Consider the following 1,106,295-nt stretch of genomic DNA (forward strand, 5'->3'; position numbering starts at 1 on the left):
ATCTAAGATGGGATGAAAGAAGAAATTACATTACACTTTTAGGAATTAGCATGAGTAAAGGTGTAGACACATATGAATAGAATCATAACATGCATTGTGTCCAGGGAGAATTAGGTGCTTTAGTTTTCTAGAGCATTTTGTGAGGGCAAAAAGTCGCTGAAGATGAGCTTGGAGAAGTAGACTGGGGCAAGATCATAGTGGGAAAACCTTCAACAAGAGGGGAAGAAAATCTGTCACCATTTACTCAATAGGTACAGAGATTTGGAGAGTAGAGAGAGACACAAGTATGTGTCCTTTGGGAAACTGATCTGATGGTATTGTATCCAGCAAGACTCTGTAACACAGTTACTAGGTTCCATCCTTGCAGATTTCAGATTTAGTAACTCTTTGGTGGAGCCCAAGAATTTGCATTTCTAATAAATTCTCAGAAGGTACTAACACTACTAAACTGGGAGCCTCCATTGAGGCCCCCTGGTGTAGAGAGGTGGGAATTTGGAGAGACATGAAGCCCTTGGACTGCAAGGAGATCCAACCAGTCCATTCTGAAGGAGATCAGTCCTGGGTGTTCTTTTGGAAGAAATGATGCTAAAGTTGAAACTCCAGTACTTTGGCCACCTCATGCGAAGAGTTGACTCATTGGAAAAGACTCTGATGCTGGGAGTGATTGGGGGCAGGAAGAAAAGGGGACGATAGAGGATGAGATGGCTGGATGGCATCACCGACTCGATGGACTTGAGTTTGAGTAAACTCCGGGAGTTGGTGATGGACAGGGAGGCCTGGCATGCTGTGATTCATGGGGTCGCAAAGAGTTGAACACGACTGAGCGACTGAACTGAACTGAACTGAACTGAAGCCAAGAAACCCTTTGGAGTGTAATGTAATGAAAAGATAAAAGATAAACCAGAGCTGAGGGAGTGGTGGTGGGCATGAAGATGAGGTAAGTAATTCCCACCAGGTTGGCCTTGGCTCATCACATGTAAAGCTTCAGGGAGAGAGTGGCATTAGTTATTCTACATCTTTGACTCTGGGAGATTATTGTAATGCTTTTTGTTTCTTGTGTGTTAGTCTTACTATTTTCACCAAATTAAAAATTGTCTGAGGATAATGACTGTCATTTGGCAGGTTTGTTAAGAAAAAAAAAACAACAACTTTGTATTTAGTATAGTAATAACTTTTACTGAATGTATAATATATGCCATATTTTAAACTTCAGTGCCAGTCTGTGAGTTGGGTATTACTTTTTGTTTTATACAAGAGGAAAGTGGAGCTAAGAGAGGTTGAGTAACTTACCTGAGGTCACACAGTAGCTAGGGGTTAACCAGGATTTGAACCAGGCTGTCTGATTTCAGAGCTCATGTCCTAACTCTTAAATGACAGCCCTTCACTAGTGTAGATGTAGGATCTAATAGATGCTAGGTCATTATACCAGTTTACCTTATATGACAACAACATAATCATAAAGGAAAATTAGATGATAGGAAATGATTATAAAAAAATAAATAAACTCATCCATAAATCCACTATACAGTGATAGGCACTGCTAGCATGTATGTTTGAATCTTTTCATGTTTCTCTCTAAGTCTGCACATTTATACATATTTGGATTACACTATACTGCTTATGTGATTTTATAACTCTTTAAAAAATTAACAATACTATCAGTGATTTTTTGTCAATAGATATACTCATATAACATCAATGTTAGCTGTAATTTATTTTCTCTTTTATGAGTATGCCGTAATATATTGAACTGTTCTTCTCTTGTTGGGCATCTAGAAATGTGCCTGGATACTGAGAATTATCTTAAATGGCAACCCACACCAGTATTCTTGCCTGGGAAATCCCATGGACAGAGGAGCCTGGCAGGCTACAGTCCATTGGGTCGCAAACAGTTGGACTTGGCGACTAAACAGACAGATAGTCTGAGAATTATCTTATCCGTGGATGTATTATTAACCTGAAGTATAGACCTTGGAGCACAGAACTCTGAATTTTATTGGAAAGGATAAAATTCATGTAGTTAAATTCTCCCATTTAATAGATGAGAAAGCCAAGGTCCAGGTAGGTAAAGTAGATGTATTACATTCACAGTTATAAACTAGGACTATTATCTTCTCATCCATCTATTCATTTATCCCTTCATCCCTCCATCCCTTCCTCCATTCATCCATCTGTCCATCCAATATTAGTGAGTGCTTATTTATGTAGGATACTGTTCTGTGTACAGCAGTGACCAAAACAAATCAAAGACCCTTCCATCACTGGAGCTAACGTGATGGGGGAATTCATAACCCGGTCTTTTTACTGCCCCCACATTGCCAGTTTTCTAGATCACTTGTTTTTGTGTCATCCTATCAAAGATGCCAGCCAAATAGAACTGCTCGATGCAAGACACAATCCTTCCCTCACTGAGTTTACACCAAGGGAAAACTGTGTCTTTCTAAGCAAAACAAACAGGTGTAGTCTGCTCAACCCCCGTGCAGGGGCATTTTGCTCCACCGTCCAGAGGTATTTAGGTATGCCCTGTCAATTTTTAACGGTCCTCTTCTCCTACCCTACTCCTTACACTTGAAGAAACACAATTTGTTTCCCACAAAAGACTGCAGTCAAGCTGAAAAATGCTTTCCTTTGTTTGTTCCTGAGCCACCCACAGCTGAAAGGTGGGGATAGCAGAGGATAGGCAGCTATTTCTTTTTCATGCATTTCCAATAGGAATAGAGTTGCATTCAGCATCCAGACCCAAAGGATTTGCTCTGAAATCTTTTGTTTCTTATAATGATGACTATTCCTCCACCAAACCTTTTGGAAGCATTTCATCAATTAGTGCAAGTCTAGATTTGTACTCTCAAATATAAGTCTCAGAAGGTATTCCACTGACTCAGAAATGGAATAAAGTCCTGTGATTGGGAATCACAACAACTGGGCTGCAGATTCCTACTTCACCACGTACCAGCATGGGCATATTAACTTTTGTAAAGCTCAGTTTTCTCATCTGTCAAAGAGGGCTAATCACTCATTGTTCAGATAACCCTACACTTCTTTGTAATAGTGCTTACTATATTTAAGTATGTCTTTTGTCACTTTGCTTTGGGACCAACTCTCCCTTTATGCCCAGAACTGAGAGAGTATTCAGAGGAGGCAGATCTTTCAGTCTGAAAACCAGGAATGTTTAAGGCAAATTGGGATGAGTTGGCTACCCTCAGTTATGCAATAAACATTAAGAGACTGTTTAACATATGTCTTCTCTGCTAGACTGCATGCTAGGTAGGTATCTTGTCTGTCTTGTTCTAAGAATAGTGGCTAGATAAATTGCAAGCACTGATAAATATTTGTTGAGTAAATATGTCATAGTGAAAAGTGAAAGTGTGAGTTGCTCAGTTGGGTCTGACTCTTTGTGACTTCATGGACTGTAGCCCAGCAGGCTCCTCTGTTCTTGGATTTCTCCAGGCAAGAATACTGGAGTGGGTTGCCATGCCCTTCTTCAGTGGATCTTCCCAACCCAGGGATCGAAGCCAGGTCTCGTGTATTGCAGGCAGATTCTTTACCATCTAAGCTACCAGGGAAGCCCTCAAATATATTACAGTTCAGTTCAGTCACTCAGTTGTGTCTGACTCTTTGTGACCCCATGAACTGTAGCACGCCAGGCCTCCTGTCCATTGCCAACTCATGGAGTTTACTCAAATTCATATCCATTGTGTCAGTGATGCCATCCAACCATCTCATTCTTCTTATTGTCCCCTTCTCCTCCTGCCTTCAGTCTTTCCCAGCATCAAGGTCTTTTCAAATGAGTCAGTTCCTCGCATCAGGTGGCCAAAGTATTGGAGTTTTACCTTCACCATCAGTCCTTCCAATGAATATTTAGGACTGATTTCCTTTAGGATGGACTGGTTGGATCTCCTTGCAGTCCAAGGGACTCTCATGAGTCTTCTCCAACACCACAGTTCAAAAGCATCAATTTTTCAGTGCTCAACTTTTTTTATAGTCCAACTCTCCCTCCATATATGACTACTGGAAAAACCAAGGCTTTTACTAGACAGACATTTGTTGGCAAAGTAATGTTTCTGCTTTTTAATGTGTTGTCTAGGTTGGTCATAGCTTTTTTTCCCAAAGAGTAAGTGTCTTTTAATTTCATGGCTGCAATCACCATCTGCAGTGACTTTAGAGTCCCTAAAAATACAGTCTGTCACTGTTTCCACTGTTTCTCCATCTATTTGCCATGAAGTTATGGGACCAGATGCCATGATCTTAGTTTTCTGAATGTTGAGTTTTAAGCCAACAGTTTCACTCTCCTTTCACTTACATCAAGAGGATCATTAGTTCTTCACTTTCTGCCATAAGGGTGGTGTCATCTACGTATCTGAGGTTATTGATATTTCTCCCTGAAATCTTGATTCCAGCTTGTGCTTCTTCTAGCCCAACATTTCTCGTGGTGTACTCTGCATATAAGTTAAATAAGCAGGGTGACAATATACAGCCTTGACATACTCCTTTCCCTATTTGGAACTAGGCTGTTGTTCCCTGTCCAGTTCTAACTGTTGCTTCCTGACCTGCATACAGATTTCTCAAGAGGCATGTGAAGTGATCTGATATTTCCATCTCTTTAAGAATTTTTCAGAGTTGGTTGTGGTCCACACAGTCAAAGGCTTTGGCATAGTCGATAAAGCAGAAGTAGTCCAAAATGCAGTACTTGGATACAATCTCAAAAATGGCAGAATGATCTTTCTTCGTTTCTAAGGCAAACCATTCAATATCACAGTAATCCAAGTCTATGCCCGAACCAGTAATGATGAAGAAGTTGAACGATTCTATGAAGACCTACAAGACCTTCTAGAACTAACACCCCAAAAAGATGTCCTTTTCATTTTAGGGGCAAAGGCTAATAGAATTTTAACAAGAGAATGCACTGGTCATAGCAAACACCATCTTCCAAAAACACCAGAGAAGACTCTACACATGGATGTCACCAGATGGTTAATACTGAAATCAGATTTATTATATTCTTTGCAGCCAAAGATGGAGAAGTTCTATGCAGTCAGCAAAAACAAGACTGGGAGCTGACTGTGGCTTAGACCATGAGCTCGTTATTGCCAAATTCAGACTTAAATTGAAAAAATTAGGAAAAACCACTGGCCATTCAAGTATAACCTAAATCAAATCCCTTACAATTATACAGTGGAAGTGACAAATAGATTCAAGGGATTAGATCTGATACACAGACTGCCTGAAGAACTATGTACAGAGGTTTGTCACATTGTACAGGATGCAGGGATCAAGACCGTCCCCAAGGAAAAGAAATGCAAAAAGGCAAAATGGTTGTCTGAGGAGGCCTTACAAATAGCTGTGAATAAAAGAGAAATGAAAGGCAAAGGAGAAAAGGGATGATATACCCATTTAAATGCAGAGTTCCAAAGACTAGCAAGGAGAGATAAGAAAGCCTTCCTCAGTGATCAATTGAAAGAAATAGAGGCTGGCTAATGGCTTGTCAATTTTAATTATCTTCTCAGATAAATCAATTTGACAAGCCATTAGCCAGACTCATCAAGAAACAAATGGAGAAAAATCAAATCAACAAAATTAGAAATGAAAATGGAGAAGTCACAACAGACAACACAGAAATACAAAGCATCATAAGAGACTACTATCAGCAACTATATGCCAATAAAATGGACAACTTGGAGGAAATGGATAAATTCTTAGAAAAGTACAACTTTCCAAAACTGAACCAGGAAGAAATAGAAGGTCTTAACAGACCCATAACAAGCATGGAAATCAAAACTGTAATCAGAAGTCTTCCAGCAAACAAAAGCCCAGGACCAGAGGGCTTCACAGCTGAATTCTACCAAAAATTTAGAGAAGAGCTAAAACCTATCCTACTCAAACTCTTCCAGAAGATTGCAGAAGAAGGTAAACTTCCAAACTCATACTATGAGGCCACCATCACCCTAAAACCAAAACCTGACAAAGATGCCACAAAAAGAGAAAACTACAGGCCAATATCACTGATGAACATAGATGCAAAAATCCTTAAGATTCTAGTGAATAGAATCCAACAGCATACTAAAAAGATCGTACATCATGACTAAGCGGGCTTTATCCCAGGAATGCAGGGGTTCTTTAATATCCACAAATCAAGCAATGTAATAACCACATTAACAAACTGAAAGATAGAAAAACATGATTTTCTCAATAAATGCAGAGACAGCCTTTGACAAAATTCAACAACCATTTATGATAAAAACCCTCCAGAGAGCAGGCATAGAAGGAACATACCTCAACATAATAAAAGCTGTATATGACAAACCCACAGCAAACATTATCCTCAATGGTGAAAAATTGAAAGCACTTCCCCTAAAATTAGGAACAAGGCAAGGGTGCCCACTCTTACCACTACTATTCAACATAGTTTTGGAAGTTTTGGGCACAGCAATCAGAGCTGCTACTGCTAAGTCACCTCAGTCGTGTCCAGCTCTGTGCGACCCCATAGATGGCAGCCCACCAGGCTCCCCCGTCCCTGGGATTCTCCAGGCAAGAACACTGGAGTGGGTTGCCATTTCCTTCTCCAATGCATGAAAGTGAAAAGTTGAAGTGAAGTCGCTCAGTCGTGTCCGACTCTTAGCAATCCCATGGACTGCAGCCCCCCAGGCTCCTCCGTCCATGGGATTTTCCAGGCAAGAGTACTGGAGTGGGGTGCCATTGCCTTCTCTGCAATCAGAGCAGAAAATGAAATAATAGGAATCCAGATTAGAAAAGAAGTAAAATTCTCACTGTTTGCAGATGATATGATTCTCTGCATAGAAAACCCTAAAGCCTCTACCAGAAAATTACTAGAGCTAATCAATGAGTTTAGTAAAGTTGCAGGATATAAAATTCACACACAGAAATCCCTTGCATTCCTATATACTAACAATGAGAAAACAGAGAAATTAAGGCAACAATTCCATTCACCATTACAAGGAAAAGAATAAAATACTTAGGAATATATCTACCTAAAGAAATAAAAGACCTATATATAGAAAACTATAAAACACTGATGAAAGAAATCAAAGAGGACAGAAATAGATGGAGAAATATACCATGTTCATGAATTGGAAGACTTAATATAGTGAAAATGGGTATACTACCCAAAGCAATCTATAGATTCAGTGCAATCCCTATCAAGCTACCAATGGTATTTTTCACAGAACTAGAACAAATAATTTTACAATTTGTATGGAAATACTAAAAAACCTTGAATAGCCAAAGCAATCTAGAGAAAGAAGAATGGAAGTGAAGGAATCAACCTGCCTGACTTCAGGCTCTACTACAAAGCTACAGTCATCAAGACAGTATGGTACTGGCATCAAGACAGTATGGTACTGGCACCAAGACAGAAATATAGATCAATGGAACAAAATAGAAAGCTCAGAGATAAATCCACACACTTATGCTCACCTTATCTTTGATAAAGGAGGCAAGAATATACAATGGAGAAAAGACAATCTCTTTAACAAGTGGTGCTGGGAAAACTGGTCAACCACTTGTAAAAGAATGAAACTAGAACACTTTCTAACACCATACACAAAAATAAACTCAAAATGGATTAAAGATCTAAATGTAAGACGAGAAACTATAAAACTACAAGAGGAAAACATAGGGAAAACACTCTCCAACATAAATCACAGCAGGATCCTCTATGACCCACCTCCCAGAGCAATGGAAGTAAAAGCAAAAATAAACAAATGGGACCTAATTAAACTTAAAAGCTTTTTCACAACGAAGGAAACTATAAGCAAAGTGAAAAGACAGTCTTCAGAATGGGAGAAAATAATAGCAAACAAAGCAACTGACAAAGAATTAATCTCAAAAATATACAAGCAACTCCTGCAGCTCAATTCCAGAAAAATAAATGACCCAATCAAAAAATGGGCCAAAAAACTAAACAGACATTTCTCCAAAGAAGACATACAGATGGCTAACAAATACATGAAAAGATGCTCAACATCACTCATTATCAGAGAAATGCAAATCAAAACCACAATGAGGTACCATTTCACACCAGTCAGAATGGCTGCGATCCAAAAGTCTACAAGTAATAAATGCTGGAGAGGGTATGGAGAAAAGGGAACCCTCTTACACTGTTGGTGGGAATGCAAACTAGTACAGCCACTATGGAGAACAGTGTGGAGATTCCTTAAAAAACTGGAAATAGAACTGCCTTATGATCCGGCAATCCCACTGCTGGGCATACACACTGAGGAAACCAGAATTGAAAGAGACACGTGTACCCCAATGTTCATCACAGCACTGTTTATAATAGCCAGGACATGGAAGCAACCTGGATGTCCATCAGCAGACGAATGGATAAGAAAGGTGTGGTACATATACACAATGGAATATTACTCAGCCATTAAAAAGAATACATTTGAATCAGTTCTAATGAGGTGGATGGAACTAGAGCCTATTATACAGAGTGAAGTAAGTTAGAAAGAAAAACACCAATACAGTATACTAACACATATATATGGAATTTGGAAAGATGGTAACAATAACCCTATGTGCGAGACAACAAAAGAGACACAGATGTATAGAACAGTCTTTAGGACTCTGTGGGAGAAGGCGAGGGTGGGATGATTTGAGAGAATAGCATTGAAATGTGTAGTATTATCATATGTGAAACAGATTACCAGTCCAGGTTCGATGCATGAGACAGGGTGCTCAGGGCTGGTACACTGAGATGACCTAGAGGAATGGTATGGGGAGGGAGGTGGGAGGGGGGTTCATGATGGGGAACACATGTACACCCATGGCTGATTCGTGTCAATGTATGGCAAAAACCACTACAATATTGTAAAGTAATTAGCCTCCAAACACTCTCTGACATACATCACAGCAGGATCCTCTATGACCCACCTCCCAGAATTTTGGAAATAAAAGCAAAAATAAACAAATGGGACCTAATTAACCTTAAAAGCTTCTGCACATCAAAGGAAACTATTAGCAAGGTGAAAAGACAGCCTTCAGAATGGGAGAAGATAATAGCAAATGAAGCAACTGACAAACAACTAATCTCGAGAATATACAAGCAACTCCTACAGCTCAACTCCAGAAAAAATAAATGACCCAATCAAAAAATGGGCCAAAGAACTAAACAGACATTTCTCCAAAGAAGACATCCAGATGGCTAACAAACACATGAAAAGATGCTCAACATCATTCATTATCAGAGAAATGCAAATCAAAACCACTATGAGGTACCATTTCACACCAGTCAGAATGGCTGCGATCCAAAAGTCTACAAGTAATAAATGCTGGAGAGGGTATGGAGAAAAGGGAACCCTCTTACACTGTTGGTGGGAATGCAAACTAGTACAGCCACTATGGAGAACAGTGTGGAGATTCCTTAAAAAACTGGAAATAGAACTGCCTTATGATCCGGCAATCCCACTGCTGGGCATACACACTGAGGAAACCAGAAGGGAAAGAGACACGTGCACCCCAATGTTCATCACAGCACTGTTTATAATAGCCAGGACATGGAAGCAACCTGGATGTCCATCAGCAGACGAATGGATAAGAAAGGTGTGGTACATATACACAATGGAATATTACTCAGCCATTAAAAAGAATACATTTGAATCAGTTCTAATGAGGTGGATGAAACTGGAGCCTATTATACAGAGTGAAGTAAGCCAGAAAGAAAAACACCAATACAGTATACTAACGCATATATATGGAATTTAGAAAGATGGTAACAATAACCCTGTGTACAAGACAGCAAAAGAGACACTGCTTTATAAAACAGTCTTATGGACTCTGTGGGAGAGGGAGAGGGTGGGAAGATTTGGGAGAATGGCATTGAAACATGTAAAATATCATGTATGAAATGAGTTGCCAGTCCAGGTTCGATGCACGATACTGGATGCTTGGGGCTGGTGCACTGGGACGACCCAGAGGGATGGTATGGGGAGGGAGGAGGGAGGAGGGTTCAGGATGGGGAACATATGTATACCTGTGGCGGATTCATTTTGATGTTTGGCAAAACTAGTACAATTATGTAAAATTTAAAAATAAAATAAAATTAAAAAAATAATAAGAAAAAAAAATAAATTTTTTTAAAAAAGAAGGAAACAGAGGAAAACAATAGAATGAGAAAGAATAGACATCTCTTCAAGAAAATTAGAGATAACAAGGGAACATTTCATGCAAAGATGGGCACAATAAAGGACAGAAATGTTATGGACTTAACAGAAGCACAAGATATTAAGAAGAGGTGGCAAGGATACACAGAAGAACTGTACAAAAAAGATCTTCACAACCCAGATAATCACGATGGTGTGCTCACTCGCCTAGATCCAGACATCCTGGAATGTGAAGTCAAGTGGGCCTTAGGAAGCATCACTACCACCAAAGCTAGTGGAGGTGATGGAATTCCAGTTGAGCTATTTCAAATCCTGGAAGATGACTCTGTGAAAGTGCTGCACTCAATTTGCCAGCAAATTTGGAAAACTCAGCAGTGGCCACAGGACTGGAAAAGGTCAGTTTTCATCCCAATCCCAAAGAAAGGCAATGCCAAAGAATGCTTAAACTACTGCACAATTGCACTCATCTCACATGCTAGTAAAGTAGTGCTCAAAATTCTCCAAGTCAGGCTTCAACAGTACGTGAACCAAGAACTTCCAGATGTTCAAGCTGGATTTAGAAAAGGCAGAGGAACTAGAGATAAAATTGCCAGAATCCAAAGCAAGAGAGTTCCAGAAAAAATACCTACTTCTGCTTTATTGACTATGCCAAATATATCGGAGGGTGCAATGAAAATAAAATTTGTTAAAGTGTCTAGCTCAGCGCCTAGCATATCATAACTGCTTAGTAAATGTAAGCACATTTTGTTATTTTTTTGTGTGAATACTCCTTAGTCTCACGTATTTTGTTGACAATTTTTATTTTTCATAACTGTCTTTTACATGTTTGCAGTGTAAATTTCATAAGGCAATTAGGAGGACTTAATGGATATCACTAAATAACCATTCTGTATTTTTAGAATTGAGATATTTCAAAGGAATATCATCTAAGGTGTTTTTTATACTTTTCTTTGTTTGCTTTCCAACTTTGAAATGCTAATATCATGAGTCTCTTTTGTCTCTTGCATCTTTTAATTTAGAATTCTATTCTACCATCTATCAGTACAACTTCTACCTGCTGCCAAAACTTTTAACAAAGTGGTTAAATCAGGTGAGTTTATATACCAGAAGAGTAGAATGGAGTGCCTATTTTGGTGGTTCTGCAAGAGTTGAATGGTAATGCAGTTTGACTCTCTAGAAACCAGTAAAGTAGATTGTAAAATAATTATTTCCTATTGTTAGCTGACATTATGGTTATTAAATTACAACACAGATACATAATTATAAATTTTGTTCAAGTGTTATGAAGGGAAAGCACATGGAATCATGAAAGCATCTGAAAGAGGACCTGATCTAGTCTGGAAGGTGAATGATGACTTTCCTAAGGAAAACAACAGAGAGATGGGGAGGAGAGTTAAGTAGACAGAAGAAGCATTGTGTACAATGGTCCTGAGTCAGAGTAGAGCACCATGTGTTCAAGGAAAAAAGAGCAAGTGTGATGGAACTTTTAAAGAAGTAGAAATGCAGTTATTTTCTCTTTCATAGTGAAGTCACTCAGTCATATCCGACTCTTTGTGACCCCATGGACCTTAGCCTACCAGGCTTCTCAGTCCATGGGATTTTCCAGGCAAGAGTACTGGAGTGGATTGCCATTTCCTTCTCCAGGGGATCTTCCTGACCCAGGAATCGAACCCAGGTCTCCTGCATTGTAGGCAGACACTTTACCCTCTGAGCCACCAGGGAAGCCAAAACCCAGCATTTCTACAGGTCTTTGAGTTCACCTTATGACATCTTCAGAGTTCTCAGATCCTAATTTCTTAACTCCAAAAGCAGGCAATTCTGCCCATCAAATTTATCTAAAATGAAAGTTTTCTATTCAAACTGACTTAGAGACTTATCTTAAGGCACAAAGAAATATCGCTTTTGTTGTGTTCCAGTTTTACAGATTCCATCCAAAGATTAACTAGCACATTGATAGGTGTGATTTAAATCCAGGGAGACAGTTCTTTCTTCAAGAGAAAACATAATTAGGAATGAGTCATTGTCTTTTTAAAGAGTAAACTGTGAGGTCTAGAAAATTTGCAGACACAGGTCTTGCATGTGCTAATTCCCTGCCAATGTAGATAGACTAGGCTACCTTGAAAGAGGTTCCCTGTGAGGTTTTAGAGACCAGAAAGAAAACTCTTCTACAGAATATAATACTTATCTTATCATTGGAGACATATTGCATCTGTGGTAGCTTCAGGGTACAGAGAGAAGGCAAAAAAAACATAAGAAATGAAGAGAATAAATAATATTTAAGAAAGGTTGAAGATTAATGAGGCTCCTAAAAATAAAACTAGATAGGACACAGGCCTTTCTGTGACTGTCTATCTTAAGTTCCTTTCAGGTCTAATGTGCAGATTATGCTGGACCTGGAGGAATGACAAAAAAGGTATAGACCAGGGGAAAATGACTTCCTTTTATAAAATCCCAAGCTGGAGCAGAAGACAAAATCATGTGGCCAAAGAGAGAGTATTCTACCCCTAAATTGACAATCTCAGTTTATCCATGGGAAAACGGGGGGAGAGATGATCTACAAAATTACCTAGCCACTGCTTTTCAAAGGTGTCAAGGTCAGGAAACGCAAAGGAAGGTGGAAAAACTGTCATAGATTGAGGAAGACTAAGGATATATGACAAATGCAATGAGGTGGCCTGAGTTGAGTCTTGGTACAGAACAATGTGTTAATGAAAAAAAACAATGAAATCTAAAGTTTGCAGTGTAGTGAAAAGTTTTATACCCAGGCTGATTTGTCTTTTTATAAATATACCATGGTTCTATAAGATGCTCATGTTAAGTGAAGCAGGGTGAAGTATACCTAGGAATTCTGTATTTACAATTTTTATGCACATCTAAAATCATTTCAAAATGAAAAGTTAAAAAATGAGGCCACATATACACAAATACCATATGGTTACGGTTTCACTTTACAGATAAGGAAACTGAACTTGAGAAAGGCAACATGACCACCCAGAGTCTTACTCTGTTACTTACTTTGTTAGGCTTGGAGAACATGGAGGCAAGAAATATTTCCTACCTTGAGGAGTCTTTTCTCTGTGTTGGTACAAAAGGCTTGGACAGTCCTAAAAAGAGCTCTTTCCGTCCACCATACTCCATATGGAGACTGTTTTAGTCTTTTTTCTATCTGTTGTCACAAATATGTAAAATGGCACATATGAGGTCAGAAGTTAAATCCTTAGTATGGGTTATAATTCTGCAAGACTTGGCCTCTGATCCACTCTCCAGGCTTACCTTCTCTCTATAGTTCATTCATCCTGTTCTTCCCACAAACACATCATGCACTTTTCTGCCACAGGAACTGTTTATCTGCCCAGGGAGTGGCATCCTTGCCCCCATACACACACAGTACTGGAAGTCCATCTTTAGATCGTAGGTAGCCTTCCATTTAGGTCTGTGCCACCACCTGTGAACCAATTAGTCCATCTTTTATTTATTTTTTTTTAACCCTGGTAGTATTTTGTACCTCTCTAGGGAAACAACCAGCACACACTTAGACTCGCCTGTTCATTGTTTCCCTCCATAACACACTATTAATGTGTACATTTGTAACTGATAAAATTTATTGCCCATTAAAAAAAAAAACAACTCTCAAATACTATTTGTTATTTTTAATACTGTATGCACTGATCCCTACCTACCCCTCTGCAGCCTAGTGCCCAAAGTAGATGCATTACACCCACACTGATAAGGTGAATGGGATGTTCATTGGGGGAGAGTCAACATTTAAACTACTTATTGAATAAATAGGTCATGAGATGAAAGCTAGACAATTGAAGCATTTCTCTAAAAACCAACTGAGAAGTTAAGAGAAAAAAAAAAAAACAGTTGGAAATCTAACTTAACTAGTTTGAAATAATTGTATGTTTTCTCCTAATTTTAGCCTTTACACCTTGCAGGGTGTTCACTGAACCTTCTTTTTCTATAGAGAAAGTTGTCTTCCTTTTCTGTTTCACAGTAATGAAAGAAAGAGAAGTAACATATTGCAGGAGATACATTGGCAGAAAAGCTTCAGTAGCCTCTTGTCACGACTTCTGTATAAAAGAAAAAAAAAATTCCTCTAAAGTACTTTAGAAATGAAAGAGATTGTTGTACAATCCCTTCAGATTTTTCTGAATGGTGCATTCTGAAGATAAGTTACAGTGAATGTCAAACCATTTATAGGAGCAGCAGGCTCCAGGCAAGGGTTTGTGTGTGCAAAAGAGTAGCAAAGAGCTAGAAGATGACTGAGTTAGGAGAGTACTATCATCTAGGCTCCTGATGTGGGTTTCCGCTCACCAGTGGCAAGAGCATGAAGTGATAGAGAGATATGCCCTGTGTATAAATCTTTTTTCCCTCCTCCTCCTCCTCTTTTTGATCATCATCTTCTTCATTATTGTCATATTCATTATCTTCATCATTTGTGTTTCATCACTTGCAGAGACTTTTTTATTGACCATGCTGTTAATTAGAGGATTTTTTTTAGGGCAAAGACTGCTGTGCTATAACCAGTGGAGGGTTTACTGAAAAGCTAATGTGTCTTAAGCCTCAGTCCCCTGGCTTGCAAGAACCCCTTCCAAGAATGTCCATTTGATTTTGTGTTTATAACTTTGTTTTGTTTTTAAAAGCATACTCCCAAATTGTATAAGCTTCAGGCCCCATAAAATATGAAACTGCACCAATTACAATTATCCAGGATAGGAATTCAAACAAAAATACCAGTATGGAGTACATGACAAACTAGATGACATGTGTTTTTATGCCTAGGGGGATCTTGCTCTACTAGCATACTGCATACCAAATGGAAACTCATTAGATCTTTGTTGAATTAAAACTGTTGACTGTGAAAAGCCACCACTTTATGCTCTTCTGCGTTTGCTACTGCGGTAAATGAATACAAAGATGTGAGGTGTGGTTAGGATCTCTCATCTTGCTGTTTGTGAACCTCCCATGAGTGTAGGAAGATGCATGCCTTTATTTCCATTTAGATGATATTTTTAATCTTTTATGGTGGGGCACCTCCTATTAAACCTTTACATCAAATTATTTTAGGGCTTTTAACATCCTCTGCTGAATCTGGTACCATCCTGATAGGAATGCACTGGCTGGAAGCCCATTTTGATTTTATAGTAGCCTATTAATAAAACATCATATTTAGAATTTCAATTCAAAGAAGGATTACAGCTTCTTGGGATTTTTCTCTCATCCCTCTGATGTATAAACTGTACAATGTTCTGTTTTTCCTTCAAAAATGCCATATTTTGAAATATTATTTTTTTGGTATCCTTCTCAACATTAAATCAATGTCAGGACTTGTAAAAGTATTATCAGATATGTATATCGGGACAGTTGACACCCATCATCCCACTGTAAGTTGTGAGCCAGGTGAAAAGCCACACAGGAAACATGGGCAAGATGGATTTGCAGTGATGGTCTAGATCAATAGTGCTTCTGAATCAGGCTGACTTTCCCATGTGGTGGCAAGCCGAGCCTCTGGAGTGGGTTGGTTGCCTGGTTCTTGGGCCCCTTGCTTATCTTACTGATGAGAATTTTCCATCCTCCTCATTTGGGAAGGAATGAGTGGGGCAGGGTAGGAAAACAGGCAGGTATATTCTTCCCAATAATTTCCGAAAGAGCAGATGTTGCTGTTTTCTGAGGAAAAATAGAAATACTAGATTAGGGATGATAGAAATTAGGGGTGGGAGGAGGATGGATGTTCCTCCTACAGAACTGGTCAAGTTCTTGAATTGATTCAAGAATAGGCTTCAGGTGCTTCATTAATTTATTCATCAACCATTTATTGAGCACCAATTTTGTAAAAAATCTCTAGATCTGTGGATTGTTTTCACACCTTCTAGCTGTGAAATCTGCACGTTTTGCAGAGTTATACTCTCTATAGAAAGATAAATCCTTGAGAAATGAGACATTTGCCGCTGAGGATGCCAAAAGTTTGCCTGTCAAAATAATCAAATGCAAAATAGAATGAAATAAACATGAAAGGGAAATGATATTAAATTACCATGTGGGGAGGTTCCAGGGGAAAATGGTAGCCTCTGAGTGTGGAGTACAGTTCCACAGAGGCAGTGACTTGGACTAAGCCTTGAGGAGAGACTGGACTTGGTTTTTTGAGAATGGCAGCCAAGGACATAATAAACAGGTGACAAGGCACAGGTATGAAGCACTTGATCCAAATGAGGAATAGCATAAAGAACAATCTGGAGACTTGGAAAACTGAAGTGAGAGAACACTGAGATGCAGCTCCTCCGGTGATTCTGATTAGTCTAGGCTTTTGTAAGTCTGCCTTGGGTAGACCATTTCCAATGAGACTGGAAGTTCAGTAGACTCAGAATTTTGATTTTATAAGGATTTCAGAGTGCCCTGAGTGATAGTATAGAATAACAATAGAAAATTCAATTTTTAAAGAAGTCCTGAAAATCACTTGCCTAGCCAGTCATTGTGATATGTGTATGTGTGTGTGTGTGTGTATGATAGTGTCTATTTCAGAGATGACAAAATTAAGCAACAAAGAGAACTGCTTGTCCAAGGCTACACAGCTAGTAAATGATCCAGGAATTCAAGACAAATCTATATGACTCCACAGCCAGTGTCTTAACTGTGATCAGTATTTGCTGCATGGTAGGTAGGTCAAAAGTTAACAGACTCTAAATGTCTTTCTGGAGGAACCAGAGTCAAGACATGAAGCTTCTTGTGTTTCTAATTGCGTCCTCAGACAGTGGAACAGAGCCATCTCATTGCTAAGATCCATTGCCTTAAGAAAATGAACTTGGATGGCACCTGCCTCTAACTCAGTCACACACATCGGGGCCCAACTGTTTCACCTTGATTTTTTTCTCAACCAGATGGAAAATTGGGCAATTCCTCAATTAAATGTCACCAACCCTCTTGCATCCCCAGCAGCACATGCCTCATTTCTCAGGGGTTTGGCAACATTTTACCTCTTCAGTATCTCATTTTCCTGGCTCAGCACTGGAAAAGTGGGGGCAAAGACACAACTTTCAGCCTGGCTGTTTCTTTCTTCTTAAGTTGCTCTCCTAGCAGAGAAAGAACAGTTTTTCTCTTTTGAAAAAGCTTCTTTCTTGTTACCTGGTGCATAAGCGTGGAAACTTCCAGTTCTCATTCAGTTTTTCAACCCATTTGGCACAGACTGGAAGGAAGAGATTTCTTCTTTGTATTGCAAATTAACACACCAGCCCTACCCTTTGTGGACCCAGTTAGAAAACAGGGTAAAATCCAAGACTCTTTAGAAAAGGATCATTACCATGTTTAAGACCAAGAATTGGTATCCATTTCAGCAAGTATTAACTGTACTCTAGCAGTTTTGTACTAGAGTTTTGGACCAAGGGAAAGGCAAATCCCAGATTTGTCAGTCAATCAACAAACATTTATTCAGTGTCTACCAGATAACAGAACACTGTGGAAAACATTGATGATTCTTAAAAAGGACTCTACCCCATAGGGCCCTACAGTCTCTCTAGGGAGAAAAGTTAAAATATGTACATTTAAATAACTGAGGGCTGAAGGATCATATGTGCTCAAAGAGACATTATGCATCCTGCATTTTCAGATAAAGAGAATAGCTACTCCAGCCTAGAGAAATCAGATCAGGCTTCTTGGGGAAACGGAGTAGGTCTTTACAAAGAGGTGAAATTCAGATAAGTAAGGAAGAAAGAATAAAACATTTCCAGTAAGAGGGAGTAGAGTGTTCTAGCCTAGGGCTGTGAACACATTCAATACTCAGTAAAGGCTGTTGAATTGAATAGAATCAAAATTTTATATTTCAGTTATATCCCTCTACTGCCATGTCTGATGGGTTCCTAATACTTTTCTACTAGAACAGAAGATGGTATTACATACCTTTTTAATGTTTGAGAATACTTTCTTAGGGGGAATGGATTAATTCACTCAACAAATCTTATTTGAATTAGATTGAATCTTGAGTTACCTCAACTATAAATGAATGGAGGCTTGGACCCAGTAGAGAGATGATGCTTGTTGCTTTTCCTTTTTCATCTAAGCAGCTTTCCTTACCGACAGCTATTTGATCATAATTGTGACTGGTTCACTGGGAGAAAGATGGGATAATGCAAATGGTTCAGTGTAAGGTGTGAAGAAAATAAAAACATTCCATAAATTGACAGGATTTTCCTAGAGAAGGACTTGGTATCAGTTTTTTAAAATGATATTTAGTTTTGTATGGAAGTAATACATATATATGGGGCTTCCCTGTGGCTCAGATTGTAAAGAATCTGCCTGCTGTGCAGGAGACCCGGGTTTGATCCCTGAGTTGGGAAGATTACCTGGAGAAGTGAACAGACACCCACTCCAGTATTCTTTTCTTGCCTGGAGAATCCCATGGATGGGAGGAGTCTGGCAGGCTATATAGTCCATGAGTTTGCAAAGAGTCAGACACGACTAAGTGACTAACACTTTCACTTGCAATACATATATATAGTAGAAAATTTTAATTTATAAATATATATACACATATGCATACACACAGTTTTGTATTTTTTACAGCATGACATAATACTATACATATTATTTTGTAATCTGTGTATTTTCAGTTCATAAGCTTCACTTTTCCATTTCAATATGTTTTCATCTAATTTAATATCTGGACCTCATTCACATTTCCCCAATTGAATCAAATAAGCCCTTTAAGGCTGGTTTACTTAAATCAGTATTCAGTTCAGGACCACACATGCACCTGGTTTTTTGGTCCTGTGTTATTCAGCTCAGGCTGACATAACAAAATACCACAGACTGGAAGGCTTAAACAACAGGAATTTATTTTCTCACAGTTCTGGAAGCTGGAAGTCCCACATCAAGGTCCAACAGGATCAGTTTCTGGTAAGACCTCTTCCTGACTTGTAGATGGCCACTTTTTTCCCTGTGTGCTCACATGGCCATTCCATTGTGTACATGTACTGAGAGAGAGCTCAGGCACAAACTTGCTGTGTCTCTTTTTATAAAGACCCTAACCTCATCATTACTAGATCATTAAATCTTGATTACTTCTTTAGAGGGCCCATCTCTAAATACTGTCCCCCTTGGGTTAGAGCTTCAATATAAGAATTTGGAGGGGACACAAACATTCACTTCTAAAATAGATCCTTAAGACTCTTTAATCTAGCTTAAATTCCCCTCTCATTTTTATGATTCAATTTGTTGAAACATGTTAATCTTTTATGAAACAAAATTATGCTCTCATCTCTATAAGTTGTTTGTAAGATCCTTTCACGGTCAGTATAAAATCTCAGTGTGGAACAGTAATCTCAGTACTACAGGTTGATGTTTCGAGTTTTGCTCTTGACAGGCTGTTGACTATTTTTGCAGCCTTAGGAATATCATTTCATTTTCATGAGCTTCATTTCCTCTATTGGACCAGAATTCTTGACCACTGTGTCTAAGGAAGGAGTACTGGATGTCGTGTTTACAACAAATTCCCTACAAGACTCTGATCCCTAGACAAGTTTAGGAAATAGCAGGGTAGATCATATACTAAGGCTTTTTTTCACCTATGCTTCTGCTGTACACTATATAAACACATAAACTATACAAATGTCTTTAATCATAAGCCGTGTTAGTTTCTGTGGCTGCTGCAAGACCACAGATTTGGTGGTTAAAAGAATACAAATGTACTGTCCTATGGTTCTGCAGGGCAGATGTCCTAAAATTAAGTATCAGCAGGGCTGTATTCCTTCTGGAGACTCTAGGGGAGAATCCATTTCCTTGGGTTCTCTAACTTCCAGAGGTTACCTGCATTCTTTGTCTCATGTCCCCATCCTCTGTCTTTAAAAACAGCAAGGTAGCATTTTCCAATCTCTCTGTTTCTGACCTTCTTGCTTCACTCTTATAAGGATCAGTTCGATTACACTGGTCCAAACTGATTAATCCAGGTGAATCTCAGCATCATAAGATCTTTCACTTAGTCACTTTGCAAAGAACCTGTTGTCATGTGAGGTGAAATCTTCACAATCCCAGGGATTGGGATGTTGACATCTTTTGTTGTTCAGTTACTAAGTTGTGTGTGACTCTTTGTGACCCCATGGACTGCAGCATGCTAGGCTACCCTGTCCTTCACTATCTCCTGGAGCTTGCTCAAACCCATAGCTATTGACTTGATGATGCCATCCAACCACCTCATCCTCTGCTGCCCCCTTCTCCTGACCTCAATCTTTCCCAGCATCAGGTCTTTTCCAATGAGTCGGCTCTTTGCATCAGGTGGCTGAAGTATTAGAGCTTCAGCTTCAGCATCAGTCCTTCCCATGAAAATTCAGGGTTGATTTCCTTTAGGATAGACTAGTTTGATCCCCTGGCAAACTAGTCCCCCCTTGGACTAGTTGAGGGACTCTCAAGAGTGTTCTGTCTTCTCCAGCACCACAATTTAAAAACTTTGGTTCTTCAGCACTCAGCCTTCTTTATGGTCCAACTCTCATATTCATACATGACTACTGGAAAAACCATAGCTTTGACTATCCAGACTTCTTTTGGCAAAGTGAGGTCTCCGATTTTGAATATGCTGTCTAGGTTTGTGATAGCTTTACTTTCAAGGAGCAAGTATCTTATCACTTTATGGCTGCAGTCACCATCCACAGTGATTTTGGAGGTCAAAAAAATAGAATCTGTCACTGCTTCCACTTTTTCCCTTTCTGTTTGCCATGAAGTAATGGGACTGGATGCCATACTTTTAGTTTTATGAATGTTGAGTTTTCATCCAGCATTTCACTCTCCTCTTTTACCCTCATCAAGAGGCTCTTTAGTTCCTCTTCTGTTTCTGCCATTGGAGTGGTAACATCTGTATATCTGTGGTTGTTGATATTTCTCCTGGCAATCTTGATTCTAGCTTGTGAATTATACAGCCTGGCATTTAGCACAATGTACTCTGCATTTTCAGCCTATCACATAGACCTTTACCAGAAATTAAAATAATTGAAATAAATACTGAACATTTTACCTAAAAGACAATTTTATTTACCTTATTAAACTTTATAATGAAATTTCAAGGATGAGTTTTCTGGACTGTTACCAAAAGCAAGGAAAGATGGAAAGGAGGGAGGGAGGGAGAGAGAAAACTTGCTGAATTTTGAGTTTATCCCTCTAGATAATTTTTAACTCAACTTAAAATTTAATGTATTCTTTCCAAAGTAATACAGAATTTCCATTCTTCCATGAAAATAAGACTCATAAATACCCTACTCAACATTTCAATGATTGGGTTGAAACTTAAAAATTAATATGCAAATTTGTATGTGACCACATGGGGAGATATAAGAGTTGTCTGCTTTGTGGTAAACTTGATACCTACTCATAATATATCCAGGTTTCCCACTATCTAAAGTTTCCAAATTGATGTATAATAGATCAGATCCTATAACTGTAATGGATATTTATTAAATTAATAGACAACTGTCGAGTACTCTGCTCAAGCCCTGTACCAGACTCCAGATAGAGACTGGCTGAGAAAACAGACTTGTCCCCATGAAGTCTGCAGATGAGAGTAGGAGGCAGATAGAAAACAGGTGAAAAATTAAGAAGCAAATGCATAAATCAACATATGCCGCATGAAGGAAACAGCATAGTGTAGGAGTAAGACTTAGGAAGGATATCTGGAAAGCTCTGTATAGGGAAGGGCCTGTAGAATAGAAGCAGCCAGCCCTGCCTTCAAAACTTCAAACATTGTTCTAAGTATGATGGGGAGTTTTTAAAGTGACTTCAATTTTTCAAAAGATTATTCTGGGTGTTGTGAAAAGACTATAGCGGCCAGGCCTTGATGCAAGGTTAATAAAGTAGTGGAGGGAAGAGATGTGTGGTGGAGAGATGTGAACACAGAGTCTACTTTGGCAGTGGAAATATCAGAGCTTGTAGGCAGAAAATACAGACGTCCAAATGATGTCTCCTGGTAGGGCTGGGTGTGTAACATGTAGGGCCCAGTGAAAATGAAAATGTGGGTTCCTTGTTCAAAGAACAGGAAAAAAGTGTCACTAAAAATATAAAACTGTTTATTCTCATCCGTGGTCTTTTTCTTCATCTGTAATGATGTTTTTATTTGCTTCTTAATGCCGTTCTCCCTTGGGAATCAGGATACTTGTAGGACAAAGTCCAGACCCTCACAGGTACCCCTGGTGTCTGTCCCATAACTCAGTATGGGCATAGTCAAGCTAACTGCTGGGTTTACTGTCTTGCCAACAATGGGACAGATGGATGTGTTGTGCCCTGTACTGGGAAGTTAATCCCTCGCTTCCATAGGCCTGCTGCTTCAACCATAGGAACCAGGCAACCCCCAAGGTATTGTAGCCTGTGCACGAGGATGTGTTTGGTACCTCGATGGGGGTTGGGAAAGAGGCTTCCCTCACCAATTAGCCCTCACATACATGACGGCACTGCCAGCCCAAGGCTGTGACGGCCACTACTATTCCCTGTTGAGATAACGCAGGCTAAATGAGCTTACCTTTGACTGTCCATGGACCTGTGCTCAGGTCCCCATTGCAAAACTCAGTGCCTCTTCTGGCCACCAACATGATCTGGTCACCATCAAGGGTAGAGGACAAAATGGCAGTAACAGGAAGGGGGCATCTAGGGATGACTCAGGGTGCCACGGGACAAGAAACAAGAGACTGACAACCTGTCCTAGGAGGCAGGGAGGTGGCAGGAAGGAACTCCTCATGTGAATCATACCTCCAAGCCTTTAGGGTACTTCACTGTTCCATCAGCTTTTACTTATAAAACACAAATTAGAAGACCAATTAAGAAATTCAAGACGGCAACCACAAAGCACTAAACTTTAAGTGCAGGACCTTTCTCAGTGCTTGTTCTGTGTGACTCTGCTGGACACAAGCCCATGAAGCTGGGCTGACTCCTGGGTTTCTGACTTAAGTTTCCTGGTAAACTTTGGGCCCTTTGCTGTGATGAGGCAAGAGTGAAAACTATCCAGTTTGCAAGGGGAAATCAGGTGTTCAGTTTGACAAAGCTAAATTCCAGATGCCTTTGATGTATCTGGGGAAAGATGTCAAGGAAGCAATTGGAAATATAAGTCTAGAGCTTTTAGAAGTTCTGGTGGCTTTGAAATATTCAGGGTCATAACCTAATCATCCTGTTAACTCTTTCTCACAAAAATAAAGTGCAGCTCCAGACATCTGGATGTTTGGATTCTAGGTAAACAAGGATTTTCTGTGGTGGAATATCTCACACCTTTTAGTAAACCTCTGTATTTATTTGACCATGGCATTCATGAATTTCCAAAGGCCTTTCTTTTTCATATATTTGCGTATATTCACAATTCCATTTCTTTTGACTTTTGCAATTTCCAAATAGTATTTTTGTTTCTCAAGCAAAAAATAACTCTCAAATTATTCTGATCTTCGTGTATGTGATTCTATATTGTGTTATAAATGCACAACGAGGGACACCAGAATCTTCTTTCTCTTAAAATATAATCAAAATGTGCAGCTGGGCTAGATCCTTTTGCCTCAAATATAGTTTAAATTTAAAACCTCTGGGCAACGTGCTTGTTATTTGTGTGTGTGTGTGTTTTCCATAAATATGTTTCAAAATGAAGCTATTTCAACCACTCGCCCTTCCCCTGTTGTATGTGAAAAGGAGTCAAGAATACAAGAGTTCTGTGCTCAAAGGAGTTACAAGATGTTTGCCTTCCGGTGATATGTGAGAAAAACCTTCCTCTAGTGCTTTGCCTGTGGCAGTGTCAGGCTCCATGTATCTGTTTTCCTCCCCTAGATGGATTCAGCCCCTAGGCTAGCTCTTTTTTTTTTTTTTTTTAATTTCTTTTCTTTTAAAGGACAAAGTAAGTTAGTGCCTGATAGAACCTGCAGAGATGTGTTGTAACCGTGGTTCCCTGTTAAGGTGTGACTGTTGTCTTTGACCTGTAGGCAGGACACTTCTAAATTGGGTCTCTTCAAGATGACCTCAGAGAAAACTAGGAACATGTTTATCAGAAGCTCTGGATTTTATGCAGTCTCTACCTCCAGTTAATGCTGCAGGCATTCCATTGAGAATGGGGCATAATTAGAAATTATGTTAGAGAGAAATCTCTTCTTATAGATAAATATGGATCTTAAGTTTGTCACATGTATTCAACCTGTTACAGTGGCCCAGTTTAAAGGATTACATCTCTCTCGTACCTTTACTATTGTTAGATGGTAAAGAAAGGATGTTTCAGGGGACCATATTTAGACTTTATATATTACAGGGAACTTCCCTAAAAAACTGAATTTATCTGACAGTCAGATTTAAACAAGCATGATGCCTTGTAAATAAGAAGCATTCAGTAAATACTCATAAGACTTCAACTGGGCATGATTTGAATAGTCAGAGATATACACTCTAGCTCAACAACCCAGAGGGAATCGGAAACATTAATTCAGCATACAGGTAATAAAAGTTGCCATAAGTAAAGCATGGTATTAGGTGCTTAGTGGCATAAAAAGATAATAGGTAGAATATCAACTCTGACTCATAAGAATTTAAAGAACACTAAAGCATACAAAATTCATTAGAATTAAATTCTTTTTCAAAATCAGAATAAAATGTGTAAATCACTTACTCTAACATTTTACTTCTATAAATAACAACATGGACTAGACTCATCAAAATGAGTAACAAAGTTGAGGTTAGGCTATGTTCCGCAGCAAGTATTCATTTTAATTCTATCAACTGGGCTTTCTCTGAAAGTGGCTTTAAGAGTGTTCTTATTGCAGTGTCCATGTAATGTGATGATTGATGCCTACTTAGTAGTGTAAGGGGTGGTCAAAGCAGTTTTATCAATAGGGAGGAAACTAGCTTATAACCAAGTAGGTTTGAAACAATTGTTATTGTTGTTGGTCAGTCACTAATCATGTCTGACTCTGTCTTGACACCATGGATTGCAGCATGTCAGGCTCCTTTGTCCTCCACTACCTCCTGGAGTTTGCTCAAATTCATGTACATTGAGTCAGTGATGCCATCCAACCATCTCATCCTCTGCTTCATCCTCCTTTTGCCTTCAATCTTCCCCAGCATCAGAGTCTTTTCTAATAAGTCAGTTCTTCACATCAGGTTTTCAAAGCATTAGAGCTTCTGTTTCAGCATCAGTCCTTCCAATGAATATTCAGGGTTGATTTCCCTTGTGATTGACTGGTTTGATCTTCTTGTTGTCTAAGGGACTCTCAAGAGTCTTCTCCAGCACTGCAGTTGGAAAGCATCAGTTCTTCAGTGCTCAGTCTTCTAGGTGAGACCAGGTGATGTAAGCCCTGCCCAGAAAATGAACCTGCTTCTGACCAGGCCTTTAGATATAATTCCATTTTATATTAAAAGTAGTGTTATACATTACCATGAGGCTACAATTAGCATTAGCCACACTGTGAGAAACTTGAGAAGACAATGTAGATGTTTTAAAAAGATATATGAAGAAAAAAGCTGAAGAGAGAGAAACTTAGATTAAAAGAGACTTAAAAACATTGAGCTTCAGACTTTAATTACTAGGCATATGAATCACCTGGTATCTGGTTATGACGCAGTTTCTGCCTGAGGTGGTCTGGGTAGGGTGGGGATTGGCTGAGGTTCTGCAGATCTAACAAGCTCCCAGGGGAACCCAGGGTGCTACATCCTGACTACACTTTGAGGAGGTAAGATACAGGAGACAAGCCAACTCATAGCAATATGTAGACCTAAATTTTATCCTGATTCAAACACTTAACCAAGGAAAGATTCATGAGAAAGTGGAAATATGAACACTAAATACAGGTGTATTATGATATGAACTGCCCATATTTAGTGTTTGTATTTCCACTTTGCTATGAACTATTGTTAAATGATATGAACTATTGTTAAACTTGCAGGTGAAATAATGGTATTAGATCATGACTAATGAAAAGCTCATTTATTTTATAAAAGTACATAATGAACTTTTTCCAGTTGAAATGCTCCATTGTCTAGGATGTCTTCAAAATAACCTGGAGTAAGGGGGTACCTGGGTTGGAGTATGGATGAAAAATAAGTTTAGTCACGAATTATTAATTGTGCAGGGTTATGGGTGCATTGGAGTTTTGACACTAGTCTGCCTACTTTTGTATCTTTTTGAAATTTTCCATGAGAAAAATTATTTTGTAACTATTGCCCATGCAAAGGAAAAAAAAAAGGAAAAAACAAATGACTAGAAGTCTATTCTACAAAATTTAATGGTAGTTATTTGGTAATTTTTATTTTCTTCTTTGTGCTGCCCCATAGTTTCTAAATTTCTACAAATCTCCTTGTTATTTTTAAAATCAATACCATTGTTATTTTCTGGAGAGGCCACTCATTACTGGCCCAGCTGAAAGTGTTTAGGCTTGACAAGCAAAACCAAGCCCCACCTAGAGGAACACAGGTGAAATGAATTAAGCTAGTTTTCCAGAAAAGAGAGAGAGAAACCAGGAAGGGGAGAGCACATTTCTTGAGCTTCTTCTGCTTTAGCTTCTTCTTTTAGCTTTTCCTTCTGCTGAAGGAAACTTACACTGTGAGAAGAGGCTATGTGGTCTTTTGCAAGGATGCAGCCTTAGACTAAGGGCTTGAGAGGTGTGGGATAAAAGTCTGGGACATCTTGAGTCAAGCTATTTTAAACTTTTGTCAGAAAAAGCCTTAGAAATCCCCGCTTACAGCAAGTATCAAATCCTTGATTTGATGCGAGACTGGAGCACCACCTGAACTTGGCCTTCACTACGTGTGATTTGCCAGTGACTCTGTGACAAGTGCAAGGTAAAAGACTAATGATTTTAAGCCACATAGGCTTTGGACATAACAAAGTTTGGGTGCAAATCCTAGCTCTTTCCCTTAGCTGCTCCAAAGCATTGACAAAGTGGTTTGCCTTCTTTAAGCCTGTATTTCCCCATTTGTAAAACAAAGAAATAAGGCCACTTCAGAGGCTTAAAAGTGCAATGCCTAGGAAGAGTACATATGCAATAAATAGAAGTTATTTTTGTGGTTATTGCCAGTAGAAAATAAAATATTCACGCCAGCCATTTAAACCAATCTTTGAAGGGTTTCCCAGTTTGTTACCTTTTTATCTTTTACTTTCTCCTTTTTAGCTGTTAATGGACTTCAGGCTTGACTGTTTCCCCAAAGGAGTGCTGAAATGTTCTCAAACTATCAGTTATCTTTATGCATATGGTTGTCACAAAACTGCTCAGGTCATGCATTCTCCCACGATGCTCCTGAATTAGTGGATAAAATCCTGTGTAAAACGGAAACTCATGTTAGAGAATAATTGCCCTGGATGTTGTAAGTATAGATTGGGAAAAAATATTTTTTTGTACTAAAAAATAAAAATAGTGAAGTCTCTCAGTCGTTTCCGACTCTTTGTGACCCCGTGGACTGTAGCCTACCAGGCTCCTCCGTCCATGGGATTCTCCAGGCAAGAATACTGGAGTGGGTTGCCATGTCCTTCTCCAGGGGATCTTCCTGACCCAGGGATTGAACCCAGGTCTCCCGCATTGCAGGCAGATGCTTTACCCTGTGAGCCACCAGGGAAGCCCAAAAAATAAAAATAGGGCATATGAATTTTGATTAAATGCATTTAAGTGATGTAACAGAAAATTGATGTCGCTTTTTTTTGGAAGCAAAACAAAACCATAAGATAGGGCCACTGAGATGTGGGTTTACTCTGTATGGGCTCTCAGTCTAACATGGCATTTCGTACCACTGGGTCAGCTGGCTTGCTGTGTCTTTGCTTTACACCTGGACTCTCAGGTGAATTGATTTAAAATCTGCTCATTTCACAACATCATCCTCATCTAAACCAAAACACCAGTCTTATAAACACATTTTACATTTTTGTGATTATTGTCAGTAGAAAATAAAATATCCTATAAAAGTGTGTCTAAAAGAATTGTAACTTCTGCAAAGAAAGCACCTTTTCTTGCTAAAATTGTCCAAGAGTTCATCCATGTTATTACAAACTACAGAGGCTATGCCTAAATTATTCTTCAATGCCAAGAGAGTGTAAGCATAACCTTTAGCTGAAGACTGTGAATTTTTTTTCAAAAATCCAAAATTAAACAACAAAAAGTATAAGTGGAATAAAAGGACACTGTAACTAGGGTTAATGAAATCTGTTATGTCCTGCTTGCTTCCTGATTTCTTTCAGGATTTACTTGTTCTCAGGCTTGACCCTGGAAGGTTAAATCAAATCTTGCCCCAGAATAGCAAATCTAGAGACATGGCTTTCTCACATCTGCTAGTATGTGAACTTGTTATTTTCAGCGTATACAATGGGTGAATTAAAATAAAAGCAAGTTATTTGCCAGGAAAGTTGTCTTATCTATCAGTTGAGGCTGGAGGAAGCCAGCACCATGCATGTTATATTTAGTAGAGTACAGGAAATGGCACCCCACTCCAGTACTCTGGCCTGGAAAATCCCATGGACAGAGGAGCCTGGTGGGCTGCAGTCCATGGGGTCGCAAAGACTGGGACACGACTGAGCGACTTCACTTTGACTTTTCATTTTCATGCATTGGAGAAGGAAATGGCAACCCACTCCAGTGTTCTTGCCTGGAGAATCCCAGGGACGGGGGAGCCTAGTGGGCTGCCGTATATGGGGCCGCACAGAGTCGGACACGACTGAAGTGACTTAGCAACAGGTACTTTACAACTGTGTCTTATACCCCTGCACTGCCTACCTGCTATTGTAGACCAGAGGAAAGCAATAGTTAAAGGATGTATTGAAATTCATAGAATAGAACTGGCATCCCATGAAATAAGGATCCACATAGCTTTAGTTTCTGCCTTAAGGCTGGGAGGGAAAGATCTAAAAATGAACCACTGCATGAATGTTAATGAATTGGACCCCTGAGTTGAAATAAAGCTATTTTCAGGAAGTAGTGTTAAAATGTAGGAATTGGAGTATAAATTTGTGCTCTACCAGGTGTTAGTAGAAGAACAATGCATAAATTGCTGTTAAATAATTGGTAAGAAATAGACAGCTAGGAGCAGAAGAAATTTATTTTTAATGTAAAGGAACTCTGAGAAGTACAACAAGAACTCTCCAATGGGTTATCTGGATCATTTCAGATAGATTCCATAGATGATCTGACAGATTTGGGGACATGTGTTGGGGCACTCTTCCAGTCTACATCCAATTGTGTTACAGAGTAATACCATCACAGAGAATTGCAGCTGAAGGACATTTGGTAATAATCTATCCTAGGGAGTTTAAATTTTTATTAACTGATAGAATTCTTTAAAAATATTGATCAGTGAATATCAAGTCATTATGTTGGACACCTGAAACTAATCAAATCTTATATCAATTATACCTAAATTAAAAAAAAATAATTGAAACCATTGTCTAACCAACACCCTTCCTTTCTCAACCTTCCTGTCCAGCTGCAGTGGTATGAAATGCCTCTTCAGCTGTAAAATTATATATGGCTGCAATGTCCCCCCACTTCCCTTTTACTAATTTCATAAATGAAATTCAAGAGACTGGCTTGTAGAAAATTTCAGCAGGGTGTAGATAGTAAAATTAGGATGAGATGGCCTGTCTCCTGTATTTCATCAGATCTTACCTTCATTACATCCCTATATCACACCCAAGAACTCTCTTCTACTGGTATTGGGCAAGGATAATATGACACGGGGATTTCTGATGAATTTTGGTGGGTGGAAAGAAGAATGGTGTTCAAGGGAGTCTTATTACAAACTCTTCATATTATTCCAAATATGAGGTGATTAACATGGGCATTGAGTGATAGGGTTATGAACAGTACAAAATGTTTGATAGAGAAAATCTCACAGAGGCAGAGTTAATGCGGTGTCATGGCTGGCTAGAATAATTAGAAGAGTCCACTGGATCATCTTCTTTTTCATCATTTTAAACGTGCAACTCATTTCCCAATTTACACTGATCTCTGTGATGACAATGTGAATAGCAATTCAAAGTCTGTTGTAGCCTTTGGGGCTTGACAGAATTCTATACTGATTGGTTTTGTCTTTCAAATCTGAAATCTTCTCCAGATTTGTCTTTTTCATGTGCAAATATCATAGACCAGTAGGACTTCTTTTGGCTTTGAGTGCTTGTTTTTAAAAAAAAAAGAAGCTTGTTTAAAATGAAAGAAGCTCCGGGAAGGAGCAGAACGTTTTTGGGCGTGGTCAATGTGCTGAAACAGGGAAGATTTAGGTCCCTTGGAAAAGTGATGAGGTCATTCTGTGCCATTTCTGTTTTGTTGTGGTTGCTTCATCTTACAGATTCCTCTTTGTATTCTTTTTTCCTTCCTCTGTATGTCTTCAATCTGACACAACAGGAGGGTTTTGCCTCCTCTTTCACTGCTATTTTTGTTATTTTTTCCCAAGAACTTGTGGAAATAATCTTCATTTTTACTCTTCCAAATAAGTTTATTTCATTTACCATAATTTTATGTAGTGTATAGTATAAAACTTTACCACCTTCTTCAGCTCAAAATAAACCTCCTAACACAATGGGGGATTCAAAAGTATTCCTAAGAAATCTGGTGAGGATGGAAGAGAGGAAAATAGGCATTCTACTGAAGCAATGTCAAAGACTGAAACCAGTCCCCAGACTTCCTTAGAATTGCTAGCTAGCTATGTGATAAAGTTTGGTCTATTTGGCATTACTTTATGATTTAACATATGTATTACACCAGCAGTAGATAATCCTATTTTCCCCAAATTCCATCTCACCTTTGAGATATTTGAATTTTTATTCTTTTGTCCATTTTTTTTGTCCATTTTGCAATGATGGAATTCTGAACTTGGGCCATATGTATCTGGGAAATAAGCTTCAAACATATTTTTTTTTTTTTTTTTTTTTACATAGGGTATGTAACAGCTTGCATTTGGGCATTTGTTGGAGACTTTCTTTGCTGTACATCTGGGCTTCCAAATAAGATGTTCAATGACTTTACAGAGGAACCAGGGAATAAAATAGCTGTCATCTCTTCACTCGGAGAAGGCAATGGCAACCCACTCCAGTACTCTTGCCTGGAAAATCCTATGGACAGAGGAGCCTGGTGGGCTGCAGTCCATGGGGTCGCTTAATCTGACATGACTGAGTGACTTCACTTTCACTTTTCACTTACATGCATTGGAGAAGGAAATGGCAACCCACACCAGTGTTCTTGCCTGGAGAATCCCAGGGACGGCGGAGCCTGGTAGGCTGCTGTCTAGAGGGTCGCACAGAGTTGGACATGACTGATGCGACTTAGCAGCAGCAGCAGCATCTATTCACTGCTTACCGTGGGCTCAACACCAGGCCAAATGCTTTACGTGTAATATGTTTGTTCATAATTCTAGACTATTGGGAAAATATAATTATTCCATTTTATGTTTGGGGAAATTTATGTTTCAGACAGGTAAAATAAGTTGTTCAAGTCATACAGCTAGTTTCTCCTGTAAGCAATCTCCTGGGAAATGACTACCTGGAGCAGGAGTGAAGTAACAAGGAGTGAAGGAGAGAACCAATATGTGACTTGTTACTGAGTTGGACACCAATAGTAAGTTTATTGTTCGAATTTGCTGGAAGGATAGTTTGAGGAGCTTTTTAGAAAATGCATCTTAAAACCTTAAAGCCTAGGGGATGAAAGGGAAACATCTATTCATTGGCTGTTGTCCTACTCTGACTTCTAGATTATGCATTTCTGAGTGCCATTGGGTTCCCACTGAGGTCTCCCAGCACATCCTCAGTGAATCCCTGGGACAGGTACTTGCAGTAGGTATGTGTCTAGGGCCCAAAGTAAGATGCTGTCAGTGTGCACCACTGTGAAGCTGGATAGAGCCTGCTTGAAACTGATTGTTCCAGCAAAAGATAGAATCAGGGATGGATGAGACGTTGAGTGCTGATTCAGGGGAGGAACCAGAGCTGGATCCCAAAAGGAACCAAATTCTGAACCCAAGCCAGTCTGTTTCTAAAACATGCTCACTTTACCACCATCCATTGCTATCTTCAAATGCAATATTGGACTCATTAGATGTGCTCTTTTGGGGTCTGTTTTAAGCATTTGATCATCTTTCTTGATGGAAAAGAATGCCTTGACAAATGTAGCAGAAGTGAAGTTCATCTTTAGCAGTTCTCAATATCTTTGCTTCCTTCTTTTCCCCTCTTTGCTGCTCTTGGGGCCCTGCTATTTCAGTACCCATTTGGTCCACTCTTGTGTAATGGGCATCACACCTGTAATCCATCCTTTCTTTTATGAGCATATCTGTTGCAATCAGAATAGGAGGGTGATGGAGAAGCCAGGAGTTTTAATTAAACCTGTATTTTAAATATTCTTCTACCTTACAGGGTATGGCCTTGACCCAAGCATTTCCTCTCTTCTGAACCTGAATTTATTTGCCCAAGAAGAGATATAATATATGCATGATAGGATTATATGAAAGGGGAAAGGTAGAAGGGGGGAAATGTCTCTGAAAACACCTGGATAACTGCCCTTCCTTACCCCGTCCCTCATTTTGTCCTCTTACAGATCTTGAGGGGACTGACACCCGTTAAGCATATTTCAAATAAGATATATATCTTTTGTGACTTCTCTCTGATGGTATTTGGCTCCGTTCTCCTGAACAGAAAATACATACTAAGAATAAGTCACCATTTGGCAAACTCCTTCCTGTTTTTAAGACCTATCTGAGACGTCAGGTCTCTATGAAGCCCCCTTCCCTCCACTGATACCTCAACAGTCAATTGTCCATTTCCACCTTTTCCCAGTAATTTTTCTCTCTAACCCCAGCCTTCTGTTATCTTATGGGGATTGAATGACGGTTCAGCAATAAAATGTTCCTCTGGTTATCAGTAAGGGCCCAATAAATCCCAGATAGTATTCGATTTATTTTTTAGGATAAAAGTTTCTTATCAAACTCAGAATCCAGAGCAGTAGGAATATGGGAGTGTCTTCTCTGGCCTATCAGCTTGTCCCCAAATGTCAGTCACTACTGGGGAGCCCTCATCGTCCAGTCTTGGGGTTTGTCATCTAGTACTCTCTGCCCTCACACACACTGTACTAGGTCAGCAGAGAGTCTTCTTTCACCCTCCTCTATACAGTCTTTAATCTTCATTTGCTTTCCTGACTCCTCAACCCCACCCTACCCCTCAGCATCTTCTACTTGTCTTTTTCCCATTAATCAACAAAATGTTTTATTATATTGGTGAACTTATAAAAAGTTATAAACATATACTGTTTTTAAATTCTTTTCAAAAATTAATAAAATTTGTGCATGTTAAACAACTCCCACCAAAATATATGAATTATTTGAACATTAAATACACAAATGCGATGATTATTGTTGATATATTTAACATACTTTAATTGGTGTATTGGCCACAGCTCTCTCAGGTACTATACCTCTAGTGTTTCCCTGAAGAATGCTCTTTTGAAATACGATCTCAATTTTTAAAAAATATAATTGCCTACAGTCTTCATCAAAACTGCATCTTTTTTTTTTAATTTTATTTTTAAACTTTACATAATTGTATTAGTTTTGCCAAATATCAAAATGAATCCACCACAGGTATACATGTGTTCCCCATCCTGAACCCTCCTCCCTCCTCCCTCCTCATACCATCCCTCTGGGTCGTCCCAGTGCACCAGCTCCAAGCATCCAATATCGTGCATCGAACCTGGACTGGCGACTCGTTTCATACATGATATTTTACATGTTTCAATGCCATTCTCCCAAATCTTCCCACCCTCTCCCTCTCCCACAGAGTCCAAAAGACTGTTCTATACATCAGTGTCTCTTTTGCTGTCTCGTACACAGGGTTATTGTTACCATCTTTCTAAATTCCATATATATGCGTTAGTATACTGTATTGGTGTTTTTCTTTCTGGCTTACTTCACTCTGTATAATAGGCTCCAGTTTCATCCACCTCATTAGAACTGATTCAAATGTGTTCTTTTTAATGGCTGAGTAATACTCCATTGTGTATATGTACCATAGCTTTCTTATCCATTCATCTGCTGATGGACATCTAGGTTGCTTCCATGTCCTGGCTATTATAAACAGCATCTTACACTTCTTTCCCTCTGCTTTCTAAGGATTGGCATCGCCTGTAATCCCACATCCCTCTGCATCTTAGCACACTGTGTGCTTGCAGGCCTGTTCAGCCGGGTCAGCTTCTGTTCCTGGACAGAGCAGCACAAAGGCAGATGTTTAGTGTTTTAATGTGATTTCTAAGAATTCTGTGGTTTGGCCTCAGAGTAAAGCATCTAAAAGACAACCAATATTATGAAGTTATGAAAATGAACTTCTTGTCATTTTAACTAAACCTTCTCATATAAATATCTGGTTATGTTTTCCAGCCTTTAGTTGAATTGACAAAAAGACAACCTCTCCACCCAAAAAACCCTCCTTTCTGTTATCTTATTCTAGGAAAGTGCCAAACTTCAGGGAAGGCAATAGCATAGAAACAATTTTTGGCCTTGTTCCTCTTGGAGTATCTTGCTGTATGATTATCGTTCACATTTTTTCTTTAATAGAAAATTTTATTAACTATAAATTCACATACAGTTGTAAGAAATAATGCAGAAAGATCCCTTGTATACTTTTCCAAGTTTCATTCAATAGAATGTTTTGCACAACTGTCTTAGAATTCACAAGAAGGATATTGACGTTGATACAGTCTGCTGCTGCTAAGTCGCTTCAGTCGTGTCTGACGCTGTGCAACCCCATAGACGGCAGCACACCAGGCTCTTCTGTCCCTGGGCTTCTCCATGCAAGAATACTGGAGTGGGTTGCCATTTCCTTCTCCATGTTACACTCTAGCAATCTTATTTAGATTTCTGCAATTTTACTTGTACTCATGTGTACCTGTCTGTGCATGTGTGCACTAAATGTTCATCATCTGGTTCATGTATCACCTTCACGGGCAAGATGCTTAACACTTTCAATCTCACAGATGCTCTCATGTTTCCCTTTTGTAACCATACCCACTTCTTTCCTCCACACCTCTGTATCTCACTCTTGGCAACCACTATGCTGCTAAGTTGCTTCAGTCGTGTCCAACTCTGTGCGACCCCACAGACGGCAGCCCACCAGGCTCCCCCATCCCTTGGATTCTCCAAGCAAGAACACTGGAGGGGGTTGCCATTTCCTTCTCCAATGCATGAAAGTGAAAAGTGAAAGTGAAGTCGCTCAGTCATGTCCGACTCTTAGAAACCCCATGGACTGTAGCCTACCAGGCTCCTCTGTCCATGGGACTTTCCAGGCAAGAGGACTGGAGTGGGGTGCCATCACCTTCTCCGGCAACCACCATACTGCTCTCCATTTTTGAGAAATATTGCCATTTCAGAAGTGTCCAGTAAAATGAATATTTCAGTATGTGACCTTTTGTATTTAGCTTTAATTCAGCATAATTTCTTGCAGATTCATCCAAGTTGTGTGTATCAAGTTGTTCCTTTTTATTACTGAGCCCTATTCCATGGTATGCAAGTTTGTTAAATGTTCATCCTTTGAAGAACAGCTGGTCTGATTCCAGTTTTTAGCTATTACAGATACAGCCACTATGAATATTCATGTACCAGTGTTTGTATAAACGTAAGTTTTCACTTGTTTGGAATATGCAAAGAGTACATAAACAGAGTAAATGCCCAGGAGAACTGTTGTTGGGGTCATATGATAGTTGCCTGTTTAATTTTTTTATTTAAAAACAATTCAGAACTGTTTTTTCCAAAGCAGCTGTGCCAGTTTAAAATGCCACCAGCAATATGAGTCACCCAGATCTTCAACATCCTTGCCAGCAGTTGGTGTTGTCACAGTTCTTTTTTAATTTTACAAATCTGATAGGTGGATAGTATTATCTCACTGTGGTTTTATTTGTATTTCTCTAATGGATAATGATGTTGGACATCTTTTCATTTGCTTGTTTGCCATCTGCATATCCTCTTTGGTGAAATTGTTTATCTGTTTTGCCCTTTTTCTAATTGTATTGTTCTTTCAGTGTTGGGCTGTAAGACTTTTGTATATATTCAAGACACTAGTCTTTCCTTGAATATATGATTTGCAAATATTTCCTATCAGTCTGTAGTTTGTCTTTTAGTCATCTTTGCATAGAATTTCAAAGACCTCAAATGGTTTATTTTAATGAGTCCCATTTGACTAGTTTTTGTGAGTTGTGAACTCCTGTCCTTGTCCTACTTACAGATTTTTCTCCTTTTTTTTCCTATTTACAGATTTTTCTCCTTTTTTTTCCTATTTACAGATTTTTCTCCTTTTTTTCCTAAAAGTTTTACAGGTTTGTTTTACATTTCACTCTTTATGAGATAACATTGGTATAAGGTGTGAGGTTTAGGTCATAATTCAATTTTTGCCTGTAAATGTTGAGTTGTTCCAGCAAAATTTGTTGAAAAGACTTCCCTTCACTTCATTGAATTGGATTTCTTTGTCAAAAATCAATTGAGGATATCTTTATGGATCTATTCCTGTCTCTTCTATTCTGTATCTATATCCCCAAACAACACAACATTGTCATGATTACTGTAGTTTTCTCAGAAACCTTCATTTCTGGTAGAATAACTCCCCCTACTCTTACTTCATTTGTTTTTTTGTAAAGATGACTTTAGATACTCAAGAGTCTGTGCCTTTTCAATTCAATTTTAGGAAAAAACAAAAACAACTTTGCTTGATGTTTGATAGGCATTGCTTTCAACCTATAGATAAATTAGAGGAGAAATGACACCTTTCCTATGTTGAATATTTCAGTTCAAAAATATAGTGTGTTTTCCATTTGTTTAGGACGACTTTTGTTTCTTCATCAAAACTTTATAGAGTTTTTTTGTATACAAATATAGTATATACCAGTTTTACCTGTATATTTCTATATTTCTTTCTTTGAAATGATTATAGGTGGTTATGTGTGTTTCAGTTTCTGCATGTAAATTTTTAGTATACAAGAATGTAATTGATTTTTAAAAATTTGTTTATTTTTGGCTGTGCTGGGTCTTGGTTGCTGCACACAGGCTTTCTCTGGATGTAGCAAGCAGGGACTGTTCTCTGGCGGTGGTGTGCAGGCTTCTCATTGAGGAAGCTGCTCTTGTTGCGGAGCACAGGCTATAGGTGTGAGGGCTTCAGAGGTTGCAGCACGCCGGTTTAGTTGCCCTGCAGCATGTGGAATCTTCTTGGACAAGGATCAAACCTGTGTCCCCTGCGTTATCCATTGGACCACCAAGGAAGTCTGTAGAAATGAAATTGATTTTTTTGTGCATATCTTATCAGTGATCTTATTGAACTCATTTATTACTTGTATTTTTTTTTTTTTAGAATCTTTGAGATTTTCTGTGTTGACAATGTTGTCATCTATAAATACAGATAATTTTGTCTCTTCCTTTACAACCTGCCTGCTCTTTATTTCTTCTTCTTGTGTTGTTGCAGTAGCTACACTTCCAGTACTGTGTTAAGCCTTGCAGGGAAGGATTCAGCCTTTTACCATTAAGTATGATGTTAAATAGCTTTTTCTGATAGATGGTTTTTATCCATTTGAAATGATCTCCCTTTATTCCTGATTTTTTAAAGAGATTTTAAAATCAGAATTTGGTGTTAGATCTTATCAAATGTTTTCATCTGTCATTTGGTATGATCATATCATTTTTGTTCTTTAACTTGTTTATATACTTGATTTTATATATATATATATATATAAATTTGAACCTGTCTTACATTCTTGAAATGTATCTCACTTGGTTCAATTCAGTTCAGTCACTAAGTCGTGTCCGACTCTTTGTGACCCCATGAATTGCAGCATGCCTGGCCTCCCTGTCCATCACCAACTCCCAGAGTTCAACCAAACTCATGTCATCGAGTTGGTGATGCCAAACAGCCATCTCATCCTCTGTCGTCCCCTTCTCCTCCTGCCCCTAATCCTTCCCAGCATCAAGGTCTTTTCCAATGAGTCAATTCTTTGCATGAGGTGGCCAAAGTATAGGAGTTTCAGCTTCAACATCAGTCCTTCCAATGAACACCCAGGACTGATTTCCTTTAGGATGGACTGGTTGGACCTCCTTGCAGTCCATGGGACTCTCAAGAGTCTTCTCCAATACCACAGTTCAAAAGCATCAATTCTTCAGCACTCAGCTTTCTTCACAGTCCAACTCTCACATCCATACATGACCACAGGAAAAACCATAGCCTTGACTAGATGGACCTTTGTTGGCAAAGTAATGTCTCTGCTTTTGAATATGCTGTCTTGGTTGATCATAACTTTCCTTCCAAGGAGCCAGAGTCTTTTAATTTCATGGCTGCAGTCACCATCTGCAGTGATTTTGGAGCCCAAAAAAATAAAGTCAGCCACTGTTTCACTGTTTACCCATCTATTTCCTATGAGGTGATGGGACCAGATGCCATGATCTTCGTTTTCTGACTGTTGAGCTTTAAGCCAACTTTTTCACTCTCCACTTTCACTTTCATCAAGAGGCTTTGAGTTCCTCTTCACTTTCTGCCATAAGGGTGGTGCCATCTGCATATCTGAGGTTATTGATATTTCTCCCAGCAATCTTGATTCCAGCTTGTGCTTCTTCCAGCCCAGCGTTTCTCATGATGTACTCTGCATATATGTTAAATAAGCAGGGTGACAATATACAGCCTTGACGTACACCTTTTCCTATCTGGAACCAGTCTATTGTTCCATGTCCGTTCTAACTGTTGCTTCCTGACCTGTATATAGATTTCTCAAGAGGAAGGTCACGTGGTCTGGTATTACCATCTCTTTCAGAATTTTCCAGTTGATTGTGATCCACACAGTCAAAGGCTTTGGCATAGTCAATAAAGCAGAAATAGATGTTTTTCTGGAACTCTCTTCCTTTTTCCATGATCCAGCGGATGTTGGAAGTTTGATCTCTGTTTCCTCTGCCTTTTCTAAAACCAGCTTGAACATCTGGAAGTTCACAGTTCATGTATTGCTGAAGCCTGGCTTGGAGAATTTTGAGCATTACTTTACTAGCCTGTGAGATGAGTGCAATCGTGTGGTAGTTTGAGCATTCTTTGGCATTGCCTTTCTTTGGGATTGGAATGAAAACTGACCTTTTCCAGTCCTGTGGCCACTGCTGAGTTTTCCAAATTTGCTGGCATATTGAGTGCAGCACTTTCACAGCATCATCTTTCAGGATTTGAAATAGCTCCACTGGAATTCTATCACCTCCACTAGCTTTGTTCATAGTGATGCTTTCTAAGGCCCACTTGACTTCACATTCCAGGATGTCTGGCTCTAGGTGAGTGGTCACACTTGTGATTATCTTGGTTGTGAAGATCTTTTTTGTACAGTTCTTCTGTGTATTGTTGCCACCTCTTCTTAACATCTGCTTCTGTTAGGTTCATACTATTTCTGTCCTTTATCAAGCCCATCTTTGCATGAAATGTTCCCTTGGTATCTCTCATTTTCTTGAAGAGATCTCTAGTCTTCCCATTCTGTTGTTTTCCTCTATTTCTTTGCATTGATCACTGAGGAAGGCTTTCTTATCTCTCCTTGCTATTCTTTGGAACTCTGCATTCAGATGCTTATATCTTTCCTTTTCTCCTTTGCTTTTTGCTTCTCTTCTTTTCACAGCTACTTGTAGGGCCTCCCCAGACAGCCATTTTGCTTTTTTGCATTACTTTTCCATGGGGATGGTCTTGATCCCTGTCTTCCAATGTCACGAACCTCATTCCATAGTTCATCAGGCACTCGAACAGATCTAGTCCCTTAAATCTATTTCTCACTTCTTCTGTATAATCATAAGGGATTTGATTTAGGTCATACCCAAATGGTCTAGTGGTTTTCCCTACTTTCCTCCATTTAAGTCAGAATTTGGCAATAAGGAGTTCATGATCTGAGCCACAGTCAGCTCCCGGTCTTGTTTTTGCTGACTATATAGAGCTTCTCCATCTTTGGCCACAAAGAATATAATCAATCTGATTTTGGTGATGTCCATGTGTAGAGTCTTCTCTTGTGTTGTTGGAAGAGGGTGTTTGCTATGACCAGTGTGTTCTCCTGGCAAAACTCTATTAACCTTTGCCCTGCTTCATTCTGTACCTCAAGGCCATATTTGCCTGTTACTCTAGGTGTTCCTTGACTTCCTACTTTTGCATTCCAGTCCCCTAAAATGAAAAGGACATCTTTTTTTGGGTGTTAGTTCTAAAAGGTCTTGTAGGTCTTCATAGAACCATTCAACTTCAGCTTCTTCAGCATTACTGGTTGGGGCATAGGCTTGGATTACCATGATATTGAATGGTTTGCCTTGGAAATGGACAGAGATCATTCTGTCATTTTTGATATTGCATCCAAGCACTGCATTTCAGACTCTCTTGTTGACCATGATGGCTACTCCATTTCTTCTAAGGGATTCCTGCCCACAGTAGTAGATATAATGGTTGTCTGAGTTAAATTCAATTTTAGTTCGCTGATTCCCAGAATGTCAACCTTCACTCTTGCAATCTCCTGCTTGACCACTTCCAATTTGCCTTAATTCATGGACCTAACATTCCAGGTTCCTATGCAGTATTGCTCTTTATAGCATTGGACCTTGCTTCTATCACCAGTCACATTCACACATGGGTATTGTTTTTTTGCTTTGGCTCCATCCCTTCATTCTTTCTGGAATCATTTCTCCACTGATCTCCAGTAGCATACTGGGCACTTATCAATCTGGGGGATTCCTCTTTCAGTATCCTATCATTTTGCCTTTTCATACTGTTCATGGGGTTCTCAAGGCAAGAATACTAAAGTAGTTTGCCATTCCCTTACTCCAGTGGACCACATTCTGTCAGACCTCTCCACCATGATCTGTCCATCTTGGATGGCCCTACATGGCATGGCTTAGTTTCATTGAGTTAGACAAGGCTGTGTTCCGTGTGATCAGATTAGTTAGTTTTCTGTGATTATGTTTTCAGTGTGTCTGCCCTCTGATGACCTCTCTCAGCACCTACCATCTTACTTGGGTTTCTCTTACCTTGGATGTGGGGTATCTCTTCACGGCTGCTGCAGCAAAGCACAGCCACTGCTCCTTACTTTGGTCTAGGTTGCCCCTCCTGACCTTGAATGTGGAGTAGCTCCTCTCAGCATTCCTGCGCCCACGCAGCCGCTGCTCCTTGGAGGTGGGGTATCTCCTCTCGACTGTTGCCCCTGACCTCGGACGTGGGGTAGCTCCTCTCTGCCACAGCCCCTGACCTCAGATGTGGGGTAGCTCCTCTTGGCCACTCCTGCACTGTTGCAGCCTGGTGCTCTTGGTCGCCACCCTGACCTTGGGCCGTCCCTGACCTCACTTGGTTATCTTATGTTAATTCCTTTGCATATTGTTAGGGTTGGTTTGTTATTATTTTATTTAGAATTTTTATATCTAAGTTCATGAGAGATACTGATCTACAGTTTTGATTATTTTATTCTTCTTTTGGACTGTCTTTGATTTTGGTATCAGAGTGATAGTGGCCTCATAAAATGAGTTGGGAAACGTTCTCACATCTGTTTTCTGGTAGAGATGTGTAACATTAATATTTCCCTTTAAATGTGTGGTAGAATTCTCAAGTGAAACCATTTGGGCCTGAAGATAACTTTACAGGAGCATTTAAATTATTCAGTTTATATGGTTTAGGGCTATTAGAGGCTTCCCTGGTCACTCAGGCAGTAAAGAATCGGCCTGCAAAGAGGGAGACCTGAGTTCAGTCTCTGGGTTGGGAAGATCCCCTGGATAAGGGAATGAAACCCACTCTAGTATTCTTGCCTGGAGAATTCCATGGACAGAGGAGACTGGCAGGCTGCAGTCCCTGAAGTCACAGAGTAGACATGACTGAGCAACTTAAAATAGCAGGGCTACTAGATAATCTGTTTAATCTTGATTGTATTTTGGTAGTGTATCAGTTTTCTAGTCTACTGTAACAAATTACAATAAACTGATTTCAAATAATAAAAATTGATTATCTTATATTTTTATGGTCAGAAGTGTGATGTGTATCTCACTGATCTCAGATCAAGGTGCCAGCAGGGCTGCATTCTTTTCTGGAAGACAAAGGAAGAATGTATTACCTTGCATTTCCCAACTTCTAGAGAATGCCAGCTTTCACTGACTTATGGGGGCTTCCCAGGAGGCTCAGATGATAAAGAATCTGCCTGCAATGTGGGAGACCTGGGTTCGATTCCTGGCTTGAGATGATCCCCTGGAGGAGGGCATAGCAACCCACTGCAGTATTCTTGCCTGGAGAAATCCATGGACAGAGGAGCCTGGCCTGCTACAGTCCATGGGGTTGCAGAGAGTCAGAGACTACTGAGTGACTAACACTTTACTTTCTCCATCTCAAGACTGGTTCAACTTAATCATCAGTGCAAAGTCCCTTTTGGCTTATAACTTAGCATACTCATACTTTCCCAGGATTAGGATATTGACATTTTGAGGGCCCTTTTTTCTGCCTACCAGAGGTAGTTTGTGATTTTCCACATATTGAAACCATTTCTTCTAAGTTGTCAAATTTATGAGTATAAAGTTGTTTGTAGTACTCTTTTTTTAATTGCCACAGGATCTGTAATGATATCCATTATTTCATTTTTTATATGGTGATTTGTTTCTCTATTTTTACTTTTATCAGTTTTGATAGAGGTTTATTAATTATACCAACTTATTTGAGGAACCAGCCTTTTGTTTCATTTATTTCTTCTATTGCTTTTCTATTTTCAGTTTGATTGATTTTTTTTCTCTGGTCCTTCCTTACATTTACTTTTCTTAAGATTTTTGCTCTTTTTCCAGGTTTTTGAAATGCAAGTTGTTATTGACATGAAACCTTCCCTAATTTTTAATGTAAGCATTGAGTTTAGTTCAGTTGCTCAATCTTTGCAACCCCATGGACTGCAGCACACCAGGTTTCCCTGTCTATCACCAACTCCTGGAGCTTGCTCAAACTCATGTCCATCGAGTTGGTGATGCCATCCAGCCATCTCATCCTCTGTCATCCCCTTCTCTTCCTATCTTCACCCTTTCCCAGCATCAGGGTCTTTTCCAAGGAATCAGTTGTTCGTATCAAGTGACCAAAGTTTTGAAGCTTCAGCTTCAGCATCAGTCCTTCCAATGAATATTCAGGACTGATTTCCTTTAGGATTGACTGATTTGATCTCCTTGTATTAATTGCTATGAATTTTCTTCTTATCACTGCTGCGAATATACCGTATACCTTGATATAGTGTATGTTTTGCTTTCATTTACCTCTGTTTTAAATTCATTTGAATTCTTTTACTCATAGATTCTTCAGAAGTGTTATTTAATTTTCATCATTTTTGAAAATTTTCTGTTGTCTTTCTATTACTGATTACTAGTTTGATTCCAGTATTTTTGAAAATATTCTCTATATATGATCAATTATTTTAAATTTGAGGTTTGTTTTATTATTCATTAAATGTTACTTAAGTATTTCTTTTTTGTGTTTATTTAGTCCCTAAGTTGTGTCCACCTCTTCTGCAACTCCATGGACTATAGTCCATCATGTTCCTCCCTAGTCTTTTGAAAAAAGTATCTTCTTGTGTGGAATGTTCTAGATACTTTAGTTTGATTGTGTTCTTCAGATCGTCTATATCCTTGCTGGTTTCCTGAGAGTAGTTTTATAAATTATTGAGATGGAGGTGTAACATGCCATAATTATGGATTTATCCATTTCTCTTTAATCTTATAAATTTTTAAAATGTATTTTGAGGCTCTGTTGTTTCATGTGTACACATTTATGATATGTCTTCCTGGTAGCTTGATTCTTTTTTCAAGAGGTACTTCCCCTTTGGCTTTTAGTAATCTTCTTTGCTCTAAAATCTACTTTATCAGATTTTGGTATAGCCACTTTTACTTTTTTGAATTAATGTTGACACATATTTTTTCCATCCTTTTAGTTTATCTTTGTCATTGGGGTTTGAAGTGAATTTCTTATGAGAAGGATATAATTGTCTTATGTACATCTTATTCCACTTTACAAATCTGTTTTAAATGATGTACTTATATCATTTAAGTGTATGGTAAATATTTACAAATAGTCATATAATCTGTGTTACAAAAAAAAAATACTGATGAAGGATAACACAATTGGAAGAAACAAATTTTCTGGTTTCAAAATTTAGTATAGAGCTGCAGAGCCAAGAAATTATTATTCAGGCCTAAGGATAAATATTCAGATCAATAAGAATTGAGAGTCTCAAAATGAACTTGCACATTTACTTATGGTCAACTGATTTTTGACAAGGATGCTGAGTCGAGAGACAATAGTCTTTTCCAGAAGTTATGCTGGTACAGCTGGATAGCCACATGAGAAGAATGAAGTTGGACCCAAATCTCACACCATATACAATAGTTAATGCAAACTGCATGTAAGAGCTAAAACTAAACATCCTAGGAGACAACAGTGGCATAAATTTTTAAGACTTTCAGTTAGGAATAGTTTCTGAGACATAACATCAAGAACACAGCAATTAAAACAACAGATAAACTGGACTTAATCAGAATTAAAATTTTGTGCTTCAAAAGACACTATCAAGAAAATAAGATAACACCAGAATAGACAAAAATATATATTGTATATTCATATATATCATGTATCTGAAAAGGAACTTGTATATAGTCTATATAAAGAGAAATTATTTAAATACATTTTTCAAAACTATACATGAGATCAATAAGCAAATGAAAAGATGTGCATGAGGTGATATATCATTGTGATTTTGATTTGTATTTCCCTAGTGATTAGTGATGTTAAGCAAAATTTCATGCACCTTATAGCTTTGTCTATGTCTTCTTTAAAAAAATGTTCAGATCTTCTTACCATTTTTTTTCAACAAGGTTATTGGTTAGAAAACCATTAATTTGTATGGGCCCTTTATATATATTGGATATTAATTCCTCAGTGATCAGTGCAAAGAAATAGAGGAAAACAATACAATGGGAAAGACTAGAGATCTCTTCAAGAAAATTAGAGATGCCAAGGGAACATTTCATGCAAAGATGGGCTCGATAAAGGACAGAAATGGTATGGACCTAACAGAAGCAGAAGATGTTAAGAAGAGGTGGCAAGAATCCACAGAAGAATTGTATGAAAAAGATCTTCACTACCCAGATAATCACGATGGTGTGATCACTCACCTAAAGCCAGACATCTGGAATGTGAAGTCAAGTGGGTCTTAGGAAGCATCACTACGAACAAAGCTAGTGGAAGTGATGGAATTCCAGTTGAGCTGTTTCAAATCCTGAAAGATGATGCTGTGAAAGTGCTGCACTCCATATTCCAGCAAATTTGGAAGACTCAGCAGTGGCCATAGGACTGGAAAAGGTCAGTTTTCATTCCAATCGCTTAAAAAGGCAATGCCAAAGAATGCTCAAACTACCACACAATTGTAATTGTGTAATCTCACACACTAGTAAAGTGATGCTCCAAATTCTCCAAGCCAGGCTTTAGCAATACGTGAACCTTGAACTTCCAGGTGTTCAAACCGGTTTTAGAAAAGGCAGAGGAACCAGAGATCAAATTGCCAATATCTGCTGGATCATGGAAAAAGCACGAGAGTTCCAGAAAAACATCTATTTCTGCTTTCTTGGCTATGCCAAAGCTTTTGACTGTGTGGATCACAGTCAACTGTGGAACATTCTGAATACCAGACCACCTGACCTGCCTCTTGAGAAATTTGTATGCAGGTCAGGAAGCAACAGTTAGAACTGGACATGGAACAACAGACTGGTTCCAAATAGGCAAAAGAGTACGTCAAGGCTGTATATTGTCACCCTGCATATTTAACTTATATGCAGAGTACATCATGAGAAACACTGGACTGGAAGAAACACAAGCTTGAATCAGGATTGCTGGGAGAAATATCAATAACTGAAATATGTAGATGATACCACCCTTATGGCAGAAAGTGAAGAAGAACTAAAGAGCCTCTTGATGAAAATGAAAGAGAGTGAAAAAGTTGGCTTAAAGCTCAACATTCAGAAAATGAAGATCATGGCATCCGGTCCCTCACTTCATGGCAAATAGATGGGGAAATGGTGGAATCAGTGGCAGACTTTATTTTTTGAGCTCCAAAATCACGGAAGATGGTGACTGCAGCCATAAAATTAAAGGATGCTGGCTCCTTGGAAGAAAACTTATGACCAATCTAGCTGCTGCTGCTAAGTCACTTCAGTCGTGTCTGACTCTGTGCAACCCCAAAGACGGCAGCCCACCAGGTGCCCCCCCCGTCCCTGGGATTCTCCTGGCAAGAACACTGGAGTGGGTTGCCATTTCCTCCTCCAATGCATGAAAGTGAAAAGGGAAAGTGAAGTCGCTCAGTCGTGTCCGACTCTTAGCGACCCCATGGACCGCAGCTCACCAGGCTCCTCCATCCATGGGATTTTCCAGTTAAGAGTACTGGAGTGGGGTGCCATTGCCTTCTCTGGACCAACCTAGACAGCATATTAAAAAGCAGAGACATTACTTTGCCATCCAAGGTCCATCTAATCAAGGCTATGGTTTTTCCATCATGTATGAATGTGAGAGTTGGACTATAAAGAAAGCTGAGTGCTGAAGAATGGGTGCTTTTGAACTGTGGTGTTGGAGAAGACTCTTGAGAGTCCCTTGGACTGCAAGGAGATCCAACTAGTCCATCCTAAAGGAGATCAGTCCTGGGTGTTCATTGGAAGGTCTGATGTTGAAGCTGAAACTCCACATGACGTGAAGAGCTGACTCATTTGAAAAGACCCTGATGCTGGGAAAGATTGAAGTCAGGAGGAGAAGGGGACAACAGAGGATGAGATGGTTAAATGGCATCACCAACTCAATGAACGTGAGTTTGAGTAAGTCCGGGAGTTTGTGATGGACAGGGAGGCCTGGCCTGCTGTAGTCCATGGGGTCACAAAGAGTCAGACATGACTGAGCAACTGAACTGAACTTATCAGTCTCATTACATGCAAATATCTTCTCCAATTCAGTAAGTTGCCTTTTTTATTTTGCCAATTGTTTCCTTTCCTGTGCAAAAGCTTTTAAGTTTAATTGGGTTCCATTTGTTTATTTTTGCTTGTGTTTTATTTGCCTTAGGAGACAGAGCCAAATAAATATTGCTGCAATATATGTCAAAGAATATGCTGCCTATGTTTTCTTTTAGGAGTTTTTTAGTTTCTGGTTATATATTTAGGTGCTTAATGCATTTAGAATTTATTTTTTGGTACATGGTGTAAGAAATGTTCCAATTTCATCATTTTACATATAGCTGCCAAGTTTTCACAGCACCACTTATTAAAGAGAGTGTCTTTCTCCATTGTATATTTTTGCCTCCTTTGTCATTGATTAATAAGTATGTGGATTTATTTCAGGGTTCCTCTGTCCTATTACATTAATCTATGTGTGCTTTTGTGCCAGTACCAAATTGTTCTGATTACTGTAGCTTTGTAGTTTAGTCTGTAATCAGAGCGTATGATGCCTCAGAATTGTATATTTTTCTCAAGATTTCTTTGGAAAGTCACAGTTGTTTGTGGCTCTATATAACTTTTATGATTTTTCTAGTTCTGTGAAAAAATATCATGGGTTTTTTGATAGTGTTTGCATTAAATCTGTAGTTTGCTTTGGATATTGTGGGCATTTTAATAATAAATCTTCTAGCCTATAAAAATGAAATATTTTTCTACTTATTTGCATCTTCAGTTTCCTCCATCAGTATTTCATAGTTTAAAAGGTGTAGGTCTTTCACATTATTGCTTAAGGTTAGCCCTAGATATGTCATTCTTTTTGATATAATTAAATGGATTGTTTTCTTGCTTGCTTTTTTTGATATTTATTATTAGTGTATAGAAAACCAACAGATTTCTGTATACTTTGTATCTTGAAAATTTATTGAGTTCATTTATTAGTTCTAATAATTTTTTGGTGCAGACTTTAGGACTTTCTATATATACTATCATATTATCTGCAAATAGTAACTGTTTTACTTCTTTCCTTCCAATTTGGATGTCATATAACTTTGTAGTATTCTCTTATGATTTTTTTTGTATCTCTGTGATATCAGTTGCAATTTTTCCACTTTTATTTCGTTTCATGCATTTGGGTCCTTTGCATCTTTTTCTTGATAAGTTAGGTAAAAACTCATCAATTTTGTTTCTTTTCAAAAAACCAGTTCTTGATATCACTGATCTTTTCTATATTTTTTGGTCTCTTTTTATAATATGTTGTTGTTCTGTCACTCAGCCATGTCCAACTCTTTGTGACCCCATGGACTGAAGCACACCAAGCTTCCCTGTCCTCATTGTCTCCCAGAGCTTGCTCAAACTCCTGTCTGAAGAGTTAGTGATGCCATGCAACCGTGTCATCCTCTGTCATCCTCTACTTCTCCTGCCTCAATCTTTCCCAGTGTTGGGGTCCTTTTCAATGAGTGAGCTCTTCACATCAGATAGCCAAAGTATTGGAACTTTAGCTTCAGCACCAGTCCTTCCCATGAATATTCAGGATTGATTTCCTTTAGGATTGACGGGTTTGATCTTGCTTTCCAAGGCACTTTCAAGAGTCTTCTGTAGCACCACAATTCAAAGTCATCGTCTTCAGTGCTCAGCCTTTTTTACTGTCCAGCCTTCACATACATCCATGACTATTGGAAAAACCGTATCTTTGACTATGTGGACCTTTGTCGGCAAAGTAATGTCTCTACTTTTTATTACATTGTCTACATTTGCCATTTCTCTTCTTGGCTGCAGTCACCATCCACAATGATTTTGGAACCCAAGAAAATAAAGTTTGTCACTGTTTCCATTGTTTCCCCATCTATTTGCCATGAAGTGTTGGGACCAGATACCATGATCTTCATTTTCTGAATGTTTATTTTTAAATCAGCTTTTTCACTCTCCTCTTTTCACCTTCATCAAGAGGCTCTTTAATTCCTCTTCACTTACTACCATAATGGTGATGTCGTCTGCATACCTGAGGTTATTGATATTTCTCCCTGCCATCTTAATTCCAGCTTATGCCTCATCCAGCCCAGCATTTTGCATGATATACTCTGCATATGGGCTTCCCTTGTGGCTCAGCTGGTAAAGAATCCCCCTGCTATGTGGGAGACCTGGGTTCAATCCCTGGGTTGGGAAGAACCCCTGGAGAATGGAAAGGCTACCCACACCAGTATTCTGGCCTGGAGAATCCCATGGACTATTATAGTCCATGTGGTCAAAAAGAGTGGAACATGACTGAGCTACATTCACTTGCACTTTTCACTTTCTTCACTGTGCATCTAAGTTAAATATATTTATTTTTTAATATTTTTCATCTCTAATCTTGTTTTATGTATTTCCTCTCTAATCTTTATTATTTTTATCATTCTGCTGACATTGGGTTTTGTTTTTTATTTTTCTAGTTCCCTTAGGTGTAAGGTTAGATTGTTTGAGATTTTTCTTCCTGAGGTAGGCCTGTCTCACTATAAAATTCTTAGAATTTCTTTTGCTGCATCACATAGATTTTTGGAAAGTTGTATTTTCATTTGTCTTATGAAAATTGCTGATTTCTGCTTAAAGTTCTTTGATGAATCATTACATATTTAGTAGAATTTTGTGTAGTCTACAGATTGTGTGTTTTTCCCATTTCTCTTTCTGTAGTTGATTTCTAGTTTCATACCATTGTGATCGGGGGAAAATGCTTGTTCTACTCTCTATGCTCTTAAATTATTCAATTTTTATGAAATTTTCAGAATAGGTAAATCTATAGACATAATAAGAGTAGTAGTTTCCTCGAGCTTGGGAGGATCAAGCTTTTGGGGGATTGGGAGCCAAGTTGCCTGAGGTTTCTTTTTGGTTAATGAATGTATTATAAAATTGATTGTTTAATAAATGTTAACATTTGAATACTAGTTGTCATTGATTTAATAATTAAAAATGATAACGTTAATTTTTGTGAATTATACTTTCATATGGAGAAGGCAATGGCACCCCACTCCATTACTCTTGCCTGGAAAATCCCATGGGTGGAGGAGCCTGGTGGGCTGCAATCCGTGGGGTTGCAAAGAGTCGGACACGACTGAGCGACTTCACTTTCACTTTTCACTTTCATGCATTGGAGAAGGAAATGGCAACCCACTCCAGCATTCTTGCCTGGAGAATCCCAGGGACAGGGGAGCCTGGTGGGCTGCTGTCTATGGGGTCTCACAGAGTCGGACACGACTGAAGTGACTTAGCAGCATACTTTTATAAGGCTGTTTTAAAATGTATGAAAACTACCCTCACATCATGCACAAAAATAAACTCAAAATGGGTTAAACACTTAGTTGTAAGACATGACAGCGTAAAACTACTAAAAGAGATTGTAGGCAAAACATTCTCTGACAAATTATGTCAATGTTTTCTTAGGTCAGTCTCCCAAGGCAATAGAAATGAAAACAAAAATGAACAAATGGGACCTAGTCAAACTTAAAGGCTTTTTCACAGCAAATATAACCATAAACAAAACTAAAAGACAACCTACAAAATGGGAGAAAATATTTACAAATGATGCAACTGAAAATATTTACAATAAGAGCTTAATTTCTGAAAGACACAGTTGTACAACTCAATAACAACAGCAACACAAATACAAGCAATCTGGTCAAAAAGTAAGCAGAAGATCTAAATAGATATTTCTCCAAAGAAAAAAGCATACAGATGGCCAATAGGCACATGAAAAAATTCTTAATGAAAGATTCTCAACATTAATCATTAGAGAAATGCAAATCAAAGCTACAATAAGATACCACCTCAAACTAGACAGAATGGCCATATTTAAAAGTGTGTAAATAAAAATTTCAGGAGAGGGTTTAGAGAACAGAGAGCCCTTCTACACTGTTGGTGGCAATGCAAATTGGTTTGGCCACTATGGAAAAAAAGAATATGGAATCTCCTCAGAAAACTAAATATATAATTGTCCTATGATCCAGCAATCCAATTCCTGGGCATACAAAACTATAATTCAAAGAGATACATGCACTTTTATGTTCATAGCAGTAGTATTCACAATAGCAAAGACTTGGAAATTACCTAAATATCCATTTATAGATGAATGGATAAAGATGTGATACATATATACAATGGCATACAACTAAGTCATAAAAAGAATTAAATAATGCCATTAGCAGCAATATGGATGGACCTAGAGATTGTCATGCTGAATGAAGTAAGTCAGAAAAAGAAAGACAAATATCATATGGGGTCAATTATATGTAAAATCGGCGGCAGCCGAGAGGAGCTACCCCATGTTGAAGGTCAGGGGCAGCAGCTGAGAGGAGCTACAACAGCCCCAAGGTAAGGAGCAGTGGCACCGCTTTGCTGGAGCAGCTGTGAAGAGAGACCCCACGTCCAAGGTAAGAGAAACCCAAGTAAGATGGTAGGTGCTGAGAGAGGGCATCAGAGGGCAGACACACTGAAAACATAATCACAGAAAACTAGCCAATCTGATCACACGGACCACAGCCTTGTCTAACTCAGTGAAACTAAGCCATGCCGTGTAGGGCCACCCAAGATGGACAGGTCATGTATGAGAGGTCTGACAGAATGTGGTCCACTGGAGAAGGGAATGGCAAACCACTTCAGTATTCTTGCCTTGAGAACCCCATGAACAGTATGAAAAGGCAAAAAGATAGGACACTGAAAGAGGAACCCCCCAGGTCAGTAGGTGCCCAATATGCTACTGGAGATCAGTAGAGAAATAACTCCAGAAATAATGAAGGGATGGAGGCAAAGCAAAAACAGTACCCAGTTGTGGATGTGACTGGTGATAGAAGCAAGGTCCAATGCTATAAAGAGCAATATTGCATAGAAACCTGGAATGTTAGGTCCATGAATCAAGGCAAATTGGAAGTAGTCAAACAAGAGATGGCAAGAGTGAATGTCGACATTCTAGGAATCGGCGAACTAAGATGGACTGGAATGGGTGAATTTAACTCAGATGACCATTATATCTACTACTGCAGGCAGGAATCCCTTAGAAGAAATGGAGTAGCCGTCATGGTCAACAAAAGAGTCCAAAATGCAGTGCTTGGATGCAATCTCAAAAATGACAGAATGATCTCTGCCTGTTTCCAAGGCAAACCATTCAATATCACAGTAATCCAAGCCTATGCCCCAACAAGTAATGCTGAAGAAGCTGAAGTTGAACGGTTTTATGAAGACCTACAAGACCTTTTAGAACTAACACCCAAAAAAGATGTCCTTTTCATTATAGGGGACTGGAATGTAAAAGTAGGAAGTCAAGAAACACCTGGAGTAACAGGCAAATTTGTCTTGGAATACAGAATGAAGCAGGGCAAAGGCTAATAGAGTTTGCCAGGAGAACACACTGGTCATAGCAAACACCCTCTTCCAACAACACAAGAGAAGACTCTACACATGGACATCACCAGATGGTCAACAGCGAAATCAGTTTGATTATATTCTTTGCAGCCAAAGATGGAGAAGCTCTATACAGTCAGCAAAAACAAGACCAGGAGCTGACTGTGGTTCATGATCTGCCTTATTTCCAAATTCAGACTTAAATTGAAGAAAGCAGGGAAAACCTCTAGACCATTCAGGTATGACCTTAATCAAATCCCTTATGATGATAGGGTGGAAATGAGAAATAGATTTAAGGGACTAGATCTGATAGACAGTGCCTGATGAACTATGAATGGAGGTTCATGACATTGTACAGGAGACAGGAATCAAGACCATCCCCAAGAAAAAGAAATGCAAAAAAGCAAAATGGCTGTCTGAGGAGATCTTACAAATAGCTTTGAAAATAATAGAAGTGAAAATCAAAGGAGAAAAGGAAAGATTTGAATACCCATTTGAATGCAGAGTTCCAAAGAATAGCAAGGAGAGAGAAGAAAGCCTTCCTCAGCGATCAATGCAAAGAAATAGAGGAAAACAACAGAATGGGAAGGACGAGAGATGTCTCCAAGAAAATTAGAGATACCAAGGGAACATTTCATGCAAAGATGGGCTCAATAAAGGACAGAAATGGTATGGACCTAACAGAAGCAGAAGATATTAAGAAGAGGTGGCAAGAATACACAGAAGAACTGTACAAAAAAGAGCTTCAAGACCCAGATTATCACGATGGTGTGATCACTCTCACTCACCTAGAGCCAGACATCCTGGAATGTGAAGTCAAGTGGGCCTTAGAAAGCATTACTATGAACAAAGCTAGTGGAGGTGATGGAATTCCTGTTGAGCTATTTCAAATCCTGAAAGATGATGCTGTGAAAGTGCTGCACTTAATATGTCAGCAAATTTGGAAAATGCAGCAGTGGCCACGGGACTGGAAAATGTCAGTTTTCATTCGAGTCTCAAAGGCAATACCAAAGAATTTTCAAACTACTGCACAATTTCACTCATCTTACATGCTAGTAAAGTAATGCTCAAAATTATCCAAGCCAGGCTTCAGAAATATATGAACCATGAACTTCCAGATGTTCATGCTGGATTTAGAAGAGGCAGAGTAACCAGAGATCAAATTGCCAACATCCACTGGATCATCAAAAAAGCAAGAGAGTTCCAGAAAAACATCTTTTTCTGTTTTATAGACTATACCAAAGCCTTTGTGTGGATCACAATAAACTGTGGAAAATTCTGAAAGAGATGGGAATACCAGATCACCTGACCTGCATCTTGAGAAACCTGTATGCAGGTCAGGAAGCAACAGTTAGAACTGGACATGGAACATCAGACTGGTTCCAAATAGGAAAAGAAGTACATCAAGGCTGTATATTGTCACCGTGCTTATTTAACTTATATGCAGAGTACATCATGAGAATCGCTGGGCTGGAGGAAGCACAAGCTGGAATCAAGATTGCTGGGAGAAATATCAATAACCTCAGATATGCAGATGACACCACCTTTATGGCAGAAAGTGAAGAGGAACTAAAAAGCCTCTTGATGAAAGTGAAAAAGGAGAGTGAAAAGTTGGCTTAAAGTTCAACATTCAGAAAACTAAGATCATGGCATCCGGTCCCATCACTTCATGGCAAATAGATTGGGAAACAGTGGCTGACTTTATTTTTGGGGGGCTCCAAAATCACTGCAGATGATTATTGCACCCATGAAATTAAAAGACGTTTGCTCCTTGGAAGGAAAGTTATGATTAACCTGGACTACACATTAAGAAGCAGAAACACTGCTTTGTCAATAAAGGTCCGTCTAGTCAAAGCTATGGTTTTTCCAGCGGTCATGCATTGATGTGAGAGTTGGACTATAAAGAAAGCTGAGTGCCAAAGAATTGATGCTTTTGTAATGTGGTGTTGAAAAAGATTCTTGAGAGTCCCTTTGACTGCAAGGAGATCCAACCAGTCCATCCTAAAGGAGATCAGTCCTGGGTGTTCATTGGAAGGACTGATGTTGAAGCTGAAACTCTAATTCTTTGGCTACCTGATGTGAAATAGCTGGCTCATTTGAAAAGACCCTGAAACTGGGAAAGATTGCGGGCAGGGGGAGAAGGGGATGACAGAGGATGAGATGGTTTAATGGCATCGCTGACTCAATGGACATGGGTTTGTTTAGAGTCCTGGTATGGTGATGGACAGGGTGGCCTGGCGTACTGCGGTTCATGGGTTCACAAGGGTCAGACACACCTGAGCGACTGAACTGAATATGTAAAATATAAAATATGTCATAAGTGAGCCTATCTACAAAACAGATTCTCAGACATAGAGAACAGACTTGTGGTTGCCAAGGAGGAGGACAGATGGGAAAGGGATGGACTGCGACTTTTTAGTTAGTAGATGCAAGCTATTGCATATAGAATGGGTAAACAGCAAGGTCGTACTGTATAGCAGAGGGAATAATAACCTGGGATAAGCCGTAAGGGAAAATAATATAAAAAAGTATGCATATATGTATATAACTGATTCACTTTGCTGTAGAGCAGAAATTAAGACACTGTAATCAAGCACACTTCAATTAAAAAATTTAAATATATGGAAACTTTAATCATTAGTACATTAATGCTTAAATATACCATGTTATTTTTGTTTTCCATGTTTCCATTTTTTTTCTCTCCTTACTAAAGGTTGGTTCACATTTTTCAAATTTAATCATAATTCATTTATAATGTCCAGATGAAATTTTATTTATAATGCTGTAGATGAAAAACCAAGGAAAAAATGAAGATATCTGAAAACATATGGCATAGGAAACTAGTTAAATATATAAAGTAAATGCTATGTGCTTATTAAAAGAATAAAGTAAATCTGTCTATACTGGAATGGGCAGAAGACTTTGATAATAGTATTAATAAGTAGATAAAACAGAACTCCCAAAGTGCATATACAAAATGAAATTCTTTGTTGCCAAGTCTACTATCTAAGATAACCCTAAGGATCCTGCATCCTGTGAGTATTGTCTCTCCTTAGGTATGGACTGGCCTAGTGACCTATTTCTAACCACTAGCATATATCTAAGGTGATGGGATATCACCACTGTGATTAAGATACAAAAAATTGTAACTTTTATCTTGCCTAGCAGACTTTATGGTCTGTCCTTGGATGGCTTTGATGAAGCAAACTGTTCTTTATAGAAATTTCCATGGAAAGTAAGCCAAAAAACCTGCAACAAACAGAATCCTGTGAAATAACCTTGTGATTTTGGAAGTGGATTCTTACCTCAGTTAAGTTTCAAACGAGAGCCCAACCCAGATCAACATCTTAATTACATTCATTGTTATTGTTATTTAGTCACTAAGTCATGTACACTCTTTGTGATCCATGGTCTGTACCAGCCAGGGTCCTCTGTCCAAGGGTTTTTCTAGGCAAGAATACTGAAGTGAGTAGCTATTTCCTTATCCATCTTGATTACATTATAACCTTGTAAAAAATGATAAAATGGAGGAGCCTAATTAATTTGTATAGAATCTCTATCCAATTAAAAATTGTGAGATAATGAAGGTGTGTTCTTTTAAACCATTGTTTGTAGTAATTTTTTATTTAACAACAGGTAACTAATACACTCCCATTTTTATATTAGTATGTACAGTGGAAAAGTTGTCAATTTTCACTTTATACTTTTCTGTGTGGTAAAGGTTTTCATAAGAATATTACTTTTGTGTCACACATATTGGGTTGGAAAAAGTTCGGTGTTTTCCATAATATGGAAAAACCTGAATTAACTTTTTGGCCAGCTCAGTATATTTGTATATGGGTTATTCCTTATATGTGTGCATTTTGACTCCACTTGTCTCTAATCTGCATACGCTGTATTGAAGCAAAATGATGTACAAATGATTTATTGACATAGTAGACATGTCTACTATGATTTCCCCCTCATTTCTTTGCCATTATTATGCAGTACTATGTCTACTTTGCAGTTCTCTTTGCAAAGTTGTTCACATGAGAGTGTTCCCTCGGTTAAGTAATTGGACAACTTAGCGTGCTGACTAATGAAGCCACTAGAGTCAAAGAAAAAACATTTTTTGTCTTTGATGCCTTAGGAAGGCAGTAAAAATAGGATTTGCTTAAAACAGGAAAACAGGAAAAGACATTTGTTTTTTATACTTTATAATAGTGTTATCTCCTGGGGTTGTCAAAACATTAATCATTATCAGATGTCTAATATATGTGTGCACTTCCCTAGTGGCTCAGTGGTAAAGAATCCACCTGCAATGCAGGAGATGCTGGTTCGATTCTTGGGTCAGGAAGATCCCCTGGAGAAGGAAATAGCAACCCACTAGGGCTTCCCTGGTGGCTCAGACGGTAAAGCGTCTGCCTACAATGCGGGAGATCCGGGTTCAATCCCTGGATTGAGAAGATCCCCTGGAGAAGGAAATGGCAACCCACCCCAGTACTCTTGCCTGGAAAATCCCATGGATGAAGGAGCCTAGTAGTCTATAGTCCATGTGGTTGCAAAGAGTCGGACGCGACTGAGTGGCTTCATTTTCACTTTCTAGTATTCATGCCTGGGAAATCCCATGGACAGAGGAGCCTGGTGGGCTACAGTCCCTGCATGGGGTTGCTAAAAGAGTCTACTTAGTGACAAAACAACACTAGCAGTATCAGTCAGTCAGTTCAGTTGCTCAGTCATGTCCAACTCTTTGCGACCCCATGAACTGCAGCACGCCAGGCTCCCTGTCCATTACCAACTCCTGGAGTTTACCCAAACTCATGTCCATTGAGTCAGTGATGCCATCCAACCATCTCATCCTCTGTCGTTCCCTTCTCCTCCTGCCCTCAATCTTTCCCAGTATCAGGGTCTTTTCAAAGGAGTCAGCTCTTTGCAGTATGCGTGTATGTAAATATGTGTAAATTCTGTCTCTTTACCATAAGTAGGTAGCATTAGGCATCTGTATTTCTTATAGAATCTCTTTGTCATTAGAAATCAAGAATAGTTATTATTCTTATATATAATTATTTGACCTGTTCATTTTTCCAATTAACAGTAGTGGTTTTCTTTAATTGCGCTTGTTAGATCAAAATCTCAACTTAAGAAAATAGGAAATAATAAATCATTTTTCAAAAAATACTGTTTTCACAACCTACAAGGAAGGATGTGATATGAGGATGGACTCTGCTGAAAACAGATTTTTTTTTAAAGGATTATTTTAAATTCCTTTGTTTTTCTTTCAAATTCATGTGTACACTAGTAATTAGGACAAAGACTGCCACAATCTACCTTGATTTTAGAGGCAAAACACTAGAAATCTAACTGCATTAGGAAATAAGGTCATAGTTGGGCCTGTTGAGGCTTCAGCCGGACATTCTGCTATGATGCAGTGCCGGTCATTTCCAGCTCGTCAGTATAAGGCACATATGATGAGATGTATACATGTCTTCACAGTGAAGTCTCTAATTTGGTCTAGGCTCTTAGCTCACAGGTGTTCCATGAGTGAAACAGGAGTATGTTGGAAACTATGGAAAGCTGTGTATCTGATGGAGGGAATCTTGTTTTAGCGCAGAAGTGATGTTGAGAGTATAGGAATTTACCTTTACCTGGACTAGAGAAGTTCTCCTTCATTGAATCCTTGTTTCTGGTTTGAGTTACTTATAAATGTATGTATGTTTCATATTTGAAAATGAAAGTACATCTACCATTGTGCCATTTCAGTAAATGTACTTTAATTACCTAAATTACATAGCAGTATTTTTCATTGGTTTCTCTCCTCCTTTGGCACATTTACCAAAAGACAATATAGCTTCTAGTTGAAATTCAAACTGTAAATTCCTATATTCTAGAGACATATTGAAAACCAGATACAAAATAGATAAAAAAGCTTCAAAGATAATCTTAGAGTAGAACCATAAATTTTTTTATTAAATCACACTTTCTACAAACATACAGGATGATCTGTCCACTGGTGTCTCCAACATTTTCTTTTTCTTTCTATAAAAAACTGTATGAGTTGGTGTTACCTATAGTATAAACAATGACTGCTTATAACCTCATAGAATTTGTGTTTCTCTTCATCAAGTCATAGCTCTGATACTACTAGGTCTTTGAACAGTCCTAGCCCAAGCTCAGTAACTATTTGTAGGATAAATGTTACAGAAATGGTTGTTTCTTTTAAAAAAGAAATTTCTGTGGACAGAATGAAAAAATATATATACATATATATATATATATATTTTATCTTTCAATGTAGAAGAAAATTAGAATGTTGCCCATGTATTAGAATGTTTATCCCACCTTCTGTTTTACCCCAGCTTCCAATGACTGGAATGTAATAACTCCACCAGTGATGAATCTGCTCTCTAAATGCAAATGAACATTTCTTTATTGTTCTTTTATGTGAGAGAATGTGTGATATGCTGGAAAGGGCATGGTTTAGCCTGGGATTTGTCATTATTTTAGAAGAATTCATTCATGGTTTTTGATTTTTCCATACTTGAAGAGGTTATTGGCCAAATGTCTTTTTTCCATGAGGTTGTTCTACATAGTATGACGTTTGGTGATTCAAACCAGCTGATGTATACATCCAAGTTCTAACAGTTCCTGAGACAGTTTTTCGGATGAGATCAGGCACATTTAGGATGGTGTGGCCTTAGATCCTGAGACATTTTTTCAAAAGTCATACATGAGATTTCCTGGTGGCTCAGACGGTAAAGAGACTGCCCGCAGTGCAGGAGGCCTGAGTTCGATCCCTGGGTTCAGAAGATCTCCTGGAGAAGGAAATGGCCACCCACTCCAGTATTCTTGCCTGGAAAATGCCATGGACAGAGGAGCCTTGAGGGCTACAGTCCATAGGATCGCAGAGAGTTGTACACAACTGAGCGACTGCACTTTGACTTTCACATGTTAAATAATACTGGTATTTGTTTGCTCAGCAGTATTACATCCAATTCTGTGGTCCTCTGCAGTGCTGGCACTTCATTGAGTTAAACAGACCTTTTGTTTCATTTCTTTTTCATAAAACAATTATGGCTTATGCAGAGTAATGCATAAGCTTTTGTATATAACATTTCTTTCAGGAACTCAGTGAGAGCCCACTATTGTATATGTTTACTTTTTTCTCTCTTACAGTTTTTCTTATTAACATTTATAGTACAGAAAAGGCAAAACTTTGTTGAATTAAATGGTATTTTCCCAGCAATGCTCAACATGTTTTATAAATCAAAATGTTGATTATTTATTAGTTCACCCAAAATGAAAGTTGCTCAGTCATGTCTGACTCTTCACAACCCCATGGACCTGCCTGGTTCCTCTGTCCATGGAATTCTCCAGGCAAAAATACTGGAGTGGGTAGCCATTCTCTTCTCCAGGGGATCTTCTCAACCCAGGGATCGAACCCAGGTTTCCCACATTGCAGGTGGATTCTTTACCAAGAAGCCCAAGATAGGGAATATCTTTATGTCTTAGTTAAACACAACTAAAAAATTAAATGGTTCTATTTTAATGACGGAAGGGATATATAAATCTACATCTCTTCCCTGCACATAGAAATAACCTCTGTCTTTTCACAGACAAATACTATGATATTGTTCAAATGTTGAATTAAAAAACAGAATCAAAGTCTAATGTAAACCTAATTATTAGTTTTAGACCCCAGCTCAGCAAAACTCCATCATGATGAATGATATATAGAATATTCCATAGTAGTCTTAGAAAATAAATTTATGATGATATGTTAGGTTTGAAACTACTATAGAAAATCTCTAAGATCATCGAGTCACATTTGGAAGTTTCATGGAATCAGCTAAGGTGGAGTATTGTTTTACTTTCCAGTAGATTTGCAGACATTCACAGTATAATTTAAATCTCTTTTAGAAAATGAACAAATTTGCTTTTCATTACATATTAATATGGCCCTAATTGCTTTATTACCATTAGCAATTTAGTTGTATTATTTAAAGTGTGCATGCATAAATACATACTTAATACTTTGATTTTTTTTCCTGAGTATAAAATGCTTAAAATATTAATACAATGACCCAAGTTCTTTTGAAGGCATTCTTATTTTATGTTTTATTGAGTATTAATTAAAGACTGTTTGCTAATCGTCCCTCATTAGGTCACACATTAATAGAGTTTTTCTGTGGACAAGACATTGGTTAAACTTACTCTATATTAGAGAAATTTCATAGCTTTTCATGTTACATGAGCATGCAACTAAATTGTAGTCTGCATGAAAACTCAGAGTAAATTCCATGGGAATTCTTGAGGTGCAAATCAGTCTTACACTAATTGTACTAACCTGAATTTGCATAATGCTTGATAACTCTCATAGCTCTTTCTTATCTCAATTTCACCTCTGATCTTCACAATATGCTCAAGAGGGTAGCAATATAGGTATTATAATCTTTAATTTGTAAGCGCTCTTGTTCAGTTGCAGTCTATGAGGAATCTGCCCAATATTGAATCCCACTTCAGAAACAAGGTTCAAGTATACTTGCTGGACTTTTTCCTTGTAGTATATTGGTTTTAGGTCCCTGAAGCACTCACTCATTGCTGACTTCTGTGCTTTTGATTGTGTTCTATGGTTATTTTTATGCCAGTATCTAAATGAAGTTATGAATAATTTTTCATTAAAGAATTTCGTTTTGGCATTGACGCAAGTCTTCTTTTTAGAAAATGGTATTGAATCAAGTGTCTAATTTGCTGTGAGCAATAGGTATTAAAATAGTAAGGCATAATGGTCTTGACTCTTTCCAGAGCATGTCCTGGATTTGATTGTTTTGCTCTGTGCCTTGGCACATTTTTTAATCTTTCTGAACATTGTTTCCCTCATCTTTTAAAAAGGAGATAATGGTTTATGTTTTATTCAGTTCTGAGATTAAATGAGATAATGTATATAAGTATAAATGAAATAAGTATATAAGATACATAATAAGCGTTGAATAAATGTTAGTGAATTCCAACTCTTTCTTTTGTAAAATGTATTTTAACCCAAGAAGGAAGAGGAAATGCAGAATATTGTACAGATAAAGTATTTTACACATATTTTCTTGTAATACAATAAAAAACAAGAAACCTGCTGAGAATATGTATACCTTTCTGATATAAATCAGTGAACAAACTTGTTTTTAATTTTTTGGCAGACTTATGAAACCAATTAGCTTTGTAATATATATTCAGCTTTAATGGGCAAGTAAATAATTAATGCTATTGCCTTTGTAAATTTAGCTTTTCAGTTATAAATTAACATAATTAAAAGAGTAGTGTTTCAGTATGCATTCTACTAGCCAAATTTAAATCAAGCAATTAAACTGTAGGTTTTCCACACCAAATGAGCTCAGCTCATAATGACACAGACAACAGACGTAAATTTGTTTTTTCATGGTCAAGTTCATTACAAAAAGATGAAGGAAAATACTTGCAGTACATGTAATCAAGTAAATTATTCCAAGCACCACTTGTATAGTTTAAATTGTTTTTCTGGGTCTTCTACCTTTAATTCAGACCCTACACACTGTCAGTTTTTCTTCTCTGCCTGAAGAATGAGTTCTCCTTGCAGAGGATCCCATCGGATTTCATCAGAATGTTATTGTGCTGGTAACTACATGCATTGACTCCAATCTCTGAGAATGATCTGCTTCTGTTACAGGTACAGGACTTCAAAACTAGAGTTGAGATCATTTAAATAAAAGATTAGCTATTTTTCATGACTTGGATTTTAAAGGCTAGCTGTGTGAATACAGATTATATGAACATAGTGGGGAAGAGAAACAGCCAAGTGGGGGACATGGCTGTTTTCTAGAATCAAAATTAATGTAGAAAGCAGTAGCTGGTATTCTCCCTGAGATGTGAAACAGATGTGTCTGTCCCTGCTTTGAAATCAGCTCTGTGGAGGACTATCAAACAGATTTTAATCTAAAACAATTTATTTTGTGACTACATTGTTCCAAATGGAATGAGTAGAAAATGGGACCTGCTATGTGGGAATAATTGAACTGCAGACATTTTTGATCTTTGAGAAATTCTGGTATGTAATTAAACACGCTCTGACTAATGATCTATACTGAACTGTTCACCACTTTGAAGCACACTAGTAAAAGTGCAATTCTGGAGCATATTAGAAGGGACACAGGTCTCACAAAAATGTCTTTATAGGAACAAATATAGCTGCTTCTCTTTCTTACCCACAGACATGTCTGTGATGTGAATTCCCCCTTTAGTTGAATATATGAAAAATAATATTTTGATATTTTTCTTTAATTTTTTCAATCTTTGGTGATAAATTATTTTAGTTTATTCAATATCTTGAAGAGGGTTAAATTCCTTGGTAGTAATTTTGGAAGATGTGTGTCCTGTTGTTTATGCTTTCTCTTGGTGGGGTGGTTACAGAATACATTTCTTCCCTTGATGTTTGATCTCTGAATATGGAAATATGGAGTTCTTGTCAGCCTATATAGAATTAAGAGTTTTTTTAAAATGAGATACATGGTCACTCTACTTCATTTTTCTGCCCAGAATTGTTTCTCATCTTTCCACTACCCCTTACTTCTGATGTCTGTTATGAGTACTTGAAAGCAAATAAAGTCAGCAATTGCAACTAACCCAGGTCTCTGGCATTGCAGGCAGAATCTACCTTCTGAGCCATAAGGGAAGCCCAAGAATACTTGCTATTCTAGGAGACAGGCAGTAGCTACCTTGTTAGCCCATCTGTTTACCTTGGAGTAAGACTTATGGCTAGTGGTTCTAAATCTCATTTTGGATAAGAAACCAAAGGCCCGTTTTCCTTAGGGAAAATAACACATTTTTTTTCTTTGCAAAGTGAAGGGGGTTCATAGAATCCTTAGCAGCTCATTCTGGTTTCAGTTTGAAACCACTGAATAATAATTATTTGCCAGGACTGACAGTTCTCCCTTTATTCTGTTCCAATTCAGTAGTTCTCTGTAAAAATATGCTTTCAAATTAGACTCTACCATTGGTCCCTGTGTGGTCATATTATTTTAAATTTGTGTAATAGCCACTTTCCAGTATGCTAGTCATTCTTGAAAATTAAGCCAATTACTGCCTCTTCCATGAAGTGCTCTTTCATGTACCCTCATGGCAACCAAAAGTAGTTAACATTTGTCATCCCCATTCACAGTTCCTGTTCAACTTGATGGATATGTCTTTTGGTACAAGCTAATATCTTCTGCCATTTTACAATGAAATGTGCACCACTCTTACTTTTTCTTTCTTTCAGCTGTGCCACATGGCTTGCATGATCGCAGTTCCCTGACTAGGGATTGAACCTGCATCCTTGGCAGTGAAAGTGTGGAGTCCTAGCCACTGGACTGCCAGGGAATTCCCTGTACCACTTTTTTTTTTCAACTTATTCTGTATTGAAACAGAAATTTCAGTATTTCTACATATTTTATTGATGTACATGTTTTTTATAACATTGTAGAAATATTTACTTTTATAAGGAAGAAAACTAAGTTAAACAGGTTTGGGAACAAACCATAGTTGCCTCTTGGTATGTGTACCATTTAACAGATTGGGCTAGAAATGTACAAGATGCAAAAAAGTAGTCCAGTGGCTTTAGTTAACATGGGTACTGCGTGTACATCTTATAAAAACTATGAAGAATGTTGTCTAATTTGGTAAACTGGTGTATTGTAGGCCACTTAAGAGTTTCTATTGCAATAAAAAAAAAACTAATCCATTTGAATCCTGGGAACCACTAATTATTGTGACAGAAAAACAGGAGTTATATGAAGATACACGCCCTCTAGAAACATTATTAATGTTTCATTTTAATAATGTTAATTTTCAATATTATGACTTACTTTGTACTCACAGCATTATCTAATAACATTGAAATATCTTTGTGAAGCACTTATGCATAGGTTTTAAGAGCTTTTGCTATTGAGTCAGTGACTGGGGACCCTTGTGTTTTAATAATTATACAATATTGGTCAAGCTTTTTAACTTTGTTTTTTTTGTTTGGTTGTGTAGTATGCAGGATCTTATCCCCTGTCCCTACCAGGTATGGAACCCACACCCCTTGCAGTAGAAGCACAGAATCTTAACCACTGAACTGCCAGAAAAGTCCACTGACTTTTAAGCCTGATTTTTCTCACCCATAAAATGGGATAATACTTGTAACCACCTGTAGTTTTTATGCATTTGGATGCTGTACACATATAGCAAGCTTTCAATAAATCTGATCTGCAATAAATAATAATAGGAAAAGTTATTAGGTATTTACTTTTCATATACTCTTTGGAATATATCTTCATGGTATGTTCTTTTATGTATTTGAAACAACTTTGTAAAAGTCCTAATTTTATTTAAGGATATTGAGGCCATTGATCAGATCTTTGGCAGGGTCGAGATGCATAGATGACATTTCTACCAAGTCTTATTGCCTTTCTTAAGCAAATGTGTTGCTTTTATTCAATCCGTTTTGTAAAGCTTTCTGTCTACATACATGAATAGAAACTCGTGACTATGAGGGCTGATTGTATTCAGTATTTCACTTCACTGTGAGTGAGACAAGCCAACATAGGTCCTAAAATGCACCACAGTTTGTTATTTTGGGTTTGTGTTACCTTTTCCAATACATAAAGAGCACATGAAGAAAAGGAAAATATAAAAAATGGCTCCTCTATATTTTTCTACTTATTTCCTTCTAACAACTGCAATAGTAACTAACGCCAAATCCTCTGTGAGTGTAGACAACAGTGGACTAGTAAACTAACTTTCCAAAAGGAAAATCTTTATTTTAGAGCATCTGCTGATGTTCAGGGAGGAAGTATTCCCAACATGTCTGATTTCAAGTTACCAGTGATTTAACAACCAGCTCACAAAATTCCTGAAAATTTAACATGTGGCTCTTGCTAGCTGGCTTTGACATACTGCTGCTAAATCCTTTGATCTCATCACTCAGAGTCCCCCTGCAGTTTCTTGCCTTCTTAGGAAGTAAAATTCTTTTTTTTTTTTTCTGGATACATGCTTTCTTCCCTGTTCTCCCTTCACGTCTTACCTTGCTGGCTTCATCTTCTTGCCCTTAGCCTCTGTGCGGATGTCAGTCATTTGATTTTGTTCTTCTCTGATTTCTGTATGCGGGGAGTGGGGGAATTGGGGGTGTGGTCTAGTACAGAAGTGAGAGGGGAGTGTAGAAGGCATGTCAGCTAGAAGTCCTGCTCTCTCCTTAAATCCAAAAATACCTTTATCCATTTAATTCTTCCATGTGGCTTGGATAGCTCTGTGTGGTCTCATCCCAGTTTGTTTTTCCATTGTGATTGGTGATAATGAGACTTCCTTAAGTTCCTTAAAAAACATAGCATTCTCTCTTCCAGACTCTCCTACATGCAGTTTTTTCTGCCTAGAAATGTCTTGACATCTCTTGCTGTCTTCTCACACATTCATTCAGTTATATACTCTTTCACCCTCAGATCTCGTGGCAGCATCTCTTTCTCAATACACCAAGTGAAGGTTATCCCTCTCTGATCCCACAGGGCCTGTTTTTATGCCACTAAATCATTTGCCACCCACTGTCTGACTTACCATCAACACAGTGACACATGTTTCAAAGAAGAAAGAACGTTGGTTTGGGGGTACATTTATGGGTTAGGAACTAGGAGATCTTGTATCATTTGGTGTAAGTCAAATCTCTAAGTACTTTTTCTCATTTACCAAGCATTGTGTTTATGTCTATTCCTGCATTTTCTGGAACTACTAACTCGCTTGTGCTTTGGGCATCAGTGGGCAGTGTAATGTTAAAGATACCCCTTCGTGTCTGACTTTGAGACACAGAAAGCCGTTCAGTACCATGGTTATACATGTGGACTTTGGGATCTAATCAACTTGATTCAAATCCCAGCACTGCTATTTTGGGCAAGTTGCTTGTTTCCCCACCTATGAAGTGGAGATTATAATAGAACCTTCCTTATAAGCTAGATAAGAATAAAAAATGAGTTAATACATATGAATGGGACTTAGATTTTATTATCACTTTGATACTTACATTTTTTCCCTTGAAATTATAATGGCCTATTTCTCCTTTAACTTATATGTCTGAGGTCCTATCCAAAAAATTCCAAGATAACATATCCAGCAAAATTTAATACTTTTCACTCACCTATAACGTTCTTTTCTTCCTCTGCTTATAGCACACTGTGTAACTCTTTCCCAGGGCTCTAGGAGACTGTACACCATTGGGTTGATTATTAGCATCAGAATAATGAATTTCAGAAAGCATGAAGCAATTTCGTGTTCTCCTATTTCCTCTCGGAAATGAGCCTTTTCATGTACATTGGCAATTTTTTAAAAAATAAGTACGTTCTTCTCCATATCCAAGATAACTTTTTGAATTATTATAATGATTTGTTCCATTCTAAGGGGTAATTATCTGTAATGTTTTATTTTTAGAGTAATATCCAGTAATTTTCAGAAGCTGGAACTTGTCATAAAATCATTGAGAGATTAATAATATTCTTCTGACCATTTCAGAAGAGGGGCTCAGTTGATTCCAACCCTGTTTGAGAAGTGAGTTTAGCATCCAGGTTGCCAGCTTATATACATGATGAGGGTGGTGGGGGCAGAATGAGAAAACATTTATATAAGAAAAACATATTAGAAAATATGATATCAACAAAGAGAATATATATCCACTATTGAAGGAAGGGAATTAATATCCATGGAACATCTGGAGCATTCCTGGAGCGGTAAACCCAACTTCCACATGAATAAGAAAATAGAGACTCCAAGTCATGCAGAAATATTGCCAAATCTGTTTTCATATATTTTTGAGGGCTTATGAGGTAAATGTATTTGTATTCTCCAATTTTCTTGAGACCTTGAGGCCAGAAGGAATATGGCATCTCACGGTGATGGGAAGGTGGGCCGTATGGCTGATGTACACTGGGTAGGTGGAAGTGTCTGATCCAAGATGAGACTGGTGAAAGAAGGGCCATGTCTCCAAAGATCTTCTAAACCATGGTAAGGATTTGAGACTTTATCCTAAGGGCAGTGATAAGTCTTTGAAAAGTTGTAGGCTGAGGAATAAAAACAATTTATCATGAGAAGCTCATTCATACTATAAAGAATGGATTGCAGTCAGCTAGAGATGAATTGATTAGAGATCAGGTAGAGGTCTATTATACTTTGGCCACCTGATGTGAAGAACTGACTCCTTGGAAAAGACCCTGATGCTGGGAAAAAGTGAAGGCAGGATGAGAAGGGGACTACAGGATGAGATAGTTGGATGGCATCACTGACTCGATGGCCATGAGTTTGAGCAAGCTCCGGGAGTTGGTGATGGACAGGGAAGCCTGGCGAGCTGCAGTCCATGGGGTCACAAAGAGTTGGACATGACTGAGTGACTGAACTGAACTGAGAGGTCTGTTATCATCCATCAAGTGAGAATTGTATTTAGTGGCTCATTGAGAAGGAGATGAGTGGCTCATGGCATAATGTAGAGCTCTCCTTCACATGAGAGGCATTGTAGTTAAGCTTCTTGCTGGAAGTTTTGCTTGTTTCTTAGCAAGATGATGTGTTGCTATTCATGTGAAAGGACTTAGAAAAGCAACCAGAGTTTAATTTTTGCATTTTGTGTTATGTGTATATACACATCAGTATGTGTATGAATAGGTAAAGTGTGCCTGTTAGTTAAAACTAGATGTTAGAGGCAAGGATTTTTTTTTTTTTTTTTAAGTTTTACTATGTGATTGTGAATGAGTTCAAGGATTTACCTTTTGTTTTTCTTTTTAATATACTGTTTTTTCCTCTTAGAAATTTCTCAATTTAGAACCTTTAGTAAGTGAGATGTAAAATTAAGATAAACTTTTTTGGATTTTTACCAAATGGTTCAGTTCAGTTCATGAGCATAACTTGATGCCAGATGGCTGAGAACAATTATCAGCTATTTCTTTAGACTTTAATGTTTTGAAAGAACTTCATGATAAGTGACTAATTTAGCTTCCCATTTGTCTGGGAAGAAGGGTGAGGGAAAAATAATAGCCATCTAAGGCACATTTATATAACTCAAAGAGATCTGTTGATTCTTAATAAATATTAAATAGTAGCTTAGCTTGGGCAGTGGTTGGAAGTACATACTTTGGTAAGGCTTAGGATCAGCAAACCTGCATTTCCCAGAACTTCATATTTTGATTTAGGAATTGTTACTATGATTTTTTGTATGTTTGTTTTAAAAATTGAAAACCAAGGTGCTAGATTTGTCATATATGTTTTTCCTCCTTTCAGTAGCCATAGGTATTATTATCTCTTTTATATCATGGGATGCTAAGGCCAGATGAATAGGTGAATTGCTTACATTTGAAGAGCAGTGGTTTCATTCAAAGGTTTGATTGACTCCGTATTTACTGTTTTGAAATTAGATGACAGCTTTCTTTTCCTGGTCTAGGTAACAAGGCTGTTTCTTTTCCTAGCCAGATATTCTGCTGGTATGTGATGTGTATCTGTGTTGTTTTATAAAGTTTCCATAATCTGTCTCTTCATGGGGCCAAATATGTTTCTAAATCTAATTTAATCTTTCTGGTTTCTAATGTAATTTCACTGAAAGCTTATTTCCAATGCAGTGGTTTTGTAATTATAGTGGAGCTTCAGCTTATGTGCATTTAATTTACGTAAATTCAACTGTACGTGCATAGCAAATGAAGAGAGAACTGTTTAAATAGTGCGGAAGATTCTGTTCCCCATTTCATGTAATGAGCACATGCCCAGAGTAAGAGAGGCAGGATTTTGCTTTGTTCTCTGTCTATTCCAGGCTTTCACCTCTCCTACAGGATGAAGACTTTGCTCTGAGTGACAATCCATTTTTGAAAAATACTTACTTTTCACACTACCAGCCCCCTAAGATGAGTCTTCACTTCACGTGTTCAACCTAATAAACAGTTGTCTGCTCGAAAACTGAATTTCTTTTTTTTTCTCTTTTGGGCTTATCTATCCACTTAACAAACATTTTACCAGAACTTATTATGTACCAGCACTGTTCTAAGTACTAGAAATACTATTGGGAATAAGTGACCCACTGAAAAATTCTCTTCTCTCACAGAAATTCTGAGATCTATAAGTTCATTCTCAACATTCTGTCTTTCTAAGACATATTTAGAATGACATTGGATATGTGTGATTTTCATTTTAGGCGCTGATTTGTTAAATCCATCTGAAGGCAATCAGGCAGTTTCTTACTAAATACACTCTTACCTTATGATCCTGCCATTGTGCTCCTCCTTGGTACCTCCAAAGGAGTGAAAGCTTAAGTTTGCAGGAAAACCTACATGTGGATCTTTACACACATTTATTCATAATTACCAAAACTTGGAAGCAGCCAAGATGCCCTTTAGTAGGTGACTAGATCAATAACATATGGTACTTACAATGTAATGTTTGTTACTCAGACCTGAAAAAAATATGAGCTATCAAGCCATAAGAGGACATGGAAGAAACTTAAATGCATTTTTCTAAGTGAAAGAAGCCGATTTGAAATGGTGACATACTATATGAATCAAACTATATGACATTCTAGAAAAGGAAAAATTGTGGAAAAAGTAAAAAAGATCAGTGGTTGCCAGGGGGTGCTGGGAATGATGGATAGAGAGGAGGGAATTTCTCAGGCAGGAAACCATTCTGTATGATACTATTATAGTGGATGTATTTGTCAAAGTCCATAAAATGTACAACATTACGAGTGAACCCCGAGGTAAACTACAGATTTTGGGTTATTTGGATGTATTGGTGTAGGTTCATCAGGTGTAACAGTTGTACCACTCTAGTGCAGGGTGTTGGTGGTGGGGGTAGATCTGCATGTGTAGGGCAGTATGAGACCTCTCTGCTCAATTTTGCTGTCAACTTAAAACTGCTGTAATAAAGTCTACAGAAAAATAAAGCCCTCTTTCCCATCTCAAGTTCATTTACACAATGCACAGCTCTTCCTCTATACTACATAGGCCGATCAGTTTTCTGATAATATATATAAGACAAGTTGTGCTTTTAATAGAATCATAGAAGTATTTAAGATGTCATGTGGACTGGCTTGGTCTTGAATTGTAGTAACTGAGCTTTAGAGACCTGGATTTTTATCATCCGCTTAACCCCAACTACTTCTGTGTCACAAGTCACTCCTCTCATCTGCAGAATAGAGGGTTTAATTGGCTGATTCTTACTGCCCTATCCAATTGTTTCTTTGTATTCATTTCCAGATATTTCAGTGTTCATCATTAAAAGGTGACATCCTTTTTTAAATATAACAATGCATTTACTACACTAAAATTATTGTTAATTATTTAGAACTATCTAATAGTTCAGTTCAGTCACTCAGTCGTGTCCAACTCTTTGTGACCCCATGAATCGCAGCACGGCAGGCCTCACTGTCCATCACCAACTCCTGGTGTTTACTCAAACTCATGTCCATTGTGTCTGTGATGCCATCCAACCATCTCATCCTCTGTCGTCCTCTTCTCCTCCTGCCCTAAATCTTTCCCAGCATCAGGGTCTTTTCCAATGAGTCAGTTCCTCCCATCAGGTGGCCAAAGTATTGGGGTTTCAGCTTCGACATCAGTCCTTCCAATGACACCCAGGACTGATCTCCTTTAGGATGGACTGGTTGGATCTCCTTGCAGTCCAAGGGACTCTCAAGAGTCTTCTCCAACACCACAGTTCAAAAGCATCAATTCTTCGGCGCTCAGCCTTCATCACAGTCCAACTCTCACATCCATACATGACCACTGGAAAAACCATAGCCTTGACTAGACAGACCTTTGTTGACAAAGTAATGTCTCTGCTTTTCAATATGCTATCTAGGTTGGTCATAATTTCCCTTCCAAGGAGTAAGCGTCTTTTAATTTCATGGCTGCAATCACCATCTGCAGTGATTTTGGAGCCCAGGAAAATAAAGTCAGCCACTGTTTCCACTATTTCCCCATCTATTTCCCATGAAGTGATGGGACCAGATGCCATGATCTTCGTTTTCTGAATGTTGAGTTTTAAGCCAACTTTTCCACTCTCTTCTTTCAGCTTCATCAAGAGGCTTTTTAGTTCCTCTTCAGTTTCTGCCATAAGGGTGGTGTCATCTACATATCTGAGGTTATTGATATTTCTCCCAGCAATCTTGATTCCAGCTTGTGTTTCTTCCAGCCCAGCGTTTCTCATGATGTACTCTGCATACAAGTTCATTAAGCAGGGGGACAATATACAGCCTTGACATACTCCTTTTCCTATTTGGAACCAGTCTGATGTTCCATGTCCAGTTCTAACTGTTGCTTCCTGACCTGCATATAGGTTTCTCAAGAGGCAGATCAGGTGGTCTGGTATTCCCATCTCTTTCAGAATTTTCCACAGTTTATTGTGATCCACACAGGCAAAGACTTTGGCATAATCTATAAAGCAGAAAAAGATGTTTTTCTGGAATTCTCTTGCTTTTTCCATGATCCAGAGGATGTTGGCAATGTGATCTCTGGTTCCTTTGCCTTTTCTAAAACCAGCTTGAACATCTGGAAGTTCACGGTTCACGTATTGTTGAAGCCTGGCTTGGAGAATTTTGAGCATTACTTTACTATCATGTGAGATGAGTGCAATTGTGCGGTATTTGAGCATTCTTTGGGACTGGAATGAAAACTGGCCTTTTCCAGTCCTGTGGCCACTGCTGAGTTTTCCAAATTTGCTGGCATATTGAGTGCAGCACTTTCACAGCATCATCTTTCAGGATTTGAAATAGCTCAACTGGAATTCCATCACCTCCACTAGCTTTGTTCGTAGTGATGCTTTCTAAGGCCCACTTGACTTCACATTCAAGGATGTCTGGCTCTAGGTGAGTGTGAGTGATCACACCATCATGATAATCTGGGTCATGAAGCTCTTTTTGTACAGTTTTTCTGTGTATTCTTGCCAACTTTCTTAATATCTTCTGCTTCAGTTAGGTCCATACCATTTCTGTCCTTTACTGAGGCCATCTTTGCATGAAATGTTCCCTTGGTGTCTCTAATTTTCTTGAAGAGATCTCTAATCTTTCCCTTTCTGTTGTTTTCCTCTATTTCTTTGCATTGATCTCTGAGGAAGGCTTTCTTATCTCTTCTTGCTCTTCTTTGGAACTCTGCATTCTGATGCTTATATCTTTTCTTTTCTCCTTTGCTTTTCACTTCTCTTCTTTTCACAGCTATTTGTAAGGCCTCCCCAGACAGCCATTTTGCTTTTTCGCATTTCTTCTCCATGGGGATGGTCTTGATCCCTGTCTCCTGTACAATGTCTCGAAACTCCATCCATAGTTCATCAGGCACTCTATCTATCAGATCTAGCCCCTTAAATCTATTTCTCACTTCCACAGTATAATTATAAGGGATTTGATTTAGGTCATACCTGAATGGTCTCATGGTTTTCCCTACTTTCTTCCATTTAAGTCTGAATTTGGCAATAAGGAGTTCATGATCTGAGCCACAGTCAGCTCCCAGTCTTGTTTTTGCTGACTGTATAGAGCTTCTCCATCTTTGTCTGCAAAGAATATAATTAGTCTGATTTTGGTGTTGACCATCTGGTGATGTCCATGTGTAGAGTCTTCTCTTGTGTTATTGGAAGAGGATGTTTGCTAAGACCAGTGTGTTCTCTTGGCAAAACTCTATTAGACTTTGCCCTGTTTCATTCTGTACTCTGAGAAAATTTGCCTGTGACTCCAGGTGTTTCTTGACTTCTACTTTTGCATTCCAGCCCCTATAATGAAAAGGGCATATTTTTGGGGTGTTAGTTCGAGAAGGTCTTGTAGGTCTTCACAGAACCGTCCAACTTCAGCTTCTTAAGCATTACTTGTTGGGGTATAGACTTGCATTGCCCTGATATTGAATGATTTGCCATGGGAAAGGACAGAGATCATTCTGTCATTTTTGAGATTGTATCCAAGTACTGCATTTCGGACTCTTTTGTTGACCATGATGGCTACTCCATTTCTTCTAAGGGATTCCTGCCCACAGTAGTAGATATAATGGTCTTCTGAGTTAAATTCACCCATTCCAGTCCTTCTTAGTTCGCCGATTCCTAGAATGTCGACGTTCACTCTTGCCATCTCCTGTTTGAACACTTCCAATTTGCCTTGATTCATGGACCTAACATTCCAGGTTTTTATGCAATATTGCTCCTTATAGCATCGGACCTTGCTTCTATCACCAGTCACATCCACAGCTGGGTATTGTTTTTGCTTTGGCTCCATCCCTTCATTCTTTCTGGAGTTATTTCTCCACTGATCTCCAGTAGCATATTGGACACCTACCGACCTGAGGAGTTCGTCTTTCATTATCCTATCATTTTGCCTTTTCAATCTGTTCAAATATTCAGATACTTTAAAAATTTAGGTACTATAAAAATTACAGTACCTAATTACAGATTATATACTTTCTTTGATCTTGTTTGTAAATCAAGATCCAAATAAGTTCCATCCATAGAATTAACTTTCATGTCTCCTACATCTCTTAATCCATAGTTTCCTCATGACCCTCCTCTCTTTTTCTCACACTCTGCTTATTGAAGGCAATAGGGCTGTTTGTCCTGTAGACAGTCCCACAGTCTGGATGTTCCTGGTTGTGTCACTGTGATGTATATAGCAAATGTCATAGTCACCCATATTTCCAATTTACTAGCAGATTAAATACAGATTGTCTGTTTCTGGCTAGACTACTTCATAGTTGGGACTATATGCTTCCATCAGGAGGCATGTAAAATGTCTTTCTTTTGTGACCATAGCAGCCATTGATAATTATTACCGATGTCTAGTATTTCATTAGGACTTACAAAATGTTGGCATTCAAATTTTATTATACACAAGGAAAGGCAGGACAAATGCTTTATTTTCTTTTATTTACCATTTCAAAATATTTATGTGAGTCTCTGTCATCTTCCAAATGTGACCTATGGGGCCCTTTGTTCTTAGTATCACTCTACATTCATAAATTTAAATGCATCTGTAGTGTTTTATTCCTTTGCAGTTAATATTCTCATTGATGTTCTGATTTTCCCATCCATAATTGGCATTTTTTATGAGTGTTGCTGAGTTTATAGGTTATTTGCATTTGTTTTTCTTTAAATTTCCTGTTGTTATCACTTGTCTCTTATTCTAGATAACTACCTCTTATTCTAGATAATTACTAGTGTTTTTCATTTCTCTCTTCAGAAAATCACTATATATTAGGAATAGTACCTCTTTGCTGTTATGAAAAGATTATTCCTAACAAGATTACATTAGTGATGTCAGAATATAAGTAACAAACTGGAAAACTATATTTACAGTTTTTATCACAAAGATGAATTCACACCTCAGTAGGGAAGAGTATCAAAGAAGTTGGAAACTGAGACCCCAGGCTAAGACTTTCCAGGACTCCCATCAATACTCTATGATGTTTTATGTCTTACTTGAATACTCTGAGCCATTACGTTCCCCATATGAGATAGTTCAGTTCAGTCGCTCAGTCGTGTCCGACTCTTTGCAACTCCATGGACTGCAGCACGCCATACTTTGCTGTCCATCACCAATTCCTAGAGCTTACCTAAACTCATGTCCATCGAGTCAGTGATGCCATCCAACCTTCTCATCCTCTGTTGTCCCCTTGTCCTCCCGCCTTCAATCTTTCCCAGTATCAGGAGCTTTAGGGGAATCATAATAACATTATCTCATTCGTTTATTGGAAACATTTCATGAGCAAATACAAGCTCAGCACAGTCCTGGCACATACAGGCTCAAAAAATAATATCTGAGACTCTTCTTGTTGATTACCAATAGTGATGGTAATCAATTGTGCTTTCATTAGGAGGATAGGTGTTGGGATCTATTCTATTCTCGGGTTATTCTCAGGTTATTTGGGTTTACCCAACACATCAGCATGGGAGAAGACCTGGCCACTTCCTAGGCCAGTCTTTCCTTTTGACTACCATAATGGTAGCAAAAAATACTGTAGCTTCATCTGGAAATCAATCACCAAAGTGTGTCATAAGTGAGTAGTTTATATCCATAAACAGATGTGTCTATGGATTGACTCTATTGCGTTCTTACACTGGGCCTAAGACAAAATAAGCAGTATTAGAGTTCATGAACACAGTAGAGTTCATGTTCTCAATGACTTGGTCTAGTAGGCAAGACAGGAATGTATTGTCACACATACTACTCTCCTAAAATCCTTGTAAGGAATGATGGTAAGGTTTTAGGTGATAAAATTCATAGCATCATGAATTAATAACATACATGCCTTGTATTAATTCAGATTGAACATTGGTATGTTCAAATTACTCCTCAAAAAGAACTCTTTGATTAAATATTGTGGTTTATCTTGCAGATTAAACATTGAAATGTTAAATAGCATGCCCAGAGATAGAGACAGTGGATAGCTGAGTCAGGAAATAAACATGGACTGGAATCTAAAACAGTATAACCTCTGGAGTTGATGTATCATGACAAAACAGTATCCTGGTTGACAGCCTCCTGTTACAGGTTTTTGCTGAACATCATTCCATGGTGTTCATAGTGCTGCAGTACAATAGATCTAACATGTATGTGACCAAGAATAGGAGATCAGGGACCAGTGTTCTAGGACTGAGGTGATACTTTTTAATACTTTTCTTTATTGTGTTACTATCTGGAGATATATGGAAAGCTGTCACTTAAAATGGTCCCTGGTAGCTTTATCACTGAGCATCTAAGCATGTGATCCAGTGGCATTTTCAGGCTAACAGATAAGGAGGGTGTGATGAACCCAACTACCCTCAGGTTTAAGGCAGCCCAGAACACCATTGTTTACATTTAGGGTCATGTGGATATAGCATGTGCTGCCACTGTGAATCTTGTTTGTATCCACATGGGATGCTGGTCCACAGGCAAATGTGAAAGTTTATGATTAGGTGATTAAAAAAAGGCAAGTCATGCAAACAGCAGATCTATTTAGGGAACTCATATGTATACTTGCTTTTAGGCTTAACAATGATGGCTTCTCTGGCAACACAGACCAATTTCCTAATGCAAAAGGAGGACTTGTGTTTCTATATATCTGAAAGAGCAGGTGTCAGACTTGGAGGCCTAGTGGGCAGGCGCTCATGGAGAGGGGTGAGGGCGGGTGTTGTGTCTTCTGTGAACACTATTAAAAGCATGTCTTATGAGCTACTGCTGTTACTACCTACAAACCATCAGTGTTTGACCTACTTTATAAGGTTTGAGATAAATATTTTATTAACTAGCAAAGAAGAATACAGACCAGAAGTTAGCCCTAATGCTAAGAGATTCCCTAAAATTCCATGATAATGTTTAGTGGCTTTTTTTCTGGAGTCTTTTTTATTTCACTGTTCTATTTAGAAGTCTGATCAGATAAGGAAATCAGGTGCTAATGCATTGGAAGATCAGGTGTCTAAAGTCACTAGGTGTGTTCTATATTCCTTAAAAATCTGCCTGCATAGCTTTTCTTTGGCTGTCGCCTATCAGTTCTCTTGTATAGTGTCCAAACTACAGATGGATATCAAATAAGGTCTTCAAATATGTAGCCAGAGGGGGGTGATTACAGTTCTGGGCGGGGGGTACCTCAGTCCCCTAAGTCTATTACATTGCATGGGCCTGACATTATTTTAGTAATATCAACTAGTAGAAAATGTGCTTTATATTTTCCAAATTGATTTGGTCTCCTATCTTGGCTGCTCAGGAAGCCACTATTCCAGTGTGTCACATGACCTCCTCTGACCTTGGAAGAAATGTGCCTTCTCCCGTTTGTGTGCCTTCACTGTCGTCGACAGAGACTGACTAGGGCCAGTTTTCACATTGACATTCTTAGGAGAAGAGACAGCATTCTTCCCTCAGAGTTCAAAATGAGGGATTTCCAAGTGTCAGAACTAGGTTTAATTGGAAATAAAATCTAGGAAAGAATCGATTGTGATTGTCAGCATGCTTGGGGAACACCACTAAGCATGAGGGGGTCTTCCCAAGTGGGGCTAGAGGTAAAGAATCCGCCTAATGCAGGAGACACGGGGACGAAGGTTTGATCTCTGGGTCAGGAAGATCCCCTGGAGAAGGCAGTGGCCACCCACTCTAGTATTCTTGCCTAGAGAATCCCTTGGACAGAGGAGCCTGGCAGGCTACAGTCCATGCCGAGTCAGAAATGACTAAGAGACTGAGTGCAACACACACTGTGCACTGAATTTGAATCCTGTCCTTTTCTCATTGAATGATTTTCAGGTGAATCACTTAATCCAAACCCTCACTTCCTTATACTTGAGGCATAGCCTTGGAGATATATGTGATGAATGCATAATGACAGTTCCCTTTGAAAGATACTAGCATTGCTTCCGGAGAAGGCGTTGGCACCCCACTCCAGTACTCTTAACTGGAAAATCCCATGGATGGAGGAGCCTGGTGAGCTGCAGTCCATGGGGTTGTGAAGAGTCGGACACGACTGAGCGACTTCACTTTGACTTTTCACTTTCATGCATTGGAGAAGGAAATGGCAATCCACTCCAGTTGTCTTGCCTAGAGAATCCCAGGGAAGGGGGAGCCTGGTGGGCTACCGTCTATGGGGTCGCACAGGGTCGGACACAACTGAAGCGACTTAGCAGCAGCAACAGCAGCAGCAGCATTGCTTCTCCAGTTTCTGGCAGGACCCAACCCTGCTGGTGTAGGTAGATTTAAATTCACAATTTATCCCTTCCCCCAAACCCTTCAACTCGGAAATCCTAATCAAGATCCATTTTAGAGTTGCAGTACCTTCATGCCCCCTCATTCTCTCCCTGCCCCTGCCTTTTCTAGTTGCCTGCCTCTCTTGGAATTGTGTCCGCGTTTGTGGATCAGTGCACATACTTGTGCTGTACTCACAGGAGTCATTTTTAATGCACACTCAACCATTGGGTGTGATTCACATTCTGATACCTAATAGCCCCTAATTGATACCTCTTGAAAAATGACATATTCCCTGAAGCGTTCAAGGCTGCCCAACACACAAAGAGGCCACTCGCCTCTATGATGAACATTCTCACCATGCAGACACTGGTGATTTGAAAGGCACGTTGTTCTATCTTGATGTGATCCCTTTGACAATATTTGTAGTATATATGCTTTCTCAGTTTATTTTGTGTGTAATAGCATTAATTCTATCACTGTTTCCAAAGATTTCAGAAAAGCTAATTTCTAAAGTTGTTGTCTGAGCCCAGTGTCCTGTACACCCTACCACCCACGTAGCATCTTATTCATGAATCATGTACTTGTAAATTTGGTGAATACTTTTTCTTCTGCTGATGGTGGTAAATAAACCAGTATCATCTCAGAAGATGGGTGTATTGGGTGAGGAGTGGGGAGCATACAAATAAATGAGATTTTCTCCCAAGTAAACCAAGAGTTCCAGAATTCTCTCTACATATCAGGCAGAAATTAGGCTCCTTATATTACTACAGTTCTATCAGTATGTTGGTGAACCATCGATTTTGTGGGGGGTTGCCATGTCTTCCCACATCTGAGACAGAAGTTAGGAAATTGCAAAAGACAAAAGCTGTGGCGGATTCATTTTGATATTTGGCAAAACTAATACAATTATGTAAAGTTTAAAAAAAAAAAATTAAGTTCTTAAAAGAAGAAAAAAAAAAAAAAAAAGCTGCCTGGAATGAAAACTGGACCAGGGTAGCAATGAAGTCTTTAATATTTCTTACCATATCTCCAGTCCTTGTCATTGGCAAATATTGTGTACTCAATAAACATTTGCTAGTAAATGCATTTCCAACCAAGTAGTAGTATACTTGAGTGACTTAGAACCAAGTATAAGTAACTTTTCCCTGAAGCACCGTAACTTTTTACCACGTTGTGGTGTAATGAAATCTGAAAGGTATGTGACATATTTTTTATGTTGTTACTACCCAAACAAAAACAGTTTCTTAATATTAGTTAGGAAAAAAGAAAAGAAAATGTGTTTGGATAGACTGGAGACTTGAATTCTCAAAGCAGTCAGCACAAATTCTTTAATAACTCCATATATCATTGTGCTGAATTATAGCATTGTTTGCTTTCAAATTTGTGTTTCTTGGCCTTGGAATGCAGGGATAATTGTAGACTGTGGCTTGACAATTTTCAGCCTGCTATAATAGTAGGGCCAAGATCATCTTCAAATTGCCAGGCATCAGCAAGAGGACAAGAAGTGACCCAGAAAACGAGTTTCTCATGTTACAAAGTCCTGTCATCTGCCCCAGACTGTAGGGGCAGTTGGGGTAATGATATTCATCTGAGCCTGAGGACCATCCAGAGAAAGTTGCTCAAAGTCACAGCAAGGGCGGCAGAAGCCATCTCATGTGATAAAGGAAAGGAACGACTCAAGCTCTGGAGGGGCAGTGAGATGCAGGTAGATAAAATCATGAAATGTCATGCAGAATGTAAGCCTGCAACCATAAAAAAAAACATTAGGAGCAACAAACTTTTATTGAGTACTTATGTCATGTACAGTAATGAATGATTTATGTTACCCTGTTTCATTTTTATAAGCGTTCTAAAGGGATAGGTATTTCTGTCATCTCACTTTTGGATAAAAATACGATCCTTCAGGAGATTGAGTTTCTTAGTCAGGGTTTTATTCTTGTGGAACCAGAAGTTGAGTTCTCTAATTATCCCAAAGCCTCTTTCTTAAGTGTCGCCCTCTATTTCCTAACCAATCTTAGACTACTAAGAATAAGGGAGCCTTGTAATAATCAAAAAAGAAAATAATCATTTTTTAAAGTTGGAGGATCTCTGTAGGGCATGTATTTTTGCCCAGCAATGAAGAGACTCTACACCCTTAAAGCACAAGTTGAACTGGTGACGAATTAGACCCAGATGCAAAGTCCTTTGCTTCCTGTGCCACATCTTTTCCCAAAAGCGTCTCTTTCTTTTTATTTGTCTAATCTTGGACCCCTTGTCTTCATCTACCTTCAGGGAGGGACAAGAAATAAAGTCATAGAGGGAGGGGTGGGGCAAACTGAGGAAGATGTGGAGAAAGTTAACTGAAATTGGAATTAGTATGTAGGCAGCTTCATTCCAGTGCATGCAACATGTACTCTTTATGTGTTTCTAGAAATCATTTTGGGCATTTCATTTGTTTAATCCACAAATTCCTGTAATAATGCACGCCAGATTCAACTTAATCTAACAGCTGCCCTGGAAGGCTTTCACATGGTCACAGTTACATTGAATCAAGTTCACTGGGACAGAATGCTTTTGGTTCAAATCTGGCTCAGCCATTTGTCACCTGAGTGACCTGGAGAAGGTTTACTTAGCTTTTATGTTCATTCATTCAAAAATATATACTGATCTCTTTCTTTGTGCTAGGTTGTGGGGAAAGTGCTGGAAGAGATAGAAGGATACTGGAGATTAAATCCCTTGTCAATGTGGAGTTTATGTTTTATTAGAGAAGGCAGGTAATAAACAAGGAAACTGTATAGAATATCACAAAGTTTTCAGCAAGTTTTAAACTGAGAAGGGGGAATGAAGAGATATGATCAGGGTTTAAAGTTTTAAATAATATGATAACAAGAGACCTTGCTGAACAGGTAACGTTGTGACAAAAATATGAAGCACTGACGGGAAAAAGAAGACTTCAGGTAAAGGGAACTGTGAGAGTTTGAATCTCCAGTAGTCAGAGGCATGTTTGGGGAAGAGGTTGGAGACCAGCGTGGCTGGAGATGAATAAGTGGGACAAGTGGGAGAAAGGCAGTGGTAACAATGATGACTTTGTGAGTGCCTGTGTGATTTTTGAGCAGCGCAGTGTCACTGTCTTACTCAAGGGGCCATTTGAGAGTGACAGGTGTGGTTTGAGCACACCTGCTGTACAGCCCTATAGGTCTATAAGGATGCTTTGAACCAGTGTGCTAATATAAAGGAGGTGGCAAGAGTGATCAGCTGCTGGATTTATCCTGAAGGTAGAGCCACCAGGATTTGCTGATGTTTTAGAAGACATGGATGAAAGAGAAGAGTCAGGGTTGACTGGAAAAATTTGGGACTGACTAATGGGGTGAATTATATTGGCATTGACTGAGAAGGCATAAACTAGGAGAGTGTGGGCCTTCCTTGTCTTTGGAAGGATGTTGGTGTTTGGGCATGCACTGTCTGACACATCTGTTAGAATTCCAAGTACAAATTTTGAACAGTCCATTAATAGGGGAATCTGGAGTTACCTGAAATATCTGGGCCTGGAGACACATTTCAGAGTTGTCAGTATATAATAGTATTTTAAGCTGTGGAACTTGAAAACGCCCCCTGGTGGACAAGTGTACTTGGAAAGAAGGTTCAGGGCTGAGTTCCAGGATGCTCTTATGTTAGGGATAGGGAGATTGAATAGATCTAACAGATATAACCAACAGACTGTGGCCCTCTTGATAACAAGCATGTTTGGTGTCTTAGAAGCCAAGTATTTTAAAATAAAGAAGTAATGTATTGCCCCTTTGTCTCATTTTAGCATTGACCATAGTATTAATTACTTTGCTTGTGTTTACTAAGATTTGCTTGCTTCGCTCGTTGAAATATGCCACAGATAATGAGTCACCATGAGAAAATCACATTTCCTCTCTGATCTTTAGTTTCCCTATATGTTGAGTGAGCAATTTTGGCTAGTCATGTCTTCAGAAAATGTCTAACCTTGATATACTATTGACTTTTTCTGATTTGGTATGATTCTTTAAGATCAGGACTGAATCCATTCAAGTAACTATGCGTGTTATATCAGTCAGAATACAACGTGTCTTTTGTTTAATTTCTTTACACCAAATGATCTGGAATCTAATATCATTGTTGTATTTTTGTTGTTGGTATTGTTTTGAATATTTTCTTTCACTTGTGATCTTGTAGACCTGGAAGAAACCTCCATCCTCAAAGACTTGGAAAAGGCTGTCCTGGAGCCTGCGTGGAGGTTACAAAAACCATCCCTCTGGTGGTGGCCTGAGCAGATTATTTCAACCCCAATGTTGCCCTGAACGTTGCATTCAAGATTTGAGAAGATTAGGACTGCTAAGGTATGGACTTGTGACTTCTATCTTTTTTGAAGGCAAATACATTTAAAAATAGTTAATCATTTTCACAGCCTTCTCTCCTCCTCATCTGCTCTTTTCTTTTTCTCTTGCCTTTCTCCCTCCCTCCTTTTAAGCAATGATCTAGTCTTTTGTTACCAGCTTGTGGGATGTGGTGGGATGGATCAAATTATAATGGAAGAAATGGAAGGCTACCCTGTCTCAATAACAGAGGTGATCAGAAGGGAGGCAGTCTAACATGAAGAGAAATTCATGCAAACATCTTTGATAGAAAAAAGAAATTGAGATTGTTCCTTATGTGAAAAGAGACATGTAAAGAAGTGGTACATGTGATAAACTGTGTATTTCCATATTCTATGTCCACAGGAAACTTTTGGCAAACTGTTGTATTATATCATTTTTGAGGATAATTGTGTTTATATATCTTTTAAATGCATACCTAGGCTAGTGTTAGAATCTTCTGAGTTGAGTCAGGTGATCCCATCTTCTTTTCTAGTTACAATGATAATCATTCTTTGTGTGTGTGTGTGTATGGTATATATGTACATACACATACTTACATGTGTATGTATTATATATGTATTTCTCTATACACACATATAATTTGTTGAGTGTTGTATACTTTTTCTACATATGTATAGGGATATATATATAGATCACATATATATGATGATCTATATATTGGATGATCTATATATATGGAGGGCGGTGGGGAGAGAGGGACAGATGGAGAGAGGAGAAAGAGAGCCCTCCAAAACCACCACTCATGGCATGCTTATGGTGAGTGCATCAGGCATTGTATTGTAAGGTTTGAAAAGTCACAAATACAACTGGTAACAACCATCTGGAATAGAGATTTCTGTTCTGGGAAGCCAGAGAAGAGACAAGTAAAAATATTTTTTTAAGGTTGCATAGCAAGAAGGGGTCAGGGTCCAGACCCTTTCCTAGGCTTACTAGAATTTAAGTCTGTGCTCACCTATTGTGTAGTACAGTGGGTCTGTATCAGCTTAGGAGCACAGGGCATGTCCAAGAGAAACTAGAGAATATCTCAGACAATTCAACTGACCACTCATTTGCTGTCAATTTAATATGCCTCAAAGAAAAAAAGTGCTTATAACCAAAGGCTTCTGGAAATTGGCAGAGCAAGGCAGCTGAGGTGTTGGCCTGGCTTCCTACTTGTGGCACCACAGGCTTCATCATTTGTGCAAGATGGAGGCCCAGAGCTGATGAAAAATTATTTGTAGCCACAAGCTTGCTTTTATTGATTTTCTGAATTTGTCACTGATACAATAAGTGTGGTGCACACTTTTAGTTGATCATGAATAAACCTTCCTAGCAGGATGAAGTACATACACTTTCTGTCTGGTTTTTGTAAAAACCTCCAGTGTCCATGCTTTAAGCTCTCATGTTCATGCTCCTCATAGTACCTTTGAAAGTGTGCTAAAAGACTGATGAAAATGTGAGGGTGGTATTTCAAATACACACTTCTCTTCCCTTTATTCAAGTTTTTTTTTTTTTTTTTTTTTTTTTTTTTTGTAAAGGGAGATAGATTGTTTTTCCTTCTTTGATTCAAAGGGCATCTTTATAGCAGATTAAGTATGATTACTATTATACTTAAGTTCACGGTTCACATACTGCTGAAGCCTGGCTTGCAGAATTTTGAGCATTACTTTAGCATTCTTTGGCATTGCCTTTCTTTGGGATTGGAATGAAAACTGACCTTTTCCAGTCCTGTGGCCACTGCTGAGTTTTCCAAATTTGCTGGTATATTGAGTGCAGCACTTTCACAGCAGCATCTTTCAGGATTTGAAATAGCTCCACTGGAATTCCATCACCTCCACTAGTTTTGTTCATAGTGATGCTTTCTAAGGCCCACTTGACTTCACATTCCAGGATCTAGGTGAAGGATCACACCATCATGATTATCTGGGTCGTGAAGATCTTTCTTGTACAGTTCTTCTGTGTATTCTTGCCACTTCTTCTTAATATCTTCTGCTTCTGTTAGGTTCATACCATTTCTGTCCTTTATCGAGCCCATCTTTGCATGAATGTTCCCTTGGTATCTCTAATTTTCCTGAAGAGATCTCTAGTCTTTCCCATTCTGTTGTTTTCCTCTATTTCTTTGCATTGATCGCTGAGGAAGGCTTTCTTTTCCTCCTTGCTATTATTTGGAACTCTGGATTCAGATGCTTATATCTTTCCTCTTCTCCTTTGCTTTTCTCTTCTCTTCTTTTCACAGCTATTTGTAAGGCCTCCTTAGACTTGGCAGAGGTGATACCATTTAATTAAAAGCACTAAAAGGAAACTGCCTGGGATCAAGTGTAGGCTCCTCCACTTTGTTGTAATTCACTGAACTGCTGCCAGCCTTGGTTTCTTCATTTGTGGGATGGGGGTGATTCTCATGCCCACTTGATACAGAGTGAAGATCAAGTGAAGTTATGCTTGTGAAGTGCTTGCTGGTTCCTTACAATCCCTGGGTAAATAGTAAACTGCCATTTTTGGTTGTAGAGATTATATGAGGGATGACAATCCGGAGCAAAAAGAGTAACATTATATCCCATTTATGTGGCCTCTGAGTCATTATGTATATCTATGCATCCACCTAGCTGTAGCTGAAAGCAAAATACTGTCATTTTTTAAAAACTGTATCAGTTTCATTATAAGAATTTGGAAACGATCAAAGAAGTTGACCCTATTGCCAATAATAATAATAATAATAATCTAATGAATATGCAGGAAATTGTATTGAGAAAAAAATTGTCATTTAATGTAGATGTTACATTTTATCTGTCCAGAGTCATTGAAAGCAGCCTGAAACTATTTAGCACTTTTACGGGTATCAGCAAGGTTAATTATCTGAGGGATGGTAAGGAGCTGAGTTCCTTTATGCCCCTCTCCAATTTCTGATGCTGTCGTAACAGTTTCACAAGACTTGGGTATATGTCTTTCTTTTAGTGTGCTTTTGGAAGTCTCAGTTTCCATAGTAAAAATTTAAGGTCAGAAATGTTGCAAATATGTGCTCACTAACAGTGCTTTTCCTGTAAAGTACAAATTAGTCTATCACCAACCTGCTGTAAAGTAGAAAATCCTCTGTTGCTGTTTAGTTGCTAAGTTATGTCCAACTCTTTGCAACCACATGGCGTGTAGTCCACTAGGCTCCTTTGTCCATGGGATTCTCCAGGAGAATCCTGGAGTGGGTTGCCATTTTTTTCTCTAGGGGATCTTTCCAACCCAGGGATTAAACCTGTGTCTCCTGCATTGTCAGGTTGGTTCTTTACCACTGTGCCACCTGGGAAGCCCCTAGAAAAATCTATAAACACCTCCAAAAATGTTATCAAAGGGAAATGGAAAGCTGCTTTTGAGGGTAGTGTTTGTCCCTGTTTCTGACTGTCATCACGAAGTGTGACAAGTTGGGTAGTGAGGATAAGAACCTTTCCAGTACTGTCTGGATATGGGGGGATATGTGTATGGTGTGAATATTTCCTCGTCTGGAATCTTTCTCATCAATACATTCTCTCTTAGGCTGGTTTTATGCAAGTGTTAGTATTTGTCATGGTTCACTTTTGTATTCATCCATTTCCTTTGGATATGGAAATGATGTTTTTTGTATTTTCTGGGCCTCCTAGCATATCAGCAGAACAGTGGCTGACTTATCAAGTCTTAGGATGGCTCTTTTCTTATGGTTTTCCACAGCCTTCACTGAATTTACCCTGAAATTCATCATGCATTGAAATTTCATCTCAGATAATAAATATCTTAGTGTCAAACATGAAAGCATCAGCAGAACTGCTTTGTGAAAAGAGAAGACTCTTGCTGGGGAATCCAGTGTGTCTCTTCTCATAGACGGCTTGGTTTATTTCTTTATTCAGCCATTGTATGGTGAGCATCTATTGTGAGCTAGGGGCTGTGCCAAGTTCGCTACTTATTATCTGCATGATACTTGTCCTCTCTGGGATTTCAATTTCCTTGTATGCAAAATGGGAGTTTGGGTCAAATAAGCCTAGATTTCAGCAAATAGTGCTGTATTTAATTTCAAATAAGCTGATAATTAATGTCGACATAGCAACATTTTCTGAACGTTTGACGATTATCTGTAAGGATCAATTGAAACATAGAACATGAAGATTCAAAGAGATTGAGCTAAAGAAATTATAAAAATTCTGTATAAGTCTACTTGTTGACTTTTAGCACTTTATTACCATGAGATTTCAGAAGACCATTTAGAAAGCCTTATTTGGCAAAACTAATACAATTTTGTAAAGTTTAAAAATAAAATTCAAAAAAAAAAATAGAAAGCCTTATTTGGGATATTATCTAATTGTTCCCTCTATATATTCGAGAGATCTCTTTTTTTATTTCTACCTCCAATACTTGCCCTTAAGAGACTATCTCATTTTACAGATGAGGAAACTGAGGAGCAGAGAAGTCAAGTAATTTTCTTAAAACCACACTGGTAGGATAAGAAACTTTCTTTGGGTTGGACTCTTAAAATGCCTGTAATGAGCCCAACTCTATTCACCAAACTTTTTACCCTGCCCTAAAGGATACCTGCTTTAATGTTCTTTGATGATTTTAATGCTTCTGAAGATGGTAGCATCCCTTTTTGCTCTTATTTTTTTCTAACTCAAACAACTACCATTTCAGGAATAGACTCCTTTTGACAGTTACTGAAAAGAAGATGTGTGTTTTTCCCCTTGAATATAACATTTTGCAGTCTGTTTACTTGAGTTGAATTTTACCCAAGGCCTTTGAAACTACAGAATTTGAGTTGTTACTGTCTTCTAATCTTGTACAGATGTAGGTCTTATTAGCCAGGTTAAAATACCTTCCTCCTCAACCCATTACCACCACCACCAGAGATGACAAAATGGCTATTTGAACTTTTCCTGCAGTTTAATGTGTATCATTTTCATGATGCAAATATAACATCATTTAAATGTCTATCCTCTGCAAATTCTTATTAAAGGTATTCTCTTCAACTTGCTCATTGCTTCCTCTTTGCTGCTAAACCTGTCCCCACACTGCCCTACTCTGCCATTTCTTTTTCATGACACTTTCCGATGTTCACACTAGCAACTTCCTCAGATTTAGTCTGGATTGCAGACTTGGTACATTCCCATCCTATATAGTGGGTTGGCCAAAAAGTTTTGTCGAGTTTTTCCATGATATTTATTGTGAGGATCACATGGAATTTGAAAACTGTACCACCCTCAAAAACTGTCCAGACTTTCCCAATCCATCCCCCTCCTATTCCATCCTGCTTTTTCACATTGTCTCTTTGACAGTTTCCCTCCCTCCTCCCCAGCCTCAGCCTCTCCACAGGCTGTGGTGACCCTCTCCATTTTTCCAAAAAATATGCCATGTTTTCTTAAATCACCACTAATTTGCTCCTGCTGGTGGTTTTGCCATTTCCTACCCACTGCACCTCTGCACATTCATGAAAACTCCTTCATCTTTTAAGATCCAATTCATTGAAAGCTTCTGAGACTCTCTTGAGCCAATGTCATTTCTTCTCTTTCGACTTCACTGCATTTTTTTCAAACCTGATTGTAACTCTTACTGTGAAGAGACATTATTATAATATATATATATATATTATATATATTGATTAGCATTATTATATATTTTATATATTATAATTATGTTACTAATATATATTAATTAACATATATGTTTATATTATTATATTAAACTGACTGGGTTTCTAAGTCAGTCTCCATCAGTGGAAAGCAAGATGTTCAGGACAGAGTTTCTTGGGGACTTCCCTATTCATCCAGTGGTTATGATTCCATGCTTCCAATGCAGGATGCACTGAAAGGAACTAAGGAACTAAGTCAGAAACTAATATCCTACATGTGCTGTGGTGTCACCAAAAAAAGAAAAAAGACATTTTTTTTTTCTTGAATGTATCTTCTGTTTCTCAGTTCTTCCTGGAACACAGTAGGTCCTCAACAGACACTGGAATGGCACAACTGTACTTAAATGTATTGCAGAATGGATTTAATTTAGAAGTAGTGCTTTTTTCCCCTGGTTAATTAGTTCATTTTGGGTTTTTAAGTTCTTTTATTTTTGGTGGTCATTTTTGTTTTGAATTTTATTTGCTTGTCCTGATGTTTATATAATTATTTTAGAGATATATCCTTATTTTCCTCCTGGCTACAGTGTCTATTCTTACTATCTTTTTTTCTCCTATGTATCACTGTGCTTTGCAGCCTCTTTTAAGTCCTCATACCCTGACTAGGCAAGGTTAGCACTCATCTAGCACATATGCTACCTCCCACCTTTCCTGTGCCCTTGGCAGACATCACTAGTTAATCCCAGTTTAGGAATCTTAGAATCTTCCCAACACATCACTCCAGAAATGCCATGTGATTGAAAAAAGATGTCAGAAAATTAATAACTGTAATAATGGTTTATATTTCTTTTTCTGGAAACGGGAGCTCTTCAGTTCAGTTCAGTTGCTCAGTCATGTCCAACTCTTTGCGACCCTGTGGATTGCAGCACTTCAGGCCTCCCTGTCCATCACCAACTCCCAGAGTTTACCCAAACTCATGCCCATTGAGTCGATGATGCTATCCAACCATCTCATCCTCTGCCATCCCTTTCTCCTCCTGGCCTCAATCCTTCCCAGCATCAAGGTCTTTTCCAATGAGTCAGTTCTTCACATCAGGTGGCCAAAGTATTGGAGTTTCAGCTTCAGCATCAGTCCTTCCGCTGAATAATCAGGACTGACTTCCTTTAGTCATTTAGGACTAAATCCAACTGACTGGTTGGATCTCTTTGCAGTCCAAGGGACTCTCGAGAGTCTTCTCTAACACCACAGTTCAAAAGCATCAATTCTTCGGTGCTCAGCTTTCTTTATAGTCCAACTCGCACATCCATATACGACTACTGGAAAAACCATAGCCTTGGCTAGACAGACGTCTGTTGGCAAAGTAATGTCTCTGCTTTTTAATATGCTGTCTAGGTTAGTCATAACCTTCTTTCCAAGGAATAAGTGTCTTTTAATTTCATGGCTGCAGTCACCATCTGCAGTGATTTTGGAACCCAAAAATAAAGTCTGCTCTTACCAGCTGTGTTATGAGTATAAATCAGTTTTCTATTGGACTTTTCTATGTTATTTGAAAATAATTGAATATTGACATTAATTGATATTAGCATGGAAGGTAAAACTCACTTGCCATTTCTGGACTGGAAGATTTTTTTGCAGAGCTTCCAGTTACTCTTTCCAAGGTTAGGACCTGATTGCTTTTAGAACAAATACATACTCCTTACCTTCCTTATTTCTGAAGCTTGAGTCCTTCCTTAAGAAATTATGGATCTTATATTAGAATTCTGGGAAAGTTTAACAAGCCACCAGACTTGATCCATTAAGACTTAAGAAGTCAAGACGCACTTCTGCAACATTTTACCAAATATAAGATGACTGAAGAGCTGTTTCTATAGTTTGAAAATACTATTAATGTTAAAGCCTGGAAATTTTCCAGATTTTAAAACACTTCTTTTAACAGATAATTTTCAAACTAGAGTCCTGAAGGCTAGGTTTAGTGGTAAAGATATCTAGATTGTGTGTCTGACAGGTGGTATCTTATCTCTGAGCAATATTTTAATGTAATTATTTTTGGCCTTACAAATTATACAGAAAAGTCTGATGGAAAATCGATTTAAAACCATAATGCAGCTGGTAAAATCTCCATTCCCCAGAAACAACTATAATCCATTTGTTGTGGTTACTAATTTTCTGATATCTTTCTTCTATCAGTTTCTATAATGAAAGCACAGAATTTCTTCCCAGAAAAGGATTTCCACAAGTACATATACATGGTCTAGATACAATTTGAGGATGTATCAGTATTTGGATTCACTTAACTCCATCTCTGGATTAAAAGTTTGGAACCCTTCCTATAGTGATATAGAAAGCCTTGTGACCCTAATTTTAAGTAGTGTCCTTCCTCTTTTAATATTTCTTATAAATGGTCCTGCAGGATGTATTCTGTTGTCTCTGACTGCTTCATGCATAATGATAGTTTTGAGATATATCCATGTTCTTGTGTATATTAATAGATTGTCATTATTGTCCTAAAGTATCAGTGTGTGAATTTATCATAATTTTTTGTTCATTCTCCTTTTGATGGACATCTTCACTGTTTTCAGTTTGAGAATATTAAAAACCATGCTGTTGTAAGCATTTGTGAACAAATCTTTGTGTGAAAATAAATTTTAATTTATTTCAAGGTAAATATCAGTGAGTCATGTGGTAGGTGTACAGTTACTTTTATAGGGAACTACAAAATTGTTCTTAGAGTTCACTCCCATTTGATACTCTCCCAAGGGATGGATGAGAGATACAATTGTTCCATCTGTCTGCTAAGGTTATATTGTTAACCTTGTTAATTTTATCCATTCTAGTTGTGTGAAATTGTATCTCTTCTTGTTTTAATTTGTACTTCCCTGTTAGCTATTAATGATAAGCACTTTAACTTTTGCTTACTGCTCATGTCTTTACATCTTTTGTAAAGAGTCTGTTCAGTTTTTTTTTAATCCAATATTATTTGTGTTGTCTTTTTAATAATTGAGTCACATGACCTACCTCTTTAAATATTCTGGATATACGTTCTGTGTCTTTTACATATTGCAGATAGGTTCTTCTAGTCTGTTACTTGACTTTTCATTTCCTTGATATGTGTGTTCTGGAGGGCAAGGATTTTTCATTTATTTATTCATGGTTTCAGTTGATGATCTATGCTTTTTGTGTCTTTGAATAAAAATCACAAAGATATTTTCCTAGGTTTACTTCCAGAAGTTTTACAACTCTTGCTTTTCCATTTAGGATTGTGGATTAAGTTTTACATTTTTGTCTTTTCTAGTTTCAAATTCAACACAATAGATTATAGGTTCCTCAGAAGTTTGACTAGTTTCCCATAGTCTGAAAGAAAGAAAGAAAGTGAAGTCGCTCAGTCGTGTCCGACTCTTTGCGGCCCCATGGACTGTAACCCACCAGACTCCTCCATCCATGGGGTTTTCCAGGCAAGAGTACTGGAGTGGGTTGCCATTTCCTTCTCCAGGGCATCTTCCTGACCCAGGGATCGAACCCAGGTCTCCTGCCATGCAGGCAGATGCTTTACTGTCTGAGCCACCAGGGAAGCCATAGTCTAAGCAAAGGCTATCCTTCTTTGGCAGGCTTTGTACTCTGCCCACTCTACCTCCAATGTCAGCAACTGCCCTTAAGGATGAAATTATGCTCTGGAGTGAGATTCTTTTGTGTTCCTTTCAATGTGTCTTCAGTGTCTTTAAAGAAATTTGTGCATCATGATTATCTGGCTAGTCATTATAGTTGTAGCAGGAGTGACATTTGCTTATATTATTCTGCACTCTAGCCATGAGTGAAACTTTCACTCCTCCATTTTTAAATAAAAAATAGCCATCTGATTTATTAAAGAAAACCAGTTGAACAGGAGAAAAAAACATAGTTATGAAAAAGAGACAAATATTAATAATGATGTGAAATCGCTACCAAGCTAGATAATATGAAGGACAAAAGAGTATATTTAAAATTCTCTCATCGGTATCCTTGTTAAGAGTTAAAAAGATAATCCACCCATAAGACAAGTACAGAACAGGATAAAGAAGGAACAATTAGATGATAAATATCTCTTGTAAATTAAGTATTTTTCATTAATGAAAGTTTGAAAATATAGATCTCCTAGGACATGGAAAAAAGAAATCTAGTACTAATAAGTCAAATATAGAACAGTGTAGGAATCCTTCATCTCATTAAAGAGATCTCCAGAGGTGACAGATAAATTTGATGAATTGGGAGTATTTGATTATTAAAGAAATGTAAAAGTCATATCATAGAGAGACAATTAGTTGAATTTATATCTCACAAGCCAGGTGACAAAATGGGAAGTAAATACATGTTCATGATGTGTCAGTTTCAAGTTTCAGAATTCTAAGAATAAAGTGGTCTCAAACGCTTCTAGAACAGGGAGAAAAGAAAACAGTTTTACAAAATTTTTGTTTTAAACTGATATCAAACTTTTTATCAGCAACATTAGAATCATTAAGTTAATTGAACAGTTTCTTGTGTTTTCTCAGGAAAAACTATTTTGAGCCTAGAATTCGGTTCTAAGCCAAACAGTAAGTGAAAATAATATTTTAAAACATCCAGATATTGAAATCTTTCATGCACCCTTTCTGAGTATATTCCTGAAAATTAAGAATGAAATTATAGAAATAATTAGTAAAGGTTCCAAGAAATGGTGAGGCCAATGAAGAGCCTCTCCAAAAAGTCACACAGGAAAGCTGTGCAGGTTTAGAAAGGTTTTGGTCAAAATTGAAGAAGTCCAGGAATCCTAGGAAGATATCTTCAAGAAGAAAATATTTGCCAATGAGCTGAGGGATGGGATGTGAAGAAACCGTGTCTGTTGTCTTCAAAGAAAAGAAGAGAGACAATTCAAACCACACACTCAGCAAAAACAACAACAAGAAGTGTATTAGGAAATCACAGTCCAAATCAAAAGCATAACAAGAACAGCAACAACAACAAAAAATCTCTTTGACTTTTGTGGTTTAAGTTACGGCATTAAATCTGAAGAGAAATAAGTGCCATTTTAGTATACTACCTGGCTGTCCAATGAACAATTTATATAGTCATAATAATCTCTTTTCGAACTTTAGGATCCACCTATAAAGCAAGCATACCAGCAAATTAACCAAATGTTATAAACCTTGACAATGAAAGTAAGAGCAAGTTTGACAGCCGATGTTAGGTATAGAGTCAAAGCTGAAGTAAAGGTGACTTCATGAATATCTTTAACAAAATGGAAAGGTAAGATTTTCCCACATGAGATGAATGAAATGTGACAAAGTTTTATATGTTTTAAATGTATTTATTTTTTAAAATCAATTTATTTTAACTGGAGCCTAATTACTTTACAATATTGTGGTGGTTTTTGCTATACATTGACATGAATCAGCCATAGGTCTACATGTGTCCCACATCCCAAACCCCCCCTCCCACGTCCCTGCCCATTGCATCCCTCTGGGTTGTCGCAGTGCACCAGCTTTGAGTGCCCCATTTCATGCACCAAACTTAGACTGGTCATCTATTTCACATTTGGTAATATACATGTTTCAGTGCTATTCTCTCAAATTATCCCACCCTCCCCTTCTCCCGTAGGGTCCAAAAGTCTGTTATTTATATCTGTGTTTCTTTTGCTGTCTCATATATAGGATTGTCCTTAGCATCTTTCTAAATTCCATGTATGTGCGTTTATATAATGTATTGGTGTTTTCTTGTCTGACTTAGTTCACTCTAATGGGCTCCAGTTTCATCCACCTCAGATGCATTCTTTTTAATATCTGAGCGATATTCCATTGTGTATATGTACCACAACTTTCTTATTCATTTGTCTGCCGATGGACATCTAGGTTGCTTCCATGTCCTAGCTACTGTAAACAGTGCTGCAGTGAACATTGGGGTACATGTGTCTCTTTCAATTCTGGTTTCCTTGGTATGTATGCCCAGCAGTGGGGTTGCTGGGTCATATGGCAATTCTATTTCCAGTTTTTAAAGGAATCTCCACACTGTTCTTCATAGTGGCTGTACTAGTTTGCATTCCCACCAATAGTGTAAAGAGGGTTCCCTTTTCTCCACACCCTCTCCAGCATTTATTGCTTGTAGACTTTTGGATAGCAGCCATTCTGACTGGTGTGAGATGGTACCTCATTGTGGTTTTGATTTGCATTTCTTTGACAATGAATTATGTTGAGCATCAGTATGTCTTCTTCAGAGAAATATCTGTTAAGTTCTTTGGCCCATTTTTTGATTGGGTCATTTTATTTTTTCTGGTATTGAGCTGCATGAACTGCTTGTATATTTTTGAGATTAATTCTTTATCAGTTGCTTTGTTTGCTATTAATTTCTCCCCTTCTGAAGGCCATCTTTTCACCTTGCTTATAGTTTCCTTCATTATGCAAAAGCTTTTGCTTTAGGTCCCAGTTGTTTATTTTTGTTATATTTCCATTACTCTGGGAGGTGGGTCATAGAAAATTGTTCTGTGATTTATGTCCGAGAGTGTTCTGCCAATGTTTTCCTCTAGGGCTTATATAGTTTTTGGTCTTACATTTAGATCTTTAATCCATTTTGAGTTTATTTTTGTCTATGGTGTTAGAAAGTGTTCTAGTTTCATTCTTTTACAGATGGTTGACCAGATTTCCCAGCACCACTTGTTAAAGAGATTGTCTTTTCTCCATTGTATATTTCTGCCTCCTTTGTCAAAGATAAGGTGTCCATAGGTACGTGGATTTATCTCTGGACTTTCTATTTTGTTTCATTAATCTATATTTTGTCTTTGTGCCAGCACTATACTGTCTTGATGACTGTAGCTTTGTAGTATAGTCTGAAGTCAGCAGGACGATTCCTGCAGTTCCATTCTTCTCTCTCAAGATTGCTTTGGCTATTCAAGGTTTTTTTCTATTTCTGTACAAATTGTGGAATTATTTGTTCTAGTTCTGTAAAAAATACCATTGGTAGCTTGATAGGGATTGCATTAAATAATCACTTTGGGTAGTATACACATTAACTATATTGCATCTTCTGATCTGTGAACATGCTGTATTTATTTATCTATTTGTGTCATCTTTGATTTCTTTCATCAGTGTTTTGTAGTTTTCTATATATAGGTCTTTTGTTTTTTGAGGTAAGTTTGTTCCTAAGTATTTTATTTTTTGTGTCACAATGGTGAATGGGATTATTTCCTTAATTTTTCTTTCTGTTTTCTCATTGTTAGTGTATATTAATGCAAGGAATTTCTGTGTTTGAATTTTATATCCTACAACTTTACTACATTCGTTGATTAGCTCTAGTAATTTTCTGGTGGTGTCTTTGAGGTTTTTTATGTAGAGGATCATGTCAACTGCAAACAGTGAGAGTTTTACTTCTTTTCCAATCAGGATTCCTTTTATTTCTTTTTCTTTTCTGATTGTTGTGGCTAAAACTTCCAAAACTATGTTGAATAGTAGTGGTGAGAGTGGGCATCCTTGTCTTGTTCCTGACTTTAGGATACGTGCTTTCAAATTTTTGCCATTGAGGATAATGTTTACTGTTGGTTTATCATATATGCCTTTTATTATGTTGAGGTATGTTCCTTCTATGCCTGCTTTTGGGAGAGTTTATACCATAAATTGGTGTGTTGAATTTTGTCAAAGGCTTTCTCTGCATCTATTGAGATAATCATATGGTTTTTTTTTTATCATTTTTATCTTTTAATTTGTTAGTGTGGTGTATCACATTTATTGATTTGCAAATATTGAAGAATCCTTACATCCCTGGGATAAAGCCCACTTGGTCATGATGTATGATATTTTTAATATGTTGTTGGATTCTGTTTGCTAGATTTTTGTTGAGGATTTTTGCATCTATTTCATCAGTGATATTGGCCTGTAGTTTTCTTTATTCGTGGCATCTTTGTCAAGTTTTGGTGTGAGGCTGATGCTGGCCTCATAAAACCAGTATAGGAGTTTACCTTCCTCTGCAGTTTTCTGGAAGAGTGAGTGGGATAGGTGTTAGCTCTTTTCTAAATTTTTGGTAGAATTCACCTGTGAAGGCATCTGATCCTGGGCTTTTGTTTGTTGGAAGATTTTTGATTACAGTTTTGATTTCTGTGCTTGTGATGGGTCTGTCAAGATTTTCTATTTCTTCCTGGTTCATTTTTGGAAAGTTGTACTTTTCTAAGAATTCGTCCATTTCCTCCAAATTGTCCATTTTATTGGCATATAGTTGCTGATAGTAGTCTCTTATGATCCTTTGTATTTCTGTGTTGTCTGTTGTGATTTCTCCATTTTCATTTCTAATTTTGTTGATTTGATTCTTCTCCCTTTTTTTCATGATGAATCTGGCTAATGGTTTGTCTATTTTATTTATCTTCTCAAAGAACCAGCTTTAGTTTTGTTGATTTTTGTTGTAGTCTCTTTTGTTTATTTTTCATTTATTTATGCTCTAATTTTTATGATTTCTTTTCTTCTACTAACCCTAGGGTTCTTCATTTCTTCTTTTTCTAGTTGATTTAGGTGTAAAGTTAGGTTATTTGTTTGATTTTTCTCTTATTTCTTGAGGTAAGCTTGTATTGCTATGAACCTCCCCCTTAGCACTGCTTTTACTGAATCAGAGAAGGCAATGGCATCCCACTCCAGTACTCTTGCCTGGAAAATCCCATGGACGGAGGAACCTGGAAGGTCGCAGTCCATGGGGTCGCTGAGGGTTGGACACGACAGAGCGACTTCACTTTCACTTTTCACTTTCATGCATTGGAAAAGGAAATGGCAACCCACTCCAGTGTTCTTGCCTGGAGAATCCCAGGGACAGGGGGGCATGGTGGGCTGCTGTCTATGGGGTCACACAGAGTCGGACATGACTGAAGTGACTTAGCAGCAGCAGCAGCATAGGTTTTGGGTGTTGTGTTTTCCTTTGTTTTTATTAATATTTTGATTTATTTTTTGATTTCTTCTGTGATTTGTTGGTTATTTAGAAGCGTGCTGTTTAGCCTCCATATGTTTGTATTTGTAATAGTTTTTTTCCCTGTAGTTGGCATCTAATCTTACTGCATTGTGATCAGAAAAGATGCTTTAAATGATTTCAGTTTTTTTGAATTTACCAAAGCTAGATTTACAGCTCAGGATGTGATCTATCCTGGAGAATGTTCCGTGTGCACTTGAGAAAAAGGTGAAATTCATTGTTTTGGGGTGAAATGTTCTATAGATATCAATTAGGTCTAACTGGTCCATTGTATCATTTAAAGCCTGTGTTTTCTTGCTAATTTTCAGTTTGGTTGATCTATCCATATGTGTGAGTGGGGTATTAAATTCTCCCACTATTATTGTGTTATTGTTAATTTCCCCTTTCATACTTGTTAGCATTTGCCTTACATATTGAGGTGCTCTTATGTTGGGCACATACATATTTATAATTGTTATATCTTCTTCTTGGATTGTCCTTTGATCATTATGTAGTGTCATTCTTTGTCTCTTTTCATAGCCTTTATTTCAAAGTCTATTTTATATGAGTATTGCTACTCCTGCTTTCTTTTGATCTCCATTTGCATGAAATATCTTTTTCCAGCCCTTCACTTTCAGTCTGTATGTGTCCCTTAGTTTGAGGTGGGTCTCTTGTAGACAGAATATATAGGGGTCTTGCTTTTGTATCCATTCAGCCAGTCTTTCAGAGAAGGCAATGGCACCCCACTCCAGTGCTCTTGCCTGGAAAATCCCATGGACAGAGGAGCCTGGTAGGCTGCAGTCCATGGGGTCGCTAAGAGTCGGACACGACTGAGCGACTCCACTTTCACTTTTCACTTTACTGCATTGGAGAAGGAAATGGCAACCCACTCCAGTATTCTTGCCTGGAGAATCCCAGGGATGGGGGAGCCTGGTGTGCTACTGTCTATGGGGTCGCACAGAGTCGGACACAACTGAAGCAACTTAGCAGCAGCCAGTCTTTGACTTTTGGTTGTGGCATACAACCCATTTAGATTTAAGGTAATTATTGATAAGTAGGATCTTGTTGCCATTTACTTTGTTGTTTTGGATGTAAGTTTATGAACCTTTTCTGTGTTTCCTGTCTAGAGAAGATCCTTTAGCATTTGTTGAAGAGCTGGTTTGGTGGTGCTGAATTCTCTCAGCTTTTGCTTGTCTGTAAAGCTTTTGATTTCTCCTTCATAGTTGAATGAGATCCTTGATGGGTATAGTAATCTGGGCTGTAGGTTTTTCTCTTTCATCACTTTAAGTATGTCCTGCCATTCCCTTCTGGCCTAAAGAGTTTCTATTGAAAGATCAGCTGATATCCTTCTGGGAATCCCCTTGTGTGTTATTTGTTGCTTTTCCCTTGCTGCTTTTAATATTTGCTCTTTGTGTTTGATCTTCATTAGTTTGTGTCCTGGGGTGTTTTGCCTTGGGTTTATCCTGTTGGGACTCTCTGGGTTTCTTGGACTTGGGTGGCTATTTCCTTCCCCATTTTAGGAAAGTTTTCAATTGTTATGTACTCAAGAATTTTCTCATGCCCTTCCTTTTTGTCTTCTTCCAGAACTCCTGTGATTTGAATGTTGGGGTGTTTAATATTGTCCCAGATGTCTCTGTGGTTGTCCTCATTTCTTTTAATTCTTTTTTCTTTTTTCCTTTCTGCTTCATTTATTTCCACCATTCTATCTTCCACCTCACTTATCCTATCTTCTGCCTCAGTTATTCTACTGTTGGTTCACTCCAGAGTGCTTTGGATCTCAGTTATTGCATTGTTCATTATTGATTGACTCTCTTATTTCTTCTATGTCCTTGTGAAACATTTCTTGCATCTTCTCAATCCTTGTCTCTAGTCTATTTAACTGTAACTCCATTTTGTTTTCAAGATTTTGGATCATCTTTACTATCATTATTCTGATTTCTTTTTTTCAGGTATACTCTCTATCTCCTTCTCTTTTGTTTGGTTTGGCGGGAATTTATCATGTTCCTTTACCTGCTGAATATTTCTCTGCCTTTTCATTTTGTTTAGATTGCTGTGTTTGGGGTGCCCTTTCTGTGTTTGGGTTGCCTCTTTATTGTGGAGCCTGTTCCCTATGGGGAGGGGGAGGGGTTGGACTATTGGTTTGTCAAGGTTTCCTGGTCAGGGGAACTTGTGTCTGTGTTCTGGTGGGTGGAACTGGATCTTTTCTCTCTGAAGTGCAACGAAGTGTCCAGTAGTGAGTTTTGGTGTGTCTGTAGATTTGGCATGGATTTGGGAAGCCTGTCTTTTAATTCTCAGGGCTGTGTTTCTGCTTTGCTGGAAAATTATCATAGTGTGTCTTGCTCTGGAACTTGTTGGCTCTTGTGTGGAGCTTGGTTTCAGTGTAAGAATGGAGACTTTGGGTGAGCTGTTGTCTATCAATGTTCCCTGAAATCAGGAGTTCTCTGATGTTGTCAAGTTTGGGAGTTAAGCTTCCTGCCTCTGCCTTTCAGTCTTATTCTTACAGTAGCCTCAAGACTTCTCCATCCATACAGCACAGATGATAAAGCATCTAGGTTAATGGTGAAACAATTCTCCACATTGAGGGACACCCAGAGAGGTTCACAGAGTTACATCGAGAAGAGAAGAGGGAGGAAGGAGAGGTGACCAGGAGGAGAAGCTGCTGCTGCTGCTAAGTCGCTTCAGTCGTGTCCGACTCTGTGCGACCCCATGGATGGCAGCCCACCAGGCTCCCCTGTCCCTGGGATTCTCCAGGCAAGAACACTGGAGTGGGTTGCCATTTCCTTCTCCAATGCATGAAAGTGAAAAGTGAAAGCGAAGTCACTCAGTTGTGTCTGACTCTTTGTGACCCCATGGACTGCAGACTACCAGGCTCCTCTGTCCATGGGATTTTCCAGGCAAGAGTACTGGAGTAGGGTGCCATTGCTTTCTCCAAGGAGAAGAGAGGGGGTCAAAAGGGGAGAGAGCAGTCTAGCCAGTAATCAATTCCCTAAGTGCTCTCCATAGTCTGGAACACCCAGAGAGATTCACAGAATTACACAGAGAAGAGAAGAGGGAAGAGGGAGATAGAGGTGATGAGGAAGAGAAGAGGGGGAGTCCAAAGGGGAGAGACAGGCCTAGCCTGTAATCAGTTCCCTAAATATTCTCCGCAGCCTGGAACACCCAGAGAGAGTCACAGAGTTAAATAGAGAAAAGAAGAGGGAGGGTAGAGATAGAGGTGATCTGGGGAAGAAAAGGGAGAGTCAAGAGAGCCATCAAGCCAGTAATCACACCCCTAAGTGAAAATGGATACTGAAGATTAGATTCTTAAAGGTACAATATTGATAACAAATACCAAAAAGCAAAGATTAAAAATCTAGAGTAGAAGTTAGATTCTCAAACATACAATATTAAAAATACAAAGCAAAATCAATCCAAAAATTATAAAAAATATATCTATGAAATTTGCTTTAAAAATAGGGTCTTTTTTTTGCAAAGTAATGGTAGGTTATAAAAATGAAAATTAAAGGAGTAATAAAGAACTTAAATTTGAAAAAAAATTAAAAAGTAATAATAGTAAAAGTATATCTAGGAATTTCTCTGGAGCTGTTGTGAGCAGTATGGGGTCAGTTCAATTTCAAATAGTTCCTTGTTCCTGTTTGTTCTTGTTCTCAAGGTCTATAGGGCCCCTCCAATGCTTAATCAATGTTAAGGACAGGGTTTTAATCTGTTGCACCTATCACTTCCAGAGCGGTTCCCTCTTCTTTGTTTATTTTGGCTTCCTCTGTTTGCACGTCTCTTTAATGTCTAATTTCCACCCTGACACAAGGGGACAAAGGTGGTCACTTATTTAGGCTCACTTGTTCAGTTGTGTTGTGGGGAGGGAGGGACACTGCAAACAAATATTGCTGACGTGTGGGGAATGCTCGCAGTGTATGGACCACACTGGGTTTGCCCCAGCTCAAGGTTGCGTGTGCTTCCCGGCTCTACACTGCTTAGGCTCCAGGGTGCTCTGCAGGGGCACTGTCTAAAGTGAGTCCTGCATTTTGTGCACTTCCAAGGCCTAAGCCGCTCAGGTTCTTGTGTACTCCGCAATGGCACAGACTTGGTTGGGCATGTGTTTTGTGCCCTTCCCAAGTCAGAGCAGCTTAAGCGACCAGGTGCTTGGTGATTGTACTGTCCCAGGTGGGCCCTGCATCTTAATCACCTCCCTGGTCCTGGCCGCTCAGTATCCTGGGTACACCATGGGAGCACTGTCTCAGGTGTGCTGTGTGTCTCCTCTGGGGAGATGATCTCAGGCTGCAACCCTCTTGGCAGTTGTCAACTGTCCAGGATCCCAGGAAGATTGGTTAGCAACTTGGAGCCTGTTCAAAGTTTGGTGGAGGATGCCAGTCTCTGACTGAGATTGCAGCAACCCGTTGCCTTCTGGCTGTGGCTGTCACCCGCCTGCCTCTCTGCCTCTGGGAGGGGGAGGGGCCTGCATGCAGCAGGCTAGCTCTCCTTTGGTATTCGCTCAACTTTGTTCTGTGAGCGGGCCAGGCTGTGCCTTGGAGCCTTTCACGAGAAAGTTCTGTTTTGTTTTGTTTTTCCTCTCTTGCGATCCCACAGTTTGATTGGCTATCTCACTTTAGCTCCCTCAGATTGTCCTCCAGCATTCAGGTTCGCTCCTTACCCTAATCACCTATTATGTAGCCTTCACCTCCTTGTCCAGTCCCCACTTGCTGGTGGCGGACATGAGTGTCTGGGCTACTTCTCTGCTGGCAGTTGCAGTTAGGCGTGCAGTCTGTGAGTTTTTTGTTTTTTTTTTTTCTCCTGGTTATGTTGCCCTCTGAGATTCCAAAACTCCCCACAGGCCCGCCTGTGAGAAGGTTTCTTTCTATGTGGAAACTGCTGCTCCTTCACAACTCCCTCCCTAGGACGGAACTCAGTCCCTAACTCTTGTGTCTCTCTTTTTGTCTTTTATATTTTGTCCTACCTCCTTTCGAAGAGAATGGGCTGCCTTTCTGGGTGCCTGGTGTCTTCTGCCAGCATTCAGAAGTTGTTTTGTGAAAGTTGATCAACATTCAGATGATCCTTTGATGAATTTTTAGGGTAGAAAGTGGTCTCTCTGTCCTATTCCTCTGCTATCTTGGGACTACACCTCCAAATTTTACTTAAATTTATGAATATGACCATAGAAGAATAAAATAAAGTTGGGAGATGGAAAAGTAACTAAAATGCTTGCATTTCATAGAGTTATCAGGTAGTATCCTAAAAGGTTAAATTATGAGAGAGATACATAGAGAATTACTATGTATCTGAGAATTAACCACAAAGGCCATTAAGTATGGTGGATGGCTTCTGGAGGCCCAGATGGAGAGAGTGAAAAAGTGAACTATTGTGTTTCAGGATTATTTTGTTTTTTGCTCTGTACTTGTGTTTTTCTGGGGGGAAAAAAAAAATTAAAAGAAGCATAGGGAACTATACTCAATATTCTGTAATAGCCTAGAAGGAAAAAGTATCTGTAAAATAAAATATGTGTGTGTGTGTGTGTGTGTGTGTGTGTATGTGTGCATGCATTATAAACCTGAAACTAATGATATTTTAAATCAACTATATTTCAACTGAAAAAAAAGGAATCTATCCTGGCCTCCAGAGAGATCCCTTATGATCCTTACAGACTCATTTTGTCTATAAATATTGATAAAAATAGTCTTCAAAAATTATAAGCATGATCCTTATTCAAATACATAATGAATATATGTCAGAGGTTTCATTCAGCTCATTAATGAATGAGAATAAAAGCTAGAAAAGCTAGGTCAATAAGTATTTAAAGAAAGAGTGTCTGTGTAGTCCACCATGAAAGGTTTTGGGAATGAGTTTGAATTTGAGACAAAGGGATTCATCCTACAGAGAAATTGAATTGTAATCTTCAAAGTATTTTTCCTCCAGGTTATAACTCTGCTTGTTAACAAGTAGGTTCTCAAAGTCTGAGCTCTAGTGAACTATAAAAATAGTGAAGGCAAACACTGGCAGATTCCCCTAGAGTGTTAAATAATCCTTGGGTGAGCTTGTTCAACAAGGTCCACGTTTAACTTTTGAAAGGGTACCTTTTAGTCTCTAGATTGCCAAGTTTTAGGTAACTTCTCTTTGTTAAAAAATCCCAAATATTATTTCATGAAAGTTTCCCTGAGCCTCTCACCATCTGATTTTTTTCTCCCCTTGTCTGTGTGTCCACAACATACCTCTGTCATAGCGATACCAACATTATGTCTGTGGTTCCTTGATTTCTTCCCTCCCCCAGCAGAAAGCAAGCTTTCTCTACACTGACCTTTTTCATAGAAAAATTTCAAGCTATTTGTTGAATTAATGATGTAACTTTGAAACATTATTCGCTTCAGAAATGGTATAGACCTAACAGAAGCAGAAGATATTAAGAAGTGGCAAGAATACACAGAAAAACCATACACAAAAATGATCTTCATGACCCAGATAACCACAATGGTGTGATCACTCACCTAGAGCCAGACATCCTAGAATGCAAAGTCAAGTGGGCCTTAGGAAGCATCACTATGAACAAAGCTAGTGGAGGTGATGGAATTCCACTTGAGCTATTATGAATCCTAAAAGATGATGCCATCAAAGAATTGCACTCAGTATTCCAGCAGATATGGAAAACACAGCAGTGGCTACTGGACTGGAAAAGATCAGTTTTGATTCTAATCCCAAAGAAAGGCAATGTCAAAGAATATTCAGACTACTGCACAAATGCATTCATCTCACATGCTAGCAAAGTAATGCTCAAAATTTTCAAGCCAGGCTTCAATAGTACATGAAACATGAACTTCCAGATGTTCCAACTGGATTTAGAAAAGGCAGAGGAACCAGAGATAAAAATTGCCAACATCCATTGGATTATGGAAAAGCAAGAGAATTCCAGAAAACATCTATTTCTGCTCTATAGACTATGCCAAAGCCTTTGACTGTATGGATTACAACAAACTGTGGAAAATGTTTAAAGGGACAAAAATACCAGAGTCCACCTGACCTTCCTCCTGAGAAATCTGTATGCAGGTCAAGAAGCAACAGTTAGAACTGGACCTGGAACAACAGACTGGTTCCATATTGGGAAAGGAGTATATCAAGGCTGTATATTGTCAACCTGCTTATTTAACTTATACGCAGAGTACATCATGAGAAATGCTGGGCTGGAGGAAGCACAAGCTGGAATCAAGATTGCCGGGAGAAACATCAATAACTTCAGATAGGCAGATGACACCACTCTTATGGCAGAAAGCGAAGAAGAACTAAAGAGCGTCATGATGTAAGTGAAAGAAGCGAGTGAAAAAGTTGGCTTGAAACTCAACATTCAGCAAACTAAGATCATAGCATCTGGTCCCATCACTTCATGGCAAATAGATGGGGAAACAGTGGAAACAGTGTCTGACTATTCTTTTGGCTTCAAAATCACTGCAGATAGTGACTGCAGCCATGAAATTGAAAAATGCTTGCCCCCTGTAAGAAAAGTTATGACCAACCTAGACAGCATATTAAAAAGCAGAGACATTACTTTGCCAACAAAGGCCCATCTAGTCAGAGCTACGGTTTTTACAGTAGTCATGTATGGATGTGAGAGTTTGACTATAAAGAAAGCTGAGCGCCGAAGAATTGATGCTTTTGAATTGTGGTGTTGGAGAAGACTCTTGACAGACCCTTGAATTGCAAGGAGATCCAACCAGTTCATCCTAAGGGAAATCAGTCCTGAATATACATTGGAAGGTCTGACACTGAAGCTGAAACTCCAGCACTTTTGGCCACCTGATGTGAAGAACTGACTCATTGGAAAAGACCCTGGTGCTGGGAAAGATTGAAGGCAGGAGGAGAAGGGGATGACAGAGGATGAGATGGTTGGATAGCATCACTGACTCAATGGACATGAGGTTGAGTAAGCTCTGGGAGTTGGTGATGGACAGGGAAGCCTGGCGTGCTGCAGTCATGGGGTTGCAAAGAGAGTCAGACGCCACTGAACAACTGAGCTTAACTGATCTTTATAATGCAATGAAAAGAAATCAGAAATAAGAACACAGAAGAGGAATGATCAGTAAATGAGTAGATAGAAAATCTCCTACAGAATCTGTTGATGTGGCAATTTGCAAGTTGTCTCAGTAAATAGCCAGGAGAAATTCTCCTGTCTTTTACTGTAGTTATATTCAGATGTTAAAGGAAGTAGAATTCACACAGAAGTACTGCCAGGTTAAATGACTTATTGTAGCCCCACCTCATTCTTAGATCTTTGTAAACCTTTTTGTCTTAATACCAAATAAACTCTTCTCCTGTTTATTTTATACTTGGGGCTAAGGAATAGGGCCACTTTCACTTTCTTAAAACCCATAATCATATTTTTTTCCCTGTTGTTAGAAATGGCCCCTCTCCAAACACAACCTATGAAAACATTGTACTTGGAAACAGGAATGACTTTTGACTTGTCTCAAAGAATACTTAGAGCTTCTAGCCAGCCTCAGGAGTCTAAAACCTTCTGTTCAATCAAGAGAAGAAGCTGAATACTCCTAGCAGTTATTTAGATATATTTGTATGTCTTAATGGTATATGTTGTCCCCTCCCCACCCCCAACTAAGGGTCTTTATTTGAAGTAGATTAAATTGACTCCTGTTGATATAACTGGACCATGGTCTTTTGAGTTAAACTTAGCATATATTCTGATAAACACACTGAATTATGTTTTGGATGGTACTGTGCAGTTGCTTTTTGCATCATCCTGGAATCAAGCTTTTCAGCTTATTTTGGGATGTCAGAGGTAGGCATGGTTTCTTGACTCTCCCTTCCCAGTCTCAGGCAGTCCAGGGGATGACCTGCTCACCAGTTTCATCTTGGAGCACAGGCCCTTTAACTCTTCCTTGTGTTGGGTTTGATGACTAGATGGCTCTCCAGTGAAAGTCAAATACTACAGATTCTAAAGGGGCTTAGAGAAGGGGCCAGAAATAAGGTGACATGGCTAGTTGGGGCTCTTGAGGAGTGGGAGGGCCCGGGCTGTCCTGAAAGAGGCTAGCACTACTCAGCACCAGATAGTTGTTTTGGATACTTAAGTGAGCCTGTAGTGTCCAAGGCTGTCTTTCATGAGGTGCTGGAAATGCAGATTTGTATATGCAGTTGCTTAATTATCAGCATGGCCTGTGGACTAAATGAGATGTATTGGCAGGTGCCATTCACTTGGGAGCCAGCTGACCACCCAAGACTAGGCCTTGAGAACAAGGACCTTTTTAGCTTCCTAACTGGCCTTCCACTAATTATCCCTGTTTTCTTGTCTGTTCTCCTTTCTGCAGCTAGATGAATCTTTTTTTAAAATGCATACCAAATCGTATCTTTCCTCTGTCTCAACCCTGCTCTTCTTGTTAGATTTTAAAAGGCCAAGGCTTTAGTTTATGAGGTTCTTTCTAGTCTTCAGGTCTACTCCCCTGCCACCACACTTTACTTCATTCTTTCTGTCCCCTCTTTCTGTGACTCCTTTCGTTTCCTCTAAACCTGTATACCCACAACTCTAGACTTTGCCAGTGCCAGCCCACCCTACAGATGTTTCTCCAGCCTGCTGCCCATGTCCTTGGTCTTCATTTGGGGAGCTTTTATACACCTTTCAAGGCCCAACTTTTCAGTAAGAAACCTTTGTGAACCTCTTCTGCTGGGCCGATTCATCCCTTTCATATGTAGACAACGTGCCCTGACCCTCTATGTCATAATCATCAAACACTAGATTATACTCATAATATCTCACTGAACTATAATTTCCCTTAATTGATAGGATGATTTTTGTCTTGTTTGATAGTTTCTCATCAGTACCTAATACAGTGTCATGCACATAGGTAGTTCAGACCTTAATAAATAGGCATTGATTTGGCATTGAATTAACACTGCTTGCAGCAAATGTGAAATATTGTGAGGATATTAGATTTCATAAGGGGAAGACTGTGGCTTCCTCATGGTGGTCTTTGGACTGGGGTTTTCTTTGTTTTAAGTCTGATAAAATCCCTGATTTTGAGAGAGAAGGCAGTTGCATGCAGTAATTTTGCTTATTTTCATAATGAACTTGTTTTGCTTTTTGAAAGATGGGTCATTAATTTTCCTCCATTGTCCTGAAAGATTCTCACTGATCTTTAAATTTCCTTCATGACAATGAAGAGATGGAAGGACTCTCATAAACTCTAATACATAGTCTAATTTTGTGTAGCCCTAATGGATGAAATCTTTAGTATTTCAAGGGCTCTTAACATAACTGGAATAGAAAAATATGTTGGTTTCAATAGGTAAACATATTGTGGAAAGAAAAATATTGAACATGTCATTACTCTGCATTTAAACTAAGAACAGAGAAGAACGTAAACAGTTCAGTTACACAGTAATATAAATCTGGGTACATAAAGGGCAGCCGATGGGGACAGGTGATAAATGGAAAGAAGGAGAGACAGATAGATGTTGAGGAATAGATAGAAGAAGTGCTTGCTTTCTTTTTTCTGTTCCCACCAATGAGTGACTCAGAAGATGAAGGGCTAAAGCCCGGACAGTTTCAGATATAGTTTGCTGAGAGCATCGAGGGATGGAGAGGTGAGCTAAAGAGGACTAGCCTTATTGTGTGTGCTAGTTCCTTTGCATAAGTCATTGTGTACGTGAATCATTTCAGTCACATATCAGAACAAGAGCCATTGCCCACGTGTAGCCATCCAACACTTGAAGTGTATGCGAGAAGTCCAAACTGAGATGCACTGTGAGTGGAAAATACACATAGGATTTTTAAGATTTTGTTAAAAAAAAGGAATGTAAAATATCTCTAATAATTTTAATAAATTTATTGAGATAAGTCACACACTGTGCAATTCACCTATTTCTAATACATGAAATATTGATTACATGTTGAAATCATAATAATTTGGAGGTTAAATACATTATTAATGTGAGTTTCACATTTTCTTTTGACATTTTCTTGTGACTGCTTGAAAATTTTAAATGGGTGTCTCTCACTATAGTATTTCTGTTGGAAGGCACTGCCTTAGATTGTGGCTTGTGTGGATACACAGTCAAAATACCTTTTGCTTAGTTAATACATGTGCTTTCAAAATTAGAAATGTTATGGGCCTCCTTCTCCTCTTTTACTATTCACAAAAAATATATTAGAAGCTATCTTTCTGTCTGAGATAGTTAGAAAACGATCTAGGTGGGGTTTGATTAGCAAATGTAGAGGAAGGAAATCGGTAAAATCTCCACTTTTCAAAGATGTTAAGGCTCACTTGGTGGAAACATAACTCAACATGTATTCGTATCAGTTCATTTTCCCCAGAGAAGCTGCTAGATTGTCCTTCAAATGTTTCAAACATTGTTTGAAAGCCCAGCTGGAGCACAACTTTCTATTCATTCTGTGAACCAAAATGTTTCAAACTTGCCACAAAGTCTTATGTAAATAACCTTGGAAAGGAACTGTTATGGTGAAGAGAATCAAAAATGATTTTTTTTTTCTGCCAAAAGCAGGACTTCATTCAGTTCCCTTATTGACTTTTCATGGGAATCTAGGATGTAATGGCATTTTTTTTTTTTAATGTGGACGTGGGTATATATAACTCATTTCAAACCATATTTACATTTCTATTACTATCTTCATGAAGGGAAGTAATTAGAAATCAAAGCTTTAAGAAAATAAATAAACATCACTGGCATTCTTTAAGAATCTGAATTTTCCTGAAATTCTGCTCCTTGTGGGATTGTATTTTTCACTTGCTTATATGTACTTCATAGGCTCTTTTGTTGGTAGACCTGTGGGTGACCTTGACCTTGTCTTGGCTAACATATTCAAGGCCAAATTAAAGGAGAGGTATTTGTACATCCACAGGATGTCCAGGCTGCACCCAAGGCCATTTAAATCTGGGCCAAGTCCCCTGCATCAGTATCTTGATAGTTCCTCGGAGCAATTCCAGTGTGTGGCCAAGTTTGAAAACCACCACTTTTAAGATGACCTAGCACAGCTGGTTCTTGGAAATCACTTTGAAAGCTGGGAAATACTTTTTACATGTGAAATATTATGAGAAGATTCCATAAAAGCTGTGCTGTTCTCTAAAACAAGCCTGGTTCTGAAGCCCTCTACTCAGTCCGCTTCTTGGTCCCTGTCACTGAGTGGTCCCTGGGGGGCTTCCCTTGAAACTACAGGGCTCCTTGGAAGAACTGATTGAAAACCACTGATCTAATCTGAGATCCTCACTTGACAGGCTCAAACCTGTTCTGTGACCTGCCCAAGGATATATCTTTCTCTCCCTTCATTGTCCCTCTCCCACCTCCACCCTCAATTTCTTTCCTCCCAGGGATGATTGCAGCTAGCTAACGAGCTGAAATAAAATAACACTCTGTCTTGGATTGCGACAATGACCATACCTCTCACATCTCTCCCTCTTCACCTTAGACCTCAGAGCTCTTGGAGGCAGTGAGGAAGCATCTTAGAACTCCCTAAGCACCAAGTATTGCTGCTGGACTAAATAAATAATGTCTGACAAATATATATACTCTTATTTTTCATATGCATGCAGATGCCACTGTGATTAATGGAAAATAAATCATTCAAAGTGATAATGTATGCCTACTAGCTTTGTGCCATTATGCATTTTATCAATCAATAATTGCAATATTAATAACCCTTACTGAACATTTACTATGTGCCAGATGCTGCATTTAGTGCTTTATGTGAGTAGGTATTTTATTCAAGCATGATAAGGACCCTCAGAGGTAAGAATTGCTAATTGTCTCCATTGTGAAACAAAGAGGCAGAAGGGTGAACTAACCATCATTTTTACATAACTGAAGCCACCTGATTCTAAAATTCTGCGCTTAAGCACTCAACACAGCTACTTCTCAGCAGATAATCAGAGAAGTATTTTTTTCAGCAATCTCTTTTTCTTTTTAAAGGGATCTTAGTATCAAGAGGGTCAAATAGCACTGTGCTCTAATACACCCCTTCTTATATTGTTTGCTCGTTTCTCCACAATCTCTGGATGTAGCTCAGGGGCTGCACAGCAACTGTCCACTGGGATGAGGCAGGAGTGCTACTAAGAGAACCAGAGATCACATTTGCATTTTAAGCATGTAGGAAAATCTATATCATCTAATTTTTCTGAAGCGCACTGCTCTTTGAGGCCAGCCACCCCTCATGCCATGCTTCTGCTTTGGTTAGAAATGTAACTGTCAGCATATTTCTTTACTATTTAAAAACACATTACCATATCAGGAGCAAAGTAGTAAATGACCATAGGCGTTAAACCTCATTGTCCATGTAGGTAGTGATAGTCAGGAGTGGCCTGGAGTACATATGTTCCCTCAAAATGAGCAGCTAATAATTCAGCTCTAAAAGATTGTGTGTGGCCCCTTTTTCTAGACCTTTGTTCTGCAGAATCTGGGAAATTGGATTTTTATGTAAAATAATGCAGTTTCCAGTGTTGATTTAAATGATATAAAAACTCTGCAGAGGCCAAACAAATGATATTTTAATCTAGTTCCAGCTTTGGGCCTCCAGGTCACAGTGTTTATTTTCAATGGGGAAGAAACAAACAAACCTGAAAGTTGAAAAGCAGGTTAACCAGGAAATTTTGTGAGCAAGGTCTAGAACCAAAAGCACAGGGGTTTTGCTCCTGTCTAATTTCCTCAACTTTTGGTCCATCAGCTTCCTGGCTGCTCTGTGTCATTGTCAACAGGCAGCTAAGTGGCTCTCCTCCCTCTATGTAGACTGACTCACACTGTCTTGCCAGTCACCAGGAAAGTTGAGGTGGCAGCAGGCTTCCTGCCAAGGCTCAGTTTCTCATTAGCGTTTACTTGATGAACACTTCAGCATGAGGAGACTGGCAGCCTTGCTGCAGAGACAGCTCTTCTCTAAGAGGAAACAGAAGGTTGTGGATAAATGCTTTTTTGCTTCATGCGTGGGAAAGCCTTCCAAGGAGTTATCAAAAATTCAGTTGACCTGCCAAATTTCCACCAAGTGTGCTTTGACTTTTTTATGCATCTACCAGGGTATTTCCACTTTCTAGCTGTTTCTATGTGAAATTGATTAATGTCATTTCAGGGCTTCCAAAGAACTCTGGTGCCATAGTCCTTTATGTCTCAGCACAGAAAGAATTCAACAAAAAACAAAGTGATAGATAAGAACTGATTTATTAGAATACGAGGCTTATGAGCCTTACAACTATGCTGGCAAGGGGATACCGCAGCTCAAGAACTTCCTGGGCTAAAGTTTTAGAGTCAAAGGAAAAGTGGGGAGGGGGAGAATAACTGCTTTTTCTTGAGCAGACATGCTTCCATCATCAGCTCCTCTACCAGGTTGAGCGGGGGAGTTTTCTTGTCCCTGCATGGTCAAGCTAGGTACACAAATTATTGTTTTTTCTGTGTCCTAGGGATCATTAACATACTGAGCTCACTGGGCAAAATGTGGGTCCCATGCCACCATTGTTTCATTGTTGGGGGCATGTCTTTTGCTTCTGTTGCATGGTTTTGTTGCTAAGCAGGTCTTGTGGTTAAACAAACCTGCTTTCTTGAGTAATTCACAATGGTGTCTCATACTTTTTCTACGTATAATCCCCTAGTGGAAATAACTTCTTAATCACTTCTGTTGCTTGTTGTGTGTGCTCAGTCATCGCGTCCAACTTCCTGATGGGCTGTAGCCCATCAGGTCCTCTGTCCATGGGATTCTCCAGGCAAGAATACTGGGGTGGGTTGCCATTTCCTCCTCCAGGGCATCTCCCTGACCCGGGGATCAAACCTGCATCTCCTATATTGGCAGGCATATTCTTTACCACCGAGCCACCTGGAAAGTCCCATTTTTGTCCCTTTACTCTGTCCCTATCACACCTATTTTTAGCATCCCAAGTAAAATGGAACATTCCAGAAGAGATCATAAATGTACTAGTAATGCAAGTCCTCTGTATTGAAAATGTGTGAGGTGGAGCCTGGAGAGGAAAGACAAGTTGCAAACGGTGCTCTGTCAAGTTAGCCAGAGTAGAACCAAGTCTTTCTGAATCCTAGTTTACTTTCTAGTAATTCCCAAGTCTGACTGTGCAGAATACCACAAAAAGCATTAAAACCCAGCTGTGCAGTTTACCCCAGGCCTACTGAATTAAATTCCAGGGGTGGGGACTAGACATGTGCATTTTTCATATCCCTGGATTACTCCAAGACAATTTCTCTGCAGAGAGGTAGTTGTCAATCACTGACTTCTGTCTGTGACTTCACACCCTACTGGGTGTGAACTAAAAATGCTGCCCACCATATCAATAAATAAAGGTTGTTGCAGCCATCAGCCACTATAGCCACCTTCATCAACCCCCCCCTCTCCCCCACTGCTTGGTGAACCCTGAAGGAACTCAGGATGGAAACTTCTTGCCCACCCTTGAATCATCAGACACTGCAGCCACCCTGATGTACCCTGAGGAGATTCAGGGTGAGAAGCCCAGGAAATTGGCCCCGATAACAGAGGTACACATCAAAGGAATGATTCCAGTGAGTCCTGAAAGGCTCTTGCATTTCCAATACATTTATTGTTGTTATTCAGTCGCTCAGTCATGTCCAACTCTTTGCAACCCCATGGACTGTATGTATCATGCCATGATTCCCTGTCCTTTTCTATCTCCCTGAATTTGCTCAAACTCATGTCCATTGAGTTAATGATGCCATCCAACTATGTCAGCCTCTGTCTCCCCCTTCTCCTCTTGCCTTCAGTTTTTCCCAGCATAGAAAAGCACTAAATTCCTTAACTTCAGATGTCTAATTTTCTTTAATTAACAGTAATCTTTTGATGTTCTGACTACCTGATCTTTGTTGCACAAACTCCTGTATACCCTGGCTCCCCCGCATGCCTCTTTCAGTCTCTCAGTGTTATCTGAGATGCTGGGTCTCAGACTTAAGTCCTTGGTAAAGAATATGCCTGCAATGCAGGAGATCCCCGTTTGATTCCTGGGTCAGGAAGATCCACTGGAGAAGGGATAGGCTACCCACTCCAGTATTCTTGTGCTTCCCTTGTGGCTTGACTGGTGAAGAATCCACCTGCAATGTGAGAGACCTGGAACTCTGGATGTTCACAGTTCTCTGTAATATTTTATTGTAAGGCAGGATGGTTTACTTTTGCCTTCTAAGACAAATTCAAAGAGTAGAAATTGTTATTCATTGTATAGAAATGGTTCATTATCATGGATCCCTGATGCTTGCCAAATTTTAGTTACAGCATGCTCGAAGATTTATTGTGTTTGAGATTATTATGTGAGCATCATTCCCAGGATTCCTCTCTAAGGCTAGAATAATGAAATATACCAAACTTATTGAAAAGCAGTCTTTTGATAAGGTATTTCACTCAAGTCACTGAGATCTTTAATGTCTTCTCTGGTTGAGAATGAATAGCTGTCAACATAATAAAAGTAATTAAACAGTAAATAGGATTTATTGCATCCCTTTTGTGTGCCAAAAGTACACTAAATGCTCTTACATATTATATCTCATGTAATGGTCATATGCAATGAGGTATGAGTATTCTTTTCAACATTTTACACTTGAGAAAACCAAGACTTGGATTAGAAAATCTTCCCTGGAAGGTGTAGTTAAGAATAAGCCAAGCCAGGTGTTGAGCTCCATAGTTGACCCCTCAGCTTTTTACATGGGTCTCATGAAGGACTTTAAACATCCTTTAAAAAAGACCTTTAATCTCACTTGCTCAGAACCTCTATCCATCAGTGTTCCCTCACTTCAATTTGGCCATGGACACTACAAAAACTGGAATGAAGTTTAGTAAGGGGACAAACATTGTGTCACTAAGTATACAGTCAGAAATGCAAACTGTCTCCTGCAGTACATGAGCGAGAGATTTCTTCATTCTGGGGAACTTTTCTTCATTGTGTGAGGAAAGCGTTGTTCTGTTGCTTTGTTTCACCCACATATTTATTACTTTGATAATGTGTGCTGCCACACAAAGGTTTTTGAAAATGGAACTTTTTCTTAAGGTGAGTTAAAGGAACTCTAGTATAATAGGAAATGGCAACCCACTCCAGTATTCTTGCCTGGAGAATCCTATGGACAGAGAAGCCTGGCAGGCTACGGTTCATAGGGTCGCACAGACACGACTGAAGCTACTTAGCAGCAGCAGCATTATAATAGTTAAGTGCTTTTGGTCCTTTGGTTATATAACCTATTGTTTGATAGGAAATGGGGTACAATATAGTTTTTGAGCCCTGGAACTGGAGGATTTTGAAATAATATGATATTAAAATGTTAAATTCTGCTGCTCCTGCTAAGTCGCTTCATTCGTGTCTGACTCTGTACGACCCCATAGACGCAGTTACATTCAAATTGGGAAATAATGTGAATCACCCGAAACAGTCATCAAGAAGTACATAATATTAAAATTGATGACCCAAAGGGAAAGGAACCTGTATGTTTAGCATTTCTATATTAGGATATTAGTTTTACCAGCAAACAAAAAATCTTGCCCTTATTGTGAATATTAACTTATTATTGTGAAGATTCATGAATTCTTGAATTTCATGAATGTTGCAGGTAGGCATTTCTCTTTGGTTGCTTCATTGTTTATGGAACTTCTGAGGTTTCTCCCATTTTAGCCTTAAGTTTTTATTGATGGAAAAGGACAATTGGGTGCTAGCAGTTTAGACACTAAAACCAGTGATCTTCTTTTTAATTTTAACTTTTTTGACTGCATTGAGTCTTTGTTGCTGCATGTGAGCTTTCTCTAGTTGCAGTGAGCTGGGGCTACTCTCTGGTAGTGATGCTTGGGCTTCTCATTTTGATGTCTTCTCTCGTTGTGGAGCATCGGTTCTAGGGTGCTCAGGCTCAGTAGTTGTGAAGCATGGGCTTAGTTGTCCCATGGCATGCGGGATCCTCCTGGACCAGGGATCAAATTTGTATCCTTGTATTGCAAGACAAATCATTAACCACTAGACTACCAGGAAAATCCAAGCCAGTGATCTTTGCTGAGTCAAGCTCTGGTCAACCATGTCTATATCTGTAGAACAAAGGTATTGAATTTCTTTGGATGGTCTGATAAGCTGCCTTTGAAGTTAACCTATGAGTTCCCACCAATCTTAGACCTGTTTGGCATCCACCATACGGGAAAGTGACTTTTTTCCATGACGCTAAATTGGCCAGAGAAATAAATTTCCCTTATTTTTCCATCTAATGAATTAGGACACAGATGGCATACTTAAACTGAGATTGTAGAAGAGTTTAGAGAAACTGAACAGCACTGTACTCTGGCCCTAGCCACAGTAGGGAGCTATAACCACTTCTACTCTTAAAGGAGTCAGAGGAGAGAGTGTCAGGGAGGAAGAACCTCTCCTCTCCACTTTTAGATTCTTCTGGCTATCCTAAGAATTAACTAGACATGAGACAGATTAACAGAAGAAAATCAAACCAAAGTTTAATAACCTGTATACATGGTAGATGGAGAAGGCAATGGCACCCCACTCCAGTACTCTTGCCTGGAAAATCCCATGGATGGAGGAGCCTGGTAGACTGCAGTCCATGGGGTCGCTAGGAGTCAGATACAACTGTGTAACTTTCAAGTAGACAACCTGAGTGACTTCACTTTCACTTTTCACTTTCATGCACTGGAGAAGGAAATGGCAACCCACTCCAGTGTTCCCGCCTGGAGAATCCCAGGGACGGGGGAGCCTGGTGGGCTGCCATCTCTGGGGTAGCACAGAGTTGGACACGACTGAAGCGACTTAGCAGCATACATGGTAGAAATCCAGAAAACAAGAGTGACTTGCCAAAGTGACTAGAGCTCTCACCTTAACTATCATCTTCAACTAAAGACAGAAAAGGATGTTGTGGGGTGGTAGTTTGGGACTTCAAAGGCAGGAAGGCATTCACAGGAAGATGGAAAGCAAAGGCTTGGTAAACAAATGGTTTGCTGAGCCACACAGAGAAAATGGGACACAGAGTAGACTCTGATCTCTAGGCTCTGTAGAGTTTCCCCTAGCACACCTATCCCAGATTCTTTGCAGATATACCAAGTGATAGCTGTATTCTGGAACAGGTTCTCCAAATTCTTTAATGCAATTAGGGGTAATATCAGAATATCTTCCTTTGTCTTTTGAGCCCTTGATGGTTTTCAGCTTGCAATAGTCTACTTGCCAAGGATACATTTTGGGGTGGCAAATTTTGCTCCCTTGCAGGAGCCAGAGGTAACCTAACCCCACTCAAGGAGAGTGCTCCATGATCTCCTGCTAATGCCCCATGTTGACCAAACCTAACCAAAAGTGTTGAAGACCAAGGAGCCCATTGGTAAAAATCCATTCAGATCAGTTTCCAGGGCACTAGGAATCATAGATAAGATAAGGCAAGAATCATTCTGAAAGGGCAGATGGAAGGACTTCATTAGCATCTATTTGCTCAAATGAATCTGTTCAATAGGCAGAATCAAGAAGCTGGAAGAGATCTCACAAACCTAGATTTGGGATCTTCCAAAAATCACACAGCATACTAGAGTAATGGAAAGGACTAGAATTGAGATCTTCTAGCTCTGACTACAAATGTCAATTTCTACTGTAACCACTATCATTGAATTTCACATCATCTGTATTAACTACCTGGATATGAGCAATGTGGTTTTTCCTTTAACCATTGTTCAAGGTGGAACAGTTCTCATCATGCTTTCAGGAAGCAGAGTGCTATGTTTGGAAGAGAATGGGATTTGGAGTTTCCATCCCAGTTCTACAACTTTGGGCTTCCCTGGTTTCTCAGATAGTAAAGAGTCGACCTGCAAGGCAGGATAAGGTCTGCTCAGTTCAGTCACTCAGTCGTGTCTGACTCTTTGTGACTCCATGAACTGCAGCACACCAGGCCTCCCTGTCCATCACTAACTCCTGGAGTTTACCCAAACATATGTCCATTGAGTCGGTAATGCCATCCAACTGTCTCATCCTCTGTCATCCCCTTCTCCCCCTGCCCTCAATCTTTCCCAGCTTTAGGGTCTTTTCAAATGAGTCAGCTCTTCGCATCAGGTGGCCAAAGTATTGGAGTTTCAGCTTCAACATCAGTCCTTCCAATGAACACCCAGGACTGATCTCCTTTAGGATGGACTGGCCGGATCTCCTTGCAGTCCAAGGGACTCTCAAGAGTCTTCTCCAACACCACAGTTCAAAACCATCAATTCTGTGCTCAGCTTTCTTTATAGTCCAGCTCTCACATCCATACGTGACTAGTGGAAAAACCATAGCCTTGACTAGACGGACCTTTGTTGACAAAATAATGTCTCTGCTTTTGAATATGCGATGTAGGTTGGTTGTAACTTTCCTTCCAAGGAGTAAGCGTCTTCTAATTTCATGGTTGCAATCACCATTTGGAGTGATTTGGGAGCCCAGAAAAATAAAGTCAGCCACTTTTTCCACAGTTTCCCGATCTATTGCCATGAAGTGATGGGATCAGATGCCATGATCTTAGTTTTCTGAATGTTGAGCTGAGATTGTTGAGCTCTAAGCCAACTTTTTCACTCTCCACTTTCACTTTCATCAAGAGACTCTTTAGTTCTTCTTCACTTTCTGCCATAAGGGTGGTGTCATCTGAATATCTGAGGTTATTGATATTTCTCCCAGCAATCTTGATTCCAGCTTGTACTTCCTCCAACTCAGCATTTCTCATGATGTACTCTGCATATAAATTAAATAAGCAGGGTGACAATATCCAGCCTTGACGTACTCCTTTTCCTATTTGGAAACAGTCTGTTGTTCCATGTCCAGTTCTAACTGTTGCTTCCTGACTTTCATGCAGGTTTTTCAAGAGGTAGGTCTAGTGGTCTGGTATTTCCATTTCTTTCAGAATTTTCCACAGTTTATTGTGATGCACACAGCCAAAGCCTTTGGCATAGTCAATAAAGCAGAAATAGATGTTTTTCTGGAACTCTCTTGCTTTTTTGATGATCCAGCAGATGTTGGCCATTTGATCTCTGGTTCCTCTGCCTTTTCTAAAACCAGCTTGAACATATGGAAGTTCACCATTCACGTATTGCTGAAGCCTGGCTTAGAGAATTTTGAGCATTACTTTATTAGCGTGTGAGATGAGTGCAGGATACCCAGGTTCAGTTCCTGGGTCAGGAAGATCCACTGGAGAAGTGAATGGCAACCCACTCCAGTATTCTTGCCTGGAGAATTCCATGGACAGAGGAGCCTGGTGGGCTACAGTCCATGGGGTTACAAAGAGTTGCACATGACTGAGCAAGAAACACTTTCTACAGCTTTTGTTAACTTATATGACAGGCACTCTGAGCCTCATTTCCACCATTATAGGAATGGTGTCCTATAATGGAATATAGGACTATCTGTCCTGCCTGTTTCACAAGATTATTTGAAGATCAAGGACGGTAACCAAAGGGCCTTACAAAATGTCATGTGTTATCTATACAAAAATTAATGATTGTAAATCATAATAATACAATCATAAATAGAAGGTATGAATTTTTGCTAGAGGAAAAATATGAGTTTTACTTGTTTTTAATGCTTTGAATATCTATTAGTATTTATTATAATTTAAGTTTTATTTTAAAAAGATAACCAATTTTTAATTATCGGTTTTTTGAGATTAGGTTTCAGGCAAATGAAGAATATCTAGCTGCAAAATCTTAGAATCCTAACCACTGTGTACATGCTTTCTCTCCCAACTACCCATTAAAAATAAAAACTATCATACTTTTTGCTTCAGAAAGCATTATATTTCAGTTGTAGTAACTTTTTTCTGGTATATAAAGACTATTTATGAAATGTTTAATATATTTTATTACTTCTGCTAACCACAGATGGAATAAACATTGAAAAAAGTAAAATTTATAAAATAGAGTGTCTAAGGGAGAATAAAAGTCACTAATAATCTTCCAATTGTAGAAAGCAGCATTGTGTGTTTTTAAAGATATACATGGATATTTTTCTTATAAAAGGGGAATCCATTATTGTAACATTTTCATTTAATATGTTTTTAACATATGTCCCATGTCATTAACTATTTTAGGATAATTTTAATGGCTTTATAAGAATACCTTAATTTCTTTAACCAATCTCATATTGTTAAATATGTCAAGTATTGTACAGTGTTTTTCATTATCCAGAAAACATGTTTTCAAAGACCTAATTTATAGAGACAGTAGTAAATTGTAGCTTTTTAGCAAAGAAATGAGTTCTTCAGCAGATTAGTTTTCAGTAAATATTTGAGTCAGTATGATTTACTGTATTAAATCAGCTGAGAGATATTTTAAGTCTTTAAGTCAAATTTTTAACAAGTGCTTCACAATAAGATATAATAATTACCTAATGACTAAAACTATCTCAGGAAAGGAAATATATCATCATCTTAAGTAAGTTAAATTTTTAAACAATTATAACATGAAAATGGAAGGAAATTTGTTCCTTTAAGAGGCGTGTATCAATGTGCAGATAAAGATCTGGCCCAACATCAGTCTTATCTATACTAACTTGAGATTCTTGAATAATTGATTTCTTTAGTTTTTCTATTAAAAAAGGCTCTACTTCCTATATTTTATTCCTTCAATTCATTTATTGAGGTAATAAAGTAAAAATGTTACATAATTACATTTATTTGAAAATATTCTTTATATTCACAAAGATGTTTCTTTAATAATATAAATCAACAACCATAACAAATCCAGTTTTTACTGCATTCCATTCATATAAGAGACTGTTAACAATAGGTGTTTTTCTTTAACTGTATTCTCTAATATGAAGCACTTTTACTTTGCAACCTTGGGGGAGAAATACATTAGTATTCTTGGTTTTAATATTTAGCCTTAAGCAGCATTTATGCCCTTAGACTTCTACTAATGTTGAGCTTGACTTAACTTCACAGTTTCTGTGCCTGTGGTGTATTTGGTCCCATCCTCACCTAACAGATATTATTTTACCATTTAAGCTTACCTCATTTAACATTTTCTAATTCTTTGCTACCAGCTTGTCTCCTATTCTTGCCTCTATCCTAAATTTATTCACAGAGATCAACAAACCTTTTTCTTTAAAGAACCAAATAGAAAATATGTTAGCCTCTGTGGACCATAAACCTTCTCTTTATTTATGGGAATAGCCATAGATAATGGGCAAATGAATGTGACTGGTCTGTCCAATAAAATTTATTGGCAAAGACAGTACACTTGATTTACTTCAGGGGCCTTGTCTTGGATATTGGCATGAAACATTTCTTTGTGTATTTTCATTTATGAATATTTATATATTTCTTCCTGAATCTCTATTATGAATTTTTTTAACTAAGGTAATCATTGCCCAAACATATCAAATATAAGAGTTTCCATTTTATCTTGAAGATACTCAGATGTCTATTTTACCTCAGTGTTAGTCACTCAGTTGTGTCTGACTCCTTGCAATCCCACAGACTGCAGCCCACCAGGCTTCTCTGTGGAATTCTCCAGGCAAGAATACAGGAGTGGGTAGCCATTGCCTTCTCCAGAGGATCTTCCTGATACAGGGATCAAACCCAGGTCTTCTGCATTGCAGGCAGATTCTTTACCATCTGAACCACCAGGGAAGCCCTATTTTACCACAAGGAAGCATGAAAAAGCTTGTAAGATTAATGGAGAATGATAATATTGGGTTGGCCAAAAAGTTCCTTCAGGTTTTTCCATAACAAACTTTTTGGCCAATTTAATACTTTGTCCCTAATTCTATAGTGAATATCCACCTTTGTGTCAACCGAGGTGCATTCTCTTTGCTAACTGAAGAATTCTTCAAATTGCATGTAAACCACACTGTGATGCTGATGACACCACCTGTTTATTAAGTTCATGCCCTTCTCCAGGCACAGTCCAAGTCTGTTTGTCCTCGTGGCAGATCTCTGAGGTCTGTGCTCTTGTGTCTGTTTCATGAATTGGGAGACTTAGAGCTTTGGTCAGTTACCCAAGGACACAGAGCTGGGGAACTGCAGAAATAATACTAAGACCGGTGCCTTTGACACCAAAACCCATGCTCATCTATGTTCACTTTTAGCCACTGTTTGTGTTTCCCCTTTTTACTGTAAAACCAAGAATGTGTGATACAGAAAAGTTGGAGAACTCTATACTTTGTAGTATAGACATGAAACTTTTCCTTTATTTCCCTTTTCTCTGTCTAGAATGGCCCTTAATTTTGAATCACAATTGTGTGTTTCAAAGCTGTAGGCAAATGGTTTTCATAATGTTTTAAATTTTGGTGTTTTCTTAGTATAGCTATTTAATTCATAAGCCACAAATTTGGAAGTATAAAGATGTAATAGTTGATAATATCTGCATAGGCTCCCAAACTAGTCCAATCTTCTAAATTAAATCAGATTTAGCCATTTGTTACTAATTTCAGGTCAAATTAAGGATTTTTCCCCTCTTATGTTCCATCTTAAGTACAGTACCAGAGTGCCTTAGTCCAGAATTCCTCGGAAATGAATGTGTGAACAAAACAAATTAATGATTAGCCTAGTGTTTAGTCTCAGGATGGTGCAAATGAAGGGAAAAAGTAAAAGTGAGACATGCAAGGAAATAACCAAAAAAAAAAAAAAAAAGGTTGGTATATTACAGAACTGGCTGCAGTTTGACAAATAAACACAGATGTACATGCATGGTCAGTCATTCAGTTGTGTCCATCTATCTTCGATTCCATGGACTGTAGCCTGCCTGGTTCCTTTGTTCATGGGGTTATCCAGCCAAGAATACTGGAGTGGGGCTGGCACTGGCAGGCAGATTCTTTACCACTGAGCCACCTGGGAGGTCCAAACACAGATGACTCCCTCCTATTGGTCAAAGTTCTGCCTACCCGTCTGACTTTTATCAAATAGGATCTCTAGGCAACCTTTGGGAAATCTTCTTTCTATACCCAGTGAACAGTGTTCTACTGAGTCTTGAAGGCAAGAGATAGACTGTCTGTGATCTTATGGCATTAGGCTTGGAGGCCAGAGAGGCTGGAGCTCCTTTTGATGTGGCTTTGATGGTGGCTGTGCTGTAGTCAGCCCTCATGTGGAGTGAGGAGGGGTGTGATGTTGATGAATGATGCCTCGATGGTTGTGCACACAGCTCTGCATTTTAGTAAATGGCCAAAGACCAAGGAGCCATGTGGTGCTCAGTCAATCTCATGGGGAACATAAGCCAAATCCAATAAACAGGGCTTTCCATGTGCCATGTTACCATTTGCAGGCAAGTGGCCAAACTCCTTGGCCTCCTTTTTTTTTTTTTTTCCTGATTCATTTTCCCGAGAGTACAATCATCTGCTCATGTCCTACCATGGTCTCTGAGGAAATGGTGCCTGTTGTCATTTCTTATTCATTTCGACCTTGAGGAATATTTGGATTTCTAACTTATTCTCTCAACAGATGCTTCCTACCTGCTCAGAGGAGGAAAAGTCTTTATGGTCTCCCCAAGTTGCTCTGGGTCCCTGGGAGGTGATTCATATGTACATCAAAACACTGGTGGAGGGTGGATCTGAAACACTCTGCCTCTGTAATTCTGAAAATAATATGAACCACAATTGTCCTCTACTCTTAAAAGTACATTGGATTCTATACTCTCCATACTCAGGACCTGAGGAGTAGGCAAGGCTGGAGTTTATTATCATAGTAACATCTAACTATCTTTGATTTTTAATATCAAACTTCCCTCCTCAGTTAAGAGAATCACTTTACTAGATTTAGCTGATGGGGTTTGGGGTAGGGATATAGCCAGACTTCCCTCTAATTTTTTCCTGTCATGAGGTGGATTGCAGAGACTTAACAGCCAAATATTTTAAATTACCCTTTTTTCCCTCAATGAACTATAATATGCTTTCTCCCATTCAGACAGTGCTGTATTCCACTTTCTGGAATGAGACATCATGAGGAAATACTAAGGTAATGAAAGTTTAGGGAGATAATGAATAGTTGAGATGTGCATATCATCTCACCACTTGTGGATGTGGATTGAGGAGTAAGGCACATGGGAGTGGAGTCCACTTCTCCGAAAATCAAGCCTTGAGGAGCCAGGTCAGGGCTAATGTCTTCATAAGAATTCAGTGTTCCTGGAAGAATCTACCCACTGGCAATGACCTTGACTTCCTCTGTCTTAAAGTTCATAAAAGACACTATCATTAACCACATATAAGTCCCTCCATGGGGAGATGTGTTCGGTCTTGATCCTTGCTTCCATCCAGCATGCAAGGCCTCCTGGGTCTGAGTCACTATATGGTACTAGAATAGTGGCATTTTTTCTTCATTTCTGCCTTCAGGTACTAGACTCCTTTGGCTCTTTATTCTGAAATTCATTCCTTTAGCACAAAGCCATGACCAGGCATCACTCAACAAACTCGCAGAAATAAGCATGAGCTGATTTCTGGGTTTGGAGTCTACCAGCACTGTTATCAAAAGAAATAATTTACATTTTCTGCACGTCTGAACTTTGCCTGCCTTGGAGAATGGCAGGGAAGGAAAGCTAATACAATTTGATAAAATGGCTAAAATGAGTCTATTTACAGTCTTGCAGCTTTTAGAGCTGAGAATTTAAATATAGCCACATAGTCACCCATAAATGTAAATGTATGTGTATTTGGGCAGAGAATGGGAGCTGAGAGTCATTTTTAGACTTGAGCTTCAATTTTCCTGTTGGAATAAATATTGAAGCTTAGGTTGACTGCATTTAAAATTCTATCAATTGTTGGACTGGCTTCTTTTTTTTTTTTCCTTTTGCTGGATTTTTAATCCAAAGGATGTGAATGTCTGTTTTTGTTTTTTGTTTTTTTTTTTTTCTCTTCCCTTTCTTTTTCCTCAACCTTTTCAGCATTGTTCCCCATCCTGCCTTTGCAGCTCCTTTCATGAAATGGCACTGAACCCTGGTGTCAGCATCATTGTTCTACAATAAGGGAGCCCACATCTCTGACTGTTTCCATGCTGCTCATGCCCATGCTAGAAATACCAAAACAATGGCAGACATGGAAATGCCTCCCATTTATATTCATTTGGTATTTGATTCTAGTGCTGAATGTGAGTGGGTCTTGGATTTTATTTCCAAGTCAATAGTGAACTCAAATGTCAGTCATTTTAGAGGGGACATTTTAAGTAAGCATTACCTTTCTTGTCTTTTCAACATTAAATCCAAACACGTTGGCATATGCAAGTGCATGCTGTAAATGAAACCATGTGCTAGGCTTTCTGAAGGACATGGAATAGACAACGCAGATCCCAGCCCTCCAAGGTCTCATGAACTTATGTGATGAGGCAAGAGAGCTGTCCCCCTCAATTCGTAAATAACTCAAAGATTAAAAAAACTGATTAAGAAATTAATTCCCTTGGTTTCCTCCTCTGGAAAACCAACACTGTAATGGTTTCTAAGAGTTGTTGTGCCAATGAAATGAATTAAATATTTGATCAGGACCTAAAATAATGTAATTGCTGAGTAATTGTATGTGTGTATGTATATATGTGTGCATGCTTGTGTGTACATACATATACACACATATGTCTAATGTGTGTTAAAAATTGTAAAATGTAATTTTTATATTCTGTATAACTAGTATGTGTGTGTACACATTAAAAGATATTTATTTCATTGACAATTTTGTGTTTCTAGTGTATAGCAAGGTGATTCAAAGCTATGTCTTTATGTATCTATTTATATTATTTTTCAGCTTTTTTTCCATTACAGGATTCCTGGGTCGGGAAGATCCCCTGGAGAAGGGAAAGGCTACCCACTCCAGGATTCTGGCCTGGAGAACTCCATGGACTATATAGTCCATGGGGTCGTAAAGAGTCAGACATGACTGAGCAACTCACTTTCATAATGAATACAGTCCCTGTGCTATATTGTATGACCTTGTTGTTTATTTTATATATAGTAGTGTGTATCTGTTCATTCCAACTCCTCTTTTATCCCTCCTCCCTTCCCTTTTGGTAACCAAATTTGTTTACTATGTATTAGACACATATATTTTTAATTCAAGATATCTCACCAGACTATATACACTTGGGTCAAATTGTATTGATAACCAGGACTTCAGAAGGGAAGGAGGCAGTAGTCTTTGAGGCTGCAGTTTTGCAAGTTTCCTGGAGGTAATAGGAATTTAATTGGCACATTAGGAATGGTTTCCAATAAGGAGGGGCAGAAAAAAGACCTGTCGGTGGACATTCTAGGTGATAGTACATCGTTTCTTTCTGTGTCATCTGTTCTTTAATCTTGATAAAAGAAGATTTCATTGTGTGAAATAAAAACTCTTTAAGAAAAAAAGACTAAGATCAAATCTATTTCAAAGATACCCTTAGCAAATGAATTGTTCAGCCTATATCCTCTGAGAAAGGTAGCTGAATCACATTGTAACAGATTTTTACTTAACTTTAGGACTTTATTTTTGTGTTGCCAAAAATGCAAGGTGATGGAGCCCAGATGCTCCAATCTATACAACACACTGTCTGGAAATCTGTTGATTTTTCCAGTTGAATAACCAAGCCTGCAGGTGTATGAGCTTGTGAGAGTGCCCTGAACCTGGAGGATATTGACAGTTGCCTTCAGATTTTTTATACAAGTTTTAGATATCTTTCAAATATTGGTCTCTAAGGATAAATGTTTCAACCTGATTGAAAGTTGCAGCTAGGCTATTTTAGGATGCAGTGGCAGTATCTTTACTGGTTTATGTACTGATTTTTCTGTCTCGAGTATCCCCTGATTGTGAAAACTTAGTAATAGATATTTTCAAAGAAGGAGGAAAATCTTACTTGTGCCTGAAGAATTTTAGACTAGTGCATCTTGCAAAGATTTTCTTGTAGGTTTTAGAAAATAACATTTTTGAGAGAGAGGTTTGAAGTATGACAAGGCAGTTCTTTTTTTTTGCTCCTTAACTTACCTTGGAATAAAAAAAAAAAAAGTTCCTCCAGTCAACTACCCTTGGCAGGTTCTTAATTTCTCAGATCGTAGCTTCTCTTTGCTTCCTGGATCTGTTACTTGTATTGCCTTTTTGGAATTCTCAAAGGGCTCCAGAATTTAATGGATGTTTTCTTATTTCATGTACCTCATTTCCATTACTCTGTTAAGTACATCTCTTAAATGTATCTCTTAAGAAAATAATACTAATTGTTGCTTTAAATCAAATCCCTTATGATTATACAGTGGAAGTGAGAAATAGATTTAAGGGCCTAGATCTGATAGATAGAGTGCCTGATGAACTATGGCATGAGGTTCGTGACATTGTACAGGAGACAGGGATCAAGACCATCTCCACGGGGAAAAAAATGCAAAAAAGCAAAATGGCTTTCTGGGGAGGCCTTACAAATAGCTGTGAAAACAAGAGAAGCAAAAAGCAAAGGAGTAAAGGAAAGATATAAGCATGTGAATGCAGAGTTCCAAAGAATAGCAAGAAGAGATAAGAAAGCCTTCCTCAGCGATCAATGCAAAGAAATAGAGGAAAACAGTAGAATGGGAAAGACTAGAGATTTCTCGGTGAGGGAGGAGGGAGGAGGGTTCAGGATGGGGAACACATGTATACCTGTGGTGGATTCATTTTGATATTTGGCAAAACTAATACAATTATGTAAAGTTTAAAAATAAAATAAAATTAAAAAAAAAAAAGAAAATTACAGATACCAAGGGAACATTTCATGCAAAGATGGGCTTGATAAAGGATAGAAATGGTATGGACCTAACAGAAGCAGAAGATATTAAGAAGAGGTGGCAAGAATACACAGAAGAACTGTACAAAAAAGATTTTCATGACCCAGATAATCACGATGGTGTGATCACTGACCTAGAGTCAGACATCCTGGAATGTGAAGTCAAGTGGGCCTTAGAAAGCATCACTACAAACAAAGCTAGTGGAGGTGATGGAATTCCAGTTGAGCTATTTCAAATCCTGAAAGATGATGCTGTGAAAGTGCTGCACTCAATATGTCAGCAAATTTGGAAAACTCAGCAGTGGCCACAGGACTGGAAAAGGTCAATTTTCATTCCAATCTCAAAGAAAGGTAATGCCAAAGAATCTCAAACTACTGCACAATTGCACTCATCTCACATGCTAGTAAAAGTAATGCTCAAAATTCTCCAAGTCAGGCTTCAGCAGTATGTGAACGGTGAACTTCCTGATGTTCAAGCTGGTTTTAGAAAAGGCAGAGGAACCAGAGATCACATTGCCAACATCCGCTGGATCATGGAAAAAGGAAGAGAGTTCCAGAAAAACATCTATTTCTGCTTTATTGACTATGCCAAAGCCTTTGACTGTGTGGATCACAATAAACTGTGGAAAATTCTGAAAGAGATGGGAATACCAGACCACCTGACCTGCCTCTTGAGAAACCTGTATGCAGGTCAGGAAGCAACAGTTAGAACTGGACATGGAACAACAGACTGGTTCCAAATAGGAAAAGGTGTACGTCAAGGCTGTATATTGTCACCCTGCTTATTTAACTTCTATGCAGAGGACATCATGAGAAACGCTGGGCTGGAAGAAGCACAAGCTGGAATCAAGATTGCCGGGAGAAATATCAATAACCACAGATATGCAGAAGACACCACACTTATGGCAGAAAGTGAAGAGGAACTAAAAAGCCTCTTGATGAAAGTGAAAGTGGAGAGTGAAAAAGTTGGCTTAAAGCTCAACATTCAGAAAACTAAGATCATGGCATCTGGTCCCATCACTTCATAGGAAATAGATGGGGAAACAGTGGAAACAGTGTCAGACTTTATTTTTTTGGGCTCCAAAATCACTACATATGGTGACTGCAGCCATGAAATTAAAAGATGCTTACTCCTTGGAAGGAAAGTTATGACCAACCTAGATAGCATATTCAAAAGCAGAGACATGACTTTGCCAAGAAAGGCCGTCTAGTCAAGGCTATGGTTTTTTCTGTGGTCATGTATGGATGTGAGAGTTGGACTGTGAAGAAGGCTGAGCACCGAAGAATTGATGCTTTTGAACTGTGGTGTTGGAGAAGACTCTTGAGAGTCCCTTGGACTGCAAGCAGATGCAACCAGTCCATTCTGAAGGAGATCAGCCCTGGGATTTCTTTGGAAGGAATGATGCTAAAGCTGAAACTCCAGTACTTTGGCCACCTCATGCGAAGAGTTGACTCATTGGAAAAGACTCTGATGCTGGGAGGGATTGGGGGCAGGAGGAGAAGGGGACGACAGAGGATGAGATGGCTGGATGGCATCACTGACTCGATGGACGTGAGTCTGGGTGAACTCAGGGAGTTGGTGATGGACAGGGAGGCCTGGCGTGCTGCGATTCATGGGGTCACAAAGAGTCAGACACGACTGAGCGACTGAACTGAACAGAACTGAAGGATGTAAAGTCAACTGCTTCAGAAAGACTGCAGTGCCTACAACTTTCTGGGTGTGTGGATGAGTCTGTCCACTGGCACAGTGGGGCAGAGCTCCATGGTACCATCTCTCAGGATGAAGAAAGACCTATACCCAGAATGTCTACTGAGTTAGGAAATAAAGCATTTTTGAAGTTTTGAGGAAGAATATTTAGACACCCTTGGGCTTTTTCTCTCTGCATAGTGCTATTCATACATTACTCGAATCCTTTGTGCTGAAAAACGAACTTAGTTGCACCTTTGAAAGAGTGTTCTTCATTGCCATTGTCTCCACTTTTCAAACTGTTCAACAGTTCTCAAACCTGCACCATGAAGGCGATTATACCCCACCATGCTACAGCAGTTTCAAGTTTTTCTTCAGTAGCTTCTCTCTTTCTCTTCAATTCTCCATCCTGACTTTCTTTTCACTCCCTTCCCCAGTCTCATTTGATTTCTGGTTTTGTTTCCCTCATTCTCAGGTCTCCCAACTCAGCATCTCCATAGACACGTGGCTCTCATTGAATACACACTCCTTGTCTCAATGCTCGCATGAACCTTACTGCCTCATCCCATCTCAGCCCAGATTTATTGCAAGGATCCTTCCCTGACTGCTGTTCCTCAGCTGACCATCCATATTTGTTCCCCAGTTACTCTGTCTTGAGGTGTTGTATATTCTTACTGTGCTCTGTAATTTTCTTGCCTGGCACTAATTGCAGTTTGTTTTTATGTGCATGTTTGATTACTTGTTTAACATTATTTATCCTACTTTAGATTTCAAGCTCTGTGAGGATGGTTATTTTCTCCTTGTTGTATTCCCCAGCAGCTACTACAGGACTTTCTACATGTTTGGGGCTTGTAGATGGATGGATGTTGGATGGATGCATGCAGGCATGGTTCATCTTGGTTGATTTTAAGGAGGAAATATGATGATGTGTATGTCTGTAATACACGGGCTTGATTACTAGCTTCATCTCTTAGCTGTGTTGTGATCTTGAGCAAGTGGGTTAAGCTTGAAAATGGAAAAAAAAACTGATAGAATAATTTTGAGGAACAAATGAGATCATTCAAATAAAGCATTCGATAAAGTACCTAGTACATACTAAATTATCTGATAGTAACTAAGAGAAAATAAAACTATCTTTTCAGGACTATCTGGTTAGAACAAGCAAAAACTCTTAAATATTGATATTAAACTAATGTAAAGTGTGCTGCTTGCATGCTAAATTGCTTCAGTTGTGTCCAACTCTTTGAGATCTTATGGACTGTTGCCTGCCAGACTGCTCTGTCCATGGGATTCTCCAGGCAAGAATACTGGAGTGGGTTGCCAGGCCTTCCTCCAGGGGAATCTTCCCAACCCAGGGATTGAACCCATGTCTCTTACTGTCTCCTGCATTTGTAGGCGGGTTCTTTACCACTAGCACCACCTGGGAAGCCCAATGTAAGGCAATATTACTAATCTAATTTACAATATGGCTTTTTTTTTTTTTTGGTAATCAGAGCATATTAGAGTACTTACTCCTTGGGTGAATGTAGATTTAATTTTCTTCATTTCTTAAGTGTCATCTCTCTGAAGGAATGAGTAGCTCTAACAATAACTGGAACTTTGCCCTCTGCAAAACCATGTTCCCTGACAAATGCCATAAGGCCATGCACCCTAAAATGATCACAACATGTTTGTTTTACCTTTTAAAGTTAAAGAAAACCTATGTATCTTATATGTTATTTTAAAACATCCATTTGATTTCATTTGTTGATCCCAGTAATCCTTAGAGAGAGCTTCACTCTCCCCATTTGGCAGATTAGAAAAAGAGGACTGCCCTGATTAAGTGCACTGCCAATCTGAGATAACAAAGATGTATTGAACACCTGTTCTCTGCCAGGTGCTTGGGGAGATAGAGGAGTCAGCTTGAGCTGGGCTCTCAAGGACTGGAAGCTCAGCAAAAAGAATTAGACATGAGTCATCAGTAGTCAGTGGACTGCTGACCAGGAGCCTCTCCACCCACCCTCTATGTGTCCTGGAGGTGATCAGTGTATTTCTGGAGAAAGTGAGGCTAAGAACATAAGCCCTTGTATGTAGGAGTCAAAACAGCTGATGTGAGAAACGTCTGATCTCAAGGCCTAATAAAGAACTTCCCAAGCATGACAACAGTTCCTAAAATGCTGAGGCTTTCCCAGTTTCTCACTGTCAAAACATTAGAACTAACTGCCCCCAGGCTCCTTGATTATCTGCAACCCAGCTGCTCCTTTGACCACCTGAAAAATGAACAGGCCTCCCAAAGGAGGTTTGTTTATACGGAAGCATGGAATTACCTCTGAGTAGTTAATGACCTACTTACTGCACTTGGTCAGGTCTCATCTCCAGCCCGGTGCTCTGGGACACTGGGTAGGTTGCTAGCAGTCTTCTTTCTATGTTGGCTCCTTTACCTAACCGCATATTGTGTATACTTTAGTTCTTCCTTCGGGTAGAAGCAATTGTTTTCATCATTTGCTTCTGCAAATCATTTAAACTCACTGAACTTCATTTTGTCACCTGTACCATAGAAATAATAGCAATCTTGAAATCAACTACAAAGGGTTGTTGATAATTAGTAAAAAAAAAAAAAGGTATTTACTTTTTTTCTCTTTTGATTTATATTCTGGTGGGAGGGTGACAAACTAATCAAACATATTGCTGTATAAGATGTCAGGTGGCTACAAGTTCCATAAAGAAAAATGAAGCCAAGGATGCAAAAGACAGAGTCAGGGTGCTATTTCAGATGGGGTAGAGAGAAGGTCACCCCAGACAATGGGGATCAACATGTGAGTTCTTAAGGGAAATGTTCAAAGTAGACTGAATAGCTGAGAGCCTGTGCAAAGGCCCTGTGGTGGAAGTATATTCAGTTTGTTAAAAGATTAAGAAGGAAGCCAGTGTGGCTAGAGATGAGTGAGCAAAGGAGGTTGGTAGATTACTCATCAAGGAAGGCAGTGGAGGGCTGTTTCCAAATGACACAGAGCCATATATGCCTTGGCAAGAATTGTGGGTTTTTTAATCTCAGTGGAGAGCCATGGAGGGTTTGGGGCAGTGGTAGGACTTGATCTGTTTGACATTTGAGAAGAATCACTCTGCCTGCTGCATGGGGAGTGTGTTGTGAGGAGGCTGAATGGAATCAGGGAGAGCAATTTACCCGTGTGATGGGGGTTCTGTTGATGAGATAGCAATCTCTATAGTCTGATGGGAATGGAGAATTTCTAAGGGTCTCAGCTGAAGAGGGATACATGTATTGGTGGTAACCTCCCCACAGGTGGATGACCAGGGGCTTTGTAGCCAGGACCTGAAGAATTAGCACAGGCAAGGACTGAAGGAAAGTGGAGTCACAAAGCCACTGGGCCTTAAACCAGTGAGTGAACAGTCCAGGAATGACACCATTATAGTCACCAAGGATCCTGCAAGACCCTAAGAGGCAGCACCCTCTCTGCCATGATGTCAAGTAAGAGTTATTTTGGAGCCAATACACAGTATAGGAAATCTATGAAATACAGTATAATGCTTAAAGAAGTCAGAAGAAAATGGGTGTTTCTTGTATCACCAAGATTTTCTACTATTTTTGGGGAGAGAGATGGGAAATGGGATGACATCAATTATAGAAAATGCAGAGTAGAGTTTTCTTTTGTTTACCTGAATTGTAGCAGGCAAATTTTGACCCTGATCTATTTGGCAGGGTGTCTGGGCATAGTAAGTGCTCAGTAAGTGACCTTACCTTGGTTCCTGCAGCAGTAATGCAAGAATGGAATGGCAGGGGAATGACACCACTTACCAGCACTTCCCAGGGAGCTGGTGCTTTTGTGACATCATAACTTTCCGAATTAAGTCTTCTCAGTGTCTTCCCTGTCTAACTTCGGCCAATCAGGCAGTGCCATAAGGCCTTTTTATAGTTCTTGCTCCTCTGAAGCTACGATGGGATGCCAGGTAAAACAAATTAGAAGGAGGAACAGTGAAATATCAGTCACATCATGAAAGTCATTTGTTAACATGGGCAGAGACTATCATCCTGTTACCCTCCTGCCCTGGCTATACTCCAGGCTGTAATCACGTTCCATCACCCCATAAATCCCCATGTGGCTTTTGCAAGAGAAGAAATTGCTCCTTTCCCATAGTTCTCCACAAGTGCTTTCTTTTTGCTGTGTTGGAATTAGTACTTGGAAGAATATGGGCGTTTATAACATGTTGCCAGACACCTTCCATCAGATACACTGTTAGTTCATTTCCAAGTTGTGAAATAACCTTCTACTTCCTTGGTGAATGAGTGACCTGTCTTAGAGTCTGTCTGATTTCTGAGGGCAGGGTTTTTTTCTTAATTTAAAGATTATGTCTGTGGCTTGGGCATTAGAAACAGAAATATGTAATTTCTGAAGGACAAAAATAGGATACCAAAGCATGTAAATCAAAGGTGTCCGTATCTGCTGCTTTCCTCTTGGTATTTCAAGAACTTAATTTATAAACAAAAGACAGAACACCTATACTGTGTTGTTGAGTCTTCAAAGATCTAAAGACATCTCATTTTTAATCACTGGTGGGTTGGTTAATGTAAGCTTGCGGCACTTACTGTAATGGATGAAATGAATCCATCCACAATGTTATTTGCTTATGTGCAAGTCTCTTGATTTTGATCAATAGATCTAAACAGGTACTTTCTTTTTTTATATAGTGGTTTTTAAAAAATTCTATTGGAGAATAGCTGATTTATATTGTTGCATTAGTTTCTGCTGTGCAGTAAGGTGAGTTATACATACATACACTTTTTTAGATTCTTTCCCATATAGATCACTGCAGAATAATGAGTCCCCTGTGCTATACAGTAGGTCCTTGTTAGTGGTCTATTTGTATATACTAGTTTCTATTTGTCAATCTCAGTCTCCTAATCTATCCTCCCCTTATCAGGCCTGGTAGCTGTGAGTTTGTTTTCTACATTTATGACTCTTTCTGTTTTATAAATAAGTTCATTTGTACCATTTTTTTTAGATTTCATATATAAGTAATATATGTTTTCTCTGTCTCATGTACTTCACACAATATGACAATCTCTTGGTCCATCCATGCTGCTGCTAATGACATAAATTAGTCACTTTTTATGACAGATTAATATTCCATTGTGTGTGTGCGCACACACACACACACACAACTTATTTTTTAATCCATTCCTCTGTCAGTGGACATGTAGATTGCTTCCATGTCCTGGCTGGCTATTGTAGAAAGTGCTGTAATGAACATTGAGGTATATTATCTTTTTGAATTATGCTTTAATCCTAATATCCTAAATGGGCTTCCCTGGTGACTCAGAATGTAAAGAATCCACCTGTAATGCAGGAGATCTGGGTTTGATCCTTGGGTTGGGAAGATCCCCTAGAGAAGGAAATGACTGTCCATTCCTGTATTCTTGCCTGGGAAATCATGTGGACAGAGGAGCCTAGTGGGCTACAGTTCATGGGGTCGCAAAGAGTTGGGAACCACTGAGCAACTAACACTTTCTCTGGATATATGTCCAGGCGTGGAGATGCTGGATCATATGATAGCTCTATTTTTAGTTTTTTAAGGAACCTCTATACTGTTCTCCATAGTGGTTGTACCAATCTACATTCTCACCAACAGTGTAGGAGGGTTTCCTTTTGTCCATATCCTCTCCAGGGTTTGTTGTTTGTAGATTTTTTTTTGATGATGGCTATTCTGACTGGTGTGAGGTAATATCATATTGTAGTTTTGATTAGCATTTCCTCTAATAATTAGTGATGTTGAGCATCTTTTCATGTGCTTCTTGGCCATCTGTATGTCCTCTTTGGAGAAATGTCTATTTAGGTCTTCCACCCATTTTTGATTGGATTGTTTTATACACACACACACACACACACACACACACACACACACACACACACATATGGCTGCTAAGCTGTTTATATATTTTAGAGATTAATCCCTTGTGGCTTTCATTGTTTGCAAATATTCTCCCATTCTGTGGGCTTTCATTTTGTTTATGATTTCCTTTGCTGTACAAATGCTTTTCAGTTCAATTAGGTTCCGTTTGTTTATTTTTGTTTTTATTTTCATCCCCTTAGGAGGTGGATCAGAAAAGATTTTCCTGCAATTTATGTCAGAAAGTGTTCTACATACATTTTCCTCTAAGAGTTTTATAGTATTTGGCCTTACTTTTAGGTCTTTAATCCATTTTGAGTTTACTTATGTATATATTTAGAGTGTTCTAATTTCATTCTTTTACATGTAGCTGTCCAGTTTTCCCAGTACCACTTATCTAAGAGACTGTCTTTTCTCCATTGTGTGTTATTGACTTCTTTGTCATAGATGAGAGTCCCTAGGTGCATGGGCTTATCTCTGGACTTTCTGTGTTGTTCCACTGATCTGTATTTCTGTTTGTGTTCCAGTACCATACTGTTTTGATTGCTGTAGCCTTGTAGTATAGTTTGAAGTTGGGGAACCTGGTTCCTCTGGCTCAATTTTGTTTTCTCAGGATTGTTTTGCCTATTTGGGGTCTTTTTTTTTTGTTGCTATACAGATTGCAAATTTTTTTATTCCAATTCTGTGAAACATGTGATTGGTAATTTGATGGCAACAGATACTTTCTGAATATGATTCACATAAAATTGAATTTAAGGCCTAGGTTATATTAATGCTAAATGCAGTATGGTATCCTGGATTGAATCCTGGAACAGAAGGAGGACAATAATATACAAATTGGGGAAATTCAAATAAATTCTATAGTTAATGTGGAAACATTTTAATTCAAAAGTATTGTACCAATGTTAACTTCTTAGGTTTGTTGAAGGTAACGTATTTATATAAGATGTGAGCGTTGTGACAAAGTGAGTGACAGATATACAGTAGCACACTGTAATATCTCTACAGTTCTATTGTAAATCTAAAATTATTTAGAAATAAAAATTCAAATTAAAGATGAATATAATATAGTGGGAGATGGTTTGGAGATTGTTGCTGTGCCTTTCAAATCCAGTCCTAGAGGCAATGTCCCAGTGTACATACAACACAATGAACAGCAACTGTGGGACAGTAGTGATGATAATGAAGTTATTAAGCCCATTTGTAAGCTGTTGATAACCCTGTGTGGTGGTATAACTTGACCTGCACTGGATGGATAGGGAAACTAAGGCTTAGAGTAAAACATAACTCCTCTAAATGAAAAGTTTTGGTGATGGTGCATTCAATTGTCACCTCTACTCCTTGATATACAACCTGCTCTCAAACAAGTAGTGGGAGGCATTCGTGTCAATTGTGGCCTTACCATTTATTAACTGTGATCCTGGCAAATTCCTAATGTCCTCTGGTTCTCTGATTTTTCATTCATAAAACAAAGAGATTGGTTTGATTATGTATAAGGCTTCTATTAGCTCTGAAATACTCTGACTCGGTGACCTAAACGTAAAGTTAGTTTTAATTGAAATCTTACCATTCAACTTTTCTATCCAGTGGAATCTTTTCAAGATTTATGGAAAATTGCCTTTGGTCTGAAAGGGTGCTTGTGTGACATTTAAGTTCTCATCCACATTCCTTTCTTACTCTGAGTACTCCTCCTTCTGTTCAGTTCAGTTGCTCAGTTGTGTCTGACTCTTTTTGATCCCATGGACTGCAGCAAGCCAGACTTCCTTGTGCATCACCAACTTTCAGAGCTTGCTCAAACTCCTGTCCATCAAGTTGGTGATGCCGTCCGAGCACCTCATCCTCTGTCATTCCCTTTTCCTCCTGCCTTCAATCTTTCCCAGCATCAGGGTCTCTTCAAATGAGTCAGCTCTTTGCATCAGGTGGCCAAAGTATTGGAGTTTCAGCTTCAACATCAGTCCTTCCAATGAACATTCAGGACTGATCTCCTTTAGGATGGGCCGGTTGGATCTCCTTGCAGTCCAAGGGGCTCTCAAGAGTCTTCTCCAACAGCACGGTTCAAAAGCATCAATTTTTCAGCACTCAGCTTTCTTTATAGTCCAGTTCTCATATCCATACATGACTACTGGAAAAACCATAGCTTTGACTAGATGGACCTTTGTTGGCAAAGTAATGTCTCTGTTTTTTAATATGCTGACTAGGTTTGTCATAGCTTTTCTTTCAAGAAGCAAGCGTCTTTTAATTTCATGGCTGCATTCACCATCTGCAGTGATTTTGGAAACAAAGAAAATAAAGTCTCCCACTGTTTTCATTGTTTCCCCATCTATTTTCCATAAAGTGACAGGACCAGATGTCATGATATTTGTTTTTTGAATGTTGAGTTTTAAGCCAACTTTTTTGTTCTCTTCTTTAACTTTCATCAAGAGGCTGTTTAGTTCTTCACTTTCTGCCATAAGGGTGATGTCATCTGTAGATCTGAGGTTATTGATATTTCTCCTGACAATCTTGATTCCAGTTTGTGCTTCATCCAGCCCAGCATTTCTCATGATGTACTCTGCATATAAGTTAAATAAGCAGAGTGACAATATACAGCCTTGATGTACTCCTTTCCCAATTTGGAACCAATCTGTTGTTCCATGTCCAGTTCTCACTGTTGCTTCTTGACCTGCATACAGATTTTTCAGTAGGCAGGTAAGCTGTTCTGTTATTCCCATCTCCTTATCTAATCCTCCTTTTCTCTGGCTAAACATTTACCAACACCAGGAAGTATGAACTCTTGTAAGAGAAATCTTATCATAAATAATAGTGTCTTTTAACAGAGATTTGTATATGTTTTGTTGTTGTTCATACACTAATTGTCTGACTCTGACCCCATGTATATGTTTATTTTTATCTTAATACATATTAGCAGTACAGGAATGAAAAGAGTGGTAAGCTATTCTGAAATTTGTTTCCTATCATAGGTTGGTTTATAAGAGTAAAGTCACTATTACCAAATATTGTATGATTAATAAAATAATTTCTAATTCATGGATTAATATGAATTTAATACTGTTTAGTTAATTTTAAATATCACTTAAATAAAATTAGCTCTTTTAAAAATATCTGATATAGGTTAATCAACGTTAAGCCAAATAGAAAAAGTTAGTAATAAAAATGTAAGTTTCTGAACCTCGGAAGAAATTTAGCCAATGTGAATAGATGTTTAAAAATTCAACATTTTGAAGCAACATACAGTGATTCATTATAACCCACTTTATAATATATAACCAAAATAAAAGGACCAAAAAGAATCATGTGCACTTGGCTAAAGTATCATTTCCTGGTATGTAGTGTAAAAAATCTATTTTTAAATGGCTTTTACTAACCTTCTTTGCAAGACATTGATGATAGCTATAGTGCTTCAATGTATTGGTGCACACACAAATACACAAATTAAGCTCATTTCTTTTCTTGATGAAAATAAACAAAAGAAACAAGCAGTTATTCAACTGAAAGGAATAAAATTCAAAGGGAAAATAATTGTCATTTTGCTAAATGATATTATAGTCAGGAAAAAGAAAGTGGATAAACTCTGTAAGTATATAAGCATTTCCATTTGTTTCAGTACACAAGATTAAATTGATGTCTTTCTATGTTATTGCTTTCATGAATAAAATCATTTTTGATTCCTCTCATTCTGGTACCCTTTTAACTACTCTTTTTTTTTTTTTAATTTTATTTTATTTTTAAACTTTACATAACTGTATTAGTTTTGCCAAATATCAAAATGAATCCGCCACAGGTATACATGTGTTCCCCATCCTGAACCCTCCTCCCTCCTCCCTCTCCATTCCATCCCTCTGGGTCGTCCCAGTGCACCAGCCCCAAGCATCCAGTATCATGCATCGAACCTGGACTGGCAACTCATTTCATACATGATATTTTACATGTTTCAATGCCATTCTCCCAAATCTTCCCACCCTCTCCCTCTCCCACAGAGTCCATAGGACTGTTCTATACATCAGTGTCTCTTTTGCTGTCTCGTACACAGGGTTATTGTTACCATCTTTCTAAATTCCATATATATGCGTTAGTATACTGTATTGGTGTTTTTCTTTCTGGCTTACTTCACTCTGTATAATAGGCTCCAGTTTCATCCACCTCATTAGAACTGATTCAAATGTATTCTTTTTAATGGCTGAGTAATACTCCATTGTGTATATGTACCACAGCTTTCTTATCCATTCATCTGCTGATGGACATCTAGGTTGCTTCCATGTCCTGGCTATTATAAACAGTGCTGCGATGAACATTGGGGTACTCGTGATGCAGAAAAATCTTAGTGAAATCCTAAAATTTCCCATACCATGTTAAATATATAAATATATTTCCTTTACTTTAGAATAATTAAATAATACCTTCTTTTATAGTTAACTTGACCTTTAGTTATTATCCTTTTCATGGTGAGTTTTATGAAAACACTGTCTATAATTTTTTTAATGATGATCAGTCATATGGAAAATTAAGTTCTTTGTATTCCACCTGCAATTACTAGTTCTGTGACTTTGCTAAGTCAGGAAACCTCATTGAGTTGCAGTTTTTTGTGTATACAAGAAGCCTGATTATTTTTTCTTGGTTTACATAAGAGGCTTAATGGATTAGAATGCCCATTGAGAAGTGTACAGAGCTGCATTTTGGTAGTTAAAATAGTTCAGTCATTCATTTTTTATTGAGTGCTTAGACAATGTGCTAGGTGCTGAGTTCATGGTGTCTCCATGAGCAAGGCAGGAAAAAAAAAAAATCTGTACTCAAGGGGTTGAAATTTCAATTGGATAAGGTAACCAATGAAAAGTCAAATAAGATATGATTTGACTTTGATTGCAGAAAGACTCTTTGAGAAAGTAACCTATGAGTTATGAGCCACAGCAAAGGGGATCTAAGGGAGGAACATTTCAGTGGAGGAACAAGCTTCATTGAAGGAACAACCAACTGGAAAGTCCCATATGTAGAGCATGATGAACTTTGAGGAAGAGAGATAAAAGATGGAGTGAGAGAGAGAGATGGGGGCAGATCATATGGGGCCATCTATACCATACTGCTCTGGAATATTAATAAGCTTTATGATTAAGAATTGGAGTTATTCCATTAGTTCAGTTCAGTTCAGTCGCTCAGTTGTGTCTGACTGTTTGCGACCCCATGAATTGCAGCACGCCAGGCCTCCCTGTCCATCACCAATTCCCGGAGTTCACTCAGACTCAAGTCCATCGAGTCAGTGATGCCATCCAGCCATCTCATCCTCTGTCGTCCCCTTCTCCTCCTGCCCCCAATCCCTCCCAGCATCAGAGTCTTTTCCAATGAGTCAACTCTTCGCATGAGGTGGCCAAAGTACTGGAGTTTCAGCCTTAGCATCATCCTTCCTTCCAAAGAACAACCTGGACTGATCTCCTTTAGAATAGACTGGTTGGATCTCCTTGCAAAAGTTCCCAAAAGCAAATTTCAGAGAGATTATTCCTCTGAGGCAATTGGCTCTCTTGGATTGTTTAAGAATTACTTTGTTAGCATTTTCTTTCACAGTGGCCACAAAGTTAGAGGTAGGATCTGTAGATGAAAGTAGAAATATTGAAAGACAAATATGTGATGTCTTCCTGATTCTTCTCATAATTCATTGTTAATGGGTGATCTCAGTTGTTATTTGTAACTCCCAAACATCTCTTTGATCTATCTTACTGTCTTCCTTTGCACTGCCGGTATTTTTGGTCCAAGCTGTCATCATTTCTCTCCTGGGTAATGAAACAGACTCTGGAGTTGTACTTTACCATGTGTCTTCTAGAATAAGATCATGTCATTGCCATTGCCTTCTCCTTTCATCCATGCCCACCCCATGCCCAGTTACTGAAAATCCTTCTGTATTTTCCCATTACTAATGAAAGTCCAAATGTTTTTGTGTAAAACACAAGGCAATTCCTTTTTCCTTCATTTGCCTTCAGATTCATTGCCACAGACCACTAAATGTTCTGTGTGGGATCTTTATGCTTTTCTGTAAATTGCATACTCTGTCCATCCCACCTTCCCCCACACTTCTGCATACATTCTTTCCTCCACCTAGAATGATTTGTGAATGTTATCTCTTCTCTCGAAATTCTGTTTCTCTATGTTTCTGAGATCTCATGTCATAACAATCAAAATACCCTTGTTATTCAGTTAGCTTTACTTTGTCAGCTACATACAACCGTGTCTCTCAAGGTCAGGGGCTGTGTCCTACTTGATTTATCAGGTGGTGAGAAAAGGCATTTCTTGTGAATGGAGGAATGAATAAAAGTAGCTGACTAGGGTGGGCATAGCAGAGGAGTTAGAACAATTCTAGGTTGGCAGCATAGATATCAGTCTGAACAAAGAGATAATATGAAGCAATATGAAAACATGATCGTCAAACACTATCACTCAGGACATCATAATATTGGCAGTTGCATATGTGTGTGGCATGAAGAAGTCAAAAACTTCATGGCTTTTCATCAGAAGGTTCCAGAAGGGCATTGATAATTGTTGAGGTTGTTAGGAATAGAACAGCTTTCATGGGGAAGGAATGTAGACAAGGAATTAAGTGACTGCTGATGAGTGACTCTTATGAAATGTCTGTTGTCAGGGATTTGAGAATAAGAGTTGGAAAAATCCAAAAGTGATTAGGTGAGCAAGAACAGTAAACCTACTGGGAGACAGAAGTGAGTCCAGGGAAAGAGTAAGATTTAGTGATGAGAAGATGTATGAAATGAAGCAACAGTAGAAAAGTGGTTGATGAGAGATCAGTACCTTTCAGTGATACCAACATAACTGAACATCTAGAGTAGATGATGCGTGAGTAAAGGAAAGACATTATAAAAAAGCTAAGAATATTTAAAACAAATTGTATTTAGGTTTAATGACTAAGTATTAAGTATCAGATCAGATCAGTCGCTCAGTCCTCAGACTCACGTCCATTGAGTCAGTGATGCCATCCAGCCATCTCATCCTCTGCCGTCCCCTTCTCCTCCTGCCCCCAATCCCTCCCAGCATCTGAGTCTTTTCCAATGAGTCAACACTTTGCATGAGGTGGCCAAAGTACTGGAATTTCAGCTTTAGCATCATTCCTTCCAAAGAAATCCCAGGGCTGATCTCCTTCAGAATGGACTGGTTGGATCTCCTTGCAGTCCAAGGAACTCTTGAGAGTCTTTTCCAACACCACAGTTCAAAAGCATCAATTCTTTGGCGCTAAGCCTTCTTCACAGTCCAACTCTTACATCCATGCATGACCACAGGAAAAACCATAGCCTTGACCAGATGGACCTTTGTTGACAAAGTATTAAGTATAAAATCCTAATTTTTTTCTAGTAGTTACTCTTTTAAGGGATTACTATTCATGCCAGTTCTGAATGTACAGAAAAATAATAGTAAATTAAATAGTAAAAAATCAACTGAAGAAATAGAGAAAAAACCAAGTGCATCTGGCTCTTTTTTTATTTGAATGTATTTGATTTAGGATTTTTTTGCTTATTTATCACTTCTAGCAAAAGCTGAGAATTACTGTAGCAGAGATTAAGATGACTTTTTTATCTTTAAAATATAAATAAGTAAATAAAAATAGTTATTCTAACAAAAAATACAATGCTGTGTTAGTTTCAGCTATACAGCAAAGTGATTCAGATATATATCTGTATATACTTTTATATATATGGTATTTCCTGGTGGCTCAGTGCTAAAAAATCTGACTGTAATGCAAGAGACTTGCAGGAGACTCAGGTTTGATCCCTGGATGGGAAGATCCTCTGGAGAAGGAAATGGCAACCCACCAGTATTCCTGCCTGGGAAACCCCATGGACAGAGAAACCTGGCAGGCTATATAGTCCATGGAGTCACAAAGAATTGATCAAAACTGAGCAACACAACAACATCAAAATACATACATACATACATACATACATATATATATATATGCACACCCGCACACATATTTATATGTATGTATAAAAATACATATTTATATATATGTATGTATGCATATAGATGTGTATGTATATACATATATATGCATACACATGCACACACACATATATATATATTTTTATATTTGTTTACATTATACATTATTGCAAGATACTGAATATAGTTCCCTATGGTGGCTCTTATTTTTTGAGGGCATTCTATTCAGAAAAAAATATTTTGTATATTTTAATATCAGCAACTATACTAGTGTTTTTACTACCAATACAGTTTTCTTTCTCTTCACACAAAGCAGTCTTGATCAATCATCTCCCTGTCCTCCTGCAAAGGATATTATCCAAGGATACAATAATTAACATAGGAAAATGTACCACTCTGAGAGTCTGTGACTTGGTGGAAAGTAAAGAACAGCAAGGAGTTTCTGGTTTTAATTTATCTTTTGAAAAATAGATAGGGAGTCAGTAACTACTTGTGCAGAAAAGAGAAATGGAACTATGCTCCAAGTAAATTTACTTGGAAATCATGGGCTCAGAAAGATAGGCTGTTATTTAGACTCCCTACAAATTTCAATTAATATAATTTTGATGATGGTAATCAATAATGAGGAAAGTAAATTAAATTATATGTTAAGGATACAAAATGACTGTGCTCTCACTTTGAAGAGCAAAGATTTGTGTTCATTTCAGATAGACACATCTTTACCTAAACAAACACTTATGGTAGCTATTTTTTAGTGAATCATTTGTGTTATTTTTTTAAATAAGTAAAAAAAAAAAAGTTACTTACTGGCATAGTATAAATAAAGTTGCTGTTAGGTACCAAATGAACCACTTTCCGAAAGCTGGTCCCAGTGTTTTCAGTTTGTGCTGGTTTTAGCTTAGTGTGCTGGAGTAGGCATCTCATTTGGTAAACTTGCATTGGGTGGTTGGTGGCTGTCAGCTCAGCCAGCGTTTGGTAGCAGCATGGCTGAATCTACTGAATTTACGGACTGGGGATGTCATTGTGCATTCTCCTATTTTATCAACTCCAGCCAGGCAAAAGTGTCTAGTTTTAATATTTTAATATGCTGAAATCATTTCTATGGACAAAGAGCATAAAGTTATTTACTTATATAGCCTTTGTTCAAATAGCAATATACTGTGGATATGAAGAATGGGAAGAAAAATAGGTTAGGAACATATCCAATGAAAATCTTATGCTATTTTTTAAGTGCCAAGAGATAAAGAATGTTTCAGACATAAAAAAGACAATTTCTTTCTATACTACAGCAAGCTGTGTTCCATTTTTGAAATCCTAATTTCAAACTACTTCTAAAGTTTTAGTTGTGTGTGTGTGTGTGTGTTTAAGAAATGATGTGTGTTATTTTTGTTAACTTTGGTGGGGGTGGGTAGCTCCATGTGTTTATCCTTCAAGACTCAGAAATACCTTACATGCCATAAAAATCATGATTATTGTGACTGATTTCAAAAAGGTTTAAAAAATCTGGGGGCTTTCTTCATTCTGTATTTTAGGCTGCAAAAGATGCTAGCAATATATTTTATAATTATATGTGAAAAATGTTGATTGTGGTGTTTTTCCAGTCTAAATATGTCTATCTTCAAAAAACAACATTATTTCTCCTTCAGTATCCTTTTCTCTTTATTTGTTCTCAGCTTGAGATAATTACAAGGTGACGTATTATCAGGGATGAGGCTAAAAAAAAAGATAGTGGGACCTCTAATTTATTCCTATAAACAGTGATACATGCTACAAATAGATGTTTGAATGTCAACTCTGAAACAAACAAAAAGGAATGGATCCTAAAAATCTTTTAACTTGTGGAAATATTTTTAATGAAATATACCTTGATTGTCTGGAAGGTGGCCTTGTGATCTAATTGAGGTAGAGAAACTGCCAGTGTAAACTTCAGAAAACACAGAAAGAGAATTGCTGCTCGATCATTAAGTTCTCCTGAGGGTAATGATACATCAGTTATCCAGGGAGTTTGTTGAATCAAATTTATTAAGGTATAATTTATGTACAATACAGTGCTTCCATTTTAAATGTACAGTTAAATTTTGACAGATATATATGTAAATGAAATGACCGCTGTCAACATCAGGATAGAGAACTTTTCCATCCCTCCCCGTACATTTTCTCAAGCCATCCTCTCCCCCAAAGGTCCCTTCCAGTCATAGGCACCAGTGATCTGCTTTTCCTCTTTGTATATAATAGCATAGTTTGACAGAGTAATCTTTTTTAAATTAAACTTTTCATTTTGAAGTAATTGTAGATATACATGCAATTATAAGAAATAATACTGAGACAGTCCACATATCTTTAAGCCCATTTCCCATGATGGTAATATCTTGCCAGACTGTAATACAACATCACAAACAAGCTCCAGTATTTTGGCCACCTGATGTGAAGAGCCAACTCATTGGAAAAGATCCTGATGTTGAGAAAGATTTAGAGCAATAGGAGCAGAGGGTGGCAGAGAATGAGATGGTTAGATAGCATCACTGACTCAATGGACAAGAGTTTGAGCAAACTCTGGGAGATCATGAAAGATAGGAAAGTCTGGCCTGCTGCCATTCATGGAGTCACAAAGAGTCAACCCAACTTAGCGACTGAACAACAGCAACACTGAAAGAGTGAGGATACAGAGCACTGAAATGACAAGGATCCCTCCTGTTGCTCTCTTATAGCCATGGTCACTTTGCTCCTGCCCCCGTTCTCTACTTAACTCTGAAAACCACAGTCCTGCTTCATGTTATGTAACAACCTAAATGGGAAAAGAATTAGAAAAAGATAGATGTATTTGCATAACTGAATCACTTTGCTATACAACTGAAACTAACACAACATTGTTAATCAACTATACTCCAATTTGTTGTTCAGTTCCTCAATCATGTCCAACTCTTTACGACCTCTTGGACTGCAGCAGGCCAGGCAGGCTTCCCTGTCCTTCACCACCTCCTGGAGTTTGCAAAAACTCATGTCCCATTGAGTTGGTGATGTCGTTAAACCATCTCATCCTTTGTCATCACCTTCCCCTCTCGCTTTCAATCTTCCCCGTTATCGGGGTCTTATCTAGTGAGTTGGCACTTTGCATCAAGTGGCCAAAGTATTGGAGCTTCAGTTTCAGCTGCTGGCCTTCCAATGAATATTCAGGATTGATTTCCTTTAGGACTGACTGGTTTGATCTCCTCACAATCCAAGGGACTCTCGGGAGTCTTCTCCAACACCGCAGTTTAAAAGCATCAATTATTGGACTCTTATCCTTCTTTATGGTCCAACTCTCACATCTGTACATGACTACTAGAAAAACCATAGCTTTGACTGTACGGATATTTGTCGGCAAAGTAATGTCTCTCCTTTTTAATATGCTGTCTAGGTTAGTCATAGCTTTTCTTTGAAGAAGCAGTGTCTTTTAATTTCATGGCTGCAGTCACCATCTGCAGTGATTTTGGAGCCCAAATAAGTAAAGTCTGTCACTGTATTGATTGTTTTCCCATCTATTTGCCATGAATTGATGGGACTGGATGCCATGATATTTGTTTTTTGAATCTTGAGTTTTAAGCAACTTTTACACTCTCCTCATTTACTTTCATCAATAGGCTCTTTCTCATCTTCACTTTCTGCCACAATGATGGTGTCACCTACATGTCTGAGATTTTTGATGTTTCTCCCAGTAATCTTGATTTCGGCCTGTGCTTCATCCTGTCCAGCTTTTCACATGATGTGCTCTGTGTATAAGTTAAAGAATCAGGGTGACAATTTTCACCCTTGACAATATTCACTCCTTTCCCAATTTTGAACCAGTCTGTTGTTCTGTGTCTGATTCCTAACTGTTGCTTCTTTACCTGCATACATGTTTCTCAGGAGACTGGTAAGGTGATCTGGTATCCTGTCTTTTAAGAATTTTCAAAAGTTTGTTGTGATCCACATAGTCAAAGGCTTAAGTATAGTCAATGAAGCAGAAGTAGATTTTTTTTTGGAATTCTCTTGCTTTTTCTAAGATGCAATGTGTGTTGGCAATTTGATCTCTCATTCCTCTGGCTTTTCTAAATCCAGCTTGTACATCTTGGTTCCCATACTGTTGAAGCCTAGCTTGGAGGATATTGAGCATTACTTTGTTAGCATGTGAAATGAGTGCAATTGTGTGGGAGTTTGAGCATTCTTTGGTATTGCCTTTCTTTGGGATTGGAATGAAAACTGACCTTTTCCAGTCCTGTGGCCACTGCTGAGTCTTCCAAATTTGCTGGCATATTGAGTGCAGCACTTTCACAGCATCATCTTTCAGGATTTGAAATAGCTCAACTGGAATTCCATCACCTCCACTAGCTTTTTTGTAGTGATGCTTCCTAAGGCCCACTTGGCTTCATACCCTAGACTTGATATCTCATTTGTGGTAAGTGATCACTCCATTGTGGTCATCCAAGTCATTAAAATATTTTTTGTATAGTTCTTCTGTTTATTCTTACCTTGTTTTCTTTATCTCTTCTGCTTCTGTTAGATCCATACCATTTCTGTCCTTTATTGTGCTCATCTTTGCATGAAATATCCTCTTGGTATCTCTAATTTTCTTGAAGAGATCTCTAGTCTTCCCATTCTGTTGTTTTCCTCTATTTCTTTGCATTGATCACTGAGGAAGGCTTTCTTATCTCTCCTTGCTGTTCTTTGGATCTTGGCATTCAGATGAGTCTATCTTTCCTTTTTCCCTTTGCCTTTCACTTCTCTTCTCAACTATTTGTAAGGTCTTCTCAGACAACATTTTGCCTTTTTGCATTTCTTTTTCTTGGCAAAGGTTTTGATTATTGCCTCCTGTACAATGTCATGAACTTCCATCCATAGTTCTTCAGGCACTCTGTCTATCAGACCTAATTCCTTGAATCTATTTGTCACTCCCATTGTATAATTTTAAGGGATTTGGTTTAGGTCATGCCTGAATGTTCATGGATTTTTTTCTACTTTTTTCAATTTAAGTCTGAATTTTGTAATAAGGAGTTCATGATCTGAGCCACAGTCAGCTGTTATTCTAGAAGGTCTTGTAGGTCGTGTTAGAACTGTTCAACTTCAGCTTCTTCAGCATTACTGGTTGGGGCATAGACTTGGACTTTGAGGGCTACTCCATTCCTTCTAAGGGATTCCTGTCCACAGTAGTAGATATAATGGTTATCTGAATTAAATTTGCCCATCACTGTCCATTTTAGTTCACTCATTTCCAATATGTCGATGTTCACTCTTGCTGTCTCCTGTTTGATCACTTCCAATTTGCCTTAGTTCCTGAACCTAACATTCCAAGTTCCTATGCCATATTGTTCTTTACAGCATCAGACTTTACTTTTGCCACTAGACACATCCACGACTGGGTGTCATTTACTCTTTGGCTCAGCCTCTTCATTCCTTCTGGAGCTATTTCTCTGCTCTACTGCATTAGCATATTGGACACTTAGCGACCTGAGGAGTTCATCTTTCAGTATCATATCTTTAGCCTTTTCCGTCTGTTACTTAGGGTTCTCAAGGCAAGAATGCTGGTGGTAAAGAACACACCTGCCAATGAAGTCGATGTAAAAGACGGGTCGGGAAGATCACCTGGAGGGGAAGATCACCTGGAGGGGGCATGGCAACCCACTCCAGTATTCTTACCTGGAGAATCCCCATGGACAGAGGAGCCTGGTGGGCTCTAATAAAGATTCAGACATGACTGAAGCAACTTAGCATACTCCAACATAAAAAGTTTAAAAAAAAAAGAGCAAAAAGAAATGACTTATATACATGCAATGTCTTGGATGAATTTTCAGAGTTATGCTGAGTGAAAAAAAAAGTAATTCCTCAAACATTCTTTATGATTCTATTTATATAATATCTATGAAATGACAAAAGGTGTCACTTTTTAAATATGCTTAAAAGACATACTAAATGGAGGATGTTGACTAATTTGACAAGATATAGAGAAAAGGAATGGCATTAAGGGTGGGGAGGGCTTAGCATGTGTACTGGAACAAATGGAAACACTTCTATATCCATAGTTTATTATTTATATAGGTAAATGATAAATGTTGCTCATCGGAGCCTTAGTTTTCCTCTTCTACAGCATGCTGGGGACAGCTAATATGTGCAAAATACTTAGCAAATGACAAGTCATATACATGTTTAATAAATGGTAATCATTTTTATGACAGTTTGGTGGTATTAGCAGAGATCAGAACCCACACATAATTGAACTTATTAGCGATTGTCAATATCTATATGCTGTTCGAGTTTCTAGCAGTGTCTAAAATTTCATACTGTTTGCCAAAAGTTCCAATGCTCAATCACTATTTTCAGAAATGAATAATTTAAGGCCAAAGTGCAGTCTAAGGCTGACAAATGACAAAATTTTAGAAGCAAAATAGCAAAAACTCTGTTTGCATGTGACTAATAATATCATTTCCCACTGCCATCATCCTTCTGATATTATTTTTTGCACAGGTAGAAGCATATGTACTATATGCACTTTGTGTGGTTTATAAAATGTTAATTACTAACGTTTTAATATTTAATTTTGCACTTTAAATATGCATGTATATACATATAGGTTTTTGAACAAAAAGGATATTTTCCCATTTGGGCCATCTTTTTTTTTCTTTATTTTAAACTTAATGTACTGTTACCATAGTTGGCAATTAAAATAGTTGTATTTATCCATTCCTCTATTGCTAGGTATTATATTATTTCTCTTTTTTGACTGTTAAGAACAGTGCTTCAATAAATCTTATTGTACATACATCATTGTTTGCTTATTAAATCTGATACCTAAAAACATCATTTCTAAAAATTATCTTGCAGTCAAATGATGTGCATTTGATAAGAGTTTTAATGAGTGTTCATAAATTGCCCTTCATAACGATTGTGAAAGTTATTCTCTCCTCTCTATCCCAGTGGATGTGTATTAGTAATTTACTGATTTTCCAGCTTTTTCACTTGATTCTTCAGTTGCTATATGCAAACATAGTAAAAAAACATGAGAGGGTATATTCTTTTTGAGAGGATAGTAAAAGAGATATCCAGATATTTGGGTTGGAAGTGAAGCGATTTTCTTGCCATATGATCTTTAAAGAGTCAATTAAATATAATGTTCCTCAGTTTTCACCTCTATGAATATATTCCATCTCCTCTCCTAAAAAAGTTACATTCCAACTCCTGTTCTAAAAAAGTGTTTGCTAGTGATGGATAAAAACTCTTAAACTACGAAGAGATTTTCCTTAATATTATTAAAAATATATAGAAAAGCTATAAACAAATGACCACAAATGTAATACTTAATGGTCAACTATTGAAAGCTTTTACTTAAGATAGGGAATGAGATAAACATGCTAGCTCTCACTGTTATGTTTAAATACCGTGCTGTTGGTCCTAGCCAGAGCAATGAAACAATGCTTCAAAATTGAAAACATAAGGACTGGAAAACAAAAGATAAACTTTTCTCCATTCACAACATGATTGTGGATTTGAAAAATCAAAAAAGAATCCATAGACAAACTCTTATAATTAGTAAGTGATTTAGTGAGATTACTAGGTATGTGATCAATATTTACACCCATAACGAACATTTAGAAAAATAATTTTTAAAATACCACTAGGATGATACCAGAAAAAAATATATATATAATTAGGAATAAAGCTAAGGAAAGAAATACATGATCTCACTGCTAAAAAGTATGAAATGTTACTTGGAAGCATTAAGGAAGCTCTAACTAGAGGACTATACCTTGTTCATGGACTGGAAAACTTGATGTTGTAAAGATATTAATTCCCAAGTTGCCCCATAGTTTAAAAAAAAAATCTAGATTTGGATAAAGAGATATTTTATTCAAAGGGGTCATTAAAATGAATGGAAAACTATTGTAGTAAGGAAAGCGGTACTGTTGCAAGCAGGACATCACCTTGACCACAATATCTACATGTGTCTGAAAAGTCAGACAGGAAAATGCTTTTTTTTTTTTTTTTTTTGTAGGCAAGACTAGAGTTGGTGTCGGGGAGTGGGGCCGTCAGATAAGGTGAGCAAAGTAGCATCCTCAGATAGTTGTTCAGGGAAGGATTTTCTGTGTAAACAGTTGATTCTTGGAAAAGGGACCCTTTGTTCTGCACTCAAATGTTTGCTTAGCCAAGGGACAAGTCAAAATTCAGGAGTCTGTGGGGAGGAGAGAAGCTTGACTAAAGTTTAGTTCAGTCAAGTTAGCAGGCAGGCATTTTGTCTAGATTAGTCAACGAGTGTAAAGATACTAGGGCTTCCCTGGTGGTGGAGGGTATAGAATCTGCCCGCAATGCAGGATACCTGGGTTTGATCCCAGGGTTGGAAAGACCCCCTGGACAAAGGAATGACTTACCCACTCTAGTTTTCTTGCCTGTAGAATTTCAGGACAGAGGAGCCTGTTGGGCTACAGTCTATGGGGTCACAAAGAGTCAGATACGACTGAGAAACTAACACAAAGAGATCGGCAAATCATTTCTGAAGCAACTAATGGCAGTTTGGGGGATCTTTATCTGGGTTTGTCATAGATAAGTATGGCCACCTGTGAATCATGAAGTCATGTAGTGAAGGGAAGTTCTTTGCAGGAAGCTCTCTCCTGGAACACAAAAGGTTGGAGGAGATTTCTTGACTTTTCTCATTTTATAGGAGCCTATGGCTTAGGTAAAGATCAATATTGTCAGTTCATTGCAGTCCCAATCAAAATCTCATCAGATCTTTTGTGGAAATGGACAAGCAGATTCTAAAATTTATATGGAAATACAAAGAACCAAAAATAAACAAGACATTCATGAGCAACAGTAAATCTGAAGACTTAGCATTACAAGATTTCAAAACCTATTATAAAGCTATAGCAACAAAGAGATTGTTATACTGGCCCATGAGTAAAACAAATAAGTAAAGAGATCAAGCTAGAGAATCTAGAAACAGAACTGTGGTCACCTAATTAATGACTGTGATAAACTGATTAAATGAATGCTCTTGATTCTTCATCCCTTCCTTTATCAGTACGTATTTGCAGTTTCTCCTATCAAATGATCTGAGTATCAGAGTCTACTTCCTTGCCCCTTGATTCTGAGTTTGATCATGTGACCTTTGCTTGGCCAGTAAGATGTTAGAAAATGTAACATATGAAAAGGCTAGAAAAAATGCCTGCACATTTCTGCTTCTGCCTTTTTCTCTTGGCCATCATGATGGCCATCATTCAACCAGCTATCATCCTGGAGGAAGCCACAGTGGAGCAGAGCCATGTTACTCCAGTGTCCCAGCTGAGATCATCATCCTAGAGAGGGAACACTGGAGTGTCTGGAAAGAGCCAAATTTCAAAGAAAGGCAAATATTTAAAGAATAAAAGAGGCAATTAATTCCAGGAAAATTAAAAGTTGAAATAGAATGAAATTGAAATAGTACTTGGCTTAGCTTAGTAATGAACTGTATTTACATAGTCATAATAATTATTTTAAAAACCACATATGGATTTAATTAAAACTGATGAAGCTAATATCAAGTGGAAGAAGTAGGGGAAGTCAGTGGGGGTGGAGGTGGTGGGGTGACTGTTGACATAGGAGTTATATCATCATCTTAGTAGCTAATCAGTGAGTAATAGCTAAAAAAGGAAAATCAATAGTTTTGGAATAAATAATTGCTTTAATTGGAAACATGAAAGCTAATACTAGAAGGAACAACTAAAAGGGTTGAAGATGTTATCTCTTGGGTATGGAAGTCTGGGAAAGGAGATTGAGGGGACAGAAGTTTTGCATTTTAACTCATCTTGTCAGTTGATTGTTAAATGAGGTATTAACATCATCGTGCTGAGTTGCCTCTGCTGCTGCTGCTAAGTCACTTCAGTCGTGTCCGACTCTGTGCGACTCCGTAGATGGCAGCCCACCAGGCTCCCCCGTCCCTGGGATTCTCCAGGCAAGAACACTGGAGTGGGTTGCCATTTCCTTCTCCAATGCATGAAAGTGAAAAGTGAAAGTGAAGTCGCTCAGTCGTGTCCAACTCTTTGTGACCCCATGGATTGCAGCCTACCAGGCTCCTCCGTCCATGGGATTTTCTAGGCAAGAGTACTGGAGTAGGGTGTCATCACCTTCTCTGGCTGAGTTGCCTCAGTCATGTCCAACTCTGTGCCTCCGTATGGACTTTAGCCCGCCAGCTCCTATGTCCATGGGATTATCCAGGCAAGAATACTGGAGTGGGTTGCCATGCCCACGTCTAAGGGATCTTCCCAATCCAGGGATTGAACCCACATCTCTTAAGTCTCCTGCATTTTCAGGTGGGTTCTTTACCACTGGCGCCACCTGGGAAGCCGATGTACTAGAAGTACTTTAGTAAAACATTTTAAGTTGTTTGACTTAGAAGCTATTCCAATCTACCCTTCATTTAACCCCTGATATTGTAAAGCATTCTCACATTTTTATTGCTTTCCATCTTCCTTCCCTATCTAAAATTCAAGGGATATGCTAAAACATCAGAAATGTAGAGTGTTTTTACTTGACATGCCTCAGGCTTTACTTGGTTCAGTACATGTGAAAAAGACATGACTGGTTCTGAAGATTGTGTTCTTCCCATCACTTGAGTCCATCTATCCCTGCTGGTTTGCTGCACCCATTAGTTATGGCTCTAAGCCAAAGACAGGACCACCAGAATAAGGACCACCAGCCTATAATGAAACCAGTTTTGTCAAAAGTACTCTTAATCTTATTTTTTTTTTGGAAGGACTGATCATAAAAACAATAAATTCACAAAGTTAACTAGATTTAAGATGATTCTGTAATATTCAGTATTCCTATATCTTATTATAAGCCTTCAAACACTCATTCAATGAGTAATTATTCCACTGGATGCTCACTTTTCACATATCTTTCCTTTTAAATTAGTCTTTAAATTTTCTTATATGTAAAATAATTGAAATATAAATTTGTTTCCTCAAAAAGCTCCCATAGTGGTAGTGGTCAGACAGTAAAATGGCTTGCTTTATTGTTTCCTTTTTTTCATTTTTTTCCTGTCCTCACTCTTGAGCTATGTATTCCCATTAAAAAAGAATGTATGCATTGATATCCTTTTTTTAACTTGATCAAAAATAAAAGCCTATAGTTGTCTGATACATACAAGTTAACTTGAAGTTAAGCATAATCCAGCATCTAACTTTTCCCAAGGAAAACTTGCTAGAAACAATGTGATTCATTTTTAACAAATTTCATAAAGGCCCTCTCAGGCGGGACCTCAGCAAATGTCACCTCTTTTGTGAGTCTTTAAGAACTCAGTGGACTGTGATTTTTGTGAACTAAGATAAAATAGCCATATCTCCCATGTGCTTCTTTTCTGTGTTCATGACTGCTGTGTTTAGTACTCACTCAGGACTTGGGGATGTTTTTGATTTGCACCAAACATCTGTGATTAGACAGGGGATAACAAGCTATGATAGAAACATCAGCTTCTGGCAAAACTAATACAATTATGTAAAGTTTAAAAATAAAATTTAAAAAAAAAGAAGAGAAAAAAAAATTCTTCTAACTGGCCACTCTGATGACTACTGGTACCATTGGAAGGTTTTCCTGGCAAAAATACCGATTCTAAATTTGTGAGATTTATTCAACTTCATTTATTCATTTACAAATATGGATTAAGCCCCTTATTTGCCAGGACTTAAGGGGTTGATCATAATGAAGAGAAATATTTTCATGCAAAGTGAAGGTAAAACAGAAATAGGTGATGACTATCAGAATCCTGATATACTGGAATCGCAGTTGGAGAAGGGCAGGTGAAGAAAATGGACTGGTCAGGGTCTGTCTATGATAATATATGTATGGTACTCTTGTGCTATACGTTCTATGGTCCATTCAAGATACTGCTGAATCACCCTTTATATTCACCGTTTAAGTAGAGCTTTCTCTCAGATCTTCCCTCACTGCTTTGGGGCATGTGAGCATCCTGCTGCTTAAATGTAACCGTAGGCTAAGGAAGTCTCTATAGTGCTTAGACTACATCAGGTTTTGTGCTGCTTTAGGCAAATCAGTTGTTTTGTTGCTCTGAAGTCATACTTTGGCTGCATAATGCCCTCTCTGCCTATGTCTAGAGAAACCAGTTTTTCTCTGGGGTTCTGCTTTATTGGGCTCTACCCTGCAATTGATATACAGGCACTCTCTTGTCTACCTACACTGATTTTATCACATCTGCACGTGAAGAACTCCCCTTTTTCATGACCTAAAATCTCTGTTCACTTCTTCCCTTCCATCTCCTCCTCATCCCAATTGGGAACTTTTATCTAAATTGGTGTGTGGAAATGAAAGTCAGTCAGATACCTCTGGCCTTTTCCTTTCAAAATTTTTTCCAAATCTATGGCCTTTGCTTAAGAGTAAGTTCTCTTCTCTACTGAGAATGTGCTAGGCTTCTGAAACTCAAAAGCCAATAATTTCTTTTTTCTCTTCATGACATTTTATCTTTCTCCAGAAGCCTAGGTTACAGAATGATTTGGCCAGTGCTTTAATGAGGGAAGGGGTCAGTGGGTAAAAGGAGATATGGCTTAATAAGAATTAGTATTTCAAAGTATTTAGTCCTATCTGGTTAGTTCTACACCCAAGCCTGATGTAGACAGAACAGTAGGAAACCAAGAACAGTGACCACAGTGGAGGGGAGAATAGTTCACACATGGGTGTTTGAAGATGGCTTCATGGAGTAAATGGAATTTTCCTTGGATCATGGGTATGAGGCCAACAAGAAGGATTTTGTGACTGGAAAGCTTTCTTAGTATAGAGAGGAACTAAATAAAGGGATGAAGTTTGAGAGCATCTAGGACTTGCACGGCAGCAGTTTCCTTTGAGGTGTAATGTCGAAAGCATTCTGTCTAGAACATAGTTTCCAGAACAAGTCTATGTGAGTTTGCATCCTGAATCTGCCCCTATAACTGTGTGACTACAGGTGAGTTATTTAACTTTTCTGTGCCATTTCATTCCTCACATGTAAATGAAAATAATGATAGTACCTATCACATGGTGTTAAATGAGCATTAGGTGTATCATATACAGTGAAGTTCTTAGAACAGTGCCTGGGGGTTAGATAACACTGTGTGCTGGCTACTATTAGAATTTTGTCAGGGAAAGCTGAGCTACAGAAAGGTCATGAAGGGCCTTGAATGAGATGAAGGAACTGGCCAGAGATGGTTTATTGAATAATCCATCTTGGCAACACTGCTTAATTTAAAAATGATTTTCAAGTAAAAGTGTATGTAAGAATGAGGAAGTGGCTCATTAGAAATTAAATTCCCAGGTTGCCATCTCCCGGTAGTGATCCTGATTCAGTGGAGACAGGGTGCAATGAGACATCTGCTATTTGAACAATGCTGAGTCTCAGAGCAGGTTTTGAATGAGGCAAGTGAGATACCCAGGGGACAAAATTTAAGGAGTGCTCTTGCCTCCTTGAGTTTCCCAGGTGGCACTAAAGTGTCCACCTGCCAATGCAGAATATGGAAGAGACAGGTTCGATCCCTGTGTTGGGAAGGTCTCCTGGAGCATTAAATGGCACCACACTCCTGTATTCTTGTCTGGAAAATAAGCCAGATCAGGATAGGCCAGACAGGACTGAGGGACTGAACACTCACACACACACACACGCACTCGCCTTCTTATGGTTGTGTTAGTACAGTGTTGAGGCTTAATTCAAGGTACTCTGGCTTGGGCCCTGAGATTCTGATGCTGATGGAGAAAGAAATGATTATTTCCATAATGAAGCTTCTTTCTGGAGTATTTGCTTCCCTGGTGACACTGGTGGTAAAGAACCCACCTGAGAATGCAGGAGATATAAGAGACGCAGTTTCAGTCTGTGGGTTTAGATGATTCCCTGGAGGAGGGCATGGCATCCCATTCCAGTATTTTTGCCTAGAGAATCCCATGGACATAGGAGTCTGGTGGAATACAGCCCATAGGGTCACGCATAATTGGACATGACTGAAGTGACTTAGCACATGTGCATGCATGGCATTATTCCAAATGCTTGACACTCATGAGTTGAACACAGTAAGCAGAGATCTCTGCTCTTATGAAGCTTATATTTTAGCAGGAGAGACAAAAACAATAGACCTACTAAGTAAATTGTTTATTATGTTAGAATATGGTATGTTCTCTTAAAGCTCAACATTCAGAAAATGAAGATCATGGCATCCGGTCCCATCACTTCATGGGAAATAGATGGGGAAACAGTGGAAACAGTGTCAGACTTTATTTTTCTGGGCTCCAAAATCACTGCAGATGGTGACTGCAGCCATGAAATTAAAAGACGCTTACTCCTTGGAAGGAAAGTTATGACCAACCTAGATAGCATATTCAAAAACAGAGACATGACTTTGCAAACAAAGGTTCATCTAGTCAAGGCTATGGTTTTTCCTGTGGTCATGTATGGATGTGAGAGTTGGACTGTGAAGAAGGCTGAGCACCAAAGAATTGATGCTTTTGAACTGTGGTGTTGGAGAAGACTCTTGAGAGTCCCTTGGACTGCAAGGAGATCCAACCAGTCCATTCTGAAAGAGATCAGCCCTGGGATTTCTTTGGAAGGAATGATGCTAAAGCTGAAACTCCAGTACTTTGGCCACCTCATGCGAAGAGTTGACTCATTGGAAAAGACTCTGATGCTGGGAGGGATTGGGGGCAGGAGGAGAAGGGGACGACAGAGGATGAGATGGCTGGATGGCATCACTGACTCGATGGGCGTGAGTCTGAGTGAACTCCGGGAGTTGGTGATGGTCAGGGAGGCCTGGCGTGCTGTGATTCATGGGGTCGCAAAGAGTCGGACATGACTGAGCGACTGATCTGATCTGATCTGATGAAATAAGATGTAGGTGAAGCATAGTAAAGGTGGTAACTTGTATCTGGAAATACTCTGTTTTAAAGGAAGATTGAGGCCAGTTCCAAGATTCAGTTTGCAAAACATATGCAGATCCATTGAAAGCCTGCTAGATTGAAAAGTATTTGGAAACTACTCCCTCCCTCAGCAGAAAGGCATTCCAGGAGCCACTGGTACCATCTGCCATGGGTTCAGCCAGGAAGAAGAGGGCTATCATTTCCATCAATTTGCCTTCTCTAGCATATGATATACCAAAAGTTTTAGCTCTTTCAGCACCTACCATTAAGACAGTCATGGAGTGTACTTGCCAGTGACACAGATGTTCTGTTTTATGGAAGCTCAGAAACCTCCAGTCACTGGAAGTGATTCTCTGAGAAAAATCTAAAGGCAAATTGACTGTAAAATATCATTGAAATGAAAAAGCAGGCAGTAATGCTAAAAATTTAGAGAGGAGTGATGAATTCTATGATCTCCTTAGTATTTATCATGCACAAATGTCATAGAATTTTAGAAATGGAAGGGGACCTTGCTGAGCATCTAGCAAAGCAGATATGAAATGAGAGTTAGAAGTGATGAATGCAAAGATCGTTTCATTAGGAAAATCTCCTTTGTAAAAAGAGTGATAAAGGGAGAGAGCTTTGATTGCAAAAAACAGGAAACGAGGGCCAAGAGCTTATCCATCAGAACACATGGCAATTAGACGTTTGAAGACAGAAAGTGGAGGGGACTAAGGGCAGCAAAGGACAAGAATAAATCAGGAAAATAAATGAGGCCCAAAAAAACAAATAAAAAGGAGACACAAAGCACTAGAGTTTTGAAGTTTGTTAGGTTCAGTTTTATGTCATTGCTAACATACAAACAGAAGAGCATGCTATTTAGGAAGAGTATGTTGAAGCTTATTTTGAGAGCAATTTCTCTGAATGCTGTATTAAGCAAATGAGATACCATGAAAGGCCACTGATTTTGTGGTACAGAGCATTGGGGAAAAACATTTTAGGATAGACTTTTTTCATTCAGTCAATGGTTATTCATTGAGGAGCAACTAGGTTTCTTCTGAAAAATGGTCACAATAGGTAAGCCTCAGAATGGTTGGTTTTCTCTTTTAGTTATGACCTACATTCAGACTTTTTGCTACATTCTGTTACCTGGAGTGGAATGGGGCTTAGGCAGCACTATGTGGTGTGACTAGTTCAAGCCATCTTTTCCAACGGGTAACAGGGACCTGGGGATGTAAATCTGCTCCATTAGTTGTAGGAACCTGTGAGTCCGCACTTGGACTCAGCCACAGTAAATGACATAACAGATATAATATAAAAGAAATGACCTAGAAGAGGGCCTAACACATAGTAGGTGTTTAATAAATATATGTTAAGTAATTCAAGAACTGGTGACCAATCTACCATATATTTCAGACAGATCCATGCAAAGCATCTGCCTAGAGATAACTCCTTCGGAAGGAAATAGGATTCTGAGGTTTTGCTTGAAGGGAAACTTTATGTTTTGCCCTCTGTAACTTACTGGTCTATACTTGGGGTGGATAAAAATTGCCCCAATCAATATCTGCTGTTGTACTCACTATGTGACTGCATTATTCCAGGCACATGGCGTGTATCAGTGAATACAATAGACAAATAACTACTCTTGTGGAGCCTGACAGGAGAACAAAAAATAATGAATGTAATTACTAAGTAAATTATACATTATGTTAGATGGTGATATGTACTATGAGGGGAAAAAAAGGTAAAACAGGATAAAAGTAGTAGTTCACACACATCTAGATGCCCTGTTTTAAAGGAGTTGCTGCCCAGGCCACCTCTAAGTATTTGTTGTATCAACTCAAATCCATCAGGAGTGGTTACCTAATAAAACCTTCTTTAAAATTTGAAACCTAGTATAAGTAGCTCCTGAAAAATGTTTCTTTACATACATGAAAACCACTTTGGATATGTATGACTTTTTATACTTTTCAGAAGTACAAAATAAGGGATTGCCATTTTTCAAATAGTTCTGTGAATTAGAGGGCATGTCCAAAGGTGAATTCATTTTTAAAATCATGGCAAAATATACATAACATAAAATTTACCATCTTAATTGCTTTTAAATGTACAGTTCAGTGGTATTAAATACATTCACAGTGGTGTGCACCCATCAGTACCTTCCATCTCCAGAACTCTTTCATGTTGTAAAACTGAAACTCTGTACTCATTAGGTCATAACTTCCCATCTCCTTTCTCCCCCACTTCCTAGCAACCACCATCCTACTTTCTGTCTCTATCATTTTGACTATTCTAAGTACCTCGGATAACTGGAATAACATTGTATTTGTTTGTTACTGATTTATTTCACTTAGCAAAATGTCCGCAGATTCATCTATGTTGTAGTATATTTTAGAATCTGCTTCTTTTTAAAGCTGAATAATCCTCCCTCATATATATATATATATATATATATATATATATCTCACATTTATTATCCATTCATCTATGAATGGACACTTGGGTCACCTCCATGTTTCATTATTGTGAATAATACTACTGTCAGCTTGGATGTACAAAGATTTCTTTGCAGTACCACTTTCAATAATTTTAGGTGTATACCCAGAGGCAGAATTTCTGGATCACATGGTAATTCTATTTTTATTTTTATTTTTTGAGGAACACATCATTCTATTGTCCTCAGTGTATATACCATTTTACATTCCAAACAATGCATATGTTTTTCAATTTGTCCACCTCATCTCCCACACTTCTATTTTCTGGTGTTTTTTTTTGTTTGTTTGTTTGTTTCTTTTTGGCTCATAGCTCTCCCAATTGTATGATGTCATATCTCACTGTAGTTTTTGCTTTGTATTTCCCTAATGAATAGTGATGTTAGGCATCTTTTCATGTGCACACTGGCCATTTGTATAACTTCTTTGAAAAAAAAGTCTATTGAAATCCTTTGCCCATTTTTGAACTCGTGTTTGCTTGAGTGTTTTCACTGCTGAGTTTTAAATCATCTATATATTCTAGATACTAATCCCTTAACAGATACATTACTTGCAAATATTTTCTTCCACTCCATGGTTTACTTTTTTATTCTGTTGCTATTGTCTCTGCACAAATTTTTTTTAATTTTTAAAATTTTCTTATCTGTCTAGATGTCATATCTAAGAAATCATTGCCAAGTCTAATGTTGTGAAGCCTTTATTTTTTCCCCTCTAAGAATTTTACAGTCTATGATCTTAAATCTTGTATCTTTGATCTGTTTTGAGTTAATTATTGTATATGGTGTAAATTATGAATCCAACTTTTTTATTTTGTGTGTAAATATCTAGTTTTTTTTCCAGGACTATTTGCTGAAAAGACTGTCCTGTCTCCATTGAATGTTCATGGCACCCCTGTCAAAAATCATTTGACTTTAAGCGAGAGGGTTTATTTCTGGGCTTTTTATTATATTCCATTGGTCTAAATGTCTGATTTTATTCTAGTGCCACAGTGTTTTAATTACTGTAACTATGTAGTAGTTTTAAAATCAGGAAATGTGAGTTTTCTGCTTTGCTCTTCCTTTTCAAAGTTGTTTTGGCTATTTGGAGTCATTTGAGATTCCATATGAATTTTGAGATTTTTTTTTTATATTTCTGTAAAAAATGTCAACAGGATTTTGAAAGGAAATACAATAGACTTGTAAGTAGTATTGATATCTTTACATTATTAAGGCATCAACTCTGTTAACATGAGTTTATTTCCATTTATTTAAGTTTTCTTTAACTTCTTTCTGTAATGGTTTGTAGTTTTCATTGTACAAGTCTTTTACCGCTTTGGTTAAGTAAGGCTAATTCATTTTTATTTAATAGATGGGATCTAAGGGGAGGAATCTTGTTTTTATTGAGTAAATGATGTTCAAGGCAATAACTTAGCATCACCTGATTCATAGTCCAATCTCTATAAGGAGATTTTTGTCATTTTTGTAAAGTTTTATCTTATAGAGATGACAAAAGGAAAGATCAGGGTACTGAAATGATGATCCCAAAGTTGGGAACTTAAAGACACCCAGGTATAATTCCAGTTTCCTGAGACTAGATTCTAGATTTCCATCACTTAGTCCAGTGACTGATTGAGCACTGAGAGATGCATCTACCCATATCAAAGTCATAAAATGTGGATTAATAGGATTTACATTTTATTAATTCATCAGTCATATAAATGCATATTTTCAGTTTCTAGAATACATGTATCTAGAGTTGAGGACATCCTCTTTCTGAGACTCTAAATTATGATTTAAACTAGGTATGTTATTGAGTTGGATCTAAAACCCACGGTTTGTAGGACGTCAATTTTATATGTCCAGTAAGTTGATTTACATGTGTAGTTCTCTCCTTTGCTTATTGGTAGAGTTCCTTCCTTTCTTCTACCTTTTTTTGTTAAGAGAACACAAAGGAAATAAAACTTTGAGTTACAAATCATAGCTCTTTCATTTTTCACTCTTAGTGGCTGCACTGCTAACAGCAAGAAATCACAGGCAAAGCTGTGTCACAGGAGCGAGGCAGTGAAGCTGTCAATCAGGGTCACAGCTCGGTAGGAAGCAACCAATCGGCCTTGGGGCTCAGTGGGAACCAGCCAGTCACTTTCACAGCTCAGCTGCAGGAGAGTCTGACTGGCAATCAGCACCCAACCTAGGGGTTTTGGGATTCCCTGGTTAAGTTCCATCTTCTCTCCTTCAGAAAACTGTTAAAATAAGAAAATTTATATGCTTTAGTACAATTCAAAGATGAATTGTAATGACTAAGGTAGTTGTCAGATTATATACATTATAGAAAGTTATTTTTAATGATCCAGGGATGAAAAAATGGTAGCCATCTTCCCTTTGCCTCCTTTTTCAGAAGTTGGTTCCTGTTCTGTAATAAAGAGGGAATTTAAGAGATAGTAAGGGCCCACCCACATTTTATCACTTTGGGGCAGTTTCTCTGTAATGGAATGATCTTAAAATCTGGTGGTGATATATTTGGATACTTAACAGATATCCTATAAATGACATATTTCTGAGATTTTGCCTGCATCTGTGCTCAGTACTGTCCACTCTTTGCGACCCCATAGACCCATACACTGTGGTCCGTGAGGCTCCTCGGTCCATGGAGTTTTCCAGGCAAGAATACTGGGTTGCCATTTTTTCCTCTAGGGGATCTTCTAGAACCAGGGATTGAATCCACATCTATTGTGTCTCCTGAATTGGCAGGATGATTCTTTACCACTGCACCCCCTGGAAGCCCGTGAGATTTTAGCACACTCAATCAGAAAATTCTAATAGTGAGCACACACCCTTAAGGCTCTCTATTGATTATCTGGTTGTTTTATTTATTTATTTATTTTATCTTTCTTAATAGGGATTGACAAACTTTTTCTGTAATAGACCCAACAATACATACTTTAGACTTTGTGGCCATGTGGTCTCCATTACAACTATCAGATCAGATCAGATCAGATCAGTCGCTCAGTCGTGTCCGACTTTTTGCCACCCAATGAATTGAAGCACGCCAGGCCTCCCTGTCCATCACCAACTCCCGGAGTTCACTGAGACTCACGTCTATCGAGTCAGTGATGCCATCCAGCCATCTCATCCTCTGTCGTCCCCTTCTCCTCCTGCCCCCAATCCCTCCCAGCATCAGAGTCTTTTCCAATGAATCAACTCTTCGCATGAGGTGGCCAAAGTACTGGAGTTGCAGCTTTAGCATCATTCCTTCCAAAGAAATCCCAGGGCGGATCTCCTTCAGAACAGACTGGTTGGATCTCCTTGCAGTCCAAGGGACTCTCAAGAGTCTTCTCCAACACCACAGTTCAAAAGCATCAATTCTTCAGCGCTCAGCCTTCTTCACAGTCCAACTCTCACATCCATACGTGACCACAGGAAAAACCATAGCCTTGACTAGATGAACCTTTGTTGGCAAAGTAATGTCTCTGCTTTTGAATATGCTATCTAGGTTGGTCATAACTTTCCTTCCAAGGAGTAAGCGTCTTTTAATTTCATGGCTGCAGTCACCATCTGTAGTGATTTTGGAGCCCAGAAAAATAAAGTCTGACACTGTTTCCACTGTTTCCCCATCTATTTCCCATGAAGTGGTGGGACTGGATGCCATGATCTTTGTTTTCTGAATGTTGAGCTTTAAGCCAACTTTTTCACTCTCCACTTTTACTTTCATCAATAGGTTTTGAGTTCCTCTTTACTTTCTGCCATAAGGGTGGTGTCATCTGCATATCTGAGGTTATTGATATTTCTCCCAGAAATCTTGATTCCAGCTTGTGTTTCTTCCAGTCCAGCGTTTCTCATGATGTACTCTGCATATAAGTTAAATAAACAGGGTGACAGTATACAGCCTTGACGTACTCCTTTTCCTATTTGGAACCAGTCATTTGTTCCATGCCCAGTTCTAACTGTTGCTTCCTGACCTGCATACAAATTTCTCAAGAGGCAGATCAGGTGGTCTGGTATTCCCATCTCTTTCAGAATTTTCCACAGTTTATTGTGATCCACACAGTCAAAGGCTTTGACAACTATACTGTCAGTGTAAAAATGACTATAGACTACAAGAAAAATACAGTGACTGTATTCCAGTAAAATGTGATTAATGGATACTGAAATCTTATTTTCATGTAATCACCATGACATGAAATATTCTCCATTATTTGGATATTTTAACCAATTTAAAACTAAATCTATTCTTAGCTCTTAGGCAGTAGTTTGCTGATCCTTGTCTCACACAATCTAATCAACACAATGAACTTGTTTTCTTAATGTTATCAAGCCCTAGTTCTTTGAGCATGTTCATAGAGAAAGACAGCTGGAGTTTTGTTCTTCAAGATTCTTTTTCTAAGGACTTTTTCAGGTCACCATTATCACCAATATCTCATTACCCTAGTCATTCAAGAACACGTGGCTTTTCCATGCTTTCCCTGTGACACAGGTTAGTCCACATTTGAATAATTAAGCTAGACTTGATTCTCTTCTCCAGTTTTGTAGGTTATTTTGTAAAAACGAATACTCTGACTCACAAGCTAGTATATGTGTCTTCTTTTAGTGACATCCACATACTGCATAGTTAGCTCCCTTCTTGCTCAGTATGGCAAAAAATCACAGTCCTCCTGCTCACCCAGTACGTCCCAGGATGTCTAGCCACCTTGGAGGCCAGACATAATAGAGGATGGCTCAGAGAGAGAGGAAGGGGTCTTCCTTTGACCACCAGTATAAGGCTGAATTCGGAGAAGGCAATGGCACCCCACTCCAGTACTTTTGTCTGGAAAATCCCATGGATGGAGGAGCCTGGTGGGCTGCAGTCCATGGGGTCACTAAGAGTCGGACACGACTGAGCGACTTCGCTTTCACTTTTCACTTTCATGCATTGGAGAAGGAAATGGCAACCCACTCTAGTGTACTTGCCTGGAGAATCCCAGGGACGGGGGAGCCTGGTGGGCTGCCGTCCATGGGGTCACACAGAGTCGGACACGACTGAAGTGACTTAGCATAGCATAGCATAGCATAGCAAAAGGCTGAATTTCCTCACCTTGTCACAGGACCCCCCATTTTTTAACCAAAGATATGCCAGAATGTCCACTCCCTCAAAAGGAGGCCAATTTGCCCACAGAAAAGGGACCTTGTTCTTATTTGATTTTAACAAGTTTCATCTTTTGTACTTAATCAAGAGTGCTTTTCTAGAACTAGGTATTGCATATTGATTTTATGATTTTTCATTTTTATTGAGTTTTAATTGACAAATGCAATTGTAATGTATTTAGAGTACATGTAGTGATTTGATACATGTATACATTGTGAAAGGATTCCCAACATCAAGTTAACTAGCACATTTTTAGTGACAGTATTTAAGTTCTACATTCTTAGTTTCATTTTTCTACATTATAGTGTACCATGCTTTACATTAGATGCTCAGGCCTTATTCAACTTATAACTGAAAGTTTGCACTGTTCCCTAGCCTGTCCCTATTTCCTTCACCCACCAACCCTAGGCAACCAGCATTCTACTCTGATTCTATGCATTTAACTTTTTATTTTTTTTTAGGTTCCACATATTAGTGGTATGTTCTATTTATCTTTCTCTGGTTTATTTCACTTAATGTAATGGCTTCCAGGTCTGTCCATATTGTCACAATGGCAAATGTCAGGGTTTTCTTCTTTAAGATTAAATGATACTCTATTGTGTGTATATATGATACATTTATCATATACATATGATATATACATATGTGTATACATATATGTCACATTTCTTTTCCAATAATCAACAGACACTAAGTTTATTTCCATAAGTTGGCTATTGTGAATGATATTGAAATGCATCTGAGAAAATAGTTCTATCTTGGAGGTAATGATTTTGTCTTCTTAGGGTATATATCCAGAAGTGGGACTGCTGGAACATACGGTAGTTCTAATTTTAATTTATTGAGGAACATCCATACTGTTTTCCCTAGTGATGTACCAATTTACATTCCCACCAACAGTATACACGTTTCCTTTTTTCCACATTCTACCAAGCATTTTACCTCTTGTCTCTTTGATACAAGGCACCTTAACAGTTATGAGGTGCTATCGCATTTTTGTTTGCATTTGCATTTCCCTGGTGACAGCGATGTTGAACACCTCTTCATGTACATTTTGATCATTTCTGTCATCTTTTCAAAAATGTCTGTTCAGAGTTTATGCATGTTTTTTAATTGGGTTATTTGGTTTTGTGCTATTGAGTTGTATGAATTCTTACACATTTTAGATATTAACCTCTTATGAGATACGTGGTTTGCAAATACTTTCTCCCATTCCATAAGCTGTTTTTTATTTTGTTGATAGTTTTCTTTACTGTGGAATGCTTCTGAGTTTGATATAGTTCCCTTATTTATGTTTGCTTTTGTTGTTTTTATGTTTGGTGTCAGATCAAAAAGTCATCACCGAGGCTGATATCAAGTAATTCACCTGTGTGTGTGTGTGTGTTCTGGGAATTTTATGATTTTGGATGTTAGATTCAAGTATTTAATGCATTTTGGTTGATTTTTGAGTAGGCTGTATGGTAGCAGTCAAGTTGCATCCTTCTGCACATGCTGTTCAGTTTTCCCAGCACCACTGATAGAAAAGACTATCCTTTACCCATAGCATACTCTTGGAATCTTTATTTTTAAATCCATTGACCATATGTGCATTGGTTTGGGGGCTCTCTATTTCTTACATTGATCTGTGTGTCTGTTTTTATACCAATATAAAACTGTTTTGATTAATATGGCTTCATAATGTAGTTTAAAATCTGAAAGTATGTGCCTCCAGCTTTATTATTCTTTATCAAAGTTGCTTTAGCTATTTGGGGTCTTTAGTGGTTTCACAGGAATTTTAAAATTGTTTGTTCCATTAATACAATAAATACCATTGAAACTGTGTTAGAGACTGCATTGAATTTGCAGATTTCTTTGGGTAGTATGTACATTTTAACAATTTTTTCTAATCATTGAGCACAGAATATTTTTCCATTTATCTATGTTATCTTTGATATTTTTAAATTAATGCTTACAGTTTTTAGTGTATAAGTCTTTTACCCTCTTGGTGTCTGTCAGTATTTCTAAGTACTTTATTCAGTTCAGTTCAGTTGCTCAGTCATGTCCAACTCTTTGTGAGTTGGACGCCAGGCCTCCCTGTTCATCACCAACTCCCGGAGTTCACCCAGACTCATGTCCATCGAGTCAGTGATGTCATCCAGCCATCTCATCCTCTGTCGTCCCCTTCTCCTCCTGCCCCCAATCCCTCCCAGCATCAGAGTCTTTTCCAATGAGTCAACTCTTAGTATGAGGTGGCCAAAGTACTGGAGTTTCAGCTTTAGCATCATTCCTTCCAAAGAAATTCCAGGGCTGATCTCTTTCAGAATGGACTGGTTGGATCTCCTTGCAGTCCAAGGGACTCTCAAGAGTCTTCTCCAACACCACAGTTCAAAAGCATCAATTCTTCGGCGCTCAGCCTTCTTCACAGTCCAACTCTCACATCCATACGTGACTACAGGAAAAACCATAGCCTTGACTAGACGAACCTTTGTTGGCAAAGTAATGTCTCTGCTTTTGAATATGCTATCTAGGTTGGTCATAACTTTCCTTCCGAGGAGTAAGCGTCTTTTAATTTCATGGCTGCAGTCACCATCTGTAGTGATTTTGGAGCCCAGAAAAATAAAGTCTGACACTGTTTCCACTGTTTCCCCATCTATTTCCCATGAAGTGGTGGGACCGGATGCCATGATCTTCGTTTTCTGAATGTTGAGCTTTAAGCCAACTTTTTCACTCTCCACTTTCACTTTCATCAAGAGGCTTTTGAGTTCGTCTTCACTTTCTGCCATAAGGGTGGTGTCATCTGCGTATCTGAGGTTATTCACATTTCTCCCAGCAATCTTGATTCTAGCTTGTCCTTCTTCCAGTCCAGCGTTTCTCATGATGTACTCTGCATATAAGTTAAATAAGCAGGGTGACAATATACAGCCTTGATGTACTCCTTTTCTTATTTGGAACCAGGATACGGTACCAGAATAAAGTACTTTATTACTTCATGCAATTATAAACATGATTTTTTCTTGATTTCTCTCTCTGATAGTAATTACTAGTGTTAGAAATACAAATAATTTTTGTATATTGATTTTGTGTCTTGCAACCTTAACCACCATTCATCGTTTATTAGTCCTAGCAATGTTTTGAAGGAGTCTTTAGGGTTCTCTACATATAATATTATGTCATCTGCCAATAATGACAGTTTTACTTCTTCCATCCTGATTTGGATGCATTTTACTTCTTTTTTTTAACCTAATTTCTCTGGCTAGGACTTCCAGTACAGTGTTAAATAAAAGTGATAAGAATAGACATTTCTGTCTTGCTCCTGATTATGAGGTAAAGCTTTTAATTTTTCACTGTTAAGTGTAATATTAATTGTGTGCTAGTCATACATGACTTTTATTGTGTTGAGGTATGTTCCCCTCTATATCTACTTTGTTGAGTATTTTTTTATCATAAGTGACTATTGAATTTTCTCATTCTTTTTCTGCATTTAATGAGATAATCATATAATTTTTACCCTTCATTTTGTTAATGTGTTGTATTATACTGAGTGATTTGCAGATGTTGAAGCATTCTTGCATCCTCAGAATTAATCCCAATTGATCATGATATATGAGCTTTTTACTGTTAAATTTTATTTGTTAATTTTGTTAAAGATTTTGGCATTTGTGTTCTTCAGGGATAATAACCTGTAATTTTCTTTTTCTTTTTTTTTTAGTAGTGTGAATTTGGTATCAGTGTAATGCTGGTTTCATGGGAAGTGGAAGTGTTTTTTCCTCTTCTTTTTTTCAGAGTTAATTCATCTTTCAGTGTTTGGCAGAATTCATCAGTGAAACCTGAACTTTAATTTTTGAGAGAGATTTTGCGTACTTACTCAATATTCTTACTAGTAGTAGATCTTTTTAGATTTTTTATTCATATTCAGTCCTGCTAGGTTGTATGTTTCTAGGAATTTATCCATTTCTTAGATGTTGACTAGTTTTTTGCATATAATTGTACATAATAGTCTTTTTGGTCTTTTGTATTTCTGTATTGTTCTTTTTCTAGTCTTTAAGGTATAAAGTTAGTTTGAGATCGTTTTTTCATTAGTCATTTATCACTCTGAAATACCCTCTTAAAATTACTTTTGCTGCAATTTTGGCGTATTACATATTCACACATTTTCTAAATTGTATATTCATTTTTATTTCAGGATATTATTTTGATTTCTCACTTGATTTCTTCTTTGACTTATTGATAATTCAGGCATGTGTTGTGTAATATCTGTGTATTTATAGATTTTTCAATTTTTTTCCTGTTATTTCTGGTATACCACTGTGATGGAAAAAAGGTGCTTGATATGATTTCAGTCTTCTTAAATTTACTAACACATATTCCTTGAACACGTTAAGATTTTTTAAGTAAATAATTATTGAACTGTATTATATGGACATTTAATACTCTCTGTAGAAACATAAATGTTTAATATGTGAAACTCTTTATTTTTGTTAGTGTTGGCAAATTACTAATCGTTTTTTAATTTAAGTAATATGTACATTGGTGGGGGGAACAGTGAAGGAGTGATCACATTCTATTGTAGAATTTTAAACTAGTTTACATATATGAACTACAGAAGTAACACAATGACAAATAACTTGAAATGTATTAAAATATCCTTAAATTGATAATATTATAATAGTGTATTAATATAATACCCTAAAGAAGTTAAGCTCCTTTGAAGTCCTGTTTCTCCATTTAATGTTTGCTGTATGAAGGCAATGGCACCCCACTCCAGTACTCTTGCCTGGAAAATCCCATGGACAGAGGAGCCTGGCAGGCTGTAGTCCATGGGGTCGCTAAGAGTCGGACACGACTGAGCGACTTCCTTTTCACTTTTCACTTTCATGCATTGGAGAAGGAAATGGCAACCCACTCCAGTGTTCTTGCCTGGAGAATCCCAGGGACAGCAGAGCTGGTGGGCTTCCATCTATGCGGTCGCACAGAGTTGGACACGACTGAAGCGACTTAGCAGCAGCAGTATGATCTTGGGTCAGACAGTTAGACCATTTGTAGCTCAATTTTCTGAACCCCAAAGTGGAAGTGCTAGCACAAATTCCATTGGCTCATTGTGAGGAGTAAAAGCAGATAATTGTATAACACATATTGACAATTGCATAATAACAGTGGTGGTGGTAAAAGTGGTTTTGGTGATGATGGTGACTCCAGTCAAACTGCAGGGAAAATTGAAACAAGCTGCAGCAACAGATTAAGATAATGTCCATTATTGCTAAATTTTAATGTTCTTTAGGGAATGTTTATTTCTCTAATAATTATTTACCCCATTTTCATTGTAAATGGTGTTTCCAAAATTATTAACTAGATTATTCATATTTGGTTTTGATCTAGTAACCTCATTTAAACCCCAGGCTAGCAATTTCACAAAACCATTACCATATTCAAACAGAGAAAACTATTCATTAGTCTTGCCGTATGCTTCCAGATGCTTAACATTAATCATTGTTTAGCTGGGTAAACACTAGTTTGCATTTTATTCTTGATGTCATTAGGGAAATTAGTGTAAATGAGAAATTTTCTTCTAAAAAGCTCTCAAATATACCAAAGACTGTTACATCCAAATGTGATATGATATCATTTAACATCCTTTTAATCAGAAGTCAGCTTTTTTGTATAATGTTAGAAAAATGTTATGACTTATTTTTTGTAGAAGAATTAGAAAATGAAGGAAAGTGTCAATAGAATTAAATCATTCATGATCTTTTCACATCATTCAGTAATAACCACTGTTAACGTGTTGATGCATTCAGTGTTGTTGTTGTTTTTTCCCTTTAGTATATATACATATATATTTTTATTAAGGTCTTGTCGCTCACACCAAACCTACTCTTCAGCATTGCTTTGTGATACTATGATGACCTGGGCAAACCATAAACCTTCTTTGCTGTTGATTCCCTGGCAGGTGCTGCCAACTGGAAGACTAAGAAAAAAGTTGGAAGATGGTAGGCTGGTCAAAGGAATTGCTTCTCTTTCCTCATTGTTCTACCAACTACATTTTACTTAGAGCTCCACTAAGGCAGCAGTCGAACTCTATATCAGTTGGTATTAAACTCCACATTATTCCCATACTCCCAGAATGAAACTTATGCACTCTTTCCCTCATGCAATAGGTTTCAGATTTTGGGAGCCTTCCTCTGAGCTCTGAAAGCACCAGCAATAGACCAGGAGGGCCCTTTCTCAGAATTCTAGGTCCAGGATCCCTTGGACCTTCTCACTTCTGATCATTGTCATTTCATTTCTTTGTTACCCCAGCTCCAGGGGCTGTTGCTGTTTAGTGTGGTTATTATCATTTTAATGCCTAGATGCTTCCTTTGCCTTAATAATGCTCCTATATCTCTTGAATTATTACTATGTGTTAAATTCTATGCGGTAAAAGAATGAATGAATCCTGATTGGTGTGTTCAATATAGAGTTGGTTCTCAGCTTTTCATCTGGTTTTCATCCTCTTCTTGAAAATTACTTGTAATACTACCTTTCCCAAATGCAGACTTTATGCATCTGCCAGTACAGACATTTTGGACAGTAGTATTATGATGCTGCCTATCAGCCAACTGGTGAGTCTTTTCAGTATCACAATTTTTCTGCATCATAATTTCTATAGCTGTTTAATATTATAGGCATTAAGTTTTCATTCTATATAAATGAAGGAAAGAAAAATGAGTGTTGATACTGAACATATACACTGTTGGGCATGAATTGAATATAATTTGAGGAAAATTTGGAGTTACCACTAGTGGATACTTGGCCTTAAGCCAGTCAACACTTGTGTTGTATTATGAGGGAAAAGAAAAAAAGTTAGTAATGTATCTTAAAAGCTAGAAATATATTGTAATGGATGATGTCTGAAAGACTATTTTGCTTCTATGGGACTAAAACCAGACATAGTATGCCTAACTATGGCAAAATAGTTTCTGATACATGCATTCAGTATTTATCAAACACGGAACTTTTCACAAATATTATTTTTATTAAACTGATATATGGACTATGCGATGCTTTATAATCTTTGTTTTCACTTAATCTATTATGAACATCTTCACATGTCATTAATCACTCTCAACAAATTATTCTTGATAACCATTTATTTAAATAATCCCTCATTGTCAGTTATTTATAGTTTATAATTTTTCAATGTAAAGTAAAGCCTTTTAAACTGTCCTGTAGATGAGTATTTGCATAAATTCTTAATGATTTCTTTAGAAAATTTGCCCTAAAAGTGCAATTGAGAGGTCAAACTAGATAGACCTTTTTGTAGCCTTCTGATGTACACTGCCAAATTCCCAACAAAAATGGTGTTTCCATGACATTTCCACTAATAATGAATGAGGACATGCATTTCCAACTGTCACTATTTAATTTGAAACAACACCACAAAAAGTTTAAAATATTTTTCTCATCCAATTCATAGCACTGTCTTGGTTAATTTTTTTTTTTTTTAATCATCTATTGAATTACCATTTTTTCCCATATGGTAAAATCTCATTAATTTTTAAAAATTGAATTGATTTAATTTCTTTCTTCCTTCCTTTTTTCTATACATTGCTTGACTTTTATAACTGAAATAGGGTTGAAAAAGAGCCAAATGAGTAAAAGTGATTAATAAGAAAGGGAGAGTACAAAATAAAGGCTAGGTCAAAGGATGAAACACCATATTGTTCTATGAATGTTAAGACAAAGCATAAGAGATATATTTTATATTTTTCTCTTTCTTGTAAATCTTAATTATCTATATACATATATATATATGTATACACACACACACACACACACACATATATATATATATATATATATATATATATACACACACATGTCTTTTGGGGCATGTTGTTCTGATCTCTCCGTCTCTCCTAGCTTCTCTTTCTGTTTGTTTTTCTCATAAATAATCATTCAAGATTACTCCCAAGCCCCAGCCAAAAAAAGAGGGGAGTAAGAAGGGGGAGGGAGCACCATAGTCTATTGGGTGGGCTGCTCTAGCAGAATACCACAGAGTGGATAGCTTGTAAACAACATTTATATGGTACAGTTTATATCTGGAGTCTAGAAGTCCAAGATCAAGGCACCAGCATGATTTGGTTACTGGTGAGATCCCTATTCCTGGTTCATCAGTCAGTCAGTTCAGTCGCTCAGTTATGTCCGACTCTTTGCGACCCATGAATCGCACCACACCAGGCCTCCCTGTCCATCACCAACTCCCGGAGTTCACAGAGACTCACGTCCATGGAGTTGGTGATGCCATCCAGCCATCTCATCCTCTGTCGTCCCCTTTTCCTCCTGCCCCCAATCCCTCTCAGCATCAGAGTCTTTTCCAATGAGCCAACTCTTCACATGAGGTGGCCAAAGTACTGGAGCTTTAGCTTTAGCATCATTCCCTTGTTCATAGCTAGTGCCTTATTGCCATGTCCCACATGGTGGATAAGGCTAGGGAACTCTGTGAAGTATCTTCATCAGAACATTAATCCTATTCATTAGGGCTCCATCCTCATTACTTAAGCCATCTCTAAAAGGCTCTACCTCCTAGTACCATCATCCTTCTGGGCTCAAATTTCAACATAGGAATTTGGAAGGGGTTCAGATCAGAGAAGGTAGGGAGGGAGAGAGTTAGGGAGGAAGCAAAGAAAAGCCTATCCTCTTTTTTGACTCCAAACATGCTGGCTGTTACTTCTTCCCTCCTCACCTCTCTATTTAGCCCCTAACTTCATTCCCTCTTAAAATCTCTGTGTAAATATAATAGAGATATTAAAATTCAGGGAGGTACTTCTATGTTGAGAACACCAACATCTGTTCTTTTCTGCTCAGAACCGTGTTCATCCTTTTGTTAACTTTTGAGACACTGTAAATGTGTGGGAGAAACAAAGGAAGCATAAACAATGATCTTTACTGATAAGGACAGATGCAGATGGTAGATAAATAGTCTAGGAACCACTAGACTACTTGGAGCACATCCAAGTAGAAGCCTGGCCTTGTGGTAATTGTGTATAGGTGACTGTTTTCTGTATCTCATTAGAAATAAGCTTAATGTTTACTTCTTCATTCAGTAATAATAATTTAGAGTCTTTGGATTGTGAGACAGTATACTAGGGACCTTGCACTAATTACTTCATGTATTTTTCCCAGCAGTCTTACGGAATAGGTACTATTATGTTCCCCACTGTGTTGACAATGGACCTGAGGCTGCTGCTGCTAAGTCACTTCAGTCGTGTCCGACTCTGTGTGACCCCAGAGACGGCAGCCCACCAGGCTCCCCCGTCCCTGGGATTCTCCAGGCAAGAACACTGGAATGGGTTGCCATTTCCTTCTCCAATGCGTGAAAGTGAAAATGGAAAATGAAGTCACTCAGTCGTGTCCGACTTGTAGCGACCCCATGGACTGCAGCCTACCAGGCTCCTCCATCCATGGGGTTTTCCAGGCAAGAATACTAGAGTGGGGTGCCATTGCCTTCTCCGGACCTGAGGCTAGTGGTTGGTAATTGTGTGTGGATGGTTGCACTGAGATTCTGGCTCTAGTGTCCCCACTCTCACCTTTTACTGTCTTCAAGAAATGGCTGTTTCTGGACTCGCACCCTTTAGATGTGAAAGAACTAACGATTTCTTTTTGGTGCTTTATTGAGGATTTAAATGGCACAAAGGATTCTTACTGGGATTTTAATGGACATCAGTATGAAATCTCTCAATGTCCTTTTTTTTTTTTTTAAATTTGAGGTGTGACAATCATCTTTTGTGCTTCCATTTTGAGAAAGTTATGGACTTGAGATACATTGAATAGGGCAAATGTGCTTAGAATCAGGACTTTTTAGTGAATGAGTGTTTTAATAACTTGGCCTGAGGAAAAGGTGATGTGTATGCAGTAATCGCATTCCCACAACACAGACACACTGTTTTGCCTTCATGGAAAAAAGAAATCTAGGACATTCTGCCTATAGGACTAGAAAAGCCTTGAAGGCTTTCAATATGTAGTGTTAGAGAACACTGCTATTTGAGTGGATCAATAGCTTGAGAGAATGGTGACTTGCCTTTCTTATCTGGTCTGATCACTGTCACAGAAAAAGAGCAAGTTGAGGCTCCATGAGATTTTTGACTTGGTTACTTTGGCTATCAGCTCAGAACCAGCCTTCTGTCAGTCCTTGAGTCTAGGACAAAAGCTTTGCCTTAAAGATTTTGAAAGAGATCAATTAAATGAGGTAGGCACATTGTGACTATCCCACATTGGCTTGACTTTTAGGAAGTGGCAACTGTGAGGCGAGTTGTGTGTCACCCGCCTCAACACCTGTCTTTAGTAATGGTATCAGGAGAGGAGCAGTAGAAGAAATAAAGAGCACTGAACCAGAACTGGGGGCTTTACAGTTGCAAGCCTGACTGCCATCTTTTGGCTTTTTTTTTAACCTTCGGCAAATTACTCTATCTCTCTCTGCTGAGATATCTTCCTTTTTAAAAAATGACATTGAAGTAATAATAATTGCTTGAATAATAATTACTTTGAAGTACTAAAAATGACATTGAAGTTATAATCTTGAGCTTTTATAGATCATTCACTGAACAAAAGTCTACAAACTTCATTAAGGCAGGGCTGTATATCAATTTAGCTAAAGTATACCCACTGCCAGACTCATAGCAGTTGCTTTAGTGCTGAATAAATACAGGTTCCTTAATTAATGGGTGTCATTGATCTTTCCATCCCGCTCCACAGAAGATACACACTCAAAAAGTTCTGTGCATTTTCAAAACTTCATGAACTTCACATAACTGGACCTCAGATTAAAAACAAATATTGCCTACACAATTTTGTTGGCTTTTAATGTTCTAAGAATCTAATAAAGGCCCTGTTACAATGATATGTAAAAGGAATAAAAGAAAATATAAATGGGAAATTAACTTGTGCCCATGAATTGGAAGACTTAACAGTGTTAAAATGTCCATGCTATGGAAAGTGATCTACAGATTCAATGCAATCTCTATCAAGGTCCCAATGATAATTTCTGCAGAAATAGAGAAAAACACCCTAAAATTCATACGTAATCTCAAAAAATACCGAATAGTTAAAATAGACTTGAAAGAGAAGAACAAAGTTGAAGGCCTCATACTTCATGATTTCAAACAGTAATCAAGAACCTGTGATACTGACATAAAGACAGATACATAGTCCGGTGGAAAAGAGTAGAGCACAAAGATAAACCTTCATGTAAGTGGCAAATGATTTTCAACAAAGGTACCAAGACTATGCAATGGGAAGGACAATCTCTTTAACTAATTAGATATCTATATGCAGAAAAATGAAATTGTCCCTTACCTTATACCATATACAGATATTAACTCATAACATTTGCGATTGCAAATGAGTCCAGTTTGGGAGTTAATGCAATGAGTGTTTTCTAAGGGGACAATGTGTTATTAAAATCAAATAATTGCTTTAGGCTACAGGAGAGAAGAGGACAAACCTATAGTTCCCAAGATTTTTTTTTAATGTAATAAGTGCTTTATCACTTTTAGTTTTCTCATCCTGAGCCAGGGATATTTGGAAGTTATTGTGAAATTTGAAAGAATGCTGAGTCTTTTATCTTTCAGGACCGAAAGTGCTTTTTAAATGTCAGAGTTGGTGTGTGGGAATCTAGGACACTATTCCAGCATGTACCTTGTGAGAGTCAGCTAATGAGGCCGCAGGAGAGCAGCCGTCTGGTGACTACTGGAGTGGCCCTGACTCGGAAAACAACTCTCTGGGTCTTCTCAATGAAAGGCATTCACAATGTTGATGATGATGATTGCAAAAAAGTATCCAAGTTCAGAGTAATTCATTCTAATCACCATCCATTTATAACCTTAAAAATATAGCTTATACATAGCTGCCTCCTTGTTTGAGGGAAGACATCCTAGGGGTTTCTTGCTGAACCCTTAATGTTAAAATGATCTTTTAATGGGATGTGACCCCATCAAGACTCAGTATTGAATACCTCTTGGATAAGTTTCCTTTTACTGGATTAGTGTTTTGGACTCCCCCGAACTTGGTACTTTTCTCCCAGTGCAATTCCAAACACATAGTAGGCTTAAAATGAATTCTTGTTCAGTGAACAAATGGAAACCAAACTGGCTTAGAGTTGTGAATTTACAGTATTATTCTGCTGTTGCTAATTTGGCCTTTGATTTTTAAATGAGGCTCAGCTATATTATAGCCCTTGAGTCAATTGAATCAGTTAAGTTCAGCTCAGTAGTATCCAGCTATTTGTGACCCCATAGACTGCATCATGCCAGGCTTCCCTGACCATCACCAACTCTGGGAATTTGCTCAAACTCATGCCCATTGAGTCGGTGATGCCATCCAACCATCTCATCCTCTGTCATCCCCTTCTCCTCCTGCTTTCAATGTTGCCCAGCATCAGGGTCTTTTCCAATGAGTCAGTTCTTTGCATCAGGCGGCCAAAGTATTCAATGAACACTCAGGACTGATATCCTTTAGGATGGACTGGTTGGATCTCCTTGCAGTCCAAGGGACTCTCAAGAGTCTTCTCCAATACCGCAATTCAAAAGCATCAATTCTTCAGCAGTTAGCCTTCTTTATGGTCCAATTCTCACATGACTACTGGAAAAATCATAGCTTTGACTAGGCAGACCTTTGTTGGCAAATTAATGTCTCTTTTTTAATATGCTGTCTAGGTTGGCCATAGCTTTTCTTACAAGGAGCATGTGAATGTCAATTGAATGGTACGAGGCTAACGATAAACTGTTGCAGTTGCTTTTAGCACTGAAATTCCTTGACCCTCATTGATCAAACTAAGGCCACAGAGAAACATTAATATTGGAAGAGCCCTTCAAAGTGTCTTCTAAAGATGTTTGTTCTTCCAAATAGTAAGGTTATGGCTCCCAGGTTTTGAAATATAGGTGAGCTCTCTGCTACTGTTAAGGTCTCCCAGGAGAATCAGAATCCAGATACAATGAGGAGTACTAGATAAATTCATGGATAACCCAGTGGAATAATAGAGGTTCATTTTGTTGGTTTGTTTTTAATTTTAAAAGTCCATAGTTTGAAAGTGATTGACTTTAATGCCACTGGGCATGGGCAAGAATGTGCTCTGCTTGCTTTTTCTAGGTACCATGCTCAGTAACAGTGTTTCCACAGTATGTTTTATTAAGCACTGGTGATAAGTGTCTTAACTGATGTCTTCCATAAAAAGTGGATTCTGTGGTCAAGCAAGTTTGAGAAATGTATTTAACAAATTCAGATATCTCAAAGTTTTGATACACTTGCATACTTTGGAAGCTCTAGTAAGGGGTCAAAGAATATATCCTAGCCCAAAGATTTCGATCATAGAAATTTTTATGGGGATTTTTCAGTATTAGTGTTTTATAGAAGCCACTTGGGGAAATAATATTCTAATTTTGAATGTCAATTCACATATACCTTTTATTAGTTTCTGTATTTTCTATAACATGCTCTCTACCATTTTGTTCTATTACATTATGTCTATACAATAAAAAATTTCTATTTGGAGATCACATGTAGATTGTTAATACTTAGAATTTAAATTATTTTCTATCACTAAGATAATTTGGACCACAATGTAGCCATCTCCTTCTGCTGACTACATAAATAAGGAAGTAGCTTGACATTTAACACTGATAAAGGATAGCATCAAAAGGAAAGATTTTTGGTATTTGCTTGATTATTTGTGAGACTGAAAGTGAAAGTGAAGTCGTCAATCATGTCCGAATCTTTGCGACCCCATGGACTGTAGCCTACCAGGCTCCTCTGTCCATGGGATTTTCCAAGCAAGAGTACTGGAGCGGGTTGCCATTTCCTTCTCCAGGAGAGCTTCCCAACCCAGGGATTGAACCTGGGTCTCCCGCATTGTAGGCAGACGCTTTACCATCTGAGCCACCAGGGAAGCCGACTATACAGGTATAAATTCATTGAATAGTAAGGATCTTTAATGGTTATATATCCCAACTATTTATTAATGTTAACTTCTTTTGTCATCCTACATGTATTGGATGTATTTTATGTTCCAGGCATTATGCTTTGTATTAGGGAATGAAGATGAATAAAACATAATCTCTGATCCCATCTGATTCTTAAACTATATAAAATAATATAGAGTTCAGGAAGACTTCGAGCCAGAAGTCAGCTTTCCAATTTTTTGTGCAAATGTCAGTTTTGTTCATTAGAATACCAAAAGCCCAAGTAATGAAATAACTTGCTTGATATCACAGTTAACAAGAGGCAGTGTAGAAAATGGGACCCAAATATTTGGGTGGAATTCAATGCTCCATCTAGTGGTCTAATATTGTAATATCAGTTCAGTTCAGTCACTCAGTCCTGTCTGACTCTTTGCGACCCCATGAATTGCAGCATGCCAGGCCTTCCTGTCCATCACCAACTCCTGGAGTTCACTCAGACTCACGTCCATCAAGTTGGTGATGCCATCCAGGCATGATTAATGATTAAATTTGTATGACTAAAGTCAGAAATTTCTTCCAAGTTGGAAAAATACTGAGAAAGATCCCCATATATGATTTTATTAATCCAGTGAATATTTATGGCTTGCTTACTATGTGCTAAATACTATTTAGTGTCTTGAAGACTATGTCCCTATTGATCTTACATTCTAAATGTGTCCATATTGCTTAAAACTAGAGTTTATTTAATCTCATGACTGCATTGATGGCCAATTGGAATTACCAATAAAAACAAAAGTGTGATTTGGGGAAAGTTGTCATCCCATTGTGTCTTTTGGTTCTGGGTCATGGACAGTGAGGTGGATTATCACTTCCTGACAGTTGTGACTAGGTCTACATTTCAAGGAGATAAACGCACTGAAGTGTGAGAGGGTAGTTTTGTTGTCAGAGTAAAAATACCATCCACAAAATGTGCTTACGATGATGACTTTATGGCTCTTGAGAATTAATGTATTAGCCAGTCTGAATCACTTCTTAAGGGCTTATAGTGTGATGACAATGTGCTAAGCAAGTGGGTGACATAAATATGTTCATAATAGAAGGTATTATGTGTATAATATGAGGTTAAAATTTAACCAAGGAGGTAACACACATTCACAATACCACATGAACTAAATTTAGACTGTTGTTTGGATTGATAAACCATGATTACATGCCAAGTGGATCACATGGACAGTAAATCAGTTAGTGTCTTTTGTTATTAAAACCTCTTGTGTGCATATCCGCACATGTTATCTTAGCAAGTTTACTCCCCTAAACCTCAGTTTCTTCATCTGAGAAAATTGAATGATAACAGTAACTACCTCATGGAATTGTTGAAGGAGTAAGTGCAGTTATACAAGGGGTCGTGCATGACTCTCTAGGTAATTGGTGTCAAACTGTGGTCTGCTTTTCCTTTCTCTCCAAAGAAACTTACAGTTATACAGGATCTCAGTGAGAATGGCAAGATATAGTTTAAGTACCACTTGAAAGTCAGTGGAAGAGATTTATAACTAAATTGCAAATGTGTCAGATGTGTCATTTGACAATGAATGCTGTAGATGTAGAAATAAGTATTTTAGCACTGTGTTCTCAAAAGACAAGAGAAAAATTCCTAAAATGTACAGGGATGATTTAGCTTAAGATTGGCTCCACACATGTCACTTTCACCTAAGTATCTTCCATTTCCTGTCTTCCAGTAATTATACATAGATTTTTACTGTGGTCAACTGTTCATCCTCAACCATAGTAGGACATAAAGCAAAGACTCAGAGTGTATAATCAGAATAGACTGTTCAGAACTTCCAGAAAACCAGACTCGCCCAAACACCCTGGTTATTTTCTCTCAAAAGCCTTGGTTTCTGAGAGCTACTTTATGACTTATTATCATATTCCTTTATACCAGCAAGAGTTAAGGTTCTTCACTTGAAAGCAACAGAAACTAATACAGGTTACACTTGAAATAAAGAGGAAATAGCCTAAAAGCAAAGAAATGAAATGTTACCATGAGTAAACTGGGCTAAAAAATGATAGAATTTATGCTGAAGAACATTAGAAGGCAACGTTTAAAAGGTTGGATGGAGCTAGACTGCTTAAGACTTTGGAAGATAACCACACAGCCTCCATTGTATAAAACAATACTGTACTATAATGTCAGAAACCTACTGAGAGAGTAAATGTCTATAAATTTTACACCCCCCACCCCCCAGTGTTTGTGAGTTTCCTAACTAGCACATAGGATGTCCTAGATTCCGTATAAGAAATTATACCTTCTGAGTGCCAAAGAATTGATGCTTTTGAACTGTGGTGTTGGAGAAGACTCTTGAAGAGTCCCTTGGACTGCAAGGAGATCCAACCAGTCCATTCTGAAGGAGATCAGCCCTGGGATTTCTTTGGAAGGAATGATGCTAAGGCTGAAGCTCCAATACTTTGGCCACCTCATGTGAAGGGTTGACTCATTGGAAAAGACTCTGATGCTGGGAAGGATTGGGGGCAGGAGGAGAAGGGGATGACAGAGGCTGAGATGGCTGGATGGCACCACTGACTTGATGGACGTGAGTCTGAGTGAACTCCGGCAGTTGGTGATGGACAGGGAGGCCTGGCGTGCTGCAATTTATGGGGTCTCAAAGAGTCGGACACGACTGAGTGACTGTACTGAACTGAGACTGTAACTTAAATATACTTTTCTGTAAAGGGACAAGATAGTCACCTCCACCCTAAATGAAATAGATCAAATTTCAACATTTTTGAAATATCAGTACCTTATTAATTTCAAAGGATCCTAATCCCCTGATTTTTGAATAAGGATGTATCATATGTGAAGAAAAACAATGGACATGGAGTCCGTGGAATTCTAGTGCTAGCTCCATCATACATAAGCTGTTTACCTGTGTGAACAAGGACAAGTCTTTGAACATCTCTACACATGTTTTCTCATTTGTTCAAGGGAGTTTGTTCTATCTTGTTCAAGCTGCCTTGCTCTATCTTGATGAGTCATTATGAGGCTTATGTAAGGTAGTGTGTGAAACTTCCCTAAAAACCATGAAGAGTTACTTTTCTCTGTATAGATATTTGTGTGCATGTGTATAAATATAATACCATATAGATAGTATAATTATAAGGTAATTTAGATTCCTCAGTGTGGCTGAATTATCTTGTTGATCAGAAATTGTTGAATGTGGTATATTATTCAAATTTTAGTTTCAATAAATATTTCTACCAGAATACAACAACAAAACAACGCCAACATCTAATGTTCAGTGAATGCTCACTGTGTCTGAGATACTTGTTGATTTTTTTTTCTAATCAATTAAATCTTCTATGTCAGGCATGATATTTAGCGTTGTATATATATATATTTCCCCTTAAACTTATTATTTTAGATTTATAGGAAAGTTGTGAAGATATTAAATAGGATTACCATATACCCCATGTGCAGTTTCCATTATTTTGTGAGTGTATTTTTAATGTAGTTTTAAGAGCAGAACTATGAGGTGGGTATTATGATTTTATTTTTTATGGTACACACTAAGTGAAGTTTCATGTTTTTTGCAGTTCCTTTCATCTTTAGAGTGTTTCTGACCAAGAAAGATACTTGGATTACCTACTTTTATATGTGCTTATATAATCAACATGGCTTAGTTTTAAGTTCATTTGCCCTTTGTCTTTTATGTTAGACTTGAATTTTATCCATTTTAATTTAGTTTTTGAAAAAATAAAATGTTTATATGTTTAGGATTTAAACTGTATGCAGAGGTATCCTCAGAAAAGTCTCAATTCTATCTTTATTACCTTGTTCCTGCATTCCCATTTGTAAACATTTTATTATTTTCTATTTTATTATAGTGGTTATGTTCAAACATATGTTACCTATGCACATATATATATATATTTCTTTGCATACATACACATGGATTTATGTATATATGTGCAATTTATATATATGTATACATGTTTTACTCATATTTATCCATATTTTTTACTCAGAATGTAGGCATAATAGATATTCTTTCATACCTTGATATTTTTACCTGAAAGTGTATCTTACAAATCACTCCATATTTGTTCATAAAGATTTTATTTTTATATGGCTATGATACTCCACAATGTCATATTATTATGTAGTCAAACAGTCTTGTATGCCTAGGCATTTCAATTTTTCCCAATATTTTGTAGTCATATTTAATGCCACCAAAAATATGCTGCCAAGTTGTGAACATATTTTTTTTTTTTAATTCTTATGGGTAAACACCTAGATTGCTTGGTCAGAGAGTGAATGCATATAGAATTTTGTTAGTAATTACAAAATTCTCTATAGGGTTTGACTCATCCAACTGCACTTAATGGTGTATGAGATTATTGGTTTCTCTGTAGCCTCAGTAACACATTTTTGGTTAGAATCTTAAATGTGTTCAGTTTTAGAGGTAAAAAATATATATATATATATATATATATAGAGAGAGAGAGAGAGAGAGAGAGAGAATATTTTAGTTAATGTAAGATGAGCATCTTAAATGGTGTTTTGCAGCATTTTAGAGTTAAATTTTGCTAAACTAAATAGAAGACATCTTTGCACTTAACCAGAAGCGTATATGAGTTAGATACTGTGTAAAATAAACTATGAGAATGGATTAAAGTACTCAAAATAAGTCATTTGTACTAGGTGGCTCTGAAACTCCTGTGAGTTCTTGACAAGTTGAGCCTTTTGGAGTGGCTACTAGTCACAGTAGCCATCTTTGTGACTAGTCCTAAGGATGTTTAGGCACTTAAATTTCAGGACCTTGGAGAGCTATCATTGACTGTGAGTTAACTACCTATCAGCCATTCAGAGGATTTGGAGTTTTCTGGTTCCATTGAAAATATTGTCTGGGCTTCTTGAAGGATAGTCTCATTTGGCCCTCTTCACCCAACAACCATAGATGTACCTGAACATTTTCTTTCAAAAGCCTTGGTTTCTGAGAGCTACTTTATGACTTATCATATTCCTTTAGACTAGCGAGAATTAAGGTTCTTCACTTGGAAGCAACAGATACTAATACAGGCTACACTTGAAATAAAGAGGAAACAGCTCATATTTAACAGGAAATATTTAACAGTTTCTCTATGAATAAATAGCACACTCATTGCTTTTGCCCTTAGAAGCATTTCTTCATTAGGCATCTTTGTACATATATTCTTCTGTCCTGGTGCTTGTACTTCTGTAAAGATAAAGCATAAATTTGTAATACTAGATGGGTTTCTTTATTGTAAGTATTTTTTATAATTCTAGGAAAATGTTTATTTTATTCTAAGTTCCCTTTTATGCCAACATGTAGGAGTCTCCTGCAGCGTACTTAGCAATGTTAAATATGAACTTTTTCAGAAGCGAATGGAGATATGCATTTGTTGCAGTTTTGTAATGTGTATTCTATCACAATCATCTTCAGGCCTTTAAAAACATTTTGTTGTGGGGATGAGGTGAAAATATTTTGAGGAATTCCAGGGAAAAAGAATACCTCAATGACATGTGTTCTGGGAAAAAAAAAAAAAAAAAAGTTTAAGCAAATGAATGTAAGATGTTAATATTAAGGGTTCTATGGCCATAATGTGTAAGCTTGATTGAAATGAGAATGCATGACATGATTCTTTAAACAATGGCATCTCTGAAACTGGCATGTTATTATAAATATCTTTCTGTTAAGCATCTTGATGCTAGATATTAATTTATATAAGATCATGTAAAATTTTGTGTTTTTAATAGTGAAACATAGTTCAGTTCTAAAGATAATTTAAAAATCACACCCTAATCTTTTTTAAAAGTGTAATCATACCTTCACACCTTGGCAAGGAATAATATTAGCTGTTGGTTTTCTAAGCTAACCATAAAATTATTAATTTATTTTTCTTTTGGTTTTCCTTCTATTGAATTCTTGGTATAGGGAATTGATGTAGGATAACCTTACAACAGGTTTAAATCCTGTTAACTTTTACTTTAAATTGTGTTATTTTTGCACACAAATCAGTTCTACTTCATCTCTTTTTCCTTAGTAACAGCTAAGAAAGGCTTAACTTAGAGATGCTTGACGTTTTGAACTATGTTAAAATTTTTAACTACCTCCATTTTTTTTTAATGAGGCAGGACAGAAATAAATTTAAAAGAACAGATGTTAATCTTTGGACCTATCCATATTGAATCACAGAGTAATAGAGCAATAGCTACCTTAAGATTGTAAGGATAGGTGAGTCTGTGTATGAGAGAAGTTTTTAATTTCTTTACTTTTAAAATAGATTTTATATGTTCATCATAAAATTATGGCTGAAATCATATAATGAGTAGCTTAATCATGAAACAATCTTTTTTAATTTTAACATCAATAACAATGTTATAGTTATTAAAATGTTGTTTTGATATTGTCATTTAAAACAACATGAAAGACATTACACAGGTCACTGACTAGGGGGATAAAAGAAGACAAGAGACAAGATGACTGACATTTATTTTTGCTTTTGTCGTTCTTTAGTTGCTAAGTCTCGTCTAACTCTTTTGTGACCCTGTGGTTCCTCTGTCCATAGGATCTCCCAGGCAAGGTTGCCATTTCCTTTTCCAGGGGCTCTTCCTGACCCAGGGATTGAACCCATATCTCCTGCATTGGCAAGTTATTTTTATTTTTATTTTTTTTTTTACCACTGAGCCACCAGGGAAGCCACACATTAAGGCTGGCTGAAAGAAAAATTGCCATAGATTTGCTGGCATCCATTTTTTCAGATGGCAATGGTTTAATAGATTTTACTCACATCAGATTTTGAGCCTGGATAGAACAATGTTAAGGCCAAAAGTTTATATTCGACAAAACTTAATTTTACCTACCTCTGTTTCCTAAATTGGGATTTTGCCAAAACAGCAGTTGACTCCAGAACCCTCTTCTGAGGTGTTGGTGAGACTGACCTGAATCTTCTGGGAAAGGCCAGAGTCATGAGTTGGATGCAATTTGTACTCTATGTTTTGGTCACTGTTAATATAACTAACCACAGCTATTTCTTTACAGTCTCTAAAGCTCTGTCTACCAGTGGGTAAAAGAATGCTAGTCCCCATTCCTGTGTATATATTTTGTATACATCCATACGGGCAATATAAATAGTGAATGTAATAGCATATTTTATAGTTTTCATGCTTATCCCTGTTAGAGAGTAAATTTCCTGGGGGCGGGCGGGGAGAACCATGCCTGTTTTATTTTAGTTTTATTGACATCTGGTTGACCTTTAGCACTGTATACATTTAAGGCATACAGAATGTTGATTTGTTACATATATATCACAAGAAAAGATTACCAGAATAGCATTAGCTAACATATGTATCACATCACATAGTTACTGTTTCTTATTTGTGGTAAGAAAATTTAAGATCTGTTCTCTTGCAAATATATAATGTAGTATTATTAATTATAATTGTCATGCTGTCCATTAGGTCCTCCCACATTTTTTAATCTTATAACTGGAAGTTTGTATTCTTGGACCGTCATGTCACCATTTCCCTCCGAACCCTCATACCCTGGCAACCATCATTCTACTCTCTGTTTCTGTGAGAAACAGCTTTTTAAGACTCTGTACAATATATGATATAGTATTTGTTTTTCTCTGACTTATTTCACTTAGCGTAATACTCTGAAGGTCTATCTCTATTGTCACAAATGCTACGTTCTCTTTATAATTAGGGCTCCACTGGTGGCTCAGACAGTAAAGAATCTACTTCAATTCAGGAGACCTTGATTTGACCCATGCGTAAGGAAGATCCCCTGGAGAAGGAAATTAACTCTCTCTCATTTCCATCCCTGTCCCACAGGGCCGAGCAGAGTGTTTCCATGTAGCAAACTCACCCACACACTTACTCACCATTCTGTCCTGTAATTAGCCTAATAATAGATATTTCATCAAAAGATAAGATATATTCATAAGCAAGAAATGTACTTTAGCCATATAAATGTTTCTGGGTAGTTTTCTTACTCTCTTTTTATAACACCATTTAGTTGAGATTTCCAAAGCTGTAGATCAAGAGCCCTTGATTCTTGTTTTTTTGACCTTGTTAAATTTATTAGAACCTTATCTACTACAGTTTCTTCATCTTTAAAAGGACACATCTGTTCAACTTTCCCTATAAGAAGAGTAGTATATGAATAAAAGAGGAAAGAGTTATAAAAATGTTGTGGAAAAGTAAATTTTTAAAAAAGTTTTGTTTAATTGGGTAAAATTGAAAGAATAAACACATTGAACGTATACATTATATACAAATACACATATACATATGCGTGTGTGTTCTTTTCCTATATTGAGTGTGTGCATGTATATATATCTTTGAGACAATTTCCATTCTGGTAGTCTGACCATAAATTATACTGACTTACTGTATTGTGAAAGCATCTTAAATCTGATATTTTTTTAACATAATCCTTGCATTGAGAAAAAGTATTTCACATGCTTGAGGATCACTGACTCTGCTGAATGAGACCTTGTGATTTGAATAGCTCAATCTTCATTGAGAAGTAGCTAAAATTTTACAATACTTTATTGAGGTCAGACTAAAAATAGAAGCCAAAGCCTTAGTATATTGATAACTCTTAGTGACATAGCTACCATAGCTTTTCTGCCATCTAGACACTTAGTTGATTCAATGACAGTTGAAGCCAGCTGTTAGATTTAGTTATGGTGGAAATCGTTGATAATCTTGCTCTGTTTCTATAGCTTTCAGAGTCTGAATCCTCTGTGATAGAAATATTTTAGATTAAAACATGCAGAGATACAATTCACAAAAACACCCTGGCAGCTAAGGCATATTTTGCAAAGGTAGCAACAGTGCCAATGTAGAATATGATCTCTGCATTTAAATTCCCAGGGATAAAGTTCCCATAACTGAGGTTTTAGACTAGTTCAGTCCCTCTGCAGATTTTGATGAATGCTAGAGACAGGATATAGGGCAAAATACATATCCACACATTGCTGCTTTCAGTTAAAAACCAGATATCATTTTGATAAGTATCTAAGAATTCACACGTACTGGAACTGTCATAGTGATTCAAGGTTTGGGGAAGAAACACTTCCAGTTTCACTTGTTATTTACTTTGCAAAACTCAGCCTTTTTGAGTACATGTGTCTGGAGTTTTATCTCTATAGAACTGCTGTTCCTAGGGCTTTCGATTCACACTTCAGAGTACTAGCAAGATATGGGAGTTTGTCCCATTTTTATATTGTATGTTTGTGCACACGCTTAAATCTTAATATGTCCTGTTGCTATGAAGAATTCACCCATGTGTCTGACAGAGTCTGTTAAGTAGTCCAGCTTTTTTTTAAAACTTTATCAGTATAAATAAAAAATGTCAGGTACAAGCATGAAATAACTATTGAAATAATCAGAAAACAGAATTGTATCTTTAAAGAAAGCATTAATAAGCAATGGTTTGAATGGTAGACTGGCTATACCAGTTAGATTCAATGACATAGTAACTGTAATCAGTGATAATAATAGTCATTCCATTAGGTTTAATATTCTCATTCTTATATTTAGAGATTTGTCAGATTATTGGCAATGACTGGTGATAGAGATAGAACCAAAGCATTATGATGATAACAGCAAAGCTTTTTTTCAAAGTTTTTATGTGTACTTTAAGCAAGTTACATACAGTGTGTGCCAATTATCATAACGAAATTGTGAACTGGATGCTGTTATTCACAGTTAAATCCTAGATTTCAGAGGGTAAATCACTTGTCCAAGGGCCTGCAACTAATGCAGAACAAAACTAGTCCTGAGAACTATTAAAAGATCAGTCTGATTCTCAAGCTCATGGTTTTAATTGACCTCAGTTTAAGAAGCATAATTGGAGCAACTGGTGGCTTTGATAATGGAAGACTTTGAAGTTTGTGTGAAATGGAAATATTTGAGGATCTATCATGTTGAAATGGTTAAGCTTGTTGTGGGTGGCTCCATATGGCATAACTAGAACCGAGGAGTACCTGTTGCAAATGTGAAAATCTCTTTTCTTTTTATTAAAAAAAAGTAAAAATCTTCTAGAAGGAATGAGTACTCTGTCCTTGGAAATTATTGACCTCAAGCTTCAGACAAAATTCAAGTAGAAGAGTTTCTAATGGAGGACAGAAAAAATGGACTAGATTATTTCAAAAGTTCTGTCTACTGCTAAAGATTCTACACTTTAGGTTTTAACTATTTAGCAAGTGTTAATTGGGGAGGCAAAGTAGAAAACATCCATAATTACTACATTTTGAAGTTACTACATACCAGGATTTCACTTTATGCTAGTCACTCTGTTGAATGTGTTAATTTCTTTTGGAGGGTAATGGACTGACATGTTTTGACAAATTCTTACACTCAGCTTCTTTCAAGAGCTCTTACTGGAGATTATAATGTGGTTAGTTAGGTAAATTTGTATTCACGGTGAAAGAAAATTTCAGGTAGAAGTTGTTACTTGAAAGAACCCTTGAAGCAAGTTGCTGCTGCTAAGTCACGTCAGTCGTATCTGACTCTGTGCGACCCCAGAGACGGCAGCCCACCAGGCTCCCCCGTCCCTGGGATTCTCCAGGCAAGAACACTGGAGTGGGTTTCCATTTCCTTCTTCAATGCATGAAAGTGAAAAGTGAAAGTGAAGTCACTCAGTCGTGTCCGACTCTTAGCGACCCCATAGACTGCAGCCTACCAGGCTCCTCCATCCATGGGATTTTCCAGGCAAGAGTACTGGAGTGGGGTGCCGTTGCCTTCTCCGTTGAAGTAAGTAAAGTGGAATTATTATTATTTTTTCTGTTTTTTTTTTTGTACTATTATTTTTAATTGGATGGAAATTGCTTTACAATGTTTTGTTGGTTTCTGCCATACATCAACATGAATCAACCATAGGTATACATAACGTCCCTTCCCTTTTGAACTCTCTCACACACCCACCCCATCCCACTTCTAGGTTGACACAGAGCACCAAGTTGAGCTCCCTCTCTCATACAGCAAATTCCCACTGGGTATCTGTATATTTTACATATGGTAATAAAAAAACAGAGACATTACCTTGCCAACAAATGTCCATCTAGTTAAAGCTATGGTTTTTCCAGTACTCATGTATGAATGTGAGAGTTGGACTATAAAGAAACCTAAGCAATGCAGAATTGATGCTTTTGAACTGTGGTGTTTGAGAAGACTCTTGAGAATCCCTTGAACTGCTAAGAGATCAAACAAGTCAATCCTAAAGGAAATCAGTCCTGAACATTCATTGGAAGGACGGATGCTGAAGCTGAAACTCCAATACTTTGGCCACCTGATGCGAAGAACTGACTCATTGGAAAAGACCCTGATGCTTGGAAAGGTTGAAGGCATGAGGAAAAAGGGATGACAGAGGATGAGATGGTTGGATGGCAACACTGACTTGATGGACATGAGTTTGAGCAACCTCTGGGAGTTGGTGTTGAACAGGGAACCCTGGTGTGCTGCAGTCCATGGGGTTGCAGTCAGACATGACTGGCTGAATTGAACTGAATGTATGTATATGTTTCAATGCTACTTCCTCAGATTCATGGTGAACTTAAAAATTCTACATCTACTAGCAGTACATAAGAATGCAGTGATTTAATATTATTTGGAATCTCAAACTAAATAATACATTTAAAAATACATGCTAAAAGCAAGAAGGAGATACAGTTCTATGACTTTTTAAAGAAAAGTGGTTTAAAATAATTTTAGATTATTTCATGGGCAGTTATTGGGCCTATCTGCTTGTTGAAAATATAATGTGAGAGGTGAAGCACCACTCAGGCTACCTTTGTTGTCAATCATGTTTTATTTACTTGTTTTTAAGTGAATTTCATCCATCTTGATAATTCTAATATGCCTCCATAGTCACCTCCTCTATTCCCCTGTCCCCCATGTACTTGTACTGAGATTCACTGCTCTTTATATAAACAAATAATTATGATATATATATATATATATATATATATATATATATATGAAAATAGGCCTTACCAGTAGCTGAGAAAAGAAGAGAAATGAAAGGCAAAGGAGAAAAGGAAGGATATACTCTCAGATCTGAATGCAGAGTTCCAAAGAATAGCAAGGAGAGATAAGAAAGCCTTTCTCAGTGATCAATTGCAAATAAATAGTAGAAAACAATAGAATGGGAAAGACTAGAGATCGCTTCAAGAAAATTAGAGATATCAAGGGGACATTTAATGCAAAGATGGGCACAATAAAGGACCGAAATGGTATGGATCTAACAGAAGCAGAAGATATTAAGAAAAGGTGTCAAGAAACACACAGAACTATACAAAAAAGATCTTAATGACCCAGATAACCACAATGGTGTGATCAGTCACCTAAAGCAGACATCCTGGAGACAAAAGTCAACTGGGCCTTAGAAAGCATCACTACGAACAAAGCTAGTGAAGGTGATGGAATTCCAGTTGAGCTATACCAAATCCTAAAAGATGATGCTGTGAAAGTGCTACACTCAATATGCCAGCAAATTTGGAAAACTCAACAGTGGTCACAGGACTAGAAAAGGTGTTTTCATTCCAATGCCGTAGAAACACAGTACCAAAGAATGTTCAAACTACTGCACAATTGCACTCATCTCAAACACTAGCAAAGTGATGTTCAAAATTCTCTAAGCCAGGCTTCACCAGAAGTGAACTGTGAACTTCCAGATATTCAAACTGGACTTAGAAAAGGCAGAAGAACCAGAGATCAAATTGCTAACATCAGTTGGATCATCAAAAAAACAAGAGAGTTCCAGAAAAACATCTGTTTCTGCTTTATTGACTATGCCAAAGACTTTGACTGTGTGGATCACAACAACCTGTGGAAAATTCTTAAAGAGATGAGAATAGCAAACCACCTTACTTGCCTCCTGAGAAATCTGTATGCAGGTCAAGAAGCAACAGTTAGAACTGGACATGAACAACAGACTGGTTCCAAATTTGAAAAGGAGTATGTCAAGGCTGTATATTGTCACCCTGCTTATTTAACTTATATGCAGAGTACATCATGTGAAATGCCAGGCTGCATGAAGCACAAGCTGGAATCAAGATTGCCAGGAGAAATATGAATAACCTCAGATATGCAGATAACACCACCCTTATGGCAGAAAGTGAAAAGGAACTGCAGAGTCTCTTGATGAAAGTGAAAGAGGAGAGTCAAAAAGCTGGCTTAAAACTCAACATTCAGCAAACTAAGATCATGGCATCCGGTCCCATCACTTCATGTCAAATATATGGGGAAACAGTGTCAGACTTTATTTTCTTGTGCTCCAAAATCACTGCAGATGGTGACTGTAACCATAAAATTAAAAGACCTTGCTCCTTGGAAGAAAAGCTATGGCAAACCTAGAAGCATAGTAAAAAGGAGAGACATTACTTTGCCGACAAAAGTCCATCTGGTCAAAGTTACGGTTTTTCCAGTAGTCATGTATGGATGTGAGTGTTGGACTATAAAGAAAGCTGAGTCCTAAAGAATTGATGCTTTTGAACTGTGGTGTTGGAGAAGACTCTTGAGAGTTCCTTGAACTGCAAGGAGATCAAACCATTCCATCCTAAAGGAAATCAGTCGTGAATATTCATTAGAAGGACTGATGCAGAAGTTCCAATACTTTGGCCACCTTAGGCAACAAACTGACTCATTTGAAAAGATCCTGATGCTGGGCAAGATTAAAAGCAAAAGGAGAAGAGGACAGCAGAGGATGAGATGGTTTGCATCACCGACTCAATGGACATGAGTTTGAGCAAGCTCCGGGAGTTGGTGATGGACAGGGAAGCCTGGCATGTTGCAGTCCATGGGTTGCAGAGTCCAGACAAGACTGAGTGACTGAATTGAGAGGCCTACACTTAGATGGATGTAAAAGGTGGGGGGGGGGTTTCAAATAGGAAAAGGAGTTCGTCAAGGCTGTATATTGCCACCCTGTTTATTTAACTTATGTGCAGAGTACATCATGAGAAATGCTGGACTGGAAGAAACACAAGCTGGAATCAAGATTGCCGGGAGAAATATCAATAACCTCAGATATGGAGATGACACCACCCTTATGGAAGAAAATGAAGATGAACTCAAAAGCCTCTTGATGAAAGTGAAAGTGGAGAGTGAAAAAGTTGGCTTAAAGCTCAACATTCAGAAAACGAATATCATGGCATCCGGTCCCAGCACTTCATGGGAAATAGATGGGGAAACAGTGGAAACAGTGTCAGACTTTATTTTTCTGGGCTCCAAAATCACTACAGATGGTGACTGCAGCCATGAAATTAAAAGACTCTTACTCCTTGGAAGGAAAGTTATAACCAACCTAGATAGCATATTCAAAAGCAGAGACATGACTTTGCCAACAAAGGTTCGTCTAGTCAAGGCTATGGTTTTTCCTGTGGTCATGTATGGATGTGAGAGTTGGACTGCGAAGAAGGCTGAGCGCTGAAGAATTGATGCTTTTGAACTGTGGTGTTGGAGAAGACTCTTGAGAGTCCCTTGGACTGCAAGGAGATCCAACCAGTCCATTCTGAAAGAGATCAGCCCTGGGATTTCTTTGGAAGGAATGATGCTAAAGCTGAAACTCCAGTACTTTGGCCACCTCATGCGAAGAGTTGACTCATTGGAAAAGACTCTGATGCTGGGAGGGATTGGGGACAGGAGGAGAAGGGGACGGCAGAGGATGAGATGGCTGGATGGCATCACCAACTCGTTGGACATGAGTCTGAGTGAACTCTGGGAGTTGGTGATGGACAGGGAGGCCTGGCGTGCTGCGATTAATGGGGTCTCAAAGAGTCGGACACGACTGAGCGACTGATCTGATCTGATCTGATCTGAAAGGGGAGTAATTGGCAGTGAGCAGTTTCTTCCTGGCTTGAATGTAGTAGTTTATCAGCTGAAGGAGAAAAATTTGATAAGGATAAGAAAGAAATTTTGACTCTTTAAATTAAAAATAACTGAATTCATGATATAGGATTATAGAAACTCAGGGCCACTTGTACAGATGGACTGAAGAAATTCTCTTAAGTGATTAGTTGAGACATCTGGATCTGTAATAGGTGTGTCTAGAAATCAGATGCTATGAGAGATTAATCATATAGTGTGTAAATTTCCCCCTTCGAATAAAGAAGCTCGCTAAGATGTAAGCAAACTGAGTTACATTGATGTGCTATAACAAGGGAGAACAACGCAGAATTCCAAAATGAGACCTAGAGGGGAAATGAACATATATGTTTTATTGCTTGTGGTTTGTGTTGGTAATTCTTAGGGCAGGACTTCCAAAATTGGGCAAGACATTGGTCCCATTGATTTCTTAAGGAAACACTTCATGCAAATTTCATGGGAAATAGGTTGGACTTGGCTTAAATTTGTGACTACAGGGGCTTGAATGCTATGTTGATAAGAATGGAGAGCATAGGGCTGACGTTAATGATGCCATGGAAGATTAAACAAGATATAGTGACAGATTGAATGCAGAGGGGGGACCTAAATGACATTACTGGCTTGTGACCACTGTGACAACAGAACAGCAGGATACATTGTGTGACAATTGCTTTTTGTCCAAGGACAACTACAGATGGAACAGTAATCGCAACAGGGCATGTGTTTCTAGATAAATCAACATATGTGACAGGGTATGTACCCAATGAACATAAAATTAAAAATGATTCATAAGTTAATGAATCCAATTATAATCTATATCTTCTTTGACTTTTGCTTGACTTTTATAATAAATGTCAACATAGAGTAGTTTGTGTAAACATAACAGCAATTCTCATTTGTCCATTGCTGGCTTACTGTATAACATGCATTGTGTTAACTGTTTTATATGCATCATTTTAATTAGTCTGTATATCTGCAGCTTTCACCCCCTGTGTTTAGAGTGTGTTTATATATGAACATTGATGTTTAGAAAGGTAGAGACTCTTGTCCAAAGTTATACAGCCAGTAAATGGTAGAGCCAGGATGCAATCGCCATCTCTCAGACCCAGACCCATTCTCTTAAGAATTTGGCAGCCTTCTTCATAATTAACTTTCAGATCATGACCTACCATGGAGGAAAAACCATTATTTCTCAATTAGCATTTGAAGTGGACAAAGCATGAAAGGGAGTGGCCCAGGGAAAGAAGGAATATTTTTGAGCCAAAAAGGAAACACACAGGCTTTTAGTAACCCAACCAACTACTGTTGTCATCATTGACAACAGCCACACTACAGGGGGATTAATTTCCAGGATTTGCTTAAGCCCTAATTGATATATTTTCATTTTGTAAACTGGCCATTTTATAAGAACCAGTAGGTCTTGATGTAACTAGACCATCTCAAATGAACTGAAGGAGGAGCTATGGGGAAAGGGTTTTTACCAAGATAAAACAAAAACCTGTGACTTCACCTCTTTGCAGAAATTAACTGTGGCTTTGATATCTCTTATTGAGTTTTGCGTCAAACCAGAAAATAAGGATAAAAGTGTATTTTATGCAAGTCTCTTTAATTTTACTGTGGGTAAGTCGCTTAACCTCTTTGCATCTATTTTATCATCTCTCAAATAGAATAGCTTCCTTACAGCCTGCCTTAGTATGAATCTCCAATACAAGTCTTTTTTTGTTGTTGTTATTAGCATTTCTTTATTTTTTTAATTAATTCTTAGTGGAGTATAGTTAATTTAGATTGTTGTATTAGTTTCTGCAGGCTTCTCAGGCATCTCAGTGGTAAAGAATCCCCCTTGCCCATGCAGGAGACACAGGTTCGATCCCTGGAGCTGGGTAGATTATGCCAGACCCTTTTCACAGGTCTGCTTTAGGGCAGTGTTGGTGAAGATGTCCAGGCTTCCCAAGTGGCTCGGTGGTAAAGAATCTGCCTGGCAATTTAGGAGATACAGGTTCAGTCCTTGGGTAGGGAAGTTCCCCTGGATTAGGAAAGGGCAACCCACTCTAGTATTCTTGCCTGGACAATCCCATGGACAGAGGATCCTGGTGGGCTACAGTCCATGGTGTCACAAAGAGACACGACTTAGTGACTAAACAACAACATTAGTTTCTGTTGTACAACAAGGGGAATTAATTTTATATGTGTATATATATATACACACACACACACACACACACATTCTTTTTTAAGATTCTTTTCCCATATAGGTTATTACTGAGTATTGAGGAGAGTTCTCTGTGCTATACTCTAGGTCCCCATTAGTTATCTATTATATATATATACATACACACACACACACATATATAATATATATTTATCAGTATGTGTATGTCAACCCAATTATTTTAAAGCCACTAAAAACTAATACAACAATTCTGCCAGTGTCAAAAGTGTCCTTAGTTTGAATATTTGCCTTTTCCCTTTGATGTTTTACAGTTCAGTGTTAGTTGAACTTTAGTATCCAATACAGGTAAATCTGCTTCTTGGTTGAAAATACCACTTAGTGATAAAAAAAATAAAATAAAATAAAATCTAGATATCAAGCTATCTTGAAATGTTCATTTCTCAAGACACATAAAATAATTAGCACACTGTGAAGATTAATAGGGTACTTGTCAAACACATGAGGCTACTTACAGAAAACTTCTTATAAGCACAATCTCTTTAAAAGACTGATTATTGTTTTTATTATTAGAATGGACTGCAGCCTACCAGGCTCCTCCGTCCATGGGATTTTCCAGGCAAGAGTACTGGACTGGGTTGCCATTACCTTCTCCAAGAATTATAATTACTTACCCCAATAAGATGTTAAAAAATTCACAGAACCATTTGAGAAACTAATGTGGAAAATACATAGTACCAGAGGATTCCATTCTTGCCACTCTCGATTTTGTCTCCAGGACCCACCTACTCAGCATCCTAAGTGCTAGCTACTGCTGCTGGCTCAGAAATAGTTTGTTCAGAGAATGAATGCCAAGTTTGTCTGTCATTGTAAAACTCCAATTTGAGTTTTGACTCTTTAAACAGTATCTTTTAAATCTGTATTGCATAAAGGAACGGAGAATCAATGTTTACTGAAGTAGCTATTGGGACTGACAGAAGAGATTTTTGATTTACATTCAAAAATATAGACAAAAAGCACAAATGATAAAAGAAAACTAGAAATCTAGGAGATACTCCCTCATCTTTTGACTCAAGAGTTTAATTAGTTTTACAGAAGAACAACACTGTTTTATACCACATGATGATTTACACAGTTGCATAGTTTCTACTTTTATAAGCAAAAAAAAAAAAAAAAAAAATGAGAAGCTGTTGGGCATAGAAGATATTTATTTGAAATAATTTTGTATAGAAGTGATAGAATCAGGATACACACAGCAATAATCCCTTGTTGTATCTCCAGTGCCTTACACATTGCATGTAGTATGTACTTAGTAAATGCTTGCTGCTGCTATTGCTGCTGCTGCTGCTAAGTCGCTTCAGTCGTGTCCGACTCTATGTGACCCCATAGACGGCAGCCCTCAAGGCTCCTCCGTCCCTGGGATTCTCCAGGCAAGAACACTGGAGTGGGGTGCCATTGCCTTCTGTGATGCAATAAGTGAGTTCCATGAGTCCAGGACAGTTACCAACTGTCATCAGTGTAGCTAATGATCATTCAGGCTATTCGGATACACAAGCACACCATAAAATGTAAGAATCAGCTCCTCAGTATCCATCACACAAAAATAATCAGTTCTGTGCACTGAAACAGGTTGAGAAAAACAGAAAGTAAACTGAATAGGGACTTTTGAGGATAGTTTGAGGATAGATGAAATGAGTTGAGGATAGATGATTGAGGACAGATGAAACAAATAGGGGCCAGAAGAAGGGCTATTTTAAAGGGGAAGACGGGCTATTTTTAAAGCAGCTGGCATAGTTGCTAGTCCATCCCTGTTGTTGCAAATGGCTTTATTTCTTTCTCTTTTATGGTTGAATAGTACTCCATTGTATATATATACCATATCTTCTTTATCCATTTATCTGTCAATGTCTTAGGTATTGTACTTAGTGCTGCTGTGAACACTGGGGTGTGTGCATCTTTATCAATTAAAATTTTCTCTGAATATATGACCAAGAAAGGGATTGCTGGGACATGTGGTAACTCTGTTTTTAGTTTTTTTAAGGAGGCTTCATACTTTTTTCCCTAGTGGCTGGTCCAATTTATATTACCTCCAACAGTGCAGAACAGTTAGCATTCATTATTTGTAGTTTTTTCAATGATGGTCATTCTGTCGGATGTGAGATGGTACCTCATTGTAGTTTTGATTTGCATTTATCTGATAATTAGCAATGTTTAGCATCTTTTCATGTGTGAATAGGCCATCTGTGTATCTTCTTTGGTGAAATGTCTGTTTAGGTCTCCTGCTCATTTTTTGATTGGATTATTTGTTTTTTGTTGTTAGTGAGTGAAGTAAGTCAGACTGAGAAAGACAAATATCATATAGTATCATTTATAGGTGGAACTGAAAAACCCTGGAAAATTTTATTGAGCCAGAGAATTAACTGACTCAGGATAAATTGCTCAGATTATTTTAATAATATAGACTAAGAATTAGAAACTTAAAAACATAGTACACACTACTGGAGCTATAGATTAATATGGAGTTGGGAAGAAAGTTGGTATCAAGGTCACCCAAACTATAAAATTACTTTTGTTTGGTGGGAGCAGAATTCATGTACCATATAGATCTGCCTAGTCAGGAAGATGGGAAAACTGCTTTGGAACTTTGGAAATTGTATTTCCTCTTCCCAATTCCATTTCTTATGGATCACACACATCCCATGGTTTTCCTACTCTTGGAGTCTCTGAAATCCCCCAATCTTCTCTTGAATGATTAACTAAGACAGCTTGAGATATAGCTTCTCTGGCACTGTCAGCATTAGGAATGTTCCTCTGAGGCAGAATATCATGCATTAGGGCATTAGATTGGGCAAAAAACAAAACAAACAAACAAACAAACAAAAGGTTCCTAATCTTCACTAATATGAACAGGCTGAGAACATTGTAAAGCAATTATCTTCCAATTCATTTTTTTTTTTTTTTTAAGTAAAAGAACAGGCTGAGAAAATCAAGAGAGTCTGTAAAGGAAAATGAAAACCAAAAGTAGACCCAACACTGTTTACATCTAAAGTAGTGAAATGCACTCAGAAATTTAAAACTTCCATAAGCCTCAGTTTAAGACCCTCATGTTTTGCTACAATTAGCCTAAGTGTTTACGCTTTTGAAAAAATCAATGATGACATGGGTTAGAACTCTCTTGAATGAATGACATGTGCAATGAATGAAATCCTATAGAATCTATTCTTAAATGTCTCTGCTTGGCCTTTTCCAATATTCACTTATAAGAGCTGTTTAACCGACAGTTACAATTATTGGACAACTGCCTAATATTGAGGCAAAAATCCATCTCTCTATGTACTTACCCATGGATTGTTGTTCTGCCTTTCTTGAGGCTACAAACAGTCTAATGACCCATCTTATATTGGTCAGCCTTTCATGTTCCACCTGGTGATTTAATGCTTTAAACTCAGCTTCTCTGAGAAACTAATGGCAACAAATAGTTTCTTTAACTTATAAAAGCTGTATTATGACTGACAAATACAATATGTATCATTAAGAGGGACTCTCCTCATTCCAAACTTGGAGTGATTTGTCAGACTGTGATTTCTTAATGAAATTGTAGCCCCTTCTGAGAATATTAGCATGCCTATTAGTATCTCCTGTAATAAACATATCATTTTATTCTAGGCAGTTCTGAGGCTTTGCATTGCCATTATTCACAATGTACTCCATGTATATTTATTGAGTAATATATTCTGGAATTCTTCCAGTACAATCCTTTAGCTCACCAGTGTTTTCCCTTCCATTAAAGGGACCACTTATCCCATCAGAAAAGAAGTGAAACAAAAATACAGGAATTTTGTTTGTATATACAAAAACAAATGCCTTTTAACTGCTCTCTGATGTATAGTAGCTGGAGATGGAGAGCTGTTCTGGGATTGGCTAAAATAAAATTTTGATGCATAGTTTTCCCTCTTTGGAGGATAATGTATGTATTTTCTTGACAACAGGAAACCAAAGAAAGATTGCTATATTGCAATTGATTTTGCCTATCCTAATGGAACCATGATGAAATTTGTATCCAAACTGAAAAATATTACATAAGACAAATGAATGTAGGCTACATCCATTGCCTATACAAAATGCCAGGATGTACTTCATATTTTATCCAGAGAAAGACAATTATTTCTACAATATGTTTGCAATAAAACATAATAAAATGGAGTAACAAATATTATGTTTGAAAGCTCCTATAACTTCCAGTAATTAAACATAATAACTGGAATATTCTCAGCACAGCTTACCTGTCAGTTATCCTGCATATGGATTTCCACTTATTTCTGCTAAATCTGTTAGTGAACAAGAATGTGTTCAAGAGGCAAGCTTTAAAAGACTAGGGCATTTAATATTAGTGAAGAGAAATAAAAGGTTGGTAGGACTGTGAAGAAAGCTGAGTGCTGAACAGTTGATGCTTTTGAACTGTGGTATTGGAGAAGATTCTTGAGAGGCCCTTGGACTGCAAGGAGATCCAACCAATCCATCCTAAAGGAGATCAGTCCTGGGTGTTCATTGGAAGGACTGATGGTGAAGCTGAAACTCCAATACTTTGGCCACCTAATGCAAAGAGCTGACTCATTGGAAAAGACCCTGATGCTGGGAGGGATTGGGGGCAGGAGGAGAAGGGGATGATAGAGGATGAGATGGCTGGATGGCAACACCGACTTGATGGACATGAGTTTGGGTGAGTTCTGGGAGTTGGTGATGGACAGGGAGGCCTGGCGTGCTGCGATTCATGGGATCGCAAAGAGTTGGACATGACTGAGCGACTGAACTGAGGATGTTCCAGGGTACCTTAAGTTAAGCATTCACTTAACTTAGAGCTAGCTGGAGCATTGACACATGAAGGACATTGAAAGGAATAGGTGGTGCAATCGTAGAATGTCAGCATGCTATTGAAAGGGAACATGTGGCCATGGTTTGGTTCAATCAAATGAGAACACAAATGCCCTGTTTCAAAGGAGTTTAAAAGTAAATGCTCAAGCTTTCAAAAGACAAGTCTGTTGCCTCCAAAAGTGTTTTAAGAAATTGTGAAACTGTCTTCTGAAATGACTTTGCCGTTTTCCACTCCCACCAGCAACGAATGAGAGCTCCTACTGCTCTACATCCTTGCTAGTGTTTGGTGTTGTCAGTATCTTGGATTTTAGCCTTTCTGATAAATGTGCAATGATATCTCATTGCTATTTCAGTCTGTAATTCCTTAAAGATATGTGAGATTATCTTTTCATGTCATTGTTTGCTATCTGCATGTCTTCTTCAACGTCTGTTCACATCTTTTTCCCAGTTTTTAATTGGTTTGTCTATTTTCTTTTCTGTGTTTTCTTTGACATATAACATTATCTTGTTTCAGGTATAAAATGTAATGATTTGTTATTTATATGTATTACAAAATGATCACTACAATAAATCTAGTTAGTATCTGTCATCATATATAGTTGCAATTATTTTTCTTGTGGTGAGAACTTTAAAAAGCTACTCTCTTTGCAACTTTCAAATATCCAATACAATATTATCATCATAATAACTGGTTTTCTCTTCGTTGAGTTTTAAGAGTTCTTTTTTGTCGTTGAATTCCAGTCTTTTGTAAAATAGATGGTTGGCAAATAGTTTCTTCAAGACTGTGACTTGTCTTTTCATTCTCTTAATATTTTGCAATCATTAAAAAATGTAGATTCTAACCTTGAAGTTTAAATTAATACCGTGGAGGAAAGCAGAGGCATGGATGGAAGGCATGAGCCTAGTACAGTGGTACCCTTCCCCACCTTTTCCATAGAGAGGCCGTTAGGACACTGGGCTGCACCATCCAGTTTGAAAACAAATAACTATATTGCTGTAAGCAGTTGATTGATCAAATATTTGAAGGGAATTCAGTTTGATAGTCCTAACTGCTCTCTGGAGGTTTAAGACTTTGGATAAGGGAGAACTTTTCAACTGTCAGAATACTTCAAAGATAGAATAGTGGTTATGGGTGGCAGATAGAGTAACCAACTTAGCAACTAAAATGCATGCCACCCAATTACATTGGGATTTCAAATATTCAACAGATAATTTTTGTTTGGCTATTTGGATAAATGTGTCCCATGTAATGCTTGGAATATATTAAATCTTTTTCATTATTTATTTTAAATTCCAATTTAACTGGGCAGTATGTTTTATCTGGTAATCTCAGTACTAGATGATTCTGAGTCCTAGAAATGTCCAAAGTTGGGAGTCCAGTTTGGTAGAAATCTTTTTGAGGAGTTCATGTTGAAAAGGGGTGCTTTCACATATCTTCCAAATTAGAGGCTCTGTGATTATAGATTGCTAAGAAATGAGAGAGGCAGGGTTTTTCAGTACAGGAAAAGTTATTTTAAAGTGTTTTCCTTCTATTCTCACATCCTCAGTTTCTCCTGAAGGATCTCAAGGACCTAATAAATGGACTCAATAAAATAGTCATAGTTAACATGTCCTACCAGTGAGCATCTTAATTTAATACAGAAGTTAGCAGTATCTTAATTAACAGGGGATTTTCAAGCAATAATTTCTGATATTTGGCATTATCAAGGAAGATGTCTCTGAGGCAGGCATGGCAATTTAAAGAGGAAACTTTCTCACATTTGAAGTGTGGTACATGTATAAAATGTTTCCTCAGTCAGTTCTCAGTTTTTGTTCCAGTGCCTGATTTTGCTTAAGACCCTCCTGTTTCTGCTCTTAGTCCATGAGGTTAATATGAACATGACACTTAGGTCTGTCAGTCACCATCATAGCTTCAATGGTCAGCTCATAGATAAGCTCATAGTCAAGAGTAAGAGTCTAGAGAACTTATAAGAACTGATCCATTTATGCTGGATTTAGATATGACCAAATGTCATTGTGCTTCTGGAAGCCAAATACTACCACATAGAATCTGAGTATAATTCCACTAGGAGAGGAACAAATCCAAGAGATGCAGGAACCACATAGGGTTATCATCATATGATCCCATGGGTCAACATCTGTACCTGGGTTTTGTGTCACTTGCAACCAAAAGAGTCCTGATGGAAGAGTAAGTGGGTGTAATCTACCGGTGTATAATTTTTCTCTGATAGAGGAGATTTACAGAGCTGAAGAGTGTTTCCTGTGATACCACTGAGACTTGATCATCAATCAAAATCTGTGACCTGATCATATAGTCCTTCCCATCCTAACCCTATCTGGTGGGATTTACATAGAGAAGAGAGGACTTTTTTAAAAGAAGAGGAATTCTCAACAGAGTGAATAAAACATAAAGTTTGGTTAAATAGCATGAATTCATTATTACAAATCAGATTTTCATAATTGTGCATGTGACCTGGTTGACCTGGACTTCATAATTCCATTTGATGTACAGCTTTGTTCTGAGGCAGAAGATCAATCATATTGCAACACGTAAGTCTTTGATAATTTGTATCAGTGCAAAAACAAAAACAAAAAAAAAAGAAATGATTAAACATGGGGACATAATTATTAATATTTTAAAGATGTATTTTCCCCTTTGATTTGACTCTCTATCTTCTACAAGCTACTTGTCTATAGGGTAAGAAGAAAATGGAACTAGAGAAATATGCTGGCTTTGATAGGTTTCTAAAAGCCAAGTGTCAATATGTGTTTGGTAAGTACAAATGTAGCTCAGAGCTTTGTCAGAGATAACAGTCCTTCTCCTATTGATTATGAATTAACTTCATTTCTTAATGAAAGAGGCCACTCTTTTCTTCTTTTCTCCATTACCAATAATTTAAGTTGAAATACAACATGGTCTATCCTCCATTGTAATTAAATTATCTAGAGTCTTAAGGATTTTGATTAATCTGAATCTATTATGTAAAAGTTCATTGAAAAACTGGATATACTTCAAATAATACTGTAATTGAATATTTTTTATTTTGTTTGAGGAATTTATTTTCCAAAATGCTCTGTAAATCTGAGAATTCAAAAGTCTATCCTGTCACTCTTATTATGGAAGTTGGAAAATCTAGAGAAAGGAGAGATATTTTTCATGAAATCAGTATATTCTTCCTCACCACTTCATCAAATGATTCTTGAAGTAAACAAGCATAGTTTAGTGAATAGGACAGAGGTATATTGTAATATTTTTCTGTTTCATGAAAAAATGTATATACTTATTGTAATGTACCAAACAACCTTTATAGAAAAATTATTTTAGAAAATGATTAAAGGAGAAAAGTCTGATTGATACTGTCTTTAGAAATAAGTTCTCCGTCCAACATACACAGAGATGAACAGATCATGAATTGGCCAAAATGGTTTTTTTTCCCCCTAAAATTGTACCATATTAGGAATGAGACAGGAATACAGTGTGTGGCTTATTATACACTCAAGGCAAGCCTCATTTAGTTTGTCCTATTATCCTTTTGGGTTTAACCAAAAGACATTAATTTCAGCTGTAGTAAATTCTCAGTCTGCAGGAGTTAACTTTGGTACCAGCTGGAGATTAGAATATCAACAGATCATTTTATACATACAACTTACTTACCAGCATATGCTGCTAATTTTATATACATTTATTTTAATGTTCTCTTGCCTCCTGACACCAAAGAAGCCAGGTTATAGCCAGTAGGGTAATGCATATCCGAGCTAGGACTAAAAATAATAACAACAAGTGAAATTTGAATGTGTTGTCTCTAAGGGGATCACCTATACTGTTAGATTAAATGCCAGACTTGCAGATGCACTGAAGGAGTTAACTGAAGATTCTACTATAGTCACTCTTTCTGTTCTTACTGTTCTCCTGGCACCTTGGCTAGATGTCCTTTCAGCTGGAGTGACTATAATTTATGAAACAACCTGGGTCACTTTTGAGAGGAAAAGAGGATTCTATTAATAAATATATTAGAGCAACTGGTATAAACTGAAATAGATGTGATAAAACAGGATCTGTATTCACCCTAATTGTAGTGCTCTAAAGATAATTGTTCAAGTCAACAGTCATTCAGTAAATACTTATGAACACCTAAGATGTGCCAGATACTAGAGCTACAGTGTACAAAGAGAGTCATAGCACCTACACCCAAAGAGATTGTAGTCAGATGGAGAAGTGAAGAATCACTTTACAGCTCCTAAGGAGAGAAGGAAAGGCAGATAGAGAGTAAAATGAATGATGTTACCTGTTCGATTTTGTATTTGCCATTTTGTATTTGGTTAGACTTTATTCAGTGGAGTATTACAACTCCCTGCCTTTTGCTGTAGATGCTACTGGAGTCTAGATCCTTTTCACTGGATGGGGTATCCATCTCCCAGCTGTTTCAGTAGCTCATGTCTCACAGCTGCCCAAGCCTCTGGATCACTGTCTCAGTCTCTTGGGATTGCTATCTTCAGTATCCCTAAGGATGAAGAAGCCTGGTCCGTGTGGCTCAAGCCCTCTCCCTGTGGCTCAGGCACAAGATGGATTTGGTGTTCTATCAGCCCTTATGGCCACTAAGTGTTTGCAGTGTGTCTAGTAACTGAATTTTTAATCTTACCAAATTTTAATCAGTTTAAATAGCTGTATGTGGCTTGTGGCTACACTACTGACCAAGCACATTTCCATGGCAAAATGTGTGGAGACAGGCTTTTTCACAGGCTGAAACAACTCCCAGGACCACAGAAAGCCAGGGGCCCTTATTTAAGCTGATACTCAAATGTGGCTTGTGAATGTGTTGTGAGCCCAAAGCATTGATGCCTTACAGTCTCTTCCAGAAGGCTATTAATGGAAGTTTGGCCTTGCTTCTTTTGCTGTGATATAAGACTCACAGATAAATTCCTCATCAGTGTTCTCCTGGAGCTTCTGAGTGAGATGCTGGAGTTGGACCTGGATGAAAGTTGATGTTTTGTCACTGGGATTCCAAACAATAGTCTGGAACTTTTTTCAACAAAAAGTGAGGCTGTAAGGTCTCCTTTGACAACCTGATCCATTCCTGGACCATTCCAAATTGGTTTGGAGCCCAGTAGAGCATCTTTGATTCAGAAAGAGCGTCAGGTTTGGTTGGTTCAAGGAGGGAGAGTATGGTACAAAGTAGTGAAAGTTGCTCAGTCGTGTCCGACTCTTTGTGACCAGGGACTACATAGTCCATGGAATTCTCCAGGCCAGAATACTGGTGTGGGTAGCCTTTCCCAGCTCCAGGGGATCTTCCCAACCCAGGGATCAAACCCACGTCTTCAGCATTGCAGACAGACAGATTCTTTACCAGCTGAGCCACAAGGGAACCCCACAAAGTAGTAGATGAGGAAAAAACTTTTAAAAATTGGTTTGTTTCAAGCTAAAAAATATTGTTCCTATCACAGATTCAGTGTGAAGTTTGAAGAGATAAATATGAAAATAATTGTGTGCGTTAGAGGAAAAATAATTTCCTTTTTCACTGGAATCTGCATGGAAAACACTTCGGGTATGAAACCATTATGTCTAGTTTGTGCGTGTGCAGTACATGCTATATAGACCCTGCCCTGCTACATAGGAACATTGACTCAGAGGCCAAGTCTTTTTACCTACTTGCTGTGGTGTCTGAAAAGCTTACTTATCTTCTGAACTTCAGTTTTCTTGCCTATAAATGAGAACATTTCATCCAGCCCCTCTCATGTGGTTTTGTGGGATTTCAATGGGATAACTAAGTGTTTTGAACTTGTAAACTTTTATGAAAACATAAGTTCCTGCAATAATTCCTTGGGGTTCTTTTTTGTGATTTTATTGTGTGTGTGGAGTCCACTGACCTCAACTTTATTTGTCTCGATTAGTGGTGTGATTTCAAAAGGCTAAAGTTTCCAAACAGGTAATTTAAATAAGTGGATTAAACAAGTGAGGGCTGTGGGGTGTTGAGGGACTCACCCTATTCACAAACATCTCATGCTGCTGCCATGGGCCCAGGGTTACCAGTGTTTTTTAAATAAGTTAAAGGCCGACTTACAGTAGATTGAGTGGGACAGAGTTCGTTATTGTCCATATCTAGCTGGTAGGTCACCAGTTTGCAACTTGCAAACAGGATTTAAAATGTGTTATGTTTAAACATAGAATGCAGTAGGGGAGAAAAGCTGAGAGAATAAAAGGAATTGAATAAACTGTTTTCTGTTGATCAATAAGAATTTATTAAGCTCTATCAGACTGAATGCTTTGGGAGATGCTAACAAAATAGAAAACATTGTCTTTGACCTCAAAGAGCATGGAAAGTCCCTATGAAGATATGCAAATGCATGAGGCCGTAGAGAATGAGCAGAAGCCAAGCTCCAGTTAGCTGTGATCTGGGTCAGTACAGCAAGGGCTGCTCCAAGCATGGGCTGCAGCCTGGCGCCATAGTGAACTGTTACTCATCCATGATGAGACGACCGGCATCGAGAACGAGTACTTAAAAAAGTCCAGACCAGTTTGACAGAGTGCTTTTTTGTTTGTTTACTTTTTAAAATCGAGGCTTACATTTTGTTGCTCTTTGTCTTATTTTCTAATTTTCTTTTACTTATAATTTATATTTAGTGTGTCTTGCAAAAGTGTTTGTATCTGTGGCAGGTTGACTGAAAAACAAAAAGCAAACACATATCAACAAATTGCTGATTTTTCACCCTAATATGTAACATGTAAGTTTAAGGTATACAATGGAATAATTTGATACACAAATACAGTGAAACGATTACCACAGTAAGGTTATTTGACACCTCCGTGCATTTGCTATATTTTTTTATCCATTCATCTGTCAGTGGCCACTTAGGTTGTTTCTGTGCCTTGCGTATTATGAGTAATGCTGTATTGAACATGCGGTGCAGATATCTCTTTGAGATAATTATTTCATTTCTTCTGGGTATAATCCCACAGTGGGACTTGCTGAATCATATAGTAGTTCTATTTTTAATTTTTTGAAGAATTTCCACACTGCTTTCCATAGTGGCTGCAGCATTCTACATTCCCATTTAATAATGCACTAGGGTTCCCTTTTCCCTACATCCTTGCCAACAATTTGTTGTCTCTTGTCTTGATAAGATCCGTAAAGTAAAACATTTAATTTTTTAAAAGACAAGCCAAGCAGAGGGCATTAATGTAGGCCTTCATAAGGGCACCTAGCATGTGGTGCTGGAGCCTGAGGAAATGTGAGAGATGGCTATGTTGGGCTGGTTGAGGGGTGATTCTGAACAAGATGTAGGATTCTAAGAGGCAGGAAGAAGATGTGCACATGGGGTGGCCAGAATATCAAGATCAGACTGGAAGCAGTGTGAGAAAGTTTTCCACATAGAGACATCCTGATGTGGTAAGCAAGGTAAGGAGGGTTTTCACGCCAGTTACCTCACATGTGGGGAGGGTGGAGAGAGTAACTGATCGTGAGATGTCAGAACTTAAGCAGGTTGGTGGCTATGTCCATGCCAAAGGACAGCCTGGCATGGAAATATGAGGCCCAAGCAAGAGGAAGGGTGTGTCTGTGTGGGAAGGTAGCTTGGAATAGGCAGTCAGGGCTTAGAAAGGCTGAGAAAGTTATCCATGCATAGGGTGTCAGGGATTACATGAGGAGAGGAGGACTTCTGTGCAGTGCAGTGGCACGTGCTTGGAGAGGCGGACAGTCAGGAAAGTAGCAGCCAGGTGTGGGATGAGCGGGTGATCCGCATGAGGGAAACAGCTGTGAAAATGATGACAGTTTGGTTACATTCAGGGAAATTATCAAAGAAGTGAATATGTTAACAATAATAAGAGCTTGGTATCTTTGTTTTTACTGGTGGAGACAGGAGTCCAGAATATAGAAAGAGTAAACTAAAATAAACCCATTGGTGCTGGATTAGAATTAGAAGTAAAGTTATAATTTATGCAATGTTTATATATATATATATATATATATAAAAATATATCAAAGAACTCATAAATATTCATGTGTTTTCAATCTCTGTCTACTGAGATACCCTTGAAACAGTGACACCCCAGTAGCACCAGACAAACACATCACCCAGTTTTGGACTTCTGCAGACCACTTTTTTTTTTCTAAAAGAATTAGGGGTCTCTGAAGAAATGGCTAATTGTAAGGATAGAGCAAGGAAAATGTAAGATGAACCTGAAACATCTTATTTTGAAATAAAGCAAGCAACTGCTCAGGGTAGAGAAAGGCCAAAAAGACACAGAGGGCAGCTCAAAGACCTTATATTGAATAAATTTGGCATAATAATAGCAACAACAGGAATGGGTTAAAATACAGTGAATTAAAAGAAAAGCACACACATTTCTATCAGCACCACTACTGATATAAATGAGTAAATTATCGAAAATGAAGATGAATGAGGAACAGAATATTTACATTGCTTCAGATTGTCTCCTTCTAAAGTACTTACTGATTTTTAAAGAGTTACTTTCCAGTGGCATAAACTATCTTACTGAAGTCAGTCAAGTGACCAAACATTGGGACTAATCAAATTGTGAGTCATTTGATGGGGATGCAATAATAAGAATGGCATTATTTGTGATGTTTACTACCAAATGTGCAGTCCTCAGTCTAATCAAGAGGAGATATCAAACAAACCTAACCTGAAGAATGTAGTCTTCAAATAATACTGAAAGTCAAGGAAAAAAATAAGAAGCTATTTCAGTTTTAAGAATACTAAAGACACAAGATATCAGGGTTCTATTGCTATAAAAGATATTTTGAAACAATTGGAGGAATTAGAGTGAAATCTTAGGATTAAATGTTAGTAATACATGAGTCAATTTTCTGCCTTTGATGGATCTGTGCTTTGCTGTAGAATATCCTTAAGTAGTATAATAGGATGTAGGAAATACATACCAAAGTACTCTATAGTAATGGGATGTTGGGTTGGGGTTGCTGCCAAATGGTTTAGTGGATTTTTTTAAGGTATTTTTTTCTCTGTTGGCATTTTTCTGTATATTTGGGATTGTTTGAATTTTAAATATTAATAAAAATGAAGAAAACATTTAAAAAGCAGAATAACCTAGGAAGATTTTAACAGCTCATTCCTTAAGTATTGAGAGTTATAAATACTAGCATGAAACAAAGTATCTGCTTTGTTATTGTGAACCTGCCACAGAATCTCTCATTTCAAACTGTAAGGGAGAATTTAAATTATAAGTATAGGTAGTAATAGAATGAACCTCCATGTACCCATGATGCAGCTTCAACAGTTTTCAAAACATAGCCAACATCATTTCATCTATACCTGCTTTCTCCCCCTAAAAGGGTTACTTAAAACAAATTCAAACATCATAACCATCAGTAAACACCCTGCCTGGTACACACCTCTGTATGATAATCTCTCTTGTGTATTTTTCAGACTTAACCACAATATTTCTATCACACCATAAATTTGAGGAAGATTTCTCAATCTCTTCAAATAAACATTCAGTGTTAAAGTTTGTTCATTTATCACATAAATTATTTTTACAGTTGCCTTGTTCATAATAAGGCAACCTACAAGACCTTTTAGAACTAACACCAAAAAAAGATGTCCTTTTCATTATAGGGGACTGGAATGCAAAAGTAGGAAGTCAAGAAACACCTGGAGTGACAGGCAAATTTGGCCTTAGAATACGGACTGAAGCAGGGCAAAGACTAATAGAGTTTTGCCAAGAAAATGCACTGGTCATAACAAACACCCTCTTCCAACAACACAAGAGAAGACTCTATACATGGACATCACCAGATGATCAACACCGAAATCAGATTGATTATATTCTTTGCAGCCAAAGATGGAGAAGCTCTATACAGTCAGCAAAAACAAGACCAGGAGCTGACTGTGGCTCAGACCATGAACACCTTATTGCCAAATTCAGACTTCAGTTGAAGAAAGTAGGGAAAACCACTAGACCATTCAGGTATGACCTAAATCAAATCCCTTATGATTATAGAGTGGAAGTGAGAAATAGATTTAAGGGCCTAGATCTGATAGATAGAGTGCCTGATGAACTATGGATGAGGTTCGTGACATTGTACAGGAGACAGGGATCAAGACCATTCCCATGGAAAAAAAATGCAAAAAAGCAAAATGGCTGCCTGGGGAGGCCTTACAGGTAGCTGTGAAAAGAAGAGAAGTGAAAAGCAAAGGAGAAAAGGAAAGATATAAGCATCTGAATCCAGAGTTCCAAAGACTAGCAAGAAGAGATAAGAAAGCCTTCCTCAGTGATCAATGCAAAGAAATAGAGGAAAACAACAGAATGGGAAAGACTAGGGATCTCTTCAAGAAAATCAGAGATAACAAGGGAACATTTCACGCAAAGATGAGCTTGATAAAGGACAGAAATGGTATGGACCTAACAGAAGCAGAAGATATTAAGAAGAGATGGCAAGAATACACAGAAGAACAGTACAAAAAAGATCTTCATGACCCAGATAATCACAATGATGTGATCACTGACCTAGAGCCAGACATCCTGGAATGTGAAGTCAAGTGGGCCTTAGAAAGCATCACTATGAACAAAGCTAGTGGAGGTGATGAAATTCCAGCTGAGCTATTTCAAATCCTGAAAGATGATGCTGTGAAAGTGCTACACTCCATATGCCAGCAAATTTGGAAAACTCAGCAGTGGCCACAGGACTGGAAAAGGTCAGTTTTCATTCCAATCCCAAAGAAAGGCAATGCCAAAGAATGCTCAAACTACTGCACAATTGCACTCATCTCACACGCTAGTAAAGTTAATGCTCAAAATTCTCCAAGCCAGGCTTCAGCAATATGTGAACCGTGAACTTCCTGATGTTCAAGCTGCTTTTAGAAAAGGCAGAGGAACCAGAGATCAAATTGCCAACATCCAATGGATCATAGAAAAAGCAAGAGAGTTCCAGAAAAACATCTATTTCTGCTTTATTGACTATGCCAAAGCCTTTGACTGTGTGGATCACAATAAACTGTGGTAAATTCTGAAAGAAATGGAAATACCAGACCACCTGATCTGCCTCTTGAGAAACTTGTATGCAGGTGAGGAAGCAACAGTTAGAACTGGACATGGAACAACAGACTGGTTCCAAATAGGAAAAGGAGTTTGTCAAGGCTGTATATTGTCACCCTGTTTATTTAACTTATATGCAGAGTACATCATGAGAAACTCTGGACTGGAAGAAGCACAAGCTGGAATCAAGATTGCCGGGAGAAATATCAATAACCTCAGATATGCAGATGACACCACCCTTATGGCAGAAAGTGAAGATGAACTCAAAAGCCTCTTGATGAAAGTGGAGAGTGAAAAAGTTGGCTTAAAGCTCAACATTCAGAAAACGAAGATCATGGCATCCGGTCCCACCACTTCATGGGAAATAGATGGGGAAACCGTGGAAACAGTGTCAGACTTTATTTTTCTGGGCTCCAAAATCACTGCAGATGGTGACTGCAGCCATGAAATTAAAAGACGCTTACTCCTTGGAAGGAAAGTTATGACCAACCTAGATAGCATATTCAAAAGCAGAGCCATTACTTTGCCAACAAAGGTCCGTCTAGTCAAGGCTATGGTTTTTCCTGTGGTCATGTATGGATGTGAGAGTTGGACTGTGATGAAGGCTGAGTGCCAAAGAATTGATGCTTTTGAACTGTGGTGTTGGAGAAGACTCTTGAGAGTCCCTTGGACTGCAAGCAGATGCAACCAGTCCATTCTGAAGGAGATCAGCCCTGGAATTTCTTTGGAAGGAATGATGCTAAAGCTGAATCTCCAGTACTTTGGCCACCTCATGCGAAGAGTTGACTCATTGGAAAAGACCCTGATGCTGGGAGGGATTGGGGGCAGGAGGAGAAGGGGATGACAGAGGATGAGATGGCTAGATGGCATCACTGACTCGATGGACGTGAGTCTGAGTGAACTCTGGGAGTTGGTGATGGACAGGGAGGCCTGGCGTGCTGCGATTCATGGGGTCGCAAAGAGTCGGACATGACTGAGCCACTGATCTGATCTGATCTGACACATTGCATTTGTTTAACTTATATCTCAGTAATCTGTAAGCTTTCTCTTTTTCTTTCTCTATTTTTTTTTAAATGTTTGCTGTGTTCTAGAATTTCTTGCCTTCTGGATTTAAAAACAAATTATTGGAATATAGTTGATCTACAGTGTTGTGTTAATTTCAGTTGTACAGCAGAGTGTTGTGTTAATTTCAGTTGTACAGCAGAGTGAATCAATTGCACGTACACATATATCCAATCTTTTTTTAGGTTGTTTTCCCATATACACCATTACAGAACATTGAGTAGAGTTCTTGTGCCATATAGTAGGTTGTTATTAGTTATCTAATTATGTACAGTAGTGTGTGTATGTCAATCCCAGTCTCCCAATTTATCCCTCCCTCCCTTCCATATTTTTTTTTGGTTACATCACATGGAGTTATTTCATGTGTTCATTTATCCCCTGCATTTCATGTAAACTACCCTTGGAACTGGAGGCTTTATCAGTTCAAGTTCAAATTGGAGGCTTATTTTGAAGGTGGTCCACATATTGCTTATTGCTCTATTTTAGAAGATATGTAGTGTCAGTTTGTCTGTCTTTTTGTTAAGATTGCTCATCAGGTTTTTGGTTATCAGTGCAGTCCATCCATTATAAAACGTCCTGTGGGGTGTTTGCCTTTTGGGTTTATAAACCGTTGATTATTATTGCCTGGCTCTTTTGTTTCAATAAGGAATGGAAAATGATGACATTCAAATTCTATCATTTCTCACACATTTATTATTGGCATATGTCTCTCTGAATATTGGCAACTCTCTCTGAATAACTATTTGATTACCCTGAGGTGCCATTCATACAAAAAGGAATGTGTCTGATCATCATCAAAATTTGTAAAAGTAATATGATGATAGGAAAATTGTTTAAATTGATGAAAGTGTACTAGAGGAAGCAGTGTTAAGTAAATGCCAGAGAGACAACTATGCAAAGATACTGAATGTCTTTTTTATATACTTAACATCTCACTGCTTCCCCTCGTAGTGCAGCGGTTTCCCTCCCATCCTTCCACCCCTGGTATTAGCAACTGGCTTTTACCTTCATTGGGGATACAGTTGTGAACCAAATGTGTGTCTTCCATCAGCTTTCCAGAAAACAATTGCTGCACATGTTCTCCAAGTTAAATATTTAAAGGCTTTGTTAATGTGAGACAAAATGGATATTGATTAAGCTTGAGGAAAATATGCAAACTACATATGCAACCACAGTAACAGAATTCAGTTCATGTTTATATCTGATACATTTAAATGGTGACTGCCTTTGAGACATGCCAGGTTTCTAGTTTTTTACTCCCAACTATGATTTTTCTCTGTTGTCTGTAAGAACATTGGAGGATTATGGGCACCTTGCTGTGTAGATGACCTGTCCACTAACCATAAGTCATGCCCGTCACCAAAATCGCCCATAATGTTTCTGCAATCTAAATATTTTATGTTGTTTACATGTGTTTGCCTTGCTTCTGTGGAGCGATCTCTAGTCAGCTGTACTTGCATTAAAACAGCACGTTTTCATCTCTGCCGTACAGATAATGGCAGGAGACTGATGTTTGAGTGGGAAAAGAACAGTTAAAACAGTAAAATTCTGTTGAAAAAAAATCAATAGTTTGTTTTCTGTTTGGAAAAAAAAAAGGGTTATAGATTTTCCCCCCTAACACGTAATATTGATGAGTTTCATTAAAGCCCACAAGAAATTTGATTTTCAAGGGAGTTGTTCTTCCACATATACTGAGCTGATTGATTGAGGAAGTTGAGATTCACACCAGTTGAAGGCAGGTAGAAACTGCTGCACATGAACAAGAAATATGCTAAAGCTAAGGGAAATTTTTCAAACCCACAAGCAAAGGATGTGATATCAGTATATTCTACTATGTTTAAATATGTACAAATATACTTAAAAAATTTTGTTTAAGTAATTTTCTTTTTTGTGTTCACTGTGACCCAATCAGTAATAAAATGCCACAGTGTAATTCAGCACATCTTTCCATAAATGGCTTTGTACGTGCCATGAGTTTCGTCATGCCAGACCCCAGAAATAGCATACAGTCCATGGATGTTGCCTGCTCACATCTTAATAATGACCACTTTAGGCCTCAAACATATAATTAGGTTCCCAGCCCTGTGCATCTCAATGAGGGATATTGCTAAGTAACCAGTCTGCAGACCACTTAATTAGCATAAACAAAAAAAGCACTACCGCTTAGACTCTATCCTGGGGCACCAGTGGGCCCCTTTTCATTTGAAGCACTTCATAAGTAATTTTGAAAAGAGGAAGAGATAATGAAGATTATTACCCCGTTGCCCTGTTAGCCACACTTAGTGTTAGGACTGGAAAGAATAGGAAATTAGAGGCTCACATTAGGCCCTTTCATATGAATTTTAAAAGTCATGAATTGTTAAGTACATTTTATTCAAGACATAATAAGCATTCTGTGGAGGCCTAATCACTAGGAGTCATTTCTTGGTCCCTTCTTGAGCTTCCTCTGGTTTTTGAAGCTCACAGTGAGACTCAGTGTAAAATGAGTCCCTGACATTATTTAATAAGTGAGCTCTTCCAAAATTTCCTATAAAAGAATTTCGGTAAAATAGATCACAGTCACTATGTGTTCAGTAACTTAACAGTAGTTTTTAGCACCTACTAAGTGCTTGGAATGGTAGGTACATGCTTATCCCCATGGAGTTTACATCCTTGTCAAAACTTTACAGAAAATAAACAATTTAAGGTAATGATAAGAGGCAGAAAATGATGATATGATAGAGAGTAATGGTGACATGCTGAAGCTTCAATTCTTTGGCCACCTGATACGAAGAACCAGCTCACTGTGAAAGACCCTGTTGCTGGGAAAGATTGAAGGCAGGAGGAGAAGGGGATGACAGAGGTTGAGATGACTGGATGGCATCCCCGACTCAATGGACTTGAATTTTAGCAAGCTCTGACAGATGGCGAAGGACAGGGAAGCCTGGCGTGCTGCAGTCCATGGGGTCACAAAGAGTCAGACATGACTGTGTGACTGAACAACAAAATGGGGACATGATAGAGAGTATATTTTTAATATAAACGTTTTTAAATAGGGATTTGAAGTCATCTAATTTATTTAATTTCAGTAATAATTCTAGTTTCTGAGTAGAGAAATGATTTTAGGAGAATGAGGGAGAAAGGGAAACTAGTTAGGTAATTGCAATCCCATCAAGAGATGTAGTGCCTGTGACCACAGATTTCAGTGATGCTTGAGAGGAGAGACATGAAGGGATCGTGGTGTACATTTCAGATGAATGCAACAGGCTCAACTGATAGAAAGGAAGGAATCAAAATGATGTTTAGCATTCTAACATGGGCAGCTTGGTAGACTACAGTACTCTTGGTGCAGTCAGAATACCCCAAGGGAGGTATTTAGTTGTTTAAAGTAATAGTTTTGAAAACCATTAACCGTTTCAGTTTGAGTGTTATTCATTATCTCTGATTTCCATATTGGATCCTCTTTTAAAGCAAAAATTGATTGATTCATGTTTATTGAGTACATTCAATGCCTGGTGCTTCAGTAGGCCTAGGGATCCAGTCCTTGCTACCTGGGCATTAAACAAACAGTCACACTAATGAAACTAATTATAAACGGAAATAAATATCCTGAAGGAACAGCACATGGTTTTCTGGTCTCCCAGAATCAGGGATTGGGTATAAAAGCTTACGTTGAGAAGACATCTTGAGCTCCGTTCTGGAGGGTAAGAGAGAAAGAGCATAAAGGATGCCAAACAGTGTATACTTGGGTGTGAGATGCACAGGAAAGAGGCAATTTTAGGGAGTGTGATGGAGAGGAATGGGACACTCCAGGTAGACGAAGGAAGTCTGAATTCTAGATTTTTTTTAAAGATTTTTTTATGCAGACTTTTTTTTTTTAAAACTTTACATAATTGTATTAGTTTTGCCAAATATCAAAATGAATCCGCCACAGGTATACATGTGTTCCCCATCCTGAACCCTCCTCCCTCCTCCCTCCCCAACAGTCTTTATTGAATTTGTTACAGTGAATTTGTTCCTTCTATTTTATGTTACTTTTTATTTTTGGACAAGAGGCATGTGAGATCTTAGCTCCCTGACCAGGGATCGAACCCACACTCACTGCATTGAAAGAAGTCTTAACAACTGGGAAATCTCCTGGCTTCTTGACTTTAAAACAAAGTTCAGTGATATATAGAGAGTGAGAGGAGAGAATTAGAAGAGAAACGTCAAAAGGCAAGGAGGAGCTAGTTCTTCCTGGGCTTTGTAAGGCAATTATAAAGATTAAGGAATTTTCCCTAAGATAAAGCCACTGAAGTTTAAAAAGATGACTCCGGCCACTGTGGAAAAGGGGTTGGGGTTTTGTGGGAGATGAGTCATGAGGTAGTGGAAGTCTCTGAGCATGAGGTGAAGATGGATTAGACAAGGATATTAACAGCTGAGAAGGAGAGAAACCATTTGTGATAGGCATTGGTATGGATGGGGTTTTATGGCTGGGGTTTGGCGAGCTGGTATTCACGGTGATTCCAGGCATCTTGTCTAACAGAAGGGGATAAAGTTGTTGCTCACCAACTTATTTAACCCTGAAAGAACACTGGTTTTGGAGAGAGAAACATCCTTTTTTTTTTTCTTGGAGATTTAACTGCATTCTAAGGTAACTTTGAAAGGCTAGATTGAAGATTTAAAGATGCCTTTGAGTATATGTATTTGTAGGACCAATCAGAGCTCCTTGATTGTCTCATGTAGATGAGTAGAAATGAAAGCTTTGAGTATGAATGGTAGTGTACGGGGTGACAGGAGGGAGATATTGGGAATGAGCCTTGAGGAGCTTTAGCATTCATGGCTGGATGGAGGAAGGAAAGCTTGTAATGGTGTGAAAGATGGATGGGCAGAGAAATAGGAAGTGAACAGCAGAGTGAGGTGTCATGGAAATAAGGAGAGTGTTTCAGTTGACAGACAGGTCTAACAGCATCAAATGCTACTGAGAGGAAGTCACATAAGATGAGGACTGAAAATAGATTCGATTAGCAAAAGTCACAGTTTTCATGAGAATGGGTACCAGATTGCAGAATATAGTAACAGTCCTACTTCTGTAGTTGGCATTAAGCAAATGTCTAGACCCTTTGGTTTCCTCTATGATCTATGAGGCTTAGAAGTTCTAAGACAAACATGATATAAGGTAAAAAGCTTAGGATCTGATATTAGAAGACATTAATGCAAGTCTTGGAGTCCTGGTATTTCTGCTTGTTAGCTGTGTGACCTTATATAAGCATTCTCTTTTTCTTCCACCAGTTCAGGTATGCAATTCTGTAGGAATTGGAATAAAAGTTACTTCATAAGTTTATTATGAAGAATAAAATATTGCATGTGCGTTATCTCAGTGCCTGGCCCATAAATAGAACACAATCAAGTGAAGATACATGTAAGTGTTCTGCATTTTCCAAATTCTCTAAAATGCCTGCTCTTACTCAGAAAATCAGAATCATAAACTTTATTTTTAAGAAGGGTATATATGAAAGAATACACCCTTGAAAAAAATGTGGCTATCAAATTGGTAAGAAAAATTCCCTGGCCAAGTGCTTATATAGGTTTTAAATTATGGGCCTGCGTATTTTACACGTTAAAAAATGATAAGATAAAGAACTGTGTGATGTGACTGTCTCTGGGCTCCCATAGAATTTTAGAACTGTGATGAACGTTGAAACCTTGATGCATTCTCCTGCTTGGATATTCTATGCTCTTGACAACCAGCAGTGTCAATTTTGATTTCCTCTTTTTTTTGGCATTTACTGTGAAGCCAGACATAATTTATAAAGAAACATTGAAGACTACCTTTGTCACCACTGATGATTTCCCAGATAGCGAGGTGCCTTTACAAAATGAAATCTGATGTTTAGACAATGGAGAAGTGGTAGTTATCCTTCTTATGATCTATAAGGAAAACGTGTGAAATCCACAAGGACCACTGAGAAAATTAATGAGGCTTCAATTTAAAGATTTAAAAATCCAATGTATGAAACTCCAAAAAATTTGCTTTACCCAGAGTCAGGGGAGCATAGAAAGGATATCCTGGACTGAGAATTAGTGTCCAGATCCTGCCCTCCCTGTAATGAGCTGTGAGTCACTGAATAAGGCTCTCCTGCTTCATTTCCATTTTTTATGGGAATAAAACAATAAATAAGATAAATGAAAAAGTATAATCAGTATTCATTTTTGTCTATAATATACACCAACCCTAGGAATCTGTAACAAAATCCAGAAATCCCTTTAAGAAAGACTCAGCTACTGTATTTGATCTAATATTTTTACAAATTATTACTAATAACTGTTCGACACAGAACTGGAAGTTGGGAGTTAGTGATCAGAGAACATTAAAACTCTTTTGTTTGGAGTCAGTGCCAATAGAAAGTGAATCCAGACTGAAAATAAAGCGTATCTGAAATTACCTAGTAAGTCAATGGGGGAAGTGGTAATAAAGAGACAGTTAAGTATCTTGTTGCTCTTTTTATAGACACTTAACCAAGAGCTTGAAAACAATCATTGCTCTGGAGAGAGTTTAATGATTTTTTTTTCTTTGCTTTAGTTTATTGAATTTAGCTCAATTTTATGGTTTACCAAATTATACTTTTCTTAGGAAACTTAGGTTAAGATGTTATTAAAATATAAACATTTTTTACATTAATAAGTATAGAAATCTTTTAGTAGAAATTAGAAATGCAAATCATTAACGGATCTTTTCATGTTTTTAAAACAACCAAATATCACTATTCTTTTTTCTTTCTTTCTATTTTGTAGATAGTTTTTACTTGTGCATTGTAGGCAGCATTATAGATTTTTTCCCCTCTATCTCTTAGTGCCCAAAGCAGATCTGGAAATATTGTGGCTGCAAAGTAATTGCTTTTATAAAGAGTTGAAGACCATGTTTGCATGCAGAGGATATGAATGAGATGTTAATAGGCTGTCTAGACCTAGACCTGTTCTCTCAAAGGCAACTACTATTAGTCATTTGGAGTAAGTTTTTTCAGACCTCTTGCTATAGATTTTATACTCATAAATAAATGATCATGGAAAATATAGAGAATTATTGAGTGTTTTATATTTTCAGAGAAGAAACCGATTTTACATGACTTATCTTGTAACTTTTATTTCTAATTTTTAAAAGTCAATACTATTATTGGATATATACCATTAAGATTTACCTTATTCTATTAACACTGTATTTAGTCCCCCATTACCCTGAAGCTATAGTTTATCCAACGTCTCCTACAAGTACAACCTTCATTTGAAGATTCCCTTAAGTTTATATGTAAAGTTAGTGACCTTGTTTTCATAACTCTAGTTTGAATATGTTTACATCCATTAATATTAATGAATTAATTTTGACTGCACTGAGTCTCCATTGCTGTGTGTAGGCTTTCTCTAGTTGCAGCGAGCATGGGCTACTCTCTAGTTGGCATATGTGAGTGTCTCGTTGGAATGGCTTCTGTTGTTGCAGGGGATAGGCTCTAGGGCATGTGGGTTCAGTGGTTGTGGCACATGGGCTTAGTTGGACTGTGGCATGTGGGATCTTTCTGGACCAAGAATGGAACCCGTGTCCCCTGCTTTAGAAGGCAGATTCTCAACCACTGGACCATCAGAGAAGTCTTAATTCATTTTTTATATTGGTATTTTGGATCCAGTAATGTGAATATGTGGAATGAGAGTGACTGAATAATGTAGGGTTTTGCATAAGCTATTGTAGACCTCCACGTTTGTTCTTTTAAAAATAATAATGATTAAATGAGAAATTGTGAAGAAGATCTGAGACTAAATTATACCTTCTGGCAAATGGAATTGCTTTCTGGACTGTTCTGATTGTTGGTATTATAATGCATGAGTAGTGTTCAAACTTTTCTTCTGAAGAACCCCTAATGGCAAAGGAGAGCAATGGGGACCCCAAGAGGCTCACATGTAGCCTCAAGCAGTCTGCCAACAAGTGAGAAATTTCTCTGAAGTCTGATATTTTATCTTAAATATTCATGCAAAGTCTTAGTGTAATAAAAAAAAATATTTTAAATTACATAATATCTAGTAAACGTGACACTACAGGAAGATGCAGCATGTTTATCCTGTGCCTTTGAATGCCCACGAGTGTACTGCTGGATGCCCTTGGAGTCCATGGGCCCTAGTTAGAAAAATGCACAAAATGCTGTTTATAAGATTCTCCTATTTAGAAGTATCTGGCAAAATCAATAACATCTGCCCTGCTAAAATAAAATATCCTTGTAATTAACTAAGACCTTATTTTTCTACATATGTCTTTGTCAAGGCTCTATGCTTAAAAGTAGCAGAAGCTCACAATACTAGTTTAATTTTTTAAGAGGTGAAAACACTTTATTCTTTTAAAATTAACTTTTATTGGAGTATAGCTGATTTACAGTGTTGTGTTAAGATTTTGCTGCCCAACAAAGTGAATCTTTTGTGTATATATCCACTTTTTTTTTTATTCTATTCCCATATAGATCAGTACAGAGTATTGAGTGGAATTCCCTGTGCTATACAGTAGGTCCTCATTAGTTACATGTTTTATATTTAGTGCTAATATGTCAATCCCAACCTCCTAATTTATCCCTCCCCTGCTTTTCCCCCTTGGTAACCATAAGTTTATTTTCTACATCTGTGACTCTATTGCTGTTTTGTAAATAGGTTCATTTGTACCTTGTTTTTTCAGACTCTGCCTATAAATTATATCATGTTATAGGACTAACTTTCATTGTTAACAGTATATGTGTTGAAGTTGGAGTGTTGATTAAAAAGAGACAAGGGTCTCTGACAGAACTGGTATCAGAAAGTAGAGTTGGGCTGAAGTTGTGATCAGGAAAGGGGACAGAGTTCTGCAGGTGACTTGGGTTCTGTGCCTTTCTGGGCTGACTCCTTTCTTCTTTTGACTGTCCTTTTGAGTGTATGATCTATGCTTCTCTATCTCTTGCAGACCATGGCCCCGTATGTAGGGCCTCCCCACATTTCTTGCAATAATGAGTCCTCTATTCAAAGGACAGGAAAAATAAACTTTTAATTTTCCATTCCAATATTATATTCTAAAGAAAGAGACTGTTTGCTAAAATTGGTCCCCAAACTCGGGTATCCTTGTGTTGGAATGAGAATTCAAGACTAAGGAAAAAACTCAGGGATGAGAAACATATTATGAACAAATCTCCATTCTCTTGTAATTGGCTCCTTGCCTTTTAGCTCTCCAGAGGGGCCTTCCCGTTGCTGTAGAACTTTCCATCATCTGAAATGTGCTCTGAGCACATGTAAAGTATACACCTAGTAAATTAATTCATCAGAAACATGTCTAGACCTATTGTTAAAAAAAATTCTCTGACTCATATTCAGGTATTGCAGATAACAGAAAAAGTTAAGTCAGTTAACCTCAGTTAAACAAGGGAGAAAAAAGATTTAACTGCCCTCCAGCTGAAAGGCAGGTTCAGTACAATTCTGAAGATAATTATCACTTATACTCAGCTTACTCAAGGTTAAAAATGATATTGTCCCTAAATTCCAAGAGGATCTAAACTTTCTACTAATGGTTAAACTGAATATAGCAAGATCCATGAAGTCACAGAGTAAATAATAAAAACCAATTTCTCTTCTATCATTTTTAATGAATTGTCTATATATTTGAGGAAGGAGAGGTCTATGTAAACTATAGTGTAATATGCAAATAATGCCAGTTTTATTTCCTTCTTTTCATTTCTTACATCTCTAGTTCTATTGTAATGGCTGTTATTGTTTTTCAGTAGCTCAGTCATGTCCGAATCTTTGTGACCCCTTGGACTGCAGCACGCCAGGCTTCCATTTCCTTCACCATCTCCCATAGCTTGCTCAAACTCATGTCCATTGAGTTGGTGATGCCATCCAAACATCTTGTCCTCTGTCATCCCCTTCTCCTCCTGCCTTCAATCTTTCACAGCATCAGGGTCTTCTCTAATGAGTCAGCTCTTCACATCAGGTGGCCAAGTATTGAAGTTTTAGCTTCAGCATCAATAATGCTGGGGGTCTTTGTAATTTCGTTAAATCTAACAGTGATGGATGGCATGGGTGACTCATTCCATTTTAAAGAGAACGCTTCAAAAATTTAACCATTTATAACTGTGTTTGCTATGGTTATTTTTTAAAATATTCATTTATTTATTTTAGTTTGGCTGTGCTGGGTCTTCCTTGCTGTGCATAGGTTTTCTCTAGTCGCAGTGCACAGGCTGCTAATTGTGGTGGCTTCTCTTGTTGCAGAGGACAGGCTCCAGGGCACATGGCCCAATACCTGTGGCACACAGGCTTATTTGCCACATGGAATATTGGATCTTCCAGAACCAGGAGTCGAAACTTGTGTCCCCTGCATTGGCAGGCAGATTCCTAACCCCTGGAGTTCCAGGGAAGCCCAAGTTTATTTTTTTAGTAGGTACTATTTATCAGGCTAAGCAAGATTCTGTTCCTAATGAAATAAGAAATTGTGCTCTTTTCCCTAAGAAAATGAAACTGAAGTCGCTCAGTCATGTCCAACTCCATGTAACTCTATGGACTGTAGCCTACCAGTCTCCTCTGTCCATGGGGATTCTCTAGGCAAGAATACTAGAGTAGGTTGCCATTTCCTTCTCCAGAGGATCTTCCCGACCCAGGGATCAAACCTGTGTCTCCCACATTGCAGGTAGACTCTACCCTCCGAGCCATCATGGAAGCTCTCTTTTCCCTAAATATTTGCTAAATTCTATCACTTTTTAAGTATCAATTGGAATAATCATATTGATTTTTACTCTTTAAATCTGATATTACTGTGAAAAGCAGTTCTGCATTTTCTAATAATAAACCATTCTCACACAGTTGAGATAAATCCAATTTTATCATGGTTATCATAATATATTATAGTAATATGTTGGATTCATGTTAGTAAGTTTTTTTAAGCGATTTTAAACTGTATATTAATTAGTGTGGTAGATGTCTTATTTTTCTTTCACATGTTGTTTTGGTGTCGGGCTAAAACTGATGTGGTGTTAGATTAAAATTCACCTGAGTCTCCTTTTCCGCTAAACGGGGAAAGATATGTGAAATTTGAATGTGTTCCTTGAAATTTTCGTAGCACTCAAATGTGAAATCACTGTCTAGTTTCCACTGAAGGGCTAGATTCTTAGGTCAGTTTGGTAACTTATTTTTCTAGGTATTTTATTTAGATTTTCAAAATTGTTCACATAAAGTCATTGTTCTTTTGGCTGCTTTAATAGCCCTACTTTTTCTGTAATGTCCTATCTTCAATTATAATAGTTTTTATTTATGTTTTCTCTCTTTTCTTGATCAATCTTGACAGAGGTTTGTTTATTTTGTTAGTTTTTGTAAATAATCAACTTTTGGCTTTATTGATCTATATTGTATTCTATTTTATTAAATCTAACATTTATTACCTCTATTTCCCTTGTTGTGAATTGTTCTTTTTTTTGTAAATTTATAAGTTGAACACTTAGTTTAGTAATTGAGACTTATTTTCTAGTAAGTATTTTTTTGTAGAAATGTAAATTCACGAGGTAGTGAAAATATCTCCAATACACAGAAAATGCTGCTTTTACTCTTATGCACCTAAATATGCTTTTGTTTTTTTCTGTGCATCTGTTCATTCAGCAGACACTGATAGGCTGCTCATGGTTTCTCTAGTCTGTGTTTTCCAAGACAACAAGGTGAAACCCAAAAAACTCAAGGAGTTATACTCTTTTTTAAAATTTAAATATAAAACTATTATTTATATTTTGTTGAGATAGAATCATCAAAATGTACAAATATTAAGCATTTTATTCATTTTTTTTAAAATTGTATTTACTCCAAACATTTACAAGTACAAACAAGAATGTGTGTGGTCTGTCGCTCAGTCTTGTCTGACTCTTTGTGACCCCATGAACTGTAGCCCGACAGGCTCCTCTGTCAATGGAATTTTCCAGGCAAGAATACTGAACTAGGTTACCATTTTCTACTCCAACAAATAAGAACAAAGAAGTATAAAACATTAATCTCCCCACCCCAAGAAATTTCCTTTTAGCCACATTTCAGTCTCATCTCCTTGGGAACTGTGGTTTCTGTCATCATTGACAAATCTTTCCTATATTTAAATTTCATATAAATGGAACTGCACAGTATATCTCAAGTATGTATTACTTCACTAACATAATGTTTTGAACAAAAACATACAGCTGTTGCATCTACCATGTGTTTAATTTTCTTTATATTTTAGTCACTCCGTTCTATAGATGTATGACAATCTGTATATCTTCTTTCCTGCTGCTAGATATTTGTTTTCATTTCCCCTAGTTCCAAGTGATTTTTAATGAGTTTGGTATAAACTTCCTTTACAGTGTTTTGATTGACATACGCTTTTATTTATCTTCTATAATCATGTTAGAATGTAATTTCTGGGTTGTAATTTCTGGGTTCTGGTAGGGTAGATATATGCTTAATTTTTAAACAATTATTCCCAGAATATGGTCTTTAGATCTCTGGGCACCTAAAGACTATTGCAGGGGTTTCCAAAGGTCAAAATCATTTTTGTGGCAGTACTAACCAGGCGTTTGCCTTTTTCACTGAGTTGACAGTTACAGTAATGAAGCAAAAATATCATTAGGTATAAAATGAATGAAGCCTTACAAGTAGTTGTGGTATGACTATTTGCTCTTCACCACGTATCTTCAGTACACTGGTTTCAATTAAGAACGTCCTTGATGACTCAGTAAATTCATTATGTTAAAACTGTCTCCTGAATACTCATCTTTTCAATTGCCTGCTACAAGCACTTTGCTGCATATTGAAAGTGTAATAGCTATCTTAAGGAACAGCACTTGTGCAGTTGTTTTGAGTTACAAGCTGAACTAGCTACTTCTTTTCAAGTAGTGCTGTTTTTTGTTGTTGTTGTTGTTGTTGTTTTAATTGACAAACTGATTATTTAGATCTGTATATTTGACAGATACTTTCTTGTAAACAAACTAAACTTATCACTTCAAGGACAAAGCTAACCATAGTTGTTGTCAATGATAAAAGTTTAACTTTGCAGCAAACTTGAGAATTTCAGAGAACATGTTTTTGCTACCATGAGCTTAATAGCTTTGCAGTATTTCTAATGACATTAGTGGTAATATTGCCAAATATGATATCAAAAGATTGTATAATAAAATTAGTCAATGTTTGGAAGATATACACAACTCAGAGAACCAGTGTTTTCCAAATGGTCATTTTATGGTGTTAAAAATCATGCAGGAGGTAAAGTTCAATTGCTTGTGTAAGATGGGCCAGTAGATTTTAATGTAATTGAGTACAAAAAACTTTATTGGTATGGTTTGCTTCCATACTGCAAGTTACTTTCAAGAATACCACTACCACTAATTGTTCATTTAGCATCTACAAAAATATCCATTTATCTGAAAAAGGCTATTAAAATAGTCCTTTCTTTCCTGATACCTTTTTCTGTAAGGCAAAACGTTCTTCATATGCTTCATCCTAAACTGTATCAAGACAATGAATGCAGAGAAGGAAATACAAATCGAGCTGTCTTTGATTAATACAGATTTAGAGACTTTGTTAATATGAAACAGTACCACTGTTACTAATTTTTGCTTTGTTTTGACAAATATTGTTGTGTCTCATTAAAATATATTATTATTTTAAATGAATTAGCAAGGAACTGTTTTGAATTTTTCTCAATTTTAATTTCTAGCAAGTAAATATTGATAAGTACCATAAAAACAAAATCTCCTTGGGCTTCTGAAGAATTAAGACAGTAAAGGGATCTTGACTTAAAAGTCTGAGAACCACGGTTTCATTAAAAAAACAAACAAACAAACAAAAAACTACCAAATGTCTTCAATGTAACTGTATCATTTAAAATCTTACCAGTATTGTATAAGCATTTCATCTCAAACATTTGCTATTTTTAATTAAAAAATAGCTAACCATTCTATTGGTGTGAAGTCATACCTTACTGTAGTTTGAGTTTGCTTTGGTCTGTAATATCTTCTAATGTCTAGTGGCTATTCCTTTATCTTCTGTGATTGTGTGTTTTAGTTGTGGCCTATTGTTTTATTGAATTAGTCATCATTTTTATTGTTTTGTAGAACCCTTTGTCTATTTTGGATACATTTTTTTTTTCCATTAGATACATCCTATAAAGGTCTTTCTCCTACTCTATAGCTTGTCTACTCATTTCCATAATGATACCTTTGAAGAGCAAAATTTTTAAATTTAAGTCTAAATTATCTTTTATTCTTTATGATTTCTGTCTACCTCAGACTTTACAAATGTATTCTCCCTTATTTTTTTCTAAAAGTTTATTGTTCTGGATTTTGTCTTTAGATTTGTGATCCATATCAAATTAATTTTTGTGTATGGAGTAAGAGAAGAACCAAGGGTTATTTTTTTCCTAAAGCTATCCACTTGTTATCTAATGATAGATTAGAAAGAAACTTTTCTCATTGAACAGATAGCAATTTCTGATGATTACCCATATTCTTTACTTTTATATACATCTATTTTATATGAATGCTACATGGTCTTGTTTATTGCAACTTTATAGCAAGTCTTGAAATCAGAGAGCCTAAATTGTATATTTTTCCAGTAGTCATGTATGTATGTGAGAGTTTGACAATAAAGAAAGCTGAGCGCTGAAGAATTGATGCTTTTGAAGTGAACTACGGTGTAGGACGGCCTTACAAATAGCTGTGAAAAGAAGAGAAGTGAAAAGCAAAGGAGAAAAGGAAAGATATAAACATCTGAATGCAGAGTTCCAAAGAATAGCAAGAAGAGATAAGAAAGCCTTCTTCAGCGATCAATGCAAAGAAATAGAGGAAAAACAACAGAATGGGAAACACTAGGGATCTCTTCAAGAAAATCAGAGATACCAAAGGAACATTTCATGCAAAGATGAGCTCAATAAAGGACAGAAAGGTATGGACCTAACAGAAGCAGAAGATATTAAGAAGAGGTGGCAAGAATACACAGAAGAACTGTACAAAAAAGATCTTCACGACCCAGATAATCATGAAGGTGTGATCACTGACCTAGAGCCAGACATCCTGGAATGTGAAGTCAAGTGGTCCATAGAAAGCATCATTACGAACAAAGCTAGTGGAGGTGATGGAATTCCAGCTGAGCTATTCCAAATCCTGAAAGATGACACTGTGAAAGTGCTACACTCAATATGCCAGCAAATTTGGAAAACTCAGCAGCAGCCACAGGACTGGAAAAGGTCAGTTTTCATGCCAATCCCAAAGAAAGACAATGCCAAAGAATGATCAAACTACCGCACAATTGCACTCATCTCACACGCTAGTAAAGTAATGCTCAAAATTCTCCAAGCCAGGCTTCAGCAATATGTGAACCGTGAACTTCCAGATGTTCAAGCTGGTTTTAGAAAAGGCAGAGGAACCAGAGATCAAATTGCCAACATCTGCTGGATCATAGAAAAAGCAAGAGAGTTCCAGAAAAAACATCTATTTCTGCTTTATTGACTATGCCAAAGCCTTTGCCTGTGTGGATCACAATCAACTGTGGAAAATTCTGAAAGAGATGGGAATACCAGACCACCTGATCTGCCTCTTGAGAAACTTGTATGCAGGTCAGGAAGCAACAGTTAGAACTGGACATGGAACAACAGACTGGTTCCAAATAGGAAAAGGAGTATGTCAAGGCTGTATATTGTCACCCTGCTTATTTAACCTATATGCAGAGTACCTCATGAGAAATGCTGGACTGGAAGAAACACAAGCTGGAATCAAGATTGCTAGGAGAAATATCAATAACCTCAGATATGCAGATGACACCACACTTATGGCAGAAAGTGAAGAGGAACTAAAAAGCCTCTTGATGAAAGTGAAAGTGGAAAGTGAAAAAGTTGACTTAAAGCTCAACATTCAGAAAATGAAGATCGTGGCATCCGGTCCCATCACTTCATGGGAAATAGATGGGGAAACAGTGGAAACAGTGTCAGACTTTATTTTTCTGGGCTCCAAAATCACTGCAGATGGTGACTGCAGCCATGAAATTAAAAGACGCTTACTCCTTGGAAGGAAAGTTATGACCAACCTAGATAGCATATTCAAAAGCAGAGACATTACTTTGCCAACAAAGATTCGTCTAGTCAAGGCTATGGTTTTTCCTGTGGTCATGTATGGATGTGAGAGTTGGACTGCTAAGAAGGCTGAGCGCTGAAGAATTGATGCTTTTGAACTGTGGTGTTGGAGAAGACTCTTGAGAGTCCCTTGGACTGCAAGCAGATGCAACCAGTCCATTCTGAAGGAGATCAGCCCTGGGATTTCTTTGGAAGGAATGATACTAAAGCTGAAACTCCAGTACTTTGGCCACCTCATGCGAAGACTTGACTCATTGGAAAAGACTCTGATGCTGGGAGGGATTGGGGGCAGGAGGAGAAGGGGATGACAGAAGATGAGATGGCTGGATTGCATCACTGACTAGACGGACGTGAGTCTGAGTGAACTCCGGGAGTTGGTGATGGACAGGGAGGCCTGGTGAGCTGCGATTCATGGGGTCGCAAATAGTCAGACACGACTGAGCGACTGATCTGATCTGATGGTGTAGGAAAGTTATGTCCAACCTAGATAGCATATTCAAAAGCAGACATTACTTTGCCAACAAAGGTCTGTCTAGTCAAGGCTATGTTTTTTCCTGTGGTCATGTATGGATGTGAGAGTTGGACTGTGAAGAAGACTGAGCACCAAAGAATTGATGCTTTTTAACTGTGGTTTGGAGAAGACTCTTGAGAGTCCCTTGGACTGCAAGGAGATCCAACCAGTCCATTCTGAAGGAGATCAGCCCTGGGATTTTTATGGAAAGAATGATGCTAAAGCTGAAACTCCAGTACTTTGGCGAAGAGTTGACTCATTGGAAAAGACTCTGATGCTGGGAGGGATTGGGGGCAGGAGGAGAAGGGGACAATGAAGGATGAGATGGCTGGATGGCATCACTGACTTGATGGACGTGAGTCTGAGTGAACTCCGGGAGTTAGTGATGGACAGGGAAACCTGGCGTGCTGCGATTCATGGGGTTGCAAAGAGTAGGACACGACTGAGCAACTGAACTGAACTGAACTGAACTGATGGTGTTGGAGAAGATTTTTTTTTTATTATTGGTTTTACCATACATCAACATGAATCCGCCACAGGTGCGCATGTGTTCCCCATCCTGAATCCCCCTCCCACCTGCCTCCCCATACCATCCCTCTTGGTCATCCCAGTGCACCAGCGCCGAGCATCCTGTATTGTGCATCGAACCTGGACTGGCAATTCTTTTCACATATGATATTATACATGTTTCAATGCCATTCTCCCAAATCATCCCACCCTCGCCCTCTCCCACAGAGTCTAAAAGACTGTTCTATACATCTGTGTCTCTTTTGCTGTCTCACCTACAGGGTTATTGTTACCTTCCTTCTAAATTCCATATATATGCGTTAGTAAACTGTATTGGTGTTTTTTCTTTCTGGCTTACTTCACTCTGTATAATACGATCCAGTTTCATCCACCTCATTAGAACTGATTCAAATGTATTCTTTTTAATGGCTGAGTAATACTCCATTGTGTATATGTACCATAGCTTTCTTATCCATTCATCTGCTGATGGGCATCTAGGTCGCTTCCATGTCCTGGCTATTATAAACAGTGCTGCAATGAACACTGGGGTACAAGTGTCTCTTTCAATTCTAGTTTCCTCAGTGTGTATGCCCAGTAGTGGTATTACTGGGTCGTATGACAGTTCTATTTCCAATTTTTTAAGGAAACTCCACACTGTTCTCCGTAGTGACTGTACTAGTTTGCATTCCCACCAACAGTGTAAGAGGGTTCCTTTTTCTCCACACCCTCTCCAGCATTTATTGCTTGTAGACTTTTGGATCACAGCCATTCTGACTGGTGTGAAATGGTACCTCATTGTGGTTTTGATTTGCACTTCTCTGATAATGAGTGATGTTGAGCATCTTTTCATGTGTTTGTTAGCCATCTGTATGTCTTCTTTGGAGAAATGTCTGTTTAGTTCGTTGGCCCATTTTTTGATTGGGTCGTTTTTCTGGAATTGAGCTGCAGGAGTTGCTTGTATATTTTTAAGAATAATTCTTTGTCAGTTGCTTCATTTGTTATTATTTTCTCCCATGCTGAAGGCTGTGTTTTCACCTTGCTTATAGTTTCCTTTGTTGTGCAGAAGCTTTTAATTTTAATTAGGTCCCATTTGTTTATTTTTGCTTTTATTTCCAATATTCTTGGAGGTGGGGCCATAGAGGATCCTGCTGTGGTTTATGTCAGAGAGTGTTTTGCCTATGTTCTCCTCTAAGAGTTTTATAGTTTCTGGTCTTACATCTAGATCTTTAATCCATTTTGAGTTTATTTTTGTGTGAAGAAGACTCTTGAGAGTCCCTTGGACTGCAAGGGGACCCAACCAGTCCATCCTAAAGGAAATAAGTCCTCAATATTCATTAGAAGGACTGATTCTGAAGCTGAAACTCCAATACTTTGTCCACCTGATGTGAAGAGCTGACTCATTTGAAAAGACCCTGATGCTGGGAAAGATGGAAGGTGGGAGAAGGGGATGACACAGGATGAGATGATTGGATGACATCACCAACTCAGTGGACATGAGTTTGATTAAGTTCTGGGAGTTGGTTGTGAACAGGGAGGTCTGGCTTGCTGCAGTCCATGGGGTCACAAAGAGACAGACACAACTGAGTGACTGAACTAAATTGAACTGAAGTTCTATGGATATGTTTCTTTTTAAAAGGCTGTTGGCTACTCAATATTCTTTGCACTTCCAAATGGTTTTTAGTCAAGTAGCCTACAGAAATTTTATTAGGAATTTTACTTAGTCCTTAAGAATATATCAATTTAAGAATGATATCTTAGAAATATTGAGTCTAACTATGAACATGATTTAGATATCCATTTTTAGGTCTTCTTTAAATTCACTCAGTGTTACTTTATTTTTACTATAAACTTTTCACACATTTCCTATTTATTTCAAGCTATTTGATTATTTTGATACTATTATAAATATTTTAAGTTGATTTTCTTAATGCCCATTGATAGGAAATGTTGATTTTATAACCTATGACTGTTAAGTTTGCTTATTTGTTCAAATAGATTGTAAATTCTATTGGGTAGATATATAGTCTCATAGTCTATAATCCAAAATTTTTACTACTTTACTAAATTTTCTCTCCTTCATTTCTTTTTCTTACTTTATTACATTGTCTAGGAGCACTAGTAAAACTTTGAATAGGGTTACTGAAAGTAAGCATCCTTACCTTTTCTCCTCGATCTTAGAAAGTGTTAAGCCTATCACCATTTATTACAATTTTAAATACATATTTATCTTAAATGTCTTTTACCATGAGGAAATTTCTATTTTTAGTTTCCTGAGGTTTTAGTCTTGAATGGTGTTAATTTTTTTCAGATGCTTTTTCTGCATCTGTTGAAGTGATTATGTGCTCTCTTGAATTATATTGTGATATGTTTTTTTGAGTTTCTAGTGTCGTATCAACCTGTGTTTCTAAGATATATCAATTTGGTCATGATATATTATCTAATTTACATATTACTGGATTGCATTTGCAAATATTTCCTAAGTATTTTGTGTCTATAGTCACAAAGGATGTTTTCATTTCTTGTAAGATATTTTTACTGGTTTCTTGTATTTACAAGGTTATATTGACCTCATAAAATGAACAGGAATTTTTTTCTTCTTATTTTCTAAGTTTCTGTAGTATCAGAACTATAGATTTGACTTTTTTTTTTTTAATTTTTACTTGAACAATGTTTTGCTTTATGAGTCTGGGACCTCTGTTTTTAGATACATACATGTTTAGTTGTATTTCTTTGGTAAATTGATCCTTCTGTTATTTCTGTTAGCACTTGGTTTTCAATCTGTTCTTTCTGGAAATAATATAAAAAGACAAGTTTTCTTTTGCTTAGTGTTTGCATGGTGTATTTTTTTTTTTTTACATTTTCTTTAAACATCTGAACATATCTATCTTCATAATAAAACTGTTTCATATACACATCTAATATTTGGATTTTGCATTTTTATACAGTTTAGCAATCTATGCCTTTCACATAGTCTGTTTTTAAAAAAATTATTGGAGTATGGTTGAATTACCATGCTGTGTTAGTTTCAGATGTACAGCAGAGTGAGTCAGTTACACATATACTTATTTTAATCCTTTTTCAGATTTTTTCTCATCTAGGTTATCACAGAATATTAAGTAGAGTTTCCTGTGTTATATAGTAGATTTTGTTGGCTATCTATCTAATATATAGTAATGTATGTATCGGAGAAGGCAATGGCACCCCACTCCAGTACTCCTGCCTGGAAAATCTCATGGATGAAGGAGCCTGGTAGGCTGCAGTCCATTAATGCCAAGCTCATGATTTATCCCTCTCTCAAAAGTTTCCCCTTTGGTAACCATAAGTTTGTTTTTGATAAGTATATTTCTGTTTTGTAAAGAAGTTCATTTGTATCACTTTTTAAAATGAGATTACACATATGAGTTATGATCATATTTGTTTTTCTATGTCTGACTTACTTTACATAGTATAATATACTCTAGAGCTAACCATGTTGCTGTAAATAGAATTATTTTATTCCTTTTGTATGGCTGAATAGTATTTTTTGTGTATATGTACCACATCTTCTTTATCCATTCTTCAGTTGATGGACATTTAGGTTGCTTCTATGTCTTGGCTATTGTAAATACTTCAGTGAACACTGAGGAGCCTGCAGCTTTTCAAATTAGGGTTTTCTCTGGATATATGCCCAGGAGTAGGATTGCTGGATCCCATGGTAGCTCTATTTTTAATATTTTTAGAAGTCTCCATACTGTTCTCCATGGTGACTGTACCAACTTACATGCTCACCAGCAGTGTAGAAGAGCTTCCTTTTCTCCTCACCCTCTCTAGCATTTATTATGTGTAAACTTTTTGATTATGGTCATTGCATGTTTTGATTATTTTCATTTAATCTAACCATCTATTAGTTGAATTTAAGCATTATATATTTTAATATTATTTCTTTAATTTTGTCTTTCTTGTTTTATTCTTTATTCTTTTCAATGACTTTGAGTGATATATGTATTATATAAATATAACTATACTAAATATTTAGTATTTTATTTTCTGTATTGATTTTTAATGTTAAATTTTAGTAATTTCTCTAGAGCTTATAATATTCATCTTCAAGTTATCTTAGTCATTTCTTAAGTGTATGACTTTAAAACCAGTGTTAAAATTTTATGTTGCTACTGTTCGGTTGCTCAGTCATGTCTGAATCTTTGTGAACCCATGGACTGCAGCACGCCAGACCTCCCTGTCCTTCACCATGTCCCGGAGTATGCTCAAACTCATGTCCATTGACTTGATAATGCCATCCAACCATCTCTTCCACTGTCATCCCCTTTTCTTCCTGACTTCACTCTTTCCCAGCATTAGGTTCTCTTCACATCAGATGGCCAAAGTATTGGAACTTCAGCCTCAGCATCAGTCCCTCCAATGAATATTCAGGATTGATTTCTTGTTGAATTGACTGGTTGGATCTCCTTGCACTTCAAGAGACTCTCAAGAGTCTTTTCCAGCACCACAGTTCAGAAGCATCAATTCTTTAGCACTCAGCCTTCTGTATAGTACAACTCTCACATCCATACATGACTACTGGAAAAACCATTGTTTTGACTATCTGGACCTTTGTCGGTAAAGTATGTCCTCTTGCCTTTTGTGCTCTTATTATCTTGCATTTTATCACTACATATGCCAATAAATAAATAATTACTATTTTTCTTTTAAGTAATCAGTAGTGTTTTAAACAAATTTAATAAAGATAACTATGTAAAGGCAGCTAAGAGTCATATATTTTACATTCAACCTAGATACTCTTATTTTTTTGTTACTCTTTGTTTTTTTCAAAGGTCTAAGTTTCCTTCTGATATTAGTTAATTTCAACCTGAAAAATCTTTCTGCACTTCTTGTAGTGAGTGTGCTGGAGATCATTTTTCACCTTTTGTCTGAGCATATTTTTTATTATTTAATTTTTATAGCATATGGAGTTATAGATTGACAATCCCACTTCTTTTTTCCCACTCCCAACATTTTAAATATATCATTTTACTATCTTCTTGTTTTCATTTTATTATAGTGCTCCCAAATGTCTTTCTTGCCTGGTGTTCACTAAGGTTTATGGGTCTGTGGGTTGATATTTTTCATCAGTTTTGAAAACTTCTTGGTCATCTGTTCTGGTGGGAGTTTGCTTCCTATAAAAACAACTTTGGAATGTGTGTCAAGCCTTGGTGCATATCTTTTAGAGAACTGTTTATTCAGTGATTCTGATTGTGTTGAATTTATGGTCTAAATTATTACCAGTTTCCTGGCAGAACAGCTATTCTTTGTTTCTACATCTTCACATTTCCTGATTGTTAACTCTTTTTTAAAATACTTTTTTAATTTTTCAAAATTTATTTTTAAAAACTTTTAGTTTATATTGGTATAGTTGTTTAACAAAGATCTGTTGGTTTTAGGTGTATAGCAAAGTTTTTCAGTAATACACATATATGTATATATTTTTTCAAATTTGTTTCCCATTTAAGTTATTAGAGAGTATTGAGCAGAGTCTACTGTGCTATAGAGTAGGTCCTTGTTGGTTATCTATCTTAAATATAGCAGTGTATTCATGTCAATCCAAAATTCCCAACCTATTCCTCCTCTCCGCACCCTTCTCCCCTGGTAACCATAAGTTCATTATTCTAGTCTCATATAATAAAATAGAAACTATAAAATAGTTTGTTTCTATTTTATAAATAAGTTCATTTGTGTCATTTTTTTATTTCCACATATTAAATGATATCATGATATTTGTCTGACTGACTTCACTTATTATCATAATCTCCAGGTCCATCCATGTTGCTACAAATGGCATTATTTTATTCTGTTTTATAGATAGTGAAGAACAGGGAAGACTGGCATGCTGTAGTCATGGTGTCATAAAGAGTCGGACACGACTTAGTGACTGAACAACAACCACCATTCCATTGTATATATGTACCATTCCTCTGTCAATGGAAATTTAGGCTGCTTGCATGCCTTTACTGTTGTAAACAGCACTGCAGTGAACATTGGAGTGCATGTATCCTTATGAACTGTGTTTATCGCTGGATACATGCCCAGGAGCGGGAATGCTGGATCATATGTTACCTCTGTTTTTAGTTTCTTAAGAAACCTCCATACTGTTCTCCAAAGTGGCTGTACCAATTTACATTAACTCTTGAATGAGCCTTTAGAGACTCAAGAGAGACCTGGAAAACTAAAGCAAAAGCCTTTACACCAAAGGGACACGGGGCTTGTACAGTAAGTCCCTTACATACAAATGAGTTCTGTCCCAAGAGTGTGTTTGTCAGTCCAGTTTCTTTTCTTTCTTTCTTTCCTTTTTTTTTTTTTTTTTGTTGGGTAGCATTAATTATTTTATTTTATTTTATTTATTTATTTATTAAAAAAATTTTTTTTAATTTTATTTTATTTTTAAACTTTACAAAATTGTATTAGTTATGCCAAATATCATAATGAATCCGCCACAGGTATACATGTGTTCCCCATCCTAAACCCTCCTCCCTCCTCCCTCCCCATACCATCCCTCTGGGTCGTCCCAGTGCACCAGCCCCAAGCATCCAGTATCGTGCATCAAACCTGGACTGGCAACTCGTTTCATACATGATATTTTACATGATTCAATGCCATTCTCCCAAATCTTCCCACCCTCTCCCTCTCCCACAGAGTCCATAAGACTGTTCTATACATCAGTGTCTCTTTTGCTGTCTCGTACACAGGGTTATTGTTACCATCTTTCTAAACTCCATATATATGCGTTAGTATACTGTATTGGTGTTTTTCTTTCTGGCTTACTTCACTCTGTATAATAGGCTCCAGTTTCATCCACCTCCTTAGAACTGATTCAAATGTATTCTTTTTAATGGCTGAGTAATACTCCATTGTGTATATGTACCACAGCTTTCTTATCCATTCATCTGCTGATGGACATCGAGGTTGCTTGATGTCCTGGCTATTATAAACAGTGCTGCGATGAACATTGGGGTCCAGTTTCTCAAGTCCAACAAAGGCGGCCTAGGTATGCAGTTAACACAGTGAGCTGTATAGTTCTTTACTGTAATAGGTTTATAATACTTGTCACACCAATGATACATAAAAAGAAACAAAAATGAAAGCATTTTCAATCTTATAGTACAGTAACTTGAAAAATACAGTAGTACATACAGTACAACAGCTGGCAAAGATGGACTAGCATCTAGTGAACAGGCAGGGAGAGGACTGATCTGATGGACAGGAGGTGGGGGACGATAGATCTGATGGATCATCAGCAATAGGAGATGGAGGACATGCTGCAGTTTCACTCACTCATGATGTTGATGGAACGTACTTTTTCATTTTGAAAGTTCACCACTTGGATGTTTGTGTGGTAGGGACTTGCTGTATATAGTTTTAATCTCCCCCTTTTTCTTTCAGATCAGATCAGATCAGTCGCTCAGTCGTGTCCAACTCTTTGCGACCCCATGAATCGCAGCACGTCAGACCTCCCTGTCCCTCACCAACTCCTGGAGTTCACTCAGACTCACGTCCATCGAGTCAGTGATGCCATCCAGCCATCTCATCCTCTGTCATCCCCTTCTCCTCCTGCCCCCAATCCCTCCCAGCATCAGAGTCTTTTCCAATGAGTCAAGTCTTCGCATGAGGTGGCCAAAGTACTGGAGTTTCAGCTTTAGCATCATTCCTTCCAAAGAAATCCCATGGCTGATCTCCTTCAGAATGGACTGGTTGGATCTCCTTGCAGCCCAAGGGACACTCAAGAGTCTTCTCCAACACCACAGTTCAAAAGCATCAGTTCTTCGGCACTCAGCCTTCTTCACAGTCAAACTCTCACATCCATACATGACCACAGGAAAAACCATAGCCTTGACTAGATGAACCTTTGTTGGCAAAGTAATGTCTCTGCTTTTGAATATGCTATCTAGGTTGGTCATAACTTTTCTTCCGAGGAGTAAGCCTCTTTTAATTTCATGGCTGAAGTCACCATCTGTAGTGATTTTGGAGCCCAAAAAATAGTCTGACACTGTTTCCACTGTTTCCCCATCTATTTCTCATGAAGTGCTGGGACCGGATGCCATGATCTTCGTTTTCTGAATGTTGAGCTTTAAGCCAACTTTTTCACTCTCCTCTTTCACTTTCATCAAGAGGCTTTTGAGTTCCTCTTCACTTTCTGCCATAAGGGTGGTGTCTTCTGCATATCTGAGGTTATTGATATTTCTCCCGGCAATCTTAATTCCACCTTGTGTTTCTTCCAGTCCAGCATTTCTCATGATGTACTCTGCATATAAGTTAAATAAACAGGGTGACACTATACAGCCTTGACGAACTCCTTTTCCTATTTGGAACCAGTCTGTTGTTCCATGTCCAGTTCTAACTGTTGCTTCCTGACCTGCATACAAGTTTCTCAAGAGGCAGATCAGGTGGTCTGGTATTCCCATCTCTTTCAGAATTTTCCACAGTTGATTGTAATCCACACAGGCAAAGGCTTTGGCATAGTCAATAAAGCAGAAATAGATGTTTTTCTGGGAACTTTCTTGATTTTTCTATGATCCAGCGGATGTTGGCAATTTGATCTCTAGTTCCTCTGCCTTTTCTAAAACCAGCTTGAACATCTGGAAGTTCACGGTTCACATATTGCTGAAGCCTGGCTTGGAGAATTTTGAGCATTAACTTTACTAGTGTGTGAGATGAGTGCAATTGTGCGGTAGTTTGAGCATTCTTTGGCATTGCCTTTCTTTGGGATTGGCATGAAAACTGACCTTTTCCAGTCCTGTGGCCACTGCTGAGTTTTCCAAATTTGTTGGCATATTGAGTGTAGCACTTTCACAGCATCATCTTTCAGGATTTGGAATAGCTCAGCTGGAATTCCATCACCTCCACTAGCTTTGTTCGTAGTGATGCTTTCTAAGGCCCACTTGACTTCACATTCCAGGATGTTTGGCTCTAGGTCAGTGATCATACCATCGTCATTATCTGGGTCGTGAGTTGTACAGTTTTTGTACAGTTCTTCTGTGTATTCTTGCCACCTCTTCTTAATATCTTCTGCTTCTATTATGTCCATACCATTTCTGTCCTTTATTGAGCTCATCTTTGCATGAAATGTTCCTTTGGTATCTCTGATTTTCTTGAAGAGATCCCTAGTCTTTCCCATTCTGTTGTTTTCCTCTATTTTTTTGCATTGATCGCTGAAGAAGGCTTTCATATCTCTTCTTGCTGTTCTTTGGAACTCTGCATTCGGATGTTTATATCTTTCCTTTTCTCCTTTGCTTTTCACTTCTCTTCTCTTCACAGCTATTTGTAAGGCCTCCTCAGACAGCCATTTTGTTTTTTTGCATTTCTTTTCTATGGGAATGGTCTTGATCCCTGTCTCCTATACATTGTCACGAACCTCATTCCATAGTTCATCAGGCACTCTATCTATCAGATCTAGGCCCTTAAATCTATTTCTCACTGCCACTGTATAATCATAAGGGATTTGATTTAGGTCAAACCTGAATGGTCTAGTAGTTTTCCTTACTTTCTTCAATTTCAGTCTGAATTTGGCAATAAGGAGTTCATGGTCTGAGCCACAGTCAGCTCCTGGTCTTGTATTTGCTGACTGTATAGAGTTTCTCCATCTTTGGCTGCAAAGAATATAATCAATCTGATTTTGGTGTTGACTATCTGGTGATGTCCATGTATAGAGTCTTCTCTTGTGTTGTTGGAAGAGGGTGTTTGTTATGACCAGTGCATTTTCTTGGCAAAACTCTATTAGTCTTTGCCCTGCTTCATTCCATATTCCAAGGCCACATTTGCCTGTTACTCCAGGTGTTTCTTGACTTCCTACTTTTGCATGCCAGTCCCCTATAATGAAAAGGACATCTTTTTTGGGTGTTAGTTCAAAAAGGTCTTATAGGTCTTCATAGAACCATTCGACTTCAGCTTCTTCAGCATTACTGGTTGGGGCATAGACTTGGATTACTGTGATATTGAATGGTTTGCCTTGGAAATGAACAGAGATCATTCTGTCATGTTTGAGATTGCAGCCCAGTACTGCATTTCAGACTCTTTTGTTGACCATGATGGCCACTCCATTTCTTCTGAGGGATTCCTGCCTGCAGTAGTAGATATAATGGTCATCTGAATTAAATTCACCCATTCCAGTCCATTTTAGTTCGCTGATTCCTAGAATGTTGACATCACTCTTGCCATCTCTTGTTTGACCACTTCCAATTTGCCTTGATTCATGGACCTGACATTCCAAGTTCCTATGCAATATTGCTCTTTACAGCATCGGACCTTGCTTCTATCACCAGTCACATCCACAGCTGGGTATTGTTTTTGCTTTGGCTCCATCCCTTCATTCTTTCTGGAGTTATTTTTCCACTGATCTCCAGTAGCATATTGGGCTCCTACTGACCTGGGGAGTTTCTTTTTCAGTATCCTATCATTTTGCCTTTTCATACTGTTCATGGGGTTCTCAAGGCAAGAATACTGAAGTGGTTTGCCATTCCCTTCTCCCGTGGACCACATTCTGTCAAATCTCTCCACCATGACTTGCCCGTCTTGGGTTGCCCCACGGGCATGGCTTAGTTTCATTGGGTTAGACAAGGCTGTGGTCCTAGTGTGATTAGATTGACTAGTTTTCTGTGAGTATGGTTTCACTGTGTTTTCCCTCTGATGCCCTCTTGCAACACCTACTGTCTTACTTGGGTTTCTCTTACCCAAGACATTTCTTGGGTAGATTTCATGGTTTCTCTTACCTTTGGCGTTACCTTGACCTCCCACATTGAAGGTCAGGAAGGGCGGCGGTGAGGAGATACCCCTTTTTCTTTAATTCTCTTCAATATTGAAAGGAAGACGTTGAAGAAAAGAAAGGGAGTGAAGTTCTGGATAAAGTGGTTAATCATAAACTCAGCAGAGGAACTCAGTATTAGAGGAACTCAGATTCATTACTGCCATTCAGTGGGTTAGATTAGACAAATGGGGAGAAGTGTGTGGTTCCATAACCATAGTGACAGAGCAGCAGAAATGAACTTGAACCCAAATCCTTTTGATTTTAGATAATATATTTACACTTTACTACAGGAGTCAAATAGTTACAGTAGCTTTTCATGAGCCTTTGAATTCCAGCTCAGCCCTTACCCATTGTAATAATTGGAATTTCTTTACTTCTTTTAGAAAGATTGGTCAGTCTGATTCTAAATATCCTGATCCAAATAGCTTTATTCTACTCTTAGTCTTTGTAGGAGAGAGAAAAAAGGTTTAAAATGAAATCAAAGTACAATATTGGTGATGGATATGAAAAAGTATAGGAAAATGTTATTCCTAATTGCTAATTAGGGAGAATGAATTTACTGTTTTTTGAAAAACTGACTACATTAAGCATAATTAATCCTGTTCATCATGTGTTTTCTTACAGAAACATGAAATTGGTTATACATCTCTGAGATTTGAGTTGTTTCATTGCTACTTAATTGCAAGTTGACTATTTGAGTCAAATAAACTGGGATTTGAGCTTGCTCACTAGTGGAAAAAATTGCCAGACTGTTAAATGACTTTTCTTTCTCCCCTTCACTGAAATTAAGACAAGTTATTACTAATTACAATAGTATATTATGCATTTCTCAATGAGAATGTGTTGACCTTACCATTTTTACCCCAACATTTTTCTTTGCTTCACAAATCACCAACTGCATAAGCATAATAGGATTATGCTTATATACTTATGCTTACTGTAATACACAGAACAGCTAGACCAGTGATGTGATATATCAATTTTTGACAAAAGAGAAATCCTAGAAAGTCTGAGGGTAATAGCTCAATTTTTTCATGAATCAGCTAATATTAAAAAGCAAACACTTGAACATTTATCTTATAAATAATCATATAACAGATGCTGTCATCAGGAAGTAAAAGTGAGAAAGACTGTGGGTCAGATAATAATGTTTTAAAATTTTGACCTAGGAAAATTGTGCTTAATAGAAACACTTGAATTGAAAGAAAACTAAGAGTTGATGCTTGCTATGGTCACAATATTTAGTAAAACCCTCCATGAAGTATACTCAGAAAAGGCTTGAACCTGAAAATAATTTTAGCAAAATAAAAATTAAGAAGAAGTCAGAAAAAATCACTACTTAATAGTGTTGGATAGAATATTGGTCAACAAATTAAATTGGTTTGATGGAGTTTACTCCAAAATTAAAAAAAAAAATCATCTTTGTTGGTATAATGTGAATAAGGTGCTCACCACCATGAAGTGAAAACATCCTCAGGATCAAATAGCAGAGTTCAAACAGAGTCAAAATTGTTCTGGACTTGTACAGGACATTCAAATATACAATGTAAGCTACAAAACATTGTTATGAAACACTGCATATCAGGTCCTTTTGACATTTTATTGCAAATATCAACCCTATTCTGCACCCAGCTCTGTGCAAACTTCAGCCAGTCATGAACTCTCTCAAGCTCAATTTCCTCATAAATAAGATGGAAATATCATATTTCCTTGATTCATTGTGCAGAGATAATTTAGTAACAGGTAGTTTGGCATGTGATTAATCACTTAATAAATGATAGTTTCCTTAATAAAGGTAACTCTGTTCCATTCCATTGTAAGTCTCCATCATGTTGAGTAATAGAATTCTCACCATTCTTTCTAAATTCTAAGACTTCTTTTAAAACCCATCATGGCTTTTCTTCCTAATCATGTCACATTTTAAAATTGATTCTGTGCTCTGAAGCCTTCATCCCTATCCTAACTATTTGAAAAAAAGTATGAAATTATCAACAGTTACAGGGCAAACCAAGACACAAAACTCACTGTCAACTGGATTAGCTTCTCTACCTAATATTTCTGACCCCACCCTCTTTCCAGGTTTTGCAGCAGATTGTTAGAGGCCAGCCTGAAACAAAACTCTAGTTCCCTTCCCTGGGAACGAAGAGGGGCTCCCTACACAGTGATGCCTTCTATTCTGGTGCCTCTTTCCCTCCACCCTCTCAATCCCCCATGAAGATGGCTCCAGAGATAGTATCCGAGGTAAACCATGGGAAGAATATAACTGCATGTTGTTAGCGGTTTAGATCTACTGAAGGAGTCTCCATCAAGTAAATTGACAAAACCTAAAGGCCTGTGAATAAATTTATATCTGAAAAATTTGACCTGGCCAAATTTAAAACTTAATAGTCGAGTTCAATCTTATAACCTTTTTTGGTTGTTTTTACTTACATCTGAGCTTCCCAGGTATCTCAGATGGTAAAGAATCTGCCTGCAATGCAGGAGACCCGGGTTTGACCCCTGGGTGGGAAAAATACTCTGGGGAAGGGCATGGCAACCCACTTTGGTATTCTTGCCTGGAGAATTCCATGGACAGAGGGGCCTGATGGGCTGCAGTCCATGGGGTTGCAAAGAGTTGGACATGACTGAGCAACTAACACTTTTACTTTTCACTTGCAAATTATTGAAAGTTACAATGATATGAAAGCTGATTCATGTCAATATATGGCAAAAACCACTACAATATTGTAAAGCAATTAGCCTCCAATTTAAATAAATAATATTTTACAAAGTGATCCCAAGCAATGATGCTATGAAAAGTAATAAGTCGTACTTTATGAAATAAGTTAGATGATAGGTATCTTGGGGATAGTTATCTAGTTTCAATGTTAAATTTTAGACCTGAAGCCCCCAAAATTGAATGACCTCTCTGTGGCCCCACGGAGGTAGGGTTAGGATAGCTGTAGCGCTTAAAGTGTCTGATATAGGTAAGACGTCAGAGCCTGATGTCTGAGGACCCCAGCTTGAATTTCCTGTTCTCTATTTAACATCTTATGGAAAGTAGGGCTTGAATTTCCTGTTTCTACATAACATCTTATGGAAAAACCCAAACAAACTTTGCGGACAAACCAATAGTTATACACTACCAAAAATGTCCCTTCCTGTCCCTAAGCATCAGTCTTCACCTCCTATTGGATATGACTATGAAAAGGACTAAGTCACCTCACACAGTAAGACCACTTTAAAAAGGAACTAACACTCAAGAAATGTTAAGTATTGTTAGTGTTGGTTCAGGGTCGTATAGATGGCAGGAAAGAATGCCCTGAACTGCTTTCTTCGTACTGTTTTTATCTAAAAAATAAACACTGGATGGCTTTCTTTTTAGCATGAACCATGAAAATTCTTTTAACATCAGCATCAACATTTGAGTCAAGCAACATTCAAATACTAAATGAGGTTAAACATGTTTCCTCTACCACTGACATTGATAAAATGGATTAAAATTAGATAATGAATTTATAATGGAGGTAGCTTTTTGGAAGAAAGAAAGGCCATCTCAATTCTTCTCAAGGGACTCCACAAAAATAAACAACTACTCTTATTATCATCCCTGTAAATAGTCACTGGATTAGGACTTTGGTGAAAAATATTTCCAGTTTTAGTATGTGCTTGGATAGCATCAGGAGTAGTGTGATTTAGTGAATGACCTTCCCGAGAAAGCTCTGGCACTTAGGGCTGAGTTTCCATGGCCTTTCCAAGTGGGAAAAGTATCGGCTTGCGGCCATGCTGTCTGGGGGGATAGTGGAGCTTGTGGGGGAAATGTGGATTGGCTTCTACCCTTGTTCTGGTTTTACCTGATGCTAAGAAAAAATATCATCTCTCTGAGATAGGAAATTCTTATGATGGGATCTGTAGATAGGCTTTGGAGGATTGTGGGGCGGGAGGGGGTGGGGTGGGGGTGGGGGTGAGGGCAAGTGTTCAAAGCCTTTTAAAATGACATATAAACCTCTGGGTGTTTGTTTTTCCTGACGTGTATATAGCTTTTATTAAATATTTGAAGTCATCCCTGAGTTGAAAGTATTAAAAATGACTGTTTTGGTGTATCTTTTAGCTTAAGAATAAAAGAGATATGTCTGTGAATTTTTATTTGCCACAGAGAACAGCCCTTGGGAAGCTATTTCTGAGAGGATACCATGATCCAAGAGCATGTCTCAGAGAACATGATGAATTCCTCCTGTCCCCTTACTCTCAGTCTAAAGTTAGCTAGCTAAATGAAGCAGTGGCCCAGGCGAAGTTTGCAACAGATGCAGTGGGTAAGCCCATGGGTTGCTATATTTTCCCAGTTAGGTCATGCCCAAGCAACTTACCATCACTCTGGTAAGAGACCATGACTTCTGGCAACTTTTGACATAAAGCTCATGTCTAAATGAGAAAGGATGCAATCTCATGTGAAACTTTTGCTTTCCTTTCTTAGCAGAAGCAAAATTCTGCTTGTCTTAGAATTTTCTATTCAATTAAGAGTGCTGTGGAGACCCAAAGATAGGGTCTCCAGTAGAACACCATCTATAAGAAGAACACAGACATGGTTCTAGAACTGAGGACTGCCTTTTGTTTGTGCAAAAAACGAAGTCTTGCTTCCTGCCCAAGACTGTATTTCTGCATCTTGCTTGCTTTGTTTTTAATCTTCAAGAGTCAAGGGGAACTTAATGGCATTTGCATTGTGAGGGTAAGGCAGACTGTGGCCTACAGCCTGTTTTTATAAAGTTGTTTTTGTTATAAACACAGACACATTTGTTTGTTTATGTATTGTTTCTCCTGTTCATTTTGAGTGCTGAAACAGTAGACTTTAGTAGTTGTGAAGAGATGGTATGACTTGCAAAACTCCAGATATTTAATACTGGGCTTTGGGGAAAAGGGTTTGTGGGCCTTTGCTTTAGAGTGAAATAGTGCCCTGGAGAAATTGGACCCTGACTTTCCTTATACCTTCCTTAGGATGGATTTCTCTGCATAGAAGAGAGAAACAGTAGAAGTGGCGTCCGTGAGGCGGGTGGTAGGGAGGCAAGGAAGACAGTGGGACACATTGAGGATCACTTCCTTCTTTTTACCCATGCACCAGCTCCATAATGACCAGTCCCCGGATCCTCTTCTTTCCTTAGCATTCTCTTAACTTGAAAGAGCAAATGCAAAATAATTGTTTTGCTTCTTTTGTTTATTTACAGTCTGTCTTTCCTCAGATACAAGAAAAAGAAGAGAAACCTAAACAGGCTGATTTGAACTCATTTTTCATGCATGTCAATAGGAAGCAATGGGACAGGGAGAGAGACAGTGACAACGCTAGAATTTCACTCCCAGCACCTTGTCAGCTCTCTGCTCACTTGTGACTTCTCTCACTTAGGATCAATAGAGCAGTCTTAGCACCAGCATGCCTTTCTGATTGGGCTCCACTGGAACTCTGTGATGGGATCTTTCCATTTTACTGCCTGCGCTAAATTTATTTCTCCTCTGACCTTTCAAAGAGTCTCATCATCTAAAAGAAAAGAATTTTTAGCACCCCTTCTGCTGTGGGAGAAGAGGAGTCTTGGATATTTGCTATACAGGGCACTTTGAACCTTTGGCTTTGGAATTTTTAAAAGTGGGAAAGAACTGACTGCTGGCAGGTGGAGATGAGTCATTTGCGGGTTATCACAGGATCTCAGGAGAATGAGAAAACCTGATTAAAAAAATTAAAAATAAGTCCCTATTGGCCAGAATCACTAGTGTGAGAGCTACTGCTGCGTTTGTAAGGTTGTCATGTTCTTATTCAGAGCGTAAATAAGTGAGGAGTCCCAATTCTCTTCTCAGGAATTAAATGTAACTCCAAAGCCATGTCCCCTGGGCCAAGCATGTCTTGCAAGGGCTCCCTTGGCATCCATGGGGTGCAGTGGCCTGAATATGGGGATGGTGCTAGAGCCTCCCTTGAATATGGTAAAAAAAAAAAGCAAAAAGAAAATGCTTAACCCATTTAACCTTGGCACTGGGCTCTATGGCTTGAGATGGAGACCTGCTACCAGGGTGAGGCTAGAGCCACAGGGAGAAAAAGAAGCATTAACTCCAGGCACAAAAGTTGAGGGGATGCCAAAAACCTTCAAGGGATGGCATTCAGATTAATCCTATTTCAATGCCCAATTTTGTTTTAATCCTTTATTTTGTGGTAAAAGTCATATAAAGCATTCTATTTTAACCATATTTAACTGTACATATTTAAATGTGGCACTAAGTACATTCACATTATTGTGCAATGCTCACCATCATCCATCCCCCAAATATTTCACCTTCCTAAACTGAAACTCTGTCCCCATTAAACACTAAGTCCCCACTCCCCCTTCCCACCAGATTTTATTTTTTAAATCAAGAGTAATGCAAAAGTTCGTGTTTAACAAAATAGCAAAATTTTAAATAATGATAGGTTGTTTGTTTGCCATAGGACTCTGCATTATGGGACAGTGGGAGAACAGTTTATCTGTGGTCCTCAGTCTAAGTGGGTGTTATCCTCCCCATCCCCTAAATGGTTCATCATTAGGCAGCATGGTACTCTTTATAGTCATCGTGGGTGTGTGAGTGTAGAGCTTTTATTAAATAACTTTTTGTACTTGGTTCAAAACATGGGGGGTTCTATTGATGTGTTCCTAGGAGAACTCTTAGACTAAGGCTCCCATGTTGTCCTTACCCTTAGGCACCCATGTGGCATCAGTGCACTCCATGACGCTGTCATGCAAAAGGGTTCTGCTCTGATTTGGGCAAACACAAATATTAGATCAAGAAGAATGCTCAGCCCTTTAATCTGGCTTCAGTGGCAGAGTAAAAAGAATAGAGATCACAGTATCTGAAAACCCAGGGTGGCTTGAAAACCCATGATTAATCTCTGCCATGTTCCTGCTTCTCTACCAGATGTAGAGCCTTGGCAAGTCAAATTTCTCTGGTTTTAGACAAGTTCCTCCTTTTTTTCTTTGGGCCCAAGGCTCCCAGAATCTTATGATTTGTTGCAAACTCAAATACCTACAGAGTTAGAGCATGTTTGGCAAGTGAGAGTTGCAGGTTAGTCAAAGACTGTGTCAAAGGGTAGCACATGACTGATATTCAGGTGCAACCATACAGTAATAGACACAGGGACCCAGTATTCTGGGATTCCTAATTCTTTAGGTCAAAGAAATATCCTGATTGTAAAATGTTGGCAACTGAAACAAAAAAACAACTTGTGCCAAATAAAATGTGTGTGAGGGCAGATTTGACATCATGTCTTAACCCTGTGCTCCCCCAGCTCAGCCACCTCTGCTTAGACAAGAATGGGAATGGGCGAACCACCCCATCCTAAGGATGCAAAGGTCTCAGAGAGGAGTATCTAAAAGACGGTTCCTCCCTGAGGGACCCTCCCACCCCAGGATATGAACAAGCCACCCATTGGTACAGAATAAAGCACCAGATGAGAATTTTTCTTATCCATTTAAAGTATCTATTAAAAACATTTATAAGGTGTATATACTGTATTAGTACAGAGGACATATGTATAATATATAAATATTCGTATAGTAGGAATATATGCTTAAACATTTTTATTGGAGTGGGTACACATAAAACAAACCCAGAGTATAAAGTGAATGAAATCAGATCTTGATAGTGCTTCATGGTAGCTACTGCTCTTGTACAAAATGATGCCAGAAAGAGTGTCTGCCTCCTTTTCCTCATTGGGTAGCATTATCCAAGCCCCCATTTCATTGTTCTGGCTTCAGAATTGCCAGGGTGGAAAGGAGGTGAGGATTGGAAGAGACAGACATTCTCTTCTACCTGGAAAGCTTTTAATTATTTATCATGAATAAAAATAAGTTTGAAAGCACTGTCCTTACCAGCCCATGTTGACCTCGTCTTTGTGAAATATATGTCATTATTGAGGTGCCATATTGGTCCAGAGGATGACTTGCAAATGTAGCAAACCTAAATGTACCCTCAGAATATGAAACTCCTTGTTAGAACCACAAATACAACTATATAACTGTCACATATTCAGTACTTGCCCTGTGCCAGGGGCTGTCCTAAATTCCTTATATAAATCGTCCCTAAAATGGTACTGTGTTAGTTTGAGATATTATGCCCATTCTTTAAGATGTTGACACTGACCTTCAGAGGGAATAAATGCCTTACCCAAGGTCCTGTAGCTACATCAAGTGATTTCAGCCTAATTTGACCAGAATGGTGAACCTATAGTCAGGACCATTTTATTCTATAATCTTCTGTGCCCCAGTCAGCTCTGAGTGCCAGGCTTGCTCATTTCATCTGTTTCTTTCCTTGCTCCCTACCCTCTGTGTGTGTGAGAGAGAAACAGACAGAGAAAGAGAGAGAGAGAACACAGAATCGCTCTGTTTACAGGGAGGCTCAGCATCTACTGAGTTTGTCCATTTTATTCTAAAAGACACTTTGGTATCATCACTAGGTGGCAAACCACTCATGCAAAGGCAGGTTGAAATGATGCAAGAAGATTGTAACAGTATGTCTTTCATTTTATAAGAGGCTTTGGATTTCAAAACCTTAGCTAAGATTTTGAGCTTCTCATTAGGATAAATAAGTTGACCTTGTGAAGATGTGGTAACTGGGCACTTGGAATCAATTTCCTGTCTTTCTAGTATGTCCTTCAGTGCTGCAGAGGTGGCGTGTACCACACACTCCCTGTATTTTTTTAAACAAATAAGAGTTTTAAAATTCTGTGTTAGTTCGTGTGGATTTACTGTCCTCTTTTAGTGGTGACATAGTCTTAATTTATTCTTCATGCATTCAACAAACATTTATTGTGTGGCTGTTATATGCCTAGAACTGTTTTGGGCACAGATTCTATACCCCCATGGTCTTGCATTTTAGTAATGGAAATGGACCTTAAATGCACTTACAATGTATAATAGATATATATATAGATATGTATCAATAATGATAAAATACATGCAATGTGAGCTAGCAATCACTGACATATAAAATGAATGAGTCATTTAGTAACATTCCAAGGCATGAATGTGCCAAAATTTATATGACATTCCTCTATGATAAACATGTAGATTGTTTTTACATTTTTGTTATTAATCCACAAAGCAGGGAACATCCTTGTGGATGCCCCTTTTCTCTCATGTGCAAATATATTGTCTTGAAAGAACTTTGTAAAGTGTAAAAATGGTGTGTTATGTTATTTGTAAGAAATCAACATCTTATGGTTGTTTTACCTTAGAAAGTATAAGGCCCTGCCAGGCCATGAGACTTTTCTGGTTCTAAGATTCACTATGTGGAAGGATTTTTAAGCCAGAGAGATAGGGGATGGAGTGAGATGGGTGGCAGTACTGGGTGGGCCAGGTAACCATCCACCCTAAGATGGTGTCTTTTCTGGGTTCCAAGAGGCTTCCTTCTGCTCCTAATCCCTCTCCCTGCTATTATTAATGGCAAGCTGGCTGCAGTATAAGCACTGTTATTGTTACCTCTCTTGGCCCTTGTCATATTTTATTCCAAGCTTGAGGTTTTGCCAATTGTTAGCAGCTAACAGGTGTAAAAATAGCCCACTTGTAATGAAAGACATAAAAATGCAAAGAAGTTTGTGGGCTGTCTGAGCTGGCCTCTTCCTCTTTGCTGCATTCGCTGCCGAGTATTGACCACGGCGTAATAAAACTTCAGGGAGTAAAAGGATGAAAGAGAGGACCTGGGTGACCAATGATAGATCAGTTTTGCCCTTTGAAGAGGTGAGGGAAACCCTGAATGGTTTTGTCATCAAGCTCTCATTTATCCCCCTGCTTCTACCTTGAGAAATTGCAGTCTGGATCTTTGCTTTCCTTTGGGATAATGAGGTGGTTTTAGCCTCTGTGGAGGATACTTAGCTTTATAGGGAAGCTAATTTTTTTCCTTCTATCAGGCTTATAGATGCGAGGATGATTGAGGGGCAAATGATCATTCACATCTCCATTTATCTGTATCTCACATGTGCTGTGTGTGAGGCACTGTGTTGTCACCAAACAAGACACACGTGAGTCCTGATCTCATAGAATTTTAATTTGATTTGTGAGATGGATGCTAAGCAAGCAGTTGTATACAGAGTCAATGAAGCATTGAACTGAGATGTGTGAACTTATGAAGGAAAATAATAGGTTGGTGTAAGAGAGGGAAAAAAAGGAAAACATTAGATTAGAGTAAAAGGGAGAGTGATGCTGGAGCTGGAACTTACAATGAGAAGGAACTGGTCATGAGAATAGAGATAAGAGCATTCTGGCAGAGCGAGGCGTGTGTGTGTGAAGAGACTAAGGTCAGAGAGGAACAGAAAGGAGATCAGTGTGGCTGATGCATTGTGAGCAAGGGGAAAGGTGGCAGAAAATAACATAGCTGGGTATAGGCTGAGCCCTTCATCTGTAGTGTCTCTGAACTATGATATGAACTTTGGGTTCATGCTCAAGCAGTGAGACATTACCAAACTGTTTAAGACACGGGACTGATGTAACTGGAGTGACATGTTTTTCAAACTTCCTCCAGCTGTCCTTGCTTATATAGATAGAAATGGGATGGGTAGACTTAGGGGAACTGCTTAGGAAGATTTCACCCCCATAGGAAATGATGAGAGCCCCATCTGGTAGATGGTGAAGGACATGGAAACAAAGAGGATCAACTCAAAATACTTTTTTTTAAGGCAAAACCTAAAAAGACTTGGTGATGGATTGGAAGTCAGGAGTGATTAAGAGGGAGGCCTTGTGGGATATGGAACTCAAATCACAGTTATTTTAGTGAAGTAATTCTTGCTACAGTCATTTTGTGGCAGCTTCACAAGTACCTTTCAAATCTATTTTCCTGGAAATTGTAGGTTGTTGTTGTTGTTGTTGTTTTAATGCATTTTTCTGTAGAAGTATAACCACAGAACAGACTGTGTAATATAGTTAGCTTTTCAAAAGTTATCAGTGGTGTAACTCAACATTCTATTCCAGTGTTCCCTTCCATGTCAAATTGCTCGCCTTTGATTTCTTTCTGTGTGGTTTTTGTCTTGGTTTGATTTATCACTTGGAAAATAGCTTGCTTTGGCACAAGACTGAGTTTCCATCCTGAAGACTATCAAATATTTCTATGTATAAACGAGATTAGTCATTTTCAACTGGAAGCAGTTTTGTCTGAAGACTTAAAGGCTTCTTTGTACAAATCAGACCAGTGGTTTTCAAATGGAGGCAGTTTTATCCTTGGGATATCTGGCATGTCTGGGGTTATCACAACTGAGGTTCATGAGAAGAGCCAGATATGCTGCTAAACATCTTTTAACACACAGGATACCCCCACAACAAGTAATTATCTAGCCCAAAATGTCCATAATGCCACGGCTGAGAAAACCTGAACTAGAAGGATGTTTACTGGCTTGGGCTTATGCATGTAGCTGGAGAGGGCTTAGCTTATTATCAATGATGATAGTCCAGTATGGGCAGGGTAGGAAACAAAAAGGGTTGTAAGTTCTTTTAAATATCCAGCAACCTGCCACATTGTTCAGAGTGTTCAATTAGGTAGACTTTACAATAGAAATAAAGAATTCCATGTAGGAAATCAAATATAGAGCTGTAGACTATACTAATGAAAATTTAAATATTCAATTAGTAGTTTCTCTTTCAGTTTTAGATCATGTTGTTAACAAATCTAACACTCAGGACATATTCCCAACAGATATTTCTCTGGATTTCCTCCAAATTAGATCTCAACTCCACCTACCTTGTTAACATGATATCATAAGAAATACCCCAAATAATCCAGTGATGAAATGGATCAGGTATACAAATAGACAGTTCACAAATGAAGTGATATGGAAAAACAACAAATAAGAGAAATATATTCAAGAATTTCAAAATTTAAAAGATGCAAAATCAAATAGTTTTGTGTATCCAATTTACCTGTGTGCTTACTCTTTGGTTGTCTGGCTCTGCAACCCTTCGGGTTGTAGCCCACCAGGCTCCTCTGTCCATGCGATTCTCTAGGCAAGAATACTGGAGTGGGTTGCTCTTTCCTACTCTAGGGGATCGTCTCGGCCCAGGGATCGATCCGGTGTCTCCTGTATCTCTTGCATTGCAGGCAGATTCTTTATCTGCTGAGCCATCAGAGAAGCCACCTACACCTTTATAAAAAACAAAAACAAGGAGTAGTAAAGGATGCTGTGGTTGGTGTTTGCTTCTCATATCCACCAGAACCCATTCCCCTTTGAGAAAGTGTTTATGAAAAGTGTTGGGAAAGTGTGAATGCCCTCGACCATTTTTCATGAGGAAGGACTAGGCTAATCTCTTTTTTAGGTCATTTTATTATTTGGGAAAACAGAGATAGAAAGTGATAAGTGTGAAGAAGGTGCACCTCCTATATTACTTCTCCTGGATGGGAATCTTCAAAAAACTACAAAGAGAGTATAACTGTACATTCAAAGACAATGGCTCCATGTAGAACCTACCCACAATTGCTGGCCTACAAATAATCCACATAGGAATCTACTACTTTGTGAAATGATTGGAGCCTGAGTTATATACTGAATATTATTGAAGACTGTACAGGGATTTTTTTTTCCTTTGTTAAAATATTTTACTGCTAGAATGTTCTCTAATGCATTGTCCAGTCTCTCCTTTCTCCCAGATAATATGAGATATTACACTGATAATTTATAAAGAAGGCTGAGCGCTGAAGAATTGATGTGTTTGAACTGTGGTGTTGGAGAAGACTCTTGAGAGTCCCTTGGACAGCAAGGAGATCAAACCAGTCAGTCCTAAAGGAAATCAACCCTGACTATTCATTGGATGGACTGATGCTAAAGCTAAAGCTCCAATACTTTGGCCACCTGATGTGAAGAGCTGGCTCACTGGAAAAGGCTCTGATGCTGGGAAAGGTTGAGGGCAAGAGGAAAAGGGAGTGACAGAGGATGAGATGGTTGGATGTCAACATCAACTCGATGGACATGAGTTTGAGCAAACTCTGCGAGAAAGTAAAGGACAGGGAAGCCTGGCGTGCTGCAGTTCATGGAATTGCAGAGTCAGACCTGTTTAGTGACTGAACGGCGAACAACAACATTGATCACTGTGTACCCACTTCAGCAGTACACCTTTTATTTATGTATTAATGAGAATTAAAAAAGAAACAAACTCACATCCACCGACAATGGCAACAGTGCTGTACCCCTACTTTGCCTCTTGTGATGCTGAGAACTGCTCATCCACGAGATTGAATTTCTTAGAGCATTGTATTAATAGGCGTCCAATGCCATTACCCCTGGAAACCCAGAGAGTGTCTGATTTGGGAATAGGAGCACACACATAGCAGTGTGCAATTAGAATAGAAACTTTTAAAACATTCACCTGCAGATTGAAGCTGGAAAGTGTCAAGCAGTTTGAGGAATTCTTCCTGAGCTGCAGAGCCTTTTGAATATTTTATATTTCAGAAGACCTCATAATGGCATTTTTGTTTCCTGGTTTTCAAGTTGACATTTATTCACTCTAATGGGAAGCCAGATTTGGGGAAGTGTTCCTTCTCTCCTTGGCTTCTGCAATTATGCAGGGCAGAGAAGAAACAGTTTTATTGTTCCACTGGATATTTACAGTTGGATGATATTTTTCTTGTTCGGGGGCTGAATATACCCTGGTGTGCTATTTTAAAAATCAATCATAGATACATTTACATAGTTAGTACAAGCACAGGCAATCCACAGAGGGGGCACATTTCAGTGTCAGGGAAAAAAGAATTAAGAATACAATTCCTGCCAGTAACTTTTTCGACCCAATATGCTCCACCCTTATTGCCTTTAATGCGGAGGAATTTTTACAGTGAATTAGTTTTCCCAGTGCATTGTATTAGTTGGAATCAAATGTCATTATTAGAGCAAACCCATAGAGCGAGGTGGTTTAATTAGGAGGAAGTTCCCAGAATTAAAGACATAGGCATTAGTGAAAACTCAATATAGTGTTACAAAGTGAAATTTTAACCAATTAACTACATATATTCAACATTCAGTGTACAGCAGACATTTATTGAGTATGTACAGGATTCTAAAAACTATCTAGGTGATGTTGATAGAAAAATAGATGCAAGAGAGAAGGACAGGAACTTACATATTGGTATTTCGGAGACTGTTACAGTTAAGAATATAAATGTTAACTTCTAACAACAGCATATTCGTTTATGGAATGAGTTATTAATTTAACTCTTTCAGGGATGGTTTTCATGATTTATGCAAAATAAAAATCTGGTTACTTATTTTTATATCTCTTTCTGATAATTAACATCGAGGGAAAAATGTGAAAAACAATTTATAAATTGAATACAAGGAATGATGATCCTAAGAGGATTTGGGTAGCAAATGAGTAGCAGGATCAATGAGTGTATATCCTCTGTGGATGTGTGGGAAAGGAGATGATGGGAATAACAGAAAGGAAGGCTAGGGACAAAATGGTTCCCATTTATTTTTTGAAAAATAATTATTGAGTGGCTGTCATGTATTCAGTCCTATCTAGATGCATTGATGCAGTAGTGAACAATATAGACCTTGCCCTGGGATGAGGGGCGGGGCAGAAATGGTCTTCATGAGCGTTATATTTTGTTGGAGTGGGGAGGGAGGGGAAGGTCCTAACAGAAAATAAATATGCAAAATATATCAAATGTCAGATTAAAGAAATACTAAGGCAGGAAAAATGATGTGGAATGTGTGTGTGTGCCTTCTAGTTTAAATCTAGAGGTAAGTCCAGCTTTAGGCATGGCTAGAGCCAGGAAATGGAGAAGGCAATGGCACCCCACTCCAGTACTCTTGCCTGGAAAATTCCATGGACGGAGGAGCCTGTTGGGGGTCGCAAAGAGTCGGACACGACTGAGCGACTTCACTTTCACTTTTTACTTTCATGCATTGGAGAAGGAAATGGCAACCCACTCCAGTGTTCCTGCCTGGAGAAATCCCAGGGACAGGGAAGCCTGGTGGGCTGCTGTCTATGGGCTTGCACAGAGTCGGACACGACTGAAGCAACTTAGCAGCAGCAGAGCCAGGAAATGGATCAAATGATGGCAGTCACACTTTTTGTTTTTTCTCATTCTTGATTTCTTTATTCTACCTTAGGCTCTCTAAGAGTTCCAGGCTTGAATCATCTAAAAATCTAGCAATTTCAGCAGATAAAGCATGTTTCCCAGTAGTTCCAATATAAATTCCACAAGTGAGTCTCATTGACATAGTTCAGGTCATATTTCAGATGTGAACCAAACATCAGTGAAGAGAATATGTTGACACACTAGCCCTTGGTCATGTGACCATTTCTGGCACTAAGGAGTGCAGTCAAGCCATCAAACCAAGTAAGCTGGAAACAGAGAAGGGCTTGCTTTCCAAGCAAAATGAGGATGCTTCTATAGAGGAAGGCAAGGTCAATGTTTGTATGGCATACTGTAGTAGACTTTGATTTGCTTATTGTGATTTTGTTTTCTGAAGCAACAAAATAGAGCTAGAGTGTTTGTATGTAAGGAGAAGGACTTTTTATTTTATGGAACATCATATTCTCCATAATTTGCATAGTCTCTGGGTTGTGGTAAGCACTCCAACTTTTGCTAAATGAGCAAATGAGTAAATGAATGGCTTAGATACATGATCATGGCTGCCCTAGTTAAATAAAGCTTTTTGCCATTGGTAGTGGGGAAAATTGTAAAGCAGCAGTGTGTATTTAACTGCCTTATAGATTGAATAAGTTATGGCTTAATTTGTTTTAATATAGTTGGATACTATTAGATACTTCATTGAAAAATAACTGATTTAGGCCAATGGATGTTTTTATCCTTCACTCTGATTCTCTAAGTCTGATATATGTGCATTCTTAAAACTATTTTCTCTTAGAAAGGAAAAGGAAATTTCCTTCTTCTAAAGAGAGAAATTAGTATGCTTTGTATCTGCCTTCACTGTCCAAGACATTAATTTTAAATAAAAGTAGATAATCCAACTGGTAAATATCTTAAGTAGAGAAAACATATTCTTTTTGAAGATGAATGTACATGGTATCATTGGATATTCTTTGCCCATATATTATACTTCAGAAATTATTCTGGGTGATTAAGTGACTATTGCTAGAAAGATGAAATAGGACATTTCCAATTATGCCCAATAACAGACTCTACAGGCCTATTTTCCTTAAATTATTCCCCAGAAAACTTTGTATACAATCAGTTCAGTTCAGTTCAGTTCAGTCGCTCAGTCATGTCAGACTCTTTTCGACCCCATGAATCGTAGCACGCCAGGCCTCCCTGTCCATCACCAACTCCCGGAGTTCACTCAGACTCACGTCCATTGAGTCCGTGATTCCATCCAGCCATCTCATCCTCTGTCATCCCCTTCTCCTCCTGCCCCCAATTCCTCCCAGCATCAGAGTCTTTTCCAATGAGTCAACTCTTCGCATGAGGTGGCCAAAGTACTGGAGTTTCAGCTTTAGCATCATTCCTTCCAAAGAAATCCCAGGGCTGATCTCCTTCAGAATGGACTGGTTGGATCTCCTTGCAGTCCAAGGGACTCTCAAGAGTCTTCTCCAACACCACAGTTCAAAAGCATCAATTCTTCGGTGCTCAGACTTCTCCATAGTCCAACTCTCACATCCATACATGACCACAGGAAAAAACCATAGCCTTGACTAGACAGACCTTTGTTGGCAACGTAATGTCTCTGCTTTTCAATATGCTATCTAGGTTGGACATAACTAGGGTCATTTAAATAACTGGAAACAAATTCACACTCAGTGGTCTTGAGGAGAATGGTTAGTCTTTATCCAAGACTGTGTAATCCATTAAAGAGATGACAATCAGTATTGGTCCTGAGGAAAGATCCATGTAGGCATTTCATTCATAAGTGGTATTTGGAAACTGAAAAACTGAGTTGTATTTCTTGGCCACAAATCGAGCTCTACTCTGATTCAATGTGATCAACAGATCAGTCTCCTGCACTCTTCTTTAACATTTGTTGACACTTACTTATTCTGGCATCCATTCTTCCTAGCCTTTTTAAAAATAACATTCACCTTTGGACTGACTGTGCCAAGAATATGACTCCATTGTCTCCTGCCATTGTGATACCTACTCATCTCATGAATTTCTTTACCTGTGTTGGTTATTAGTGACCATTGCTCAGTGTGCTCTTCCCTAGAAATAGCTTTTCCATCTTAACAGCAGTTTGCTGTCCCAACTCAGTGCTTTGCTAATTTGATCTGGCACCAAAAATCACCTGAAAGGCATGTTAAAGCAAATAGTTGGACCACTTCTTAGTGTTTCTGACCCAGTAGGTCTGTAATTGTGTCTGATTTTGACTTTCTGAGAAATTCTCAAGTGATGATGATTGTGAAGGACCCTACTTAAAGAATCAGGGCTTAACCACAAAGAAGTAGTTGATTAGGATGAAAATCTGGTATTGTGAGGCAAAAACATTATCTGTAGAATGAAAATTGTTGCATTCTATCCCAGTTGGTTCTTTCATTTAGGAAATGGATTACTAATTTAACTAGTATGAGCTTTTGTTTCCTGAATTGTTAATTCATATATATGCATGTGTAACTTCTTCAGGCATTTTGTGAGGATGAAAGTCAAGAAAGGATGTGAACTGCTTTTGAGCTTATGGTATCATATAGAAGAAGGATGGTAAAAAAATGGAATGTTTAGCAAGTTCACAAGACCCATCAGTGGATGTCTGCTGGGGAGACAGGCTAAACGTAGAATGGTCCCCTTTCCTCTGTTTATCTATTCAACAAACATTTATTGATCATTTAATAGGTACTAGTAGAGAGAGAAACAGCAGTGAAGAAAAGAGAGAGAGAAAAAAAAACTGTGCTTCATTGAGTTTAAATTCTAGAAGGAAAATACAACTGAGGACATTTTCATGTAAAAAGTGAAATGAAGAAAAATAAAGTGGAGGGGCTCAGCCATAGTGTATGAAGAAAAGATTTTAAATTTGCACATTGTTTTTTCCCCAAAAACTGTAATAGAGGTTTTCAAACTTTGCTGTGCAAAATAATCTCTTAACTTGATCAAAACATAGATTCTCCTGCTCTATCCCCTGATATTTCTATTCATCAGGTCTGGGCTGGAGCCTGGGAGTTAACCATTTGATCTAATGTGTTTCTAACTCAAACAGACTTTTTAAAAAATAGTTGAATCTCTGTTTTAAGAATTTACAAGCATTAACTTATTTAGTAAATAACATGGAAAGTAGAATTCCATTATACCATTCCCCAAAGATGATCAGGCTGCTTTCTTTGAGTTTTTTTTTTTTCCCCTATAGCTTCTTTTTTCCCCTTCAACATATATTAATGCTTTACATCAGGAGCTCACTATGAAACCTTGAACTAGAAGGTAGTAAGAAGGCTTAGAAATACATCTAGAGAGAGAGAAAGGAGTGTGGAAATGTCTGAAAGAATGGACACAAAGAGAAATAAAAAGAAGACTAAAATCTCTATGGCAGAAAAGTAGTGAAAAATGGAGGCAGTCTGGCTGAGAGGAAGGACTGTAGGTGGTAGGGTCTGCAGAATCGCAGCGTGACTCTGTATTTTGGTTCTTACCCGCCAGATGGCCTTGGACACATTACCTTCTTGGAACAGTAGTTTTACACACACACACAGAAAGTGCACATGTCTGTGTGTGTGAGAGAGAGAGCAGGCACATACACATCCCCTTTGTTGGTATTGTTTTAAAGGTTAGAGATTTTATATGCCAGACTCCAGACCCTGCTTCTATACTGTGTATGATGCTGGTAGTGGTCTTGATTTGCAGGCGTATGTTTGAGTTAGAATAAAGTGTTAAAATATTACATGAGGACTAAGAGAATCTAAAGCATACAAGTTATACAAGGTGGATCTTGACACTTAGTCATGAACCTCAGAACATCTTTTAAATACAGGCATATGCCAGGGAAGTTGTCATGATGGGAAGCAGTTTGGAAATAGGTGTATGGGTAGAACTCTTGAGAGCTTTTCTGCCACTGAATTCTCTTTCCCTGTCTTTTCTGAGTAGTTGTCAAAGACCTAAGGAAATCAAGAATTCTGAGGCCATCACTTGGTGCATAAAGCATCTAACAGAGTGGAACTAAGAGTTTTTACATGATTCTATGAGAGTCCCTTGGACTGCAAGGAGATCCAACCAGTCCATTCTGAAGGAGATCAGCCCTGGGATTTCTTTGGAAGGAATGATGCTAAAGCTGAAACTCCAGTACTTTGGCCACCTCATGCGAAGAGTTGACTCATTGGAAAAGACTCTGATGCTGGGAGGGATTGGGGGCAGGAGGAGAAGGGGATGACAGAGGATGAGATGGCTGGATGGCATCACGGACTCGATGGACGTGAGTCTGAGTGAACTCCGGGAGTTGGTGATGGACAGAGAGGCCTGGCGTGCTGCGATTCATGGGGTCGCAAAGAGTCGGACACGACTGAGCAACTGATCTGATCTGATCTGATCTGATGTGCACTTCTAGGGCTGCTTCCTATTACCCACTGGATTCCAGTATGGAAGAAACATTCTTTGCCCATTTGAAATTAACTTTATTTGGCAGCTTCTCTGGGTTTATTCTTCTCTGGTCTTCCTTGATGGCTCAGATGATAAAGAATATGCCTGCAATGCAGGAGACTCAGGTCTAATCCCTGGGTAGGGAAGATCCTCTAAAGAAAGGAACAGCAACCCACTCCAGTATTCTTGCCTGGAGAATTCCATGGACAGAGGAGCCTGTTGGGCTACAGTCCATGGGGTCGCAAAGAGTAAGGAAACAACTGAGTGACTTTCACTTTCTTTTCACTGGGTTTTGTTGATGATTCGGAGTGTTTATTTTTTACAATAAGCTCTATGTGGTATACCCTGAAGAGCACTGTTATGTTCAATATTTGTCCAGAGGAAAAGAGAGGAGGCTTTTTTCATTCATGAGAGTTACGTATCTCCAACACAGTTTAAAAAAAATAATTAACTGGCAATGTCACTGTGCTAGTGATTTCATGGAACCAAAGATGAAAAGAAATGCCTTTAGATCTTTGCCACAGATGAGTGGAAGAGAAACTTGGGTTCTGAAATAAACATGTCTTTAGCCCACTATTTTCTTTTTTTCTCAAATATGTTTCAGGTTGCCACCATCAGCTCCAGGAAATTTGTTTCATCCTTCACTTCTGTGTCACTCCCTGATTAGCTTGGTTGAATCTAGAAACTGGCCCCTTGGATCCCACTTTCTGATCTTATAGCATTATTCCCTTACATGACATGTCCATTTCTTTGTCCTGCAGAAAAAGCCCTGTAGACATTTTTTTTTTCCTTTTTACTTTTTTGCCTGTCACTATGGCCTTCTAGCACAAGATGGGCACATTATTGATGTCAGGTAATTAGTTGATGAGATTGCACTGATTAAAACAAGGAGAGTTCTTGTTAGCTAGCCTTATTCAGCGGTGGAATTTTGAAATTGTGTTCTATGGAACATTAATCCTGTAAAATGCTCCATTTTAAAAAAGGCAGTGGTCATACAGGCTTAGAAAATGCTCTTAGAGGTTCACAATACATATTGGATGCAAAGCTCTGAAAAATCAAGCATCACAGATCTTATTTCACACCATGTAATTAGCTAGCTTTGGAAACCGTTCTTAGGATCCTCTTTCTATTGCTTCATTCTTTTTTGCAATGAGAACTGTTTGGAAACCCTGCTCTCCTAGTCTTTTATCCTTTAAGTCACTTTAAGCTTTCCAGCATCAGGCCAAAAAAAAAAGAAAAAAAAATGTTTTCTCTTTTTAGAAATTCATGCAGGTTAGTTTGTTTTATGCTGAGAAAGACTCTGAAAAGTTAAAGCTACCCCTGTTTTTCAGGTGTGGATACTAGGGTCGGAAAGAGTTTGTTTGTGCAAAACTTGAGTAAGTGGCAAGGCCCGGGTTCCCAGATAAATAGATAGAGGTGGCTCTTTCTCTTCCACTACCTTGATGCTTCCAGTTCTGTGACCTTGAACAAATCACTTCTTTGAACATAAATTTCCTCACTGATATACTTAGAAGGAGGTAATACTAAACTATCATATAGCAAAATGCAAGTGCAATATGTGTGCAAATGTATTTTATAAATTACAAAGTACTATTAAAATTACATTAGTCCATTACTCATATAAAATATTAAATCGTAACACTACTCTAATTTCACATTCATTAATAGGAACAAGAAGCAGTTTTGCGTAGCAGTTAGGGACACAGACTTCATCCTTATGCAAGACTGAGTTAATCCCTGGGATTGCCTCCACGTGATTTGGGGCAGTCACTTAAATTCTCTGTACCTCAGTTTCTTTATTTATGAAATAGAAAATTCTAGCACCTAACTCATAAGGGTGTCATAAAGGTTAAATTATACATGGAAAACACTTAGCACAGTACCTGGTGAATAGTTAACTCTTAAAAAAAAAATAATTGAAATTAATTTGTGCTAAGTTGCTTCAGGTGTGTCTGACCCTTTGCCATCCTTTGGGCTGCAGCCTACCAGGCTCCTCTGCCATGGAATTCTCCAGTCAAGAATACTGGAGTGGGTTGCTTAACTCTTCTCCAGGGGATTTTCCCAACCCAGGGATAGAACCCAAGTCTCTTACATGCCCTGCATTGGCAGGTGGGTTCTTTACCACTAGTACCACCTTGAAATCCCAATTGAAATTATTACCATTTCCTTATTTATCTATTGTAATTGAACTAGCCCTGGAAGAAGATTTTCTAAGATCCTTTCCCCCATAGACACTGTCTAGGAAACTACTGTTTTATTCTTTCACTCCTTTCAAGCTTTATTTATTTACAAAGCTCTCTCAATGTCTCCTCTTTCCCAACCAGATTTGTTTTCATGTTTCTTTCTATCCCCCTCATTTCTTCTAAGAAATGGGTGAGACCATTTGAAAGACTTAAATTTAAAAGAAAATTTTAACACAGAACATAATTTATACTTTATTGCTTACACCTTCTCTTCCTTTCTCTCTCACCTCTTCTCCAGAAGTTGGCTTCAACAGTCTCTAGTTTTAACAACAACAACAAAGTCATTTGCCAGTTCTAGAATATAAAAATAAAATAGAGTAACAGGAAAACTAACTTGTTTTCATTTTAAGGACCAGTGAGTAATTACAGGCAGAATTTATTAGTTTTGATTTGCCAGAACACTTCTCTTCCAAATGAGACTAAAAAGCTCCACTGAAGGTAATAATCTGTAGTTGAATTTACTGTTACTTGAATAATAAACATATCAAGTCAAGCCTAATCCACTTGTCAGTCATTTTAAGGTCTTTTAAAAGGAAGATTTTAGCCTTTACATTGAATATAATGACACAGAGACATAGGAATTAAAAGGAGAAAGGGCCTTAGAGTCAGAACTGGCTCTGTACTTTCTAGGAGCTATCTCCCTGAGCAATAATTCCTTGCCTTGAAATATTTAGACACTTCAGAGGTTGACAAACTATGCCCCCCACCCCAGGCCATATCTGGCCTATTACCTATTTTAATGAGGCTCAAGAGCTAAGAATGGTTTTTATGTTTTTAAATAATTGAAAGCAAACAAAAAAAGAAAAATAATACTTCACAAAGTACAAAAAGGGTATACAATTCACAAGTCTGTGTTCAGAAACTGTTTAATTGGAATAAGACACACCCATTCTATGCCTATGGCTACTCGCAGTTGTAATTACAGAGCTGAGAAACTGCAACAAGCTGTGCAATGTACAAAGCCTAAGATGTTCAGCATCTGACTCTTTACAAAAAGAATAGGTATCAATCTGAGATAATACTAACTGCACAGGGTTTATGTGTGATAAAGAGAGATACTGTAATTCAAGCCCCTGGTGCACAGTGGACACAGTCGGTGTTGGCTGCTAGGATTATATGTAAAGTTACGTTAATGAAAAGATTCTAAGCATCTTCAGTTTTTGTTACAAAACGTAGTATCGTTTAAGATCAAGTTTCCTGAAGTCCCTCAGAGTACCTCAGAATGGCTGTGAGCAATCAGATTTGAGGTAGTGAAGCTACTTGAGTCTTAAGGGCTGCTGGACGCTGTTATTTCAATGATGAGTACAGTTGGCTAATACCATTTTAGGGTACTGGGAGCATAGACTGTGAGGGTAGTAGCTATCTCCATTTAAAAAGTCCCAAGAGTAGCTTCTCTATTTCTAAATGCACACTTCATGTTCAAATGCATGTTTTCTCTGCTAATACAGCTCTTTATTGAATTTGTAAATGCTGTTCAATTTGGCATCTTTGAAAATGTACACAAGAAATCCAGCACAGCCCATGGCATTCTGATATTTTTCTATTAAATATTTAGGTGTCGAATCTAACATTGTCTTTTTGTACATCCTGAAAAGCTTAGTTAACATTTTCTGAAACTCTCCAGAAATTGCAGTTCAGTAATCATTGAGTTAGTGACGAAATGTCTCAAGTTTCCCATAATTAGTTACAACAAAGAGTTTTTAAGAAAAAAATCCAGTTTAGTCAAAAATACATATTAAGCAAACAGAAGGCTAAGTCTTGTGAAAGATAATTATTTTTGAGGAGTTTATTTTGATTGAACTTCTAAGATGTGATATTCAAGGTATTAGTTAACATAGCAGTTTAAAAGTTTCTGTCTCCTGAAACAGTCTACAAAGACTAAGCCTGAGAGTAAGCTTTAAATGGAAATTACAGTGGTCAGTAAACACTTTAAGTATTTAAGCAGAGCACAGGTTAACATTTTTAAGATTAAATTTTATGAATCTAACTAATGAACTACATTATAAATATTGTTTTGTTTTAAGTGCTTCAATTCACAAGTACTGTCTCTACCACTAGAATTTTCTGGCATGACTTTTGGTACTGCCTTTCTCACCTTCCTCCTTCCTTTATCCAGCAATGACTGTAGTATCTACTCTGCCCCAAGTGGTGGCGTGGCTCTAGCTACAATGAATGAACAGACAGACGCAATGCTTGTCCTCAAGGGCTGACAATCTAGATGAACATTCACAGGTTGAATGAGCAGTAATGATAAAAAATGGCAAGTCGTGTGATGAGAAACAATTCTAAGAATTTTGTGGAGCATGTAACAGAAGGCTTAAGATACAGCTGGGTCCAGAGGAAAATGGACAAAGAAAAATATTCATATAAGAAGGGACCTGTAAACTGGACATGTAAATGTCATGCAGAAGGTATAAGATGGAGATCATCCAATGCCTTTTAATTCCTGTTAGGAATCTGTAAGAGAAATGGAAGCTTTAAATAGTTTATCTGAACACAGAGGCGAATACTGTCTAGAGAGTGTATTGTTGAGGGACTAAGAGGAGGCAGAGAGGCAGAAAGTGATGGCCAAAACCCAGATGCATGATATTGGAGTCCTGGATCCAGCTGGTATTAAAGGAAGATCTATAGAAGAATTGGTATTGAATATTCTTCCCCAAAGGCTCAGGGGGTAAAGTATCCCCTTGCAATGCAGGAGGCACAAGAAATACAGATTCAGTCCCTGGGTTGGGAAGATCCCCCAGAGGAGGAAATGGCAATCTACTCCAGTATTCTTGCCTGAAAAATCCAACGGACAGAGGAGCCTAGTGGGTTACAGTCCAAGCAGTCCAAGAGTCAGACACAACCGAGTGACTGAACACACACAGAAGAATAGGTATTGAATATTACTTTCTTGGGCTTCCCTGGTGGCTCTTTACCTAAAGAACCCACCTGCAACACGGGAGACCTGGGTTTGAGACCTAGGTTTGGGACCTGGGTTGGATCCCTGGGTTGGTAAGATCCCCTGGAGAAGGGAAAGGCTACCCACTCCAGTGTTCTGACCTGGAGAATTCCATGGACTATATAGAAGAGTCAGACACGACTGAGTGACTTTCACTTCACTTCTTCTATTACCTTATTTTAAAAACAATTTTATTGGACTATAACTGCTTTACAATGTTGTGTTAGTTTCTGCTGTACAGCAAAGTGAATCAGCTATCAGTATACATATATCCCGTATCTTTTAAGCCTTCCTCTCACCCTTCATCCCATCCCTCTAGAGCACCAAGCAACGAGCTGAGCTCCCTGTGCTATACAGCAGCTTCCCACTAGCCACCTATTTTATCCATTTACCTTCTTACTTAATGTAAGCTAGAATGACACTGTTCTGTTACATATAGCTATAAAAATGAGCTTAAGAATATAAATGTATCCAGTACATCATAATGAAGTGGAATTGTAATAATTTAGTCACTAGGAAATTATTAATAGTTAAAATAATGGTAGGCTGGTTCACACTGGCAGTAGACTTTTGCTACCAAATAATGCAGATGTTCTAAATGTTTTTAGATAGGATGACTAAAAAAAAAATAATCCTTTTGTGCAGAATTGAGTAATCTGGTGATATTTGAGCACTTACTACCTAAGAGTTTAGTAAGCACTCAGCGAATGTTAGCTACTGTTTTGTACGTTAAAACTACTTTTATTGAGATTGTTATGTTAACCCTTGTGCAGTCTTGTGAGATGGCTGTTGTTTCTCCCCTTTTACATATATAGACTCAAGGATAAGAGACTTTAAGTATGCTTTCTTGGCTAAGAGGTAACAGCACCAGGATAATGATCTTAATCTATCAAGTTGCAACACAGAGCAAAGACATGCTAACCTCTGCAAATCACAAACATGATGGCAAGTTCAAAATTTTCCCCTCATTTAACTTTCCATACTTGAATATAAAGAATACCTTCAAGTTCCTGCCTTAACAGTAAAAGGCTACAATTTCAAAATCAAGTAAAGTACTCACGTGAAGTCTTGAAATACAGTGAACTCCAAAAATATCTCCAGAGTCCCCAATACATTTATTCAATGTAGAGATGTTTTATATTTTGACTCATGCTCCTAAAAAGTGGAGATTTTATTGATATTGATTATTTTACTACAAGCTTGAGTTTGACTTCACTCTTTACATTGAACTTCAGTGCTGCTGGAGCTCATATAATAATAGAATCTCAGTTTCTTTAAAATAAAATATTGATGTGAAATAATATCTTATTGAGAGAGGATTAAATGAAGTAGCTTAGCTCACACGATCTCTTATAAATGGGTTAAATGGAGTGGTAAAAGGATTGACCAATTCTTCTAGATATAAACCCTTGCTAATGTATTATTCTGCACCCCAGGTCTGGAAATTTATAGGTGTCATTGTGATTATTCATGGGCAAATTTCCTTCCCTAGAGTCTTTCATCATGTCAGTCTACAAAAGTGATTATATCAGCTCAGCAAGAGAGGTTTTATATCTCAATGGCAGACTCACACTAACTAACCTCAAGAGATCCATGTCTACATTAGAGACATACGTTTTTTGTTTTTTTTTGTTTGTTTGTTTGTTTTTTTTTTAAATTTAGAGTGACAGAAAAGTGTTGGGTGGATAGAGGTAGCTACATCTACTCTCTCTTTAGGAAGATCTACATACCAAAGAAGGAACCTACAGGTTTCTCAGGAGGCAGGTAAGGTGGTCTAGTATTTGATCTCTTTAAGAATGTTCCACAGTTTGTTGAGATCCACACAGTCAAAGGCTTTAGCTTAGTCAGTGAAGCAGAAGTAGATGTTTATCTGGAATCCTTTTGCGTTTCAGCAGGAAAAGCAAAAGAATTCCAGAAAAACATCTACTTCTGCTTCACTGACTAAGCTAAAGCCTTTGACTGTGTGGATCTCAACAAACTGTGGAACATTCTTAAAGAGATCAAATACTAGACCACCTTACCTGCCTCCTGAGAAACCTGTATGCAGGTCAAGAAGCAGCAGTTAGAACTGGACATAGAACAATGGACTAGTTTAAAATTAGGAAAGGAATATATCAAGGATATATGTTGTCCCTGCTTATTTAACTTATATGCAGAGTACATCATGCGGAATGCTGGGCTGGATAAAGCACAAGCTGGAATCAAGATTGCCGGGAGAAATATCAATAACCTCAGATATGCAGGTGACACCACCCTGATGGCAGAAAGCAAAGAGGAACTAAAGAGACTTGATGAAGGTCAAAGAGGAGAGTGAAAAAACTGGCTTAAAATTCAACATTCAGGAAACTGAGATCATGCCATCACTTCATGGCAAATAGATGGGGAAACAATGGAAACAGTGACAGACTTTTTATTTTCTTATGCTCCAATATCACTACATATGGTGGCTGCAGACATGAAAGTAAAAGGTGCTTGCTCCTTGGAAGAAAAGCTATGACAAACCTAAACAACGCATTAAAAAGCAGAGGCATTACTTTGCTGAAAAGGCTCATATAGTCAAATCTGTGATTTTTCCAGTAGTAGTGTATGGATGTGAGAGTTGGACCATAAAGAAAACTGAGCACCAAAGAATTGATACTTTTTAACTTTGGTTTTGGTTTTTTTTCGTTTGTTTTTTTTTTTTTTTTTTTTTTTTGAGAGTTCCTTGGACTGCAAGGAGATTCAACAAGTCAATCCAAAAGGAACTCAGTCCTGAATATTCATTGGAAGAACTGATGTTGAAGCTGAAACTCCAATACTCTGGGCACCTAATGCGGAGAGCTGACTCATTATAAAAGACCCTGATGCTGGGAAAGATTGAAGGCAGGAGGAGAAGGGGATGGTAGAGGACGAGATTGTTGGATGGTATCACTGACTCAATGGACTTAAGTTTGACCAAACGCTGGGATATGGTGAAGGACAGGGAAGTCTGGTATGCTGCAGTCCATGGGGTCACAAAGAGAGACGACTGAGAGACTGAACAACAGCATCAACAACAGATGAGAAAGGTGGGGCTTCCCAGGTGGCACCAGTGGTAAAGAACCTGCCTGCCAATGTAGGGAGAAGGCATGGGACCCCACTCCAGTATTCTTGCCTGGAGAATCCTATGGACAGAGGAGCCTGGCAGGCTATAGTCCATAGGGTCGGATAGAGTCAGGCATGACTGAAGTGCCTTAGCGTGCACACGCACCAATGCAGGAGACATAAGGGACTTGGGTTCCATTCCCAGTTTGGGGCGATCACCTGGAGGAGAGCATGGCAACCCACTCCAGTATTCTTGCCTGGAGAATGCCATGGACAGAGGAACCTGGCAGGCTACTATCCATAGCATCGCAAATAGTCAGACAGGGCTGAAGCAGCTTAGCACACAAGCAATGAAAAAGATAATGTACTTGAAATCCAAACAAAAAGTTTGATAAAAAGGATTTAACAGAATCAAGCTAAGTCAGCCCAACTGTCCTGTCAGTGATATCATAGATACTCAAAGTTTTCCCAGTGAAGGGCATAAATGCCTTGAGAGTAATAAACCCCATCTGTTGTATCTACTGTATCTCACTCTGTTCCTTGCATGGAACAGCTGCTTAAGTGGAGTCCAAGGTTAAAACTCCCTCTTGCAATGCCTGAGTGAATTTTGCCCACTTTTTCCCTTTCTGTGATTTTCATCTTTTGCATCAATCCATTCTTTCTATTAGATGTGCCAACATATTTTAGTTAGAATTGAATATACGTGTCAGGTAATCAATCTGTCTTTTTTTGCTGACTTTGGCATTTCTGTACTCATCCATTTAATAGTTATGATTCTCCCTGCTTCCTGATTGGGGGAGTGAGCAGTAAAGGATGTCGCTACAGCCACTAAGTACGTTTTATATGAAGTCTATTTCTATGAACAACAATCCATATTCTGCTTTAGGATAGGATAATAATGTAGTTCAGCCAGCTCAGGCAGAGTCTGTTAGTTCTAACAGTTTCCGCTAATTACAGGAGAATGAGGATCAGGATATTAAAAGACTCTTGAAGCTGATCAAGATGGAAACATTGGGGAAAATTGCTTTGCCACTGAACCCTGTGATCCACTGAAATTACTAAGGTGCTCTATGCCCATCCATTCCAGCAGATAGTCAATAAGTTATTGCTCTGTTAAGGGCAGGGTTAAAGTTTAACTTAGAATGGTAATATTTTGTTTTGGGACCAATGCTTTAATTTTTTTTTTTAATTTTATTTTATTTTTAAACCCTCCTCCCTCCCCATTCCATCCCTCTAGGTCGTCCCAGTGCATTGAAACATGTAAAATATCATGTATGAAACGAGTTGCCAGTCCAGGTTCGATGCACGATACTGGATGCTTGGGGCTGGTGCACTGGGACGACCTAGAGGAATGCTTTAATTTTTTAATAGCTTTATCTATTTCCATTTAGCTTTTACTAACATGTACACAGGTTCTAAAAAAGGACCTCCTGATTGCTTAAGAGAAGTAAGGCGAGAAGTAGATAACCAGACAATGCATCGTGGAACAATAGTTGCATTTCAGAAAGTGATTTCCAGCAGAAATCACCCAAGTCAGTGAAGAAATGATACAATGAGTCATATCCTGAAATTTGTAGAGTATTGCAAATGCAATCGATCTTAATATACTGATTTTTGTATACTGCAATTTAACTGAATTTTTGGTGAACTCTTTAGAGTTTTTTGTATATAGAATCACACTACCTGCATACAGAAACTATTTAACATCTTTCTTTCCAATCTGTATGCTTTTTGGTTGTCTTTCTTGCTTGATTGCTCTGACTAGGACTTCCAGTGATACGTTGAAGTGGAGTGAGCATCTATGACTTATGCCTGGTCTAGCTTTTCACTGTTGAGGGTGATGCTTCCTGAAGATTTGTCTTATATGGTCTTTATTAAGTGGAGGTAGGTCCTTTACATCCCTTCTCCTCTACCTAGTTTGTTGGGAGTTTTGATCACAAAAACATGTTAAATTTTCATCAGATGCTTTTTTCCTGTATCTGTTGAGATTCTTATATGCTTTTTGCCCTTCTTTATGTTAAAGTGGTACATAACTTTCATTTATTTGCATATGTGAAAGTATTGCATCCCAGAGATGAATTCTTCTTGATCCTGATGTATGATCCTTTTGATGTGCTCTTAAGATCAGTTTGCTAGTGTTTTGTTGGGAATTTGCACATCTGTGTTTTTCAGTGATGCGTGTGTGCATGCTAAGTTCTTTAGTCGTGCCTGACTCTGCGACCCTATGGAGTATAGCCCTCTAGGATCCGTTGTCCATGGAATTCTCTGGCAAGAATACGGGAGTGGGTTGCCATGTCCTCCTCCAGAGGATCTTCCCAATCTAGGGGTCAAAACTGTGTCTCTTACATCTCCTGCATTGGCAGGTGGGTTCTTTTACCTCTAGCACCATCTGGGAAGCCATTGTCAGGGATATTGGGCTGTAATTTTCCTGTAGTGTCCTTATTTGTTTTTGATATGCTAGCTTTGTAAAATGCATTTGGAATTGTTTCCTCCTCTTCAATTGTTTGGAAAGGACTGACATTCATTCTTCTCTGACTGCTTGGTAGAATTCACTCCTGAAGCCATCTGGTCCTGGACTTTCCTTTGTTCAAGGTTTTTGATTTCTTGCTTCAGTCTTCTTACTAGTAATTATTTTGTTCAAATTTTCTCTTTCTTCATGATTCAGTCTTGGTAGATTGTATCTTTCTAGGAATTATTTATCTCTTCTAGGCTGTCAAATTTTTGGCATATAATTATTCATAGTAGTCTCCTTTGATCCTTTGTGTATCTGTGGTATAAGTTGTATCCTCTTTGGTTTATAATTTTATTTATTTGTGTCTCTTTTTTTTTCTTTGTTAGTGTAGCAATGGATTTGTCAATTGTGTTTATCATAAACAGAAACTCTTAATTAGTTGTTCTTTTCTGTTTTTTTTTTTTTTTGCTCTCTCTTTCCTTTATTTCTTTTATAATCATTATTATTTAACTTCTTCTATTAACTTTAGGCTTAGTTTGTTCTTTTTCTAGTAACTTGGGTATAAAGTTAGGTTGTTTACTTCAGATTTTTTTCCCTTTGTCACTGTAAATTTTCCTCTTAGAACTGCCTTGCCACATTCCATAAGTTTCAGTGTGTTGTTTCATTGTTGTTTATCTTAAAGTGCTTTTTGATTTCCCTTTTGTTTCCTTTTTTGACCCACTGGTTGTTAAAGAATATTAGTGAATTTTTCAGCTTTTTTCCTATTATTGATTTTTAGTTTCATAACATTGTGCTCAGAAAAAAAAAAAATCCTTGGTATGATTTCAGTGTTCATAAATTTGCTAAGACTTGTTTTGTGGCCCAATATCTGACTTACCCTGACATTGTGCTGTGTACACATGAGAAATATATGTATTCTGATACTCTTGTATGGAATGTTCTCGATATGTCTGTTAGGGTCATTTGGTCTGTAATGTTTTTCAAAACTGTTTCCTTTTTTTTAGCTGAATTTTTTTTTTTTTTTTTTTTTTTGGTCTGGGGGATTTAGTCATTGTTGAAAGTGGGTTATTGAAGCCCCCTACTATTATAGTGCTGCCTATTTCTCCTTTGAGTTGTGTTAATACCAGCTCTATATATTTACGTATTCCAATGATGAGTATAGATATTTACAACCTGTTGATGAACAGTCCTGTTTATCGTTATGCAATGACCTTTTTGTCTCCTGTCATGGATTTTGACTGAAAGTCCATTTTGTCTGATATGAGTATAGTTGCTTCAGCTGTCTTTTGATTACCATTTGCATCGACTATCTTTTCACATCCTTTCACTTTCAGCCTGGAGTCCTTCTTGTTTTTCATTTTGTGGTTATCGTGAAGGTTACATAAAACATCTTACAATTGCACAACTCTATTTTAAGCTGATAACTACTTAACTTTAATTGCATACAAAATCACTCTACACATTTACTTTTCTCTTCCCCAATTCATTGTTTTTATGTCATACTTTACATTTTCAATATTGTTTATCCATTAACAAATTATTGTAGTTGTAGTTTTTAGTGTATTTGTATTTTAACTTTGAAACCAGAGTTAAAAGGATTTATGTACCACCATTTCAGTATTAAAGTATTCTGAATTTGACTATATATTTATCTTTACCAGTAATTTTTGTACTTTTAATTTTTAATGTTAAATAGGCTTCTTTCATTTCAACTAGAAACCTCCAATATTTCTTATAAGGCAGGTTCAGTGGTGATAAACTTCCTCAGCTTCTGTTTGGTTGGCAATGATGAAATACTTCTTATTAACAGCACTGTTCATTATTAATAAAATGCTAAATGTTTATTAAGCAACTATTATATGCCATATACCATGTGGCTCAGATGATAAAGAATCCGCCTGCAATGCGGGAGACCTGGGTTTGATCCCTGGGTTGGGAAGATCCCCTGGAGAAGGGAAAGGCCACCCACTCCAGTATTCTGGACTAGAGAATTCCATGGACTGTATAATCCATAGGGTTGCAAAGAGTTGGACATGGCTGAGTGAGTTTCACTCACTCATGGTACTGGTGGATTTGCTCAATTATGTCTTTTTCACATACCTGAATGAACTCCTTTTAAAGAGGAAATGACTTGAAATATATTTTCTTTCCTTGGCAGTTTTTGGTTTTTGGTGTTTTTTTTTGTTTTTTTTTTTTTTTTTTTGGTGTACATGTGCTGGTTTGTGGGGTTGAATTTTGAGGCTTGGCCTTTGCTTTGAAGCAGAAATAGTCATTCAGAAGGCTTATAATTAGTTTGGGATTCCTGAATCCAGTGTTATGTTTTGTATCATTGAGCACTGATGTGACTGTAAAAATAAAGATGAGTGATGCTATCATTTTTTCAAGTACAGGTTTTATTTATTTCTGTGTAGCATTAAATGCCTATCATGGCATCAGGCCCATTTTTATTGATCCATAAATTTTATTTCCAAATAAAAATGTGATATTTCAAGAGTTTTACTTTCAGCAAGCTGTAATACAATGAGAAATTGTGGACCAAAATGAAATTTGAAAGACTTGATCAATGTTTTTTGCTTAAAATGAAAGAATGAATGGAACCATCTATACCAATATTTGCTTTTCACTGTATAATTAACTTCTTTAGAAAATATGTATTTTAATGTGTTTCGTTACTCATCACATTAAATTACCAAATGTGTCAATTCCTTTTCAGAGTAATGATTAGCTTGAGAATCCTTCGTTGTGTACTATACATTTGAATTTCCAAAACAGAAAATGACTTCAGCTTAGACATTATCTCTGGCCAGTAGAGATATTCTGAACACTGTGGGTCACTGATTTGTCTCCAAGCCAAACTTTCTGGTCCAGATTCCCTCCATGAAAAAAAGTCTCTTCAAAGTCAACCAGATAATTTGCCCTTGACCATTGAAAAGCAGGATTGCATTTTCTCTGCCAGTTTTAAAGAGCCAAAGCAGAGTGAGTATCATTTCCCATCAGGTATTATCTGTGAAGTGAACCCGTAAATGAAAGGCTGGCATAATGTTACTGTTCTAATTGTCTGCCATTAGTTTAACTCTAATTCAGCTGCTTTGGGCTTGTACCTAGAAAATACTTTTTCTGTACTTTGGTTAAAACATTGCCTCTTGATATTTCTTAAAGAAGCTTCCCTTGGCAAGATTATGAATATGTCTTAGTGCCATATCATTATAGTTTACACCAGACTTTTGTTTGACCGCTGTGAAAGTGGAAGTGGTAGTTGTTCAGTCATGTCTACCTCTTTGCAATCCCATGGACTGTAGCCTTCCAGGCTCTTCTGTCCATGGAATTCTTCAGAAAGGAATACTGGAGTGATCAGCCATTCCCTTCAGGGGAGCTTCCTGACTTTCCCAACTAGCCTACTTTTTCATATGTTGGCGATGGAGCTGATTCCTTCCCTTTAGTTGCCAGGGTTGTCACATGAGCTGAATATGGACCACACAGAGTCTCATGTGCTGTGCTGTGCTTAGTCATTCAGTTGTGTCCCACTCTTTGCGACCAAATGGACTGTAGCCCACCCTCCTCTGTCCATGGGGGCGCTCCAGGCAAGAATACAGGAGTGGATTGCCATGTCATCCTCCAGGGGATCTTCCCAACCCAGGGATTGAACCCAGGTCTCATACCCCTGGTCATAGGGGTTTGTTCAGGGATAACCTTGTGGCTCAACCTGGCATACCTAACATTCTTTCTGAAAAATATCTTTTATTTGCCCTGTGATGATGAGCTTGGGACAACCTGTGGACGTCTTACTGCCCAGTGGAGCAAGCAAAACTGAGAATGAAGTCCAGACAAGAAGATGGAGCCTTGGTTATATTTTAACTGCTACATTCCATCCCAGCTTAAGATCCACTTGAGGTTAGAGTAGTATGATTTAGGAACCTCAGCTTTTTTCATAAGGCTGATTTGACTGCTGTAACCAAAAGGGTCCTGGCCAATGCTTCCTTTCTCACTTGTGCCTTAAGTACTTTGTGCCTCTATATGACTTCATCTCCACTCAGCCTGCCTCTCAAGTAACTGGCACAGCAGATCTTCTACTCAATAATCATAAGCATGCTACTGTAACAGAGAAGACCAAACCTGACTGCATATTGTATATATTCATTTAGCTGTAACTCTTGTGCTCTGTTGGAGAAGGAAATGGCAACCTACTCTAGTATTCTTGCCTGGAGAATCCCGTGTTCAGAGGAACCTGGTGGGCTACAGGCCATGGGGTCTCACAGAGTCGGACATGACTGAGTGACTTGGCACTTGTGCTCTGTTGCCTGTGAGTAGTCATGCTGGCTTTGTGCCTTTGTAGAAGAATGTTGCCTAAAGCCTGTAATACACAGAAGAGCCCATTTTCGAGGCTCTGACCTTTAAAGGTATACTATTTTTCCATTACAGTAGAGACAGAAGGTTGTAGGACAGGGCATAACCTTTGTCTTGTAGGAGGTTTGGAGGAATAATGTGACCAGACCTAAGAGGACAGCAGCAAACACAAGAGATTCTGCCACCAAAAAGTTTGCAACATCCAGCCATACCCCCTTCCTTTTTAATGTCAAAGAAGTTTGAATTCTACATTTTTCCCCCCCTTGGAGTACATTCTATTTCTTTTTTAAAATTATTTTTAATTGGAGGATAATTGCTTTACAGTGTTGTGTTGGGTTCTGCCATATATCAACATGAATCAGCCAGCGGTATATGTTATGTCTCTTCCTCTTGAAACCTCCCTCCCTCCCACCCATCCCACCCCTCTAAGTTGTCACAGAGGACCGATTTCGAGTTTCCTGCACCATACAGCAGATTTGCACTGGCTGTCTAATTTTTCATATGGTAATGTATGTGTTTCCATGCTGCTCTCTCAATTCCTCCCACCCTCTCCTTCCCCTGCTGTGTGCGCAAGCCTGTTCTCTCTGTCTGCATCTCCACTGCTGCCCTGCAGATAGGCTCATTGGTGCCATCTTTCTATATCCTGTACACGATACTCGCTTCTCTCTTTCTGGCTTACTTCACTCTGTATAATAGGTTTTAGGTTCATCTATCTTATTAGAACTGAGTCAAATGCGTTCCTTTTTATGGCTGAGTAATATTCCATTTTGTATGTGTACCACAACTTTCTTGGTAAGATGGTTTTCTGGGACACTAGTCCGCCATCTTCTTGGTATGCTGGCTTTCTGAATAAAGTCAGAGTTCATTTCCTAATACTTCATCTCTGCCTTTATTGGCCCATCATTTAGCAAGCAGTACAAGCTTGGGCTTGGTAACAGTACCTGTACCTGAGGCCTTAAGGGTTTTGTCAGGCACTTGACTTGATAATTTCTTACAGTCTTTTAGATAAACATGTGGATGGCTTATTAGTTTTTAAAAATATTTACACTATATAGAAAAACTCAGTATTCTGAGTACAATATAATGTAATAATTTAACACATCAGAAGAATTAAATGAAGTTTGAAAATTTGAGATTTAAAAAACAATGGAGTTAGATGCATATTCCTGACTTGGATTAAAAAACTGCATTCACTTACTTGAAAATATCTATTGTATACTTCCTAAAAGCTATGCAGTATGCACAGAACTAGGGTACAGTAGGGAGAAAGCAAGGCTAATTTCAGGCCTGAAGGAGAATATTTATTTTTTTAGCAGGAAAGATTAACATGATTCAAACAAAAATACAAATAAATACATAATCACATCTATGAGTGCAGGTTTGGGGATGTATATAACGGGATTTTTAGTTCCGGGGTTCAGATACCTGAATCCTAGAGAAAGTGATAACAGAATATGAATTTAAAGATTGAATAGTAGTTAAGTAGAAGAAAACATAAGACTGGAGCTGTATTTTCAGGAGAGAGTATTTTTTTTTTTTTAAGATTTTCAAGTAGAAAGATATATGATTTCTTTGAAGCACTGGAAGAAGAGGGAGACTGACAGCAGATGAGACTGAAGATGTAGACAAGGGAGCAGATCAAGCCAGGCCTTTCAAGTCTTAGTGATGGCAGCCATTTTTCCCTTTCAAGCCACGGCAAGCCATCTAAGAATCTGAGCGCACAGAGTGACACAATTAGGCTTATGTTGGAAAAGTTAGGCTATCACTGTAACTTAGTGATTCTTAGGTCTGGCTCATACTAAAATCATTTTCATTTTGGCCAAATCATTTTGTGGGTGGTGTGGAGCTCAAAACAAAATACTATTACCTGGTCCCTATCCCATTCCCACAGAATCAAAATCTATTTGATTTTGGGCTCCTAGCTCTAGTTATTTTAAAAGCTCCCTTCAGGTGATGTTTGGGATCTTTATTCAGTTGTCAGCAACGTATCAAACAAAGCACATTTCTGTTAAATAATTAAGAGGGCATGTTAAACAATTGCCACATATGAGTTTGACAGAATGTGACCACTTGCTGGTCTGATAATTCAAGTTTTGGATACTTTTTCTTAACATTAGAAGAGGTAAGTAACTTTTTAGAATTTTCCAGCTAGTAGTAATGAATGGTGTTTCAGTGAGTTATCCCTCTTCAAATAGACAAGTTGAAAGGAGCCAGGTAGTTAGTCTGTGGAGAGACATTGCGTGTCTCAAAGCAGCGTCCTTTTGATTAAGTCATCATTTTCTGCCTTTGTATAAAGTGTGACCTTGATTTTTCCAGTTGTTTTATGATTTTTGCTTTTGTTTTGCCATTGTTTTATTTTAAAATTAAGAACTATCCTACCTCTTTTTTTCCCCAAAAGAAGTTGGGCACCTCGACATGATTAATAAGTTCATGAACCACTTGCTATGATTTCTTTCGAAACAAAGGCTCTAGAACCCCAGACAGAAATCTGATACTTTAGAATTTGTAGTCACCATTTCCTCAGTAGGATTTCTTCCTTGACTTAGGGGATTTTATTTTGTAGTTGTTGCTGTTAATTTAGAGCATTGCCCATTGCCAAACATGGGAATTGCAATTGTTAATGGTCTTCTATTTTTAGAATGGTAATCTTGAGCTCTTAAGGTTCGGAGAGAAGGTCCAGTTCTCTGCAAATAGCACTTTGTTCAGCATCATATAACTGACTGCAAATTTGGTCTCACTGTTTACCTTGCCTGTGAGTTAATCTTGAGGAAAGACTTCAGTGTTATGTGTAGAGAATAAATGAAGCGTAGTCATGTGGTTGGCTAATGTTCCAATACAGCATTAGGATGCTTGTCTATGTTTAAGGTGGTAGACCCCTATTGTGTAAAGGGTAGTTGGCAGAAAATTTAATTAGCCAATAAAATAGTTGATTCTAGGAACTCAAACTAAATGTGAGAGTACAATTTTGCTTTTCAGTGAGAGAAAGAGTCTGGTTTTTGCTCAATTCAATAAAAGGAAAAGTAAACCAAAATGTATTTATATGCACTCTGATAGACAGTTTGCATGAATTATCTCATCAAATTCTAATAATTCTATGAGGTAGAGTCTGTTGTTATCTCCATTTTACAGATGAGAAAACTGAGGCCCGGAAAAGTCAAGCAGACTAATCAGGATTCACAGCCTTAAGAGACAGTGCTAAGATTAGATCTAGGCCATCAGATTATAAGCCTTCTCTTGTGAAGGTTAGATGATCCTGCCTTTCCCAAATGATGCTGGGATATAGAAAACACATGGAAAATTAACCCAAATCCTACTTTCTGGCCTCAGTTATAACATTAAGAGTGTTTTGCACCTCTGGACAAGTCATTTCATCATGTGGACCTCCATCTCCCTTTGCAAAATGGAGGGTTGATACAATTTGTATTGGATCATCTCTGGGGTTCCCTCCCCCTCTGAAGTTCTCTGATTCTATAATTGTGTCCTGACCTTAGAGGTACAGGTGCTCCTTCCCCTCCCCACCCTCCACAGACACTGCTTCCCAAGGCAAAAGTCGAATCCGCCTGAAAGAACCCATTGCAGTTTAATGCTAAACCCCAGATCACACCAAATCCATTATTCACAACAGCCCCTCAGGAACACACAGCACTTTTAAAATCTGGCAAGCCAGTTCTTCAAAATAAGTTGCTAGTGGGATACAATTTTGGAAGTACAATATTCATACCCCAAAAAAGAAAAGAAAAAAAAAGCTCAGAATAAATGAGGCTTTCTCTTTAAATCACCTTATTCTACAATGTTACTGTTGACAACTTAGCTTTGGCTTTTTAGATAAGGGGTTTTCAGTGTGGGAGAAGAGGGGTGTCCTCTTCGTATCTTTAGAAATTTCCTTTAGTGTTTTATGGAAAGGTAGACCACATGGTCCAGGAGAATGTACCTAAGACATTGATGGAGTGCCATCCAGAAATAATCACAGGTGCAGAGAATTAAGACACATCCTGATAAAAGGTACATTTTTTTCTCCTCCTACTTCTTTATAGAAAGTATTACACAGTCTGCATTACACAACACCTATTACACCAGCATGCAAATGTTACATTTTCAGACCAGCATCTTATAGAGCAGAGAGTCACCAAAGTGCCTGAAAAATAATTGCATTATTTTTAGTGACATCAGTAAAAGATGCACACATCAGGATGCGGGAACAACTCAGAAGTACTGAACCAGTCTGAAAATGCTAAAAATATTGTTCCCCCTCCAACAATTGAAATGTTGAGCAAAGACAGAGACAACAGCAGGTAGGGAGATCAAATCAGAATTCCCATCTCTCAGTTGTAATAGGCTTATAATCAGGACTGGCAAGAGTTGGGGAGCTGACACGGGTCATCAGCTGGGGACTGTGAGAGGAAGGAGAAAGTTGAAAAGGGGTGGGATGGAGCGGCAGCAAGAAGAGACTCAGCTCCCGCTTCTAGCATCCCAGAGCAGAGGCCCTGTGGAGAATGGCTGAGAAATCAGCACTGGCTCTAGAAGCCCTTGCCTTTGTGATTGTGTGAGCCCAGCAGACGCATGGGCACTGGGGCAGGGGAGCACGTCTGTGCTTGACACATGTGTTTCCCATTGAGAGCTGGAGACAGCCCAGTAGCTGGGAGTTGGCCTGACAAAGCTGTATTGAAGTACAGAGTACGGTTTCAAAGCAGTCAGAAAAAGAACAGGAATGCTGTTCAGGAAATTCTTCAGGCATGGGCAGGGACTTGGCTGCAATTCTGCAGTTGGAAAATCTGACTGGGGCAGCTTCTGAACGCAGGCTGGGCCTGCTCACCCTCGGCAGGCCGAGTGGCTGCCTCCTTCCAGCCGCTCCACACACGCCTGGATTGTGTGGGACTCAGCAGCAGCTCTGTGAAGCAGCGAAGAGGTAGGGGACTATTCGGTCCTTGCGTTTCCACACTTTCTCTTCACTTTCTACCTGCTGATTGTTTGGAAGTACTCCGAGTTTTTGTGGGTGCTGGTGGGGAGGGGGGGGGATGTGTATGTGTGGGAACAAGTTAGAACTTCATCACTTAAACATCTGGTGTGGGGATGTAATCTTTTCTTCTCTCCCAGCCCTTCCAAAATGTGCTTTTCAGTAGGGCAGAGACGCTTTGAAAAGTTAGGATTGAACTGGCAACACCATTGTGAAAAAGAAGTCTGTGAACTCTTGTGTTGTCACCCTGTTCCAACCTTCTGTAACTTTTCTACGAAAAAGGACAGTTCATTGACAGGGAAGATAATTTTAGATGAAACTGTCTGTGTTCTTTGCTTCATGAGAGTTTGGAGATGGGCATTTATAGCAGAAAATGGCTTTCATTTTAGAGAGGATCGGGGTTTGAGGTTTCTATTTTGGATTACACTTTCAGAGTGTAGGAACAGAAATGTGCGTATGAGATCCTGGCATCTTTTATTATCATGTGGGATTTTGACTGTCATTAAGGAGCTCAGTGATATATTTGCCTAGAAATATGCTGGATCAACATGTATAATTCTGTTTCTATAATAATTTTCAGTTTTTCTGAGTTGCAGAAGTATCTGGCACTTCTCTCAGAAAATACTTCTGTAACAATGTTGTGAAGTAATTATACTCCAATAAAAAATACTTCTGTATTTTATGAAGTATAGATAACTATAGAGTCACAGAAGGCAGTAATTTACTCAAAATCAGTTAAAAGATAGACATGTAACCATGTGAATTTTATTTAAATTATTCTATTTTGCACCTTACTGAAGAGAGTGCTTTTAAAAATAACAAATTTTAGATAATTATTTTTCACAGATATCAATTATAAAGCAACTGATTTTTACCCCTCCTCCACAAAAGCTATACCTTATCCTACATTTAGCATTTAGAAAATGCAAAATATAATATAAATGCATTTCAGGAAGTGGTTCAGTTCTGAAAGAGCTGGACCAAAACTCACTAGAGCTTTGTGATTTCTGGCAGAGCCATGAGTGGCAACAATGGTGTTTTCCAAAAGGGGCTTGGCCAGGAGTATAGTTGGAGAAATAGATGAATGAATGGGTTTGTGGCTGCTTTTTGAAAAGCAGAGTAGCTAGACCTCTTAGGATGGACCTCAATAAGGTTTGTGTTTACTTTTATTCTAAAATATCTCAACAAGTATCTGATAGCAAAGAGATTAGTGGGTGAGTAAAGAGTGTGGGGCTGGACTTTTTCATATCTGTCTGCATAAGACCTGGATACATGTGCAGGCATTGTGTTTTGTCAGCGGCAAGTCAGCCCTCTCAGTTGGCAATTTTATTTTCTCTACAGTCTGTACTTGGAGGAGGGAATTAGGAAATGACTGGCAACAGGAATTCTTATTCTGAGAAATGGCACACAAATATTTTCTTCATGACCGTCATCTTTGGGTTGGCTTGGCTTGGGTTGGAGTGAAGAGAGTTTGGAATAATTCCAAAAAGGGGGAAGAAGATAGGATAGACAGTGACTACACTTGGGTTGCCTATGGAGTGCATAAGATGCCAAGACAGATTGGGAAGCAATGTGAACCATAGCCAAACAAACTGCCTGTGAAAAAGGAGACTCTGGAGCTCTAATGTCATGCTCCTCTAAATTTAGTTCATGTTGAGCAGTACTTTGGCCACCTCGTGCGAAGAGTTGACTCATTGGAAAAGACTGATGCTGGGAGGGATTGGGGGCAGGAGGAGAAGGGGACGACAGAGGATGAGATGGCTGGATGGCATCACTGACTCGATGGACTTGAGTCTGAGTGAACTCCAGGAGTTGGTGATGGACAGGGAGGCCTGGCATGCTGTGATTCATGGGGTCGCAAAGGGTCAGACACGACTGAGCGACTGAACTGAACTGAACTGAGCTGAACAAGCATGAAATAACAACTTCACGTTGCAGGGCTATGCACAACATTGCTTGAAACTTGGAAGAAAGTCTATAGTTTCCCTCTTTTGGAAATATAGGAGGTGGAAATCCAGCTCCGCTGACATTTGAAAAAAAGAAAGAGGGGTCAAGGAGGATAGAGGTGAAGAAATGCAGGACAGAAGTAGAAGCTACAGGGAGGGAGGAGTCGCCACAATGCAAGCTTGGTGGAAGGAGATCCATGTGCACGGATGAAACGTACATACTAGAACAGCAAAGCCCAGTGGGCACCGATTGGTTCAGCTTGAAATGTGGGGCTAAACCATGGCCTTGGTGAGCAGAATTGTTTTATCCTGTTCACAACTGAAGACGCCATGGTCAGTCCACCATGCTCTACCTTATGGAAGTAATCAGAAAACACATTTTGTAAGAATGGCATTGCCCAAGGGTTCAGATTTCCTAAATGAGGAGGGAGCAGGCTCTTAAGGCCTTATTTTTAACCTGTATTTGTTCTGTCCAGAGATATTTCTGCTGGGAGTGATGAGTGAAGGGGCCAGGTGGAGATGGGGGAGGGGTGGCAGCAGGCAGAGCTTGTTCCAAGGCCTGCCCATGGATGCTTCATCCTTAAGACATACTTTTAAAAAGGAATATATTAATAGAAGGATACATATGCTTTACTGCAATTTGTGAATTTAATTTTATCTCTTTTTTTATTTTAAAAACATCTCCAAGGGCATGTACCACATTGTTGGTGAAAGTATTTAATATTCCATGAGGTGAAAAGGTTCATGGAATTATGGAATTGACCATCTGGAAAGGATTAAGGCTTAACATCCTGTAGTCCAGAATCTAAGCTTCAGTGATATAAAGACCCCTTTTAACAGGGCGGAAGAAAGTCCATGTTCCCAGTGTTTTAATTATACTGTTATTTAAACATGTACAAACCCCAAAATACTCACTTAGATATTACCTCTTTATTTTAATAATTTTTAAGCATCCATAACACTAAAATAAATATATGAATTAAATACAGAGAAAAGTATCTAACAATATTCAGGTTATCAACATTGGTTTCTTAATATAGAGGGTGTTTTAGTGTCAGCATGAGTCTTATCAGACTCTTTGCAACACCATGGTCTGTAGCCTCCCAGTATCCTCTGTCTATGGACTTTTCCAGGCAAAAATACGGGAGTGGATTGCCATTTCCTATTCCAGGGGAGCTTCCTGACCCAGGGATCGAACCCACATCTCTTGTATCTCCTGCATTGGCAGGCAGATTCTTTTCCACTGGTGTCACCTGGGAAGCCTAGAGGATCCTTTACTAGAATTTAATAAAGTTTACACCATGAACATGGAACTGAAGATTATTCTGATTCCAGACACTCATACTCTTATATCCTGGATACGTACTTGCTTCTTCCATGACTTTTTTTCTCTTCAAATGTACCTTCATTTGCATGCCAAGATATCCTTTGATGTGCACCTTGAAGGAATATGTCATTTTGTTATATCACAGTCTTCTCCTTTCTCTAGTCATGACAATTGGAATCAAATCACTTGTTGCCAAATGACTGTACACTGAATACAAAGCGCACACCAAAACCGTGAGTAGTAGCCACTGGTCATGACTTGGATCTGCATTTCCTAGGATAAAATTTGAAAAAAATAAAATAAGCACATCAAAGAAATGAGAAAGGAAAACACAAGAACAAATTTGGCAGAAAACTCTCTGAGTCTGGAGAAAATCTGAGAATCCCTGTGCCTTGGAGACTCTACCTTGAGAAGTAATGATTTTGACCAATTCTGGTTCCATGGAGGAAACTCTGCAGGAATTTAGGAGGGAATGGCTCTGGAAACACCCCATCTATTTTTCTAAACAGTATAGCCATTTTTAGTTGTTTATATATATTGGGGTTTTGCAAGAAATTTCATTTGAAGAAAGAGTTTTAGTGCTATATCAGTGAAGGCTTCTTTTGGCTGCAAATAGAAACCCTGCTCATAGAGTTGGAACATGTAGGACCTTACTTTTTGTGGATGTGATGTATATTACACCTAGGTAGTCCAAGACTGTTGTGGCAGCTGAGCGGTGTCTCCAAAGATCACAGCTTCCTTCTGTTCATTTTTTCATCTCCACGTGTCATGTTCAAGTCAGAACAAAAATGGCAAACATGAAGAAGAAAAATACTTCTCATGAAACTTTGCCTCTTTAGTCAAGAAGGGATCCCCTCCCACACAGACTTCCTCGTGTCTCAGAATATACCCAGAACTGGGTGATGCGCCTACTGGTCCCATGCAGTTATAATCCTATAATGCGTGGAGGCCCTCTGAGTGTGGAATAGGAGCCCACAGGTCCAGATCAAGAGTTTTAGAACTCTTCCAACCGTCTTTTGCTTCTATTTTAAAGAAGTATACACTGAGACTAGAAAAGATATGTTATCTGCTGGGAGAACACAGGTGTTCAGAGACATTGGCGATGCTTCTTGTCCCTTGACTCTGAGTCTAGTGTCAACTACTTGTTACGTGCGTGGCTTAGTAATGACAGGCGATACTTTGGAAGCTGTGTCAGAGACAGTAACATAATAGAATCTTAGTAGTAGGAGGGCCCTCAGAAATCACCTGGTTCCATGGTCTTCCAAAACCTCTTGAATCAAAATTTCTGAGATTAGAGTTGAAGAATCCCTCTATTTTTTAAAAAAGTCCTCAAGTTATTCTCTTGAAGCCAACCAGACATTGGTCTTCAGAACTGAGTCTGTTTTACTTCATTCAGTGATGGAGAGCCTCACTGTACTGCAAAGCAGCTCAGGGCATTATTTATCATCTCCAGTCTCCTCAGGTTGGGCCACATTTACATCTCTGTACTTTGTAACACATGGCCATTGCTATACTCCTAAGGCACATTAGAGGGTGGTAGGAGGCCTTGGTGCAGAACTGAGGTGAAGAGAAGGAATAAGAGTAGTGGTGGCCACAATCTTGGGATAGGTCCTGAGTCTGCTAAGAGCTGAATCTCAGTTTTTCCAACTGTAAAATGGGATCAGATGCCTGTAAAGTGTTTTCTCTCACATTCTACTGTTTTTTCATTCTTAAACTCTATCTCTTTATGAATGTATTAAAATCTTTCTCTCTCCATTGTCTTTTCTGCACCCTTCTCTTTACCCTTTCTCTGAACACGGTCTAGGCAGCCTCCTCCTGACAAAAATAAAATTCCCTAAACTCAATTCCAGTCATCTAACAGGGGCATACTGTATGAACAGGACACCATGATACATCTGTGAACCCAAGGAGTGGAGGGTTATTGTAAGCAAGAAGAAGCACAGTAAGGAAGGAGAGTGGAAGAGGGGATGATCTTGTAGCAGAGGGAGAATGATTACACAGTGAAGTGAGCCTAGGTTTTGAGGTGCACAAACCTGGACTGTGACCCTGGGTGTGTGACCTTGGGCAAGTGACATCCTGTCCATGAGCCACAATTTTCTCATCTTTAAAATGAACATGGTAGCATCTACCTCATAGTATGTTGTGAGCTTGTACTTAGAATGTCCTTAGCTTGGTGCCTTGCACATGGTAAGGACTTAAGTATGTTGGCTGTATATATTTAAAATTAGTTCCACATGATGCAAACTGACAAAGAAGGAAATAGCCATGTCAAATGATAAAATGAAGCACTGAGACAATCGGCAGAGGAGAGTTTTATGCTGAATAATCCAGGTTACTTTTTCTTTGTCACCTTAATTTCTCTGACGATTCTGCTGTCCTTTTTCTTTCACCTTTGCTACCGCACAGAAAGGTAATCGTCTTTCTTATGGTTTCAAATTCCTTTTGTCAAGTGTGAGCTGTCCTCTATAAAGGAAGCCATGTAAGCTGTGACCTGTTGAGCAAGTCTGCAGGACTGGGGGAGGGACGTGTCACCACGGTTCACTAAGGGTATAAATCCTGTGAGATTGGTTTGCTCAAAAATCTGCTGGTTGTTGTCTCAGTGGAACTCTGGGTATGTAGGTGGATATGCAAGTGGTAGCTTTATTCTTCTTTTTAACCAATCATGCAGTGGCACCTATTACACAAGCACAGTTTCCTGATAAAAACTGTATCACTGGGGATTAGAAATTCCCTTCTTGTTCAGACCACAGAGCCTTGCCAGGATCAGACTTGACAGGATTGGACTCTCTGATGATTTCTCTGAATTTCAAAATAATGTATTTTGGAATTCCTAGTAACTCTGCCATTATTTCCCACGGTCAGAATATTTAAGCACTGAAACTGGTTTCATAAAGCGCAGAGTAAATAAATATCAGAATGAGCTCTTTTCTCCACTCCATCATTCCCCACTACCCTGTTGTCCCAACTCCATCTGGGGTTGCGGGCCTGGGCGGGCATAGTCAGTGAAGGAATATGCTTCCGACCTAGAGACGCCTGTCCTTCACTTCCTTTTCTTACCTGTAGTTGTCATCTTTACTGTTCTATACTCCTTCTAGCTCTTTCCTTCTGTGTTTTTATTGCTTTCCTCTTCCCATTGTCAGTTTCTTTCTCTTTTTATTTTTTTCTTCTGTTTGTTTATGATGTTTACCAAAGTCATCTGCTTCCCTCAGTGGGAAGGAGTGCTGGCAATAGACCAGAGTCTGGACAGCGGAATTTTTACCACATGATAACAAACAGTACCTCCTAGGCTGGCTGTGACCTTCAGAGGTTTGTGGTCTCCCTTTTGTCACTGGTGAAGCTAATCCTGGTGTTTCTTAGGCCAAGAATGCAAACACCAGGTCCCAAACTGGCAATCCAGGGCTGGCCTCTGGACACATTTTGACTCATGAAGTTTTTTTTTTTTTTTTTTTTGGTGCTGTTGTTTTTTACATCCACTTAGTTACGAAGCACTTACATGTACTGATATTATGTACAAATTTAGATCTCTAGATTATGTAGAAGAAGCTGGAGAATGGCATCCCTGGCCTGATTTCTCATGGTGCATCAGTTGGGGGAATGGACAGTGTTTTTTATTTTAAGAAGGCACATGTCCACTTCATTCATTGATCCTGCCTACCTTATCTGACATCAGTAAGCTCTCAATAGGGTGTCTCATCTTGAACACAGAATATAGAAAATCATTCAACTGACCATTTTTTCAGTTCTTTCAAGGGTGGTACCTACAGTATATTCTAGATACTTGAAAGAGAAGTTAAGACATCATGCCTTAATTCTCTCAGAGGACACCATCGAGATGGGCTAAGTGTCCATTGGGAAGAAATAGAGTAGAACAGCATAGTAGCCAAGAGCGTGGGTCTCAAAGTTGGACCTTCTTTGGAATCACCACCTCATAGAATTGTACTTAGGATTAAAAATTTGAAATATGATCGGAATCAGAACAATCACTGCCACTGGGGGTGAGGATTGATGAGGAAGGGACTTAAGGGAACTTTCTAGGGTGATGGAAGGATTCCCTGTCTTGACTGAATATTTTTTATACAGATTTATAAAAACTCGAGCTGCATAGTGAATATCAGTGTGTTTGACTAGTTTTAAGTTATACCTCAGTAGACATATATACATATGAGCAGGTGTATATATAGACATGTGTGAAGGCATGCAAAGTGCATAATAACTTTTAGCTGTTACTGTTATCCTGCTTCTTTCTGGACACATTGAATATTTTTTAAAAAATAATCTTTAAAAATTATTTCTTGACTAAAAATGAGATGACGAGATTTTTCCTTTCAGACCACAGATTTTATTCCAAGTATGTAAAAGCACAGATATTAGCTCAAGATCCTTGCCAAACACAATTGTCAAGGGATAACCTATGGGATCAATGCTTATTTTTTGGAACTATTGAATCACTGTAGAAGGGTGTGCCTAATTTGTTACAGCTGTTTTTCATGATGCTGTAAAAATATATGGGTTTAAGAGAAATATCAAAGATAATTTATTACGTGGGTGAAAAATGCCTGTACTTAGAGTCACATGTGCCCTGGCTGAGATACAGTAGTCACTCAAAAAATATATGAAGAATTGTCTTAAAATTAATTTTAACTATAAACTGTTACAAAAATATGTTCTTAATTAGTAATCACAGTTTTCTGACCAAGTATACACACATATCTGAAAGCATTTAAAACCAGAACTAGAGCAGAGTTTTCACTCAGGCACTCTGGATTCAAATTTTTGCTGTCTTTAACAAGCTGAATGACTTCAAGTAGGTTGCTTAACCTCTCTGTTTCTCAGTTGCTTTAACTGTAAAATCAGGATAGTAATTATATGTCTATGAGGATTAAATAGGTTCAGTATAGCATTAGAACAGAGTCTAGTACACAGTAACCATTATGCAAGTACATATCATCAGTTTTGTATTCTTTGTGTTAGGGAACCTGATTTTGTTGTCATTTGCATTTTGGTATTGTTCAAAAGGCAGCTGAATGTTGGTTGATGAAAGTGATATCAAATAGCAGCTTCAGTTGAAAAGACTAAAGGCTGAAATTTGTGGGAAACATGCTGGTTTTCAATTTAGCCGTCTTGTGACTAACTTACTCTGTGACCTTGATGAAGTCACTTCACTTCCCTGGACCTAGTTTTTTCATCTGTGATTGCGACTTGAATTTTATATAGTCTATGTTCCCTTCAGGTGTTGTGTCTCAGTCTTTGATCTTACATGTTTGAGTCGTGTTCATTATTTTATTATACAGCTTGGTCCCCAAGTCACAGAAGCCCCAAGTCACAAGTGGCCCAACTGCAGGTGCTATCATCAGGTTCTGATACGAATCATCCTTGAGGATATAAGAAGCGCTGGATTTATGTACCATAGTGTAGCTGAAAAGGTTATAGAGGAGGCCACAATGAGTGGATGCAGTGCCCTTTGCCTGTGAAAATGATACTATTAAGTTTGCTATCAGTATTTGAAATTACTTTTCCTGTTTAGGGTATTCAGTTCACGTTCTTTCCTGGTTCTCAATGCAGTGTCAAGGACCACGTTTAGAATGCTGTATGAGTGGTATGCAGAGCCAGATCTTCCCTGACTATCAAGGTTCCTTCAAGTCTTTGCTCAGATACTGCTTTCTCCATGAGATCAACCTTTCTTATGCTTTTAAAATTTGAACCTGCCCAGCTCTCCACCCCCAGCACTGCTTATCTATGAACTTTTCCTGTCTTTTTTATTCTTTGATCTTTTACCTGTAGCCCCCATTCTCTTAGAAAATAAGTTTCAAACATAGTTTTCATGTTGTTTAGCTATCTCTCCCATCCTGGCCTGCTGCCACTGCCTTGAGATTAGGGATCTGCTCATCGACGTGTCCTAAATGCCTCGAGTAGTGCCATGGGATGACCTGAAGGAAAACACAGATTTCTCAGGTGGTAGCAGTGCATATGCCCCTTGTAAATGCACCCCATGCTAAATATATCTAAATGGTAATTCTAAATGTCTTGCATCCTTTTCAGCAAAAGTTAAGCTTTTGCCTCATTCTATGTTTAATGGAAGGAAACACAGAAATTGAGTCCAGACCCTAACCAACTTACTAGTTAGGAGCCCTTGAGAACATCCCATCATTCCTTAGGACCTCACTATCTTATTATATGAAATAGTTTTAATAAGATTGATCCCCTAGAGTGTTGTCAGGAATGTATGAGCTAATGTATCTGATAATGCCTAGTACAAATATGTATGTGTGTTTCACAAAGATATTTCTGTCTGAAACGACCTCAACTGACACCTCACACATCTAAATCTCTAGGACAGTGAGAATGAATGTTCATAATTATACTGAAATATCTTCTAATTCATCAGAGATAAGGATTTTGAATTTAAATATAAGGTGTTTTGTACTTTGGAGAAAGACTTTGATGATAATATCTATACAACACAAACACACTCAAACCTACCTTAACCTAGCAATTCAGTGTCTCAGGTCTTCTCTGAGAGGTCTGTTGGGACATCTGTGAAACCTGTATAACTCATTCCTGTGGCTTTACTTATATGCAGAGAACTTCACATTTCATTTCTGAGCCCTGTCTTCCCCCTGAATTCCAGATTCATTTCTAAGTGCCTTTGTGACACCACCCCCGTGGATTTTTCTGTGCATTTCAAAATCAACATGACTGAACAGAGCTCTCTCTCCCCGCCCCCTCCTTTTACTCCATTCGCCTCCTGCCCCACAAGCCACTGGTTTCCCAAAGTTCTCCATCCTGTAAAGGGCACTATCATTCACCCGGCTGCTCATGCCAGAACCTTAGCATTCTCCTTGACTCCTGTCCTTTACACATGCTCTCTGTCTTGGGAAATAGCAAATTCTCTTAGCTCTACTTTCTAAATGTAGCAACTGGTCACATTCTCACTCAGCCTCTACCCAGATCTAAGCTACTGTCACCCTCTTTGGGTGACTGCAGGAGTCACAAGTCCCCAGTTTCTCTGCTGGCATTCCTGTCCCCTGCAGTATGCTCCTTAGAGAATGAGAAGAATTCCAAAGGGAAAGTCTGACCACTCTTGTGCCCTGGTTCTCTGACAGTTACTCTCACAGTCAGTGTCATACCTGTGATTTTACTGTGGCACGTAAGACCCACGGTGCACCCCTTCTGCCCGCACTTCCAAGCTTACTTTCAGACACTCTCCCCTGTGTATCCCCTGACACATCCGTACTGTTCCTGAAACATGCCAAGTGAGCCCTTGCCTCAGGGCCTATACACCTGCTGGTGTTGTCTCCTCTACTGGAGTGCACTCCCAAATGTCCTCATGCTTTACTCGCTTGCTTGTTCATGGTTTTTCCTCAAACATTTCTACCAGAGAGGCTTCCCTGGCCATTCTATAGATCAGAACTTCCCCAGTCTTCGTCCTGTTCTCTGGCTTTACATTTTCATTCATAGGACTTTTCCCAAGAGTAAGTATGACAAGCTCGATATTTGCCTGTCTATTTGTCATTTATTACACTAAAATGTCAGGACCAAGAAGCAGGGAATCTGCCTTTTACTGCTTAATGACTACTGCCAGCACATTGTAATACCCAGTAAGTATTTATTTGTTTAAATAAGCATTGGTATCAGAAAATTAGTGGAAACATCCTGTGTTCACCCCTAAAAGTTGGTTGTGTTAAATATCATGTACCATACAATTTTAAACTAACTTAAAAAACAGATTTTTGTATCTTTTATTGGACTATCACTGAGCTATATAAGTAAATCAAGTTAGATTGGGAACAGTAAAGAATGAAAATATCCCCTTCTTTTTGTAAAAAAATAAAAATTTAAATGTGAGTATGTATGCTTCAAGTGTATATATTGCATAAAGCCTGCATGTGTATTGAGCATTTATATAGGCATCTGGTCCCATCATTTCACAGGAAATAGATGGGGAAACAGTGGAAACAGTGTCAGACTTTATTTTTGGGGGCTCCAAAATCACTGCAGATGGTGACTGCAGCCATGAAATTAAAAGACACTTTCTCCTTGGAAGGAAAGTTATGACCAACCTAGATAGGATATTAAAAAGCAGAGACATTGCTTTGCCAACAAATGTCCATCTAGTCAAGGCTATGGTTTTTCCAGTGGTCATGTATGGATGTGAGAGTTGGACTGTGAAGAAGGCTGAGTGCCGAAGAATTGATGCTTTTGAACTGTGGTGTTGGAGAAGACTCTTGAGAGTCCCTTGGACTGCAAGGAGATCCAGCCAGTCCATTCTACAGGAGATCAGCCCTGGGTGTTCCTTGGAAGGAATGATGCTAAAGCTGAAACTCCAGTACTTTGGCCACCTCATGTGAAGAGTTGACTCATTGGAAAAGACTCTGATGCTGGGAGGGCTGGGGGGCAGGAGGAAAAGGGAACGACAGAGGATGAGATGGCTGGATGGCATCACTGACTTGATGGACGTGAGTCTGAGTGAACTCTGGGAGTTAGTGATGGACAGGGAGGCCTGGCGTGCTGCGATTCATGGGGTCGCAAAGCGTCGGACACGACTGAGCGACTGAACTGAACTGAACTGAAGAAAGCAGTTGGTAATAGTTGCTTCTGTGGAGAAAGGCTGAAAGTGTAAATGAAAAGGAGATTTTTAACTGTATCTCCTTCAGCTCTTTTAAATATATGCACTTGTCTAATTTTTTTTTTTCAGTAAAACTGTTCAACACTTACATGTTCAAATTCTTGAAAAACTAGAAGATGTAATACCTAACTTATAATTAGTCCAAATATTTATTTAAATAGGAAATGCCATTCCTGGATCATTTTATACAAACAGACATTCACTTTTCTGGGCAGATTTTACAAGGAAAAAAATGTCGATTATTATATCAAAGGTAAAAGTACAGTGTTGTTACAATTGTCAAAACTGTGTCAAACATTAGCAATCCAAGACTAAAACCCTGTATGGATGGCTGAGTGAAAACAAGCTTGAAAGCAGATCATTTTAAATCTGAGACCTCAAAAATTAACATGGCTAATGTAAAATTATTTATGTGCCAGAATCATCCAAAATGACTCAGATTTACAGTAAATTCTGGAAACTGTAATGAACCTGGGAGAGCACTTGCTTATGCTTGCTATTTATATAAACTGGTTACAGTTGTAAACAGTGATGTAATTCCTGTTTACTTTTAAGTGTTCTGGAAATTCCAACATGCTGCAGCAGCATTAATCCTAGCTCACTTGGTTTGTATAATTTGTTTCATTTCTAAATAACTGAATGTATTTATTGGTCTAGCCATGTTAATTCTGAACTACTGCCATAGCCTATGAAGCAGAGTATAGTTAATCCACAGTCTCTCTCTGCAAACCCCTCTCTTAACTCTTTCATCTGAGCTCATTCAGTGCCCACCCTGCTGACCGTCCTGCTTCCAATGAGGATGCTCTTAAGGCTGAGATACTTGCTTGTGTCCCCTGCCAGAAAACTTGTTCTAACTCTAGGTCTCACTTGAGTTGTCCCTTGGTCAGGATGGACTTCCATGACCAGCGTGGGTCACCCCCTACTCTCTATCATGGAACCTGCCTTGTTTTCTTCCTTCCACCACTTTAGTTCTAATGGTTTCATCCATTTACTTGTTTACTGTCCATCTGTCTCATTAAAAATACAAGCTTAGTAAAGACAGAAATACCCTACTTATCCTTTGGAGACCTGTATAGCCCCAGGCTCTACTGTGGTAACTGGCACGTAGTTGTTAGTTGCCCGGTAGTGTCCGACTCTTTGTGACCCTGTAGACTGCAGAACTCCAGGGCTCCCTGTCCCTCACCATCTCCCTGAGTTTTCTCAAGTTCATGTCCATTGCATCAGTGATGCCATCTAGCCATCTCAACTTCTGATGCCTTCTTCTCCTGTCCTTAATTTTTCCCAGCATCAGAAAAGAACAGAATCAGCCATTCCTATCAGGTGACCAAAATACTGGAACTTCAGCATCAGCATCTGTCCTTCCAATGCGTATTCAAAGTTGATATCCTTTAAGATTGAGTGGTTTGATCTCCTTGCAGTCCAAGGGTCTCTGAGGAGTCTTCTCCACCACCACAGTTTGAAGGCATCAATTCTTTGGCTCTGTGCCTTCTTTTGGACAAGGAAATGGCAACCCACTCCAGCATTCTTGCCTGGAGAATCCAATGGACAGAGGAGCTTGAATGAGCTGGGGTCCATAGGGTCACAAAGAATCGCACATGACTGAAGTGATTTTTCATGCACACATGCCTTCTTTATGGTCCACCTCTCACAACTGTACAAACCTTTGTCAGCAGAGTAATGTCTCTGCTTTTCAACACAGTGTTTATATTTGTCATAGCTTTCCTGCCCAGAAGCAATCATCTTCCGATTTGATGGCTGCAGTCACCGTCCACAGTGGTTTTAGAGCCCAATAAGAGGAAATCCATCACTGCTTCCACAGTTTTTCCTTCTATTTGCCATGAAGTGATGGAGCTGGATGCCATGAGCTTAGTTGGTTGTTTGTTTTTTTGTTTTGTTTTGTTTTTTTTGTTTTGTTTTTTTTTTAATATTTAGTTTTAAGCTGACTTTTTCACCCTCCTCCTTCACCATCATCAAGAGGTTCCTTCATTCTCTTTGCTTGATAACATTCGAGTGGTATCCGCATACTGAGGTTGTTAATATTTCTCGTTCCTATCTTGATTTCTAGCTTGTAAACTCATCCAGCCAGGCATTTCTCATGATAAAAAAACAGGGTGACAACATAGTAGATGGTCACAATTTTTTTTTCTGTTGAAAAATAGATTGGGATTGGGGTTTCCTTCACCTGCCAGGTCTGTGCTTTGCTATGTTTCTTTCTCCCATGGTATGTGACTGTACAGAGAATTGCACTCATTAGGATTCCCATAAATCCCCTCATGGAACAAGACGCTATGAAGCTTGGTGGGTGGAAGAGTCAAGCAAGCCTTAATAAAATGCCTCTCAAAGCCTCCTTGTCCTCATCTCTACCCTATTAGTAGAGTGGATTATGGCCCATAAAATTTTACAGGCTGCAAAGAAAAAGCTTCAAGAAACTTGATAGCACTGATGTATCTTTAGAAAGTTTATCGTTTTTTAATCATTCCTCAAAACATAATCATTTTCCACAGATGACTGATAATGCAGATACTGTAGTGGTTTTCTAGATATCTCTTTTATTTGGGGAGAAAAGAAAAAAAAATTGTTCTTCTTCTGAAGAAGAACCCAACTGAAACAAAAACACTGAACACAGAAAGTGATGGTTTCTAACAGCATTCTTCTAGAATAGGAGTTCTAATAGCCTCATGAAGGATGCCAGCTGTATATGTTTCTGCCCAAAGACCTTCCATCATCCTTATATCAACTGATAAAATATAGGAAGGAGAGCAACATAAGATTTTCTGGTAACTATCTGGTATCTACTATAAATAGATTTAGGAAGGGGAGTGAACATGGGTATGACCACTTGAGTATGATAAGGCCAGTTTCTGTGTTAAGATGTCAAAGGCTTGTCAAAGTCTTTGGATTTAACACTTTGAGACTCAGTGTAGGAGAGCCTTAAGCTAGGCATATAATGTGACTTCCTGAATTAGAAGAGCAACAGCTACAAGACCAAGGTACCACTTAGGCTGAGCTTGGCTCAAGGATCTTTGTGAAGACTTCATAGTGATCATGGCCTTTGTACAAATCATATGGCTCCTATGACTGATGTTGGGCATTTGTGAGGTCATTGAAAAAAATCTTCATGGTAGCCAAGTCACCGAGTCTTGGTAGTATGATCAGTGACAGAAGTGAAGCCAACCATACAACCTAAGAGGAGGTTCTCCACAAGTCCAAGTCATAAAAATGGATGATCTCCTTGAGATTGTCACATTAAATGAATGTCAAGACCATGATTTCAGTAATACTGCATGATCCTGTCTGAAAATTTGAATGTGTGAGACCATGAGGTTACAGCTCAAAACCAGGCTTTTAAAATACCCATCCAGAATGATTTTCTTTGGAAATTCCACGTCTATTATTCTTGGCAACTGTTAGCCATTGTCATGGGTGATTTTTATATTATTACATTGCCCTGATGATTGGCAGGTCCTCTTTATTAATAGCAAAGCAGCACAAAGTTTACAACATTCATTCTCTGGGAAATGTAATCCTATTGCATTTTGTGTGCAAAGAAACAGGGTATCTTTAAGTCACCTGGATTTGTTTATGAACAGGTGAACATTGAAAATAGCCTCATGAAGGAGTAAAGTAATGCTTTGGAGTTAATCCTATTTAACATCAATATAGTTGCATGTGCCTTAGGTAAGGGAGAAAAGTTGTATAGTCTTCATTCTTTTCCTTCTGATCTTATAGCTGTTTACTTTTGCTGGAGGATATTCTTTGCTATTTAGCATTGGCTTGATTTTTATTTGTTCATTGAATAAATGTATGCTATTATGGGGCTTCCCAGGTGGCACTGCAGGTAAAGAGCCTGCTTGCCATTACAGGAGACTTTAGAGACACAAGTTCAATCCTTGGATCAGGAAGATACCCTGGAGGAGGGCACAGGCAGCCACTCCAGTATTCTTGCCTGGTGAATCCCATGGACAGGGGAGCCTGGTGGGCTATGGTCCATAGGGTCGCAAAGAGTCAGACGCGACTGAAGCGACTTAGCAGAGCACAGCATGCTATTATATGTAATTTTGCAAACATATGTATAATTACATTATTGAAAATATTCAATTTTTGAGAATTTTTGATACATAACTGGTATAGAGGGAGAGAAAAATAATATGGTCAATCACGTCAAACAACAAATATTTATTCTGTACTTATTGAGGGCTAGACATTGCTATACTCTTATAAATCAGATTTTTACTCCCTTGTTTCAGATTTGGCCTTGGGTTTTCACTGACTTTTCAATAACATTTGAATCTCTTATAACCATCTCCAAGGCCCAGCATCATCTGACTCCAGCCAGCATTTCAGCCTCATCTCATGCTCTTCTCTGCTTCACTCAGTACAATGAGTCACACAGACCTTGTCCACATTGGGGCCCTTGCCTTTGCTTTCTTTCTTCCTCCTGGATTCATTCTTTTCCCCTTTCCCTTACTTTGATATCTTTTATTGTCCTTCAGATCTCAGCATACATGTTGCATCCTTAGATAGTTCTCTCTAGATGAGTCTTGAGTCTATATAAAATAATTTTCATCCTGTGATAATCTTTTTCACATGACCAGATGTATTTCAGTGTAGACACTACGTGGTTCGTTTTGTCTCTTTAAGCATTTGCTGTTCAAAGTCCCCCAACACTCAGCCTGTGAGCTTCCTGAAGGCAAGGTAAATCTTCTTTGTGGTATCTTGAGACTCTGTGCAGTTTATAGAATTTGTTTGATGAGGGAATAGATGGATGAAAGACATTTAGAGAGGTTTAACTTGAGATGGTAACTGGAGTGAAAGTGATAAGTTGAGTTTAACATTCATAGAATTACAGAATGAAAGTATAACACTGGCCATTGTCTCTGAGATGGGAGAGATAACACTGACTCATAACATCAACTTGAGATAAAGAGGCAGAGAGGAAAGTTTGAAAAGACAGAAATCATAGATAGAAGGAAGGGGCCCTGGAACAGAAGTGTCATGAATTCCAAAGAAGGACAAGGTTTCCAGGGGATAAGGAGATGTTGGTCAACCAAAGCTTCAGCAGGTCCAAGAAAAGGACATTGAATTTTGACCAGGGACATAATTAGTGATTTTTGAATGGGCCATTTCAGTAGATATATGAGAATATGAAGTTTTTAGTATTTGTCAAGGACCTGGGGACCCTGGGCATCAATGAGAGTAAAATTACCAACATGTGGAGAAAATCACAAAGGTAAGCTAAGATTGTGTTTAATGACAAAGAGATTTGTGCACAAAACACTGAAGACTGCAAAGAATGTTAAACTCAGTACATTGCTAAAGAGGATGATAGAAATGAAAGCTCCAGGGTAGGAATGCAGCAAAAATGTGAGGGATGGGAAAGCATACCATTAGAATATGGGAGGAAATGGGTAATCTGGTGAGAAATAACACAAGTAGAGGTAAAGGTGGACCCTGGGATGCTTTTTTTGTGTTGGATGTAAATTTGGGTTCTTGAAACATGATCCTTGGGCCTTTTGTATCCAGAATCAATTTTGGTGCTTGCTAAAAATACAGATTTCTCAAATGCGCCTTCATTTCAGTTCAGTTCAGTCGCTCAGTCGTGTCCAACTCTTTGCGACCCCATGAATCGCGGCACACCAGGCCTCTCTGTCTATCACCAACTCCTGGAGTTCACCCAGACTCATGTCCATCGAATCGGTGATGCCATCCAACCATCTCATCCTCTGTCATCCCCTTCTCCTCTTGCCCCCAATCCCTGCCAGCATCAGGGTCTTTTCCAGTGAGTCAACTCTTCGCATGAGGTGGCCAAAGTATTGGAGTTTCAGTTTCAGCATCAGTCCTTCCAATAAACACCCAGGACTGATCTGATCTCCTTTAGGATGGACTGGTTGGATCTCCTTGCAGTCCAAGGGACTCAAGAGTCTTCTCCAACACCACAGTTCAAAAGGATCAATTCTTTGGCGCTCAGCCTTCTTCACAGTCCAACTCTCACATCCATACATGACCACAGGAAAAACCATAGCCTTGACTAGACAGACCTTTGTTGGCAAAGTAATGTCTCTACTTTTTAATAAGCTATCTAGGTTGATCATAACTTTCCTTCCAAGGAGTGAGCGTCTTAATTTCATGGCTGCAATCACCATCTGCAGTGATTTTGGAGCCCAAAAAAACAAAGTCTGATACTGTTTCCACTGTTTCCCCATCCAAATGCGCCTAAGTCTTACCAAAGTGATTATTCCTTGATGCAAAGCCTATGAATCTGCATTTATGGTTTGCCAGGGTGGTTCTTGCACATTCAAAAGTCAGAAAATCCTTCTCAGAGGAATGTACATAGTTGTACCTTTTATCAAGCTCCCTGGTCGCTCAGATGGTGAAGAATTTACCTGCAATGCAGGAGACCCAGTTTCCATCCCCTGGGTAGGGATATGCTGGAGAAAAGGATGGCTATCCACTCCACTGTTCTTACCTGGAGAATTCCACAGACAGAGAAGCCTGTCCATGGGTCTGTGAAGAGTTGAATACAACTGAGTAACTAACACTTTCACTTTTTTCACTTTCACTGAGCTCAGCTAAGCAGTGATGTATTATGATGATGTTCTGCTGAAGTTTTGGTGTATGTTTGAGGTTCTTTATGGGAGGGACCAGAAGACTCTCCAGGTTTTATGAAGCCTGGAACTTAAATACGTTGTGGGACTATTTTAAGGAAAAGAATATTAGAAATACAAACTCAAGTTTATAAAGATGACCACATACCTAGAATGAGAAAGGGACTTCAAGTTTTAATTTTTAAAAGCTGAACTATTGTAAAATCCAGAAAAAATAACATTCCTAATTATGTGTCTGACATATTTTTTCTACAGTTTTGCTTGCATATCCTTTGACTGCCTTTTTGTATGACAACTCTTGTCACACACAAGTGATATGTGGTGCTATCACTTTCTGTACAGACAATAGAAAGGTAATTGTCTCCTATTCCAATTTCAATAAAACTTAAAAAAAAATATTGATGGTGGTGAAGCATAAAGCATGCAACTTTAATTACGGAATACAGACACACAGTGCACACACCCTGAAAACACAAGATTTCTGATTTTCTTTTCCATAGTTCCCATAGAAAAAGAAAAACTGGGGGGGACATTTGTTTTCTGTGCTACATTGAGTGTACTCTTCAGTCAGTTCAACTCAGTCGCTCAGTCGTGTCTGACTCTTTGCGACCCCATGAATTGCAGCACGCCAGGCCTCTCTGTCACTCAGACTCACATCCATCGAGTCAGTGATGCCATCCAGCCATCTCATCCTCTGTCATCCCCTTCTCCTCTTGCCCCCAATCCCTCCCAGCATCAGAGTCTTTTCCAATGAATCAACTCTTCACATGAGGTGGCCAAAGTACTGGAGTTTCAGCTTTAGCATCATTCCTTCCAAAGAAATCCCAGGGCTGATCTCCTGTAGAATGGACTGGCTGGATCTCCTTGCAGTCCAAGGGACTCTCAAGAGTCTTCTTCAACACCACAGTTAAAAGCATCAATTCTTCGGCACTCAGCTTTCTTCACAGTCCAACTCTTACATCCATACATGACCACAGGAAAAACCATAGCCTTGACTAGACGAACCTTTGTTGGCAAAGTAATGTCTCTGCTTTTCAATATGCTATCTAGGTTGGTCATAACTTTCCTTCCAAGGAGTAAGTGTCTTTTAATTTCATGGCTGCAGTCACCATCTGCAGTGATTGTGGAGCCCCCAAAAATAAAGTCTGACACTGTTTCCACTGTTTCCCCATCTATTTTCCATGAAGTGATGGGACCAGATGCCATGATCTTCGTTTTCTGACTGTTGAGCTTTAAGCCAACTTTTTCACTCTCCACTTTCAGTTTCATCAAGAGGCTTTTTAGTTCCTCTTCACTTTCTGCCATGAAGGTGGTGTCATCTGCAGATCTGAGGTTATTGATATTTCTCCTGGCAATCTTGATTCCAGCCTGTGCTTCTTCCAGTCCAGCGTTTCTCATGATGTACTCTGCATATAAGTTAAATAAGCAGGGTGACAATATACAGCCTTGATGTACTCCTTGACAGGATAGAATTTCTGTTTTGACTGGGTGTCAATGAAAATTGAATTCTATGGCTTGAAATTTTAAATAACTGATGAATAGGGAAAAAAAAAAAAAGAAAACAACCTGCAACTAGCTTCTGGCTCCTTTGCTACCCCCAGGTATCTGGTGTTTGTCATCAGAGGCCATGTTTACATGGCCACATGTCCTTTGGTCCTGTACCTTCATGATGCCATGCTTGGTGAATTGGCACCAAGGGTGGATGGAGAATTCCTGCAAGATATTCTGACACAAGGGGAGCTGGCATAATGTACCTCTACAGGGAAGTGGCTGCAGATCATATAAATACATATCTAAACTATGTAAACTCCCAATTCAGATTCCTCTTATTTGGACCTCCAAAATGCACGTAAATCCTCCAAAGCCACCCAAAATAAAGGGAAGTTGAAAAAGACAGTCTTTTTCATCTTATTTAGTTGGTTTTACAAAAATGTGTGAAGAAGTAATACACTACTAGGGAGGGCCCCTTCGAAGTCCATGGAAGAGACTGGACGAGGGAACATCTGAAACTACAACTTCATTCCCTGTACAGCAGACTTCTCCCAGGAAGGACCAAAAGAAACCCAGATTGGAGTCTGGATTGCCTCTTAGATTTTTATTATTTCAACATGTTTCAGTTTTTTTTTTTTTTACTGGAAAATTCAATTTACTCAGCTTATCTAAATTTTCTTCTTCCAGGCAGGATTATTGATAACAGATGTATCCATTACCTTATTGTTTGGCAACACTTTGTAATTTTTTTCTTTTAAAAAAATGTATTGGAATATAGTTGATTTATAATTCTGTATTAGTTTCAGGTGTACAGCAGAGTGAATAAGTTATACATATATCCACTCTCTTTTAGAGTATTTCCCCATATAGGTCATTACAGACTATAGCGTTCCCTGTGCTCCACAATAGGTTTTTATTAGTTATCTCTTTTACATATAGTATTGTCAATCCCAAGTTTCTGCTCTCCCCTTTTCCCCCTTGGTAACCATAAGTTTGTTTTCTACATCTGTAACACAATTTCTGTTCTCTAAAAAGTTCATCTGCACCAACTTTTTTAGATTCCACATATGCGTTATAATCATTTGTACAAAACGGGTCCCTTTCTCCCTCCCTCCCTCCTTCCTTCCCTCCTTCCTTAAATTGCATACTGGAATTATTATTATTTATGTGATTCCTTAAGGTAGGCTGGTAATATGGTTCAGATCCAGGAGTCCTCATGGCATGCATAATCCGCCACTACACCGGGTATCAGAGAATATAGGTTCTGATCCCCTCTCAGCTACTAACTCCTGTGTGGTTTGAAGGGTCACTACTTCAGCTTGCTGGGTTTTAGCTCCTCAGCTGGTCAGTTCACACTGGGGCAAAGTTAGTGGTTTCTAGGAGTACAAAGGTTCTGCAAAAGGGCTTCAAGGGTGGCCAAGTCCTCACTCTTCCTTTAAGCAGAGGAGCTCTGCTGTTTCATATGCTAGACTTTAAGATATTTCTACCTTGAAATAGTCGCATTATGGAAAAAAAATTTACAACTTATTCACTTTGCTATACAAATGAAACTAATACAACATTGTAAATAAACTATAATCCAAGCAAATTAATTAACAACAACAACAAAAAAAACAAGCAGCAGCAGCAAGGAAGGCATCTGGCTTAATAAAAAACAAACAAAAGGGGCATTTTTTAGATAAATTGTCCCAAATGCCTGGAATGACCTGGGGATTCCAGGTCATTCCAATTCCATTGTAGCTCTCATAATTTGATTTTGTATGTGTTAAAAGTTTGTTTTGGGTTTTCCTGCTTAATCAGGGTTGAGACATTATTCTAGGTCAGTGGTATGTAACCTTGTCTACACTTAAGGAGTATCTGGAGAACTTTTAAAAATTCTAATGCCTGGGTCTTACCCTTGTGATTATTATTATTTTAATCTGAGTGTAGGTGATTTAAAAGTGCCACAGGTGCTTCTGATGGGCATCAGGATTGTGAACCCTAAGTGGAGATAATCACTGCAACTGTCAAGTTTGAATAATCTGTGTATGAAAAAAAAAAAGCACATGTGTGATATCCATATCCACAGCTACATAAATATTGATTGAATATTCATTTCCATTTGATAGCTAAGTTATGTTATGCCCTCCACTGCTTGAGACAAATGTTAGAGAAAAGGCACAGTGTGTGGTGGCAATATTCGCTAGCTTCTGTACACTGGTTTCTCAAGAATTTTTCATTGTTCTTCACACCTACAAGGGTCAAAAACAGCTACTTTTGTCCTTGCCCCCCACCCCCCACAAACCCTGGAGCCAGACACAAATGGGTCAGTTTCTCTAGTGTTAAATTAGCTGATGTATAAAACTAGTTGATTAGAATCAAAGGATCTTGCAAATGGGATTCTAAGATTTTGTTTAATTTATGGAATATGATTCCTTGGAAAAGAAAGGTCTAATTTCCTTCAAACTTATAAGACATTTTCTTCCCTTCTCATTGATCTTGGTGTGTGAAAAGGTCAGTGAGAGATGACATTGCTGTGTTCGCATGTGTTTCAAATACCCCTGACTTGCAGAATTATAAGGGGCTGAGTAATACCATTGAGATACTTTCATAATGTGACACTCACTGCTTGGTTGGGAACTCAGGGCTTTGGGAGCCAGAAGTGGAAATTTGCAAGGATATAAGAACTTTCTCCTGTATTTGCCTTGGACTTTTGTACAACCTTAGATGGCAGTAGATTTTATAGTGGGAGGAAAAACATTCAGCATTTGTTCATCATGCATGCATTCATTTATTTTTTACTTATTCATTCCGCACACATGGGTTTAAACATATACTCATATTAGAGCCTGATTTTGGTGCTAGGTAAGTATTCAGAATGGCATAAATGTGTATAGGTCTTCACTGAACATTTGAATAGACCTTAAGTAAGAATTCATTTGGCTTTTCAAATAGAATTCCCCTGGTGTATAAAGGCCATGGGTTCTCTGGGGGATTTTTAGATTTTATGTGTACATTTTAATTATTAGCAAAAATCCATACAGTAATTATATTCTGAACCATCCAGAGGATGATGATCCTCATAACCAAGGACATGATTTTAGGGTCTACTGTTTGACTGTCACCATGGTCACCTTGGCACCACTTATTACTCATGTAATTGCTATTGACTAAGATGAACGGTCTTATTCCTAGAGAATACAGTATGCCTACGTGAGGGCCAGATGAAGTAAACACACCGAAATAAAAGTCGTGCAGCCATGTGAATGGAGAAAAGCAGTAGGGCTGTGCCACATGGCTCATGGCAGAGTAGGGATCTGTGCTCAGAAGACGCTGTGCTAAAGCTCTTGCTACCACAATATGCTGTGTAGTTTTGCGGATCATCATTCTTCTCAGTAGGCAGTTATTTTCCATTTTAAATGATACGCATTGGTAATTTTGTTTGTATTTAATTTTAAAATTTGTTTTGGTTGGAGAATTTTATAGAAGTAATGTTTACTTAGATTTGTGTTGGTACCTAATTAGTAGTGCTAGTATAAAGATAATTTGTGTCAACAGCAGGGGTTGGAGAAACCTTCCTTCCTTTAAAGGGGATTGGTATATTACTTAATATTGGCAGATTTTTTTTTTTCCTAATTTATCTCACTCTGCTATAATCACTGTTTAGTTCATTTTTCCCATTAGCCTGCAAGCTCCTGGAGTGAATATTCATACCTTACTTGACTTTCAGACTCTTTTATATTTATTAAATAAATGTGTTGATAAGAATTAGTATCATCTAACTCCTAAGGACTACTTGAAAGGGTAGTGAGATCTCTGTCAAGGGAGGCATTTAAACACAGGGTATCACTTTTGAAGGATTCCTGAATCAACTGAGCACATCCACACCTCTTTGAACTCTGGAAGGCAGGATCAAACTTGTTACTTTTGCCACTGTGCTAGGTCGCTTCAGTCATGTCTGACTCTTTTCAAACCCCATGGACTGATTTTGCCACTGACTTTTCGGCAATACAGAATAATTTCTTTGGAGATCATTTTACCCCAAATCAATTGCCTAAGTAGTAGTAGCATAACGTTAGTCGCTCAATCACATCTGACTCATAATGACCCCATGGATTGTAGTCCACCAGTCTCCTCTGTCCATGGGATTTTCCAGGCAAGAATACTGGAGTGGTTTGCCATTGCAGGAGATCTTCCTGACCCAGGAATCAAACCGGGGGTCTCCCTCACTGCAGGCAGATTCTTTACTGTCTGATCCACGAGGGAAGCCCAAGTAGCAGTAGTATACCAGCACAATGAACTGTTGAGGTTAATTTACTTTTGCAGGTGAATTCTCAATTGTACCCTGAAGACTTTGAGTATCTCCCTCTTAAAGATGTCAAAATTCTAAGACTCATTTGAAAAGTGAATTCCTATGGGTCCCTCTACACCCGCAATATGTATGTGGATGTCTCAGAACACATGATGAGAGATGGCTGCATGAAAAGAGAGGGCTCATGCATGCATCCAGAGGAGCCACTTTTGTCCAGAGGATACAGATTTTAGATTTGTCAGGAAGGCAGAAACATATGGACAGCAGTCAGCCATATCTCTTCAGGTTGATTTTTTCCTATTCTTTTTCCCCCCTCTTTCTCCTCACAGTTTAATGTGAGTGCTTTCTCGGCTCATTTATTTCAGATGCCTCAGGAACAGTACACCCATCACCGGGGCACCATGCCCAGCTCCGAGGGGCCGCAGGTATACAAAGTGGGGATTTATGGCTGGAGGAAAAGATGCCTGTATTTCTTTGTCCTACTCCTGATGATTTTAATACTGGTGAACTTGGCCATGACCATCTGGATTCTCAAAGTCATGAACTTCACAATTGTAAGTAAGACCATACAGTTTTCTTTAGCTCTTTTGAGGGGAAGGGAAAGCATGGGGGAAGAAAAAAGAATGTGGAAAATGATGGTAGTAAAATTAAAAATAGCCTACAAGCAGTGGTTTTGATGGCGGGGTGGGGGGGCGGGGGAAGCGTTGCTGCTCAGATTACATGTGAGGATTGACTTCTTTTAAATCTCAACTCCTCAGAGGCTGGTAATCCAGTTGTGGGATGTTTCTCTTTTGTGATCCTCATGTGAGCTTTCCCTACATTTTGATAACTGTGTTTCTATAGCCTGTAACTTATAAATAATTTGAGTAAATAATGTAGGGAGAAGGATGAGATAAAGACCAAAGTAGTAAGTTTGTGTTGTTGTTTTTAATTTTAGTAGTAATTAAGAAAGTTTTCGTGAGGTAAAGTTTGAAACATCAGTGTTCAATTAGCCTTTGGAGAACATTAAAGAATTTTCAGTATCTATTTACACCTGGTAGTTAATGGAGCATTTCCTCGATTTTTAGGAATAGAATCAGAGGAGTATAGCCATTTTATTATTATTATTTTTAAAGAATTTGTGTTTATACTTTCTTGAAGAAATTCTTGATCTTGGTACTTAAGGCCATGCAGCAGATTGGACATTTGCTTGTTGAAGTTCAAATGAAAAGAAAATCTTGGCAAAAAGATTTTTGGAGTTATTCTGAGGTATTTCCCTAGAGCTTTTGTAAAGATTATAACAGTATAAATAAATTCTTGCATTAGTGAGAGCGTAGTCCTAAAAATGCTTTCTTTTCCCCTGGTAATGTCAAAAGTAAGTAAGTATGTTGGCAATATAAAAGAACTCTTGTGTGATAAGGAAATGTAACCATAACATAATTAAAAGTAGGGATTTCATGTGAAAATCCAAAATAGAATAGTGGATATTTGTCTTTCCTGAATTATAGAGTTTATTTTTAATCCCTCACACCTGTGCACAGCTAAACTTCCTTGCCTTTGCTCAGGCCATTTCTTCTCCTCGGGCTGCTTTTCTCCATTTTCTGCCTGGTACAACTCCTCCCTGATACTCCTGTAGCTCCATTTGTGTATTTATTATTTTACTGATCACTCCAGATAAAAATTTTTACGTGTGTCTCCCAGGCAGCGTGAACTTTGATAATAGCAGGGGTGGCATCTCTTTTCTGTGGGCCTTTGTTCATCACTCATAAGAAGGGCTCTTGGCACTTGGCTCATGAGGATTACATAAACCAGTGTTAGTGCATCAAAAGGGCTCACTTTTAAAATCGAAATATAGTTGATTTACAATGCTGTGTTAATTTCTACTGTACAGCAAAATGATTGAGTTATACATACGTATGCTTTCTTTTTCACATTCTTTTCCATTATGGTTTATCATAACATTTTGAATATAGTTCCCTGTGCTATACAATAGGACCTTGTTGTTTATCAATTTTACATGTAATAGTTTGTATCTGCCAATCCCCGACTCCCAGGCCATCCCACTCCTATCTACCTCCAGGCACCACAAGTCCGTTCTCTGTCTGTGATTCTGTTCCTGTTGCAGATAAGTTCATTTGTTTCATATTTTAGATTCCACATATAAGTGACATTATATGATATTTGTCTTTATCCTTCTGATTTACCTAATGTGATCATTTCTAAGTACATTTGTGTTGCTACAAAAGGCATTTCATTCTTTTTATGATTGAGTAGTATTCCACTGTGTATTTTTACATCTTCTTTATCCATTCATCTTTTGATGGACATGTTGGTTGTTTTCATGTCTTGCCTATTGTGTGTAGTGCTGCTCTCAATATGAAGGCTCATGTATCTTTTTAAATTATGTTTTTGTCTAGGAGTGGGATTTCGGGATCTTGTGGTAACTCTATCTTTAGTTTTTGAGGGACTTTCTGTAGTGGCTGCACCAACTTACATCCCTGCCCACAGTGTAAGAGGGTTCTCTTTTCTCCACACCCTTTCCAGCATATGTTATTTATAGACGTTTTAGTGATGGAGAATGGTTCACTTTTTAATATTTGCAGTAAGAACCAGCAAATTAAGCTTCTGAATTGCAGTTTTAAGTTTCAAAGATGATACAGGTCAATTTCCAATGTATTGTAGGGGTCTAAGAAAATATTTTCTAGAATATTGGAGCACATTAGGTTCTACTTCTGAATTAGAATCTGTAAACATTTTTTTGAACTTACTTTATATTAAAAAAAAATCAGAGAAGTGTTTTAGGTGAGAGAGATATGGAGGTATGATCCAAGTTGTAGTCTAGATACTGCTCATGTAAGGATGCAATATAATGGAGAAAGTGTCTCAGAGTTTAAGGCTCTAAAAGGTGTCATGAATCTGCCCTTAAGTCCAAGGGACCATAGTTATCATTTGTCAATATGCATGTTCTGTGATGTTTTTATTTCATATTTCAAAAACTTTAAAGTAGAAAAATTCTATATTGTAATATAAAATAGAAGAAGACTGAAACTAGGGCAGTAGAATGAAGAATAAATGCTCAAAAGACATTAAAAGATGGAAGTGACATACCTCAACCTCAGCTACTGTTTGGATATGAGTTGTTGAGGGATTGAAAGATAATTCTGGAATACTCCAGGTTCTTGATGGTGAGATGGTTGGATGGTGGGACAAGAACAACCAGATGGAATTCATTATCTTTCCACTGAAATTTAGCTGACTCATGTTTCCCTCTCATTCCCTGTTTGGGGCTGTTTTTGTTATATTGACATAGTTTGACATGAAGTTAATGTATAGAACCTGAAAGATTAGAGGGTGAATGTAGTGGAGAATATGAACTCAAACCTAGATAACCGTGATATTACACAAATCTGGCTTCTCAAGTATGTTTTATCTGGCAGGCTCAATAGTGAGATGTTTATGTAAATGTATATTGAGTGACATATCAGAGTGACAATTCACTCTGAATGTTATGTGAGTTTGGGGAGCAATATGATATTAAGGTAATAATCTATATAAAATAGGCTATTTCCTGTAGTTAACTAAATTGATTGCCAAAGTTGAGAGTTCTTAAAGATTTACCAAACCAAGTACTTACTGAGGTGAGAATAATGCTATTACTAGTCATAATGTGTAATTTTGTAACAGTAATGCTTTTGAGCAAATAGAACTAAAGTGTCAGAAAATTGGTCTTTCCCTGGATGGTAAAAACATCTTCTCCATAAATCATGGTATAATGCATATCCCTTTAGAATTATAATTCTATTCTACAAATAATAATTTCCTGACAGTGAATACCTTGAGAAAGAAGGAGGTGTTCACCAGTATAACATTGGTGAATGTGGAGTGCGTGAGCACTGGAAATCCAACGCGATAGGAGTGAAGCGGTTTCTGTGAGGATTCTGGACGATTGTCAAGAGGAAAGACTGATTATTTGGTACACCTGGAATGTTTAGTAATTTGGGATTTGGAAAAGTTCATACCTTAATCAAACCCTCTGAGTACTGACAAACCAAGAGTGATGTCATCTGCAAGTGTTTCCGAGGACTCGGCAGTTTACCCAATATCGGGCATCCAGAATTTTCTATGTTGTCAGATTTGCATTCTATGCTGTCCGCAAGGGTTATGCTGAAAGAGTCCTTCCTTTATAACAATCTGGACAAACATCCAACCAAGTTTTATTTGTCCCAGATGTAAATCAGAATAAAAATGAACTTTTTTCCTCTGCTTTTAGCAGATTACTCTGCTGTTCATTATTAATCAAGATAGAATTACAGTCTCCTACTCTTTTCCAGTGTTTCCCCTACTTGGAGGAGTGTTTAATTTACCTATGTTGTAAAGACGCATAGGTTCACCTCCCGTAGTTTATCACACACTGTGCTTTACAAGGAAACTAGTATTATTTATTAAGCATGTGCTTAATATGTGCTAGTCACTGCTTGGCATTAAAAAAAATTATCTTGTTTAATTTTCCAAACAACCCTACAAATTGGTTATTACAATCTCAATTTTAGTAAAATAAAACCCAAGGCTCAGAGAAGTTGAGTGCTTTCTAAAGGAAACAGCTAGTAGTCAAAGAACTGGTGCTTGACTTCAAAGCCTACCCCTTTATACCACAACACACAGTCGGTTCAGTTCAGGTCAGTTCGGTTCAGCCGCTCATTCGTGTCCACCTCCTCTAGCTAATTGCTGCAATGACCTGGCTTTTCAACACAGCTCTGAAGCTGCTGAAGTGGTTCATTACCTTTGTTACCTGCCCTGTGTCATCAGATAACAAATTTGCTTCCAAGATATCCACTGACATTTCCTGCATGGAGTAGTTCCTGATAGTTATGTGTGTTCAGTCCTTAACTCAGTTCTCTTTATCCTACAGTCAATGACCTCTCCCTTCACTGCTTCCACCTTTGTTATAATCCCTTTTTATGTTTATATATATATTTAATGCAAACTGAATAATGCTATCTGTGTCATAGGTTGGTGTGTAGACCAGTCTGAGTTAGCACCTGACCTGTAGAAAGATTTCATGTTGGGAACAGAAAATCATGGGAGACCCCACTCAGGGCAGTGGTTAGGGGCTCAGACTCAGGACAAAGATGCTCTATGCTCACATATGAGTTCTTCTACTTTAACAAAATTTTCAACCTTTCTGTAATGCCATATATTGAGAGTAATAGCAATACCTACCTGTTTATATGTTTGTTGTGAAGAGTGAATGAGGTGATAAATGTGAAGTGCTTAGAAAAGGAGCTTGTTCCAAAGTAAATGCCTTCTGTTAGTGTTTATCATTATCATCATCATCATTTATTGAAGGCTCATTTTGCATCAGGCTCTCTGCCATTGCAACTTATAAATATCTAACTTAATGTTTATGTGGATTGGTATTATGATACCAACTTCACAGGGAGGAGAGAAGCTCAATAACTTGATTTGGGATCACATAGCGAAAAAGTGGCCGAGTAGAGGTTTGAATCCAAACAGTCTTAGTCTGGAATATGGTTTATTCATCTCTGTGATGTATTGTGGGGCAGTGCAGAAATCCCTAGCATGAGTGTCATGGAATGGGACACCTAGCGGGCTATGAACTACATCACCTTTTCCTTCTGGCGCTCAGTGCAGAGATGAAAGCAGGGAACTAGGTATCCTTTAGGACTGCAAGGCATCTTCCTGTTTGAACACTACAGTTTTGTCTTTGGAGCTTGGCCTTGACCAAGAGATCTCTTTCTGTAGAGGGCTGCTGCTTCTACCAGTGTATTCCAGCAGCTTAATCCAAATAACTTGGCCTCAAAGACCTCCCAAAATACTGCAGTACTGATTGTCTACAGTGTCATTTAGCACAAGTGCTTATTAGTGGCAAAGCTTAAAAAGTTTGATTTCCAGTGAGTGTGAAATCATTATTAGATGAAATAGGTACCTTGAGCCACCTCTTCAAACATCCTCATCTTGCAGTTAATTGAACCAAAGTAGATGATGAAGTTGCCTGACCCAGTTTTAGCATCCCAACCATACAGGGAACTCCTCAGGAGCAGGGGTTGTATTCTATTCTTATTTATAGCCATGGACCAGTGCCTGGTATGCAGTCAGATTTCAATGTGTGTTTGTTAATTGTCAAACACATTTGAGTGTTTTATACAGACCACATGTATGAGATGATGGATGTCAAGTACCTGGTCCATGCTGGGCACACAATATGTCCTAGGTAAATTGTAGCTAGCTATACTAGTGTTTAACAGATCCTCTAACTTCTCTTTCTTTTTCCACTCATTAAAATTACAAAATCCAAACCATTGTATCTATGATTAAGAAGAGAATGTCCATTTGTTTAATAAAAACTAAAACAGAACATACTTTGTAATGTTCCTATATAATCTTAATAAAAATTCCTATGAGGTAGACACTACTTTCATGCATATTTTACAAATGGGGATGAGGAGGTTCCAAGAAGTGCAATAACTTGTCCAAGGTCACACAGTCAGTGAGTGCTGAAGCTGAAATTGGGTCACAGGAGTCTGGCTTTTGAGCCTGCACTCTTAATCAGTACACTATGCTGCCCATTTTCCAAGTGCTATTTTTCATGAAGACAAATTGAATTTGTTCAGTGCAATGTCTAAAACATGATTTATTTACCCTAAAGTAAGATAAAGATCCACTGAGGGTCAGAGGAAGGCATTCTAATACTTGTAAATTGGACCACAGTGTAAAACAGTAAAAGCCAGAGCGAATGGGCAGTGAGTTCCATAACTCAGAACACTGACACATCATCTGTTTGGAGAAGGGTTGAGGAGCCATGACCCAGTCAAACTAACTCAAGCAGAGGGGAGTGAGGATACACTTGCAGAGGAAACAGGACAGGGGCTCTCCTGGTGCGTGGGTGGGTCTCATGGCCATGGGACCCAGAGTACTCTTAAGAACCAACGGCAGTGTTGGGGATGCCCATCCTCTGATTTTAATGGACCACATGGCCTTGGTATTGCCCTGAAACTTTTGCTTCTGTTGGCAGGCCAGGATTCCTCTACCTTTGTGGGGCTACCAGTTACCTCCTGTGTTTATCCAAGCTTCCTGCTTCCCGGCATCTTCAACATGTGTGTGCCTTTGACCTTTTCTCTGTAATGACTTTCCGCTTCTGCTCCCACCTCTCCCCACCCTAGTCTCCTTCTGTTACCGACATAAAGTTCAAGAGAGGGAACTGCACTGGTTCAGCAGATTGTACACATCGTGTTCTACTTGTTTATTGTTCATGGACCACATGAGATGCCCCATCAGCTGTGGCCTGGGAGGGTAGAATCATTCAGTCAGTCCTGCTCATCAAGCAGCTGGGCCAGGACTTCCCTCCCATAAGGTCAGAAATTCACTTGAAAATCATACCTATTTTTGATCTTCCATACACAGTGCTCTTTTTAAGCTTTGCTCTGATTTCTCAGATTTTCTCAGAAGTCCTCCCAGATAAACCTGACAACTCTTTTGTTTTTGCTGTACCTGGTGTCCTGCGGTGGGAAGACATGCAGTACTGCATTATTTAATTTTCCTGTTTCCCGTACAGAGACGGTAACCTTAAACTATTCACCTTTATAGTGACAGCATTCAACAACTTGCTTAGTATATAGTAGATATTTAGAATATTTATTGAATAAATGAATGTGAAAAATTTATGAATAGCCCGTCACTTTAAATTAGTATGTAAAGATGGGTTAATAGAGCTTTATATGGCTTTTAAAATGAAGTATTAGTTGATTTATTAAGATAGACAGACCATAAATGAGTGCTTGAATTTGATTATGAAAAGGTATTTTTAATACAGACACTCCCTCCTGTGTATCAACTACCTGCTACATGTTAATTATACAAGTCAGGAGTGTGAAATAGACAAGAAGCAGGAGAAATCATCCTAGTTAATATACAGAATTGCTCAGGAAATGGGACAAAATGATATTATTGGCTTTAGTTGTATCTTTCACTTAACATTGTTAATGAATGTATTGTGAATAGCAATTGCTTCAGCTCTGATGCCAGTGTCACTTGAGAACTTGGAAAGGCTTTTTATATTGAGAACCCTGTGTTTCCATCTCTCAGGGCTCTGTCTCTGGAGGTTACTTTTTCATCCATTAGCTCAAATTCATCAAGCTGAAAAATGACCACAATGTTATTTTTAAGGCAGCATGAACATTGTAATGCAGAAAAACACAGGACAAAAATCCACTCTGTTCGTGAAAGTCCTGGGATATGGCTCTGTCATGTCCTATTTACTTTGAAGCTTACTGTGTTTTATACCTTTTGCAAGAATGCAAATCCTCAAGGATGATTTTAGTCCTTGTAATTACTGTGAAACGCTATAAAACAAGCTTGTTACAAATTTGTACAATTTATTGGGTGCTTTTGCTACAGTTCAATAGGTATTTCTTAAGCATATTGTGCAGCACTGTGGTTTTTCTGGTCATTAAAGATTATAATAAAGAAAATCCTGTACTTTAATAGAGTATAATTTACTAAGAAGAAAAAAACATGTGAAATTTTAATAAGTTCCCCTAAGTGACAGACTTTTTAAGGGAGTGTGAAAGAAGAAATTAGACAAATGGAAGAAGGCCCTGGAAGGCTCCTTAGGTTGAGGCTTAAAGGATAGAGAAGGACCTTTTGAATGGTGTTGAAAGCAGAGAAAGCACTGTGACTGTAGCCTGGATGCAGGGATGTTAAACTCAGGTCACCTCGGATAGTGTAGTTCCTTCCAGTGTTGAGAGGCCAGGCCTCTGGAGAGAGGAGTCGCTGGGGAAAGAGGTGAGCAGGCGCTGATGCTAGTCAAGTTCAACAGGATGCAAATTATAGATACTCTTGGGAGGTCAAACTGGGAAACTTGAGTTCCAATTATAAACAAATCACTGTGCAACATTAACTTATTATTTGGATAATATTTCTGACCTTTCTCACTTATTATCATCTTCATACACTCAAAATTCACTTTATTTGTGATTCTAGAATTGAGAAAAAGAATGTCAGAAAAATCTCTCTGGATTTCTGTCTTCTTCCATCACATATAGCTGCTCACACAAGGAGTTTTTAGTTCTTTTTTGGTCATGCAGCTGTGAACTCTGAATGACTCTCAGAAATCAGAAATTGCAACCACATTATGGAGATCTCTCCACTCTTACTGAGGCATTAAGCAATCATAGGAGAGAAGTTCTGAATCCCAAAAGGCATTTTACCACTGAACTCAAAGACCAGTCCTTCCACAGAAGAAAGGTTATTCAGAGCTTCCCCAGTGGCTCGGTGGTAAAGAATTCACCTGCAATGCAGGAGATATGGAGACGTGAGTTCAATCCCTAGGTCAGGAAAATCCCCTGGAGGAGGAACTGGCAACTCACTCCAGTAATCTTCCCCAGAAAATCTCATGGACAGAAGAGCCTGGTGGGCTGCAGTCCATGGGGTCACAAAAGAGTCGGACACAACTGCGAGACTAAATAGCAACAAGAGACACAGCAGTGAATATGAAGTTTCAGGTCACTTGGACTGTTGATGTCACTAGTTAGAATCTCTAACCTCAGAATGGCTTTGTAAATACTTTGTCTCAAAATGCATTGTCCAATATGGTATTAAAATTAAGTCACAGGAAAAATTCAGTTCCTGAGTCACGTGAGCTACATTTCACATAAGTTAATGGCTACATGGAGTGAGTAGCCCCCATCCTCACCAGAAAGAAAGAAAAGAAGGAAATTGAAGCCACTCAGTCATGTCCAGCTCTTTGCAACCCCATGGACTGTATCCTGCCAGGCTCCTCTGTCCATGGGATTTTCCAGGCAAGAATACTGGAGTGGGTTGCCATTCGCTTCTCCAGGGGATCTTTCCAACCCAGGGATCAAACCAAGGTCTCCTGCACTGCAGGCAGACTACATTCTGAGCCACCAGGGAAGCGAGCCATCCTCACCAGAGCAGATAGAAAACATTTCCACTAATGCAGGAAGGTCTCTGTTATAAAACAGGTCTAAAATCTGTGAGCCTTCTTCTCAGACAGCTCATGGAGAGCATGTAAAGTGAACGTGGAAACAGATTTTTCATTTCCTTCCATATAACAATTGGTGCCTTTCCTTTCTGTGCCCTAGACAGTTTTTAAGGCCTGGCATGCTCAGTCGTGTCCAACTCTTTGCCACCCTTTGGACTGTAGCCCATCAGGCTCCTCTATCCATGGGATTTCCAAGGCAAGAATACTGGAGTGGGTTGCCATTTCCCTCTCCAGGGGATCTTCCCGACCGAGGCCTGGAGTCACAGGCTTAAGGTAGGAAAGTAAACAAACAAACAAAACCCTCAATTTAACCAAAGGTAGAGAAGCGAGGCTTCCCTGGAGGGTCAGCTGCTCAAGAATTTGCTTGTAATGCAGGAGACCGTTGTTCGATCCCTGAGTCGGGAAGATCCCCTGGAGAAGGAAATGGCAACCCACTCCAGTATGCTTGCCGAGAGAATTCCATGGACAGAGGAGCCTGGCTGGCTACAGTGCATGGGATCACAGAGTCAGACACGACTGAGCAACTTCACTCACTCATTTGAGAGAAGGAAGATTCCAATCTATTGAACAGATGCCCCAAATAACTACATTTATAGCAGCTTGCTCCTTTTCTTCACACCCAATCTCTGCTACTCCCCTCCTTTTAGTATTCCTGATTGGGTAGGTAGTGAGACTGGGATAGAGGACCTTTTGTGAGGACCTTTTGTGGGTAAAGAGCTGTACTGAGTGGGGGAGTCACCGGGACCACTTTTGAGCCTTACTTTCTGAACCTGTAGAATATGAAGTTTGACCAAATGATATATAAGGTCTACTGTAGCTCATATAATTTCTAATTAAGGGATCCTTCCATATTGTCAGTCAGAATGAGAGAGACTGAGTCACTTTTTCCTCTAAAAGTGTATGTGTTTGTGTATGCTCCCACTATATTTAGACAAAAATCAAAGATGCTCAATTGCCAGGAAATATTTCTAATGCACTGTTGTTATTTTTTTTTAATCTTTAACCTTAACCCATTTCATTATTTAATGAATAATTAGTCTCTTATTTATTGTTTTGCAGCAAACCACCCCAAAACTTAGTGGCTGAATACAAGAAAAATTGTTTATTTTGCTCAGGACTCTCCATTTGGGGTAGACCTCAGTGGGAACTTCAGTCTGGCCTCTGATGTCTAGGACTTTAGCTGAGGAGACTCCAGGACTGGTGTTGATTCTACAGTTAGGACTGTAACCATCTGGAGGTATGCTTGTATTTGTGGGTAGTTGATGGTGACTGTGAGCCGGAACCTCTGTAAGCCAGAACACCTACACACGGCCCCTCCATGTAGGCTCACGTGGGCTTCCTGTCCTCACGGTAGCTGGGTTCCAGGATGTGTGTCCCACTTTAATGAGGTAGAAGTGCCTAATGCTGTTATGACCTAGACTCAGAAGTCAGGTAGCATCGCTACTTCACTCTGTTTGTGAAGGCAGACACAAAATCCTACCAGAATTCAAGGGGAGGGCACACAGAATCCCGTCTACATGGGGGAGTTGCAAGGTTCTAGAGGAACTTATAGGATGGGAAATTGTTGTGGGTTGAATGTTATCCTCTAAAACATAGGTCATCATCTTAATCCCTGGAACTTTGTATTACCTTATTTAGTCTTATCTAGGTTAAGGATCTTGAGATGAAGATTTCTGCTCAGACCCACAATCCAGGGACAGGGATCTTTATAAGAGTAAGGCAGAGAAAGATTTGACACGGACAGAAGAGAAGCGGACTATATGACCAGAGAGGCAGGGTTTGGAGTGATGAAACTACGACAGATGCCTACAGACTCTGGAAGATGGAAAAGGCAAAGAAGGAATTCCTCTCTAGAGCCTCCAGAGGCAGTGGAGCCCGGCTGACACCTTGATTTCAAACTTCTGGCCTGCAGAAATATTACAGAATGAATGTCTTTTATTTTAACCTGGCAATTTGTGATCACCTGTGTGGTGGCTGTAAGAGATAGGGTTCTGGCCACCTTTGGGAAGTACAGATAGTCCCAAACTTAGGATGGTTTAAATTATGATTTTTCAACTTCATGTTGCAAGAGCTGTGTGAATTCACTAGATCCAGTTTTAAATTGTAATTCTTTCCCAAGTGAGAGATGTGTGCTATGGTCCTGCCTCTGGGGTGCAGCAGCTTCCAGCTCCCAGTCGGCCATGCCCTCACAAAGATAAATGACTGGTACTCTGTGACCTACTCTGCTTTTCCCTTTTAGTGCAGCATCTAGTAAGTTACATGATGTATCCCATACTCTATTATAAAATAGGTCTTGAGTTAGATGATTGTGCCCCACTGTAGGCTGCTGTCAATGTTCTGAGCCTATTTAAGGTTGGAGAGCCTAAGCTGTGATATTCAGTAACTTAGGTATGATAATTGCATCTTGTATCATTTTTTAATGGCTTAAAGCTATATATATATATATATATATATATATATATATATATATTTTTTTTTTTTTTTTTTTTTTTTTTTTTTTGGCCACGCCATGGTGGCATGTGGGATCCTAGTTCCCCAGCCAGGTATCGAGTCTATACTCCCTGCACTGAAAGTCAGTGTCTTAACCACTGGATCACCAGGGAAGTCCCAAATGCATTTTTGACTTATCTTATTTGCAACAGATAGCGAGCTTTTCAAAATTTGGCCCTATTGTAAGTCCAAAAGATCTGTACAGTCTGGCACACCACCACCACCACCACCAAGAACAACTGCCACTGACTATGCCACCCACACCTTGCATTGAGCTCAGTGCTAGGGGCCTACCTGAGTTCTCTCCTTTTTCCTCAAAGTGACACTGTGAGGGGTGTGCTATTATCTCCCCTTCATCTGTAAGAAAACTAAAGCTCAGAGCTTGCTTAACCTGCTTTCTTACCACCTTTTCAGCTAGTAAGTAGTAGTAATAGTTTGTATGTCTATTACATACTACATATACAAGGGCATACTATCTGTACATATACATATATCTGTGCAAGTATGTTGAACTTGAAAGTTTATGCTTTTAACTTTTTCAGAAATGTTTGTTCTCAAAAAATAGATACATCATAGCTAGTAATGTGTTTACTGGCGGAATCTTCAATGGCACTGATGGTCACCATTGTATTTAGGAGTAATAAGGAGTGCACATTGTAAAATTACTTCAAAACTTTTTTTCAGTCATTGACTACTTCAGGCAGTTTTAGCTTCAGGAATATTTTAAGGAGTTGCTAGCTACAGAACCAGTACCTGTGTTATAAGAATCATGGTTTAGTTGCCTTTTGAATTACTTTCCTGCCTTCACTAAGCCACATGTGAATCATCTAACTAAATAAGGAGTTGCTTTGTTAAAAATGGAGTTAAAGAATAGGAAAAATTCTCAGGAGTGTAGTCTTTATATTTAATGGCGAAACCTTCTAACTGGAATACCTGTATAGCTGAAAGTATACATATTTGCCAGCTTTTAATTATTGGTCAGCTTTATTAAGTGTAAAAACTTATTGGCATCTCTTAACACTTGGTTTGCTAGTAGTAGATGCTGTATTGTCACAGGATGAGTTAGTGAGTGGAACTTGAGGACAATTTAAGCCTTTTTCAGTGGAAAACAATAGAGCACTGCATCATTTCATAGCCACTTACTAAGGACCTAGTGTGGTGGAGTCCCAATGTGTTGCTCTTTCCTACACACACACACACACACACACAGGTTTAAAAAATCTATAAAATTGTTACTATTACAATTTTATGTAATAGTCATCACTGTATTTCAGCAAGTGTTTTTAAGTGACTACTACTTACCAAGGGACACAGTAAGAGAAAACAGAGCTCCATTCAATCCTCATAACCACTGTTACGTTTGTAAAAGTTCTTGACCCCTTAGAACATCGGTTCATGTTTGTTGCATTACCTGAGTCTCTACCAGCATCCCCATGGGAGAGACATAGCAGGGATAATGTAATTTTACCCTTTTGTTTTATTTATTTATCTATCTATTTATTTTACAATATTGTATTGGTTTCGCCATACATTGACATGAATCTGCCACGGGTGTACACGTGTTCCCCATCCTGAACCTCCCTCCCACCTCCCTCCCCATCCCATCCCTCTGGGTCATCCCAGTGCACCAGCCCCGAGCATCCTGTATTATGCATTGAACCTGGACTGGTGATTTGTTTCACATATGATAATATACATGGTTCAGTGTCATTCTCCCAAATCATCCCCCCCTTGCCCTCTCCCACAGAGTCCAAAAGACTGTTCTATACATCTGTGTCTCTTTTGCTGTCTTGCATACAAGGTTATTGTTACCATCTTTCTAAATTCCATATATATGTGTTAGTATACTGTATTGGTGTTTTTCTTTCTGGCTTACTTCACTCTGTATAATAGGCTCCAGTTTCATCCACCTCATTAGAATTGATGAAGGGACAACTAGGGATCAGTGATTTGCATAAGGTCTCATGCCTAATAACTGCTATAATCAACCTTCCAACTTTAGAGTAAACAAGAATGAACAGTGAGTTGTAGAGCTTTGCCTTTTGCAAATTCAGGCAAGTCTTGAGTCAGTGTCTATGGGATGTTTGGTAAAAGACTCGGTACATTCTCATTCCTTAGCTAGCCATTGTATCTGGGTTGGCCAATGGCAGGGAGTTTTGATCATTAACGCACTGTCTGTAGTTGGCCATATTAAGTAAGTTTGTTGTCTCTCTCTGAAATTTCTCTTAATTCTAAGTCTTAAAAAAAACAACAAAAAAAACAGTGCTCTTTCTAAAATCCAAAGATAGAAGGAAATGATCCTTTGGGTCACTTGGTCACTCATTGACTTAAACCAACTTCATGTCATAATAGTTTGTTGCTGTTTTGGAAGTGAATGCTTTTGGTTCACATGAGCAAATTTTTATTTTCTTAATTGAAACCTGCCTTGCGGTTCTTGGCAAGGAGGTTCCCATGAGAGCAGGGATAATTTGCATGTTGTACATTCACTGGTGGAGAATTTCTGATTTTTGTGATTTTCTTTGAAAAATAATTTCCATGTCCCAATTAAGTGACTGGTTTCTACTGAAATCTCCAACTGTACGAATCTCTTGTCAGTCTAGTTACCAACTGTGACAACCTAATGAATAAGTAACATTTACTCAACAAATGTTTATTAAACTCTTCCTGTGGGCGAAGCACTGTACTAGGTGCTGGAGGTACACCAGTGAACAGAAGTAAATGGGGGCCTTCCTCAGAGAGTTTGCTGTCTAACAGGAGAGACTTGATCATATGATTGAACAAATAAATGTAGAAATGCCACCAGAATGAGTGGATGCTGCAAGAATGTACAGAGGGGATGAAAGTGAAAGTGAAGTCACTCAGTCGTGGCCGGCTCTTTGTGACCCCATGGACTGTAGCCTGCCAGGCTCCTCCGTCCATGGGATTTTCCAGGCAAGAATACTGGAGTGGTTGCCATTTCCTTCTCCAGGAGATCGTCCCAACCCAGGGATTGAACCTGGGTCTCCCGTGTTGTAGGCAGATGCTTTACCACTCAAGAAGGAGGTTTCTAAGACAAGACAATTGTATAAATGCTAAAAATGAAATTGAAGAGTGGAGTAAGAGGTGATGGCAATCTAGTATGTGGATCCCTTGAACATCTGATACAGTGTCTCCACTGGGAGAGGAGTTGGGCAGTGGGGAGAGGTGGGATGATGAGGCAGATGGGAGAGGATGGTAGAAGGTGACTTTGCCTTTCTGTACTATTTTCTAGTGATATTTTGCAAGTAGAATGTATTTAGGTAATACTTGTGAGATTCAAAAAAGTAAAAATAATGAGCTAAAATGAAAAAGAGAAGAAAATCATAAAAAAGAAGTAAGAATGTGTCATCATAGTTGCTGTCTTTAAGGACCACTTGGCTACATTGTGGTTGAATTGGGGACCTCATCTGTAAGCATAAATACAGACTGTAATTCCTCACACTTAATACAAATATTTTCTGTATTAGAAAAAGGGAGTTTATTTAGAACAAGTCTTTTGCTTTTTTCATTGCTGCAAACAGAATTTGGCCACTCATAGGTACGTTAACTCCTGTATTTGCATATAGATTATTGCCATCAGTAGGGTGATGTGTACTGAGAGCTTATTCTGTGCTGGACATGATACTAAGCACTTCACATGGGATATATTGTTTCATCCCTAGAAGATGGTTCCTTTAACTCTCTCCCTTTCCCAAATGAGTGAACTGAGGCTTCAAAAAGTGGTCAAGTTATTTTTCACCTGGTTTCAGTAAATGACAGACCTGGGAAATGAAGGGAAACATGAGCCCCGAACTCCTAACAATTGCATCGTACACCCTTCCTTGGTACTCTCCAGGCTGAGAGATCACTGTCTGTTCCTCAGAGCCTCCAGTCCCCATTCTTGTGGCATAAGTGGGATGGCCCCAACGTCAGCAGCAAGGCCTCATGAAGGAGCCCTTGACAGTGTGTGTGTGTGTGTGTGTGTGTGTGTGTGTGCAGTATATATACTGCTGATGGTCTGCAGTATACCTACTCTGATTTTATTTTAATGTTTCAGCTGATTTTTTAATTTTTTTAATATAAATGTATTTATTTTAATTGGCGGTTAATTACTTTGCAATATTGTATTGGTTTTGCCATACATCAACATGAATCTGCCACAGGTATACACATGTTCCCCACCTACTCTGATTTTAGATCCTTCTAAGTGTCCACACATTCAGATGAATACTTCTTACTCCCACCTGGCAGTGTGCTTCCTACACAGTATATGGAGAAATTCTCTTTGGTGTTTTCTGATGGACCTTATTCCCTTCTTTCATATTGTACAAATCACATACTGAGATTTAGGAGGTTCAGAGGCCTCACATCAGCAGATTTAAATATGTAGGAGTAAATCCTTCCAGGCTAGACTGCCCTGCTTCCTCGCTCATTTTCCATCATGCTGTCATTGTCCAGAGTTGCTATGAAGTCAGGCTGCCAGTTGATGCTTTGGAAGGATCCTGATGTGTGAAAAATATGATGTTAGAGAAGTGGGAGTTGTGGTTTACAGGTTCTTGAGAAAACAGACCTGGGTTCAAACCTCAGCTCTGCTACTGCTGAGCCAGGTGATTGATATTGTACAAGAAGCTTAACTTCTTTGAGCTTCTCATTACTTGTTTGTAGTAATGTGATTCAGGAGTTGTGTTAAAGATTGGAGTGAACCAGAACACAGAGTGTGGTAGATACCCAGTGAATGCTTACTATTGTCAACTTGGACACTTAGAGAAGCGCCTTAGAAAGAGGAAAAGAGGATTCAATTGCAGAAATTCAGCACAGATTCATAAGCTCACTTGTAAAGAAATGACTAATGGAGTCTTAAAAGCATATTTAACTCGGGTGTGTCTGAAAAATCATCTATGCTACAAGAATTACAGTCACTCCAGGGCTTTTTCTGAATGCACTGTTGCTGACTGAACTTGAAACAGAACTGTGTGAAACACAAGAATGAGAAGCAAACTACCTAATAAACAAAATATGAATTCTGATATGTCCTCTGAAAGATATGGCACTGCATACTTGGGCATGGCTTGCTTCAGACGCACATCAGCATGTGTCTCTGGAGAAGTGAAGTTTAGAAGAAGCCCGAAGAATGGGTTGTGATAGCCTAGAAGAACTGAGGGGGATTCTAGACATAGGGAGAGGCAAGTTCAAAGCCTTAGCTGGGGAGAAGGCATGGAGTAGTCAGTCCCCTATAGAGGTGTGAAGAGAAAGTCACTCTTCAGTGCTGACTGTAGGAGGGCATGGCTCGTAAGAGGCAGCAAGGGGACATACCTGCACTTGGATGCCTGCTCTGCCTTGTGTCTTTTATGAGAAGCTTTTAACAGCTTGTTCCTGATTTGTATGATTTGATGCTTGCTTCAGGTGATTCAAAGGTCTCACCCTTGTGGAAGTCCTATCTATGCCTGTAGCTTGGCTATTCAATGCCAATATCCCTATCTGCCAGGAAGACTGACTGTCCAAACATCCTATAAATACTGGTGATGGTTTGACAGCTGCTAATATCATTGGCTAGCTTCTGAGGTGGCAACATCATAGAAAACTTTTCAATAAAGGACACATTGGAGAAGAATTTATGAATATACATTTCATTTGGTTTATTGCAGAGTCCAGAGTCCACAAGTATTGTAAATGGGCTCCACTATCTAATCAGGGAATTATAGCAATCTATTAATTGCCATTTCTGATTATTTGCATTTAATTAAGGGGTACTCTTGAGAAAATGAAGGACAGCATAACCTCAAACTATAGCTTTACATCTTGGATAATTGACTATAATTTCTGTCTTTAGAGCTTTCCTAAATTGTTTATTTCTCCAGATGTTTCCTAAAAACTATGATTTTACCTCTTTCCTTTCAGTGGATGACCAGGGGTTTCTCATAAAAGCTTACATGGTTTAGTTTTCTCAACTAAATTAAAGCTTAATTAGCCCAAAATCCAGATCTGTAATGTGTTTATAAAATTTATACAAGCATAATTAATTTCACTTAATTGCATAAATAGCTTTCCCATGCAAATAGTCATCTTTTCTCTGCTGACCTCTAAATGCCAGCTTTCAGGTTATCTGTGTTTCTGCTTGTCCCTGGGAATGTGAAATCAACTTGCATAATTCTAAAAGTATTGCTCTTTCCTTTGATTTATGACTTTTATCATAGAAGTCAGTGATTACCTCGGCAACCCATGTTTCATGTTTTGAAAATGTAATGAAAAACGCGTACTGGAATAGCATTGCTTTTGTTTTGATGGAAACCCAGAAGAAAAATTAGATAAATGATTCTGATACATTCTCCTAAGCCCACTGCTTCTCAGAAAGTTACTAGGCTTTTTTAGTTTATTTGAATGACAGTTCAAATTACATTGATCAGCAGCATGTCAAAAAGAGTAGCTATTATTTTTTTAAATCTCTTGATATTTCCAGGATTTCTCTTCCAGAGAAGAGTGATGACTTTACCATACACTGAGAATGATTCTCTTGCCACAGAAGCTGCTCCCTTTGCAGAAGTCTTCAGAAAGCCATTTGTGATATTAAGAAATTATTCTGTAAAAGTATACCTTCTCAGTTGACTGGAAATTAAACTTTCTTATAGTTTCCTCATTATTTACTTTAAATGTCTTGCCTATACATTGAGGATGTTGCAATTCTCCGCTTTTCTCTCTGTTCATTTTCTATAAGGGTGTGGTTATTGCTTTTGGAGCTCTTTTAGAAGGCCCAGAAGCTTGTTTCCCAGAAGCACCAAGCAAAACTCACCATTTGTCTCACTGGCCTGCATGGTGTCACATGCCCATCTCTGGACCAGTAGTGGTGGCCAGGGAGCATGATTATGATCATTGGCTTGGACATGAATCACAAGTCCCACGCCAAGTTCACAAGGCCTGTGCAGGGAGGTAAGAAAGCAGAATAAAAATGAAGGTCATCCCAAGTGAAGTGATGAGGATGGTTGGAAGGCATCACAGGTTCATCTCATGGTGCTGAATTTACTGCATTTTTCTGCAGTGATAATAGCAGAAGCCCCAGGAGCCTCTTGACTTTAGAGTGACTTTTGCTTCAAGACGGTCAGTGTATGTGGGTTTTGAATCTGAAAAGTGCTCTTCCTGCTGTATTTCTCTAAGGTTCATTAACAACCAGTATTATAGAGCCAATTCAAAAGGAACATGTTTTCAGTGACTGTCTTATTATTAGCTTCAGGGCTACATTTTTAAAAATGCATAATGAAATCCATGGAATATTTCAAAAGAATGTGGCACTTTGCAAAATTGGCTTTGGGGGATGTGATGACTTAGAGTTGGAATGAAAAGTGTATGGTGATTGCATGAATTGAAAAACTTTTGGTCCATCTCTTGGCTGCAGCTAGCCATACACAGTTGAAAAAAGAAATCCAGATTGTGCATAACTTTCAAAGGATCTGTAAAGATTCAGTATCTTCTTGGTCTTGTACACAGACTCTAGGAAGGTCATTTTCCCTGATATGTGTGAAGACAGCCTTCCTACCTCTGTGGAAGTTTTGCTCATTTTCAGAGGATAAGAAATGGGAAGTGGCTATTGTTGTGACAGGACAGTGCTTCAAGAATAATGAGAGTCACTGTTCCTTCTCCCTAAGGATTGGTAGAGCAAAAGTATACACATACTTGGTAGCTTTTCTAAATAGCAATCATTACCATTTTCTTTCCAGAGCCAAGTGGAGTCTCATCATTATTCAAGTCAGGGCACTTGAGTTATGGTCTGGGCTTTGTTACAAGCTCTCAGACCTTGGGTATACTACTTGTCCCCTCTGGGCATCCTGGTACATGCTGATAAAATGGAGAGCCTCAAAAACACAAAGAGCCAAATTATATCTCAGGTAGTTTTTATCTTTGGAGTTGTAAACATCTGGAAGGGGGAAATGGAGAAAAGGGACTTGAGGTTTTAAAAATTGTGTCTTCCTTAGCCTCTCTAATGATGTACATAACATCTCTAAGATAAAACAGAGAATGAGAAATTATTCCATCATCAAACTAGGAATGACAGTCAATATCACCCCAAACTCTTGGAATAATTTTCATGAACCTTTAAGTTTTATGGAATTGCATCTAAGTGCACAATTAAAGATACTATGTATTCAGCCATCAGAAATACAGAATCCTCCTCCTTTAGAAGTTTCTTTCCGTTCAGTTCAGTTCAGTCACTCAGTCATGTCCGACTCTTTGCAACCCCATGAACCACAGCACGCCAGGCCTCCCTGTTTATCAACAATTCCCGGAGTTCACCCAAACTCACGTCCATTGAGTCGGTAATGCCATCCAACTATCTCATCCTCTGTCGTCCCCTTCTCCTCCTACCCTCAAACTTTCCCAGCATCAGGGTCTTCTCAAATGAATCAGCTCTTTGCATCAGGTGGCGAAAGTATTGGAGCTTCAGCTTCAACATCAGTCCTTCCAGTGAACACCCAAGACTGATCTCCTTTAGGATGGACTGGTTGGATCTCCCTGCAGTCCAAGGGACTCTCAAGAGTCTTCTCCAGCACCACAGTTCAAAAGCATCAATTCGTTGGTGCTCAGTTTTCTTTATAGTCCAACTCTCACATCCATACATGTCTACTGGAAAAACCATAGCCTCAACTAGACGGACCTTCGTTGACAAAGTAATGTCTCTGCTTTTTAATATGCTGTCTAGGTTGTTCATAACTTTCCTTCCAAGGAGTAAGTGTCTTTTAATTTCATGGCTGAAGTCACCACCTGCAGTGATTTTGGAGCCCCCCAAAATAAAGTCAGCCACTGTTTCCACTGTTTCCCCATCTATTTTCCATGAAGTGATGGGACCAGATGCTATGATCTTAGTTTTCTGAATGCTGAGCTTTAAGCCAACTTTTCCACTCTCCTCTTTCACTTTCATCAAGAGGCTTTTGAGTTCCTCTTCACTTTCTGCCATAAGGGTGGTTGTCATCTGCATATCTGAGGTTATTGATATTTCTCCCGGCAATCTTGATTCCAGCTTGTGCTTCTTCCAGCCCAGCTCTTCTCATGATGTACTCTGCATATAAGTTAAATAAGCAGGGTGACAATATACAGCCTTGACATGCTCCTTTTCCTATTTGGAACCAGTCTGTTGTTCCCTGTCCAGTTCTAACTGTTGCTTCCTGACCTGAATACCGGAAATATTGCCTTTTCATACTGTTCATGGGGTTCTCAAGAATACTAAAGTGGTTTTCCATTCCCTTCTCCAGTGGACCACGTTCTGTCAGACCTCTCCACCATGACCCATCTGTCTTGGGTGGCCCCACATGGCATGGCTTAGGTTCATTGAGTTAGACAAGGCTGTGGTCCGTGTGATCAGATTTGGCTAGTTGTCTGTGATTGCGGTTTCAGTCTGTCTGCCCTCTAATGCCCTCTCTTAGCGTCTACCGTCTTACCTTGAATTTCTCTTACCTTGGATGTGGGGTATCTCTTCACTGCTGCTCCAGCAAAGTGCAGCCACTGCTCCTTACCTTGGACGTGGGGTATCTCCTGTGCTGCACAGCTGAAGTTTCTTACAGCTGAAGTTTCTCAGGAGATGCTTTAACTTTGACTTGTATTTGGGCCCTGAATGCAAAATCTAGTATCAGTAGCAGCTGGGAAGATGAACATTTCCTCTTGTTTTCTTTGTGGTTCCCACTTTTAGTCAATCTGCTCTTCAATTTTCTAACCCACGGGTCCTCATGGTACCAGTACTAGTCCACGGCCTGTAAGGAAATGGGCCACACAGCAGGAAGTGAGCAGTGAACAAATGAGTGAAACTTCATCTGCCAACCCTCATTGCTTTCCATCGATTGCATTACCACCTGAGCCATCCCCCCCATCATCCATGGAAAATTCATCTTCCACAATATCAGTCCCTGTTGCTGAAAAGGCTGGGGACTACTACTCTAACCCCACAGGGAAAACACATACACATTTACACACACATACACATTTACACACACACATGTACAGAAAACATGAATGCATACATATATGCACAAATACACATATGTAGACAGGCATGCATAATATACATATTTGTACATACCCATACACATGCATGGCTCAAGCGGTTAAGAATCTGCCTGCAATACAGGAGACACAGGTTCAAATCCTGGGTCAGGAAGCTGCCCTGGAGGAGGAAATGGCAACCCACTCCAGTATGCTTGCCTGGAAAATCCCATGGACAGAAGAGCCTGTCAGGCTACAGTCCATGGGGTCGCAAAGAATCAGACATGACTGAACACACATGCGCTTGTATGTGCATGCACATGTATATACACACACATATACATGCAATTATATATACACACACATTTGTACATAAACCTAGATACAAACTAGTGAGAGGCCACAGTCCCCAAAAACAACTCCCAGAAAGAGGAAAAAGCCAAGACATCATATGTTTTGGGATATGCAATTCCCATGTAGAAATCTCTTTAAGCAAGGGAAAGCACAAGGATTCATGAGTGACCAAGCAAACTCCAAGTTGTCCTTCCTAAATTTCTTCTGTTGAGAGTGTGAGAGATGCGAGCCTTCCTGATACCTAAACAAAGTTCAAGCTATGGATGTGAGAGGGACGTTCAGTCAGTGTCCACGGAGACAGAGGGTACACCCCGGAGCAGCATCGCACCCGCATAGGTCCTTCCCCTTTGTGTAGATGAAGCAGTATGGAGCCTATGTGGGCGGCAACTGCATGATGAGTAGGAACATCATCTTGAAGACATGAGAAAAAGCATCCTGCTGCAAATGATGTGTTTAAAAATCATAAAAAGGTTGAGAAAACTGAGGGGCAGGTAGTGGTGAAATGGGGAAAGGTCATTGTGATTTCTCAGTAGCAGAAGAATGGAAATGTGTAAGGACAGATCAGAAGAGACAAAAAAGTCAAGGAAAATGACATAAGAAACATTGTAAGAGAACCAAAAGCCAATAATGAAATTAAAACCCACTACAGACTCAGCAAAGGATTCATACTGAGAAAAAGCTAAGTGAAGAATAAAAATGAAGTGCTTTCCTAGAACAAATAATGGAAAAAGTGACAAATTCAAAGAAAATAAAGATGATTGCATAGTGAATAGAGATTGAGTTACAGAATTTTTTTTTTTTCCAAAACCTGTAGAAATTCCCAAGGAACAGATGGTAACAAAGACTAACATATCAAAGACATAATCTAGGAATGTTTTTCTGAGCTAGTCATATTTAAAAGTTTCATTGAGAGCCAGATAAAGTAATAGACAACTGCATCTACGTCCATCCTGGCAAAACAGGTATTTCCAGCGTAAAAACAGAAAAAATTTACAGCAAAACAGAAGTTGTACTAATTAAAGTATTCTCTGTTAAAGTAAAGCAGAAAACAATGGAATATCTACATATTTTCAAAGGGAAATATGAATCCCGAGAATGTATAGTCAGATGAGTTGTTGATCTTAGAAAACCTGAGATGCTTTCTGACTAGTTCAAACCTCACAAAGCATACTTTCTATCTTCTCTGTTTGATCTAGCCAACTAAAACTAAATACAAATGAAAACCCCCCAAATGAGAGAGTTGTAATATAAAATAACTGATGGGTAAGCCTTAAAACCACTTACAGGTGAAATATTTCTAATTTTTTTTCTGGAAATTATAAAATACAATTATAAGCAAAAAATGTAAAATATATATTAAAAAAAATCCCTAAAAACCTCTATCCAAGATCCATATGTATCCTTGTGGATCCACAAGGACCCACAAGCAGTAGATAGGGCAAACAGAAAATGGGGGCAGGAAGATGTAAATTTTGGCAAAATTCTGTATATTACATAGGCACAATTACAAAAGGAAAAAAAAAAGCTATTGCTGTCTTCAGACTTCACTTTGACAGTCAGTGAAATGTGAACTTAATGTTAAAAACAAACTTAAGGGCACATTTTTTCTAAACCTGCTGGCAAGCGAGGAAGAAATTGTAATTCAAAAATCAGTGACAGAAAGCACTAAGCAGACAAGCATGAAGGGTGTTCAGATGAATTTAAAAGACTCAGTCTAATTAAATGCTAATTCTAACATGGAAACTATCATGTAGCTTCATGGCATATGTGAATATGCAGAACACCATTTAGTCATAGATCTCTGATGAGGGAGGGTCCTTTGGACATTCCACACTGCTCCCTCATACATTGTGGGTGATTCCCACACTGGATTTGCTGTGCAGCAGCCTTGGTTACTGGTTCTAAGCACAACCAGGCAGGAAGTTAGAGGCAGGCTCGTCCATGATGGAGCCACCCTGGGACAGTGCCTGGTGTGTTCCACTCTGCTATGGTTGCTATTGTAAACTAACAGTTTCTGGTGGTGCCACTTGGACTTGGTGACTCAGCATGAGTGTTGTGCCAGGGATAAATAGCATGTCTTTTCTGAGCAAAGTTTGACCTTCAGAAATGCCATGGAATCTGTACCCTTATGTGGAAACCATTGTTCTTAGTTCTTTGGGACTTAAAACACTTTTTTTTTTTTTTTTAACTTTTTAGTAAGAAACTTCTCAAGAAACACTAAGACCCACCTATACTGACCAAAAACTGGGATTTCCCTTCATTGGCTTCCACATGAATAGTCTGTACTATATTCTTTATGTAATTATGATTTTTTGTTTTATTTTCCAATATGAAATGTCTGTTCCAGGAAAAACCTCTCTCCTTAAAAGCATTAGGACAGGCTTCTTTGTTGCTCACGGTAATTTTCTCCTTCTTTTGAGACCTCTGGAGCACCATTTCTTAAAAGGTAGTAACATTTCATCTATCTAAGGCAGTAGGGTGAACCAGATCATTCCCTGGGACATCTTTTAACTCTCAGGCCTGTGTGGGGGGTATGGCTGTGGGTATGAGAGAGGGTTTAGGCTTAAGAAAAGAGAGTATTACTCACTTCATGACAAAGGCTATAAATGAGATCTCTTTAACCCCACCCCCCAGGGCTTAGAACCGTGAGCCTAGTTCATGTTCTGTACAGACTTGGATTTGTGATATTTTATTTCCTCATGCCACCTAAGGGTACAGGAGTAAATCAAAGATGAAAGTGAGGGGTTTCCTGGTGGCTCAGTGGTGAAAAATCCACATGCCAATGCAGAGACACGGGTTTGATCCCTGATCCAGGAAGATCCCACGTGATGCAGAGCGACTAAGCATATGTACCACAACTACAAATACAAATAAAATTTTAAAAAAGATGAAATTGAGGACTTTGGATTAGGAGTCAAGAAATCCCACTGGCAGATCTGTATCTAATGTGGCCTAAGACAGTCCTCTTAGATTCCTCTGGGTTAAATTTCCATTCGTGAAATGAAGGGTTTGAGTTAAATCAGGATTTATGGACTGGTAGTTGATCAAACTGTCTATCAGAATGTATTATTGGGCCTTCAGAGTATCACAAGTTGTTGTTGTTGTTGTTATGGGAAGCCTTTGGAATAGGTTTGTGTGCCCTGTCTCCCCACAACTCTCACCACCCCTATCCATACCACTCTTCTCTGTTTGCATTATGAACCTTTATATTTGAAGGTCATCTGGAAAAAAAAATTGTTTCTAACATTAGCTTTTCTGTTGTACAATCTCTGAATAGTCAATGTGCAAAGGTATTTTAAATAGACTTTGGTGGTTAAAAACTGTTTGACTAATTAGAACAGATTGATGTGGGAAAAAAAGGTCAACCTAGGAATACACATCAGATAAATTCCGAATGAGTTTTAAAATGGAAATAGTAAAGTGGAATCCATCTACTTGTTTTCAGGTACCTTCTGTTCATAGTCATTAGTTTGGCCTGAACAACACCAAAATGGTCCTAATGGCCCCAGTCACAGGAGCTATTACAGGTTGTCTAACTTGGTTAAATTCTTTTCTGCTTTAAATTGTTAATGATTCAACATTTCATGGTTTGAGTCAGGTGCTCTCAGAGGGCGCCTTCCTTAAAGGTCAGTCACTCTTCAGAAACCTGCCTCCAAAATTAAGATTGCAGACTCTGCTCAGTGACCTTGGGAGAATAATGATTCATTACAAACAGGATTCAGGAAGCACCACCCTATGGCAGGAGACCCCTGGTTGGCAATGTCAGGAAAAGCAAAGAGGCTGGTGAGACGCAGGATTGCTGGGAGAGGCAGGGACAATGAGATTGAGGATGACTCTACAACAGAGGGATGTGCATTGCTAATGAAGAATGTGGAACATGCCTTGTGTGCTAGACAGAGTTAAGAGGTACCTTGCAAGAAGCCTAAGAAGTAAACTCTTATAACAAGGTAATGAATGAGCAAACTGAGGCTTGGAGAGGTGAAGTAACCTGTCTGTCTAAGAGTGCTTTCAGAGTTTGCATAATATTTCATGAAGAGCATATAACTATTCTCTGCACACTGGTGTCTGATGAATGATGTATGCATTTTAATTCATTTATTATGATGTTATAATGTCTGGAAATAAGTTTCCAGTAAATGTTGATATGAGAACCTGTTTGTCACCTGCCTGGGAGTGTCAATACAAAATCCACATACACATTCCAAGGCTGAAATATACACATACCAAGATGGAGTACAGGTGGATGCATGGTGCTTTTTTTTTTTTTTTTTTTTTTTGGACTTCTTAAATAGAGATCATTTTATGATGTTAGTAGAAACCAACTAAAGTGGAGGGGTAAAGTTTTGTGAACTGACCAAACGAGTGATGAGAAATAAGAGTATTAATGTAATCAGCAGACCAGTATACATTTAATAATAATTTAACTCTATTTCCTAAGATTCAGTGGGAGGCCAATAGAGGATTCATTGTATTTTTTCCCTCCAACTTGGAAATAGCAAGTGGATGATTCATGTACTAGAGGGGGAAAAAAAAAGATTTTTATAATGAAATGTGGCTACCAGCTTAGATCTCTATTTTTAAACTATCCTAGTCCCTGAGTATGTTTTTCCCATTTTTAGGAAATCTACAACTACAAATATGTTCAATTCATTTTCTTACCTTTCTGCTAAATACAGAGAACAGTGTTTATATTTCCATGACTAAAGATTATTTTAAGTAGGATTGAGAATAGTTCTGGACATGGAACAACAGACTGGCTCCAAATCAGGAAAGGAATACATCAAGGCTATATATTGTCACCCTGCTTATTTAATTTACATTCAGAGTACATCATGTGAAATGCCAGGCTTGATGAAGCACAAGCTGGAATCAAGATTGCCAAGAGAAATATTACTAACCTCAGATATGCAGATGATACCACCTTATAGCAGAAAGCGAAGAACTAAAGAGCCTCTTAATGAAAGTGAAAGAGGAAAGTGAAAAAGTTGGCTTAAAACTCAATATTCGGAAAACTAAGATCATGGCATCTGGTCCCTTTACTTCATGGGAAATAGATGGGGAAACAATGGAAACAGTGAGAAACTTTATTTTGGGCGGGGGGCTCCAAAATCACTGCAGATGGTGAATGCAGTTATGACATTAAAAGACCCTTGCTCCTTGGAAGAAAAGCTATGACCAACCTAGACAGCATATTAAAAAGCAGAGACATTACTTTACCAACAAAGATCTGTCTGGTTAAGGCTGTGGTTTTTCCAGTAGTCATGTATGGATGTGAGAATTGGACTATAAAGAAACCTGAGCAATGAAAATTTGCTGCTTTTGAATTGTAGTGTTGGAGAAGACTCTTGAGAGTCACCTGAGACTGCAAGAAGATCCAACCTGTCAATCCTAAAGGAAATCAGTCCTGGATATTCATTGGAAGGACTGATGCTGAAGCTCCAATACTTTGGTCACCTAATGCAAAGAACTGACTCATTTGAAAAGACCCTGATGCTGGGAAAGATTGAAGGCAGGAGGAGAAGGGGACAACAGAGAATGAGATGGTTGGATGGCATCACTGACATGATTGAATAAGAGTTTGAGTAAGCTCTGGGAATTGGTGATGGACAGGGAAGCCTGGCGTGCTGTAGTCCATGGGGTCACAGAGTCAAGCACATCTGAGTGACTGAACTCACTGAAGATCAGTTCAAACAGATGGTCCTCTGGTGTTTGGTTTTTATAAAACCAGGTGTGTGTGTGTGTGTGTGTGTGTGTGTGTGTGTGTGTGTGTATTTTTTTTTTAACTTAAAATTTTTTAGGATTTTTTTCCAGTGTAAATTGATTATTATATACTAAGAAAAATAGATTTAGGATTAATGTAGGGAAACACTATTTCTTTCATGTTTCTTATAAGTGGAAAAGGAGAAGGCCTGTAAGTGTGGGACATTGTTTGGCATGAGTTAAGTTTTCCTCTTGGAACCCATTTATATATCCAGGATGAGAGCCACAGACAGGAGAGAAGAGAGATATGGAAGCATCAAGTATGTCACATCCCTGAAGGAAGCAGGGATGTCAACCTGGAATCAGGATTCATGTCTCCTCCTTGGTCACTAACACAAGTGCCTCCAGAACCCAGTTTACAGTGCTGACTCTGAGTCAGAATTTTGTGTCCCCTAGTACTGGGAAAATTTATTTCCTTTTAAATGTTTCTCCTGTCTTTCTTGCCTTCCTCTTCCATTGTTACTTCAACCACTGTCATTCAGGCCCTCTTTAATCTCGTCTAATTCCTATTGGCCTCTGCATGTGTGACCTTGCCCAACTAATCCTTCTTATGTGCTGTATCACTTCTCTCCTCAAGTGGCCATCACTTCCTGATTGCCAAGATGATATTCCTCTGCCTAACTTGGGAGGCTTCCTAACCGGGCTGCCCCTCCTTTTGTACCCTTAACTTTTCACACCCTCCAGGGAACGTTTTGCCATCCACATAGGGAGATGTACCGTGCTCCTGTGATCTCCATGTCTTTGGGCCCTGTGTGTAGTCTATCATGGACTTTTATGAAGCAAAAGATAAAAGGATGTGTTGACTATTCTTACCTGCCTTTTATATGTTGAATTTTGACTTTAGGGTAGCCACTGACTAAGGATTCAAGTTATTCTATGGTGACTGCCAGCTTCATGACCCTCTCAGTTTTATATTTCCTTATAAAAATATGCTGCCTTTTCTTCAATTCTCTTAGTAACTAGAAAATGAAACAGCTAGTATTAATGATGGACAGCCAAGGTCTCAAGACTTGTGAGGCAAAGTTGTGCATCTACAGGTGTGTTGACAATGATGAACTTATATTCTCTACCGGGCCTTCTTTGAACTTAGGTTAGCTGATTGTTTGAAATTATAATAGAAAAGAAAGAAATTAAAGAACATGGTGAAATGTATCATTAAAGAAAGGAAAAGAAATTCTAGCAGACAATGTGATTGTCAGAGGAGGTTTTACAAATAGCTAAGGAAAGAAGAGAAGCCAAAGGCAAGGGAGAAAGGGAAAGGTATACCCAAATGAAAACATAATTCCAGAGAATAAAAAGGAGAGATAAGAAGGCCATCTTAAACGAATAAAAAAAGAAATAAAGGAGAACAACAAAAAGGGAAAAACTAGAGATCTCTTGAAGAAAACTGAAGATACCAAGAGAACATTTCATGCAAGGATGGGCACGATAAAGGACAAATGATAAGGACCTAACAAAGGCAGAAGTGATTAAGAAGAGGTGGCAAGAATACACAGAAGAACTAAATAAGAAATGTCTTAATGACCAGGATAACGACGATGGTGTAGTCACTCACCTAGATCAAGACATCCTGGAATATAAAGTCAAGTGGGCTTTAGGAAGCATTATTGAAAACAAACCTAGTGGAGGTTTTGAAATTCCAGCTGAGCTATTTAAAAATCCTAAATGATAATGTTGTTAAAGTGCTGCACTCAATTTGTCAGCAAATTTGGAAAACTCAGCGGTGGCCATAGGACTGGAAAAGGTCAGTTTTCATTCCACTGCCAAAGAATGTTCAAACTACCATATGATTGAACTTATTTCACAAGCTAGCAAGGTAATGCTCAAAATCCTTCAAGCATTATGTGATCTGAGAATTTCCAGATGCACCAGCTGGGTTTCAAAGAGGCAGAGGAAGCAGAGGTCAAATTTCCAACATTCATTGGATCATGGAGAAAGCAAGAAGATTCAGAAAATAAAAAATAAAAATTTACTTCTGCTTCATTGATTATGCTAAAGCCTTTGACTGTGTGGATCACAACAAATTGGAAAATTCTTAAGGAGACTGGAGTAACAGATCACCTTACCTGTCTCCTGAGAAACCTATATATGTATTAAGAAGCAACAGTTAGAACTGGACATGAAACAACTGACTGGTTCCAGATTGCGGAAGCAGTACATCAAGACTGTGTATTGCCAACCTGCTTATTCAAATTCTATGCAGAGGACATCAGTGCAAAATTCTGGGTTGGATGAATCTCAAGCTGGAATTAAGATTGCCAGGAGAAATATCAACAACCTCAGATATGCAGATGATACTACTCTAATGGAAGAAAGTGAAGAGGAACTAAAGAGCCTCTTGGTCAGGGTGAAAGAGGAAAGTGAAAAGCTGGCTTGAAACTCAACATTCAGAAAAGGAAGATCATGGCATCTGGTCCCATCACTTCATGGAAAATAGAAGGGGAAAAAGTGGAAGTAGTGACAGATTTATTTTCTTGGGCTCCCAAATCACTGCAGTGGGTGACTGCAGACATGAAATTAAAAAACACTCACTCCTTGGAAGGAAAGCTATGACAAACCTAGACAGCATCTTAAAAAGCAGAGACATCACTTTGTCGACAAAGGTCCATATAGTTAAAGCTATGGTTTTTCTAGTTGTCGTGTATGGATGTGAGAATCAGATCATGAAGAAGGCTGAGCACTGAAGAATTGATGCTTTCAAATTGTGATGCTGGAAAGGACTCTTGAGAGTTCCTTGGACTGCAAGACCAAACCAATCAATCCTAAAGGAAATCTCCCCTGAATATTAATTGAAAGAACTAATGCTAAAGCTGAAACTCCAATACTTTGACCACCTCATGGAAAGAGTCGATTCATTGGAAAAGACCCTGATGCAGGGAATGATTGAAGACAAAAGGAGAAGGAGGCAGCAGAGGATTAGATGGTTAGATAGCATCACCAACTCAATGGATATGAATTTGAGCAAACTGTTGGAGATAGTGGAGGAAAGATGAGCCTAATGGTCTACAATCCATGGAGTCTCAAAGATTTAGACACAACCTGTGACTAAACAACAGCAACAATTCTTTAAAGGCTGTTCAAAAGATAAGGCATAGTAGAACTTATATTTTGTAGTGTCTTTATGATATGTTTATCCATTATTTGAATTGCTTGGTTTACTTTGATACATCTTTTAATAGTTGTGTGATGCAATGAGGAAAGATGGTCTATAGTTATCTAAAGTAGATCACTTTTAGGATAGTTCTTATCTTCTCCCCACTTCCTGCAGTCCATTAAGAAGCGATTAGTTAGGGCTCATTTGATTTACTTTCTCCAAAAAGTTGTCTTCAGTTGCTTCTGGATTTTTCTACCTCTTCAATTTTGACTGCTCAGTAATGATAGTAGTATAGATCATCACAGTTAATATTTTCCTATGGACTATTTTGTATATATTTCTTGTCAGTGATGAATATACATCAATGTATAATTTGATTCCTTGAACCATAGGGATAGCAGGGTTTTTTTTTTAATGCATGTTTTAGGGGAACATAGGGCTATTTAAGTTAGTTACCTCAGAACAATGGGACTTAACTTTGACTTATATGAATTAAATATTTTGAAGATTTTGAAACTGTGTTCAGTATTTTGGCAGACTGCTGAACACCTTAGATTTATTACTCTTTGGGTAGTGAAACTTATTCTGTTAATTTTCCGTGCATCTCTTTCAAGCTTAAAGATCTGTGAATGGGTTTTTTTGCATGTCCTTGTTCTATTTCCTGTGGGGAAATCTAGAAAGATTTCAGTCATGTATCATTCTTTGTCCTTGATGTAGAGAAATGTGATCATTTGCACCTTCTTGTAGCATCCCAGAGTAATGGAATAGTGATTCTTAATCATTAAACATATTTGGTGTTTAAATTCACAGTTAATAATCAATTAGCATTCAGTTGTCCAGACATTAAAAGAAACTTCATTTATATTGGTGTTAGCATTCATGTCTTTTAGATGATTTACAGAAGAGTATAATTTCCTCTGAAAGATATCTGTAGTGGAGGACATTTGCCAATCCGATTACATTTTCAATTTCCCATTTCTTTTTCTTTAACCTCCAATAATTCTGTTGGACTTTTAAAGAAAAACATGATCTCATATTATTTTATATCTATCCTTAGTCAATGCTAATTTTAGTTTTAATGTTTCGTCTTTAGCATCTTTTCTTCTATTGATTTGGTAGGAGTTACCTTTAATCACTTAAAAGTAAGTAATGCATTAAGACTGCCGAAGGCTAGTCTGTATTTGGAAAAAAATCACTCCATTTAAGAATTAATTTAACCAGAGCCTATTACACATTTTTTCTTTGGAAATTCACCAGGAATTTTTGCCATCTTTGTGAAAGCATCTATTATCCAGAAGAAATTAGGCCTAATTTTAGAGAATGTCACCATGTGCAAAATTTTCTTAAATTTCCAGAAATCACCATGACTCTGACTATAATAATAATGTTTAAGATTCAAGAATTTCATCACTGAAAGAAAATGAGTGGATAGCAGTTTTAATCAGAAGATTACCTCTTCACTTCAGATATCCTAAAGCCATTTAAACAGTAAAAAGAAGCACAGAAAGTCAGGGGTAGGCTATTGTTAAGTCAGTCCAAGGGCTGTCATCCTTTTGTGGATATTTTTGTTTGAGTTTGTGTTATGTTTGTGGCTGTCAAGAGGACCACATCCCCCAATGGTCAATATGTAGAGGTGGGCCTGGAACAACCACTCAGAATGTGTGGTGTTGATGAGAAAGTAGAAACCAAGACCTTAGATACGTCTTTCAAGGTACTTTGCTGAGAAGGGGACTAGAGAAATTGAATAGAAGCTAGAGGAGGAGATGTGGTGCCAACAGACCTTTTATTTCTATTTGTGGCAGCAGTAACTATGATGCAAATGGTACAATGTGGAGAGTAATGACGCGAGAGAAAGAGGGAACAAAGACCTGAGGAGGGAATAAAGTGTTTGTAATGCAAAAGGGCATATCGATGACCTCAGTGTTCAAATTATTCATTTCGCTCTCTAGCCTAAAATCTATTTTTGAACTCTGAGTGGCTTTTTTACCCAGAAACTATCACAGAAGGTGTCTTTGGACCAGGCCCACCCATGCCTGGCTTGATAACATAATTGGCATTTGGAGATCTTCAAAGCTCTGGAGAAAGAGAAAAATGACCAAGTATAGTGCAAAGCAAAAGTATTTGGTGGAGTAATCACTGCCAGTCACCTTGACTTGGCAGCAAAATATAAATACTTTTCTTGATCAGCAGCTACTGCATTTTTACTCTCCTCCTAGAGCAATAGAAACCTAGCAACTTGTTTATGACCTGTATTTATATATAATAAAAGAGACTGTTTCTGATTTTTGCTATAAACAAAGTAATATTTTTTAAAAAATCTGAATTATTTCTTAAAGCAGAAGCCTCCTGTATGAATAAATAACATGGAAGAAACAACACTCTTTTTGTCCACAAAACAGTGACAGCGTACCACCTCAACAGCTGGTAAAAATGCCATTTTAAGTCAAAACTCACAGATTTTCCTGCTGGTGGCATTCCGGTTTGAGAAGGGCAGTTTTAAATAAACATGTGTGATGTGTTTGAAATGAAGCACAGCTAAAATGCATGTTGAACCCACTTCCTAGAGGACATCACTCTTCACACTCTTTTTTTGGAAACCTTTATGTATATGTTTTCATGTACATGTAAAATACCAAATTTATAGTAACATTTCAGGCAGAGTTTCTTAGGATTCTCCCACACATCCCTCCTATTTTTTTTTCCCCTCTCTCATTCTTCCTTTCCCTCCCACTGCATTTCTCTCTACCTCCCTATATGCTTTAAAAAAAATTTGAGAATAAAGTGAAGATACTCACATCCCTCTGCTCTTAAATATTTCATGTGTATTTCTTAAGAAAGATATCCTCTTAATAAGCAGAGTGAAATAATCAAACTACAGGCCGCTTCAAATTGCTCCAATTATCTAATCCACAGCCCAGATTCAGACTTCATCCATCATCCCAGTAATATCCTTTCCACATTTAAACAGTTTCTAAAACATTAGTAATATTATCTGTGGTCCCCTATTCCCCCTTGTAGTCACTAGGAAACTTTGAGACAATGGAGGGTGATCACTCTTCTTGAAACTAAAAGCGTGCTGTGTTAGTATTCTCCCAAGTGTGCTTCATAAAAAGCTTATTCTAGAAAATGCTATGAAATACAAAGATTTTGAGTTCAAAGTTGGGGAAAAGCTTATACAATACTTATACAATACTCACTCCACCTTCATTTAGTGCTCTTTGGAGATTTATGGAATATGTTGGCTTATAAAAGATGTAAGTATGAGCACATACATACTTACACCATACGGAAACCTGATGATTTGTTTAACCCAGAATTTCTCCAATTTAGTAATAACCTGATCAGTGTCCTAACCTACTTACATTCAGTTTGGAAAATCCCGTTCTGAATTTTCACAATATTTATTTTATTTTAAAATTTTATTTCTCTTTTATTTTTTAATTTTGGGCTACTCAATTGTCACTTGGAACACCAAAAATGACTGTAATGTTTTATAGCAAAAAAGTGTAATATCTAGACTTAAATTTCTGATTTCTCCTATATATGCAATCAAAAATAGGACCCATGACTTCACAGCAGTGCTTTGCTGTGAGATGACATCTAGAATATTAAACAGATAAATCCCATATTAGTGAATAGCAAAATTGTTTCTTACTCTCATGAAATACAGTGGCGAAGTGGTGGGTGCTCTTCTCCTCAGGGTTACTTAAGAACCCAGATTGAAGGAAGTGTTGCCCTTTTTATTGCAATGACCTACCAAATCACCTTCGGTGTTGTCTCCATCCATGGAAAGGAGAACAAGAGAGTACAAAGAATTGTGAGGGAAATTTGCCTGAGAATGGCCTGCATTGTTTACATGCATGTTCCACTGATGAGAATTCAGCCACAGGATCATGACTATGGAGGAAGGCTGGGTGTGCTATTCCAGGCTGGGAAGCTGCTTTGAAGCAGCAGCTCTATAATACGAAAAGTGAACCTAAGTTTTTGGTGAAAAACTTGCTGTCTCAACAACCTGTATTTGTGTGTGTATAATTTGTGGTTGTCACATATTTCTTGGTGCTGGCATATTTTATCCTTTGTCCCTAAAGCTGTCCACCTAGGTTTGGGCTCAATGTTGCTATAAGTCTCCAGTAAGACAAATGTTATTCTCTATTATGCAACTTTTTATCTCTGTATGAGTGGGAAAGCGATATATCTTCAAAGGTCAGAGCCTTAAGAATGGGCTCTCCTGTATTTTTGAGGCTATAAACCACATACTTTTACAATGGGGCAGAGCAAACAGGACTAAGCACAGGCAAAAAAGCACAAAGGTTAAAGCTAAAGAAATAGATTCAATATGGAGTCACGTTTGTTCTTTGTTATAGGAACTCTGGCCTTTGAATCTCCAGGTTTTACTTTGGTCACATGTTACCATGGCTGGTAACAGATAAGAACCAAAACTGACAATCACTGAAAAATAATGACAAAAAGAAAAAAATAAAAAGCTCAATTCTCCAACAGTTTCCCATAAGATATAAACATCTTTAAACCATTGCAATAGAAGGTAAAAAAAAAAAAAAATTAAAGAGGGAAATAATTATATGTAAAATCCCAAATCACTACTTAAAAAAAAATCAGTGTTATGGGGATAATGAAGTTAATAGCTACTATTTAATTAAACTTTAAGCTAATTATTTTAATTAATTCATCTGATGAGCATCTGAATATTGCCAACATTATTCTGAACCTTTGGAGTATGGTTATAAAATTTGGAGGGAGTGATCTAATGATGCTCAACATTGGTTGTTTACACTGAAAAATAAATTGATAATTAATGGGTACTAAACTCTGATTTACATTGTAAAACTTACCCTGATTCTTGCAGGAGGCGCCTCTGTGCACCCCACCCCCACACACCAAAGGCTAGCCTGTTCAATCTTCTTGCAACACATTGTATTTTCTCCTTACAGTGCATATCATAGTCATAAAGTAGTTACTTGCTATTATTTATGTAATATTATCTACCTCCCTTCTCTAAATGGTAAGCTCCATGAAGATGGGGACTCTTTCTGTCTTAATCACTACTGAATTCCCAGAGTCTAGTGCATTAATAGATACTCAGGAGATGGTGGGATACATGAATGTCTATTCTCGCTAAAAATAAAGCTAGGAATGCACTTTGGGAAGGGTGTGTTGATGTGTGCTTACATTCAAGCCCAGTGAAGTGTAGGTTTAAACACCTGCTCTTTTCAATAATATCTATTAGGTACACACAATTTTGTTATAAAAATTATTTTTTAATTACTGTATGATCCTACAATTTCACTTCTAGATATATTCCAAAGGAGTGAAAGCAGAGACTCAAGCAGATATTTGTATGCCAGTGTTCATAGTGGCACTGTTTACAGTAGCCAAAAGTTGGAAGCGACCCAAGTGCCCACTGGCAAATAAATGGTTAAACAAATCATTCTATATATATGCAGTTGTATATTATTCAGCCTTAAGAAGAAAGGAAATTCTGACATACTGCAACATGGATGAACCTTGATGATGTTATACTAAGTGATGTAACCCCATCACAAAAGGACAAAGCTGATTCTGCTTATATGAAGTAGCAGCTGCTGCTGCTGCTGCTAAGTCACTTCAGTCGTGTCTGACTCTGTGCTACCCCATAGACGGCAGCCCACCAGGCTCCCCCATCCCTGGGATTCTCCAGGCAGGAACACTGGAGTGGGTTGCCATTTCCTTCTCCAATGCATGAAAGTGAAAAGTGAAAGTGAAGTCACTCAGTCGTGTCTGACTCTTAGCGACCCCATGGACTGCAGCCTACCAGGCTCCTCCATCCATGGGATTTTCCAGGCAAGAGTACTGGAGTGGGGTGCCATTGCCTTCTCCAATATGAAGTAGATAGCACAGTCAAATTCATAACAGAAGGAAAGCTGAAAGGTAGATGCCAGCAGATAGGAAGTGGGGGGGAATTACATTTATTGTTTATTGGGTACAGAGTTTCAATAGGTAAAAAAATCTCTGGAAATGGATGGTGGTGATAGCTTCACAGCTGTGTGAATGCACTTAATATTACTGAACTATGTATCTAAAATGATTAAGATGGTAAATTTTATGTTAGGCATATTTTAACACAATTTAAAAGAATCAATTTTGTTTTAGTTCTATGTCCAGCATTATGTAAATCCAGGCTCAAGTCTAGACCTCTATAATGTTTTTACCACCGATAAGTTTCTCATGTGTAGAAATTCTGATATAAACCGCCTTTTTTCAAGGAATAGTTTGCTTGACATTTTCCCATCACTTTACATAAACAAAAGAATCAATCTTTTTTTTTTTTCAATCTTTGTTATTTGGTAGCTGTGAGCTCTTTGATAATCAGTTTATTTTCTCTTGACATCAATTCTTCACATGTAAAATGAGAGTATAATCTATGTGGTGTACCACCCTGAGGATAAAACAAGATGTGGTATGTGGAAAATAATTTATATTTTCATATGGTAAAACATATATAATCCTCAAGAATAAAATAAAAATCACCTGTAAAACCATCATCCTAGAAACCACCATTTTATAATTCATCCATTTTCTAATTCATTAAGTTACCAGGTACCTACTTTGTGCCATTTGCATCTACCTCCATCCATCTACTTACTTATTTGCCCACAAACCTGTACATTAATTATTTTATTCAGTTATTCTTTTAGCATTCAATTATTAATAAGTGCCAGGCACTGTTCTAGGTTTTGAAGATGCAAAAAGAAACAAAAGCCAAAAAACTGCCCTAAATAAAGCTTGCATTCTGATGTGTTATCTGACATTAAGAAAGATAAAAGAAAAAGAAACACATGGTATTTTAGATACTGATATTGCAAAGGAGGGAAAACAGATGTTGATTAGAAAGTCATTGGTGAAATGAAGTTAAAAGTTTAGATTAGTCCAGGGAAAGCCTCATTTAGGTGACTTTGAGTAAAGACCTCCAAGAAGAGGGGGAGTTAGGTATGCTGATGTCTGGGCAAAGAACATTGCATCAGAGGGACCAGCATGTGCAAAGGTCCTGAGAAGGTGTGTGAATAGCATGTTCAAGAAACAGATAAGAGTGTCCTTTGTTGCTCAGTCAATATGATGACAGAATATTAGGGACAAGATCAAAGAGTTAGCCAGGGCCAAATCATGAAGTATCTATAAATCACTTTATTCTGAGTGACAAAGGAAGCCACTTCTGCAAAAGTGGAATGACCAGATGTCTTTTTTATCAGCATGGCTGTGGCTGCTGTGATGAGAATGCAGTGCAGAATAGTATGGGAGAAATAGGGATGAGGTAGGAGGCTATTATAATAATCCAGGTGTGAGATGATAATGATGGCAGAGTAGGGAGGAATTATTTTTTACTGTTGACAGGATTTGTTGTTGGATAGGATGCTTATTTTGAGGGGGAAAGAAAGGGTTAATACAGGATAAGACCTGTCTTTTTACTTAATAGATTCCTTCAAAATTGAGGCCATTGTCTCAGATACAAAGAAAAAGCAATACCTGAGTGCAAATGACACGTGGTCCTATGTAAGAGCTTATTTTGGGCTTGCATCTAGGCATCTATTGTTTTATACTATCTTCCAGCATTTGAATGAAAGCAAAGACTTGCCGAGTTTGGACTCATACAGGTCTAGAGCTCATTCCAGACCCCATGTTTGTGGCCTTGTGTGTTCCCTAGAGTTACTGGTGGTTCAAGCTTGAACCCAACCCTTGCATTTTATGTTCTCAGTGGAAATCATGATGGCAAATATCTGCTTTAGACTAACTTTCCAGGATCCTGTGGGTTCATCTGTGTTCCCTCTGGGTTGCAACAAAATTGCTGCAATAATGGAGAAGGTAGTGTACTATACTGCATTGACTTTACCCAGGTCACATCCAGATAGAAAAAAGGCCATCCTATTTAACCAAATCTTAGAGGCCCCTAACTTGATCAGTACATAATTTGTATTTTCTTTTTCTTTAAAAAAAAAAAAAATTAAATGTAATCTTCTGTATCCAGCTTGCAGTTGACCAGGATGAATTTGCAAAAATTAGAGGGATATGCTCTTCAAGAAGTCATTTATTTGTTTAAAAACAATCTTACAAAATAATTTCTACAAAGCACTGTGATTTATAAGGCTAGAAGGTTTATTTTTTTATTTGTGTTTTGTGGTTCTGACACCCAAGAAGCAGATATTTAGAATATATGTTGTAGAAGTCAAAATAGATAATGGCTTAAATACTGTTTGAACTACTTCCTAGCCACGTGGTATTACATTTCTGAACTTCAGTTTCGTCATTTGCAAAGTGGCAGTAGTAGTACTTAATCGCACAGGATTGTTATGTGACGCAAAGGAATTTATGTAAAGAAAGACTATAATATAGTACAGAGTCTGGAATTGTATATAGACAGCTTGTGGTTTCTGTTCCAATTGTACATTTTGAGAAAACATACGAGGGTAAAGCAAAGACAAGGGCTGTATTGGAGTGTCTTTTGCTTCCCATAAGAAGGAGCAGTCTTGCATGAGCTGTATCACTGGAATTTGAGCTATGGTTTCTGTAGTGTAGGTTACAGAATAAATTGAGAGTCAATTGAAAACATTCTCCAAATAGTCTCGTGCCTTTCTCTCCCATGACATGAGCTAAAAGTAATAGCAGTTGAGAAACCACAGAACAAAAAGCCTGGGAAGAATTGAGCTGGACGTATCAAAAGAAGCCAGGGTGGAGGCCAAGGTAATTAGGCTTGTGAATTAACTGTGACTTTGTAGTAGTTTTGAGGGTCTCTAAATAAAAGTCATGAGGCTCTCAAGTTAGAAAATGGTACAGCTGCAAAGCAAGCTAGCTTGAATACTCCTCTCATTATGTAAGCAGCTCGGGTTAAAACACGCATCCACACAAACCATACCGATTAAAGGAAAATTAAGGTTCCTGGTGCAGAGAATAGGTGCCCTCTGAGAGTCATAATCAAGTTGGAGTATCATTTTTCACTCTTTGGGCAAGGAAAATCAAATCAGTCTTCAGCTTTCACACAGAATGCAAATACCCATCTCTACATTGGAGATGGGTTATTTGGGTGGGCTGAGCACAGGGCATGACAGAAAAGTTGAATTACAATGCAAACATTAGAACCCGATGTGAGTGTAGTACTTTTCTCAGACCAATAAATGCTTTCATGTAAGTAAGCATGTATTTATGTATTTATCATCATGAGGTATTTTTAATATGTTTTTCTGCTATATACCACAGCTAGTTGTCAGTGTGTGTGTTAAAAGGCATACTTTGGTATGGAAATCATAGACTCATAGCATCTTAGACCAGAAAGGGATCAGTGAAGAGTTTGGTACTTAACAGTTAAGGAAGTGTAGTTCATGATTAAGATTGTGGTTCTAAAGGCAGTCTGCTCAGGAGTGAATGCCAGCTCCACCATTTAAGACTCTGTCTAAGTTACTTAAACCCTTTTTTGCCTCAGTTTTATCATCTATAAAGTGGAGATATTGTTGTGTGTTCATCCTATAGTTGTTAGAAGGACTTATTACCTCATCCAAGCTCATACCACTTAGCACATGGCAGGCCATAAATGGAAAGACTAGAGAGGCAGGTTGTAGCAGGGAATAATAGCTTTATTCATAAAGCCAGCAGATGGAGAAGATGGTAGACTCGTGTCTCAAAGGGTTATTATACCCGAGTTAGAATTCAGATTCTTTTTTAAATTGTATTTATGTATTTATTTTGACTGCACTGGGGCTTCATTGCTGTGGGCGGGCTTCCTCTAGTTGTGAGCAGGGGCTACTCTTTGTCGCAGTGCGCTGGCTTCCCTTTGGGATGACCGCTCTTGTTACAGAGCATGAGCCCTCGGTGCGCGAGCTTCAGTAGTTACGGCACTTGGGCTTCATTGTCCCACAGTGTGTGGGATCTTCCCTGACCAGGGCCTGAACCCGAGTCCCGTCCAGTGGCAGGTGGATTGTTAACCACTAAACCACCAGGAAAGTCCCTAACTTCTTCCATACTAAAAGGGGAAGGGGATGTGTCTGGTCCTCACAAACTTCTTGGTACTGGAATTCTTCGTACTTTGTTCTTGCAGCTGCATCTATAGGTCTGATCACAGTGTTCCGTAAACCTGCCAACAAGACAAGTGTTATTTTCTGTCCTGCAGCTCTTTATCTCTACACAAATGGAAAAGTATTATACCTTTAAAGGTCAAGTTTGGGAGGCAGAGCCTTAGAGAATGAGCTACCATGCATATTTCAGGCTATAGGTAACATTCTTTAGAAAGGTGTAGGGCCGCCAGGACTAAACACTAGCAATATGAAGTCAGGTTTTTTTCTCTGTTACAGACTGCATGACATAATCTGTGTAAAACATTCAGCACACAGTAAGTGTTGAATATATTTTTTTATTATTATAAATACTATTTTCATACTATCTCTTTTGGCTCTCATAACTTGATAAAGTATGCAGGGTTTTTATTCTTACTTTACAGCTGTTATTTTCTTTTCATGCTTAGTGTTTGATTTCATGAAACAAGCCATGCCTTGGCCCTCAGAACCTTATACCCGTGTCCCTCCTGGTTCCGCCTCTCAACCATCTGACTTCTTTGTACTTCCTCCTTCCTCACACTAATGACTTTCCCTTGATAAGTCCGTACTTTCCACACATTTTAATAATAAATGTTAAATATTTTACTACTACAGAAATTGGGGACTAGAAAAGGTAGCCTCGCTCACTCAGAGGGAAGCCATGCTGAGCTTGTAGAAGCTGTGTGGGCCTTCCTTGGTAGTGATTTCAAAATTGACCATGAAGATGAGGTCTGCTCTGGTGAAGTTCAGCTGTTAAATTGAAAGGTCAGGAATGTTCTATCACATAAGTAGTAATTGTGGAGGCAGGAATCAAAGCCAGGGGTGTCTCATTCCCAAACTCATACTCCTCCCTACTGCCAAGCCTTTGAGTATGTGGTCTCTCTTCTGGGAACATTGCTCTGCTTGACTCTGTCTTTACTTTCTTAGCTCTTATGCTTCCACTGTCTCTTAGTATAGAAGTCCTTTCTTCCAGAAAGACTTCCTTGATCCCTTAAATCTAAGTTAGACACTCCTGAATGCTTTCATATCATCATAGATGTTTCCTAACAAAGCCTTTTTCACACTATAGTGTAATTGCTTGATGACTTGGCCCTTTATGCTAAGATAGAAATTCCATGAGAATCAGGATCTTATCTATCTTGTTCATTGAGATTCTCCTGTATGCCAGACACTCTTTGGGGAAGTGGAGCTAGAACAGTTAACCTGTGTTTAGTAATTGAATAAATACACAAATAGGTTCTTAAAAAGTTAAATTGGTTAAATTCCAAGACAATAAAATCTTTCAGGTCTTATCTATAGACAAGAACACTAAAAAGGTCCCTTAAATACCAATTTTAAAAGGTCACATATAGCAAAATGCCTAGGTATGTTTCCTTAACTGTTACAGACAGTGGCATCAGATATGCTTTAAGGTAGATACTTAGAGAGTCTAAAAATTTTGGATTCTAGGCTAATGTCTAATATAAAACTATAAAGACAAATTGTGCCATGTTTGTGTGAAAACTTTTTCACTCTAGGCTTTGGGTGATTAGGGAAGGAATCTGGCCTGGACATTAAGTCAGAATGGAGTGGACATTTAATATTTAGTTTCTGAGTAGCTGTCTTTCCAATTGATGCCTTCAAATTGTGGTAGTGGAGAAGACTCTTGAGAATCCCTTGGACAGCAACGAGATCAAACCAGTCTATCTTAAAGGAAATCAATCCTGAATATTCAGGATTGAAAGGACTGATGTTGAAACTGAAGCTCCAGTACTTTGGCCACCTGATACGAAGAGCTGACTCATTGGAAAAGACCCTGATGTTGGGAAAGATTGAAGACAGGAGGAGAAGGGGATGACAGAGGATGGCATCATTGGATGCTGTTTGTTGGATGATACTGACTTGATGGACATGAATTTGAGCAAACTCTGGACGATAGTGAAGGACAGGAAGCCTGGTGTGCTGCAATCCATGTGGTCGCAAATAGCTGGACGTGTTTTAGCACTGAACAACAGCAACAGTACAGCACATAGTGAAAGTACAATCTGGACATCCAGTTATTACAGTCATCGTCCACTGTATCACTTATGATAGACTTATGTATAAATATCTGAGTTTGACTGCAACTTTTAAAACTGTACTGTGTTTAAAAAGTCAAATAAAATTCAGGAAATTGTCACTTTGCTGTAAATGAGAGGGTCTCAATCATCCCTTATAATGTTATTGCATGCCTGTGAGAAATGAAGTAAGTGGAAGTGTTTTCTGAAACACAAGGCCCCTTAAAAATGCGGATGGTATTTTGCTAATGATGAGCTGCCCAGGGCTCCTTCCCTGTCTCTGACTTTAGAGTGTTCTAGATAACAGAGGGTTGGTGTGCTCCTATAGTGCACTTGGTTATCCAGTCTTGATTGTCATTACCATGGGATCAGCTAGAGTACTCTTAGGCTCATCTGAGTATTTTTAGCGTGCCCCCAATTTTTTGTTTTTCTTCAGTGGCGAAGTCGTGTCCAACTCTTTGCAACCCCAAAAGACTGCAGCTTGCTAGGCTCTTTTGTCCTCCATTATCTCCCAGAGTTTGCTCAAGCTCATATCCATTGAGTCGCTGATGTTATCTAACCATTTCATCCTCTGCTCCCCTCTTCTTTTGCCTTCCATCTTTCCCAGCATCAGGGTCTTTTCCATTGAGTCAGCTCTTTGCATCAGGTGGCCAAAGTATTGAAACTTCAGCATCAGTTCTTCCAATGAGTATTCAGGGTTGATTTCCTTTAGGATTGACTGGTTTGATCTCCGTGCTGTCCAAGGGACTCTCAAGACTCTTCTCTAGCAACACAGTATAAAAGCATCAATTCTTCGGTGCCCAGCCTACCTTATGGCCCAACTCTCACATTGGTACATGACTACTGGAAAAACCATAGCTTTGACTATACAGACCTTTGTTGGCAAAGTGATGTCTCTGCTTTTTAATACACTGTCTGGGTTTGTCATAGCTTTGCTTCCAAGCATCTTTTAATCAGATTTTTAGCATACTCGAAGTATTTCAGAATACTTTCAACCAAGTTAAGTTGTGTTTATCCAATGTTGTTTCTTGTTTTTGTTATGTTTGGGGAAGTGTACAGCAGTTAAAAGTGTGCTTTTAAAATAATGCCATCCATGAGCAGTCGGGAATGAGCATTCCAAAATGTCTAACAGCTTCTGGGATCTCACAGCATTGGAGATCTGTCAGGGATAGACTTTCAAATCAAGAACACCTCTGAGAATAAGCTTGCCTTCCCCTTTCCTCTTGTTCATGCTCAGTAATAATTGATCTTATCATGAATTCGGGGATATGAAAGCATATGAGCTTCATGTATTCAGGTAGGTGACAGCTCCAAATGATGTTGTTGAAAAAAAGAGCGTGCTTTGTTCAAGTGTAAGTATAATCAATGTGTGGTGACTGGTCCAGGTTGTGTAAATTCAGGTTCTGTTTCCCTGTGTCATGTTAAGCAATGGATACAGAAACACCTGCTGTCTCTATTGTAGTATACCCTGCCAGATGATTAATGTGCTTTTAGCTTAAATAATTGGGAGGGGCGGCACCTCGGGGAATGCTAAACATATTTTTAATTGCTATATAAATATGTCATTTCCTTGCTAATTCAAGTTATGCATGGGAGGTTATATAATACCAGAGGGCCTCCAGGCATGATGTATTACACCTATGAGCTGAGTTGAAGGACTAACAGGGCCCAGCTGAAGATGAAATATTCTTTGCAAACTCTGTCTTAGCAGATGAAGAATAGATGTTGAAGCCTGACATTGCTTTATAAGAGCAGAATTATTGTTTGGCAGAGAGTACAGTCACTAAATAATTTTCTGAGATATTGGAAAGAAAATACTTGTTCTATAACCAAAAAAAAAAAAAAATTGTCCCAAAACAATCCCAAGAAAAATGACCTTATTTGGGAGAATGCATGTGGTGAAGGAAAAATGAGCATTGTCTTTGGTATGAAGCAAATATACAAAATGGTGAAGGACATTAATTTCCCACTGCCAACATTCATATTATGATCTAAAATTGACCTCATCAGTTTTGATATTTCTGAAAGCAGAGATTCCTTTGAATGTAGTTCTTGTGCCCGGCCCTTTCCATTCAGACTCTTCTTAGAAAAGAGGAGAAAGAAGGGAGATTGTAAGTAACACTTAAAAGTGTGAAGTTGTGCTAAGTCAGTTTCCAGGATATTGATACTTTATCACAAATTATGTAAGAACTTTGTAAGTTGGATTTCACAGTCTGAGTCTGTAAAAAAGTCATATTAAATTGTGTTTTGAATCCACTTTTTGTTGACAGCATCACCAATTTGTGATTCTGAATTATTATCAGAAGCAACTGTGTAATAGATAAGAAAGGTGGCTATTAAGATATTCATGATATCAGTACAGAAACCATTTGCTCTTTTAACAAACCTGCTGATGACAGTTTCCTTGAACACCTCTTGTTTGTGCCATGGACCTTGATTCATTAGAGAAAGACAGTCAATGGATGAAATGCAGTAGACAGATTCATTCAAGCACCAGGTGACAGGCCAATGGCAGTCTTTGGGAAACCTAGTAATTTGATATGGACAGCAATCAAACTGCTATCAAATGTGCCCAATCACAGATCATTATTTTATTTGCAAGGGCCTGGGGGTGTCCTTTAAAGCTGAATAGAATCAGAAATCAATTAATGACTGATTGTTGTTTCTTCTACAAATTGATCTTGGATTTGGCAGTCTGAAGATCTCATTGTGCTAGAATCCATCCATGGGCTTTGTTAAAATAAAGCTAAGGGTTTAGATCAGTTAATTAGACCACTTCCTCTAACTTTTTCAAAAAATGCCTTCTTAACAAAATATGTTTAACTTATAAATTTTCATATTTCCACTCTGGTAACCTTCTATGGTTTTATTAATCTATGACTTTTACCAGATTTTATTAATCTATAACTTTTACCAACTGAAAAGGAATGATGACAACGCATTTGTATTTTAAATATCTCCCTAAATATCTCTGAAAGTGAAAGCCTACCTAATATAGATATTATTTTGACATATAAAATTTTGAAACCAGAAGGTCCCAAAGCTAGCCTCATAAAAATCAGTTATTTGTGCATCTGCTAAAATGGCATCACGTGTACGTACCTGAAGTGTTGGTTGGACTTTGTGATGGGCTTGGGAGAAGAAAGACAAGATCCTTCTCTAGGGTGAGCCTGTCTCATTCCCCTCCTTGCACATTCCCTCCCACCATCCTCCCACAAGTGCACACACACAAACACTCAAACATCTGAAGATGCAAAACTTTCTGAAGCTTTCTTCCCCCAAGCCTCTTCAAAGATAAGCTTCCCTTGTGTTTTATTCCCATGCTCTTCCTGTTGGCTACCTAATCTGGGAGGCTTAGTAAATTTGTCCACCTACAGGACATATCTCCATTTGAAATGATGTTCTAAAAGGTTTACCCAAAGTTAGGCAGCTGGCAAGAATTCCTAAACCTTGTTCCACTGGTTAAGAAAGACATTTATATGTCTCTAAACTTGGGTTGTTCCTTATCTCATCCGGAGACTGTGTGTCTACCCCAGAGATCCTCTAAGAAGATTAAAACTCTTGCTTATGACAACTGGGACTGACTCCAGAATGATAGAGTTCCAAGGACATTCTAGACATTCTGGACATTGTTTGTTTTGTCAGCTGTACTATATAGCATAATGATTAAGAGCAGATACTCCAGAGCCAGACGGCCATTACTTCCCAACTATGTGACCTTGGCCAAGCTATTTAAATTCCTTGTGTCTCAGTTTGCTCATGATAATAACAATCCATACATTGGTGAGTTGTTATATGACTAAATGCATTGACAGTGCATGGTGTATAGTAGTTCTATATCTATACTTGTTACTATTATTGCTTTGAAATTATGCAAGACAAAAGAAAATCCAAGTTTAAGATATTCTTTAATGACACTTTGTTCTTAAACTGTGGATAAAAATAAAATACTCTTGTGTAATATTGCTTTAGTTTGCTTATTACATTATTATACTCTGTGCTTCTTTTTAGTTCACAGTTAACCTCTAGTTTTTTATATATAAACTATTCAAAAAAAAGCATGGCAACTGACTCCTGTTTGCAACCTTGGTCCTTTCAGCACACAAACTCTGAGTGCATTCTAAGGAATTTCTCAGATGCAAGCAACATTACATCACACTGAGTGAAGACTTACCCTTTTATGGTTCCTTTTTCAAGCCCTGTGTCCCTTGATATCTGTCTCGCAGCATCACCCCTACTGTTTCCATGTAAAAGTGATAGAGTGGCAACAAGATGCTCATGTATTTACTCCATCCACATATTGACAACCTGACACCAGAAATACAGCAGTGAGGAGTGGGTAAGGTCCTCCATTTCTTAAAGCCTACAGTAGGTGAGAGAGGGAGGCACTGAACACATATGGTAAAAGGGGCATGTCACAGCAAAGCACAGGGAAGACCTGCTTAGGCAATAAAATAGAATCTAAGCAGTGCCTTTACTCTGTTGTTGATCTAAATCCTCAAGTGTTCTGGGTATTTATTCTTATAACATTCCTACTGTTTAAACTCATTTCCTGCTCTCTGGGGGGCCCTAGAGACAGCTTACACTGGTTCATGAGATCCAATTGTTAAATTTATGGAATTTTGTCAATTGAATAAGTTATTAAACATACTCATTATTAAAATTAAATTTATGAATGTAAAGTTAAGTAAATTAAGTAAAATGAGGATAAAAAGTACTCAAAAACCGCCACTTATTTATTATTTTTATTGCATTATGTAGTTTTTTATGTTCTGGATGTTGTTTAGACTGACAACTATATGTGGAAATACTGCATACATATACTGCAGGTATACCTGAGGTAGCTCTTCTCAACTCTTTAAGGTTCAGTTAAGTCAAGTTGATAGACAATAGCTTGAAATTGGCCATGGTGGGTATTTTTATATCACAACAGTTGGCAAAAGCTGTGAATCGGGAGGGTTGTTTTTGGTTTGGGTTTGTTCGTTTGTGTTTTTTGTTTTGTTTTGTTTTTGTTTTTTCTGCCTGGGGAGCCTGTTTTTAAATATTCATTCACATAGCACTGTTTTACTTCAATGCCTGACATCCAGAACATTCATCTGCCTCCCTGGTCTGGCTGGCTACTGTTAAAACGTTGTGTGATAAACTAAAAGAAGGTGAAAGCAACAGCCTGGTGACTTAACTTCTGATACCAATGCTGTGAGTGAGTTTTACATTCTGGCCATGTCACTTAATAGTTGTCAGTTATTGACATTCAGAAATGAAATGGATAAGATCTGATCTATGCCCTTAAAGAGGCTACATTCTAAGATCAATGGATATCTATCTGATTACAGTTGATTCTGATACAGTGGTGCTTTGGGAATGAGATGAGGCAACATCTCATGTTGGATACATGAAAGGATTTCACTGAGAATACGATTGTGAAGCAGGATCTTAGCAGAATGTACTGACTCTCAGTAGGCAGAGGAGCACCTGGGCAGGTATGATGTAGTCATGCCTGAATAAAGGATGTGGAAGTTCTGGAGGTGACAGTAGTGGGTGAAACAGAATTATAAATTGGGACCAGATTGTGATCCTAATAGTTGTGGAAGGCCAACAAAGCTTTTAAATTATTTTTTTCAAGTGAATAATGATCTCTTCTTTATTTGAACATACTAGGTTTGATACCTACAGAAGGAATGAGTTGAAAGGGTCAGTGTACTAGACAATAACTGAAAGATCAATTTGAGTATCACCAGGATAGAAGAGAGACTATGTGTGGGTGGAGAGCCTGAAGTTGATAAGTGATAATAACCATTGCTTTAGTATTCCACAAAAAGGACAAATATTTCCTTTGACCAGCGCCATATTAAGACTTTTGAAGATTCCAGGCACTTTTGCTTTAATGAGCTCCAAACTGTGTAAAATTCTTAAAGAGATGAGAATACTAGACCACCTGACCTGCCTGTTGAGAAATCTGTATGCAGGTCAGGAAGCAACAGTTAGAACTGGACATGGAACAGCAGACTGGTTCCAAATAGGAAAAGGAGTACATCAAGGCAGTATATTGCCACCCTGCTTATTTAACTTCTATGCAGAGTACATCATGAGAAACGCTGGGCTGGATGAAGCACAAGCTGGAATCAAGATTGTTGGGAGAAATATCAATAACCTCAGATATGCAGATGACACCACCCTTATGGCAGAAAGCAAAGAAAAACTAAAGAGCTTCTTAATGAAAGTGAAAGAGGAGAGTGAAAAAGCTGGCTTAAAGCTCAACATTGAGAGAACTAAGATCAGGCATCCAGTCCCATCACTTCATGGCAAATAAATGGAGAAACAGTGGCTGACTTTATTTTTGGTGGCTCCAAAATCACTGCAGATATTAACTGCAGACATAAAATTAAAAGACACTTACTCTTTGGAAGAAAAGTTATGACCAATCTAGACAGCATATTAAAAAGCAGGGACATTACTTTGCCAAAAAAGGTCCATCTAGTCAAGGCTATGGTTTTTCCTGTGGTCATGTATGGATGTGAGAGTTGGACTATAAAAAAAGTTGAGTGCCGAAGAATTGACGCTTTTGAACTGTGGTGTTGGAGAAAACTCTTGAGAGTCCCTTGGACCACAAAGAGTCCATGGGGTTGCAAAGAGTCGGACATGACCGAGTGACTGAACTGTACTGTACTGGTTCACAAAATGTATTAAAAATATATTCTGCACAGTGTTGGTATAAAAAACAAACAAAACAGTGTACTAATACATATAAATTATTTTCTTCCACCTAAAGTGAAAGTGAAGTTGCTCACTCATGTCTGACTCTTTGCAATCCCATAGACTGTAGCCTACCAGACTCCTCTGTTCATGGAATTTTCCAGGCAAGAGTACTGGAGTGGGTTGCCAGTTCCTTCTCCAAGGGATCTTCCTGACCCAGGGATTGAACCCAGGTCTCCCACATTGCAGGCAGACGCTTTACCATCTGAGCCACCAGGGAAGTTCTTCCACCTAAAGCTCATTTTTTTCCTTTTGATTTTAAAAGAAACCATTTTTGTGGGTCCTTAAAAGTATTTTGGACCCCTGGCTTTGTGCCTGCTGTGCTAAGTGGAGAAGTCAGCTCTGCTTCTGCTCCATTCATAAAGCCAGTAAGCAAATGAGGGAACAATCAGGCAAACTTTTAAAAGATCAACACAATACAAACTTAGTCTTCTTACCATTCTCACTGGATAGAACAACCTTGAGTAATGACACTGTGGTGATAATTTCTTTGTTCGTTGAGTTTTGTGGCAGATTGAAAATCACAACACTGTCTTTGAAGATGTCTGTCTTTTCTTCATTCACTGTATGACAGCGTATTTATGGTTGTGCAGGCAGTGTGCAAGGTAGACGTGTCTACATGGTGGAACCAAACAGAAACAAGCAAAGGCTATTTTTTCAGAGTTTGCTATAGCATGAGAGTTGGTCACCATCACTTGTGGTTTGGCAAAGACTCAAAGGCAGGTAGAAAAATAGGAAAGCTTCCCAAATCCCAACTTTGGAGGCTGTCAGAGAGACGAAGTTGTAGGCAGACTCACTTGAGATCAGGCGTCTATGTGATTGATTAGGGGAGCTTATTTGGCTTTCTTTGGGTTGTTCTAAATTGGAAGTGTGGACAAAAGGAGGGAAGCTGTCAGTGATTAAGTCCTGGCTATGTGGGGCTGACTGTTAAAGAAATGATTATTTAGCTTCCTATATTGACACTAGAGATAGCAGTCTGCCTTCTTGCAAATTTCATTTACAGCAGAGCTGTCTTCCTGAGGGTATTACTGTCAATAAGGGATTGGTTTACTGGGCAGCTTGTTTTGACTGTAGGTCAAAGGCATCTTTGTTTATATGGTCTGGCCACTGCCCATATGTATATTCAGTCTTTTATCATGTACCTAGCTCTGAGCTAAACTGTTTCTCTCATCCTTTTAGTACTGCTGTGAAGAAGGTAATATTTGCAAAGAGGAATTGGGTGGTAGAGAGGTTAGTGATTTGGTAACAAGAGGCAGAGTCTCAAATCCACACATGTCTGTCTTCTAAGCCTGTGTCTGGCAAAGTGAGGAGACTGACTAGATGACGAGTCTCTTCTAGGTCAAATTCGCTGATTCCAAACTGGGTCACAGAAGTCTCTCAGTCATAACCTCTGTTGGTCCGCCAGGGCAACTATTTCCTGCCAACCCAATGACATCATGATGTGAATTTAGGCACATCCACAGGACCTTGAGGATGTTCGTCATTCTTCACCTATAATTTGTGAAACTCAAAAGAACTGAAGTCCACCTACCTGGCCACTTCCCAGGAAGCAAGAGCCCTGGAGGACTTATACCTCCATACTTTCCTGACCACAGCAAGACATTTTCCCCAGGAATGATTTAATTTCTTGCACAGAGAGTGATTCAGCATGGGTGAAGAGAATACACTATCATGTCATTCAGTCATGCCTTCTATTTCGCAGCTTTTCCCTAATGCTGTAGAAATGATTAATTCCTTGGGATGGAAGCCAGAAAAATCATGGAAATAGCAAAAATATTTCGACTGCAATTGGAGAGCACATAAACTTGTCACAGGAGTGATGAGAAAACTGCTGGCTTGCCTCTCATTAGCAGCAAAATATTTTATTTATATATGTGGTTTTGTGTGCATTTTTATTATTGCAATGCAAAGGGTATCTAGTGGGTTTGGGGCTTAGGGAAGCCAGGTGATGGAGAGGAATTCAGGGAAGATATTTCACACCTTGGTTGGGTTTCTCAGCTGTGGAATGCTGAGCACTTTGCGAGCAGTATTGATTGGTTATTATGTATTGAGGGTCTCTGAATGTGAAGCATGGTAGGTACTTATGATATGGAACTTGTTGACCTCTGGACAGTATTGTTGAAACTGTTACAAGAGTAAGGCATGTGTAAGAGATAGAAAAAGAAAGAGTGTGTTCTCCTAATAGTCATGATAGCTTCCATGGATTGATACCTTCATATGTTGTCAGACCTTCTACTAAATGCTGTCCATGAAATTATTTCATTTAGTCTTCGCTGCAACCCTAGAGGTAGCTTACTTTTGTGGTTCCTATTTTGAGGTTAATAGAGCTTTAGAGAGGTAAAGTGATGATCAGTGCCTATAGACAATAGCCGATAAAGTCAGGACTCAGCCCAAATACCGACTCCCATGCTTAAGCACTAACTGCCAAGCTCTGTTTCCTCCCACCAAAAAAGAATATCTGGGCCAAAAAGGGGGTGGGATTTGTTGATCATTTTTGAGGTTTCCAACTATACTATAGGAGCCTGAAAGGTTTGCTAAGGAGCCCAGAGGAAAGGATATTGATTATCCGTTCACTTGGATTATCCGTTTACTACCTGGACTTGTAAATTCTTTAGAGAGAAGGTTCCTTTGGTGAGGAGGTGGTGGAGAGCAAACAAAATTTAAAAGAACAAAAATACTTGTTCTAGTCTGTTGTCTTCATTTTAGAGTAGGGGTTGGGAAACTCTTCCTATAAAGGGCCACATCATAAAAATTTTAGGTCTCTGAAGCCTATACATGGTTTCAGTTGCATTTTTTTTTTCTTTTTGATTTTATTAACTGTTTTTATAGTAAAAATATCATTTTATTTTTTAAATTAATTAATTTTTAAAATAAATTTATTCATTTTAATTGGAGGTTAATTACAACATTGTAGTGGTTTTGCCATACATTAACATGAATCAGCCACAGGTGTACATGTGTTCCCCAGCCTGAACCCCCCTCCCATCTCCCTCCCTATCCCATCCTTCTGGGTCATCCCAGTGCACCAGACCCAAATTTTTTCAAAGAAAATCTTAGCTTACACATTGTACTCAAACAGGCCATGACTTTAAACTGGCCCACAGACTCTAGTTTGCTGAACTCTATTTTAGAAGATAAATTGGAATTTCGGAGAGGGAAGGTGATTTTCTTAATCCACACAGCCAGATTGGAACTCAGATTGTCCGGAATAGTTGTGTGGACTCTGTTGGCCAAACTGAGTGGGTATATCTTCCCTGTGTGTCATGATTCCCCAGACACAGTGCCCAGTGCTTCAGAGATTCACATGCTTGAATAAGGTCCTGGTCTCCCCCAGCAGCTGAGAGTCTACAGAGAGACAAGACCTCAAGCATAAGATAAGTTAACCAGCAATATGGAACCCTCTCCAAAATAGTACATAAGTCATTGCCAGCAAAGTGACTGACATTTCAAGTGCTGAGTTCCAGTGAAACAGGGTAAAGTAATTTCTGGCAGCTCCTAACTGAGGGCAGAAGCCCCCTCTTGATGAGTTTTGGGGCAAAGGGATCTTTTACTCTCCTTCTTTCCTGCTTATGAATGGAAGGTTTGGAATCTGTCCTGAGGCTGGCACAGGAAGGATTTATTAACCCAGGACCCTTATGCTTTTCAGCCAACATTCAAATCTTTTTAACCCCTTTTAACAAGTGTTAAAGAGACTATTGAGAGCTGGCACTCCTGGTTAGATTAATATCTCCCCCAAGGCCCTGCCTGGAGTGCCCTTATCAGTCATTCCTTCTGCTCAGGCATTAAAGTCCTTAATTTGATATGTACCTCTGTCATCTCCTAGACTTGACAGTATCAAGTGATAGAATTATGGGTATTCTTATTCACATGCAAATGTTAATCGGATTAATATCATCACCCATCCAGGTTCTATGAGAAAATGCAGTTAACTTTGATTTGAAGGAAAAGAAAAATTAAAAAACTATAGTGAGAGATGTGGTGAGACAGAGTAGCCCTCCCTGAAGGTTTTTTCATGAACCTGTTTGGAACAAGACAACCTTTATAGATGTTTCAGTATGACCAGACTGCACATCCAATGGACAGTTGAATGAAATGATCTATTGGTTTGTAACTGATCTAATAGCTCGAATATTCAATGACTAGGGTTGATGTGAGGAGTAGGGAGTAGAGAATCCTAGAAAACCACCTTCTTTTCTCATAGCCATGTGTGGTAGAGATGGCTGGCTGTTTACTGAGTTCTTGATGGTGGGTGACTGCATGCTGCTGCTGCTGCTGCTGCTGCTGCTGCTAAGTTGCTTCAGTCGTGTCCGACTCTGTGCAACCCCATAGACGGCAGCCCACCAGGCTCCCCGTCCCTGGGATTCTCCAGGCAAGAACACTGGAGTGGGTTGCCATTTCCTTCTCCAATGCATGAAAGTGGAAAGTAAAAGTGAAGTCACTCAGTCGTGTCCGACTCTTAGACACCCCATGGACTGCAGCCCACCAGGCTCCTCCATCCATGGGATTTTCCAGGCAAGAGTACTGGAGTGGGGTGCCATTGCCTTCCCCGGGGTAACTGCATACCAGGGACTAAATTGCCTAGACTTTCTTGCATCTGGTTATGACCATGTAACTAGTTCTCACTCATAGATGATAAACAGAAATACAGTTTACCGCCTACATGTCTGACCCATAAAATTGCCCTATCCACACCTTTCCATGTTCTTTTCCTCTTCTAACTGGCTGGATAGAGAACATCCAGGGTGACCTTGAATACCATATACTAAGGATGGTTAAGCACCCATAAGTCTGGGTCTTTTGGTGTATCGTCTTATATGGTAGCCATTAGCCATAGTTAAAATGATAATAATTAGCATTAATTATAATTTAAGTAAAATTTAAATTCCAGTTCCTCAGTCACACTAGCCACCTATCAAGTCCTCGATATTTTCATGTGACTAGTGGCTGTCATATTGGACAACACAGATAAAGGACATTTCCATTATTGCAGAAAGTTCTATTGGAAAATTCACCTCTCTTGTATTTGAGCTTTTATATATTTTGACTCTATTTTAGCAATTAGCCTCCTCTTAACTAATATATGGATCACAACAAGATTGACACAGAGGTTTTGCTGAACAAGTAAAGACAAATATTTGGTTGACCTAGTGTTCATCAGGCACTGTTCTAGAATCTGGAAATGTGTCAGTGAATACAACTGACAACACCGCCTGTTCTAAAGGAGCTCACTGTACCTGGCAGTATGACTTGACTATAGATTTCTTAAAGTGCACATCCAGGCTATTGTTGTCTTTTAGCAACAATAACATTCTCTTGATCAGTTCCCTACACTGAACTACATTCCAAGCAGCAGACCCATGGCACCAGAGGTCTGGCTTTGCAGATTCAGAAGATCAATTGAGTAACAGTGACCCAAGAAGAAACAGCCTCCTGTGAGCATGTGTTTGGTGGCTCTACTGGCCACTGTTTTAATCTGTTTGGGCTGCTATAATAAAATACCCGTGGGTAGCTTATGAAAAGTGAAAGTGAAAGTTGCTCAGTCATGTCAGACTCTTTGCAACCCCATGAACTATGCAGTCCATGAAATTCTCCAGGCCAGAATACTGGAGTGGGTAGCCTTTCCCTTCTCCAAGGGATCATCCCAACCCAGGGACTGAACCCAGGTCTCCCTCACTGCAGTCAGATTCTTTACCAGCTGAGCCACAAGGAAAGCCCAAGAATACTGGAGTGGGTAGCCTTCTCCAGTGTATGTTCCCGACCCAGGAATTGAACTGGAGTCTTCTGCATTGCAGGCAGATTCTTTACCAACTGAGCTATTGGGGAAGCTTATATCAGGGTACATATGTCAGGGTAGGTTATAAATGACAGAAATTCATTTCTCACACTTATGGAGGCTGAAAAGTCCAGAATCAAGGTGCCAGCAGATTTAGCATCTGGTGAAAGCTGTCTCCCAGGATGCAGATGGCCAACCTTCCCATGGGGGAAGTAGCAAGGGATCTCTGCAGAGTCTCATTTATAAGATACTAGTCTCATTCATAAAAGATTTAAGCACTTCATGACCAGTGCTTCTTAAAGACTCCACCTACTGATACCATCACCTTTGGAGGTTAGGATTTCCACATATGACTTTTAGAAGTCCAAACATTCAGGCTTATAGCACCAACTTCATTGATGACCATGACCTTCTTAAAGCCTTTGTGTCCTGGGGCTTCCTAAAAGTGTGTCTGAGTGAAGTAGTGTCTATATCTGCTAGAGGCAGGTGTTTTAGTCCTCTTGGCCAAGGCGGTGAAGACAAGAGAAGGATGAGAAGAGCTTGCAAAGCAAATGATTGATACAAGTCATGTTAAATTGTCCGTCATCCCTCTTCATTTTCCCTCACATGTTCTTACACAGTGTGTGCACTTCATACATAGCTTTCCCTACATGTTCATTGTTGATCTGTCCTAGACAGTACATCCTGAGGAGGAAGAGATTATATCTGCCAGATCTTCCATGGTATTCTTGGGATCTAGCCTGTAGTGTTGAAGAAGGCAATGGCACCCCACTCCAGTACTCTTGCCTGGAAAATCCCAGGGACAGAGGAGCCTGGTGGGCTGCAGTCCATGGGGTCGGGAAGAGTCGGACACGACTGAGCGACTTCACTTTCACTTTTCACTTTCATGCATTGGAGAAGGAAATGGCAACCCACTCTAGTGTTCTTGCCTGGAGAATCCCAGGGACGGGGGATCCTGGTGGGCTGCTGTCTATGGGGTCGCACAGGGTCGGACATGACTGAAGCGACTTAGCAGCAGTAGCAGCAGCAGCAGCATGTAGTGTCATGCAATAGACAGTTGTTCTTATCATTGTAAGTTGCCAATTGTGCAATTAATATATTTTGGGCTTTCAGAATATGGTATGGCAGTCTTTGTTTTTGTTTTATATTGGAGTATAGTTGATTTACAGTGTTGTGTTAGTTTCAAGTGTACAGCAAAGTGGTTCAGTTATACATATACATATATCTATTCTTACTCAGATTCTTTTCCTGTTTAGTTTATTTCTAATGAAACTGTAGATTTCATGGAAGTTGATAGGTGTTACATGGAAAAGGGGGCAAATGTGTTTGGCTAATACTGCTTTAAGTAGGCATGTTTCATTATTGCAAGACTTCTAATACAGTGGTTCTCAGTCAGGCTCACCTGGAGGACTGTTGCAATACAGATCACCGGACTCCACACCCATGGTTTCTTTTTTGTTTTTTTTTTTGTTTTTTTTTATGCTTAATGGACCTGAGAATTTTAACAAGTTCCCAAGTGATGCTGATGCGACTGGTCCACTGACTACACTTTGAGAGCCACTGGGGAGGTATATTTTTGACTCTTGGAGAAAAGATAGTTTTCACCATTTCTCTAAAGTATTTAACTAAAGGTCATTTTAAATCTAGAGTTCTGTCTGACTAGGTTACACTGACCTGCTGCTGCTAAGTCGCTTCAGTCGTGTCTGACCCTGTGCGACCCCATAGACGGCAGCCCACCAGGCTCCCCCGTCCCTGGGATTCTCCAGGCAAGAACACTGGAGTGGGTTGCCATTTCCTTCTCCAATGCATGAAAGTGAAAGGTGAAAGTGAAGTCGCTCAGTCGTGTCCGACTCTTAGCGACCCCATGGACTGCAGCCTACCAGGCTCCTCTGTCCATGGGATTCTCCAGGCAAGAGTACTGGAGTGGGCTGCCATTGCCTTCTCCGTACGCTGACCTAGTTCACCCTCAACTGTCAATGAATTATAAATTAGTGTACACACATTGTAAAAGGGACATCTGGGCAGAGACCTATTTGAAGCACAAATAATGTGCTTAATTATTCTGTAAGAGTAGCATTGCAATGTATATATTACCATATGTAAAATTAGATAGCCAGTGGAAATTTACTGTATGACACAGGGAGTTCAAATCTTGAGCTCTGTGACCACCTAGAGGGGTGGGATGGGGTGGGAGGTGGGAGGGAAGTTCATGAGGGAGGGGACATATGTATACCTATGGCTGATTCATGTTGATACATGGCAGAAAGCAACACAATATTGTAAAGCAATTGTCTTCTGATTAAAAATAAATAAATAAATGCTTAAAAATTAATGTGCATCATTCCAAAATAATAATGCTGAGGCTTCAAAATTTGAGAGATGGAGGATCAAAAAATAGCACCTGTTCTTCCTAGTTGTAAAATGGGCTTGAGCACACCTATAATGCCTGGGAAATTACTGTTTTATAACTCAGATCATAAGCATTATTATTGTTTAAAGCAACCCGGATGCTTTGTCTCTGCAGCTGTTCTAGTTTAAACACACACTGCTTGGCCCTGACAACTTGCAGCTTTTTGCCTCTCAGACTCTCTTGTGATTTGAAATGTGTTATTCATAAGTGTGCTGAGTTCCAAGTATTTGAAAGAACAGATGTGGATCTAGAGGAATAATAAGTCCTTGCTAATATCGCTCTAAAAGGCAGTGTATTTGTACATATTTGTGTTTATACATTTTGCTGCATGAAGATGAGGGCCTGCATTTGGTTCTTTGGGTTTAGGGATGGTGGAATGGTGGGGATGACTGAAGGGTAACCTGGTGCTGTTTGCATATTACTCAGTCAGCTCAGCACTAATTAATCTCCTAGATGCAGTAGGTGACCTTCAACACACATAAACATACTTCTTACCCTCATGGAGTTTATCATTTGGGAAGAAAAACATACTCATCGAGTAATGAAGGCAGAGGTTTTTCAGCTTATTTGTGCCACCACTTAAGCAAACCCACAAACAGAAATCCAGATTCCCAGTGGGAGAGAGATAGATGGGGAGTTTGGGATTGGCAGATACAAGCTATTATATATACAATGGACAAACAAGGTCCTATTATATGCCACCAGGAACTATATTCATTATCCTGTGATAAACCATAATGGAAAAAATATGAAAAAGGAGATATATGTATATATGCTGCTAAGTCACCTCAGTTGTGTCTGACTCTGTGCGACCCCGTAGATGGCAGCCCACCAGGCTCCCCCATCCCTGGGATTCTCCAGGCAAGAACACTGGAGTGGGTTGCCGTGTCCATATGCACATATATATATACATACATACATATATGTATGTATAACTGAGGGCTTCTTAGGTGGTGAGGTGGTAAAGATTTACCTGCCAGTGCAGGAGATGCAAGAGATGTGGATTCAATCCCTGAAGGAGGAAATGACAACCCACTCTAATTTTCTTACCTGGAGAATACCATGGACAGAGGAGCCGGGTGGGCTACAGTCCACAGGGTCACAAAGAGTCAAACACTTATGAGTGACTGAGCACCCACCCATGTGTAACTGAATCATTTTGCTATATACCAGAAATTAACACAATTAACACATAATTCACACAATAACACATAATTCACAATTGTGAATTAACTATACATCAGTAAAATAATTTCTTTAAACATCTAGACTCCAAGGAGCCATCTTAGACCTACTAAATCATATATGAGGAGGGTGATACCAGATAATATATATTTTTAACAAGCTTTCTGCACTTAGTTGCTCAGTCATGTCTGACTCTTTGCGACCCCATGGACTATAGCCCACTGGGCTCCTCTGTCCGTGGGGATTCTCCAGGCAAGATACTGGAATGAGGTGCCATGTCCTCCTCCAGGGGATCTTCCCAGCCCAGGGATCAAACCCAGGTCTCCTACATTGAAGGCAGATTCTTTACCATCTGAGCCACAAGGAAAGCCCAAGGATACTGGAATGGGTAGCTTATCCCTCCTCCAGGGCATTTTCTCAACCCAGGAATTGAACAGGGGTCTCCTGCTCTCTAGTTGATGCTAATGACCAGGCAGGGCTAGAAGCCATTGGACATCTTTAAAATTCTTGAAAAATTAAAAGTGCTCTATTGTATAGTATTGTGATAGTTCAGTTCAGTTCAGTCACTCAGTTGTGTCCGACTCTTTGTGACCCCATGAGCTGCAGCACACCAGGCCTCCCTGTCCATCAACAACTCCCAGAGTTTACTCAAACTCATGTCTATTGAGTTGGTGATGCCATCCAACCAAGTCATCCTCTGTCATCCCGTTCTCCTCCTGCACTCAATCTTTCCCAGCATCAGGGTCTTTTCAAATGAGTCAGCTCTTCGCATCAGGTGGCCAGAGTGTTGGAGTTTCAGTCTCAACATCAGTCCTTCCAATGAACACCCAGGACTGATGTCCTTTAGGATGGACTGATTGGTTCTCCTTGAAGACCAAGGGACTCAAAAGAGTCTTCTCCAACACCACAGTTCAAAAGCATCAATTTTTCGGCACTCAACTTTCCTTATAGTCCAACTCTCACATCCATACATGACTACTGGAAAAGCCATAGCCTTGACTAGACGGCCCTTTGTTGACAAAGTAATGTCTCTGCTTTTTAATATGCTGTCTAGATTGGTCATAACTTTCCTTTCAAGGAGTAAGTGTCTCTTAATTTCATGGCTGCAGTCACCATCTGCAGTGATTTTGGAGCCCCCCAAAACTAAAATCAGCCACTGTTTTCACTGTTTCCCCTCTATTTGCCATGAAGTGATGGGACCAGATACCTTGATCTTAGTTTTCTGAATGTTGAGCTTTAAGCGAACTTTTTCACTCTCCTCTTTCACTTTCATCAAGAGGCTTTTTAGTTCTTCTCTACTTTCTGCCATAAAGGTCGTGTCATCTGCATATCTGAGGTTTTTGATATTTCTCCCAGCAATCTTGATTCCAGCTTGTGCTTCTTCCAGCCCAGCGTTTCTCATGATGTACTCTGCATATAAGTTAAATAAGCAGGGTGACAGTATACAGCCTTGACGTATTCCTTTTACTATTTGGAACCAGTCTGTTGTTCCATGTCCAGTTCTAACTGCTGCTTCCTGACCTGCATACAGGTTTCTCAAGAGGCAGGTCAGGTGGTCTGGTATTCCCATCTCTTTCAGAATTTTCCACAGTTTATTGTGATCAACCCAGTGAAAGGTTTTGGCATAGTCAATAAAATAGAAATAGACGTTTTTCTGGAATTCTCTTGCTTTTTCGATGATCCAGCGGATGTTGGCAATTTGATCTCTGGTTCCTCTGCCTTTTCTAAATCCAGCTTGAACATCTGGAAGTTCACAGTTCATGTATTACTGAAGCCTGGCTTGGAGAATTTTGAGCATTACTTTACTAGCATGTGAGATGAGTGCAATTGTGTGGTAGTTTGTACATTCTTTGCCATTGCCTTTCTTTGGGATTGGAATGAAAACTGACCTTTTCGAGTCGTGTGGCCACTGCTGAGTTTTCCCAATGTGCTGGCATATTGAGTGCAGCACTTTCACAGCATCATCTTTCAGGATTTGAAATAGCCCAACTGGAATTGCAGATGACCTCTTCTGTATTTGTTCAGTGTTTTAGAGTCTGTCCTACCCAATGGCATTCTTCTCTGGGTTGTTAGGACTGAAAGGTGGGGAAGCTGGAAGCACAGCTGTGGGAGAGGGAGCCTGTCTGACTCATACTGCAAGGTGGTATCAATCCACACAAGTGGGCCAGGGCTGGTTCACTAACTTAACACATTATTGATTAGGGGATTTTTGCAAAGACTAATACCTGTGGATGTTGATTTGTTATATATCTAAATATTGGAGCACTCCGGTCAGTAACATTCAGGTAAGAAAACATGTATGAATATGTCTCTGGTCAATAAGTCATTAAGAAATATTTATCTAGAACCTACTGTGTGTGACATTGTTTGCAGCACTGATGATGTGATAATAAACAAAACACGTTGTCTCTGCTTTCTGGGCCCTACAGTCTAGTGGAGATATATACATAGGAAATCAGTAGTCATCGTTTTCTTTTCCCTTTTAAAAAAAATGGTGACATAAAGTTTACCATTTCAACCATTGTGCAATGTACAGTTCTTTGGTGTTGAGTAGATTTGCACCATCATGCATCTTGAAACCCATCCATCTCCTGAAATTTCTCATAATCTTGAACTGAAATTCTGTGCCCGTTAAATGATAACTCCCTATTTCTTCCTCCCCACTGCCCCTGCCAATCACCATTCTACTTTCTATGACTATAAATTTGACTACTCGATGAGACTTATCTAAGTTAAATAATACAATATTTGCTGTTTTGTGACTGGCTTATTTCACTTAGCATGATGTCTTCAAGGTTGATCCATGTGGCAGCATATGGTAACATCCCATTCCTTTTTAAGGATGTAGTATTTCATTGCGGAGAAGGCGATGGCACCCCACTCAAGTACTCTTGCCTGGAAAATCCATGGACGGAGGAGCCTGGTAGGCTGCAGTCCATGGGGTCACGAAGAGTCAGACACGACTGAGCGGCTTCACTTTCACTTTTTACTTTCATGCATTGGAGAAGGAAATGGCAACCCACTCCAGTGTTCTTGCCTGGAGAATCCCAGGGACAGGGGAGCCTGGTGGGCTGCCATCTGTGGGGTCACACAGAGTCGGACACGACTGAAGTGACTTAGCAGCAGCAGCAGAAGTATTTCACTGTGTTCATCAACCAAGTTCCATTATCAGTTCATCCATCAGTGGACATACTTTTTGGCTTTTGGACTTAATTTGCTATAAGTATTTGCGTATAAATATCTGAGTTCCTATTTTCCATTCTTTTGGCTATCGCCCTAGTTGTGGGATTGCTGGATCACATGATAATTCTGTACTTATAAGAAATATGCTCCCATCCCACGCTTCCCCTTGTTCATTCTTCCAGCCATTGTCTCTGGTGAAGAAAAGCCAGTGCACTGAATTTCAGCTATCATGATAAGAAACCAAGACAAGAGGTTCCACGCCTGGGGTCAAGTTGCCTGTAATGCATCCCTTCAAATCACAGTTCCTCCATCCCTGGTACAATTTCCCATAATCCTGTTTCCATGCCCCAGAGAAAAAGCTACTGGTTTTTGAGAACTTGATCTCTGTTAAGGTTTCACAAAGGCCCAGGGCATAGGCGCTGGGGAGTTTTAATCTCAACTTTGCTCCATACTGCGCAGCAGCCCCAGGCAGGTCATTTAACCTCCACAATTTCCTGTATTTTCCAACTCACTGAGATGGTTGTAATGACCTCCCTTTGGAGCTAGTGGTAAGGAATACATAACGATAGACTAAGGGATATTTGGAAAGCTCTTTGTGGGATGTTAACTCGGCTGGGGAAGACTTAGGCTTGCTTGTTCCCTGTTTCTGTGTCTACGTCTCAAACAGTCATCCCCTTGGACGTCGCTCTCAGATGAATTCCCCCACTGCTGCACAGGGACTGATCCACTTTTTCAAGTTTATTGGTAGTCCCTGCAGTTAAACTTCTGCTCTGTGGAGGGTTTGTACTTCCAGCTCTTTGGGGAGAAGATGGAAAAGCACTTAGAGAAGGGCTTAAGATTTCCTGCCACCTCTGTGTGCATAGTTGCTCAGTCATGTCTGACTCTGCAACCCCATGGACTATAGCTCACCAGGCTTCTTTGATCATGGGAATCTCCAGGCAAGAATACTGGGGTGGGTAGCAATTCTTTTCTCCAGGGGATCTTTCCGACCCAAGGATCAAACCTGGGGCTCCTGCTTTGCAGGCAGATTTGTTACCATCCAAGCCACCAGGGAGTATTCTTTGAATATTCAGAACCTAGCACAGATTGTATTCAGAACGTTGTTTCCATTCCTTTCAACTTTGTGTGTACAGTGTTGCTGTCTGCATCCACAGTTCTCTGTGCTTGGCCTGCACCATCTTTGACACAGAATTGCTCTTGTTTGCATCTCTCAGGGAAATTCCGGCCACACGGAGAATCTCAGAAATGCAGATTTTACTGAAGATTTTGTAGGGGAACCAGAGCAAGAGCATCTCTAGTAGCAAATACCCTGACATTTTCATCAGCTTTGTCTTCCTTCCTAAGTCACACCACGCTAGGACCATCTCCCCTCCTCTGCTGTCCTCCCCTGCTGCATCCAAGGTCTCATTTCTAATTTTTTTCCTCTTGCATTTCCCATCTTTCATCTCAAATTTCCCCTCCTCCCACTCCCCAAATCATACAGAGCAGCATAATCACCCCAGCTTGTCCCACAAAGGATTTTTCCAAATGCACCTTTCCTCAGAAGGCAGTGCTAGATTCTGTAGTTTTCTTTTACTTATGTAAAAAACTGGTTTTATACAACAATATAAAACCTTTTTCTGTTGTTGTTCAGTGGCTCAGTGTGTCCAGCTCTTTGTGACCCCATGGACTGCAGCACACCAGGCTTCCCTGTGCTTCACCATCTCCTGGAGTTTGCTCAAACTTATGTCCGTTGAGTTGGTGATGCCATCCAAATATCTCGTCTACTGTCTCCTCCTTCTCCTCCTGCCTTCAGTCTTTCCCAGCATCAGGGTCTTTTCCAATGAGTCGTCTCTTTGCATCAGATTGCAAAAGTATTGGAGCTTCAGCTTCAGCATCAGTCCTTCCAATTCAGGGTTGATTTCCTTTAGGATTAACTGGTTTGATCTTCTTGCTGTCCAAGGGACTTTCAAGAGTCTTCTCCAGCATTTTGAAAGTATCCATTCTTCGGGGTTTTATGGTCCAAATCTCACATTCGTACATGATTACTAGAAAAACCATAGCTTTGACTATATGGACCTTTGTTGGCAAAGTAATGTTTCTGCTTTTTAATGTATTGTCCAGGTTTGTTATAGCTTTTCTTCCAGGGAGCAAGCGTCTTTTAATTTCATGGCTGCAGTTACCGTCCTCAGTGATTTTGGAGCCGAAGAAAATTAAGTCTCTCACTGTTTCCATTTTTTCCCCATCTATTTGCCATGAAGTGATACGACCAGATACCATGATCCTAGTTTTTTTTTTTTTTTTTCTTTGAATGTTGAATTATAAGCCAGCTTTTTCACTCTCCTGTTTCACCTTCATCAAGAGGCTCTTTTGTTTTTCTTCGCTTTCTGCCATAAGGGTAGTGTCATCTGCATATCTGAGGTTGTTGATATTTCTCCCAGCAGTCTTGATTCAGCTTTGGATTCATCCAGCCCAGCATTTCACATGATGTACTCTGCATAGAAGTTAAATAAGCAGGGTGACAATATACAGCCTTGACATACTCCTTTCCCAATTTTATAACCAGTCTGTTGTTCCATGTCCAGTTCTGTTGCTTCTTGACCTGCATGCAGGTTTCTCAGAAGGCAAGTAAGGTGGTCTGGTATTTTCATTTCTTTAAGAATTTTGCACAGTTTGTCGTGATTCACACAGTCAAAGGCTCTAGCATAGTCAATGAAGCAGGAGTGGATGTTTTCTTGGAATTAATTTGCTTTTTCTGTAATCCAACGGATGTTGGCAATTTAATCTCTGGCTCTTCTGCCTTTTCTAAATCCAGTTTGTACATCTGGAAGTTCTCAGTTCACATGCTGTTGAAGCCTGGCTTGAAGGATTTTAAGTATTACCTTGCTAGCATGTGAAATGAGTGCAATTGTGTGGTAGTTTGAACATTCTTTCGCATTGCCCTTTTGGGGACTAGAATGAATAGTAATCTTTTCCAGTCCTGTGGCCACTGCTGAGTTTTCCAAATTTGGTGGCATATTGAGTGCAGCACTTTCAAAGCATCAAATTTTAGTATTTGAAATAGCTCAGCTGGAATTACCTCACCTCCACTAGCTTTGTATTTTTAAAGTAGGCTTTGGTCCGTAGGGTCGCAAAGAGTTGGACACAACTGAGCAACTAACACACAACACAAAGATACCCTTTGTATCAATAATATTTTGGTAAAAGATTGTTGCTTCCTTTCTTGGAAGAAGAATCCTATTCCCCCCAGCCAAGATCCTCACTCTCTGATAGTCACATCTTACAGAATTTCCTCCATTTCCGTGAAGGAGGAACATATGAATATGATGAAGTATCACCCTTATGACTGTGTCACGTTTTGTTATATGACCTAAGGAATTTTGCATGTGTAATCCAAGTTACTAATCAGTTCACTCTAAGTTACTCAAAAGGGAGATTATCTGGGTGGGCCTGACTTAATCACATGAACCCTTTATATTCAAGTATAGCAATCAATAGAGAATCCCATGGACAGAGGAACCTGGTGGTCTACAGTCCATAGGGTCTCAAACAGTCAGACATGACTGAAGTGACTTAGCCACACACACATAGAGATCAAAGACTGAGAAATTCAGAAACTGGAAGTGCCAAAGGGGGGATATGGAGGGGACAGAGTACCTTCTAGGGCCTGCAGTCAGCCCCCAGCAGTCAGCCAGAAAGAGAGAGGAAGCCTCAGTCCTGCAGCTGCAAAATGCTGAATTCTCCTCCCAACCACATGAGCTGGAAAATGATCTGAGGTCCAGAAAAGGACACAAGCCATTTGAAACTTTGATGTAAGCCTTCCAAGATCCTGGGAAGTGAATCCAGTTCTATGCCTGGACTTCTGACCTTCAGCAACCATGAGCTAAATAAATGGGTGTTGATTTAAGCGACAAACTCATGGTAATAATCCATTACACAGCAATAGAAAATTACTATGTGATCTTTATTCTGGGCTTGCTTTCCTTTCATTGTGAATGTTAGGATATTATTGCTTTTTTTGAAACAGTAATGCTAGTAGATAATACATTTTCCTATGTTTAATGAAATGATTTTACTTTGGAGAAATACAAAGTATACAAAACTGTGTTAACCATCACCTGCCTTATATGGTTTGTTAGGCAATTTTAGTCAACAGTGCAATTGCCAAGTCTAAAAATCACAGACTGAAAATGTCCTTTCTCCTCTTGTCTTTAAATGTTTCCTTTCTCCAAAGCTCACGTCAAATCAACTTCTTCACAAGTATTTCCAGATATTTCCATTCACTGAGAAATCTCCTTCCTCTTAGTGAGTTCTTAACATCTGTGCCTGAGTCATAACTTTTATTTTCTTATCCAGATAGTTTTGAATCCTGTGTAGCTTATAATGTTTTACACTTTGTGTCTTGCATCTCAGTTAGAGCCTTCCAGACAGGACCGTGATGTCAGATATAGGGGGATGTTCCCATACAAGTTTGGATGATTGATTTTACAAGTAAGGACCAAAATGTACTACTAAATAAAGCTGATCAACTCACCTTTTGAGTCTTTATCCACTCCACTATTTAGATATCACTGCTATATTTGGCTCCATTTTTGCTAAAGAAGAAAGAAAAAAAAACAAAAGGGAGGGGGCCCTCTGGGCATAAATCCCTCTTTCACAGAGAGAAATAATTTGAGTAGCAGCTGGTCCGTGTCAATAAAGATTGAATGACTATCATGAGTTCAGAGTATGGTCTACTTGTTAGGAATCCTATGTAAAGCAAGAGATAACCTGAGAGCCAGAGACCTTGGATCCAGCAGGGAAGTGGGTTGTCAGTGGTGGTGTCCTTCCTGGAGGCATCCTGTTATGATTCCTGGGCCAGGAGCATGCACGCTGTTCAGTGGCTTCTCATTAACCACAGGGACGCATCAGTTCTCGCGGCACACCAGGCCCTCGGCCCCTTGCAGCCTCAGCCCCACTGCTATTGCTCTGCTCATTCACTTCTCTTCACCTGCTGACAGTTCTCCTGGGCCCTGTCATTGCCTGTTCTGGAGTGAACGTTCCTGCTCTCTCTCCCAGTGCCATTCATCTAGTGATTTCTCCATTTACCCTTCAAGACTGCAGTCTTGTATCACCTCCATGCAGACTCCCCTGAACTCCCAAACAGTGGGATTTTTCATAAACATGTATTGAATACCTTCCTTATACTGAGCACTTCATACTAGTTATCACCCACAATGCTCACAGAAACCCAATGAGGTGGACATTATCCCTGTTTTAACAAAGGATGAAGCCAAGACTTAAGAGGGTTCAGTTACCTGCCTGAGTGTTTATACCTCCTAAACCAGAGCTTAATCCTGGGACCGTTTTAATCCAAAGCCTGTGCTTATAATGTCAAGGTCCATCTCTTCACCCCTATGCTGTGTTGACACCTGGGCCCCCACTGCTCCTTCTGCATTGGCTCTAGGAGAGTTCTCATTTCTTCCTGACATACTTTCTTCACATCTGTCTCTGTCATTGGTCTGTGAACCTCAGTGAGGTCAGGATTGTGTTCTCTTTATCTTAGTGTCTATTCCCAGTGCCTCATAAAATGTAGGGCATACATAAGCTTAATAAATGAGCAATTACATAATAGCAAAGGGAAACAAGGATCAAAGGAAAGGAACATTGAAAGGAAATTCTAATCTACTTTAAATTAAATTTTCTATGTTAAGGCCAGTAATGGCCTCTTTAGGAGGGCACTGAATTCAGCTTTTGTTTCATTGAAGGGGAAAGGAGAATTGCATGGACAAAAAAACCCAAACAGCATTCCCACAGAGTGGGGGAAATAAAGGGAGAAGGAGAGTAATTCTGTTTCTTTCTCAGTCATACAGGGGTTTTATTGTATCATTGATGTTTCATTCCGCTTACTTAATAAATATTGGATGAAATCTGCTCTATGCCATTATGGAGCATTTAGAGGAATGGTTTTAAGACATTCAACTCTCAAAGCTCATTTTCACAAACTTGCAGCCTTATGGCATCACATATAACACACGTGGAGAAGAAAGATCTCTCCCTTGAAGCAGAGGGTAGTGACATTTAATACTTGGTGTGGGGAGTAAAAATATCCATCTCAGGTATGGTGAAGTCGGGAAAGAGAAGCTGTACCAGATAATATTTACTTTATATCAGCACTGAATACCTAATTTGATATTATAAAATCATTCCACGGCCTAATAAAAGTTCATCACTGGCACCTTAACCTTTTTTATTCCTTCATCTTTAAATATGAAGTTTTCTCCATAATTTAAGCATTTTACAAGGGAGGCAGCCAGTGAAAACAAAATGATGCCTCTTCCCCTACACACTCCAGACTTGTACACCCAGGACACACAACGATGGCAACCCTGGCAGCTTCAGTCTCCCTCAGCAGTTTCCTGAGCAGGGATCCAGATTGGTTTTCATTTTCTTGGCACCCCTGGTCCTCTGCCAGCTTTCTCTTTGTTCCCCTTCGTCCTGCCATCACCTCCTCAGTGCGTCTTCACAGCATCTCTCTGTCTGTAGTCATTCTGTTCCATGGCAAGGGAAACGATGCCTTTCTTTTCCAAAGTTAAGTCCACTCTGTGCAGGGAAGAAGCACAGTGAACACTGAGAGCCCCAGGGTCAGTGCATTACTTGCAGAAAGTGATTTTAGATGAGTCCCTGTGCTTCTCTAAGTCTGCGTGTCCACACCCATGGTGACAACCTCTCTGTTGCTTATATCTCTGGTCTCTGTCATCACAGTTTCTCCCCAGTGAATGGGGCTTGTATTCCCTTGGCAGGAAGACAGGCGTTACACAGTACCATAATTTAAAAATACAATAAAATATACTTACTACTCCTTTACCCTGCAGGGAAAAAAGTAAACTTTCCTAGACTCTCACTCAGAGTCCTGAAGCAGTGATTACTTTCTCAGTTTACTTTGACTACACTGCAAGAGAAGACCTTTATTTCTCTGTGTCCACTGCCTCATCAGCTATTCATTCACCCCTTAACCCATTCCAAACCCCATTCTTCCTTCCTCTGTCTTTGAATAACCAATGACCTAATATCTAAATCCAATAGCAGTTGTTCATTTTTTCCTTCTCCTTGATGTCACTGTGTACTTTACCCTGTGGTGGGCAAATTCTGTTGTGAAATAACTCAACATTTTTCTGTCCTGCCTAATTGGATGACTCCTCCCTATTTTTTTATTAAAGATAACACACTTCTTTTGGTCTCCCAAGCTTCAGACTTTGAGTAAACTTTGAGTCACCCATTGCTTTTATTTGCTCACTTTCAACCAATCAGCAGGCCCTGCTGAGTCCTCCATGTGGTGTTTGCCTTTCCCTCCATTCCGCTCCCTCCCATTCTGAAGACAGTTTAGTTGTATTGACTATGCCAGCCTCTTAATAGTTTTGTGGCCTTTGAAAAACAACTTGTCTAAGCTTTGGTTTCCTCGTCTATCATAGGAATAATAATAATAACAGTAATAAGAATAATAGTTTCCACTTCCAAAAGTTACTGCGAACAGTAAACAAAATGATAGACAGTCCTATCTATTCATGTACTAAGTAATTCCTGTATGTTAGCTATTATATGCTCCCTACCACTTTAAACCCCAGATAGGTTGTTTTGGGTTTTTTGTTTTGTTTAGGTTTTTTGTTTGTTTTATTACTAGCAAGAGGCATTCATCCCATTTGTAATTTTGTTATTATGCTTTCCTCCAGCTTCCCCCAGTCTAGTACTCTGTAGACTCCAGGCACACATACAGCTAAATACTGTGCAGTGGTGAAGGTTTTGGAAGAGTATAGGCTTTGAATTTGTCAGCCCTAACTTGAATCCTTATTCTGCTATTGATGAGCTGGATAACATTCATCTGGCTTCCAAACCTCTCTGAGGTTCAATTGCCTCAACTTAAAGATTACAATTGTCGTAAATGACTGTCCAGGACTGGTGTCAGAATGAAAAATACCAAGCCCATAGCATAGTACCTAATGCAGAGTTCATGCTCAGTAAATGATAACAGTTGATATTATATCATCTTCCCCCTCCCCACCCCTGCTCTCTTTAACCTAGAGAATTAAATCCTGAAAGTTGTGAAGGACTGTCAAGTTCATCCACAGGTCAGCCTCACCCTGCCTTTCCATTGCCGTTGCTGTTTTACTGCCTGTTGCCTCCTTATGTGAACTGCTTGACCCATAGAAGTGTCCTTATTTTATTTTATTTTCCACAAACTGTAGTCTTTGATTTCTACAATTTTCCCAAGTCCTCCTTTCTGGAATCCCAATACCCTCCCCCTCCCTCTTGACCAAACCCTCTTGTTCTCCCAGCTAAGTCCATGAAATGAAAACATATGAGAGACTTTAAGAAAATTACACATCTAAACCTTACTATGCCAGTCTGTAACTGGAACTATATCACATTTAGTGTATAAACACATATTAGCAAATGACTTTACAATATTTGTGTTGTTTTAAAATGATATTCTTTGTGTGTCTTGTACACGTGTATTTTTGTTTGTTTTCATGATGACTTTTTCTTTGTGGCCTGTGTTTCTTCTGCCATGCTTAGTGGCTCTTGAACAGCTACACACCAAAAGCTTAATAAACCCTGGTCAGTGACTTTCTAGATTTATTTTCATGGTATTTGCAGCTTTGAACCATCTGATTCTTAGGGGTTGTCCCATTTATTTCTTGGCCCCTGCACAGAACCTTTTTCTCCAAGAGATTCCATCTGCTTTGCAGAAATGAGCTCATGAATCATTTTCTTCCCCACTCTCTTTGTAAACTGCAAGGACAAGCAGGCAGCCCCTCTGGCAAAAGTGGAAGTAGGGATCAGATGAAGCAGCAGCAGCTGGGAACAGGCTCAAGTTTGTCAACTCCTGGTTCCGATTATTATCCCCAAAGTGTGTTGAGAAATGAAGCAGGGACAGTTCTGTTCAGTGGAAGCAACAAGGCACTTTGGAGCCGGGCAGGACCACTGTCAGATCCCAGCTCATCCTGTTGTCTGCTTTGAGACCTATAAAGAGTCAGTTAACTTCTCTGAATCTCTGCTTCTTAACCGTAAAGCAGAGGGAAACAATGTCCACCTACCAGGACTTTTGTAAGATGAGATTGTATGAAAAGGCCCAGCACAGTTTCTGGCCCAGAGTAGACATTTAATACTATGGTTCTTCAGTTCCAGAGGTGTTTGGATGCCTTCCAAAGTGAACACTGCTGAAATTACTGATGCATATGCCACAGACTTTGCTAACAACTTCTTATCCACACTCAGGCCAGTGGAAAAGTCATTTTTTAAAGTTGGTTATTTGGTTTGTCTTGCCTCACAGGAGGAAAAGTTGATAAAATACACTTGTGCATTAGAGCTGTTTTTGTTATTTCTGACCTGACAGCCAGCAAGAAAAGTCTGAAAATTACCTTTTCCCTTTACTTGGAATTTTCACAACCGGATCAGTTTTTATGTTCCCTAAAGAGGAGAATTCAATAAAGGAGTTTCTGGGATTTGGCTAGTATTTTTTAGTCACACATTCGAGGGTAGACTTCAGTAAATTGTAAGTTTCACCTTTGTGTTTTATGTTCACTCTTTTAAAGTGACTTTGGGAAGTGAAATGTTGAACTGCTGGACTGGATGGAAATCAGGGCAGCACCCAATTTGGTACATACCTGGGTGAGACACACAGTGTGGAGAGCTTTAGCTTCCTCATCATTTCCACTCGAAATTATTAGCGTGACTCTCAGTTGACCACATTTACAAGAATTTCTTAATCATAAAATTAGTCTTCAAACATAAAAGAACTTCCAAAAACTGTAGTATTATATGCACCCAAACCACATACAGTAAGCCCCCTACATCCGTATCTACAAGTTGTGAACTTCCACAGGAGCAAATGTGTGTTCTATCAACATCAGGCGTGAGTGAAACTGCAGCATGCCCTCTGTCTCCTATTGCTGATGACCCTTCAGCTCTACCTCATCCAGTCAGTAAGTCTTCTTACCTGTTCACTTGAAGCCAACACCTATATGCCAGCTGTTGTACTGTGCTCCTGTGCTTTTCAAGGTACTATACTGAAAGAATAAAAATATTTTCTTTATTTTTGTGTTTATCTTTTATATATTATTTGTGTGAAATGTATTATAAACTTATTCCAGTACAGTACAGTACAGTACTATATAGCTGATTGTATTAGTTGAATACCTAGGCCAACTCTGTTGAACTTAAGAATGTGCTCTCAAAATAGAGCTCATCCAGATATAAGGGACTTACTGTAATAGTTGTATTTTTTTTTCCTATTCATGTTTACAAATTGGAAAATAATGTGGTAATAGAAATAGCATCAAAAGTTAGATATCTGTTAAGGACCTTCTTTGTGTCTCATGACTTAATCTTTCAGATTAAGTTCCTTTATTATTTTTTTCATTTATTAATGAGGAAAGGGAGGCAGAGATCAGAAGTTACTTTTGACTGAAGTCTCTTATTCTTAACAGATGTGCTGATGTTCAAATGTGATCAGTCTGTCTCCAGAGTCAATGAACTTAATACAGAGAACTTTCACAGCCTGGTGTTTCATTCTATGACATATTTAGTAATCATCATATGTCAGGTGGTAAAAATCATGGCAGAAGCTAGAATAAACTAAACAGGTCTGGTTCTTGCTCTCATGGATCTCACAGCCTAATGGCATAGATTAAAGTAAAAAACAATGTGAATGGGAAAATAAATAATTGCATATTGTGATAAACACTGTAACTAAAGACCAGCAGGAGCTGAAAAGGAGAATAAAGAGTCAGGGGAGACCTCTATTGGAGTTGGATGAACCAGGAAGTCTTCTTAGAAGGGGTGATGTTTAGGCTAAGACCAAACAGATGAGAAGGAAGAGGACTTGCATGTCTGGGACAGCTCAACTTAGCTGTTAAATAGACACATAACAGCACAGTGAAAACCAAACGTAACACCTTTTTAGACTTAGTAGGCATTTCACCTTTTAAGCTCAACAAGTTGGACAAAGCATCTTCCAGAAGTTGAAGGGTCCTTTTTTTTAAAGTTGAAACATCTAATTTCTTAAAGCAATTGCTCAATGACATCACTAGCATTTACCTGGTTCTTGGGCCTTTTCAGCATGAAAAACAGGCATTGCCTTTGCTGGCAAAACATTCTAAATGGATTCCTTACAAGTTAGCCTCCCAGGACTGAAGCTAGAAAAGTTGGAAAAGAAAGCCTTTTTAATTGAAGCAAATACTTTAGCAAGAAGCTTGGGACTTCAAAATGGAAGACACTGTGCTTAGACTTCCAAGGTGAGAGTCATATGGGATGCTTTCCTTACAGTGGTGCTGCATGGGAGAGAAAACCATTCATGTGAATTTAGGTTATTCAAAATTTCTGGGCTTTCAAAAGGCTGAATTTCAAACTGCATTGCAGCCCATTTCTTTTCTAAGAATGTAACATGGTAATGTGATGTCCTGGTGATCCCTTTCCCTAAAATCAGGATTGCTGGGAGAATGCGTAAAGTGAGAGTATTAAACTGTCTCCAAGCCCTCAAAGGAAAACTCACTATCAAAACTCATTATACATATTTCCATACAGTTATTAAGGCCAGTTTCTTGTAAATTTCTACTAAGCACCACTTTCAGATGTTTCATGGCTTCCCTGTTGCTTGAAATTTATAAACCCAATGCATAAAAATAAAATAAATGCCCATCAATAGGATATACATTCATCTATAAAAATGCTGTGCAACTCAATACTGTGTACTTTCAAAAGAATCAGGTAGATAAGATAAAATAATTGTAAATGGATATTCTTTTTAAAAAACATTTTATATTGGACTATGGCCAGTTAATAACATTGTAATATTTTCAGGTGGACAGCAAAGGGACTCAGCCATACGTATACATGTATTCACTCTCCCCCAAGCTCCCCTTCCATCCAGTATACCACATGGCATTGAGCAGAGTCATAAATGGTATGTGATTGATATAATATTGATAGGAAATAAAGGACATACTTTACTGAAATTAAAAGACGCTTACTCCTTGGAAGGAAAGTTATGACCAACCTAGATAGCATATTAAAAAGCAGAGATATTACTTTGCCAACAAAGGTCCATCTACTCAAAACTATGGTTTTTCCAGTGGTCAGGTATGGATGTGAGAGTTGGACTATAAATAAAGCTGAGTGCTGAACAGTTGATGCTTTTGAACTGTGGTGTTGGAGAAGACTCTTGAGAGTCCCTTGGACTGCAAGGAGATCCAACCAGTCCATCCTAAAAGAGACCAGTCCTGGGTGTTCATTGGAAGGACTGATGCTGAGGCTGAAACTCCAATACTTTAGCCACCTCATACGAAGAGTTGACGCATTGGAAAAGACCCTGATGCTGGGAGGGATTGGGGGCAGGAGGAGAAGGGGATGACAAAGGATGAGATGGCTGGATGGCATCACTGACTCTATGCACATGAGTTTGGGTGAACTCCGGGAGTTGGTGATGGACAGGGAGGCCCGGCGTGCTGCGGTTTATGGGGTTGCAAAGAGTTGGACACGACTGAGTGACTGAACTGAACTGAACTGAAAGGATATACAGGAGAGGTTGGCATATATGTTCTGTTAAAAAAAAAAAAAAAGATAGTATTCTTGGCTTTGAGGCCATATGGTTTCTGTCACAACTCCAGGTCTCTGCTGCGTTAGTGTGAAAGCAACCATAGACAGTACATAAACAAATGAGCGTGGCAGTGTTCCAATACGACTCTTGTTTCCAGAAACAGGCAGTGGGCCCACAGAATGGAGTTTGCAGACCTAGGTTATAATCTATGGAGAATGTGAAATAATTTGTTATTAAGAAATAATTAAATATTTGAAAGGATGTAAACCAGATTGTCTAATGTTGACTATACTTTAGAAATGCAATAATGGAGTGATTTTACCAGCACTTGTTATAAAAGCGACAGTTGCTTTTATAACCAGAAATAGAGTGAAGATATTTTCTAACTTAAAGGAGAAAAATCAGACTTTGCACCAATTCTGGGTGGCTTATCCAAATAAGTGATGTTTAATTGTATTTTTTACTGTGCCTTTAGAGCGATTGCTGGTCTTATGTTCCTTGGAGACAACCCTGAGAAGTATAGAATTAAACTAATTGAATATATACAAGAACAGAGTGTAATTACCCTCAATCATGAGGCTTTTCAGTCTGGAAGAGTATCTGAAGTGAAGGTCTAGCTTGAAATATACTCTAATCTCATATTCTAGAAGAAGGTGAAGCTCCATGCAAGTCCTCAGGGAATGCAAATTTTCCAATATAAAAAACTTCAGGACTCATTCTGGTCTGGTATTTCTCTGCTACTTGAACTTTGCATTATCAGGCATTGGTCTGCTTTTGCTTGATATTGTGCTGGATTAGAATATGCCCTTAGTATTTTTCCTATCATATGATATTAATAAACACAACTGAAAGGAGAAAATAGATTGTCCCAAAGTCTGTTCTGCATGGTTATCTCTCACAATGGTTATACCCATTGTGCCACCATGGTTATAGTAAGCTCTCCAATAAATATTACTGGGCATATAAGCATTTCTTTCTTTTAACTACCACGGTGTAACGTCTAGGAGGGAGAGAAAATGCTTTAACATCTACATTTGTTTGTTTGCTCATTCACAAATACCTCACAAGGGCCCCACGATATCAGAGGTCCCATGCTGTATGCTAGGAATATAAATCACTTAATTTGCACTGTGATCCTGGGCAAACCCTTTTCATGTTTCTACTCTCCTGTGTCCTGTTGATCTCATAAGAAAGTCATTTATAGGAAGTTCTCAGCCTTAGGCGGATCCAAAACTTTAGGCAGATTTGTGGTGCTATCTATAGCCTTAGAGCACACTAATGACACCAAAATCTTACCAGCAAGAAATTTGTGTTCTTTTAAAAATTTAATCATTTAAATAAGTGAAAAATGGCACCTGATTGTTTTATTCTTTTTCTTTTTTTTAAATTTTATTTTATTTTTAAATTTTACATAATTGTATTAGTTTTGCCAAATATCTTTCTTTGTAAATTATTAATGAGTTTGAAGAATGCATATTTTTGGCTTTAGGTCAAATGGAGTTTCAATGCCATATCATGCTCTTAGATTTTCTTTGCTAAGAAAATTATTCTGTAGTGTACTTCCTGTATTCAGGAAGTAAAAGAAAGGGCAGGAGAGAACAATTATTTATTAAAAACTCATTTTAGGGAACAAAACTGATTTGAGAAAACTGTTTCCACAACACATTGTGTGTTGATAATGCAGTGATGCTGCAAATGTTTCAGTTGGATTCCTTCATCTCATTACCCAAAGAAAAGCCTCAATTTTTCTATTTTTACCCTTGTTCCAAGTGCCACAAGTTTATTTCCATCTCTGTTTCACTTTTGGAGGTAATATCCCAAGAAGCAAGGCAGTAGCATTCCTCTCTAGTCGTTAGTAAAGGATCTTGGGCACTTGAAAATGCAGAACACTCTATAAATACTTTAGGATAATGATGACAAGAATACCTCACCAATACAATATTGTAAAGTAAAATAAAATAAAATAAAAGATAATTGAAATTTCAAAAAAAAATACATAAAATAATACATGCATATTTTAAAAAGGGGGAAAGCAAATGAATTATTTGAAGTTTACTTATTATTTGTAAGCAATTTTCAGAGAGTGTCTTGGGTGTTTTCATAGTCTCTTCAATCCAGCATAACAAAATACCACTGTCTGGGTGACTTAACAGTGATTTAGTTGCTCATAGTTCTGGAGGCTGGAAGTTCAAGATCAAGGTGCAGCAGGGTTCACTTTCTTGTGAAGACTCTCTTCCTGGTTGGAAATGACAGCCTTCTAACTGTGTCTCTACATGATGGTAGAGGAGCAAAGAGTTTCTGGTATTATTTCTTCTTCTTTTTCTTTTCTTTTTTTAGTAAGGACACCTGTTCTATATGATCAGAGCTCTACACTTGACCTCATTTAACCTTAATCACTTCCTTAAATGCCCTATCTCCAGTACAAGAGAGAGGGAGACATGTTAGGGCTTTGGCATATGAACTTGGCAGGGGGGACCCGATTCAGTTCCTAGTAGTGGATACTAAGAAATCGAACTATTGCTGGTCTAGAGCTCAGCTGTCAACTTCATACTACGATTTCTTACCCCCACCCTTTGTCTCAGTTCTTCTCCCCTGTGAGAATCATGGAGAAGATGGAAAAATATAAGACAGGGGTTGGGTGACTTTTGCCCATTGGCTTGTCAACATAAAAGACAGTTATGAGGATCAAACAAGGTTGTAGACTCAGAGATCTCAGAAATCATGCATGCTAAATCTTTTATCCAGATTTGCACATAGAGAAATTAAGATTCAAAAAGATGAAAAGCCTTGCTTTACATTCTGATAATCAATTACTGATAAGATGTTTAAGGTCCTCTGACACCCATGACAGCGCTCAGTGTGGTAGTGAACATGATTGTGCTTTCAAATGAAAGGTCATATGTAAATGAGTTCTACCTTCATGGGATAAATCAACATCAGTTAAGATATTTGTAGCTGCAAGAAACATAAATCAATGCTGATCCTAATCAACAGGCTATTAAGGTCTCAAGAATCAGTGAGCAGGGGTAGGAGGATTTGGTTAGGTGACTGGACCAGGGTCCTGTTGGCAACTCCTACTCTTGCCGCAGAGTAGGAAGTACCTCCAGCCTCATTTGCAGGATATTGTCCCTGCTGTGCAGGCACAACCTCTTCTACCATCACCTGGAGTGAGTTTAGACCAGTCCTATGTCTTCAAGACCTCATAGGATGTCATAGTGCCAGGAAGGAGGTTTACATTTGAGTAAACTTAAACTTACATTTAAGTTTCCATTTGAGTTCATGCATTTATGCCTTTGCTGCTTGAGACTGATGAGGGAGAATCTGACCCCTGCATCTTCCATAAAGAAACATAGGCCCTGTCTTTACATATAAATGGGGGATACTCCAAAATGAAATTGGTTAGGCACGGGATATTTAAAAAATAAAAGCTAACATCTACTGCCATCTCCAGCCTAAGAACTTTCAACAGTTGAAAATGATTTGTGCCAAGGTAAGCTCATTTCAAGTGAAAACATTTCAGCTTTCCCTTGAGTCCTCTGGTCTGCTGTTAAACTGTTGTATATTTGGCATTATCATTTATTTTCCATTCAGAATGAAATCTAGAGTTCAACCCTCTTCTTTTACATGTGTTGATTTCAGCCCTCTCTTTCCATTGTGTTTCTAGAGATACATTGCCACTTGGGTGCTTCAAAGTGGAAGTAAACTTTGTAGCTACTTTGTTAGTTTACTACAGTTAAGACATATATCTCAGTTCACTCTTGGGGGTGTTTTCCAACCACCTACAGAATTCAGACATATGACATATACATATGAGCCCTTGACCACATGGGTTCACTTTTTCATTTGTGAATTCAATTAAAATAGAAGTAACAACCTCAGTTACTTTCCTGTTAAACAGCAAGAGATGTATATGTCTTAACTAAATGAAGAAGAGTTTGTTACCAGCAGTATTATGATCCTAGATTACATGTCTGCAGAGAATTTTCAGTATCCTACCTCTGTTCCCCAGAGCATAGCCACAAGAGGAAGTTTAGGAACTGAGACTTTGTTGGTGAGAAAAAGATATGGATCTTTATTTAGTCTCTGACACCAACACCTCCATCACTTTTTTTTTTAAGAATCAGATTTGTAGTTTTGTGAAACAGGAATGCTGCCTTTCACACTGGCATCTGGCTGCTATTCGTGGAGCAATTCTAAATGTGATAAAATTGTTCTTCTAGTTTCTGGCATGCAATAAGGGTGAGATGGTGGTAGGTAAGCAATTGGCTGGTGCTTGAGATGCAAGAGGAGATAGGGATTTGTGGCTATGTCTTGCAACATGTCCTTTTTCCCAAGTAGACAAGAAAACACAGTTTTGTCTTGATGCATGACCTAGCTCTTCTACTGAAACATCTTTGAAACATATTCCTGAGCTAAGACCTAACTCCTTTTCATCATTACAGGAAGAATTTTTGTTTTTCCTATTTCCATAAGTGATAGTTGCCAAGGAGAGCATATTTTTATGTGAATGCAGGCTAAACGTTGAGAATGAATTTGTAAATGAATACAATGGGCTTTTTCTTTTTCTTTTTTTTTATCCTTGCCCAGGGTAACTCCACACCAGAAGACAGCAGAGCTGTTAGTTCTGTTAAGAGAGTAGGACTTTTGTGACATAATCGATCCCATCCTCTACCTCAGTTTCTCCCATTCCAAAACACTTGAAGACAGTCCATTGGCCCTGGGATATCTGGCTTTAGTTTCCTCAACCTTTTCCCCATAGTAACATTGCAAAAATACTTTGTTCAATTTTTCCCTCAACATGATCATCTTTTTTCCTTCCCAAGTCTTCCTTCTCTAGGTATTTATATCCTACTTCTGTCTATATCCAAGGGCTTCCCTGGTGGCTCAGACGGTAAAGCGTCTGTCTGCAATGCATGAGACCCGGGTTCCATCCCTGGGTTGGGAAGATCCCCTGGAGAAGGAAATGGCAGCCCACTCCAGTATTCTTGTCTGGAAAATGCTATGGATGGTGGAGCCTGGTAGACTACTGTCCATGGGGTCACAAATAGTCAGACATGACTGAGCAACTTCACTTCACTTCTGTCTGTATCCATATAGGTTATATTCTTTATCCTGCTTTAGTCCAGAACACTGATAGACCTATCTCTATAGTTTGAATGAAACCAGATTAAAAACATCCATTTAAGTTCTACTCTGTGATTTTACATATAAAAATGTTGAGTATATCATAAATGAAAGGGAAGCTATTTTGAATGTTAAGTGGCTAACATGTATGTGAACCATGAGGGAAGTACCAAATGAAACCTCTTCATATGGCATTTTTACTAAGCTTTAGGAGCTTATAGAATATTAAAAGAATGCTCTGTAATGTTCCAGCTAACTCAGGTTACTAATTTTGTGTGAATTTTACAGAGCTGTGAGTTTCTTTGCCTGATACTACTATACAACTTATGTAAAAAATTATTTCAACTGAAGCCAATTTCTGATTTCAATTGCTCCCTTACAAAGAAATGTATTGTGCACCTTCTCCACACATTAGGGCAACCATGTTCAGGTTTCTTCCCAGATAAGAAATCAGTGTGGCTTTTTGAAGGGATTCTTTGCTGTATAATTGCTAAGACAATTAGCTACAAGCTCCAGGTAATATCTCTTAGAAATGAAAGCTCCTTCCCACTGTAAGAATTATGTTCCTCTTCAGTAGTGTTGACAAGACAGAGAGCCGTTTGGGATGTTATGACTCTGAAATGGCTATCTGTTGGTGATCCATGCTTCAAAATGGTTATGATTCAGTTCTAGTCAACTGACATTTATGGCTTTTGGGATCTAGACAGGGGCTTTCAATTCAGCTCAATCAGGTGTCTGCAAATAAGCATCTGTTATGTTTAAGTTTCCTGATGTCTTTCTTTCAAACCTGTTATCTCCCCTAAATCAAATGCTTAGTTCAGTAGAGCCTAAAATAATAACAACTCCAAATGGTCCCAATGGAATGCTTTACAGAAAACTGTTTTAAGAAGGCACAGAGAAAGTGCATGGGAGATGTAGAATTGAAATGGCCTAATTTCTCTCAAGCCCTCTAAGCTCTCATTAATAAAGAGGGTAATAACCCAGCCTAGATTACAGTGTATTCATGGGTTCTTTCCTAGGTCAGCTCAGTTAAAGCATTGTAATAACCAGGCTGTAGAACTTCCTGTGGGATGGCACAAAGAGCAGCACTTTGACAGCATGGATTTGCATCCTGACTCTGAATCTATAAACTATGACCTTGGAAGAGCTGTCCGTCTTATATTAGCCTTGGTTTCTTAATCTATACATTGGGAAAATATTTTATCCACACACAAGTATTTAGTAAGCCTCTAATATGTGCCTCAGTTCAGTTTGGTCACTCAGTCGTGTCCGACTCTTTGCAAACCCATGGACTGCAGCATGCCAGGCTTCCCTGTCCATCACCAACTCCCAGAGCTCGCTCAAACTCATGTCCATTGAGCTGGTGATGCCATCCAACCATCTCATCCTCTGTCATCCCCTTCTCCTCCTAGTATGTGCCTTGAAGTTCATGAATTGTTGGGAATGAAGAGTTTGAAAAGAATCAGGGCATATCATTGCCCTTATGAAGCTTATATTCTAATAAAGCTTAATGGCAATTATTATTGTATCCCAGATGTCTGCTGAGGCAACCTACAATTTGAGATTTAAATTACATGTAAACCTCTTATTATATGCCTTTTGAGTAATTTAGCAGCTCTCTTGGTATATTCAGGAATTCATGGAGGATAGAGACTTATCCTTATTCTTTCCACTTCTAGTTCCAAATTCTTGCCTTTGCTATATTAGCACAGTTTATGAGTCTTCTCAAGCACTAGTGGTAAAGAACCTGCCTGCCAATGCAAAAGACTTAAGAGATGTGGGTTCAGTCCCTGGGTTGGGAAGATCCTCTGGAGGAGGACATGGCAACCCAATCTAGTATTCTTCCCTGGAGAATCCCTGTGGACAAAGGAGTCTGGAGGGCTACCGTTCATGGGGCAGCACAGAGTTGGACACAACTGAAGCACTTTGCATGCACACATATAGATCTTCTCACTGATAAACCATTCTATAAATTGTAAATTGGTCTGTAAATTGGTCACTTTGCAACTCATCCTTCCTCCAAATTCCACCAACATGAAGCTATGGGTCCAGCAAACTATTACATGTGATTTGCAATGACAGGAGTAGCTTGCATCACAAATTCCTTAAAATGTAAATATATTTAAATAATGTAAATATATTTAAATAATTTAAATATATTTGGCTGTGCCCATTCCCCAGAAATTTCTAAATGGCCGTGTATCTCTGCAGAGTCTGCCCTCCCCATATTGCTGGGGCCTTCTCTCCATCAGCCGAAGTGCCTCACCTCCCACAGCAGTCTCCTGAGCATTGAATCACATACAGATACCCATCTGGTTTGAGGGATCCTAGTACCTGTTGTTAAACTTACATTTTTCCCATCCCCAATGTATTGCCCTTGGTGTTTGGTACCCCAAGCTATTGAGTTATCTTTATTTTGCAACTACTGACAGCTTTCTTTACCACAGTCAGTGAACTTTACAAACATAGGTCAGTAGGACTATGCCCACGACAACAGAAACTTGGCCACATGTGTGATTTTTCTAGTCCTCTAGCATTGTCTTTATGTTTGTACAGCAGCCTCCCAAGTGGGTGTGTAGTCTGAAGGAGAGAGTGAGTGACCATGTGGGCAGACAGGTCACTTCTCAATAGTCATAGAGTCTGAATTGCTTAGATGGCCCTTAAGTAAATGAGAGCCTTTAGTAATATGCACTTGAAGTTCTCAGTTGTGGCCAGAAAGATTTTGTTATGAAATCAGAGATGCTACTTATAAAACCTGGAGAATTCCTTCACTTGCTGCTTCTTGCCTTTGGAGAGTTTTCTGAATAAGCTCTGGTTTAAGGATTAATCCTAACACCCAACAAGCAAGTTTTTACCAGGCCCAGCACTCAGGATAAATGTGACACGATAGCGAGTGCCCTCCAGAAATTACAGAGATAAGTAGGGGCTCATATTATGCTGGGCCAGGGAGTCCATGAAGTGTTTGTGGAAACTTACACCTTCCACCCATCAGCTCAGAGTGTTTTATCAGCACTTCACTAATGTGGTTTCTGATGAAGGTCACAAAGTTAAATGTCTTGCCCAGTAGCCAGGGTTGATAGTTCATATCTTGATCTTATCACTGGGCCTCTTTTTCCCATTCCAGTTGCTTTTTGAGGACTTAGAATTGCTCATTTGGGAGACCTGTTTGCAGTGAGTAGGAGCCCAAGTAAAAATAAAACTCCAGCTATGGAAGGCACAGTCACAGTGTATGAAACCCAGTATTGCAGCTCGCTCCCCAAATGTGGGATCTAACCCATCTGCTTCTGTCAGAATGATGTGACCCAATAACAAAGTCATTATTTTTTCTTCTGTCTTTTGTTCCTCTTTCTCGGACATCAAAGTCAAGCCTGTTTTCAAACAGACATCTGTCAAAGGGATCCACTTTTTGCTTTCCCACCTTCCATTCAAATATAATTGATGGCAGCAGTTTCACAGCAATTGTTTAAAGGAATCCACACATGAGATAGAAAGAGAGTCATTGAAATGTACATGCACCAAGATCCTTGATATTTGTAAGCAAGATAACATATTTTCCTCATATCTCCAAATTCATAAATACCCTATTATATAGCTTCTTTGATTTCCTTATGTATAAAGCAGAGTATCTCAACAACAGCATTATTGATATATTGGGCCAGCTGAAGCTGAAGCACCAATACTTTGACCACCTGAGTTGGCAAAGAGCCAACTCATTGGAAGAGACCCTAATGCTGGGAAAGATTGAGGGCAAAAGGAGAAGGGGATTACAGAGGATGAGATGGCTGGATGGCATCATCGACTCAATGAACATGAATTTGAGCAAACACAGGGAGATAGTAAAGGATAGGGAAGCCTGGCATTTTGCAGCCCATGGAGTCACGAGGAGTTGGACACGACTTAGTGATTGAACAATGACAATTCTCTATTGTATGGGTTGTCCCATGTGTGAAGGATGTGAGGTAGCACCCCTAGCCCACTAGATTTCTGTAGTACCCCACCCCTGTTTTCATAACCAAAAACATCTTCAGAGATTGCTACCTGTTCCCTGTGGGACCAGTTCTCTCCTGGTTCTAGGTGAGAACCATTGATGTAATGTGAGGCTAATGTGCCCTTCCATAGGTTGCTGCTGCTGCTGCTAAGTTGCTTCAGTCGTGTCCGATTCTGTGCAACCCCATAGATGGCAGCCTACCAGGCTCCTCTGTCCCTGAGATTCTCCAGGCAAGAATACTGGAGTGGGTTGCCATTTCCTTCTTCAATGCATGCATGCGTGCTAAGTCACTTCAGTCATTTCCGACTCCATGAGACCCCATAGACAGCAGCCCACCAGGCTCCTCTGTCCACAGGATTCTCTAGGCAAGAATACTGGAGTGGGTTGCCATTTCCTTTTCCGTCCATAGGTTGCTAGGAGGACTAAAGAGAATTTTGTGCCAATAGAGATCAAGAAATCTGCAAGTCGTGAAAACTGGGGGCCAACGGTATTTACCAACAAACGAATTGACTTACCCGAACACCAAATTCATGATGCAGGAATAGTCTTAACGAATACATAAGTCCATTTCACAAAAGTACTTAGAAATAGTTACACAAGCAAAGAATACAAGTTTCCTAGCATCCCAGGTACCTTGGGTATGCATGTATGCCTAGCATCTTACATCACTTTTTTTTGAATTAATTTTTATTAGAGTACAGTTGATTTATAATGTTGTGTTAGTTTCTTCTGTACAGCAAAGTGAATCAGTTATACATATATCCACTCTCTTTTAGATTCTTTTCCTCTATCAGTCATTACAGAGTATTGAGTAGAGTAGGTTCTTATTAATTGTTTGTTTTATATATGTTATTGTTCAGTCACTCAGTCATGTCCGACTCTTTGTGACCCCATGGACACTAAGGTGTATGTGTCAAACCCAGTATCAGTCTCCCAATTGATCCCTCCTCCCTTTCCCCTGTGGTAACTATAATTTTGTTTGCTACATCTGTGACTCTATTTGCATTTCCTAAGTAAGTTCATTTGTACCATTTTTTTTAAGATTTCATGTATAAGTGATAGCATATGGTATTTGTCTTTCTTTATCTGGCTTCACTCAGTATGACAATCTAGGTCCATTCATGTTACTACAAAGGGCATTGTTTTGTTTTTTTTTTATGGATGAATAACATTCCATTGTATGTATTCGCCACCTCTTCTTCAGCTTCTATGGGAAACAGTGTGGAGATTCCTGAAACAACCAAAACCAGAGCTACCATATGATGTAGCAGCCCCGCTCCAGACAGCAGCATTCCTGTGTAAGGATTTTACCTCTGTCTTTCTGGAATAGTGCTGGCCTTTAGTGTATGTATGTTGAAAAATTATGTTTAAGAGTTGGGGAGGAGAGAAGGAGTATGCCCTCGCAAGAGAAGCCCCATGACCTCGTGGTCCCATAGGTACAGGCTGAACCTCAGCATCCTTGTATTAACTCCGTGCTTCTGCTTAAAGCTGGGTTTGCATCTTGACTCTAAGAGCCATGCAACAGTGGAACCTTGGCAGGTTACTGTACTGTTCCATGCCTCAGCTTCTTCCCCCATAAAGTAGGGATATTGACAGTACATTCCTCATAGAATTGTGGTGAGGATTATGTACAGTGATATCTGAAAATTGTGTGTGTACCTGCTCCCTGTGGCTCAGTTAACCTTAGCTAATAGGATTATTGTCATCATCATCATGGTCATTGTAGTTAGACTGTGAAATAGATTTGTTTTGAATCCCAGATGCAGAAAGTTGAATTAATCACACTGTTCCAGTCCTGTCCTATTTTTATCATGGGTCTGTACAAGGTTCTCCTCTTCAGTTTGTATGCATTTACTTCCTTTCATTCTCATATCCTACATCCACTACTCTTCCCCCACCATAGAAAATCATTCTAATGTAATTACTGAGTATCATTTTCTGCTTACGTTCTTCCAAAATGTATGTTGTTTTATATGCACATATCTTTAATTTGCATGAACAATATTACGCTGTGATTTTTTTTCATATTCTTTTCACTTAGCTTGTTACTGTTTATTGCTGCACTCCTTTGCAGGTACATGATGGGAAGATCCCCTGGAGTAGGAAATAGCAACCCACTCCAGTATTCTTGCCTGGAAAATTGCATAGACAGAGGAGCCTTGTGGGCTACAGTTCATGGGATAGCAAAGAGTTGGGTACAACTGAACAACTCAGCAGAAAGACAGACAATGATGTACACCGAGCATTTGCCTTTGTGTTCTCCTGTTCATGGAGAAGGCAATGGCACCCCACTCCAGTACTCTTGCCTGGAAAATCCCATGGACAGAGGAGCCTGGTAGGCTGCAGTCCATGGGGTCGCTGAGAGTTGGACACGAGTGAGCGACTTCACTTTCACTTTTCACTTTCATGCATTGGAGAAGGAAATGGCAACCCATTCCAGTGTTCTTGCCTGGAGAATCCCAGGGACGGGAGAGCCTGGTGGGTTGCCGTCTATGGGGTCACACAGAGTCGGACATGACTGAAGTGACTTAGCATAGCATAGCATCTCCTGTTCATAAGAGCCCAGATGGCCGCCAACACTCAACAAGTAACACAGTTGTGAATATCCTTGTATGTAAACCCTTAAGATAACATGAGAGGATTTATTTGGAATATACACTGTTCATCCATTCCTGTTAAACAGAAGCTGACATAGGAAAGCATTTCAAAATTTCAATCTCACCACACTGGTATCACTGCTGCCTACAGTTTCATTCAGAGCAATCACATCAATATATGAAGAGGGTAACAGTGATAAATACATCTATTTATTGTGTGTTTTTTATATATTGGCTGTTTTGTGTATTGAGGGCCCCCCAAACCACCTTCAGGTTTGGTGATTTTATAGAACTCCCACGACTCAGTGAATGGGCACACTCAGGGCTGTAAGTTAGTTTAGAAAATGATACCAAGCACAATCAACAAAGGAAAAATGTGCACAAAGCAAAGTTCAGAGGAAGCCACATGCAAACATCCAGCGCCCTCTCCCAGCGGAGTCACACCAAATGCACTTCATTCTCCCAGGAACAAACTCTGACAACATTTGTGAAGTGTTGCCAAACAGAGAAGCTCATTAGAGACTCAGTGTCCAGGGCTTTTCCTGGGACTGGTCATGAAGGCAGCCTGTGCCTGGGAGCCACCAGAATTCCAGAAGAAAAGCAGATGAACAGCATGAACTGTGCTGTTTATACAATTTAGGAACAGCAGGCCATTCTTATCAATTCTGAAAATGGTGGGAAGCTCCCCCAATTCAAGTTCACAGACTCCAGCCAAGGGCCATCCTTACAAGTAGGCCTGTTAAAGGATAGTAGTCATGCCTTGCTGTGTTAACTCTTACTCAATACTTATTTTCATTATCTGTCAGTGTACACAATGGCAGGAAAGCAGATGATGGTATTGCCTTTTTAAAATGAAGAAACTGAGGCTTAGAAAAGTTAAGTAACTTGTTCCAGGTCACTGAGCTAAAAAGACAAAGAACCAAAATATACCCCAGTCTTCCTAGAAAGCCATCTCTTTCTTAGGCTGCTTTCAAAAATTGACAATATCTCTGCCATTAATTTAGGCCTGTCCCTAATAATTAGACACAGAAGAGTTGACAGTCCCTTTCTTTGCTGAAAATAGTTTGATCTGTTGTTTTATTTCTTATTTTGGAAGCAGTTTCTGGGAATGACCTTAAGTAATGAAACTGACATAAGTACAAGGTGTAGCCATTGCAAAGACCAAGGCAAGAGACATTTTTCTTAGACTGTTTAGATGAAGGGTATTTCGAACCACAGAGAGAAAAAGCTAACATGTGTATTGCCACACATATAAAGTGAGTTTAATGTCTATATTGCCATCAGTTTAGAAAATGTATCTCTTTTCTGATTGAGAAAGAACTCCTGGCCATGCGCTAAGCACTCAACATCTATTATTCCCATCATAGGTGTGAATACCAATGCGTGTAGATGTTAAACTCGCCAGATGCCACCTAGCTGGTAAATGGTGGGACAGGGATTTGATCAGGCAGATGCCAAAGCATGTTTTCTTGTGCGTGTGCTCTACTGCTATCCCCAGACTCTAGTCTCATGATGATCCAGGGCAAGCCCGATCAGAGAAACAAATCACTATGGACAAAGCAGGAGAACAAAGAATCAAGTTGGCAATTGATCCACCTTACGCCCCAGCTCAGCACTGGCTTGGTTTGTCCTTGGTTATACAAGTGTTTACACCTCAGTCCTGTTTCTGAAATGAGGCTAACCATGGCTTCTCTATGAACTGAACAGTATTGTTGGGGTGATCACCTAGGGTAACTAATGTAAAAGCGATTTGAATATTTAGAAAGGGCTTATATCAGTTATGGCTCCTTTATGTCTTTGGGCACAAAGGTCTTTTACCAGGGCATAAAACTGAAAACTGTAGGAGCTCTGTCAATGTGGGAAGCTACAGAAAGGGCTGAAATGATGCTGACACAAGTTGGTTTCTCTCTGGCTAGCTTTCAGGCTCCTTTTTCCTTCACAGAAGCCCCTTTTTCAAAAGCATCGCCCTTTGTAGTTACAAGGTGGGGAGGGCAGTCACTGACCTTGCTGTCTCTGGGTGTGTGTCAAGTGCCTTAGGAAAACAGGGGAAGCTTTGAACACTGCCCGAACTGAGATGCCCAGAATTAAGTCTTATTGCCTAAGATTGAACTCAGTTTGGTGACACACTAGGTCGTAACCAATAACAGGTACCAGGAGACGTCCAATGCTCATTGGCTGTGCCCAGGCCACAATCCCACTCTTGTAATTGAGGGTAAAACCAACACCATAAGATCCACTTGGAAAAGCAGTATAGGAAGTGTGGGTCACAAGTGTTGATTACATTTGTAATGAAGATTCAGTGGCATTCTTGCAGTGCTTTATGTACATAATCTCATTAAAACATCAAAGCTCTAAGAAAGCAATGGATCCCATAACCTGGCTGGTGTGTAATGGGCAACACTGAGATGCTCATTTCTGCACGTTGCACTTAGGGCAGAGGGACAGCTCCCCACAGACACACTATTTATTAAACATGCAGATGGAAATGCATTTTAGCACAGCAGGAACTCCCTCTCCAATCTCATTTACGGCTTTATTTTTCAGCTCTTGTCATATCAGCCCACTTAGGGAAGGGTAACTATATAAGGCAATTATGAAGGTAGTATTTAATTAGTTTTGGTTTCAAATCAAGGTATTTGCTGCAAACCTGGCCAGCAACGCTGATGGACAGTAATGAATAAAACCCTGTGATTAAAACATCTGTCACTGTCAAGCAGGATCGATTCAGGGTGGGGATTGGCTCATCACCGAGAACGTGATGATGGCCACAGAAAGCCAAATTAGCCAAACTTAATGTCCCCCTAATCATTAGACGATTGAGCTGACAGTGATGGGTCGCAAACATGCACCGATGAGCACTAATGAAGTTGCTACCAGATCAGTTCAGCATAGGTTTTTCAGGCTAATTAGCTAGACAAAAATGTTAATTTAATCAAAGAAACATGTATTCATTAAAGGTGTGTAAGAGAGCTGGAGGAGAAAATTGGCTCAGTCATTGAGGAGGTAAAATTATAGCTGCCAGGAAAGCCATCTCGGCTTTGAAGAATCACTCCTCAATTTACTGTATCTCTTTAGAAAACAGTCTAGTTACACTTCAGTGTGTCACGTGGGCTTTTTCTTCAGCTCTGATTATTGTAAAGGGGAGATCATCTGCAGAGCAATGTAGAATCAAAGAAAATGCTTATTTCATCCCCAGAGGATTAATTAATTCCTCTAGCAATGTTCTTTTATTTTGATTCATGGACTGTCAGAATTGAAGCAGTTCTTGGGGATTATTGAATTCATGTCATTCTCTTTACAAGAAGAAAAATGAGGCACAGAGAGGCTTTATCACTTGCTCAAAGTCACACAGCCTAGCATCTTCTAATTTTTAACTTAGACACCACATTCCCTGTGTAGTTGACAGAGCACAATGTGTGACTTAAGAATTATGAAAGGTATACCCCACTTTAGTCACTAGGCTAAGACATCCCAGATATTTTTTTACAGACACGTTTATCTCAAAAGAGTATGATCTAGCTGTACTTGTAATTGTGAGGAAAATGAAAAATCTGTATGATGGACAGATACAATTTGACTTTACTTCTTGGCATATGATGATACCTGTGGAAGCGCTAGAATTAATGAGTACTGTTTAGATATCAGCCCTTCCTACCTCAAGCCCTAAAATGATTTTCTGTGTATAATCTTGAATATGTCTTTGGCAAGTGATGTGATACAGGCATTTCCTTGCAGTTTCTGTATCCTGTTACCAGCATGTGTCACCAGAATCCAGAATTATGCTAACATCCATGGCATATTAACAACTTACTAAATTAATGTATTCATTCCTCCATTTATTAATCCTACAGATACTTCTGAAGATGTTTGAGGTGGGAAACATTGTTCAATTTCAGCCTTTGGAGAATCCTCTGTGGGCTAAGAGGGAGACTTTTGGCTCCCATTATTTGCCTAAGGTATTTTCTGTGCAAAAGCCTTTGATCCTCCTTTTGAGGTGCAATTTTATTCATCTTCCAGTGCTTATTTGAAGATTCTTTTTTCTAAGTAGCCATCCCAGGCTCCCACACCCGGTGAGAACCTCATCTTTGCACCCAGCCCAGCACCATAAGCTTAATTGATCATGGCAGCTGTCACTCAGATTAAATCTGCCTGATTTTCTGCCTTTCTTACTAGAATACGGTTTCTCACAATGTGATCCTATTACCACTCACATCAAAATCTCCTGGATTGTTGGTTAAAAATTAAAATCTGTTGGCTGTTTCCCAGACTTAGTTGGGGGAGGGGAAGAGGTTTAAAGTGGATTTTGGCAAGTTTCTTAGATGATTCCTATACATTATAAAATGAAAACATGGTCTTACTCTCACAGTTCCTTTAAGAATGGACAGGTACATCAAGTACTCAATATGCATTTATGGAAGGAAGGAAGGACTAAATACATGGATTCCAATCGTCAGAAGTGAGTAATAAGGTCATGTTGCAGGAACATTCCTAAAAACTTTGACATCTAGCTTTGCTAGTACAGGATTCCAATTCTTATCTCTGATGCTACAGAAGCTTAGTTAGAAGTAATAAAATTTTGGAAGTTAAAAGGTCCTTTGAAGATCTTCCAATCCACCACTGTGGCTGAGATGACCCGATGAGAAGAGAAACTTGCCTAAGGTCACAGAGCACATTAATGGCAGAGGCTGCATAAGAACTCGTGTTTTCATTCAAGTTCATCACCTTCCCTACCACACTGTGCTGTGATTTACCCAGTGAAGGAGCAAAGTGATGCTGCCATACCTCGTTTTGGTGAGGAGAACGATACAAATTCTCTATTTCATAAAGAATTAGAAATATATGGAATTTCTGATAGTTCTCAGATAACTAGCATCCACCCCTTCTAGAAAGTCCTCCTTTATAGATAAGCAACTCAGTCAAGTCTAGTTCAGGGAGAGGTTCTTATCAAAATGTCAGAGTATGGGTACTTTTAAGCTTTAACAGACAATTAGGAAGCCGAGTTTCATGGAATGGGAGCACATTGTGCTTTGAGTTGCCGTTTATTCCACTGTGTTCTGTATTTTATTCATCTCCATCCAGTCATCATAATTTTTGCTATATTCAAATACCAAACATTTTCCTTCGAATGGACTGTTTATAAATTTGATTTATCATGAATGGTATTTATGTAATTTTAAGTTTGTACAAGTCATTTTTTTCTAATATCTACTTTAAAATATTATTTTAAATGCCATCCTCACATGTCATCTTATATATAATCAGTCATACACACATCATACTTTGGAATACAACATCTCATGATTCTAGTTAGGCTTCATGATCTTCCCATTACAACCCAAAGGGAGTATTCCTAAACTTTGGGAAGAAATTTTTTATTGTGGAATTTAAATGAATTTAAATGAAAGAATCATCTTAATTCCTTTCACAGTATTGTGTCTGGCAAGGCAAATTTGACAGTCTTCCATGTGAATATCATGCCCAAAGCCATTTGATTATTTTTACAAAATGACAGATGGCACAAAGGTTGCTAAGGTAGGAGTTAACATTTCTTTGTATGTCTGGCAAATTTTACAGCATATGAATGCTGTTTCATTGCTGTGATTAAACAATGTAAACTGTGGCTTTAGCATCTAAATTTTACATTATTCTCAAGAAAACAAAGTCCTGGTAACAGATGGAAATGATTGATATTTATCTAGCAACAAAGGAAAATCTCAGTTTTACTGCTAGATGTTTAAATCTGGACCAGAGAAGGAGGTGACAATGAAAAGAAATGAAAGAAGTGTGTACATTCCGCTTTCAAAAGCTAGTGTCTTTTTAGATAGATAGATAGATATAGATAGATGAGTATAAATAAGTACATGTATGTATATGTGTGCCTATATATACACACAATGTATATTTTTTTAACTTTTGGAAACGATATCCTAGTTAAAGCTTTGGAATCATCTCTTTGGACTTGTTACAAGGGGGTGTTTGAGTAAGAACTCTAAATTGTTTCTAGCTTCACATTTTCTAGGTTTGAAGCAGAGAAGCTATGTGAATCCTGGCAGCCTAAAGAAAATTACATTTAAAGAGACTGTAGCCTTATGCCTAAGTATGCTACCTAGAGGATGCGTCTCATCAGGAAGGCTGGCTTTGCAACCTGGAAATGGCATCACGCTCGATTGGGAATTTAAGGATCTCTGTGAGGGTTTTGAATTAGGAGAGCATATTTGTCAGATTTAGGGACAGTAGGAAATCGAGCATTTTTGGAAAACTATAAATGAATTAATGTAGTGTTGAGGACAAGCTGTGAATTGGCCTCTCAAAGGAGGTGTGTAGTAATAACCTGCTGTAAAAATTACCACCGCCTTTCTGGCAGTTTTCACCATATGTTCCTGCTCCGAGAGCTGGCATTTTCTGGCAGTCACTGTAGCTTAAGGACCTATTATTCTGCGAGGTGGACTTTGGCTCCGTTTTCTATGTGCTTTCAGGTGGGCAATTTGCAGCCAGGGAGGAAAATCTGAGGGAAGGTAAGTAAAGATGGAAAGATCTTTTTCAAAAGATTGTTTTTATAGGTAGCAACAAAATTACTCTAGCAGAAGAGGTGTTGATATTTCTAAAGGACAGAAAGGAAAGTTCACCTCATCTGCCTCCCCTCCCAAGAAGCTTTCTTTTGCTCCTCCAGCTCATGCTTTGCTCTGCTCTTTATATGACTTTGGAGGACTGTAATCTCTACTGTGATATTTAGCAATTGGTCATTTCCTACCATGTCATTTGTCCTGTCCATTCCTTCTGGGGAACCCTCTCCAAATGGTGTCCCATTCTCTACAAAAATTTAACAGTCTTCTGTACCCTATATAGCACCTCATTTAATTATGACTGCTGAGTAGGCCCATCATAATAATAACTGCCATGGCAATCAAATAATAACAACAGTCATAACAAGTTAATTTATTGAATGCATTTTAGGTGGTGGGCATTGTTTAAGCTTTCCAGGAATTGTGTGTGTGTGTGTGTGCTGAGTGGCTCAGTCCAGTGAGACTTTGCATGTCTGACTCTTTCCGGGAACTGACTCCTGAGTTAATCTTTGACCAATCCTTAGGGGAGGTTATTTTATTTCCTTCATTGAAGACAGGAAGTGTTGAATACATTGCCCAGAGTCAGAAGGAGTCCTCAAGCCCAGGTCATCTGTCTGTACAGCCCCCACTCCTAACCCTCAGGTGGTAGAAACTAAGGAACACCAGCTGACTCAGTTTCTAGAGAAGTTAGGCTGCTCCAGGCACTGGCCCAAGTAGCTTACAAGGTATAAACACATTTATTTAATACAGTAATCCAATGCAATGGGCAGCCTCATCCCCTTTTCCATTGGAAGAAATGTGGGTTCAGAGAGGATTTTAGTGTTTCAATGTCATGCAGCTAGGAAATAGAATACCCGGGGTGTCTGTTCTCTTAACCACTTTTACGTCATTGTCTTCAAGACGTAAATGCTATTTACCTGGATAGTTGGGCTTCCCTTATAGCTCAGTTGGTAAAGAATCTGCCTGCAATGCAGGAGACCCCAGTTCGATTCCTCAGTCAGGAAGATCCCTTGAGAAGGGAAAGGCAGTATTCTGGCACTGTTCTGGCAGTATTCTACCCACTGCAGTATTCTGGCCTGGAGAATTCCAGGACTGTATAGTCCATGGGGTTGCCAAGAGTTGGACATGACTGAGTGACTTTCTAACTACTGCACAATTGCACTCATCTCACATGCTAGTAAAGTAATGCTCAAAATTCTCCAAGCCACGCTTCAGCAATACGTGAACCGTGAACTTCCTGATGTTCAAGCTGGTTTTAGAAAAGGCAGAGGAACCAGAGATCAAATTGCCAACATCTGCTGGATCATGGAAAAAGCAAGAGAGTTCCAGAAAAACATCTATTTCTGCTTTATTGACTATGCCAAAGCCTTTGACTGTGTGGATCACAATAAACTGTGGGAAATTCTGAAAGAGATGGGAATACCAGACCACCTGATCTTCCTCTTGAGAAATCTGCATGCAGGTCAGGAAGCAGCAGTTAGAACTGGACATGGAACAACAGACTGGTTCCAAATAGGAAAAAGAGTTCATCAAGGCTGTATATTGTCACCCTGTTTATTTAACTTATATTCAGAGTACATCATGATAAACGCTGGACTGGAAGAAACACAAGCTGGAATCAAGATTGCTGGGAGAAATATCAATAACCTCAGATATGCAGATGACACCACCCTTATGCAGAAAGTGAAGAGGAACTCAAAAGCCTCTTGATGGAAGTGAAAGTGGAGAGTGAAAAAGTTGGCTTAAAGCTCAACAGTCAGAAAACGAAGATCATGGCATCCGATCCCATCACTTCATGGGAAATAGATGGAGAAACAGTGGAAACAGTGTCAGACTTTATTTTTGGGGGCTCCAAAATCACTGCAGATGGTGACTGCAGCCACGAAATTAAAAGACGCTGACTCCTTGGAAGGAAAGTTGTGACCACCCTAGATAGCATATTCAAAAGCAGAGACATTACTTTGCCAACAAAGGTCCGTCTAGTCAAGGCTATGATTTTTCCTGTGATCATGTATGGATGTGAGAGTTGGACTGTGAAGAAGGCTGGGTGCTGAAGAATTAATGCTTTTGAACTGTGGTGCTGGAGAAGACTCTTGAGAATCCCTTGGATTGCAAGGAGATCCAACCAGTCCATTCTGAAGGAGATCAGCCCTGGGATTTCTTTGGAAGGAATGATGCTAAAGCTGAAACTCCAGTACTTTGGCCACCTCATGCAAAGAGTTGACTCATTGGAAAAGACTCTGATGCTGGGAGGGATTGAGGACAGGAGGAGAAGGGGACGACAGAGGATGAGATGGCTGGATGGCATCACTGACTCAATGGACGTGAGTCTGAGCGAACTCCGGGATTTGGTGATGGACAGGGGGTCGCAAAGAGTCGGACACGACTTAGCGACTGAATTGAACTGAACGATTTTCACTTTCACTTTCTTTACCTGGATGGTTAACAATACTTTTTACTTGAAGAATCCTTAAAAAAGCTTACCCCTTCATCAAGAGAAATGAATTTTTCCTGGTATTCTTTCTGATCTAGAGCGGTGTTTCCCAATCCTTTTATTCACTTTATTCACCATTGTACCCTTATGTCTTTTTTCAAAACCATGCCCTCCCACCAGGAAGTATTAACACGATAGATATATTATGTATCTGTTTATATGTTATATGTATATCTTTGCTTTATACATGAAAAGAAACTTTAGCTACCAAGAACTTATTTTTCAACATTCAGTTCAGTTCAGTTCAGTTGCTCAGTCGTGTCCGACTCTTTGCGACGCCATGAATCGCAACATGCCAGGCCTCCCTGTCCACCACCATCTCCCAGAGTTCACTCAAACTCATGTCCATCGAGTTGGTGATGCCATCCAGCCATCTCATCCTCTGTTGTCCCCTTTTCCTCCTGCCCTCAATCCCTCCCAGCATCAGTCTTTTCCAATGAGTCAACTGTTTGCATGAGGTGGCCAAAGTACTGGAGTTTCAGCTTTAGCCTCAGTCCTTCCCATTATTGGGTGTGATATTCACTCTAGCCCCAGTGATAATTTATGGGTGAGTCTTTCTTAGCCCTATTTTTTAAGCTGTTTGGCATGAGCTTTTGAAAAGCAAGGCACAGAAAAATTTTGATTAAACTAAGAGCTCACTGTGCAGGATGCTACACATAATTAGCCAGGAATCCTTTATGTTTGCATCCTTATTGAATCCCTTGCCTGGTTGTATCAGATTTCTTGGAAAAAGATAGAAATGAATAGTATTTGCCTACTGTGCCTTCCACTCAATCTTTTGAGGCCCAGAGCTCATAGAAGACTCATCCTACAGAAAGTAAGTTGCTCTTTGTGCTGACATGAAATTCACATAACCTAAAATTAACTATTTTAAAGTTAACCATTTTGTGGTATTTAATATATTCAGAATGTTATGCACCTGCTATCCCCCTGCCCCAGTCTGGCTCCAGAACATTATCCTCATCCCACAAGGAGACCTGCACCCAATACGCTGTCGCTCTCTGTTCCCTTAGTCCCTGGTATCCACCATCTGCTCTGCATCTATTTCTACTGAGTTACTCTTTCACATACTTCATAGACATGAAATCGTATAATATATAGTCTTTTGTGTCTGGTTTTCTAAACTTAGCATTATGTTTCAGTCATGTTATAGCAGACATTGGTACTTCATTCCTTTTATGAAGGAATGAAACCTGCATGGCTGGATAATAGTCCTTCTTATGACTAATGTTGCATTTTGTTTATCCATTTGTTGGTTGATGGGCATATGGGTTGTTTCTACCTATGGCTATCAGGAATAATGCTGCTATGAATAATTTGTTGGCATTTTTTGTGCAAGCATTTGTTTTCAGTTTTCTTGGGTATTGACTGGAAATGATGGATCCTATGAGGAGCCTGGAAGGCTGCAGTCCATGGGGTCGCTGAGGGTCGTACACGACTGAGCGACTTCACTTTCACTTTTCACTTTCATGCATTGGAGAAGGAAATGGCAACCCACTTCAGTGTTCTTGCCTGGAGAATCCCAGGAACAGGGGAGCCTGGTGGGCTGCCGTCTCTGGGGTCGCACAGAGTCAGACACGACTGAAGCGACTTAGCTGCATGCTAGCTCTAATTGTAATATTTTGAGACACTGCCAAATTCTTTTCCATAGTCACTGTTTTTCATTCCCACCATCAACATAAAAGGATTCCAATTTTCCCACATCCTTACCAACACTCATTTTTCATCTTTTTTTATTATTGCCATCGTACTGGATGTAAGTGATATCTCATTGTTGTTTTGGGTTTTTTTGGTTTGTTTTTCTTTTTTTTGGTATTTATTTCCCTAAAGACTGATGATGTTCAAGATTGGTGATGCTAAACAGCATTTCATGTATTTATTGGCCATTTGATACATCTTCTTTGGAGGAATGTCATCACATCCTTCCCCCCACCACCCATTTTAAAAATCAAGTCATCTTTTGTTGTTGTTGTTATTCTCTATATATTCTAGACACTAGACCTTAATCAGATAACTAATTTGCAAATATTTCCTCCCATTTTATGAATTGCCTTTTTAATTTCTTGATGATGTTTTTGAAACACAATGACTTTTAAAATTTGGTAAAGTAGATAAAGTACATATCATTGACTTGTTTCTTTCCTTACTTGTGCTTTTGGTATCATATCTGAGATATATTAGCATCTTAATGGGCTGTTTGCAGCTAATAAATTCTTAACTCTAAAGTACTGAAACTTTAATCCTGGGATTCAAGGCCCTTTAGTAGAAGGGATTAAGATGAGTTTTGGTGGGAGTGGCCTTGAAGGAATGTTTTTCTTGTCAACACATTATCAGCCACCTATTCTGAACAGAGTAAAGCCACTCTGAGCATACAGGAACGGAACCTCTAACAAGTATAGTATGCTGGTCATAGGTACAGCTTTGGAGGCAAAAAGACATGAATTTGAATCGATCACTTACTTGGTAGCTGTGTGTCCTTGAGCAAGTTCATGAACCTCTCTTAGTTTTCTTGTTCTTCAAAGGGAACTCCCCTTCAGGAGGACAGTTTGTAAATAGCTTAATACAGTGTGTTGTGCACAGTGGATGCTTAATGATAAATGCTATTGTTGAGTACATTATTAACAATTATTACTTCATTAATCAGTATATATGGTACAAAACCAAAATGAATGATGGTTCTCACAGTCAGGGGCTCTGCATTATCTATGCAGAAGTCCTTCTTGAATGTGACTAATTGAAAGATGATTGCATAGATAAATTTGCATTTATAATAAAAATTTTCCATGACCATGTAGCTCAGTCTTCCCCCTTGTAAGTTCTATAATCAGAGACCTATTGGTCACCTGCATAAGTGCAAGGAAATCTCCCCTAAAAACGTTTGTGGAATCCAGTCAAGGCAGTTTCCTTACCTCAGTTCCCTGCAATTTATTACTAGGGCATCATCAGGTTTTGGGGTTAATTTCACACGCTCCCTGATAAATTGCTCACAGTTACCCAAGTTAGAAGTGGCTGATTTGGATGGGAGAAATGACTCATGTGACTGTGCCCTGTCATAACAGCACTTGCCTAACTGTTAAATTAACTTCTTATCCAAGGAGGGAGCTGGCAGGTTACATGTGAGAGCTGGAAGCTTCTAAATCTCAGTCCACTTTGGCGCCAAATAATGGTGCATTTTCTGGGGTGGCAGGAACAATTTAACAGCGTTCAGTATGACAGAACACTAGTTGTAACTCAAAAGGTGGCAGCAGAGTTGTTCCTTCAGGGCAGGTGTGTGTGTTTAGTCGCTAAGTTGTATCCAGCTCTTTCCGACCCCCCTGGACTGTAGCCCACCAGAATCCTCTGTCCATAGCATTTTTCAGGTAAGAATACTGGAATGGGTTGCCATTTTCTCCTCTCTGAGATCTTCCTGACCCAGAGATCAAACCCAAGTCTCCCATGTCTCCTGTACTGCAGGCAGATTCTTTACCTGCTGAGTATAATTCTTCTAAGAAATTGTGTATTTTTTTTTCCCTCTGAGCTAATGAAATTTATGTGGATCACCTAGTATGTTCTGCAACTCTGATTGCATTAAACAGTAAAACTTCTAAAGATACTGTTAACACTAGGAGTCAAGATAATAGAGTACAAAGCATTGAAATAGAATTGGGATACCCAGTTTTAAATGTCTACCTTTCCTCACCTCTGGACCTTCCAAATATCTCCACACATCTGGAAGTCTGTTTTCTTAACTGTAATGGGAAAATTGGATTTAAAAAATTCTTTAGATGGTTGTTAAATTATTTTATTTTTCAATAGCAATGCGTATACCCTGCAGGACAAAAATTCAAAGGTACAGCTACTAGGGTGTATTTCAGTCCACATTATACATGCAGCTTTGTAGCCATCTCCTTTCTATTTCCATGATATGTTATAAGAAATTCCCTAATTTTCAAGGCATCTTTATAACTATCATTTATAATCTTGCTTAATAAGCCCTCATTCTCTAGTTATCTGTATGGGTAAAAACCCTTTGCCTTCTATTATAAATGCTTTGAATTTTATTCATTATTTAAGTTAATAAATGGAGTTTAAGGCCTTACCTTATATCAAATACCATGCCACATGTTGGGGATATGCTAAAAATAGAATATGTTCCTTCCTCTCTGGAGTTTATGTTCCTAGTGATGATGGCAGGTAATAAAGATAAGAACAAATAAAACAGTTTCAAGATGTAGTTGCAGTTGCTATTTCTTTAATAAGAAAATAGCTTAAATCTCAACATTGAAAAAACTAAGATCATGGCATCTGGTCCCATCATTCCATGGCAAATAAATGGGGAAACAATGAAAACAGTGACAGACTTTATTTTCTTGGGCTCCAAAATCACTGTGGATGGTGACTGCAGCCATGACATTAAAAGATGCTTACTTCTTGGAAGAAAAGCTATGACCAACCTAGACAGCATGTTAAAAAGCAGAGACATTACTTTGCCAATGAAGGCCCATATAGTGAAACTATGGTTTTCCCAGTAGTCATGTATGGATATGAGAGTTGAACCAAAAAGAAGGCTGAGTGCCAAAGAATTGATGCTTTTGAACTGTTGGACAAGACTCTTGAGAGTCCCTTGGACTGCAAGGAGATCCAACCAGTCAATCCTAAAGGAAATCAGTCCTGAATGTTCATTGGAAGAACTGATGCTGAAGCTTATTTTTCAATACTTTGGCCACCTGATGCAAAGAGCTGACTAATTGGACAAGACCCTGATGCTAGAAAAGGTTGAAGGCAGGAGGAGAAGGGGATAATGGAGTACGAGATGGTTGGATGGCATCACCGACTCAATGGACATGAGTTTGAGCAAGCTCTGGGAGATGGTGAAGGACAGGGAAGCCTGGCGTGTTGCAGTCCATGGGGTCGCAAAGAGTCAGACATGACTGAGTGGCTGAACAATAAGTTTGTGTTGAAGCACAAGAAAACTGGATCTGCTTTAGAGGGGATTGGATTTTCATCCAAGTAGCCTTCTTTTCACCTATTTGTGGGCTATTTGCTTTTAATATATGCTCAAATTTGAGGTTAGTACTGTAAAGGATAATAATAATTTCATAGACCCTTGGTAGAATGAATTGCTAACTTCTTTTTGAAAACAGTTTTTCGAACATGAGTCAGCTACAGCAATGCATTGTTCCACAGTGGTCCCACCCCAGAAATTAGTAGACTGGATCTCTGTCCCCATTGTCTGGACTGTGAGTATTAGAGGTTGGATTGGTCTGATCAAAGGCTGAACTCTTGTCCATCTCTTCTAGTTTTATTTGAAGGTTCATGTTTCACTACACCCTGGGTCATTGCTGATTGCATGTAAATAATACTCTTGTAAAGACTTAAGGACCATAGACAGGGAACACAGGATCCATTCTAGTCGCTGGCATTAACTTACTGCATGTCATTGAGAGAATCACAGAACTTGTCTGGGATTCAGTTCCTCAAGGTGTAAATATGAGGGATGACTTGGTATGCCATTGCATCTTGATTTCATCCCATGCGCCATGTGTAGTATGGGTCACTGAGTCAGGGCACAGTGGAAAAGCACGGATGACCATGTCCGCTATCAATGAGGCAGAGAGGAAGCTGTGAATTAGATTATGTCTCTAGTTCCTCATCTGGCTACAGAAATCTTCTACCTTTATCAATAAGAATCTCAGCTAATTGAGATTTTCTGCCTTGCAAAGGTGAGCTTTAAAAACAGATTCTTGCTGGTTTTGGATGGCCCCCCAGATTTTCAAAACTTTTTCTGTTTGTGTGTATGTTTGTTTGTTTGCTTTTCCTTCCAGCTGTCAGCTAATCATCATTAAAGGAATGACAGTAACTGTCGGGCTCTGTATATCCCCTCAAGAGCCCAGGAACCCTGCTCAGAAAATAACATTTCTATCTTTGGGAATAGACAAGCTGCCTCTACTGAAATGTTGAGCTTAGAAGCTGGTTAGGCTTCCAGATGAGTTCTGACACAAGAGACAGTTTGCACTTTCAGAACCGAGCCTCCAACAATGCACCCCATGCTCAGAGATTTGCTTCCTTCTGAGAGACAATTTAATTGAAAAAGTTGACCATCCTAAGCATGGGAATCTTTCTGTGCCTCCCCCCCATCTCCACCCACTCATCCAGAGGTCCTTGCCACCAAAACAAATACTTCTATTAGAGGAGAATGGTCCTCCTCTTCAACTATCATAAATCGCTTTTCCATTCTGTAGAGATTGTGGTTAATTTCATTATAGTATATAATTGATGAAGCACATTCAGCATGAAAATGTATCTATCCATTGTAATTACATCAACATTTTTAAGCTTAAAAAAGTGTTACAGAAAGACCTCATTTCGCATCTATAACCAAGAATGCTCCATGTGTTTTTACAAGAGGGTAATAAAGACATAAATGGGATAGATGGGCCTAAGTAGTTTTACAGATGGTGGTTGCATATTAAAGATTAAATTGCTGTCTATAAATAAAACCACTTTTACAGTAACTAGGTTACTGCTTTATCTTAATTTAGGTGTAATTGAGAGCATTAGCGTTCTTCATAATAGCCCAATGAATGTTCCTGCAGACTGTAAACAGGGCTCCATGGAATGCTAGCTGATGAATTTCCTTTGCTACCGAGAGGCCCAACTTAAAAGGTTACTCTAGAAACTGCTGGTTTCCCATTCTTAACATTGATTTCTGATTCAGAGGATTTTAGAAAGATCTTGTGGTTCTCCATAAGGAGGTCATATATCTCAGTTTTCATTGTATTTTGTGTGTGTGTGTGTGTGTGTGTGTAATGCACTGGAGTATTTTGATCTCCAGTGTTGGCTTCTTTTTCCTTTCCATATTTTTATCAAAATGACTATATTCAACCCTAAATATAAATCTCTAGATCTTGGGCTTCCATCTTCCTGGTGAAATGAGAACCATAAAGTCAAAATTACTTTGAAGTGTATTCATTTGATTTGAGGATGAGAAAAAAAAAATAAAAGTAAAAAATACACTTTTCAAATGGGAATGGAATAGTAAAACTCTAATGTCCCACTTTTATTTGTATTGTCACTTTACAAGTCTAGAGTCCTTGTGGAAATGAGGCAACACAGTAGCATGATTGGAGTGAGGTCTAAGGAGCTGGACTGCTGGGTTTAAATCCTCCTTATACTATCTGCTGCCCCTGTGAACTTGGACAAGTCTTTGGTTTCTTTGTGCTTTGCTTTCCTTCTCTGCAGACAGGCATCATCATAGTATCAAGCACATAGGATTACTGTAAGGATTACGTGACTTATTCATGTAAAACTGTAGGAGCAGTCCTAACACAGTGATAACTCCATAGTGGCACTGCCCACATGCACTCATACAACATGTTATTTTGTTACCATCACATGCTCTTGAGATACTTTTATTTATTAATTCCTTAACCATATTTGCAGGGATTGGGGTATGTAGAATGTGCCATGTGGTATGCTAGTTGCTGGGGATGGGAAATTTCAAAAGCACAATTTCTAATTCTAGGAGTTCTAAAGCAATATGTAAGTTCTAAAAGAGGAAGAACCTTGTCGTTCTAGTCTAGCATTCTCAGTGTCTGACACATGGTTGGTGCTGAGAAAGAGACTTGCTAAATGGATAAATTGGCTCCACCAAGGCCCTGTGCTCCACCTTCAGAGGCGCAGAAGATGTTACCCCCGAAGCAAAATGGTCTTACTCTTTTTCAGAGAACAAAGACTAGGTACTATAGTGCAAAACTCAGTGTCCTCTGCAGATACTAGAGAAGTTAAGGATGTTTGGGAAAAGCTTCCATAAGACAAAGTGAGTCACAAAGGCAGTTGCCATGGAATAGGAGGGTAAGGGAAACTCACTACCGTAGTGAAAATTCTGATGGACTTGAAAGTGTAGAGAGGGATTTGATAGCTTAAGAAAACTGAGACACACTAATATTATAAAGTGAAAAAGAAGGAAAAACTTGTACATTTGGCCAGCTTCAGGACTGCAGAGGAAAACAAATCATATTTAAAAGTCCCTTTCATTTCCTGGTTTGAAATGTATTTTGTGATTTCCCCCAACAGACTTACTGTCCTAATTAAATTTATCCTAGGAGAAGGGGACAGATGGCTAGAGTTCTACCTCCCTTCACTGGCCCAAAGAGCTAGGTTTAGGGAAAGGATGACCGAGCAGAAATAATTGTTGTGCAAAGTAGCCCTTGGTGAAATGCCTGGAATAGAATGATTTTCTGAGGATGAGCTAATATAGAAAAGAATATGAATCCCAGGCTCCTCTCACTAGAATCCAACTATAGAATCATGAAATTTTGGAGTTTAAAGAGATCTGGAAGCCCTCCACTCCAATACCTTTATTTTATAGATAGGGAAACTGAGACCTAGGCAAATTAAGCAGCTATCTTAAGGTCATGCATCAGATAGTGGCAGACCTAGCACTTTAGCCTTGTTTCCACAGGAAATGATGGAGACCATAGGTTCTGTTCCCAGGGTGCTCAAAGCAGGAAGGTATTGAACAGATGCAAACAGAACTCTAGAGATGGAAGAAAGTAACTTTTAAGAAGTCCACAGGGATTTTAACAGTGTTTTAGTGGGAGTTCTGTAGAATTACAGAGATAAATATTTTTCAGATGTTAATTTACACTACTTCTAATGATCAACTCTTTCCTTAAAAATAAGAGAGGTTGATTTGGATCATATAAATAGAACCATATAAAATTGCCACTTATCTGACCATTTTCGACACATGGAAGTTTCTGTGATACTCTAACACAATATACCACACAAAATGAGTGCTGATTTGATAGTCTAAGAACATAGCAATGTGACCAGGAATAATTTATATTTCTAAATCCCCTAACCAAATTTTCTAGTCCTGTTATGGTCATGTTGCCTTAATTGAAATTCATCTTTCTCTAGTAATCTGATCATGCCTCATAAAATATACATACCGTAAACGGCAACCTGGCTGTTATTTTTAAAAAGTAATAATATTACTACAAAGTTTTAAGAAATAGTAATCACTACTTGTTCCTGAGTACTTACCTGTCAGGTACTATGCTAAATATTTTATCTACATTCTCATATTTAATTTGTGTTACCTCTGTGAGGCATAGATAATTTTTTTTAAGACTTTACTTTTTAAGTAGTTTAAGATTCACATCAAAATTGAGGGGAAGGTGCAGAGATTTCCCTTTATATTCCCTACCCTCATACATGCATGAAGTCGTGTACTACTTTTTTCGATCCCATTGACTGCAACCTACCAGGCACCTCTGTCCATGGAATTTTCCAGGCAAGAGTACTGGAATGGATTGCTATTTCCTTCTCCAGGGGATCTTCCTGATCCAGGGATTGAACCCAGGTCTCCTGCATTGCAGGCAGACACTTTACTGTCTGAGCCATTAGGGAAGCCCATACATGCATAGCCTCCCTGACTATCAACATCCCCCATCAGAATGGTACATTTGTTACATTTGGTGAATCTACATTGAGACATCACAATCACCTAAAGTTCATAGTTAACATTACAATTCACTCTTGGTGTTTTCCTTTCTATAGTTTGAACAAATGAACAATGACATGTATCAATCATTTATGGTATCGTAGCATACAAAGTATGTTCAATGCCCTAAAAATCCTGTGCTCCTTTGTATTCATCCCCTCCTTCTCTTCCCACCGCCAAACTCTGGAAATCACCCATCTCTTTACTATCTCTATAATTTTGCTTTTTTCAAAGTGCCAAATAGTTGGAATCACATGGTATATAACCTTTTCAAATTAGCTTCTTTCACTTAGTAATAACTGTGTAATGTTCCTACTCCATGCCCTTTCATGGTTTGATGGTTCGTTTCTTCATAGCACTAAATAATTAATTGTCTGAACGTACCATAGTTTATCTACTCATCAACTGAATGACATCTTCTTTATTTCCAAGTTTTGGCAGGTATAAATAAAGCTGCTAAAAACATCCATGTGCAGGTATTTTTTGTGTGTATGGACATAAGTTTGCAACTGCCTTGGGTAAACACCATAAAGCAACATTGCTGGATCCTGTGGTGCGAGGATGTTTAATTTGTAAGAAATCACTGCACTGTCTTACAAGTTGTTTGCTAGTCACTCAGTCATGTCCAGTTCTTTGCAACCACATGAACTATAGCCTGTCCATGGAATTCTCCATGCAAGAATACTCGAGGGGGTTGCCAATTCCTCCTCCAGGGCATCTTTCTGACTCAGGGTTTGAACCCAGGTCTTCTGCATTGCAGGCAGATTCTTTACCATCTGAGCCACCAGGGAAGCCTACTACTGCAATATGGTTCAGTCTGAAGTGTACTGAAATAAACAGGTTGATAGGAAAAAGATAAATTGGAGGCATGGAACAAGATTTTTAAAAAAGCAAGAAAGAAGGTTGAAGTGACCAGCAGACACCATCTCTCAGTATTAGAAGACCTGAATCACACAGATTGCTTTTAATTCCTTGGTCTCTCATATCCTTAGTAATAACTTTATTTCTTCACACAGCTTGGCTATGTAAATCCACCACAGAGAGGTGACATAACAATATAGATGAATACCTAGGGGTGGGGGAGAAGGCAGTTTTATTTTCTTGAATCTATCACAGGCTCCTAAATAATATATAAAGGCAAGGAAATTTTGGTTCCATTAGAGTAGATGTGGTGTAATAATGCAATACACTAAATCAAGTATTTTCAAAGATAGAAATAGAATTTAAATGATTGGCTATACCATTTTGCATTCCCACTAGCAATAAATGTTGCTTCACATGCTTACCAGCAGTTGGAGCTGCTGTTCCAGAAACTGACCATTTTAATAGATGTGTAGTGATATGTTATTGTTGTTTTAATTGGCATTTCCTGATAACATATGATGTGAGCATGTTTTCATATGCTTATTTTTACCATATATATGCACACACACACACACACACACACATATATATATATGTATATGTCTTCTTAGAAGAGGTGGCTGTAAAGGTCTTTGTCCCATTTTTTAATCAGTTTGCTTGTTTTCTGAAATACTATTCTTAATATCTGTTTTAAAGGAGAGGAATATGAGAGTGAATGAGATTAGCAAATTTGCTCAATGTCAAGCCAGTTTTCAAACTCAGAAGCTAGAATTCAAACCCAGGTCTGTCTGGATCTAAGTTTGTACAATTTAAATATTTATTGTTTATTTGGCTATTCCAGGTCTTAGTTGTGGCTTAGATCTTACTGATCACACAGTATCTTTGATCTCCATTACAGCATGCAGACTCTTTAGTTAGGGCATGTGAATTATTAGCTGTGGCATGTGAGAGCTAATTCCCTGATCAGGGATCAAACTTGGGCCCCCTGCATTAGGAACATGGAGTCTTAGCCACCTCCAGGGGAGCCCCTCTAAGTCTGCACTTTTGATGCCTGCTCTCTGTTACCTTTGTAAAATGCCGTTCTACAGCATCCTCAAGGTTAAGCATCCTTTCTCTGTGTGAAATTGCCAGCGATGAGAACCCAGAACTTCCTGCAGCACAAGTATCATGGAATGGTTTCAAATATTCAAACATGTATCCTAATTTGTTACCCAACCCCCTACAAGATGCCTCCCATTCACTTCCCTGCTCTGTGCACTCACTGAGTCCCATGCTGTACTTGTTGCATAAGACATCAATTTCAGTATAACCACCTGCCTGAGTTTTCACAAAGTAAAATGAGATCGCATTAATTAGAACACTCTATTGGGGATAGATGATATCGATTTCTTAATCAGAGCATGACGGTGGAAAGCAGCTATTTAATTTCTTTATTAGTGTGGTCTACTGTACATTTCTGAACAGCAGCATGCTCTCCATGGGACACCTTTGGCAATCCCATCCTTTCATGGAGTACAACAGCCGGAGCTGGAAATATCTTAGAATATCTCACATTGCCCAGAAATTAGTTTCCAGGACATTTCTGCAGATACACAGACTTACAGTCTTGGCAATTACCCGTTCTAAGGACAGGCAGTTGCCTGTGGTGATGTATTTCAGCAGGAATAACCTCATTCACAGGAATGCTTAAAGTAGGCAAGAAGGTGCCAAGCCCTTACTTTTCTTTTTTGTGAGGGTTTTATCATAGCACTCAAAACATCTGTTCAGTCCCTTTTTATGATGGAGTCCACACCTCCTAGTAGAGTGTCCTTCAAGAGATTAGCTCAATAGAATTGAGTGGGTTTTACTCTACAAAGAGTTCTGAGATCAGATAAGTTTATTAGACAAAATGTAGCAGGTTTTGTTCTTCTCAGTATTTAATTTATCATCATTTGTCAGGTTATTTGGGTCATGTTTCCCCCCACCACACACACTGAACCATAAACTTTGTAAGGGGAGAAATCAGTCTGAATTTCCTCACCACTCTGATTCTCCAGTAGCAACCAGCATAGTCAACATATGTTGGCAAACTAAATGAATGGATGAGTGAATAAAGAAATTAAGTAAAGGAAATTAGGTAAATAAGCATAAAGAGGTAGCCTGAGAATCTACCAGAAGGTGAGAAATAAGAAGATCAAGAGAATGAAAAAGGAACTTTACTAACTTAATTTCCCCAAAACTGGGCTTGCTATAAACTCTGTATCCCAGACTGAGATTATTTGGATTTGTTAAGATGGATGGTTGTATGTATTTTTAGGTTCTGAAAGCCTGAAACTGTGTGTTCTCCATATGGGAAGGAGGATGGGAGCATCTGGGAGCAAACTTACTGTGAGGACCCTCTTTTTACTTTTTACCCTTTATAACCTGACAGCTGGTCAGATGAGCCCCATAAAAAATTGCCACTATATTTCAATATCATTCTGTCTTACTCTGCTCAGAAAGCTTCAGTGGGCTGCAATTTGGTTACCCATTTTTCCTGAAGGTTGAATTTTTCCACCTTTGCTGGCATCTTGGCTGCTGTGATTGTCCATTATAGTCCATTTTTCATGTCCACACCATCGGTGGAAACCCAGGTGCAGAGCATGGAGATGTGGACAGGTGTTTAAACACTGCCTGGGCTCTCGTACACAGTGCTTTGCATGCTGGAGGGGAAGGCTGGATGAGAATAAATTTCATACAATAAGGAATGCTGCTGCTAAGTCGCTCCAGTCGTGTCCGACTCTGTGCGACCCCATAGATGGCAGCCCACCAGGCTCCCCCATCCCTGGGATTCTCCAGGCAAGAACACTGGAGTGGGTTGCCATTTCCTTCTCCAATGCATGAAAGTGAAAAGTGAAAGTGAAGTCACTCAGTCACGTCCGACCCTTAGCGACCCCATGGACTGCAGCCTATCAGGCTCCTCCGTCCATGGGAGTTTCCAGGCAAGAGTACTGGAGTGGGGTGCCAGTGCCTTGCATAGATGAATGTCAACATTGTTAAACTTGTGTGAAAGAAGCCAAATGCAAAAGGATATATTTGTTGTGAGATTTCATTTGCACAACTCCAGAAAATATAAACTAATTTATAGGGATAGAAAGCAGTTCAGTGCTTGTGTGGGACTGAGGGTGGTCGGAAGGAATGGATTATAAAGTTTCATGGAGAATGTGTTGGGGATAGAAATGTTGTATATCTTGATTGTTGTAGTATTTGCACAGGTCAATATAGTTGTCAAAACTCATAGCATTGAGTACTTTTAAAGATATACACTTTGTCGTTGTTCAGTCACTCAGTTGTGTCCGACCCTATATACTGCAGCATGCTAGGCATCCCTGTCCTTCACAATCTTCCAGAGCTTGCTCAAACCCATGTCCATTGAATTGGTGATCCATCCAACCATCTTGTCCTCTGTCATCCCCTTCTCCTCCTGCCTTCAATCTTTCCCATAGAGTCTTCTCTAATGAGTCGTCTCTTCATATCAGGTGGCCAAAGTATTAGAGCTTCAGCTTCAGCATCAGTCCTTCCAATTAATATTCAGGACTGATTTCCTGTAGGATGGACTGGTTGGATCTCTTTGCAGTCCAAGGGACTCTCAAGAATCTTCTCCAACACCACAGTTCAGAAGTGTCAATTCTTTGACGCTCAGCTTTCTTTATAGTCCAACTCGCACATCTGTACATGATTACTGGAAAAACCATAGCTTTGACTAGACGGACCTTTGTTGGCAAAGTGATGTCTCTGCTTTTCAATATGCTGTCTAGGTTGGTCATAGCTTTTCTTCCAGGGAGCAAGTGTCTTTTAATTTCATTGCCACAGACACCATCAGCAATGATTTCGGAGCCCAAGAAAATAAAGGCTGTCACTATTTCCGTTGTTTCCCCACCTATTTTCCATGAAGTGATGGGACCGGATGCCATGATCTTCATTTTTTGAATGTTGAGTTTTAAGCCAGCTTTGTCACTCTCCTCTTACACCTTTATCAAGAGGCTCTTTAGTTCCTCTTTGCTTTCTGCCATAAGGGTGGTGTCATCTGCATATTGAGGTTATTGGTATTTCTCCTGGCAATCTTGATTCCAGCTTGTGCTTCATCCAGCCTGGCATTTCACATGATGTACTCTGCATATAAGCTAAATAAGCAGGGTGACAGTATACAGCCTTGATGTGCCTGTATATAAATCATACCTCAGTAAAAATAAAATAAAAAAAGATAAAAAAATTAAAAAGATGTATTATACTGGAAAGGACTACACTCAAGATCTTCTGCTTTGCTTCCTAACCCTAAGATGCCACTATTTCATTCTTTAGGTCCAGGGTGTTGCCGATCTAGTGGACATACGAGAAGTCTGAATAAAAGCTTTTCATATCAGTATGAATCCGCTTATGAGATAAAGACCACACAGGAAGTTGAAGAGGTTTAATCTAAGAAAGTTATTAACTTCTGATGAAAGAGTAGCTGTAAAATGTAAGGAACCTCCATATGGTGCTCTAGGGCCGAGTGAGAGCACCCAACAAAGGCCAGACTTGGAAGGGACCCTCTCCCCAGGGTCAGGATTCAGACTTTATATAGGACAGGGTATGTTACCAAGTGCAAGTTCATGTGCTCAGTGCACAGTGAGGCAAAAAAAACACTGAAGTCTGGAGCAGAGAAAGGTTTATTGCAGGCCCGTGCAAGGAAACAGGTGGCTTGTGACCCTCCAAGCCCCCAAACTCCTTGAAGGGTTTCAGTAAAGCACTTTTAAAGACACGGTGAGGGAGACGTGTGGTTAGTTGTTGCAGACTTCTTGGTGTAGCAATCCTTTGTCCTTGTAGCTGTCCACATGTGTCAGGTCCTTAATGGCAAAAGGTGTTACTGTAAACCTCCAGCAGACAAATATTATTCCCTGTTCTTCAACTTTTTATCTCTATATAAATGGACTCTTAAAGGTCAAAGCCCTGAGAATGGACTATCTTGTACATTTTCAGGCTATAGGCAGCATTCATTTATAAAAGGTGTAGAGTCAGCATAAATAAGCACAGGAAAAGGAACAGATCTAATATAGAGTCAGATTTGTTCTTCCTGATTACAGGTATATTTCAGCCCACTGGATAGTAGAGGAGTTTGCTTGTTGATCTGGATCAGAGCTGGTCTATAGTCACTGAGCAAGTGGCAGGCAGTCTTCTGAAGGGCAAAGGGGGTATACCTCACCAGCACCTGGTGGTATGACTATGCAGGTGAAGGAGGTCCTAGGGTATGGTAAGCCATACATATGGATAAGTCTGCAGAGGGAGTGATGGCTTAGTGGTTTGAATGGGATCTTTCTGACTGCAGGAAAGCTGAGTGTGGACCTATAGTAAAAATCAGGATTTGATTTTTAATTTAAAATCAGGGCAGAGTCCTGGAGCTTATGGTGTCTCTGTCAAGAAAGCTGCTGTTAGCTTATTATTGTCAAACTGAGCAGAGGCTGCAGTGTGGTCAAGGGATTCTGAGCAGGTGGCTGGGTCAGAGCTCCGCTGGAAATCTCACACCCACAATGCTGATCCACACCACAGTAGCAAAAAAGAGCAAAGGACCTTCTCCCTGTGTGTCCCTCCAACGGAAACTCAATGCTATTTTTGCCATTAAGGAGAGCTGCTTAAAGAAAGCCTGGCCAGTTGAAAGAAAGCAGGTGTTGAATTTAGAGTTGAGAGACAGTTGATACTTGGCATGCTTATTGTTATGGATTGAATTGCCCCACCACCACCCAAAAGGATATGTTGACATTGTAATACCTGGTACCTTTGACTATGAACTGAATTTGAAATGTAATGAAGTTCAGATATCATTAGGTTGGGCCCTAATCCAATATGACTGGTGTCCTTGGAAGAAGTGAAAAAATGCTGTGTGAGGACAGACACACAGGGAAGATGTCACATGACAACAGAGGTAGAGATCAGACCAAGGCAGCTGCAGGCCAGAGAGCACCAAGGGTCAAACCCACCAACAGAAGTGGGGAAAGATTCTGCTGAGGATTTCAGAGGGAGCACGGTCCTACAGACACTTTGAAGTTGGACTTCTGTTCTCCGGAACTGTGCAAATAAATCTCTATTGTTTTGAGTCACCCAGTTCATATTACTTTGCCCTGGAAGCTGTATGAAACTAATACAGATTTGGTCCCAGTAAATGGAGCAACAGCTATCTAAAAACTGCAGAAATTGCTTTGAAATCAGGTAAAAAAAAAGAGGCTCGAAGTGTTTCAGGGCACTTGATAGAAAAAGCCTAGATGACCAAAGGTGATTCTGGTGAGAGCTCAGAAAGAGGAAAGGAGAGTTGCAGAGAAAGTTTCTCTTGTCCTAGGGAATACCTACATTATCAAAAGCAGAATGTTGCTAAAAATGGGAACATTGACAGTACTTCTGGTAAAGTCTCAGGATTGAGGGACAAGTTACTGGGCCCTGAAGGAAAATGATCTTTGTTATTAAGTGGCAGAGAACTTCCTGAGTTATGCTCTGCTGTTGGGAAGAGAGGAGAACGTAGATGAGATGAACTTGGATACATCAGTGAAGGTGCAGCATGGTCATTCTTTGCTGCATAAATGTAAGGTGCAAAAGGGAAAAATACTGATGAATGAACTGTTAAGGAAAAGAGAGCTCCTGGGGTTACAGGAAGCTGGAAGAGGCAAGGAAGGGTCCTCCCCTAGAGGTTTCAGATCCTGCTCACACCTCGATTTTGGACTTCTAGCCGACCCCCAACCAACCCACCCCACAACGTCGAGACAGTACATTTCTGTTTTTAAGCACCTTATTTGCCTTACTTGCTTAAGGCAGCCCTGGGAAATAAGTACATTTGGCAGATTTCATTCATTAATTCAGATTTTGAGTTAAAACCTTTTTAATAATTATGTTTGCTTTGTTGGTTAGAATATAGACAAAATTGTACTTTATATGTTGTAATAAAAAATTACATTAATCCAAAAGTAATTTGATTTCAGTGAACATGCCTTGATTGAAGCCTCTGCCGAAAGAAGTATTTTGACTTTCTGGATTTGAGCACTGTTCAGTTATCAGCATTTGACTGGAACACAGACCTAAAGCGCATTTGTTCTGCTAACTTTCTGATTTGCTTTCCCATGTGTGAAAAATCAGTGTTTAACTATTATACTTTCTTCAGATGATGTGTTTATTCTAAATAGTAAAGATTTCAATATGGACACCTTATTTTTCTTTATTAATACAAACAGTTCTGAAAATAGCTTTTTTAAAAACCTGCTTTGTTTCTTCAAGTTAGCCACTATTGCTATAACTTTGGTCCCCTAAAAATAGTGTCTGGCCTGTATGAAAGGCTGACTTGACATCTACTGATTAAATATACAATTCATAGGAATTATTTTTTAAGACTTTAAAGAGCTAAATAAGAAACCATTTCAATGAAAGAACAAAAAGCAAATATTTGACACATTCATTAAAAAATATATCAAATATCACGTCCCTAAATGGGCACTTTGTGTATGATGGGATATTCACTAGGACACCAAATTTATATCATTGTTTTTGGCTCACACTAAGAAAAACACAGAAGCAAAATAATTTTTTTCTATTTTAAACCCACTGTTATGTCTACCTTTGCCTTAAATCCTCCTGCCCAGTGGTGTTTGAGCTGGGGCAGAGAGTAACCTTAGAAAACTCAAAAGAAGAACCCTTTCCCCATGAGTTTCTTGTGTATGGATAATAAAGGGTAAATGTCCCTCATGTCCTATTCATGCTTGGTTGGGAGACTTGCCTTCCCCATGTGGAAGAGGAGGAGATAGACCACTGAACCCCTCTAACTTTATTTTCTCATTGGGGTTATGTATGTGCAAATGATGGAGTTAGACCTTGAATCCAGTCCAGGCTCTTGGTTATTATCTCTAATCCCCCTGGTTTTTACCTATAAAATGTAATTTAAAGTTTACCTTCATGCAGATGGTATGGGCTTCCCAGGTGGCTCAGTGGTAAAGAATCTGCCTGCCAATGCAGGGAATGCAGAAGACTCAGGTTCAATCCCTAGGTCGGGAAGATCACTGGGAGAAGGAAATGGCAACCCACTCCAGTATTCTTGCCTGGAGAATCCCACGGACAAAGGAGTCTGGCAGGCTATAGTCCATGGGGTCACAAAGAGTCAGAAATGACTTAGCAACTGAGCGTGCACGCAGATGGTATATGAATTAAATGAGATGATTGATATAAAGGATAAACCCAGTTGTTTTTGAAGAACTCAATCATCATCATCACTATCACCTTCACCTGTAAAATAGAGATAATGGTGACTTTCTGTCAAGGGTATTTTGAATGTAACATGACAGAGCACTTTTGTAAAGTGTTTAGCTCTGTGATGGGCACATAAGTTAAGTTTTCAGTAAGTTTTAGTTTCTTCCTTGAAACTCAGAACAGTTTAGGAAGATAACCCATTTTAGCAGAAGATTGTTAAAGGCTAAAGATGGTGACTTTTTTTGGAAGGTATTCAACCTGAAAAATGAAGAATAAAATAAAGCTCTTTGAAAATACATTAAGATTACCTTATTTTTTTTTCATTCAAAAGATAGCATGTAAAGGTGGAGGGAATTCTTGATTGCATGCTATGCTCAAGAGAAAAACGAACCTGTCCAAGCACTCTGAATGAAATTTTCTTTTTTGCCCTTTCTGTCTCCTTCCTGTCTTTGTGTTTTCCCTTTCTCCTGTCCACCATTTTATTTGTATATAATTGTGTATATATTACATAACTCACATTATTCTGAATGCTTGAACATATAGAGAGAAGATATGTTTCCTGCACGCAAGGGTTCTGTTTTCTAGAAGAAAGCTTACTGACTGGAGTGTTTATAATCTCTTTCACTATTGCTGTCATTCTAATTCCTTAAAATAATGCTTCTCAAATCTCTGTGCATGAGAATTACTTGGAAAGTTTGTTTAAAAATATTGTCTCTTCAGTTAAGAAATGCCGAACTAAGTGAGGGCCAAGGGAAGTGACTGTTCTTTCTCATTTTGGCTGCATATCCTTGGATTGTTTGACTTCCCCGAGTCTCAGAAACCTCTAGGCCCATTTTGCACAAAAAGAAATTAAGAGCCCTTTGTGTTTCTACAAAGACCATGTCTTCTCCTAGCAGTGTGTGTAACAGGGTGACAAGTGTTAGTGACTTAAGGAGTAAACATAACGCGTTTAGTACTCAGTCGGTGCGTTGAGAATTAGAAATGGCCAGTTAGCATGTTGGCTGTTTTCTGTTTTAGTGAGGCAGTTCTGCAGCATTAACTAAGCTGATTTGGAAAGGTCTCAGTCCAATTGCACAGCAGACATTTAGCTACTTCGGTCTCCCTCTCAAGTTAGCTTGGATTTCATTTTGATGTTTCCTCAAGATTTGAACTCAAGCAAGAAATAAGTATTGGCCTGAAAGTTTCCCTGCTCATTTACTGAGAAACTTTTTTTTTAGAGACGTCAAACTGACCCCCACCACCCAGACTACCAAAATGTGTTTCTTTATTTCCTGTGGCACCATTATAACGAAACCAAAGGCACCATTAATGGATTGATACCATCAATAAAGCCTTCTGTTTGACTGAGGTCTTTCCTTTCAAACCTAAGCTGAAGGTCAATTAGAACAATGATGGAAGGCAGTTAATTTCCTGTTTATAAATACAGACTGAGAACTGCAGTATTGATTGCTGCACTTTAAGGAAGGGACAACTGCTCTCATCTGTGGGCAGTCCAGGATGATGTAATTTATAAGGGCAGAGGGTTCAGTGTTGCTGCATATGTCAAGTGAATGATGATTTATTTGACTAAGACCACATAAGGGCTATGAGTCTGAAATACATGAGATAAAGTTCTGCCCTTTTAAGAGCTTAAAAAAATTAGGCATCAAATCAAGACTCAGACATTTTAAAAGATTTGTAAATCATTATCATAATTGTGGAAATGCTAAGTGTTTTTGGAGTTCAAAGAAGGAAAAGATCCATTTGATCATAGGCATTGCAATAGAATTCACAGAAGAAATGGGATTTGACCAGGATTCTAATGAATGGGAAAAGTAAGAGGTGTGGTCTCAACAATCCATGCCACACACAGTGATCAGAAGGGTATGGTGTGGAGAATGTGTGGGGACAGTGTTGTTGAATGAGTGGATAGCTGTTCTGGAGATTATTATCTATAAGCTCGTTCATTCTGTAGTTTGAAATGATTGAGCTGAAGGTTTAATCAAGGAGACCACAACCCCATATTTCCAAGGATAGACTATGATAGCATGTCCTACAGTGTACTCTATAGGAAGTTAAAACATGGCTCATGAAATGATGGTTCCATAGCCAAATAAGTTTTTAAATAAATAAAATTAAAAGGATTACATTTTGATTACAGGCTTCTCAGAACCTTGAACAAACTACCATAAAGTTATCATTCTCTAAGAATTGAATGGAGTATATAGCATTTCCAAAGATGACTTGACCACAGAAAGAAATTAATTAAATATGTTTGAATGTTTACACACATATATATAGACAGGTAGGAGGCATAAGTATAGGTTAGTAGGTAGAGATTCTGATTTTATTTTTCTACAGTACCTCATAGAAAAAGTGTTTTCAGAGCATACTTCCAGAAGTATTCATAAATATATATATATATATATATATATTTTTTTTTTTTTTGACTAGGCTTTTACTAAATCTAAATAACTTTCAGTGTGTGATTTTGTCAATGTCCAGATCACTCATTTCTTATGACAGCTCTTTCCCCTTTGTAATGTCATTCTAAGAAGCCTATAAATGCCTTCTTTGGAGAAGAGACTGTGTAGGTATTCTGCCCAGTTTTTCATTGGATTGTTTCTTTATTTTTTTTTATTTTGAGCTGTGTGAGCTGTTTCTGTATTTTAGAGATTAATCCCCTGTGAGTTGCTTTTGTTTGCAAATATTTTCTCCCATTCTGAGGGTTGTCTTTTCATCTCCTTTATGGCTTTCTTTGCTGTACAAAAGCTTTAAAGTTAACTAGGTCCCATTTATTTACTTTGTTTTTATTTTCATTACTCTAGGAGGTGAGTCAAAAAAGTTCTTGCTGTGATTTATGCCAAATAATGTTCTTCCTATGTTTTCCTCTAAGAGTTTTATAGTGTTTGGTCTTACATTTAAGTCTTTAATTCATTTTGAGTTTATTTTTTGTGCATGGTGTTAGGGAGTGTTATAATTTCATTCTTTTATGTGTAGCTGTCCAATTTCCCACCATCACTTATTGAGGAGACTGTCTTTTCCCCATTGTGTATTCTTGCTTCCTTTATCATAAATTAGGTGATCATAGGTGTGTGGGTTTATATTTGGGTTTCTATACAGTTCCATTGATCTATGTATCTGTTTTTGTGCAAGTATCATACTGTCTTGATTACTGTAGCTCTGAAGTATAGTCTGAAGTCAGGGAGCCTGATTCTTCCATTTCCATTTTTCTTTCTCAAGATTTCTTTGTTTATTTGAGCTATTGTGTTTCCACACAAATTGTAAAATTTTTTGCTCTAATTCTGTGGATAATACCATTGGTAATTTGATAGGGATTGCCTCAAACTGTAGAATGAAGTAAATCTGAAAGGTAAAAGCAGATATCATATATTAATGCATATATGTGAAATCTAGAAAAATGGTACTGATGAACACATTGGTGGGGCAGGAATAAAGATGCAGATACAGAGAACAGATGTGGACATGGCGGGGAGGGGAGGTGGGATGAATTGGGAAGTTGGGATTGACATATATATACTGCCATGTATAAAATGAATAGCTAGTGGGAACCTGTTAAGTAGCATGGGAAGCTCAGGTGCTCTGTGGTACCCTAGGTGGGAGGTGATTAGGAAGGGGGCATGGGACGAAGAGCCAAGAGAAAGGGGATATATTTGTACATATAGCTGCTTTACTTCATTTTACATGAGAAACCAATACAGTATTGTAAAGGGACTACACCCCAATAAATTATATATATATATATATATATATAAAACTATATATTTATAACTTATATATATAATATATATAAAATATTTATATATAAAAATATATATATATTTAAAAGAAGTCTAAGGAAATGTCAGAATTTGTGGCGTAAGAGGTGCAGTGCCTTCTCAAGAATGTATGGTGTTTTTAATGGTAAAAAGAGATTATATATAGTTAGGGAATTGGATTTATCGGATATTGCCTGTCTAGTTAATCCAACAAATGTCAAAATGAACACCAAATTCTCATTAGACTTTGGAACTGGGATAGCATTACCAGAAACTCTGGAAGAACATAAGTACTTTATATTACTATTAAATGAGAATAAAGTTTAATGACAAACAACTGGCTAAAATTAAACAATTTTAACTTTTGGACCAAGACAGCTATGATGAAGTCCAATTTTCTTAAGAAATTATGCATCTGTCCTATAAATAACTTCTTTATATATAAGATATGGCTGGAAGATTCATTTTTGCCATGGGCTTTCATTCTTGTTTATTTTTTGGTCCTTTCCCCTCTGATGTCCTGGGAAAGATATGAACTTTTATTCTGAAGTTAATTTTCACAATCTCGTTTCAAACAATTAAATCTCAAGACCTTTATGCCAGTATTACTCAGGGAGCAATAAACCTTTAGGAAGGAATTACGGATTGGGAATCCTGTACTTACTGGTTTGAGTTCTGAAAATATCCTTTGACTGACCAAGTGCACATTTTATCTCCTTCAGTCATGGATAAATCAATTTTGCATTGTCCTTAGAACTCTATGTTAAATCAAGAAAGTTTAGACCCTAATCATGCCTTGAGATCTTGAGCTTCCCACCTTTTTAGTTCTTATAGCTATTACAGACGCAGACCATGAGTAGACTATGGGTAAAGTACAAAATAAATGAAAAGCTGAATATAATAGAATAACATCATGTATGAATTTTATATATCCATGTTCAATTGTATGACATAGAGGGAGAGAGAGAGCATGAGGAGAGGGGGTGAGAAGAAGGAAATGACGTAATCTTCTGTGTTCGTCCTCCTGTTCAAATAAGACCTTGGCCTTTATAGTCCCACGTGGGTGTGCTTAGTCACTCAGTCACGTCCACCTCTGCGACCCCATGGACTGTAGCTTGCCAGGCCACTCAGTCCATGAGATTGTTCAGACAAGAATACTGGAGTGAGTTGCCATTTCCTCCTTCAGGGGATCTCCCCAACCCAGGGATTGAACCCCCATCTCCTGTATTGGCAGGTGGATTCTTTACACTGAGCCACTTGGGAAGCCAAAATGCAAATAAAAATAAAAGCAGTCAGTGCTGAACTTTTATATTTCTAAGAGTCCAGCTCCTGGCTTTAAGGAACAATTATTTAAAAAACAAAAGCAAAATTGTAAAGTAATTAGCCTCCAATTAAAATAAATTTATATTTTAAAAAAACTTTCACAGTTAACTTAGACTGTGAATGTGTATACTTTTTTTTAAAATTTTCACTTTGTTCACTTCCCTACTTATTCCAATGTAAGATGCTGAAAGTCATAGGATTACATAACTTTAGAACTGAAAGAAACCAAAGAAATTATTTAGCTTAACCATCTTTATTTACTGATAGGAAAATCAAGATCCAAAGAGAGGAAATAAATTAAGTTTACTGAATTTCAGAAGGGGAGATAAAATTTGGTTTCTTTAATTATAATGTATCTTTTCCTCTGTGTTTAGAAATCAGATAATTATGCTTGGTGAGCATTTTCACGAAAGGAAATTAAGTGGACTTTGAGTGGCTGGGAATAGGGGTGGTAGCAGACAGCAGTGAGGAATGTTTTATCTTATGGGTAGAACCTGAGTGTTTAGAATACAGACCCTTTCTTTGTTTTTACATTAATATTCCCCAAAGAAGGAAAGCTGTAGTGTAATTTTTAAGCAATGAACTTGTGTGGAACTGTGCAGAATAGACAATTATCATTAGTATAGATTATGATTACATCATGCAAAATGCCAGACTGAATGAAACACATGCTGGAATCAAGATTGCTGGGAGAAATATCAATAATGTCACATATGCAGATGACACCACCCTTATGGCAGAAAGCAAAGAACTAAAGAGCCTCTTGATGAAAGTGAAAGAGGAGAATGAAAAAGTTGTCTTAAAATTCAGCATTCAGAAAACTAAGATCATGGCATCCAGTCCCATCACTTCATGGCAAATAGGTGGGGAAACAACGGAAATAGTGACAGACTTTATTTTCTTGGGCTCCAAAATCACTGCAGATGGTGACTGCAGCCATGAAATTAAAAGACACTTACTCCTTGGAAGAAAAGCTATGACCAACCTAGACAGCATATTAAAAAGCAGAGACATGACTTTGCCAACAAAGGTCCCTCTAGTCAAAGCTATGGTTTTTCCAGTAGTCATGTATGGATGTGAGAGTTGGACTATAAAGAAAGCTGAGCGTCGAAGAATTGATGCTTTTGAACTGTGGTGTTGGAGAAGACTCTTGAGAGTCCCTTGGACTGCAAGAAGATCCAACCAGTCCATTCTGAAGGAGATCAGTCCTGAATATTCATTGGAAGGACTTATGTTGAAGCTGAAACTCCAATACTTTGGCCACATGATGTGAAGAACTGACTCACTAGAAAAGACCCTGATGCTGGGATCAATTGAAGGTGGGAAGAGAAGGGGATGACAGAGGATGAGATGGTTGGATGGCATCACTGACTTGATGAACAAAACTTTGAGTATGCTCCAGGAGTTGGTGATGGACAGGGAAGCCTGGCATGCTTCAGTCCATGGGGTTACAAAGAGTTGGACATGACTGAGTGACTGAATTGACTTACTGATTGATTCTGATTAATTATATCCACATTCATTAAGAGTCTATTATTTTTAAGAAAACTCAGCCCTAAAGTAAGCCCATTCTCTCTTCTATCAAATGCTACTCTATATTGGAAAGATTGTAATGGCACTTTGGAAAGGTGTGATCATCCCTGGGAAACATTAGAGTAAAGCATGTATTAACAGCAGCAAAGAAAAGATGCTAATATTTCCCAGAGACGTCCACTTGAGGGGCCAACATATAATACTTGGTTCTCCAGCAAACAATGAACTTGTAATAGGGGTCTATGACTATTATGCTTTCAAGTATATTTTTTGTTGAACTGTATATTTATTGGGATGAATATAAATACAGATGATGTGGTTTGCATTGAGGTCTCTGCAGTGTCCACTAGAGAGTTTGAGAAGGAAGAAATGAGGTCTTTGTTCTCCTCATCCCAAAATTACATGATGTTTTATGGGTCCCTAAACTTTTCGGTGTTTCATCTCCTCCACCCAAAATAAGGGTAATAAAAACTACTTAGCTGATGATAATGATGGTAGATAGATTTTAGCTACACTTACTGTGTGCTAGGTACTATGCTAAACACTTTACATGATTATCTTATTTAAAATTCACAACAGATCTATGAAATAGCTACTAGTATGATACTCATTTTACAGAACTGAAGAAACTGAGACTAAGAAAAGCTGTGTCATTTACCACTAAATAATACCATTAGTAAGTGGAAGAACCCTATTTGAATCCATGCTCCCAGTCACCCTTTTATATATGAAAGCATTTTGAGAATAGACATATACAGAAATATAGGGAATTTTTTTCTTGGTTGCACTCTTGTAGAAATCAAAGCAGTGGCAAGAAAGATTACTTCATTTACTAGATCCCCCTTTTTTAGACATAAGTGTAGGCTCCCCTGGTGGCTCAGTCGATAAAGAGTCTGCCTGCAATGCAGGTGACCTGAGTTTGATCCCTGGCTTAGAAAGATCCACTGGAGAAGGAAATGGCAACCCACTCCAGAATTCTGGCCTGGAGAATTCCATGGACAGAGGAGCCTGGTGGGCTACAATCCATGGGGTCACAAAGAGTCTGATGCGACTGAGTGACCAATTTGCACTTTTCACTTTCCTTTTTTAGAAGCAAACGGAATAGTGCTTTAATTTCCTACTCCAGCTATCTTTTCCCGCTGAGCAAATATGACTTGTATAACACATCACAGTTCATGAGTGTTCCATGTTAAGTTTGTCAAATACTGTACTGACCTTTAGGAGTAGGCAGAGTGTGGCAGAGGTGTTTTGGCCCCCAAATAATTGAAAGGCTTTTGTATTGCTATTGATTTTTTTTTAAGTCAAGACTCCAGCAGTTCCCTGGCTCTAACATTAATTACAGCATTTTTCTGCAGTTGAACTGAAATGCTACATGGAATAAGGTCATTCTACACATTTTACATTTGTTGAGCTCTGTTTGGAGCAGAGTCTCTAGAGTCCTAGCTGTAACTTGAGAATAAATTGGATGTTACCAGGTACTCACACACATTTTTGTTAACCCTAAGTCATATTTTTACCAAAGGGGGTCAGGGTTACCACCTTTAGGATTCCCTCTTGGAGATCACCCACCTACCTTTTAATAGATCAGCACTTCAAGTATACCTTAGATTGTGCTTCCCAAACTCTCATGTGTACATTAGTCACTAGGCAGCCAGTGAAAATGCAGATGCTAATTCAGGAGGTCTGGGGTGGAACTAGGTGATGCTGATACCACTGCAGTATAGTCTGAGAGTTGACCTAGTAAAGGGCACTTCTGTATCCTAGTGGAAGGAACTGATACAGCATGTCAATTCAGGGGGAGCAAATTAGGGGGCAACTTCTTAAAATTGGTTGTAGTAACTTTCATAGGAACATTGTGAAACTGGTAAAATGTGTGTGTAGACACTTCCTTAAATACAAGCAAACACTATGTTTCCATCTTTCCTTCTGTTCTCTTATTCTCTGAGTCATTAAGTGAATGTTCTCCCCAAGAGGCCTCCATGGGCATCTCTTTGCCTTTCCCATTTGACCCGTATCGCGTAAGACTTCTCCCTCTTCTTTCTCTCTCTAACCTGCATCAGAAGTTAGCTGTGACCTTCCCCATACATTCACAACCTTACCCTCAATGTAGCACCAATGTAATCAATTCAAAGTCTCGATCCAAAGACGAACAATTCAGGGAAGTTGGATGAAGAGAGATTTTTGAGCAAAGGACATTGCTGGGATCCTTGAGATGATGGCATGCAGATCAGGGTAACTGTTAGCACTGATGGATGCTTCAAGCACTTGTTCTGTCTACTCAGCAGACAAGTCCCTTGTACTTGCTCCTCTAGATGCTCAGGCTTCCATGCTGAGCAGCATTTCCTTTTTGTTTCAGAAGCTCTTATTTTTTCTGTATTTGTGAAGAAAAAGAAAGTAGTATACTTATTCCTTTCCCTTTGGGACCATATCTGTCCAGTCTCTCATTTCTGTGCCTCTTCCCAAGCTTTCCCTGCAGCCAGCAATGTGCTACACAAGTTATAGATAACACAGGAAGGCAGCTTAAATTATTTTTCAATATTTTATGAGAGTGAAAATGCCAAGTCATATATTTTAGTGAACACATGCAACTAAAAAATTCAGTGTTTCCTTAACTGAGGAACTAAGGGACTAGTAACAAGGACAAGTGGCAGTTTCATCTCAGCTCTTGGTAAAGACTCTAGGGAGAGAAACCATTCCAAGAAATAAATATATTTTATCTGCATCCACAACTATTTATTTTGAAAACACTTTACAAACACTAATTAAACTGTCTACTAGCTTTAAGAATAATGAGGACAGACCATAAGGCAGTCAGCTCAAGTGCTTTCATGGAAAAGCTTTTCTTTCATTTCTGGGGGTTCTGGAGTCATATAACTCTCCCCACAGTCATTTCAGGACACAACGAGGGAGAGAAAATGTACAGCAAAGTGATCAAGAGTTTGCCTTCCTGGGCCAGGCAGGACCTGGTTCTGGGTACTTACTAGCTGCGTGGTCTTACATGGAGAACTTCAGGTGCTCTGAGATCTGGTTTCCTCATCTTTTGAACAGGGACTGCTGAGGACTATACATTTTAGGCTGGAGGCAAGACTGACTTTCTTAGACACAGTGGGTACAGCACCCATGATACTTTTGGAGTGCCACAAGAATATTTCCAATTTGAGTTGCCAACATCCAGGGGATCATCAAAAAAGCAAGAGAGCTCCAGAAAAATATCTACTTCTGCTTTATTGACTATGTCAAAGCCTTTGACTGTGTGAATCACAGCAAACTGAAAAAATTCTTAAAGAGATGGGAATACCAGACCACCTGACCTGCCTCCTGAGAAATCTGCATGCAGGTCAAGAAGCAACAGTTAGAACTGGACGTGGAACAACAGACTGTTTCCAAATCAGGAAAGCAGTACGTTAAGGTTGTGTAATGTCACCCTGCTTATTTACCATATATGCAGAGTACGTCATGAGAAATGCTGGACTGGATGAAGCACAAGTTGAAATCAAGATTGCTGGGAGAAATATTAATAACCTCAGATATGCAGATGACATCAGTCTTAAGGCAGAAAGCAAAGAACTAAAGAGCCTCTTGATGAAAGTGAAAGAGGAGAGTGAAAAAGTTGGCTTAAAACTCAACATTCATAAAACTAAGATCATGACATCCAGTCCCATCACTTCTTGGCAAATAGATGAGGAAACAGTGAAGACAGTGGCTGATTTTATTTTGGGGGGCTCCAAAATCACTGCTGATGGTGACTGCAGCCATGAAATTAAAAGACACTTACTCCTTGGAAGGAAAGTTATGACCAACCTAGACAGCATATTAAAAAGCAGAGACATCACTTTGCCAACAAAGGTCCATCTAGTCAAAGCTATGATTTTTCCAGTAGTCATGTATGGATGTGAGAGTTGTACTATAAAGAAAGCTGAGCGTCGAAGAATTGATGCTTTTGAACTGTGGTTTTCGGGAAGACTCTTGAGAGTCCCTTGGACTGCAAGGAGATCCAACCAGTCCATCCTAAAGGAAATCAGTCCTGAATATTCATTGGAAGGACTGATGCTGAAGCTGAAACTCCAATACTTTGGCCACCTGATCCAAAGAAGTGACTCACTAGAAAAGACCCTGATGCTGGGAAAGATTGAAGGTGGGAGGAGAAGGGGATGATAGAGAATGAGATGGTTGGATAGCATCACTGACTCAATGAAAATGAGTTTGAGTACGCTCTGGGAGTTGGTGATGAACAGGGAAGCCTGGTGTGCTGCAGTCCATGGGGTCGCAAAGAGTTGGACACAACTGTGCGACTGAGCTGAAGAATATTTCAAAATGAGAAGAAACACTTAACTTTAAAGCCAGAGAGGGCTTTTTATTATGCAATATGTTTATCTTCATAATCATTTTGGGGTTTGGAACACATTTTCTGAATAGGGCTAGGCAGTAAACATTTAAAGCTTTGTAGATCAAGATGGTCTTTGTTTTTTTGTAACTCCTTGAACCTGCTATTGTAGTGTGAAAATACCCATAGCCAACACACACACACACATATGTACACACCAGTGTGCATGGCTGTACTCCAATAAAACCTTATTTACAACAGGCAGCAGGCTGGATTTGATTCCTAGGTCTTAGTTTCCTGACTCCTGTCTTTAGTAATTATTGATAATTGAAATGAATTTTAATTTTATCCATTCACTTTCTGTGAACTATCCCTTAAAGAATGTGAACAAGAGGGAGAAGAAGTAAGTAATAGCCTTTGTGGTATTCCAGACAGCCAAACAGAAGAACTCCTCAAAGTCTTAGTTATTCAAGATTCATCTCAGGAGAACAAGCCATCATAATTTTCTGCACTGTACCAAGGAAAGAATTCAAGCATAACGTAACAAAATGCTGTGGTCACACCTCAGTGTTCTCAGACCACCTTGTGTGGAAGAGTAAAATACTCATAAAGCAAAGCATCTTTATTGAGGATCAACATATGTCCTTAATCATAAGCAGAAATTGCACATGCCAACGTACCTAGTTATGCTCTGCAGCTCTCCTTTTAATTTGAAGCTGTAGAAGGTCTCTCCCTGGGATTCCTGGGGCCAATCAGGCAGTTTCATAAAGACAGAGGACATTAAATAATTACGTAGGAGGAGCAGAAAGGTCTTCCCAAGAACTAAGCCTCAGCTGACTTAGAGGTGAGCCTGACCCCATGCATTATAAGGTCTGTTCGTGACTGGAGAGGAAAGCCATATATAACCTGAAGTCAGAACTTAGTTATCATCAAATTTGCCCTAGGAAACAAATGGCTAAATTGGTGTATATTGGTGACTGTGTATATAAAACAGTGGTGGCTCCTAGAAGTAAGAGGAAAGGGAAAGACATTGCCTGGAGTGTTACTGAATACAAGTTTCTGAGCCCAACATGCAGTGAGGCCAAGCAAACAAAAACATCAGAGTTTGGAGCAGAGAAAGGTTGCAGGGCCATACAAGGAGATGGGTGACTCATGACCCAAAACACCCCCAAACTCTTCAGAGGGTTTTAGCAAAGCACTTTTAAAGGCAAGGTGAGGAAGAAGCAGGGTTCGTTGTTGCAGACTTCTTGGTGTAGGAATCCTTTGCTCTTGTAGTTTTCTACATAGGTTAGGTCAGGATGTTCCTGTAAACCTCCAATAAGACAAATGTTACTCTTTGTTCTGCAACTTTTTATCTCTGTATGAATGGACTCTTAAAGGTCAGAGCCCCAAAAAGGGGCTACCCTGAATGTTTTAGGTTATAGGCAACATTCTTTTACATAAGATGCAGGGCTAACATGACTAAGCACAGGCAACAAAGCCCAAGGGTTAGAGCTAAAGAAACAGATCTAATATGGAATCAGATTTGTTCTTTCCTATTAGTAGGAGTAAATTTGGACTCAAATCCAGACTCGGCTGTTTATTTTGCGTTAGAAATGTTGTTTTAACTGAAGCCTCAGTTTTTGTGATGATCAGAGTTAAAAATACTTATTTATACAATGTGCATGGTAGTTGTGAGGATTAACTGAGATTTTTCATGTAAAGACTGTACATCATTGATTGACATGAAATAGGTGCTCAATGAATGGTTGAATTTTAATTCCTGTTAGGAGTAATGGAAGAAGAAAAGGGAGGACCTAGAAAGCATTGGTGATAAAACTTTGGGCTCTAGAATTTGATAATTCCCTCTGTTCAATTGTTAGGTATATTATATTGCATATTTTCTGATCTTGAGTTTTCTTATCTGAAAAATGGACATAAATATACCTCATGAGGAATATACCTCATGAGACTGGTAAGATTAAATATGGTATGCAAAAGAAGCCTCACATGGTCCCTGTTATGTTTTTCAGTTGCCAATCATGTCTAACTTTTCGTGACCCCATGGACTGCAGTACACCAGGCCTCCCCATCCCCCACCATCTCCTGGAGTTTGCCCAAGTTCATGTCAATTGCATCAGTGATGCCATCTGACCATCTCATCCCCTGTCATCCTGAAACTCTCATCTTTAGTGAGTTTAGGCAAAGCTTGAAAGACTGCAGAGAATAGGGCACAGTGCCTAGCATAGGGCAGAATGCTGGCATATTGTAGAGGCTCGTCCCTTTCTTCCTTCTCCTCATCACTGCTTAGTATGAGGCATGAGTTTTGGGGTCCCTCCTAGAGACCTGTAGTGACCTTTAAGGGCATGTAAGTCTTCTTAAAACTGTGGATATTAGAGGTTAGGGTTTGGGGATTTTGTTTTTATCCATATGTACATTTTCCTGAGTAAAAAATCATAGCTTTTATTCACTTCTTAGGGGGATCCATGACCCAAACTGCTTTACAAGCCATGCCATTAGACAAAGTATTCTTATACTTTGAGGAGATCTTTTGTAGCCTGAATTATAATAGCTTATGATGATAATCCAAACGATCAAGAATTGTTACCTTAAATTAGTATACCATATTCAAGGAGATAGCCAAAACTGTATAGTAGTATATTTTAGTGATATTTCCAGATACTAAAGGTTCTCATGTGAAAGGATGAAATTAAAGATGTGAGTTTCAGTACTTGGGAAAAGCTGCAGCTGCTGCTGCTGCTGCTAAGTCGCATCAGTCGTGTCTGACTCTGTGTGACCCCATAGATGGCAGCCCACCAGGCCCCCCCATCCCTGGGATTCTCCAGGCAAGAACACTGGAGTGGGTTGCAATTTCCTTCTCCAATGCATGAAAGTGAAAGGTGAAAGTGAAGTCGCTCAGTCGCGTAGGACTCGTAGCGACCCTATGGACTGCAGCCTACAAGGCTCCTTCATCCATGGGATTTTCCAGGCAAGAGTACTGGAGTGGCTTGCCATTGCCTTCTCCATTGGGAAAAGCAGGATATGTGAAATAACTTATTCCTTAATGATTCTGGGTAGGGATCCTATGGTAAAAAAATAAAAATAATAACATGCAGTAGCTAATATGTATTTACCATTTTGAAGATAATTTTCTAAAGAGTTACTTATATGTATTACACCATTTAGTCCTCTCCATAACCCCAGGATAATTCACAATTATGCCTGATTTCTTGGCATCAGTCCTTTCCATGAGTTGGAAAGGATATCCATTTGATGGGAACTGAAAGCAGCTGCAAAGACAGAATTGAGCCCATTAGCTATTGCTAGCAATGAGCACTTGACTCACTTGCTGTAAGGAGAGATGCCCTGAGGGCCAGAGCTGAAAAAAAGCACAGTCAGAGAAGAACAGACGTGGCAGGTCAAGCAGAGTTCTCTAATGCTGCAAATTCTAGAGTCTCCCACGTTCATATTGATTTACTAAATTGAGAAAGTATACTCATAAAGACAGGCATAATTTATGAAGTAGTCAGCTTCTAGCAAGGGAGTTGCATGTAAATAACATACAATACTTCCAAGCCAACCTAGGGACCTGAGAGCCTAGGGAAAATAAATTGGTTTATATGTGAAAATGATCTCTTTCTGGATGTGAACAGGTTCTCTCCAAATTCAGATTCATTTATTTCTTGAGCACCTTGTAATAAAGAGAAAATATGAAAATACTTGTATTTTATAAAGGATTGAGAAGGGGACGACAGAGGATGAGATGGTTGGATGGCATCACTGACTCAATGGACATGAGTTTGAGTAAACTCCGGGAGTTGGTGATGTTCAGGGAGGCCTGTGTGCTGCAGTCCATGGGGTCACAAAGAGCAACTGAACTGAACTGATATCAATAATAAAGAATGGCTATAGTAAACAATAAAAAACAACTGAATTAAAAATGGGCAAAAGACTTAAATAAATGTTGCACAAAAGAAAGTTTGTGACTAGCCAATAAACACATGAAGAGATCCTCAGCATCATTAGTCACTGTGCGTGCTAAGTCGCATCAGTCATGTCCGACTCTGTGACCCAGTGGACTGTAGCCCACCACCCTCCTCTGTCCATGGGATTCTCCAGACAAGAATACTACAGTGGGTTGCCATGCCCTTCTCCAGGGAATCTTCTTTTTTTTTTTTTTTTTTTTCAGGGAATCTTCTTGACCCAGGGATCAAACCCACGTCTCTTATGTCTCTGCATTGACAGGCAGGTTCTTTACCACTAGCACCACCTGGGAAGTCCCATTAGTCAATGCTGCTGCTGCTGCTGCTAAGTCGCTTCAGTCGTGTCCAACTCTGTGCGACCCCATAGACAGCAGCCCACCAGGCTCTGCCATCCCTGGGATTTTCCAGGCAAGAACGCTGGAGTGGGTTGCCATTGCCTTCTCCGCTCATTAGTCACTGCTGCTGCTGCTGCTAAGTTGCTTCAATTGTGTCCAACTCTGTGCGACCCCATAGACAGCAGCCCACCAGGCTCCCCCGTCCCTGGGATTTTCCAGGCAAGAACACTGGAGTGGGTTGCCATTTCCTTCTCCAATGATGAAAGTGAAAAGTGAAAGTGAAGTCACTCAGTCATGTCAGACTCCTAGCGACCCCATGGACTGCAGCCTACCAGGCTCCTCCGTCCATGGATTTTCCAGACAAGAGTACTGGAGTGGGTTGCCATTGCCTTCTCCACTCATTAGTCACTAGGGATATCCAAGTTAAAACACCATTGAGATAGTATTACACACATGCCAGCTGATTAAAAGATCATCTACACCATATGTTAAGGATATGGTGTAACTGAAACTTTCATATGATGCTGAGCCTGTAAACATTACAACCACATAGCAGAATTATTTTATATTTTCCTGTAAAGTTAAACATATATCCACTTTATGATGCAGAAGATTCTAAGTAGCTAAGAGAAATTAAAATATATTTCCACAGAGGGCTTTCAAAAGAATATTTATAACAGCTTTTTCATAATAACTAAAAAATGGAAATAACTAAGTATTTATCAACATAAGAATGGATAAATTGTGGTATATATATGTGTGTGTGTGTGTGTGTGTGTGTGTGTGTGTGTGTGTGTGTTAGTCACTTATTTATGCCCGACCCTTTGTAACCCCATAGACTCTAGCCCGTGTGGCTCCTCTGTCCATGGAATTCTCCAGGCAAGAATACTGGTGTGGGATGCTATTCCCTTCTCCAAGGGATATTCCTTGCCCAGGGATCAAACCCTGGTCCCCTACATTACGGGCAGATTCTTTACCATTTGAGCTACCAGGGAAGCCATATATATATTTACCAATTAAAAAATACTGAACTACTGATACACACAACAATACAGATGAATCTAAAGCAATATTATGTTAAGTAGAAGAAACTAGACACAAAACAGTATATACTGTATGACTCCATTTATAAAAATTTCAGGAACAGGCAAAACTGAACTCTGTGCTAGGAATCAGAACTGTTGTCTGTAGGATTTAGGAGCTAACTGAAAAGGAAACCAGGGGACTTTGGAAGTGAGAGTGTTCACTGAGATGGTGGTTTCATGAGTTTCTGTGTTTGTCAAGATATGTTAAATTGCAAACTTATAACCTCTGAATTTCACTGTATGTAAATGTTCTTAAAATGAAAAACGAAAAGAAAATGGCTGGTAGGATTCAGATAAGGTCATCTAATACCACGTACTTCATTTGCCCAGTGCCTAAATTGGTAATTTCAACTAGGAAGTCCCAACTAAGATCTCATTGAAGATTTGAGTGAATGTTTCAGCCATTTCTTTCCCCCACCCCTTTTAGCATCTTTGTAGCACTTAGCACCTTTACTTAAAGATTTTTCTCTTTCTTTTTTTTTTTTTTTTTAGATTTTTGCAACTCTTTCTGTCTAAATAGATGGTAAATTCGTTGGGAGCATCATCTAATCAGTGGCTCTCAAATTTTAATATGCACAAGAATTAGCCAGGGAATTTATTAAAATGTAGTTCCAGGCCTCATCTTGCAGATATTCAGTATATTTGGCTTTGAGCTGAAGAATCTGTGTTTTTTTAAGTAGCATTTCAGATGATGGTCCACTGACCACCTTTCAAGAAATGCTGACCTCTATAAATTGAACTATTTCTGTCATATCCATGAGGCTTTGAGTGCTGTGTGGCAAGAAATAAATTAGTAAATAAACTAGATAAGTTTGAATCCCTCTAACACTAGTTTTCAACTGTGGCTAGATTTTTTTTTTTCTAGAGGGGAACGGTATTAAAAGCTTCAGACAAATTCTAGGAATGATCCTAAATTAAAAGATCATTTTCCCCAGCTCTCTCATTGTCCAGATGTGGGAACTGAAGTCCAGAGAGCAACAGGGACTTTCCCACAGCTGTTTAGTTAGCAAGAGCTGCGTGGAGGCTAGAACTCACATCTCCTGACTCCTTATCTAACTCAGTTCTCCTTGTCATGCAATGACTTTGTCAAGATCAGAAAGGACATTGTTTCTCAAATAGGGGTGATTTTATCCCCCAAGGGGCATTTGGCCATGCCCCAAGATATTTTCGATCATCACTATTAGGGTAGGGATCAGAGAGTGGTATATGGCTGCTCTTTAGAAAGCACACCACACAGTGCAGTCCCTGCCACCAAGAACTGTCAGGCCTCACATGTCTGTAGTACAAGGTGGAAGAACTGTGGGCTAGTCCCTGTGGAGTTCAGTGGTCCCAGATAACTCTTCCTGGACATGACTCAGCCTTGTGCAAGCACCGTGCATTAGGATCTCCCTCAACCACGCTGGGGGCTGCTGCTCCATGTGCTTCTTGCCCACCCTGGCTCTAAGTCCGAGGCCTGGCTGCAGACTCTCCTTTCCTGCTGCAGGCAGCTTGGACAGACTCCTTAGCGCTGCTGTGGCAGCACGTGTCATTTCTTCGACACAGCATCTGCCAGCAGCCGGCCAGGGAGTCCTGAACATGGGCCACCCCAGCCCGCCAGCAGCTCTCTGGTGAGGCAGGAGCTGCTCGAGCTGGTCACAGAAAGAGCAGCCAGCTGGGCTTGAAGGAAAGCAGATTTAATTTGGGTCCTGATTGAAGTAGAAACTAGTTTAGAGACGTGCCCTCTCTAATTTGAGATTTTTAAAAGGATAATTGGGGTAACTGGTAGAAAGGGAACCTTGTAACTCAGGATATAAGGAAGGAAGGATGCTCAGTGTGTGCCCCAAGTCTGTTTGGCCTAGTTTTCAATGTATTAGGGTAGCATTAACTTGACATGCACACACTGGGTCTCAAGGGTTCAGTACTTCCTAACCATGTGACTTTGGAGATTTATCAATACTAAACCACTTCAAGCCTTACAAAATACTGATGATAATAGTGCTGATACTATAGAGTCATTTTAAAGATGAAACGAGCTAATGAGTGTAGAGAAAGATTATAGTGAAGTGACTGGTATGCAGTTAAATGCAATAAAAATGATCACTAATCGTATTAATTTCCTGCACCACTAACTTGCAAGATATGGCAGACTCTACCTGCCTCTGACAATACAGCAAGCCCACCTCTTCTTTTTTATGCCAGTATATGTTGGACACAGGTTCTCCCTGCCTTCTTTACAACCAGCTACCCTCTTTGCAAAGTAATTCTATCTATTCTTTCAACCGTCCACAAAAGGGACCCTCCCTTGTCCCCACGAATCAGCCTTTCACCTGCTGCCCCCACCCCCAATTCTGTTTCTTCTTGCCTGAACTGACTACTCCTGCCCACAGCCCCATTTGGAAGTGGCCCTCCTGTGTCATGGCCTGTCTTCAGCATGCCAAAGCTCATGATGATGGTTGAGTGTTTGGGTTCTCCCAAGGCTGGTGATATTAAAAGAGGTCAGAGCACACTTGGGATCCAGTTGGATGAGGAAAAAAAGCCCTTTGCTTCCCTGTGCCTTTTCGTTTCTTGTTGGCCACAAAGTAGCTCATGTCTTATTTAGAAATCTGTTCTGACTAGTTCTATCAGCTTATTCCTCTTTCCCATTTCTCCAAAAGGACTTCAATCCATCCAAAAGATAGGAGGAGACAACATACTCTGTGACTTCTATTTTCTTCCAGTCCCTACCCCAAGCCAACACTTTTAGCAAAGTCTGCTGTAACAAAGCAAACACTCCTCAAAACACCAGAGCTGCACACAACTCCTGGAAAGCTCTGCAGGAATGTATATTTCTTCCGCAGCTTCAAGCAGTCAATTCAGTGTGTTGCAGTTATGAGGAGGCCTGTTTGAATCCTGGAAGTTTTGGGTGAGGGCACAGAAAGAAGAGCAATAAAGCACTTGGGGGAAGGAAGTGGCCAGACCTGAGAAAGGCAGAGAGAAGGCAAAAAAAGATGTACAGAAGGAGTGGCACATTTCTTGGAAAGGGAGGCACTGGGGCTTGAAGTGAAGATCCCCAGGACTGCAGAGTGAGAAATCAGAGAGGCAATCATCTACTTCATTTTGATTGGCCCTGCCTGAAGGCCGCAGTCAGCTGTGTCCTCTTCCTTGTTGCTAATGCCAGAGCAGGCCTGGCTGGCCTGGATCTCCATGTGATTTATCAGCAAACCACACCAAGAACTGGATCACTTCCAAGTGGCCCCCTGTGTGCTGGTTCTTGAACTTGGGGTTTAGGAAGACAACATAGAATTTGCACCTTCCAGTTACATGTCTGCCTGTCTGTTGACATCTTCCAATTACATTTCTGTGGTTTGCATTTTAACACCATAAAAACGGTTTTGAGTTAATCTTTGAAATATTCATAAAACCCATACAGTATTGAAAAGAAAGCATTTCCAGAAATGAACTCAGTATGCGCAGGTGGGAGCAGCCAAAGTGGAAGCAGAATAAACGTGACCGAAGAGCTGAGAAAGGGAGTGATTGGAAGAGATGAACAATTCAGCAATCATTATTTTTTACCCCTAACATCCAGAAAAACTAAATTCTGGTGTAATCACTATATACAAATATGGCCATAAGGAAACTTAAAGTTTAAAACTTTTAAAAAGAGGCAATTGCAGTTCATTTTGAGATCAGGGTATAGAAGAATTATATCTGAAACAGGAGAAAGGAAAAATGCCCTCAAGAAAATAGGGCATAGAGTAATGTCTCTGTGGCTAAATGTTGCACACCGGGGAATTGGAGCTCAGTGAGTAGTAAATCCCCCGACTTCTTCAGCAGCATTGCTGTAGAGGAAAATCGCCATCCGAGGGAGGAACCCATTTTGGCAGCCTCGTATAACGATGACTCTGGGAATCCTCATCAAGTACTGTCTGATAGGTAAAGTAAATCCTTTTGTTTAAAAATATACATCCAGGCCAACTGGTAACGCTGATCTAAGTAACAGCTTTGTCCCAAAATAGATCTTAGTACTGTGATCTCAGCAGGGATTTCTGTTTTAGAGAAAGATATTTTATGGGACTACGAGAAGGTTTGTTGGAACTTCCAATATCCTTGAACTGCAAGCAGCAGCAATTTTAGACACTGTTAATTCAGTGAACTTAAGAAAAGAAAAGAAAGGAAACCCACACAATTGTCAGTGCTAAATGAACTGAGAAGTAGTTTGAAAAAGCATGTTGGACTCAATTCTTTCTATATTCTGTTTTTACTTCTAAGGAATACTTCAGACTTCAGTGTTGTTAAACGCCATTGAGTAGAATGGAACCAACAGAATATAGCATTTGTTTAGATATATATATGTTTTTGTGTTATACTGTGGTGGAAGAGTACATTGAACAAAGCAAGTGAGACTTTTAAGATGCTATTGAACAGCAAGGTTATCTCCCTAATGCAGTGTAACCCTTTAGAACCCACTTGAAACCTGTGGGTTTAGAACCCACTTAAAACCCAGTTAAAACCCACTTAAAACCTGACCTTGGATGGATATAAGACAGGCTGCCTGGCTTTGCTGGTCAGTCAGATAGAGTCATCTAGACAAATCAAGTCACAAAACCAATCCCATTTCAGTAATTCAAGGGAGAAGAGGAAAAAACGGAGAAGGGTCTTCCTTGACCAGTGCTATTGTTGGTGAAAGTGTTCTCTGAACTTGACTTTTGTTATGGGGACTTTATTTCAGGAGGATTTTGTAGGGATCTCTCACTAACTCTTGCCTTGATACTGACAATTGCCTCTTCCTGGCTGGTGGTCATGGTTGTCTACATATGTGTGTTTAAATTTTTGTATTTGTTTCTTTGGCATCCATTTATCACAGAACTAATTATATAGTAACTATAGTTCTTTTTTTTTTTTTTTTTCTGTTCTTGACGGTCTGACATTTAGGAGCCTTGCAGACACAGGAAAAGACTGTTCCCCCCAGGGCTATTCATGGACCCTTGAACAACACAGAGGCTAAGGGTGCCAACCCCTCTCCAGATGAACATCTGCATATAACTTTAGTCGGCCCTCCCTACCTATGGCTCTGCATCTGCAGATTCAACAATTGTGAATCATATAGTACTATAGTATGTATTTATTGAAAAAAGAGCCATGTATACGTGGGCATGTGCAGTTATAGTTCAAAGTCATGTTGTTCAAGGATCAGCTGTAATTTACAGTGGTAACAATGGCTTGCCTAGGAGCATACCTTTCACATGCAGTCCCCAGTCTATAGTCCCTACCACCTCCTTTTCTGACTTTCACACACCAATTCAGTATGTCCCCTGCTGGAAAGCATCCCAGAGTGAGGTGTCAGACAAACAGAGACCACCCCTAAATCCAGAGCCCACTGAAATTTTGCAGACAGCCAATCCGAGTCTGTTTACTCTGCCTTGCCTTGTCTTTCCTAGGGAAAACCCAATGAAGTCTTAGACCTAGACTCTCCCCTGCTTCCTACTTCTCCCTGACCAAATCTGGTACCTCCTCATGTGGCCCTGCGTGATATGGCGGGCCCCCTTATCTCAGGAAATCATTTCTTCTTTCCATGGCATTGGCCTCTTGGTGTCATCATTTAGACACCCCCAAAGATTAAGCAACTTTGCAGGAATCTGAGTACATATTTTATAGTATATGGTATTTCACAATTTGAAAAAGCTTTCTTGGGGAAAGTGGTTCTCATTACATAATAACTGGACTCAGAATCTCACTGCATGCAGTTTAAAAATATTTAAGAGCAGCCAAAAAATGTGAAGGTAGGGCCATAGACACTTCATCTAAATTTTCTTTTCATGAACAGCACTAATAGTAATGGAAGTAAAATGGGAAGTGCAAATTTACCTTCAAATCACTTATTTTCTGTGTCGTTAGCTGCATAATGCAATATTTCTCAAGGACTGTTCTCTGTAATAATCATTCTGTAGGCAGTTAACAGAGAGTAAAGAAAAACATAGTATTTTAATCAAATGCTCTTGGTATCTCAAGATCAAACTGCCACCACTACCTAGGGAGTGCACAAGCTAATAAAGGATAGGAAAAGACGTGGAGCTACAGGAAACACTGGGAGTGGCAGCATGGATCATGGGGACTTGAGACCGGAGTCTAGGATTTGAGTGTAAATGTTGCCTTTAACTGGCTCTGTGAACTTGGATCATTGAATAGCAATTCTAATGCTCACCTCAACCATCAAGTGGAAATAACTATTTCTGTGGTAACAGCTATGACTTCCATGGCTTGTCAAATTTATTCTTGTTATTTATCTTTCTCTAATTTCTGACTGGACCCTCACTGAGATTGATGACCAGTGTATATCAGGAATTTGAGTGGGCTCCCTCCCTCAAGCCAGGAGGTGGCTTCAGCCACAGACCCTAAGGGTGGTCAACCCTCCTCATGCGAGGAGGTCCTTATGAGATCAGGTAGCTCTGCAGGCAGCTCTGCTACCTCACTGCTACTCTCAGTCACAGAAATTTTGTGGAAGCCTCCAAACTACTTCAATCCTGACAGGGATCTCTGCAGCCACCCCAGTGAAAATGTGTACCCTGAGGCATCTGTGTTCAAGCCATCCACAGAAACAAGTCTTTAGCACCTTCTCCATCTTGCTCAGTCACTCTCCTCTTGCAGCCTTGAGAGCCAAGAGCTGTCACCTCTTAATCTTTTCTGGTAATCCAGCCAGCTCCTCAGTTGTCTTTGACCTGAGAACTAAAGCCCTCCATCCAAGTATTTTATTTGATCTTCTCATTATGGAGAGAGAGAGAGATAAAAAAATTTTAATTAATAGAATGTTACATTGTAAAAAAATGTAAAAATTATTTTTAAAAACTGTTTAATTAGAGCTGAGCAGCTATGTCCCTGTCAGGGCCTGCACTCTCTCCAGGCCTCCACCTGGTGTCCATTTCAGTCATCAAAGTCACTTGCCCACCTCTGGGCATTTGATTTGGGGACCGCTGCCTTTGACTTGAAAGCACTAAGACCTTTGGAGGATACACTCCTTTTACCCACATGCAGATATGTAGTATCATACTTGAGCTCACAACACCAAGAATCCCTACAGCTCCCTTTTCATCCCAACACAATGGCATATGAGAAGACAAGACAGATAAGTCACCAGGAAACAGTTACCCTGGCTTTTCTGAAAGTCTGGGCATGATTTCACTCCTCCTCTTTGCTTCTCTAGTTGTGTTCTTGTAGAGAGGGTGGAATGTACAGTTCATGGAAACCACCCACTCCCAGGTCCCTGACTGAAATTCAGTGCCAGAATTTGACTCCCGGTTTTCCCAGCATTTTCCACAAAGTAGTAATGAACTCTGACTGAAAAATATGAAGTTACATGACTTTAAACCAAAGCAGACACCACCAGCTGCTGTCTTGATGACGGTGGAAAGACCAGTCCTCCAGCTATCTTACCTGATACTTCTCCACACCTACTTGGGGATGGCTGAAACAACAAGACAAGTTGCTGTGACGAATACTCTTGGCAGTCAATAGGGAAGCACCACAAGAGTACCTTCAACTGTACACAACACTCTGCATGGTTTATAGAGAGTGTACTTGACTGATGGGTAATAGAAAAATCCAGAGACAATAAGGCTTTGATTAAAATTTTGTATTCTATTCTTCTGGAATTTCCTCAGGTTTGTGGTTCTCTTTGGTTGGCATCTCCTCAGATGGATTCCACTCATGGTAGCAAGATGAAAGCAGCTGCCCCAGGCATCATATTTGCATACCAAATATTCACAGCTTAAAAGAGCTTCTCTGCCCTGGCTCACTTTGCTTAAAAACCTTGGGCTTTGCTCTGATTGAATCAACTTATTTCTCATGTCCAATAGGAGCCAATCACTGTGCAAGGGGAATCAGATGACCTTGATGGGTCTGAGTCGGCTGAGAGAGGAGTCAGTTCTACCCAAATTGCATGGCTTCTACCACATATTATAGATGAGTCATTACCATAACTTCTGCTAACTTATTTAGTTGACTAGATTGGAGGGGAGAGGGAATGAAATCAACATTTTCTGAAAGTGTACTCTCTCCTAGGAATAATGCTAAGTGCTTTACTCTTCCTGAGATTTCCATGACTAAAAATCGCTGTGCTTTTTAGAAAATTCTGTAAGCTAAATCTCAGAAGGTTCAGGAACTTTCTCCAAGGTTTTAAAAGGCCCATTAGGTATTAACACTCAGGTTTTACTGCCTTGAAAGGCCATACCTACAGAACACTATGTATGTAAAAGGTCACAATATTCGCTGAGAATTGTGTGAAAGGAACAGTATCAAGCAGTACAAAGACAGCTCGGAGAGCGAATCCCAACCCACCTGCTAATAGTGTTATATGAGCATGGTTTTCAACACCTCTCTAAATCTCTCAGCATTGGTTTTGTTATTTGATAAACTGAACACAATTTTAGAGTGGATTCCATAATGTTGGTGATAAGATTAGAATAATATTAATAGATACAGTATTGAAGCTAAAGTAAGATTAATAACAAAAATATTTTCCCCTCACCTAGAATATTGGTATTTGAAATTCCACAGTGAGGCCTTTGCTCCTGTAACCTCAAGTTTCCTCCATTCAAAAAATGTAAACACTCTTAATTAAAGTTTGATGCATTGAGCTAGTGCTTTAATCTTAAAAATACAAGGAAGGTACAGTAACAATGGGTAGAGACAGGGAGAGACTGTTACGGGTCAGGGGACTATGATGCTCTGAACCTGGAGCCTCTGACCGCATGAAAAGGAAAATGGCTACTCAGCTTTACCAATTGTAATCATGTAGGAATTTGAGCCTTTTATTTTGCTAAATCTGAAGGTTTTTCCAGAGAAACCCACAATCTAAATGGATTAGTGTTTGTTCTGTTTTATATTTTATTTAAAACACTGTGTGTGTGCTAAGTCACTTTGGTCGTGTCTGACTCTGCAACCCTATTGACTAGCTCAACAGTCCTCAACATCTATAGGATTCTCCAGGCAAAAATACTGGAGTGTGTTGCCATTTCCTTCTCCAGGGGATCTTCTTGACCCAGGGATTTAAAACACTAACTGTATCCAAAAACTACGTCTGCTTGCCCAAAATATCTCACAGGCACCTACTTTAAAACTTCTGCTATTGTATGTCTCTTGATCTACATGATCCTGGGGTTTTCTCATCTACATTTGTCAAAAGAGGGAGATAATAATAGTACTTGCCCTCATGGGAATTTATTGAAGAAGAATGAAAATATTTCTACAGTGAATTTCAGATCCCTTCCAAAGACAAGTTATTAAAAAAGACTGCTAAATAGATGTATTTCATAGAAGCACCTGGGGAAGAGGCACACCTAGATGCTGAACCCAGGATGGGGGATCCGTGATCAGTTTTCTCTAATTACCTTGTCCTCTACTAGCAAGTCTGTGAAGGGACCTTATGCTTCCTTTTGCCTTTTTAATCCCGACTTATCCCATATACCACCTGCTGGGGTCACAGAGGCTGGTGACTCAGGAACCAGCACAACCCACAAAGCCAGTCATCTGTTTCCATGCCCTTGGAAGAAGTTTCCTCCTTTTCCACACCCATGCCTGGCCATCTGACTCTGGAGGTTTTAATAAGATGCTAAACTGGGGAAACTGGCTGCTGTGGGGCCTGAAATGTCAGTCTCTGATCCAAGACCCAATACTGGGGATGGAGATTTAGATTCCAGTACTGTGAGGTGAAGGAGACTGAGTAGGTCACTGCAGCCCAAATGATCACAGTGATTTGGGTTCTTATTGGAAATTTCCAGAAATTAAAACCTGAAAAGAAATGCCAAAAAAATAGAAAAGGCTTCAATCTACACTGTCTGGTATGGTAAATAGGATAGCCATGGGCCACATGTAAAGTTATGGAAGATTTGAAATGTAGCTTGTCTACAGCAAAATATTCTGTAAACATAAAATATAAACCAGATTTTGAAGTCTTAGCACCTAAAAAGAAAAAAAAAAGTTGGTTACATGATGAAACAATAGTTTCTTTTCACTTTGTAATATGGCTATTCAAAAATTCCAGCTTGTATTTGCTTTTCTCTTGGACACCAATTGGCTTAGACCTGTCTATAAGGAAAAGTTATTTCAAATTTACTTTTAACTCATGCCACTTCCACTATGCAAACTCTCTCTTGTAATTAAGAATAATGTGCTCAAAGTATTTTCTTAGGTAATCTTTATACTATATATTACTATAAGCATCATAAGGTGATATGCATTGCTTCATTTTCTCCCTCATTCTGATTTCAGTACTCTGAAAGCACATGCCTATGCTCTAAATTTTAGAATCCCATTCTGGAATGTCATTGGTCCATCTTTGACACTTAATCTTGTCTCCCTTCCTGATCAGATCTCATCTCTTCTAGCAAACTGCTAGATAATGAGGGCAGCTTCGTGTCTGATTAGCCCTTTTGTTTTTCTACTCCCAATCCCTAGAACATGCATTCAGTGTCAAGCATAGTACAGCATAGTGTTTGAGTCCAGCCATTAGACTTTGACAAGCTTGATTTCAAATTTCAGCCTCATTATTTACTTGGGCAAATTCCATCATTCCTTGGGCAAATAACTTGTTTCTGAGACTTATTATGCATGTGTGCATAATAATGGGACTTGCCTCAGGGGTCATTATAAGCAGTCAGTATATACTGAACATTTAGCTCATTGTCTAGTATATTGTAAGAAATAGGTAATAGTTTTTCATTGTGTTACTGTTATTGGTTTACACATATAAACATCAACTAATGATTACTGAATCAGTGATCAGAATATTATAACTCTCAGTGTTTTTCTTTTTTCCATGATTAAAGTGACAGATGTTCCTTCCGTCAATTATTTTATCTCAAAAACAGGAACAGTAATGCTTGCTCACTAGGCTTTAGTGAGAGAAACTCTGTGTTCTTTTTTGAATAAATATCCTCCCTAAAGTAAAATATGAAGATAATATTGTAAATGAGCCAGATTATAAGCACTTTTAATCCTCTTTATATAATCCGAAGAGGTATCAGGAACTAAAAACAAAAGTAAATTTATAAAATGCTTTTTAAAACACTTAAATGCATAAGCTTATACTTATCAAGACGTCTTCCCTACATGATACTAAGTTAGGCAGATAAAATAGTATTATCCTTTTAGTCTGTTTGAAAATGGATATCTACAGTGTTTGAATGGTCTGGGACAGAGTTTCTCCATCTCAGCACTTTGGACCAAATAATTTTTATGGTGGGAGGTTGTTCTAGGCATGTTTAGCAGCAACCCAGCTTCTGCCCACTTGATGCTGTTAACCACCCCTCCCCCCAAATCATGACAATCAAAAATATTTCCCAATATTGCTAGATGTCTGCTTGGGGAACAGAATCACCCCTGATTGAGAGCCATTCATTGAAGGCCATACAATAGTGAGTGGAAGAACTTTTCGTGGAAGCCTGCTGTTACTCCTCCTGTGATCCTAGGAGTAGTATAGAGAGGGACCAAGAAGGCAGAAAGGGTACTGGCATTCGAGCCTGTGAGCTAGCAGAAGGAATGTGCAGGTGAATAGCAGGAGAATTTCCAAGGAAAAGAGGTTGGATGGGGAAGAGCTGACCTCATGCAGATGCCACTGAACAAAAGGATAAATGCATTTTCTGTTAAAAACTTGAGCTGGAGGTGTTTTATCTTGAGTAGTATTTTTCCAAGCTTCAGTGACAGCAAGATGGGTATAAGGGGCAGGAGTTTTGGGTTGAATTTTTTTTAACATTTGTACCCACATTTGATGTGGGGCTTCCCTGGTGGTTCAGATGGTAAAGCATTTGCATGCAATGCAGGAGACCCTGCTTCAATCCCTGGGTCGGAAAGATCCCCCTGGAGAAGGAAATGGCAACCTGCTCCAGTATTCTTACCTGGAAAATTCCATGGACAGAGGGGCCTGGCTGGCTACAGTTCATGGAATCAAAGGGTCAGATACGACTGAGCCACTAACACTTGATGTGAATGGCTCCAGAGTTTGATGGAGGATTGTCTCAGTCAGTTGAAATATTCACTCTTATCATTGCCATCTAGCTGGCCTAGCCTGACCTGCTGGCCCATCCACATTATTTACCCCATGAATGCTATTTGTTTCAGTCTTAGTTTGATGGTTACCAGGTACAGTTCATGTATTCAAACAGCATGCAATTTGGGAAAGGATTACTTTGCTGATAAGTCGCCTCAGTCGTGTCCGACTCTGTGCGACCCCATAGAGGGCAGCCCACTAGGCTCCTCTGTCCCTGGGATTCTCCAGGCAAGAACACTGGAGTGATTGCCATTTCCTTCTCCAATGCATGAAAGTGAAAAGTGAAAGTGAAGTCGCTCAGTCGTGCCCGACTCTTAGCGACCCCATGGACTGGAGCCTACCAGGCTCCTCCATCCATGGGATTTTCCAGGGAAGAGTACTGGAGTGGGGTGCCATTGCCTTCTCCGAAGGATTACTTTACATGTCTACAATTCTATAGCCAGAGATTGGTTAAGGTGATTTCAGAAAATATGGTCCAAAGTGTGACTTTTTCAGTCTCTTCACTTCCTAAGAAGGAGGGTTAGGGTTACCCCAGCAAGGTTTTTGTGTGTTTGTTCCCTATTCCCCTACCCCTTCATACCCACCATATAAATTTTTATTAACTTAGGAATCTTATTTCCTTATTTGAGCCATTGGCTCAACATGAACCCCTGGTTTAGAGGTGCTCTTGGAGCTGCCTGGCTTGGGGTCTTTGGGTGCTGGTCTGTTGTCACACCCAGTGTTTGTCTTAATTCTCAGCTTCATGAATCAGAGCTCTACACTTTGCCCCATCTCTTTTCCTTTCATATTTCTAACATAGGGCTTTTATTTACTCTGTTCATTCACTTATCCATTTATCCACCCAACAAGAATTTATTAAGTTATCTACTCTAGTTCAAGCCATAGGCAAGTTCCCCCAGTGCCTTAAGCCCCATATTGAACAGTGGTTTGGAGAATTGCATTTGACCTACGCTTATTTCATTTGTCAGATGAAAAATAGAATTGTTTTTCAGTTGCTATAGAGTAAATGATATCACCTCTAGAGTGTTTTTACTAGATGCTTGGCTTCCTTTGCACCATTTTATGCTAGCAAATCCATTTTGTTTGATTAGCACAATAAGGAATTTTTTCAAAGCAATTATTTCAAAACACATATTGTCAAACAGTTGGGATCACCTGTATGCTGCTGCTGCTGCTAAGTCTCTTCAGTCGTTCCGACTCTGTGTGACCCCATAGACGGCAGCCCACCAGGCTTCGCCATCTCTGGGATTCTCCAGGCAAGAACACTGGAGTGGGTTGCCATTTCCTTCTCCAGTGTGTGAAAGTGAAAAGTGAAAGTGAAATTGCTCAGTTGTGTCCGACTCCTAGCAACCCCATGGACTGCAGCCTACCAGGCTCCTCCGTCCATGGGATTTTCCAGGCAAGAGTACTGGAGTGGGGTGCCTTCTCTGGGGATCACCTGTATAGAGTAGTATAAAAATCATTTCATGTCAATTACACTACTTTTCAAAGAGAAATTTCCTAACTTTTATTAATATCAGTACATATTTTCATTCTCTTCCAAGCTCTATACTTTAAATGTGACTTAGAAAGAAAGGAAAAAAAAAAATCTCTGGGTACCTCATGAACTATAGTGTAATTTCCAAATATTTAGTAAAGTAGAATCATATGTAAAAAAATAAATAAATAAAAATTAAAATCATTTCATTAAATGTAGGGGTCTTCATTTTGACCACTCGTGTGAAACTGGGAAAGTAACCTCTCTAAAATCAATGTCATCCTCTGCAAAATTATGAAATTGCACTTAATAATTGCTAGGGCCTTCTGGCTCTAAAATAAATTCAAAATATTTGGAGGAATGTTGAGATTTTTTACCCGGGATGTTCTTCCTGATGACCTAAATTTTTAGGATTCTGCAAACACAACTCTGAAGTGAGGTAAGGTCCATGTTTTATTTCATTGCTTGACATTTTCTGTTGTCCTGTTCCGTGCTAACTTTCAGAAGGTCTGACTGATTTGGGCATTGCTCAGTACTAACAGACCCACTCCAGTGTTCTTGCCTGGAGAATCCCAAGGACGGGGGAGCCTGGTGGGCTGCCATCTATGGGGTCACACAGAGTCTGACTGAAGCGACTTAGCAGAAGCAGCAGCAGCAGCAGTACGAACAGAAAGCTAAAGTGGAACAAGCACAGGATGAGGAGTCAGGAGACTAAACTGTGGCTGTAGCCCTGCCACTACAACTTGTGTGACTGTGGGCAGGTAAACCCCAGAGCCTTATCCCCCGTTTATTTTTCTGTTGAAATGGCCAAGTTGATTTACGTCACCTCCAAAATTTCTTTTTTGCTCTAAAATGCTTTAGTTTTATATGCATATGTTATCAAACCAAAACTTGGGTTTGCTCACCCATGCACAGTAAAGCCAATCTACTGACATTGGTTTGTAGTGAAAGAAAAATCAGTGTTTATTTTAAGGCACTGTACAAGGAGTCCAGAACACCTAATCCTCAGAAAGCCTGAACTCCCTGATGGTTTTCAGCAAAGCATTTTTAAAGGCAAGGTGAGAGAGGAATCCCGGGGTTTGTAATCAGCTTGTGCACAGTGCCTTGGCTTTGAAAGTGAAAGTCTTAGTCACTCAGTTGTGCCCGACTCTTCGTGACCCCATGGACTGTAGCCAACCAAGCTCCTCTGCCCATGGAATTCTCTAGGCAAGAATGCTAGAGTGAGTTGCCTTTCCCTTCTCCAGAAGATCTTTCTGATCCATGGATCAAACCTGGGTCTCCCACATTGCAGGCAGATTCTTTACTGTCTGAGCCACCAGGGAAGCGCAGACTTGGCTTTAATGATTCATCAAAGATACCACATTTATTTAAAAAAAAAAAAAGTACTGATTGAGCTCTTATTATATGTCAGACATTGTTTCAACAATGAACAAAACTCTCTTTGTGCCACCAGTGATACCCAAATAAGTAAAAGTGGGATGTCAGATACTGAGTAGTACACTAGCAGAGATGAAGCAAAGATGCTGTGTTACATGTCGTGGTCAGGAAGGACCTGTTGAAGGATATCACATTGAGAAAGAGTTGAATTAAGAGAAGAAGACAGCTGTGTCAAGAGCTTGGGGGAGATCATTTCAGGCAGGAGGACCAGCAAGTACAGAGGTCTTGAGGTTGGACCTGTTTGACGTGTTCAGAGTACAAGCAGCAAGACCCGTGTTGTGGCTGCAGTGACTGCCTGCAAGCCCCTGAGATCATGGACTTGGCTTTGACAGAATTCTTACTTTTCTTATGTGCGTGCTTGATATTTAACAGGAATCAGCCTCCTGACATTTTAGAAGACAACAAATCTTAAATGTCTGGCTGAGGGGAAAAGGGTCACCCTGAGGTTGTGGAGAGAGAATTGATACAAATTGCAGTTGACACAGTATGCCCATCTTAAATGCTGCTGACTCCTGATACTCAGAACAGTGGTTCACATTACCTCCCTTCTTTTATCTTTGCCCACTGACAGCTGAAAGGAGTGAGATGTCCAGAAATCTTGCAGTTTCAATTGTACGTGGAGTCAATTCTGGAGGGAAGTTCAGGTGCCTCCTTTTCTTCTATATTTCTTAATTTCTCTCCTAAGACCAAAAGCCTCCATAAAGTCCAGTACTTGGTACATGCCGTCTGGCGAGTAATGTATGTTGTGACCCTGAAAATAAGAGTCCAATACCACTTATCTATTTAACCTGAGGTGTACTCTTCTCTACATGCCAGGCCAGGAAGTTTGTTTCATATGTCTGGTTTTGATCTTACTTAAAAAAAAAAAAAAACAAAAAACAAAAAACAGCAAGCACATTTCTAGGTATTGAATTTCAGTAAAACCCCACTACTCATTACAGTGTTCTTCTGTTTCAAGTTTGCAAAGCTGACATCATCCAGGAGATTAGAACCAGCTTTTGGGCATCTTCACTAACATTCTTACTCACTTGGAGACAATTTAGAGTAAATCTCATCATACCATAACCCAGACTTTGGAGCTAAATCCAGGTGAGAGAGGAAGTAACCTGGAGCCAGTTAAATGGCTTTCTCCATGGAGATGATATGTTGCAGGGTTTGAAAGCTTAAATCTAAGGCAACAGAAAGAAACTTTGTAAATACTCCACTAGTGTGAAGTTGACATCCCATAAACCAAGTTTTTTCCAATATATAGAAAGTAACTCGGATGAGTCCCATTATGTCAGGCCAGAACCTGAGGGAAATAACTCCATGAGCTTTAGCCTGGATCCACTAAAGAACACATTCTCTAGCACGTGACATTATTATGAAAGATGGGGAAAGTCTGTAATAATCCTAGCCTCAAGAATCTCTACCCGTAAAGAGGGATTTTTTTTTTTTTCCCCTAAAAAGACAGACCATGTTAAGGCCAAATCTCTTTCTACTTTAAAAGAGGGGAGATAGTATTGATAAAAAACCATAGTTTGCCACTTTCTATGCCAGATAACTTAACACAGCCTTATATACTGTGGCAGCTTGTTGATTTTGAGCAAATTGAGGTGTAAAATATTAAGTGATTTGCCCCAGGTCACATAGGTGAAAAAGAGTAAAATCGACATATGAGGATGAATCTTTTTGATACTAAAGTTGTCACTGCCTGCTCCATAAAAATGGGCGTTGTAAAACCTGAAGTTAAGGAAGAAAGTATTGAGTTATTCCCTAAGCTAACATCTTCATTGTATGATTACATATTAAGCTGCACATTTTTTCAAACTATTCATCCTCCCCTCTTATTCAACCACTCTGAAATGATTTTTTTGTGTGTTTCCTAGACTGGATGTCATTCTCACACATATATTAGTTATGGTGGTATAGTACACTTTTTTTAAGGCTTGCCCATTATAAGTTATTATATGATAAGAAAGGCAGCTTAGATGATAAGACATGATTCGATACTTTTCCTAAAACGCTGTGGACGGAATGAATAACACATGGCCATTTATGTTGAAGGGGTTCCTTTTACCTGAGCTTGATGATTGCCAGGGGTCATCTTGGTTAAATTAGATTTTAATTCTGAAATATTGTTGTTGGAAATGTTCCCACTGGCCAATTCATATCTTGTGAATAATAGGATTTGAGTCAAAATTGAAAGTGCAGGGAAAGTGAATGAGGAATGTCTGTCAAGTAACTTTTTTGAAAAAAACTTATTCCTAATACAAAGAGTTTTAAAAGTGCAAGAAGCATTACCATAATGCATATATCTGTTGTTCCTGAAGAAAGAGAGCTCCTTAGATGAACACTTTCTAGTTAACTTGATGTCTCCTCTTCTATACCTTTTAAGCATGACCTGAGAGATACTATATTCTTTCTACTTCTATTTTATGCATCTCTTTATCTCTGCCATGTTTTGAGTATAAGAGAAGGTACTCTCTTACTTGTTAACCTCTCCTACATAGTTGGACAGGAGAGAATATAGGAATGCATAAATCATTCTATGTTTTCCTTATACCCAACAATCATAGAAAGAGCCATGAATAAAATCAAGGCAAATCTCTCAAGATCCTTCTATAAGCATGTAGAACACTAACAGAACATGAAGAAGCACCCTCCGTCTAGCCGGCTATAGTAATTACAAACCTTTACTGAACTGTTCCCAACCGGTTTGTTGCTGTTCAGTGGCTAAGTTGTGTCTGACTCTTTGCAACCCCATGGACTGCAGCACATCAGGCTTCCCTGTCCTTCACTGTCTCCCTGAGTTTGCTCAGACTCATGTCCATTGAATCAGTGATGCCATCCAACCATCTCATCTCCTGTCACCCATCCAGTTTACGTGGTATTAAAGAATTAATTTCCCAGTACCTGTGATAGCCCCATTCCCATCAATGTCAAGATTACCATAAGCTCTTTCGAATTGTGATATAGCTTCTTCTTTCATGATCACATTGTAATCTTAAGCCTGGCATCATTTTCTGGGAGAGAACCAAGTGAAGGTCTGACTGGGTGCTTGATAACTCTTAATACTGTCCTATAATAGGGCTGTATATATAATATAATATAACATTATATTATAACAGAGGCTGTTATAATATAATATAACAGAGGCTGAGAAAGTCTTAGGTGTCTCCAAGAGTGTTATTTGGTCACATCTTTAAGGGGTGTGTGGCGACTGAAGAGTTATGTAACATGGATAAATCTTTTTGAACCAATAATGTGGTTCCCATCCGAAGGCCAGTAGGCCCCAGTTAAGAGCCATGTTTCAGTTTAAATGTGGAAAAATCCCCACTTACTAGAGAAATGATTAGCCCATTTGTGCTATTCTGGCCTTCAACTACTTGGAGGGGGTGCACCCACTTTAGGGAAGGAAATCTGCTTTAGTGGGTCTACCTATTCAAATGTTAATCTCATCTGAAAACACTCTCATAGACATACCTAGAATAGTGTTATATCAAATATCGGGTCACCCCCTAGCCCAGTCAAGGTGACACATAAAATTAACCATCACAGCTATCATCTCAAATAAGGTTTAAAAAATGGTTATGATTGGGTTCACAATGAGTTTTTTAATCTCCTCTGTCTGCTCTTTTTGCCCAGGGAATTACCCCAATTCTGAATCGCAGGAACTGTTCAGACTTATTCAAGATGCCCTTCTTAAGGGGTGGATGGGGGTACAAGTATTATCTGGCATGGTTATTTAAAAGAGAATAAAAGGTAAATAGAATCCCATTAATCTGCTTCAGCCTCTTAATATTTGATGATTTAATTCTTTATGTTGAAATTACTAAAGAACTATCTTGACCAGATAGGAAGGCAGACTCAATTTTAGCAAAGCCTAAAACATCCTTCCCCCTTTCCTTTCTTCTTGGTTTACTAACTTTAAGATATGGGGTGAGCTCTAATATTTCACTTTGTACTAGTAACAGTATGAGAAAAATTTAGTAGCAAACTCCCGTAGCTTCTTCATAACTACCCCTTATCTCCTTCATTCTCCATCCTCTTGACACTGGCAGCTCTGTAACTGACCCTCTTTTTCCTTCTCTTACCCAAGCCTCTCCATGCATATCGAATCAAGTAAGTGAAATTCTGTGTTAAAGAGTGTGGCTGCTGTGGAAAATCAGAGAAGGTAGTCAGAAAAAGGAAGGAAAGAGGAGATGGATGTGGGATCCAGGGGATGGAGTGATGCATAGTTTGATATAGGGTGTTGTTGAGTACTTGTAGTGTTCTAAGCACTGTGTTTAAGCAGATCAAATGTGTATGCATGAGCACATACACACACAAACACACAGAATCCTGAAAGAGTGATAATGTGCTTCGCATTACTAGAAAAAGTTCAGGGAAGGTTCAGTGACTAGTATGGGACCTGAACTCAGCAATGAATCATTCTGATTCCAGACCTCCTGGTCTTGATCACTGTGATCTCTGAATTTGACTAGGCAAAGGAAGTGGAGAGTACATTCTAAAAAATATTAAAATTGAATAAAATTGCAGAATCAATTATCAGCAAGTTCTCTTTTTAGAAAACAATTTTGAAATTAACTTGAAATAGTGAATTCATCAAACTTGTGTCTAGTCCTTTCATGAAAATCTTGTTGGAATTTATCTAAGTTAAAATAGAAACCAGTTCTCAGCATTCCCTTCCTTAACACATTCATTTGTCACCAATCAGGTAAAGAATAAAACTCCAGACTCCTTAGTAGCATCTTCTCCAAATCTGGTCCCTTACAACCTGTTGGGATTCAGCTCCTACTACTCTCCATCTAACGTAGAGGTAGATGTCACTCCACTATAGTCATCATGGCTTTCTTCGAGTTCCTCAAATATGCCAGGCTCATCCCCTCTATCCATGGATCTTCCTTATGACTGGCTCCCTCACTTAATTTGGGTGGTTTCTCAGAGATAAATTCTTGGGCCTCCTGTCAAAAATGGAAATTCTCCTCCCTCCTCACCTTCTTACCCTCTTATGCTGCCTTAGTCCTCTTCACAATACTTCATAGCTCTTGCTTGTGTAATCCTCTGAATTAAAAAAGCGCATGACTTTGTTGACTGAGCAGATGGGATTCTCTGAGCATTCAGTGATTCCCTGTGCTATATTCAGTTGTTTTACTCTTTTGAGAACATGTGCATGAAATGTGAGAGGAATATTGTGCCTTAGGAGTACACACAAGGGAAGCAGCCCTAGACATCTCCCCCAGACAACTGTTGCTTCTCATTAGTTTAAGGCAAAGGGTAATTGTGGAAATTGGCAACACATCTGGAAGACTGGGAGTACATCCTTTGGAAGGCCAATGTGGACATCAAAACTTGAACAGAAGGGCCAAATTAATAGGTAACATAGCTCTAGTGCCAGAAGGGCACGTGCCAGCCTTCCTGTTTCTGAACTTATCCCTTGAAACCTTTCTCACAAGTATCAAAAAGGCACTGGACTCTTTGAAGCTGTAACTTGAAGTCTCATGAAAGACACTGTCGTGTACAACTGACAACTTTTCCTAATGAAAATAGAGGGAAGGCAGGACAGCTAGCTCCCTTGGGGAGCATACCCTGGTGAAAGGATCTATTTTGAAAGGGATTTTCACAGCATACATTTTTAATATCACTCAGGCCAGTGTCTTAATCGGGCTTTTACTAGTGGGGAGTGTTCACCAGGCAGCAGGGAATGCCATGGTAGGAATTTAATCTAAACACGTGGCATGAGTCTAATCATATTTCACTTATTTTCTTTTATGTGTCTCCTTAAGATAAATGAGTCCCCTCCTTTATCAACAATAGCTCAGGATTCATAAGCTCACATTTTTCACCTGGGACAGGGGATATAGCAACTCACACTTTATTATCCATCTCTCATTTTCTTCCCATTAAAGAATCAATAAATTCCCCACCGATGTCTCTTTTTAAAGGTTGCTTACAAGTTTCTGTTTCAGAACAATGTGTTGGTATTGGTTTTTATGCCTAAATCCTCCACAAATCTGGGTGTACATTTGGAGTGATTTGTAAGAGTTTTTGCAAGAATGTCTTTGGCAAAACTGCAAGTCACACAGGACATGCTAATTGCAGCCTCTCTGGGTTGCCAGCACCAGTTCCCAGTGACAGCTGTAATTTGTTGTTGTCTAGAGAGTATCTCCTTCCTGTACATCATAGAATAAAACTTTTTAAAGTGAAAAAGACCATAATGTTCATACTGTCCAACTTCCCATCATGAGATGGAGGAAACAAAGGCAGAACAGCTAGGCTTGTCCAAGTCTGCACTGAGGGCTAGTGGAAGGTTCAAGGCTAAGCCCAGGTGCTGTATGTACTCCTCTCATCATTCTTAGGAATGTGCTTACATTTCCTTGAAAACGTTCTTTAAAGATAATCTTTAACCCATGTCTTGAGGTACACAATAATCCCCATGTTGATCTGTTTTCCTAGATGGTCACCAAGCACAGTACTGGTCTGGGTGAGTGGTACCCAGGACATGTTGACTTTTCAACCAGACTTGACTTCATTTGGATCTAACTTACAGTTCTTGGCAGCTGACAGAAGACTTCTCATCCATTCAGTCAAAATTTGTTGTCTACCTACTCTGTGTCAGGGTTTATGACAGGTGATTAGGATAAAAAGTCAGTTAAGGTACTATTCCTGCTGCTTGAAGTTTGCAGTCTAGAGAGAGAGAAAATAATAGGTGAGCATGATAGAGTATGCTCTGACTGTTACAGCATCTGCTATGAATTGACTTATGCCCATGGCGCTAGTGATAACCCGCCTGCCAATGCAGGAGACATAAGATATGTGGGTTCACTCCCTGGATTGGAAAGATCCCCTGGAGAAGGGAATGACCACCCACTCCAGTATTCTTGCCTGGAGAATTTCATGGACAGAGGAGCCTGGCTGGCTACAGTCCATGGGGTTGCAAAGCACTGGACACAACTGAAGCAACTTAGCATGCACACACACACATTTCACAAGCCGTATCTCATGGCCAAACCTGTCATAAGTGGGTTGGGAAATATAGATGTACATGTGCCTAAAGATATAGAGAGCAGCAGGGTGTTCAAAGTGGTGGTTGCTCTGCCATTCTATGCCCTAGTTGCTTTATCATTAAACTTCCATGGACATGTAGCTTGGGTAAGAAAGAAATCTTTATCATTTGATCAGATCAGATCAGTTGCTCAGTCATGTCCGACTCTTTGCGACCCCATGAATTGCAGCACGCCACGCCTCCCTGTCCATCACCAACTCCCGGAGTTCACTGAGACTCATGTCCATCGAGTCAGTGATGCCATCCAGCCATCTCATCTTCTGTCATCCCCTTCTCCTCCTGCCCCCAATCCCTCCCAGCATCAGAGTCTTTTCCAATGAGTCAACTCTTCGCATGAGGTGGCCAAAGTACTGGAGTTTCAGCTTTAGCATCATTCCTTCCAAAGAAATCCCAGGGCTGATCTCCTTCAGAAAGGACTGGTTGGATCTCCTTGCAGTCCAAGGGACTCTCAAGAGTCTTCTCCAACACCACAGTTCAAAAGCATCAATTCTTTGGCACTCAGCCTTCTTCACAGTCCAACTCTCCCATCCATACATGACCACAGGAAAAACCATAGCCTTGACTAGACAGACCTTTGTTGGCAAAGTAATGTCTCTGCTTTTGAACCTGCTATCTAGGTTGGTCATAACTTTCCTTCCAAGGAGTAAGTGTCTTTTAATTTCATGGCTGCAGTCATCATCTGCAGTGATTTTGGAGCCCAGAAAAATAAAGTTTGACACTGTTTCCACTGTTTCCCCATCTATTTCCCATGAAGTGGTGGGACCAGATGCCATGATCTTCGTTTTCTGAATGTTGAGCTTTAAGCCAACTTTTTCACTCTCCACTTTCACTTTCATCAAGAGGCTTTTGAGTTCCTCTTCACTTTCTGCCATAAGGGTGGTGTCATCTGCATATCTGAGGTTATTGATATTTCTCCTGGCAATCTTGATTCCAGTTTGTGTTTCTTCCAGTCCAGCATTTCTCATGATGTACTCTGCATATAAGTTAAATAAATAGGGTAACAATATACAGCCTTGATGAACTCCTTTTCCTATTTGGAACTAGTCTGTTGTTCCATGTCCAGTTCTAACTGTTGCTTCCTGACCTGCATACAAATTTCTCAAGAAGCAGGTCAGGTGGTCTGGTATTCCCATCTCTTTCAGAATTTTCCACAGTTTATTGTGAGCCACACAGGCAAAGGCTTTGGCATAGTCAATAAAGCAGAAATAGATGTTTTTCTGCAACTCTCTTGCTTTTTCTATGATCCAGCAGATGTTGGCAATGTGATCTCTGGTTCCTCTGCCTTTTCTAAAACCAGCTTGAACATCAGGAAGTTCATGGTTCACACATTGCTGAAGCCTGGCTTGGAGAATTTTGAGCATTACTTTACTAGCGTGTGAGATGAGTGCAATTGTGCGGTAGTTTGAGCATTCTTTGGCATTTCCTTTCTTTGGGATTGGAATGAAAACTGACCTTTTCCAGTCCTGTGGCCACTGCTGAGTTTTCCACATTTGCTGGTATATTGAGTGCAGTACTTTCACAGCATCATCTTTTAGGATTTGAAATAGCTCAACTGGAATTCCATCACCTCCACTAGCTTTGTTCGTAGTGATGCTTTCTAAGGCCCACTTGACTTCATATTCCAGGATGTCTGGCTCTAGGTCAGTGATCACACCATTGTGATTATCTGGGTCGTGAAGATCTTTTTTGTACAGTTTTTCTGTGTATTCTTGCCATCTCGTCTTAATATCTTCTGCTTCTGTTAGGTGCATACCATTTCTGTCCTTTATCGAGCTCATCTTTGCATGAAATGTTCCTTTGGTATCTCTGATTTTCTTGAAGAGATCCCTAGTCTTTCCCATTCTGTTGTTTTCCTCTATTTCTTTGCATTGATTGCTGAAGAAGGCTTTCTTATCTCTTCTTGCTATTCTTTGGAACTCTGCATTCAGATGTTTATATCTTGGTATTTGACTGATACACAGGAGTTGTCTGATTTAATCGTCTGTTTATAGGATATTATTATCTTCTAAGTATTCATGTAAGGAGAGTGAGGTATGTAAGGGTACTAGCAAGTTAAGTGGTCATACTAGCACTGTAATATACAGTCTGATTCTAGAATTCATATTCTTAGCCAATATACCATAATGCTGTGTGTATGTATTTGTGTGTTCCCATTACTTAGATAAGGTGGTTTCTAAAAGATTGAGGAATATCATGGAAGACTTCTCAAGGAAACTGAGAGGTATGCCCTAAAGAACAAGTAGTAACAAAGTCATTTAGAAATAAAGAGACTGAGGCTTATTGCCTGCGTGTATGCATGGGAGAGGAATTCCCTCTCTTTGGCCAATTGTCTCATCCCCAGGAAAATTATAGAGCAAAGGATGCCCATCTATATATTACTACTGGCATCCAGGAAATATAGAATGCTTCAAATACCATGGACTTGAACCTATAAATCATTAAAAACAACTTGATGAGATGTTATAAAGCATAAATGAGAAATCCCAATTCTGACTCAGTGAGGCAGCAAAGAAATTTGACAGATGTATGTGTCTTATATGCCCCCTTCACTCACACACACACATACACACACACACACACACACACACACGATTGTAACCAGTCTTTGAGGCTTAGCTTTGGTGATAACTGGGAAGTAATAAGGAGAAGAAAGAAAAACTACAGGCTAAGTTGACATGAATGGTAAAAGAAGGAACATACGAATAAAGTTGAGATTATATAGCAGCTGACACAAAGGATCAGAACCTGTGACCCAGACACTGAGGGGTCATCTGGTCTTTGCTGTTGTGTTGTCATTCAGCACCAATTACAGTCCAATATTTAATGCTCGCTGGAAAAGATCAATAGCAACCTTCCTAGACTACCCGCAGTGTAATTGACTTGGTCAGTAAATACTTCCTGGGTCTAGTGCAGTTGCTGCGTCTTCCCTCACGCTGCTCCTCCTTCCCCAGCTTGGTCCTTGATGGGAACAGAACACTTGCCAGCATCCTTCTTTTATCCCTACACACCAGCTGAGGACAAATAATGGAGTTGTCTCTTACCAGTTCCCTCTTGAACCTGCTACCTCTTGCCCCAGCACATGTCTCTGAACCTGTTCTCTTTATTAATTTGGAGAATTTGAAAGCACATGTCATGTCTCCTGAACTGGATTTCTTTTTTCTTGGAATATCAGTGTATGTCTATTACTCTTAAACAAACAAACAAACAAAAACAACAACTTGTTAAGGTTAAATCTACACACTATAAGATTCAGCCCTTTAAGTGTGATTTCAGTGATTTTTGGTAAATTTACTGGTTTTGGCCACTATCATCACATTTCAAATTTAGAGCAGTTCTGTAATCTCAGTAAAATCCCTTAGGGTTTTTTAAAGTCACTCCTCAATCCTAATCTATGACTCTACTGCTAATCTACTTTCTACCTTTATAAATTTGCCTCACTGGATGTTATATATAAGCAGACTCATACAATACATGATCTTTTGTGTCTGGCTTCATTCACTTAGCATAATGTTTTTGAGATTTATCTGTGTTGTGGCATGGATCATTTTGTTCCTTTTGCACTGCTAAATAGTATTCCATAGAATATTTTATATATTCATCAGTTGGTGAGCATCTGGCTTGTTTCTCCTTTTTGACTATTAAGAATTTTACTATAATGGCCATTTATGTTCCAGTCTTTGTGTGAGCGTAGGTTTTAATTTATCTTGGGCAGATGGCTCAGAGTGGAGTTTCTGGGTCGCATGGTGACTGTGTTTAACTCTTGAGCAGTCAAATCCTTTTGTAAGTGCCTACCCCCCATTGTGTTCCCACCAGTGGAATGTGAGTCCCCGTATGTCCACACCCTCGCCGTTACGTGTGTTACTTGTGTTTTGTCCTTTAAACGAGCAGCTCCTAGAAGAGAGGGACTCGATCTTCAATCCTCATCACTTTGCATTTAACACAGGGCTGGGAAAACACTTGGATCTTAACCATGCAGTATGCAGTGTGGTATCAGGGTGTCCGAACATCAGTTTTCTCAACTATGAAATGGGCTAACATTGCCTACCCACTAGAGTTATAATGAGGATTAATGGACATGTCAGTCAAGTGCTTTGCCTAATGCTTATAGCAATGGTAGCTTTGTTATTATTTTTCATTTGCACTGATGCATCCTTTCTGAGCCCTCTCTAGCTTACTTTTTATTGCTCTTGCAGTCACATACTTAGTTATAGACAATATATTAGGCCTGAAAGATGGAGTAAGGACTGACACACTACCACTCATCTCAAGGAATTTGAAGTCAAGTGGAAGGACACAGATGTCAATGGATCATTGTACTGCTGTGGGTAAATGCTGTGATGGAGGTGCTCACGAAGTGTGCACATCAGAGAAGGGCCCCTAGACCCAGAAAAGACATCTGACCAAAACCAAAGGACTGGAGAGAGAGGCAGAAGGGTTAGGAAGAGCCTTGTTGGCCAAGGGAGGGACATTAGTGAAAATTGAAAAGGGAAAGACTTTGGAGAAATTGCTAGCCTGCTTTGTGACAGAGTGAAGGGAAACCGATAAGAGATGAGACTGGAGAAGTGGCTGGTGCCAGATGAAGAAGGTGTTAAATATTACATTAAGGAGTTTCTGCTTTACCTGTGTGCTACCATGTCATTACATTTTACAGGCTAAGAGGAAGGTTCAGTATGTGAATGGCAGAAGTGACTGCTTACAGATTAAAGGGAGGAAAGATGGAGCAATCTCAAAATCTATAACATTCTGGTGGAGTATTTCTCAACTTTTTTCTTTTCCTTATTGCCTCCCCCTCCCCGAGAGCATTTTTAGACTCCTCACTCCCCTCACCATGAAATTTTAATTATATTAATATACTGTGTATGCACTCTATATATAAGCATATCTGTGCATTATATATAAGAGTGTGATTTGCATCTTCACCCAATCACCAGTTTTCACCCATTCAGCACTGTACCACCCTAGTTGAGAACTCTTGCTGTATTTTGAAATCTGCTCAAGGGACAGGTTGAGCTTTTAACATCTTTGCAGTTCCCACAGTACACCTTTCAAAATACAGCTTTATTTGAAATGACATTATAATACTTCACAAGTATTTGCTGATCACATCCTATGAATCAAGCAATGTTGTAGAAATTGAGAGTTCAGACAACAAAATCCCATCTCTCCTGAAGCTTGCCTTTCTGAAGCAATCTGTGTACAGATACAGTTGTTTCACTCTGATCAAAATCAAGCAATGCCTACCATTAAAACTGTTACAACAAGAGCTCATCTTGAGACCTGCTTACTAAAATAGGACCTGGCATTACTTCAGGCTTGAAAATGTGCTGATGGAATTAAAAACCTGTTTGATGCTGATATAGCAAGAAAATGAGAGGAGCAAGAAATAATACTTTCTTTAGAGGAAGGCAATACTGATTCTCATCCCTCACTCCACAAGGGCCAACAGGGCATTCCACAGCGCTTGGGATGTTTGGACATCTCAATGTTTTCCCAGCACTAGTGGGTTAGCCCTGAAGGGCACTAGTCACTGTCTTTCACTGGCAAAGTCTCAGAGAACTGTGGTCCCTTTGTGTCTTTAAAAGGGATCTCTCTGCTATTCCTGGGAAGGGGGAAGTTTGGAGAGGCTGGAGTCCTGCATCCATTTCTCCCTGAGGTCCTAACTCCCCTAGGGATGCTGGCAGGACAGTAGTCTCTAGAACTCATGGAAATCATAGACACCTTCTCCATCCCCAGTGGAAATGAATCTCATCTTCTACTTGCCTCCCTGCCCAACATGCCTGACAGTCCATTTATTGAGAGTTACCTCTTACAAATGATAAGAAACCCCAGTGCTTTCAGGCCACCTCTGCTTCTTTGTTCTCAAAATCTCTAAGCTACATGATTATAAAGCCTGAGAACCTATCTGAAATGGTGATGAAAAGGGCTGGAGTCTGACATGGGAGATATGAAGAAAGAAACAAATTAATATTTCAGTCTATTGTCCTGCCACTCTGAAGTCTGTGCATTTATTCTCGACTCATCTTGTGGAAAACTGGCCACTTGAAACAATTAACTGGACAGTGTGACCCAGATAAAACATGAAGAGCAAATGCCATCATCTTTGGTCCAGCCCAGAGGGAGATTCTCTCTAGATTCTATCCACCTCTGTACCTGTCTCCAGGCCCTATCTCCTTCAGAAGACCTTACAAGGGGCCACTCTAACTTGGCCTGGAAAAATAATGAGATTTGCTCATGTGTTTGTGAAAACTCTTGTGTGCTAGGCAGGGGGTAGGCACAGGGGACACTGTACTGACAGGTCAGCAGAGACCATTCCCTCACTGGGACAGTGGGTCCTGGGTTCCCACTTCTGTCCCAAGTGTACTTTGTCAAATGTAGGACCATTGGCTGAATGATGTTGGCTCAGTCAAGGCCAGCTAGTGGGCTGCTAGAATTTTCGTGCTTCCTTCAAAGAATGACGTTTTGCCATTTGAAGGGGGGGAGGGGGAAATGGTCTATTTCTAATTACTTTGGGAATGACTGTGAATCTTCCCAATGCTTTTTCCATCTTACTGGGAAGGAAGTTTTGATTCAAAACTGACCTAAAACTCCTATCTTAATAATACCCGTAGCTTCTTGTGCAGTTAAAGTAAAATAGCTTTAAATAAGGCTGTTCTCAAGCTGTTTCAGTGTGCATTTAATCCAGTCTGATTGTTCCAGAGCTATCAAAGGAGATGCTAATGTGAGAACTTATTTAGTCGGCTACTCTAGTATGTATTATAGTTTGCAAATAGAGGCTAATCATAGTGATTCAGGGGCTTCCCAGGTGGTGCAGTGGTAGAGAATCTGCCTGTCAATGCAGGAGACCAGGGAAAGTCCCTAGACTTTCTCAGGAGACCATAGTTAAGTCCCTAGATTGGCAAGAACCCCTGCAGTAGGAAATGGAAACCCACTCCAGTATTTTTGCCTGGAAAATTCCATGGACAGAGGAGTCTGGTGGGTTACAGACCATGGAGTTGCAAAGAGTCAGACACAACTGAGCACGCACATGCACAATGACAATAATTCACACTATTGGAAAGAGCTTTCCTGCCACGTATCTTGGGCAGACCTAGGGACTGGGACAGAAAGTGGAAAATGAAGTGATGAGGCACAAGTATAGGAAGAACCTGTAAATGGAAGAAACAATAAGCATTTGGCAAATTGGTAGTGAGCGACTCAGCACACACACTTCTTACCAAAAAAGGCATTAAAGTAAAAGTGAAACTGCTATTACAAAGGAGTTAATTGACTGCTGGATTGGATGAGCTTTTCTCAAACGTTGCTCTTTCTTATATTTCCTTGACTATTCTTCTTTGGCTGTGTGCCACCTGTATTATAAACAGCTCAGAGGACATGTTTGACAAGGGCTGTTCCTCTTTCTGCCTCCCCATAGCTTGCAGCACATAGTTAAGCACACAGTAGGCTTCCCAGAAATAGCAGATGATTTAGCCTGTGTATAGTCCCATGGGAGGCAGTTGGGTTGTAATAAAGAGCCTTTAGACTCTGGGAAGGTGGAAAAAAGGTATTTGACCATAAAACTGGATGGTGTTAGTCTTGCAGTTGGAGATGACCCTCTCTACAGTTGCTGAGCACACCAACCAAGTAAGTGAAAATCAAAGTGGTATTAAGAAAGATACTTTAAATATACATTAGATTGGGTTCAAATAATGAGTAAAAGTATATAGTCTGAATTTGATACTCTTGGGTTTAAGTTCCTGATTCTGTCATTAACTAGGTATGTAACTGTGAGTGAGTTGCTGCTGTTGTTGCTCAGTCGTGTCCAACTCTCTGCGACCCCATGGACTGCAGCTTGCCGGGCTTCCCGGTTCTCCACTATCTCCTGGGGTTTACTCAAACTCATGTCCATTTTGAGTCAGTGATGTCATCTAAGCATCTCATCATCGGTCGCCCCTTCTCCTGCCTTCAGTCTTTCCCAGCATTCAGGGTCTTTTCCAATGAGTCAGTTCTTTGCATCAGGTGGCCAAAGTACTGGAGTTTCAGCTTCAGCATCAGTCCTTCCAGTGACTATTCAGGACTCATTTCCTTTTGGATGGACTGGTTTGATCTCCTTGCTGTCCAAGGGACTCTCAAGAGTCTTCTGCACCACAGTGCAAAGGCATCAATTCTTCGGCGCTCAGCCTTTTTTATTGAGTCACTTACCAGTGAATAAGTTATTTACCAGTAAATTTTCTCACGTATAAAATAAGGAAAATAATAACTATCTCATAAGACCGTTGAGGAGATGATAATTACGTTAGATAATGTAAGGATGCATGTGTGTTGAGTTGATTCAGTCATGTCCAACTCTGTGTGGCCCTGTGGACTACAGCCCGCCAGGGTCCTCTGTCCATGAGATTCTCTAGGCAAGAATATTGGAGTGGGTTGCCTTGCCCTCCTCCAGGAGGTCTTCCCAACCCAGGCATTGAACCCTCATCTCTTATATCTCCTGCATTGCCAGGTGTGTTCATTACCACTAGCATCAAATATATGACATAGTATACATTTTTGATAAAGATTGATTTTTAAAATAAAGCATAAAATGTTTTATAACCTCTTAAAATTCAAAAATTGTTAGAGAAAATTATATAGTACAGATAAGCAAAAGGAAGAAAATAAAAACACTCATATTTTAGGCATACAAAAATAGCTAACCTTAACATTTAAATGTATGTTTTTGTATAATTTTTTCCCTGCAAAATGTTCTCTAGAATTTTTCCCCTTAAGTCCATGTATGTATGTATATACATATGTATATATAGTTATAAAAAATGGTATGAAATATACATATGTATTTGTTAATCAATTTTTTTCACTTAATAATGGACTGTGAATATTTGCCTGTGTTCTTAAATATTCCTCTACAAGAGCTACATCATATCCCATTGTAGCATATTTACCCTTTTAACGTGAAACTTTTATTTTCTAATTTTTCATGTTTTTATTTTATAAAATGAAATGGCAATTAACAACTTTGTTGCCAAATGTTTGCACATCTATATGATTATTTTATTATAGTTAAAATCAAGAAGTAGCATGGTAATTTCAATAATGATAAAGAAAATGAAATTAAAGTAAAAAACACAGAGTATAGTAATTGGAACATAGTAAGTCATCAATAAATACTAATAGGGTATTTATGAATGAACTATAAGAAAGGAAGGAGATTTATTTGAAATTAGCTTGCTGATTACCCCAAATATAATCTTTTATTTAAGAATATTTAGGAGTTCCATTTGGTTTGATAAATACACATCAGAAAAAAATTAACTAACTTAGGAAATATTAAAGGCAGAAGGAGAAGGGGGTGATAGAGAATGAGATGGTTGGATGGCATTGCCAACTCAGTGGACATGAATTTGAGCAAACTCCAGGACACAGTGAAGGACAGGGAAGCCTGATGTGCTGCAGTCCATGGGGTCGCAGAGTCAGACACAACTGAGCAACTTAACCACAGAAGTCTATCTATAGATGTCAGGTTTAGTATGTGTTTCTGTTACAGAGTCCAAGCTTATATTGCTCACCATAAGACAGGCCAAGAATTCAGGGATGAGTTGCTGAGATGAGGAATAGTGACTTTATTCAGAAAGTCTTCATACTGAGAAGATGGTGGACTAGGGTCCCAAGTGAAAGTGTTAGTCACTCAGTCATGCCTGACTCCTTGCGATCCCATGGACTGCAGCCCATCAGGCTCCTCTGTCCATGGGGTTTTCCAGGCAAGGACATTGGAGTGGTTTGCTATTTCCTTCTCCAGGGAAACTTCCCAACCCAGGGATCGAACCCAGGTCTCCTGTACCGCAGGCAGATTCTTTACCAACTGAGCTACCAAGGAAAGATGCAAGGGTCCCAAAGAACCATCTTATACAAGTTAAAATGTAGGCTTCTTTTATACTAAAAGTGGGGGGAATGGCTTGTTGTTGCAGGAATCCATTGTTCTTGCATCCGTCCATGTGGGTCTGGTCGGAATGTTAGTATAAACCTATAACAACATAATTGGTATTTTCTGTTCTGAAACTTTTTGCCTTTATATGAATGGGAAAGTGTTATACCTTTAAAGGCCAGCACCTTGAGAATGAGCTATCCTGTGTTTTTCAGTCTGTAGTCAACATTCTTTTACAAAAGTGCAAACCAACCTGACTAAGTACAAGCAACAGAGAGCTCAAGGGTTAGAGCTAAGGGAATAGATCCAACTTGGAATGAGGTTTGCTTTCTCTGTTACATTTCTATGAAAAGATCTGCTTCTCCAGTTAATGGAAATCATCATAATAACCCAAAATACAATAACTCATACCCCCTTTTGGTGGGGGGAGGGCTGTGTGGATATTTGCTTTTGCTTTTTCTCTTTGTTGTGGATCCTCCCTGATGCTTGTGTGATATGGGCATGCCTTCCAGCCTACTGCCCCTCACACTGGGTTTAAATGCCCAGGCTAGGACCCTCTTGGAAAAGCTGTCCCCACAAGTAACAACAATAGAAATATACAGATGACCTGCTATCCATGAAAGAACAATATTGACCAAGAAAGATCTGTTCTCATCCATGGACTGAAGTGCCGTTATAAAAGAAAATTGGGGAAAAATGTGTATTCTCCACTTGGTCACTTAGAGTCCCCCTACCCCCATACAATGTCTATAACAAGTATATTGAGGTACAGAACACATAGCAGTGCTGGAGAGAAGATATAGTAGACTTAAGTCATAAGGTTTAGGGGTGTGATAAAACATAGCTTAGTGATATAGGTTGGGCGAAAATTGTGGTGACCTAGAGAGCATTTGATTCAGGCTGCTCTGTACCTCTAGCCAATGGCAGCTATGTGAGAAGGCAGGCTGAGACTTGCCATGGCTTTCAGTTTTCATGAGATGCTGATAACCTGAAGTTTTCATTCTGAATTTTGCACTTTTCAAATGGTTTTGGGAAAATGCAGGAATAAATTTTTAATGCATTTTATATATTCATATATATTTTAAATCATATATATATATATATATATATAACATAGGGTTTATTTAATTAATCTGAATCCCCAGCTTACTGTCTGCAGATCTGGAGATTTGTCAGTCTTCGTAACTTCCTAAGTCAGATCCTTAAAATGAATGAGTGAATGAATGTGTGTGCATGCGTGTGGATATATGTACATGCATACCTACACAGACATATTATTAGCTCTGTTTCTCTGGAGAACCCTGGCTGATACAGATACAAACACACACCTTTACTTGGAGAAGAAAGAAATATAATGTGACAGAAATATACTGTGACAGAAGCTAGACTTCTTTGAATGTATCTTGGTTTATAGATTTGACTTTGGTTCCATCTAAATAGTTCACAAATCTATAACAAAACAAGACTTTAAAAAAGCATTCATGAAAAATTGAAGCAGCAGGTGTGTGGGCAGGGATGAAACAGTTGAACCTAACTGAAAAGAGGTTGCTGACATAACCATTCAGAATAAAACTATTTTAAATGACTTTAAAATGCAGCCATTTGATTATAGTTTACTAGTTGTACATACTCAAGATTTTTTAAGGGCAAATTTTTAGTTGCTTTTCTTAATCATAATGTTAGTATGGTTAGTGGCATTGGTTTTTCTGAAACTGTTCTTTGTGTCTTGTGGGTTAAATCAAATGAGTAGTCATATTGATGTTATTGAAAACAGGGATTTTTGGTATGGAAAATAGGTAATAACACTGTAAGATCCATGAGGTTAAATGAAAACCGTCAAGGCCTAAGTTTGAATTGAAATTTCATGAAAACTTATGGTATATTCCATTTAAAACATATACACAACTCATTTTCTAGCTCTGTTCACATAAACAAGAGCCAGTCACATAAACAAGCTCTCAGGTTATGGTATCTAAACACCATTTCCCACTGAAATGAACCCAGGTTCTTACTAGAAATGGCTGGTTCCGGCCTGGGGCAAGAGATATGTAGGATAACCCTGGAACATCTTACCATGCCAGAAACAAGAGGGTGGTTAAAGATGCCTGAGTCTTAATTAAAGGACTTGAAGAGACCCCCCCTGAGCAAGAAGAGAACACTGTAAACTTCAATAGGAATAAAAACTGCACTGGAATGAAGCAAATCAAAATGTTCATAAAGATAACCAAAGGTTTTCTTTTTTAAAAAAATATCATAATGATATTTTTTTAAAAAAGAAAACCTTTGGTCATCTTTGGAGAATATTAGGTAACCAATTCAAATTTTTAACATTAATCAATAAAGGAGGAAAAATCAAGCATCTATCAAGTTTTTATATAATTTAGGGTAAACATGTAGTTGATGATATATAATTTCTCTTGATGCAATACCCCAGATAATAAATTAAGAAATAATTATTTTATCACCAGTTTGAAATCTCTACTGAAATAATGGATCCTCTCAGTCACCAGTGGCTTATGACATCATTGCAAAAGACGTTCACTGCTTCCTGATAGAGCATGTGGTAGGCAGAAAAAATGCCCTCCCTTCTAAAAACATCAATGTCCTAATCTCAGAATCCATCAATATGTTGCATTACATGGCAAAAGGGAATTAATGTTATGATAGAATTATGGTTGCTAACCAGGTGATCTTAACGTAGATTATCCTTGTATGCTTTGTGAACTTTAAGTGTCTAAACCAATGCAATACTCTAAAGCAGTTATCCTTCAATTAGAAATAAATTTTAAAAGTTTTTTAAAAAGAAAATAAAACTTGTAAAAATTATGAAATCTGAATAAAATCTGTACCTAAGTTATTAAAAAAAAAATAGAGAGACAGATAATTCATTGTTGGAATGATTCAATGTAAGAAAGATTCAACCAACCATTGCTGACTTGCAGATGGAAGGGGCCACAAGCCAAGGAATGTGGGCAGCCTTGAGAAATGAGAAAATGTCAAGAAATGGGTTCTGCCTTAGGGCCTTCTAAAAGAGTGTAGCACCCTGCTGTCACCTTGATTTTCCCCTTTGAGCCCTGGGTCTGACTTCTAACATACAGATAATAAATTTGTGCTGCCTTAAACCATTGAGTTTGTGGTTATTTGTGGTGGTAACAAAAGAAAATGAATACATTTCATTTTCTAGGATGTATTTTCCTAGAAAACTGACCCTGAATCTCCTTAAGCTTCTTGACTTACAGAAAATTCAGGAGAGAGAGGAACACATGACATGAAATTATGGGAATGTTCAGCAAAATCGAAACTCGGGAAAATGCTATTGGAAAAAATGTCATTTTGTTTATCAAATAAGTGTGTTTTTGTGTGTGGATGTGTGACAGAAATTGAGGAGATTTAAGGAGATGATCTAGTATTTTATGTACCAAACAATTGCAATAGGGAACTTGATTTCAAACAAAAAGATATAAAGAGAAGAATATTCATGAGACTTGAACATTGACCCTGGGTACTTGATAATATTTAGCAGTAATTTTATTTATCTTTTTGCTGTGGTAATGGTATTATGGCTATATTTAAATAAAGGAGTTTGATATAGTAGCTGTAATAGAGAACAGTAGCCATAAGTTGATAATTGTTGAAGATGAATGATAACTACATAAGTGTTTGCTATTTATCCTTTCTACTTTTATATTTCAATATTTCCATGCTGCTGCTGCTGCTGCTAAGTTGCTTCAGTTGTGCCCGACTCTGTGCAACCCCATAAATGGCAGCCCACCAATAATAAAGTATTAATAAATATGTCAGTAAATAATTTGACTCCTTAAATATTTTGTGAGCCAAAGACACCATGTCCAAAGGATGGATTAGACCAACATACTGCAGTTTGTCATTTCTGCATAGTTTCAGATATCAGATCTTTTGCTTTAACCTGGGAAATCATCTTTTTCTTCTTTCCACACTCATCTCCTGCCTCCATTCTTTCACCACTGCCTAGTCAAAAGGGTGCCTTTCATCTGTGCTGCTTAGATTTCTGCTTGCTTGAAAAATTTACTCAATTTTCCAAGATTGTTTAAAATAGATTTTCTCAGAATAAGTTAGCAAAGAGGGTAATATGCATAATCACACCGAACAATGCCTCCAAGTATATTATGTCTTCATTTTGACCTCCTCTCATTCCACGTTCTTAAAAAAAAGAAAGGCAATAATTTTGTTTCAATTTTTGAAAACCTAAGGTATTTTTGAAATTTGGACTAACCAAATTTTCCATGTTCTCTCTGTGCCTCTATTTTAGGATGGAATGGGAAACTTGAGAATCACAGAAAAAGGTCTAAAGCTAGAAGGAGACTCAGAATTCTTGCAACCTCTCTACGCCAAAGAAATCCAGTCCCGACCAGTAAGTTTCTGTTGGAAGAAGGAATCATTGTTTCTCTTGAATCTAAACCTGGGGGAAAATTATCTTGCCAATGACTGAATATAAAAGGTTGAGGGACGGGGTAGCCATGTACATAGTAAGATGCCTTTGAATCGAAATTTTTGAATGCAGTTGCCTCTGTAGTACAAATGAGATGACCTCTCTGAGCCTCTTTCCAACCCTGCCAAATAGAGAGTGATAACCTTTATTAGTGAACTTTCTAGATTGTGCTGCAAAGAAAACAAGAAAAAAAATGTGGAAGTGCATTAAAGTGCTATATAAATCCAAGAAAGTCTTCCTATTGCTGTTAATTGTCAAGTATTTCAAAGCCCTCTTTAGAAATAGTCCTAAAGAACTAGTATTTTTTATGAAGAATGTGGACAATATGGCAAAGGTTGATTAGAATCAATTTAATATATTAACAGCTATGCTCAAAAATGGTATTTAAATGATCACACTAGAGTGTGTGCTCTGTCCCATGCACTTTGCTATTCTGATGAGTTATCATTATCTAATATAATTCACAGGTTGGTCCAATGGGATGATGTTTATTGTTGTCTTCATTTTACAGATTAAAGAATTGAGGCTTGGAGAGGTAGGTTGTTCCAAGCCATGTTCTTATGAACCAGCAGAGCAAAGATTTCAACTCAGGAAATCCAATTCAAAAGCTTCTCTGTTAACCATAGCCTTCTACCAAAGCTCTTTGTCTCATTCTTTTTATTTTATTTTATTTTATTTTAATTTTATTTTATTTTTAAACTTTACATAATTGTATTGGTTTTGCCAAATATCAAAATGAATCCGCCACAGGTATACATGTGTTCCCCATCCTGAAGTGATCCCTAGACACCTTGATTTTATTAGCCTATATTATCAAAATTAGTATTTGTTTTGAGTATATTTTGGTGTTATTTGTTCTTTAGCTTTCATTTTTGCTTTTTGGTGTGGTGGCGAAGTGTTGAAAAGGATTATTGATATATATGCTCTGTCTGGGATTGGTTCTCATCCACCTGTGAACAAATAACATGGAAGTTCTCCAAAGTACCATTTGCATTGTGTGCCTCAATTAATGAAATTCAGCAAGTTGAGGCAGTGGGTAATTTTATCTGAGTGCTATCTAAACTACTGAGTTGTATAGACTGAATGCAACTACTGAATTGCCAACAAGTTTACTTCCTTCTGTGTCTGGTGAGAGGGAGGGAGCCATGATGCTAAAATCAGCAAGAAGACCAAATTAATTCAGTCACCCAGTCAGTGATTATGAAATTTAACAGGGACTCCATACCATACTGGCTTAAAGTACCAAAAATATTGTAAATGTATCCATTGTTTCTGTGGAAGCTATATCCTAGAAGGAATAATTGGATAAAACTGTAACGAGGGTTGAGATAGGATTCTGCATTGGACTGAACAGTCAATTTCAATCATTTAAGAAATGACTATTGTGCTCATTGCTCTTGATTTATTTTACTCTTCCTAACCTAGCAAGTGGGCTTCCCTGGTGGCTCAAGATAGTAAAGAATTTGCCTGCAGTGCAGGAGACCTGGGTTCAATCTCTGGGTCTGGAAGTCTCTAGGAGATGGGAATGGCTACCCACTCCAGTATTCTTGCCTGTAGAATCCAATGGACAGAGGAGGCTGGTGGTACAGTCCATGTAGTCACAAAGAGTAGGACGTGACAAGGAAACTAATCACATACAACCTAGCAAGTTGGTTAGTTAAACTATCCATTTAAATTACTAAATATACAATAGGTTAATGATCTTACCTAGATTAAACTAGTTTATCTCATTAATTTGTATTGGTCCTTTCTCTCTAATGGTCTGTCCCTTTTTCTGTAAAGGGCCAGGTAGTAAATATTTTTATCTTTTTTTTTCTTCCTTTTTATAATTCTTTAAAACTGAAAAAAAAAAAAAAACATTTTTATCTCAAGGGCCACAGAAAAATAGGCTGCAGGCTGTAGTTTGTCAACCCCTCTTACCTATTTATCTATATTTCTATAAGTGTGTCAGTGATCTGGCTAGATTTCTTATGTATAATAGAGCAGATTTTAAGATCATGTGTAGAATAGTTGATATGTGTTAAGAAAAATGTTGCTAAATAAGTTTCCCTGGTGGAGAATTAGAGCCATATAAAGAAATTGAGACACATGTCTTAGAAGACCTCTAAAAGGGTACCTGATTTATCTCTTAAGCCCACATGTAAGAATTGGACTTTTAGCAAATATGTCAGCCAAGCTATCTGAAAATCAATAGTCATCTGATCCCAAGTCAAAGATACACTTAATTAGAAGCTTAAAAAGTAATGATGGTCTTGGAAAAACTTACTTTAATATTGAAAAAGCAGTGAGTTAAATCCAATACTTTCAAGTCCTTGTTTAAATAAAATTAAAGGGTTAAAATTCACTATTTTTCCATTATTTTTTAGAAATTAGTTTTCCTTTCTAAAAGCTCAGACAGTACAGAATCTGCTTGCAATGTGGGGGACCCGGGTTTGATTCCTGCGTTGGGAAGATCCTCTGGAGAAGGAAATGGTAACCCACCCCAGTATTCTTGCCTAGAGAATTCCATGGACAGAGGAGCCTGGCTGGCTACAGTCCATGGGGTCACAAAGAGTCAGACATGACTGAACAACTGATGCACACACACACACACACACACACACACACACACAGCTTTTAGTTTATATGTTTCTAAGCACGAAATTAATGTGTTCTAAATGAAGAAAAGAGGGCATACAATGTGTATATATGATAAAACCCATCAGAAAGTCTCTTGGCCTCTACCTGAAAGATGTGCCCTGATCCATCTACTTTTCTCCGTTGCAGGCACCCCACTAGTTGAAGCCCCCATCCGCTCTCATTGCTGTAGCCACTTCTGTCTCTGCTGCCTTTCACTCTTAGCCTCATTATCCAAACTGTAGCTAGAGTAGCCTTTTCAAATATCAAGCTGCTTTGCAAGGGATTCTCTGTTGACTTCCCATTACACCTAGAATAAAATCCAAACTTCTTCCTGAGGCAAAAGAATAATATTATTAGCTAGGGATTTGGTCTGTAGGCCTCTCCTTACTTCAAGAACAGGAATTATTGCCAGCTGAACAAAATTGGGATTCAGGGAGCAAAGAAGGTAGAGAGACTGACTGATGAGCAGGTAAACAGTGGAATTTGCCACACTTCCTGAATCATAGCCTCGCATAATGCTCACAAAGAACCTCACATGCAGGAGCTTTCCATTCTCTACTCTGGCATCTTCAGTTTACTGTGTTTTTGTTGTTTTCTGATGTACCTGACCATTGCATGCATGCCACCTCTGGAAGATTCTCCTCTGTAGAATAGTCTGCCTTGTCACTTTGCCATAGATCATGGCTGTTTCTCTTTCATGGGGTATCTCCTGTTTTTCTCATTGAAAAGAGATCAGCGTCCAGTTGAACAAGATTACTCAGCTCTTCTAAGTGAGGATAACTAATGAAGCAACTCTTGACTTCATTTTGGTTTTGTGTTTCATTGATCTGAGAGGAGCTGAAATTGGTTAAGCAATCCACACTATGTTCAATACAGTATCTGATTTCATTATTGAAGGTTACAACCTTGGAAAAGTCACTACAAATTGATTAGTGCTATAGCAATCACTTAGGAAGATAAATTAATGAGAAAATGTTCATCTCTATAAAAACTCTCATCTGGGAATTCAGTGAAAGACCTGGCTTTCTCTAGCTTTAGGTACATGGATGCCTAGCTTCTAAGTGGTAAAGTATCATGCGGCTCAGGAAATTGCCTGAAAAGGACACACTAAATTAACTATTCTACCATCACATCCAAAGACCACCCAGTCCCTAGTAATTCTATTTGAATGCATTAGCACAGAAATTTATAAACTTAAGGGATTTAATGCCATTAAGACTATATTTAAATCCCATTTCAATGTGGTAGGCATCTTTATAATTGCAAAATACAACTACGGGGTTTTGGCACAAGCTGTGAGTAGATAGATTGAATGCATGAATTCTAAGTAGACTTTTCATCACAGAGTATCATTCTGGATAAAAGTAGCAGATTCTTGCTTTTTCAGAGAGGCATCTTCCCTTGCTTCCCGTGATGGTGGAACTAGATAGTGTTTTTACAAAATTTAATGTGAAGTGACAAGAGAAGGGAAGCCAGCATTTATTGAGCAAATACTCCGTCTCAGACCTACACCAATGAGAAAGCTGCACAGTGAGTTATCTCCATACTCCCCTCAAACTATACTTGGGGTGAGTATAGGGGTCCTAGCCCATTGCTGTATTGAATTTGGACATTTTGGAGAGGAGAGAATAGAAAGAAAAGTTGGAGGAGGGATACAAAAATTGATTTAACAGAATAAAGTGGAAAATTATTGTATAAAGTTTAAGGATATTTCTATATTTTTCATACTTTTTATCTATTAAAAACTTACCTATTTTAAGATGTTCTACCTACCATAAACTGTGTCTAGAATAAAGAAATCATGTGTAAATGGGGTTCTTAGAAGTTGCCTGTAACAAGAGTCAGTACAACACCATCGTCAAGCTCACGTGCTGTATCATTGGCCTTGGGTGGCAACCAGAGCTACTGTTTAACCAGTGAGTGATCTTTGAGCAATTTCTTAACTTGGCAAATTCTTGTTTTCTTACCTGTGCAACTGAGGTGATACTAATACCTGCGTCATTGGTGGTTGTAAATAAATAAGGTAATATTTGTTAAGAGCTTCATACAGAACTTGACATGAAGTGAGTTTTCTGGAATGGGCATTCCTGCTCTCACCTCCATCCCCTGATGATGATGATGTGGATGATGGGGAATGATGATTTGATGACAAAGACAATGATTGTCACTATCTGCATCATCATCATGTAGTGAAGATCTCATCTGATGTTTAAACTTCCTCTGAACCAAATAGTCTCTTATCCTCTTCTTCATGTCTTCTTAATCACAAATTCAGTGAAAACCTCTGAGGAAACTCTTTTCATATTCAATAGCTTTTTGGAGAAGGCAATAGCACCCCCACTCCAGTACTCTTGCCTGGAAAATCCCATGGATGGAGGAGCCTGGTGGGCTGCAGTCCATGGGGTCGCAAAGAGTCAGACACAACTGAGCAACTTCACTTTCACTTTTCACTTTCATGCATTGGAGAAGGAAATGGCAACCCACTCCAGTGTTCTTGCCTGGAGAATCCCAGGGATGGGGAGTTTAGTCTTCAATTTTTCTTTCACTGAGTTACACTCTGTCAATGTTCAACTCACTTTTTTTTCCATGCTTCTGCTTAAAAATTTTTGCTGACTCCTGCACTCATAGTTTACTGGCAGTCTTTCTGAAAAAAAAAAAATAGATTTTGGTATATGCTAAGTACCTTGGCAATGGCACCCCACTCCAGTACTCTTGCCTGGAAAATCCCATGGATGGAGGAGCCTGGTGGGCTGCAGTCCATGGGGTCGCTGAGGGTCAGACACGACTGAGCGACTTCACTTTTGCTTTTAACTTTCATGCATTGGAGGAGAAAGTGGCAACCCACTCCAGTGTTCTTGCCTGGAGAATCCCAGGGACGGGGGAGCCTGGTGGGCTGCCGTCTGTGGGGTTGCACAGAGTCGGACACGACTGAAGTGATTTAGCAGCAACATCAAGTACCTTAAAATGTTTATATTCTTTAATCCAGGAATGATATCTTCACTCATTTTATGATACAAAAAAGCAAACCATAATAATATAGAGATTAACACACACATATTCCAGTGTTTTATAAACACTAGTCTGAATGTTGTTTCCCGAGAGGCCTGAATTCCACATATAAAATGGATTTTGAGGGTATCCCATTTTGTCCGTGTTTATGAAAGCTGAGAAACTGCTAGGCACTCATTGAAACTCTGAGCTGCTCAACCTCACCATGGATTTTTACATTTATGTGAAAATGATTTGATGACAAGGACAATGATTGTCACTATCTGCATCATCATCGTCATGTACTGTGTGATCTCATCTGATGTTTAAACTTCCTCTGAGCCAAATGGTCAAATCATTTTTGTTTTATGGAAAGCTGAGTTTTTAAAATCCCATTTTGATTTTAGTATGATATGAATTGAGACTTATTCTATCAGCCTGCATTAACAAGGCATATCTAGGCTGAAAGTAGAAAGTCTCTAAGAATTCAATTAAACCAGTAACTTCATTTAATGTATGGAGACCTAAGGCTCACAAAAGGAGTCTGAACTTACTCAGGTTATGCCTAGCAAAAGTGAGAACTGAAATCCAGGATTGCAGTATTTTCTTCCACATCAACACACAGCATATGTGATAATTAATTTTCTCATAACACTGTCTTTAGTGCAATAGGTTGAGTTATGCATGGCCATTTCCCTCTCATGAGAAATAACTGCAATGCACATTAAGTTCCCAAGAGAATTCAAAAGCATTAAGAAAAGGAAACTGGAAACAGCAGTGGATAATGCAGCAAGACCAACCTTAATGATGGCTGATGTAACACTGAAATGATATTCTTTACTTTATCAAGTTATTGGTGAGAGCGAAACTAAGTCATTTAAGTGATCCACCTTATAAACTATGAAGTCAGCTAATGACAGAATTTACAAACTGAATCCAGCCCAGTTTACTTGCTTCACACAGTGCTTTCCTTTGAATGTGAATTTGTTTCTAATATTCAACTACATGAAGATGTGACATTTTAAATATATATATAATTTTTTTATTCTCACACACGAAACCACACAGAAAATCTGGCAGAGTCCTTTAATATTCATAAGGACTGGAGCTCAGTAGACGGTGCCTCCTTTAGGAGTGTATTTGTTCTCCATTGTGCCGCAGCCACCATCAGTCACCACTTGTTCCATTCCTGAGCTGCTTAGCTTGTTTATGTAATGAGCCCCTGAAATCCCTTGAGGATGCACAGCCCCTGGTTTATGGCACTGAGAATGCTATCTATCTCATTATGCAGTAGTCCAGAAATTAAGTTGACTTCCTCAAATTTGTAGTCACTCGTGACTCAGTGCTTCTTATTTCCTGTGTGTCTCTTTTGCCCCAGTTTTCTTCTAGTTGTCTGGCTCCTATGGGTTTTGACATCGTGTATAAGCTCAGTGACAGGAGATAGCAGACTCAGAGCCTCTGGAAGCTGAGGTTCTGGCACACCAGGGTCATTCTCCACCCTGGGTTTCCTAGAACACACCTCTTTGTCTTTCTTCCTTTAACCTTGACTGTGCATGACTGGGAAAGAAGCAGACAAGGGGAAGAAAGCTGAAAACTTGGATTTGGCATGCTTTCCATGAGGCAGAATAAAGTAACCTGGGATGACAGACAAGCACAAGAAAAGAGGCTTCCTTGACAAGTTAGTTATAATAAGAGGAGCCATGTTTCTGGTTAGTTTACAAACCAGACAAAAGCCGTGGTGTCTTTTCCTCAGTACTCAAAACAGCTTCAACTCCCAGCTGAACATACTTGCACACAAAACAGTATTTTCCATGCCACTTGTATGGAACATGAGCATCTTGCTGTCTTTAATTAAGAAGTTAACTGGACCATGAAGTATTGCCCAAGTAAATAAAAATGATTTGTATTAAGTCAGAGGGGCGCATTAGGCATCTTTGCATTTCTTAGCTCATATGTAAACTATAGAGATTATTAAAAATTGGAAGGGGTCATCTATAAAACCATCTGCACCAAGAAGCAGATTGCCATTCCTGAAATGTATCTATCTTTTTATGTGTCATCGTTTATTGTGAACAATGGAGTGAAACAGCTGCTTGCTTTTTTTCTTTTTTAACCAGACACACAAACTTTGAATAGATCGATGCTTAATCCTTTGGTCTGTTTGTTTGCTTATCCTGGGAAACAGATAGTTATTCAGAGGCTTTGGTTGCCTGAGAATTAAAATGGGCTGATGGGGTTTTTGTTCTTTCTTTAATTTGGGAGAAATTGACTGTGTGTACTTTTCTTGAATGAAGATCATGCTGGAAATAGAAGTTACTGAGGACTTTGGTCAGATCTCAGCTGTAACTAGAGTTTTCATAGAAGAGCTAGGTCCAAACTTCAAATGAGATTGACAATGTCTAATTGTATTGTTTAAGGACCACTAGGAAAGCAGGCTGCCCCCAGAATTCTTTCTTGTCTGCTGTGGTGCCCAAAGGTTCACCATTAGAATCTCATCTGTTCGAAGACCTGGAAATTTGTATTCATGCCAGTCCCCTACTGAAAGTACCCTTCCCCTCATGCAAATACACATTCCCACAAAATATTTAAAGTAACTTGTAAGAAATATGTACAGGGACAGAGTAAGAAAAGATGCAATTGGTTAAGACTGAGAAAAGTATAAATTAGAACAGGAGGCAGAGGTGGAGATACTTTAATACCTACAGGAGAGAGGCAGGAATTTTTGCATTCCTCTTGATAAGCCTGGAGTTTGATTGTGAAGTTTCCAAACAGAGAGAGACAGTCACTTGGATAAAACCTTTTGTCTCTACCCTCTAGATATAAATACCGTGTCCTGGATGGGAGGAGGGTTACAGCTGGCAGCTAGGTGTTTCCAGAAAGAACGTTAGAGTCAAAGTTGGGGAATCTGGGTGCTCTTCTTGTCCTGCTGGGGTTAGCACCAAGCTCTGGTGCAAGTCATTCCTCTTCCCTCTCAGTGTGTCTGTCATAAAAGAGGTTGGATGTGCTCAGTGGTTTTCTGCAATGTTGTTTTTAAAGCCATGGAATCTTTTTGAAGTCAGATTTTACTTGAAACCCTAAATCTGAACCAGATGGAAGCTGAACTCCTGTGGTTGGATAAGGACTGGGGCACTGCAGCCCATGGCTTTGTCCATCCAGTGTCCCTGTCCTCCGCCACAGGATGCCCAGGCCCTGGGAGGGAGGTCCATGTATCACAGTCTGAGAACACAGGCTGGATGAAAGCCTAGACTTGTTCCATCCAGGCCTCTGGTCAAATGGCACCTCCTGGTGGACAGCTTCCCTGACGGCCTATCTAAAATATATCCCTTAACTAGTAACGTTATTCTCCGCTATCATATCATATATTACTTAGCTATTAATATACTTAGGTATATTAATTTCCATTTCTATATTATAGGTGCATATTATATGACTAAATGACTGAATGACCATTTGCTTCTTAATACTGCATCATCTCCATGATTACAGGGGCTTAGAAAAGCAATTGTTAAGTGACGTATAAGAGAAGGTTCTAAAACACAGCTTCCCATGATTTAAACTTGGTTCCACCATTTACTAGCTGTGTAATGCTTGACCTTTTCTGGGCTTTACTTTCTTAATCTGTAAAACGGGCCTAATAACAGCACTACCTCATAAGCATATTATGGGATCATAAGAGTTAATTTATATATATAATTTTATAAAATTTATTACATAAATGTCACTGTTTGTAGAATATTGTTTTGAGCATAAAGCACTATAAAAATTTCAATATGATAATTTATGATTATTAAAATTTATTAGTATTATTATTTGCTTTGTTTACCACTGTTTCCCTGGTTTCCAACTAGTGCCTGTCTTATGAAAAGAAAGCAAATTGTTGTTTTTTTGAATAAATTACTTTATTAGGATCCTTCTGACTCAGAGATTCTCTAACACTTCTCAGGTGGGGAGATAAAGACAAATTTCTCTTTTTATAGGAGCTTTAGAATGATTAATTTTCTTTTTTTTTTTTGTTTTATTTCATTTTATTTTTAAACCTGAAACACTGTATTTTGCCAAACATCAAAACGAATCCGCCACAGGTATACATACGCTCCCCATCCTGAACCCTCCTCCCTCTTCCCTCCCCACACCATCCCTCTGGGTCATCCCAGTGCACCAGCCCCAAGCATCCAGCATTGTGCATCGAACCTGGACCGGCAACTCGTTTCATACATGATATTACACATGTTTCAATGCCATTCTCCCAAATCTTCCCACCCTCTCCCTCTCCAACAGAGTCCATAAGACTGTTCTATACATCAGTGTCTCCTTTGCTGTCTCGTACACAGGGTTATTGTTACCATCTTTCTAAATTCCATATATATGCGTTAGTATACTGTATTGGTGTTTTTCTTTCTGGCTTACTTCACTCTGTATAATAGGCTCCAGTTTCATCCACCTCATTAGAACTGATTCAAATGTGTTCTTTTTAATGACTGAGTAATACTCCATTGTGTATATGTACCATAGTTTTCTTATCCATTCATCTGCTGATGGACATCTAGGTTGCTTCCATGTCCTGGCTATTATAAACGTGCTGCGATGAACATTGGGGTACACGTGTCTCTTTCCCTTCTGGTTTCCTCAGTGTGTATGCCCAGCAGTGGGATTGCTGGATCATAAGGCAGTTCTATTTCCAGTTTTTTAAGGAATCTCCACACTGTTCTCCATAGTGGCTGTACTAGTTTGCATTCCCACCAACAGTGTAAGAGGGTTCCTTTTTCTCCACACCCTCTCCAGCATTTATTGCTTGTAGACTTTTGGATCGCAGCCATTCTGACTGGTGTGAAATGGTACCTCATAGTGGTTTTGATTTGCATTTCTCTGATAATGAGTGATGTTGAGCATTTTTTCATGTGTTTGCTAGCCATCTGTATGTCTTCTTTATCAGCTGCATGCTAAGTATCATATTATGTAGAAGAGGGTGTGAGCAGCTGTGTTGTAGGAAACCATGGGGAGCAGGACAGACAAGGTGACAGAGGTAAAAGTGGTCCTGCTGCTGCTGCTGCTAAGTCACTTCAGTCGTGTCCGACTCTATGCGACCCCATAGACGGCAGCCCACCAGGGTCCGCCATCCGTGGGATTCTCCAGGCAAGAACACTGGAGTGGGTTGCCATTTCCTTCTCCAATGCATGAAAGTGAAAAGTGAAAGTGAAGTTGCTCAGCTGTGTCCGGCTCTTCGTGACCCCATGGACTGCAGCCTACCAGGCTCCTCAGCCCATGGGATTTTCCAGGCAAGAGTACTGGAGTGGGTGCCATTGCCTTCTCCAAACATGGTCCTAAGGGTACCAAAAGCCCATCTTTCCCTACTTGACTCTTTTGCGCTGCTGTAAGCCTTGATTCATGCCAACCCTGGCTAATGGAAGCTCACAGGTATGGAGCTGTGTGTTACAGGAAAGGTGAAGATAATGAAATTTAACACTTTCCAGCCCTTGAAACTTTGAGCTTCTCTACATCATCACTGTGGCACATCAGCATCCTTTCACCCTTTTGGTTTCTGGGACATCCCAGTCCCGTGTAATGACTATGTGATGTGAGATTGCTTCCTGCTTATTTCATAAACAATACTGAAGACAGAAGAATACATGCCAGAATCTACTGTGGTTTGGTTTTTGTTCCCTTGATGGTAGGAATAAGTACTATTTTAGTTAGGTGGCGTCTCACAGCCAATAATACTTGTTGAATATTGGGGGAGAATAATGGAGCAAGAAGTTAGCATTCAGAAAGAATTGAAAATAGAGTATTAGTTGCTCAGTCATATCCGATTCTTTGTGACCCCATAGACTGTAGCCTGCCAGGTTCCTCTGTCCATGAGATTATCCAGGCAAGAAGGGCATTCTAATAAAATTTATTTTAAAAAAGGAAGAAGGGCATTTTAATATGTTCATAAACATTTTGTTCTTCACTAGGCAAAAGGCTTAGCAAAAGAGTCACTTAAATTGTTTTCTTAATGCTTCAATCAAAACATACTCATTGAAACATGTAAAATATCATGTATGAAATGAGTTGCCAGTCCAGGTTCGATGCACGATACTGGATGCTTGGGGCTGGTGCACTGGGACGACCCAGAGGGATGGAATGGGGAGGGAGGAGGGAAGAGGCTTCAGGATGGGGAACACATGTATACCTGTGGCGGATTCATTTTGATATTTGGCAAATCTAATACAGTTATGTAAAGTTTAAAAATAAAATAAAATTAAAAAAAAAAAAAAAAACATACTCATCTCCCAGGGACTCTTGTTGCATCCAACACTTTGTAATTGCTGTGGGTGTTGCACTATTAGTCTTAATTTTAAGAAAACTTGTTCATTATCAAAAAATACTGATAATTTTTCAGGAGATATAATTTCAGAGGCCGAAAACACATTTCCTTGCCATGTGAAATTATAAGCAAATACTCACTCTGATTTTGTGATCTCCATCAGTAACTGAGTGTAGTTTTTTTTGACGCATTGCTCTGTAAATTATTACCAGTGATGTTTTAAGTGGCAGTTGCCTAAATTATGAGTGTGGGACTTTCCATATCCATGAACGTTTCTGTTTTTATCAGCAATGATTCTGTCTCCAGGCAAATACCAAATGGTTCACTAAGTATATGAAGCTTTTAAGACTGATAAATATTTTGCAGATGTACTTGTTGCATTCTGGAGGGAGATGAGGAGGGAGAGGTAAATGGTGATGAAAATCACCATGTTGGGAGGATAAGGCAAACACTCTACTGTTTTTTTCTTTGCTTGCTGCAGTATGGTAGATTTCGCCAACTAGGAAGCCACAGCTCCCATTTTGTAACATCAGAGTCATAGAAATAAAAAGTTATCTCTCTACAGTCATAGACAAGTACAGATGGTAGGATAATTGCAGTCTTCTACTCTCAAGCTGTGTAGATTGGTTTTAGGACTCAGTTAAGGCTCAGGTAGTTACATTAAAAATATGAGAAGACTTTTATGGGAATACAAATTATCCCTAGGTCATTGATACATGAGAAATGGAGCTAGCTTTATTTTTAAGTTATCAATGCATAAATAGTCATATCATTGGATGGATATATAGTCCCCATGTTTGTTTCTGACTTTAGGTGTTAACAAACCAAGTGTCTTCATTTATTCTATAGCAGTCTTGATTTTTTTTTTTTCGGACTGATCTTACTGCGTGCATTTTCTGAGATGTGGAATCTACCCCCATGCTTTCTGTGGCTGCCACAGAGAATTTGCTAAATCACAGTGTTTCTTTGACCATATCTTAGCAGCACTCTGTTTAGGAAGGACAGGAAGAAGTTTAGTGAAAAGAAAATACAATGTGGCTACATTACAGCAAAGTTAGTATAAAAAGATGGCCGATACCAACTCAGTTTTGGATTGTGTGGGACAGTTGCCCACTCTAAGTGGGTGGAAGAAGCAGGGACTGTTTATGTTAGGGTTCCTTCCACCACAGCTTGACATAGGGCTTATGATCCTACAGGAGTCAGCAATGTTCATTTATCATGAAGTTACATGAATTTGACTTTTAAACGTAGCCCTATGGCCAAAAGCACATTTGTTTTTAAAGTTACGCTTGAAAAGTCTTTATATCACCACAAAGTACAGTGTCCATGGGCTTATGAGCACAACATTGTTAAGTAAATATAATGACCAGGAGACCCAGTGAGGCTAGGCTGAGGAGAGGAAGACAAGACACTCTACGGATGCCTGGACCATTGTGTTACAAGGATGACTAGCAAATGGCAACCAGGAGGTGGAGAACGATAAGGAAACATTAATGTTGCTACTTACCTGTCAGATTTGCCTTTTCTAATACTGAATATCTGTAACTTTAAATCATCTTAATGGAACTGTTGTCATAGAGATTAAATGAACTAATAGGTTCAAAATCACCTCCCAGAGAGTCTCACCCATAGTTATTGCTCAGAAATATTTGTTGAATTTGAATCCAAGTAATATGAGATTAAACCCTCATGTTGTAAATAGCTAATAGTCACAGTTCTTATGTAAAATTACCTCATTCATTCCTTAGAGTATCACTAAAAAGGACCTATCATTTTGATCTTCCTTTTAGAGATGAGCAGTCAAATAGAGGGCTTAAGGAAAAACATGCATTTACTATTCCAAACCATGTTGACTCTAACATACTTCTTAACTGAAATACTGTATTATCTCAGGGCAACACATAAGTATTGGCCCATGCTGTTTGTCTAACTTGCTTTCCCTGTAACCCAAAGAAACATGTAGGACCCTTACTAGTTTCATGAAGAGAATATCTTCATTTTCCTTTTTCTTTTGTCCATAGCTGCTTCTCTGGCCATCCCCCACTCCCGTACAGATGGCTTCTGTTCTGTTGCATAGGCTTCATGCAATCACAGCTACCTGTAGAGGCCAATTTTTCCCCATTCCAACCATAGATACCCTAAACTGTGCCATCTCCTGCTATACCGTTATTATTCTTTGGCCTTGGCTTCTTTTAGAATTATAGTATCTATTTGGAAATAATCAAAGATCCATGTGCTAATGAAGTCTGACTCCAGACATTATCATGATGTTCTAGAGATCTTAAATTCTGCAGATATGACTTTGTCCAGAACCTCAGACTGCAAGTTGCTGGTTTCTCACTCTAAGCCCGCCAAAGTGGAGGTAATAGGAAGTAATAAAAACTTACAGAATACCAAATTTCTGAAGCTCTGGCCTTTGTTAACTCCAGTTCCTTATCTGAAACTACAGAACATGGAAAATATGAGTGACTATTTTCTTAATTCTTCCAATTCTCTAAATATCCAGTACCATCCTAGATTCATAAAAGAGAAGTTAACTCATTATGTATAATGTATGCCTTAGGGCCTCTAGGCTTAATTACCTCTGGGAACCCCTTTGAAGAAAGAATTCTCTCTTCTTCATTCTAAATTCAGCTTCTTTTACAAGTTCCTTAAATATATTATGTACAAGATCCCACTACCATTCTTATTCCTTGAGCTGTTTTTTCATTTCTTAACAACTGAAACTGACATATTTGCAATATAGTTAAAAATACAGTAACACTCAAATGCAGTATGTGTCCTTAGATAAAATTTTCCTCTAAGATGAACACTTTCTGCTATCACCTTCAGGTATCATGGTGGGTGTAAATATCATCCAGCGTAACACTGTTAATTTGTGTATTTTCTTGGTCCAGTAGTAATTAATGGCAGCCCAGGGAATAGCTGAATGTTTTCCTGATCATTTGTATAATTCATAATTAAATGAAAACATTATATTTGGACACCATCTATATGCCCATCATTCTGGTTTTTTGGTTTGTTTTTTTTTAGTAAAGATTTATATGATGAGTTTATCTGGTCCTACCCAACTCCACTGAGTCATCAGATGCTGGCTGCCCTACCTGTGCAGCCATCAGCACACAGCAGTGCAACCCTAGCTTGTATATGTTCTCAGTCATAGTGTAACACTGCTTGCCCTCGCCCATCCCCTACTCCATTCTCCAACCTGTTCCCAGCCTTCCTCACTTCTAAATCAGCTTTCTGCTTATGACCTTGTCCTAAGCTGGTTTGTTACCCCCAGTTCTGCTTTTCCACCTTTGATGAGTGCTTTCTTCCTCAACTGTGGGGTGAGTTTTCCCTGTTTTTCTCTCTAGCCTTCAGCTATCCTGGATCATCATCCTACCTGGTGCCCTCTTGTCAGCGTATGAAAATCCTCTCTCTGGATATGTGCATTCCCATGGAGAGGCTTGCATCAGGGTGATTGTGTAGGTAACATTGGTACACAGGGACTTCCCCGGTGGTCCAGTGACTAAGACTGTGCTCCCAATGTAGGGAGCATGGGTGCAATCCCTGACCAGGGAAATAAGGTCCCATGTCTACATGCTGCATGGTGTGGCCAAAGAAACAAAGAAAGAAAAGTACCCACACTTTAGAGTCAGGCCAAAACTGAGTTTAAAGCTTGGCTTTAATACTCACTAGATTTGTGACTTGGACCATGTTATTTGATATCTCAAACTTTAGTTTCTCTATATATAATCTGAGGTAGCCAGATAGTGTTGTAGAGTTGTTTTGAAAATTAAGTGAGAAAACATGTACAGGGTGCCTAGATCAGTGTCTGGCGTTTAGCCTCTACACATGGCCACTATTGTAATTAAAGGCTTTGTGGTAGAAGAAACCTAGAGACTGGTCTTAAAGGATCAGCAGTTTGGGCACCACTGTGTCACTGAAAATATAAATAAGGTTTCTTATATTCCTCTCCATTTATTAATTCCAGTTACATTGGTCAGATGAGTGATTTTGAATCCTACCAGAATTGCACCTTCTGAGCTGAGGCAAATGGAAAGGGAAATCTCTGTTTCCCAGAAGCAAAAGCCATTTCCCAAGAGGTGTCTGTTCATCTCAAGCATGCAAATGCTGCTGTGATGGTTTCGGCACAGAAGGTTCAAGACATCACATACCAGTGTTAGCCTTAAAGAATGATACTGGGGCTCTTGCCTCTTGATCCACAGGGTGTGCCCACAGGAAAATAGAAACAAAAGCAGAGGTAGGTAGCCCCACTTGGCACAGTTGATTGACTTTATTAGGTCCTGATTATGCTGCTCATATTCCATGAAATTAAAAAGCTTACAAATGTTATGAGCCATTACCCTTCCATTTAAGAGAGCTTATGACATGTTAGCAACATTTAATGAAATTCTTTCAAAATGCCATCGGCAGACTCAATGAGATTCCATGTTGAAACTCAACTTGAAGAATTGTTTGAGAAAGTTTGTTCTATACCTACCTGTCATTGTCATGGTGTGTGAAACCCACCTCCAGGCCAGAAATTTCTCATCAAAGGTGACTTGAACCTTTGATGCAAAGAAAGATTTCTGCTTTGACCCTGAGAGTGTTTTTCCAGTTTACAAAGTGATTATGAAGCTGTCGTGTTTGTGTTTGTGCTTACCGTGGCAGCTCAGAATAGCCTGCAGTTTCACACATTGACACAACTTAAAGCTCAAGTCCTTTCTATTTAATTCTGTTGTATATTTGTTGAAGATCTAAAACATTCTAGCAAATAAGCTGAATATTATTGCCTGCTCTGTCTTCAGTGAGGTCTTACAGCATAACTTGGGAGATAAGACTTTGTGCAAAAAGACAATTAAAGCATAGGAAATGAGATGATTGAATCCTTGATTATATGGTGCTGATTATTTATATAATTAAAGCTCAAGAAATGAAAGTATTACAGACAGTGGAATGAGAAGTTTTACCAAGTAAAAGAAAGATGAGTAGGAAGACATAAATTATTTAGGAAGGATTAATACTTTGTGGTGAATCTTTCATTTTAACTTTTATGATGGTATATTTAATGGCAATGTCCATTTATTTTGTCTGATTCTAAAGGATTACTTCTTATGCCACTATCTTGTCAGTAACATCCCCTAGTATTTTTTGAGATGTTATAGGTCAAAGAGTATACTAGGTGCTTGCTGTATATTTTTGTTAAATTCTCTTAACAGTCTTAAAAGGTTGATTATATTGGGTTGCCCAAAAATTCCATTCAGGTTTTGCTATAACATCTTATGGAGAAACCCAAAAAGCTTTGTGACTGACCCAATATTAACATTCATTTTGTAGGCAAGGAGAACTGAAGTGTAAATAGTTAGGTAATTTTTTCCAGCTCATCTGTGGAGCAATAGGAATTCCAATGCAGGTTATGAACTACCCCAAAGCATGTGCTTTCTATCTCTGTATCAATCTGTTTTGAAAACAGAGTATGTCAATAAAGCCACCATTCTATTCTGTTGCTGTGTGAACTTTGTGCAGGAGTACAGAGTTCTGTTGGAGTTCTGTTGCAGGAATCCCATTCTAGGACTTACTCACTTTTGTATTCGTTGTCCATCATAGTGATTGGCACTCAGCAGATACTTGTTGAATAAGTAATTTGTAAAACAAAAAGATTTAACTTGTAATTACGTAGAACTCATAATTAAGATGTAACTTTATTTTTGTCTTCACTCTTCCTTTCAAATTGGACTTGGGAATGGTCTTCCATTCTCTCTCCTGCATAAAAACTTGGGCAGTTCCTAGTGATTTTTCAGCCCACTTAAAAGCTAAGAGTGTGGTGGTATTTAAGGGACAAAGTACAGATCACTTCAGAAATTTTAGATGTCTCATGTGACCTATTTATCACTTCAAACCTCATTCAAAGTTAAGTATTTATTTCTTTTCCCTAAATACAGCCTTTAGCTACTGACTCCCTACCTTTGGAAGTAAGGGTAGGACTCATTCTGGCTGTCTCTGCTCTCATCTCCTGAGTTCCTATCTGCTGGCTAGAGGTTAAGACCTTACCAGGGTAGTGGTAATAGTAGAGGGTGGGATATTCGTTACTCGACTGGGTGCCTTTGTGCCCTCTGGGACTGATAGATGGTTAAACTGCCTTCCTCCCTATGAAGCATTTCCTGGCATCTGTAGATTCCTGGCCCTGGAGGTGTTTACATCTCCGACAGCTCCTATGGAAAAGCAGGTGAAGCATTCCATTCCTGGACACCTCATCCCTCCTTCAGTTCCACATGAAAACTTCTTGCCTCCCAGGAAGTCCCCTTCAGTAGGACTTCTGATGTCTCTGAGACAGCTCTCTTTCCCATTTGGCCTACCTCTGTTTTGTGAAAAACAGCCTTCCCTGAAAAACTCTGAGAGCATACATGCCCTTCCTAAATCAGCAGCCCTCCCCTGCAGTACACTCTGGATTAGAAGTCTGTGATGACTTCAGAGATGAGAAACACATGTCAGGATCTCAGAGTGGGTTCAATGATGCCTTTTCTCAATGGACTTGAGATTAGAAAGTAGCAGCCCCCCACTAAAAATATATATTCACACATCCCCTCAACTCCCCGTGCTCAGTCAGACGTGACTGAGCATGCGTACAAAGTCTGATGAAAACCTGTTTTTACTATCTTTCTGAAGATTTCCTGTGATTGGCTGACATTAACAGTAAAATGGTGAGGAGTGCTGGCTTAACTAGTCCTACTGTATACTGTATATAAAATTCTTAACACCATGATGGAATCCAGAAAATGGATACTCAAGTGAGTAGGAAGAAAAACAAGAACGCCACTTGGCTGGAAGAGAGATTCTGCCTTTACAACTTTCCTTGCCATCTCACTGCTCTGGGCCTAGAGAAGCACTCTGACTTTCCTTCCTGTAAGAATTAACTAAAGGAGAGAGGATATATTTCCCTCACTTCTGAGTTTCAATAGGCCTGTTCCAGTGTGCTTTCAGAAGATGTCTAGGTTAATAAATCTTTTTTGGCTTTCTCAGAGCCCTCACGATATTTAGAATAATACATTAGCCAAAGCAAACATGGAGTAAGGTAAGCTAAGTGGTTGGCTGAAGGTGATTCCATTCCGTAGTATAGTGATGTCATTTGGAACAATTCACTTTATTTTTAAAGGAAGAAGGCAAATATTTGAAGAACAGATGAGAAAAACTACAATGAAAAGATGTTGCTTCCAGTGAAGGTGGTCAGCATTTGGAATTGAATATGTTCTGCTTTTGTGTTCATTTTTTTCTTTTGATGCTGTACTTCGCTGACTTGGTTATTTTGGAGTATTTGAGGATGAGAGGCCAGAACGACTTTTATGTCCTATTCCTAGAGACTTCCCTCTCATGATCAGTTGGAGATGCTGCCTGTGAGTTGGCTGCCATTTCAGTTACTCATCTCTGTTCTTGGGGCTCTGTGGGTATTCTGTTCCCAGTATTTTGTGCAGAGCAGGTACTTAGCAAGTTTTTGTGACCTTAATGTGAATTAAACCCCCTTCCTTTCTTCTTCGAAGTACTGCTTGTTAGGTAAGACTTTTAAAAACACTCTGAGTTACTTCTGTTTGTATCCTGTTGTAGTAAACATTTGACTAAACTCTATGGCACAGAGTAGGTGCTCAACAAATTATTACTGAATGGATGAAAGAGTTAAGGAGAGAGGGAGAGAGGGAGGAGTTTGGAGAGAGATGTCTGTTGTCTACTGGGATGTCTTGACCTGGCCCAATTTTGCAAGGTTTGTGCTCTCCCTTCATCTTTTCAAATTTCTCTGTTTCATTCTTAATTCTTTTCTAAGTAATTCATAATTGGAATTTATTGCAATAAAACTATAGATAATAGCTAACAGTTTCATATATTAAATTCAGTGGATGTGTGCATTATGGGAAAGGGTTACAGAGAATTCAGAATTCAAAACAGCATTTTCTGCTTTTGGCAGAGCCTTTAGGAAGACCCTGTCAGAGGGTTCCTTGTGGTCACAAAATCACGTCAAAGAATACACCACTTGCCCTGTGCATATCTGAGTCCACACTTTGTGTGCTGAGCAATGCTTCTGAGAGCTGTAGGGAAAGGAAAGCATGCCTGCTGGTCTTCACACTCTTGGTTCTCCCTCTGTATGTGAGTTTCAGCTCTGACACAGTTCAAAGATGGATTTATCTCTAGGGCAACAGGTATATTGTAAAAACCACAGTCTTCGGGACCACACGGGTCTCGAACAAATTGCTGAACCTCACAAAGTGATACTTTCCTCAATTGTAAAATGTGAGTATGAGCTCTTGGAGTCAGGAGCCTAATAAGCACCATACACAACATTAAGTGAATAATAATTTGCTGTTTTACATATATAACACCTCTTCAAACTATGAATGACTGCCAGTGCTTTAGGGAAGAAAGCAAATGGGTTCTGAGAAGTTTTTAATTCGTCCGAAGCTTTTCAGGCAGTGAGGACCTGAACCCTAGACTCCCTGACTCCAAAGTCCATATGCTTGACCATGATGTCACATTGTCTAATTATCCCAAATTTGGTATGGCTTAGAAGTCAGGCAGAAATAATGTATGTAAAGCACTTAGCACAGTCCCTAGGGCATGCTACGTACTCAAATGGTAGATGTTATTATTATTCATTATTTTATTTATGGTTTCTCTCTGTATTTAATACCAAGTTATTTAATGGAGAGTAAGAATTACAACTTTCTCTCTGGGGGAGGTAATTGGTGTACCAGATGCGTTTTGTTTTGTTTCGCTTTTCTCCATATTTATATTCGGGGCAGAATTTGGATGTCTTCCAAGAGGATGTCTTCCCTTTCGTATGTGTAACCCTAGCTAGGCCACATCATTTAAATGGAAAGTGTACTTCTATTCCTCCCTGAATATTTATGTGAACATTAAATTCTCCTGTACCTTAAACTCATTAATTTAACAAGTACCCATTGATCCTTACTCTGCATCACAGTTTGCTGCTTTGTCTCACCAAAGGGCAGGTCAAATCTTGATGGCCATGTTCTGCATGTTAGAAGCAGTCATGCAGAAGTGTAGCATCTACCCAGTTGCTTTGCTGTCAACAGGGTGGTCATGCATAGTTTTTATGGCAGTCAATTATTTACTTTTTCTGCAAATATATATCGAGCACGTTCCCCCACCCCAGTGATAGGCTGGATACTGTGAGCTAGGGATACAATTTTTCTTCTCTTTTTTTTTTTTTAATTTATTTTATTTTTTAACTTTACAATATTGTATTGGTTTTGCCATATATCAACATGAATCCACCACAGGTATACACGTGTTCCCCATCCTGAACCCTCCTCCCTCCTCCCTCCCCGTACCATCCCTCTGGGTCGTCCCAGTGCACCAGCCCCAAGCATCCAGTATCCTGCATCGAATCTGGACTGGCGACTCGTTTCATATATGATAATATACATGTTTCAATGCCATTCTCCCAAATCATCCCACCCTCTCCCTCTCCCACAGAGTCCAAAAGACTGTTCTATACATCAGTGTCTCAAAAGAAAAATATTTTCCAGTTTCTATGGAGTCAGTAATCTATAGGGGATGAGTGGAGGATAAACAGCAACAAAAAATGAGTAATTAACAATTGAGCTCTGAGGAAAACAAAATGAGATGAGAGGGTGACAAATTACAGAGGAGAGTCTAATTTAGATATTGTTATAGAAGCTAGCCATGGCAAGAACAAGAAGAAAAATGTTTCAAATCAAAGGGATGAGTTCTAAGGCAAACAGCTTGATATGCTAAAGGAGCAGAAAGACTAATACGTTTAGAAGAGTAAGGAAAGGAGAAAGTTGTGCAAGCTGAGGACAACTTGTACTCAAGTACAGTGTGTTGAGTACAACACGTGCAAGCAAGTCTGTACAAGTAAACTTGACAGGCTGAGGTTTTATCCCAAATGAACTAGGAAGTCACAGAAAATTTTAAGCTGACAAAGGATAAATTTTGGTTTGTGATAACTGATGCGTAGAGCAAAAATGGACCATAGGAGGGAGCAGAAGTGAGAGCTAAGGGATCACAGAGGCGCCTGCTCCGGGGTTTGAGTGACAGATGGCAGTAGTTCCAAATGGAATGGTGGCAAAGAAGATGGAAAGTTGAGGGATTTGGAAAGTGTTTTGGGGGTACAGTTGACTGAGCTGCCCAGACATCTCTGGAGAGCAGGAAGAAGAATAGAAAGAGAAATAAGTGATGATTCTTGGCTTTCTGTTGGAATGCATTTTAAAATATGTTAGTCTTGCCAGGGTCATAAGTTAAATCCTTAGTGTGGGTCAGGGGCAGTGGAGGAAGGCATCACAAAAAGGAAAAGGAAATGAGGCCTAATATGTATGGAGCCCCTGAAGTATGACAGGGACTATGCTAACCTTGCATATGCTATTTAATCTACTTGATAGCAATCCTAGAAAGTAAAAATCATGACATACTCATTTTACATACAAGGAAACCAAGTCTCAGAAAGTTAAGTAACTCACCAAAGGTCATAGAATTGGCAAATTAGGGAACCATAAATGAACCAGATCTCTCTCTTTCTGAAGCCTCATCTCTTTCTGCAATAGCATGCTCTTTCCAAGAGCTGACATAATGCCAAAGTGCTCAATATTTTATTCCTTGAAAAGTGACTAGCATTATGCTAGGTATCTGTTGAATATTCATTATATGCTGCTTAAGTAATAGATTTGAGTCATCAGTGCAAACATTTGTCTTTATTGAAATGTCAAAGATTTCAAAGGCTGCTGCTGCTGCTAAGTCGCTTCAGTGGTGTCCAACTCTGTGCGACCCCATAGACTGCGGCCCACCAGGCTCCGCCCTCCCTGGGATTCTCCAGGCAAGAACGCTGGAGTGGGTTGCCATTTCCTTCTCCAATGCATGAAAGTGAAAAGCGAAAGTGAAGTTGCTCAGTCATGTCCAACCCTCAGCGACCCCATGGACTGCAGCCTACCAGGCTCCTCCGTCCATAGGATTTTCCAGGCAAGAGTACTGGAGTGGGGTGAGTGAATCTAAAATATATATACATATATATATATATATATATATATAGTATATTTCAAGATGGGTGATCAAAACAGTAGACAGAATATTAATGATAAATTTAGAAAACATTTATTTCCTCCCTTCTTCAATAAACTTGGTGGCATAAAGCATGCATTCTCCCTATCCCCCACTAAACTGTTTGAAACTTTAAATATAAGGCATGCTAAAAGATGCTAACCAAAAGCTCCAAATTATTGGTATTAGAAGAGCTGAGAGGGAGAGAATTCCCTGTATACTCAGCTGCTCAGAGGATTACATCATATGTTTGACTTCTGTTATATTTAGCTTTGTGTATGTTTATTTATAACATGCTCTGGAGCATACTATTCTGCATCAAATGCACTTAGAGTTTGACTGTCTTTACCTTGGACAAAGGGCTACATGTAGCTTAAATGGAAAGAGAACCTTACAGATTAAGTTATTAAAACTCAGGGGTAGACTTAACAAACTGTAAGACAGACCTGATTTTAAGGTGTGTGTATATGTGTGTGTGTGTGTGTGTGTGTGCATGCACACATATAGGTAAATATTTGTGTTTATTTTGGGAGGGAGCAAAGGCTGTAATTTTTAAAAATATTTTTGGGTGAAATATACTATTCCCCATATTGACACAGCCTCTGATAGTCCCTTTTTTCCTAATACAACCATTTTACCTACATATAGTAACTGTCTTCCCTTTCAAGGTGGTTAGTTTGAAATGGATGTATTAAACATGGTCACCTTTGATTTCTGCATTTAAATGTAAGAGTTTATCAGAATGATCTCTCTGTATTACATGAGTGCAACCTGACTTTCTGAGACCAGCTTATATGAGTGCAATCAGCTTTTTGGAAAACAATTAAGTACTCTTTCATATACAGTCAGGTAATATACATTATGCATATTAATTCACATAATGCTTTTAGAATCCCAGTGAAGCAGGTACTATTATTATCTCTATATTGCAGGCAAGAAAAGAGTAAAGTAAGCCTCAGAGATATGGAGTAACTTGCCTTCGTGCTAATAAGGTACACGACCAGCATTCCTACTTAGTCACTCCAAATTTAGAGAAACCCATTTTTGTCTGAGCTGTCTCCTCATAGTAATAGCCCATCTTGTGATTTCTGCTTGGCAACCTTGCAATGGCTCAAAAAACAAACAAACAAACAAAAAAAAAAAACTGTCCAGACTATCACAGCAAACCAGGGGCAACTATAGACCAAGAAATTCTGAACAGGAGAGCCTGATACTAGTCCCCAGTCTTTAGAGATTAGGACTTGCAGACCATATAAACTAGGTATGTGAATTCAGGTGGTGTAGTGGTAAAGAATCGCCTGCCAATGCAGGACAGGCAGGAGATGTGGGTTCAGTCCCTGGATTGGGAAGATCCCCTAGAGTAGAAAGTGTCAACCCACACCAGTATTATTGCCTGGAAAATTCCATGGACATGGGAGCCCGGTGGGCTACAGTCCATGGGGTCACAAAGAGTTAGACACAACTGAGCAACAGAGCACACACACAACTTAAGACATAAATGAAAGACTGAAGTCCAGATGAAGGCAAGGCCATTTCATGGATCTAGAAACCGAAAGAGATTCTTTTATAATTCCTGTTTTCAGTTGGAGCATAATTGCTTTACAATGTTGTGTTCTTTCTGTACAACAACATGAATCCGCTATATGTATACATATATCCTCTGCCTCTTGAACCTCTTTCCCACCCACCCCCATCTCACCCCTGTAGATCATCACAGAACACTGACCTAGGCTCCCTGTTCTATGCAGTAGCTTCCCACTAGCTATCTATTTCACAGTAGGCTCTCCCGTGCCCTGTAGGCTTACTGGTCTTGACCCAGTAGATGTGAGTAGCACCTCACGTAAATACCCATCCTGACAGTCAGAAAACATCTGCTAGATGCCCCCATTGACAACCACGGATCTAGATGAAGAAAGAATGCAAGAGAATCCATTCACTCATTCAACAAATGCTTGCTAAGTGCTACTCAGTTTTAAGTATCATGTGACTTCAGGTCTTTCTTAGAAAAAGCTCAGTAAAAGAGGACTTTGAATCATAGGATTAATCTGGAGACTTCAGACAACATGGTGCTTTTGTGAAAGGAAATGTGCTCTGGGTCTAATCCATTTCAGGTTTGGGCATTTTTACCTTGGGCAACTCACTAGCTCTCCTTGAAATACAGTGTCACTCTCTGCAAACTAGAGATAATAATAACACTGAACATACGGGTTTGTTGTGAGGATTAAATGGGATAATAAAAGTAAGAGGCTGGGCCAAGTGCCAAACACACAGTCAAGTGCTTAAGTTATCCTTATCATAAGTGAAGTCTGTCATATTCAGAGTGACCCAGAGATACTCTTTGGTGCTCTAAAGCAGTAGTTCTAACTACTGAACATATTTAAATAAGTTTGCTTTTAGGACTTTTAGTGCCCAAAAAATAGCCACTGAAATAATTGTTCTGTGAAGTTGGCAAAATGTCCACAAACTCTGGTAGACCAATGTGGAATCAGTCCAATGGGGAGACTGGCTTGCAGTTTTGTCCTTAAAGGATTTACGAGATAAACAGCATCTCTTCAGGAAGCAGCTTGCAAACTCAGCTGGGTGTATTTCAGTAAAGAGGGACTTTCTGAATTAAATCTCTTCTTTGAGAAGCAAAGTATGTGTAAGGATGAAGTAAGGAGCTACTAAGTTGCTTCAGTCGTATCGGACTCTGTGCGATCCCACAGAAGGCAGCCCAGCAGGCTCCCCCGCCCCTGGGATTCTCCAGGCAAGAACACTGGAGTGGGTTGCCATTTCCTTCTCCAACGCATGAAAGTGAAAAGTGAAAGTGAAGTCGCTCAGTCGTGTCCAACTCTTAGCGACCCCATGGACTGTAGCCTACCAGGCTCCTCTGTCCATGGGATTTTCCAGGCAAGAGTAGTGGAGTGGGGTGCCATTGCCTTCTCCGGAAGTAAGGAGAGGGACCTCTATTTCAAGCCAACAAGGAGTTGGTTACTTAGTCTATGTTACATCCAGCAGCCTAGGTGATATTAGCAACAATGTTGAAGAGAGAGGCAACAGACAAGTTGCATCATTATTCTTCCTTTCTGAAGTCAGGGCAAGAAACTGGAATATCTTGCAGTAAAGAGCCCACCTAGCCAGTTAAAACTGGCCTTCTAATCCTCAGTTCTTTGAATAACTTCCTAGGGGAACTTGGGTAGATCACTCAGCCTACCTGGATATCAATTTACCTCTCAACCTCTCAATTAAATAAACAGATTATTTGAGAATTGCCAGATTATGGAAACAAGTTTCCAACCTTTTCTTTCCCTGCAAATATAGAATGTCTGGCCATGGGTACACATTCTCCTATATCCCATGTTTCTCCATTGCAGCCATCCAAACAATCCACAGTGAGAGCCCCAGAAGGTTCCAGATCAGGGGTGAGCTGTGGATGACCAGAGGAAGCAGTCTCTTCATTCACTAAAAGTATTAATAGAATTTTCTGAATTATAACCACCCACTACAGATTGGGCACAGGCCAGTATAGTAGTAACTGTTATCTGGATACTGAAAGAAGAGTCTAGCAAGGGAGAAAATAACAGGACATTTATCTAGGGAGAAAAGTAAAAATAGCTTGTTCTGCCTTATTGGGCATCTTGGGCTCAGCCCCTGCATGAGAACTTCATAGGTAGTGTTCCCATCCGTGTGCCTTCAAATGTTGAATGTGAAGGTTTTCAGGTACGTGGATATAGTCCCAGCAATCCTGGGCATCCCCACTCACTATTATTTTGGCCCATGAAGACATTTGAGTTTTGTTTCCACCAAGTGTGAAATAAAACCAGTGCTGGCATGTTGGCAGCAACAAATGCACTGGCAAAACAAAAGTAAAGGTCACAGTGGTTTTACTCTTGGCCAAAAAGGCAAAAGGCAGCTTTTTCAAACGCCAAAGAAAAAGAAACTATGGTAGACAAGCACAACATTTTCTCCATAAATATGGGCATTGGGATGTTTTATCAGGAAGTGATGATGATAATGGTTAGTATTATTCTGAGTTAGGAACTTAAACGTGTATGCACATAAAGGTACTAATAGTAAGAATGACTCTAGTAACTTCTGTTATCATTGACCATGTTAACTAGCATTTACTTTGTTTCCCTTAATCTTTTTATTTTTGACCCATTTTAAAAGTTTCCATTAAATTTGTTACAACTCCGCTTCTCTTTTATGTTCTGTTCTTTTTTGACAGAAGGCATGTGTGCTCTTAGGTCCCAGAGCAGGGGTTGAACTCTCACCCCCTGCATTGGAAGGTGAAGTCTTCACCACTGGGCTGCCAGGGAAGTCCCTGTTTCCCTTAATCTTAACACTCAAAGCTAGATAAGAATAGCCTCTTCTTTTTCCTCCGAAGGATATCTCTTTTTTTTTAATGTAATACTTTTTATGAATTAAAAAAAAAAAGAAAATTATCAAACTAGAAGGCTTGAACTTATTCCTGTAATAACAGTTCGGGGAGCTCAGCTCAGTGCCCTGTGATGACCTACATGAATAGGCGGGAGATCCTTGAGGGAGGGGATCCACAGATACATATAGCTTATTCACTCTACAGCAGAAAGGAATCGCCTCACTTGTTAGGAAAGGAGACTTGTTAGAGAGATGAATGAGTTGCCCAAGGTAGCACAGTTGGTAAGGGAAGAAGTCTAAGCTGTCTTCTGACCAGGTGACCTATTTATATGCTGGCTGTGCCACTAACTAAGCTTTATCTCCTTTTGAGCACCTCAGTTTCTTTGACTGAAATGAAGAGGTTGAACCAGATAGTTCTTCAGACGTCTTCTGCCTTTAATATACCATTATTCTAGGTAGTACATTTTTTTAAAGTGTGTATCCCATGAAATGAACTATATAATAATATAATGAGGCTTCTGTGTGTTTGCAAGTAATGCCAGGGGCAATAGATCATTCCTTCCCATGCCCAGTCTTTATCAACAAGTTTTATCCATGGCTACCGTGCACAGGAAGAGGAATGCAGTCATAGCGATATGTTAGTGTGGAGTCAGGGAACCTCAGGGTTCTGGTCCCGGCTTTGCCACTGCAACCATGGCTGTGACCAAGATACTGAGCCTCTCTAACGCCTCAGTTTTATCATCTAGCAAATGGGAACCACACATGCCCAGCTTGTCACACGGCATTTGGAGGTGGAGGCTTGCAGGCTTGCACGTGCAGGTGGCGGAGTCCAACACTAGGGGATCCTGAAAGAGGGTTGAGGTCACAAAATAAATGGAATGAGGATGGAGTTAACAAGAAACCAAAGCCAATGACTTTGGCTCCCGGTTCTGTAACTAATTAGTGAATGTTTCACATGGGTATCAGTTTCTTCATTTGAAAAATGGAAGCATTAGTCTATATCAGTGTTTCTAAATTATCTGGCAAGGATGAATATTCTTCCTAAATGTCCTAGAGATAACATTTGGAAAACAAAGCATAATCTCTCCCCATCTTAGATTCTAGCATTGGCCTATTCTGAGATGCTCTGGAGTAAAGAAACATTTAATTTTATTGAACTCATTTTTCAAATTAAGTTGAGCATGGGATACTTGTTAACATCCCATGAAATGTAATTGGGAAATTAAGGTTAGGTGCTGTGGTTCTGTGAGAAATTATAAAGAGAGATTAAGATTTATGCGTTATATCTAGGTTACATCTACAAGTGTCAGGGATCATTTTTCTTTCTTCTCTTTTTGTTATCTCTATCTCTTACATAAAATGTGCCTTCTTAGTTGGTAAGCCAGTGGATATACATGTGTCTATTTTATTAGCAAGTCCATTATTGTGCCTACTGCTGTGGTAAGTGCTTGTGGACAACAGAAAAAAATAAAATAGAGCTCTTTAGCCTCCACCGTGGACTTTACTACTTATAAAGGAAGTCCAGATGCTGAATGGTTTTTAGGTTATTTTATTTCACTGAATTCTATGGCACTGAATGTGAGAGAACACAAAAATGGTGATCATCATGGGCTGAGATAATTAGAGAAAGCTTTATAGAATAAATTGAATTTTGCTAGGCTTTGAAAATTTGTAACATATGATACTGTCAGATAGAAATAATATGGAATAGTTGAAAACTAGCCAGGATTTGAAGGGCGGGAAAAGTATCTGGACTTGTTGTAGAGGGCCCTAGTAGCCACCATTAGTTATCAAGCAAAGAAATAGCAAGGGGAAATTGAGATGTCTAGGAGGTGAGATGCATAGAGCATTTGGTATAGTCCCAGGGCAAGTGACTGGATACAGTAGTAAGGCATCATTATGCGGGAAGAAATACACTGAATTTCAAACAAGAAAGATTGTGTTTGTGTCCCAATTCTTTTATTTAAAAATATTTTATAATTAATTTTTGTTGTTGTCTAGTCTCTCAGTCGTGTCTCAGTCTTTGCAACCCTGTGCACAGCAGCACGTCAGGCTTCCCTGACCTTCACCATCTTCCAGAGTTTGTTCAAACTCATATCCATTGAGTCGGTGATCCCATCCAACCATCTTGCCCTCTGTTGTGCCCTTCTCTTCCTGCCTTCAATCTTTCCCAGCAACAGGTGTTTTCCATTGAGTTGACTCTTCGTATCAGGTAGCCAAAAACTGAACCTTCAGCTTCAGCACCAGTCCTTCCAATGAATAATCAGTGTTGATTTCTTTAGGATAGACTGATTTGATATCCTTGCAGTCTAAAGGACCCTCAAGAGTCTTCTCCAACACCAAAGTTCAAAAGCATAGATCCTTTGGCACTCAACCTTCTTTATGGTCCAACTCTCACATCCATTCAGGACTAATGGGAAAAACATAGCTTTGACTATATGGACATTTGTTGGTAACGCCTCTGCTTTTTAATATACTATTTATGTTCTGTCATGCTTTTCTACCAAGGAACTAGTGTCTTTTCATTTCATGGTTGTCATCACCATCGGCAGGAATTTTAGGGGCCAAGAACAGGAAGTCTGTCACTTTTCCATTGCTTCCCCGTCTTTTTGCCACGAAGTGATGGGACCAGATGGCAGGATCTTTGTTTTTTGAATGTTGAGTTTTAAACCAGCTTTTTCACTCTCCTCTTTCACTTTCATCAAGTGGCTCTTTAGTTCCTCTTCACTTTCTGCCATAAGGATGGTATCAACTGCATGTCTGATGTTATTGATATTTCTCCCCACAATCTTAATTCCAGTTTGTGCTTCATCCAGGTAGACATTTCACAATGATGTTCTCTGCATATAAGTTAAATAAGCAGGGTGACAATATATAGCCTTGATGTACTCCTATCCCAGTTTGGAACCAGTCCATTGTTCCACGTCCAGTTCTAATTGTAGCTTCTTGACCTGCATACAGGTTTTTCAGGAGGCAGGTAAAGTGGTCTGCTATTTCCATCTCTTGAAGAATTTTCCAATTTGTTATGATTCACACAGTCAAAGGCTTTAGTGTAATCAATGAAGCATAATTAGATTTTTTAAAATTATCTTGCATTTTCTTTGGTCCAACACATGTTCGTAATTTGATCTCTGGTTCCTCTGCCTTTTCTAAATCCAGATTGAACATCTGGAAGTTATCGGTTCACATACTATGGAAGCCTAACTTGGAGGATTTTGAGCATTACTTTGATAGCATGTGAACTGAGTGCAATTGTGTGGTAGTTTGAACATTCCTTGGCATTGCCCTTCTTAGGGACTGAAATGAAAACTGATCTTTTCCAGTCCTGTGACCACTGCTGAGTTTTCCAAATTTGCTGGCATATTGAATGCAGCACTTTAACAGCATCATCCTTTAGAATTTGAAATAGTTCAACTGGAATTCTGTCACCTCCACTAGTTTTGTTCGTAGTAATGCTTCCTAAGGCCCACTTGACTTTACATTCCAGGATGTCTGTCTCTAGGTGAGTGATCACACCATGGTGATTATCTGGGTCATGAAGATCTTTTTTGTACAGTTCTCCTGTGTATACTTGCCACCTCTTCTTAATATCTTCTGCTTCTGTTAGGTTCATACTATTTCTGTCCTTTATTGTGCCCATCTTTGCATGAAATGGTATCTGATTTTCTTGAAGAGATCTCTAGTCTTTCCTATTCTATTGCTTTCCTCTATTTCTTTGCATTGTTCACTTAATAATTCTTTCTTATCTCTCCATGCCCTTCTTTGGAACTCTGCATTCAAATGGATATATATTCCATTTTCTCCTTTGCCTTTAGCTTCTCTTCTTTTTTCAGCTATTTGTAAGGCCTCCTCAGACAACCATTTCGCCTTCTTGCATTTCTTTTTCTTGGAGATGGCTTTTGTCACTGCCTCCTGTACAATGTTAGGAACCTCTGTCCATAGTTCTTCAGGCACTCTATCAAATCTAATCCCTTGAATCTATTTATCACTTTCACTGTATAATCATAAGTAATTTGATTTAGGTCATACCTGAATTGCTTAGTGGTTTTCCCTACTTTCTTCAATTTAAGTCTGAATTTGGCAATAAGGAGTTCATGATCTGAACCACAGTCAGCTGCTGGTCTTGTTTTTGCTGACTGTATAGAGCTTCTCCATCTTTGGCTGCAAAGAATATAATCAGTCTGATTTTGGTATTGACCATGTGGTGATGTCCATGTAGAGTCATCTCTTGTGTTGTTGGAATGATTGATTTATTTAAAAGTATATGTTGCCATTTGGGAATAGATAAGCCATCATGTTGTAGGATGTTTAGCAGCACCCTTTACCTCTACTCCCAGAGGTGAACACTCCCTGTCCCAACAATGCCAGATGCCCCCCTGGGGGACAAAAATGACCTTGGTGGTGAACCACTTGGGGTGTTCCAGGGGTGTTTGATAAAGAGGAATCACTGTACTTAAAGGTGGAGACAATGTTGATATGATTTTTACATCAATGAAAGAGTGATAAGATTGAATTTTGACTTCAAGGACTCTGGTCTGTGTAAACGGAAGAAGAGTAAAATTTCTGTCAATTATGATATTCTTAATAATACTTTGGGCTGCAAATATCAAATATGCAAACTTGAACAGGAAGGAAACCTATTAGTTCACTTGATATGTGGTCTTGAGATACGTTAGACTCCAGTTTTGGTTGATTCAGTAGCTTTCAGTTTCATCATGGGCTCAGTTATTCCTGGGCTTTGGACCTATCACCCATAGAACTGGGCTTGTTCCCCTCTGAGTTATCAGATGGCTATCAGCAGTGACTGTGTCTAATCGCTTCCTTATTTGTGTCCAGGGATAGAAAAATAGCCAGATGCACGACAGATTAATAATGTTTCTTTCCCAGGAACCATCAGAAATCTTCTGTTCTTGAATTCCTGGCCCAAACTAACTTAGCACCCTACCCTACACCCCATTCCCTGAGCCTCTCTGATGATATAGCTAGGATCTGTTTTGTAAAGTGGATGTGGGATTCTTCACCATAATATCCCCCATACTATCTTTAGAAGGGAAAAAGATAATCAGACAAGTATGGAATTTGATGAGTTCAGGGTAAAACCTTATGCATTTTGAGCTGATCATCGTTCAGATGCATTTAGTGTTTGGGTCAGTGAGAATACCAAATTGACTATAAGCTGAATCATGAGAACTCTCAAAGGAAGAATGTATTGAGAATGTGTGCAGAGAGAAGAGAGAGAGGGGGCCAAGGACTGTAATCTTGGAGGAAATCAGATGTGGATAATTAATTCAAAGATGAGAGAGATTTGGTCTAGCTTGAACACAGAGCTGCCTCAGGCACCTGCTGGGCATTTGATCTTGGCCAAATCATTTTTCGTGTGTGTTCTGTCTTCCTTGTTTATAGGATTAGAGCAAAACCTTCCTCATAATGCTGGTGAAAGGGTCAAATGGGACAGTACATACAGCACTGAATCGAGTGGTGGGTGTCTAGGAGCTTTGATGAGCCATCACTGGTGATGGTAGGTGAGGTGACTTAGTAAACCCGAGGAGTAAAAGGAGTGAGGAGAGGAGTAGAGAGGCCTTTGGAAGAACAGGGTAGGTGCCTGTGATCTTGCAGGAGGAGATGACTTCTCCAAGCATTCTAGAAGGATTTTAAATAACACTCTTAAAATACTCTATATCTGGCTAAGCATTATAAGACTGAAATTTAGCCCAGCTCTGAGCTATTTAAAGACCTGCCAATTTACAAAAGCTGCCAACTCAGACAGGAAGTTATTTTGATGATCTTTTTCTTCCCACTACCTCATTCCCTTTCCTATGTCAACAGGCAATGTCCACAAGTTTTTAAAATATCAACTTAAATCAGAAATATGTTCAGTATGTTTAGAAATGTTCACTATTCCATGAGCATTTAAATATTTACCTTGCCCAAAATACAATATCATCTTTGATCACAGATTGGTGCTAAAGGAAAACATCTGTTCCATGTTTTGTTTTGTTTTGTTTTGTTTTGTTAGCAAAACAGAACATAGAATATGTCCATCATCAAAGCAGGATAAGCTCAGATGTTAGCCTAGATGTAAACAAGTAAGAGTATTATAGCACTGGATTTTCAAGATGTATTAAAAATGTGATTCAACCATTTAGCATACTTGCCTAAAATATTCATCCATTGCATTAAACACAATTTGCTCAAGCATCTGCTCTGTGCAGGGCATGCGCTTGGTTTGATGCCCCCACAGTATGGAGATTCCTAGGTGAGGCAGAGGATAGGGACCTAGAAGGACTTAGCATTTACAAGGCTTAGGTGCTCCTCTAGTAAAAGAGCATGGAATAGGACATGTTAGATAGAAGGATGTGTGTTATTTTGTCTAGTCCACTTAGCCACCCCATTGCACTATGTGTCTGCTGTTAATGAGGGCATCAGCTTCTTCGGTTACATAATCTTTAGGTACTTTGTTTAAACACAAACTGTTTATTAATAAAACAGTTTATTAATAGCCTCTCAAGCTCTTGGTTTTCCACACCATTGCCTAAACTCAGAGCTGAACTGAAATCCTGTTGTCTAATTCTGACTGTGGTATCCAAAGACTTTCTGCTAAATCACTCTGCTTCAGAGTTGGACAAGAAGTAATGGCTGCCCCCAAGAAATTTACTGTCTCATAGGCAAGTGAAAACTCAACACAAATAACCATTACCATCATCATAAAAGCGAAAAGAGTACTGAGCCCTTGCTAAACACCAGACAGTAGCGTGTAGTGTTCCAAATGTTTTACATACCTTAACTCATTCACAGCAAGCCCCATGAGGTTTCTATCATTATGAGACCAGTGCTGCAGAGGGGGTACATTGAGGTACAGAAAACGTAAGTAGAAACTGACACACAGAGTTAAAAAGAGGTGAATCTAGGATTTAAAATCAGTAGGTCTTTGGTAAAGCTCATTACCACCTTGCTACCTGTCATAACCACCCTTCAGGGTTATAAGTACAGACTTCCCTGGTGGTCCAGTGGTTAGGACTCTGTGCTTCCACTGCAGCGGGCTTGGGTGGACTGTATCCCTGATGGGGTAAGTTCACATGGAGCCAAAGAAAACAAACAAATGGAATAAAAGGTTGCAAATGCGCAAAACCTAAGAGAAGTATCAGTTCAGTTCAGTTCAGTCACTCAATCGTGTCCAACTCTCTGTGACCCCATGAATCGAAGCACGCCAGGCCTCCCTGTCCATCACCAACTCCCGGAGTTCACTCAAACTCACGTCCATCAGGTCCGTGATGCCATCCAGGCATCTCATCCTCTGTCATCCCCTTCTCCTCCTGCCCCCAATCCCTCCCAGCATCAGGGTCTTTTCCAATGAGTCAACTCTTCGCATGAGGTGGCCAAAATACTGGAGTTTCAGCCTCAGCATAAGTCCTTCCAATGAACACCCAGGACTGGTCTCCTTTAGAATGGACTGGTTGGATCTCCTTGCAGTCCAAGGGACTCTTAAGAGTCTTCTCCAACACCACAGTTCAAAAGCATCAATTCCTCGGTGCTCAGCTTTCTTCACAGTTCAGCTCTCACATCCATACATGACCACTGGAAAAACCATAGCCTTGACTAGACGGACCTTTGTTGGCAAAGTAATGTCTCTGCTTTTCAATATGCTATCTAGGTTGTTCATAACTTTCCTTCCAAGGAGTAAGCGTCTTTTAATTTCATGGCTGCAGTCACCATCTGCAGTGATTTTGGAGCCCCCCAAAAATAAAGTCTGACACTGTTTCCACTGTTTCCCCATCTATTTCCCATGAAGTGATAGATAAATTGTATTTCTTATCTGAGTAAATGGGGAAGGCATGGAGCTGTAAGGAGACAACGGTAATTGATCTATTCTCTAAGGAACCGGGAAGATTTGATTATATAGAGCTGGGGAAAGGGGTATTTCAGGATAGGGACTTTTCAACTTTGAGCAAAAACAGAAGAGATGCTGGTGCCTATGCGGGATACTTGTTTCACATTCTGGTGAGTTTGGTGATAAGTTATAGGCAGGCTTTGCTCCCCTCCCACCCCCAACCTCACTGCCACCATTGATAGCTGTGCACTGTGAGCTTGGGACCCACTGGCAGCCCAGGAGAGCTGACTTTATGTCCATTGATTTATCCTCAGACTCCTGTGTTCACAGATACATCACCAAGCATTCCTGCTCCCAGAGTCAGTGGAGGGAGGTTTATGACTCAATTTTATTGGTTTGCTTGTGCAGACGAGTGGCTTCAGTTGTGGAGGAGTCATTTGAAATAAAACATCATTATTAGATTTCCTCTCCCTCAGCCCCCTCTCTTGGCCTGCCGTTCCCTCTGAGCTAAGGGTCGAACCAGGACCTGCTGGAGAACTTTTCCCCTGTGGACTAAAGATGTCCTGTATTAGCAAATAGAAATTTAAGAACTGAGCACAGTGCTTTTTTTTTTTTTTAAGTTACTTTATTTAAATTGGAGGTTAATTACTTTACAGTATTGTGGTGGTTTTTGCCATACATTGACATGAATCAGCATGTGGTATTGAAGGGATTCAGGGATTATCATGCTCTACAAAGGCAGCACTTAACATTTCACTTTTTCTTTCTCATTGCATCATCTGCTTTGCTTCAATTAAGTAAATAACTCACAGATAGAGAGAGACAGTTTTCATGGAGGGGCATCTCACTGAGTACACATGTTCCTCATGGCATGACCATTTTGCCCTTCCAGTATCCCTTCTAGCCTCAGCTATTATCCTTATTTTCCATACCTGAACAGGGTCATGCCCTCAAATCTTTTCTGATCTTGACCATAATCACCAAAACCTGTGCAGTACCCTCCCCCAACCCCAGTAATACAAGTGTCCTTTGCACCTACTATTCTTGCTGCCTGAGAAGTTTTTTAGCTGAGATATCTATTTCATCCTCTCTCTTTATCCAGATCTCTGCCCAAATTCTCATGATGTCAGAGTGTCATTCCTTTGAAAAATTCACCATTCCCAACACTTTAAAAATTGTATTTTTTTTCTTAGCACTGATCAGTTCAAGACATATTATTTACTTTCCTTCTGTCTTACTCTACTCTGTACCTATATACATAGACCCACACACCTGGATCTTCTCTGATGTCCTAGACTTTTGCTCTCGGAATGTCACTGTCAAGTCTGTCCTTTTTGGCTCCTTCTCTTGAATGTGTTTGTCCATGGGAAGTGGACAGAGAATTTTCTGTTTTGTGTTTTTTATCTTTAATGCTTGACCCATGGTGAAAATTTGATAGTTATTGAATGTATGGAAGCATGAAATGGAAAGAATGAAGGAGAAAAGGGAAAGGATGAGGAGAGGAAGAGAAAGGAAGAAAGAAAGAAACGATATACATTTCTCCTTTTCCATGTTTGTTTGGTTAACCAAGTCACAGTGACATCCAGTTCTTAGACACCCTAGTCTAGCACTGTCTCCATCATTGTTTGTTGTTATACCCTTTGATCCAGAATTCACCATTTCCTTGCTTTTCCATTCCATCCATTCTTACATTTTACTTTTCCTCATAATTTCTACCAATTATTTTCCCATCCTTCAGTGGACAGATGAAGCTATCATCTTGCCATAAAGCCTTTCCTGACTAATAGGAATGAATGAAGCTCTTCTTTGTTTTTCTCTTCAGTTGACCTGACCTATTACTGGGGCAATTCATTAGGCTTGTTTTATTGTAAGGGATGGCATCTCTGATGCACTGCCCAAGCAAAGGTCCACAGTGTGGACAGCTGTAAGCAGATCTTCCCCTCAACGGATCTGACATTCAATGTTGAGAGTCAGCTGGAGCTCATGCCACAGACAGATAAGCACGTGTTTCTCTCCAAACTTCTACTTCTCTCTTCATTTCCCTGGTGACATCTGGGTGAGAGCCTATAGGACACATGTGTAAATAGTTGTCCTCTTGGTTTCCAATTCAAAAGGCTTGATACTGTCTGCCTACAGTACATGTAAAGAGAAATTGGGAAATTGAATCTGAGCCAAGTAGAGAAAGGAGGGGTTATAATGTTATTGACAAGCAGTGCCTGCCTAGGCTGGGCATCGGTGTAGAGAACTGATGACGCCATGGTTTCCTCTTTGCCATCCCTACCCTAGTAGGATCTCACATTCTGTACTGTTGTTTCCGACAACTAGCTGAAAGCAAGCATGCTTCTAGTATGTATTCGTTTTTTATTAGAACCAAGTGTAAACAGAAGACTTTTTTTTTTTTAACCAAATATATGGTTCAAGTACAAATGGGTCTGGAAGCCATGTAAATGGGGAAAAGCAGCTGACCTACTAAGAATAAGGATCAGTTCATTAGAAAATAAAAATTCACTCCTGGAGTACCCTCCATCTGTTATTTCTGAGATAACAATAATTATTAATGATAATAATAACAATAATAATAATATGGGCCATTTTACAGTGGAACACAGCTGTTCTCTGTCATCAGCCCCAGATACTTTTTGATTCTTTTTCAGAACCCTCTTTCATCCATTAATTTGTCTAGACCCTTACCAAACCTAACTTGTTAGTTCATTTCCCCATAAAGGATATCAAACCATACAAATGTATATCTTCTTTTAGATGCCCTAAAATCACTTGTTAGCAAACTTTGAAAAAGGTCCCCTGATTTTATCCATTTGAAGACAAGACCATGATCAGTTGGAATTTCAATCGGCATTGCCCTGAATCTGTTGATCAGTTAGGTGAATAATGACACATTAACAGTATTCCAATCCATGTATTAACAGTATTCCAATCCAAGTCTTCCAATCCATGAACACAAGATGGTTTTTCTACTTATTTAGATCTTTAATTTCTTTCAACAATGTTTTATAATTCTAAGTGTACATATCTTATGCTTCTTTGGTTCAATTTATTCCTAGAGTTTTTCAAAAATTGTATTACCATTAGAATTATTTTTCAAAATCTCTTCAGCTTTAGGTATTACTCCTTTTGAAGATTCATCTTTTCTGCCTATAAATTCACATTTATGTCTTCATAATCTTTCTTCCTATAGAGATATAATTCATATAAAAAGTTTCTTTTTAAAGCATATGATTCAATGGATTTTAGTATATTCACTATATTGTGTAACCATAACCACTATCTATTCCAGAACATTCCCATCACCACAAAAAGAAACCTGATACCCCTCAGCAGTTACTATCCATTCTCTCTCCTCAACCACCAGGCCCTGACAGCCCCGATCTGCTTTCTGTATCTATAGATTGGCCAGTTTGCAATTTACTTAAGTGGAATCATGTATAATATGTGGCTTTTTGTGTGAGGCTTCTTGCACTTAGCATCGTGTTTTCAGGATTCATCCACATTGTGGCATGTACCAACATTTTATTCCTCCCTGTGACTGAAGTATTCCATTGTTTGGATGTACCAGATTTTTGCTTATTCATTCATCAGTTCATACACATTTGAATTGTTTCCATGTCTTGGTTGTTATGAATAATATTGCTGTGAATATTCATGTCTAAGTTTTTGTGTGAACATATGTTTTCAGTTTTCTTGGGGTGCATATCTAGGAGTGGAATTGCTGGGTCATATGGTGGCTCTATGTTTAACGTATTGAGGAACCACCTGCAAAACTGTTTTCAACAATGCCTCTATCATTTTAGATTCCCACCAACAATTAAAAGTTTTCTAATTGCTTCATGTCTTCAGTTTTCTGGGGTGTTTTTGTCTTGTTTTTATTGTAGTCATTCTAATGAGTATGAAGTGTTATCTCACTGTGGTATCTGTATGTATTTCCTGGATGACTAATGATGTTGAACATCTCTTCATGTACTTGTTAGTCTTTGTATATCTTCTTTGAAGAAATGTGCATTCAAATCATGCAGTCCACTTTTTAAATTAGATTATTCATCATTTTCATTAGTTACAAAAGTTCTGTATGTGATCTGGATACTAGACCCTTTTAACATATGTAACTTTGTAAATATTTTCTCTAATTTTGTGAGTTGTCTTCACTTTCTTGATAGTGTCCTTTGGCACCAAAAAATGTCTTTATATTCTGATGTAAGTTCAATTTATCTATTTTCTCTTTGATTGCTGTATTTCTGGTATCATATCAAAAAATCTTAATCCCATGCCATTCATATTTATACCCAGATGTTACTATCAGAGTTGATAGTTTTAGCTCTTATATTCAGATCTTCAGTCTATTTTTAGCTAACTTTTTAATATGGCATGTGGTGGGGGTAGGGAATTAATTATTTTGCATATGGAGACCCAATTATCCTGGCACCATTTGTTCAAAAGATTATTTCCCCCACTGAATAATTTTAGTATCCTTGTTGAAAATCAGCTGTAAATGTATAAGTTTATGTCTGGACTCTTGATTCTATTCCCTTGATTTCTATGTCTGTTCTTATACCAGCACGACACCTGATTACTGTAGTTTCATAGTAAGTTTTGAAATTGGCAAGTGTGAAGCCTCCAAACTTGTTTATCATTTTCGAGATTGATTTGGCTATTTAGAATTCATTCCCTTTCCACATGAATTTTAAGATCAGCATGTATATTTCTGATAAAGTATCTGTTGAAATTTCAGCACTGAATCTGATCAGTTATGTGAATATTTCCATGTTAACAGAGTCAAGGCTTCCAATCCATGGACAACAAATGTTTTTCCACTTATTTAGATCAACAATGTTTTGAAATATTCTTATTCCTATGAGTTTTTAAAAATTCTATTATCAGTGGAATTATTTCCTAAACTATCTTAAGCTTTAAGTGTTTTTCCTTTTGAAGGTTGATCTTTTCTGCCTGTAAATTCCATTTTAGTCAATAATCAAATTTCATATATGTATTTAATTTCCCGAGCAGTTACTTGAATACTGGATACCTAAAACATTTTCTGATATAGTGTTTGGAATGGACCCAGAATCAGGCTCCATAAACCCATTTACCTCCCTCCAAATAAGCTAAGCCCAGACAATCTTACTGTGTTCCTTAGTAGAGCAGGAAGCCCCTTAAGAAGATTAAATTACTCATGGTTAATTGTCACCTAAGATCTCCCATATCATTTTTGTCATAGTCTCTCCCTTGAAGGATCTTTTTTTTTTTTAGAAGTTATCCTTTGCTGTGATTTTCTAGATTCTCACTACCCCAATATCCAACTCAGTTCTGCCCATCCTTGTTATTTCCCTGCTGAAGACTTTTTCTTCCTTTGCTGTATCACTCGGTGCACAATAGACCTCTACAAACCAGGGAAATCATCCATGGTTAGCCATGGCTTAAAATGGCTTTCAACTAAAGCTGAGATCCTCATGAGTTGGCACTGTATTTAATTGCATCCCTCTAGTTCGTCTGTTTTTCTGGAGTAAAAACAGTTAAAAACAGTCCTATTCATTTCACAAACTTTTATCTAGCATATAATGTGGGAGACTCGGGTTCATCCCTGGGTTGGGAAGATCCCCTGGAGAAGAGAATGGCAACCCACTCCAGTATTTTTGCTTGGATAATTCCACAGACAGAGGAGGCTGGGGGGCTACAGTCCATGGTTGCAAAGAGTCGAACATGATTGAACAACTAACACTTTTACTTTTTCAAGAACCAATGTGAAGTCAAATTATATACATTTTATTCTTGGCTTGCTTGAGAACTGTATTAGACCTTTCTTAAACATTTTCTTTTTTGATAGACAACTACATAAATTTTAGGACATGACATGAATATCTTTGCAGACTTAGAGGAAATAGCCACTTTTTTGTAACTGTGGTTACAGGTTATACACCAAAGAGTCATATTTACACATATAGAGCTACGTGTCTTACTGCATAATAATTTCTATTGTTTACAGACATAATGTCACTTAATTAAGAGAATATTGTGAGTGATAATGGGGTCTTGGTGTTTCTATTCCTAGTTGCCAATGCTTTCCCCACTTTCAGTATCTTTTTCTGCTGTGGAGGATGAGTGCTTTTCATTTTCCATTTTTGTCTAGTGGATACTCTTTATCTGACAAAATCAACCATGGATCTAAAATTCCCATCTGCAGAATATTTCTATCTTCTAAATATTTTCCCAGGAAGTCATCAGTTGGTTGATCATTTTCAGCCTGCAACCACACAGTTACATCTGCAGCTGAGGACGATGTTGAAGACTCCATAGCAACACCATCTGTTGTTCACAGAATGTTTTTCTTTCTGATAAAGATGGGAGGTGTTAGTTGTAATTAGGCAAGTTGCATGCTGGAATCAGAAGCTTTTTTGATTTACCAGGATTTCTGCACCAATAAGTGCCTCTGACCCTGTGGGTATTCATAAATTCAGGGAGTTAGAACTAACACTGCTATTGTCAGTTATAATTTTTCACACTAGAACAGGAGTCCGCAAAGTTCAGACCCCGGGTCACATCCAGTTGGTGGTTTGTTTTTATAAATAAAGTTTTATTGAGACAGCCACACGCATTCATTTATGTATTGTCTGTGACTGTTTTCACAATATAGCAGAGTTGAGGAGTTATGACAGAAGTTATATCATCTATGGAGCCTAAGCTATTTACTATCTGACACTACAGTTCTCTTGCCCTTGTATTAGAATAGTATTAGATGATTTTTCTGCTGTCACTAGATTTGTATGACTTTCGTGTCAAGCACATGATGATTTTAGATTTGAAAACATTACCTTACAACAGAGTATTACCAGCTCTAGGAAGCTTTCCATTATGCTTCACCTTTATTCCTTATCAAGCTGGGCATAATGTTCTTTTCCTGGCCTCATCTAATACTATAGATAGGTCTCAATTACTGATTATATCGTATGATTTTCAATAACTTAAATATAAACCAATTAATGGGCAAAACACTCTCTGACATACATCACAGCAGCATCCTCTATGACCCACCTCCCAGAATATTGGAAATAAAAGCAAAAATAAACAAATGGGACCTAATTAACCTTAAAAGCTTCTGCACATCAAAGGAAACTATTAGCAAGGTGAAAAGACAGCCTTCAGAATGGGAGAAGATAATAGCAAATGAAGCAACTGACAAACAACTAATCTCAAGAATATACAAGCAACTCCTACAGCTCAACTCCAGAAAAATAAATGACCCAATCAAAAAATGGGCCAAAGAACTAAATAGACATTTCTCCAAAGAAGACATACAGATGGCTAACAAACACATGAAAAGATGCTCAACATCACTCATTATCAGAGAAATGCAAATCAAAACCACTATGACGTACCATTTCACACCAGTCAGAATGGCTGCAATCCAAAAGTCTACAAGTAATTAAATGCTGGAGAGGGTATGGAGAAAAGGGAACCCTCTTACACTGTTGGTGGGAATGCAAACTAGTACAGCCACTATGGAGAACAGTGTGGAGATTCCTTAAAAAACTGGAAATAGAACTGCCTTATGATCCAGCAATCCCATTGCTGGGCATACACACTGAGGAAACCAGAAGGGAAAGAGACACGTGTACCCCAATGTTCATCGCAGCACTGTTTATAATAGCCAGGACATGGAAGCAACCTAGATGCCCATCAGCAGATGAATGGATAAGAAAGCTGTGGTACATATACACAATGGAGTATTACTCAGCCATTAAAAAGAACACATTTGAATCAGTTCTAATGAGGTGGATGAAACTGGAGCCTATTATACAGAGTGAAGTAAGCCAGAAAGAAAAACACCAATACAGTATACTAACGCATATATATGGAATTTAGAAAGATGGTAACAGTAACCCTGTGTACGAGACAGCAAAAGAGACACTGATGTATAGAACAGTCTTACGGACTCTGTGAGAGAGGGAGAGGGTGGGAAGATTTGGGAGAATGGCATTGAAACATGTGTAATATCATGTATGAAACGAGTTGCCGGTCCAGGTTCGATGCATGATACTGGATGCTTAGGGCTGGTGCACTAGGACGACCCAGAGGGATGGTATGGGGAGGGAGGAGGGAGGAGGGTTCAGGATGGGGCACACATGTATACCTGTGGCGGATTCATTTTGATGTTTGGCAAAACTAATACAATTATGTAAAGTTTAAAAATAAAATAAAATTAAAATAAATAAATAAAAATAAATCAATTAATGTCTTTGCCTGCTATTTTCTGTAAGCTTGTGAAAATTCTCACATTATGTTCTGATTTAGATAGATGTTCATAAAATAAGGGAAATATTATCATTCTAGGGCAAGGAGTCTGCTTTATTTGTATTCCTGTTGCCTAACATCAGTACCTAGGGCAAAGAATGCACTTGAAAAAAAATGTTGAATGAATGGGTTGAATGAGTTATTAATTTAAAAGAAGATATTATTTAACTCTATTTATGTCTGTGCTGGGTCTTGGTTGCTGCGTGCTGGCTTTCTCTAGTTGTGGCGAGTGGGGGCTACTCTCTAGCTGCGCTGGCTAGGCTTCTCATGCAGTGGCTTCTCGTTGCAGAGCACAGGCCTTAGATGCGCAGGCTCTGCAGTTGTGGCGCATGGGCTTTGTTGCTCCATGGCATGTGGGATCTTCCTGGACCACAGATTAAACCCATGTCCCCTTTACTTCCAGGTGGGTTCTTTACCACTGGACCACTAGGGAAGTCTCTAATTTTTTTTTGAAGGCTGTTCTGGATGTAGGTTAATTGTGTGGTGTCTAGACTCCAATTTCTTTTCTTTCTTTTTTTTTTTTTTTTTTAGATTTTTTAAAACTTTCTATTTTATATTGGATTATAGCCAATTATTAATGTTGTGCTAGTTTCATTAGCAAAGGGACCCAGCCATACATATCCATGTATCCATTCTCCCCAAACTCCCCTCCTATCTAGGATGCCATGTAATATTTAGCAGAGTTCCCTGTGCTGTGCAGTAAATCCTTGTTGATTCAGTCAGTTCAGTTCAGTCGCTCAGTCATGTCTGACTCTTTGTGACCCATGGACTGCAGGACACCAGGCTTGTTGGATATCTGTTTTAAATACAGCAGTGTGTACATATCGCTCCCAAACTCCCCAACTATCCCTTTATCCCTTCCCCCCATCCCTCAACCCTGGTAATCACAAGTTCATTATCTGAGTCTGTGAATCTAGACTCCAGTTTCTTGATGTGAAGCTTCATTTCTACCCCTTATGTGGTAAGTCTTTGCTCTAAGTCTTTGACTTAGTTACTTAGTCTTTGTTACTTAGTCTTTGCTCTAAGTCTTTGCTCACATTACTTAGTCTCTCCTCCTTCAGCTTTCTCATCTATAAGCTGGAAATAGCAATATAACCTCTCTCCTGTGTTGTTGTGGAGGACAAAACTGTATCATCCATGCAAAGTTTAACATAGCACCTGACTTGTACTAAGTATTCAACATACCATGGTCATTCCTGGTGACTATTATTTGTTTTAATCAAAAGTCAGCTGACTATCATGTCACCATTAGTTTTGTCACACATCTGAGTTAGTACTTGCAAGTATCCATGAAGATATAGTTTATACAAAGAGCCACTTTTTTGGTTTCTGACTCTGTGTCACAGTGATGGGGGTAGAAAGTAGATCAGATGCCTTTATGATCCTTAGGTATCTTATAATCTAGTACATTGAGCCTAAAGCTGCCACCTGGGGAAGGATGTATATAGCTCAGTCACAAAGACGGTCAGAGATTATCACCGAGGACTACTGTCTTTTCTGGTACATGTTTATGGTCAAAGAACAAAACCCTAAATGAATGAAATAAGTTCTATCTAAGGAAAGTCAGATACCAATCAAGGAGTCCAGTTTTCTGCGCAGAAAACCTTCCAGATCCTCAGTGTTCCTCTAGGCATCATTTCTGTCTGCACTTGCAGATGGCTCTAGTTCAAAACGAACAAAAAATAAAACAAGGAATTCAGATTGTTGTGAAAACCTAAGAAAAATTTCTGTACTTATTAGCTTTGAGTTGGGTAAATAGGACTGAGAGTACCTGGAAGGGGAAAAGAAGGCATTTGATGAGTGCCAAGGTCATTTGCTATGCAGAGAATAGGGCTAGGAGTTCCTGTTCTGGACTCTAACAGATAGGGGTTGAATGTCAGTTTTACTGTTTACTAGTTAGGTGATCTTGGACAGCCCCTCCCCCTCTCTGTTTTAGTTTTCTTTTTGCTAAGATGTGAATGGTCCTTTTATAAACTTCATCAGGTGGCTGTGGGATGAAAGGAGATAACATAAAGGGTTTCATAGTGCCTAGGACATAACAACTCAATAACATGAGCTTTCAATTAGAGTAGAGGTTAAACACAGAGAAAAACAAAGGACCATCGAGATTTTGTTTAGTTATCCAGAGGAGGGGCATGTGAATGAAAGTCGACCTCTTTCTAGTGGAAGAAGGATGAGCGTCTTAGCCTCTAGTCTCAGGAACACTGATCCGTTTTCAAAAGCACCCCTGATTCTCTCAGACCAGGAGGTTTTCCATCATGAAGCCATCAGACTGAGATTCCTCCATCTGCCACTACCTTCTTCCCTGCGCTTAGCCTCTGTGTGGTGCTTCTTCACACTGTGCAGTACAAGGAAGTTATCAATGGGCCAGGCAGCAGGGCCTTACTTGGGTTCAGTACATGTTGGAGCATTGAAAACAAAAACAAAATGATAAGTGCTGTCTAGATAGAGATTGAGCTTACTTCTTCATAAAAAAAAAAAAAAATCTATGGTAGCAAATTGCCACCAGAGTCAGAATAGAACAATAATTAAAAGCAGAGATTTGGGAATAAGAAGTTTCAAGTTTGCTGTTTTGTAGCTGTGAGACTTGGAGTATGTTACCTGGCTCTCCTCAATTTCTTCATCTGTGAAATGGGAAAAATGATGTGGACATCTCTGAGATACTGGGGAAAATGAAAGGTTTTGCATCTTGGTAACGGTGACGTTAGGCAGGATGCCAAGTTCCTGCACTTCCATAAGAAACATGTGTACCCTCTAATCTTGAGTCTCTTGGCGATCTATGCCTATATAAGGAAATTTTCCTTCCCAGGCATGTCCCAAAAGAATTTTTAACTCCAGATTCTAAAGGTACTGAGAGGACTTCCCTAGTGGCGCAGTGATAGGAATCAGCCTGCCAATGCAGGGGACATGGGTTTGACCCCTGGTCCAGGAATATCCCATACGCTACAGAGCAACTAAGCCCGTTTGCCACAACTACTGAAGCCCACTCATTCTAGGGCCTGTGAGCTGCAACTACGGAGCCTGTGTGCCACAAGTACTGAAGCCCACGTGCCCTAGAATCGCACACCACAACTCCGAAGCCTGCGCGCTTAGAGCCTGTGCTCCACAATAAGACAAGCCACCATAATGAGAAGCCTTCGCAGCACAACTAGAGAATAGCTCCTGTGTGCCACAACTAGAGAAAGCCCACAGGCAGCAATGAAGAGCCAGTGCAACCAAAAATACAGTGTTATTTTCTGTCTAATGATATTTATCAATCCTAGGAGATAAAAATTATGGGTATCTTCATATTGTTCTATCCAACAGGAGAGTTAAAAGATCAATATCAGAAATTTTCATTAAAAGCCTCCAGTGATAATAGAGATCAGAGTAGAGAAATATTATTATAAATATGCTTTTCCGTGGTGATGGAGTTAGGATTCTGTTATGAGCTTGTTTTATTCATGATTAGTTATTTCTGTCAGTTTTCTTTCATCACCTTTATGTTTCCTTTTTCTCTCACATTACAAAACAATTAAAGAATTTGGCAAGGAAATAGAGCCAGATGTAACAGTTTCCTCTTACATCCCTTAATAGAAGCAAACATGCTTTAATGTAATTTTTATTCCCTTGGTCAGAACTGCTCCCTCCCCCACATTCTCAGCTGTAGAGGAGTTACAAAACTCCTTGAAAGTGGAAAAACCCTTATTGTCAATGCAATGTAATTAAATGTATATAATGTTGCATCAGCTGGCTGAAGAGGGAAATCTGGAAAGAAATCCTCCCATTTTTCAAAGTTACTTTGGGCTATACCCAGAAATCCTGCTAACTGCTGACATGAGTTTCTGTATGGGGGTGGCATTAATGCAACTATGGGCTGTATTTATGCCATAATGAAGGAGACTCATGGAATTCAGAGATTCAGAAAACAAAGTTTAACTGAATTTTTAATAAGGAAACAATACAATGTAGTAATTATGAACATTGGCTCTGGAGTTAGACAGTTTTCTGACCAGTTTTAATTTGTCTTCTGCCTGTGGTTCTTTGGATGAAATTAGATGACTCAGTTGGTATCCTTGATCTTTACTTTCCCCACCTGAAAAACAGATGAGGGATAATAAAAGTTCATAATTAATGAGATTGTTATTGTATTGAAATGGTTCAATGCATGTAAAGCTCTCTCTCTAGTACAACATATATACTCAATAATGATAGCTGTTAGTTCAATTATTTATTAGCCATGAAGGCTCCACAGCAACCACATTAATTAGAATTCACTCCACGTGGAAGAGAGAAATGCACAGGAAAAACCAATCTTAATTTAGGATAAGATTGAATTAGAGAAAATGTGGACAGATGTTCCACGCTGGAACACCCACTTGCATATAGAACACCATGTCCTTCTCTTGACAAGGGCTGATTATTCTTCCACACTTTGGGACTTCTCTGAAGTCATTTCTCAACTTTGGCCCTGAGTTTTCCTCCTCTGCAAATAAGGAAGTCAGAATAGATGATCTTGGAGGACCATTCTGGGTCTGACTTTCTGAAGATTCTTCCAGGATTGGCTCAAGTCACGTTTAAGCTATTATTAGAAATATTCATGCTTGCCTGAATATGTAAAAACAAAGAATGGTTCTTCATTTGAAAGAAATTAACAAGCAATAAAATAGCAAGAGACTGTCTGAAATATATCCAACCTTATGTTAGTCCAATAAAGCAGGGAAGCTCTTAGAAAGGTGTTTCCTGACTACTCAGGCTTGAATAACTTAGTTTTGATGGATTAAAAACATAGATCAGAACTGTTCCTGTTATAGTAGGGTCAGTATTGCCTGCTTCTCTGAATGTACAATGAATCAACCTAATGGTACTGAATGGATTTAAGTGGTTTTCTCAGCGTCTATGCAGGTTCTTCAAGTCAGCCCTTCCAGTGCAGATGCAATCCATAAATGGGCCAATTTTTGTTACATGTAACCTTATTTCTTTCATTGATGTACTAAGATGTGGTCTTTTTAAAATTTATTTTTAATTGGAGAATAACTGCTTTACAGTGTTTTATTGGTTTCTGCCATACATCAACATGAATCAACTATAGGTATACATATGTCCCCTACCTCTTTGAAGGAATAGCATCCCACCCCAGTATTCTTGCCTGGAGAATTCTGTGGACAGCGGAGACTGGGGGGCTATATCCATGGGGTCGCAAAGAATTAGACATGACTGGAGCAAATGTTGTTCACTCTTAAGATGTGATCTTATGGAAAGAATGCTACGTTTAGAGTCAGGGACTTGGGTCTAAGTTCCTGGTCCCATATCCATCATCTTAGATGTTACTTCAATTCTTGCACTGAATTTCAGCTATCTTCTCTTTAAAAATAGGGTCAGTATTAATCATATTAAAGGGTCAACAGGAAGATTAAAGAAGATAACTCATGCAGAGCCCCAAGCATGTATGTTGTACATGTCAGGCACTAGGTATGTAAATGACAATATTCTTACATTTAACAAATATCTCCTGAGCCCTTGTTATGTGCCAGGCACTGTTTTAGCAACTTGAGATACGTTAAAGACAGAAAGATCCCATACCTTTGGGGCTTAGTTTATAGTGGGAGGAAACAGACAATAAACATAAATGCTGTACAACACAGGCATATCGCCAATATTTTATAAAAGCTATAAACAGAGTATAACTTTAAAAATTGCGAATCACTATGTTGTACACTTGAAACTTATAAATTACCATTACCTCAATTTTTAAAAATTTAAAGAAAAAATCCAATAAACATAGAAAGTTAGTAAATTATGTACTATGAGAGAACGTAATCATTACTGTGAGAAAGAAAAGAAAACTGGAGCCCAGTGTGCAGGACATGAAGAGCCAGTGTGAGTGGGAGAGGCTGTGGGCTTAACGTTGGTCCAGGGTAGGTTGGTGGTCAGGGGAGGTGTCCTGAAAAGTCGCCACTTGAGGACATGAAGGAGGTAAAGAAATTAGCTATGAGAACATTTTCTGGGAAAAATTTCCAAGCTGAGGTACAACGGCCCTGAGGCAGTGATCAAGAACAGGGACAGCAGTAGAGATGAGATCAGACAGGTAATGGGGTCCAGACCCATGGAGGATTTTGCAGGCCCTTGTAAAGGCTTTGGCATTTCCTCTTAGAGAAAGAGGAGACACTGAAAGATTTTGAGCAAAGGAAACACGTCATCTAGCTTAGATTTTCAAAAGGACCACTTCGGTTGCTATTTTAGGACAGCAGGGGTGCAGAGGGTGGGAGAGGAGGTGAGGCTGAAGGCGGGGAGACCAGATGGAGGCTCTTCAGAATTCCAGGGACCAGGTAAGGGTGGTCTGGCCATGGATGGTAGAAAGGGGTCAGAATCTGAATATCATGCAAAGATCCTTCTTTCTACCTACCTTTAATTTCTTGGTTATAATAACAATATTTACCTAATTAACTTAAAGAGCTATTAACAGGAGGAAGATAGTGATGACAGACAGTTATTAACATTGACTCTCATACAGGCACTGTGAAAAGTGCTCATCAACCCTAGGAGATAGAAATAATTTTTAACTGTTTTTGATAGATGACCTGAGGCACGGAGAGACCAAGTAAAGTACCCAAACTCTCACATTTGCAAAGTGTTACAGCTGGGAGTTCAACATGTCGCATCTGACACTGAAGCTATGCTCTGAGGATGTGACCAGTGCCATGAGACTCTCAAAACTGTTCTCAAGAGACTTGCCACACTCAGTGTCTTCTGTCTGGAATCTTTATCAAATAATAAGGAAGTTAAATATGATACTTACTGGTAGAACTTTGTCCTCTGATGTGCTAGTCTGTTGAATGGTTGGTGAATTGATTTATTGGAAAATAAGGAAAGAAAAGAACGAACAGTTATATCAAGACACTTTTTTTTAATATGGTCTCACAAGGTCACGGTGCATTTTTAAAACATTTTTGATTGTGGTTAAAGCACACTTAAAATAACCCACTTTTACATGTACAGTTCAGTGTATTCACATTTTTGTGCAGCCATCTCTACCATCCATCTCCAGAGCTCTTTTCATCTTGAAAAACTAAAACTCTGTACCCACTAAGTCCTCATCCCTGTCTGCCCCTGACCTCTGGCACACCCCACTCAACTTTCTGTGTCTATGGAATTTAACTCTTGTAGGTAATTTATGTAAGTAGAATCATGCAGTATATGTATTTTTGTAACTGGTTTAATTCATTTAACACAATGTCTCAAAGTGTATCCATGTTGTAGCATGTGTCAAAATTTAATTCCTTTTTTAAGGCTGAATAATACTCCATTATGTGTATATACCACATTCTGTTTATCCATTCATCTGTTGATAAATCAAAACATATTTTGAGAATCTTATAGCACATTCAGTTCAGTTCAGTTCAGTTGCTCAGTCATGTCTGACTCTTTGCGACCCCATGAATCGCAGCAGGCCAGGCCTCCCTGTCCATCACCATCTCCCGGAGTTCACTCAAACTCACATCCATCAAGTCGGTGATGCCATCCAGCCATCTCATCCTGTCATCCCCTTTGCCTCCTGCCCCCAATCCCTCCCAGCATCAGAGTCTTTTCCAATGAGTCAACTCTTCGCATGAGGTGGCCAAAGTACTGGAGTTTCAGCTTTAGCATCATTCCCTCCAAAGAAATCCCAGGGCTGATCTCCTTCAGAATGGACTGGTTGGGTCTCCTTGCAGTCCAAGGGACTCTCAAGAGTCTTCTCCAACACCACAGTTCAAAAGCATCAATTCTTCGGCACTCAACTTTCTTCACAGTCCAACTCTCACATCCATACATGACCACTGGAAAAACCATAGCCTTGACTAGACGGACCTTTGTTGGCAAAGTAATGTCTCAGCTTTTGAATATGCTATCTAGGTTGGTCATAACTTTCCTTCCAAGGAGAAAGCATCTTTTAATTTCATGGCTGCAAACACCATCTGCACTGATTTTGGAGCCCCAAAAAATAAAGTCTGACACTGTTTCCACTGTTTCCCCATCTATTTCCCATGAAGTTGTGGGACCAGATGCCATGATCTTAGTTTTCTGAATGTTGAACTTTAAACCAACTTTTTCACTCTCCTCTTTCACTTTCATCAAGAGGCTTTTTAGTTCCTCTTCACTTTCTGCCATAAGAGTGTTGTCATCTGCATATCTGAGGTTATTGATATTTCTCCCAGCAATCTTGATTCCAGCTTGTGCTTCTTCCAGCCCAGCATTTCTCGTGATGTGCTCTGCATATAAGTTAAATAAGCGGGGTGACAATATACAGCCTTGACGTACTCCTTTTCCTATTTGGAACCAGTCTGTTGTTCCATGTCCAGTTCTAACTGTTGCTTCCTGACCTGCCTATAGGTTTCTCAAGAGCACATTAGCTGCTTGCATTTTAGAAATCACATCATTTCATAATAAAGAAGAGACTTAAAAGTAGAAAATTCCTTCTGAGCGCCTAGACTGTAAAGAAAAAAGAGATCTAAAGGCTCAGACTCAGAAACTGATTTGTCTAAATTAACAGGACAGTCTCACAGTTCACAGAGCAGAAATCTCTGTTGACATTTCTTCCATAGAATCATAAATGTGGAGTGGTTTTCAGTGTGTATTTTCATCTCATTTATTATGTTTCATTTGTCTTAAATTAAGCTAATCATTTTGTTTGCACAACAATTTGCTTTTTGGGTTGTATTTGGGTTTTGTGAAAATTTAACTTTCCACAGTAAATTAATACATTTGTTCAAATATTAACCTTGGGGAAATGCAATTTGACAGTTCTTCAAAGAATGTATAAAACTAATTATAAGTGAAAGTCATTTCAATTTCAATAATTAAAGAAAAAAGCTGCCAGTACTGGATTATTCTCTTTCAACTCATATCATAGATCCATCCGTCATTACGGTCCTACATGTGCTTGCTGATCAAATTGCATGAATCAAAGAAGTGAAAACCTAATTTTGTTGGTGTTCTATTCAGACCGTATTTTTAAAAAATGTGCATAAACTTAATTTCAAAAAACTGATAGATATCTACCAAAATGAAGGTATTTCTGCTGTTTACATCTGAAAGTCACTTACTTGGCTTATTTTACCTGTTTTAGGTGGCATTCAATTTTATTATTGGAGTAAAATAACACCAGCTTTAAAGGACCAGGATGCAATATTAAATAGAATCATCAAATGTCAGGATAAAAAAACTTACCCTAAAACTTCCCCAGCCCCCATTCTCAACCTAGGCTGAATCTGTGAGGTGGTCTGTGGTCCTCTAGCCTCTGCTTAAATGCCCTCTATCCTGTGTCACCCACAGCATAGTCATCTGCATACTCCTGGCATAAAAATATGTCCTTTTTACTAGTTTTACTTTTCCTTTTACAATACTCCTTGCTTCTTTGATGCTTTAAAAGAGAAATTAATATTATTCTAAGTGAAAACTAGTGTGATTTCCCATGGATAGAAGACAGATTTAAAAAATATCTATAAACAGCAGGGTAGTAAGCTTGAAGCCAACTCTGCCTTTGGTAAAAATGAAAATGTGAAAGTGCTACAGAGGTATTGATTTCATTGTGAGCTCAGAGTGAGATACTGTCTCTAACATCCCAAAAGGTAGAAGAGAGTTGGCAGGCAGTGGTTTTTCTTATATGTAATGCCGTTCTCTGTGACCCCTAAAATCATCGTGAATACTACTGAGTCCCAAACCTTGGGAAACAAGGACCCTTCCTCTCATTCCGTTGTTTGGAGCAGCTTGGCAGTTAGAAAGTTCTCTCATCAATTTGACATCTGTCTACATCTATGGTTCACCCACAGATTGTCCTATTCTTCAGAGCCATCCAGAGTAAATGCAGTCTCTCTTTCCCATAACAGCCCTTTGTTTATTTGCAGATAGCTCTTACATTTAAGCTAGCCTTCTCTTGGCTAGATTCCCTCAGTTCTCTGCATCTTTTCTCATATGAAATAGTTCTGTAGTAGTATTCACCGACTTTTGCTACCCCACTATTTTTACTGCCTGTATTAGTCACAATTCTCCACAGAAATAAAACCAGGGTGGGTGTGTGTGTGTATGAGTGGATGGGTAGATGGATGGATAGACACAAACATACATACATTCCTACATACATGCATAACGTTAAGAAATTGGCTCAGCAGATTATGGAGGCTGGCAAGTCCAAGATACACAAAGTGGGCTGATAGGCTAGAGGTAAAAGTGCAGCTCAAGTCCAAAAGTCATCTGCTATAGAATTCTCTCTTGCTTGGGGAGTTCAGCCTTTTGTTTTATACAGGACTTCAACTAATTAGATGAGGCATACCCACATTATACATGGTAATATGCTTTCTCAAAGTTCACTGGTTTAAACACTGATTTCTTCCAAAAACACTTGAAGTTGACACAGAAAACTATCCACTGCCATTAGTATTGCATCATGCCTTAAGTGTCATGACTAACAAAATAAGCTAAGAATTAGTAATTTTTGCAAAGCATGATATGAAGCTTATTGAAATGTGTAAACCTCTGAACATGACAAATTCAATATTCTCCTGAAAATTTTAACTAAGCAACCTGGATATTTTGGTCAGTGAATGATAGGTGCTGGATGATGACGGTGTTATTATGATTATGGTGATTAGCCATGTTGACAATAGTGCCTAATAATGGATTTCCAGTGGGCACTGCTCTCACTGCTTTTCTTACATTATCTAATCTTCATAATAACCTATAGTATAGGGTCACTTTTATTTCTATTTTATGGATACAGACCCTGAGCAATAGAGGAATTAAGTAATGTTTCCAGGTTGATATAGAGCTTCCTAGAAGTATGGATAGAAGTGAAACTCATGTAGTCTAGTTTCAGAGCCCTTATCATAGCCATCTCTACCCCCAGTCACTATCCTTCACCCACTGAATCACTGGAAGTGTTGTAGAATACACAGGGTGACCAGAAAGTCTGGAAACATAAATGACTGCCTGACATATTTGAACACATGCATTACCAGTTAATACCCATACTTGACTAGCTAGAAATTTGCTCAGTGGCTCCACCATTCCACACCAGAGTGGTGAGGGTCTGCTTGACTGATCATCTGTAAACCTGGTTTGGACATGTGGACACATGCAGTGGATTGCCTTTGTGCCAGATATGAACCCTTCTGACATGCTGAAAATGTAGGCTTATTGCATAATAAAGAGACAAGAATAATCTGAGCCAATACATCATAGATACTATGCAGGCTTGAAAATTTGTTAATACACCACATTTATTGCAATTTCTCAGTTCATTGAACTATGCATTGCTAATGAGAAACACATTAAACATATCACATAATACATCATGCATTGTCATATAATACTATGGAGCCATTTTTATGTATATACACCAATGTTTACAGACTTTATAACCATACTGTATTTACCATCTTGGTTGTTCAACTTTTCCTATTTCCATTAATGTGTAGAGTCTAGACTGAACACAGTATTCCATATGTTCTCTGATTATTTTGAACTGTGGTGTTGGAAAAGACTCTTGAAAGTCCCTTGGACACAAAGAGATCCAGCCAGTCAATCCTAAAAGAAATCAGTCCTAAACATTCATTGGAAGGACTGATGCTGAAGCTGAAACTCCAATACTTTGGCCACCTGATGCTAAGAACTAACTCATTTGAAAAGACCCTGATGCTGGTAAAGATTAAAGGCAGGAGGAGAAGGGGATGACAGAGGATGAGATGGTTGGATGGCATCACCAACTCAATGGACATGAGTTTGAGTAAACTCCGGGAGTTGGTGATGGACAGGGAGGCCTGACATGCTGTGGTCCATGGGGTTGCAAAGAGTTGGACACAACTGAGTGACTGAACTGAACTGAACTGATACATGGTAAAGCAAGGCCATCTTCCTGCTCTTCATTCTTTTAAGTATTTATAATACCGTCTAAACCATGTAGACTTCTCTGGCAATCAGTCCAGTGAACACAAGGCAATATGATTTTCATTCATATGACAGTCATTTTTCATATCTACCTTGTACAAGACTCTGTTTTAGCCATTGGAGACACAGTGGTGAACAAAACAAAGTCCCTGCCCTCAGTGATCTTTTGTGGTAGAAGGAGACAGGTCAAACACACACACACACACACACACACAATCAAATAATATACATAATACATGTTGTGTTGTGCCAAGGTAAATGGAGAAAAAGAGAGCGTTCTGCTCTTTCTTTATAAACTGAGAATGAAGAGGTTACTGCTTTAGCCAGGTGAATATCTAGGGGAGGTCATTCCGAAAGCAAGCCACAGGAAATGCAAATGTATCAGGAGGGGGAGACACTTGGTTTATTTGAAGAAAAGGAAGTTAGTGTCCATGGAGTAGACACACAACAGTGGGAAGGGCCTGGGAGGGAATAAAGATTGGATAGAGAAAGAGACCAGATCACAGAGTCTTGTAGTAAGGAATTTGAGTACAAGACGAGTTGTGATAGCCACTGGAGGATTTTACTTTTTTTCCTCTCATGGGAATGACATAATCTGTGTTGAATTTAAAAAGGATTACTCTGACTGTTTGGGGGATAATAGACTTTAGGAGGGCAAGAGTGGAAGCAGGGAAATCAATATGAACTACAACAGCTATTTTTGTATGTCCAAGATAGGTTGGTTTTTAATTATGTGTCTAACTTGATTTATAATTTAATTGCACTGCAGTCAGAAAATGTGTTTTGTATGACACTGGTTATTGAAAATTCCTTTGTGAACTAGCACCATGTCAATTTTTGTTAACGCTTTAGTGTCTTTGAAAATTATGGAGATCCTCAACTTGTTGGGTGCAGGGTCTACATGTCTGTTAGTTCAAACTAGTTAAATATTATTCATTCAAATCTTGGATGTTATTTGGTCAGCAGTGTCTATAACTTTCTAATAGATTTTTGTTAAAATCTCATCCTAGGGTTTGCCAAATTTGCTTCATGCTTCTGATAACTTTTAATTAATGTTTTAAAGCTGTGTTGATTATTAAGTGTCTAGTCATGATTTTATAGAAGGCAATGGCACCCTACTCCAGTACTCTTGCCTGGAAAATCCCATGGACAGAGGAGCCTGGTGGGCTGCAGTCCATGGGGTCGCTAAGAGTCGGAGACGACCGAACAACTTCACTTTCATGTTTTGGAGAAGGAAATGGCAGCCCACTCCAGTGTTCTTGGCTGGAGAATCCCAGGGACGGGGGAGCCCAGTGGGCTGCTGTCTATGGGGTCGCATAGAGTCGGACACCACTGAAGTGACTTAGCAGTAGCAGCAGCATGATTTTATAGATTCTTGAGTTTTTATTTTATATATAGTTTCTGCTTAGACATTAATACCTTTTGCCTTAAATACTAGTTTTTGTCTAATACTAGCATTGATACACCAGTCTTCTCTTAGTAAGTATTTGCATAGCATATCTTTCTGCCATATCTTTATTTTCAGCCTTTCCATGTGGTTTTATTTTAAATGTTTCATAAACAGCATTTACTTTGATATTTTATATGTATAATGGATGTTTCTTAAACTTGTACCATCTTGGTTTGTATTTCTTCTCTATTATTCTCTTGGCTTCTTTTTAATTTATTATTTTTTTTAATTTTATCTTTTCTTCTTGTGGATGAATTCATTTTTTCCTCTTCCCTCTCTTTCTCCTCCATTGGTTTCAGGGCCATAGATTGTATTTCAATTTGTTTAATGACCACTTTAATTTACAACATGTATGCTTACTAAGTAATTTATCTTCCCCTTACATATAATATAGACATCGGTCTATTTTAACTATCTACCAGGCTTCTTAGCACACACTCCTCCTCTTCCCCATCCCCAGCACACAAACTGTTACTGAACTCAGCTTTGCCTTCTTATTGCTTGGAAGGCAGTACTCAAGAGACAAGTGTTGGTGAGAACAGAAAGGTTGCTTTATTCAGCAGGTCAGCAACCTGGGGAGAAGACAGACTCCTCTCCAAAAACCAATTCATAAGATTCTGCTTGAACATCAGAGTTTTTAGAGGTAGAATCATTTGGGCAGGGCATCGTAGTCTTCCTTATCTTCTGCTGTGTACAGATTTTTCTTCTGATTGGTTGATAGTGAGGTAACAGGATAGTGTTCCAGGAATCTTCTCGTCAGCCTGAAGTTTCTGTCCTCCAGCTGGGTGAAGCCCTAGTTCCTATGGAAGAACACAGAGGTATTGTTACGTGTATCTCTTGAGGAACCAGGACTCCGTCCTGAGGCTGCACTGTTGCTTCTTGATGCCTCTTCCTTTCTTTCTACATTCCTTCCCTTCCTTGAGAAGCAAATGTTTGAATCTGCCCTTGGAACTCAGGAAGGCCAAGGAGGCTGAATGAAGCCTATTTCCTGCAAACAAGAAATGGGGGACACAGAAAGGATTTGTACCCAGGAGGGCCCCATTTGATCTTTGTTTTTGTTCAGTCACTAAGTTGTGTCTGACTATTTGTGACCCCATGAGCTACATCACACCAGGCTTCCCTGTCCTTCACGATCTTCCAGAGTTTGCTCAAACTCATGTCCATTGAGTCGGTGATGCTATCCAACCATCTCATCCTCTTCTGCCCTCTTCTTCTGTTCTCAGTCTTTCCCAGAATCAGGGTTTTTTCCAGTAAGTCAGCTCTTTGCATCAGGTGGCTAAAGTATTAGAGCTTCAGCATCAGTCCTTCCAATGAATATTCAGGGTTGATTTTCTTTAGGATTGACTGATTTGATCTCCTTGTGGTCCAAGGGACTCTCAAGAGTCTTCTCCAGGACCACAATTCGAAAGCATCAGTTCTTAAGCTCTCAGCCTTCTTTATGGTTCAATTCTACATCCATATATGACTACTGGAAAAACCATAGTTTTGACTATATGGACCTTTGTCAGCAAAGTGATGTCTCTGCTTTTTAATACACTGTCTAGGTTTGTCATAGCTTTTCTTCCAAGGAGCAAGCATCCTTTAATTTTGTGGCTGCAGTCACCATCTGCAGTGATTTTGGAGCCCAAGAAAACAAAATCTGTCACTGTTTCCACTTTTTCCTCTTCTATTTGCAATCAAGTGATGGGACCAGGTACCATGATCTTAGTTTTTTGTATGTTGAGGCTTAAGCCAGATTTTTCAACTCTCTCCCTCCACAGGATCCTGCTGTTTTAAAACCTCCTAGCAGGAGAGTCTCTAGTTTACAGAGAACTCTTGAAGTACCCTCTTCTTTGCCTGAGCTAAGTACACAGTCATTATGGCCCACTTCTAGACCTAACTGTCAACAGACCCCTGTCTGTAGCCCACACTCCACTTAGTGGTACTTTTTCTAGACCATGCACATAGTTGTCCTTTTTTTTTAAAATTGTGGGAAAATACACATAACAAAATTTACTTCTTGAATCAATTTAAAGTATACAATTCAGTGTCATTAAGTAGCTTCACAATGTTATGTAACTATCAGCACCATCTAGTTCACAATTTTTTTTTTTATTACCCTAAACAAAAATCCTGTATCCATCAAGCAGTCACTTCCTGGTACCCTCTCCTCCCACATCCTGACAACCACTAATCAGCTTTCTGTCCCTATTCTGGATGTGCATCTTCTGGATGTTTTATATAAATGGAATCAAAAAGTATGTGGCATTTTATGTCTGGCTTCTTTTACAAAGTATGTTTACAGGGTCCATCCTTGCTGTGGCATGTATCAGCATTCCATTCTTTTTCATGGCTGAAAGATATTTCATTATATAAACACACCTTTTGTTTTTTTACATTTATCTGTTGCAGGGCATCTGGGTTGTTTTTACCCTTTGGTTATTGTAGATAGTACTACAATGAACATTTGTATATATATTTTTTAATATTTGTTTTCATTCTTTTGGGTCTATACCACAGAGTAGAATTGCTGGATGATATGGTAATTCTATGTTTAACTTATTGAGAGGCTGATGAACTGTTTTCCATAGTGGCTGTACCAATTTTCATTCCCGCCAGCAATGTTTGAAGGTTCTGATTCTCCACATCCTTGCCAACATTTGTTATTTTCTGATGATGATGATGATGATGTTTGTCATTCTAGTGGATGTGATGAGTTGTATGTTTTCTGAGTCCAACTCTGACTTATTGGTTTTCCTCTTCTTGTTGCTTTTGTTGTTGATGTTACTATAACATTGCTATAGGCTTGGATCACAGGAGTGTATCAAAGCATGTACTGATCTCTCCATTTCAATTGGAAGCTCATATCAATTCTGGCCATGTTCTTATAGTGGAAAACTGAGTTAGCACCCACAAGCCAAAGTACCTGAGCACATGATACTGTTACTTTTCTACAGAAGGAAGAAGAAGAAGATATCTTTTTGAACTGCTGTAGACTTTTACCAATTTAATTGAAGTTTACTTTAGCTGATTTCCTCTTTAGACATCTCCCCTTTTCCAATGAGCTCATACAATGTAGATATTACTTAGCTAAGTGAGGGGAGTGGAGACATATATGCTTTTTCTACAAAAATTGAAAAATTGAGCTTTCTTTTCCAAGGATTAATGACAACTACAAAATCATTCCTCTTCTCTCCCTTTTGACTTGCCCATGAAATTAGAAATTTTTGTCTTGCCAAAAGAGAAATTAAGAACACACAAAAATACTAAAGAAACTTACATATTGCCTGTAACTTTAAATATTTAATGACATGTCATGTTATTTTATGAATATGTTTTTATATTTTATATTCATGATATTCCTGATAATTAACATATTGTATATTCACAATTTTATATGGTTGTGAAAATAATGTGTGCTCATTTCTTTTTTCTTTTTTGAACAAGAAAGTTAAAGTCACATATTATCTTCCACTTCTTAGGAGCTGTAAGGACCCAGGGAACGTAATATTAAGTCCCAGCACTGTTTTAGATTACCAGCCTGGGTTCTAGGTCAGCTTCCATGTACCTGGGGATTATTAGTGGGGATTATTAGTGCTTAACCCTTCTGTAAATCTGATAATTAGATGCATACAAAATGCAAACAATGCCTCAAGTGTGAAATACTTTGTTTGAATACTCCCTTTCCTTTTCTGCCTACCCTTCATGAAATACCTATCCATGCAGACCTGTTCTAAGGTTCCATATGGAATTTGTGTTCATGTCCTCACTTTGAATCAACAGTTACATACCATATCTCCATCCTCCACTCACCTTGTTCTCCATGGCAGCTGGTGAGGCAGGCTTACATGTAAGGAGTCTCAACCATGGGTCCTTCGGACCCCTTTTTGTGGTCAGGGTGCCTTCCATACCTCCTTAATCACTCCAGAGAGTCATCTACTCTACCTAGACACAAATGCTGCGCAGGACATTCTTCTTGTCCTCTTATATCAGTTACTGTTACTATATGCTGAGTTCTTACTCTTTAACAGGCACTGTGCTGTAGGTCTTGCATGCGTTGACTTACTAGTTTCAGCAGCCTATCAGATGGGTACTGTTCTCCCTCCATTTGATAAGTGAGGCAACTAAGACACAAAAAAGGTTAAGCTGCCTGCATGCATTCATATCACTAGTGTCTAGAAGAGCCATGTTCTATGCTCAGCTCATCTGCCTAAAATTAGGCTCTTAACCACCGTGGACAAGCAGAAATGTTTCATGTCCCCATAACTGTGCCAGTGTATTGGGGCTGACAGAGCTTTCAACTGTCAACGTCAGTGACCTAATACTCTTTTAAATATATATACATACATTTAAAGGTACAAACATGATGCTAAGTTCCTTACCTGTGCTATTTATTTAATCCTTCCAGTTCTGTAAGGGAGTTACAGTTAACATGTCCACTTCACACATAATTAGCCCCATTTTCCAAGTGAGAAACCCCAGACTGTGTGGTCTAGGGCCCCTAACTGAGGAATGTCCAAGCTGGGTCTCAGCCGAGGGCTGCATGGCTCCAAAGCCCAACACAACCACAGCAGCACAGCCCAAGGAAAGGCTCACATGACCCAGGGCTAGGGGTTGGTTAGATTGTTTCTGTATCACTAGTACTGGTTTGTTAAGAGGCAGTCTCTATTGTGTCCCTTAGCATTGGGCTGGGTATATATCTTGCAAAACAAATCACATTGCAACACTCCCACACCATAAACTGGGCCTAAGCAGCAACTGCCCCTCTGTGCGTGTCAGCAACGCCAGCCTCCACTTGCACTTGCTTCTGTCTGCAAGGCTCATATCATCTTGATCCAGATTGTTCCTCAGAGATGCTTTCTGCCTCCCTCACAGGCCACACGCCATTCTCTGAAAGGTCAAGATCCAGAGCTAAAGGCCTCACTGATGGAGGGAGGAAAACATGCAAACCGAGCTGAGGAATGTGCGGGGGCCACCACACAGCTAGATTCGTGCTCCGAGGCCTGCGGGTGCTCATGGGCTGCTGCAAGGAGAGCCCTGTTTGCAAATATGTGCTAAAGCCAGGGAATATGGCTTCTGAAGTTTCTGTAGCAAAGAATAGGAGTGAAAGAGTTTTTATCTGTTGCTTTCCGTATTAGGAAAAACAGACTTCCATGAGTAAAGCTTATCTTTATCTTGATGCCTATTGAGTTTTAATGCTATAATACTGAAATCAGCTTGACCTCATGGGGAAAAGATGGTGCTGCCTCCCAGTACTGAGGTATTTCACTATTTATTGGCTTTCTAGAACCCTGGTCTTGTCTCCCTCCCCCTCTGTGAAGATTGCCCTAACTATGCCAGCTGATACCAAACTCTTCCCTTCATCACAGCTCTTACCCTTTCTGTTCAGGTTACATGTCCCACAGCAATAGGGACATATAGGGGGAAAGTGCTTATGTCTAGAGTCCCAAGTTCTCTCTCTGTGTCATTTACCAGCATGCAGGCCTGGGCAAGTTGTGCTCCACACCTAACCTCAGTCTTCTTATCTATAACATGTCCATAACACCTGCTCACTAGGACCATAAACATTAATCAGTCCAGTAGGCATTATTGAGAGTCTGTCAGCTTCTCTGCTAAAAAGTCCTTTGTTGGTTTTTAAAGAGATAAAGCCAGAGATAGGTAAATCATTTAAAGCAACCAGTAATGTACCACTCCCACATGGGGCCTCCCATGTTTTCTGTCAACATGTAGTTTCAGAAAAATAAAGTTATAGGATTAAGTAGATTTCAGAACTCCTGGGTACACAAAGCTAAACAAATTATGTTGATGTGGGACTTCTTAGACCTGATAATAGACTAACAAGTATTATGCAGCTAGAAGTTAGAAGTAACATTGAATTTATTGAACTTTCCCACCCCTACAAAATCTTTTTGTGCAGGTTTTTATTTTATTTTGAAGAATGGCTACTCACGTATTATGGAAAAGTTTTCTGCAAAATACTAGGAGATGCCAAAAAGAAGGTTCAGTCAGTTACTGAAGCTGGCATCATGATATCTGCTGTAAAGATGAAACCATCGTCTGAGATGATGTGCAGGAGAGTGAACTGGACATCGTCAGGTGACCCATCACAGTCTGTCTCCGACATCACACTGGTTTTGGAGTCTTGCTTAAATTTTAAGGTTATCTTTCCAAATACAGCACAAGCTCTCGGTGGCCTCTTATACCGCTGTTACAGTTTCTAGCACTATGTTGGGCAACTAGAAGGGTAACCAAGACTGACCTTGGTATCCCCAGTCAAGCAGGTATAACACATCTGCTTTTTTCTGTATGCCCAAACAGTCTCTGAAATAGCTGCACCCTCTCAGAATTGAGTCCAGGTTACAATATGTCCCTTTGGACTCTTTGATTGGAATGTACAAGTAGTCATTCTCAGCCAAGGTATCCCATTTAACCCTCAGATCTGACCTTACCCCCATAGAGGAAAATCACCAGCATTTTCTTTTCTCCTATGGAGGTAGCTGGTGACTCAGATGGTAAAGAGTCCACCTGCCACGCAGGAGACCTGAGTTTGATCCCCGGGTCGGGAAGATCCCCTGGAGAAGGAAATGGCAACAGACGCCAGTATTTTTGCCTGGTAAATCCCATGGATGGAGGAGCCTGGGAGGCTGCAGTCCATAGGGTCACAAAGAGTCAGACACAACTGAATAACTTCAGTTTTTGGAGATAGCTACATTTCAGGAACCTTGACAAGCAAATTTGAATTAACATAATTATATGTTTCTTGCTGACTTGTTTATTGTATATATCATTAGAAACCCACCCCTCCATCATCTTCTGGACACACTCACACGCATACTGCCACACCAGACTGGAAGAACCGCTGCCTTTTATCTTCCTAAGAAGTCTCTTTCAATTCTTTGTAACCTTCAAACTATGAGAAATTTGACTTGAGATGTTACCTTTAAGTTAAAGATTGCATTATTATATCCTCTCATAGGATCCCAAGTGATGATTTCTAGAGAAAGTAGAAAGCAAAATTTAAGCTGCCAGAAAGAATCAACATGAAAGTGCACAGATTTCTGTGTGAGTTTTGTCAGTTGAGATAGTTTAATTGTGAACATTTTTCTAAAGGAGCTTTTAGTATTCATTGTGGATGTACAGTGCAACTTAAAGATAGAATGTAGAGTTGAAAGATATGGCAACTTTGCACCTCAATTTACCAGATTCTGAAGAAATTCATACTTACTGTGCCCCAACCTAAATGCTTAAGTCCTCAACCTTCCACCTACCAAACTCTCCCTTCAAGTATTTTCTCTCTTCCACACTGGCCTCTGGGTCAGTGAATGGCCTACTACCTCTCCAGTTGCCCAGAAACATAAGAGCCATCCTGGACTGTGCCCCTTCCTCCTTCCCAAGCCTAGACACTTATGAATTCTGAAATATATGTTTAACCTCTCTGCTAATCTTCCCTATCCCAACTCCAGGTCTAGCTGCCGTCTTCCCCCACCTGGATGTCTACAGTGGTTTCCCACCTGGTTTCTCACGTCAGTCCTCACAAGGTAGCCAGAGTGACCAGAGGGTCAGGTGAAAATAGGCTCACATCACTCCCTTGCTTAAAATCCTTTGATGACTTCCCACTTCTGGAGAAAGTCTAGTATCATTTAAGTGGCATCTAAGAGTAAAAAGGGAAGACAAATCTATCAGATATTTAGATGTACCATAAACCATAGAAGTAGAAGAATATAGTATAGATGTCCAAAGAGACAGACAATAAAATAAACTAGAAGGTTCTGGCACAGACTTATGTATATTTGGGATAAAGATAGTACTGCCTATTAGAAGGGAAAATAGTCTATTGATAGACAGTGTTAAGGCTTCCATTTGAATTCCCACCTCAACTATTTACCAAAGAGGATTCCACAGGCAATGAGGACTTAGTATGAGAGATGACACCCAAATGTGGGTAGAGTAGAATACAATAATTCCCCTATATATGAACAAATACTGTTCTGGGAACACATTCATAAGTCCAACAAAGTTACCCAACTAACCCAATCAGCTATATACTAGGTTCATAATACTTTTCACACATGTAAAATGTGTGAACAAAAAACACAAAAAGAAAACATTTTTAATCTTGCAGTATAGTTCTTTGACAAGTACAGTAATAGAGTACAACTGGCATACAGGGGCTGGCATCAAGTGAACAGGCAAGAAGAATTATTGACTGGAGGAGGCAGAGGAGGTGGGAGATGGTAGAGTGGAAGGATCATCAGTAATGGAAGATGGAGGGCAAGCTGCAGTTTCACTCTTGCCTTACATAATCGGACAGGCAAACCTACATTCATTTCTTTGAAAGTTTATAGCTTGAAGGTTCTTATGTAGGGGACTTACTGTATAGAAAAAGAACTAAGGCAAGAAAAGATTTATTTGTAAAACCCCAAAGAACTATCCTTAAGGAAAAACAAATGGATTTTCTTACATCACAATTAAATATCCCTATTGGTCAGAGGACAGCATGGACAGAGTTAGCAGAGCTGATGGCAGACTTGGGGGACGTGTTTCCCTCTCTCCCTTGATCTTTAATCTCCTTCCATGTTGGCCTTTCTCTCTGTCCCTTAAAAATGCCAAGCTCCCTCCTGCCTAAGGGCCAGCATACCTTTGGAAAGTTCTTTCTCATCGGGTTTAGCTAACTAGTTCCCATTCACTCCTATGATCTCAACCACAGTGTCTCTCCCTTAGGAAGGCCTTCACTGACTGCCCAGATTAGGGTAGGTTTCTCTTGCATGTGTGCTCAGTTCAACTTCACTTCCTATTGATTGTATTCATTGCAATTACATAATCATTTAAGGAACTCTTCATTTCATGTCCATCCTCAACACTTGGGGTTGTAACCTCCAGGAGAGCAGTACTATGCTCAGAACTTGGCACAGTGCTTTATGTCTAGAAAATAACCTTTGAAATGTTCATGAAATGAACAAATGCTGATTAAAAGAAGCTATATTCCATACCATATGCCAGATGGATGCTACAAGCCCAGGGAAAATCACAGGCACAATTTAACCTTTATGTCGACAAAAATTGAGGGTAACGATGCACGCCTCTGCTTCTCCCTGTCATCTAGAGTCTCAGCATTCAGCTCTCGTTTGTACCGCATGAAGTTCCTTGCACTCCAGTAGGTGGTGAACAAGTATTTGTTGATTACAGGTCTATACTGCCTCCTCCCACCCCTCTGTTTCCTGTGTTTATCACATCAGCCATGCTTACTGGCTTGCCTTTTGAAAACTCTGACAGCTGATGTCAACCTTCATTTAATTGCTTCTTTTGTTGACAACTCTCACTCTCTGTTGACTCTTAATTTGATCTGAGCATTCAGTTATTCAGCAAATATTTATTGAAAGCCTGGTGGATGCCAGGAATGTAACAAGCACTGGGAAAGCTGGCGGTCCACTTCCATTTTTGATATGCTAACATGACACCTCAAAAGAATTGTTGAACAGAGCAGTTCAATTTACTTACATATCCAGAGAGACCTAAATGCACCCAAATTTGGGCACATCATGGAGAGTATCTGAACAGAAATGTGGTGATGGAAAAACTGGACTAGCTCCCAGCTTAGTGTGAGTAAGTGCTTTACAGTGTAGCATCATTATTCATGACTGGAAAACATTTTCAAAACAATAGAAATCCACAAAAGCACCGTTATAAAAAGATATTCCAAGGTAAAATAGAAATGACCATAGAATAATATTTTTCCTACATATATGTCATGTTTTTAAAGGGCTTCCCTGGTAGCTCAGTTGATAAAGAATCCACCTGCAATGTGGAGATCCACGGGTTGGGAAGATCCCCTGGGGAAGGAAATGGCAACCTACTCCAGTATTATTGCCTGGGAAAGTCCATGGACAGAGGAGCTGGTAGGCTATAGTTCATGAGGATCAACTCAAAGATAACTAAAATATCCTACTTAAAATATTAATGATAATGAAAACATTTGATGCTTGCTGAAGTTATACTTACAAACTAACTTTTGGTATGATTTTAATGGCAAATCTAAGTTTGTGTCAGTTTGCTTATTCTAGTCACATCAAGAGTTAGTATTTCTTAAAAATACATTCAGACATAGGGAACTTCCTTGCGGTTGCCAAGGGAGTGGGGGGATGGTGGGTTGGTAGTTTAGGATTAGCAGATGGAAACATGTATATAGAATGGATAAACAAAAAAACATGGTCCTGTATAGCATAGGGAACTATATTCAATATCCTGTGATACATCGCAATGAAAAAAATATAAACAAGAATGCAGGTATATGTATACCTCAATCATTTTGTTGTACAGCAGAAATTAATAGAACATTGTAAGTCAACTATACTTCAATTTTTTTTTTAAGTATTATTTAGTGAACATTGATCAGAATAGCCAATACATTGTGATCCCTACCACAAAAGAAGCCAGCAACTTCTGACTACCCTGTGTTCTGTAACCTGACCAGGGGAGAATGAGAGCGTATAAAGACAAAAGGGCTTCCCTTGTGACTCAGCTGGTAAAGAATCTGCCAGCAATGCAGGAGACCTGGGTTTGATCCCTGGGTTGGGAAAATCCCCTGGAGAAGGGAAAGGCTACCCACTCCAGTGTTCTGGCCTGGAGAATTCTATGGACTATATAGTCCATTGGGTCGCAAAGAGTTGAACATGACTAAGCGATTTTCACTTCACAAAGACAAAAGAAATGTAAATTTAACAAAAAAGAAAGAGTGTGTGTAAAGAGCCCTGGGTAGAAAATTGGCTGTGAGAGACCCCCTCCACTATTGTTTACTATAATATTGCCAAAGATAAAATCCTGTGGACATAAGTTTGTTTAGGGGAGAAATTTCTAATAACAGGATCTACTTCAGAATGAAATCACATGTCCATAATGTGTTAAACATCCTGCCTTCTCAGAGATGAGTGCCCTTCCGAGGTCACTTCCTGAAGTTCTGGATCTTGGAATTTGGCAGCCTAATATAGCATTCCAAAAGACCACTTAAATTTTTAAATAGTTTTATATATACAGAAAGGTTGTAAAGATTGTACAGAGCATTCTTGTATACCCTACAGTCAATCTCTCCCATTCAGTTCAGTTCAGTTCAGTTCAGTCGCTCAGTCGTGTCCGACTCTTTGAGACTCCATGAATTGCAGCACGCCAGGCCTCCCTGTCCATCACCAACTCCCGGAGTTCACTCAAACTCACGTCCATCGAGTCAGTGATGCCATCAAGCCATCTCATCCTCTGTCATCCCCTCCCAGCATCAGAATCTTTTCCAATGAGTCAGCTCTTCACATGAGGTGGCCAAAGTACTGGAGTTTCAGCTTTAGCATCATTCCTTCCAAAGAACACCCAGGACCGATCTCTTTTAAAATGGACTGGTTGGATCTCCTTGCAGTCCAAGGGACTCTCAAGAGTCTTCTCCAACACCACAGTTCAAAGCATCAATTATTCGGCGCTCAGCTTTCTTTATAGTTCAACTCTCCCATCCATACATGACCACAGGAAAAACCATAGCCTTGACTAGACGGACCTTTGTTGGCAAAGTAATGTCTCTGCTTTTGAATATGCTATCTAGGTTGGTCATAACTTTCCTTCCAAGGAGAAAGTGTCTTTTAATTTCATGGCTGCAGTCACCATCTGCAGTGATTTTGGAGCCCCCAAAAAATAAAGTCTGACATTGTTTCCACTGTTTCCCCATCTATTTGTCATGAAGTGATGGGACCAGATGCCATGATCTTAGTTTTCTGAATGTTGAGCTTTAAACCAACTTTTTCACTCTCCTCTTACACTTTCATCAAGAGGCTTTTTAGTTCCTCTTCACTTTCTGCCATAAAAGTGGTGTCATCTGCATATCTGAGATTATTGATATTTCTCCTGGCAATCTTGATTCCCGCTTGTGCTTCTTCCAGCCCAGCATTTCTCATGATGTACTCTGCATATAAGTTAAATAAGCAGGGTGACAATATACAGCCTTGACGTACTCCTTTTCCTATTTGGAATCAGTCTGTTGTTCCATGTCCAGTTCTAACTGTTGCTTCCTGACCTTCATACAGGTTTCTCAAGAGGTGAGAAAATACCAGGTCAGGTGGTCTGGTATTCCCATCTCTTTCAGAATTTTCCACAGTTTATTGTGATCCACACAGTCAAAGGCTTTGGCATAGTCAATAAAGCAGAAATAGATGTTTTTCTGGAACTCTCTTGCTTTTTCGATGATCTCCCCCGTTCAGTTCAGTTCAGTCACTCAGTCATGTCTGACTCTTTGCAACCCCATGAATCGCAGCACGCCAGGCCTCCCTGTCCATCACCAATTCTCGGAGTTCACCCAGACTCACATCCATCGAGTCAGTGATGCCATCCCGTCACAGTTAATGAATCAATGTTGATACATTGTTACTAGATTAAAATAAATCATTTTTTCAGATATCCTTTGTTTTATGTAATGTCCTGTTTATATCCAAGGTTCTCATCCAGGATACCACATTTTGTTTGTCATGCTTCTTTAGGTTCTATATGGCTATGGCAGTTTCTCAGACTTTCCTTGGTTTCAATGCCCTTACCATTTTGAAGAGTACTGCTCAGGTGTTTGCAAAATGATCCTCAGTTAATATTTCTCTGATGTTTTTCTCATGATCAGATGAGGGGAATGGGTTTTGAAGAGGAAGCCTACCAAGGTAAGTTCAGTTCAGTTCAGTCACTCAGTCGTCTCTGACTCTTTGCAACCCAATGAACCACAGCATGCCAGGCCTTCCTGTCCATCACCAACTCCTGGAGTCTACCCAAACTCACGTCCATTGAGTCGGTGATGCCATCTAACCATCTCATCCTCTGTCATCCCCTTCTCCTCCTGCCCCCAACCCCTCCCAGCATCATGGTCTTTTCAAATGAGTCAGCTCTTTGCGTCAGGTGGCCAAAGTATTGGAGTTTCAGCTTTGACATCAGTCCTTCCAGTGAACACCCAGGACTGATCTCCTTATGGATAGACTGGTTGGATCTCCTTGCAGTCCAAGGGACTGTCAAGAGTCTTCTCCAACACCGCAGTCCAAAGCATCAATTCTTCGGCACTCAGCTTTCTTTATAGTCCAACTCTCACATCCATACATGACTACTGGAAAAACCATAACCTTGACTAGAGAGACCTTTGTGGACAAAGTAATGTCTCTGCTTTTTAATATGCTATCTAGGTTGGTCATAACTTTCCTTCCAAGGAGTAAGCGTCTTTTAATTTCATGACTGCAATCACCATCTGCAGTGATTTTGGAGCCCCCAAAAAATAAAGTCAGCCACTGTTTCCCCATCTATTTGCCGTGAAGTAATGGGACCAGATGCCATGATCTTCATTTTCTGAATGTTGAGCTTTAAGCCAACTTTTTCACTCTCTCTTTCACTTTCATCAAGAGGCTCTTCAGTTCTTCTTCACTTTCTGCCATAAGGGTGGTGTCATCTACATATCTGAGATTATTGATATTTCTCCGGGCACTCTTGATTCCAGCTTGTGCTTCTTCCAGCCCAGCGTTTCTCATGATGTACTCTGCATATAAGTTAAATAAGCAGGGTGACAATATACAGCCTTGACATACTCCTTTTCCTATTTGGAAAGGATCCCTTTCCAAATCCTTTTCCTATTTGGAAAGTATCCCAAGGTAAAGTATCCCTCATATCAACATGACTTACCACTGTTGAAGCTGACCTTGATCCCCTGGATGAAATGGTGTTTGTCAGATTTCTCCTCTGTGACATTTCTGTCCCCTCTTCCATGCTGTGCTCTTTTAAAGAAAGTCACTAAGTGTATCTGTCTTTAAGGAGCAGAGAATTAACTGAAAAATGTTTGGAATTCTACATAGGAGAGTTGTTTTTTTTTCCTCCATTTATTTCTTTAATTATTTATTTATATCAGAGCTGGACTCACAGATATTTATTTTATTATGCCTTGGGTAATAATTAAATGCTGCAATATTTATTTAGCTGTTCACATTGGGCTTCACAGCTTGGCCATTGGGAGCTTTTTCAGTTTGTCTCTTGTGTTCCTTTGACATAGTCCCCCATAATTGTGGGGTGTTTTTCTGGGTTTCATTTGTTTGTTTTTGAGCACTTCCTTCTGACCCTGTAAGATGTTCCAGGCTCATCTTTCATATTTCTTGCCCCTGTCCTTAAATTGGCTGTTTTCTAAGAAAACTTCTTTCTGTAGGTTTTGTCTGTTTTCTTTGTTATAGTTTATGTACCATTTTGATAGCTGCTGTGCTAGGCCCTTGGCATATACTATCTTTTTTAATCCTAATATCAGCAGCATTAGGTAGCCTTTAACTTCATTTCATAAATAGAAAAAGTGAGTCTCAAAAAGGATTTACCCAATGCTACACAGTTAATAAAAGAGTTAGGATTCAAGCCCAAATCTGACTCCAGAGCTTGCACTCTGAACCGTTACTCCACAGACCAGGCTCCCCTGTGTTCTTAGTCAACATTAGGTGGAAGCTCTGCTATTGTAAACTGCTGTGCCATTTTGTTAGGCAGATAAGGCAGAAGCCAGCCCAGTTCTCCTCTGGGAAGATGCTGCAGGATGCCAGCCACACTGATCCCTTCCTTCTCTGAACCTCATTCCCACTGAGAGTTGAAAACCTTCCCTGAATGTGGAAATTCTTTATGTGCTTTCTTGGGGTTTTCTCTGTTTATCTGCATTCCCAGATCAGATTGTTAGTTCCTCCTAGAGCAAAGAAAACACACTACCAGGTAGGATTATGAAGATAAATAACTTCAGAACAGACTGTGTTAATGCAGCTGGCATCAAAAGCAAATATTAAAATCTGTGCCCTCATACCTGGACAGCATAGATCTCAATGGAAGGGATGCTGCATTATTGTCATGGTTATTTTCCATTTCCTGATGGACAAGGAGCTTCTCCCTTCCTGTTGTCCAGGGCCAAGGATAGTATATAGTATGTTCTAGACACTCAGTATACATAAGATGCTTCAGAGAAGTTCCTGGGTCCTGGACTAGACACCATTTGTTTTGACTTACACAGTTTAACCCGCTTCTTCCACTTAAGAAAGCAGAAGTAAGAAGTGGCCCTAGAGATAGACTGATAGCAGTGAGAAATGATAAGCCTCTGGGTCATTCAGAAACCTAACTCAAAGAGACAGTAAGAGGACAAAACTAAAAAGGAGTAAGCTTACATTGTCACCGAGAGAGGAAGAAACATGGAAAGGGATGATAGACAGTCAGGGAGACAGGGCTGACCAGGCAGAGCTGGAATCTACAAACATGCAGTGAAAGAAAAGAAATAAATCAAGGAAGAGGATCCATGATACAGAGCCTGGAAAGTCTCAGGAGCTAGATATCCCTGAAGACTTGAGACTCACTGTCCAGAATCAGTAGAACAGGGTTACTTTTCCACAAAGCACTTGAGGTGCAGTGCCCAGAGTCCACAGTAGCCATGATGCACTCTGGAGTGAGGCTGACAAAAGGCACTGGTTGGAAAATCTGCATAAAGACCAGCTGAACTCAGCATCTATACCCAGCTCTCACCCTCAACTGACCCAGCTAGGAAGTAACCTCTCCAGCCTAGCAGAAGATAGGAGGATTTTTATCTGGAATATTAAGCCATCCAGAAGGATTAAAAAGTCTTCTCTAAATAGAAAAGAGGCAAGAATATATAGGAAAGAGAAAAATCACAATTGGAAAATAAACCACTTAAGCCAGTACATAGATTAAATTTTTGTGTGTGTGAAAGTGATGATAACTGCAATGAAGAGCAAAAGGATAAATATGAAGTTGTAAATGAGATCAAAATCATAAAACGTTGGGGAGGGGAGTAAGAAAATGAAGAGTTTTTTAGAATTTGTTTGCACCTATATGACCACCCATATGATCACCAGTCTAAAGCAAGTAAATATAATAATAGTTTAATGAGGAAACATTCAGTAGATTTATAAAAACCAAAAGGAAGAGGACTCAAGCATAATGCAAAAGAAAACCATCAAGCCACAAAAGGAAAAACAGAAAGAAAGGAACAAAGAAAAAATACAAAATCAACTAGAAAAGAGGATTTTAAATGGCATTAAATACATACCTCTCAATAATTACCTTAAATGTCAATGGACTAGATGCTCCAATCAAAAGACATAGAGTGGCAGATTGTATAACAATGTGCTGCCTACAAAGAAAAACTCCAATTCAAATGATACATGCACCCCAGTGTTCATAGCAGCACTATTCACAAAGCCAAGACATGGAAGCAGTCTAAATGTTCATGGACAGATGAATGGATAAAGAAGATGCGGTACATGTACACAGTGGAATACTACTCAGTCATTTAAATAATGAAATAATGTCATCTATAGCAACATGGTTGGACCTCGAGATTATTATACTAAATGAAGTAAGTCAGCAAAAGACAAATACATGCCATATGATATCCCTTATATGCGAAATCTAAAATATGATGCAAATTAACTTATTTATGAAACAGAAACAGACTTCCAGACATAGGGGAAGAAAAAAACAACAAAACTTGTGGTTACCAAAGGGGAGAGAAAGGAGGGATAAACTAGGAGTTTGAGATTAGCAGATACATACTGCTGCTGCTGCTGCTAAGTCACTTCAGTATGTCTGACTCTGTGCGACCCCATAGACGGCAGCCCACCAGGCTCCTGCATCCCTGGGATTCTCCAGGCAAGAACCCTGGAGTGGGTTGCCATTTCCTTCTCCAATGCATGAAAGTGAAAAGTGAAAGTGAAGTCACTCAGTCGTGTCTGACTCTTAGCGACCCCATGGACTGCAATCCATCAGGCTCCTCCGTCCATGGGATTTTCCAGGCAAGAGTACTGGAGTGGGGTGCCATTGCCTTAATAAACAACAAGGTCCTACTGTATAGCACAGGAAATTATATTCAATATTTTGCAATAAAATATAGTGAATAAAAGAATATGAAAAAGAATATATATATAGAAAACTGAATCACTTTGCTATATGACAGAAACTAACACAACATTATAAATTTACTATCTTTCAATTAAAAATAAAAGTTAGATCGCAGCCATTCTGACTGGCGTGAAATGGTACCTCATTGTGGTTTTGATTTGCATTTCTCTGATAATGAGTGATGTTGAGCATCTTTTCCTGTGTTTGTTAGCCATCTGTATGTCTTCTTTGGAGAAATGTCTATTTAGTTCTTTGGCCCATTTTTTGATTGGGTCATTTATTTTTCTGGAATTGAGCTGTAGGAGTTGCTTGTATATTTTTGAGGTTAGTTGTTTGTCAGTTGCTTCATTTGCTATTATTTTCTCCCATTCTGAAAGCTGTCTTTTCACCTTGCTTATAGTTTCCTTTGTTGTGCAGAAGCTTTTAAGTTTAATTAGGTCCCATTTGTTTATTTTTGCTTTTATTTCCAATATTCTGGGAGGTGGATCATAAAGGATCCTGTTGTGATGTATGTCGGAGAGTGTTTTGCTTATGTTCTCCTCTAGGAGTTTTATAGTTTCTGGTCTACAAGCAATACATGCTGGAGAGGGTGTGGAGAAAAGGGAACCCTCTTACACTGTTGGTGGGAATGCAAACTAGTACAGCCACTATGGAGAACAGTGTGGAGATTCCTTAAAAAACTGGAAATAGACCTGCCTTATGACCCAGCAATCCCACTGCTGGGCATACACACTGAGGAAACCAGAAGGGAAAGAGACACGAGTACCCCAATGTTCATCGCAGCACTGTTTATAATAGCCAGGACATGGAAGCAACCTAGATGTCCATCAGCAGATGAATGGATAAGAAAGCTGTGGTACATATACACAATGGAGTATTACTCAGCTATTAAAAAATACATTTGAATCAGTTCTAATGAGGTGGATGAAACTGGAGCCTATTATACGGAGTGAAGTGAGTCAGAAAGAAAAACACCAATACAGTATACTAACGCATATATATGGAATTTAGAAAGATGGTAACAATAACCCTGTATACGAGACAGCAAAAGAGACACTGATGTATAAAAGAGTCTTGTGGACTCTGTGGGAGAGGGCGAGGGGGGGATGATTTGGGAGAATGGCATTGAAACATGTATAATATCATATATGAAACAAGTCGCCAGTCTGGGTTCAATGCACAATACTGGATGCTTGGGGCTGGTGCACTGGGACGACCCAGAAGGATGGTATGGGGAGGGAGGAGGTAGGGAGGGTTCGGGATGGGGAACACATGTACACCTGTGGCGGATTCATTTTGATATATGGCAAAACCAATACAATATTGTAAAGTTAAAAAATAAAATAAAAATTTTTTAAAATAAATAAATAAAAAATAAAAGTTAAACCAGAATAACTCTAGGCTCTGGTTGTTAGACATAGAATGAACACTGAAAACAGGTTTGAAGGAAAGTCTGTCCAATGAATAGCAACATATCCAGCCCTCTCCCCCTCTAACATCAGAACTGATTTCTAAGGTTATATCTACCACCTGCCTGGCAGGAATTTAGAGAATCCCTCTTTGATGAAACTAGCCCACAGGTACTGACTGCCCACAGATACTGACATTAGGAGGTTCTCCATTGAATTATCCAATTCACCACTACAGTACACTATGGCAGGGTTTGCCCTTCCAGAAACACAGAGCTTCCAAAGAGCTTTTTTATTCCCCTGTAAGAGAGAATGAAAGTGTTAGTCACTCAGTCAGTGTCCAAGTCTTTGTGACCCTATGGGCTGTAGCTGGCCAGGTTCCTCTGTTCATGCAATTTTCCAGGCAAGAATACTGGAGTGGGAGGCCAGTATTCCCTTCTCCAGGGAATGCTCCCAACCCAGGGATAGAACCCAGGTCTCCTGCATTGCAGGCAAATTCTTTACCATCTGAGCCAACAGGGAAGCCCCAAAGAAAGGATAGTGTGTCGATCAAACAAAGAAGGGATGACATAAAAGGAAGGTTCAAAGAATAAGAAAAAGCTTTTGAAAATTACAGGTATGGTAGTAGAATTTTTTTTTTTAATCAGCAGAAATATTGGACCTTTAAAGCTGAGGTTATTTCCTAGAAAATAAAACCTAAAGAAAAAGGATTCAACATTGGAAGGGAAAAAAAGCATTTTTTACATGAAGCATTTATCTATTCTATGAAAAGAAAAAAACAGCGGGCCAGAAAGGAAAAGGAAATGTAATTAAAGAGCTTGATTTCATTTAGCTGTGGGCAGTATACACATAACCTTAATATTGTAGATTCTGAATATTGATTTGACCAAAATTATATGCAAGAGTCCATAGCATTGCAGAAATTCAATGGCTAACATCTAAAGCCAATCAGAGAGAGCACAGAGCATATTTTGGGCCACAGAGAGGGAAGTACCTGAAGGAGAATCCTGGCAGATTGAAAGAGATGTGAACCACTGCTCTTCAATATAAGCTTTGGAGTATTTGATGTTTATATAGACTGTCTTCATATAAGAACAGGTAATTTCAGAATGTCAGCATGATGGAGCCATTAGGTGTTCAAATGGCTACCTGTGTACAGTAACCCCTGGAAGACATTGTAGGACAAATAATGTTTATTGAGTGGTCTTGAGTCATCAAGAAACGGTGTGATTCTGTTCTGCTTGTTGTGCTCTAGAGAAGCAAATTAATGGGGGTTCTTATCCATCCAAATGCTGCAGGCTTTAGTTGTTTGAGGAGAGTCCTGATGTGGACTCTCCTGCTGTCCCGAAGCGGGGGAGATTTTACGTGCTTTCTTCCTCATGTCCCACACAGCTCAGCCTGTGTCCAGGAGAATCTGGGCTGATTGGCCACTGACTGACTTGCTGATAATCCACAGCAGTTTTGCGTCTGCCAAACTCCTTTCCAGTAGGCAAGGCTAAGCCTCCCCCTGGTCTCCCACAAGCCCCTTGTCCTTGGATGGTTGCCTTGAGGTTAGTTAGGGAAATTCACTGGCTCCAGAGCAGGCTGTCCTGCAGCAGAAATTAACCTCCCCAGGCCCAGGGGCTACAGTTGGGAGTGGGAGGGAGACAGGAAATAGAAGCAGCTAAGTGGGCAGAATTTAGTGTCTCCTCAGACATGGAAGTGTTTCCCCTACTCATTCTGATACCACAGAGACCCCAGGGGTGCTTTTCTTGGCTGCTTTTCCCTGGTTTAACCTCAGCCAGCCAACCCAGAGAACAAATATGAAGGCACTGACCCAGCTGTCAGGGGAGGCACTTCAGAGTTTGTTAGCTGGTGGTTCCTGCTGTTTTCCCAGCAACCTTTCTGTTATCAGGTATTTGGGAGGATCACAGCAAGGTGTCCCAGGCTAGAATGAGGCTTTTTGTTTAAATCCTGATGTAGCAAAGACTGTTTGCCAGCGTATTAGCACAACAGATAATTAATGCTAAGGTATTATATTTTGACATAGCAATAAAAGGGAATGGCTGGCTGTAGTTTATCTCTCGCTGTAAACTTTGATCAAAGCTGTTAGGAGATTTTTTTTTTTTCTCCTCAATAGAATTTGGTGAATATTAAGGACAGACAAGTACATTTGAAAACACTGGCATTTGAAAGACAATAGTGAAAAACTTGCAACTATAGGGAGATCCTTTAGTGGACATAGAAGATACCCAAAACTTAGTTCACAGGTGGATTGTAGGGATGAGGATATACAAAGAAAGGTCATCTTCCTTACCCTCCATTCTTTCTTGCTCCCCCAACCCCCTCCTCCTCCTGCCTCTGTCACTAAACTGCCCTGTCCACCCTGTATTTTAATAATAATAATACATGTGACATCACATATCAAGAAACTTGAGACTTAGAACCCTTAACTCGCTCAGTCAGCCAACTGGAATGTGGTAGAGATTGGAAACTAGGTAGCTTGCCTCCGGGGCTTCTACTGTGTGCTTGGCTCATAGAGAGGGCTCAGTTATGTCAGCCCCAGCTGCTGCTGTTGCTATCAGTTTTGCAGAGAATGAACCACAGAGCAATTAAGTTGCTCAGAATCACACACTGGTCAGTGACTGTGGAGCTTATCCAGTTCTCTGATTCCAGGTCACCCCTCTCTCTGCAGTGTCAGGTTGCTCAATATATGAAGAGTTAAGTACATTAACTTCTGGAAACCTATATCCCCCTTGCAGTTTCCAAGTTCTGAATTCTCACATTGCTTGAACTTAAAAAGCTTACTTTTTAAGTTTTCAGTAGAAGAGTTAAGCACTGCCAGAAGCAATGGCAAAAATAAACAATTTTTGGTTAATATTTGTTTTCTAATGTATGGGGAAAAAAGAACTATGTCAACTTTAGATTCAGTGTATTTCTTCTTCCCTGTTCCAATTAAAAAACAGAACAAAAAAAGAATATTCTTCATTCACCAGGCAAAATTTTAATTTTAAGCCATTAATGGAGTGACTCAGTGGTTGCCTGGATGTGGCAGTTCTGTCCTCCCTCAACACTAGGACAAGAGCCCTCACTCAAGGGTAGCTGGTTCCTCAGGGCTTGAGTGAGTCGTCCATCCATTTTAGCAGTTAACCTTGGCTGAGAGGGCCATGGCTCTAACCATCAGTGTGTGGACAATGCCTGGGTGGTGGCTGTCCCCACCCCCAGCCCCGCCTCTTGTGGAAACAACTCAGACCTTGACCTGATCTGCAGTCAGCACACCCCTGCCTCTTCACCATCTCCAGGCACTGGGCTGGGCCCACGAATCGCCAGTTTTAGAAGGAAAAAGAGATGAGAAAGTCCATAATCTTCCTTGTTTTTTTGTTCCAACTTGGGAAAATCCTATCCTACCTTGGGAAATTCAGTTCACACATGACTACCCCCTTTGCTTCTCTCTGTGCATCCTTAAGGCAGGAATAGCCTCACGCTTCAGGAAAGTCTCAGCACACCGTTTGCCACTCTCTAATCACCCTTGCCGTCCCCTGCCTGGCCGTGTGGGTGTGTGTGCTGTGTCATTGTCCCCATCGGAACGTAAGACTTTGAAGCTGAAGGGGGTCTTTCCCATCTTCATTTTCCTCACAATTCATGGCACAGTGGTTTCTCTGTATTTGAGACTGAATCCATAGTGTCTTTACTAAATTTTCAGGCAGATGCCATGTGCCAACAAGGGTTTGAAAAGATGACGATGACTACCCACATTCTCTTTTCTAATAACAACTATCTGGTTACTGACATATTCTGTCAGAGATTCATCCTTTGTTTTATAGCTTTAGTTTATTCCAAGCAAAGAACATCTAAGTTGAGGGCTGACAAACCATGGCCTGTGTCTGCCTGTTCTCAAACGGCCGGTGAACGGAGATAGTTTTTGGTGGTGGTGGTGGTTTAGTCGCTCAGTCGTGTCCGACGCCTTGTGACCCCATGGGCTGTAGCCTGCCATGGGATTTTCCAGGCAAGCATACTGGAGTGGATTGCCACTTCCTTCTCCAAGGGATCTTCCCAACCCAAGAATCGATAGTTTTTAGTATTTTTAAAAGGGGGAGGGGGGAGAAGAATGATATTTTATGACATGGTAAGATTATATTGTTTAAAATTATAAGAAATTCAGTTGTCTTTGTCCATGAAGAAAGTTTTATTGGAATACAGCCATACCCATTTGTCTATGTATTGTCTATGACTGGTTTGCACAAAAACAGCAGATATGAGTAGTTAACACTGAGACAATATGTCCCACAAAGCCAAAAATATTTATTTTCAGGACCTTTATAGAACAAGCCCGCCAGTGTTTGTTCTGAGTCATTCTCAAAAATGTCTGCCACCATGTGGAAGAGGAATCAGGTGCCCTTTTTGATAAAAGGGAGATGGATTAAAGGTAGAGGATGCCTGGAAGAAAAAAAAATCTGGATAAAGAAAAGGAAAAAAGGGGAGGCAGAGGTCTTCTTAGAGATGCTGGATCTCCTGGGTTGTGTGTCCACATGTGGTAAACATCTCTACAAAAAGCATACCATCCTCCCGCAGAGCACCTGGATTCTCACAGCTGGTGGATCTGCTGGAGGGGTAGACCTAGTGTATTTCACACAAGCATTTACTCTCCACTAAGGGCTCTGCATGATTCCTTTGGAGAAACTGGTGAACTAGAGAGGGTGAAATTAGGAGACCATCATCATTCCTGATCATCCCGTGTACCAGAGCTAACTACCATCTACAGCAAGAGCTAAAGGGCTCTGTGTTCTTATAGTCTTGGATTCAACAAATTTGGGTGTGTATGTGTATATGAAATCTCTTTTGAGTATATCTGTCTATCTGTGTGTCTCTCTGGGGAAAATCCATTTTGGCTGAATGCCAATTAATTATCATATATGTGGGGATAACTAAACAGCTAGGATTTTCAAATAAAGATACATCAATTAGAATTTTATTTCCCAGGTGGTTCAGTGGTAAAGAATCTGCCTGCGAGGCAGGGGATGCAGGTTCTATCCCTGAGTTGGGAAGATCCTCTGAAGAGGGGAATGGCAACCCACTCCAATATTCTTGCCTGGGAAATCCCATGGACAGAAGAGCCCTGCAGGTTATATATAGTCTATGGGATTGCAAAGAGTCAGACACAACTTAGCAACTAAACAGCAAAAAATAAAAAAATAACAAAGATCAGTTCAGCCCTTGGAGAGTTGGGATTACAATTATTTAGAAATCTTTTGTCACCACCTATAAAATAAAAAACAGGATCCATTTTATAGTGCAGGGAACTTTATTCAATATCTTATAAGAAACTATACTGGGAAAAAAAGAAGAAATCTGCTATTTTCATGTGTTTTTCTTATTTTCTTATTACAGGGTAACGCCCTATACTTCAAATCTGCCAGAAATGTTACAGTGAACATCCTCAATGAACAGACTAAAGTACTAACTCAGCTGATAACAGGTAAGAAAAGAAAGAACTCAGTAGTGCCTGGTCTGGGCTAAACACTCAGAAAGCATTGAATGGAAGGGTGAATGAAGCACCGTGTGATGGATCTAAGAAGGAACGTCTGCTCACACATTTTACAGCCTCAAAAAAGAGAACAAAGCATGTGTTCCATGATGCTACTCAAGGGTAGAGGCTCATTCTATACACACATTTAACTTATGCAAATCTGATGATACTCATTTAGGGGGTAGGGAGGAAGAATAAACAATTTTTCATGTAGCATGGCCCCTAAACAACAGCCAGCTGCTTCAGCTGGTGCTCAGCCACAGGGAAGCTCTCTCCTCCAGTGCCGCAGGAAAAGCTGGCTGTGTTGGATTAATTGGGAGATAGCACAACATATACAAAACCATGCACATCATACTTTATGGATTGTAAAAGGGATTTGTAGTGATAGTTTGAATCCGTGCCATATTTGCCCTACATGCTGACTTTGAACCTAGCTCCACTGCGAGATGCAGCTGTATTCCTCCCCCACCCCGAATATGTTTCTGTGGTTCCTTTTAATAGAGCAGATCTCCTTCTAACAGCCACGGAAAGCATTCAGTGGGGTTTAAGCTGCATAGTCCTGAAATTTAAACAAGGATAGGTTATTCACAATAACGACTCTAATGATGAACACGGGTCTCATGGTCACATAATGTGTTGGGTGGTATTACCCCCTCTGTAGGTTATGAACAGCAGTAAACAGGATCCTCTGTGCACCCCCACAGTGGATGTGGGAAAGGGACTATGTCTGAATGGCATTGTTAGACTTCCAGACAGAAGATGCCATTTGTTTGGCTTCAGGGCTGAGAGAGAGGTATACAGATGGACATTTTGAGAAGCCAGTTGCCTGAATGTCCTGACAGATAACTGGGACTGAAACATCTGGAGCTCCACTCATCAACATGCCACAGGGAGGCAGGTGCCTTTGTGCCCAGACTCTCACTGGGGCAGGGTGGGGGTGTGTGCCTCACCCTCCCGCTGCAGGATGTGGGTGTCTGGAGGGACGCAGTCAGCCGGGGGGTGACTTGGACCAGCTCCCACTGGAGGAGCTGCTGTGGCAGAGCCCGAAATCCATAAACAACAAGCTCTCCAGCCGGCGCCCGGCTCAGTGGCCTGGCTTCTCTAACATCTGGCCCGCAGTCACAATGCTAAATAATTAAATAAACAGCTTCAGTAAGCAATGATTTAAGCAGCATGTGTGAAAATTGCCTCCAGGAGGGAAATAAATCCGACCTCCAGCTCCCAGATTCCCGCATTCAAAAGGAACTTATTTAGCCTGTTGATCATTTGCCATTTATTTGCAGTGGGAGATTTGGTTGACTTGAGAGATTTTGTTTTGATAAAGCTGGAATTGGATGCATGACTGTTAGGAAGAGTCAGTCTCTCTCCCTCTCCTTCTCCACCCCTCCCCCATCCCCATTTTTTACTTCTCTTCCAGCTCCCCTCTTTTCTCCCCTTCACCCCATTCTCCCTCCCTATCTCTCCTTCTCCCTGGTCTCCCTCTGCCTCCACCATTTCCTCCCTCTTCTTCCCTCTTTCTCTATTTCCTTCTTTCTTCCTCCTCCTCCCTCCCCTTTCTCTCTCTCCTTTTCCTCTCCCATTGTTCTCTCACTTGTCCCTCTCTCCTCCCCATCTTCTTTCTGTCTCCCCTGCTCAGGGCAGACCCCAGAGCAGAGACCCCTGTTTACTTCTTAAGGTAAGGCACAAGGTAATATCAAATGAGATGGGCCAAAAGCCAGCCTAACACCAGCTGGTAGCAGCCTTTCAAGATGCCTTCTAGAGTGGATAGTGCATATGTCTAAGTGGAATCACCAATATAGATAGCCAAGCACAGACTCCCTAAGATTTTTCTTCAGGGTTCTCCTTTTACACTAATACATGTGATGGAAAGCATACAGCAGATCCAGGAGGAAATACCTCCTAAGGCTTGTTACACTTTGTGGTATGCTTCAGATCAGATCAGATCAGTCGCTCAGTCATGTCCAACTCTTTGCGACCCCATGAATTGCAGCATGCCAGGCCTCCCTATCCATCACCAACTCCTGGAGTTCACTCAAACTCACATCCATCAGGTCCGTGATGCCATCCAGCCATCTCATCCTCTGTCGTCCCCTTCTCCTCCTGCCCCCAATACCTCCCAGCATCAGAGTCTTTTCCAATGAGTCAACTCTTCGCATGAGGTGGCCAAAGGACTGGAGTTTCAGCTTTAGCATCATTCCTTCCAAAGAAATCCCAGGGCTGATCTCCTTCAGGATGGACTGGTTGCATCTCCTTGCAGTCCAAGGGACTCTCAAGAGTCTTCTCCAACACCACAGTTCAAAAGCATCAATTTTTTGGCGCTCAGCCTTCTTCACAGTCCAACTCTCACACCCATACATGACCACAGGAAAAACCATAGCCTTGACTAGATGGACCTTTGTTGGCAAAGTAATGTCTCTGCTTTTGAATATGCTATCTAGGTTGGTCATAACTTTCCTTCCAAGGAGTAAGCATCTTTTAATTTCATGGCTGCAGTCACCATCTGTAGTGATTTTGGAGCCCAGAAAAATAAAGTCTGACACTGTTTCCACTGTTTCCCCATCTATTTCCCATGAAGTGGTGGGACCAGATGCCATGATCTTCATTTTCTGAATGTTGAGCTTTAAGCCAACTTTTTCACTCTCCACTTTCACTTTCATCAAGAGGCTTTTGAGTTCCTCTTCACTTTCTGCCATAAGGGTGGTGTCATCTGCATATCTGAAGTTATTGATATTTTTCCCATCAATCTTGATTCCAGTTTGTGGTGTGCTTACCTGACAGCAAATGCTACCAGCTGCTCGAGCAGCCAGGTTCACTAAGACAGTCCTGAGGATTCAAGAGTTCTCCTGCTTATTACCTAATAACTGTCTCAAAAGCCCAGAAGAAATTCTAGTGTTGGTGATTCAGATGATCTTTTCACAAGAAACAATGTTCTAAACGATGGTTAGGCTCCCAGGCGAGATCACAAAACACATATTTGATTCATGCCTCTGCTGGTTTAGTACTGCCTTGGTAGTAGGTGCAAAGGGGGAACCCTCTGACCTGCAGAGAGGAAAGTTGTAGAAGTATGACGCAGCATCTGACCAGAGTGGGAAAGGCCCTGGAATGAAGGGGATGAGGAAAGAAATGAGACTCCAAGGCCCCAGGTCCTTCCAGCTCCCAGATGGCAGTGGCAGCACTGGCACGTGGCTGGCACACTGACAGAGGAGATGAACTGAGGAGGTGCTTCACACATAGGCCACTGTCCGCAGAAAGGGATTAACTGAAAATGAGTTTCAGCTTACAAATAGTGATCTTTTCCATCCCAGAGAGGAACAGTGAGTTTGCCAGGAGACCTCCTGAGTGGTCTCCAGCTCCATTTACTTTTTTCTGTAGAATTTTTTTTTTTTTTTTAAGATTTCACCGACATCCATGGAGGTTTGGCAGCCCCAGGTGAAATCAACAACAGAATAAGCCATCTGCACCATGGACCAGTGGTCTCTCTGTGGGGTTTTGGCTAAAACACCAACTACTGAGCTTTATATACCCAAATGATTCTGGCACTGGATAAAGTCCATTTTGTATTCTGAGAAGGCCTGAAAAACAAAATAACTTAATTGTCTGGTGTTCTCTGTCGGCTGTCATCTCTTCAGTACACGCACTTGCATCTCACACACTGTTAATAGGTTCAGAGAAAACTCAGCTTAACACAGGCCAGTGTTCTTGACTCCTTAGGAGTATGTCTTGTGGTCTTGCCCAAGTCCTTGAAAACACAGTCCAGGCGTTTGTGTTCCCAAGTCATTACACCATATCTGAATCAATCCAGATTGGGCAAATTGCACTCACCCTATGCCCATGCTGAGATCATTCATTCATTCATTCATTCTCACTAGACCTCCTTATCTGCAGTCTTCACCCTAAAAAGAAAAAGTAATATCCTCAAAGAATTCCTAAGTAATACAGGTTTTATTGAAAGTTTTGCTGTGACTGAGAAGATAGCTGCATCTTAGCCATCCTTAAGCAGCCTAATCCCAAACCCTCATTGTACACGTCTGTCCTTACAAGCCTCTCTCATCCTTGACTCTAACTTCCTAATACCTTGCATCCTCAAGAGCTCCTCTTCTCATCGCACCAGCCTCCTTTCCCTTTCCAGACAAGTAAACATGCCTTTTCTGCCATGGAACGATTCTGAGGCTGCAGTTCCAGATGCAGATTTACCATTAGCTCACTTGGTGACCTTGAGGGAGCCCTTGACTTTACTGTCATTTGTTTCTCAGGTGGCACTAGTGGTAAAGAACCCGCCTGCTAATGCAGGAGACACAGGAGATGCAGGTCCAGTCCCTGGTTTGGGAAGATCCCCTGGAGGAGGGTATGGCAACACACTCCTGTGTTCTTGCCTGGAGAATCCCATGGACAGAGGAACCTGGCGGGTTGACAGTCCTTAGGGTCACGAAAGAGTCAGACACAACTGAAATGACTTAGCACACACATTCTCACATCCAGCATGATGGCAGTCAGAGAAGACGTCTTAGTCCCATGCCATTTGGAAATGTGTGCTCTGTCAGCTGTTTCAATCCCCCACACATTAAAGAGCCTCTCCAATGTCCTTCATTTTGTCAGAGGTCCAGCTGAATTGACATAATGATGGGAAAGAGGGAAGTTCACTCAGACATGGTCACCCTTCATTTATTTCAGTGTATTGAGAGCATTACGGTAGAAAAATGGCTGTGGTCATGACCCCAGTGGTGGTGATCACAAAAGCAGCCCCCCTACGTTTCACAGCTCTTTTGTACCTACAGAGTTCTTTGTATAAACACAGTATAAGTCAGTAATTTTAACCTTTCTTTGAGGTAAGATAGAAGCGATGGTAGTAGCACAGTTTTGAAGATAAAGAAAATGAGGTTCAGAAAGATCAAATGATTTTCCCAAAGTCATGTTACCAGAAAATGAGAAAGTTGGGACATAATTTCTACCTTTTGATGGTCCTCTGATAGTGGGATAGTCTTGCCAAAGAGTAGAGGGGCAGACACCAGACATCCGGGGGCCGACCTGGCTCTATCAGCCAAGCTTTGGTGTTCTGTATGAACAGAATTTCGCAGGACATCAGCATCAGACAAGGCCACTTGGTGACCATGAAAGATAGAGACAAAACAAAAAGCAAACACAACTGTGATCATGTCTGAACACAGATTAAAAATAGAAACGTTTTTCCAAACCACAAGAATGACCAAACTATCCTCTATCCCCCTCTAATATGAGTGACTGCTGTTTATCTATTACAGTTTTAGCATTGTTCTGGTCCTCCCTCCTCTAGATAAGATTTACTAAAATTGTAATCATAAATTTACTGTCAGTTCCTGACACTATCTAATCCAGAACAAAACCTTACTTCCTAAAGCCCTTCCCTCACATAACCTATCATAAAGGGCCAGATCCTATAAGTTCTTTCTGCTTGATGAGAAACTCCACAGTTCCCCATGGTGTGTGTTCTCTCTTATGGCCATGAGCTAAAAATCCAATTTGTTCAACTCCAAGTGTATTCCTAGTGATCTTTACATGGAAGGCATTGAAGGCCCTTTCATTACTACTTTTTACTAATAAGTGACACTGTCTTGAAAAAATGACTAGAAAGAAAAATGCTATGCAGTTGGTCCTCCACATCCAGGAGTTCTGCATTCTTGTATTCACCAACTACCACTAGAAATATTTGGGAGAAAAAAATTCCTGAAAGACCCAAAAAGCAAAACTTGAATATGCTTTATATCTTCCCATGCTGGCAACTGTTTACATAGCATTGATATTTTATTTGCAGCTATTTACACAGCATACATTGTATTAGGTATCCTAAATAATTCAATCATTGAAAGCATGCAGGAGAATATGTATAGGTTATATGTAAATATCACACTGTTTTATATGAGGGATTTGAGAGCATCCATGGATTTCGGTATCCAATGGTATCCTGGACCCAGTCCCCACAGATACTAAGGGAGAATTGTATCAGAATCCCCTGGGCAGTTTTGAGGAAAATATAAGCTTTCTGAGCTCTACCCTCAAATTTTTTTCTATATGAATTTCCAGACCAAAAGATAAATTCCTTTTTGATCTCAGATAGGATCACTGAGGATGATTATACCCCTGGGTTATCCTAATGCATTTCTGTGGTCGAACTTTTTGGAACCTTCTGAACTTCTGGTATTTAGGTAGCTCCATTTCTTTAAGAATTCTAACACACTAACCTGTTCTAATTTTTCTGTAGTACCTAAGGAGAAGGCAATGGCAACCCACTCCAGTACTCTTGCCTGAAAAATCCCATGGATGGAGGAGCCTGGTAGGCTGCAATCCATGAGGTTGCTAAGAGTTGGACACAACTGAGCGACTTCACTCTCACTTTTCCTTTCATGCATTGGGGAAGGAAATGGCAACCCACTCCAGTGTTCTTGCCTGGAGAATCCCATGGATGGGGAAGCCTGGTGGGCTGCCGTCTATGGAGTCGCACAGAGTCAGACACAACTGAAGTGACTTAGCAGCAGCAGCAGCAGTAGCAGTACCTAAAACTCTCAGTGGTTTTCTGTTTGATTTACTAAGGCATGTTTTAATGTATATTGGCAGGTAAGTGCTGAGGGATCAGGGACTTTGTCTTCCTTTCACCACTACTATAGCCCCAGCTTCAAGCATAGCATCTGTTGTTATAGATAAGCCCTCTAAAAGTTATTTTTTATTGAGTGAAATTCCAGCATGAAAGATTCAATAGCTTTCAAGACAATTACAATATATTATAGCCTCTTCTGCTAGAAGATGAGTTATATACTTGTCTGGTGTCAAAAACAGCCAGTGGGTCAAGGGTAAAGAATGAGACAGATTTCAGCTGAATTTAAAGATGCCCTTTTATGAAAGCAGAGAACACTCACCACCTCTTAAAGAATTGGCATGTCTTTGGCCAGTTCCAGCAGTTGGGCTGGCCAAAGAAATGCCAGTCCAAGAGGTGGTGAGTGTTCTGTGCTTTCATAAAGACAAGCCAAAATCTACAATATTTGACAGTAATTTGGTGGTTAGCTGAGGGAAATCTCATTCAAGCATTAGTTTGGAGGAAGGAGCTGATGGTTTTTAAAATCAGCCGGAGAGCGTATGATTAAAAGTAATTGACAAGACATGGCTAGAGTCACGAGGCTGGTTGTCACGGCTGACTTCTGAAAACCAATCCACTTACATTAAAGTCCAATACAATCTTGTCAGATGTGTATGTTCTGCGAAAAGCTCTTTGAAATTGAATGTAGTGGGACTAATGTATTCTCTCTCTCCCTCTTCTAGGGCCAAAAGCCATAGAAGCTTATGGCAAAAAGTTTGAGGTAAAGACGGTTTCTGGAAAATTGCTCTTCTCTGCAGATAACAATGAAGTGGTAGTAGGAGCCGAGAGATTACGAGTTTTAGGTAAGGAAACTTCAGTCATTGAACTGGTTTGATGCTACTGTGTATATTTTAGAGGCACAGTGAAATGGTGTCTAGAAGAGTGATTTAGGCCAGTTACCTATAAAGGTAATTTTACTGTCATAAAAGAGGGAAGAGGAACCTCCCAGCTCTCACCTTAAAAATTTATCGAATCGTGAATCTTCATGGCATGTCTGCCAACACCAAACTTCCAGTGGGGATGTGTGCTCATATCAAGAAGTGCACTAATCCTCACAGATTGACAGTCCTACAAGAAGCAGTCAAGACTTGTATACATCGTCGTCATGATCACCAAACCAGGTTATAAATTAAGAATCATCTCAGAAGCTTCTGAAAAGTTGAGGTTCATAGAGCCAACTGTGACCTACTAAATTAGAAGTCATGGTGGAAAGACCCAAGAATTTACTTGTAAAAACATTTGCAGGAGTTTCTTTTTTGGTTCCACTGTTGAAATCGTTGAATTTGACTGTGCACTGAAACAGTCTAGCAGGGTGGGTTAAGAGTTCCGGTCCTAAAGCTAGCCTGGCTCTTCATTCCTGCCCTGTCACCTACTAACTGTGTGACTTTAGACAAGTTAACAACATCACTGAGCCAGTTTCTTTTTCTTCTCAATCGAGCTAAGAACATCTGCCTTCTCAAGTTCTCCCCAGGGTTCAATCGGATCATGTTTGATCATGTTATATACACTTATCACAGTGCCAAACACAAAATGGTGTTCATTCAGTGGTAGCTGTAGGTACTGGTGTTAATACTCATGCTGCTATTAATACTAATCCTGCTTTTCCTTCTCTTGCTCCCTAAGAGTTACTGAAACATACCAGTTAAAAGTTCAGACTCTGGAATTAACCCATCATTTTAATCCTATCTCTATCCTTTACTAGCTGTGTGAAACTAAAGCAAGTTATCTAACTTCTCTGTGCCTGTTTTGCTCACCTATAAAGTGGGGGTAATAGAAGTATCTACCTCCTGAGATTGGAAGGATTGAGTGAAATAATCTATGTAAATTTGTTAGTAAGGTGGCTAAAAAATAGGAAGTGATCACTAAGTACTAGCTGTTATTATCTTAAATTATTATGTTATTTTTACTTGAGCTCATGGTTTGTTGTCTGCATTATTACTTACTGAAAGAAGTTGCATCTTTCTTCTCCATTAGCTCTGTGTTCTCCTCGTCATCACCTCCACCCTCAGCCTGTCAGTTTGGTGTGTCTGTCTATCCCTCTGGTATAATATACATTCAGAGCTAACTTTCTTGCTGGATGACTTTTAAGTTTCCATCCCCAGACCCAGCATCTTCCCTGAGTTCTAGGTCTTTTTCAACTAGATATTCTACCAAGCTCTCAAACGGAGTAGATCTTGAGTGCCTAGTATAATAACACACACACAAGCACACAAAAACACACACCCCCTCACACCTCTACTCTCCCACTTATATTTACCCCCTTACTTCCCCATCACTCTAACTGATCCCATTTTGCTTCCCACTGCCAGTTTCAAAATTTTAGCATTGTTCCAACCAGCCTCAGGCTCAGCAGAGTCAGAAGATGGCCATGGCCATCCTGACAGAGCTCAGTGGCATGGGAGGGCCAGGTACAGAGGCAGTGAGCCAGGGGTGGTCTAATCACTTATCAGGTGCTCGCTGGGATGTAATCTGGAACAACTGCTTTCGTCTTTCAGGGCTTTGCTTCTCTCCTGTCTGTAAAATGAGAATTGTCTAGAGCAGAAATTTCAAGCAGGTTTTTTTTTTTAATTTAGCAACAGAGACTTTTAAAAATAAAATTTCATACCAAACCCCAATCAATAAAATATGTAAAAGAAGAGCACTGCTCTGGGTTGTGGATGGGGCTTTTAAGGTTTAAAGGTTAAGTTGTGTAGCTTCATCATTCCCCACCCCCTTGCTGTTGGGAGGCCTCTTAGAACTTATTTATAAAGCCCTTTAAGTAGATAGTCTTTAAAAAAGAGTAAAGTCTACTGACCACTTGCTATGATCCAAGTACCACACTTTGTGTGCATGATTACCTTTAGACCTCACCAGCACCTTTTGGGACAGGAACCCTTCTTATCACCCTAATTTTACAGAGGATGGAGCTGAACTGTTGGAAGGGGTGAGCCATAGGATTCACATACAGGTATTTGAATGCAGACTGCTTCTCATTAAAGCAGTATATTTGCTGCCTTGTCAAACTGGTCCCATGTTTAGATGAGTGAACTAAGGTGAAGAAACACCAAGATCAAGTACCAGTAAGTGGTGTGACTGTTGTTCAAACTCTTGCCCATGAACACTATCCTCAATGCACGTGGCTACACATAAATACAGCTCTAGGATCTTTGCCAACTCTTAAACGATAATTTTTTTCCATTATTCATAAAAATAGTACTTTCTATGTTAGTTCGAAGTTCTTGTGGGGAAAAAAAAAACAACACAGAAACTTTAGGTTATTTTCTTATTCAAGAGTATTTTGCTATTTCAGCTCTAAAGTATTTACCCAGGGAAAAAAGTGCTGGCATCTCATGCCACAATCATTTCGTAAAAATGGCACTTCGCATTAGTCTCTGAACCTTCATGAGTCACCCCGTTTTAAAATCTGACTTTGCAAAGATACTTTAGACGTCCAAACACTGTGGTTTCATCTTTGTATATGAAATTCTATGATGGTATTATTTAAGAACTCCTTTCCTCCATCGTGACATAAGGGTTGGAAGATGATTGTAGTATTTGGTTGCTTGAAGGCAGGTGGATAATTTTGCTGCTGTTGTTTCTTATGCTGCTGATATTTCACTTGCACAATGATTTAGGATAAATCTCTCTCCATCATCATAAGCATTTGTTTGTGTGTGTGTGTGTGTGTGTGTGTGTAAAAATCTCGAAAGGAAGCATCATAATAAATACCACTGCTGCTACCAGTGCTAAAAAGATGAGGAAATGACCACCCCACAAGTCTCACATCCTACTCAGTGAAATGAGCCTAGTGTGTTGCAGAAATGAGCTTCCTGTCATCTGGGATTCAACCATATGGTGTGGAACGAGAAGTTTAGGCAATTTCATTTTCAGCTTAATGAGAAGTTTGTCTTTTTGAGTCATCAGACTGCACAAGCTCTTGGGAGATTGGAGTCTGGATGCATATTTCATAGTAGAATCTAACATACCTGGGTTGTGAATCTTCACTCAGATACTCAGGATCTGAGTGACCCTATCCAAGTTTATTTTTCTCTTTAAGCTTTAGTTTCTACATGTGTAAAGCAAAGAGAGAGGAACACAATAAAAAATGGAAGTAAGAATGAATGAATATAGTAAGAAACTTATGTAAATAAATCAGTTATTTTAGTTGAATAGTTGAGTAAGAATAAGCAATAGAAGATAATAATAATACTAAGAAAATAATGTCTCTTAGATACAGTAGCTTAACTAGGGGCTCAGGACAATTGCTTATGTTCTTCTATGGATAACCACACCCACCTATTCAGTTTTCAGGACAATGACCACCTTGGCCACTCTCCAAAGACCTTGAATAGTCTGGCTAAAAGACTAGTAACCATATCTCATATAGAACAGTCAGCTATCTAGAGTCTTTTGCCCTGAAAAAGATGTGGAGGCATTGTGGAGGCAGACACAATAGTTGCTGATCTTTCATAATATGCATCTTTCCTGGGTAAAGAAATCAGGCAAGAGCTGTTTGGTTGAGTAGCTGAAAGAACAGGTTTAATCCTGATTTCTGTCATTTGTTGGTCAGTGCCTTGAGATACATTACTTTAGCTTTGTAGGCTTCCTTCTTCTCTGTTACATGGTGTCATTTGAGTCCTGAGTCCTGACTCTCACAGGAGTTGAGAGAACTAGATGGTACAGTATATGTACTGAGGATCAGCACAGTATTTGGTCCTCAGTATGCTGGCTGTTGTAGTGTTGGCGATGGGTTTTATTGGTCCACTTGTGCATCAGGGACCCAACAAGTCCTAAACTTTTACATAGCTCTTTTAGGTTCTCAGAAAAAGGTACTCAGGAATTGGCTTAGGACTTGTAGGAGTATTTAGGTATCAGTTAAGTTTGGACTGGTAGATTTTCTGGACCCAGCTAAGGTCAGAAAAGAAAACACCTTTTCAACATAGGAACTACTTATGAGAGGAATTGAAGGCCTGAGTTGATTTCCCAAAATTGTAGGGTCTTCCCTTTCATTCAAAGACAGTGATTCTCAGAGCATGGCCCTAGAATTAGAAGCATCAACTCTGATCTACTTACTTGTTTAACATATAAATTATCAAGCTCTACCCTAGACCTACTGAATCAGAAACTCAAGTGTAGGGCAAGCCCTAGGTGATTCTGATACAGGCTAAAGAACCACTGACCTAAGATAATCACAACTAAATAATTTTGCCACCACTTGGCTAGTAGCTCTCCATCGAGTTCATGCTCAGCTTTTTCTACTTTGCTCCAGAGAAGCCCCAAAATAAATATAACTAACACAGATTGAAGGCTTATTCTGTGCAAGATGCCAGTCACTTGCACTGAGTGCAAGTATTTGATCCACATCAAAACCTTAGAGAAACCTGGCTCATCAACTTGATTTATAAAGGGACAAACTGGCCCAGAGTGATGTGAAGCACACCCCAAGTTGCACAAAGAGAAACTGGCAGAGGCAGGATCTGAATGCAGGCAGTCTTACCCACAGTGCTCGATGACCTCTGTCACATGCGTCTGTCACGTGTGTGCATGCTAAGTTGCTTCAGTCATGTCGAGTCTTTGTGAACCCATGGACTGTAGCCTGCCAGGCTCCTCTGTTCATGGGATTCTCCAGGCAAGAATACTGGAGTGGATTGCCATGCCCTCCTCCAGGGGATCTTCCTGACCCAGGGACTGAACCCTTGTCTCAAGCATCTTCTGCATTGGCAGATGGGTTCTTTACCACTAGCGCCACCAGGGAAATCCCGACCTCCATCACAGAAGCCTCTGCTTCCCTAAATTCCATGACATGGAGCATCGCACCAAGGGGGAAGGGACACTGGGGAACAGTTCTCCAGCTCTTCCCCTCCTTTCTGGCTTCAAGAGACACTGCTTTTCCCACAGTTCTCCCACATCTGTAACTGCCCCTCTGCTTTCTATACTAACTCTTCTTTCACCTACTCAGTGACGTGGATTCACTCCTGGCATCACATGCAGACTTCCCTCCGGGTCAGTTCTTAGTTTTCTCTTCTCACGTTTCTATGGAAAATCCTGTACTTACATACAGTTTCAGTAATTGCCCTTTTCAGGTGACCCTCAAATCTGTATTTGCCTTAAACTGTCTTCTCATTTCTAGTTCCAGATTTTAAGAGTCTGGACTTTTCTGCACGAAAGTATCCCATCACTTTCACTTCATCACTTGCAGCCGAGCTTACCCGTTGCGCTATCATACTTGGCACCTCTCTAGTGCCTGCCTTCCTGATTCTTCTCATGGGCCTCTATCTTCCTAGGCTTCAAATTTTACTTTCCTTCAGGTACCAGATCCTGTCTTTCTTCACATGGGCTTCAATGCCTTTGTCAACCTTAGATCTTCCATATTACAAAGGTGTCTTTTTAGATCTTACACAAGAGAATTTAAGTTTATAGCCAAGTCTGCTCATTTAATTATCAAACAGGTGTCAAATTAGCATGGATGATGAGGCATGGTACAGTTTAACTTTAATTATAGAACAAAGATATGAAATACCAGTTAGGAATGGTCTTTAAAAAGCATCACATGTAAACATCATAAAAGCCAGCACATCTTAGAGGCATCTTCATGGAGACACCAGAGAAAACATAATTTTGATCTTCATTAATGACCAATTTCATTGAACAAGGAATTGGACATTATAGCCTTTATAAACAAAGCACAATTATAAAATGTTATTCTAATTGTTAATTAGCTCTATTTATACTCTAGATTAGTTTTTTAAATATGTCCTCTAGATGCCACTTGATGCTAATTATCTGAGTTACAGTATTATCAATTGAAAAACATTTTTAATTAAATCTAAAGCCATTAAATTAGCATAAGATTTATATAAATTTAATTGTGGTCTGATGCTTTTTTTTTTCTTTTTTAAGACCACATCTGATGATGCATTTAGTCATTTGAATTAGTTTTTGATGAGATTCTGTACTGCAGCCTGGCAATTGACAATTATGATGAAAAGAGGAGGGTGTTCTTAGTAGTATTTATTCATTAAATATATGTGTTTGTATCATATGTGTGTGTGTGTATTTATATATGAGATATCTCCACATCACTGTTATGGTAGTCATGGAGATACAGAGATGAATGTCACTGTTCTTGCTCATTCAGGGAACTGTCTTATCAGGACGATGAAGCACACATGCAAATATCTGAGAGCCCAAGCAGAAAACAAGCTTCTAAAAAAGACAGAAGCAAAGTGACTCTAGAATGATAGCATCTAGATGGAAAAGGGTGGTATCCCAGAGAGAATTTAGAGAGCTTCTTAAATGAAGAGCGTGTTTGAACTAGGTCTTGAGTATGTACTGAGGTAGGGGGAATGCATTCGGAGATTGCTTTCTTTGCAAATGGAATAGCATTTCTTTACAAATGTCAGGGCTCATTTGGTTGTAAATTCTAGGACTCTAACTCAAAGCCAGTGGTGGGGAGATTATTGACTTATGTGGTAGAAAAGTTCAGTGGTAGCCGGCTTCAGGCTAGATTCATTAGCTCAAATAATGTAACCAAGCTTCAGTCTCCCTTTTTCTCTTACCGTCTCTCAGCTCTGTTTTCCAATCTTGTATTGTGTCTACCTCTGCTGGTAGGCAGGAGGAGTGCTTACCTACCTAGCATAAATCCAACAAAGTCCTCGTTTTTATGCTGACTGGACTGACTGGGACCGTATGCCCATCCTTGCGTGTGCCATCTTGACTTCAGTGATGAAATCTGGTGTATAGCACAGCCTGGCTCGTATCCCACTGTTGGAGCTTGATTGGAAATGCCTGAGAGTGAGACAGAGCATGGTCCATTCTCAAAAGGAAAACTGAGGTGCTGTTACCAGGAGGAGGACCGGGTGCTAGGCAAAGAAAAATAGCAAATATTCCTTATATTTTTATTATAATAATCAAAGACATGATCATGGAAAATCACGACTGTTGTGCATGCAGTAGTGGAACCCAGGCATTATGAATGGTGTCAGTGGAAGATGCTCTGTGAGTTCTCTCCCCCTTGATTGCTCAGGCCCAGATACCCTGGCTTCCTTACTTTATCACCAAGCATGTTTTCACCACCCAGCATCTGTACTCTCTTCCCTCCGAATGGAATTCTCTTTTCTAGTCTATGTATAAAGGAGTTCCTTCTTTGTGTCTTAAATAACATCTCATCAAAGAGGTCTCCTTTGACTGCCTTAAAAACATAGCATGTTCCTGCTATTGAAGTCTATACCAGGAGTTGATAGAATATGGCCCATGGGTCAAATCAGGCCACAACCACTGCTTGGTTTTGTAAATAATATTGTACTGGAACATAGCCAGGTTTTGTATTGTCTGTGATTGCTTTCACCCTCCAACAGCAGAGTTGAGTAGTTGAGACAGATCTTACTCCCCACTATTTTGCACTTTACAGGAAGTGTTTTTTGATTCTGGTCTGTACATTTACCTGCTTTATTGCTCTTCATAGCAAGTATCACAACATGGCATAGTGTGTTTTGTGTGTGTGTTTATTTTTTCATCCTGTCTAGCTCATCAAAATATAAGCTTCATGACACCAGGAACTTTTGTTTTTCAGAGTCTACAATAGTGTCTGTGCTTAATAAGTGCTCAGTAATATTTGTTACATGAAAGGACTGTAATTTTTGAACCTTGGAATGTTAGATAACCAATCTGGATAGTACAGAGAAACAGAGGCAGTGAGATCTTACATCTAAATTAAGAGATTATAATACCTTTGTTGATGATTCATAAAGTCCAAACCAGGAGAGAAAGAGAGAACAAATGAGAAGGATCATCTTGAAGCAGAACGAATCTGGCAATGAACTAGATGTGGAAAATCAAAAGGGAGGGAAGTTGAGATGTTCCTAGTGTTGTACACCATGTCAACCTGACAGTTGTGGCATTGTTAAAAGAAATGTACAGGAGCAGCAGCAATTTAGGATAGATGATGAATAGTCAAAGCTATGGTTTTTCCAGTAATCATGTATGGATGTGAGAGTTGGACTATAAAGAAGGCTGAGTGCTGAAGAACTGATGCTTTTGAACTGTGGTGTTGGAGAAGACTCTTGAGAGTCCCTTGGACTGCAAGGAGATCCAACCAGTCCATCCTGAAGGAAATCAGTTCTGAATATTCATTGGAAGGACTGATGCTTAAGCTGAAGTTCCAATACTTTGGCCACCTGATGTGAAGAGCTGACTCATTTGAAAAGACCCTGATACTAGGAAAGATTGAAGGCAGGAGGAGAAGGGGATGACAGAGGATGAGATGGTTGGATGGCATCACCAACTCAGTGGACATGAGTTTGAGTAAACTCCAGGAGTTGGTGATGGACAGGGAGGCCTGGTGTGCTGCAGTCCATGGGGTCGCAAAGAGTTGGACACAACTGAGCAACTGAACTGAACTGAGCTGAACGTGCACTGGCTCTTGTTGCTCAAGCACCTCTTGAAGGGAGAGGCCAAGTGTCTGGTGGGGAATGCCAGCCAAAACAAAAGCCACAAGAGATGCTTTTCTGAAGAGTTTAGCAGAAAAGTAAGAGAATCATTTGTACAGATTGAACAGGTGGACTCCAGAGAAGAGGTGGTCAAAGAGGGCATCTGGGAGCAACAAATGCTCCCAGAAAGAGAGAATAAATTACAGAAGCCTATCAAATAGACCGAAACAAACCCCCTCTCTTTCTCTGATGGAAGCTTAAGACTGGAGACATGACTGCCTTTCTGGAGGCACCTTCAGAATTTGAGAGCCTCCTCCTGTATTCTAACGCTTTTCTTATTCCACTCTGCTTTTTTTCCTTGAAAAGGAACTTGAAGGCTTTAGAATGTGGCATAATTGGGTTCTGCCATAGCTACCAGCTACCTGAAGTTGGCTGTGTTACTCAAATCATTTAGGCTGTGTTTGTGGGTGCTAAATAAACAGCCTCTCCCCTTTTCCTTTTCCTTTTCCTTTGTCTCTATCTTTTGTTCTTCTTTCTCTTCTTTTATGAAGTATCCCATCAGTGAGTAGAAGGAAACCTGAGAAAGTCTGCAGGATTATATATGAAAAAGTGGACACATTTTCTCTTCCGTGGTGGTAAAAACTAAACAGTTCACTGATACTTGGGAGAGGAGGTTTACCAACCTAATAGTAACATTCGAGTCTGCTCTGTGTTACCCTCAGCAGAGACCATCTGCTGGAGATTCACCTCTTTACAGAGAACTGCCAGTTGTAGAGTTCTGGCATCTCATTCCAAGGCTGGTTTATTATTTAGAGGCATACAGAAATAATATATTAGATCATAAAGATACATTCGCCCATAAATAATGTAGTGAGAAAGTCACATATAAAAGAGTCTCAGATGAACAGCCCCAACCTTAAGAATCCAGAGATACTTAATGAGAAAAGGCACAATTTTACAATAGAGAAATAATAATGAGCTTTCAGAGGTTTCATTGGAAATGCTCCTGGGAGAACAATTCTTATAATTCTCCAAAAAATAAAAAAGAGCAAGTCTCAAAGCCTGGGTGATTCCACTGCCTGGTTTCATATGTTCATCCACCCATGTGCACAGGCATCTTAAACTGGGATGGGTCAGCTTTACCCCCACACTTAGGGGTTGATAACTGATGCAGGAGGAAAACCTATTTGCATAGCCCCACATGCTTTTCCCCTGGGCAGGAGGGAGATGTGATTTCATATCAGCAGGGTGGATTAGTCATTCTGTGTAAACATCCTGAACTGGCCCAAAGACATTGCCTTAACCAACCCCCACACATGCTGAGCCATGTCTTCCTCATCCGTATGTAGGAATGAAGGGAGGAGGGATTAAAAGCAGTTGGGGACATTTGTCAGCTTTCTAGTTTGCTTAAAGAGTTGATGAGGTTCAGTCTTTGGCTGCTTGTAAGAGAACCAATTCCAGCACTTACTGAGAGAGGGCTATGTGTGTTTTTTTGTTTGTGGAACCGAGACAAATTTAATTTCTCTATCAAGCTACAGCTAATGTGCTTTCAGACATCTGTTGGTTTGTTTTCATCTTCAAAGTTGTCTTCTTGCCAGTTAATGCCCAAAAGAGAGTGTTTTCAGACAAGGAGACAAACTATTCAAGAGCTTCTACCAGGCCATCTTCAATGACAAGAGTTTTACCAAAGAGTCTAGCTAATGAGTCTCCATTCTCATTAGTTCTATTGATTGTTGGAGAATATTTTTATGCCACCAGAAGTCACCTGAGTTGAATTCTTTTTTTCCTTTCTTCCCAGCAGAGGCCAAGAGGAATGTTTGTATTCTGCAGTGACAGTAGGAATTTAATGAAATGACAATGTGAATAAGAAACTCTCAGTGTGCAGAATAGGGAAGGAAATTAACTTTATTCTCCTTTATTGGAGGGACTTGAGTTTAATTCTACTTATTTGAGTGGGAAAAAAGGGACGCTAAAAATACATTTTATGCTTTTCCTTCCACCTTGCTCTAAGCTTTTGCCATGAACTACTTTTTGAATCTTAACTCCTTGGACACCCTGTCTTCCCCAGGAAGAGCAGATAAGGCGGTGTGTGTGAACCTGAACAAAAGAAATGAGGAGAGATAGAAGAGAAAATATCCAGTACCCTTCAGGACACAGAATAGAAAAGCAAATGCCGAAGTTTCTGCTTTTAGAGAGGTAGTATTGGAAAGCAGGATGGTTATCTGAGTGTGGGCTTTGGAGACAGACTGCCTGGACTCCACTCCTGGCTCTCCCAGTACAACCTTGGGTAAGCTCCTCAGTCTTTGAAAACCTCACATTCTCATCTTATAATGAGGATGATAAGAGTACCTACATGATACATGGAAAGTCCTTGGCACGGTGCTAAGCACAGCATAAAGTGCCCCATTTATTGATGCTGGTTCCTCCTAAAAATTCCTACAGAGCAGCATTTGTGCAACTGGCACCAATCGAAGTTCATTCAGGGATGAGGAACGCAACGTGAAGGTCCCTCAATCACAGTAAGTTATAGTCTGGCAGGGGTACCAAAGCAGCACACACCCAGTGAAATAAATAGCAGTGAAAAACAAATTTTTTTTCTAAGTTAAAAAAGGAAGGCAGCCCTTGGTTCCAGTTTGTTCTGGAGTCAGGGGTTAGGAGATAAAGCCTGTGAAGGTGACCTGCCAAACTTCCTAGAGAAGAGGTTGTGATGGCTGGGGCAAAGGTAGACTTTGCAGATGCGGGTGAGTGAGCAACCGCTGCCTAAATGGCAGGGTCAGCAGAAGCAGAAGCCCAGTTCTGGTAGAGGATGTGGGATGAGCTACCATTGTTTCCCCACCCCCTCCCCAGCAAATAAGCATATTTGAAGTTATCTTTGGGAAAGAGCTTGTCATTATCAGCATAGTGTAAATAGAAATTGCTTATTTCTCCAAAATCCTGAATTAAGATGATGTCTCGGGGCTCTGCTAGAGCTTCCCAGGGATTTTCTCCTTTTGGCAGTGTCCTGGGCAGGATGTGGCTGCAATGTTCACAGAAATATTTGAGAGGATTTTCATGCTGTAAGCCAAAGAGAAAAGTCAAGTAGAGTTGGACACTTAGAAGTTATTTATGATATAGAAACTTTCACGGGTCGTAAAAGAAAGTGACTTCAATAGGAAGGTTCTTGGCATTATTCAAACCATAGTGTAAGCAGTTCTCTCTGCAAAAATTACAAAACTACAAAAAAGAAATTCAATCGTATTCAGCCAGTATTAGTTGAGTGCTGACTCTGATCAACTGCTGTGCTGACCACAAAGACACCCATGCCCCCTGCCTTTCTACAATGCACAGCCAAGAAGAAAGACAGATGTTTTAAACATCTACATGAGAAGAAGGATGTGTCATCATGGGAGTAGTATATGATGGATAGAAACATAAAATTAGGAGGTTTTAACCTAATTTTGCATGTAAGGGAAGTCTTCTTGAAGGAAATGGTGATTAAGTTGAGACTGGCAGGACAAATAGAGTTAATCAAGAAAAATGGACTTGGAGGAGCTAAGAGTGGACTGGCATCTACTCAATCCTGAGGAAGCATGACCTTTCAGGAAAAGTTTCAGGAGTCTAACCCAGCCAGAGGTTAGAGGTCAAGGAGCAGGGTGCCCAGACATGACAAAAGACAAGCTATAAATGTAATGATTAGCATTTATTAAATGCTAATTCTGTGCCAAGTACTCTTCAAATCTCTTCATGTGTTAATTCTTCCAAAGGCCTTCCATGATAGGTTTTTTAATACTTATTTTACATATAAACAAACTGACAAATAGAAAGGTCGTTTACCCACCGTTACATCACAGGTTAAATGGCAGATGTGAGATACAAACACAGGTAATCAGACTCTAGGGTGCATGTTTATTTTTTTTATAATACCTTTGTTGAGATATAGTTTACATTGTCTTACAGTTAACCCATTTAAAGTGTGTAGTTCATTATTTCAGTATGAAGAGCCTATACTTTTAACATATGCCACATATATATAGCCACAAATATGCATGTCTATATTATTTATGTTTCATTTGTATTCATGGTATATATATTTGTTATTTATGTCATATATATGTGTGTATATAAGGAGATGTACATGTGTATAAACCTATCATAAAACCATAGTATTATAGTGGGCACTGTGTGTTGTATTAAGGTATGGACTTAATAGTGGAGAGACACTGAAGAACTTCAAACTGGGGAGTGACAAGATCTGATTTGTGATTTACAGGGTGCTGTGAGAACAATCAGCAGTAGGGGGTGGGTTGGACAGATCCAGTAAGCAGAGGACCAGATGTACCTATGAGGTCTATGCTTCGTGGTTTAATTCAAAGACATTCCAAAAAGAAAGTCATGATCTTGTTCTACAAGACTTGGGCTCACAGCTCCCATTGCTCTTTTTTCACTCTCAGCCCAAAGGAAACAGGCTTCCCATATGAGAAGGGCAGGATTATGTCAGTCGGAAAAAGCACAAGCATGGCCAAAATGAGGTCTAGACACAATGCATTTCTTCCTGCTGAATTGCTTGATGGGAACCTATCAGAGGTCAGAGCACATTTCAGATACTTGTATCCCGGGCTTGTGGAAGAGATGGCACTTAAGCTAACAAAGGAGAGGGCTGATATGAAATTAATATGCAAGGTGCCTATGAGCTACGGAGGAAGGCAATGTGCTTTCCTCCTTTGGCTGTTAAATATGTCTCAACTGCCAAGGAAAATGAGTTTTCCTCTCGACTTCCTATCTGTCGCACTGATTGGTTATTGGGGAGTGTTCAGGCTCTAGTGCTTCAACTGTATGTTTAATAAGAGCATCCTTGCATGAACAAGCTCCCCTGGCCTAATTCTTCCTCCCAGGACTCTGAAAATATGTGTCTCCTTAGCAAACTCTGATCAAACGATTTCTAGTGGAACAATGTAAAGTGCCAGGGAATTGTTTTTATAATGCATGGTCTCTGCTGCCTTTGAGAACTTAGGCTACAGTATGAGATGTGAGAAATGCACCAGAAAAACATATACCCCAAAAGTACCCAGAGAACTGGGGTCAAGTGTGAGAAGTCAGTTTCAGGGAATGTCTATGCTACCACAAATCACAGATGGGCTAATGCACAAGAATTCATGGAATCCTAGAACTGAATGTATAGTCGCCCTTTGCTTAGTAGTGTTGAGTTAGATCTGAATATTTGTTGTCATCTTATTTGATTCTCAGAAGTATACTAAAAGGTACTCAAGATAGAGAGAAAAGAGAAAGGAACTTTCCAAATCTCCATTTTAGAGATTGAGATACTGAGGCCCTTGGAGGTAAAAAGAGATTGCCCAAGGTTCCTCAGCTAATGTGTGTTTCTGCCCAGATATCATACCTTGACTTGGGCAAAGTATGTCACCCACGCCTCACAGTAACTGTGATCAGACCCTGCTCTGAGTATGATCCTCCCCCAGGCACCCCTGTGGATGATGCAGAAAGTACTGAGACATGGCTATGATCTCTGAACACTTGCCTGATATTTATGTTGAATGGTCATTTGAAAGCAAGCATCTCCCTTTTTCTGCCGTGGAACCTTTTGTCAGGCTGCTGAAGATCACTTCTCAGAATTGTACTTTTATCCCATTATACAAAATTACCAAACAAAACCAATGTTAGACAGTCATCAATGTATAAAAAACAATTTTGTGATGTAGTAACATGTCTTTCTTTGTTACAAACACCTTAAAAGATGTTGTTATAGGCCTCATGATTATCCTCATTTCAAAGTAGTGATGAGCATGAATGATATTTGAGAGATACACAATTTTATTCTGACATGAAATAATCTGTAATTTCTATTGATGACACAGCACCATGGAGATAATTACTGCAGATCATTTTCTACATTCTAATCAAAGGGCATCCTAGATTTAATTTAAGGATTAAGGAAAATAATGATGTGAAATCTTCCCCTTCAAAGCTCTCTGATGCCCTGAGTTCTAACCATGAATCCCAGGTGTCTCTAGGGCCCAGGCAAAGTCCCTTATTCTGATATAAGTGTTTTTGTTGTTCTTCAGTAACTAAGTTTTTGTGAACCCATGGACTGCAGCACACCAGGCCTCCCTGTCTCTCACCATCTCCCAGAGTTCACCCAAGTACATGTCCATTGAATCAGTGATGCCATATAACCATCTCATCCTCTGCCGCCCTTTTCTCCTTTTGCCTTCAATCTTTCCCAGCATCAGTTTTTTCCAATGAGTCAACTCTTCACATCAGGTGGCCAAAGTATTGGAGCTTCAGCTTCAGCATCAGTCCTTCCAATGAGTATTCAGGGTTGATTTCCCTTAGGATTGACTGGTTTGATCTTCCGGAGTCCAAGGGACTCTCAAGAGTCTTCTCCAGCACCACAAGTCAAAAGCATCAATTCATCGGCGTTCAGCCTTCTTTATGGTTCAACTTTCACATCCACACATGACTACTGGAAAAACCATAACTTTGACTATACAGATCTTTGTCATCAAAGTGATGTCTCTGCTTTTTAATGTGACTCTAGGTTTGTCATAGCCTTCCTTCCAAGAGGCAAGTGTCTTCTAATTTCATGGCCACAGTCACCATCTGCAGTGATTTTGGAGCCCAAGAAGAAAATCTATCACAGCTTCTACTTTTCCCCCTTCAATTTGCCATGAAGTCATGGGACCAGATGCCATGATCTTACTTTTTTAAATGTTGAGTTTTAAGCCAACTTTTTCACGCTTCCCTTTCACCTTCATCAAGAGGCTCTTTTGTTCCTCTTTATTTTCTGCCATTAGTTTAGTATCATCTGCATATCTGAAGTAGTTGATATTTCTTCTGGCAATCTTGATTCTAGCTTATAACTCATCCAACCAGGCATTTCACATGATGTACTCTGCATAGAAGTTAAATAATGAGTGACAATATACAGCCTTTCTTTACTCCTTTCCCAATTTTACATCAGTCAGCTTTTCCATGTAATGCTCTAACTGTTGCTTTTTGACCCACATATAGATTTCTCAGAAGGAAGGTAAGATGGTCTGGTGTCCCCATATCTTTAAAAGTTTTCCACTTTTAAAGGGAATGTTGGCAATTTGATCTCTGGTTCCTCTGCCTTTTCTAAACCCAACTTGTACATTTGGAAGTTATCAATTCAAGTACTGCTGAAGCCTAGCTTGAAGGATTATGAGCATAACCCTACTAGCATGGGAAGTGAGCACAATTGTCCAGTAGTTTGAACATTCTTTAGCACTGCCTTTCTTTGGAACTGGAATGAGAATTGATCTTTTCCAGTCCTGTGGCCACTGCTGGGTTTTCCAAATCTGCTGACATATTGAGTGCAGGACTTTAACACCATCATGCAAAACTAATACAATTATGTAAAGTTTAAAAATAAAATAAAAAATCTGCAAAAGAAAAACAAAAAAAATAAAAAAATAGCTTAGTTGGAATTCCATCACTTCCACTAGCTTTATAGGTGGTAATGCTTCCTTTACACTCCAGGATGTCTGGGTCTAGGTGAGTAACCACATCATCAAGGTTATCTGGATCATCAAGGTCTTTTCTGTACAGCCTTTCTGTATATTCTTGCCACCTCTTCTTAATTATTCTGCCTTTGTTAAGTCTTTACTGTTTCTGTCCTTTATAATGCCCATCTTTGTATGAAATAGTCCTTTGATATCTCCGATTTTCTTAAGGAGATCTCTAGCCTTTCCTATTCTATTGTTTTCCTTTATTTCTTTGCATTGTTCATTGAAGAAGGCCTTCTTATCTCTCCTTGCTATGTTCTGAAACTTTGCATTCAGTTGGGTATATCTTTCCCTTTCTCCTTGTAAGTACTTAGCAAGCTCTAATGTGCAATCTCTACATTAAGCTGGGGATTCAGCTGGAATATACCAAGAATAAGACATAATTCCAAACTCTGAGGTATGTCTATGTCATTTCATGTTAAATATCATGGAGTAGATGAAAAGGCTTCCTTTTGCACATAGAGCTAGCACTATGATTAAATTCTGAGGATGGGATCAGCTTGGAGCTATTAGGAGGAGGACATCACAACACACTGGGACCAAACAGTCATTCTCACCAGGGGTGATTTACCCCCCCAGTGGAAATGTATATGAATGTCAACAAATATCTTTGATTGTCTCAACTTGAGTGGAAGGAGGTGGGGGAGTTTCTCCTGGCACTTGAGGGCTAGAGGACAGGGGTGCTGCTCACCATCCTACAATGCATAGGGCAGCTCCCACAACAAAGTAATAACAATACTAGTTTGAGAAGCTGTGAACCAGAGTAAAAGTGTACAGAATGCTGAGTGAAGTCCCCTATAAATAAACTTGAATATCTCTTGTTCTCTGCCCTTCATCCCCTCAGAAGATCAGGTGTCCTTCTTTCTGATTTCTCAAGGTTGTAGATAACACTCTTTCCCCCTCCAAAGTGCCTGATAGGAGGCCATACACACAGCAGGTACATAGTGAATGCCAGTCATTGGTAAGGGTGATCTTGCTGTCTTTGTAGCTCGGGGCTTGGCCCTAAAGTAGTGGCAGAAGCAAAGGACTAAAGATGGGAGCTCTGCAGGAGATGGCTCTTTGGACTGGTGGAGACAGAAGTAACAGGAGTAAGGGTTTGAATTTCTGTCTCTCATTTGGAGCGCTGCGATGCCCTACTTTAGTCTGTGAAGTAAGGATTGGAGCAGCCTGGGCAAGACATTCCTAATGAGAAGTTCTGTTATTTCTTGATACAGCATGTATTATGCTTGTCGTATAGGATAGATATGCATTCCCTTATTTATATAATCTTAGGTGACTGCAGCCATGAGATTAAAAGACGCTTACTCCTTGGAAGGAAAGTTATGACCAACCTAGATAGCATATTGAAAAGCAGAGACATTACTTTGCCAACAGAAGTCCGTCTAGTCAAGGCTATGGTTTTTCCTGTGGTCATGTATGGATGTGAGAGTTGGACTGTGAAGAAGGCTGAGCGCCAAAGACTTGATGCTTTTGAACTGTGGTGTTGAAGAAGACTCTTGAGAGTCCCTTGGACAGCAACGAGATCCAACCAGTCCATTCTGAAGGATATCAGCCCTGGGATTTCTTTGGAGGGAATGATGCTGGAGCTGAAACTCCAGTACTTTGGCGACCTCATGTGAAGAGTTGACTCATTGGAAAAGACTCTGATGCTGAGAGGGATTGCGGGCAGGAGGAGAAGGGGATGACAGAGGATGAGATGGCTGGATGGCATCACTGACTCGATGGACATGAGTCTGGGTGAACTCCGGAAGTTGGTGATGGACAGGGAGGCCTGGCGTGCTGTGATTCATGGGGTCGCAAAGAGTCTGACACTGAGCGACTGAACTGAACTGAACTGATATATAGTTGGGGCTTCCCTGGTGGTTCAGATGGCAAAGAATCTGCCTGCAACACAGGCCACCTGGGTTCAATCCCTGGGTTGGGAAGATCCCCTGGAGAAGGGAATGGCAACCTACTCCAGTATTCTTGCCTACAGAGTGGACAGAGGAACCTGATGGGTCCTTGGGGTCGCAAAGAGTCGGACATGACTGAGTGACTAGCACACACACAGACATACACGCACATAGTTGAAATAGGCATTAGAAAGGCATTCATGACTTTACCAACATTTGTTAAGGACCTCATATGCATTTGTCTCAGCTTTATGTCTTCCCATGTATCATATCACTTGTTTCTGATGCTTCGCCTGCCCCCAATCCCCTTTTCAGTGAGAATAAGTGTTGTTTTGTCAGTACAAAAACCTTCTCTTTCCAGGGCAAAGGATAGACTGCACCTGTCATTCCAGGTATTTAAAATGGCAAATACTAAGCCCTATATTAGATGGCTGCCTTAAAGACTACTGCAGTAACATTCACAACAGGCCTCATAGTTCGATCTGTTCCTTTAAAATTGTGAGATGTGCCAAAATCGGTAACATTTCCTTTCCTTCCTTTAGGGATGATTTGGCCCAATCCTGAAATGATTCCTCAAGTTATGATCAGTTGTCTGAAAGGAGGATGGTTCTTGTGGGGTCCCTGGGACTCTGGAAGCCCTTTGCTGTAATGGATTGGAGGGATGTCAGTGTCATCCATTTAGTGAGCCTTCTTGAGCTGTTTCCATTTGTCATGAAAATCTGGAAGGTGTTTTTGCATTGCCTGAGTAAGAAGATTCAGAAAAATGAGACTGGGCTTATTGATATGTTAGTGTCCACTGTCCCTAAAATTAGACCTTGGAGTGGGACTTTTTGAGAGCTATAAAAACATATAGAGCAAGTTTAGCAGACCTAGATGAAAGTATTGCCTTTCTCTTATGTATTGAGCTTACTTATCTGGCTTTAATGGGACCTACTTATACAAGGGACAAGTTTTAAAGATTAAAAATAGTTTATTTGATACGGGGAGATTGCTGAATACTACCATTTATCACGAGCTTTGTATTTTGCCATGCAGGTTGAAAAGCTCATTCACCCCTCATTTGGTCTTCATAACCTGAGCCATAGAATGGGCAGTGGGTTATGCTCATTTTATAGATGCAGAACTAAGCCCAGAACAGTAAGTTTGGTTTGAAATTCAAGATGAGAACACCAGTATTCAAACATCTTAGTCAGAACTGAGCTATAACATGTAATAGAAAAAAAAAATAATAATAACCTAACCTTGGGTTAAAAGAACCAAGTTCTAGTAACCACACTACTATAAATTAAAGCTACATTTCTGTTTAATAAAGTATAGAAGCACAATTTGCAATATAGAAAGACTATATCCCATTAGCTATAAAGATGAAATGGCAAGAGCCAAGAATGACTCAGTTCAGTTATCAAAGCATAGGTTTTGAAATTCCTTGTAAGTTGAAGATCTAAGGGGGTATCTCTTCAGAATATCTTTAGTCAACCTCAGTAGCCTACTTGATAATTTCTCATTTTTTAGCATATATTTCTTGATGTACAGGAGTTCCAATATTTACCTTCCATTATGGATCAGAACTTGGACTAGGGTTCATTTTAAAATAAGACATAAGAAATCATTGGTATTGGGTATCCTTGAGAGCTTAAAGCTGATAAATATTTGGTTTGAAGGCCTCACTATGACAGCCTCTGTCTTTTCCTTCTTTGTTGTTCACTCAGTAATGTCTGAGTCTTTGCAACCCCATGGACTGTGCAACATGCCAGGCTTTCCTGTCCCTCACCATCTCCCAGAGTTTGCTCAAACTCATGTCCACTGAGTCAGTGATGCCATCCAACCATCTCATTCTCTGTCATCCCCTCTCCTCCTGCCTTCAGTCTTTCCCAGCATCAGGGTGTTTCCCAATGAGTCAGCTCTCTGCATCAAGTGGCCAAAGTGTTAAAGCTTCAGCTTCAGCATCAGTCCTTCCAATGAATATTCAGTGTTGATTTCCTTTAGGATTGACTATTTTGATCTCCTTGCTGTCCAAGAGACTCTCAAGAGTCTTCTCCAACACGATAGTTCAAAAAGCATCAATTCTTTAGCACTCAGCCTTCTTTATAGTCCAACTCTCACATCCCTACATGACTACTGGAGAAACCATAGCTTTGACTATACAGACCATTGTCAGCAAAGTGATGTCTCTGCCTTTTAATACTTTAAGTTTGTCATTGCTTTTCTTTCGAGGAGCAAGCATCTTTTAATTTTATGGCTTTAGTCACCATCTGCAGTGATTTTGGAGCCCAAGAAAATAAAGTCTGTCACTGTTTCCATTGTTTCCCCATCTATTTGCTATCAAGTGATGGGACTGGATGCCATGATCTTTGTTTTTTGAATATTGAGTTTTAAGCCAGTTTTTCACTCACCTCTTTCACCTTCATCAAGAGGCTCTTTAGTTTCTTTTTGTTTACTGCCATAAAGGTGGTGTCATCTGCATATCTGAGGTTATTGATATTTCAATAATGTCAGTATTATTTACTTACTTTTCCTTCTACCATCCTAATTACCAAACCACAGAAAGGAAATACCTAGAACATTTTAAGCTTGTTACTCAATGAGCAAGCTGCATGGAGGCATCACATTTGACTCAGTGAGGAGGTAGAGGGAAGAGATGGATGTCTTTGTGAGTGAACCACAATACAGGTTTTAAATGGAGTCCCTGGAACACAGCCTCCTGGCCTCAGTCAGGTTTCGGTATCGAGAGCCAGTGTGCCCACTTAGTTGTGGTGGGATCCGGAGCCAGTCAGCAACCTCACTGAGCCTTTTGTGCTTCCTGAGACAGTCATGTTGGGAAATAAGGCATGTAAAGTTTACATTACTGAGCCCAAGCTCACTCTGCTCACCTCATAACAGGCCAATAATTGAGAAACTTAAGATGTTGGGGTAAAGAATACTGACTTTAATTGGAAAGCTAGCAGACTGAGAAGATGCAGGTTAATGTTCCAAAAAACCATTTGCCTTAGTCCAGTTTTGGGCTTCTTTTATACAGAGAGGGGAGAGGCCCACTGTGGCATCAACCAGTGGCTGAGAGGGACGGCTGTCACTAGCTAACAGCCACATGCCTGCCCCACCCCTATTACAACTGCAGTTCCTCAGATATATTACTAAGTTCTCAATAAATTAACTAGTTTATCATTTAAAAATTAATTTCCTGTCTCAAAACCTGTTTGTTCATCCACAGATGAAGATGATAATAGTACCTACCTTGTGAGTTGTTTTAATGATTGAATTACATAATACAGTGCAAGTGCCTGGATTCAAGTTAGAGTCAAACACTATTCTTATTAGAACCTTGAACATTTCTTTTAAGCCAGTAGTTAAATGAATATTGAAAATACTTGTGCAAACTAATATTTAAAAAAGAAAAATTCCAACTGCCCGATAACATGTCAACCAGCCCAGACTTCAGAAGTAAAAGCCAAAATAATGCTGATAAAGAAGAACTCTAGCAAAGAAACACAAGAATGATATTCTCTGCCCAATGAGTCACATAATGGGAAAAAATTGAGCCAAGCATGAGATCATAAGGGATCCAAGGATAGCTACAAATGTTTGGGGCCTAATAAGGGGACAGCAAATAGGAAGAGAACAGCAGGACCACTAAAGAGTGAGTTCATGCTTTGGAAGAGTATTTTCACAAGGTTATCCAGCCACCCGTAGAGGGCAATAGAAAGAACTCCTCTGGAAAAATCAGTAAGACCAGAATCATAAAGTCCTTTTCTGCATCTAGAGCATGTCATCAGATATAAACAAGTTGATTAGCCCATATAAGTAAATATCACCTTATATTTCTTAAATTCCAAGGGATAATAAGAGAGAACAGCTAGGAGAATGCAAAAATATAAGAATCCAGGCCAGGACTCTCTTTTTCTGTACAGGGCCAGATAGTAAATATTTTATGTTGCTGGACCATGGGATCTCTGTCACAGCTACTCAACTCAGGTATTGTAATGGGTGAAACTGTAAACAAGCACAAATGCCAAGACTGAAAAATCTCTCTGTAGACTGTGGGGGAAGTGGAAGCTTTGGCGTGTTTAACACAGAATCTCAGCATTTTTGCAGTGCCTGACACACAATAAATGATGGGCGAATGGCCATCTATTGGGCCATTCACCCATCATTTATTGGACAAATTGACAGTGGCAGTGGTTTATGTTTGTTTCTAGATGAGGCTGTCATCATCACAGGTAGCATTTGTTGCATTCTCATTGTATGCCAGGTCCAGTCTGAGTGCTAAACCTGTGTTCACTCACTGAAGCTTTACAACTACTTGGGAGGTAGATACTATCATAGCCATTGGATATTCGAGGTATGGTGCACTATCTTATTAGATTCTCAAACTTAAATTAGTCAGTTATGTTCAGTTCCTGTGCTCCTTTCATAAAAGTGTTTATGAGAATGAAAAAGTATATGACAGTCTTCACAAACTGCCAAGTGATATTCAAACATGAAGTCATTGTTTTTTCAACCCAGATCTTGTAAGCATGCACAGGTGAGATGGTGCAGGATAAGAAGGCATGACCCTTGGCGTGTATTGATCCAATTTGTGAACATATTGGAAAACACTAGGGCAAATTGTGGCGGTCTGTAGAGATTATTACGGATGCTCACCATTGTCATCTGTGGTAACTAGGACATTGCCTAACCCATAAAGCAGGCACTACATAAATATCGACTGAAGGGAGAAATGAAGGTACAACCAAACAGAGGAAAAAAAGGAAAGAAAAATTCACCTGCACCAGACCAGGAAGGACACTCTATCCATAAGATATTCTGGGTGTTAATAGGTTCTCCCTGAGCCTGGGATATAGATCACAGTATAAAATGAGGGGAAATGCCTGACCTATTTACTATTGCCTTGAAAGCTGGAACATTTTCATAGTGCATCAGAAAGGCATTTTTCAGGACAACTTGGTAATTCATCTTTATTTCCTTGTATACACAGTGCATTCTGTTTAAAAAGAGATACTAATGTATTTACGTTAAAGCATATGGATTTACAGCCTGGGATAAAATATATTCATAGATAGTATACCTTAATCCTGTTTAGGGAAAAGGAGGAGTCAACTGGAATCAGATTAGTATTGATGAACTGTCACTTGGATTGACAAAGCAGTACACAATACACTTAGCAAATACCCAAAACGAGCTATAAAGCTCCGCAGATTTGGATTTTGACACCTGCTTTTTTTTTTTTCTTTCTTCTTTAAAAGGAAATCAGTTGTACGTGTAAGAACATACTCTTTGATTCAGATCTCATAGACACCAGTTTGTTTGTTTGTTTTCTTACTGTGTGACATTGGCACTGATTTTAGGAGTAGAGGAAAAAGCTCACAAAATAGACTTGCCCCCAACTTGTTAAACAGAGAGAGATGTAAAGGCATCTTATGCCAGGTCACATGGGAAGGACATTTTCAAGCATACTCACTTTCACAACTCTTGTCTAGTAGTGAAAATTGACTGGCTTTGTTGCCCTGTGGATTTCCATTTAATGTTGAGCAGGCATTTGCAGTATAGAAATGACAATCTCTCTCTAAAGATAGACTTGTTTGTGGGCTCCAGAGAGCAGTTCTCCTCTCTTTAGTGGTGTGGCTTATTAGGGACAGTCATAAAATTGACTCCCCCACCCCATGAGGAAAATAATGCATTATTCAAGGTGCTTCCAATTGTAGGTGAGAGAAAACAAAATTAACCTAGCTTAAAGAAAAGATTTTTTTTTTAAATACAAAAGATGGGAATGTGATCACTCAGTAGATAGTTGAAAATTTCAGATAAGACAGACTCTGGTGCTTTTAACATCTGTTCTCCTGCAGAGATTTCCTTCAGGCAGCTCCTTACTGGACATCATCTCAGAAAGAATGAGACAGGAACACTGTTCTCTAAGCAGCCACAGCAACCCCTTGAAAAGAACTTACTGGCCCTGTTTGTGTCACATGTTCTTATGGCAAAGGCTCTTTCTGGGGAATGAGATATTCTGATTGGCCAGCCTGGATCACATTCCCTTCTGTAAGTGTGTAAGTGGTGGGGAAGGCCGCATGATTATCAACCCTAGTTGGTTTCCCCAAAGCAAATAATTGTTCTAATATCAAAGTAAAGTGAGGAAGTGTTAAACAGGAAAAGACATTGTCACCCTTCACCTCTCACCTTGGTCATAGGCAGATGTAGTTATCTTCTTCTGAAGTTCTTTTTCCAGACTTTGTTTCTTGCTAAGTCTCAAAAATTATTAATGATAAAGAACACAATTGAAGAAGTTTCATTCTTTTTACTCATCTTTTTCCATAGCTATATTCCCTAATCTAAGTTGAATGCCAAGCCAAGGCTTGATACCTGTTATGAAACATTAGAAGCAAAGGGGAATGGAAACTCAAGACTAGGAGAGTTGCGCTGACTCCGGTTTAATGTTGAAAAGTGAGGGAACTGGAAAGCCTCTACTTCCATTCACTGAAGAGCTGCCTACTTGTGGTATTTTCTCTTTGAAGAGGCTAAGCTCTTAAGACTCTTAAGGCGACTTATCCACGTTGTCAAGTATAATGAAATCAACAGGGAAGCCTCTAGAATGCAGGTGTTTCCTCTGCCCCTTGGGGCCATATGACCTCTTTTTTTCTCTGCTCTGTCACATTTTCTCATTGAGATGCTACTTCCTATGTACCTTTCAACATGACTGCCAGCCCCAACCACGTTTTATTTATTTAGTTATTCAGGCTGTGCTGGGTCTTCATTGCAGCGTGCAGGCTTCTCACTGCCGTGGCTTCTCTTGTCACAGAGCGCAGGCTCTAGGCCCATAGGCTTCAGTAACTGCTGCCCGTGGGCTCTAGGGCATGGGCTCAGTAGTTGTGGTGCACGGGCTTAGTTGGCCCATGCTATGTGGGATATTTCCTGGACTAGGGATCAAACCCTTGCCCCCTCCATTGGCAGGAGGATTTTCAACTACTGGATCACCAGGGAAGTCCCCAACCACATTTTTGATGGTTAAAATGTAAGCTGTTTGTCTCAATTTTTATCCCAGCTCTATTTTAACTATTTGTAACAGTGGGTAACTTATTACTTAACCTGCCTGAGTCAGTATTTCTCAACTCCTATGGTTACCAGGAAAATGAAAGAGACTATATCTGTAAAAGCAGAAAATGTTAGTTGTCTTGTATCTATCACTCACCTACATTACTCACTGCGTTGATTAGTTTCAATTCTCAAACTAGAATCTGACTGGCAGGTGTGGCCAGGTAGCAACTCAAATTTAAGAGCACCAAGGTGACCCTTCAGCTGAGAAGTGGTTGTGAATAGAATGTGCAAAACCGGACATTACTACTCTGGGGTGGTCTGTGTCTAGAGGAGGATATGTGGGGAGTATGACTCATAATTCTCAAACTCATGGTGGAAGGAATAACAGGTTCAGCAAGGAGTTAAGAACCTGGGATCCGTAGCCACATTTGCCTGAGTTCAGGTTCTGGTTGCCACACTCACCCTCTGGGAATCCCTTCTGCCCCTCACTTTTGTCATCTAAAAATTGGGACATGATATTGTGTACCTCACTGAGGTACTGTGAAAATTAAATGAGTTACTCCAAGTGAAGTACTTGGAGAAATGCCTGGCAAATAATAAGCACGTAATAGATGTGAGCACTTGATATGACTTTTATTCTCTAAACGTGACTCTTAACTCCTACGATGGTCTGATATGAAATTTCATCCCCATCATTACTGGGTTTCTCAGGAATGGGAAAGAACATGTGGCATCAAGAAAATATGAACAAGCATACTAATTTTTGGCCCATTAAGATCGTATCTGATATTTTCATTTTCCTGGCCTGTGTGGTCAATGAAAGTATGTCAACTCTCAACTTTCATGCCATACAGAGAGTCAAGGAATCTTTGCTGATGCTCTGGGCCCCTGTGCAGGAAGTCATGTCTTCATGACACAGCTGAGGAGCGTGACACTGCTGTCCCTTCTGAGGGTCTGTCACTTCCCAAGGGGTGACTCTTGACTTCAAAGGATCTTAGATCTCTTGGTTCTTATAAACCAAGGGCAAAATTCGCCTTTCCCTTTGTCTTCCTTCAAAACAGCTCCTCTCTTTCCCCCTCACCTATAGGATAACCAGCATGCTATCTCACTAAGTTTAGCCCTTTAGAAGGAATAGGGTTGCTGATGATTTAAGACAGCTCTGCCTTTTTTTTTCAATATTTAATCAATTTTATTACTTATTTTTGTGCCAGTTTTTTGGGGGTATAATTGCTTTACAATATTGTGTTAGTTTCTGCTTACAACAAAGTGAAATACTCATAATTTTATATATATATATATATATGTATATATATACACACACACGACCCCATGGACTGTAGCCTATCAGGCTCCTCCGTCCATGGGATTTTCCAGGCAAGAGTGCTGGAGTGGATTGCCATTTCCTTCTCCAGGGGATCTTCCCAACCCAGGAACCGAACCCGGGTTTCCCGCATTGCAGGCAGGCACTTTACCGTCTGAGCCATCAGGGAAGCCCATATATATATATCCCCTTCGGAGAAGGCAATGGCACCCCACTCCAGTACTCTTGCCTGGAAAATCCCATGGACAGAGGAACCTGGTAGGCTGCAGTCCATGCGGTCCCTAAGAGTCGGACACGACTGAGCGACTTCACTTTCACGCATTGGAGAAGGAAATGGCAACCCATGCCAGTGTTCTTGGCTGGAGAATCCCAGGGACGGGGGAGCCTGGTGGGCTGCCATCTATGGGGTTGCACAGAGTTGGACACGACTGAAGCGACTTAGCAGCAGCAGCAGCAGCATATCCCCTTTCTCCTGAACCTCACTCTTACGCCCTATCCCACCCCTCTAGGGCACCACAGAGCACCAAGTTGAGCCCCCTGTGCTATACAACTGCTCCCCACCAGCTGTCTGTTTTACATATGGAAGTGTGTATATGTCAATGCTACTCTCTCAATTCACCCCAACCTCCCCTTCCCCCACTGTGCCCACATATCTGTTCTCTACGTCTGTGTCACTATTTCAAGGCAGCTCTGCCTTTAATCCATTGAAAACCTTCCGTCATGAAACTCAAAAGCATTTTGCTAAGTTAAAGTCAAACCTCACACTCTCTACTGAATGATTCCATTTGTATGACATTCTAGAAAAGGTAACACTACGAGGTCCAAGAACAGTGGGAGCCGGTACTTAGGACTTGAAAGAAAATTGACTCCAAAAAGGGAGCTCAAAGGGATTTAGAGTGAAGAGATTGTACTGTATTTGCATTTGGTGGTTCATACAGGACTCTATGTCTTACAACTCATAAAGCTATATACTGCAAAGAATGTGCCATGCTGTGCTAAGTTACTTTAGTCGTGTCCCACCCTATGTGACCCTATGGACTGTAGCCTGCCGGGTTTCTCTGTCCATGGGATTCTCCAGGCAAGAATACAGGAGTGGGTTGCCATTTCCTTTTGCAGGGGATCCTCCTGACCCATTGATCCAACCTGCATCTCTTAAGTCTCCTGCTTTGGCAGGCAGATTCTTTTTTTTTTTTTTTTTAATTTTATTTTTAAACTTTACATAATTGTATTAGTTTTGCCAAATATCAAAATGAATCCGCCACAGGTATACATGTGTTCCCCATCCTCTGGCAGGCAGATTCTTTACCACTAGCACCACCTGGGTAGTCCACTACAAAGAATACATTTTACTTTGTGGAAAGAAACAACAAAACTATGCAAAGGGCCTAACTTTTTGCTTGGAATGTAGGGAAGACAAAAATATGGGGATAGTGAACGTAAATCAGTACTTTAAATAAGTTATCAAGCCACAGACAAAGCTAAAGAGATGGAGTATGCCTGATCACATCATGTTAAAAAGTTGGGCTTCCTGTCGAAGGAAACAAGCACTCATTAAAGGGTGTAAATCAGACAAGAAGCCTGCCACAGGTGGGCTCTGGGAAGCTGTGCTGAAAGCAGTTAATTGAAGAGGTTACAAGAGAGAGTTCTTGCAGAGTTGGTAGCAGGCTGTCCCACTGAGACCATGTAACCATTTGCTTTCCTGGACAAAAAACTGTAAGGCTGTCACAGTACAGTATAGCTGATACTGACCAGTTCATGCCTCTCCCCTCTAGAAGCTTCTTTTTCACGCTGCAACTTTCCCTGCTTAAGTGAAATTAAATCCAAAGCATTTAAGTTTGCTTGTAGCTGCTTGTCTAGAAAAGCACAGCGACCCCCACAATGTGGTTCTTGACTTTAAGTAGCTTACATTGTTATGAAGGGAAAACACGTTCAGCAAACCATCTCACAAGATGGAGGGAAAGGAGCACCACCCCGGATATTAGCTGTGGACTTTGGAGGCACAAAAGAAGCTGCAGTTAGTGATAACTGAGAGAGGACCTGGGAAAGCTTCACTATGGAGATGGCACTGGAGCTAGGCCTTAAAGGATGTGATACACTGAGAAAGAGAGATGGGTACTTTCTGGCTGAGAACAACATGAGCAAAGGCAAGCAAGTGGGAAAACACAACCCCACCCAGCAATCTGACACTTCAGTATAGTATAAAGGTACAGGAACAGTGGTTTCCAACTTTTGATCATTTGGTATGTAGGAAATAAAAATAGAAACTTAGGTGAAGAGTCTGCCTCTTAAAGGGTCAATTTTCTTCTTCTCTCTGCTCAGTCTCAAGTAAAATGGTAGTGAACCTTAGGAAGAGATGAACAACAGGATTCTTGTAGGGTGACTCAAACAAATAATAAGTAGGCACTTGTTTTTCTCCCTTAAGAAGTCTGATAGCAGGCGGTTGCTGGTGGCTTAATCGTCTGACAACATATCTGAAATCCTATATGTCTTTGTCTCATGGTAGGAAGATGGTTACCACTCCAGGTATTATGTTGATGTTCAGGTAGACAGAATAGAACCAGCAACATTTTGTACCTTCCTATTAGGGCAGTAAAAGCTTGCCCAGTGCCTTACTCTAGTAGATTTCTACCTACGTCTTATTCAATAAAATCATGCCGTGGCCAACCCTTGCTTCAAGTGAGTCTGAGAAAGTGATTATTTAGCTGAGCATTTTGCTATCATGAAATACTAGTATTTTTGTTGTCAGGGAAAAACAGATGTTGATAAAGTAACATGCTGGCCATATTAGGGATAAATTCAGTGGATAAGGTAAAAGTCACACAGAAAATATTACCATTTAAGTCACCTGTAAGATCTGTTGATTTTGAGGCCTTCATTATATGTTGTATTCTGAAATTTAATCATTCAAGTGTTTTAATACTTTCAGATGTTCAGTACTTTCATTATGATTTCAACTGGCTGGTTTCACTTTTCAGGTCATTATCTTCTTCATCACCTGAAAATGACTTTATAAGTTTCTCCAATTATTTTTTAGACAGTGTTTCTTTGTGGTCCTCAATTAGTGTTTCAATTTCCTTCTCCATAGGAAAGCATCACCTCCAGCCTGCTTGGCCAGAGGAACAAAGGGTTCATCTACTCTTTCAGTGACCGGGAAACCCTTAAAATCACGTGCATGTTGTTCTCTTAGGTCTCACCAGCCTCCATTACCTCTTGGAGTCACAATTGCTCTCACACTGTGAGAGACACTTGAGAACTAAGACTGAGAGGAAGCAGTGTTTTCAAGGCTCCCTTCTTACCCTATTCCCAAGTAGAAGGGCAGGCTTTTCTTAGTTTGGTCACACATTTCATATCCATCTCTCCCTTTTTCTCTGCACTGGTGGCCTGATTCTGGACACCTGCCCCACAGAGACCCGGAGGCAGCTATGAGTGGAATGCCACATTCATCCCATTCATGGGACACATACTGTATTATTTCTGAGAGCCAAGGAGTCTCTGTCACTCCCAACTCTGCTTTTCATGTCAAACATCTGTTGCCAGTACTCTGTTCATATACTGTCCTGACTCTGAGGATGCCTTATTCCGGTGTTCCATCAATGCAATATAAAGCCAGTGTGTTGAAGTTATTTGTTTCATTGTGTGGTTTTATTTACTATCAACAATAATGTAGTCATGAGAAACTGAAATGAGGTTGCTTGCTGCTTGAATGCTCCCTTTTAGTTTTTCCAATTTTGGCTTAATGATACACCAAGCATGAGTTCTGGTCTGTTGGTTTCTAGAGTAGAGTTTGTTTAATTAAACTACTTGTCTCTTCATATCTTGCCAGAATATTTTTTATACATGAATCTTAAATTGCTCCGTGGTTTCACATTCTACACAATTATTTAAAGTATTCACCTTGATGGTATGGTTTGTTCAGTTACACTGCTAGAATACTTGAAAGGAAACACATCTCATTCTTCTCTGTTGTTAAGATTCAAATTATTCAGTGTTTTTTGGTCATTCTGGCCTATTGTTTTCATCAATATCAACTATTCTAATACATAATAATGTCTACCATTTTTTGAGCACTTTAATATACTAGGTGCACATAGCACTATATATTTAGAGAGAGAATATATATAATGAGAATATATATATGTATATATTAAAGGACAATTCTCTAATACATGTGTTAGATCCTTACAATAGCTTTATGAGAGAAGTAGTATTATCCTTGTTCCTCAAAGCTGGAAACTGAGGCTAGAAGAAGCTAAATGAGTTACCCAATATCATATTCCTCATCATAGTCTTAAGTGCAATCCTGAACTTGTTACATTCTACTTTCAATATGCATACCTGTTAAAATCTCCAACCTAGATGAACCCAAATATCCACATTCTGCTTGCTCACATCAAAGCAATTGAGGAAACTCCTCTCAGCCTGTGCCATAAAACAGACCTGAAAGTGGAAAAGTGAAAGTGTTAGTCGCTCAGTTGTGTCCGACTCTGTGTGACCCCATGGACCAGGGCCCAGCAGGCTCCTCTGTCCATGGAATTCTCCGTACAAGAGTATAGGAGTGGGTAATCATTCCCTTCTCCAGGGGACTGGGACCCTATCAATTTTGGTTACTAACCATCAGATCAGATCAGATCAGATCAGTCGCTCAGTCGTGTCCAACTCTTTGCGACCCCATGAATCGCAGCACGACAGGCCTCCCTGTCAATCACCAACTCCTGGAGTTTACTCAGACTCACGTCCATCGAGTCAGTGATGCCATCCAGCCATCTCATCCTCTGTCGTCCCCTTCTCCTCTTGCCCCAAATCCCTCCCAGAATCAGAGTCTTTTCCAATGAATCAACTCTTTGCATGAGGTGGCCAAAGTACTGGAGTTTCAGCTTTAGCATCATTCCTTCCAAAGAAATCCCAGGGCTGATCTCCTTCAGAATGGACTGGTTGGATCTCCTTGCAGTCCAAGGGACTCTCAAGAGTCTTCTCCAACACCACAGTTCAAAAGCATCAATTCTTCAGTGCTCAGCCTTCTTTACAGTCCAACTCTCACATCCATACATGACCACAGGAAAAACCATAGCCTTGACTAGATGAATCTTTGTTGGCAAAGTAATGTCTCTGCTTTTGAATATGCTATCTAGGTTGGTCATAACTTTCCTTCCAAGGAGTAAGCATCTTTTAATTTTATGGCTGCAGTCACCATCTGTAGTGATTTTGGAGCCCAGAAAAATGAAGTCTGACACTGTTTCCACTGTTTCCCCATCTATTTCCCATGAAGTGATGGGACCGGATGCCATGATCTTCATCTTCTGAATGTTGAGCTTTAAGCCAACTTTTTCACTCTCCACTTTCACTTTCACCAAGAGGCTTTTGAGTTCCTCTTCACTTTCTGCCATAAGGGTGGTGTCATCTGCATATCTGAGGTTATTGATATTTCTCCCGGCAATCTTGATTCCAGCTTGTGTTTCTTCCAGTCCAGTGTTTCTCATGATGTACTCTGCATATAAGTTAAATAAGCAGGGTGACAATATACAGCCTTGACGATCTCCTTTTCCTATTTGGAACCAGTCTGTTGTTCCATGTCCAGTTCTAACTGTTACTTCCTGACCATAGCTGCATCTTAATATCCAATATTTAATGCTCAACTGTCTTACTATAATTTTCTTGTCACAAAAGAGGAAATCTTGTTATAACCATTTCTTCTCTTCCAACTTACTCCTCTACTCACAAGAGTCCACCTCAGGCTCTTCATGGAATGTCTCATGTGATGTAAATGACCCTCATGTTACTAAATTCCATGGACACCGTAATTCCTCTTACCTCTAAGTACCAATTAAGCATCTAGGTAACTTCTCTCACCTTCTTGAAATACTTGTCACTCTTGACTTCCTATGTTACCCCATTTCTGTTTCTCTGGCCAGTTACTTTGTTTCCCTTGATGGCTTATCTTCCCATACCCAAACTTTAAATGTTAGAATCCATTAAAATTCTGACTTTGCCAACTGTTCATATTACTGTAACCATTTCTTCATTAATTTTATCTATTCTCTTGGTTTTCATGATCTTCTGTATCCTATTGATTTTAAGTTTATATCCCAATGGTTTAGAACTCTACCTTGAGAAATATACCTTGAGCTGTAACAGCTGACTACAAAGACATCTTAATCTGGGAATGCCATAGATACTTTCAACAAAGCCAAAATCAAACTTATGCTTCCCCCTACCAAAACGTATACATTTGTCACTCATTCACCTCTCATATCACTATGTTCTTTCAATTCTCCACTTGCTCTCACATTCACCCTTTCCATTTTTCACTGTGAGTTTCTTAGTGTAGGCCATCATCATTTCTCACCTGGCCTACTGAAATAGTCATCCAACTGATGGTTGTGCTTTTGTTCTTGACCCCCTATAATGCCTTCTATAGAGTATACAGGCTTACCTTGAGGATATTATGGGTTTGATTCTAGACCACCACAATAAAGAGAATCTCACAATCAAGCTAGTTACACAAATCTTTTGGTTTCCCAGTGCATATAAAAATTATGTTTGCAGTATAGTGTAGTCTGTTAAGTGTGCAATAGCCTTATATTAACCCACTCCAGTGTTCTTGCCTGGAGAATCCCAGGGACGGGGGAGCCTGGTAGGCTGCAGTCCGTGGGGTTACTAAGAGTCAGACACGACTGAGCGACTTCACTTTGACTTTTCACTTTCATGCATTGGAGAAGGAAATGGAAACCCACTTCAGTGTTCTTGCCTGGAGAATCCCAGGAATGGGGGAGCCTGGTGGGCTGCCGTCTATGGGGTCGCACAGAGTCAGACATGACTGAAGTGACTTAGAAGCAGCAGCAGCCTTATATTAAAAAGTATACATACCTTAATTTAAAAATACTTTATTGCTAAGGAAAAAAACACTCACCATCGTCTGAGCCTTCATTGAGTCATGATCTTTTTGCTGGTGGAGAGTCTTGCCTCCGTGTCAATGGCTTCTGACTGATCAGGGTGGTAGTTGCTGAATGCTGGGGTGGCTATGGCAATTTCTTAACAATAAAGTTAGCCGCAATGATTGACTCTTCCTTTCATGAATGATTTCTTTGTAGCACGCAATGCTGTTTGATAGCATTTTATCCACAGTAAAATTTATTCAAAAATTGGAATCAGTACTCTAAAAACCTGCCACTGCTTTATCAACTAAATTATGTAATAGTCTAAGTCTATGTTACCATCAGAATAATCTTCACAACCTCTTTACTGGGAGCAAATCTCATCTCAAGAAACTACTTTCTGGAACTTCCCTGGCCATCCAATGGTTAAGAGTCTGCTTCCATTGTCAAGGGTGCAAGTTCGATCTCTGGTTAGGGAACTAAGATCCCGCATGCCACATGGCAAGGCCAACAAAAGAAGAAAAGAAACTTTCTTTGTTCATCTATAAAAAGCAACTCCTCATCCATTAACATTTTATCATAAGGTTGCAGTACTTCAGTCACATATTCCAGTTTCACTTCCAATTCTAGTTCTTTTACTGTTTCTTTTACATGTTTCCAATGAAGTCCTGAACACTTCAAAGTCATCTATGAGAGTTAGAATCAGTTTCTTCAAATTCCTGTTAAAACTGATATTTTGATCTCTTCCCATGAATGTTCTTAATGGCATTTAAAATGGTGAATTTTTTCCACAATTTTTAAATTTATTTTGCTCAGACCCATCAGAGGAATCACTCTCTCTGGCAGCTATAATCTTAGGATAGATAAGACTTGAAAGTAGAAATTATCCCTTGTTCCATGGGCAACGAAATGGATGCTGTGTTAGCAGGCATAAAAACAACATTCATCTCATTGTACATCTCCCTCAGAAGTCTTTGGTGACCAGTTGCATTGCCAATGAGCCTTAATATTTTGAAAGGAATATTTCCGAGATTTTTTTTCTGAGCAGTAGATCTCAGCAGTGGGCTTAAAAGTTCTTCACCCTTTTTTCTGATATCCCTCTTCTAAGCAATCATTTCAGCTCTTTATTCCCCTAATTATACCCCTCCAATGAAATTATAGTATAATAGATAATGTATATCAATTTGTGTATATTTGTACTTTATTCTTGAATGGATTAAGATTCATTTTGGCTCCAAGACCAAATTTTGTATCTTTGGGAACTACATTACCCTCATTGAGAGTGCATGGTTTATACTAATTTTTATGAGAAATCAATTTAAATTTGTTCTTGAATATCTTTCTAACTATAGTAATACTACATAAAAGGGCAGAGATCAAAGCTTCACAGTGAATATTGCTTTAGCATTGTGCCACACACATAGTACATAATTGTTTAATATTTATGGACAACAAATATTGCAATGCTTAGAGTGGCTATAAATTTTGTATTTTTTGATTCCATAAAGAAGAAAGTCTGAATTTGTTTTCCCCACCAACCCATGTATGGAGTAGGCCCTCTATAAATATTTGTTGAATGAATTAATTATCTGTACTTTTAGGTTAGGCAAATCTGTCCTGATTCCTAAAAATAATGTATTTGGTGCATATCCTAGAAACAACTTGTAATGACCACAAATGTTTCATGTTAGCAGTTTATTAAATGCCACCAGCATCCAGGGAGACACAGTGGGATTAAGTTATTACCTCAAGTGACTTTTTTCACTCAAAGTTACTGCCTTGCGTCTGTCTGTTGCTCACGAGTGGGATGGCTTTCAGAAATTGACAGCCTCATTCAGTGGTTAATCCTGAAATTTGTGAAGACTCTACTATCTCATTCATTACTTGATTCACTTTAAACTGTTGATTAAACATAACCCAACTCACTCCTTGAAAAGAATTTTTCACTGACTAATACTATTAATAGAAAGTCAAACCTTCATGATAGGAACTAAATACAAAAGCACTGTTTCTGTGGAAAATTCTAAGGAATTTCCGGTGATCATTTCTCCCACAATTCACTCTCTTATATGTACCTTGGGTAATATGCTGTGGAGAAGATTGGTTTTCAGGAAAAATGGGTCTCACTCAGACATTATAGAATTAAGTATCAAAGTGTAACCATGTCACGAGCCTGGACTTACAGAGGCAAAAACCATTATCTTGTGAATTTTAGGAAGATTTTAAGCAATAAGAGACATATGATCATGTGTTCAGCTAAAACATTAGAGAAACCAGAAAATTATCTTTCACAGAAGACTATGTTCATTATTCAAAGAATTATTGCATTATTCATAGTTTTCTTTTAATGCTTATAAGCTCTATAAGAAACTTAAATTTTTCTTTGTCATGTTACCTGTACCTCCACAGGAAAAATACAGTTGGATGCAGAGCAATTTCTGTTATTGAGTAAAGGCAATTTCTATTACAGTTAAAATATCAAATGTCAAAGAAGCTAGATTTTATTGGAGTAGTGTGAGGTTGCCTTGGGCACAGCTGGCTTTGGGTATTAATCACTTGACTTTGACCACAATTTCAGCTGTTCCATTGGGCCCTGTGGTCATCCGCTATCTCCCTCTTATCCAGCACCTCACTAGATCCCATTGGTTTTCCTCTCAACATATCTCCTAACTCATCCTCACTTCTCCACCTGACTGCCAGTTCTTTAGTGCAGCCTGTTATCATGTCTGCCCTGCTTTGACTCATATACCTTTGCCCTCCACAAATATCTTTTCCACGATACAGTGTCTCAGACAACTCAGTCTGTTATAACAGATACCAGAGACTGGGAGGCTTAAACAGCAAGACATTTATTTCTCACCGTTCTGGAGGCTTGGAGGTCTGAAACCAGGGCACCAGCATGGTTGAGTTATTGTGAGGGTTACAGTTGGAGCATGTGACTTTTAGGGGGACACAAATATGCCGACCATAACATGCTGCCACCGCAATCTTTGAAAAATGCCAACTTGCTTAGGTCTGCTTAATGCTTTCACCATGAGACATCCCCATTTCATATATATTTGGCCACCATATCATGGGGCTATATATATATATATATAATATATAAAATTTATGTATATTTATATATTTTAAAATGTACATTATACATACACATACATATATATATATATATATATATATATATATATATATATATATATCAGATCAGTTGCTCAGTCATGTCCGACTCTGTGACCCCATGAACCGCAGCACGCCAGGCCTCTCTGTCCATCACCAACTCCCGGAGTTCACTCAGACTCATTTCTATCAAGTCAGTGATGCCATCCAGCCATCTCATCCTCTGTCATCCCCTTCTCCTCCTGCCCCCAATCCCTCTCAGCATCAGAGTCTTTTCCAATGAGTCAACTCTTCACATGAGGTGGCCCAAGTACTGGAGTTTCAGCTTTAGCATCATTCCTTCCAAAGAAATCCCAGGGCTGATCTCCTTCAGAATGGACTGGTTGCATCTGCTTGCAGTCCAGGGGACTCTCAAGAGTCTTTTCCAACACCACAGTTCAAAAGCATCAATTCTTCGGAGCTCAGCCTTCTTCAGCAGTCCAACTCTCACATCCATACATGACCACAGGAAAAACCATAGCCTTGACTAGACGAACCTTTGTTGGCAAAGTAATGGCTCTGCTTTTGAATATGCTATCTAGGTTGGTCATAACTTTCCTTCCAAGGAGTAAGCGTCTTTTAATTTCATGGCTGCAGTCACCATCTGTAGTGATTTTGGAGCCCAGAAAAATAAAGTCTGACACTGTTTCCACTGTTTCTCCATCTATTTCCCATGAAGTGGTGGGACTGGGTGCCATGATCTTCGTTTTCTGAATGTTGAGCTTTAAGCCAACTTTTTCACTCTCCACTTTCACTTTCATCAAGAGGCTTTTGAGTTCCTCTTCACTTTCTGCCATAAGGTGTCATCTGCATATCTGAGGTTATTGATATTTGATATTTCTCCCGGCAATCTTGATTCCAACTTGTGCTTCTTCCAGTCCAGCATTTCTCATGATGTACTCTGCATATAAGTTAAATAAATAGGGTGACAATATACAGCCTTGACGAACTCCTTTTCCTATTTGGAACCAGTCTGTTGTTCCATGTCCAGTTCTAACTGTTGCTTCCTGACCCGCATACAAATTTCTCAAGAGGCAGATCAGGTGGTCTGGTATTCCCATCTCTTTCAGAATTTTCAACAATTTATTGTGATCCACACAGTCAAAGGCTTTTACATAGTCAATAAAGCAGAAATAGATGTTTTTCTGGACTCTCTTGCTTTTTCTATGATGCAGCGGATGTTGGCAATTTGATCTCTGGTTCCTCTGCCTTTTCTAAAACCAGCTTGAACATCAGGAAGTTCACGGTTCACATATTCACATATTGCTGAAGCCTGGCTTGGAGAATTTTGAGCATTACTTTACTAAACCCAAGTAAGACAGTAGGTGTTTCAAGAGGGCAGCAGAGGGCAAACACACTGAAACCATACTCACAGAAAACTAGTCAGTCTAATCACACTAGGACCACAGCCTTGTCTAACTCAATGAAACTAAGCCATGTCCATGGGGCAACCCAAGACGGGCTGGTCATGGTGAAGAGGTCTGACAGAATGTGGTCCACTGGAGAAGGGAATGGCAAACCTCTTCAGTATTCTTGCCTTGAGAACCCCATGAACAGTATGAAAAGGCAAAATGATAGAATACTGAAAGAGGAACTCCCCAGGTCAGCAGGTGCCCAATATGCTACTGGAGATCAGTGGAGAAATAACTCCAGAAAGAATGAAGGGATGGAGCCAAAGCAAAAACAATACCCAGCTGTGGATGTGACTGGTGATAGAAGCAAGGTCCGATGCTGTAAAGAGCAATATTGCATAGGAAACTGGAATGTCAGGTCCATGAATCAAGGCAAATTGGAAGTGGTCAAACAAGAGATGGCAATAGTGAATGTCAACATTCTAGGAATCAGCAAACTGAAATGGACTGGAATGGGTGAATTTAACTCAGATGGCCATTATATCTACTACTGCGGGCAGGAATCCCTCAGAAGAAATGGAGTAGCCATCATGGTCAACAAAAGAGTCCATAATGCAGTACTTGGATGCAATCTCAAAAATGACAGAATGATCTCTGTTCATTTCCAAGGCAAACCATTCACTATCACAGTAATCCAAGTCTATGCCCCAACCAGTAATGCTGAAGAAGCTGAAGTTGAACGGTTCTATGAAGATCTACAAGACCTTTTAGAACTAACACCCAAAAAATATGTCCTTTTCATTATAGGGGACTAGAATGCAAAAGTAGGAAGTCAAGAAACACCTGGAGTAACAGGCAGATTTGGCCTTGGAATATGGAATGAAGCAGGGCAAAGACTGATAGAGTTTTGCCACGAAAATGCACTGGTCATAACAAACACCCTCTTCCAACAACACAAGAGAAGACTCTATACATGGACATCACCAGATGGTCAACACCAAAATCAGATCGATTATATTCTTTGCAGCCAAAGATGGAGAAGCTCTATACAGTCAGCAAAAACAAGACCAGGAGCTGACTGTGGCTCAGACCATGAACTCCTTATTGCCAAATTCAGACTTAAATTGAAGAAAGTAGGGAAAACCGCTAGACCATTCAAGTATGACCTAAATCAAATCCCTTATGATTATACAGTGGAAGTGAGAAATAGATTTAAGGACCTAGATCTGATAGATAGAGTGCCTGATGAACTATGGACTGAGGTTTGTGACATTGTACAGGAGACAGGGATCAAGACCATTCCCATGGAAAAAAAAAAAAAAAATATATACACACACACACACACACACACACACACACACACACACACACACATATATATACATATACATATACACACCTTCTCCATGCCTCTGCATTACCTGGGCCAACCTCTCTCTCCAGTGTCATTCCACACTGCTCACCTGTGATAAAATATGGTCTGGCCACACCAATCTTCCTTACTGACCTCAGCTTCCCTACCCTGCCATGTTTGTGTAATCTTTTCCCTCTCTTGACTAGGTCATTACTGGATGCTTGGGGCTGGTGCACTGGGACGACCCAGAGGGATGGAATGGGGAGAGAGGAGGGAGGAGGGTTCAGGATGGGGAACACATGTATACCTGTGGCAGATTCATTTTGATATTTGGCAAAACTAATACAATTATGTAAAGTTTAAAAAAAAAAATATCAGCAAAACTTCCCCTTTTCAGGGAAACATACCTGCCAGACCAACCTGGTGCTCCAGGTTCTTTACTCTCAAAGACATGTTTGATTTTCCTTTCAAATCTGTTATCAACATTTGTTACTAGTATATTTTATTTCTGAGATTATTTAATTACTGATCTTTAAACTCACCATTGTATCCTCCTGGAATATACAACATTCTATTGGTCTATAAGCTCCATGTCTCTCTAGTTTACCTCTACAGTGCCCTGCCCAATACATATTTGTTAAATACATTTAAGTTTGGGCTTATCAAGCCTACCTTCCCTGCCCCTCTGGGTCATTGGGTTCATCCAACTAGGTTAACTGGAGGTTTGTAAAATAGCAGGACTGGAGGTGGCCTCATCTAGTCACCACCCCTACTTTGTATAACAAATGGGGAAACAACACCTAAGGCTAAATTGCCAAAGATCAGCTATAAGCTTATGGAAAATCAGGTCTTTGGTTTCCCAGTTCTCAGTTATTTCAAGAAATCACATCATCCTTTCTCCTTTCTCCTATTTTCTTATCACCATTTTTTGGACTGACATTCTTTCTCCGTTTTATAATCTAGTATTGGTTTAAAAGTAGAACCTTATCTTATCAGGTAAAATATGGCTATTATTAAGGACTGTCAATCAGGATATATCTATCCAAGCAACAGGAATTGGAAAACTTAGGACAGTTTGACTTCAAACAGTGATCATCAGATATTTTAACTCATATATGGAACCTGTTGAACATTTTAGCTCCATGGTTTTAACAAAAAGATGATTTTCAGTCTATTTTCATTAATACAAAAGCATTCATCATAATTATGTCCATATTAAAGAATGTATATCAAGAAGGAATTTAGGAGAGCAAACCCATTAAGCTTATTTAATTCCTTCATCAGTTTTCCAACAGTATTCATAAACCATGTCTGCCCATTGTAAAAGTCTTTCTTGAAATTGGTACCTGTAACAGTAGTCCTCTTCCATGTACAACAAAAAAGTTGATTTGTCATATATTTCTTGATCTTCAATGTTACTAATTATATCTTCTATCATTGTAATTTTTTCTTTTGTGTCTCACATTTCTCTCAAGTCCAATTTTCTGCAATCTAAATTTTTCTTCTAGTATTTAATCCATGTCTGTTTTCAACATGTACAGATTTAGGCACTTTAATGTTTATTATTTTTATAAAATTGAATTTGCTTTAGATCAATAAAGAGTTACAAACCAGGTTTTTATTTTAGTTAGTCTCATCTACAATAAATTTTTCTCTCTACCATTTATCTCTTACGATCTATTTTCTGGTGATTATTTCTACTAATTAATTGCAGTTTAAATTAGACAAATGTCTCTCTCCTTTAATTTGCCTTTTTCTTTAAATACTGAGATATTTTTAGCATTTCTCTTTGGTATTCCATTCCAGGGCCGGGCACACTGGTAAAGAATCCACCTGCCAATGCAGGAGACAGAAGATACTTAGATTCGATCACTGGTCCTGGAAGATACCCTGGAGAAGGGAATGGGAACCCACTCCAATATTCTTGCCTTGAGAATTCCATGGACAGAGGAGACTGACAGGCTACTGTCCATAGGGTTGCAAAGAGTTAGACACAACTGAGCGTGCACGCGCGCGCGCGCACACACACACACACACACACTCTGTCTCTCTCTCTCTCTCTCTCTCTCTCTCTCTCTCTCTCTCTCTCTCTCTCCCCACCCAGGGTTGCTCTGTTTTCCTGGTAGGAAATGAAGGTGATTAAAGACAGTCTTCTGTTTAGATTAGATTGTTACCTTATAAAATTTTCAATTTGGGGAGAAAACAGTTTAGCTCTGACACTTCTTATCCCACCCCTCATTTTATAGTGAAGGAAATCAAGGGCCACAGAGGGTTATGGGATTTCCCAGCATTACAGAGATAGGACTGGATTTCAGGTCTCTTGACATACAGAACACTTTGAGGGAAAAGCATGACTAAACTCGGCTCTGAACTTAAGGATACTTTCCAGAGAAGGGAAGCTGGCTTTTTTGTTGCTATGGCAACAAAGTGCATTAGAGACTTTTTTTTTTTTTTTTTTGGTGAGTTTACCCCCTACCTGTGCTAGTAGGAAAAAAGAGCCATTGAGCTGATCTTTATGATGATTCAAAACACTTTAGAAAGATCCTGTCACATGCTCTATAAGTTCCTGATTGATTGTGTGGAATTAAGTTATTGGGCAGAGAACCAGCTAATGGAAACACATTGATGAAATCATTTTTGAGGGATATTAAATGGAACTTAAAATAAAACTGAAATGGCTTTATGGATTTTTCACTCAAACTGTTTATGAACATTTATTGCCAGTAAATTATATTGTGTCAAAGAAGGAATCAGTGGGTATGGCTTTAATAGAAACCTTTGTGAAATAATAAACTTGATAATACTTTATTATCTAAGAATGGCTAGAGAGTGGGATGGGGAAATTCCTCCTGATGGATATTGCAGATTGGAAAAGTGAAAAATGATGTGAAAACAAGAAATTGGATAGGACTTGGGGAAAAAAATGGTCTTTTGGAAATGTGTTATCTCATTTCATTGTACATGGGAATTATTTTTAGAAGACAAGTGTTAAGGAATTTAGCAGGTGTTACTTGAGACTATAAACATGGGTGTTTTTTCATGTTTCATAAAAGATGAGCAAGTAGAGAGTTACTTAATCTGCTGATTGAGGGTATACAGTAGGGTCAAGGGCATTGGTTTTGGAGCTGAAATGCTGGAATTCAAATCCTGGCTCTCCCTCTTCATGTACGACCTAGGAAAATTTCTTGACATCTCTGAATCTCACATTGTAGCTTCATAATAGCAGAAATTAATAGTCCTGCTTTCCCAGGGGTTTTTTGATGATCAAATGAAGACAGTTGCAATTGTTTCTAGATTTTAGTACATGCTTTAAGTCTTCATTTTTAAGAGTCATAGAGGACCCAGATAAGAGGAGGAAAGAATAGGGTTCATGGACATTTTCATAAGAGTAGTATTATTTTATTAACTGTCATCTGATGATTGGAGAAGGCAATGGCACCCCACTCCAGTACCCTTGCCTGGAAAATCCCATGGACGGAGGAGCCTGGTAGGCTGCAGTCCATGGGGTCGCTGAGGGTCGGACACGACTGAGCGACTTCACTTTCACTTCTCACTTTCATGCATTGAAGGCGGAAATGGCAACCCACTCCAGTGTTCTTGCCTGGAGAACCCCAGGGACAGAGGAGCCCGGTGGGCTGCCGTCTATGGGGTTGCACAGAGTCGGACACGACTGAAGCGACTTAGCAGCAGCAGCAGCAGCAGCAGCAGCAGCATCTGATGATTGCTATGGACCAGAAATCTCATTTAGTGCCCCAAGATTCCTGGGAGATGAGGGTATTATCAGTATCCCTTCTTTTCAGAGAAGAAAACTGAGTATCAGAGAGATTTATGTCCAAGGTCACTTAGCTAGTGAGAGATTTTGTTACCTCCCCCTGGAAAATCATATACATGAGTCCGTCCTCCAGTGCATATGGGAAATATGGACCCCTGTGGCTGAAGTCCAGCAAAAACAAAATCAAAGGGCATCTGGTTGGACGATGGAAGCTGAAGGAGCTTGAGTGTCATGCCCTTGACTTTGATCCACATCAGACCCTATGAGTCACCCATCTTCTCCACCTATCAGAGCTCAGCCCCTCTGGGTTTTGCTGGCTTGCCTTCAGTGAGTACCACATTGACTGGCACTGAGAAAACAAGACTCTAGGGCACCATGGCTAAATGTGGGTTCTTTAGTCAGATGCCCAGATGTGAAGCCCAGCTCTAGCACTTACTGGCCATAGGACCACGAGCTAAACATGCCTTTAGCCCTAGTTCTCTTATGTACAGGATAAGCAAGTTTCTTGGTCTGTGAAAGAAAATGCAAGCCTTTAGATTGTATTTTACTTTAAAGAAATATTTATATTTAACCCAAATAGCATTCCTTTATAAGCATACTCTTATTTTAGAGGCATAGTTAAAATGCATTAGGTCATGATTGTGGACATTCATTTAATATGTGAGACATGAGGAGTTTTAGAGCTGTAAACTAGTTCTCTTATAGAAGTGGCAGTACTTACTGAAATGAATCCAGTAGAAGTCTTGGAAATCTAAAGTCAGCTCTGGCTGTATTCTCTATTGGACCTTGCCCCTGCCCACACTGAGCTTAGTCTAGTTGAAGAAATGAGATGAGTGTCTCCAAGGTAGACCCCGAACAGTGTGTGCTCAGTACCTCATGAGTGCTGTAGCCATCTTACAAGTATTTGCTGAGCACCTGCACTGTGCCAGATGATGAGGAAATGACACAGAGCAAGACTTATTCCTAGCCAGGAGTGCAGCAGATGCAACTGCAGTCAGCGAGCTGAGGACCCAGGCTCAGCTGTTCAAAGGAGACCATGTTCTTTCTTTCCACAAACACAGAGAATGAGCATCTGTAAGGTACCGGATGTGCTATTGCCACACTATATATGTATATTTAGAAGGGTGGCAGAGCTCAGATCCCCCAGCTACAATAGAGGAATTCCTTCTTGAGCCTAGTCCAGCAAGATGTAAGAAGTAAAGTAGCAGATGAAGTTTTGTTACTGTACTTGACAAGTAAATAGGGTCAGCACAAAGTTTGGACAGGATATAAAATTGGCCCAAGCTTTTGAGGTTCATTGTTCATAAGAGTTTGCCATTCTTTGTTTTGGTCTGAATAAGTCTATGCTATCCTATGTGTGTGTACTGGACACAGTTGCAGAAGGTGCAACATAGATATCTCTTCTTTGGCTTCAAAGGTCTTATAAGATGATGGGCATGAGAAAGAGGTGAAACATGAGTCTTCACAGCATTCTAGTAAAAATTCAAATGATGAAAGCTGTCCATGGGCAGTGTGCATTGCCATGGGAGTGTGTCAGACAATGATGGCTGATTTGGAAATAAGTAATACTCTTTCTTGTTGCAGCTTTCATGGAATTCTTGGTAGAGGAAAAAGAGATTTGAGCTGAAACTAGAGAGTATAGATAATAAATAAATAATTCTCTTCTCCTTATTGAGTCATATAATTGTTCCTTTAAATTACATTATTACATAGAAATATAGACATTTTTAAATAGAGTTCAAATGACTAAGAACTAAGCATCTCTAAGAATGTCAAAGAGAAGTGCCTGTTAACTGCAGTACCAGCAGATGAGAGTTGTTCAGTGACAGGCGAGATGGTGCTGAGGTGGCTGAGGGCATGGTCTTGGGTTTCAGACAGCCCAGAGCTGCCTTCTGATGTGTCAGTCAGTGTCCTGTTCTGCAAACCTGTTTTATCTACTTGGCAGCCTCCACATCGCCCCTCAAAAGATCCCAAAAATGCCAGAGATGGAAAATGGATGTTCTGTAAAACCTAATATAACACACACGTAACAAAAGCTACATTGTAATTTGTAATCTACCCCATTCTTATTCAGTCACTGCATCAGTCAGAGTTCTTTAGAGAAACAGAACCAATAACGTCTGTATAGAGAAAGAGACTTGTAAGAAGTCGGCTCACACTTACAGAGGTTAAGAAGTCCCACAGTCAGTGTCTGTTAAATGGGAGACTTGAGGAAGGCCAGTGGTGTGGTTTAGGGATGTTAGTGGTGTCAATTCCAGTCTAGGTCTGAGGGTCTGAGAACCAGGATCACTGACAGCAGATCAATGTTCCCGCTCATAGGGTCAGGCAGGAAGGGCTGAACACTTCCTGCTTCCACTTTGTTGTATTCGGACCCTCATCTGATAGGACGATGCCTACCCATATTGGAGAGGGCAGACTACTTTACTCAGCCCACCTATTCAAATGCTACTCCTAATCACATCTGGAAATTCCCTCACAGACACATCCAGAAATAATGTTTAGTCAAATATCTGGACATCTTTGATCTGGTCAAGTTGACACATAAAATTAAGCATCACAGTTATTAAGAACACAATAAAGCTTCAATCACAAGAGCAAAATAAACAATATATACATAATAAAACTGAACATTCTTATGAAAATTTATACCAAAAATTGAATTTAATGGGGCTGTGGATACATTTTGATATATTTGAAATGATGTGATTTGGGATCTTAGAAAGTAAAAGTGTCTATGGACAGTGAAAGATCTTAAATGTCCCCACATGAAGTGCCCCTATGCCATTTGGAACTGTAAATTTTATTCTTGTTGTAGTGAATAAATTATATATATTTATATATATATATATATGTGTATATATATGACAGTAGCAATGTGGTAGTTACTCAAAAATGTTAGCTGAGGATGGTAGTTATTATTCACAGAATAATGTTATTAATCTTATTAATAATAATATTCATCAGAATATTCTTTTAATGACCCTATATAGTATTATGGAAGAAAAAAATTTTCTCATTTTGCTTGTGGTCGTTTACACCTATCAAATAAATGTTTCCATAGTTGCTACAAAAGCCAGGAAATCAATTCATTGTCATAGACTCATTAGTATGTGTCAGAATAAACCTGGATTTGGAATAATAGTGGTTAATGGAGGATTTGTACACATTATAACAGTGCAAGAGGATTCCTGAAATTCACACATGAATGCAAGATATTATTCTACTCCTTCTTACAGTATCAAAGAAGTACACTGAACATATAAAAGTAAACACCTTTACTTCAGAGTACAGGATACTGCCTAAGGTTAATTGAAAAACAAATATCCGGTGCAATTGTCTGTGATAAACTGAGGCTTAAATGATTTGAAGACACTTTGAGAGTGGAAAAATCAGATAATCACAATCTTTATGGCTGGAAAGATTCAACTGGTGTTGACAAATTGTAAAGATAAAAGCTTATGGCAAAATCAAGAGCTAAATGTCTAGATTGGGTTGGGAATCAATATTAATACTCAAATTGTAAAAGTGCTGAACTTTAAATGATCTCTCATAGTGTTCTCTTTTGTTTAAGATTTCAAGATAATAGTGTAGAACTTGATTGCTGAAAAATATTGGCTTAATTTTCATTAGGCAAATTCCTTATAGTCTTACAGTATTCTCCACCATCTAACCCACTGCTTAGTTGTTATATGTGTTATGTGATTTGTGCCCTGTGCTGCAGTAACAGAGTTCCAGTTGCTGGTTTTCAAAACACTTTCAGCTGGACAACTGTTAATATTTTATGAGAGACAAGATTCAGACTATGCCATTTCTAGGCATCTTTTTTTTTAAGTCGACATGGTATTTGCCTCATGACCTTACTCTGATCTCAGCAAGAACACATTCAAAAGAAGTTACTAGTTTTTTCAAAGACTGCTTGCATGAGTTGATTCAATGCTCTCCTAGCACAGAGACATGCCCTAGAGCCAGTGGCAGATACGTGTGTATTGGTTTGTATAAAGGATTCACCGCATTTAACTCTATTCATTGTGCTGACCCATCCAACACTCCAACCTCTGTTTGCTTTTTTCTTTTGTTTGCAGGAGCAGAGGGCACAGTGTTCCCTAAATCTATAGAGACACCTAATGTCAGGGCAGATCCCTTCAAGGAACTAAGGTAAACTTATGACTATGGTTTGCATTGATTAAGTGGCTATTTGCTCTCTCTGTACAACTGATTGATGATCCATTTTAAATACCTATGATGTCATAGTGTCATGAGTATATAAACTGGGAGAGGTTATAAAGGATGTGAAGATAAGTTACAACCAAGAGAAAATTTTTTCTGAGTACTTAAAGTTGAGAGTTTGGAGGAAGAGGTTGCCAGTCTTGTAATAAGATTTAAGATTCATTCATTTGCAATGCTTATTTCATGATGTATTTTGTGATATGATAATCCTCTCATATTAGAGAACTAGTCAGTAATTGGTGCTAATCAGCCCAAAGAAGTGTGGTGTTTAAAAGAAGCTGAATAGTAAATACAATACTTTTTTTCTTTACATATATATATATAAAACACAAGCTATTTTCTGGAATGATTTGGTGCTAGGACTGGGTTCTGTGGATATTCCATATACTGGTGTTAATCAGATATCCATAAGCATGCTGCTTTTAGCAGAAAAGGGCTCTGCAGAGCCATGTACTTATGGCAAACAACTATGGAAAACAAAAAGAACGATAGACATACAGATGGACAAAGAGAGAGAGAGAGAGCTATAACCTAAAAACCATTCCTACCACCCAAGAGCTACCCCCACCCCTCCTAAAGAAACACGTATAAAATGGTATGATGATACAAATATAACTTTAAGTTTCACTGTGGGCTCAGGTTGTTGTTTAGTCACAAAATTGTGTCTGACTCTTTGTGACCTCATGGACTGTGGCATGCCAGGCTCCTCTGTCCTCCTCTAACTCCCACAGTTTGCCAAGATTCATGTCCATTGAGTCAGTGATGCTATCTCACCATATAATCCTCTGCTGCCCCTTTCTCCTTTTACCTTCAACCTTTTCCATTATCAGGGTCTTTTCCAATGAGTCAGCTCTTCGCATCAGGTGGCCGAAGTATTGGAGCTTCCGCTTCAGCAACAGTCCTTCCAATGAGTATTGAGGGTAGATTTTCTTTAGGATTGACTAGTTTGATCTCTTTGCTGTCAAAGGGACTCTCAAAAGTCTTCTCCAGCCCCATGGACTTATAGCCATGAAGAATTCAGTGAATATCAGCTTTCTTCATTTCTCATATTTCTTTTAATTAAGACCAGTCATAAATCACCATAAAGAGCCCTGAATAACTCTCTCATAAAGACATCAACTATAAGCAAATATACTGTGTTGCACAAGTCACATCTTCTCTTTGACAACCAATCCCACGATCTCTATTTTGCTAAAACAGCAGCAGCCGCATTGGAGCAGGTGTTTCCTGAAACAGAAATACATCCTCAGTAAGTGGAGAATATATCACCTCATTACAAAACCATAGCATTCTTGCCAAGCCTGTGAGTCTTTATGAATATAGGGAAATAAATCAGGCCAATGGAAGAGGATAATCGGTGGGAAGTGAGAACCTTTTCTTAACAAAATCTCATGTACTATGGGCTGTATTTTTTAAATTACACACCACACTGCAACATTTTACGTTTTACTGGAATAACTTTTCAGCAGGGCTTCTAGAGGCCAGAAGTTGCCTGACTCTGTGTTGATGAGATCCTGTGTTTCATGTTAATGTGCTAAAGCTAGAATCTTTTGAGCAAATGCACCCCCAAAACCCTGCATTTTAGAACTCTAAGGGAGCTCATTCTCTGAAAATGCACAGAATCCTTTTGGCTATAATGTAAGAACTCTTTCAACCAAACTAATGGGTGGCCCAGTTCCCTTTTCTTCACAGTCCTCTTTAGGAGAGGGGAGTTTTATTTGAGGAGGGGGTTGGAAGTTTTGTCTGTCTGTTTTTTACACAACTACTGACTAATTTGCAGTGATCAGCCCAAAGATAAGTGCTGTCTAAAAGAAGCTGAACTCTAAATATCATACAGACTTTTTCTATGCAACAAACTATTACTGGAAGACTTAGGAAATAGGGATTTAGGCTAATTTTGCTTTAAACAGAAAAATAAACCTTCTATAGTTAAAAACAAACACAATCATACCAAACAACTAAAAGACAACTATATCTGAGCATCAGCCCACTGTAGAGATCCATATCCTGAAGAACTGAGGACAGAGTGTTTGCTCCTACGAAGATGTGGATGCACTTCCTGTCCTCTGCACACAACCTCTGGAAACCTTGACATTTGACTTAAAAAAATTAAACTTCTAAAATTTACAAGTAAACATAAGTTTAGTGCAATGAAATAAAAATTTTCAGGACATTGTTGCTTTTCATCATTTATTCTAAAATGATAAGCATATTCTATAGTGGCCAGAAATAACATTTTGTTACAGGAAGCATAAAAAGACTTCTTTACTATGTATCCCTAAAACTGGTCTTTTTTTTGCCGCTATTTAGGTTGTGTTGATGCGAAATAGCTTGAACTGAATCAGGAGGCTATAATGTGATCACTTGGCCCCTCTGTCCTTCTGGAAGTTTTTTATTTATTTATTTTTTTAATGACACTTTGTGGCAGAACCTCTGACCAATTGAAAGGATAATCAGATAGATTAACCCAGACCAGTGTGTCTGTGAATGTTTCACATTTTCCATCTAATGGTGCTGCATTTTTACTCCCAGTTATTGACTGGTATTGACTTTGGATGTTGAGTAAATAGGTAATGAACTGGCTAACTAAGTCTTCTGACCTCTGGCTTTAAAGTTGGGTCAGTTTTACTGACCTAACACTGGTGTGTTTTCTGGTTATAGAAAAGTAGAGTGATCTAAGGGAATTCCCTGGACTTGTATCAGCAGGTCACACTGTGAACTGTTCAGGTGAAACAGAAACAGTCACTCCTTAGTGGCAGCTGGATAGAGGGGAAAGAGCCCTGAGCTGAGAGTCAGGTACCTACTGTGAGCCTGCAGTGTGGCCTTGAGCTAATTTTAGAACTCTGCTGTCCCTAAAAAGCTAGGTTACTTCTTGCTTCAAATGTCTAATCTCTTTACATTATTTTTCATTTTTTTAATAAATAGCTTTAAATTTAAAGAAGAGTTGCAAAATTCATGGAAATGATTCAATTCACATGCACCCTTCACCTGATAGTCCTCTAATGATAACATCTAACATACTCATGATAAATTTATCACAACTATGAAATTAATATTGTTACCTTGTTCAGTTATTAAATCATGCCTGACTGTTTGTGATCTCATGGACTGCAGCACACCAGGCTTCCCGGTCCTTCACTATATCCCGGAGTTTGCTCAAACTCATGTCCATTGAGTCGGTGATGCCATCCAACCATCTCATCCTCTGTCGCCCCCTTCTCCTCCTGCCCTCAATCTTTCCCAGCCACAGGGTCTTTTCCAATGAGTGGCCAAAGTATTGGAGTTTCAGCATCAGTCGTTCCAATGAATATTTAGAGTTGGGTCAGTTGGTGTCCTTTAGGATTGACTGGTTTTATCTCCTTGCAGTTCAAAGGACTCTCAAGAGTCTTCTGCACCATAGTTCGAAAGCATCAGTTCTTCAGTGCTCAGCTTTCTTTATGGACCAACTCTCACATATGAACATGACTACTAGAAAAACCATAGCTTTGACTAAAGGGACTTTGTGGGCAAAGTGATGTCTCTGCTTTTTAATATACTATCTACATTTGTCATAGCTTTTTTTCCAGTGAGCAAATGTCTTTTCATTTCATGGTTGCAGTCATCATGCACAGTGATTTTGGAGCCCAAGAAAATTAAATCTGCCACTGTTTATATTTTTTCCCTCCATCTATTTGCCACAAAGTGATCGGATCAGATGCCATGATCTTAGTTTTATGATATTGAGTTTTAAACCAGCTTTTTTACTTCCTCTATCACCTTCATCAAGAGGCTCTTTAGTTTCTTTGCTTTCTGCCATTTGGGTAGTATCATCTGCATATCTGAGGTTATTGATATTTCTCCTGGCAATCTTGATTCCAGCTTGTGATTCATCAAGTCTGGCATTTTGCACGATGTACTCTGCATAGAAATTAAATAATCAGAGTGACAGCATACAGCCTTAATGTACTCCTTTCCCAATTTTGAACCAGTTCGTTGTTCCATGTCCAGTTCTAACTGTTGGTTCTTAACCTGCATACAGGTTTCTCAGGAGCCAGGTAATCTGGTCTAGTATTCCCTTCTCTTTAAGAATTTTCCACAGTTTCTTGTGATCCACACAATCAAAGGTTTTAGCATAGTCACAGAAGCAGAAGTAGTTGTTTTTTTCTGAAATTCTCTTGCTTTTTCTATGAGCCTACAGACATTGGCAGTTTGATCTCTAGTTCCTATGCCTTTTCTAAATCTGACTTGTACATCTGGAAGTTCTCGGTTCACGTACTGATGAAGCCTAGCTTGAACTATTTTGAGCATTATCTTGCTAACATGTGAAATGAGTGCAATTGTGTGGTAGTTTGAACATTCTTTGTCATTGCCTTTCTTTGGGATTGGAATGAAAACTGACTTTTTCCAGCCTTGTGGCCTCGGCTGAGTTTTCCAAATTTGCTGGCATATTGAGTGCAGCACTTTCACAGCATCATCTTTTACTATTTGAAATAGCTAGAATCCCATCAACTCCACTAGCTATGTTTGTAGTACTGCTTCCTAAGGCCCCTTGACTTCACACTCGAGGATGTCTGGCTCTAGGTGAGTTATCACACCATCATGGTCATCCTGATCATTAGGACTCTTTTGAACAGTTCTGTGTATTATTCTTGACACTTCTTCTTAAATCTCTTCTTCTTCTGTTAGGTCCTTGCCACTTCTGTCCTTTACTGTACTCATCTTTGCATGAAATGTTCCCTTGGTATCTCCAATTTTCTTTAAGAGATCTCTAGACTTTCCCATTCTATTGTTTTCCTCCATTTCTTTGCATTGTTCAGTTAAGAAGGCTCTTTGTCTCTTCTTGCTATTTTTGAAACTCTATATTCACTTATGTATATCTTTCCGTTTCTCCTTTGCCTTTAGCATCTCTTCTTTTCTCATCTGTTCGTAAGGCCTCTTCAGAAAACTATTTTTCCTTCTTGCATTTCTTTTTCTTGGGGATGCTTTTGATCACCACCTCCTGTACAGTGTTACAAATCTCTGTCCATAGTTTTCAGGTGCTCTGTCTATCAGATCTAATCTCTTGAATCTATTTGTCATTTCCACTGTATAATCACAAGGGATTTGATTTACATCATACATGAATGGCCCAGAGGTTTTCTCTACTTTCTTCAATTTGAGTCTGAATTTTGCAGTTAGAAGCAGTAAGAAGATCATGATCATGAAATTAACATTGTATGCATATAATCTTATTTTATATAAGATTTGTTTAAAAGGATGCAGTCACCTGAATGTCTTACAGATTGAGAAATACACACAAAGGATTTTAACAGAAAATTTGTTTGTGGGGATGTGAGTTAGTGTGTCTTTAGAACTCCCACTGCAGTTCAATTGGAATGTTTCTAATAAGAATTTTTGTTCTCTTCTTTAAAAATAACATTCTATGCCCAGATTTTCTTGGTCTTGTTAATGGGAAACAAACTGAATTAAAAGGTCACAGTTTTATTTATACTTAGATTGACTTCTCAGATAAACAAGTAAAACTGAAATATCCATCCAGTGTTTCCCAGCTCCCCAGCCAATCAAACATGGAAAAAAAAAAAAAATCGAACTATTTTAGATACCTTTTCTGTTGGGATAATGTTTGTTTCCTCAGACCCCTTTCTTGGCTGTTGGAGAGTTTTTGTTTTATTTTGTTTGGTCTATTGTTTGTTTGTTTGCTTGTTTGTAAATAAGAGGCAGATTTTAGGCCTCTGACATTTCTTCCGATAAGCTCTCAAATCTCAGCTACAGGAATGGGAGCTTCCTCCCTGCTAGAGTTTTTCACTGCTTTTCTTTCCATACTTACTGTGGGACTTTTCTTCTGTGGAGCACAGGCTCTAGGCACATAGGCTTTAGTGGCTGTGACCTGTGGGCTCGTAGTGTGGGCTTAGTAGCTGTGGCACCAGATTCAGTTGCTCCGCGGCGTGTGGAATCTTCCCAGACCAGGGATCAAATCTGAGTCCCCTGCATTGGCAGGCAGATACCTATCCACTGTCCCACCAGAGAAGTCTGCCCATTTTCTGATGGGGATTTCTTTTTTATATAGAACTATATGTGCTCTGTATATTTTGGACATGAATCCCTTGTCGGTCACTTTGTTTGCAAATATTTTCTCCCATTCTGTGGGTTGTCTTTTTAGTTTGTTCATACCAAATGTTTTTTTTAACACTTTATTAAGAATCAAGGCATGTGCTAAATACTCTGAATGTAGAGCTAAATGCATACTCAAATAATTTATAGTTAAGGAATAAAATGGAAAGGAACTTCAAATTACTAGGTAATAAGATCTAGGGTAGGTATATGAACCAAATCAGAGGAAACACAGAGAATGACAAAACCTACCTAAATGAGTTAAATAAGCTTCACAAAGGAAATAACATTTTAGTTCCGAGAATAAAAAAAAAAAAAGCAGAAATACATCTCAAAAATCAAAAAGTGTGGTTCTCTACAGCCTTTTAATATAGGGGAAAGTATCCCAACCTATTTCTCTAGCTCCCAAGAATGTTACTGTGTTATTTACAAACATAAGGGACTGTAATTTCCTTATAATACTATGTTCTTTAAAAAATTGCATGAATGCAGTTTCAAATATGGTCACAAAAGACTGAAAATTTTACAAGCTTCAACAGTATTTAATTGAATTCAGAAATGAAAGTTTCAGTGACAGCAAACCCATTCTACAGTCCCAAGTATGGTGGTGTTTTGTTACTGTTAATTTTTTTCCATGATATTACCAGAATTTTAATGATAAACTGAAAAATTATAAAATACATCTATGGCTCCAAATAATGCACTTAACCAAAGTGAAACTGAAAGTCCCTCAGTCATGTCCGACTCTTTGAGACCCCATGGACCATACAGTTCATGGAATTCTCCTGGCCAGGATACTGGAGTGGGTATCCTGTATCCTGTATCCTGTATCCAGTATCCTGGAGGATACTGGAGCCTTTCCCTTCTCCAGGGGATCTTCCCAACCCAGGGATCAAACCCAGGTCTTCCGCATTGCAGGTGGATTCTTTACCCGCTGAGCCATAAGGGAAGCCACTTTTTTTTTTTTTTTTTTTTTAACCAGGTAAGTACTAAATCTGACTCCTTTGGAAATGTGTGAATTTAAAGTTTGTGTGTCTCATTGGGAAACAAGGATTAGCAAAGCTTCCACAAGTTGACAAAAATGAACTGATTTTTCTTTAGTTGTATTTTTAAATGTCTATAGCCAGCTAAGTATTTATTGGCTCTCAGTGGTTTATAAATTTAAGTGACAAGAACAGTCTGTCAGAGCTTTAGGGTTCATTTAATTAGAGGCTTGGCAATCCTCTTCCCTTCTTTGTCCTCTTCAAAATTCACAATACCAAAAATAATTGGTCAACAGTCTGATTTAAAAAAATATATACACACACAGGTAAAGGGAAAGAAACACACACACTGAGACAAAGACAGAAATGCAAAGAAAGAGCTGGAGGGAGTGGGGAGAGGAACAAAGAGGTAAGAAGCTGTGTATTGAGCTTTCAGCTATGGTGCATGGTCAATGGGGGAATACCATTATGGAGGAAATTTTTATATTTTTTCCTTTTAAACATTTTGCATACATGTTCTGTAATTTTCTTTATTTCTTATTCCCTCTCTTCTACCCCCTAACTTCATATACTTAGACTAATTTTTATAGTTCTGTTTTGCATGTATTAGATTTAGAATTATTCAATCATATAGCACAAATATTGAAGTGAATCAAAAGAGAAATGAAAAAAATTATAATAGGCCAGATAATAGCACAGTTACTTATTCCAGGGCCGTACAATATAGAATAAGGATGAAATAGTGTCCCTGTTGGTCAAGAGCCTGTGCTTTTTCTTTTTTCAACTTTTTATTTTGTTTTGGAGGATAGCCAATTAGCAGTGTTGTGATAGTTTCTGGTGGACAGCAAAGGAACTCAGCCATACATATACCTGTATCCATTCTCCCCCAAAATCCCCTCCCATCCAGGCTGCCACATAACACTGAACAGAGGTCTCTGTGCTATACAATAGGTCCTTGTTGGTTATCCATTTTAAATATAGCAATGTGTACATATCCATCCCTTTCCCTATCCTTTCCCCTGAAGAGCTTGTGCTTTGAATTTGGCCCCTATGTTTGTCTGCTTTGTGAACTTAGACAAGTGTCTTGAGTTCTCCTAGCCCCAGTTCCTCCAATGGAGGAAAAGTTCAGTGAATACTATTTTGATACATGTTAGCTATTTGGAGAACCCTCAAGAAGCTCTCTCTCATAGGGGTGCAAGAACTCAGATGGAAGTTTCCAGAGTTTAATATTTCTTCAACCCATAAAAAGTTTCCATCAAGTCATGGTGACCAGCAATTATTTCTCGAAGACAAAAGCAAAAAACTATTGAGTATTTCCATCTACTATCAACAGCATTTTATATAAGAAAAGGATGTAAGAAGACAGAATAAAAGACGGTCTCATAATTGAATACAGGACAATCTCAATTAACTATATTAACATGTCATTGTATTTTCTCCATTTTGCCAAAAATGCTTGTGACTACCTTACAACTCTTCTCTTCACACATTTCATAGTGCATGCCAAGAAAAATAAGATCTGAGAGCCACAGGCCAGGGCTTAATGAGGTCCACTTGACTTTAATACTGTTTGGTTTAAAATCATAAAACTAATACAGCTTGCACATCTTCAAGACGAGTCAGTATATATATATGTCCCTTTTCTTCCTCACTTTCTCTTCCTCCTATATTCCAACATCCAATCATTATTCTAGTTTATTCCTGTTAGTATCAGTACTAGAGTTTTAATTCTTCTATATATATTTCCCTTTTCCTCTTTATGCCCAGTCTTTCTCCAGTTACCCTTTTCACCATGTTTCTCCTAGAATATGTAAGGAGAACAACAAGAGGTAAAGGATAGGAGATACTTAAGGTATCTTCACCTTTCCTTTTGCCTTGTTTATCAACAGTTTCATTTCTGTGATAAATAGTCCATCTTAAAGATATTAAACCCATGAGTCTGTGTTCATCTGCTCACTACATTATGATTCTATCATTAGAGGCCAGAGAATGATAGATGGCAGATGACATCACAGGGTAAACTGAGGCTCAGACATAGATGAGTCCCATTCAGACAGGAAGAAGAAGAGGAAAGTTCATCTCTTCTGGTCTTTGGTGAATTGTGGGAAGAAGATAGGAAATGTACAAAAAGCAGGTGGTGAAATATGTGTCCTGATGACCTTTCTTTCGTGAGTCAAGGAGGGAAGAAACCAAGTAGGGTTTATGGAAAGTCAAGGCAATGGCACCCCACTCCAGTACTCTTGCCTGGAAAAATCCCATGGATGGAGGAGCCTGGTGGGCTGCAGTCCATGGGGTCGCTGAGGGTCAAACACAACTGAGCAACTTCACTTTCACTTTTCACTTGCATGCATTGGAGAAGGAAATGGCAACCCACTCCAGTGTTCTTGCCTGGAGAATCTCAGGGACAGGGGAGCCTGGTGGGCTGCCGTCTATGGGGTCACACAGAGTTGGACATGACTGAAGTGACTTAGCAGTAGCAGCATGGAAAGTCAAAACCAGAGGGTCATTGTGCATTTTCATTTGGGGTTCCAGGAGGAAACCAACTTGTAAGGCGATCCCATAACCCACTGGAAAGAGATGAAAAGGGGACCTAGGTCAGCAATCTGGAATCTCATTTAGTTCCAGGGGTGGTAGGTGGGGGAAAGGCAGTTTGTAGAAGTGTTTATGTAGTGTTGTGTCAAGGAATGCACTTGGCTAACTGATGATGTGAGCTGGCTGGTCCTGGGGAGCAGCACTGCAGTGGGGCTGAGAGCACCAAAGAAGACATTCCAGTTTGGCACAGTGGGATACCTGCCCAGATCTCAGGGTCTACCAGTACCATTCAGTCCTGGTTCAGTGGGTCCTATGGGAGCCCGGAGAGAGTTTATCCAGTGAGGACTCGGGCATGAAGTTCTAGCCTGTTGCAGATCAAAGCAACATCTCATAGAATCTCAACTTGCTCTGTTCCTGTCACCACATGCTCACATAAGCCCACTTCTGCCATATCCATAATGATATATGAAGGAGGGAGAACAAAATTTAGACTGATTATTTATCCTAATGAGAAAGTTGAAACTTCTCAATTACAGAGAGGATGCCAGAATAGAGTAATTTTTTCCTCAACAATCCAAAAGGATAAGATTGAGAGAAAAATTAAGTCAGGTAAGAACAATAAAGAAATGCCTTTTGTTTTCATGGATGAGCATGGTTTTTTACGTTGGCCAGCTTGCAATACTTGCTTTCTGGGTAGCTCAAACGGTAAAGAATCTGCCTGCAATGTGGAAGACCTAGGTTCGATCCCTGGGTCTGGAAGATAGATCCCTTGGAGAAGGGAATGGCAACCCACTCCAGTATTCTTGCCTGGAGAATCCCATGGACAGAGGAGCCTGGCAGGCTACAGTCCATGGGGTCACAGAGTTGGTTATGACTGAGCGACTAACATTTTCACTTTCAGCTTGCAATACAGGGTATCATGCCAGTCACAAAGTAGCTACATGACTTTACCAAACTTCCCAGGCTATAAGTCTTCCTCTGTGTCTTGTAGGGACCACTAGATATGAGCAAAAGCATCTTTATCTGCAAGTTTTGAGTGAGCGTTGATTAGAATTATGATCTAGATCTGATGCTCTCAACGTGCTTGCCAAGACTGGTCCTGGATTTTTAATCCTTTTAAGTCCATAAAATATGAGAGGAAAGCTTTAATAACCGAAACATGTCACAAGACTTTCTCTCAAAATCATTACTGGACTGTCTACGAAAGCTAGAGTCATCAGTCTTGTGCAGTGAGGCATCTGATCATCCTATAATGGCCAGCCCATTTTTGTCTGAATTTGAGAGGCAGTGTGACATATTATCATTATCTAAGACAAGTGGCTTTCTTTAAAAATTCAAATTCTATCCTTTAACTTTTTAACTTAAGACTATAAAATATGAAAATATGAAAAAAAAGTGTTCAAAAGATAAGACCATAACTGGGAGGGGTATATAAATTTGCACTTTTATCCATGTCATCAGGGCAGGCAGGACATCATGAAGTAAGTGCTAAGCTGTCTGCGTTTTAGAGCAGATTGGGCATGTGTATATATTTGCCAAAATTCCTGAGTTGAGGCTCCCTTCTGCCTCAACACAGAGCATCCTGACTTTATGATTGTTTCTATTTTGATTAAAATGTCAGGAGCTGCCATTTATTATGTAAAGTGTGTGCCAGTAGATTCTTCTATTATTCTTGAAAAACACACAATTACTTCTGAATCTCTCTTTCCTTCCCCCCAGTAGTATTGCCCTGCTGGGTGGAAAGACAGAAAATCTTGTTTAATTACACCCTTCATGATCCTGGCTTGAAGCCAGTCTTGTTTTACTCCAATTATAACCTTTTCAAAACAAAGAGTAATGAGAGTTTAGAGGAACAAACTGACAAATAATTTTTACCTGAAATAAGTTGAGATCTAAGAAGTAAATTAAAAAAACAGAAAACACCAGTCAGTGGATGTCGTATGTTTTCTTAATCTAGAATTTTCCATGGTTTGATAGAATATGCAGTTGACCATTGAACAATGCAGGGGTTAACCTGCAGATAACTTACAGTTGGCTCTCCATATCTGCTTATTCAATCAACCACAGACTGTATGGTTCTATAGTATTTACTAATGAAAAATATCCACAGATAAGTGAACCCATACAGTTCAAACTTGTGTTGTTCAAGAACCAACATAACATAAATAAAACTAAGACCATCTTAGAAAGAACTAAATAAATTTGCCTGACTTCCTGGCCTTGAATTATGTGCCTAGTTGTGCTAAAGGTCACTCCTTTGTCTGCTGTTCTTCAGTGGCTCCCACTGACTTGAAGATAAGCAAAAACATTCACCCACTACCTTAAAGTGGTTGATCTGGCCCCACATGAAGGCTCTAGCCTCTCACCTCGAATTACACTTGCCCCTCCTTCCAGTCCTTTGTTGTATTTGTTTATCCCTCTGCAAAGACCTTCACTGCCCCAGGGAAATAAGAATAGTGTAGTGAAAACAGCATCTCTGGTTCCCATAAATACGTGAGCAGCCTCAAGTCACAAGCCTGCTAATCCCTGACAACAGACAGGTGGCACTGAAATAGGACTTGTCTGTACTAACAAGGCAATAAAAATTGAGATAGCAAAGGCCCCTTATGGACGAGGACCCCTTATGACAACCCTTCCCCCCAGAACTGGTGTTATCAAACACAAGTTTGTGTGCCTGCCACACAGTAAGGCCAGACAAATCAAAACATCAGAGTTTGCAGCAGAGAAAGATTTATTGCAGGGCCAAGCAAGGAGAATCGGTGACTCATGCTCAAAAACCCTGAATTCCTTAATGTTTCGGGAAGAGGTTTTTATAGGCAAAATTTGGGATGAGAGAGGCAGGGTGTGTGACTTTCTTCTGATTGATTGGTGGTGAGGTAACAGAGCAGTGCTCTGTGCTCAGCTCCACTTGGGTTGAGGGCCTTACTTCCTGCAGAAGAACTCAAAGATATGTTTAGGTGTGTTCCTTCAGGAGGAGCCAGGACCTTGCCCCACTGCTACACGAGTGTTGGAGGGAGTGGTGTGCCCACAGGGTCCTATTTGGTTTCAGTAACACAACTGAACCAAGAGAATATTGCTTCTTGGATTCACAGTCTATTCAGCTGTTGTCCAGAAGCATGCCTGGACATGCATCCTCTGGCTGGTGGAGACCAGTGGAATATTCTCACTCCTCACAAAGCCAGGCTCTCAAGACATAGAACAGGATGAAAGGAAAATCTTGTACCTATGCTTCTCCTTATGACAAGTAAAACAAAAGACAGAGACAAGAAGAAAAGATGACCATATGGGAGGAAGAGAACCAGTGGAAAACAGGAGTTCCTGTAGTAAATCTTTACCAAACTTGCTATACCCAAGGAACTTATTCACACAAATAGTTTCTCCTTCTAATCTACACTGGAAAAGGAAGAGGCAAGGCATTTTTACTTTCCTCTCTTGACCTAAAGAACACTACAAAGCAAAATTCAGGAGAGCTGACTTTGGTAAACATTCTTAGTTTTCTCCTACTTCTGCCAGTTTTCCAGGATCTCATCTGCAGGCTCTAGAACAAGCATGATATCTCAGAAAGTTCCACCTGGGTTGCCAAAATTGTGGGAAGGGAAAAGTAATTTTCCCTCTATAAGTTCTTGGCTCAGACACCCTGGTAATGAAAGATTAATATGGGGAAAAAAAAAAGTTTAATGACATGTGTACTTCCTGTATACATGGGAGGTAGCCAGAAAAACTGAGTAACTCCCTAAAATGGCCCAAGCCAACACCTTAAATATCATCTCTAGCTAAAAACAAAAGGTTTGGATGAGGAGTGCACGGGAGGCCAGTTATGGAATATTATCAGGAAAAGCACAGTAAACAAAGGTAGGGTTTTATGCAGATTTGTCATTGCCTTCTGCATTGATAAGAGTTTCTAGAAATTCAGCCTTCTTTACCTGGTACAGAGAGGGAGACCCCTTTCAAATGGAGATTTTAGTTATAAATGTAAATGTCTCTTTACAGAAAAGTAACATCTGCTTGGTTTTCAGAGCTTCTCCCTCATCTGCTGTTTCTTAAAAATCATCAGCCTAAAATAAGCCTTATGCCAAAGGGATGTATTTTGGAGTGGTATATTCTGCTCCTATTCAGTGTTTTTCTTTATCTTGGTGGATTTGTGCCTTTTTTGGTCCATTTACTGCAGTTGTGTTAGCATTTCCGGAACAAGCAGAGATAGACATATGTGTTGAGTTGGCTGTTGAATCAGAAACCTCCTCAATTTGCAGGCTACAACCATTCTTCCTTTTCTTGGTTTCCTCAACAGTGTCTTAGAAGCTGTACATGCTAGTCTCTTTTCTTGAAACATTCTTCTCTGCTCTTTATGAATCATCCTATTCATTTGCTAACTCTCAGTTTAAACTTCACACACTCTGGCAAAGTCTAGCACACCCCAGGCTTCTACTGGTCTTCCTGTTACAAACGCACATAGCCCCTACTCATCTTTATTTTTGGATGCACTGGCTCAGATATCTTCCACATTTGCCATTGCCCACAAAGGGGTTTAGGTTAGGTGAATCATCACAAATTCATTCCCTCCAAAAGTATGTGCTCAGCCAGCAGAATGATGAGTAACTACCTCTTTTACATTTGTTTGTAAAGGAGAGCCATCAAAGTCTCCTGGAGTCTCTCGTTTTGGCCATATGCTTATTTATCCCATGCCTTTCTTTCTTCTATTCATCCCAAGTCATTTCCAAAGGAGAATAGTCTATTCTTTTTTCTTTCGCAGTTTCAAAATTTTAGATTTCTGTTTTGCCCAAGGTTCTGCTACAGTCACACTCCAGTAGGACTTTGCTTTAGCGTGAAGCCTCCAGCCTGCAATCCCTATTCATTTTCTCAACCATAGTTATCATAATTCATAGAGGAATAAATTCCCCTTTCACCCAGTTCTCTATTTCATGGTTGCTTTCTATTCACAAAGGAAGATGAGTTTCCAGGTCTTTGGATTTTTTTCAAAAACACAACCTGACTCATTAATGATAATTTTCCTTGCCTGGCATCTGAGCTCAGGCGCATTCACTCTGGAATAACAAAGCAGACAAATTTGAAGTCCTTTGACAATCCAAGCACATACCCCTAACCTTGAATAAAAAATAGATGCTAATAAATTCAGGGTCTTAAAGATGTGAATTATAGTCCTTTCACACTTCGTGGCAACTTCATGCTGAAGAAATAGCTTAAAACTTAATTACGATGCTTGTCCCTTCATTAAGTGCAGATGACATTCCTCAGATAGATTTTTGCAATGACATCTGAGGAAGGGGGTTGAGAAACTTATTAGTTATTCATGATGGAGGATATTGACTGTGTACTGATTTAAAGGAATGAGTTGACACCCTTCTTAACATGATGCATCTGTCTGTTCATTTATGGTTCTCCCTGTGGTCTTCATTGAAAGCTCTTTGGGAAATGAAGAAAATGCCCTTCAGCATTTGAATACAGATGTATGTAAAATGTGCATGATGAGTGAGATTACAATGAAGAGCAGGAGGCACTGGGTTCCTGATTACTCACCCCTGCAGATGACGGGGCTGCTCAGTGAGGACCATCTGTGACACACACCACCATAATGGAATAAACATGTCCTACTCTTGCTGCTTGAGGAGTATTACAATGCCTTCAATAATTCAGGGATTCATTCCAAAGTTTAAAGTCAGTTCTTAGTTAATGAAGTATAGAGGGTTTTGCTTCATGTCACATCATAATCTCATAGCTTCAGCCAAGTGGGGATTAAGTTAAGTGAACAGGGGAAGATACAACCCCCTTCCCTCAATATTTGTTGTTGTTCAGTCTCTCTATCGTGTCTGACGCTTAGTGACCCCATGGACTGCACCACACCAGAATTCCTTGTCTGTACCAGGTCCTGGAGTTTGCTCAAACTCATGTCCATTGAGTTGATGATGCAATCTGTCATCCCCTTCTGCTCATGCCTTCAATCTTGCCCAGCACCAGGGTCTTCTCCAATGAGTCAGCTCTGTGCATTAGGTGGCCAAAGTATTGCATCTTCAGCTTCAGCATCAGTCCTTTCAATGAATGTTCAGGACTGATTTCCTTTAGAATAGACTGGTTGGATCTCCTTGCAATCCAAGGGACTCTCAAGTGTCTTCTCCATAGTTCAAAAGCATCAATTCTTCAGCACTCAGCTTTTTTATGATCCAACTCTCACATCCATAACTACTGGAAAATCCATAGCTTTTACTATTATACTTTGTCGGCAAAGTAATGTCTCTGCTTTTTAATATGTTGTCTAGGTTGGTCATATCTTTTCTTCCAAGGAACAAGTGTGTTTTAATTTCATGGCTGCAGTCACCATCTGCAGTGATTTTGGAGCCCCCCAAAATTAAGTCTGTCACTGTTTCCACTGTTTCCCCATCGGTTTGCTATGAAGAGATGGGACTGGATGCCATGATCTTAGTTTTTTGAATGTTGAGTTTTAAGCCAACTTTTTCACTCTCCTCTTTCACTTTTATCAAGAGGCTCTTTAGTTCCTCTTCACTGTCTGCCCTAAGGGTGGTGTCATCTACACATCTGAGGTTATTGATATTTCTCCTGGCAATCTTTACTCCAGCTTGTGCTTCATCCAGTGCGGCATTTCGCTTGATGTACTCTGCATATAAATTAAATAAGCAGGGTGACAATATATAGCCTTGTCGTACATCTTTCCCAATTTTGAAACAGTCTGTTGTTTCACGTCTGCTTCTAACTGTTAGCTTCTTGACCTGCATACAGATTTCTTGGGAGGCAGGTAAGGTGGTCTGGTATTCCCATCACTTTAAGAATTTTCCACAGTTTGTTGTGATCCACACAGTCAAAGGCTTTGGCATAGTTAATAAAGCAGAAGTAGATGTTCTTCTGGAACTCTCTTGCTTTTTCTATGATCCAATGAATGTTGGCAATTTGATCTCTGGTTCCTCTGTCTTTTCTAAATTCAGCTTGAACATCTAGAATTTCTTGGTTCATGCACTACTGAAGCCTAGCTTGGATAATTTTGAGCATTACTTTGCTACTGTGTGAGATGAGTGCAATTGTGCAGTAGTTTGAACATTCTTTGGCATTGCCTTTCTTTGGGATTGGAATGAAAACTGACCTTTTCCAGTCCTGTGGCCACTGCTGAGTGTTCCAGATTTGCTGGCATGAGTACAGCACTTTACAAGCATCATCTTTTAGGATTTGAAATAGCTCAACTGAAATTTCATTATCTCCACTAGCTTTGATCATTGTGATGCTTCCTAAGGCCCACTTGACTTCACATTCCAGGATGTCTGGCTCTAGGTGAGTGATCACACCATTGTGGTTATCCAGGTCATAAAAATCTTTTTTGTATAGTTCTTCTGTGTATTCTTGCCACCTGTTCTTGATATCTTCTGCTTCTGTTAGGTCCATACTGTTTCTGTCCTTTATTGTGCCCATCTTTGCATGATGCTTGGTGTCTCTAATTTTCTTGAAGAGATCTCTACTCTTTCCCATTCTGTTGTTTTCCTCTAATTCTTTGCATTAATCACTAAGGAAGGCTTTCTTATCTCTTCTTGATATTCTTTGAAACTCTGCATTCAAATGGGTATATCTTTCCTCTTCTCCTTTTCCTTTCACTTCTCTTCTTTTCTTAGCTATTTATAAAGCCGCCTCAGACAACCATTTTGCCTTTTTGCATTTCTTTTTCTTGGGGATGATCTTGATAACTGCCTCCTATACAATGTCACAAATCTCCTTCCATATTTCTTCAGTCACTCTATCAGATATAATCCCTTGAATCCATTTCTCACTTCCACTGTATAATCGTAAGGAATTTGATTTAGGCCACACCTGAATGATCTAGTGGTTTTCCCTAATTTCTTCAATTATGTCTGAATTTTGCAATAAGGAGTTCATGATCTGAGCCAGAGTCAGCTCCTGGACATGTTTCTGCTGACTGTATAGAGTTTCTCCATCTTCAGCTGCAAACAATATAATCAATCTGATTTCAGTATTGACCATCTGGTGATGTACAGTTATAGAGTCATCTCTTGTGTTGATGGAAGACGGTGTTTACTATGATCAATGCATTCTCTTGGCAAAACTCTGTTATCCTTTGCCCTGCTTCATTTTGTACTCCAAGGCCAAGTTTGCCTGTTATTCCAGGTATCTCTTGACTTGGCACTTTTGCATTCCAGTCCCCTATGATGGAAAGGTCATCTTTTTGGGGTGTTAGTTCTAGAAGGTCTTATAGGTCTTCATAGAATTCTTCAACTTCAGCTTTCCGCATTAGTGGTTGGGGCATAGACTTGGATTAGTGTGATATTGAATGGTTTGCCTTGGAAGCAAACAGAGATCATTCTGTCATTTTTGAGACTGCACCCAAGTACTGCATTTCGGACTCTTCTGTTGACTATGAGGGCTATTCCATTTCTTCTACAGGATTTGTGCCCACATTAGTAGATATAATGGTCATCTGAATTAAATTTGTCCATCCCGGTCCGTTTTAGTTCATTGATTCTGAAAATGTCAATATTCACTCTTTCCATCTCCTGTTTGACCACTTCCAATTTACCTTGATTCATGGACCAGGTTCCTATGCTATATTGTTCTTTACAGCATCATATTTTACTTCCATCACCAATTACATCTACAACTGGGCATCGTTTTTGCTTTAGCTCCATCTCTTCATTATTTCTGGAGCTATTTCTCCACTCTTATCCCATAGCATATTGGGCATCTATCGAACTGGCATGTTCATCTTTCAGTATCATATCTTTTTGCCTTTGCGTACTGTTCAGGGGTTCTCAGGGCAAGAATGCTGAATACTTTTTGCCATTCCCTGCTTCAGGGGACCACGTCTTGTCAGAACTCTCCACCATGACGTGTCCACCTTGGATGGTCCTACATGGCTTGGCTCATAGTTTCAATGAGTTAGACAAGGCTGTGATCCATGTGATCAATTTAGTTAGTTTTCTGTGATTGTGATTTTCATTCTGTCTGCCCTCTAATGGATAAGGAAAAGAGGCTTATGGAAACTCCCTGATGGGACGGACTATCTGTGGAGGAATCTGGGTCCTGTTCTGATGGTTGGGTCCAGGCTCAGTAAATCTTTAATCCAATTTTCTATTGATGGGCTAACAGCAACCTCCTCCAAGAGGAGTTACACCACAAGCCAGGCCTCCCAGGTCTGCTGCAGCCAGAGTCCCTGTGCCCATGGCAAGCCACCACTGCTCCGTGTCCCCACTTGAAGACGTGGAGACACTTGAACACTGAAAGGCAGGTCTGGCTCAGTCTCTGTGGAATCTCTGGGTCCTGGTGCACACAAGGTTTTGTTTGAGCCAAGCATCTCTGACGGGTGTGGGGTTTTGATTATAAACGTGATTTCACCTCTCATACTGTCTTGCTGGGGCTTCTCCTTTGCCCTTGGACTTGGGTATCTTATTTTGGTGGGATCCAACATTCTCCTATCGATGGTTGTTCAGCACTGAGTTGCAGTTTTGGAGTTCTCACAGGAGAAGATGCGCATATGTCCTTCTACTCTGCCATCTTGGAATAAAGTGAAGACTGCCAAGTATGACACCAGCCAGCCTTCTTTTTTCACCTACAGAAACTACTATGGGACCAATTATGTGCACTGGTCTTGACCACCCTGGTGACAAGGGTCACGCTTATGAAAGGATGTGGATCAAAATCGGGCCCAATGGCTCTCTCATAATTCTAGCAAGAAAGTGAAATTACAGTTAAACTCTTATGAGGTTTGGGATTTTTTTCTTTTTCACATTGACTGTTTTGCCCATTTATTTTTACATATCCCATAAGTTTTTGACCCTCCGTTGAAGTACACCCTTAGGAGTTACATTGTTTTCTTCCCCTGAAGGCCACAGCCAGTGCTTATTTTTCACGAGGGTTGAATGGATTTTTATCTCATAACCACAGGCTGCTGCCACTGAACTCTTGCTTCCTGCCTGCACCCTATTGCTGGGCAAGATTAACCTGTAAGGTATACTGACCGCTGTGGCTTTTCTAATAGACCTAGTTCTCTTTGGTTATAACAGTTAGACACTTCTGTGGCCATGAAAAGCAAACCCTAGGAGGATTTTCCAAAAGGCTTTGTCACTTGACCAGACCCTACGAATGAGGTCTAGTGGACGAATAGCACACAGGTCCATGTGCTGTTTCCATGGATCTGATCATCCTTCTCTTCCTGGTGTAGGGAGAGATGCCCCTTACAAATGGAGATTTCCTTTAGAAATGTGAATGTCTCTTACAGAAGGATAACTTCTACTTGGTTTTCAGAGCTTTTCCTATGTCTACAGTTTCTTAAAAATAATCAGCTAAAAATAATCCTTATGTAAGACAGGCATATTTTGGGGTGGTATATTCTGTCCTCCTTCAACAGCAGGAAAAGCCCCAGATTCATCTTTCTGGCCATTGCCTCACTGAAATGAGGCAAATGAGGAAACGTCTGTTATTACAAATACAGCCATAGCATGGGAAAATGCACAAAAGCAGATCAACAAAGTTTACTTTTCAGTCACAATCTACTAACCTTTGGGACTTATCTCAAAAACAGAGATTTGCTGGAGCCAACCAGAAAGCATAGAACACTGTTCTTAAAGACCTTTTGCATCGTGTAATTATTATTCATTTATTCACTTGTTTTTTATTTATCTCCCTTACTGGGATGCAAACACTAAGCCAGCGATTTTCATATTAGAAGCACTTGAGTTGAAAAATAATTCTGATTCCTAGTCCCTATTCCAAAACAGTTAAATTAAAGTTTCTAAAGGTACAACCCAGATGTTGATATTGTTTAGGTATAACCAAACATAGGTTCATACACTCACAGTTCAACAACCAATAAATTGAGGGGCAAGTTTCAGTAGAAAAGAAAGATACAGAAAAACCCCTACAAACAAACAAGTTCCAATCTGAGAGCACATTTGTAAGTCCAACAAAGTTAGCTTAGGCACCCAACCTTCAAAATCACCTGTATAGTACTGCACTGTAATAGGTCTATAATACTTTTCACACAAATAATACATAAAAGACAAACACAAAAAATAAAATATTTTTAACCTTACAGTACCTTGAAACATTCAACAGTATAGTACAACAGCTGGTATACAGGGGTTGTCATAGGGTGAACAGGCAGGAAGAGTTACTGACTGCTGGAGGTGGGAGATAGCAGAGCTAAAGGATCATCAGCAATAGGAAACAGAGGGCAAGCTACAATTTCACTTACAGCTGATACTGATGGCACCTGATATTGATGGTTCCGGTTCACTGCTGGAACCAGATGCACATTCACAGCTTTGAAAGTTGTCACCTTGAAAGTTCATATGTAGGGGACCTACTGTACTTTATTCAGAAAAGCTGGCAATCTGGAGAGATGGTGGACTTCTCTCAGGAGACCAACTGCAAAGATTCTGCTCAGCCATTAACAGTTTTTTAAAGGGAAATAGGAGAAACTGTCTCAGTTCATCATTAGGGCAGGAGGTAATATTCTTCATCAGCTTTCCATTGTGTGCAAACCTGCTGACTTCTCCTGATCTTCTCTTGAGCAAGAATGCTGTCTTGCTCACATGGTCTGTCTGCAACTGGGTGTCCTCTTGCCCTCATGGTCCACCTGCCATAACTGAGGGGAAGCTAGGGGTTGAGAGTCAGTCATTCTTTAACTACTTAATTCTTCATTCTTACTCCTTCTAATCCAGGAAAAGAATCAACAGGTTAGGTAAGGTATTGTGTATATTTAGTAAATCAGAAATCAGGAGCTAAGTTAACTGTTGTTTTATGATCTCATTTTTTATGATTAAGGTCTAAAGAAAACGGGAATGATAAAAAAAAAGGGGGGGGGGAGGCAGAGGAGCTGCTTACAGGAACATGTCTGGTGATTCCAGGGTGTAGAGAAGGTTGAAAAGTGGCTTCCAAGGGGACAAGTACCATGTCACACACCCTCATCACCATATACACACCAAGTATTGTAAACTCTGAAACCATGCCTTACACATCAGTGGATACTAAGTAAACATTGTGTAAGTGGATGGCTAGAGAGATGGAAGAATAGGTGGGTTGAGTAAGTGAATGAATGGAAAAACTCAATGATTATAAGTTACTGGAGTGAAGTTCTTATGGTAGTTGTTATTAGATCATTGTTTACAATTGACCTCATAATAGGTGAGATTCTACATACCACTGTGCCGAAAAAAGATCATTAGAGTTTTTAGATGAGTATATGGAAAAGTAAAGAGCAAACTGCAGGATGCACACATCATCCAGAAGTGAGATTTACTCTGCTTTCTTTAACGTGACATTAATCTCCTGTCTTGGCACACTGCCATCTCTTACCGAACAGGCAGCCGTCACATCAAAGGTAATGGTTCATTATTATTTCTTCAGTGAATCATGTTTGTCTGAAGGAAGCAAAGACAACAAAGAGGAAATTATAGTTTGTGTGGGGTGATATGATTGCTTGTAAACCAAGCAATAAAAGAGAAGAGTATACAAGCAATTGAGAATTCTGTCTTTGTCCACCAAACACAGAAAATGTGCAGAGTGAGCAGCTTATGAACTATTCACAATTTAATTGGGGGTGGGAGAAAAATGCTGAAGTATCTTCTACACCTGGGCAACCCACAATTTCCTCGTTATAGCATTGATTACACCCCTGGATAATTCTGTGCATGCCAGTGCAATGCTGTGCACACCAGTGTTGATTCCAGCTCTGATTCACGTAAAGCACAAGCAAGTCTGTGTTGATACAGAAAGTAGAAAGTAGCATTGGAGAGGGTTTCTGTTGAGTGACCAAGTACTGCTTTGTCCCTATGTTACTTAGATGTCAGAAGAGATTATCCTGTCCCCTAATACCTACTTAAGAGTGACTGATGAAAAACTCCTTTTTCCAGATCGAGCAAAATGTATGTCCTTCCTAAGGAACCTCCTTCTAGTTTTGTGATCACCTCTGACTTTGGCTTTTTATTCTGTGAATGTGTTCAGTTTAAGACTAAGAACTACCACTAAACCATATGCTCCTTTTGTGCAAATTAGAGACACTTCCTCAGGTCATTTCCATCTGTCAGAAAATTGTCACAAGACAGTGATATTTTAAAGAACAAGATACCTGTTGCATGTACTAGAAAATTGTTTATACCAATTGTTTATGCCAAGGATGTGAATCGCCCCTCCACACACATGTACACATGTGCTTTACCTGGATAACTATGTTTGATCCCCTAAGGGCATCTCACTGTCCTGCTCAAGCTGTCTATGTAAAAGTACACTAATGGGAACATGGACCACAGTTTTTTTTTGTTTTTTTGTTTTTTGTTTTAATTTCCATCAAAAAGATTTACTCACACAAAGCTCTGGTGTATACAGAAGATTTTATGAAAGTTATGAAAAAGCAAAACAAGCTAAAATTCAATAGTAAATATTCTCATTCCCAAAATTCTCTAGGCCACGTTATCTGATCCTCCCTTTTCTCTAGAGCAGTCTTTCTCTCTTTCTGTGGTCTCTCTCCACTTTGTACTCCTGCCCCTCAGATGTCTGGGTCCTTTCTAATGCCTATAAATTTAGGTATCTTTTGGATAACTCATGTTCCTACAGACCCATACACTCAGGGTCTCATTTTTTTCCCTCAAGCTGCACATCAAAGTGTTTGCCCAAAGAGAATTCCTTCCCTAAGATAAATTCTGGGGAAAGCATTAAGAATTTGTCTTTAAATCTTACCTCAAATATCTAAACTAGAATTAGTAGTTCAGTGTGGTAGCTGGTTTCCATCTAGTAAACATTCTATAGGCTGCAAGTAAGAAGAAACCATTAAGAGAGAAAAATTCATAAGAGCTGAAGATGCATATGGCCCTTGTATATGAACTGGTCCAGTTTTCTCAGGTTATAAATGGGGAAATCTAGGCCTAGAAAGGGAGAGTGACCTGCCTCAAGTCACATAGCTAAGTGCGGTGGTCAGTCCTGGAAACAAAGTCTCATAATTCCCAGCTCTGGGAACTTTTTAGTACTCTACCACCTCTGACAGCATTTCATTTGTAATTTCTAATCAGTCACATACCAGCCTGTTATCATGACTATTAGAATCTTGACATTAGAGTCAAGCTGTCCTAGCACTATTACTTGTTACCAAGGACTTAATTCCTCTGAGTTTCTGTATTCTCATTTGCAAAATGGGGATGCTAATACCAAATGTAAGGAAATCCAGGTTGCAGTGCACTCTATTGGTTTTAGAAGGCTCTTAGTGTTTTAGAGTCATGTGCTTTATCCACTCAACTAGTAAGCCTGTCTTAGAAATGCTTTGAATTCAAAGATGGTTAAATCATGTTCCCTACGTCAGTGAATTGCCTGCTAAATTCAAATTTCAGCTCTATAACAGGCCTAGGTAAAAGCTTGTAATGAGTTTATGAACTGAGAACACAGATTAAAAGTCATGTGTTATATGTCTCAAAGATGAGTAGGAAATCACCAGAAAGAGCAGAAGGTAAAAGCAACCCATTAGGGTGAGGTAGCATCCTTTGGTGCAGCATGGAGGCATGAAAGCACATGCATGAAATGTTGGAAGTGGGATGAAATGTCAGGAGAGTTGCTCTTTGAGACAAAGAGAGATAGAAGATGATGCCAGATGGGCATATGAAAAGTCTTGAATGAGGTGCCAAAAAAATTGGATTTTTATCTACAGATAATGGGGAGAGCAAGCAACTACAACATAAAAGAATTGTTGTCCTATTAATTACTGCAGTGATTTTTTTTCACTGATTAACATTTTACTGTTAGCCATGTTCTTGATTAATTCTCAACTTGGGATTACTAGGGGAAAATACTCTGGTTCTAAGATATCTACCTAAAATGAATTACCTCAAGTGAAGTAGCCAAACCAAATGCTGTCATGAAGGTAAAAATATAATCTCACCAGTCTTTTATTTAATTTTGAGGGCTTGCATAAGGAAAGAGTTCACTATAGCTAAAATAACACATTTCCTGCCACTGGATTTAATGAAAACCAACTTTAAATGTGTATAAAAAGAGTGAAAAGCTGGGTGCATTTTCTGTCTGGTGCATGTCTCAAGACATTAGTTAGTGCAAATCAAATACGAAGCTTGTTGCCAACTTATATGAAGGTAGCTAATTTTTAAAAGATAAAAGATAATATAGAATGTCAGTTTAATTTAAAAAATAAATGCAGTGCCATGGCTATAATGGTGTAAAAACACGGGTAGTAAGTTTGTAGATCTTTTGTTATTGAGAAATAAAATGCTGTGTTTTCTCATAGGATGTGGTAAGCACCTGAATATTTCTCAAATAAGATTATAGAAAGCATCTGTAGAAACATACAGGTTGAATAGCTTCTACTGTGGGTGAGTAGCAAGAAGGGGATTCTTTAGAAAACATTCATGCTGGAACAGTGAAAAAAGCAAGCAAAAAATCGTTGACTTTTGCCTTACCCCAAGTCCTCCCAAATCAAATTGCATAAGTACAAAAATCTTTTTAGCTCCTGCCAAAAGAGCAGTATCTTCAGGCTATGCAATAACTGATTTAGAGTTGACCACAGTGACCAAGTTAAAGAAAAAGAAGGCACTATAAGCAAGGGACATTAAAGCACTAGGAAGAAAATTAATTGGAAATGTAGAGAGAAAGCAACATGTCCACCTGTGATGAGAGACGGAGGACATCATTTGATCAGCAGGGGCTGGGTTCTCTATGGCTTTGAGGTATTAGGGGTCAAGGACTGGATGAAACTTAGTTTTACACTTGATATCACTTAATAATGACTCTCGGTGTAGTATCAGCTCCCAGGGTCTCCAAAGCATCATCACAGGAGGTGTCCATGAGTACAGTGAATTGATGGGTGGGGTGATGCCAGTGTTTCCCTTCCCCGTACCCCATTTACATGAGAAGCTTAACTTGGAATCCCCAAAAAGCAAAAATATTAAAGCAACTGAGCATTTTAGTGCAGGAGGTAGGTACCAAAACTATGATAAAATATGGGAGGAAAAGCCATGTTTCTCTAAGAGCAGGAAGTGGGAGTATCTGAGTGGATGATAGCCAAGCAAAAGTTTTAAAGGGAGCAATGCTCAACTTATCAAGATGTGTCATTCTACCAAGGGAACCACACTGGAACGTGGGAAATATCTGAAGGTGGGATTGTTCATTCTGTAAGATTGTAATGAATTGATAAGCTCTTTTTTTTTTAATTTTATTTTATTTTTAAATTTTACATAATTGTATTAGTTTTGCCAAATATCAAAATGAGTCCAAGCTCTTTAACCTAGGGAGACATACACCTTTCCATCAAAGACTTCATCAGTCCCCTCCCTTTTGCCTCATTTATATCTTTTGTGGAACTTAAGCATCACTTTCTCAGGTGCCACCCCATGCCTTGAGCTCCTAGAGCCTCCACATTTCTCCTCCATTTCTCCAGAGCATTGACTTCCAATTCCTATTGCACGTTCACTTTTAGGCTTGTTTATTCATGTTTGTAATCCTGATTAGCCAAATGCACTGTGAAGGCAGAATCATTTTCTTTCACATCTAATACAGTGCCTAACACATAATAGTTATTCAATAAGTACTTGTTGAATGACAGATAAACAGGTGAGGTTAAATCGGAGCCAACTTGTCCAGTTAACTCTGAGAGGAGATGGGTAATGCTGCAGACACAATTGTATTTTTGCTGATGAGAGAACCACTCTCACCTTCATTGCGCCTGACTTGGGTCTAAATGTCTCAACTCAAAAAGCACTACTCCCTGGGAATTTAATTAATGAGAACCACAAGTCAGCACTTGGTAATCATCTAAGCACCTGCAGAGGACCCTGAGCTCTGGACTGCAGAGACCTGAGTTGAGACTCTAGCTCTGCCACTTTTTAGTCATATGATCTTCTGCAAATCACCTACCCTGTTGGATGCTCACTTGCCTTATCTCTGAAAGAACAATCATAGCAGATTCATCTCGTAAGGCATCCATGAGGCTCGGTAAGCAAACCAAAGCATGGGCACACAGAGATATTTAATTATCCTTATTCAAGGGAAACTTTGGGGAGTTTAAGGTTGAGTCAGTGAAACCACACAGAAAGAAGAGACCAAATGGTACAATGACAATGCCGGGAATTGTAACTCGTATGTTTAGTTATTAACTGTGTCCTGCACAAACCTGTGAGAGCTGTGCCCCAGGGGTCAAGTTTGTTTACTGGCATGTGCACAGGGCTGGGCACACAGTAGGTCGTTAGTCAACTTGGATGGATGGATGGATAAATAAGTTCCCAGGTAGAACATTATTACTTGCCAAACTGTGTTCTAGTTAAAGTATTTAATGATCTACACTAGAGTACTAGTTAAAATGCTAGTTTGAACACCTCAAAGGCTACGCTAGAGTTCACACCATCAAGGCTTAGCACAAGAAAGGGCGGTGGCATTCTAGGTTAAAAAGGATAGGCGGGTGATGATGAAGTGGCAATGCTGTGACAAGAAAGAAAGCATGTTAATATGCACTTCCCGGGGTCATGGCCATATGCTTTACATGGGAAATAAATAGTCTGTGATGCCCTGACCTCTGTTTCGTTTTCCTGTACTATGGACCCCAGCTAAGGTGAATTATTTTCAGATTGTCAAATTCTTTTTGAGCCCACGTCATCTTTCACTAGTCCCCTGCCTGGAATACTTCTATGTCCTCTTTTTGCATAACTGCTCCTTATTCTTTGGGTCTAAGTTCAGACAGCATCTCCTGTAAGGTTTCTCTGAGCCCTCAAACTAGTCTGTCTTTAATGCAATCATAGTAATTGTTCTGTGTTTTGTTTCCATGCTGAGACTTTCCTTCCCCCTGGGTAGGCTAAGGAAAGGCAGGGACAGCCTATGCCTCATTCACAAAACTTACCAGCCTCTAGCATGTATTAGTATTTATTGAATGAATAACATCATTCTAAGATGTGAAGCCTAAAAGAATCATAGAGTAATGTGTCGCTAGAGAAATAGGAAGCTTGTTGGGGATGGTTGGGGCTTAAGGCTGATAATCGGAGTTTTTCATTTTCTTTGAAGTAACAGCGCCAGATGAATAAAAATTCATAGGAAGCAATGGAACACAGCCTGAAAGAGAGAAGGTCGGGCTAGAGCGGATGGCATCTCAAGAGAACAAAAAGTGAAAAGACAGGCACATTCAGGGACTGGAAGGAAGAAAAGGAACTGACAAAGGAGCTAAGTTACAGAAACCAAGAAGGAAGAAAAATGTTTCTCAGAGGAGTAGATGTGCTCAAACACTGCAAGTGGAATTTTGAAAAACCCTTAAAGCAGAGGGCAGATGCTGAAAGGAAGTGGGTGGGGACACCTGTTTGGGCGCTCCAGCAAGGAAGAAGGTGGGCTGGAAGAGAACTCACATGGGCTGCTTGGCCAAGGTAAGCTGTCACCAAATCAAGTTAGAATTATGCCTTTGAAAGGCAATGACAATCGAGAGATGGAAGATGGCAGAGGAAACACAGAGGGAGGTGGATCTGACGTGGAAAGTTATTATGTTTTGTTTCTAAATCTTTGGCCCTTATGCCACTCTGCTGCAGGGAAATGGGCTTAGGCGCTGTGCTTGGTAGGATGCCTTAGCGGTTCCCAGGCATTTGATGAAGCATCCCATGAAGTGGTTGGAGAGGAGGGGAAAGGGCCATCATGAATATCTTTGCTGTGTAGCTCCTAGGAATTTGGCTGTTTTGGTATCCACAGAACCACCTGCTTGCCTAGGGGCTGCCTTGGCCCACTTCCTAAGTTTCCTTCAAGCATGCATGCTTTGTCAAGAAGGTTATAGTACAGTTGGGAAGACAACAGGGGGACTGTCATTTCCTTTAGTGTCTTGGCAGTAACCTGTATCTATAGCAGCTACTTAACAAATGTTTATTGAAGTTCAGTCAAGCTGGGCTGATGTTCTTTGATGCTACGAGGCTTGACTCTCACACTCTTTCTTCTAAGCGGGTGAAAGACACTTCAGAAAGAATATTACTCTTCCATGAATTACTAAGAGTGATAGTTATATACTGAACACTGTGCACAACACTTTACAAACATTTAACAATCAAAATGATGCTATGAGTTAGGTACTATTTTTAGCCCCATTTCATTGATAGGGAAACAGAGGCATGGAGAGGCTGAGGAATTTATTAATCCAGGTCATGCTGCAAGTTAAGTGGTTCATTTGAACTTAAATATTTGTCTAAATCTAAAGACCACTAGGCTAGACTGATCCTCAGATGTCCACTTTTCTCTCAGGGTCTCCATAAGGCATGTAACCAGGGAATGTTAGGACCATAATAGTCACCTATAACACACTACTTTCCTACCTGTTCCTTCCTTTACCCTGAAGTCCTGCTAGAAGCTAGAGTTGCTGGAATAATTAGCACAGACACCACCTCTCTTGGCAGGACAGCCTTGATGGATAGTCCCTCTAAGCAGGTTAGTATCTAGTATACCATGGGACTCAGCTCTCTTCATCCTGGAGAAGGATTCCTACTGAACACAGGATAGCCACAGTCCTTGGTACAGTTTCCCCAGTTGGTAACAAGATTGTTAAGTGTCCAGGGGACAAAACTGTGGCTGATAACTCAGTTTGCTTTGGATCCATCGGATGATTTGAGCATGGTACTTTCAGGTTACTGGTTTCACTCCTTTGAGTAATTGGAGTTGGTTCTGCCTAAATCTCGGATCCACTTTGCTTTATGGAATTCTGTGGACAAAGGCAAAGCTACAGAGAATTTGATCTTGAGCACTTCCCAGGGTCAGTCCTTAAAACTGACCACTTCTTCTCATTGTGAGCCTCTGTCAGGATTTCACAACTGTGGCTGTGATTTACTGACTTGTCTGATTCCCTCCGGGGGCAGTCCCATTTTTCAAAGCTATCCCATGCTCTGAGTGGCTCTTCACACAGTGGCCTTCCATCAGGGGCACCTGCTCCAGCAATCAGCAGCTCCAGAGGCACTCAGACCTTACTAGACACTGCAATGATCATCCACATAGACGAATCATGGATTTAGAGAACTACACTACTGTGACAATGCGAGAAGACAGATTAATAGAGAAAGCAGAGCAGGCCAGGGGCTGCGGAATGTGGTGACAGAATTCCAGGAAGTTAAGTCACATGGCGGTAGCACTTGATAAGGCTGTAGCATCTCAGTGTTCCCCTCTCAACCAGCAGGAGGAATTGGCATTTGAACCAATGGAGGGTCTCTAGAGCTGAGACATGATCTCTGATCTGGGCTAAAGCAGTCCAGAAATCAGAATTACAAAGATACATTTGAGTGAAACACTCTTGCTTTTACATCTTTCAATTGCCTGTTATTTTCTTCTTTAGTAACCATTTAGCAGGGGTCATAAAACAGAACATGGAGGGAGGGGAGTTGTTGACTGGAGGTAGAAAATTCAGCATGTGCTGGCATTCTGTCACTGAACTGAAGTGCTCTTGGAGGCTCTTTTTCCTCAACTTTGAATGAACCCCAACTGTCTCTTTTATCAGAGCTGCACAGTGAAGGAGACAGCAGCTAATGTGCCTGGTGAAATCGACAGCCTCAGCCAGGGAAATAAATATACAACACTTGCATGCACTGACCCTTCTTTCCCTCTGCATCAACTTGCATTGTAAATGGCTATTCACTGACAGGTTGTGTTGATACGAATTCAAGCCTGATTCCAGCACCAGGGAAGCATGCCATTCACTTAGTGCCTGTGACCATGGGCCTGGCCCCTCCCAGCTGGTCACCTTGTTTCTGCCTGCTGGAAGAAGGAGAGATGATACCCTCTCCTCATCACAGAACTAATACCCAGACATGCACTTGAGTACCTTCGTGACCAGGAGATTCACCCACTGTAGGATGCTCCAGAAGTCATGCTGACATCTGTTCCCACCCCTTCCCGATGCCCCCCACCACACACATGCATATGTGTGCATGCGCGTGCATACACACACACACACACACACACACACACACACCTCACCATCTTGCTACAGAAAAAGAGCTGCAGAACACTTCAGTGTTGAATTGCCTTGTTAACTTTTTATTTAAACACTTGCTATTTTTAGCAGAGTGGCCGGCCCGTATAAATATTTGGTATTTAAATCTTTGTTGAATGAAAAGTTAACCTAATGGATTTTATCTATTAGGCTGTTGATAATGAATTTTCAAAGATACTAGCTTGTTTAATCTTTACAACAAAAATAGCAGCTACTATACCTGTTCTCTCACAATTGCACTCATCTCACACGCTAGTAAAGTAATGCTCAAAATTCTCCAAGCCAGGCTTCAGCAATATGTGAACCGTGAAATTCCTGATGTTCAAGCTGGTTTTAGAAAAGGCAGAGGAACCAGAGATCAAATTGCCAACATCTGCTGGATCATGAAAAAAGCAAGAGAGTTCCAGAAAAGCATCTATTTCTGCTTTATTGACTATGCCAAAGCCTTCGACTGTGTGGATCACAATAAACTGTGGAAAATTCTGAAAGAGATGGGAATACCAGACCACCTGATCTGCCTCTTGAGAAATTTGTATGCAGGTCAGGAAGCAACAGTTAGAACTGGACATGGAACAACAGACTGGTTCCAAATAGGAAAAGGAGTTCATCAAGGCTGTATATTGTCACCCTATTTATTTAACTTATATGCAGAGTACATCATGAGAAACGCTGGACTGGAAGAAACACAAGCTGGAATCAAGATTTCCGGGAGAAATATCAATAACCTCAGATATGCAGATGATACCACCCTTATGGCAGACAGTGAAGAGGAATTCAAAAGCCTCTTGATGAAAGTGAAAGTGGAGAGTGAAAAAGTTGGCTTAAAGCTCAACATTCAGAAAAACGAAGATCATGGCATCTGGTCCCATCACGTCATGGGAAATAGATGGGGAAACAGTGGAAACAGTGTCAAACTTTATTTTTCTGGGCTCCAAAATCACTACAGATGGTGACTGCAGCCATGAAATTAAAAGACACTTACTCCTTGGAAGGAAAGTTATGACCAACCTAGATAGCATATTCAAAAGCAGTGACATTACTTTGCCAACAAAGGTCTGTCTAGTCAAGGCTATGGTTTTTTCCTGTGGTCATGTGTGGATGTGAGAGTTGGACTGTTGAAGAAGGCTGAGCGCCAAAGAATTGATGCTTTTGAACTATGGTGTTGCAGAAGACTCTTGAGAGTCCCTTGGACTGCAAGGAGATGCAACCAGTCCATTCTGAAGGAGATCAGCCCTGGGATTTCTTTGGAAGGAATGATGCTAAAGCTGAAACTCCAGTACTTGGGCCACCTCATGCGAAGAGTTGACTCATTGGAAAAGACTCTGATGATGGGAGGGATTGGGGGCAAGAGGAGAAGGGGACGACAGAGGATGAGATGGCTGGATGACATCACTGACTCGATGGACGTGAGTCTGAGTCAACTCCGGGAGTTGGTGATGGACAGGGAGACCTGGCGTGCTGTGATTCATGGGGTCGCAAAGAGTCGGACACAACTGAGCGACTGATCTGATCTGATCTGATACCCGTTCTCTAATTTAGGGTTCTCCAGTAGTGGACAAGAGAAACACGTTCTGACTTACTTACCTCAAAGACTGTTTTTGGAAAGGATTTCAAGAAGCTTCCAAAATCAACAGAAGGTTAGTAAATGAGGCCCAAAGACAAAGAAAAACTAAGGTGGTGTTAGAAGTTCAAAAGGAAGACATCCTGGAAACAGGATGAGTAGGACCAGGAAGCCACTGCCAGGATGGACAGACTCTACCTGGTTTCCATCCCTTTGCCTTCTGCTTAAGAGTCATATTTCAGCCAGGTGTACTGGTTATCCTGGTCTCCACGGCTACCACTTGTCTCAGGGAGTATGCATCTCAGGTTACAGCTCCATTGAACTTTATTTGGTGAGAAGAAAATACCAAAGGAATTCAGGGTGCTGTGAGATAAGGAAAATAGATTCTGGGCAGCTAAGCAACCCATCAGTTTCACCATATTCCTTTACAGGTTGGAATACCAATGCTCAGAGTTTGTTTCAAAATCACACACATGGTGCTTTAAAACATGACTCATACCTGGATTTTCTGTCTATTCTCAAATTCTACATCCTTTCCTTTATAACACATACAATATGTTCATTTAGACCTCAAAATGAGGCACTAAATGTAATGTGTATCCTACATTCGCTTCTAAATAGAAAAAGGACATAAGGAGAAATTAGTAAAACCAAATACACTGACTATAATTCAGTTGATAGTATTGAATCGGTGTTAATTTCTTAGTCTTGACAAGTGCAACATGGTTTTATATTAATAAGATGTTGATGTTAGGGGAAAGTGGCTGAAGGATATATAGAAACTATCCTTACTTTTTACAACTTTTCTCTAAATCTAAAGTTAGTCCAAATAGAAAATGTTTTTAAAATATCAGGTGTATAGCTCTCCTCAGCTTCTTTGGGACACAGTGACACACGTTTATCGATAGCCTTGTAGATACAGAATATAGTAGAATTCCCCAAACTCTCAAAATCTCGTCCTCTGTACCAAAGGAGGAACTATCCAGGAAGAGCAGTAATTATCACAGAAAGGAATCTGGTGACTGGCATCATACTCAAGTACCTGATATCTGAAGCTCCAATACTTTGGCCACCTAATGCAAAGAATTAACTCACTGGAAAAGACCCTGATGCTGGGAAAGACTGAAGGCAAAAGGAGAATGGGACAACAGAGGATGAGATGGTTGGATGGCATCACCGACTCGATAGACATGAATTTGAGCAAGCTCCGGAAGTTGGTGAAGGACAGGGAAGCCTGGCTTGCTGCAGTCCACGGGGTCGCAAAGAGTTGGACACTACTGAGAAACTGAACTGATTGTACTCAGAAAGTTAGGAAGAGGCAAAGAAATTTGAGGGCAGAGTTCGGGGAGAGGTGGTATTTGAGTTGGTCATGAAAGGATGGTGAAATTTGGGTTTCAAAGAGAGGGAAGAATGAAGCATAATCTCTGGATCAAGGAGAGAATAGACTGAGATGGTGAATGAGGTAGGCAAATGGAAACCCCACTGTCCAGACTGAGAATTTGGGGTTTCTTCCTCTCTGTTGTAGTCAATTGAAGTCCTCAGAGCTGTTTTTGGAAAGGATACTCCAACTTGATGTGTGGGAGAAGTTCTGAGTAGAGAAACAGGAGGTAGGAAATATGACAGGAAGATGATTCAAAACTCAAGAGATAATTCAAATCAATTCCATGTCTGGTGGGGAGAGCGAAGGGGCAAGATAGGGGAAGGGGAATAAGAGATGTGGACTACAATGTATAAAATAAAAAAGTAGCAAGGGTATATTGTACAACACAGGGAAATATATAGCCATTATTTTGTTTAAACTTTAGATGGACTATGATCTATGCACGCGTGCTCAGTTGCTTAGTTGTGTGATCCCAACAAGATCTCACAGAGGAGATTTTCAACTCGGTGATCCCATGGATTAGCCCCTCAGGCTCCTCTGTCCATGAGATCCTCCAGGCAAGAATACTGCAGTGAGTTGCTATGCCTTCTTCCAGGGAATCTTCCTGACCCAGGGATCAAACTAGTGTCTCCTGCGTCTCTTGCATTGGCAGGTAGAGCCTTTACTAGTGAGCCATCTGGGAATTCCAGAGTATAATCTATAAAACTATTGAATTACCGTGTTGTACACCAAAAACTAATATAATGTTGTAAATCAACTGTACTTCGATGTAAAAATCATCACACTAAAAAAAATTCTGTGTCTTAAGCACTAGAAATGGTCACTACTAAAAGCCTTTGTTTATAGAACTATCTGATAGATGCTGTTATTCTTGGTGGACTAGAGAAACAAACTGGATTGTTTGTAGTTGTCTATGATATTTTGGTAAAAGATTATCATCCCTTTCATCATGTCAAACAGCTGTTAGCATTTTCATGTTTAAAAAATATGCCATTCTTATTTAAATGAATATTTTAAATGTACTATCTGTCAGGCATGGTCCTGAATGCTTTACAAATATTAATTTTCTTAATTCTCATATTTTTTACTCTTAAGAAGTAAGTACCATATTAGCAGTCTTCTAGAGTTGAGGAATGGAGAAGGCAATGGCACCCCCACTCCAATACTCTTGCCTGGAAAATCCCATGGACAGAGGAGCCTGGTAGGCTGCAGTCCATGGGGTCGCTAGGAGTCAGACACAACTGAGTGACTTCACTTTCACTTTTCAGTTTCATGCTTTGGAGAAGGAAATGGCAACCCACTCCAGTGTTCTTGCCTGGAGAATCCCAGGGATGGGGGAGCCTGGTGGGCTGCCGTCTATGGGGCCGCACAGAGTTGGACACAACTGAAGCGACAGCAGCAGCAGCAGCAGAGTTGAGGAAACCAAGGAGGAGGGAGGTTAGGTAACTTATTAAGATCACAGAGCCAGTAAAGATCTGAGATTCCGGCCCTGGCAGCCTGGCTTTAGACTTTGCTCTTAATCAGCACCCTATTTTATTTTTGTTTTATTATTTGTAAGTTGTGATTAAAACAAAACAGATGATGCTGAAATAGCAGTGAGGCTAGAGAAGAGGAATGAATAGGAGAGACTGTATTTGAAGAAGATAAACAAGATGGCAACTCCTTGAATACAGCTGGGAGTAAAGGAAAGAAAACCAAAAGGTGACTCTTAAGCATATGAGTCTTGCAACTGAAGTTTTATTGGAAAATAAAAAAGAGATTGCTCATGGGTCTGAGGCAGGGTGGCAAAAAGTAGATAAGCTTGAGTTTATATGCTAGTGAGTTGTTTACAGAGAGACGTACAGCAAGCAGTTAGACTTTTGGGAACACTGCTCAGATACGAAAGCCATCTGATTCATCATGGCAGTTGGTGCCACAAGAGTAAAAGTTATTGTCAGGAAAATGATTGTAAATAGAAGACATGGCTATTTCATTAACAAGTGCTTCTTTTTATGAAGAAAAGCCTGCAATAAATAGAGATAGGAAGAAATTTCAGAAGTGCATGAAGGAGAAAATATGTGTTTAATGCAGAAAATATGCCAAACAAAGTGAAGATCAAGAATGGTACATTGCAGCGACTTCCCTGGTGGTCTAGTGGTTAAGACTCTGCTTTCCAGTGCAGGGGGACATGGGTTTGACCCCTGGTTGGTGAGCTAAGATCCTACATGCCAAAAAAACAAAACATGAAATAGAAGCAATAGTGTAACAAATTCAATAATCACTTTAAAAAATGAAATTCAGGGATATAGGATGACTGGTAAAGCCAGAAGGTTAAGGTTGTGGCAGGATACTTTTTGAAGGTCAAGATGGGACACAAATTGCTATTATAAGTGGACAAGAACTGTAATGTCCACTAAATTTAAATTAAGATCAAGTAAAATTAAAAATTCAGTTCCTCAGCCACATTAGGCACCTTTCGAGTGCCCAGTAGCTACATGTGGCTGCTCTGATGGACCACAAAGAGAGCATTCCCATCATCGCAGGAAGTCCTTTGTGCAGAGTTCAGCTAAACTAAGGGTCAAGAGACTTTCTATAAAGGGTCAGATAGAAAATATTTTAGCATCTGCAGGCCACATGGTCTCTGTCACCAGTACTGAACTCTGCCATTATTGCTTGAAAACAGCCATAGAAAGTTCAAGAACAAATAGGTTCCCCAAAAACATTATTGTTGGACAGTGATATCTAAATTTTAAATGATTTTCATTTCATTACATGTTATTCTTCTTTAGATTTCAGTTTAACCATTTAAAACTTAAAGCCTATTCTTAGCTTGTGTGTCACACAAATACAGGTGTCAAGTCAGAGTGCAGCAATAGGCTGCAGTTTACTGCAGAGCTGTGTGGATCTCAGCAACAGGAGCCGCACGTGCCTGAGCATCTGTGTGTGCTGGATGGGCCGGACAAAACTAAAAGTAGAAAATGAATATATGTTAGCACTGGGCTTCATCTGCTCTTCATCATCCATATAGATAATGCAAATAAGATAAAAATACTCATCAAAATTGCATGAGCTGTGTTGGAAGGTTAAAAGGAAGGCTGTTAATGTAAAATGATGAAAAGGAAATTTTGATGTGTGGAATTGACATTAATATGCTAGAACTGCAACTTGTGACTAGGTAACTAGATCTGTAGCTGTATGAAAATCATTGAGACACTCACTGTAAAAAAAGAAATCCTCATATTCAGCCCAATTTCCTGAAATACCAATATTTGTAATCCTAAACACATCATCCTAAGATTCTACAAGGTCCTACAGAAAATGCAGTTAAATGCAATGACGACCTTTCTGGTTTACAAGACACTGATAGTAAAGAGTTTTCTTCTCATCTAGTAACTTCTTTATTGACAGTAGCTGCCCAGAGTCCTGAGAGGAGGAATGTCATGATTGATCATTAATGTTTGCATGAGTGAGAGTATGGGGACTCATGGCACAAGTGCTAGAAATTTGTTCTCCCTGTACCTGCAGCATGACACAATGGCAGAAGGGTGGGGGGATAGATTTTGAAACAACGTGAAGAGCAGAATCCATGATATGTAGGCTTTTTTTTCCTTTTATTATGGAATATTCTAGACATTTATTAAAGAGTTTACAATGAGCCCCTACATACCTATTGCCTCGCTTCAGCAATTATCAATTCATAGCCAGTCTTTACTTTCCCTTCCCCACTTTATTAAGAAGAAAATCCCAGACATCATAGCATTAATGAGCCATTTTATAAGTTGTTTATTTATTTTGGCTGTAATAGGTCTTTGTTGCTATGAGTGAACTTTTTCTAGTTATGGCGTGCAGGGGTTACTCTCCAGTGGTGGTGTGCAGGCTTCTCATTGCAGTGACTTCTCTTGTTGTAGAGCATGGGCTTTAGAGTGCAAGCTTCAATAGTTGTGGCACGTGGGCTCATGAGCCATTTTTGGACCAGTTTCTGACCTTGCCTAGCATGCCTCCATTGTTATACAATAAATACTTTTAAATTGTTCAGTGTTTTTCAGTGAGCAGTATTATGGCACAAACAGACTGAGCTCTTTATTAAAGGGTCTAAAAATGATTGATTAAAACAAAACCTTCAGTTAACTACATGGTAGTCTAATAAGCCTATGGAAATAAGCCTAGGAACTTGAAGATGGGGTTTATAATATATGCACTTCTAAGTATGCTTATCCTCAGGCTCAGCCATCAGCTGCCATGTGCCAGCCATGTGTCAGACACCATACTCAGTATAATCACCTCCTCTCATCCAGAGCGCTGCAGGACATTGTTTTCACAAGATCAACTGAGGCACACAGGCGCTAAGTGATGGATCTGAGGCCAGGCAGACAGAAAGTGAGGCACTTGAGTAAATAATTTGCTGTTTGAATGAAACAAGACTTGCAATATGCCTGAGCGCCCTCTAACTTATTTAACATAACTCTGATGTTCCCTTTGGTAGATTTCACTTTTTCTAAAGTTGTCATTGAAACCCAAGTCTAGTAGTGACATGAAGTTTGGATAGCCTGACAAAAACCATGAACAGACACCTGGAGGGGAACAAGTGAGTTTAGAGCTAATATTTATGACCGTGGAAATAAGGAAGGCAAGAAATCCTATTACATGCTCTAACTGCCTGGAGGGAGAGAGACCAGCGTGTCCTACATCCCCAGGCTTTAGAGAGGAAGTGCGTGATCTGACCTCAAAACCACCTTTAGGATCTTTCACAAGAGTTTCATTTCTACCTTTAGAACTGAGTGGAAAGCTGGAAATGAGAATGAGAAAACAGTCTTAAGTTCATGAATGTTTGGAGACAGTTAGATATTTATGTTAAAAAATCAACATCCTGGGGACACCAGTACATCTGCCAGCATACTATAGTAATGAATGGAAGAGGAAGCAGGGGGACTTGACCTCTAACTGGCTGGTTGCTATCCCCAGCCATCACTTCTCTCTGATCTTATTTCCCTGTTAATAAAATTAGAATGGTAGACTATCAGAAATTTCAGCTAATAGCTTGCAGACACATCCTTTAGCATATGGATTGTGTTGTTTTCATTTGAAAACAATATTTAAAAATATTTAAAAATTGGGAGACTTCTCATCTTTTCTGGACCCATCTTTTAAATGGCAAGAATTGAGAATCTCCAAGAGTTGCTGCCTTCAGATAGGATGGATGATCTCCTATTCTCCCTGGTCAGCACCACTCCTTATTGTCTCCCTGACAGTGAAGTTAAGGGCTAGTTTCCATTTCTCTCTGTCCTTGCAGTGACCTCTGACATATCTCACTCTTACAACTCATACATCCCCTGCCTGGTCCCTAGAGACCTCTGCAATTATAACCTGGACTTTATGAACGCTAAGGTCTTGAGAGTCCGTGGTTGTTGGGTAAAATATAACATCCCAGATGACTAAGGTTGCAGTATGTTGTCTAATTAAAGTTTTCAAGCAATGGGAGCTTTTGAGTCCAAACTTCAGGACTAACCTCTTCACCCAGGTCACTGTAATTTTCAGAGGAAGTGCTGACTCTGGATCTGGGAGATGAGGTGAGACCACTGGAGTCCTGTGTTCTGTTTAATTACATCTCCCTACCTTTGCTTTGCCTTCATTTTCAGCATTCACTGAGAGGTTATTGGTTTTTTGGTTTTTTTTTTCCTTAACTTTTTTGGCTACTTATAGTCAAATCTGAACTGTGACCAGCTAGAGTGTTTTGGACACTTTATCTATTTTTTGCATAGTCTTTTACAATTTTCAGTAGAGTTCTTTTTTTTTTTTTTTTACTTTACAATATTGTATTGGTTTTGCCATACATCAACATGCATCCACCACGGGTTTTACAATTTTCAAAATTCTCCCCTAAATCTCATGTTTTGTTCATACTAACCCTATGAGAGATAGAGCATGTACTGCTACCCCTATTTTACAAAAGTGAGGACAAAATAGGATGCTATTAACAACGATTTTTACATTTCAGTCTTTTCCCTTAAATCAGACCCCATTGCTTTGTTTTTAAAGCTGTTTCCTAAATACAAAACTAAAAATGTGTTTATTTAATTAAAACATCATTCTCTGAGGTCTAAAGACTTCCAGACTGCATTATTCTCCCTCCCCACTGAGACATAATTGAAGATTGATATGATACATTTTATTAATTAGGGCCGTCTGGTTTCCCCACAGAGAAAAAAAGAAATGTGTCATCTTTTATGCCAGCTGATTTAAATAAAAATCCACTTAGACTTAGCCTTTTTGTGGTGGTGCTATACCAAAATGACCAGGGTGTGAAATGTGAAATATTTACTTTATCATTCTCAGGGAAAAGATGTGAATTGTTGTAACAAAATTCATTATTTCTCAGAGCACTGAGGAACTGAGTATTATGCAGGATTTGTATATTCTGATTGACTAATTTAAGTGCAAACTAATCAAAATGAGTTGAATGAAATTGTTAGGAGGAATACAGAGAGTATGTCCTTGGTGTCTCCTCCTTGGTTTCAGAGGACATTGCTGGTTATATGTGTTTATGTTTGTGTATATGTATTGGTTAATTTTATGTGTCAATTTGACTGAGCCATGTACCCAGATACATTATTTTAAATGTTTCTGTGAATGCATTTTTTTTTTCACTTGGGATTAACATTTAAATCAGTTCAGTTCAGTTCAGTTGCTCAGTCGTGTCCGACTCTGCAATCCCATGGACTACAGCACGTCAGGCCTCCCTGTCCATCACCAACTCCCGGAGTTTACTCAAACTCATGTCCTTCGAGTCAGTGATGCCATCCAACCATCTCATCCTCTGTCATCCCCTCTCCTCCCACCTTCAGTCTTTCCAGCATCAGGGTCTTTTCAAACAAGTCAGTTCTTCACATCAGGTGGCCAAAGGATTGGAGTTTCAGCTTCACCATCAGTCCTTCCAATGAATATTCAGGACTGATCTCCTTTAGAATGGACTGGTGGGATCTCCTTGCAGTCCAAGGGACTCTCAAGAGTTCTCTCCAACACCACAGTTCAACAGCATCAATTCTTCGGTGCTCAGCTTTCTTAACAGTCCAACTTTCACATCCATACATGACCACTGGAAAAACCATAGCTTTGACTAGATGGACCTTTGTTGGCAAAGTAATGTATATCAGTATACTTTAGTAAAATAGCTTACCCTCCATAAAGTGGGTGAAAATGAAAGTGAAGTTGCTCAGTCATGTCCGACTCTTTGCAACCCCATGGACTATAGCCCACCAGGCTCCTCCATCCATGGGATTCTCCAGGCAAGAATACTGGAGTGGGTTGCCATTTCCTTCTCCAGGGGATCTTCCCGACCCAGGGATTGAACCCAGGTCTCCCGCTTGCAGTCAGACGCTTTAACCTCTGAGCCACCAGGGAATCCCTCCATAAAGCGGGTAAACCTCAACTAATCAATCAAAGGTATTAGGAGGAAAAGACTAACCTTCCCCGAAGAGAGAATTCTGCCAGTAGACTACCTAGTGACTTGTACAACATCTCTTCTCCAGCTTTCTGGTTTGCCCTGAAGTTTGAACTTGTCACTTTCCATAATCTGATAAACCAATTCCTTAAAATAAATCTATCCATATCCATACATATTTTTGGTTCTATTTCTCTGGAAAATTCTTAACTAATACTGTGCATGTGTATGTATATGTGTGCATCTGTTTTAGAGAGATTTTGTGTGTGTTACACCCTAAAATAACTGAGCCTCTAAACCAGGAGTTGGCAAACATTTTTTATAAGGAACAAGAGAGTAAATATTTTAGCTTTTTGAAAGACAAATGATCTTTGTTGCAACTACTCAGCTCTGTTACTGTAGCTCAAAAGTAGCCATAGACAATGTGAAACAAATGGACTGGCTGCTGCTGCTGCTGCTAAGTCGCTTCAGTCATGTCCAACTCTGTGCGACCCCATAGATGGCAGCCCACCAGGCTCCTCTGTCTCTGGGATTCTCCAGACAAGAATACTGGAGTGGGTTGCCATTTACTTCTCAATGGACATGGCTGTGTTCCAGTAAAATGTATTTATAAAAATAGGTGGTTAGATTTCACCCATAGGATATAGTTTGCAGACCTCTGCTGTATACTCTGAAGGTGTGGTTTCATATAGTTATTGCAACAGTTATTGTTTGCTAGATAAAATATTGAGCATTTACCACATGTCCTAGTATTTTATGGCATGTAATGTATATACATTTCAACTACAACTCAAATGTACAAGATGTAAAATCCTTATTTTTCTGTAGCAACTTAATATTCTAATTTTAGCTCCTATTCTACTAGAGTGCAAAACTTAAACTGGGATTTAAGTTTTGGGATTCAGAATAATTCAGAATAATTTCCCCAGGGCTTATCTTGTAGGGAGGGAGCATGCCTATGTAACACTTGACATCTTCTCCCCTACTGATATCCAGTAAGGTGCCCTTGTCTTATCTGGCCTCTGGTCATCACATGTCACCACTGAGATACTCCTATTTCTGCAAGGAGTCTGCAAGGCTCCTGTATGTCCAAAGATTCTTTGTCCTATCTGCACACCACTCTTGTTAATTTTTCTGTTTTTGCATCACTTGGAGACAAAGAAATTTCCTAAAGAAATTTTCTAAAGTTCATGACCTAATGCCTGAAAACACCAGCTAGCCAATCTTTCCCAGGGTATTGCCCTTCTTGGGATCCTTCTAACATTAATTGGGTACCATAAACTTAACTTTCTCTCCCCCTCACCTCCTCTTCTCCAGGCTCAGCCTACAGAGCAGAATATAGGACTGAGCAGTGTCCAAATTGTCACAACCTGCCTCTATCTTTCATCCCTCCCCAAGCACAGTCAACTTCTCTCTGGTCTAGGAGTGAGAAAGCCCCACTCTTACTCATCATGTCTTTAGTCAATTCCAATCCCTTCATAAGCTTTTCACATTCAAAGGCACTGGAAGACTCATTTTCTCTGAGCGTTTTCATGGTATATCATTTCTGAGACCATAAGCAAAATATGACGGGCTCTTGGATGGAAAGGATGGCTAAAGTGAGAAAAAATACAAGATAAAACAGTGGTAAATATTTGATAAGACTATCATGTTACACTTAAAACACTTGGAGTGGAGTGAATTTCTATACCTGTTTATAGAACTAGAAAGCAGAGTTTAGAAAAACCGAACCATTTGCCCAAATAGCAGACCCAAGAATCAAATGAAGGCCATCCTTACTCCAAAACCAGGATTTTGAACAACCAGCAGGTTTTATTAACCAGTTATTTATACAGGATGTTCTGCTGTTGGAGGAGACTACCACCTCTGGAGTCTGACTACTAATTTGTGAGTCAAGATCAAAAGAAAATGAGCAATGAAAATTAGTTTCTTGGTGGAAAAGAACCTGATATAGTAAGGGCTACATGTTTGAAGAAAGCAGAGATTATTTTTCAAGGACTAAAATAAATCAGTTAATGGATATACATAAGTTTTAGGGAGGAGTTCTGTGTCTTCCTGTCTTGGAAGAAGATGTATGGCCCAAGGCCATTAGTACATGTCCAGTCACTTGAGAGAAGTCACTGGTTTTACTCATTGGTACCTATCCCAGTGACATGAAACATTTGTATTTTAATCACTCCAACCATGAGGGCTCTCAAGTCATACCATCCATTTTTAAATCATTTATCTTCTCTTATTGGTACTTGGGAAATTTTAAGATGCTTCTCACTTTGAGATTCTCTGAAACTGTCCAGGCGGAGCCAGGAAAGAAAAATATCTCCCTAGCTATGCCACTCAGTCAATGTCAGTCAGACAACAAGAAAGACCTGGAATTACTCATTGAGACCTTTAGTTTCCTCTCATGATACCTGAGAAGCTAAGCAGTGGTCAGTTTTGTGCTGGAACCATCCCCAGGACCTATCTGGAGTTTTAGTTGGCTGACCCTGTTCTTCTCCTCCAGTGTCCTAGAGCCTTGGGACATAGGCAAGATCTAAACTGTGAACATATTCCCCCTCCATTTGTTGTTTGACAGCCATCTGTTAAGCTATTTTGGGCAGGAAAACTGTTCTTATGCATTCTTGGAGTTTCCAGTTTTTTTTCCCTCTTGCTATTCTATGTCTTTGGCTTATCAAGCCCACAAACAGAAAAGAAAACCCTCTCTCAAAAGATCAACTCTTGTAATTACATACCTCTTCTTACAAGAGTCTGTGCTAGAGCAAAAAGTGAAATTTCTAACTCTTTATTCTGGGGACTCTTAGAACACTCTTCTCTCTTCTGCCACTCACTCTCCATGTGTGTGTATACCCACTCAGATTTTACAGACATGGAAAGCCATCCTTGATTCCAGTTTAGGTTTCTGGGTGTTTGTTCTCTACCTATTAGATAGCAATTGCCAGTTATGCTTTTTTATACCTGAAGGCTACATGCAAGTTTAAAGACCAATTGCCTTATGGGGTGATTGCTAATTTTTGTTTTTTTATGATGATGATACTATTCTAAAAGAGATGATTGTAACAACTTTCTAAATATAATGAAAGTCATTGAATTATATAGTTTAAATCAGTGAATTTTATGTTATATGAATTATGTCTAAATAAAGCTAAAACTATTTAGATTAAAAAAATATAAAAGAAGTGGCACAGCCCTCCAGGACCCTGACTATGTGTAAGAGGAGGTGTATGGAAACTCCTAGGAGGTATTCTGTTCCCCGAACATCGTGCTTTGTTGTCTTCCTTCACGTTTCCTGTACTGCAAGACTCTACATCACTCTTTGCTTCTCTCCCCCAGATGTCATACATAGATACGATTTTGACATAAAGAATTTCAAGTCACCCTTGGGAAATAGTTCAGACATTAGCTGTTTCCATGACATTTTCCTTGACCAGCCAAATGTGAGTTAAGAGCCCCTGCCATGTGCTGATATTATAGCATGAAATTTATCGCAGCTGTTTCACACTCTATCATAATTGCCTCCTCACCAGACTGTGAGCTTGTGGAAGCCGGAATCACTTTCATCATGTTCACTGTTATATCCCTAGTGCTCAGAACAGTGCCTGGAAAATAGTAGAGTGGATTGATGGATGCACAGACGAACGGATGATCTAACATATAGCTTAGGACTTTTCTATTAGGGGATAAAAACTGATGTGTGGTACAAAGAAGGTGTTTTCAAACCTGAAGTGAGGAGAAAGAAAGAGATAGGGGTATAACCATTCAGATGGATCATTTCATTTTTTCAGAATCCTTATATTTTTGACTGGTGTGTAATGAAGGCTTTCTCTGGAGATAGTGGATCATCCACATTTGCTATTATAATTGACCTAGCTCTGCTATCCTGCTGTTCTCCCTGCTTGTTTATAAATTAGAGAACATCTTTCAACTTGGTGGGGGTGCTGTATTCTAGCACAAGAACAGTAACATGGCAGTATGTTAGGATAATTTACAGACACCACTGCAACTCAAATGGGATGCCCCATACTTTCAAGGCATGAAATCACTCACCAGGACAAGATCAAATAGAATGAGAGGTTTATTTACAGGACCAACAGTATTTTTTAAATTGAAGTATAGCTGTTGTACAATATTATGTAAGTTACAGGTGTGCAGTATAGTGACAAGGACAGATCATTTTTAAGCAGGCCAGGAGCAGGGATAATGTGGTGAAAAAAACGAATTTTCTGGTTGATCCCTTCTTGCTTTTCCCTCTGCTCCCTCACTAATGGCACCCACAGTGTTCTACCACGGCCACCAATTCTATGTATCCCAAGGCCAGCTTTGAAAGTATATCATATATACATGTGAGGGGACACACGTATACCTATGGCTGATTCATTTTGATGTCTGGCAGAAACCAACACAATTCTGTAAGGCAATTTAAAATGTAAAGAAATTTAAAATGTAAAAAAATATATCAACCTTTTATCAATATGTAAGTATCAGTTGGACAGTGCCTTAAAGGCCACCTGGTCCAACCTGCTACTTAATGCAGTAACCCCTTCTGCAGTACTCTGAACAGATGGTATTCAGCGTGTTCTTTGCGCATGCCTGGCGACAGTTACTCATTACCACAAGACACAACCGATGACGGCACAGCAAGTTTGTCTCAGAGGAGCAGAGTCGTAAAGCACACAGTCTGGAGACACACCAGCCTCAGACTCATGACTCTACTCTTGATGGCTGGGTGCCCTTGGCCAAGTTCCTTACCCTCTATAAACTTTCTTTATCTATATAAAAGGGAAGTCAGCATTATCTGACTCATTATATTATTAGGGTTAAATAAAATATATGCAAAGCATTTAGTATATCACATGGTATTTAAGAAATATCTAATAAGTAGTAGTTTAAAAATAAAACCCAACAAAGTGTTTAAAAGATTCTAAGAGTAATACTTGCATGTAAAAGTCAAGAAGGGAATGGGCTACAATCACCATGATTGTTGGTCTTGCTACTATCTTATTCTAACAGGTATGGCATCTTATGACTCTACTTGGATTTGAAATGAAAGACTCTGAACTCATTCCTAGTTAAATAGACTTAGGAGTAAGGTATTACTAAGCAGAGACAATAATGTGTGGAAAATAGTTGCCTAGACATTGAGAGTGGAGGTTTTTGTGGGAATCAGGACATAGCCTAGGCCACTCTATTTTCTTAGTAGAAAAAAGTAGAATGGTAAAAGTAGGTGAAAACTTGGGGGTCACGTCTACGCTCTTGGTCATCTTGCTTTGCCAAACCCTCTGTTCCTACTGTAACAGCTAGTGACAACCACTGATGACACAAAATCACACAAATGAATTAGTTTGGAAGAAAAAGCCAATTCTTTGCTATCAGTGCCCACATGCAGAATTTGATCATTTTTTTCTATTTCTAAAGCTTGAAATTACTTAGCTTCTCTCAAGGTGCTAATTGGAATCTCTGTCTGATCTCTAAAAGCAATTGGCTGTTGCTTCACAAAAAGACCATTGTTCTTGATTTTTCTGAATTACCTTGCATTATAATCAAGAGATATCCTTGCAAGTAAGAGGGTCACAAGTTAGGGCCATGCTCTCAGTTTAGCACACCAAAAATGTAGTAGAATTTGTAATGACTCTTCAAGAACTATAATCAGCTACTTCTTAAAGGACAAGTCAGCACCAGAACTTGTTTTTTTCAAAGTGGCCATGAGATACAAGGGAAAGAACTCATGAGAAATATCCAAAAGTGTCCAGTGGTGGCCAAGGACATTTCACCTTTCCCATAATCCACATCTCAGTCAGAATGATCTACTCAATTAGTGGCACATCTTGTTCATATGAGCTGAATGTAAGATCGATGTGAAATGAACTTCCCAAGAACGAGGACCGCAAACTTTCTTTTACAACCATAAGATCATTACATTTTGGTCACCAGCTTTGATCTTATAGACTCCAACTGCAAAAACACATTTGGGTCCTGTTCTTTTGGATGAGAAAGACATGTTCAAGCTCAGGAAGAATATGAAGGCACTTTCTATATGAAGAACTTTAGGGGAAATCCAGGTTCTTTTCCTTCAATGAATTTAGTCCTGAAAAGTTCCTAGAGAAACTGTAATGACTGATTTTTTTTTTTCCTATACCCTGTGCTTTTGAACTTGTTATTCCTTCATCTGGCATCCTCATAGTCTCACCCCCTGATTCTCTGTTATCAGGTTAATTCCTGTTTATCTTAAAGCATCACCCATTCCTGGGCTGTCCCCAGCATCTCTGTATCTTTGTATGAAGCCTGTACTATTGTCTTTTAATTTACCCACTTGTCCACCTGTTTCCAGAAGGCTGTGCACTCCACCTTTGTACCATTATCGTACCTAATAGCTTCCCAATAATAATTTCATTCAGTAGTTTTGACAGAAAACAAACTATTCTAATTGAGGTATTTTATTTTTCTTTTTCAACACATTTCTATTGAGTTGTTATACCTAAAGAAGAGAAAATTGTAAGGGAATGAGATTTTAAAGTCAGCAGGACTGAGAGAACAAATTCTAGTTTTTAAAAATTACCTTTGGCAATCTCTGAAATTGTGTCTGTAGTACATGGCTTCATATGTTCAACCCTTTACAATAATTCTAATGCACTCTAAGGTTTGATAGTCACCAAGTTAAAATGTGGCGCAAAGGGCTGCCTAAATGCATATACCTGGGCAGCCAAATCATTCGATATTTAAGTAACTTAAGTTCCTGTGAATCAGAGAGTGGGTGTAGTGTTCCTACACACCTGAGATTTCTTTGAATATTAAATCCCTATAGGCTTAACATGTATTGAGGTATTTGTTTTAATAACTAAATGAGATAATAATTATAAAAACACCTAGCATAGCCCGCAGCACCTGTGACTGTTCCATAAATGTTTGTTCAATTGAAAAGTATATCTTACTTGATTGGAGGTATATACACATTTGCTTTTGAAAATTTACCACCTCTTTTTTGGTCGTTCTTACTATGGCTTCACTGACTTGATGCCCCTGTCACCTGGAGCCCAACAAGCGAAGTTTGGTTCTAATGACAGTATTTGCATGCGATACATGAATCATGTGACTATACTACATATGACCATGCTCTGCCAGCCACCAAAAAAGATTAGTTGGGGTGGAAAACATGTTCCTGGCCTTGGAGAGCCCCATGTCATGTATGAAAGATGTAGATTGACCAAATAATTACCAAGGGTCACCTGTAATGAAAGAGGGAAGTCAGAGTGGCCGAGAAGCTTATTACAGTCTAGTCTGAGGGTCTAGATGAATTGGTATTTAAGTCGTAATTAGCTGAATGTTCAGTTCAGTTCAGTCACTCAGTCATGTCCGACTCTTTGTGACTCCATGGACCGCAGCATGCCAGGCCTCCCTGTCCATCACCAACTCCCGGAGTTTACTCAAACTCATGTCCTTTAGGTCGGTGATGCCATCCAACCATCTCATCCTCTGTTATCCCCTTCTCCTCCTGCCTTCAATCTTTCCCAGCATCAGGGTCTTTTCAGATGAGTCAGTTTTTCACAGCAGGTGGCCAAAGTATTGGAGTTTCAGCTTCAGCATCAGTCCTTCCAATGAATATCCAGGACTGATTTCCTTTAGGAAGGACTGGTTGGATCTCCTTGCAGTTCAAGGGACTCTCAAGAGTCTTTTCCAACACCACAGTTCAAAAGCATCAATTCTTTGGCACTCAGCTTTCTTTATAGTCCAACTCTCACATCCATATATGACTACTGGAAAAACCATAACTTTGACTAGACGGACCTTTGTTGGCAAAGTAATCTCTCTACTTTTGAATATGCTGTCTAGGTTGGTCATAACTTTTCTTCCAAGCAGCAAGTGTCTTTTAATTTCACAGCTGCAGTCACCATCTGCAGTGATTTTGGAACCCAAGAAAATAAAGTCTGTCACTGTTTCCATTGTTTCCCCATCTATTTGCCATGAAATGATGGGACCAGATGCCATGATCTTAGTTTTCTGAATATTGAGTTTTAAGCCAACTTTTTCACTCTCCACTTTCACTTTCATCAAGAGGCTCTTTAGTTCTTCTTCACTTTCTGCCATAAGGGTGGTGTTATCTGCATATCTGAGGTTATTGATATTTCTCCCGGAAATCTTGATTCCAGCTTGTGCTTCCTCCAGCCCACCATTTCTCATGATGTACTCTGCGTATAAGTTAAATAAGCAGGGAGCCTTGATGTACTCCTTTCCCTCTTTGGAACCAGTCTATTGTTGCAATTAACAGTAGGGAGCAGTGTTTAGAAGGGGAACTAATGGAAGAGCCAGAGACCAGAGACCCTCAAGGAATAAGGGAAATCCAATCTGGTTGAAATGTGGAAGGTAGGCTTAACCATTGCCTCTGCCCACCCTATCTATGTGCCATCCTTGGTTAATCTGATTCTCTGTCTAGCCTCTTTCTTCTCTGAGGCATCAGACTCTCCACCAGAGAATAATATACAATCATATCAACCAGTCTCTCTCTAAGGTCACAAGCCCCAACCTCAACTGGGCTATGGGTACAGAGCAACACTCCAACATTTCTCTAGTCCATTGCCTCATAGTCCTAGAGTTACTTCAGACTACTCTTTTCTCTTCAGAACTTTACTAGCCCCCTCACTATGCCTACTTCTTTTCTGATGGCTTTTTTTCCTTTTTTTTTTTTCTCTCTCTCACACACACACAAATAGATGCAATCAAGAATGGCCACACATTTCAACCACAACATCTACCTGTGTTTAACATCTACCTGTGTTTTCCACCTGCCTTCCTCTAGTTGCCAGGATCAACTGCCCATACTTCTCATTAGAACAGCCCCTCTACTCCTGCATTGAATCCCATCCCCTTACGTATCCCATTCAAGGCTATTAGTCTAAGAATTGGCCACCACCCCTCACCTGTATCTTCAGCTTTTTCCCTCTGGGTCATTCTGATCAGTGGTCTCATGTCTGAGCTAGGGAAAGTAAGATAAGGAATAGAAGAAATCTTCCCTTAATCTCTGTATCACTCCTGTACCACTCTCTGTATCACTCCCCATTTCTTTCCCCCCTTATAATAAAACATCTTGAAAAGGCTGTCTCCACTCTCTGTGCTCCCATATTTCCTTGCTCCCTTCCAGGTAGGTTTTCTCCCCCACTCCAGAGAACACTTTCCAGTCTTTAGTGACCATCACCAGATGTGGATTGACCTTGACTCTCATAAAGCTTGTGCTTCAGTGATCCTCATTTTTACAAGCGCTTTCAAGACCCTGAACTTAAGTTATATTCTCTCTGTCTCAAAGAGTCTTCAAATTATATAAACCTTGGACCCCACAAAGCTGGATCGGCCCCTTCTTCTGCATTGACATATACAATGGTCAGTGTTTCTAGTCCTTTTCTTACTATGAGCATTTGACACTATAGATCACTCCCTCACTCTTAAAAATGTTTCTTTCCTTCAGGCACCTTCTCCCTAGATTCACCTCCTGATCTGCAGGCTCTACTTCTCCATGTCTTTGGCTATTTCTTATCTCCTTGCCCCTTTAATCATCATTATGCCCAGGACTCAACCCTGCAACCTCTTCATCTACAATCATTCCCTAGATAATCTCATCCAGCTTTATGGTTTTAAATACCATCTCTAAACTGATGACTTACTTATTTACCTTTAGCCCTGGACTTTTCTCCTGAACTCCAAATTTGTATGCCTACGTAGTTACTCACTCTCCCTATTGAATGTCTAATGGATATCTCAAATACTAACTAACTATAAATTCTTAATTTTCCACCAAGCCTGACCCCCTGTCATCTTTCCTGTCTCAGTAACTGATAATTGTATTTTTCCAGGTGCTCAGGGAAAAAAAAAATTTCCTCTTTCTTTCATGTTTTACATACAGTCTGCCAGAAAATTCTGTTGCATCTCTCTTAAAAATAATTATCTGGCATCCAACCACTGCTCTCTTACCCTATGTTGCCATCCTGCCTTGCCGGAATTATTGCAATTACCTGCTAACTCATCCTCCTGCCTCCACAATTGACTGTTTATACTTTCTATATTTTAGTCAAAGTCAGATCATATCGTTTCTTTGCTCAAGATCATCTAACTGGGAGGAGGGGCTAAAGAGAGAAAAAGAGAGAAAGGGATACCCAGGGAAAACCAGATGGTTCAAGGACCAGTGAGTGCTTTTAAGGAGTTAGCTCATCATCCTCAGTGAAATGGAAGGCCTCTGAAGAATTATAAAAAGGGATTTACCTAGATTTTCACTTTAAAATGATGTTTTGATAATACATTCAGCCCTGGGAGAACAGAGTCGTGGGAGTTCTAGTACCTTCTAGAATTTGAGAACTTGGAGATGTGTAGTAACCAACATTGTCATTTATGTTTACAAAAAAAGCTGGAAAATGATAGCATCTCTGTGCACTGATTATGCTTGTTTTTTAAATAAAGAATTAATTCATTCCCAATTCTTTATACTTTTACAAAAAGGTAAAATCCAAAAAAGTTTCAGATATTAGATAAACAATCCAAAGAACTAATGCAAGTTTTGGGGTTTTTTTTTCCTTTTTTTTTTTTTTTTTTGAGGTTATGTTAGAGTTGTATCTTTGGTCTTGATCTTCCCTGGTGGCTCAGTCAGTAAAGAGTCTGCCTTCAATGAAGTAGACCCAGGTTCAATCCCTGGTCGGGAAGATCCCCTGGAGAAGGAAAAGGCAACCCATTCCAGTATTCTTGCCTGGAGAATTCCTTGGACAGTGGGGCCTGGTGGGCTATAGTCCATGGGGTCACAAAGAGTCAGACACAACTGAGTGTACTTCACGGTAGAGTTGTATCTATGATTTGATTCTTGAGGACTTCAATAATCTTTCTCCTCTGTTTACCTTATTTATGTATTATATATTCATTTATGTATTATATATTATATATTCAGATAAAGGTTTTATCAGTCAGTTGAAATTCTCAGATTCTTTTCTGGCTCTAGATGTGTCTGTGTTGGGTATTACAGGATGCTATTAGTAATAAAATGTTGACTCAGCACTGCAGCTGTTATTTAAAAGTGTTTAAGGGCTGGGTGGGTAAAATTTGCTTCATTCATTCCAGTGACCCCCTGCCTGGAGTTAACTTTCCTCTTCTAAAAGTGCCAATCTATATTTCCCATCTTCTTAATAACTCATTTCTCAGCTGAACATCCATCTCTCCATGAACTCTTTTACCCCTTTATCATAAATTCTACCTGGGCATCAAGTTAATAGTCTAGCAAAAATGTGTATATTTTCCCTCTCTAAGTCATTCCCAAACAAACTCAGGGAGAAATGTATTGAAACACAACCTAGTGAAACCAAAGCGGAATGAATTGAACTTTCTTTGGGAAATGCTTCTCAGTTTAAAAAGAAAAAAGTAATAAGTGTTCTGCGTTTTATCCTTCAGGAAGCTCCAAAGTCAAAATGACTTTATACAACTTCTGTTTCTGATAAGGCAGGAGTTCTGTTTGAGGGGAAATTAAACATCCACAGTTTAATAAAGTCAGACTTCATTTTAATTTAGGTTTTTTGTTTCTGTTGGTGGGATACAATTCTCTTGGGTCTCTTATGTTTTTGTGAGTCTTCTAAGTCTAGAGGCATTTTTTCCAAACCCTTTTCTGAAAGATGTTTACATAGTGAACAGCTTTAGGAAATAAAGTGTCTCCTCCCGAACATAGGGCAGCCATGCTTACTGTCCAGTAGTAGATTGAAGATCTCTCTCCAGAGCAAAGGACAGGCAAGTTGCTGCCCATTTAAGATGATTTGAGTTCCTTAAGTTCAGGGTTCCTCTCCTGTAAGATAGGGCACTGCACTTGCAGACGTCCATCAGGACCCATTTTTTGCCTCGCTCCCACCCATGAGATTTAGGATAAGGGAAACTGTCGGTGGTATGATGACGTTTATGCTGCTTGCAGTGCCATCAGTAAATCTCTTGTATCTGACCCAGGAGCATCATATGATCTTCAGGCTACCTCATTAGCTTCCAAGCCATGTGAAGTCTCAGACTCTTCACCTATTGAAAACTATGAAAGAGACACTTTGAAATGTTTTAAACAGCAAAAAATATTACTTTCAAATCTATACTGAATGATTCTATACCTTGAAATATATGCCCCTGAGTTTGTCCATACAGATTTTTTTTTTAACTTAAGTTATTCCTTCTGTCTGAAATTTCCTACCTTTCATATTTTTATCTAAGTCATTTAACAGCTGTTATTTGGAATTTTTTCTGAATAGTATTACTTTTTAATGTATATTTAAGAATTTAATAGTTTATATTGCAAAAACTTATTGAAATAAAAGGATTTGACTTTAAATGCAGTTTGCACTATGCCAGGCAACAATTTTAATAGGAAATATTATTCCATTCATTTGTTCATCTGTTTATCTTGTACCTAGTTTGTTCCATGTTCAGTGTTGGATCTTGAGGATACAGAAATAGGGAATTCTCAATATAAAGAAGCACAGGATAAAGGAACGTAATGAGATGAAGATGAGAAAAAAATCCATACCAGTATGGATTTTATAATCTTCTCCCACCAAAATGCTTCACTGAGAGCAAGGTCTCCACAAACCATGGCATTTGCAATTTATTTAGAATTACATGGTACACTATGACTCTGACCCACTGCTCTTTCTTGGACCATTGTCTATTACTACAGAGGGAGAAATGAAGAATGTCATTTGGATACATGTGGACAAATGTATTAGTAAGAATACATGTGGACAAATGTATTAGTAAGAACTTTGGTTGCAAATGAAAGAACTCCTAAGTCAAGCTGACTTTTCAAGGGCTCTGGGGATGGTAATGATTAGCTCACATAGCTGAAAAGCACTGCAGGTGATATGCCCAGACATTTCTCGATCCAGGCTCTCAAATGGTAGAACATAATCTCCACTTTACTCTTTCCATTTCTGAGCTCTGGGTTCTTTTGCGTGGTTCCATTCTCTGGAAAGCTCTCCCCTAGTTCTGACAACATACCTCCCAAGCTTCCAACCCATCTTTAATTCACTCAGGGAAAAATAAAAAGAAAGCAAGAATCCTTTCTCAGAGGTTTCAATAAAAGTCCTGGAATTAAACCCCAGCAGTCTAACTTGGATCACATACTTTTTCCTGAAGCAGCGCTGCCAAGGGAGTACAGTACTCAGATTGGCCAGGAATGGGTCATGTCTGGAGTTGGACATAAAAATAGACCCACTCAAATCATATTATCTGAATATAAGGAAGGGATAGATCCCCAAAGAAATTCTAGTTACTGTGGCTAGATAAATAGGGGGCACACAGAAACAACAGATGTCCCTTGTTAACCTAAAGGTCTTTTTAAAAATGTTCAAAAAATAGGAACTATTTATGAACATTTTTTCAAAGTATCAAATACTATAGTACAATTGGAAAGTAGGTTACTCAAGTCTGTTCATAAAGCAGGCATCAATTATACAATGATCACTAATGTATATAGTACAGCATCTTCATGTTTGTGCCTGTGTCCTAAATCACTTCAGTCACGTCTGACGTTTTGCGACTCCATGGACTGTAGCCAACCAGGCCCTTCTGTCCATGGGATTCTCCAGGCAAGAATACTGGAGTGGGTTGCATGCCCTCCTCTAGAGGATTTTCCCGACCCAGAGATCAAACCCAATCTCTTATATCCCCTGCATTGGCAGGCAGGTTCTTTACCACTAGCACTACCTGGGCTGGTGGTGCTATATCGTCATGTCTGTGTTGCTTTAAATGGTGATCTAAATTGCATATCATTAAAATACAGTGAAAGCTTGGTGGTGGTGGTGTTCAGTCCGAAATTGTGTCCAACTTTTTGTGACCCCATGGACTGCAGCATGCAGGCTCCTATATCCTCCACTATCTCCCAGTGTTTACTAAAATTCATATCCATTGAGTCAGTGATGCCATCTAACCATCTCATACTCTCCCTTCTTTTGCCTTCAATCTTTCCCAGCATCAGTGTCTTTTCCAATTAGTCAGCTCTTTGCATCAGGTGGCCAAAGTATTGGAGCTTCAGCTTTAGCATCAGTCCTTCCAATGAATATTGGAACTTATTTCCTTTAGGATTGACTGGTTTGATCTCCTTTCAGTCCAAGGGACTCTCCAGAGTCTTCTCCAGCACCACAGTTCGAAAGCATCAATTCTTCGGCACTAAGCCTGCTATATTGTCCAACTCTCACATCTGTACATGACTACTGGGAAAAAACATAGCTTTGACTATACGGACCTTTTTTAGCAGTGATGTCTCTGCTTTTTAATATGGTGCCTAGGTTTGTCATTGCTTTTCTTCTAAGGAGCAAGTGTCTTTTAATTTCATGGCCGCAGTCGCCATACACAATGATTTTGGAGCCCAAGAAAATGAAATCTATCACTGCTTCCACATTTTTCCCCTTCTATTTGCCATTGGACCAGATGTCATGATCTTAGTTTTTTGAATATTGAGTTTCAAGCTAGCTTTTTCACTTTCCTCTTTCACCCTCATCACGTGGCTTTTTAGTTCCTCTTCACTTTTTGCAAAATTAGAGTGGTATCATCTGCATATCTGAGGTTATTGATATTTATCCTGACAATATTGATTGCAGCATGTGATTCATCCAACCCAGCATTTAGCATGATGTACTCTGCATAGAAGTTAAATAGCAGGGTGACCATATATATAGTCTTGTTGTACTTCTTTCCCAATTTTGAACCATTCTGTTGTTTCATGTCTGATTCTATTTCTTCTTTCCTGCATACAGGTTTCTGAGGAGACAGGAAAGGTAGTCTGGTATTCCCATCTCTTTAAGAATGTTCCACAGTTTGTTGTGATCCACACAGTCAAAGGCTTTCACAAAGTCAGTGAAGCAGAAATAGATGGTTGCTTTTTTTTTTTTTTTTAATTCCCTTAGTTTTTCCATGATCCAACGGATGTTGGCAATTTGATCCCTGGTTCCCCTGCCTCTCTGAAACATCTGGAAGTTCTTGGTTCATTTAACTGCTGAAGTCTAGCTTGAAGGATTTTGAACATAACTTTGCTCGCATGTGAAATGAGCACAATTTTACAACAGTTTGAAGATTCTTTGACATTGCCCTTAATTGGGATTGGAATGAACACTGACCTTTTCCAGCCCTGTGTTCACTGCTGAGTTTTCCAAACTTGCTGACATTTTGAGTGCAGCACTTTAACAACATCATCTTTTAGGATTTGAAATAGCTGAGCTGGAATTCCATCACCTCCACTAGCTTTGTTTGTAGTAATGCTTCCTAAGGCCCACTTAACCTCACATTCCAGGATGTCCACCTCTAGGTAAGTGACCTCACCATCATGGTTATTCAGATCATTAAGACCTTTCCTGTATAGTTCTGTGTATTCTTGCCAGCTCTTTTTAATCTCTTAGGGCTTTACCTTTTCTGTCCTTTATCGAGACCATCTTTGCATGAAGTGTTTACTTGATGCCTCCAATTTTCTTGAAGAAATCCCTAGTCTTTCCCATTCTGTTGCTTTCCTCTGTTTTTTGCATTGTTCATTTAAGAAGGTCATTTTATCTCACCTTGCCTTCCCACATTTTTAAAAAAATGTAGCTATCCTCAAGGTACCACCATTCACCTGAAGGTAGCTTACCCATTAAAAAAAATTCTGAAGTACTAGCCTCATAAACATACCTGTTATTTCCCCCCCTGTTATTTTCTCCCTGTTAATATCAACCCAAGGAACCAAATCTGATGTGAAAGTTGAGATAGATTGGAAGAAGAGAAATGACATTTTTATTCTTCATTGAAGGGCTTTGATTTATAATAATCCATGCATTGTAAGGATTCAGCAAACTTTTAAAAAAAACTTCTATATATCAAATGCTAGTAGATATTTCTTTTCTCACAAGATAAAATTCCAGTTTCTAAATAGAGCCACCTTTTGTTATAATAATTTTAGCATAGGTTGCTAAAGAAATCCGCTTGTGATAATAGAAATAAAGATTGTTGTTGTTCATAATTGTTGTTTAGTCACTAAGTCATGTCCAACTCTTTGTAACCCCATAGACTGCAGCATGCCAGGCTTCCATGTCCTTCACTATCTCCCAGAGTTTGCTCAAACTCATGTGAATTGATTTGGTGATGCCATCCAACTATCTCATTTCCAGGATATGTTAGGTAAATTGTATATTGTAAAAGATACTTGTCTCCCTTCCCTGGAGATTTACACTGCCTTGCACTTGTCAAGAATCACATGATTTGCATTGAGCAATGAAGAGTGAGAAAAGTGACAAATGCTACTTCTGAGCAGAAACTTTCAGAGCCATTGCTTGATTCTGCCATTTTCTCTCTTCCCTCCTGCCACAAGATCAACAAATTGTCTTTTTTAGCCATTGAAATTCTGCATCCTTGTTACTGCGGCATAGTTTAGCCTGAACCCACGGATACAAACCCAAGGCTTTATTAAAGGGATATCGCAGCACCTGAAGTGTGATTATCCTCTCAGTTTAAAGATAGTCTTTTGAGCCCCTCCCACCTGAAGGTCAGAGAAATTCAGCCAGTACTAATTAGGAAAAACTCAATATTTGGAGTGTTGGCAATGAGCTGTGTGTGACTAGCTTGCATCGATTCTGTGTAGACACTGCATACCTCTCAAAGAAGATGAGTTCCTTTGTCATGACTCCATGATCACAGGTATTGACTAGTGCCTTATTACTTTACTTTAAAGAACTTTAATATTTGATTTTGTGTCTTGGCCAGTCCTTTAATAATGATGTGACTTAGATCTTGCCCTTCACCACTGTTTTGTAGGGCCTTGTTTCTATTCACAGTGATTTTAAATGTGTTTACTAAAATACCCCAATCAACCTGGAGCAATCATATTCAATTTTGTCAGTGATTCTAAAGTAAAAGTCAGTTGAAGGTATATTTAAACCCTTATTTTCCCCCATTTATATGAAAGATACTACAGTATAGTGTATCATTTGTCTTCTGGGTATATAATCTCAAATTATATATATCTATGCTGTGTGCTGTGCTGTGCTGTGCTCAGCTGCTCAGTCGTCTCCAACTCTGCAACCCCATGGACTGTAGCTCACCAGCCTCCTCTGTCCATGGGATTTTCCAGGTGATTTTCCAATACTGGAGTGGGTTGCCACGCTCTCCTCCAGGGGATCTTCCCAACCCAGGGATCGAACCTGGGTCTCCTACGTTGCAGGTGGATTCTTTACCATCTGAGCCACCAGGGAAGCAAATGTATATAACATAGCGGGTGTAATTTCCAACCTGGAATAAAACACAGATGATTTTTTCTCACTTACCTAGAACCTCTATTCTTATGGATAGCATAAAGTGGTTATTTACTTCAGGATATCACTATCTTTCACCATTCTTACTCTGGTTTTGTGTCTCAGTTAAGGTAGGAGTACTAATAACATGACAAGACTACTGGGTAGTGGCAATTGAGTCCTTGTCATTGACCTGCACTGACATCTGCCGAGATGCCTTTATTTTTCCTGATCCTTGGTCATTGGCGCTGGTAGGATGTAACTGCATCCCCTAATCCTGGCAGTATGACCTTCACTTTGTCAATTCATCTGTGTCACATTCCTACTGCCTTTAGGTGGTGGGACATTTTGCTTCCTCCGGTTTTATGCTCAGAAGTACACTAAGATGCCTTCAGTCTGTCTGTGGCATCCCTCAGGCAATCATTTCTTCTTGGATTCTTGACACTTTGCTAGCCTTTCCTAGGAAGGGTGATGAGGGTACATGGTCCCTCTGCTCTCAAATTGCCCAGAGTTAGCTGGAGGCTTCAATACTCTGCCCCTTCCTGCACTTGGACTTTGCTGGGGCAGGAAATAGCTACTAGGGAACAGTCTTTAATTCTTCATTATCTATCCTTCTTCTCCTCTTAGGATGTACACCTTTCTTCCTTTATCCAGAACGTTGTTGATTCAGTCTGCTGATATGTTGCCTTAACTCTCCAACTCTTTGAGACCCATTGTTTATACTCTAACTAGTCCTTTTGAGATCCACATGTCAAGAGCTTGATTGTCTATTGCCTGCATACTGCTGTGTCGTTCCGTATGTGATGTAGTTTTTATAGAATACTGTACCTGTTACCTAAATAGGAAGAAGGGTTACAGAATCATAGGAGGCAGTCCTATTATCCTGTCAAATACCCAAACCTTAGGCTTTTGGTACAGCATCTTTTCATCAAGGGCACACATTTTGGGATAGAAATTGGTATTTGTTTTCATTGGTCTTTCCATCTATTCTTGTCTGTGGACTAGGGTGGTGCAAAGAATATGCTATAAATCTTTGCCAGCCAGTATGTCATGGAACACGTTATCTGGCTTCATGCATTCACCTCCATTTCCTTTGTTTTAATTAGTACTCTCAGTCCCTAAATGTACTCAATTTTTACATATTTTAGTGGACTGTAAGATCTTACAATAAAGATCCATCTTTTCTCTTTTAACAAGAAAAATGTCATGGTTATTTTAGATAACAGGTGTTATGGTTAGTCCAGTTAACTTAAAGAATAAGATCAAAATGGACAGAATCAGATGAAAGCTCAAAAAGAACACAATAAACTGAATGTGAAATATATGTTCCTTGCTTCTAAATATTAGTTTATATTTTATAATAAGCAGTTATATTATTTTTGCTTTTACAGATAATTTTAACATGAGACTAATTCTAAGCTAGATTATTGAACAAGCCATTAATAATGTAGGTTAAATCAATACTGGTAAACAATCATGACAGGGAAACTGAAAAATAACCTTTAAATGTCATTTTTTTTTTCAAATGAGAATTGTTGTGTACTTAAAAAAAGCACTTAATTAAGATTATAAAAAGGGTTTCAAAGTTTGGCTGTGTCATTGGTAAACAATTCGTTTCACTTCTCTAAGCTATAGTTTCTTCAACAATAGAAGATTGTACTAGTCAGTGTTTCCCAAAGTGTAGAATTCTTGCCCTGTCACTGGGCATAATTTTAAAAGAGACATTAAATAATAAAATAACAAAGCCATTCCCTTTTCCACTCTACCATCTTGATTAAGACAGGATAAAATCATGTTGTTGCTAGTTTTTGGTGCTTATTGGGGTTACTGGTATTACTTCTACCTTTTAAACCAGGAGAAATTGAATTCAGAGCTTTGGGTATATAATAGTTTTTAGATAAAACACTGTTGTTTTTCGGTAAAGCATCTGCCCGCAATGCCAGAAACCCAGGTTCAATCCCTGGGTGGGGGAGATCCTCTGGAGAAGGAAATGGCAACCCACTCCAGTACTCTTGCCTAGAAAATTCCATTGATGGAGGAGCCTGGTGGGCTGCAGTCCATGGAGTCGCAAAGAGTCGGACACGACTGAGTGACTTCACTTTCTTTCACTTTCTGTTTTTATTGTACTAACTCCTTGGTTATCTTCTTTGGGACGAGGAATGTAGGATTATTTGTTCCAATTCAGTGAAAAATGTCCTGGGTAGTTTGATAGGAATCATATTAAATCTGTAGATTGCTTTAGGTAGTATGGTCATTTTAACAGTATTAATTCTTCTAATCCAAGAGCATGGGATATCTTTCCATTTCTTTGAATCATTTTTAGTTTCCTTTATTCTCAGGATATAAGTCTTTCACCTCCTTGGTCAAATTTATTCCTCAGAATTGTATTTCTTTAGTATGATTTTAAGAGAGACAATTTTGCATTCCCTTTCTGATATTTCATTGATCATGTAACAAAATACAACTGATTTCTGCATGTTCATCTTGTATCCGGCTACCTTGTGGAATTTGTGTATCAGTTCATTTTTTGGTTTTTGAATGGGCAGAACTGAGTAGATGGAAAAGTTGTCAGAGTAGATTAGTAGGTATAATGAATTTGTGCTAACCCTAAACTCAGGACAATATGCAGAGGCCACAAAGATCGTGTGCTGACAAACAGAAGGGAAGAACTTGAAATCACGGAGTATTTCCATGGAGAATGCAGAAAGAGCTAGCTACAATCGTCATGTGGAATTTGTTCAGGAGCAGAGGGTTTCCATGAGGTTGAGTTGCTCCTACTTTCCCCCTTCCTCATTTACCTGATAATGAACATCCTCTCTGTGCAAACAATAGTGTAGTGAGAGAATCTACATGAATTTAGCAGTTAGAGTCAGAGTAGCTCAATGCTTCACCAGATCTACCTTGGGAGAAACCTGGAGAGGGATGAGGAAAGGGGTTTGTGCAGAAAACAAAGATTGAGAAGATTGAAATGTTGGGGAAAGACTTCAAACCAATATGAAAAGGATTAAATGATCATGTATGCCTGAGAGCTTCTGGGGAACTGTTTTTTGTTTTTTTTTTTTTTCCTTCCCCTGAACTACAACTTGTATAAAGGATGAATATTACACAACTATTGTTTCTCCCTTTGTTACGTATCAGCAACACTGCCAGACAAGAAATTTCTTGGTTATCTTCATTTTGGGCTTGGGAGGGAACCATTGAGACTTCCTCCTGCTTGTATTATTTCCGCTTTATTCTACGGATTTGGGAAGGGAATCAACATGAAAAGCCAACTACATCTCTAAAATTCAACCTCACATGTCCCAGCCATGAGGGACTTTTGATTGAAGAGGTTGAGGAGCAAGGAGAAAAAAGTCCAGACTGCAATCTAAAACCCTTATGTAATATTGCAGCTGTGGGATTTGGAGAATGTGTGTGTAGGGGGAGGAGGGGTTGCTTCTTAAACTTCCATTTCTTTGTCATTTTTGTCCACTGAGAATCATATAAAATAATCTAGACCAGATGATAAGAAGTGCCTGGAATATGAAGATTCTTCCCTCAAACCCCTCTTATTGGCTCCAAGAATAATAGTAAACAAAGCCAGGAGGTTTAATTTTTTTTTTCAAAAGATGCATAAATTTCTGTGTAGATCAAAGCTTGATGAAGGATATATGCACAGTAAATAATGATTGGATGCCATTGTCAATCATAACACCCTTAGAAGAAGAGTTCCTCAGAAAAGAATATTGGGAAGGGGGGCGGTAAAATCACTTGGTTGTACCAGGTACTTCAAAAAGTACCTTCACTTTCTAAATCCAGAGCAATATTCTGGGGTGCTTTGCAGTATCTGACCTGCAAAGGTAGAGTTCTAGAATGCCCTGCTTAGTCAACACTGCTAAGGCAGTATGGATGGGTTCCTGCCAAGTGAACATTCAGTTCAGTCACTCAGTCGTGTCTGACTCTTTGCGACCCCATGAATTGCAGCACGCCAGGCCTCCCTGTCCATCACTAACTCCCAGAGTTCACTCAACTCACGTCCATCGAGTCAGTGATGCCATCCAGCCATCTCATTCTCTGTCGTCCCCTTCTCCTCCTGCCCCCAATCCCTCCCAGCATCAGAGTCTTTTCCAATGAGTCAACTCTTCGCATGAGGTGGCCAAAGTACTGGAGTTTCAGCTTCAGCATCATTCTTTCCAAAGAACACCCAGGACTGATCTCCGTTAGGATGGACTGGTTGGATCTCCTTGCAGTCCAAGGGACTCTCAAGAGTCTTCTCCAACACCACAGTTCAAAAGCATCAATTCTTTGGCGCTCAGCTTTCTTCATAGTCCAGCTCTCACATCCATACATGACCACTGGAAAAACCATAGACTTGACTAGATGGAACTTTGTTGGCAAAGTAATGTCTCTGCTTTTGAATATGCTATCTAGGTTGGTCATAACTTTCCTTCCAAGGAGTAAGCGTCTTTTAATTTCATGGCTGCAGTCACCATCTGCAGTGATTTTGGAGCCCCCAAAAATAAAGTCTGACACTGTTTCCACTGTTTCCTCATCTATTTCCCATGAAGTGATGGGACCAGAACTAAGATCATGAAGCCATGATCTTAGTTTTCTGAATGTTGAGCTTTAAGCCAACTTTTTCACTCTCCTCTTTCACTTTCATCAAGAGGCTTTTGAGTTCCTCTTCACTTTCTGCCATAAGGGTGGTATCATCTGCATATCTGAGGTTATTGATATTTCTCCCAGCAATCTTGATTCCAGCTTGTGCTTCTTCCAGCCCAGGGTTTCTCATGATGTACTCTGCATATAAGTTAAGTAAGCAGGGTGACAATATACAGCCTTGACGTATTCCTTTTCCTAATTGGAACCAGTCTGTTGTTCCATGTCCAGTTCTAACTGTTGCTTCCTGACCTGCATACAAATTTCTCAAGAGGCAGGTCAGGTGGTCTGGTATTCCCATCTCTTTCAGAATTTTCCAGTTTATTGTGATCCACACAGTCAAAGGCTTTGGCATAGTCAATAAAGCAGAAAGAGATGTTTTTCTGGAACTCTCTTGCTTTTTTGATGATCCAGCAGATGTTGGCAATTTGAACTCTGGTTCCTCTGCCTTTTCTAAAACCAGCTTGAACATCAGGAAGTTCACGGTATTGCTGAAGCCTGGCTTGGAGAATTTTAAGTTCCTACAAATGTATCTTTCAATATCACCCTCATAGAACAGGCAGAAATAAGCGGGAAAATGAAGTAGAGGGGGAAAGTAGCTTTTGATGCATGCAGCTCTGGCAGCCATCTGCATCAACATAAAAACTTTTAATCCATTGTATGTTGCTAGAGGATGACCCTGTCTGTTGGCACTGGTAATTGCTGTGTTTTACCTCTTGCTGTGGCTTCAGGGAAAGGTTGTCCCCAAGCCCTGACCTGGCTTTAATCCAGTACATGCATTTTTTTTTAATCAGGTCTTATATTTTAATGACTTCCTGAAACTCCCCAAAGTGAAATACATCATAAATCAGTATCTCTGCAGAAGTATGATAGCCTAATAGTCTGGCCAGTTGTCACAGGAGGGGGTAACTCTACAGGCTTGGTAGGTCTTAAGAAACGTTTATGAGCTATTGGTACTTGGGAGTGTTTATGGAGGCAGATAAGATAGTCATTATTTATCAACTCATTTTTGATAAAGTTTATTTTCATAGCTAAGGTAATGTTCCTACTTACCTATTCCAACCAACTTTTCTATTATGTGGAAAGTGTTGAATGCAAATATAAGAAACTAGACTGTGTTAAGCGGGAAAAAATGTATTTTAATCTTACTGGGTTTCCCACGAAGCTAAGGCCCAGAATCCAGCTTTTCAGGCAACAGTTAAGCTAGGATCTGAGCTCTGCTTCATCTGCCCTCGTTGCTCCTCCTCCTGTGTGGCAGGATGAGCCTGTGTCATCATGGTACACACCGTGTCCTTGTGTTGACACGTCCTCTTTCTTAGGCTGGCATGCCCTTTTACAGATTCCTTCTAAGAGACATCCCACTCCTTTTCCCGAGTAGCCTGGTTCTCCATGCTGTCCCCTCACTGCTTCCTTCATGGTATTTAAGATAAAGGGAAACTGTTTTGTTTGCTTGCTTATTACTCCAAGCTTGAATGTAAGTTTCATGAGGAGCTTGCTCACCTCTATATTCTCATCATCAAGGCATTGGCCCCACACAGTAGGTACTCAATGATGACTGAATCATTATAGAGATACAGGCTCAGCTTCTATGATCAGGGATCACCGGGCAGTTAAAAAAGAAAGGGGGTCAATGTGAGTTGGAGAGACTCCCCAAAATGTCCATAAGCACTTGACTTCCTAAACTGACCTCTAGTATTTTCTCACTAAGCAATAGGATGTGCATCACCTGCTGGCCCTGGCCTTCTCCCTTCACCAACCCACACCAGCTTAATCATTGTGCCATTCATAGATCAGGTCCTCGATCCTGTCAGGTCAATATTCCAGTTACCTCTTCATGCCAACATATATAAAAGGAATCTCAAGCTTGAGAGTAATACTTACAGTCGATCCTCATTTTTCTTTGATCCCCTATTTGTGAATTCACCTACTCACGTAAAATTTATTTGGAACTCAAAAATCACTATGTGTTGTTGGCTTCATGGATGTGCAAAGGGTAGTGAAAACTCTGAGTCACTCAAATGCACATGTTTCCAGTGGAGGTTGGCCTAGGCAAGTCTCTGTGTTATTATTTTAGCTCCCATCCTAGAAACAGCTATCCTTTTTGTGATCTCTGTATTGCCACTTTTTAAAAGTGATTTTGCTATTTAAGTTGGCCTCCAAGCATAGTACTGAAGTGCTAGCTAGTGTTCCTAAGCATAGAAGGCTGTGATGTACCTTGCAGAGAAAAAATGTATATCCCATAAACTTCACCAGGCATGAATTACAGTGCTGCCTGGGAGTTCAATGTAAATAAATATATTCAATATTAATATATATATTAACTCTCTTTAAACAAATCAGGATAATGTTTTGATCAGCTGACAAAAAAATGTTATGACCACATTTGGAGGAACCTAACCTGTATTCCCCTAGGAGTAGTGGTTCAGTGTTTGATATTTCAGTATTCATCCTGACTCTACAGAACACAGCTGTCATGAATAATGAGAATCAACTGTGTGTATTAATTTAGTGAGACCTTTTAAGGGATTCCATACCAACTTTTAGATGTTTGCTTGAAGCATATCTTTGTTTTTGTATTTTTTTCAAATCAAGCCATTCAAAACACAAATCTTTGTTGAAGAATGTGTACCCTTTTGATGAATCCTTTATTTTTCTTGGCCACTTCTCTAAGTTCATCCCAGGTCATTGGTGTCAGACTCATGAGAACTATATATACATCCGTGAGTACTTGGGGCTAGATATCTGTGCTTTGCTACTGCTGACTAGAGAAAAAGATATTGTATTTCTCATAGTCCACTGTTGACAGGCCCAGGACAGGGCTCACTGAGCTGTGAAAGTTGATATCTGGTACACAGCCACTCAACCTACATGGTGGTGAAGCTGCACTGAAAGCCTGTTACACATCTGCTCATTCCTCGTATTGCCTGTCACTTGTCTTGGACCTAAATTAAAGAGTAATAATGGAAGGAAGATCGGAGATAGGTAAGATGAATAACAAAGATTAACCTCAACAGAATCATCAGAAATTGAGTAGAAGAAATGGAAAGGACAGGAGATTATAGCCTTTAAGGCTGGTAGATGCTCATCAGTGAAGGGCAATTTGGTTGGTAAAGTCAAATTTCAAATTCAGTCATGATTTGTGCGGGAGACAGCTGCAAAGCGAGGTGGACACACCTTGCTGGTTGTCTCCGTCAGGGGCTCAGACTTAGCTTGCTCTTCTTGCTGGCTTCTCCCAAGCCTGAGTGACTAACCCATGTTGCCATCTCCCCATCAGTCTGTCCTCACTTAATAAACATCTCCTTGGAGTAACTCTGTGAGCCAGGCAAGGTCAAACTTTGGGGATACCAGAGAGTGTAAAGTTTAAGTGTTTGGGCTGTGATGCAGTAATGCCTGGGTTTGAATGATCATCCTGTCCCTTATTAACTACAATGTCTTAGGCCAGTTAGTTAACCTGTCAGGGCCTCAGTTTCCACATCTGTAAAGCACAGATAACATCAGCACCCACCTCATTAGGCTGCCGTGAGGATTAACTGAGATAATCCAGGTATTGGTCCTTTGCACACCGCCTGGTGTAGACGGAGTACTTTTCTGAGATACAGAAAAGGGGCCATCATGCCAAAGTGGTGCTTTGCTTTACCACTTAGCAAGGCAAGAGTGCTGCAAGATGAAGCAGGTGGGCTAGATCCTGCAGGGCCTCAGATGTAGCCAAGGGGAGGATTTGGAAAGAAACACTAAAGTGGGTTTAGGAAGCTTTTGTGTGGTTTTAAGTAGAGCACTGACAACATGTTTTGAAGAAGCAATGTTGGCTCTAAGATCATTTCTGCAATATACTCTCTTTAGCTAGAAATGTTTGAAACATAGCCTCTATCTTTTAATTCCCTTCCATTTGGATTGGTCTGTAAGCTACCCCACATGCTCCTAAACACCTCGACGTCAAAGGGACACACTAAGCTTGCCTGATGTTGATAATGACAGCACAGGCAGAAGAAGAATTTACAGTAACCGAAACCACTGGTATGCTCACCCATGTCAGGCTCACATGCATTCTTTTATTGGGCTTCACAACTACATTCCAAGGCTTTATTATCCCCTTTTTAGGAAAGTGAAACTGAGCCTGGAAGTATCTCAGCTAGGTATGTTAATAAATGCAGATTTTCTCTTCTTGCACTCCCTAGCTTCTGCCCAATTTCCAGAGAGTACTTGAATATGATGAAGTGACATTGCTGAAGTCAGACAGTGCCTTAGCTCTGCCTCACACCTCTGTACCTCAGTGTTCCTATCTGGAAAATGGGACTAGCACCATGTATCTCAGGAGCTTTGAGGAACATTGCGGTATCTCTGCAAAGTGACCAACACAGAGCTGGACGTGGAGGAACCACTCCATCCGAGTTGCACTGTTATCTTCTGTTTGCCCATTTGCACTGAGGTAGTAGGCAGTTTTAAGTCGTCTCCTAAAAAGGCAGCTCCTTACCTCTTTGTCTCCCAGAAAGTACCACATGGGGGACGTGTGCCTTTCTTGAGGCTACTCTTTCCACCTGAATGGAGGGGAATGGGGATGCTCTCAGAGTGCACCTTCAGGAAGTTAAGCTCCAACTCCTCTTAAACAGGTTCCCTACAAATTGTGCTTTTTAATTAAACCTTCTAAGGGTTAATTAGGAAACTAGGTAAATCATTTTTGTTTCAGAATATGTCTTTGTGGTTTGGCTAATTATGTGGTGAGATTTAATACGATTTCTCCTTGTGTGTGAAATTAATACATTGGATATTTCTAAAAGGAAGATATTGAAAGCATTTACCTGAATGTCCGGTTGAGAGCCAATAGAGTCTGGAGAAGTTCCACTTAAAGCGATGCTGGGAAAAGCTAGGCTGGTTGCCAGTGGGTCATTTTATATGGGATGCCTCCAAGACACACATTCTGTCTCTTAACCAATAAGTCTAATTGTGCAGCCTTTAACAGTGCCTCATTACCAGTAGAAAAAAAAAAAAATCTAGGTTCCTCATGGAGGTACTTCATTCCAGTTCCAACTCCCACCCTCCCTTGTGCATGCTCTTCTCTGGCTGCATCTTGCTGTGTCGTCCCCGCTAACCCCAGGCTTCCGTATGCTCTGGTGGCCCTCTGTACGACACAGCTTGCCTTGCCCATACTTGCTCCACTGCATCTATATTAACCCCATCTTTATTTTTTGTATTTGATGCATTGCATCACTGGGCCTTGCTAGGACCACTCCTCTCAGGGGTAGCTAATTCCTAGAGACAGGATGTAGCTCACCTGCGTGCAAGCACACACCTTTCCTGTGCAAACCAACCAGTCTAGAGTCCATACCTGCCATCTACCCCTTCCTTTGTCAGGCTTTCTATTCTGGACCACTCCCTGATGTCAGGGCCTGGTTCCAGAGACCTAGAGACAGCTCCCATGCCCCAGGGACCTGCCGAGATTATTCAGACTAGCCAACCCTCCTCTGTTTTGCCCATTTCTTCCCATAGAAACCCAAGTAAAGACTCTTGCCCATGGCTTTCCCTCACTCCCTCTGCCTCCTGACTGACTCTTATGCTTTCCTGTGTGGCATGTCATGCCTCCTGTTTCTAGGGATTCTGTGAATATATAGCAAGCATCTTCCTTCATGACAGCCATTTCAGTGTAGCTAACCATATCTGACTAAAACAAATCTTGGGACAATTGAAACAGCATTTTTCAAAGTGTAGCTCAAAGGCACTTATTACTCCATCACACCTTCTCTGTTTCTCTTGAAAATGTCTCATCCATGTAAGCTGTGTTGAAACAGAGATGTCTGTTTTCCTAAATTCTGTCTCATGTTCATCTCTGAACACCCAATATTTAGCACAAGGCCCAGAATGTTTATGTATGGAGCAGACATGGGGAATAAGTGAATGAACTGAAAATATCACAACCTTTTAAGCTGCATCCGTTAGGAAAGGGGCCGATGATCTGAGCTGAAGCTGATATAATAATAATAGAAATAAAGTCCACAGTAAATGTAATGCACTTGAATCATCCCAAAACTACTCCCCTGACCTCGAGGTCTGGAAAAATTGTCTTCCACGAAACTAATTGCTGGTACCAAAAAGGTTGGGGAAGGCTGCATTAGGGGATAAGTCAGGTAATGTGTGTGTTTCCCTTATTCTCCCGAATCTGCATGGCGCACTGTGGCTTGGGGGTTCAGAGTGCAGCTTGGAGTCCAAGGTCAGTCCTCAATTCCAGCTCTGCCACATCAACCCCTATGGCTTTGGACAAGGTATTTCACCTCTGGGTGTTTTTTTTCATCCATAAAACAGAGATGATAGCAGTATCTCTCTCCAAGTCCTAGAAGGATTAAAAGGAAAAAGACCACAAGTCTTTTCACAAATTCTTTCCTGTAGTGTTCTTTCCTGCCCCTCCTTCACCTCCTGACAGCTCCTTATCCTTTACATCACAACTCAAGAGTTGCCCCTTTAGGAAAGCCTTCTATGCCTTCCCTAATGAGGGCAAATCTCCCTAATGTGGATTTCTTTAACCCTGTGCATTTATCCTTAGTCATATTTGTCGTCCTAATTTTTCACTGATGGTCATGACTTTTGAATGGATCTTTCTCCTTAGACTGTGTATAAGTCAGCTTTCTCCAGAGAATTAGAACCCAGAGGATAGGTGCATGGTAGTAAGAAAGAGGTTTATTTTTAGGAACTGGTTCACACCATGGAGGCTTGGCAAGTTCAAACTCTGCAGGGTAGGCTGGCAGGCTGGATACCCAGGGAAGAGTGGCAGTTTGAGTGCAAAGGCAGTCTGTTGGCAGAACTCTCTCCTCTTCCAGGGAGGTTCGTCTTTTTCTACTCTTAAGGCCTGTGATGATGGGATGAGGCCCACCCACATTGTGAAGAGTCATGTCCTCTGCTCATAGCCTACTGATAGTCCTCATTTGAAAACAATACCTTCACAGCAACATCAGGAGTAATATTTAAGCAAATGTCTGGATGCCCTGGCCAAACCAAATTGATACATAAAATTAACTATCACAGATTGTAACCTGTATGAAGACAAGATTCTCACACTGCTGCCTAGTGAACCTAGTACATTGTCATCTCTTAGTAAATTATGAGGGAACAGCACCTAAATGCAAGGCCCAGCACCTAAATGCAGTTAGTGGTAGATGGTGTTAATCTTTAAAATCAGAACTTTTAGTAGTGTTAGAAGTATAAGGAGGAGATATCCAGCACCCAGGATTTTAAATGGTTCTTGTAGATGAAGGCGAGTTTTCAGAACATCCACTGGCCATGGCCATCCTCACAAGGTCTTCAAGGGGGACAGTGGCCCTGAAGTGGAAGCAAGCTTGGTGTGTTCAGCAAACAGCAAGGTAACTGATGTGGCTAAGACAGAGTGACCAAAGACAGCGCTGTCCAGCAAGGAGGCTACAGAGGCAGCAGCTGGCCAGTGCTATAAGCCTGAACGTTTGTGAAGGCTGGGTGACATTGTGTCCACTTGTGGGTTTTGAGCCCAGCAGTGAAATCAAGGCTTCCAAGAATCAGAGGGGATCCAGCAGAGGGTCCCCTGCAACACCTGACCCAAAAGTACATTCTTCTAAAGAGAGATTTATCTTCTAATTCACCCAAAGGTACCTTTTGTTCATAAAGCCTGCCTTCTAAGGATTGCTTTGGCTCAGATGTGCCAGCTTTAAAAATCTTGGCTTCTGTGAGGAGAAAAGCAAGAAGACCAGTTAAATAGGTGCTTGCAAAATCCAGGGACGATAAGATGGTGGCTCGGACCAAGGTGGTAGCACTAGAGTTTTTCAGAAGTGCTCAGATTTCAAATGTATATTGAAAGCACAGACAGTGGAATTTTCTGACATAATACTGCATGACTGTAAGGGAGAGGAGTCAGTGATAACCCCCAATGATTTTTGCCTAAGCAACTGGAAAGATGAGGTTACAGACAGCAGAGATAGAGACAGTTGCAATAGAATCACAGGCATAGGGGCTGGGACTGCAGAAATTAGGAATTTAGGTGCAATGTGTTAAGTTTACTATGCCTGTGTATATCCAGGTGGAAAAGCTGAGTAAGCATCAAGAGATACAAGTCTAGAGTTCAGGGCAGAGCCCAGACAGATGCCAATAAGGGCGTCATCCATGTAGAGAGTATATCTAGGCCAAGAAATGCATTAAAATCAGCTGGATGGTGAGTATTGACTGAAGTCAGGGACATAAGGAGGAACTACCAGTAAGATATGAGAAGAATTGAGAGAGAACTGTTCCTGAACCTCAGCCTTGTACATTTCAAAATGAAAGGAGTGATGGACAGTGTCAATTACTGCCAAAACTGGCTAATGAGACTGATACTGAACCACTGGATTTGTCCCCATGCTGGATAATAATCAAATATTTCAGGTGGTAACATCAAAGGGAAAGAAGTTAAGCAGTAGCTGGAGGGGTATTTGGGATCCACAGAGATAATACAACAAGTTTGTGTTAAATGAGGATGATGCAGGAGAGAAAGGGGATGGAACAGGAGAGGAGAGAGAGCTCTGGGGAGAGAAGGATGTAATTGTAGGGTTTAACCTGGGCGTATGGAGAACTAGACCTGGTGGAAGGAGAGAAAGCATAGTATAGATGCAGGTTGATTGGGTGATGGAAACATATGGAACTTTGCTGCTGCTGTCCTTATCTTAGTGAAATAGAAACAAGGTCACTAGCAGAAAGGAAAAAAAAAAAAAGACTCTCACTTTCCCATTGGATCCCAGGACCACCCAAACTGGACTTATGAAGAACAAGAGCCATTGATCACAGAAGCAATGGACTATTATTGTTTGAATGACTGAGTAATCCTTATAAGGCTTGAGTGTACTCTAGTTTATTTCTAGAGTGGAATCGCATCTGACAGACAAAGGAAACTGCAAATAAATTCTGCTCTTTACTCACATCTCTCAAAGAACATAATGCGGAACCCACCTCACAGTCTTTAGCATCTCACATTGTCACCTGCATCTTCCCCTCTTAGTCCACCTCGTAAGGCAGTTATCCCATGCCTGTTTCCAAACAACACTCTGCCAGTGCTGCAACCCACATGGTAGGTGACTCTCATCTGCACCCCTCTTTGTCTGGATTTTGTTAGGTAGACCAAATTTGTCTCTAGTGTTTCTCCATTCTGAAAACTATAGAAGGAAAAAAAGCAGCAAACGTAAATCTGCTGGGAAAAGAACATGGAAAGCAAGGCCTTATTTGGGGGCTGACATGGAGAGGAGGGAAAGCTGTGGACACTCACACTTTAATAATTTTTGTCTTGTCACAACAGCAATCAAATCCCCAATGACAGTGTTGTCATAAAATCTATACAGCCCCTACCCTGGGCTTTGGTCTCAGCCTGTTTTCTGGGCTACAGACTCAGATTCACCACAATCCTTCCGCAGCTGTTCAGCTCCTCTTATCACCCTGTGTTTTACTACCTCTTTCTAAGCTTAAAATGCAGCATTTTATACCAAATATAGACCCTCAGAGAAGGAAGTGTGGAGGTCCTCTTACCCAGCATTTCATGCTGTTCTGGCATCATTCTCATAACTTCCCTGACACCTAGCCATTGGCCTCACTATATCCTAAGGCAGCCCATTCCATTAACGGAATGTGTTACATTCCAATGAGCTAAATCTCTCTACTTCTAACCCCTGATTCTCTGACTTAGCTCTGGGGCTACACAGAACAAACCCATCCAGTCCCCTTTGTGTAGGGAACTAGCCATCTTCTTTCCTCCATCTTGTCTCCTCTAACTGTTCAGACAGCATCTGAATCACAAATCAATCTACACTGAGAATGAAAGCTTTTTGCAGTCTTTACCTGCTAGTAAATTAAACATGAAAGAGAATATACCTGCTTCAAGTAGAGTTCCAAATAGCCTTTTGCTAAGGGAGGATTAAGAGCTCCTTTAATGCCTATATAAAATCCAATGAAAAGGTTAAAGCTGGATGAAATTGTATTTTTGAATGATGTATCTAGCATGAATACTACAAGGAAAGAAAGGGGAGGGGCATGATTATTTGAAGTTGAGAGGCAAGATTAGGGAAAGAGCTATTCACGTGCATCCCACTGAAGTGTAATCTCAGTCCTGCTCCTCTACGTTTTTATTCAGTGTCTGCACATTCCAGTGATTGAGCTAGGTGTTAGGATAGCAGTGGTGAGCATTCCTTCACTTATAAATTCAACAAATATTTCCTGTGGACCTGCAACCTGCTAGCACCATTCTACCAAAGGGATACAAAACTGAACAACACAATCAGAAAAAAAAAATCGCTTTTCCACTTAATATTCTAGGGAGGGGGAAAGAACTTCACAAATAAATGTAAAACTCTAATAGTTACAAACATGTAGGAAGGGAGTAAGGAGGATTGAGGTCAGAGATGAAACTTGAGGGGTTGGGAGAATCCAGATAATATAGGGATTTGTGAGTCATGTAAAGAATTTCCATCTCTGGCTACGAGCAGTGAGGACCCACTGAAATGTTTTAAGCTAGATATGTGTGTTTAGTAGGATCTAGTTTCTATTAAGGAGAGAATGGATTTAATGTAGAGAATGGATTGGAGGAGACCATGGTGAATACAGGAAATTATTACAGTGATTCACAGAAAAGATTTTTGTTACTTGGACCAGAATGATAGCAATGGGTATAGAAACAAAGCGACAGATTTAAGAGATCTTGAAGAGAAAACCGATGGGCATCACGGTGATTTGAATTTAAGAGGCAAGGGAGAGCAAGTGTGTTTTCTTTTCAAATATATAAGTTAATCTTACTTCATTTTTAAAATAATTGTATTGGAGCATAGTTGGTTTACAATGTTGTTAGCAAAGTGATTCAATTATACATATACATATATTTGGTCTTTTTCAGATTCTTTTTTCATATAAATCATCATAGAATATTGAGTAGCATTCCCTGTGCCATATAGTAAGTCCTTGTTTATCTATTGTGTGTATAGTGCTGTGTGTATGCTCATCCCAAGCTCCTGATTTAGCCCCTGCCCCACATTTCCCCTTTGGCAACCATGAGTTTTTGATATCTGTCAATCTGTTTCTGTTTTATAAATAAGTTCATGTGTATCATTTTTAATTAATTCCATATATAAGTGATATTATATGATATTTGTCTTTCTCCGTTTGAATATGGCAATCTCTAGGTCCATGTATGTTGCTGCAAATGGCAATATTTTGTTTTTATGGCTAATATTCCATTGTACCTATGTACCACAGTTTCTTTATCCATTCATCTCTCGATGGACATTTAGGTTGCTTCCATATGTTGGCAGTTGCAAACAGTGCTGCAGGGAACACTGGGGTGCAGGTATCTTTTCTAGGTATGATTTACTCTAGATACATGCCCAGGAGTGGGACTGCTGGCTCATATGATAGCTCTATTTTTAGTTTTATATGGACTGTTCTCCATAGTGGCTGCATCAATTTACATTCCCACCAACAGTGTGGGAGGGGTCTCTTTTCTCCACAGCCTCTCCAACATTTATTGTTTGTAGACATTTTAATGACAGACATTCTGACCGGTGTGGTTTGATTTGCATTTCACTAATAAGTAGTGATGTTGAGTATTTTTTTATGTGTTTTTTGCCCATCTGTACGTCTTCTTTGGAGAAATGTCTATTCAGATCTTCTGCCCATTTTTTTTTGAACAGTTAAAATTAGTTAATTTTATTTTATGTAAATTATAACTTAATAAAGGTATCTTTTGAAAAAGTGTTTAAAGAAGATTTTTACAAATATTAACCAAGTTATACACATATGTGCAACATGTACCAAACGGTAGACATCTCAACAGTGATGTCTTAGAATTTTATAAACTTGGTCTTGTCACTGCCATGCAAAAATCATTCCATGTATGATATGAAGTTTGTAACAACATCTACTATTGGTGCAAAAGAATGGAGCAGAGACAAGAATAGGATGGGACCCTATGTCTGAGGAGGTCAAACTGCATTAATGTCACTCTTCAGCAAAGATCCATGATAGTGACAAGGAGAATTAGTTTGTGCTAGACATCCATCAGTTCACCATCTGGAATATCCTACTTTTGAAGTTAAACAAGAAATCTTGTCTCTTGGCAACTGATATAAGCCCTAATAGTGGCTTATAAAGCACAACTGTCCAAGTAGTGCTACAATTTTAAAAATAACAAGGAACACAAAGATGCCTTTGCAGGTCATCTCACATTCAAAGATAAAGCTATCTTCCACTAGCGTGGAGAGATGAATCGTCACAGCATACAACTGTGGGATGCTGCCATATTATAACAGAACGTGTAAGGGATTCACTAAAAATTCATATCTTTTAAATATATTTGACCTATTTATTACTGCTTGTCCCCATGAGAATGATGACACTCCGCCATGACAGGGACTTTTGTTTTTGTTGTTCACTGCTGTATCCCTAGCACCGACTACGTAGACATAATATATTCATTTAACAAATGTTTATTGAACAATTACTGTATGCTTGGCATTGTTCTAGGTGTTCTGCCCATTTTTTGATTGGATTTTCTGATATAGAGTTGCATGAGCTGTTTGTATATTTTGGAGATTAATCCCTTGTCAGTGGCTTTATTTGCAAATATTTTCTCCCACTTTGTGGGTTGTCTTTTCATTTTGTTTATGGCTTCCTTTGCTGTGTAGAGATTTTAAGTTTAATTGGGTTCCATTTGTGTTTATTTCCATTACTATAGGAGGTGGATCCAAAAAGATACTGCTGTGATTTATGTCAGTGTTCTGCCCATGTTTTCCTCTCAGTTTTTATATGTATAGTGTCTGGCCTTGTATTTATGTCTTTGATCCATTTTGAGTTTATTTTTGTGTATGGTATTAGAGTGTTCTAATTTCATTCTTTTACATGTAGTCCAGCTTTCCTGCACCACTTATTGAAGAGATTGTCTTTTCGCCATTGTGTATTCTGCCTTCCTTTGTCATAGGTTAGTTTGACCATAAATACGTGGGTTTATCTCTGTACTTTCCATCCTTTTCCATCACCAAAATAGCGACCTCTGTGAGAGCTCAAGCTAATCATTCTTTGTAGCCTCTACCACCACTGTCCTCTCCCCACCACCAGTGAGCCATAGCCAACCTCATCTCCCCAGGAGCACCTCCAAGATTGGAGTCTCGGTTTCCTCCTGCACTGTGGAGCTTCTGACTGAAGTCCCTCTGGCCTTCAAAGATGCTCTTGGGGCTTTTGTTGCCTAGGGAAGATTGGAGCCCGTATACTCCTGGGACAAAGCTTGGCACCTACCCATGCCAGTCCCCTGGAACTCCTGTAACCAGTGTCCTGTTGCCTGGGGGTACCAACAGGGAAAGAAGCTTTTATGGTGGGCCTGCCCCACTACTCGTGCCTCCACTGTGGATGAGCATCTCAGGCTGGGGAGTACAGAGCAGCTGTGCCCACCTTCTGTGCAGGTTACTCTCTGCTTTGCCCTCCTCCTGAAACTTGTTGCTGCACTCTCCTTGGCTTCAAAGCTCCCCCTCCATCCAGGCTGATCTTCCTGCTGGCAAGGAATCTTCCCAAGGTATGGGGACATTTCCTTCTTCACAGCTCTCTCCCCAAGGTGCAGGTCCTATACCTTCCCCTACTGATTCCTTTTTTTCCCCTTTGTCCTACTCCATTACATGGACGTTTTATTGCCCTTTCAGAAGTCTGCGGTCTTCTGCCCTGTTCAGTAGATATTCTGTGTGAGTCACTCCTCTTGGTGGTGTATTTTTTGTTTTCATGTGAGAAGGTGAGCTCCCCATGCTGCTTCTCTGCCGTCTTTATCCTGTCCTCTGTGTTGGCATTTTAAAGGGTTATTTTTGGAGGATAAGTACTTATTTGTGACTTCCTGAAAACATATAGACCTCATCTGAATAGACAGAACCACATAGAAATCAACCCAAGCCCATCCTTCAGGAGGGATCTGGAGATATTTGCAAAATCCCTCTCCTTAAATATCCTCCAGCTTGAGATCTCCAAGTGAGCCTTGCTGAGAATGTATTTTTTTGTGCATATCGTGGTAAAATATAACTGCTCTAAGATTTTTCTGCCAGCATGCTCATTTTTAATAAGGTTTTCATGCATTGCTCCACAGGCCTTCTGCTGTATCAAGAATGCATTCTAGGTAGTGATCAAGAGTGGCAGTGCCACTCACTGGACTAGCAAACACCATGACAAAGCCAGATCTGGAGAGGAAAGGCCATGGTTAAAGTGGGGACATGTTGAGTTTGAATGTCTGAGATGAAACAATAATGGGAGTATTGATAAGTAACATAAGTCTGGATTTCTAAGGAATTACCCAGAATGACAACACTCAGAATGATTTTGGCTATGGCAAGGAAGGATCATGCTAGATCAAGGAGCAGCATGCAATTTATCCTTGGAAGGCTGGGCTAGAGACACCCTATTCTGAGCTTCTGGATTTATTAAGAGGTGGTCTTAGAACCATTTGGGTATCTAATACAAGTTATCTTGGTACAGAATCAATTGTTTATAAGACACAAGAATATCAGATAAAATTGAAAGGTAGGTGGACTCCATGAACAGGAATGGGGACGCCATCTGGAAGTAAGGCAATTATCCTTTCTCTGTACATGAGTATTCCCTGCTTCTGTTGTAGATGAAACAAACTGGCCACCTCAGTCCTAATCAGAGTGGTCAACAGAGACAGGCTAGTCCCATAATCAACTCCAAGTCTTCAGGGTAAAAAACCATATTGACACATCTTGCAACACATGCCAACCCTAGTACAAACATGCCAGCACAGGGCATCTTTCTACAACAGCCCACTGCAGAGGCTGCAGGGGCAGAGTCTCTGAGAAAGGACAGAAACAGGCCTGACCAATTGACTAATATGTCTGCAGCAGAGTATAATTAACGCTCATCCAATTTGTGAAGGGAACAAAAGCTCTCTGCTTTACAATCAACTCTTAATTATCTTGATGGGTATTAATTTGTACATCCATATTTCTCCTTGGTTAATTATTAATCTTATGGTTCCTGTCTACCATATTTTCTAACTCTCATTTTCCTGGCATCTAATAAAACCTGTTACTGGATCTTCATATTTCCTTTTCAAATTCTGGTCATCTCCCCAAGAATTTTACACCTCTCAATTGTATTTGTGTCACTGTTTGATCTTGTCTTGTGTCTCATTTTTATGTGATCCATCTTGACGGTGGCTATGCTTAAAAATTCTGAAAATCCCTGAAATATTTTAAACCTATTTGCATTTTTATTTCTTTTTCAAAGACCTATGAGGGTGGTGAACCTCAGACGCTGATACAACTGCCCACTCAGACAGTCATCTTTCCTGAGAGTGCCACGAGCCAGCCCCTAAGTTCCACCTGCCTCCATCCTGTGTTGTCATGCTTAGTAAATGACAACATAAAGACATCAATCTGGATGGCATTTTCTCCCTCTGGATCAGCCCTTTTAACCTGCCTGCCACTTCTTGTAATATTTTAAGCCAGATAGTCTCTCCAGTTAAAGACCCTTCAGAGGACAGATTCCACACCCCTTTCTTGGTCCTAAAGGCCTTTTCTCACCTCTTCAGCCCCTATTTCACCACTATCCATCCCCACCTCACCCTATTCTTCATGCATAACACACTCTTAGGTTTGCTCTGCCGAAGATATCCCCATGTTCTATTACTTTCTCCTGGGGCGGTTTTCCCAATCTCCCCACTCCCAGATCATATCCTCTACCTTGTCTGACTTCTCTTACAATCAGTGTTCTTGCTACCACATCTCAGCTGTAAGTTTACAGGTTTGTCTTCTCCAGGTGAGTCGGTGTAATGAGCACCAATTTTAGAACCAGAGTGCTAGGGTTCAGATTCAAGTTTTGCTGCTACCTGAGTTATGTGAACATTGGCAAGTTGTTTAACCTTTCTGTGCCTCAATTTTCCCAAAAAGAATCTCTTAAATAGTACTTAATTATATAGTCTCAACACTTAGCACATGCCTAGTACATAAACTAGTAAATTTCTTTAGAACAGTGCTCTATATTTAATCAATTAATATTTGATTAACAGCAGATGTGATAGAATGCAGACAGACCGATACTATCCTCTGGTCAATTCTCAAAGACAGAGAGTGATCCAAAATGTTGGTAAAAATTCAGATGACGTGATAATGTCAGAATATTGGTATTTCCAGGTACATATATGCTAGTATATACTTAAGCATACTGCAAAGAATAAAAACCTTGAAGTTAGATTTAAGTTTGAATCCCATCTCTGTTGCTTACCTGTATTTTCTATAAGGTAAATAAATCATTTTTCTTCCTCTATCTCATTCCATAAATAATAACAATATTATATATTTTAAGCCACAGACTAAGTAAGATTATATGTATAAATTACCTACCTCAGTGGCCAACAGGGAAGGTAATCAATGTAATTTGCTTGATGAATCACCTTCTGTCTTTTATAGAAGTTTCCTTTCAAAGTAAAAATACAGAAGGTAGTTTGAGGAGATCAGAACAGGTAAAAATTTTTGCTTTATGTTATGAAGTTACTTGACTACATTGACAAATAGCTAATGTCTTTGAACACAAAATGTTCCAGGGACTGTTCTCAGTGTTTTACCATCAGTATCTCATTTAATCCTCCCCAAAGCCTGTAAGGTCTGTACTAATATTATCATCAGGTGGCAGAGGCTAAACCAAAGTTTGGAGAACTTTTTAAAGACCAAAAGATCATCAGAAAGAAGGAAAAATGACTTACTAACAAATACCAAAGTCTTTTCTAAAACCCATGGTGACCTGATACCATAGAATGAGAAGGAAGCAGTTGACCAAGGTGGATAGATTTTTCTTTGCTCAGATACTGGGGCTTCTCATAGTCATGTATAAGGGCAAACTTTTTGTAAGAGGTGGACCGCTTCAAAGGCTTAGCGTTAGTAAAAGCCTCCTACTTTATACCAACAGCCTCCAGACAAGGCTCTTTGAAATAGTAGTTATTCACTTGTTAGCCAACAGGTGGGCCACTAGTTACCTAAGAGCATTATTTTTCAACTTCACTGTGTACAACAGTTATGTGACCTTATCCAATTACCCCAGGATTCAATGACATTAATAAACATGCTCTAAAATCATCTGGGTTGCAGAAACATCCCTTTTATTGTAGATTTGCACCATAACTGTTGGAAATTACCTGATGATTAATGTTGTCTAACCTGGGGAACTATATTGTAATGAAGTTCAGGATTTATTGAAAAATACAATAATAATCCTCTATCTTTGTTTACATCTGTAATTAATGTAGTTCAGGAGGGAGCCCTTGAAACCTTATATAAGCAAGATTTATCCCCATTGGAATAGATTGCAGCCATATGTCACCATTCAAAAGGTAATTGGTACATTTCATTAGAAAGTAATTGAAAAAAAAGATTTATTTTAATGCCTTGTAATAAATAATCTCGATAAACACTATTGTTAGCAGAGATATCTGCACTGTAGAAAGATTTTGCATCAGAATATGGTATATACTACATATCATTCTTGGATTTTTCTAAGAAGTTTTTACTTTGTTGTGACTCTGAAGGAAGGATAGCCTCTTATTATGCTATTGGCTTTCCTCTGGGGTCTAGACCTTCTCATTATGGTCACATACCTCTCTGTTCTCATAATTTTCCTTATGACAAAGCCCTGGTTTATTCTATATCACTCAAAAGACAATCCTCCACACATATGAACAGAAATGTTTCTAATGGTGGTTTGGAGCACAGTCCTAAGAGACTGGGCTACAAAGTCTCAGACTTTGGCTGAATGGACATTATGATAGACATATGTCTTAGGATTTTAGAAAGCATTAAACAAGTTGATATACACAAAGGCTTTAAACAAATTCTTGTTATACAAGAGACACTCAATGAATGCTGTGGTGGTTTAGTCGCTAAGTCATGTCCAACGCTTGCGATCCCATGGGCTGCAGCCTGCCAGGCTTCTCTGTCCATGGGATTCTCCAGGCAAGAATACTGGAGTGGGTTACCATTTCTTCTCCACAATGAATGGTATACTTAGTACGCTTAGTATGATTACACTCTCTCTCAGGGTCTTGCTATCCTGAGCCTTTGAGGAGACATCCTCAGTTCCAGGGTGTGCTTTTATTTAAATTGCATTGTAAAAGCAAAAGTAGTTTTTTACCAGCATTTTTCCCCCATTTTCATTTTTTTATGTGATGAAAATAAACAAGCGCATGAAGAACAGAGAAAACTGCACCCTTCTCAACACTAGCTATGACTAAAAAGACCTTCTCACTCCCAACTAAAGTCTCTGAGGTAAAAACAGATCAATAATTATTTTGAGACTTTTACGACTCTGTGAGCTACTTATACAGAGTAATACAATCCCACTTACTTCCTCATCTCAGTTTGTTGAGAGCAAAATAATCCCCAAAGCCATCTGCAGATTGAGATAAAATCATGCTTTTAACAGAGGACCAACTGAAATAGCAAAACAATGGCAGAAGAGAAGTGAATTAAATAATTTTCTTTCTACATCTCTGATAATCAAGCCACGTTCAAGAGTTTTTCTCTGCCTATCACAACTGTATCATGATAGAATAGTTCAGACCTGTGCTATATAATCATAGCTCTATAAAGTGACTGTTAGAATCCTCATTACCTTTATTTTATAGTTGGGGAAGGTGAGCTCTTATCCAAGATCGTACAGTCACTGTGTGGAATGTCAGGCCCCAAGTTCTGAGTCTCCTTACTCTGCTTCATTTCAGTGCTGTGCTTCTCAAATTAGGATCCAGAACACCATAATCTTCCTGGAGAATGTTTTGCCTAAAAATTTTAAGGTAGAAATCAAATAATTTAATTATACATTAAATCACTATTTTTCCATTAAATAGGGACATTTTATACTCCATAATGCACTAAATCAATATTCCTTTCAAAGATACATGCAAGAAATGTCAAAGAAACATTGGACTTTTAATGGGTCCTGTGCCCCACAGAAAAGTATGAACCCTGTATGATGATAATTCAGTGGAAGGCTTTGAGAAGGCTATCTTGAAGCCAGATGGTCCTGGTTACCTGAGTCCCACCTCTGAGAGTCAATACCTGGGTAGCCTTGCATGAATCATTCCACTTTACTGAACCTCATTTGTTTAACAGGAATTCTACCACATACTGCTTAGGAAGTCCTAAGGATTCCTTAGACCATGTGAAAATCCAAAAGCATAATAGGTGTTCAGTATACAGTGAAAGTGTTAGTCACTCAGTTGTGTCCATCTTTGCAACCCCATGGACTGTAGCCCACCAGGCTCCTCTGTCCATTGGATTTTCCAGGCAAGAATACTGGAGTGGGTTGCCATTCCCTTCTCCAGGGGATCTTCCCAACCCAGGGATCGAGCCCAGGTCTCTTACATTGCAGGCAGATTCTTCACCATTTGAGCCACCAGGAAAGCCCCAGTACATAGTAGTCATCATTATTAAAACATGCCCTCTGGTTTGTTCAGCCACTGGTTCCCACATAATCCCCAAGCTAACTACTCTGAGCCCAAGAAAGAACCACTGGCCCCTCTCCATTTTGCTTTCAAAACTATTTCTAGGAGGGATTGGGGCCAGGAGGAGAAGGGGACGACAGAGGATGAGATGGCTGGATGGCATCACCTACTCAATGGACTTGAGTTTGCGTAAACTCTGGGAGTTGGTGATGGACAAGGAGGCCTGGCATGCTGCAATTCATGGGGTCACAAAGAGTCGGACATGACTGAGCGACTGAACTGAAGGTATTATTTTGAATAAAAGGGGATCCCTAAAATGGGCTGTGACAAATTCCAAAGTATGTAAACTAGATATTAACTAGCTTATTTATTTTATGGCTGGACCCAAAATAGAAAATTTCAATTAAAACCATATAGAAAACCATTCACTTTAAATTTATGTTATCTAAAGTGTTTCCGCAATGGCTCAGCAGGTCAAGACTCCACCTGCAATGCAGGAGATGTGGGTCAGATCCCTCAGTTCAGAAGATCCTCTGGAGGAGGAAAATGGTAATCACTCCAGTGTTTTTTAATTAAATTTATCTATTTTTAATTAAAGGATAATTGCTGTGCAATATTGTTTTGTTTTCTGCCAAACCTCAACATGAATCAGCTATAGGTATACATATGTCCCCTCCCACCTCCCTCCCCTCTAGGTTGTTACAGCGCCCCAGTTTGATTTCCCTGAGTCATACCGCAAATTTCTATTAGCTATCTATTTTACACATGGTAATGTACATGTTTAGAAAATCCCATAGACAGAGGAGCCTGGCAGGCTACAGTCCAAAGGGTCGCAAAGAGTTGGACACAACTGAGCAACTAAACACACACACATTATCTAAAATGCCTTTCAACACAAATAAAGTGCTCTGTAAGTTTTTATTATAATTTACTTTTACCCCCAAGCCCTAACACTTCATCCTGTTACTGTAATGTTCATTCCCAGTCAATAAAGGCAGTTTTAGAGTAGGGTTTAGAAGTATGCTTTCTGGTGCAAGAGCTGCGGTTGAAACATCTCTGCTGCTTCCTCCTAGTGATGTAACCTTAGGCTTATCATCCCCCTCAAACTCACTTTCAAACTAGGATCATTAACAATTATGGTGTAATGACTTCCTTCTAGAATTGTTTTACTGAGCACAGTCCCTAGAACATGTGGTACGTATGCAATATTTTTTAGCTATACTTTTATATAAAATAGCTTTTACAAAATTAAACTTGAATTAAGCATAGTTATTCACATATGAAACATTAATTTTCACTTTTTAGTCTTCTAGGAACTATGTAGCTCACCTGTAGTTCCCCACAGATAGAGGTTCCCGTGGATACGTGCACAGTTTCTTCACTCAAGTCTGACTCTTTGTGACCCCATGGACTGTAATTATCCTGGCAAGAATACTGGAGTGGGTTGCCACTTCCTCCCCTAGGGGATCTTCCCAACCCAGGGATCAAACCTGCATCTCCTACACTTGCACACAGATTCTTTACCACTTCAGCCACCTGGGAAGCCCAGAGTTTTCCTGTACAACATGTAAACAAACAGATAAAGAGAATTCCTTAAGATGTCTACTGATTGTTAGCACTGAGGATGAAGATATCGTGACAACCTCACTCAGGGTAGGAGGGCTCTTTCATGATAATCATGTCAGGCAACACACTCATTTGCTATTCATCTTCCAAAATCTGTAATGAGGTATATTTTAGGGCTGAGCAAGGCAGCCTTCCATTTGCTGCCCCAGTCGCCTCATTGTGTGCAGGAGACCAGGTCCCCATGGCCATGTAGCAAGTTAGTGCCGAGGGGCTGAACTGACTTCCAATTCTGATCAAAGCTAGTGATTTCATTTAAAAGAGAAATCTAAATAATATTTCTTAATTTTCATTCTTAATTAAAATAACTGACAGCCTAGCTCTTTGTTACACATGGAGTCAGGTTAGCTGCATGGGTCATTAAACATTCTGAGAACATTAGGTCTTATTGAAAAGACTTGAAAGTTATTACTCTCATTAATAGTGTGGAAATGTTCATCATTTCTTTGATATGCAAATCAATTATTTGGTTTTTATCTCACTTGAGAAAGAATCTCCAAATGCGAGGAATATAATACTTTGGAGATGGTAGGGTGCAGAACTAGAGAGTTTCTCTGGAAAGAGCAATTATGATGTCTGTAGTTTTATATGCAGTCAACTTGGAAACCTCAGGTTGTGAGAAACAGGATTTCCTGCAAAATCCAACCATCTAATCACCATTCAGAAGCCCATGTTAGACTCCTAATGCACAATATTTGTGATCAGTTTTTACCTCTGGCAGAAGTAACTGACAAATTCTACCCAAAACCTGTCAAGAGTTTTCCCCTCTCAAAGTCATTGACATTTTAGTAAATCTTAAAACAGTAAAAATAGAGTATGGAAGAACAATGGACTTCTAAGTCACTTACCTTTGAAATTTTTGACATCCAAGCTTTTTTCAAAGTCTGCATGGGGCCACTATGTAAACCAGGATGTCTCCTATGGATAATGAAATGTTAAGAAACCCAGAGGGGTTTAGGAGAGGGAAAAACAGAAAAGGAATCATCTGTTCTAACCAATTGAGGAGTAGAAATGAATAGATATTTCATTTATATCTGGATAAATACAGTAATATAAACTATCACCTATCACTACATCCTATGCACTTGATGAAAACTTCATCATCTATATTTCCACATTTCAGCTTCCTAACAGTCTTGGGAGGGAGATACTCTTATCCATACAGAATATGAGAAACTGCTAAGCCTCAAAAAAGCTTAGTTAGGGACTTCCCTGGCAGTCCAGTGAAAACTTTGCTGTGCAGGGGTCTCTGGTTTGACCTCTGGTTGAGGAGCTAAGATCCCACATGCTTCAGGGCCAAAAAAACAAAAACAAAACATAAACAGAAGCAGTATTGTAACAAATTCAAAAAAACTTTGGAAAAGTAGGTAAGCCTTTTTTTGTTTTAAGTCAAACACCCATCAGATGGAGGTGCTTGGACTCAAAATCGTGATTCTAAAGCTCAAGCTTTAAACATTATCCTCTATTCCTATCCAAGAAAGATTGAAATATTTAAGAGGGCGATCTATGGCCTTCATGGACAAACTAAAAGGAACATATTACATGAAACCAACTACAACCCAACTACAACAAGTCAGAATGGGTAGTTACTAGCAAAATGGGCCACAAACTAAGGGAGAGATAGATATAAAATTTGGTTTGGGTCTAAACTCAGTATGAACACTCATGTGACGTCCAATTTAATGTTATTACTAGACTGCAATAATAAATTGTCCAGAATCATACCAAGATGGTAAGGGGAGAGTGTTTTTTTTTTTTTTTTTTTTGTCCTGGATCTTACTCAGAACATACTCACAGCACTGTATTCAATGCTAGGTAACAGAATCTAAGAGGTACATTGATTCAACAAATAATTATTGAATGCCAGGTAACATTCTTGATGCTGGGCATAAATATAGTGTAATTACTACCTTTGTAGAGTTTAGTCTAGAGTAAGAAAGAGACTAAAACAGGGAAACAGACAAGTAATTACAAATTGTCTTCAGTGGCCTGCAGGAACATCACTGACTGAAGGGTGAGAAGGAAACAGACATACCAAGAAGCATAGTAGAGAGCGGAGACAAGTGGATCCACCAGCTGTCCAGGGGCACAGGAAGGTCTCAAGTCCACAGAAAGGTCTTGTTGAAGAAAACCTCAGAATAACTAGGGTGCCTGTTTTATAAATGTGGGGTACCACCATGGAGACTCCATATTACATCACAAGTTACTGGGTGAGACTTCCACCCAGTACATGGAACTAATTTTCAATGACTAGCACCATGGACTAACTAGGAATCAGGGTGCTTGGGTTTGATCTACAACTCTCTAGGCATGTGGCCTGGACCATAACTTTTTTTTTTTTTTTTTTTTAAGAAATGGATGAACTTTTACTTAGTTTCCCTTTGAGACTTTAACAGAAAATGGTGTAATCCCCCACTTACACTTTTCTAAATTGGAGGAAAATTGCTTTACAATGTTGTGTTGGTTTCTGCTATACAACATCACAAATCAGTCATAACTAAATGTACCTTCCTCCTTCAGCCTCCGTCCTACCCCTCGATATCATCACAGAACACCAGGCTGGGATCCCTGTGCTATCCACTCGTTGTCTATTTTACACATGCTAATATATATAAGCTAATGCTGCTTTCCAAATTCATTCTACCCTCTCCTTCAACTGTGTCCACAAAAGACACATGTACCCCAATGTTCATTGAAACACTATTTACAATAGCCAGACCATGAAAGTAACCTAGATGTCCATCAACAGATGAATGGATAAAGAAGTTGTGGTACATCTATACAATGGAATATTACTCGGCCATAAAAAGGAATGAATTTGACTCAGTGATAGTAAGGTGGATAAACCTAGAGCCTATTATACTGAGTAAAGTAAGTCAGAGAAAAACAGATATCATATATTCACACAAAACTCAGCAGTGGCCACAGGATTGGAAAGGTCAGTTTTCATTCAATCTCAAAGAAAGGCAATGCTAAAGAATGATCAAACTACTGCACAATTGCACTCATCTCACAGACTAGTAAAGTAATTTTCAAACTTCTCCAAGCCAGGCTTCAACAATACATGAACCATGAACTTCCTGATGTTCAAGCTGGTTTTAGAAAAGGCAGAGGAACCAGAGATCAAATTGCCAGCATCTGCTGGATCATCAAAAAAGCAAGAGTTTCAGAAAAACATCTACTTCTGCTTTATTGACTATGCAAAGGCCTTTAACTGTGTGGATCACAATAAACTGTGGAAAATTCTGAAAGAGATGGGAATACTAGACCACCTGATCTGCCTCTTGAGAAATCTGTATGCAGGTCAGGAAGCAACAGCTAGAACTGGACGTGGAACAACAGACTAGTTCCAAATAGGAAAAGGAGTACGTCAAGGCTGAATATTGTCACCCTGCTTATTTAACTATATGCAGAGTACATCATGAGAAATGCTGGGCTGGATGAAGCACAAGCTGGAATCAAGATTGCTGGGAGAAATATCAATAACCTCAGATATGCAGATGACACCGCCCTTAAAGCAGAAAGTGAAGAAAAACTAAAACATCACTCTTGATGAAAGTGAAAGAGGAGGAGAGTGAAAAAGTTGGCTTAAATCTCAACATTCAGAAAACTAAGATCATGGCTTCTGGTCCCATCACTTCATGGCAAATAGATGGAGAAACAGTGGCAACAGTGACTGACATTATTTTCTTGGGCTCCAAAATCACTGCAGATGGTGACTGCAGCCATGATTATTAAAAGATGCTTGCTCCTTGGAAGGAAAGTTATGACCAACCTAAACAGCTTATTAAAAAGCAGAGACATTACTTTGCCAACAAAGGTCCGTCTAGTCAAGGCTATGGTTTTTCCAGTAGTCACATATGGATGTGAGAGTTGGACTATAAAGAAAGGGCCAAAGAGTTGATGCTTTTGAACCGTGGTGTTGGAAAAGACTCTAGAGACTCCCTTGGACTGCAAGGAGATCCAACCAGTCCATCCTAAAGGAAATCAGTCCTGAATATTCATTGGAAGGACTGATGTTGAAGCTGAAACTCCAATACTTTGGCCACCTGATGTGAACAGCTGACTCACTGGAAAAGATCCTGATGCTGGGAAAGATTGAAGGCAGAAGGAGAAGGGGACAACAGAGGTTGAAATGGTTTGATGGCATCACCGACTCAATGGACATGAGTTTGAGTAAACTCAGGAGTTGGTGATGGACAGGGAGGCCCTGCGTGCTGCAGTCCATGGGGTCACAAAGAGTCGGACGTGACTGGGTGACTGAACTGAACAGAATGTAGAAAAGATACTGATGAACCTATTTGCAGGAAAAGAATGGAGATGCAGACATTGAGAATGGACCATGACATATGACCTCTCTGAATCTTCCTGAGGCTGGTAGTGAATACCAGATGGGATTAAGTATTAAGTATGAAAAGCACCCAATATGCAGGGCTTAACATATGCATTTGCTAATGGCATGTGAATCTCATTATGTTGCTAAAACTTGACATTGGGCTTTCATTTGAGACCTCTGAGGTTACTTTGAATCAGGCTATGTAAAAGCATGACTTAAAAATACAGGGTGAATCACAGTGGTTTTTAGGAAACTGAAGTCAGATGTCACATCAACTGAAAATTAAAGATTTTCAGTTTAAAATTATCCCATCAATTGAAAATTCAATTATGAATTTTCAAGTTGACAACAGAATGGGCCACGGTGTTTAACATGATGGAACCCAATACTATGCTCTGAAAGTTGTCAAGCATCAAAATCTCTCTCTGCATTAATTTAAATGGCCCATTACACTGATTCAAATCAGGTTCTTGAGAATTACTGTTGGTTCATTACTGTTTCTCAAACAGCCCAACTAAAATATGGGAGTGATTTTTAAAGCACTTTTCTTTAAATAGGAATTCAACTTTGAGCTCTTAAAGATTCAGTGAGAGCTAATGAACTTTAGATCAATGAAGAAATTGTTTGACAGTTACACACATTCTTTGAGTAATGAAATCCCACTGATGGAAGTTTTATATATATAATATCATTGGCTAAGCAACAGAGAAATGCAGTTGCTCAGATAGTACAATAGGCCCATTAAGTAGGCACTGATGTTTCCATTTATCAACTTAGCTGCTCTGGTCCCAGCCTGAATTACTAACAATTCTGTTCTCATCAGTAGGATGGTAGGGTTCCATAGTAAAGGTTGTCTATCTACAACTCACACATAGATCTGCTAAGTCAGTGGTTTTCAGCCATCACCACATCAATGTCTCAGCATTCTCATTTAGTTTGTGTGGGATGTGACCCAGGTTTTGAAAGCTCCCCCATGTGGCTCTTACCAAATTGAAATTTCCTAGTCCCTGATATCAGCCAATCCAAGAACTCCCTAAAAGCAGTTTCTTTAACCAAAATGCCACAAAGTTTATATTCTCTCTCACCAGTTCTTTCTAAATCATTTTCCTTTCTATTATAACTTTGTATTATATTTTTCCTCAAACTTAGAACATACACAGTCATTTTAGGTGTTGGTGTCACTGTGAATCTGTTGTTTTCGAAGAAGGACGGGGATGCTAACCTTCTATTTCAGTTACCACATACAGTACTCGGTTTTTATGATGTTTCGAAGGTCATTCCCTAAAGTAACAAAAGCCATTGTTTCCATTCTCTGAGGATGGGAACAAAATATGATCTAAAAACTTGTCTCGGTTTGGAAGTGATTAACGTAGATACTTATGATGAAGGAAATGAAAACAAGAAATCTGGATAAGTAATCACTGTTTCTACAAAAACAATTTCAACAAAAAATGAGCTTGAAACGGGGAGAACAAACTGATAATGCCAAGAGCAAATAAATTATTCTCTGAGATTTAAAAACACACCTGTGATAGCATTTAAAGTTTTGTGGGTGTTTTTGATTCATGACATTCCCAAGTATCACCACCCCACGTTTCACAGGTCCTTGAAATGAAGTTTGAGCAGAGAAGAGGAGGTTTCAAATCCATGCAGAAATGTACCAGGAAACAGAGGTTTTTGACAGAGAAAACATCTCTCCAGGGTTTCATTAACCTAAGAGACACAACCAGTTTTTCTCCTTGTCATATTCCCTGGCTGCACTAGACCTAGGAAACCATGTCAGAGGGGAACCAGGAGAGTCTGGGCACTGTGGACTCTGGTCAGGACTTTTCTTTGTCCCCAGCTATAGAAAGAGATGATTTCAGAGGACACCATCCTGACTTAGCCAGAATAATAGTTCCTAGTCTCACCAGCCAAACCAACTCAGCTGCCACTCCATAGAACTAGACTGTGTTTTGGAGTGTATAAGCAACTATACCATTGCTACAGCAACACAGGTATACACCAACCATGATCAAACATGCCTCTCACTTTTCTGTCTATAGCCCTGTAATCCACCTGGTCACTTGATGTTCTCAAACACCTTCAAATCAACTTCTCTAAAACTCAACTCACAAGACACTAAAAGTGTTCTTTTTACATTGTTCCCTATCTTTGTGGCTGACCACCACCAAATGCTAGAAATCATCCTTGATGCTGATTTGGGTATGATGATGAAATGAGTCTTCTCCCACCTGCATAGCCACAGACTCCTATCTCCTTTTCTTGCACTGATAAAAGAATGAAATTAGAACATTGTTTAACACTATACACAAAATAAACTCAAATTGGACTAAAGATCTAAATGTAAGACTGCTGCTGCTGCTGCTGCTGCTAAGTTGCTCCAGTCGTGTCCGACTCTGTGTGACCCCATAGACGGCAGCCCACCAGGCTCCCCCATCCCTGGGATTCTCCAGGCAAGAACACTGGAGCGGGTTGCCATTTCCTTCTCCAATGCATGAAAGTGAAAAGGGAAAGTGAAGTCGCTCAGTCGTGTCTGACACTTAGCGACCCCATGGACTGCAGCCTACCAGGCTCCTCCGTCCATGAGATTTTCCAGGCAAGAGTACTGGAGTGGGGTGCCATGTAAGACTAGATACTATAAAACTCTTAGAGGAAAACATAGGCAGAACACTTTGACACAAATTACAGAAATATCTTTTTTGATCCTTCTCCAAGAGTAATGGAAATAAAAACAAAAAGAAACAAATGGATCCTAATTAAACTCAAGAGCTTTTGCACAGCAAACCATAAACAAAATGAAAAAAACAACCCACAGAATGGTAGAAAATATTTGAAAATAATGGGATCAACAAGGGATTAATCTCCAAAACTTACAAACAGCTCAGCTGGCTCAATATCAAAAAAACAAGCAACCTGATAAAAAATGGGTGGAAGATCTACCTAGACATTTCTCCAAAGAAGACATACAAATGCCCAAGAAGCACATGACAAGATGCTCAACATAATTATCAGAGATATGCAAATCAAGAGAGATACCACCTCATACTAGTCAGAATGGCCATCGATAAAAAATCTTCAAACAATAAATGCTAGAGAGAGTGTGGAGAAAACACTGTTGATGAGAATGTAAATTGTTACAACCATTAAGGAGAACAGTATGGAGGCTCCTTAAAAAGCTAAAAATAGAGCTATATGATCCAGCAATCCCACTCATAGGCATATATCAGAGAAAACCATAATTTGAAAAGATACATGCACACCAATGTTCATTTAAGCACTGTTTACAATAGCCAAAATGTGGAAGTAACTTAGGTGTCCATCGACAGATGAATAAGGAAGATGTGGTATGTATACACAATGGAATATTATTCAGCTGTTAAATGCAATGAAATAATGCCATTTTCAGCAACATAAATGGACCTGGAGTTCGTCATACTAAATTAAGTAAATCAGAGAAAGACAAATATCATGGTAACTCTTATATGTAGCTAGTCACTAGAACCTCTTGGTGGTTTAGTCACTAAGTTGTGTCCAACTCCTGCAGCCCCATGGACTGTAGCCCACCAGGCTGCTCTGTCCATGGGATTTTCCAGGCAAGAATACTGGAGTGGATTGCCATTTCCTTCTCCAGAGGATCTTCCTGGCCCAGGGATCGAACCCAGGTCTCCTGCATTGCAGGCAGATTCTTTACCGATTGAGCTATGAGGGAAGCCCAACTCTTATATACAGAATCTTAAAAATGATACAAATAAATTTATTTATAAAAGAGAAACAGACTCGCAGACTTAGAGCCTGAATTTACAGTTACCAGGGGGAGTGAGGGGGTGGGGAGGGGATAGATTGGGATTGGCATGTACACACTAATATATTTAAAATAGATAACCAACAAGGACCTAGTGTATAGCACAACAAACTCTGCTCAGTACTCTGTAATAACCTAAATGGGAAAAGAATTTGAAAAAGAATATATACTTTTTATATATAAACTTTGCTATACACCAGATACTAACACATTGTTAATCAACTATATTCCAATATAAAATATTTTTTTTAAATGGAAGCACTGAGAAACATTTCTTAACATAAGAAATGAAAATAATAATTATTTACCAACCTTTAAAGGAGAGTTGATTTTACTATACAGTTTCCAAGTCCATTATTTGAAAAACCAGAAACCTGGACCTCTGGAGTACAATGGTAGAGCAGTACAAGTCCTTTGACCAGTTGTTCTGGTTGAAAAGAACTAAAACCAATGGCGAAAATATTTTAAAAATATTTTAAATGTACTCATGAGCTAGAAATGATGTATGATTAGTCACAGTCCAAAAGCTAAAACATAGGAACCCAGAGAAGTAATCTGAGCATGGAAGTCACCCATAACTTTATAGATTTTACTGAACTAGATGAAATTCAGCTTGTTTTATGGACTGAGGGAAAATGGGAACATGAAGAAAATCTCAGTGCCCACTGAATGGAAGTAATCCATTTAGAGATACCACAGATTTAAATGGGACCCCAATGTACCAAACCCTCAATGTACAGATGAAATAGAATTCAGCCTACCTGGTCTTGCCCTCCTCTGACTTTTCCACCCTGAGGATTGCAAGGGAATTAGCCAGTTTTTAACTTCAGCACTGGAGAGAAAAATTTCTCCAAGGCTTGGTAACTTCAAATTGACCCTCCTTCTGCCTGAATTCATATTACCTGGTTGGTTCTGAGACCTCAAGGAAAGAAATTAGTTTACACTAGGCCAAACTGAAGATGGCTTCAGTGACCAATGGAAACAGATGCAAACCCTCTCTAGAGAAAATCACCTTAAAAGTAGGTCTCTGATAATTTCAGTAGATTAAGATCCAAGACAGAGAAAGCCACAGAGGCAAAAAGTATGGAACGTCCTCAGAAGCAAGGCACCATGAGCAAGAGAGCATTGAAACAAAGATGCACAGAAGTTTCCAATATGAGAATTAGCAGGGAAAATATAAAGTAATATGTTCACTATGAGTAGAGAAACAAAAGAGAATTGAAAGAATAAAAAACAAAGGAATATAAAAATGGCTAACAACTGAGCAATAGAGATTTTCTAAAAATGAAAATATAATCTCAAAAAGCAAAATTCCACTGGATGTGATGAAAAATAATAAAAAGAAAATTAAATGAACATGAGACTGTGTCTAAAGAATCATCCAGGAACAGAGAGGCAGAATAATACGAATGTCTAATCCAAGATTCAGCATGAAAAGAGAGAGAACAGAGCAAAAACAATTTTCAAAGTGTATCAGCTGAGTGTTGTTCAGAAGTGATGAAAGACACAAAACTACAAATTTAGAGAGTAAAAAAAAAATCAGAGAGAGTAAATAAAATTAAATCCACATCTAGGCACATCAAAATAACATTGCAAAAGAGCATCTGGAGAGAAAAGAACAAAATAGAAGTTCTAGAACTGAAGATAGATTGACAGCTGACTCAGTTCAGTTCAGTTGCTCAGTCATGTCCGACTCTTTGCAACCCCATGAATCGCAGCACGCCAGGCCTCCCTGTCCATCACCAACTCCTGGAGTTCACTCAGACTCACATTCATCGAGTCAACGATGCCATCCAGCCATCTCATCCTCTGTCGTCCCCTTCTCCTCCTGCCCCCAATCCCTCCCAGCATCAGAGTCTTTTCCAATGAGTTAACTCTTCGCATGAGGTGGCCAAAGTACTGGAGTTTCAGCTTTAGCATCATTCCTTCCAAAGAAATCCCAGGGCTGATCTCCTTCAGAATGGACTGGTTGGACCACCTTGCAGTCCAAGGGACTCTCAGGAGTCTTCTCCAACACCACAGTTCAAAAGCATCAAGTCTTTGGTGCTCAGCCTTCTTCACAGTCCAACTCTCACATCCATACATGACCACAGGAAAAACCATAGCCTTGACTAGACGAACCTTTGTTGGCAAAGTAATGTCTCTGCTTTTGAATATGCTACCTAGGTTGGTCATAACTTTCCTTCCAAGGAGTAAGCGTCTTTTAATTTCATGGCTGTAGTCACCATCTGCAGTGATTTTGGAGCCCAGAAAAATAAAGTCTGACACTGTTTCCACTGTTTCCCCATCTATTTCCCATGAAGTGATGGGACCAGACCTAAGATCATGAAGCCATGATCTTCATTTTCTGAATGTTGAGCTTTAAGCCAACACTTTCACTCTCCTCTTTCACTTTCATCAAGAGGCTTTTGAGTTCCTCTTCAATTTCTGCCATAAGGGTGGTATCATCTGCATATCTGAGGTTATTGATATTTCTCCCAGCAATCTTGATTCCAGCTTGTGTTTCTTCCAGTCCAGCATTTCTCATGATGTACTCTGCATATAAGTTAAATAAGCAGGGTGACAATATATAGCTTTGACGTACTCCTTTTCCTATTTGGAACCAGTCTGTTGTTCCATGTCCAGTTCTAACTGTTGCTTCCTGACCTGCATACAGATTTCGCAAGAGGCAGGTCAGGTGGTCTGGTATTCCCATCTCTTTCAGAATTCTCCACAGTTTATTGTGATCCACACAGTCAAAGGCTTTGGCATAGTCAATAAAGCAGAAATAGATGTTTTTCTGGAACTCTCTTGCTTTTTCCATGATCCAGCAGATGTTGGCAATTTAATCTCTGGTTCCTCTGCCTTTTCTAAAACCAGCTTGAACATCAGAATGTGGTCCACTGGAGAAGGGAATGGCAACCACTTCAGTATTCTTGCCTTGAGAACCCCATGAACAGTATGAAAAGGCAAAATGATAGGATACTGAAAGAGGAACTCCCCAGGTCAGTAGGTGCCCAATATGCTACTGGAGATCAGTGGAGAAATAACTCCAGGAAGAATGAAGGGATGGAGCCAAAGCAAAAACAATACCCAGCTGTGGATGTGACTGGTGATAGAAGCAAGGTCCGATGCTGTAAAGAGCAATATTGCATAGGAAACTGGAATGTCAGGCCCATGAATCAAGGCAAATTGGAAGTGGTCAAACAAGAGATGGCAAGAGTGAATGTCAACATTCTAGGAATCAGCGAACTCAAATGGACTGGAATGGGTGACTTTAACTCAGATGGCCATTATATCTACTACTGCGGACAGAAATCCCTCAGAAGAAATGGAGTAGCCATCATGGTCAACAAAAGAGTCCATAATGCAGTACTTGGATGCAATCTCAAAAATGACAGAATGATCTCTGTTCATTTCCAAGGCAAACCATTCACTATCACAGTAATCCAAGTATGCCCCAACCAGTAATGCTGAAGAAGCTGAAGTTGAATGGTTCTATGAAGACCTACAAGACGTTTTAGAACTAACACCCAAAAAAGATGTCCTTTTCATTATAGGGGACTGGAATGCAAAAGTAGTAAGTCAAGAAACACTTGGAGTAACAGGCAAATTTGGCCTTGGAATACGGAATGAAGCAGGGCAAAGACTAATAGAGTTTTGCCAAGAAAATGTACTGGTCATAGCAAACACCCTCTTCCAACAACACAAGAGAAGACTCTACACATGGACATCACCAGATGGTCAACACTGAAATCAGATTGATTATGTTCTTTGCAGCCAAAGATGGAGAAGCTCTATACAGTCAACAAAAACAAGACCAGGAGCTGACTGTGGCCCAGATCATGAACTCCTTATTACCAAATTCAGACTTAAATTGAAAAAAGTAGGGAAAACCACTAGACCGTTCAGGTATGACAGCTGTCTACTTAACCACAATAGTGAGAACCAGAATACAGAGGAATAATCTTCAATTCCTAAGAGAAAATAACTATCAGCACAGCATGATGCATCCAAAGAAAAATCTCTTTTACTAAAGAAGGAGGATTAAAAAATTATTTCAGAAAAATAAAACTGAGGATTTGCCCCAGCAAACTCTCACTAAAAGAAAATGTCAAAAATTTTCTTGATTTTAAGAAAGGAAGGTTTACGATGACAGAAGAAATAAAGATAGAAAGTGGAAATGCATATTAATAAATATACCTAAACATTGAATAAGCAATAATCTGTCTGAATTAAACAACACAGAACCGAAATACCTAATAGTACATACAGATAAATATGTAAATATCTGGATTGTTACATTTTAAAAGAAAATCCATTAAAGACTCAATATTATTCAGGTATCCACTCTCCTCAAAATTGATCTATGGATTCAGCACAATCCCAATTAAATTGCCTACAGGCCTTTAAGACACATGGAAAAGGAAAAAAAACTAGAAAAGCTAAACCAATGTTTTCCTTTTGCAAAAGCTAAAGGGTTCACTTTAGCTAATTCCAAAGTTGTATCAAACAAGACAGTCTGGTGTTAGCATAAGGATGGACAGGGAGGCCTGGCACACTGCGGTCCATGGGGTCACAAAGAGCTGGACACGGCTGAGTGACTGAACTGAACTGAGGCAAATAGATAAACAGAATGGAGTAGAGAGTGTAAAAATACGTCTATTAGGTATGGTTAATTGATTTTCAACAAAAGCATCAGTGCTATTCAATAGAGAAAGGATTCATTTTTTTTTTTTTTTTTCAGTAAATGGTGCTGGAACAACTAGATAAACCTACTGGGGAAAAAGTGAACCTCGACTCTATTCTTAGAAACCAATTCACGATGAATTATAAATCTAGATGTAAAACTAAAACTATAAAGCTTCCAGTGAAAGACATGGAAGACTATGTATCCTTGGGGTAGGTGATGATTTATTAGGGAAGGTACAGAAGTACTAAACATAAAAATATGATAAATTGACACTCATTGGAAGACATTATTTAAAAATGAAGGCAGTCATGGATTGGGAGAAAATACTTTATACAGATAGATAAATAGAAAGATTTTAGATATATGAACATATTCAGATATACATGCATATCTGAATTTTCTGAAAGTGTATCTGAAATTTCAAAGATATGTTGATATATACACACACAAAAACTTTACCTAGCATATACATCAAATCAATAACCAAAAAAAAACAAATAATCCAATGGTTTAAAAAAATATTGCACAAAAGTTTTAAATAGATCTCTCGCAAAAGAACAATCTTTGAATACCCAATAAACACATGAAAAGCTGCTCAACATGATTAGTCATCAGGGAAATGAAACTTGTAAAGAAGAATCATTTTATAGCCACTGGAATAGCTTTAATTACATCAGTATTTGTGTTAAGAATATAAAATTGCACAAGTATCTTGGAAAACAGTTTGGCAGTTTTCTTACTGTATTAATCTATGATGGTACAAAATTTGGCAACTTAAAAACAAGACATTTATTATCTCAGTTTCTGAGGGTCAGAAATCTGGGTGCAATTTAGTGATGCCTCTCACTCAAGATCAATTATCAGGTTGCAGTTAAGCTGTGGGCCAGGGCTGTGATCTTTTCAAATGCTTGTCTTGAGGAAGATCTATTTATAAATGCAGTTGTAGGTAAGACTAGGCTTCCTGTAGACTATTGGATTGAGGGCCTTAGCTCCTCACAGGACAATGGGCTCCCCCGTTTTCTCAGATATCTTCATAGGGCAGTGCTCAGCATAGCATCTCTTTGAGTGAGGGAATGAGAGCACAAAGCCAAGATGGAAGCCACAGTCTTTTTTTAAGCTAGTCTCCTAAGTGACATCCTGGCACACTTTACTTGTGTAGAAGCAAACCACTATGTATACTTGCTCCTTGGAAGGAAAGTTATGACTCATCTAGACAGCGTATTAGAAAGCAGAGACATCACCTTGCCAACAAAAGCCTGTATAGTCAAAGTTATGGTTTTTCCAGTAGTCATGTAAGGATGTGAGAATTGGACCATAAAGAAGGCTGAGCACTGAAGAATTGATGCTTTTGAATTGTGGTGCTAGAGAAGACTCTTGAGAGTCCCCTGGATAGCAAGGAGATCAAACCAGTCCATCCTAAAGGAAATCAACCCTGAATATTCATTGGAAGGACTAATGCTGAAGCTGAAGTTCTAATACTTTGGCCACCTGATGCAAAGAGCCGACTCATTGGAAAAGACCCTTGTCAGTGGGAAAGATTGAGGGCAGGAGAAGGGGGCTGCAGAGGATGAGATGATTAGATAGCATTACCGACTCAATGGACGTGAGTTTGAGCAAACTCCAGGAGATAGCAAAGGACAGGGAATCCTGGCGTGCTGCAGTCCCTGGGGTCACAAAGAGCTGGGCATGACTTAGAAGCTGAACAACAACATATCCAGCCCACATCTAGGAGACAGAATCACCTAAAAGCATGAATACCAGGAGGCAAGGATCTTAGGGGATTATTTTAGATGCTATTTTAGCACATTTCTTAAAGACACACCTATGCTATAACCTAACAGTTCTACTCATAGCTACTTATTTTAGAGAAATGAAAAACTTTATCCTCATAAAGATGTATGCAATATAGCCCCAACCTCAAAACAACCAAATATCTACTAACAAGAGACTGGATAAAGGGTGCATACTTTCAGTTATAAGCTCAATGAGTTCAGAAGAGCTAGTGTACAGCACAGTGATGACTATAGTTATTAAATAATACTGTATTATATGTTTGAAATTTGCTAAAAGAGTACATTTTAAATATTGTTGCCACATGGGAGAAAAAGATAAATATGTGAGGTGATGGATAGGTTAATTAACTGCAAGAATCGGTTCACAATATACACATGTATTAAAACATCGTGTTGTACAAATATAGACAATGTTTATTTCTTAGTAAAAGTTAAAAAAACCTGTGCATTTCATTGTATGTAAATTTTTCCTTAATAAAAAGTCATCTGAAAATTTTTAAAAATGCAATTAATGTGAGAGACACATCTAAAATATAATCATACAGAATGGATGATATTTAAAAGAATAATGTGTTCAAGGAAAATACTGACAAATAGAACAACTATACTAATAGGTAAAATGGCTTTTAAGGCAAAAAACATAAGAAATAGAACTATTTTATACATGGAATCCTAAGCTGATGTGTATTTAATAACATACCTCTCTTTATAACTGATAGATCAAACAGGTATATATCTTGAGTTAATAGACATAGAACATAGCACCAACAACTGCAGAACACATATCTTTTCAGACAGGCATGAATATTTGTAAAAATTAACATATACTGGCCCAAAAATCTAGTCTCAATTTTTAAATAATTGATTTATTAAAGAGATTATTAGTTTAAAACTAATGAATAAAATATATGGTAGACATATATACTAGAAAATCTTACATATTTAGAAATTAAGGAAAGTCCTTCTATAAAGCTTACCAGAGGAGAAATTATACTAAAATGGCAAAATATTCACACCTATATTATTAATGCTTCTTTGGTATGCTGCCCCCAGATGCATATCCTTAAATGAAAATATTAAAAATTAAGAAGGCAGAACATTTTAATTAACTAAGGCGGCAACACATTTTAGAACTTAGAATAATTCTGCAGTTCTATTTAGAACAAAAGACAGGAAAATTCAAGCACAAGAAATAAGCATAACACAGGGTTGACAAAAGCAAAAGTTAGCTCTTTGAAAAGACTAATAATTGACAGTACTGCTCAAGGGGAAAAGAAGACATGAATATAAATATTTGGAACAACAAAAGACATAACTACAAATGTGGGGACAGTTTTTAAAATGAAAATATTATAAAAAGCTTTGCCAAGAAGTTTAAACCTCTCTATGAAATGAAAAAATTCCGAGAAAAGAGATAACTTGCCAAAGTCAACCTGAGAAGAAGCATAAAACATGTATAATCCTGTAATTAACTTTAAATGGGAAAATATGTCATTCAATGCCCAGGTTTCTCAATGATTTTAAATATACAAAAGGTAAATAAATCTAATCTTTCATTAAATATTTCAGAATAAAGTGATAGAACTTGAAAAAGATATTGATATATAATGACGTTAGTGACATGAAAGTCACTCAGTCGTGTCTGACTCTTTGTGACCCCCTGGACTGTATAGTCCCTGGAATTCTCCAGGCCAGAATACTGGAGTGGGTAGCCTTTCCCTTCTTCAGGGGATCTTCGCAAGCCAGGGACTGAACCCAGGTCTCCCACATTGCAGGCGGAATGACAGCGTTAAGGTAATACCAAAAATTGAGTGGATTATTGAAAAATTAACATAATTCACCACATTAATATATTAAGTATATTATCTCAAAATATGAAGAATACAATGGTACTTGATAAAATTCACAGTAATGAATGATAGAAACTCTTAGCAAATAGAATAGAAAGGAAATCTCTCATCATGATAAAAAGTATTTCAGGGGAAAAAAATAAAACCCTAGAACAAAGAAGTTTTACTTAATGGTGAATTTTTTAAAGCTTTCCCTTTCAAGTCAGGAAAAGGCAAGATTGCCATTTCCTTACTATTAATTAGCCCTGTATTGGACAATCCTAGACAGAACAGTATAGAAAGTGAAAGAAATAAAAAGTATTAAGAAATCAAAAGATATAGAACTGTCATAAAATAACTAGTGCCTACCAAGTAAACCTGGGTTGGGAAGATCCCCCGGAGAAGGAAATGGCAACTCCCCTCCAGTATTCTTGCCTGGGAAATCCCATGGACAGAGGAACCTATCCATGGGTTCCAGAAGAGTCAGACATGATTTAGCAACTAAACAATAACAAGAAAAACAAAATCAACCTGTGTACAAATTATGAAAAATAAGATAATTTGTTGTTGTTCAGTCGCTCAGTCATGTCCAATTCTGTAATCCCATGGACTGCAGCATGCCAGGCTTCCCTATCTTTCACCATCTCCTGGAGTTTGCTCAAACTCAGTCCATTGAGTTGGTGATGCCATCCAACCATCTCATCTTCTGTTGTCCCCTTCTCCTTCTGCCTTATTTACCTAGGTGTTAACTATAAGATCAACATATCGAAAACAACAAACAAAAACCTGAATCTCAATACAATAGGAAAAAGAAGTGTAAGAGAAGTACTTTTTAACCAAAATATCATTTTCAGTAGCCACAAGAGATATGCTGAATCCACATACAAAAAAAAAAAAAATCTAACTGTATTGAAATACATCCAAGAAAATTTAGTAGAGACAGATGAAATCATCATGGAGAGAACCTAAATCCAACCAAAATTCCAACAGGTCTTCCTTCATTTGATGCTGAAATTAGGTAGGTAGAATAAGAAAAGGAGTCCAGAAAGGCAGTGGCTAAAAGACAAGGAAGGGAAAAGACTCCGGCCCAATTTTGGCTCCTCTGTTTATGTGTTTTTTTTTCCTCCTCCCCCTGGGCCTGCCTTATATAAATTGGGCTAGCCAAGAGTGCTGTCTGTTTTATCTGAGGTCCTCACTCTGGTCCTCGGACCTTCCTTGGTTCTAGTTTTGTGGGCTTTTCCCTTCCTTGTCTTTTAGCCACTGCCGTTCTGGACTGCTTTTTCCTATTCTAACTACGTCACAGCTGTCTTGAAAAAGCATCGTAAGAGGACTTGTCTTATGAAATGTAAAGAATTTAAAAGTTGTAGTAAGTTAAAACCCTTAATTGTTATCACAGGGATAGATGAATAGAATAATGAAATAGACTAGAAAGACCCATAAGTGTCTGGCAACATCATTTATGAAAGAACTAAATACAGGCTTTTCAATATATGATGTTGAGATCCTTCACCAGTATCTGTTTTTACCCCCAACCTCAGACCATACCCAAACATGAATACCCAATGAATTAGAGACTTAGCAAAACATAAAAGTGTTAAAAATAATATTGAAGAACTTGATGGTTTCAGTGTAGGGAAGGATTTCTCAAATAAGACACAGAAAGCACAAATGCTAGAGGAAAAGATAATAAAATTTTTGGCATTAAAATATAAAACTTTGTTCACCCAAAGATGCTAAGCATAAAATGAAAAGATAAGCTACTGACTCAAAAGAAGGAATTATCAACGCATATCAATACATATCAATTGTTTAGCAATTGTAAATTGCTAAACAATTATTTTTCAGAATACATAAAGCATGATTACAATTCACACAAAATCACAAAAACAAAAGACATTTCACTGAAGAAGAGTCCCAAATGGCTTACCAGCAAATAGAAAGATGCTTAACTCCATTACTAAACTAGGAAATGCATATTTAAAAGACAATAGCATCCCATTTCACACTCATTTCATAATGAACAATATCAAATGCTAGCAAGAAATAGAATAAACAGAATAAATAGAATAAACTCTATACATTACTAGTGGGAAAATAATAAAGCTGTAGATAAGCATACCCTAGGAGCTAGCAATGTCACTCTTCACCTGTGTGTCCTAAAGAAAATTTACAAATAAACACCGGGATGCACATCAGAGATGACTTAGTAGAAAAAAACACTTGGGATCAATCAAAATGTCCAGCAAAAGGATGAACAATAAATCATGATGTGTGATTAACCCGAGGGAATCAAATAAATTACAGCCAGGTATGGCTGTTCGTCAGGAACAAACTGTTGAGGCCAAAAATAAATAAATCACTAAGTGGAATCATTCTGTGCATAAAGCTCAAAAACACATGATAGTGAACAATTTATCATTTAAGCAGGCAAATGTAGTAATGTAATAGTACAAAGAAAAGCAAGAAAACAGTAAGCAAAATTCATAGTACTAGTTACTCTTGAGAGAAGGAAATGGATAGAATTAGGAAAAGGAGCTCAGGGAATTACAAAGAATTTTTTTTTTCCTAAGTAGGTGGTGAGTATACCTGGGTTGGAAAGATCCCCTGGAAGATGGCATGGCAACCCACTCCAGTTTTCTTGCCTGGATAATCCCATGGATGGAGGAGCCTGGCGGGCTAGAGTCCATTGGGTTGCAAAGAGTTGGAAATGGCTGAGCAACTAAGCAAACACACACACACACACACACACACACACACACACACACAAGATCTATGGCAATGTCATCCTTTTTACTATATTTATATTTGGAGAAATCTTTGCATCAATTCCAAAAGTTTAATGATTTGAAAAAAATTTTTGTTTTCCACCAGTAGCCCTGGCAATAATAGGCCAGATTAGAATATCAGCTGCCTCCTGTTTAAAGCATCTCCATCACTTGACATCTATGATTGCTCAGAGCCTAGTTTCCCTTCGAGCTTTCTTATGGGTCACTCACTGACATTACCTAGCCAGTCTTTGTGGGCATCTGGTATGACAACGTTGTTTCAGAGTAGTGGTTCTCAAAGTGTGGTCCCCCAACTATCAGCTTCAACATCACCTGTGACTTGCCAATAGTGCAGGCATTCAGGCACCACCCTGAACCTACTGTGTATAACCCAGGGGAGCCTGGCAGGGGATTCTGCTGCTCAAGTTTGAGAACCACTGTTTTGAACAGCACAGGCTAGCCTTAGGCCTCCTCTCCTAGACTTGTGTCTATTTTCAGGCTCTTTCAATCCTCCCAGAGGAGTCACATTTGCTCCTATCAGGAGCTGTATTCATTTCAAAGAGCCGACAGGACCCTCAGTTGTCTTCACCACCTCCCAAATCAGGAGGAAGCCTCCCTCCATTTTCCCTGCTCAATAACCAACTAAGCAGTAGAGTCATGGTTGTTAATCTATGGTCAGAAATTGACTGAAATCACTGCAAGAGTGCTTTATCTGCTCTGTGCAGGCCCTTCAGGGCTCTTGTAGGAGCTTTTGTCACACTGGAAGGATTTAGCATGTGCACATACTATTAAGTTTGCCTGAACAATAAAGGATGTTAAGATGGGGTTTGAAACACAAAGCCAGTTACCCTTTGGTCTCTGTGGCCAAGGAATTGCCATTTCTACCTTATTGGAGCCTTTGAATCTAGGAAGCAGAGTAGCCACGTTTCTCGTCACTTCCAAAGCTGCAAGAGGGAAAGAGGCAGCTGTCATTTCTAAGTTCACTTCTCTGGCCTGGGAGCCCTCCTGCTGATTTCAAAGCCCACAGGAGGTGGTGAGAGTAAAGGGAATTCCTAAGCCTGTCTGAAAAGCCAAAGCTCCAGCTGATAAAGTTCTCCAGGCTCCAGACATCATTTTTCTATCTTGAAAATTTCCCCTCAACTATCATTTTGTATCAGCCATTCACCTTGAATAATATACAGCAAATAGGAACACATTCACTGTATCCTGAATCTGATGTCACTGATGTCAACCATTTCAGTAAGTTGTGAAAACCATTTAGGGTAGGAAATAAGTTTCCCTGTCACCTTACCCTTATTTACAGAGGTTGGTTTTGGAAATAAAAGTGCTAATTCCGTGAAGAGAGAGTTGGCATTTACTTACAAAGCGTGGGCAACAGGAAAGAAGTCCAGTTTTCCTGGCACTGATATTATACACTGTACAACACACTTGGGTTTGAATCTTGGTTTTTCCCTTTTACTAGATGCACAACCTTAAGCAAGTCATTCACCTTAGTCTCCCTTGCTTGTACAACCAGGACTAAAGGAGTGCTGAAGGCATAGGATTTTGTCAGGATTAAATGAGATAACAGGCTTCCCAGGTAGTGTGATGGTCAAGAACCTGCCTGCTAATGCAGGAGATCCAGGTTCAATCCCTGAGTCAAGAAGAGCCCCTAAAGTAAGAAATAGCACCCCACTCCAATATTCTTGCATGAAACACTCCATGGGCAGAGAAGCCTGGTAGGCCACAGCCCATGGGGCTGCAAAGAGTCGGACACAACTGAGCACACACATACCCAAAAGAGATAAACAGTATCAAACACTTCCTGCAGAGCCAATCACCTGGTAAGTATTCAATAAAGCATGGCTGAGGTTTGTGGCAAGAAATAACACTAACAAAATAGGTCAGACCAAGCTGTCAATGGTTGGATACGTCCAGTAGCTCCTGTATTTTCTAAGAAACTTGCAAGGGTTTTGATAAGTGGCATATTCAGAACTGACTTCAGGAAGATATATTTGTGCATGAAGTACACTGGGAAAAAAAAAGGAGGAGTTAGACACAAAACTTTTGAGGTTTCAGTAGTCCAGATTAGAGATGAACCCACTCCAGTACTCTTGCCTGAAAAATCCCATGGATGGAGGAGCCCAGTAGGCTGCAGTCCATGGGGTCGCTCAGAGTCGGACAGGACTGAGCGACTTCACTTTCACTTTTCACCTTCATGCATTGGAGAAGGAAATGACAACCCACTCCAGTATTCTTGCCTGGAGAATCCCAGGGACAGGGGAGCCTGGTGGGCTGCCGTCTATGGGGTCGCACAGAGTCAGACACGACTGAAGCGACTTAGCAGCAGCAGCAGCAGTATATTGAGGATGGAGAAGTCATGAATTACTCTCAGGGCAGGAACAGAGAGTCAGTTGTAAAGAATGGGCATGTGGACACAGCTGGGGCAGGAAAGGGTGGGACGATTTGGGAGAGTATGATTGACATATATACTACCACGTGTAAAATAAATAGCTAGTATCAAGTACAGGGAGTTCAGCTTGAAGCTCTGTGGTGACTTTAGAGGGGTGGGATGGGGAGTGGGTGGGTTCAAGAGGGAGGGCTATATGTATACATAGAGCTGATTCACTTCATTGTATAACAGAAATGAACAGAGCATTGTAAAGCAATTATACTCCATTTTTTTTTAAAAAGTTGAGTTAACCATTGTAATAAGGGAAGGAGAGAAGGTCAAAGGAAAGGGAAAGAGAGAAGATGGTTTGAGGACTGTATCCTGGGCAAGGTGGAGAAGTGCCATTGAGAAGATGGTGAACGAATGTGGAGGTGAGTAGGCAGTATTGTCAGAAGGGAAGTTTATGCCATGGAATGAATATTAGTGAAAACAGAAGGTTAGACAATGCTAGGATAAGGCGTATGAGTCAGCCAGACCATATAGGAGAGAAGCAAAGAAAATGGCAGAAAACCATCGGCAGATTTTAGAAGTAGGCTATAGGAAGAGCTCGACTGAGTTGGATTAAGTCCTAGACAAGGCTGCACTGCAGGGACATCATTCTCTGCTGTTCTAGTGACAAGACCCCCCTTCCTTGCCCAGATGTTCTAGTGAGAAAAACCGCAGGCAAAAGAAGTCCACCATAATTCAAGATGGATCCATACTCAGCTCAGCACCAACTGGGTGAAGATCTTGTGAGGAGGAAGCGGTAGGATGGGGGATTTTGCCACACACAAAGGGGTGAGGTCACAAGGGAAAGGAGGACTGAAAGAGAAGCTCAAGCCAGTCCTTTCCAGAGGACTAGAGACTTCAGGGACCCCAGACCTGGGAAATGGAGAAGAACCCTTTGTTGGCACCTGTACAATATGGCTTGGAATCACTCAGGGTGGCACTTCACTGGTGCCTTGCTCTTCTCGCCACTTACTGATGCCCAAGAGAATGTGCCCTACCCATGGGGGCTGGTGGAAGCAAAACATGGAGTCAGTGGTTGGCAGAGAGAATGATGTGATGTTCCTTTTAAACATGTTCAAAGTGTTTGAAAATTAGGAGTGGAGAAATATAAATGCAGAAAATTGATCTGATTTAGAGTGGTTTGGTGGCCATTGCCGAGGGCTATGCTTTCTAAGTTCAAATATTTTATTTGTAAGAGGGAAGAGGATCTTCACTCAATTCAACTGGGTGATATAGTGTTAAAATCTAGAATACTTAGAGGATGAGTTTTAGTTCATATTTTTTGCATAAAATAAGATAGGCAAAAAACTTTCTATGAAGCATTATCCTCTTTTGTGCCAATAATTAGCACAGAGTGTGGCTGATTCTCCTTTCTCTCAACTTAATTTACATACAATAAAATTCACTGTTGGATAGTATAATTAGTCCAAACGGTTTCTATAAACACATGGAGGTACCTAACTACCACTGTAACCAAGACAGAGAACAGTTCTGTCACCAAAAAAGCATCTACCCTTTATAGTTAAATCACTTCCCTCTCACTCCTAGCAACAACTTATCTATCCCGAGTCTTCTTTTGACAACTGCCTACTTGAGTAAGGCCTGAGATTTCTTTATGACTTGCAAGTGTCATAACAACGGTCACAGCAGTAATAGTAGTGATTAACACATATTAATCATACATTTCCAATGTGCCAGGCACCACTTGGAGCACTTTAAACATGAGGAAACTGAGGCTCTGAGAAATTTTGGAAAAGAGAGGAGGAAAGGACTTTCCAAGGACATACCATAGCAGCCCCATGGCTTGGGTCAATCATGTCCAACTCCTAGGTCTATTTTCTTAACCTCTACCTGTTCCCTGGAAGACACAGAAAGTAGGTCAAAATGGAGAGAATACCTACCAATTTCAGGAATCTCAGTTTAGACTTGAAACTGCCTTACTCTAGAGATAACTTATGTAAAAATTTGGTTAATCATGCTAATGAAGCAACAACTAACTAGGTGTAGGACGGAACAAAACTAGGATCCTGGAATACCTTCCTTACAATATTTATGATGTGCAATGAAGAAAAAGCCCGGATATGCTATGTCCACCCTAATAAAGTTGATCAGGCGTGTGAAGCAAAGGTAGAAGCACTTTCTCATCAGATACTGAAGTGTCATCTCAATGCTCAGAAGCATCAGCTTCCTCCTAAATTTACTAAAAGAGTGAAATGCGATCCTGACTCTTCGTCTTGTGTATATTTCAGGTTGGAGTCCCCGACCCGGTCTCTGGTGATGGAGGCCCCTAAAGGAGTAGAAATAAATGCAGAAGCTGGCAACATGGAAGCCACCTGCAGAACAGAGCTGAGACTGGAGTCCAAAGATGGAGAGGTAGGCGTGAGAGGGCCAGAAGCCCAGAGAGACACAGCTCCAATGAGCCAACAAGTCTTCTAAGACACATCACTGCTTTGCCTCTGAAGTTGATCCTACAGTGTAACAACAAAAAGCCAATCGGGAGGTTTTATTTCAGGATCACATATATTGAACAGCACAATTATAAGCCAAACCCACAACCCATACAAGTTATGACTTATTATTTGTAAAGTGCTGAGCTAATAGCACATATTACAAAAACAGAATTATAAGGACAGCTGTAAAAATGAATGCTAATTCCAAACCCTCTCATCACCTTAAAATAGATTTAGTTGGCTGGTAAAATTAAACTGTAAAACACACGAGACTATTTAAAGAGAGGCTTAGTTTACTTGTAGTCATTTTTAAGTGTATGCATCTACTTTCACCAAAAATGGAAAAGTAAGATCTAACAGCTATCCCAAATCAGAACAAGTCAAAACTTAGATAGGCAATGAGAAGCTAAGAGACGAGAGGCGGCATATATTCATTCTCTTACCCCAATACAGTCTCACTTTGGTGAACAGAAGAGCTGCTTGTGTTTTTGCAAGCAAGGGAAGCCAAATCCCCAAAGAAAATACAATTCAAATGCAAACTTTTGAAAATGCCTTCATCCTATTCATAAGTGAATTTTTCTATTTAAGATTTTTTTTTAAGAGGAAAAATGTGTTTTTAAAGCAAAACTCTATTCCACTTTCCATATCTCCTTAGAGGTTATCAGTCTCCACCTGCTTCTGTTCACTAAGCCCGACTTTTGATTGGTTTGGCATGTGCTATATTTGTTTTAACAGAGCAAGTCAGATAGAGCTTTCAGTTATCAAAACTGTCTCCACAGACAGCTGCAGACTCCAAACCACACACATTTAGAAGGAGTGACTACATCACAGATGCAATTTATAGCTATCAGGATCTGGACGCTGGAGGGATCAATTATAATCCTGACATTTAAGCACGAAGTGCTGCATGTTCTTGAAGCCCCACCCCATACCTAAATGTATAGAGAGGCTGAGAATGTCAAAGAAAAGAGAATAGTAAAGAAAATTGTTACCCTACCATTTCCAAATTTACATCACTCTAGGAATCCGTTCACATTCCACATGATATACTATTACAAAATACTAATATATACATGATGTTGCCAGTGCAACACTGTCTGACTAGAATACAAGCCTCTGGGAGGGAAGAGACTTGACCTGTCTTATTCATCTCTGAATGCCCAGCGTCAACAATGCTGAGCACATAGTAGGTGCTCGTTCGATGTCAACTGAACATTCTTATCCACTGTTTTGGAATGTCAAGAGGATAAGTGACTCTTCCTTCCTGTTTCCTCTCTTTAGATTAAGTTAGATGCTGCGAAAATCAAACTACCTAGACTGCCTCACGGATCCTATACGCCCACAGGAACGAGGCAGAAGGTGTTCGAGATCTGCGTCTGCGCCAACGGGAGGTTATTCCTGTCCCAGGCAGGAACCGGTTCCACCTGTCAGATAAACACAAGTGTCTGCCTGTGAGAGACCATCTGTAGTGGACTCTGCCGGCAGCATCCAGGCCTTTTTTGGCTTTAGACCCTGGCTGCCAGCTATTTTTACTAGAACACGGAAAGCCTATCAAAGACCTTGTGTGTATGTGTGTGCGCGTGTGCGTGCGTGTGTGTATGCGTGAGTGTGTTTGCGTGTATGGGTGGATATAAATATATATAAATATATATAAATAAATATATATATCCTCTGTATAAAATGAGGTTTCAGTACAAAAGGAACCATGGGTGACCCTGTGATATCCACTGTCATTGCTCTCCCAACCCTGTCACGTACATGATAAAATCAAAACACTAATTTGGGCCTAATATTCTCCAGACCCTGCTGAACCGCACAGTGTATCAACACTTACTGAATATTCCGCTACATGTTTGAGTAACAGCCTGTCTTTTCTTTTCGTGTCATCACAAGGCAGTGATGGCGGGAATTTGCAAGTTGCCCTCAGGGGCTAAGACCCTTGTAGTAAAAGCAGACCCTTGGTTCCCTTTATGAGCTTTCACACAGCCAGCCATCCTCTCCCTCTTCAAGTCAAATGCCTCTAGAAGTCAGACAGAGGAACTCAGACTGGCTGTGCTACTTTGGCATCCAAATGCACCCAGGCTTTCATGGTTGTGGAATTTGGAGGATGGATTTTAGCAAAGTTTGAATGACTCTCCCAACTCCTGCTAGCCTCCTTCCTTCAAACTCGCATATTATCCCACAGTCAAAACAGGAGCTGTAAATCAGCACAAAATAGGATAACAGCTGCTCCTCAGTCGGCTGGAAGCTACTCACTGGCCTGACAGACTAAGAATAAATGGCCGATATGTCTCTGTTTAAAGGGAAAAAAATGGCTCAAAATCTGTTACATCCTCACTTTTAACTTTTATCCAGCGGGCTCCTACCCAAAATGATCAGGTCAATCCAAATCTTTAAGAGTGGAACCCCCTGCCCTCATGAGAAGCTATTTGGAGGTGGAAGTCAAAGAGTGGCATAGGGAACAGAATTATTTTTAAATATGTTTCTGGGGACTGGTAGGTAATTTAGAGGCATGCCTTTTATTTTTAAAGGCATGCATAAACTCTGCCTCCATTCTTCTTACATAGTTTTTCAGTATTCGGATATTCATTTTCCTAAGTTGACCGTTTTCTCTAAGAATAGTGACCCAAGAATCACAGCCATGAAGTACCATGTGCCCCCAGGAATGTTCACTGAACATTACTCAAGAGTCAAGTGTCTTCCTTAGAATCGCTGTGTCCCCTTGTGCCCAGTGGTCCCTGCTCCCCTGCATATGGCAGCAGCTCCCTAATTCCCGCCATCAGCTACCTCCCATCACCCCACTTTAATCATCACGCTCCAGGGTCACCCTGGCCAGCTCTTGTGCTGGGACAGGAGATTACACCGTCTCTGTTCAAAGAGGGGGAAATGTGCCTGTGCCTTACGTCAATGCACTCAGCAAGGAGAAGCACATCCTGTTTATCTTGTTGTTACCTGTAGTTTATTTTGGGTGATTGGAGGGAAAGGGTAAAATAATGACCGGGCATCTTAAAAGCTGGTAGACAAACCAAGTGGCTGACAGATGTGGACTCCGAGGAGCCTGGAAGGGAGACATAACTGGTTTCTACCTCCCTGGATGCCACTTGGCAAGCAGTGGCCCCACAATCCTAAATGAAGTCGTATTTGTAGGCCTGGATGGCATTTGTTTTTTCCTCAACAGGGTTCTACTTTTTCTTACTTCACAAGCAGAGGTGACATTTGCCATAGAAAATGAATAAGAGGTTTGGTATTTTTGAGATGACACTCAAGCATCAGGGGGCTGAGATTGTACACGTGGGGGGCAAAAACAAACTGTGTGTTGCTTGGTCACTTAGCAGTTGGGGGAGGAAGGATGGTTCTAGCTTGACCAGTGGCTCTGCTGGCTTCTGGACCCCGGGCTCCCTCCAGTCACTCCTCCTCAATGTCCATACAGAAGAACTGGGTTGCTCAATGGTGAGACCACATGATTGCTTATTTTTCAGCATTAGGGTCTAAAAAAGAAAATGGTAAAAAAAAAAAAAAAAAAAATCCAGTTGCTCTGGCTCAGTACTATTTATATCATGTAGAATCACACTGCCAGAATCTGCATGTACAATATCCAGGGTTATTCCAAGCCAAGAAAGGCCCTCCTTGGCAACTCGGAGCATCTACCCCGTGTCTTTCAGATCAACAGTAGTTATGAGGTCCTTTGTGGCTACATACCTGAAAGCAAAGGGTTTTTGTGCTTTGTTGTTTTTTTTTTAAACAGAGACCATCTTTGCATTTTGTCATCTCAAGTACCTGTTCTAAGGATGACAAAGAAACAGAAGGTTCACTGAGCTCTTTCATCTAATTTTGTTCTAATTGTTAAATGAAAAGTCTGAGAGGAACACCTTGGGAATTTTATGCCAATAAAAAAGAGTGGTGTGATCCCATTTGCAAAATTTAATCCTAAAGGTACTCAGATCACAAATAGAATAAAAAGAATAATAGCAACCAAGAATAGAAATCAAGCACCTATGGGGACAGGCATGATATAAAATTCTGATTTTCATTTGTGCTAAGTGACTACAATATAGGTAATGAGCAGGAAGTTTGGCATGGATTAAATTATGTATTTCAGTTCAGACTTTAGAATTCGGTAAATGCATATTAAGTCCTCAATGTACATTTTTTCCCCTAACTTCCTCTATGTCCCTGATCATGACAAAACATTTCACCTGAATTCTGGAAAAAGAAATCTCTTTTACATTAAAATCTGATAATTTTAATTTATAACAATGAAATGCTTTCTGATCTTTATATACAGTATCTTCTAGACAATCACATCTCTCAGAATATTAAGGAGTGGGTAGCAAAATGAAGAGCTTAAATGAATTTTCAGTATTCTAGAAGTTCTAGTATTTTAATATTTTTCAGGAAAGTTTCATCTCCAAATGTTTAGCACCTGGTTTATTGGATATCTGCTAATAAGTTGTTAAAGTTGAGTCTTAAGAAATGACTAGTACGAAGGAGGTTTTCAAAAGCCCTTTTGGTGTCATCAGTCTAGGTGGAAACTTGATATGAAGCTTTATCTTTCTGTTACCAAGAGATAGAACCTATAAACTTGAACTGGCTTTTAACTTGATTTAGGTCAGTTTCCCTTGGTTGATTCTCATTCTATGTCCAGCACCACAGACCAAAGATTGCTTGAGTCTTGACTCTAGCACAGGGTCAACAAACTCTGGTCCCCAAGCCAAATGGGACTTATCATCTGTTTTTGTAAATAAAGTTTTATTTTAACACAGCCACATCCATCCACTTACATGTTATGGATAGCTGATTGCATACTGGACCAGCAGGGTTGCGTATCTGTGCCAGAAACCTCGTGGCCCAGTTACTCGTGACACAGTTACTAATTGGTTTTTCAGTAAAAGTTTGCTGACACCTGGCATAGAGGTCATGTGTAGGCTCATCTGTGTTGGACACAGCAGGAGAGAAAGCAGCTGATAGCGGTACATTTCCAGGCATGCTTGAGAATATAAATATGTGGTTATAGAAAAGATGTTCCACCTTCCATTGCACATAAAAGATATCCACTTGTCTAAGAAACACAGGCTCACAGGATTCTTGGGAAGACGGAAGATGGAATTAGGGAAGGGTTGAGTGAAAGAGGAAAGCTGTGATCCTCCAAAAAGTTTTCCTAGGATCCTTAATATATAGGGGTTCGTTGGGTCAGCATCATCATGTGACATGAAGTGAAGCAGGGGTCCTTTGATTTATATCTAGAATCTCTTTCCTGAAGAGACTATTTCTGCAGTCTCTGCTTAGAGGTTTCTATCTCACCTTCTCATATTCCAGAAAGACGCCCATTCCATGGTCCTCTGAAGAATATTTTTGACTTAACACATCGTTTTGGCATCCATCACCTCAGTTATTCACACCCACAGCAGACTTGCTCTCTTATGACTACATCAGGCCTGAAGAGTTGGCAGGACCAATAAATAATTAGAAATATTCAAAGAAATATCTTAAAGTATTTCATGAAGCTACTGCTGGGGAGTTGGAGGTCAGGGGGAAAGGCTGCCTTGATGTTGTCTCCAAGGATCTGGGTCTTTGTTGTCTGGTGTAATAGGAGTAAAGGAAAGACCTACTTTGAATTCCAAAATCTCTGCTTCTGTGTGGTAAGGCAGGTTCCTCCCAGGGATTTGTCCCTTCAGTCAGCACCCCTATTGCTAATCCAGGTCTTCATATTCAATATTGTTAAAGTAGCACCATGATTCTTTCTAAGTAGTAGTATTCCTGTTAGGGAAAGAAGGGTGTTTATTTTTTTACCCACCATTTACCAGACCCTAATCGACATTAATTAAAGGAGTTCTTCAGCATTTTATCTGGATTCAACTAAGAGAGAATTAAACTGGCCTTCATAGGAGCAGCTACATGAGAATATCTTGATTTATTTTAGGCAAAGGTAGCCTGATGTTTGAACCAAGGAAGTAAACAGATCCATTTAAGCACTAGATCCTTATTTTTTTAAGGCTCTCTGAAAGGTGAAAATGCTGTTTAAGTAGGTTGTAAACATGACCCCTTTTCTCTATTTCTCTTGCTCTGAGAAATCTTAGGCACAAAAAGAATAACAAAGCAGTTCCTGGAATGAAACATTTGCATGGCGCCCCAGTAGCAGGTAGAGGGGAAAAGTCATAATAAAAGAAACAACCTTAGAAAACAGGCCTTTTATCTCAAAGATAAAATGTCTCTCTTTTGGTCTTTCATCACTTTTTCCTCAGTGGAAGGCTCCCCCTAGTCCCAACATATTTCCATTAAAATAGTCAAAGCTACTGCACTGGGGTGTCAGATGCATCTCTTTCTTTGTGGTAATCAGAATTTCAAATTACACAGTTGCCTCTGAATTTCTCATTCACAAAGCTAAACCACTGATAAGAGATAAAGCGCTCTGAAGCCCGCTGCTTCAGCCAGCACAGCACACCGCACACATTAGCACTTTCAAAAGCAATGTGATTTCTATGGTTCTTAAAAGCTTTCTTCATAATGGAGTCCTTGAAATTTCTCAAGACAGGTCTGAATGGCAAAGGGAAAAGAATTATTTGTGGGAGGTCCTCGTTTTGAGTATTGTTAGAGCACAAGAATAAAAGAAAACATCCCCTTGGGGGGTGACCCATGATCTATGGGCTATTTTCTTCGGTTTTATCCCACCCCACATCTTCTTCTTTTTAGGTATTAACTGAGTAGGATATTAGCATCTTCCCCTGAAAAAAAGAGCAGTTCAAAGGATGCAACAAGAGGTGTGATGTCAGAACAGTATTAAGGATGTTAACCAAACCCATCAGTAAATAGTCTTAAACATACCAACAGCAATGCTGACTTCTTAACTTCTGCCCAACAAGTGGTGATCAGTTCTACCTCCAGGAGGTTTTCAACTGAACAAAGGAAAACACTGTCAACAGGAAGTATTTTTAGAGTTCAAATCCAGCTGTAGCAATGGGAAACCAGAATAGTATTCCAAAACACCCCGTTAGGCACGTGGACCCCCTCACTAGACAGTGAAGGGATTTTGCTCCATCACTGAACATGACCTAAAGTCAGACAGTAAAACAAGCTGACCTCTTTCAGACAAGAGAGAAGACCTGTCTTACCTAAAATCTATTCTGCACTCCTAGACTCATCTGGTAATCCCATTTCTTTATTGTCTTCACAGCCTAATTCTATATTTGCATTATTTTGGTGAAATCAGAGACAGCCCAGATTTCCTAAATCCCATGTTGATCCATAGGTTACAAAGGAGCAGTATAGCAAAGTACTGTCTGAGGGCAAAAGATATTTGATGACCAAGAAAACACTGATGCTTCTTTAGTCTCCATATTTATATAATTCACAAAGTCCTAACATTTGGGGGGATGTCATAGTTTCTTTTGAGGATCTGAGCAAGTTGTGAACCTTCTTCTCAAATCACACCCATGACTCTTACATAAGGTCAGAGAGATCTCCTTGGACCCACAGCCTATTTTAAAACATGGCAAGAGCTGGGTTCTATTTCTCCAATTATAATGATAATTTTTATGAACTAGTATTCATTGAGCACTGTGTGCTAGCCGGCCACTGTGCGGAGTTTTTTATATGCATCCACTTATTTCATCCTCAAAACAATCCTTTGAGTTTGGTTCCATTATAGTTCCAGTCTACAGATGTGGAAACTGAGGCTTAGAAAGGCTGGGAAACTTGCTCAAAGTCCCTAGTTAGAAAAGGGCACAGCGGGAATGCGGGTCTAACTCCAGACCACTATGCTGTGAAGTCACCAACAGGTCAAGCTATTTGTCAAGCTGTTAAGAAATGTCTCCTACCAGTTTTTAAACTAGTCCTTCTTGTGTGGATGAGACTATAAAACTGTATCTCCTTTCTTTCTATCTTGTCTTATGAGTGACAGCATCCAGCACTGAAAGAGAGATACCTATGGTAAAAATATAGAAGATCTAAGTAACAGAATCTGGTACCAAAAAAAAAACAAAAAAAAAAAAAACAAAAAAAAAAAACAAATAGTTTGCTTTATGATTCTTGTTAAATCAGGCTCCTTCTCCTTATGAATTCAAAGATGCCTGGGTTGTCAGCCTTACATTTAAGAATTAAACTTTAATCCTCAATGATCTATAGTTGAGGCTACACAAATAAGCATTTCTGCTCACACAACTCTCCTTCCCCTGTATTTCACTTCAAAAGACAAATGTCTTATTTTAGGTGAGCTCTTTGATACCAGTTGGCTATCATTCTTCCCTACGTTTAGCTGTGGCAAGACTCCAGGAGAGAATCAAATAGAAAGGAATTCAACTGTCTGTATTTCCCTACAAGAAAATAAGACTGGCAAGAATTCAGTTAGCACCATGCGTTCAGGACCAAGCTGGCCCCTTTGGCTGGGATAATGGTTTGAGTCTCACACCCTGTACCTGGTCAGTCATCACTAATGGTCCATAACTCCACCTACCCCATGCGCAGAATTTTTCTTACCAAAGCACTCAGGCCATCATTGCCAATTGATCTGAGTTGGAAAGGGGACCCACCTGCCAATTCTTGTTGCAACAGCGGCACACTTTAACCTTGAACTTGTACAGCTGACACCAGTGTCCTAGATTCAGCAAAGAGGTTGGTGGCATTCCAGTGACTAAGGGAGCAGATGAGTGCATCTGAAGTTCCTTATAACGTCATGGCTTTGGGGCACTTTCATTTTCTAAGCCAAGGGATCAGGGTTTGATCTCTAAGAGTTCAAAGACTTAAAATCATTTTGAAGAATTAACTCAGCCAGGGACAATCGGAACAGGTTAAACTGGTATGCCCTTGTGCAGCTCCTATTAGCCTGCTCCCACCCAGAGCTTCGCAGTGGCACAGTGGCAGAGGGTGGGTCTGTCCTGCTTTTTCTGTGTTTTCTCCACATCACATGTCTGACCCCTGGAGGGCTACAGACAGAGCCTCTCATTGCTCCTAACACAGTCAATCCCAGTGCTAACCAGGGTCCTGTCGTGCTCCTGTGGCTCTGCCACCTCTTAAACCTTAGTAAAGGGATGAACTAAAAATGTCAAATATCTTGTTTTAGGGTAAGTCATTCAGGGATTTTCTTTTACTGATGTATGTGTCCAAACAGCAAATTAGGAAGGGGTATCTTTAAAGGGTCTCATGGAACTAACATCACCAGAGACAGCAGTCAAGTTCCCTAGCAGACACAGGAGATCTTGGCAAAGTAGAAGGAAGAGTCTGCAAACCTGAATTTGGGATGGACACAAAACTAACCTAATTTATAGGTAGTGTTTGGTGAGGCAGTAATAGAGTTGCCATCTGTTAACCGCCTACCCAGTCAAGTTTCTCTCTTTTTGAGGCCACATTAAAGTGGAGGCACACTTCTTCAGGAGATCAGGTTTGAGAAAGGGAAGGCAGGGAACCATCCATCTCTGTGCTGGCTAAACGCACTCCTGGAGAAGCCAGATTCTGGTGCTTTCACAGTAAAGATAAGGTCATAAAAGTCCTATTTGCTTGGAGATTTTGAAAAAGGAACCCCATTTCCTTAAGCAATTGAGTTCAGCCTTTGGATTATTTTTTTTAAACTTGTTTTTTTGTTTTTCTCTCGATTTGGGTGTGATGTAAGAAGAGCTTTTTAGTTTTGTTTTGAATAACATCAATCCTTGCACACTCTATGCAAAAATTTTGTAAGCATTGCAATAATGCTATGAATTACAAGGAACTATTTTAACTTTATTACACTTTCTGTATAAAAAATTTGTATTTAATATTATTTCAACTGCAGTCTTGTAAAATATATTAATAAAAATAATGATTGGTAAGAAGGAAAGCACCCTTGTCCACTTCTTTAGGGAATTCCACTTGCACAGTTGATAAAACAGTTACTCCTGTTGACTCTGCCACAGAAATAAATTTTAAGGTTAACTTCTCTTCTCCTTCTCTTTGATCAGTGGCCTAACACGTTATTAAGTCATTTTTGTTTTTAGGAAGAGATTCACACAGGCTGCTTTTTGAAAGAGAGCTTATTATAAGGTAACACCTGCCTAGAACTGGGGAGTCCCCAGGACCTGGAGAAGGTAAGGGAACAGCCATCCTCTACCATTTTCCTAAAGACCTGGACAGGCTCCTTCTGCTGTAGTTTACCACTCCTATCCCTAAATCAGTGAAGAAGCCAGTCTGCTTGATCCACATTTTTAATCAGGATACCTTAGCAATCCTGGTCAGCCTATGGATCAGCCACCTGTAAGCCAGCTGCCCATCCCTGGTCCAGTTTTTATCCTTTTCCACAGAATACGCTAACCCTGCTTCCCAAATGGGGACAACGTATGACAGAAGGCTATCATGGCATCACACACCACAGTCAGTCCTCCATTTCAGCATCTCCCTCTCTTGGCCTGCCAGAGTACCACATTTTTTAACATACTATTCCATCCACCTTGGAAGGTGGTGCCCTTCCAAGTCGTACCACCCTATCACAGGATATCATCCTTCAGGATCCCATCCCCATGTCATCTTTTCTCTGCCCTTATCATTCTTAAGTCCCCCGTTAATTTGTTCTAATTTATTTCATGATCCTGTTGTATTGTGATTTACCTATCAGCTTGAGACCCTAGAATGCTTATATTCATTTTTAAAGTTTATAATGGAGTAATGACATATGAATAGATTCTCACAATTACATGTTAAGGTAGAGAGGTCATTTTCTCATCTAGAAAATCTAAGACTAATTTTATTTTACATATCCAATACATGACAGAACCCATATGCATTCCCCATTATACTTTCATCATAGGTTACACCTCCCGTCAAATTAAGCTCCTGACTACAAATGATGCTGAAGCAACACTGCAGAATCCTCAAAAGGTAAAATGCTACAGGGAAAATTTTTCTCACAAGTGGGGTGCAGTAATTTTAGTACATGGTTTCCTTTTTGGGGAAAACTTACCAAAGAAACCTAAATCAAAGAGAATGAAGTCAGAGAAGTCACCATTTAAGATGCATTGGTGAAAAACATGTTGAAGCATGGCTAAAATGATAAGGAAACACTAATGAGAGAGAAAGGCTATTACTGGTGACTTGAACTAATTGACATGATTGCTAATACAAAATTACAAAACAGATGAAATACTGAGTAGCTAAAAAGAGTTCTATTCATTTTCCTTCACAGAAGGAACTCTTTTAAAGTGGCAAATAGGTATAAAACAGCAACTTTTACATTTCCTCCAACTTGACTCCTTTGAAAAAGATGTAAAAACTCTGTAGTTCAGTTAGCCACCAAGCCCCGACTTTACCCAAGGAAAAGAGTCCTGGGTACAGAGCCAGGGAATGGGAGTCAGTGCAGAGAAATACATACATTTCAGGGAGAAAACCTGTGAATAGCATGTATGAATTTGCTTCTCCAATTAAGTTCAATGACAGGCTAATTTTAGTCTGTGCATGCTAATTTTAATTATTCTCAATAATACCAAATATTTGGTGTTTGGATCAGTTTACAGCCCCCACTGAAGACCCTCCTGACCCATCAATGGAGAAACAAGATCTGCTTTGTGACTCCCTGGCACAAGCAATTAAACATAATAATAGAATCCTTGTGAGATTATTTCAAGGAAAAACTTAGAATGTAAAATGGGTAGATACAATGTGAGAATACAATCTTCCAAATTATGGTATATTTTAATTGAAAGTAAGCATTTTGGAATGGCAAAGTTGAGGACAGCAGATATTAAATCAAGGTAGAAACTGTAACATGAAATCATCTAATCTATTAAAAGACTAAGTCAAGAACTGCACTTAAAAACTTGGTGGGCAAAATTAACCTATAAAACTTAAATAAAAAGAAAATATTTTACAGTAGACTTCATGGTAAAAAGTATTAGGAGAACTTAATTAATGATGATATATAATGATAAAGTTCCTGTCTTGCTGACTATATATAATTAAACCATTATGCTGAACAGGAAAGTAACAAAAACCCTAAATCCACAACTTTGAGGTATAAGAATAAGGAAAATAATTGACAAATATAATTGTTCTCTATAACTTACAAATTGGAAAACTGTTATACATACAAAACACATATACTCCCCTAAGCATGTCATCAAAAAAACTTCCCTTTGACTGTCCCATGATCATATAAAATAAATATAATCTGTAAATGAAAACATTAAAAAAAAAAAAAACTCTTCAGCCTATATTCTCTGAAAGTAGAAATGGATGGTATATTTAACATAAAACCCTAGGAATTTCAGATTGAAATATATTTTCCTAACTAATTCATGATTGGCCTATTTAAAGAATGAAAAACTCTACAAAGTATGCTGTTTGGCCAAAGCAGTCTTCTGGCATGATAAAAGCATTTAAACTTATCATAGGGAATGAATAAACAAAGCATTCAACTTAAGATTTCAAAATAATCAACAAAAGAACAAATATAAATAATAAACATAAGTTGGCATAAATAATTCTAAATTCCACCAGGGAAGCCCTATTAATAATTCTAAATTTTACATCTTACTAAGTAGAAAACAAAAACTAAGACAAAACTGCTAAATATTGAAAAACATGAAAGCAAGCTTAAGAGATATGTAAAAGTTTAAATGCTATAGTGACATGCTATTCTAAGAAAAATAGAAAACCCCAGTCGTGTACAATTTTAAAAATCAGCTCAAATTTAAAAAGTTAAAGTTAGTGCTTGTTTCTTATATAAAAATGAAATAGTTTTGCTTAGGAAATTCTATCCAAGACATATTTTTCTGATATTAACTCATATATTTTACATATAATGTATATGCATAAACATTCATAAATTTATGCATAAAGAAAAACTACCATAGATTTGGTGTAACCTATGCTTAAAAATGTAAAAATTTTGGAGAGATAAATATAAAATTAAGAGATCAACTCTTAGCTGAACAGACTAAAATTAATATTTTTTATCTCCAACTTATTTTACACGTTTAACAAAATTCCAATCAAAATCCTAACAGAAATTTTCTTGAAAGAAAAAATAATTCTAAACTTTATCAGGCAAAATAATTTTTTTTAAAAGTCAAGGAACATTGCATACAAAAAGCCACTAAAATGATGCAAACTAACAGGCTATTTAAAAGCACAAAATAGCAGTGATGAAGATAGCCATATTTCAAAAACAAAAAAGAAAGATTATTGCACTTGGCATTATTTCCCTACCAAGAAAATACCCTCTCCTTTCTTCATCCTGGCTTACCCCAGCTCACCTTCTAAGACCTGGTTCAGACATCGTCCCTCTCAGAAGGTTTCTCTGACTTGCTTCTCGGTGGAGTAAGCAGCCACTTGTACCCTCAGGGAACTCTGAACAAACCTCTATCAAGGCCTCCCTCGTACCAAAGCAACCTGTCAATTCTTCAACTCATGCCATGAGAATGAGAGCTCAAGAACAAAGGCACAGCCTCCTCAGCAATTTAGCACCTAAGCCCAACCAAGTGTCAGGTACATAAACAGAAATGGTCAAACAGACCAGAAAACTCAGAAATAGACTCAAGTGAAATTGTGAATGTCTTATATCAATGTATCATTTCAATCTACTCTTTATTCTTAAGCACTCCAAAACAGAGAGCAAGAACAAGATGGTGACTTCTGCACTCAACATACAAGTGAGCAGCCTTGACAATGAAATAAATAGCTGCAGATATAAAATACTAATAAGGTGTCAGGGAAACAGGTAGCTGGAATGCCATTACAAACCAATAGAAAAAGTACTATTTGACTGTTACTAGGGAAACCGATCAGCAATTGTTTTGGTGAGGGTAGGGAGGGGAAGTTGCAGATTCCCCCGCTAAAATACCTCAGAGTTAAATATCTTTATTCATCTAGTATCAACTGAATCTTTATTCTCCTCTAAATGAGTAACACACACTCCTTTCTCTTGACTATCTCAAGAGTCTAGCAGGATAAACAGAGATCTAAAAAGGCCAACTACCACATAATATGTAAAAGATAAAAATAATAGGAAACCGACAAGCAACCAACCTATGATGTGAGGAAGAATGACAACAGAAATTGCCAAGAAGAAAGACTAACATATTCAAATACGCAGTTCTCTAAGTTCCTGCTTTCCCCACACCACACCTCACAGGGAACTATTTTTAAAGCAGTAAAAAACCATGGGGCTTCCCAGGTGCCACGAGTGGTAAAGAACCCACCTGTCAATACAGGAGACATAAGAGATGTGGGTTCAATCCCTGTGAAGGGAAGATCCCATGGAGTAGGACATGGCAACCCACTCTAGTATTCTTGCCTGGAGAATCTCATTGACAGAGGAGCCTGGCAGGCTACAATCCATGGGGTCACAAAGAGTCAGATATGTCTGAGCACAGAGAGAACTCTTTTTAAAATAGTAAAATAATAGCATTAAAAAGAGAAATGGTTAAAAATTATGTGTTTTTAGGAACCATGCAAGTTAATAAAGAATCAAGACATTACTGCTACTGCTAAGTCACTTCAGTCATGTCCGACTCTGTGCGACCCCATAGACGGCAGCCCACCAGGCTCACTAATAAGCAATAATTAGTAATAAGCAGGTAATCCACACAGGTTTGTCATGGAAGAAAAGTTATGACCAACCTAGACAGCATATTAAAAAGTAGAGACATCACTTTGCCAACAAAAGTCCATCTAGTCAAAACTATGGTTTTCCCAGCAGTCATATATGGATGTGAGAGTTGGACTACAAAGAAAGCTGAGCACCAAAGAATTGATGCTTTTGAACTGTGGTGTTGGAGAAGACTCTTGAGAGTCCCTTGGACAGCAAGGAGATCCAACCAGTCCATCCTAAAGTAAATCAGTCCTGGGTGTTCATTGGAAGGACTGATACTGAAGCTGAAGCCCCAGTACTTTGGCCACCTGATGAGAAGAACTGACTCCTTGGAAAAGACCCTGATGCCGGAAAAGATTGAAGGTGGGAAGAGAAGGAGATGACAGAGGATGAGATGGTTGGATGGCATCACTGACTCGATGGACATGAATTTGAGTAAGCTCCGGGAGTTGGTGATAGACAGGGAAGCCTGGCATGCTGCAGTGCATGGGGTTGCAAAGAGTCGGACACAACTGAGCAACTGAACTGAACTGACTGAACTGATAATCCACACAAACAAAAATACACACTTTCTTCCTTCTAAAACATTGAAAGATATAACAGAGAATAAAAGAAAAACAAAAGAACTTGCCTACCTTTTCTATCAAAAAGGAAATGTGAGACATATATCTCAACATTGGTGCAGTGGCCCTTGGCGAAAATTTTCAAAAAGTAATTCACCAATATTTTAATGGGTCATAAAAATCTTCATAAATTTGGCCCAGTAATCCCATCTTCCTCCAAGCAACAATATTTAAATAGGAAAAAGTTGTTTAAGTGACAGCAATAAATAAACACTGCAATAGGATTTAAAGATGGGAAAAAATAGCACCACTACCTAACCAGTTGAAAGGAAAGACTAACAGACCATGGTTGGTTCAACTTGATGGAATATCTTTAAAGGGGTTATGAGGAGTCTACAGTAAAGCAAGATGCAATGTTGAGTGTGTAAAATGATTTATACACCTGACTCAAGACTTCCAAGAAACTGAAGGTGATTTATTTAGATAGTGGTACTGTAGATATGGTTATCATTCCTGTGTTTATGTTTGTATAATAAACTTTTCAAAAAAGACTAGTATCTGCTCTTTATCTGTAAAACAGATTTAATCACACACACTGACACTACCAAAAATCTACATGAAGGAAAACATACAGGCCAAAATTGTTTACTGCAGTGTTGTTTATTTTTGTTAAAAAATTGGAATTTGCCTTTTTCCCAACAATAGGGTAAATAAATCATGGTACATTCAATTCATGGACTATTACAAATGTTAAAATAATTTTAGAAACCATAGGGCAGAATAAAATGAGTCAAAAGACCTAAAATTACATGAAAACTAATTACAACTATATGAACATATATATACACATATACAAATATATATATATACATATACAAATATATACAATATACAAAAAATATATATATATATATAATATATATGTATTGTTAAGGATGAAAAGGAACCACTGATAATTTTAAGTTACATTACGGTGATGTGAATACGATTGAATATTTCTGTTTTCCTAAACTTTTTTTAAGCATGATGACTTTACAACTGCTAATTTTGTAAAGTGAATGAACAAAAATCTCTTTCAAATTTTGCCAAAAAATTATTAACTTAAAATTTTCAGTCCATTTTTTCAACTCAACCAATAGGTCAAATTTGAAAAGACCTCTGAACAAAGAGAACACCTAGGGATTTAAGGTGGTCTTGCCTTCCATTTCACATTTTCTCATTTTTTCATAAGATCTTTGAAAATGTTCTTCTGGGCCCTGTGATGGTTACAAAGCTTGACTACAGATTTGACATCAAAGAACAGACCACACATCTAAGCTCTATTTGGGCACCAAGGTTGTAGGAACTTGGCTCCCCTACTGGACTTCAAGTAAGGACCAGGTAAGAAAGGATCCAACCCTTTCCCCTTTCAAGAGACTTGAAGGTGGAACCCAAGGAAAACTTTTACCACAACTTGAACTTTATAGCTACCTTAAATTGTGAGAGTGATAATTGATACAGTCCAGTCTTGGAGACTCTTTCTGATCATCTGATCACTGCTCTCTTCATTTACTCTCTTCCCTCAAACTCCCCCTCAACCTCCTCCTGCCTCAATATTCTAGGATTGTTTTGTCAAGGTAGACCTTATAGCCCATAATTTCAAGTGGTTTCATGTAGCCTTAATACATCTTTAATCCATCCCTGCCATGATCTGTAGGCTTCAGAACATACTTCCCTTAGTTCCCATGATACTGCAACACATGATTCCTCCTTCAATATCAGACTTCTCTTTATAAAAAACTTCATCATAAGTAATCCAACAAGGTCCTCAGATCCCAATAATTAATCCCTTCTCCAGTACTACGGGGCTTCCCTGGTGGCTCAGATGGTAAAGAATATGCCTGCAATGAATGAGACCCAGGCAAGATCCCACTCCAGTACTCTTGCCTGGAGAATTCCATGGACAGAGGAGTCTGGCAGGCTATAGCCCATGGGATCGCAAAAAGTTGGACACAACTGAATCACTAACACTTCCAGTATTATAAGCAGTTACCACAGGGGTTCTTCTCTACCTTTTAAAAGTGAATTATCTGTCCGATTCTATAATCTGACCCAACTAGTTTTTATTCCTTAATCTTTCCTTCCATAGTCAAGTGAGTATTTGCCAATAAAAGTATGCTTCTCAGCAAGAAAAGAGTTTAACATATGATGGTGGGTATAGACATGGAGGAAGGGCATTGGTTTTGCTGTCAACTAGTCCTGTGTCTGAGCTAGGCCAGTGTCTAAGACCAGGTTCCCTCATAAAGAATGCCAGTAATTCTAACCTCAATTATATGGGCTCCTGAAAACTTTGTCCATCCCCATTCAGTTCTTCTGTAGTTTTCCTTAACTTTGTGTGTATAATTTACTCTTTTCCTTGAAAAAAAAGAATATTTCTTCTCTTGAGCCTCTTCCTTTTTTTCCTGTCTTGCTATATTTTGCATGCCAACATAGTCAAATCTCTCCTGCAATACATACAATCCAAATGTATTCTCTCAACCCTGCTCACCTCAAGAAAATTTACCACCCAAATTCTTGAAAACAGTCTATACTCACTACTTCAACTTTCACACTTACAAATATTCTCCAGGATATGATTACAGAACTTTCACAGGACTAGAAAGAAACAGACACGCCTGAAGGGCACAAGCAAAATCTTGTGCACAACAGAACCCAGGGAAAAGGAGCAGTGACCCCAAAAGAGACAGGGCCAGACCTGCCTCTGAGTGTTTGAGGGTCTCCTGCGGAGATGTGGGTCGGCAGTGGCCTGCTTCAGAGACAGGCATACTGGCAGCAGCAGTCCTGGGAGGCACATGTTGGCATAAGTCCTTGTGGAGGTTGCCGTTAGCCCTATCATAGAGCCTGTAGACTCTAGGACTGGGTTGCCTCAGGCCAAACAACTAAGAGGGAGGGAGCACAGCCCCATTCATCAGCAGAAATTTTGATTAAAGATTTGCTGAGCATTACTCTGCCCACCAGAGCAAGACCCAGATTGCCCCATAGCCAGTCCCTCCCATCAGGAAGCTTGCACAAGCCTCATCCTCAACCATCAGAGGGCAGACAGAAGCAAGAACTACAATCTAATGGCCTTTAAAACAAAAATGACAATCACAGATAGATAACCAAAATGATGACATGGATTACAGCCTTGTGTAACTCAATGAAGCCATGAGCCATGCCATGTAGGACCACCCAAGACAGATGGATTATGGTGGAGCGTCCTGACAAAACTAGGCCCACTGGAGAAGGCAATGCAAACCACTTCAGTACTGTTGCCTCGAGAACCCCAAGAAAAATATGAAAAGGCAAAAAGACATGACACCAGAAGATAAGTCCCCCAGGTTAGTAGGTGTCCAATATGCTACTGAGGAAGAGCAGAGAAATAGCTCCTGAAAGAATTAAGAGGTTGGGCCAGAGCAGAAACAATGCTCAGTTGTAGATGTATCTGTGTGAAAGTAGTCCAATGCTATAAAGAACAATATTGCATAGGATCCTGGAATGTTAGGTCCATGAATTAAGGTAAACTGGATGTGGTTAAGCAGGAGATGGCAAGAATGAATATTGACATTTTAGGAATCAGTGAACTAAAAGGGATGGGTATGAATTTATTTCACATGACCGTTATATCTACGACTGTGGGCAAGAATCCCTTAGAAGAAATGGAGTAGCCCTCATAGTCAACAAATAAGTCTGAAATGCAGTACTTGGGTATAATCTCAAAAATGACAGACTTGGTTTGTTTCCAAGACAAACCATTCAGCATCACAGTAATCCAAGTCTAGGCCCCAACCACTAATGCCAAAGAAGCTGAAGTTGAACACAAGACCTTCTAAAACTAACACCAAAAAAAGATGTCCTTTTCATCATAGGGGATTGGAATGCAAAAGTAGGAAGTCAATAGATACCTGGAGTAACAGGCAAGTTTGACCTTAAGTATAAAATGAAGCAGGGCAAAGGCTAACAGAGTTTTGCCAAGAGAACTCACTGGTCAATGAGTACACAAACTGCAGCCATGAAATTAAGACACTTCCTTCTTGGAAGAAAAGCTATGACAAAACTAGACAGCGTGTTAACATGTTTTTCCAGTAGTCATGTAGGGATGTGAGAGTTGGAGTGCAAAGAAGGCTGTGTCGAAGAACTGATGCTTTTGAACTGTAGTGCTGGAAAAGACTCTTGAGAGTCCCTTGGACAGCAAGGATATCAAACCAGTCAATTCTAAATGAAATCAATCCTGAATATTCACTGGAAGAACTGATGCTGAAGGTAAAGCTCTAGTACTTTGGCCACCTGATTCAAAGAGTCAACTCATTGAAAACGACTGTGATGTTGGGAAAGATTGAAGGCAGGAGGAGAAGGGGATGAAAGAGGATGAGATGGTTGGATGGTATCACTGACTCAATGGACATGAGTTTGAGCAAACTCTGGGAGATGGTGAAGGACAGGGAAGCCTGATGTGCTGCAGTCCATGGGGTCACTAAGAGTCAGACATGACTTAGCAACTGAACAACATCAATTTTTGTCTTTCGGTCTAATTATACTGATCTCTAAAAAGGTCACCACTGACCTCCTAGTGGTCAAATCAGTCAGCTTTCCAGTGACTATTTCTCCATTCTGACTCCATGCAGTTCTGAGTCCATACTCTAAGACTGTGCTGATGGCTGCACATCACCCAATTACCTGTCCAACTTCCTTCTAGAACCCCATGTGGCTCAGGCATCCAGCCTGCCCCATGACATCCACATGACTCCAGGAAACATGAACTTCACCAATAAATAATGGATAAATTAAGCCAGAGGGCTCATAACTCCATCTTTATCTTCCATTTTGATGAACATTTAGTGATTTCACAGTATCTCAGAAAGATCTCTGACGTACATTTCAAAATTTGCGTTACTGATTTCATTCCTCTGACAGATCTATCGAGATTCTGATAGTTATAAAAACATTTCCACAGAGAAACAGAAAGGCACCCACAACCAACTCTTTTACCAGGATAGTAAGTTTATACCAGCATCCTTGCCTCCTACTTTCTCCTTTCCTTTGAGTCTTCCTTTGGGTCTTGTTTTGCTTTGGATATCCATCAATCTTTCTTTGTTTATACAATGAGCACAGCTGGCAAAAAGGCAGTGACCTTTCTCTTATGCTTTTCCTGCCTCTGCCAAACAGGGTCTTCATATGAATTGCCAAATAATCCTTTTAAATTATCCCCCTTAATTGTCACAATAACTTTATAAATTAGGGCACAAATGGGGACTTAGTGACTATCCAATGTATATGCCCAGCAGAGGAAGATCTAGAGTCTTTTCAGTGCATTTCTATTTACCGAGCACAAACCACATAAAGGGGGTTCCAGGCCCAAGTGCCACTGCTCCTTCAGAATGTGGCAAATCAACCTTGTTTCCTTTCTGGCCAGTAGTTAGCTATTTGTGACTGTGATAAGCCTTGAGCCTGTAAAATGAAGGTGTCCACTGAATGAGCTCCACTGGCCCTCCCATTGGGTAATTTCACATAGTGCTCTGTATACTATTTCTCAACTATGACCAGTTCTGAATGGAACAGAATCAGCCCACCCATTCATTGACCAAGTATTTAAAGAACATGTGTCAAGTGCTAGCCATGCTTCAGGGTGTTTGAGGATTAAAATAAACAAGGCAGACATGCCTCCATCATCATGGAGTTTATAGTCTAGAGGGAAGGGGCAATGCAAAAATATACAATATGGATAATTTCCAGATATTTTATAATCGATTCCTATTACATAATATAGTAATAGAATTAAACTCCTCACTGAGGATGGTGACATCTGAGCTGAGATTTGATAAGAAGTTAGGCACACAAAGAACTAACAGAAGGGCACCTCAGTAGAGGAAACAGAAGTACTTAGAAAAGTGAAGCAGGCAGTTAATTTCATTACTTAAAGACTGAACATTAAAATACTTTGCTCTTCTTCAGTTTCTTCTGTGAATGAGACATATGGAACATAATTGCTGTCTTTTACCTTTTTACCTGCTGGAAGAGTCTGAATAGTATCCTTCCCTCCAGGAAAGAATGCTATTTTTTAGCTACTAAGGATGGGTTCCTTGATTGACCTTCAAGGTTTGTAATAAAAAAACAAAAAAAGTGTACAAGGGGGTGCCTTTGAGGCTAACAAGAAGGGTGAGTACAGAAAACCTGTGAGGTTAATAAGGAGACAGAGGTCAGTAGTAGCAGACAATTCGCACCACACCATGCCAGGGAGCAACCAAAATTTCCAGAAACATGTTATGCCATACCAGAGATTGGAGGCTGGAATCCAGGGACCAGAATCCCCTACTTCAGCAAAGATTCCTATGCTTCCACATCCAGTCAAGATAATGTAATGAGCTTACATTTTAATGCCCACACTCTGTTCTAAATACTTTTCAAGTAGTAAGATGGTCTCTAAAAAGAAGATAAAACATAATATAAAGCAGAAACTGATAAAAATTCAAAGACTGTGAGACCAAAGCTTTTGAGTTCTTAATGCCCAGGAACAGAAGTTGTCTGTGGGCAATATCCCCACTGCTTAAAATTAAGGAAGGCAGGATGCCCGAGGAAGGGAAAATGCTTACAGTTGACCGCTGCCTGCACAACAGATAATGAAACTTCCTGCCTACAGAACAGAGAGAATAGATAAAGCCTCATTACTAGCACCTAGAAGTGTCCAAAATTTCCCTGATGTTGCTCTGGGGGAGAAGACTTGGAAAGTAATGTAAAACTTAGTTTTTCTATATTCAGGACTTTTGAAGGCTCTAGACAACTTAGATTTTAAAAATAAAATAAAATTTTCAGTCAAAGAAAGCCATCAAAACATAAATCTGAAACTAAGGGGAGTGGTGGGAAATCCAAAATATATAAGTGGAACTGGCTACCCAGGTAGCGCTAGTGGTGAAAAACCCACCTTCCAAGGCAGGAGACAGAAGAGACGTGGGTTCGATCCTTGGGTCAGGAAAATGCCCTGGAGTAGGAAATGGCAACCCACTCCTGTATTCTTCTTGGACAGAGGAGGCTGGTGGGCTGCCATCCGTGGGGTTGCAAAGAGTCAGGATGCTACTGAAGAAACTTAGCTCATGCACAGAATACTAAATGGGCAAGCAATAAGGCAACAGCTTAAAAAATCCAATCCAGATGAACTAATATTATAGAATCATCTGGAAAAGATGTTTAAGTAGTTAATCTTCAAAAGCATCTTTAAAATGGGAAAACAGATATGAAGCAGAAAAATAAAAAACTTCTGTGAAAGTATCAGGTAGAACTTTTGGAAATAAAAAGTAGTCACTGACTGAAATAAACAGTTAATGGAAAAGATAAACTCTGTCAAAAAGAGAATTAGTAAATTGAACATTAGTATTAAATAGGCTGCAGCATGAAAAGGAAGAACTCTTAACATATTAAGAGATATGGAGATTAGGTACAGAGGTACCAGTATATGTCTAATTGAAATGTCAGAAAAATAGAAGATATGTTGGAGAAGGAATATTTAAAAAGACATACTAAAGATTTTCTAGAAAAAAAAGATAAGGAAGAGTTATCAATTTTAACATACAGAGTACTGCACAAGATAAATAAAAATAAATTTATAAATAGACATAGTTAAATAAAAGTGCCAAAAAGAGAAAATCGTAAAGGCTATCTGAGAAAGGGAAAAGTGTTATTACCCACAAGGAGATAACAATGAATAAATTACCACCAGCTTGTATCATTAAAAGTTCAAGGGAAACTTGAACTCAAGGGACATGATTATCAAGATAAAATGGTATATTCCATTAAATCATTATATATAGAGCAGTAAAAAAATTAATTTGCACACACACTGTATTGGATGTATATACACACACATATAGGATGATGGGAAACCCTCTAGAAGGCCTCTAGAAAAACTACCAAACGACGAACTCATAGAATAATAAAAGTTACCATAGGAGCATTTAAAAAGGTAAGAAAGTAAAAAAAAAGGCTCAAAGAATAGTTGATTCAATTAAAAATGGCTAAAGGATTCAAATAAACATTTCTCCAAACAGGATATAAAAATGAACAGTAAGCACTAGTAAAGATGTTCAGTTTAATTAGTCATTAGGGAAATGTACACCAAAACCTACAATGAGATACCTTGTCACACCTAATAGAATGGCTTTAATAAATAGACAAAACCAAGTATTTGTAATGATGTAGGGAAATTGCTGGTGAGATGGCACCTTGGAAAGTATTGATACTTTGGTAGTTTCTTAAAATATGTAGTACATATTCTATAATGGAATATTATTTGACAATAAAACAGAGTGAATTACTGATACAAGTTACAACATATATGAATGATGAAAACATTATGATAAATGAAAGAAGCAAGACACAAAAGGCCAAAAATCACATGATTCCATTTATACGAGATGTCCAAAATAGGCAAATCTATAAAAGCAGAAGTTAGTCCATGGTTGATAGAGGTCAGTGAAATGGAGAAAGAAGAGAGATCGCTGATGTACATGGGGTTTCTTTTTGAGGTAATTAAAATATTATGGAATTAGATGGTGGTGATGATTGCACAACTCTGTGAATGTACTAAAAGCTACAAAACTGTACACTTCAAAAGTGTGAATCTTGTGCTTTGTGGTTTATCTCTCAATAAAATTATGATTTAAAAAAGTTTGAGGGTGGTTGGCTATAGGTAAAATAGTGTTTATATGGAAATGTATGGTCTTAATGGTATGTAATAGAAAACAAGAAATCTACCTTAAGAAGTTAGAAAAGAAAACCAAATCAAACTTAAGAAAGAAATATATAAATAGAAATCAAAAAAGTAGATACAAACATACACATAAAAAAATCAGAAAAGTTTTTTCTCTGAAAAGATTAATAAATTGATAACCCCTTACAAAATCCATTAAGGAAGAAAGAGAGAAAACACAAATTAACAATATTTAAAAAAAATAGGTTATTATTACAGAGTCTCCAGGCATGAGAAAGTTCACAAGCGGATATTATAAATGACTTTATACCAATAAATTTGACTATCTCGGTGAAATGGAATATTCCTCAAAAATGCAATTTACCAAAGTTGACAAAAAGAAATAAAATTCTGAGAAACTAAATATCTTAAAGAGGTTGAATTCATTATTTGAAACTTCCTAAGAATTCTCAAGGCCCAGAGTTTTTTACCAGTGAATTCTTCTAAACATCACAGCAATAACCAACTGCAGTATTTTGCAAAAGTGTCTAGAAAATGTTAATGATAGGAAAGAACTTTCACTTTTTTGTGTGTAGGGCCAGAACAACCTATTTCCAAAATGTAACAAGGACTTTACAAGAAAAATAATTACAGACCAATCTCTTTCATGATGATACATGAAAAAATTCTTAACAAAATGTTTCCAATTCTATGCCACCAGAAGCATAAGCAACAACAACCAAAAAAAAAAAAAAAAAAGGCAGATAAATTAAGCTTCATTGAAGTTAAAAACATATATTTAAAAGTCACTATCAAGAAAGTGGTAAGACAATCCAAAGAACAGGAAACAATAACTGCATAACTGGTAAGGGCCTAGTATCCAGAATATATAAAGAAAACCTACAGCTCAACAACAGACCACCAGCCTTATTTAAAAATGAGCAAACACTTGAATAGACATTTCTCCAGGGAAATAATAAAATTACCAACAAGCACATAAGAAGATGCTCAACATCATGGTCATTAAGAATATGCAAAATAAAACCACCATGAAATATTATGTCACACTCACTAGAATAACTATGCTCAAAGAAATAGAAAACAAGAGGTGTGAGTGAAGTTGTGAAGATACTGGTACCCTCATACCTTTCAAAGGAAAGGTAAAATGGTGCAGCACTAGGGAAAACAGATTGGTGTTTTCCCCAGTAACTTGTACATTTTAAAATGGTTTAAATGAATTTCACATTGTATACCACAATTTAGGATTCTAGTAATTAAATGAAAAGGCAAACATCAGGATCAGATGGAGTTAATTCTGGTTATGCAAAAATGTTTTAACATTTAAAAAGAATTAATGAAACTTACCATGCTATCTGGAAATGACAGAGGAAAGAAAGAAAGAGACCATTTGATTATCTAATAGATTCAGAAAGCTAATTTAAACATAACTTTGTGGTAAAGTCAATAAGAGAGATCAGCACATTTCCTGGATACATGATTACAAAATAAAAATGAAGAATGTTCAATATATTAGCAAAAGACAATTAGAAAATATAATAGGATGAACTACCCCGTTTAGCCTAGTAACAAGATCTGTGAAGTACTTAAATATAAATCTCACCAAAACTATATTAATTTTATCTGAAGAAAATTACCAAATGTTATTATAGAATATAAGAATTTTTAATAAATGGAAAGTTATTCCCTATTAGTACATGGGTAGATTCACTATCATTAAAAAGTCTATTTTTCCCAAACTAATATATTAATTTTCAATGCAATTTAGATAAAAATCCTAGAGTTTCTCATGCAACTTGATAAGGTGATTGTAAAATCTATAGAAGATTAATGGGCCAAGAATATCTACAACAATTTTCAAGAATAATAAGTCAGAAGAACTCTCTCTAGCAGAGGAAGTTGCTATGAAACTATAATGATTAAAATCATGCTCTGTTGAACCAGAGATAGGCAAACAGACCAGAGGAACAGACTAGAGAACCCAGAAGCAAGTGCATACATAAATGAAAAATTGGACAATGGCAGAAGTGGCATTGCAAACTGGTGGAAGAGATGGTGCATTTCATAAATGATATTGGGGAAATTTCTCCCATATGGAAAAACAGAATCAAATTGTATTTATACCACAGAACATTTCCTGAAATATATTTTAAATGGATGAAAATCTAAATGGGAGCAGCAAACCTTAAAACTTTTAGCAGAACCTATCAGAATATGGTTTTCTTTCAACAGGACAGAAAGGACTTCTTAGATAATGGTAACCAAAAAAAAAACCTTGCAAATTTGCTTTATTTAAAAACTAAAACTCCTATACAACAAATAATTCGATAAGGTAAAAGTACAAGTCACAGACTGAAAAGAGAGATTTAAAAAGCATTTAACTCAACTGGCATCAAGAATATGTGAACAACTCATTAAAGGTAAAAGACAATCCAACAGAAAGTAAACACGGGGCAAGCAAAGGAAATGCACTGAAGAAGAACTTTCTAAAGACCAGTTCTTATAGGACAAGATGCTCAGCCACACCAGTAACACAGGAAATGCAAATGCAATCTGCAAATACAGAGCATTGCATGCTTCTCAGATTGGCTCAAAGCAGGAAATCTGACAATAACAGCAGTGAACGAGGATGAGTTCTCACACACAGGCAGTAGGAAGTAATGTGATATAATCTCCTCGGGGAGCAAGCTCTCAGTGAAGATCCTAAGGCTGTAAACGTGGCTGCCCTTTAACATGGCAGATGCACTGCGAGGTATGCACCCAGGAGAAAACGGTACCCACCAAAATAAGACATGCATGAAGACAGTTGTTAAGCATGGGTTTGCCATGCTTAGTAGGGAAGCAGAAGAGGAGAAAAATCTAACTATCTGTCAATAAATCAATGAGTACACAAACTGCAGTATCTTTATACAGTGAGAATATCACACAGCAGTTAAAATGATAAGTCCTTGATTAAACATTCCAAAACAATTGAGCAAAAACACAAGGATGATAAATACAAGTTGGTTATAGTGAAAAAATGTAAGTACATTAAAGAATATTATTTTCCATTTTTAATACCTGCATATGTTTTTTAAAAGGATAAAAATATGGATAATTGGATAGGAAGGATTCTCACCAACTTTAGGATTGTGTTTAATTCTGTCAGGGCAGAGAGGGGGTGAAAGTGAGTTTGAACTATATTCATATGTTTGAGTTTCTTAAACAAACAAACAAAAACAAAATAGCTAAAGCAATATATTAAAATGGCAAAACTAATACAATTATGTAAAATTTAAAAATAAAATAAAATTAAAAAAAATAAAATAAAGTCATTCTTTCTACAGAATTTCTAATATGAACTAATAGATCTTATCATATGCAATAATAAATCTTATTATATAAAAATAAAATAAAATAAAATAAAATGTACAGTGTGATAAATCTGGATGGTTATTTTTGCATAAGCCTCTGACCTTTAGAGCAAAGTCTGCAACAAAGTTCCCCTTTGTCAGCAATGTGTTAATTTTCAAGTTCCCCTGTTTTTGTCAGCATCAGAGGAACATGGCCATAGAATTGGAATTAGAGTTTAATAAATACCTTCTTTAAACTCTTCTTTATAAAACTGTACTCGAGACTCTATGCCTACTATACAAGCCTAGCATGGAAGTAGGAAATAAACAGTAACTCACAGAGAAAATGCACTATATTTAGTCCTAAAGTGAGAGCCTGTCAGTGACAGCCTATCATTGAGAGAAGCTAGAAACCATATCAAGATTCAGCATCAGGGAAATAATACATTATCATGGTGCAAATACATTAAAATACTCTATATGATAACTAAAAAACATGTTTTCTAAGAATGTGAATGACCTGAAACAGTAGCAACTGTAGAAATGTATATGTAAAATTAACTGAAAAACATGTACAGAAGGAAATGGCAACCCACTCCAGTGTTCTTGCCTGGAGAATCCCAGGGACGGGGGACCCTGGTGGGCTGCCGTCTATGGCGTCGCACAGAGTCGGACATGACTGAAGCGACTTCGCAGCAGCAGCAGGCTTCAACAGTACATGAACTGAGAACTTCTATATATTTACGTTGGATCATAGAAAAAACAATAGAATTCCAGAGAAACATCTACTTCTGCTTTATTGACTATACCAAAGCCTTTGACTATGTGGATCACAACAAACTGTAGGAAATTCTTAAACAGATAGGAATTTCAGACCACCCGACCTGCCTCCTGAGAAATCTGTATGCAGGTCAGGAAGCAACAGTTAGAATTGGACATGAAACAACATCTGGTTCCAAATTTGGAAAGGAGTCTGTCAGGGTTGTATATTATCACCCTGCTTATTTAACTTAGATGCAGAGTACATCATGAGAAACGCTGGGCTGGAAGAAACACAAGCTGGAATCAAGGTTGCCAGGAGAAATACCAATAACTTCAGATATGCTAATGACACCACCTTTATGGCAGAAAGTGAAGAGGAACTAAAGAGCCTCTTGATGAAAGTGAAAGAGGAGAGTGAAAAAGCTGGCTTAAAACTCAACATTCAAAAAATGAAGATCATGCCATCTGGTCTCATCACTTCATGGCAAATAGATGGGGAAACAATGGAAACAGTGAGAGACTTTATTTTCTTGAACTCCAAAATCACCACTGCAGATGGTGACTGCAGCCATGAAATTAAAAGTTGCTTGCTCCTTGGGAAAAAAAGCTATGACCAACTTAGACAGCATATTAAAAAGCAGAGACATTACTTTCCTGACAAAGATCTGTCTAATCAAAGCTATGATTTTTCAGTAGTCATGTGTGGATGTGAGAGTTGGACCATAAAGAAGGCTAAGCGCTTAAGAATTGATGCTTTCGAACTGTGGTGTTGGAGAAGATTCTTGAGAGTCCCTTAGAGAGCAAGGAGATCAAACCAGTCAATCCTAAATGAAATCAACCCTGAATATTCAATGAAAGGACTGATACTGAAGCCAAAGCTCCAGTACTTTGGCCACCTGATGCGAAGAACTGACTCCTTGGAAAAGACCCTGATGCTGGGAAAGATTGAAGGCAGGAGGAGAAGCGACCGACAGAGGATGAGATGGTTGGATGGCATCACTGACTTGATGCACATGAGTTTGAGCAAGCTATGGGAGTTGGTGATGGACAGGGAAGCCTGGTGTGCTGCAGTCCATCAGGTTGCAAAGAGACACAAATGAGCGACTGAACTGAACTGACATTTTGAATCATGTAAACACATTAACAGAAAAAAAAGGCCTAGAAAGATCCCTCAAGCTCTTTGTGTTTTTCTTTTTAATTCACTATTTTATACTTTCACAAACTTTTTCAAATGTGCAATTATTACTTTTACATTTAGAAAGAAATCCATTAAAGACATTAAATTGGAGAAGAGCAATATACCTCTTCCCTAACGTAGAAAGAAATTATAGTTTACCAAAGGCACTTTTCTCTATGTCCTGGATGTTAACTGGTGTTTTCTGTTTTGACACATGCCGTGTCTGCTTAAAGCTTTAATCCTGATTTAAAATAATATGGTATTGCATATTTACCTAGACATTAGGATGCTCAGCCTGGGGCATCACTCTCTAGTCTTATAAAAACAAAGAGAACTATTCTATCATCTGATCTTCAGAGAAACTCTCACTGAGCTTCCCAGCTAGACTCTGGCATTCTGGCAAGTGGATACTTCAGTACTAAAGTATTCAGCATTTGGAAATGTTAGAATGTTATTTTTTAAAAGAAGAAAATGTACACTGAAGAATTTAGTTAGGTAAGAGTTGGGTCCCCTCTCCTCAGCTGTTTTCTTAGAAAAAAAGAGACAGAGAGGAAGGAAACAAGTGGAGGAAAGAGTGGGGTGGGGTACAGACCAGGTCAGTTCAGTTCAGTTGCTCAGTCATGTCCAACTCTTTGCGACCCCATGAATCACAGCATGCCAGGCCTCCTTGTCCATCACCAACTCCCAGAGTTCACTCAGACTCACGTCCATTGAGTCAGTGATGCCATCCAGCCATCTCATCCTCTGGCATCCCCTTCTCCTCCTGCCCTCAATCCCTCCCAGCATCAGAGTCTTTTCCAATGAGTCAACTCTTCACATGAGGTGGCCAAAGTACTGGAGTTTCAGCTTCAGCATTATTCCCTCCAAAGAAATCCCAGGGCTTATCTCCTTCAGAATGGACTGGTTGGATCTCCTTGCAATCCAAGGGACTCTCAAGAGTCTTCTCCAACACCACAGTTCAAAAGCATCAATTCTTCGGCGCTCAGCCTTCTTCACAGTCCAACTTTCACATCCATACATGACCACAGGAAAAACCATAGCCTTGACTAGATGAACCTTTGTTGGCAAAGTAATGTCTCTGCTTTTGAAAATGGTATCTAGGTTGGTCATAACCTTCCTTCCAAGGAGTACGTGTCTTTTAATTTCATGGCTGCAATCACCATCTGCAGTGATTTTGGAGCCCCAAAAAATGAAGTCTGACACTGTTTCCACTGTTTCCCCATCTATTTCCCATGAAGTGATGGGACCAGATGCCATGATCTTCGTTTTCTGAATGTTGAGCTTTAAGCCAACTTTTTCACTCTCCACTTTCACTTTCATCAAGAGGCTTTTGAGTTCCTCTTCACTTTCTGCCATAAGGCTGGTGTCATCTGCATATCTGAGGTTATTGATATTTCTCCCAGCAATCTTGATTCCAGCTTGTGTTTCTTCCAGTCCAGCGTTTCTCATGATGTACTCTGCATATAAGTTAAATAAGCAGGGTGATAATATACAGCCTTGACATACTTCTTTTCCTATTTGGAACCAGTCTGTTGTTCCATGTCCAGTTCTAACTGTTGCTTCCTGACCTGCATACAGATTTCTCAAGAGGCAGATCAGGTGGTCTGGTATTCCCATCTCTTTCAGAATTTTCCACAGTTTATTGTGATCCACACAGTCAGAGGCTTTGGCATAGTCAATAAAGCAGAAATAGATGTTTTTCTGGAACTCTCTTGCTTTTTTCATGATCCAGCAGATGTTGGCAATTTGATCTCTGGTTCCTCTGCCTTTTCTAAAACCAGCTTGAACATCAGGAAGTTCACAGTTCACATATTGCTGAAGCCTGGCTTGGAGAATTTTGAGCATTACTTTACTAGCATGTGAGATGAGTGCAATTGTGTGGTAGTTTGAGCATTCTTTAGCATTGCCTTTCTTTGGGATCGGAATGAAAACTGACCTTTTCCAGTCCTGTGGCCACTGCTGAGTTTTCCAAATTTGTTGGCATATGGAGTGCAGCACTTTCACAGCATCATCTTTCAGGATTTGAAATAGCTCAACTGGAATTCCATCACCTCCACTAGCTTTGTTCGTAGTGATGCTTTCTAAGGCCCACTTGACTTCACATTCCAGGATGTCTGGCTCTAGGTCAGTGATCACACCATCATGATTATCTGGGTCGTGAAGATCTTTTTTGTACATTTCTTCTGTGTATTCTTGCCACCTCTTCTTAATATCTTCTGCTTCTGTTAGGTCCATACCATTTCTGTCCTTTATCGAGCCCATCTTTGCATGAAATGTTCCTTTGGTATCTCTAATTTTCTTGAAGAGATCTCTAGTCTTTCCCATTCTGTTGTTTTCCTCTATTTCTTTGCATTGATCACTGAGGAAGGCTTTCCTATCTCTTCTTGCCATTCTTTGGAACTCTGCATTCAGATGCTTATATTTTTCCTTTTCTCCTTTGCTTTTCACTTCTCTTCTTTTCACGGCTATTTGTAAGGCCTCCCCAGACAGCCATTTTGCTTTTCTGCATTTCTTTTCCATAGGGATGGTCTTGATCCCTGTCTCCTGTACAATGTCACGAACCTCATTCCATAGTTCATCAGGCACTCTATCTATCAGATCTAGGCCCTTAAATCTATTTCTCACTTCCACTGTATAATCATAAGGGATTTGATTTAGGTCATACCTGAATGGTCTAGGTCAACTGTTATAATTCAAAAGTCACTGGCTATATTTGCAATACAGAGACTGCAGCAAACACTTCATTTAAAATTAGTAAGAGAATGAGGGCATCATGAAGAGATTAAGAAAAAGATTCAAAGTCAGTTCAGATTGGGATAGTTGTGACCAGGAGACTCATTTGACACCCTGGGTGTCTGTTTCCTCACATGTGAAAGAGAAATGTAATAATCACAAAGTGAGCATCTGCTGCTTCTAGTCTATCCAGCACTGATGCCTTGGGGAGCCCACCCTTTGCTGGTTTCTGTGGTTCTGGACGGGCTACCAGCCACAGGTTTCAGCAGGGAAAAGAAGCTTCGCTATAGTCAGCACCCATCCCCTGACTGCCATAATTGATCCTGGGGTCAATACACAAGCCAAGGCTGGCCAATCAGAGCCTTTCTGTGGGATTGTTCAATTTGATGCTGCAGGGGAAAAAGAGAGAGAGATCTTGCCTTTGGGTCATTAGTCAGGAAATAAGGTTCCATTTTCCTAGCCACACAGAGAAAGACTAGCTGCAATGAAAAGGAATAAAGATGACACAAACATAGAAGGCGAGAGAGAGCCTGATTGAGGGTGAGAGGGAGGAGGCAAGACTGAGGGTCTCAAGCAAGAAGCAAGGGGACGGGGGGACAGCAGTGAGCAAAATACCTAATAGCAAGAGGAGAGCTGGAGAGTTAGACGAAGAGGAAAAGCTGGAACAAGAGCAAGCTGTGGAGATGAGAGAATACAAATACTGGAGATCACAGAGACAACAAGAGCATATGAGCCTCAGAGATGAGAAAGATAAGAGGAGATTCAATTAAGTGAAAAGGAAAGGATTAGAGAGAGGAGCGGTTGTGGGAAGTGGGAGAGAACAAGGGACTGAGGGATGAAGACAGAGGGAGAGGTGGAGGAAGTATAGTGACTTCAAAAACCTAAGCGCTCACTGCACACAGAATCAAATCTAGAGCTCCTTTCTGGCCTTCCAAGTCCATGATGCTTAATCTGCATCCAACTTTCCAGCCTTATTTCTGTCTCCAATACCACCCCACGTGTCTACTTGAGTTTTGGAGACATACTCTGACCTTTTCCACCTCTTTGCCCTTGGCGCCTATAGCCTGAGTCTAGAATGCTCTCCCCTCACTTCCATTCCCATTTGAACATAGTATTTCTTTTGTTTCAGTGTGAAAATTCAAACAAACCACCTCCAAGAAGTCTCTGAGAGATTCTAGTTGCAACTAATTCTTTATCTAAAAACCAGCTGATAGCAACATCCCTGGTGGTCCAGAGGCTAAGACTCCACTCTCCCAACACAGGGGGCCTGGGTTTGATCCCTGGTCAGGGAACTAGATCCCGCATGCCATAACTAAGACCTGCACAGGTAACTACCTAGGTAGCTAAACAAATAAATATTTTAAACAACCCAGCTGATAACATTTATTATGGCACTCATATGCCTGGTATATCTCGACTAGTTGGAGGATTTAGACAGCAGGTGTGTCTTACTCATCTTTTAAGCTCCTTCCACTGAAATTCTAGGTATAGGCATTTTATTAATAAAAACTGTCCAGTAAGCATTGGTTGGATTCACCTGAACTTAAATTTATAGCTCAGGGACTACTGACATTGTCATACAGTGGTTCCCCTAAAATATCACCCGAAGAACTTGATATGACAACGTTTTATTTCTTCCTAACATGAGAACACTACCTTCAAAGAGTCTTCATATACTCACAAATGGAAGAGGGCAAGCTGAGAACATTTATGATGTTTTAAGCCTACTGAGAAGCATGTCTGTCAATGCAAGGAGTTTGGTTAGGATTGGGTAAGAATCGTGATAAAGTAGTTTGGAATTCGTGGACACAGTATGGTGGAATTTTGAGGGGGCATGCTCAAAAGATCTTAGGATGTAAACTTGTTCCCTGTTTTTCCCTCCTGGAAGAGTTGGTGGATCCTCAGAATGCATGATAAAGTTATTTGCAATATTTATTTCTTTGTGCAAGCATTTTCCAAAAGAGTAAAGTTAAATCAATGAAGAAAATATAATAGTAGAGTGATGTTAATGTGGATAGTAAGCGATGTGAGGCGTAGAGGGCTTCTTTCTTAACATCAATAAGAATTGGCCAGGTATTCAATGACAGCATTGTAAGGATGGCTTTCAGAAGAAAACCAAAAGAAGTAAAACATGCCAAAGCTTCTTTTCTGTCTCATCATCCTAAGTCTTTTCCATTAGTCGATGGTCTCATTCTTTTAAATGAAACAGAAACAACGAGAGCAGTATCCTATGATCCCAGCATACAGACTCTTCTAGGAAATTTAAATCCGTATATTTTCAGAACTTTCAAGATGCCCCTAAGGTTCTGAATGTTGGAGAAGAACAAAAGAGAATGGTAAAGAATGGAGAATTTTGGTTATGCCAGTAAGGCTAAATAAGCTTACCTTGCATGTCAAAAGTCAGTTCCTAGAGGGTTCTTTTGAAGAGATTCTGAGGCTTAGCAGAAAGAGCAGTGTGATTGATTACAGATGTCTGCCAAGGGCCCATGAAGGGCAGTGGTGGTCTGCATGTTAAATACCTGCCATTTCTGGATTATCAGGAAGCCTATACCTACTGTTCCGGAGAAGGCAATGGCACCCTACTCCAGTACTCTTGCCTGGAAAATCCCATGGATGGAGGAGTCTGGTAGGCTGCAGTCCATGGGGTCGCTAAGAGTTGGACACAACTGAGCGGCTTCACTTTCACTTTTCACTTTCATGCATTGGAGAAGGAAATGGCAACCCACTCCAGTGTTCTTGCCTGGAGAATCCCAGGGACAGGGGAGCCTGGTGGGCTGCCGTCTATGGGGTCACACAGAGTCAGACACAACTGAAGTGACTTAGCAGCAGCAGCAGCATAATTACTGTTCACCCCATTCAGATTTCTTGCTTGGTTTTCCTTTGATTTTTGCTTCTCATTCTTCCTGTGGAGCCACATTAATTCCAAGTGGCCTCTGTGTCTTTATTCCCAAAATCTGCGTGAAGTCTTTGGAGAGTTCCATGAAAATGCAAGTATTATTTCAGAGCAGCAACATAATTAAATATCATTTTAAAGTATGACTTAGCCAGAAGATTTGGTTGAGGGACATGAGGTAAATATAATGAAATGAGGGAAATGTGAGGGAAGGAAATGAGGTAAATTAGAAGAATACTCTGATAGGGTGGGTATTCAAGAGGGTAGGGTAAGAGGATGGAGAACTCACCTCCTTCCACAAATACATCAGAAATACATCTACAAATAGAAGAATTCCCACAGAACACTTACTCAACACTAGCTGACCTCAAACCTATGAAAGGACAAGAAAGATCTCCTTGTGACTGGGTAGGATAAAACAAAGAAGAAAACAGGAAGTGGGGTGGGACCTGCACCCTGGGAGGAAGCTGAAAAAGAGGAAAGGTCCCTGCACTCAGGAAGCCCCCTTGCTGGCAGGAAGATCAGCCTCCTGGACAGAAAGAGAGCTTCAGAGGCTCCGAGGAGAGCACAACCACCAGTTTGCAACAGGCAGAACAGAGAGAACCACGCAGAGGTGGCTTGCACCACTACCTTGCATTCTCCAGCCTGAGATCCACATCCGCTGGCACAGGCAGGCTGAAACTCAGGGTTCAGAGGAAAACCCCAGGGAGAGGACTGCTGTTGGCTGTGCAGAGACAGCCTGGAGGGACAAAAGTGCATTATGGCTACAACCCCGCTTGGGTTGGGGGGCTGGGGGGGCACGGAGGGTTGTATTTGCAGAAGTCTAGACCTAGCGTAGAAGCAAAGTACTATTGTTAAGAGGTGTGTGAAGGGAAGGATGGAGCTGCCTTTATCGTCTTTTTTTCCATGTGCTAGCCCCTGCCTCCATGGGCTCCATCAGACTGCACCCCTGCCACTGCCTCTGAGTTTCCCACCTCCCCGGGCTCTCATGCCCCAGTCACCACTTCAGCAGGCTCTAGGAACAGACATCAGTGGGTTGCCCACTCACAGAGGCAGGACTGAAACCACAGCGGAGCCCCAGGGGCTGTAAGATTTAAGATGCAGAGATGAACTCTGACTGCAGCTGCATGCGCCAGATTAAACTTCTGCCACTGGCTTCATAAACTCAGCACCTGCAGGACATGTGAGTGCCCACAACTGGAAAGGGTCTGGTGTTAGCAGCTGTGGGCTTTGTGGGCATGTACAAGTGGGGGCTGGTCCAGGCCAGGGTCTGAGCTGCCTCCATAGCTCCCACCGTGGGGCCAAGTGCATGACTACGGCAGTTCCGGGACCTGACTTCAGTGGATCTGTGCTGGTGCTCTTGTGAAAACAATGTCTGAGGGATAGGGCCAATTTCTGGGATATACAAGATTGAGATGGGGCCAAGGGCAATGCCAACAACAGTGTATTTTGTGAGCCTGCACGACAAGTGACAGGCGACACAACAGAGCACAATGACCAGTGAACAGTTTTCACACAGCGGGGATACTCAGTGCCTCCTCTTCCAATAGAAGTGCTAAATTCCATCTACCGTACACCCCAACTCAGAGCCCAGAAATGGATCTGGGGGCCTCTACTCTAAAAACTAGGGAACAGACTAGGCCCCTGACAAGGTAGTAGCAACCACAGAATGAAGAGGCCCCTCACAGTAGCCACTGCAGGATCTGGTCACCATAAGACTAGTCAAATCTCCTATCGAGGGAATAATGGCCAGCATACACTGAGAAAAGAGCCAGCAGGGAGGCACACTAAAAGCAGCCCTTGCGTGTAAATATATTAAAGCCACAAAGGCTACACTGGGATGCTGCCACATAAAAATAGCCCTCAAGACCATAGAGGATAATTGTGTCTCCTAAACTCATAGAGCAAGAGAAATATAAATAAATGAAGCAGCAAAGGAAGCACTCCCAAATAAAGGATCAGGAGAATTCCCCTCAAAGAACAAGCAATGAAACAAACCTCTTCAGTCTGATAACTTCCCTGGTGGCTCAATGGTAAAGAACCTACCTGCAATGCAGGAGACCTGGGATGATCCCCTAGAGAAGGGAATACCTACCTACTCCAGTATTCTTGCCTGGAGAATTCCATGGACAGAGGAGTCTGGCAGGCTACAGTCCATGGGTCACAAAGAGTAGGACGCAACTGAGTGACTATCACTTTCAGTTTAATAGACTCTGAGTTCAAAAAGGAAACAATAAAAATCTGAAGGAATTATGAAGAGTTGTTGAAAGAAATGCAAATTATTGTAAAAAGGAACTAGAAACTATAAGGAGGAGCCAAGAAAAATTAGAAATTTCATTTGTTGAGTTAAAGGCTGAGCTAAAGGCAATGAGTAACAGAATGAATAATGCAGAAGAAGGAATAAGTTATCTGGAAGACAGAATGATGGAAATCACTGAAATAGAACAGTAAACAAAAAGCCAAAAGAAAAAATAAAAATAAAGCAATATAATAGACCTATGGGATAATATAAGGCATTCCAATCTGCACATAAAAGGAATCCCAGAAGGAGGAGATACAGAAAAGGAGAACAAAGTGATTGAACTGGGCAGAATACTTTGATTTAAAACAGAGTGGAATCATAAGGTCATGAGATGAAGCTTCCTCTGAGGTTAGCTAAAGTGACTTTGCAAACAGACACTCCTCAGAAGTCTTACCAAATGAAGTTTCTTTGGATAAGCATTCTTTATTTTTAAAATCACCCCAAGAGCTTTTGAAATTATGGCTAAAAACATCCCAAACCTAAAAATGAAAACAGATACCCAAGTACACGAAGCACAGAGACAAAGACAAAACAAGACAAAACCAAAGAGACCCATACCAAGACATATTATAATAAAAATGGCAAAATTTAAATAAAGGATTCTAAAGGCAGCAAGAGAAAACAGAGTTAACTACAGGGGAACCTCCATAATGTTATGAGCTCATTTCTCTACAGAAATGTTGCAAGCTAGAAGGGAGCAGCACAATACATTCAAAGTTCGAAAAGGGAAAAATCTGCAACCTTACCTAGTCTGCTCAGTAAGACTATCATGTAGTATAGAAGAAGAAAGAAGTTTTCAGATAAACAAAAACTGAAAGAATACAGCAATACTAAGCCTATCTTAAGAGAAATATGGTCTTCTTAAATGGTCTTCTCTAAATAGAAAATAAGTAAGAATCTATATGGAAAAGGAAAACACAATTGGAAAGTAAATAAATAAGCCAGTATACACATTTAAAAAAATAAAAATATTTGTGAGAAAACAATAATAACCAAAATGAAAAGTAAAAGGATGGACATGAAGATGTAAGAGAGAATATCAAAACCATAAAATGTGGAAGAGGATGAAAATGTAGATTTATTTTTCCCAAGAAAGTGTTTGAGCCTACGTGACTAACAGTCTAAAGTGAAAGTCGCTCAGTTGTGTCTGACTCTTTGCAACCCCATGGACTATACAGTTCATGGAATTCTCCAGGCCAGAATACTGGAATGGGTAGCCTTCCCTTCTCCAGGGGATCTTCCCAACCCAGGGATCAAACCCAGGTCTCCCTCATTGCAGGTGGATGGATTCTTTCCCAGCTGAGCCACAAGGGAACAGTCTTAAGCAAATAGATTTAGGAAAGGGTTAATATACTTGAAAAACAAAGTACCCACAAATCAAAAACTTATAATAGATTCACAAAAGCCAAAAAGAAGAGAACTTAAGCATAATAAAAAAGGAAATCATTAAACCACAGAAGGAAGAACAAAAAAAGACACGGAAGAACTATAAAATCAATGGAAAAACAAGGTTTAAAATGGCAATAAATACAAATCAATCAATGATTATCTTAAAAGTCAATGAACTAAATGTTCCAATCAAAAAACACAGAGTGGCAGAATGAATTAAAAAAAAAAGAAGAGCCTACAATATGCCACCTAAAAGAGATTCACTTTAGGGCAAAGGAGACACACAGATTAAAAGTGAGGGGGTGGAAAAAGATATTCCATGCTAACGGAAATGACAAGGAAGTGAGAGTCACAATACTCATGTCAGACAAAATAGACTTGAAACAAAGTTAATAAAGAAAAATAAAGAAGGACAATGTGTGCTTAGTCACTCAGTTGTGTCCAACATGTTGTGACCATATGGACTGTAGCCTTCCAGGCTCCTCTGTCCTTGGATTCTCCAGATGAGAATACTGGAGTGGGTTGCCATGGCCTATTCCAGGGGGGTCTTCCCAACCCAGGGATCAAATTCAGGTCTCCCTCATTGCAGGCAGATTCTTTACTATCTGAGCCATCAGGAAAACCCCAAAAGAGGGACATTATGTAATAATAAAAGGACCAATACAAGGAGAGGATATTACACTCATCAAAAGGCAACCCACTCAAGTATTCTTGCCTGGAAAATCCTATGGACAGAAGAGCCTGGCAGGCTACACTCCATGGGGTCACAGGAGTCGGACATGACTTAGTGACAAAAACAATATAGGAGAACCCAAATACATAAAATAAATACAAGCAGACATAAAGGGAGAAACTGATAGAAATAAAACAATAATAGGAGATTTTAACACTCCACTCATCAAAGGACAGATTTTTGAGACAAAATTAATAAGGCAACAGAGATCCTAAATGATACAATAGAACAACTAGATTCAATTGATATTTTCAGAACATTACATTACCAACAAGCAGAACGCACATTCAAGTGTACGTCGACTATTCTCTATGATTGACCACATACTAGACCACAGGACAAACCTCAACAAATCTAAGTGTGTAGGAGCTATTTCAAGCATCTTTTCTGACCACAGTGACCTGAAATTAGAACACGACCACAGGAAAATAAGCAAGAAAAAAACAATTACATGGAGACTAAACAACATGCTGTGAGAAAACCAACGGGTCAATGATGAAAATGAAGAAGAAATTTAAAAATACCTTGAGGCAAATGACACAATCATACAAAATCCATGGGATGCAGCAAAGGCAGTTCTTAGAGGGAAGTTCATAGTGATATAGGCCTTCTTTAAAAAAAAAAAGAAAATTTTCAAACACTGTAACATAGCACCTAAAATAATTTAAAAAGAACAAACAAAATCAAAAGTCAGCTGAAGGAAGAAGATAATAAAGGTCAGAGAGAAAATCAATAAAATAGAGATTAAAACAGTAGGGAAGAAAACACAATAAAGCCAAATCTGGATAAACAAAATTAACAAACCTCTGGCCAGGTTCACAAAGAAAAGAGACAATTCCAAATAAACAAAATAAGAAATGAAAGAGGAGAAATCACAACTGATATTACAGAAATACAAAAAACTGCAAGAGGATACCATGAACTACTATATGCCAACAAATTAAACAATCTAGAAGAAATGGACAACTTTCTAGAAATATGCAACCTACCAAAACTGAACCAAGAAGAAAGAGACAACTTGATCAAACAGATTGCAAGAAGTGGATCTCTAATTTAAAAAACTGCCTACAAACAAAAATCCAGGGCCAGATGTTTCACAGACGAATTCTACCAAACACAAGGAAGAACATATACCAATCCTTCTCAACCTCTTCCAAAAGACTGAAGAAGGAATACTCCCAAAGACATTCTATGAAGCCATCATATAACTACAAAAAAGAAAATTACAAGCCAATATCTTTGATGAATATAGATGCAAAAATTCCAAACAAAGTATAGCTAACTGAATCCAACAACACATATAAAAGATCATATACCACGATCAAGTTGGATTCATCCCAGTCACATGGTTCAATATGGGCAAATCCATCAATGTGATACACCACATAAGCAAAAGAAAAGACAAACCTGCATGATCATCTCAAAAAATACAGAAGAAAACAACCAATAAAATTCAATATCCATTTATGATAAAAACTCTTAGCAAAGTGGGTACACAGGGAACATATCTCAACATAATAAAAGCTATTTATGACAAACTCACAGCCAATATAATACTCAAGGATGAAAAACAAAGTCTTCCCTGCTAAAGTCTGGAACAAGACAAGGATGCTCACTTTCACCAATTCTCTTTAACACAGTGTTAGAAGTCCTAACCATAGTAATCAGTAAAGAAAAATAAATAAAAGATATTCAAATTGGTAGGGAAGAGGTAAATTTGTCATTATATGCAAATGACATGATAGTATATACAGAAAGCCATAAAGACTCCAACACAAAACTACTAGAGCTGATAAATTCAGCAAGGTGTCAGAAACACAATTAACATACAAAATATGTTGCATTTCTTTACACTAAACAATGCAAATCAAAAATGTAATATAAATAAACAATCCTTTGTAAAATCACAGCCAAAAAAAAACCCTCAGTAATAAACCAGACTGAAGAGATGAAAGACTTATATCCTGAGAACTATAAAATATTGATAAATGAAAGTGAAGATGATTTAAAGAAATGGAAACATATGCCATGCTCTTTGATTGGAATAATTAATATCATAAATTCATTCTTAACCATCGGATTCTTGCAGAAACTAATGCTTATGGCCAGCAATTTTTATTTTGGCCAGCCGTAAATTAATTCTGTTATTTCACTAACACTTTGCAGGTTATTACATTCAATAGTTACACCTGACACACCTGTAAAAAGTCTTTTACATCAGTTTCATTTTCACTTTTCGTATCAGAATCAATCACTAAGGTTTCTTGACTTTTGGATGCTCTAATATTCACATTGTCTGAATCAGAACAATATTTTCTAGAACTATCATTTTCTGAGACTATATATGTCACTCTGACAATCATAAAAGGTATCTGCATAAAATATACCAAAAAATTCTATTTCACTCAAAATTTCTCAATATGTCATTTTTGAAAATTTGATGGTAATACCCTTGCATTTACAATATACACAAGGTTGGAACAAAAACCTGATGGAGCAAAATGTGATTGATAATGATAATCATAAGTTATATGAAGAACCATGATCAATTTTAAGCTCTAACAACTTCACACATGATGTTAATTGTATCACTCCATAAAAATACAATGATATGCCTCTGGTCAATAATGTTCAGGTAACAGAAGATATCAAACTATAAAACATTTCCAGTCAATAATGTGTTAAAATGGCCATATTACCCAAAGCAATCTATAGATCTACTGTGAAACTTATCAAATTACCAAGGACATTTTTCATAGAACTAGAACAGTCCCCAAATTTATATGGAACCATAAAAGATCAAAATTGCCAAAGTGATCCTTAGAAAAAAGAACAAAGCAGGAAATATAACCTTCCCAGACCTCAGACAATACTGCAAAGCTACAGTAATCAAAATAGCATGGTATTGGCATAAAAATAGACATATGGGCCAATGGAACATAATAGACAGCTCAGATATAAACCCACACACCAAAGGACAGTTAATCTTTGACAAAGGAGGTAAGAATGCACAATGGGAAAAGAAAGTTTCTTCAGCAAGTGATGTTGGAAAAGCTGGGACACTCTCATGTACATCAATGAAGTTTGAGCATATCCTTATACCACATACAAAAATAAACTCAAAATGGCTTAACAACTTAAATATAAGATGTAACACCATAAAACTCCTAGAGGAGAACATAGGCAGCATTCTCTGACATAAATGGTACCAATGTTTTCCTTAGGTCAATCTCCCAAGGCAACAGAATTGAAAGCAAAAATAGATGGGACCCACTCCAGCTTACAGCAATATGCACAGGCCTAGAAATCATCATGAAGTAATAAAGAGAAAGACAAATACCATATGATATCACTTAAACATGGACTTTAAAATACAACATAGATGAGCACATCTATGAAAGAGAAACAGTCACAGAAAATCAACTTGTGGTTGCCAAAGAGGAGGAAGAGTAGGGGAGTTAAGGATTGGGACTTTGGGATTAGCAGATGCAAACTATTATGTATAGAATGGATAAACAAGTTTCTACCATATAGCACAAGGAACTACATTCAGTATCCTATGATAAACCATAATGGAAAAGTATATGAAATATATATATATATATATACACACACATGTATGTGTAACTGAGTCACTTTGCCATGCAGCAAAAATTAACACAACATTGTAAATCAACTATACTTCAATAAGTTTTTAAAAGAATATTCTGATAGGGAAATAGGATTGAAAATAATATCAGGCTTCCTGACCACTGACTGGCCCACAGATGGGAATATGACCCAAACTTGCCAACAGAAACTGTCCCTGGGATTTCCTAATCTCATGGTAGGAAAAGAAACTCTTACCTCTGGAGTTGCTATTTGTGGTTGATTTAAGCCTGAAATTGCAGCAGTGTCACTTCTCCAGATCTTGCCTTGTACCTGATGTCTGGATGAATTCAACCTGTGGAATGAGATATTGGGGTTAGCTCAGATGGAGAAATAATGCACAGAAAGCAAGAGGAACAGACACTGGATGACTGTATCCAAAGTTTGACAATGGCTCCAATCCCTGACTTTTCAGTAACATGAACCAATAAATTTATTTTGATTAAGCCACTGTTTTATTTTGACTCATTTCGAACTCAAAAAGTTCCAAGTAGGATTCATTAGGCCTACATCTAATGGTCAGTCTGCAGATACATATAATTCTGTGTTTCTTCAGGAATCCTCATCTCTCTTGCAGCCCTTCTACCCATTTGGCATAGATTGCTTCCCTGGTGGCTCAGACGGTAAACTGTCTGGCTGCAATGTGGGAGACCCAGGTTCGATTCCTGGGTCAGGAAGATCCCCTGGAGAAGGAAATGGCAATCCACTCCAGCACTCTTGCCTGGAAAATCCCATGGATGGAGGAGCCCGATAGGCTACAGTCCATGGGGTCACAAAGGCTCGGACTCGACTGAGCGACTTCACTTTCACTTTCATAAACACAGATTTTATACTAGTCATCTCTATCTTCTATACTGCATGAAACCCTGGTTAAAATTCATAAAAATTCACAAAAGGCTAAATATGCCCTACAGTGATGCCTGCATATGTGAGTGGATAGAAGAAGTCATTTGGGGAGATGAGAAAAATTGAAAAATATAATCTCTGACAATCTCTTTCAGAGTGCAAAAATGCTCTGGGACTGTAGGTTAATGGAAATATTAAAATTCAAAACCTATCAAATCTTCCTGAAAAAACAAACAAACAATTTTGTGGAAAGGCAAGAGGGAAAACATACATTCCCCCCCAATGATGGTGTTACTTAAATTGGCCTCTAGAGGTCAGTGCAACCCTAGCCAATGCAACCCTCTTCTGATAACGCAAATACTTCTTGGGCTTCCTTACAATAGTGTTTTGTAAACTGTTTCCTGGAACCTGTGGGATACTGGTAAGATGCAGCAGGGATATCATTAAGGTGAAGGAGAGGGCAATAGGGCAGAAATTTGAGTTATCATCCTGCATTAACCATATTCTTTTTAAAAAACTATCACTTATGGATGAACAACAAGGTCCTACTCTATAGCACAGGGAACTAACTATATTCAATATTCTTTAATAAACCATAATGGAAAAGACTATGAGAAAGTATATATTTATATATACACATAGAACTGAATCACTTTTCTGTACACAAGAGATTAATACAACATTGTAAATCAGCTACATATCTATCTATCTATCTTTACATACACACGCACACACATGTATATATAATGCATTGGGCTCCCAAAGAAAACTTATTTGCAAAAGGTTTTGAGTGTTTGAAAATTTACAAACTGCTTTAACTATAGAAATAGCAGCACCCAGGTACTGTGTTCTTAGGCATCTTACATATTGAGAGTCAGATAATGGAAGAAAGTATCAATGGTTTCATGTCGATAGAGAAAACCTCTGATACTGAAAATTGTGTGCAATATAAGATTCTAAAAGGATGACCCTCTTTCACCAACACTTTATTAGAAAGTAAGTTCTGCTCATCTTACTCTACAGAGCACACACCAGTGACAAGCTCTGCACTTGTTATAAAGTGACATAAAGGTTGAGGTCAGGGCTCTAGTGCCACCACTGGGGCTTAATCATCTTCATGTGAAATTCCCTAGTAGCTCAGTAGTAAAGAATCCACCTGCAATGCGGGAGACATGGGTTCCATCCCTGGCTTGGAAAGGTCCCTTGGAAAAGGACATGGCAACCCACTCTAATTTTCTTGCCTTGGGAAACCCAATGGACAGAGGAGCCTGGCAGGTTATAGTCCATGGGGTCTCAAAAGAGTTGGACAGGACTTAGTGGCCAAACCATAACAACATGTGAAATTCCACCATTTGAGATCAGAAACTCAGCATGCAAAGAAATTTCTATTGTTGAAACATGGAGACCCCCATACATTAGAATTTCTTCAAAGCAGTCTCCTTATATGTGATCGATAATGAAAAAAAAACAAAAACAAAAAAAAACACCTGCACAAGCACATCTTGATGCAAAGGAGAGATAGAAAGAAGCTATTAGGAAGCACTTGTCAAACAGGCCTACAGACTTATTATGGTTTTATATGACTATTTTCCAATACATCAGGAAGTAAAGTTATTGTGACCTTGCTAATTTTACAATTCTGTCCTTTTCCATAACCAAAAAAGTATTCAGAGAGACCATCTAATTCTTTATCCTAACTCTCCATCTTCAAAGCAGAATTTCTTTTCTCCCTCATATTTCATTTCCATTTTTCTGCTTGAGGTAGTAAGTTCAGGGAATTTTCAAAGAGACAAAAGTTACTCAAAAGAATATAAATGTCAAACACATGTAAATTTCCCCTGCTCCATTTTTTCCCCAAGTCAGGAATGTCCTTTGTTTTCTCCTGGTGTGTTTCAGCTGGCTGACATCTCTGGTTGAGGAGCAATCATCCAGGCAGCATCCTTACAATGTAATGACAATCAGTTACCAAAAAATGTGCAGGCACTGATAACAGGATTCTGAAGGGTCAGAAATGAGTGGAAGAAAATAGGCATTTCAAACAAGTGCGCAGCAGCTGCTGCTGACCTTGGCTTAAGATTGCATCCAAAACATCATTAATTTTCTATTGTACAATAAAGGGAAGCCAAGTAAAATCCTGATAACAAATCATTCTGGAAAGGGGGAAGAACACTACTGTTTAAATGGTATTTCTGTGGTTAAAATTCTTTCAGAAACATCTTTACTCCCATTTGAATCAGTTTAGCTAAGATGAAGGAGGTGCTAAGGAGGAGGCAAAACATATCTTCAGATTTATACCTTCTTTGAGGATGATCCTACAGTTTTTATGGAACTGAATAACTAAAGCAGGTACATTTAAAGAATAGATGCACAAAAGAGTTCAGCAAACTTGTGAAAACAACATGAGGAATTAATCCAAAATATATGACCTCTCAAGAACAAGTATACAAAAATGAGAGCAACTGTAGTAGCTACCTTTTCTTCTGTTCCTACTGTAATTCAGATGGTTAGATGAAAAAGATCTTACAGACTGGGTAATAACCTCTACCTTGCAGATTAAAAAAGAAAAAATCAAGAGCTCAAATAAATGTACTTGTTCATGGTTAAGCAATTAACATAAGATAGATCAGGGATTTAAAAGTAAACTTGTTGATTCTAAAATCAAGTCATAATTTTGTGTTACCTGTTTTAAGAAAGTGAAAGTGACTTAGTCACATCCGACTTCTAGTGACCCCATGGCCTATACAGTTCATGGAATTCTCCAGGTCAAAACATTGGAGGGGGTAGCCTTTCCCTTCTCCAGGGGATCTTCCCAACCCAGGGATTGAACCCAGGTCTCCCATGTTGCGGGTGGATTCTTTACCAGCTGAGCCACCAGGGAAGCCCATGAATACTAGAGTGGGTAGCCTATCCCTTCTCTGGAGGAACTTCCCAATCCAGGAACTGAACCCAGGTATCCTGCATTGCAGGCAGATTCTTTTAATACTAGAATGGGTAGCCTATCCCTCCCAACCTTAAATGGGGAACCAGAGTAATGATGGGTCAGGACATTATGTCACATAAGCTAAAGAATTTTTGTCTTTTAATCTAGAGATAAGTGACTCAATGAGCTTTGTAGGAGCTTTGGGAAAATATCTGAGAGGTCATAAAATGAAAGCAGAGAAATTATTTAATCCATATGTTTTATTAAACAAGAATATGTGGGTGCTATTTCCAGCTATGATAAAGAAGTGTGATTCAGACTAAACTTCCCATTAAGAAGAACTGTTAAAGCTATGCAAAAGAAGAAGGAAAGCTCTGGACTACTTACATTCACTACAGGATTAAAGCAGCCAGGATTCAGTAGATCAAGATCCTGAAGAGAAAGAAAATATATTGAGAATACCCACATATTTGTCATTTTCCCTCTACAGCACCCTTGTGCATTTTTAGAGAAAAGCAGAGGGGCAGATCAGAAAGTGGCAATTAAAAGGTTCTATGAATCTCACTAGGTTGCAAAGATCAAAGTAAATTAGCTCAAGGCTACCAAAAAAGCCAGCATTTAAGGGGACAAATGTTTCTAGATAATCCTCCTAAAAACAAGATAACTCATCACTAGCAAAGTGTCATTAAAGAAATACTAAAGAAAGTTCTTTAGGCAGAAAGAAAATGATTCCTGATAGAATAAGAACTCTAATGCAGAAATGAAGAGCACCAGAAAGGGTAAATATATGGTTAAATCTAAATGAATATTGACTATTTAATAAAATACATCTTGTGGGAATAAATTGCACATAAATTTACCATACCCACACATTATGATTGGATATATTTTATACATAATTTTAATATGTGACAATAATAACACAAAACGTGGGAGAATGGTAAATGGAGTTAAAATTTTTTAAGCTTTCATTAACCTTAGAAGGGATAAAAGTAAAATTCTATTAGAATAAGACAAAGATTCATCTTGTAATTTAGGATAAACTTCAAAATGAAATAAAAGAGTGTACAGTTAAGATAATAGAGAGAAAAGAGAAAAATATAAAAATATTTTACTAATTTAAAAGAGGCAAAAGGCAAAAATAGCAGAAAAAATAAAGTAAAGGTGGGGCATAGTAAAATCATACATTTAAACCCAAATATTTATTTGTAATTACATTACATACAAATGGATTATACATCCTACAAAAACATAAACATGGTCAAATAAATGAATAAAGAACAACATTTTACCATATGTTGCTTCCAGGAGACACAGCTAAAATACAAGACCCAGATAAGTGATAATAAGAGGAGATATATTTTGCAAACACTAATTAAAATAAAGCTAATATGTGAGATGTGAGCCGTAAGATGTGAGCTAATATGTGGATGTAAGAGTTGGACTATAAAGAAAGCTGAGCACCAAAGAATTGATGCTTTTGAACTGTGGTATTAGAGAAGACTCCTGAGAGTCCCTTGGACGGCAAGGAGATCCAACCAGTCCATCCTAAAGGAAATCAGTCCTGAATATTCGTTGGAAAGAATGATGTTCAAGCTGAAATTCCAATACTTTGGCCACCTGATATGAAGAACTGAAATTTGAAAAGACCATGATGCTGGGAAAGATTGAAGGCGTGAGGAGAAGGGGACAACAGAGAATGAGATGGTTGGATGGCATCACTGACTCGATGGATATGAGTTTGAGTAAACTCCAGGAGTTGGTAATGGGCGGGGAGGCCTGGTGTGCTGCAGTCCATGGGGTCACAGAGAGTCGTACACGACTAAGTGACTGAACTGAACTGAATATAAATATAAAAATTTAAAACTAAGAAGATTTCAAGAGAAAAGTATTAGTGATAGAGACATAGTTTATAGTACTAAAAGATAAAATTTGACTGCAATATAAATGTGCATACATCTAATAACACAGGCTCAAAATAATTTAAATCACAAACTGACCAAACTAAAAGAAGAAATAAAAGTACACAGTCATATAGCTTGAGAATAACTCACATTTCTTAGTCATTAGTAAAACAAACAGAAAAAGAATTAGATATATTTTATGAATTCAATGCACTAACTTGACCTAATTTGTGTGTGTGTGTGTGTGTGTGTATAAAACACTATGCCGAATAACTACAGAATATAGTCTTTTCAAGTGTATATAGTAGTTTTACCGAAATTCACTGTGATGTAAGAATGTATCTTCTAACCACAGTGGAATTAAGGCATAAATCAGTAACCAAGAGATAACTGCCAAATCTTCAAATGTTTATAAATGAAGCAAGTCTTTTCTAAATAATCCATAAGTCAGAGAATACAGCAAATTAGAAATGGTTCCCAGGTGGCGCTAGTGGTAAAGAACCCACCTGTCAATGCAGGTAGACCTAAAACACACGGGTTCGATCCCTGAGTTGAGAAGATACCCTGGAGAAGGGCAGGGAAACCCACTCCAGTATTCTTGCTGGGAGAATCCCATGGACAGAGGAGCCTGGCAGGCTAGGGTCCATAGGGTTGTAAAGAGTCAGACACGATTGAAGCGACTTGGCCTGCACTCATGCACAAAGCCAAAGTATTCCAAACTGAATAACTATGAAAACAAAGACATGAGAATCTGTGGAATGCAGCTGAAGCAATGCTTACAGAAAAAATTATAGTGTCAAATGTGTGTTTTAAGGAAAATAATCTGAAAAAATAAATAATTATCTTCTAAGAAACCAGAAAAAGAATAGCAAATTAAATGCAAGAAAGTAGGAAATACTAAAGAGAATATTAAAGTAAATATTTTAAAAATCAATGACAAATAGTCTACAAACAATAAATGCTGGAGAAGGGATGGAGAAAAGGGAATCCTCCTACACTATTGGAGGGGGATGTAAATTGGTACAACTACTATGGAAAACAATACAAAGGCTCCTTAAAAAATTAAAAATAGAATTACCATATGATCCAGCAATCACACTCCTAGGTATATATTCAAATAAAACCATAATTTGAAAAGATATATGTACCTACTATTTACAATAGCCAAGACATTGAAGCAACCTAAATGTACACTGACAGAAGAATGAACAAAGAAAATGTGGGAAAAAAAGGAAATGTGGTACATATGTACAATGGGATATTATTCAGCCATTAAAAAAGAATGAAATAATGGCATTTGCAGTGTTATGAATGGACCTAGATACCATACTAAGTGAAGGAAGTCAGATAAAGTGAAGTAAGTCAGATAAAGACATTTATCATGAAACATCACTTATACATGGAATCTAAAAGGATACAATGAAATTATTTATAAAACAGAAATAGAAACACAGAAATACAAACTTATGTTTACTAAAAAGGAAGTGAGAAGAGATAAATTAGGAGCTTAGGATTAACATATATATATACAACTCTATAAAACAAATAATCAACTAAGACTACACTATAGCACAGGGAAATCTATTCAATATTCTTCAATAACCTATATGGAAAAAGAGCCTGAAAAAGAATGGATATGTGTATATGTATAACTGAATCATTTAGTTATATATCTGAAACTAACACAATATTATAAATCAAAAGAATAGCAAGGAAAGATAAGAAACCCTTCCTCAGTGGTCAATGAAAAGAAATAGAGGAAAACAATAGAATGGGAAAGACTAGAGAGCTCTTCAAGAAAATTAGAGATACCAAGGGAACATTTCATGCAAAGATGGGCTCAATAAAGTACAGAACTGTGCGGACCTAATAGAAACAGAAGATATTAAGAAGAGGTGGCAAGAATACACAGAAGAACTATACAAAAAAGATCTTCATGACCCAGATAATCATGATGGTGTGATCACTCACCTAGAGCCAGACATCCTGGAATGTGAAGTCAAGTGGGCCTTAGGAAGCATCACTATGAACAAAGCTAGTGAAGGAGATGGAATTCCAGTTGAGCTATTTCAAATCATAAAAGATGATGCTGTGATAGTGCTGCACTCAATATGCCAGCAAATTTGGAAAACTCAGCAGTGGCCACAGGACTGGAAAAGGTCAGTTTCATTCCAATCCCAAAGAAAGGCAATGCCAAAGAATGCTCAAACTACTGCACAATTGCATTCATCTCACATGCTAGTAAAGTAACGTTCAAAATTCTCCAAGCCAGGCTTCAACAGTACATGAACCGTGAACTTCCAGATGTTCAAAATGGTTTTAGAAAAGGCAGAGGAACCAGAGATCAAATTGCCAACATCTGCTGGATCATCAAAAAAGCAAGAGAGTTCCAGAAAAAGATCTATTTCTGCATTATTGACTATGCCAAAGCCTTTGACTGTGTGGATCACAATAAACAGTGGAAAATTCTTCAAGAGATAGGAATACCAGACCACATGACCTGCCTCTTGAGAAATCTGTATGCAGGTCAGGAAGCAACAGTTAGAACCAGACATGGAACAACAGACTGGTTCCAATTAGGAAAAGGAGTACGTCAAGGCTGTATATTGTCACCCTGCTTATTTAACTTATATGCAGAGTACATCATGAGCAACGCCGGGCTGGATGAAACACAAGCTTGAATCAAGATTGCTGGGAAAAATATAAAAAACCTCAGATATGCAGATGACACCACCCTTATGACAGAAAATGAAGAAGAACTAAAGAGCCTCTTGATGAAAGTGAAAGAGGAGAGTGAAAAGTTGGCTTAAAGCTCAACCTACAGAAAATGAAGATCATGGCATCTGGCCCCATGATTTCATGGCAAATAGAGGGGGAAACAGTGGAAACTGTGGCTGACTTTATTTTTTGGGGCTCCAAAATCACTACAGATGGTGATTGCAGCCATGAAATTAAAAGACACCTTGGAAGGAAAGTTATGACCAACCTAGACAGCATATTCAAAAGCAGAGACATTACTTTGCCAACAAAGGTCCGTCTAGTCAAAACTATGGTTTTTTCACTAGTCATGTATGGATGTAAGAGTTGGACTATAAAGAAAGCAGAGCACCGAAGAATTGATGATATTGAACTGTTTTGTTGGAGAAGACTCTTTAGAGTCCCTTGGACAGCAAGGAGATCCAACCAGTCCATCCTAAAGGAGATCAGTCCTGAGTGTTCACTGGAAGGACTGATGTCAAAGCTTAAATTCCAATACTTTAGCCACCTGATGCGAAGAGCTGACTCATTTGAAAAGACCCTGATGCTGGGAAAGATTGAGGGCAGGAGGAGAAGGGGACGACAGAGGATGAGATGGTTGGTTGGCATCACCGACTCAATGGACATGAGTTTGGGTAAACTCTGGGAGTTGGTTATGGACAGGAAGGCCTGGCCTGCTGTGGTCCATGGCATCACAGAGTCGGACATGACTGAGAAACTGAACTGATACTAAATATAAAATAAAAACTTAAAGTTAAAATATCAATGAAATGGAAAATATAATATAAAAAAGGGAAATTTGCTTCTTGGAAAAGATCAATAAAATTTATAAATATCTGGCAAGGCTGATTACAAATAAAAATTTTCAAGAATTAATAGTGTTTATCATTAGAGGTTTAGAGGTTTAAAAAATAAAAACATTTAGCTTTCAGATAAAATGTAGAAGGTCTTAAGGGACCACTGTACCCATCATATAACCTAAAAAGATAACATGAATCTCCCCCATCATATTTAAGTCATAGAAGACTTGCAGACAAAAGTAGTCTAAGGAAATTAAGTTACAGACAAGTCTAAGGGATTTCTAGGTGAGCAGATACCAGTGGCCAAATTCTATGCTGCAGTCTCCAAAGGGGCCAGTGAAAAACTGAACATCAAATTTTCTGGGATCCTTGCAGACCTTGTGAGCTGGCATGAATAGACTGAAATCAGAAGCTCCAAATGCAGGGAATTTGTTCTTGCCTGCCAACCTTCCCCAAAAGAGCTTTGCTGAGTGTGTGTCAGGGGCATGGAAGCTGAACTAGAAAGCAGAGGGAGCATTCTGCATCCAACAGTGCTTAGATCGAAAGTCCTACTAGATGGAGTAACTTATAATAGACACGGGACAGAACAAGTTAGTTCTAAAGACATTTGAAAATGTGGAGGGAACCCAACCAAAGCAGTAACTCAGCCACAATTCAGCTCGAAACTCGATCAGATTGTTAAGATGGACTCTTCTGTAACTTATTGACAAGGGAAAGGACATGCCTTCACTTGTACAAAATAATATTTACTCCAGGGACTACAATTTTTTTCATTACGCAATTGTGGGAATGCAATAAAAAGTCCTGAGACCAGTGTAGAAGCTATATGATTCCTAATTAAGAGGAAAAAAGCTGTCAATGGGAGCAGACTGAGCAATGGCTCAGATATTGGAATTAGCAAAGACCTTAAAATAACTAAGGGCTTCCTTGGTGGCTCAGATGGTGAAGAATCTGCCTGCAATGCAGGAAACCCCAGGTTCGATCCCTGGGTCAGAAAAATTCCCTGGAGCAGGGAATAGTTACCCACTCTGGTATTCTTGCCTGGAGAATTCTATGGAGAGTGAAGCCTGGCAGGCTGCAGTCCATGGGGTTGTAAAGAGTTGGACAGGACTGAGTGACTATCACTTTTCTTCACTTAAAATAGCTTAAAATATATTAAAGAGATTAGAAGAAAACACAGACAAAATGGACACAAAAAATAGAATTTTAAGAGAAAAGTAAAATTTCTACAATAGAACCAAGTGGAAACTTAAAACTGAAAAATTACCATATATTAAATTAAATGTATTTAATGTATTCAAATCAGAATGGACATAGCTGAGGAAAAAAATTTCAATTATTTCATCCAAGTCATAACTGTCAAACTGGTTTAAACCAAAAATAAAGGAAAAAAATTTAAGCACAGACATAAATTCTTACATGCAGACAGAAAAAAATACATAGGTTATATTCAGGAAAACAAACATAATATGATAAGTAATTTTCATCAGAAAACAAATGCAAGACAAAAGACAACAGAATTGACTTCTTTTAAGTGCTGAAAAATAATTTGGAATTAAAAAAAAAATCAGTGTCTGTATAAATACAGTTTTAGATAAATGAAAGCTGAGACAATGTATCACCAGCTTTTTAGGCTAAAAAGCAAAAATCCATGACATCAGCACAAATCAGCCACACAAATCTGCAAACTAGAAAGATCAAATATATGCAAAAATGTGAAATAATAATTGTAAAAGTTAAAAGTAAATTACTGGATATTTTTAAAAAAACCACATAAGAACAATACATTGAGGAGTTCATAATACATGTAGAAATAATATGTATGACATTAATAGCATAACTGGAGAGAAAAACGAGTGTAATTATACCCTTACAAAGTTTTATATTGCTCATGGAGTAGCAAAATAATAATTCAATTATCTTGAAAAGTGAGGTAAAAATTGAGGATGTTTATGGTAATCCCTAGAGCAGTGGTTCTCTACCAGTGGTAATTTTTCTTCCAAAGGGACATGAGCTACTTTTGGCGATTTCATTTTTGACTGGGTGAGATGGGGATGTTTCTACTGCCATCTAGTGGGAAGAAGCCAGGGTTGCAGCTAAAATTGCTACAATGCATAGGACTCTCACAATAAGGAAATGTCTGGTCTCAAACATCAAAGTGCCTTGAGGTTGAGAAAGCCAAAATACACAGTGGTCACTGAAGTAACCACTGAAAAAGGTATGGGTGCAATGAGGGGGTTGGCTTCATCTGGAATAATTAAAAAAACACATGATTAATCCAAAAGAAGTCAGAGGAGACAAAAGATGGGACAAATAAAATGATAATAAGGCACTAGACATAAAAGTAAATATGTCAATGATTACATTAGTTTTTTTTTTTTAAACGGACAAATACTCCATCTATTGGCATAAAGTGGTTCATAATAAGACAGATTGGCAGACAATCTGGCAGACAATTTTTGCAGACAGACTAGAAAAAATAAAACTATCTTTTGTTTACAAGATACACTTTAAATATAAATGCACCGATAGGCTAAAAGCAAAAGAATTGTAAAAATACACACTCTAACCATAAAAGCTTGTGTGACTATGTAAATTTCTGACAAAGTAGACTTTAAGACAAAGAGTATTAATAAAGTAACATTGCATAATAACAAAATGGTTAATCAATAAGATATCAATCTAAGCACATACATAAATGATATCATTTCAACATGCATGAAACAAAAACTAAAGCTAGATTTGATAGAACTGAGAGGACAAACCCACATAGTCAGATGTATTAACTTATCTCTCTCAGAAACTGAAAGAGCAGTAATCGATAGGGAAAAAGTGTTTAATAGTCTGAATTTAGGTAGCTGCTGCTGCTGCTGCTGCTAAGTCACTTCAGTTGTGTCCAACTCTGTGCGACCCCATAGACAGGCAGCCCACCAGGCTCCCCCGTCCCTGGGATTCTCCAGGCAAGAACATTGGAGTGGGTTGCCATTTCCTTCTCCAATGCATGAAAGTGAAAAGTGAAAGTGAAGTCGCTCAGTTGTGTCTGACCCTCAGCGACCCCATGGACTGCAGCCTTCCAGGTTCCTCGGTCCATGGGATTTTCCAGGCAAAAGTACTGGAGTAGGGTGCCATTGCCTTCTCCGGAATTTAGATAAAGAAGATTTCAAACCACACTGTTAACCAATTTGACCAAATAGATGTGCATTTAATATGACAAACAACAGCTTCAGAAAACAGTCTTTTCAAATGTTGAAGGAACATTCTTTAATATAGACCATATGTTGCTCTATAAAGCCGGTCTCAAAACTTTAAAAACAATGAATGTGAAAATGAAAGTCACTCAGTTGTATCCAACTCTTTGTGACCCCGTGGACTAGTCCATGAAATTTTCCAGGCCCGAATACTGGAGTTGGTAGCCTTTCCCTTCTCCAGGGGATATTCGCAACCCAGCAATCGAACCCGGGTCTCCCTTACTGCAGGCGGATTTGTTACCAACTGAGCCATAAGTTCAGGCGCTCAGTCATGTCAGATCTTTGTGATTCCATGAATCGCAGCACGCCAGGCCTCCCTGTCCATCACCAACTCCCGGAGTGCACCCAAACCCATGTCCATTGTGTCAGTGATGCCATCCAACCATCTCATCCTCTGTCGTCCCCCTCTCCTCCTGCCCCCAATCCCTCCTGGCATCAGGGTATTTTCAAATGAGTCAACTCTTCGCATGAGGTGGCCAAAGTATTGGAGTTTCAGCTTCAACATCAGACCCTCCAATGAACACCTAGGACTGATCTCCTTTAGAATGGACTGGTTGGATCTCCTTGCTGTCTAAAGGACTCTCAAGAGTCTTCTCCAACAATCAGTCAGTTCAGTCGCTCAGTCATGTCCAGCTCTTTGCGACCCCATGAGTCGCAGCACTCCAGGCCTCCCTGTCCATCACCAACTCCTGGAGTCCACCCAAACCCATGTCCATTGTGTCGGTGATGCCATCCAACCATCTCATCCTCTGTCGTCCCCTTCTCCTCCTGCCCCCAATCCCTCCTGGCATCAGGGTCTTTTCCAATGAGTCAATTCTTCGCATGAGGTGGCCAAAGTATTGGAGTTTCAGCCTCAGCATCAGTCCTTCCAATGAATACTCAGGACTGATCTTTAGGATGGACTGGTTGGATCTCTTTGCAGTCCAAGGGACTCACAAGAGTCTTCTCCAACACCACAGTTCAAAAGCATCAATTCTTCAGTGCTCAGCTTTCTTTATAATCCAACTCTCACATCCATACATGACTACTGGAAAAACCATAGCTTTGACTAGATGGACCTTTGTTGGCAAAGTAATGTCTCTGCTTTTGAATATGCTGTCTAGGTTGGTCATAACTTTCCTTCCAAGGAGTAAGCGTCTTTTCATTTCATGGCTGCAATCACCATCTGCAGTGATTTTGGAGCCCAGAAAAATAAAGTCAGCCACTGTTTCCACTGTTTCCCCAACTATTTGCCATGAAGTGATGGGACTGGATGCCATGGTCTTAGTTTTCTGAATGTTGAGCTTTAAGCCAACTTTTTCACTCTCCTCTTTCACTTTCATCAAGAGGCTCTTCAGTTCTTCTTCATTTTCTGCCATAAGGGTGGTGTCATCTGCATATCTGAGGTTATTGATATTTCTCCTGGCAATCTTGATTCCAGCTTGTGCTTCATCCAGCCCAGTGTTTCTCATGATGTACTCTGCATATAAGTTAAATTAGCAGGGTGACAATATACAGCCTTGACGTACTCCTTTACCTAATTGGAACCAATCTGTTGTTCCATGTCCAGTCCTAACTGTTGCATCCTGACCTGCCATAAGGGAAGTCCTAAAACAATGAAAGAAATTTCTTAAAGTTCCCTGCCCAGAAGTCAATGATAAACATAACTAGAAAATCTTCAAACATTGTTTGAAAATCAAATAATATATTTCTAAATTACCCATGAGTTAAAGAAGAAATAATATTTAAAATCTAAAAGCAATTTAAAGGAAAAACAATGACAATTCAACATGTCAAAATTTATGAGATGAAACTAAAGCAGTTTGGATGAAATTTTATTGCTTTAAACACATATGTTAGAAATGTGTTTAAAATAAACTATTTAAGCTTCCTACTCATAAAACAATAAAATTGGGGCAGGCGGGCAGTGTGGAAAGAAAGAGCAGAAATCAATTAAACAGAAAGGAGACAATCAAAAAAGCAGAAAAAAAGAAAATGAGTTCTGTGAAGAGATCATTAAAACTGAACATCCTTGTAAGACTCATTAAGAGAAAAAAGAAAATACAAACTATGTCAGGAGTAAAAAAAACAACACCACTACATATATTGAAAGATAACAAGAGAATGTTATAAACAACCTTATGCCAATAAATTTGTCCAGCTATATGAAATGAAAAAAGTGCTTGAAAACACCTTACCAAAAGTGACATCAGAAAATAAAGAAAAACTAAGTATTTCTGTATTAGTTACCATTCCACAAATAAATTCCTGACTTGATGGCTTTAGTAGTATTTCTATAAACACTCCCATATACATGAATAATACTAGTCTTGTTGTGCCTGTGTGCTAAGTCGCTTCAGTCGTGTCCAACTTTTTTGTGACTCCATGGACCACAGCCCACCAGGCTGCTCTGTCCATAGGGTCTGACACAAAGTTATTCAGAGACAAGAAATAAACAATTTCCAACTCATTTTATGAGGCCCGCATTATCCAGATACCAATATCCAACAAAATTTTTTATAAGAAAAGAAATGAGAAGATATAAAATCTCTAAAAGAATACATCAGCAAATAGAATAGAGCAATACATGAAAATGGATTATATATACTGACCAAGGGAGTTTTAGCTCAGAAACACAAGGTTAGTTTAACCTTTAAAAATCCATTAAATAGAGATATATTCCATATTTATAAATTGGGAGACAAATTATTAAGATAGGAGAGTGAAAAATTGGCTTAAAGCTCAACATTCAGAAAACTAAGATCATGGCATCTGGTCCCATCACTTCATGGAAAATAGATGGGGAAACAGTGGAAACAGTATCAGACTTTATTTTTTGGGGGCTCCAAAATCACTGCAGATGGTGACTGCAGCCATGAAATTAAAAGACGCTTACTCCTGCGAAGGAAAGTTATGACCAACCTAGATAGCATATTCAAAAGCAGTGACATTACTTTGCCAACAAAGGTCCATCTAGTCAAGGCTATGGTTTTTCCAGTGGTCATACATGGATATGAGAGTTGGACTGTGAAGAAAGCTGAGCACCTAAGAATTAATGCTTTTGAACTGTGGTGTTGGAGAAGACTCTTGAGAGTCCCTTGGACTGCAAGGAGATCCAACCAGTCCATTCTAAAGGAGACCAGTCCTGGGTGTTCATTGGAAGGACTGATGCTAAAGCTGAAACTTTGGCCACCTCATGCTAAGAGTTGACTCATTGGAAAAGACGGTGATGCTGGGAGGGATCGGGGGCAGGAGGAGAAGGGGACGACAGAGGATGAGATGTCTGGATGGCATCACTGACTCAAGGGACATGAGTTTGAGTGAACCCCAGGAGTTGGTGATGGACAGGGAGGCCTGGCGTTCTGTGATTCATGGGGTCGCAAAGAGTCAGACACGACTGAGTGACTGAACTGAACCCCCAAAATTAATATACAAAGTCAATGCAATCACTACCAAAATCCCAATAGGCTTTTTTTTTTTTTTGCAGATATTAACAAAGAGATACTAAATTTGTTTAAAATATAAAGATCTAGCCTAGCTATGGGTTTCCCTGGTGGCTCAGACAGTAAAGAATCCATCTGTAATTTAGGAAAGCTGGGTTCGATCCCTGGGTTGGGAAGATCTCCTGGAGGAGGGCATGACAACCCACTCCAGTATTCTACCCTGAAAAATCCCCATGGACAGAGGAGCCTGGCAGGCTACAATCCATGGGGTCACAAAGAGCTGGACATGACTGAGCAACTAAACACAGCCTAGCTATGAAAATCTTGAGAAAAATAAAAAGTTACACTACTAAATTTCAAGACATTCTATAATACTTTAGCTATTAAGACAGTGTGATACTGGGAACAAGAATAGACAAATAGATCAGTGAAACAGTCTAGAGTAGAAGGTAGATCTGCACACATATGGTAGCTTTATTTTGCCAAAATTATAGAGAAAGGAAGGCCTATTCAATAAATGATGTTGGAACAACTGAGGAAAAAAAGAACTATACTATTCTACATATAAAAGTTAATTTAAAGTAGATTGTGAATTTAAAGTTGAAAACAATAAAATTCTAAAATAAAATTTTTGTGCATGTCTTCATTTTACTGAAGCAGACAAAAGTTCTTAAACAAGACACAAAGAACACAAATTATTTTTTAAAAAGATATAATTGACTTAATCAAAACTAAAATCTTCAGCTCATTAAAAGATACCTTCAACAAAGTCGAAAGAAAAGCCACAGATCAGGGGAAAATATTATATATAGATATATAAATCTATATAGACATGATATATATAGATACATAGATATGACAAGAGACTCATGTATAATGTGAAAACTCCTATAAATCAGTAAGAAAATGTTCAATGTTTAAAAAATGACACAAACTACTATGTATAAAATAGATAAGCAACAAGGATATATTGTGCATCACAGGCAAATATAGCCATTATTTTGTAATAACTTTAAATGAACTATAATCTATAAAATACTGAATTATGTTGTACATCTAAACTAATATATTATAAATCAACCATACTTCAATAAAAATATTCTAGAAAAAAATGAGCTCGCCTCCCCTTACATTTACTATTTCAAATGGCTTGAAAAGGCACTGTCCCAAGAAGATATTCAAAAGGCCAATAAACATGTGAAAAGATTCTCACAGTATTCTCAACAGGGAAATTCAGATTAAACTAAGGGATACTATTGCATCCATTATTAATGCTAAAATTTAACACATTGACAAAACCAAACAGTGGAGGGTGTGTGGAGAAATCGTGAACATTGTATATTACTGGTGGAATATACAGTGGCTCAACCATTCTTAAAAACTGCCTATTAATTTCTCATAATGTTAAATTTATACCTACCCTATGGCCCTCAATTCCATGCCTACATATATTGTGAAAAGAAATGTCATATATCTACAAAAATATTTGTACAATAAGATTGATAGAAACTTTGTAATAACTTAAAATAAGAAGCTATCGTTCCATTAATAGAAAAATTGATTTAAAATTTATACTATATTTATATAATGGAATATCATATGGCAGTAAAAATAAGAATACATTACTGATGAATATAACACCAGATGAATCTCAAAAACATTACAGTCAGAAAAAGAAGTCAAATGCAAATATATATACTGTTTATATGTTAATATGTATTATTCTGTTTATATAAAATCCAAGAACAGATAAACTATGATTTTGCTTTGTATATCAGAATAGGGGTTACCTTGGGGGTGGGTGTGAGTATCAATTGGAAAGTTTTATGAGGGAACTTTCTGAAGTGTTAGATCTTTATCTAGGTGATTTTTATACATGTATAATCATAGATTAAAAACTTAGTGAGCTATATACTTAAGACTTGCACATTTTACCTTATTTAAACTATACTCAATTTTAAAAGAGATAATAGGAGGAAATCATGAACAACTTTATGCCAACATATTTGAAAATTTAGTTGAAATGGAAAATTTTTTCAAAAGTTACATTTTAAAAGTACAAATATTCATCTATCTAATAAAGCTATTTAATCTGTAATATAATGTCTATGGCAAACAAAACTCCAAACCTAGGAGGCCTTTGCCTATGGCTTTCTTCCAAGCATTCCCGACCCAGGAGTCAAACCTGGGTCTCCCGCATTGCAGGCAGACGCTTTACTGTCTGAGCCACCAGGGAAGCCAGAAATAACAATAATATTACACAAATTTCACCAGAAAATAGAAAATAATGAAGACTTTTAAAGTGGTTTTTATCAAATTAGCATATCTTGATGCCAAAACTTGACAAGGACATTACTAGAAAGCCAAACATTAGGGCAGTCTCTCTCATGTTTAAGATCTTAGGCACAGAAATTTAAAATATGAGCCAAAAAAACACACCAATAAATATATAGAAGATATTACATCATGTTTAAGTCAGATTTATTCTAGAAATACAACATCAGCTTAACATTTCAAAATCAATCATAGTGATTGCCACATTAACAGAAAAATTATCAACTCAACAGATAAGCAAACACTTTTGATAAAATTCAATACCCATTCATAGTTTTATTTTTGACTTCCCAACCTGGGGATTGGCAAAAAGCACTGGGAATCCCCAGGGAATCTGATTTTGAAGGACAATGGGATTTGATAACAGGATTTCCACATGAATGTGGAAAACAGAGTCTTGGAGTGCACCAACAAAACCTTGTATGCACCAGGATACAGGGAAAAGGAGCAGTGAACCCACAGAAGACTGAACCAGGCCCGCCTGTGAGTGTCTGAGGGTCTCATGCAAAGGTCTCAGCAGTGGCCTGATACAGGAACATGGGCACTGGCAGCAGCAGTCCTGGGAGACACATATTGGAATGAATCTTTTTAGAGGCTGACTTTAGCCATACCATAGAGGCTATGGGCCGTCTCAGGCCAAACAAACAACAGAGAGGGAGCACAGCCTCACCCAACAACAGAAAATTGGATTAAAGATTCACTGAGCATGGCCCTTCCCACCAGAGCAAGACCTAGTTTTTCCCCACAGCCAGTCGCTGCTATCAGGAAACTTGCACAAGCCTCTTATCCTCATCCATCAGAGGGCAGACAGAAGAAGCAAGAACCATAATCCCACAGCCTCCAGAACAAAAGCCACAATCACAAAAATACTAACCAAAATGATGGCATGGATCACAGCCTTGTGTAACTCAATAAAGCTATGAGCCATGCCATACAGGGTCACCTGAGACGTGTGGGTCATGGTGGAAAATTCTGACAAAACATGGTCCACTGCAGAAGGGAATGGCAAACCACTTCAGTATTGTTGCCTCAAGAAAACCATGAACAGTATGAAAAGGCAAAAAGATATGTTACCAGAAGATGAGCCCCTCAGGTCAGTAGGTGTCCAATATGCTACTGGGGAAGAGCAGAGAAATAGCTCCAGAAAGACTAAAGAGGCAGGCCAAAGCAGAAATGACACACAGCTGTGGATGTGTCTGGTGGTGAATAAGGTCCAGTGCTATAAAGAACAATATTGCATAGAAACTAGGAATGTCAGGTCCATGAATCAAGGTACATTGGATGTGATTAAGCAGGAGATGGCAAGAGTGAACACTGACATTTTAGGAATCAGTGAATTAACATGGATGGGAATGGGCAAATTTAATTCAGATGACTATTATATCTACTACTGTGGACAAGAATTCTTTAGAAGAAATGGGATGGAGCCCACATAATCAACAAAAGAGTCCTAAATGCAGCATTTGGACACTATCTCAAAAACAACAGAATGATCTTGGTTCATTTCCAAGGCAAACCATTTAATATCACAGTTAACCCAAGTGTATGCCCCAACCACAAACGCCAAAGAAACTTAAGTTGAATGGTTATACAAAGACCTACAAGATCTTTGGGAACTAACACCGATAAAAAGATGTTCTTTTCATCATAGGAACTGCAATGCAAAAGTAGACAATAAAGAGATATCTGGAGCAATAGACAAACTTGGCCTTGAACTACATAATAAAGTAGGTTTTTTACTCCAAGAGTACAAAGAGTACAGAAGTACAAAAAAAGCTTAAAAGGCTTTTGCCAAGAAAACACACTGGTCATAGCAAACCCCTCTTTCAATAACATAAGAGACATCTCTACACATGGGCATCACCAGATGGTCAATAACAAAATTAGATTGATTATATTCTTTGTAGCTGAAGATGGAGAAACTCTATACAGTGAGCATAAAGAAGACCTGGGACTGACTGTGCCTCAGATCATCAGCTTCTTATTGCAAAGTTCAGGCTTAAGTCAAAGTAGGGAAAACCACTAGACCATTCAAGTATGACCTAAATCAAATCCATTATGATTATACAGTGGAAGTGACAAATAAATTCAAGGTATTAGATCTGGTAGATAGAGTGCCTGAAGAATTATGGACAGAGGTTCATAACACTGTATAGGAGACGGTGACCAAAATCATCCCCAAGAAAAAGAAATGCAAGAAGGCAAAATGGTTGTCTGAGGAGGGCTTACAAATAGCTAAGAAAAGAAGAGAAGCAAAAGGCAAAGATGAAAGGGAAAGATATACCCAACTGAATACCCAACTGAATGCAGAGTTTCAGAGACTAGAAAGGAGAGACAAGAAGCCTTCTTAAGTGAACAATGCATAGAAATAGAGGAAAACAACAGAATGGGAAAGACTAGAGATCTCTCCAAGAAAATTGGAGATACCAAGGGAACATTTCATGCAAAGATGGGCACAGTAAAGGACAGAAAAGGCAAGGATCTAACCAAAGCAGAAGAGATTAAGAAGAGTTGGCAAAAGTATATAGGAGAACTATACAAAAAAGGTCTTAATGACCTGGATAACCACGATGCTGTGATCACTCACCTAGAGCCAGACATCCTGGAGTGTAAAGTCAAGTGGGACTGAGGAAGCATTACTATGAACAAAGTGAGTGGAGGTGATAGAATTCTGTGTGCATGCACGCTAACTTGCTTCAGGGTGTCTCTTTGCAACACTATGGACCATGGCCTGTGAGGCTGCTCTGCCCATGGCATTACCCAGGCAAGAATATTGGAGTGGGTTGCCATTCCCTCCTCCAGGGTTTCTTTCTGACCTTGGGATTGAATCCATGTCTCTTCAGTCAGCTCAGTTCAGTAGCTCAGTCATGTCTGACTCTTTGCGACCCCATGAATCACAGCATGCCAGGCCTCCCTGTCCATCACCAACTCCCGGAGTTCACTCAGACTCACGTCCATCGAGTCAGTGATGCCATCCAGCCATCTCATCCTCTGTCGTCCCCTTCTCTTCCTGCCCCCAATCCCTCCCAGCATCACCGTCTTTTCCAATGAGTCAACTCTTTGCATGAGGTGGCCAAAGTACTGGAGTTTCAGCTTTAGCATCATTCCTTCCAAAGAAATCTCAGGGCTGATCTCCTTCAGAATGGACTGGTTGGATCTCCTTGCAGTCCAAGGGACTCTCAAGAGTCTTCTCCAACACCACAGTTCAAAAGCATCAATTCTTTGGTGCTCAGCCTTCTTCACAGTCCAACTCTCACATCCATACTTGACCACAGGAAAAACCATAGCCTTGACTAAACGGACCTTTGTTGGTAAAGTAATGTCTCTGCTTTTGAATATGCTATCTAGGTTGGTTAAAACTTTCCTTCGCAGGAGTAAGCGTCTTTTAATTTCATGGCTGCAGTCACCATCTGCAGTGATTTTGGAGCCCAGAAAAATAAAGTCTGACACTGTTTCCCCATCTATTTCCCATGAAGTGATGGGACCAGATGCCATGATCTTCGTTTTCTGAATGTTGAGCTTTAAGCCAACTTTTTCACTCTCCACTTTCACTTTCATCAAGAGGCTTTTGAGTTCCTCTTCACTTTCTGCCATAAGGGTGGTGTCATCTACATATCTGAGGTTATTGATATTTCTCCCAGCAATCTTGATTCCAGCTTGTGCTTCTTCCAGCCCAGCATTTCTCATGATGTACTCTGCATATAAGTTAAATAAGCAGGGTGACAATACACGGCCTTGACGAACTCCTTTTCCTAATTGGAACCAGTCTGTTGTTCCATGTCCAGTTCTAACTGTTGCTTCCTGACCTGCATACAGATTTCTCAAGAGGCAGGTCAGGTGGTCTGGTATTCCCATCTCTTTCAGAATTTTCCACAGTTGATTGTGATCCACACAGTCAAAGGCTTTGGCATAGTCAATAAAGCAGAAATAGATGTTTTTCAGGAACTCTCTTGCTTTTTCCATGATCCAACAGATGTTGGCTATTTGATCTCTGGTTTCTCTGCCTTTTCTAAAACCAGCTTGAACGTCAGGAAGGTCATGGTTCATGTACTGCTGAAGCCTGGCTTGGAGAATTTTGAGCATTACTTTACTAGTCTGTGAGATGAGTGCAATTGTGCGGTACTTTGAGTATTCTTTGGCATTGCCTTTCTGTGGGATTGGAATGAAAACTGACCATTTCCAGTCCTGTGGCCACTGCTGAGTTTTCCAAATTTGCTGGCATATTGAGTGCAGCACTTTCACAGCATCATCTTTCAGGATTTGAAATAGCTCAACTGGAATTCCATCACCTCCACTAGCTTTGTTCGTAGTGATGCTGTCTACGGCCCTCTTGACTTGACATTTCAGGATGTCTGGCTCTAGGTCAGTGATCACATCATTGTGATTATCTGGGTCGTGAAGATGTTTTTTGTACAGTTCTTCTGTATATTCTTGCCACCTCTTTTTAATATCTTCTGCTTCTGTTAGGTCCATACCATTTCTGTCCTTTATCGAGCCCATCTTTGCATGAAATGTTCCCTTGGTATCTCTAATTTTCTTGAAGAGATCTCCAGTCTTTCCCATTCTGTTGTTTTCCTCTATTTCTTTGCATTGATCGCTGAGGAAGGCTTTCTTATGTCTTCTTGCTATTCTTTGGAACTCTGCATTCAGATGCTTGTGTCTTTCCTTTTCTCCTTTGTTCTTATGTCTCCTGAATTGGCAGATGGTTTTTTTCTTTCTTTCTTCTTCTTTTTTTTTTTTTTTTTTAACCACTGGTGCCACCTGGGAAGCCTAATGGAATACTTGCTGAGCTATTTAAAATTCTAAATGATGAATATTCCAGCAACTATGCCACACTCAATATGCCAGCAAATTTGGAAAACTCAGCAGTAGCCATGGGACAGGAAAATGTCAGTTTTCCTTCCAATCCCAAAGAAAGGTAATGACAAAGAATGTTCAAACTGCAGTACAACTGCACTCATTTAACATGCTAGCAAAATAATGCTCAAAATCCTTCAAGCTGGGCTTCAACAATAGGTGAACTGAAAACTTCCAGATGTACAAGCTGGATGTAGAAAACGCAAAGGAACCAGAGATTAAATTGCCAACATCCAGTGGAGCAGAGAAAAAGCAAGGGAATTCCCGAAAAACATCTACTTCTGCTTCATTGATTTTTTCTTATTTTATATTCTTGCTTCCTTTATCATAGATTAATTGACCATTAAGTGTGGACTTATTTGTGGGCTCCCTAGCTTGTTCCATTGATCTATGTGTATCTGTTTTCGTGCCATTACCATACTGTCTTGATTACTATAGCTTTGTAGGATAGTTTGAATTTAAAGATCATCATACCTGCAGCTTTGTTCTTTCTCGAGTGCTTTGGCTATTTGGGGCCTTTTGTATTTCCATACAAATTTTAGAATTATTTTTTTCTAATTCTGTGAAAAAAGTCTCATTCTTAATTTTTTAACACTTTGGCAAACTACAAATAGTAGGAAGCTTCCTTGATTTGGTATTATGTCTAATATCTTAATGATAAAATTCTTAAAAATTCCTCTTGCTGTGTAGAAATATACAAATATGTCAGCTATCACTGCTCCTATTTGACTTTGTAAAGGAGTCCTGACTAATGAAATAAGGCATATAAAAGAAGCAAACAACATGGAATTTAGAAATGAGGAACTAAAACTACATAAAAATCCAAAAGAATCTATAAATTAATAGAATTATTAAGTGAACTAAGAAAAATTGCTGAATACAAGGTCAATATACAAATTTCTGTTGCATTTCTCATGCAAGCAAGACCCAGGAATGATAAAAAGGAAATATAATGTAACTATATTATTATTTATAACAACATAAAAAACAATCATATATATAGGATAACTAGCAACAGATGAAGTCTTACAGAGAACTATAGATATTGCAAAGAGAAATTTTAAAAGATATAAATAAATAAAAGGAAAAATCCATGTTTGTGCCTTAGAAGCTTCAATGTAGTAAAGACATCTCCTTCTCTCAAACTTATCTACAGAGTCAATGGAATCCCTATCAAAATACCAGCAAGTTTCTTTTTTTTAAAGAAACTGACAAACTTATTCTAATACACGTGAAAATGCAAAATGCCAAGATAAACTCAAATAAAAAGAACAAAGTTGGAGAATATATTACTAGGTAACAATATTTATTTGAAGTACTGGTAGTTGAAGTGTGGAACTGGCACAAGAATATACACACAAAGCACAGAAAGTAGAGAGAATTCCTAAGTAGATCCACATCCTTTAGTAAACTATGCTAGATTAAATGGATATCCACACTAATAAAATCTCATGGTTGCCATTCTTTTCCCCATTTTATAGAGGAAGATGATACCACTGAAGAGGAGAATGCTGCTAACAAAGCCGAACAGCTGATAAACCAGAGCTACCCAAAAGGCCGTCAGTCCCGGTTACAGGCCAAGAGTTTTATATACCTTGTCCCATTTGACTCCTCCAAATAGCCTTGTTTTGTCAAAAGTTTGTACATAAGAAAATAAACTAGAAGTAACTTTCTTCTGACAACCTGTGATAGGCAGAGGGAGTGAACCAGTCTCTGAAAAGATGCCCATGTCCTAATCCCCCAGAACACGTGAATATGTTACTTTACATGGCTAAAGAGACTTTGCAGACATGTACAGATCTTGAGATGGGGAGACCATGCTGGATTATCTGTATGGGCCAAATGTGGTCACAAGGGAGGCAGAAGGGTCAGAATCAGAAAAGAGATGTAACCTTAAAAGAGTAAGTCAGAGTGAGTTGAATATAGTACATTGTTAGCTTTGAAGATGGTGGAAGGGGCCTCAAGCCCAGGAATGTATGTGACCTCTAGATTCTGGAAAAGGCAAAGAAATGGATTTTTCCTAAGAGTTCCTGGAGGTAACAAAGCCCTCTTTCAGCCTACTGAAGACCAGAAGACTTCTGACTTCCAGAATTGTAAGGTAATAAAACTTTGTGTGACTATGTTTGTGAATTTGCTTCAGCAGCAGGAAACTAATGCACATAACCAGTTAAGATTTGCTTCCAGGTTTCTCTGCACAGCCTGTGCCTTTAATCACAAGGGAACATACCTTAGTGGGATTACTGCAACAGGAAAGCAAAGCATTTATCAGAATTGTTTGCCCTACAGAGATCTTTGGTGCTATCTAATTGATCATTGATCATGGTGTCTTTGAAATAAGCAGCAAATTACTAAAGCCTTTTTGATTTGTGTAAGAATTACAGGCATACTTAGCAACTGTCAGAATCTTCATCAAGTGAGAGCTCCGTGAATCACTCACCTTCCTTTAAAATATATGTAAGTATACAGACATGTGAAAAGTATACATATATACATGCCTGTGTGTGCACATGTGTATGTACATCCACACCATACATGTTTGTCAAGATCTGTATAGCTATGCATACAGATACATGTATGTACATATAAATGGATGGATATGTTTGCATGTATGTGAATGAAATGCCCTTGAACAGATACAGAAGAAACTTTATAAATAAAGTATTTCCAAGGAGGAGAAATGAGTTCCTAGGGGGTATGGGTTGGAAGCTTTTAATTTTACAATTAGATATCCTTGTGTCCCTTTTAAATATTAACTCATTTAACTGTTTTGCCTATTAAAAGCATACGCACAGAATTGTATTTTAAAGGAGCTATTCTATCATATCTCTATCAGCAAGAATTAAGAGAAACTCCATGTGGTTCCTCCCTCTCCCCCGCCCAGGACCCTCAGTCTCACCCAGCATTCACTTTTTCCACTCGCTGCCTTGAGACTGTGAGACCTCCTCTTACTGTGTCCTTTGTCCCTGATCACCTGTATGCCACCCAGACCCTCCTCCTAACTAGCCCCCAGCCCCTAACCTCTCATTTCCCGTGGCTCCCCACATAAGTCACGAACTTCCCCCTGCCCTTCTTTCCTGGCTTGATTTTTCCCTGTAGCATTTATCAGTATCTGGTACACTGATCTGTAAACACCAGCTACTTCCAAATCTCGATGATTACCTGACCCCTCCACCAGAGAGCATGCTCCACTAGAACAGGGATTCTTGCCTGCCTTGTTCACAGCTGCAGCCCAGCACACATTAAAGTACCTGACATGGTAAGCTTTCGGTAAATAAATACTAGGGAAGGAAATGAGAGAGGGAGTGAGTGAAGGAGTGACGGAAGGTTGAGTGCTTTGCTGGGAATCCCAGTTCTGCTGGCACTGAGGTGAGGAAGAGATGAGCAGAGAGAGATCTATTCTTTATGGCCATCCATCTATCTGTCTGGCATGGATGGGTAGAAAGAAGCAACTGCTATCGAGACATGTGTCCTCTGCTTTAGGTCAGGTCCCCTCCACCCACTGCTGCCCTGTGGCACCTGCTGCAGCTGGAGCACAATAAGAAAGATGCGGGAGGTGACCAACCAGCCAAGAGGTTGGGGTGCAGGGTAAGGGGCTCATGGCCTGGTCACCACCTAACTCAGAAAGGGACCACATGACAGTCACATTCAACAGGCCAGATAGCACCATGAACAGCTGGATAAGAACTTTCACACTTCTCTAAAAGGAGAACAATCCTGTGGAAAGAGTCTAAAAGGAGAACAATCCTGTGGAAAGAATAACTGAGAACGATGCTTGGAACTTGCTGCATGATTTGTGTTAACCAGGAAAAATGTTTCAGGTGATGAGGTCTGAACTGTTCACATATACAGATATACCCCTGGAAGTAGGCTTGTTTCTAAGAATATCACCTGTGAAAAATTACTGCATCACTTAGTAAATACTGACTGAGCCTCTTCTACATTGGGCACAGGTTTAGTGCCTGAGGACACACACTCAGCAGGACAGAGAAGTCTGAATGGAGCTTTTGTTCCAACAGGATAGGCCAGCAATGAAGAAGTCACCCAAATGACAGACACTGTTTTTGAAGGCTGCGCTTGGTGCCACAAAGGAGATGCATTGAAAGAAGGTGGGGAGCCCTCTTTGAAGACAGGTGTGCAGGAAGGTGTGGCGGAGAGAAATAGGGTGCCTCCTGCCCCTGGCTCAGAGAAGGCAATGGCACCCCACTCCAGTACTCTTGCCTGGAAAATCCCATGGATGGAGGAGCCTGGTGGGCTGCAGTCCATGGGGTTGCTAAGAGTCGGACACGACTAAGCGACTTCACTTTCACTTTTCACTTGCATGCATTGGAGAAGGATATGGCAACCCACTCCAGTGTTCTTGCCTGGAGAATCCCAGGGACGGGAGAGTCTGGTGGGCTGCCGTCTATGGGGTCGCACAGAGTTGGACACGACTGAAGCGACTTAGCAGTAGCAGCCGCCCCTGGCTTCCCCTTGCATGGCGCTCAGGATACTTGCTCCCCACCAGTGGCCCTCAGAATACCCCTGTGGCATCGTGGTATGTGTGAGAGCTGAGAACTGAAGGATGACAAGGAACGGCCTGTGAAGATGTGGGAGAGGCTCTCTCAGCTGAGGCAACAGTTAGTGAAAAGGCCCTGAGGCTGGGGAAAATGGGCAACGCTCAAGGATCAGAATCGGGGCCAGCATGGTGGCAGCACAGGAGCAAACTATGCAGACAATCATGGGGAAGTGGAAGGTGGGAGGAGAGTTGCCATCCGCTGCACTAATGCAGGTGACAGATGCAGAATCCATCCACTTGATGGGCCCTGTGGAAGCCGTGCTAGGAGATCAGAGAGGCAGGTGGAAGAGTTTCAACTTTATCTCCTGGCCTGAAGACATTCACAAACAGTGAATATACCATGACTTATGACTAATGCCATAAAATTAAGCCTGTTCTCCAATAGTACTTGTCCCTAATATGACTCTGAGCTTCCCAGGTGTTCAAGTGGTAAAGAATACACCTGTCAATGCAGGAGACACAGGCAGGAGATGCAGATTCAATCCCTGGGTCAAGAAGATTTCCTGGAAGAGGAAATGGTTACCCACTCCAGTATTCTTGCCTGGGAAATCCCATGGATAGAGGAGCCTGGCAGGCTACAGTCCACAGGGTCACAAAGAGTCGGACAGGACTGACCATGTGCACACACATACAATATGACTACACTCAGGGCTTTCCTTGTGGCTCAGCTGGTAAAGAATCTGCCTGATACGCAGGAGACCTAGGTTTGATCCCTAGGTTGGGAAGATCCCCTGGAGAAAGGAAAGGCTACCCATACCAGTATGCTGGCCTGGAGAATTCCATGGACAGTCGATGGGGTTGCAAAGACTCAGACACAACTGAGCGACTTTCACACTCACACACTAAGGACACAGAAATGAATACACCAGAAATGTTTGGTCCTTACATGAAAACATCTACAAGCAGAAGTGGAGAACATCTACTTCTGCTTTATTGATTATGCCAAAGCCTTTGACAGTGTAGATCATGACAAACTGTGGAAAATTCTTCAAGAGATGGGAATACCAGACCACCTGACCTGCCTCCCAAGAAATGTGTATGCAGGTCAAGAAGCAACAGTTAGAACTGGACATGGAACTACAGACTGGTTCCAAATTGGGAAAAGACTATGTCAAGGCTGTATATTGTTACCCTGCTTATTTAACTCATATGCAGAGTACATGATGCAAAGTGATGGGCTGGATGAAGCACAAGCTGCAATCAAGATTGCTGGAAGACATACCAATAACCTCAGATATGCAGATGATACCACTCTAATGACAAAAATTGAAGATGAACTAAAGAGCCTCTTGTGGAGGGTGAAAGAGGAGAGTGAAAAAGCTGGCTTATAACTCAACAATCAAAAAACTAAGATCAGGGCATCTGGTCCCATCACTTTAAAGCCAATAGATGGGGAAAAAGTGGACACAGTGGCAGGTTTTATTTTCTTGGGCTCCAGAATCATGGCAGATGGTGACTTCAGCCTTGAAATTAAAAGATGCTTGCTCCTTGGAAGAACAGCTATGACAAACCTAGACAGCGTATAAAAAAGCAGAGACAACACTTTACTGACAAAGGTTCATGTGATCAAAGCTATGGTTTTTCCAGTAGTCATGTATGGATGTGAGAGTTGGACATAAAGAAAGCTGAGCTCTGAAGAATTGTTGTTTTAATATGTGGTGCTGGAGATCAAACCAGTCAATCCTAAAGGAAATCAACCCTGAATATTCACTGAAAGGTCTGGCACTGACACTGAAGCTCCAATACTTTGGCCACCTGATGCGAAGAACTGTCTCACTGGAAAAGACTCTGACTCATCTAAAGATTGAGGGCAGTATGAGAAGGGGCAACAGAGGATGAGCTGGTTGGATGGGATCATTGACTCAATGGACAGGAGTTTGGAAGAGAGTGAAGGACAGGGAAGCCTGGAGTGCTGCAGTCCCTGGGGTTGCAAAGAGTCAGACATGACTTGGCGACTGAACAACGACAATACAACATAGTGTATATTACATTAGTATATATTATATGTTACAAAATTGCCACTGCTATTTACATAAGACTAGTTACCATTTGTCAACATACAAAGTTTTGACAATATTATTGACTATATTTCCTATGCTATACTTTGCACCTTCTCAGACTTATTTATTTTGTAACATAAAGTCTGTACTTTTTATTTACCCTCGCCAATTTCACTCATCCTCCCCCAACTTCCCCTCTAACAACCACCAGTTTTTGTTCTGTGACTATGGGTCTGTTCTGTTTGATCATTTGTCTTGTTTGAGCCTATATATAAGTTAAATCATATGATATTTGTCTTTTATGTCTGGCTTCTTTCACTTGGCAGAGTACCCTCTAGGTCCATAAATATTATCACAAATAAGATTTCATTCTTTTTTATAGCTGAATAATATTCCATTGTATGTATTCTTTATCCATTCATCTATAGATGGATACTAAAGTTACTTCCATGTCCTGACTATTGTAAATAATTCTGCAGTCAATGTAGGGGTGCATATATCTTTTTGATTTAGTATTTTGTTTTCTTTGGAAAAATACCCAGAAGTAGAATTGCTGGATTATTTAGTACTTCTATTTTTTTCAAGAACCTCCATATGTTTTCCATAGTGGTTATGCCAATTTACATATCTACCAACAAGTGAACCTTTTTCTCCACATCCTTGCCAACACCTGTTATTTTTTGTCTTTTTCACAATAGCCATTCTGACAGGTATGAGGTGGTATTTCATTGTGATTTTAATTTGCATTTCCCTGATGATTAGTAATTAGTGGCCCCAGGACCGGAAAAGGTCAGTTTTTATTCCAATCCCAAAAAAGGGCAATGACAATAATTGTTCAAACTATTGCACAATTGCACTCATCTCACATGCTAGCAAAGTAATACTCAAAATTCTCCAAGCCAGGCTTCAATAGTATGTGACCTGTGAACTTCCAGATGTTCAAGCTGCATTTAGAAAGGCAGGGGAACCAGAGATCAACTTGTCAACATCTGTTGGATTATAGAAAAAGCAAGAGAATTCCAGAAAATAATCTACTTCTGCTTTATTGATTATACCAAAGCCTTTGACTGTGTAGATCACAACAAACTGTGGAAAATTCTTCAAGAGATGGGAATATCAGACCACCTGACCTGCCTCCTGAGAAATCTGTATGCAGGTCAAGAAGCAACAGTTAGAACTTGACATGGAACAACAGACTGGTTCCAAATTGGGAAAGGAATATGTCAAGGCTGTATATTGTCACCCTATTTATTTAACTTATATGTAGAGTACATGATGCGAAATGCTGGGCATTGAAACACAAGCTGGAATCAAGATTTCTGGGAGAAATACAAAAAACCTCAGATATGCAGATGACACCACCCTTATGGCAGAAAGTGAAGAGGAACTAAAGAGACTCTTAATGAAGGTGAAATAGAAGAGTGAAAAAGTTGGCTTAAAACTCAACATTCCATGTTGATGTATGGCAAAACCAATACAATATTGTAAAGTAATTAGCCTCCAATTAAAATAAATAAATTTATATTAAAAAAAACCCCTCAATATTCAAAAAACTAAGATCATGGCATCCAGTCCCATCACTTCATGGCAAACAGATGGGGAAATAGTGGAAACAGTGACAGACTTTATTTTCTTGGGCTCCAAAATCATGACTGCAGTCATGAAATTAAAAGACGCTTGCTGCTTGGAAGAAAAGCTATGGCCCACCTACATAGCATATTAAAAAGCTGAGACATCATTCTGCCAACAAAGGTCCATCTAGTCAAAACTATGGTTTTTCTTGTAGTATGGATGTGAGAGTTGGACTATAAAGAAAGCTGAGTGCTGAAGAATTGATGCTTTCACACTGTGGTGTTGGAAAAGACTCTTGAGAGTTCCTTGGACTGCAAAGAGATCAAACCAGTCAATCTTCAAGGAAATCAGTCCTGAATATTCATTGGAAGGACTGATGCTGAAGCTGAAACTCCAATACTTTGGCCACCTGATGTGAAGAACTGACTCATTTGAAAAGACCCTGATGCTGGGAAAGACTGAGGGCAGGAGGAGAAGGGGATGGCAGAGGATGCGATGGTTGGATGGCATCACTGACGTGATGGACATGAGTTTGAGTAAACTCCGGGAGTTGGTGAAGGACAGGGAAGCCTGGTGTGCTGCAGTCCATGGAGTCACAGAGTCAGACATGACTGATCCACTGAACAACAACAAACAAAAAAATGAAGGAATCAATTTTCCTGGGTATTCATTTTATAGTCTATCCCATTCTGGATACTCTATCTAGATAAAAATAGGCTCTTTCTTTCAAAGCCTGTGTCTTCCTTCATATGACTCTCTCTTTTACAACATGAATAGTTTGCATACAGCCAACCGTGCTGTCCAATGGCTGGGCTGTGTGCTCATCCTCACCACCTCCCAGTGAGAATGCCAGATCAGGAGTTAAATGAGATGGAATTGGGAGTCCTCTGCTACCAGCCGCGAGGTCTGGAGTAGGTTCTGCCCAACCTGGACTCCCCCTTCCTGCAGTGTCCAATGAAGCTGTCTAGAATCCACTGTCTCTAAAGCCTGTGCCATCTTTCTAAGCCTGGGAACAGCTTTCTCATCCTCTCTGCACTTGGTCTATGAAAGGGGCAAATCCTCGGGGTTGGAGAGACTCCTGCCTACTTTCCCTCCTGTGTTTCTTGCTCCAGCACATTCACAACAGAAAATTCTGCAGCACCGAGAAACTGGCACTCATAGAACTTTCCAAACTTCTCCCAGATCAAGTGAAGTTAAATCTGGACATTTAAACTTTCTGGCCTATACCAAATCCCTCCAGCTACGCCAAACAACTTCTCCTTGAAATAAAAAAGGGATACAGTCACAAAAGATAAGTTAATCCTAAGCATCTCCTGAAAAACCTTCCCTCATCCTGACAGAGCCAATTAGCCCAGGTTGGCAAATGATCAGCAAAAAACTCCAAGTAAGAAGAGAAAACATTCAAGTGTTAGCTCAGAGATTTTAGCCTATTGTTCTGCAAGTTCCATATCTTAGCCCACAATTTTGTTTTTTCTTTAAGTTTGAACCAACTAATATATAAATGAGAAAAATTTTTACATAAAAATTCAGATATAATATTTCTCTCAAAAAAATCTGAAGATCTACCTGTGCTCAGACTCCATCACCTTGCTGACATATAATACCACGGCCTCTTTACCCTTTTCCCATTGTTTTGAAGGAGGAAACAGACAGAACAGGCTCCATCTTGAAAGCAGGACTCCATCTTGGGCTGGACTGTGGACTTTGAGCTATACGCCCAGTATCTATGGAAACGACATACCAACTGGAAAACCAGACCTCCCGGATGGAAAAACTCCAGGGCCCATATCTAGACTCTCCATTGCCTAAAAGAATACCCTAATTATCTGTATAACCAAATAGAATCATAAATTCTATTATGCTTATTGGGGTATGACCACAAGCCTATTGATAATTGTCTACTGTTAACTACCTAGGCTTAAGGCATATGAATCATGGGTTAACTTTGATTGTATCTTTCTCTTCCTTTGTTCAGAATAGTTTCAGGGAATTTGGGGAGGTGGGTTTGGGCATGTACACTTAGGGTATATAAGGTTTTCACAAAAACTGGTTGGGGTCCTTGGCTAAAGGAGACTCTGCCTTGGGCCCACCGAGTAATAAACTGCACTCCACTATCTGCATCGTCCTTCTGAGGGTTTGTTTCCCAGAACGTGTGGCTACAACAGTTTCCCCAACATGTCACCAAGGGAGAACATGCTTCATCATGCTTGTACAGCCTTTCTGTTGTTGTTTTAAAGCAGAAGAAAATTTGTATCAACACTGGTAAAGCCAGATATACATCAAATGGACTGATCAAGAAAAATGGAAAATGGTGTTTTTCTAAGAGGAAGAAGAGAGCATTGCTATTTGTGTGAGCGAATGTGAACTCACGTGAATCTTTTATCTGCCTTCCCCTGTGGACATTTAAGTTTGAGAGAATTTGGGAAGCCTCAGGTGTAGGCTTCCCTGGTGGCTCAGATGGTAAAGAATCCACCTGAAATGCAGGACACCCAGGTTCAATCCCTGCATTGGGAAGAGTCCCTGGAGAAGGGAATGGCTACTCACTCCTGTATTCTTGCCTAGAGAACTCTATAGACAGAGGAGCCTGGCGGGCTACAGTCCATGGGGTCACAAAGAATCAGACATGACTGAAGTGACTGAGCATATAGAGTATGAAAAGACAATACTGACACCCAGTGGTCCATTAACCAGCTCCCATTCAGTGTCCTAAATTCCCGAGGAGGGCTGGCTACTCAGACTCAGACAGACTGTCTTCAGCTTCTAGAAGCACAGGAAAGAAAAGACCACCAGTAGCTAATGACAATAAAGCAAACAAATAAAAATAGCATGAACTGTTTTGTTTTCTAAACCTTTCTGATGGGGATCTGGCTAAATCTTGGTTTGGCTCAACTATCTCCATGATACCAAAAGCATTTGTATTCAACAATGTATTTCCCTTACAAAATGGAGACAATTATACTTTTGAAAATGCAAGACTTATTCCCCAAGAGGTAAAAGCTCAAAAATCCTGAAATCTTCCATAATGATTTATTTTATTTATTAATTAGTCTTCTAGGCACTGAAAAGTAAATAATAAATACCTAAGATTATGCATGTGTGCCAGTCGCTCAGTTGTGTCAGATTCTATGCGACCCTATGGATTGTAGCCTGACAGGCTCCTCTGCCCATGGGATTTTCCATGCCAAGAATACTGGAGTAGGTAACCATTTCTTCCTCCAGGGGTTCTTCCTGACCCAGGGATCAAATCCATGTCTCCTGGATCTCCTGCATTGCAGGCAGATTCTTTACCACTGACCCATCAGGGAAGCCCCTAAGATTATCAGGACAGAGAATCTGTTAGACTTGTTTGTGAACCTCCCACCACAGCCCCAAATCCTTCAATCTGGAATAATAATGAGGTTACCACAGGAAAGAGAGTTGAGGCAGAACTGGCAGAAGAATACATTTTGAGAGTTTCTTTCATTTCCAATGGGGCTAATAGTCACCAGAGTTTTAAAATTAGCAAGATCTAAAATATAATCTTTGGTGACATTTAGTCTGACTGCTGAATGAAAGAAAAATAAGTTTAAAATGTATTTTAATAATTATTGTTTCACATCTAAAGCCTTTGAGAAAAAAAGAAAAAAGCAACCTGGTCTTCCAATCATAAGCTGACATCTCAATGTAATACTCTAAACTGGACTTCAGAATAATAGCACTAGTGAGAAAGGTAGGAAGACATGATGCAAATTAAAAAAAAATATCTAAAGTTCCCGCCATTTTATTAGAGGAAAAATCACCAGCTCGTATTATGGCATAACTGAAAAGCTCAAGACACATGTTCAGGTATAGATAGAGGGAACAGATTCAGAGAGTCTCTCCTCTCTCAGAAACAACAAAATCAAGAAAAACAAGTGCTGAAAAGAAATCAGCCACAACCAAACAAGGAAATCAAACGTCAAGATCTCTACAAGGCAGAAGGAAGGAAGAAGACTGGCTCCTGTCCTATCCCCAGAGGGTAGTGAAAGTCCTAAGAATGTCCCTCAATGTTCCCAAATTGGACAAGAAATGCAAGAAGAACAGTATCCTTTTTGTCTCTTTTGACCTCAAGGAAGTAATTAGAGCTTCCCTCATAGCTCAGTTGGTAAAGAATTTTCCTGCAATGCAGGAGACCCGGGTTCAATTCCTGGGTTGGGAGGATCCCCTGGAGAAAGAAATGGCAACCCACTCCAGTATTTTTGCCTAGAGAATCCCACGTACAGAGGAGCCTGGCAGGCTATAGTCCGTGGGTTCGCAAAGAGTAGGACATGACTTAGTGAGTAAACCACCACCACCAAGTACTTAGAAATACCACTGGTTAGGAGAAATGAAAAGGAAGTGAACAGTAGCATGGTCCACTGGTGCAGAACCATAGGCTACTGAACTCCACGCTCAAGTGAGGGAATCATCTAGAAGGCATCACTGTATGCTTCATTAACTGGAGCAATTCCAGGCATAGGACAGAAAATGATATTTGAGGAAAAGGAACAGAAACCAGTACCTTTAAGAAAGACTGCACCTGACCTCAGCTGAATCCTTCCCCCATCACACACAGAATAGAGAGGGAGAGAGAACACAGGCCTTGAGCCTTTCAGCTGTAGCTGGAAGATAAGTCAAGTCTCAGGTAATGGTGGAAAGAGGGTGGGGAGAATTCTCTCAGGCTGTAGGCAGTCTACAGAGCAGCTCTTTTAAGCAACAGTCATGCAACAGGGATTGAGGTTTTAATGTGAAAATATCTAAGAAAATACAGCATGAGAAAGAAGTTAAAAAGATTAATATCTCGATCTCACAGAAAACATGCCCCAAGGATCATTCCCAGGTGCTTTGTCCAGAGGAAAAGATTAATGAGAATAAGATTATTTGAAAGTAATAAACAGAAAATAAAACCTCTCAAAGTCCCACCAATACTCTACAGAATTAAATATAAAGGGATATGGCCAATGGAAGAAAAGAAATTAATAACCTAACTAAAATAATACTATTTTAGAACTAATGAGTAAATTAGAAACAGCAAGAAAGAGAATGGGTAAAAATTGAAAGAGAAATTCAGGACATAGAAGAAAGACAAGGTAATCATAGTAGATATGGAGGGGGGAAATGAAGTTTATGAAGAGCAGATATTATATAAGAGAAAGCTCTTTTTATATTCTTTTTAAACTTTTTTTTTTATTAGAGTATAGTTGATTTAAAATGTTGTATTAGTTTTCTGTTGAACAGCAAAGAGAATATATACATACATATATCCACTCATTTTTAGATTCTTTTCCAATATAGGTCATTAGAGTATTGAGTAGAATTCTCTGTGCTATACAGTAGGTTCTTATTAGTTATCAGTTTTATATATAGTAGTGTGTATATGTCAATCCCAATGTCTCAATTTATCATCCCCTGTCCCAGATTCTCCATCGATTCAGAGGTAAAGAATCCTCTTGCAATTCAGGAGACAAGGCAACAGCCCCAGGTTGATCCCTGGGTCAGGAAGATCCCCTGGAGCAGGAAATGGCAACCCACTCCAGTATTGTTGCCTGGGAAATCTCATGGACAGAGGAGCCTGGCGGGCTGTTGTCCATGGGGTTGCAAAAGAGTGAGATGCAATTTAGCAACTAAATAACAACAGCCTGTTTTTATATCCTAAAGACAGAAAATCTCCGGAGTAGCGCTATAGTTTAAACTGTGTTCCCCAAAGACATATATTAAAGTCCTAACTGTTTAGTACCTGTGAATGTGAATTTATTTGTAAATAGTCTCGGCGGATGTAGTCAAGTTAAAATGAGATCACACAGTAGGTGGAATCTAATCTGACTTTTATACAAGAAAACAGGGACACTAGGAAGAGAATCTGTGTGAAGATAGAGAGACACCTATGGAAGGACAGCCTAGGGAACATGGAAGCAGGGATTTGAGCACTGCACCTACAAGCCAGGGAACACCAGGGACTGCCAACCTTCACCGGAAGCTAGGAGAGGAGAAAGGAAAGGAGATGCCCTCAGGGAGAATCAACACCACTAAGATCCCTCTTTTCAGCTAGTAGCCTCCACAAGGCAATGGCACCCCACTCCAGTACTCTTGCCTGGAAAATCCCATGGACAGAGGAGCCTGGTAGGCTGCAGTCCATGGGGTCACTAAGAGTCAGGCACGACTGAGCGACTTCACTTTCACTTTTCACTTTCAGGCATTGGAGAAGGAAATGGTAACCCACTCAAGTATTCTTGTCTGGAGAATCCCAGGGACGGGGGAGCCTGGTGGGCTGCCATCTATGGGGTCACACAGAGTCGGACACGACTGAAGCCACTTAGCAGCAGCAGCAGCAGCAGCAGCCTCCAGAACTGTGGGAGAATAAATTTTCCTTGTTTCAAACCACTTAGTTTGTGGTACTTTATTACTGTTAGATGTACCAGAAAACTAACACAAGTAACAATGCCTACATACGGAACAAAAGAATAAATCATTTAACTATGTACTAATAAAAATTGTTTAATGAAATAAAATAAACTGGAAAAGTACAGATGGACAGGATATACCATATTCCAGAAAGCCTGAAAGAACTGATGGACACCAACGACTACCATGGTTAAACAATTAAACTTCAAGAAGAAAAAAAAAAAATTTTTTTTTCAAACTTGGAGGCAGAAAAAACTCAGAGGCTCTGATAATTTCTGACCCCTTTTCTTGAAGAATAAAATGAAAAATTGTTTCTGATGAAATGATGAAATCCAGCCAATGAAGGCAGAAATCAAAATAGACCTCAGCTATGCAGAAGCAGCTCAGATAAAACAACGTGGGGTGAGTACTGAACCAATTTAAATATAGTACTAATAAAAATAACACTGGGAATTAGGGTTGGGAAATATAAATCTTCATAGAAATTTTATAAATCTTAGTGAAATATTTTAAATATTATAAAATATATTAAAAAGTAACTAATTATGTTTTGAAAGAAGGACATGAGTCAATGAATACTGGACATAATTCAAATATGAGATTAAAAAATAATGAATCTAAACTGTTTAATGTTTCACCTCATTTTATTTATTTATTTTTTAACATTCAACAATTTTTAACAAATAGTGATTAAGTTTTAGACATTGTGCTTGACACCAGGAAGCCTTTATGAGTAAGACACAGTCCCTGACTTTCAAGGTTTATATTTTGACAAAAATAATAAATCTGATGTTTGAACTTTATTAGATTTTTATATTGGCATCATCATGGTTATCAGGGCTTGCCGGGTGACTCAGTAGTAAAGAATACACCTGCTAATGCAGGAGACTTGGGAGATGCAGGTTCAGTTCCTGGGTCAGAAAAATCCCTTGGAGTAGGAAATGGCAAGCCACTCCAGAATCCTTGCCTGGAAAATTCCATGGACAAGAGGAGCCTGGTGGGCTATAGTCCATGGGGTCACAAAGAGTCAGACACGAGTGAGCATGCATGCACATCATAGGTAACTCACACCCTAGTATTAAATAGACATTGGTCAAGGTGCTTTATACATGTATTATGGATTCTGTGCAACGGAGCTACAAGAAAGGTACATTATTATCCTCATTATACAGTCTAAGAAATATTTACCTAAAGGTCATTAACTTCAAGCTCACCTCCATTTCTTTCTGTCAAGTTCTCCTAAAATTCATTTAATAGTTTTTGTGTGTGTAAGAATGAAACAGGAGGAGGAAAAGAAGAAGGAAGGGAACAGAAAAACTGGACTCCAACTTCAGCCCAACGATTCATTAGCTGTATGAGATGCATACTTTTATGAATCAACTTGAAAGGGGATGCCCAGATAGATGGTAAAATATTATTTCTGTGCATATCTGTGAGGATATCTCTGGAAGAGCTTAAAATTTGAATCCATAGAGTGAAGACCTCCCTCACCAATTCAAGCAAGCATCAGCCAACCCATGATCCCAACCAGTGCAGGTGAGCATTATCCAATCCACCCAATAGAACAAAAAAGCAGAGTCAGGGCACATTTTGCTCTCTTTGCTTGAACTGAGACATCCATTTTTCCTTCTCTTAGATATCTGCACTCCTGGCTCTCAGGTTTTGGACTCAAATTAGGATGTATTGCCCTTGCTAAGTCGCTTCAGTCATGTCCGACTCTGTGTGACCCCATAGACGGCAGCCCACCAGACTCCCCTGTCCCTGGGATTCTCCAGGCAAGAACACTGGAATGGGTTGCCATTTCCTTCTCCAATGCATGAAAGTGAAAAGTCAAAATGAAGTCACTCAGTCGTGTCCAACTTTTAGCGACCCTATGGACTGCAGCCTACCAGGCTCCTCTGTCCATGGGATTTTCCAGGCAAAAGTACTAGAGTGGGGTGCCATTGCCTTCTCCCCACCCCTAATTTTCAGAAGTTTAGATTTGGACTAAATTATACCACTGGGTACCCTGGTTCTCCTGTTTGCAGGGCTTTAAAGGACTGCAAAGCCCTGCAAAGCCTTGCCTGGAAAATTCCATGGACAAGAGTCCTTTTAAAGTCCTTTAAAGCCCTGCAAACAGGAGGACTTTAAAGGAAAAATGCACAAATGTTTATCTTCTTTATGCCATTATTTCTATATTTCAGATACAGTTAATCTAATCTTCAGTAATGCAAATGGATTTCCTTTTATATTTAGAAGTTGCAGCACCTTTACCCATACTGAAAGGATTACCAGGTAATATCACATTGGAGCAAGGGTAGGGGACAAAGTCACATCTTGCAATGAGTAAAGTAAAGCTCAGAGAGAAGCAACTTACTTACTAAGACCAAAACTCAGATTTAGACCTGGATCATTCTACCATCTGCAGAGACTGGCTGGTGGAATAAAACTGTCATCTGGGGCATTTTTCACTTTTGATCCCATGTACTCTCCTCCCCTGAAGCCTCCTCAGAGTGAGAGGAATAGAAGCAATTTGATCCCTCACCAAGTGTGGAAAACTTCCAAGATATTTTAATCACCCAAAAATGAAAAGGCCAAAAATACAATGGACACCTCTTTCAGAAGCTGGCATACAGTTTTCAACCAAGAGAGACAAGGCGTGATGGAGAGAAATCAGAGAATAAGATCAGATCAGATCAGTCACTCAGTCATATCTGACTCTTTGTGACCCCATGAATCGCAGCATGCCAGGCCTCACTGTCCATCACCAACTCCCAGAGTTCACTCAAACTCATGTCCATCGAGTCAGTGATGCCATCCAGCCATCTCATCCTCTGTCGTCCCCTTCTCTTCCTACACCCAATCCCTCCCAGCATCAGAGTCTTTTCCAATGAGTCAACTCTTTGCGTGAGGTGGCCAAAGTACTGGAGTTTCAGCTTTAGCATCATTCCTTCCAAAGAAATCCCAGGGCTGATCTCCTTCAGAATGGACTGGTTGGATCTCCTTACAGTCCATGGGACTGTCAAGAGTCTTCTCCAACACCACAGTTCAAAAGCATCAATTCTTCGGCGCTCAGCCTTCTTCACAGTCCAACTCTCACATGCATACATGACCACAGGAAAAACCATAGCCTTGACTAGACAAACATTTGTTGGCAAAGTAATGTCTCTGCTTTTGAAAATGATATCTAGGTTGGTCATAACCTTTCTTCCAAGGAGTAAGCATCTTTTAATTTCATGGCTGCAGTCACCATCTGCAGTGATTTTGGAGCCCAAGAAAATAAAATCTGACAGTTTCCACTGTTTCCCCATCTATTTCCCATGAAGTGATGGGATCGGATACCATGATCTTTGTTTTCTGAATGTTGAGCTTTAAGCCAACTTTTTCACTCTCCACTTTCACTTTCATCAAGAGGCTTTTGAGTTCCTCTTCACTTTCTGCCATAAGGGTGGAGTCATCTGCATATCTGAGGTTATTGATATTTCTCCCAGCAATCTTGATTCCAGCTTGTGCTTCTTCCAGCCCAGCATTTCTCATGATGTACTCTGCATATAAGTTAAATAAACAGGGTGACAATATACAACCTTGACGAACTCCTTTTCCTATTTGGAACCAGTCTGTTGCTCCATGTCCAGTTCTGACTGTTGCTTCCTGACATGCATACACATTTCTCAAGAGGTAGATCAGGTGGTCTGGTATTCCCATCTCTTTCAGAATTTTCCACATTTTATTGTGATCCACACAAAGGCTTTGGCATAGTCAATAAAGCAGAAAGAGATGTTTTTCTGGAACTCTCTTGCTTTTTCCATGATCCAGCAGATGTTGGCAATTTGATCTCTGGTTCTTCTTCCTTTTCCAAAACCAGCTTGAACATCGTGAAGGTTATGGTTCAGGTATTGCTGAAGCCTGGCTTGGAGAATTTTGAGCATTACTTTACTAGCATGTGAGATGAGTGCAATTGTGCAGTAGTTTGAGCATTCCTTGGCATTGCCTTTCTGTGGGATTGCAATGAAAACTGACCTTTTCCAGTCCTGTGGCCACTGCTGAGTTTTCCAAATTTGCTGGCATATGGAGTGCAGCACTTTCACAGCATCATCTTTCAGGATTTGGAATAGCTCAACTGGAATTCTATCACCTCCACTAGCTTTGTTCGTAGTGATGCTTTCTAAGGCCCACTTGACTTCACATTCCAGGATGTCTGGCTCTAGGTCAGTGATCACACCATCATGATTATCTGGGTTGTGAAGATCTTTTTTGTACAGTTCTTCTGTGTATTCTTGCCATCTCTTCTTAATATCTTCTGCTTCTGTTAGGTCCATACCATTTCTGTCCTTTATCGAGCCCATCTTTGCATGAAATGTTCCTTTGGTATCTCTAATTTTCTTGAAGAGCTCTCTAGTCTTTCCCATTCTATTGTTTTCCTCTATTTCTTTGCATTGATCACTGAAGAAGGCTTTCTTATCTCTTCTTGCTATTCTTTGGAACTCTGCATTCAGATGTTTATATCTTTCCTTTTCTCCTTTGCTTTTCGCTTCTCTTCTTTTCACAGCTGTTTGTAAGGCCTCCCCAGACAGCCATTTTGCTTTTTTGCATTTCTTTTCCATGGAGATGGTCTTAATCCCTGTCTCCTGTACAATGTCACAAACCTCATTCCATAATTCATCAGGCACTCTATCTATCAGATCTAGGCCCTTAAATCTATTTCTCACTTCCACTGTATAATCATAAGGGATTTGATTTAGGTCATACCTGAATGGTCTAGTGCTACTGACAATTCTGAGGATTCCCACTACACTGACTTCTCCACCTTGACAAGGAGCTCTGATTGCCTCCCAGATATTTGTCCCAGGCTTGTCTCTCTTTTCAGCTCCTCAGGGATGCTGGAAATTCAAGAGGATCCATTTAACAAATAATCATAAAGATCTACAGGCATGCCAATGTACTAAACACCAGGATATCCAAGATGAATAAGACATAGCCTTTGCCTTCCAAGTTTATAATCTTCTGGCCAAAATAATAACTGCAGTTTATTAGATGTTTTACATGAGCAAAATCTGGGCAGCTCACTTGCTATATGAAATATGCAGTATTCAGTGCCTATTATGGGTTCCAGGCAACAGATCTGAAGGAAATATATATTATCTTCATTTTAAAGATGAGGAGGTAAGGCACATGGCAGTTACATAATTCACCTGAGGTTACAAAGCAAGATGTATATGTTGTTTCATTTAAGACTTGCAAGAGTTCCTAGTCCTTGGTACTTGTGTAATACCATTAAGTATCATGTTCATCATTGGCAAGGATGTGGGGAAATGGTCACATGCAGACATGTGTTGGGAGTATTAGCTGACAGAATATTAATCGATGAAACATAAACAAGGTTGAGAGAGAGAAAGCAGCTGACTCAAAGTCTCACATGGATGAGAAACATGAGCCCAGGGAAACAACTCCAAACTGAACCTCATTTGAAACCCTATGTGCTATGATCAGATGAACAGAGGACCTATGTTGGCAGCCCCAGAAGGACATGTGAGGAAGAGGGTTGGGCAGCATTCAACATGGACTGACCTGGAGGTGATCATATTGAGTGAAGTGAGTCAGACAAAGAAATAGCGAATGGTACTGCGTAAATGCAGAATCTAAAAAGAAATGATACACATGGAATGCTTCTTAATGAAAGGACACATCCAAGCAGAGCCCCAAATGGTGATTGGTCCAGAGTAGGGAAAGTCTTCTTGTATTGAAACAGCAAACTCTTGCAAGCAGATGAGAACTTGCCTCCTCTGGCAAAGTTCTAGGCCCACTTCTGGAGGTTGGGATGGGAGGGATGAGATGGATAAAGATATGAATGAAAATGAAATCTTTGTTTGCTGGCCTCTTAGGCCCCAAGAATACACAAGCAAAGCCACATATATAGCAGGAAAAAATCCTAGCAATGAAAAAAATCATTTATGATGTCTACTTTAAAAATATTCACAACCTCAAAGTTGAGAGTTCTGTTTCATTCAGTATGATTTTTTAGAACTTCAAGCCCAAGAGGCAGTATCTCATGTGACCCTGAAAGGACTACTTCAAGGAGGCAAGGGAGAGTGGGGAGCTAGGATATATAGGAGTTTTGCAACAAAGGGTAGGTAGTAGAAACATCAAAAGATTAGTCTTAAAGAAAATCAGAAAAACCAACATAAGGAATTTAGTGCTTTTTCTATATTTGGGAAAATGCAAGAGTCTGAGCTCACTGAAATCATTCCTTTGATATACCTCAGCTTTCTGGGGCCAGTATCCTGTGTTTTTACATCCCAAGCCACCATAGGGAGTGTTGGCAGTCTGATGGTTGCTAGATGGCAGATATTCAGTTTCCTTCCTGAGTTCCCTCAGGGTTCACCAGCTCACCTTTGGTAGAGGCTGCAATGTCTGATGACTCTGACATCCGTTGTTTACTGATAAGGCAGGAAATACTCCCTTTCTTAGTAATATGGTTTCCCTTTTGTAAATATCTATCTATCAGAGGCCCAAGTAAATTCCATAGCCAAATCTTGCCACACTTATTGTAATTAAAGAAAAAAGAAAGGCTGAAATCAAAGAAACAGTTCTGAAAGTAGAAATAAGTTCTCATGTGAGTCCAAGGAGATCCAATGCATCAGGTCAAACATACTCCTTACCTCTTTTTTGCTCTCTTTCTGGTCTATCTCTCAGCCTGATGCTACCCCCAACCTTTCACTTCCCTCCATACTTCACACCCAACTATCTACTAAAGTCTCCCTGACTTGTGCTGTGATATTATGATTTATAATAAGAAATACATACTTGGTCATCCTCTCTGGTCTAGCACAGAATACTTGAGTGAATATCCCAAATGATGAGGGAACAAAGCTGTTTTGTTATGTTAATGAGTGACTTAGATCACACTTAGGGATGAAGGCTTGTTGCTAGGAGAACCAATTATCAATGAAAAAATGTTGCCTGCCAAGTAAGTAAATAAAGGATGTTGTAGCCACCAAGAGTTGCAGCATGGACCAGGAGCCCTGAGGGAACTCAAGATGGAGACTAGCTCGATGCCTGCTGCCAAGCCCTTAGTCACTGCAGCCACCCCCCACCCCCAAGGATGTACCCTGAAGGCACTCAGGATGGAAAAGAGCAGCATGCTGGCTCTAGATAGCTGAGGTGCAAATGAAAGGGATGATTTCAGTGAGCCCAGGCTGCTGCATCTTCACATAACACACAAAAGCCCTGAATTCCTTAACTTGAGATGTTTGATTTTCTTTAATTACCAGTAACGTTTTGATGTTCCATTACCTGGTATTTTTCACATAAACTGGGTACCTCCCTTACCTCTTCAGAGTAGTCCCTCAGAGATATCTGAGGGGCTATGTCCCAGGCTTAAGTCCTCAGTTTTGTCCACCAAAGAAAACATAATTTTCAACTACTAGGCTGTACATTTTTTGTTTCAGTCAACACAAGCATGTAATTAGATGTTGGAACGTTCAGTTGCCCATTCCACCCACTTCCTGACATTTAGGGAAGGAAGAGGGACTAGAGGTTGAATTGAAGCGAGGCCTGGCGTGCTTTGATTCATGCGGTCGCAAAGAGTTGGACGCGACTTAGCAACTGAACTGAACTGAAAACATATGTAGAGGACTTCCAGGTGACAGGACCCCAGGGCATGCCCTACTTACCATACTGATTAGGGGAAAAAAAAAAACAAACAAACATGGAATGAACTGTGGTATCCTAGGGCATCTGTGAGCAGAGAGAGACAAGTAAGCCCAAGCAGCTGATGGGGAAAATTAAAGAATGCAGAAACAAAGGACAATCAGGCAGCGATACATCCATAAACTCAAACAATAAATTAGTCTCAGGGACTCCTAATTATGTCTCAAAGGTAAAGATAAAGTCTAATGCACATCCCACAGTTGTTTAGTTTATAGAAACTAGACCCCAACTAGAAGGAGTGTGACTCTGAGCACATGGTCCCCAGACCAGCTGGAGCCTGAAGGTTGATGATGTTAAGCCCTGTGGCCTCACCTGGTTACTTTGTCACCCACCAATGAGAAACAAATGTGCACTAGCTGACCCTGTTCCCCATAACCCTCTCCCCTCAGCTCACCTTTAAAATCTCTTCCCCAAGCCATCCAAGAGTTCGGGTCTTTTGAGCATTAGCCACCCCTACTTCTTGCTTGATAAGGTCTTCCCTGGTGGCTTAGATGGTAAAGAATCTCATACAATAAAGAATCTGCCTGCAATGCAGGAGACCCAGGTTTGATCCCTGAATCACAAAGATCCCCTGGAGAAGGGAATGGCTACCCACTTCAGTATTCTTGCCTGGAGAATTCTCATAGATAGAGGATCCTGATGGGCTACTGTCCATGGGGTTGCAAAGAGTCAGACACAACTCAGCAACTGAACAGCAAACAATAATTTAGTAAATAAAATGTGTCTCTGAGTTCTGTGACCACTCTTAGCAAATAAGGAGAACCCAAGAAGAGGGTTGTTAGAACCTCTAATCTATAGTCAGTTGTTCAGAAGCTCAGGTGACAACCTGAACTTGCAACTGGCATCTGCAGTGTGGCGAGCAGGTGCAATCTTACAGAACTGAGCCCTTAGCCTGTGGAATGTGATGCCATCTCCAGGAAAATAGTGTAAAAACTGAGCTGAACCACAGGACAACCAGCTGATGTCAGAGAACTGCTTGGTTCTCTGGGAATGCCAACCCTTTCACGAATCAGAATTGGTGACCAGAACCCTTGTATGCCTTCTTTCCTCCACTTATCTTTGTATACAGGCCTCTGCTCTTATGTTTTTCTCACTCTGAGAATCTGTTATATTCTTTCCAAATCATCCACCTCCAGAGATCATCCTGGTCTTCAACAATGCCCTTAAATGACAAACCAAGGAAGGTCAAGAGGAGACAGGAGGGAGGGGAAGGGAAGGTGTGGAGGAAAAGGAAATTTCCAAAAAGGCAATATAAAAATATCAGTCATAAAGCTATGGAACAGAGATTTTTGGTAGTTTTCATTTTCCTTATCAAAAGAGACTGTCACAAAACTCAGACACAAAGAGTAGGTTAGAGGTTTCCAAAGGCTGTGAGTAGGGGGAAGAATGAGAGTTTCTGATAAACAGTTACACCATTTCTACTTAGGGTAATGGAAACATTTTGGAAGTAGATACTGATAATGGTTGCATAGCATTATGTATTACTAACGAGCTACCCCACATGCGAGGTCAGGGGTGGCAGCCGAGAGGAGCTACCCCGCATCCGAGGTCAGGGGCGGCGGCCGGGAGGACCAACCCCACGTCCAAAGAGCAGTGGCTGCGTCGGCACAGGAGGGCTTACAGAAGCTATCCCACTTTGAAGATCAGGAAGGGCGGCGGTGAGGAGATACCCCTCGTCCAAGCTAAGGAGCAGTGGCTGTGCTTTGCTGGAGCAGCCATGAAGAGATACCCTACACCCAAGATAAGAGAAACCCAAGTGAGACAGTAGGTGTTGCAAGAGGGCATCAGAGGGCAGACACACTGAAACCATACTCACAGAAAACTAGTCAATCTAATCACACTAGGACCACAGCCTTGTCTAACTCAATGAAACTAAGCCATGCCCGTGGGGCAACCCAAGATGGGCGGGTCATGGTGGAGAGGTCTGACAGGATGTGGTCCACTGGAGAAGGGAATGGCAAACCACTTCACTATTCTTGCCTTGAGAACCCCATGAACAGTATGAAAAGGCAAAATGATAGGATACTGAAAGAGGAACTCCCCAGGTCAGTAGGTGCCCAATATGCTACTGGAGATCAGTGGAGAAATAACTCCAGAAAGAATGAAGGGATGGAGCCAAAGTAAAAACAATACCCAGCTGTGGGTGTGACTGGTGATAGAAGCAAGGTACGATGCTGTAAAGAGCAATATTGTATAGGAACCGGGAATGTCAGATCCATGAATCAAGGCAAATTGGAAGTGGTAAGACAAGAGATGGCAAGAGTGAATGTCGACATTCTAGGAATCAGTGAACTCAAATGGATGGGAATGGGTGAATTTAACTCAGATGACCATTATATCTACTACTGTGGGCAGGAATCCCTCAGAAGAAATGGAGTAGCCATCATGGTCAACAAAAGAGTCCAAAATGCAGTTCTTGGATGCAATCCGAAAAATGACAGAATGATATCTGTTCGTTTCCAAGGCAAACCGTTCAATATCACAGTAATCCAAGTCTATGCCCCAACCAGTAACGCTGAAGAAGCTGAAGTTGAACGGTTCTATGAAGACCTCCAAGACCTTTTAGAACTAACACCCAAAAAAGATGTCCTTTTCATTATAGGGGACTGGAATGCAAAAGTAGGAAGTCAAGAAACACCTGGAGTAACAGGCAAATTTGGCCTTGGAATACGGAATGAAGCAGGGCAAAGAATAATAGAGTTTTGCCAAGAAAATGCACTGGTCATAGCAAACACCCTCTTCCAACAACACAAGAGAAGACTCTACACATGGACATCACCAGATGGTCAACACCGAAATCATATTGATTATATTCTTTGCAGCCAAAGATGGAGAAGCTCTATACAGTCAACAAAAACAAGACCAGGAGCTGACTGTGGCTCAGATCATGAGCTCCTTAGTGCCAAATTCAGACTTAAATTGAAGAAAGTAGGGAAAACCACTAGACCATTCAGGTATGACCTAAATCAAATCCCTTATGATTATACAGTGGAAGTGAGAAATAGATTTAAGGGCCTAGATCTGATAGATAGAGTGCCTGATGAATTATGGAATGAGGTTCATGACATTGTACAGGAAACATGGATTAAGACCATCCCCATGGAAAAGAAATGCGAAAAAGCAAAATGATTGTCTGGGGAGGCCTTACAAATAGCTGTGAAAAGAAGAAAAGTGAAAAGCAAAGGAGAAAAGGAAAGATATAAACATCTGAATGCAGAGTTCCAAAGAATAACAAGAAGAGATAAGAAAGCCTTTCTCAGTGATCAATGCAAAGAAACAGAGGAAAACAACAGTATGGGAAAGACGAGAGATCTCTTCAAGAAAATTAGAGATACCAAGGGCACATTTCATGCAAAGATGAGCTCGATAAAGGACAGAAATGGTATGGACCTAACAGAAGCAGAAGATATCAAGAAGAGGTGGCAAGAATACACAGAAGAACTGTACAAAAAAGATCTTCATGACCCAGATAATCATGATGGTGTGATCACTCACCTAGAGCCAGACATCCTGGAATGTGAAGTCAAGTGGGCCTTAGAAAGCATCACTACGAACAAAGCTAGTGGAGGTGATGGAATTCCAGTTGAGCTATTTCAAATCCTGAAAGATGATGCTGTGAAAGTGCTGCACTCCATATGCCAGCAAATTTGGAAAACTCAGCAGTGGCCACAGGACTGCAAAAGGTCAGTTTTCATTGCAATCCCAAAGAAAGGCAATGCCAAAGAATGCTCAAACTACCGCACAATTGCACTCATCTCACATGCTAGTAAAGTAATGCTCAAAATTCTCCAAGCCAGGCTTCAGCAATTTGTGAACCATGACCTTCACGATGTTCAAGCTGGTTTTAGAAAAGGCAGAGGAACCAGAGATCAAATTGGCAATGTCCGCTGGGTCATGGAAAAAGCAAGAGAGTTCCAGAAAAACATCTATTTCTGCTTTATTGACTATGCCAAAGCCTTTGACTGTGTGGATCACAATAGACTGTGGAAAATTCTGAAAGAGATGTGAATACCAGACCACTTTACCTGCCTCTTGAGAAATCTGTATGCAGGTCAGGAAGCAAAGTTAGAACTGGGCATGGAACAACAGACTGGTTCCAAACAGGAAAAGGAGTATGTCAAGGCTGTATATTGTCACCCTGCTTATTTAACTTATATGCAGAGTACATCATGAGAAATGCTGGACTGGAAGAAACACAAGCTGGAATCAAGATTGCCGGGAGAAATATCAATAACCTCAGATATGCAGATGACACCACCCTTATGGCAGAAAGTGAAGAGGAATTCAAAAGCCTCTTGATAAAAGTGAAAGTGGAGAGTGAAAAAGTTGGTTTAAAGCTCAACATTCAGAAAACAAAGATCATGGCATCCGGTCCCATCACTTCATGGGAATTAGATGGGGAAACAGTGGAAACAGTGTCAGACTTTATTTTTCTGGGCTCCAAAATCACTGCAGATGGTGATTGCAGCCATGAAATTAAAAGACGCTTACTCCTTGGAAGGAAAGTTATGGCCAACATAGATAGCATATTGAAAAGCAGAGACATTACTTTGCCAACAAAGTTTTGTCTAGTCAAGGCTATGGTTTTTCCAGTGGTCATGTATGGATGTGAGAGTTGGACTGTGAAGAAGGCTGAGCGCCGAAGAATTGATGCTTTTGAACTGTGGTGTTAGAGAAGACTCTTGACAGTCCCTTGGACTGCAAAGAGATCCAACCAGTCCATTCTGAAGGAGATCAGCCCTGGGATTTCTTTGGAAGGAATGATGCTAAAGCTGAAACTCCAGTACTTTGGCCACCTCACGCAAAGAGTTGACTCATTGGAAAAGACTCTGATGTTGGGAGGGATTGGGGGCAGGAGGAGAAGAGGACGACAGAGGATGAGATGGCTGGATGGCATCACTGACTCGATGGACGTGAGTCTGAGTGAACTCCGGGAGTTGGTGATGGACAGGGAGGCCTGGCGTGCTGTAATTCATGGGGTCGCAAAGAGTCAGACATGACTGAGCGACTGAACTGAACTGAACTGAATGCCCCTAGATTATACATTTAAAATAGTTAAATAGCAAATTTTATGTTACATAAATTTTACCACATTCAAAGGAGGAGGGACTGGCACAGTCTTTGCTATTTTTTCCCTCTTGGTCCCTTCTTTCTGCCCACGGTACAGATAATGCCCACATTGGTACAGGAGACAACCAGGCAGCAGGAGGTGACAAGCCTGAGGATGAAAGTCAACATATTAAAGATGAAAGAGAGTACCAGGGTCCTTGCAGGCACGAGCAGCCTTACCATCGCAAACTGACTCCCCCCAGACTTTTAAGAATAAGAGAAAATTAAATTCCTCTTTAAGATACTTAGCAAGTTTCAGTTGCTTGCCACTAAGCACACTTCTCACAAATACAGCTCCCCTGTTGCCTACTCTAAGAAATCAAATATCTGCACATGGCATTGAAGACCCCTCCCAGTCTAGCCCTAAGTTAGTTCCCTTTGTAGACTTTCCACACCCTCTTTTTCTCAAGTAATCTCCAGACTCTCACTTTGCATTTTTCTAAACATAATGCTCACCTCTCTGCATCCGTGCTTCTGCTCATGGCAGTTCCCAATTGCAATGTCCTTTCCTATCGTCTCCTCTTAGCCATCCTTTAAACCCAGCAAGACTTCCTCTCACTCTAGCAAGATGTAGTGATTCTCCTTCTGAACCTTCAGTGCCTTTGTATCCCATGCATTGCTGCTGGGAGCCGACGAGAGGCACTCCACTCATGGCAAAGGTCATGAAGAAGGAGGCTTGGCATATGCAAAGGCAGGATCGAACCTCAGGAGTCCCCCTGGATATTCTTGAGCATCTACCCCCAAAAAACCAGAGTCTGCCTACTTTATTGTTTTGTGCTCTCACCTCTGACTTTACTGGGGGCTGTTCCCCACCACCATCTCACTCTCTCTGACAAAGAGTTAACTTACAGCTCCAATTAATAAAGTTCCTGGGCATTAGGAGTGTTTAAATCCAACCCCCTCAGATAGCTCTCTAACTCGCCTGACAAGTTTACCCGGACTCCTACAGCTATGCATACGATTGTTTACAGAGAGGCACGGGAAGCTTAAGATGTTCAAATAGCTTAGAGCCTCTCAGAGGGTTAGAAACTGTCAGAATAAAACTAGTAAAAGATTTAATTGATGAGCCAATGCTTGCTGCCAAGTTTCCACATCCCCTGTATTGTATCCTTGAATGTGTATTAATTAATATAGTTGGTATGTAGAAAAAATAAGTAGTGGCCTTGCTGTTAGCAACTTTAGACCCTTAAGGTAATAAATTCTTTCCTTTGTTATAAACCCACTGCACCTGTGCCCTATAGGAATGCAACTTTATCTAACACCTTTGGAAGATGGCGCCAAACCTTAAAATAATTACTCTTAGAGAAAATAAGTCTACGGTTGACAAACCTTTGTCAAGAGTCATAAAATGTTAATAGGCCTTCTGGCCAGAAGATGATGTAAATCACCTAAACCATTTGTATACGAAAAATTTTCAGGAAAGAAACCCTGGTTTTTGATAAGGATCAAAGACTGCTGACTTTGCATGATTTCACATCCCCTATTATCCTCTATGTGTAACCTAGGGTATAAAAGCCCCAGTTGAAAATAAAGCTACGGGCCTTGCTCACCAAAGCTTGGTCTCCCCATGTCATTCTTTCTTTTCACATTCCGACTGAAGTTTCCATCTGGAGCGCGGAGGTCCTCTGCGACCATTTATTTGCCTGGGCTTCTAAGACCCACTCGAGAAGGTGTCTAAGGTGGGGCACCCTCCGCTATTCGAGAGGGCACCTGCGGCCTCCATGGTCAGAGCTAACCTGGTGTCACAGGTTATATTGATTTTCTGTGTAAACCAAGCTACTTAGCCTCTTTTCTCCACTGAATTTTCCTACTGAGCTATCCTCATTCTATTACTCTTTATATCTTTGATGAATATTTAAATAAGTCACCGACGCCGTCTCCCCTTCGAATACCCTGGATCAGCCGGGGCTGGACCCCGGCACATCGCCAGTCTCTTATCCATCAGCGAGTCTATTCTACTTTCACATCCTGTAGGAAACCACGACCGCTGCTCATCCCCTTACTGCAGGCCTTGCTTAGCTTGCACACAGACAGTCAAAACAGCCTCCAGTTGGCCTCCTTATTCTATTTTTGCCTCTTTCCCTCCAGTCAATTTCTACTACAAAATTGTCTTATAAAAAAAAAAAAAGTCTGAGGACTTCCCCGGTGGTCTAGTGGTTAAGACTCTGTGCTGCCAATTCAGAGGATGCAGGTTCAATCCCTGGTTAGGCAACTAAGATTCTACATGTTATGGGGCACAGCCAAAAGATATTCTACACATACACACACATGTGTGCATGCTCAGTCACTCAGTCATGTCTGACTCTGTGTGACCCCATGGACTGTAGCCTACCAGGCTCCTCTGTCCATGGGATTCTCCAGGCAAGAATACTAGAGTGGGCTGCCATGTCCTCCTCCAAGGGATCTTCCTGACCCAGAGATCAAACTGTGTCTCCTGCATCTCCTGCATTGGCAGGCAGATTCTTAATCACTGGGCCACCAGGGGAAGCCCCCCGCCCCCACCACCACCACATACACAATCATATCATTGCCCTTCACAAATCCCACAGGTAGCTTCCTAACACATTAGAATAAATTCCAAGCTCCTTTCCTTGCTTGGCCTACAAACCTATTCATCATTTGGCTTCTGTCTGCCCCTCCAAACTCAATCTTTATCCCTTTTCACGTGTTTTTTTTTTTTTTTTTTTAAACTAGATCGGTCTTCTTCTGTTCCTTGAAAATGCCAACCTAATTCCAGCCTTAAGAGATTTGTACCTGATATCCCCTCTGCCTGGAATAATCTCCTGCCAAAGCTACACATAGCTGGCACCCTCATTACTAAGAACTCTCTATTCAAATATCACCACCCCCAAGAGTCCTGCCCTGACCACTTTATCTAAAGTAGACCCCACAGGACCACTCTGGAAGGTTCACTCTGTTTCTCTTCATTACATTTCTCCCCAGCCCTCCCAAGTTTAAATTCATTTTCATTTTCTTGTTTACTATAGGACTCCCCACTGGAATGTCAGCTCATTAGGGCAGGAGCTGTATTCTGTTCATCCCTGAATCTCCAGCATCCACCGCAGTGCCAGGCACACAGGAGGTTCAGATACTTTAACTCATCCTGTTTCTGTACCACCTGTGTACCTGTTTCATTATCACCACTAGGTGGGGACTGGTAACACCAAGGCATCTTCAGCATTTCCTTCAACTCAGCCTCCTTCTCCCTCCTTTTATCTTACCACCTACTCCCTGCCCCTATTACAAGTTCAGATCACCCAAATAATGGCACAGTGAAGGAACAGTTCACTTTCTGGTTTTAAGTCTGTCAGAGAACTCTGATCTTACTGACAAAGATCTTACTTACTCTGTAAGTACTCTCATCTTACTAACAAAAAATTGCCCTCACCAAAAAGATTAACTACTATGACACGATTTTGATGCTAATACTTTTATCATTTCAGTTTTCTTCCTCTATTTCATTAGAAAAAGCAAAGCCACTCTGAATCCCTTTTACAAAGAGGGGAGACAGACATTTTAAAATACAAAAGATGACATAAAGTTTAATATCCAAATAAACAGAAACAATGATGGCATGAAATTTAAAAGGACAGAATCACCAGTTAACAAGAGTCTGTGCATGTAAATAAAAGTTAGCTACTCTAAATCATTTAGCTAAATGATTGACACTGAAATCTAAGTTTCCAAGTTTCTCCACTATCTCTTGCCAATGCCAGCCTCACTCCAGACAGCATGTCTGCTGGAGCTATGTCCATGATGGAAGTCCTGATGATTAAAGTCTTCAGCATCTATACCATTTCAGATAAAATGACTAAAACCATAGCCCCCTTTAATGCACTCTTGGTGAAAGAAGCCAACCTGGAAAGGATTGGCTGTAGGATTCCAACTACAAGACATTCTAGAAAATACGTTTAAGTATAGAGGCAGTAAAAAGATTAGTGGTTGAATGTAGTTAATAAAACTAAATTGTATGCTCAAAATTGGTTATAATTGTATTAGTTATGACAAAACTAAATTGTATGCTCAAAATTGGTTAAAATGGTAAGTTGTATGTTTATTTTACCATCATTTTTTTAAAGGCAAAAAAATCAACAATTGCCGGAGTTTCAGTGGGAGAGGCGGGGAAGGATGAGAGAGGAGGCATGGAGGACGGCTAGGGCACAGAAACTATTCTGCATGATGCTGCAGAGATGGAAACATGTCATTACATATTTTTTGAAACCCATAGAACATATACCACAGAGAGTTAGTCCTTATACAAAGACTATGGACTTTAGTTAACAATAATGTATCAATATTGGGTCATCAACTGTAGAATAAATGTTAGTAATGTGAGATGTCCTAACAGAGGAACCTGAGGGGAGGCAAGGGAAAGGGGCAAATGAGAACTCTCTGGACTTTCAGCTCAATTTGCTATAAACCTAAAACTGCTCTGGAAGATAAAGTCTATTGATTTTTTTAAGTCCCTTTTCTGGTCATTTGCATCTACTCAAATAGAAAATTTTTTAAAGTCCTTAGTGATGAATTATAGATTTGGGATGATATTACCTTAATTACATGTTCATATTTCTTCTTAATTACTGAATGAGTTTTCTGTTTAATAAGTATTCTTAAATATCAAACAGCTGATGGGGCAGATATTTATTAAATGTCTACTTTTTAAAAGGCTCTGTGATAGACACTCATATATTTTAAAATAACTAAACCAAAATATTTATTCAAAATTGCCCTGGGGGAGGGAAAATTAGTATTTCCACAGCCCTCTTCCTAGGTGCAGAGGTCACCTTGCTCTCCATTCTCCCCAGCAATGCTAGAGGAAGTGGGGCTGTCTCTTCTCTCCTCTGTACATTTTTATGGATTCCTCAGCTCCTCTGCAAAGATAGAAGATAATTTCTCAGAGCAAACAGCCACATTGATATTCATGGGATAAACGGTTTGTAACTGAACAGCAACACCCCACTAATGTAAATTTCATACACAGCTTCCAAAAGGTTAAACAATGCTACTTAGCTCTACTGTGCCCGGAAAGCAAATGACAGCTAGAGGTCCAACCTTGGAGCCAAGAGGAGTCCTTATGCAGAAAGTTCTCCCAGTCCGAAGGTCTTACTCTCCACTTGGGAGGGGAATTATTCACAGTCAAGAGTCCCCTGAAAGCAAATGATCCAGCACACACATAAATACACAGGTCTTTCCTGTGAAAGACCACAGGAAAAGGATGAAGGGAGAGAGGGAAGATGGACTTATCTTCAAGTTTGCTCTATGAATATGTATTTTTAATCAGCTTTTCCAATATGCTTGCTGCATGTCATTATCGTCTCCACTGGTCCTTAACTGTACATTTTGACTCCACCCCCTCCCTGTGATTCAATCAGTATTTGAGTGCCAAGTGTGTGCCACACACCCATTTGAGTACTAAGGAAATAACAATGAAGAATTCAGACAACTTCTTTGCCCCCAAGGAGTTTTATAATCTGTAAGGAGTAGACAGTAAACAAATTTCAGATGGTGTTCAAGACTGTGAAGAAAAATAAAACTGGGTGATGATGTAACAAGGAGAGAGAGATGGTGGCAGCGAATTTGGTGTACTGAGTTTACTGGGTCATGAAAAACTCCCCATAAAGATGTGAGATTTAAGCTGATAACAAAATGAAGAGGAAGCATCAATCATCTAAAGATGCAAAGGCTCAGAGTTTGGGATTAGCACATGCAAACTATTCTATATAGAATGGATAAACAACAAGGTCCTGTTGTATAGCACAGGGAACTATATTCAATATCCTATAATAAACCATAATGGAAAAGAATATCAAAAAGTGTATAATATATATATGTGTGTGTATATATAACAGAGTCACTTTGTTGTGTGGCAGAAATTAACACAACATTGTAAACAAACTACACTTCAATAAAATGCATTACACTAAAAATACAGAAAGATGTTACAGAGGCCCCCAGGCAGCAAGAGCCTTCCACATTCAAGACTAGGAAGGGCACGTGTGTCCAAGAAGAGTGGAAAGAGTGGTGGTCAAGGGTCGTGGAGGGCCTTCAATCATTCTGGGTTTCAATTGCATAATAGGGAAGCAACGAAGGATTTTAACTACAAAAGCAAAATAACATGATATATGATATTTAAAGACTGATTTTACCATGATGTGTTCAAAAGACTGTAGAGGAACAAGACTGGAAAAGGAGATGCATAGGGAATTGGAAGAGGACCTGGTGAGAGGGAGTGGCTGCTTGGACCAGCAGGTGGCAGTGTGCCGCCTAGACCCCACAGTACAACAAATATGCCCAACTCAGGGGACACGGGTCAAAATTCAGCCATGGCCCAGCTTGGAAAGGAGCTGATTCAAGCTAAAAATAGCAGCCGTTAGACAATTACTCTTGCCTGGAAAATCCCATGGGCGGAGGAGCCTGGTAGGCTGCAGTCCATGGGGTCGTGAAGAGTCGGACACGACTGAGTGACTTCACTTTCACTTTTCACTTTCATGCATTGGAGCAGGAAATGGCAACCCACTCCAGTGTTCTTGCCTGGAGAATCCCAGGGACGGGGGAGCCAGGTGGGCTGCGGTCTATGGGGTCTCACAGAGTCGGACATGACCGAAGCGACTTAGCAGCAGCAGCAGCAGCAGACAATGTGTCCACAACAAAGGAATTTCTTTTTCACACGTGAAATTGACTTTTCTGCTTGGGAGCCCCTTGAACGAGTGTGATGGGGAGAAGAACCTCAGTTTGGAAATACCATAGAGGATGACCTGAATACAACTTGCTAATAATAGATTCAATTTGTGGTGAGTGAAGAAAGAATTAAGGGCGACTCCTACATTTTTGGCTGGAGTACCATGATGGGTTGCTCCACTTACTGAGATGTGGAAGATTGGAAAAGAACTGTGTGATGCTAAAGACCAAAAGTTTTGTTTCTAACATGTTGACTGAACTGTCCATTAGACATCAGATGGGCAATCACATAAGGGTAGAGTTTGGAAAGAGGAGATGAGAAAAGGGGATGGAAATTGGCTGGAGGGTGGCAAGAATCAGAGATCAGAGGAAAAAGAGTTGGCAAATTCCACATTTGACTCATTCAGTCACCAACACGCACTTATACAATGAAATAGGACATGAAGACTGTTTCAGAAATAGCTGCCTGGCAGGTGGAAGCTGTGTGGTGCTCACTCAACATGTGCTTTATAGCTCATTTTCAATCAAAGCCTCCCATATAAATCCAGACAGCAGATCATCTACAAATTTCATTAGCTATATTTGTGCAGAATCTCAATTTGACCATAAAAAGTGAATGTTTAATATAGTTTAAGGTTCAATGACCTTTCTTTTTAAAAGGAGACAGATGAAATGGCCACAGATTAATGCTTCCGGTCATCCTCAATATATCAGAGTTACGAAGACAACAGAAAAGAGTGGATAGTACAAGTATGAATTCTGAATGAAATACAGGATTTAACTGTCTTCTACCAAATTCTCCTTAAAAAATTATTTTCTCTAATTGTTTGCACATCATAGCATCTGACAATTGCCTCTTGAAGCTACTTTCAGAAGCCAAGTATCTCACACTCAGGGAGAAGAACCCTGTCACCTTTTAACACCCTTCTCCCTTGGGTACAGATAGGTACTATGTGCATATGCTATTAATAATGAAAACAAAACACTCTGCAATAATTTTGGCCAGATCCATATATATTTATAAGGTCTTGTGTGAGTTCATACACATATCATTTAAGAAGAGTTGTCATAATGAGCACTCGACCTCGATTTCAGTCTTGACTATGTCATTTGCTTGTTGTTACTTTGTGCAAAGCAGTTGCCAAGAGTCTGTTTAGTTGTAAATAGGAAGGACTTCTCTGGCTACTTCACACAGAGATGAGCTAATTAAAAGAAGTGAGAGTGTGTAAACTTACCTGCCATGTCTATTGCTAGGAAAAGTGAGCTCAGGCCCATTATAAACTCAGTTGTTGTACTGAAATTTCTTACCTTGCAATTGCTAGAATATCAGAAATCAGATGTGCCTGGACTACCTGATACAAACACAACACCAAGTCTGTGTTTTTTCACACTAGCACATAGCAGTTGATTAATTGATATTAGTTTTGTGCAGTCCATGTTTCCTTCATTCCTCAACAAAGAGAGGTCAGAGATGAATTAGTTCAAGCTTGTTTTTAAATTTGAGGAAAGCAAAACCCAAATAGGTGAAGGAACAGGTGAAACTTCTGGTTTCACAGCAAATCTCTCTCAGCCTGAGTTTCCCCATCTGTTAAATAAGGGAATTAAACTGCTGCTGCTGCTAAGTCGCTTCAGTTGTGTCCGACTCTGTGCGACCCCATAGACGGCAGCCAACCAGGCTCCCCCATCCCCAGGATTCTCCAGGCAAGAACAATGGAGTGGGCTGCCATTTCCTTCTCCAATGCATGAAAGTGAAAAGTGAAAGTCAAGTTGCTCAGTCGTGTCCAACTCTTCACGACCCCATGGACTGCAGCCTACCAGGCTCCTCCGCCCATGGGATTTTCCAGGCAAGCGTACTGGAGTGGGGTGCCATTGCCTTCTCCGGGAATTAAACTAGATAAGTAATTTTAAACCTGTGTGAATCTGCTATAAAGCAAGGGAAACTCAGCTTGGTGCTCTATGGTGACCTAGAATGGTGGGATGGTGATGGATGGGAGGGGGGTCCACGAGGGAGAGGATATATGTATACATATAGCTGATTCACATCATTACAGACCAGAAGCTAACACAACACTGTAAAGCAATTATACTCCAATAAAATACATGCATAAATACATTAAACTGTGTTTCACAGAGAGCCCACGAACAGAGAATGTGGTCTCCCTCCAGCCAGAGCAGACCTGCCCATTGGGCACTGTATATTTCAGTTCTGCATCAGTTCAGTTCAGTTCAATCGCTCAGTAGTGTCTGACTCTTTGCAACCCCATGGACTGCAGCACACCAGGCCTCCCTGTCCATCACCAACTCCCAGAGTTTACTCACTCATATCCACTGAGTCGACGATGCCAACCAACCATCTCATCCTCTGTCGTCATCTTCAGTTCTGCATGAGATTAGTTAAAAAGAGTTTCAAAAAGGGTTTCATGCTGCTAACAACAGCTAAATATTTTAAATCACTTCTTTGTTTATGAAAGTTGACAAACTAGCTGGGCTGAATGGTGATTGCAGGTTTTTGGGGGGCTAGAATACGGTCTAAATGTTAATGACTTCAGGCAGTTCAAAGCTCTAAAATTCATCTGGTCCCCACACCTTCCTTTTGTCTTATACCAACCCAAAGTACCTGCCTAGGTCCAAAATTGCCCCTACCTCCCTTCCATCTCATACTGGGGGGAAATCCTTGCTCAAATTCTTATTTCCAAGTTTAGGATGCCAATGTGGCTGCTATGAAATCTATCAGCAGCTTAAACAAGAGAGATCACCTCTCTCTCCCACAGCAGTGTAAGCAGCCCAGGGCTGTGGCAGCTCCATGGTGTTTGGGTACAATATCCTTCCTGTCTTGTCCTGCCAACCTCAACCTGCCTTTAGGCATCAGGGAGCCCAGATAAAGCTTGGGATTCCTAAAGACAGAATGAAAGAATGGTGACTGGGAGACAGCTATTGGTTTATACCACATCTTCACTATTAAAGTTTAAACTCTGAGAGCAGAGACCATGAGGGAAGTATCCTCATACCCTACATGATGCCCAGTGATGTGTAAAATCTGTGCAAGTAGCAGTATAACACTCATTTACTTTAAGATGGAAACCAACAGGGTAAGGAACAATTCTAAGTAATAAAAGCAGCTGAGCACAAGGGAGCAACTCAATTTTGGACATCCTTAACTTAAATGTGTGTTAGGTCAAATTGACAATTACATAGACTGTAGGGGCAAAGATTGGGCTGGGAATATAAATTTGGGGTGCTTACCATGCAAATAGTAGCTAGAGCTTTGGATGAGAAAGTAGGGGAAATGGAGGTAGGAAAAAAAGAGGTTCAAGGGCTTCCCTGCTGGATCAGTGGTAAAGAATCCACCTACCAATGCAGGAGACACAGGTTCGATCCCTGGTCTAAGAAGATCCCACATTTTGTGGAGCAACTAAGTCTATGCACCTGAACAATTGAGCCATAGCTGCTGAAGCCTGCTCACCTGAAGCCTGTGCTCTGTAACAAGAGAAGCCCCCACAATGAGTAGCCTGCCCACCACAACTAGAAAGTAGCCTTCACTCACCACAAGTAGAGAAAAGCCTATGCAGCAAGAAAGACATAGCACAGCCAAATAAATAAATAACACTATCTTAAAAAAAAAGAAAAAAAAAGAAAAAGAGAGGTTCAAGAACTGGGTCAGGGAGTATGTTAACATTTAGGGTCGAGATAAGGATAAACCAGTGAGTGAGACTGAGAAATGGCCCTTAAGAGAGGTGGAAAGAAATGTTATCCCAAAGAAAGGGTTTCAAGAAAGTGGTGGTGATCAATGGTGTCAAATGCTGCCAATTAGGCAGAAAATAAGGAATCAGAAGTGAATACTGGCTTTAGCAGGGGGAAGTCTACTGTCATTGATTACTGATTGAGCAGGATGTTAAAAACAAAAAAACTGACCAGAATAGGCTAAGAGGGAAGGGGAAGAAAAAAACAAACTAGAGACAACAGCATAAATGATTCTTCCAGGGAATTCTCCTGTAAAGGGGAACAAAAATTGGAATGCCACTGATAAGGACATAGGGGAAGGAAGGTCAATAAAACTTTAGATGTGAGAAATAACCTGTTCCATTGATAATAGGAATGACCTATTAGAGAAACTTCAGCGATGGAGTTGAGAGGGGATGATTGTAGTAATGTCCTTGTGCAGACATCACCAAATAGTCAATACTGAAATCAGATTGATTACATTCTTTGTAGCTGAAGATTGAGAAGCCCTTTACAGTCAGCAAAAACAAGACTGGGAGCTGACTGTGGCTCAGACCATCAGCTCCTTATAGCAAAAATCAGGCTTAAATTACAGAAAGTGGGGAAAACCACTAGGCCATTCAGGTATGACCTAAATCAAATTCCCTATGATTATATAGTGGAGGTGATGAATATATTCAATGTATTAGATCTGGTAGACAGAGTATGTAAAGAACTATGGACAGATGTTCACAACATTGAAGGCAGTGAACAAAACCATCCCAAAGAAAAAGAAATGCAAGAAGACAAAGTGGTTGTCTGAGGAGGCTTTACAAATAGCTGAGCAAAAAAAGGTGTGGGTGGGCATAAGCCCTGCCACTAACCCCACTGCAGAGCCACAGAACTTATACAGGACTGGGGAAACAGACTCTTGGAGGGCACAAACAAAACCCTGTATGCACCAGAACCCAGGAGAAAGGAGCAGTGACCCCACAGGAGACTGACCCAGACCTGCCCATGAGTGTCCATGAATGGCCTGCTGCAGGGTCAGGGGCACTGAGTGAGGCAGGAGGTTGCCATTTTTTCCCTTACCTCCACCATAGTTTGGTCTCAGGTCAAACAACATGGAGGGAACACAACTCTGCCCATCAACAGAAAAGTGAATTGAAGATTTACTGAGAATGGACCTGCCCATCAGAACAAGACCAAGTTCCCCCACAGTCAGTCTCTACAAATCAAGAAACTTCCATAAGTCTTTTATCCTTATCAGAGGGCAGACAGAATGAAAACCAGAATCACAGAAAGATAATCAAATGATCACATGGACCACAGCCTTGTCTAACTCAATGAAACTATGAGTCATGCCATGTTGGGCCTCTCAAGACAGACGACTCAGGGTGGAGAGTTCTGACAAAATGTGGTCCACTGGATTAGGGAATGGCAAACCACTTCAGTATTCTTGCCATGAGAACCCCATGAACAGTATGAAAAGGCAAAAAGATATGACACTGAAAGATGAACTCCCCAAGTTGGAGGGTGCCCAATATGCTATAGGAGAAGAGTGGAGAAACAACTCCAGAAAGAATAAAGAGACAGAGCCAAAGCAAAAACAACACCCAGTTATGGATGTGACTGGTGATGGAAGTAAAGTCTGATGCTGTAAGAAACAATATTATGTGGGAACCTGGAATGTTGGGTCCATGAATCAAGGCAAATTGGAAGTGGTCAAACAGGAGATGGCAAGAATGAACATCGACATTTTAGGAATCAGTGAACCTAAATGGACTGGAATGGGTGAATTTAATTCAGTTGACCATTTTATCTACTACTGTGGATAAGAATCCCTTAGAAGAATTGGAATAGACATCATAGTCAACAAAAGAGTCCGAAATGCAGTTCTTCGATGCAATCTCAAAATGAACGGGATGATCTTTGTTCATTTTCAAGGCAAACCATTCAAATATCACAGAAATCCAAGCCTATGCCCCAACTGGAAATATTGAAAAAGCTGAAGTTGAACAGTTCAATGAAGACCTACAAAACCTTCTAGAACTAACACTCAAAAAAGATGTTCTTTTCATTAGAGGGGACTGGAATGCAAAAGTAGGAAGTCAAGATATACCTCAAGTAACAAGGAAATTTGGCCTTGGAGTACAAAATGAAACAGGGCAAAGGCTATCAGAGTTTTGCCAGGAGAATGCACTGGTCATAGCAAACACCCTCTTCCAACAACACAAAAGAAAGTTCTATACATAGACATCACCAGATGGTCAATACCAAAATCAGATTGATTGTATTCTTTGCAGCCAAAGATAGAGAAGCTCTACACAGTCAGCAAACACAAGACTGGGAACTGACTCTGGCACAGATCATGAACTCCTTATTGCCAAATTCAGACTTAAATTGAAGAAAGTAGGGAAAACCACTAGACCATTCAGGTATGACCTAAATCAAATCCCTTACGATTATATAGTGGAAGTGATAAACAGATTCAAGGGATTAGATCTGATAGAGAGAGTGCCTGAAGAACTATGAATGGAGGTTCCTGATATTGTATAGGAGGCAGTTATCAAGACCATTCCCAAGAAAAAGAAATGCAAAAAGGCAAAATGGTTGTCTAAGGAGGCTTACAAATAGCTAAGAAAAGAAGAAAAATGAAAGGCAAAGGAGAAAAGGAAAGATATACCTATCTGAATGCACAGTTCCAAACAAAAGCAATGGAAGATAAAAAAGGCTTTCTCAGTGATCAATGCAAAGAAATAGAGGAAAATAATAGAATGAGAAAGACTAGAGATCTCTTCAAGAAAATTATAGATACCAAGGGAACTTCATGCAAAGATGGGCACAATGAAGGACAGGAATGGTATGGACCCAACAGAAGCAGAAGATGTTAAGAAGAGGTGGCAAGAACAGAAGAACTATGCAAAAAAGATCTTCATAACCCAGATAATCATGATGGTGTGATCACTTACCTAGAGCCAGACGTCCTAGAATGCAAAGTCAAGTGGGCCTTAGGAAGCATCACTACGAACAAAGCTAGTGGAGGTGATGGAATTCCAGTTGAACTATTTCAAATCCTAAAAGATGATGGTGGTAAAGTGCTTCACTCAATATGCCAGCAAATTTGGAAACCTCAGCAGTAGCCACAGGACTGGAAAAGGTCAATTTTCATCCTAATCCCAAAGAAAGGCAATGCCAAAGAATGTTCAGACTACCACACAATTGCACTCATCTCACATGCTAGCAAAGTGATACTCAAAATTCTCAAGCCAGTCTTCCACAGTACATGAACCATGAACTACCAGATGTTCAAGCTGGATTTAGAAAAGGCAGAGCAACCAGGGATCAAATTAAAGAATCTGCCTGCAATGCAGGAGACTTGGGTTCAATCCCTGGGTTGGGAAGATCCCCTGGAGAAGGGAAAGGCTACCCACTCCAGTATTCTGGCCTGGAGAATTCCATGGACTGTATAGCCCATGGTGTCCCAAAGAGCTGGACACGACTGAGTGATTTTGGCCTTCCCTGGTGGCTCAAATGGTAAAGCATCTGTCTACAATGTGGGAGACCTGGGTTCAATCCCTGGGTTGGGAAGATCCCCTGGAGAAGGAAATGGCAATCCACTCCAGTACTCTTGCCTGGAAAATCCCATGGACAGAGGAGCCTGGTAGGCTACAGTCCATGGGGTCGCAAAGAATCGGACACGACTGAGCGACTTCACTTTCATTACTGAATCATCAAAAAAGCAAGAGAGTTCCAGAAAAACATCTATTTCTGCTTTATTCACTATGGCAAAGCCTTTGACTGTGTGGATCACAACAAACTGGAAAATTCTTCAAGAGATAGGAATACTAGACCACCTTACCTGCCTCCTGAGAAATCTGTATGCAGGTCAAGAAGCAACATTTAGAATTGGACATGGAATAACAGACAGGTTCCAAATCAGGAAAGGAGTACTTCAAGGCTGTACATTGTTACCCTACTCATTTAACTTATATGTAGAGTATATCATGTAAAATGCCAGGCTGGATGAAGCACAAGCTGGAAGAAATATCAATAACCTCAGATATGCAGATGACACCATCCTTATGGCAGAAAGTGAAGAAGAACTAAAGAGCCTCTTGATGAAAGAGAAAGAGGAGAGTAAAAAGTTAGCTTAAAGCTGAACATTCAGAAACTAAGATCATGGCATCTGGTCCCATCACTTCATGGCAAATAGATGGGGAAACAGTGGAAACAGTGAGATAATTTATTTTCTTGGGCTCCAAAATCACTTCAGATGGTGACTGAGCCATGAACTTAAAGATGCTTGCTCCTTGAAAGAAAAGCTATGAACAATCTAGACAGCATATTAAGAAGCAGAGACATTACTTTGGCAACAAAGGTCCATCTAGTCAAAGCTATGGTTTTTCCAGTGGTCATGTGTGGATGTGAGAGTTGGACTATAAAGAAAGCTGAGCGCTGAAGAATTGATGGTTTTGAACTGTGGTGTTGGAAAAGACTCTTGAGAGTCCCTTGGACTGCAAGGAGATCCAACCAGTCCATCCTAAAGGAAATCAGTCCTGAATATTCATTGAAAGGACTGATGCTGAAGCTCCAATACTTTGGCCACCTGATGTGAAGAACTGACTCCTTGGAGAAGACCGTGATGCTGGGAAATATTGAAGGCAGGAGGAGAAGGGGACAATAGAGGATGAGATGGTTGGGTAGCATCACTGACTCAATGGACATGAGTTTGAGAAGCTCTAGGAACTGGTAATGGACAGGGAAGCCTGGTATGCTACAGTCCATGGGTCACAAAGAGTCTGACATGACTGAGCGACTGAAATGAGCCAAAAAGAGAAGCAAGGGATAAAGGGAAAGACACACTCAACTGAATGCCGAGTTCCAGAGAATAGCAAGGAGAGAGAAGAGGGCCTTCTTCAATGAGCAATGCAAAGAAATAGAGTAAAATAATAGAGTGGGAAAGACTAGCCATCTCTTCTTGAAAACTGGAGATGTGAAAGAAACATTTCATGTAAGGATGGGCATGATAAAGGACAGAAATGTAAAGACAACAGAGGTAGAAGAGATTAAGTAGAGGTGGCAAGAATACACAGAAGAACTGTACATTATCTCAGATTGGTTATCTCAACCCCTACAGATTGGTCACTCACTTAGAGCCAGAAATCCTGGATTGTGAGGTCGAGTGAGTTTTAGGAAGCATTACTAGGGGCAAAGCTAGTGGAGGTGATGGGATTCCAGCTGAGCTATTTAAAATACTAAAAGATGATGGTGTTAAACTGCTGCACTCAATATGTCAGGAAATTTGGAAAACCCAGCAGTGCTCACAGGACTGGGAAAGGTCAGTTTTCAACCCAATTCCAAAGAATGGCAGTGCTAAAGAACATTCAAACTACTGGGCAATTGCACCCACTTCCCATGCCAGTAAGATTATGCTCAAAATCCTTCAAGCTAGGCTTCAATAGTACTTGAATCTAGAACTTCCAGATGTACAAGCTGGGTTTAGAAAAGGCAGAGGAATCAGAGATCAAATTGCCAACATTCATTGGATCATAGAAAAAGCAAGGGGATTCCAGAAAAACATCTACTTCTGTTTCATTGACTACACAAAAGCCTTTGACAACTTGGATAACAACAAACTGTGCAGAATTCCTAAACAGATGGTAATACCAGACCATTTTACCCGTCTCCTGAGAAACCTGCATGAGGATCAAGAAGCAACAGTTAGAACTTCGTGGAACACTTGATCGGTTCAAAATTGGGAAAGGAGTATGACAAGGCTGTATATTGTCACTCTGCTTATTTAACTTATATACAGAGTACATCATGCGAAATGCTAGGCTGCATGAGTTACAACCTGGAATCAAGATTGCTGGGAGAAGTGTCAGCAACCTCAGGTATGCAGATGATAGCAATCTAATGGCAGAAACTGAAGATGACTAAAGAGCCTCTTGATGAGGGTGAAAGTGAAGAGTTAAAAAGCTGGCTTAAAACTCAACATTCAAAAAACTAAGATCATGACATCTGGTCTCATCACTGCATGCACACAGAAGGGAAAATAGTGGAAGCAGTAACAGATTTTCTCTTCTTGGGTTCTAAAATCACTGCAGATAGTGATGGCAGCCATGAAATTAGAAGACACTTGCTTCTTGGAAGGAAAGCTATGACAAACCATAGCTATAGACAGCATATTAAAAAGCAGAGACATCACTTTGCCAGCAAAGGTCCATATAGTGAAAGCTAGGGTTTTTCCAGTAGTCATGTATGGATGTGAGAATTGGACCATAAAGAAGGTTGAAAGCAGAAGAATTGATGCTTTCAAATTGTGGCACTAGAAATATGCTTTTGAGAGTCCCTTGGACAGGAAGGTGATCAAACCAGTCAATCCTAAAGGGATCAATCCTGAATATTCATTGAAAAGACTAATGCTGAAGCTCCAATACTTTGGCTACCCATTGCAAACAGCCAACGCATTAGAAAAGACCCTGGTGCTGAGAAAGACTGAGGCCAGGAGGAGAAGATGGTGGCAGAGGATGGGATGGCTGGATGGCATCACTGATTCAATGGACATGAACTTGGGCTAACTCCAGGAGATGATGAGGGACAGTGAGGTCTGGCATGCTGCAGTCCATGGGGTCGCAAAGAGTTAGACGTGACTTAGTGACTGAATAACAACAACATAGTCCAGTTACCGGCTTTGCTCAACTCAGAAATTCAGGCTTGAATCCTGAACTTGCCCACTTGGTAGCCTAGAAAGACAGTACAATTATTTCACTATCTCTACCCTCCTTTGGAGATTAGCTGTGTAAACTCAAGGGGATGATGTGTTTAAAGCACTTAGCTCAGTGTACAATGCATAAGTAGCTCTCAAATGTTAGCTAGTAATGGTAGTTGTAACCACCATTGTATCATAAAAACTGTGAAATACTTATAGATTCTTGGGGGCCTAATTCAGTTGTGGATGACTTTATTTCTACAATGGCTGAGGATTCTAAAATTCACAGTAGTATTATTTGACAGACTGGAAAATTTCTAAATATCACCTAACAAGTCTTGGCCTTCCTCAAATATGGATTTCACATCAAAGTTCAAGTGTTTTATATTGAAGAAAATCCCATGGACAGAGGAACCTGGTAGGCTACAGTCCACGGGGTCACAAAGAGTTGGACATGACTGAGTGACTTCACTTCACTTCAAAGAAAAATACCAGCCTTCCCCAAAGACTACATAAAAATTTTAATTATAAATCTGGCTTTCTTAGATGTAACCACACCAATGGACCCTGGACATTTTCCAAACAAACTCCACACAGGAGAACATCTTAGGAGTATAATTTGTAAAATAATAACTGAAAGATCTAATTTAAAATACCATATCTCTGGAACTTCCCTGGGGTCCAGTGGTTAAGAATCTGCCAGCCAATACAGGCAACACGTGTTTGATCCCTGGTCCAGGAAGATACTACACGTTGTAGAGTAGTTAAGCCCATGCATCACCACTACTGAGCTATCAGTTTAGAGCCTGCCAGCTGCAGCTACTGAAGCCCTCAGGCCCCAGAGCCCATACTCCACAAGAGAAGCCACCGCAGTGAGACGCCTGAGCACAGTAACTAGAGAGTAATCCTCGCTTGCAGCAGCTAGAGAAAGCCCATGCAGCAGTGAAGATCCAGCATAGCCATAAATAAATAAATCTTAAAAAAAAAATTATCTGAATACCAAGGAAATACTTTTGTTAGCTTTAATTAAGATACAATTAACACATCATATGGCACCCCACTCTAGTACTCTTGCCTGGAGAATCCCGCGGACAGAGGAGCCTGGTGGGCTGCAGTCCATGGGGTCGCTAAGAGTCAGACAGGACTGAGCTACTTCACTTTCACTTTTCACTTTCATGCATTGGAGAAGGAAATGGCAACCCACTCCAGTATTCTTGCCTGGAGAATCCCAGGGATGGCGGAGCCTGGTGGGCTGCCGTCTATGAGGTCGCACAGAGTCAGACATGACTGAAGCGACTTAGCATTAGCAACACATTATAAAATTTACTCTTATACAATTACATGTACTCTTATACAATTATATGTTTGTTCGTTTTTTTAGCAGATTCACAAAGTGGTGCTACCATCTACCCCTGTGTAATTTCAGAACATTTTTGTCATTTCATAAAGAAACACAATACCAATTAGCAATAACTCCCCATGCCCCACCACCAGCCCCTGGTGTTTTTAATTTTTCTAAGGCATGATAATAGTATGGTTATTTTTAAAGAGTTCTTATGTTTTGTAATATATACTAAAATAATGATGAAATGACACCCGGGAATTGTGCAATATAAGTCAAGGATGGGAATATAGTTAAAAAAAAAAAAAAGGATTAGTCATGAATCAATAATATTAAATTAAGATATTATTTGGGGGGACTTCCCCGGTGATCCAGTGGATAAGAATCTGCCTCTGGGGCTTCCCTGGTGATTCAGTGGTAAAGAATCTGCCTGCCAATGCAGGAGACATGAGTTAGATCCTTGATCGGGGAAAATCCCATATGCTGTGGAGCAACTAACCCGCTGCACCATTAAGCCTGTGCCCTAGAGCCTGGAAGCTGCAACTACTGAAACCCACATGCCCTAGAGCACATGGTCCACAACAATAAGAGAAGCCACCACAATAAGAAGCCTGTGCACCAGAAGTAAGAGTAGTCCCCGATTACCACACATAAAGAAAAAGCCCACGCAGCTCAGCTCACCCAGCACAGCCAAAAATAAACAAACAGTTTTTTCTGTTTTGTTTTGTTTCATATATCCTCCAAAATGAAAAAGCTTAACTAAACAAATGTAACGTATTAAACTTCAGAGAAACATTTAAATCAAATCTAAGGCAGACTAACCTAATATAAGCATTTAACCCTAAAAACAATTAAAAGCGGACCCTAGGTAACTTTCATCAAAAAGATGAAATAGAAATTTTACATTCCTAAACATGCAAATATAAAACATTTTACCTTTATCCAACTTTGTGTTCAATCTTTCTGTACCCTTCATCAAATGTCTATCTTCTGTAAGTAACATATAGTTAGATTTTATTTCTTATCCAGTCAAAGCAGAGCAGCTTTACCTTCTGATTGAAATATTTAGTCCATTAATTACCAATAATTTAATTTAAATATACAATTTTCCTGTTTTTTTTTTTTTTTTTTTTTTTTTTTTACTTTTCTCTCACCTTTTAATATTTCCATTTTTCTCCTTTTGAGTCAAATGTATTACCGTTTCATTTTTTCTTATCTGTTTGCTAGCCTTCACTATTCTTTTACCCTAGAGATTACGGGATGTGTCACTGATATGGTAAATCTCATGGAAATTAATTCATTATACCACTTCCCAGACGATACAAGAATCCGAACACATAATCCATATGGCCCTCCCACATTCTGTACTAATGTTGATATGTATACCCAGGTACTTACCATTTTTTTCTCTCTCAATCTTTTCCTGTATTTCTAGGTACCTTTCTGAGATCATATTCCAGTTTCCATTTTTCTTAGTGCCTCTTTCAGTGTGAATGTCCTAATGATGAATTCTTTTGTTGTTATTGTTTATTTGAGATGTCTTTATATTTTAACCTTATATTTGAAGGATGTTGTCAATGGCTATAGTTAATCTTTTTAACAATTTTAAAGTAGCATTTTATTGTCTTTTGGCTTCGACTATGTGTGTTTGTTTTGTTCTTTCTGGCTGCTTTTGTAGTTTTTTCAATATCTTTGGCTTTCAACAGTGTTAAGATGTGTATAAGTGTAGCCTTCTTTAGATTTATCTTTACTGTTCTTTAATCTATGGCTTGATATCTTGACATCCTTAATCAGTTTGGGGAAATTCTCTTTCAATATTTTTTCAAATATTTCTTCTCTCCCTTTCTCTCTTCCCTTCTCATTAGACAACTTAGATCACATGCATGTTAGCCCTTTTCGCATTATTCTGCCTGTATTTCATTTTCTCTATTTTAGATCCATTTCTTCTCACTATTTCTGAATGTGAGTTTATTTTTTCTGATCTTCCAGATCAGTGCTATCTAATGGGGTGATAAATTAACTGTGTTCTTAATTTCAGTTATTGCAACTTTCAATTCTAGAACATCTATGCAATATAAAAATAAATAAATTTCAGGTCTCTGGTGAAATATTTCATTATTTTGAAGTTCTTACCTAGTAACATCAATATCTGGATCACGAGTTAGTCTGTTTCTATTATCTGTATTTTTATTTAAAGCTCTGGATAATGTTTCAATTCTCCAGAGATTTTCTTTAGCTTCTGACAGGCATTTAAAGCAGATACTGCTCACCTTAACCCAATCGAGAACTAAGCAAATCAAAGTTGAATTTGTCTTTGAATAGCCTGATATATTTCTCATTCCCCTTTATTCCTAGGGAATGGTCCTTCAGGGGTCCCAATTGAAAATCCTGAGTGTTTACCAAGACACCTTTACGTTAGCTGACTCTGAGCTACAGTTGTTTTCTCTCTAGCAAAATGAAAATATTGATAACCTTGCTTACTTTTAAGCTAATTTGCACCTGGGAAGCCAAGGAATGCTCCAAGGAGAAAGTACAGGATGCTGGACTCATGGTGGTAGTTTTCCATTTCTCTGAGATCTTGGCCTCTGAAGTCCTAGCTGATTAATTACCCTAAAATGTCAACTTTGTCTCTGAATACCCATAAGTTTGCTAAAATTTCTACTCAGTTTCTCAACCTCCCCACTCATGCCAATTAAAAATCAATAAATGCCTTTAGGAATAAAGCAGTATAGAATGTTAAATCCCACTCAACATATTTCCCTTCTCTCTTGGATCTCGGCCCCTCAATTCCTCACTGATTTCGTTGCTCTCTGACTCTTTCAAACATATTACTGTTTTTATATTTTGTTGAATTTTTTTCATTGGTGTAGGTATGAGACATGTTCTGCTGCAAGCTAGTCCAGCCAATCTAGAGACAGATCCTACATGTTTGTATATAGTAATTACATAGAAAAACAGTGGTTCCCAATTCTTGATCTCAGAACCTATTAAGGAGTCCTAAGAGCTTTTTCATTTTAAAGTGATGTAGATCTATTAATATTTACCATATTAAAATGAAAATTAAATTCTATTTATTTACATGCTTTAAACATTTACTAATTTTAAATACTAATAATAAATGCATTCAGTCAGTTCAGTTCAGTTGCTCAGTTGTGTCTGACTGTTTGCAACCCCATGATTTGCAGCACACCAGGCCTCCCTGTCCATCACCAACTCCCAGAGTTCACTCAAACTCATGTCCATCGAGCTGGTGATGCCATCCAGCCATCTCATCCTCTGTCGTCCCCTTCTCCTCCTGCTCCCAACCCCTCCCAGCATCAGAATCTTTTCCAATGAGTCAATTCTTCGCATGAGGTGGCCAAAGTATTGGAGTTTCAGCTTTAGCATCATTCCTTCCAATGAACACCCAGGACTGATCTCCTTTAGGATGGACTGGTTGGACTCTCAAGAGTCTTCTCTCTTGAGAAGTCTAAGGGACTTTCAAGAGTCTTCTCCAGCACCACAGTTCAAAAGCATCAATTATTTGGCACTCAGCTTTCTTCACAGTCCAACTCTCACATCCATACATGACCACTGGAAAAACCATAGACTTGACTAGATAGACCTTTGTTGGCAAAGTAATATCTCTGCTTTTTAATGTATTACAGATTAACAAATTTTTATAACCTTTTCCTCCTAATCGAAACATTGGGGGAAGAGTTCAAATTTTTGCCAATCCCTTTCATGTTGAGCTTAATAGAATAGAGTTGGAGTCTGTTGCCTGATTCTGCATTCAATCTCTTAGCATATATTATTCTAGTTAAAGTATACGGAGAAAATCCAGCCTCATACAGATATGTAAATGAAAACTGGAAGAATATTTTAATAGTCTTTTCTGATATTCATGGATTTTCTCGTTTATACTACAGCTAAACTAAAGGAGGGGGAGTTTCTTAAAGGTTAGCTGCAATCTGAAATCTGAAACTGTATCAATGAACTTTATTTTACCAAATTCTCTCAAGTGGTGAAGAACCCACCTGTCAATGCAGGAGATGTAAGAGACATGGGTTTGATCCCTGGGTTGGGAAGATCCCCTGGAGGTGAGCATGGCAACCCTTTCCAGTACTGTTGTATGGAGAATCAGGCAGGAGGAGAAGGGGACGAAAGAAGATGGGATGGTTGGATGACATCACTGACTCAATGGACATGAGTTTGAGAAGCTCTGGGAGTTGGTGATGGACAGAGAAGCCTGGTGGGCTACAGTCCATAGGGTCACAAAGAGTTGGGTACAACCGAAGAGGCTTAGCACACATAGATATTTGCAACATTGAAACATTTCATCATATAATGTTAATTAAAAAATGTTAATGTCATCACCATCTCATCCAAGAAATTTATGCACTGAAAAGATACCAAACTCATGGTGGTAGAAATGTATTTGCCAAAATTTGAATTTTATCATTGGTGGCAAATATCAATTTTTTCTTAAGCAATCAGCTCACTTTTTTCATTGTCAAGACATTATTTACCAATAATTAAGACTGAAAAACAAAGCCTGTAATGTACTTCTTCAAGTAAAAATGGTATTCCATGAAAAGTGAAAGTTGCTCAGTCATGTCCGACTCTTTGTGACCCCATGGACTATGCAGTCCATGGGGTTCTCTGGCCAGAATACTGAAATGGATAGTCTTTCCCTTCTCCAGGGGATCTTCCCAACCCAGGGATCAAACTCAGGTCTCCCACATTGCAGGCAGATTCTTTACCAGCTAAGCCTCAAGGGAAGCCCAAGAATACTGGAGTGGGTAGCCTATCCCTTCTCTAGCAGATCTTCCTGACTCAGGAATTGAACTGGGGTCTCCTGCATTGCAGGTGGATTCTTTGCCAACTGAGCTATGAGGGAATGAATACTAGTGGTCAATTCAGCTTACAACCCAATCACACGTGTGTTTTGGTATGTAGCAGAATTGCTTTATGTGTAGTTTCCATTTTGTCACCCAGAATATTAAAAAAAATATTTTCATGGATCAAAACTTATTTAATATGTTTTACTAATTGATCAAAAACATTCTTAGATGTAATTGGTACACATAAGTGCATATACTCAAATATACATATATATGGTCAATCCTCATTATTCACAGATTCTTATCTGTGAATTTGCCTAAATTTCTTAAATCTCATCTGTAACTCCAAAATCAATACTATGGTGCTTTCAAGGTCTTTCAGAGACACAGGCAGTGTGTTGAAAAAATTAAGGTGATCAATGTACATAGTCTGAGATGAGATAGAGCAAGGGAACAGGCTGCCTTCGTGTTTCAGCTGTCATCATGTAAGTAAGTGTCCTTTATACAGTTTATTTACTGTTGCACTTTTAAGCTTTCTGTTGGTGATTTTGCTGTTTAAAATAGCCTTCAAACATAGTTTTGAAGTGCTGTCTAGCTTTCCTAAGTGCAAGGAGGCTGTCATGTGCCTCATGTAGAAAACATGATTCAGGCAAGCTTTTTTCAGGCATGAGTTATAATGCTGTTATCCAAGAGTTCAATGTTAATGAATCAGCAACATATATTAAATAAAGTGCCTTTAAACTGAACCATGGGGCTTCCCAGGCAGCACTACCAGTGAAGAACTTTTCTGCCAGTGCTGGAGATGTAAGAGACACAGGTTCAAGCTGTGGGTTGAGAAGATCCCCTGGAGGAGGGCACAGCAACCCACACCAGTACTGTTGCCTGGAGAGTCCCATGGACAGAGGAGCCCAGGGGGCTACAGTCCACAGGGTCACAAAGAGTCAGACACAACTGAAGTGACTTAGCACATACAAACTGAAAGGCATATATAGTAAGATTACATGATGATTGATTGATGAAAATGTCATGATCGGAGGCTCATAGGAACATACCCCTGTACTTCACCTAAGAGTAACGGTTCAGTATTCATTCACTTTGTTCTTGGAGTAACTTACTATGGTGAGTAATGAGAATCAACCTTATATATGCATATATGTAAATATATGCATGTATATATAGTCCAAGTATTGTAAAGAATTTAATGATTACTAATAAGACTTGGTTCCATTGCTTTGATTTTCCCTAAGGTCTAAATGGGCTTCTCTGGTGGCTCAGATAGTAAAGAATATGCCTGCAGTACAGGAGACCTGGGTTTGATCGCTGGGTTGGGAAGATCCTGTGGAGGAGGGCATGGCAATCCAGATTTCTTACCTGGAGAATCCCATGGACAGAGGAGTCTGGTGAGCTACTGTTCATAGGATTGCAAAGAGTCAGACATGACTGAAGTGACTTAGCACAAGGTATAAGCAGTTTTATACCATTCCTTTGCACCATTAGTACAAATGACAAACACTTTAGGAAAAAAACCCCTATTATTACTAGGAAAATACTGATAGATCTCTTAGGGGTCAAAAAACAAACAAACAAAAAAAAAAAACAAAAAGGTTTTCATTACCAAGCAGATTTATGTAAAGTATTAATTTCTGCCTTAAAATACATCTTCATTTCTCTGGTACTGTATACATAAATTTTACTGTTATTACTCTTTATACATTGAGGGAGGTAACATTTCCAAATGCTTTCAAGATTGTAAATTCCTCAGGACCATGGTAAGTTTTGACAAACATTTAAACAGAAAGAAATGTCAGGCCTTGGTTTTGTCCTTTTCATTTGTTAATGAATGCTTTTGTTTTGTTAATATAATTAACTGTTCCTATGGTACCTCTAAATTAAATCCATTGAGACATATTAAATAGTCTATAGGTTACTATTTACATATTTTAAGGCAGAATATGATCATATATACAGAGCATGACTTGAAGGAGTTATAAATGGAAGAGATAAACTTGGGTTGAGGTGATGACAAAATGAAATTACTAAGGGGAAGAGAGACATTTTTTACTTTAAACTACAGATATTATTGCCCAAAGGGAGGAATAGATAAATAGATCACTTATATTGCCTTCATGGCTAACATATCATTTGATATGGGAAAAGGAGAAAGGACACCTTAAAAACAAAAGGAAAAGGGTAGGTAATATGAGTGGATAAAAGAGGAGATAAACTGAAAATGAGGATTAAAAGTGAAGAAATGCTGAGAAAATTATTGATAGATATGTTTGGAAGGCTGAATAGACCATCTTTCAACAAATTCTATCATTCCAGCCTAATGAAACCTCTTCTCTCACTCCCTTCTTCAGGCATTAGCCATACTATAAGGTTATTAAGGATGAGATTGTAATCTTTAGTGAGATGAGGCTATCAGAAACTTGACTGAGTTGGTATTGACCCTTCTAGGGCTCATAGGGTACTCTGTAAGACGAAACAACCCAGACTGTGGGAAAGGTACTTATAACCTTGGAAGGAGTGAATATTCACTCTTTCAGTTATTTTGCAACAATACCAATAATAGGGCAGGAAGTTGGAAAATGTTCCTCTCTTCTCTTTGGGGGAAGAGGGGAGGAAAAAGAATGAAACAGTGGGGTGCAATCTGAGTTTAACTCTGAAGCACAAAGTTTCAGGGTTTTTTAATCATGAGAAGCAAATTGGTTCTGGTCACATGGACTTGAGCCAGAACCAGTCAAGGAGCCATGCTCCTTCCATCCTGCCAGTCTAGGCAGATAGATACAATTGTTCTTCTCTGAGTATTTCCCGAACTCCTTCAGATGCCATTCATCACTGGCTAAAAGTTGCCTCAGTTGGGTAAGGTGCATGTTAGGAGGGTCTAAGCCAACAGTTAGTCTTCCCTGGTGACTCAGTTATAAAGAATCCACTTGCCAATGCAGGAGACCGAAGACATGGGTTAGATTCGTGGGTCTGAAAGATCCACTGGAAAAGGAAATGGCATCCCATTCCAGTATTCTTGCCTGGGAAATCCCATGGATAGAGGAGCCTGGCAGGCTATAGTCCATGGGATCACAAGAGTCAGATGTGACTTAGTGACTAAACAAAAACAAGCCAACAGTTAAGGCAAAAGGGTAGTTAGTCACCCTGGTAAGCCTGCACAGTGACTACACCAGCAGTCCCAGGGAAGGAAAGGAGACCCATGGATTAGTGATGCCTCGAGGGTCACCTGCAGTAGAGCCAATAATATGACTGTTGGTGGAGGAAGCCAGCATGGCAAAACCTCAAAATTCAAAATTCCTGAGCAAATACAAAAAAGAAAACAAACAAACAAAACACCTAGTGGCTCTTCAAGGAGAATTAACTTTCAGCAGGGAAGCAGTAAGGGGACCATATCTCTCAAGAGCTCTTTACTTTCTCAGTAGCTCTAGGATCATCAGGTTAAAAGACTAGCTTTGGCTAAAGTTTAGTGTTCATGTTTCTTACAAATTTTCTTTTCATTAGGGTTTTAGAGTCTGTACTTTGAAGTCAGTAAATGATGCAAGAAAGCAGACTCATTGATCTGTAACAAAACCTTTCCCCTTGCTGCAGAGCTGCTCAGCACTTGCCCTCTAGGAGACTTCCCTGTAATGCCTTGCCTTTGTCCTTCTGCTGGTTTTACTGAAAACAGGATGTATTTAGCCCAGATGCTAACACAAACCTTGTGTGTAATGGTAACTTTACTGCTCCAGCTTTGAAATTGGTTATAACAGCCCTTATCAGCAAATAAAAGCCTCCTACAGCAGACAAGCAAAGTGATTGAGAAACCCATAAAAAGCCAAAGAAAGCAAGCCAGATGAAGTTAAAACAAATTTCACCTCTAAGACTCCATTGATCTCCACAGTAAACATTAAAAACTAACATGCTTCTTGGCCTTCTTTTGATAGTAAGTCATTATTATTGCACTGTTCTCACATCTACTACTACTTTCTTAGTTGAGACCTTCTAGTAAAACAGTAAAAAATGGGCATTTTTAAAGATAAAGAGGTACATCCATTCAGATTCCAAACTCATAAAGTTGTGAGTTTTCCAGGGCTCATCTGGAATTATACCATACACAAAAACAATGAGAGTCCTAAAAACTAGATTTTGGTTTTATAAAATACGTGCTTAAATTTTATTCAATAAAGAAAAGAGGCCGCTCCAAACTAAGACAGACAGGTTATATAGAATTCTCTTTCATGAGAAAATAGTCTGGCTATGTACAACTAATGAAATAAGCACAAAGGCTCCCACCTATAACATGCTCATGTATTAAACTTCATTTCTATACCTAACGGCAATAAGAAGGTTGAAGTAATTAAAAACCACTTATTCTGAAAAAGAGAAGCCTTGTGATCATGATTTTTAATTATCAAACACTATAAAATTCAATTGCTGGAAAAGAGTTTTCACTATAGTGTATAACCCCAAAGGTCTGAATTTAGGTACTATCAGAAAAAGCTACAGGGAAAAATCTGTTAAGAACAAATAAGAATATTATTACAAATTAAAAAATAGTAACCAACTTTGGAATTGATATTCACTGGCTGTATTCAAACATAAGACACTAATATACTTCAATGTGCCCTCACTCAGGAGCTCCTTAAACAGATGTCCAATTTCAAGCTAATTTTGTATATTTTAGCAGTAAAGTTCTAATTGACAACAAAATATTAATTTCTGGGTTTCCTAAAGAAATTATGACAACTACAGAAATCAGAATCTTTCTGCTCGTCTTCTGAGAACCATTCCAATAAACATCAGATCAGATCAGATCAGTCGCTCAGTCGTGTCCGACTCTTTGCGACCCCCGGAATCGCAGCACGCCAGGCCTCCCTGTCCATCACCAACTCCCAGAGTTCACTCAGACTCACTTCCATCGAGTCAGTGATGCCATCCAGCCATCTCATCCTCTGTCGTCCTCCTCACCTCCTGCCCCCAATCCCTCCAAGCATCAGAGTCTTTTCCAATGAGTCAACTCTTCGCATGAGGTGGCCAAAGTACTGGAGTTTCAGCTTTAGCATCATTCCTTCCAAAGAAATCCCAGGGCTGATCTCCTTCAGAATGGACTGGTTGGATCTCCTTGCAGTCCAAGAGACTCTCAAGAGTCTTCTCCAGCACCACAGTTCAAAAGCATCAATTCTTCGGTGCTCAGCCTTCTTCACAGTCCAACTCTCACATCCATACATGACCACAGGAGAAACAATAGCCTTGACTAGACGGACCTTTGTTGCCAAAGTAATGTCTCTGCTTTTCAATATGCTATCTAGGTTGGTCATAACTTTCCTTCCAAGGAGTAACCATCTTTTCATTTCATGGCTGAAGTTACCATCTGCAGTGATTTTGGAGCCCAGAAAAATAAAGTCTGACACTGTTTCCACTGTTTCCCCATCTCTTTCCCATGAAGTGATGGGACCGGATGCCATGATCTTCATTTTCTGAATGTTGAGCTTTAAGCCAACTTTTTCACTCTCCACTTTCACTTTCATCAAGAGGCTTTTGAGTTCCTCTTCACTTTCTGCCATAAGGGTGGAGTCATCTGCATATCTGAGGTTATTGATATTTCTCCAAGCAATCTTGATTCCAGCTTGTGTTTCTTCCAGTCCAGCGTTTCAAGCTGGTTTTAGAAAAGGCAGAACAACCAGAGATCAAATTGCCAACATCTGCTGGATCATGGAAAAAGCAAGAGAGTTCCAGAAAAACATATATTTCTGCTTTATTGACTATGCCAAAGCCTTTGACTGTGTGGATCACAATAAACTGTGGAAAATTCTGAAAGAGATAGGAATACCAGACCACCTGATCTGCCTCTTGAGAAATTTGTATGCAGGTCAGGAAGCAACAGTTAGAACTGGACATGGAACATTAGACTGGTTCCAAATAGGAAAAGGAGTTCATCAAGGCTATATATTGTCACCCTGTTTATTTAACTTATACGCAGAGTACATAACATGAATGAAAATCCATCATTTCATACTAGGAAACAGGTAATGCTTTCAACTACAAGTTACGTGTATCTACAATAAAGAAATAAATATTTAACAGTAGTGTCAAGTTGGAGTCCATATCAGAGCAGAGCCACATACAACAATGTGGCAAACAAGTGTACAGTGGGATACTAAAGATGGGCTCAATAAAGGACAGAAATGGTATGGACCTAACAGAAGCAGAAGATATTAAGAAGAGGTGGCAAGAATACACAGAAGAACTGTAAAAAAAAGAACTTCACGACCCAGATAATCATGATGGTGTGCTCACTCACCTAGAGCCAGACATCCTGGAATGTGAAGTCAAGTGGGCCTTAGAAAGCATCCCTATGAACAAATCTAGTGGAGGTGATGGAATTCCAGTTGAGCTCTTTCAAATCATGATGATGATTTTGTGCTATGCAAATGCTGCACTCAATATGCCAGCAAATTTGGAAAACTCAGAAGTGGCCACAGGACTGGAAAAGGTCAGTTTTCATTCCGATCCCAAAGAAAGGCAATGCCAAAGAATGCTCAAACTACCACACAATTGTACTCATCTCACACGCTAGTAAAGTAATACCCAAAATTCTCCAACCCAGGCTTCAGCAATACATGAACCATGAATTTCCTGATGTTCAAGCTGGTTTTAGAAAAGGCAGAGGAACCAGAGATCAAATTGCCCACATCCACTGGATCATGGAAAAAGCAAGAAAGTTCCAGAAAAACATCTATTTCTGCTTTATTGACTATGCCAAAGCCTTTGACTGTGTAGATCACAATAAACTGTGGGAAATTCTGTAAGAGATGGGAATACCAGGCCACCCGACCTGCCTCTTGTGAAACCTATATGCAGGTCAGGAAGCAACAGTTAGAACCAGACATGGAACAACAGACTGGTTCCAAATAGGAAAAGGAGTCTGTCAAGGCTGTATATTGTCACCCTGCTTATTTAACTTATATGCAGAGTACATCATGAGAAACGCTGGGCTGGAGGAAGCACAGGCTGGAATCAAGATTGCCGGGAGAAATATCAATAACCTCAGATATGCAGATGACACCACCCTTATGGCAGAAAGTGAAGAGGAACTAAAAAGCCTCTTGATGAAAATGAAAGAGGAAAGTGAAAAAGTTGGCTTAAAGCTCAACGTTCAGAAAACTAAGATCATGGCATCTGGTCCCATCACTTCATGGGACATAGAGGGGAAAACAGTGTCAGACTTTATTTTTGGGGGCTCCAAAATCACTGCAGATGATGACTGCAGCCATGAAATTAAAAGACACTTACTCTTGGAAGGAAAGTTATGACCAACCTAGATAGCATATTAAAAAGCAGAGACATTACTTTGCCAACAAAGGTCCATCTAGTCAAGGCTATGGTGTCTCCATTGGTCATGTATGGATATGAGAGTTGGGCTGTGAAGAAGGCTGAGTGCTGAAGAATTGATGCTTTTGAACTGTGGTGTTGGAGAAGACTCTTGAGAGTCCCTTGGACTGCAAGGAGATCCAACCAGTCCATCCTAAAAGAGATCAGTCCTCAGTGTTCTTTGGAAGGAATGGATGCTAAAGCTGAAACTCCAATACTTTGGCCACCTCATGCGAAGAGTTGACTCATTGGAAAAGACTGTGATGCTGGGAGGTATTGGGGGCAGGAGGAGAAGGGGACGACAGAGGATGAGATGGCTGGATGGCATCACTGACTCAATGGACGTAAGTCTGAGTGAACCCTGGGAGTTGGTGATGGACAGGGAGGCCTGGTGTGCTGCGATTCCAGGGGTTGCAAAGAGTCGGACACAACTGAGTGACTGAACTGAACTGAACATGAGGGAACACAGACAAAACTGCTTATGCACAAAGAGAACCCAAAGCTGAGTAGTCATATTCTCGAAATGAACTGAGACCTCATGTAGCAGTTCAACTGCACACAACTGCTGTCGTGTGGTTGCTAAGTCATGTCTGAGTCTTTGTGACCCCATGAGCTGCAGCACACCAGGCTTCCCTATCCTTCACTATCTCCTGGAGTTTGCTCAAACTCATGTCCATTGAGTCAGTGATGCCATCCAACCATCTCATCCTCTGTTGCCCCCTTCTCCACCTGCCCTCAATCTTTCCCAATATCAAAGTCTTTTCCAAAGAGTTGGCTCTTCGGATCAGGTGGCCAAGTATTGAAGCTTCAGCATCAGCCCTTCCAATGAATATTCAGGGTTGATTTACTTTAGGACTGACTGGTTTGATTTACTTGCTATCCAAGTGACTCTCAAGAGTCTTCTCCAGCATCACATTTTTAAGGCATCAAATCTTTGGTGCTCAGGCTTCTTTACAGTCCAACTCTCATTTTTGTACATGACCACTGGAAAAACCATAGCTTTGACTATATGGATCTTTGTCAGCAAAGCCTCTGCTTTTTAATACACTGTCTAGGTTTGTCATAGCTTTTCTTCCAACTGGCTAGCAGGAAATATGAAGGAAAATGTCTGATGTTGCTCAAGAACACAGGAGGCAGATCTGGAAGCCAATGCTTGTGTGTGTGTATGAATGGAGAGTGGAGGTGGAGGTGACTTGGTGTGTAAGGAAGACCAAAAGAATGAAAATGAAATAGGGTAAAATGAATTAGAAAGAAAAATATTAGGCATAGAAGAGAAGCAAAGACCCCCAAAAAACCTATAACCGTAGTCGTTGAAGACAAAAAAACAATTTTAAACATGAAATAGAACTATTCCTCATCCAAAGAAAAACGATTAAGGAAGACTTGGCAAAGGACTAGTGGTTCTTTAATTTACATATGAAAAATACGTTTAATTACATACCTGAGACCAAAACAAAGCAGATAAATATAGAAGAAAGGTAGGTAAATGTTAAATGTTCTGTCAAAGTAGGCATATTACAATTTTAAAAGTGGGAGGAGAGAGAGAGAAGTAAAATAATGATTGCTTCAGAGGAAACAGGTGGATGCTGAAAGGCATTAATATCAAGATTGCCATTAGCACAAAATATATACCTTAAAAAACAAAAATATATGTGAGATAAAACACCACATAGAAAAATAAATACAGAAAACTAAACAGAGAATATGAGCTATTTCATGTACATACTGCTGTATTTAAAATTCATAACCAACACGGCCCTACTGTATAGCACAGAGAACTCTGCTCAATGTCATGTGGCAGCCGGGATGGGAATGGCTTTTGGAGGTGAATGGATACATGTATATGCATGGCTGAGTCCCTTCACTGTTCACCTGAAGCTATCACAACATTGTTAACTGGCTAAACCCGAACACAAAATAAAAAGCTTAAAAATATGTATGAGATATTTGAAACCAAACATAACAGCCATATCAGTAAATGTAAAAGACTTGATTCATCTATTAGAACAAAAAATATTTTCATATTGACTTACAAAGAAAATATCATGAGAATGGAGAGTCCAGAAATAAACTCATGCAAATGTGGTCAAATTATTTATAACAAAGGGGCCAAGAATATACAGCCCTCCTTATGTATCCATTGGGTATTGCTTCTAGGACCTGCCACGGATACCAAAAATTCATGGATACTCAAGCACCATAGTTGGCTGTCCATATCCACAAATTTCACAACCACAGAACCAACCACAGAACATGTGTTAAGTTTGCTGGTTGGTTGAATCTACAGATGCAGAACCTGTGAATAAAGACAGCCAACTATATGTTTATTTTTTTTTTTTTTAGTTTTTTATTTTATTTTATTTTTAAACTTTACATAATTGTATTAGTTTTGCCAAATATCAAAATGAATCTGCCACAGGTATACATGTGTTCCCATCCTGAACCCTCCTCCCTCCTCCCTCTCCATTCCATCCCTCTGGGTCGTCCCAGTGCACCAGCCCCAAGCATCCAGTATCGTGCATCGAACCTGGACTTGTGACTCGTTTCATACATGATATTTTACATGTTTCAATGCCATTCTCCCAAATCTTCCCACCCTCTCCCTCTCTCTCAGAGTCCATAAGACTGTTCTATACATCAGTGTCTCTTTTGCTGTCTCGTACACAGGGTTATTGTTACCATCTTTCTAAACTCCATATATATGTGTTAGTATACTGTATTGGTGTTTTTCTTTCTGGCTTACTTCACTCTGTATAATAGGCTCCAGTTTCATCCATCTCATTAGAACTGATTCAAATGTATTCTTTTTAATGGCTGAGTAATACTCCATTGTGTATATGTACCACAGCTTTCTTATCCATTCATCTGCTGATGGACATCTAGGTTGCTTTCATGTCCTGGCTATTATAAACAGTGCTGCGATGAACATTGGGGTACACGTGTCTTTTTCCCTTCTGGTTTCCTCAGTGTGTATTCCCAGCAATGGGATTGCTGGATCATAAGGCAGTTCTATTTCCAGTTTTTTAAGGAATCTCCACACTGTTCTCCATAGTGGCTGTACTAGTTTGCATACCCACCAACAGTGTAAGAGGGTTCCCTTTTCTCCACACCCTCTCCAGCATTTATTACTTGTAGACTTTTGGATCGCAGCCATTCTGACTGGTGTGAAATGGTACCTCATAGTGGTTTTGATTTGCATTTCTCTGATAATGAGTGATGTTGAGCATCTTTTCATGTGTTTGTTAGCCATCTGTATGTCTTCTTTGGAGAAATGTCTATTTAGTTCTTTGGCCCATTTTTTGATTGGGTCATTTATTTTTCTGGAGTTGAGCTGTAGGAGTTGCTTGTGTATTCTCGAGATTAGTTGTTTGTCAGTTGCTTCATTTGCTATTATCTTCTCCCATTCTGAAGGCTGTCTTCACCTTGCTAATAGTTTCCTTTGATGTGCAGAAGCTTTTAAGGTTAATTAGGTCCCATTTGCTTATTTTTGCTTTAATTTCCAATATTCTGGGAGGTGGGTCATAGAGGATGCTGCTGTGATGTATGTTAGAGAGTGTTTTGCCTATGTTCTCCTCTAGGAGTTTTATAGTTTCTGGTCTTATGTTTAGATCTTTAATCCATTTTGAGTTTATTTTTGTGTATAGTGTTAGAAAGTGTTCTAGTTTCATTCTTTTACAAGTGGTTGACAGATTTCCCAGCACCACTTGTTAAAGAGATTGTCTTTAATCCATTGTATATTCTTGCCTCCTTTGTCAAAGATAAGGTGTCCATATGTGCGTGGATTTATCTCTGGGCTTTCTATTTTGTTCCATTGATCTATATTTCTGTCTTTGTGCCAGTACCATACTGTCTTGATAACTGTGGCTTTGTAGTAGAGCCTGAAGTCAGGTAGGTTGATTCCTCCAGTTCCATTCTTCTTTCTCAAGATCACTTTGGCTATTTGAGGTTTTTTGTATTTCCATACAAATTGTGAAATTATTTGTTCTAGCTCTGTGAAGAATGCTGTTGGTAGCTTGATAGGGATTGCATTGAATCTATAGATTGCTTTAGGTAGTATACTCATTTTCACTATATTGATTCTTCCAATCCATGAACACGGTACATTTCTCCATCTGTTAGTGTCCTCTTTGATTTCTTTCACCAGTGTTTTATAGTTTTCTATATATAGGTCTTTAGTTTCTTTAGGTAGATATATTCCTAAGTATTTTATTCTTTCCATTGCAATGGTGAATGGAATTGTTTCCTTAATTTCTCTTTCTGTTTTCTCATTAGTAGTGTATAGGAATGCAAGGGATTTCTGTGTGTTGATTTTATATCCTGCAACTTTACTATAGTCATTGATTAGTTCTAGTAATTTTCTGGTGGAGTCTTTAGGGTTTTCTATGTACAGGATCATGTCATCTGCAAACAGTGAGAGTTTTACTTCTTCTTTTCCAATTTGGACTCCTTTTATTTCTTTTTCTGCTCTGATTGCTGTGGCCAAAACTTCCAAAACTATGTTGAATAGTAATGGTGAAAGTGGGCACCCTTGTCTTGTTCCTGACTTTAGAGGAAATGCTTTCAATTTTTCACCATTGAGGATAATGTTTGCTGTGGGTTTGTCATATATAGCTTTTATTATGTTGAGGTATGTTCCTTCTATTCCTGCTTTCTGGAGAGTTTTTCTCATAAATGGATGTTGAATTTTGTCAAAGGCTTTCTCTGCATCTATTGAGATAATCATATGATTTTTATTTTTCAATTTGTTAATGTGGTGTATTACATTGATTGATTTGCAGATATTGAAGAATCCTTGCATCCCTGGGATAAAGCCCACTTGGTCATGGTGTATGATCTTTTTAATGTGTTGTTGGATTCTGATTGCTAGAATTTTTTTAAGGATTTTTGCATCTATGTTCATCAGTGATATTGGCCTGTAGTTTTCTTTTTTTGTGGCATCTTTGTCAGGTTTTGGTATTAGGGTGATGGTGGCCTCATAGAATGAGTTTGGAAGTTTACCTTCCTCCACAATTTTCTGGAAGAGTTTGAGCAGGATAGGTGTTAGCTCTTCTGTAAATTTTTGGTAGAATTCAGCTGTGAAACCGTCTGGACCTGGGCTTTTGTTTGCTGGAAGATTTTTGATTACAGTTTCAATTTCCGTGCTTGTGATGGGTCTGTTAAGATTTTCTATTTCTTCCTGGTCGAGTTTTGGAAAGTTGTACTTTTCTAAGAATTTGTCCATTTCTTCCATGTTGTCCATTTTATTGGCATATAATTGTTGATAGTACTCTCTTATGAACCTTTGTATTTCTGTGTTGTCCGTTGTGATCTCTCCATTTTCACTTCTAATTTTATTGATTTGATTTTTCTCCCTTTGTTTCTTGATGAGTCTGGCTAATGGTTTGTCAATTTTATTTATCCTTTCAAAAAACCAGCTTTTGGTTTTGTTGATTTTTGCTATGATCTCTTTTGTTTCTTTTGCATTTATTTCTGCTCTAAGTTTTAAGATTTCTTTCCTTCTACTAACCCTGGGGTTCTTCATTTCTTCCTTTCCTAGTTGCTTTAGGTATAGAGTTAGGTTATTTATTTGACTTTTTTCTTGTTTCTTGAGGTGTGCCTGTATTGCTATGAACTTTCTCCTTAGGACTGCTTTTACCGTGTCCCACCGGTTTTGGGTTGTTGTGTTTTCATTTTCATTCATTTCTATGCAAATTTTGATTTCTTTTTTGATTTCTTCTGTGATTTGTTGGTTATTCAGCAGCGTGTTGTTCAGCCTCCATATGTTGGAATTTTTAATAGTTTTTCTCTTGTAATTGAGATCTAATCTTACTGCATTGTGGTCAGAAAAGATGCTTGGAATGATTTCTATTATTTTGAATTTACCAAGGCTAGCTTTATGTCCCAGGATGTGATCTATCCTGGAGAAGGTTCCATGTATGCTTGAGAAAAAGGTGAAATTCATTGTTTTGGGATGAAATGTCCTATAGATATAAATTAAGTCTAACTGGTCTATTGTATCGTTTAAAGTTTGTGTTTCCTTGTTAATTTTCTGTTTAGTTGATCTATCCATAGGTGTGAGTGGGGTATTAAAGTCTCCCACTATTATTGTGTTATTATTAATTTCTCCTTTCATACTTGTTAGCATTTGTCTTACATACTGCGGTGCTCCCGTGTTGGGTGCATATATATTTATAATTGTTATATCTTCTTCTTGGATTGATCCTTTGATCATTATGTAATGACCATCTTTGTCTCTTTTCACAGCCTTTGTTTTAAAGTCTATTTTATCTGATATGAGTATTGCTACTCCTGCTTTCTTTTGGTCCCTATTTGCATGGAAAAACTTTTTCCAGCCCTTCACTTTCAGTCTGTATGTGTCCCCTGTTTTGAGGTGGGTCTCTTGTAGACAACATATGTAGGGGTCTTGTTTTTGTATCCATTCAGCCAGTCTTTGTCCTTTGGTTGGGGCATTCAACCCATTTACGTTTAAGGTAATTACTGATAAGTATGATCCCATTGCCATTTACTTTATTGTTTTGGGTTTGAATTTATACACCGTTTTTGTGTTTCCTGTCTAGAGAATATCCTATAGTCTTTGTTGGAGAGCTGGTTTGGTGGTGCAGAATTCTCTCAGCTTTTGCTTGTCTGAAAAGCTTTTGATTTCTCCTTCATACTTGAATGAGATCCTTGCTGGGTACAATAATCTGGGCTATAGGTTATTTTCTTTCATCATTTTAAGTATGTCTTGCCATTCCCTCCTGGCTTGAAGAGTTTCTATTGAAAGATCAGCTGTTATCCTCATGGGTATTCCCTTGTGTGTTATTTGTTGTTTTCCCTTGCTGCTTTTAATATTTGTTCTTTGTGTTTGATCTTTGTTAATTTGATTAATATGTGTCTTGGGGTGTTTCGCCTTGGGTTTATCCTGTTTGGGACTCTCTGGGTTTCTTGGACTTGGGTGATTATTTCCTTCCCCATTTTAGGGAAGTTTTCAACTATTATCTCCTCAAGTATTTTCTCATGGTCTTTCTTTTTGTCTTCTTCTTCTGGGACCCCTATGATTCGAATGTTGTAGCATTTAATATTGTCCTGGAGGTCTCTGAGATTGTCCTCATTTCTTTTAATTCGTTTTTCTTTTATCCTCTCTGATTCATTTATTTCTATCATTCTATCTTCTAATTCACTAATCCTATCTTCTGCCTCTGTTATTCTACTATTTGTTGCCTCCAGAGTGTTTTTTTATTTCACTTATTGCATTATTCATTATATATTGACTCTTTTTTATTTCTTCTAAGTCCTTGTTAAACCTTTCTTGCATCTTCTCAATCCTTGCCTCCAGGCTATTTATCTGTGATTCTATTTTAATTTCAAGATTTTGGATCAATTTCACTATCATTATTCGGAATTCTTTATCAGGTAGATTCCCTATCTCTTCCTCTTTTGTTTGGTTTGGTGGGCATTTATCCTGTTCCTTTATCTGCTGGCTATTCCTCTGTCTCTTCATCTTGTTTAAATTGCTGAGTTTGGGGTGTCCTTTCTGTATTCTGGCAGTTTGTGGAGTTCTCTTTATTGTGGCGTTTCCTCGCTGTGTGTGGGTTTTTACAGGTGGCTTGTCAAGGTTTCCTGGTTAGGGAAGCTTGTGTCAATGTTCTGGTGGATGGAGCTGTATTTCTTCTCTCTGGAGTGCAATGAAATGTCCAGTAATGAGTTATGAGATGTCTATGGTTTTGGGGTGACTTTGGGCAGCCTGTATCTTGAAGCTCAGGGCTGTGTTCCTTTGTTGCTGGAGAATTTGCTTGGTATGTCTTGTCCTGGAACTTGTTGGCCCTTGTGTGGTGCTTGGTTTCAGTGTCGGTATGGAGGCGTTTGATGAGCTCCTGTCAATTAATGTTCCTTGGAGTCAGAAGTTCCCTGGAGTCAGGGTTTGGACTTAAGCCTCCTAATTCCAGTTATCGGTCTTATTTTTACAGTAGTTTCAAAACTTCTCCTTCTATACAGCACCATTGATAAAGCATCTACGTTAAAGATGAAAAGTTTCTCTACTGTGAGGGTCACTCAGAGAGGTTCACAGTGTTACATGGAGAAGAGAAGTGGGAGGAGGGAGTTAGAGGTGACCCAAATGAGATGAGGTGGAATCAATAGTGGAGAGAGTGGGCTAGCCAGTAGTCACTTCCTTATGTGCACTCCACAACTGGACCACTCAGAGATGTTCACGGAGTTATACAGAGAAGAGAAGAAGGAGGCAGGAGACAGAGGTGGCCAGAAGGATAAAAGGGGGAAATGAAAAGGAGGGAGACAGATCCAGCCAGTAATCAGTTCCCTAAGTGTTCTCCACCGTCTGGAACACACAGAAATTCACAGAGTTGGGTAGAGTAGAGAGGGGTTAGGGAGGAGATACAGGCGACCTGGTGGAGAAAATGGAGAGTCCAAAGGGAGAGAGAGCAGTCAAGCCAGTAATCTCGTTCCCTAGTGAAAAATGGGTCCTGAAGATTGGGTTCTTAAAGGTACAAAATTGGTAACAAATACATAAAAGCAAAAATTAAAAATCTAGAGTAGAATTTGGAATTTCAAAAATGTGATGTTAATGAAAAGAAGAAGGAAAAGAAAGAGAGAAAAAATGAACAAAGAAAAACAAACAAGGTCGCGAAAATTGTAAAGAAACTACAGGTACAAAATTGATAACTAACACCAAAAAGCAAAAGTTAAAAATCTAGGGTAGAGTTTGGAATTTGAAAAATACAATGTTAAAAAAAAGAAGAAGAAAAATAAAGAGAGAAAACAAACAAACCAACAAAAACAATGTCGCAAAAATTATAAAGAAAATACAGGTACAAAATTGATATCAAATACCAAAAAGCATAAATTAAAAATCTTGAGTAGAGTTTGGAATCGCAGATATACGATTTTATACAAAAGAAGAAGAGAAAGAAACAGAGGGAAAAAAAAAAGTCACAGAAATTATGAAAAAAACTATAGGTACAAAATTGATAACATATAACAAAAGGATAAAATTAAAAATCTAGAGTAGAGTTTGGAATTTCAAAAATACAATGTTAAAGAAAAGAAGAAAAAGAAAAACAAAAACAAAACAAAACACGGTCAAAAAATTATAAAATATATATATGAAGTTTGCTGAAGAAGAAGAAAAAAAAATAGGGTCTTTTTTTTTTTTTGCAAAGTAATAGTTATAAAAGTGAAGATTAAAGGATAATAGGGGACTTAAAAATTTTTTTTTTAAAATTAAAAAAAAAAGAAAAAAAGAAAGAAAGATTGATTGTAAAAATAGTAAAAATATATCTAGGTCTTTCTCTGGTTTTGTTGTGAGTATTGGGGGTTCAGTTCATTTTTGGCTAGTTCCTTGGTCTGACTTATATTTCTCAAGATCTATAGGCCCCTTCCTATGTAGTCCGTAGTAACCACAGGGTTTTAATCTATGGCCTGTAGCTTCCAAGGCGTTTCCCTCTGTTATAGCTTCTTCTGTTTGCTGGTCTCTTCAGTGTCTGGTTCCCGCCCTGACACAAAGGGGACAGTGGAGGACACTATTTTTTTTTTTTTTTTTTTATTTAGGCTCACTTGTTCAGCTGCGCTGTGGGGAGGGAGGGAGGGATGCTGCAAACAGATAATACTGGCGTGCTCTCGCAGTGCCTCAGCCACACTGGGTCTGCCCCCGCTCATGGCGCGTGTAGCCTCCCTGCCCACACTGCTCGGGCTCTAGGTTGTGCCGCCAGGAACAATCAAAGGCCAGCCCTGGGCTGAGCTCCCAGGTCCAAGCTGCTCAGGTTCAGGCACTCGGGTAGTCCTCAGAGGCGCAGACTCGGTTGGGCCTGCGTTTTGTGCTCTTCCCAGATCCGAGCAGCTCAGGTGATGTGTTTGGCGGGCGCCAATGCTGCGACTTATCGCCTCCCCGCCACTCGGTTATCTGGGTGTAAAACCGGTGCACCTTCTCAGGCAGATGTTGACCGTCCAGACCCCCAAGAAGTTTTAGTTAGCAAAGAAGCCTGCTTACAGTTTTATAGATAGTGTCTCTCTTGGGCTGCGATTGCCCCCTTCCGGCTCTGGCTGCCTGTCACCGGAGGGGGAAGGTCTGCAACCGGCTATCTCTGTTCAGTCCTTTGTTCTGTGGGCGGGCCTGGCGGTGTCTTAGGTTAGGGCTGGCTTTTCGCGTGGTAGATATCCCACAGTCTGGTTTGCTAGCCCAAATTATTTCGCTCAGCTAGCGCTCAGGACATTCGGCCCGATTCTTACTCTAAGAGACACAGCCCGCGCCCCGCTTCCCTGCCCAGCCCCCACTTGCTAATGCCGTGTGCAGGCGTCTGCGCTGCTTCTCCGCTGGGGGAGTTACCGTAGGGCTCACAATCTGCGATTTTTAATTGTTTGTTTATTTTTTTTCTCCCTTTTATGTTGCCCTCTGTGCTTCCAAAGCTCGGCACAGATTCGGCAGTGAGAGGGTTTCCTGGTGTTTGGAAACTTCTCTCTTTTTAAGACTCCCTTCCCGGGACGGAACTCCGTCCCTCCCTCTTTTGTCTCTTTTTTTGTCTTTTATATTTTTTCCTACCTCCTTTCGAAGAGTTGGATTGCTTTTCTGGGTGCCTGATGTCCTCCACCGGCATTCAGAAGTTGTTTTGTGGAGTTTACTCGACGTTTAAATGCTCTTTTGATGAATTTGTGGGGGAGAAAGTGTTCTCCCCGTCCTACTCCTCCGCCATCTTGGCTCCTCCCCCCCCCAACTATATGTTTATTGAAAGAGATTCACATATATGTGGACCCACACAGCTCAAAATCCCCTGTTATTCAAGGGCCAGTGATACAACGGGAAAATGACAGTCTCTTCAATAAATGGTGATCGGAATACTGAACAGCTGCATGCAAAACAATCACACTGGACCCCTATCTTACCTCTTACACAAAAATTATCTCAAAAGTGATTAAAGGATTAGATTTAAAATCTGAAACCATAAAACTTCTACAAGAAAACATAGATGTTAAGTTCCTTGCCATCGGTCTAGGTGAAGATTATTTTTTGGATCCTACACCAAAAGTAAAGGCAAAACAACATAAAATAAAGTGGGACTACATAAAATTCAGAAGCTTCTGCACAACAAAGCATACTGTCAACTAAATGGTAAGGCAACCTGCCGAATGGGGGAATATGTTGAGTACTCAGTCATGTCCCACTCTTTGTGACACCATGGACTGGAGCCTGCCAGGCTTCTCTGTCCATGGGATTTTCCTGGCAAGAATACTGGAGTGGGTTGCCATTTCCTTCTCCAATTAAATGCGAGAAAGTATTTGCAAATCATCTATCTGGCTAAGGGATTAATATCTAAAGCATATAAAAAACTCACAAAGCACAGCAGCAGAAAACAAACAAAAATCCATTTTAAACATAGGCAGAGGATCTGAACAAACATTTTCCAAAGAAGTCAAACCGATGGCCAAAATACACATGAAAAAGCTCAACGTCACTAATCCTGAGGAAAATGCAAATCAAAACTTTAGTGAGCTACCACCACTAAGACAAGAGATGACAAGTTGGTGAGGGTGTAGACAAAAGGGAACCCTCATGCACTGTTAGTGGGAATGTAAATTGGTGCAGTCACTATAGAAAACACCATGGAGTTTCCTTAAAAAGCTAAAAATAGAACTACTGTCTGACCTGGCAATTCCACTTCTGGATATTTATCCAAAGAAAACAAAAACACTAACTCAAAGATATATGCAATCCTGATTCATTGCAGCATTATTTTAGAAGGCCAAGATACGGTAAAAACCTCAGCATCAACTGGAGAGATGAATTGCTAAAGATGTGGTGTATATATACAATGGAATATTATTCAGTCATAAAAAGGAAATCTTGCCATTTGTGACAATATGGATAGACCTTGAGGATATTACACCAACTGAAACAAGCCAGGCACAAAAAGATTGATTCCACTTATATGAGATACCTAGAAGAGTCAAATCCAGAGAGACAGAATGTAGAATAGTGATTGCCAGGAGTTGGAGAGAGGGCAAAATGGAGAGTTATTATTTAAATAGTAAAGGATTTTAATTTTACAAGATGAAAAGAGCTGTAGAGATAAATGATTGTATTAGTTGGACATTATTAATATATTTAATACATCTGAACTGTATACCTAAAAATGATTAGGATGTTAAATTTTATGTATGTGCTGTTCTTAGTTGCTCAGTTGTGTCCAACTCTCTGCAACCCCATGGACTGTAGCCCACCAGGCTCCTCTGTCCATTGGGATTCTCCAGGCAAGAATTCTGGAATGGGTTGCCATGCCTTCTCCAAGGGATCTTCCCAACCCAGGGATCAAATCCAGGTTTCCTGCATTGGAGGCGGATTCTTTACTGACTGACCAACAAGGGAAGCCCAAATTTTATGCACATATTACCACAATAAAAAACATTGTGAAAACAAAATAAAGAAAACTCCCTTTTACAACAGCACCAAGCAGGTAAAATATCTAGAAACAACCTTAAAATAAATTCAGGAAACTTGTATGAGGAAAATATTAACACATTCTTGAAAGACACAAAAGTGTCCTTTCATTAAACAAGTGAAAAGACTTAAACAAATGTTCTTAATATAGCGCAAGATTAATCAAACTCCTAAACTTTGGATGACAGTTCTGTATCTTATTTTCATAAATACATCAGGTCAGTTTAGTCACTCAGTCGTATCCGACTCTTATGAGACTCCACAGACTGCAGCATGCCGGGCTTCCCTGTCCATCACCAACTCCCGTAGCTTACTCAAACTCATGTCCATCGAATCGGTGGTGCCATCTAACCATCTCATCCCCCGTTGTCCCCTTCTCCTCCTGCCCTAAATCTTTCCCAGCATCAGGGTCTTTTCAAATGAGTCAGTTCTTCACAGCAGGTGGCCAAAGTATTGGAGTTTCAGCTTTAGCATCCTTCCTTCCAATGAAATCCCAGGGCCAATCTCCTTCAGAATGGACTGGTTGGATCTCCTTGCAGTCCAAGGGACTCTCAAGAGTCTTCTCCAACACCACAGTTCAAAAGCATCAATTCTTCAGTGCTCAGCTTTCTTTATAGTCCAACTCTCACATCTATACATGACTACTGGAAAAACCATAGCTTTGACTAGACAGACCTTTGTTGGCTAAGTAATGTCTCTGCTTTTTAATATGTTGCCTACATTAGTCAAAGCTTTTCTTGCAAGGAGCAAGCGTCTTTTAATTTCATGACTGCAGTCACCATCTGCAGTGATTTTGGAACCCCAAAAATAAAGTCTCTTAGTGTTTCCATTGTTTCCCCATCTATTTGCCATGAAGTGATGGGACTGGACGCCATGATCTTAGTTTTCTGAATGTTCAGCTTTAAGCCAACTTTTTATTCTCCTCTTTCACTTTTATCAAGAAGCTCTTTAGTTCCTCTTCACTTTCTGCCATAAGGGTGGTGTCATCTGCATATCTGAGGTTATTGATATTTCTCCTGGCAATCTTGATTCCAATTCGTGCTTCATCCAGCCTGGCATTTTCCATGATGTACTCTGCATATAAGTTAAATAAGCAGGGTGACAATATACAGCCTTGATGCACTCCCTTTTCCTATTTGGAGCCAGTCTGTTGTTCCATGTCCAATTCTAACTATTGCCTCTTGACCAGCTTACAGATTTCTCAGGAGGCAGGTAAGGTGGTCTGGTATTTGTATTTCTTGAAGGATTTTCCACAGTTTGTTGTGATCCACAGAGTCAAAGGCTTTGGAGTAGTCAATAAAGCAGAAGCACATATTTTTCTGTAACTCTCTTGCTTTTTCAATGATCTAATGGATGTTGGCAATTCTATCTATGGTTCCTCTGGCTTTTCTAAATCCAGCTTGAACATCTGGAAGCTCATGGTTCACGTACTGTTGAAGGCTCACTTGGAGAATTTCGAGCATTACTTTGCTAAATGCTCAAAATTCTCCAAGCCAGGCTTCAGCAATACGTGAACTGTGAACTTCCTGATGTTCAAGCTGGTTTTAGAAAAGGCAGAGGAACCAGAGATCAAATTGCCAACATCTGCTGGATCATGGAAAAAGCAAGAGAGTTCCAGAAAAACATCTATTTCTGCTTTATTGACTATGCCAAAGCATTTGACTGTGTGGATCACAATCAACTGTGGAAAATTCTGAAAGAGATGGGAATACCAGACCACCTAATCTGCCTTTTGAGAAGTCTGTATGCAGGTCAGGAAGCAACAGTTAGAACTGGACATGGAACAACAGACTGGTTCCAAATAGGAAAAGGAGTCTGTCAAGGCTGTATATTGTCACCTTGCATATTTAACTTATATGCAGAGTACATCATGAGAAATGCTGGACTGGAAGAAAGACAAGCTGGAATTAAGATTGCCGGGAGAAATATCAATAACCTCAGATATGCAGATGACATCACCCTTATGGCAGAAAGTGAAGAGGAACTCAAAAGCCTCTTGATGAAAGTGAAAGTGGAGAGCGAAAAAGTTGGCTTAAAGCTCAACATTCAGAAAACAAAGATCATGGCATCTGGTCCCATCACTTCATGGGAAATAGATGGGGAAACAGTGGAAACAGTGTCAGACTTTATTTTTGGGGGCTTCAAAATCACTGCAGATAGTGATTGCAGCCATGAAATTAAAAGACTCTTACTCCTTGGAAGGAAAGTTATGACCAACCTAGATAGCATATTCAAAAGCAGAGACATCACTTTGTCAACAAAGGTCCATCTAGTCAAGGCTATGGTTTTTCCTGTGGTCATGTATGGGTGTGAGAGTTGGACTGTGAAGAAGGCTGAGCGCTGAAGAATTGATGCTTTTGAACTGTGGTGTTGGAGAAGACTCTTGAGAGTCCCTTGGATTGCAGGAATATCCAACCAGTCCATTCTGAAGGAGATCAGCCCTGGGATTTCTTTGGAGGGAATGATGCTGAAGCTGAAACTCCAGTACTTTGGCTACCTCATGCGAAGAGTTGACTCATTGGAAAAGACTCTGATGCTGGGAGGGATTGAGAGCAGGAGGAGAAGGGGACGACAGAGGATGAGATGGCTGGATGGCATCACTGACTCGATGGACTTGAGTCTGAGTGAACTCCGGGAGTTTGTGATGGACAGGGAGGCCTGGTGTGCTGCGACTCATGGGGTCGCAAAGAGTCGGACACGACTGAGCGACTGAACTGAACTGAGATGAATGCAATCGTACAGTAGTTTGTGCATTCTTTGGCATTGCCTTTCTTTAGGGTTGGAGTGAAAACTGACCTTTTCCAGTCCTGTGGCAACTGCTGTGTTTTCTAAATTTGCTTGCATATTGAGTGAAGCACTTTAACAGCATCATCTTCTAGGATTTGAAATGGCTCAACTGGAATTTCATCACCTTCACTAGCTTTGTTTGTAGTGATACTAATGTTTGTTTGTAGTGATGATGTTTGTATAAATGCATATATCATCCTAAATTTAAAGCTAACATGTTTGTTTTCTGGAACTACATGGGTGGTTTTACTAATAGTTTTAAACTTCATAGGGAAAAAATCATGCACAATTAGCTTTTTAAAATTTTGAGGGGAAAAGAAATGTGAGCTAGTCTTCCCAAATATAAAAACATTATATTTCCATAGTGAAAAGAATGCAGGAGGAGCAGCTGAACAGATGGTAAGACAATGGCACAGGAAGTCCAGAGCAGACTCAAGTAGTATGGAGTTTCATATATGATGGTGGTACCATCTCAGATCAGTAAGAAACAGAAATATGTGTTTTTAATATATTGTATGAGGTAGCCATTCACTAAGAGAAAGATAGATATTTGGGAGGAAAAAGTCTGGGTCCATTTCTCACAAATACACTAGAATCAGATCAGATCAGATCAGTCGCTCAGTCGTGTCCGACTCTTTGCGACCCCATGAATCGCAGCACGCCAGGCCTCCCTGTCCATCACCAACTCCCGGAGTTCACTCAGACTCACGTCCATCGAGTCAGTGATGCCATCCAGCCATCTCATCCTCTGTCGTCCCCATATAGCACTTCAAATGTATCATAGATATAACCAAAACAATGGAACCATACACACACACATACACACACACTTTAGAAGAAAACCTGGGTGACTCCCTTTATACCTGGTTGTGGGGAAAATTCAGGTATAAAGAAAAAACTGTTAAACTTAACCCCATAAAAATTAAAATTTCTGAATGGTAAAAATAATAAAAGTAAAAATGCAAGTGACATGCTAAGGGAAAGTGTTTGCCTAATCTCACAGCTAAGTAAGGAACTCTTGAGGGATAGAAAGGGAAACCTGATTTAAAAGATAAATGGGCAGATGACATAAATAGACATTTAAGAGGGAAAAAAATGTGTACAAGTGGTTTTTGAATCTATAACATTCATACCTGAGAATATGATAAATATGTAAAAGTATGCAGCATTGTTAATTAATGGTCTTACCAATAATGCTTCATTTGAATATTATCAAAGGAAAGTGGAATAAACTCAGATGATGAAACACATAAGACAATTGAGTTATAAAAGATTCAGGAAGGAAAAAGATGGAGAAACATTCTAGACCAAAAGAGACCAAGCAGAAATGACAATTGTTGTAGAAGATTCCCAAGTGACTCCCAGGGATCGTCCTAGATGACATTCTCACCTTTACACACTCCATTTAGTGTGTGTAGGTACTCAGGTCCTGTGTGTGCACGCATTTAAGTGTGTAAGGAAGGTTTGCTCCTGACGAACAGAGCACAGCACAAGTAATGGGCTGACACTCCCAAGATTAGGCTGTAAGAGGCCAGGACATCCTTCTGGCTGCACTCTTTAGCTCTTCTCATTCACCGCTCTGAGGAAGCAGGATGCTGTGTTCATAGGCTGCCCTGAAGGGAGGAATCACCAACCCCACATGGCAAATAACATAAGATAGGAAAACAGTTTTCTACCACTGAATAAAAAATTACCAGAAACTTAGTGACTTTAAAAAAGCACACATTTATGGCGTCACAATTTCTGTGTGTCTGGAGTCCTGGAGTGCCTTAGTTAGGTCTTCTACTTAGGGTCTCAGAAGACTGTCCCCAAGAAATCAGCCAGCCTGAGTTCCTTTCTGAAATTCAGGGTCCTCTTTGAAGGTCTTGTGGTTGTTGACAAGTATTTAAAAAAAAAACACACACACAGTAAAATACCCATAAACAAGTGTATGGCTGAGTGTATGTATATAGAAAGAAAGATAGGTGGCAACATGCTAATTATTTGCAAACATACATAAAAGTTATATAGATGGTCACTGTATTAATATTAATCTATATAAATTATTATATAATTTTAAACTGTCTTATAAATTAAAATTGTCAATTCTTCTGTAGGTTTTTAATTCTTCAAACTAAAAGTTTACATATCTAGGATGGATATTGCTGGAATTTCAGTATATAAGTAGAGTTCTTAAAAATGACTCCATGGTGCAGGAGCAAGGTGCAGTGATTAATTCCAGAGCCCTGTCGATTGAGCCCCCAGCCTTGACAGTGATCAGAAGACACTCCTGGAATAAGGCTTCACGAGGAACACGCTTGGTTAGAAGGCCACTAAAATAAATCAGCTTGGAGGTTTTATCCTATCCTGAGCATTTACAACTTCATGCTTCTTGATTCATTGTCAAATCTGATCATGAGTCAACTGTTTTGCTTTTATATAAGAAGGAGCTTCAACCATTTGAAATCCCATACCTTCCATGAGAAGTTATTAGAAAGCTAATTAAGGGTTTTGAACTAAAATAAAATACCCCTACTGCCAATTTTATTTCATTTGGAGAATGCATCAGTTCAGTTCAGTCGCTCAGTCATGTCCGACTCTTTGCGACCCCATGAACTGCAGCATGCCAGGCCTCCCTGTCCATCACCAACTCCTGGAGTTTACCCAAACTCATCTCCATTGAGTCAGTGATGCCATCCAACCATCTCATCCTCTGTCATCCCCTTCTCCTCCTGCCCTCAATCTTTCCCAGCAATAGGAAACACCTAAGATTCTGGTTAAAATATAGATTTTGATTCAGTAGGTCTGGGGTGTGGCTGAAAATTTGGCACTTCTGAGAAGCTCCCAAGGGATGCTGCTACTGCTGATGCAAGCACATTTCAAGTTGCATGGCCTCAAATCACCTTCCCAGCAGGCTGTAATTTACTGTGAAGTTCAACTTTCAGTCATTCCAGTAACTTACCTGTGGATTAACTTTCTCAAGAAAGCAAAAATATATATAGAAAGAGATTTTCTATAACAAACTTACTATTGCAAAAAAAAAAAAAAGGAAATACTCTTAATGTCTATCAACAGGAGAATGGCTTAATTATGGTTTATTTATATAAGGCAATGCTATCTCTTTTTAAAAACTGTCTACCCTGTGACCCAGAAATTTCAATTCTAGGTATTTTCACAACAGAAGTGAAATAGATCCACAAAAGACCTATGCAAGTAAACGCACAGCAGTTCCACTCATAATTGTTAAATATACTACTACTCGCCAATTTAAAAAACCAAAACAAAACATAACTACTGCTACCTTCAACAACATGGATGAATGTCAAGAACACCGCATTAAGTTGAAACAAGTATTAACCCCAAACAGTACATACTTTCTGGGGTTGTGATAAAATTCTGTTTCTTGATGGGGATTTGGGTTACAGAGTATCAAAACTCATCAAATGTTACACTTAAGATTTGTCAAATTAATTTTATGTAAAATTTATCTCCCAACAGGTAAAATGTAAGCAAACACTGAACTCTAGTTAATGATATGCATAGTAAATACTTAGGGGGAATTTTATCTGTGTCAGCCACTTACTTTATTTTAAATGCATAAAAAAATGAATTGAGAGACAGATGAATGGATATGTGAAAATGCAAATAGTCAAATGTTGATGATGGAACTTATGAAACGGGTAAAATTTCTTTAACCTTTCTGCACATTTAAATGTTTTTTCATACTTAACTGTTGGGAAAAGTGAGGTAGATGTGTGTGTTGACATGGAAAGATCAGCAAGCAATATCATTATGTGTAGAAAATAAGTTACAGATACACCCACAGACATATGTGAGATTTCTGTCCAGATAGACAGGAAACTTCCTTGCTGTTATGTCTGAGGAATAGGAGAATGTGTTGGTAGTAGAGATAAGGAGACTTTCTGAAAGGGAGAAAAGTGAAAATTAAGAAATGCAAAACTGTCAAAAATAAATTTGCACAAGCAGAGGAAGTAATGACCCAAAGCAGCCAAAGCTGAGCTCAGTATTGTACATAATGATACACGTGTTGGAACACAAAACTTGCATGTATGTCTGCTCTGGCATTTATATCTCGTACAGAAACACGAGAAACTTCCCTCGATTCTGCTGATGCTCTGTGTAGTCAACTTTTATGATACTGAGAATACTCTGCCTAATATTTTAAATTAAAGTCAATATTCTACTCGGTGTTGGGATGTAATAATGAAATCAATTTAGTCTCTTTTCTCATTATACTTCTGAGATTGTGAATATTCAGATACCTAAATATGTTGGAATGTGATTTACAGTATTGGTTATAATGACAGATTTGGGATGTCTGCCCAGGCAGCGGCTCCCTCCCCAAGGGAGGCTTCTCAAGGGGTGTAATCTCAGGGGCATACTTTTTCCAGCTGACCTCAAATCTCTGGCCTTGGCTGACTGGGCTAGGATGAAAACGTGGACCCAAGATGGTCTAATCAGATCTCGCTCTCTTGAGTTCAGAATTAAATTAAAATCTATTCATTAATGTTTTTCTGCTCTTGGGCATGTAAGCTCGGGAACTATGGAGATGCTATTTTCCACCATGTACACAGAAGCATAGAAAGCTAGTGGGCCAAAAGAGAGAGCATGGGGGTTGTGCAGAGAGAAGTGAAGACAAGAGTCAATGAAGCCCCCAAGGAGCTAAAAAGAACAGCTATAGGATTTCTATTCACATCCCTGCACTTCTGTTTCTGGTACCTCATACGGTGCACTTGGGGGTCACTTCCCCTAGGTTCTGTGAGAACTCTGAAGCTGTCCAAAAAAACTCTTATTTTCTTAAACCAAGGAGAAGAATTTCTCTTTCAGCTTGAAAAGCCATAACTAAGCCAATTATCATGGAAGAATGTGGCAAGTGCATTTCAAGAGGTCAGAGGAGATCCCATTTGAGACCCAGAATTCAAGAAATTTCATATTATTACTACATAGGAAGTCATCTGGGACCAGGCTGGGTGGCTCTCAAGGCTGTAAACCTTGAGACTGCCTGTTCTGTGATTCCCCTCGTCCATCTCTCCCAGCTAAGGGTCTGGAGGCAGAACTCGGTCTAGAGTTGTGAAAGTCTGTATCAATCATCTCTCCTAAATTAATTTTCAACCCTGCTTTGTAAATATGGCCTTAAAATAATCTCCTAACCAAAAAAAGAAAAAAAAAAAAAACAACCCTTCTAACCACAAGTAAATTTCACTCCAATTTTTTGTATTTAAAAGTCTCAAAAAAAAAAAATTTCTCCATGAAACAAAAGATTCTGAGTCATTAAATAACAACATCCATATATTATTTGTGAAACTTGCTCTTTCTCATCTTCCATATTGTACCAATGGAGAAAAAAATGAACAGCTATAGGTTCAGACAAGTAGAGAGTCAGGGTTTTGTGACATGAAGTTCTCATGCACTACAAAAAAAAAAAAAAAAAAAAAAAGGCCAGGTTCTGCATGTGCTGTTTTGGACAAGCATACAGAAAAACTGAGAGCTGGCTACCACTTGCTGGCTTTTCAGTGCCTGGTGGAGTCATGGCTCCCTGTGCTGTCTAGGTCAGCACTCCCTCTCATATGGAATAACATTTCTTTGACAGACACAAATGCCCATCAGAGCAGAGTTAACTTCCTCCAGACTTAACTTATGGGTAGTAGTTGTTTAGTGGCTAAGTCATGTCCTATGCTTTGTAACCCCATGGACTGTAGCCTGCCAGGTTCCTCTGTCCATGGGATTCTCCAGGCAAGAATACTGGAGTGGGTTGCCATTTCCTTCTCCAGGAGATCTTCCCAACCTAGGGATCAAACCCACATCTACTGCATTGGCAAGCAGATTCATGATCACTGAGCCATTAGGGAAGCCTAGTGTATGGGTTACACATTGCCCGATGTATTTTGGTTTAAAATAAAGGACTTTCAAATCTCTTTTTGACACAGGCTGGGATCCGGGATCTTTTGCTTCAGTGCTTGCACCTGGACAAATGTCTCCTTGAACAACAAAATACAAAGAAACCACAAGGGACTAAAAATAGCAGCCTGCATGAACAGTTGGGGCAAAATATGGACAGAAAGATATAGAAAGACTGAAAAAAACCAAATGCCACAGGGTGTCAGGGGCAAAAGCAGAGTACTGTGCTTGCCTTGCTGTATACATACACAACACCACCAGAGAGGTGGGCAAACCACCTAAGGCACCCCTCTGGCCCGACCCCTGCACATACTCTTACCCTCACCCCATGTAAGGAACTAGCCCACTCCACACCTTGGGGAACAAGCAAAGGAACCATTACTTCCTTTTGCTCCTCCCCTCTGCTGCCTCAGGGGCCAAAATAAAGCCTTGCCTGAATTTCTTGTCTGGCCTCTAGTAAATTTCTGTTAGTGGGGAATGGCCAAGGTTAGTACCACGAACCTTGGTACTAATGGCCTGGTTAGTACACTTCCATTTCAGTTACTTCTTAGTTGCACACTAGCAATAGCTGCCAAGATAAGGCAGTGTCAATGTGTATTTGTTCATTCCACAAATATTTAAGTGTACCTCTGCTGGGCTACCTATGTGCCAAGCTCATGGGGAAGGTGGAATAAGTATATATAAGGAATCTTCTGTTCTTTGAAGGACAATAATACAAGGTAAGAGTACATTTTAGGTAGGTTGGCCAAATGACATGGGGACATTTGGGCAGAAGCCAGAACACTAAAAGGCAGCTACCTGAGAAAAGAGCATTACAGGCAGAGGTAAACTATATGTGTAAAGGCCCTGAGGAATGACAATGCCAACAAAGTAGTCTCTAAGGAAAGCAAGTAATGTTACAGAGTGAAAACAGGCCTTGATCTGTGAAAACAAAGCATATAGTGAATGATGAACAATGGTCCTGAGTCCTTAACACTCACCAATTTTCATAAATTCCTTTGCTATCTATGTGCCCCATCATTTTTCAAAGCTCCAAGGTAATTCAATGGCTCTTTGAACGTAAAATGTACTTTTCCCCTCATTTTTACCCAACTCTGTTTCATCTGCCAGGTCAAACAGTGAAACTGTCACATAACTTCATTGCTTACAGATTTGATACATAGGCTCACAAAAATATAATAAAATAAAGCAGTCTTGGTGTCTTTTATTAAACTCAGGCTGTCAATAAAATTTAAGATACAAACTTAAGATTAGTCAGTACTTGTAACTTTCAAACTGCTTTTTGTAGGCAAAGAGAGAGATCAACGGAACAAAAAAAAAACATCCAAGGAGTCCCCTCATCCTACACACACACACACCTACACACACACATAGAGACTTTCTTACATGTAAATAGAATTTAAAAACAGCAGAAAATGTGGATTGTTGAATAAATGGTGGTGGGACCACTGGCCAGACATAGGGGAAAAAATAGAGATATATCATCACTATTTATGCCAGTGGGTTCCAGTGGATCAAAAGGTTTAAAATAAAAAGTAAAATTGTGAAAGCCAAAGAAAACATTGCAATTTTAAAAAGTTATATTGGAGTAGGGAAAGCTAAAGCAAAATATATAACCCCAAAGCCTCAAAGATTAAGAGTTATGATCACATTAAAATTCAAAATCATAAACAGTAAAAACAAAACAAAAGTGCTAGGAAAATGCAACATGAGAGAAAAGTCAAACTTCTCCCTTCACAAAAACATTTGACAATTCAATGTCAGAAGAAGAAACTCTCTTTCACCTACCCAAAGGAGGAAATAATATGGTTAGGCACTTGGCTGAAAAAAATTGCAAATGGATAAGCATATGCACAAATGTGCATTCAAAATAAAAGAAATTTTATTTAAAACTATGAAATATCACTTATCATATTAACAAATACTGACAAATTTGAAAATGTAGTGTTATTAGGGTATAAGAAACAGGCTTTCCTTTGCTATTATTGGTGCAAGTGTAAACTGGTACAGTCTTCTTGGAGGACAATTTGACTACATCCGTAACAATCTAAAATCCACATGTCCTTTGACTTAGCAATTATACTTCAAACAATTTATCCCAATAGATAAATTCTCATACATGTGTTAAGAGGAATAGCTAAGGCCACAGTATGATCTATGCTATGCTATGCTAAGTCATTTCAGTTGTGTCCGACTCTGTGCGACCCCATAGACGGCAGCCCACCAGGCTCCCCCGTCCCTGGGATTCTCCAGGCAAGAACACTGGAGTGGGTTGTCATTTCCTTCTCCAATGCATCAAAGTGAAAAGTGAAAGTGAAGTCACTCAGTCGTGTCCAACTCTTAGCAACCCCATGGACGTTTATTATAAAATTTGGAAGCAACTTAACATTCATTGACAAGCAATGCATTCAATAAAGGACAGCGTCATCATATAATACTGTGCAATAATTAAAAAGATGAAGTCAATTTATACGAATAGGTAAGAGAAGACTTCCAAGACATAGTGGTAAGTCATAAAAGCAGGACAAAGGCATCAGATATTATATGTACAGACCACACACAAGAAAAATATACTAGCAAGTACTAATGCTGGAAAATACCTATCATATTCAGTATGGCTGAAGTTGATTGGCTTTATTAGCCCATGATCATATGGCCAGTGAGTAGAGAGGAAGGACTCAAATCCAGATTTGTCCAACTTCAAAGCTCCTGCTGCTTATAATGATTCTAGGGGGCACAACAAAGATGGCAGAGTAGAAGGACGTACACTCATCTTCTCCTGCAAGAACACCAAAACTGCAACTAGCTGCTGAACAACCATTGACAGGAAAATGTTGGAACCCACCAAAAAAAGATACCCCACATCCAAGGGCAAATGAAAAGCTGCAGCAAGATGGTAGGAGGGGCACAATCACATTTAAAGTCAAACCTCATCCCTGCCAGAGATGCTTGGAGGGCAAAAACAAAACCTTGTGTGCACCGGGACCCTGGGAAAGGCGTAATGATCCCAGGAGACTCAGCCAGACCTGCCTCTGAGTGTTTGAGGGTCTCCTGAGGAGGTGTGGATCAGCAGTGGCCTGCCGCAGGGACAGGGGCTCTGGCAGCAGCAGTCCTGGGAGGCTCAGTGTGTGGCTTAATTCTTCTCAGAGGAGGTAGACATGAGCCCCATGTTAGAGCCACTAGGTGGGTGATACACAAACTGGAAATCAATTATACCAAAGAAGACCTCCCACTCTTATGAAAATTCTAGGCTCCACAACAGACTTCCCAACCTGGGGATCTGGCAAAGGGACTGAGAATCCCCAGAGAATCTGACTTTTAGGGTCAGTGCAATTTGATTACAGAACTGTCATGGGACTGGGGAAACAGAGACTCTTGGAGGGCACAAACAAAGCCTTGTGCACAACAGGACACAGGAGAGAGGAGCAGTGATCTCACAAGAGACTGAGCCAAGACTTGTCTGTGAGTGTTCGGGAGTCTCCAGTGGAGGTGTGGGTCGACAGCGGCCTGCTGTGGGTCAGGGACATTGACTGCAGCAATCCTTGGAGGCACAGCTGGCATAAGTTCTTTTGGAGGAGGTTGCCATTACCCTACCATAGTTTTGCCTCAGACCAAAATACAAGGAGGGAACACAGCCCCACCCCTCAGAAGAAATTGGATTAAAGATTTGCTGAGCATAGCCTTGCCCACTAGAGCAAGATCCAGTTGTCCTCACAGCCAGCTCATCCCATCAGGAAGCTTGAACAGCCTCTTATCCTCATCTGTTAGAATGAAACCCACAGTCACAGAAAACTAATCAAAATGATCACATATATCACAGCCTTGTCTAACTCATTGAAACTATGAGCCATGCCCTGTGGGAACCCAGACTGAAGGGTCATGGTGGAGAGTTCTGACAAAATGTGATCCACTGAAGAAGGGAATGGAAAACCATGTCAGCATTCTTGAATTGAGAACCCCATGAACAGTATGAAAAGGTAAAAAGATATGACACTGAAAATGAACCCTCAGGTAAATAGGTGTCCAATATGCAACTGGAGAAGAGTGAAGAAATAGCTCCAGAAGGAACAAAGAGGTTGAGCCAAAGTGGAAACAAAGCCCAGTTGCAGATATGTCTGGCAATGAAAAGTAAAGTCCAATACTGTAAAGAACAATATTGTGTAGGAACCTGGAATGTTAGGTCCGTGAATCAAGGTAAATTGGAGGGGTCAAACAGGAAATGGCAAGAGTGGACATCGACATTTTAGGAATCAGCGAACTAAAATGGACAGGAATGGGCAAGTTTAATTCAGATGACCGTTATATTTATTACTGTGGGCAAGAATTCCTTAGAAGAAATGGAGTAGCCCTCATAGCCAACAAAAGAGTCTGAAATGCAGTTCTTGGGTGCAATCTCAAAAATGACAGAATGAACTCCATTTCTTTCCAGACTAAACAATTCAGTATCACAGTAATCCAAGTCTATGCCCCAACCAGTAATGCCAAAGAAGCTGAAGCTGAATGGTTCTATGAAGATGTACAAGACGTCCTACAACTAACACCAAAAAAGATGATATTTTCATTATAGAGGACTGAATGCAAAAGTAGGATGTCAAGGGATACCCGGAGTAACAGGCAAATTTGGCCTTGAAGTACAGATTGAAGCAGGAAAAAGACTAACAGAATTTGGCCAAGAGAACACACTGGTCATAGCAAACATCTTCTTCCAACCACATAAGAGATGACTCTACACATGGGCATCACCAGATGGTTAATACTGAAATCACATTGATTATATTCTTTGTAGCTGAAGACGGAGAAGCTCTTATACAGTCAACAAAAACAAGACCGGGAGCTGACTGTGTCTCAGATCATGAACTCCTTATTGCAAAATTCAGACTTCAGTTGAAGAAAGTAGGGAAAACCACTAGGCCATTCAGGTATGACCTAAATCAAATCCCTTATGATAATACAGTGGAAGTGACAAATAGATTCAAGGGATTAGATCTGATAGAGTGCCTTCAGAAGAACTATGGTGGTTTATAACATTGTACAGGAGGAGGTGATCAAAATCATCCACAAGAAAAAGAAATGCAAGAAGGGAAAATGGTTGTCTAAGGAGGCCTTACACATAGCTAAGAAAAGAAGAGAAGTGAAAGGCAAAGGAGAAAAGGAAAAATATTCCTATCTGAAAGCAAAGTTCCAGAGAAATAGCAAGGAGAGACAAGAAAGCCTTCTTAAGTAAACAATACAAAGAAAAAGAGGAAAACAATAGAATAGGAAAGACTAGAGATCTTTTCAAGAAAATTAGAGATATGAAGGGAGCATCTCATGCAACTGGGGCACAATAAAGGACAGAAATGGTATGGACCTAACAGGAGCAGAAGATAAGAGGTGGCAAGAATACACAGAAGAACAATACGAAAAAGGTCTTAATGACCCAGACAACCATGATCGTGCGATCATTCACCTCAAACCAGACATCCTAGAGTGTATAGTCGAATGGGCCTTAGGAAGCATTACTATGAACAAAGCTAGTGGAGGTGATGGAATTCCAGCTGAGCTAATTTAAATCTTAAAAGATGATGCTGTGAAAGTACTGTACTCAATATGCCAGCAAATTTGGAAAATTCAGCAGTAGCCACAGGACTGGAAAATGTCAGTTTTCACTCCAATCCCAAAGAAGGGCAAAGCCAAAGAATGTTCAAACTACCATACATTTGCACTCATTTCACATGCTAGCAAGATTATGCTGAAAATCCTTCAAGCTAGGCTTCACTACTACGTGAACCAAGAACTTCCATATTTACATGCTGGATTTAGAAAAGGCAGAGGAACCAGAGATCAAATTGCCAACATATGTTGGATCATAGAAAATTCAAGGGAATTCCAAAAAAACATATACTTCTGCTTCATTGACTACACTAAAGCCTTTGACGGTGTGGATCACAATAAACTGTAGAAAATTTTTCAAGAGATGGGAATACCAGGCCACCTTACCAGCCTTCTGAGAAACCTGTATGCAGGTCAATAAGCAGCAGTTAACTCTGGTCATGGAACAACAGACTGGTTCCAAATAGGGAAAGAAGTATATCAAGGCTGTATATTGTCACCCTGTTTATTTAACTTATATGCAGAGTACATCATGTGAAATTATGGGCTGGATGAAGCACAATCTGGAATCAAGATTGCCAGGAGAAATACCAATAACTTCAGATATGCTGATGACACCACCCTTATGGCAGGAAGTGAAGAGGAACTAAAGAGCCTCTTAATGAAGGTGAAAGAGGAGCGTGAAAAGGCTGGCTTAAAACTCAACATTCGAAAAACTAAAATCACGGTATCTGGTCCTATCGTTTCATGGCAAATAGACAGGGAAAGATGGAAACAGTGACAGATTTTATTTTCTTGGGCACCAAAATCACTGTGGATGGTACCTACAGCCATGAAACTAAAAATGCTTACTCCTTGGAAGTAAATCTATGACAAACCGAGACAATGTATTGAAAAGCAGAGACATCAATTTCCTGACAAATGTCCGTCTAGCCAAAGCTATGGTTTTTCCAGTAGTCATGTGTGGATGTGAGAGTTAGACTATAAAGAAGGCTGAGTGCCAAAGACTTAATGCTTAGTGCGGGAGAAAGAGTCCCTTGGACAGCAAGACGATCCAACCAGTCAATCTAAAGGAAAACAAACAGACTGATGCTGAAGCTCCAATTATTTGGGCACCTGATGGGAAGAGCTGACTCATTAGAAAAGACTCTGATGCTAGGAAAATTTGAAGGCAGAAGGAGAAGGGGATGACAGAGGATGAGATGGTTGGATGGCATCATTGATTCAATGGACATCAGTTTTGAGCAAACTCTGGGAGACAGTGAAGGACAATGAAGCCTGCCGTGCTGCAGTCCATGGGGTGGCAAAGTGTGGAACACGGCTGAGCGACTGAACAAAAACAAATGTCATTTGATGAAGAAGAATAACCAAAGCAGCAAGAATACAAATGGCACAACCTTTCCTATCTTCTGCTTCCCAAACCACCTGGTGTAAAAATGAACATATCCATAATGAAGGAAATAATAGAATTTTTACAATAGAAAGGCATTTTCATGTTTAAGTCCTTGAAGGGAAAAAGCTAGCATGATGATAGAAAAATGCTTATCCCTGTCTCCCATTCCCAGGGATAATCTGGAAAAACACCAGAATTTTTCAACAAAAGAGTCTTTTGTCACTGAGTTTTAGGTACAAAGCCCATCAGGCTGGAATTCTTACCTTCGGGCCATCTATGGACCTGGTGTTTTCTCTACCAGTTTCAACTAAATTCTAGCCAGTTTAATAAATCAATAAATCCCCAGCTTGACAGTTTTTTATGTCAAATAAACCTATTCATCTATCGCCAGAAATATAAACATTGTTCTAACACACTGCCAACTCACTGGGAAGGAATGAAAATCCCTGGATGAATTCTAAAATTTGCAGCCCTTATAACCTGGCAAAATTGCATTATAGCCCTTGGGTTAAGTTTTTCTACACAGAACCAAATGTTGTAATTGCCCAGCCCTCAAGAATTCACTTTTCTTTGGGAGCAAGTTTTAACACTGGGTTAGGCAGAGCCCAAAGGCCATCTCTGCGCCCTGTGATCCTGCCATACAGATGAAGCAAAGAGGACAAGTTAAAACTAGGGGCCAAATCCTCTATTCCAGGAATCTGAAGTTTGGAGAAAAGTGGCTGGGAGCCTGGTTTATTACTGAGTCAGCTGAATGGCAATACTCTAGAGACAAAGTGCACAAATTCCTGCCGCTGCATTACCAGAGCTATCCAGGCATCTACCCTCCCCAGACTTTGATAATCCTTCTTCCATTTCTGCAAGCCTGGTCAATGTCCTTTCTCCCCAGGCTGTCCAAGACAGCTTCTATTGTTTTCATCAACAACAAAACAATGTGAACAATACTTCCACTTGTTGCCTAGCCAATACTCATTTCCTGTATTCTTGTTACCAGAATTCTGATGTTGTTTGCTTAAAGTAGTACCTAGTTAAATACTCAATCCCCCCATCCTCCCTTGCAGCTAAAGGCAGTCACATGACCCAGTCCCCACTGATGTGTAAGCCACTGGTGGAGCTGCCCGAAGGCCTCCTTCAAAGTGACTGGATGCTGGGGCCTTTTTATTTTTTGTCCTTTGCTCTTACTATTCCTTGGCTGGTGATATGATGCCTGGAGATGACTCTGCACTTTTGTAACCATGAGGCTGGGAGCCACACACTAAGGAGAGTGGGCCAGGAATAAAGGAGGAGCCTGTGTTCCTGAAAGCATCCTTCAACAGCCACACTAGCTCCACCTCAAGATTTTCTGTATGAGAAAAATAAACCCTGTATTTGTTCAGCAGTTAGGACAGGTTTCTGAAACAAATAGCTGAACATGGTCCCAAGGGGCACATCGCTGGACTTTTTGTGACATCTCACCTATAAATTCAATTCAATTCAATGTAAGGGTTACCCACCAGGGCTCTTTGCCTTTTCCAATCAATAGAAATTGACTAGAGGTCAGACAAATTCATGCAAGACTTTACTGGGGACTCTGCTATAGCAGAGGGGAGGAAGAACAAACAGGTTCCCTTGCTTGCTTGCTCACTCCCTGAGGCTGGGGAGGGGTGGGGGGAGTTTGTTCCCTACATGGGGTGAGAGTAAGGGTGTGTCCACAGGTCGAGTCAGAGGGGTGGCTTAGGTGGTTTGCCCACCCTCAGGTGGTGGTGTGTGCAGGGTGCATGCAGAGTACCCTGCTTTTGCTCCTGGCTCTTCAAAAGTGGCAGTTGGTTTTTTAGTCTCTGTATCTTTTGCCAGAATTTGTCCTAACTGTGTATGCGTTCGGTTACTTTTAGTCCCATACAGTTTCTTTGTATTTTGTTGCTCAAGGACAAATGTGTCCAAGGCAAGTATTGCAGTACTGCAGCAAAGGGTCCCAGGTTCAAAGCCTGTCTCCCAAGTATTAGGAGAAGTGTTCTTGCCTGGAGAATCCCAGGGACAGGGGAGCCTGGCGGGCTGCCATCTATGGGGTCGCACAGAGTCGGCCACGACTGAAGCGACTTAGCAGCAGCTTATTTGTACAAGTTGTCAGTCAGGAAAGGAAATAATGACATAAAGGACAGGTCTGCCCTCTTGTGGTTAAAATATGCAGATGCATAACCCATCCTAATAAAAAGTAGAGTTAAATAAGTGATGAACAGAAGTACAAACAACTGCTGTGGAAACACAGAGGAAAATATGAAATCTGACTGACAGGAGAGGGAAAATTGAATAGCAACAGTGGTAACTCATCTGAGCCTTGAGAAATAAACAGAGTTTTGATAGGCAAAGTGCCTACAGGCCAGACATAGGGCATGAACAAAGGCTCGCAGCTCTGTTAGAAAATGGCAGTTGAAGAACTCCTTTGCTGCTGTGATCGTATAAACACTGATAATGACAGCTGTCATTTAACTCAATACTTACCCTGCACCAGCTCTTCTGCATGCATTTTCTCAGTAAATCCTTACAATGAGCCACAAAAATAAGGTACTATTGTTATTATTCCCATCCTACAGATGCAGAAATTAAAGTATCAAGAAGTTAAATCATTTCTCCAGGATGACAGAGTTCATAAATGGCAGAGGCAGGTCCTGGCATGAATCACTCTGGCTCCACAGCTCAGCCTCTTAATCTCTCTGTCCAGATGCTTGATCATGTCCTAATAAAGCACTTACTAAAAGATGAGATGGCTACTGGCACATGGACCAAGTGGAATCCAATGGCTAATGTGACTACTAAATTCTTAAGAGTATTGTATTGTCAAGAGCCTGAACTACAAGTGACTGTTTAAGACTTGAAATAACAGTTGGGCCGCCAAACATCACTTGTCAAGAAAGGAGCTGAGTTATATCTCCCAAGAAAAGTATAAACATCCCTATAGCCACAATACTTGTGATTAAGAATACTGCAAACAGAACACTCTCCCCAAAAGCAGAGACAGGCTCTAGGAAGATCAATTTACAATGGAAATACTCCAAGGAAGCAGAATGGAAACCTCTGAAGAAATATCCTCCAATAACAAGCCAGGAAGTCCCGAAAATGTGAGACTTTTGAAATTGCTCCACACCAGGGACTACTGCGTACCTCTCATTCTTCCCCATTCCAGATGGAAATCATAATTAAAATTATGCTAGCCCTGCCTCTTTCATCACTGCATATTGTCCTCTTAGATGAAAAAGTAGTTGTTTTTAAAGTCACCAAAACATAACCAAGAATAACAGTCTGTTTTCAGCAGTATTATGGATAGATTCTTATCCCCTCAAAGCAACTAGATCCCATACACAGCAGTTTCCATTTCACTGTTGGACTCAGAGGAAGCAAAAGGACTTCACAAGGAGGAAGTAACACAGGTGTGTTCCCACTCCACCGCTTCCCCTGCCAAGCTGAACTTAATCAGAACCATGAGCAGTAAGCACACAGGAATGGCATAGCTACACAGAGAGGGAGGGGCTTTACACAGCCAGGGTTGGCGATTCTTCAGTCAATAGCAAGTTGAGGGTGGAGGCTCAGTCTAAATTTCACAAAGTAAACCAGAGACTCTGGAATGAACTAAAGTGTCCCCAATGTTGGCAGCACTACTTGTTTCACATCATAAGCAAATAACCACAAGTTCTCTCTGGAAGAAACCGTCTTCAATTTAAAATCAACCTCATCAATTCTCACAACCAAAAATTACCACACACACGAGGAAAGGAAGCACCATGAGGGAGAGTTGGCAGACAGAAACAATGACAGACTTGAGCTCTTCTTTTCCCAACACTTAAAACATTGGAATCAGGTTGAGTATTTAAAATGATACTTTGTGGTTTTAAAAACAAGAGATGGAATCAGAAGACTATCAAAAATGAACTAGCACTTTTAAAAATGGACAAAATAACTTAGAGATTAAAATATTTTATTATTATATATGAAATGTATTACATATATAATGGTACATACTTACTATACATTAGTTTCAATAGGTATGACAAATAGAGACCAAATGTTGCTAATTAGAAAATGTGTAGTTTGGAAGATGGATATGAAGAAATTACTCAGAATAAAGCACAGAAAAACACATGAAAATTCCTAAAATGGGAATGTATGGTAAAATGGGGAAAAAAAGATGCAAAAATCCTAAATAAAACATTAGCAAGGGGGTTTAGCAACTAATTAACTATATGAATGAGATTTTTTTTTTGACAGTAATAGAATAAAAAATATAGTCTTATTTTCTGGGCTCCAAAATCACTGCAGATGGTGATTGCAGCCATGAAATTAAAAGACTCTTACTCCTTGGAAGGAAAGTTATGACCAACCTAGATAGCATATTCAAAAGCAGAGACATTACTTTGCCAACAAAGGTCTGTCTAGTCAAGGCTATGATTTTTCCTGTGGTCATGTATGGATGTGAGAGTTGGACTGTAAAGAAGGCTGAGCGCCGAAGAATTGATGCTTTTGAACTGTGGTGTTGGAGAAGACTCTTGAGAGTCCCTTGGACTGCAAGGAGATCCAATCAGTCCATTCTGAAGGAGATCAGCCCTGGGATTTCTTTGGAAGGAATGATGCTAAAGCTGAAACTCCAGTACTTGGGCCACCTCATGTGAAGAGTTGACTCATTGGAAAAGACTCTGATGCTGGGAGGGACTGGGGGCAGGAGGAGAAGGGGACGACAGAGAATGAGATGGCTGGATGGCATCACTGACTCAATGGACATGGGTCTGGGTGAACTCCGGGAGTTGGTGATGGACAGGGAGGCCTGGCATGCTGCAATTCATGGGGTCGCAAAGAGTCGGACACAACTGAGCGACTGATCTGATATGATCTGATTATATACAATAAAAATTCTGATAAAAATAAACAATTATGATAAACTCAATGAGTAAAATAGGTATAGGAATTCCTTAATCTGATAAAGGAAATACATCTGAAACATCTAACAAATACTATACTTAGTACTGAAAAGACTGAGACAATTGCTTTAAAAGTCAGGAGAAATGCCCATCACTATTTGTGTTATATTTAGTTCAGTTCCGTCACTTAGTCATATTGGACACTCTGCAACCCCGTGGACTTGAGCACCCCAGGCCTCCCTGTCCATCACCAACTCCTGGAGCTCACTCAAACTCATGTCCATTGAGTCAGTGATGCCATCCAACCATCTCATCCTCTCATCCTCATCATCCCCTTCTCTCCTGCCTTCAGTCCTTCCCAGTATCAGGGTCTTTTCCAAGGAGTCAGTCCTTCGCATCAGGTGGCCAAAGTATTGGAGTTTCAGCTTCAGGATCTGCCCTTCCAATGAGTATTAAGAACTGATTTCCTTTAGAATTGACTGGTTTGATCTCCTAGCTGTCCAAGGGACTCTCAAGAGTCTTCTCCAACACCATAGTTCAAAAGCATCAATTCTTCGGCGCTCAGCTTTTGTAGTCCAACTCTCACATCCATACATGACTACTGGAAAAACCATAGCTTTGACTAGACGGACCTTTGTTGGCTAAGTAACGTTTCTGCTTTTTAATATCCCGTCTAAGTTGGTCATAGCTTTTCTTCCAAGGAGCAAGCATCTTTTAGTTTCATGGCTGCAATCACCATCTGCAGTGATTTTGGGGCCCCCCAAAACAAAGTCTCTCACTGTTTCCATTGTTTCCCCATCTATTTGCCATGAAGTGATGGGACCGGATGCCATGATCTTAGTCTTCTGAATGTTGAGTTTTCAGACAACTTTTTCACTCTCCTCTTTCATTTTCACCAAGAGGCTCTTTAGTTCTTCTTTGCTTTCTGCCATAAGGGTGGCAGATCTACATATCTGAGGTTACTGATATTTCTCCTGCCAATCTTGATTCCAGCTTGTGCTTCATCCAGCCTGGCATTTTCCATGAAGTACTCTGCATATAAGTTAAATAAGCAGGGTGACAATATGCAGCCTTGATGCACTCCTTTCCCAGTTTGGAACCAGTCTGTTGTCCCATGTCCAGTTCTAACTATTGCTTCTTCTTTATTTTTTTTTATTTTTAAACTTTACATAATTGTATTAGTTTTGCCAAATATCAAAATGAATCTGCCACAGGTATACATGTGTTCCCCATCCTGAACCCTCCTCCCTCCTCCCTCCCCATACCATCCCTTTGGGTCGTCCCAGTGCACCAGCCCCAAGCATCCAGTATCGTGCATCGAACCTGGACTGGCAACTCATTTCATACATGATATTTTACATGTTTCAATGCCATTCTCCCAAATCTTCCCACCCTCTCCCTCTCCCACAGAGTCCACAAGACTGTTCTATACATCAGTGTCTCTTTTGCTGTCTTGTACACATGGTTATTGTTACCATCTTTCTAAATTCCATATATATGTGTTAGTATCCTGTATTGGTGTTTTTCTTTCTGGCTTACTTCACTCTGTATAATAGGCTCCAGTTTCATCCACCTCATTAGAACTGATTCAAATGTATTCTTTTTAATGGCTGAGTAATACTCCATTGTGTATATGTACCACAGCTTTCTTATCCATTCATCTGCTGATGGACATCTAGGTTGCTTCCATGTCCTGGCTATTATAAACAGTGCTGCGATAAAACACTGGTGAAAGAAATCAAAGAGGACACTAACAGATGGAGAAATATACCATGTTCATGGATTGGAAGAATCAATATAGTGAAAATGAGTATACTACCCAAAGCAATCTATAGATTCAATGCAATCCCTATCAAGCTACCAACAGTATTCTTCACAGAGCTAGAACAAATAATTTCACAATTAAAAAAACCTCGAATAGCCAAAGCGATCTTGAGAAAGAAGAATGGAACTGGAGGAATCAACCTACCTGACTTCAGGCTCTACTACAAAGCCACAGTTATCAAGACAGTATGGTACTGGCACAAAGACAGAAATATAGATCAATGGAACAAAATAGAAAGCCCAGAGATAAATCCACGCACATATGGACACCTTATCTTTGACAAAGGAGGCAAGAATATACAATGGATTAAAGACAATCTCTTTAACAAGTGGTACTGGGAAATCTGGTCAACCACTTGTAAAAGAATGAAACTAGAACACTTTCTTACACCATACACAAAAATAAACTCAAAATGGATTAAAGATCTAAACATAAGACCAGAAACTATAAAACTCCTAGAGGAGAACATAGGCACAACACTCTCCGACATACATCACAGCAGGATCCTCTATGACCCACCTCCCAGAATATTGGAAATAAAAGCAAAAATAAATAAATGGGACCTAATTAACCTTAAAAGCTTCTGCACATCAAAGGAAACTATTAGCAAGGTGAAAAGACAGCCTTCAGAATGGGAGAAGATAATAGCAAATGAAGCAACTGACAAACAACTAATCTCGAGAATATACAAGCAACTCCTACAGCTCAACTCCAGAAAAATAAATGACCCAATCAAAACATGGGCCAAAGAACTAAATAGACATTTCTCCAAAGAAGACATACAGATGGCTAACAAACACATGAAAAGATGCTCAACATCACTCATTATCAGAGAAATGCAAATCAAAACCACTATGAGGTACCATTTCACACCAGTCAGAATGGCTGCGATCCAAAAGTCTACAAGTAATAAATGCTGGAGAGGGTGTGGAGAAAAGGGAACCCTCTTACACTGTTGGTGGGAATGCAAACTAGTACAGCCACTATGGAGAACAGTGTGGAGATTCCTTAAAAACCTGGAAATAGAACTGCCTTATGATCCAGCAATCCCACTGCTGGGCATACACACTGAAGAGAAATGTGTAACTATTGCTTCTTTACCTGCATACAGATTTCTCGGGAGGCAGGTAAGGTGGTCTGGTATTCCCATCTCTTTCAGAATTTTCCATAGTTTATTGTGATCCACACAGTCAGAGGCTTTGGCATAGTCAATAAAGCAGAAAGAGATGTTTTTCTGGAACTCTCTTGCTTTTTTCATGATCTAGCAGATGTTGGCCATTTGATCTCTGGTTCCTCTGCCTTTTCTAAAACCAGCTTGAACATCAGGAAGTTCACAATTCACGTATTGCTGAAGCCTGGCTTGGAGAATTTTGAGCATTACTTTACTAGCATGTGAGATGAGTGCAATTGTGTGGTAGTTTGAGCATTCTTTGGCATTGCCTTTCTTTGGGATTGGAATGAAAACTGACCTTTTCCAGTCCTGTGGCCACTGCTGAGTTTTCCAAATTTGCTGGCATATGGAGTGCAGCACTTTCACAGCATCATCATTCAGGATTTGAAATAGCTCAACTGGAATTCCATCACCTCCACTAGCTTTGTTCTTAGTAATGCTTTCTAAGGCCCACTTGACTTCACATTCCAGGATGTCTGGCTCTAGGTGAGTGATCACACCATCATGGTTATCTGGGTCATGAAGATCTTTTATGTATAGTTCTGTTTATTTTTGCCACTCTTCTTACTATCTTCTGCTCTTGTTAGGTCCCTACCATTTCTGTCCATTATTGTGCATATCTTTGCATGGAAAATTCCCTTGGTATCTCTAATTTTCTTGAAGGGATCTCTAGTCTTTCCCATTCTATTGTTTGCCTCTATTTCTTTGCATTGAGCACTGAGGAAGGCTTTTTTATCTCTCCTTGCTATTCTTTGGAACTCTGTATTCAAATGGGTATATCTTTCCTTTTCTCCTTTGCCTTTTGCTTCTCTTCTCTTCTTAGCTATTTGTAAGGCCTCCTCAGACATCCATTTTGCCTTTTTGCATTTCTTTATCTTGGGGATGGTCTTGATCACCGCCTGCTGTACAATGTCACAAACCTCCGTCCATAGTTTTTTAGGCACTCTATCAGATCTAATCCCTTGAATCTATTTCTCACTTCCACTGTATAATTGTAAGGGATTTGATTTAGGTCATACCTGAATGGTCTAGTGGTTTTCCCTATTTTTTTTCAATTTAAGTCTGAATTTGGCAATAAGGTGTTCATGATCTGAGCCACAGTCAGCTCCCGGTCTTGTTTTTGCTGACTGTGTAGATCTTCTCCATCTTTGACTGCAAAGAATATAATCAATCTGATTTTGGTATTGACCATCTGGTGATGTCCAGGTGTAGAGTCTTTTCTTGTGTTGTTGGAAGAGGGTGTTTGCTATGACCAGTGCATTCCCTTGGTAAAACTCTGTTGGCCTTAGCCCTACTTCATTTTGTACTCCAAGGCCAAATTTTTTCTATAGTAAATCATAAATTCTAGTTGGAAGAGCAAGACAAAAAAAGTTCTTTCTGATCACTGAAAGAAGCAAAGACTACCCACTAGTAACAGGACTACCTAACACTTAAAGATTGGTCTGTAACATCCTTCTCCACTGAAAGAAACCATGGTTGACTCTGATTCCAAGGTTTACGCTAGTTTGGGACAAGATAAACCTGGAATATTCTGGAATAAGCCATAAAGTAAGGAGGTATGCAAAAATGATGAGAGCATGTCACAGGGGCACAGAAGGTAGTTTTGGGTACCAAAATAATTAAGAACAATAATGAATTATAAACCACTGAGAGAAAATATAAGAATTTATGAGTTCATTTCTATAAAATATAGATAGGGAAATAAAGTAGAATAGTTATATTATGATGCTAAGGGCTGAACAGTGAAAATTCAGGGTATGCTGCAGCTAGAAAATTAAGTTTGCAACCATGTTAATAAAGATTAAAATGAAGTCGCAAAGTTGTGTCCGACTCTTTGCGACCCCATGGAATGTAGCCCACCGGGCTCCTCCATCCATGGGATTTCCCAGGCAAGAATACTGGAGTGGGTTGCCATTTCCTTTTCCAGGGAATCTTCCCGACCCATGGATCGAACCCAGGTCCCCTGCATTGCAGGCAGATGCTTTAACCTCTGAGCCACCAGGGAAGCCCCAATAATAAAGATTAGATCCATGAATATTAAATCTATAGGGAAATTTCCATGAGGAGCAGGATATTTGCACAGGCTTTATTATCAGCTATAAGGGGGAAACATCGAATAGTACAGTGGAGAAATCAGATAGCACCTTAACTGAGTGATCAAAGTTACCACTACAAAGGAAACACAGATGGACATCAGGTGTTACCAGATGGGATACTCTCACTCATGAATCACTCGTTGGGTGTCCTGGCCAAGAATGTTTAACTCAAATGCAGTTACAGGGAACCATTAGGCAAATGCAAACTGAGAGACATTCTCTTAAAAATGTGGAGAGAAGGGAAAGGAGAGAAAGGAGAAGGGCCTAAATGCAATGTGGCATCATGGATTGGACATGGGAATAGAAAAAAAGACACCAGTGGAAAAATTGATGAATCTGAATAAAGTCTTTGGTTTATTTGAATTTCAGTAGAAATTCAAAAGTAGGGTTGTTTTCAGGTTTGATTAACTTTGTGGTTTGACAGCAAGATCAAGAAACCAAGTTTGTTCTATCCCTCTGTTCTGCCACCCTAAGTGTGGCAGCTTTTCCTCTCAGGCTGACACTCTTCATAGCCACAGTATGGCTGCCAGCATCCCAAGCGTCACATCAAAAACAGTAATGATGCAGACAGAAAGGGTACATTTCTTATGTTTCTTTCCCATAAACTACAAAGCCTTTCTAAAAGTCCCCAAACAAGGGAAGGGAGAGTTAAAGATTTTGGGAAGGTCATGTACACACTGCTGTATTTAAATTGGATAACCAAAAATAAAATCTATTGTACAGCACATGGAACTCTGCTCAATGTTATGTGACAACCTGGATGAGAGGGGGTTTTGGGGGAGAATGGATACATGTATTTGTATGGCTGAGTCCCTTCACCGTTCACCTGAAACTATCACAACATTGTTAATCAGCTGTACCCCAATACAAAATATTTATGGTGTCTAAAAAAAATTAAATTTTAAAAGTAAATAAATGAAAGTCCAGAAACAAATTTTCCCTTATGTCTTCAAGGCTAGTATTGCATTCAGTTCAGTTCAGTAGCTCAGTTGTGTCGGACTCTTTGTGACCCCATGAATTGCAGCACACCAGGCCTCCCTGTCCATCACCAACTCCCGGAGTTCACTCAGACTTACATCCGAGTCAGTGATGCCATCCAGCCATCTCATCCTCTGTCGTCCCCTTCTCCTCCTGCCTCCAATCCCTCCCAGCATCAGAGTCTTTTTCAATGAGTCAACTCTTCGCATGAGGTAGTCAAAATACTGGAGTTTCAGCTTTAGCATTAGTCCTTCCAAAGAACACCCAGGACTGATCTGCTTTAGAATGGACTGGTTGGATCTCCTTGCAGTCAAAGGGACTCTCAAGAGTCTTCTCCAACAACACAGTTCAAAAGCATCAGTTCTTCAGCACTCAGCTTTCTTTACAGTCCAACTCTCACATCCATACATGACCACAGGAAAAACCATAGCCTTGACTAGATGGACCTTTGTTGGCAAAGTAATATCTCTGCTTTTCAATATGCTATCTAGGTTGGTCATAACTTTCCTTCCAAGAAGTAAGTGTCTTTTAATTTCATGGCTGCAGTCACCATCTGCAGTGATTTTGGAGCCCAGAAAAATCAAGTCTGACACTGTTTCCACTGTTTCTCCATCTATTTCCCATAAAATGATGGGACCAGATGCCATGATCTTCATTTTCTGAATGTTGAGCTTTAAGCCAACTTTTTCACTCTCCTCTTTCACTTTCATCAAGAGGCTTTTTAGTTCCTCTTCACTTTCTGCCATAAGGGTGCATTACTCACTCAATTCCCAAACCAAATATACTCATTCCTAAATAAAATATTGGCAAGGGAATTGAGGTCAGCATGATTGTTTTAGACAAATCATTCTAGGTACAAATGATGTTGGGATGTCAACCATCTAGGCAATAATGTTAATTCTGATTGGTGAGAAAAAACTTTAATGTTATTCTTTAAATAGTTTTTCCTTTTTATCTCAAAATTAAAAGATAAATCAATCCATCATCCAATGAAATGCCGATGTTTTAAGGGTCATCATATTCAATCCTCTTTTTGAATAGACATGGGACCAGTTTAAAAACTCACATTTGTTGAGTTTCTACTAAATGTCAGATATTATGCTAAGTATATCATCACATTTAAAGCTCATTAGCCACCTTTAAGTCTCAGTAATTCTCATTCTATTAGTGATAAAAACTAAGTCTAGAGAAGGAAAGTGACTTATATGGAAGCACCTGTTGAGTAAGTGGTAGAACTGGGGCCATACCTGGATCTTTGAACAAATACCTTTTTCTTCAATCAGACCTACCTTTGTTGTTCACAGGGATGGAAAGAAACAATTTCTTGGAGATATAGATTCACAGGCTAAGGACAGTTGGCAAATATCTCCCTACAGTAAGGTATTTTCTTCAAAAACTGTGTAAGAAAATTATGATAGATTTCAGAATTCTTAAGATTCAATCACCAGACAATATGTTGAAGCAGGGTGGTAGACTGCTTCAAAAGATGGAAAACATCTGTCCACATGCATCCTTATATTCACAACAGCGCTATTCACAATAACCAAGACATAGAAATTACCTAAATGTCCATCAAGAAATAAATGGACAAAGATGTAGCACATATATACAATAGAATACTACTCAGCCATAAAAAAGAACAAAATAATGCCATTTACAGCAACTTGAATGCAACTAGAGATTACTATACTAAGTGAAATAAATCAGAGAATGACAAATACCATTTGATATCACTTATATGTGGAATATGAAATAAGGCACAAATAAACATCTACAAAATAGAAACAGACTCAGACATGGGTAACAGGCTTGAGGTTGCCAAGGTAGGGGCATAGGCATGTTGGAAGAGGATGGAGTAAGAGTTTGGGGTTGGCAGATGCAAACTATTACATTTAGAATGGATAACAAGAGGGTCCTAATGTACAGCACAGGAAACTATATTCAATATCCTGTGAAGATATGGAAAAGAAGATAAAAATGGAATGTATAAAAATAAAAAAGAAATGCATTTATGTGTGTAATCAGGTCATTTTATAGCAGAGACTGGCACAACACTGTTAATCAACTATACTTCAATAAAAAAATAAAGTTCAAAAAATAAAAAGTTAAATACAAACAATAGGGCATAAACCTGATATATAGGATTAAATAATAAAAAATAAAATAATTTTTTACATAAATAGTCAACTCAATCTGTCAAATTTCCCAAGAAATATAAAAAGCCTCTGTGTAAAGAAGATATTTCTGAGTTTCTCATTTATGCTCACACTACCACCACACTTCTGACACCAGATGTATGCATTTTCCACACATCAAGCAATTCTCTGTGACTCCAGTTGGGTGTCCTACAACTGGATTCCATTCTGAAGCTAACTGAGTTAACACAGAGTCCACAAGGCCAGGGCTCAATCCCAGGAGACTGCCCCCCACCTTAGACCTCAATCTCAAGCGGTAGGTCCCTAGGTTACACACAATATCTGTCCAACTTGGCTACAAATCAGTGGTTCCCATGATTCCCTGCCTGGATTTTCATTATTTGCTAGAACAGCTACAGAACTCATGGAAATACTGAAGTTCACCAGGTTATTACATAATAAAAGATAGGACCAAGATACAGATGAACAGCCAGAAGAAGAGATACACTGGGCAAGGTCCAGAAGGGTCCCAAGAACAGGAGCTTCTGTCCCCATAAAACTGGGGTACACCGCCAGGCCTCCTGGCATGTAGATGTGTTCACCAATACAGAGGCTCCCCAAATCCCATCTACTGGGATTCTTGTGGAGCCTTCCTCACGCAAGCATGGTCAAGTATTTACTCCATTTCCAACCCCTCTTCTCTCTCTGGAGAATCAGGGGTGGGGCTAAAAGCGGCTTGGTCTTTCTGATGACCGGCTCCACCCAGGAGCCCACCAAGACTCACCTCATTAAAACAAGCTACCCCTCCCTGACTGTACACAAGAAATTCCAAGAAATATAGGCACTCTGTATCAGGAACCAGGTCAAAGGTCAATATATATATATTTTTATTATCTCAGTCTGGCATCTTCATTGTGCTCATCTATGCAAAACAACTTTCATAAATATTGGGACACCTTGGTTTCCTTAAATGATGGGCACATCAGGGATGTCAACAACCCCGGTGACTTAGGGTTAGATGATTAAGAGAAGAGCAGCCGTATGACAGGAGAAATCTTTGAGGAGAAAAAGATGAACCTGGCTGGTCAGGTGGAAACTGAACAGCCCAGTTCTGGGGAGAATCACCAGCCTGTGGTGCAGGCATGATAGATGGGCCCCTGCAGGGTGGCCTGAGATTGAAGCCAGATTGTCAGAAACAGTAAGCCAGGAGAGAGAAGCAAGAAGTTAGATGGTGCTGTCAACCTGCCAGGGGATATGCAGCAAAGAGTATGGGACCTGCATAAAGAGTTGAAGAGAAAAAAAAAAAAAAAAAAAGGTGAGGTGGTGAACAAGCTTTTTTTTTAACAGCCTCCAAGGACACCTGTGAGAAAATCTCTAGCATCTGATGCTATAAGTGATGTGTTGGCATCACATTTCAAGAAGTGAAGTTCTCTGCTGGTACTAGGTCTGCAAGCTGAGGGGAGCCAGGTGAGGATCCCCACCTTCTAGCAAACCTCGGAGATGCAAAGGGTGTGTCCTCTGGAAGACAAGAAGCTTCTGCAGCTTCCTTTTTCAGAACTAAACAACAGTGGACAAGCCAGAAAAGTCAGCTAGTCTGCCCCCGTCCCACTCTGGAAGGAAAGGATGCACTCTAGGCTGTGCAGGACAGGAGTGCATGAATGGTAACTTCATGGTGGAAGGACAAGCCTGTGGGTCCTCAACCAAGAAATCCAAAAACCCCAGGGAAAACCAGTGTGTTCACAAGGTGCACTGAAAAGTCCTAGGCATCCTGTGCAAATATCCCAGGCAAAGAACTAGTGAGTAGCAGGGGAGAACAGCAGGTGGGGCCCCAAACAGCAGCCACAGCCATCAAGTTACAGCTAACTATCAAGACTACGATAGGCTATGGAGAAGGGAATGGCAACCCACTCCAGTATTCTTGCCTGGAGAATCCCCACGGACAGAGGAGCCTGGCAGACTACAGTCCATGGGGCCGCAAGAGTCGGATACGACTTGGCGACTAAACCTCCACCACGACCACAGTATGCTAGCCACTGTGCTAAGCACTTCACAAGCAGTTCTCATAGCAACTCAAAAGAGGTGATGCTATTAATATTCCTATTATAGTATTAACATACAGGTGAGGAAATTGAATGAAGCACACAGAGGTTAAGTAACTTGCTCAGGGTCGCACAGCTAGTACTTTGCTGCAGTGGGAGTTAAGCCCAAGTCTTCACCACTGGGTTATACTGGGGTTCTCTGTCAGATTTTCCTGTGGTGAAAGAGTTTTCTCCATGCACACAAGAGAGGGTTTATCGAAGGTGCCTCCACAGGCAGCAACCTTAAGACTGACAGGTTGAGGCTTATCAAAATCTCTGATGGCAGCTCCTGAGTGTCAGAGTCATAGCTGCTCTGCGGTTCACCCTGCCATCTGCTAAAATGAGGAAAATACTAAATATTGACCTCTTGTGGCTCAGCCAGGCTTTGTGAGGTTTCAGGATTTAATGTCTGAAAATTACCTCCTGCGGGTACCAGGGACACTTTACAGTAACCCTCCTGCAGACATCACCTTCTTTCTATTGCTCACCCCAGGACTAATAAAGGAGCAGAGGCCATTCTGTTATTCACAGATTTGTATAACAAACACTTTTTTTTTCCACGTGATGAAACCATGAAATAGCCCCACCTGTCCCCTAAGCTCTGAGGTGCCATTAAGCCTCTAGCCCAGTAAGACAGCTCTAGATACAAGGCTATGGCATTTGGTTCAGGGTCAGAATACAGCCCTAACAGAATCTCTCCCTCAAGCCTATCTGCTGAAATTCATAAGAATTATTATCTCTTGACTTGGCTGCCACGGTACTAGAAAGTTCTAAGTCCAGGACAGCCAATATTCCTGACCAATGTGCTCATTGCAGACACACACAGCCCAGCTTCAGTGAGGCGAGAGACAGTGGAGAAGCAAACTGAGAGAGGTGTGGGTCTCGATGGACTTCCCTGAGCCCTGCATCTCACAATGCCTCTCATCCTTACTAACTACACAAGCCAACGAATCCCAATTATTTAAGTTGATTGTGTTTCTGCCATTTACCACAGCAATCTTCATGAATTAGGCAAGGACTCCTGCCAAAAGATAACCAAGACAGGGCTGTTTGGTGTCTTGCAAGCCTCAGTCTTGCATCAGGGAACTTCAGATTGCTGGGACACTAGATGCTGGCTGGTTGGTGGGCACCTAGGCCCCTTACACCTTGATCTTGGCTGTTAGGGCTTCACCTATGATCATACTTTGCTAAGAAGAAGCCTAGAAAAGGTATAGTACAAAACCAAGATGCTCTATCTTCTGCTCATTCTGGGGCTGGCTTGGTACAGTAACTTGCCATGTGATCTCAAGTAAGTCCTTCATACCATAAAATCCCCTACCTTAAATGAGGATATGGGCCTTTTGGAACAATGCTGCCCATTCTCTGATTCCTGACCTTAGGTTTGTCCAATTCCTGGGAAAATGAGCATTTTTAGCCCATCATTTTGGAACCAAGGTGACTGCTTTCATAGAACATTATTTGATTTTGTTCTGAAAAATTTAATCTCCTAGCCACATGCAGAGGCAGGAGTCTGCTATTTACATTGGACTCTTCACTCTGCTCTGGCTGGGGCGGTCTCCACATACCCGGGGACAGGCTAGGGGAAATGAGAGCACTTTGTTTTTATCGTGGTTATGTGTGTCTCATGAAATAGTCCAAGTGCTTCTTGAGAAGCAAAACAAGGAAGTACAAAAAGGGGATTTACAAATGTCTTAGAGGCCAGTATAACCCATGAGGAATTTTAAAGCTGGCTGAAAGTGTTATTTTCTTATTTCCTATAAAAGTACCTTATTTAAAAAATCAAATCAGATCAAGAAGTTCTCTGGCAATGGTTTCTTGTTTCCAACCCTTAGCCCCATTTCTCGTGAGCTGTTATTCATGGACTATTCTGAATACAACTCAGATTAGACCATTGCAGTGTCTCTCAGCTGGGGTGCTGTTAGCATTTTACATGAGACTCTTCTGTGCACTCAAGTCCCCTGCATCGCGAGATGTTTGCCTGCCTTCTTAGCTAAATGCCAGCCATATAGTGCCCTACCACTGTGACAGTCAAAAATAAATACCTCTGTGTATTTCCAACAACCTGAGGGGGACTGGAACAAGCACTTTTCAAGTCCATTTAACAAATGGGTTCACTGAGGCCCAGACATGGGAAAGTGACAGGATTTCCAAGGTCACACAAGACTAAGGAACGATTTTGAAGCCGCATGTTTTGACTATCCAATCCTAGTTATCTTTATACTACTTAACCCATCTCTAATAGCTGCTGCTGCTGCTGCTAAGTCACTTCAGTCCTGTCCGACTCTGTGCGACCCCATAGATAGCAGCCCACCAGGCTCCCCCATCCCTGGGATTCTCCAGGCAAAAACACTGGAGTGGGTTGCCAGTTCCTTCTCCAATGCATAAAAGTGAAAGTAAAGTCGCTCAGTCGGGCCCGACTGTTAGTGACCCCATGGACTGCAGTGGGTTTCAATTTGCTGAAGCTATTACACAACTGAGAACCAAGTTATTACTATTAATGCTAATACCAACCATTAACCCCCACTTATACTTTGATTGCACTTGATACATTCTTACAATGTAGTTCAGCAAGTTTTTTCATCCTCATCAGGTTTTCATTACCATAAGCTCATCATACTTGTACTGGTTACTGGACAAGGAGTAACCTATCAGAATCTGAAAGCAGGATTCTAATTCTTGCTCTGTGCTCTCAAGAGAATTCTCCAGGCAAGAGTACAGGAGTGAGTTACCATTCCCTTCTCCAGGGGATCTTCAGGATCCAGGGATCAAACGCAGGTCTCCTGCACTGCAGGCAGATTCTTGACCACTGAGCCACCTGGGATGCCCTAGCAATAATAATATATGACAGTGAAATCTTCTCATCCCTTGCCTGTTTATGGCTCCCTAAATCCCACCCCATTACTAGATTCGAGAAGAGGAAACAGAAAGGAAAAAAAGTATGCTTCATTAAAGAGTGGGTATTTGCATCACTTTTCTACTACAAGAGTCACTGGCAACAGGAAGGAAACACCTGCCTCATGTCATGTGTCTTGGACTCCTCCTCACCCTCACGCACACCTGATCCATCAATATTGTACAAAGGTGAAAAAGGACAGAGCCTTTAAGACTCTGTTCTTGTGGTACATTCAGAGCAATTCACCAGCCTCTTTTAATTCCTTTGGTCTCTCTGAGATGTGCTGTGAATAAGCCCACATGATCAATGATGGAGTGATGCCCAGTCACTTTTTCAGAGTTTTGGTAGAACAACAGGTCTGGAGTTGCATTTTAATAGCAATACTCTCTTACCATCCAGAGTATTTTATTCTCCTGCAAGAATTTTAAACACACACACACAAACCAGCTTGACTCAAAAGTTTAACACAATGTGAAAAGAACAAAGCTAAGGTCCCGAGTATGGATACTTTCTAGCTGAAAGCACTTAACAGCAGTATGTACAACTGCAAGGGGAATGCCAATTTATAGCTAATAACCATCAAGGGAAAATGAAAAAAAAAAAATATATATATATTACACATAGCCCTCAAATAAGCTTGTAATGGCAGAGTTTTCTTTTTCTTTTGTGGACCGCATAGCTTGTGGGATCTTAGTTCCCTGACCAGGAATTAAACCCGTGCCCTCGGCAATGAAAAGTGCTGAGTCCAAACCACTGGACTGCCAAGGAGTCCCTCTTTTTCATTTTTTTAGTAGTATTACTAGGGATTCATTAGGAAACAATCATTTAATTTCTCTAAAATATCAATTATGGTTTTGCTGCCCAGGCGTATAATTTTTTTAAATGTTTCTTAATACCATATGACACTTAAAACTAAGATTTTGTCCTTCTCCCCCTCCAAAACTAAAGGAGGGTCAATTTTGAGCTACGAAAAATCCCTTTTCTATTTTTTTCCTTTTTTGGGCCATGCCACTCAGCTTGTGGGATCTTAGTTCCCCGACCTAGGATTGAACCCATGCCCTGTACAGTGGAAGCACAGCATTCTAATCATGGGACCACCAGGGAAGTCCCTCCTTTTCTATTTTTGACAGTCATCTTCCAGAAGAGTCAGAGAAACTAGCTTCAGTCTTGGAAAAACGCTGCCAAGCACAAGGATATCCTTTCCATCTCCTCTCTTTTTGTAAAGCTGAGAGCTGCCCATGTGTTTATCCAAATCTATTCTTCAACAAATATTTGAGGCAAACAAGGAAAAGGCATAGAAAAATTTACTGTTAGAGAGAGTTAAAAAAAAAAAATTCCGAACAGAGAGGAAAAAAAAATAGAGAGACCCTAGAAAAAATGCAGTTATCTGGCATGCCTTAAAGCTAGCCATAACTATTTTAAATTACTTTGCATATAAATACCAGTTATCCCCATGGGTAAACGTAACCCCCCCCCCCCAAAGAGAAATGCCTAGAAGTGATTGAGTTATACATCTACAGTAAAGTTATACCATAAAAAACTGCATTACTCCTTTTTCCACACCCCCAGCTCGATTTCAGTACTTTCCTGTGAAGCATATTGGCAAAGTAAAACTTTCTGGTGGTGAAAAAACAATAACAACTTGGACACAAATCAAAATAACTGCATCAGACAAAAATCAATAAGGTGGATCTTCAACTCAATTATTTCCCCTCTGGGGATGAAGTGCGCTCATGATGAGATATTTGTAAATATGCTATTGGCATCTATTTGGTTTGCTTAAACATAGTCACCTCTCAATCCACAGTGCTATTTCACTCTTCTCCTCCCCAAGGCCTGGCCTCCATCCTCAAGAGGTAGTTATCAGAAAACAGGGAGAGGGGTGTTGTCTTGCTGCAAACTACAGTTGGTAAAGGAGTAAATGATCTTATTTTGAAAAGTTTGCCAGAAGGTGGACAGAAGAGTTTTCAAGGCTTAAGTGAATCAAATTCAGTTTGGCTTCAATATTTTTTGACTAATAAAGGAAGATCTCAAATTCCTCCAATTGAAAATAACCAAAATCCTCAAGCAAGACAAAAAAAAAATCCTTTTTGTATTCTCTTGAGACCAAAGTTAGTGTGCTACGAGGCCTGGGAAGGCCTTAGGACACTAAAATATGTGTGTGAGTACACATATACGGGGTTTCCCTAGTGGCTCAGGAGTTCAAGAATCCACCTGCAATGCTGGAGTCAAAGGAGATACAGGTTCGATCCCTGGGTCAGGAAGATCCCCTGGAGGACGGCATGGCAACCCACTCTAGTATTGCCTGGAGATATGCCTGGAGAATCCCATGAAGAGGAGCCTGGCGGGCTACCGTCCATAGCATTACACGGAGTCGGACATGACTGAAGGGACTTAGCATGCACATAGATATATACATACACAAGGAGGGCTGTTGTTTGCATTCATATCCAGGGCAAAGTAGGAAGCCATTTTGGAAAAACAGTCATCACAAACATTGCGGACAAAAAGGCAAGAAACTGACAGAGACTCTCTTCTTAACCAAAGTGCACTCAAGCTCCTCTAAGCCCTTCTTAGCTCAGCCTCATCCTTGCATCTTGTTGTCAAGAGCGAGACTCTAGCTAACTCTCCTAGAACCACCTCCCATCCTCTGAGGATAAGTGTTTTCTGATCAAACTCCTCATCCCCTTCCATCTACCAGGTGATAATGCATCACTCTGGCCTGCCTTCAGTAAAAATCCTATTAAACAGGTCTAGCCAGAAATCCCTCTTGGCTCCTGATGTTGACTTTTAGTAACCTCCCACCCACTGACTCCCTTTCAGCCCCTTAATTCTAAACCCTAACCCAATTTAGAATCGAACACAACTATACTGATGTCTCTGTTTACCTGCTGCAATAGTTCCTCAGTAAATATGTTTTTAGCATTTTAACTGCTGTCTGCTCTGGTTTGCTTTGACAGAAGTGCAACAAATTTTTAAAAAGTCCATGAAAAAAAGGGCGTTTCTTGGATGGATGTCATGTATGTGAGTACCTGCTTGTTTTTTGTGGGTTTTTCTTTTCATCAGTTTAGTTTTAATGTGGAAAAGAGTCATGAATGCAAGCCTGTCTTATGTTCTTGTCTTAACCTGTTAGCTCAAAAATTCTTTCTCTTCTTTCTGTTTTCCACAGAAGTATGTGATAGCTACAGGGATTCAGGATTTCCTATGGCTCCCACGCACTGTGCCTTAAAGATGACTTTTCTTTATTTAGAAAAGGAACTTATTGTTTAGTCACTAAGTTATGTCCAACTTTTTGCAACCCCATGGACTGTATGTAGCCCATCAGGTACCTCTGTCTATGAGATTTCCCAGGCAAGAATACCGGAGTGAGTTGCCATGCCCTCCTTCAAGTGACCTTCCCAACCCAGGGATCGAACCTGCATCTTCTGCATTGGCAGGTAGATTCTTTACCATTTCCTGAGCCACCAGGAAAGCCCCAAAAGGGAGCTACATTGCAATAAGACATAAACATCTTACATCAGTTTAGTTCAGTTCAGTCTCTCAGTTGTATCCGACTCTTTGCGACCCCATGGACTGCAGCATGCCAGGCCTGCCTGTCCATCACCAAATCCCGGAATTTACCCAAACTCATCTCCATTGTGTCGGTGATGCCATCTGACCATCTCATCCTCTGTCGTCCCCCTCTCCCACCTTCAATCTTTCCCAGCATCAGGGTCTTTTCCAATGAGTCAGCTCTCTGCATCAGGTGGCCAAAGTATTGGAGTTTCAGCTTCTGTATCAGTTCTTCCAATGAACACTCAGGACTGGTCTCCTTTAGGATGGACTGGTTGGATCTCCTTGCAGTCCAAAGGACTCTCAAGAGTTTTCTCCAACACCACAGTTCAAAAGCATCAATTCTTCGGCTTACATATGTGATCTGAAAAGGAACTCTGAAGGTGGTCAGGTCCCTTTAAGCTTAATCGTTTCAAGTTTCCTCCACTTGGAGTCTTATTCAGTGAGCAGTGAAGTTCAGAATGTTGTTCTAGTAACATTTTCTCTTAGTCATCTTGGCAAGTGCTAAGAGAGCAGAAGGGAGTATTTGGAAGGTTTTTTATGAACAAAATCCAGATGAGGTATTTCTAATTTGAGTGTGGGTTGAGGGAAGAAGAAAATTTTAATGACATAGGAAAGGTAATTAACTCGGAAAATGCCAATACTCATATATTCTGATTTATTAAAGATGTTTAGTTTGTTTTTGAAATTGTCTGTCCTATAGGATGAATAGCAATGAGATAAACCAGAAAGGCAGGGATGGGGACCTGGATTTTAGACTTTATTCTCACCATTAGGGTCAAGTAAAGTAACAGGCACTGGGGAAAAGGATAAGAGGTAATTAACCTGAAACTATCACAACTGTGTTAATCAGCTATAGCCCAATTCAAAATAAAGTTTTTTCTTTTTTTCTTTTTTAAGATATCTACTTAGAAAGGGAGGTGGGGGTGGACAGATAGCCCACAGAACCCATTAAATGTCCAGCTCAGGCATGGTGATGATATCTCTGGGCAAAGTGAGCCATCAAAGGTTATGAAGAAAGTAAGGACCTTGATTGAAGTGGTAGTTTAAACAGTTCTCTGTAAGCCTTGGTCTTTAATGAACCAATGGAGGGGAAAGCACCATAAGCAGAGAAGCCAGTCAGGAGGCCACTGTGATAGACAGTGTGTAATGAGGGCCTGAAGCGGATGAGCCAGCAGGGGTGAGAGATGATGGATATGAGAAAGCCCCAGAAGGAGAGGTAGGCATAAGATGCTCTGCTTGGAACATGCATTCAGGAATGACATTTGGACACAGCTTCTTGCAACAGTGGAACATGAGGGCTAACATAGGTAACAGGCTGTTGGAAATTCAGAACCCAAGTAAGAGCTAAAATTCACCAGGCTCCTGCCAGACTTCAGACCGCTTTAACTATACATGAGGTATTGAAACAGCAGATTCATCCACACAACTCAACTGTATGCAACTTGCTGCAAAAAACAGAGCAAAACCCACAGCTGGCTCTTAGGAGCAGCCCTGCTCAGTAAGCCAGGATTGGAAATGGTTCTACGTATTCCCAGCCTCCCTCCCTTAGCAAACGCTTTCCCCTTCTACCTGGGTTGCTCAGCAACAGTGCCAGCCAGTTGCTGGGTTAACCTGATACCCTAGGGCCCCTCTCCCTAGGTGAAGGCACTGCTAGCTCATGAATGCTGCCCCTGATGCCACAGCAGCTCTCCCCCAGCCCCGAGAGAGCACTGTACTCTGCTGCAGCCTCTCAGCCCATCTCCCAGAACCTCAACCCTGGTGGTTCATCCCCCTGCCTCTACAACAGCCTTCTTAGTTCCCCTCTGTCTTCACGGCTCCCACTTTGGGAGAAACGTCTTCTTTCAGTGAGAGCTTCTAGATAACTCCAAAAACTTTGTGTCTGACCAGCTTTCACCCAGACTATTATTTCATCTAGCTTCAGGGAACCATGAGATTCCTCCCGTGTCTCCCACGCTGTTCCCTGAAACTGCAAGTTGAAGATACTGGGAAACATCCAAAAAGTCCACCAATTTGTGATGGTTATTCAATTATGGACTCCATACAGTTCAGCACCATTCAGGTGGTCCAATGGTAAAAGAACCTGCCTGCTAATGCGGGAGACACAAGAGATGTGGGTTCCAACCCTGGGTCAGGGAGATCCCCAGGAGGAGGAAATGGCAACACGCTCCAGTATTCTTCCCTGGAAAATTCCATGGACAGAGGAACCTGGCAGGCTATAGTCCATGGGGCCACAAAGAATCGGACACAACTGAGCACATATATTCCTAAGGATTCCTCAAAATACTGGGAAACATCCAAAAAGCCCACCGAATTTTGATGGTTCTTCAATTACGGACTCTCCATGCCGTTCAGCACCAATCAACACTTAAAAGAAAGATCAATGAAGCTCATCTATGCCTGCTGGGATGGAACCACCACTACACTCAGTGCCACAATGAAGAAAAGCATAGAGTCCTGTGTACTGCACTCTTTCAGCTAGGAAAGGGGCTGTAGGTGGCTGTACTTTTATCAAACAGCTCTGGCTGAATGCTGTTTTTACATTTTAAGTGGTCAGTCTCAGAAATGCAGTGCCCGTAGATTTGCACGTGTCAGGGGAAACAACATTTACAATGAAATTATTCTAGTCACTGTATGACTTCTTCTATTCTATGGAAATTGGTTAAAAAATAGTTTTCTGCTAATGCCTTGTTTCCAGGATACCATTTTTCCAGTTACTTACAAAGCGCAGAGATTATTAACCCCGTGATTTTATTCCAGTGGGACTGTTCAAAACCGCACTTGCTGCCATCCACAGAGGTTAAGCAGTGAATTATGAATGGCACAATGATAATGAAATTCTCAGAACGAACTTCTGTGGGCTTCAAATAGGTTTTCTTGGTGGGGTGAAGGGTGGGCAGAGAGGGGAAAGGCAAGCATTAATAGTCTGAAGGTCTGACACACTCAATTTGATTGTACAGCATAGGAAGGATGCCCCCAAAGCCTCGATCTGTGAATTTGCCTTAATTCCACGCAACAAACATTGTTAAGTCATAGTATCTGAGAGACTGGGGAATTAAATGCAGTAGGAACCAATGGCGACAGGAGTTGTTGCCAAATTAACTTACCTGGAGCCTCTTCTGAACATCCAACAGGAGATTTGTTACCAAACTCTGACCTGGGCAGCTCTCTCTGCAGAAAGAGAAGCGGACTGACTGAAAATGGCTGCCCCACCTCACCCTCCCCTAATGAGTTCAGGTGAGATCCGTGCCCCCTCGACGCCTCCCCTCAGGTGAGTCCACCAGATGCAGGTCCTTAGGAGGCTGGAGGGACAGAGGGCTGAGTCTGGGCTCAGGCGATGCACAGGCACACACAATGTGAGGAGCACTGAGGGTGAGCAGCACGAATGGGAAATGCTGGCTGCATTGAATTTAAAGAAGCAGGAAAGAGGGGGAGGCCCTCCCCTTTTCAGCCTCACCTTACAAAATGGTCAAAACTTACTATTCTCTCAAATCTTGACTTTGGGAAGATACTCCTGCAGAGAAGCATAGCATCCCCAGCTCACCGTGCATCCAGGGAAGAAAGATGGGGAAACCTGCAATGAAAACTGAATCTCGAACTTGGCCTGCTGTCAGCAAGTCCTCTGTTCTTTCTGATCACACATTCCTCATCAGTAACTTGAAGACTTCAGAACTAGACAGTCTTCTCAGCCTTTGCCTAGGCAGTGATGGTCTATAGTTCTCTCACGGAGAAAAAGAATCTCCACTAAGAGGTCTCTAGATCACAGATAAAAATGCCCTCCCATCTCCCCTCTTTACTAATCCCTGGATTGCACAGGTCCCCTGTGGGAAAAGCCTCTTTAGCCCTTTCTGACTTCCCTGGTTGTGTTAAGCCACCCACCCATCACTCTGCCACAAGACTCTACGTGTACTTGCGGCCTGCTGGTCTATATTTCTCGGACTCGGTTTCAGCGAGTTTTCTTAGTAACTTTAAAGACACAGATTTTTTAAAGTCTGAGCTTTCCTCAATATACCTGGTCCCTTCCCAGAAAGAAGGATAACACACACACATGTACACATATAGAATCTGTGAAGATGAAATAGTTTAGCTGTTTTTGTATTTGCCACGTAGGGATAAACACAAGCAACAGTGGCTATCAACACAGATGATTATTGTTAACACAGAATCCTGGGGTAAAATGTCTCCTTAAACTTGATCCTTAAAGATCAAGTGCCCTAAATTATATATATATATATATATATATTTTTAAATTAATTTTTTTAATTTTATTTTATTTTTAAGCTTTACAATATTGTATTAGTTTTGCCAAATATCAAAATGAATCTGCCACAGGTATACATGTGTTCCCATCCTGAACCCTCCTCCCTCCTCCCTCCCCATACCATCCCTCTGGGTCATCCCACTGCACCAGCCCCAAGCATCCAGTATCGTGCATCGAACCTGGACCTGTGACTTGTTTCATACGTGATATTATACATGTTTCAATGCCATTCTCCCAAATCTTCCCACCCTCTCCCTCTCCCACAGAGTCCATAAGACTGTTCTATACATCAGTGTCTCTTTTGCTGTCTCATACACAGGGTTATTGTTACCATCTTTCTAAATTCCATATATATGCATTAGTATATTGTATTGGTGTTTTTCTTTCTGGCTTACTTCACTCTGTATAATAGGCTCCAGTTTCATCCACCTCATTAGAACTGATTCAAATGTATTCTTTTTAATGGCTGAATAATACTCCATTGTGTATATGTACCACTGCTTTCTTATCCATTCATCTGCTGATGAACATCTAGGTTGCTTCCATGTCCTGGCTATTATAAACAGAGCTGTGATGAACATTGGGGTACACGTGTCTCTTTCCCTTCTGGTTTCCTCAGTGTGTATGCCCAGCAGTGGGATTGCTGGCTCATAAGGCAGTTCTATTTCCAGTTTCTTAAGGAATCTCCACACTGTTCTCCATAGTGGCTGTACTAGTTTGCATTCCCACCAACAGTGTAAAAGGGTTCCCTTTTCTCCACACCCTCTCCAGCATTTATTGCTTGTAGACTTTTGGATCACAGCCATTCTGACTGGCGTGAAATGGTACTTCATAGTGGTTTTGATTTGCATTTCTCTGATAATGAGTGATGTTGAGCATCTTTTCATGTGTTTGTTAGACATCTGTATGTCTTCTTTGGAGAAATGTCTATTTAGTTCTTTGGCCCATGTTTTGATTGGGTCATTTATTTTTCTGGAGTTGAGCTGTAGGAGTTGCTTGTATATTTTTGAGATTAGTTGTTTGTCAGTTGCTTCATTTGCTATTATCTTCTCCCATTCTGAAGGCTGCCTTTTCACCTTGCTAATAGTTTCCTTTGTTGTGCAGAAGCTTTTAAGTTTAATTAGGTCCCATTTGTTTATTTTTGCTTTTATTTCCAATATTCTGGGAGGTGGGTCATAGAGGATCCTGCTGTGATGTATGTCGGAGAGTGTTGTGCCTATGTTCTCCTCTAGGAGTTTTATAGTTTCTGGTCTTACGTTGAGATCTTTAATCCATTTTGAGTTTATTTTTGTGTATGGTCTTAGAAAGTGTTCTAGTTTCATTCTTTTACAAGTGGTTGACCAGATTTCCCAGCACCACTTGTTAAAGAGATTGTCTTTAATCCATTGTATATTCTTGCCTCCTTTGTCAAAGATAAGGTGTCCATATGTGCGTGGATTTATCTCTGGGCTTTCTATTTTGTTCCATTGATCTATATTTCTGTCTCTGTGCCAGTACCATACTGTCTTGATAACTGTGGCTTTGTAGTAGAGCCTGAAGTCAGGTAGGTTGATTCCTCCAGTTCCATTCTTCTTTCTCAAGATAGGTTTGGCTATTCGAGGTTTTTTGTATTTCCATACAAATTGTGAAATTATTTGTTCTAGCTCTGTGAAGAATACCGTTGGTAGCTTGATAGGGATTGCATTGAATCTATAAATTGCTTTTGGTAGTATACTCATTTTCACTATATTGATACTTCCAATCCATGAACATGGTATATTTCTCCATCTATTAGTGTCCTCTTTGATTTCTTTCACCAGTGTTTTATAGTTTTCTATATATAGGTCTTTAGTTTCTTTAGGTAGATATATTCCTAAGAATTTTATTCTTTCCGTTGCAATGGTGAATGGAATTGTTTCCTTAATTTCACTTTCTGTTTTCTCATTATTAGTGTATAGGAATGCAAGGGATTTCTGTGTGTTGATTTTATATCCTGCAACTTTACTATAATCATTGATTAGTTCTAGTAATTTTCTGGTGGAGTCTTTAGGGTTTTCTATGTAGAGGATCATGTCATCTGCAAACAGTGAGAGTTTTACTTCTTATTTTCCAATTTGGATTCCTTTTATTTCTTTTTCTGCTCTGATTGCTGAGGCCAAAACTTCCAAAACTATGTTGAATAGTAATGGTGAATGTGGGCACCCTTGTCTTGTTCCTATTTTTAAAGGAAATGCTTTCAATTTTTCACCATTGTGGATAATGTTTGCTGTGGGTTTGTCATATATAGCTTTTATTATGTTGAGGTATGTTCCTTGTATTCCTGCTTTCTGGAGAGTTTTTATCATAAATGGATGTTGAATTTTGTCAAAGGCTTTCTCTGCATCTATTGAGATAATCGTATGGTTTTTATTTTTCAATTTGTTAGTGTGGTGTATTACATTGATTGATTTGTGGATATTGAAGAATCCTTGCATCCTTGGGATAAAGCCCACTTGGTCATGGTGTATGATCTTTTTAATGTGTTGTTGGATTCTGATTGCTAAAATTTTTTTAAGGATTTTTGCATCTATGTTCATCAGTGATATTGGCCTGTAGTTTTCTTTTTTTGTGGCATCTTTGTCAGGTTTTGGTATTAGGGTGATGGTGGCCTCATAGAATGAGTTTGGAAGTTTACCTTCCTCCACAATTTTCTGGAAGAGTTTGAGCAGGATAGGTGTTAGCTCTTCTCTAAATTTTTGGTAGAGTTCAGCTGTGAAGTCGTCTGGACCTGGGCTTTTGTTTGCTGGAAGATTTTTTATTACAGTTTCAATTTCCGTGCTTGTGATGGGTCTGTTAAGATTTTCTATTTCTTCCTGGTCCAGTTTTGGAAAGTTGTACTTTTCTAAGAATTTGTCCATTTCTTCCACGTTGTCCATTTTATTGGCATATAGTTGCTGATAGTAGTCTCTTATGGTCCTTTGTATTTCTGTGTTGTCTGTTGTGATCTCTCCATTTTCATTTCTAATTTTATTGATTTGATTTTTCTCCCTTTGTTTCTTGATGAGTCTGGCTAATGGTTTGTCAATTTTATTTATCTTTTCAAAGAACCAGCTTTTGGCTTTGTTGATTTTTACTATGGTCTCTTTTGTTTCTTTTGCATTTATTTCTGCCCTAATTTTTAAGATTTCTTTCCTTCTACTAACCCTGGGGTTCTTCATTTCTTCCTTTTCTAGTTGCTTTAGGTGTAGAGTTAGGTTATTTATTTGACTTTTTTCTTGTTTCTTGAGGTATGCCTGTATTGCTATGAACTTTCCCCTTAGGACTGCTTTTACAGTGTCCCACAGGTTTTGGGTTGTTGTGTTTTCATTTTCATTCATTTCTATGCAAATTTTGATTTCTTTTTTGATTTCTTCTGTGATTTGTTGGTTATTTAGCAGCATGTTGTTCAGCCTCCATATGTTGGAATTTTTAATAGTTTTTCTCCTGTAATTGAGATCTAATCTTACTGCATTGTGGTCAGAAAAGATGCTTGGAATGATTTCTATTTTTTTGAATTTACCAAGGCTAGATTTATGGCCCAGGATGTGATCTATCCTGGAGAAGGTTCCATGTGCGCTTGAGAAAGAGGTGAAATTCATTGTTTTGGGATGAAATGTCCTGTAGATATTGAAAGGGTAACAGGCAGGAAGGCCAGGGGTCTCCAAATGGAGGAAATAGCCTGCAAGTGTCAGACATTTTTATCTCTCTTAAGCGGCAGGAGGAAACAAACTAGCAATATTTTTTTCCTTCTCTATACAAATTTAAAGAGAGGTTTCTCTTAAAATACTGTGTTGCCATAATGACACCTGGTTTCACCTGAAGTTAGCTATTCTTGAGCCTAGAGATAACCAATGCCTTTTTCTTATGGAAATGTTTGTCTTAAGCTATGCTAATGTACTACGCCTTTACCCCAAATTCGGTCTCCAAGTCGGTTCCGCCTCTGGGCCCAGAACCTAGACAAACCAGTATGTTATACTCAGATATTGTTCCCCTAATCTATGTAAATGAAACTATTTGTATGGTGGTCTGCCCTTCTTTAAGATTCAAGTTAATTATTTTATGGCCCAAGATAAACCATTTGGTGCCATTCTAAATTTTAAGACATTCCTTTCTTTCATTAACAGACTGCTATTGACTATATAACATCCAGCTGAAGACTAGCAGGGGGGTACTCTTTCTGCCCCCTTCTGATGCTTATGTCAGAAGCTTTCTCTATCTCCTTTATACTTTAATAAAACTTTATTACACAAAAGCTCTGAGCAATCAAGCCTCGTCTCTGGCCCCGGATTGAATTCTTCTCCTCCGGGGGCCAAGAATCCCAGTGTATTCACGTGATTCAACAACAACCTTTCAATATCAGTTAGGTCTAACTGATCTATTGTATCGTTTAAAGTTTGTGTTTCCTTGTTAATTTTCTGTTTAGTTGATCTATCCATAGGTGTGAGTGGGGTATTAAAGTCTCCCACTATTATTGTGTTATTGCTAATTTCTCCTTTCATACTTGTTAGCATTTGTCTTACATATTGCGGTGCTCCCATGTTGGGTGCATATATATTTATAATTGTTATATCTTCTTCTTGGATTGATCCTTTGATCATTATGTAGTGACCATCTTTGTCTCTTTTCACAGCCTTTGTTTTAAAGTCTATTTTATCTGATATGAGTATTGCTACTCCTGCTTTCTTTTGGTCCCTATTTGCATGGAAAAACTTTTTCCAGCCCTTCACTTTCAGTCTGTATGTGTCCCCTGTTTTGAGGTGGGTCTCTTGTAGACAACATATGTAGGGGTCTTGTTTTTGTATCCATTCAGCCAGTCTTTGTCTTTTGGTTGGGGCATTCAACCCATTTATGTTTAAGGTAATTACTGATAAGTATGATGCCGTTGCCATTTACTTTATTGTTTTGGGTTTGAATTTATACACCGTTTTTGTGTTTCCTGTCTAGAGAATATCCTATAGTCTTTGTTGGAGAGCTGGTTTGGTGGTGCTGAATTCTCTCAGCTTTTGCTTGTCTGAAAAGCTTTTGATTTCTCCTTCATACTTGAATGAGATCCTTGCTGGGTACAATAATCTGGGCTGTAAGTTATTTTCTTTCATCACTTCAAGTATGTCTTGCCATTCCCTCCTGGCTTGAAGAGTTTCTATTGAAACATCAGCTGTTATCCTTATGGGAATTCCCTTGTGTGTTGTTGTTTTTCCCTTGCTGCTTTTAATATTTGTTCTTTGTGTTTGATCTTTGTTAATTTGATTAATATGTGTCTTGAGGTGTTTCGCCTTGGGTTTATCCTGTTTGGGACTCTCTGGGTTTCTTGGACTTGGGTGATTATTTCCTTCCCCATTTTAGGGAAGTTTTCAACTATTATCTCCTCAAGTATTTTCTCATGGTCTTTCTTTTTGTCTTCTTCTTCTGGGACCCCTATGATTCGAATGTTGTAGCGTTTAATATTGTCCTGGAGGTCTCTGAGATTGTCCTCATTTCTTTTAATTCGTTTTTCTTTTATCCTCTCTGATTCATTTATTTCTACCATTCTATCTTCTAATTCACTAATCCTATCTTCTGCCTCTGTTATTCTACTATTTGTTGCCTCCAGAGTGTTTTTTATTTCATTTATTGCATTATTCATTATATATTGACTCTCTTTTATTTCTTCTAGGTCCTTGTTAAACCTTTCTTGCATCTTCTCAATCCTTGTCTCCAGGCTATTTATCTGTGATTCCATTTTGATGTCAAGATTTTGGATCAATTTCACTATCATTATTCGGAATTCTTTATCAGGTAGATTCTCTATCCCTTCCTCTGTGGTTTGGTGGGCATTTATCCTGTTCCTTTATCTGCTGGCTATTCCTCTGTTTCTTCATCAAGTTTAAATTGCTGAGTTTGGGGTGTCCTCTCTGTATTCTGGCAGTTTGTGGAGTTCTCTTTATTGTGGCGTTTCCTCACTGTGTGTGGGTTTGTACAGGTGGCTTGTCAAGGTTTCTTGGTTAGGGAAGCTTGTGCCGGTGTTCTGGTGGGTGGAGCTGTATTTCTTTTCTCTGGAGTGCAATGAAGTGTCCAGTAATGAGTTATGAGATGTCTATGGTTTTGGGGTGACTTTGGGTAGCCTGTATCTTGGAGCTCAGGGCTGTGTTCCTTTGTTGCTGGAGAATTTGCTTGGTATGTCTTGTCCTGGAACTTGTTGACCCTTGTGTGGTGCTTGGTTTCAGTGTCGGTATGGAGGCGTTTGATGAGCTCCTGTCAATTAATGTTCCTTGGAGTCAGGAGTTCCCTGGAGTCGGGGTTTGGACTTGAGCCTCCTGCTTCCAGTTATCGGTCTTATTTTTACAGTAGTTTCAAAACTTCTCCTTCTATGCAGCACCATTGATAAAACATCTACATTAAAGATGAAAAGTTTCTCTACCATGAGGGTCACCCAGAGAGGTTCCCAGCATTACATGGACAAGAGAAGAGGGAGGAGGGAGTTAGATGTGACCCGAATGAGATGAGATGGAATCAATAGAGGAGAGAGTGGGCTAGCCAGTAATCACTTCCTTATGTGCACTCCACAACTGGACCACTCAGAGATGTTCACGGAGTTATACAGAGAAGAGAAGAAGGAGGAAGGAGATAGAGGTGGCCAGGAGGATAAAAGTGGGGAATGAAAAGGAGGGAGACAGATCCAGCCAGTAATCAGTTCCCTAAGTGTTCTCCACCGTCTGGAACACACAGAAATTCACAGAGCTGGGTAGAGTAGAGAGGAGTTAGGGAGGAGACACAGGCGACCTGGTGGAGAAAAAGGAGAGTTCAAAGGGAGAGAGAGCAGTCAAGCCAGTAATCTCGCTCCCTAGTGAAAAATGGGTACTGAAGATTGGGTTCTTAAAGGTACAAAATTGGTAACAAATACATAAAAGCAAAAATTAAAAATCTAGAGTAGAGTTTGGAATTCCAAAAATATGATGTTAAAGAAAAGAAGAAGGGAAAGAAAGAGAGAAAAAATGAACAAACAAAAACAAACAAGGTCGCAAAAATTATTAAGAAAATATAGGTACAAAATTGATAACTAATACCAAAAAGCAAAAGTTAAAAATCTAGAGTAGAGTTTGGAATTTCAAAAATACAATGTTAAAAAAAAAGAAGAATAAAAAGAAAGAGAGAAAAAAACAAACAAACAAAAACAAACAAAGTCGAAAAATTATAAAGAAAATACAGGTACAAAATTGATAACAAATACCAAAAAGCCTAAATTGAAAATCTAGAGTAGAGTTTGGAATTTCAGATATACAATGTTATATAAAAGAAGAAGAGAAAGAAACAGAGAAAAAAAAAGTCACAGAAATTATTTAAAAACTATAGGTACAAAATTGATAACAAATACCAAAAAGCTAAAATTAAAAATCTAGAGTAGAGTTTGGAATTTCAAAAATACAATGTTAAAGAAAAGAAGAAAAACAAAAACAAAAACAAACAAACAAAAAACAAGGTCAAAAAATTATAAAAAAATATATATATGAAGGTTGCTTTAAAAAAAGTGTCTTTTTTTTTTTTTTTTTTTGCAAAGTAATAGGTTATAAAAGCGAAAATTAAAGGAATAATACAGGACTTAAAATTTTTTTTTTAAATTAAAAAAAAAAGAAAGAAAGAATGATCGTAAAAATAGTAAAAATATATCTAGGACTTTCTCTGGTTTTGTTGTGAGTATTGTGGGTTCAGTTCATTTTCGGCTAGTTCCTTGGTCCGACTTATATTTCTCAAGATCTATAGGCCCCTTCCTATGTAGTTGGTACTAACCATAGGGTTTTAATCTATTGCCTGTAGCTTCCAAGACGGTTCCCTCTGTTATAGCTTCTTCTGTTTGCTGGTTTCTTCAGTGTCTGGTTTCTGCCCTGAAACAAAGGGGACGGTGGAGGACACTTTTTTTTTTTTTTTTAGGCTCACTTGTTCTGTCATGCTGTGGGGAGGGAGGGAGGGATGCTGCAAACAAATAACACTGGTGTGTGCTCGCAGTGCCTCAGCCACACTGGGTCTGCCCCCACTCACAGCGCATGTAGCCTCTCTGCCCACACTGCTCGGGCTCTAGGTTGCTCTGCCGGGAACCATCTGTGGCCGGCCCTGGGCTGCCTGCACCTCCCAGGTCCAAGCTGCTCAGGTTCAGACACTCGGGTAGTCCTCAGAGGCGCAGACTCAGTTGGGCCTGAGTTTTGTGCCCTTCCCAGGTCCAAGCAGCTCATGTGATGAGGTGTTTGGCGAGCATGATTGCTGTGACTTATCGGCTCCCCACCACTCAGTTACCTAGGTGTATAACCGGCGCACCTTCTCAGGCAGATGTTGACTGTCCAGACCCCCAAGAAGTTTTAGTTAGCAAAGAAGCCTGCTTACAGTTTTATAGATAACGTCTCTCTGGGGCTGCAATTTCCCCCTTCCGGCTCTGGCAGCCTGTCACTGGAGGGGGATGGTCTGCAGCTGGTTATCTCTGTTAAGTCCTTTGTTCCATGCGCGGGCCTGGCGGTGTCTAGGTTAGGGCTGGCTTTTCGCGTGGTAGATATCCCACAGTCTGGTTTGCTAGCCCAAATTATTTCGCTCAGATAGCGCTCAGGGTATTCAGGCCAGATCTTTATTCTAAGCGATGCAGCCCGTGCCTCGCACCCTGCCCAACCTCCGCTTGCTAGTGGCGTGTGCTGGAGTCTGCTCTGCTTCTCCGCTGGGGGAGTTACCGTAGGGCTCGCAATCTGTGGGGTTTAATTATTTATTTATTTTTCCTCCCTGTTATGTTGCCCTCTGTGCTTCCAAGGCTCGGCTCAGATTCGGCAGTAAGAAGGTTTCCTGGTGTTTGGAAACCTCTCTCTTTTTAAGACTTCGTTCCCAGGACGGAACTCCATCCCTCCCTCTTTTGTCTCTTTTTTTGCCTTTTATATTTTTTCCTACCTCCTTTCGAAGACTTGGGTTGCTTTTCTGGGTGCCTGATGTCCTCTGCCGGTATGCAGAAGTTGTTTTGTGGAATTTATTCGGTGTTTAAATGTTCTTTTGATGAATTTGTGGGGGACAAAGTGTTCTCCCTGTCCTACTCCTCCGCCATCTTAGCTCCTCCTCCTTCCTGTACTCTTTTTACCTAAATTATATTTTTGTTGTTGTTTAGTTGCTAAGTCATGTTCAACTCTTATGCAACTCCAGGGACTGTAGCCCACCACGCTTCTCTGTTCATGGGATTTTTCAGGCAAGACATATTGGAGTGCGTTGCCATTTCCTTCTGGGGATCTTCCTGACCCAGGGATTGAACCTGAGTCTTGGGCATTGACAGATAAATTCTTTACCACTGAGCCACCAGAGAAGTCAAAAATATTATATTTAAATATTGCTTTTATAATATTCTGACATATTGTCCTTCAGGCTCTGAATATCACCATTATTAGTAAAACCAATAACAGCCACACCATTCCACTTGGTCTCTAGAAGTTTCCCTAAGGTTATGGACCACAGAGCAACTTTCTGGTCTTCTACCTACCAGGACTGTCTCTTCCTTATAAAACCCCTCAGCACCCCTTTTCTCTAGCATAGCCTTTCAGCTTCTGTTCCCTAATTAAGCATTCCCAGTTCCTCTTAAGACGTTGGTTAGTATTTCTTTAGTAGGCTCCCAACCCTTTCAAAGCATAGCACCTGGACTTGAAATCAATATTCTGGAAGTGGAATAGGGCAGGACTTAATTAGGGCTGTTTTGCTGGTTCCCTTCTTTGAGAAGGAAGTGAAAGGATCACATCATATGGCAGGATGTTTACTGAGATATAGTTCGTGTTTTGTTCTTTCTGTTTGTCTCACCACGACACCCAGACCAGGTAATGGGACTTCTGTGCTCCCATGCTTCTGGGGAAGTTTGCATTGCAAAGTTAAGAGAAATTGAACGTTCTTAACTTCTCTTTTCCAGGATCTTATACTTGGCAAACTTGTAGGGTGGCAAGAAGAGCAGAGAGCTTCTCGGGTGGCACTAGTAGTAAAGAACCTGCCTGTCAATGCAGGAGACATAAGAGATGAGGGTTGGATCCTTGGGCCAGGAAGATCCCCTGGAAGAGGGCATGGCAACCTGCTTCAGTATTCTTGCCTGGAGAATCTCATGAAGAGAGGAGCCTGGCAGGCTACAGTCCATGGGGTCACAAAGAGTTGGACACTACTGAAGCGACTTAACATGCACGCATGCAAAAAAAGCAGAGATAGGGCAGTGCCAATCAATAGAAGGGCTAAAGCAAGAGGAAAAAAAGGACGAGATGCCCCAAGTATGGGCAGGAGATGGAGATAATCCACAAAGTTGTGAAGACCTTTGCTGTGTTAGATTCAATAGACATGCTTTGTTTTTGGAGAGTGGAGTGCCTGCCTGAGGGGACCAGGGGAGTTGGACTCCAGTCCTGAAGATCTCACCTGGATAAACAAATATTCTTGGAATAAGCTTGGCACAAAGGGAACTGAGACATTTGTCTTCAAGAGATTCCACTTTCCCCACTCAGACTTGGTAATGGGGATTTCAGTGCAGTCTAGGATGGATTGAAAATAAATATTTCCCTCACATTCCAGCAATAACTCATGTCTCCAAAACTTGGATGTGACTGAGGGAAAGGGAATGGAGCCTCCAGAAATGACTGGAATGTACTCTCCCTACAGCCTCCCAGGTTATAGGTTTAGTTTGATTTAGAGAAAATGAAATGCTTTGGTTTTGTTTTATATCTGCACTTATTGTTTAAATTTTGTTTCTATTATAACTGTATGAAGTATTGTGAAGGGACTCAAAATAACGATTTCTCGCCTCAGTGAAAGTCCTATCTAATCTAGAGCTAACACTTCGATTTCGCTTGATAATGAAAGGAATTATAGTCAAATGGAAAGCACTGTGACTACTTGTCATTTTGTCTCTGCGTGTCTTACTTTCCTCCTCTGACAAATGGAGATAATAAGGACATAACTTCACAAAGATTACTGATAGTATGTGAGATTCCCATGCAGATAGCCATATATTTTTAATAACCATGGGATTTGTGGAATTTGTTTAGGCTATTGGTTAAAAGCTTGGGTTCCAGGGTCAGAACATCTGGGTTTACACCCTAGCTCTATGTGAGCCTGTGTGGTTTTGGGTAAGCTAGCTACCTTCCCAGTTCTCAGCCCTTCCATTTCTTTAACTTTAAGATGGGGATAATAACAGTAGCTAGTTTGTAGGAAGGCATGAAAATTAAATAACATAACCCATGTAATGTTCCTAGCAACATGCTTGGTACATGCTAAGTGTTAATTAACTATTAAACATTGAGGAAATTGAGATCAAACATTTAAAAAAATTAAATACATCATAAAAGTGTTGTCATCATTATTAAGTACTTGGTATTCTATTGATCTGAAAAGAAATTTTCCTATTTTTAAGCATCTGGAGCTAAAATGTATATAATTATAACAACAAAAGGAGAGAAAACATTTATATCCACAGATGGGGACTATTACTTGTTGGGGTCTAAAAATAACACAACACCATGATATAACTCAGATCTAGTTTCTATAAACACTCTTTTGATGATTAAATGATGGAGAAGTAAATGACTTCTTTTGTGCATATATGTCTGAATATGGACATCTTTAAAATGAAACAGCTTCCTTAATTTGCCAGGCAGATGATACAAAGGTTTAATCAATAATTCATCTTGGCAAAGAAACTCATTACTCAGCCAAGGCTATGATGAAAATCCTGTTAGGAAGCCTTACTTTGGCTAAACAAGACAAGTAAATGAAGAACAAAGTGAATAACCCAACTCTCTATAAATCATTCATTTTAGGATTAAACATTATGGATTTCTCCATTAAATATGCATCCCAGGCCTAGGTACATATTAACTTCTATATTAGTCAGCCCTGAGCGATAGCTAATACAGTCCTCTGGGAGTCTCTATGAAACTACCAGCCTACTAAGTAGAACAAAAGCAAATAATGGAGAGTTTTGGAGAAGCCAAGGACTGAAAGCCAAAAGTCCTCAAAGCCAACCTTTCACACAACCTGGGCGCCCCTTCCAACTTACTCCAAAGGCTGGTCATCCTCTTCTGCGTAAATGCTGTGAGTGGGGGCTTTACTACCCATTTTTGATAAAGTTCTTTCTATTTCAAGTGGCAGAATACTCAACTCAAGCTAGCTTAAGCAAAATGGGGATTTATTGCATCATAGCTCAGAATATGAATAATCTAACTTCATACTTTCAGTCTTGGCATAATCAAGACTCCATCAATGTCACCAGGGTTTACTCTTTATTCCCATATTTGCTCTGAGCTCTCCTCTTCTTCTCAAGGGGACTCCCCTTGTGGTGCCCCAGTGGCAGCTGCAGCCCTCTGTTTTGTCCTTCAGAGCCAGTAGGTAAAGATCCATACCTCGATAATTCAAAGAAACCCAGAATTGGTTTTGGCTCTAATTGGCCTAACTTGGGCTGGTGCCCGTCCCTGATTCATTCATTATTGAGAGAAGTGGGGTAGGTCTATGCAGGGCTCTGATACTCCAGGCTCAGTTTACATGCCACAGTTGGCAGGGGGATGAGTCAGCTGCAATGGAATGATAATGAAAGGGAAGAAGAGAGGTATTGAAGGAATCAGTCCACATAGAAAAGCAGAACAAATGAATGCTTAGTGACCAAAATCCTATTCTACACAATATTCACCACTGACCATTACTCTAACTTGTCCTAGGAAAGCAATCCTTTAATTAGATGTAAATTGAGTTTTGGAATTTCCATTCCCAGTCCTTTGCCTTCTGGAATCACATAGAACAAGACAATTTTCTCTTCCCACTGGCGGTTCTTCAACTCTTTTGTAGATAGACATTGAATCCCCTTTGGTCTGCTGTCCTCCACATTAACTGTATAACATACCAGGAAATAGACTTTTTAGACTGAGAATAAATCAAGGTATGTTATTAAGCAGATTTTATAATCTTATTGTGAAACTAAACATAACATTTTGTGCTGTTTACCTTTGTTTCAAAGAAACTGGTTTTATTACTAACACTGGCAGGACTACTGGGGAAAATAAACATTTTCAAGGACAGTTGATTAAGTAATATCAATTAGGTAACTTATACCAACCATCCAATTGAGGACACAAAACAGCCTGAAGAAAACATTTAAAAATATTCTTTAAAATATCAAAGAGCTAACAAAATAATGACAAACCACTAGATCTAAAACTAAAGAATATGCCAAACCAGAGACATAATAGTACAACTTGAAGCTTCTTTTGCCATAGAAGCATCTTCTAATCTGGAAGGGATATCTGCAATTTTGTTTGGGCTGCCTGATTAAGTCAGAGAGAAAGTGTCAAGGTCTAGAATTCACCAAAGTTAGGGATTTTGATAAAGCACTATCCAGCATAAACTAGGACAAAATGGGCTATACCCTCAGGATAAGCATGACCTGTGGTCAAACAGGCTTGCAACTGTCACCAAGTCATCTAAGTAATTCATGAAACTTCAAGCTTTGAAGATGAATTATGGTAACCCTAGACTGGTGACAAACAGCCTAGAAAAAGCAAATTCAAAAAGTTCTTTCTGGAGAAGATCACATTATACTGGGGCTCATACAATCAAGATAGCCAGGCATACGGGAAATTAAGACAACAAAAGTAAGAACGTACAGAGACAAAGGACAACAAAAAAAGAGCTGAAAAGACTTCAAGTAGTGGAATATATATCCATGTAACTAAACCACTTTACTGAACACCTGAAACTGACACACTATTGTAAATCAACTCTATTTCAAGAACAAAAGACTAAGCCAAAAGACTCAGGGGTATATTTTCATTACCTTGGGTTTGGATATGGATTCTTAAAGATGACACTAAGATAACCACCAACAAAATAAACAAATAGACAAAGTGAACTTCATCAACATTAAAAACTTCTGTGCAAAGGACATTATCAAGAAAGTGAAAAGACAACTTATGGAATGGGAGATAATACTTTCAAATCATGTATCTGATAAGAAATGAATATCCAGAATATATAAAGAATGCCTACAACTCAATAACAAAAAGACAAATCCACTTTTAAAATAGGAAAAGAGCTTAAACATATGCTTCCCCAAAGAAAATACACAGATGAGCAATAAACATATGAAAATAGGCTCAACGTCATTAGTCATTAGTGAAATGCAAATCAGAACCAGGGGATACCACTTTATACCTACTAAAATGGCTAAGCTTGTTTGTTTTTAAGGAAATAAAGAGTGTTGGTGAGAAAGTAGGACAACTAGAACCCTTCTACATTGATGGTGGGAATATAAAATGGTGCACCCACTGAGGAAAATGGCATGGTAATTCCTCAAAAAGCTAAATGTAGAATTACCATATTTCCCAGCAATTCATCTTAGACATACACCCCCAAAAATATTAAGCGGGAACTTTAACAGATACTTGTACACCAGTGTTCATTGCAGCATTATTCATGATATCCAAACAGTAAAAACAACCCAAGCGTCCATCAGCAATTAATGGATAAACAAAACATGGTGTATACATACAATGGAGTATGAGTTATCCATAAAAAGGAATGATGTTCTGATACATGCTACAACATAGATGAAACTTACAAACATTACACTATATGAAATAAGCCATACATGAAAGGACAAATATCATATGATTTCACTTATATGAAATATCTAGAATAGGCAAATTCAGAGAGACAGAATGTAGAAGGTGGTTGCCAGGGGCTGAGGGAAGGGGGAAAGGGGAGTTGTTGCCTAACAGTTACCATGTTGCTGCTTGGGATGATTAAAACGTTTTGGAAATATATAATGTACATATTATTGTACAACACACTGTGAATGGAACTATACTGCTGAATTATACATTAAAATGGACAAAATAGCAAATTTTATGTTATATATATGTGTGTGTGTGTGTGCGCGTGTGTGTGTGTGTATATATATATATAATGACAAATTTTTTTAAAGAAAGAATCCAGATAGAAACCAGAGCAATTTTCTTATAGTCTTCACCACTTGGTAGGGGTGGAAAACCCCCATAATGAACCAAGATATATAAGATGGATTTAAAATCCAAATAGAAAATAACTTGGCATACAGTAACATAAACATTCAATGCACTGTCTACAGTCCACATTCTTGGTCTTTTAAAATAGTTCAAAATGGTGCTCTTACCATAGTCCAAAATTCTCCATCATATTGGGAATCCAAAGGGGTGGCTGATAGGTACCAAAGGCACAAATGCGAGACAGGAAAGGACAGCAAATGACAGTCATCAACAGATATACTGAAGTCACAAGAGGGCCAGCATTACCTTGGGGGAATTTAGGATGGAAAACAGAGTTAAGTCAAAAGCCAAACCTCAGAGGTGCTCAAGAAAATTAGCTGTGAACCAGGAGTAATAGCTTAGAGAAAGAACCACAGACAAGAGGACAATGCCCTAGGCTTGACCATGATAGACCACAGAAGAGCAAAATCAGAGGCCAGCACCAGGCACAAAGATAAAGATAAAGCAAGGTCAGAGTTCAGAAGAGGCTGTCCGGGCAGAGAGGTCAGGAGTAGGGAAGGGTAATAGGAGCACTATGTGAATGTGGCCTCTGAGCCTCCCTGGAGGGTCTCGTGCACCCTGCTTCAGAGCTCTACCGAGGGAAGTTATAAAAAACACAAGAATTGAAAGAGACACGTGTACCCCAATGTTCATGGCAGCACTGTTTATAATAGCCAGGACATGGAAGCAACCTAGATGTCCATCAGCAGATGAATGGATAAGAAAGCTGTGGTACATATACACAATGGAGTATCACTCAGCCATTAAAAAGAATACTTTTGAATCAGTTGTAATGAGTTGGATGAAACTGGAGCCTATTATACAGAGTGAAGTAAGCCAGAAAGAAAAACACCAATACAGTATACTAATGCATATATATGGAATTTAGAAAGATGGTAACAATAACCCTGTATACGAGACAGCAAAAGAGACACTGATGTACAGAACAGTCTTTTGGACTCTGTGGGAGAGGGAGAAGGTGGGATGATTTGGGAGAATGGCATTGAAACATGTATAATATCATATATGAAAAGAGTCACCAGTCCAGGTTCGATGCACGATACTGGACGTTTGGGGCTGGTGCACTGGGATGACCCAGAGGGATGGTATGGGGAGGGAGGAGGGAAGAGGGTTCAGGATGGGGAACACATGTATACTTGTGGCGGATTCATGTTGATATATGACAAAACCAATACAATATTGTAAATTTAAAAAAAAATTAAAAAAAAACAAAACACAAGTAATAGGACACAATTCCAGACTCACTGAATCAGCATCTCCAGACAGCATATTAAAAAGCAGAGAGATAACTGCTGACAAAGGCTCATCTAGTCAAAGCTATGATTTTTCCAGTAGTCATGTATGAATGTGAGAGCTGGATCATAAAGAAAGTTTAGTGCTGAATAATTGATGCTTTCAAATTGTGGGGCTGGAGAAGACTCTTGGCAGTCCCTTAGACTGCAAGGAAATCAAACCAGTCAATCCTCAAGGAAATCAACCCTGAATATTCATTGGAAGGACTGATGCTAAAATTCCAACACTTTGGCCATTTGATGTGAAGAGCCGACTTATTGGAAAAGACCCTGATGCTGGGAAGGATTGAGGGCAGGAGGAGAAGGGGGCAACCCAGGATGAGATGGTTGGATAATGTCATCAACTCAGTGAACATGAGTTTGAGAAAATCCAGGAAGCCTGGTGTGCTGCAGTCTGCAGGATCAGACACAACCAGCTGGACACTACTTAGTGACTGAACCACAAACAATATGCATTTTAGCATTGTTCCCAGATGCTTCTTATGGGCTTTCCTGATAGCTTGCTGCTGCTGCTGCTGCTGCTAAGTCGCTTCAGTCATATCCGACTCTGTGTGACCCCAGAGATGGCAGCCCACGAGGCTCCCCTATCCCTGGGATTCTCCAGGCAAGAACACTGGAGTGAGTTGCCATTTCCTTCTCCAATGCATGAAAGTGAAAAGGGAAAGTGAAGTTGCTCAGTAGTGTCCAACTCTTAGCGACCCCATGGATTGCAACCTACCAGGCTCCTCTGTCCATGGGATTTTCCAGGCAAGAGTAATGGAGTGGGCTGCCATTGCCCTGCTAGCTTAGTTGGTATAAAAATTCACCTGCAATGCAAGAGACCTCAGTTCAATTCCAGGGTCAGAAAGATCCGCTGGAGAAGGGATAGGCTACCCACTCCAGTATTCTTGGGCTTCCTTTGTGGCTCAGCTGGTAAAGAATCCGTCTGCAATGTGGGAGACCTGGGTTTGATCCCTGGGTTGGGAAGACCTCCTGGAGAAGGGAAAGGCTACCCAATCCAGTATTCTGGCCTGGAGAATTCCATGGACTGTATATTCCATGGGGTCGCAAAGAGTTGGACATGACTGAACAACACTTACTTCATTTTACTTCAGATGTGTAAAGTAAAATTAGGCTCCTACTTTGTGATTAGGCTCTCTAAATTGTGATAACTACAGATCATTCACTCAGCTTCTGAGATAGACCAACAGTCCCCAGGTTCAACACTAGCCCATAGGCTCGATCCACGCTGGGAGCTTGCAGGTCCTCCCAGCAAGTTTTAATAAACACAGATTCTGAGCTTGTCGGGCTGGAGAGGGAGCTATGATAGTAGCACCTACCAGCTTCAGATTCTGGGCCAGTTTGACTCCAAGACCTATGCTCTTTCCATGTACCACAGTTTACAAACTGTTTCAACAATTGTTTTAAAAATGTAGGGGATAGAAGAGGAGGTTTTAGCATTAGTTGATGCTTTGCCAACAAAGGTCCTTCTAGTCAAGGCTATGGTTTTTCCAGTGGTCATGTATGGATGTGAGAGTTGGACTGTGAAGAAAGCTGAACGCCAAAGAATTGATGCTTTTGAACTGTGGTGTTGGAGAAGACTCTTGAGAGTCCCTTGGACTGCAAGGAGATCCAACCAGTCCATTCTGAAGGAGGTCAGCCCTGGGTGTTCTTTGGAAGGAATGATGCTAAAGCTGAAACTCCAGTACTTTGGCTACCTCATGCGAAGAGTTGACTCATTGGAAAAGACTCTGATGCTTGGAGGGATTGGGGGCAGGAGGAGAAGGGGACGACAGAGAATGAGATGGCTGGATGGCATCACTGATTCAATGGACGTGAGTTTGAGTGAACTCTGGGAGTTGGTGATGGACAGGGAGGCCTGGCGTGCTATGATTCATGGGGTCGCAAAGAGTTGAACACAACTGAGTGACTGAACTGAACTGAACTGAACTGAAGCTGAGTCTTTGGTTAATGGGAAAAACCTTTTTCACCATGGCAAGCCCAGGGCATTATGGATAAGCAAGACTGGACTGTCTTCTCTAATCATCTTGATTCACCAGCCAGAAGGGATTGTCAGGTTATGTAATCTCGTTCGGCCATTTTTTTTTTTTTTTTTTTTTTTTTTCATTTCAGTGAAGAAGGTTCTGAGATTAAGTTGGGAAGAGATTGAAAACCAAAGTTCAGAGGAATGGATTAAAATGATGCCGAGGCATCCTGAATCACGAGGGGAAAAAATGACAGGACTTTGTTGATGTAGCTGCTGAAGGAAGATAAGACACTGAAGGCATCTCAGAGGGAAAGGGGGGCTGGGTTGGGAAAGAGAACCGAGCAGAAGGAAGAGATAACCGGGTGGAGAGCAGAGATAAGAGGCAGGACTCTGTCTTTCTTTTTCTTGTTTGTCTCTCAGAATATATCTTAAAAGGGAGAAAGGAGGCCATATTTGTAGTATATTTGTAGTATACCTTAAAGGTTCAATTCTGATCACTCAGTCTCTGTGCCCGAAAACATAGCCACATTTGCTGGTAAATCTAAACCAGTCTCTTCAAGACTGTAAGACCTAGGCCCAAGACCCTCTGGCATCATGTCCTTTACATCATGGCATCATGCCCCTCCCCCATTTCTGCTGCTGCTGCTACTGCTGCTGCTAAGTCGCTCCAGTTGTGTCCAACCCTGTGCGACCCCATAGACGGCAGCCCACCAGGCTCCCCTGTCCCTGGCATCTCCAGGCAAGAACACTGGAATGGGTTGCCATGTCCTTCTCCAATGCATGAAAGTGAAAAGTGAAAATGAAGTCGCTCAGTCGTGTCCGACTCTTAGCGACCCCATGGACTGCAGCCTGACTCTTAGCGACCCCATGGACTCCAGCCTACCAGGCTCCTCCGTCCATGGGATTTTCCAGGCAAGAGTACTGGAGTGGGGTGCCACTGCCTTCTCCACTCCCCCATTTCTAGGTTGGTTGTATTCAGACAAACATATGCAGGTAGAACACCTGATTTTCCTGAGGTTATTAGGGGGAGACCTACAACTACCAGTTGACTAGTCCTTCCCACCTCACACACTAGCATAAGCCCTGGGAGGTCACAGGGCAATTTGTGTGCCTGGAGGGGCCAGAGTACAGGGTGGAGCCTTTGGCTTTGGAGCTGTTCCACAGCTTGAGTCCCAGCTCGACTGCAGAGGAGTTACTCTGTATCTGAGCTTCCATTTCCTCATCTCTCAAACAGGGATAAGACTAGCGGCTTCCTCACAGAGTGATTGTTTTGATGAAATAAAACAATGCACGTACAGTGCTTAGGGCAGTGCCTGGCACACAGAAGTGCTCAAATAGTGTTCGTCTGACTGCTGGCCTGTTAGTAGGTCCAAGTGCAAAGCTGGGTGCATGTGGCAGACACCCCATGAAGATGATATTGACCCCCTGGGTTGAGGAGTCAGGATGCTTGATTCTAGTTCTATCTCATTCACCATCAAGGGAAACAGGGGTGTCACTGGACCTCTCTGTGCTTCCATTTATCTCCTCTATAAAATGGAGTTCTGCCCTTCTTGTGACACAGACTGCTATGTGTTTTAAAATGCTTAGGGAAGCATGAGACAGCATAGAAATACAGAAGTGGTCCCTTCCATTACTCGAACACTGCACTTTTACCAAGCTGATCACTCACTACTGAGCTTATGAACTTTCACTGTAGCTAAGAACTGTTGCTATAATTTGCCTTCAACTCCTAGGGTGGAATGTTTCCTCCTTCCTCCATTGACTCCAGACACTGGCATCAAAGTCACAGCTGCAAGGAAGTGTGCAGGCAGAATTTCAAACTTTCATTCTTTTATCTCTCTTCCTTCTTTTTGCCTCTCTGGTACATTATTAGTGATTCAAGTCTCTATATTTTGTGCTTAGCCTAATAAATGGCTTTAGAGACTATAAGTGTCTTGGAATGAGGAACAGGTCTCTCTAGTTCATTCTTAGACCCCAGCACTCAATAGGACCCTTGGCACATAGGAGACATCCAGCACACTTTTGTTAGATGAATGAATGTGCTTGAAATCAAGACTGTTTCAGTTCAGTTCAGTTCTGTCACTCAGTCGTGTCCGACTCTTTGCGACCCCATGAATCTCAGCACGCCAGGCCTCCCTGTCCATCACCAACTCCTGGAGTTCACTCAGACTCACGTCCATCGAGTCAGTGATGCCATCCAGCCATCTCATCCTCTGTTGTCCCCTTCTCCTCCTGCCCCCAATCTCTCCCAGCATCAGAGTTTTTTCCAATGACTCAATTCTTCATGAGGTATCCAAAGTACTGGAGTTTCAGCTTTAGCATCATTCCTTCCAAAGAACACTCGGGACTGATATCCTTTGGGATGGACTGGTTGGATCTCCTTGAAGTCCAAGGGACTCTCAAGAGTCTTTTCTAACACCACAGTTCAAAAGCATCAATTCTTTGGTGCTCAGCCCTCTTCACAGTCCAACTCTCACATCCATACAGGATCACTGGAAAAACCATAGCCTTGACTAAATGGACTTTGTTGGCAAAGTAATGTCTCTGCTTTTAATATGCTATCTAGGTTGGTCATAACTTTCCTTCCAAGGAGTAAGCGTCTTTTAATTTCATGGCTGCAATCAACATCTGCAGTGATTTTGGAGCCCCCAAAAATAAAGTCTGACACTGTTTCCACTATTCCCCCATCTATTTCCCATGAAGTGATGGGACCAGATGCCATGATCTTAGTTTTCTGAATGTTGAGCTTTAAGCCAACTTTTTCACTCTCCTCTTTCACTTTCATCAACAGGCCTTTTAGTTCCTCTTCACTTTCTGCCATAAGGGTGGTGTCATCTGCATACCTGAGGTTATTGATATTTCTCCCAGCAATCTTGATTCCAGCTTGTGCTTCTTCCAGCCTAGTGTTTCTCATGATGTACTCTGCATATAAGTTAAATAAGCAGGGTGACAATATACAGCCTTGACGTACTCCTTTTCCTATTTGGAACCAGTCTGTTGTTCCATGTCCAGTTCTGACTGTTGCTTCCTGACCTGCATATTGGTTTCTCAAGAGGCAGGTCAGGTGGTCTGGTATTCCCATCTGTTTAAGAATTTTCCACAGTTTGTTGTGATCCACATAGTCAAAGGCTTTGGCATGGTCAATAAAGCAGAAGTAGATGTTTTTCTGGAATTCTCTCGCTTTTTCTATGATCCAGAAGATGTTGGCAATTTGATCTCTGGTTCTTCTGCCTTTTCTAAAACCAGCTTGAACATCTGGAATGCAAAAGTAGGAAGTCAAGAAACACCTGGGGTAATATGCACATTTGGCCTGGGAATACGGAATGAAGCAGGGCAAAGGCTAACGGAGTTTTGCCAAGAGAACACACTGGTCATGGCAAACACCCTCTTCCACCAATACAAGGGAAGACTCTCCACATGAACATCACCAGATGTTCAACACCGAAGTCAGATTGATTATATTCTTTGCAGCCAAAGATGGAGAAGCTCTATACAGTCAGCAAAAATAAGACTGGGAGCTGACTGTGGCTCAGATTATGAACTTCTTATTGCCAAATTCAGGCTTAAATTGAAGAAAGTAGGGAAAACCACTAGACCATTCAGGTATGACCTAAATCAAATCCCTTATGATTATACAGTGGAAGTGAGAAATAGATTTAAGGGCCTTGATCTGATAGATAGAGTACCTGATGAACTATGGATGGAGGTTCATGACATTGTATAGGAGACAGGGTTCAAGACCATCCCCATGGAAAAGAAATGCCAAAAAGCAAAATGGCTGTCTGGGGAGACCTTACAAATAGCTGTGAAAATAAGAGAAGTGAAAAGCAAAGGAGAAAATGGAAGATATAAACATCAGAATGCAGAGTTCCAAAGAATAGCAAAGGGAGATAAGAAAGCCTTCCTCAGTGATCAATGCAAAGAAATAGAGTAAAACAAGAGAATGGGAAAGACTAGAGATCTCTTCAAGAAAATTAGAGATACCAAGGGAACATTTCATGTAAAGATGGGCTCCATAAAGGACAGAAATGGTATGGACCTAACAGAAGCAGAAGATATTAAGAAGAGGTGGCAAGAATACACAGAAGAACTGTACAAAAAAGATCTTCATGACCAAGATAATCATGATGGTGTGATCACTCACCTAGAACCTTACATCCTGGAATGTGAAGTCAAGTGGGCCTTAGAAAGCATCCCTATGAACAAAGCTAGTGGAGGTGATGGAATTCCAGTTGAGCTATTTCAAATCCTGAAAGATGATGATGTGTATGTGCTGCACTCAACATGCCAGCAAATTTGGAAAACTTGGCAATAGCCACAGGACTGGGAAAGATCAGTTTTTGTTCTAATCCCAAAGAAAGGTAATGCCAAAGAATGCTCAAACTACTGCACAATTGCACTCATCTCACATACTAGTAACATAATGCTCAAAATTCTCCAAGCCAGGCTTCAGCAATATGTGAACTGTGAACTTCCATACTTTTAGATATTATTTTATTTTGCCTTATCTTCCTGTCTGAAATAAAACATCATATTTTTGTCATTGACCTTCCTTTTCCCCTATGTTATTTGCAATGAAACATTTATAATCCATACCAAGGATTTAGGTAGGTGTTAGCTGTTGTATAGGGTTTTAACATGTATTCTCTTATTTATATCTCACAATGACCTTCTAGCCAGGTGCAAATATTATTCCCACTTTACAAGTAAAGATATGGAGGATCAAAGTGTTTATTAGAGAAGCTAACACATACTGAAGTCTATCTTTGTTTCAACATTATACATTTTATTTTTATTAGCTCATTTGATTTTTCACAAAATATTATGAAATAGATATCATTATCACTTACATTTTAGAATCCATGAGTGTTATACAACTTGTCTGGTAGATGACAGGCCTTGATTTAACTCATGTCTGCTCGATTCTGGTGCCATTCTGACATCATGCTACAGTGCCCCTGCCCCATCTACACGTTGGAACCACTTACTGAATAAAACTTCTTCATTTGCATGAAAATGCTTTCAACGTATTCAGAGAACCTGCATGCCTCTGTGAGATTTTTCTTACCTTGGCTAAATATTCCCAATTCCTTCCTAGTTTCTTCATTTAGTTTTTGGGTGGCAAGTGGAAGGCTGAAGGCCACTTTAAACATAAACACACACACATACACACACACACACACACACACACACACATAATTGTGTAAGTATAAAAGCCTAGAACTCTTATTAGATTCTCCAAGAATTCTGCAAAGCCCCAAATGATTAGGAACCGAATTCAAACACAAACAAACAGCAATAACAACAACACAATTAACATTCTCATAGGTTTCCTAGGTAACCTAGGTATTCTCATAGGTAAATGCAGTCTGTTAGGCGAAAATGAACTGTTACACCTCAGTTAGACGGGAACTCAGATCATTCCATTGAGCCTGGGGATTCTTTTCTCATTTGGCCACAGGATGTGCGAAATGGTCCCAAATTATTTCCTTCAGACTCAAGATCTCTACTGAGTCAGGAGCGTGAAGCCAGCATGAGGAGACTCACACGACTAAGTCATTTCCTAAACAAAATCCAGGGGCCTGAGATTAAATTCCTTGTGTTTATGCCTCAACCTCACTTTTACTACCTCAATAACATCCCAAATTCTTTTTTTCTAGTCCTTTTCCCTCCAAGACTTCTGGTAGCTCAAGTGGAGGTTAAAAGACCTCTGCTGGGAAGAGTAAGTCTCAGCTCCATCATTGTATGCCTTATTTTTTCTTTTAAAATCTCAAGTTCTTGTGCTAAGCTTTTCTAAATCTCTTTCCTCAAAATGTACCATGGAGATGACAGTACATGTTTCACAGGGCTGTTGACTTAGGAAATGCATGAGGATGGTCCTGGTCCATAATTCCTGGTGGTGAATCAGAGCCCTCAGGTGGGACTCCCATCCCCTCTCCTCACTGCATCTCTGCTGCTCTTCCTACGCACACACCTTCATTCTCAGGCCAGGCTGGCTGGGGAGCAAGAGGCCACATCTACCAGCTCCCAGCTGACTTGGTTCCTTCCAAGTACAGAGACAATTTTTGGTTTTATGATTTTTTTTTTTCACTGTTCATCACACCAGGGGAACAGCTGATGAGTGGCAAAATTACAAATTTGGAGAAGAGACAAAAATTAAAAAAAAAAAAATCTCACTATTAAAATAAATCTGAGATTCTGAAAGCTCCACTGACTCCTTTTTACATGGCTCTACAGAACTCTCAGTTTTGTTTCTCTCTAGGTTGGACATCTTTAATCTTCTGGTGCCTCTCAGTTGTTTTTTCCTGCTTACATCACTCAATAGAGAGGCTCCATTCTATGATTTAGGCTCAGAAATTGGGGTTTTTTTTTTTTTTTTTTTTTTTTTTTTAAAGAGCTGTGGTCAAGTATGCCATGCAAGGGCTTCCTGACCTGTATTATTTATAAGACATCTCCAAGTATGGATCTCCTGCTGCAGGGCCCTCCTCTACTCTGAATGTGTTTGGTCTGCAGACACCATCTGAAGAAACCCTACCTAGGTAGGCAAATCCTTACCTCCACTCTGTGGCTGCCCAGAAATGGAGCTGAGAGACATGGTGTGACTTTCCCAAGATCACACAGCAAAGCAGAGGGAGAGCTGAGACTCATTCCTCGGTTTCAGACGCTTTAAATTTGGGCCCATAGACCCCTGAGGGTGATGTTTTCAGTAAAAAACTGATATTAAATTGAGGCCCAGAAAAGGCCAGTGGGGTGAGAGAGGGCTTGCAGTAAGTCAGGGAGATTGCTGAGCCCAGAGGCCAGTGCTTCTGATCCCATGTGCAGTTACTGTTTGTCCCATGACTGGCAGCAACTATCTCTCAGGAGAGGTCCCGGAGGGCAGGTTTTCCTATTTGATCCTCAAGTATCAGGATTCACTTCTTCTCAGCCCTGAATTGGATCATAATGCTTACCAACAGTATGAAGTCCAAGCAGTTTTTAATGCACCCAAATGTACATGAGGACTTAGCTGTTAACCCAGGAAAACTGGAAATAAAGTAACACTGCTCTGATAATAGTCACATTTTTATTTCCTTGAGGTTCTTACAATAGGTTTTTCTTGGTCTCAGGGTTGGATGGTGGAAAAGTGGGCATGAGGAACTCTTAGGAGCGTTTGTTCTCTTACCGTATCTCTTTGTTTTACAAAACCAGCCAAAGCTCCATGGTCTGAGCAAGCTGGCCTTTCCAGCAAATCAAGGGATTCTTAGAGGGAAAAGTGGTTGGAGATGAGATTGTATATCTTTTTCTTGGGACTTCATTTGGATACATAGAAATATGTAGCATGATACTTGGTAAAGGCCTTTTGAATCTATGATTCATTAAGCATGGCTTACCTGGTTGCTTCTCTATGCAAGGACCACAACATATCAAAATGAGGAAATCTTGACCTCTGTCCATAAAGGTGTGGGATACACAGGCTTGGGTGGAGCAAATAACCACTCAGTGGGCTTTGTTTGGGGGTAGATGTGTGAAGAAGTGCCCTGGGGACCCAAAGGAAGGAGAGAAGGAGTCTAATTGGGAAAGGAGGGCCAGGATGATTTCTCCCAAAGATCCTTGAATTGGCTCTTCATGGATGAGAGCATTTCATTGAGCAGAGTAAACAGGCAGGGTAACAGTCTGAGCAGAGATAGGGTGACTTATAGGAGCATGGAATCTCTGTGATTGTTTAAGTCTAGTTTAATCTAATGGAGACAGGAAGCTAGGAGTAGCCTAGGTTCTTAAAGGCTTTGATTGATGGACTTAGGAATTTAGCTTTGACCCCAGGGTCCTAAGAAACTGTTCACGTGTTTGGAGAAGAGAATGGCACTTTCAACTCTGTTTTTTGGAAATATTGTCCTGGCAAGACTGTGGAAGCTATGTTGGAGAGGAGTACACCTGGAGGCAGAGAGGCTCCCCAGGAGGCTCCTGCTGTTGCTATTCAGACAGGAGAGGAGTGTGTCAGCTAGAATGATGGCAGCAGTAACAGCAGAGAAGGGACAGAATCAGAGCCATTTAGGACTTGGAACTGAGAGGAGCTGGTGACTGGAGTAAGAGGGAAGGATGACTGATTCTCTGTACTTGGGATTGTAGGTGTTGTGATGGGTTCACTGGTAAAGGAACTCCAGAAGGAAGAATGAAAATTATTTGGGTGATCTTGAGTTTGAAGTGCCCCTGGATGATGTCTAACAGGAAGTTGGAAATGTGGGGCTGGATGGACCTACAGATGCCTCAGTGGGGATTGATGTCTTGTAGGAGACAGGAAGAATAAAAGAAAAGCAGGCCCCCACTAGGGCCACAAAAGAAATTTATAATCATTGATAAACTGGATGCTATAAGGCATGAGACTCTTGGAACAAGTCCAGAGGGAACAGTTGATAATCTTGAAAACAAGATATGATCCTGGGGTCAGAAAACTGACCACAGCCAGTTTCTCAACTGGTGTCTCAGAGGCACATGTTTTATGTATCTGGTGGAAAATCTATAAATAAGAATGTTAGTCTTAGTTACTGATTTGTTATTGATTACTGTTTCCTAATTACTCAATGGTTAATGATCATTTTGTTCTTTGGCCCTGAAGGCCACATGAGTTATAGTTTAACTCCCCGTATATTCTTTCATTCACGGCTGAAAGTATAATAAAACCGGCTTGGATTCAGTTTCTGCACCTTCACCTTGGAGAGGTGTTGGTCCCCTGATCCTCGCTTTTCTCTGAATTCTTATGTCTTGTTTCTCATTCTCTCGCCATATCGCGCTTTCAGAAACCCTGCTTGTCAAGCCTGTCTCGACAAGTGGTGCCGAAACAGGGACCCCAAAGTAAATCCAGACTGCGAAGCTCGCTCCTAGCCGCGGAGAACGCAGGGAAATCTGGCCAGCTAGGCGGAAGAGGAAAGTACTTCGTAAGTGCACCCCTGCGGATTTGTCAATCAGGGTAATAATGGGGCAAAATCCTTCTAAGCATAGTGATTATATGCAAGTGTTAAAAACTTCGTTTAAAAGTTCGGGGGTCGAGATATCTCACTCCTCTTTTAAAGAATTGTTTTCTGCCATTAAAAAATATTGCTACTGCCACCTCTGGGGTCGCACAGAATCGGACAAGACTGAAGCAACTAACTTAGCAGCAGCAGCAGATACAGATAAAGGGACTTTGAGGCATGAGGAATGGGACGAAGTTATGCGTTGCCTGCGCAGTGCCTAACAACGCAAAGAAAAGATTCTTTTGTCTGTATAGTCAGTAGGGAATCTTATTAGCACAGCTTTAGGGCTGCTGCGGGAGAAGACAATGGCACCCCACTCCAGTACTCTTGCCTGGAAAATCCCATGGGCTGAGGAGCTTGGTAGGCTGCAGTCCATGGGGTCGCTAAGAGTCGGACACGACTGAGCGACTTCACTTTCCCTTTTCACTTTCATGCATTGGGGAAGGAAATGGCAACCCACTCCAGCGTTCTTGCCTGGAGAATCCCAGGGACGGGGGAGCCTGGTGGGCTGCCGTCTACGGGGTCACACAGAGTCGGACACGACTGAAGCGACTTAGCAGCAGCAGCAGCAGCAGGACTGCTGCAATCTGAAGCCTCAGATTCAGGGGATTCTGTAGAACAATACAAGAACAAATGGAGGAAATGAATTTATATGATAACATAGGTGATGAGGAAGAGAAACAATCAATAAAAATGAAAAATAAGAGCCAAAAGAATGATAGCAGTCAAGAACAGATCTTTCTTGCTCCACCAAATGCACCTTTTGTCGAGCCCCCTCCTTTCAATCCTGAAAACCCTTGGGATGATGGATTTGGTTTTAAACCACAGATAAATGTGCCTAATAAAACGACGCCTTTACAAAAGTGAGCTTGTATGGCACAATTGCAGGGGGATGAAGACGCTTTAATTCCCCCTGTGGCTGTAACCCAAATCCCACCAGATCCTCAATTCCCACAAGGAGGAATGCATTACGATTAAAATGCCATACCATTTAAAACTATAAAGGAGATAAAACAGGCATGTACCTAATATGGAACTAATTCTCTTTATATCATGGGACTAATTCAGGGACTTTCACAAGCTGAACAGTTAATTCCTTATGATTGAGAAATGATAGCCAGAATTTGCCTATCCACCTCAGAATTTTTACAATTTAGGACCTGGTGGCAAGACGAAGCAAATCACAAGCTCGCAGAACTGCAACAGCCAACCCGCCAGTTGATACAACACTTGATCAATTAATGGGTAGTGGGGCACATTTTGGCATTCAAGCTCAGTTACAATTTAGTGATCAGTTACTCACTCAAGTGAGAATGATATGTTTAAAAGCCTGGGAGAGAATAAATCCACCTGGACAAGCCTCAATTTCATTTACTCAAATGAAACAATCAAATGGGGGAACATTATGTAGATTTTATTGCCAGGTTATGTCAAAATTTAAATAAAACAGTTGCACAACCTGGTTTGAGAGATTTGCTGATGCAAGTTCTTGCATATGAGAATGCTAACTCAGAATGTAAAAAGGTGATTCAGCCTCTCAAAACACAGGCTGCCCCTCTAGAAGAATATCTTAAAGTTTGCCAAGATATTGGGTCAGAACCATATAAAATGCAACTTCTGGCTCAAGTATTATCTAAAGCTAATAAAAAGACAGATATGAGATGTCACCAACATGAAAAATTGGGACACATTAAAAAAGACTGTAAAGGAAGAAGATGGTCAGTTGATAAATTATACTATTGGCTCTGATGCCACTCCTATTTGTGTTGGTTTTGGAAGTATATGTCTTAAAACAGGATATCAAAAGTGGCTGTCGGTTGTCAAAGAATCAAATGATGATAAGACTTCCCTCTTTCTGTTAACTGCTCTTAACTTTTTTTAGAAAAAGAAGAAACTTCCAGCATGATGAATCCACCTGACCTTCCTGATTGTGTTACTGAAATTAGCCATGGTATTGAAAATTGGTTAAGATGGAAATTATGCAAAGGATCAGAAAGTCACTTATTATTAAGTGTTGCAGAATGCTCCATTATCGATTGTGGACCCTGAGGAACCCCTAAACTTATAGAATCTGAAGTGTCTTCTCCATGGGTATACAAAGATAAGACATTTAGTACTTATGGTAGTCAACCCCTCATATGGCATGGGATAGGATTAGCTCCCCCTGTGTCTCCTTTAGATCATTATCCTATTCATGATGAAATATGGAAAATACCCATGGCATTAAAAGCACTAATTGCTTGAAGGAACAATATACTAAATATATTTTAAATGACCGAAAAGCTACCTTTAATTTTACAAAAATCTCTACCCACACTATTCAGACTTGTGTAAGAATTCCGTTTGTTTTTATGATCAGACCAGCAAAATATGATCCCAATTTGGGATTAGTAACATGTCCTAACTGTTCATTTTATACATGTATAAATAATACCATTCCTTTTAATGAAAGTTGGCAGGGTATTTACATTCTTAAAATCAGAACTGGCATATGGGTTCCAGTTGATTTACAATGACCTTGGCAAGAAAGCCCTACATTATATGTTATTGAAGAAATATTGAAAAATCTTAAATGTGTTAAACGTTTTCTGGTATTGCTAATTGCACCCATCTTAGGCATTATAGCTATTACCACTACGGCAGCCGTAGCCGGAATGGCTCTTCATACATCTGTACAAACAGTTCATTTTGTATAAGAATGACATAAAGATGCCAATTTCCTTTGAACCACTCAACAAATAATTGATGGAAAGCTGGCCTCCCAAGTAGCCAACCTTCAAAAATTTGTTATTTTATTAGGAGATCAACTAGTCAGTTTACAAAAACAGGTGAGACTAAGATGTGATTGGAACTATACTTTCTTTTGTGTAACTGCTTTCAAATATAAGATGACTCAATTCAAATGGGATAAAGTTAAACAACACCTATTGAACCAAGATAATATTTTTGTAGATATTCAATATCTACAAAAAGATATAATAAAAGCTTTTAATAAACATCTTGACCTAATTTCTGGATCAGATTTTCTTGATACTGTTGCTAATAATCTTTTTTCTTTTAATCCCTTAAAACAGATCAAGACATTTGGATATGGAATTGCTCTGGTTATGGGAGTGCTATTAATTATGTGTTTATGTTTCTGTATAGTCTGGAGAAGAATGATCAAGAGACAATGAAGCCAACAACAGCAACTAACATTTCTCACCATTTCTCATCATGTGCAAAATCAAAAAGGGGGAGATGTAGGACACAGGAAGAATAAAAGAAAAGCAGGCCCCAGCAAGGGCCACAAAAGAAATTTATAATCATTGATAAACTGGATGCTATAAGGCATGAGACTCTTGGAACAAGTCCAGAGGGAACAGTTCATAATCTTGAAAACAAGATATGATCTGGGGTTGGAAAACCGACCCCAGACTGTTTCTCAACTGGTGTCTCAGAATCACATGTTTTACATATCTGGTGGAAAATCTATAGATAAGAATGTTAATCTTAGTTACTGATTTGTTATTGATTGCTGCTAAGTCACTTCAGTCGTGTCCAACTCTGTGCGACCCCATAGACGGCAGCCCAACAGGCTCCCCCGTCCCTGGGATTCTCCAGGCAAGAACACTGGAGTGGGTTGCCATTTCCTTCTCCAATGCATGAAAATGGAAAGTGAAGTCGCTCAGTCGTGTCCGACTCTTAGTGACCCCATGGACTGCAGCCTACTAGGCTCCTCTATCCATGGGATTTTCCAGGCAAGAGTACTGGAGTGGGGTGCCATTGCCTTCTCCATGTTATTGATTACTGTTTCCTAATTACTCAATGGTTAATGATCATTTTGTTCTTTGGCCCCGAAGGCCACATGAGTTATTGTTTCAGTTCAGTTCAGTCGCTCAGTCGTGTCCGACTCTTTGCGACCCCATGAATCACAGCTCGCCAGGCCTCCCTGTCCATCACCAACTCCCGGAGTTCACCCAGACTCACGTCCACCGAGTCAGTGATGCCATCCAGCCATCTCATCCTCTGTCATCCCCTTCTCCTCCTGCCCCCAATCCCTCCAAGCATCATAGTCTTTTCCAATGAGTCAACTCTTCACATGAGGTGGCCAAAGTACTGGAGTTTCAGCTTCAGCATCATTCCCTCCAAAGAAATCCCAGGGCTGATCTCCTTCAGAATGGACTGGTTGGATCTCCTTGCAGTCCAAGGGACTCTCAAGAGTCTTCTCCAACACCACAGTTCAAAAGCATCAATTCTTTGGCACTAAGCCTTCTTTACAGTCCAACTCTCACATCCATACATGACCACAGGAAAAACCATAGCCTTGACTAGACGAACCTTTGTTGGCAAAGTAATGTCTCTGCTTTTGAATATGCTATCTAGGTTGGTCATAACTTTCCTTCCAAGGAGTAAGTGTCTTTTAATTTAATGGCTGCAGTCACCATCTGCAGTGATTTTGGAGCCCCCAAAACTAAAGTCTGACACTGTTTCCACTGTTTCCCCATCTATTTCCCATGAAGTGATGGGACCAGATGCCATGATCTTCATTTTCTGAATGTTGAGCTTTAAACCAACTTTTTCACTCTCCACTTCCACTTTCATCAAGAGGCTTTTTAGCTCCTCTTCACTTTCTGCCATAAGGGTGGTGTCATCTGCATATCTGAGGTTATTGATATTTCTCCTGGCAATCTTGATTCCAGCTTGTGTTTCTTCCAGTCTCCCCACATATTCTTTCATTCATGGTTGAAAGTATAATAAAGTCGGCTTGGATTCAGTTTCTGCACCTTCACCTTGGAGCGATGTTGGTCCCCTGATCCTCGCTTTTCTCTGAATACTTATGTCTTATTTTTCATTCTCTCGCCATATCGTGCTTTCAGAAACCCTGCTTGTCGAGCCGGTCTCAACAGTGTCTGATGACTGGCACCTCCCTCTGATCAAATAATTATTACTGTGATGATACAGTGTAAGTGCTGAATAGGGACTTCCAAAGCTTTCATATGTATCATCTTATAGGGGAGCATTCCAGACTATCGATATTATTCTTGGAGTTGTTGATGATAAGCAATAGTTACTGAGTGCTTATTATAGGAAAGGGCTGGGTTTGATGCTTTCAGAGCATTATCTTATTGTGAGCCCTTGTCCAGGTGTTTGGGGTAGATTCTATTATTACATTCATTATAAAGGAGAAGAAACTGATATTTGTGAGATTAAAACATTTGCCAGAGTTGGATATGTGACATTTCAAACTGAACAACCCTCATTGTCCTGAGACCTGGACTAATTTTTCCGTAGTGCCATGACAGTGCCGGATGCACCATACAGGATCAAATATCCTCCCATCCAAGAAGACTAACAGTGAAAAAGAAGGTGGTCTTCTCCCCTCTCTTTCTTCCTTTGATTATACAAATGTAACCCACTAAGTACTTGAGGCAGCACAATGCTCACCTGTCTCCTTGTAAGTCTTACAAACATCCTATTTTAATGGATCACTTCTCATCTATCACTTCTCAGGCTCTGGCTCAATTTTTTCTGTGCTGAGGCATAAGGAACCTGAGCTATTTGGAACCCCTGGAAAGCCACCTAGTGGTGTCCAATCTGATACCATCTGCCTAGGAGCATATAAACCAGTCAGCTTTCACTTTCTTTCAGGCCAAGAGCATCATGCACCCTTGGGTAGCCATCCTGGGCCTCCTACTCCTTCTGACAGGTAGGTGCACAGGTGGGCTGTGCTTTGGAAGCCCTGAGGATGGGGGAATATAGCGGATATGTAAGTATGGTCGAGCAGGGTAGATTTCTAGGGCATTGTTTAAAAATAATGGGGTCAACTGGTAAGCAAAGAACAAGGCTGAAACCTTAAGCCAAAGAAATTGCTTAAACACTAAGAATTATAAAATCAATAGCTAGATGAACAAGGCATGATACAGCACATATGCATCTGCTGCCATTTGTGTTGTTCATGTTTATGCATGAACTTCTCATGTGTATGTAGTAAATAGCAACCATTGTTTATCATGGCATGGAAGGGAACAGGAAGAAGAAATGGGGATGGATGGGAAGGAGAATGACCTTCCCTCTTTTCCAGTGGCTTAAGACTCCATACTTCCAATGTAGTGGGTGTGGGTTCTATCCCTCATTGGGAAACTAAGATTCCCCATCTGTGCTGTATGGGAAATTTTTTTAATAAATAAAATATATTAATTCAAAACATTCTATGAGATAGGGGAGAAAATTAATGATAGATATATCCTAAAATTTAAAAACAATCTTTACAGGTGGAATATGAGTAAAAGTACAATTTTAAATTATACTTCTATAACAAATTTTTTAAATTAATATGTATTATCTTTGTGATACAAAATGATATTAAGCAAATTAAATATTATCAGAATTCCAGTGAAGAAAATACTCTTATACTATGTAACAATGAGTGTCTTATTCCCAAAGCATTTCCCAGACTCACAGTCTAGTCCTAACTATGAAAAGTGAAAGTGAAGTTAGTCCTATTGGACTCTTTGTGACCCCATGGACTGTAGTCTACCAGGCTCCTCCATGCATCCAGGGGATTTTCCAGGCAAGAGTACTGGAGTGGGTTGCCATTTCCTTCTCCAGGAGATCTTCCTGACCCAGGGATCGAACCCAGGTCTCCCACATTGTAGGCAGATGCTTTTTACTGTCTGAGCCACCAGGGAAGTCCTGACTGTGATTAGCTGTTAAGTCTCATACTTCTTTTAGGAACTTTTTGCCGATGCGCAGTGTTTAAGCCACAGCCACAGGTGAGTCTTCCTGCCTGTTTCTAAGAGGCAAAATTTAGTATTTTATTGAATATTCTCCAATTTTTTGGTTTTGCCTGGGTAAGTGGACTGTGATTCATTGCACAGAGCTCAAGAAAGGATCCCTGCTTAAATTTTTTGGAATGACCCTAAAGCCCATAAGACTTGGTTTCTCCTAAAAGTATTGTAAACCCATTTTCCTAAGAACTGACTTCTAAAGAGTTTACAAGACTTCTGCTTTCCAGCCAATGATGTTTAATAAAATATTAGACTTTTTTAAAAAATTTAAATAAGAGAGGGTATTATGAAGTGACTATGTTCAATGGCCATTGGAAAATTCAAATAAAAATTGAAAATCAAAACTTTGAATGCAATAGAGTTTTAAAACCAGATTTTAGTTAAGACAGTGATTGAATCTAGGAGAAAGGAAAAGCCACCAGTATGTTTTATATATTTAATAAACGGATACCTGTCAAATACAGGATGAATATCCACATACTCGTGCATTACTAGATGTCATTTGTTTCAATCAAATCTTTTGGAGAAAAGTTTGATCATATTCACCAAAATGGCTGAACATATATCTGACCTTTGTCCTGATACTTTCTCTAGAAAATCTGTCCTATTGGGAAGCATAGGACATTTTCATCAATCGAGAAAAATGTTTATATGACCTTTCATCTTCAATCATATCTAATAAATAGTGATGCTGCTGAAGAACATGTTAACATGGAAATTTGCTCATACTAAATTCTAAAAACTCATGATACAGTCACATAATTTCAAACCAAATAAGCTATATGAAAAAAATTAAAATTATTAAACTTAAAATATTGAGACCTCATGTTCTCATGCTTTGGTTTCTCTTTATTTACAGATGGTGTAACCTCTTACTCTCAAGTGACTGGAAGAACCGGTGAGTCTGTCAGGCTACCCTGCTTATATGCTGGAGAAATCACAACCGCATGCTGGGGCCGAGGGGAATGTTCTTGGTGGAGCTGCAGAGAAGACATTATCCAGACTGATGGATACAAAGTCACTTTTCAGAAGGACAGACGTTATCAACTAAGAGGATATATTGGTGAAAGGAATTTGACCTTGACCATAGAGAATGCTGACCCATCTGACAGTGGCTTGTATTGCTGCCGTATTGAGAAAAAAGGGTGGTTCAATGATATAAAAATCATTCAAGAGTTGAATATAAGAGGTGAGTTTGTGTTCCTACTTCCTTTGATCACTTCCTGTAGGTTCCCAGAGATAAGAGTTTTCTGTTTGGTATTAACTTCCTCTTCCTTTAATAGGGAAATAGGAGGTTCTTATAAGTTTTGTTTTCTAATAACTCTTCAGTAGAATAACTTGTATTTGTGTGGAGTGAAATATTAAGACTAATTTTGATTCAGGATCATAGGCTAGAGGACCTTTCCAGTCAGCATCTCCTAAAGTAGTGCTTCAGGAGTTCTAGTTGCTTAATGAAAATGCATTCACTGTTCCACACTGAGGTATATTGAACATTTCTATGGAGCTAAATTTATTCTATTTGAAGAACTACCCTTTTCTCAAGATGATATCTTAAGAGAATTTTTAAATGTTCTTTCTTAACATTTTAGGACTTACTGAGAATTTCACATATATAAAATAGATACTTTGACAACAGTCAACAGTCTCGTTGCGTATACATTGTTCAGTTCAGTTGCTCAGTCGTGTCTGACTCTTTGCCACCCCATGGACTGCAGCACGCTAGGCCTCCCTGTCCATCACCAACTCCAGGAGTTTACTCAAACTCACATCCATTGAGTCGGTGATGCCATCAAACCATCTCATCTTCTGTCGTCCCCTTCTCCTCCTGCCCTCAATCTTTCCCAGCATCAGGGTCTTTACAAATGAGTTAGTTTTTCACATCAGGTGGCCAAAGTATTGGAGTTTCAGCTCCAGCATTAGTCCTTCCAGTGAATATTTAGGATTGATTTCCTTTAGGATGGACTGGTTTGATCTCCTTGCTGTCCAAGGGACTCTCAAGAGTCTTCTCCAACACCACAGTTCAAAAGTATCAATTTTTCAGTACTCAGCATTCTTTATGGTCCACCTCTATCATCCATACAAGACTACTGGAAGAAACATAGCTTTAACCATATGGACCTTTGTTGGCCAACTGGGGTCTCTGCTTTTTAATATGCTGTCTAGGTTGGTCATAGCTTTTCTTCCAAGGAGCAAGTGTCTTAATTTCATGGTTGAAGTCACCATTCACATTGAATTTGGAGCCCCAAAATATGAAATCTGACACCATTTCCACTTTTCCCCCATCTATTCACTCTGTAGTAATCTTAGTTTTCTGAATGTTGAGCTTTAAGCCAACTTTTTTACTCTCCTCTTTCACTTTCATCAAGAGGCTCTTTAGTTCCTCTTCACTTTCTGCCATTAAACTGGTATCATCTGCATATCTGTGGTTGCTGATATTTCTCCAGGCAATCTTGATTCCAGCTTGTGAGTCATCCAGCCCAGCATTTCCTATGATGTACTTTGCATGTAAGTTGATGAAGCAGGATGACAATACACAGCCTTGACCTACTCCTTTTCCAATTTTGAACAGGTCAGTTTTCATTCCAATCCCTAAGAAAGGCAATGCCAAAGAATGCTCCAACTACCACACAACTGCACTCATCTCACATGCTAGTAAAATAATGCTCAAAATTCTCCAAGCCAGGCTTCAACAATATGTGAACCATGAACCCCCAGATGTTCAAGGTGGTTTTAGGAAGGGCAGAGGAACTAGAGATCAAATTATCAACATTTGCTGGATCATCCTAAAAGCAAGAGAGTTCCAGAAAAACATCTATTTCTACTTTATTGACTATGCCAAAGCCTTTGACTGTGTGGATCACAATAAACTGTGGAAAATTCTTCAAGAGATGGAAATACCAGACCACCAAACCTGCCTCTTAGGAAATCTGTATGGAGGTCAGGAAGCAAGAGTTTGAACTGAGCATGGAACAACCGACTGGTTCCAAATAGGAAAAGGAGTTCGTCAAGGCTGTATATTGTCACCCTGCTTATTTAACTTATATGCAGAGTACATCATGAGAAACACTGGGCTGGATGAAGCACAAGCTGGAATCGAGATTGCTGGGAGAAATATCAATAACCTCAGATATGCAGATGATACCACCTTTAAGGCAGAAAGTGAAGAAGTAAAGAGTCTCTTGATGAAAGTGAAAGTGGAGAGTGAAAAAGTTGGCTTAAAGCTCAACATTGAGAAAACTAAGATCATGGCAACTGGTCCCATCACTTCATGGGAAATAGATGGGGAAACAGTATCAGACTTTATTTTTTTTGGCTCCAAAATCACTGCAGATGGTGACTGCAGCCCTGAAATTAAAATACACTTACTCCTTGGAAGGAAAGTTATGATCAACTTAGACAGCATGTTAAAAAGCAGAGACATTACTTTGCCAACAAAGGTCCATCCAGTCAAGGCTATGGTTTTTCCAGTGGTCATGTATGGATGTGAGAGTTGGTCTGTGAAGAAAGGTGAGTGCCGAAGAATTGATGCTTTTGAACTGTGGTGTTGGAGAAGACTCTTGAAAGTCCCCTGGAGTGCCAGGAGATCCAACCAGTCCATCCTATAGGAAATCAGTTCTGAATGTTCTTTGGAAGGACTGATGTTGAAGCTGAAACTCCAATACTTTGGCCACCTCATGCGACGAGTTGACTCATTGGAAAAGACTCTGATGCTGGGACGGATTGGAGGCAGGAGGAGAAGAGGATGACAGAGGATGAGATGGTTGCATGGCATCACCGACTCAATGGACATGAGTTTGAGTAAACTCCTGGAGTTGGTGATGGACAGGGAGGCCTGGTGTGCTGTAGTCCATGGGGTTGCAAAGAGTCGGACATGACTGAGTGACTGAACTGAACTGAACTGAATTTTGAACCAGTCTGTTGTTTCATGTCCAGTTCTAACTGTTGCTTCTTGTCCTGCATACAGATTCCTCAGAAGAGAAGTAATGTATTCTGCTAGTCTCATCTCTTCAAGAATATTCCACAGTTTGTCGTGATCCACAGTTAAAGGCTTTCACATGGTCGATGAAGTATAAGTACATGTTTTTTTAATTCTCTTGCTTTTTCTATGATCTAGCATAAGTTGGCAATTTGATCTCTGGTTCCTCTGCCATTTCTGAATCCAGCCTGTACATCTGGAAGTTCTCTGTTCATGTACTGCTAAAGCCTAGCTTGAAGGATTTCAGTAAAATCTTATCATGTGAAATAAGTGCAATTGTACAGTTATTTGAACATTCTTTGGCATTGCCTTTCTTTGGAATTGGAAGCTGAGAAGTCCCATAATCTGCCCTTCAAGCAGAAGAACCAGGACACCCAGTGATATAATTTATTCCAAATCTAAACTTCTGAAAATAAAGGGTGGGGAAGGCAATACATCCTAATTTGAGTCCAAAAGCCTGAGAGCCAGGAGTCAGATATCTAATAGAAGGAAAAAAATGGGTGTCTCAGTTCAAGAAAAGAGAGTAAAATGTGTCCTGACTCTGCTTTTTTGTTCTATTGGGTGGATTGGATAATGCTCACCTGCACTGGTTGGGATCATGGGTTGGATGATGCTCGCTTGCTTTGGTGAGGGAGGTCATCTTCACTCTACGGATTCAAATTTTAATCACTTCCAAAGATACCCTCACAGATATGTATGGAAATAATATTTTACCATCTATCTGGGCATCCCCATTCAAGTTGATTTGTAAAATTAAGCATCTCACACAGCTAGTGAACAATTGGGCTGAGGTTGGATTCCAGTTTTTCTGTTCCCTTCCTTCTTTTCCTCCTCCTGTTTCATTCTTGCACACACAAAAAAAACTATTAAATTGAATTTTAGGAGAACTTGACAGAAAGAAGTAGAGGTGAGCTTGAAGTTAATGACCTTTAGGTAAATATTTCTTAGACTGTATAATGAGGATAATAATGTACCTTTCTTGTAGCTCCATTGCACAGAATCCATAAGACATGTATAAAGCACCTTGACCAATGTCTATTTAATACTAGGATGTGAGTTACCTATGATGTGCATGCATGCTCAGTCATATCTGACTCTTTATGACCCCATGGACTGTAGTCCACCAGGCTCCTCTTGCGCATGGAGTTTTCCAGGCAAGAATACTGGAGTGGCTTGCCATTTCTTACTCCAAGGGATTTTTTCTGACCCAGGAACTGAACCTGCATCTCCCAAGTCTCCTGCATTAGCAGGTGTATTCTTTACCACTGAGTCACCTGGCAAGCCCTGATAACCATGATGATGCCAATATAAAAACCTAATAAAGTTCAAACATCAGATTTATTATTTTTGTCAAAATATAAACCTTGAAAGTCAGGGACTGTGTCTTAGTCATAGAGGCTTCCCGGTGTCAAACACAATGTCTAAAACTTGATCACTATTTGTTAAAAATTGTTGAATGTTAAAAAATAAATAAATAAAATGAGGTGAAACATTAAACAGTTTAGATTCATTATTTTTTAATCTCATATTTGAATTATATCCAGTATTCATTGACTCGTGTCCTTCTATCAAAGCATTAGTTGCTTTTCAATACATTTTATAATATTCAAAATATTTCACTAAGATTTATAAAATTTCTATGAAGATTTATATTTCCCAACCCTAATTCCCAGTGTTATTTTTATTAGTACTATATTTAAATTGGTTCAGTACTCACCCCACATTGTTTTTTCTGAGCTTCTTCTGCATAGCTGAGGTCTATTTTGATTTCTGCCTTCATTGGCTGGATTTCATCATTTCATCAGAAACAAATTTTCATTTTATTCTTCAAGAAAATGGGTCAGAAATTATCAGAGCCTCTGAGTTTTTTCTGCCTCCAGGTTTGAAAAAAAAATTTTTTTTTTTCTTCTTGAAGTTTAATTGTTTAACCATGGCAGTCGTTGGTGTCCATCAGCTCTTTCAGGCTTTCTGGAATATGGTATATCCTGTCCATCTGTACTTTTCCAGTTTATTTGATTTCATTAAACAATTTTTATTAGTACATAGATAGATCAGTCGCTCAGTCATGTCCGACTCTTTGCAACCCCATGAATCACAGCACGTCAGGCCTCCCTGTCCATCACCAACTCCCAGAGTTCACTCAGACTCATGTCCATCGAGTCAGTGATGCCATCCAGCCATCTCATCCTCTGTCGTCCCCTTCTCCTCCTGCCCCCAATCCCTCCAAGCATCAGAGTCTTTTCCAATGAGTCAACTCTTCGCATGAGGTGGCCCAAGTACTGGAGTTTCAGCTTTAGCATCATTCCTTCCAAAGAACACCCATGGCTGATCTCCTTCAGAATGTACTGGTTGGATCTCCTTGCAGTCCAAGGGACTCTCAAGAGTCTTCTCCAATACCACAGTTCAAAAGCATCAATTCTTCAGTGCTCAGCCTTCTTCACAGTCCAACTCGCACATCCATACATGACCACAGGAAAAACCATAGCCTTGACTAGACGAACCTTTGTTGGCAAAGTAATGTCTCTGCTTTTGAATATGCTATCTAGGTTGGTCATAACTTTCCTTCCAAGGAGTAAGCGTCTTTTCATTTCATGGCTGCAATCACCATCTGTAGTGATTTTGGAGCCCAGAAAAATAAAGTCTGACACTGTTTCCACTGTTTCCCCATCTATTTCCCATGAAATGATGGGACCGGATGCCATGATCTTTGTTTTCTGAATGTTGAGCTTTAAGCCAACTTTTTCACTCTCCACTTTCATCAAGAGGCCTTTTAGTTCCTCTTCACTTTCTGCCATATGGGTGGTGTCATCTGCATATCTGAGGTTATTGATATTTCTCCTGGGAATCTTGATTCCAGCTTGTGTTTCTTCCAGTCCAGCGTTTCTCATGATGTACTCTGCATATAAGTTAAATAAACAGGGTGACAATATACAGCCTTGACAAACTCCTTTTCCTATTTGGAACCAGTCTGTTGTTCCATGTCCAGTTCTAACTGTTGCTCCCTGACCTGCATATAAATTTCTCAAGAGGCAGATCTATGATTATACGTGTATAAAAATCACCCAGATAAATATAAAGATCGAACACTTCAGAAAGTTCCCTCATAAAACTTTCCAGTTGATACTCACACCTGCCCCCAAGGTAACCCCTATTCTGATATTCAAAGCAAAATCATAGTTTATCTGTTCTTGGATTTTATATAAACAGAATAATACATAATAACATATAAACAGTATATATATTTGTGTTTGACTTCTTTTTCTGACTGTATTGTTTTTGAGATTCGTCTGGTGTTATATTCATCAGTAGTGTATTCTTATATTTACTGCCATATGATATTCCATTATATAAATATAGTACAAATTTTAAATCCATTTTTCTATTAGTGGACAGATAGCTTCTTATTTTAAGTTATTACAAAGTTTCTATCAATCTTATTGTACAAATATTTTTGTAGATATGACATTTCTTTTCACAATATATGTAGGCATGGAATTGAGGGCCATAGGGTAGGTATAAATTTAACATTATGAGAAACTAATAGGCAGTTGTTAAGAATGGTTGAGCCACTGTATATTCCACCAGTAATATATAGTGTTCACAATTTCTCCACACATCCTTCAATGTTTGGTTTTGTCAATGTGTTAAATTTTAGCATTAATAATGGATGCAATAGTATCCCTTAATCTGAATTTCCCTGTTGAGAATACTGTTCAGAATTTTTTCATGTGTTTATTGGCCTTTTGAATATCTTCTTGGGACAGTACCTTTTCAAGCCATTTGAAATAGTAAACGTGAGGGGAGGAGAGCTCATTTTTTTCTAGAATATTTTTATTGAAGTCTAGCTGATTTATAAGATATTAGTTTAGATGTACAATGTAATTCAGTATTTTATAGATTATAGTTTGTTTAAAGTTATTACAAAATAATGGCTATATTTGCCTTTGCTACACAGTATATCCTTGTTGCTTATCTATTTTATATATAGTTTGTGTCATTTTTTTAAACATTGAGCATTTTCTTACTGATTTATAGGAGTTTTCACATTATACATGACTCTCTTGTCATATCTGTGTGTGTGTGTATTTGTATATAATATTTTCCCCTGATCTGTGGCTTTTCTTTCCACTTTGTTAAAGGTGTCTTTTAATGAGCTGAAGATTTTAGTTTTGATTGTCAATTATATCTTTTTAAAAAATAATTTGTGTTCTCTGTGTCTTGTTTAAGAACTTCTGTCTGCCTCAGTAAAATGAAGACATGCACAAAAGTTTTACTTTAGAATTTTATAGTTTTCAACTTTAAATTCACAATCTACTTTAAATTAACTTTTATGTGTAGAATAATATAGTTCTTTTTTTTTTTCTCAGTTGTTCCAACATCATTTATTGAATAGGCCTTCCTTTCTCTATAATTTTGGCAAAATAAAGCAACCATGTGTGTGCAGATCTACCTTCTACTCTAGACTGTTTCATTGATCTCTTTGTCTATTCTTATTCCCAATATCACACTGTCTTAATAGCTAAAGGATTATAGAATGTCTTGAAATTTAGTAGTGTAACTTTTTATTTTTCTCAAGATTTTCATAGCTAGGCTGTGCTTAGTCGCTCAGTCATGTCTGACTCTTTGTGACCCCATGCCCGCCAGGCTCCTCTGTCCATGGGAATTCTTCAGGCAAGAATACTGGAGTGGGTGGTCATGCCCTCCTCCAGGGGATCTTCCCAACCCAGGGATCAAACCCAGCTCTCCTAAATTACAGACGGATTCTTTACTGTCTGAGCCACCAGGGAAACCCATAGCTAGGCTAGATCTTTTATATTTTAAACAAATTTAGTATCTCTTTGTCAATATCTGCAAAAAAAAAAAAAAAAGCTTTTTGGGTTTTTGGTACTGATTGCACTGACTTTATATATTAATTTTGGGGGTAATTGATATCTTAATAATTTATCTCCCAATTTATAAATATGGAATATATCTCTATTTAATAGATTTTTAAAGGTTAAACGAACCTTGTGTTTCTGAGCTAAAACTCCCTTGGTCAGTATATATAATCCATTTTCATGTATTGCTCATTATAAAAAAATTTGTTGGATATTGGTATCTGGATAATGCTGGCCTCATACAATGAGTTGGAAATTGTTTCTTTGATCTCTCATCTCTGAATAACTTTGTGTCAGCCCCTATGGACAGAGCAGCCTGGTGGGCTGTGGTCCATGGATTCACAAAATAGTTGGACACGACTGAAGCAACTTACACATAGGCACAAGACTAGTATTATTTATGTATATGGGAGTGTTTGTAGAAATACTACTAAAGCCATCAAGTCAGGAATTTACTTTGTGGAATGGTAACTAATACAGAAATACTTAGTTTTTCTTTATTTTCTGATGCCAGTTTTTGGTAAGGTGCTTTCAAGCACTTTGTTCACTTCATATAGCTGGACAAATTTGTTGGCATAACGTTGTTTATAACATTCTCTTGTTATCTTTCAATATATGTAGTGGTGTTATTTTTTTACTCCTGACAGTCATAGTTTGTATTTTATTTTTTTCTTAATGAGTCTTACGAGGAAGTTCAGTTTTAATGATCTCTTCAAAGAACTCATTTTTTTTTTCTGCTTTTTCGATTGTCTCTTTTCTGTTTCATTGATTTCTGCTCTTTCTTTCCACACTGCCAGCCTGCCCCTATTTTATTGTTTTATGAGAAGGAAGCTTAAATAATTGATTTTAAACACATTTCTAATATATGTATTTAAAGCAATAAAATTTCATCCAAACTGCTTTAGTTTCATCCCATAAATTTTGACATGTTGAATTATTATTGTTTTTCCCTTTAAGTTGTTTTCAGATTTTAAATATTATTTCTTCTTTAACTCATGGGTTTTTTAGAAATATATTGTTTGATTTTGAAAGAATGTTTGAAGATTTTCTAGTTACCTTTCTCATTGACTTCTGGGCAGGGAACTTTAAAAAATTTCTTTCGTTGTTTTAGGGCTTCCCTTATGGCTCAGTTGCTAACAAATCCGCCTGTAATGAGGGACACCTGGGTTCAATACCTGGGTTTGGAAGATCCCCTGGAGAAGGGAAAGGCTAAGAACTCCAGTATTCTGGCCTGGAGAATTTCATGTACTAGTCCATGGGGTCACAAAGAGTTGGACACAACTGAGCAACTTTCACTTTCAGGTTCATTGTTTTTAAACTTTTGAGACTGGCTTTATAAAGCAACATATCATCTATTTTAAAGAATGTTCCTTGAGCATTTGAGAAGACTATTTTCCGAAGCTGTTGTTTGTCATATTAAATGCACATCTATTTGGTCAAATTGGTTAACAGTGTTGTTTGAAATCTTCTCTAAATTCTCATGATTAAACACTTTTTTCTATTGATTACTGCTCTTTCAGTTTCTGAGAGAGATGTTAATACATCTGACTATGTCGGTTTGACTTTATCTTCTCAGTTCTATCAAATCTATCTTTAGTTTTTGTTTCATGCATGTTGAAATGATATTATTTATGAGCATACTTGGAATGATATATTATTGATTAACCATTTTGTTGTTAGGCAATGTTACTTTATTAATACCCTTTGTCTTAAAGTCTACTTTGTCAGAAATTTACATAGTCACACAAGCTTTTATGGTTAGAGTGTGTATTTTTCCAATTCTTTTGCTTTTAGCCTATCTGTGCATTTATATTTAAAGTGTATCTTGTAAACAAAAGATAGTTTTATTTTTTTCTAGTCTGTCTGCAAAGATTGTCTGCCAGACTGTCTGCTAGTCTATCTTATTATGAACCACTTTATGCCAATAGATGGAGTATTTGTCCTTAAAAGAAATTCTAATGTAATCATTGACATATTTACTTTTATGTCTAGTGGCCTGTTATCTTTTTATTTGTCCCATCTTTGTCGTCTCTGACTTCTTTTGGATTAATCATGTGTTTTTTTATTAGTCCAGATGAAGCCAACCACCTCATTGCACCCGTATCTTTTTCAATGGTTATTTCAGTGACCACTGTGTATTTTGGCTTTCTCAACCTCAATGCACTTTGATGTTTGAGCCCAGACATTTCCTTATTGTGCGAGTCCTTCTATGCATTGTAGCGTTTTTAGCTGCAACCCTGGCTTCTTCCCACTAGATGGCAGTAGAAACATCCCCATCTCGCCCAACCAAAAATGAAACAGCCAAAAGTAGCTCATGTCCCTTTGGAAGAAAAATTACCACTGGTAGAGAACTACTGCTCTAGGGATTACCATAAACAGCCTCAATTTTTACCTCACTTTTCAAGATAATTGAATTATTATTTTGCTACTCCATGAGCAATATAAAACTTTGTAGGGGTACAATTATATTTATTTTTCTCTCCAATTATGTTATTGATGTCATACATGTTATTTCCACATGTATTATGAACTCCTCAATGTATTGTTCTTATTGTGGTTTTTAAAAAATATCCAGTAATTTACTTTTAACTTTAAAAACTATTATTTTACATTTTTGCATATAGTTGATCTTTCTAGTCTAGTCTGCAGATTTGTGTGGCTGATCTGTGCTGATGTCATGGATTGTTCCTTTTTAGCCTAAAAAGCTGGGGACATATTGTCTCAGCTTTCATTTATCTAAAACTATCTTTGACCTTTTTTTAATTCCAATTTTTTTTTCTTTCAGCACTTAAAGAAATCAACTCTGTTGTCTTTTGTCTTATATTTGTTTTCTGATGAAAATTACTTATCATTTTATGTTTGTTTTCCTACCTACTTTTTTCTGTCTGCATGTCAGAATTTATGTCTGTGCTTAATTTTTTCCCCTTTATTTTTGGTTTAAACCAGTTTGACAGTTATGACCTGGATGAAATAACTGAATTTTTTTCCTCAGCTATGTCCATTCTGCTTTGAATACACTAAATACATTTAATTTAATATATGGTAATTTTTCAGTTTTAAGTTTCCACTTGGTTCTATTGTAGAAATTTTACTTTTCTCTTAAAATTCTATTTTTTGTGTCCATTTTGTCTGTGTTTTCTTCTAATCTCTTTAATATATTTAATTAGCTATTTTAAGTGAAGAAAAGTGATAGTCACTCAGTCCTGTCCGACTCTTTACAACCCCATAAACTGCAGCCTGCCAGGCTTCACTGTCCATAGAGTTCTCCAAGCAAGAATACCAAAGTGGGTAACTATTCCCTGCTCCAGGGAATTTTTCTGACCCAGGGATCGAACCTGGGGTTTCCTGCATTGCAGGCAGATTCTTCACCATCTGAGCCACCAAGGAAGCCCTTAGTTATTTTAAGGTCTTTGCTAATTCCAATATCTGAGCCATTCCTCAGTCTGCTCCCACTAACAGTTTTTTTCTCTTAATTAGGAATCATATTGCTTCTACACTGGTCTCACAACTTTTTATTGCATTCCCACAATTGTGTAATGAAAAAATTGTAGTCCCTGGAGTAAATATTATTTTGTATAAGTGAAGGCATGTCCTTTCCCTTGTCAATAAGTTACAGAAGAGTCCGCCTTAACAATCTGATCGAGATCGGAGCTGAATTGTGGCTGAGTTACAGCTTTGGTTAGGTTCTCTCCACATTTTCAAATGTCTTTAGAACTAACTTGTTCTGTCCCGTGTCTATTATAAGTTATTCCATCTAGTAGGACTTTCGATCTAAGCACTGTTGGATGCAGAATGCTCCCTCTGCTTTCTAATTCAGCTTCCATGCCCCTGACACACACTCAGCAAAGCTCTTTTGGGGAAGGTTGGCAGGCAAGAACAAATTCCCTGCATTTGGAGCTTCTGATTTCAGTCTATTCATGCCAGCTCACAAGGTTTGCAAGTATCTCAGCAAAATTTGATGTTCAGCTTTTCACTGGCCCCTTGGAGACTTTGCAGCATAGAATTTGGCCACTGGTATCTGCTCACCTAGAAATCCCTTAGACTTGTCTTTAATTTAATTTCCTTAGATTACTTTTGTCTGCAAGTCTTCCATATCTTAAATATGATGGGGGAGATTCAGTTATCTTTTTAGGTTATATGATGGGTACAGTGGTCCCTTAAGACCTTCTACATTTTATCTGAAAGCAAAATGTTTTTATTTTTAAAACCTCTAAAACCTCTGATGATAAGCATTCTTTATTCTGGAAAATTTTTCTTTGTAATCAGTCTTGCCAGATATTTATCAATTTCATTAATCTTTTCCAAAAAGCAAATTTCCTTTTTTTTCTATTTTCCATTTCATTGATATTTTAAGTTTTTATTTTATATTTAGTATCTGTTCATTTGCTCAGTCATGTCTGACTCTGTGATGCCATGGACCGCAGCAGGCCAGGCCTCCCTGTCCATCACCAACTCCCAGAGTTTACCCAAACTCATATCCATTGAGTCAGTGATGCCACCCAACCATCTCATCCTCTGCCATCCCATTCTCCTGCCCTCAAATCTTTCCCAGCATCAGGGTCTTTTAAAATGAGTCAGCTCTTCGCATCAGGTGCCAAAAGTATTGGAGTTTCAGCTTCAACATCAGTTCTTCCAATGAACACTCAGGACTGATCTCCTTTAGGATGGACTGGTTGGATCTTCTTGCAGTCAAGGGACTCTCAAAAGTCTTCTCCAAAATCACAGTTCAAAAGCACCAATTCTTCTGTGCTCAGCTTTCTTTATAGTCCAACTCTCACATCCATACATGACTACTGGAAAAACCATAGCTTTGACTAGATGGACCTTTGTTGGCAAAGTAATGTCTCTGATTTTTAACATATTGTCTAGGTTGGTCATAACTTTACTTCCAAGGAGTAGGTGTCTTTTAATTTCATGGCTGGAGTCATCATCTGCAGTGATTTTGGTGCCCAAGAAAATAAAGTCTGCCACTGTTTCCACTGTTTTCCTGTCTATTTTTCATGAAATGATGGGACTGGGTGCCATGATCTTAGTTTTCTGAATGTTGAGCTTTAAGCCAACTTTTACACTCTCCTCTTTCACTTACATCAAGAGGCTCTTTAGTTCCTCTTCACTTTCTGCCGTAAGGGTGGTGTATCTGCATATCTGCGGTTATTAATATTTCTCCCAGAAATCTTGATTCCAGTTTGTGCTTCATCCAGGCCAGCGTTTCTCATGATGTACTCTGCATATAATTTAAATAAGCAGGGTGACAATATATATCGTTGATGTACTCCTTTTCCTGTTTGGAATCAGTCTGTAGTTCCATGTCCCATTCTAACTGTTGCTTCCTGACCTGCATACAGATTTCTTAAGAGGCAGGTCAAGTGGTCTAGTACTCCCATCTCTTGAAGAATTTTTCAGAGTTTATTGTGATTCACACAGTCAAAACTTTGACATAGTCAATAATGCAGAAATAGATGTTTTTCTGGAACTCTTGCTTTTTTGATGATCCAGCGGATGTTGGCAATTTGATCTCTGGTTCCTCTGCCTTTTCTAAAACCATCTTGAACATCTGGAAGTTCACAGCTCATGTACTGTTGAAGCCTGCCTCGGAGAATTTTGAACATTACTTTACTAGCTTGTGAGATGAGTACAATTGTGTGGTAGTGTGAGCACTCTTTGGCATTGCCTTTCTTTGGGATTGGAATGAAAACTGACCTTTTCCAGTCCTGTGGCCACTACTGAGTTTTCCAAAGTTGCTGGCATATGGAGTGCAGCACTTTCACAGCATCATCTTTTAGGATTCGAAGTAGCTCACCTGGAATTCCATCACCTCCACTAGCTTTGTTCGTAGTGATGCTTTCTAAGGCCCACTTGACTTCGCATTCCAGAATCTCTGGCTTTAGGTGAGTGATAACACCATCATGGTTATCTGGGTCATGAAGACCTTTTTTGTATAATTCTGTGTATTCTTGCCACCTCTTCTTAATATTTTCTGCTTCTGTTAGGTCCATACCATTTCTGTCATTTATTGTGCTCATCTTTGCATGAAATGTTCCCTTGGCGTCTAATTTTCTTGAAGAGATCTCTAGTCTTTCCCATTTTGTTGTTTTCCTCTATTTCTTTGCACTGATCACTGAGGAAGCTTTCTTATCTCTCCTTGCTATTCTTTGGAACTCTGCATTCAGATGGATATATCTTTCCTTTTTTCCTTTGCCTTTTGCTTCTCTCCTCCTCAGACAACCATTTTGCTTTTTTGCATTTCTTTTTCTTGGGGATGGTCTTGATCACCACCTCCTGTACAATGTCACAAACCTCTGTCCATAGTTCTTTAGGCATTCTATCAGATCTAATCTCTTGAATCTATTTGTCACTTTCACTGTATAATTGTAAGGGATTTGATTTAGGTTATATCTGAATGGTCTAGTGGTTTTCCCTGCTTTCTTCAATTTAAGTCTGAATCTGGCAATAAGGAATTCATGATCTGAGCCACAGTCAGCTCCCAGTCTTGTTTTTGCTGACTGTATAGATCTTCTCCATCTTTGGCTGCAAAGAATATAATCAACCTGATTTCAGTATTGACCATCTGGTGATGTCCATGTGTAGAGCCTTCTTGTGTTGTTGGAAGAGGGTGTTTGCTATGACCAGTGCGTTCTTTTGGCAAAACTCTGTTAGCCTTTGCCCTGCTTCATTTAGTACTTCAAGGCCAAATTTTTTCTATAGTAAATCAGAAATTCTAGTTGGAAGAGCAAAACAAAAAACTTAAAGTTCATTCTGATACTGAAGGAAGCAAAGACTATCCACTAGTAACAGGCATACCTAACACTTAGAGATTGGTCTGTAACATCCTTCTCCACTGAAAGAAACCATGGTTGATTCTGATTCCAAGGTTTATGCTAGTTTGGGACAAGATAAACCTAAATATTCTGGAACAAGCCAGAAAGTAAGGAAATATGGAAAAAGTGATGAGAGCATGTCACAGGAGCACAGATGGAAGCTTTGGGCACCAAAATAAATAAGGACAGTAATAAATTATAAACCACTGAGAGAAAATATGAGAATGTATTAGTTCATTTCTATTAAATATAGATAGGGAAATAAAGTAGAATAATTATATTACAATGCTAAGGGCTGAACAGTGAAAATGCAGGGCGTGCTGCAGCTAGAAAATTAAGTTTTCAACCATGTTAATCAAGATTAGATCCATGAATATTAAATCTTTAGGAAATTTCCATGAGGAGCAGGATATTTGCACAGGCTTTATCATCAGCTATAAGGGGGAAACATCGAATAGTACAGTGGAGAAATCAGATAGCACCTTAACTGAGTGATCAAAGTTACCACTACAAAGGAAACACAGATGGACATCAGGTGTTACCAGATGGGATACTCTCACTCATGAATCACTCGTTGGGTGTCCTGGCCAAGAGTGTTTAACTCAAATGCAGTTACAGGGAACCATTAGGCAAATGCAAACTGAGAGACATTCTCTTAAAAATGTGGAGAGAAGGGGGAGGAGAGAAAGAAGAAGGGCCTAAATGCAATGTGGTATCATGGATTGGACATAGGGATAGAAAAAAGACACCAGTGGAAAAATTGATGAATCTGAATAAAGTCTTTGGTTTATTTGAATTTCAGTAGAAATTCAAAAGTAGGGTTGTTTTCAGGTTTGATTAACTTTGTGGTTTGACAGCAAGATCAAGAAACCAAGTTTGTTCTATCCCTCTGTTCTGCCACCCTAAGTATGGCAGCTTTTCCCCTCAGGCTGACACTCTTCATAGCCACAGTATGGCTGCCAGCATCCCAGGCGTCACATAAAACAGTAATGATGCAGACAGAAAGGGTACATTTCTTATATTTCTTTCCCATAAACTACAAAGCCTTTCTAAAAGTCCCCAAACAAGGGAAGGGAGAGTTAAAGATTTTGGGAAGGTCATGTATTTAAATACTGCTGTATTTAAATTGGATAACCAAAAATAAAATCTATTGTACAGCACATGGAACTCTGCTCAATGTTATGTGACATTGAGAGGGGGGTTTGGGGGAGAATGGATACATGTATTTGTATGGCTGAGTCCCTTCACTGTTCATCTGAAACTATCACAACACTGTTAATCAGCTGTTCCGCAATACAAAATATTTATGGTGTCTAAAAAAAATTAAATTTTAAAAGTAAATAAATGAAAGTCCAGAAACAAATTTTCCCTTATGTCTTCAAGGCTAGTATTGCATTACTCACTCAATTCCCAAACCAAATATACTCATTCCTAAATAAAATATTGGCAAGGGAATTGAGGTCAGCATGATTGTTTTAGACAAATCATTCTAGGTACAAATGATGTTGGGATGTCAACCATCTAGGCAATAATGTTAATTCTGATTGGTGAGAAAAAACTTTGATGTTATTCTTTAAATAGTTTTTCTTTTTTATCTCAAAATTAAAAGATAAATCAACCCATCGCCCAATGAAATGCAGATGTCTTAAAGGTCGTCATATTCAGTCCTCTCTTTGAATAGACATGGGACCAGTTTAAAAACTCACATTTGTTGAGTTTCTACTAAATGTCAGATATTATGCTGAGTATATCATCACGTTTAAACCTCACTAGCCACCTTTAAGTCTCAGCAATTCTCATTCTATTAATGATAAAAACTAAGTCTAGGGAAGGAAATTGACTTATATGGAAGCACCTGTTGAGTAAGTGGTAGAACTGGGGCCATACCCGGATCTTCGAACAAATACCTTTTTCTTCAATGATACCTGCCCTTGTTGTTCACAGGGATAGAAAGAAACAATTATCACTGGAGATATGGATTCACAGGCTAAGGACAGTTGGCAAATATCTCCCTACAGTAAGGTATTTTCTTCAAAAACTGTGTAAGAAAATCATGATAGATTTCAGAATTCTTAAGATTCAGTACCAGACAATATGTTGAAGCAGGGTGGTAGACTGCTTCAAAAGATGGAAAACATCTGTCCACATGCATCCCTATATTCATAACAGTGCTATTCACAATAACCAAGACATAGAAATTACCTAAATGTCCATCAAGAAATAAATGGACAAAGATGTAGTACATATATACAATAGAATACTACTCAGCCATAAAAAAGAATGAAATAATGCCATTTACAGCAACTTGGATGCAACTAGAGATTACTATACTAAGTGAAATAAATCAGAGAATGACAAATACCATTTGATATCACTTATATGTGGAATATGAAATAAAGCACAAATAAACTTATCTACAAAATAGAAACAGACTCAGACATAGGTAACAGGCTTGTGGTTGCCAAGGTAGGGGCGTAGGTGTGTTGGAAGAGGATGGAGTAGGAGTTTGGGGTTGGCAGATGCAATCTAAATGTTACATTTAGAATGGATAACAAGAGGGTCCTAATGTACAGCACAGGAAAGTATATTCAATATCCTGTGAAGATATGGAAAAGAAGACAAAAATGGAATGTATAAGAATAAAAAAGAAATGTATTTATGTGTGTAATCAAGTCATTTTACAGCAGAGACTGGCACAATACTATTAATCAACTATACCTCAATAAAAAAATAAAGTTCAAAAAATAAAAATTAAATACAAACAATAGGGCATAAACCTGATATATAGGATTAAAAAATAAAAAATAATTTTTTACATAAATAGTCAACTCAATCTGTCAAATTTCCCAAGAAATATAGAAAGCCTCTGTGTAAAGAAGATATTTCTGAGTTTCTCATTTATGCTCACACTACCACCACACTTCTGACACCAGATGTATGCGTTTTCCACACATCAAGTAATTCTCTGTGACTCCAGTTGGGTGTCCTACAACCGGATTCCATTCTGAAGCTAACTGAGTTAACACAGAGGCCACAAGGCCAGGGCTCAATCCCAGGAGACTGCCCCCCACCTTAGACCTCAATCTCAAGCAGTAGGTCCCTAGGTTACTCACAACATCTGTCCAACTTGGCTACAAATCAGTGGTTCCCATGATTCCCTGCCTGGATTTTCATTATTTGCTAGAACAGCTACAGAACTCATGGAAATACTGAAGTTCACCAGGTTATTACATAATAAAAGATAGGACCAAGATACAGATGAACAGCCAGAAGAAGAGATACACTGGGCAAGGTCCAGAAGGGTCCCAAGAACAGGAGCTTCTGTCCCCGTGAAGCTGGGGTACACCACCAGGCCTCCTGGCATGTAGATGTGTTCACCAACACAGAGGCTCCCCAAATCCCATCTACTGGGATTCTTGTGGAGCCTTCCTCACACAAGCATGGTCAAGTATTTACTCCATTTCCAACCCCTCTTCCCTCTATGGAGAATCAGGGGTGGGGCTAAAAGCAGCTTAGTGTTTCTGATGACCAGCTCCACCCAGGAGCCCACCAAGACTCACCTCATTAAAGCAAAAGCTACCCCTCCCCGACTGTACACAAGAAATTCCAAGGAATATAGGCACTCTGAATTGGAACCAGGTCAAAGGTCTCTCTCTCTCTTTCTCTCTCTCTCTATATATACATATATTATTATCTCAGTCTGGCATCTTCATTGTGCCCATTTATGCAAAATAACTTTCATAAATATTGGGACACCTTGGTTTCCTTAAATGATGGGCACATCAGGGATGTCAAGAACCCCGGTGACTTAGGGTTAGATGATTAAGAGAAGAGCAGCCGTGTGACAGGAGAAATCTTTGAGGAGAAAAAGATGAACCTGGCTGGTCAGATGGAAACTGAACAGCCCAGTTCTGGGGAGAATCACCAGCCTGTGGTGCAGGCGTGATGGATGGGCCCCTGCAGAGTGGCCTGAGATTGAAGCCAGATTGTCAGAAACAGACAGTAAGCCAGGAGAGAGAAGCAAGAAGTTAGATGATGCTGTCAACTTGCCAGGGGATATAGCAAAGAGTATGGGACCTGCATAAAGAGTTGAAGAGAAAAAAAAAAGGTGAGGTGGTGAACAAGCTTTTTTTTTAACAACCTCCAAGGACACCTGTGATAAAATCTCTGGCATCTGATGCTATAAGTGATGTGTTGGCATCACATTTCAAGAAGTGAAGTTCTCTGCTGGTACTAGGTCTGCAATCTGAGGGGAGCCAGGTGAGGATCCCCACCTTCTAGCAAACCTCGGAGATGCAAAGGGTGTGTCCTCTGGAAGACAAGAAGCTTCTGCAGCTTCCTTTTTCGGAACTAAACAACAGTGGACAAGCCAGAAGAGTCGGCTAGTCTGCCCCCGTTCCACGCTGCAAGGAAAGGATGCACTCCAGGCTGTGCAGGACAGAAGGAGTGCGTGAACGGTAACTTAATGGTGGAAGGACAAGCCTGTGGATCCTCAACCAAGAAATCCAAAAACCCCAGGGGAAAACCAGTGTGTTCACAAGGTGCTCTGAAAAGTCCTAGGCGTCCTGTGCAAATATCCCAGGCAAAGAACTAGTGAGTAGCAAGGGAGAACAGCAGGTGGGGCCCCAAACAGCAGCCACAGGCATCAAGTTACGCTTACTATCAAGACTACGATAGGCTATGGAGAAGGGAATGGCAACCCACTCCAGTATTCTTGCCTGGAGAATCCCCACGGACAGAGGAGCCTGGCAAACTACAGTCCATGGGGTCGCAAGAGTCGGATACGACTTAGCAACTAAACCTCCACCACGACCACAATATGCTAGCCACTGTGCTAAGCATTTCACAAGCAGTTCTCATAGCAACTCAAAAGAGTCAATGCTATTAACATTCCTATTATAGTGCTAACATACAGGTGAGGAAATTGAATGAAGCACACAGAGGTTAAGTAATTTGCTCAGGGTCACAGAGCTAGTACTTTGCTCCAGTGGGAGTTAAGCCCAAGTTTTCACCACTGGGTTATACTGGGCTCTCTATCAGATTTTCCTGTGGTGAAAGAGTTTTCTCCATGCACACACGAGAGGGTTTATCGAAGGTGCCTCCACAGGCAGCAACCTTAAGACTGACAGGTTGAGGCTTATCAAAATCTCTGATGGCAGCTCCTGAGTGTCTGAGTCATAGCTGCTCAGCGGTTCACCCTGCCATCTGCTAAAATGAGGAAAATACTAAATATTGACCTCTTGTGGCTCAGCCAGGCTTTGTGAGTTTTCAGGATTTAATGTCTGAAAATCACCTCCTGCGGGTATCGGGGGCACTTTACAGTAACCCTCCTGCAGACATCACCTTCTTTCTTTGCTCACCCCAGGGCTAATAAAGGAGCAGGGGCCTTTCCGAGGGCTTTATCCAGATAATCATCACGAAGGGCAGCCTCAAAACAAGAAAACAGGGGAAGGCGAGAAATAAGGAGCCTGGAGGCTGTCAATGGATATGACAAAAGTGCTGAATAAACACGAGAACTGGACAAATGAAGGTTGTTCTTTTATGCTAAAGAAGGAAAACAGTTTGACATCTGGAGAGCTGCTGTTTCTTTTTATGAGACCATGAAAGACAGCCCTGTTTTTTTTTTTCTTCCTTGCCTGTAAGAAGACTCAGTTAAATTTTATGCCCAATTTCAGTCTGTTTCCTTACCTTAGGTTTTTGGCAACCAGCTTCTTCCTTACAATAAAACTGAAAACTCCCCCAAATGAAGTAACTGTGCCTTGTTATGATCAGGCTTCATATTCTCATGGAAAAGCAGGCAGAAGATAGTAAACTGCTATATTTAGAATGAAGAGAATATGTACTGGCCTAAGAATTCTGTGCTAAAAAGAGACCTGGTCTTTACTAGGATTTGCTCAAAAACAATTTCTACTCCAGGACACAAAGTCCAAGGGAAAAAAAAAAAAATTGCTCTAAAAAATTTTATACTTGAGTTATAAATGTCTAAGTTTGAAAAATTAACGTAAAATGTTTATAAGACAGAAAAATCTAAAACAAACATGGATATAGTAGCAGCTCGGTGGTAGGCACACAGCTCTAGCTTTTTCTTTGCATTTGCAATATCATAATTTTGAAAATAAACTCAAACTGCTGAGAGAAAAGACCAGCTGGCATGAGAACTAGAAGCTCTAGGCAGTCTGATTTTTGTGATATAAACTACTCTATTTTTAATCAGAAGTTGAGTGAGACTGAGATAAGGAACAAAACTCCTGTCTTCTCATCAATCAATCATTCAAAGACTTTTAGAGAGTTCCTATGTATACCTAGTACATTTCCAGGCCTTAAGGCCATAAAGGTGAATGGAAGAGATACAGTCTCTACCTTCCTTCAGCTCACAATCTAATGGAAGAAAGAGACAAGAAGTAAACAAAGGAGTAAATAATTACACATGGGATAAGTGTTCTGAAAAAAGCTAATAGCATTCAGATAGAAGATAACGGCAAGGGGGCTTCACCCAGTTTAGACAGGGTGATCACATATGGCCTCTGTGGGGAAGTCCTATCTAGCTGAACTGAAGCAAAAGGAACAATCCAGGTGAGGTCACTGGACACACAGACGACCTGATGCAAGACAGGGCTGTGTGAGTCCTAAAGAGAGAGAAAGGCAAGATTGGCTGATACGCATCATCGAGGAGGAAAAGGACCTGAGATGAGGTTCAACAAACAGTCAGGGGCCAGGCCAGGGTCTAGACACATGGGAAAGAGTTGGCCTTTTATCTAAACAAATATGGCAGCCACTACACACCTTAGTTGCAAGGGAGTAACATGTTCTCAATACACCTTATAAAAGAGCTCGCTGGCAGCTGAGTGGCTTGGAGTTGGTAAGAGGGGAAGCAGACAGGTGAGTAAGCAGAATCAACCAATGGCAGACAAAGTCCAGAGCACCACCCGATTTTGTAAATGAAGTTTTATCACAACGCCACGTGATCATTTGTTTACTGCTGTCTGTGGCTGGTGTCACACTATAATGGCAGAGTCCAGGGGTTCACAGAAATGCTCATTTACTCATTTGAGAAATACTCACTCATTTGAAAATGTTTGCTATCTGGCCATTTATAGGAAAAATTAAGCAGTGCCTGCATAGAAGTCTGTGGCAGTAGCCACAATAATATATAGCTAATCAGCATTCAACCACAAGAATGGTTGAGCGTCTATTGTGTGCTTAGGAAAAACACAGGAGCCTAGAAATATTCAGGCTTTATTATACAGAGTGAAGTAAGCCAGAAAGAAAAACACCAATACAGTATACTAACACATATATATGGAATTTAGAAAGATGGTAACAATAACCCTGTATACAAGACAGCAAAAGAGACACTGATGTATAGAACAGTCTTATGGACTCTGTGGGAGAGGAAGAGGGTGGGAAGATTTGGGAGAATGGCATTGAAACATGTAAAATATCATGTATGAAACGAGTTGCCAGTCCAGGTTTGATGCACGATGCTGGATGCTTGGGGCTGATGCACTGGGACAACCCAGTGGGATGGTATTGGGAGGGAGGAGGGAGAGGGGTTCAGGATGGGGAACACATGTATACCTGTGGCAGATTCATTTCGATGTTTGGCAAAACCAATACAATATTGTAAAGTTTAAAAATAAAATAAAATTAAAAAAAAATAAAAGAAGCACAGAAAAATAAAAAAATTAAAAAAAAAGAAATATTCAGGCTATATAAGACCAAGTGTCTTCTTTGATAATATTCAGTAGCATCAGATCCATCCCCTCACTGACCCTGACAAAATCTGCTTTTGCAAAGCCTCAACTATTCGCTCCCAAACCTTCAACTTCAGCTCAAGTCCTACCCCCTCCACGTAGCTTTCCTTCATTTATTCATACCCTACTCTCTATTTGTTTAAACTCTAGTCCTAAGTATATCCTATGTTCAATCCTTTAGCTTTAACTAATCTGTGAATATTTACAGATTTGGATAACCAACACTTTTTTCTCCATGGTGATGAAACCATGAAATAGCCCCGCCTGTCCCCTAAGCTCTGAGGTGCCAATTAAGCCTCTTGCCCAATGAGAGAGCTCTAGATCCAAGGCTATGGCAGTTGGTTCAGGGTCAGAATACAGCCCTAACAGAATCTTTCCCTCAGGCCTATCTGCTGAAATTCATAAGAATTATTATCTCTTGACTTGGCTGCCATAGTACTAGAAAGTTCTAAGTCCAGGACAGCCAATATTCCTGACCAATGTGCTCATTGCAGACACACACAGCCCAGCTTCAGTGAGGCGAGAGACAGTGGAGAAGCAAACTGAGAGAGGTGTGGGTCTCGATGGGCTTCCCTGAGCCCTGCATCTCACAATACTTCTCATCCTTACTAACTACACAAGCCAACGAATCCCAATTATTTAAGTTGATTGTGTTTCTGCCATTTACCACAGCAATCTTCATGAAATAGGCAAGGACTCCTGCCAAAAGATAACCAAGACAGGGCTGTTTGGTGTCTTGCAAGCCTCAGTCTTGTACCAGGAACTTCAGGTTGCTGGGACACTAGATGCTGGCTGGTCGGTGGGCACCTAGGCCCCTTACACCTTGATCTTGGCTGTTAGGGTTTCACCTTGATCAGACTTTGCTTAGAAGAAACCTAGAGAAGGTATAGTACAAAACCAAGATGCTCTATCTTCTGCTCATTCTGGGGCTGACTTGGTACAGTAACTTGCCATGTGATCTCAAGTAAGTCCTTCATACCATAAAATCCCCTACCTTAAATGAGGAAATGGGCCTTTTGGAACAATGCTCCCCATTCTCTGATTCCTGACCTTAGGTTTGTCCAATTCCTGGGAAAATGAGCATTTTTAGCCCATCATTTTGGAACCAAGGTGACTGCTTTCATAGAACATTATTTGATTTTGTTCTGAAAAATTTAATCTCCTAGCCACATGCAGAGGCAGGAGTCTGCTATTTACATTGGACTCTTCACTCTGCTCTGGCTGGGGCGGTCTCCACATACCCGGGGACAGGCTAGGGGAAATGAGAGCACTTTGTTTTTATCGTGGTTATGTGTGTCTCATGAAATAATCCAAGTGCTTCTTGAGAAGCAAAACAAGGAAGTACAAAAAGGGGATTTACAAATGTCTTAGAGGCCAGTATAACCCATGAGGAATTTTAAAGCTGGCTGAAAGTGTTGTTTTCTTATTTCCTATAAAAGTACCTTATTTAAAAAATCAAATCAGACCAAGAAGTTCTCTGGCAATGGTTTCTTGTTTCCAACCCTTAGCCCCATTTCTCGTGAGCTGTTATTCATGGACTATTCTGAATACAACTCAGATTAGACCATTGCAGTGTCTCTCAGCTGGGGTGCTGTTAGCATTTTACATGAGACTCTTCTGTGCACTCAAGTCCCCTGCATCGCGAGATGTTTGCCTGCCTTCTTAGCTAAACGCCAGCCATATAGTGCCCTACCACTGTGACAGTCAAAAAATACCTCTGTGCATTTCCAACAACCTGAGGGGGACTGGAACAAGCACTTTTCAAGTCCATTTAACAAATGGGTTCACTGAGGCCCAGACATGGGAATGTGACAGGATTTCCAAGGTCACACAAGACTAAGGAATGATTTTGAAGCCGCATGTTTTGACCATCCAATCCTAGTTATCTTTATACTACTTAACCCATCTCTAATAGCAGTGAGTTTCAATTTGCTGAAGCTGTTAGACAACTGAGAACCAAGTTATTACTATTAATGCCAATACCAACAATTAACCCCCACTTATACTTTGATTGCACTTGATACATTCTTACAATGTAGTTCAGCAAGTTTTTTCATCCTCATCAGGTTTTCATTACCATAAGCTCATCATATTTGTACTGGTTACTGGACAAGGAGTAACCTATCAGAATCCGAATGCAGGATTCTAATTCTTGCTCTGTGCTCTCAAGAGAATTCTCCAGGCAAGAGTACAGGAGTGAGTTACAATTCCCTTCTCCAGGGGATCTTCAGGATCCAGGGATCAAACGCAGGTCTCCTGCACTGCAGGCAGATTCTTTACCACTGAGCCACCTGGGACGCCCTAGCAATAATAATATATGACAGTGAAATCTTCTCATCCCTTGCCTGTTTATGGCTCCCCAAATCCCACCCCATTACTAGATTCGAGAAGAGGAAACAGAAAGGAAAAGAAGTATGCTTCATTAAAGAGTGGGTATTTGCATCTCACTTTTCTACTACAAGAGTCACTGGCAACAGGAAGGAAACACCTGCCTCATGTCATGTGTCTTGGACTCCTCCTTACCCTCACGCACACCTGATCCATCAATATTGTACAAAGGTGAAAAAGGACAGAGCCTTCAAGACTCTGTGTTCTTGTGGTACTTTCAGAGCAATTCACGAGCCTCTTTTAATTCCTTTGGTCTCTCTGAGATGTGCTGTGAATAAGCCCACATGATCAATGATGGAGTGATGCCCAGTCACTTTTTCAGAGTTTTGGTAGAACAACAGGTCTGGAGTTGCATTTTAATAGCAATACTCTCTTACCATCCAGAGTATTTTATTCTTCCTCAAGAATTTTAAACACACACACACAAACCAGCTTGACTCAAAAGTTTAATACAATGTGAAAAGAACAAAGCTAAGTTCCCGAGTATGGATACTTTCTAGCTGAAAGCACTTAACAGCAGTATGTACAACTGCAAGGGGAATGCCAATTTATAATAACCATCAAGGGAAAATGAAAAAAAAAATATATATATATATATATTACACACAGCCCTCAAATAAGCTTGTAATGGCAGAGTTTTCTTTTTCTTTTGTGGACTGCATAGCTTGTGGGATCTTAGTTCCCTGACCAGGAATTAAACCCGTGCCCTCGGCAATGAAAAGTGCTGAGTCCAAACCACTGGACTGCCAAAGAGTCCCTCTTTTTCATTTTTTTAGTAGTATTACTAAGGATTCATTAGGAAACAATCATTTAATTTCTCTAAAATATCAATTATGGTTTTGCTGCCCAGGCGTATAATTTTTTAAAATGTTTCTTAATACCATATGACACTTAAAACTAAGATTTTATCATTCTCCCGCTCCAAAACCAAAGGAGGGTCAAAATTGAGCCATGAAAAGTCCCTTTTCTATTTTTTTCCTTTTTTGGGCCATGCCACTCAGCTTGTGGGATCTTAGTTACCCGACCTAGGATTGAACCCATGCCCTGTGCAGTGGAAGCACAGCATTCTAATCATGGGACCACCAGGGAAGTCCCTCCTTTTCTATTTTTGACAGTCATCTTCCAGAAGAACCAGAGAAACTAGCTTCACTCCTGGAAAAAGGCTGCCAAGCACAAGGATATCCTTTCCATCTCCTCTCCCTTTGTAAAGCTGAGAGCTGCCCATGTGTTTATCCAAATCTATTCTTCAACAAATATTTGAGGCAAACAAGGAAAAGGCATAGAAAAATTTACTGTTAGAGAGAGTTAAAAAAAAAAAAATTCAGGACAGAGAGGAAAAAAAAATAGAGAGACCCTAGAAAAAATGCAGTTATCTGGCATGCCTTAAAGCTAGCCATAACTATTTTAAATTACTTTGCATATAAATACCAGTTATCCCCATGGGTAAAAGTAACCCCCTCACCCTCAAAGAGAAATGCCTGGAAGTGATTGAGTTATACATCTACAGTTCTACAGTAAAGTTATACCATAAAAAACCTCATTACTCCTTTTTCCACACCCCCAACTCGATTTCAGTACTTTCCTGTGAAGCATATTGGCAAAGTAAAACTTTCTGGTGGTGAAAAAACAATAACAACTTGGACACAAATCAAAATAACTGCATCAGACAAAAATCAATAAGGTGGATCTTCAACTCAATTATTTCCCCTCTGGGGATGAAGTGTGTTCATGAAGAGATATTTGTAAATATGATATTGGCATCTATTTGGTTTGCTTAAACATAGTCACCTCTCAATCCACAGTGCTATTTCACTCTTCTCCTCCCCAAGGCCTGGCCTCCATCCTCAACAGGTAGTCATCAGAAAACAGGGAGAGGGGTGTTGTCTTGCTGCAAACTGCAGTTGGTAAAAGAGTAAATGATCTTATTTTGAAAAGTTTGCCAGAAGATGGACAGAAGAGTTTTCAAGTCTTCAGTTCAGTTCAGTCGCTCAGTCGTGTCCAACTCTTTGCAACCCTATGAATCGCAGCACGCCAGGCCTCCCTGTCCATCACCAACTCCCGGAGTTCACTCAGACTCAAGTCCATCGAGTCAGTGATGTCATCCAGCCATCTCCTCCTCTGTCATCCCCTTCTCCTCCTGCCCCCGATTCCTCCCAGCTTCAGAGTCTTTGCCAATGAGTCAACTCTTTGCATGAGGTGGCCCAAGTACTGGAGTTTCAGCTTTAGCATCATTCCTTCCAAAGAAATCCCAGGGCTGATCTCCTTCAGAATGGACTGGTTGGATCTCCTTGCAGTCCAAGGGACTCTCAAGAGTCTTCTCCAACACCACAGTTCAAAAGCATCAATTCTTCGGCACTCAGCCTTCTTCACAGTCCAACTCTCACATCCATACATGACCACAGGAAAAATCATAGCCTTGACTAGATGGACCTTTGTTGGCAAAGTAATGTATCTGCTTTTGAATATGCTATCTAGGTTGGTCATAACTTTCCTTCCAAGGAGTAAGCATCTTTTAATTTCAGGGCTGCAGTCACCATCTGCAGTGATTTTGGAGCCCCCAAAAATAAAGTCTGACACTGTTTCTACTGTTTCCCCATCTATTTCCCATGAAGTGATGGGACCAGATGCCGTGATCTTCATTTTCTGAATGTTGAGCTTTAGGCCAACTTTTTCACTCTCCACTTTCATCTTCATCAAGAGCCTTTTTAGTTCCTCTTCACTTTCTGCCATAAGGGTGGTGTCATCTGCATATCTGAGGTTATTGATATTTCTCCTGGCAATCTTGATTCCAGCTTGTGCTTCTTCCAGCCCAGCGTTTCTCATGATGTACTCTGCATATAAGTTAAATAAGCAGGGTGACAATATACAGCCTTGACAGACTCCTTTTCCTATTTGGAACCAGTCTGTTGTTCCATGTCCAGTTCTAACTGTTGCTTCCTGACCTGCATACAGATTTCTCAAGAGGCAGGTCAAGTGATCTGGTATTCCCATCTCTTTCAGAATTTCCCACAGTTTATTGTGATCCACACAGTCAAAGGCTTTGGCATGGTCAATAAAGCAGAAACAGATGTTTTTCTGGAACTCTCTTGCTTTTTCCATGATCCAGCAGATGTTGGCAATTTGATCTCTGGTTCATCTGCCTTTTCTAAAACTAGCTTGAACATCAGGAGGTTCACGGTTCACATATCCTGGCTTGGAGAATTCTGAGCGTTACTTTACTAGCATGTGAGATGAGTGCAATTGTGCGGTAGTTTGAGCATTCTTTGGCATTGCCTTTCTTTGGGATTGGAATGAAAACGGACCTTTTCCAGTCCTGTGGCCACTGCTGAGTTTGCCAAATTTGCTGGCATATTGAGTGCAGCACTTTCAGAGCATCATCTTTCAGGATTTGAAAGAGCTCAAGTGGAATTCCATCACCTCCACTAGCTTTGTTCGTAGTGATGCTTTCTGAGGCCCACTTGACTTCACATTCCAGGATGTCTGGTTCCTGATAAGTGATCACACCGTCATGATTATCTGGGTCATGAAGATCTTTTTTGTACAATTCTGTGTATTCTTACCACCTCTTCTTAATATCTTCTGCCTCTGTTAGGTCCATACCACTTCTGTCCTTTATTGAGCCCATCTTTGCGTGAAATGTGCCCTTGGTATCTCTAATTTTCTTGAAGAGATCTCTAGTCTTTCCCATTCTTTTGTTTTCCTCTATTTCTTTGCATTGATTGCTGAGGAAGGCTTTCTTATCTCTTCTTGCTATTCTTTGGAACTCTGCATTCAGATGCTTATATCTTTCCTTTTCTCCTTCGCTTTTCGTTTCTCTTCTTTTCACAGCTATTTGTAAGGCCTCCCCAGACAGCAGTTTTTCTTTTTTGCATTTCTTTCCCATGGGGATGGTTTTCATCCCTGTCTACTGTACAGTGTCACGAACCTCAGTCCATAGTTCATCAAGCACTCTATCTAGCAAATCTAGGCCCTTAAATCTATTTCTCACTTCCACTGTATAATCATAAGGGATTTGATTTAGGTCATACCTGAATGGTCTAGTGGTTTTCCCTTCTTTCTTCAATTTCAGTCTGAATTTGGCAATAAGGGGTTCATGATCTGAGCCACAGTCAGCTCCTGGTCTTGTTTTTGTTGACTGAATAGAGCTTCTCCATCTTTGGCTGCAAAGAACATAATCAATCTGATTTTGGTGTTGACCATCTGGTAATATCCATGTGTAGAGTCTTCTCTTGTGTTGTTGGAAGAGGGTGTTTGCTATGACCAGTGCATTTTCTTGGCAAAACTCTTAAGTGAATCAAATTCAGTTTGGCTTCAATATTCTTTGACTAATAAAGGAAGATCTCAAATTCCTCCAATTGAAAATAACCAAAATCCTCAAAAAGAAAAAAAATCCTTTTTGTATTCTCTTGAGACCAACATTAGTGTGTTATGAGGCCTGGGCAAGGCCTTAGGACTCCAAAATATGTGTGTGTGTACACATATATGGGGTTTCCCTAGTGGCTCAGGAGTTCAAGAATCCACCTGCAATGCTGGAGTCAAAGGAGATATAGGTTCAATCCCTGGGTCAGGAAGATCCCCTGGAGGACGGCATGGCAACCCACTCTAGTATTCTTGCCTGGAGAATCCCATGAACAGAGGAGCCTGGCGGGCTACTGTCCATAGCATTACACGGAGTGGAACACGACTGAAGGGACTTAGCACGCACATACATGTATACATACACAAGGAGGGCCATTGTTCACATTCATATCCAGGGCAAAGTAGGAAGCCATTTTGGAAAAACAGTCATCACAAACATTGCGGACAAAAAGGCAAGAAACTGACAGAGACTCTCTTCTTAACCAAAGTGCACTCAAGCTCCTCTAAGCCCTTCTTAGCTCAGCCTCATCCTTGCATCTTGTTGTCAAGAGCGAGACTCTAGCTAACTCTCTTAGAACCACCTCCCATCCTCTGAGGATAAGTGTTTTCTGATCAAACTCCTCATCCCCTTCCATCTACCAGGTGATAATGCATCACTCAGGCCTGCCTTCAGCAAAAATCCTATTAAATGGGACTAGCCAGAAATCCCTCTTGGCCCCTGATGTTGACTTTTAGTAACCTCCCACCCACTGACTCCCTTTCAGCCCCTTAATTCTAAACCCTAACCCAATTTAGAATTGAACACAACTACACTGATGTCTCTGTTTACCTGCTGCAATAGTTCCTCAGTAAATATGTTTTTAGCATTTTAACTGCTGTCTGCTCTGGTTTGCTTTGACAGAAGTGCAACAAATTTTAAAAAAGTCTGTGGGAAAAAAAAGGGCGTTTCTTGGATGGATGTCATGTATGTGAGCACCTGCTTGTTTTTTGTGGGTTTTTCTTTTCATCAGTTTAGTTTTAATGTGGAAAAGAGTCATGAATGCAAGCCTGTCTTACGTTCTTGTCTTAACCTGTTAGCTCAAAAATTCTTTCTCTTCTCTTTTCCATAGAAGTATGTGATAGCTACAGGGATTCAGGATCCTATGGCTCCCATGCACTGTGCCTTAAAGATGACTTTTCTTTATTTAGAAAAGGAGCTTATTGTTTAGTCACCAAAACATGTCCAACTTTTTGAGACCCCATGGACTGTATGTAGCCCACCAGGTACCTCTGTTTATGAGATTTCCCAGGCAAGAATACTGGAGTGAGTTGCCATGCCCTCCTTCAAGTGATCTTCCCAACCCAGGGATTGAACCTGCATCTTCTGCATTGGCAGGTAGATTCTTTACCATTGAGCCACCAGGAAAGCCCCAAAAGGGAGCTACATTGCAATAAAATATAAACACCTTATATCAGTTTAGTTCAGTTCAGTCGCTCAGTTGTGTCCGAGTAATTTGCGACTCCATGGATTGCAGCATGCCAGGCCTCCCTGTCCATCACCAAATCCCAAAATTTACCCAAACTCATCTCCATTGAGTCAGTGATGCCATCCAACCATCTCATCCTCTGTCATTCCTTTCTCCTCCCACCTTCAATCTTTCCCAGCATTAGGGTCTTTTCAAATGAGTCAGCTCTTTGCATCAGGTGGCCAAAGTATTGGAGTTTCAGCTTCAGTATCAATCCTCCCAATGAACACTCAGGACTGGTCTCCTTTAGGATGGACTGGTTGGATCTCCTTGCAGTCCAAGGGACTCTCAAGAGTCTTCTCCAACACCATAGTTCAAAAGCATCAATTCTTCGGCTTACATATCTGATGTGAAAAGGAATTCTGAAGGTAGTCAGGTCCCTTTAAGCTTAATCGTTTCAAGTTTCCTCCACCTGGAGTCTTATTCAGTGAGGTTCAGAATGTTGTTCTAGTAACATTGTCTCTTGGTCATCTTGGCAAGTGATAAGAGAGCAGAAGGGTATATTTGGAAGGCTTTTTATGAACAAAATCCAGATGAGGTATTTGTGATTTGAGTGTGGGTTGAGGGAAGAAGAAAATTTTAATGACATAGGAAAGGTAATTAACTCGGAAAATGCCAATACTCATATATTCTGATTTATTAAAGATGTTTAGTTTGTTTTTGAAATTGTCTGTCCTATAGGATGAATAGCAATGAGATAAACCAGAAAGGCAGGGATGGGGACCTGGATTTTAGACTTTATTCTCACCATTAGGGTCAAGTAAAGTAACAGGCACTGGGGAAAAGGATAACAGGTAGTTCACCTGAAACTATCACAACTGTGTTAAACAGCTATAGCCCAATACAAAAGTATTTTTTTTTTTAAAGATATCTGCTTAGAAAGGGAGGTGGGGGTGGACAGATAGCCCACAGAACCCATTAAATGTCCAGCTCAGGCATGGTGATGGTATCTCTGGGCAAAGTGAGCCATCAAAGGTTATGAAGAAAGTAAGCACCTTGATTGAAGTGGTAGTTTAAACAGTTCTCTGTAAGCCTTGGTCTTTGATGAACCAATGGAGGGGGAAAGCACCATAGGCAGAGAAGCCAGTCAGGAGGCCACTGTGATAGACAGTGTGTAATGAGGGCCTGAAGCGGATGAGCCAGCAGGGGTGAGAGATGATGGATATGAGAAAGCCCCAGAAGGAGAGGTCAGGCATAAGATGCTCTGCTTGAAACACGCATTCAGGAATGACATTTGGACACAGCTTCTTGCAACAGTAGAACACGAGGGCTAACACAGATAACAGGCTATTGGAAATTCAGAACCCAAGTAAGAGCTAAAATTCACCAGGCTCCTGCCAGACTTCCAAGTGCTTTAACTATACATGAGGTATTGAAACAGCAGATTCATCCACACAACTCAACTGTATGCAACCTGCTGCAAAAACAGAGCAAAACCCACAGCTGACTCTTAGGAGCAGCCCTGCTCAGTAAGCCAGGATTGGAAATGGTTCTACGTATTCCCAGCCTCCCTCCCTTAGCAAACGCTTTTCCTTCTACCTGGGTTGCTCAGCAACAGTGCCAGCCAGTTGCCAGGTTAACCTGATACCCTAGGGCCCCTCTCCCTAGGTGAAGGCACTGCTAGCTCATGAATGCTGCCCCTGATGCCACAGCAGCTCTCCCCCAGCCCCGAGAGAGCACTGTACTCTGCTGCAGCCTCTCAGCCCATCTCCCAGAACCTCAACCCTGGTGGTTCATCCCCCTGCCTCTACAACAGCCTTCTTAGTTCCCCTCTGTCTTCACGGCTCCCACTTTGGGAGAAACGTCTTCTCTCAATGAGAACTTCTAGATAACTCCAAATACTTTGTGTCTGACCAGCTTTCACTCAGACTGTTATTTCATCTAGCTTCAGGGAACCATGAGCGTCCTCCTGTGTCTCCCACTCTGTTCCCTGAAACTGCAAGTTGAAGATACTGGGAAACATCCAAAAAGTCCACCAATTTGTGATGGTTATTCAATTATGGACTCCATACAGTTCAGCACCATTCAGGTGGCCCAGTGGTAAAAGAACCTGCCTGCTAATGCGGGAGACACAAGAGATGTGCCACGTAGGGTTCAGGGAGATCCCCAGGAGTAGGAAATGGCAACACGCTCCAGTATTCTTCCCTGGAAAATTCCATGGACAGAGGAATCTGGCAGGCTATAGTCCATGGGGCCACAAAGAATCGGACACAACTGAGCGCATATATTCCTAAGGATTCCTCAAAATACTGGGAAACATCCAAAAAGCCCACCCAATTGTGATGGTTCTTCAATTACGGACTCTCCATGCCGTTCAGCACCATTCAACACTTAAAAGAAAGATCAATGAAGCTCATCTATGCCTGCTGGGATGGAACCACCACTACACTCAGTGCCACAATGAAGAAAAACACAGAGTCCTGTGTACTGCACTCTTTCAGCTAGGAAAGGGGCTGTAGGTGGCTGTACTTTTATCAAACAGCTCTGGCTGAATGCTGTTTTTACATTTTAAGTGGTCAGTCTCAGAAATGCAGTGCCCGTAGATTTGCATGCGTCAGGGGAAACAACATTTACAATGAAATTATTCTAGTCACTGTATGACTTCTTCTATTCTATGGAAATTGGTTAAAAAATAGTTTTCTGCTAATGCCTTGTTTCCAGGATACCATTTTTCCAGTTACTCACAAAGAGCAGAGATTATTAACCCCGTGATTTTATTCCAGTGGGACTGTTCAAAACCGCACTTGCTGCCATCCACAGAGGTTAAGCAGTGAATTATGAATGGCACAATGATAATGAAATTCTCAGAACGAACTTCTGTGGGCTTCAAATAGGTTTTCTTGGTGGGGTGAAGGGTGGGCAGAGAGGGGAAAGGCAAGCATTAATAGCCTGAAGGTCTGACACTCAATTTGATTGTACAGCATTGGAAGGATGCCCCCAAAGCCTCGATCTGTGAATTTGCCTTAATTCCACGCAACAAACATTGTTAAGTCATAGTATCTGAGAGACTGGGGAATTAAATGCAGTAGGAACCAATGGCGACAGGAGTTGTTGCCAAATTAACTTACCTGGAGCCTCTTCTGAACATCCAACAGGAGATTTGTTACCAAACTCTGACCTGGGCAGCTCTCTCTGCAGAAAGAGAAGCGGACTGACTGAAAATGGCTGCCCCACCTCACCCTCTCCTAATGAGTTCAGGTGAGATCCGTGCCCCCTCGACGCCTCCCCTCAGGTGAGTCCACCAGATGCAGGTCCTTAGGAGGCTGGAGGGACAGAGGGCTGAGTCTGGGCTCAGGCGATGCACAGGCACACACAATGTGAGGAGCACTGAGGGTGAGCAGCACGAATGGGAAATGCTGGCTGCATTGAATTTAAAGAAGCAGGAAAGAGGGGGAGGCCCTCCCCTTTTCAGCCTCACCTTACAAAATGGTCAAAACTTACTATTCTCTCAAATCTTGACTTTGGGAAGATACTCCTGCAGAGAAGCATAGCATCCCCAGCTCACCGTGCATCTAGGGAAGAAAGGTGGGGAAACCTGCAATGAAAGCTGAATCTCGAACTTGGCCTGCTGTCAGCAAGTCCTCTGTCCTTTCACACATTCCTCATCAGTAACTTGAAGACTTCAGAACTAGACAGTCTTCTCAGCCTTTGCCTAGGCAGTGATGGTCTATAGTTCTCTCACTGAGAAAAAGAATCTCCACTAAGAGGTCTCTAGATCACAGATAAAAATGCCCTCCCATCTCCCCCCTTTACTAATCCCTGGATTGCACAGGGCCCCTGTGGGAAAAGCCTCTTTAGCCCTTTCTGACTTCCCTGGTTGTGTTAAGCCACCCACCCATCACTCTGCCACAAGACTCTACGTGTACTTGCGGCCTGCTGGTCTGCATTTCTCAGACTCGGTTTCAGCGAGTTTTCTTAGTAACTTTAAAGACACAGATTTTTTAAAATCTGAGCTTTCCTCAATATACCTGGTCCCTTCCCAGAAAGAAGGATAACACACACACACATGTACATATATAGAATCTGTGAAGATGAAATAGTTTAGCTGTTTTTGTATTTGCCACGTAGGGATAAACACAAGCCACAGTGGCTATCAATAGAGATGATTATTGTTAACACAGAATCCTGGGGTAAAATGTCTCCTTAAACTTGATCCTTAAAGATCAAGTACCCTAAATTATATTTTTGTTTTTGTTTAGTTGCTAAGTCATGCTCAACTCTTATGCAACTCCAGGGACTGTAGCCCACCACGCTTCTCTGTTCATGGGATTTTCCAGGCAAGACATATTGGAGTGCGTTGCCATTTCCTTCTGGGGATCTTCCTGACCCAGGGATTGAACCCAAGTCTTGGGCATTGCAGATGAATTCTTTACCACTGAGCCACCAGAGAAGTCAAAAATATTATATTTAAATATCGCTTTTATAATATTCTGACATATTGTCCTTCAGGCTCTGAATATCACCATTATTAGTAAAACCAATAACAGCCACACCATTCCACTTTCTCTCTAGAAGTTTCCCTAAGGTTATGGACCACAGAGCAACCTTCTGGTCTTCTACCTACCAGGACTGTCTCTTCCTTATAAAGCCCCTCAGCACCCCTTTTCTCTAGCATAGCCTTTCAGCTTCTGTTCCCTAATTAAGCATTCCAAGTTCCTCTTAAGACGTTGGTTAGTATTTCTTTAGTAGGCTCCCACCCTTTTAAAGCATAGCACCTGGACTTGAAATCAATATTCTGGAAGTGGAATAGGGCAGGACTTAATTAGGGCTGTTTTGCTGGTTCCCTTCTTTGAGAAGGAAGTGAAAGGATCACATCATATGGCAGGATGTTTACTGAGATATAGTTCGTGTTTTGTTCTTTCTGTTTGTCTCACCACGACACCCAGACCAGGTAATGGGACTTTTGTGCTCCCATGCTTCTGGGGAAGTTTGCGTTGCAAAGTTAAGAGAAATTGAACGTTCTTAACTTCTCTTTTCCAGGATCTTATACTTGGCAAACTTGTAGGGTGGCAAGAAGAGCAGAGAGCTTCTCAGGTGGCACTAGTAGTAAAGAACCTGCCTGTCAATGCAGGAGACATAAGAGATGAGGGTTGGATCCTTGGGCCAGGAAGATCCCCTGGAAGAGGGCATGGCAACCTGCTTCAGTATTCTTGCCTGGAGAATCTCATGAAGAGAGGAGCCTGGCAGGCTACAGTCCATGGGGTCACAAAGAGTTGGACACTACTGAAGCGACTTAACATGCACGCATGCAAAAAAAGCAGAGATAGGGCAGTGCCAATCAATAGAAGGGCTAAAGCAAGAGGAAAAAAAAGATGAGATGCCCCAAGTATGGGCAGGAGATGGAGATAATCCACAAAGTTGTGGAGACCTTTGCTGTGTTAGATTCAATAGACATGCTTTGTTTTTGGAGAATGGAGTGCCTGCCTGAGGGGACCAGGGGAGTTGGACTCCAGTCCTGAAGATCTCACCTGGATAAGCAAATATTCTTGGAATAAGCTTGGCACAAAGGGAACTGAGACATTTGTCTTCAAGAGATTCCACTTTCCCCACTCAGACTTGGTAATGGGGATTTCAGTGCAGTCTAGGATGGATTGAAAATAAATATTTCCCTCACATTCCAGCAATAACTCATGTCTCCAAAACTTGGATGTGACTGAGGGAAAGGGAATGGAGCCTCCAGAAATGACTGGAATGTACTCTCCCTACAGCCTCCCAGGTTATAGGTTTAGTTTGATTTAGAGAAAATGAAATGCTTTGGTTTTGTTTTATATCTGCACTTATTGTTTAAATTTTGTTTCTATTATAACTGTATGAAGTATTGTGAAGGGACTCAAAATAACGATTTCTCGCCTCAGTGAAAGTCCTATCTAATCTAGAGCTAACACTTCGATTTCGCTTGATAATGAAAGGAATTATAGTCAAATGGAAAGCACTGTGACTACTTGTCATTTTGTCTCTGCGTGTCTTACTTTCCTCCTCTGACAAATGGAGATAATAAGGACATAACTTCACAAAGATTACTGATAGTATGTGAGATTCCCATGCAGATAGCCATATATTTTTAATAACCATGGGATTTGTGGAATTTGTTTAGGCTATTGGTTAAAAGCTTGGGTTCCAGGGTCAGAACATCTGGGTTTACACCCTAGCTCTATGTGAGCCTGTGTGGTTTTGGGTAAGCTAGCTACCTTCCCAGTTCTCAGCCCTTCCATTTCTTTAACTTTAAGATGGGGATAATAACAGTAGCTAGTTTGTAGGAAGGCATGAAAATTAAATAACATAACCCATGTAATGTTCCTAGCAACATGCTTGGTACATGCTAAGTGTTAATTAACTATTAAACATTGAGGAAATTGAGATCAAACATTTAAAAAAATTAAATACATCATAAAAGTGTTGTCATCATTATTAAGTACTTGGTATTCTATTGATCTGAAAAGAAATTTTCCTATTTTTAAGCATCTGGAGCTAAAATGTATATAATTATAACAACAAAAGGAGAGAAAACATTTATATCCACAGATGGGGACTATTACTTGTTGGGGTCTAAAAATAACACAACACCATGATATAACTCAGATCTAGTTTCTATAAACACTCTTTTGATGATTAAATGATGGAGAAGTAAATGACTTCTTTTGTGCATATATGTCTGAATATGGACATCTTTAAAATGAAACAGCTTCCTTAATTTGCCAGGCAGATGATACAAAGGTTTAATCAATAATTCATCTTGGCAAAGAAACTCATTACTCAGCCACGGCTATGATGAAAATCCTGTTAGGAAGCCTTACTTTGGCTAAACAAGACAAGTAAATGAAGAACAAAGTGAATAACCCAACTCTCTATAAATCATTCATTTTAGGATTAAACATTATGGATTTCTCCATTAAATATGCATCCCAGGCCTAGGTACATATTAACTTCTATATTAGTCAGCCCTGAGCGATAGCTAATACAGTCCTCTGGGAGTCTCTATGAAACTACCAGCCTACTAAGTAGAACAAAAGCAAATAATGGAGAGTTTTGGAGAAGCCAAGGACTGAAAGCCAAAAGTCCTCAAAGCCAACCTTTCACACAACCTGGGCGCCCCTTCCAACTTACTCCAAAGGCTGGTCATCCTCTTCTGCGTAAATGCTGTGAGTGGGGGCTTTACTACCCATTTTTGATAAAGTTCTTTCTATTTCAAGTGGCAGAATACTCAACTCAAGCTAGCTTAAGCAAAATGGGGATTTATTGCATCATAGCTCAGAATATGAATAATCTAACTTCATACTTTCAGTCTTGGCATAATCAAGACTCCATCAATGTCACCAGGGTTTACTCTTTATTCCCATATTTGCTCTGAGCTCTCCTCTTCTTCTCAAGGGGACTCCCCTTGTGGTGCCCCAGTGGCAGCTGCAGCCCTCTGTTTTGTCCTTCAGAGCCAGTAGGTAAAGATCCATACCTCGATAATTCAAAGAAACCCAGAATTGGTTTTGGCTCTAATTGGCCTAACTTGGGCCGGTGCCCGTCCCTGATTCATTCATTATTGAGAGAAGTGGGGTAGGTCTATGCAGGGCTCTGATACTCCAGGCTCAGTTTACATGCCACAGTTGGCAGGGGGATGAGTCAGCTGCAATGGAATGATAATGAAAGGGAAGAAGAGAGGTATTGAAGGAATCAGTCCACATAGAAAAGCAGAACAAATGAATGCTTAGTGACCAAAATCCTATTCTACACAATATTCACCACTGACCATTACTCTAACTTGTCCTAGGAAAGCAATCCTTTAATTAGATGTAAATTGAGTTTTGGAATTTCCATTCCCAGTCCTTTGCCTTCTGGAATCACATAGAACAAGACAATTTTCTCTTCCCACTGGCGGTTCTTCAACTCTTTTGTAGATAGACATTGAATCCCCTTTGGTCTGCTGTCCTCCACATTAACTGTATAACATACCAGGAAATAGACTTTTTAGACTGAGAATAAATCAAGGTATGTTATTAAGCAGATTTTATAATCTTATTGTGAAACTAAACATAACATTTTGTGCTGTTTACCTTTGTTTCAAAGAAACTGGTTTTATTACTAACACTGGCAGGACTACTGGGGAAAATAAACATTTTCAAGGACAGTTGATTAAGTAATATCAATTAGGTAACTTATACCAACCATCCAATTGAGGACACAAAACAGCCTGAACAAAACATTTAAAAATATTCTTTAAAATATCAAAGAGCTAACAAAATAATGACAAACCACTAGATCTAAAACTAAAGAATATGCCAAACCAGAGACATAATAGTACAACTTGAAGCTTCTTTTGCCATAGAAGCATCTTCTGATCTGGAAGGGATATCTGCAATTTTGTTTGGGCTGCCTGATTAAGTCAGAGAGAAAGTGTCAAGGTCTAGAACTCACCAAAGTTAGGGATTTTGATAAAGCACTATCCAGCATAAACTAGGACAAAATGGGCTATACCCTCAGGATAAGCATGACCTGTGGTCAAACAGGCTTGCAACTGTCACCAAGTCATCTAAGTAATTCATGAAACTTCAAGCTTTGAAGATGAATTATGGTAACCCTAGACTGGTGACAAAAAGCCTAGAAAAAGCAAATTCAAAAAGTTCTTTCTGGAGAAGATCACATTATACTGGGGCTCATACAATCAAGATAGCCAGGCATACGGGAAATTAAGACAACAAAAGTAAGAACGTACAGAGACAAAGGACAAGAAAAAAAGAGTTGAAAAGACTTCAAGTAGTGGAATATATATCCATGTAACTAAACCACTTTACTGAACACCTGAAACTGACACACTATTGTAAATCAACTCTATTTCAACAACAAAAGACTAAGCCAAAAGACTCAGGGGTATATTTTCATTACCTTGGGTTTGGATATGGATTCTTAAAGATGACACTAAGATAACCACCAACAAAATAAACAAATAGACAAAGTGAACTTCATCAACATTAAAAACTTCTGTGCAAAGGACATTATCAAGAAAGTGAAAAGACAACTTATGGAATGGGAGATAATACTTTCAAATCACGTATCTGATAAGAAATGAATATCCAGAATATATTAAGAATGCCTACAACTCAATAACAAAAAGACAAATCCACTTTTAAAATAGGAAAAGAGCTTAAACATATGCTTCCCCAAAGAAAATACACAGATGACCAATAAACATGTGAAAATAGGCTCAACATCATTAGCCATTAGTGAAATGCAAATCAGAACCAGGGGATACCACTTTATACCTACTAGAATGGCTAAGCTTGTTTGTTTTTAAGGAAATAAAGAGTGTTGGTGAGAAAGTAGGACAACTAGAACCCTTCTACATTGATGGTGGGAATATAAAATGGTGTACCCACTGAGGAAAATGGCATGGTAGTTCCTCAAAAAGCTAAATGTAGAATTACCATATTTCCCAGCAATTCATCTTAGACATACACCCCCAAAAATATTAAGCGGGAACTTTAACAGATACTTGTACACCAGTGTTCATTGCAGCATTATTCACAATATCCAAACAGTAAAAACAAGCCAAGTGTCCATCAGCAATGAATGGATAAACAAAACATGGTGTATACATACAATGGAGTATGAGTTATCCATAAAAAGGAATGATGTTCTGATACATGCTACAACATAGATGAAACTTACAAACATTACACTATATGAAATAAGCCATACATGAAAGGACAAATATCATATGATTTCACTTACATGAAATATCTAGAATAGGCAAATTCAGAGAGACAGAAGGTAGAAGGCGGTTGCCAGGGGCTGAGGGAAGGGGGAAAGGGGAGTTGTTGCCTAACAGTTACCATGTTGCTGCTTGGGATGATTAAAACGTTTTGGAAATATATAATGTACATATTATTGTACAACACACTGTGAATGGAACTATACTGCTGAATTATACATTAAAATGGACAAAATAGCAAATTTTATGTTATATACATGTGTGTGTGTGTGTGTGTGTGTGTATATAAAATGACAATTTTTTTTTTTAAAGAAAGAATCCAGATAGAAACCAGAGCAATTTTCTTATAGTCTTCACCACTTGATAGGGGTGGAAAACTCCCATAATAGACCAAGATATATAAGATGGATTTAAAATTCAAACAGAAAATAACTCAGCATACAGTAACATAAACATTCAATGCACTGTCTACAGTCCACATTCTTGGTCTTTTAAAATAGTTCAAAAAGGTGCTCTTACCATAGTCCGAAATTCTCCATCATACTGGGAATCCAAAGGGGTGGCTGGTAGGTACCAAAGGCATAAATGCGAGGCAGGAAAGGACAGCAAATGACAGTCATCAACAGATATACTGAAGTCACAAGAGGGCCAGCATTACCTTGGGGGAATTTAGGATGGAAAACAGAATTAAGTCAAAAGCCAAATCTCAGAGGTGCTCAAGAAAATTAGCTGTGAACCAGGAGTGATAGCTGAGAGAAAGAACCACAGACAAGAGGACAACGCCCTGGGGTCGACCATGATAGACCACAGAAGAGCAAAATCAGAGGCCAGCACCAGGCACAAAGATAAAGATAAAGCAAGGTCAGAGTTCAGAAGAGGCTGTCCAGGCAGAGAGGTCAGGAGTAGGGAAGGGTAATAGGAGCACTATGTGAATGTGGCCTCTGAGCCTCCCTGGAGGGTCTCGTGCACCCTGATTCAGAGCTCTACTGAGGGAAATTATAAAAACACAAGTAATAGGACACAATTCCAGACTCACTGAATCAGCATCTCCAGACAATAACTGCTGACAAAGGTTCATCTAGTCAAAGCTATGATTTTTCCAGTAGTCATATATGAATGTGAGAGCTGGACCATAAAGAAAGTTTAGTGCTGAATAATTGATGCTTTCAAATTGTGGGGCTGGAGAAGACTCTTGGCAGTCCCTTAGACTGCAAGGAAATCAAACCAGTCAATCCTCAAGGAAATCAACCCTGAATATTCATTGGAAGGACTGATGCTAAAATTCCAACACTTTGGCCATTTGATGTGAAGAGCCGACTCATTGGAAAAGACCCTGATGCTGGGAAGGATTGAGGGCAGGAGGAGAAGGGGGCGACCCAGGATGAGATTGTTGGATAATGTCATCAACTCAATGAACATGAGTTTGAGAAAATTCAGGAAGCCTGGTGTGCTGCAGTCTCTGGGATCAGACACAACCAGCTGGACACTACTTAGTGACTGAACCACAAACAATATGCATTTTAGCATTGTTCCTAGATGCTTCTTATGGGCTTCCCTGATAGCTTAGTTGGTAAAAAAAAATCTGCCCGCCATGCAGGAGACCTCAGTTTGATTCCAGGGTCAGAAAGATCCACCGGAGAAGGGATAGGCTACCCCCTCCAGTATTCTTGGTCTTCCCTTGTGGCTCAGTTGGTAAAGAATCCGCCTGCAATGTGGGAGACCTAGGTCTGACCCCTGGGTTGGGAAGAAATCCTAGAGAAGGGAAAGGCTACCCACTCCAGTATTCTGGCCTGGAGAATTCCATGGACTGTATAGTCCACGGGGTCGCAAAGAGTCGGACACGACTGAGCGACTTCTACTTCACTCTACTTCAGATGTGTAAAGTAAAATTAGGCTCCTAATGTGTGATTAGACTCTCTAAATTGTGATAACTACAGATCATTCACTCAGCTTCTGAGATAGACCAACAGTCCCCAGGTTCAACACTGCTGCTGCTAAGTTGCTTCAGACGTGTCCGACTCTGTGCAACCCCATAGACAGCAGCCCGCCAGGCTCCCCCGTCCCTGGGATTCTCCAGACAAGAACACTGGAGTGGGTTGCCATTTCCTTCTCCAATGCATGAAAGTGAAAAGTGAAAGTGAAGTCACTCAGTCATGTCCGACACTTAGCAACTCCATGGACTGCAGCCTACCAGGCTCCTCTGTCCATGGGATTTTCCAGGCAAGAGTTCTGGAGTGGGGTGCCATTGCCTTCTCTAGGTTCAACACTAGCCCACAGGATTGATACACACTGGGAGTTTGCAGGTTCTCCCAGCAAGTTTTAATAAACACAGACTCTGAGCTTGTGCAGCTGGAGAGGGAGCTATGACAGTAGCACCTACTAGTCATGGAGCACCCACCCCGTGCCATGCTTTCCTGGCATTGCTACATTTAATGCTTACTTATGAGGAGGGTCCCATGATCAGTCCCAGCTTACAGATGATGAAGCTGAGACTAACAGAAGCAAAGCAGCATATCCTGGGCCTCGTGGCCAGGCTGGAGCAGCTTCAGGTTCTGGGCCAGTTTGACTCCAAGACCTATGCTCTTTCCACGTACCACAGTTTACAAACTGTTTCAACAATTGTTTTAAAAATGTAGGGGATAGAAGAGGAGGTTTTAGCATAAGTTGATGCTGAGTCTTTGGTCAATGGGAAAAACCTTTTTCACCATGGCAAGCCCAGGGCATTACGGATAAGCAAGACAGGACTGTCTTCTCTAATCATTTTGATTCCCCAGCCAGAAGGGATTGTCAGGTTATGTAATCTCATTCGGCCATTTTTTTTTTTTTTTTTTTTTCATTTCAGTGAAGAAGGGTCTGAGATTAAGTTGGGAAGAGATTGAAAACCAAAGCTCAGAGGAATAGATTAAAATGATGCTGAGGCATCCTGAATCACGAGGGGAAAAAATGATAGAACTTTGTTGATGGAGCTGCTGAAAGAAGATAAGACACTGAAGGCATCTCAGAGGGAAAGGGGGGCTGGGTTGGGAAAGAGAACCGAGCAGAAGGAAGAGATAACCGGGTGGAGAGCAGAGATAAGAGGCAGGGTGAGGCAAGGCCAGGGAGGAAGACTGGATTCTCTGCAGGCTCTCCAGGACTCTGTCTTTCTTTTTCTTGTTTGTCTCTCAGAATATATCTTAAAAGGGAGAAAGGAGGCCATATTTGTAGTATATTTGTAGTATACCTTAAAGGTTCAATTCTGATCACTCAGTCTCTGGGCCTGAAAACATAGCCACATTAACTGGTAAATCTAAACTAGTCTCTTCAAGACTGTGAGACCCAGGCCCAAGACCCTCTGGCATCATGTCCTTTACATCATGGCATCATGCCCCTCCCCCATTTCTGCTGCTGCTGCTGCTAAGTCGCTCCAGTTGTGTCCGACCCTGTGCGACCCAATAGACGGCAGCCCACCAGGCTCCCCCATCCCTGGGATTCTCCAGGCGAGAACACTGGAGTGGGTTGCCATTTCCTTCTCCAATGCATGAAAGTGAAAAGTGAAAGTGAAGTAGCTCAGTCCTGTCTGACTCTTAGTGACCCCATCGACTGCAACCTACCAGGCTCCTCCATCCATGGGATTTTCCAGGCAAGAGTACTAGAGTGGGGTGCCATTGCCTTCTCCACTTCCCCATTTCTAGGTTGGTCGTATTCCGACAAACATATGCAGGGAGAACACCTGATTTTACTGAGGTTATTAGGGGGAGACCTACAACTCCCAGCTGACTAGTCCTTCCCACCTCGCACACTAGCATAACCCCTGGGAGGTCACAGGGCACTTTGTGTGCCTGGAGGGGCCAGAGTACAGGGTGGAGCTTTTGGCTTTGGAGCTGTTCCACAGCTTGAGTCCCAGCTCGACTGCAGAGGAGTTACTCTGTATCTGAGCTTCCATTTCCTCATCTCTCAAACAGGGATAAGGCTAGCAGCTCCCTCACAGAGTGATTGTTTTGATGAAATAAAACAATGCACGTACAGTGCTTAGGGCAGTGCCTAGCACTGTTTCCTCCTTACTCCATTGACTCCAGACACTGGCATCAAAGTCACAGCTGCAAGGAAGTGTGCAGGCAGAATTCCAAACTTTCATTCTTTTAACCTCTCTTCCTTCTTTTTGCCTCTCAGGTACATTAGAAGTGATTCAAGTCTCTATATTTTGTGCTTAGCCTAATAAAGACAGAAATGGCTTTAGAGACTACAAGTGCCTTGGAATGAGGAACAGGTCTCTTTAGTTCATTCTTAGACCCCAGCACCCAATAGGACCCTTGGCACATAGGAGACATCCAGCACACTTTTGTTAGATGAATGAATGTGCTTGAAATCAAGATTGTTTCAGTTCAGTTCAGTTCTGTCACTCAGTCGTGTCCGACTCTTTGCGACCCCATGAATCCCAGCACACCAGGCCTCTGTGTAGTCACCAACTCCCGGAGTTCACTCAGACTCACATCCATTGAGTCAGTGATGCCATTCAACCATCTCATCCTTTGTCGTCCCCTTCTCCTCCTGCCCTCAATCTTTCCCAGCATCAGGGTCTTTTCCAATGAGTCAACTCTTCACATGAGGTGGCCAAATTATTGGAGTTTCAGCTTCAGCATCAGTCCTTCCAATGAACACCCAGGACTGATCTCCTTTAGGATGGACTGGTTGGATCTCTTGCAGTCCAAGGGAATCTCAAGAGTCTTCTCCAACACCACAGTTCAAAAGCATCAATACTTTGGAGCTCAGCTTTCTTCACAGTCCAACTCTCACATCCATACATGACCACAGGAAAAACCATAGCCTTGACTAGATGGACCTTTGTTGACAAAGCAATGTCTCAGCTTTTTAACATGCTATCTAGGTTGGTCATAACTTTCCTTCCAAGGAGTAAGCATCTTTTAATTTCATGGCTGCAGTCACCATCTGCAGTGATTCTGGAGCCCAAAAAATAAAGTCTGACACTGTTTCCACTGTTTCCCCATCTATTTCCCATGAAGTGATGGGACCAGATGCCATGATCTTAGTTTTCTGAATGTTGAAATTTAAGCCAACTTTTTCACTCTCCTCTTTCACTTTCATCAAGAGGCTTTTTAGTTCCTCTTCACTTTCTGCCATAAGGGTGGTGTCGTCTGCATATCTGAGGTTATTGATATTTCTCTTGCCAATCTTGATTCCAGCTTGTGCTTCTTCCAGTCCAGCATTTCTCATGATGCACTCTGCATATAAGTTAAATAACCAGGGTGACAATATACAGCCTTGATGTACTCCTTTTCCTATTTAGAACCAGTCTGTTGTTCCATGTCCAGTTCTGACTGTTGCTTCCTGACCTGCATATAGGTTTCTTAAGAGGCAGGTCAGGTGGTCTGGTATTACCATCTCTTTCAGAACTTTCCACAGTTTATTGTGATCCACACAGTCAAAGGCTTTGGCATAGTTAATAAAGCAGAAACAGATGTTTTTTCTGGAACTCTCTTGCTTTTTCCATGATCCAGCAGATGTTGGCAATTTGATCTCTGGTTCCTCTGCCTTTCCTAAAACCAGCTTGAACATCTGGAAGTTCATGGTTCAGGTATTGCTGAAGCCTGGCTTGGAGAATTTTGAGCATTACTTTGAGATGACTGCAATTGTTCAGTAGTTTGAGCATTCTTTGGCATTGCCTTTCTTTGGGATTTGAATGAAAACTGACCTTTTCCAGTCCTGAGGCTACTGCTGAATTTCCCAAATTTGCTGGCATATTGAGTGCAGCACTTTCAGAACATCATCTTTCAGGATTTGAAAGAGCTCAAGTGGAATTCCATCACCTCCACTAGCTTTGTTCGTAGTGATGCTTTCTGAGGCCCACTTGACTTCACATTCCAGGATGTCTGGCTCTAGGTCAGTGATCACACCATCATGATTATCTGGGTTGTGAAGATCTTTTTTGTACAGATCTTATGTGTATTCTTGCCACCTCTTCTTAATATCTTCTGCTTCTGTTAGGTCCATACCACTTCTCTCCTTTATTGTGCCCATCTTTGCATGAAATGTGCCCTTGGTCTCTCTAATTTTCTTGAAGAGATCTCTAGTCTTTCCCATTCTGTTGTTTTCCTCTATTTCTTTGCATTGATCACTGAGGAAGACTTTCTTATCTCTCCTTGCTATTCTTTGGAACTCTACATTCAAATGGGAATATCTTTCCTTTTCTCCTTTGCTTTTCACTTCTCTTCTTTTCACAGCTCTTTGTAAGGCCTCCTCAGACAGCCATTTTGCTTTTTTGCATTTCTTTTCCATGGGGATGGTCTTGATCCCTGTCTCCTGTACAATGTCACAAACCTCTGACCAGTTCATCAGGCACTCTGTCCATCAGATCTAGTCCCTTAAATCTATTTCTCACTTCCAGTGTATAATCATAAGGGATTTGATTTAGGTCAATACCTGAATGGTCTAGTGGTTTTCTCTACTTTCTTCAATTTATATCTGAATTTGGCAATAAGGAGTTCATGATCTGAGCCACAGCCAGCTCCTGGTCTTATTATTGGTGACTGTATACAGCTTCTCTATCTTTGGCTGCAAAGAATATAATCAATCTGATTTTGATGCTGACCTTCTGATGATGTCCATGTGTAGAGTCTTCTCTTGTGTTGTTGGAAGAGGGTGTTTGCTATGACCAGTGCGTTCTCTCAGCAAAACTGTATTAGCCTTTGCCCTGCTTCATTTCGTACTCCAAGGCTAAATTTGTCTGTTACACCAGGTGTTTCTTGACCTCCTACTTTTGCATTCCAGTCCCCTATAATGAAAAGGACACCGTTTTGGGGTATTATTTCTAAAAGGTCTTGTAGGTCTTCATAGAACCGTTCCACTTCTTCAGCATTACCCAACAACTATTCCCAGTTTCTCCATGCAGACTGATCCTAAGTTTTGCCTGAATGGCAGTGTGCATAGCCTATAACAGTTGGTGTAAATTGGTCCCAGACAGCTTTCAGTTCCCCTTGCTAAAGGATGGGTCTGTGACCCAGTGAAATGTATGGGCAGTGAAATATATGGGGAAGTTCTCTGGTTGATTCTAGGAAATAGTTCCCTTTTTGAAAAAAGGTAAGTATCATATCAGGGGGAAAGTCCCATTTCCCATTTCCCATCTACCTCTTCCTTCCTGCTTGTGATGCTTTTGTGGAAGGGTATTTTAGAGCTGTGGCAGCCATCTTGGGATCAAGAGGGTAGAGTCAAGGAAAGTCACAAAGACTCTAACATCTCATCGTCAACTAAAGAATGTCACTCCCCATCTGGCTCAACAAGGATTGAGTAACTGGCCCTCTGGCTGCTGATCTTTAACATATCCAAAGGAAGTTCAGGGTAGAGATCAGGAATGAGGTGCTTTGTTCTCTGGGGAAAAGGGCAGAACAGGCCTTCTGATAATTAGATATTTTCAGGGGGAAATTTTTATGAACTTGGATTCTTGCATCTTCACATGCTTAGAAAAGCACTAAAACCATTAACTGTTCCTTGTGATCAACAGTAACCTGGTGTCACTGCTAAGATATCCATTCCCTGTAACTAGCAGTGGCCTTCTACAAAGGTGTGTGCTTGGTGGTTGTACTCCTGTCACCAAATTCACACATACATGGGGACTCCTGTTGCAATTAGGTGCCAAAGGGCACAGGCTTGCCTTTGACCAAGTTGCTTCTTCGACACAAAGGCTTCCAATGAACCCATTCTCCACATGTCCCTTGTCATCTTACTGCCATCTCATTATCCCTCTGATATCTTTTAACAGATTAATAGCATCACCTTGCCCCTCCAGACATTCCTTCTCTGTTTATCTTTGCTATTTTCTCATTATCACTTTCCACAGACCAAATATTTTATCTTGGTTTTTAATTACTTTAATGGGCCTTGTCCACAGTAAATGGGACATTGAGGTCATTATCTTGTCATTGCAGATCTTCTTGAGAAATTTTATTGATCATTTCTTGGAGCAAACTCACATGAGGGTACTAGACCCACATTAACTTGTGACTTAGGCCAAGAGTTATCCTGATTAATTAGCAATATTGCTTTCTGGTGCAAAGCTGCCCTCCCTGTAGACCAGTGCTTTGCAAACATGGCTGTATAGTAGAATTACCTGAGGTGCTTTCAAAACTCCTGAAACCCAGGTCTCCCCCATGGAACTTAAACCAGGAGAGCAGAGGGGAATCCAGCTTCAGGATTTTTTTAAGTTCCCCACAGTGTTCCAGTGTACAGACACGTTTGAAGATCAGTGCTTTGGACAAGTACTTCTTGATCTTTAATGTGCATATGAATCACACAGAGGTCTTGTTTAAATGCAGATTCTGAAGGTCTGGGGTGCCACTGATATTCTGCATTCCTAACAAGCTCGCAGGTGATGAAAACAGCTGTCTGAGGCCCACATTTTGCAGAACAAGGGTCTTAGAATATAGATTTAGTAGTCTATAATGCTGGAAGTGAAAGTGTTCGTCACTCAGTCATGTCCATCTCTTTGAGACCCCATGGACTATAGCCTGTCAGGCTCCTCTGTCCATGGAGTTCTCCAGGCAAGAACACTGGAGCAGGGAGCAATTCCCTCCTTCAGGGGATCTTCCTGACAAAGGATCTCCTGCCTTGCAGGCATATTCTTTACAGTCTGGGCCACCATTCCGAAATTAAACTCCCCTTGGGTCCAATTGCAAAGTCACAGGAAAAAAAAAAAATAATGCCTGAAGTAAAGCCAAGTTCAGGGACACTATATTAAAGAACTCAAAGGAGTGTTGCTTGTACTTGGGCTGACCAACCATCCCAGTTTGTCGGACACCAAGGTGGTAAGGTTCTTGCGTGCCAGAATTTTCAGTCTTAAAACTGGGACAAATTGGTCACTCTAGTTAATGGTGGCAGCTCTAAGAAAGCAACAGTCAAGCTTTGCACTGTAGCATCCGATTCCTCCTTTCTAGGAACAGGAGGGAGTCCAACAGGGTCAAGTGTGTGCTGGGAAAGACAAGCATAAGGGAAAGAAATGTGAGTTGTAGGCCCAATAAGAGCTTAAAGAATGTGACTTCAAAAGAGTGAAGAATCAAGCAGATCCAAGTGGAATTAGAAAATTCTGAGAAGATTATCATATGGCCATAGATACTCTTATCCTATCACCTGGGGCTCCCCAGTGGTAAACAATCTGCCTGCTAATGCAGGAGACTCAGGAGACACAGTTTGATCTCTGGGTCAGGAGGATCCCTTGGAGAAGGAAATGGCAACCCACTCCAGTATTCTTGTCTGGAGAATCCCATGTACAGAGGAGCCCGATGGGCTACAGTTCATAGGGTTGCAAGAGTCAGACATGAGTGAGCACAGCACGCAGTATGTACAGATAAATCTGGGGTTTGTGGTTTAGCTGTCTGTCCTAGCACTGGCTTTCTATATAGCCCCGTTGGTAACCAGTTCCTCCTCTCTGGGCCTCAGGTTCAGCAACTACGAAATGGGAGTTCAGTCGAAGGATGTGAAGGGCTTTTCCTGCTTCCCCATCCCCCGATGACTTATGCAACATGAATAAAGCTACCTCTGCAGAAGTACACATTAACAGCACAGACAGTGAACCCACATTCTGCTTTGGGAGCAGCCATCTCCAAGGCTTCCCAGGATACTGCTCAGCAGCGTTAGCTTCCTCATATTCAGGAACACTTCCCTTTGCTGGCCTTTGATGCTCAGAGAGCTGAGAACTCACAGTTCTTTATTTCTTTTTTTTTTTTTTCTTGAGACTGTAACATGTTTACAAATCTAAATGAAACTCTATCTCAGACCCAGCCTTTCGGTTACAAGCGGCTTCCTCACTCTGCTCTTGCCTCCAGGCAGGGAACCCACTTCTCAACTTTTTGTTTTCTTCAGAGAGACAGAGTCTCTCCAGCCACCCATTGCAGGATTCCTGTTAACCTTTCATTAAGCCTGCTGACAGCTGGCTTCATTTCTTCATAACTTAGTTCAACACATTCCCATTTCAATGGGTCCCACCTGGCTTCATTAAGGTTCCTGCCAGCTTCTTCACTAGCAGCTTCCTCCACAAATGCAAATAGACTCTGAGTAAATAATATGGGGACTGGGGAATACTGAGCTATAAAGGGGTTGGCACTGGAGAACCATCATAACTCTCAGGTTGCCCTGGATCTGAGTCAACTAAAATCTAATTCAGACCAACTCCGGTCAATGCCTCAGTTTTAAATGTGTGAAATTTTACAAGGGCTGTCATGGTGAAGGACGGGGTATCGGTTAGAGCATGGAGTCCTTCAGGCCTGGTTCCAGACCAGCTCTGTCACAGGGGTAGGACTATGAGCAAAGTCTTTCAGCTCTTTTTGTTTTTCTGTTTTCTCGAGAATAATATACCTGTTTCACTGGGTGGCTGTGAGGATCCAGTGATCTTGCCTTGATTTTTTTAATTGGAGGATAATTGCTTTACAATGTTGTATTGGTTTCTGCCATAGAACAAGGTGAATCAGCTATAAGCATACATATGTCCCCTCTTGATTGTCAAGGTTGACACAGACTAAGGGTTTATCTCCCTGTGTTATACAGCAACTTCCTGCTAGTTATCTATTTTACACACGGTAATGTATATGTTTCAATGTGGTAGAGACCCTGGAACACAGCAAATGCTTCTAAGGATGAGATGTGATCTCTTTCACTTAGCCTTAGAAAGGCCAAGGTCCAGGTTGTAGAATTAGGCTGCTCTAAATCCTCAAGGTCTGACTGTGGTCCTACCATGTAAAAACAGCTGTCAGAACTCTGTCTCCACTAAAGTCTTTCCTTGTGGAAACACAAACATGATGCATGGTTCCCATGTGGGTTTTGTCACATTAAAATTTTTAAGCTTCTTGAGGGAAGTGATTCTCTCCTCTGGGCCAACCACACAGTAGGTACAAGGGGGCTGTTTGTAGATGCTACCAATTCATCCTGATGGCACAGAGAGGGAAAGAGGAACCAGTACCCCAACCACTTGCTCTGATCAAGGAGTCTCAGGGTAAGAATTCTGGATGTATTCATTCTTTATCCTGTGACTCCCACACTCACCCCCTAGACCTTTGAATCGCACACTGGCTGCTTTGTTCCAGTTCATGGCCATCCAGTTCGAGGATGTTATTTACTAAGTGTGGTGTGAGTGCCTGTAAGTAGACACACAACATTCCATGTCAGTTTAGGCCACTTCACTCCCACATCTTCATTCCTCCTTATCAGCTGCCTGGCCTCTGAGCTCCCCACTGCAGCCTGGGGCAGAGCCTAAGGGTGTTTCCTCTAAGTCCCCTTGAGTGGAAAATAGGAGACAGGAATCTTATATCTGCATTTGGAAGATTCCTCTGCCACAGCATGGAGGACAAATTGGAGAGGGAAAGGAGCTTAGTTGGTGAGTGTAGTTAGGAGCTACCCTAAGAATCCAGCAGAAAGTAATGCTAACTTGACTGAGGGCCGATGACTCCACTGGGACCTTGGCCATTGGCTGCTGGAAACTAACACCCCACCCCCACCCACCTCTGTGGCCATGCCAATCATCACTGGGCCCTGGTTACAGAAGAGTCTTTTCTTAAAATCTCCACCTTCCTGTTAGAAATTATATGCTGCCATAGTTTTCAAATTCTAGGGCACATCTTAACTTAGAACAAATTAAAACACAGATCTCTGGGCTCCTCGCTGAAGTTTCTGAGTCAGTAGGTGTGAGGTGGGAGGAGAATGCGTGTGATTAACAAGTTCCAGGAGATGCTCCGGCTGCTGGTCTGAAGCGCCCAGTTTCAGAGCCACAGAGTGAGAGCAATGGTTCTCACCAACCACCCGGAGCATTAAAAATAAATAAATAAATAATAAAATCAGATGCCCAGGTCACACACCCCAGATCAATTACCAAAAGACCTCCTAAAGGGTGGAACCCAGGAATCAACATAAAAATTCCCCAGATAATTGCAGTGTTCAGCTAGGGTTGAAAGCTACTATCTAGAGGCTCCTAAAGGACATTATCATTTATAAAATTCTGTGATTACTCATTTAAGTGTTTCTGAATCTGATCAAGGGTCAGAAACATACTTGGGAAAAGACAGTAGATGGCTCCTGGCAAAATACAAATATACTTACTGAGCTGAGATATTAGGTTTAGGGAGCGTGGTATTTGCTGTCATCTCTTCTAGTCAGACCCAAGTCGGTGGTGGTATTGGTGGTGGTTTGGGAAGGTGGGTAGGGAGCATGAGCTAAGTTAGGATGGGGTGTCTCATTAACCCACAAAATTTTAAAACCTGACCGTCTGTACAAGGTCACCTAGTCCCACCCCATTTTCCAGATGGGGACACTGAAGCCCTGTACCTGATTCTAGATCCATAGCCCCCCACCCGCCCATCCCCAGGTTCTAAATCTGAATTTAGCCTGCTGGTCATTTCCAGTATTTTGAATTACCACAGAGCGGAAAGCCAAGCCAAATAAAGAAGCAACCCGTGTGCTGCTAGTTATTTCCTTCCTTCCTTCCTTACTAGTCCAACCCTACCACTCCTCTTGGCACCAGGTGAGCGATGCAGACGGCTGGCTGCTCTGGGCAGGTGGTTCTCCAAGTGCTTGGGTGAGAGGGGGTGCTTTTATTAACTACTCTATTTGTGTGAACTAACAATGGAGGGATCTAGAGGCTGTAGTGGTCAAGTGATAAGACTGGTACTTTTTCCCTCTCTTAAAGTAATGTCAAGAGAGTCAAAATATAAAGCATGGCTACCTGGAAAGACTGTGCACCTATTTTATGAGTAGCTACTGCCCCAAACATACCAGGAAGTATTTCCAGCAAATTTCTTTCAGCCCCAGCTGACTTTCCACATTTCTTCCCAGCCAGAGGCCTCTCACTGAGGTGCACATTCTTTCCATTCAGTCAATGACTGCTTGTTTTAACCTCTCTCCATGGTTCGTCATGTTACTGGCTCTGAAAGTGTTTAAATAAACCTGTTCTTACTGAGGAGCCAGTTCCCATGGACTATATACTTACAGAAACTGATCTGGACTGCCTCAGTCACATCATCCAGGGATTGGCCCTTTTGAACATCCACATTATTTACCTTACCTTACTGTGATGAACTCTTGCCTGTTTCCAAAATTAAATTCCCCAAGCAAGAATTAAGATGTGACACTATGGTCATCTTTGAGTGAGCGAAGTCGCTCATTCGTGTCCGACTCTTCATGACCCCGTGGACTGCAGCCCACCAGGCTCCTCTGTCCATGGGATTCTCCAGGCAAGAATACTGGAGTGGGCTGCCATTTCCTTCTCCAAGGGATCTTCCCGACCCAGGAATCGAACCCAGGTCTCTTGCATTGCAGACAGACGCAAGCAGATGCTTTAACCTCTGAGCCCCCATCTTTAAAGATACATAATTGTAAATGGAAAATAATAGAAAATCTGGGCCTTTTAGAGGTACATCAAAATGATGGTGTGATTCCACAGACTTTGTTTTACATGTTTTTAAGTCTCAGAAGTGCCCTGAGATTGAATGGACTTCCTTAGGTGCAATAGTGAGTTCACCGTCACTGAAGGCGTTCAAGTATATTGTGGATTGTGACACAGCAAGTCTACAGCGTCACTACTACCGCGGTGACACTACAGAGATTAAACCATGAGACAGAGACAGTGTGGTCTCTAAAATAACTCTCGCTTGTGAAACTAAAGCAAGACGCATCAGTGACACCAGTGCAATAGATGGATTCAGAAAAAATTCTAAGACTTATTTTGATGATTCACGTGTCATACCCACATCGTCAGTCCTAAGAAAAAGGGGCACATTACAGGGTGAAAAGACCATCTTCATCTTCTGTTCCACTGAGGACATCTTTACCTTCTCCAACATTGTCTAGCCTATAAAGAGAGAAGAGAGCCTGCTGATGAGAACACCAAGACCAGCAACCAATGGATGCTGCTAAATTACAAAATGACTAACCAAGGAGTTAAAATGGCCCAGAGTCCATCCAGTCCAAGCCTCTTATTTCACAGATGGGAAAACTGAGGCCACAGGAGATAAAAGGCTTTTTGCCTATCTATTATAATAAGGAGATTTAAAGTTCTTGTGTTAGCAAAACATAAAAACATTATCTAAATGTGTTTGTTTACCAGGAGGATCTCCAAGTATGACTTAGAAAAATTACCTTGCTAACCCTCAATTTTCCTACTTATTAATATTTACTTATTTATAGATATTGTAGTAATGATACAATTATTAAGTGAAAACAAGTTCTTAATCACAGTTTACACAAAATCCTTTCATTTCTTTTCCAAAAAACCTATGTAACAGGACAGATACGCAAAATCACTTTCCAGAGACTCTTCAAACTGTTTTTTTAAAAAGACAAAACAATATTGTAAAGTTTAAAAGTAAAATAAAATTAAAAAAAAAAAAAACAGGAAAAAAATAAATAAATAAAAAGACAAAACAAAAAACTGGTCCTGTGGCCTAATTTGGTAGAGGAATTAAATCCCAGGAATGAAACTGTTTATGTTTTTGTCATTTTCCATGCTGCCAACACTCCCTCAATGAACTCCAGTTTAACAATGACCTTTTGAAGTGAGTCACCCAGAGTTGAGCAAGTAATGGGTAAAATGGCATATCACTTTCCTTCTTTTGTGCGACATACTTCTGCTAATGCAAGCTGCTAGTATATTTGCATCTTGGACAAATACCACAGTGTTATCCAAGACAGAGGTTAATGCAAGCTGAATCCCCACAACTTTTTTACCTCTAAGGCCACGTCTCTCCAGCTCTATATTTAATCAGAATGCAAGCCCAAGGCATTAAACCACTGAATAGTATCTAATCATTTGCAACAGCTTGTACAATCATTACAGCAATCAGTCATGCAAGATGAATTACCTGGTGTGTTTCTGGAAACAATTGGCTTTCACGAATTTCCCTGAAAAGACAAGGCCATGTTAGAAGCAGAGTAGCTGTACTTATGTGAACGAAATGCTGGGGAAGCACAGAGCAACCTTATGAAGAGCAGAGGTGGTCCAAAGGTGGAAACTTAGGAATTGGACTTGGCAGAGAAAGCCACTCCTTTCCCAGATCAGATGATTGCTTCTTTTGGCCTCTCATTTCTTCCCACCAATTACAAGATTGTTCCAACATTATAGACAACGGTTTTAAGTTCCTTATTTTTGTCCATGCAGCATGGCTTATGGGATCTTAGTTCCCTGACCAGGGTTTGAACCTGTGCACTCTGCATTGGAAGTGCAGAGTCTTAACCACTGGATCATCAGGGAATTCCCTAAGCTGATTTATTCTTAAGTTACTTAAATTCAATTACTCACTTGGGTGTTAAAACACTTCCTTAGGACATACACCCAGAATTTCGCAAACTGTAACATGACTTTGTATGACGGTTAATGGCAAATGTCCACTAAGCTCCAAATTTCCTTCTGCAGTGTTCACTAGGGATAGGTGTAGAGACACATAAGTTTCACTATTGTTGCTCAAACAGGCTGAGATGATTATTGCTAGTCAGAGATCCTCATTACCAGCTTCTATTAATGACTATAGAGAACTTTTTCCCCCCATTTTTACAGGACCATTTTATGTGCCTGTACTTTGCATGAAATGATAAACCCTGGTTCATGACTTCCTTATGCATTTGCTTTAAAACTTTTTTTGAAGATGGGGGAGGGCAGATACAAGGTTGTGGACCAGCTGGAGAATCTAATGACAATCATGGACCCTACCCCCTGAAAAATAAAAATGTGAACATTTCAAGGATTTTACTGGTTCCCTGGAGTTCTCTCTCTGGATCTTAGGTGAGGAAGTTTTACTTTAAGCAAACAAATAAGACTAGGATGACTCATGGCTCTCTACCTGGAGGCATTCCCAATCAGAAGAGTCCTCCACCCCAAGACAGAGATAAGACAGTACTTGCCACTTAAGGGAGTCAGGAGGATGAAATGAATTAGGAGATGTCAAAAATACAGCATCAGAAAACACACAGAGTAAGTGTCTAGTAAACAAAGGTGCTCTTATTTTATGTTGTTTTTCTTTCTCAAAACATAAACATTATCAGGAGATGATGTTCAAAGCCTTTGGCATCTCAGGGAGAATAAGTTTACCTGTTATCCTCCTTGATAGGTGAGGGCAATGATAGAAGTGGGGCTCTAAGGAATGGGGTGGGGGAGAGCAGACAGGGGCAGGAAGCAAAATCTATCCACTCTCAGATTCTCCTGGAGTTTCCAAAACTCTGAAAGGCTTTACCCTACCTGGTCCTGCCCTCCTTACCTCGAAGAAAAAACGCCAGAAGCAATGCCAACAGCACGAATCCCAGGGAAGGAGCAATGATCATGAGCAGATCGTAGTTGCTGGTCATTCTTATCTGGTGAGACACAGGGAAGCCCCTTGGCCACTCATTTCCCAACATCATCTTCCCTATTTGCCATCACCAGTATGCCTGCTAGTCACCCTCTCACTGCAGCCCACCACATTTTGCCCAATGCATTTCAAGAACAAAGCCAGCCTTACAAGTTAAATTTAAAAAAAAAATCTTGGAGAATCTGAAACGTTTTACCCAGAGCCCCCAAATTTTCCTAACTCTTAAGCATCAGGCAGATTGCTGTGAGCTGTGCTCTCCACTGTCGAATCACTTGGCTGGCCATCGCCTAAATCCTTTCAGTTCAACCTACCCTGTTCAGTTCTTCTCCTGGCTGACTTAGACTTCTAGAGGTAACCAGGTAAAAGAGAAAGTGGAACTCGATTTCAAATTTTCTGCAGCAGTGATTCTCAAAGTATAGCCAGGGGATCCCTCCATGAGATCAAAATGATTTTCAGGACACATTATTTGCTATTTTTACTGTCATTCTTTCATGAGACCTGCATTGCAGTTTCCCAGAGGTTTCGATTGTATGATCTGTGATGTGAAGGTGTCGAGGCTCTGATGATGTAATATGAAAGCAGACGTGAGATCCTCTATCCCTTACTGAGACAGACATTAATAAGACTTGTAAATTTGTAAAACAATGCCACTTTCTTCACTAATATATTTTTTTAATTCAGGAAAAACTAGGTTATTTGTTTTTGTTTTCTTGGCCACACCACACAGCATGTGGGATCTTAGTTCCCCAACCAAGGATCAAACTTATGCCCTCTGTATTGGAAGCACGGTGTCGTAATGCCTCTACCATCAGGGAAGTCCTGGGAAAATGTCCTTATTTTTCATAAAATATTATTTGCATTAACATATTTGTTATCCCTTTTAATGAATTCATATTGTTTTTAATTTCTCAGTTCTAATTTTTAGGAATATAAAGGGGTCCTGACACCAAATAGTCTGAGAAGCACCACTCTATGGGCAGCATCCAGTTCCCTGGGGGCTACACCATGTCCCATTGGCCAGGCCAGGCTGCATCCCTTCAACTTCCAGTCCCTTCTCTTACAAGGCAGTAAACACAGCACAATCACCTCTCTTTGAGGAGAGAGAAAGGGAAGAAGGAAGAAGGGATGAGACCTTCACTTTTCCTTTATAGGCTGTTTATACTGCCTGGAGGATTCCCATGAAGCAGTGGTGAATCACTTTTGTAATAATAAAAATGAATGACAGATAAGCTCAGAAAATAAGAGGAATGCTGGTGACAGGTGTTGATGCTGTAGGATGTCCCTAATCCTGGGCCGCCAGAGGGACCACATAATAGTTTCAATGTTTATATATATGTATGTGTATATATATATATATATATATATATTTCTTTTTTTCTTTTCAAAGCATCTATACATATAGAAGTATGATATCAATGTCATTTCTGCCATGAGTGTCTACTAATCCTCCACTATTTCATAACAGTTGTAATGCATTTTGCCCTTGGATAGATATGCTCCGCCTAATCCATTTCTGCAAATGTTTATTGTGGATTTTAAAACTCTAAGTCATATGCTTCAAAATACTTCACACAAAGTTTTACCTGTTCTGGTTCGAGTTCATTTTGCACAAGAAATGATGTCTCAGGTGCTGAGGAGAAAGAGAAAATAATGCTTATATTTCCTATGGGAGAATAAAATGCTACATCCTGAAACATTTTAGTTGATTGCTTAATCTTTTAATCCTGGTTTTCTTTTTTTGCATAATTTATTTATCCATTTTTATTTTTATTATTTTTTTATTTTCAAATTATCTTTAATGACATTAACAAATACTTATGGTATAGTTTTTTTTTCCTTTTTTTTAATTTTATTTTATCCGCCACAGCCATTTTTATTTTGATATGTTTCTATCTAAAGCTCATCTGCTGTCTAATATTATCCCCCAGGAGCATCTCCATTTTATAGATGGGTAGAGTGAGTCATTAGGCAATTAGTCACCAGGCAATTGAATCTAATTTTTCTTTAACCACCAGTAGTAAATTCAGGACTTTTATCCTGAAAGAAAATTTTTCAGTCTGTCAGTTAACAAATTTTTATTAAGCGTTTATAATAGGCCATGCACTATTCTAGCCGCACAATCGACCTTCTCAACAGAATTTACAACTTAGTTGTTGTTTAGTTGCTAAGTCTTGTCTGACTCTTTTGTGATCCTATGGACTGCAGCCAGCCAGGATCCTCTGTTCATGGGAATTCCAGTCAAGAATACTGGAGTGGGTTGCCATTTCCTTCCCCAAAGGATCTTCCTGACCCAGGGATCAAACCCTTGTGTCCTGCATTGGCAGGTGGATTCTTTACCTTTGAGCCACCAGTAAAGGCTCTTTAGTAAGTCCCTTATAACTTAGGACAGACAACCAAATTTAAACAAATACTGTGAATAGCTGGAAAAGTAATTGTGCAAAACTCTGGGCAGAAATAGTATAAGATGTCAGAGGGATATATCATAAGATGGCTGATATGTCATAAGAATGTGACCTCTCGAGGGTCACATTCTTGAGAATGTGAAATTTAAGCTGAGACATGGAATCATTTATTTATAACATAGTTAAGTTCAACCAAGAAAACAGAATCTACCAAATGCTAAGCATGGTTCTGGGTATTATAAGAATGCAGAGATGAATATGGCATGACCCCACCCTCATGAAATTTACAGCACATTAGCAAAGTGTTGTTGTTGTTCAGTAGCTAAGTCGTCTCCAACTCTTTGTGACCCCATGGACTGCAGCACCCCAGGCTTCCCTTGTCCTTCACTATCTCCTGGAAGAGATAAGTCCCAGATAACTCAAAGCTGAGTTAGTCTCAGAACTGAAATGAGTCTCAGATAACTTGAAAGCTTATTCGTCCTCGTGACACTGGGCCATTGCCTGACCCAGTGTCAGCAGATTGGGAAGAGCAGATGTGCAAGGCAGGGGGAGAAAGGTGAGGAGCTCAAATTTAGAGTCACTGATGGAAGGTACCCCAGGAACAATGCAAACACTATTTGCATAATAAGCAGCTGACGGATTTGAATCTGAATCAAACTGGGGAAGAGGTTGGAGCTGGAGGATCCAGGGAGCAGATAAAACCCAGGGAGCAGCGAGTACAAGAAACCCAAGGGCTGCGTGTTCAGAAAGAGGAAGTCAGAGGAGGTGGAGGAGAAGGAATAGGAAGCAGGCAGAGAGCAGGGAGTGAGAGCAGGGTCCCAGGGCAGAGGAGACTGTCCGGCAGGGATGCAAAGTCATCTGTGCAAGAAAAACTTCCGATAGAAGCAGAACACAGAGCCACACATAGAGGAGGCCCAAATGTAACAAATATCCAGGCTAATCATTCTTGAAATTGATCACTGTTTCCCCCAAGCTTCCTCACACTCAAGACAAAAGGAGAAATGTGACAGATTTTGTAAGGTTTATAATTTGATACAAGAGAGCACGTTTCAAGGGAAAGTGACTTGCAGAATGCCTAAGAGCAGAAAACTTAGAGGGGGGAAATTCAACATGTTTTCATATCCTACAACTTAATGTTTTTTTTCTCCTAGCTATTATTCCCTAGACCTGGAAATTTCAGGTAAATATTCAAAATTCCTACCCTGGTCTGACAAAATCCTGTTGTATTACAATCATTTGTGATACGTAAGCCCGAAACTGAAACCATCAAAGAGAAAAGCCAGCCTGGGTCAGTTTTGTCAGAGTTAATCTGTATTTTAAATTGGAGTCTTCTAAAGGGAGACACACACTGCTGAGTGATACCAAACAGTACTTTCTCTTTTTCTCTTTCTCCTTTTCTTCTCCCTCTTTCTTCTGAAAATGCCAGAAACCCGAATGGAAGCCCTCACAGGACTGCAGCGTTACACACCGAAAAGCAACAAGAAACACACATCGATGGTTGGCTTTTCTTCCTCTTGAGCAGCAGCAATGCTAATGGCAGGGGTGGGAGTCAGGTGCAGACTACTGTTTCTTGTCTTCTGTGTTATGCTGGCTTTACACTCTCAAGGCCCTGAATCCTGCCACGAGCACATTCAGGTGAAGGCAGGGGCCTCCCAGAACTTGCCAGAAAAGCAGTCCTGTCAGGGGGCAACTGTAGTAGGTGGAATATTGTCCCCACACCTCCCAAAATCTTGTTGAGTCCTGCCCCAGGCCACAGGTGCAAGGCGTTGCACCAAGGCCACAGAAGCAGAGCCCAGAACCAAGGTGATCTCTGAAACTGACTGGGCCCCTTTGTAACCATTGCTGAAAGCACCCCTGATCATCACTAACAAGCTTCCTGACTTCCAGTTAGGCAAAGATGCACACTCCAGTAAACATCCTTTAGTGCCCCAACCAATCACCGAACTCCAGCCTTCCAGCAGGAATTTTCTTTGTCCTGAGACTATAAAAATCGGCTATTAACCCATTAAAACGGTCAGGTTGGCCCACTGTGCTGGCAGTGCCCACATTTTCAGATCTGGGGCATTTCAGAAGGGAGTGAGTTTGTTAAGAACCAAGAGCAGAGATAACAGGGCACTGCAAACACAGTGGGCAGACCTGACTGCCTCAACAATCATGGGCAAGCTGAACCTCATCTTGCAACCTTATCTAGAAAGACGGTCTTTACAGGTGTAATTAGTTAAGGATTTTCAGATGAAGTCATCCTAGATTGAGGAGCGGCCCTCAAAGATACCAATGGCTGGTATCTTCCTAGGAAGAGAAGAGGAAACAGGGAGACACAGGCAGAGAAGGTCATGTGACTACGGAAGGCGAGATGGGAGTGATGCTGCGGTCAATCAAGGAGTCCATACAGCACCAGAAGCTGGAAGAGGCAAGGAAATATTCTCCTCTAGAGCCTGAATTCAGAGAGGACAGGTCTCTGCTGACATCTGGATTTTAGACTGCTGGCTACCAGGACTGTGAGTGAATAAATTTCTGTTGTTTTAAGCCACGTGGTTTGTGATACTATTACCATAGCCCTGGGAACCTGATGCAGGAATGCAAGGGAACCGACATACAAAGGATGAGAGAACCTATGAAGGAATCAGGAAATGGGTGCTGAGCACATGTGAAAAGACTAAATGGAATTGAAAGGCCTGGCATTTAAGCTCAAAAGAGCATTAATCTAATATCATATTATTACTAGCATTCCGCTGAAAATTTAATCATCAGGAACAACCCTGCAGGGAAGACGTTGTCACATATTGCCAGTGAAAAAACTGAGGTTCCAAGGGTTGAGCAATGTGACCAAGGTCAGACAGGTCGAAGGTGGTGGGGCTGGAATTTGAACCTGTCAGATGGACACCAACATCTATGCTCTTAACAACCTTATTACAGTGGAGTTCAAGCACAACTGGACCATGTAAACTACATGTTGCGCTGAGGCAAGAAGGAATGCTCAGCATCATGACTTGCATTCAATCTAGAAAAGGGACGGGCCAGAACAGTGGTCTCCAGAGAGGGCTCGGTGCTCACCTGGGCTGCGCAAGGCCATCCACTGGGAGTGGGGAAATTGAGAGCTCCTGTTTGTATTTAATTAGATTGAATCCTTGCAACATTTATCCGGGAGGGATATATTTCAGCATGTACATGCTAGGTGGAGGTATGTTGAACAAATTGTCAATAAATGTTTTACCGCTTGTAATACATTGTTATTCTGGTCAAGAGGGAAAGAATGAGTTGCTTGGAGACTATGGTAGGCAGAGTAACGACACCCAAAGTTATCATGTTCTAATCTTTGAAATTTGTGATATGCACATGGCAAAAGAGACTTTGCAATACAAGTAAGTGAAGGATCTTGAGATGGGAAGATTATCCTGGGTTAGCCAGTGGCTCCAGTGCAATCACAAGTATTCTTATAAGAGGAAGGTCAAAATGCCAAAGTTGGGTTACGTGATGACGGAAAAAGGTCAGAAAGAAAGATTTGTAGGTGTTATGTTGTTGACTTACAGATGGAGGAATGGGTCCAAAGCCAAAGAAAGCAAGTGTCATCTAAAAGCTGGAAAAGACAAGGAATTCGATTCTCCCCTAGAGAATTCAGAAGCCAAGTAGCCCAATCGAGATTTTTGCCACCCCATGGACTGCGGCCTACCAGGTTCCTCTGTCCGTGGGACTACCATTCTGGTAAATTCTTATAACAGCAACAGAAAACTGAGACAGAGACACTGGCCTCTAAGATCTTCCTAGACAACAGTGGGTCTACACAAGGGATGAAAGGAAAGTTACTTTTTATTTACAAGTTCTTTGTGCTTTGGCCACATATGTGTAATATCTATCTTAAATTAGTAAAATTGTAATAACAACAACAAACGAATCTTAAAAATTAACCATGCTTTTCCCAGGTAAATGTACTCACCAATGCTTCTGATTAATACCTGATTTTCCTACAAGGTGAGAATATATTTACACAAAAAAATACCAAAATTGGGACCCCTTGGCAGCTAGATTCTCACTGTAAGTTAGTATGGTTTGCTGGTTTAATTTGGAGAAGGCAATGGCACCCCACTCCAGTACTTTTGCCTGGAAAATCCCACGGACAGAGGAGCCTGGTAGGCTGCAGTCCTTGGGGTTGATAAGAGTCGGACACCACTGAGCGACTTCACTTTCACTTTTCACTTTCATGCATTGGAGAAGGAAATGGCAACCCACTCCAGTGTTCTTGCCTGGAGAATCCCAGGGACGAGGGAGCCTGGTGGGCTGCAGTCTATGGGGTTGCACAGAGTCAGACACGACTGAAGCGACTTAGCAGCAGCAGCTGTAGCAGCTGGTTTAATTTTAGGCTCTTAAGTTCTGGGTATGCATGGGTACTCTGATAAAATGGAATTTCTGTTAAAAAATCAACCCTAGACCTCAGAGCACAGTGAGACTGCCAATCAGCCTACCTTATGCTTTACCACCACTAAATATTTCCCCCAGGCTTCCTGGCTCTGTGACCTTGGGCAAGATATTTTCTCTCTCTAAGCCACAGTTTATTCATCTGAAAATGCTGCTATTTCGCCAACTGATTTTGTTATGTCCCATTTAACTTTTATATCTCTGGATAACTTTTTACAAAGTATTTGAATGACCTGAGAAAATTATCATTACATACTAATTTTTTCAAGGATATAAAGCTATACTTAGTATAGGGAATGAATACATAAATACTTCAAAATATATATACAAACACATACATACCTCTTGTTCCCCAAAGAAACCTAAAAAGAAATCCAAAAGGCTAACTACAGCTGTGAGTGGAGATATTGTAGGCAATTCAATTTTTAAAATTAATACTTTAAATGATTTCTAAACTTTCTCAAATGTGAAAACTTTATAAAATGTTCTGTGTTGTTCGGTCGCTAAGTCATGTCTGACTCTTTGCGACCCCATGGACTGTAGCCCGCCAGACTCCTCTGTCCATGGGATTTCCCAGGCAAGAGCACTGGAATGGGTTGCCATTTCCTTCTCCAGGGGATCTTCCCAACCCAGGGATCGAACTCTTGTGTCCTGCATTGGCAGATGGATTCTTTACTACTGAGCTACCAGGGAAGCTCAAAATAGTCTGTGTTCTTGTGTTAATTACTAGAAACCTTGCAAAATGCCTGAGTTAAGGGAAAACTGTTGGGGTGTGTGTCATTTATTTCAAGCCAGACCACGGTGACATTCTAAGAGAAACTTTGAAGATAGCTGGTAGAAACTCATTCACCCGCAGCCAAAGAAAGGGTTTGTGGTGCTATTAGAAAAAAAGGTACCTCTCAAGATCTGAGTACTGAGGAATAGAAAGATGAAATAGGATGTACATATTAGTTGCTTTTACAGGTCAAATATGTTTTTTATAATAGTGGGTGCATATAAAAACTGGTGAAATCCAAGTAGAATTTGTAGTCAAGTTAATCGTATTGTAACAATGTAAATTTCTTCTTTTTGATAATTCACTGTAATGTAAGATCTTACCACTAGGGGAAGCTGGAGGAACGTATAGATCTCTCTGTACTGTTTTCTGCAAGTCTGTGGGAGTCCAAAATTATTTCAAAATAAAAAGTTTTTTTTTTTTTTTTTTTTATGGCTTAAATACCAGCCATTTTATATAGGTCTATGTAATCTATGCATGATATGTAGTAGCCTGGCAGTAAAGACTTACTGAAAAAAAATGTTGAATGAACTTTAAAGCACGATTTAAAAGAATATAGAGAGAATGATTCTGAAAACAATTTGATTTTTTTTTTAATTGCTGTTATACTATGTTGTTAAGGAAAAAAAAATGATCTGAGAGGACATAGCACAAACTGTTACAGTAATTATCCCTTGATCTCAATCACTAGGGCGAGGATTGGGGGAAATATTTGAAAAACAAGAAACTTCCATTTTATAGTTTTAACTTTTTCTTTTACAAGAGCATGTATTTATTTTTGTAACACGAAAAATAAAGTTTAAACTTTAAGAGTATGGCATGGAAACAGCCTTTCCCTTCAGAGGACTTCTCATCTAGTAGGGTAGCGGGTGATGTTCAGTGCACGCTCTAGAAAATGAACCTATGGAAATAAACTCACAGCTGTCCTTTCTAAGAAACGCATCTACTATCTGGACAGTCTAGATCGAGCCCTGCAAAGGTGGCCTAAGGGCCAGATCCCCCTGCCACCTGGTTTTGCACAGCCTCAGAGTCAAGAATCCTTTTTATATTTTTTAATGGTTGGGGGGAAAAAATCAAAAGAAGAAGAACTCATGACACATGAAAACTGCAGGCAATTTATATTTCATTGTGCATCGATTCGGTGCTGTGGAAGCCTGGAGGCATCATTTGCATACGTGCTGTCTCCAACTGCTCCTGCAGCGCTAAGGCAGGGGTAAGTAGCTGAGGCAGAGAACAGCGCGGGGGCTTGTGAGGCCTGAAGATGTCCTCGCTGGCCATTCACAGAGAAGTTTGCTGACTACTGCTAAGTGAATCTACCAGTCCTGAAACAATGTCTCTGGAAGAAGGGAATGCCATGAGTTTTGAGTACAATTTTGAAAGCCTTCAGACCCTAAGATGACGAGAGAGTTCCTTTCAAGGTGGTTTTATGTCTGAGGGGGTAGACTAGACCCCACTCTCTCACTCAAATAAAATCATGTGCTTTGTGCAATTCTGGAATGGCACTGAATTTTTAGGCTAGAAAAATTTTTGAGAATCCATTCTGAAAATTGCCCCTATTTCTAGTCTTTTAGCAGAAATGTGATTCAAAATTCCTAGAACCTTTTTCTCAGAATCAATTACTGAGCACCTTAGCAGGCCTAGCATAGGGATGAGCACTTCATGTAACTGATTTCATTTTGGTGCTTATAAAACCCATTTCACAGATGTATAAACTGAGGCTGAATGTTTAAACCACTCCACCTCAGGTAACACAGACAATAAAAGGAAATTTGAACCCAACTCTGAATGACTCAAAAAATCCTGATGGTAATGACTCTGATAGAATAAGGGCATATTAAAATTGTATTTGAAACCATGAACGCTCTAACCATTGAATTTCACACCAGAAATTACCTGGCACTATCTTCTCAGTGCATATATTACGTATGCAGACTCATTACTGAATTCATAGACACTGGGACTCATCTGTCTCTACTTGTAAAACAAATTTAACTCTGAAATAAGTCAGTTCTATGATACAATCTTAACACACCCCTAGAATTTTAAAAGAGAAGGCAATGGCAACCCACTCCAGTACTCTTGCCTGAAAAATCCCATGGATGGAGGAGCCTGGTAGGCTGCAGTCCATGGGGTTGATAAGAGTCGGACACCACTGAGCGACTTCCCTTTCACTTTTCACTTTCATGCATTGGAGAAGGAAACGGCAACCCACTCCAGTGTTCTTGCCTGGAGAATCCCAGGGACGGGGGAGCCTGGTGAGCTGCCGTCTATGGGGTCGCACAGAGTCAGAAGCGACTGAAGGACTTAGCAGCAGCAGCAGCAGCAGAATTTTAAAAGTGACAACTTCAAGGCTTCAGAGAAGTTTCTTACCTTTCATAGGCAGCAACTGGCTTATGCTGTCCCCTTGTGGATTAGTTGTGGTATGGCCTTAAAAATCCAAAGGACAGGAAAAGGATCCCAAGTCTGAATATTTCAGATTTGAAAGAAATTCAAAATTATCTCCTCTGGTTCCCTTGTTTTAATCAAGAGAAAAATTTAAATCTAGAGAGACAGTTTCACTCTTTCAGGGTTTCACAGTGATGAGTAACAATTAAAGTGAGTGACCAGAACCCATATTTTCTGACCTCACTTGGCAGCACTAAGACAGATGTGGAATTTCAAAACGTGTTTTGAAAATAGAAAGAATCATTTACTGAATTCACATGCTCTCTTTAAATTTTAGAGACCTCTGAATGATCAACAAGAGTACTGTGAACTTCAATCAATCAACAGAGCATCACCTACGTGAATCTGGCATTCCTTACCTCCAAGGGCAAAATTAGGTAGGATCTACTTAATTTTGAAAGAAAACAGAGAGTAAATTTAGTATCAGTCCCCCAAGTGGCTCATAAAGGGGAGAAACGATGACTTCGCATTTCACACAGGTGAGGTAACAGAAGGACACCAGAGATTCTAGAACATCATTATTTAAGAGTCACCCAGTTCCAAACTGTGCCTCAAACTTCTACTGCCTCCAAGGATGCCCCAGCAACACAAACACCCTCATCCTTGGGAAAGCCCAGAGTCACCACCTCAGGCTACTGCTTTCACGTGCTGGTATGTGCGCGTCTTGGTGAAACACCAACAAGACGTCATCCCTGGACTCCTCTCTGTAGGGCAATGCCTATCCCTGCTCTGCCCCCACCAGCTGATCAATAAATCTTCACTGCAGGCAAGGTGCACATTTCACAGAGAGCCCTCTGGATTATTAGCAACAAGAGTAATAAGTGGGTGCCAGGCACCAAGTGCTCACTTCACGCCCAGCTCAGTGTGTTTTCCACAGTTGATCTCAGAGTGTTCTGTGCTAGGCACCAGGACTGTCCTCATCTCACAGCAGGAGTCCTGTGGCCTCGAGATGTCAGGCGACTGGCTCAACTGACAGAGCTAGGAAGGCAGAAAGCAAACTTCAGAGCCAGGATTTTCCACCTGCAGAGCCTAAGCTCTTGTGCTCTGGGTTCTGTGGCCTTCGGAACATATAGCAAGAGCTCACACACACTTGTTCTGAAGAGATCAGTGCCGGAGGGTGACTGACCACGCTGTTTCATGGCATAGTGGGAAGTGGTCCAGTTGGAATGGAACCCTAGCCCTCTGCTGTCTAGATGGGTGCAGTTTCTGGAAAGAGATTCTAAAAATTATTATTGATATTGCTGCTGCTGCTAGTGCAATAAGGGAAGTAGTTGAAAATGCACAAAGCACTTTCACATTTATTTTTCATATTTGGACTTCAAAATGTATCTATGGGGTAAGTAAACTTGGGCAGAATTATTGAAAGAGAAGGAAACTGAAGCCCAGAGAGGTCTCGTATTTTGCCCAAAGGTGCAAAGCTAGTGCCCAAATGCTACTAAAGGTAGAACAAGGGTGTCTGATTACAAATTCCACTTCATTCTCCTCTTCTGCTTCTGGGTATCACAGGAGTTAAGATTCCACAAGTGTGGGGAGGTTCTCCCCAAGGGCCATTGGTACCTTTGTTCATTGACTTGTTCACAGTGGGAGAACGGATTCCTCACCTCTTCACAGAGCTCGCTGTGGTTTATCCACTGATCCCACCCTCCTGTGAAACCAGGGATGTCTCCAGTGCCTGACTTGGTGTCCGACGGACACTGTGGTCTGCAGTGATCACCCAGCTCACCTGGCTAACCATGGGTGAGGACCCTCTTAGAGCCAGCTTCAAGTTCTAGTTCCAGTGGCTGGTATGTAATTTCATTTTCACTCTGATTGCCTTACCACAGACATGCCTCTCCAAATAAGACATGTCTTATTTGGTTGGCCTTTCTGAAGGTGAACTGTTACGTGCTAGAATTGCACGATTCAATTCCAAGTTTATTAATGAAAGAAAAAAAACATTTGTATGGTTGGTAGAATGTAACACTATTGAGAAAAGCATCCTGAGAATCCACTTTTTGTCCTTTTTCCTTTATCCCCAGACTGCCGGCCTCCCAACTGATTCCAGCGAACAAACAGCACTGGGCCTGAGAGATAAAACAAATCAGCTAATGCTTCGCAAAAGATGTTGCCTTTGAAATCAGCTGCATCCAATTTCTTCCCTCTTGACACTGGCATTTGTGAGTGAAAATGAGCTTTGCTTCATCCCCTGTCTTCGTTTCTTCCTTCTGCTGAACTTGCTGCCAATTCCTCCCCCAAGTCCTTTATGCCCTTGATAAACTGAGGGCCCAGACAGTGTCAAGTTCTGACAGGGCTCAATTTTTGCTTCAAGGAAATAGTGCAGCGAAGGCAGGACAGCTCTGATTCAGGAGCCAGAAGACAGTCCTATGTGTGACCTACTTCGTCTTCTATTTGATCTTTTTTGTGCCTCTGTGCCTGTTTCCTTCCATGCAGGATAAAGAGTCTACCACACTGGCAGTTCCTATATGCCCTCTGGGGCCAGGGCTGGGCTTCAGGTCCTTGGACCTACCCCTAGACCTTTAGAGGTCCTCATCCTGCACATCTTTTGTTGTTCTGGCTTGCTTTGTCTTTAATGGGAGCATAGTTGCTTTACAGTGTTGTGTTGGTTTCTGCCTTACAGCAATGTGAGCCAGTCACATTATATATATATGTATCTCCTCCCTTCTGAGCCTCTCTCCCCCTTTCCATCCCCCACCTCTAGGCCATCACAGAGCGCCGGGCTGGGCTCCCTGTCATATAGCAGCTTCCCACTAGTTATGTATTTTACACATGGTAGTGTATATATATATGTCAATGCTACTTCCTCAATTCATCCCACCCTCTCGGACCCCATTGTGTCTGCAAGTCCAATCTCTATGTCTGTGTCTCTATTCCTGCCCTGCAAATAGGTTCATCAGTACTATTTTTCTAGATTCCACGTGTATGTGTTAGTATACAATATTTGTTTTTCTCTTTCTGACTTACTTTGCTCTGCAAGTCTTAGACAGAGTAGGGCTGTCTATGTTTTGAATAGGTTCCCTGTGGTTCCAGCCCATGGCCTGGCCTGGTATAGATGGGCTGGATGAGCCCAAAGTTCAAGATTTCCCAGTCTTTTCCTACCTCCCTGGGAGGTCAACGTGAGATCTGATTGTGCTTCCCCTTTCATTTATACCAACCTTACTCCCTTGTCTCCTATCTCCACATCAAGACACAAACCTTGCCTCTTCCATTTTTGATTGCCTCTCTTTCTCCTATACCAGGACAAGCCTTCTCCCTCACCCTGCCTCCTCTCTAAATATTCACCCTCCAACTCCTTGAAAGAACATCTAATATTTCTTCTCTGACAATTGCCCAGCATTGGACTTTAGGGTGTCCACCCACAAGTTTACCCTGTTTCCTTCATGGTCACTGTCTAAACACCTCATCCTACTAACCAGCATTTAGAATCCCCTCATATTTACCTACACACTCCATAACCTTTGTCTCCTGGACTCCTTTCTACCTTTGCTGGCTCTCTCTGCATCCTCAGCTGGCTTTTCTGCATTCACTACATCCTCTCTCATGGTACTTGTTCCTATAAGGAGGTGGGGTGTCTGCCTTCATCCTTCCATTCCTGTAGGGCATTTAGACAATGCCAAAGGATCTTCAGTTATCCCCTCTGCTAATGAGACAATAGATGAAGGGTTTAAGAGCTTAGTTTCAACAGCCAGGAGACCTGGAGTTCAAACTCTGGCAAATGTCTTAAGCTTTCCACAGCTCAATTTCTTCTCCTTTATAACAAATGTAACAGTACAATCTTCCTCACATATCTGGACAATGCCTGACTATGAGATAAGGCACTGACGGCGTCAAGCCCAGCCTTTTTCCTAAAAACACTCAGTAACTGTCATTTGTTATCAATGACTTCCAAAATTATATCAACAATCCTGAACTCTCCCCTATGAGATGATATGTATGAAAATTTTGGTATAGTGGCAAGTTCCTATTCAGCACTTACACTGTATCATCACAGTAATGATATTTGACCGGAGGGATGTGCCAGTCATCAGACACCAATCCCCACCAAAGCATCTGTAGGTTGCCCAGCCCCACATTTCCAACTTCCTGAAGTGTCCCAGGGACACTTCAAACTCAAGATCACCGAAATAATTTTCACTCTTCCTCCTGGGGTTCCTTTACCAGTGAGCCCATCACATCAGCTAATCTCCCAAGTACAGAGACTCAATCATCCTTCCTTCTTACTCTACCCACCAAGTCCTCTCAGTTCCAAGTCCTAAATGGCTCTGACTGTCCCTTCTCTACTGTTACCACTGCCATCATTCTAGTCGAGACACTCCTTCCTGTCTGAATAACAGCAAGAGCCTCTTGGGGAGCCTCTCTGCCTCCAGGTTTACTCCCATCCTGTACATCTAAAACTTTTTACAGACCAAGTTTTCCCAAAACAGAGCTGAAAATGCCATTCTCTACTCCAAACACATGAATTGGTTCCTTGGAACCCTGGAATAAAATCTGAATTCTTCAGCCCATTAATCAGTCCTTTAAGAACCTAGGCTACTCCTAGCTTCCAGTCTCCACTAGATTAAACTAGACTCTTAAATAATCAGAGATTCCATGCTCCTATAAGTACCCCTATCTCTGCTCAGGCTGTTCTCCCTGCCGGTTCACTCTGCTCAATGAAATGTTTTCATCCATGAAGAACCAATTCAAGGATCATTGAGAGAAATCATCCTGGCCCTCCTTTCCCAGTTAGAATCCTTCTCTCCCTTCTTTGGGTCCCCAGGGCACCTCCTCATACTTCTACCCCAAAACAAAGCCCACTGGATGGTGGTTCGCTCCACGTAAGCTTGTCTCTCCCACTCCTTTAAGGACAGAGGTCAAGACCTCATCATTTTGATATGTTCTAGGCAGAGAAGTAACCTGGTAAGCCGTGTTTAATGAATGACAGATTTGAAAGGCCTTTACCAAGTATCATGCTGCTGCTGCTGCTGCTAAGTCGCTTCAGTCGTGTCCAAATCTGTGAGACCCCATAGATGGCAGCCCACCAGGCTCCCCCGTCCCTGGGATTCTCCAGGCAAGAACACTGGAGTGGGCTGCCATTTCCTTCTCCAATGCATGAAAGTGAAAAGTGAAAGTGAAGTCGCTCAGTCGTGTCTGACTCTTAGCAACCCCATGGACTGCAGCCTACCAGGCTCCTCTGTCCATGGATTTTCTAGGCAAGAGTACTGGAGTGGGGTGCCATTGCCTTCTCCAAAGTATCATGCTACATATTTCTATATATCCAAATGAAGTGCCAAGATAAAGATACAAAATCTCATCTCCAACCACTTTTCCCTCTGAGAATCCTTTGATTTGCTGGAAAAGCCAGCTTGTTCTGGACTATGAAGCTTGAGCTGGTTTATTAAACAGAGAGGTACAGTAAGAGAACAAATGCTCGTATAAGCCCTCATCCTCACACCCCCACCATCCAACCCTGGGAACAAGAAATAGCTACTGTAAAAATCTCAAAGAAAGGAAAATGTGACAATTACTAGAGGAGGGTGTACTTTTTTCCCCAGTTTTCCTGGGTTCATAGAGAAGTCCTCGTGCATATTTGGGTGCTTGAAATTTGAAATGATTTTACTGCTTAGACTTCATGCTGTTCATGAGCATAATGATTCACCTTAGGGCTAAGAATAAGGGAATCAGTGGTAAAGAATCCTCCTGTTACCTACTAAGATAACAGCCACCTTTTGCATGCTTACTAGCTAGCCAGACACTCATCTAAATTTTATATGCATGAGGTTATACAACGAAGGCCAGAGACCCCCAGGAAAAAGTAGTGCAGCTGATAATCAAGCCCAAGCAGTCCCTTTTATTTTTTATTTTTATTTTTTTGAATTTTATTTTATTTTATTTTTGTTGACTCTTGCTAGTTTCATTTCAAGCAGTCCCTTTTAGCACCTCCAAGGCTGTGAATTAATTTCAGGGTATTCTCTGCCCTTGCTGCTGTTGCTGTGGCTATTAGTTTCTAAACCGTGTCTGACTCTTCACGACCTCATGGACTGTAGCCCACCAGGCTTCTCTGTCTGTGGGATTTCCAGACAAGAATATTGAAGTGGGTTGCCATTTCCTTCTCCAGGGGAATCTTCTTGACCCAGGAATCAAACCCATATCTCCTGCTTGGCAGGTGGATTCTTTACCACTGAGACACCCGAGGAGCCCTTTTTCTGTCCCTGGGCCCTAATATTAATAAATACCTAAAGCAGTCAGGCAGGAGGAAGAAAGGACAAATGAATACAAGAACACTCCTTCCACTATACAGAGCCACGGGGTCAAGTGAGTAAACCCTCTGCGGCTTCAAGGAAGAAGATCAGTGTGTTTGGAAATAGGATGAGATAGCAGAGCTCCACTCAGCCTAGAGTGGACAGGCAAGTATTCTAGAGATGATCTACCATGGAGTACTGAACCAATGAATCAAGGTCAATGGTATCCCTTACTCTCTAAAATCCACAGGAAGGAACAAGCCACAGATGCAGTCTTGACACCAGTGTGTCCCGGGAGGGCTTCATGGCTCAAGGACCCAAAAGGCGCCTCTAGTCATCGGACTCCGTGACACTGTTCAGTGTCTCCCCTCAACCTAAGGGGCAAGGGAAGAAGAAGAGAGAACCACACACACGTACTCTTGGATGTGAGTAAGGCAGTGCTGCGGCGAGAAGTCTCCTCAACACTTCTCTGAGAGGTCCTGGGGAGCAGGGCAGGCTCTAATTCTGGAAGAGAAAAGAAAGTTTGATAAAAGGCAGATAAACGTTGGTGCTTGTGCCAAGCAATTTTTACAGTTGTCTTTGTAGTTTTCTATGTTTATTTTAGGCAAGTACAAAGACAACTATAAAAATGGCCCCTGATCCCTATGTATATTTTGAGGTTTTCCTGCTGGCTGAGATGGCAAAGAATCTGCCTACAATGCAAGAGACCTGGGTCAGAAATATCCCCTAGAGAAGGGACATATTGGCTACCCACTCCAGTATTCTTACCTGGACAATTCCACAGACAGAGAAGCCTGGTGGACTACAGTCTATGGGGTTGCAAAGAGTCAAACATGACGGAGCGACTAACACATATATATTTCGAGTTTTTTTTTTCAAGGATTGTAAGTAATTTTTAGAATCTAAGGGAACCATAAATGTTGTATTTGAAGATGATTATTTTAAGGACTAAAGGAATAAAACATACAAATTTGCTTAGGGTTCATGAACCTTAGGTTGGTACTCACAGTGTAATGGAATTAGCCAATTCATTACTGTAAAGTTGTTTAAATTAATCCAGGCCTTATTGAGGCAGTTGAAATGCCTAAGCCTTCGAGATATCTCATGATTGTTTTCTAACATCTTTACCTCAGAATTAGAGTTTGAAACATGGTGAAAGCTTTGACAAGGGCCCATAATTAATGGAGCTAGTAACTCAGTGAGAGTTCCAAGGTGTCGGGATCAATAAGGATTCAGGAGGGAGGGTGGGAGGGAGGAAGAGAAAGGGAGAAAGAGAGGAGGAGAGGACAGAAGAGAGAAAGAAAGGAAGGAAGGAAGTTCACCATCAAGGAATATTTTAAGGCATCTGGAGGTCTTTCCTCTAATGCCTAAGTAGACAGTTGAGCCCTGGCAGGATGGAACTGGTATCTGACCCAGGGTGACATTTCCTAGTTCTTTACCAAGTATCTGTACTCCTAGGAGGTCAAGTTGAGAACTAAAAATGATGACTTTTCAAAAACACAAAGGAAAAAAATAGGAACAAAAAAGCAAACCATAAAACAATGAAAAGGAACAATTTAATGAAACTACACCCACCCCCCCACCCCCCCACACACACATGCACACACAGAGTTATGGGATGAATTCCGACCTCCACCTCACTCCCACCCCTGCTTGTAAATTCATATTTAAAGCCCTAATTTCCAGTAACTCAGAACATGACTGTATTTGGAGATAGAGCCTTTAAACAAGTAAAAGTGATACTATGTGGACAGCCCTACTCAAATATGACTGATGTTCTCACATAAAAAGGAGATCAGGACACAGATACACAAAGGAGAAAGAGGATGTGAGTACAAAGTGAGAAGACAGCCATCAGGGAGAAAGGCCTCGGAAGAAACCAACCCTGCTGACCCCTTAGTCTCAGACTTCTAGCCTCCAGAATTGTGAGAAGTAAACTTTTATTGTTTAAACTGCCCAGTCTGTGGTGCCCAGCCCTGACAAACTCACACACACACACACATGCGCACACACGCACACACGCACACACACACACACGCTCACACACACAGGCACACACACACACACACACACTCACAGACTCTAGAGCAAGTTGCTGAGCTGCCCCATTCAGTAGGAGAACCCTTTGCCAAGGGACCCAAGGTACACCTGAGCAGCAGAAGGGAAAGAATGGCCAGGTGAGCCAGGTACCTGCCGTGAGGATGGGCCCCTCGGTGGAAGGCTCAAGGGTCAGCAGTATCGTGTCTTCCTCAGGAAGGGAGCTCAGTGTTGTCAGAGGGCACGTGGAGGCCGTGGTTGTGAGCGCAGCTGTAGTTCTCATCTGAAGTGGTGGTGTGGACGTGAGGTCAGAGGTGGTCACGACTGTTGCTGGAAGCACGGCTGTGGCTGTTGTCATGGCGGCGGTGGTGGTGGTGGTTGCGACGGTGGTGGTGGTGGTTGTGGTTGGGCGGCGGGTGGTTGTCGAGCGTGTAGTTGTGGGGGCTGTAACCAATACAGGATACGTCTGGTACCAAGTGGAGACAGAGGAAGAGGGAAGCACCACAGGTGTTGCTGGCATCCATCCCTTTGTCTGTGTCTCTATAGCCTCACCTGGTCCATGAGCCTGGACCATCAAAATGCCTATGAAAACTGGCATTCTAAACTCTATGCTTGGCCTTTCCAACCTATTTTTTACACCCTAGCTAGAGTAATCTTTGACAATGACAAACCAAATTATGTCAGTCTCCAACTTAAAACTTTGTTTTAACTGGGTTCTCCTTGGCCTTCTGGTGAAGATCCAATCCCTAACCCCACCCACAGGGCCCCACTTGATCTGGATCTTTCTTTTCAACCCCATGCCTCCACTCTATTCTCACATTCCCTTGCCCATGGGCCTTTCTTCAGTTCTTAAACTATATTACTGACCTTCCCCCTGGAGGAACTTTGTACTGACTGCTTCCTAGTCCCTCTCTTCCTTAGACTGACTCTTCTTTAAACCTCATGTCTCAGCTAAAAGGTCACTTCTGCAAAAAGGTCATCCGCAGTCTACAATAACAATGTTTTTTGCACACTCATACTTGACCACATCTGGTCCCATCACTTCATGGGAAATAGATAGGGAAACAGTGGAAACAGTGTCAGACTTTATTTTTTTGGGCTCCAAAATCACTGCAGATGGTGCCTGCAGCCATGAAATTAAAAGACGCTTACTCCTTGGAAGGAAAGTTATGACCAACCTAGATAGCATATTCAAAAGCAGAGACATTACTTTGCCAACAAAGGTTCATCTAGTCAAGGCTATGGTTTTTCCTGTACTCATGTATGGATGTGAGACTTGGACTGTGAAGAAGGCTGAGTGCCGAAGAATTGATGCTTTTGAACTGTGGTGTTGGAGAAGACTCTTGAGAGTCCCTTGGACTGCAAGGAGATCCAAGCAGTCCATTCTGAAGGAGATCAGCCCTAGGATTTCTTTGGAAGGAATGATTCTAAAGCTAAAACTCCAGTACTTTGGCCACCTCATGTGAAGAGTTGACTCATTTGGAAAAGACTCTGATGCTTGGAGGGATTGGGGGCAGGAGGAGAAGGGGACAACAGAGAATGAGATGGCTGGATGGCATCACTGACTCAATGGACGTGAGTCTGAGTGAACTCCAGGAGTTGGTGATGGACAGGGAGGCCTGGCGTGCTGCAATTCATGGGGTTGCAAAGAGTCGGACACGATTGAGCAACTGAACTGAACTGACTGACTTGACCACAGATTTTGTAGCATTTCCTAAAGACACATTTATTCGTTGATTGTTATATAATGTCTGCTTCTCCTAGTACATTGTAATCTCCACAAGCGAAAAGCTGGAATTTATGTTGTTCTCTTCTACAAATCTAATACCTATCATGGTATTAGTAGATGTTCCTAGTAGATCTACAGTAGATCTACCTAGTAGATGTTGCAAAAATGTGGCATAAATGATTGCATCAAAAGGAAACCCAAGCATAACATTTCAGTCAAGCAAAGTGAATAAGCTCTAGAAATTTGCTGCACACATTGTACCCACATTAACAATGGTTTATTGTACACTTGAAAATCTGTGAAGGGAACAGACCTTATTCTAGGTGTTCTTTCCACAATAAAAATCAAGATGTAAAACAAATAATTTCAGAGTGTAAAGATTGATTCATGCCAAAACTACTCACCCCCTAAACATCTGAATTTGGGTTCATTAGCAACAGATATTCTACACATACCACCCTTTCTTAAATATGCCAAATTTCCATTAACTCTAATGGACCAGAAAGACATCATTTGTTTCAAGTGAGCTGAGAAATGATGTCATAGAGTATTGAGGTCAGCCAGTATTTTACAAAATAATAGCTAGTTATATCAGGTTTGAAAAGCAAAGACTTGGATTGGCATCATTTATCTTCAACAAATCCAAATAATACCTTCTATCTCACAAAGTTGCCTTGGGAGAAAAATACACTAATGCTTATCAAAGTTCTCTAACTAGAAGCATCCACATCAGTTCTTCTCAAATTTTAGAGCCCATGAGAGTCACCTGAGAAGCTTCTTATGCATATGGCTAGTGAGACCTTGCCTTCTGAGATGGCAATCCAATTAAGAACGGAGCCCAAGAATCCTTGGTCCTTGGTGCAGGCTGAGCACAGAGCTGACTTTGAGAGGCTCCATTCCAGACTAGCAGGAATGGTGATTATTGTTTACGTAATTCAACCATAGACCCTGCATGCATGCATGCAGCTCAAATCTTTAGGAGTTCTGCCATATTTCAAATTTCATCAAAAGCAGCTGATAGTAGCAGAAGGAAAGACCAGCTGAAAACTGCTATTTATGATTGTCTCCAAATCTCCTGCCCTTTCCCCTCACTGAAAGTAGCCCACTGTTGGTTTATGGATGAAGCTAATGCGTGAACAAAACATTGTATTTTGTTCACCCAGTGTTTGTAAAAATTTTGTGATCTTTGCCAACATGCAAAAATCAATACAGTTCACATAAAAACTGGCAGATCTGAAAGCCCTGGGCCCCAATTTCTTCAGTTCCCTAGGCAAGAAGCAGCTGCCCTCTTCATATTGACCTTGAATTTCACTGGTTCTTTTCCCCACCCCCTACTCCTCACCCTTTACCCTTTCATTCATTTCTGTGGGTTCCTCAGCTCCCACAGGCAATTGCTCCAGACTGTGGCTCCTCTAAACACAAACATGTCTCAGTTTTAATCTGTCCACTCCCTGCTTAAGCAGCTTCAGTCTCTTTGCCACCACCCTCTGACTCCATGACCCAACACGAACTTCTCCACCCACAGACACAGCCTCTGTGTGCTCACCTCTCCTCAGATCCAGGCGGATGTTCTTCTTCACATCATTGAACCAGCCAGGCACCTCTATGCGGCAGCAGTACACATTCTGGTCACCTTCGTTGGTGTCCATGATGGTCAAGGAGACATCCCCTCTCTGGATAATCCCCCGAAGTTGGTATTTTGGCGACTTGCTTGAGACCACCTTTGTCCCATCGGTGTAGAGAAGCTCATCACTGCATTTGGACTTGGGACACTGGCCTCTGCCCCAGCACATGCTATTACTATGCGGAGACCAGGATGAGTATGTACACGGCAAAGTCACTGGCTGACCCAAAAATGCTGTCACGACAGTCTGTGATGCCACCGGAGCTGTGAGGAAAGATGAGAAAATTAAGTTGTGAGGTATTGAAATCTCTCAAATATGCTCCACAGGGATCATGCATGCAGATGCTTCCAGGAAGATGAAGAGGGTTGTACTGTATGTTTCTTTAGCCCAAATTCTGGCCTGTCCTTTGCTGCCACTAAGCTCCTAACTTCACACTCTGCTATCCCTCAAGTGGGAGCAGCTGACTACCTGAGTCTGAACCCATCTCTGCTGCAGATTTGCTGATTAATTTGCTAATTTGCAGATTTGCTGACCTTGAGTACCATTCAATAAAACAAATTCTCCAGTGGAAAATTCTGACCCTTTAATCTAACTGCTGCTGCTGCTGCTGCTAAGTCGCTTCAGTTGTGTCCAACTCTGTGCGACCCCATAGATGGCAGCCCACCAGGCTCCCCCGTCCCTGGGATTCTCCAGGCAACACTGGAGTGGGTTGCCATTTCCTTGTCCAATGCATGAAAGTGAAAAGTGAAAGTAAAGTCAATCTAACTGTACTCTCATATAAACAGGTGTAAGTAGCATTCTACCCAGTGTATGTCAATGGGCAGTGATCATGTACTACTGACATGAATGCCTCAAATGGGTCTCCCTCTGTCTTCAACCCCAGAGTGTACTATGGCAAGGAGACAGGCTGTTGTTGTTCAGTCACTAAGTTGTGTTTAACTCTTTGTGACCCCATGGACTGCAGCATGCCAGGCTTCCTTGTCTTTCACTATCTCCTGGAGTTTGCTCAGAAATTAATTGCTCTAGACCATATGTTTGTTGTTAGAGAATATGAAATAAGGTGGAAGTTTGTGGATTTTTTTTTTTAAGTTAGAACTGGAGAGGAATCATAGGAATTCTTTAGAATGGCAGCTGTGACTTAAAGATGCTGGAAGATTAGGTTGATCATGTTAGCTATATGCAATGGAATATATTACCATTTTAAAAATGCAATATCTGTGTTTCCCAATTTCAACTGATCATCAGCATGGCCTGCGGAGCTTGTTAAAAATACTTGTTATCTTGCCCAGCCCGAGTCAGAATCTCAAGACTGAGGCCCATGGTGATGTACAACCAAGGTCAAGGTCAAGTGACAACCAAGGTCACTGAACACTGACTCTGTGCCTTTTCTAACATAACTTCCATCTGTGAGAATCGACGAAACTTTTCCACTGCTGCAAATATTAAGCCCTTTGGTTTAATTGATCATCAGTGATTGTTCTCAATCAAACCAAGCTATTGAAGGGACAGCCAGGCAGGCCATAGCTCCAGATTGTCAGGATGACATCCTGCTCCTTCTTGGGTACCTTGATCTCTGCTCATTGTTTTCTTCAAGGTGCCCTCCTGTAAGACTCTCCATTCACTAACTCTGTTAACCCCGACGGCTGAATTGTGTAAGACATGGCCAGCAGCACTGTGTTCCTCCCTGGCACAGCAGTCAGCAACTTCCAGCTATTCTTATCTGAGAGAAGATGAGCATGAGTCCTAACAGTGGCCCAGGTAGAAAGCCAAAGGATGTGCATGCTGGGTTTTCCAAAGTTTGCTCTCAGGATGAAAGGTCGTGGTAAATTCAGACCTGCCTGGGACCTTCTCTGAACCTGTTGTCTCTTTACCTCGCCACAGTAGATATTCCACACATTGTAAATGCTGTAGAAGCCCATTTTGCCCCACCCCATGAAGCCAGGGGGTGGGGGGCGGGGGGCGGGGCGGGGAATAATTGTCATCATCCTCAACTGTCATAGCAGTGCAGAACATGTGCACCAAAGACCAATAATTTCTAAAATATGAGCTTGTTCTCAGAACTAGTTGGTAAATTAATTTTAAAAATATGTGACAGAATTATTTCCACTGGAGATTCAACAGCTTATTTTCCCAACTATCACAGTACAGAAGGAGGCACCCCATATTCACTAAGGAAAGCCTTTTCCAGATAGAAACCAACTGGCAAAGGACAAAACAGGCAATTCATAGACAGATGAGGAAATATGAGTGGCCAGTAAATTTCCCCTATCAGACTGGCAAAAATTTAGAACACTGATGATATCAAGTGTTGCCCAGTCAGGGATCAAGCAAATGACTGGAGTAACCTGGAGTGAAATGGGATGTGAATTGGTACAGCCACACTCTGGGGCAATTTTGCAGTTTTGGTTAACACTCAAATGGAACTAAGCCTGGAAAATTTCATGGTGTGTTTTCTGCTGCAGAAAAGCACACATGCACAAGGAAGGCAATTTGAAAATGTTTACTGCCAGGTCATATAGGTGCGATGGAACGAACATGTGTACGTGGGTAGCGGCTAACCTATGGCGCCGTCCTTCTGTTGAGCCACACATACAAGATTAATAGAATGAGACAGATTGATAACTAATGGTGTGAAAACTCCAAGGCTTATTAATGCACAAAAAGTGGACATTTCAAAATGACATTTAAAATACAAAACTACTGAAAAAAAACGTTTGCAGGATTTGCGGGCACAGACATATGAAAGTAAATGCATAGAAAAGTGGCTGACGGGACACACATCCAACTCACGGAGTCAGCATTGCCTTGATCGGAGACTGGGGTTGAGGGTAGTAGTGTCAAAGGGGATATTAGCTTTATAGCAATTTAGTTGTTTCACCAAGGGTATTTCTGTATTACTTATTTGTCAAAAATTAATGTTAAAAAAAGGAAGCAGGCGTGGCAGAAAAACACCCATTATGCTTACAATGAAAACCTCATTCTGCCAGTTACTGCTTTTGTGTTCTCTGGAGGAAAGCCACAATAATCCTGATCTCATTATCTTTATGCGGCAAAGGGGAGAGATCGTGCTCGCCTCAGAAATAGTTCTCAGGTCCACATGAAGTGGAGCATTAAAGACCACATGAAACAAATAAGCTATTAGTACAAATCACCAAGCATATCAGAGTGTAGAAATAGGAAAGAGACTGTTCCTTCCAGCTGCAAAATTACCCTGAAACAAAGAAATTAAATCAATTTCTCTTTTCAGCAATTACCCAGAATGGTGGGTACAATCTAGGTTCTGGCACCAGCTGGGTTCCTTCTCTAGCTGGTGGCCTTATCCAAGGTGTTTCCTCAATCTGGGGCTCAACTGCATCATTGACAGAGTGAAGGGTTTGATTTGGCATCTCTAAAGAGAGATTCAGCTCTGATCCTTAATGAGTCCGAGTAGTCAGTGTCTTCTAAAGGGTCATTTTAGAAAAGGCACAAATTGAAAAAACAAAAGAAATCATCCACCAGGCACTGTCTTCTTCAAATAGGGTTGGAGAAGCTCACTCACTCAGTGTTCAGCCAGTAGCTGGAAAGGTGACCATAGCAACCATCACCAAACCCTCCACACTGCCAGCCCACAGGACAAGATAAGGCCAGGCCAAAACAGTGATAAAGAAAGTGACAGGAACTGCTTTCATTCCATTAACTCCCACATGTATCTGGAGAGAGAGGTGGTTAAATGAACAACTACTATAGGGTCAGGGTAATAAGTTCTTTAATGGGGAGATTTCAGGGAGGACAGGAACTCATAGCAGACTCACTGAAACCAGTTTGAAGGCTACCAGTGGTCAGAAAAAAGCCTGATTTAGGTGGAGACCTGAGAATGCATGGAGTTATAGAGGAAAATAATAAGCAAAGAGCAATAAGACAAAAGCTTGTTCTCTTGAAATACAGGTGTTTTCTCATGCAGCACATCTGAAAGATTCATGTGCAGAAATTAGGAACTGTTTAAACTGCAAGGAACATTCAGATCAGATCAGATCAGATCAGTCGCTCAGTCGTGTCTGACTCTTTGCGACCCCATGAATTGCAGCACGCCAGGCCTCCCTGTCCCTAGATGTTGTCTAGTCCTAGAGTCATAGATTGTGGAAACTGGTCTTATCCAGGTCCCTCCTTTCTTACATTAAAGGGCCATAGTCTTCAGTGTCAAAGGATAATAACCAAGATGTGACTTCAACTCAGCCCACAGTATCCCATCCTATAACTCAGGATGTGAGTGTCTGCACCAATCCACACCGAGTGTGTACATTTGCATCGTCCAAAAGCTGGAGACAATGTGTGGAAAATGTAAATCTTATCTGGACACTTGACACCCACAAAATAAACCAAGAAACAAATAAAAAATCCTAAAAATAAAGATAAAATATGATTTATAATAATAGCTCTTAGCAGAACAAATTCCCTGGCATTTACTGTGCTAGTAACGCCTGTAAAGGACATTTCTTTTCCCCATGTTATCCCATCCCTTATCTATATTTCTTCTTAAATTGTAATTTCTGGTATTAACATAAATACCCCCACCCTAAAACATCCAAAGCAATCTCAGGATAAACCCTGTGTCACAGATAGGGAGAGAGACCTTCCAAGAAGAGAAGCTGAGTGGATGCAGGAATGCAATGGATTTCTGTTTTACAGATCAGCCATGGGAATCCATCACAGGGGCTCCTGGATGGAAGGACTGAGAACACTTACTCAGACAAAGCCGCCCAAGTTCAATCACCAGCCAGAGAATCAGAGGCCCTTTGGACATTTTGGCTGTTTGCAGATGTCAGGAGTGAGTCTGTCTGTCCGAATTCCATTTCTTATACTCCAGTTAATGCTGACAGGGTGGGACCTTTAGGTTTCATTTCTCTTTTTGCCTCATAATCTTCCCTTTCTTTCTCCTGAATGGCCTCTCTCAATCTGGGATGTATGATGAAATGTGCTGAGTACATTTCTCCTGGCCATTAGTGTGTGTGCAGACACATGGAGTGATGGTGTGGACATGCATGGACTCCGTTGTCCACTTATATAGGGGGTTTCCTACATGTACATGAGCACCTATTTTATGTACATGCACACTCATAAACTGTGGAAACTTGGGAATTTGGCTCTGCTGCCATTCTGGTTTCTCCCTCTCCCAGAACCTTAGCCCCCTTGCCCTAATAATGGAGAAGTAAAAGCAGGGTTGAACTCCCCTAGTGGCCCAGTAGTTGAGCTTCTGCCTGCCAGTACTGGGGACACAGGCTTCATCCCTGGTCCAGGAAGATTCCATATGCCACAGAGCCCCTAAGACCACGTGCCACAACTACCGAAGCCCACTCACCCTAGAGCCTGATCTCTGCAATGCAAGAAATCACCACAATGAGAGACACCTTCACACTACAATAAAGAGTAGCCCCTACCCACCTCAACTAAAGAAAGCCCATGTGCAGCAGTGAAGACCCAGTGCAGCCAAAAATAAATTAAAAAGTTTAAATAAAACATATTAAATTAAAAAAATAAAGAAATAAAAGCAGGGCTGCCATCAACCATCACATAAGCCAAAATACCATTAGAGTTTATTGGGCAAGGAAAGAAGAGATTCAATAGAGGAAGCATATGGTGATAAATACCAGACAGGCTCAGATAACAAAAAAGTCCACGTCTGGGCCCAATTCCACCACTTGTAGTGAAACCACTTGATGGGGAAGAGCACACAAGACAATTCACGAAGCAGATTTCAGGGCTTGAATCTCGTGATACTTACGGCGCTTCTGGACTCTATGGATTCAGCAATATATCCAGGACTGCAGAATCAGTTAGATGAGGAATAAAATCAATGCTCACCTATCAGATGTGTTTTCTAAAATAGATTTATTTCATCATCATTAGTTACTGGATGCTTAATTAAATGATAGGCACTCTGCTAATGCTAATGATGTAGATGTATTATACTTAATCCTCACAACCCTGAGAAATAGATATTTTTCCTATTTAACAGATGAGGAAACTGAGGCTAAAGGGAGCTAAAGAAATGACATTCACAGCAAAAATATAGTAGAAACAGAACTCAAGCCAAGACTTTCTGACTCCAAAGCCCCTGATCTTAATCACTGCACACTCCTTTGATCTGTGACTCTTAAGGCAATACACCATAAAACCAAGCATATCAGTGTCCAGCTCCTATCTAGCCCCAGAGAGGGAATTTAAGGATGCACAAATGATCTGAAATTTTTTAAAAATATCTCATTTAACTGTAACCAACCAAATGAGCCTTAACCTTCACATTTCTCACACTGAAGGATTAGTGAATATACAAATATTGGGGAAACACTGGACTCAGAGAAGGTAGAACAGGGAGGAAGGGATGAACATAGAGGGATTCAGAGAAATTCGTTTCAACAAATGCTCACTAAACTGTGGAATTCTTTCTCACCTCATTCCCAGGTACCTGGGGGATATAAAATCTGAATAAACTGAATGGTCCAAATAAAACACTCAAAGATACTGAGAGTTTCATTGTCCCAACAATATCACCCAACCTCCCTTCAATAAAGCCATCCATCAGAGCATGAGTTTAAGTCCTGTATGCACCTCTCCTAATTAGTGTTTAGGCCATCACTTTTAGGTATGAATAGACAACTGAGGATCTCCAGCTGCTGCTAAGTCGCTTCAGTCATGACTGACTCTGTGCGACCCCATAGACGGCAGCCCACCAAGCTCCTCTGTCCCTGGGATTCTCCAGGCAAGAATACTGGAGTGGGTTGCCATTTCCCTCTCCAATGCATGAAAGTGAAAAGTGAAAGTGAAGTCGCTCAGTTGTGTCCGACTCTTAGTGACCCCATGGACTGTAGCCTACCAGGCTCCTCTGTCCGTGGGATTTTCCAGGCATGAGTACTGGAGTGGGTTGCCATTTCCATCTCCAGACATTTCAGGAAAGTCTTCCATATGAAAAGGATACATATACATCAAAGAAAGCAGAAGAAAACAAGCAAGCAAACAAACAAAAAAATCACAAGTATCTTTCAAGGAAAAAAGAGAAGGGACAGAGAAACTATAAAAAAGAAAACATCAGAGAAGAGAAAGATATCTTAGAAATTAAAAAGACTATACTCACACCAAAATTTTGTGGAAGGTTTGAAAAATAAACTTAAGTCTTCTAGAAAACATAACCTTACTTATAAAGTCTAATGGTTAGGGATGTTTCAGAATATTAAAACAGAAAACAGAGAGGAGGAAATTATTAAAGAAATAGCTTTCTTAATTTTTGTAACAAACAAACATGAGTCTCCATTGGGAGAGCCAACCAAATCTTAAATTTCATGAAAAAAGATCCCCACAAAAATAGTATGTTAACATGAAATATGAAAATATTAGATATAAGGAGAAGATATCAAAAGACTCCAGAGTGAAAACAAAGAAATACATAGTATTGAAAGTGTTTAGTATCAGAAAGGCATTGGTCTTCTAAATAGATAATCTAGAAAATAATGCAAGAATGCTTTCAAAAGTCAAAGGGGGAAATGATGGTCACAATAACAGAAAATCTTGCTACTGATTTGACAGAAAATTGTCATATGGCATCATGGGAAGATGGGCAGACAGAAAGTAGGGTGGTGGTGGAAGAGAGGCAAACACTATTTGCCCTTATATGAGGTCAGTAGTTAATATCTAAATTTACCAAACACTATCAGCATAAGCACAGTAATAGTAATACAGATGTAAAAATAATATTTCAAGAAGAAAAGAAAGATCTCAAGAAGCTAAAATTTTATGCAAAGGAAATTATGGAATTGACTATATTTTTAGTAATAAGTCTTTTAAAATAACTAGATTCTTCTAAATAATTTAGCATACTCTATGGCATTTAGAATATATTTTCTTAAATGTACATATTGAGCACAATTAGCACCCAGAACTTAGTTTTCAACATTGCTCTCCAACAAAAGGAACTACAGCATCTTGGGAAAATGGCTGATTCTGGGAGTGAGGCAGGAAATATTTAAGATCAGTTTGGAGCTTCTTGCAGTGCTAGGAAGTAGAGAATGCTCAGGAGAAAAAATCCATTAATTTAAAATAGGATTATTAAAAAAGGACAGAGGAGACAACTGAGAGAGTTCACAATGACCAGAGCTGGAACAATCTGAACAGAAGTAGTACTGTTTTATAACCCAAAGTAGTAAACGATAAAAACCTGTGAGTCCATACTGATATAGTAAATAATCAATACGTTTGTGGGGGAGAAGAGACAAATCTTCACAGAAGAATTCCAAATAATTGATGTAGATACTCACCCCTCAAGGAGGTGAAGCAAAACTCCCCTCCTCGAGTGTGGACAGGACATGGTGATTTTCCTCCCTGAAAATACAGAATGGAGAGGGAGAGAAAAAGACCAACTTTCCAGTGCAGAAACCTGGCAAACACTGCCAGAGGCAGGAGGTCAAGATAAATGTCAAGAGAGATCAATTATGTTGACAGTTTGAGAGATGTGAGGTAAATGGGACACAATTTACTTCGGTGGTCTCCTCCCAAGAACTCACAACCTAAGTCTGCTTCTGCTGCTAAGTCACTTCAGTCGTGTCTGACTCTGAGCGACCCCATAGACAGCAGCCCATCAGGCTTCACTGTCCCTGGGATTCTCCAGGCAAGAACACTGGAGTGGGTTGCCATTTCCTTCTCCAATGCATGAAAGTGACAAGTGAAAGTGAAGTCGCTCAGTCGTATCCGACTCTGTGCGACCCCATGGACTGCCGCCTACCAGGCTCCTCCGTCCATGGGATTTTCCAGGCAAGAGTACTGGAGTGGGGTGCCATTGCCTTCTCCGCAACCTAAGTCTAGACACAAGGAAACCATCAGACACAATTAAATAAGGGGCTGACAAGTGTTTCTGAAAACTGTGAAGGTCACCAAAAATAAGGAGAGTCTAAAAAAACTTACAGCTAAGAGGAGCCAATGGGGCACGGCAGCTGAAAGTAATGTGGTATCCTGAATGGAATCCTGGAAGAGAGAAAGGCCGTTACATAAAAACTAAGGAAATCTTTGGACTTTGGGTAATAATAATTATCAATGTTCACTCAGTAGCTGTCATGAATATACCACACTTACGGAAGATGTTAACAACAGGGGAAACTAGATATTGGCTATATGGGAACTCCCTGCACACTCTTCAGAATTTTTCTATAACTCTAAAGCTGTTCTGAAATATTTTAAGTGTATTTTTAAAGAAGTACATGTACCTTTATTTTATAAGTGAAAATGTTAATAGTAATTAGGTATTTAGAAGTGCCCACATTAGAAAATGTGAATAAGCTTGAATGTTTTCTCTTCCTAAGATAGCTTCAGTGGACAGACTTCAGGGATTCATAAACATCTTAATTCTGGATAGTTAACTTGTATCATTGGACAAGGGGATGACACCGCACTCCTGTACTTTTGCCTGGAAAGTCCCATGGACAGAGAAGCCTGGTAGGCTGCAGTCTGTGGGGGTCACTAAGAGTCAGACGTGACTGAACGACTTGACTTTCACTTTTCACGTTCATGCATTGGAGAAGGAAATGGCAACCCACTCCAGTGTTCTTGCCTGGAGAATCCCAGGGTTGGGGGAGCCTGGTGGGCTGCAGTCTCTGGGATTGCACAGAGTCGGACACGACTGAAGCAACTTAGCAGCAGCAGCAGAAGAAGAGTTAGACTGGAGAAGGCAATGACAACCCACTCAGTATTCTTGCCTGGAAAATCCCATGGACGGAGGAGCCTGTTAGGCGACAGTCCATGGGGTCGCGAAGAGTCGGACATGACTGAGAGACTTCACTTTCACTTTTCATGTTCATGCATTGGAGAAGGAAATGGCAACCCACTCCAATGTTCTTGCCTGGAGAATCCCAGGGATGGCAGAGCCTGGTGGGCTGCTGTCTATGGGGTCGCATAGAGTCGGACATGACTGAAGCGACTTAGCAGCAGCAGCAGCAGAAGCAGCTTGTATCATTGTAGGAAAGCATACTATTCTGGGGAGGGGTGCCATAGCAGTTCTAGACGCTTCATGTGTTTGCCACCTTCTCTGCGTATGCAGTGTATTTACTTCATGTGCATGCAGTTTGCCTCTGGAGAATAAGCTCTCCCTCTTTCTCGGTCAACAAAGTTCAGCTGGCATTGATTTCATTTGTGGTGATTGGCTCAAGGATGGAGAGGCAACCCAAACAAAGCCAAGGATACACAGTCTTGTCACATTTAGTGGAGCTTTTGAGAATAGGGACTTCCCTGTTTTCCACCTGGCTTTGAACTGTGTGGACAAGAGAATGAAGCCAATATTAGTCATCATACCACCAAGGGCTGAAGCCTGTCTGATAAGAGAACCAATCAAGCAGAAGGCAAGTGGAGCCCTAGAGTGGATTTCTGACAAGGTTTGACCCTCTGAAACAAAACACATCAATGTGCCAGTAAATTCCCTTTGGGCTTCAGCCAGTTTGTGTTGAGTCTTCCATCATTTGGAACCAAAAGACCCCAAGTCTAAACCTAGAAGGACCTCTGCATAGCAGTTATTTGTCTGGAGGACTAAAGTTTTCCCAGTTTTAGGAGTTTATACTATTATCTAGTCCAACTATCTGCTTTACCAATCACCTGCTTTGCCCCAACTAGTGATTGTCACGTATTTTACTCTAGGCATGTGGGAATTCTGCTAGACTCTGGGCTCTGGGAGTAAGGACAAATAAGACATAGATTACTCTTAAGGACCTGATAGTTTCAAATCTTAAAGGAGAGGTGGTATCTTCAGGTGCCATTTAAAGACAAGGCCTTGGAAGCCACAGAGGATACAAGTCTTTCAAGTAACAGAAAGAAAATAGAGTCTAAGTTTTCTGATAAAGGGCTCCTTGTGGTAGCTAATAATTCCTCTCTGGTTAAATGTAATTCCACTCATTCATTTTAATGTGTTCATTTCTTCATCAGTTATAGTGGGAGTCAGCAAACTATGGCCCACAGACCACATCCAGCCCATGCAAAAAAAAAAGTCTTATTGCAACACAACCATGTTCATGCGTTTACTTATTATCTGGCTGCTTTCACGCTGCAGTGGCAGAACTGAGTAAATGGGACAGATACAGTATGGTCCACACACCCAGAAATGTTTACTATCTGGTCTTCACAGTAAAGAACTGTCAACTTCTAAATTATATACTGAGTTCTCACTATGTGTCAGGTTGCAATGTTAGCCCAGCCAATCTTGTCCTTAACAAGCTCAGAGGCTGGTGCTTCCTAATGGGAGACAAGCAAGCTAATAGACAACAGAGAACACTGTGATAAGATGTGACAGGGAAAGGAGTGTTAAGAAAAGATTCCTAGCCCAAGTTTTAGGTGGAAGAAGACAGTCAAGGACACTTTCTAAGCCTAGATCTAAAGGACATCGGAGAGGTCTGGGGTAGGGTAGAAGGATTTCAGGCAGAGGAAGGAGCTTACCAGTAGTGACAGCTGCAAGGCACTTCAGCCTAACTAAAGAATTTCAGGTTTTCAAGTGTTTATTATATTATTTAAGCTATCTAAAGATGTATATTTGGAGAAGGGAATGGCAATCCACTCCAGTATTCTTGCCTAGAGAATCCCATGTACAGAGGGGCCTGGCGGGCTAAAGTCCATGGAGTCTCAGATAGTTGACATGACTGATCTGCTGCTGCTGCTGCTGCTGCTAAGTCGCTTCAGTCATGTCCAACCCTGTGAGACCCCACAGACAGCAGCCCACCAGGCTCTGCCATCCCTGGAATTCTCCAGGCAAGAACACTGGAGTGGGTTGCCATTTCCTTCTCCAATGCATGAAAGTGACAAGTGAAAGTGAAGTCGTGCAGTCGTGTCTGACTCTTAGCGACCCCATGGACTGCAGCCCACCAGCTCCTCCGTCCATGGGATTTTCCAGGCAAGAGTACTGGAGTGGGGTGCCATTGCCTTCTCCAATGACTGAGCTACTAACACTTAAACATGCATATTATAATATTTTAAAGAAAAGGTAGAACTTAAACATTCTGTCCAAAAAAAAAGATGAAAAACAAACAAACAAACAAAAAAAACAACCACACAGGGCTTTGTAGACTAACAATGAGATCATGGAGTGATCCAAGTATTATTGATTTGTGTTGGGAGGGGGACGAGGCAGGGGATGGTGTATTTCACTATGTCTGGACTTGAATCAGAGGAAAGAAGTGGAAGCACCAGTTAGCATGCTGAAACACAGGCTGGGGTCATATCACCAAGGACATGAAAAGCCACATGAAGGAGTCATGAGAGCGAAGAGGAACTCACTGTCTTTCTTTTTTTAACTGAAATATAGTTGATTTCTATCTTTTGTGTATGATCATGGAACCTGAAAGTAAAATTTATAAAAAAAAACTCATAACTGGGAAATATTTTCAAGAGCTAACTAGTTGTAAGGTCTCTAAATTTCCTCTAACTTACACAGTCTATGACTCTTGAAATCAGGAAATGATTTTAGCCTGAAAAGGGAGCTATTTTTATGGACTCTCTTAGTGGGAGGAGAAGGGTAGCTTCTGCTTATTGTCAACAATGAGGATCCCCCTCAGCAAGCTTCCTCTCATTTATCACCCTTGCATTAGCCTCCATACTTTCTGTGATTTCCTGTGGGATGGGAATTCAGACTACCTGGATTCCTTCTCAACCACAACCAACTGTGTGGCTATGAGCAATTTACTTAACATCTCTTTGCACAACTGTGAATGATGAATGTGGATGCACTAGTTGCTCAGTCGTGTCTGATTCTTTGCTACCCCGTGGACAGTAGCCCGCCAGGCTGCTCTGTCCCTGGGATTCTCCAGGCAAGAATACTGGAGTGGGCTGCCATTTCCTTCTCCAGAGGATCTTCCCGACCCAGGGATTGAACCCTGATCTCCTTCCTTACAGGCAGATTCTTAACCATTTGAGCTACAGGGAAGTCCTTAGCACGACTACATCTCTGTAAAATGGAGATAATGGTACCTACATCTTGGACTGCTGTGAATATTAAACAACATGATCCATGGAAACCATTTAGCAGAGTACCAGGTGAACAGTGAACACCTAACAAATGTTAATTATTATTCAAGTAGCTGCTATTCAGGTAGTGTTGAGGAGAACAGAAGACACAGAGACCTGTTGCACTCCGTGTCTTGTCCCTGACTACTCAACAGCCTTTCCTTTGTGGAACCATCCCTTCCTGTGTGGATCCAGTCCAGCATCTGAGTTGATGGGTACAACCAGTCATTTAAACCATTATTTTGTAGAGACTGGTACAAGGTAAAGAAAATTGGTTAACTGGGAGAGGCTAGTTCAGGGACACGGGAAATCATGAATCTTGGAAATGAAAGTCAAGAGAAAGATCACTAATCTACCATCCATCATGGTCAAGCCTCTGTTACATCTTTCTTCCAAGTAGTCTTTTCTAGCTCCATAGAGCCCTGCTTGTTAGAGAAATGGGAAGGAAGTAATACTCAGCTGCCACTATGTGCCAAGTACTGTGTTGTTCACATATAATCCCAACTACAAACCTGTACAGAAGTTTTACCTTTTACATTATGTATGCAAAGAAAGGGGGGTTGGGTATGGTAAAAATATAACTCACAATATAACTTTTTCTCTCTAGTGTACTAGTTAGAGCTTACTTGAGGACAAGGACAGTGGGTCACTCATACTGTCCCAGGAAAAAGGTGACTCCTGACGAGGGCCCTTATGGTCAGGAATCACTGCCCCATCAGGAACCTCCAAGGCATCACTTGCTCTGCTCTTCTCTTCCTGCACCTCTCTGAACCACTCCTCATCATCATCTTCCTCATAACCTCAGCTTGCTACTGGTCCACATTCACACATTCCAGCCCCTCTCTGTGAACCTCACCTCAGCTCTCCAAGCTCAGTGACCCATTCTCTCAATTATAAATTCCATAGCCCTGAAAGAGGACTCCAGTCCCCCCCAGTTCTTATTTCCCATGTCAGACCTTAGTTCACTAGCAGGTCTGTGGTTAGAACCTTAGGATCAGTCATGACCATGAGAAGAAAGACCCTACTATGCAGAATATACACAACACTTTCTTTAGTAGAGCACTCCTCTAAGACAAGAGACCCTGAATATGCTCCCTCTGCATCTGGCCAAATGCTTCCAATAGATAATAATTTCTTGCTGAGTGAATAAATGAAAGAATGTTTTGGCTCATGAAAAAGAGAAACTAATCTCTTGAGATCTTATCTCACCTCTCTAAACCTCATTTTTGTATCTGTTAAAAAAAATGAATAATCCATCCACTATAAATTTGACTTGGGGATTAAATGAAACTACTAATGGGTAAATTATTTGAAACCATAAAGAATTAGTTTCAATTTACAAGCAAAGGATATAAAAATGGGAGGAAATAGACATGTCAATAGGCCTTGCAATTGTCCTTGGTTAGGGTGGGTTGGGGGGTGGGGGCAATCCACAAATAGAAAAGGAGAAATGGAGCTTGTGTGGATACATGTTCTGGTTATTTTAAAGAGTTACTGTTACTCTAAACTTAGTCTCTGTAGCTTTAAGATGGTTTCCATCTGAGTAATACAGGAAGTGCTGAAATCTTGGAAACACAATTCTGGCAAGTTCATAACTTGGATTAAAAACTTGAAAGTGCAAGTGTTAGATGTAAGAAAGAAAAAGTACAGCATTCAGTTCCCCTGGGGATATCCTAGTTGGCCCAAATGTAGTGAGATCACTACTTCCAGGATATATTAAATTGTGGAATGACAGATGAATGTAACTGGTTGCCTGTGGCAATTGAGTGCAACTTGATATCAGAGAACTTGGTGATAGTTGCCTTTACAAATGTTTCAGCTAACTTTAGGCTCATGGTGAAAGAGCATTCCCCACCCCCATGATGTCAGATATGGCCACCAGGCTTGATCTGGCCTGTGCATGTGGGCAGAAGCGTCATGAGTCACATGCAGGTAGAAGTGTGAGAACTGGTGTACAATTCACTGTTCTCCCTCCCCTGACAGAGGAACTGGCTCCAAACGGTGGAAGCTCCAAAAGCCTGGGTCCCAGGGTGAGAGTGACATCAAGCATGAACCACTCTACTATGACCCTCCATGGAAGCAAACAGAAACACAAACAGCATTGTATCGTTCTAAACCACTAAACTGCTTCACTGCAACATGATGTCACGTGTCCTAAAAACACTGCAGTCGTGTGGAAGCAGCAACAGGAGGGGTTGAAAACATTCTTTGAAATAAGAAAGTCCAGGATTGGAGGCTCTGACACTTACTATCCCCATAGCTTACCACTCTGCACCCTTTAACCTCACTCATGTTTGTCTATCAGCCTAGATCTATGCTTCTCAGATCTGGCTGCACCTTCGAATCTCAAGGGGAACTTCCAATACATGCCCAGGTTCTATCCCAGACATTGTGATTTCTTTTAAGCCAGATGTGCAACTAAGTTTGAAAGCTACTTGTCTAGTATTTTTTAATGTTATTTAAGGGGTTCACCTTCAACACTCAGACTGAGAGAAGCTCCAAAATGTCCTCCTGAATCCAAAGTTACCAGGTAAGTTCCAGTAGCACCTGGTCACATTTGATTTCTCTAATTAGAACATCACATAGAAGTATCCATTTCCACATCTACTTTTCAACCAGAGTGTGATCTCCCAGAACACACTAAAATCTTCTGGTAGCCCTAGTACCTAGATCCTGGCATCATGCTACGTATCAGGGTATATATAAACTATGTTTATTTATTTAAACAGAGAAAATACTACTTTATTAAAATTTTAAAAAATTGGCAACTTCTGAAAAAACAGCTTTCATGGAAGTTTGGAAGAAGTGGCAACTGTTCTAACTTGAGAAGTGAATGTGAAAGTAAGTTATTTGAAAATGTTGTCTCAATACCAGAAGCAGAAAGGCAGATGATCGTGGTCAAGAGAATGGGTCAATTTCAGGATGGAAATAAATCTAGTTTTGTAGCATTGGGAATGATATCACTCAATAGGAAAAAATGTGTTTCAGCAGAATAGTATAATTTTTGTTAGTCAAGAATTCAGAAATAGGAGAAGGAGGTGGAGAAAAAAGCACAGGTATACAAAATGTTAAACATGGTTAATTTTATGTGGTGAGATTTGGTGATATTTTTTGTCTTCAAATAGGTGCTCAGTAAGTGTTGTTGAATGAATAAGTGTTCTCTGTGTGAGTAAATGTGTGTATGTTTCCCACAGACAAAGAGTTGATTTCATAGTACAGTTTAAGGCATAATATCAACTCAGGTCTGCTGTTGTTATTGTTCAGTTGCTAAGTCGTGTATGACTCTTTGTGATCCCATGGATTGTAGCACACCAGGCTTCTCCCAGAGTTTGCTCAAATTCATCTCCATTGAGGCAGTGATGTCATCCAATCATTCATCCTTTGTCGCCCACTCCTCCTCCTGCCTTCAATCTAAGACCAGCATCAGGGTCTTAGCCAATGAGTCAGCGCCTCCCTTTTATCTCCACATGGATCCCAGTTTTTCTTTAATGCATTGTGTAAATGTCATTGGATATATAAGTATCCTTGAAAGATATATAGTATTTCTTTGTATATTATGTTTTAAACCCACAAAATATTTTGCCATAGATCTCATTCAGCTTCTTTGTTTACTCGGTCTGATGTTCTTGAGCTATAACTATGTTATCATATGTACATTTTCCTCATTGTTTCTAACTGCTGTATATCATCATAGTATATTCCATATTAGAGCCATCAGTTTTCTTAATGACGGAACACATAGTTTACCTCCAACTCCCTGCAACACACAAAAAAATTCAATAAACAAGCTCATATATGGCCTGACATGGACTTGAGAAATAGCTTCTTAGAGGTAGGTATCCAGACAAAGAACTGTTAAAGTATAGACTAGTGGGCTGCCTTCTATGGGGTCACACAGAGTCGGACACGGCTGAAGCAACTTAGCAGCAGCAGCAGCAGCAGCAGTACCACACTTAATTTCAACATGTACTGATGAAGCTCTCTCCATAATGACTCATAGTTTCACTTATACCAGCTGTGTATGAAAGTTGTTTCTCTATTACCTTGTTAGCAATATGATCCCTCTATAATTTTTGCCAAGCTGACAAATGTATTTGTTCCATTTGGATTTCTCTGCCTACTTTTGACTTTAATAGTCTCCTCGCCTACCAGCATCTGATTGTGTTTCCCTTTCAGTGAACTGACTTCTCTTATCTTTGCCCATTTTTCACATTGTTTCCTTTCTGTCTCTCAATCTGAGTGTGTGTGTTTGTAATGTCATATCTGAAATGTACAAGTAATTTCTTCTGCTACATCATTCCTCTGCCAGCATTATCCATTGACTATTTCAATGAACTGAAATACTTAATAATGATGTTTTAAAATCCACCAAACTTTATCTTCAAGACTTCTGCTTTGAAGGTCTTATTTGAGAGTTCCTTTTCCAAAGTTACTACTATATTTGCCTGTTTTTTTTTCTATTAAGTTTATAGTTTTACTTTTGAAATTTGTCTTTAATTCCTCTGGATTTCATCATATATATGGTATGAGGTAGGGATTAAAGTTTATTTTTTATATATAGTAAGCTAGATTTAGTCAATCCTAAAAGAAATCAACCCTGTATATTCATTGGAAGGACTGATGCTGAAGCTGAAGCTCCAATACTTTGGCCACCTGATTAAAAGAACCGACTTATTGGAGAAGATCCTGATGTTGGGAAAGATTGAAGGCAGGAGAAGAAGGGTATAACAGAGGATGAGACAATTGGATGGCATCACCGACTCAATGGACATGAATTTGAGCAAGTTTCGGGAGTTGGTGATGGGCAGGGAAGCCTGGTATGCTGCAGTCCATGGGGTTGCAAAGAGTTGGACATGACTGAGCAACTGAACATAAGTGAACTAAAGCTAGTTTTCTTACTACTTTTTGCTAAAAGTCTGTTCTTTCTTCACTCATTGGTGATGCCATCTCTAACATATGCTATGTAAAATATTAGACAGATAACGTTTGTGAATGTATGTGTGTTCTATGCTGTTTACTCTGGTGCACTGGGGACTCTTGTTGTTCTTGTACGTTATTTATTATAACAGCTTTGCATCAGGACTTAATATTAAGAAGGGTGACTCTAAACTCTTCCACTTCCTTTGGTTCTCTTTTAAAAAAATTTAAAGCTATTTTAGATTTTATAATTTTATGAAAATTCTAGATTCAATTCTTGAGTGCTTTAAAAGATCCTGTTAGGACAGATGGTAGGCAAAATCTGTAAAGGTGGTCAGAAGGTCAAAACTCTCAGTTATAAGATAAATCAGTTCTGAGGATATAATGTACAATGTGGTGACAAAAGTTAATAATACCATATTGTATATGTGACAGTTTCTATAAGAGAGTAAATCTTTAAAAGTTCTCATCACAAGGATAAATTGTAACAGTGTAAGATGATGAATGTTAGCTGAACTTATTGTGGTGATCATTTTACAATGTATATAAATATCTAGATATATGTTAATTATCTCTCAATAATATTGGAGGAAAAAAGATCCTGTTATGTTTCTATTAAATTAGCTTTCCTGACCTGATTCATTAAGGAAGCTGATATATTTACAAATGCTAAGTCTGATGGATTAAGAAAGAAATGATATCTTTACAAATGTTGTCATTCAGTCTATGAACTTAGTACATCAGGTTTTCCTCTGTTCTATAACATACTTTAAATTTTTTCTTCATAAAGCTTTTGTGTCTTCTTGCTTAGGTTACTTACTACATATTTTATGTTTCCTATAGCTAACATGATTTCCATCTCATATTTTCTCGACAATTATTGCTGAGAGAGCGATTGCTGTTGGCATTTTAACTACCTTATATTTTACATTCAATTAAAATGGATTACATTTCTTTAAAAATTTTATGAAAATTTATGATGGGTTTGAACATCGTCTCTTGAGAATGAAACTGCTTTTCTATTAGAAAAACCCAAGTCAGTCATTGTGAGTCAGAGTTACTTGGGCAACAACTCCTTTCAAGAAGAGATATATAATATAAGAACTGAAAAACTAAAACTTAAGAGCAAAAAAGAAAATAAAGATCATAATGGAACCTAAATAATACATTCTCCACCTACTTCCTCATCTATGAAATGAGGAGACTGTACTAAATGTTACCTAAACTTCCTTCTACCTCAAGTCTCTGAAGATATTCCTTTTAGAAAATGAAAAAGTGGGAGTGAAAAAAAAATTCCAAGTGTAAATTAATCTCTTCCATTGACTTTCCAGTTCTATTGAGTTTTTAGCAAAGAGGCTTTGAGAGGAGTTATTCTTTGTGGGAACTCAAGAAGAATAAGTTTAGTGCATATGACCTCACAGAGACAATTGAGAATGGATGCTTTGGGAGAGGAACTGGATTCTTTTTATCACTGTCATTGTGACTACTGAACTGGCCCCTTCCCTGTCATCAGCTCTACCCTCACTCTAATACTGAAGGTCTTTTCTACAGGGTCCTTATATTTTAAGAGTTTTCTAGTTTGGGAAGAGAAGAGGAAGAGGAAGAAGTGAAACTTCTGGAGTGCATTGCTAAAGAAAGCTTGTTCTTTCAGAACTTGGCTGCCAAGTTTTTACTCAAAGTTCCTCTTTTGTGAGGCAAAACTTTTTGTTCATATCCAAACAAAAAAAAATATTTGTGACAAGTACAAAACCCATCACTGGAGTGTCTTGAATAACATAAATATATTTTCAATCAAATAAGCTCCATCTTTCCATTCCTCCATCTAAAATAGCAAATCTAAACCCCTTATCAACATCTCCAGGGTAACTTGGAAAGAAACCAAAGTTACACTTTTGAAGAACACCAACTCTTCAATCAAATGACCATTTCAAAACACAAAAGTATAGTTTAAAAAAGGTGGTGATACAAATAAATTATTAAAAACAAATACAAGACTATGGTTAATAATATCACAAAACTGAAAATAAGGTGAGTGTCATGTGCCATAGATATGAAGAGTTAGACTGAATCATCTATATAGAGATTCAGCAACCATTTAAAAGGATGTTAAAGGTGTACCCTTATTGAGGTAAAAAGATTTCCTTGCAAGAAGTGAGAAAAATGATTTGTGATTGAATATGACATTAAAGATACAAATGATTGTGCACAATCATTTTGTAAGAAGAAAAACACACACCCAGACAAAAGCCTGAAGTCATATAAAGTGTTAGTTACTCAGTCATGTCCAACTCTTTGCAACCCCATAGACTGTATTCTCCCAGGCTCCTCTGTCCATGAGATTTCCCAGGCAATGTCATATAAAAGATGTTAACAATGCCGTTCTGTGAACAGAGGAAACAGGTGATTTGTGGTTTCTTATTCCTTTATAAATCTATATTCTAAAATTTTCTATAACATTTAGCTTATATTCTTACATTAGCAAAAGTTTTTAAAGAAAACAGAAAATAAACTGAAGACAAATGAATACTAGAAATACATGGCCCAGTCTTCTGTTCAGTTCAGTTGCTCAGTCATGTACAACTCTTTCTGACCTCATGGACTGCAGCAGGCTAGGCTTCCCTGTCCATCACCAACTCCTGACACTTACTCAAACTCATGTCTATTAAGTTGGTGATGCCATCTAACCATCTCATCCTCTGTCGCCCCCTTCTTCTCCCACCTTCAATCTTTCCCAGCATCAGGGTCTCTTCCAATGAGTCGGTTCTTCGCATCAGATAGTCAAAGTATTGGAACTGCAACTTCAGCATGGGTCCTTCCAATGAATATTCAGAACTGATTTCCTTTAAGATGGACTACTTGGATCTCTTTGCAGTCCAAGGGACTCTCAAGAGTCTTCTCCAACACCACAGTTCAAAAGCATCAATTCTTCGGCGCTCAGCTTTCTTTATAGTCCAACTCTCACATCCATACATGACTACTGGAAAAACCATAGCTTTGACTAGATGGACCTTTGTTGGCAAAGTAATGTCTCTGCTTTTTAATATGCTGTCTAGGTTGATCATAGCTTTTCTTCCAAGGAGCAAGCGTCTTTTAATTTCATGGCTGCAGTCACCATCTACAGTGATTCTGGAGCCCAGGAAAATAGTTTGTCACTGTTTCTCCAACTATTTGCAATAAAGTGATGCAACCAGATGCTATGATCTTAGTTTCCTGAATATTGAGTTTTAAGACAACTTTTTCACTCTCCTCTTTCACTTTCATCAAGAGACTCCTTAGTTCTTCTTTACTTTCTGCCATAACAGTGGTGTCATCTGCATATCTGAAGTTGCTGATATTTCCTCCCGGCAATGTTGATTCCACCTTGTGCTTCGTCCAGCCTGGAATTTCTCATGATGTACTCTGCATATAAGTTACATAAGCAGGGTGACAATATACAGTCTTGATGTACTCCTTTTCTGATTTGGAACCAGTCTGTTGTTCCATGTTCAGTTCTAACTGTTGCTTCTTGACCTACATACAGATTTCTCAGAAAAGGCAGGTAAGGTGGTCTGGTATTCCCATCTTTTGAAGAATTTCCCACAGTTTGTTGTGATCCACACAGTCAAAGGCTTTGGTGTAGTCAATAAAGCAGAAGTAAATGTTTTTCTGGAACTCTCTTGCTTTTTCAATGATCCAGTGGATGTTGGCAATTTGATCTCTGGTTCCTCTGGCTTTTCTAAATCCAACTTGAACATCTGGAAGTTCATGGTTCACATACTCTTGAAGCCTGGTTTGGAGAATGTTGAGCATTACTTTGCTAGCATGTGAGATGAGTGCAATTGTACAGTAGTTTAAACATTCTTTGGCATTGCCTTTCTTTGGGATTGGAATGAAAACTGACCTTTTCCAGCCCCGTGGCCACTGCTGAGTTTTCCAAATTTGCTGGCATATTGAGTGCAGCACTTTAACAGCATTGTTTTTTAGGATTTGACATAGGTCAACTGGAATTCCATCACCTCCACTAACTTTGTTCATAGTGATGCTTCCTAATGCCCACTTGACTTCACATTCCAAGATGTCTGTCTCTAGGTGAGTAATCACACCATCGTTGTTATCTGGGTCATGAAGATCTTTTTCATATAGTTCTTCTGTGTATTCTTGCCACCTCTTCTTAATATCTTCTGCTTCTGTTAGGTCCCTACCATTTCTGTCCTTTATTGTGCCCATCTTTGCATGAAATGTTCCCTTGGTATCTCTAATTTTCTTGAAGAGATCTCTGGTCTTATCCATTCTATTTCTTTCCTCTATTTCTTTAGATTGATTGCTGAGGAAGGCTTTCTTATCTCTTCTTGCTATTCTTTGGAACTCTGCATTCAAATGGGTATGTCTTTCAAATGGCCCAGTCTTAGGATGTCACAATTCTGAGTGGAAAAGTCTGAGTAAATCACCAATTTTTTTTTCATGTCTCAGTTTCCTTTTCTGTAAAATTGGAAGAGCTGCTTTCCTCTGGCACAGAGTTTTCATAATATCAAAACATTCTCCCATGAACAGTTAGTAATAAGTTAAACATACACTTGCTGTGAGGTTCAGCAATTTCACTCTTAGATATTTACCCAACAGAAATGAAAACATGTCCACAGACATGTCCATGAATACATCAATGTCTGTACCATTATTCTCAGTAGCCAAAAACTGGACTGTTCACATATTATAAAATTCTAATCAGCAAAAAAATAAAAGAGAACATATTACCAGTATGTGCAACTTGAATCTCAAAAATATTATGCTGGGTGAAAAACCAGATTGCAAAATCGTGTGACAGCAGAGACAGAAGATTATTAGATCAGTAGTGGCTTGGTTGAGGATGGAAGTAAGGGGAGGGGGTGGGGATTGTCTGCATAGCGGGACAAGGGAACTTGCTGGAGCGCTGGGCATGTTTGCATTTTATGGTATTTACATAATTGTATGCATTTTGCCAATATGACCAATGCTTAAAATTGGTGAATCTTATTGTATGTAAATTTTACCACAATAAAGCAAACAGCAAACTTAAAAAAAATCACTGTCTAATAAAGTATGTGAAAATATATTTTAAAATGTAAAGCTCTATAGGAATGTAAGAAATATTTCTTAAAGGCATTTCTTTTAAAATGAAACAAAGTACAAAGAAACAGCTTTGGAATGCATTCAGCTAATGACAATTTATTTATTTATTCAGCAACTTATCCCTTGGATAAATTGGGGATTGGGTGTAAGCAAAGACAAAAAGAATTGCTATTTATTCTTTGATTTCTTTTAGCTGTGTTAAACTTTACCTAGCAGTTTAAGGAAAACACATACCTTCTAAATTACTCTAATACAGTTCTCTGTTAAATTCTTGGAGAGTAGAGAGGAGAAAGGAGAGGAGAAAAAAATTCATCAGTTTCAGCCCCAAATCCTACCATTGGAAACTAGCATATTAAATATTTAGAAAGCTTTTAAGTCCACATTTTCCATTTCTAATGATACTTTGGAGAAACTGAGTCTGAGAATTAATTACTTGCCTTAAGACACATGCCAACAAGTGATGGAGCTAGACTTTACTGTCTGGTTATAGCCTGGACACTTGGTCACTACCGCATTCCACCTCAAACCAATGCTCCAAATAAATATACAGTTAGAACCAATGAGGGGATCTTGAGGAGGAAGTCCTTCAGAAGTAAGAAATGGGAAAGGTGGGATAGCCACACAAGGAGAAGGACTCAAATGGCAAAAGGCAAGGTGCCAGAAGTCAGGTCCTCCTTTCACAGCTGTGTCATGACTAGCCTTGTGTGTCCTTTACTATGAGCATGGGGGAGGGTAGCCACATGACACAGTCTTTTTAAATGAACAATGCAAAGAACTAGAGGGAAGCAACAATATTTTTAGAAAGACTTGTGATCTCTCCAAGTACACTGGAGATATCAAGGGAATATTTCAAGCTAAGTGAAGTAAAGTGAAAGTCACTCAGTCATGTCCAACTCTTTGCAACCCCATGGACTATACAGTCCATGGAATTCTCCAGGCCAGAATACTGGAGTGGGTAGCCTTCCCCTTCTCCAGGGGATCTTCCCAACCCAGGGATCGAACCCAGGTCTCCTGCATTGCAGGCGGATTCTTTACCAGCTGAGCCACAGATGGGCACAATAAAGGAAAGAAGTGGTACGGACCTAATAGAAGCAGAAGATATTAAAAAGAAGTGGCAAGCATATAAAGAAAAACTATACCAGAAAGGTCTTAATGACCCAGATAACCACAATGATGTGATCACTTACCTAGAGCCAGACATCCCAGAGAGTGAAATCAAGTGAGCCTTAGGAAGCATCACTATGAGCAAAGCTAGTGGAGATGATGAAACTCCATCTGAGCTATTTGAGGATTTAGCTAAATCCTAAAAGATGATGCTGTTAAAGTGCTGCACTCAATATGCCAGTGAATTTGGAAAGCTCAGTAATGGCCACGGGACTAGAAAATGTCAGTTTTCATTCCAATCTCAAAGAAAGACAATGCCAAAGAATGTTCAAACTACCATACAGTTGCCGTCATTTCACATGCTATTAAGGTCATGTTCAAAATCCTTCAAGCTAGGCTTTAGCAGTACATGAATTGAGAACTTCCAGATGTACAAGCTGGGTTTCAAAGAGGCAGAAGAGGCAAAGGAACCAGAAATCAAACTGCCAACTTTCCTTGGATCATGGAGAAATCAAGGGAATTCCGGACAAACATCTACTTCTGCTTCATTGACTCCACTAAAGCCTCTGACTGTGTGGTTCACAACAAATTGTGGAAAATCCTTAAAGAGATGAGAGTACCATACCACCTTACCTGTCTCTTGAAAAACAGCAGATCAAGAAGCAACAGAACCAGACATGGAACAAATGACTAGTTCAAAATTGGGAAAGGAGTACCTCAAGGTCGTATATTGTCACCCTGCTTATTTAACTTCAATGCAGAGTACATTATGTGAAATGTTGGGCTGGATGAAACAGCTGGAATCAAGATTGCCAGGAGAAATATCAACAACCTCAGATATGCAAATGATACCACTCTAATGTAAGCAGAAAGTGAAGAGTAATTAAAGAGAGCCTTGTTGAGGGCGAAAGTGGAGAGTGAAAATGCTGGTTTAAAAACCAACATTCAAAAAACTAAGATCATGGCATCTGGTCCCACTACTTTATGGCAACTAGATAAGGATAAAGTGGAAACAGTGGTAGATTTTATTTTCCTGGGCTCCAAAATCACTGTGAACAGTGACTGCAGCCATGAAATTAAAAGACACTTGCTGCTTGGAAGGAAAACTATGACAAACCTAGAGACTGAATTAAAAAGCAGCGATATCACTCTGTGATCAAAGCCATGGTTTTTGCTGTAGTCATGTATAGATGTGAACGTTGGACCATAAAGAAGGCTGAGCATCAAAGAATTGATACTTTTCAAATTGTGGTGCTGGAGAAGACTCTTGGGAATCTCTTGGACTGCAAGGAAATCAAATTAGTCAATCCCAAAGGAAATCAACCTTTGTAATGAAAACCTCCAGTATTCATTGGAAGAACTCATGCTGAAACTGAAGCTCCAATAGTTTGACCACCTGATGCAAAGAGCTGACTTGTTGGAAAAGATCCTGATGTGGGGAAAGATTGAGAGTAGGAGGAGAAGAGGGTGACAGAAGATGAGAGAGTTGGATGTCATCACCAACTCAATGGACACGAATGTGAGCAAACTCTGGGAAATAGTGGAGGACAGAGGAGGCTGGCAGGCAGCAGTTCATAGGGTCGCAAAGAGTCAGACACAACTTAGTGACTGAACAACAACAATGACAAAGAACCAAAGAGGGGATGGTGAGGAGAAAGTTCTTTGGAAATAAGAAGTTGGAAAGGTGGGATTGCCACACAAGGAAAAGAAGCCCAGAGGGCAAATGGCAAGGCTCCAGCAGTCAGGTCCTCCTTTCACAGCTGTGTCTTGGCTGGCCGTGCATGCCCCTTACCGCAGGCATGAGGGGGGTGCCCATGTGACACAGTCTGAACTGTGCCTAGGGTGTGGTGACCGCCCAGCGTGTCTCAATCATGGTGGGGAGAGGCGGGCATTTGTGTGCTGAAGGCTCCCTAAATCTCTGGGTTAAAAGGAGCAGTTACGTGTTGTTTTACATGTCATTTCTCATTCATCTTTTGTCTCCTTTCCCAGGTTTCTGGGCTCCTAATATTAGAACAGCCTAAAGCCAGCCAGGCATTCTGCATTTGAAGAAGTTGTTCTGCAGGAGCTGAGGAACCTGCAGGAAGCCAAGGTTTATACTCTCTTTATACCATTCTGTTTCTGGGGATGCTGTTTAAACATAATTTGCATTGGTTTAATATTAGGATTATTATAAAGTAATGTATGATCATTATGTCACTCTGTTTTATTTCCTACAAAGTAATACAGGACAAATAGCTAATGATCCCACCACTAACTGATAGTGCTGTGATGCAGCTCCTGCCAGTCATAACCACTACCTATGCTCTAGTGACCAGCTTTTTAAATTACATGTTTCATAGTCTCAAATTTTAATTTTAAATCATCTTTTACTTCATATTTTTAATATCTTCAGGATTAGTTACACACTGTAAGGATATGTTATAACTTATTTAAATAACAAATAAGCCTTATTTACTGGATAGTTAGTCAATGCCTTCAAATTTTTAGTTATTAGATATAACATTTTAATAACACCACTTTTGAAATACTTTTACCAAAAATATTGAAATTGGATCTAATCAAGCATTTAGCTCTAACTTACAATTTAAAGAAAATGAAACAATCTGAAGAGCCCACAAGGTAGGACATTTTACAGAACTCATCTAATTTTTCAACAGATCAGAGGCATAAAAAAAGGGAGAGTCACTGCTCTCGATGACAAGAAACTTAAAAGATTAAACAACATGCAATCTGAGGGTCTTATTTGAATACTGATTTGAATCACTCAATCATAAACAGATACTTGGGAGAAATAATTAAAGAAATACGGGCTGATATTAAAGTGTTACCACTAATATTTTAGGTGCAGTAGTGGTAACTACACACAAATTTTATTTAATATTTTAGAGATGTGTACTAAAATACTTAATAATAAGTAAATGCCATCATTTAAAGAAGTATCCTTGTCCCTAAAAATGTCTAGAATTAAGAACAAATAAATGGAAATTACATAATTGAACCAAATGACAACCATGGGATTGAAAAATATGACAAATAAAATAGCTGAAATAAAAGCCATATCAGATCAGATCAGATCAGTCGCTCAGTCGTGTCCGACTCTTTGCGACCCCATGAATCTTAGCATGCCAGGCCTCCCTGTCCATCACCAACTCCCGGAGTCCACTCAGACTCATGTCCATTGAGTCAGTGATGCCATCCAGCCATCTCATCCTCTGTCGTCCCCTTCTCCTCTTGCCCCCAATCCCTCCCAGCATCAGATTCTTTTCCAATGAGTCAACTCTTCGCATGAGGTGGCCAAAGTGGATGAACTCAATATTAGAGTGGAGATAATAGAGGAGAGAAGCAGAGAACTTGAGAACAGATTAATTTACCCAGTCCAAGTAACACAGAGAAAATAGATTGAAAAATAAGAGTCCAGTGACTTGATTGATCACAACAATCACTTCTGTGGAATTTCAAAAAGGATAGGACAGAAAGAGTGGAACTCAAATAATGGACTGAAGTAAGGACCCAGTGACTTCCCCGGTGGTCCAGCCGTTAAGAATCTGTCTTCCAGTGCAAGGGTTCTATCCCTGGTCCAGGAACTAGGATCCTATATGCCTAGGGAGCTAGGCCCACTTGCTGCAACTAGAGAAGCCTGTGTGCTGCAGTTACTAAACCTGTGCACTCTGGAGACTTAGGGCCACAGCTAGAGAAGCCTGTGAGCTGCAACAAACACCCATAGCAGCCAAAAAAAAAAAAAAAGTAATGGTCCAACTGGGCGAAAACATAACCTTGCAGATTCCAGTAACTGAGAAAGCCTCAAAGGAGGGAAATAAATAATTCAACACCAAGAAAAATCAACTCAAATTTCTAAAATTATGAAGAAAAGATCTTGAAAGCAGCTAAAGAGATATGATGTTTGTTTATGGGGAAACACAAATTTTAGTGACAGTGAATTTCTCATCTGATATCATGGAGACCAAAAAAAGTGAGACATTTTGAAGTGATAAAAAAGCAACTGTCAAACATGAATTCTGTATCTGGCAAAAATACCTAAAGGAACAAAGGGGAAAAGAAATATACTCTAAAATGAAAGAAAATCTGTTGCTAGCAGATCTGCTTTAACAGAATGACTTAGGAAGTTATCTAAGCAAAAAGGAAATAATAAATGAAGGAAAACCAGAGAGAAGAAAGATGTTAACCAAAAATATTGATGAATATTCTGTTGTTCTACAATTTATTGAATCAAATTTATAACACTATCTGCTGAGGCTCTTAGTTAATGTAAAGGAAATATTTCAGACAACCATATTAGAAATAGAAGGTTAAGGAAGTTCAGGTTTCTATACTTCACTCAAATTGATAAAATAATGACAACAGTAGACTGCCATAAGTTATGCATGCATAATGCATTACATAGAGAAACCAGTAAAACTTTATGCAAAGAGATGCACTCAAAAATGCTATAGATAAATCAATTCTAGACCATGTTCAAGTAATCCACAAGAAGGCAAAAAAAGAAAATAGAAAGAAAAAAACAGAAGAGAAGGAAAACAAATACAAAATGGGAGATTTAGGCTTTAACATATCAATAATAACACTCAGTAAAAATGGCCTAAATTATTTTAAAAAAGAAAGATGAGAAGAGAGTAGATTTAAAAAGCAAGACCAGTTTGGAGACTTCCCTCGTGGTCTAGGGGTTAAGAATCTGCCTTGCAATGCAAGGGACATGGGTTAGATCCCTGGTCAGGGAGCTAGGGTACCACATGCTGAGGAACAACTAAGCCTGAGCATCACAACTACTGAGCCCATGTGCTACGATTAGAGTCCATGTACCAAAATGAAAAGATCCCACATGATACAACCCAACATAGCCCTGCCCCCCGCCAAAAAGAAAGATTTTCTTTTTATATGCTGTCTATACTTCAAATATACAAATATAAGCAGGTTGAGAATAAAAGGATAAGAAAAATACACTGTTATTTGCTGCATTGTATTACCACCCAAGTTAATGTTGATGTTTTAATCCCCAGAATCTCAGAATGTAACAGTATTTGGAGATAAGGCCATTAAAGAAGAAAACTAAGTTAAGAGGATCTTTAGGATTGACCCTCAGAGAAGGCAATGGCATCCCACTCCAGTACTCTTGCCTGGAAAATCCCATAGACGGAGGAGCCTGGTAGGCTGCAGTCCATGGGGTCGTTAGGAGTCCGACATGATTGAAGTGACTTAGCAGCAGCAGCAGCAGCAGGATTGACCCTCACCCAATATGGCTGATATCCCAAAAGGAGGAATTAGGACACAAAAATTCACAGAGGGGAGATGGAGTGAAGATGCCGTGAGATTTGGCAGCCATCTATAATCAGTAGAGACTTCAGAAAAAACAAAGCTGGTGATGTCTTGTCCTAGACTTCTAGACTCCAGAATTGTGAAAAAATAAATAAATTTATATTTTTTAAGCCTCCCAGCCTATGGCATTTTGTTATGACAGCTTTAGCAAATAAATAAAGATATGTATCAAGCAAACACCAATCTAAATGTTAATCAAGAGAGAAAGCACGAATGCTTATATTACTATTATATAAGCAGATTTTCAATCAAAGAATATTACCAGACACACAAAAAGGGCCCTATATAAAGATGAGAAGACCAGCCCAGCAAGACATAAAAATCATAAATGCATATGCATCAAATAACAGCTGCAAAATATGTGAAGCAAAAACTGGCTGAAAAAAAAGAAAAAGAAAATCTCACAATTCTAGTTGAAAACTTCAACACCTCCTCTCAATAACTGAAAGGATATCTAGACATAAAGTCATTAAGGATATAGCAGAATTCAACAACACTATCATCCAAGAGGATGTAATCAACATTTATAAAACACATACAGAATACACATTCTCATCAAGTTACCACAAAACACATATCAAGACAGACAATGCCCTAAGCCAAAAATAACAGGAAAATCTTCAAACACAGAAATTGAACAACACATTTCTAAATAATTCATGGATCAAAGATATTAAAAAATATATTGAGCTGAATAAAAATTATATCAGAATTTGTGGAACACAGCTAAAGCTACATGGAGATGGAAATTTATAGGAATTTTATGCATACATTAGAAAAGAGGAAAAATACTCATATTAGTAATCTAAACTCTAACCTCAATAACCTTTGAAAAAGTTGAGAAAAGAAACCCAAAAGAAGCAGACAGAAACCACGCCAAAAGAAGGAAGAAAATAATAAAGATAGGAGTTGAAATCAATGAAACTTAAAACAGAAAAACAATATAGGAAATCAAGGAAACAAAGAGTTGTTTTTTTGAAAGATCAACAAAATTGATAAACTTCTAGTAAGACTAACCAAAATAAATAAATAACAGAAAAGACAAATTACCAACAACACAAACGAAACCAGGGATGTCACTATAGACCCTACAACCACCAAAATGATAATGTGAAAATACTAAGAATAACTCACTCATCTAGAGCCAGACATCCTGGAATGTGAAGTCAAGTGGGCCTTAGAAAGCATCACTATGAACAAAGCTAGTGGAGGTGATGGAATTCCAGTGGAGCTATTTCAAATCCTGAAAGATGATGCTGTGAAAGTGCTGCACTCAATATGCCAGCAAATTTGGAAAACTCAGCAGTGGCCACAGGACTGGAAAAGGTCAGTTTTCATTCCAATCCCAAAGAAAGGCAATGCCAAAGAATGCTCAAACTACTGCACAATTGCACTCATCTCACATGCTAGGAAAGTAATGCTCAACTAGAATAGTTGAAACAATTTTGGAAAAGTAGAACAAAGTGGGTGGAATCAGTCTATCCAATCTCAGGATTAATTACAAAGCTAAAGTGATCAAGATTGTGCAATGTTGACAGAGGGATAGAAACACAGACCACTGGGACAAACAGAGGCCTCAGATATCTGATAAGGGGTTAATGTCCAAAATAGATAAAGGACACATAAAACTCAATAGCAAAAAAATAAATTTTAAAACAGCAGAGGATCTTGACATTTTTTTCAAAAACACCCAAATGGCCAAAAGTAGAGCAAAGAGGATTAACATTACTGATTATCAGAGTAATGCAAGTCAAAACCACAGTGAGACATCTCATCACACCTTATTATGGAAAAGATAAGAAATAACAAGTCTTGGAGAGAATGTGGAGAAAAGGAAAATCTTGACTACCATTGCTGGGAATGTAAATTGGTGTAGCCACTATGGAAAACACTGTGGAGGTTCCTCAAAAAAATTAAAAATAATAAAACTACCATATGATCCAGCAATTCCACTCTGGGAAATTATTTGAAGAAAATGAAAACACCAATTTGAAAAGATATATGCAGCCCAGTATTCACTGCAGCATCATTTTCAATAGCTAAAGTATGGAACAACCTAAGAGTCTATCTGTGGAAGAATGTATAAAAAGATATGATCCAGTGGCTAAGAATCCATGCTCCCAAGGCAGGGGGAGATCCCTGGTCCAAGAACTAGATCCCACATGCAGCAACTTTGAGTTCTCATTCCACAACTAAAAGAAACTTCATGCTGCAATGAAGATCAAAGATTCCATATGCCACAATTAAGACCAGGTGCAACCAAATAAATAAATATTAGATAAATAAAGTCACCTAAAAAATAAATGATCTATCTATCTATCTATGTGATTTATACTACACACACACACATACACACAGAAACACACTGGAATAGTATTCAACCATAAAAAATAAATAAATCTTGCCATTTAGAACAATATGGATAGAACTTAGAGGTATTATGATAAGTGAAATAAGTCAGACAGAGAAAGACAAAGTATGATCTCACTTATACGTCAAATGAAACAACAGGAAAGCTTATAGATACAGAGAAGATTGGTGGTTACCAGACATGGGGGTTAGGGGACAGAAGAAATGGGTAAAAGTGAAAAAGATACAATATAAACTTCCAGTTACAAAATAATTAAGCTATGGGGATATAAAGTAAAGCATGGTGGCTACAGTTAATAATATTGTACAGCATATTTGAAAACTGTTAAGAGAGTAGATCCTAAAAGTCCTCATCACAAGAAAAAAATCTTTTCTAACTGTGTATGCCATTTTGCAATATATAGAAATATTGTCATTATCCTGTACACCTGGAGTTAATATAATGATATGTTAACATTATCTCAATTAAAAAATAGAAGACCTAGAAATAGACACACACGGATAAGCCAAATAGAGCTGGAAAAGACCAGTCAGCAGTTCACAAGCGGGCCTAAAGCTCAGGAGAGAGATATGACTGTAATAGAGATTCAGAGATCTCCAGTAAAGAGGGAGATGATAACAAGAAAGAAGCAAGCAATGGATTGAGTTCTGGGCATACTAACATTTTGCGAATTAGAGAAAGAGGATCCAGCCACAGGTAGTAACACCAAATGCCTAAGGGTAGGAAGAAAATCAGGATAAATGGCACCACTTCCTGAAAGCAAAAGGGAAGAGAAACTTGTGAGAAGCATGGCTTGGTCAGTGGAGTCAAATGCTACAAAGAGGTCAGAAATGGGAAGAATTGAGAAATAACCACTGTACTTACACTGAACTTGTGCTTGATGGCTTCAGTGGAGGAGTAGAGCCAGAAGCCAGGTGCATTAGCTTAAAAGTAAATGGGAGGCAGGAAAGTGGACATTTGGAACAGAAAAGTTGGCTCAGATATAAAGGAAAGAGTAAGGGGGGTAGCTAGATATGGTTAAAGCATCAAATGGTCAAGGGAAAACTGTTAAGAGCCTTTGTCATGCTCACAGGCAGAGGGGATGATTCCAATAAAAAGCAGAAGGCTAGAGATACACATGAGACTGGATTGTGCACATATGAAGATATCTTATAAAGTTCTCATAGTCAAGGCTTTTGTTCAAAACCTGAACAAGGTGCTTTTCCATTAAGTTAAGAAACAAGGTAAGGTTATCCGCTCTTCTTTTCAACATCATACTGGATATTCACACTAATGCAGAAAGACAAAAAGATAAAATAAAGGGTATACAGATTCAAAAGAAAAGCAAATCTCTCTCTGTTCACATATAATATGATAGCCCATATAGAAAATTCCAAAGAAGTGATCAAGTAATTCCTGAAACTAATAAGCAATTAAATCAAGGTTATAGGATACAACATTAATGTCCGAAGTCTGTTGCTTTCCTATATAACTGCAATGAAAAATTAAGAATTGAAATAAAAAATACAACACCATTTATATTAACAAACACAGAAACACTTAGGCATAAACCTAACAAAATATGTATAAGATCAACATGAGGAAGGCTATGATACTCTGAAGAGAAATCAAAGAATTATATAAACAGAGATCTGTTCCATGTTCATGGAACAGGAAGCCCAATACTGTTAAGATGTCAGTTCCTCTCAACTTGCTTTAGACTCAATGCAATTTCAATAAAAATCCCAGAAAGTTATTTTATTGATAATAACAAACTGAATCCAAAGTGTATATGGAAATGTAAAAGACTCAGAATCAGTTCAGTTCAGTTGCTCAGTCGTCTCTGACTGTGATCCCATGGACTGCAGCACACCTGGCTTCCCTGTCCATCACCAACTCCTGGAGCTCACTCAAACTCATGTCCATTGAGTCAGTGATGCCATCCAACTATCTCATTCTCTGTCGTCCTCTTCTCCTCCTGCCCCTAGTCCCTCCCAGCATCAGGGTCTTTTCCAATGAGTCAGCTCTTCACATCAGGTGGCCAAAGTATTGGAGTTTCAGCTTCAGCATCAGTCCTTACAATGAACACCCAGAACTGATTTCCTTTAGGATGGACTGGTTGGATCTCCTTGCAGTCCAAGGGACTCTCAAGAGTCTTCTCCAACATCACAGTTCAAAAGCATCAATTCTTCAGTGCTCAGCTTTCTTTATAGTCCAACTCTCACATCCATACATGACCACTGGAAAAACCATAGCCTTGACTAGACAGACCTTTGTTGGCAAAGTAATGTCTCTGCTTTTTAGTATGCTGTCTAGTTTGGTCATAACTTTTCTTCCAAAGAGTAAGTGTCTTTTAACTTCATGGTTGTGGTCACCATCTGCAGTGATTTTAGAGCCCCCAAAAATCAAGTCTGCCACAGTTTCCACTGTTGCCCCATCTACTTGCCATGAAGTGATGGGACTGGATGCCATGATCTTAGTTTTTTTGAATGTTGAGTTTTAAGCCAACTTTTTCACTCTCCTCTTTCACTTTCAAGAGGCTCTTTAGTTCTTCGCTTTCTGCCCTAAGAGTGGTGTCATCTGCATATCTGAGGTTTCTGATATTTCTCCCAGCAATCTTGATTGCACCTTGTGCTTCATCCAGTCCAGAATTTCTCATGATGTATTCTGCATATAAGTTAAATAAGAGGGTGACAATATACAGCCTTGATGTACTCCTTTCCCGATTTGGAACCAGTCTGTTGTTCCATTCCCGGTTCTAACTGTTGCTTCTTGACCTGCATACAGATTTCTCAGGATGCAGGTAAGGTGGTCTGGTATGCCCATCTCTTGAAGAATTTTCCACACTTTGTTGTGATCTACACAGTCAAAGCCTTTGACAGAGTCAATAAAACAGAAATAGATGCTTTTCTGAAACTCTCTTACTTTTTCAATGATCCAGTAGATGTTGGCAATTTGATCTCTGGTTCCTCTGGCTTTTTTAAATCCAGCTTGAACATCTGGAAGTCATGGTTCATCTACTGTTGAAGCCTAGCCTGGAGAATTTTGAGCATTTCTTTGTTAGCATGTGAGATGAGTGCAATTGTGTGGTAGTTTGAGCATTCTTTGGCATTGCCTTTCTTTGGGATTGGAATGAAAACTGACCTTTTCCAGTCCTGTGGCCACTGTTGAGTTTTCCAAATTTGCTGGCATATTGAGTGCAGCACTTTCACAGTATCATCTTTTAGGATATGAAATAGCTCAACTGGAATTCCATCACCTCCACTAGCTTTGTTCGTAGTGATGCTTTCTAAGGCCCACTTGACTTCACATTCCAGGATGTCTGTCTCTAGGTGAGTGATCACACCATCGTGGTTATCTGGGTCATGAAGATATTTTTCATATAGTTCTGTGTACTGTTGCCATCTCTTCTTAATATCTCTGCCTCTGTTAGGTCTATACCATTTGTGTCCTTTATTATGATAACACAATATTGAAAAACAAAGTCATAAGATTGGACTTACCCAACTTTAAGATTTATTATAAAGCTACAGGAATCAAGACAGTATGCTGCTGGCCAGAGAATAGAAAAATACATCATTGGGATAGAATAGAGAGCCAAGAAAGAGAAAAACACAAATAAAGTCAAATTATCTTTGACAAAGGAGCAAAGGGAATTCAATGGACAAATGACTGTTTTTTCAATAATGGTGCTGGAATAACTGGATCTCTACATTGAAAAAAAAAGAATCTAGATGCAGACCCTACACCTGACATGGATCATACTCCCAAATGTAAAACCTAGATTATAACACAGGAGAAAATCTAGATGATCTTGTATATGACAATGGCTTTTTAGGTACAACACCAAAGACATGACCAATGAAAGAAAAAATGGTAAGCTGGACTTCATTAAAATTAAAGACTTCTACTCTGTTAAAGACACTGTCAAGAGAATGAGAAGACAAGCCGGAGATTAGGATAAAACACTTGCAAAAAACATATCTGATAAAGGACTATAATGTAAAATATTGGGCTTCCCAGGCAGTGCCAGTGGTAAAGAATCCACCTGCCAATTTCCAAGATAAAAGAGACTTTGGTTTTGATCTCTGGGTCAAGAAGATCCCTTGGAGTATGCCATGGCACCCCACTCAATTATTATTGCCTGCAAAATTCCATAGACAGAGAAGCCTAGCAAGCTATATAGTCCATGGGGCTGTAAAGAATCAGACATGACTGAGCACACACATCTCTATCTCTCTAATGTAAAATATACAAGAATGCTTAAAACTTAACAATAAGAAAATGAACAACCTCATTAAAAAATGGTCAAAAGATCAAAATAGACATGTCACCAAAGAAGATAAAAAGAAGGCAAATAAACATAGAAAAACATGTTTAATATCATGTGTTATTGGGAATGCTAATTAAAACGAGAGGACATCCCTGGGGGTGCAGTGGTTAGAACCCACCTGCCAGTGTAGAGACACGGGTTTGATCCCTGGTCCAGAAAGATTCCACAAGCCATGGGGCAACTAAACTCATGTCCACAACTACTGAAGTCTGTGTGCTGTAGAGACATGCTCTGCAACAAGAAGTCACCACGATAAGTTCATGAACTGCAGCTAGAGCATAGCCCCCACTCGCTGCAACTAGGTAAAGCCTGCACACAGCAACGAAGACCCAGCACAGCTAATAAAGAAACACAAACAAAACAACAAAAATGAGACACCACTACATACCTATTGCTATTATTCAGTCACCAAGTCATGTCCGACTTTTTGTGACCACATGGACTGCAGCATGCCACATTTCCCTGTCCTTCACTATCTCACAGAGTTTGCTCAAACTCATGTCCAGTGAGTCCGTGAGGCTATCCAACCATCTCATCCTCTGTTGCTCCCTTCTCTTCCTGCCTTCAGTCTATCCCAGCATCAGGGTCTTTTCCTATGAGTAGGCTCTTCATATCAGGTGGCCAAACCTATTAGAATCATTATAATCCACCACCAATTGCTGTCAAGAATGTGAAGTAACAGGAGCTCTCATTCATTGTTCACAGGAAGAAAAAATGCTATTTTGCTATTTAGCGATTTTGGAAGACACTTTTGTAATTTCTCACAAAACTAAACACTTACCATACAGTCCATCAAACATGCTCATTAACCTGAACATGAATGTTTATAGCAGCTTTATTCATAGTGACCAAAATTGGAAGCCACCAAAATATCCTTCAATAGGTCAAAGAACAAACTGCAGTATATTTAAACTATAAAATATTATTCACAATAAAAGAAATGTGCTATGAAGCCACAAAAAGAAACAAAGGAAACTGAAATGCATATTGCTAAGTGAAATAAGTCAATCTGAAAAGGCTTTATACTCTATAATTCCAACTACACAGAATCTTGGAAAGGTAAAACAACAGAGACAATTAAAAGGTCAGTAATTATCACAGGTTTGTGGTGAGAAATAAATGAATGGGTGGAGCCTGGAGGATTTTTAGGGCAGTAAAACTATTCTGCATGATATTGTAACGGTGGATACATGTAATGATACACTTGTCTAAACCCGTAGAATGCATCTCACAAAGTGAACCCTAATGCAAACTATGGACTTCAGTTGATAGTGATGTGTCAATATTGGTTCATCAATTGTACCAAATATACAAGGCTTGGGAGAGATGCAGATGGTGGGGAGACTATGTATTTTGGGGAGAGGGAGACAGACATATGGGAACTCCCCAGACTTCCCACTCAGTTTTGCTGTGACCTTGAAACTGCTGTAAAAAATAAAGTCTATTGAGAAATATGTGAATCATTCATCACCCAAGGGTTTTTAGGCTCCAGCAGGTGCAGAAACTGCCAGACAGAGCACTCCCCATCTCAGCAGTCGACAGCACAAAACACAGAAGGTTACCTTAGAGCACTTCCTCACAGGCCAAAGGGGACTTTCTTCTTTGCTTGTTTTTACAACTAGTGGGAGAAAACATTTAATTCTTCAGAGGCCCAGGGATGGTCAAAGGAGACAGCTGTGGGCCAGCTTCCTGAGAAGCCTTACAAAAGCATGGCAGCATCCAGACGTTTGATTCCACGGCTGCACCAGCATCAAGCCATTGCCAAGGAAGCTGCATAGAGGACACATCTGCTGTGGCAAAGTGTCCTGCACTTTCCCTGCTTGATGGCTCGCCTGTCCCGGACCAGACCAGTGTTGATGCACTCCTGTTTAGTTTGTATCTTTCAGGCTTTTCTAGGGTGCTTGACACACACAATAAGAAAATATGCTGTCATCTCCCTTTTCCAGTCAACCTCAACTACACATTGAAATCATCTGGGGAGACTGAAAAGACTAATACTACCTGGGCCCCACCTGCTGAGATCCTAATTTGTTTGGTCAGGGCATGGCTTCCCAGGTGATTCTGATGTGCAATCAAGGTTGAAAATTACTAGTCTGAGTCCAGTGGAATTCACACAAACTCCTACACGCCAGTCAGTCATAAAGAGGGATAGTTTCTAATTTTGAGACACACTTCCGCTCTCATCCCAGCCCCAGCACACACAAGAAGGTTCTAGGGAACATCATTTCAGTCTATTCTATTCTATTCTATTCACTAATTGTCATGAATAAGTATTGTGTAAACTGGATGCTGGGAAACTACATACATTTCTCTCAAAAAGCTCAATATAAAAAGCATCATCAATCTGAACACCTCTCATGCACAGGACTAGGTTACAGGGTCACTACTTATGGTTACAGTTTGTAGAGACTCTATTTGGCAGGTCTCTCTGCCTTGGCTCCAGCTCTCTATCAGGCAGAAGGAGGAGGAGGAGGCCTCTCCGTAATTCACCCCTATGTGCCACACAAGCTAGGTGGGGTGCTGGTCTCCTGCAGAAAGACCTGAGCTAGGCACTGGCACCATGCCTGGCACATGGGAGGTGCTCCATACTATTCACAGAGAGACTACAATGGGCTGCACAGAAGGGTTCAGGGGAGGGGATCATTCTGTCTACAGGGATGAGGTGAGAAAATGTGAAGAGGCTAAGGCTGATTTGAACCTTGAGGGATGGCATGTCTGTTGGAGAGACAGGTGACAAGCATCTCCCCAAGACATGCTGACCTACAGAGTGGAGAGTGGGTATGTGAGGCATTTCTATCTGCCAGAGCACTGCATGGAGGGGCTGCATGAAGTGGACAAGGGAGAACCTGTGAGGGGCTTATGATGGAGTAGGGACTTGTACCCACTGGGGAGCAGTGGGAGGATTTTCAATTCCCGTAGCACAATCAGATCCTTGTTCCTTCGATTACACTGGTGCCTGGGTGGAAAAAAATTTAGGGACTATTGGGATCACCCAAAACAGAGTTGCAAAGCTTCTTAGGTTCTTTGAGAATTGCCAAGGGAAGTTTACAGTTATATCCTTGGGAATTCTAGTGTTAGATTATTCCTCTTGCAGCCCCATATCCACCCTGCTCACATTCTACACCAATGCCACTAAAAGCACTCTCTGAATTTTTCTCAGCTGTCACTACCTTTGCAGTAGGTGCAGCAATGACTTTGTCTTACTTCTTCAGATCATCTGATGTAATCAAGAATCAAAGAAGAAACAAAGTCTAGAGAAGCTTTGTATCCTAAGACTTCGTCCCTCAAAGCTGTCTACAACCAACTGCCAAAAGACTTTGATCAAACAGAGAACAAAGGATAAACTGTTATTCCTTCTAGAGAGTACTAGGAACCTAGAAGAAATAATTCTTCAAAGCTAGGCTATGAAAATCAGAGAGAAAATACACTTCCCCTACATTGTTAGGGTGTTCCTAAATTTTAGGGACTTGGAGCAATTTCTTTTACCTTCTAAAATCCATCAGAATACCCACTCAGTCTAAATATAAAGGGTTCATATCCATTTCCTGAAATTTATGGTTCAAATAAAGTAGAAATAAAGGATTATTGCATGCTCTACTTCTGTATATTCTTTCATGAAATCTGAATGTTTTTGTAAAAATGTAAAATAATTCATAGACACTTATATTCTGTGATTTAAACAAACAAAAAACAAATTCCTAGGTCTTATCTCTCTTATTGAATCAGAATCTCTAGGAGCAGAGACCAGGAATCTGTATGTTAATGAGCTCCCAGTTGACCTAACTCACTGCCTCTCTGACTTCAGACATCTACCTAACTTTTGCCATACTCACATTGTCCATTTGCCTTTGTTCACTCAAGTTGTTTTAGGTTAACTTTAAAATTGTAGTCATCCTCAGTGATGTCCACCAAATCATAGTTTTGAAGCATTGTTTTCCAAAAATGCTTGTTAAAACACATAACTATTTAAAAAATCCATTGTGGACTAACTGAAGGTGGTACATGGTCCACTCCACTCATTCAAAGCTGTAAGTTTGGGAAGAGTGGGTTTAGCTGCTTCTGGGTTCCTGTGATCCAAACTTTGGCCTTCTTATTTCAGGACCTACCTTCCTAGGCCTGGGCGCCCTCATACGGCTCTACGGAAAGCGCCTCACTGCCAGGACCCTACCCTCTCTTTCCACACGTACTCTCTCCCGTCACCCCAACCAAACTGGATTTTTATATCTGAACTTAGGACAGTATCACTAAAGCACATTAATAAATGTTGAAATATAATCTGTAGGTTTAACCCTTGATAGCAAAAATGCTTTGATTTTCAAGAATGGGATTCTCCTCATAAACATTCACAGAGCTCTTTGCATCAGTCCCTGAAACAGCGCACATTTCTGCAGCTTCATTTCTTTTCAATCCTCCTCACTCACTCTGCCTCAGCCACACTGGAGCATACCTTACTTTCTCCCTCTTAATATACAAGCTCTTCCTACCTCAGGGCCTTTGCACTTGCTGGATTTCTTCCACATGTCTGCCACCTACACATTACTTGGGTTTCAACTCAAAATCCCTACTTTCTGAGAGGCAGCTCCTGACCAACCCAGTTACAGTTACACCAATTCCCCACATCCCCATGCCCTCCAGGGATCCTCTGTCACAGCAGTTTTTAACCAAGGGTGTTATTTCCTCTAAGGGAGACACTGGTAATGTCTACAGACATTTGCAGTTGTCACTGTGTGTGTGTGGGGGGGGGGGCGTTGGTGGGGGCACACAAATACCCTCTAGCAAATAGAGGCAGGTATGTTGATAAGCACTCCTATAATGCTTGCACAGTGCCCTCCCACAGTGCATTATCTGGACCCAAATGCCGTGTTTGAGAAATTCAGCTCTGTCAGTGTGTTATGCTTTTTCCTTCTCATCATCAGCACCAGAGCAGATGGTGTGGGGGTTTCCTTCCTATTGAGCGGAGCTCCTTGGGAACTGGAGTTCAGGGTTGTTCCTTGCTCCACCTCAGCACCTAGAGGAGTGTCAGGCACCTTGACTCTCAAATCTGGCCTCATTTGCCCTTGTCCTGAGAGCCCACAGCAAGTTGAAGATGCCTGGACTCAGTAAATGGTGAGGATAAGAAAAAGTGTCACTTTAGAAAATGAAAACAAAAATGTGTTCAATTAATGAGTGTGCATACAAATGAAATTTGTGATGAGGAGTCCCTCATGATTTCAAGGACTGACAAAATTATCTTCGCAGCCATTGGTGAAAGACTGGTTCTTCTGCTTTTAAAGAAGAGCAAAATTTCCCAAGTTCAAATATATGGTTTTAATTATACCAGAATCTTAATGTCCCTAGACCAACAGAAGACAATGGAATCGCAATGGTCTCAAAAACAAACAAACAAACAAACAAACAATACATTCTATTTGATCGGCACTTTTAAAGGAAAGAATTTAATGTTAACTTAATGTTAAATACCTCCCCTTCCTTCCCTCTAATCCATTCTACCCCCTCAATTATTGACAAATTTTTCTATAGCATAAAATGATAGCCAAATCACCCATATAAATTTTTCTAGAACAGAACTGTTATTCAGAAAAATAATAAAAGGGACCATATAATGAGAAATTTGTGAATGCAATATCACTGAAATTCTTTATTGAGCACTGATGCTAGATTTCCTATCACGAGAAACTCTATAAACAGAAACCCGTTGTATTTCTGAAGTGATTTTCAGTTTCATTTTTTCACAAATATCATGTCATTGAAATTACCACTATACACCAATGTAAGTGTGGGAATAACTCTCATAGGTGCAAAAAGAAAAAATCAACACAACATTATAAATCAACTACACTTCATTTAAAAATAAGGCATAAAGAATGATTTACTCTAATGGCATCCAATGTTCCCGGTACAATTTGGAATTAGAGCTCAGGGCCTATCTCTGATTCTGAGTACTGCCTGCTTTCTCCCACACCCCAGGTCTTGTTTCACAGAATGCTACTGGGTATGCCAGTAGTCACTGTGCTCAGGGGATTCCAACAAATTTTGGAAATGCTGGATTAAACAAAGTTAAGCAGATTTCCAGAACTTGTAATGTGCCATCACAAACTTTAGGAAGGACTTGGAGAAGATAGCACAAATCATAAATTCAAAGCCCCACAAGTAACAAAGTAGGTAACAAACATGAGGCTGCAGGCAAGGCAAGGGCTGAGGGATGTGGTGCCATCTAACTGGGCCCTGGCTGCGTAGGGATGTTGCCCAATGTTGTTAGGGCTTTCCTGACAAGTTACAAATCTGGGCTTTAATTCAATATCTCCATCTTTGTGCGTACTGTCTTGAATTAAAAAAAAACAAACATCGTAGTTGGAACATAATTTTTTAAAACAGATCAGTGTGGTTCCATTTACGAAAACTAGTATGCAATGTTTCAGAGAAGGCAATGACACCCCACTCCAGCTCTCTTGCCTGGAAAATCCCGTGGACGGAGGAGTCTGGTAGGCTGCAGTCCATGGGCTCTCGAGGAGTCGGACACGACTGAGTGACTTCACTTTCACTTTTCACTTTCATGCATTGGAGAAGGCAACCCACTCCAGTATTCTTGCCTGGAAAATCCCAGGGATGGGGGAGCCTGGTGGGCTGCCGTCTATGGGGTCGCACAGAGTCAGACATGACTGAAGCGACTTAGCAGCAGCAGCAGCAGTAGCAGTATGCAATCTTTAGCCATCTTCATTGCCCATGCATACATGTTGTTAAGTTACTTCAGTCATGTCTAACTCTTCGCAACCCTATGGACTCTAGCCCACCAGGCTCCTCTGTCCATGGGATTCTCCAGGCAAGAATACTGGAGTTGATTGCCATGCCTTCTTCCAGAGTATGTTCCCAATCCAGGGATTGAACCCACATCTCTTATGTCTTCTGCATTGGCAGATAAGTTCTTTACCACTAGCACCACCTCTTCATTGCCCACATAACCTTTATTCAGAGGTCCTATTAATTTTCTACAACTCTGCAGAAGTTTAAAAAATGTTGCCTTCAAAATCAACCATCCAGCCCTCATGGACCACTTTGGTGTGAGCAGCTCTGAACACCACTACCCTTTCCCCCACCAAAAACAAAAACAAAAAACTCAAGATGAGTTATTTCAGGGTTTGCGCAAAGTGAAATTAATTTCCAGCCTTCTTAGCTGTTCATGCAAAAATACTTCAAAGTGACTAAAACCAGCTTTACTTTTTGTCTTTGACTAACTCTTCTGGAAAAAACAAAAATTGAATTGAGTTGTGAAAAAGATATAACACAGGAATTGATTATATATGGAAAAGACCCTTTATCTTTCCAATATTGAGGATGATTTAGCCTTTTGGTGGAAACTGGTAACATGATCAAAGAAGACTATTCTATTTGCAAACTGGCTTTTCCAAAACAGAAAGCCTCTTTTGTTACTCCCTCCCTCTTTTCTTTTCTTTTCTTTCCTTGTATTTATTTCTGTCTTACCTCATTCTAAAAATTCCATCAGAGCCTACCAATTGTCTACATAAACACCTAGAACTATAGCACCAATGCAGCAGAAACAGTATAAATCACATGGCAATTGATTTTCTTACCCTGGTGTCTCCATGGATTACTCATTACCCTACCTTCTTCTAACTGCTAAAATACCATTCTGGTCCCAGGGAAAGCACTTAACGCCTTCTATTTCCAGAGCCCTGAGAAACCAGATCAACCTATAATGGCAAAATCACATTCACGTCTATTTTCCCAGTGGGTAAATAGAAACCTGTACACTCCCATGATTTGAAACCTTTGATGTCCCAAGAAATATTACATTTGGAGTCAATTTAAAAAAAAAATCATGAAATGCTTTCATGTTAAGTCCTTTAAGCACCAAATTAAATTTGCTGATTTTAAGTTGTGGTCAGCTCCTCTCCACAGCTTTATTAACCAAGGTCAAAGTGTGTTTTCTGTCTCCCCAATGAGAATTCTTGATGGATAACAGGATTCATAGGGTCTAAAGAGAATGTACAATTCTAAAGTGTACCTTTCATGTTTTGGAGAGATTTCTGCAATGACCAGAATGATTGACTCAGTTTTAATATAAAAAATTAGGACTGGTGTGACAGAGATTGATTGTGCACAGATGATCTAGACTCACTCTATCCAATGTTCTTGACTCCGTGGAATGTCATCAGAAACTGACCAAAAATTTGTCCTGCTGCTTGAAGGATTCTGACATAGTGATATCTTGGCACTGTCTTCTACATAATGCCTTAGAATCTGGGCCCACGACTTCATGAGAGTCATCAATAATGTAGGCATTTTCTTCTGCTTGTATAGGCTTCAGAGATGCATGTTTCAAAGCTCCAATATGAGACTCCTTCAAGGGAATCACACTGTAGAAAGAATAACAAGATTAAGAGAAAAACACTTCTCGAGGATGAGCAGCACAGTTCTTTATGTTCAGGCAATACTGGGTTTTTGCATTTCCTTGGACATCATTCAGACAGCCTATGAAGTCAATAGAAGCTTCCAGATTTTATGAATATGAAGTTTTAGGAAAGTCTGTTTAATAAAGTGATAGAAATCCTCAGCAGTCATTTCAAAATCTCAGACTTGTCTCCTTTAAGAGGCTTATGTAACAGAAAACAAAAATTGAAAATGTAAGAAGACAAATATCAGACATCAAAATGAAGTACTAAAGCAGGATGCACATTCACAAAGATGGCCAGGGAATGGTTTGGTTGGTGTTTTTCTGAATGGAGACTGTGACCCTTTAAAGAAGGCTAAATTAAATCTATTTAGTGGTCTATGCTGCTGCTGCTGCTACTGCTGCTGCTAAGTCGCTTCAGTCATGTCCGACTCTGTGCGACCCCAGAGACAGCAGCCCACCAGGGTCCCCCATCCCTGGGATTCTCCAGGCAAGAACACTGGAGTGGGTTGCCATTTCCTTCTCCAATGCTTGAAAGTGAAAAGTGAAAGGGAAGTCGCTCAGTCGTGTCTGACTCTTTGCGACCCCATGGACTGCAGCCTACCAGGCTCCTCTGTCCATGGAATTTTCCAGGCAAGAGTACTGGAGTGGGGTGCCATTGCCTTCTCCATTAGTGGTCTATATCCTATATTTAAGATAAATATATATCAGCATACAAAGTATCAGATCATACTGGATACAATAAAATAGCATTGCTTCATCTAAGTGTGTACTAGATCATGCAGCCAAAAATCTTACTGTGTCTTAATGGTCAAAATTGGAAAGCTATGAGTTAGATGACTTTTATAGCTTGTACGCTCACACAACAAGGGTATAAAAAGGTAATTTGTGAGGCTTTGATACAGCTACTTTCTTAGAACTTGTATGCCGTCACTATTTTCATTACCTAAGCCTGCCCAGAAATGATATGAAATGCACTGAATCTTCACTCAGCTCTGATCTTTAAACAGATTAGTCACATATGTGTGGAAACAGTTTAGGTGTCTGTGGTTCAAAATAAGTCAATATGATAAATTAATAGCTGCCCCCAAAATAACACGATGAGGAAACCCTCAGCTTTGTTTTGTTTTGTTTTTTTGTAAGGTATTTTCTACAATAAATATTTTCTTTTCTAATTAGGGGATAAAAAGTGAAAATTTTAAAAATCTAAACAGTGAAAGGACTAAGAGGATGCTATTTTCCATTCTTTTCTGCCTATAGGGAGCATATATTTTTCTTCCATTTTTGGAAGCAGATAGTCAAAAACTTCTATAAGTCTGGGTTTTGGACTCGAGGAGACCTACACTGGAACCTTTTAACTGCTGTGTGATGTGACTTTTAATATTACTCAACATCTCTACACCTGTTTTCCAAACTGTAAACTAAGACTAATACTAGTGCCTGTCTCACAGGTTTATTGATGTGAAGGGCATGCCTACAATAATAAAAGTCAACATTTATGGAACAGTTGCAATGTGTTGGTCATTGTTTAAGGCATGTTGTGTCGACTGGCTTATGTGATTAACTTAGGTATAGGAAAGACTATGTACAAACATAAAAGAGAACTAGGAATACTGAAAGAGAAACTAGGAATAATGGCTGGTGGCTTAAGAGGGATGGATTTTCTCAAAGAAAGACTTTGCCTAAAGCCCAAGCTGGACCAGATGAAGCAGGCTGTTTGGATTTGGAAGTAGGCGGAGAAGGCAGTGGCACCCCACTCCAGTACTCTTACCTGGAAAATCCCATGGACAGAGGAGCCTGGTGGGCTGCAGTCCATGGGGTCACTAAGAGTCAGACACGACTGAGCGACTTCACTTTCACTTTTCACTTTCATGCATTGGAGAAGGAAATGGCAACCCACTCCAGTGTTCTTGCCTGGAGAATCCCAGGGACAGGGGAGCCTGGTGGGCTGCCGTTTATGGGGTCGCACAGAGTCGGACATGACTGAAGCGACTTAGCAGCAGCAGTGGTTTCCCACCTTTACAGATGTTTGGGCAAATGACTACAGGGATGCATACAAAGAGGATTAACTTTCTATTGGGCTGTGGGGTAGATTTACACAACTGTAAAGTCAAATGGTTTTGAGGCCACACAACTAATGTAGTTGAGCACAGCAGGCTGGGTATGGAACAATAGGGGATGGTGAGACCTTGGAGAGCTGGAGGCACGTCCCAGCTTTGTGGGTCTTCAGCCTGGAGGTGTCCTCCTCCAGATCTTTGCAGAGCTGCCTTCTGCTCCCTTGGGGCTCACTCACATAGCCTGCTCTGTATTCCCCATGGTATTTCTCTGAAAGTCCTGTAAGTGCCCTTCTTATTCATTTACATGTTTTCAGTCTGTTCTGCTCATCTCTTTGGAATATAATAGGGACTCAATAGACATGCAATAAATAAAGCAATGAATTAAATTAAATAACAAACCAAACAACCCACTCAAATGGCCCATGAAACAAAATCTGCAGTTTAGTTCTTTTGCTCTAAAAGGTCTGGTTTCAGGTGCTGTTTCTGTACTGTTCTAGCACATTTGCAGAAAACACAGAGATGTATTCTCATCACATCACTGAAATCATTACTGGAAGGTTAGACAGCAATGGAGAGTCTCTATATACTAGATTTTTCAGAATCCAGAGTATAAAATGGAGAACTCAGAAGGAAAAGAGGAGAGGGACAGAGACATTTTCCTTATTTTTAATAAGAATATCAAAAGGCATTGACACAAAGTCTTTCGAACTTACCATAGTAGCTCCATCTTGTTACCCAGGCAAAGATATTCTAAACTGGATAAGAAATGAAGAGAAAATTAAACATATAAGCTAAAGAGTTCATGAGATTTTTTTCCCCAATAAGTATATTATTACTGTTATTACCTTGATATGAGAAAAATAGGTACAGATATCAGACACTGAAAAAATTAATTAAGAGGAAAGAATATTTTTAAAATGAAGGGGAAACAAATCAATCTGGGGTCTTCCCTAATAACTCCAGATAACTTTTCTTGAATCTCTAGGAGCCAAATAAACCCCTTAGTGGAAAGTATCTTATGATTATTAGGGTTAATGCATTCACCCACATGCCCTAGCTTACTTTAATATAATCACATTTCACTGTAAAAAAATGGGAGGTTGTGTTTCTCCTATAGATGACAGGTTTTACACACACACACACACACACACACACACTGGTGGAAGGACACCAGGAGGCCCTGGGTGGCTGCCTTGTGAAACCCTTTGTTCTCTTCTTAGCCCTGAAATCACGTATCCTCCCAATGGCTCATTTGGTTCCTCTGTTAAGTGGGTATTGTAAAACTCTCAGCAATTTCACCCCCTATAGGAACAAAAATTGGTTATTGAAGGAAGGGGAAAAGGAGGAGTGAACAAATCTTGTATATTACACTGGTTTGTTGATATCCAAATGCCAACTCTACCTAACCAATGCTTAATTCTCCATATTTAATTTCTCCCATGGAGAAATTAAGTATCATGTTTCTCTTCATTGGGAAGATAATTTTAAGATAAATAAAAATAAAAAAGAACAAGGTAAGAACCAAGGAAGTTATGTGAAACCAAAATCATATGGAATATAGGGCTACAGGTCGTTTGGCTCAAGAATACTCCTGTGGGCACAGTCCTGAGGTGACTTACTTTTGTTAATCCAGAATACCACAAATATGAGCAATACTACCAAGACAGCAACAGGGATTCCAATGGAGACTCCCTTGTTGGTGCTCATCCATGGACCTTGTACCAGCCCCTAAAGAAGCATCAGCAGATCAAAAATAAAATAAAAAACAACAAAATAAAACCATATTATTAGAATTATGCGTAGAACACACTTCCTAAAATAAATTACCCAGATATATTTATTAACATTTGGCTAGTTTGTTATCATGAGGGGTGAGACCAAATGATCTGAAGTTATAATCATATGGTGAAATTCTAAGACAATTTAAAATTCAAATACATTTGGGGTGGTGGAAATGTGTATCTTGCTTGTGATGGTATTTATAAAGGTGTATACATTTGTCAAAACTCAAACTGTACATTTCAAATGAGCCTGTTTTATAATATTTAAATTACAAATACTTTTAAAAATGAATAAGGTATTTCTGTATATACTATTCTTATGATTTTAAAACAAAAAAATGTTTTTTCTCATGTAAGTTTGACACATTTTTTAGTTCTGATATATTTTTTAGTTCTGATATTTATATATATATATATATATACACACACACACACACACATTTGTTTGGCTGTACTGCACAATCTAGGGATCTTAGTTCCTCAGCCAGGGATGGATCCTGTGAACCCCTGCATTGGAAGTGTGGAGTCTTACCCACTGGGCTTCCAGGGAAGTCCTTACATTATTTTAAAAGTTAGTTTTTCACTTATCAATTGACATTTTCTTTTCATGTCAGCAAGTACACTGCAGTGCCAACATTGTTAATGGCAATAAATGGGCATGTTTAATTGACTAATCAATCCCTATTATTGAGTATTAAGGTTATTTGAAACATTTTTATGATTATACATAGCAGCAAAGAACATCTTTTCTTATACAACTTCATATATTTGTTCAATTCTCTCTTTAAAGTGGAGTTCAGGAGATTGATTTACTACTAGGACAAAATATATGCTCCTTGGTTTTCAGGATACCTGGGAGACACTGTGACATCTTCAGAGTCAAGACACAAAAAGCCCACGATTTTGCTACTGCCTATTGTGGACTTGCTTCTGTAATGATTCTACTTTTTGCTAAACATACCTGTCCTAAAGGTAAAAAAAAAAAATCCCACCATTCAGAATATTTGTTTATTTTTTTAATCCAGCATAAATCTAACTGTATAACAATATTACAGTCATTTACACAGTGGCAGTTCTGCTATTTAATAGATATAAACAAATTCTATCCATATTCATCAGATCAATCAGTGCCCATAGCTGATGGGTGAGAGTGGCTAAAATCTTTCATATCATTCCTGTATGGTAGTGTTATCATTGTCACTAAGGTATGCAACATAAAGCCATTGATCTCACACTAAATAACTCCACTTTTTCTGAGCTTGACTTTCTCTTACAATGGCCATGTTGCACTCTCTCACCACTTGCAATCAGGATTACTCTCATGCCTAAACTCTTTTTGTTTGTTGCTTCTAAGAGTTACTTGCACATAGTAAAAAGAAGTTTTTTAACCAAGTGAGCCAAAAGAAAAGATTCTATTGATTAATTCTTCTAACTTACAAAGATCAGACTTTAATGAACATCATGAGACTACAGCTCCTTATATTTTTTCTCAAACTACGTATGAGAACATCCTACAGAATCACAAAGTTGTTCAAGACCTTAGGACCTTAAAAAGTCATCATATGGGGAGGATCAGGGCTTCATAAGTGGCTCATTAGTAAAGAAGCCACCTGCCAAGCAGAATACATGGGTTTGATCTCTGAGTGTGGAAGATTCCCCAGAGAAGGAAATGGCAACCCACCCCAATATTCTTGCTTGGAACATTTCATGGACAGAGGAGCCTGCAGGTTACCATGGGGTTGCAAAGAATCGGAGAAAACTTAGTCACTAAACACCAGCAACAAATGGGGAGGATTACATATAGAAAGACTCAGCAGTGGCCTCAAAATTTCTCAATAGGAGGACAATTGGGTTGGAAAAAGATATTACAGGGCCTAAGTTTAAGCAAGCACACTTTGATTTGCATAATAGTTTTGGTTGGGATGGCCCCCATTCCACCACGTCAGTTCAAGGCATGCTATTTCTCTAATGATGATCGAAGTTTTCCTTGATATGTAATGTTAATTCACTATCCTTGAATTAATTCACTCTTTTTTCAAATTTTATGGCCAGGAGACATTTTGTAGAATGTTTGTGTGGAGTATAATATCACTTTTTGGATATTTCTAACAAAATAGTGCATCTATATAAATTTTTTTAAATTAATTAAAACATCCTTATTTAAGAGTCAAATTCTTTTCTTCCTTTATTTTATGAATTAGAAAAAATCAACTGTGAACAAGACTTATAATAATAATCTCTAATGAAACTTGCTTCCAAGGAAACATACAAGTGAATCAGGCTAATGAAGTAGGAAGGAGTATGCTTACAACTTGATAGCTACGCCAAAGGGGATCTGGAGACTCTGTCACAGTGTCATTCCATCTGTTCAACAAGAAGGAAAATTTATTAGAATTATAAAAATACTGAATTTTCATTGCAAACATCAAATACATTCACATTGCTTTCTAGTAATTAATAAAAACTTGAATAATCATATGGCCAAATGCTGTAGGCACTGCAGGAGTTAAATCAAATAACTAACATTATTTAATTTAACCTGTAACCCACGCTTCTCAACCATTTTCATCACCCACCCTTCCAAAATGGACACCTTTTTTTTTTTCTATCTTGGAAACAAGTATATGTTCACAGAATGTTTACCTACAATTTTCGAGAAGTTATAGTGGCCCATTCTCAGAACTAGGTTAAAGATTACACTTAAGGTAGGTAACCAGTTTTTTTATGACAGCTATGAAATTGCCAGTGAGTGCTCAGAGGCCACTGCACACCAAACAGCAGAACCACCCTTTTCAAAACAGATGTTACATTGGCTTTACATTTAAAATGTGAGTGAAATGCATTAAGATATCCCAAAGCAGTGGCATCCAACTCCTACATTATGTGCCAATATGCCCAGATATTGATCCAAAAGAGCTTTAGAAAATATGTTACATCAGCCCCAAAGCTAATGTAATATGAGGATATATGTAGAATTTCTAAGGATACCATATGGGCTTCCCTGATGGCTCAGATAATAAAGAATCTGCCTGCAATGCAGGAGACCCAGATTCAACTCCCAGGTCAGGATAATCCCTGGGAGAAGGGAATGGCAACCCACTCCAGTATTCTTGCCTGGAGAATTCCACATACACAGGAGCCTGGTGGGACAGTCCATGGGGTCACAAACAGCTGGACACAACTGAGCAACTAACACATACAGACACACACATACACACACACACAAGGGTGCTATGTACCTGAAATCTTGATATAAAAGAATATTATGCTTTAAAGTTTTGAATGTTCAAATTTTAATAGTGTTTTGAAATATGCCTTTTGTTACACAGAACATATACTGTTGACCTTCCTAAGCAATCTATCTGACATATAGGTCAGACACAGGATTCTTTCTTTACTGAGTATCTATTATATACCAAGACCTTTATATTCTTATACCAATTTTCTTAATCCTATTTTACAGCTGAGGAAGTAGTTCTGAAATGGTTCTAAATTTCCAACTATAGAACAGGACAAGAGCTTCAGTTCATAACCACTACACAAGTTACATTCTCATCCAATGAAAATACTGAAGGTCTTAGAAAGTCCTTAACTACTGACAAAACTTTTGTCATGTCATTTTGCAATGGCAGTGAAAATGAATCCATCATATCCCCTCTAAAGTTTTACACTTTACATATTGTGTTTACATTTTAATTATTCTGACTACTTCTTGGAGAGCCAAAGACAGTAGCTATAGTCTAGGCTTTGTGCATGACTTGTATTATAACCTTAGGTAAGTGTTTCAGGTATAGAATGGGTAATTTTGTAAAAGCAGCATGGACTTGAGCAAGATAAAACTTGACTTCAATGTTGATAATGTCCCTCAACAATGTGACCTTGATCAAGGTCCTTTGCATACACATAAATGTATATATTTATGTTTCTAGCTAAGGTAAGCGTTAGAACTATAAGCTGCTGATAGCACCCATCTCAGAAAGCAGTCATATTAGATGATGCTTATAAGGTGCTTAACACCATGTTAAACAAATATCAGCTATTACTATTATGTTATTATATAAAAATAGGAACAATGTGGGGAGAGACACCATGCAATGGACTTTTCAAACATCTTATTTTTCATTCCTCACAAACTTGCAGTGAGGAATGCAACATCTTGCCCATGGGTGCACAGCTAGTAACTAGCAGTTGAACTGAAGACTGTCTGTCTCCAAAACAGTACTAAACAGGCTCCTTAGTCTGGCAAAGGCAAGAAATAAATGTGCCCTGAAAGAATTAAATGAGATAATGTATGACAGTTTTATTTGCACTGTTCGTTTAAGAAGGCCTTCTTATCTCTCCTTGCTATTCTCTGGAACTCTATAATCAGTTCGATATATCTTTCCCTTTCAGTTGGGTATGTCTTCCCTTTCTCCATTTCATTCAAGAATGCGCATGACAAAGGACAGAAATGGTAAGGACCTGACAGAAGCAGAAGAGATTAAAAAGAGTTGGCAAGAATGATGAATGATACAAAAAGGTCTTAATGACTTGGATAACCCTTCCATATGCTAACAAGGTTATGTTCAAAATCCTTAAGCTAGGCTTCAGAAGTACATGAACTGAGGACTTCCAGATGTTCAAGCTAGGTTTAGAAAAGGCAGAGGAACCAGAGATCAAATTGCCAACATTAGGTAGATCATGGATAAAACAAAGTAATTCCAGAAAAACATCTATTTCTGCTTCATTGACTATGCTAAGCCTTTGATTATGTTGTTATTGTTCAGTCACTAAGTCATATCTGACTCTTTGTGACCCCATGGACTGCAGCATGTCAGGCTTCCCTGTCCTTCACTATCTCCCAGAGTTTGCTCAAACGCATGTCCATCGAGTCAGTGATGTTATCCAACCATCTCGCCCTCTGCTGTCTCCTTCTCATCTTGCCCTCAATCTTTCACAGCATCAGGGTCTTTTCCACTGAGTCAGCATTTCACATCAGGTGGCCAAAGTATTGGAGCTTCAGCATCAGTCCTTCCAATGAATATTCAGGTTTGATTTCCTTTAAGATTGATTGGTTTGATCTTCTTGACTTCTTTGATTGTATAGATCACAACAAATTGTGGAAAATTCTTAAAGAGACAGGAGTACTAGACTACCTTACCTGTCTCCTGAGAAATGTGTATGCTGGTCAAGAAGCAACAGTTAGAACTGGACAAGGAGTATGACAAGGCTACAAATTGTCATCCTGCTTATTTAACTTGTGTGCAGAGTAAATCATGTAAACTGCCAGACTGAATGAATCACAAGTTGGAATCAAGATTGCCAGGGGAAATGCAACAACCTCAGATATGTAGATGATACCACTCTAATGGCAGAAAGTGAAAAGAAACTAAAGAACCTCTTGATAATGGTGAAGGAGGAGATTGAAAAGGTGGCTTGATATTCAACACTTGAAAAACTAAGCTCATGGCATACAGTTCCATTACCTCATGGCAAATAGAAGGGGAAAAAAGGGAAGTAATGACAGATTTTATTTTCTTGGGCTGCAAAATCACTGTGGATGGTCACTGCGGCCATTAAATTAAAAGATATTTGCTCCTTGGAAGAAAAGCTATGACCAACCTAGACAGCATATTAAAAAGCAGAACATCTCTTTGCTGACAAAGGTAAGTAGAGTCAAAGCTCTGGTTTTTTCCAGTAGTCATGTATGCATGTGACAATTGGACCATAAAACTAGCAGTGAAGAATTGATGCTTTTGAACTGTGGTGCTGGAGAAGACTCTTGAGAGTCCCTTGGATTACAAGGAGGTCAAACCAGACAATCCTAAAGGAAATCAATCTTGACTATTCATTGGAAGGACTAAAGCTCAAATACTTTGGCCACCTGATGTGAAGAGCCAGCTTACTGGAAAAGCCCTTGATGCTGGTAAAGACTGAAGGCAAAAGGAAAAGGGGGTGATAAAGGATGAGATGGTTGGATGGCATCACTAACTCAATGAACATGAATTTGAACAAACTCCAGGAGACAGTGAAGGACAGGGAAGCCTGGCATGTTGCAGACTATGGGGCCACAAAGAATCAGACATGACGTAGCTAATGAACAACCACAACAAGTGACAGTTTGCTGGTACATCTGTCTGTCAAAAGGTGGGTGGCAAGCCATATGATGACCAAAATTCCTTCCATACTAAAATTCTTTGTTTTGTGAGGCTTTAACTCACTGAAGTCTGACTTGGGCATTGTGAGGATTTGGCTGGAGAAGCTCAGAGACACTGCCAAGGTGGCAGCAGTCACAGAAGTTGTGGGGACACAGCTGTTCCAATGTCTGATCCATTCCGAAAATCTCTACCTTGACCAGGTTTTAATGACATATTTTAGAGATTGATTCCCAGTGGAATTGGTTCCTCTGTGCATCCTACTGCAGGTCCATTTTCTATTAACCAGCTTCCAGGGATGATTGGCAAAAGGTAGGCCATACTGAGGGTCTGCTACAGATTGGCAGCTCCTGAGCATGATGAGTCATATGCATGAGGAGTCTTCAAAAGCCTGACCTTGTTTGACCGCATCACAGGCACAAGGACACATAAGCCAGCTCTGCATTGCAAAGGAGTTCAGTATGTGCCACATCCCCAAATTTACCACCACAGGTAGCAAGTTAGCTGGGAAAGATGACAGGATTTAGCATCACTTTTCACCATCACAGCAAAGACAAGACAAATCTTACATCTGAAAAGAATATGGATTTTCCAGAATTGGGGAGAGCAGGGAGACTTTTCTGGTGGAATAGCCCAATCCTAGTAGGGCATGACTCTTTGGTTCTCCTGTCCATGTTCTCAACCCATCTCAAAGTGTCCACGTGAAATGAAAGCTTAACAAGGCAGCGGGAGGGCCTGTGGTTCTTTCTATGTAGTTTCTGGAGCTTAGGAGAAACATAAACAAGTGACTAGTCTGGTCTGGGCCAGGTTAATTTGGATTTAAGCCCTTTAAGGCTCTGTCCAGGGAATTAAACCTACTAATAAGTTTAAAGAAAAGGCTGGTTCATTTAATTTAGAGAAATGCAGATGCACATGTGGATGTTCCCGATTCTTACAAGCTAGCTATGTTGCTCAGGTGTGCATATTTCTGGACATGCTAAGTGACAGTCATAGTTGCCACTCTATGTATCACTACCATTTAACTATGTTCCAGTCTTTATCTAATTTAATCCTTGAAAGAATTCTACATCAGTAAAATTCCATCCATTTTACAAAAGATAAACACAGATTCAAAGAGGGTAAGACATTTGTTTAAGTCATATAGCTAATTGGAGTAGCCTTTATAGGTACTCAAGTCAGACCTGTGTTATTACAGAATATGTGCCCTTAACAGTGTGCTAACATTTATCAAAATTTGAAAGCTCCCAGGCTTTCAGGAAAGAAAACAAATTTACCTGTTGAGCAAGAGTATGATGGTGAACAAGTTTTATTTGTTTCATATGGGGTGGTAGGCTTGGTTTCTGCAGCCTGCGTTGGAGAAGATGAAGGTACTGAAATGATAAGAATGGAAGAATGTTGTTCAATTCATGGAGGAAAATTTCCAACTCCAGCAAAAAATAGCAAACAAAACTAAAATTAGGAATTACCCTTTGACTCTTTCTTAGAGAAGTATTCAAGGATGGCCTTGAGACATTACCCTGCCATATATGTGTTTCATTATCATGAATAAATATTACCTAGATAATGATCTGAAGAGCTTATCAATAGACAGAATCAATATTACCTAGATAATGATCTGAAGAGCTTATCAATAGACAGAATCATTTCTCCTTTTATACTCTTAGTATCCTCTTAAAACCTATCAACAGAGCATCGTATATAGGACACTCAATTAAGTGTTTATTCATACCAAACTTCTATTCATACCAATGACATTTCAATTCTGTGGAGCATGGCTTTGGGGCTGGCACTAACCCACCTTGTTCACAAGAACCCCGATCTTGATTTCCTGACCTTATTCAAGTTCCTAATTACCCATCTACATCTTTCCAGGGAGATGTACACATTGACCAGCACAGAAAACATACTGAGATTATTCAATTTCTTGAAGTCACTTTATGGAGTCAGTACTGTCCACTGTCTGAGTCTTGGTAATAAGCCTCAAAGCAATGTTCCTGGTACCCTGGCTCCTTCTGCAGTTGTGTTCTGATCACTCCTTTCATAAGACTGATTTCATATGTTATCTGACTCATCTTCTATTTCTCACCAGAAAACTTTACTGGGAATTCTCGGGGCTATGTTTCCTTTTTCCTTTCTTGAAATCTCTCCTTTATTTTCTATCAAACATCTTATCTGACCTGCAGAGTTGACCAGTTGCCTCTTAATAAGATTTTTTTATATCCCCTCCTCTGAGAGCATCACAGAATTTTAGAGCAAGGCAGTGGTGCTGGCTGAACAAGAGTTCCCAAACCTAGGCTTTCCCTATTGCCTCTCATTGGTCTTCTTTCCACTTTCTCACCATGGACTTCACATTTCAACATTACCTGTTCTCTTGTTCTGATCTATCTTTTGTTTTCTGTGAAAATTTTTGTTTTTATGGGAGTTTTTTGGTCATTGTTGTTGGTGGTGTATTTATTTTCTTTTTTTTTTTTGGTTTTGCTTTTGTCTAATGCTCAAATTTGTAACAGGATATAGCTCTCTTTAGGAATTAAGAACAGGACAATAAAAGAAAATCAAAAGATCACAGTCTTCATTCAACTTAAATCTGTGCAGAAGACCTGTTGATCTTAACTTCTATCTGTAGTTTTGGTCTTTGTGGGCATTTTTCTGTTCTCCTGTTCTCCTAGGACTTTAATTCCAACCAGTTCAGGAGTATTCCAGGTGACTAGCATGGACAGGGGCACAGAGCACAGAGAGGGAATGAGTGTAAATACAAATGCCCCTGCTATAGATCTGTTCCAGTGCTAACGTCCTTTCTATATTGTAAAGTTCAACTCTAAACTCAAACTCACTAGGAAACTATCAGGACATGTATAAGACTCAACTAATACTACCCCTAGGAGGTCACACGAACATATGCACCAACACTTCCCTCCTGAACTTCTGCTTTAAACAAAGGCCATAACTTACACATGTCCCTCAAAACAGGAGCTCTAATCCATCCACCTCAGCAGGCACAAACAATTAAGCTAAATCAATATTGAAAAAGTCAACAGATGCTCTAGTGCATTTTTCTTGCAAACTTTTATGGCTGTAAAAATCCCACTTTCAACCTAAAGACCTCCTTCCAAATTCAACTTGAAGAAAATCCTTCAGATCCCTCCTCACGGAATACACACATGGATCAACAGGGGTGAAGGGAAATCAATGTGTTCCCTCAGACATTTTGGCTAAGAGTTTGTGATATTTCTGTTTCTCTTCAGTTCCAGAGCCACTTCAAAGTGCCAAAGGGTTGTGGAGGCTTTGAGAATCTCCACATAAAAGTTACCTTTTTAATCCTAAAGAGAGAAAGTTTGAACCCAAACATGTCCACAAAATGAGAAGTTATTTCCCCACCTGTAATTCAAAAATATTCTCCATTTATATTAATCCTAAACTATTATCTAACAGAAATTTGAAGTATGAACACTGTAGCCTGAATTGGAAAAAAACAAATGTATGCATTCTAAATTGCATAATACTTAAATCTGATGTTTACTTTGTCATCAGTATAAATGGCGTTCCTCTGATACATGAACAAAGGAGGTTAGAAGCAAAATGTGTAAGTCACTGACACCCTGAAAAAGCAGGGTAATTGTATGAAAGCTTTTCCAGTGAGGATGTCAGATCAGAACAAACTCATCCAAACAGAAACTCTATGTTCAGTATAGAATGCAGCAAAGGCCAACATTCAAATTAACGGGCACAATCTAGACCCAACCATTTTCTATTCATATGAATGAACAGAAACAATGAACTCAGACTCTGTGCCTCAGTCCTCAGGGATATAAAGTAGGATTGACTCACACTGACAGTGGGTAGGGTTGTCATAAAAATTAAGTGGCTTAATAGTTGTAAAGCAGTTAGCATGTTTCCTAACACAGGAAACAGAGTAAGCATTAACTTCACTGAAATCTTATCCTCATGTGTTGGGTTAGGCTTTAGAATGAATAAATGATCTCTATTCAGAGATCCTTGAAAGGGCAGAATCTCATTCACCAGGCTCTGTTCTGGCATCCTTATTTTTCCCTCACAATTCTGTGTTCAAATGAGCCATTCTCCTTAGATGTCCGAGATCAGTGATCTGAGTTTTGTTTCGTTTTGTTTTGTTTTGTATTAATGAATTTCTTGAGAGTCTGATAAAAAGCCTTAGGTCTTCACTCTGTAAATGCTTGTAGATATAAAAGATGAATATAACAGGGGACAGGGGATTCACAGACTCTGTAGAGCTAGGTTTGGAGGCCTGTTAAGAATCTTTACTGTAGATTGTACATCTGACTTAACACAGCGCTCTGCATAGTCAATACCCTCTCCTTTAAAGCCTAAAGGATCAGAAGCACATCTGTTTACCTGGCTGGAAGTCCTCTGTGGGAGTTGCCATCAGAAGAGCAGAGGTAGAAGCCTTTGTTGTCGTTGGAACAGTGGTGGACCTCGTGATTGTTGAAGTAGTGGTGGCAGTTGTTACTGGAGTAGTAGTGGTGGTCATTTTTGGAATAGTGGTGGCTGTCACTGGAGTACTGGTGATGGTGGTTGTTGAAGTAGTAGTTTCTGTCTGATTAGTTTCCGTCATTGTTGGAGTACTGGCCTCGTTATTTCTCTTGGAGGTGTAGTAGTCATGGTCGCTTTTCTTTGAGTAGTAGTGGTGGGTCCTGTTCTTTGAGTAGTGGTAGTGCTGGGAGTTGTGGGAGTAGTGGTTGTTGTTGTTGGAGTTGGAGCTAGAAATTAACATGAAAGCAAGGATTCAGTAAGCTGCAGGTAACAAGAGCCATGTGCTGGGTCTGTTCAACAACATGACCAAGGAGACTGTCCCCAGGTAGAATTCAGTGTTTATTTCCCATGAACTCCAAATTCTCATCATTGGTCAGCTAGAATCTGTGACAAGCAGGGAGTGAAGACATGGTCACATGCAGGAAACAGCTGCACTGAAAGGATGAAATTTCAGGAGGTGTTGAAAGGAAAACTGACATATGGGATTTGTATTGAAGCACTTTGTAAAGACTAGTCGTGCATACCAAATCTATGTATCTTCAAAAACATCTGTGAGAAAGAGAAAATGTCTCGAACCTGAAACCATCTTTACCCTCTCAGTGGTGTACACCTAGGACCTAAATAGTAGTTCCCAAGAACCAAAATATTTACCAGATAAATAGCATTCAGTTTGATCAGTCCTGGGGGTACTTTTCCCAACAGAAAATGAAAGTGAAGTCGCTCAGTCGTGTCCGACTCTTTGTGACCCCATGGACACCAGGCTCCTCCATCCATGCTGGAGTGGGTTGCCATTTCCTTCTCCAGGGAACTTCCCGACCCAGGGATCGAACCTGGGTCTCCCACATTGTAGACAGATGCTTTACTATCTGAACCACCAGGGAAGTCACAGAACTACATCTTAAACACAGATTAATTTAAACCATTAACATATACTCAATAACACAAATGCATTTTGAATCTGGTTAGAAGACAGACTGGATGCTTTAAAGTTCCTTTCTACCTAAGAGATAATAACAACAGGTAATAACTTTGACTCTTTCCAGAGTCTGAAATGGTATAGGATTCCAAACCACTTACTGAAGTCCTCAGAGTTACCCAGAGAAAGAATTGGAACTAAAATTAAAACAAAACACAGTGCCTGACACAAAAGCAGAAATTGTAGGGTTGAATAAAAAATAAGTACTTTTTTTTCTCACCAAGCATTTTTTTGCACAGAAGTATTCTTAAATTTCAACTCTACTAACTATGAATTGGAACCTCAAGTCACTTAAATAGGGGGAAATTGATGCGAAAACTATTTTGAGGGATTCAAGTCAACTTAATTTGGATACTAGTTAATTTTTGCTTAAAAAAGAAAAACTGTTTTTCAACAGGTATTTGTGAGTTCTATTATGTATAAGGCATTATAAAATTTTAGGCTTTGGGGGGTCCTGAGATCTTGGTGGTAATTGCTCTAATCTGTCAGTGTGAAAACAACCATAGACACAATGTAAACAAATGGATATGGCTATGTTCCAATAAAACTTTATTTATAAAGCTGTTGGTGAGCCTGTTTTATAATCTGACCTGGCCCTGGAGCTACAGTTTGCTGACTCTGGTCTAACAGTGTAGTCAGAGGTTTTGACAAAGAGAGCAATCTCAATCCCCTCTGTTCAGTCTGAAATCAAATCTAGACAAAAAAAAAGGAAGTAAGCAAAAAATCCGATAAAGGACTGTAACAAGGAGGAACCTGAATTGGCTTGTTTAACTGTGTGTCTTCCTTGTTTGTAAATATTTCCTGAGGAAGAAGCTAGGAAGCTAAGGGTAGAAGAAGATGCTGAGGAAGAGCCCTAACAGAAGGTTGGAAAGTAAGCTCATTCTGTGAAAAGTACAAGAAAATTTAAGCAAAGAATTGAATTGGAGGTGGAGTCACTTTGGCTCAGTTATGGACCAGTTTCCCGCTGTACAGGGCAGTGAATTTAAATATTCATCTATTAAACACTATAAAAGTCCCCTACTAAATTTTTTCTGTATCATTGAAAAAATATTCAGCCAGACCAATCATACAATTTTACAACTCTAAAAAAAAATCTCTTCTCCACATGCAACCTCCTTACCTATGTCTCTCAGTTCAGTTCAGTTCAGTCGCTCAGTTGTGTCCGACTCTTTGCAACCCCATGAATTGCAGCACGCCAGAACTCCCTGTCCATCACCAACTCCCGGAGTTCACTCAGACTCACGTCCATCGAGTCAGTGATGCCATCCAGCCATCTCATCCTCTGTTGTCCCCTTCTCCTCCTGCCCTCAATCCCTCCCAGCATCAGTCTTTTCCAATGAGTCAACTTTTCGCATGAAGTGGCCAAAGTACTGGAGTTTCAGCTTTAGCATCATTCCTTCCAAAGAACACCCAGGCCTGATCTCCTTCAGAATGGACTGGTTGGATCTCCTTGCAGTCCAAGGGACTCTCAAGAGTCTTCTCCAGCACCACAGTTCAAAACCTATGTCTCTAGCACCAGCCTATTTTCCTTAAATTACTTCCTAGATGTACTTTCCTCAGAGTCAGCTATTTGCTGTATCAAACTTGACCTTATTTTACTTTCCTTCAAGGACACAAGCCAAGTACAAAAGAGAGGAGATTGTAATGTAATATCAAGCTCATTTAAATTAAACAAGAGACATAGCTCAAGAAGGCCAGGGGCATTGGGTTCTGTTGTCAATGGAAGACCTTAGTGGGAGAACATTTATTAGGAAGGAGCACCAGAAACTAGGAAATCCTGAAGAACTTGATCCTTTCATCAAACAGTAAGGAAAATTAGAATATCTACCTCAAGATGGAAAAATGTAAACTTCCCAGTTTTTTGAATTTCACGAAATTTTTAAAAGCCACAGGTCAACAGCTATTGAGATGCAAATGTTCTCATAGAGTGATAAGGCTATTTTAAATTTAAAACTAGCAATTTAATGATCAGGGGTGAAACATGTTTCAAAAAATCCAAGACAGAGCAGAGGGAAGGGGTGAAACTATATAGGCTCATATATTGTGGCTCAGCTGGTAAAGAATCCGCCTGCAATATGGGAGACCTGGGTTTGATCCCTGGGTTGGGAAGATCCCCTGGAGAAGGGAAAGTCTACCCACTCAAGTAGAGCGGAGGCTGTGTGGTGCTGGAGCAACTTTGAGGAGATACCCCACTTCCAAGAACAGAGAAGTCCCATCAAGATGGTAGGTGCTGGAGCAGTGGCTGCGTGGCACTGGAGTGACTTTGAGGAGATACCCCATGTTCAAGGGCAAAGGAAAAGCCCGAGCAAGATGGTAGGAGGGGTGAAATCTCATTTAGAATCAAACCCCATACCCACCAGGAACACTCAGAGGACTCAAACAAACCTTGTGTGCACCAGGACCCAGAGACCCCACAGAGACAGAGAAAAAACTGTGTTTGAGTATCTCCTGTAGAGGTATGGGTCAGCAGTGGGCTGCTGCAGGGGCAGGGGCTCTGGGGGCAGCAGACCTGGGTATGGCATAAGCCATCTTGGAGGAGGTTGCCATTAACCCCACCATAGAGCTGCCAGACTTACACAGGACTGGGAAATAGACTCTTGTTTTGAGGGCTCAAACAGAACCTTGTGCACACCAGGACCCAGGAGAAAGGAGCAGTGACCCCACAAGAAACTGACCCAGACTTGCCAGTGAGTATCCAGGAGTCTCCAGGGGAGGCGTGGGTTGGTGGTGGCCTGCTGCAGGGCTGGGGACACTGAGAATAGCAGTGTATGCAAGGAACCTTTTGAAAGAGGTCACCATTATCCTCATTACCTCCACCATAGTTTGCCCCAGGTAATTAACAGAGATGGAACACAGCCAACAACATCAACAGAAAATTGGATTAAAGATTTACTGAACATGGCCCTGCCCATCAGAACAAGACCCAGTTTTGCCTCAGTCAGTCTCTCCCATCAGGAAGCTTCCATAAGCCTCTTATCCTTCTCCATCAGAGGGCAGACAGACTGGAAACCACAATCACAGAAAACTAACCAATCTGATCACATGGACCACAACCTTGTCTAATTCAATGAAACTATGAGCCATGCCATGTAGGGCCACCCAAGACGGACGAGTCATGGTGGAGAGTGCTGACAAAACGTGGTCCAGTGGAGAAGAGGATGGCAAACCACTTCAGTATTCTTTCCATGAGAACCCCCTCAACAAAATGAAAAGGCAAAAAGATAGGACACTGAAAGAAGAACTCCAGAGGTCAGTAGGTGCCCAATATGCTACTGGAGAAAGTGGAGAAATAACTCCAGAAAGAATGAAGAGATGGAGCTAAAGCAAAAACAACGTCCAGATGTGGATGTGACTGGTGATGGAAGTAAAGTATGATTCTGTAAAGAGCAATATTGCATAGGAACCTGGAATGATAGGTCCATGAATCAGGGCAAATTGGAAGTGGTCAAACAGGAGATGGCACAAGTAAACGTCAACACTTTAGGAATCAGTGAACTAAAATGGACTGGAATGGGTGAATTTAACTCAGATAACCATTATATCTTCTACTGTGGGCAGGAATCCCTTAGGAGAAATGGAGTACCCATCATAGTCAACAAGAGTCCAAAATGCAGTACTTGGATGCAATCTCAAAAACAACAGAATGATCTCTGTTAATTTCCAAGGCAAACCATTCAATACCACAGTAATCCAAGTCTATGCCCTGACCAGTAATGCTGAAGAAGCTGAAGCTGAACGGTTCTATGATTACTGACAAGACCTTCTAGAACTAACACCCCAAAAAGATGTCCTTTTCATTATACGGGACTGGAATGCAAAAGTAGAAAGTCAAGAAATACCTGGAGTAACAGGAAAATTTGGCCTTGGAGTACAGAATAAAGCAGGGCAAAGGCTAATTGAGTTTTGCCAAGAGAACGCACTGGTCATAGCAAACACCCTCTTCCAACAACACTCTACACATGGACATCACCAGATGGTCAATACTGAAATCAGATTGATTATATTCTTTGCAGCCAAAGATGGAGAAGCTCTATACAGTCAGCAAAAACAAGACTGGGAGCTGACTGTGGCTCAGATCATGAACTCCTTAATGCCAAATTCAGACTTAAATTGAAGAAAGTAAGGAAAACCACTAGACCATTCAGGTATGACCTAAATCAAATCCCTTATGATTATTCGGTGGCAGTGAGAAATATATTCAAGGGATTAGATCTGATAGACAGAGTGCCTGAAGAACTATGGATGGAAGTTTGTGACATTATACAGGAGGCAGGGATCAAGACATCCCTAAGGGGAAAAAAATTCAAAAAGGCAAAATGGTTGTCTGAGGAGACCTTACAAATAGCTGAGAAAAGAAGAGAAGCAAAAAGCAAAGGAGTAATGGAAAGATATACCCACTTGAATGCAGAATTCCAAAGAATAGCAAGGAGAGATAAGAAAGCCTTCCTCAGCGATGAATGCAAAGAAATAGAGGCAAACAATAGAATGCGAAAGACTAGAGATCCCTTCAAGAAAAGTAGAGATACCAAGGGAACGTTTCATGCAAAGATGGGCATAATAAAGAACAGAAATGTTATGGACCTAACAGAAGCAGAAGATATTAAGAAGAGGTGGCAAGAAAACACAGAACTATATGAAAAAGATATTCATGACTCAGATAATCAGGATGGTATGATCACTCACCTAGAGCTAAACATCCTGGAATGTGAAGTCAAGTGAGCCTTAGGAAGCATCACTGCAAACAAAGCTAGTGGAGGTGATGGAATTCCAGTTGAGCTATTTTGAATCCTAAAAGATGTTGCTGTGAAAGTGCTGCACTCAATATGCCGAAAACTCAGCAGTGGCCACAGGACTGGAAAAGGTCAGTTTTCATTTCAATCCCAAAGAAAGGCAATGCCAAAGAATGCTTAAACTCAATGCACAATTGCACTCATTTCACACTCTAGTAAAGTAATGCTCAAAATTCTCCAAGCCAGGCTTCAACAGTACATGAACTGTGAATTTCCAGATGATCAAGCTGGATTTAGAAAAGGCAGAGGAACCAGAAATCAAATTGCCAACATCCTTTACATCATCAAAAAAAGCAAAAGAGTTCCAGAAAAACATCTACTTCTGCTTTAATAGAACATCTACTATTCCAAAGCCTTTGACTGTGTGGATCACAACAAACTGTGGAAAATTCTTCAAGAGTTGGGAATACCAGACCACCTGACCTGCCTCCTGAGAAATCTGTATGCAGATCAGGAAGCAACAGTTAGAACTGGACATGGAACAACAGACTGGTTCCAAATAGGATAAGGAGTACATCAAGGCTATATATTGTTACCCTGCTTATTTAACTTATATGCAGAATACATCATCAGAAATGCTGGACTGGAGGAAGCACAAGCTGGAATCAAGATTGTGGGGAGAAATATCAATAACCTCAGATATGCAGATGACACCACCCTTACGACAGAAAGCCAAGAAGAACTAAAGAGCCTCTTGATGAAAGTGAAAGAGGAGAGTGAAAAAGTTGTCTTAAAACTCAACATTCAGAAAACTAAGATCAAGGCATCTGGTCCTATAACTTTATGGCAAATAGATGGGGAAATAGTGGAAACAGTGACAGACTTTATTTTTGGGGGCTCCAAAATCACTGCAGATGGTGACTGCAGTCATGCATAAAATTATAAGACACTTGCTCTTTGGAAGAAAATGTATGACCAATTGAGACAGCATATTAAAAAGCAGAGACATTACTTTGCCAGCAAAGGTCCATCTAGTCAAAGCTATGGTTTTTCCAGTAGTCATGTATGGATGTGATTTGGACTGTAAAGAAAGCTGAGCACTGAAGAACTGATGCTTTTAAACTGTGGTGTTGGCAAAGACTCTTGAGAATCTCTTGGACTTCAAGGGGATCCAACCAGTCCATCCTAAAGGAAATCAATCCTGAATATTCATTGGAAGGACTGATGCTGAAGCTGAAACTCCAATACTTTGGCCACCTGATGCGAAAAGTTAACTCATTTGAAAAGACCCTGATGCTGGGAAGTATTGAAGGTGGGAGGAAAAGGGGACAACAGAGGATGAGATGGTTGGATGGCATCACCGACTCAATGAACATGAGTTTGCATAAACTCCTGGAGTTGGTGATAGACAGGGAGGCCTGGTGTGTTGCAGTCCATGGGGTGGCAAAGAGTTGGACATGACTGAGCTACTGAATTGAACTGAACAATGTATACGCAACAAGACTGTGTTGACTGTTGTCAAAGTATCTATTTTATATATGTGAAATTCTTTATAAGTCTTAAAAGGTTAAGAAAGAACATTTAAAAATTCTTTTAAGATATGATCTAGAGAAAAGAGCAGTTCTTCAAGTGGAATAAATTTAGCTCCATAGAAATGTTCACTATACCTCAGAGTGCATTTTCATTAAGCAACTAGAACTCCTGAAGCACTGTTTTAGGAGATGCTGACTGGAAAGATCCTCTAGCCTATGATCCTGAATCAAGATTAGTTTTAATATTCCACTCCACACAAATACAAGTTATTCTACTGAAGTTATTAGAAAACAAAACTATAAGAACCTCCTGTTTCCCTATTAAAGGAAGAGGAAGTTAATACCAAACAGAAACTCCTATCTCTGGGAACCTACAGTAAGTGATCAAAAAAAGTAGGAAGACAAACTCACCTGGCCTTATACTCAACTCTTGAATGATTTTTATATCATTGAAACACCCTCTTTTCTCAATACGGCAGCAATACAAGCCACTGTCAGATGGGACAGTATTCTCTATGGTCAAAGACAAATCCCTTCCACCAATATTTCCTTTTAGCTGATAACGTCTGTACATCTGAACAATGACTTTGTATCCATCAGTCCAGATAATGTTACTTCCGCAGCTCAGCAAAGAACATGCCCCTTGGCCCCAGCATGCAGTTGTGATTTCTCCAGTATATGAGCAGGGTAGCCTGGCAATGGCACCCCACTCCAGTACTCTTGCTTGGAAAATCCCATGGACGGAGGAACCTGTTAGGCTGCAATCCATGGGGTCACTAAGAGTAGGACACGACTGAGCGACTTCCCTTTCACTTTTCACCTTCATGCATTGGAGAAGGAAATGGCAACCCACTCCAGTGTTCTTGCCTGGAGAATTCCAGGGACGGGGGAGCCTAGTGGGCTGCCGTCTATGGGGTCGCACAGAGTTGGACACGGCTGAAGTGACTTAGCATAGCATAGCATAGCCTGACAGGCTGACCCGCTACTCCAGTCACTCGATGGTAAGAGGTTACACCATCTATAAATAAAGAGAAACCAGAGCATGAGAATATGAGGTCTACATATTCTAATTTTAATAATTTTAATTTTTTTCATATATTTGGTTTGAAATTATGTGACTGTATCTTGAGTTTTTAGAATTTAGTATAAGCAAATTTCCATGTTAACATGTTCTTCAGCAGCATCACTATTTACTAGATATGATTGAAGATGAAAGATCATATAAACATTTTTATCAATTGATGAAAATGTCCTATGCTTCCCAATAGGACAGATTTTCTAGAGAAAATATCAGGACAAAGGTCAGATATATATGTTCAGCCGTTTTGGTGAATATGATCAAACTTTTCTCCAAAAGATTTGATTGAAACAAATGACATCTAGTAATGCATGAGCATGTGGATAGTCATCCTGTATTTGACAGGTATCCGTTTATTAAATATGTAAAACACACTGGTGGCTTCCTTTCTCCTAGATTCAATCACTGTCTTAACTGAAATCTGCTTTAAAAACTCTATTGCATTCAAAGTTTTGATTTTCAATTTTTATTTGAATTTTCCAATGGCCATTGAACATAGTCACTTCATAATACCCTCTCTTATTTAAATTTTAAAAAACAGGTCTAATATCTTATTAAACATCATTGACTAAAAGGCAGAAGTCTTGTAAACTCTTTAGAAGTCAGTTTTTAGTAAAATGGGTTTATAATACTTTTAGGAGAAATCGAGTCTTATGGGCTTTAGGGTCATTCCAAAAAATTCAAGCAAGGATCCTTTCTTGAGCTATGTGCAATGAATCAGTCCACTTACCCAGGCAAAACCAAAAAATTGGAGAATATTCAGTAAAATACTAAATTGTACCTCTTAGAAACAAACATGCAGGAAAACTCTCACCTGTGGCAGTGGCTTAAAAACCGTGAATTGGCAAAAAGTTCCTAAAAGAAATATGAGATTTAACAGCTAATCATAGTCAGGACTTCCCTGGTGGCTCAGACAGTAAAAAGCGTCTTCCTACAATGCAGGAGACCTGGGTGCAATCCCTGGGTCAGGAAGATCCCCTGGAGAAGGAAATGGCAACCCCCTCCAGTACTCTTGCCTGGAAAATCCCATGGACGGATGGAGGAGCCTGGTAGGCTACAGTCCATGGGGTCGTAAAGAGTCTGACACAACTTCACTTTCACTCTTCATAGTTAGGACTGGGCTCTGAGTCTAGGAAGTACTTTGGGAATAAGACACTCATTGTTATATAGTATAAGAGTATTTTCTTCACTGGAATTCTGATAATATTTAATTTTGCTTAATATCATTTTGGGATCACAAAGCTAATACATATTAATTTTTAAAATTTGTTATAGAAGTATAATTTTAAATTGTACTTTTACTCATATTCCACCTGTAAAGATTGTTTTTAAATTTTAGGATATATCTATCACTAATTTTCTCCCCTATCTCATAGAATGTTTTGAATTAAAATATTTTATCTATTAAGAAAAAAATTTCCCATACAGCACAGATGAGGAATCTTAGTTCCCCAAAGAGGGATGGAACCCACACCCACTACATTGGAAGCATGGAGTCTTAAGCCACTGGAAAAGAGGGAAGGTCATTCTCCTTCCCATCCATCCCCATTTCTTCTTCCCGTTCCCTTCCATGCCGTGATAACAATGGTTGCTGTTTACTACATACACATGAGAAGTTCATGCATAAACATGAACAACACAAATGGCAGCAGATGCATATGTGCTGTATCATGCCTTGTTCATCTAGCTATTGATTTTATAATTCTCAGTGTTTAAGCAATTTCTTTGGCTTAAGGTTTCAGCCTTGTTCTTTGCTCACCAGTTGACCCCATTATTTTTAAACGATGCCCTAGAAATCTACCCTGCTCGACCATACTTACATATCCGCTATATTCCCCCATCCTCAGGGCTTCCAAAGCACAGCCCACCTGTGCACCTACCTGTCAGAAGGAGTAGGAGGCCCAGGATGGCTACCCAAGGCTGCATGATGCTACTGGCCTGAAGGAAAGTGAAGGTTGACTGGTTTGTACGCTCCCAGGCAGATGGTATCAGGTTGGACACCACTAGATGGCTTTCCAGGGGTTCTAAATAGCTCAGGTTCCTTAGGCCTCAGCACAGAAAAAATTGAGCCAGAGCCTGAGGAGTGATAGATGAGAAGTGATCCATTAAAATAGGATGCTTGTAAGACTTACAAGGAGACAGGTGAGCATTGTGCTGCCTCAAGTACTTAGTGGGTTACATTTGTATAATCAAAGGAAGAAAGAGAGGGGAGAAGACCACCTTCTTTTTCACTGTTAGTCTTCTTGGATGGGAGAATGTTGATCCTGTGTGGTGCATCCAGCACTGTCATGGCACTACGGAAAAATTAGTCCAGGTCTCAGGACAATGAGGGTTGTTCAGTTTGAAATGTCACATATCCATCTCTAGCAAATGTTTTAATCTCTACAAATATCAGTTTCTTCTCTTTTATAATGAATGTAATAATAGAATCACCCCAAACATTTGGACATGGGTTCACAATAAGATAATGCTCTGAAAGCATCAAACCAAGCCCTTTCCTATAATAAACACTCAGTAACTATTGTTTATTATCAACGACTCCAAGAATAATATTGATAGCTCAGAATGCTCCTCTATGAGATGATACATATGAAAGCTTTGGTATAGAGGCAAGTCCTTATTCAGCACTTACACTGTATCATCACAGTAATGATTATTTGATCAGAGGGAGGTGCCAGTGATCAGACACCAATCCCCACCGAGGCATCTGTAGGTCCACCCAGCCCCACATTTCCAAATTCCTGTTAGACATCACCCAGGGGCACTTACTTCAAACTCAAGATCACCCAAATAATTTTCATTCTTCCTTCTGGGGTTCCTTTACCAGTGAGCCCATCACAACACCTACAATCCCAAGTACAGAGAATCAGTCATCCTTCCCTCTTACTCCAGTCACCAGCTCCTCTCAGTTCCAAGTCCTAAATGGCTCTGATTCTGTCCCTTCTTTGCTGTTACTGCTGCCATCATTCTAGCTGACACACTCCTCCTGGGGAGCCTCTCTGCCTCCAGGTTTACTCCCCTCCAATACAGCTTCCACAGTCTTGCCAGTACAATATTTCCAAAGACAGAGCTGAAAGTGCCATTCTCTTCTCCAAACACGTGAACAGTTTCTTAGGAACCTAGGGTCAAATCTAAATTCCTCAGTCCATCAATCAAAGCCTTTAAGAACCTAGGCTACTTCTAGCTTCCTGTCTCCATTAGATTAAACTAGACTCCTAAACAATCACAGAGATTCCATGCTCCTATAAGTCACCCTATCCCTGCTCAGACTGTTACTCTGCCTGTTCACTCTGCTCAATGAAATGCTCTCATCCATGAAGAGCCAATTCAAGGATCTTTGGGAGAAATCATCCTGGCCCTCCTTTCCCAGTTAGACTCCTTCTCTCCTTCCTTTGTGTCCCCAGGGCACCTCTTCACACTTCTACCCCAAAACAAAGCCCACTGAGTGGTTATTTGCTCCACCCAAGCCTGTGTATCCCACACCTTTATGGACAGAGGTCAAGATTTCCTCATTTTGATATGTTGTGGTCCTTGCATAGAGAAGCAACCAGGTAAGCCATGCTTAATGAATCATAGATTCAAAAGGCCTTTACCAAGTATCATGCTACATATTTCTATCTATCCAAATGAAGTCCCAAGAAAAAGATATACAATCTCATCTCCAACCACTTTTCCTTCTAAGAATCCCTTGATTTGAGAGAAAGGCCAGCTTGCTCAGACCATGGAGCTTCATCTGGTTTTGTAAAACAGAGAGATACGGTAAGAGAACAAATGCTCCTAAGAGTTCCTCATGCCCACTTTTCCACCTTCCAACCCTGAGACCAAGAAAATCCTATTGTAACAGACAGAGTGCCTGATGAACTATGGACGGGGGTTCGTGATGTTGTAAAGGAGACAGGAATCAAGACCATCCCCAAGAAAAAGAAATGCAAAAAAGCAAAATGGCTGTCTGAGGAGGCTTTACAAATAGCTGTGAAAAGAAGGGAAGCGAAAAGCAAAGGAGAAAAGGAAAGAATTACCCATTTGAATGCAAAGTTCCAAAGAATAGCAAGGAGAGATAAGAAAGCCTTCCTCAGCGATCAATGCAAAGAAACAGAGGCAAACAATAGAATGGGAAAGACTAGAGATCACTTCAAGATAATCAGAGATACCAAAGGAACATTTCATGCAAAGATGGGCTCCATAAAGGACGAAATGGTATAGACCTAACAGAAGCAGAAGATATTAAGAAGAGGTGGCAAGAATACACAGGAGAACTGTACAAAAAGATCTTCATGACCCAGATAATCACGATGGTGTGATCACCTAGAGCCAGACATCCTGGAGTGTGAAGTCAAGTCGGCCTTAAGAAGCATCACTACAAACAAAGCTAGTGGAGGTGATGGAATTCCAGTTGAGCTATTTCAAATTCTGGAAGATGATGCTGTGAAAGTGCTGCACTCAATATGCCAGCAAATTTGGAAAATTCAACAGTGGCCACAGGATTGGAAAAGGTCAGTTTTCATTCCAATCCCAAAGAAAGACAATGCCAAAGAATGCTCAAATTACTGCACAATTGCACTCACCTCACAAACTAGAAAGTAATGCTGAAAATTCTCCAAGCCAGGCTTCAGCAATGCGTGAATTGTGAACTTCCAGATGTTCAAGCTGGTTTTAGAAAAGGCAGAGCAACAAGAGATCAAATTGCCAACATCTGCTGGATCATCGAAAAAACAAGAGAGTTCTAGAAAAACATCTATTTCTGCTTTATTGACTATGCCAAAGCCTTTGACTATGTGGATCACAACAAACTGTGGAAAATTCTGAAAGAGATGGGAATACCAGACCACCTGACCTGCCTCTTGAGATACCTGTATGCAGGTCAGGAAGCAACAATTAGAGCTGGACATGGAACAACAGACTGGTTTCAAATTGGAAAAGGAGTACATCAAGGCTGTATATTGTCACCCTGCTTATTTAACTTCTATGCAGAGTACATCATGAGAAATGCTGGGCTGGAGGAACCATAAGTTGGAATCAAGATTGCCGGGAGAAATATCAATAACTTCAGATATGCAGATGATACCACCCTTATGGCAGAAAGTGAAGAAGAACTAAAGAGTGTCTTGATGAAAGTGAAAGAGGAGAGTGAAAAGTTTGGCTTAAAGCTCAACATTCAGAAAACTAAGATCATGGCATCCAGTCCCATCACTTTATGGCAAATAGATGGGGAAACAGTGGCTGACTATATTTTTATGGGCTCCAAAATCACTGCAGATGGTGACTGCAGCCATGAAATTAAAAGATGCTTACTCCTTGGAAGGAAAGTTATGACCTACCTAGATAGCATATTAAAAAGCAGAGACATTACTTTGTCAACAAAGGTCCATCTAGTCAAGGCTATGGTTATTCCAGTGGTCATGTATGGATGTGAGAGTTGGACTATAAAGAACGCTGAGTGCTGAAGAATTGATGCTTTTGGACTGTGGTGTTGGACAAGACTCTTGAGAGTCCTTTGGAATTCAAGGAGATCCAACCAGTCCATTCTAAAGCAGATCAGTCCTGGGTGTTCATTGGTAGGACTGATGTTGAAGCTGAAACACCATTACTTTGGCCACCTGATGCGAAGAGCTGACTCATTTGAAAGGACTCTGATGCTGGGAAAGATTGAGGCAGGAGGAGAAGGGGACAACAGAGGATGAGATTGTTGGATGTCATCAATGATTCAATGGACATGAGTTTGGGTGGACTTGGGGAGTTGGTGATGGACAGGGAGGCCTGGCGTGCTGCGGTTCATGAGGTGGCAAAGAGTCGGACACGACTGAGTGACTTAATTAAACTGAACTGAAGAACCTCAAGGAAAGAAAAATGTGATTATTATCAGAACAATGTTCACTTCATTTCCGTGTTCACTTTATTTCCAGTGTTCCTGGGTTGACAGCCAAGTCCTCATGCACATTTGGGGTACATTAAAAACTGCTTGGACTTCATACTGTTGATGAGCATTATGATCCAATTCAGGGCTGAGAAAAAGTAAATCCTGATACTTGAGGAGCAAATAGGAAAACCTGCCCTCCGGGAGCTCTCCTGAGAGGTAGTTGCTGCCAGTCATGGGACAAACAGTAACTGCACATGGGATCAGAAGCACTGGCCTCTGGGCTCAGCAAGCTCCCTGACTCACTGCAAGCCCTCTCACACCCCACTAGCCTTTTCTGGGCCTCAATTTAATATCAGTTTTTTACTGAAAACATCACCCTCAGGGGTCTATGGGCCCAAATTTAAAGCATCTAAAACCGAGGAACGAGTCTCAGCTCTCCCTCTGCTTTGCTGTGTGATCTTGGGAAAGTCACACCATGTCTCTGAGCTCCATTTCTAGGCAGCCACAGAGTGGAGGTAAGGATTTGCCTACCTAGGTAGAGTTTCTTCAGATGGTGTCTGCAGACCAAACACATTCAGAGTAGAAGAGGGCCCTGCAGCAGGAGATCCATACTTGGAGATGTCTTATAAAATAAACAATACAAGTCAGGAAGCCCTTGCATGGCATACTTGACCACGGCTCTTTAAAACACACACACACACACACACACACACACACACACACACAACTTTTGAGCCAAATCATAGAATGGAGCCTCTCTACTGAGAGATGTGAGCAGGAAAAAACAACTGAGAGGCATCAGAATATTAAAGATGTCTATCTGGAGGAACAAAACCTAGAAAGAAACAAAACTGAGAGTTCTGTAGAGCCATGTAAAAAGGAGTCAGTGGAGCTTTCAGAATCTCAGATTTATTCTAATAGTGAGTCAAATAGGACTACCATGAGATTTTTTTGTTTTTAATTTTTGTCACTTCTCCAAGTTTGTAATTTTGCCACTCATCAGCTGTTCCCCTGGTGTGATAAACAGTGAAAAAAAAATCATAAAATCAAAAATTGTCTCTGTACTTGGAAGGAACCAAGTCAGCTGGAAGCTGGTAGATGTGGCCTCTTGCTCCCCAGCCAGCCTGGCCTGAGAATGAAGGTGTGTGCGTAGGAAGAGCAGCAGAGATGCAGTGAGGAGAGGGGATGGGAGTCCCGCCTGAGGGCTCTGATTCACCACCAGGAATTATGGACCAGGACTGTCCTCATGCATTTCCAAAGTCAACAGCCCTGTGAAACATGTACTGTCATCTCCATGGTACATTTTGAGGAAAGAGATTTAGAAAAGCATAGAACAAGAACTTGAGATTTTTTTTTTTTTTTTAATCTTTCAGTTTCTTTTTTTCTTTTTAATTTTATTTTATTTTTAAACTTTACAATATTGTATTAGTTTTGCCAAATATCGAAATGAATCTGCAACAGGTATATCTGTGTTCCCCATCCTGAACCTCTTCCCTCCTCCCTCCCCATACCTTCCCTCTGGGTCGTCCCAGTGCACCAGCCCCAAGCATCCAGGATCATGCATTGAACCTGGACTGGCGACTCATTTCATATATGATATTATACATGTTTCAATGCCATTCTTGAGATTTTAAAAGAAAAAATAAGGCATACAATGGTGGAGCTGAGACTTACACTTCCTAACAAAGGTATTTTAACCTCTACCTAGTGCTACCAGACGGAGAAGGCAATGGCACCCCACTCCAGTACTCTTGCCTGGAAAATCCCATGGATGGAAGAGCCTGGTGGGCTGTAGTCCATGGGGTCGCTAGGAGTCGGACATGACTGAGCGACTTCACTTTCACTTTTCACTTTCATGCATTGGGGAAGGAAATGGCAACCCACTCCAGTGTTCTTGCCTGGAGAATCCCAGGGACGGGGGAGCCTGGTGGGCTGCCGTCTATGGGGTGACACAGAGTCGGACATGACTGAAGCGACTTAGCAGCAGCAGCAGCAGTGCTACTAGAAGACTGGGAGGGAAAAGGACTAGAAAAAAAGGATTTGGGATGTTATTGAGGTAGTAAACGTGAGCCTGAGGCATAAACACAGGGAATTTAATCTCAGGCCACTGGATTTTGTTTAGGAAATGACTTAGTCATGTGGGTCTCCTCATGCTGGCTTCAGGCTCCTGACTCAGTAGAGATGTTGGGTCTGTAGGAAACAATTTGGGACCATTTCACACATTCCTGTGGCCAAATGAGAAATGAAATTAATCCTCAGGCTCAATGGAATGATCTGAGTTCCCATCTAACTGAGGTGTAACAGTTCATATTCCCCTAACAGACTGCATTTACCTGGGTCTAGGAAACCTATGAGAATGTTAATTGTGTTGTTGTTATTGCTGTTTGTTTGTGTTTGAATTAGGTTCCTAATCATTTGTGGCTTTGCAGAATTCTTGGAGAATCTAATAAGAGTTCTAGACTTTTATACTTACACAATTATATGTGTGTGTGTGTGTGTTTATGTTTAAAGTGGCCTTCAACCATCCACTTGCCACCCAAAAACTAAAGGAAGAAACTAGGAAGGAATTGGGAATATTTAGCCAAGGTAAGAAAAATCCCACAGAGGCATGCAGGTTCTCTGAATAGGTTGAAAGCATTTTTATGCAAATGAAGAAGTTTTATTCAATAAGTGGTTCCAGCAGGTAGATGGGGCAGGGGCCCTGTGGCATGATGTCAGAATGGCACCAGAATCGAGCAGACATGAGTTAAATCAAGGTCTGTTATCTACCAGACAAGTTGTATAACCCTCATGGATTCTAAAATGTAAGTGATAATGATATATATCTCATAATATTTTGTGAAAAACCAAATGAGCTAATACACGTAAAATGTATTATGTTGAAACAAAGACGGACTTCAGTATGTGTTAGCTTCTCTAATAAACTCTTTGACCCTCCATATCTTTACTTGTAAACTGGGAATAATATTTGCACCTGGCTAGAAGGTCTTGAGAGTCCCTTGGACTACAAGGAGATCCAACCAGTCCATTCTAAAGGAGATCAGCCCTGGGTGTTCTTTGGGAGGAATGATGCAAAAGCTGAAACTCCAGTACTTTGGCCACTTCATGCGAAGAGTTGACTCACTGGAAAAGACTCTGATGCTGGGAGGCATTGGGGGCAGGAGGAGAAGGGGACGACAGAGAATGAGATGGCTGGATGGCATGACCGACTCGATGGACGTGAATTTGAGTGAACTCCAGGAGCTGGTGATGGACAGGGAGACCTGGTGTGCTGTGATTCATGGGGTTGCAAAGAGTCGGACACGACTGAGTGACTGAACTGAACTGAACTGAAATGAGAAGGTCTTTGTGAGATGTAAATAAGAGAATACATGTTAAAACCCTTATACAACAGCTACTGCTACTGATGCTAAGTCACTTCAGTCGTGTCCAACTCTGTGTGACCCCATAGTCATCAGCCCACCAGGCTCCCCCATCCCTGGGATTCTTCAGGCAAGAATACTGGAGTGGGTTCCCATTTCCTTCTCCAATGCATGAAAGTGAAAAGTGAAAGTGAAGTTGCTCAGTCGTGTCCGACCCTCAGTGACCCCATGGACTGCAGCCTTCCAGGCTCCTCCATCCATGGGATTTTCCGGGCAAGATTACTGGAGTGGGGTGCCATTCTAACACCTACCTAAATCCTCAGTATGGATTATAAATGTTTCATTACAAATACCATAGGGGAAAAGGAAGGTCAATGACAAAAACATGATGTTTTATTTCAGACTGGAAGATAAGGCAAAATAAAATAATATCTAAAAGTATGGAATCAGAGCAAGACTTCCTGAGTCTGGCAACCAAGAGCTATGCAACCTTGAGAAAGATGTCAAAGAGAGATAGAAGCATTGCTAAGAGGGATTGAATGGCATGGCCCCTGAGAACAGTTGACCCCACACCAGCACATGATCTGTGCTCAGTAAACCCTGGTTGAGTAGATGTCACAAAGGGACCGAGACCTCCTCTTCAACAGTGCCACCTATGGGTATGGTCACAAGTGTTCCCTCTCCCAGGGTTTATCAAGTGAAATGAAATTATCAGGAGAAAAATTTTATAAAAAATACTAAATTTAAAAGCACACATTTCTTTGAACCTAGCATTTCTCCTTCTTGGTCATTGCCCTAGCTAGAGAGACACTTGCTTAATCACTTAAAGAGATAACTACAAGGATGCTCAGTGCAGATTGTTTAAGAATGAAGCTTTGGAACAACTAAGCGCCCCTCAATGGGCAATGGATACTATAAGTATTCATAGTAAAAAAAAAAAAAATATGGCCTGGGTGAGACAGCATGCCTGCCCAGTTGCTCAGTCCTGTCTGACTCTTTGTGACCCTTTGGACTGTAGCCCACCAGGCTCCTCTATACATGGGATTTTTCCCAGCAAGAATACTGGAAATGGCAACCCATTTTCTCCTCCAGGGGATCTTCCTGACCCAGAGATCGAAACTGTGTCTCCTGTGTTTCCTGCATTGCAGGTGGATTCCTTATTGCTGAGCTACCAGGGAAGTACAAAAGACTACACAGCAATTTAACATAGTGATGAAGATCTACATGGACCAATAAAGAAAGTGGTCCAATGTATAATGTTAGGTGAATAAACATGCAGAAGGCTGAAAGTATATTTCAAAACTTTATACATAATGCTGTATATTTCTATAACTCCATACATAAGGGACTAGGAAAAGATCTGAACAGTGATCACCTTCAACTAATATCAATCATTAATCTGGGGGGGAACTGAGATTAAAGAAGGGAATCAAAGAGCACGCTATTTCTACATTAAAAAAACTTTAACAAAAATACATTTTTAAACTGTCTGTATAATTTAAAATAAATTACTAACATTTTGAAAGACGAATGTGGGTTTTTCCTACTAGCAGTCCTAGCTTTAGATCCCAAGACTGGTTTCAGAAATGAGGCAGAGATGGGAAGGAGCCAGCGCTGATGCTTTTAGCCTGTTTCACTCTCATCCCAGCTTGCAGGGGGATGTAGGCCGTGACCACAGTGCTCCCCAAAGAGCAGAATCCTAGACAAGCAGGCAGATGACAGACTGTTCCCATGGCCAAAGGCAAATCCCTCACAGCAGCACAGTCCCCCTATCTCCTGACTCAGAAATCACCAAGTCCTACACTTCCTGCATCAAAGTCTGGGATTTCAACTGAAGAACCCAAACTTTAGACACTGGGGGAAAAAAAGAAAAGGAGAAAACAAACTTAGGTAAATGCCTGTATTCCTATCTGGGGGGCCCCACAATTGCCCTAAACTGATTTCTGTCATTAAAAAAAAAAAAGAAGAGCAAAGGTTTACTGAGTAAACCTTTTATTTAGTACATGGCGGACACTGTTCTATGTGATCTACATGCACTGTCTCATTTAATCCCCAGAAAGAGATAAGGATTGGGGTTTCATTATTCCCGTTTGACCAGTGAGGAAGCCAAGGCCCAGAGAGATTAAGGAACTTTGCCAAAATCACACAGCAGAGACGAGGCATCATGAAGTGGACACTGGAACACACACATGAACCATTCTATTTTACTGTCCCCTACATTCTACTCTCACAAGCATTGATTTATTTACCTCATAGAAGTCTGTTTTCCTCTTCTTAATTATAAACTTCACTAAGGTAACAATTACCTTTTGTGTGTCTACTAGCTAGCCAGGCACTCATCTAAATTTTACGTGCGTGAGGTTACACAACACAGGCCAGAGACCCCGAGGGAAAAGCAGTAGCAGCTGAAAATCAAACCCAGGCAGCCCCTCTAGCACCTCCAAGGATGTAAATTATTTGGATATTCTCTGCCCCTGGGCCCTAGTATACACCTAAAGAAGTCTGGTAGAGGGAGGAGAGGACAAATGAATGAAAGAACGCTCCCTCCACTGTATGGAGTCAAGGGGCCTAGTGAGGTCACCCTCTGGGGCTTCAAGGAAGAAGACCAGCGTATTTGGAAATGGGATGAGATAGCCAAGCTCCATCCAGCCTAGAGTGGACAGGCAAGTATTCTAAAGATGATCTACCATGGAGAACTGCACAAAGAAATCAAGGTCAATGGTCTCTCTTACCCTCTAAAATCCACAGGGAGGAATAAACCGCAAACACAGTCTTGACATCGGTGTGTCCCAGGTGGGCTTCACCCCACAGGACCCAACAGTCATCTCTAGTCATCTGATTCGGTGACACTCTGTTCAGTGTTTCCCCCTCAATCTAAGGGGAGAGGAAAGAAAGAGAACCACATCCCCATACCTTGGATGTGAGCAAGGCAGTGTCTCCTGAAATCGCCTCTGTGCTTCTCTGAGAGGTCCTGGGGAGGACACTTTCTGATTCTGGATGAGAGAAAAGTTTGATAAAGGCAGTTAAAAAGTAGTATTTGTGCTGAGTGGTAGGATTTGGAACTATTTTTATTGTTGTCTTTTTACTCTTCTATGTTTACTTTATTTTTTTCCCCAATGATTTTAAATAATTTTTAGAATCTAGGTGAAAAACTACAAATGTTGTATTCTAAGATGATGATTTTAAAGACCAAAGGAATAAAATTTACATATAAAAATTGGCTTAGGGTTCATGGACCTTAGGTCACTACTCATAGTATAAAGTTGTTTAAATTAATCCAGGCCTTATTGAGGCAGCCAAAATGCCTAAGACTTCAAGCTGTCTCATGATTCTTTTCTGAAAATCTTACCTCAGAATCAGAGGTTGAAAGATGGTGGGAACTCTGATAAGTCCCTATAATTAATGGAGCTAGTGACTCAGTGGGAATTCCAAGATACAGTATTAAGAAGGTTTCAGGAGGAAGGGAGGGACAGAGGAAGAATAGAGAGAGACAGAGGGAGAGAAGGGGAGGGAGAGAAAGAAAAGAAGGAAGAAAAAAGACAAGTAGAATCAGTTCATCAAGGGATATTTTAGGGCATCTAGAGGTCTTTCCTCTAATGCCTAAGTAAACAGTTGAGCCCTGGCAGGATGGAACTCTTCTGACCCAGGATAACATTTCCTGGTTCTTTACTAAGTGTCTCCAAGTCTCCTGGAGGGAGGTCAACTGGAGAACCCAAAATGCTGACTTTTCAAAAGTACAAAGGTTAAAAATAAATAGCAACAAACAAAAGGAAACCATAGAGTAATGTAAAAGAACAATTTAATGACAACAATTTAATTTAAATTACACACATACAGACACACAGAGTTGCGGGATGAATTATGTGGCCCCCACCCACAAATTCATTTGTTCAAGCCCTGACACCTAGGACCTTGAATATGACTATATTTGGAGACTGCACATTAAAAGGGATAATTAAAGTAAAAATGATGTTATATGGATGGGCTCTACTTGAATATGACTGATGTTCTCACAAAAAGAGGAAATTAGAACAAAGACACACAAAGGAGAAAGATTACGTGAAGACACAGGGAGAAGGCAGACATCAAGGAGAAAGGCCTCTGAAGAAACCAACCCTGCTGACCCCTTGGTTTCAGACTTCTTGCTTCCAGAATTGTGGGAAGTAAACTTTTGTTGTTTAAGCTGCCCAGCCTGTGGTGTTTGTTATAACAGCCCTGGCAAACTTTTACACATATACGTACACGCATAGACCCTGGAGCAAGTTGCTGAGCTGCCCCATTCAGTAGGAGAAACTTCTTCCAAGGGACTCAAGGTACATCTGAACAGCAGAAGGAAACAAATGGCCAGGTGAGCCAGGTACCTACGGGGAGAATGGGCCCTTCGGTGGAAGGCTCAAGGGTCAGCACTGTCATGTCTTCCTCAGGAAAGGAGCTTGTCAGAAAGCATGTGGAGGCCATGGCTGCGAGTGCAGCTCCCGTCTGAAGTGGTTTTGTGGTTGTGAGGTCAGGTGTAGTCATGTCTGTTGTTGGAAACACCTGTGGGCATCATCTCGGCACTGGTGGTAGTGGCGGTTGGGCAGTGGGTGGTTGTTGTGTGAGTGATTGTAGGGGCTGTAACCAATAGAAGATATGTCCGGTACCAAGTGGAAATGGAGGAAGAGGGAAACACCACAGATATAGCTGGCAACCATCCATTTCTCTGTGTTTTAGCTGCCTCATCTGGTCCACAACTTGGACCTTTAAATGTTCATGAAAATTGGGTTTCTTAATTCTAGTCTTGGCCTATCCAACTTATTCTTCACAGAGTGGCTAGAGTAATCTTTGAAAGTGACAAGTTATTATGTAATGTCTGTTTCTCCTAGTACACTGTAAGCTCCATGAGCAAAAAGCTGGAATTTATGTTGTTCTCTGCTACTAATTTAATACTACCACAGTGTCCTGTACATAGTAAGTATCCCCAAAACACAACATTAATGAGTAAATGAGCAAGCCCATTAAAAGTGAGTCTGCTGCTGCTGCTAAGTCGCTTCAGTCGTGTCCGACTCTGTACGACCCCGTAGACAGCAGCCCACCATGCTCCGCCGGCCCTGGGATTCTCCAGGCAAGAACACTGGAGTGGGTTGCCATTTCCTTCTCCAATGCATGAAAGTGAAAAGTGAAAGTGAAGTCGCTTAGTCCTGTCTGACTCTTAACAGCCCCATGGACTGCAGCCTACCAGGCTCCTCCATCCATGGGATTCTCCAGGTAAGAGTACTGGAGTGGGGTGCCATTGCCTTTTCCAAAGTGAGTCTAAACATAATATTTAAGTTAAGCAAGATGAATAAGCTCTAGTAATTTGCTGCACATATTGTACCCATAGTTATCAATAGTTTATTTTATAGTTGATAACATGTGAAGACAGTTGAACTTATTCTTGGTGTTCTTTCAACAATAAAAATCAAAATCTAAAAAAAGGAAGCTCAAAGACTATAATATACGGTGAAAATGTAGTCTCTTTCAGATATTAAAGATTGATTCATGTCAAAACCACTCACCCCCTAAACATCTGAATTAGCATCACTACATACACCACCCTTTCTTAAATATGCCAAATCTCCATTAACTCTAATGGACCAGAAACTTATCATTAGTTTCAACTGAGCTTAGAACTCATAGAGTATTGAAGATGTCATAGAGTATTGAAGTCAACCAATATTTTATAAAATAATATTACTAGCTGGTTATATCAGGCATGAAAAGCAAAGACTTGGATTGGCATCATTTATCTTCATTGAATCCAAATAATACCTTCTATCTCACAAAGTTGCTTTGAGGGAAAAGTACACTAATGCTTATGAAAGTTCTCTTACTGAAAGCATTCACATCAGTTCTTCTTAAATTTTAGAGTGTATGAGACTCACCTGAGACGCTTATTACACATATGGCTAGCAAGACCTTGCCTCCTGAGATGCCAGTCCCATTAGGGAGAGAGACCAAGGATCCTCAGTCCCTGGTGCCGGCTAATTTGACATCATTAAAGAGCACTCTCACTTCTGATGCTTGATGAGTCTGAGTAGTCACTGTCAAAACCCATCTTTTAGATAAGGCACCAAATAAAACAGTCATCAACTAGGTGCTGCCTTCTTCACGTAGGGTTGGAGACGCCCATTTAATCAGTATCCAGCCAATAGCGGGAAAGGCGGCCATAACAACTATCTGCATCACCAAACCCTTCACGCCTCCAGCTCAAGAACAGTATATAGACCAGGAAAAACAATGGTAAAGAAAGTGACAAGAACTGCTTTCATTCTATTAACTCCCATATGGTGTCTTGGAAGAGAAGTAGTTAAAGGAGTAATTACTATGGGCAACAAGTTCTCTAAAGTGGGGTACTCCAGGGAGGACAGAAACTTACAGCAGAAACATTTAAACCAGTCTGGAGACTATGGGTGGTCAGGAAAAGCCTGACTTAGGTGGAAACCTCAGGATGCATAGAGTTATAGAGGAAAGAAAGGCAGAGAGAACAGTAGGACAAAGGCTAACTTTTCTTGGAATACAGGTGTTTTCTCACACAGCACATCTGAAAGATTCATATGCGAAACTATGAACTGCTTAAACTGCAAGAGACATTAGATACTGTCTAGTCCTAGGGTCATGGATTGTTAAAACTGATCCTATCCAGGTCCCTCCTTTCTTACCTGGAAGGGCCATAGTCGTCAAAGGATAATAACCAAGATGTGACTTCAGTTCAGCTCAGAGTATCCTGCCCTATAGCATCAGGATGTGAGGGTCTGTAGCGGTCCACACTGAGTGTGTACATTTGTGTTGTCCAAAAGAAAACATAAAGCTCACCTTGAATCCTGACCTCTGGGAATATAAACCAAGAAGCAAACAAAAATTCCTATAAATAAAGAGAAAATAAAGATTATAGTAAGAGCTCTTAGCAGAACAAATTCCTCTACTAGAACACTCTACTAGTAACACCTGCAGAAGACATGTCTTTTCTCCATGTTATCTGACCCCTTATCCCTGTGTCTTAAATTACCATTTCTGATATGAATATAAATATCACCACCCTAAAATTCCCAGATAAATTTATCTGAGTATAACCCAGATAATTGTGATGGTGTGATCACTCACCTAGAGCCAGACATCCTGGAATGTGAAGTCAAGTGGGCCTTAGGAAGCATCAATACAAACAAAGCTAGTGGAGGTGATGGAATTCCAGTAGAGCTCATTCAAATCCTAAAAGATGAAGCTGTGAAAGTGCTGCACTCAATATGCCAGCAAATTTGGAAAACTCAACAGTGGCCACAGGACTGTAAAAGATCAGTTTGCATTCCAATCCCAAGAAAGGCAATGCCAAAGAATGCTCAAACTGCCACACAATTGCACTGATCTCACATGCTAGCAAAGTAATTCTCAAAATTCTCCAAGCCAGGTTTCAACAGTACACGAAGCGTGAACTTCCAGATGTTCAAGCTGGATTTAGAAAAGACAGAGGAACCAGAGATCAAATTGCCAACATCTGCTGGATCATCAAAAAAGCAAGTTTCAGAAAAACATCTACTTCTGCTTTATTGCCTATACTAAAGCCTTTGACTCCGTGGATCACAACAAACTGTAGAAAATTCTTAATGAGATGGGAATTCCAGACCACCTGACCTGCCTCCTGAGAAATCTGTATGCAGGTCAGGAAGCAACAATTAGAACTGGACATGTAACAACAGACTGGTTCCAAATAGGAAAAGGAGTACGTCAAGGCTGTATATTGTCACCCTGCTTATTTAACTTATATGCAGAGTACATCATGAGAAACGCTGGGCTGGATGAAGCACAAGCTGGAATCAAGATTGCCGGGGGAAATATTAATAACCTCAGATATGCAGATAACACCAACTTTATGGCACAAAGTGAAGAAGAACTAAAAAACATCTTGATGAAAGTGAAAGAGGAGAGTGAAAAAGTTGGCTTAAAACTCAACAGTCAGAAAACTAAGACCATGGCATCTTGATACCATCACTTCATGGTAAATAGATGGAGAAAAAGTGGAAGCAGTGACAGACTTTATTTTGGGGAGCTCCAAAATCACTGCAGATGGTGACTGCAACCATGAAATTAAAAGATGCTTGCTCCTTGGAAGAAAATTTATGACCAACAAAGACAGCATATTAAAAAGCAGAGCCATCACTTTGCCAACAAAGGTCCGTCTAGTCAAAGCTATGGTTTTTCCAGTAGTCATGTATGGATGTGAGAGTTGGACTATAAAGAAAGCTGAGCACCGAAGAATTGATGCTTTTGAACTGTGGTGTTGGAGAAGACTCTTGAGAGTCCCTTGGACTGCAAGGAGATCCAGCCAGTCCATGCTAAAAGAAGTCAGTCCTGAATATTCATTGGAAGGACTGATGCTGAAGCTGAAACTCCAATACTTTGGCCACCTGATGTGAAGAGCTGACTCTTGGAAAAGACCTTGATGCTGGGGAAGATTGAAGGTGTGAGGAGAAGGGGACAACAAAGGATGAGATGGTGGATGGCATCACTGACTTAATGGACATGAGTCTGATTAAACTCCTGTAGTTGGTGGTGGACAGGGAGGCCTGGAATGCTGTAGTCCATGGGGTTGGCAAAGAGTTAGACATGACTGAGTGACTTAATTGAACTGAACTGAACTGAAAATTTCCAACAAGTCTCAGGAAAAACCCTGTGTTACAAAGAGAGGGAGTGGCTCCAAAGTACAGAAAGTGAGTGGATGCAGGAGTGCACTGAGCTTCTGCTTTACAGATCATCCATGGACATTCATCACAGGGAGCCAAACCTCCAGGGATTCCTGATGGGAGGACTGAGAACTCTTACTCAGACAAAGCTGCCTGAGTTCAATTACCAGCCAGAGAATCTGAGGCCTTTTGAACATTTTGGCTGTTGGCAGGCCCCAGGAGTCTGTTTGTCTGTCCAAATTCCATTTCTTACACCCCTGTTAATGCTGACAGGGCAGGTTCTTGAAGTTTCATTTCTCTTTTTGCCTCATTATCTTCCCTTTCCCCATCCTGAATGGCCTTCCTCAATCTGGGATATATGATGAAATGTGCTAAGCAATTTTCTTCTGATTATTATTATGAGTAACAGACACGTGGAGTGGTGGTGTGGACATGCACTTGTCCACTCATGTAGTGGGTTTCCACATGTACATGAGAATCTGAGCTGTGTATGCGCACACTCGTAAACTGCATCAGCCATGGTCTTCCTGGCTACTATGCAATTCACACTCGAATGCAATTAACTCTCCCCACTGGCAGGAGTTCACACACAGACTCCTCATGACAACCAAAAGGAAGCTAGATGGGAATTTGGGTCTGCTATCATCCTGAGTTCTCCCTCACCCAGGCCCTTGGGCCCTTTGACCTGCTAATAGAGAAATAAAAGCACAGCTGCCATCAACCATCCCATAAGCCAAGAACACCATTAGAGTTTTTCGAGCAAAGAAAGAAGAGGTTCGATAGAGGAAGCATGTGGTGATAGCTACCAGGCAGCCTCAGGTAACAAATAAGCCCAAGGTCTGGGCCCATTTCCACCATTTCTTAGTGAAACAGCTTGATGGGGAAGAGCACACAATACAATTCATGAACCAGATTTCAGGGCTTAAATCTCATGATATTTCTAACCCTCTGGATTCTATGGATTCAACAATATATCCAGGACCACAGCATCAGTTAGATGAAGAGTCAAATCAATGCTCACCAACCAGATGTGTTTTCTAAAGCATATTTATCTCATCATCATTAGTTATTGAATGCTTAATTACATTCCTGGCACTCTAGTACATGATATAGAAGTACTATTTAATTCTCACAACCCTAAGAAAGAGATAATACTGTTTTCTCATTTAATAGATGCAGAAGCTAATGCTTAAGAGATCCAAGTAATTGGCATTCATAGCAAAAATTTCAGAAACAGAACTCAAGCCAAGACTTTCTGGTCCCAAAGCTCCTGATTTTAATTACTATACATTCCTTTGATCTGTGACCCTTAGGGCAATGCACCATGAGACCAAGTATATCAGTGGCAGCTCCTATCTAGCTATAGAGAAGGAATTTGTTCAGCTGCTAAGTCATGTCAGACTCTTTGTGATCCCATGGACTGCAGCATGCCAGGCTTTTCTGTCCTTCACTATCACCCAGAGTTTGCTCAAACTCATGTCCATTGAATTAGTAATACCGTTCAACTAGCTCATCCTCTGTCGTCCCCTTCTCCTCCTGCCCTGAGTCTTTCCTGGATTCAGGGTCTTTTCCAATGAGTCAGCTCTTACATCAGGAGTAGCCAAAGTATTGGAGATTCAGCTTCAGCGTTAGTCCTTCTAATAAATTTTCAAGGTTGATTTCCTCTAGGATTGACAGGTTTGATATCTTTTCTGTCTAGCAACAGCAAACCAGTCTTCTCCAGCACCAGAATTTGAAAGCATCCATTCTTCGGTGCTCAGGCTTCTTTATGGTCCAACTCTTACATCTGTATATAACTATTAGAAAAACCATAGCTTTGACTATATGAATCTTTGTTGGCAAGGTTATGTCTCTGCTTTTTAATACACTGGCTAATTTTGTCATAGCTTCTTCCAAGGAGCTAGTGTCTTTATATTCATGGCTGCAGCCACCATCTGCAGTGGTTTTGGAGCCCCTCAAAAGAAAATCTACCACTTTTCCCCCATTTATTTGCCATGAAGTGATGGGATGGGATGCCATGATCTTCATGTTTTGAATGTTCAGTTTTAAGCCAACTTTTTCATTCTCCTCTTTCATGCTCATCAAGAGGCTCTTTCCTTGGAAGGAAAGTGTTGACCAAGCTAGACAGCATATTAAAAAACAGAGACATTACTTTGCCAACAAAGGTCCATCTAGTTAAGTCTATGGTTTTTCCAGTAGTCATGTATGGATGTGAGAGTTGGGCTATAAAGAAAGCTGAGGGCTGAAGAATTGATGCTTTGGAACTATGGTGTTGGAGAAGACTCTTGAGAGTCCCTTGGACTGGAAGATCCAATCAGTCTATTCTAAAGGAGATCAGTCCTGGGTGTTCATTGGAAGGACTGATGTTGAAGCTGAAACTCCAATACTTTGGCCACCTGATGCAAAGAGCTGACTCATTTGAAAAGACCCTGATGCGGGGAGGGATTGAGGGCAGGAGGAGAAGGGGACGACAGAGGATGAGATGGCTGGATGGCATCACCGACTTGATGTACATGAGTTTGGGTGAACTCCAGGAGTTGGTGATGGACAGGGAGGCCTGGTGTGCTGCCTTTCATGGGGTTGCAAAGAATCAGACACGACTGAGGGACTGAACTGAACTGAACTGAACTGAGGCTCTTTTGTTCCTCTTCATTTTCTGCCATTAGAGTGGCAACATCTGCATACATGTGGTTGTTGATATTTCTCCTGGCAATCTTGATTGCAGCTTGTGCTTAATCCAGCCCAACATTTCACACGATGTACTCTGCATGTAAGTTAAATAAGCAGGGTAACAATATACAGCCTTGATGTATTCCTTTCCCAATTTTGATCCAGTCTGTTGTTCCATGTATGGTTCTAACTGTTGCTTCTTGACCTGCATATAGATTTCTCAGAAAGCAGGTAAGGTGGTCTGGTATTCCCATCTCTTTAAGAATTTTCCCCAGTTTGTTGTGATCCAGACAGTCATAGGCTTTAGTGTAGTCAATGAAGCAGAAGTATATGGTTTTCTCAATTTCCCTTGTTTTTTCTATGATCCAACAGATGTTGTCAATTTCATTTCTAGTTCCTCTGCCTTTTTGAAATCCAGCTTGGACATCTGGAAGTTCTTGGTCACATACTGTTGAAGCATAACTCAAAGGATTTTCAGTATTATTTTGCTAGCACATGAAATGACTGCAATTGTTTGGTAGTTTGAGCATTCTTTTACATTGCTTTTCTTTGCTATTGGATAAAAATGCACAAAAGTTCCAGGGGTTTTTTAAAAAAAAATCTCTTTTGTTTGTAACCAACCAAATAAACCTTAACCCTTGAAATTTCTCACACTGAAAGATTAGTGAAAATAGAAATCTTGGGTGAAGTTTGGACTCAGAGAAGCCGGAACAGGGGGAAAAGGATGATAATAGAGTGATTCCGAGAAAACCTTTCCACTGAATGCTCACTAAACTGTGGGATCCTTTCCCACCCCATTTCCAGGAACCTGGGGAATGTATTCTCTGAATAAACTGAATTGTCTGAATAAAACACTCAAAGATACTGAGATTTCTGTGCCCCCCAACAATATCATCCAATCTCACTGCAATAAAGTCATCAGAGCACGAATCTCAGTCATGCATGCATCCATCCTAATTAGTGTTTAGGCCGTCACTGTAAGATATGAACAGACAACCAAGGGTCTCCAAACTTTTCAGGAAAATACTCAGTATGGGAAAGATAAAAAAACAACAGAGGGAGTAAAAGAAACCAAGTAGACAAATAAACAACCCAAAACTAGTCTAATCCAAGAGAAAAAGAGAAGGAACAGAGAAACTGTAACCTAGAGCCAGTTATACAGAGTGAAATTAAGTTAGAAAAAGAAAAACAAATAGCATATATTAATGCAAATGTGCAGAACCTAGAAAAATGATACTGATGAACCTATCTGAGGGGCAGGAATAGAGATCCAGACATAAAGAACAGTCTTGTGAACACTTCAAGAGAAAGAGAGAGTGGGATAAATTGAGAGAGTAGCATTGAAACATGTTCAACACCATATGTAAAATAGATAGCTAGTGGGAAACCGATGTATAACACAGGGAAGTCAAACCTGTGCTCGGTGACAACCTAGAAGGGTGGGATGGCAAGTGGGGAAGGGGCTCAAGAGGGAGGAGCATGTGTGTATATGACTGATTAACACTGGTATATGGCAGAGGCCAACACAACCTTATAAAGCAGTTGTCATCCAATTAAAAGTAAATTTTAAAAAGAAAAAAGAAAAAGTTAACTTAGAAAAAGAAAGAACTCTTAGAAATTAAAAAGTTTATATCTATCCCCAAATTTTATGGAACGTTTGAAAAATAAAGGAAATTTTCTAGAAAATATAACCCATCTATAAAGTCAAATGACTAGGGGTATTCCAAATATTAAAATAGAAAATACAGAAGAGGAAATTGTTAAAGAAATATTTTTCTTAATTCTAATACCCGAAAGACATGAGCCTACAGACTGGGATGGCCAACCAAATGCTAAATTTCATGAATAAAAGGTGAAAGTGAAAGCCACTCAGTCATTTCTGAGTCTTTGCGACCCGACGGAATGTATAGTCCATGGAATTCTCCAGGCCAGAATACTGGAGTGGATAGCCTATCCCTTCTCCAGTGGGTCTTCCCAACCCAGAAATTAAACCAGGATCTCTGGCATTGCAGGTGGATTTTTTACCAACTGAGCTATGAGGGAAGCCCACACGAATAAAAAGAACTGCACAAGAATAGTATGTTATCATGAAATGTAAGAATTTCAGGCATAAGGAAAAAAAATATTAAAAGTCTCCAGAGCATCTTGCAGCACTAGGAAGTAGGAAATGTTTAAAAAAAAATCCATAATTTAACAATAGGATTATTAAAGGGACAAAGGAGACAACAGTAAGAGTTCCCAGTGACCAGAACTGGACTAATATGAACAACAAAATAAAGTAGTACTGCATTATAACCCAAAGTAGACAACGTGTACTATGAGTCCATATTGATAAATAATTGAATCAATGCATATGTGGGGGAGAAGAGACAAATCTTCTACACAGAAGAGCACCAAATAATTGATGTAAATACTCCCTCCTCAAAGACGTGAAGCAAAACTCCCCTCCTCCTCAAATGTGGGCTGGGTACAGTGATTTTCTTCCCAAAAAGTGCTTCAAGAAGAGGGATAAAAACATACTAACTTTTAAGTGCAGAAACCTGGCAAACACTGCCAGAGGCAGATGGTCAAGATCAATGTCAACAGAGGTAAGTCATGTTGACATTTGAGAGATGTGAGGTAAATGGAGCTTTATTTCTGCAGTCTTTCCCTAGAACACACCATGAGACACCACCAAATTGAGGGGTGTTCTACAAAGCATCTGACAAATGTTTCTGAAAACTTTCAAAGTCATCAAAGATGAAGAAGATCCAGGGTTTCCCTTGGTGACTGAGTGGTAAACAACCCACTTGCCAATGCAGGAGACATAGGTTTGATCCCTAGGCCGGGAAGACCCCACATGTCGTGATGCATCTAAGCCTGTGCACACAGTTGAGTAAATTCAACAGATAAAACACAGCCGAAAATATTTACTATCTTGTCTCAACAGTAAAGAATTCTCAACCTCTGAACCATATATTGAGTTCCTGCTTTGTGTGAGGCTGCAGTGTTACCCTAGCCATTCCTGTCTTCAATAAGCTCACAGGCTAGTGCTTCCTAGTGGGAGACAAGCAAGTTAACAACAGAGCACGTTGTGATAAGATGTGACGGGGAAAGGACAGAACACTGGGGGTGGTAGGAAAGAATCCTAGCCTAGTCTTAAAGGTGGAAGGAGAGTCAAGAACACTTCCTAAGTCTAGACCAAAAGGACATTGGAGAGGACTTGGGTGGGGTAGAAAAAAATTCAGGTAGAAGGAAGAGGTTATCAGTGGTGATAGCTGCAAGGCACCTCAGACTTTCAGATTTTCAGGTGTTTGTAATATTATTTAAACCATTCAATACATGTACTATACTATTTAAAAACAAAAGTAGAACTTAAATGTTTTCTACAAAAAAAAAAAAAAAAGAGCTGAAAATATAAAACAGAGATACAGGTCGACCAATAATGAGATCATGTAGTGGTCGAAGTATTACAACTGATGGGTGTGTGTTTGTCACTATGGTTGGACTTGAAATCAGAAGAAGTGGAAGTGCCAAGTGAGGAGACTGGAGCACAGGCTAGGGTCAGGACACCAAGGGCCTGAAAAGCCCTATGAAGTGGTATGGACAGTGTCAGGAGAGCATAGAGGAACTCATCATTTTTTCCTTTAATTGAAGTATTATTGATTTCTATATTTTGAATATTATAATTGAACCTGAGAGTATATCTTGTTTTTTTAAAAAAAGAATCTCACATTTAGGAGAATTTTCAATAACTGACTAGTTGTAAGATCTCTAAATATCTTCCAACTTATACAGCCTATGACTCTTGAGATCAGGAAATGACTTTAACCTGAGAATGGGCCTGTTTTTATGGGCTCTTTTAATAAGAGGAGAAGAGTATCCTCTCCTGCTTATCATCAACCATGAGGACCCCCTTGGCAAGCTTCCTCTCATCTGTGACCCTTGCTTCGCTTCTGTACTTTCTGCGATTTCCTATGGGGTGAAAAATCCGTCTGCCTGGATTCCATCTTGACCACACATGAGCTGTGTGGATATGAGCAAATTACTTAACCTCTCTGTGCACAATAACTCCTCTACAAAATGCAGATAATAGTAGCTACATCTTGGATTGCTATGCGTGCTAAATGACAAGGTCCTTGAAAAGCATTTGACAGATTACCAGGCAAATAGTGAACACCTCACAAGTGGTAACTATTATTCAAGTAGCCGCTATTCCAATAGTGTTGGAAGAGCACAGAAGACAGAGTGACCTGTTGCAGTGTGTATCTTGTCACTGCCTGCTCAACAGCCTTTCCTTTGTGGAACTATCCAATCCAGCATCTGAGTTGATGAGTACAATCAATAATTTAATCCATTCTTTTGTAGAGACTAGTATACAGTAAAGAAAATACACTGGTTGACTGGGAGAGGCTAGTTCAGAGGCATGGAGAATCATGAATCTTGGAAATGAAAGTCAAGGGAAAGATCACTAATTTACCATCCATCCAAAACCTGATACATGTGGTCAAGCCTCTGCTTGTGTCTTTCTTGCAAGTGGTCCTTTCTAGCTCCATACAGCCATAATTATTAGGGAAATGGAAAGGAAGTAATATTCGCCCAGCTGCCACTATGTGCCAAGTACTGTGTTGTTCACATATAATCTCAACTACAAACCTGTAAGAAGTATTATTACCTTTTATACTATGTATGCAAATAAAGAGGGATTGGATAAGTTAAAAGTTGAACTCACAAATAGCTTTTGCTCTCTAGTGTATTAGTTAGAGCTTACTTGAGGACAAGGACAGTGGTTCACTCATAGTGTCCCAGGAAAAAGGTGACTCCTGATGAGGGCCCTCATTGTCAGGAATCACTATCCCATCAGGAATCTTCAAGGCATCATTTGCTCTGCTCTTCTCTTCCTGCTCCTCTCTGAACCACTCCTCATCACCAGTTTTCTCATAGTCTCAGCTTGCTCCTGGTCCACATCACACATCCCAGCCCCCAAATCCTCTCTGAGACCCTCACCTCAGCAATCTGAGCTCAGTGACCCATTCTCTCAATTACAAATGCCATAGCCCTGAACGAGGACCCCAGTCTCTCCAGTACCTATTTCCCATGGCAGACCTCAGATTGTAGTTCACTGGCAGGTCTGTGGTTAGAACCTCAGGGTCATTCATGACCATGAGAAGAAATACTCCACTGGGTAGAATACAATCATTCCATTTGTAGTTTGAGCAACGAGGGCTATGAATGGGGTATAGTTTTTCAGAAGTGGTTGAGGTGAACCAGCAAGGACTAAGAACTCTACCACAAATATGAATTTTTTATGTCTGTCACCAAAATAGTCAGTCAAGTCACTTAAGGATCCATTCAAATGTGAGCAACAGAGAATCCAATTCACAGAAGCCTAAACACACAGAGGGTTTTCCTCTCACAACAAGAGATCTGGATACAGGCAACCTATAGATTAAAAAATACCAAGGACCCAGGCTCTTTTCCTTATGTTCCACTCTATTGATTTGCTACCACATTGTTACAACAGGGCTGAGGTACTTCTGGACATCAAGTTCATCGTTTGGAAGGGGAAAGGAGAGTCAGAGCAGTTTCACATCATTGTTTTGTGACTTCCATTGGGGAAAGGAAGACCTTCTAAGCAGATTTCCTCTGCCACTTCTTACCTAAAACAAGTTTACCAGTCTATTCTCTAATCCAACCTATGAGATGTCTATGACAGGTTTAGACCAAGCAGAGACATCCCCTGAAACAGGGGTAGGAACTTAGGATCTCTGATCAAGGGATGGAATACACTAGCTTTCTGAACAAGTATTAGAGTTCTAATAGGAGAAAAAAAGGATGTTAGTTGAGCAACAAATAACACCTTGTTTAGGAGAGCACTCCTCAGAGACAAGAGACCATGCATGTGCACCCCTTGCAGCTACCCCAGTATTCACAATAGATAATAGAAGTCTATAAAAACTGGCATACAACTCACTATTCTCCCTCCCCTGACAGAGAAACTGGTTAGAAACTGTGAAAGCTTCACAAGCTTGGGTCCCAGGACAAGAATGAGGTCAAACAGGAACCCCTCCACGATGACCCTCCATGGAAGCAAACAGAAATACAAACACAACTGTATTATTCTAAACCACTAAACTGTTTCACCGCAGCATAATGTCACATGTCCTAACATCACTGCAGTCCTGTGGAAGCAGCAATAGGAGGGGTTAAAACATTCTCTGAAGTAAGACAGTCCAAGATTAGAGGCTCTGACACTTACTGTCCACATGTCTTGCCACTCTGTGCCCTTTAGCCTTGCTCATGTTCCTCTATCAGCCTAGATCTGTAGTTCTCACATCTGGCTGCACCTTCAAATCACAAGAGGAACCTCAAATACATGCCCAGCTTCTACCCCAGACATTGTGATTTCATTGGTCTGGGGTGGAGCCTAGGCATTAGCACTTTTAAAGCCAGATGTGCAGCTATGTTTGAGAGCTACTTGCCTAGAATTCCTTAACGTTATTTAGCTGCTTCACCCTTCAACACTCAGACTGAATCTTCTCCAAAATGTTCTCCTGCACCCAAAGTTCCCACGTGCGCTCCAGTAGCAATCTGGTCATATCTGATCTCTGTAATTAGAACATCACATAAGATTGTCCATTTCCACGTATACTTTCCAACCAGAGTGTGATCTCCCAGAACATGAGGACTGTACTAAAATCTTCTTGTATTCTCAGCACCTAGATCTTGGCATCATGCTACATATTAAGGTATACACACAATAAATGCTGATTTTTTAAACAGAAAATAACCATTGATTAAAATTAAGTAACCGATGGTGACCTCTGAGAAAATAAATGGAAGCTTGGAAGAAATTGTGACCATTCTAAGTTTAGAGGTGAATGTGAAAGTAAATTATTTGAAGATGATGACTTGACACAAGAAATACAAGGCAAATGATGATGAAGAGAATGGGTCATTTTTAGGATGGGAAAAAGCCAGTTTTATAGCACTAGGAATGGTATTATTCAAAAGGGAAAATGTGTTTTGGCAGAAAAGTAAAATTTTGTTAGTCAAAGATTCAGAAATATAAGAAGGAGGTAGAGAAAACAGCATAGGTATACAAAATGTCAAAAATGGTTCTTTCTATGTGGTAAGGTTTTGGTGATTGTTTTTTTTTTTTTTTTTTGTCTTCATGCAAGTGCTCAATGAGTATTTGTTGAATGGATAAATGTTCTTTCTGTGTGTGAATGTGTGTATTTTTTCACAGGTACAGAGTCGAGTTCATTTTGCAGTTTAAGGCACAGTATTACCTTAAGCCTTCTCAGATTTTCCTTTATATCTCCATACTTACCCCCGTGTTTCTTTAATGTATCATGTTAACGACCCAGATAATCACGATGGTGTGATCACTCACCTAGAGCCAGACATCCTGGAATGTGAAGTCAAGTGGGCCTTAGAAAGCATCACTACGAACAAAGCTAGTGGAGGTGATGGAATTCCAGTAGAGCTCGTTCAAATCCTGAAATATGATTCTGTGAAAGTGCTGCACTCGATATGCCAGCAAATTTGGAAAACTCAGCAGTGGCCACAGGACTAGAAAAGGTCAATTTTCATTCTGATCCCAAAGAAAGGCAATGCCAAAGAAAGCTCAAACTACTGCACAATTGCACTCATCTCACACGCTAGTAAAGTAATGCTCAAAATTCTCCAAGCCAGGCTTCAGCAGTATGTGAACTATGAACTTCCAGATGTTCAAGATACTTTTAGAAAAGGCAGAGGAACCAGAGATTAAATTGCCAACATCCACTGGATCATGGAAAAAGCAAGAGAGTTTCAGAAAAACATCTATTTCTGCTTTATTGACTATGCCAAAGTCTTTGACTGTGTGGATCACAGCAAACTGTGGAAAATTCTGAAAGAGATGGGAATACCAGACCACCTGACCTGCCTCTTGAGAAACCTATATGCAGGTCAGGAAGCAACAGTTAGAACTGGACATGGAACAACAGACTGATTTCCAAATAGGAAAAGGACTGAGCGACTAAACTGAACTGAACTGAAATGTCATTGAATATGTAACTTTCCTTGAAAAATGCATAGTATTGCTTTGTATACAATTTTTCAAATTCATAAAATATTTTGATATGTATAGATCTCACTCTGCTTCCTTGTTACTCAACCAGATGTTCTTGAGCTATAGCTGCTGCTGCTGCTGCTGCTAAGTTACTTCAATCATGTCCAACTCTTCACGACCCCATGGACTGCAGCCTACCATGTTCATCCATCCTTGGGATTTTCCAGGCAAGAGTACTGGAGTGGGGTGCCACTGCCTTCTCCAGAGCTATAGCTAGATTATACAGTTATCTTAGAGGTTCTAACTGCTGCATGATATGCAATTGTAGGCATACCCCCTACATAGTCATCTGTTCTCTTAAGGATGAACATTTAGTTTGCCTCCAACTCTCTGCTAACACAAAAAAAATGTTTGAATGGAAAACCTCATACATGTCCTGACATGGACTTGAGAAATAGTTTCATAGGGATTGATATCCAGAAAAGGGATTGTTAAATTATAGCCTAGTCAAGCACTTAATTTCAACACATATTGACACATTTCTCTGCAAAACAACAGGGCGGTTTTACTCCTACCAGTTGAGCATGAGAGTTCTGTTTCCCCACAGCCTTGCTAACAACATGGTCCCTCTAGAATTTTTGCCATGCAAATAGATGAAATGTGCTACAGTGTTCCCTTTGGAATTCTTTGACTACTGGTGACTTTAATAATCTCCTCACTTACTGGTAACTGCTTGCATTTCCCCTTCAGTGAATTGACTTCTCTCCTCTATGCCCATTTTTCTAATATATGTATGTATAATGTCAAATCTGGGCTTCTCTGGTGGCTCAGAGGCAAAGAATCTGCCTGCAATGCAGGAGACCCAGGTTCAATCCCCTGGGAAGATTCCCTGGAGGAGGAGGGCATGGCGACCCAGTCTAGTACACTTGCCCAGAGAATCACATGGACAGAGGAACCCGGCAAGCTGCAGTCAATAGGGTCACACAGAGTTGGACATGACTGAAGCGACTAAGCAACACTAGCAATGTCAACTCTGAACACTGCCAGTTTTTCCCAGTGAACTGAAATCCTTAATAATGATGTGTTAAAATCCACCTTTATCCTCATGCCTTCTGCCTTGAAGGTCTTATTTAAGAGTATTTTTTCCTACTCCAAACTTTGTAGTATTTCCCTATACTTTTTCTATTAAGTTTATAGTTTTGCTTTTGAAATTGTTCTTTAATTCCAGTCCAGTTTACCATATATATGGTATGATGTAGAGATTCAACATTCTTTTTTCTATATAGTAAGCAATTTTCACAATAAACTGTGGAAAATTCTGAAAGAGATGGGAATACCAGACCACCTGATCTGCCTCTTGAGAAATCTGTATGCAGGTCAGGAAGCAACAGTTAGAACTGGCCATGGAACAACAGACTGGTTCCAAATAGGAAAAGGAGTACGTCAAGGCTGTATATTGTCACCCTGCTTATTTAACTTATATGCAGAGTACATCATGAGAAACGCTGGACTGGAAGAAACACAAGCTGGAATCAAGATTGCCGGGAGAAATATCAGTAACCTCAGATATGCAGATGACACCACCCTTATGGCAGAAAGTGAAGAGGAATTCAAAAGCCTCTTGATGAAAGTGAAAGTGGAGAGTGAAAAAGTTGGCTCAAACCTCAACATTCAGAAAATGAAGATCATGGCATCTGGTCCCATCACTTCATGGGAAATAGATGGGGAAACAGTGGAAACAGTGTCAGACTTTATTTTGGGGGGCTCCAAAATCACTGCAGATGGTGACTGCAGCCATGAAATTAAAAGACGCTTACTCCTTGGAAGGAAAGTTATGACCAACCTAGATAGCATATTCAAAAGCAGAGACATTACTTTGCCAACAACGGTCTGTCTAGTCAAGGCTATGGTTTTTCCTGTGGTCCTGTATGGATGTGAGAGCTGGACTGTGAAGAAGGCTGAGCGCCAAAGAATTGATGCTTTTGAACTGTGGTGTTGGAGAAGACTCTTGAGAGTCCCTTGGACTGCAAGGAGATCCAACCAGTCCATTCTGAAGGAGATCAGCCCTGGGATTTCTTTGGAAGAAATGATGCTAAAGCTGAAACTCCAGTACTTTGTCCACCTCATGCAAAGAGTTGACTCATTAGAAAAGACTGTGATGCTGGGAGGGATTGGGGGCAGGAGGAGAAGGGGACGACAGAGGATGAGTGGCTGGATGGCATCACTGACTCGATAGATGTGAGTCTGGGTGAACTCCGGGAGTTGGTGATGGACAGGGAGGCCTGGCGTGCTACAATTCATGGGGTTGCAAGGAGTCAGACATGACTGAGTGACTGAACTGAACCGAACTGAAGCAATTTTTATCACTAATTTCGGATATAAGTCTATTCTTTCTTCAATGATTGGTGATGAAAATTTATCATATAATATATAGATTACTAGACAGGTAAGTAAATGTGTGTGAATGCGTGTGTGTTCTATGCTCTTTACTCTGAATAACTGGGGCTTCGTCTTTGTTTTTCTTATATATTCTTTATTATAACAGCTTTGTGTCAGGACTTAATAAAAAGAAGGGTAACTCTAAACTCTCCAACTTACTTTGGCCTTCTTTAAACAAGTTTAAAACTATTTTATACTTTAAGCTTTCATGAAAATTCTAGATTCACTTGTTGAGTACTTAAAAAGATCCTGTTAAGATGGGGGTGCAAAATGGGTAAAGGCGGTCAGATGATACAAACTTCAGGTGTGAGATAAATCAGTTCTGAGGATATAATGTACAACATGGTGACAAAGGTTCACAATATTATATCATATATCTGAAAGTTGCTAAGAGAGTAATTTTAACCTTAATTAGCTTAATTACTACCTTATACTTCCTCTGTGCTCAGATGCTTATTTGTGTCTGACTCTTGCGGCCCCACAGACTATAGCCTACCAGGCTCCTCTCTCCATGGAATTCTCCAGGCAGTGATACTGGAGTGTGTTGCCATTTTCCGACTCAGGGATTGAACCCATGTTTCTGGAGTCTCCTGCATTGGCAGGTGGATTCTTTACCTCTAGCACCACCTTCCTATAGCTAATGTAATTTATATCATATATTTTCTAGACAATTATTGCTAGCAATTGCTGTTCACATCTTAGCCAATTTTTTTTTTTTTTTGGCCTTGCTGGTTGTCTTGCAGGGTCATCTTTTCCCAACATGGATTGAATCCCGGCCAGCATGCCGAAGGCACTGAATTCTAACCACTTGATTGACAGGGAATCCTTCGTACTTTCTATTTTGTACTCAATTAACATAGATTAATGTTTTAAAATTTATGAAGCAAAATGGGGAAAGGAACACAAGTGAAAAATTTGACTCTGTAGAAATGGGGCTATTTCTTCCTCTATAATAGGAAGAGTGACACAAAAAAGATGAAAATTACAGGAAAATGCAGTGGATGAAGTGAGGAGAGTTGAACAGTTCATTTCTCAAATAGAAATAATCCTGATGGGTTTGAACCTCATCTCTTTAAGAAAGAAGATATGTTTCTGTTAGAAAAACCCCAGGAGAGTCATTGTGAGTCAGAGTTACTAAGGCAACAACCCTTTTAAGAACAGTTATACAATACAAGAAGGAACAATCTAAACTCTAGAGCAAAAAAGAAAACGAAGGTTAGAATGAAACCTACACAGTATATTCTCCACCTACTTTCTCATCCATAAAATGACAAGACTGTACTAAATGATAACTAAATTTCCTTCTACCTAAGGGCTCTGAAAATATTCCTTTTAGAAAATGAAAGAGTGGAAATGAAAAAATAATTTTAAGTGTAAATTAATCTCCTCCACTGACTTTCCATCTATTGGCTTTTCTAGCAAAGAGGCTTTGAGAAGAGTTACTCTTTGTGAGAACTCAAGAGGAATAAGTTTAGTACATACAACTGTACAAAGACAGTTTGTGCATGAACAATCCTTCCCACCCCATCCCTGGAATATTTGTCTTCCAGGAAACAGGACCCTGGTGCCAAAAAGGTTGGGGATTGAGAAGACTCAATTTGAGAAGACTTTTTGGGAGAGGAATGTGATTATTTTTATCGCTGTCATTGTGGTTGGTTACTGAACTGGCTCCTTCCCTGTCATCAGCTCTACACCCACTCTACTACTGAAGTTCTTTTCAACAGGGCCCATGCATGTTAAGAATTTTCTAGTTTGGGAAAAGAAGAGGAAAAGGGGGAAATGAGTCTCCTGGAGATGCATTTATAAAGAAAGCTTTTCTTTCAGACCCTTTGCTGTCAATTTTTACTTCTAAAGTCACCTTCTGTAACTTAAACAAACATGAAATAAATTCCTTTCTTACTGAATCAGAATCTCTAGGAGCAGAGCCTGGGAATCTGCATTCTAATGAGTTCCCAGTTGATCTAACTTAGCAATCCCCAACCTTTTTGGCACCAGGGTCCTGTTTCCTGGAAGACAAAATTTCCAGGGATGGGGTGGGAAGGATTGTTCATGCTGTAATGCAATCTATGGGGAGTAATGGGGAGTAGCAGATGAAGTTTTTCTCTCTCATCTCCTGCTCTGTGGCCCTGTTCCTAAGAGGCCTTGGA

The 1,106,295-nt window shown here is 39.6% G+C and overlaps 4 protein-coding genes, 5 long non-coding RNA genes and 2 other non-coding genes across 26 annotated transcripts; 3 read left to right on the forward strand and 8 right to left on the reverse strand.

Annotated features, from left to right (window-relative positions):
- Positions 1-14,342: 14,342 nt before the first annotated feature.
- On the reverse strand, positions 14,343-22,974 carry LOC129642261 (uncharacterized). Its single transcript, XR_008709579.1, has 3 exons — positions 22,609-22,974; positions 17,093-17,188; positions 14,343-15,788 (listed from the first exon to the last, which is right to left on the reverse strand). It is a non-coding gene; the product is annotated as an uncharacterized LOC129642261 (long non-coding RNA).
- A 3,566-nt stretch (positions 22,975-26,540) lies between these two features.
- Positions 26,541-724,168, forward strand: SGCD (sarcoglycan delta). 6 transcript variants are annotated; one of them, XM_055560027.1, is made up of 9 exons: positions 26,541-26,885; positions 82,192-82,355; positions 93,051-93,201; positions 304,319-304,507; positions 471,378-471,479; positions 552,029-552,116; positions 559,455-559,574; positions 606,526-606,598; positions 637,521-650,603. In XM_055560027.1, the coding sequence occupies exons 4-9, from the start codon at positions 304,319-304,321 to the stop codon at positions 638,185-638,187; spliced, it is 1,239 nt and encodes a 412-aa protein (XP_055416002.1). In that variant the 5' UTR covers positions 26,541-26,885; positions 82,192-82,355; positions 93,051-93,201; the 3' UTR covers positions 638,188-650,603. The 6 variants fall into 6 exon arrangements, with proteins under 6 accessions (XP_055416002.1, XP_055415987.1, XP_055415995.1 ...); XM_055560012.1 differs by lacking the exon at positions 93,051-93,201 and adding an exon at positions 242,271-242,432 and having other exon boundaries at positions 637,521-650,602; XM_055560020.1 differs by lacking the exon at positions 93,051-93,201 and having other exon boundaries at positions 637,521-650,595.
- On the reverse strand, positions 178,223-178,294 carry TRNAC-ACA (transfer RNA cysteine (anticodon ACA)). Its single transcript has one exon. It is a non-coding gene; the product is annotated as a tRNA-Cys (tRNA).
- LOC129636653 (uncharacterized) lies at positions 675,657-692,691 on the reverse strand. The gene is made up of 5 exons (XR_008707061.1): positions 692,574-692,691; positions 691,387-691,456; positions 688,087-688,250; positions 685,827-685,899; positions 675,657-675,793 (listed from the first exon to the last, which is right to left on the reverse strand). It is a non-coding gene; the product is annotated as an uncharacterized LOC129636653 (long non-coding RNA).
- Positions 724,169-919,373: 195,205 nt separating the features above from the next.
- Positions 919,374-930,669, forward strand: LOC129636629 (hepatitis A virus cellular receptor 1-like). The gene is made up of 4 exons (XM_055560170.1): positions 919,374-919,593; positions 925,303-925,360; positions 927,301-927,630; positions 930,406-930,669. Exons 2-4 carry the CDS (start codon positions 925,315-925,317, stop codon positions 930,423-930,425), a joined length of 396 nt encoding a protein of 131 aa, XP_055416145.1. The 5' UTR covers positions 919,374-919,593; positions 925,303-925,314; the 3' UTR covers positions 930,426-930,669.
- Positions 919,975-962,756, reverse strand: LOC129636648 (uncharacterized). Of its 2 annotated transcripts, none has more exons than XR_008707060.1 (3): positions 961,560-962,756; positions 961,187-961,250; positions 919,975-920,282 (listed from the first exon to the last, which is right to left on the reverse strand). It is a non-coding gene; the product is annotated as an uncharacterized LOC129636648 (long non-coding RNA). The 2 variants fall into 2 exon arrangements; XR_008707058.1 differs by lacking the exon at positions 919,975-920,282 and adding an exon at positions 957,728-958,462.
- An 18,726-nt stretch (positions 962,757-981,482) lies between these two features.
- LOC129636576 (T-cell immunoglobulin and mucin domain-containing protein 4-like) lies at positions 981,483-1,043,844 on the reverse strand. 3 transcript variants are annotated; one of them, XM_055560062.1, is made up of 9 exons: positions 1,043,451-1,043,844; positions 1,014,698-1,014,757; positions 1,005,691-1,006,032; positions 1,002,569-1,002,859; positions 1,000,796-1,000,882; positions 985,709-985,755; positions 984,036-984,129; positions 982,647-982,686; positions 981,483-981,637 (listed from the first exon to the last, which is right to left on the reverse strand). In XM_055560062.1, exons 3-9 carry the CDS (start codon positions 1,005,935-1,005,937, stop codon positions 981,565-981,567), a joined length of 879 nt encoding a protein of 292 aa, XP_055416037.1. In that variant the 5' UTR covers positions 1,005,938-1,006,032; positions 1,014,698-1,014,757; positions 1,043,451-1,043,844; the 3' UTR covers positions 981,483-981,564. The 3 variants fall into 3 exon arrangements, with proteins under 3 accessions (XP_055416037.1, XP_055416045.1, XP_055416033.1); XM_055560070.1 differs by lacking the exon at positions 1,014,698-1,014,757; XM_055560058.1 differs by lacking the exons at positions 1,014,698-1,014,757; positions 1,043,451-1,043,844 and adding an exon at positions 1,010,492-1,011,214.
- TRNAG-UCC (transfer RNA glycine (anticodon UCC)) lies at positions 982,963-983,035 on the reverse strand. Its single transcript has one exon. It is a non-coding gene; the product is annotated as a tRNA-Gly (tRNA).
- Positions 988,819-1,032,062, forward strand: LOC129636637 (uncharacterized). Of its 6 annotated transcripts, none has more exons than XR_008707055.1 (5): positions 988,819-989,025; positions 994,438-994,537; positions 996,179-996,316; positions 1,010,435-1,010,573; positions 1,031,864-1,032,062. It is a non-coding gene; the product is annotated as an uncharacterized LOC129636637 (long non-coding RNA). The 6 variants fall into 6 exon arrangements; XR_008707053.1 differs by lacking the exons at positions 1,010,435-1,010,573; positions 1,031,864-1,032,062 and adding exons at positions 1,000,438-1,000,547; positions 1,000,633-1,002,131; XR_008707051.1 differs by lacking the exon at positions 1,010,435-1,010,573.
- Positions 1,043,845-1,049,194: 5,350 nt separating the features above from the next.
- On the reverse strand, positions 1,049,195-1,054,083 carry LOC129642262 (uncharacterized). Its single transcript, XR_008709580.1, has 3 exons — positions 1,053,975-1,054,083; positions 1,053,069-1,053,110; positions 1,049,195-1,050,263 (listed from the first exon to the last, which is right to left on the reverse strand). It is a non-coding gene; the product is annotated as an uncharacterized LOC129642262 (long non-coding RNA).
- A 2,225-nt stretch (positions 1,054,084-1,056,308) lies between these two features.
- On the reverse strand, positions 1,056,309-1,088,436 carry LOC129642263 (anaphase-promoting complex subunit cdh1-like). Of its 3 annotated transcripts, none has more exons than XR_008709581.1 (5): positions 1,088,212-1,088,436; positions 1,085,225-1,085,304; positions 1,064,639-1,065,003; positions 1,061,545-1,061,640; positions 1,056,309-1,056,500 (listed from the first exon to the last, which is right to left on the reverse strand). XR_008709581.1 is itself a non-coding variant. In XM_055566812.1 (5 exons), exons 1-5 carry the CDS (start codon positions 1,086,767-1,086,769, stop codon positions 1,056,484-1,056,486), a joined length of 651 nt encoding a protein of 216 aa, XP_055422787.1. In that variant the 5' UTR covers positions 1,086,770-1,086,786; the 3' UTR covers positions 1,056,309-1,056,483. The 3 variants fall into 3 exon arrangements, 2 of the variants coding, with proteins under 2 accessions (XP_055422787.1, XP_055422788.1); XM_055566812.1 differs by lacking the exon at positions 1,088,212-1,088,436 and adding an exon at positions 1,086,677-1,086,786; XM_055566813.1 differs by lacking the exons at positions 1,061,545-1,061,640; positions 1,088,212-1,088,436 and adding an exon at positions 1,086,677-1,086,786.
- Positions 1,088,437-1,106,295: the final 17,859 nt, after the last annotated feature.

This window comes from Bubalus kerabau, chromosome 1, assembly GCF_029407905.1.
Source record: "Bubalus kerabau isolate K-KA32 ecotype Philippines breed swamp buffalo chromosome 1, PCC_UOA_SB_1v2, whole genome shotgun sequence".
Taxonomy (NCBI): domain Eukaryota; kingdom Metazoa; phylum Chordata; class Mammalia; order Artiodactyla; family Bovidae; genus Bubalus; species Bubalus kerabau.

Coding starts and splice junctions, on each gene's coding strand:
- LOC129636576 (XM_055560058.1), bottom strand. CDS start 1,010,549: ATGTCCAAAGGGCCTCTGATTCTCTGGCTGGTGATTGAACTTGGGCGG. Junction 985,756..1,000,795: donor TGCCTTACTCACATCCAAGA/GTACGTGTGTGT, acceptor CTTTCTCCTCAG/CACCTGAGACATCATTTCTT. Junction 981,638..982,646: donor TGTTTCCAGAAACACACCAG/GTAATTCATCTT, acceptor CTCTCTTTATAG/GCTAGACAATGTTGGAGAAG.
- LOC129642263 (XM_055566812.1), bottom strand. CDS start 1,086,769: ATGGCCTCCACATGCTTTCTGACAAGCTCCTTTCCTGAGGAAGACATG. Junction 1,085,305..1,086,676: donor CCGAAGGGCCCATTCTCCCC/GTAGGTACCTGG, acceptor TCTCTCATCCAG/AATCAGAAAGTGTCCTCCCC. Junction 1,065,004..1,085,224: donor CTGCCTTGCTCACATCCAAG/GTATGGGGATGT, acceptor GTTAATTTCTAG/CTCCAACTCCAACAACAACA.
- LOC129636629 (XM_055560170.1), top strand. CDS start 925,315: ATGCACCCTTGGGTAGCCATCCTGGGCCTCCTACTCCTTCTGACAG. Junction 925,361..927,300: donor CCTCCTACTCCTTCTGACAG/GTAGGTGCACAG, acceptor CTTTATTTACAG/ATGGTGTAACCTCTTACTCT. Junction 927,631..930,405: donor TCAAGAGTTGAATATAAGAG/GTGAGTTTGTGT, acceptor TCCTGCATACAG/ATTCCTCAGAAGAGAAGTAA.
- SGCD (XM_055560012.1), top strand. CDS start 242,403: ATGAAGATGGCTCCAGAGATAGTATCCGAG. Junction 304,508..471,377: donor AAGTCATGAACTTCACAATT/GTAAGTAAGACC, acceptor CCTCTATTTTAG/GATGGAATGGGAAACTTGAG. Junction 471,480..552,028: donor AAGAAATCCAGTCCCGACCA/GTAAGTTTCTGT, acceptor TTCTTATTACAG/GGTAACGCCCTATACTTCAA.